The sequence below is a fragment of the Homo sapiens genome, chromosome 2 (genome assembly GCF_000001405.40).
Source record: "Homo sapiens chromosome 2, GRCh38.p14 Primary Assembly".
Classification (NCBI taxonomy): Eukaryota; Metazoa; Chordata; class Mammalia; order Primates; family Hominidae; genus Homo; species Homo sapiens.
The window spans coordinates 11,942,765-12,966,499 of record NC_000002.12 but is presented as its reverse complement, the minus strand read 5'-3'; the positions used below and the strand labels follow the sequence as shown (position 1 = coordinate 12,966,499).

Sequence of the window (1,023,735 nt, the reverse complement as noted above, 5' to 3'; positions counted from 1 at the left end):
TACAAATAATATAAAAATCAATGAATGAGAATTTCATATTTGAATTGTATATGGATTGATGCAATAACTTGATTTAGACAATACTTTTTATGAAGAAAGGTAAAAACAATAAAAATATAGAATTGCTTATAGTTTTGTAACATATATGGTCTAGATACTGTTTATATAACAACAATCCCAAACTCTCCATGCAATTCAGGCAAAACTTATTTGTCCAGATATTTGGCTTTACTGCAGTAGTAAATTTTCAATTTGATGAAATAGTCATTTACAGAAATGTAGATCAGTTATTTGAATTTGTTTGTTAATTCAGGCAAGATTGTTAATCTGGCAGTACAACTAAATATCTAAAGTGAAGCAGACCATGTTCTAAGAAATTTACACTTCATGTAGGTCAGATCATGTGATATGATAATTGTCTGCAAATATCTGAAGATATATCACCTGGAAAAGGGCCAGAAATATTCTCCTTGGCTGTAAATTTCAGGGATAGAGCTAAAAAAGCTGAAGTCAGAAGCCATCAGATTTTAGGTCCCTGCAAGCAAAAATTATCTAAAGAAATTGTTAAAAGCAGAATTAACTTCCTGTGGAAGTGGTGAGTTCTTTATCACAGGAGGTGTTAAAATAAAATGCAGATGTATCTCCTTCTATGATTTATACAATTTTAGTTTTGGAAGTAGAGATTGAGCTGCCTGAAGAAAAAACAGAATGTATTAATCACTGCTCATTTTCTTCCATGCTGTGTTCTAAATATATAATTAAACTCTTGTGTATTAACAAGCAAAGGGCTTTTCAGAAAAAAAAATTATCTCTGAACACAGAGGAAACCAATTCAACTGTACTCAGAGTAGGAAGGAAACAGACATGATGATCTCATTGTTGTATTTCTAGGAAAGATGAGTCATGCAGTCTGCTCAAATTCAGGGTAGCTGGAGGGAAGATGGACATCAATGATGCTTTCTTCCTTTTTAATAGAGACCAGGGTCTCAAGTTTCTTTTAAAATAAAAAGGAGGAAAGCACTTAGAAATTAGCCTAAATCAAGAAAATTTCAGAAGAATATTCTGGAAAATATAAGTATAAATAAATCTGTTTCAACTTGAAATTAATTGAATTGGGTGTGGGGTGTGCGGGGTGGGGGGCGCGGTGGATGGGAAGGAGGGGTCATAGAAACTATCCGAACTCACAGGATCTCCTGTTTCTAACTCTAGCCAGCCATCATCCCTGAGATCAATTTCAATTTCCCTTTGATTTGCTTGCAAGGACAAAGAACCAGTTCAGAGAAGTGAAGGGCTGGGAGGGAGAGGGAGGGGCCATAGGCAAAGGACACTAAAGCAGAGGCACATGCTTTTTTAGGAATAGCATTTTTTCAGTTGGGTAGTAGAGTATGGAAGCCATGGCTCTCCGGAAGTTTCTTTCTTTCTAAATGTCTCCAAACTACATGCCATGGTTTTATGATTCTATAAACTAGCATTCACTGAAAGTCCACTGTGGACCAGGCACTGTGAAACAGATTTATGGATGTGAAATTGCCAAGCTTCTTAAATGGTATTCAGTTTCTAAATTTTGAGAGAATGCTTTTGTGTTGATAGCCTTGGCCATACCCTTTCTACAAAGTTGGGGTACTTCCTACTACTAAGAGAAAGAAAAGGTAGTAATGTTGACCTTTTATAGATTGCGAGAAGATGTGAAAGTTACATTTTTCTCAATACTCCACTTGATCAAATAACAAGTTGAAAATATATTTTAGATTCTGCTTGCTATATTTGCTTGCCAAATTATCAGTCTTATGATAAAGAGTTAAAATCGGGGGTAAAAATTTAACAATATTTAAAGACAGTATCCATATAACTTTCCACTGAAGTCTTAGTAAATATTAAGTAGATTAATAAATTCCTGGGGTTTTTAAAAGGATTGTAATGTAGGTCAATACTTTTTTCTTGAGTTAGTAAACTCAAACCTAGCAAGGACAATGACTTGTTCAAGGTTCCACCTAATTAATACTTGGACAATTGGGTAAAATGTAGAAGTTATAGATATAGTAATATGTGCAAGGTATCTTAATTACATTATCGTACCCACTTGTAAAATTAGTTTTATTTTTATTAAAATTATACTTGCATATAATTGAAATTGTAGAACAGTTCAATAAAGAACGTTGAAAACAATTATTTTTAGTTCTCAGAGATACTCAGTTTTAACTCTTAATATATTATTTTTATAGCTTCTTTTATAGCCTCAAAATATGTTAATATTTCTACTCTTAAATTTTCAATTCTGGTATTTTGGTTTAGGGCCATACTCTGATAGCTTCCTGAGATGTGACGAGTAACATTGTTCAGAAATTAGATTTCTGATAGTGTCTTTACTCTATACTCATACTTAATTGATAATTTGCCTGAATATCAAATTCAAGGGTGAAAATCAACTTCTGAAAATGTCAAATACATTTTTCACTTTATTTTAACTTCCAATGTTATTGATGAGGAAGCAATGACATTTTGATTTTTGTACCAATTTTGGAAGTCCACTTTTTTCTGCATGGAAGCTTATCCTATCTTCTCTGCCATCAATCCTGAAATCTCAGATGATGTATATTGTGGAAAGCCTATGGCTGTATTTTCATCTGTTTTTCTGGGTGCATGGTGGGCCCTGTGAAAATTCTTATTATTCAGTTCTGAAAATACCTCTTGATTTATTCCTCGGATGATTTCCTTGCCTCTGTTTTTCCAGTCTCTCTTTCTGAAGCTCCTGTTATTCAGATGTTGAGAAATCTCTATTCCTCCTGTACTTTTCTAATCCTCACCTCCTATTTTCTACTTTGACTTTTTGTTCTAATTACTTAGCTGCTTCTTCTTATTAATCTTTTTTTAAGTTTTTTATTTCTGCCATCTTGTTTTTAATTTCCAAAGCTTTATTTAATTCTCTAAAAGTTTCTTTTAAGAACAACCTACCACTGTTTCATGAATACAGCATTTAAACAAATTTTCTCTGGTGATAATAACTTCATTTTTTAAATGTTTTCTTTGCCCTGAAAGGAGTCATAGTTTCAGTTTTCTCTAAGTTACTAAGTTTTTACCAGTTGGTTTTGTCTTCATTTCATATTGAATGCATTTCTCAGGACTGGTGATTCCTGGTGATTGCTGTTTAAAATCAGGGCACCAAAAAACAGAACGGAAGTTGTGTGGTGTTTGGTCTGACCATGGTCTTGCTCTGCCTTCTCAACTAGATGTTCTATGAAAATTAATTCCTAATTCCCTCAGGAGTCTATCTACATAATGAATTAATTTCTCTTCTATGAAACTAGAATATACTGTATGAGCAATACACTAATAATATTATTACTGATAATACACTAACGCGCCATGGGGAAATTTAGAAAATGGTCACCAAACTCATTTTCTGGAGACCATGGTTCAGATGAGGAAATCTGATTGAAATTATAATCTGACTGGGTCATTTTGTGGGGATCCTCCATTGTCAAAAACTTTAGCTCTTTTCTGTTGAGTTGCTCAGATTCCCAGGAAGCCTCTTAAAATCTTCTTGAAGGCTTGGTCTGGGTTAATAGCTAATAGTCCAAGAGAAAGAAAAGTGAAAAGTCCCACCATTGTTAAATCTTCAGCTAGCTCTCTGATATCTGTATATTATTCAACTGTGTCTTATGTCCCCCAGGTACAAGACTGTGCTTTACTTCTATAGAAAACAAACCACATTCTAGGGTTGGGGAGAAAAAAAGTAACCAGGATCCAGGAAGTGTGATAAAGTATGTATATCTAAATGCTTTTCAAATATAGGAACAATCACTCCTGTTTATAGTCCCATCTTTACCCCTTTTTAGACACACCTGGAAGCACTAATCCCTGGATCTCTTAGATTTATGCAATGTAAATGTGTTTGCTTCTGGGCTTTCTTAATTGCCAGCTTAAAATGTGGCTTCCTTCATTTGCCTTATACCTTCTGAAATTGCCTTCCTACTCTCACATTTTCTTTGCCCTTACAGTCCTTCCCACATGCTCTTTTACTATTGTTTAGATAGTGTTCTTAAAGGATTAACAAAGATAAACGTGGGTTAAGTCCATGTCTTTGGAACAATTCGGCTTGATGAGTATATTCCTCTCTCAGGACTTCCATAACAAAATGCCATAGACTGGGTGGCTTAAACAACAGGGAGGCATTATGTCACATTCTGAAGTTCAAGATTAAAGTGTTAGCAAGATTGGTTTTTCAAAGGGCCTTTCTCCTTTCCTTGTACATGACTGACTTCTCTCTGTTTTCACATGGTTTTTCCTCTGTGCGAATCTTTGTCCTAATCGTCTTTTCTTATTATGATGCCAGTTATACTGGATGTATGCCCACCCATATGAACTCATTTTACCTTAATTGCCTCTTTAAAGATCCTACTCCAAATATAGTCACATTCTGAGGACTGGGGAATAGGACTTCAATGTATACATTTTTTAGAGGTGAGGGCACAATTCAGCCCATAACATGAGGTATTTCATCACTGTGCATTTTTACTCTTTATACAGAGTTGCCTTACCAGGTTCTTGACCCCAAACATCCTCCACTCTTTGGTTCTTTCCTTCCAAAGTTGCTGCCATTTGGAATTGCAACGTGTTTTAATTCATCCATCCAATTTAATGAAGATTTCCTGAAGTATCTCTAAAAAAGATCATTCAGAGTGACATATCTGAAAATAGCAGAGTAGAAAACTCAACTTACGCAATGTTTAAGAGGAATAAAACTGTCAGACTCAATTTTGTTGAAATTCTGAAATCTAATAAAAAATTACAATCATTATAAAAGTGCTTAACAGATAAAGAAGCTGTTAAAGTTTTGTAAAACAGAGTTGTGGTGTTTTGGAGACTAATATGAGGATGGCGGTCCACGTTCCTGGTGCATCTTACTAATGGTGTGAAGTGCACTATAGACCATGATCTCAGTTAAAGAATTGTTGATTTACCTGTCAGGAGCTCCCTGGGAGATAGGTTCAGGGGCTTGCCTTTGTTTCATCCCTCTTAAAAGTTTCTTAGGAATAGAGCGGATTCCTGAATTGTGTCTGTCAAAGGTATTTAAAAACATACTAACTACAGCCTCATGGAGAAAGGGACAACTGTTGGAAAAGCAAAGGATAAACCAAATCCCTAGAAAGAAAGAGGCTGAGGAAATACACAGAAGTAAAAGCTTTCAAAAACTTCCACATATAGGGGGGAATTGTCTTAGTGAGTTCAGGCTGTTATAACAGAATAACATAGACTGAGTGGCCTAAACAACAGAATTTCTTTCTCACAGTGATGAAGGCTGTAAAGTCCAATATCAATGCAGACCTGATGTCTGGTGAGGGTCCACCTTCTAGTTTGCAGATAGCCATCCTCTCATTTTGCCCTAACATAGCAGAGAGCAGACAGAGATGATGAAGCAAGCTCTCTATAAGGACTCTAATACTATCTATAGCGCCTCCACCCTCAAGACCTAATTACCTCCCAAAGACACTACCTCCTAATACCAGCACATTGCAGGTTAAGAGTTCAACATATAAAATTTGGCTGGCCAAAAATATTCAGTTTGTAGGAGGAATCTAGAATGCTGTGTTCATGCTTAAGATGATGCATACTTTAAAAAAATGAGAAAACCCAAAGGTTTTACCTCTGGCTGACTTCTAGACTATGTCTAAGCAGGAAGAGAAAGCTAAGACATTCTGCAATGACAAGAAAATGTTTTTCTTCTTTCTTTCTGTTTTATTTTTTCTTTCTTTCCTTCCTTCTTTTTTGTTTGTCTTTTTTTTTTTTTTTTTGGATCCAGGCATTTAAAGAAATTTCTGTGTAATCACTACCTGAACCACTAAGTTAATTGAACAAAGATTTCAGTTGCCACGCACAGCAAAGAATAGTATTTCCAAAATAGTTTATAAAAATTACTAAGCAAGCAGATAACCACAATCTATAACAAGAAGCAAAAACAAACCCTGGGGAGAGGGGAGATAATTGGATTTCAACAGTTACCACATTATAATATTCAACATGTCCAGTTTTCAACAACAACAACAACCAAAATAAATGAGGCATGCAATAAAATAAGAAACTGTAGACCATTCATAGGAAATAAAATTAACAGAAATTACTGTTGAGGAAGCCCAGATATTGGATTTACTACACAAAGACTTTAAGTCGACTTCCTTAAGTATGCTCAAACAGCTACAAGAAACCATAAACAAAGAACTAAACAAAATCAGGAAAATGATGTTTCACCAAATAAAGAGTATCAATAAAGACAAAAAATTTTAAAAGGAAACAAAAAGTCAAGCTGAAAACGAGTGAAACAACAATTTTACTAGAGAGTTTCAATACCAGATTTGAGCAGGCAGGAGAAAAAATCAGTGAACAGGAGCACAAGTCAATTGAAAGTATCCAGTATGAGATGCAGAAAGAAAAACAATGAAGAAAAATGAACAGAGTCTAAGGGATTTCTGGTATACCATTAAGTATACCAACTTATGCCTAACAGAATTCTTAGAAAAAGATGATAGAAAGAATATTTGAAGAAATAAAGGCCAAAATCTTCATAAATATGGTAAAAAAGAGGAATCTTTGGATCCAAAATATTCAGTGAACTTCAAAAAGGATAAACTCAATAGTTCCACACCAAGATACATTATACTGAAAGCCGAAAACATAAAAGGGACTCCTGAAAGCAGGAAGAGAGAAGTAATTCACCATGTACAAGGGATCTTTAGTGATATTAATTTCTTATTAAAACTCATGGAGACTAGAAAGCATTAAGATTATATATTCAAAACCATGAAAGGAAAAAAAAACCTGTCAAAGAATTCTATATTCAACAAGAGTAGTATTTAAAAGGTAAAGAGAAATCATGACATTTTCAGTAAACAAGAGTTTAAACAGATCATCACTAGTAGATTGTCCTACAAGAAATGCTAAAAAGAGTCCTTCAGACTGAAATGAAAGAACACCAGAGAGTAACTCAAACCCTTATGAAGAAATAAAAGCAATGACAAAGGTATTAACAGAATAGATGCAGAGGTATGTATAAATGTCAGTACCATTGCATTTTTCATTGAAATTCCTTTTCATTCTTATATGATTGAAAACACAAGCACATAAAACAATAATTATAAATCTATGTTAATGGACTTTTTCTCATATATAGCTTGGTCAAATCTTTCAACTAATGAGTGTCCTTTAGATTCTAAAGTAAATTATCTTTTAATACACAACTGCTAACCTCACAGTAGCTCATTTGAGCTAAAATCTACTTCCATATAACTTTTCCCTACTGGTTATTGTTCTGCCCCGATGTGCTTCTTGTTGAACATGGCAAGACATCCTCAGATGGACATACAACTTAGCCTCTCTAGAGCAGGTGGTAGAACTTTCTTAGTTCCATGCACACCATGCTCTGAATTATTTCTTTCAATGTTTTAATATGAGAAAAAATCTAAAGCTACTTGAATTTCTTATTTTTAAAAAATGCTATAGGTAATGAGAATTCTTTCTCCTGTTTCTTTTTTCCTACTTATTCTGAAACAAAAACTAACCAGAATGCTAAACCAAGAAATTCTGGTTGTGAGGGGAAGGGAGTTCATTCTAAATTTGTAATATATCTGTGAATACAGACTGTAAGAAGAAAATGCTGTAGGTGTACTCTCTTCTGGGAAACTGGAATCTCTTGAAGAGGTAACAATTATGTCTTGGCTAAATTTGAAACTCAAGGATTGTATGAGAATAAAAGGTTGCTGATTGGGTCAGGATGACATTCAATCCTTACACTTGAATATCTGCTTTGAAAAGTAGTGACCAAATTTAATATTAATGATCAGATGTCTTGTCTTTGAAATGAGATAGACTTGATTTCAGATTTTATCTCCATTGTATACAAAGTGGGTGACTTATGGAATGCGTATAATCATTGGGCTTTATTTTTCTAAATGACAAAATGGGGAAAACAACTAACTCATAGCTTTGTTATGAAGAGGAATAAGTAATAAAAATTATTTTGGAAGCCTATAAAGAAACTAAAGATACCATAACTCATGAGCTGGTAGGCAAAATTATTGTTCATTTATTTATTTATTTATTTATTTATTTTCTCACCTCTGTTATTTATCAGGCACAGTACTAATTTCATTTGATATTGCAAATTCTATTGTAGAAATAAGAATCAGGAATAATGTAAATACAAGGGAAAAAGCATTTAATTATACTAGTCTCAGGGAGGTTTATAAATAAAGATAAAAATCTTGGTCTTGAATTAAGAGAGTACAGGCAGAGTAGAGGGAGGATATTTCATAAATAGAAAAGGATATGTATGAATTTCGACATGATAGAAAAGTATTCTATTCATATATATTCTGGGAACATTATGTAGAGAGATAAGGGTGGCATTTATGCATATTTTTAGAAAATGGGAGAGATGAATTTTGGAGAGGAAACCAATACTTAGATCACAATGGGTACAATGGGAGTAGAAAATTATCATAATTTATCATTAAAAATATAGTGTTTCAACACAATGTAAATATCTTTGAGGTATTATTAGGACTTCTGGTTTATCGTAGGGATGTAAAGAGCTGGGAAAAGGATTTTTTCCACCCAAACAAAGAAAAAATATCAAACAAATTGAAAGCTTAAGACTTTTCTTGAAACTACCTGAGGTCACAAGGCAACCAAACAGCCTGAAATCTCAGGATAGAAAGGCTGGCTTGCAGGTAGAAACAGAACAAGAATACTTGCTTACTTGGGAAAGGTAAAACCGGGCACCAGTAAGAAGAATTCAGCTACAGTTATTCACAAATTAGTGTAGACCATTTATGGGCTGGTGACAGAGTATAGAGTCCCTAGAGTCCACAGATTTAGCAGGGAGTTTTCAGCAACTCATGGGCTCTTCCCCGTGGAATGTATTGGGCACTCACAGAAGAGATTGGTGAAAGTTCTGTAAGAAGTGTTTCTCATGCTATAGACATGGAAGAGTGAAACTGTAACCACTGGGGGAACAGTGGAAGACCTCATCCAGATTCATATTTCCCATCTTCCCTACAGAACAAAAGCCTTACTGTTTCAGGAAGGACAGGAAACACCATTGTCTTCAAGGCGCTGGTGAAATGGTATATTCAAGTCACATGTGCACTATCCACTTAACTAAGGCAATCGTAAAGCTTTATATAATGTGGCTGAAGTCACTATTTACAATGGCAAAGGTATATGAAATCAACCTAAATTTCTGTCAATGGTGGACTGAATAAAGAAAATGTGGGCTGGGCGCGGTGGCTCACGCCTGTAATGCCAATACTTTGGGAGGCCGAGGAGGGCGGATCACGAGGTGAAGAGATCGAGACCATCCTGGCTAACACGGTGAAACCTCATCTCTACTAAAAATAGAAAAAATTAGTCGGGCATGGTGGCAGGTGCCTGTAGTCCCAGCTACATGGGAGTTGAGTCAGGAGAATGGCATGAACCCAGGAGGCAGAGCTTACAGTGAGCCGAGATCGCGCCACTGCACTCCAGCCTGGGCGACAGAGTGAGACTCCATCTCTAAATAAATAAATAAATAAAATGTGGTATGTATACACCATGGACTATTACACAACCATAAAAAAGAATGAGATCATATCCTTTGTAGCAACATGGATGGAGCTGGAGGCCATTATCCTAAGCAAAGTAACACAGGAACAGAAAACCAAAGACCACATGTTTTCAATTATAAGTGGGAGCTAAAAATTGAGTATATATGGACACAAAAAGGGGAACAACAGATACTGGAGCTGACTTGAGGGTGGAGAGTGGGAGGACAGTGAGGATAGAAAAACTACCTTTCTGGTACTGTGCGTATTACCTTGGTGACAAAATAATCTGTACACCAAATCCCTGCAACATGCAATTTAGCTGTATAACAAACCTGCACATGTACTGCTGAACCTAAAATAAAAGTAAAAAAAAAACATTGAAACACACATAAAGGTGGCTGAATTGATCTTCAGACTTGAGGAGGGTAGAAACCTGTAGGAGTGTGGGATAGAGCAGAAGTGCAGAGTCCCTAGGCTAGATTGACAATTTATGAATTTTAGAAAATTTGATGGGTAGAAACTAGGGGGCAAAGAAACAATATTTAATCATTGTAAGCATTTCTACCATAAAAGCTAGAAAGATTTCAATACCATTTTTGAGAAGCTAATTCCTTTGTTAGAAGAAATTAAGAAAAAACATCAATGACAAACATCAAATGGGATTTCATACTGTATAAATGTAAAGTCAATATTCTCCTCAGGAATCAAAAGGTTTGAGATTCTAAGGAGCAAAACAGTTCTGGAGATGAAAATCTAAAATATTTTCTATGTTGGAGGCTGAGTTTGTTGTCTGTAAAAGATGTTCTGGGAAACACATCTTGGAAAAAATGGTATTCTTTATCTTAGGATGGAATGGAGAGTGATGTCATCGATGACACCTGTGTTTACTTAGCCCCTTAGAACAGATGTGGGTTCTCTTGTGTCTTAAGGGGTAGAAGCTAGAACGTTACAGATACTGTGACCCCTGACATAGGAAGGGGTACTTCTAGGACTTTCTGCAGAGTGTAGCAGAACACCGGGTAAAGTCAACCCTCTTGTTCCAGAGAGAATCCAGGACAGGTTCCCATTGAGATTTGTAGCCATAGGGATTGCTGTTTCTTTCCATTATTTTTTCCCAACTAATAATTTGTTGGGTAAAAGAAAGATCTAGATTTTAACATATTGAATATTTTTTATCTAGACATCTTACTAGACTCTTTTTTATGTCTTATGTCATTATTTACTTTTTTCAGTTTTACAATCATACCATAAAAAATTATGATAAGTTTTGCAAGTGCCTTCCAATATTTATTTCTTTTATTTCTGCATCTTCATTAGCTACGATGTAGGTTGGTAATAATAATTTATTTTTGAGTAAGTTTGTAAAGAATGGATTTGAGAATTGAGAAAATAGAGTTAGAACAAATAGCAAAAAGCTATTGTGGGTTTCTAAGTGGTGTGTAATAGTTTGCAGGAAAAGAATGATGACTAAATGCTTATAAGGGAATGGGTATGCATTAGTCCATTTTCACACTGCTGATAAAGACATGCCCGAGACTGGGCAATTTACAGAAGAAAAAAAGGTTTATTGGACTTACAGTTCCATGTGCCTGGGGAGGCCTCACAATCATGGTGGAAGGTAAAAGGCACGTGTCACATGGCAGCAGACAAGAGAAAAGAGCTTGTGCAGGGAAATTCCTCTTTTTAAAACCATTGGATCTCATGAGACCTATTCACTATCATGAGAACAGCACAGGAAAGACCTGCTGCATGATTCAATTACCCCCCACTGGGTCCCTCCCACAACATGTGGAATTTCAAGATGAGATTTGGGTGGGGACACAGCCAAACTATATCAGGATATATGAGTGAGATATTAACGTTGCTGCTAAAATTTTTAAATAAAATAATTCAAAAGGTGGTTCAATTAAGAAAGATCAAATTAGTTTCTATTTTTTCAGATAGTTGAAGCTATTTCCATGACTATGAGTAAGGAAGGCTATTGTAAACAAGATTAGAAATCCACTTATCATACAGAAAAGAAGATAGAATTAATTGCTTTTGGTACATAATTCTGTTTACTAAAAAATCCCATTAACAGAGTGAAAAGTCAAGCCACAAGTTGAGTATTCCTCACACATTTTTGCCTAACTTCTAGATATTTTATGTACTTCAACAGTGTAAATAGTAATGTTTTAAACTTTATTTTCCAAACTGTGTGTTAATTTGGATATTAATTGCTTAGATATTAATTTTGTAGCAGCAACCTTGCTAAACTCCTACTAATGCCTAACTTATCTGTAGAATATTTTTATTTTTTTCTATATGCAATTATATCATCTGAGGATAAAGACACTTTTGCTTAATCCTTTATAACCCTACACATTTATTGTCACTGTTGTTTTTCTTTTTCTTGTTTTACTGCAAGGGCCATTGGCCTCCAGTACAAAGCAGAATAGAAAATATATGGTGCAATAATTCTGTGGCTTTTGCACTCAAATTATGAACTTTCAATTCTTTAACATAAAGCATGTTGATGGCAAGACCTTTTTTGCCAAGCTTTATTAAGTTAGAGTGATTTCCTCCTATTTACTCTTGTTTTGCCAAGAGTTTATTTTTCCGTTAGTTACCATTGAACTTTGTCAAATTCTTTTTCTACCTTCATTGAGATCACCATAATAATTTTCTCTTAATATGTCAATGTACTGGCTTAATTGATCTTTGAATGTTCGATAAATCTTGCAATAATGAAATCATCATAACATGGGCCTGATACCATATCCTTTGTTTTGTTTGTACATCTGGAGCTTTATCTGATCTTTCTTTAATGTTTCTATGAAGTTTTTAAAATCATTAGTAGTTTTTTAAGGGGAAATAAATGGAAATTTGCAATCAGTCTTTGAGTGTGTCAAACCTGTAGTCATTTACTTCAATATGTTCTCTATTTCTAGATAAGAGACCCCCAGTGATTAGCCAAGTATGTAATAAAGACTATGTTTCCCAGCTTCCTTTGCAGTTAGATTTGGTCATGTGATTATGTTCTAACCAATGAGGTATAAGCAGAAGAGTTTTATAAAAATGAGCAATACCTAAAGTGAGCAAACCAGTAGTGTGGTCTATCCAAATTCTATCAACAACGGAAATTCAATATGATTCAGATTTGGGGAACCGAGTTCATCTCTACAGTAGTCAGAGATGTTTCAGATTCAAGTGATAAAGAATGAGCTCAGATAAGCATAAACAATAAATAAAAGGGAAGGCTTATAGCAGAAAAGCCAACATGTCAAGAATTGGTGATTATCTTGGGTATGACTGGATCAATTGGACTTTCTCTTTTTTGTCTCTTATATTTGTTTTTCGTTGATTATTCTTTTCCACTGCACTAAAAAAGGCTTTCTTCATGTGTCAGGAAATATACCTGTGAACATTCTCTTATTCTCTAATTCTGGAGTCAAGTTTCCTTCTCCTCTATAAGCAAATTGAAAAAATTATGCCTATAAATTTCACTTGGCCCAAGTCAGTGGCAAGCCCAATTCTGGGTTCATGTTAAGCTCAATATTTGGTTATAGAGGAATATGGCTCATTACTAAGAATCCTGTGATTTTGAAGGGAAAAAAAAGAGTTTCCCCAAGTAAGGGAGGTTATGAGTTCTGGACAAATAAAAACAAAATCTGTGCAATACAGGCTATTTAGGAGTAGGTAATGGGACCAAAGGATCAGAGTTTCTTGGCTTCAGTCAAGCAGACTAGAGTTCAGGACCAGACTCTAATCCCAGTGTGGATTTACACCAAGCATACCTACAGTTTGTTAGATTGTGAGGTGAAAGGTTCTTACTCAGAAGTTAGGCAGGTATTTTGAGCTCACCATGGTGCTAAGACACAGAATCATGGCATACATAGCCCCAGACCCCACCCAGTGGAGGCATGGGGCTTCAGCCTTTTGGGGTTGGCTCAGCAATGAGCAGAGGCTAGGCAGAGGCTTCTAAGTCCTCAGCTGATGTGGGGGATCTCTCTCTCTGCTCCAAGTTCACATTTCCTCTTATGCAAAAGTCTCTTAGAGCCTTTATTTCTTTCCATATTGAATGAATCATTATATTTATACCTTTGCTCTTTTAGTAATCTGTGCTTTTTTTATGGTGGGGGAGATGAGGAGGCTCTTTTTTATTATATGTCATCTTCCAGCTTGTGTCTCAGCTTTCAACTCATAGCTGAATCCCTGTTGTGACTAAAGACAGAATGAGTGAAAGCAGGAGACACACCTTTCAGCCTCTCCTCAGATTCTTAAGGGAAATCTTTTTTTCCTTCTTTGTATCATTATTACAGCTCCTGCAGCTCAGTAGTACCTGCCACATAGTAGGAGCTCAGAACTTGTGAACAGAGTGAATACATAAAAGAACAAATGTATTGGGTGGGCTGGGGAGACCTTGGTCAAAGGACACCAAATTACAGTCAAGTAGGAGGACTAAGTTCAAGAGATCTGTTGTACAGCATGGTAACTAGAGCTTATGACTACATATTGTATTCTTGAAAATGCTGAGAGAGCGAATGTTAATCAGTCTCACCACAAAGGTGATGGCCATGTGAGGTAATGCATGTGTTAATTAGCTAGGTTTAACCATTCCACAATATATGTATTCCATAGAAAATCATGTTGTTTGTGATAAATGCATATAATATTATATATCAACTTAAAAAAACAGAGGAAAAAAACCTTTTTAAAATACTAAAAGAAATTTTCAACGTATATTTTCTCTGAGACACCCGTAAAGAACACTGGGGTGGATACAGTCCACAAATTCTATTTTGTAGCTTCTGGTTTTGCCCAATTTTTCTTTCAAGCATACATCAAACAGACCAGGCTGAACAATGTGATGGTCCAGGCGTCAGACAAGCCCAGATTCCAGCCATGTGGTCGTCCCTTTGCTTCCAGCCACAGCTAGCATTCTGTCTCTATTTGAGAATTTATGGCTTTAATATTTGAATCTCTCAGGGAGGAACCATAAAGAAAAACATAACGTATAAAAATATGTATTTCCTGGTTCTATAGTTTAAATATATGCTTTTAATTGTAAGAAAGTCATTCAGTAAAGAATTTCTAAGTGCCTTTCTATTAATGCAGATATTGTGGAAAGGTTAGATTACTTCCTCCAGTGGCCCGGACATTCAAAGTCTCTTATCCTTTCATGGAACTCCAGTAGAGATAGAGATAGAGAAGATAGAGATAGAAATAGAGATAGAGATAGAGTTAGAGATAGAGAGATATAGAGATAAAGATGTGTGTGTGTGTGTGTGCGTGTGTGTGTGTGTGTGTGTGTGTGTGCTGCCCTGTGACTTGAAAGTACTTGTCAAAAATCCGTAAATATATAGCACGGTTTCACAGCGTGGGAAATAAGTCACTTCCTTTTGTCTGTGCAGAAAGGAATTTAAAGTTCTTGAGAATTTCAACTATTTGGAAAGCCTGAGGCAAAGTTCCTTTTCAGTAAAATCGGAACAAATGTGCAAAAAGATCTATGTACTTGGTTCAAGAAATATCCTCATCTAACATTCTAAAAGAAGGAGTAAAAGGAAAGTGAAGAGTTCATGCAGAAAGCAAGGGCAGCACTCATGGATGTTTACGCAGTTTTTGCCCAATATCAAAGGGCTAGATGCTATTTAAATGACAAATTATACTTATGTGCCTGCTGATTCAGGGTTCCTAAGTAGTGAGGTCTCAGGTATGCAAGGCTCTCAGAGACATGAGTCGGGGGATCCTTGATAAGTATTGATTTACCCTCACTACTGCCACCCAGAAGCATGGCTCTACAGTAGCAGCTTAGCCTACCACAGTGCACAGAGGTTGTAGGCATTGTAAGAACTGTCTTGTCTGTGTTACCTCAGTAGATTTTCATAAGGGAAGGGGAAAGAAAAGTGAACCGAACTGACAAATTTTGAGCACCTTTTGTGTACTAAGCTCTAAGTTATGCACCTAACTTATTTTAATTAATACAACAATCCTTGATGTAGTTTTTATCAGCTTCACTTTACACCTAAGAAAACTGATTTTTAAGAGAAACGAAGTCTCATTTACAATTGCTACAATTGGTACTTGACAAAGATGAGGTTTCATTCAATGTCTGTCTCTAAAGCTAGTGCTCATTCTATTCATCACTCATCCATTTACTGGAAAAATCAGACCATGTTCAGTGCCATCTGAGAATTCAGAGATAAAAGAGGCAAAACGTCTACCTTTGAGTATCCATTCACATTATACCAAGACAACAGATACTTGGACAGTGCCATATCTAGCTGCTTGTCATCATCTCAGCATGATCCTCAAATATTAATCCAAAGTTCTCACCATTGAGAAAAAATACACAGAAGTCAAGTAAAGCAAACCTAATTTCTAAAGCTGAGGATATCCCGTTGGGAAGAGACTACAGCCTTGTTAGTCTAGAATTCCTCACACTATTCGCAGTTGCTTTCATTCTGTTTCCCCATTAAACGTGTGGTCTTATGATGATGCTCAATGTCCAGTTCTTTATAGGATCAATGAATGCAAGTGCAAATGAATGGCAACCTTCAAAATTGCCTATGTAGGCAATTCAGCCATAACCAATTTGAAGGTGGAGGTAAGTGTAAAATGTGCTGCTTTAGAAAGGCTGGTTTGGTGGGGGTACAGAGTCTGCAAAGGATAGGGAGTGCCTGGAAGCTGGAAGACTGGGTAATCTTCAGAACTGTACAGAGAGTAAAGATTGAGAAGTAAGAAGGAATGTGGAGGGTTGAATTTTTTTTAAATAGCAAAATATGGGCATTTCAAAACAAAATTGAGATCCAGCTTCAGATGGCACCTCCACTAGGAGGTGCCTTGGAAGAAAAGGAAAATGGAACGAATAAATATATACTATCACTCACTTGCAGTTGGCTCTTCAATATTTTATCTCATTTGATAGTTTTCAGAACACTTAAGAAAGTATACATCTATATGTATATATACACACACACTAATACTAATACTATATTTAGAGTAATATATATATTATAGTAGACAAAACTATATAGAGGATAAGAAGATACAATTTCATCTTCCCATGGTAAATTTGGGAGCTGAGATTTGAACCAAAGTTTGACAATTTCACAATTAATGCTTTATCCCCAATTCATATAACCTTTCTAATCAAGATGAAAGAGAAAAAGGAAGAGCTGAATTCTGAAATTGGAAAAAATATATATATACATATATCTCTTTGGAAATGTGCTTGCAGACTCAAGAGTGACACAGAGGTACAGCTGACAATATAATTAAACGCAGCTCTAGACAAGCTAACCATACTCTGAAGCAGTAAGCATGATATATTTATCTTCCATTTCCTCTCTGTGGCTAGAGATTCAAAGGATAAAGTCATTTAAAAATCTTTCAGATGTTTGCCTTTTCTGGTGAAATGAGAGTGTGCTGGGTCTGGAAGGAGGATATTTTAATTAGCAGGACTTATTATTTATATTTGATGAAAATAATGATATAGGAATCAATTCAGTCCCTTGTCTGTATGCAAGGATCTTACAGTAGTTCAGAGGTCTGTATCTGAGCAGCAAATGAACCAGAGCCCTTTCTGCCACAAACAGAAAAAGCTGAGAGTAAATTGACTTTTCATTTTGAGACAAAGCTGCATGTTCCCTGTGAGGGCTCATCATATTTCCTGCTGGTAGTAGCTAAATTTTTCATGCAGGGGGAAAGAGTAAGTTTGAGATTAGTGAGGTGTAAAGGAAAGTGCTCGACCATTGAGCAGACACCAGACAGTTTCAGGGGGAGTTTTGACTGGTTTGGTGGTTTTTGCTAGTGTGGATAGAGGGCAAGCGGAACAGTCATGTCTTCTCCTCACTTGAACTATGAGATTGAGGGAGAAGTGCTTTTTGTGACTGAGGTGTCTCCCAGGCATACTGAAGGCCCACCTGTCCCCTAGCATCCTTGGCTGTGATCTGTAAGAGTAAGGCCCAAACTTCACACTCAAGGCTGTGGTCACTCTATTTACATTCAGCGTGTAGCTATGGAGCTATCACTCTAATTATTCTTCACTTGTAACTCGTGCACCCAGGCAGGGCAAATATCCATCATCTGAAATTTTACAGATCACAGCTGCCTTGTTTGCATCTGCACCATGTAAGACAAATAATGCAGTCACATCCGGCCTCAAGGTAGCCAGAGACCCACAGGATGGAGTCATTATTTGGGGGTGTTCCAACTGCTGCTAATGCAGCCCAGATGACACCAGACATGAAGTGATAAACAATAATGCCCCTCGAACTACTCTTGAGCTGCTCCTGCTCAGTTGATATTTAACGATGCAACACAGGAAGTATTCTGGGGTCCGCATGTTCAGATGCTAAACACACAGTCTAAGGTGATGCTTCTCTCCAAAAGGAATATTTTAAATGTCCCTCCTCCTGCTCCAGATCACACAAAATCTGATATTGCAGAGAAAATGCCAGAGATAGAGCTATGCTTCAACACAGACTCAGCAAGCAGGATGCAGAGCAAGGCTTATGCAAACATCCGCCAATACTCCCAGGGCTTAGGGACAGTGCTGACAGCAAATGCTGCAGCAAAACTAAGACCCAGGCAAATCCTTGAAGTCAACACCTATGCCCCGTTGCAGACCAGACCACATGCAGCTAGAGCACGGGAAACATCACTACCAGACAGAAAGAGAACAAGTGTCTTTGGGCCATAGAGTTTGGGGTTCTTACAAACATGAGTGAAAAGAGGATGGGCCTGAGATCCTACCATACTCTTCATTTCTGGTTTAAGTATGAGTGCTTAACTGTGTCTAATCATATTCACATGATTTGAAAATTTTCATAATTCTAGTTAAAAAATCTAAAAAGTGTGGAGAGCAAAATAAAAATGTCAATAGAAATTTTTCAGAGACTGTTATTTACAGATGCTGGAGGCTTACCTCAGCTTTAGAGCTCAGCAGCATCTTGTTCCTAGAATGCTAAGAGGATACGCAACCTGCAACTGTTACTCTGCAAATGTCCCAGACTGAGTACCCCTGTCCTCCCCAGACATTAAAAAAGAGACAAATGAGCCGGGTGCAGTGGCGGTGGCTCACGCCTGTAATCCCGGCACTTTGGGAGGCTGAGGCAGGCGGATCATGAGGTCAGGAGATCGAGACCTCGAGCCAGGAGATCATCCTGGCTAACAGGGTGAAACCCTGCCTCTACGAAAAATACAAAAAACTAGCCGGGCGTGGTGACACACGTCGGTAGTCTCAACTATTGTGGAGGCTGAGGCACGGGAATCACTTGATTTGGGAGGCGGAGTTTGCAGTGGATGGAGATCACACCTTTGCACTCCAGCCTGGGGGACAGAGCGAAACTCCATCTCAAAAAACAAAAAACAAAAAAAAAAAGAGAGAGAGACAAATGTAGGGCTATACTCTAGAAGCTGCTATTGCTGATAGTTTTCATGTAATCTGTGAATTAGCGGCATTCAAACAGAGAATATAAAAATTAACTCGAAGTTTGAGTCAGATTTCCTAGTTTTCTTCCTGGTGTGAGCTTTTGGCTTATGTTTCAAATGGAAATAACACCAGACCTGCACGGTGGGTCTAGGATTACTGAACATGAACATGAACCTGTATGAAACCTTGTAGGATATAGATCCTTTGCGCACAGTTGATACTCAAATATATTCTTCCTATCCCCTGTAATAATCAACACTGGCATACCTCATTAAATATGTCAATGGATTTGATAAACAGTATCATATTTGCTCACTACAACAATTATGAGACAGGTAGCAGAGCCATTTACAGTCTCCATGTGAGAATTAGGACATTAAGACTTGTTTACCAAATGCAGTTGGCCGGAGTGAATTAAGCTTACATCAAGGAGTTGGGTCCTACACCATGGTTGATTGTGCTCTGTGGGGCTTGTACAGCATCGGGAGGGTGAATATCTCAGGTTAGCATGATTTGAGCTCAATCATTGTCCTCAGGCTTGGCTTCATTTTCACATTTTAAGAACGAGCTACTCTATTCTTCCCCAGTAGAGTATCAACCCTTGGAACTCCCTATCATAGCACTCTGGGGTATACTTCAAAGCACTGAGCACTGTTTATCCTCAACTTTTGTCATTAATTTTCATATTTATTTACTCTCTGTTTTCTTTCCTGACAATGTAAAAATTTTAAGAACACTACATAGCCCAAACCTCATACTTGGTACTTGGTAGGTGTGAAAAAAAAAATCTATTTTATAAATTGAATAGTAATTAACTAATATTATTTTTGAGGACACCTTTATTAGTAAGGCCTATTTCCAGTTAAGACGTTGAAAATCATCATAATGAGCCCAGAAATTTAGTAGGCTTTTTCCCATTCTGTAACATCTCAAAGGCCAGAAGCAAGAAGGCTCACAGGGTTATAGTAACAGGCCACAGAGCAGTCAGTCCTCAGGTGACCACCAATAGTTCTACCACTGACCCCACCTCGGGACTCAGCCTCTTCTGTCATATGAGGGCAGAGATACAATTCACACAGTGTCCTGGTAACCAGAGCATCCAGTCTGTGCGTGAGTCTCCTTGAGTGGATTTCCAAGGTGGGATGGGAATGGCGTGTGGGATATTCTGACTGCTAAGGCTCCTGTGCTTCCACAAATTACTCATTTTCACTTATGAGGAAAGAAAACTATCTACTCCCCCCACCAACTCCAACAGCAGCAATCCTGAAATAGCGAACCAACTGTACCTTCCAGGGAACTTTTGACATTGCACTTGGTGACATGAATTTTAACCCCTCATGGTGTATCATAAGTCTGTATGAGCCCTCAGTTCAAGTCATGGCTGGGACCCCAGAATCAACCTCAGGACAGATTGTTGTCTTGGAGCATCTGTGAGATGAGACAGCAAGAAGAGATAATGCTCTGGATTTGGGCAAATCTTAGTATCACACTGAGAAGACCAAATAACTAAATCATATGAGGGACAGAAGAGAGCCCAGAAGGGAACATCAAAACTAGGAGTAAAGCACTAAACGGAGATACAAACCGAGAGGATAGATTAGGGGAGGGAGACACAGAGAGAGAGAGGAAGTAAAAGACAGAAGCAGAGAACAGAAACAGGGAGAGGGAGAGAAGGAGAGGAGAGAAGGGAAAATGAAATAGAGAGAGAAAGAGGGAGAACAGCCTGTTGGTAGAGAACAGCTTCTCACCATGTCTCCTCTTTATCTGCTGGTAAGAGCCTGGTGCACAGGTGAGTCCAGCTAGCCTAAAGAGGTAGAATCAGGGCAAATTTAGCACATGGAAGATGCTTCACCCAGACCCTGGTGTATGCAGATAGTAAACAAAAAATAAAGGGTAGTCATCCCCCACTTCCTACAAGTCCTGGGTTGTGACCCTCTGCATGTTCACCAACACATGCGAGAACACTTGTTCTGATAAGTTTCAAGCACCCTCTGAGTGGGATTTCTCAGGGGTCAGATTTCAAGCAACCCTAAGTTATGTGGTTTCAATGCACTTTTAAGCCACCTATTTATGCTGACCGAGGGCTCCAGCCATGCCAGGATGATCGTCCGCCTGTAGCAGGTGTCTTTCATATATAAATATGCAGAACTGTTAATTTCTGACTACAATGTCTTCCACAAACAATCAATAAGCTAATAAAAAATCTGGTGTTCACCAAACTCTCTTCTGACAGAGAAAATATTGTTACTGCTCAGGATCATTTTTGCTACCCAAGTAAATTCTCTCAGGGAATGTATTCCCTCTAGGTTCAAAATAACAGTAAGTCCTAACATTATTAAGTCAGGGCAAGGTAATCTACACTAAGTCTCCAGGTATATCTCAAGTTTCTCTAGCTTCTGAGTGCAAATAAAGCCCTAAAGCAAGCAGATGACATCCTTGTCATGGTCGTAGTTTCATCTCCCCGAGGGCCCTGAAAATACTGAATTATAGAAATTTCGCTCTGTCTTTGAATCTATAAAAATGGTTATAACACCTCTAACCTATAGGGTTACTGTGCGATTTTAAGGCCTGACCTGTAGCATAAACTCTCAAACTAGTATTTCACTTTTCAACTTGTTTCTCGTCCATTCTGCTCTTAATACCACCAAAAATTTTTTTTTCTAAGACACTACCCATTTTCTAGCCAAATTCTCAAATTTTTCAGAGAGTTCCTCACCCCAATATTTTCATGGGTCTCAGGGAAGCCAACCTCTGACCCCAAGAGTGTTACCTGCTTTCTAGATTCTCTGGCCTGGAGAGCTGGCATCCAGGCGACACACCTCGTACGGACTGTGGTGTTGCTGCATGGCCAGCATGAGGCTGCTGCAATCTCAGCTAATGGTGGAGCCTGAAGCCCAGTGGAAATAACACCAATAATAATAATACAGTAAAAATACATACAAATCTGTCTCACCGTGAGTATCTAGTTCTGAGTTTATCTTCCTACCACTTATGCCACTGGAGTTCCTGAGCCACCTGTTCCTGCTGACAGATGGAGTGCACAAGCCCTAAATAATCCAAGTCATTAAGTCTCCTCAAGGTGAGGGAGAAAGCATTTTCTCTTCCCATGATACACACAGTCAGAAGTGTCCTAGACTAAAACTGCTTCAACTCCAAGTTGCACAGTTCGTTCAGTTTCAGTCACCAAGACAGCTGGATCATGATGTATTTCCCTAATCATCTACCCACTTGGCCAGGTATGATGGTTCCTTTACAAGGACTTATGAGTTACACAGGATAAATCCATTGCAGCATGCTCACTATCTGCTTTTCAACCTCAGAAATCAAGATCTTGGTTCCTTTCATTCTCTCAAGAAGTCTTAGCCTTTAACTAAATGTCTTGATTAAATCAGTACCCCTACTTCAGACCTCAACATCACACACTATACTTATGTAACAAACCTTCGCATTACCTCTTGATTCTAAAATAGAAGTTAAAAAAAATCAGTTATCTGGAGAAGAAGACCCTCACATTTAATTGAAGTCTCCGACAGAGCCCAAGCTTCAGGACTCAGATGCAATCAAAATGAACATCTAAAGTAGCATTGATTTTGATCTTCAGAATAATCTCTTGAAAAATGTTTTAATCCCTATTGTATACATAATTCTCCAGTTATTATGGTAGGAGGTGTCAGAGCATACATCCAGTACCTGACATGTCTGATTCAAATTCTATACATCTGCTGCTGTCATCAGCTTACATGACAGCAGTGGATATATGTTAACATGAAATTGTGTGTGGATCGTTCCATGATTGTTAATTGTATCACCAGCTGGACTATGAGATTCTGAAGGGCAAAATTCAGGCCTTTACTTTTTTCTGTCCTCAGCACAGGGACCCAGCAGACGATTGACTATGTAATTGGTGCTCAAAAAGTAATTTTAGCTTGAACTGAATTGAGTCATATTGGATTAAGTAAAATTAAATTCATTCACTTTATTGATGAGGCTATTAATAACCTTGACCCTTGTGCAAACCACACTTATATGTAATTGATATGCCCCCTTCACACTGAAACCACATGATCAGTGAACTCAAAAAACATCACTGATGCCCACAATGAATGCGGCCTCTGGAACTATCTATCATTGCCTCTTATAATTTTTGGAGATCATAAAATGTACTGGAAGAAAACATGGCTTTGGTGTCTCAGACACTTGGTTTAAAATCCTCACACTACTGCATAAAACTTTCCAAACATTGACAAAGTGCATAATGTCTCCAGGCCTCTGTCTTTGAATCCATAAAAATGGTTGTAAGATCACTTACCTATAGGGTCATTGTATAATTTTAATGTGATATGATATGCCTAACTATAGCATAAACCCCAAACTAGAGTATTTCACTCATTCTACTCCTAGTATCCATTGGACTCATTGTCCTAATTAAAGCATCAAAACAATGCTTTAACTGATCAGATTATATAGAAGACTTTTCCTCTAATCTTGTACAGTTATTTCTGAAGAAAGGAAGACAATGTTCTGGCAAGAGCCAAAATATCTGGCTTTCAATAAAGATTTGCTGCTGCTATGACTGCTGCCACCACCATGAGGTATAAGAATATAGCATGTGTGTAGGTGATACCCCAGATGGGTCACCATAGGAAAGTGAGATGTTCTATGAATATCCTAGAGAAATTCATAGAAAAGCATGAAAGACTGCATTCCTTAGGATCCAGAATACTAGGCCACTCTGGATTAAAAAACAGAAGGAACTAAACTGTCATTTCTTTGAGCAGGAAGGAAAAATAATATCAATGCCTATAATGAGCCAATGCCATTTGTTTTTATTCTCTATAATTGCTGGCAATGAGTGAAGACTCATCAACATTTGATATGGTTTGGTTGTGTCTGAACACAAAATCTCACCTTGAATTGTAATAATCCTCACGTGTCAAGGGCAGGACCAGGTAGAGATAATTGAATCATGAGATGGTTTCCCCTGTACTGTTCCAATTCTCACAAGATCTTATAGTTTTATAAGGGGCTTCCCCCTTCACTCAACTTCCATTCTCTCTCCTGCCTGCATGTGAAGAAGGATGTGTTTGCTTCCCATTTCACCATGATTGCAAGTTCCATGAGGCCTCCCCAGCCATGGAAAACTGTGAGCCATTTAAACTTCTTTTCTTTATAAATTACTCAGTCTCAGGTATGTCTTTATTAGCAGCGTGAGAACAAACTAATAAAACATCATTACCATTTTTAGCCTGACTACATGTATAAGGCATTAAATGGAGAATACAAATGAAAAAATAAATGCACAGTTGAAAACCATTTTTAAACTATTCATCCTTAGTATTTCTTTCTTTTTGGAAATGGATCTCACGCAGTGGCCCAGGCTGGAGGTGCAGTGGTGTGATCTCGGCTCACTGCAACCTCCACCTCCCAGGTTCAAGCGATTCTCCTGCCTCAGCCTCCTGAGTATCTGGGATTACAGGCGTGTACCACCATGCCTGGCTAATTTCTGTATTTTTAGTGGAGATGGGGTTTTACCACGTTGGCCAGGCTGGTCTCGAACTCCTTATCTCAGGTGATCCATCCGCCTTGGCCTCCCAAAGTGCTGAAATTGCAAGCATGAGACACCGCGCCCGGCCTCATCTTTAGTATTTCAAAAACAACAAATTTTTCTAAACTGAATATTTTATATTAAAATGATGCCTATATAACAATTTCTTAATCACTGTTTTCAAAGTTCCCATGGAAATATTCATTCAATTAGAATCTAGAAGCAGTAGTCTATGTTTTACTAGATTTCAGAAATATTTTTTCCCTTAACAAATGCTTCATGTCTATATGTTCGAAATATTTCTTCCCTTAACAAATGCTTCATGTCTATATGTTCGTATATGTCTCTCTCTGTGAAAATATATGCTTATATATTTATTACACATAAACTACACCTTCAGAAAAATGTTCATTCACACCTACATACCTAATCTGTGGGCTGAAATCAAACACTGTCATCAGCTCCAAAAGCCAACATTGCAGAAGTTTGAACTAGAGTGCCAAGGCCAAATAGAAACTCTCAGGTAAGAAAAAAAAAATAGAGTTAAAGTCCACCATGCCATGCACCCTCATCCTTTGCATTGACCCTATTTGACATAGCTTGACTAAACAATGACCAGAAAATCATACTCATCTACTCTACAGGGAAGAGAGGGAGGCATTTTATTTTTCCTATCCTCTGCCTAGAATCACAAAATCTTATTCTACTGCTTTTTGAGATTTGTTAATTTTCATGGTACAACTATACAAAGAAATAGCCATTTAAAGAGTCAACATAGATAAATATTCATTGACATGAAAAGTTGTTTACAAATGTTTAGTGAAAAATTATTTTGTGTAACCAAATACACATGTGGATATACTGATTGTATTTAGAGGAAAAAGTTTTTAGAGATACTGGTTATCTCTGGGGAGATTATGAGTATTGGTTTTACTGGTTTCTTCTTTTTTTTAACCTGTGATTAACTGCAGTTTTTGTTTCAATGATGTGGTTATATTGTTTATAAAAGAAAAAATGAATCTGATTTTTAATATTGTATGGGATCTGAATAAAATACAATTTCAATTGACAATCTTTTTTGGAAACAGAAAGTAGCAGAAATGAGATCAAAAACTCTAATCCAGATTTCGTGGAAATTCCTCTTAAACCAATACCAGCCTCCTCCATATTTAATAGTGAATCACTACAATCATTTTAGTTAAAATCATGAAATAGACTTAGATGCCAATGCCTGCTAACACACAAACACAAAGTTGTTAAACACACAAACAAATCCACTAGAATGTGATACAAATTAGGAGTATCTGCAGACAGCATGACAAGCTACATTCCTCAAAGACAAACCTATTCGACCTATACTACTAAAACTAGAAATAACATTTAGAAAATACAGTATAATAGAAACATATAAATTAAAAACCACCTGTAAATGTCCAATCTTAAAATAACCATAGTAAAATTCAATATTTCTTATTTATAGTGCTACACGTTTTGCTTACCATAATTAGTAAATTATCAATCAGATAGTATATAGACATTCATACATACGCATGTTGTTTTGTATTTATCATTCTATCACAAACATGTTCAGATGTTATTAAATAATCCTCAGAAAATGACCAAAGCAAATTTTCCATTGATGTGTTTTGCCAAATTAATACACTGTTTTGGCATATTAATATACTGAAAGTGTACTTTCTTCCATTAGCTACATTTTAGATTTCAATTGCAGTTCTATAGAATTATGATTTATGAGTCTAGAGTTATGACTCTACCAAACAGGTATAATTAAAAGTTACTTTAAATAGAATCCTGAGTTTACCATGCCTCTTTTACCTTTGTGGTTTTGGTAACAGTTCATTCTCCATTTTACATCTCCATATCTAGTAAAGAGATTGTGAAAGATGGAATAGAAGATGTTCTCATCAAAATCTAACTGGATCTTAGTCACGTCTACACAGCAATCATCAGATATAAAAGACATAAATATAGGAATGAAATATATTTATATTATTCACTGACACACGAATGTGTACATGAAAATAAAAAATATTATTAGGCAATTTATTAGGGACAATAATTAAATGTAACAAGTTTGGGGACTACAAGGTCAATAACAGAATAATTTCTATGTGTCAGCTCCAAGAATGGAAAATACAATTTGAATATTATACCACTGAAGATAGTATCTTGAACACCTATTGTTGGCCTACAAATGGAACATAATTCTAAACAAAATCCCAGCAGACACTTTGCGAAAATTGACAAGCTTATTCTAAATTTTGTATGAAAATGAGAGGTCAAGAATACAATTATTCTTGAACATAAAGATCAAACTGGATATAATAACAGATACTAACAATTTTATAAATCTTTCATAATTAATGTAGTATTGGCATAAAAACTAATAAATAGAACAATGAAACAGAATGGAGAGCCCAGAAGCAGCCTACCATGTTTACAATAATCAATTTATGACAAAGAAACAACTGAATTGTGATGGAGGAAAAGATTTTCTCTTCACTAATAGGAGCTGAGTCAATTGCATATCCACATGAAATAAAATAAATATTGTATTTTACTTTCTACATAAAAATAAGTTTCAGATGGATTGTACATCTCAATGTGAAAAGAAAAACAATAAAGTATCTAGATGATAATAGAGAATCGATTTTGGGGTAAGTGGAATACTTTTTATAAGAGATCACAATCAGTAGAAACATGAAGAGAAAAGATTATAAACTGGACTTCATTGAAATACAATTTGGTTTATCAAAAGTCACAATATATAAACCAAGAAGGCAAACCAACAAAGAAAAATATATTTGTAAAATGTGTATTCAACAAAGGACTCATATTCTGAATATGCAAGTAATATCTAGAAGTCAAGTAGAAAAAAATGCAAAATTTTAAATGAACAACTCAATGAAATTTTAATGGACAATTAACAAAAGGAGATATGCCAAGGCTAATAAGTATGTGAAAATGTTTTCAACATCACTAGTCATTAGTAAAATGAAAATTAAATCCCAAATGAAGGAGCACCACATATTCACTTAAATGCCTAAAATTTGAAGAAGAGGGAGGACAATGCCTGTTGGTAGTGGGAATATATAATTGCATTAATGCTCCTGAGAGTGTAAATTGGTGCAATCACTCTGGGAAACTGTTTGGCAGTACCTACTAATGCTGAACTCTTTCATATCCAATAACCTGCTATTGTACTCCTCAGTACATAATTAACAACAATTTATGGTTATCTGCACCAAAAGATGACACAAGAATGCATAGGAGCATCATTCATAAACACCCAAAACCAGAAATGACACAAATGTCAGTCATATTACAATGAATTAATGAATTGACATATGTTAATACCACTATATATAAAAGAATGAACTCTAGTAATAATAATTATTACTCTTTTGAACAATATGTTGAGTAAAAGTACTGTTTATTTCCATTTATAATAAGTTCAAGAGCAGACAAATGCATCTATGATCATCAGGATCACACAAGTGTTTCCTTTTAGAGTGGGGTAATGCCTGGAAAGATGCAAGAGGGAGACTTTGGGGATCCATGTAATCTTTTATATTTTTTGAGTGACAGTTACATGGATATGTTTGCTACAGGTGAAGAAACAAATGCAATAAAGTAAAAATGTGACTGGGCATGGGGGCTCATGCCTGTAATCACAGCACTTTGGGAGACCAAGGAGGGCCTATCACCTAAGGTCAGGAGTTTGAGACCAGCCTGGCCAACATGATGAAACCCCATCTCTACTAAAAGTACAAAAACAAAAATTAGCTGGGCGTGGTGGGGGGGCACCTGTACTGCCAGCTTCTTGGGAGGCTGAGGCAGGAGAATCACTTGAACCCAGGAAGTGGAGGTTGCAGTGAGCCAAGACTGCGCCACTGCACTCCAGCCTGGGCAACAGAGTGAGAGTCTGTCTTAATAAAAAATAAAATAAAATAAATAAAGTAAAAATGCATTCAACTTTGTGCAGTTTACTTTGTGTTATAGTTATAATAAAGTTAAAAAGCAAGTATGGTGCAGCTGGCATGTTATGTTGCACAATGGAAGAAGAAAATATACTTAGGTTTATAGCAATGTATATATAACACTTAAATTTAACTTCAAGAAGTTGCATAAGCCCTTACAATTGCAATTCGTATATAGGTTGATTGTAGTCACCTACGCTTTTATCCTGAACATTTTTAACTGTTAATTAACAAACTCATAAATAAGTTTGCCAAATTACTTGTAATGAGAAAGCAAGGCCAGGAGAACTGGTGCCAAACTTTCTACACAACACCATAATTTAAACGCTACTAGGTGTCACTCTAACAGGTATAGAGCCGTCAGTTATTGAAATACGGTTCCAACAATTGCAAAAGAGGCATAATTTTCAAGCAAATGTGAAAGTTTTACATCCGTTTGTCATTTTGGAAAGCGTGAAGTAATTCTCAACAAGTTTTAAAATAATAGTATCATATTTACCAGTATTTCTCATCAAAACACAGTTTAGAAATCAATTAACAACAAATATATATTTAACACAACACATATTTGGAATCCACTACCAACGGGCTCAGGTATCAAAAAAGAAATACTAATGGAAATACACAATTTCACATTTGGTCTTATAAATATCAAGAACATTGAGAAAAAATGAGCACTGAATGTGATCTAAAGGGCCCTTAAAATAGACACTTTGTACAAGGCTTCACAGGTTAGTGAAGGATGGGAATTATTCAATAAATGAGGCTATAAGTTTGCTTATTCATTGAAAAACACAAACAAACAGAAACTGGATCCCTACTTTCCACTATCCAAAAATCAACTTCACATTAAATCAAGTCTTAAAATGTGAGTGACAAAACTATAAGACTTTATGAATACAGTCAGTAAGGGGCATTGCTGTATGAGGTAGGAAGCTCTTTAAAATAAGATAAAAGGTGTTAAATAAATGACAGATTGAAGAATTTTACTACATTAAGAACGGTTCACACATTCATAGCACACACTGACATGCCCACAAATAAATTGCCAAAAGGAAAATGAAAAGATAAGCCCAAAACCAGGAGATTATGTCTTTAGCCATATGCTAAGTACAGAGGCTGAAACAGAATAAATATTCGAAAAATATTTGTTGAATTATTATGAGGAACAGAGGGAAGAAAGAAGGGAGAGAAGGAGAAAAGGAATCAAGTGTTAATTTTCTTCCCATGACTCATCCTAAATTGGGCACTCAATTCTCCCATTGGGAAAGACAGCCCTTCATGGAGTCATTAACACTTTCTCTAATGATGCCTCTGAAATCATTTGTATATATAGATAGCTAGGCAAGTATTGCAGTGTGCAACTATAGGGCAGTGTGTGTGTGTGTGTGTGTGTGTGTGTGTGTGTGTCCTTCTAACAGTATATTATAATGGGAACAGTTGTAGGGGGAACAAAACTCAAAATAGGCTCTGATACCCAGCAGGCCTGAGGTCAAATCTCACACCAGCCTCTTAAAAGGTACATGATCTTGGTCATTTTACTTAGCCTCTTTGATCCTCAGTTCCTGTATCTATAAAACTTGGATAATATGTGCCATGCAAGTTTGATGTGAGAATGAAATGAGTTTCAGATAATCTGTTTGAAACGCCTAGGACAGTATGTGTCACAGAATCAGTGCTCAGAACTTTTTATTTCCTCCCTAAGGGGTTTGAACTCCAGGCTTCACTCACATCCACACACTGCCTCAAATGCCTGAGTAACCAGGAGCTGCCACATCTCTCTCCTGGTCCAGGGTGGATAAAGCTGAGGACATTCAGGAACTTAGATCTCTGCCATCTCAGCACCCTGGTGAATGAAAAAGCCAGCATGAGCATAAGCCAAGCATACGTTATTCCAAACTAGAGCTCAAAGCAACTGCAACACGCAGCTGGAATTTCGAATGTCGGAAACATTTCCCACTGCACCGCTGGGTGGGTAATTCCCTGACCAAGCTGAAAAAGGGACCTTTACAAGAGCCTCCAAGGTCTGAATGAAATGTTTTCCCTGGCTCTGGACTCCCACCCTGGATTAACAGCAGAGACATTAGCAAAACACTGACCGCAGGTTTTTATTTTCTTTTCTGTGGAATGTGGCTTGGTCCTCAGAACTGATGGTGGGTTATTTCTCCTTACATAACCATTTCTTCTCTGGAGACCATTTAGATATAAATAGGAAAGGCAAAGCTCTTTTTGTGGACCTATAAGCTGGACCACCTATTTGAAGAAGCCCCAACAATAGTAAAGACAGTCCGGGTTGGCCCAAATCTGAGAAGGGTGTAAAAGCATATATGCTCAGTGAAAAGGGAACATGCAGGTTTTGACATCCAGCACTCATTCAGAGATACACACATATACATGCATTCACACACACACATGCATACATACAAGCCTGTAGAAAGAGAATGAGAGAGAGAGATGCTGAAAAGAAGGTAAAGAGGTTGCAGCATCAGTGACATCTTCCGAATCTTTGTCTTAGTTTTCGCTGATCTAACATGTTGGTTTCCATAGCAACCTAGTGTGGCCTGGATAACAAGTGAAGCTCATTTCAGAGAGTTCTACAGAGCCAGGCAGAGCATTTTCAATGAAAGTTCCTTCTTGTCTCCCAGGAACTGCAGTCACTGGATTTCAGGAGGTATTAATACATGTGAACTTGGTAACAAAGACATTCTCTAGCCTGGAAAAATAAAACTCCCTGCTCCTTTTAGTTTTGAGATTCTAAAATTAGCAATAAGAGAGGAAGGCTTTACAAAATCCATGTTATCCCTGCTTAAACAATAAGACAAATATTCTAAAACAAAGGATCATTTATCCTCTAAAGCGGAGATCAAATTGTTTTCAAGGGTCATGATCACAAGAGAGGGTGAAAAATTAGAAGAGGTCAGACTGGAGGAAAGGGTGGATAAAGATGACAAATTTTGGTGGGAGTGTTACAGAAACTTAAATTGCTGGTAAAGAGTTAAAGAGTAGATTGTACTAGTAAAATGTATAAATAGGTTTATTAGGTTCTTCCATAACTGATAGGAGCTATAAACTTCTACATCACGGAGATATAACTTGAGATGTCATGTAAGTTGTCTTTATCAAAAACAAGCACCTAAATAAGAAATCATGAATTCTATGGAGCTGTGGTGATCCCAATGTAAGAATACAGAGAAAAATCATTAACTTGCTCATCATAAGTTTGGGAAATTGGGGCTGGACATGAGGAACTGGAGAATATCACAGAATACTTCTCAAAGGAGACAAAGTCAGCAGTCTTTAAGGAGATGCAGGTGTTAGCGCCTGAGCAGGGGAAACCAGAGCAATGAGGAAGAATGTATCAGTGAAGGGAAACCATCTAGAAATATGTGAAGGTGAGTTGCGAAATAGCCTGTATGGGAACAGAGGTATAGGCAGATGGAATTAAACTGTAAAACAGAGTCTGAAGGGACGTGAATTTGGAAAGATAGGTAAGGACCAAAATGTGAAGAGTGTTTAGATTAAAGAGCTTCTACTTCCTGTCATCAGTGATAAGGACAGTTGGAAAGAGGTCAAATGCATGGCAGAGGCATGACCAGTGAGCCTTTAGACAGCCATTGTGACCGTGCCTGTGGAGAATGACTTGGACATGCCTGAAGCCAGCAAGCTGATATGCAGGTCACTAAACAGATGACACAAAAAGAAGATGACACTCAGGAGTAAGCCAGTAGTGGTCTGGAAGAAGACAATTGACATATTTAAGAACGGTGGGTGTCATTAAGCTTGTGTAGGTGAGTGATTGGAGTAGGTCGATTAGGAAGCAAAGGAGAGAGTGAGGTATCACAGAGACTCTCAGGTAATCATGAACTGGAGCATGGACGGGCTAGGAGAAGGACTTAGGGACATATGAAGTTAATTCATAGGCTTCCAAAGCTGATATTGCCTTTCCATATTGTTCTCATGTTCAGATTGAACACTAACAAGTCTGGATTTGAATTAAAATTATTTTTATGGCATATTTGGAAGGATAAAGTGTGAGATTGACCAGGATATTTTTAAGAAGAGTAATGAAAAAAGACTGGGATTATCATATTAAAACATCCTAAAGTTGTAACAATAAAACTCCTGTGGGATCATGCAAGGGAACCCAAGCAGTGAAAATATATAGAAAGTTAAGAAAGAGAAAAAAGTATTTATAAACATTGAGGGCATGTTGAGACGTTTGGTTTATTCATGAAGTAATGTCAGAACATCTGGTTACACTTCTGAAAAATAATGTGTAGTCCCTAATTTATTACCAAGTTAAATATTCCTATACTAAAATAAAATTTTAAAATATACATGTGTATATAAATATACATCTGCATTCTTATATAAAGGAATGAAAAAGCTTTACCAACTATGAATCCAGTTATTTACCAACTATTAAAAGAAAATATGAATAAATTGGATTACAAAAATGTTATATCAAAAGATGCCATAAATGTAATTGAAAGACAATGAACTGGCATAAAATCTGTAGTAATACGTAACAGCAAAGTTAATACTTTAAATAACTGTAGTAAAATGATACAAAAAAGTAAAACAAATCCTAGTGAAAAAAAATCATCAAAAAATGTGACTAGGAAAGGCATAAAAAGGATTATAAATATACTATATACTTATATATGTACATAATATAGAGGTAAAAAATTCAATCTCACTGAAAATATTTGCAAAGACAAAAAAAAATGGTGGCAGGAATGCTGGATTGTCAAGACTTTCCAGGAAACAGTTTAATATCATGTGTCAAAATAATACACTTTGACCCATAAATTCCATTTCCAGGCATCTATCTGCAAATAGTGCAAAAGAATTCTATTGCCATGTTGTTTACAAATGCAAAAATTGAAAAGAATCTAAATTATTCAATAGCTGGAAGTACTTATTTAAATTATGGTATATTTATACAGTGGAATTACATATCTATAAAAATGAAAAGTTATATAGGCATATTCCTCAATATAGAAAATCTCCTTCCAGGACACTAGATGTCAGCTACATGAATGCAGTTTTTATGTATTCTGTTCACTATCATAGCTCTAGAGCCTAGACTCAAGCACAAAGTACGCTGTCAATAAATACATTTTGAAAACATGTTTGTTAAACGTGGTAGCCAGAATTCTAAAATGCCCCTTGACTTTTGCCCCAGTGGCATTCCCAGGATATACTACATTACACAGCAAAAGGGATTTTGCAGATGTCATTATGGTTACTTATCAGTTGATCTTAAGATAGGGGAGGTCATCTTGGTAGACCTAACCTAATGGTAAGAGCCCTTTGAAAATAGGAATTTTCCCAGATAATAGTAGAAGAGAAGTTTCGAGAGATTAGAAGTGGGGAGAGATTTGACCTGGAGGCGGCTGTCCATTGCTGAGATAGAGGGTCATTGTCAAGGACCTGAGAGGAGCCTCTAGGAGCAAAATTGGTCCGTGGCCAGCACCCAGCAAGAATAAAAAAGGTCCTCAGTTTTGCAGTGACAAAAAACTCAAGTCTGCCCAAGACCAGAATGAGCTTGGAAGCAGATTCTTCCCCAGGGCCTCCAGATAAGAGCCCAGCTGGGCACATTATCTTGACTTTGTCCTTGTGAGATCCTAAGCAGAGAATCCAATCGAGCCTGCCTGGAAATCTGACCTGCAGAACTATGAGATAAATGGGAGTTGTTTTCAGCTAAATTTGTGATAAGTTGGTGTTTAGCAATAGGAAGCTAATAAATTAGACAAAATAAGAAAGTTACAAACAGCATATACAGTATGATTCCCTTTTTTGTTTATATATTCATGTATTTACGAGTTTATAGAAGAAGACCAACTGAAACATATGCACAAAGATGTTAGCAGTAGGGTTTTGGTTGCTAAATTAAATTAAATTGAACAGACCTAGTTTCATTTAACTAGTAGACATCTGGGAAGTCTGATACCCATGATTGTCATGGGCTAAATCTCGTGCAAATAAACTTAAGCCCTTTTCAAATGACACTTGACCATTGGAATTAATCTCTTCTTGCTGTTTGTTCACAGAGAAGTATAGTTCTGGCTGTGAGATCTCAAAAATCAGAGTTCAAATCCTAACTTCACTGCTTAGGAGGTTTTTAAACTAGGGTGTTTTAAATAACCTCTTATAGTTTTAGTTTCCTTCCATCTGAAATCTGAATGAGAATACTCACCAGTGAGGATCATTATGAAGATTCAATGGGATGATAAATGCAGAGGACATAGTACCACCATTACTAAGTACCTGGCCAACTCTGCCACCTACATTCACTAGTTGTTGTTCTTAACGCTTTGATAAGCATTGAGCTCCTTTAAGAGTTTCCAATTTGGTCTTTCCCAGGATCTTTCTGTGAGCATGTCATAGTATTCTCTAGTGTCTAGCACAGTGCCTGGCAAATACCAAGTGCTTAGTAACAACTTCTGGTTCAATTAATTCACGAATGAGTAAAATGAATATTGGTAAAGTTGAATGCTTGGCTCCCAAGACAATGCAGATTGCAGTCACACAGCACTACCACGAGATGTCAGTATAAATAGGAAAGCTCTACAATTCAGGACTATTCTGGACCATCTTCCCCATCCCTCTTCTAGGGCTCCCGGGAAAACACACAACTGCATTACTGAAGGCAGAGAGCAACCTGCCAGGACTTTGCTCACCTCTCTCCTATTTTCACTGTGTGGTTTAATGCCTTAAAAACACAATTCCTGATGTACAGAGAAAAAAATATCTCTGCTGAGCTTGCCCTAAATAAAGACCCAAGAGACCTCATTTGGGGCCACTTCTGTATGCACACCCTCTTTCCTGTCCCTGCCTTAAATCTACATTTTGGGCTTGGATAAGGAGGTGGTGCCATAAGGAAGAACATGCAGAGTCAAATTCTGATTCCTTTACTTACTAGTTGTGTGTGTGTGCAAGTTTCTCAACTTTTCTGAGCTTCATTTTGTCATATGAAAAAATAAGAAAACCAATATATAGAGATTACTGGTGCAATGTTGCAACCATGCAGATTTAAGCAGAATAGCCTTCTCTAAAGACTAATTCCAAGACTGTCCTGGAATCAAAAGGAAGTATTTTCTTTGCAACTCTGGATGGATATGGACAGTAAGCCCACAACTACTTGGCCTAGAGCATTCTATCTCCAACAGGTGCACAAGTCTCTGAAAAAGGCTTACTTTGACATGGCCCCCAATGGTAATTTACACTTGCAAAAACACACTCTATGGAGCACAGAGATTGTTCCTCAGCTCAGCAGACTCTAAAAAAAGGGTATGGATGTCATTGTCTCTCTGGCTTCCTGTGGTCTCCATAAAACCTCCAAGTAGAGTATTTTGGGCTCATAAAAATGTCCGCAGCCCATTTCTCATCTGCTTTAATGATGTTTCCTAATGGTTAATGTTGAGATTGGCATCTTTTCTCTGGGGAAAGTGTTGTGAGACTGGCTTTCCCCTTCCCCAAAATAGCTGGTGCACACAGCCCATGAGCTGGAATGCAGAGCTAGGATTTTTCTCTTCCCATGAAGAGATATATCCTCCAAGATATGGGAACTCTACCTCATTTTTTGCAGTAACAGGCAGAACGGCCCTATTGCCACTGGGAAACAGTTGACACACCCGTTCAAGGAACTCTCTCATGGTGTGCCCACCAGGAGGGAGGAATGAAATAGACAATAAAGAAAAAGATATTACTTAGCATAGATTATGTGTGAAAAGGGTTTTATGAGCTATATTTTATAGATTAAAAAATCTTGTTTTAGAAAGAAGCACATTATTTTGTTTAAAATGCAGACTCATTTCACTTGACTGGGCCACTTCAAGGAAGCTAAGATAAAATCCAGTCATGCCCATAAATAGCCTTAGGGATAAACATCATTCTGACACACAGAACTGTGATGAGAATGTGGTGGGGTGGAGGAAGGGGGAAAGGTGCATACTAAATAGAATGCCCTGAAAATGTAGGGGAAGGAGCAGTTCGATCTCACTGGAAACTTCTTAGAAGCTGGCTGGCTGAAACAAGCCCATCCCTCTGTCATCATTTAGGGAACACCTGCTCTCTGTGGGCCTCCTATGGAGCACAGCCCTGCCTCCATCACTCACATTAACACCAGTATTTAAGTGGGGACTCCTAGAGTCCAGCCACGTAGTAGCTCTACGCAGGGCTAGGCTTTTTACTGGGTTCTGGGCATATATGGATGAGTAATGTCCAATTTCTGTCCTGCAGGGGCTCACAACATAGTGAGAATAAAAATGCATAAACAGCCAGTTGTTTTTTTTTAAGTACTTTTAGAGAAGCGAAGAGGTGCTCTGTGGCATGGCAGAGCTAAGCACCCAGTTGCTGAATCTCCCTTGGCTGACAGAAGCTTCTTCTTTTTTGAGTCACAATTTGCTAAAGAACATATTGCTGCTCCCTTTTGGTGTTACGTTTGATTTTACATAACAGAAATGTTTTTTCTGATGACTTTGCTTTGTGTTTGTACTTAAGTGGTTGAGGAATACCCTCTAGGGCATCATAAAGATCTAAATTTAAATCCTGGCTCCTACCCCTTGGTCCTTTAGTTTCCTAATCCCCCCAAACAGGAAAAACAATACATCATTGATTTTTTTTTAATTTGTTGCTGTTGTGGGAAAGCGGGGAATTAATGAAGATGATATGTGTAGTTTCCATCATAGTGGCTACTGCCTAGTAGAAATTCTACAAGCAATGACTCTCTCTTGCCCCACCCCAAGCCCATAGCTCTATATGGACAGGCAGGCATGCACATGTGCTGTTATGTAAATAGTGCTGCTAATAATAAAACTAAACACTACTATCCACCCTCTTCTGGGTAATGGTTATGTCTTTCTTCTTCCATCACAACCATAGCTGTTGATTTTACTGCTGCTGCCTTTTTTGCTAAGAATGACGTCTATTTATCTTTTCCGTCCTAGAGTCCTGTTCTTCCATCCCCCAGGAAATGACTTTCAGCAACCACGGTATTAGGGAGTGGTGAAAAAGTTTAACCTGCAGGTGGAGAGATGAGAAACTCATTATTCTTCAGCATCTTTTGTGATTCTAATTTTCTTTCAGATGCTCTTCCTCTCCCACCCCTCCCCCCAAATTATGTTGCATCTGGGTGTCTAAATCCTGCTCACAGCTGTGCCAGTGCCTTCTCCACTCTTCCCATCTGCCTGTTTGTTTTTCTTGGTTTTAGTTTGCAGTCTGCTATTTTGTATAAGCAAAATTATCCTTTCATGTCTTACCCATTTCGGCAGTTTCTTCTGGATATTGTAAACTGCAGCATCTGTGGTGCTTGTCTTCTAATTATATTTCCAGCCTCCTAATAGGAAGGGTGAACAGGCATATGGAATAGCAATACGGAGCTTTCTATATCTCTGACCTCCATGGAGGACTCCTCGCAGAATCTCCAAAGCTTTCTAGGGAGATTCATTAAGCCTGGCTTCCTAAGATAATGCACAAACTTCTGCTCTATAGAGATGACTAGAACACAGATTTAGACATAGCTCCTGGGCACATTTTCCACATAAATGAGTCATCGCGCCTGTAAAAGAATGACTCTATAAGTAGATACATATCTCCACTGTCTTGGTTCTACTAATGTTCACATTATTGCTTATTTTTAAACTAATTTGAACAGCTGAGTTACAGTAAGAACAAAGACAGCAGGATTAAGAGTCAAGAGACCTAGGTTTGAGATCCAATGTAGATACTCAGTTGCTGGGGCTTTAAAGAAGGTCACTCAACCTCCTTTGGTTTCAATTTTCAAATCAGTTAAATTAGCAGCTGGACTAGATAATTCATAAGCTGAATGAGCAAAATGGACTTAATTAACCCATGGATCATTGTAGCAATATTGTATTAGGAGTTAGAAAAACCAAAATGAACTGAATATGGTTTGTCCCTGTCCTAAAGGAGCTCACAGTCTAATAATGGGAGAGAGAAATAAGAATACAGATGATCTTAGTACAGAACGTGCAAGCACAAAAGCAGGAACAGTCCTCTGCATTGTTTATAGATTGATCTATTCCAGGACCCAACAACTATTTTTTTTATTTTTTTTATTTTTATTTTTTTTTTTGCACGGTGGCTCACGCCTTTTTTTTTTTATTTTTTATTATTTTTTATTTATTTTTTTTTTATTATACTCTAAGTTTTAGGGTACATGTGCACATTGTGCAGGTTAGTTACATATGTATACATGTGCCATGCTGGTGCGCTGCACCCACTAACGTGTCATCTAGCATTAGGTATATCTCCCAATGCTATCCCTCCCCCTTCCCCCGACCCCACCACAGTCCCCAGAGTGTGATATTCCCCTTCCTGTGTCCATGTGATCTCATTGTTCAATTCCCACCTATGAGTGAGAATATGCGGTGTTTGGTTTTTTGTTCTTGCGATAGTTTACTGAGAATGATGGTTTCCAATTTCATCCATGTCCCTACAAAGGACATGAACTCATCATTTTTTATGGCTGCATAGTATTCCATGGTGTATATGTGCCACATTTTCTTAATCCAGTCTATCATTGTTGGACATTTGGGTTGGTTCCAAGTCTTTGCTATTGTGAATAGCTATTTTTTTATAAATGGCAAAATAATACGTATTTTAGGCTTTGCAGCCCACACGATCTCTGGTGTAACTACTCTGCCATGATAGTATGAAAGCAGCCATAGATAATAAGCAAACAAAGGAGTGTGGCTGTGTTCTAGTCAAAGTGTATTTATAAAAGCAGGTAGGAGGCTGGACTTGCCCCACAGGCTGCAGTTTGCTCACCCCTCATCTATTCGCAAACAAATCTCATTGAGGTTTGCTCCGTGAGTGGCTGCTCTGTTCTCTTCTAAGAAAGACAAACTCCGTACTATTTAGAGGTGACAGCGTGCTGGCAGTCCTCACAGCCCTCGCTCGCTCTCCGCGCCTCCTCTGCCTGGGCTCCCACTTTGGCGGCACTTGAGGAGCCCTTCAGCCCGCCGCTGCACCGTGGGAGCCCCTTTCTGGGCTGGGCAAGGCGGGAGCCGGCTCCCTCAGCTTGCGGGGAGGTCTGGAGGGAGAGGCGCGGGCGGGAACCGGGGCTGCTCGCAGTGCCTGCGGGCCAGCGCGAGTTCCGGGTGGGCGTGGGCTCGGCGGACCCAGCACTCGGAGCGGCCGACCGGCCCTACCGGCGCCGGGCAGTGAGGGGCTTAGCACCTGGGCCAGCAGCTGCTGTGCTCAATTTCTCGCCGGGCCTTAGCTGCCTTCCTACGGGGCAGGGCTCGGGACCTGCAGCCCGCCATGCCTGAGCTTCCCCCCGACCCGCCTTGGGCTCCTGTGCGGCCGGAGCCCATGTGAAGAGCACTCAGGTATGGCTTGCTTTTTTACAGTTTCTATTTAGCATTTAAAACGGAGCCTAGGACAGAATAAACCCTCAAGACCCTTGATAAAGATTGGATATTTGTCCCTGTCCAAATCTCATGTTGAATAGTAATCCTCAAAGCTGGAGGTGGGGCCTGGTGGGAGGTGTTTGGATCACGGGGGCGGATTGCTCATGAGTTGGTGCTAGCTTCCTGTGTGAGTTCTCCAGAGATCTGCTCATTTTAAAAGGGCACATCCCCTCCACTTTCTGTCTCTCTCTTGCCCCTGTTTTTGCCATACGAAGGGGTAGCTCCCCCTTCACTTTCCGCCATGATTGAAAGCTTCCTGAGGCCACCTCAGAAGCCAAGCGGATGCTCCACCATGCTTCTGGTAAGGCCTGAACAATCGTGAGCCAATCAAATCTATCGTCTTTATAAATTACCCAGTCTCAAGTATTTCTTTATAGCAATGTAAGAACAGCCTAATACGACCCCCAAAATGTGTTGCTGGCTGGCTGGATGCGTGACAGAATTGTGGCCAGGCGCGGTGGCTCACGCCTGTAATCCCAGCACTTTGGGAGGCCAAGGCGGGCGGATCACGAGGTCAGGAGATCGAGACCATCCTGGTTAACACAGTGAAACCCCGTCTCTACTAAAAATACAAAAAATATTAGCCAGGCGTGGTGGCGGGCACCTGTAGTCCCAGCTACTCGGGCGGCTGAGGCAGGAGAATGGCGTGAACCCGGGAGGCGGAGCTTGCAGTGAGCCGAGATCACGCCACTGCACTCCAGCCTGGGCGACAGAGGGAGACTCCGTTTCAAAAAAAGAAAGAAAAAAGAAAAGAATTGTACGGAGGAACATGCAGTTATTATCTATTGTAACCTGATGAGAATATCAGGTGGCTGGAAATGTTTCATAGAGCAGGTGACAGTCTGAGGTGGGATTTGCAGGCAAATAGAAAGACAAGGAGATTATGTAAAATATCTCAATGTGAAAGATGGATTTCACTCATTTACACTTTTCTCCCTCGTCGAATCTCAAAATATTTAATATTATATTATTATTTTTAGTTATAAGTATGATTTTTATATTTATATTATTTTATATTTGTACATTTTTTATATTTATATTATTTTACATTTAAACATTTTCTTATTTCACCAGTTCTGATCAATATTTAACTATTATTACCAGATTGTGAATTAAGTAAACTGGTCCCTTTACATTGCTGAATTTTCTTACCCAACTGTAAATTCCTTCTTTATATCAGCTATCCGTTTCCATTAGTGGTGATTTTTATGTATGGTCATATAACCACAACCAAAACTTCTGGTTTTTGTCCAAAGATTAACTCTACACATTTACACTTACATGATTATACTAGATTTATTTATATTTAATTTTTAAAATTATATAAATATTATTCATTGTTAAGCATAGATAGATCCAATTCCAAGATGTACAGAATCCCCAAAAGTGAATATTCCTACTTGGTAAGATTAAGTGGTTTTTCTTTCTTTAATTCACCTTACTTAGCATGCAACAATATAATCTACTTCATGTTCGTACCAGGCCTTTCTTATTTATCCCCTACCTTCCTGCCACTCATTACTAACACATGCAAGGTTTTTACTTGCCTTTTTGCTTCCAGCATTATTTCCCCATAACATGTTAGGATATGTTTACTGTCATCCAAACTCTCGATCATACTTTCTATCCATTACGTCCACCACATTTTTTTTTTCCTGAAAACCTCCCTCTCTACCTTTCTCCCTGATCTGTACTTTGCATCCTTTCTCCTCTTTTGCCATCTGGTTTGTTGCTTTCGGGCTATATGCGATCATCCCAGCACAGCCCCTTATGCTCCTTCTGGGCAGGTTCTGTTTCCTTTCCTGGTTGCCTCCTTACTTTACTGAAATAATCCTCAGGTAAAGCCCTACAAAGAAATGAATAATAAAAAAATGGTTGACCTCTTCCTTACCTGAAAAGAAAAATATTTTTATGCCTGATACATAATTTGGTCCACGTATCATTTATGATGCATTCCATACCCCAAAATGGCTTAGGTAATAAAGATTCTTAATTATCTCAAATAACAGGAAATCTGGAGGTAGGTGGTACCAGGCTTGGTTCAGTAGCTAAACAATGTTATCAATGACCCAGGCTCTTTCCATTATTCTACTTAGCCATCCACAGTATGTTGGCTTATGACCTCCTGGTCATAAGTTGGATGACACAGATCCAAACATAATATCCTCAAAGAACTGAGTTTGAGGCAGGGCGAAGAGCTGTAAGGAGAAAAAAAGACCTTCCTGAATACCTCTATCTTCTTTATCAGGAAAACAGAAATGTTTTCCAGAAGCCCCTGAAGACGTCTTGGCTAGAATTGCATTATAATCCCACACTTCAAATAATCAATATCAAAGAGAAGAGATTTTGTCATGATTGATTTAGACTAATAATGATTCATCCTCCAGGACTGTGGAAGGCTCCCTCCTTAGCATATTTCTCTCATGAAATGCCTTATAAACTGGAAATGTGCTTACGAATAGGCAGAGAAGAAATGGTTGGTGGTTAGGAAGCCAAAACTTTCCACCACTTTTGAGCTATAGTGTTCTCTGTTGAAAAACTATCCTCTGAATTTATTAAGCTATTGCTCTATTGTGTTCTTTTTTTTTTTTTTTTTTTTTTTTTGAGATGGAGTCTTGCCTGTTGCCCAGGCTGGAGTGCAGTGGTACGATCTCAGCTCACTGCAACCTCTGCCTCCCGGGTTCAAGCGATTTTCCTGCCTCAACCTCCTGAGTAGCTGGGACTACAGGCATGCACCACCATGCCCGGCTAATTTTTGTATTTTTAGTAGAGTTGGGGTTTCACCCTGTTGGCCAGGCTGGTCTCAAACTTCTGAACTCAAGATAGTTCCTCCCGCCTCAGCTTCCCAAAGTGCTAGGATCACAGGCATGAGCCACCGCACCTGGCCCTCTACCGTGTTCTTGCATCTCGTATTGCTAACGAGAGAGAAATCCAGTGCCTGTTACTTTTCATTCCTATGGTGCTTTTAAAATCTTCTTTTATTCCAGTGTTGAAAATTTCTATCTAATTTCTAATTTCTACAAGGGTGTGTCCAGTTGTGACTTTCTTCTTCCTTTTTTTTTTTCAATTCTGCCCTTCATCTTTGAAAATCTTTTTTAAAACGTGATTTATTTGAGATCATGGAGCTGGCTATTTGCTAAGGCAAGACTCAAACTTATTTCCAACTAGCACTGAATGCTGGCCTGTCTTACTTCCTTCATGCACTCTCCACAATCCAGTTCTGTTTCAGTTTGGACCCTGCCACCCCCCTCCAATCTTATCTCCAGATTTTGAATTCATTACACACTTAGTTGCCAGATTACTTATGCTAATGAAGCCAAGGCCAGCATTTTGCTCTCTACCTTAAGCACTTCTCTATTTTTGACTAAACCCTACCTTTTCCTCCACATCCCATCTGTGCACCAGGTGGGCCCACTGATCAGCAGTGAGCCAGGAGGGATTCAGGAACCATTAAGTTCTTGTTAAGCACAAGTGCAATTCATTGATGGACATCCATCATGCCTCTGTTCATACTAAATTGTTTAAATCTTATTTTTGTCAATATAATAATCTAGACATTTAAAAATCAGTAAAAGTCACTTGTACAAGACAAGATCATCTCCATAATCTACCATTGCTGTTAATTTAAGCTACCAAGTTTTGGGGGTCGTTTGTTAGATAGTAACATAAACTAAGACATTAACTAAAAGGCTGAATAAACTGTTTTGAAAGAATATATAGAATATTTTGAAAGAGTGTATGTGCCTGTGTGGGTGTGTGTGTGTGCGTGCGTGTCTCAAAATAATAAAGGATATTGCAAGAGGCCAAAAATAATGAGAAACAGAAACAAACCACTGGAGACAACTACTGCCCTGGTATATCAGTTAATACCATACGTGTAAAGGTTAAATCACCACGGACCTCTATATAAAGTCAAGACTCCAAAAGAGCAATGTCCTCAGGGAATGGATAAAATTGAAGAAAAAAACCAACAAACTCTAAGGGAACATAGAAGGACACCGAACTGTATCAACTTTGACTCTAGGTGGAGGCAGACAAATATCTCCTCTTAGAATTTATAAACCCATGTTTCCATTGCCCACACAGTCCACAAGAACCCCGCCAAGCATTTGTTTGATATGGTCCTAAACTGGTAGTACTCCCAGGGGAAAATAATTCTGTATGTGAGCCAAACCTCATGCCCAGCCTCAAGTAAATCACAAAATAAATCTCACCTGTATTACAGGTACTGTCTTCCTCATCTTTGCTACATTTGATTCAAGTTGAACTAAAATTTACCTTCATGTTTTAGGGGTTCATTTTCTTTTCCAATTTTGCCTTGGCCTTTCTGGAATACCATGCCATCACTCAGATTATTAGTGAGTATAGATTAGGTGGTGCCCTAAAGATTAGAAAATCTGTATGAGTGAAAAAAATGTTTATATTTAAGATTAGATATAACTAAATTTAATTCTAGTGCTATAATAAAGCTTAAAATAGTGTTTTGCTTCCTTGACTTGAGGCATGCTATATTCCTACTTAGAAAGCTTTTCTCCTGTTTCTATTTTGAGGAATTCTTTATTTTTTAAAGTTTCCCTGACATACTTCCCCTGTTATCTTTTTTACCATATAAGCAAAAGAGTTAATTGCCTTTTTTCTGTGTTCTTATGGCACCTTATTCTTCAGGATAACACTTAGCTGTGTGGCTTTCCCTACCCACAATTAGGAGCCCCTTGAAGAGAAAATCTATGACTCCTTAAAGTCACTGTCCCCAGCATCTAACCAAGAATCTGACACACAGAGGATACCTCATAGTCACTGTATTTAATACACACACATGCTTTGAATCCAAAATTAAATTGAAAGAGAATGCAAACTCAATGTCTCTCCCTCTTTCATAGGAAACTTCCAGTGTGGACCACAGGAAGAAAAATCAAAGTAATCCACGCTCCCACATTTCCCACATCCTTCAAGTCACACTACACTGAGTAACGGTCTCCCGATGCTTTGGCAATACCCATGTGTCTTTCTTTAACAACCAGAAATTATGAGGCCTGGACAGGATGCAAATTGTTCTCAGTCAGCCTGGGAAATAGCTAAGGGAACATGAGGCAGATGAAAATGATCTGTTTTGTCTTTCCTACCTTGGCCTTTGGGAAGCAACGTCAGCTTCGATAAACATCAAAAATATAAGGAGCACAGAAATCAAGTGAGTGGGTGCCCTTCTTTCCCGTCCATTACCATTCCCAAAGATGGCCCACCGATGCTGCTTTATTCTGGGAGTCTTGAGCCTTCAAGAGCTCTCATGTCCCAACCTGTCCTTAAGACACAAGGAGAGATTTAGTGCCAAGCTGAGGTAGGACATCCACCTTGAGTGGCTATAGCCACACAGGTCTGTTGCTCAGTATCACGGCAGAAAGAACAGACCTAATGAGTCAGAAGCTTCATTTTTACAAGACCCCAGGTCAATCATATCACGTTAAAGTCTGGAGCAGTTTGGTATGGCCCTGAGTTGGTAGCATACCAGGTGAAGACAATTGTGTGTGTGAGCCAAACCTTTTAATTAGTTTGAACTGATAGAAAACAGAATCCAATTTAGTTACCAATGAAGAAAAACAACTTGGATATCTGGAGTCACATCAGATGTTTGAGGATGATCTTCAGGTTTACTTCCAACTTCACTTTGGAATCACCTGGAGAACTTTTTAAAAATACACAGCTGAACTATTCGCAGTAGGAAAAACATGGAATCAACCCACTCAAATGCCCATCAATGATAGACTAGATAAAGAAAATGTGGTACATACACACCATAGAATACTATGCAGTCATAAAAAGGAAAGAGATTATGTCCTTTGCAGGGACATGAATGAAGCTGGAAGCCATTATCCTCTGCAAACTAATGCAGGAACAGAAAACCAAAAACCACATGTGCTCACTTATAAAAGGAAGCCGAACAATGAGAACACATGGACACAGGGAGGGGACAACACACACTGGGATCTGTCAGTGGAAGGTGGCGTGAGAGAACAATATCAGAAAAATTAGCTAGTGTATGCCGGGCTTCATACCTAGGTGATGGGTTGACAGGTGCAATAAACCATCATGGCACACATATACCTATGTAACAAACCTCTACATCCTGCACAGGTACCCTTGTACTTAAAATAAAATCAAATTAAAATTAAATACACAGACGGGCCACACACACTGGATATTCTGAATTAATTAGTCTGAGGTGGGACCAGGGAATAGGTGTTTTAAAAATCTCCAGTGGTGGTTCTGATGCATAGTGATGTTTGAGAACCATTGATCTCAGTAAGAGCAGAAAAAGCCCAATGGAGGAAAGTGATGGATCAACCACACGTAGCACTGGAACTACAGCTGAGGTTTGTGGACAGCTAGTAAGCACCCTTTAAAATCTCACTGTGTCCTTATGTGCCCGAAGTTCATCCCCAAACGTTTGATGTGACTCCACATATCCAAGTTGTCTTTCTTCATTGGCAAGTAAATTGGGTTCAGTTTTCTATCAGTTCAAACTAACTAAAAGTTGGTCAAACCTGCAGAGCAGTGAAAAGTAAGGATCTCCCCTTTTCCGGGGATTATGTTTAATGGTTCATTACGTAAAATAGACTTCCTGCCATGTGGGAGGTACTGTGCTTGGACCACAGAAGTGGGACCAACAAAGAATCTGAAATTACTTTGCCATTTAGTGAGCCCTATTCCCACGTGCATGGCCATAGGGCACATCCAAAGAAAGCTAATGGGGCCAGGAGTATTAAGACAAGGAGGTGGAGCAATTCATTCTCCAATTTCCCTGAAGATATCACACACATGCACTTTGCTCAGGAAGTGGTCTCTCACCTAATCCCTGAAACATTAAAAATATTGTAATAGCCTTAGAAAAAGAAGAGAAATTTATATCTTTAAACCTGATAGAAAAAAAGCATATTTAAGCATTTAAATATTGCTAAAGGAAAAACTTTTTTATTAATTAAAAAATATATATCAAAGAAAACGTATACGTTTTAGGAAGACTATGTTTTACGATTTTTAAATTAATAAGTAGTTAATACTGTAATTGTTTCTTTGCATAAAGGAGCTATTATATAAAATGAGTATATTTAAGATAACCACATACTCATTCCTTTCCTTTCTTGATATGCAGTACATTTTCTTTAGAAGCCAAATTTGTGCTTTGGAAAAGGCAGCTGAATAGCCAAAGTTGTAATTTTATGAAACCACAAAAGACTCTTCTAAAGGAATCTGACTTGAAAACACACTGCAAGGAAATTAATAGTCTCAGTTCAAACATCCTCTTTAATCCATCTCGTTTTGCCTCTTATAAAAAAGAGAAGAATGCAGTTGTCAGGCTGACTTAGGAGAAGGACAAGTATTGGGCAACATGCTGTTGGCGTGAGGCTATGGAACTTCTTTCTGGGGTATCTCAGCAGCCTTCGGGGAGCTGCCAGGGCAGAGACGTGTTGTGTGTCATTATCAATTTGCACTCTGATTTCCTAACAATTCAAGAGGCCTTTTGACAAAAGCCTCCATTTAGATCTAATAATAACTCTGGATTTTTGCTAAACGTCTCACAACCTGGGAACAGGCCCAATTGCTAAACATACTTGCACTGCATGAGTTTCTTTTACTGAGCCCAGAGGGGACGGCCAAGCAGACTAGAAAATGTGTGCGGGGGAAATGTTCTCCCTTTTAAAAGTTATTTTCAAAAGAATTTCTTCAGTTCATGTATGAAGTCCACCTGAAAGATTATCGTAATTGTAGAACAACTGCGGGTTGTCGAGTCCTAGCTGGGATTATAGCAGCTAAAATTCAATAGCTGTGCTTTTCCTATTGCATCATGTAATTGTAATATCTAATGGATTGACCTACTTCCCCAACTTAGTCACAGAACATGTAGTCCATTTCCAATACGCTGCAATATCCACGTAAACCTTCCTATGTCCTGAGGGGTGTATTCAAAATCTATCATACTCGATTTCTATTGATTTTTTCTCATAAGGATACACAGAAATGCCTCAGCCCCTTTGTGTCTCAAAATATTTCTTGAATTTGTTCAAAGAGAACAGTATTTCTTAATTGCCTCTTTCTTCTAATCAAGTTCTTATCGTTAAAGTAAATATTCAACATTCCTTTGAGAATTTTTCATGTTGTCATATGAGAGCCACATTTCCCAGCTTGGGCAAATTGTAAAGGAGAAGAATAGGGGAAAAAGTCAACAGAAATGGGGACTGGTGTGCTGGTATGGGAAGGGACAGGATGGATGGCAGAGTCCAATTCCAAGATCAGTAAGTGTGCCATGGCTTTGTTAAAATGTCTTAGATACCTTGCCTTGTCTCTGTAAAACTTCCTTAAGTTCTCAAATCATTTTGCCTTTGCATCCCAATTCCTAATCCATTATTGAATTTAGGTAGGTGTTTTCTTCTTCTCCTGTCTCTTTTGAGACATTGGCATGTCCAGTATGAAGTAGGGAGAGGCCCAAGGAGGAAGCAGATAAACTCAAGCTATCAAAAACAAAAACAAAAGAAAATTCCCAAACTACTGTTCTGTTACTTTTAGTAGTTCATTCAAAGGGCATTAATGAAGCAGAAGGTTGAAATAATGGATTAAAATTTAGTTTACCATCTCTTTGGAAATGTAATAGTTTCCAGTTATTTAATTGCTTGCATGTGCTGGATATGAGGTTTACATCATGGCGCCAGCATGAAGCAACTTTACATTATGTCTAGTTGGATTACCCAACTGGAACTAGAGCACCTTTAAAAATCTTCCCAAGCATTGGTCATCCAACCTCTCTCTGGACATTTCCAGAGACACAACACTCCTGATGTAAGTCTAGCAGTCAGCTCATTGCATAGGTGGTGAGTCCAAAAACATTAGAATGTGGTTCCTTACGTTGAGTTTGTCTAGCATTCCAGGAATGTCCTCTTTAGGGGATCACTTCCATACTCTGGAGGGTAAGAAAAAAATCCATATTCTTTTCTACATGACTGCTTCTTGGGGAGAGTTGATTCCAAAATTATGTCAATATTTGTTTAGACTAGAGCTTTTGAAATGCCATATAAACTTCTATGAATAGAGTGCCATCATGGAAAAAGGCCTTTAGCAATTCATCACATTTGTTTCCATTACTAAACGTAAGAGACAAGGTACTTCTACAGGAGGAAGAGACATTTTAGTACTTAGTATATATTCAGGTTCTTTCTATACAGCAATTGAAAATCAATAAAAAGTACTTTAAAGTATTCACAATTTAGACTTACATATTCTCTTTTTTTGGGAATTAATCCTAAGGAAATCAGCCAAAATTTTGGAAAAGTTTATAATTCATTTCTATTTTCCAAAAGTTTTTTTAAAGAACATACTTTTTAGTGTTAAAAGTTGTATTCTTTTAAAAGGGTCTAGAAAAGCTAAATCTTTAAGAAGGACACTGAAAGGACACAGAGTGACTAAGCTCACTTTTTTTCATGTTAAAGAATGTTTATTTTACTATTTTGCATTTTCTCTAATGTCTGAAATCAATTTAGTAAACCATATATTCACTTAGGCCTCACTTTATTACTCAGTAACATGAAAAACAAGGTAATGATGGAATCTTACAAATTCAATATTTGCTAACCACTGCAGAAGGCATGGGTCCCATTCTATCAAACACTGTTAATTTAGCAGACTAAGCCTGTATTGACAGTCTTAATCTTAACCTAATGATCTGTTTATTTAACAATTATCATTAGAAACCTCTGGCTGCACAGGAAAGGATGTTCAAAATACTACATAATTTTGGGATGCTGAGGTGGGTGGATTATTTGAGGTCAGGAGTTTGAGACCAGCCTGGCCAACATGGTGAAACCCTGTCTCTACTAAAAATACAAAAAAAAAAAAAAAAAATCAGCCAGGCATGGTGGTGCACACCTGTAATCTCAGCTACTTGGGAGGCTGAGGCAGGAGAATCACTGGAGCCTGGGAGGTGGAGGTTGAGGAAAGGCAGAGGTTTCAGTGAGCCAAGATAGCACCACTGCACTCTAGTCTGAGCAAGAGAGTGAGACTCTGTCACAAAACAAAAAACAAACAAACAAAAAAACCTAAATAATTATTCCTGGGCACAATTTTCACAAACAAGATTGTGTGCAGTTTTGTACTGCAAAGACAAGACACAATGTCTCCTTGTGGCCATACACAAATGCCATGCCATGTCTCAAGCTAAGTTCATAGCTTTGCTAGTGCAAATGAAGTACTACAGAACAGTTTTGATACATTTTATCAAATTAACAAAAATATTTTTCTTCTAAGTCAATGTTGTCTTCATAAATCAAAGTCAGCTAGAACTTACTTACTGTGAAGGAATATAATTTATTAGCCAACATATAGTATATAAGTCATTTCTCTGTTACTAATATCTGGAAAAAAATTTAAAAAAAAACAAAACAATTTCACAGAGGGTGATGTTTACATTAAAAAAATCACAGTCATAAAATGAGGATTGTGAAATATTGTTAAAACTGTGGCTTTGTCACAGACTGCAATTGCAAATTGTCTGGAATAGTTAAATGGTGAGCTATTCTTAATACCTTTGGCAAAAACTCTACTTGCAGTATGATGACCGGAGACACAGCTGTTGGAGGAAAAAAGTTTATGTCAATTAAAATCCTGAATTTCTCTGATCTGGAAAGAAAAACTGCTATGAACTCTTTAGGTAAGTCATACACTTATTTATTCACTTACTAAATAATGAATGTATTCATTAATTAAATAATTATGCCATAATTTGCCACTCAATCATTTCCTCATTTCCTCAATCACTATTCAGTAATTTACTGACTCACTAATTTGATCACTCATTCATTCACTTAGTTTTTTCATTGGCTAGTGTGTTCTCTATAGTTGCATTAATTTTTATAACCAATATTTACTAAGACATGTTGCTAGGTGCTGGCAGTAAGGAAATGGGAAAGGTGAAGTCTCTACCCTCAGGGAGTTAATGATGAAGAGGACAGACAGGTGGCTTTGATCAGTTTTTTACTACAAGTAGGGAAAAAAGCAGTAGGGGTGCTGAAAGAAAGAAGTAATTAACTGCATTGGGAGTTTGAGAAGATTTTGCTATGTAATTTTCACTGTGTCTGCAACATGAAGAGTAAGTCATAAGAAAGGGAATGAACCAGAGAGTCAGGAGGGCTCATGTTAGAAGTAGAAGGAAAATCTTTCCAAGCAGGGAAAGCAACTAGTGCCAGGTACAGAGGTGTGAGAAATTGTACCATATTTAGAAAAATTGTGGATAGTTTAAAGTTTCCGAAGCAATAGGGCAAAGATTGAAAAGATCCTAGATAGGACAAATAGGTTGGGGTCCGGTTGTGAATGGGCTTTCCAACTACTGCTGGAGATTTTAGAGGTTTCATTGCATTTGCACAGAGACAGTGAATGTGTCACAGACCTATTGTTTTCATCATCTTTTTTATCCTCATGATATCTGGATGTAGATATCACCATTTTAAGGAAGTTGAAGATACTTAGTTGTTTCTGTGTTTGCATCACACTTTCATACCCCTGCTATAACTTTGTCTTTAAACTTTTCCACCTTCCTTAATAGAAGATTTGGTTCTTGAAGACAGGAGCTCTGTCTAACTCAGTTATGTACCCTCACTACCTAGCATTGTGCTTTACATATGACAGACACACTCCACAATATCTGAGAAATAGAATAACTGGGGATGAATGAATGAGAAAATTAATGAAGAAATGAAGGAAGTTACCTGGTCAAACTGCTAAGAAGTAACAAGGCAAAGGAAAGAACTATGTTTCCTTTCTTCAACTCAGCCCTTATTCCTACATCCCGTGTCTGTGGTTCATGTTACAAACCACACCAATAAGAACTTTGTCATACTATTTGTCACTGTGATCCGTTCCATGGAAGAAAATGGTTCATTTTGCTCATTAATATTAATTAAGATACATATTAAGTAACATAGTTGAGCTTCGTTACGGTAGATACTATGGCTTTTTCTCCTTTTGTTCTGTTATTATCTGACACTTACTATGTCCTAATTCAGTTAGCAAGTTCTAATTCATTAATGTTCGTCAAATGAATGAACCCAGAAATTCTTAAATTAAAAAATGTGATAATTAAGAAAGTTATGATGTTGCTTATAAAAATATATTAAAATATAAATATAAAAATATAGAAAAATATATAAACTTATAAAAACTAGAGCACATGAGATTCATACCCTTTCAAATCACGAGAGTTCAGATGCCCTCTCTGTGTGTACTCTTATGTCAGCCAGGATTTTAACAACTCATATATTTATAGAGACTTCTCAATATTTGCCCATTCAATTATATTGTTAAATTTATACTCAAATCATATTTTTATTTTAGCATTTTCATATAAAAATATCATCACAAAAGATATTAAAGAAAATTAATAATACATAAATCTTTAAAAACGCTGCTATGACACATTTTTCTTTTCCAAAATGCTTGTCTTTTCTTTGGCTTTTGTAATCATCATGAAGAGATACTTTTCTTCTGCTTTCACTACTTAACACTTCTAAAACAATTTTCATGATTACACAGAGTTGTGTTGTAACTTAGAAGCTGAAGAATAATTTGTTAATTAATCCTTCTCTGACTTTTGCTACTTCAATTTTTCAATTTTTTTTTTTTTTTTTTTTTTTTGCCATTTGGTAAATATTCTGGGAAAACAAGCCAAATAATGAAGAAATAGGTTTCCAGGGGTCAAGTAAAAGAAACAGGACTTAAACCTGGGTCTTCAAAAATTAAGTCTAGCCTTTTCCCCTCCACTCATTGCAAGAAATTATCTGCCTACTATTTTTTGAATATTTTCTTAAAATGGAATTTTATATCTAAACATAATGAACAGAGTTTAATATACATTTCTATTGGCCATGATGCTCCTGTGCTCTTGCTTTCCAACATGGTTGAACAAACTTAACAATGCCCCTAGAAATGTATGTGTTAGGTTTTGCTACAGTTTCCCCAGCATTCAGGTTATTATGTTTTCATATTGCTAGCTTAGGTAAAAAGAAAAAATGTTTCCCCAATGTTGCTTTTATTTGCACTGTGATTCCAAAAAGTGCAAGTAATAACATTACATTATATTAATAATGGCCTGAAATTCTGGATTTTCACTAAATCATAATGATGCTTTCCTACATAGTCCTATTCTGTGAGAGGTGATATATCTTGTAAAAATACATGCAGGGTCATGAGCCCATGATATTTTTGTTATTTGATTATAAGTCTGTTTTCTAAATCCCAAAATAAATATGTTCTTTTTCTAGAATCAACCTCATTTTATTCTCTATGTGGCTTATATTTCTAACATAGCTGGGGTAATGATACTCTATTACTTTTAAGTCTAACATATGCATAGTAAAAATCATGCTGTCTAGCCTAAACTTCCCTAAAGCGAATTCAATGAAACTATACTTCTGGAAAATATGAAAATTTGTCATAAACTTTTTGGAAAGTGATGGGGTAAACAAAACAAAACAACTTTTTAAATGCATATATTATCACTTTATGTATCATGTATTTCCAAGAGAAGGATATCATTTGTGAAACTCTGAGACAGGAGCATAGAATGCTTTGAGCATTCATCCTCGAAGGCAGAGTCATAACTCATGGTCAGGGAATTCTGAATCTAAAGTAACTGATCAAAAAATAATAATAATAAAACAGGTTTTCTTTTTATTGGTTTACAATGTCTGCTAACAAATGGATTATTTTTCTAAACTCTTGTTTATTTTCCAACAAATCATATACACCTGATTATTAATTGTCGTGCCTTCAAAAATTTTGTGCTTCAGTGGACAACAGAAAGCTAAAATATACGTGTCATGATGATTCTCAATGTTCTTTGGAGATTTTGACTGGATCATATATAGATGAGATCAGAAAACCCCTCAATCCTAACCAAACCAGCTAATTAGTGGATATAGGGTTCATAAGCTTTATTATATGGAAGTTTAGAAGCAGTTTGTAGAAGAGTTGCAAATTAAGTACTTCAAAGAAATAAGCCAGCATGTGCCTTCAGGGTTCTCAATGTATTTCCAGTTCACTCTTTTTGAAAAATAAATATGGTTTGAAATCTCAGGCAGTAGGGGAAAGACTATAGCTAGGTTCTTTGACCTGGTTTCCAAGACAAAATTTTAACATAATGCCTCCTTTAGTAAAGAGATATATCTCCAAAAGGGGTCCTAAACATTTCTGTTCATGTCACATTTCAATGACTTCCATTTATTCAGTTTCTAATATTCAGCATCTTTAGATACAAAGTATACAATCCCCATGACAACTTTGCAAAATAAGTTTGATTAGTATTTCCCTAAATTTATGTGCAGGCTGCAGATTAGGGAATTTAAATAGCTTGCCCAGGACAGCAAAGCATATCTGTGACTCACTCAAGTCCTTCTTTCTTATCCTGATTTTCTCTTCCCTCAGTAAGAACATATAGGTGCCACTCTGTTCATGAAACTGATGCCATAGGCTTGTCACTGTGCATAAACTTTCCTGGTCTTTTATTTCGGAATCAAGTAAAAATTTGACATTCAAAAATTCAAAAACAAAATACGCTAGGAGGAAAACAGACTTTTGTAATTTTTTTCCTCCCAAAGGAAGCTCATTCATCATGAGAAAGTAAAATTAAAATATTTAAGGGGGCTAAATTCCCAGACAGATAAGGAGATAGAGGAGCACACAGTGACTTTTGGAGGACAGCAGGAATGACGCCTCTAATATCAGAGCAGAACATGTTCACATCCCTTTCCCTCTCCAACTGTAAGACTCAAGGGTTCAATCAAGTAGTCTGCATATTAGTCAGGATCCCCTTGTCTTCAAACAATACACCCCAAATAAAATTAATATAAATGATAGATGATTGACAGAGAGATAGATGATAGATAATACATAGATAAATAGATCCATTTAACCATACCATGGAAAGGCAGGGTTGAAGTTTGCTTCAAAAGATTCATAAGGAATCTTGTTAGTGTTCTAGCTTTCTCTTTCCTGTCTCCCTTCTCCCCTCTCCTCTCTCCTCTCTGTATCCCTCATCTTGGCTTCCACCTGTTCATTGGGTCATTCTATGGGAGTCCTCCATGAGAAAGAACACTGAGACATGCCAAGGACAGGACCACATACCAATAATGGCAGCCAAGGTTAAAGAGATAGCTGCCATTTGTCATCCAATTCTGAAAATTCCATGGAATAACCATGATTGATCCAAAATAATCCATCTTTCATTTAACTGGATGAATCATACTGGCTCAGGGAACATAGTACTAAGCTGCAAATGTGACTAGCCCGTCATGTTTTTATGTTTCACTCTTAGATTACAGGTTATTTTAATCTCTTTGTTTCTTATCCTCCTGGTTATGAATATGTAGAAGTTTCTATAAAACATGTACCCTTAAAATGTGGCTAATAAGGATATTGGTGAATCTTAGGTGAACAACTGGAAAAAAAGTTTAAAAATTGATTCAATTTCTTTTGATAAATTGATAGTATAATTGATGGTATGCTTTATAACATTTCTCCTCACTAGAATGTGCCACTATGGTAGGCAGAATAATGGCCCCCAATGATGCCCATGCACTAATCCCTGGATCCTTAGAGTACGTTACATTACATCACAAAAGGAGCTTTGCAAATTGAATTAAGGTTGCAGATCTTAAAATACGGAGATTATCCTGTATTACCTAGATGGGCCAATCTAGTCACATGGGCCCTTAGAGGCAGAAAAGAAAGGCAGAAGAGTCAGCCAGAGAGTGGCTGTGGCAGAAGAACAGACATGAGAGAAGTGAAGTATGAAAGAAATTCATCATGCCCTTGCTGGCTTTGAAGATGAAAGAAGGAGGCCACAAGCCAAGGCATATGGGAAGCCTCTAGAAGTTGGAAACAACTTTCAGCTGAGAGCCAGTAACCACAAGGAACCAAAACCTGCCAACAAGCTAAATGAACAGGAAAACAGATTCTTTTCTAGAAATTTCAGAAAGGAACAAACTATTGCTAATACCTTAATTTTATCACGTGAGACCTGTGTTGCTCTTCTGACCAACAACATAGTAAGATAATAAATTCGTGGGGTTTTGTGCCACTGAGTTTGTAGTAGTTTGTTATAGCTGCAATAGAAAATTAATACACCCAGGTAAAACTACTTTTATTATTAATTTTTTTTTTTTGAGACAGAATCTCTCTCTGTTGCCCAGGCTGGTGTGCAGTGGTGTGATCTCGGCTCACCACAAGCTCCGCCTCCTGGGTTCATGCCATTCTTCTGCCTCAGCCTCCCGAGTAGCTGAGACTACAGGTGCCCGCCACCACGCCTGGCTAATTTTTTTGTATTTTTAGTAGAGATGGGGTTTCATTGTGTTAGCCAGGATGGTCTCAATCTGACCTCATGATCTGCCCACCTCAGCCTCCTAAAGTGCTGGGATTACAGGAGTAAGCCACCGTGCCCGGCCATTATTAATTTTTTTAAGAAAGTGTTCAGGGCCGGGCGCAGTGGCGCACGCCTGTAATCCCAGCACTTTGGGAGGCCGAGGTGGGCGGATCACGAGGTCAGGAGATCGAGACCATCCTGGCTAACGCGGTGAAACTCCGTCTCTACTAAAAATACAAAAAAAATAGCCGGGCGTAGGGGCGGGCGCCTGTAGTCCCAGCTACTCGGGAGGCTAAGGCAGGAGAATGGCGTGAACCCGGGAGGTGGAGCTTGCAGTGAGCCGAGATCGCACCACTGCACTCCAGCCTGGGCGACAGAGCGAGACTCCGTCTCAAAAAAAAAAAAAAAGAAAGTGTTCAGTAAGTGGATTTTGTAAACTGATGTGTTCAGCCCTAAAAAGCAGAATACTGATGATCTTGATTATTCAGGGTCCCACTGGTCTAGATTTATATTTTTAAGAATAACTAGGCTGGGCACAGTGGCTCACACCTATAATCCCAGCACTTTGGGAGGTCGAGGAGAGTAGATCACCTGAGACCAGGAGTCCAAGACCACCCTGGCCAACATGGCGAAACCCCATCTCTACTAAAAATACAAAAAAAAAAAAAAGGAAGAAAGAAAAAAAAATTAGCCGGGCATAGTGGTGGGTGCCTGTAATCCCAGTTACTTGGGAGGCTGAGGCAGGAGAATCGATTGAACCCAGGAGGTGGAGGCTGCAGTGAGCTGAGATCACGCCATTGCACTCCAGGCTGGGCAACTCCGTCCCAAAAAAAAAAAAAAAAAAAAAAAAAGAATAACTAAACGGGCTTTTTCTTATTTGAAAGTTTATAAAATGGGCAAAGTCTTTGTTAATAACAGAGTCCATGCTCTGTAGAAAAATGGGGTGGGATGCAGATTACCTACTCACACAAAACCAACTCTGCAAAAACAATACTGGGTATTAGTGAGACTCATTAGCTAATGTGGCCGAGAGAAGCACCTTTTCTTGGCTTGACCTTGCTTCATGGCTTTTCTGCCTGGATGGCCCTTACCTAAGTTGCCCATGATATTAATATTTCTCTTATTTCTTTAACATTCTGCTTTGCATTTCACTGACTTTTTGCTCATCTCCAACACTCCTAGTATCTGTTTATAATTCTGCTCAAGATAAAAATTCTATCAAATATGTTATTTTTACAGAGACTTCTCTCACTCAAATTGATCCTACAAAATACTGGCTGCAAAAAAAAAAAAAAAATACTGGCTGCCTGCTTTACTTGTAAACCTGGAAGGTAGGAATGGGGTGTTGTAATTCTATTACTAGCCTGGGTGTCACCTATATAAATTATCTTTGATGTCTGCCTTTTTTTCTAACTGCATTTTCTCAGGATACTAAGGCAATACACAAAACATTTAAACTTGTTTTAAGAATTCCAATGTTGACAAGATGGCAGATTAAGGTAATTAAAAAATCATCTTTCCCACTAAAAGCTTAAAAAGATATGATAAAATATATCTTTGAATTAATAAATACTTGAAAATAACAGCTGGAAACATGTAAACAAATGTTGCAGCTGAGGTTGAGTGGGTTTACTACACCCAAAAACATAGGATCTTGAGTGTTAGAACCTATAGAAGCCTTAAAGATGAGACCTTGGACCAAATAAGCTAAGAGTTGCAAATGAGACCACTGCTAGTACCTCCAATATCACAGCCTCAGTGAAAGTGAACCACAAAATTAATCTCCCTTCTGTCTAAAAATTAGCAGGAAAGCTCCCAGCTACTCAAGAGGCTGAGGCAGGAGAATGGCGTGAACCCTGGAGGCAGAGCTTGCGGTGAGCCGAGATCGCACCACTGCACCCCAGCCTGGGCGACTAAGCAAGACTCCATCTCAAAAAAAAAGAAATTAGCAGGAAAGTTCATTGATCTCTACTGGCACCTCACAAGAGTTTAGATTCTAAATTTATACCACCTGATTCACCAGGCAGAAATAAATATAAAAGGCTTTAGAGGTACCTCAACAACACAGGCTATATAGGTTTTCCCACAGGGCTCAGAGGACTGGGAAGAGGGAGGCCTTCCTACTTTGAGCTTACAATTAAAAATTACAAAACGCATGAGGAAACAATGCATCCTGAGCACAATATAGTAGATACAAACACGAGCATCGTTAAAACCTAAGGACATTAGTCAGTACAACAAAAAACTTAATTACAAATGATTAAAGACAAAGTCAGGAAATTAACACAATAAAAGAAATAAGAGACACATGAAAACAGGCAGATTTGACAGAGAGAATGGGAATAAAAAAGATCATCCTTGAATTTAAAAACTTATCAGACAGATGAAACATAGATTAGACTTATCAGAATAAGGAACCGTGCAATAAAGCAAGGAATGATAAGAATAAGTTCATTACAAAGAGATCATTGAGGGAGGATGGAATGAGAAGGTCCAAAATGCATCGTCTACTAGGAGAATACAGTAGAAAGAATGGTGGGGGTTTGCACGGTGGCTCATGCCTGTAATTATAGCACTTTGGGAGGCTGAAGCAGGCAGCTCACCTGAGGTCAGGAGCTCGAGACCAGCCTGGCCAACATGGTGAAACCTTGTCTCTGACAAAAATATAAAAATTAGCCTGGTGTGGTGATGCGCGCTTGTAATTCCAGTTATTGGGGAAGCTGAGGCAGGAGAATCACTTGAACCTGAGAGGTGGAGGTTGCAGTGAGCCAAGATCGTGCCACTGCACTCCAGCCTGGGAGACAGAGTGATACTCCATCTCAAAAAGGAAAAAAAGAAAAAAGGAAAGAAAGAATGGTGGGGAAGCTAGGCGCAGTGTTTCATGCCTGTAATCCCAAAACTTTGGGAGGCTGAGGTGGGCGGATCATGAGGTCAGGAATTCAAGACCAGCCTGGCCAACATGGTGAAACCCTGTCTCTACTAAAATACAAAAATTAGCCAGGCGTGGTGGTGCGTGCCTGTAATCCCAGCTACTCAGGAGGCTGAGGCAAGAGAATCGCCTGAACCCGGGAGGCAGAGGTTGCAGTGAACCGAGATCACGCCACTGCACTCCAGCCTGGGCAATAGAGTGAGACTCTGTCTCAAAAAAAAAAAAAAAAAAAAGAATGGTGGGGAATGGGGAAGTGGTGGGGAAGCAATATTTAAAGAGATAATGGCTAAAGATCTTTTAGAAGTGATGAAATATCATGCATTCTCACATAAAAGTAGCACTCAGAGAGAAATAAGGCACATACATACACACATATACACACTTAGAATCTAACAGACAGATCAGTTAAAACATCCAAAGATGGGATTAGATGCAGTAATATGTACAAAGGGCTTAAAACTGCACCCAACATACAGTAAGAAACCTGTAAGAGTTAACTATTCCTATTATCCTTACTTTACTTTTCTATATACGAATGAAATTTCATAAGTAGAATAAATGAAAAAACAAGTTGTTTCATGATAAAAATCTACACTTTGAGATTATTTGTATATAATTTAAATACAGGGACCAGTAGTATTTATGGGAATGATACATAGCAAATATGAGGATGGGTTACCTGTGCAAAGGAAGAGGTTAGGAGTCAAGTGGTCAGGCTTAGGCCATAGTTCTTAGGTTTGGGCACTAAAATCAAACTCTGAAGCAAATGCAGCAGCATGTTCACCACCGTTTAACTCAGCGGTGGTTACCTCCACTTACGGCTGTCGAGGTTGAGCTCCCTCGTGGGGGCCCAGCTCAGTCAAGGATTGCCCAGCCATGTACCCTGCCGCGGTGTGAAAGACAGAAAGCCTTTCTCTACTTTGCACAAAGACATGAGCTTCTGGTGGCCCTGTGCGTAAGTGGGTGCCTGTTATATTATTTTATGTATTTTTCTATGTTTGAAATATTTCATCGTTTGAAAAAGGAACCATGACTTCCTATCTGTAGTTTAGTAAATGGGATCCCTGTTGTTCAAAATTTGTCACGATTCCTGTGGAACCCTATTACATCACCTGACCTCCCAGTTTTCTATTTTTCCATCATCAGCCAATCCTACACAGGCTACTGTGGGCCTCAACCTCCCCACCTGAGGAATGGGGTAAGGATTATAAGATGATTACTCCAGAAATTAATGTCAGAAAACACAGTTTTCAACTTTCCCCAAAATATATAGTTTCCAATTGTCTTAAGCAAGTATTGGAAGAGCTGATAACCACCATATATGTCCTACTGTTAATAGATTAAGAAGGCTGACATCACTACAGCTGGGCTTGGTTGTTAAGGGAGAATTTAGATTCAGATTAATAATATAGATAAAGATTAATGCAAAAGAATATCAAGGAGATCATTTGGGCAGTTGATGGAGGTGTAACTTTTATAGTTTTTTTTTTCTTTTAACTATGTTATTAAAACAGCTGAAATACCAAATGCTGATGAGAACGTGGCAGCGGGATGCATCTCTGGTGGGAGTATAAAATGGTACAGGAACTCCAGAAAATAGTTTGGCAGTTCCTTTAAAAAAACTAAATATAAGCTTGCCATATAACCCAGCAGTCACACTCCTGGGTACTTGTCCCAGAAAAGTGAAAAATCATGTCTACATAAAAACCTGTAGATAAGTAAAAATTATATAAAGCAACTTCTCTGATAATGATACAACAATACAGTAACAAACTTGGTGAAAAGGGAGGAAAGTCTTACCACCTAGGACTTGTAAAACTTTTCTCAAGCAATTCTTAAGTGAAAGAGGAAATTAAATCTGAAATTGTAAAGTATTTTGGAAATGGTAATAATAACAGTACTGGATATCAGACCTATATAGATTTAGCTAAACTATGACTCGAGGAAGATTCATCACCTTAAAAACATTTTAATTAATGAGAGTGGCTGAATATAAATATATTAAAAATATTCCACTCAAGATGTTAGAATAATGAACCTGAAGAAATCAATAGAAAAAAAATGAAAATAGAAATAGAAAATAAGAAAATAGAAAAATTGTAGAATATACAAATAAATTCATGATTTTTTAAAATTATAGTAAGATGTGAAAAGCCATTAGCTAACTGAATTAAGGAAAAAAATACAAGTACATAAAATGAGATTGCAGAATAAACGCAGAAATTTAGAAAAGTTATGAGACAAATCTATTTCAACCCTATGAAAATAAATTTGGAAAAATGAATACACAACAGATAATTTTCTATGAAAATATAAATCCCCAAAATTGACCTTCCAAAATACATAAGATATGAACAGACCAGTTAACATAGAAGAAATAAAATTGTTGAAAAAATACTACCCCCTAAGAGAAACAAAAAAACAAAAAATAACCTGTTCATAGATATCCATAGCAAATGTATTTGTAATAGGTAAAACCCAGAAACAACTCAAATGTTCTTCAGTGGGTAAATGGGTGAATGAGCTATGGTACATTCACACCATAGAACACTCGTCAGCATTAGAAAGGAATAAACTATTGACACATCCAACAACTTGCATGGCTCTCATTGTGTTATTGTGCCTAATGAAAACTATCCAATCTCAAAAGGTTGCTTATTTGGGGATTCCGTTTCCGTAAGACTCATAAATGATGAAATTATGGAAAGAGCAAACTGATGAGTGGTTGTCAGAGGTTGGGATCAGGAGGACGGAGTGTTGGGTGTGAATATAGAGATATCAGGAGATTTTTGTGGTATCTCTATTATAGGAATCTGCATGTGTGATAAAGTGCTTAGAATGAGACACACGTGCGCACATGGAGGACCGTTCTTATAAAACTGGTGAAACATGAAAAAGATTGATGGATTGTATAAATATCAATGTCAGTTTCCCAGCTTCCTGATTTTGGTGTGGTTCTATTGTTGTAAGTAAAAGTTATTGCCACTAGGAGAAACTGGGTGAAGGGTACACCCAGGACCACACTAATACCTTTGCAATTTCCTGTGACTCTATGATTACTTCAAAATAAATAGTTAAAGTAGAGGGAACAGCAAGAAGGAGGAGATGGAGAAGAAGAGGAGAAGGATGATGTCTGCTTTGTTTCATTCATTCCTGGCTTTGGAGTTAGGACTTTTGTTCTGGCTTGGTTGTTTTGCACATGGAGCATGGGAGAATCCAAGAAATCAAACAATGATATATGTTAAAATATACATGGTTACAGTGTTAGGCTTTTTGGTGAAGGGGACTGGGGGCTGGGGGCTGGTGATGGGGGTTATGGTATCATGTGTTGTTTAAAAATTCACCTCAGATCACTCTGTAATAATTCTTTCCAGCCCATTACCTCCCCAAGTTGAGGACCATGGTATACACTTGGTGGGTATATGGAGGGTGTTGATTTCAACCTTACATTGGTTTTCAGTTGGAGAAAGAATTGGTTGTTTTCTTCACAGCCAGAGACTCAGAGACATTTGATCCACTTTCAGGTTCACTCTCAGGTTCACCCCCAAAATGACTCCGTGGCCCACACAACCTTTGTTAGGCAAAGGGCTTCAAGTTTCAAGTTAATTTCTTGTCATGACCAACATTTCAGCAGAGGAATAGAGACTGCTGTGTGGGTCTTAGGAATGCTAGCAGGATAACACTTAGTAATGTTGAGGCTGATGATGCCACCAACTACTGCTCAGCAAAAAATGCCTCACAGTCTGCAAGTCTTTTAAGATAACAGGATCAGGTAATTATTTCAAAAGAAATTTCTTGCTCTCTAATCTTCAATGTCTGCTGATAAGAGGTGAGATAAATAGCAACAAGTATAAGAGGCAAGCCCCAGATAAAAGGTCTGTGTTGAATTCCATGGCATTCTTTTTCACTTCCGAATTTCAGGCCCAAACTGCGTAAAATAAATTCTCCATGGAATTCAGTGGCTTTCTGGGAAATGTTTCCACTTTTAAACCCAAAGTATGGAGCTATTTGACTTCTGAAAAATCTGGTCTGCTCATGGATTCTTAATCTGGCTAACAATTACAATTAGGAATTCACTGTCCAGGTTAGAGAGGCATCTTATCCCCAGATAACCTGTGTCCTTATTCTACCTCTGCTGCTTGCTTGCTGTGTGACCTTGAATGAGATAATTTATCTTTTAGCATAAGTCCTTTCATTTGTAAAATAAAATTAAGAGTAGTACACACTGCATAAATGTTGGAAGTATTTGAATATGCTAATATATGCAAATTATTACATACAGTATTGAACTCATGGGAGAAACTCAAGCTCTGTCCTTTGGTTTGAAGGTGGCCTCCAAATTTCATGTGTTGGAAACTTAATATCCAATGTGGCAGTATTAAGAGGTGGGGACTTTAAGAGGTGACTAGATCAGGAAGGCTATGCTCTCATGAGGGGATTAATCCACTCACGGATTAAGGGATTAATGGGTTAGTGGATTAATGGATTATCATGAGACGAGAACTGGTGGCTTTATGAGAAAAGGAAGAGAGACCTGAGATAGCATACTCAGCCCCCTCCCACATGATACCCTGTGCTGCCTCGGGACTCTCTAGAGTCCCCGTCAGCAAGAAGGCCCTCAGCAGATGAGGCCCCTTGACCTTAGACTTTTCAGCCTCCAAAACTTTAAGAGTGAACTCTTTTTCTTTATATATTACCCAGTTTCAGTTATTCTGCTGTAAGCACCAGAGAATGAGCTTATACACAGTAAATGATAACTAGTATATCATTATTAGTCTTCCAGCCAAAAAAAGGAAAGGCACCAAACACGCATCTTGGATAAAATTCCAGCCTGACATTGTTAAAGTCTATAATATCAAAAATTATAGCTAACCATCAATGACCTAAGTATTTTGAATTAAAAAAGGAAGAAAGAGTCAGGCGCAGTGGCTTACGCCTGTAATCCCAGCACTTTGAGAGGCCAAGGCAGGAGGATGGCTTGAAGCCAGGAATTTAAGATGTGTCTGGGCAATGTCGTGAGACCACTTCTCTACAAAAAAAATTTAAAAATTAGCTGGGTGTCGTGGTGTGCATCTGTAGTCCTGAATATTTGGGAGTCTGAGGCGGGAGAGCCCAGGAGTTCAAGGCTGCAGTGAGCTATGACTGTGCCACTACACTCCAGCCCAGGTGACAGAGTGCAAACTTGTCTGTATTAAAAAGAAGAAGAAGAAGAAGAAGATAGATACATTTATGATTCAAGATATGAGCAGAACGGGAGAAAATATGTATTTGGAAATATTAAGGCTTTAAACAGTTATACGAATGTCTTACTGTTCTATAAAAATGGCTCTCTTTTGAAATAGGTGGAAATGCCACAGATCCAGTTTTGACTGTATCATCCCATGTAAATACAGGATAATGCCCTCACAATGTGGACCTTATGGAACTTGTCCCACACAACTGTAAGAAGCCCTTGGCCTTCCTCCCACCAGGCACTACCTAGCCAATCAACATAATATACAACTGAATCAATTTCATAAAGAATGATTCTGATCATGCCCTTCTTTGACAAAAATATCTAATAAATTTTCAGTCTTTTAGAAAAGAAAAAATACAAAATCTGTAAATATTTGCATACATTCAGTCTTCACCACAATATTTCCAAAATGTCTTTTCCACACTCATCTTCCACTCCCAGCCTTCATGAATTCTGTGCCTAGAGGTGGCTCATCACACTCCACAAGCCATGCATGTTCTGCTCAGCCTCTACATGCACTATTGGCTCCCCTTTGAATCCCTGCACCACCCTACAGCCAGATGCCATGTACAGCTCTCCCTAATCTACAAAGAAGGTTCAAGTGCTATCTGTTCTTCTTGTTCACCCCTCACCTTTCTGTGTTAGTCTTCTGTGGCAGCTGTATAATTATCAGAAACTTAAAAGTTGAGAAATGTGTTTTCTCCCACTTCTGAAGGCCAGAAGCCCAAAATCAAGGTGTTAGGAGGGTTGTGTTCCCTCTAAAGGCTCTAGGGAAGATTCCCTTTCTTGCCTCTTCTAGCTTTTTGTTGACTACATTCTTCTGGTTTGTGGCCTGTATTAGTCAGGCTTCTCCAGAGAAGTAGAACCAATAGAATGTGTGTATATACACCAGTGGCCCTTGAACAACACAAGGGTTAGAGGCTCTGACCCTTCTCACAGTTGAAAATCCTCAGATAACTTTTTGACTGCCCCAAAACATAACTAGTAATAGCCTATGTTGACTGGAAGCCTGACAACATAAATAGTGAATTAACAAATAAATAAACTAGTTATCTATATGTATTTTATGCAATCATGACATACCTAACTTTTGCTTAACTTTTTTGATACTTTTAGGCTATGCGATTTGTCTGTAAACTTTTTCACATTGTTACAAATCTCGAAAAATTGTTCTATTTATTGGAAAAAATCTGCATATAAGTAGACTCATGCATCTACGTAGTTCAAACCCAGGTTCTTCAACCTGTGTTGATAGACAGACAGACAGACAGACAGATAGATAGACAGATAGGTAAAAAGAGTGTGTTGAAGATGATATAGATAGAGATAGATAGATAGATAGATAGATGATAGGCAGAGAGACAGACACAGAAAAAAATGTAGAGATATTTATTTTAAGGAATTGGCTTCATGATTATAGATGTTGGTAAGTCCAAAATCTTCAGGATATGCCAGCAGGCTGGAGACCCAGCAAAGAATTACAATTCCAGTCTGAAAGCAACATACTGGCAAAGTTTCCTCTTGCTCAGGAGAGGTCAGTCTTTTGTTCTAGTAAGGACTGAGTTGATTAAATGAGGCTCACCCACAATTATGGAGGGAATCTGCTTTATTTGATATCCATTGATCTAAACTGATTCCACAATTATGGAGGGAATCTGCTTTATTTGATATCCACTGATCTAAATGTTAATCTCATCCAAAAAAGTCACCCACAAGGAAACATTCCAAAACTGTATGACCAAATATCTGGCCAGTATGGCCCAGCCAAGTTGACACATAAAGTTGACCATTGCCTGGCTCCATTTCTCCAGTCTCTGACTCCTTGGTCACATTGCATCCACCTCATCTGTATGCATGTCTTCTCCTCTATAGGACATTTACAAAATGCATCTGATTGCATTTACAGCCCACCTGGATAATCCAGGATAAGCTCCTCCTTGCAAGATCTCTAACTTAATTACATCTCCAAAGAGTCTCTTTCTAAATAAGGTAACATTATCTGTTTACCACATAAGGTAATGTTCACAGGTTCCAGGGATTAAGATGTAGATGTATCATTTTGGGGCCACCAATCAACCAGTTACATTCCCCCATACCAAAAGTAGCATCTTATTCTCTAAAGTTTCAAAAAACTTGTCTACATCTTTAGTACCCATATGTTAGGTTTTATTTATTATATCACTAACACAATCAACAAATAGATATCAATCACCCTATTCTGTGACATGCATTGTGCCAGTTGCTAGGGTCACAAAGAAGACTAGCAATGGTTCTGGCTTTCCATAGCTCAATGTCTAAGGAAAGCATATATATAAAGAAGTAATCTCAAATTCAATATAATATGTGCAACATGCAAAATATTCCAGACACCCCACTGTGCTCATGGAGTACCTTGCATTTATCCCTATGATAACAGCAGCTGTTAACATGTCCATATCCCTATCTGAAGCAGGAGGATGGGTCTTAGGATTTGCTAGCAGGATAACACTTAGTAACACTTGATTTCTTGGATTTTCCCATGCTCCATGTGGAAGCTCCATGTATGTCTTTCTTAACTTCTGTGTCCCTACTGCCTGTACAATGCCTAGCCTACAGTAAATTTTCGGTGCAATGTATTGAATTAATTTGTTAATCTAACAAAATAATAAGCTCCTACTAAATGCCAGTGCTTTTCTAGATGCTACAACTATAGCAGTATAGAAATCATTCAAAAATCCCCACCTTAATGAGACCTGCTAGATTAGTGGAAAAAATGAGTGCATGTACAAATTAATTAATGGCTAAACAATGTGCTTTGGAATGACAGAAAGGAAGCAACTCTCCTGATGAAAAAGGTAAAATAAATCTTGTATTCTGGAGAGGAGTTTTAGAGGTGAAGTGAGAGCAGAAAGAGCGCTCAGATGAATACACACTTCCATGATTCTGCATTTAACTTCTCTGTCATAGACTTCATCATCCTTGAGGAGAGAGTTCTTTATTTTTTTAATATTCCTATGACTCATGCTTAAATCAATGTCTTGAATAGAGAATACTCTTCAATTTCAACAAATGTCTAGACTACTGTGCTATTCCTTATGGTAGAACTAACTCCATGTGGCTATTTAAATTTTAGCTAATTAAAATTCAATAAAATTAAAACTTCAGTTCCTTAGTTGTGCTAACCACACTTCAGTTTCTCAAGAGCTCCACGAGGCTATTGGGTACTGTATTGGACAGTGAACATAGCCATCCTTATAGAAAATTCTACTGGACAGTACCATTCTAAAATAAAAGGATGAAGTGACAACAATGTCTTAAATGTTACAGCTGCAAGTACTTGCATCTCATAAATCCAATTTCCTCATTTTACATATGGAGACACCAAGACCCAAGAAGGAAAAGCAACTATCAACTGTTTATGCCAAGTTGGTCGATATCATGGCTAAACTGGAGCCCAGGTGTGTTGACACTTCATGATGCACTGCAGTCTGCCCTCTGTAGCTCATTTATACTATATCATACTACCCCAACTTTTGCTCTAATGTTTTTCAAGAGCACACGTTTTGTTGTAACATACTCTCTTGTAGAAAAATTTACCCAGGCCTTTCTCTTATGACTCTGGGCAGGGCCAGCGAGGAATTTACAAGAAGGGCCTAGGTAGCTCTGTCAGAGCCTTGGAGCAGTTGATAGGTCAAGGAATGGGTTTAGGCCTATCATCAGCTAAAAATTAACACTGATGAGTGCAGTGACAAATCACTAGAGATGTGGAAGAAAATATGAGAAAGTAGAGAAACGGTGGATTATGGCAAAAAGACTTGAATTAGAAAGGCTTGAGCTCACAGTCCATTTCTCCTCTTACTGTGGCCTTAGGTAACTTACCTTTTTATACTGAGATTTTTCCTTACCTGCAAAATAGAAATAATGACACCAGCATCATTAATCAATATATAGCATATTGATTACATAGCAACTGACCAAAGGAGATTCTAAAAAGTATGGTAGCTTTACGATGATTATAGTATTATTGCTATATTATCATAATGAGAAGAAAACTATTAGAAAATAGGTTCAGACATAATAATAGAAGCAAATATTTATAAAGCACTTATGAACTAGGCAATGATCTGAGTGCTTTGCACATATTAATTTATTTAATGTCTATAACAAGACTGTGAGGGATAATAAAATTACTCCTGTTTTATATATGCAGAAACTGAGGCACAGAGTGACTTACCCAAGATCATCAGCTAGGAAATCTAAAGCTGAAACTCAGGCAGTGGGTTGCAAAATGTATGCTGTTAACCACTCTGATTTTGAAGGGAAGGGGCCCTGCTTCCCTCCAGAGAGGGACACTTTTACACTTTTACAGTCTCTCCACCCTGCAAGAACCCATGAATGACCCTTTGTTGAATGAGTATCCTGGAACTTACAGATTAATCAGTGGAAGGTGGGAAAGCTGAAACCCAGGGTACCATAGGACTTGGGTCCCAGAATAATGTGATGATTCAGGGCACCTGGTTTCTTATGGGCTGCTTCTGGATCATTCTCAGGTGCAGCTCTGCACTTTTTCTTTCAACTCTTGCAGATGGAGCACTGACACTTGGTTGAGCTAAAATGCAAACAACCACAGTTTGGCCTCAGCCCTCCTGAGCTAGTTCCTGTTTTCAAAGCTTCACAGGCTGTTGAAACACAGACATCCTACCTAATAATTTTAACTCTGCAAAAAGTGTCTCCAGTGGAAAAGTGTCCATATCCAGTATTCATTGGTTCATTTGTGTAATAAATATTTATGGAGGACGACAAGTGCCAAGAACTGTGCATAGAGAAACAATACAGGCAAGACTCTTCTGTAAGAAGCTCAGAGCTCGTGAAGGACAGAGATATGTAAACAGAAAATCAAATCAAGTCTTTTAAATTTTGTGAGAAAGTCTACGTAGGGAACAGAAGGTGCATAGAAGAGAGTGGTCTGAACTATCTGAGATGCCAAGGAAGATTCCACAGGCTTCTCAACTCAGTTACTTTTCAGACGACACTGAAACTGGGACACTAACTTTTCTGGAATAGCTGAGGAAAGTTTGCTCTGGATTTCTGGGTGTGTGAATCTTCTTTCTTGTCTCTGTTCTGAGAAACATTAATGAACATTTGCATTGAGTAAGATCTGGCTGTCTGCCCTATTTGGCTTAACTGGAATTTTGAAGCAAATTCTGAGGGGTGGGTGAGTTTTTCCAATTCCTTAATTAAACAACTGGAAGACTTCATGAGAGTCATTCATCTTTGTATCTTTTCAAATGACTTTCACTGAAAGGGCCACTATGTTGCAGTCACCACTTTCCTTTAAATAATATTTCTACTGTGTTCTTGAGCTGTTTATTTTTATAGTTCTGTGTATTTGACCTAAAGCTTTTAACCTTGTGTGTGTGCCCTGAAGTGACTTTATTGCAAAAGGGTTTGGCTTATAAATCTCAATAATAAATAATATTCAGTCGTAACACAAGGGGAAGAAATATCAGAACTGCCTGTTCCCTTGAGAAACGTAACAGCAGAAAGGAAAAAGTATGAGGAAGCTCAGGTCAATGAGTGGCCACAGAGGGCTCTGAAACCCTTGAGCAGAATTGAGAAAAATTGTGTGTATCAACTACGCAACATACACCAGGAGCTATGGATCCTGCTTTGGGACATAAATCTTAATAGAGCAAGCACTATAAAAGAGGGAAAACCTGTGGCTCAGCAATGTCAAGAGAAGTCCCTAATGTTACCTAGCTGGTTGGTACAGGGATGAGAACTTAGACTACCTTTGTGCAAAAGCTTTTGCTGGTTCCATTATACCACACACCCTCATTATTAAAATCTATCTATTTCATGAAACTGGTCAAAAGATATGGCTTTCAGGAATTTGGATTAAGGTGTACAAAGAACTATGCACTATCATGCAGAAAGGCCATTCGAGTTCCTATAGTTTAATACCCAACCTGTTAATTCCTAGGTTCCCCTATTATTTTTTTTTCCTTTTTGATTCAGATATTTAGAAACATTTGTCTCCTGACTTCCACTTCTAGCAATACTACAAGTGACAGACCAACATTCCTACTGTGCAAAACAAAAATGCCAGATCAAAAAAGCATCCAAGAACCACTAGGGCAACCAGGTTCTGGAGAGTTGATAGAGTAAAGGGAATCTTCTGGAATAACACAGTTGATGTCCCATCCCCAGAGTCTTGCCTTCCACCATGATCCTGTGGCCTCCCCAGCTTTGCTGCCCATTGTGAGAGTTTTAATCCCCCAAGTTCCTGTGGTCTTCTGCCATCCTCCAGGCTGCTCTGCTGTTCCTGCATCATCAACATCACACCAAAGAGCCCAGAACCATCTCTGCATCTCCTGCTATGAACCTTCCTCTGGACAGGATGCCCCACCAAGCTTCTCATGGGTGCTGGTGCTCCCTCCCTCATTCCTACATTCTGTACTGCCATGGTGCAGGGGCATAGTCAGGTGCTGGAGTCTCTGGTCCTGTATTTGCCAGCCTGAGCTGTCATCACCAAATGCCACAGACTAGATGGCTTAAAAAACTGACATTTACTTCTCATGGTTCTGGAGGCTGGAAGTCCAAGATCAAGGTGCCAGCAGGGTTGGTTTCTTCTGAGGTCTCTCTTCCAGGCTTTCAGATAGCTATCTTCTCACTGTGTACTCATGTGGCCTTTTCTCTGTGCTCCCATACCCTTGGTGTCTCTTCCTCTTCTTACGAGACCATCAATTCTATCAGATTAGAGCCCAGTCCCTATGATGTCATTCAACTTTCACTACCTCGTTCTAGGCTCTATCTCCACATGTAGTCACATTGAGCATTAGGGCTTCAACATCTGAATTTTAGGGGAGGAACACAATTCAGTCCATAACAGATCTGATGTCACAATCCATTCCCTTAGCTTTCTTACCTCTTCCTTAATCATACTTTTCTAAACCAGTCCCAGCATTTCTACTTTATTTGATCTAGTGACCAAATCGATGAATGCATAACTTTAGTCACCAAACTACCCCACTTAAGACAATGAAGAGGAATGCTTATAGGAACATTTTTAAAAGTTGCCTCTCAAATTATTAACTATTTTCATCCCTTTCCTCAACCTTTATTATTCAGTAATTTGCTAAATTGGATGTTCACTATAAGGTAGCTTTTTCAGCTGATAAATGTCAAACTACAGCAATAAAAATTGATTATAGCAGTATTATTTATTGAACTTCTACAAAGTGTTAAGGTACCTGTGCTATGTACTCTGCTTCTGTTACTTTTAATCATCAAAAAAAACCCCAAAAATACTTGTTTTCACATTTTACATATTATAGGTAAAGAACCTAAGTCTCAGTACTGAGGGTGTGTCGAAATTCACACAGCAAATGAACAACCGACCCCCATGATTTGAACCAGGTCTGTTATTTCAAAATTAATGTGCTTTCAACATAAGGAGTCCATTCAACAGATACGTTTACCCTAAGTGTTGGGACTTATAGAATATCAAAAAGAATTTGCAGACTCTATCAATATCTTACAAATGCCTATGAGTCCTAGAATTCTGTCATAAGATCCGCTATTCATATTCAGCCCCTATTTACAGATAAGAAGACTGAGGGCCAAAGATCAGAGCTGCATTACAACTTTCTTGGACACTAGGGTACATTTGCCTGTGTGGTCCTTTTTCTTCATGAAATTTGATTTTACACTGTGTAGACATAAAGACAAAAATGTTAATATTATAAGATCTATATCTTTTTTCTGTGCTTCCACACCCTTGGTGACCCTTACTCTTCTTAAAAGGGCACCAATTCTATTAGATTAGGGCCACATACCTATGGTGTCATTTAATCCTGTGATATAATATTAATCAACATTACCAATCTTATATTATCAAGATAATATAAAATAATAGATAATATAAAATTGATAATATTATAGACTATTATAATCTATATCAATCTTATAATCTATAAATTATTATAAGTTTGTAATCTATAATTATTTTTATAACTCATTATACAAATTATTACAAGTTCATTTTTTTCTTCTTCTTCCTTAAAATAAATTAAAACATTCTTCTGGACCCTTGAAAGCTGGCACTGTGCTTGCTGTGCCTAATGGGTAAGTTGGTCATGCTAGAAAGGTTAAGCAACATCCCCATCCATGTATAGCTCTAAATGGACATGCCAGGGTTAAGGGCCAAGTCTTCTGCCTCCAAGTCTGTATCTCCCTGCACTGTATTATGTTTTCTTCAATTGGAGATTTGAAATATATAAAATATTGGTTTGAAATGCATCAAAAAGCAACCACTTGGTTATAGTTTTGAACCTGTATTGAGTTAAGGGTACAAATTTCATTGGAAAAATGAAATAATCCTTAATCAAGTAAGGGAAGGCCAACACCGTCATACTGACATGCAAAATCCTGAATCTTATACAGAATCCATGAAGTATAAACTGCACAAGCTGTGGATATTCACACACAGAAGCCCCGCGAAATGGGAAGTGAATAATTGCTTCTATGACTTGGTTTATTCTACCATAAATAGGACTTTCCTAAAACATAAGACACTCATTATTCCTGAGGTAGTTGCTGGATTCAGATGGATTCTTTACAAATGAAGGCTCGGGGACATTCATCGAAGCCTCATCTTCCATGCTCAGCATAGAGATGGGTGAACAGTATTCTTAGAACACAATTGTGCCTAACCGTTTCTGCAGGTGACTTGATGACCAGGAAATGCTGTTGAACTTGCTCTTTATTCATTAAGACCTGTGAGTCTTCTCCATATCCTTGGGCCTAGGGCTTGCCATCAGTGTTGCAAAAAATTATCCTAAAGCTAGACCATTGAGCAGGCGAGTCATTGGCTTGACGAGGGGATCTTATCCAGGGAAACCAGGAGAAGAGATTTCAATGGGTAAGGTTAGCCAGAGTCCTTAGGTGGTACTGAGGGTTGAGAGCTGAGTTGAAGAAATGAAGTTAAACCCTCAAGTCCAATGAGAAAAGGTAAGAAATTATGAGGGTTTATCTCATGCATCAACTTAGCTGGGCCACAGTACCTAGATATTCAGTTAAATATTATTCTGGATGTTTTTATGAGAGTGATTTGGGAGGAGGCTAACATTTAAATGGGTGGACTTTGAGTAAAGCAGATTGCTCTCCATAATATGGGAGAGGGGTCCATCCAATCAATTGAAGGTCTTAATAGATGAAGACGGATCTCCTGTGAACAAGAAGAAATTCTGCCAGCAGATGGTCTTCAGACTTGAACTGCAACATCAGCTCTTCCCTAGGTCTCTGAACTGCCAGCTCACCCTGCAGATTTTGGACTTGCCAGCCTCCATAATCTTATGAGCTAATTCCTTAAAATACATCCTCCCAGTATTTATGTGTGCTATTGGTTCACTGAAGAACACTGAATTGATTAATTAACATTGATTTATACAGAAGGAGAAACAAAGTCAAGATTCAAAGGCTGCAGATTTTGAATGGGATGCTGATGCATCTGAGGTAGGTCAAGGCAACAGAGTGATGGCTGGCATGGGCCTGGAAGTCTGTAGATGTGTCACTGTGGCAGCTGGTGTGTGAGCTGATAGAGTAAGGAGGGATAAGGCTTATCCACAGGAGAGCAGTTTCCTATAGCTTCAACATTACCGCTCTATGACCACAAGCTAAGAGCCTGTATTCATTTTCTGTGGCTGCTGTATTAAGTCATCACATAGTGGTTTACATTAACAAAAGTTTATTCTCTCACTGTTAGTTCTTAAGGCCAAAAGATCAAAATTAGTAATAATGGGCTGAAATCAAGATATCAGCAAGTCCAAGCTCCCTCCAACGCTCTGGAAAGCACCTATCTGTTCCTCACCTCTTCCATTTTCTGGTGGCTGCCAGCATTCCTTGGCTTGCAGCTGCATCACTCCAATTTTTACCTCCATCTTCATGTAGTCTTCCCCTCTGTGTGTCTATTTTCCCTCTACCTCTCTCTGTATAAGGTGACTTGTGATGGTATTTAAGACCCACTTGACAATCTATGATAATCTCTTTATTGTAAAGTCTTTCATTGAATCACATCTGGAGAACTGTAACATATAAGGTAACATTGAGAGGTTCCAAGGTTTAAGGCCTGATATCTTTGGGGCCACCATTCAGTCCACTGTGGATTCCATTCTCTTTTTGGTACAGCCATCCTCCTCCTCTGTTGGTATACATCAGAATCATGACCACTAGAACTTGAACTCCTTATTCTATTCTGTGCTTTTGGAATCTGTACAGTGGTTCTGAATGAATTCTTCTGTTTCATGCAAAAAACTCCTATGCACTCTTGAAAACATGCTTTGTTGCACATAAGTTACATGTAAATCATTCGCACAGCCCTCAGCGAGTTCTCAAGACAGAAACTCCATGCCCTGAGGTCAACACTCTCCTTCCTCTCTCTGTATACAGCATAATAGTTACAAACATGGTCTCTGGTCCAGAATCCTAGATTTAGATATGGAATCAGTCATTTACTAGCATCATGACCTTGAGCAATGTTTAACTTCTCCAGGTTTCAAGTTCACCATAAAATCAGGGTGATGATAGGATCTACTCTGTAAGATTGTTGTCAAAGATTGAATTTGTACATACAAAGCATGTAATTCAGTACTTGTTCTATGAGTGTCAGCTCAGATAATGATGATAATGCCTGGTCTCTGTCCATCCCTTCCCTGGGCCCTATTAAGTGGATTATCAGTTGTCCAATTACCACAGAGCCTTTGGGTCCTCTTAAAATTATCAAACTTCTTTATATAATTTCTGAGTGTTGCTTTCTGAATCTTTTACCATGATTTTTATTCCATAATTTTTGGCAAATGGTATAGAATAGTGGTTAGGAGCACAATCATTGGTATCAGTGAATGACTCTCAGCCTGGTTTCTTCCTCTGTGAAGTAGACATAACCATACCTATCACATGGATTCCTGCAGATGGCGGATAAGGAAACCATGTAGGTATGTGGAAGATAGTAAGTGATCAATAAATGGAAGCTATAGTTATTTCCATTTTTTTTTTTTGCAGAAGCCATGAAGCAGGGAGTGGTAGAGGCAGTAGCATCAGGTCTGAGGCTGGGCCATGTGCAGTCCACTCCACTCCATGTAAATAGCCTTCATGTCAGTCTTAAATCTTTTCTCTTTAAGACACAGCTCATTAAAACCATCTGCTAGCCACCCTTGGTTAGCTGAGGCTAATCCCTGTTTACTGTAAATGTCAAAATGTGTAAGGAGACCTGAGGGTGGGGAGTGGCTGGAGAAAAACACAAAAATCCTTTGAAAAAAACAAGGAACCTCTAGAATGACGAGCGTCCTCCTGCAAGTGAAAAGTCTTCGTACTTAATCCTCCTAATGTCAGCGGTGTCGATTCATACAAAAGGTTGCCACATGTTCTACAAGACTGAACTTGCATTTCCGCTATAAATGTGTTACCAATGAGTCCAGACTTGCAGCTCCACCAACTGAGGTAGGTATATGGAGCCTGAAGGTCCTGAGGGTCAGGCTCCCCAACCTCCATGGACCTGCAGAAGGAAGGGACTCTTGGCCTTGGCAGAAAAGGCACATCTAACCGGAGGTGCCTGATGGCATTGGCAGCAAGGACCCGAAACCCCTCCTTGACCCCCTTTAAATGCCAGGCACAGATGTCACCTCGCTGGCTGTGGTATTTTGTGCTCTCATTCTTTGCTGCACATGTGTGGGGTCCTTTTTCACCAGGGATGACCTAAAACAAATGTCGAGGCAAAATCTAACATTAGACAAAGAGATTCCAAATCTCAAATGACTTCAACTGCTTTTGCAGCTGTCTCAGAAAAATTCTTCCCCACTAACACCAATAGCTTTCTTTGGTCCCCAAACTTGTAAATATTAAATTCTCCATTCAAGCTCAAATAACCCTGCAGCTCCTTTCCACCCCACACAACCCTTCCCTCACTTTCACCTTCTCATTAACTCTCCTTTGTTCTATCAAAAAGCTCAGGAAGAGTTCAGTTTTTTGAAAGTCCTGTTGTTTCTCTTTGAATCCTATCTCACCTCCTTTTTTATTAAAATCCGCATCATGGGGCTGAGCATGGTGGTTCATACCTATAATCCCGGCACTTTGGGCAGTAGAAATGGAAGGATCATTTAAGGAGTTTGAGACCAGCCTGGGCAACAAGGCAAGAACCAGTATCTACAAAAATTTTTTAAAAATTAGCCTAGCCCATTAATGTGGTGTGTGCCTATAGCCCCAGTTACTCAGGAGGCTGAGGCAGGAGGACCACTTGAGCCCTAGAGTTCATGGCTGCTGTGAGCTATGGTCATGCCACTGCCCTCCAGCCTGGACAACAGAATGAGACCCTGTCTCAAAGAAAAAAGTCTACATTGTGAAATAAACAAAAACAGCGGAAGAATATCTGCCTCAGGGAAAAAAAGAAAGGCTTTGATTAGAGATTAAGATGGGTTCAAATGTTGTTCTTGCCACTAGTTATCTGGGTAACTTTGGGCACATGAATCATTCGCATGTGACGGTCATTACCTGGAATTATGCAGTGGACAGACAACCTGTGCTACCATGGACCCTGCCTCTGAGCCATGGTTCCATATTCATAAAATGGGGGATGCTTTCTGACTCATGAAATTATGAGAGAAATATGTCTAGTGTGAAAATTTTCTGATAATGGTAAAGCAAATTTAATTAGAAATGTTAATAAAAATTGCAATAAAATCAGTAACTTTACCTTTGATAGCTTGTTTTGTGTTCTACAAAGATATGAACACATCATATGGCACAAAAATGCAAAGACATCATCCAGTCCAATACCCTCTTTGATTCTTTGTCCTGAACTAGGTTGTTCAATAAAGGAACTTAAAAGCATTCTTTTTTTTTTTTTTTTTTTCCGACAGAGTCTCACTCTGTTGCCCAGACTGGAGTGCAATGATGCAATCTCGGCTTGCTGCTATCTCCGCCTCCCAGGTTCAAGCAATTCTCCTGCTTCAGCCTCGCGAGTAGCTGGGACTACAGGCATGCACTGCCACACCGGGCTAATTTTTTGTATTTTTAGTAGAGACGGGGTTTCACCATGTTGGCCAGGCTGGTCTCAAACTCCTGACCTCAGGCGATGGACCTGCCTCGGCCTCCCAAAGTGCTGAGATTACAGGGATGAGCCACCATGCTCGACCAAAAGCTTTCTGAGTAACTTGTGTCAATGTTTCTTTTGTTAACAATTAATTGATTCTCTAGGGTGAATCTTAGTATCCCATTCTACTACCTAAAATTTGGTTCAGACTTTATTTGAATGCAGGGCCCACATCGTAGCCTAACATTGAGTTGAAGAGAGTGAGGGGCCTGGGGCTTTACAGAAAGAGTAGTGGTTCCCTCTGCACATACTCTGTCAAACTGGATTCTTTTCAACAAATTTTTACAATTGCAATTGACATAAAGAAATCCAAGCCTATGATGACAAGATGTTAGAAAATGCAGTGTGTAATTTGTAACTGAGACACTGACAGTTAGCTCCCAAAATACAGAGAGAGGGTCATCAAGATGTGGCACATTTTGGGGTCTTCTCTCTCACCAATCACAGATTCAGGGCCCCTGATACAATGGACTAGTCCTCTGTCGCCAGGCTTTCCTCACTTTCATGTTGGTTGTTATTGGAACAAATTAGTCTTCTCCCTTCTTCCCTTTCAAGGAGGCTTCTCAATCTGCTTTGCAGACACAGAGTTTGCTTTTTCCTGTGGTGCTCACCCTTTAATTTGTCCTGATGTGTCTCTTCCTACCTTAAATGCAGTACGGGTATAATTTGGATCTATGCTCTTGTACCTTCCAAAACTCCCCTGGGAGCAACTTAGCACATTTCCTGCATGGTGTAAGAGCTCTGAAAATGCTAGATGCTAGTATTAATATTATCAAATGGCTCAAGAGAGCAAAGAGGAGGCCACAAAGTCTCTAATGAGCTGGCCTCAAAAGTCACACACTGTCATCTCTATCACACACTCTTGGTCACACAACCAGCTCTGATTCATTGTGTAAGGAAATTATCTAAACGTGTAAATACCAGGAGGCAAACATCATTTGGGAGTACATGGAGGCTGCCGACTACATATATTTTCATGCTTTTTAAATTGGCATCTAAAATATTCTTCACAAATACAAATAGTTGTAAATGGTATACTTCTGTGTGTATATTATTTAAGTACATAGTTATGTTAATATAGATTATGTACATATAAACCTATTTTAATGAAACTCTTATATCTGTAATTTAATTTTAGTATATGGAAGATGCCCACCATAAAGCCAATTGAAAATGAAATTTGACCCCATTTAAAAAATTAAAATAAATATATTGATATCCATTGTTATCATAATACACTTCTGAATTCTTATTCTAACAAAAAGAAAGAGAAAGAAAGAGACACAGAGAGACAGTGATGAGAAAGAGAGAGGAAGCTGTCGGGCCTTGCTGGGAGTCTGTTACCTGGATTCAATAAGCCTAGTATTTTTTATGGATGCCATCTTTACTTTGTCCTAGAAGGATGCTTCCTTCAGAGAGATGCGTGTTCCACTTATGTTATAATATTCTTTTGTTGGAATATTTTTACACTTTGGACCAATGCACCATGCAAAGATTCAGAATGGGCATATTTTGATTGCAGTCGAAGGACAATTATCAAAGGCGTGTGGGATAAGAGAACAGGTAGACCCCAGGTATCCTCCTAGGCAGGTCAGTTTTAGGAAAGAGCACCTATGGGTGTCATGGGTCTAAACATTGATAAGCTGAAATCTATCCTTGCCCTCACGTCCTCAGAAGGTGTTTGAGTACCTACCCTCAGTGGTACACATTTCCTCAGTTAGGATACCTCAGCTTAAATGACTTAATACAAGTTTAACATGAAGATTGTATGGCATGTATTCATTAAGTATCTATCAGAGAATTCTAATTCCTGAGAGCAAAGTTCTTATACAACTGCCTGTTCTAGTGCAAATAAGGGCTTCTTTAACATGGGCTTCTATATCCTTGATGATGAGAACCATGTACTCCATGCCTATATTGCCCCAGGGCTTAATTCAGTGCTATCAGAAATAGGACACTGATGGACATTGAGTAGCATAATGCTACCATTCCTTCTCCATACCCTCATACATCCAGGGCCAACATCACTGATGTGGCCTCAGAATTCTTCACAACACAAAGTCCCAGGTGACCCTCCTAATCTACTAACTTAACACATCAATTAGGCCCTATTTCCCATCTTAGTGGCCAATCCATTGCTGTAATGTTAATAAATGCTGTAACAGCTTGCATGACAATCTCTAACTTCGCATGCCTAAAAGTCTCATAAAGATCACAGTATCACATTGCTGCATTCTATTGTCTGGAGAAAGTCATAAGAGCAGACCAACCCCAAGGGATAGAAAATTGTGTCACTGCTTTAAGGGCGCTGCTGCAAACTCACCTTGCAAAGGACATGGATACAAAGAGGAGGAAATTTTTGGCCAACCTTTGCAACCTACCATACATATTTTTGGCACAGGTAGCATTCTACTGTTTGGTTCCTCACCCCCAACCAGGCTGGACTTCTCAGTTAGTATTGTTTGAGAGAGCTATATGTCAGGCCACAGCATAAATGGTTGAGATTTGAAGATGAATGATATAAACCTCCAAATATCTTCAAGGGGTTCACAATATAAGTAAATAATGAGCCAGTTCAGTTCAAATGCATTGAGCAATAGCTCTGTAACATCTGCTCTACCTGGCAATAGAGGGACAGAGAGGAGTGAGACCCCACCTCTCATCTGGAGAAACTCAGAGAAGAAAGGAAAGAAATAAAGAAGGATTTTGCTCTTCTGTAACAAAGCATGTCACAGAAGCCGTTGGCATTTTTGAAGGCTGAGATTTCCTTATTCACACATTGCCTTCTTTAAGAAAAGACACACAGTATATATAGGGTTTGTAGGGAAGAGAGGAAAGCGAGAACATGAGTGTATACTGGAGGACTCCTCTCACTTACCCGCTGATGAAATGGGCTTTCTGTACTGAGCCTCTCCATCTCTGTGCACATGAGAATGTATGGACAGGACATTGGAAGAAGAAATAGTCTGTATCCTGAGATGCTGGGGGCCACTAGGAAATTCAGCAGAACTATCCCGCCCCGCCCCCAGCCTTGATTGTTAGGCCCTTCTGAGGGTCTATAAATAGCACTGTTTATAACAGATATCTATAAATATACCTGTTATAAAATTGCAAACATCAACTTTTGTCTGCCATATATGCTCACATTCATTGATGGTCTGCAGCAGATAATTATTGTAAATTAGGCATTATTGAATTTGAGAACTGCAAAGGAAACACTATTTCTTGAGTTGAACTATGCAAACAATACATCCTTACATCAGGGCACAGAGGCACTGTGGACTGATCATCAGCTCACCCTTCAAGGACACAAAAAGGAACAATCCCTGAGCTTCAATTTCCTCAACTGTAAAGCAAGAGGTGTGAGAGTCAGATTGGAGTCTCTGGGACCTCTCGTCCTTCCCTCAGCTTCTACTTCCCTTTTATTCTACATCATTAGTGAAAATTCCAAATGTCACCTATCAGTGGGACTGTTCCCATCTTTTTAAAAGCCTTTGAAGTCAGGTGTTATGTCAGTATTGCTCATAGTTTGTTAGGAGCATTCATCTAGCATAGTGTTTCGTAGATAGAGAGGGTGAAATAAATCATTAAAGAAGGAATGCATAAATGACTGGAGGTGACAAGCAACACTAGGATGGGAGATGGTGATTTGGCAGGATTCAGACCTTCAGCTGACAGTGTGAATCATGCAAGTCCTGCTTCTTGCCAGCAATGTCCCAATGTCAGCAGAAGACAAACCCGAGCAGTGACATGACTCCCATGACCCATTCCTTCTTGAAATATCAGCCAGGCCACTTCCTCCAATCACATGGGATAGGCGCTGGGGTTGGGCTCCTCTCACATTCTTAGGAATGCAAGCTCTTGTCTTCCCAGGGACCCTCAAATATATGCCACATTGCTAATGTCCTCCAGGGAACGGCTATGGGAACAACCTCGGGCCTTGCAGGAAGGAAGAAGGTTCAGGGAAGGCCGTGACTCACAGTTATTTTAAGCTCAAGTTCTCTCAGTTCAAGCAGAGGTCACACTTCTTTCTTGGAGGCAGAGGAGCCCCAAACCTGGTGTGGGCTTTAATAGAAAGAACCGCCATCTTGGGCTTTTAAGAAGGTGGCCTCTGCCCCTGTTTCCCAGCCCTGACTCCAGTGATGTCCTTGAGCTAGTGTCTTCTCTTCAGTGAATTTTGGTATTTCAATCTTTAAAATTCATCTACTTAAAAATATTAATTAAGAACCTACTACATGCCTGGAATAGTACTGGGTGTTAAAGATAAGGCTGTTAAAAGGAAAAAAAAAATCTGCTCCTAGGAAAAGTTTATTTTAGTGGGAGGAGACAAATAATAAGCAAATAAAAATATAGTATGGCAGGTGATGGTATATGCAGAAACAATAAAGCAGAGTTTGAAAAAGAATGCTGTATGGTGGCTCGTGCCTATAATCCCAGCACTTTGGGAGGCCAAGGCAGGAGGGTCACTTGAGGCCAGGAGTTCCAGACCAACCTTGACAACATAGTAAGACCCTTTCTTTATAAAAATAAAAAATAAAATAGGTGGCGTTAGGGGTAAGGGAAAGACATGCAAGGACTTTGGTGTTTTATATAGTCAGGTCAGGAAACGTTATTGGCATAGTGATGTGAAGGCTGTGAGGGAGTAAGCTAGGGAGATATGCAGAGGGAGGGAGCTAGAATGAGAGGCAGGGGAAGTGCATTCCAGGAAGTACACAGACTCCCAAGGCAGGAGCATGGTGGGGTGTTCAAGGAACAGAAAGCAAGTCAGCAGGCTGGAGAGGGACAAACCAGGAGAGGAGCCCCTGTGAGTCACAGTCAAGATGTGGCATTTTCTTCTGAGTGAGATGGCATGAAAGCCATGGGGGATTTTGGACAGCAGAATATAATAGACTACTGGGTCAAAGCAGAGAGATCAATTAAGAGAAGTAGGCAGATTCAGGTATTTGACAGGATGTGCTCATCAATTTAACATGGAGTTGAGAGAAAGAACAAAATTAAGTTTAACTTCAAGGTTTGGGGCCTGAGCAAATGAACAAAATATATATGAGATGTACTGGAACATTTGCACATATTGTTTTTGAGAAGTCTTTTATAAACTCAAATAGCCATGCTGGAGAGATAGTTGGATATCTAAATCCGGAGAACAGAAGGAAGTCCTTGTCTAGTCATGAAACCTTTCAGAATCAGGATATCTTGCCTGAACCACAACACACAGAAAATGACTTGCGTGACTATTTTCCCAGTTCTCCCAAGTATTATACATAAATTTAGTACCAAATGCATAGAAGTTAATTCTTCCCATGCAATGTGTGCCTTACAGTGATGGTTCTCGAGGTATAGCCCAGTACCCAGCAGCATGACATCACCTGGAACTTAATGAAAATGCAGATGCTTAGGTTCCACCACAAACTTCCTGAATCAGAAACGGGGGGGCAAGAAGTATGTAACCAAGCCCTCCAATTGATTTAGACCCCTGAATTAATGCCTAGGACACTGGTGCTTAATTTCTTTTGGAACCTGAATGAGGAAACCGAGAAACTATAAAATGATGTGATTTGGTTTAGTGATACTCTGTAAAAGTCATTTCATCTACTGTACCTTCTTACAGGGCAAGAGACTTAAATATGTCATGGGCTTTCATGTACGGTACATCTCTAATCAGCTTTGTGCTTCCAAATGTGCACTTTAATGTTGGCTTGTCCAGCCACATTGTCAATGGCAAAGACATAAATTACAACTGAGGTTAGCACTGGAGAAGGTGACTTGAAATATAGTCATAAGTATAATAGTAAAAAGAACTCATAATCTAAATTTTTTTTTAGAACTAATATACTCTATCATGAATTTGTCCATTGGTGAGTACATCCTTGGAGAAGCATGAAACACAGCTTTAAGCCACGAGTCTTGAATATTTTACACTAGTCTACAAATCATTTCCATTCTTAAGGGAATGATTTTAACCGAATCGGAGTATAAAATTCATTCATTCAGTTGGTATACATATGCTATATGCTAAATGCAAGGAAGGAAGGGAGGGAGGGAGGAAGGAAGGAAGGAAGGAAGGAAGGAAAGAAAAAAAAGGGAAGGGAAGGGAAGGAAGGGGAAGGGAGGAGAGGGGAGGGGAGAGGAGGGGAGGGAAGGGAAGAGAAGGGAAGGGGGAGGGAATTATCTAAGTCCCGAATTGCCTTAGTGTGATTAGGTTTAGCAACTAGGCGTTATCAAAGCTCACTGCTGTGTGTTTCAACTCCAGCTTCCACAGATTCTAGCTGTTTTAACCTCCTGCAAAGTGTTTGGCTTCAATAGGTTTTGGTTTGCTTCATCTGACTAATGAGAATAATGATAATATCTACTAACAATGAAGCTAAAACTTTCAGAGGGAACACAGTGAGCCATCATTAAAATGTTACATCTTTATAGGGCCATTTGTCTTGACATTGGTCATATTTGTAATTGCATATACATATTGTACTTTTACAAATGTATCATTCACAGTGGATAGGAACAACTCTAGAGTTTACAATCTTTTTATCAGGCATATCTGGAACAATATCTAGAACTTACTATGCATTCAATAAATAGGTTTCAGATAATGAATACAAGAGTAAACAGGAACCCTGACTTACAGCATAGGACTACAGGACTGGGGAGAGAATCATGCTACAACTGCAGTCGAGGTATGTGCGAAGCGCCATCTGGCTTTGAACTTACTAAAGTGTTTGGATTTTTGAACTGCACCTCTTCAAGAATCTGTTTCCTCTTAATTGGGAGTACCTAAGCCTAAGCCGTATTAGCCAATAGTTCGTAGTTATGCTTTTCACAACTTTCCAAGCGTGTTCATTGAAAATCAGGATGTAACTGAAGAGCACACGAACAGCAACAATTAAGACTTTATGAGTAACAGAAAAGCCAACTAAGAGCGACTCTGACCTAAGGGCCTTTCTTTTTACGTAAAAATACCTCTTCACTTACCCAGAAATCCAAAAGTAGCAGTCTAAGGATTGTTCCAGCATCTTGATGGTATTATAGAAGAACACATGACTTATCCCTCCACTCTGCCATCCACAGGTTCTTGACGTCAGCTTTCAGGTCATTTGCTTCCTCCTGGATACAAAATAACCATTTCAGCTCTCTGCATTAGGTGTTCCTTCAGCCTGATTTTTAATTGTATTATTTTAAACGTAATTTATACAGAAAAAGCACATAAAGACTAAATAAAGAACATAACAAAGACAATGTAACCACCACCCAAGCCAAGAAATAAACATTGCCAAAACACTTTACGCTATGGGTCTCTTCCGGTCCTCCTTCAGGACATAATCATGGTCCTAGTTTATGGAAACCCTTTGCTTGTGTCTCTTTAGAGATTTACCACTTATGTGGACATGGCTAAATGGTATGGCTTTGTAGTTTCCTCCGGTTTTATACCTCATTTAAATGGAATTATATTATATGTATGCTTTTGTAAACTGCTTGGTTTATTCAGCATTTATTTGGTAATTTTCACACATTTCATTTTGTAGAGTTGTAAGATAATCATTTTCATTACTGTATAGAATTTTATTTTAAGCATATACCACAGTCTGACTGGACTGTGTCTTGTTTGGGGCTGTTATAAAAAACAAAAAACCAACAACAAAAACAAATCGCCACTATGAGCATTCTTGTAACTTGCAGGTGATATTCTTCATCATGCTAAGGAACTTCTCTTCTGCACCTAATTTGTTAGAAGATTTATTTATTTATTTACTTAGAGAGGGAGTCTCTCTCTGTCGCCCAGGCTGGAGTGCAGTGGCGCCATCTCGGCTCACTGCAAGCTCCGCCTCCTGGGTTCACTCCATTCTCCTGCCTCCGCCTCCCGAGCAGCTGGGACTACAGGCACCCACCACCGCGCCTGGCTAATCTTTTGTATATTTAGTAGAGACGGTGTTTCATCGTGTTAGCCAGGATGGTCTTGATCTCCTGACCTCGTGATCCACCCGCCTCAGCCTCCCAAAGTGCTGGGATTACAGGAGTGAGCCACCGTGCCCAGCGAGAAGATTTTTTTTTATAAATCTTGAATAAATATTAAATTTTATCTAATACATTTTACTGCCTCAAGATGATTATATAGTTCTTCATTATTTATTAATATAGTAAATTAGATTACTGACTTGCTACCTTTCAAAACACTTTGCATTCCTGTGTTAAACCCAATGTGATCATAATTCGCATCTTTTTAAATTTATTTGACGTCAAATTCAGCTTGCTGATTTGTTAACAATTTTTCATCTCATGAGTGAGGTTTGCAGTAAATTTACTTTCTTCTAATGTTCTCATTAGGTTGTGTATTATGGTTATGCTTTCCTGATAAAATTAACTAAGGAGTGATTCTTCTTTTTCTGTTCCCTAGAAGTTTACATTTGATTTCCATGTTACTTGAATGTAAAGCCAACTGAGGTTCGACTTTTCTTTTGGGGGTTTTTAACCATTAATTTAATTTGTTTAATGATATAAACCTATTTAGGTTTTTCTATTTTTCGTGCACACTTTTGGCAAGTCCCTCACCCCACATACACTTCAATATTAAAAAGAAATATTTAAATGCATTGGCATAAAGTTGTTTGGAGTACCATCTTATTAACTTTTCAGTGTCTACAGGCTCTGTAGTAACGTTCTTTGTTTATTTACAACTTTGGTAATTTGTACTTCCTTTTTTCTAAATCAGCCTCTGAGAATATTTTAAACTTTAATATTTTTGTTTAGTTTTGTTTTCGAATAACAAAGGTTATCGGCACAACCTTTCTCAATTTGAAATCCATGAGAGAATTAACTCCTACAGAGCATGATGTGAGTGGCCCTTTTCTCAGTTCTCCCAAGGATGGTACAGAGCTTTTAGCACTCCAGACGTACAGGGAAAAAAAGTTAACTCATCACATACAGCAGATGCCTTAGGACAGAGGTCAGCACACAAAGGCCCCTGGCTTGGACATCTGGCTCATCATCTGTTTTGTAAATAAAGATTTATTGGAAACATAAGATTCCACACTCAAATGCAAGGTTCCCTAATATAAAATCCAGCAAAAGTCAGAGGTTGCAAACAGGGGCCTGGGTTGTATTTTGTTTGGCTAACACATGGTTTCAAATACAGCAGCTTAAAAATTAGGGAAAAAATAAAGGTTTATTGAAACACAGCCATGATCATTTATTTACACACTGCCTGTATGGTTTCCACAGCATTTTCACACTGCAAGAGCAGAGTTGCATGGTTGTAACAGAGACCAAAGGCCTTATGGCCTGAAAGCCTAAAATACTTACTGTCTGGCCCTTTACAATAAAAGTTTGGTAGGTTTTCGCCTAGAAGAAAACCTAGGCAATACCATTCAGGACATAGGCTTGGGCAAAGACTTCATGACTAAAACACCAAAAGCAATGGCAACAAAAGCCAAAATTGACAAATGGGATCTAATTAAACTAAAGAGCTTCTGCACAGCAAAAGAAACTATCATCAGAGTGAACAGGCAACCTACAGAATGGGAGAAAAATTTTGCAATGTATCCATCTGACAAAGGGCTAATATTCAGAATCTACAAGGAACTTAAACACATTTACAAGAAAAAAAAACAACCTCATCAAAAAGTGGGCGAAGGATATGAATAGACATTTCTCAAAAGAAGACATTTATGTGGCCAACAAACATATGAAAAAAAGCTCATCATCACTGGTCATTAGAGAAATGCAAATCAAAACCCCAATGAAATACCATCTCATGCCAGTTAGAATGGCGATGATTAAAAAGTCAGGAAACAACAGATGCTGGAGAGGATGTAGAGAAATAGGAACACTTTTGCACTGTTGGTGGGAGTGTAAATTAGTTCAACCATTGTGGAAAACAGTGTGGCGATTCCTCAAGGATCTAGAACCAGAAATACTATTTGACTCAGCAATCCCATTACTGGGTATATACCCAAAGGATTATAAATCATTCTACTATAAAGATACATGCACACGTATGTTTATTGCCGCACTGTTCACAATAGCAAAGACTTGGAAACAACCCAAATGCTCATCAGTGATAGACTGGATAAAGAAAATGTGACACATATATACCATGGAATACTACTCAGCTGTAAAAAAGGATGAGTTCACGTCCTTTGCATGGACATGGATGAAGCTGGAAACCATCATTCTCAGCAAACTAACACGGGAACAGAAAACCATACACCGCATGTTCTCACTCCTAAGTGGGAGTTGAACAATGAGAACACATGGACCCAGGGGAGGGATAGCATTAGGAGAAATACCTAATGTAGATGACGGGTTGATGGGTGCAGCAAACCACCATGGCATGTGTATACCTATGTAACAAACCTGCACGTTCTGCCCATATATCCCAGAACTTAAAGTATATATATATACACATATATATATATATATATACACACATATATATATATATATACACATATATATATACACACACACACACACACATATATATGTGTGATCATATAACATATCATATATATGTTGTGATCAAACTTTTATATATATGTATAAAAGTTTGCTGACCTTTGCCATAGGACATTCAGGCTTCATTGCCTTGTGGAGCTCAGGTTAAGAAGGATTGCTAGGGTATGCTTGCTTTCCATTGCCTTAATTTCTGCACGTTTATTTATTATTCCTCCCTTCTACTATCTTTAGATTTATTTTGTGGTTCTTTAAATTATTTCTTTTAACAGCTTTTTTGAGATAAAATTTATACATCATATAATTTATCCATTTGAAATGTTCAATGCAGTGGCTGGTAGTATATTCACAGAGTTGTGCATCTATCGGCACAGTAATTTTAGAACATTTTAATTACTTTCAGAGAAATGCTGCACCATATGCTGTCACCTCCCATTCCCCCTCCCCACACCCCTAGGCAACTACTAATCTGCTTTCTGTCTTTGTAGATTTACCTAATCTGTATGTTTCACATAAATGGAATCATACAATATGTGGTCTTTTGTGACTGGCTTCTTTCCCTTAACAAAATGTTTTCAAGGTTTATTCATGCTGTAGCACGTGTCACTAATTTATTTCTTTTCATTTCTAAATACAATTCCATTGTATCAATATCCACATTGTATTTATCCATTCACCCATTAATGGGCATTTGTATTGTTTCCAGTTTTTTGCTAGTACAAATAAAGTTGCTATGAATGCTCACGTGTAAGTCTTGCTATGGGCATATGTTTTTATTTTTCTTGAGAAAATACCTAGCAGTGGAATTGCTAGATCACATAATAACTCCATGTTTAACCATTTAAGGAACCGTAAAACTGTTTTCCAAAGTGACTATACCATTTTACATTCATACCAGTGGCATATAAAGATTCCAGTTTCTCCACAGCCTCACCAACATTTATTATTTTCTAAATTCTTGGTATTTATGTTTAACTCACTAAGTTTTAGCACTTCTTCTTTTCCAATATACATATTTAAGGAGATAAATTTCCCTCTAAGTACAGATTTAGCTACATTCTCACATTTTCTTATTTTTATGTTGTGTACTATTTTTGCTTAATTAAAAATATTCTTGAACATGTCTTATAATCTTCCTTTGACTCAGTGTTATCTAAATCTCAATTTCCAAATTTGTTATGAAAAGAGAAGATACTTTGCATGATTTAATACCAAAATTTGCTGAGGCTTATTTTATTGCCTAGTATATGTGTGATTTAAAAGAACACTTAATAATTATTAAATATGGTGTTTGGCATTTGTGCATTAAGAAATCATGACAATAACTCTTTCCTTCATATTAATCAAATATTATATAAATATGTTATATCATTACTGATTTTACCCCGCTTTTTCTATCAGTTACCAAAAAGGAAGTGTTAAAATTTCTAATCATATGCTTATTGATTATCTATTGACATTGATTTATCTATTTTACATGAAGTTATGTGTATATTGTTTTATATATTTTGAAGTGACAATTTAGTAATATTTAGTAATATGAATTAAACATAGGTTTCTAACTTTTAATATTTTGTCATTATTATTATTATTTTTGAGAAGAAGTCTGGCTGTGTCGCCCAGGCTGGAGTGCCATGGTGCGATTTTGGCTCACTGCAATCTCCACATCCCAGGTTCAAGCGATTCTCCTGCCTTGCCCTCCCAAGTACCTGGGACTACAGGCGCTTGCCACCATGCCCGGCTAATTTTTGTATTTTTAGCAGAGATGTGGTTTCACCATATTGGCCAGGCTGGTCTCAAACTCCTGACCTCGGGCGATAGGCCCGCCTCAGCCTCCCAAAGTGCTGGGATTACAGTCATGAGCCACTGCGCTCAGCCTATTTTGTCATTAAGTAACCTTTATTACAATTAGTAAGGCTTCTTACTGCCTTAAAATCTTTTGATCTGGCCGGGCGCAGTGGCTCACGCCTGTAATCCCAGCACTTTGGGAGGCCGAGGCGGGCGGATCACGAGGTCAGGAGATCAAGACCATCCCGGCTAAAACGGTGAAACCCCGTCTCTACTAAAAATACAAAACATTAGCCGGGCGTAGTGGCGGGCGCCTGTAGTCCCAGCTACTTGGGAGGCTGAGGCAGGAGAATGGCGTGAACCCGGGAGGCGGAGCTTGCAGTGAGCCGAGATCCCGCCACTGCACTCCAGCCTGGGCGACAGAGGGAGACTCCGTCTCAAAAAAAAAAAAAAAAAAAAAAATCTTTTGATCTGTCTATAGATCAAAAGATTCTATATCTGTAATATAGATACACTAGCTTCCTCTTCATCACTGAATAGGACGTGTCATATTTTCCTGTTCTTTCACATGCAACTTTTCTCTATACCTTTTGTACGTGTCTATGAAACATTTTAAAGCAAATTTATTGTGATAATCTTTCTCTTTTAACTAGAGTGTTCATTTATATGGATTCAAATTTATTATATTGTAATTTTAAAATTTTTCTTAACCTTCAAAATTTAAAAATTTCTCTTTATTCAAACTTGGCCTATGTTTTTCTTTTCTTTTGCTTCTTGCCTATTTTTGGATCTTTCTTGTTAACGTATTTTTCCTCTACTATAAAGTTTGTATTTCTGAACAATTAACAGTTGACGTAACTCAAAATGGCTTAATGTGATGTGACTTCAATCGAGGGGCTATTTAAAAAGCAGTGGACAGAATTAAGGGAAACCAAAAAACTGGGAAGAGGGGGGCCCAGTTTCAACCCCCCAGCCTGAAGGGATGAGAGAAAAGAACAATTACTAGAATTGCAGACAGAGAAGGCTGAGTAGAGAGGGCTGCCTGGCAGGAGCTGAAACCTTCACTCAGAGAAGCAGCCCGTCCATTCCAACCACACAGGGAGGCAGCCTCTCATGTCCAGCCTCCACCTCCTCATTCTCCTCCCTCCCTCTACTCTCCTGCTGGCGCTCCCCTTTGGCTGAATCCAGTCAGAGGCCAGAGGGCAAGGGTGCCCCTTGATGCAGTCCACAAAGATCACTCTCTCGAGGCACCAAGCCGGGTGCAGATGAGGGAAGAGTGGACCTGGAAAAGTTGGTGGCAAAAGGAAGCTCTCTAAGACACAGTTTTACACTGTTTCCATTCTTAGTGGAATTTCCTTTGAACTTACAGCAGGCATATCAACTCCACTTAGCTTCATCTAGAAATAATTAATACCTAGATAATGCAAGTTCCTTAAAACTGTGTAACTACATTTATTTCCCTGAAAACTTATAAATGATTATACACTTTGTATTTTAATGCTACTTTAAAAAAATAATAACTAATTACACATACTATTGTTATAATAGGTAGTCAGGTAGATATGAACAGGGCAGGAGAGAGACCCACCCCCTGCAAACCAGGGATGTCAGGCGGCCATCAGACGATGGTCAGGCAGTTGTTAAACTGCTGCTCTAAAATAATAATTGGTAGCAGCCAGCACCAGGGAAAAACCGTCTCCCAGTAAATAGAAAGCACCTGAAACTGGTGATCAGCAGCTTCCCAATAAAATCTGAGGAGCTGAGCCAGTGGGCTCAAGCATGCGCACTAAGAGGCAAAATGGCAGAGTTTAACTGGTATATAAACATGACTAGTAAGGGGAAAAAACCACCAACCAGAAGTGAGCATGTGCACAGCTTCATTCAACACTGTGTGCATGCAGCCCTACCCAAGTGTTGGCAGGCCACTGGGCATGCAGACAGCCCACCTCAAGGGGAGAATTGGGGACAAGAGATGCAAAGCCCCAGAAACGTGCTAACCTATAAAACCCCAAGTCAAAGGTCAAAACCCATACTTGAATCTCTCAAGTTGCCCACTTGGCCCCTCTTCCAACTGTACTTTACTGCCTTTACTTCCTGCTGTAAAGCTTTTTTTTTTTTTTTTTGAGACGGAGTCTCGCTCTGTCGCCCAGGCTGGAGTGCAGTGGTGCGATCTCAGCTCACTGCAAGCTCCACCTCCCGGGTTCATGCCATTCTCCTGCCTCAGCCTCCCAACTAGCTGGGACTACAGGCGCCTGCTACCACGCCCGGCTAATTTTTTGTATTTTTAGTAGAGTCTGGGTTTCACTGTGTTAGCCAGGATGGTCTCGATCTCCTGACCTCGTGATCCACCCGCCTCGGCCTCCCAAAGTGCTGGGATTACAGGTGTGAGCCACCACGCCCAGCCTCTAAAGCTTTTTAATAAACTTTCACTCCTGCTCTAAAACTTGCCTCCCTTTCTCCCTCTGCCTTATGCCCCTCAGTCAAATACTTTCTTCTGAGAAAGCAAGAATTAAGGCTGCTGCAGATCCATACATATGCCCTGTCACTAAGATACTTGGGTGCTACATATCCAAGTGACTCAGATATGTTCCCTCGTGTTACACTACTAGTGTTCTATGCATCCGTCTTCCCTTACTTTTACCCAGTCATTCACGACTCTCTTTGATCTTTCTTCCTTCCTTCCTGCATCTCGAATCTTTCATTTAGTAACAAGTTGTTTAAAATAAATCCTTGGGGCCAGGTGAGGTAGCTCACACGTGTAATCCCAGCACTTTGGGAGGCTGAGGTGAGTGAGGTTCCAAGTTCGAGAACAGCCTGGCCAACATGGGGAAACCCTGTCTCTACTAAAAATACTAAAATTAGCTGGACCTGGTGGTGGGCACCTGTAATGCCAGCTTCTCGGGAGGCTGAGGCAAGAGAATCACTTGAACCTGGGAGGCGGAGGTTGCAGTGAGCAGATCATGCCACTGCACTCCAGCCTGGGTGACAGAGTGAGTCTCCATCTCAAAAAAATTAAGAGATAAATAAATAAATAAATAAAATCCTTGGGAATTTTTATTATTGAAAACCTGGTTGTAAACTTTTTCAATATTTGTTTTTCTAAAAATGTATATTTTCTCATTTTTATTCTTAAAATATATTTTCACAAGGTATTGTCCTCTCTAATGACATAATTTTTTTTCTCTTATGCTTTCAGGACAACCTGTCTTTTATCTCACTGATTCAGTATATTTTTCTGGCTTTATGTTTGCTGTTTCACTACATTGCATCTTTTTATTTGTTTAACTGTGTAAAATATTCCTGGCTTCTGAAATCTGCAGGTCGTGTTTCCTCTTGCTTTGGGAAAATGCTCAATTTTTCTTCAAATAGTGTCTCTTCCTTCTATTCTCTTTTTCTCGAATTCTGAACAAACCTTAAACCATCTCTATATTTCTTTTCTCTCCTCCATATTTTGCATTTTTTATCTTTATATGCTTCATTCTGGAAAACTTCTGATCTATCTTTAAATTCACTTCTCACTATTTCAAATCTGTGTTCGATTTTAAAATTATCCTTCTTATAGTTTTCGTTTCAAGGTATGCTAATTGGTTCTTTTACAAAGCCACAATGCAACATTTTGTAGTTTCCTTTTCCCTGCAGCTATTTCAAAGCTTTTCTGATACTTTTTCAAAGATTAATCATAGTTGCTACTGTTTCCTACATCTTGTAAATCCACCATTTGATTTTTTTGCAGCTATTTTTCTATTACATACAAGATAAAACACACCCATGCAACGTTGCCTTCCAAGAAAGCATCCCTAATAGATCCCTAATTATAAGCAACAGGTAGAAAAAGGTTGGCATCAGCCAAATCTTCTGCATACCTCTCATTCAAGGATGTATCCAGCAAAGTAACTCCTTTGAAATTAACCAATAATTATACAGGCTGAAAGTCAAGAAAAATAAGGATTGAGTTGAATAAACGTACATACTTAAGAATGGGAGAGACAAAAAGCCATTTTCAAGTAAACAAACCCAAACCCGAGTGATAATCCTAAACTGAAAACTCTTTTAGTAGGAAGGAGGAATGCTTTTAACAGTTAGTATTCATTAATCATCCACTATGGGTTAGACACTTTAATGCAAAATTAAATCATTAATCTATACTAAAGTACGGAATTTCTCCAGTTTATGAATAACAAAACCAAGGTTCAAATAATGTAGGTGATCTTCCCAGGGTTACACAGGAAGTGACAGATCTGAGTTTGGAAGCAAGATCTAAAAGCAAAGTTTGCCATTTACTATTCCAAAGTTGAAGCTATCCGCCCGAAAGGAGAGGAAAGATAAGGTAAAACTAAAATTATGAATTGCCTAAACCAGAATGGAGAGATTGGAAGATTAGAAGACAAAGGCAGAAAAGTATGCTGCCTGCTCCACCCGCCCCCAACGCTGTGCGGCTAATGCAGCAGCCTCAAACTCCTATGGCCTCTCACTCCCTCCTCCTGTTGGGCCTGGAAGACAGCTTCAAGAGGTCAGAAGCCTTTAGAATGAGAAAACATTAAGCATTTTGACACATTGCTCATTTTCTCCCTCCTAAGGATTCATATTTCAAAATGAACCATATTACTTGCTGACCCTTAGAGCCACTTCATACTAAATTTTATAAATGTGCAATCTCAGAATTATAAATTACTGAGGATGATGATTCCCATTTTGTTGAATAAGTAGCAGACCCAGGGAGGTTTGATCACTTGCCTAAGGTCACACTGATGCATAGGAGTGTATTGGGACTCTCCCTTGCTTATTTGTCTGTCTAAACTTGTGGGTTTATTTGTTTTTCTAGAAAATCATGCATATTCAATTTAAAAGCGAAGTATTCCCAGCCTGTATATTTCTGAATATTTCAAAAGGTATACCCATCTTCAATACAGTCTCCAGATGAAGGAAATTTTCCTTCTAGGGCCAGGTGATTTTTATTGTCTGTTTACTCCCCTCAGGACTTAGAAGTAAAAAGCTAAATATGTTGTTCTCAAGCTTCATTTCTTCCACTAAATTGCTTTGAAAACTCAGCTTCTGGTTCCTGGTTTATAATATAGATATTGCATAAACCATTTGGTTTCCAAGGTCCTTCCTCTGTGATTACATGAGTTTAAATGCATCTCAGATAATATATATATAATTTCATACCAGGCATTGTGATAAGCAACTAGATTACAGAAATTACATTCATTTTTTTGCTCTTGAGAAACTTGAATTCAGAAGAGGAAGGTAGATCTGAAAACATAATTTTCATAAAGTAAATTCAATGTTCTTAGGTAAAAAAAAAAAAAAGGTATCATTTGTCTGTATTTGCCCCATTGAGTATTTTTATCTGTGATTAAAACTTCAGAGTAAGCCCCTAGAATGCTCACTGGAGGCTACTGTATCCTGTTTCAACATATGCCAGTCATAAAATCCAAAATCTGTCTTTAAATTCACTTCTTTCAATGGGCTAAGGCTGGCCAGTTGGGTGTAGGGCGTGAATTTCGGACTGTAACAGGATGTTGCAAGTATTTTGTACACAATGACTTTAATATTTTAGTGGAGTGATGATCCCCATTGGGAAACTTCAGTCAACCTTTCAGCTGCTCAATGGCCAATCCCTCTATCAGCACCTCACAGTCAATGCAGACTACATGCTTACAGAAACTGCTTGTCTGGAAGTGGTGAGCTCATGTCGAAGTCACTGAAATGACTTCCAGGCAGTTTCCAGACTCCACAAACAAGAGTGCTGTTTTGGAGAAGGTTGTGCAATATCCATCATCACACCTTGGCTGGATCCAGGAGGAGGACCCACATGAGTCTTGCATGCTGGTACATTATAGAAAGATGTGCACACAAAACATCCCATAGCTAAAGTAAATCTAAATCATTTCACCCATCCTCTTTCATTTGCAATGGGGAAACTGAGGCCCTGGGAATGGTTGTGACTTCTAAAGTCACATGGTAAGGCATGAGAGGGCCAAAACTATGAACCGTTATCTCATTCAAATTTGAGTGCTCTTTCCGAAATTCCACACGGTCACAGCTTCAAGAATGACTTCTCCATCTGTGTATTTCCCCAGAATTAATAATTTAAAGAAGAAAGCTTTCAGCCAGAACTTAACTCTTCCTTTTTCTGCATCTCAACTTTTGCCTCAAACTCAAACATAGCTTTGCCCAGCACTGTTATTGATCCCACCTTCTATTCATTATGGATATTTGCACTGATTTTGATTTTTTAAATTTTGCATTCAAATCTTACTTATGTTGATTATTGAGTTTTTGGTGCCTCCCATGTTGTGTCTGAGACAAGAGCATCACCTCCCTTATCCTAATCCCAGCCCTGTGTCTAAGTTCCGTGGCATCTTCATGTAGAGTAGCAGGGAAGCAGCTGACAATTGACTCCCCTGGGGCACAAGGACTGAGGATGGAAAACTCATGGGACAAGCTGATAGAAAAGCTTCTGAGGAAGAGGCAGAAGATACCCCTGAGGTGGTCTCCTCTAGGACCACAAATACAGGTGCACACGAGGAGCGCTTCTGGTCACAGGGCCGCCTGGTGTGGTATCTCCAACAGCCACTTTCAAAACAAGCTTCTGCAAGAACTCCACAGATGGGAGGCGGCTCCAGGAAGTTGCCTCCAAATTCAGAAGGAGGGAGCTCCCATCTGTAAGAAAGTGGGGTGGCCTTCCCCAGATGTTTCTTTCATACATTGTCCCTGACGCACAAAAGGTAGTTCTAGAAGTCATTGGCCTTGATAATGGAGCCAAACCTAGTGTCTAGAGGAAGGTGCGCTGGGAAAAAGCAGGACAGAGGAAGGTATAGGTGCACAGGCAGGTAGACAGGCTGCCCCAGTGGCCACTGGGTCGACCTTGATTTGCCTGAGCTGGGAATGTGGCCACACAAACTCCTTTCTGCCTCTACCTCTTCACAGCCTGGGTGGAATCTTTTAAAGGTTCTGATTTCTTGTCTTTTCCTGCTAATGGATATGAGCTTCTTGAGGACAGCATCCGTGTCTTACTCAACTCACTATTACCAGCTTAGAACTAAATAAATGATCAATATGTGGGCTGAAGGGAGAAAAGAAATTAGTTTGTCCAAATTTTGTCTATGAAGGCCCAGAAAGTAAAAAATATTTTCAGCTTTGAAGGACATAGAGTATCTCTCACAACTGCTAACTTTGCCATGTGGCCTGAAGGCAGCCATAGACAAGGGCAAATGAAAGTGTGTGGGTGTGTTACAACAGACCTTCATTTATTGGCACCGAAATTCAAATTTCATATAATATTCAAGCATCACAAAATGTTATTATTCCTTAGATTTTTTTCAACTATTTAAAAATATGTAAAAACACTTTTAGCACATGGATTATTTTGTCAATCCCTGAGTTAAACCAACAAACTTTGTCCTCTCCATTACCATCAAAAGCTATTCTTATATTTCAGTCCGAATGTAGGCCAAAGGCCATCTTTTTCAGAGAATATGGAAGTTTAATAAAGTAAGAATCCCTAGGAAAGGTAAATAATTAGAAAGTAAAGAGTAAAATGTGCTCATCTGTGAAAGGAATTATAAACATAAGGATAGAAAGACCAGGAAAAGAGACATTCCTTCATGCAGTTTTGTTGGGTGATTAGATTATTTTTGTGGCATTTTCTATTTTTTTGGAGTATACTGATTTTTTTGTTTTCTGGTTTTTATTGTTTCTATTTTTTTGTTTCTTTTGGTTTATTTGTTTGTTTGCAAGGAAAACTTGTCAGAACAAAGGAATTTCATTAATTCAATGTCTTTCTCAAGCAAATAACATAATAATTCACTACACAGAGCTTTAAAGTTTATAAAGTAAATTATTTTCTCATAACCCTTCCAACAGCTCTATGAATTAGACAGAGCCAATATTGTTAGTAGTATTTATAAGTTATGGATAAAGATTGGAGAGTCTTAAGTAACAGATAAAACTGATCCAGGTAGCAAATAGTTGGGTTGGTATCTAGTCCTCAGAACTGCAGTTGAGTTTGGTACCAGGAGAGAGGCACCAACAATTACAGAGTATTGTTAAAGGTACAATAGCCAGCAGTGCTGCCAACAATGGCATATGTAAGAGTGCCGGTCTCAGTGATATATGATGGGAACTAACTCCATTGAAAGGGGAGCTGCTGGTCCCTAGCCTACAGATGTTTGTGGTACTGAGGTAGCAAGTACCACAATTTGGAAAATAATAGACACAAATTGCACAGATGGATAGAGTTTCTAAAGTTTTCAAGTCCCTCCATATTCCAACAAATTGAATAGGCCAAGAAATAAATAGCTAATGCATATCTACAGTGAGCAATACCTCATAGAGCACTGACATAGCCAAGGGGAAACATTTTCCAAAAGCAGCCAGATATGGGACAGCCTGTCCTTTAGGGGTGTGTGTGTGTGTGTATGTGTGTATTTGTGTGTGTGTGTATGTGTGTGTGTGTGTAGCATAGCTTGAGAACGCTCAGTGTAGAGCTGCAAAGATAATAGCTGTAAATGTTTACTTTAAATGTTCTTTCCCCAAGGTTTCTAAACCCTATGAAATAAGGATGCTAAAGGCATAACTATTTTAACTCACATTGGTCTAGAGGAGAGCTAGTCACTCACTCCTTGCTATCTGACCCTGCAACTCCTAATTGGTATAAACTAACATCATGTCACATTAAATATTTATTGTGCCAGCTCATCTGTGTCTCCAAAAAGTAAGCAAGGAAGCCCTAAGTTAGAATTCTTTTCATGCCATCCTGGAGGCTATCCTGTTTCTCTGGCTTTAAATTTCTTTTCTCTCAGCACAGGGATCTGAATTTAATTGTGAGAAATAAATCTTTAATTGGAAGTTGTGTTGACTGAAGGATTCACGGAAGTAAGCAAGGACTTCAGCTTACTGATCAGTCTGAACTTGGTTAGGAATTCCACCGCGCAAACTGAATACCACACCGTAATCAAATAGTCATCCTAACTTTGACCAATAAAATATGTATTCATAACAATAAGAGTTACAAGTTTTGTGGCTCCACTATGTGTCAGGCACAATGTTTGGTGCTTTATAGAATGAGCTTTAACCCTGACAATGAGTCTATAACATAGCCAACATCATGAAGAGTTTAAGTGCAGGGATGCTGAAACCAGGCTGCCTGGTTGGAATCCTGGCTCTATGATCTTGGAAAAGAAGGGCTAATAACACTAGTAGTTTACTCACTGTGGCAGGTTGAATGGTGCCTCCACGAACCCCCAAAAATATATGTCCATATCAAATTCCTGGAACCTATGAATGTTACATTATTTGGAAAAAGGGTCTTTGCTAATGTAATTAAGAATCTTGAGATAAAATCCTGGTTTACCCAGATGCTGAAGTGTCCTTATAAGAGAATTGCTGAGAGAGATTTGAGACAGACAAGAAGAGAGGAGGAGGCATTGCGATCACAGAGGCAGAGATTAGAGTGAGGTGGTCATAGGGTCATGTGTCAAAGAATGCTGACAGCTAGCAAAAGTTAGAAGAGGCAAGGGATGAGCTCTCCCCGAGTGCATCCTGAGGGAGCGTGCCCCTGTCGACACCTTGATTTTGGTCTTCTGTCCTCCAGAATGAAGAGAGAATAAACTCCTGTTTATAAGCCACCCAGTTTGTGCTAATTTTACAGTAGCCCCCAGAAACTAACACACTCTTAAAATCACTGTAAATATTGAATGAGTAAATATATGTAAAGCACTTAGAACAGAAACTGACACATTGTAAATGCTAAAAAAAAAAATTCAGCTATTGTTGGTATCATTCCCATTTTAATGATTAGAAAGTAGATGTTTATACTAACAGTTTTCACAAATGGGATACAGTAAAAACATTTAAAACTGGTTTACATGATTATAAACCCAGGTTAGAAGGATTCTCAAATGTATGTTTCCAGCTCAACTTCTTGATGAAAACAACAAACCCAGTGAAAATATCTAAAAGACTGGAATTCAGATAGCCAGAGTGGAGCAACCATTTCAACACCCAAGATATTTGCTAAAGACTACAAAAGGTTTGTCATTTATTACTTGGCTAAACTTGCCCCATAGTAAAGAGTCTCTCGACCTGCCTGATGAAAAAATAGTCTAACCAAGTTTCAACAGAATCCATTTGATCTACATGTCACTAAATGATCTTACCAGATAAACTTTAACACTCTTGAAAGGAAGACAAAAAATACGGCAATTTTTTAATATTTAGCAATAAAGTTATTAGATGCAAAACAAAGCATAAAAATATGACCAAATATGTGAAAATGGAAGAGAAGATGGCATTAGCAGACAAAGGTTTTAAAGCAGCTCTTATAAATATGCTCATGGATAAAAATTAAGCATAATCCTAGTGAGGCTTCAGACAGAACCAAATGGAAGTCCTCGAGATGAAACAAAATTATCTGAACTTTTGAAAAAAAAAATTCTCTGGAATTAATAGAATATCAGTCAATGTAGATGAAAGTGACTGAACTAAATACAGAAAATTGAAAGTATTCTTCGACTTGAATCACAGAAAGAAAAAACACTTAAATAAAGTAATTTTGCCATTATAATCTGTATGAGAGTAAAAATCAGTCTAATGTGTTAACTGTCATCCCAGCTAAGGAAGGGGGATTAGGAAGAAAATCTGAAGAAATAATGGGCAGAATTTTTCCAGATTTGATGAAAATTATAAAGTCAGAGACCCAAGAAATTCAACAAATACTAAATAGTATAACCCCAAATAAAATCACATAAAGGCATATAGTAATTAGAATTTTACAAATTGGTGATGAAGAAAAAGTCTTAAAAAGCAGCCAGAGAGAAAAACACACTTTGCATATAAGGAAATGAGTTTAAGATATTCTACAGATGCCTTGTCAGTTAAAAAAATACAAAAAGAAGAAGGAAGGAAAAGAGAGACAGAGAGAGAAGAAAAGAAATAAAGAAGAGAGAAAGAAAGAAAAGAGAGAGAAAGAAAAAGAAAAAGAAAGATGAAAGGAAGAAAAAAGGAAGGAAGGGAAGGAGGGAGGGGGGAAGGAAGGAAGAGAGAGAGAAAGAGAGAAAGGAAAGAAAGAAGAAAGAGAAACAGAAGGAAGGAAGGAAAGAGAGAGAAAGAAAGGACATAATGGAGTTGCATTTTTTAAATGCTGAAAAGAGAAGAAGGAGAAAGAAGAGCAAAGAAGGGGAAAAGATAAGGGAAAAATTAACAGTTAACATGAAATTTTATTATACTCAGTGAAAATATCTTTCAAAGAAAGGTTGAGGCCAGGTGCAGTGGCTCATGGCTGTAATCCCAGCACTTTGGGAGACCAAGGCAGGCGGATCATGAGGCCAGGAGATCAAGACCATCCTGGCTAACACAGTGAAATCCCATCTCTACTAAAAATACAAAAAATTAGCCAGGCACGGTGGTGCATGCCTGTAGTTCCAACTACATGGGAGGCTGAGGCAGGAGAATCATTTGAACCTGGAAGGCGGAGGTTGCAGTAAGCCAAGATTGTGCCACTGTATTCCAGCCTGGGTGACAGAGCGAGATTCCATCTCAAAAGAAAAAAAAAAAAAAAGAAAGGTTGAAATAAAGACTTCTTCTGATAAATAAACCTGAAAGAATTGTCAAAAGCAGTGTGAATGTTACAAGAAATGTTAAAGGGAGTTCTTCATGATGATGAAGGAAAAGTATCTCAGTTAGAACTTTGAATCTATGCAGTGGAAAGAAGAGTGCAAAAAATGTTAAATATATGTTTTGTTTTCTCCTTTAAAGACTTTCATATGAAAGACTTGACTACTTGAAGCAAAATGTATTACATCATTGGACTCATAAAATATATAAAAATAAAATTTGTGGAGAAAGTAGCATAAAAGATGGACAAAGAAAATGGAAACTTACTGTTGTAAGGTCCTTGCATTGTCTGTTAAGTTTATAGAAGTCTCTAAAGATAGAGAGTGATAATTTAACCATGCTTTGTAAATCTTAGAGCAAGCTCTAATATATGAGACAAATATTTTATCTCTAGTAGTACAGAAGTAATGAAATACTATTAATACTAAATCTAATGCAGAAGAAGAGGTAAAAGACAATTAAAATTTGGTGGACATCAGAAAACAAATATACTAAAATTCAGTAATATCAATTGGGCTAAATATTTAAAGCAGAAAAGCAAAGATTATCATTTTTCCTTTAAAAAAAGTAAGACCTAAAAATCAGGGAGATTAGAATATGTTTTGAACTAAATGATAATAAAAACACAAAACATGAAAATTGTGAATTCAGCTAAAGCAGTGTGTCAAACCTGCCAGGTGTTTAGGAGGTCAATTAGGACATGAGTCCAAATGAAGGAGTCATCAAGCCTTTGGGTACTTCTTACTAAAATGCCTGGTGTTCGGTCTAGGTCCTCCCACTTGCTGCATAGAAAGCCAATCACTGAGACACTGAGTATTGCCAGAGAAGAAGGCTTTATTTGGGTGCTGCAGCCAAAGAGAATGGGAGATTAGTCTCAAATCTGTATCCTCACCCAACTAAAATTAGGGGCATATATAACAGGGAAGAAATGTAACTATGTGTGGGAAAACAGGAATTAGGGAGGTAAATGAAGGAGAGTTGGTAAACAGGCAACAGGTGGTTAGTTAGGCAGTCATGACGGGTGAGCAGTCTGATGTCTCATTGTCCAGATGCTGTGATCTGGTGAGTTTCAGCTCCTTGATATTACTTGGCAGGGCTTATGGTTGGTTTCCTAAGAAAGGAACCCAGAGAAGTCAAAGGTAAATTTCTCAAGTTTTAAGACTAGGAGGGTCAATTTCTATGTTTATTCAAAAGAAACCATAAACATGAGTTCTATGTGACAATAGAGCCAGTTTCACTTTTACTGTGATGTATTATAAGATCAGCAAGGGGCCAAAATTTAAAGAGGTGCTACGTCCCCACTGTTCCATTTTGCCCTTTGGAATGGCATTAGGCAAGGGTCAGGTGACATGAAGTGGAGGCAAGGGAAATTGTCTCACTGCCAAGGAGCTCTGAACAAAAGTTCCCTGCCATTCTATAGACCTGGGATAGGAGGAGAGGGATAGGAAGAAAAAGTAGAACTGTAAAAGACTGAATCAGGGGGAAAATGTCTTAGTCAAGTCTCCCTGATAAGTCTCAGTACAGGTGACTAAAAGCATCTCAGCTGAAACCCCATGGTAAGAAGTTTTCTGAATGGAGGCACCTGGGCTAGGAATACCATGATGTGTATGAGTATGACTGGGCCCAGAGGGCTTGAGTTCTGGACTGCAAATGTCCTCAGAAACTGCAGTGCACTGACTGTGTACCAAGACTGCTGTGGGGATGGTAACTGTTCCCTGTGAGGTGTGTCAGTTGAAGCCTTTTTAATTGTCAGTGTTCAGGCCCGAAGAATCATATGTAGGGTTTTAGCATGAAGTTGGACTTCTCACAATGCTTAGAGGAAATTATACCTTAAAGTGTTTATATTATATGATAAAAAAGATCTAAAACCAATGTTCTAAGCTTCACCTTAAGAGTACAGAAAAAAAAGAGCAAGTTATGCCCAAATAATAAGGAAAAAAAAAAGGAAAGAAAATAGTGGAACCCAATGAAATAGAAATGTATAAGCAAGAGAAAAAACAACAATAAACCAAAGTATTTTGGCATTAAAAGATTGATAAAATCTATAAAATTTCAGCTACATTAATAAAGAGAAAATGAGACAAAATTTATTAGCAATATCAGTAACATAAGAGGGGACATCACTGGAGATTACACAGATGTTATACTTACCAAAATTGCAACAGAAATACTTGTTCTGTAACTGGCTCTGTTACACATGTTGAGAGGATACAAAATTGGGTAAGACAGGATGCCAGATGTTAGGGGCTCAAAATTTGGCAGGATATAGACACAAGTACAACTGAATATATAGAAATACCTTGATTTATGGTATTGTAGAGGTTGAATATCTCAATTATTATATACAGAAGTTGAAAAAGGCTAGCAGAAGATGAATCATGAGACCTAAATTTTGTAGAGTGTGTATTACACAAAACTGGGCAAAAGAGTTATCCACATCAAACAGACTGCTTGAGAAAAAGAGCCAGAGCCTAGAGAACATCTTACATTGTTTTGTAACTGATTCGACACATGTGTTTGTAATGTTTGATGGTGGGTGAATTACCGCCTCCTAACAGGTCTTTCTGCTTCCACTCCTATTCTTGTTACAGTCTACATTAGTTATCTGTTGCTGTATAACAAATTACTTAACAATGTACAGACTTAAAACAAGCACTTAATATCTCATAAATTCCATAGATCAAGAATCTGGGCCTGGGCCGGGCGTGGAGGCTCACACCTGTAATCCCATCACTTTGGGAGGCCAAGGCAGGTGGATCAGGAGGTCAGGAGATCGAGACTATCCTGGCTAACATAGTGAAACCTCGTCTCTACTAAAAATACAAAAAAAAAAAAAAAAAAAAAATTAGCCGGGCGTGGTGGCAGGTGCCTGTAGTCCCAGCTACTTGGGATGCTGAAGCAGGAGAATGGCGTGAACCCGGGAGGCAGAGCTTGCAGTGAGCTGAGATTGCGCCACTGCACTCCAGCCTGGGTGACAGAGCGAGACCCTGTCTCAAAAAAAAAGAAAAAAGGAACCGGGCCTGCCTTAATTAAGCACTTATGACACAGGGTCTCTCAAAAGACTGCAATCAAGATATTCCCTAGGGCTGCAGCCATCCCACATCTTGAATAGGGAAGGATGCACTTTCAACTCTCTCAACAGCTGTGGGCAGGCTCAGTTTCTCTCTGAAAGTAAGTGGCTGGAGACATCACTTCCTTGCCCGGTGGACCTCTCCTTAGAGCTAGCCACAGTGTGACAACTTGCTTCTCCCTGCCCTTAGAGTTTTCGGTGGAAGGGAGAAAGATTGATATTGAAAGAGAAAGAGAAAGCAACACAGAACTCACAATCTTTTTTACTAAATGACATCCATTACTTTCACTATATTCAATTTACAACAAGTAAGGCACTAGATCCTGTCCTTATTCAACAGGATGGGATTACACAAGGGCATAAAAGCCAGGAGATATGAATCATTGGGAACCATCTTAGAGGCTGCCTGCAGAAGACTGCTCTCTGCCTCTCAGTGATTCATGTCACTCCCAAATGCAAAATATTGCCTCTCAAGGTGCCCTAAACTCTTACTCCATTGCAGCACTAGCTCAGAGTCTAGAATCTCATCATTTGGGTCAGGTTCATTTATGTCTGAGACCCCTTCAGGTATTGTTCAGTAAGTACTTCTCTTCAAGTACAGTTCTTCTCAGTCTATAAGGTTATCTGTCCTCACACAGCCAACAGATAATGATGAAATGAACAAGGGATAGCCACCATAAACCCTCTTTTCACAAAGGGGAAAAACAGGAAATACAGAGAAGGAATTAGGATATCTAATCGGGCAAATGGTCATAGTTTGTTAATTAAGTCTCAATCTCTGGGAATGATTATCTATGGCTTTCATCTCTATTCTCTGGACTCTTACCTCCCTGTTCCCAGCCGCCCTTCCTTTTTTGTCAAAGTTAGCACATATTTGAAACAGAGTAGTTTTATCAGCCTGCTTCCTGCCAGAAAACTAATGGGGAATCCAAGAAACACTTTTTGATTTTATACTGGCAATATCCTTTCAGTTCAAGCTGACAGTATTTATATTGTTTTATCAAAAACAATTGGCATCCTGCAAATATCATTGATATTTTCTTCATTAGACAAAAGCCACACCCACAAATCTTATTAAGATCCATATTTTTTTTCCTATCTTGGGCTGTTGGTGAGATGGCTGGGGCGCAATGCCCTTAGGCTTCCTAGAGACCCTGTAGTTCAGTTTGAGGTAGGAGGTGGTACTCAACTCTGGAGGCACGGCTCAGATACTGGACCAGATTGAGGACTAGCTAAAACAGGGAAGAGGCAAAAGCAGCTCTCTGTAAGACATGCCCACCAGTGCCATGTCAGTTTACCATTGCCATGGCAACACCTGGAAGTTACTGCTCCTTTCCATGGCAATGACCCAATGACCCAGAAGTTACCACCCTTTTACTAGAAATTTCTGCATACTCTGCCCCTTAATTTGCATATACTTAAAAGTGGGTATAAATATGATTGCAGAACTGCCTCTGAGCTGCTACTCTAGGCATACTACCTATGCAGTAGCCCTGCTCTGCTAGGATTAGTACCTCCACTGCTGCTGTGCACAGCTGCTTCTATAAAAGTTGCCATCTAACACCACCAACTCACCCATGAATTCTTTCCTGGGCAAAGCCAAGAACCCTCTCAGGCTAAGCCCCAATTTTGCAGCCCGCCTGCCCTGTGTCAAGTTGACAGGCTCTGTGATGTGCAACCTTGATCTCTTCAAATGGATTTTTATGTGATGGATACTTTGAGGTGCCACACTTGATCTTTCAGACATCCTAATGATAAGCCTGACAGTCCCACTTTCAGCCTTACCTGTAGATTACATTTTCCTGGCAGTGCTATGGTTCTGAACTTTGCTTGGAAGCCATGTATTAATTTTGGCATCTTTTGGTGTCTGAAAAAGCTAAATAATTTTTAAACCATCCAGTCCTGGCTCCTTTAAGTTTAATAGTTGTTTCCTCAATTTATCTCTCTCCTCTTACCTTTTACTTTAAATAGCAAAATAAAAACAGGCAATACCTTAAACGCTTTGTTTGGAAAGCTTATTAGCTAAATGAAAAAGTTCATTACAAACATCTGCTTTCCACATAACTTCAGGTGACAGTGTTACTAAGCTTTCTGCCACTACATAACAAAGAAACAAGGATTGCCTTTCCTCTAGTTTTTAATAACATGTTCCTCTTTTCCTTTTGAACCCTCACTGGAAACATCTTCAAAGTCTATATTTGCACTAACAATCTGTTAGTGCAAGCAATTTAGGATTTCTGTAACATGTTCTTCAAAATCCTTTCAGTCTCTACCTTCTGCCTGTTTCTGAAGCCAACTTCACATATTTAGATATCTTTAAAGTGCATCCCACTCCTGATACCAATATCTGTTATTAGTTATCTACCTCTGTGTAAAACATTACCTCCAAACTTAGCTGCTTAAACAATACCTAATTTCTATCTCACATATTTCTATGGGGTAGTAACTAGACATGGCTTGGTGGAGCAGCTCTGACTCAGGGTCTCTCACAAGGTTAGAAACTGAAGTGTCACTGTAATGTAGTTATCTTCAGGCTCAATTAAGGGAGGATCTGCTTTTGATATGGGCCAAATTGTGTCCCCAAAAGGCATATGTTAAAGCCCTAACCTATAATACTTCAGAATGTTACTGTATTTAGAGATAGGGCATTTAAAGAGGTAATTAAGGTCAAATGAGGCCACAGGGTGGGGTCCTAATTCACTATGACTGGTGCCTTTATAAGAAGAGGGAAAGACAGGAGAGGCTCACATGCACTGAGGAAAGGCCATGTGAGAACATAGTAAGAAGCAGATGTCTGTAAGCCAAGGAGAGAGGCCCCAGGAGAAACCAACCCTGGCAACACCTTGACCTTGGATTTCTAGTCTCCAGAGAAAATAAATTTCTGTTGTTTAAGCTATTCAGTGTGTGGTATTTTGTTATGGCAGCCCCAGCCAACTAATAAAACTTCCAGGCTCACTCACATGGCTGTGGGCAGTGATTGTAGACTGCTGTTAGGAAGGGACATTTTTTTCTTTGTTAGGTAAGCCTTTCCATAGGGCAGCTCACAACATGAAACCTGCCATATGTGCATGTATGACAGAGCAAAGGAAGAGAAGGACCAGGAGAGGAAAAGAGAGAATAAGAGAAAGAGAGAGATGAAAGCCAAAGTCTTTTCACAACCTAATATCAGAAGAGATATCTCATTTATTTGCTGTTTTCAGTTAATTAGAAGTGAGTCAGTAGGTCCAGTCAACTCTCAAGGAGAGAGGATTACACCATGGTGTGAATATATGAGGGTGAGGATATCGTTCAGTTTATTGTCCACAGAAAGGCCAAAGTAAACTCTTTAAAAATGGCAATCATGTTCCTCCCAGATTGAAAAGTGGATCATAACTTTCTATGGTCCTCCAATAAAACCAACACTTCCTTTTTCTGTGGTTTTAAGACATGTCATGATTAGACTTCTTGCTCACCTCTTTAGCTTACTAACTGCCCTCCACCATATCACCTTGTTTTACATTTTTATTCTTCAAACATATTTAATTCTTCCACAACTCTGGAAATTTGTCTTTGCTTCTCCTTCTGCTTGGAGAGATCATCCTCAGATGTCCCCAGAAATTACCTCCTTTCTATTAGTCAGGTCTCAATATCACTTCCTGAGAGTGACCTTTGCCAGATATCCTCAGGTTGTTACACTGCCCCTGGCCACTTCTTATCACATTACCTAATTTCATTTTCTTCACTTGCCTATTTACTTGTTTATTGTTAGGTACTTCCACTGGAATATATGCCCATTCTTGTTCAGTTTAGTGACCTGATCCCTGGAGCAGTGCCAGACACATGCTACATATACATCAAACATGCTTGAACAGTTTATGGATGGTCTGAGTCAAGGAAGAAGGCCCTGATGCTAGGCTGGGGAGGCAGGATGACGTTTTATAAGGCCATTTTTGAACCTGGGTATAATATGTTGAAAAAAAGATCTAAAGGCACCAGGAAGCAGGTGGAAGAGTGATTAGTGGGGCAAAACCTGGAGAGAGCCCGAATGCAGAGTTGGGATTGCAGGCAACAGGGGCAATGGCAGTGGGAAGGATGGGCCTTGGCATTTTTTTTAAACCATATTTTATGGAAATATTTCTATATGTTTGTGCCTGAGTATCCCTGGCAGGAATGCAAATAAATATCTACTTTCCATTTTGAATATGACAGGGTTCATGCAATTCTATTTCTAGCCAATTCTGGCTTCTTCAAAAGAGAATGGCTATGCAGACATTGTCATAAACATGGAAGGGACTTTGTCACAAAGAGTAGGCACCTTTATCCCTTTGTTTTAAAACATATGTCCCCATAATTCTCATGCATTTGATACATATTCTGTTTGCATATTTTGAATTCCCAGAAAAATTTGTTATGTCTCTTCACTATGTACTGAGTCATAAATAGTGTACTTCTATAAACACATCAGCAAGATAGAAAAAAAAGTATGAATCGTGCTCCCAATGCCTTGGCCCTGCCACTCAGTCCTCTTAGTTTCCTATGTCTCCTTAAGAGAGGCAACAGAGAAATAAAGGGAGAAAGAGAAGCGAGAGAGAAAGAGAGAGAAATTGAGAGAGAGAAAGAGGCAGGGGAAAGAAAGAGGTTGGTGTTAATTTTGATTCTCTCTCTGGAGTGGTTGTTACCCTGTAGACAAGAATTTTATCCTGGCATGGCATTTAAAACAGGAAGTTTAAGCTACATAGCTGTGGTTTTTTGGCCTAGAATTGGGCCAACCTTTCCTTCCTTTTAGTGACTCAGATCATATACTTTTTAGAGCTAGAAAGAAACCCACTTCAGCCTCAGTTACCTGATCTGAATAAGGAAGTGGTTGAACCAGATAAGGTTTAAGAAACCCAGATCATAAAAGCCTGTGATTCTAAGCATCTGCAAGCACACGTGCACACACACACACACACACACACACAATCAGCAAGGTTCTGCTTGGAAAGCCTTGTGCATGGTACACACTCAATAAACATTTGTTTATTTGATGTTGTTTGATCTTATCTAATACAGCATCATCTGCTTTCCATTTCCAAAAAGGATGTGGATTGTTCAGCTCCTTATCCTTGCTAATTAATTCAATTCCTTCTTTTCATGGACAAAATGCTATGCGTGCACAGAGGAGGGAGGTACGAGTTTAGTAGGGACAGCTAAAAAGGAAGCTCCACAGAAGAGGTGATATTTCAGTCCTGAGGCATAAGTAGAAGTTTGACAAACAAAAAGAGATGAGGAAAGGCATCTGAGGACAAGAGAACAATCTAGTACAAAAACTTGAGGTATATGGGTCTGGTATATTAGGGAATCCTGAAATGTGGGGTGACTGAAGAGATGTTCAGGAAATTAGACCATACAGACAATGGACATGTTTTGTATTTGCCCATCTGCTGTCTGTTCCCCTCTCTGCTAACATCCCTTCATCTCTCTGGGAACTTCTTCCATCCCTCTCAGGCTTGTGTGTTGGGTTAGCCTGACCCCTACCCCCGGTCTCTACAGAAAGATGTGTGTCCCAAGTCCGGCCAGCCACAGCACTGAATCCCTCCACTCTCCAGGTTTATAAATTACTCAAGTAGGACCAATCCTACTCAATGGAATCAGGATTCCCTACTAAAGCAAATGGGAAGGAAGAACTGTTGCTCTGTGGACATCGCTAAAAGGGTAGCCTGAGGCTGTAGGTGGCTATTTTGCCAATACCTGCAGTAACCCCACCTGAGAATACAGCCATCATCACATAAGCAAAGCAGAACCAAGAGAGATTCTTGGTGAAATGCTTTCATCACCTGCTTCAGATTTCTCAAAGGGAGAGCTACTGTCATTCTGGGTAAATTTTTTAAAAATCCTCCTTGGGTGGGATGTTTTGCCCACTGCCCCACCTGCACATCCTTGGCAGATGCCCTGAACGCCACCCCCCACCCAGTTGTGATAAAGCACCCTCATGTGTTTCCAAATAGCCCCTATGGAGATGGCGTTGCCACAGGGAAGAACCTGATCTGTATGCAGTCTTGCCTACCTTGGTAGTTCAAAAGTCTATTTTTTTTTTTTTCAGTTTGGTTTTGGTTTGGCAGCTTGAACTGGGTTTCTGTCACTTGCAAGTAAAATGTTCTAACTACTTCAAAGAAGTAGGGGTCAAATGGTGAGCCTTGTCTCTACTTGCATCCTTTATTATCTGATTCATGAATGTGTGTGTGTGTGTGTGTGTGTGTGTGTGTGTTATCTTGAGAAGCATAAGAGGTAGGCAACATTAATAGTGAAACTAGACAACCCTAATTTGCTGAGTGTTAGATGTCACTTTAATGTCAAAACCCTTGGGGCTAAAAAAGATGTGACAAGGGAAAGTAAGAAGGGGCCCAAATCCCAAGTAACTTGAGAAATTGTACCTTGACATAAAATAAGCTTTAAAACCAAGATACCCAGGCAGGATATTTAAAATATTCATCAAGCAATTTAGCAAGAGAATAAAAATGAACCCATCAGTAAAAATGGATTACAGTGGGTAAAAAATGGGACGATTAGCCCTATATCCAGGAACTCACAGGATTCTCACTAAGGCTTCATTGTTATATCATCAGAGTATCTTAATATAACTTTGCTTTTCACAACAATATCCATTAGAATTTTTCTTTCTTTTAGTAACCAACTCCTTCACAGTTAGTCCAGCACCAAAGGAGAGGATCTTACGTTTCAGGCCAGTGTGATGGTCAATGTTCTTTCATCATTTCTCACTGATTTTGCATGCGGATTTTTCTTTCCCTATGTAATCTACCAGTACAGATAGCTTATTAAAAAACTGATCTTAAGGAGAACAAATGTGATGATGATTAATGTGCACATATATAGTTTTTCTCTTTTGTTTTATCTCTTTTTCTTATTTCTTTCTCCTTATAAAGAAACCCATAGAGTTTTCTTTGCTTGGGAAGCATTAAACCCTGTAATCTCTTGTTTCCTCTCATTTAAAAATGTGTCTTACTACTTTCTCAAAAGAGAAAAAAATAACTGTCTTTTCCAGTTTCCTTCAGTTAGTTGCTTTCCCCTAAAATAATCCATTCACACAAAAGCACTCATGAGCAATATATAATTTACTAGAGATTGCATCGAGCCAGCAGAGGGTTTATGTTGGCCCAGCCAATAACAAATTGAAATCTTCCTTAGACTTTGCTGTGGTGCCACAAATTTTCCATAGTGGGGGCTGAATGGTGATTCTCTCTCTTCCTTCTCCAGAGCCTCTCCCTGCCTTGCCTGCTCTCTTTATTCTATCTTTAGTCTTCATATTGAGAGGTGACAGCATGCCGGCAGCCCTCACTCGCTCTCCGTGCCTCCTCGGCCTCGGCGCCCACTCTGGCCGGGCTTGAGGAGCCCTTCAGCCTGCCTCTGCACTGTGGGAGCCCCTCTCTGGGCTGGCCGAGGCCACAGCCAGCTCCCTCTGCTTGCGGGGAGGTGTGGAGGGAGAGGGGTGGGCAGGAACCAGGGCTGCGCACAGTGCTGGCAGGCCAGCACGAGTTCTGGGTTGGCGCGGCTCAGCAGGCCCCGCACTCAGAGTGGCCGGCCAGTGCCGCCAGCCCAGGCAGTGAGGGGTTTAGCACCTGGGCCAGCAGCTGTGGAGGGTGCACCGGGTCCCCCAGCACTACCGGCCCACCAATGCCGCTCGAATTCTTGCTGGGCCTCAGCCACCTCTCCTCGGGCAGGGCTCTGGACCTGCAGCCCGCCATGCCCGAGCCCCCCGCGGTGTGTTCCCACGGGGCCAAGCCTCCCCGACGAGCGCTGCTCCCTGCTCCACGGCGCTGGGTCCCATCAACCACCCAAGGGCTGAGGAGTGCGGGCGCACCACGTGGGACTGGCAGGCAGCTCCCGTCCAGGATCCACTAGGTGAAACCAGCTGGGCTCCTGAGTTTAGTGGGGACTTGCAGAACTTCTATGTGTAGCTGGAGGATTGTATACACACCAATCAGCATCCTGTGTCTTCCTCAAGGTTTGTAAATGCACCAATCAGCACTCTGTATCTAGCTAATCTAGTGGGCACTTGGAGAACCTTTATGTCTAGCTAAGGGATTATAAATACACCAATCAGCACTCTGTGTCTAGCTCAAGGTTTGTAAATACACCAATCAGCACTCTGTAAGTAGCTAATCTGGTGGGGACTTGGAGAAACCTTTATGTCTAGCTAAGGGATTGTAAACACACCAATCAGCACTCTGTGTCTAGCTTGGGGTTTGTGGGTGCACCAATCAGCACTCTGTATCTAGCTAATCTGGTGGGGACTTGGAAAACTTTTATGTCTAGCTAGGGGATTGTAAATACACCAATCAGCACTCTGTGTCTAGCTCAAGGTTTGTAAATACACCAATAAGCACTCTGTGTCTAGCTCAAGGTTTGTAAATGCACCCATCAGTGCTCTGTGTCTAGGTAATCTACTGGGGACTTGGAGAACTTTTGTGTCTAGCTCAGGGATTGTAAATGCACCAATCCATGCTCTGTGTCTAGCTAATCTAGTGGGGACTTGCAGAACTTTTGTGTCTAGCTCAGGGATTGTAAACACACCAATCAGCACCCTGTCAAAACGGACCAATCAGCTCTCTGTAAAATAGTCCAATCAGCTCTCTGTAAAATGGAGCAATCAGCAGGATGTGGGTGGAGCCAGAAAAGGGAATAAAAGCAGGCTGCCCCAGCAAGCAGTGGCAACCCGCTCTCGTCCCCTTCTGCACCTTGGCAGCTGTGTTCTTTCGCTCTTTGCAATAAATCTTGTTGCTGCTCAATCTTTGGGTCTGCACTGCCTTTAGAAGCTATAACACTCATCATGAAGGTCTGTGGCTTCACTCTTGAGGCCCAGGACACCACAAACCCACTGGGAGGAATGAAAAACTCCAGACGCATGGCCTTAAGAGCTGTAACACTCACCGTGAAGGTCTGTAGCTTCACTCCTGAAGCCAGGGAGAGCACAAACCCACCAGAAACAAGATAACTCCAAACACCTCTGAACATCAGAAGGAGCAAATTCCAGACATGCCGCGTTAAGAACTGTAACACTCACCGTGAGGGTCCGCGGCTTCATTGTTGAAGTCAGTGAGACCAAGAACCCACCAATTCTGGAAACAGTATGGCAGTCCCAATCCTTCTGTTCTATATGATAGGTCGTGCAATTCTGCTCTGTTCTAATGTTATCTGGAAACTCGCCTATCTAGCCACCTCATTATCTGGCAAAACAAAAGCCCCCTCCCCTTGCTAGGACCTATTCTATTTAGAAACAAGGAGCTTGAAATGACAAAACGTATTATATTCTCTTATGCTAAATGTTCGAAAATGCCTATTTATTAATCGGACATTGTCCAATGATGTTTGGATAAACATGCACTTTCAACAGGTAGTATAATGTTTTAAGCATAGTCTTTTGTTGAAAGATAAGTAAAACCATTGTTCGTGACCTTGCCATTCAGTGTAATGTTTATGGCAAGATAGTTCCGCTTTTCTGGCCTTATTTGCATTTCTGGAGAATGCCACAGTTTATCTTCATTTTTAAGACAGTCTTATCTACTTGCCCCGTCCCCCTCCACACCCATCGCTAGATTACAGCCTCCCAATCAACTCCTTTTCAGTTCACAACGGGAAATCAGGAATTCCATTCTAAAAGTAGAAATGAGGGTGGGGCGCAGTGGCTCACGCCTGTAATCCCAGTACTTTCGGAGGCCAAGACGGGTGAATCACCTGAGGTCAGGAGTTCAAGACCAGCCTGGCCAACATGGTGAAACCCCATCTCTACAAAAATACAAAAAATTAGCTGGGCATGGTGGCAGACGCCTATAATCCCAGCTACTCGGGAGGCTGAGGCAGGAGAATCGCTTGAACTTGGGAGGCGGAGGTTGCAGTGAGCCGAGATCACGCTACTGCACTCCAGCCTGGGCAACAAGAGTGAGACTCCGTCTCAAAAAAAAAAAAAAAGTATTAATGCAATGAGATTTCCTGTTTCCCATATGCAGTGGCTTTTCAGAATAGGAGATGTATGTTCACCTCCCTGGTAATTTTAGGTTATATGATTTTTAAAATATTTGGATTAAAAAAGAATAACTGGTCCCTTTCTTAAGTATACAGTATTTTGCGTCCTTATTTTTTTATTCATTCAAAAATATATTCTGAGTACCTATGCTGTTCTAGACATTGTGTTAGGTGTCAGGGATACCAAAATGAATGCCCAAGCATTTTCATGACGAATGTTCAATCTAGTCATGTACGAAAAAAGACGAGCAAATATTATTTACAAAAAAGATGGTAATGGCTCGGTGATGATGATGGCTGATATTCATTGGGTGTTTACTATGTGCCAGCCACCATGCTAAACAATTGACCTATATTATCTTATTTGATCCTCAGAACAATCACATGAGATATACACTATTTTTTTCTTTTTAGTTTTTGTGGATACATAGTAGGTGTATATATTTATGGAGTACATAAGATGTTTTGATACAGGCATGCAATATGAAATAAGTACCTCATGGAGAAAGGGGTATCCATCTCCTCAAGCATTTATCCCCTGAGTTACAAACAGTTTAATTACACTCTTTATTTTAAAATGTACAATCAAGTTATTATAGACTGTTGTCACCCTGCTGTACTATCAAATAGTAGGCCTCATTCATTATTCATTTTAACTATTTTTGTACCCATTAACTATTCCCACCTTCACCCAGCCCCCCAGCCTCTGGTAACCATCTTTCTCCTATGTCCATGAGTTCAATTGTTTTGATTTTTGGATCCCAAAAATAAGTGACAACATGCAATATATGTCTTTCTGTGACATAATGATCTTCACTTCTATCCATGTTGTTGGAAATTACTGGATCTTTTGTGTGGCTGAATAGTACTCCATTGTGTATATGTACCACATTTTCTTTATCCATTTATCTGTTGATGGACACTTAGGTGGCTTCCAAATCTTGGCTGTTGTAAACAGCACTGCAATAAACCTAGGACTGCAGGTATCTCTTTGATATACTGATTTCCTTTCTTTTGGGTATATACCCAACAGTGGGATTGCTGGATCATATGGTAGCTCAATTTTTAATTTTTTGAGGAACCTCCAAACTCTTTTCCAGAGATATACCCTATTAATATTCCCATTATATCAGTAATGTAACTGGAGTTAAAAGGGGCTAAGTTACTTGCCCTAAGTCTTAATATGAGGTAAAGCCAGGATTGAAATCAAGTCTGAGACCACAGTCCATGCTGCTAACTCTTGTATTACACACAGATATATGCAGTAAAAAGGATAAGGCATTTAATCAGAATGGGGAGAGAATAAAGCATAGAAAAGAATGGCATCCCTGAGAGTCACAATGAGAAAATAAGCAAACATAGGTTTAGCTTTGATAATAAGTAATAAGTGGATGTGGCAGGAACTTAGGGTGTTTGGGATGTTTTGGATGTTACATAGGTGTTGTTAGGAAAATTGTCCTTAAAACAGTTGGATTCATGTCACAAAAGGCTTCAGACCATCACCTTCAAGTGCACTTTATCTATCTATAAAAACGTGTTTAATAATGTTACCCCCACTTAGGGCTATGATGTAGAGAATGGAATGAAGATACCGAAATCCTTGAAATATCCTGCCATTCCCTGCTCACGTTCATCACGAAGTCCTAACATTTCTAAGTCCAAAATATATCTCAACTGCATCCAATTCCCTCCATTCCATTGCCTGTGCCCTAGTCAAAGCCTTTCATTTCCTTTCTAGATGTTCATGGCAGCCCCCTGAGTGATGTCTTGTGCCCGACTTGCCCTTCTACATACCAGCACAGTCTCCACCCACACTACAATCGGAAAACTCTTCTTAAAACACTAATGTAATTACACCACTTCTCTGATAAAGAATTTCACACTTCTGATAAAATCCAAGAGCATTTAACATGATACCAAGCCCTGTTGGTCAGGGATAGCCAAGCCCCAAAGCATCCTCCAGAAAACTCTTCTTGACTGCGACTCATTCATTTTACTCCAGCCTTCTTCGGTGTGATGAGTATTTCAAGACCCCATCCCCAGCTTTCACTCTCATCATTTTCTCTGCTGTGGTTCCCTCCCAGACTCTTCCTTTAGCTAAGACCTATTCAGCCTTCTTGGATTTATCATCCTGTCCTTGAAGTGGCCCTCTCTCTTTTTGCATCTAGATGTTGATCTCCCTCAGAGCCTGCCTCTTCTTCATGTCACTTACCACAGTTTGAACTTACAGAATCCTTTGAGTAATTATTTGTCCAAAAACTTCTACTCCCTCCTCTAATGTAATCAGAAAAGAGAATTTGTCTGGTGTGGGCTCCTCATGTGTCTCTAGTGCCTGAGTGGCACCAGGTACAGCACCTGCTGCATGGAAGTTACTTCAGTCTGTTTTCTGTTGCTATAACAGAATACCACAGACTGGGTAATTTATAAAGAAAAGCAATTATCACTCAAAATTCGGGAGGCTGAAAAGTCCAAGAGCATGGCACTGGCATCTAGGGAACCCATCTCAGGGTGGAAGGACAAAAGGCAAAAGTGAACATGCAAGACGGCGGGAGAGGAAGGGGACCAAACTTTATCCCTCTATGAGAATTCTTTCCCTTGGGAGGCTAGGGTGAGTGGATCACTTGAGGTCAAGAGTTGGAGGTCAGCCTGGCCAACAGGGCAAAACTCCATCTCTACTAAAAATACAAAAATTAGCCTGGCATGTTGGTGGGCACCTGTAATCCCAGCTACTTGGGAGGCTGAGGCAGGAGAATCAGGAGAATCTCTTAAACCCAGGAGGCAGAAGTTGCAGTGAGCTGAGATCACGCCACTGCATTGCAGCCTGGGTGACAGAATGCGACTCAATCCCCCCCCCAAAAAAAAGAAGAAGAAAAGGAAGTTCACTCCCTAGATAACTAACCCACTCCCGAGCTGAGGGCATTAATCTATTCATGGGGAGATGAGGAGAGAGCCCTCATAGCTCACTCACTTCTTAAAGGCCCCACTTCTTGATATTGTAGGGAAATTACTGATTCATCTCCCATGAGCAAATCTCTGCACAGACAACACCAGAAACATTACTGCAAATTGTCCTTTATAATTCTTCACTTTATAATCAAATGTAGGCTTTTAGACATTTTCTGCCAATGAACACCTCATGTAACACATTAATTTGCGTGGGGGAGATAGATAGATGGCTGTTAAATTTCAGCGTGAGTTTTTGTGCTGACATTCAAACTGTGGCAGAAGTGTATGAAAAATGCTTGTGAATGTATGATTGATTGACTCAATGGATGAGTAAATAAATGCTGGAAATCCTACTTGAAAAACACATCTAGAACCCTAGAGCCATCTTCTCCTCACCAATAAGGAAATTCACAGTAATCCTAAGCCCTCTGGAGTGGATATGCCTTTTGAGAAAAGCAGAGTCACCAGGGGCAAGGCTTGAGCGACAAGCAGTTGGCCAGTCCAGAGGAGGCCACTGGAACTGCCAGTCTGGGGCCATATAGTGCAGCAGATGGTTATGCTGGGGTGATCCTGGCAGGACTGCGACATGGTGTATGCACAGAAGAGGAATGTGGAAACATTTTAGTGGTGGCTTTCCTAGAAAATCATTTCAAAGGCAAACATTCCATCTGTATGTATGATAATCTGGAAGGTTTAATGAACATCAGGCTTATGATTCTTATTATGAAGTTGTTTTTCACATAAACTGCAATCTTGTGCCTCTGGATACCATATTATGTCAGCTGCTGTAGGGGGCTGTGCCTCCATCTATCTCTCCCACCCAAATTAATGTGTTACACGAGGTGTTCATTGGCAGAAAATGTCTAAAAGCCTACATTTGATTATAAAGTGAAGAATTATAAAGGGCAATTTGCAGTAATGTTTCTGGTGTTGTCTGTGCAGAGATTTGCTCATGGGAGATGAATCAGTAATTTCCCTACATGTTATCCCTGATGTTTTTGCTATAGGCAGCTGTCAGGACTGCCAACTGGCAGCTCACGGAAGCCTTGCTCTCACCCGGAGACAGAACAATCCTTGTCACACGCAGCCAGCTATGGGCACACAATCTCTGTCTGTTGCTGGATCACAGCAGCTAAAACAAAGGCCTCAGAGGGCACATCTATAATGCAGAAAGCTGCTCTTGCTTTGATTGTCTCTATCTGCTCTGGAAAGGCACCTGAATATCCCCCAAAATAGAGCACTATAAACAAAGAAAGCAGTGCTCATTTTCGGACGGAAATAAGCTATAGTCATATGCTGCATAATGACATTTTGGTCAAAATGGACCTCATAGATAACATGACAGTGGTGCCATAAAATCATAATATGATATTTTTTCTGTATTTTTTATATTAACATGTTTAGATACACAAATACTTATACTTACCATTGCATTTCAATTACATACAGTATTCAGCACCGTAACCTGCTATACAGGCTTGTAGCCTAAGAACAATAGGCTATACCATACAGCCTATGTGTGTAGTGGGCTATACCACCTAGGTTTGTTTAAGTACACCTTATGATGTTTGCACAACAATGAAATCACCAAAGGATGCCATTCTTAGACGTTTCCCAGTCATTAAGGGACACATGACTATATATGACTTTGTTTTTATAATGAAAAACCAGGTGAGAACCTCAAAGTATATTAGATCTGGTGTTAGAAGGCCTGGGATCCCAAACAGGCTCACTATTAAGGCTCTGTATTGTTTGGGGCTAGACTCTTGGTCCGAATCTCATCACAGATAAAATTTGAGGTGAGGGGATACCATTATAATTCCTCTCACCTGCCATATTCAACACAATCAGTAGACTGATGGCCCAGGGAGGTAGATTTTTAAATTACATTCCATGGACAAAACAAGTTGGGCATTTGTTTATCTTTTGAACTCTCAATTTCCAAAACTATGGACTTAATATGACAAAAATAGAAGAGAAATATAAATGGCCACCATACAGAAAACATGAGAATAAATGTGAACAGATGTAGTTCATCACGACCCTTTGGCTTGTAGAATTTCTCTAGGCAGCCTCAAATGGATTCTATCCCTCGCTTCTTCCCACTGCTGCCCTCTTCTTTGTTCTGGGCCGGTCCTCGGTTCTTACTCTTTGGACTTTGGTCTTCACATTGCTGGTTCTTTCAAACAGGACCCTGTGCTCCTTTTAAATAGGCCTTCTGCATGAGTCCTTTAAAATCTGTTTCTTTACTCACATTGCTGCTGCTTCTTCTTGGAACATCCTGCCTCTCACTCTCTAACCTCCATATCTCTCAAATCTTGTCTCAAATGGGTTGAATTCCAGCATTTTCCTTTTCCCACTTTCAACCCCTGCCTCCTCCTTCTAGGTGAAATTTCTGTCATTTATTTCATCTTGGAGCACTATGTTGGAAGTAGTATGACTCTGGATGTGGAGGTCAGAAGACCCGCCCTCAAACCTAGCTCCAGTGGCTCCTCGCTATGCAACTCTGGACAAGTTACTTTGCTTATTTGAACCCCATTTTCCTCTTCTGTGAAAAGGATATGACACTATTTACATTAATGGATGCCATAAGGTTTAAATGAGACACCCTATAAAAGTGTCTGGTGTATAAAATTCTTAGCAGCTGACGGTTTCATTTCTCCTCCTCTCTTTTGTGGCACTTTCATTGTTTTATTTTGCAACATAATTTTTTGTGCCATCCCTCTTTTTCTCCACTACTAGGATTATAAGCTCTTTGAGGACAGGCAAGTTGCTTTATCCAACTTTATAACTCCACAGTAGTTTATAATGAGAAAGAGACGTATAACATTGTGTAAATTGGATAGAAAGAGATCAGTAATGTTGCATGAATTAAATGGAGCAACATAATACATATTGCCATTGCCAGATAGGGACATTGGGGTTGAAAGGAAATAGAAATCTGAAGTTCTCAGGTCTCGCAGTGACACTGGTTGAGGGGTAAATAAAAGAAAAAAGCCCCATGCCTCTCTCACCCACACGAAACACAAATATTCCACCCATTTTAATCAGGGCCTTAGCTAATGCATTATATACATTTCTTTCATTCTTAGCCTCCTTCTAAAACAGTCACAATAGCCCACTATAAAGAACCATTCACACACCCTACTCATTCCTTCTTCTTCTCATACCATACAAATACATGAAACCAAAAATGCCAGCCCCTGCAGGATTTTGCAGAGTGACCTTTGCTATTTAGTGGCAAAATTTCCTCATACACCCTCGGCAAGTCTTTGACTCATGTGCTGAGTGAGCCCTCTTCCATAGAACTACAGGATTTTCCAACACATCCAATGTCCCTCGCTGTACCTTCAGTGTCATATGCATCTATTTAATTGAGAAGACCTACCCATGTTTCCTGTAGTGAAGGGCAAGAACCCCAGCAGAGCAACGGGCCCGTTTTGTGCGTGTAGGGAATTTTAGACATTTGGCCTTGGGTGTGTGGATGGACTAAGGTAGAAAAGGAAGTAAAGGTAACTGCTAATAGCAATCAACCGAATCTGGGTTAACTCATTCTCATTTCTTTGATATAGGTTTTTAGTCACCTATTCCCTCGATATTGGGTGGGAGAAAAAATAGTCAGATTAAGTTAAAGTTTCCAGGGAAAAAGGGAGTCGATAGCCAAATAACTGCACCCAAGACTACTGTTCTGTGGCTTTGATTTTGCTAGTCTTTGTTTACATCTTTTAACAGGAGCTACTCTTGTGACAACATTAGGAAATATTTTTAAAAAGATGAGATTCTGTGTCTGATTAGGTTGGAGCTATGAAAGTTATGAAAACAGCACAGAACCTGATGTCAGATGAAAGGCAGATCACCTACCCCATTTTCTACTTAAGAGCACTTTGACCTTGGTGAAGTGACTTAATTTCTTGCAGTCACCGTTTCCCTTTTAATGAAGATTTAAAAGTAAAAACAAAGTCTACCTTCCTATAAAAATTTGAGATAATGAATGCAAAATACTTAAAAGGCAGCAGGCATCGTGGGCCCTCAGGCAGTGGTGGCTACCCCAATCTTTTTATTTTTTTGATTAATTTTTAGTCTGAGTCTGGAAGGGATAAGAATAACGGAAATAAAAAGGGAGAGATCCTCGCAAACTTTGACCTTACTGATTGTGTGCTTTCAGCCCCGTTCCAATCCTTCAAATTCTCCTCTGCGGAGAGCTGAAAGTCTGCAAATTACAATTCCGGGTTCCAGTTCCAGCTGGCTTTCCATTAGCTCCTGCCAAGCTGGGGCGCTGCCTGCAGATTGGAAGGCTGGGAGAGGTCGCGCTGTGTTTAGATTCCTTCTGTCTGCCAGCCAGCCGCATCTTTGGTGGTGAAGGCATCCACAGGGGCTGGAGGCACAACAGTCCCTGGATGAAATCCCTGGATGCCTGACCTCACAGAATGATCCTAACAACAGCAAGGTGCTGGTTGGCCCAGAGCAGGGGACTTCCATGACTATGTGGGCTTCTGCAGTGTTCTAGCAGGGGTGATGGCAGTCACACTGTTCCTTGGCTGCACAGTGATTGTGGGCTCTGGGTACCATTATCCTAACCATCTCCACTTTCTTCTTATAACCCCAGGAATGGTAGCAACTTCCTAGAGTTACAAATTTGGGGTCGTCTACCCCGCCCCGCTTTTGTAAAAATAGATTTTATTCTTCAGCGCAGTTTCAGGTTCACAGCAAAACTGAGCAGAACATAGTGTTCCTGTATACCCATTGTCCACGCTCTTGCACAGCCTTCCCCACCGTCAGCATCCCGCACCAGATAGTACATTTGTTACAACTGATGAGCCTACACTGGCACATCATTATCATCCGAAGTTTGTAGTTTGCATTAGGGGTCACTCTTGGTGGTATGTATTCAGTGGGTTTTCACAAAATGTACTATGACATATATCTGCCACTACAGCATCATACAGAGTAATTTCACTGCCAAAAACATCCTCTGTGCTCCACCCACCTATTCGTCCTTCTCTCCCTCTTTTTTTTTTTTTTTTTTTTTTTTTTTGAGACAGTCTCACTCTGTCGCCCAGGCTGGAGGGCAGTGGTGCGATCTTGGCTCACTGCAACCTCTGCCTCCGGATTCAAGCGATTCTCCTGCCTCAGCCTCCCGAGTAGCTGGGATTACAGGCATATGCCACCACACCCGGCTAGTTTTTGTATTTTTGTAGAGACGGGGTTTCACCATATCGGCCAGGCTGGTATCGAACTCCTGACCTCATGATTCGCCTGCCTCGGCCTCCCAAAGTGCTAGGATTACAGGCGTGAGTCACCGCTCACAGCCCCTCCCTCTCTCGTAAACCCTGACAACCACCAAGCTTTTTGCTGTCGCCATGGTTTTGCCTTTTCTGGAATTTCATATAGTTAGAATCATACATATGTAACTTTTTTAGATTGGCTTCTTTCATTTTTTAATATGCATTTAAGTTTCCTCCCTGTCTTTTCATGGCTTGATAGCTCATTTTTTTTTTTAGCACTGAATAATACTCCATTGTCTGGATATATCACAATTTATTTATCCATTCACCTTTTTAGCACTGAATAATATTCCACTGTCTAGATACATCACAATTTATCCATTCACCTACTGAAGGGCATCTTAGTTTATTCCAAGTTTTAGGAATTATAAATCAAGCTGCTTTAAACATTCATGTGTAGATTTTTGTGTGACCATACGTTTTCAGCTCCTTTGGGTAAATACCAAGAAGTATGATTGCTAGATTGATCCTATGTTAAGAGTACGTTTAGCTTTGAGAGAAACTGCTAAACTGTGTTGTAAACTGTCTGTGCCATTTCTCATTCCTACCAGCCATAGATGAGAGTTCCTGTTTCTCCACATTCTAACCAGCACTTGTCATCAATGTTTTGAATTTTCACTATTCTAATAGGTGTGTAGTGGTTTCTCGTTACAGTTTTAATTTACAGTTCCACAATGTTATATGCAGAACATCTTTTCATATGCTTATTTGCTATTTATACATCTTCTTTGATGAGGTGTCCGTTTAGATCCTTTGCCTATTTTTTAATCAGGTTTTTTTCTTTCCTATTGTTGAGTTTTAAGAATTATTTACCTAACCTTCCCTTTCTGCTCCTTCATTTCTTCCAGTACCTTTGAAACCAATTCTCTATGTTAAATTCTTTCTTTTCAAAATAACTAAAGTGGTATCTGGGTTTGTTTTTTGACTGAGTAGTAATTGAGACCTTTACCACTTCATAACTTTTATGATTTTCAAACAAAACTTCAAGCAAAATTATCGAAGGAGCCTTGAAATATGGAGAAAAAGAGCTGTAAGTTGTTTTGTAAGAAGACACATTCTATCAACTAGGAAATTTAAAATCATGCTTTAAAAAAATGAAGTAATTTAAAAGTCTTAGCACTTTTTGGAGGGTGATACCTGATGTTCATGAAGAATTAACTCTTAGTGATCCTTGACAACTGGGAAGTCATTCATTCATTTGTACATTTATTTGAAATGGAACTGAAGTGGTTTCCCCACTCTCCAGGTGGGAGTGATAGTTTTATTTACAGGAACACATCTTTTTTTTCTGGTTTAAGAAACATTTAAAGGTACAGCTAGTCCGTTATGAATAATACTTAAAAAATCAAGTACTAATATAGATCATTTACTATAAAACAGCCCAAGAGCAGGAAGCTCGGTCCCCTCTTCTCCACTTTCACTGGGTTCTATAGAATTACTTTCACAAACAGAATTCTGGTCAGATCTGACCTGCAATGCCATAAATTTTTCCTGTTGTTGTTTTTATTCCTATCCTTTCATTGCAATCTTCAGATATCCCCTTTTCATCCTCATCTTGGTTGTGGTAAAACCCATCCAGAGATCATGTTCAGGTACAATGAGTTTCTATTCAAATTCACATTCACTCTGACTCAGGAGCAAGTTCCTAATGGTGGCGGTGAAAGCAAATCCTTTCAGTGGAGAGCTCTTAGCTCATTTCCAGCCAATGCACATTGTTTCTGGTCTCTGAATGCTTTCAGTTAATGCATTCGCTTCTGTTGGCACTGAGAAGCTCAGGTAAAACAGGGGTGTCCCTTTTTGTTTGTTTGTTTTTATAATAGACAGAATTGGTTTATTTCAATCACCAAGGAGTTTCCATTAAACTGAGCTGAATTCAATAAAGATAGCCACGGCTTTGCTTGGCATCTTTTATTTTGTGTCACCAAACAAAATGCTTAATTATACTTTCCCATTGAAAATTTAATATTTTCCTGTTGATTCTCACCTACATATCTAGATTCCTCACACCACAATTCTTTTGAAGGCAAACACTTTTGTTTTGTTTTGTTTTGTTTTGTTTTTTGAGGCAGAGTCTCATTCTATCGCCAGGCTGGAGTGCAGTGGTGTGATCTTGGTTCACTGCAACCTCTGCCTCCCAGTTTCAAGTGATTCTCCTGTCTCAGCCTCCCGTGTAGCTGGGACTACAGGCACGCACCACCACATCCAGCTAATTTTTGTATTTTTGGTAGAGACAGGGTTTCACCATGTTGGCCAGGATGGTCTCAATCTTTTGACCTTGTGATCCGCCCACCTTGGCCTCCCAAAGTGCTAGGATTACAGGCATGAGCCACCATGCCTGGCCACAAATACTCTGTTTTGGCTTTGCGGTCACCAACCTGTATTTAGCTTCCATCTCTTCCCTTACAATACGGCAGCAGCTCCCCAGTGGTTCTCATGACCCCTCTGGCTTCCCTTGGATCTTTCCTGCACAGCCACCTGGTTCCATCCATCTAGATTTTGATGTGTAGATACGGCCCTATCTCTCCAGTCCTATGGTTCTCAGCATAAAGTCTCATGCCCCAAAATCTGTTCATCTCCTACCACTTCCCTATGTTCACCAAACTACTCAGGCTATGTCCATTTATGCTTCGTGGCTCCTACTTCTTCATCCTTTAAGATACGAAGTGAGGCTTGAATTTTGTTTCTGCTGCAACTCCTTAGATGACAGTCCCTTCTCCCTCTAGTAAGTAGCGATTCTTTCTCTCTGTGCTTTAAACACTCTGCATTTTCACAAGTTATAACACTTGTCCCATTGGGTCATAAACTTTTGTTTTTGCATCTGTGCCCTCATTTACCTGAGACAGCCTTGAGAGCAGAAAACATATCTCAGATTCATCAACGCATCCCTAGAGACTAGCAAAGCCAAAGGCATATAGTAAGAGAACTGGATGGCTGCATGGGCAAAGCATTCAATATTTTATATAAGTTGCCTTGCATTTACCAAAAGGCCAGATTCTAGGCTCTTGCAGGCATATACACAACTGGGAGAGACACTCTCTGCTACCAAGAAGCATATGATGTAGAAGAAGAGGTAAAGTTGCACAAATATCTTCAGTACAAGACTGCATGGGAGAAAGGACAAAGGTAGAGGGGAAGTAGCTCCCACGTGGCCAGAAGTAGTCAATGAAGCCAAGGTTATCATTTAATCCCAAAACTGGACAGTTACTTTTCCAGAAAGATAGGCTGTCTTGAGTTCCTTGCATCCCACTGCAGGTGAGGCAGTGATGAACTTTTCATTGAAAAATGATTGTGTAACCATCACACTCTTGATTGTTCCAGCTACAAATTCCCAAAATGCAAATTGCTGTGGGCTGAAAGGTGCTAGAAAACGAAATTTCTTGGGAAATTCACTGGAGATTCTCCATGAAAATTAACATGTCCAATTTTCTTTAGGTAGCATATATTAGATACCTTATTATCCCTCCTCAGTAATTACAGCCTTTGGGCTTTTTGAGCTAAAATTACATAAAGGTAAAATGGAATCTTAGAATTGTATTACTAGGAGGAAATGAGAAAAGACTCTATGGATATTTCATTGACTGCATTTAAATGTAAAAATGTAGTGGATACACACACACACACGCACGCAAACACACTCACCCAAATCTCAGATTTCATGTATTCATTTTCTATTGCTGCCATAACACATTACCACAAATGCAGCAGTTTAAAACAAGAACTATTTATTATCCCACAGTTCTGTATGGCACAAGTCTGGGTGCAGCATGGCTTAGTTGGGTCTTCGGCTTAGAATCTCACAAGGCCAAAACCAAGGTGCCAGCAGGACTGTACTCCTTTCTGGAAGCTCTGGAAAGTAATCTACTTCCAAGCCCTTCACATTGCTGGCTGAACTGAGTTTGTGCAACTGTACCCCTGGAGGTCCCGTTTCCTGGAGGCTGGCTGTCAGCTGGGAGCCCATCTTTGCTATTAGAAGCTGTTTGTCTACCTTCTCATGCTCTCCATAGGGTACCCTTTCTACAATGGTGGGCCAAGTCTCCCTCACACTTTAAATCTCTCTGACTTCTGTTGCATTCTGACCTCAAACTGAAAAAGCACTCTGCTTTCAAGGTCTCGTGTGATAAGGTTGAGTCCACCTGGATCATTTCCCTACCTGAAAATCTATAACCTTAATCACATCTGCAAAGTCTCCTTTGCCATAGACTGTAACGTATTCACAGGGATCTGACTGTGGGCATCTTTGGAAAGCTAGTATTCTGCCAGTTGCACTATAGATATTTGTAGTTCACCATAGTATTAATGTGCAAAGATTGCTCAGTCAATTTGATTTCTATTTATATATGCAGATCAGTCAGACAGATTTAAGATTTCTGGCTCTATTAATTATTATCTATTTAAACTAAGATAAATTATTTAGTCTCCTTGAAGCTTGGTTTCCTTATTAGTACAACAGGATATGTTTCACTTTAAAAGCAGTTTTAAGAAATACAAGAGATAATGAATGTAGTAGACTCAGGAGTATAATAGATGCTCAGTAAATACAATTCTTTTTTTTTTTTTTTTGAGATGGAGTTTTGCTCTTGTTGCCCAGGCTGGAGTGCAATGGCGCAATCTCGGCTCACCACAACATCTGCCTCCCAGGTTCAAGCGATTCTCCTGCCTCAGCCTCCTGAGTAGCTGGGATTACAGGCATGCACCACCACGCCCTGCTAATTTTATATTTTTTGTATTTTTAGTAGAGATGGGGTTTCTCCACATTGGTCAGGCTGGTCTCGAACTCCTGACCTCAGGTGATCTGCCCACCTCAGCCTCCCAAAGTGCTAGGATTACAGGTGTGAGCCACCATGCCCGGCCACAATTCTTAAAGATACTTAAAGTGTCCATTCAGCCTCATACCTAGTCAATACACCTACTGAACACATGCGCAGACACTAACGCATAGTAGTTGACTCTACTCAATATCCCTGATACTTCTCAAGAAATATGTTCATAAAGATTCCAGGGCCAAAGGCAACATTTCTATTTTCTCATGCCAAGACAGAAGGCAAAAGGAAGCCCCTTCACGAAATACGGATATTATTGTCTGAGTCCGAGACCCTCAGTACTTCCTGCATTGCTAAATGACTTAGTCTACTTCCAATATCTGTAAATATAGATGACATCTGAGAATGTTGCAGCCCTTTGATTATTACTTTGTCTTTTTGTGGTGGCAAAAAGTAGTCACCAATGAACCCATAGGCTTGAATAGTAGGGAATAGAGCTACTAAATCAATTTAATGGTAGTAAGTAAAAGAGTACCTCATAGGACAATGCTTGTACATGTTAAAATGAAAGTTGAGGCCGGGCGTGGTGGCTCACGCCTGTAATCCCAGCACTTTGGGAGGCCAAGGCAGGTGGATCACAGGGTCAGGAAATCGAGACCATCCTGGCTAACATGGTGAAACCCCATCTCTACAAAACTTAGCAGGACGTGGTGGCGGGCGCCTGTAGTCCCAGCCGCTCAGGAGGCTGAGGCAGGACAGTGGTGTGAACCTGGGAGGTGGAGCTTGAAGTGAGCCGAGATCGGGCCACTGCACTCCAGCCTGGGCAACAGAGCGAGACTCAGACTCAAAATAAATAAATACAAATTTAAAAATAAATAAATAAATAAAATTTGAGCAAGCAAAGTTCAATGGGAATAGATCAAACATCCAAATTGAGTTAGATTTCCTTTTTTCCCCTATTGATACCTCATAAAATTATATATATCACAAGACTGTCAGCAATTACGAAAATATATAGTTTTGAAAATGTTTTGCAAATATTTATTATCAGGTGTTTTTTCTTTACCGTCCATGATATGCATTTTTAAATGCTCTAATTTCTGAAATCATTGCAGAAATTCTGAAGAGCAAGCATAAGGAAAGCAAAAAATTATTTAAAAAACAAAAAAACATTGCCACTCCAGGTATCACTTGGCATTCACAGTTAGAAATTAAGCCTTTCACAAAATGGCTACAGAGTTTGCAATGGGTGCCTTCTCTGTGCAAAACACCATGTAGCAATTACCAAGTATGATTGTCTCTATTATATGTTAACCATTGTTGACTTTGTTAACATTTTCCCTGGATTATTACAGATGCAAGATTTCAAGTCCACAACTTGCTAAAAAGCCTCTCTTACTTGCCTGTGCTTCTTTTTCTCCCTGAACCAAGAACAGAGTTACCACCCACATGTATGGTAGTGACTAGCTCACACTTATTTAGAGGCTGGGTGGGAGGAGGCGAGGAAGGAAAGCGGGCCGCCCTTCTCTGCCTTTGTATACAATATACAAAACCAAGCTACTTTCAAAGGCGTGTATAGAAAATAAGTGGAAATAAAAGATTGGAGCCCCCCCACCCAGTTCAGAAATACAATATCATAAATACACAGATTTGTTTTGTTTTGCAAAAACTAAACAAAAAATATAAGCACAAATCTCACATTTCTATTCTTCCAATTTAACTGACTCCAGAATTTGGTGAATTACACCACATGAAGAACAAGCCCACTCCAATTGTTTTGTTTCCACTTTATCACTTGTATGAACAATTGAGTCAGACGTCTTAGTTGACTTCAATTCTCTGTAATTCGTTCTGAATTTTTAAAACTAATTCCTTGACAGATGATTGTTCATAGCTTTTAAAGAAAAAAATAAGATGAGTCAAATCCCTATCTGTAGTTACTTATTTAATTCTAAGATATGGGAGGTACTGATTTATTGTAAGAGTTGGTAAACTAAGAAAAGGCACTATTCTGTATATCAATAGTAGTTGACATATTCATTCTGCAATATTCATAAGTGCCAGGTCTTGTTCTTCTAAGTATATTGAGAACTATTTGTGTATGACCCTTTGTAATGTATAAAGCACTTTCACATATACGTATCACAATACATAATGTGATATATATATTTTACTATACCAGTTTTAAAGATGAGAAAACTGAAGTCCAGAGGTTTTAGATGACGCAGCCGCTGCTAGTCAAGATTCTAACCAAGTTTTGTGTGACGCAAAGCTTGAGTTCTCCATCCGTGGCTGTACCACCTTCCCAAAGGAGTTTTCTCTTCTTTCCCCCATGCCTTCCTGCTTGCTCTCTTCCCTCCCACCCGCCTGAGAGGAGGAAGAATCCCTTTTCATTGCAAAGGGACCAGTGACTACACACTTTCTCCAAGCCCAAGAATGTTCACTCTCATTCTTGCCTCTGTTATCTTGTCATTCTTCCTTGCTTGGAACTCACAGAGTAATGGGAAGATTTTCAGGATGAGTTAGACTGCCTTCTGCCAAAAAGAAGACATGGCTTAAAATTACCTTCCCTCGATTATTCTAAGCACATTAAAGGTCTAGTTACCACAGCTGTGTAACAAATAATCCCAAAATGCAGTGGCCTCAGCGCGTGTGCGCACACACACACACACACACACACACACACACAGATTTCATTATGCTCCTGGATTCAGTGGGTAAGGAATTCAGACAAGACAGATTGGAGAGGTTTTGTCTTTGCTTTGCAATGTCTGGTACTTTGGCTGGAAAGATTTGAATTGTTAGGGGAAGCATGGGGGAGGAGGGTTGACTCTGCAGCTGGAGGAGTAGAATCACCTGGAACCATATCCTGCCGCGCATGTCTATGGATTGAGGCCGCCTGTGGGCTGGGACCTCAGCATAGCTGTTAGCTGGAATTTCTGCGTGTTACCTCTGCATGTTGTCTCTCTGCACAGGAAGGTCTGGACTTCCTCTCTGCATGACAGTTAGATTTCAAGGGCAAATGTCCCAGGGAAGCCATGTGGAAGCTGTATGGCATTTTGTGATCTAGCCTCAGAAGTCACCTGATGTCACTCCACTTCAGTGAGAAACCTGTCTCCATTCAAGGGTAGGGAGCACAAACCCCACCTCCTCAGTGGGAAAAGAGTCACAGTTACATCTTAAGAAGAACATGTGGGATGAGAAGCATGGTTATGATTATGTTTGAAACATATAACCTGCTATATTTTTACTTGAAAAGGTGACTTAATTACCTTTGTTTCCTCTATGAAAATTCATCCCTTTACCCACTATAATCTGACTTTCATCTTTACCATTCTGTCCACAACTACCTTGTGATCCACAATCATCCTTTGGTCCAGTCCTACTGAGATAGTTGCATTTCTTCCCTGAACACTAAACACCATGTTGTTTCACACCTCCTCACTTTAGGACACTCCAGTGACTGCTCACAGAGTCAAAGCAAAATCCATCAACATTTCTTAGAAATAGGCTACCCAATACAGTAGTCACTAGCCATGGGGGACCATTTTAATCTAAATTAATTAAAATTAAATACAATTGGCTGCGCGCGGTGGCTCATGCCTGTAATCCCAGCACTTTGGGAGGCTGAGGCAGGCGGATCACCTGAGTTCAGGAGATCGAGACCATCCTGGCTAGCATGGTGGAAGCCCGTCTCTACTAAAAATACAAAAATTAGCCAGGCATGATGGCAGGCACCTGTAATCCCAGCTACTTGGGAGGCTGAGGCAGAATTGCTTGGACCAGGGAGGCACAGGTTGCAGTGAGCCAAGATAGTGCCACTGCACTCCATCCTGGGCTAAAGAGTGAGACTCCTTCTCAATAAATAAATATTAAATATTAGTTCCTCATTTACTTTAGCTGTATTTCAAGTGTTCAATAGCTAAATGTGACTAGTGGCTACCCTATTAGCTAGAGTAGAACATTTCCATTACCACAGAAAGTTATACTGGAGGGTACTATCTAGAATCCATTTAGGGCAATGATTTTTAAACCTTTTTCTCAAGGAAATTGTTTATGGAAGGCTATCATACAGAATGGATATAAGTGAAATCCTCCAGTTGAACTAGAGTAGGGGGACTTGGAGATCTTTGCCACATATTACCTCTAAGACATGCCTTTTAAAATTTAGAGCTCCACGGAGAACATCAGAAAAACAATAGAGGAACCCACCCAGCCCATGTAAATCAGAACTCAACCATACCCACAGGCATGTAGATCAGATACAATCAAAAGAAAAAAATGATTCACATCAAATTAAGATCCTGCTCATGTCTTACCCAGCTTATCTAAGATAAGAATACATCTGCTTGTACTCGCTCTAAATATAGCAAGATAGAAACATTCTAGGTTAAAGTATTTCCCAAAGGACAACTTTTGCTAGAAGCCTTGTTCCCCATGGAAAAGCCACACCGGGTTCCCATCAGGACAAGGAGCTAAAATAGTCCTTACTACTTCAAGTGATGAAGTTACAGAGTCAGACCATGTACTTCTCTGATAAAAGAGGCTGAGTTTCAGAGGGCAGGGAACACAGGGGACTTAGGAAGAAAGAAGTCACTGAAATATTAGGGGAGGGTCTGACTCCGCCATGAAAACCTTGAAAAGGAGGTTATAAAATAACACCATGAGAATTATAAGCACATTGGAGAGTTATCTGTGACTGTAACTTTCTCACTCTCTGGTGTCTTTCCAGCCTTATCCTTGTTTTGTTCCCTTGACATTCAGCTTGTTTTTCCTCCTCCCCTTCTATTGGCATCTCAGATCTGTAATCATAGGACCCCTGCCCTGTCCCATTCTGTAGATTTGCAGCTCATGGTCATTCTTCTCCATAGGGCCTCACCCATTCCAGACGGACATTTCAGAACCCGAGCTCCAGCTTACTCTCACCCCAGTGATACGTTGGGCTAGCTCAGTTTCCAACTCTACAAATTCTAAGGAGGCTGAAGGTCAGAGGTCATATAGAGGAAGTGGAAAAGAGATAGGTAGACGTGTCCACATGGACAATTATTGCCATATAAAATCCCTACAGATTGACTGTTTCTCAACATGCCCTAATATTCATTGAGCCAAATTTTGTCAGGAGCTTTATATGTATTAATTTTACATATTTTATCTTTAAATCATGCAGGGTAAATATCGTTATATATTATAAAAATATATAAATGAAGTATCTGAGAAGTCCACTACCTTGTCCCAAGATTACACAGCTCATAAGATGACAAGAAGCCAGGATAACAACTTGCATTTGACTGTAAATCCCATGGTTTTCCCATTCTATCATGATCAATTTCATAAAGCAAGGCATATTGCCCAACTTGGATCTACTGATTAATTTTCATAAGACCTTACAGTTGATTAACCATCATGGTAACCTTCTTACTGAAAGAAGGAAGTAATTTCCAGACCTAGGCCATCCCCTTTTTTTGAAGAACGGCCCTGTTGCTTCATCAGCCCCTTAAAAAATGCTCTCGGCGTGGGATGATCTCCAAGTTTTGACTTTCAGGAAACTGGCTTGAGATGAGGATGCCAGCACCCCCAGTTGAGTGACCGTGATGGAGTTCATCAGTGCTGGGACAAAAGTGGCTCATTCTCTGTCTGTCAGGGTGTGTTTTTCCTCTTCACTCACACTCTGAAACTGAAGAGTCCTTGAGCCTTAGGCAAGTTTGCGTTGGCCAATGGATACTTGAGTCAAGAAGAGCTCAATAAGGTCCTCACATTGGGGCTGGAGAAGACCTTGGCAGTCATCTAACTCTACCTTCTCACTTTGTAGAGGAGAAAAGGGCTGTCTAAGGTCACCACATGAGCAGCAGTCATATCTATTAGCCCAGCCTGTGACTCTTAAAAAGAGGGTGTTTTATACCATTCAGACCACCTCCACACAAAGTGTGAGAGGGCTCTTCTGAAAACTGAAGTTTTTCTGATATTACATTTTTTGACAGTTACACTGTGTAACACAAAAGAGTATGTGCTTTGTAGTCAGACAGATAGGACAGGAATCACACACAGCTGGAGTCTTAACACCACAGCCCCATGTGTGATTTGAAAACTTAATTTCTTTATCCGGAAAAGAGAAAGAAGAATATCTTCCTAATACATCTATTGTGATGATGTTTTAAAAAGTAATTTAGGCAAAGCTTTGTTCGTACAGGAAGTATATGAACATCCAGTTGAATAAGTATCTGTGTTCTACCCATTCATTTTAATGTGATTCTGTAACCCACAGAAGAGTTCAAGTACTTCTTCCCTAAAACATGTCTTTGTTTATTTTGAACTTAATTTGCAGCAAGATCACATGTAGATTCAATTATTTGCTGAAAAAAAATTATTGAGATATGACCACATGTCAAGCACTATTCAAGCAATTGGAAATACAGAAACAAAACAGAAAAAAAAATCCTGTTGCCATGGAGCTTCCATACTATTAGGAGGAATTCGATGGTAAAACACTAAAGTCAACCAAGAGTTTGTTAGAAAAGAGAAAGTTATGGGGAAAATACATCATGGGGAGGGGAACCATGAGTGCAAATGGAAGTTACAATTTAAAATAGGGTAAGTTAAGCTCACCTTGAAGAGGCTGAGGAACGAGCCATGTTGGTGTCTGGTGAAAGAGCATTTAGGTAGAGGGTGCAGCCCATGCAGACTTTTGGAGGCAGAGGTTGCCTGTTGTGTGTGAAGATAGGCAGAGGTCAGATATGACTGGAGCCATACTGGATCACATGAAGATCACATTTTAATTCTTACTGATTCCGTATTACTCATTCTTACTAATTCTTATAGAACTTTAATATTTAGTGCCACAGAACTAAAATTGGAAGAAATTCTTAGGGAGTTTTGAGTCTGACATCTACAGAGTCTGAGCCTCCTGAAAGGGAAAGGCAGCTTGTCACTGGCAGAACCAGGAGTAGAACATAGGCTCTCTGAGTCTCAGTCTATTCCATTTTGGTCTTCCCTAGACATGCAAAGATTAACATTAAAAATCTGTGCTCAGGAACCAGCACATTTCTGGCACTGAAGTGCGTCTTGCCTTTTAATAATGCGCCTAACACATGCCAGTTTCTGTGCTAGAGAAGATGTGGTCCATGCTTTGGAGCTCACAGATCACTGGAGAAAACGGACATAAACACTCTGCACATATTTACTGAATGCCTGTTTTTTTACCAGGAGCAGGGAGCACAGAACATAAGCCTTGAACTCAGGGAGTTCACAGTTATCAGTGAAACGGAGATTACAACAGATACTTTATGAAGTTAATGTGAAGTTAATTAATATAACATCTTATCTAGCGGTACTCAGTAAATAATAGCCTAACCCCTCTCCTTACGGCCATTACCAGCAGGCTGTGAGCAGATCAGACAACATATTTATGTGGTAGCCTCTGAACACCACCAGTAGACCATAGAATACATTACTAGTGCTGTTAATACTTTAAAGTTGCAAAGATGGAAATTAAAATACTAACTATCAATTTTTGAGTATCTACCTGGTGCCTATTGGACCATGTATTTTATATGCAGTATCCCTTTCCACAAAACAATCTTCTAAGGGAAGTATGGTTATCTCTCTGCTACAGAAGGAGAAATTTGTTCTTCAAAGTGTAAGTGAATGTTTCAAGGATACACAGCGTCATCTGTGCTATTTGTGAAATATACACTCATCAACACTGATTTGCTTTAACATGGTTTCAGCCCAGGCACACCCAGGAAAACCATTAAATCTGCATAGGATTCATGCTGAATTTAAATGCACAGTAGGAAAAAAGTTGGGAGGAGAAAAGACACTAACAACTCCCCAGAAAATTGGGAATATAGTCAAAAATACAGATGGATCACTCATCATTAGGATTTCTCTTTTTCTTTTCATAGGACATTCAATTTGTCAGATAAGAAAAGGTAGAGCATTTAGCTGTCTCCCTCCACTCAGACCAAGCCTGAGGAAATTGCTTCTAGAAGTGCAAATTTGGCTTAAAAGCCTGTGGGCTGACAAAGCTATTTAGACTACAGTAGAAAGCTCTGTTGCCTATTGTGTTGGTGTGAAAGTAAAATTGAGAGGAGATACTTAGGTTTTATATAAATTGACTCTTCGACAAGTCTAAGTAGAAAGTCTTTGAAAAAACTCAAGAAAAGCTCTCTTTTTGTTGCCTGCTCCCAAAAGCTAAGACTCCAGAGTTGTTCTGGGAAACTCAGGGCCGGCTTGTGCTTGACACTTGTACACAAAGAGTTTGGAAGAGAACAGCACAATAATCATTTATGGTAATCAGACTCCAGTCCAACTTTGTCTCTACCAATTAAGTAGAGGGGTCATGTGGCATAAAATTCACTTCTAGAAACCTCAGTTTTCTTATCTGTTAAGTGGGTTCTATAAGGTGGACCTAGTGAAATTGCTGTTAGAATTGGAAGGTGATATGGATAGGGTCCTTCACAGGAACATAACATGCGGTTATTATTATCTTTTTAAAGTTTCCTCTGCTTAAAATGCTGCTACCAGTAGATATCCTTTTAAGAAGTTTTCCTAAATGCCATCCATCTCCTATAACCTAAACATAAAACTGTCCATGAAATGGAATTTCTCTGTATATGAGCCCAGTTGCATTTTATGATATTAACCATCTCCATCTCTCCAATGATTCTGACCATCTCTAACCTGTATTACAGGTATTTGAATGCTTGTCCTTTCTCCTAACAGAAGGTGAACTCACTTTGAGATGGCCAGCCTACAGCGCAGAAATCAAAGCTCCTAACAGATGCTTAATAAGTGGATATTAAATACATTAATGAGTTCGCTGATAAGTGTTGCTCCCAAGGGTTAGTGCTTGTTGGCTTTAGATAGATAGTACTTCATTTGCCTCTGTGATGGCACTTAATGTAGCATGTCAGGTCTGTATTATTTATGCAAATCTCCCTGCATCCATAAGAACTAAGTGTAGTAACATACCTACTATATCTAAAGCAGTGTTTGGAATGCTGTTAAGGTTACTATACAACTGTGAAAAGAGCATCATCATGATTTGATATACTTGCATCGGGGCTTAAGAAAAGTTTATTAGCTGGAATTTCTAGATTGGTAGGGAGGCACAAGGGCCTGGCAAGAGGTAGACACTTCCTGGGAGAAAGATAGAGTCAGAATGTCAAATGCTGAGAACACTGGGATTAGAAGGCTGTCCAGTGGGAGAGGTGGTGCCTGCAAGAATTTCAAAAGCCATGCAAGGTGATGAGACACTGACTCCTGAGAAACATTGGCTGGACACAGAATAGGATTAGTTCAAGTGAATTTTTTTTTAATGAAAATTATTTAAGGGGTAGAATATTGGACCCAGTTTGGGGACACAGATCCAAGAAGGTACGTGTAATACTGGAGAAATGAAGGTGAACATAAGAAGAAAGACTGGAATTCTCAGAATTGTCCTCAGGAGTCTGTACTCATACAAGTTATGAGACTGGGTGTTTGAGCCAAATTCACCTAAACCCCAGACAAGTAAGATGACTCCAAATGACATCTGGGCTGCACATGCATAGAGCTTTTTATACTGTGCAAAACACTTTTATTTAGCACACATTTGTGGGCCCCCACCCTGAACCAGGTCCTTGGCTAAGCGTCGACAATTCAAAGATTAGACACAGTCCCTGCTCGGACTGTGAAGATGCTTCACAGACAGATCAGGCAGATGGTGTCATTGCATATTGATGCACATTCGCTTGAATGTGAAGTAACCATTTGCATTTGTAAGCACAGCAGGCGGTAGAAAGTGGATCAGGAATCTAAGAGAAGAGTAACAGAGGGAGAGGAGGGCCGTACCATCTTGGTTGTTTCGCAAGAAAACCTGAGTGGGTACCAAGGTCAGTGCCATTAGCTGTACTTTGAGGATAAAAAGTGAAAGCCCAGGGGATGGAAGTTACTCGCCTAAGGCCCCACACCTCAGTGGTAGCAATACGGGGAGAATGCAGAGACAGGTATTCCAGCGCCAGTATTACCAATAAGTCACTCTTTTGCAAATCCAAGATAACATGGAAATGAAGGGTAAAGCAAGTGACTTTTACAGAACACCTATTACATGCCTGAGGGTTTCCATTCATTATTGACATTTTTCAGAGTACATGCATGAATGCAAGTATGTTCATAAATACGGAAAGGTAATTTTATTATGCTGTTGTTGTTACTAATGCTTAGGGTTTCTTTTTTTCTTTGGCTTTCTTCTTTCATACCTTCCACTTCACATTAACTCTTCCATATTTTCCTTTATTTTATATGCATTCTTTCACCGAATTCATTCATTCATTCAATTTTTTTTTTTTTTTTTTTTTTGAGACGGAGTCTCGCTGTGTTGCCCAGGCTGGAGTACAGTGGCCTGATCTCGGCTCACTGCAAGCTCCGCCTCCCGGGTTCACGCCATTCTCCTGCCTCAGCCTCCCTAGTAGCTGGGACTACAGGCGCCTGCCACCATGCCCGGCTAATTTTTTTGTATTTTTTAGTAGAGACGGGGTTTCACCGTGTTAGCCAGGATGGTCTTCATCTCCTGACCTCGTGATCCGCCCGCCTCAGCCTCCCAAAGTGCTGGGATTACAGGCGTGAGCCACCGTGCCAGGCCCACACACACCATATTTTCTTTATTTATTTGATAAGGAAGTGCTGGGAAGGGAAGAACATGGTCCCTTTAAATAATATGGAAGTGGGGAAGGGAAGTGCTGGATAGAGGAGGGCATGGTCCTTGGCTAGGGCTTCACTCTCACGGACCTAGGTAAGGACAGGCATTCCCTACCCAAATGTTGCATTTCCCAAGACTACCCTGTCCTGCCATGCCCCCATCCTGTGCCCATAAAACCCCCTGAGACCCCAGCAGGCAGACATGGATATGGAGAGAAGCACATCAGCAGAGGAATAGGCAGGCAGCTGGACATCCAGAGGAACACACACACCGACAGGCACCAGCATCCCGGCAGGCCACCAACCAGCAGAATGACGCAGAGTTTGCCTGGGGCAGTCAGAGGGAGAGCCCAGGCCGCTGAGCGCCTGACTCCAGGGGAAAACCTTCCCACTCCATCCCCTCTTGACTTCCCCCATCTGCTAAGAGCTACCTCCGCTCAATAAAACCTTGCACTCATTCTCCAAGCCCACGTGTGATCTAATTGTTCCAGTACACCAAGGCAAGAACTCAGGATACAGAAAGCCCTCTGTCCTTGTAACAAGGTAGAGGGTCTAACTGAGCTGGTTAACACAAGCCACCTATAGATGGCAAACAAAGAGCGAAACTAAAAGAGCACCCTGTAACCCACACCCACTGGGAGCTATGATATTCGCCCCTAGACGCTGCCGTGGTGCCGGATCCCCAAAGCCTGCCCCTCTGTATGCTCCCCGAGAGGTTTGAGCAGCAAGGCACTGAAGAAGCGAGCCACATGCCGTGTGAGGGGGACAGGGGAAGCTTTCCCATTCCATATTCATCCACTGATGGACACTGAGGTTGATTCCATATTTTGGTTAGTGTGAATAGTGCTACAATGAACATGGGAGTGTAAATATCTCTCAATCATATTGATTTCATTTTATTTGGCTGTATACCCAAAAAGGGGATTGCTGGATCACATGATAGTTGTATATTTAGCTTTTTGAGGAAATTCCATTCTGTTTTCCACAATGGCTGTACTGATTGACATTCTTACCAACCGTATATAAGGGTCCTCTTTTCTCCACATCCTCACCAACACTGGTTGTTTCTGGTCTTTTTGATGAAAGACATTCTAACAGGTAATATTTCATCATGGTTATAATTTGCATTTCTCTGCTGATTAGTGATGTTGGGCATTTTTTTTTTCTTTTTCTTCTTGGCCATTCATATGCCTTATTTTGGGAAATGAGCGATTTTAATGTAACCATGCGGTAGGCAGGACTTCCAGTATTGGAGAAAGGAGTCTCTGTTCTTTGCTTCCCTTAATGTGTTCTCACACTGTTTTTACGTCATAAACTTGAGGTTTGTTTTGTTCTTTTTTCTTGGATGGAGCTGTTGTATGGACTAGAAGTTGTAAGAATCTAAAATCAAGTAAAACAAATAGCAACATCAGAAAGATTTTAGAAGTTAGCTGGTTCAGTTCCCTCAATTTCTAAATGGGCAAGCCAGAAACCTACACGTAAGAAAGGATTCCTTAGAGTCACACAGGCTGTTTGTAACAAAATCCAAAGAATATGTTTGTCTCTTGAATTCTAGTGTCCTGTCCCCTATACTTTTGATACTCAAAGTGTGGTCCATGGACCATCCACACTGGCCTAAGCTGGGCGTTTGTTAGACACTTAGAATCTCAGCCCTTTCCCCAGACCTACTGATCAGGTTCTGCATTTTGGCAATATCCTAATGTGATTCATATAGACACTACAGTATGAGAACTCTTCCCAGAGGAAAGGGGAAAACAGAGGATGTCAGCTTACCTAGGGAATGGACAAGAGGTATGTATGTTTGGGGTGAGGGGCGGGGTGTGGGTGTATGAGGGTGTGGGACACAGATGGAAGAACCTCAGCCTGCTATTGTCTGTAAAGATAGACAACTTCAAAAATAATAATAATAAATAGCTTTACCTCTTCCCCCTTCTTTCACGCAAAATTTCTAAGTAGTATCGAGAAGCATAAGTATCTCAGATGAATCCCTGGGATGAGATTTTAGATTTGGCATGAAATTAGGCACGCTTAATGTTGCTCTTTACCAAATCACAGACCCATCAGAAAAGGAAAACAAAGGAACAATTTTCACTTTGTGTTAATAAAACTGTGCTTTGCTCCTTTGCCCTTGGAGTAGCAGCATGAACAAGGAATTGCAAGAAAATGTGGAGTGGGAGGTAGAAGATCTGTATTTCAGAATAAATGCAGTGCATTTTTTAAAGAAAATTAATTCCCATTTTTCTCAGAAGGGCGAGAGATACTCTATTATTGGGAGGCAAAAGTAAACACATTTTTTTTCTCTTCTTTCAAATAGCCTGTCATTTACCTTTTAGCATTACACATTCCTAAGGAGAATTTTTACCCCAGAAATAAAAACCTATGTTCTCTGCCATGAGAAACCCACTTTTTTTTTTAATGATCTATGTCCTGTCCCAAAGTACTACTGCTAATAGCATCTCCATTAACCCTTACATTATGAGTTTTATGTAGCTGAAAGTATCTACTCAAATCTTTTGCAAGTGTGTACTAAATTATAACTCCCATATTTTTGAAGGGTTCCTTTTGGGTTCCTATTTAAATGGTAGGCTGAAAACCTGTTTGTAGGGAAAAAGACAAAAAACAAAAAAAAACCCCACAAAAACAAGAACAGAAAACAAGCAACAAAATATTGTTTAAAAATATTTTATTTGGATCTACTCTTCCATCTACTTTGTGCTAACTATATGAGGCTTCGTCGAAACAACAATTTCTCAAGGAAGAGCTTATTATTCTGATAATGGAGATGAAGATTTAGAGGTGAAAGAGGTTAATTAACTCGTCACACTGTCAAGCCAGAACCAGAAGCAAAAGCCACGTATGCACAAGGCTCAGGTCCTCACACCACATGGTTCCTGTCCAAGCTGCGTCCAGGGCACCTGACTTCCAACAGCCACTATGGAACACAATCAAGGAAACAAAATCCCCTTGGGAGGGAGCAGATGACAACGCAGGCGAGGGGACATGGGCGTTTTCCTGGATGGGTCCCTTGGGGTTCTGGGAAACTATGACCACAAATCAGAGGGCCTGCCCAGCATTGTGTAACTGCAGTTCAGAACCAGAAAGTTCTCCTTCCCCTAGGAAAGGCTCCAGCAGGCCTGTCATGAAAAACCACTTTTCTGGACCTCTTTTCTTGAGCTCAAGTTGCATGGAAGAAATGAACTTGGAGATTCCGGCTGGCTTGAGGAATGGATGACCAACAAGTTTTGAACAAAGCAATCCCACTTCCTCTCTGTAGTGTCCATTTGAGCTAGACAAAATGCTCCTTTTGCCAGAGATGACTCCCTGGTCTACGCTGGCTGCTTGGAAAAGCCCTCTCAGACAGCCGCGGTAAATCACTAGGCAGCCACTCTCTGCAAGCCCCATGGCAGCCACGGTGCAAAGAGTGATTTATCAGGCAGCTTCCAACACAGCTTAATTTTTGGAGGCAGGCAAAAGATGCCAAAAGGCTTTCAAAGCTGAGCCAGAATCCCCCAAAAGAAGGAAGCAGGAGAGACACTTTGAGGAGGGGCCCAACCAGCTGCTGGAGCATCTGTGGCGGCGAGTAACTCCTCCAGGGAGCTGGGAGCTGGCATCTGGCAACCTTTCTTCCCTCCTTCTGTGTCTGTGTTCAGAAATGGAAATCCTGGGGCGGTCCAATCAGGAGACAAGAATGCTCCCTCCCTCTCCCCTCCCTGGAAACCCCTCCCCCTTCATGCTTCCTTAGACAGGAAACTAAATTGCTGGGATGGGCCACCCTAATTGCTACTCTTTTAATAACTTGGTTCACTCCTTGAAGTTTGTGTAAACATCTTGGAATTCCTGTAGTTAAGGCAAGGAGGAGAAGCATATGACTTGCAGGACAGCCCCTCTACTGCAATGAACTGGCTTCTGAGGAGTCAGAGAAGAATGAGTCAATCAACACGGCCCCTCTGGAGAAGGTCCCCTTCCTCTCCACAGCCCCCAGAAGGTCCTGGAACTTAGCTTCACAGGTGTCCACCGGACTTCCCCCGCCGCCTGCACCTAGGAGACTATGTGTTGTCCTCTCCCTCCTAACTACCTGGATGCACTCCTAGGATGCTCACACACTCCTCACCTGCACTGGCAGAGCACCACAAATGCAGCCCAATATTCCACCTTTTCCTTCACATCATGATCCTGGAAAGGACCCATAGAGGTTATTTCATTGCATAAATAAGAATTCTGAGAGCACCCAGAGAAGTTAAGAGATTTGCCCAGAACAGCTCAGCAAGGTGTTGTCAGAGCAAAGACCCCAGGACTGGCCTCATCACCCAGCCAGGCCTCACGGTGAGGCACTCGCCTGCTCTCCTAGAGAGTGCTGGACTTTTCCATAGCTGCCAATCAGGTTTCGGATCTGGGATTTTCAGAGCCAGCCTTTCTCCGTGGCATCAAGGAAGGCTTTTATATCTTCCTCCATATGGAGTGAACAAGTGAAAAGAACTATTTGAAAACCAACAGAGTAGGAGGGGGCTGGGAAAGACACATGACTTCATCGGGTGCCATCTATTTCTTTCAACTCCTGTCCTTTTTGTACAATTGTTTTGTTTTATGGGGGTTTAGGAATTCAGACGCTGTGGTTTATTAGAAGCTCAAATAATTTGATGCAAGGGTAGGTAAGAGGTCTGAGAGGTGTTTGCTGCTTGGTAGCAGAAACAAGACGTTTTCTATTTTTCCTGTTATAGAAAAACAAACCTTCTAAATTCCCCTCTCCATGAGGGGACTGGGCTGGGGTTAGACAGGCTGTCCTGACAGCAACACAGCCAATGTCAGGGCACAGAGGCTCTTCCAGCCCTGTGAGAGGCACTGAGCAACAAGAGAGAGAGGCATTGCCAACTCCGAAAAGACCAAGTACAGCAGGTCCTTGAATAATGTCATTTTGTTTATTATAATATTGATGAGAAAAAAAAAATCAATTCCTCATCAGGACCACTGTCTCTGTGGAGTCTGCATGTTCTCCCACGTCTGCGTGGGTTTTCTCCGGGTACTTCGGTTTCCCTCCACATCCCAAAGATGTGCACCTGAGGTGGGGATTGGTGTGTCTGCGTGGTCCTAGTGTGAGTGCGTGTGGGGGTGTGTGTGAGTATGCCCCGCAATGGGAGGGTGTCCTGTCCAGGGCTGCTTTCCATCCTGAGCCCTGTTTCCAGGACAGGTTCTGGCCAGTCATGAACCTAAACTGAAATTAGTGGGTAAATAATTCTCTTACTTGTTTTTGTTTATCTTTCTTAAACATATGCATAGCTCACATTTATTTTCATGTTTAATATGGACATGCGTTGGCCTTTATTTACAAGTCGGTGATGTTTTTGTGACCAGAAATAAATCATAGAAATTTAATTCTTATTTATATCAATTAACCCATGGGAAAATTGGTTTCAGTGTAAGTGGTTGAGCTTAAAGTCTCAGTTTCCAAGAGCCTATTGACGAGGGTAAGGTATATCTTCTAAAAAACTAATGCTGAACACTTTAAGTCCCAAGAACTGTTTCGATGAGAATTTTAATTCAATTTCAGCCAGCGTCTAAGTGTTGTTACACATTTTTCTGTCTTCTTAAATAACACCACATTTTATTTTTGGTGTGGGGTCATCTTAGAAAATAATAAATATTTATCGAGGAGTTCACTATAAATATAAATATTCTCAGGTTTTTGGACACTTTTATGTTTTGTGACCTTATAACATTTTTGCTACAAAATGACATTTTTGTATTCATCAAAAATACTTTAATAGGAAGAGAGAAAGCACAGAGTAGTAGTGGAAAACTACACTAGGATTGCAAGCATTGGCTTCCAATGCCAGCAGTTCTGGATATCATAAGGGCTCAGTGTACAGGAACCAATCCAAAGGGGTCAGTAGCAGTTTCAGAGCAAGATCCCAGACTCAGGTGGAACTGGGTTTGGGATGAAAGCACATCAGGAACCAGAAAAAATAATTTTTTCAGTAGGTCTTGGGCACCACCAGGTGTCTGCAGATATCTTCAAGGGCTGACAGGTAAGTTGGTCTTTGGTGAGTGGAGTTATCTGAAATGGCCAGTGGCAGCAGGGATCAACTCAAGAAGGCAACTTCTCAGTGAAGCGACGTGTTATGGGGCAAGAGATTTAGCATAGTAAGTAAGGCATGGTTAGTATTATTTTAATATAGAGAATGTTGGCAGAGACTGTCTTAACTCTGAGATGTTCAGGTTCAAAACATTCTGGGACATTAGCCATGAAAACTAGAACTGGGTTCTAAGGACAGAAAATGAAGGGTGAGGAAACCTAAATAGAGTAGGATGGTGGGTAAGGAGGCTGAGCTGATCATGACAGTCACCCCAGCAGGGTATGACCAATGTCCAACTCACAAAAGATGTGGTTTCAGAACATGTCAGTCCTAGATGGGTGGGGGAGGATGATGGTAAAGGTGCCCATCTGAAGGCTGGTGCGTCCTAAAGGATTAGAAATGACTTAGTGTTAAGAAAATGACTAATGCTTCAGACTTTGCAGGCAGGCAGGACCCTGGGTTTGAATTCTGCCCATGTCATTTTTCATACAGGCAGAATTCAAACCCAGGAACCTGTCTTATGATCTCAGGTGCGTTATCTAAATTCTCTAAGTCACGATTTTCTCATCCAGAAAATTAATATCTATTCCATCTAAAAGGGATGAGTTTAAAGACTGGTCACCATTGTGTTTGTGTGAAGTGATGTAAGAAGAAGGAGGAAGGGCAGGAGGTGGAGGAGAAGGAAGGCGGAAGAGGCAGGATGGTATAGCTGTGGCAGTGGAGTAGGTGGATTGGGTCTACATGGTACCAAGGCTCAACCTAGGTAGGGAAGTGACACAGTGAATGTCAGCAGGACACATTTCAGGCCACCTTCACACCTCATCCTCAGGGTAGAAATTCTAAGATACTTTCTCTTCCAGCTCAGGATTGGCTCAAGAACTCTGTGCAGTAAAAGATGAATCCAACTGCAAGGTAGAGGCAGACAATGTTTACAATGTAGATATTTTACTGATAAAATAAAGCATGGAGACATGTGATTAGCCTTAATTTAATACTCAGGGCATTTATGTATCTCTGTAATATTATAAGAACATATTGAAAAAAAGTATAAGTCTTACTGCAAGTGTTGAATGCTAAATAGATTTAAGGAAGAGGTTGACATACCCTTGCTATACAGAACTCATCTTTTAAAATATTGTTTCTACATTTCAAGCCTTTATTTGACAGTTGTCACAGGAAGTAGTAGAGGAGTAGATGTTATTTGTAAGGAAAATCAGGACTTTTAACTTAGTAGTTATGATTGTTTAATAATAAACCTGTTGTCTTTGTTAATTATGCTGTGGTCATGTAAAATTTACCCTGCATTTCTTTCATATTGTCAAAGTTCCATAGAGGGCATAGGAGGAAAGGGTGATTTTACCAAAATGAAATTAGCTTTTGTATTCATCTGCACCTGGAAGAGCTCCTGGCACATAACAAAGAGAGAATACAGTACAAAGAGAACAGACTTGGAGGTCAGACAGACCTGTTTCCATCCCAGCTTCATGCTGACCTACCAACTTACTGACTGTGTGGCTTGGGGCCAGTTGCTTGACCTCTCTGAACTTGATTTTCATATATGTAAAATAAGACAATAAAACATCCTGAGAATGTGTAAGATATGAATCATTTTGCTTCCAATGCCTACCATTGAGTCTGGCAAACAATATTCAATAAGTGGTTCATTATTCAATATGAATTTGTTTAAGTGAACCAGGTGTATTTTCTAGAAAATTAATGCGGATTAATCCCTTTAAGTTCCAAGAAGAGTTTCCATGAGAATTTTAATTCAATATCAAACAGTGTCTAAGTGTTGTTACATAATTTTCTGTCTTCTTAAACAACACCACATTTTCTTTATGGTGCAGGGTCATCTTGCAAAATAATAAATATTTATGGAGGAGTTCACTATAAATATAAATAATCTCAGGGTTTTGGACACTTATGTTTTGTGACTTTATGACATTTTAGCTCCAACATTACATTTTTATATTCATACACGAATACTTTACTGAGTAAGAAGAGAGGAAACACAGTGTATTAGTGAAAAACTAGACTGAGAGTTGCAAGCATTGGCTTCCAATGCCATGCATTCCGTATGTCATATTCTCATCTAGAAAGAAAAAAAGAAAGTACACAGAAATATCTAGAAAAGACCTTTCTGTTGTTCCTATATTCTGTTTTGTTTATGTACGTCATTTTTCTCTCTGAAGCATTTTACTGGCCACCCTGAGGAATTCAGAGCCAGTGTCTCAAAGGAGGCCAAATGATAGCCAGGGTTTTTCTTGTGAAGCAATTAAGGCAAAGCCAGTTGCAAGAATGTGATGTGGGTTTTTGTGTAGAAAGAGGAAGTATGTGGGCAATTTGCTTGTTTGGTTATCAAAAACAAAATGTTCCAGGTTGTTGCATATTAAATAGAGGAGTCTCGTCTACTTAATCTTCAGTCTAAAAGACCCCTCCCATACAAAACCACCACAGACACTGGTTCTAATCAGCATTTTCTTCTTTGATAGGAAAACAATCAAGGCACTTTTCTCTAACATTAAACTGATATAAAGATTTGAACAAAAAGCAAGGATTTAAGTAAAAATAAAAGCAAAATGAAAGAAAGGTAACGAGGACACAAATTCAGAGAGAAAGACCTAGTGACAGAGACAGAAGAGCAGAAAAGGAAAAACAAACAAACAAACAAACAAACAAAACCAAAGGAAGGCAGATCCAGAGTACAACTGAAAGAGACCTTGACTATTTTCAAATTAAGCCTGTCTTTTTTCCCATAATAACAGTTACTTCATATCCTCTCAAAGTTGGCATGTTTCTCTTGGGAAGATAAATCCTCTCTGGCAAGCTCGCCACATTCAAGCTGAAGCAGGAAGCCCCAGTCATCATTGCATTATGCAATCCTGTGTCCGGCCAATAATTGCCTATCTGACATGCTAGCCTCCCACATTCCTGAGATTCATCTAGAACAGCCAGATTAGATTAGTGTGTATTTTCAGCTAGCCGACATCACCCTTAGCTGATGTGTCTCCTTTTGTCAGCCAAGGCTCTCCTGTTTTGCTCTACCCTATCCAATTTGTCCATACCCAGAGCAGCAAGTTCTTCCTATGGAAAGAAGGAAAGACAGATCTTTAGAGAGGACAGGCTTTATCCCAAGCCCCTATTACCAAAAAGTGTGGTATGGTGAAACTCCATGGTCAAGAAGCAACTGAAGGCAGTAAGAAAAATCTGGGTGACCAATTCGTCATTCCAGCTTAAGAATACACAACTGACATCATGTAGTACAAAGAACACAAGTGAAAGTTTAGAAAAATGAGGCTTGAGCCCTGTGTCAGCCACCCACTTGCTGTGTGATTCGAGATGTTTCTTCACTTTTCTAAGCCTCAGTCTCTTCATCCTTAAGTTAGACACAATAATAGATACTTCATCGGGTTATTGAAATGATCAAATGAGATGATGTGACCCTTGGACCATATTTTCCCATCAATAAATGCTATTGATGTGTGCTGGATATTTGTCAAGCATTGCCTCAATGTTTGTGTTTCCAGTCCTGTGTTCTGTGATAGCGTTTAGCGTAGTGTGCTGTAACTGTGTATGCACGCTCTTCTAACATAGTAGCAGTGCGTGCCTTCATCCGGAGCCTACCAGAGGGTATGAAAATCAGGCAATCAGGCATTTGCATTGAATATCGAAGAAAAAGAAAAAAGAAGAGAGGGCGAATTAAACAAGGAGAAAGGAAGGAAGGAAGAAAGGGAAGGAGAGAGGGAGGGAGGGACGGAGGCTGGGAGGGAAGGAGGGAGGGAGGACGGAGGGAGAAGGGAAGGAAGGAAGGAAAACCCATGATTAAGCAGTCAGCCAAACTAGGGTTAGAGTAAATGGATTAACCTTCAACACTTGATTCTCCCCTACTCTCTATAGACCACACTACTCTAACCAGCTGAGCTTCCTCACTGAACAGCATCTGCCATTCTATTTCTGTCACCATGCTTTTATTCATGTGGCCCCCATGCCTGGGATATTCTCCATCCTCATCACTAGCTCTTCCAAAGTTCCTCATCTTACAATAGTTGGCACTGTGGCTTCTTTGGGGGAGCCCCTCTTGACTACTCTAGGCCACACAATGACTAATTTCAATGATTCCACTTTTTAGTCTATTTCATGGCCGAATCATCTCTGCCCAGGACGTTATTCTGTAAGTCCTACTACTAGAGTTCTGAGAAGAATGTTCTTGGCATGACCTATACTCTTCAGTCTTGGGAGGCTGGAGTCCTTGTCTGGCCAGTGGTTCATAGAACTGGGCCTCAAATACGTGTTAAGTCATCCAGATGTTTATACAGAGGAGATAGATTTTTCTGTCAATGGAATCAACAGTTAACACCCGCACTGAGACACCATGTTGCAAGATGCACCTCTAGTGAAGACAGAGAATTGTAAGTGCTTCCTGGACTTCAGATTGGGTTACCCAGCACTGGCCTTGCCTCAGGCCCTGCCTTAGGAAATAGCATTTCTGCCTCAGCCCTGTGTGTAAGGAGGGTAGAACTGCTGTAACTAAGTACCACAAATCGGATAGCTTCAAACAACAAAAATCTAGTCTCTTACAGTTCTGGAGGCCGGAAGTCTAAAATCATGGTATCCATGGACCATGCTCCCTCTGAAACCTGTGGGGGATCCTTCCTCACCTCTTCCTAGATTCTGGTGGTTTGCTGGAAACGTCTGGCATCCCTTGGCTTTTAGCTGCATCATGCTCGTCCTCCAGTACTCACGTGGCATTCTCCCTGTGTGTCTCTAACATGGATGTCTTCACATGGACGTTTTCTTATGAAGACAGCAGTCATATTGGGTACAGAGCCTGTCCTACTATGACATGAACTCGTGAACTAATTATACCTGCAACAACCCTATTTCTAAATAAGATCACATTTGGAGGTACTGGGAGTTAGGGCTTCGATATATCTTTTTGAAAGGGAACACAATTCAATCTGTAACTCACTGAATTGTACACCAAAGCCAAGAAGGCCAAGAGGTAAGGAAACAAACATCAGAACCACAAGAGAGGAACAGAGGGTGGAGTGACTTCAGAGAGGCCAAGAAGTTACTGTCAATGGTTTTTAGGACTCATTTTGATTGGTCTCCTGCTGAGTGGTGAGGCCTGATTCAAGGGCACAGAAAGAGAGCACCAGTGAAGTGTCTTGTAATAAACAAATGCCTGTTGAAGGCCGTCTTTGAGCTACACACTGTGACCACAGTGACCTGGCAGTGTAAAGTGTGTGTTTAATGCCTCAGAGCCTCACAGAATAAGGTGAGGGGAGAATAGTGGAAGGAGAGATGACTATCAACTCTCATTAGCCCTGTGGGAGGTGAAAACTAGAAAGATTGTCTCGTATGAGTAATAAATATGGAAAATTGAATGAAGTCAACCTCTCTATAAAAATAATTTATTAATTACCCTGCCTTTAGAGTCTCACTTTACTGAGTCCTACAATTTGCAAATTAACTATTGGCCCAACTTGGCCTATTGAAGGGATAATGAGTATTAAAGAGAACCTGGTCTCTGAAGTTCGTGGATGAATCATGATGATTATCAGTGACTCACAACCCTTGCATCTTCAAAAGGCTTCCCCTGATGCACCAGTGGAGGACTCAGTCCTCAGCTTTTGAAGTGGAGTTTGGCAGTAAAGGTGGGACTTGGGGCTCCTGGTGGGGCCACCAAGGGAGAAGGTCTTGAGGAATGTGGGTGGGAGGAGCATGGCATCCACAGCTTCAGCTCCTGCATTTGATATTTATTAGGGACAACTTGATGAAGGGCACTCTGGGAATGTTCTTCTAGGACCAAGAAGAGAAACACTTGATGGCCTTTAAAATATGTGCCTTTAACTGCCTTCCCTGAGGCCAGGTGGCTGTGCCAGGGTTTAGCAGCACTTTGATCCCACTTCTGTGTTCAGAGTCCTCAGAGCTCTGGTTCAGGGTCATCAAATTCATTCCAAAAGTGACGTATTCCATAAATGAGGAATTAGTTGTCAGTAACTAGGTCATTGACAATGAGTTATTGAGTGTCTTGAGAACTGCAGCTAGCAGATGAAAACATTAACAGAATTCCTTTTCCTTCCTCTAATAAAGACCACTGATATCAGGGGACACAGGGTGAGGGATCCCTGGAGGTAAAAGAAGAAATTGTCCTAAAAAATGTATAACTAGCAAATGCAACTAAAACCCACATCAATGGATGTGAGCACAAGAGAACTGCTTTTTGGTTATCAGGGGCACAGTTTGGCAACACAATAACAACAGTTACCATTTACTGAGCACCCAGGATGTCTCAGTTTCTTACCAGATATTTTGCAGATTCAACTCTGAAAGGCTGATATTATTATCTTCAAAGTTTACTTGTTTTAAACATGAAGATCCTGGGCTTACATTGGCGACATAACTTTCTCCAAGTCACACTCAATACAATTGCCAGAGCTGTGATATGAAACCACCTCTATGTCACCCCTAAGCTCTGTAGTCTGAGGGAGGAGGAATTACTTTGAGTTCTACTTGATATGAATTTGAATAGGTCTTCCCCACAGAGCAAGTTCTCAGCATGTATTTATTGAAAATTGAATGATCCACTTTGCAGCCAGGTAACAGTGCTGAGCCATTTCTGGTGGGATGACAGAAGGGATACATGCCCACCTGCTTCCAAGAGCAACTTTATGCCCCAGAGCACATGCCAGAGCTGCTCTTGACACGTTTCAAGAGGTTTTGCAGGTCCAGGACACTGCTGTGCTATAAATCAGCAACTGGTTTACCCTTTCCAACAATGATTGCTGAATTTGAAGCTCAAATGTATATAATTATCATCCTTAATACATGGGCTTTGCACTCCTACAAGGTTTTCCATCTTCAAAGTGTCTTATGAACATTAACTAATTAATCTAGGCTGCACATTGTGCCAAGGCCCAGAGGGCTTAAACTGCTCAGATCTGGGATGGTCCCTGTTGATGGTAATTACACGGAACACATTGGGTACTCTTTCACTTAATATATATTGGTGCAGTGTGTCATCACAATGCCATCATCCCCACTACAGACATTGCCCAGTGGCTGGCCCTATGGGTTAGGCCTATACTTGGGGCTACAAAGAAACAAAAGCCAGAGGCCCTTGTCCAAGCAAATGATGCACTGGTAGCTAGCAAACGCATAGTGCTTTACAATAAGAAATAAGGCTTCCGGACTGGCAAGGTGGCTCATGCCTGTAATCCCAGCACTTTGGGAGGCTGAGGCATGCGGATCACCTGAGGTCAGGAGTTTGAGAACAGCCTGACCAACATGGAGAAACCCTGTCTCTACTAAAAATACAAAATTAACTGGGCGTGGTGGTGCATGCCTGTAATCCCAGCTACTCGGGAGGCTGAGACAGGAGAATCACTTGAACCCAAGAGGCAGAGGTTACGGTGAGCCAAGATCGTGCCATTGCACTCCAGCCTGGGCAACAAGAACGAAACTCTCCGTTTCAAAAATAAATAAATAAATAAATAATAATTTAAAAAAAATAAGGCTTCCCATGAATTTATTTGTTCAAATAGGTCTGTTTTCTTTCTTTTCTTTTCTTTTTTTTTTTTTTTTTTTGAGACGAAGTCTCGCTCTTGTTCCCCAGGCTGGAGTGCAATGGAGCCATCTCGGCTCACTGCAACTTCCGCCTCCCAGGTTCAAGCGATTCTCCTGCCTCAGCCTCTCGAGTAGCTGGGATTACAGGCACCTGCCACCAAGCCCGGCTAATTTTTGTATTTTTAGTAGAGATGGGGTTTCACCATGTTGGCCAGGCTGGTCTCGAACTCCTGACCTCAGGTGGTCCGCCCACCTCGGCCTCCTAAAGTGTTGGGATTACAGGCATGAGCCACCGCGCCCAGCCCATTGGTCTGTTTTCTATCACTGCAGATTAGTTTGCATTTTCTAGGACATAATAAAAATGGATTCATATACAGTCATGTGCTGTATAATAATGTTTTAGTGAAGGATGGACTGCATGTAAGACGGTGGTCCCATCAAATTATACTGCTGTGCTTTTTTTACTGTGTCTTTTCTATGTTTAGATACACAAATACAGTGAGGCATTGCTTAAAAATGGGGATATGTTCTGAGAATTGCTTCCTTGAGTAGACATTATAGTGTACTTACACAAACCTAGATGATATAGCCTACTACACACCTAGGCTAACTGGTATGGCCTATTGCTCCTAAGACTACAAATTTGTGAGGCATGTTGTACTGAATACTGTAGGCAACTGTAACACAATGGTAAGTATTTATGTATCTAAACATAGAAAAGGCCCAGTAAAAATATGGCATAGAAGATAAAAAAGGGTACACGTGTATAGGGCACTTACCATGAATGGAGCTTGTGGCCTGGAAGTTGCTGTGTCAGTAAGTGGTGAGCAAATGAGAAGGCCTAGGACATTACTGAACTACTCTAGACTTTATAAACACAGTACAGTTTAGGCTACATAACATTTATAAAATGTATTTTTCCTTCTTCAATTATGAATTCACTTTAGTTTAATGTAACTTGTTTATAAATTTTCAATTTTTTTAACTTTTTGACTCTTTTGTAATAACACTTAGCTTAAGACACAAACATATAGTACAGCTGTTCAAAGTATTTTCTTTATATTCTTATTCTAAACACATTTTTCTATTTTTAAATGCTTTTATTTTTTATTGTTTTACTTTTTAAACTTTTTTGTTGAAAACAAAGACACAAACCCAATTAGTCTAGGCTTACCCAGGGTCATGATCATCAATATCACTGTCTTCAACCTCCACATCTTGTCCACCTGGGAGGTCTTCCAGGGAAAACACACCACACATGGAGCTGTCATCTCCTATGTGAACAATGCCTTCTTCCAGATACTGCCTCTAGGACCTGACTGAGGCTGTTTCACAGTTAACTTTGTAAAATATACAAGTAGAAGGAGTATACTCTAAAACAGTGATAAAACCAGTAACATAGTCATTAATTATCAAGTATTATGTATTGTACATAATTATGTTATATTTTTATATAACTAGCAGCACAGTGGATTTGTTCACACCAGCATCACCACAAACATGTGAACAATGCATTGCACTCACACATTAGGAAGGCACTAGGTGATAGGAATTTCTCAGCTCCATATAATCTTGCGGGACAACTGTCGTACATGTAGTCCATCATCGACTGAAACGTTGTTATCCGGTGCATGACTATAGTATGTTTATCTGGCTTCTTTCACCAGGTGTAATTATTTTGAGATTCATCTGTGTGGTTGTGTTCATTCCTTGTTACCACTAAATAGTATTACATCTTATGGATATAGCACTATTTGTTTATCCATTCACTTCTTGATAAACCTTCAGGTTGTTTCCAGTGTTTGTCTATTGCAACTAATGTTGTGATTAATGTTTGTATTTTGTATAAATCTTTGCATGGACATATGCTTTCATTTTTCTTGGGAAAATACCTAGGAGTAAAATGGCTGGGACATATGGTGAGTGAATGTTTATTTCAGAAAGAGTCAGTGGGAGTCCTAGAGTATACAAACCACTTTACATTCTCACAGGCAGTATATGAAAGTTCTAGTTGTTCCACAGCTTTGCCAGTACTTGGTATAGTCAGTCATTTTAATTTTTAGACATTCTTATGAATGCATAGTAGTAGCTTGTGATTTTAATTTGCATTTCCTTAATAACTAAAGATGTTGAGCATTTTTGAGATGCTTATTTGCCATCCAAATATGTTGAACATACATAAATGATCAAACTCTTACCATTTTAAATTGGGTTGTCTTTTTGTTATCGAGTTTTGAGATATATACAGGTGTTTGTGTGTGTGTGTTATTGTATATCACTCTCAGATATGTGATTTGCAAATATTATCTCCCAGTCTATAGTTTTTTATTATGTTAATACTGTCTTTCATTTGTGTGTGCAATTTATTAGGTTTTGTGCAATTCATTTGTTTTGTGCAAGTACACTCTGATGTTCACACAAGGATGAAATTACCTAAAGATGCATTTTTCAGAACATTTCTGAACATCTGAGAACATCTCAGAACATTGTTAAGCAATGCATAACTGTACACTAAATCATCAATTTATTTTTTCCTCCAATTCCAATGTCATTGGTGTTCTGGAACTGGCTTGTACCAGCTTGGAAGGACCAATTTTTAAATGTTTAGGGATTTTGCAAACTGATTATTAAACACAGTCATTGCTAAAAATTAAATTACATAAATTTATAATTAAATTATATTAAAAATAAAGGAATAAACACTCAAAAATTGTCACTTTCTAGTTACTTTACTACATCTTACCATTATTTACATTGTTAAGGTTGAGGTTGTAACTTCATGTTGGAAATATCATAAAATGGTGTGCTATTAACAGTTTCTTCCCAACTCAGCATTCAGCGCAGTCATGTTGGTAGATCGAAATCAGCCATTGAGTTTATATTTATACCATGAAAATTTGCAAATACTACAATATAGGGCTTGATTTATTGTTTTGCTGATTATCTAGGTTTAATAAAATTGTGGAAAAGATGTTCGTGTAGATTAAACTTAAATGTGTGACATGTCTATATCTGAAACACTACAAATAAGCATTGTGAGTACTATGAGTAAATATTTTTCCAGCATTTGAGAACAATAATTCAATTCGGCAAAAAAAGTTGCTCACATTATTGACAAATGGGTGAAGTCCAGACATGCATCTTTGTTGTTTTACTTTGATATTTCTTGTTAAGATAAACAAAAGTATCAACTAACATTCTTGTTGGAACTATATTTGTCTGTCAATTGAATCCATATTTTGTCTAGGGATACAGGAGTTTGGCAAAAACCAGCAAAAGCATTCAATAAGAAGCAATTGCCTATTTGGAATTTGAAGCAAAATGTTTTGTATATTACTGTTAGTTACTTGTAAATTGTATGCTACGTATATTTTATATCAGCAAATTTAGATATACTTTTTCAGAGAGGCAAATGTTAAATATTTACCAGGATACCACTGTTCAAAATTCTATTTTTTATGGGCCACTCTATGTACACAGACCTTGCCTTTTCCATATTGCCTGGTGATTTGGAGAATCTGTGCTCTTTAGCGGAAGATTGAAGGACAAAATGAATCGCTTATTGTGTTTTTCTGGCTAAATATTTTTTGAACTAATGTAGTTACAGTAAATTATTGCCTGAAAAGAGACAATATAGTAAGTGAGACTGACCATGCCAGGGCAATTGCACATGGAGGGCCAAGGATGCAGAACTGTGTGGCTCATTTATTCACGGAGTAATTACTGACTTTGAAATTATCACTATGCCCTAAGCATTTCTAAAAGCTGGGAAACTACTAGTTTTGCATTCTGTTTACAATGAGAAATTAGTTATTGCTTCAAAAATAGTGACCAACGTGCATAAAACATTGAAACCTTAGCAAGTTTTATAATTAAAGATGCCCAGTGATTCTTGATTTACATTCATTTCAGGCTACTTTGTTGGCTGCCAAGGCGGCAAAGTCATTTTTTGGACTAAAATGTGAAAAGATGTGTGTTATGGATTTCGGCTGTCATTTAAAGATGTAACCCCAGTGTCCATACACACAGAGTGAAGGAGAGAAATCTCAATGACTTCAGCAGGGAGCAAACAGGCTATGCCCCTCTGGAGGCAAAGAATTCTTAAAACATCAAAAATGGGAGAAAATAGAACTTGCAGAATTGTGTACAATCAGAGCCTTATACTGTACTTAGAAAAGCACCCTTTCTGATCACTCCTACTAAGCCTCATAACCAGTTCTGTATTCCTGTATCCTTTAATATCTCCTGTAAAATTTAAAGGAGAGTTTTTCTAGAGTTAAAATCTACAGGCTAAAATGGTACATGTGCTCAGCAATGCAGTGTTTGGTTGATGGGTGTTTTCTAATCATTTTCTACTACACTTTTTGGGACTCAGATACATTTCAACGTCTTCCAATGGTTTAACTACCTCTTCCTATATATATGACTTTAGGGAGTTATTAATCCTGGGTTATATTCTTGTCTATATTAAAATAGAAATGAAAAGATAGCTCTTAGGGGTTTTGTGAAAGTATCTGGCCCAGGCTCATCCCAAAGCAGATCCTTAAAAACATTTTCTGTCTTACTTTCTTCCTTCCTCTTTGCCTCTTGTCCTTCCTGTTCACACTTGTTCCTTAATTTCTTCCTTTCCTTCTTTGTAAGTTCCTTTACATATAAATTATGATGATTGTAGTAATCACTCCAAGCCTTCTCAGGTCAAGTTTCATTGTCTTCCCCTAAGCAAGACGTGACTGAGCTGTGAACTGACTCCTGGGAAGAGATCTCACCATGGGACCCCAGCCAGGGGGAAGCGTGTGGGGCAGAGAAGGGGAGCTGCCTCCTGAAACTCCACCCTCCAATGGGATGGGGGACCAGGAGGACAGGAAGCCCAATCTAGCTACAGAGCTCCAAAGGAAATGGCAACAGCCAGGATCAACACAGTCTCCCAAAGAATCAGGCAAACAGAACTGTGTGATCACACGACTCACCCTGCTCTAGGCCCGAAGAAGAAGACATGAATCAGAGAAGCCCTTGTCCTCAAGGAGCTCCTTGCTTAGAGACCCAGATGCACAACCATTCAAACACACAAGGCAAAGAGTGTTGCACCAGAGGTAGGCATTTCAGCTGAGCCTGAGTACAGCATTTTCTGGTGAGTACTGTGGCAGGTAAAATGTAAAACTCTAAGACAATCAAGTGGACCTCTGGCCAAAGATCAGAGACAGTACAAAAACTGAGTTTAGTTGCCAAGCAATACTCAAAAATCCAGGTGTGATATCAGACGAAAGATTATCTCATAGCTCAGGGACAGATTATTATTGCTTTAGAGAACATTTAGGGAAAGACTATTGAGTCACATAAGAGTGATAATAATAATAGTAGCAATAATGATAATATTCACAAATGACATTTAATAGTATCTGTACTGTAACAAGCACTATTTTAGGTAATTTAGGTTAAGCATCCCTAATGCTCACAGTACATTTATGAGTTATCCGTTAGTTCTACTTTGTCTGGATAGAGAAACAGAGACAAAGAAGAAAAGTGGAATGCAATATAACTTACACAGCTCATTGGTATCGAAACTGGGAATCATCACCAAATTTGCCTGGTTCTAAAGCTACTGTTCTGTCTTCTAGGAAGCCCTTAAATATTTCTAGCCCTGAATCTATGGAGACCACGGGCTTGGGTAGGAGATCTTAGCATAAAGACAAAGAGGAAAGACTGAGAAACAGAAATAAATTTGATGTTGAAAGTTGTTTGTTTTTCGTAGACAAAATGTAGAAATTCAGTGTTTAGAATCAGAGTACACATTTAGAAAACATTGAAATCATTAAGTCTGCTTACATACCCACCCCACCCCAAGAGATTAATATTGCCCAAGTAATTTCTACCTCATTGACAAAGAGTTTGTGGGACAGTGAGTGATGCAGGAACTTCCCCAAATGCCCACATTACTCCCCAGAGAAGTCACAGGAGGCTGGCATGTCTATAAGCCTATTGTTAATATCCAGAGGCCTTCTCAAAGACAAGCTGGCTTGGCTGGAGCAGCTGAGAGCACACTGTGTACTTATTTTTAACATTCTTTAATGTTTTCAGATGAGCACAACTCTGAAATAGAAAGGCTGACCCATTTCAATGACATTTTCCCAAGGACATCGGAGTATTGTGTGTTTGTCTTCCCTTTACCCTAGATAGAGTCCCAGTGTCCCCGAACGAAAGGAAACTTCCCTTCAGGCAGATAAATGGCAGGCAGTGTGACTTGGTTTAATGATATGTCACCTCTACAGTCACTCTTTCCACTCCATGAGTCTCAGTCACCTAGAAAGTATCAGCACCCTGCAGAAGCAAGCGTGTTCATGTGCTATCCATGTCTAAGGTCACACATGCAACCCAGGAGGAAAAACAGAGTGCAGGATAATTGACAGAGCCCCAGAGAAGCTGGAAGAATATGAACTAAAAGAATTTCTTGCATTGCAACACCATTTTTGTATTTTGTTTTTAACAGATGAGGGAGGAAACTCAGAGGTACCGAGTCATTTCCCCAAGCTCATACAACAGATAAAAGGTAGCGCCACACTCTCTCAGTGGTTGCTGAATGGAGAGATGTTTGGCAAGATCTCAATGTCCAGTCTTTTTTAAAATACAAACTGCACAGTTTTAGTTTAGTTTCTTCTGTTTTTTTTCTCCCCAAAGTAGAAAAGTAGAGTGTAAATCTGAGTATTCCCATGTGTCTCCAGGAAAGGTTTGAAGTATAAGACTTACGTGCCTTGAAAGAAAAAAATACAACAAAACCACAACAGTAACAACTAGTCTTCAGTTTGCTAATGGTCCTGGTTCTGCCTGTGTTCAAAGTTCCATGAGTTTTGTGATCAGCGGGTACCACGTCCCTGGTGACCATCCAGTTGGATGTATGGGTGGATTCCTCTTCCATGTTAATTAATATTTCCTAGATAAGGGATCTTCTCTAAGGTTTGTGTGGGGCCAGAATGTCTAGGCTGCAATGCTGCTTTTTCTGGTGTTATCACTGATATTTCCAGAAAGACCTCTGTCTGCCCCTGCTCCAAGACACACTCATGGGTGTATGCACCAGCGTTGCCCTCTCACCAAAACTAGTTGGGATTTACCACTCCCTCAGTGGTACTAGCTGTCTGACTGTTAGCTATTGACAAGGTGGCAGAAGAAACATTGATTTACCCGAAGCTTCTAATAATTTTGTCTTGTGCATCCTCCAATCACTTATTCTAAGCCACTCTTGAGAGTTCACATAGACTCTGAGCTGGACGAAACCATAGCAGCATTGAACTCAAGTCTCTCACCATACAGATGTGAGAAGAGATTGGGCTCCATAAGGCGCAGTGACTGCCTAACTTTGTACAGCCTGGAGAAGTTTATTTTCTTATAAGTAACCCTTGACCATAGTAAGAAGTTATCTGTGGTAGATTATTCTTTTTGCTTCCATCATCTCAATAGTTTTTCCATTTTGCCAAACTCATCAGAGCAATATTGACTATTAAGTTTGTGTGCAGTATACTCCAAAGCCCTGAGCTTCCTGTATTTTAAACATGACGTATTTCAGCTACGGTGCCAGTTACACATGGTTTATAATTCCTGGAACACTCTCCATATGTGTAAATCTGTCAGGCCATGCCTTCCTAAAATGGTAGTTATTAATTTACAAATCAAAGAAAGAAATCTTACCTTTTCCAATCAGTATTTGCATTCCTATTTTACCACCAAATGTGCTATCTTAGAGAGGTTAAGCCATTTTTTCTCAAGGTGGTATCACTAAGCAGGGGTGGAGCTGGAATTGTGAAGTGAGCTTTGTCTTTACTTTTTCCAGTATATACAGATATTGTTCCAGCACGGGAACACAATTAGTTTCCTCTGTAGGCTGACTTCATTTCCAGTGCTGCAATGGAGTGGGAGCTGACCTCGCAGCTGGAAACATCAGCCAGGAATCAGCGTGGAAGGGTTATGTTTTTTCCATGAAAGTAGGATCTAAAGTGGATGACAGAGGTATTAATACATGTGGTAAGTGTTCAAAGAAAATTATTTTCTGCCTCAAAATATAAACTAGAATAAATGGAGCTGTAAAACAGTATGAAGTCAGGATTTACTGTTGTTCATTGAACATGCTTTTGCTCACTCTTGTATTTTCACAACACACTGGCATCCACTATTCTACTGCCATTGTAGACACTGGATAAATAAAAATCACATGAGCCAGTGTAGAAATAAAAAAAAATTAAGAGCCCATCTATGCATCCCAATTAACCTACCAGCAAGAATCTAAAAGATTCTGAGAACTTAATTTGTCTGCTACTTTGGAATGTGGAGCAGAAGCTTAGAAAAGGAATGAGTAGAAGAAGTCAGACATCAAATTATGAGTTTAGACAAATTTATAAGGTATGTGAAAGGCCATTTAAGCTACTGACCCCATAAGGGTTTCTTTCCAGAAATGGCCTTGCTAAGGAGTTACTAAGCTTCTTCTTGCACACCTCCACTGATGGTGATATCACTACCTTCAAAATACTCCATGCACTACTGCTCAGATGTTAATGTTGGAAAGTGGTTTTTTCAATCTAGACTAGACTTGACTTCACTTATCGTTTATCCATTGATCTTTGTCCTCTCTCTTGTGTCACATGAGGCATCGAATTGTTTTTTCTTTTTTTTGAGACGGAATCTCGCTCTGTCACCCAGGTTGGAGTGCAGTGGCACAATCTTGGCTCACTGCAAGCTCCACCTCCCGGGTTCACACCTGACTCAGCCTCCCGAGTAGCTGGCACTACAGGTGCCCACCACCGTGCCCAGCTAATTTTTTCTATTTGTTGGTAGAGACGGGGTTTCACTGTGTTAGCCAGGATGGTCTCGATCTCCCGACCTCGTGATCTGCCCGCCTCGGCCTCCCAAAGTGCTAGGATTACAGGCGTGAGCCACCATGCCCGGCCCAAATTGTTTTTTCAAAAGACTCCCTTCCCTGTTACTGCTTGTAAAGAGTGGGATGTTTGTGGCCAGTGTCATCAATAGGCAAACAGTGTATTAAGTCTCCTTACTTCTCATTTGTCTGTCACTTAATAGGGTAAATGCTTTTAGATAACATAATTTCATATTATTTGATGAGAATTGATTTCTGAGCACAAGCAGATAGCTCTAATTTCATTTTACCAGCTTTGAAGTTATCAAAATACTGTAAATTAAATAATTCCAAGAAGACTTGCAAAATGATATGTGAGATAGGCAGAAAAGAGGCTTAAAGTCCTAAATAGTTACAAGCAGGAGTCCAACCACACACCATTTTACTCCAAAGTCCTGCCTTAGAGGACATTCTGGTTGTTACCAGCCTAGTAAAGATATCTTGCCATCAGCACCACAAACACCTTCTCAACTTTGCATATTCAGCAGAAGGACTCAGCAATGATTAGGCATTTTCTTTTTGATGTAACTTAATGAAGGCATGAAAACAGATTCCTTTCTGAGCAAAATTGAACCTAATAGCATGTGATCCCACTTTTTCCTACCAAAAAATCATTTAACATGAAAAAAAGATATGAAAGACAAAGGAGCAGATTTTAAGTCTATAAACATTCTATTTTACAGAGACTGTGTTTATTTTCAAATTTTACATGCACAAAATAGCACTTAATAAACTACAAACTATCCAAATTTGGCAAAAACAAAGATTTTCATAATATATATCTGAAGAAAACTAGCTTAAAATCAAAAGGTTAGTATTTCATTACAGAAAAAAAATGTAATTTAATTGTTCTATTTTTATGAATTTTTAATTTGAGCTGATTAATACTGAATGTATTAACCATTCAGAAATAATTTTCTTGGGGCACTGACAATTGTATTCTTTTCTAATTTAATCCAAAACCCACATTTTCCATTTTTGCTTTACAATATATTAATACTTTGATTTCTTCTTCTTTTTGAGGTCTCTGGGTGTGCTGTGCTGCCCTCTGGCCGTCTCTGTCACTGCCTATTTTGGCAGTGAGTATTCTGGCCTGAAGCATCTGGAATACAGAGTCTGAAATCTCAGATATTTTTGATGGTTGATCACCTCTCTTTGGGCATTTTTTTTTACCACTACCTTGAGGTTCTAGGAGTGGGAAGTAAAAATAACTCTCTTCAAAACGTTTGACAGTGCTTGTCACAGAACACATATCTAATAAATGCTGATTTAATGGGTTCAGGGAACAGAGAGTGAGAGGCTTGTGACATTATCCAACACAATTGAGCAACTATCCAGCAGTGCCCCACTCCTTTCTAGGGAATATCTCATATCCATCATTTCTGTTTCTTGAGAATCCACCCATAAAATAAAACTAGGCCTATTTTGATATCTTGCTGAAGGACATTCTTCAATAGGTATAGACCAATGAGAGCTCAAGTTAAACATTGTAGAGGATATTAGTCATGGAAGTGTGAAGAATTACAATAAAAAATAATTCACACTGAATTTCAAAGTGAATTTGTTGCTAGTCTATTTTATCAATTATCTTTCCAAACATTGAATCTATCTTGGAATGTCTTGATTTTAAAAAACTCTTTTTTAAAAAGTGAGAAAGATTAACTTGCTCTCTATGGGTAGGCTTTTTGATGAGATGCTTTATAGTTCAGGCTAATGACCCTTTCTGTATTTCTGCAATAAAACAGTCACTGATTGGAAAAGGTAAGATTGATTTCTTTGATTTGTAAATTAATAACTACCACTTTAGGAAGGCATGGCTTGACAGATTTACACATATGGAGAGTGTTCATTATCCCAAAGATGACAGGACAAGAGATCTTTTGGTGATCTGTGGTAATAGATTTCTAAAATAATGCCACAAAGAATACATCATGATGCAATAATGCACCAGGCATATGAATGAAAACAGATGTTATATAGAACACTCTTTCAGATGCACATGTGCACATGTAGAATTAATTACATTGCTTTCATAGACATTCCACAGATGTTACTAAAGGGTTAATGTAAATAGCTAGAAATTGTCTTATTTTGGTTGAATAAATAAAAATAAAATAAACTACATAATTTCCTTGTGTTAAAATTCTTGTTACTCAGGTCACAGTCTCTCTTTATTTTCAACTTACCAGTCATGTTGAGAAAGTTTCAAATTAGACTCAAAGTCTGTTAAGGAAAAAGGCAACAAAATCAACAACACTAAATAAAAATTCTTGTTTTATGTGATAAAGATATATATGTATATAAATATGTGTGTTTATATATATATGTTTATCATACATATGAGAAACTCAGCTTTAACAACTGTTCAGCATTCAATATCAGAAATAGTTCAGAAAATGTGAGATATTCTGGAGACTTAAAACCTCCCATCTTCAAATTCCATTTTGCTAAGACAGAAATACCCAATTTGTAAGTTGTCTCTGTTTTTCTACATTCCTTGTGAAAGGAAGACAGAAAGCCATAAGGTGAAAAGTGGTCAAGGGACTCTCAGCACCCATCTCATTGTGGTCTTCCAGGAAGTCCATCAGAGCCAATGAGGGAAAATATGTTATAGGCTCACAGGCAACCCTTGGAGAAGTGCCATTGAACCTCATACTTCAGGTGCCACCTTGAAAATGAGAGCATTCCAAAGGAACAGTCATCCTTTCATAGGGAAGTTTGTGTTTTTTCACTATCAGCCTTCTGTGTGCTTCTCAGTCTCACCTCACACCTCCTTATTCTATCCCATAATCTACACTCTGGCCACAGCGAGCTGCATGCAGATCCCCACATTCCTTTGTGTATATACTGTTCTGTCCGCTGGGAATGCTTTTTCCCACTGTCTATGTGACTGAGCTAATTCCCACTTACCCTTCAGAGCTTAGAATAGGAAACATGTCTTGTAGAAAACTTTTCCTGGGTTCCATGGTCCTCTTCTTTGTTCTGTGGGAAGGATCAGATGAAACAGAGGTGAAAAGACTCCAGGAGAGTTCCTAGGTCTGCTGTTTACTGACTGCCAACTAACTAGCATTGTGTAAGGACTGGTCTGTTTGGCTTAAATGTACTGGGTAGGACTGGAATACATCCTGGTCCTACTACCACAAAGTACATTTCCTAAAAGATCAGAGTTTTATGCTTTATTTTTCAGTTATACTAAATGGATGGTCAACGCTAAGCCACAGCCATGTGAATGCCAGTAACAAGCTCCACTTAGCTGCTCATGTGGTCATCACAAATAGCATAATCTGAAAACGTCCCTACAGCCAGAGCTAGACAATTCTTGTTGACATCGGTTATCCTTACAAACTATAGACTGTGCCTGATTTATCTGTCCAGTCTGTACTTAACTACTTCTTCATGCTCTGCTTACACATTTGCAGCTACATGATTGAAATGACAGTGTGAATAAAAAGCCAGGGGTTCAGTCTAGGTCCCGGTGCTCACTGCACAGAAAGCCCATCACTGAGGCAAGTATTGTCAGGGAAGAAGACTTTAATCAGGTGCTGCAGCCCAGGAGATGAGAGATCAGTCTCAAATTCATCTCCCTGACTGCCTAAAATTAGGGGTTTCTATATCAAGGAAAGAAATGTAATCATGTATAAACCATATATTAAAAAAACAGGAACCGAGGAGAGGTCAAGATGAGGAGTTGGTCAAGAGGAGGCAGGTGATCAGTCAGGCAGATATAATGGATGAGGGGTCTGGCATCTCATTGTCTGGGTGCAGTGATCTGGTAAGTCTCAGCTCCTTAATTCTATCTGGGGAGGCTGATGGTTTGTTTTGTGAGAAAGGAACTCAGATAAAACAAATGTAACTTTCTCAAGTTTTAAGACAGGAAGGATCAATTTCTATGTTTATTCAAAGAAACCATAAACATCAGTTATGTGGAACAATTAGGTCAGTTTCAACAGATCATCGAGAGGAAAGATTGCTGCCCATTACAATTCAGAAACTAAACAAATATTTACTTAATGCAAGTGATATGGAGGTGAGCAAGACCCTGCCCTATTTTGGCACCTTGCTTTTCAATGTACCCTGGACCAGCACAATTGACATCAATTGTTAGAAATGCAGACTCTCAGGGCTTGCAGCAGACCTACTTGATTAGAAACTGTACTTTTTTAAACTTTTAATTTCAGGGGTACATGTAAAGGTTTGTTATACAGGTAAACTCATGTCATGAGGGTTTGGTGTACCAATTATTTTGTCACCTGGGTACTAATTCTAGTGCCCAATAATTATTTTTCCGATCCCCTCCCTTCTCTCATCCTCCATCCTCAAGGAGGCCTCAGAGTCTGTTGTTCCCCTCTTTGTGTCCATGTGTTCTCATCATTTAGCTCCAATTATAAGTGAGAACATGTGGTATTCAGCTTTCTGTTCCTGCATTGTTTGCTAAGGATAATGGCCTCCAGATCTTCCATGTTCCCGTAAAGGACATGATCTCATTTTTTTATGGCTGCATGGTATTCTATGGTGTATATGTACCACATTTTCCTTATCCAGTCTACCATTGATGGGTATTTAGGTTGATTACATATCTTTGCTATTGTAAATAGTGCTGCAATGAACGTGTGTGTGTGTGTGTGTGTGTGTGTGTGTGTGTCTTTATGGTAGAATGACTTATATTCCTTTGGGTATATACCCAGTAATGGTATTACTGGGTCAAATGGTGTTTCTGTTTTCAGCTTTTTAAGAAATCACCACAGTGCTTTCCCACAATGGTTGAACTAATGTACACTCCCGCCAACCATGTATAAGCGTCCCCTTTTCTCCACAACTTTGCCGGAATCTGTTATTTTTCTACTTTTTGATAGCATCCATTCTGACTGATGTGAGAGGGTGTATCTTTGGGGGTTTTATTTGCATTTCTCTAATGATCAGTGATGCTAAGCTTTTTATTGTATGCTCGTTGGTCACATGTATGGCTTCTTTAGAAAAGCGTCTGTTAATGTCCTTTGTCCACTTTTTAATGGGGTTGTTTTTTCCTTGTAAATTTATTTTAAGTTTTTTATAGGTGCTGGATATTAGCCCTTCGTCAGATGCATAGTTTTCAAATATTTTCTCCCATTCAGTAGGTTGATACAGATAGTTGATAGTTTCTTTTCCAGTGCAGAAGCTTAAAGAGTTTAATTAGATCCCATTTGTCAATTTTTACTTTTGTTGTGATTGCTTTTGGCATTTTCATCATGAAATCTTTGACAGTTCCTATGTCCAGAATGATGTTTCCTAGGTTATCTTACAGGGCTTTCATAGTTTTGAGTTTTACATTTTAGTCTTAAATCTATCTTGAGTTGATTTTTGGGTATTGTGTAAGAAAGGAGTTCAGTTTCAGTCTTCTGCATATGGCTAGCCAGTTTTCTCAGCACCATTTATTGAATAAGGAGTCCTTTCCCCATGCTTGTTTTTGTCAACTTTGTCAAAGATCAGATGGTTATATGTGTGTGGTGTGCCATTACTTCCGGGCTCTCTATTCTGTTCCATTGGTCTATGTATCTGTTTTTGTACTAGTACCAATTCTATTTTGGTTACTGTAGTCCTGTAGTATAGCTTGAAGTCAGGTAGCATGATACCTCCAGCCTTGGACTTTTATTTTTTATTTATTTATTTATTTATTTTATTTTTATTTATTTATTTATTTTTTTTGCTTAGGATTGCCTTGGCTATTTAGGCTCTCTTTTGGTTCCATGTGAATTTTAAAATAGTTTCTTCTAGTTCTGTGAAGAATGTCATTGGTAGTTTGGTAGGAATAACACTGAATCTGTACGTTGCTTTGGGCAGTATGGCCACATTAATGATATTGATTCTTCCTATTCATAAACATGGAATGTTTTTCCATTTGTGTCATCTCTGATTTCTGTGAGCACCGTTTTGTAATTCTCATTGTAGATATATTTCACCTCCCTGTTAGCTGTATTCTCAAATATCTTATTTTTTGTGGCAATTGTGAATGGGATCGCATTCTTCATTTGGCTGTCACGTTGGCTGGTTTTGGTGTATAGGAATACTACTGATTCTTGTATGATATAAAATCTGTTTGTCAACAGGATCCTCAGATGACTCTTACACACATTGAAGGGAAAGTGGGTAGTCATCAAGTTCACGAAACAGCTATGTAGGGGGATAGACAAGCCTGTGGAAGGCTGGGACAATTCTTTTTGGACCTATTACTTGCCTTACCAATACTTGCCATAAATGCTTGCTCTGCCATCTCCGTATCTAATTAGTAGTTTATTCTGACTTTTGATGCTCAATGTCTCTATGGCTATTGTGGCTTCCCCTTTGACACTTGACTGCTCTGTAGAATGCAGATAGGTGAGACATACTAGTAACTAAATGTCTTCATATTAGTTGGCCTGTAGAAAGGTAGTAAGGTCAGCACTGGTGGCCCTGTCTTTAAGCATACTGGTCCATGATCAGTTTGTTAAATGGATAAACAGATGTAGTTATAGACTGGTTGGCAGATAACACTCTAGCTGGCTACTAAAAAATACACAGGCATCCTCCTTTTCTAATTGCTTAGGAAACTGAGCTCTCTGACTTTCTCTGGGATGTTCTCCTCCTCCTTGTTATTCCTCCTGCTCCTCTTTATTCTCACTCTCTGTCTCTCTCTCGCTTCCTACCCTTAATGGGTCTCCCATAATTTGTAGCCTGATCATTATTTTAAAATGTACTACATGTTAGTCTATCTCACACTAGGATTTTTGCCTCACAAATTGGTCGCATTTTCCTTATAGATGTCTTGGCCAATCTGCCATTTTTCAAGCAAACCCTCTTTTCTTAATTCCATGACCTCAATCTCAGTTTCTACTATTAAAAATATTTTCCAATTAAATAAAAATCTTTTCTTCTTCAAAGCTCTTTCAGTTTGGTGAGAAACCCTTTTAGTGTCAGTGTGATAGTATTACCTAAGGGATGCAAGCACCATTGATTTTTTTTCGTTGACTACTTGCCATTGGAATAAGGTCAAAGGGATTCGGTAACTGGTTTCCTGTGATTAGCACCAGGGTTATTTGGAGGTGTCATGGATCAAGTAGAAAAATGGAAGTGATGCAAAGACTGGACCAACTCACAAGGGGTGACCAGCCTCCAAAATATCAGCAGCAGACATACAGAAACAGTCCTAATGGCGTCCAGGAGGGCATCATTCCTATGGGCTGGTGGTTAGAGATGTCCCATAGGAAAGTATTGGAAATAATAAGACATTAATGACTTATTATGAGTTTATATAAAAACCTGACTATACTAATGGCAAAAACAGTGGTCAGATATCCATGTTTATGGAAACTAACTAAAACAGATGATTCCTTTCCTGAAAGATTGAATTTCTCCTAATTAATGGGGTTATTTCCATGTTGGGGTGCAGATAATCTTTCTTCCTAGATCATAAAATATTATGAGCAGAAAGGAGCCTACTCCTGGAAAAAGAGTCAGATACCAACATAGTTAACATATCCTAAAAGTTACTCTTCAGAGTTTCTTTCTTTCTACAATTCTAAGCTCAGAGCTTTCGCATTTAACTTTTTCCGCCTCACAGGTCATTTTCATCCTCTATTACTTTCCAAGAGTGAAATCTCGTTTCTTCCACTTCCTTATTTCTGTCTCATGAATCATTTCCTCCTTGCAAGAAAACCATGCCAAAAAGCCTTCATTATTTCCATGACATTGCTTCTTCATGTTCTATTGTAGTTTTTATTTTACCTTGGGGACTGCAACACCCAATTCCTGAACTGCTTTGTGTTTTTTATGTGTGAGCAGGCACATGTTCTTTCAGAAGGAGGAGTTAAAGCTTTCTTTTCAAATCAACAAATAACATTGGCTAGCTCATAAAGCCTCACAAACTCCAGATGTGTTTTACCTGGAATCTGATTATGCACAGACCTATTCAGCTTTGACTATCACTAAATAACAAATAAGTTTAGGCAGAAACAGGAGTTATTCAACAAAATGTTTCAGGACTTAGACTCTGGTTTCAGACAGACCCTGGTTCAAATTCTGGATCCATCAGTTTCAAACTATGGGAAGTTGACTAATTACTTAACTTCTCTAAGTCTCAGGAACATCATCTGAATATGTAAAAAAAAATAGAGCCCACATAACGAGTTGTCATGAAGATTACATGTGATAATTCACTTACAATATGCTTGCCATTGATTGGAATTTAGAAAACATTTAATAAATTGAATGAAAAAACTCAATTTTTCAACTTGCAGAAAAAACGTAAGAAGAAGATATTGTTTTTAAGTTCAATTGAGAGACATAGCTATTGGTTTTATGACACATTAGGTGTTAAATCAGGGTCTCATTAAATCCAAAATAAAAATTTGAAGTTAATAATTGTGGGTCATGGGCTATATTAAAGTTGAAAAGTGGGAAAACACTAAAAGTAGTAGAAGTCCTCCATAAAGAAATGCATGCACTAGTCTCTTGTACTCTGGTTAGATGAGGACCAAAATTTAACATTATATTTCCTAATGACCAAAGAAAAGAAATAGAATTTCATTTATAGACTATCAACTATTCACAAAATAAAAATATATCAAATTTATAGAAGGGGCAGTGTTACTTGTTTGTTCTTTTTTTTTTTTTTTTTTCTAACATGAGGAGTAACTGCTATTTTCCCTTGGTTTGGTTGTTTTATTTTGCTTTCCCTTTGAGTCCCATTGCTGGGTCAGCATGATGTTACATGACACTATTGGAATTCAGTTGGTCCCTTAAGGTGAAGGGTATTGCTGAGTCTCTCCAGCAGAAGTAAATTATCCTCAGAAGGGAGAGGAGCCTCATTTTCCAGCTGGCGGGCAGCTGGTGTGCATGCTCAACTTTTGATGAATGGAGTCATTACATTATCTGTCTCCTGTATTCTAGACCACCCAGGACCTTCTTGGCGCTGTCTGTGGATGAGAATAATGACCCCTTTGTTAGGCTCGCCAAAGCAGTGCTTCTGCAATGTGACCCACTGAAGAACTGTTTCTGGGCTGAGCAATTCCTCTCTGAGAGCGTGGCCTTTTCTGAGCATGGAAGTGCTGTCTGAAGACTAGAAAAGTACCCTGCTCACCAATGACACTCAGTGAATGTTTAGATTCCTACACCCGCAATAGGACCATTACCACCACTACCATCATCATCGTGATGGTCACCATTTCTACCATTTATTAATAACTTTCTATATACTAGTTAAATTACACGTATTATTTCAATTAATCTAATCAACAAGCCTAAAATGTCTCATTCTTGTTTAACAGATGAGAAAGTTGAAGTCCATGGGCAAAATAACCAAGATCACACAACAAGAAAGTACAGAGTAGGAATTCCTATTCCAATTCCATGGTATGCTCTTCCTAGTACACAACAATAATCCCATAGAATAATATTACTGCCAGGACCTCAGACATCAGATATTTTAATGTCTTTCTCAGTTATTGAACAAATATTTGATACTAACAATGGACTAAATATGAATCTAGACACCAGAGTGAAGGAGACACATAAAATTCTGTCTTTTGGAGCTCTTATATTCCAGAGGTGGAAACAGGCAATAAATAATCCATTTGGTTTGAGGTCCGTTAACAAATTATGTCCTTTATTTTGTCTCATAGTTCAGAGTTTCCTGCAGCAGAGTCAACTTCAGACCACAGTTTCTTGAAGTCATGGTTACAGACATACTAGAAAATGCATTCCATGCCAATGCTGCATTGTAAAAAATAACAGCAAAGTTGATAACTTTAAATGATTTTTCAAGACACATATTTATGTTTCCTATGTTTTATTGTCTTTTTTTCTTTTTTGAGAAGAAGTCTTGCTCTGTTGCCCAAACCGGAGTGCAGTGGTGAGATTTTGTCTCACTGCAACCTCTGCCTCCCCGGTTCAAGCGATTCTCCTGCCTCAGCCTCCTGAGTAGCTGGGACTACAGGCGCTTGCCACCACATCACATCAAATAAATGAGGATGTATTTTTAGTTGAGACAGGGTTTCACTATGTTGGCCAGGCTGGTCTCAAACTCCTGACCTTTTGATCCGCCTGCCTTGGCCTCCCAAACTGCTGGGCTTACAGCCGTGACATGTTTCCTGTGTTTTCTAAAACAACAAAAATCTCTTTTGAGTAGCATTTCACTGAGCATTCTAGAACTGCAGAAACTGGCGAAAACATGGCCTCTACATCTTCCTTTTTAGGTTCAGCATAATTGAGATAGGAAGTTGTTCAGATAAGTTTAATGTATAAATCTATAAAAGTAAACAAAAAACGTTCCTTTAACATTCTGAATCCCTCTTGGCTGATTTTTACAGCATCAGGGAACTGATAATGATACATGATTTAATGTTAAATTTTAAAAGAGGTAGGATTCTTTAATTTACTAAAATCAAGAAATGACAACTTGTGAGTTTTAACCTATTTTTTGTATGAAATATTCTTCTTTGGAATTTTGGTTTCCCGGGGTTTTTTGCTCTATTTGGTATGCCATTCTTCTTGCAGATGATAATTTGTAATTTAAACCTGTTTTATCTAGTCGTAGAGTTTTTCTTTGATCAAGAGTTCTCAGCCGGATGTGGTGGCTCACGCCTGCAATCCCAACACTTTGGGAGGCCGAGGCAGGTGCATCACTTGAGGTCAGGAGTTCAAGACCAGCCTGGCCAACATGGTGAAACCCCGTCTCCACTAAAAAGACAAAAATTAGCTGGGCATGGTGGTATGTGCCTCTAATCCCAGCTACTCTGGAGGCTGAGGCAGGAGAATAGCTTGAACCCAGGAGGCGGAGGTTGCAGTGAACTGAGATCATGCCTCTGCACTAAATACAGCCTGTGTGACAGTGTAAGACTCCATCTCAAGAAAAAAAAAAGATTTCTCCATTGAAAAATGACTCCAATTTTTTGTAAATGTTTGAATAGGTTAATTAGACCAAAACATTCTTTCTAGTATGACATATATAGACACCATGAAGTTTTTCCCACCAGCTAAGCCTTCACACATTTGCTATTAAACTTGCGGTAGGCCAGTCTTTAGATGTAGCTCAAGGACCTTTCAAAACTTTTGTCCAATTACTATTTTCCTTGTGGCCTAGAAAAGAATTGTAATTAATTCTCCGTCATTTTCAATTTTAATTTCTTTACAGAATACAGGAACTTCAAAGCACTTGTGGAGTGATTTTTGTACAGAATACTTCAGGATCTAAATGCTTTCTTTTATTCTATTCTACATTTTTATAGTTGTCTTTCACATGTCTAGTTCAATATTTTTTTTAAATTTATTCACACATTCAGAAACTCTCCAAAGCGTTCAACTTCACAGCAGTATGGTCTGTATTTTGCATTCACTTGTTTTAAATATATGAAATTAAATTAAATAACTGAAATAGAAAATAGACTGGGCGCGGTGGCTCACTCCTGTAATCCCAGCACTTTGGGAGGCCAAAGTGGGCCAATCACGAGGTCAGGAGTTCGAGACCAGCCTGGCCAACATGGTGAAAACCCTTCCCCACTAAAAATACAAAAAGTTAGCTGGACGTGGTGACAGGCATCTGTAGCCCCAGCTACTTGGGAGGCTGAGGAAGGAGAATCTCTTGAACCCGGGAGGCAGAGGTTGCAGTGAGCCGAGATCGCTCCACTGCACTCCAGCCCAGGTGACAGAGTGCGACTCCATCACAAAAAAAAAAAAAAGGAAATAGTATAAACAGGTTGGGGAACAAACATGACTAAATTGGTAAATGTCAGTTTAGCTGGTGGAAGAGAAGAGTACCATCCTACTCAAGAATAGTCTGCTATATTGTCGGTTAAGTGGAGGGACTCAAGTATTGGTAAAAAAAAAAAAAAATACACATTTAAAAAAAGTTTTTTTATTATACTTTAAGTTATGGGATACATGTGCAGAACATGCAGCCATGTTACATAGGTATACACGTGCCATGGTGGTTTGCTGCACCCATCAACCCATCATCTACATTAGGTATTTTTGCTAATGCTATCCCTCCCCTAGCCCCCCACCCCCTAACAGGCCCCGGTGTCCCTGTGTCCATGTGTTCTCCTTGTTCAACTCCCACTTATGAATGAGAACATGCAGTGTTTGCTTTTATGTTCTTGTGTTCGTTTGCTGAGAATAATGGTTTCCAGCATCATCCATGTTTCTGCAAAGGACATGAACTCATCCATTTTTATGGCTGCATAGTATTCCATGGTATATATGTGCCCATTTTCTTTATCCAGTGTATCATTGATGGGCATTGATGGGTTGGCTCCAAGTCTTTGCTATTGTGAATAGTGCCACAATAAACATACATGTACATGTGTCTTTATAGTAGAATGATTTATAATCCTTTGGGTATATACCTAGTAATGAGATTGCTGGGTCAAATGGCATTTCTAGTTCTAGACCCTTGAGGAGTTGCCACACTGTCTTCCACAATGGTTGAACTAATTTACACTCCCACCAACAGTGTAAAACTGTTCCTATTTCTCCACATCCTCTCCAGCATCTGTTGTTTCCTGACTTTTTAATGATCGCCATTCTAACTGGCATGAGATGGTATCTCATTGTGGTTTTGATTTGCATTTCTCTAATGACCAGTGATGATGAGCTTTTTTTCATATGTGTGTTGGCTGCATAAATGTCTTCTTTTGAGAAGTGTCTGTTCATATCCTTTACCCACTTTTTGATGGGGTTGTTTGTTTTTTTCTTGTAAATTTGTTTAAGTTCTTTGTAGATTCTGGATATTAGCTCTTTGTCAGATGAATAGATTACAAAAATTTTCTCCCATTCTATTTGTCGCCTATTCACTGTGATGGTAGTTTCTTTTGCTGTGCAGAAGCTCTTTAGTTTAATTAGATCCCATTTGTCAATTTTGGCTTTTGTTGCCATTGCTTTTTGTGTTTTAGTCATGAAGTCCTTGCCCATGCCTATGTCCTGAATGGTATTGCCTAGGTTTTCTTCTAGGGGAAAACCTAAGCAAACTGTTATTGTAAAGGGCCAGACAGTAAGTATTTTAGGCTTTCAGGCCATAAGGCCTTTGGTCTCTGTTACAACTATGTCTGCCATGTTTGTTCCCCAACCTGTTTATGCCAGTTCATTTTCTATTAAAGCTGTAACTTTTTAAAAATATGTTAATGAAACTGAGTGTTTTTAAATGTTAGTGGCCATTTGTATTTTCTTCTTTTATAAATTGCCAACTGAAATCTTTCATCTTTTTTAATTGCAATGTTAATTTCCTTTTTACTTATCATTTTATAACAGCTTTTACACATGATGTCATATATGTGACTAAGATTTTATCAAACCTCTTTTACTTTAACTACAATTATGGTGTTTTCTGTTATTCAGAAGTTTGAATTGCAATATACTAAAATCTATGATACCTTGTTTTTATACTTTCTGGGTTTTGTAGGAAATTTAGAAATCTCTTCCAAACCTTAATTATAACGTTTCCAATATTTTCTTCTAGTGGGTTTATAGAATTTTTTTTTTAGTAAACTTAATTAAATTTTGAATTTATTATGTATATTAGCAGTGAATCAAGGACGAGAACCTATTCTTTTTCCATGCCTCCCCCAAGTTATTTTCCCTAAAAATATTTACTGACTAAGCAAGATTTCTCATTATTTCAAGTATCACCTTTATGACTCATTCAGTCTCATCACACACATGCAGATATAAGAATTATGGGTTTTGTTTCACTGAGTTGACGAGCTTCCATCTCAACATCAAGGTCTCTTCATTGTAATGGCATTATCTTAAGTGTACATATTTGATGGAGCAAATCTTCCTTCATTATTCTTACTTTTCCAAAAATGTTGTGAGCACTTTAATTAGCTTATTCTTTGAGAGGAATTGAAATTTTTTTTGCTATTTCACTAAAATTTATGATGCCACTACATTGAATATGAAGATTAATTTAGAGATAACTGGCACCTTCATGGTATTGAGATTTTTTCCATTCAATACAATGTATTTAAATTTTGTTTTGTGTCTCTCTAAAGAGTTTTATAATTTTGTTCATATAGGTTGTAAATATGTGTATTTAAGCTAGTATCAAATTATGTCCTATCTTTAATATTGTTATAATCAGGAATTCTTTCACATTTACTATGTAATTATTGTCATATGTGAAAGTTATTAATTTGTAAATATTTTGTGGCCAGGAAATTTACAATTACCAAAGCTTTATAAAGCAATTTCAGTTGACCTTTTTTGGATTTCTAGATTGATAATTTTCCATCAGAAAATAATGATAAATTTGCCTCCTACATGTCAATACTTCTATCTCTTAATTTTGTCTGTTTAATCATCTAGTTTATACTTCTTCAGTCCTGAAAATGGCAGAGAAGGGAAATAAAAAGATAAATATAAAAAAATTTGGGAATAAAAAGGAAGGTATAAAAAATAGTCTATAGAGATTCAACGTCTTGTTAACTGTGGTCTGAAAAAGATAACAGAGCACATGGGAGGGAAATCTAAATATATAATAAAAGGCTCACTGAGCTAAAGGAAGACTGACTCCCATCCCACCACACTCCCACCCACCACCATAGGCTAGGAATGTGTCCCCTCTCCTGCTGACTTTGAAGCTCATCATAGCATTTGCCTTGAATATAGGCAGAAATGATAGTAACCTATTCCATTCCAAAGTCTACAGAAGCATCACATGTTTTTATTCACCGTTTTGAACTTCTAACTATTTGGTGAGAAAGACATACTCCAGGTATTAAGGCTACTTCACCCTCCACTCCAGAATGAAGACACATGAAGCACAGGACCCAGCCTGGAGGTGGGAGATGAGCAGGGAGATGAACAGCAGAGTTCAGCTGACTCTCAGGAAAGTCAGAAACCTATGAGCTCATCAGATATCAATGCTTTTGGTTGTTGTACGATATTGTTGGAGTTTACTGTAGTATTGCAGCAAAAACTAATATACATAGTATTACAGGAAAAAAATTAAACAGAAAAAAGCATATTTTGATTGAAGTTAGCAAACTTCAAGTATAAAGAAGTTTCTTTTTTCCAGAAAACAGTTTCTAGACTAGGATTACTAATAAAGGAAATTAAATTGTGCTGACTTTAGATAACTCTTCAGCAATATTAGAAATGAGCATACAATATTTTAAAAATCTGCAAAGATTTGAAAGGAAGGTTGTAAGACCCAAATTTTTTAACTGGCAATGTCACTATACATCAAGACAACAACAATGAAATGATCCTCATCATAAAAGATCTTAAAAACTAGAACATTTGTGATCCTGAATACGTGCTTAAAATAACCACCATGAGAGTGAACAGGCAACCTACAGAATAGGAGAAAATTTTTGCAACCTACTCATCTGACAAAGGGCTAATATCCAGAATCTACAATGAACTCAGACAAATTTACAAGAAAAAAAACAAACAACCCCATCAAAAAGTGGGCGAAGGATATGAACAGACAATTCTCAAAAGAAGACATTCATGCAGCCAAAAAACACATGAAAAAATGCGCATCATCACTGGCCATCAGATAAATGCAAATCAAAACCACAATGAGATACCATCTCACACCAGTTAGAATGGTGATCATTAAAAAGTCAGGAAACAACAGGTGCTGGAGAGGATGTGGAGAAACAGGAACACTTTTACACTGTTGGTGGGACTGCAAACTAGTTCAATCATTGTGGAAGTCGGTGTGGCGATTCTTCAGGGATCTAGAACTAGAAATACCATTTGACCCAGCCATCCCATTACTGGGTATATACCCAAAGGATTATAAATCATGCTGCTATAAAGACACATGCATATGTATGTTTATTACGGCACTATTCACAATAGCAAAGACTTGGAACCAACCCAAATGTCCAACAATGATAGACTGGATTAAGAAAATGTGGCACATATACACCATGGAATACTATGCAGCCATAAAAAAGGATGAGTTAATGTCCTTTGTAGGGACATGGAAGAAGCTGGAAACCATCATTCTCAGCAAACTATCACAAGGACAAAAAACCAAACACCGCATGTTCTCATCGGTGGGAACTGAACAAAGAGAACACATGGACACAGGAAGGGGAACATCACACACCAGGGACTGTTGTGGGGAGGGGGGAGGCGGGGAGGGATAGCATTAGGAGATATACCTAATGCTAAATGACGAGTGAATTGGTGCAGCACACCAACATGGCACATGTATACATATGTAACAAACCTGCATGTTGTGCACATGTACCCTAAAACTTAAAGTATAATAATAGAAAAAATAAGTTAATTTAAAAAAGAATCAAACTAAAGATGTCAAAAGTGAGGAATCTATGGTGTATAAAGAGAGGTATTGAATATGGAATCAGTTTAAACTTGGTGTCAAGTCAAAATAGATATTTTCAAAAGAAAAACTGCTTAATGTAAAATACCACTTATTGAAGTGTTATTGTTGAGGTTCACATTCATCCCCTAGTATCAATCCAATGTAAAGTATTTGCCTCTAACTTTGTTTTTTTCATTTTGGGGTTTGCAGTGAGAGCAGTTAGGAAAAACTTACTCATTTCTCTAAATAAACTGAATAATTATATTAATATTTTCCAAGATTTTGTGTGGATATTTTTCATGATTGCCCTTTACATATAAAACATTGATTTTTAAATTGGATCATTTCTCCTATAATTTAATAACTTAAAACCAATGCCTAGTTTCTGTGTTTTCATCTTGTCATCTAATGCAGAGATGGATATGACAACATGAGGCATTTTAGTGAGAATTAAATTGGAAAACGTGTGTGTAAAAATAACAACAATGAAGGAGCTCAAAAACTGTGACTTGTGTCTGAATGCATAATTTAATCAATATAGCAGCCCTCCCCAACATAGAAAAACACTCACTAAATATCCTTCTGACTCCACAGACCACAATTCCTTAGAGAACTGGAGCACTGTCTTTGCATCTTTGTCTGTCCAGGTCCAAGACAGTGCTTGGCAGCCAACCACCATTCAGGAGATCCATGTTGAATGCAGGCAGAAAAGGATTTAATCTCTTCCCCAGCTCCTCAGGAAGAGAGCTTGCTTAGAAAATATATTTCTAGTACACATTTGTTTCATATTAGTCTCTCACCAAGTCTATGCAACTGTGGGATCCCGGAGACACAGAAGGTCAAGTCCTTCTTGCTATTTACTGACTTGCCTGTCCAACAGTTCCCATCATGATAGTCTTTCCTGGAAAATATTTAGGAAGACTAAAGCTTTTCTTAGTCATCTATGTAAACACTCTCGGAACATTTAATACGTGGCTGACACCATGCTAGACATTTTCACAACGATTATCTCATTTAATTTGCACTGTGATTTTTAAGTTGGATAGTATCAACCATATTTTACAGATGAGAAATGAAGATTTAAACATGTTAAGTTATTTGCCCACAGCTAATAAATGTCAGAGCACAGTTCTTGAGCCCCAGTCTCTCTGACGCCATATCCAGGTCTCATTCCACTCCATTACAGCGCCTAACAAAGAACAACTTAGGAAAATATTGTCTTTCTGTTTCCCTTTCTCTCTTCTGTCCTTTCTCCAAACATTGCTCATACAATGGAATGGAATTCTAAGGAGAGAGAAATAAATTCTTTTCTTTTGGAACTCCTTTTCCTTTGGATTTGTTCCCGGTTCTTGTGTGAACCATGGTTCAACTTCCACATCCTCTCTTTGACCCTAACTTCCTCTCAGATCCTTTTTCCAACAATCCTCTCCCACCCCATGTGATGAATCACCTGGCTTGCCTCAAGACAGAGAATAACAGACTCCAACCACCCCATCATTGCCTATGGTTCCAGCTAGCCATATATGCAGCCCTACATGCCTTATTTGGGTGAGTGGATCTAAGACGGTAATAGGTTTCTAATCGTTTTAATATGTACGTCATTCAGCAGAATAAACTGGTCATACTTACTAGTATTAATTTATTCATTCATTTATTCACTAAATGTTCACTCTTAATAAAGCATTCTGTTAGACACAAGGAACTCAAAGGTAAATACATTATATTCTCTGCATAGTAGGATACTAAAAACTTGTAGGAGGTGCAAATGAGTAAGCATTACAAAATAATGTGGTAAATTATGTGAGAGGTAGATAGGGTATAGTAGTGTAAGCCTTATATGCTTTGAGATAAATTAACCAGAATTGGAAGCCTAGCTTTCACACTTACTTGGAAGTATGCTCTCATGCAAGTCTCTTAGTCTTTTTGAATTCCATTTTCCTCATCTGTAAAACTGGAATAAGAATTTCTACCCATATTGCCATTATGAAGATTAAATGAAATGACAGAGAACATGGCCAGAGAAAAAGAACCCAATATAACCCATATCCTATCCCATTAGAGAAGAGGAGTAATGATAATAAAGTATAATTTTTCTCAAAATGAAGCCCAAGTTGAGAAACCAAAAGACAGTAATTTTTGAGACTGAATTACACAAAAATTGAACTAACGTTGTTAGACTTTTGTGTTTGATCAAGTAAGACCTAAAATAACTACAATATTTGATATGGTTTGGCTGTGTCCCCACCCAAATATCATCTTGAACTGTAGCTCCCATAATTCCCACATGTTGTGGGAAGGACCTGGTGGGAGATAATTGAATCATGGGGTCAGTTCCCTCATATTGTTCTTGTGGTGGTGAATAGGTCTCAAGTTATCTATTGGTCTTATAAGGGGTTTCCCCTTTTGCTTGGCTTTCATCCTCTCTTGCTTGTCCCCAGGTAAGATGTACCTTTTGCCTTCCACCACGATTGTGAGGCCTTCCCAGCCACATGGGACTGTGATTCGATTAAACCTCTTTTTCTTTATACATTACCCAGTCTCAGGTATGTCCTTATTAGCAGCATGTGACAGACTAACACACTAAATTGCTACTGGTGGCACTGCTGTAAAGATACCCAAAAATGTGGAAGCAACTTTGGAACTGGGTAACGGATAGAGGTTGAGACAGTTTGGAGGGCTCAGAAGACAGAAAAATGTGGGAACGTTTGGAACTTCCTAGAGACTTGGAGGGCTCAGAGGAAGACAGGAAAATGTTGGGAAGTTTAGAACTTCCTAGAGACTTGTTGAATGGCTTTGACCAAAATGCTGATAATGATATGGACAATGAAATCCAGGCTGAGGTGGGCTCAGATGGAGATGAGGAACTTGTTGGGAAGGGGAGAAATGGTGACTCTTGCTATGTTTTAGCAAACAGACTGGTGACATTTTGCTCCCACCCTAAAGATCTGTGGAACTTTGAACTTGAGGGAGATGATTTAGGGCATCTGGCAGAAGAAATTTCTAAGCAGCAAAGCATTCAAGAGGTGACTTGAGTGCTGTTAAAAAGCATTCAGTTTAAAAGGGAAACAGAGCATAAAAGTTTGGAAATTTTGCAGCCTAACAATGTAATAGGAAAGAAAAACCCATTTTCTGAGGAGAAATTCAAGCTGGCTGCAAAAATTTGCATGATTAATGAGGAGCTAAATGTTAATTGCCAAGACAATAGGGAAAATGTCTCCAGGGCATGTCAGAGGTCTTCTTCACAGCAGCCCTTCCCATCACAGGCCCAGAGTCCTAGGAGGAAAAAATTGTTTTGTGGGCAGGGCCTAGGGCCCACCTGCTGTGTGCAGCCTAGGGATTTGGTGTCCTGTGTCCCAGCCACTCTAGCCATGGCTACAAGGAGCCAAAGTACAGCTCAGGCTGTGGCTTCAGAGGGTGCAAGCCCCAAGCCTTGGCAGCTCCTATGTGGTGTTGAGCCTGTGGGTGCACAGAAGTCAAGAATTGAGGTTTGGGAACTTCCACCTAGATTTCAGAGGTTGTACAGAAATGCCTGAATGCCCAGGCAGAAGTTTGCTGCAGGGTAAGAGCCCTCATGGAGAACCTCTGCTAGAGCAGTGCAGAAGGGAAATGTGGGATTGGAGACCCCACACAGCGTCCCCACTGGGGCACTGCCTAATGGAGCTGTGAGAAGAGGGCCACCATCCTCTAGACCCCAGAATGGTAGATCCATTGACAGCTTGCACTGTGCACCTGGAAAAGCTGCAAACACTCAATGCCAGCCCATGAAAGCAGCCGAGATGGATGCTGTACCCTGCAAAGCCGTATGGGCAGAGCTGCCCAAGACCATGGGAACTCACCTTTTGCAATATTGTGACCTGGATGTGAGACATGGAGTCAAAGGAGATTATTTTGGAGCTTTAAGATTTGACTGCCCTACTGGATTTCAGACTTGTGTGGGACCTTTAGCCCTTCATTCTGGCCAGTTTCTCCCATTTGAAATGGGTGTGTTTATCCAATGCCTGTACCCCCATTGTATCTAGGAAGTAACTAATATGCTTTTGATTTTACAAGCTCATAGGCAGGAGGGACTTGCCTTGTCTCAGATGAGACTTTGGACTACGGACCTTTGAGTTAATGCTGAAGTAAATTAAGACTTCCGCGGACTGTTGGGAAGTCATGAATGGATTAGAAATGTGAGAACATGAGTTTTGGTGGGGGTTAGGGTCAGAATGATATGTTTTGGCTGTGTCCCCACCCAAATCTCATTTTGAATTTTAATTCCCATAATTCCCATGTGTTGTGAGAGGGAGCTGGTGGGAGATAATTGAATCATGGGGGCAGTTTCCCCCATACTGTTCTTGGGGTAGTGAATAAGTCTCATGAGGTTTGTTGGTTTTATAAGGGGTTTCCCCTTTCACTTGGCTTTTATTCTTTCTTGCCTGCCGCCATGTAAGACGTGCCTTTCACCTTCTGCCATGATTGTGAGGCCTCCCAAGCCACGTGGAACTTTGAGTCCATTAAACCTATTTTTTTTATAAATTACCCAGTCTCATATATGTCTTTATTAGCAGCTTGAGAACAGAATAATACAATATTAATAACTAAAAAGTATGTTTGTGTGTGACTACATGTATGTGTTGGCAGGGAGAGGGGATATTTGTAAGGACTCATATTTTTAAATTATTTAAAATTATTTTATCAGATGCCAACACAAGTGCTGAAGAGGATGTTACATGAGAGAAAGATGGATTCATATGTGGAAAAGCCTTCTAAGGATAAAGTCTACCATATACTGACTTACTTTTGGAGGTAACAAGGGTTGGTGAGATCTCAGTAGTGTCCTTCTCACGAGGAGGTCAGTCTCTTAAACTTCAAGTGGAAAACAGATGAGATTAGGTGACTGTGCTGAATTTGAAATATGTGCCCTAATCCCAATGTTATTTTGTTGTTGCTGTTATGTTTGTTTCGAAAATAATTACAAGGTAATTGCCCTCTGATTTCTGTTACCCACAGAACCTCATCTCTCACCTTACCCCCAGCTTTAATGAGGCTTCTTGTTGGTCAATTCCAATAAGAACTCTCTAAGTCACCTGGGCTGCTCTGAGATCCACCTTACAGTGACTCAGGAATACAGTCAATACAATGGTAGAAAGTGGCCCTGGCAAGGAAAGACTTTAAAACACATAGAACAAATCAGCCCAGAGGCTCTGCCGGCACTGTTACCCTCAACAAGTGGCAATGTGGTGACCTTTAGTAATCCCATGTTTGGTTCCAACTTCTTTCCCTTTATAAGGGATTAATCAAGACATGGCTTCCAGCACTTTCATTGGTATTAATATGTGAAGTTGGGAAGTCAGGTTGGGGGACCTTACTGCCATTAGAAATGGGCTCCAGCCTTCTAGGAATGCCTCTGTCTTTCGCCTACCTAAAGGATCAGCATTGGAGGAAACTTTCTTAATTTGCAATCACTCCCAGTGTATTTGAACTCCCTGGGTGTAAACCCTAGCTTTACCATTTGCTTGACTGTGGCAAAGTTAATTAACCTCTTTGAACTTCATTTTCTTAAACATGAGCTATATGGAGTCATTAGAGTTCACTGAGTTTACCCATGTAAGATTCTGAACATTAGTGCCTGCTACATAAATGCTCAGTTAAGTTGGCTATCAATATTGATATCATGGCTACTAAAATCTTATAAAGCCCTTTAAGCTTTTCTAATCCATGTGTTCACTGCTAATAACCTCATCCTGAACAAGTGCAAATCTAAATTGATGGTGATACTCTTTCCACCCATTCCCAATTCTAACTTCTGACTTCTGCTACCCTGACTACTCTTCCCACAACATTTTCACCTCTCTCCTTATATCTGTTACATAACACTCAGCTCCAACTTCACAATCTGAACATAAGTTGGTCTTGTGGGTCAGCTCATCCTCAGCCACCTTGGATAATATCTCTCCTTTATGCTACCCAGGGTTTCTTAGCTTTTCCATTCCAGGAGCTCCTTTGACACTGTGGCAAAGCCTATGAAGCCATTCTGAGAATATTTTAAATGTGTAAAACAAAACCAGGAATTTTAAAGGAAAAAATTCTATTGGATTACTGTTATGTATATTAAAATAAAGGTATGACATAGTACTATGTGTGTTTCTTTAACACATTACATTTTTAAAAATCTAACAGTGATTTAATAAATATAATTTTGCAGTTGTGATGAATGTAAATAATATTTTGAGATCTCTACAACAACTGTAACAGAATATAAAATATGTGATAGCTATTGATTTTACAGGTACTGCAAATGCAATTCTGGTTTGTTGCCTACATTCCAAAGTAAAGGGCATGCTGAATTTCAGTTGGAGGCTAGTGAAAACAAAGATGGAATATTTTTTCATCCACGGTTACAAACGACTGAATTCCAGCCACAGATTTCTTGGGAGACTCATGGACCCAACATTAACATCTCCTAGTCTAGCCCAGCACCTGCCAGAGGCTCCTGCAGTGGCGTGTCTGATAAACTCACTCTAGACGTCTGCATGAACAGTCTGTCCCTGTGCCTGGGGGTTCCTTTCTTTGGGGTTATTGTAACATCTTTTCACTATAGATAGAAGTTTCCATGTCTCAATGCTCAGATCAACCCCCGCTTCCTTGGGAAGCCTTACCAGACCACGGTTTCTACCAAGTTCTCTCCCCTCCAATGCCTCTGCCCTACCTCAGAAGATTGCTAGTGGAGTCACGTGTGTGTGTGAGATTTATTGCTGTATTAGTGACTGCTCAAGTGTTTGCCTTGCCTTACTGGTACATTTGATAAATCTAAACAGTAGACGTCAGTTGAGTTTTCTTTTATCATTTCAGCAAAATCACTTTGCATTTTACCAAGCTTATAAATGATCTCATTTGATTCTAGTAACAAGACTCGGGGTAGGTAGAGCAGTACTATTATCTTTCTCTTACATATGGGGAAAAGACAAGTGACTTTCAAAAGGAAGGAGCTAGTAATGGACAAAATGGGAATGGAATTCCCCTCTCTGCTTCTGACTTTGCATCTGCATCCCCTCCAACAGCACAGACTTGGGCAATAATGGGGGGTTAGTGAATGTCTGTGGTTGATTCTTTTAAGACTTCTCTTCATCATGAACCTCATGAATTGCAGTTGAAGAGATCAATGTATGTGGGAAGAGGAGAAGTTGTTCAAGAAATCACTAATCTCAAATAGGAGTCTTCAAAATAAATTAATCTTCGGAGTTCTTCTCTCATTGTCCATGCAACTCTAGTTCTGAAAATGTTGCAGAGCTGAGTCTGGGTGTCCAGTTAAGGACTGCCAAATATAAAAAGGCAAAGCATGTTACCACCGACAAAGAATCTGAGAACTGTTTCATACAGCATTCTCATGTTAAAGAGGAAGAAACAGAACCCAAGCAGAAGCAATGTAAATTGACAAGTACACTGTGGTCAGTGGCGGAGCAGGACAGGACCCAAGTCTTCAGAGACCCAATGAAATTTTCAGTTTGCTTATTTGAGCAACTAGATTACCTACACAAATCCTGTTCATTTTGAAAGAGATAATCAACAGGGATATTCATGGGTGCCTACTATATGCAAAGACTTTCCCAGACATGCTTGAAAATAAAAAAAGATGTCTCAAATTTGCTCCTTATTATGTTCCCTCTACAAAAATATCCATGTTATATATTTTAAAACTAAGGCTTGATAAGGCTACATGCAAGTGCTTATGTCTCTATTTCTGCATATGTAGAAAAACATTTATGCATACTTGCTCATATGAATAATGAGAAATGGCTACATCACACATATATACACAGAGATCACTACATTTACATATAGTAAATATGCATGCACATATTTATGAATATATTTATGTGCATGCATACATTTGAATGAGCCTTGCTATGCCTTTATGTAGAAAGGTAATCAGAGCTGTGCATGCATAATGCATGACATGTATGTAATACACAAATCAAATATACACATATGTATACAGAGATGCACATGTTCAGATGCATGCATATATACAGAGATATACATATATGCATATGTATAAAAAGCTAGAGCAATAAATGCACACATTTCAATATATATATGTTAAATACACAGACATGTGAACATGCATATATACATGCTATACTTAGACAATATGTGTGCATAAATCTACATAGACATATACATGAATTACTTGAAAATTCAGTACTGATTCACTTGTTTTTCTTCCTTGTAGCCTTGACATCCTTCATGCCACACCACTTTATCAGTAAACCCTCCAGGATGGAACTATTTACTGAAATGCCAGTACTCCCCCTCATTTTTTAAACTACATGACCTGTTCAGTGCTGTCTGTTCTGGAATGAAAGGCCAATATCCAAGTGTTCAGAAAGACCCGGGAGATGGGACAAAGAGGATGAAGCTGGGGCTGGAAGGCGACTCTGGGAACGGCTCATAAAGATGTCCCACAGAATGACTGAGGCTTTGTTTCATGAATAGGTGTCTCCATTCGGCCTTGATGGCTAACCAGCCAACTGAACAAGTGTAAAGGGCCCAAGAAAGGCCCGTAAAACCCATGACATGAAAGAACAATTTAGGAAAATAACAACTAAGGTAAAAATATCATTTTTATTGCATAAATTGCATGAGGAGTTGTGAAATTAAAACCATTTATTTATAAAAGTTATTTCCTCAAAAAATAAATAATATTAGGTATATCTCCTAATGCTATCCCTCCCCCCTCCCCACCCCACAACAGGCCCCAGTGTGTGATGTTCCCCTTCCTGTGTCCATGTGTTCTCATTGTTCAATTCCCACCTATGAGTGAGAACATGCGGTGTTACACCTAATGTTAAATGACGAGTTAATGGGTGCAGCACACCAACATGGCACATGTATACATATGTAACAAACTTGCACGTTGTGCACATGTACCCTAAAACTCAAAATATAATAAAAAGATAAATAATATTCAAGGTATGTGGATCACTTTTCCATTTATTTGACAAATAACTACTTGTCACCGACTGTGAGTGGGGAGGCACTGGGAACATAGACAGGAAACTCATCCATGCCCCCAAGGAACTCACTGTCTAGAGGGTTCAAGCAGGTGCGAGGCGGCACAGTGTAAAGAGTGCTGTGATGGGTGAGGCAGCTCAAACTCAGGTGTCATGCTCAGAGAAGGGTGCCCTCAAGCTATAAAGGATGAGTAGGAGTTAGCCAAGAAAGACAACAGGAAGGACATCTCAAACAAAAGGAACAGCATGTGCACAGACATAGAGACCATGAGAGATTGAGGCAATATGGGGGAAAACAAACCACTTTTTATGGCTGGAGGAAGGAAGCTGAGGTGAAGGGTGGACCTGCTATGAGACAGGATGGGAGAGAAGACAAGGGTGAGATGGGTAACATTCTAAAGTACTAAGCAGAGGACTTTGCATTTTCTGTTAAAATCAGTGAGAAACCATGGCAGTGCTTCTGTGAGCTGAGAGGTCTTGCTCTGTAATTCTAAAACACCATGACTAGGGAATAGTACACTTTATTTTCTTCCATTTCTCATTAGGTGTCAATTATAATTTAAATTAATTAGATCAGAATTTTATTATATATCTTTGAACTTAGATATATGTGCTACTTAAACCAAAAGAAAGGCATTATTGAAATTCTAGCTTCTTTACAAGAAATGAATGTACACGACTCTCCAGTATTCTACATGTGTGGCACACTGGCATAGTGAAAAGATCACAGCTTTTGTAATAAAATGATTTCGTTAAGGGCACCAATCAATGCCCCCTCTATATTCAACCATCTTTGCAAGTGTGACATTAGAGCACCTCCCAACTACAAATGGAATCTATTTCTCTGTGCTTGAATCTACACCTTGTGTTGGCCAATAGAACGAGATAGACATAACACGGTGGCAATTCCAAACCCAGGGCTATATGCCTAAGCTCTTGTGCGTGGACCCCTGCCATTCCCAGAGAACAAACCCAGGCTGGCATGTGGGGGGCTGAGAGCCACGTGGCGCAGGGAGAAATCATCCAAGCAGAAATCATCCAGGATAACCCTGACCCCAGCCAACCCAGCAGCTGGCCAAACACACAGGAATGAGCTGAGTCCCAATCAGTGGAGCCTGGTCCAGATCAGCAGAACTTCCCACCTCCCCTGCAGACTAGTAAGCAAAAATAAACATTGAGTGTTAATTGGCACTGAGGGTTTGTGGTAGTTTGCCACGCATTATTATTGTGGCACAAGATAATAGACACAAGCTTGGGATCCAAATGACTGATTTAATACCGCACCTTCTGAGCTATGTGTTCTCGTAAAAGTGATTTTGTCTTTCTGAGCCTTGGTTTTATTATCTATAACATGGGGATAATCATACCCACCAGCAGGAGTTTTGTGAGGATTAGAGTGACGTGTAAAATCCCGTTAGTAAGTTCTCAGTAACCGGAAGCTTTAATTATCATTTATGCTGCTCTGGTGTGGGAGTCATCCTATGGTTCTGCCAGTATAGACCTTTCAAAGATATGCTGTCTATTAAGGCCAGCAAACTAGCACTATGAGGTGAAAGTGGCTTAGGGATCTGAACACCTCTTTAAGCCCGAATTATAAAACTAACAGCTAATTTAAAGCAGGCTTCTAAGGACAACAGAAGTCTCTAAAATCATAATGACTGCATGGCTGGGAGCTAACTGTCTCATCTGAATGGTAAGACCTTTCTCTCTGAGGCTGGGCCCAACCACCATTCTGCATGCCTAGAGACCTCCCCGGTAGAGCACCAGCAATGGTTAGCAACTGGAGAGCCACACTCAGACCACCCAGAAGTCTCAGCTGATGCACTTGGCTGCCTAATTAGGAAATGAACCGACGGGAGCATGACGATCCCACAGCCTGGGCTTGCAGATTGCCCGGACTTTGGCTCTCTGGGCCCCTCCACGGGGGAGGCAATGCCTTTGATCTACAAAGCCCATGTCCACTTTGATCCTGGTCACCTTTGAGGTCACTCTTTCAGCATCTGGCCCTTCCCACCATGGCAGTCACCTGTGCCCTGAAAAAGACTTGTATAATATTTCCAGATGGAGAGAATCTGGGAGAGAAAGAGAGATGCTAGCTGTTTCTGTGGTATAGCCAAAAACGTGGTTTGAAAGACTGCTGAGATGCTCCAAGCATTTTTTTTTAAATATACTTTAGAATCCTGTTAGCAATGGGAAAAGAAGAATTTAAATTCATTAATATCCTACTAGGCGCCGGGCGTTGGTACATGCATTAGGGAAACAAACCTGGAATCAAAGTTGAACTCCAACACTTGCTGGCTAACATCCGTGAGAAAATCCTTATGCTCTTCAAATCTCAGTTTTGTCATGTAGGAAATAATCATTTTTTAATAATAATAATATAGGTAAAGCACCTGGCATTTACCTACTACTAAACATACTTCTTATAAAACTGCGTGATTTAAATATCATTTGCCATTTTCGAGTGCAAGAGATACTCAGGGGCCCAGGATAAGGAAGAGCTGAAGGTGAGATATGAACCCAGAACTTGTAGCCTCTGAGTTCCCTGCAGAGTCTGTTCATGGTACTGTGTAGTGTAAGCTAAGCACTCCCATCCATAGGTTACTTGGTTCTCCTGGACTCTTCCTCTGTTTGGCTCCTGCATTAGTTCATTCTCACGCTGCTATGAAGAAACACCATAGAATAGGTAATTTATAAAGGAAAGACGTTTAATTGACTCACAGTTCCACATGGCTGGGAAGGCCTCAGGAGACTTACAATCATATCAGAAGGCACCTCTTCACAGGACTTCAGGAGAGAGTATGAGTGCCAGCAGGAAAAATGCCAGATGCATATAAAACCATCAGATCTTGTGAGAACTCACTCACTATCAGGAGAACAACATGGGGGAAACTTCCCCCACGATTCAATTATCTCTCACCAGGTCCCTCCCAGGACCTGTGAGGATTATGGTGAGTACAACTGAAGACGAGATTTGGCTGGGGACACAGCCAAACCATATCAGCTCCATTGATGAGGTCAATTTGTGAAAGTGACAATGGCAAAAAACAAAGTCCCTAAAATAAACTTAGTATCTATGCTGCATTTTAGTTATTCCCTATTAAATTCACCTGTAAGCTTTTTTTTTTTTGGTGGAAGTTAATGTTCCAAATAATTCATTTTTCATTTTTCAGCTTTTCCAATTCTAGCTTTTCCAGGTTTGGGTGGAAATCTTCCTAAAAGGATTTATACGTAACTACTGTTTTCCTAAAGAGAGATTATTGACTATGAGTTTAAACTTTTCTTAATGATGTGGTGTCATTATTATGATTGTCTATTAGACTATTACGACCATCAGTTCAAAACTTCTGCAGTGAGTTGGTTCTGACTCTGCCCACTCTCCCCGCATTCACCCATCAGGTTTGCAGCTCCTTGCCAGTGTTTGCCTCTGCAGCCTTTGTCTGCTTCTATCTGCTACAGTCATGATTCTCAACATCAGTGTGACTATAATGAAACAAGGAGTCTGTTAGCAATGCAGATATCAGAGCCCCACCCGAGAGAAGCTGTGAGTCTGGGGTGAGGCTCAGAACCTCCCAGTTTTAACAAGCTCCCCAAGGATGTGTTGCTGCAGGTGGTCTGAGGATCACACTATGAGAAGTATGATGCTATGGGCTGAAAACCAAGTTATTCCATCATTTATCTATTGGACAAATATTTTCCAGGCTAGCTATTAGGTTTGGGACATGCAGAGATGAAATGCACTGACCTCTCTATCCTGGAAGGTTCACAATCTACTGAGCTAACAGCCCTAAAACAAACAAGCATAGTCCTGGGCCAAGGGCAATAAAAAGTTTACATTTGAAAGAGTGCTTAACCCATCAAGGCTGGCTTCCCTGTGGTCTAGGCTAGAACTGAGCAAGAACCCATCCCACTTATCATTGTAGACTCTGAGGAGAAGGTGGAAATTTATACAGAAAGTGATCAGGAGCAAGTGAAAGGTTTTCATCAGGACAATAGAATGATTAAAGCGCAGTTTTAGAAAAATGAAGTGTCTGTGACCTCCTCATGTCCCTTCACCTGTCTGTGTCCCTGAACACTGAGGTCCTTAATAGAACAGAGCCACTTACTTAGAGGATCTCTTACCCAGGCAGAGGGACAGTCAGGCCCATGAGCTTATGGATCTACACTGGTCAACCACAGTAACCTTAAGAGCTACCAAAGCAAAGCCCTATCCTGTTACTACTTGCTAGTTATTGTCTTAAACTTGTCATAATGTATATACATTATTATATAATATCATACGTGTAATAGTGTGTGTGTATGATTTCCAGTGCAACCCCTTTGCCAATCCTATAAATTGGGGATTAGCAGGCCTATTCTAACATATAAGGAAGCAGAGATCCAGAAAGGAGAAAACTCCCTCTAATCACACAGGTAGTAGGTGGCAGAGGCCAAATTCTAGCCCACGCTGTCTGTTCTCCTTAGCACCTGTCTCTCAGAACTAAATCACCCACTGCTATGGAACAAAAGAGCAGATATGAAGATTTCTGAGGAATGGCATCCTGAAAACGAAAACCTCACTTCCTTTACCCCCAGTAGAAGGTGATGGTCGTGTTCCTTAGGATGATCATCTAGAGACGTGAGTGTTTCCAAAGTGGCTCCCTCGCTCTGCTTGTCCTCAGGAAGATAGGGAATGGAGCCACGCTACTCAATGCAGTGTTATCCTTCATCCCCAGGCCAGCTCCCATTGTCACATGGAGTGGAGGTCACCATGATACACAATTTCATTTAGATGACATTATCCACAAAGGAGTTCCTGGTAGAGAGTCTGGCACCCCAGATCAGGCAAGCAGCAGACAGAGCCAGCATATCCAGCATCTGCCCAGCCACAAGACTAAAGCTACTCACCCCTGGATCTGTCCTCCCATAGCCTTTCAGGCAGGACAGAGGTTTCCAGACAGGGGCTTTCCAGAAATCTGAGGTGCTCTCAGTCTTCACTGCTGGTTTCTCTCTCCACTCCATCCCCTGTGCTTAAGTTTGCTGGCATTAAGTCCCACACTTCCTAGATAACTTCTGGGACTGCTGAATTGCCTGGACACTGACCCATGTGCCTCCACCTGTCACTCAACTGCCCTTTACCCACCAACTACTTGCTCTTCTGCTTTCTCTTTCTGTAACTGTGAATACTCTTGCTAAATCATTCACAATTATTATTATTGAACAACACCTATGTGCAAGTTTTTAAAATACATTATTTAGTTTAAATCTCAATGCTCTCTGAAGGAAAGCATAATTATGCTCATCATAGAGATGAGAAAACTGAGGCAGAATGATTAAGTGGCTTACTCAAGATCACACAGGTGGCCTGTAGTATATCTGGGATTTGAATGAAAGGTTGTAAGCTAGTGCTCACTGTACCACTGCCCTCTTTGGCTCTTTTGCCAATAGAATATGTGGATTTTCACTTCTTGTGCTCCCATGTACAGATCTTGGAGTTTCAATCCAGTCTTTGGACTCATATCCTTAGATGCCTGTCCCTAGAATAATAATCACCACCCCAGTATTTCTGGGGCACCTATAGAGACTTTAACAAAAAACAGACATCTTTCTGAATCCAGAAGCATGTGAACCCTTTTGTAGTGTGTGTTCCATAAGAAATCATTTGTGTAAGACATTTCATAAGACAAAAACATAGCAACAATAGAAAGGATGTAGAAATGTCAGGTTAAGTTTTTGAAGTTTAAATGTTTATTAATACCATGTGGAAACTAGCTGTTAAATATAACCATGAAGGAAGAAAAAAATCCCCCTGTCTTTCTGCCCTTCAAAGTCTCTCTGTATCACAGCTGTGAAATTTCAAGGGGGGTTGGGGAGGGAGTTTTGTAGAGAAGACATTTCAAAGATGGAATCTCCTGCAGGAATGAGGCAGCATAGTCCCAGGGGGTTATAGGGAGGCTTTTTTCCTAATTGAATCCTCCTGTTTTTCATGTTCAGCCTGCTTTCGGACCCTCCCTCCCTACTCCCACCCTCAACAATGTCTAAAATCTCTAGAGCACTTGATAAAATACATATTATATTAGGTGGGGTTTTTCCAGTGTTAAAGACACTCACAATTTATAATTAAGAAATCTTTAAAAGCAGCTTTGAAAAGGACAGGCCTAGGCTCAGACACAGTTAAGCAAAGTGGATGTCCCTTGGGGGTGATTTTAAGCTAGATCACTAGATAGCCTCTGGTTATAAATCACTCAAAATCAGTCTACCACCCCCAGATTTTTTATTGTCTAAAGAATCCTTTACTTATTAGAATGTAGCTTGGGTTTACTTATGCTCTCTTTTAAAATTTGAACACCCCAGGAAGTATGAGGAGGCCTCTATTCAATGACACTCCAGTGCAAACTTATTCAATCCGTGTGCTTTCTTTCTCACACCTGGCTCTGAGCAATCACTTCAAACAACAGGGTTTGATGGCAAACAAAGGAGGTGAGCAGGAGGGAGGGAGTGAAGAGGAGCTAAGATGTCAGAAAGAGAACAAAGTTTCCTGAGAGGAACAGGGTCAAAAGAGTCCGGGGTCGACAGGGGGTAGGTCTTTCTCAGTGTCAGAAGGCAGTCCTTCTGCCATTGCTCTCAGCTGGAATCTCCACTCTGCCACCTCCCCAGGAACTTTGCTCAAACATTGCACTGGGTCCTTCTGGCAGGCTTTCATGTTCTCCTCTGGTTACCATACACTGCCCCCTTCCTTTTGCTAGCCACACTTTTCAAGGTTTCCATATTCTCTGGGGACACTTCTTCACCACACATTCACTCAACAGGGCATGGTAGTTCCATCTTCATCCCTACTACTTCATTCCACTTATTCTTTCTCATTTTGACTTCCTTACTGGGTCATCCAGTGCCCTTCCATCCCATTGGCCATTCTCTTTATCCTCTTTTCTTCCTTGACCACAGCCTCTCCTGGTGTCCTCCACCTCTAGATCTGCTCTCTCTCAGTCTCTTTTGCACTTTTCTTCAGCCTTCTCCTTCAGGCCATCTTTTAGTTGCCCATTTTCTTCTGGTCATTTTATTTTTTGATTTTTTATTGATATATAATACTTATACATGTTTGGGGGTACATGTGGTATTTTGATACCTGTATACCATGTGTAATGGCCAAACCAGGGTAATTAGGATATACATCACCTCAAACATGTATTATTTCTTTGTGTTGGAAATATCACAATCCTTCTCTTCTAACTATTTTGAAATATACAATAAATCATCGTGAACTATAATTTTCCTACTACACTATTAAATACTAGAACTTACTCCTTCTATCTTTACTGTGTTTTTGTAAGCTTGTTCATTGCGATTGTTACAAGGAGGACAGGCCATCTCCCACATCCAGTCCACTGGAATACCTCATGCAGTGTGTCTGAGCTCCACCCTGTAGCCTTTCCAGTGTCCCCTGCCACCCCTCAGCCAGAGCTGCCAGCATTTCTCATCTATTCTATTGCAGTGACCTCCTAAACTATCCTTCTGTTTCATTTTATTTATATATTTATTTATTTATTTATTTATGAGATGGAGTCTCAATCTGTTGCCTGGGCTGGAGTGCAATGGCATGATCTTGGCTCGCTGAAACCTCCGCCTACCACGTTCAAGAAATTCTCCTTCCTCAGCCTCCGGAGTAGCTGGGATTACAGGGGCACGCCACTACGCCCAGCTAATTTTTGTATTTTTACTAGAGATGGGTTTTCACCATGCTGGCCAGGCTGGTCTCAAACTCTTGACCTCAAGTGATCTGTCCACTTCAGCCTCCCAAAGTGCTGGGATTACAGACGTGAGCCACCGCGCCCAGCCTATCCTTCTGTTTCAGAGTGTTATCTCAAAAACAAAAATCCAATTATTCATTTCCCAGGCTCAATAATCTTCTGTCATCTGACTACATCTAAAATAAAAATCTAAGCCTTCCCCTGTACTATCTCTAAAGGCCGGTGTGACCTCCCCAAGCCTCATTGTATCACCTCTGTCTTACTTGTGAAGGTCCAGCAACCCTGGATACTCTTTCTCTGAACAGGCAAAGTTTATTCCCACCTCAGAGCCTTGGCTCCTGCTCTTCCCACTTCCTGGACCGGAGTTCCCAGATTCTTTTCATAGTCGTTGCTTCTCATCCTCCAGCTCACAGCTTAGTTGCTATATCTTTTTTTTTTTTTTTGAGACAGAGTGCAATGGTACTATCCTGGCTCACTGCAACCTCCCCCCCCTGGGTTCAAGCAATTCTCCTGCCTCAACCTCCCTAGTAGCTGGGGTTACAGGCATGCACCACCATGCCCAGCTAATTTTTGTATTTTTAGTAAAGACGGGGTTTCACCATGTTGGCCAGGCTGGTCTCGAACTCCTGACCTCAAATGATCCACCTGCCTCAGCCTCCCCAAATGCTGGGATTACACGTGTGAGCCACAGCATCCAGCTGTTGCTATCTTTTTGAGAGGTTTTTCTTAAGCAGGCCATCTAAGATAGCATCCCCAATATTATTGTGAATCACATCTCTCCATTTATATTCTTGATATTATCATCTGAATTTATCTCCTTTAATGATTTGTTTATATTCCGTTTTCCCCAAACTCCCACTACAGTGTACATTCATAATATGAGATAATTTTGTCTTTTTTTCTTCTTTATCTCAAGTGTCTCAATTATGTCTGGCATGGAGTTGGCCCTAAATTAATGTGAAAGGTGAGTTGAGTACCTACAGATGGAGTTATGAGTGGAATATGTAAGTCAGGCTTCTCTTTCTTGAGGACCACCTACTTAGCAGAGGGACCAGAGAGTACGGCCCAAAGGAATCATAAGAGTGTAGGCACTGAGTTAAAGACAGAGCCATATGATGGTTCTCCCTTCAGATCTAAACTTTGAACATTTAGTTCAGGAACTAGGAAAACTAAACTTGAATATTTGCTGGTCTATATAATAGAAATGTGGTATTCAGAGCAAAAAATAACAACCCTGCACCTCAGTACTCTCATCTATAAAATTGGAACACATGATCTGCTTTATAGGATGATGTCATCATTCTAGTGTCACACTGCAAGTTAGTGACAGAAGTGGAATTAGAGGGCTGACCTCCCACGTTCCTATTCTGCTGTATATTCTCTGCCCGTATGTGTATGTATATTTGTGTGTGAGCGTGTCTACATCTCTGTGGGTGATTGTACAACACCACCTCCAAACAATGCTCCTGTATTAAACCACAGCTTAATCCAACAGGATGAAGCATGAGACCTCTCTAAATCTCCTCACTCCTGCCTGCATACCTGAAGCAAGTAATGATGACATTTCTTATCACTAAAAACTCTTCTCTAATTCTTGAGAATCCTGTGACCAGATGGCATGAACAGCTGATTCTCCTTAGAAAAATTAGTAAGAAACGGCAGGAAATAGAAGAATACAAAAATACTTTCCAAAGTTTCAGGGGAGAAAACAAAAATTGTGCAGATGAGAATAAAAACGACACACTAAGGAAACCAGTTCCAGGGGTTCAACTTGATGGGGAAAAGTATTAATACATAGAAGGCTATAAATGGCGATGCTGTAGGTAGTCTGGATGTGGATGAAAAGCATCCCTCCAGGTGAAAGCAATGCACTTCAGTGGAGCTAACACCAAAGCTAAGTACACAGAGTCGGCAGAAAATAGATGCCATTGAGATGCCACCAACTTCTTTGCAAGTGAATGAACGTCATGGGGCCTCTGTGGTGGCTAATTATCTCTTCTTCCTTCTGAATGTATTTGCCACATAAAACCTTCTTTTGTTTGCTTTTCAAAATAAATTATCATTTTCTAGTAATGCATATGCTTTGGTGAACTTCACTGAATGGTAAAATGAAGAAAGAAGTGGAATCAGAAGCTTAAAGAGCTTAGAACTGACAGTCGCTGAGCGCCAGCCAAATGCCAAACAGCACACAAAGAAGCAACAAGACCCTCCAGAAACAGATCTGCTTTAGTCAAGAAAACCTAAGTCTCTCATTCTTGCAGCAATTTCTACAAGACTGGTAGTGTTATCCCACAGTTGAAGCAAGAAGACTGAGACTGAAAGATTAAACGACCTGCTCTGAATAAAATACAGTAGGATTTGCATCCGGGTTTTTGTGGTGCTGAAGAAAACTCCTTTAATTTTTTTTTTAAAGAAAAGGTCCCTTAAAGTAATTTTAACAAAATTAATCAAGATGATTCTGAAAGAAGTTTGGACAGAGCTTTGCTATCTTCTCAAAATTTTCTCTACTTCATTTCATTGCCTTGCTTAGTCTTTTTGGACTCTTTACAGAAATGTGAAGTGTGGGCTTGCAGTGCCCACTTGCATCCTTCTGCTCCTGCATTATCTCCATGCTTGCTGAGAAATTTGGATGCACAAACAAGCCATGGGGCAGCACAAGAGGTCAGAAAACCATCAACCCAACAGTGTTCTCCAACTGCCTATTTCTCCTGATACAGCACTGGCAAGGGAGCAAGTGCGAAGTTTTCCACTTCCAGCATCCTTCAGAGACAGCAGTGACTGTGAGCTGAAAGGCAGCCCGGGCGGCCTGATCAGCTCCACAGTTGCACAAGTTCTTCCTTGGAGGAAGTCATCGCCGCGTATGGGGGCGGGCAGGACTGCAGCTGCCTGGAAACCCATCCACATTTGTCTCTTTGATTTCCTTTCATCACTCTCTTCTCTTCTTTTTTCTCTTTCTCTCCTCTCTTTTGTCCCCTTTCTCCCATCTACGTCTCTTCTGTTCAGCCTCCTTACATCTTTGCGACAAGTTATTCTTCCTTTTTTCTTCCTTTCTTTTCTTCCTCCCTCCCTTTCTCCCTTCCTTCCTCCTTTTTTTCTTGCCTTCTTTCATTTCTTTCTTCCTTTAACTTTTCTTCCTTTTCTCCCTCCTTCTCTTTCTTTTCTTTCTCTTTTTCTGTCTTTTTGCTTGCCTGCTTGCTTGCTTTCTGAAACCCCACAACTAAAATGTTCTGCACAACACATTGCCCAGTTTTACAAAAAAAAAAAGAAGAAGAAGAAGAAGAAAAGAAAGAGAAGACAACCATAATTTAAAAAAAAATTCAGAAGCCATGTCGTGCTCTTTCTTCTCTATCTCTTCCTTCTGATTCTAGAAATGATTTAAGTCTTCATCTCAGAATTAAGGGGAGCTCCAAAGAACACCTAGTTAAATTCCCAGCTGGTGCAGGAATCACCTTGACAACACCCTCAACAGGTATTCTCCAGATAGTGGTCAAATGGATGCAAATGTGGCAGAGGAGAATACAAGAAGGAGAGATGAGGGGGTGCCAGGCAGCTCAGCATAGCACCCATGTCCCCCTGAAGAGTGGAGGCCTTACAGAAGGCAGCCAACTCTAAGCTGAACACTCTCTCTCGACAATCACTTGGATCTGTAGAAAAGCTGACAGGTTTTAAAATTGGCATGGCAAAGTGACCTGGGAAAATTAAGTGGTCCTAGGTTTTCTCTAGGGTGCCAGGGCAAGTGACCGAGATGCTATTGTGAAGGAAGATCATTGAAAAGACCATGCACTGTCTTTATTTTGTAGATGAGCAGAGAAAGGGAAAGGTATGTGTCCGTTAGTGCAAGAACCAAGACAAGAATTCAAGCCCCTTAATAGTTATTATTACCTTAGTCCATTGCACTCAGCTAAATATTCATCCCCCGAAATAAAGCAAGCTGGTCTTACCAAAATACTTGGCTAAAGGCCTTCCACACAAATACAACTCCGCAACAATCCTCCTCTGCCACCTCACACTCGTGTCTCCTTATTCTCCCTCTCTGCCTCTTGTCCTACCTGATCTCCTCTTCACTGACTTAGTCCTTCCCTTATCCTAGCTGATGGCTCAGATCTGCCAATGACATATGGTGGCCTTCCTAGTCTACTGGTCATCAACACCTAGCCAGATCTTTGTCCTGAATAAGAAGAAAGAATATCATGCTAGAATGAAAACACAAGAGGCAACCCCATCAGCCAGCACTGAGCCCCAGAGCAAACATTCATCATGGGACTCCAGCTGCCTTTGTGTGCAATCACGAGGTATTGGGGACTGCTCTTTTTCACTGAGTTATTGCAGGAGGAAGCATTGGTCTGTAAAGATTCTATATCTCTACATGCATCAGCCTAGATGGGAGTTTAGAGATATCTACCCCAACATTTTTGGAATGTAAAACAAAGCCTAGAGAGCAAAATGACTTGCCAAAAGTCACACATCATTTAGTGATGAATCTAAACTGAAAACAAAGTCTGTCTCTTGTTCCGGTCTCAAAACACCAACCACTGGGTGAGAGACACAGAAGTCAGTAAATGCTGGTGTCTTCATTCATTTTCCCCTTCCTCCCTCCTTTTGCTCTCCTTTCCTTTTTTCTCCTCAGATTAAAGTGAGCTATAAGCACTCAGTGTTTGTTTGCCTGGGATTTTTCCAACTTCGGCTAGATTTATAGATCTATATTTTTCTCCTTTCATTCATGTCTATAAATGTACTGAAAGGGCTTCTGAGGTCCTTTCTCTGACCTTCTTTTCTTTCTATTCTACACAGAGTGGGGGCGAAGCTAAACAAATGATTTCCCAGATAATGTTCAAACCCTGCATAAGCTTCCACAGGACTCCGGAAGGAGCACCAAGGAGCCAGACATGCTCCTGGCATGCTGAAGACGCCGCACTGCTGGCACTGCCGGGGTGCGCTCAGGAGAAAGAACAGGATAGGCAGAGAAAGAGCTGAGGAAGATGGAGGTGGTAGGAGGAGGAGGAGTTCCCAGTTCTCAGTGTCTCAGTCTGGCTTTGTGAATATGCAATGTGCGGTTGGGTTTGCCAAAGACAAAAGGGTAACATTTGCCTACAAATTCCAGTGGATTGAAGCCATATAAAATCTCAGTGCTGGGCCGATGAGAGCAACCATCATCTTGCCTTGCCCTGGAGATGAATTTCAGGGGTTCTTCTCTTCAAGGAAGTGGAGTGGGGGGCAAAGAGGAGAAGGCAGGGTATGAAACATAGGTCAAATGTGGACTGGGCTTTGAAACCAGAGACCTGATCTGAACTCCAGCTCTGTCACCCACTACCTGAGTGACCCCAGCAGAGGCATTTGGTAGGTTGGCTGGCCTTATTGTCCCAGGTCCAACCAAGTCAGGTGGACCTTGGGTAAGCTACTTAATGTTTGTAAATCCTCATTTCCTCACACATACAAAGAGTTTGATGATACCTACCTACTTAGCAGGATTGTTATGAAGATCAGAAATTATTGGCATGGAGTGCAGAATGGTTATTACACAGAGGGACAAGGGAGGGCCATTTCCGTAGTCCTCCATTTAAGTGGGAGGATTTTGGAGTGGACGCTCTTGCAGGCCATTGGGCATGGGCAGAGTGAGTCCTGCACTTCAGCCTGAGAACCTGCTGTCTTTGACTTGTGTGCCTGACGGGAAGCACACAGAATGCTCACCAGATGGGTGTTGTATAAATAGCGTCTTTGCCACACTATTGCTACTGCCCAAACTTCCTTACCAAGAACCAGGTTGCATCTGCACTTGTGGGTGCCCCAGCCTCTCACCCTGACTGGCTGTGGCCTCTGGTCACCCCAGGGGACACGTCCCTACATGACAATTCCGGGGACTCAATGAGCTGCGAGTGGCTCCCTGGCTGCAGCACAGTCTATTCAGTCAAAAGAGAGCAGCACCGGCGGATCCGGATCCAAGTGTGCAGGCGCGTCTCCATCTGGCCAAGCATCTTCTGTCTGGGATGCGACCACCCACACCATTCTCTTCTGATCAAACAGTCAGGCTTGCCATGATTCAGCTTCCATTCCAGTTCTGCAGGACCCACTCTCCTCCAAAGGACTGGAAGGCCTGTCTAATGAGCGAGCAGGAAGTGTAGGCTGTGAAGTCCTCCCAGCTGAGACTCCGGGAGAGCCAACTCACATCTGAGATGTCGGTGGAATTTTTCTCCTGTCATTATTTTTAGCCTTATTAGCTTTGCATTGTTTTTGAGAGATGAAGCACAAAGAAGGCATAGAGAGAGGCAGTCAGGCAGCTTGGCTTCAGGTTCTGACTTGCTCGCTTGTAACTGTGTGACCTTGGACATTTGTTTTTACCTCTTTGAGACTCATTGTCTTCATCCGTGCAATGACAATAGTACTGCCTGTTCATCTTGCCATCGAATGTTGTTTCTAGACTCAAAAGAGAGAATAATGACAGTGAAAGAGCTTTGTCACTGTAAAACACCAGTTTTTAGTGATTATAGCTTACTAACCCCCGTGAAGATATTTTCTTTTTTCCTAAAACTACTCCTTTTAGATGTCACCTGAATGTGGGTTGGAGGCAGGGGTTGTGACAAGGGCTCAAGAGATTAGAGGGAGAGAGGAGGCTAAAGGTCTCAGAGTGAATGGGGGCAGATTCTAGGTTTCTGGAGGTTGCTAAACTTTCTTTCTTTCCCATCTTCCCTGCTCTCTACTCTCCCAGTGCTCCTCCTCCCTGAGACTCTGAGCATTGCTTTGCCAGACACTGATGCAAGTGCTAGAGGCACAATGATGTGAAATCTTCAAGGAACCAAAAGTGTAAAAGGGAGGCAGAAACAAAAAGGGAACTCAGACATGGCGTGTGAGGCTATCTCCGAGCAAGTGCAGGATTCAGGAAGCCCAGGGAGAGAGCAACTGATCAGCTTTAAGTAAAGGAGCTAATGGAAGCCTCCTGAGAGAGGTAATATTAACTCTATTTTACAGGTGAGGAAACTGATGCTCAGGAAGGTTGGATGATTTGCCTAAGGTCAAAAATCAAGAAGTGGTATAGCCTGGACCCAGTTGTATTCTATCCAAAGGTTCTTCTCTTTCCATTCCACCATTTTGAGCAAAGCTGGCTTTATGGGGGGAAGCATGATGCTATTAAAAGAAAATTCTGTATCAAGGTTATTGGAGTGAGGAGATAATCATCCTCTTTATACCCTAATTCACACTGAGAGGCTTTTTATTCTAAGGCCTTGTCCCCAGGCTAAGCCTTTAGCTTCTTAGATGAAGACTGTGGCATTCCTGATGCTAGCGCTCATCTTTCCTCCTCGTAGACATTGTACAGACTCCATCAGGTCAGTGCCTGCGGGAAAGTGGTATAAACTTGTAAGCCACTTCTAGGCTCTACTCTGTTCTCTCTGTTCTACCTCACTGGCCTTCAAATTTCTCCCAAATTCACACAACAAAACTTGCTCTCCATTCTAATTTTCCTGAAGTTTGCTATCTGAGGGTTGGAGGAATGAAAAGAACAGCTCACAGAGTCAGAGACCTGGACTCTGCTCCCAACTCTGCCATTAATAGTCTGTCAACTTGAACAAGGCTACTGAGGTCTTTGAGCCTTGGTTTCTTTGTCTCTAAAATGAGAACATTAACATTGACCCCTGTATGCATGATGCAAGGCTCAAGTAATGTGATTTATTAGTGATAGCTAAGTGAAGTGTAAGGCATCCCATTGTTACTAACATACAGTGCAATCTGCAGATATGGTTTTGATCTGGAGGGCTCTCATTTTCTTTAAAGGAAGGACCGTGTTGAATGTCTTTAATCCTATAGGACTCAAATCATCTTTTTTGCAACGGTCATCTTTCAGGCGATGCCCCTCGCGTATAGGCTCTGGAAGTGTATATCAATTCAACCGCAGAATGAATCAATGCTTGCAGTTGATTCAATCAATTGCTTGCAATCAATGCCTAGCTTTTCTTCTTCTTTTTCCTGCAAAATGTGTTTCTCTTTTCTAATGAAGATTCCCTGCTGATAGCTGTTTGGGGCCCAAGAAATCAGCACTTGGAATGAGGTTCTGTGAATACATGCTGGAAAATGTGGGCCCAGTATCAAAAATGATCGCCTCCAGCACAGTCTAGACTGTAGAGCCAGCCTCCAAGGGGAAGTGGTGGTAGCAGTGCTGCCTGAGTCATTAGGCAACTGTGCCAGAACCCAGGCTTAGAGCAAGCAGTTTGCACATTGTTAGGAGTGCTCTGCAGCTGGAGGGGTCCAGCACAGGATGACTTTACCAAGGTGGACTTCCACCTCTTGTTTCTTTGAATCCTTCATTTGTGTGACATTGCAACTAGCTGGCTGTGGTTTTCTCTGTAAAGTTCCCCTGGAAGATTTAGAGCAGTATGCGGGGAAGCCCTCCCTTGCCAGGTTCTTTCCCTACCCAGTCTTTAAGCTATCTAAGCTTACACAGAAACATGGGGTGGGGATACACAATGCTTCCCTCCTACTAGAAGCAGAATTTGATTTCTGGCATCGTTCACCGAACCCACTGGCTCCATTGTGTGTCTTGGGGGGAAAGTCTGTGTAATTTCCTTTCAGCCTGGGAGTAGTAGAAGGTCAGAAAGACATAGGTTTAACTACAGTGTATACCACCTTAGATTAGAGACCAGCTTCCCTGAGTTTGTTTCCTCAGGTGTAGAAAGTACATAATAATATTGCATTACTTAAATCCAAGATGCCATTATTTTATGCCACCTTAGAAAAAAAAGCAATGCTGCCAGTTAGACTGAGACACTATTGACAATAAAATATATCCTAAAATCAGAGATGTTAAAGTATTTAAAAAAGAAAAAAAAATGTCTAAGAACAAATGAAACATGGCACCTACCCCCGAGGGTTCCTGTGAAGATTAATTAAGATCGTGCATTTGAAAGTGTTTTGAAAACTGTCAAGTACTGTAGATACTCTGTTATATTTAATAGATGGAGTGTGCATTGCCATGGAAAAGCACCAGCTTTGAGGTCAGCCAGACTTAGTTCTAATTCCAAGGATACCACTCCCCAGCTGTGGGATGTAGGACCACTCCTTTAACTCTCCTGGATCTCAGTTTTTCACTCTGCAGCAAGAAAAACGAATTCCTTCTCGTTTCTCTTGCAAGTGCTGGATCACAAATATACAGAAGATGTACTAACTTGAAAAATGATTTCTCTTATTCAAGTGTAACTAGAAATCTTGCATTTTTATTTGCTAAATCTAGCAACTCTATGTAAACTAAAGGGATCAACAAATGTAACATGCAGGGCAGTCTGGGGCACGGGAATAAGACCTGGGAACTTTAGAAGAGCAGGAAGGATGAAAGGGGAATTCATACTGATCTAAGCCTAGGGATGGATATAAGCTTCACATGGTGGGCTAGAGACAGCAGAAGGGGAGCCTGAGAGACGACAGAGACAAGAAGACACTGCCTCTGAAGGCTTCAGCCTTGGCTGGCAGGAGTCTGGAGGCGGGTGCTCAGATCCACACTTTGCCTGATGGTGTCTTACAAAAAGCCAGGAGCAACAGACTCCAAATAAATGTCTTTAAAAAATGGAGATGACTAAGTGAGTAATAGCTGCGGGAAGAAAATTCAAGAGTTGCATTGAGTAAGAAAATGTTCCAATGTTTTTCAATAAACCAAGGGAAAGTGTAAATTATTCATTTGTTATTTTTGTAAGGGTTTCAAATCTGTGATTTTTTTTTTCCCGTTTTGTCTCCAGTTTTTTTGTCCACAAGAATGTCTCTCCTCCATTGAAAGGAACTTCTTTTTGCAAATGGAGTCTCAAACCTCACCAAAATTGCAAATGTAAAGTTCATTTCACCCCTCTCAGGCCCCACTGGATAGAATCCTAGGTAGGCTCTGGGCTTAATACTACTACCTTGTTCCAAGTAGAAGGCAGAGTTTGTGTGGCGCTTGGTTTGTTTTGACTTTAAGAGTTGCTAAATTCAGGTCTTTGATATTTGACCATGTTTCGGAGCTATTGAAATAGACTTGGGTTTTCGTCAATAACAAATGAATGATATTTTTGTTTTCTCAGAAGACACTCATACCTGTGAATGAGTTAGGCTGGGATTATGGTTTCTGGTTTACCTGTGGGGCTACTGACTCTCAGGCTACACAGAGCTAGCCCAGGCTCCTGCAGTAGGTTGGTGACAGCTGGACTCAGGCCTGGCTCCCTGCTTCTTACTAGCTGTCTTGGCACTTCAGTCAAACCACCTGGGGCTCCATTGCCTCATCTAAGAAATACAGCAAATACTGCCTATTTGCCTGGTTGTTTGTGAAGGTCATTTGAAATATTTTCTATAGAAGGGTATTGTAAACCACAAAATGGTTTACTGGTATTAATAATTCTTACATATTTACCTAGTTTATTGACAGAACTGGAAGATGACTCTCAGCCTTCTTAGACGAATCCTCCATTTCCCATTTTCAACACACCACCTTCATGAAGGTAGAAGAACCAAATGTACAAAGTTAAATCCTCTTCTCATGTAGGGATCTCTGGCCCCTTCTCTGGAGGCAGGGAAAGGTAACCTTGACTTTGGAATCCACTCTTATAAGGTGGATGGGGTAGAACAAGTCTCCTTGACAATTGACAGACCTAAGTACACGTCATAAAGACAAGCTACAGAGAAAAATTGCTTTAAGGAAACTTTAAATCTCTCATTATTTCTTGTATATTAAGGAAGATGATTACTCATATAAAGCAAACTAGTAGGAGTGAGGAATATTCGACAACCTTCTCAGAAAAATGTAAGTTTTGTTAAGAAAAACAGGATAAAAGGAATATATTTTTAAAAATATGAGACTTTGTTATTAAGACTAATTTCCAAAAACTACATGTGAAAACAATATTGTCACTTAACAATCAAATAGGCATAGGGTTCTAAGACCAATACTCTTAAAATATTATCCATATATGATCATTTAAAGCCAGAAGAAATCCTAGTCATTAATTATACACACCAGGACTTGGTGTTTTACAGATTTTGAAAACAAAGTCCAAATAAGGAAGGGATTTTGACAGGTCCACATAGCAAATAAGAAGCTGAACTAGAAACAGAATTTAGGTTAATTGGCTCTTAGGATCATTCATTTTTAGGCACATCAGCTCTTTTTGCCTTTTTATAAAATTTTTGTGGATTCTCCTGTCTGGAAAGTGGAGGGATTGCCTCTGATAATACTGCAATAATGCATCCAAAATCACCATCACTGATGTCAAAATTTTCTAAAGAAAACTTCTTTACAGTGACTTTCTCAATTACATTGACCTTATTTATGAGTCGTCATGGTCCCATCTCGTTACGAGACAGGAAGGAAACAGTCGCATCGAAGGGAAGATCGTTGTAGCTGATCTTCATCAGGGTCTGATAACATCTAAGTTGATTATTTAATTTGCAGCACAGTCATTTTTTCCTCAACACTCTCAGCTCTTAATAGCATGGCTCTCTCATTTGAATAACATTTTTAAAAGATGATGGATGGGTGCATTTTTCAAAAAAGACTCACAAAAGACATAAAAAGGCCACCAAGGGTGGCAGGGAAGGACCATCTGCTGATTCAGAAAAAAAAAATAATACATGAATGCCTCATAGACAAAAGTGGCTATGGCAAACTAAACAAGATTTCAGTATTAGCAAAAAGTGTGTTGTATAAGCAAAGTGTGTAACAAAGACAATGAGAATCTTGTACCCACTCTTCTATTTTTGCCTAAAGTGTTGAAACTCAGGGCTGAAATTGTGTCCTCAATGTTCATGTCTTTTCCCAGCTAGGATATCTAGTATCATACAATGATCACTCCTTTTTTGCCTTTTACCTGAGGTCAGGGATTTGAATTTCATTTTTTCTGTGTGTTATTTTGAGCTGCCAGGAATCATCTTTGCTATTAATTAATTTTGGAAAAAAAAACAATAAGTAGAATAAGGTCATAGAGATCTATATCAACTTAAAGAGAAAGAAAATGTGTAATCGACCTTTGGTCCTCCCACCGGCCTGTACATTCTCATCCTGTCTTTCTGTTGCCATTCTTTTTTATCCTGGTGGGACTGTCAATAATAGTGCCCTGTACCCCCTCCACAGGTGTTGACACCTGAGCACTAGCTACTAGTAAGGGTATCCCTATACGCTTGCCTCCAGTGACTTGTCCAGAGACAAGCAAGCAACTCAAGCAGAACCTACAAGATTCTTTCCTGAGAGTGGTATATAGATATAGGAAGAGGGAATGTTTCTTTCTGCTGGAAGGTTGTAAATCTGGGGCTGCCAACAGTCATATTATCTGCTATTTGGAGGTAGATTGTGACTAGTGAAGCCAAGCAGAGATAAGCAGAATGGCAAGGCAGAGAGAAAGGGAGAAAGAGAAAATCCTGATGTCCTCATTCAAGTTATTGGATCCTGACTTATTTGATAGAAGATTTCCAATATATTATATTGTTTCTATTGTTGTTGTCAAGAGAATTTAACTTTTTGCACTTACAGCTGAAGATTTTCTGAGTAATACAAGGAAAGAAGCAGGAACTCATTTAGTGGATTAACCAAAAAGAATTCTGACTTCAATGGCCTCAAAGTAGACCTTGAGGCATCTCTGTGGGACTCTAGTACTTCATGTAACCAATTTTAAAACCACCAGTATAGTAGTATAGATTCTAGAGCTCACCGGATTATAAACTCAATGAGGGCAAAACCATAGTTGGTACCTGTTTTATTCTCTACCATATTCTTGCACCTAGCACAGTGGCTGGGTGTAAATACACAAATACTTTGTATGTAGAGGGAATGATGGTGCTATTTTTTAATTTACATATTCTTAACAAAGTGGCGTGTTTCCCTTCTTAAATATGAATTGCTTCAAGAGCTGCTGAAAGGTTAATTTGGAAAACAATGTGTATGATGTCTAGCACTGTTCCCTTTGCCCTTCATCCCTCCAAAATTCAGTAGGTGTCTGTTGCATTTACTAGAATACACATGAGGTGGAATCAGGAGACCTGTATTTTAGGGTCAGCTCCATCATGGTGTCATTTTATGCAAGTCCTTCTCTTCACAGGGCACACATTTCTGCAGTGGTAACATGAGGGAGCTGAGCTGGATGAGCCCTGAGGTCCCTTCCAAGTCTGCCATTCCATGGCTTAGTATAGAGCAGGATATTGATGACTCACTTAGCAGGATAAACAAGTTCTCCCCATGTGCCGTCTGCTAAAGTAATGAGCGGAACTCTTTCTAAACAGAAAAAAATTTTCACACCAGACAGAATCCAAAACCTCTGAGGGTTAAATGAGGGGAAGCATAATACTAAGCAGATGAATCCTCTAAAATAATATTGCAACACCTCCTGGCATCCCATCCTAGTTTCCATAGGATCTCTCCTGAGCGATTTAACTGCCATGCATGGGGACACCTGAGGTCACTTCCAGCCCTGGCCCTGGCTCCACCGGTTGAGCATACCTTCTGCATTTTGTTGTTTCTGCCTATCAGGCCCATTAGGTACATGGAACACAAGGATTCCCTTACAATGGACTCCCAGGGAGCTTATGGGTCCACTGGCAGCCAGTTTGTAATTACTCCTTTTTCTCTCCTCTAAGGAAATGTCTGTCCCAGAGGTTCCCAGGAAGCAAATTAAGATAAACTAAAATGGCCATCAATTAATAATAATAATGTCATTATTGCATCTCTTGTGTACACTATACTAGGAAAACATTACATTAGACACACACATATCATCCCCAAGTTACAAATGAAGAAACTGAAACACAGAAAAGTTCAATAACTTGCCTAACATTATTCAGCTTCAAAGAGGCGAAACCAAAATTCAGACCAAGAACGTTTTACCCTATTCCTATGCTTTCAACCCCTGTCTTAGGCCATTCAGGCTTCTATCACAAAATACCATAGACTAGGTAGCATATAAAACAACAGAAATTGATTTCTCATGGTTCTGGAGGCTGGAAAATCCAAGATCAAGGCATCAGCAGATTCCGTGTCCAGTGAAGGCCCATTCCTCGTAGACAGCCGTCTTCTCACTGTCATCTCACATTGCTCAAGGGGTCGCGGGTTGCAATGGGGTTTCTTTCATAATGGCATTAATCCCATTAATGAGGGTTCTGCCTGCCCCCCTATGACCTAATCACCTCCCAAAGGCCTCACCTCCTATACCATCACTTAGGAAGTTAGGATATAAACATATGAATTGCATCCCCTATCATGTCTGTAGACATGTGAAGCCATGTTTTCCTTAGTATGTATAAAGAAATAAGCTTCTGGAAATTATTTTTTAAAAGGAAGAAACAATTTTCTCCAGGTGGTATAATACTGACAGTGTAAAGCATGAATCTTGGTGAAAGCAGCCACTTCATTAGACCTGGGATCCAGGGAGAACATGGCCCAAGTGGACCAAGTCCTGTTTAACTCCCTGAGCTGATAACATCAGATGGAATCCACTGTCAATGCGCCTGCATTGATTCTGCCCAGTTGGGGCTAGCCTTTTGGGGTGCTCTACAATATGAACACCTCAAAATTCAAGGCTCAGGCCCAGCTGTCAGCAAACCCAGAAGCAAAGGGTCATTTATCACCCCTTTTGGTACATATTTTAATTTTGGGAAATTAATCAATACTCAAGGATAGAGGTATCTTTGCAAAGAGTCTTCCTAGAAAGCCCCAGTCCCCATGAAACTATCTCCCTTCCTTAAGAATTTATACTCTCTGGCATGTTGTACCACCCATTTAATGCTAAGAACATGCTTTTTAGGCCCCCTAAAAGACTATAAGATGTAATTAGGCAACATCTATATCTATGTCTATAACAAAATTTATTCTAAGAACTTTGCTTATGATATCACTGTATGCTCTTTATAATTCCTGAAAAAGAATTGTTCAGAGTTTCAAAACAAGAAAGTGTGTTTTCTTTGACTATTGAATAACTTTTATTGACTCAAACATGGTGCATTTTACAGCCTATTGATTTTGGATTTGGATAGCAGCTGCCTGGAACATACCATAGTCTCATACCTATAGGCTTTTGATACCTCTACCTAAAAATACTCATTTTTGCTTCATGGACGCTTACTCATTCTCCAGGACTCAATTTGGCCATGATCTTTTCCAGTGAGTCCTTCTTTACCTCCGTGCAGGCTGGATCAAGTCTTCCCATACTCCTCAGGTGTACCTACGGAACAGAAATTCTCACGGAGCACAGTGGTCATGTAATTTGTCAGCTTCTCCATTATAGCCTGAGCTCAAGAATTTTCTGGATATTCTATTTCTTTTGCCTGTATTTCCTGTGCAATGTGTGATGCAGAAAAGTTTCTCAGGAATATTTGCTGATTGATTGTCTGACTGAATAAATACACAAAGGAAGGAAGGGAGGGAGGGAAAGGAAAGAGGGAGATGAAGTTTAAAACGAAGATAGAGAAGAGAAAGAACTAAATTTATCTTCAGTCCTAAAGATTATCACCTTGGATTTTTAAGCTATTTACTTTTTCCCCCTTTATCCTTTTGATCTTTTGATTTCTATTCCTAAAGTTATATATAATTATTTAATCAAGAAAAGAGTAGAGTAACACATATATTTATAAATATGTATAAGATCTCCGTGGAGTGACTTAGGTATCATGATAAATACAATGACAATTTTGCTAAACCCCAGAACTAACTGGACATGGAAGTGAATTATTTATGCACCTACACCATGGGAGTTAAGCTATTGTTAGCAAATGGGCCACAGGGAAACTGAGTCAATAGCCTTCATGGATGAGAACTGCGAAGCTGTGTCCAATAATAAAGATACAATTTTCCAGGCCCTTCTCCCCGGGAAAGGTATTTGCAAGCCAATAGGAATGTTGAAGACTTTGAGACTGCCTCTTGGGACAATCTGCAACTAAACAGCTCAAACTAAAGAACAAGGCAGGGCCATGTGTCAGCCTGGCCCTTTCCCCACACCTTGATCTCTGTAGTTCTGGTCCACCACGCCTACCAAGCTAATCCTGTCAACAGATTATTTTTAAAACCAGGGAGAAACTTACCAGTATTTCAATTTTATAAGTGACAGTTGGGTTCGGAGAGTCTAAGTGACAGCCAAATTCACATATTGAGAGAGTTGCAGTATTGAAATATGAGACACGGCTTTTCTCTTTCTAAAATCCTTGATCTTTCTACAACACACTGCCTTTTAATTGCCAAGGACCACCACTGTAGGACTCAGTGATATGGGTTATTGAGTCCACTGGTCTGGTCTGGCCTTCTGGTGGGTTACGACGCACAGAAGCATTTCCCATGGAGTAAAGTCAGAATCTCTTTGGAGATGGATGATATGTGTATGGCTTAAAAAAGTATTTTAAAAAACATTGCATGTTTGTATTTGGAAAAGGAGAGATATGCAACCTAAGAAACGCAAATTACAGAAAATAAAGCTTGACAAAATTCTCCTTGTAATGACTATAAGCTAAAGATAAACTCTCTGGGGAACTATCTGAAAATCCAGCTAGATGGGTGGAGTTGAGAGACTGTTAAACTTATTTAAAGGAGAACAGTCCAGTGGAGGCTTGGCTACCAGGAGCAGTTGCATATAGCCACTGGGCTGAACCTCCCTGAACCAGTCCTCTAAGTGTCTCTAGAAATTTCAATCTGACCCTGGTTAACAATGTAAAAACCATACAAAATACCCTTCTTACTCACATTGAGACAACTTCTGAACTATTCTCCTGAAAATTGTTCCTGGCGAAAAGATATCAAGCCACAACCGCTTTGTGAAGGTGCAGCAATGTGTTAAACGTAATATTCACTCTTTCTACATATATTTGTAGATGGCCAGCCATTGACCAGATCCTATGTGAAAGCTCAGAAACAAATGTTACAGGTGCTTGTTTAGGAAGCTCAGATATTCTAGATTTCAGTCTTTTAACTGGTATAAAGAGCTTAGACATTCAATCAGATCATGACTGTACTTTATAGTATTTACAGCTTTGTATACCATCCCAGCTGCCAGCAGAATCCAATATATTAAAAATGACAAAGTCTCCTAGATAATGAAGAAAGCTGTGTGCAGTCTCCAACTCACCAGTTGCTTATTGCTTTCCTCCTCCATTGCTGCCTTCCTGCCCTTGGCATAACTAGCTTGGCCATGAGATTCTTATCAGACTCCCGTGCTCCGAGTAACTATTAGACTCATTTCTCTGGTTTGACACTAAGGATATCTCTGGTTTCTTTTCATGCATTTGACATATTTTTGATAAGCGCTGCAGTGCCAGGACCCATGTGGACTTCTGGGAATACAGAGATGAAGGCAAGCATGATTTTCTGGAGGCAGCTGCACAACTGTCTAGAAGAATGATGTGACAACAAGCCACTATGTCTCTTCCCTTCCTCGGCCCTCAGTGTTCTCATCCTTATAAATGGGGGTCCAAACTAGATAACTCTTAAGTTCCTTTGCCAGATAGGGACTATTTAAAGACAGCACCTGCATGGTAACACACATAGAAGACTTAAGATCAGTGGTAGTTTTTATAGTTATTAAGGATATTATATTTTTAAATTGTTATGTCCTTAGTCTGGTTTTGTTAGATGAGCAATATACTTGAAGTTAAAAAACCTGGCCCCTGACCCTGGCTCTGTGACTTCTGCGGAAGGATCAGAAACAGAGAACATCTCAGGCGTGCTGGCCTCACAGGGTAAATCTCCTCATCTCCCTGTCTCTGCTTTTCAGGGCACTGTGGGGATAGGAGCGGTGCTAGCAAAAAAGGATACACTTCAGCAATTGTCATGCATAGATGGGTATTCTCCCTCCGCACCCCTTCCAGGGTCAGCCCCAGGAGATTCTCCATAGGCTACCTTTCTAGCCTCTGCCTCTGCAGCCAGGGCGGAGGGAGGACCTGGAGTCTCAGATTACTGCCAGGCCCATAGATCTCACACTTCCTTCCCAGAAGAGGAAAAGCTAGCCTAAGGATCTAACTCCATTGTTTCTCCTTCCTATGGGCCGGGTTGTTCCAGGAAGGAACTTCAACTTCCCTTTGAAGTCTTAATTTTTTATGATTATTTTTTAATGAGAAATGATCACGACCTTGGAATCCTATTGGCTCTGAAAACATAATGCCTTAAACTTGCGTCGCTTTAACTAGCTTTTAAGCCCCTTCAGAACCTGAGCCATCCCTCACACCAGCCTCACACAGAAACGAGCGGGACATATTTAAATTGGGAAACGAAATCTTCAGGGTGGAAATTACATTTTCCTAAGAATTATCTGCATTGACATATTCCACAAATAGTGTGGATCAACGCAGCAGACCCACGAAGGTGAAGCTCAGGTTCCACTTCAAGAAAGGATAGGTTGAGTGTAACTAGTTAGCAACCTCTAGCAGTTAACTCTTTCAGGTCCATCTCAGCACTGGAGCTAAAGTTGTGCTGTTCTCAGAGCGGCCCCACCAATGACCAAGCGAGGGATGATGTTACAAAAACCCTGTCTCTAATGGGCAATATTTGCTGTGGAGCTCCCTTCTGGGATGATAAAGACTTTTTCAGCTCTGCATCAATGTCTGATGACTCCTGCCCAGCCTTGCTTCCTCTGGCTTTCATTCACAGGTATTTCTCCCCAGTAGAGTACCTGCACACACGATTGCAACTTAGCTTCTACTTGGAGAAGACCCAACTGACACAGTGGCAGCAAAGTGGGATGATCCAAGAAAGCAAGTGGTTAGATGGGTTTTGGAGACTGGAACACTTGCCAGTCTGTGGGCAGTGAAGACCCCACACCAGGTAGTATGTGGGGCACAGATAATCCCTAGCATAAAGGGGTGGCTCAATTGCTAACATTTCCACTAATGGTAACTTTAGAAAGATGTTCTGGTGAAGAGATATGGCCAACACGTTGATTCAAGCATTTTAAAAGTATGGGAAAAAACAATGCATAGAAGGACAATGGGATTGCATTGCAGTACCAAAGGGTAATGAAAAATCGAGGACCATTAACAAAGTGTGAAGTTAAGAACATCTCTTGGGTAGCTCACAGAAAAGTTCTTCAAATGGTTTAGTGGGTATCTTAGTCCACTCAGGGTGCTATAATAAAAATACCTTTAACTGGATGGCTTATAAACAACAGAAGTTTTCTGAAATTGGAGTGCCAGCATGGTCAGGTTCTGGTGAGGCCTCTCTTCTTGTTTGCAGACAGATATCTAAGGGTATCCTCACCTGAAGAAGAGAGGGCAAACTAGCTCTCTGGTCTCTTCTTATAAGGGCATGAGAGCTCTGCCCCCATGACCTAATCATAACCCAAAGGCCTCACCTCCTAATACCATCACCTTAGGGGTTAAGATTTCAACATATGCATTTTGGAGTGACATGAGCATTCAGTTTTTTATGGTGGGAAAACACAAAATGCTGGAGTTCAAACTCAGGATTTAATCCTTAGTGCAGAGCTTCAAAGACAACTGAACACTCAGCCAACGCAGGTCTATTTTGCCAAACTCATGGCCCTACTTGGGAAAACCTGCATTCCTGATACATCTTGGTGAATTTTCTCTGAAGATTTTAGCTCCCGGGAATCCTGGAGACTCAAAGCCCAAAAAAGTGCCTCTTCCCTTCCCATGCACACAAGAGCTAGCATTCCTCATGTGTACTTTTAATGGCAAAAACTGTAATTACTTTTGTACCAACCTAATAGACATTTGCAAAGGCATTTCCCTTGCAAGACAACATGGCTTCTTTCAAAACCTCCTCTTTTGGATGTCAGGCCAATAGTTTATGTTAATAGCCACATAACCCAGGTATATAATCTATATACATATATTCTTTAATGATTTCTCACTCATTCCACCAAGGGAACTACAGTCATTTACGTGGGCAGTTGTACACTAGGGAAACAGGAATAGCTACACTTTTCAAGGACCTTTGGACACAAGGTAGGACTGACACTGATGCCAAGAAACCCAGAGTGCCATCATGGCTCCTTACAGCATCTGATCAGGGACGAAAGGGACTACTTTTTTTCTTGAATTACGGTGGGGGATATCCTTACTTAACTACCCATTGTAAGTTGAAAATATCATAAGTCAAAAATGTATCTAACACACCTAACCTCCCCAACATCATAGGCTAACCTAGCCTACCTTAACTGTGCTTGGAACACTTACATTGGTGTGCAGTTGGGCAGAATCATCTAACACAAAGCCTATTTTATAATGAAGTATTGAATATCTTGTGTAATTTATTAAATTTATTAAATTCTATACTGAAAGTGAAAAACAGAATGGTTGTATAGGTACTCAAAGTATGATTTCCACTGAATGCACCATCATAAAGTTGGAAAATTGTAAGTTGAAACATGTAAGCCAAAGATTGCCTGTACAATCCAAAACTGGCTACAATAATTAGCTACCATATGTTAGTGAAGACCAGCAAATATGTGTGTTTCTGGATTTTAAAGAACCTTGGATCAAGGTGGTTAGGACATAAAAGTTGGTAAGGAAGAGTGCACTGATTTGGTGACACTTTCTTTGAACATAGAATTTGCTACCTGTGAATGAAAAAACAATAACTCCTCAAAGATGTCTAAGTACTAATCCCCAGAATTTGTAAATATGTTTGGTTATATATAAAAAATAAAGTTGCAGATGGAATTAATGTTGCTAATCAGCTGACCTTAAAATAGGGAGATTGGCCTGGATTATCCAAGTGGGCCCAATCTAATCACAAAGGTCCTTAAAAGTTGAAGAGAGAGGCAAAAGAAGGGTCAGGGAAAGAGATGTGATTATGAAAGCAGGATCAGAGATGCTGTGTTGCTGGAGAAGGGGAGCAAATGAATGCAGTTGACCTCTAAAAGCTGGAAAAGAAAAGGAAATGGATTCTCCTGTAGAGCGTAAGAAAAAAAAGACAGCCCTACCAACAACTTGATTTTGGATTCTCCTGCAGAGCCTACAGAAAAAAAGACAGCCCTTCCAACACCCTGATTTTAACCCAGTGAGACCTGTGTTTGACTTCTAATCTACCTAAGTTTGTCATCATTCAGTATAGCAGCAGTAGAAAGCTAAAACACACTCATTAAGGATCCTAGGGGATGGTGAAAACATGCTGAGAGGGAGGTTCCTGGAAACCTGGAGAAGGTAATGGCCAAGAATGAGCCACGTTAAAATGCCTGAATTATTACGGCACAGTAGAAAAGGGGCTAAAGCCTCAGGGAAGAGAGGCTGCTGGAGTAGATGTATTATGTGAGGCCAGAAAATTCACCAGAGGATTATGATTTATGGTGGCTCAAAGGTCCATCGAGATTATCAAGAGTGTACTGGTAATAGGGCTATTTGGTACTGAAATGTGCTGATGAGAGGTGTCACTAAGAAGATCCTTGGTAGCACTTTTTTAGAGGTCTCAGCTAATGGTGGAAAAGAGGCTGCTATGGGGCTAAATTTCAGACAGTGATAGGGAGGATGGCGCCTGAATCAGTAGAGGTAAGTTGTTAACAACGAGTTGCCAAAACCTAACAGGCCACAGTTACCATGATGTCTGTAAGACATTAAAAAGAAAGTAAGAATGACGAGCAGGAGAGACTGAGGGCAATAAAATGACTTCAATAGAATGTCACAAAATTTTGCCCAGCTTCCATATTTGAGTAAAGTTTTAGACCCAGACCCACTACCATTAAAGGCAGCTGGATCCTCAGGAGAAAGGGCCCTGAACACCACAAGAAGTATATACTGTAATGATTCTTAAGTCTCTTTCCAAATGGAACTAAAGCCATTCATCTGGGTGACTATCACTGAGGAAACAGCAATATTGAAACATTTCAAGGACCTCTGAACACAGGGCAGGATTAACACTGATACTCAGAAACCCAAAGTGCGATCATGGCTCCTTATTAAAGTGGAGACATTGGAGCCAAAGAATCATGAGTTCTTGCCAATGCCCAGCTCAAATTGGAGCCACCAGCTCTGCAGGCATATTCGATGGTCATTTCTCCATTACCAAAGTGTATAATTGGATTTGACATATTAAACAGTTGTAATAATAATCCCCACACTGGCTCCTTGGCCTGTGGCCAGCACAGTAGAGATGGCCAAATAAAGGGCGCTGAAATTGGTTACCCATCCCTCCTCCCTGAGTCAAGAAAGCAAATAAAAAATAACATTGCATTTTCAGGCAGATGATGGTAACCAATGCTACCCCCAAGTGTCTAAAGAATGAAGGAGTGATGGTCTCTGTTATATTTCCATTTGATAGAGTAATTGGCTTCCTGCAGAAACCAGATAGATCCTGGGCAATGCCTGTGGATGACCGCAAGCTTAACCAATCATTAGCCTCAATCGAAAATGTTTTGCCAAATGTAATGTCATTGCTAGAGCGGATTAAATGGCCTCAGGCACAGGATATGAGGCCACTGATTTCATAACTGCATTATTTTCTATCAAACTCACAAAAGAAGATCAAAAACGGTTTGCACTGACATGGAATGGACAACAATACTTAGTCACCAATTTTCCCAGGACTGGGTTAAGTCTACTGCTTTCTTTCACAATGTAGTCTGAAAAGATATAACCATCTGAACATCTCACAGATCATCACATTATTCCATTACATTGATAACATTATGCTGATCAAGATGGATGGGCAAGTGTTGGCTAGCCTTATTAAGATGACTGTCATTCAGAGGGTGGGAGATAAACCTTAAGACAATTCAGGGCCTGCCACTTAAGCAAAGTTTTAAAGATCCAATGGTCAGGGACGTTATTTTCAGAATAAAATGTAAATGGCTGCATCTTTCATCTCCTACTTCAAAAGGAAGCACAATGTCTACCAGGCCTTTTTAGGTACACAAAGAAATAAAAACTGGTAATGGCACGGGTAAATGTAAAGATGTTTGTTTGTATTATTTTAAATACACTAAAAATAATCATTGGTTTTAGGTAAAAACAATAACAATGTATTCTGGGTTTTATAACCTGAAGGCATAAAATGCATAACAAAAAGAGCCCAAGATATGGAAAGAAACATTAGAAGTTTACTTCTTACTGTTATAAGGTTCTTATACAATATGTAAAGTGGCATAATATCACTTGAATGTAAACTGCTATAAGTTAAGGATGTATACTGAAAATCTGACAGCAATCACTGAAATAACAAAACACAGCTATAGCTAATAAACCAACAAAGGAGAGACAATGGAATTATATGCTCAATTAACTTTTTAAAACATGTAATAAGAGAGAGAAAAGGGGAAAAAAAAGAACAAATGGCACAAATAGCAGACAAATAGCAAATTGGTTGATTCAAGCCCAATCATACCAATAATTGCATTAAATGTTACCAAAAGGCAGAGATTGTCAGATTGGATAAAAATGCAAGAGAAAACTATAAACTGCTTATAAGAAAACTACCATAAATATGAATATATAAATAGGTTAAAAGTAAATGAATGGAAAACAAGATATATCACGATGACACTAACCAAAAGAAAGCTAGAGTGGCTATGCTGATATAAAACAATATAAATTTCAGAGCAAAGACTGCTATCAAAATTCAGTGAGGTGATTTCATAATTACAAAGTGGTCAATCCATTAAAATAATGGAACAGTACAAAACATTTTGGCACCTAATAACAGTGCTACAAAACACATAAAGCAAATACCGATAGAATTGCGAAGAGAAATAGCAAAACCAACAACTATAGTCAGGGATTTTAATACTTCACTTCTCGATAATTGGTAGAACTAGTAGGCTGAAATTTAGGAAATATATAAATGGTCTCTGCTCTTGTTATGTCTATTCAACATTGTTCTGACAGCTTGAGCCAGTGCAACAGGCAAAATAATAATAATAATAATAATTAATTAAAAGCATCAAGATTGGAAAGAAATAAAACTATCCATTTGCAGACAACATGCTCATCTGTGTAAGAAACCATATGAAACTCCCCCAAAGCAATTAACACAAGTAAGTTTAACAAAACTGCAGAATACCACGTCAAATACAAAATTTAATAGTCTCGTGAGTCTAGACATATGCCAGATTTACCAAGTTGTATACTTTTAAGTATGTACACTTTACCATGTGTCAATGGTACCTCAAAAAATGTTTCTGAAAGACATTAAGAAGAGGCAAATACAAAAGGGAGGAATAGCTAGCAGAACTGTGGAGTGAGTCAGACTTTTAAACTACACAAGTGGGGTATACCAAGAAATCAGTTGAAGATTGAACGAATGCAGCAGAGAATGTGATAATTGAAGTTCAAGTATGCACACACACCTGCCTATAAAATGGGACCTCTACTGTATGAAAATATCATAATGAGAAAAACTTCATGAATATTTAGTAAATAGTAATTAAAGGTAGAGCCCCACATGGTCTTGGGAAAAGATATGAGAGCACAGGAGAGTTTTGTGCCAGAAACAAGGGGTGAGGTCTTGAGGAAAAGAATTCTTATAAATGGGCTAACTTCTGCTCACTGCACTTCTAGATGTGAAACTTACCTGGGACGTTGGTATGCACCCCTAGCTGCACAGACACATAGCAGCTCCTGTTTTACCTGTCAATATCACTTTCTGTAAATACTATCTGCCTGAAAAATGAAGATGTTTACTTTCCTCATGGCCTGTGTCTTCTAGGCTGATCCCCAAGCAATGGTAGCAGGGTGATATTTAGAGTACTCTCCATTATTCCACAGGAGCACTAGACCAGTCAAGGCTATGCTACTTGTGAATACTGTAACTAGTATGAAATGCAAGTTTTTATAGGAGGAATCATGTTTTATTTTTCTTTGTAGCCCTATAGTTCAGCAATATTCTGGAATTCCAGGAGAATCCCCAGTGTGTTCGTTCCTAGTGTATCACACACGGAGCAGCTAAAACAACAGAAATTTGTCCACTCACAGTATTGGAGGCTGGAAGTTCGAAACCAAGGTATTGACAGGACTGTGCTCCATCCAAAGCCTCTAGGGGAGGATCCTTCCTTGCATCTTCAAGCTTCTGGTAGTCCCAGGCTTTCCTTGGCTTATGGCAGCATCACTCCAATCCCTGTTTCCATCTTCACATGGCTGTTTCCTCTCTAGATGTATCTCTATTTCTTTGCCTCTTCTTATAAGGACACAAGTCATATTGGATTAAAGCTCACTCTAATTGTGACCTCATCTTAACTTGATCATATCTGCAAAGAGCCCATTTTCAAATAAGGTCACATTTATAGTCAGGATCTCATAGTAAATAAATGGGCAGAACAGGAAATGGAGCTAAGGTCTTCCAATTCCGAATCCTGTTCTCTTTTCCTTACATCAGATGCTTGCTATAGAATGAATCTGTGTGTCCCCTCAAAATTCATATGTTGAAACCCTAATCCCCAAGGTGATGGGATTTGGAAGTGGGGCCTTGGGGGGTAATTGGTCAAGAAAGTGTAGCCCTCATGAATGGGATTAGTGCTCTCTCAGGGTTAAGACTTGAGCATATATTTTGGGTGGAAACAATTCAACCCATAATACCAGCAAATATTATGAGTTAATTAAAAAATAGAGAATAAAAATTAAAGGTACTCCACTTTTTGTCTGTCTGCATGCAGATAGGAGTGCCTAGAATACAAGAATGAATGAAGGGCTGGGACAATTTCTTGGAGGTTCTTGCAGGCACAGTCTGGGCTAGAGGTCTCTGAGGTTAATATAATAGACAGTACAGTTTGGGAGGCTTAGCATGATGGGTCAGGCTCCTTTCTGTGAGGCCCTTCCTCAGCCTCTACCTATCAATCTCATGTGGGTCTTCAGAGCCTGGGTTTGCAGATTAGGGGCTATGGGGATACCTATGCTCGCTGGATGGGACACCCCAGGGGCCATCTCCCACTGCTGTTGACTCACCTCCAGTCAAGTCCTAGTTTACCTTCACCCTTAAATCCAACTTAGATTTTTAATTTTAATACCTAAAAGCTGCCATATTGCTGAGGCCATCTGTCCTTATAATTGCATTTGTAGACCACTTTACAGTTTATGCAGTGTGGCAATTTAGAAGAAGTTAGTTATCTTCACGACCCTTTGTTTCTATTTCACATATGAGAAAACAGAGGTTCAACAGGTGAAGTGACTTGCCTGGGGGATCTCATAGTAAATAAATGGGCAGAACAGGAAATGGAGCTAAGGTCTTCCAATTCCGAATCCTGTTCTCTTTTCCTTACATCAGATGCTTGCTATAGAATGAATCTGTGTGTCCCCTCAAAATTCGTATGTTGAAACCCTAATCCCCAAGGTGATGGGATTTGGAAGTGGGGCCTTGGGGGGTAATTGGTCAAGAAAGTGTAGCCCTCATGAATGGGATTAGTGCTCTCTCAGGAAGATACAGGAGAGAGATTGCTTCCCCCCTCTCTCTCTTCCATGTGAGGACACAGCGGGAAAACGGCTGTCTATCCACCAGGAAGCTGGTCCTCAAAAAACACCAAATCTGCCCTCATTCTGATCTTAGACTTCGTGGATCCAGAACTGGGAGAAACCAACGCCTGTTGTTTAAGCCACCTCGTCTATGATATTTTGTTACACCACCCGAGTGGACTAAAATCATGCTTATCCTTTAAAAACTATAACAGTCTGGGTGAAGAGAAGTTTCTCCTTGAAGAAGGAAGAAGATTTAGGTGTTCAAAGGCTTCTGTCCAAATCTGGTTGAATTGTGATTAAGTTCAAGGAAAGTTGAAAAATTCATTCAGCTTCAATGATATTTTCATCTCCTCTCTATTCCCTTGGGTCTGGGAGCTCCAGAAAACATTCCCAGAATGGGTGGGAAGAAGAGAGGAGGGGTTCTGTTAATAGCTCCCAGGTTTTAGTATTTGTGTCTCTTTGCCGAGAGGTATCAGCGTGGAACAGCTTTGGGGATGGTGACAACTGGGTTTAAATAAAAGATTCACCATTTATTAGCTGTATGGCCTCCTTCGATTCGTTTAACCTCTCTCAGGCTCACTTTACTCATTTGTGAAGCTTGCTACCTTTCTTGAAAGACTGATCTGTGGGTTAAATGAATCTTGGTTCCTATTTTGTCTTTCCCTTCATCTCTTAGGAAAGGTCTTTGTTTCAGAGTTTGGTTCCTACAGTGGTGTCATATATATGGATGGGGATTCAAGTGCACAGAAATGACACCTACCTGACAAGGGGCATTTATGGGCTCAGTGAGGGATGCAGGCTCCAAATTTGAATTTTTTGGCCCTCGTTTGCTGTTGGGACACTGGACAATTATCCAACTTGTATACATCTAAGAGCCACAGATGATGAATAGGCACACTTTTTAAGACATTTGATGTGTGATTGATAATTCGTAATTATTGCAGATAATATCTGATACCTGTGAAAGATAATATCTGCAAGATATTGGTCACTGAGCTAATCACCAAAGAGGGTGGGCTGGGTCAGGGAAGAAGGCCACAATGAAAGGGACCTAGGATTACAGTGAAAAGAGTCGGGATAACAAGAACCCCTAGAGTTTGTGCAGGGCCATCGTTTACAAAGCTCTTGCACACTTCGGTCCTTCAGGTCACACTCCACCATCTGGGTGACTCTCGGCCTTTCTTTCCTCTCTAGACCTTAGCTGCTTTATCAAAAATTGTAAGACTTGGACTTGATAGTGGTTTTCAAACATATTATCTCAGTCCATTCAGGCTCAGTGTAAGGTACAATGAAGTACCTTAGACTATGTAATTTATAAATAATAGAAATGTATTTCTCCCAGTTCTGGAGGCTGGGAAGTCCATGATCAAGGTGCCAGCAGGTTCAGTGTCTGTTGAGGGTTACTCTCTGCTTCAACATGGTGCCTCTTGCTGTGTCCTCACACGGTGGAACGGACAAGGCAGTTCCCCTCAACTTCCTTTATAAGGCCACTAATCTTATTCATGAGGACAGAACCCTCATGACTTACTTCCAAAAGGCCCTGCCTTTTAATGCTATCACATTTGGTATTAGTTTCCAGCATATGAACTTTGGAGGGACACAAACATTCAGACCATAGCACATATATACAAGCGAAACTTCTCATTTTCCTTCCTAAAAGTCTACATAACAACTAATATGTAAAAACTGGTAAAAGTGGAGCTGCTTCGGTTGCAGCAGGGGAGGGTCTCTGTAACCTGTGTTTGACGGATCCTAATAGATCCTCCATTCCGGTACCACTGCCCAGTCAAAAGAACTCTGCCCTGGAATCCCTGTGGCTGATCATAGTAACAGTCGCTATTCCAGCCTAGGCAGGGCTAAGCCCTTCACACACTTTAGCTCAGTCGACCCTCCCAACAGCCTTGGTCCTCATAATAGGCAAGTAGTTCACAGCAGCGTAGAAACTCAGAGCCCAGGCCTGCTACCTCGCCACACCTCTGCCCTCATTCCTGTGGCCCAGGCCCCTTGACCTGCCCCAGGTCCAGATTGGTAGAAAAAAGGATAAAGTGTCTTATCACCAAGGGGATTAGAAAATGAAAGGTTTCTACTGGCTAAGTCTTCAGAGGGCAAGGGAGCAGGAGCTTGCTGGGTCTGGGTTTCCACCGCGGTGGAAGCTCATTATATAGTGGCTTGGGGTGTGCATGCCAGCAACCCACCCCCGGCCCCCAGCAACCACACAGGCGAATGGTCGACAGTGCACAATTCAAACGGGCATTCATTAGGCAACAGACCCATGTCTGCTTAATCACAGGCAGGGAAAAGAACAAAAAAATTGGATCAGCCTATATGTGCCCTAGCAAAAGCCAATGATAGGTGTCAATACTTACAAAGTCTGCTCCTGTTATAATAATGTGCATCTTAGACACCTGGGGTTGGAAGGAAATTTTGGAGCATATAGAGGCCACCCTCTCCTGGCACAAATTATATCCATGAACAGTTATTTGCTGAACACCTCCATGTGCCAGGCACTGGGTCAGGTGTCTGCTGCTGAGCCAGGTGCTAAGGACACAGAAGGGATGTCACTGAATAATAAGCACTTTGTGAATTTAGAAGACTGGTCCAAATGGCCAGGAAGCCTCTGCTTCAGCCACATCCTCTTGTAAACCACAAACTCCAGTCTTTGCAAGATCTTTTATGAACTCCATCCAGGGCTTGGCATTCATGGTGTTAACTGGGATAAGTCTCTAAATACTTCTCACACCATCCTCCCTGCATAGAGTGCTGCTGCTGTCTCTCTTATTATCTAAATTCTTTTCGTTCCGGACTCTGCTTCAGGTGCTACCCCTTCCAGGACACCTTCTGACGGACCTAGACAGGAGTTGTCCATCTGATGGGCTTCCATCAATCCTGCGTGTGTGTACCCCACCACTTGATTCTACTCATTGCATTTGTCTGTTTCCATGTCTCTTCCCAGCACACACTGAAATAACAGAGGTGCTTAGCAAACATTTCAGGAGAGAATTGAGCTTCTCTGGGCCGTAGTTATTTCTGTTAAGTAAGGTGCACTACGGATGCGACTGTCTATCGAGCCCCAGCAACCTTGATATTTGCGGATCTCAGACTCAAGTAAGGGCTGCTGGGCAGATGTTGTTGCTGGGAGTTGGGTGGTCTCCTAGGAGGGTTCCACTCAAGTTTGCAGCACAGGGCTTTTCCTGGGGAAACCATGTGTAGGCCTGGATTACTTGTGCCCTACGTAATCCTGGTTACTCTAGAGCTATTACTACACTCTCCCTGAGAACATCTGGACTCTTAACATTGTAGAAAGAGTAAACAAGCTTTGTGGCTAACCAGACATGGGGTCCAGTCTTGGGCCTAGCACTCACAAGTTTAACCCTGGACAAGGCATGCACATTTCTGGGTTTATTTCCTAATCTGTATTAGGAACGTAAGTTAGGTCACCTACAGTTGTTGTGACGATTAATTCAGTGTGAGCTATTGCATCCAGATTGGACAGCATATGCCCCAATACGATGAAAGGGAGATTCCATGTCTTAAAAGTAGTAGCAGTGGCTCACCCTGAAAGAGCAAATGCCTGTAAGATGTGAGCTTCTGCCCGGTGTGTGGTGACCACAAAGCACAGGTGGCAAAAAAATCATCATTTTCCAGACTCCAGCATTTTAGTTAAATACGCACAATTTTATTGATTGAAGAGATTAGGACAAAAACATTAAACCAAATACAGGACAAAGCACCAGAGGCCATAGATCCCCACCATGCATGTCACCAACCTCTCCTCCTCCAAGGTACTTAAAAAATAGGGGAGAGGGGAAAAAAAAGGTCCTTCTTGACACAGCACCATCTTCAGAATGTTAAAAAAAAAAAAAACCTTCTCTCCTTTCTATCTTCCATTAGCAAAATAGAATCAAGGGCAAATCCATGGCCGCCTTGTCTCCTGGTTACGAAGGGTGAAGCCGCCCTCCTGGGAACGTGAGGACAGGGCTCCTGCTGCGCAGGCATAAAGCATCCAAGAGTCTGCACATACATGCCACACACTATTATGAAGCACAGATTCAAGTAACATTTACATACTAGAGTCCACGTGTCACCTACCCAAAAACAGGACCATTTCACAAAACATATACAGGCAGTCAAATCCGAACAAGTGAGGTACTGGGAACACAAATATTTATGCCAAAAGAGTTCTGTATCATACAGCAATAGAAAAGCCGTAATAAAAAACATTTTGCCACTCGAAATCAAATAAAGCTATCTAGAAAAGCCAAGTAAAAGGTTATTTCAGAGACAGAAATACTCAAACAAGGAAAAAGAATTATAAATGTTAACTACAGCATGTAATATGTCATCCCAAGTCAACCCGTAATTGAAGTACTGGCTTAATACATCACAATGTGACATTTTCCTTAATAAATAGAAGAGTTCTTGAAAATACAAAGGTGCGTATTGGGATAGAGAGCTGTTTTTATTTATATCATCATAGCTTTCAGCTAATTATCCTTCCCGCTTGTCTCTACTGAGGGTTTTTGTCCAAACCAGAGGGCCTTACAAGCCTTAAAAGGATCATTCTCTGTAAAGAAAACTAAATAGCTGCCCTGTATTTTATACATGTGGGACAACCTGCTTTGTTTCACTAGTTTCTAATAAAACAAAGACAAATGTTTAGTTGCGATCAGAGTACTGCAAAAGCATCAGACTCCAGGAGCTTGCTAAAATCTCAGGCCATTGCTATCATCTCAGCAAAGAGGAATGCCTGTCACACAAACCCTCATTGTTCAAAAGCAAAACATGAAAAAGGAGTTGGATTTCTCTTTTCCTTTCTTCTTCCCTTTTCTTTCCCCCTTTAAACTAAGATAGCAGTAATGCATCTGGACGTTTGACTTCTAATAGCTTCCTGCCACGAACCAATTGACACAAAACAGAATAGCTTGTTAAAGGACAGATTTTTTCCCCCTTCAGGGAGCAAAGCATTAACATGTCATTTCCTGACCAGGATATTAAATAGTTTATTTAGAAGAAATGAGTTGAAGTGAGCGATTAAGAGACACAAACTGGACTTTTGTTTTCTTTTACTGTAGCACCCAGGTTTCATGTCAGTCTGTGTGCACCGAATTTTTTTTTTAAGTGAACCTCATTAATTACCAGCTAGGTGGTTGGCTTGTTTAAAAGAAAAAAAATTCTTGGCCAACTGTTCCTTCCCTGAATCCTAACAAGAAGTTAAATGCTAACAGTGCGATGCCAGGATGTGTGTTTGAGGCAGAGAGTTTTGATTCTGTCAGGATCTGCAACTATTTTGGAACAAAATGAAAAGTGGGGTAGGCGGAAGTGGCCCAAGTGGCAAGGGGTGGTCTCCCAGGCTATGTTAGGGAAGACAAGCTCCAGCGGGCTCCCATCCATCTCACCCCAATCCCCATCCCACGCCTCTTGCCCCCATGCTACGTGGTCAGTCAGCTCCTTGAAGGTTTTCCTGCTCTGAACCAAGAAACTTAAGAGTGTGTCTTTCTTGCTACTCAGCCAGGCAATTCGTGTCCCCCGGAAGAACTCCTTTCCGCTGCCCTCGCTCACTCCTGGAACCTGCTAAGTCTCCGTGGGGCATGAGCTCAGTTAAAGAAAGGGTCCAAGTTCTCTTCCATGTTGACGTCCGGCACCAGCTGGTCAGACACTTCCTTAGCACCATATGCTGAATTCGAGACGCTAAAATCTGTAGAAAACCAAGGATGGTCCAGAATTTCCTGCGAGGTCAGCCGCTCTGAGGGCTCCCGACGCAGAATGCTTCGGATGAGGCACTTGGCCTTGGGCGACAGAGTCTCTGGAATGTTGAACTGGCCACGCCGGATCTTGCTGAAGAGGGAGCTGGGTTCAATGTCATGGAAAGGGTACCGCCCCACCAACATGGTGTACAGCATCACCCCCAGGCTCCACACGTCGGCTGCTTTGCCCGAGTAGCTGCCACTGGTGTTCAAGATCTCTGGGCTTACGTAAGCCGGGCAGCCATGCTTGTCGGAGAGGGAATCATCATCTCCCCGCAGAATGTAGGCGTCTTCCAGGCTTTCCAGCTTGACCCGAGTCCTGCAAGAAAGGAGGAAAACATAAGCTCCTGAGGGTGCTCAGAGACACGTTACCACCAGCATCATAACATAACCGACTATAGTGTTTCTGAAGACTCCTCATTCACATTCATTCATTCACGCATTCATCTGACCAGCCAAACATTACTCACTGAGCACCTTCTAGCTGCCAGCTACTATTCCAGGGCTGAGGACACCCACATGGGTGAACAAGACTGACAAGGTCTTTTCATGCAGCTGATAATCCACTGGGGAGCTCAAACCTTGAGCACCTTAGCGAACCATGAATCACATCATCATCACCCCTGCGATGAGGGAACAAGAGATTAACTAGCTTTCTCAAAGTCACATTTGCATAATGATAGGGCACCACAGAATTCAAACCGAGACCTAACCAACCAGGAAGCCCACAGCTTTGTCTACAACTTTTGGCAGACGTGTAACTAACATGACAGACCACAGTCCACAAAGACCTTTCACCTTACTTGCATTTTGGCCTCACTACAGCCCTTTGTATTAGACACGTAGGATATTAACATCCCATTTTACAGATGAGAATATCGAGACTCAGAGAGTTCGGGTAACTTCCCCAAACCTGTTAGCTGGGAAATGGAGAAGACTTGATCCCACATCTTCCTAAGTTGATGCTGCTGCTCTTTCTGCTATACCAGGTGCCTCTCTTTAGGACCAGGCAGGAAGCAGGGAATGTTCAAGCAGGAGTGGACTCCTATCACCTGGTCCTTCTGAGGCTGACACCCTCGTATCAAGACCATCTTCTTTCCCTGGTCAGGCCCAGTGTCTCAAACCTGTAATCCCAACACTTTGGGAGGCCAAGGCGGGTGAGTTCAAGACCAGCCTGGCCAACATGGTGAAACCTCATCTCTACTAAAAATACGATAATTAGCAGAGCGTGGTGGTGCACACCTGTAATCCCAGATGCTCAGGAGGCCGAGGCAGGAGAATCGTTTGAACCCGGGAGGCGGAGGTTACAGTGAGCTGAGATCGCACTACTGCATTCCAGCCTGGGTGACAGAGTGAGACTCTGTCTCAAAAAAGAAAAACAAAACCATCTTCTTTCCCCAGATTTCCTGCCGCCTTTGTCTTCTGTCCTGCCCCTCATACTCCCAAGGCCTTGTCCTTGACCAGGTTCTAACATCTGATGAAGGTCACCCACATCTTCTGTCTGTGCACATCTGTGATTCCAATTTCCCACGTGTCTGCGTGCATAGGGTGTGTGTGAACAGAACCATGAGCCCAAGATCCTTTTCAAACTAGGCATCCTACCCCCAGTCTTTCCCTCCCATTTAAGGTCCATCATGGTTGCTGACAGGAAAGTAGGACTCTCCAGGGTATGCTCAAGAAAAGAGGTAAGAAATCCTGCATTAAACTGCCTGGAACCCAGCATGCATCCTTACACAGTAAGATCTGATGTCATCATTGTGTATGACATAAATTAAGTGCTCAGGAAATACTTTTGGAAGTGAGTTGAATTCTTATCATTAACTATACCTAATCTACTGTGAGGGCCAGGATGCGCGGTGACTTGTTCAAGGCTATGGTGAAAGTCACTGAGAGCTTCCTCCACCCAGCGCCCCAAGCTCCTAGACCAGCCTCCTCTCCTTAGCTCAGGGGCCTCCTAAGAATTCCTGTTTTCCTGCCCTACTGTTCTTTGAGTGGAAAGTTAGGAATTGCTACCTTCCCGTGCTCAAAATTGAAATCTTCCTCTGACTCTCCTGGCTAGGGCACTGCCTCAGAGAGTTGTAGGTAGTCCTTGGGTCTCAAAAGCTCAGTTAATCTATCCCATCATCACACCCCTGGAGGCTTGCAGAGAAGGTGAGGAGGGATGGGGAGGAGTTGGAGTTAGGATTAAGACAGCATCCACAAGGGCTGTCTCACTCACATCACGTATTTCCTTCATCTCAAAAGCACACATGCAAGCGCACGTGCAAGCATCTGCCCTGTTTGCCCCGAAGTGCAAAAAAAGCTCAAGTAAGCATTGAATAAGAAAGAGCTTGGAAAAACCACATTGGGTCATAAGTCAGAGCTTGTGACTCAAGTCCATCTCCTGCTGTTTCTCTTCCTCCGTCTGCCTGAAGGTCTTAGCCTTTCAGCGTGATCACCACCGCCACTAAGAGCCATAGAAGCGGGGCAAGGTTCAAATTAACCAAAAGATTGCTGCTGGGAGTTCTCTACAGCAAAAGGTTTAGTGAAATCCTGGGTTGACTCTAATGCCTCATATTTGGATTACAGGAGTTCAAAGCTCAAGGAGTGACTACTTTCCGTATTAATTTCCACCAACGAACAAACAATAGTTGTGGTCGTGGGAAAAGGCACTGGGCTAAGAGCTAGGAAGGCAGTTTCCAGGCTAGGCTCTGTCTCTCACCTGCTGTGTGGCTATGGCTGAGTCACTCAACTTCTCTGTTTTTCAGACCTAAAGAGGAGCACTAGACAAGGAAGTCTTTAAAAAAAAAATTATGTAGTAAAATAGACACAACATAACATGTACCATCTTAAACCATTTTTAAGTGTACTTCATTGGCATTAAGTACATTTACACTGTCATGCAAACATCTGGACAAGGCAGTCTTAAAGTCTCTGCCAGTTTTATCATTCTGGGATTCTGTAATACCCATCTCTCCCTTTTTTGTGTGCTCACTCACATTCTATTATAATCTATAGAATACATAGTCTTCTGCGCCTATAGCTAATGTTCTACAAAAACAGGAAGGATCTACATGTGCTAATCTGGAATGGAGCTGATTAAAAACAAATCTCTTTTGTCCTTTTGCGTTTCCTAATCTAAGGTGGCAGGTGGAGCTGGCCCACGAGACTTACTAGCTGTCGAGATGTGACGGAGGTGAAAAGGTGAAACCCAAGGGGCAGAGGAAAGGAGGAGGAAGGCGGGGATCTCGAACCACAGGCACCGTGAGTTCTCTCCACAGCTTCCTCTACCCATTCTCACCCAGCGCAAGCCAGACTCCTCATCTCCAATTTCACTGTTTTAGCAGAATAGCTATGGAAAGAATTACAACTGTGGAAATAATAGTAAGAAGAAAAACAAGCTCTCCCATCTGTGGGACAAGGGGCGGTCCAGTGGAACAAGCATGGATCTTGGTATCAAAGGGCCCAGGTTTTGCCCAGGTTCGTCTGCCCCAAACCTGCAGTGGTGATGCAGCTCATCCAGGTGGAGGCCTAGGGCTTGGTCACGGCTGCAGGGTGACCCCCAGGGACTCTCGACCATCTCTTGGGCCACACTCCCTCTCTCTCCATCCCAGCCTGTTTGCTGTTCCTCACATGCCCAGCTTGGCCCCAGTCCTTCTGAGGCCTTTGCCACAGTGTCCCCTTGCCCTAATTGTGCTTCCCCAACTGTGTGACAGCTCACTTTTGTCTTGCCTCTGCTCGAATGAAGGTTATTAAACTTGATCCTGTCCATCCTACATTACGGAGCACGCCCTCCTCCTCTTTTCAGCATGGGAGATATCGTACATTTACATTTCATGATTTACTATGTATCATTATGGTGATCATTTTGGGATGATCACCTCACTTCCCACCTCCAAGAGCCCATGGGCATGTGGTTGATGTCATTTTGTACGCAGAGAACAACACTTAAGTTTGCTGCTGTACCTTGAGTACCTAGACGAGTACCTGGCACAGGGCAGATACACAATCCATCAATGACAGGGACTGTCCTGCTGTCGACCCCAGGGGGTGAGCTTCAGTGCGCTCACCGGCAAAGGAACAAGGGCCGGTGCTCTGCCTACCTGGCCAGGGTTTAGTGGCAGTCAATGAGAGCTCTACAGAGGATGGGCTTTGTAAATGACAGCATCAAGGAATCTCCCATAGTGATAAGGGGGTGGGGATATCAGGCATCTGTCAGTAAAGGTGGGAGGGAGATATGACTACAGGGACTTGAATTTCTCCTCGCTCAGTCTTGTCAGGGTGCAGAGCTCACCACCTCAAGCTTTTCGTGCAAGGGACTCTCGACCATCTCCCTCTCCCTCCTTCCCAGCCTGTTTGCTGTTCCTCACATGCCCTGCTTGACCCCAGTCCTTCTGAGGCCTTTGCCACAGTGTCTCCCCACCCGGATTGTGCTTCCCCGACTGTGTCAGCTCACTTTTGTCGCATCTCTGACCAAATCTGAGGCCCTTTTCCATTCCTATCCCCTTCCAGGTCACAATTTTAGATTCTGACTTTCTCCTTCACCTCCTCCTGCCCCCAGGTGTCCCCACATTCAAAGCATCCTAACCCCTCTTTCTGGAAGCCTCAGAAAATGGTTAAGGCCTCCACTCTGTCCACTAACCCTGGCCTTCCCCCAAGCTGGAGTTCACCTTTCACCTTTCCTACCTCAAGATGAGCACCCAGAATCTAGGCCCGATACTTCGTGAATTTGAGAATAAAATGAAAAGACCATCCCACATGCTGCCAAATACCAGCTGCCCCTAAGCTCATGTATCCAACACTACGTGCTCCTTTCCTTCAGAGGCTGAAATTTTAGTGGGGAGGGCCCAGGTCTGCTTGTCACATTTGGTTCGGCACATGCTGCAGAAGGACAACCACAAAAACCAGCCCAGGTCAGAGAGCAAAGCAGTGTCCTGAGGCCACAGAGACCTGGGTTCAAGATCAGGCCTTGAAAATTACAAAGTACCAAACGGCAGATGTCATCTATGTACCTAATGCATGCGAGGCACTTACACATATAGTCTCTTTAAAGTTTAGGAGATCCATTTCCAAGGCAGGTACTATGATTCCTTTTCTCATGGACAATGAGCCTAATGCTCAGAGAGTCTGAGTAGGCTCCTACGGCTGGCAAGGCAAGGCAGTGGCTGGGTGCTCACCTTCCTTAGGCCTGACCCCACCTACTCAAGCAGCTGGCGGAGGAAACCACACCAGGGTTGCTCAGTTCACTAGGCTCCATCAAGGTGCGCTGTACGTGTGCTTCCCCAGTGTCAGGGGACAGCCAATCCTTGGGGCAGGAGCCTGCTCTTTCTCTAGGGGAGAATCTGCATCCCAGGCAGGAGAGGGGCAAAAGAAAAGAGAAGCCGGGAGAAAGGATGGGGAGGAAATGCAGGCTTGCTGGCCTTGGTAGGTCATTCTTTTGACCTTGCTTCCTTCTCAGAACACTGTGAACTTGTTTACAAAACTTCTAGGCAAGGGTCAAGGCAACTGGTCTGGATTACGTCTTTCAACGAGGACCTTTCAGGATGCATACCACGCGAGAGGAATGGAGGGAGGTCTGACAGGCGGGGGTGAGTGTCAGCTCTGGTCACTGTGGACTTGCTGTGTAACTGCAGGGAGGCTGCTGAAGGTCTTTGGGCCTTGGCTCCCTCCTCTGGGAAAGAGGGCTGCCAGTCACGGTCTCAAGAATGTGTATGGGGAGTCCCTGGTGGGGCTCTAGCACATGTCAGAAATGGGAGCAGAAATGAATGAACAGTCTTGCAATGGCTCATGTCCCCTCACAGTCTGGGCATTATGAATTTTCCAGGCAAAGGAGCTGATTTCCATAAAAACCAACAGAAGCATCTGTGGACCTAGTAATTCAAATGTCCCACTAGTCATGCAGGCATGTAAAAGACATTTACCGAGCATTTACTCTGCTTGAGTTCCCCAACTAGGCACTGGGGAGACAGACATGACAAGTAACACCCACCTTCTCAGTTTTTGTGAGAATTAACTGTAATAATGCAAGTACGGTATCTACCGAGGAGCCTAGCATGGTAGATCTGCAAAAAACTGGGGGCAACAATAATGATCGATCTTATTATTAAGAATGAACCTTTGCACCTACCCTCAACCCAAAAGCCTAGTGGAGAAGATAGGTGAGGAAGCACGAAATGCAAGTCCCCAGCATACGGCCGTAGATGTGAATTCTCGTTCCTTCCTGGGTCTTTTGCACTTGTTCCTCCCGCGGGCTGGAATGCTTTTCCCCAGCTCTGTGCCCAGCCCAGTCCCCTCACTTTATTCAGTTCTGACTACAGTAATCAGGATATGCTTCCTGGAAGTGGTGGTACCAGAAACAGTCCGAGAAGAATAAACATTTCCCAAAGAGACAAGGGGTGGAGGGTGGTGGCAATTTTTGTGCCTAAAACGCTGTAAATGACAATGGTTATCTCCAGTAACTTCTCAGGGGAAGAGACATCTCCCTGCCAGCCACCAGCCTGGGGCAGGATTGGTTTGGCCAGAGAAGCTGGATCCCTGCAGGCCTTTTGCAAACTGTGCCTGGCATAGGAAGAGAACAGCCTGCTTTGCTCTCAACCTGCTGAATGAACAAGGCTTACACGTGGGCAGCCTGTGTACTCAATGACGGCCCAGCCCAGTGCCAGGCCTTGTGTCACCGGATCCCGGTGCCAGGTGAGGAAGCCAAAAGCAGCAGGGTGTGGTTCCTCTCCCAGCATCTGTGGAACAGCACAGGTCGGCACTGAAAGCCCCGATTCTCCCCCCACCCCCATCCACTCTCAGCACAGGCTCCAGAGCTCCCTTGCGCCACTAAGTTGAACTACCAGTGTGGCCCCTGGTTCTTTTGGCCTCAGTTTCCCTTCTGTAAAATAAGAACAAATAGCTACAGGGCCTGAAAAGGGCTCGTCTAGCTTCAGAATTCCAGATTTTAAAGTTTCCTTTAATTCTTAAGCTCTAGTGATTACAACACACCATATGATATCCTAATAATAATTATAGTAACAATAATAGAAACTATGTGTGAAGCATCTATAAGATGCTGAGATTACTACAGCTTGCATCCTTATTTCTCAAAACAAAGTAAAAGACAAGTATGATATATGCATGCTACCTAATATATAAGGAAGCTGAGGCACAGGGAATTAAATGCCCTAGGCCATACACAGAGAAACTGAACAAGCTGAGCTCTGAATCTACATCTGGACTCTAACGCCATTGTCCTTTCCAAAATACATTCTGGTACTAAAATCACTGATTTACTTAGGGCCAAAGAAAGAAAAACTTTTAAAGGGAGACCCTGAGATGATGGAGGCAAATCTGGTGCAGTTTATTCAGCACTAGATCTGGTACAAAACCATCCCATTCACAGCTAACTGCTATAGCTCATGAGGTAGATACAGGTGACTAGACCTGCCCATTTACCGGATGAAGAAACTGAGGTAACAGAAAGTAGATGTGACTTGTCCAAGGCCACCTCGCAAGCCAGTGACAGAGCTGGGATTCAAACCCCGGTTTTTAACTCCAAGTTTAGTGCTCAATCCACAAGATCAAAAATAGTATCCACAAGCAAATCATGCCGTATTTTCCAATCTTTAAACAGCACTGTGGGCCCTTGGCAGGAAGAGATCAGGACAGGGTGGGCCAGGGTGGGGCTGAGCTGGGAGTTCAGCCAGACAAAGTGGGCCTGGCAGGGATGGGAAGTCCGGTGGCCTAAGGTCAGTGAAATCCAGAGAAGTCACTGAAGGCCGTCCAGTCAGGCGGTCCAGATAGGCTTAAGGGTCAAGTGAAAAGGTCAGCTGCTGCCAGATCTGACCTTGCCCTGACTGTTACTGAAAAAGTCCTCTGGGCAGCCAGTCCAGCTGTGAAAGCCAGGGTCCCGCCCGGGGCGGCTGCTACCAAGGGCCTGGGAAGGACCACCTGGCACCATTGGCACCATCATGCCGGCCTGGCAGCTGCATTAGAACGTCACAGGCCACTAAACGATGCCAAATAAATTGTCGTTCACTTAATTCTGGTTCATGTATGCACAGACTTTTCCAACAGTCACCTCTGAGAGCCACCTCTGCACCAAGTCTTGGAGAGTCAGTGAACCACCCCAACTCCTACCTCAAATGGCCCACAAATTAGCAGGGAGAGCAACAGGTGAGCCACGGGGGAAGCATCTCAGGGCATCGTGGTGGAGGGAGAGATGTCTATAGGGAGAGAATATGCCTCTTGTGACCTTACAACACCACACAATCTGGAAGGTGGGTGTGCCCACACCGATTTGATGCAGGAGACTACAGCAGCTTAGAGACAGATGAAGGAACTTGCTTGGAAATAGCACAGTTGGGATGGGAAACCCAATCTGACTCAAATACTCAGGGGTTTTCTGCAGTGCCATCTACCCGGCCACGACGGAATCCCTGCCCTGTCCGCATGCAGGTGCACATTCCTGCCCGACTCCCATCCATGGTGCCTGGATGAACAGGGGAGTCTCATTGTACCCGAACACCTTCCCACGCCCCCATGCAGACACCACACAAGCACAGCCTGCAGGCCGCCAGGGCTTCACAGAGGAAGTCCATCCTGTCGCCATAGGAACAGAAAGGGAAACCCAAGAAAGAGGAAGCCATGCTGACAGGAATTCCTCATCAATGCTCCATTCACTCCCTGCATTGAGACTTTCAGCCATGGCTCCTGAAGAATCCCTCCTCCCCCATATCAGTGGATTGGCCTCTCCGCAAAGCTTCCGCAGGCTCAGTGCTGGCCAGGGGCACCCAGCGATGGTGTTGCTGCCCTGCCCGGTGGCTTAGGAGTGCTTCGGGGTCCAGAATTTTCCCAGTCTTGTTCCAGGTGTGGGGTGGGAGTTCACAGAGTTCAGGGAGGCCTGTGAGTGCATCTCTGCACCCACTCGCAGGGCCAGACAGGGACGCTGCACTTGACAGGGAGCCCCACACAGGCTTGTGGAGATGTGCGCGTAGGCACGTAATGAATGAGATCAAGTCGAAAAACCTGGGTCCTGCACTTGGCTGTGCCATGAACACATTTGAAACCTTGAGTAAGCCCACTCTCCTCCTCATTGTTTGTAAAGATAAAAGTGTCGGGTTTAAACCCCCACTTGTTGCCCCCAATTCTTCAATCCCACTGCCACAGTCTCAGTTTGAGCCACTTCTTCCTAGAACCCATGCCCGGCTGCTTTACCCAGTTCATCTTTCACATGTACTTCCGGAATCACAAACCCATCCCTGCCATCCAGAAAAACCTTTCAATGGTTCCTTCTGGGCTTCAGGTCAAGTTGGAGGTGAGGGGTGTGTCTTTCAGGCCCTGGACTCAGCCTCATCTCTGTCCTGGCACAGGGGACCCTCCAGCAGCACAGCCCTCCCTACACACGGCTCTTTGTGCCTCTGGCTTGACTCATGCCTTCTGGGACCTCCCCATCCCTACTACAGCACTCAAGCCAACCTCGTGCAGGAGGTCATCACCTCCCGGAGGTGACCATTCTCCACACCGTACTCCACTGTTGGAACTGTTAAATAATGCTTACAGCTAAATAACTATTGAATAATGATTACATCCATTAGGCAAGGACTCTCTTGTACTGATTCCTGTACCATCAACACCTAGCACCGTAGGACAGAGTAGGTGCTTAATAAATGTTTGCGAGATAGAATGACCCCCATATCTAAGACTCCCCAACTCCAACATTCTATCTGGAGTTCACGGCATCTAGGCAAGACTCTTCTTATGCATGGCAATGTCTAGAGTCCAAAGAAATTTCAAATAGCCTGGACTCGGTTTCATGATTTAGAGAAACTCCCAAGAGTATTGAGTAGAAAACAACATTGAAAATGAGTTTCCATCCACTGCATTCCACTGTCAATATGGCTAGTTGATTTTTCTTATGATATTCACGCCACGGGACATAAGGGGCTATTTGTATATCCATGGCATCAATGGTCACACATTCCTAAGTACTGCTAAGTCCAGTGCTAGGCATGGAGGATAGAAAAAGAAATGAAGCCCATTGTATAGTTCCCTGGGGAAAAACAAAAACAAAACAAAACAAAAAAAACCCACAGAATGGAACAACAGGACGTAGGACTGCCCGCAGGGTTGGCTCATTGGTGGCCCAATCCATGACTGCTCAGGAAAACTGAGTCGTGAGCTGAGTTTTGACCCTGGCTAGTCAGGTCCTCCTGGTGCACACCTGTTGCCTAACTGCGTGAGAAAATTCTTTCTCAGGGTTGGGCATAAGAGACGGTATTTTACCTGTTGTCTATTTCCTGGAGACAACCTAGTATTTGAAAGCTTGGGCTCTGGAGCCAGGGGCCTGGGTACCAACCCCAGGTCTGCCACTGGTTGGCCATTAGACTCTGAGGATCAATTTTCTTATCTGTAAAATGGTGAAAATAAGAGTATCTTACTCACTGGGTTTAAATTGATTAATTTAAATACAGTAGCTAATTAGAATTAAATTGGTGAATCACATGTTATGAGTAAAACACATGGTGGGCCCTAGATATTATTTCATTGAAATGTAGGTCTCATGAGAACAGGGTTTCTCTCTCACTGGGCTCTGTAGTGTCCCCAGCACCAAGAATAGTGCCTGGCACATAATAGATGCTCAATAGGTATTTGTTAAATAAATAATTGAATCTCCGGGCTGTTGGGTTATGAGGCTCAATGACATCAGAGGATGCCCAATAGCAATAATGACGGCTATGTATTCAAGTAGCTGCAGTGCACCAGGCACTGTGCTGGGCACTTAACATATTAATATATTGTCTCTTCTCATGATTTCAGAGAAGGCAGGCTAAGACCATAGGGCTAAATGGAGTAATAAAAAAATCTGACCACTGTGCCTCTGCTTGGTTTGCTTGAGGACCCACACTAGCCCATCAACTAGTTACTAAGTACAAGCAGTAAGCAGCCCAGCAAGAAATCCTGCTGAAGAATACCTACTATTTAGTCTACTTATAAGCATGGAACCTGGAGGAAGCTCTCCCCTTTCTAACCGTGATTAGAAAAGCCCTTCATGAATAAAATTACAGCCTGCCATAGACACTGAAAACAATGTCTTAAATAAATGTCACTTCTGCATAAATCATTAAATTAAAAGGGAAATGATGGGTAAATTTCTCACTTGATGGGAAACTTTGGAAATAGCTCTCTTTGAAAAGGTGTCTCCATAGGGGATGTATACGTTTTCTGGGCTCCCACTGATTCCAGGCAATGACCTAGACACCAATACTCTACTTACCCCTGCCTCTCTCTTTCTGTCATTAGAATCCAATCTGAGCTGCTCCCACTCAAAAAAGGAGACATTCCGTCAACAAATAGCAAGGCCCAACCTGTTCCAGAAGCAGTGAACATGAGACAGCCTATGTCCCCAGGAAGCCCCCAGCAGGGGACAAGGACAGTCTACAGATGCACACACGGGCCATCAGAATACAGCAGGAGATGAGCTCTGATGAGGAAAGGGAGTGCTATGGGAGAGAGATCACTGATCCACCCTGGGGAACAGGAGGCTCGCCAGCCTTCCCCAAAGGTTGGCAATACCTCAAGTACATAAAGGGGTTTCTCATAAATAAGGGAATTCCAGGAGCTCCATTTCCTTCAAAGCAAAAACGAAAGGTATTTTCCCAAAATACAAAGCGCCTACAACTTGAAAAAATGTACACAGCTTTTAATGAAAGAAAAGCTGAGTCTGGTCTCCAGGGTTTCCATGCCTGCCCTCTGTACTCTGTTAGATACTGAGACCTCAATGGAGGCGGGTGCAACTTGAAGATCTGAAGGAAAAGCCAATAAAGATACTAAGAGCTGAGAAAGAGTGCCTTGACCTCTGTTGGTGGGGGAAGGAGAAACGCCTCCACCCCACAGGGAGGCACAGGTCTGTGAATCTGGGCAGGTGGCGTTTATTATACCGAAAGCCCCCAGGCCACTGAGTTCCTGCAAACAGTCGCAGCTTCCACCCTGCTGAAGTGGGTACTGACCGGCTTCCACAAAGCGGAGGAAATGAAACCTGTCACGTCAAGAGATAAAGATCTTCTACCCAAAGAAGAAACATGTAAAGAGGCATGTTTCTCAGTTCACATGGGGTCCTTCTGTGCAAGGAAATGTCAACACTGAACTGAAACTGAGGCAGAGAGTGGCAGAGGGATGGCAGGAAGCCTTGAACCCAGAGAGAAATCCAATGGGCAAAAGCAAACAGGAAGTGCTGTGGTAACAAGGCCCCACCCACCTTCCTTGAGCAGCATAAGGGTGCACCTGCTCAAAGGGCTCTTCGCATCTTGAGTGAGCCAGGGAACTGGCCCTGTGACCACAGAGTGACACTGAGTGCAGAGGAGGCTTCCATCAGCAGGAGCTCCCGTCTGCTGATGGCTGACTGTGTGCTAGGTAGGAGCTCCCGTCTGCTGATGGCTGACTGTGTGCTAGGCATTGGGCTCCCTTGTATTAATACATTTAATTCCATGATGGAAGCCATGTTGTTATTTCCACTTTGCAGATGAGGCAGTCTGGGCACAAAGCTTAGGTAATTTTTCAAGGTCCATTCCTAAAAAGTGCAAGAACAGGGATTGGAATCCAGACGGCAGCTGTGACTCTACATAGAAGTAACAGGACTTCTCCCAAGCTCAGGCCTTCCCATGAATTAAAATGGAATTGGAGGGGCCTGAAACATGGGGCTTCTAAGAATAGACTGATCAAGCAGGTCACCCCAATGCCACAGCAGAGAGGGGGAGGCGGAGTGCACAGGGCACGCACTTTGGGGATGTGGGTGCTGCCTTCTATCAGATTCTGAGCCATAACCAGCAGGGTGGCCGCTACTACACACAGACTGTCTGAGATTTTACTACACGAACTGTGGATGCACAGGGTGTGGCCAGGTGAGTTCAACTGGGATTGGAGATTAACTTCCTCAAAATGCTGCTCAATGCCTCTGGGCCCTGAGGTTTTCCTTTTCAGCAGTATAAACAAAAAGAACCAGGCTCTGCCCTGCACAAACATCCCTGGGAACGAAGGAGAAGCAGCAGTCCAAGGCCTGCAACACAGAAGCTGATTCAGGCACGGTGGGGTATGATCCTCCACTCCCTACATGTGCCTGTGGCCGCCTACTCCAGTGCACATATGGTCAATCTGGCCTTTCTGAGCCTCAGGTTCCAGACCAGGTGCACTTGACCTTTGGCACTAACTTAATGATTATAATTAAACCAAACAGAGAGGAGAATGTGGCCTAAATCTGAACCCCTATGTCACAAGGGTGCCACTCTTCACTGAATAGGCTGCCCAGGCGAGCGACTTAATTCTTCAAGAACCCACTGAGTCCTGGGAACTGCTCTCCCATAATGGTACTATTTCGTCAATGACTCTAGGAACAGCTGTCCCTTCATGAGTGCCTGCCCTGCCCGGTGAGTCACAGAATCATCTCATTTAACCCTCACAACTGCCCGACAGGAATGCCATTATTATTTCTGCTTTGAGGAACCGCAGCTTAGAAACATTCAATGACTTATCCAAGATCAGGTAGCTAAGAAGAGCCAGAAGTTAAACCTAAAACTCAAATCAAAGTAAAATGGAAACAGAAGACTCTGAGCTGCTGCCATTTCTACCCAGCAGCACAAGGCTTGCTGGCATTAGGTCCAAACATAACGCTGGGTGTCATCTGTGTCTGCCTGCAAAACCACCAGTGGGGGACCGGACTGAAGGCGCTGGCAGTTCCACTAACAACGTTTCCATGGATGGCCATGGATGCAGAGTCCCAGATGGCACACAATCGAAACTTTAGGCACAAGGAGTCAGCCCATAGGCAGGTCTTCTTCTGCACCAGGTGGGCCTCAGCCAATTTCACACGTAAAGCCTGCACTTTCGATTGCTTTCCAGATCACCAGAGTTCAAGAAGCACATCACTGAGAAGAAGACTGATGCGCAAAAGAGGTGTGTGATGGTCAGAAGATGAATAAAGCAGCACTTCCCAAATTTGCTTCTTTGCTTTTTCACCGTGGGACCAATGCCCAAAAGGTGAGAAAACAGACATTAACTCTGTGGTTTAGCTTTCCAAAAGCCTTTAAAATTTAACCCATTGCTTCCTTACACTTTCGATGTTGTTGAGGGAGAAGGAAGCTTTAGCTCCACTAAAAGTGATGCAATTAGGGTGGAAGATGAGAGTTCCCAGCAGCAAGCATGGAGCCAATGAGGTCCTGGGCCCCTGACACTTGGCCTCACACTCTTCCCTCAGGAAGTGCTGGCAATGTGCTCCATGTAGGCCACCATGCAGGCCAAATAAAAGAGAATCTGCCATGAAACTCAATGCTGCCAGGAGGCAGAGAAGGAGAAATACATTGTGGAACAAAAAGCAGAAGTTTCACATTCTGGAATCGAGAGGTTAAAATACAAAACAACAAGAAGAAAAAGGTGACTAGGCATGATTCCCCTTTCACAAAAAGTTGATAGTTGGATTTTAGAAAAACAAAAAAGCTCTTTATCAATCAGCTACTGCTGAGAACATTCAAAATGTCCTTGAAAACAGAGGTGACCTTCTCAGAGCTGCCCAGACAGACACTTGTCATGTTCCTGAAAAGCAAGCCCACTGGGACCTCCATGTGACTTGGGCTGGAAGAAGAGCTCTCGATGGAATGACAGGATTTCCAGGCTGGCTGCACCCTCAGACTGGCTGTGTAACATTAAGCCAGCTAGGTGACCCTGCCATGAGGCCAAGTAACCTCACTGATCAGATGGAGGAGTTCTCATTTTCTCCAAGGTCCTACAGGGCATCAGCCTCAAGGCTGGCCCCTGGGGCAACACGGCTGCATGGCCAAAGGGGCTATCACACATGCCACCATGCTGTAGGGACTATATAGGCCAGCTCCCTACAGTCCTTTACATTCTCTTTTTACCTTGGAAAATGCTCTTGAAAATGAAAAAGGATTTTGCTTTGACATGTTTACTCCAGGCAATTGTTTCGGTTTCACATTCACACTGGATACTCCTTTCTGGTTATCTCTGGACAGGGTCATGCTCTTTCGCGAAAGTCAAACGTAACTTCCAGACGGAATGTCAGAGGCACACACTCCTGAGGTTGGAAGCTTCTTCCCTGGATCCTGGGACATCAAGGATTTTGGCGTGTGATGACACACTCATAAAGGAGAAGCAAAGGCTGGGTGGGAGTAAAAGCCCTCCACAGCCCAGGTGAGGCCTGGCTGTGCTTCACTGGCTCCTAGCTAGCTGTGTGCACTGGGGCGTGCTCTCACCTCTGGAGTTCTGCCTCCTGGCAGCAAACCAAGAGAGTGCCACACAGACTATGCAACCTCCGGGTCCACTTTTGTTCCCATGTTCTATGACTTGGGGACCTCCACCCTGCTCTACTCATTTGCACAAACATGTATTCACTATGGGGGTCCTATCCCTGAATAGGCCATTCCTTCTACTCGTTGGTGCCCGAGAGTTCCTCCCTATGGAAACACAATCAAAGACGACACTTAAAAACACAGATCCCTGCGAGAGAGGGCATTTGCTGTCCCCATGCCCTCTGGCAGACAAATGAATTTCTTGAGAGCTGACTTACTAGTGAATGTGGCCTTACTTCTGCTCTTTCCTGTCCGTAACTTTGGGACTTCACCACGTTGCACTTTGGAGCTCTCGTCTATACAATGGACATGATGACATTCACTTCAATAGGGAGAGAGAATTAAACTTTAACCTTATGGTAAGAGGTAAACAAATATGACCTCTTATTTTTGTAGGTGCAGTTATTAAATCTCCAAGAAAGGTGGAACATACAAGGGTAGAGAGAATACCTTTGTCAGTATCGTTGGGGGTCAACATATATTCATCTTCTAAATGAGAATATTCAAAGAAGCACATACACCAATTTATTATTAATTGAAAAGACCTTAGAGCCAATACAGCATACAGAAGGTAACAGAAGGAGAAATATGAGGCTGGTAGGGGGAGGGTGGAAACAGACGAAGGACCAATCCAAGATCACAGAGGGTATCGAAGGCAAAACCAGGGGAAACATCTCCAGGCTCCAGGGGCAGAGGCATCTGAGCGGAAGAGAAAAGGTAAATGTGGTTCCACACTCTAAATCTTCCAACAGCTGCCCCTTCTCAGTTTGTTAATAAAGGTAAAGGCATTCACAAGCAAAGATCAAGATATGAGCTGGTCTCCACATTATGTGGGGCCTCATTCAGGAACTACGGTGAGCAATGAATACAGATTTGTTGCCTCTGTCCCTCTAAACTCATATTCTTAAAAAGAACAAAAAGGGCTTGAAGGAGTTCTTGTAATCAAAATCGGCTGGGAGAGAAAGCAGGGCCCCAGCAGAGTCTGCTAAATAGAAGGTAATGAGTTAACGGCATAAGCCAGTTGCCTGCATCCTGTCCAGCTGTCTCCTCCAATAACCAAGACCTCTGCACTGCCATGCATTTGCATCAGCAGTTTCCTCACCTGGAATGCGGTCTTTCCCACATTTCCTGAAATCCAGTCATCTTTCGAGTCTTGGCTCCAAAATCACCCCTCCTGTAAAACCTTCCTTGACTCTCCAAGTCCTAGGGAGAACTGACATGTCCCCACCACCCCAGTTCTCATCCCACCCAGCACGGACCTCTATTCTGAGCTGGTAGCATTTCCTTTATAGGTCCGTTGGCTATCTAATTCATCTAGATATTAATAGTACTGAGAATTGTGACTAATACCTAATATAAGCTTAGGTAAGAGCTACTGAATGAGTGCATGGATGAATGAATTATAAATGACTGATTCTGGCTGCTGAGTGTTCTGCGGGTAGAATTTTCAAGGCCCTGCCTTTACTGGCATTGAAAATGTCAAAGAGGTTTGCAGCCACCTTCGGAATTCAAGACACCTAATCATACATATTCATTGGGTCACAGAATATCCTGGTACCTGTCCTTTGAGCACCAGATGACACCTTTAGAATAGTAGCTATTTGTTTTCCCAAACACTTGAAAATTGCAATATTCACTTCCTTTTGCCCTCCTAAGATTCCTTCCCCTCATCTGGACCACAGACGGCAAAAAAACGTCCATTCAAGACTTTTCTAGGAAGCTGTTGTTAGGAGCAGTCCATCACAGTACCCAGGTCTGGACAGGATGAGACCTACCTCTCTTCGTCCTTAAAGATGAATTTCCGCAGCTTGAGGTCCCGCAGCACCAGCCCCCCGTCATGGCAGTGGGCCACTGCCGAGGCAATCTGGTAGAACAGTCTGGCTGCCTCCTCCTCTCTCAGCTTCTTGCAGGTGCGGACGAAGGAATGCATGTCCCCATAGCTTCGCTCAAAGAACACATAGGCTTTGGTCTCACCCAGGATAATTTCAGTGATTTGGTTGATGTTACTATGAGCAGACAGGCAAAAGCACGGTGCCAGGGATTCCTGGTAGCAGCTGATATCAAACACCTACGACAGGATTAACAGTAAGACCAAAGTCAGAGGTGCCTCTTGTACAACCAAAACACATAATGCTGCACCTCCCACAGGTATGGGCTTTTGAGATGACAGAAAATATGCTGAACTTGGACCCAGACCACATTGGCCCTGCCTCCTACCAGCTGTGTGGCACTAAACAAGTCACTTAACCTCTCGGAGCCTCCAAATCTTTACGTACAACATGGGAAACTGATACTTGACTCACAGTGTTAGGAGGATTATATGAGAAAATGAAGGTGATAGTGCTTTGCAAAACGTAATGCAGTACAGAAATAATAATTTTCATTACTTTTGTCTCTAGCCCAATTGCGTGTTTATAGAACTAAGGCAAAATTGGAGAGAAAGTGATCCACCTCAATGACATCAACAACACTTTATTTGCCTTCAAAAATAAAAAAAAAGAAATGCACATAAACAGGCATTATACAACACATGAGCAACTAAGAGAATAAACAGCTAGCTTTTGCCCAGTGGTCTCTAATTCAATACTTTCATTTTACAGATATGGAAACTGAGGCTCAGAGAATGAGCCAAAACTCAAGCCCCCAGTGGCAGAGGTAGGAATATGATAGAATCCTTCTGAATAGGGAAGCAGCCTTGCTTCTTCCTCTCTTCCCTCCACAGATATCTAACTCAATGAACCAGTTATGCAATGATTTTCTATGAATCAAAATTAGCCTGCAAAATGCCAACTCATTGTGCGGTTGCTTAAAAAGAAAAGGCACCATCAATACCTTTTGAAACAGACCTAACAGCAATTAACACTACAGAGAATTTTTGAGGTTATATAAAAGGCGCTTTCATTCATTTCAAGACCTCCACTAAATCAGGAATACAAGTCCCTGGGTCTGGAATGTGGTTTTTCTATCTGCCTGGGATGTGGGTAAGATGAATCTATTCAGTGTGTGCGTGAGCCAGGGGCATGCGTGGGTGAGCTTCGCTGGAAAGCATCTGAGGCAGGAACGCCCTAACAATACACTGCATGCTATCAGTTCACAATGATTTAGCTGCCTAAATCGCTTTTTCACTAGTTAGACATACTTTCTTTCATCATCATTTTGCAGTGTGGTAGGAAATATGCTGGACTGGAAGTCGGCAACCTTGAGGCACTAATCCTGGCCCTGCCACCAATAATCTGGATGAGATGGATAAAGAGCTTAGGGTTACTGGACCTCCCTCCTCTTCATAAAATGAAGATGTTGATTTAGAACAGTGTTAACCTTTTTTGGGTCCTGATGTCACATAAAATCTGATAAAAGCTCTGTTCCCTCTTAGCTGACAATGCCCGTTCTCAAATGCATGCACGATACCGGATTCATTTTAAGGGGATTCACGGGCTTTCTGAAGCCCATCCAAAGCCACAGACTGCTATTTAAGAATCCATGAGTTAAGTTGCTCTAAGCTTCAAAAAATTGAAACAAAATCTGTGAGTCAAACAGGGATGTAAAACCTCAAGAGTTGCTGCTAACACGGCCAAGGAAGCAAAGTTAACAGTAATGTTGTGAATGAACCATAACGAGGCATCTCAGAAAAGCGGCACAGCTGCTGCCACTATAACCTAGAATTTAAGAAAGAATACTTCAACATCTCCAGAGACCACAAATCACACACTGATACTGTCAAATGATGACCCAAGAGCAGTGACCTAAGAGGCCTGTTCAATTAGGAATCTGAAATGCTTGAATCAACTTTAACACCCTGAATGCAGGCAACAGAAACCCAGGGAAGCCTCAAAAATTTCGAGGAGTAATAAGCTTTGCAGTGGCTAACGTAAACACTGCATCATATAATGAAGATGCTGTGTTCTGAAATACCAGGTTGCAGCTTCTGTCGCCAGTGCTCACAGAGTTATGATTATTTATAATCTACTTCCTGTTTCCAGGTGCATTTACAAAAACATAAAAGGTGACTTTTGCTCAGCACTTTTAGCCTATTATCCTGCTCCACTGCTGAAAAACTGGAGACAGAATTTTTAAAAAACTAACATATTTGTGGCAGCTTCAAATGTAGCCATACCTTTTGTAGAAGAGACCAAATTCCAAGATGGTGGACAGAGTATGAAAAATAAAATAAGTACTTATGTTTTCCCACACGAGAAGGAGCCAAACTTTTATTAGTAGCTATCAGGGGCATTTAGGGGCTTGGACTGGTATTTAAACCATCATCTTCACGTGCAAAATCAAGCCACAAGCCTGGTGCCAGCTTCTTTACATGTTTAATTTGGAGCCTTGGTTATGTAATGTGACAGTTCAGATAAGGCAGTAAGATTAGGCCATCATTAATAACATTTGCAAAAAAAAAGTACCCATTCTGCCAAGATAGTAATTATGTCAATCTGCACAGTAGCTACCAGTATCTCCATGAAAACATACAGTTAAAGACTCCTTAAAGTGCCTTCATTCATCTAGCAAAAGTAGGTACATGGAGACAATAAGCAGCCTTGATTATTTTGTTTAAATGACTCTGGAATCTCTATTCCTCCAAATAGTGTCCTATGGAATTCTCTACGCAGTCCCCTATAATAAATAGCATCTTTACATTTGATCTGTTTTTGCAAAGAATTTTTTCATTGGTCAACACACAGCTAGGAAACATGAGCCTTCTATTCTAAGACATCAAAAGGAACTAGATTCAATGTGTAGATTTCACTGAGCCTTAAAGTAAGCTAAGAGACCACAGCATATATATCTCTCAGGGCAGTTCAGAGAAGCAGCCTTATAAAACTCTCTTGGAGCTTCTTCGGAGATACACAACTATGCTTGCATAAGAAGTCACCCACATCATCTATGGTAAAAAGTCAGGAAAACAGAAGCTGCTGTGTCTTAAAGGGATGACCTCTGTCAAGCAGAACAATGATACTGCACTTAAATCCACTTGCAGCCACACTGTAATTGGTGAGGGGCTGATTCAATCTTTGCAATAACTAAACCAGCAGATTAAGTCCAATTTGAGGCCAGAGCACAAGTCTGCAAATGACACTGTAAGGTCAGCCCAAAGTGAAATATGTCTTGCAAAATCTGGAGAAAGAATGAGCAGAGGCCAGAGTCACCTCTGATTTTAAACAAAGAAGTAACAGCCAGATGCCCCTGCAGAATTTGGCTGCAGAGTCCCTATACTTAAAAGCATCTCCAGCCTTTGAAAAATATTAAAATGCTGTACTGAAGTTGAGCAAAAGGAATGAAAATATTCACTGCTGGGTGATTGTGCATATTTCATACAAGAGTGGCAGTTCTGTGGAATTCATTCATTTCAAAGGATGACTATCCTATTGTGCAACCTTGCAGACTTCTGAGAATTCAATCCAGCTACTGAATTTTGGTTAACTGGGCACAGTTGCTCTGGGTCTCAATAACTTAGAGAAGATGCAAAATACCAAATGCTCAGTACAAGCAAAGGGCAACATTTAAAGAGTCTCCGATTTCCCCCTAAGGGCTGAACTGAACAATCGCAAAACTGACTGGAGATCTCCACTAAACCCAAATTTTGCAATGAAATACTCCAGTCCACTAGGAAATAAGGCAAGTCCGCAAAGTAGTCTGTGGTGAATGGCAAAAGCGCGATGTGTTATTTGCAGCACAACCGTGCCCAGTGACCATTTCAAAGGCAGAATGGGTCCCCCACTCTCCCCTTACCCCCTCAAAAAAAAAAAAAAACAGTCAGCAAATCTAAAATTAAGTGACAAAGAATCCTTGATCTAGGTCCAATTCTGGGTAGTAGTATGCTCTATTATAGTTATTTTCTTTTTCGCAACTATTTCGCCCCTCATCCACTTGTCTGGGGCCCGGTGGGTGCACACAAAGATACACAGACACACATATACATAAACCAGTCACTGTTCAGGGTTAAAGACAAAAAAGGAAACCGAAGTGTCCATCGCAGTGGTATTACCACTGCGGATCCCTAGGGCTCCAAACGGGAGCCTCTTAACCTTACAGGCAAAGGTGTTGTTCAGGGGGGCACGGAAGAGAGGGGATGAGCAGACAGGGAAGTCTAGAGATGGGGAGAGAGACCAAGACCAGAGAGAAAGACCCAAAGCATTCACTATTCACCAGAAAGTGCTCAGGCTTTGATTTCCACCCCAACCCTCCTTTCAAGGCTCCAGGCAGAAGAAAGGTCTTTGTAAACTCCTTCCCTGCGCTGGGCCCCTGGGCTCAGCCGAAGGGGGCACCTTTGTGTGTCTGTTTTAAAGGGCACCTTCGGAACAAAGGTTTAACACCTGCCCGCTGCTAAGAACAATGGCTGCGAAAAGAACGAAGTCATCAGTCTTAAAATTACCGGGGGATTCCCTAATCCTTGTTGGAAGGGGAGGGGGCTAGACACAGGAAGAAATCCCCCCCGGGCAGCGGGACCCGGCCTCGCGCAGAGAGCTCCTGGAGCCTTCGGTGCACGCGTGTCCGTGGCCCCCGCGCAGTCCCGCCGCCCTCTCCTCCCCGGGCTCTCCCCGAAACGCCCCCACTGCCGCCCGCCCCATTGTCTGAAACGGTCTAAAAACTTCGCAACTTACCGAACCTGAGCAAATAAATAAATAAACCCATTTAATAAGGCCACGGTAATTATCCCGCGAATCTCCCTCTCCCAGACTCGAGGGCCTGGCGCCCTCCCGCTCCCTCGGGCCCCTTCCAAAGACAAAAAGCAACCCACTGGCCCTTTACCTTGCACACCAGCTCCTCTCCGCTGTGCAGATGCACGGCACGAAAAACGTGGTCTCCCTCCAGAGGTTCCAACAATAAGTATTTCCCGATACAAGAAACGCAATGCGACAAGTTCGGAGTCTCGGGCGGGCTCGGGGAGCCGAGGTTCGGGCTGAAACTCTGGCTGGGCTCCGCGGACCTTATAGACGACAACTCTTCGAAATCCTGGGTTTTGTTCCGCGATCTCCCATATCTCGCTATTGTGATGGGGGTAGACCTGTGTATGTTCATGAGTGTGAGGATCGCACACGACAAACAAAAAAAAACCCGCTGGAGAGATGAGTCGCTGGCGAGTGCGGCTGCAGGCGCCTCGGTGCCACTGATTTTAAAAGGGAGCGAGAGGGGAGGGGACAGAAGAGGGGCTGCGTGGAGAAAGAGTTAGAAGCCCCCAAATGGGCGCCGCCGGATACCTCGTCTGCTCCGAGCCCGGCTCCCGGGGGTCCTCGGTCGGCAGGCAACTCGGGTCTTTTTGTTACCCCAAAGCAGTCGGCGATGTGCAGAATCGCCGCACTTTTAGTTACTCTGTGTGTGTGTCCCCGGCGTGGATCTGGATGAGTACCCGGGCTGCTAAGGTGCGGAGCTGCAGCGCCAGGGCTCCCGACGCGACCCCCAGGCCGGCTTCCGAATCGCAGACGGGGCGGAGGAGCCCGCGGTAGTTTGTGCAGTCTTCGGGGAGCTCACGGCGGCGACTCAGTCCCAACGCGTTAGAAGCCAAACAAAAAGAGAAAGGAAACAAGCACGGGTCTACCGGCTGGCGACGCACGGCAGCCAGAATCCGCGCTGCACCCCCTTTTTTTGGTGGAAAGGGTGGGGGGCGTGTAAGGGGGGGGTGCGGGAGAGGGCAGTTACCTACGTTTTAACTGTAGATGGCGTCTGAGGCTTTTCCAAGATCGCGAGCTCTCCAAAAATTAAACAAACAAACAAAAAAAAGAAAAATTGCAAGGGAGCATTTAACTTGGTGCGGTCAGCGCTGCCAACAAAAGATTGCAAAAGCTGGGCACAGAGTTGCGGCGCGGGCTGGGCGCAGGTACCGCGACAAAGCCCTGGGCTCGGCCCGCCGCGCGGAGGTCAGCACAGGCTCATGCTGTCGCCGCTCGCTCGCGCCCCAGGTCTTCCTCCGAATGCAGCCAGACGTGCAGGAGAGAACGAGGACAGATCGGCGGTCTCCGATTTCGCCGGCACGAGCTTGCGGGGGTCCTGCGGGCGCTGCAAGGGGAGCTGCGTCCCTGGCCCTTCCAACGCGCGGCGTTCCTTTGCCCCTTTCCCGCTGGAGAACTGGATCTCGTCCTGGAATAATTTGCAATCACCCCGTCTCCCCCTACCCCGAGACCAAATTGCCCGGTGGGGTTTGTTTTGGAGAAAATTGACGGCTTGTCTCCTCCTTCTTTGATTTCTTGCTTGCCCCCCCCAGAGAAAAGAGGGGACCGTGTATTTAAAAATTAAAGGGGACGGCCGACGGTGCCCGAGGCCAATCCCCGCGCTCAGCACGCCCGCATCCCCCGGCGAGGCGGTATTAATAGTTACTTACGTGGCCGGGGATCTCGGAGCGAGCGGGGCCGTGAGTGCGCGTGTGCGCGCGCGCGCCTCGCTCGCGCTCGGTCTCCCCATTCAATGTCACCGACACATTTCCACGGAGCCTCCGCCCCCCCCCCGCCGCCCCCGCGACTGGCTCAGCCCAGAGCCGGCCCCGCCCCGCCCCCGCCCGGGCCCCCCTCATTGCGCCGGGCGCCCATCAATCAGCCCCGCCGCTGCCAGTCCTCGGGCGGCTCCCCGCGCCGCTGCCATTGCAGCTCCGTGCCGGGGGCGCCAGCACCGGCCTCGCAGCTCCCTCGCCCGGCCGGGGAGGTAAACAAAGTGAAATATCCTTCCGCGGCCCGGGGCCCCGGGCGCAGCACCCTGGGTGTCGGCTGCGAGCCGGCTGCGAGCCCAGCTGCGGGCGGCTGGGCCGGGGTTACCAGCAGCGACTCCCGAGCCGTTCCCCACACGCTGCTCCCGCAGCGCCCGCTCCAGCTCTTCGTAGCTCGTTCATGTTCCTGGCGCTTTTCCCCAGAAAGCCAGGCACGCTCTGAGCATTGGGCCCCCAGGCTCAGATGTGGCCCTGAATGAGGAGCTCTGTTTTGGAAGAATGCGCTTTCATCGGTATTGCTGCCTGGAGTTTCGAGAATTCGTTTCATGGTATCTCTCCGACATCCTCCTCTCCATTTAAAAGGAAATCCATTGCTTCCTTTTAGTTGGTGTCACCGCTTGCCCCCGATCCCCACATCCTGGGCTTGTATTTCTAGTGTTTTCAGCAGAAGAGGAACTGAAGGCATCTTTTGATTCAGGTCAAATTTAATCACTAATTCTTCCCTTCCCAGTGCATTGCCTGGAGGGCCTTGGAGGCCAAGCTAGACAAAACTTTGCACCCACACCTCCAGGGAGCGCTGTTGGGTCCTATCCAGGGTGCTGGGCGTCCTGAGTCCTCTTCTGTTAGCCAGGTGAAGGCTGCAGTTTCACGCCCCACTCCACCCCCCATTTCGCCACCCCCCCCGAATTATTCGTAACTTCCTTGGGAGATTCCAGTCCGCGGGCTTGGACAGGAACACCGGAAGCAAGGGGCTTGAACTCAGGCAGAGGCTTCAAACGCCAGCCTTGATCTAAGATATCCTGGTGAATGAGAAGCGATCTAGTAGAGGACAAACTTAAAAAAAAAAATCCCAAGGAACTGAGAAAGGGGAGTTGGGACGACTCCTGGAGCCCTCTGAGCTTTTGCATGCGTGTAGTATATTTTCCACTGGAGGAGGGGACTAAATTATTGTCCACTGTAGGACACTTTCAGTAAAAGAAGGGAGCTATTTATAATTATGTCCACTTGGGACAACAGTCACTCTAATGATCAGGAGTCCTGGGAATGTGGCCAGAGATGGAGAGGACATTGACTATAAAGCTTCCACCCAGCAGCACAGAGTTAAAAGGAAGGTTAAGAAGTGGACCCGTGCCTTCCAGCACCTCTCACCATCCTACTCCCCACAAACCTGCCTAGGATTCAGTCCCAGATCCCAGCAGAATAGATCTATTTCCCTAGGCGATCACCAGGACCACTGACCGAGCAGGGTCCCCTAATCCAGTCTTACCCCAGGAAGACACTTGGCCTGTGTTAGGAACAGTCTCGAAGCAACCCCTGCTGTTGAGTCAGAAAGAGAGGTGCCTAGCCTCCTCTATGCAGTGGCCAAGAGAGCTTTGTAATAATTAGGGGTTGGGACACCTGTGTGCTAGCCCTGGCTGGGTCTCTGATTTCAAATGGAAATTGGGTGAAGACCTTGTTTTTTCTCCCTAGATCCCTGTTTCTTCATCTGTAAGATGAGAAGCATAATACCCGCCCTGCTCACCTCATGTGGTTGCTTTAGAATTATATTTTCAATTCCAGGAAATCTATGAAGGCTTACTATAAGCCGGGCTCTGTGCTGAGTGTTAGGGATCCAATATGAGTAAGATCTGGTCTCTGCCACCCAAGAGCGCAGGGTCTAGCCCGGCAGAAAGACTGGGAAACAAATAATGTCATTGTGTAACAATGTGGCAATTAGAATATCAAGGCCTCAAGGGAGCATGGAGGAGGGAATGACTTTTCCTGAACGTCAGGGAGTTTTCCCAGAAAATGTGATTTTTATTACCTTGAACTAATCCAGAGCAAATATTTATTGAAACCTACTATGTGCCAGACACTGGATATGAAGATACAATGATTTGAAAAATATATTTCCTGTCTTCATGGACCTTGAAATAGCCCTATGAGTCATAAAATAAAATGAATAAGAGATTGTTGTTGGCATTTCAGGCAGAGGGAAGGAATGTGGAAAAGCAAGGGAGTGGGATGTTCTGAAATTTCTAGTAATGCACCATGTTCCAGCAGTGGCAGCTGGGAGCAGTGGCCAGGCATGTGGCTGGCAAAGTGGACTGATTGGGATTAGATCGGGAAGGGGTTGATAGACACAACTAGCAACAGTGGTCTTCCTAGTAGAGGAGATGGCGAAGCACGGCTGACATTGGGAAGTGACACGGTCGTTTGTGGGATTTAGATCCTGCTGCAGATCACAGGGAGTAGATACTACTGGGCTTCCAAGGAAAGAGAGAGCAGAAATAGTATAAACCTCTAGTGATGCTGTACAGGATTAATAGTGAATTTATGACTTGTGATGAAATTACACAGTGGCCATTCTCCTGCCTGTCCTTGAAGGCCAAATTCATGGCTTAGTGCTATGTTTGTTGATTAAATTCACGGAGCTATTGCAGTGCAGGATAAATTAGATAATTTGTATCAAGTGCCTTAAATATTTGTTATGTCTGTTAACTCGGTAATTCTTAGCAAATTGGAAAAGAAAAAAGCATGTAGTAGGAAGATCTGGGTGGGGATCTTTATTCATTCACTTTTTAGCCATATGACTTTGGTCAAGTTTGGAATATTTTAATCTATAAAGTGAAATTACAATAGAAATTTTGTCTTAATGTATAGCAATTATGGAAGATGTGTATAAAGCATCTGGCACAATGTCTTGCCTATAATAAAAACTCAAGGCCGGGTGTGGTGGCTCACACCTGTAATCCCAGCACTTTGGGAGGCCAAAGCGAGCCGATCACGAGGTCAAGAGATCGAGACCATCCTGGCCAACATTGTGAAACCGCGTCACTACTAAAAATACAAAAATTAGCTGGGCATGGTGGCACATGCCTATAGTCCCGGCTACTTGGGAGGCTGAGGCTAGAGAATTGCTTGAACTTGGGAGGTGGAGGTTGCAGTGAGCCGAGATCACGCCACTGCACTCCAGCCTGGCAACAGAGCAAGACTCCATCTCAAAAAAAAAAAAAGCAGCCGTTACTATTTTACTATTGTTGTTGTTGGAATTCATCCACAGAAAGCAATCTAACATGAAGTAATAGTAATAGATAACATGTTTACAGTATTGGCAAGGTGTGTGGGAGTTGTTAAACATAGTTATAAGAATGGTCCTATACAGTATGCAACAATAATAAAATATGTGGCAATTAAAAAAGGATTATATAATTACAAGGGGATATATTTAAACCAGTCTACTCTGCAGTAGGACAAATCCAGTTGTCTTGGGTCAGTAACATGTTGTGCATGTTTTCTAGAACATTCTTTATTCTGCAATATATTTAGCTGCTCCTTCACTCACTCATTCACTTTATTGCTCATTAGTTCATTCATTTACAAACACACAGTGGGCCTCTGCTAAATGTGAAGCCCTAAACTAAGTGCTGTGTGTGTTGATCAAATAATAATAAATGCTTTTGGAGAAGAAACCATAAGACTACTATATCACTTTAAGGCCTTTACCATATGTGACAACATTTCCCGTGTTTCAACTCGGGCAGCAAGTCATGTGTAGGCTCAAAACTATTTGATAAACTTCTAGTTTAAGTTGTAGAGAGTTTCACGTCATGCTGATGTGCACGCAGACTGTGGCCTGCTGAACTCCAGAACATTCCATTCTCACTGACAGCTCTGTGAATGAAACCCTGAAGTTGTGCAAAATGCAGTTGTCCTGGTCTGTTTGGGCTGCTATAATAAAATATACGCTGGTGGCACATAAACAACAGAAATGTATTTCTCACAGTTCTAGAAGCTGGAAAGTCCAAGTCGAGGCATCGGCCCGTTTTGTGTCTGGTAAGGGCCAGAGTCCTGGTTCATAGATGGCACCTTCATACTGTTCTCACGTGGTGGAAGTGGCAGGACAGCTCTCTGGGGTCTCTTTTATAAGGACACTAACCTTATTCTTGAGGTCTCTGCCCTCATGACCTATCACCTCACAAAGACCTCATGTCCTAATACAATCACGTTGGTGATTATGTTTCAACATGTGAATCTGGGGGGACACAAGCATTCTGACCAAGCAGCTGTTAGAGCCTTAGACATAAACCCATTGGCCTGAAATTCAGGAACTTCCCAACAACTTCGTCTCTCACTTTTGGTTACCTACCGGCCAGCTGCTCATCACCCCATGGACTCCAGGCTCCTACTTTTGTGTTTATGACTTGGATCATTTCCTCCTGCGTATTTGGTGCCTCCATGTTTCCCTGGAATCTTTTCCAGGATGTTCCCTTCACCTGGCTGCACTCCCTCAGTTCAAGGTTACATTCCCCAGTTCTCTTATTTGGCTATGTGGATGTGTCAGGTTTTAAATGACATGTTCAAAATCCAGGTGACATGGTTGTGCTTGGACAATAATGAAGAGGTTTGTGGTGTTAATGCCTGAGCTCCAATCTAGATACTCCTGATGATGGAATCTACAGATTGCCTAGTGTCAGTCAGTAAAGGTAGCCAAGAAGATAAGTGCTCCCACTTACTGCTTCATGCAAGATTTAACCAATCCATGAATGGGAAACCCAATCAGGATACATCCTGCTCTGTAATGTTTTAGAAGGTGCCATATCTTAAACTGAGTCCTTCACCATTGCCTTAGTTCTACTGTTAGTGTTACATTACTTTGCATTCAATTTCATACTCCCTTGCTGCCTTCCTTGAATGTTCTGCTAACTTATGAAGAGGTTCTGTCATCCATTTGTGTAGGTAGAGAAGAAGGAAGAGGTTCAGGGAAGAGGTGCACACCTTCATAGCTGCAGCCACTGGTCCACGTGATCCACATGATCCTTTGCTTTGAAGATAGTCATGCTGCCTAGCTGCATTTCGGTGGTGATGGAGTCAGTGACTTGCTGCTATGCTTTGGCTCGTGTTGACTGTGTTAACTCCTTGTCATAAATTGCCCCATCACTTTGAGAATATTCTCTGTTACTAACTTTAATAATAGTTGTATTTTAATTATGCCTTTTGAATGCTAGACCAGCTACTTTCTTTCTCTCTAGTTCTTATACAACCCTTTGAATTATTACTCCATTTTATGGATTGAGGAAACAGGACCCAGAGAGACTAATTAATTTATTCCATGGTAGCCCATTACTCAGTGGCCCTGGAGGTCATGTGTATGTGCATGTGTGTGTATGTGCATGTGTGTGTATGTGCATGTGTGTGTATGTGCATGTGTGTGTATGTGCATGTGTGTGTATGTGTATGTGTGTATTGAGAAGAAAGGGGGCAGGAGAAAAGTTTATTCTGAAACTATATGATTATTTTTTACTATATCACATTACTTGTCATTAGGCTTTCTAGAGTTGACTGAACCTTTGGATTGAATGGCCCACGTAAAATCCTTCCATAATGGTGATTTCCATTCTCAATTTTTTTAACAGCTCGTGTTGGAGAAGCAGCTGCTTATTTACAAGGTATTTTTTAGTAGTACCTATTAAAAGGTCACCTTTTAGATGTCACCTTTTTATGCAGATGTACTTCCCTGTTTTGCAGTGGTTGATGTTGTATTTACATGCAATTCTACTCACAGGGCCCCAATGCATGATCCAATCATTGTCTTCGATTTAGAATGCTATTTGGACACAGTAGGTCATAGAGGAGGAAAAGGGACACAAGGAGAAAGTGCAGGGGAGACAATAGGGAGTGGCAGGAAGGAGAACTGTATCATACAAAAATTGCAGGACTTTCCACTTGAGTGACCTATGCCTTTTTGCTTGTTTGTTTGCTCACTTGCTTACTTTACCATGGCTAGGCTGGGGATGTGTTTTTGTCTCTGGATAAATTGTCCACTGGGAAAAGACCAGGGTATAAATACAGAAGAAATAGTAATATTAGCACCACTTCTTTCTAGGCCCTGGTTTTGTAACTCTTCTTCTCATACAGGAAAATAGCTCTTGTGTGCTCACAAGTGAAATGAGATACAAGAAAATTTTGTTGTTGTTCTTAGAGTAGGGTGGGAAACCCAACATATGGGAATTTTCTGAGTGTTGCAAATTGCCTACCGTCCTGTTAAGTATTGCTGAGCAGCTAATAAAAAAAGTAAAAACAGGTAAAATGAAGCAGCTAGTCCAGGAAGTGCTACAAATTTACATATTATGTAGAGTGCTAGGTTACTGTAAATGATTCCATTTGAAGGGTGTTCTGGTAAATCTAGTGCGCGTTCCCACACCTAGCACACAGACCTCAAAGGAGCAGACAGACCTGGGTCCAGACCACCCCTGGTTTCACAAGCTTCAGAGGCCTTGAATGGTATTTAACTTCCCTGACCATCGTTGCTCTTGGATGGAATGGAGATAATAATACCTTCCTTATGAAGAAAATAGGCAAAATCAAATTATCACTTAAGATTCCCTTCAGCTTTTACAATATAACCTTTAGTGTGGGAAAATCAGGCATGTAACAAGTAGACCAATATCTGAACACCGATGCATTGAGATTCCATCCAATTTGGGCACCAAATCAATCATCAACTTGGCCTTGGATGACCCTGAGAACTCAGATTAAGGTTGAAGAGAATTAATATGTGTACCAGGCTTGCCAATTTAACAAACACCCTTATGCATTTTGTCTTATTTAATCCAAACAACAACTCCTTAAAAGAGGTTTTGTTATTAGCCTCAGTAGAAGAAACCTGCGTCTCAAGGAATTTACTAGCCCGTGAACACAAACCTGGTCATTCTAGTGGAAAATCCTGCAATCTTTGTATGATACAGTTCTCCTTCCTGCCACTCCCTGTTCTCTCCCCCTGCACTTTCTCCTTTTGTCCCCTTTGCTCCACTTTTTATTACCTTCTGTGTCCAAATAGCATTCTAAATCTAAGACAATTTTTGGATCATGCATCAGGGCCCTGTGCATGGAATTTGATGTGAATGCAACATTAGCCATCGCTAAACAGGAAAGCATGTCTGAACAAAAAGGTGACATCTGTAGGATAGTGGTTTCTGATTTGTGAGTCCTGGATCCTCAGGTGGACTGTAGTAGAGCAAGTGTAGCATGGAGTCTCAGCTCTATGTAAAGTAATCTACTCAGTAGACTATGGATGGAATAAACAATCTGGCTCACCCATATCTCCACATTCTCATTACAAATATTTACACCTGCTTTTGTGGTTAATAAAATACAAAAATGTAGACAAATAACAGATTTCATATTTTTTCATTTAGGCAGTTAAAAACTATAATTTCTATACTCTGGACAATATGAAATTTGATATCATTCAAATTTCACATGATTCAATAAAAGAGCTTACTAACAAATGTGAGTTAGACAGGATTTTGACTCCAGGAAGTAAACAGCTTTCTAAATGGCACAGCTGCTCAGTGACTCCAAGGTGTGATCTCTGACAGACCCTGGGGAAACCACATCTAGAAAAAAGCTGAATGCAAAAGTCAACCAACTATCATTAAATAGGCCAAGCATTTGCCTGAGTACTTCCTCTGAAGTTCAGTAGCTGTATGGCCTTAGGTAAACTCTATAATATCCTTAAATCTTACTTTTGGCTTCTTTAAAATGACACAATAATAGTACAGACCTCATAGAGTGATTGTCAGGTTTAGATGGTCCACAGGTAAAGTGCTCACTTTCTGTCTGGTTGGCAGTGAGTGTAGGCTCTTACCACCACCACGGCCAATATTAATATAAACACATTAGTTAAACTTCTCTTTCTCCTCCTGTGATGGTTAATACTAGATGCCAACTTGATTAGTTTGAAGGATGCCTAGATAACTGGAAAAGTATTGTTTTGGGGTGTGTCTGTGAGGGTGCCAGAGGAGATTAACATTTGAGTCAGTGGACTGAGAGAGGAAGACCCACACTCTATGTACGTGGGCACCATCCAATTGGCTGCCAGCCCCGCGTGGCTAAAACAAAGCAGACAGAATAAGGTGGAATAAGCTGGTTTTCTGAGTCTTCCGTCCTTCATCATTCTCTCGTGCTAGATGCTTCCTGCCCTTGGACATCAGACTGCAGGTTCTTCAACCTTTGGACTCTTGGACTTGCACCAGTGGTTTGCCAGGGGCTCTCGGGCCTTTGGCCACAGACTGAAGGCTTCCCTACTTCTGAGGCTTTTGGACTCAGACTGAGCCACCACTGGTTTCCTACCTCCTCAGCTTGCCGAGGATCTATCATGGGACTTCCTTTACCTTGTGATAGTGTGAGTCAATTCTCCTTAATAAACTCCCTTTCATATATACATATATCCTATTATTAATAGTTCTGTCATTCTGGAGAATCCTAATTAACACCTCCCCTCTCCTCTCTCTTTCTCCCCTTGCCTCTTTCTCCTCACTGAGCCTGTGCAAGGCAAGAAAGTTAAGGATGTGCTATGATCTCGTGTCTTCTGGCTGCTCTCAGCCTGATGGGAGAGGCACAAACCTCAACATACGGGTATGACATACAGAAGGCATGGCAAGGATTCTCAGCCAGAAAATGGGGATTCATCAGGGCCTGGCAGAGCCTCTCTTCCAGGCCAGCCCCACGTGCTGCTAACATGTTCCTTTTCTCTAAGTTCACTAAAATTCCTCAGGGAAACAGACAAAGCACACATAAGACTGGGAAAACATCCCATTGTAGGAAGCTCATCTCCCTTCCAACCAGGGACCCTTGCTAGGTCATCTCAGACAAAAAAAAAAAAAAGAAAAAAGTTTTACCCTGATGCTATAAGAAAAGCCCTACGTCCCCAGATGATGAGAGAATCATTCTGCATTGCAGACCAAAGTGTTCCATCCACAGCCTGCCAGCATCTGGGGTACAGGGACTCTTGGAGTTTGTGATATTATGAAAGAATCCTGGTTAGCTTTGTGCTCGGGCCAAAGGAGGCTTTCTTGATTAGTTAGGTATCCAGGATCCCAACTAGGGTATGGAGAGCCAGGCACTTGTCTCAGGTGCAAAAATTGAAAGGGGGAGCTAAAAAAAAATCAGTAATCAAGACAAATATTTTCATACAATATTTTAAAAAATAAATATTAAGGCAAAAAACTCTGATGAAAAACCCATCAAGATTTTAAATAAATAGAGTGAATCAGTATGATGGATTTAACTTTTGCCACAGGCTCCAAATATCTGGCCTGGCCATCTTATTGATTCCATCTCACTCCCTAGGGAGGAGCAAAGAAGGAAGGTTCCAGGAGGTAATACATTTTTCTACATTAAGTTTATGACAAGCACTTTGCAACCACTACCTCATATCTTCCTTTTGGTAACGGTGAAATACAGGGAGGATTAACCCCATTTTATAGACAAGAAAAACTGAGATTCAACAAGAACGAGTTACTTTTGTTGGGTAGAGACAAAATTGAAATTCAGATGTGTCTGAGCCCATGGCCTATAGCAAACTTGTCCAACTCGTGGCCCATGGGCTGCATGCGGCCCAGGATGGCTTTGAATGAAACCCAACACAAATTTGTAAACTTCCTTAAAATATTATGAAACCTTTTTTAAAAAGCTCATCAGCTATCATTAGTTTAGTATGTTTTATGTGTGGCCCAAGACAATTCGTTTCCCAGTGTGGCCTAGGGAAGCCAAAAGATTGGATACCTCTGGCCTATAGCTTTGTCATGCTATTGTGGACCTACTTAGTCGACTACACTACTTGGCTCAGTCTTGTCAATGACAGGACTATTCTGCTTCTGCTGCCGTAATAACATGGCACAGCCTGGGGGCTTAAAGAGAAATGTATTTTCTCACAGTTCTTAAGGCCGGAAGTCCAAGGTCAAGGTTTCAGCAGGTTTGGTTTCTCCTGAGGCCTCTGTTCTTCGCTTACAGATGGCTGCCTCCTTGCTAGGTCCTCTTAGGGTCTTTTTCTCAGTGCCTGAGCATCCCTGGTATTTCTTCCTCCTGTTGTGGGGACACCAGTCCTATTGGATTAGGAACCACCCTTACGATCTATTTTAACCTTACTTGCCTCCTTATAGGGCTCTATCTCCGAAAATATAATCATATTGGGGGTTAGGGTTTTGTGATAAGAATTTGTGGTGGGTCACAGTTCAGTCCATAACAAACAGTTACTCTGCTTTGGGACTCTGTTACTATAGACATCACAGGGGCTGTGTGTATCATTGCCCTCAGAATTGATAATCGAGTTGAGGTACATAATATTTGCATAAAGTAATTCTACTGCAAAGCCAACAGTAGATACTACAATTAATTATCAAATATAAAATAAATGAAGGCAGGGAATGTTATTTGCCATTTTATCCTTGAGAATACCCCTTGGCACAGAGTAGGGCATATATGTGTGTGTGTGTGTGTGTGTGTGTGCATATGTGTGTGTGTATATGTGTGTGTGTATATATGTGTGTGTGTATATATATGAATACATATAATATATATGTATTCATATATATATATTCTTCTTCCATATATATATATATTCTTCTATATATATACATATATATTTTCTTCTATATATATACATATATATATTCTATATATATACATATATATTCTATATATATACATATATATATTCTATATATATACATATATATATTCTATATATATACATATATATATATTCTTCTATATATATACATATATATATATATTCTTCTATATATATACATATATATATATGGAAAATTCAGAGAAGAAGAAGAATCTTGCCAGCCAGGAAAACAAGGAAGGAACACTTTTGAACTGGCCTTGAAATTTGAGTAGACTATCAGCAGGTCAAGATAGAAGAGTGTTTCTAAGAGAAGATAGTGCGCCAAGCCCTGGAGGCAGGAAGACACAGGTCTGCTGAGATAAGAAACAGCAGTTAGGTCTGTCTGAGGTAGAGACAGAAGCTGCAGAGAACAAACACAAGGCTGTAGTCAGACCATGAAAACATGTAGTTATTGAAATAAAACCCTAGGACTTCACTCCTCTAGCCAGATGCTCCCGTGGCTTCTAGATGAAAGATCCTTATGAGCCAGAAATCACATGGGGTGGTAGAAAGTGCAGTAGACTGGAAGCTGAGCTAGTTGAATTGTATTCTTCTTTTATACACTTGTATTAGTTATGTATTGCTACATAACATGTTATCCCCCAAAACTTAGTGGCTTAAAAAAAATCATCATCTCTCTGGGTCAGGAATCCAGTCATAGCTTAGCTAAGTCTTTTGCCTCAGAATCATTCACAAGCATGTAATCAAGGTGTAGGCCAGGCCCGTGCTCTCATCTGAAGGCTCAACAGGGGAAGGATCTGCTTCCAAGGTCACTCATATAGTTACTAGCAGGATTCAGATTCTTGAAAGTTGTTGAACTGATGGTTTCATTTTCTCCTTGGATGTTGGCTGAAAACCACTCTCAGTTCCTGACCACATGGGCCTCTCCATAGGTCAGCCCACACATGGCAGCTTGCTTTATCCAGGGCAAATGTGAGAAGAACCAGAGACAGAGTATAAACCAAATAGAAGCCACACCCTCTTCTAGGCTAATTTTGGGGTAGAGATTATTGTGTTTAACAGGAAGGAGGCAGAAGCTAAAAGCTACTGATATACACTGAGACACTTGATATCTCTCTAATACTGTGAAGATTCTTCCCTCTGGCATAGTGGTTCCGTGGTTGGGTAGTGGGCTGACTCTGCCTCTCTGCCCCTCACCATCTTAGTCTACCACCTCATAACATCCAAGTATTTCCCTAGACTCTAAGAATGGGCAGAAAATTTCCTACTGTGGAGACAAGAGGCCTTTGAGACCTAGAGCCTGTCTTATTTCCCTCTATACTCACAGTGCTTAGGATGGTGATAGGCACATGGTGGTTGTCATCACTGTTTGTTAGATAAATCAATATGTAGCATTCTTTTACATGCCTGGCACTAGGGACAGAGCCTGAGCTTTTTACTGGGGCAGAGAATCCTGGGATTTACACAGGGGCCTCTGCTTTTTTGTGCCCAACAAGGACCCTCCATCTGTGCCTATGTACAGGGGGCTGCATCTTGCCATGGAGTCTTGAAATGCTTGTTGGATGTTTCAAAATGATAACTTTTAAGCTCACATTTCACAACTAAAATGATTCCATTGTGTTCTGAAAAATCTTTTTAATTGAATGTTCTCTTTGTCAACCCAATAAACTGCTAGTTTTGCAATAAGATTCCCCTGGCACCTTTCCTGGAAGGTTCACTGTGAGAAATTCACTCACATAACAATATAGTAGCAAAATCCTGTCAGCTAAGTTCTGTGGATTGATCACCTTCTGTATGCCAAGCACTGTGCTAGGTGCTGGACACAGGACAGTGGGTCATATAGGAACTCACAGAAGAAGGACAGAAGCCTCTTTTATGCTGCACTATTTTTTTTTACTGGAGATTTTTTCTTTTGTTTCCTATCACAGGAATCAACAAGACTTTCTTACACACACAGCGTGACCATAAGTGGAGAGAGAAATGTGCCAGAGTAAAGACAGCCATACATACTTGACACTTCTCCCATTAAAAAGTGGAGTCTATTTCCTTCCACTTGAATCTGCACTGACCTGAGACTGCTTGGACCCATAGGAAATGGCAGATATGACATATGGCCAGTCCCAGGCTTTGCCTTGGAGAGACCTAGAAACTTCTACCATAGTCTCTTGAAGCTTCGAGGTGGCAGGAAATAAATCCAACCAGCTACCTGGCCGGAGAAATCAGCAGGAAAGGCCCCAAGAATATGTGAAGAAGGAGATGGGCCTGGTAGAGCCCAGGCTTCCAACCAACTGACAAGACTCCAGGCATGGTAATAAAACCATCTCGATACTTCTAGCAGCAGCAGCAGCAGCAACCAACAGAACATCACTAAGTGACCCCAGTTGTGCCATCTGCCCCAGTTCCTGCTGCACAAAACCATGATATAAAGAAGTGGGTTATTTTACATCAGTAAGTATTGGGTTAGTTTTATACTCAGTAATAAATCAAGGGAGCATTTTACAACAGTTTCCCAGAAGATGGGCACAATAGTGGCCCCACAGGGTGGGGTGAGAAGAGTTGCTGAAGCCTTAGCATGAGACTCTCCCAGAAATCCCTTTTTTTTGATTTTCAGAAAGCCCTGATGCTACAGTAATAATAGCTAATATTTCTTAATTGCTATAAATATGGCCTTATTTCCTGCCACTTTGGGACATGCATTATACTCACTAGTAACTGATGCTTATGCCCCTGGCTGCTGGGAATAAATATTCTTATAGCCGCTATAAATCTTGCTGATCATTCAAGATTCCTCTTGGGTACTGGCAACTTCAGGAACTTTCATGTTGACCTAAGAGTCTCTCTACTTTTCATAACTCTATCTTAGCCAAGTTGTATTTTGTTGAAATTATCTCTGTTATCTCCACAAGTTTCTATTTTCCACTGGTAAGATGGTTGAAGATACAGATTGCATCTTCCTCATGGTTGCATGTATGTACAATTTTAACAGAATCTGCACATTGTAAATGACCAACCTAGCATTTGCATATTGTATTACAGTTTATAAAGGGTTTTCATGATTATCCCTCTTGAACAGTTGAATTGAGGCTCAGGGAGGAAAACGACTTTCTTAAAATCCCTGGGTCACAGGGGCTCCTCACTCAGAGGCTTGCTAATTTTCTCCCCCACATACTGAGGATATGGAGAACTTCTTAGTGGGAGGGAGAGAGCTGAAGCCCTATCCTCCCCATGGATACATATCCTTTGTTTTCAGTGTCTGGGAAATGCCCCAGGATTCCCTGCTGCGTTACCCTGGGAGACTATTGCTCAATCCCAGCAGCTGCTCTGGAGGAAGGAAAAAGCAGACATTCTGAATGTATCATACATACAATGCAATATTGAATTGGAGGTTGCTAATGAGCGAGAACTCTTTTATTGTGTAGTCTACTTCCAGTGAGGTCTAGCTCTTAATTTTCAGTGGGCGTAGCAGGAAGTACTAGTGTAAAAAATAAAACATATATATTACTAATACTGTTGCTATATAAAACAATATTTGGCCAAGATGGTTAAGATATGATTCAGTCCTTGTTCATCAAGTTGCTAAATATTATTCAGTGAGTGGAGTCACCATATGGCATAACTGAATTTTCTTGGGAGACTGGGTAAAATATTGTGTTGGATATAGAATTTGGAATTGTGCATGTCTCTGGTGGATAGAGTCTAGATCAAGCTGCAGACTGCTAATCCCATTAATCCCTCAGGCAAAGACTCTAATGCACGTGGCAAATGGAAATGGCTTAGCCCTGCATGTAGCACTCCACGAGGGCGAGTTTCTTCTCAGAAACTGAGGAAGGGTGGGCAGAACCACACATCTAGACAGATGCAATCTTTAAAGAAAAGTGTGTGTGGGCAAGTACAGTACCAGCTGGGAAAATCTAAATGACTGAAACCTATGACTCAGAAATCTTAAATTGCCTTAAAATTAATGAAGCTCTGTGGGGATGACTCAGTTCATTCATGTCCTTAGCTTGCAGGCTCGAAAGCTTGCAGAAGGAGCTGTTGTCTAAAGTTTGGAAGATCAGACTCCACAGAAGGAATGGGTCACATCCTTGGGGGTGGTCTGGGGTGCATGTGCTGGAGAGCCAGGTGAGCTGGTTTGCATCCTTCCCAGGGACCGAGTGACTTCTGGCAAGTGAAACCTCTGAGCCCTAGTTTCCATTCCTGTAAAATAAGAAACAGAGATTGAATTTCTAACTTCATCAGCTCTGATATTCTGATTACTCAAAGTCCCAGCAAGAAACAGAATTTGCCCTGGGTGGTTTCGATGAAGAGATTTTAATAAAGGGACTCCACAGATGTGTGTGCTAGTTAAGAGAACAAACAAGGAAGAGGAAGGCACCCAGAGATGAGTAAAAGCTTCTGCTATTACCATCTCCATGGTCAAGACACCCAGGAAAAATGGTGTTACTGGAACCCAATGAGAACCAGATCTCTGGTGGAGAGCCATCCTCTACCCGACCCCCGACCCCGGAAGGAGCCATCTTCCTGGGAGGAGGAAGCCCCTGCCAGAAACACAGTCTTAAGCAAGAAGGGAGCCAGGAAGAAGTGACCTGAAGCTTAACGTATTTCCCTAGTGCTGCTCTTTGGATGAGTCCAACTGGACGCCATTCAGGAAGGGAAGAAAGCTGTCCACAGGAGTTGGCCTCATGTGGCACAGAGAAGAGCAAAGAAGAAGGGTAGAGAGTGGGATCTAGAGTGGGTGAAAACAGAAAAACCAGCACACGTTTTATGCTTTTATAAATTTCATTTCTGAGTTAGGGAAAAAAGCACAATAAATATTTTCTCTGGAATAGCTGAAGAATGACTCTCAACTAACAGAGTTTCTGAGTGTAAGGACAAGGTTTTGCTTACTTCTTTAACCCATCAAAATCTAGCATGATGTTGGTGCTATGGTAAATAATCAGGGAATATTTATTGAATTAGAGGCTGGTCACAAATAAACGTTTATAAACATCTGCATGTGTATAGAGCATGATGCATGGTACATGTGAAGTGAAAATCTGTTGAACAAATAATGTGTAAGATTCAAAACAAACTATGTAAATCTTTCAAATGAAAACTTCTGTAAACCTCAGACAAATACTTGGCATTTTAGTTCTAGGAGTCATTTTGAATGTGATTTATAGTTGTCATTGCACAATGTGTAAATTTCTTGGACTATGAAAATGGGGTCTAAAATGTGAAGTAATAAATAAGCAAGGAGGGACTTAAAAGAGACATTTTCTACCTATTGTTACTGTTCAGAAATTATACAAGCAGGAGTGCTCACAAAAGTAGAATGTTCAGCATATTCAGACATACATGAAATCACCTCTGACATGTGGATGTACTAACAGAGGGATGCTATTTACAGTCAGGCAGGCCAGGAATGCACACCTAGCTATAGGATCTCTCAGTATTCTGACTTGAGACAAGTACTTGAACCTGTGAACCTCAGTTTCCTTTTAATCCCTGCCTCAGGATCCATGTGAGGGCTGAATGAGATGATATGTGTCACATTCCTAGTAAAGAGCCTGGCATGTCATAGATGTCCATCACTTTGTTCCATCTTTCTTGTGGGGTCACTGATTTTCTTGGAGTTGACATAAGGTGTAAGACCAAGGGGTCACTGATTTTCTTGGAGTTTATATAAGGGGTAAGACAAAGGGGTCATTGATTTTCTCAGAATTGATGTAAGGTGTAAAAACAGTCACTTCTTTTGCTAGAGGGGATTCTCTGCATGACAGAAGCACAAGAAATGGTGAAAGTTACAGAACACATCCAAACTATCATTATGTTTCATGTGTAGGAACTGATGTTCACCTGTGTTGCCTTAGCATGTGGAGGAGCACCGTATGTATGTGTCACTAATTCTTCTCTTCAGTATTCACCTAGCTCATATGACAGGCAGTGCTGTTTGTATAAGCTGCAGCCATTCTCCCATCTACGAATGGTCAAAGCCAATTCTCTCTATAGAAGCTGAAATGCCAGATACTTATGTTTCCAGCCTTCCATGCAAATAAGCAAGGCAATATGATACAATCCTGGCCAATGGAACTTAGGGAAATTCTATCTGGGAAACGTTGGGGTAAGATTTTCCTCTCCAGTAGAAGTGAGGGGTTCGTGGGGAGAAGCCCATTCCTGCTCTGTATATTATCATGGAGGCTATGATGCCTAAGGCTTTGGCAGCATCTTGAGACCACAAAGGGAAGCCAGGAGAACTGAAGAGATGTTGCCCAGAGATCTAGTGTAATTGAGGTGCGAAATACCAGATTCCTATCTCGAGAATTTTTGTGTTTAGAGACTCATTTACAAACACTGATTGTTTAGGCCACATGTAGACATGTATTCTGTTACGTGCAGCTGAAAGCATGCCAACTAAAAACCTATTTTCAGATTTCTTCTGGGGAAATAATTGAGTTCTTATGTTTCTGACTCTTCTCTCCAGCAGGTCATTAAAAGCCTAGAGTCCAGAAACTTCGTTAGACATTTTGAATTCCTCCATCCATTTACTTATTCATCCATTCAATCATTCATTATTTATTCAATCAATTCAATATGTATTCATCCAGTATGTGCCAATTCTTTTTTCCACTAATTGACTTTTGTGAGCTTTTAGAATCCTGCTCTAGCATCATGACCTTGAGGAAGTCTTCCTGGACGCCCACTTTCAGCTAAACAACCTTTCTCTGTGCATACTTAACAGTCACACGTAACATCTTTGGGGGGACCTCTCATGTTATATTGAAATAATTTACCTGTATATCTTTCCAACCACAGTGTACTTTTTTTAAATGCAGAGACTAATTAGTAGTCCACTTCCCTCCTTCCTTCCTTCCTTCCTTCCCCTTCTCCTTTTTCTCCCCCTTCTCCTTCTCCTGATCCTCCTCTTCTTCCTTAAGTTTGCATTATAGCAAACTTCTTAGCTATCAATGAGTATTCAAAACTCTTTGTAGACCAGACAGAATTAACGGACAGAGACTATGCCTTTTAGCTTTGCAATCCTAGTGCATGACCCAGAGAAAGTGCTTTGTAAGTGTTTGCTGAATAAAAAATAATTGTAATTCAGGAGAATATATTTTATTGAAATGACCAACTGGACCTAAGAATCATTTTGGAAATGGGTCAGTGCCATCTTATGTAGCATTAGGTAATAGTGGTGTATCACAAATATGTATTAAATAAATAATTTATGCCCATATTGCATCCAGAATTTCAAATGTAAAATTTTGTGTGGTGTGAAGTATGGCTCCATCCTGATTTTTTTTCCAAATTGGCTACTTAATATCTCTGCCTTATTTTGTGAATATTCCCTCCCTGACATTTTGAAATATCAACTTCATCATATACAAAGTAGTCATAATAAGTGGGTAATTTTTTGGAATCTTCAGTTGCCTTTCAGTTGCCTTGCAGCTCACACAGTATCTATAACTGTGTATACATTTGTCTTCCTTTTATTTTAGATCTTTTTCAATAATTTTTAGACATTTAACTATCCAGATAAACTTTGGGCTCAAATGTTAAGCTTCATAAATATCTCAAAATTCTCTCTTAAAGTTGAGGTAATATTTATAGATTATGCCATGCAATATGGCACAGCAAATAAAAGCACTGTTTTGCAGTCCACTGCCCAGAACTAAAATAATGACTTTATAACTTTTTAGCCTATGATTTTTGCCTAGTCAATGAATCAGTTTCTTCATATGCAAAAATGAAAATAATATCTATGCATAGAGTTGCTAGTTAGATTAAAATAAGGAAATTCATATAAAATATTGATCCTAGTGTCTGGCACAAGGAAAGTATGTAACAGGGATAATTAGATATTTAATGTCCCAGCATTATTCTAGTAACTTTTCACAATCACATCAGACTTGGGTAGAGAAGAGAAGTGTTTATCTTGACTTTTCCATTCAGTTGTTTTCAGGAGTAAAACTTGGAAAATGTAGCTCATTTTATTTATTTGTCTATATATATATAAGGAGAATTATAACATTGGTCTGTCCTACTCACAGGTGACTTAAAAAATCCAAGGAAGTGATAGATGTAGAAATGTTTTCTCCAATGAAAAGGATCACAACTGTATGAAAACAGTAATTACAATGCTCACAACTGTTGAGATTGTACCTAGAAGGTCAAGTCTTGAGGGTTGCATGAAGGAATTGCTACTGGATTTTGATCTTTAAATGGCCCTCTTTAGTTGCAATATATTTGGGATTATAGAATATAAAACACCTTTGGAATATGTATGTTTTATAACTAGGAAATATGTCTTAGGATCCAAAGACAGACATAACTTATGCATTGCCACATTAAATTGACCTCAGCATCCTCATCTGCGGTATTTTTTAAAAGGTATTAACCTTGAAGCATTAATGGTTAAATCTCCAATAAAGATGCAAATGATTAATAGAACAATGCAGTAGGGAAGTTTTCTTTTGCTGTACATGACTCACCATTTATGGGAAAGACTTTGTAACATGTTTACCTGCTGGGGACTAGTCAGATTCACCTTGAACAATGAGGAAATATCAAAATCCCTTGTGTTTGTGCCAGAAAATAAGCATATCATTATCTAAAACTCTTTGTGACCATTTCGCTCTGACATTCTATCACTGCATTCTGTAGCAAAGACCCTGAAACATGTCACTTTTCTGTAGACCAGTGTGACAGAATTTGAACAGGCCTGACACAAGTGTTGTGACTTGTGATATGGTTTTCTGGTTAGCTGGTAGCTAGCACATAGGTAATGATATGGCTTTAAAGTTAGATTTTTAAAACTACTTTTGATTTGTGACCATGAAAGAGCAACTCGTTTTCAGCCAGCTTTTTGAAATTTTTTGCTAGTTAATCTAAAGGAGGTTACTCTTAATTAAATGTGAATAGTGATTTTTAAGGGCACTTAACGACGTGTAAGTAGCACCTAGTAAGCACATCAAAATCCTACACTGTCACAAGTTGCCATCGCAGATACTTACTCAGAACTTTCTTAACCCAAATATTGGACTTTTTAAGAGTTGAGGATCAAGGGCAATTCGGGAGGGGAGTGACATTTGTATAAAAAGAATTGACATTACATATTTTTTAGAAATATGTATTTATTGAATGACAAATTAATTTTATAATATTGGTGGACCTATAAAATAGTTCTATTCAAACCTATTTTCAAAAGTAAAATTCTTTTTAAAATTTGAAAAATTTCAAACAAATCTGTATCTGAACAAATGTCGACCCTTCTTTATATTGAATATCTGAACCATAAAAGTTAGTCTAACCTGAATAATTAGTTTTGGATTATATTTATCTACTTTGAACAATTTCTTAGCCATTTGTGTCTTCAAAACCATGCCATAGTATCTTTCTGAAATTTAAAAAATATGGTCTTATCTTTAATTTTAATAAATTGTCTCTAATCCTCTTCCAAGTTTCATTGTAAAGTTATAATTTTGAAATTTGACACATTCAACTGACACATTTCTATAGACCCTATTTTTTAAATTGTGAAAACATTCTCTATGGCTGCTGAAGTATTTGGTAGGATTAGAACAAATTCTACTGGCAGAAGATACTCTTAATAATTTTCTTCATACTGAAAAGTGTACATATTTCACATCAAATAGTGTCCCAGTTCCTATCTTTGCTTCCATTCATAGCACCTTTCCTCCTTCAATCTTTTATTAGAACTTGTACGTCATTTACATTTTTCTCATCATTCAGGTCTTTCCTTTCTCTTGCAGGGACAAAGGTGAATGTCCTGTTATTTGCAAGCTTTTTTTTTTTTTAATAATTACAACTTGTTAAGAGCTTCAAAAGCTGCAGGGTTTTTTGTTGTTTATTTTTGGGCAGAGGGCGCACTCCACTTGCTACCTTGATTAAAGATTCCCAACCAATTCTGAATAAAATATGAGCAAATTTAGAGACCTGTTTACAAAAAGTTTAATGGCATTGCAGGGCACTTAGATTGATGTGCAGAATAGTTCTGAATAAATCAAAAATTTCTAAAATCTGATCAGAGAAGAACAAAGAATGTAGACACACACACACACACACACACACACACACACTGATTATAAAAATATTCAACATTAGCTTTGTCAAAAATTTTGTAATTTAGTTACTTAAGATGTTTATATGTATATCTGTATGTTTTGACAATGACGGATTTTATTTTGATTGGCAGATTATTTCAGCTTCTCTGAATTTTATTGTTAATTTTGTTTATCTCACAAGAAATTCCAAGGACAGTCTGTTCCATAGATTTCTTAATTTTGTATTTACATTACATCACAAACACATAATTTGATCTTTGATATTGAACTTTTAATTGAATTTTCAATTCATTTTAACATTCAATTAGGTTTACTTTGATTCCATAAAATGGAAAAACAAAAATTTATTATTGAAATTAATCTGACTTCCTATTTTTAGGATTTTTTAATGAAACTGAAATTATTTAACTCTTTATGAATTTCTTCTGCTAGTAAAACCAACATATTAATAATTATAGTTTTACACTTGGTACAGGTTCAAAAATACTTAATTTTAAAAGTGAGTACAATTAATTTAAGGAATAATTTGATCTAACTGCAAAGTCATGCTCTGTAGAGTGATTGTAATCTCACTGTCTACCACATCATATGTTAAATCATACTTGGCAGGCACTTCCTTAAAATAATTTTGAAATAGATACTGATGTTTCTTCAGCACAGTTGATCTTTCAGTTTCCCTGTGGTTACTAATATTACAACAACATGTATGGTAAAAGAAAGCATTGAGGAGTATTTTTTGCCACGTCATGATTCATTTTCTTGAAAAACAGAAATTTACACTTTTCATTAATTAACTATACTTTTTGGTTTTTGATGTTAATATGATTAATAGCAAAAGAAAACTGTTATCAAATAAAATCTTTAAAAAAAATCTGTAGAGTTGCATTACATAATAAATGGCATCTTTTTTTTTTTTTTTTTTACATACTTTGTATATATTTAACCTCTATTTTACTTGTTTTCTACACACTTCATCTGACTTGTGACCTAGGAACTTTGTGAAACTTTCAAGCTTCACTATGGCCCTGGCCCAGTGGGTAGTATACCAGATGACTGGCAGCAGCAGCTCAAATACTTCCCTCACTGCTACTCAAGACTGGGAAGAGTTAGTTCTCACTATGTGCTAGTGTTTGAGCACATTTTGTTTTATTTGCAAGTATCCTACATACTTTCATTTGAAAGAGAAGTGTTGGTTACAGTTTGTCTGGAAAGGGTCAAGAAAAGAGATGTTATTTTTGGTCATCTTTCAGATTTAATCATAGGTTGAAGTGGGGTCTCTTGACTGCACTCATTTCAACTTCACTAGATAGATCATAAAGGAAGTTTTAAGTGCCAAGTGAAGGTCTACCAAATCCAACTTAATTCATTTCAATGCATCAAATAATTATTACTCTGTCTAAATAAAATAGATAATGGACAATGTAAAATAGATGAGACACAAAACAATAGGTTTAAACTAGGTCTGTGCTGAGTAAACTGTGATACATGGTTACAATACATACAGAGATGCTAGTTAATATCACAAAATTACTGCTTCACAAACCACTGCAAAACTCAATGGACTAACCCAATAGTCATTCCTTCTCCTGGCTCTGTGGTTCAGCTGAGGGTCCCATTTTGCTGTATTTTGCATGCTATTTCAAGTTCCCTTGGGTCAACTCACCATGGCTGGACTCTGATCTGTGTGTCTCTAATCCTCTCCTGGGATCAGCAGGCCAGCCTGGGTGAGTTTTTCTCAAGGCAATAACAAGCAGAAGAGAGCAAGCCCAAAACTGCACCTGCTTCTCAAGCCCATGTAATATTTTATGTCACATCTAACATCTCATTGGCCGAAGCAAGGCACATGACTAATTCCAGAATCAAGGGGTAGAAAATTAGTCCACTGATATGAGTAGGGGGAAAAAAGTTAATATTTTTGAACAGTAACCGAAACTACTACATAGGGAATTTTCAAGGAGCCCCAATTAAGAGTTTTACCATTTCATTTTGTGGATTTTTCTGATGCACTATCTTTTTGTGATATGCTTTACAACATATCTATAAATATATTTCTGATTTAATCCTTAAAGTTCTATGAGATGGGCATGTTATTATTTCCAATTTACAAATAAACTGAAACTTGGAGAACTGAACTCTTGACCACAGAGCTAATGGATGACAGACAAAATTCCGCAGGTGTGAATGACCTCTCGGCCTCTCCTCTTAACTCTTTTGCTAAAATGCTTTACCAAATTATTTGGCACTAAGAAAATGATTTCCTGACTGTTGCTAGAGGCCCTGCTAGCAGCTTGGAACACATAATCATTCTCATCTAGCAGAATATAATTATTGGTATAATTCTGAGCTACTGTAATTTCATTCTACTAAAAAATCGCAGCATGAATTTGTAATATCAGGAAGACTTTGGGGCTAGAGAAAATAAAATGTTTGGAAAAATGCTGCCATATGTACAGGATTCAAGTGGCATCTGCGTGTGCTCATTACACCACATCATTCTGTATCTGTCCAATTTGTTCCTCAGGTAACTCAAATGACTCATGGGGTTGGAACTATGATGTTCTGAAGGCCTTCAGTTTTTGCTTCCAGCTTATGCCCAATAAAGCATTTTTTTATTATTCTGCGTGTATCATACATAAAGACATTATTTCTCCTCTCAACTAACTGAATACCTTCCCTAGATATGTTTTCTTTCCGCTGAGAATAGCATGTTTAGTATAATGCACATCAAGTCTCCCCACCCCATGCCTCTGAAACCAATGATATTAGCTTAGAATTCTGCTTCAAGGAGGGATTAGGTTCCAGGACAGAGATTTGGATGGGAGTGGCAGTGAAATAGATTGCTGAAGGGCAGAGGGACCAGAGGAAGAGGAGCAAGTCAGGACAACCTAGAATCAAACATAGTATAAACTACAAAATTTGGAACTTACTGAGATCCTAGAGTCTGCTCCAAACTTCTCCTTTTACAGTTGAAGAAATAAAAGGTATTGTGAATTCTGAATGATTCCAAGTGAATTAACGAATGGCAAAGTCAAATTTAACCACCATTCCTAGCCCTGTGTAATGGTTAAATTGTCAACTTGGCTAGGCTATGGCACTCAGTTGTTTGGTAAAATACTAGTCTAGATGTTACTGTGAAGATATTTTGTACGTATGACTGACATCTACAGTCAGCTGACTTTAAGTAAAGACAAAGATGGCCTTGATAAAGTGGGTGGGCCTCATTCAGTTTAAGGCCTAAAAGCTAACACTGAGGTTTCTGGAAAAGAAGAAATGCTACCTTAAGACTGCAGCAGATGGCTGGGTGCGGTGGCTCACGCCTGTAATCCCAGCACTCTGGGAGGCTGAGGCAGGCGGATCACGAGGTCAGGAGATCGAGACCATCCTGGCTAATATGGTGAAACCCCGTCTCTACTAAAAATTACCAAAAATTAGCTGGGTGTAGTGGCGGGTGCCTGTAGTCCCAGCTACTTGGGAGGCTGAGGCAGGAAAATGGCATGAACCTGGGAGGCGGAGCTTGCAGTGAGCTGAGATCATGCCATTGCACTCCAGCCTGGGTGACAAAGTGAGACTCCATCTCAAAAAAAAAAAAAAAAAAAAAAAAAGCTACAGCAGAGAAAATCCTGTTGAGTGTTCAGCCTGCTGGCCTATGCTGCATAATTCAGAGTTGCCAGTATCCACAATTGCATGGGCCAATTCCTTAAGGTAAATGATAAATCTCTCTCCCTGTCTTTCTCATTTTCTCTCCCTATACATGTGTGCATGCACACACACACACACACACACACACACACACACACACACGAAATTTGTTTTGTTCCTCTGGAGACCTCTGACTGATACAGATTTTGGTATCAAGAGTGGGGTGCTCTGTAGTAAATACCTATAAATGTGGAATTCGCTTCAGAATTGAATATTAAGTAGAGACCAGAAGAATTTTGAGGCATATGTTAGAAAAAGCCTAGATTTCCTCAAAGAGACTTTTGATAGAAATATGGGTGTTAAATGTGATTCTGGTGAGGGCTCAGACAGAGACAAACACAGTGGGATTGCTGTGTGGTAAGCAGAGATTGGAGTGGTGCTGCCACAAGCCAAGGAACTCCTGGGCCTACCAGAAACAGGAAGAGGCAGGGAGAGATCTTCCTTGAGAAGGTTTAGAGGAAGTGTGACTTTGCTAGCATCTTGCTTTTGGACTTCTAGTCTCCAGAACTGAGAGAGAATAAATGTCTTGTTTAAGCCACCCAGTTGTGGTGCTTTATTATAGCAGCTCTAGGATACTAACACATCTGGGATCTGCTAGGATTCTGGAACAGTGCTAGACTCTAAGGCTACTAAGAAGAGTAAGACATAATCTATCTTCTCAAAAAATTGATCTTCTGCTTATTCAGGTATTTACAAGTAGTATAGTAATGGGCTGGTCTAACATACCTGTGGAGTAACAGGGAGCCGGCAGAACACTCTAAATATCAGGCTGCCACCATAGTTTGGGGTTCAGATTTTAGTTTCTAAATCCAATATTATAAATGAGCAGTTTTAACAATGTGCTATGAACCAAAAGTACCAGGTCTATGTGGACTAGAAAGGATAGGCAAAGTTTCCTGGAGGAATTATTGCCTTAAACTTGTCTGGAATGATAGATGGGATTTAAATGGACAGAGTACAAAGAAACCCATTCTAGAAGAGCAAACTACAAGCAAACACATGGAGCCTGGGATGGATAAGCCACTATTAAGCTCCTACTATGTATTGTCAGCTGTAGGTTTTGTCATAATTAACTCTCAAGCATCCCAATAAGGCAGGTATTATTTTCTCCACTTCAAATATGAGGACATGGAGATTCAAAGACTCACCCAAAGTCACATGGCTGGTAAGAGGCAGAGCTGCTTTAATGCAGAGCTTGCAGAGTTCATGCATATTCATGGATGGTGAGGGGCCAGTCTGGCAAAACCAAAACGCCTCTCTTCTGTGTTATACTATACCTTACTGTTACTATCATCACCCTATACAACACCAGAACTTATTTCTCCTATCAAATTTTAACTTTGTACCTGTTGACCAACCTCTCCCCATTTCCCACTCCATTCCCCAGACTCTGGTACCTGTTCTCTGCTTCTATCATACTAACGTTTTATTTTTATTTTTAGATTCTATAAATGAGTGAAATCATATGGTACTGTCATTGTATCTGGTTTATTTCACTTAACATGATGTCCTCCAGGTCCATCCATGTTCTTGAAAATGACAAGATTTCATTCTTTTTTATGGCTGATTAGTATTCCATTGTGTGTATGTACACATTTTTATCCATTCATTCATTATTGCATGCTTGGGTGGTTTCCATATCTGGGATATTGTAAATAATACTGCAATAAACATAGAAATGCAGATATCTCTTTGACGTACTGATTTCATTTTCTTTAGATATATACACTGTAGTGGGAGTGCTAGATTGTATGGTAGTTCTATTTTTAATTTTTGAGGTAATCTTCCTACTGTTTTCCATACTGGTTGTATTAATTTATAATCCCACCAACAATATGTATAAGTATTCCCTTTTCTTTTTTCTTAGTGTACTTTTCTTTTATCATTTTGATAATAACCATTTTAATTGGAGTGAGGTTGTATCTCACTGTGGTTTTGGTTTGCATTTCCCTGATGATTAGTAATACTGGATATGTTTTCAAATACCTGCTGGCCATTTGTATGTCCACTTTTGAAAAATGTCTATTAAGGTCTTTTGCCCATATTTAATTGGGTTCTTGTCATTGTTGTTGAGTTGTTTAAGTTCCTAATATAATCTGGATACTAACTTTTTGTCAGATGTGTAGGTTGCAAGTATTTTTACCATTCCATAGATTATCTCTTCACTTTGCTAATTCTTTCCTTTGCTGTGCAAAAGCTTTTGAGTTTGATTTAATTCTATTTTTCTATTTTTGCTTTTGTTGCTTCTGCTTTTGAATTCTTATTTTAAAAAATCTTTGCCCAGCGCAATGTCATAAAATGTTTCCCCTATGTTTTCTTCTAGTAGTTTTATAGTTTTGGGTTTTACATTTAAGTCTTTAATCCGTTTTGAGTTGATTTTTTACATGGTGAGAGGTAGGGGTCTAGTCTCATTCTTTTTCATGTGGTTATCTAATTTTCCAGGTACCATTTGTTGAAGAGGCTTTTTCCCAATGTGTGTTGTTAGCATCTTTGTCAAAAATCTGTTTGCTGTAGGCTCTCTATTCTGTTCCATTGTTCTACGTGTCCATTTTTATGCCACTACCATGCTGTTTTGGTTACTAGAGCTTTGTAATACACTTTAAAGTCAAATAATGATGCCTTCAGCTTTGTTCTTTTTGCTCAGCATTGCCTTGGTTATTTTGGGTCTTTCATTATTCCAAATGAATTTTAGGACTGAAAGAACTGTTTCTTTCTCTTACATTTGCTTCAGCTGCTTTTTTGGTAGGTTAAGTTAACGTGGTAGATTTTCTGAAGATACAGTGAGAAAATCATTTATAGGCTACCTATGCAGCATTTTAATAGTTTAGTGACTATTTCAAAATATATGTAATTATTACTGAGGCAAATAGGAGCATATTAACTATCTATTTTTATCTATTTTCCTGGCACCGGTGGAATGCTATTAGTCCCAGTCTGCTGTGTGGCTTTTCCCTGTAATAGAATCACTGGTTCTCTAGCACTAAGCTGAATTGTGTGGCCCAGCTTTATATTGTTGTTGTTGCTTTAAAATAAATTTGTCCTGTGTTAATTGCTATTACATAATATCCAATTAGCAGTTCATTTGGGACATACCTGTGTTTGAAGCCGAGATAATCAAGGTAAAAACCTGGATTCTGTAGTCCAAATATCTTGACAGACATTACTCTGCATTCTGTTGCTTCATAATGTTGGGGGAATAATCCTGTGCTTGGAGCTGGGCAATTGCAAAAATGTAGCTGACATTTATTGAGCTTAGCTATGTGACATGTATTGTACTGAAGGATTTAATGTAGGACCTCGTTTTGCCACCAAGACAACCCTCTGAAGTAAGTACTACTATCCACATTTTATGCAAAGGAAGCTAACTCTCAGATTACATAGCTTGCTGCAGTGACTTAATAGAGCATGAGATGTAAATAGGTATTTGCATTCACGACTATCTAAATCCAAAGTCCATTCTATCAATCACTTTTCTACACTGACCTTCTGGCTATATGGTAGGTACTCAGTGATCAAATGGGTTATTGAATAAAGGACGTTGTCTTTGACACACATTACCTCATGACTTTTGGGTGAATTTTTCCCCCTGGGTTTTATATTCCTATCTTTAGAATTCAAATATTAGATTAGAAACCTCTAAATCTCCTTCCCCCTGTGCCTGTGTTTCTAAGATTTAAAACCTTTGTTATCTGAGAAATTTCAAGAGCATAAAAACCCTCCAATTAATTCTCATCTTGGAGACCTCATATAAAACATAAAACATGCTTCATTGTCCTGGATCGTCTCTGTTTTGGTTAATCTAATACTTCATTTAAGTTATGTACTTATTTTCATCTCTTTTTCCTAAGGATTTGAGAATTTAAAAATTAGAAAGAAACTGAAAAAACAGAGTAAGGCAGAAAACTAAAATGAGATGACAGTAAAGTCAGTAATATAGACATAGGAAGACTCAACATAGTTAGAAAAGGTGGGTTACCTCTCTAGCTGTGGGCTTCTCAATGATCAGTGTTTCTAATAGAAGAAGAGTGGCTCTGTGGAAGCTTCCTCATTGCATAGGCATGGAGGCAATTTACCACAGAGGAATGACTGGAGCTAGGCAGTGAGCCTGGGCTTGATGCTACCCAGTGGGCAGATAACCGCCTTGGAGTCAGAGCCATCTCCCTGCCAGACAGAGACCTGGTTGGGCTGGAATAAACAACAGAAGACCTAGGGTTTAAGGAGGCTTGGGAAGCCTCTTCCCTGTGGTTTCAGCATATGAAGCTGTCAGTCAGAGACCCACAGATGCGTCTTTGGGTGTGTTACAGGCAGTGATGGCAGCAGGGTTGCTGTAGGAGGTGGCGTAATGGCTACTGAAGGTAAAAGCTGAGATTGCTAATCTGAAATCAAGTCGTTGATCCACAGAAGCTGACTAAGGATTGGAACCAAAAGAGGGATGTGGAATCTGGAAAGAATGCAGAATAAAAGCAAGAGAGCCACAGACAGACTACAGATGGCAAGCTACACAACTCCAGAGTCAGAATGTGCCAGGTAGCTACAGATGAAAGGTTAAATATCTCCACAGGTTGCTACTCTATGTTCACCTTATCTTATGTAAAGTGCTGATTTACTGAGCCTGAGACAAATACATGATTGATGATTCTCCTAGCTGCTCCTTTTCACTTGTAATGTGGATTCAGTAATGTTACCATACCCTCCCTCTTTCCCCTCCAGCCCTCTTTTCCCCTTTAAATATTGGAGCCTTCAAAACCATCCTTAGAGAAAGGAACAGACCTGTCTCCTGGTCATGTCATTTACCTTGGCAAAATAAACTTCTGAATTGATTGAGACCTGTCTCAGATACTCTTTGGTGGACAGGGCCATGCTGGGTATTTTTAAGGAGCTGAAACAGAGTGAACAGTAGACAGGACTGGTGATGCATCTACTCTTGATGCATCCAGTAGCCTCTCTAGGGCCCAAGGCAAGAGGTCCTGTTCAGGGCTGCCTCCAAGCCAGTTCTCCTTCTGTGTGGGCCTCACCATTTCCAAATGACTTCACCAGAGGTCTTGGCAAAAGGTTTAGAGTTCAAAATGGAGATTAAAACTCCCTCAGAGATTGGGGCATGAATGAATAGGAAGGGAACCACCTTTGCTTTCAGGATATGGCCTCTTTGGGAGGGTGTTCCTACTCACTGGTGGAAGCACCACAACCTGCCTCTCTGCATGGCCACAGGCACGTCTGTTAACTCTGCTGACCTTTCCTTATAAATGCCAGCATTCAAGGTTCCCGCTTGATGTGAAGACTGGCCGAAGTCATGGTATCAATCAAATTGCAGTGGGATGAAGCTGGCTCCTCTGCACCATGGTGTGTAAACTTGCCCTCTTTTGTCCAGATGCAAAACCACCACAGTCTCCTCACAGCCGTATTTCCATTGCAGGCCCTCAGAGAGCAGTAACTCATTTAAAATTGAGTCGGTGTTGGCCAGAGTCCTGCATGGAACAGCTCGTAAATCTGCATAATCTTTCTTTCTCTTTCACTCATACTCTGTCATTGGCAATACTTTGTAAACTGGAAAGCACTAGTAAACATCAATTAATATTATTTACTCATTCATTCAACAAACTGGCACATTCTACGTGCCAGTTGCCGGATGATACAGGTATGAGTAAGACCTAGCCACAGTTCTCAAGATTCTGGAGGGTTGGGGAGAGAGACCATAGATGTTCATCATCACAGACAAAACCATGTGAAAGCAAACCAAGAGGCTGAAGGAAGCCCTGACACTGGGCCCTGCCTTGGGGGTCAGTTCTGGATGGAGGATTTTTAAGAAGGGGGATCAGAGAAGGAGATTCGTGAACTAAGTGTTGAAAACAGGGTCCCAGGTGGTTAGGGAGAAGGAACAGCAGGAGCAACAGTCCCGATGCAGGAGAAAGCCTGTTGTGGGTGAGGGAGAATTAAGTAGGTCAACATATCTCAGTTTATTGCAGCACAGAAAAAAAAAAATTAGGATGATTACTAGCTGAGGACAGCAGCAGGCTACGATGGTTCACAAAGGGAGGTGGACTACTTGAAACAGACAATGGATACTCAATTGTTTTCAACAGGGAGGTTATCTTTATTTATTTTTATTCTATTGCTTTATTATTATTTGTTGTTATTATTTCAGAAAGAACCCTGGCCATATCAGAGGGTCATCCCCTCTTAATGAGAATGTGACTGGCCTATAGAATTAATAAAAAAAAAAAAACTGGATGGAAACTACCCCTCCATGTAGTGACTCAGCCCTCCTTGATGTGAAGGCCAGGTGATTTGGGATTCCAGGCAGGAATGAGGCCGTGAGGCAGCACAGAGCATGGAGGGCGGTGGGGGGATGGAGGCAGGCAGCTAAGCGGCTTTTGTAAGGGCCTGAGCCCCTGACTGCTAGGCAGGCACCATATGCTCAAGGAGGTTCATTGGTTTTCATCTGTTACCAGGGACTCCATTCACTGGTTCCCCACCCACGGGAGCACCCACTGGATGGTGCATGGCAGACACCCACAAGGAAGACAGCACTGGCCTCACTGTAGGGCCGTGTGGTCTAAGGCAGACATCCTTACCGGCTGCACGTGAGGGTCATCCAGAGAGCTCTTAAAGCAGTGATGACTGAGCCCCACTCTAGACCAATTAAAGTAGAATCCCACTGGAAGCCATCTGTCCTTCCTCCCTGAAGGGCCAGGTTGGAGAGGAGGGTGTGCTCAAGGCCCTTTGGGACAGGGAGATGATGTGGAGATGAAGGGGCTCTGCTGCAGGAGGTGGCATGTGAGGGGCCTGGGTAGAGACTGTGGTGACTGACACTTTAGCCACTGGCTGAACAAAGGGCTCTAGTGGAAAGGCGCTGCTGGCCTGGGTCTAACTCCTGGACCTGTCCTGGTGACTTAGGTTTTTGTTTAACATCTCCATTTTTGAGCATCTTCAAACATAAACTACCACAAACTGGAGGGCTTAAGCAACAGACACTATCATCTTGCAGTTCTAGAGGCCAGAAGTTCAAGATCAAGGGTTTATAGGGCTGATCCCTTCTGGAGGTATAAGGGAGACCCTGTTCCTAGCCTCTCCCCCAGCTCCTGGGGGATTGTGGGCCACATCTGGCGTTCCTTGGCTTGTAGACTCCTCACTCCAATCTGATCTCTCCATTCATCTTCACACAGCGTTCTCACTGTGCGCCTGGCTCTGTGGTCAAATTTCCCCTTTATGTAAGGACATCAGTTATGTTGGATCAGGGCCCACCCTAATGACCTCATTTTGATTTGATTACCTCTGTAAAGATTCTAGCTCCAAATAAGGTCACATTACAAGGAACTGGGGGTGAGAACTTCAACATATGAATTTTGGGGGGGTGGGACCAAAATAAAAACCAATATTATTTCTACCCATTTTTTGCCATTAGGTGATAGAGTCTGCATAATATTATCTTATTAATCCTCCCCCAAACACTGTGTAATGTAGAGTATTAATCTTATTTTAGAAATGAAGAAACAAAGCTGCAAAGAAATGCAGTATCTGGCCTGGGATCACAAACAGAAAGCCGATGGTAGAGGCTTTTCGAAGGCAGGTTTGCCTATGTGTGATCCATTATGTTCCCATAGGATGGAGCAAGTCTGATTGAGCCCCACAAGCCCTTTCAGGCTTCTGAGGTCTGTATTTTTCTGTATGGGAAAGAATCAAGGCTGATTTGGCATTGCCATTGTCAAGAAGATGCAACTCGGCAGGACTCATGGAAAGGTATGCACGTATTGAATCAGTAACAGGATCCTGAAGTGCCAGCTGTCTTTCTTTATTCATAGCTTTTCATAGCTGGAGGTATAGTGCAGGAGGAGGAGGAGGAGGTAAGAGGAGGACAGGAGATTGTGTAATTCTTACAGGAAGAAAGCCAAAAGAAAAGGAAAAATGCAAGCCGTGTCGGCACACAGGCGACTGTACAGAAATAAGATGAGTGTTCAGCTGTGTCCTGAAATGGTCATGGAGCACTGGGCTAGAGGAAATGTTGCCTTTTGCAGTTTTGCTGGAGGCATAATCTAGACTTCATAAATTATCAGCCAGTCTGCTCTGCTCAGCTCAGCTTTGTTCAGAAAACATGTACTGAGAAGCTGTTTTAAGCTCCACATTCACATAGACCATGCTTTGCAGAAGCTCGGAGTCCATAGGGGCTGCAGACCCACAAAGGGATCACCATGGTACAATGTGCAGAAAAAAGCAGAGGCAAGTAAGGCAAAGCTGAGGGGAGGCTACCAAGCAAGCCTGGGCTGGGGGAGGAATCAAGGAGGACTTCTTGAAGGAGGTGATGGCTGAATCTTCAGAGATGAGCAGGCAGTAGCAGGGTAGAGGTGAGAAAGGCAATGGTACTAACAAAGGCACTCATGTGGAATAGCATGTGTGGTGACCAGTGTGCATGGGTATTTTAATTTGGGCTAAATGTGCCTCTTGTGATGAGATGAATAATGCCAAGCTTCTTTTGCAGGCTGAAGTCGGCACACCTGCCTAGCCTCCTTCATTAGCATCTCATGGGGACTGGAATATATGGTTCCTTCACCATTGTAATTGTGCCTTGGCTCAGTAAGCTTTCAGTTGCCAAAAAAATACTTAGCGGAATATGAATCAGAAAAATCAAAGCACTTTAAGAAAAGGATTAATTATTAACAGCGTTATCTATTAAAGCTTAGCACTTAGAAAAGAGCTACAAATTGGTTCTGAATATGGCAGTGTAGAGATTCTGGACATACTTATATGGGTCTTGTGCCATAACATCTTGCAAAGTGTTTAGCTGACCCAGGTAATTCAAGAAGAAGTTCATATAACCCCTGCTATTAAAATTCTTCCATTACTTTCTTTGAGAACACCCAAAGATTAGCCAAACATTAGGGAACATATCCTGCTGTGGCAAAGCTTTGTGTACTGTGTCTTCCTGCTGATCAAGTGATGCTTCGTTTGTAAAAGTAACAAGGGGCAGAAATTCAGAAAAAGAGATTTTGTTCATATAAATAACCTCCCTTCCACTGCGTTATGCTAACAGACGTATCACATGAAACAATCATATCACAGAGATACATTTTTCCTTGCAACAAAAACCTGTTTTCTTTGTAATGTTAATCCTAATGTGGTTTTTAGAAGAAAATTAAATATTGATGAACTTGTGGATAGTACTGTGTCTTAATTCATTATAGTACTGTTAAAGAAACCGATGATTATTCTTTCAGAAATACTTTTATGCCTGTAAACACTTTGACTTCTATTCAAACAAAAGTTCTTATTGTTAAATTATCCATCTGAAGTGGAACCCATTTTTAAAGGGAGGTGTTTTAAAAATGGAATCCTTCTTTGTACTCTTTTTAGTTTTATAATGCATGGATTTCTATTGTTTAAAATTATGCTTGTGTGTCATTCAAGAAAATCAGGAGCCTCTTTAAGTATTTAGAACAGGAGGAATTTAATCCAATGAATTAGCTTCAGTGGTGATAGAAGATCAGAAAAACCAAACAGAGTAGGACAAAGCAACTCAGAGATTAGCACAAAAAAAAAAAAATAGGGAGCCAGGTCCATCCCAAACTGAACAGCAAAGGGACAAGGCTGTGCTTTCCAGGTCAAGGGGCAGGGGTTGGAAAGGCTGAAGGGAAGAGGGAAAAGGAAAACAACCCAGACTTTTTCTTTCTTGCCCTTTCCTAGCTCTCCTCCAAGACACTATGGCCAACTGAAGCCCAAAGCCAGCTGAGAGGGGAGTCTGGGAACTGCAGGGTGCATCATCAACCCAGTGAAATGCAGACCAGAGCAGAGGAAGGCCAGGATCTGCACAGCTCATTCGCTTTTTATGGACTTACTTTCCAAGGAAGAAGGTGTGAAACTGTATAACCCCATCTCTGATAAAGATTGATGAAGGGAGAGAGAGGAGGAGAGAGGCAAGTGTTCCAGGCAGAGAAATAGAGACACGACCCTGAACTGGAGCATTGACTTCCTTCTCTCCCTTTCTCCTTCCTTCCCTCCCTTCCCCTCTTCCCCACTCCAGTTCTTCCTCCCTTCTGTCCTACATTCCTCCCTTCCTGTCTTTTTCTCTACACCCTGGAGTCTGGAGTCTGTGTGATGTGTTTCTGTTGTTGTTATTTTCTTCTGACTCTTCCGGTTTTCCTCCATGCCTTCCTTAAATTACTCCCAGGCCCTGCCTCGTGTCTTATGGGTCCCTCCCTGAGAAGTATATTGGCTGGGGAAAAGCTCTGAGGGAGCAGAGCATGCATTAGACACAGAAGGGTTGGCTTCTCCCATCTTCTTGTCCTTTGACTTTTGCATATGTGGCCCTCCCCATCTCATCAGCTGCTAGCCTGGAGCTCCGGAGGGTGGAGTCTCCTCCATGCCTTGCAGGGTGCTGCGTGCAGCAGGTGCTCAAGGCTGCGGAGTCAGGATTTGAAGCTGAGCTCCAGTATGAGACACTGGGGAAGGTCTTAATTCCCAAATTCCATTTTCCCATCAGAATAATGGAATGGGGTTTTCAAATATCAACTCTGCACAGTTTTTATGGGAAGAACCCATTGTTATTGCAGTCCATGAGGCATGTGCCTGGAGCAATGTAAGTTTTGATTTTTCCTTTTTTTTAATACATGATTCCTGCCTGGATTACTGAAGCAGCCTCCTAAGGGCCTCCCTGCTTTGACTCTCAGCTCCCACTGTGTCTCTCAACATACCAGCCAGAGTGATCTTTTCACACCGCAAGTTGGGATCTCCATGCCGCATCTTGCTCCCAGCCTCACCATGGCACGCGTTCCACCTGGGATGAACACTAAACTCATTCCAGAAGCCTTCAAAGCTCTGTGTGGTCCAGTTTTTTCCATTTTGACTCTTCCCTTTGTGTCTTGTTTACTCTTCCCCAATGTGGCTCACCCCTGCCTTTGGGCCTTCCCATTTACTGTCTAGAGACTCTGCCCCACTGCCCATATGGTGAACCCCTCATGACCTGCAAGCCCTGAGGCCTCCTCTGACACCTCCATTAAAATTGCAGCTCTGCCAGGTGTGATGGCTCACACCTGTAATCCCAGCACTTTGGGAGGCCGAGGTGGGTGGATCACGAGGACAAGAGATTGAGACCATCCTGGCCAACATGGTGAAACCCCATCTCTACTAAAAATACAAAAATTAGCTGGGCGTGGTGGTGCATGCCTGTAGTCCCAGCTACTCGGGAGGCTGAGGCAGGAGAATAGCTTGAACTCGGGAGGCGGAGGTTGCAGTGAGCTGAGCTCTCGCCATTGCGGTCTAGCCTGGCGACAGAGCAAGACTCAAAAGAAAAAAAAAAAAAGAAAGAAAATTTCAGCAAACCCCCTACACCTTGCCCAATACCCTGGCATCTCTAATCCGGCTTCCTTCATTGGTGAAATGTAGCCTTCCTTATCTGCCCTAGCATGTGGCATCTTCTCACATCCTAGATCATTCTCACAGGGCTAGGTATGATTCCCTAGAATCCATTTCAGCTGGTGAGAGACCGAGTGGTGGTTCTACTCTTCCCAGCAGGTGGCAGGGCCCTCTTGGGGCTTCTGTGTCTTCATCACCCCTGTGAAAGGGCTGGTCTCTATGAGCTTCAACTTCCCTTTGGAGTTTAAATTCCATTGTGCTGCCCATACACACATTTTGAGAAGCCATTTGCTCTACAACTGGGGAGAACATGTATTTCTTTTCCCACATCTGTCCCTATTGTCAGGCTGGAAGGTGAGAGTCTAAATCCACAAGTGAAGGAATGCAACATGGGAAGTGTCTCAAAGAACATCTCCAGAGGGACAGGATGCTCAGTGGAGTGGGCTGACCTCTCCCCGCTGGTGCCCAGGGCTCTCTCTTCACTGCGGTTCCTAATGTGGCTGCTTCATTGACTGTGTGGAGGGAGAACAGGATGCTGAGATGACCAGAGGGCGAGTCAAACTTGCAAACCTCTAAAGGAACGTCCAAGCTCCCCAGCCATTCATCCATTCATCTGCCTATTCAATGATTTGTTCATTCTTTCCTCCAGATTATAGTCCCTTAGACACCAAACGTCTTTAAAGGTATCCCTGGTATTTCTTATGGCTCCTTGATATGGTTTTGCTGTGTCCCCACCCAAATCTCATCTTGAATTTCCACATGTTGTGAGAGGGACCCAGTGGGAGGTAACTGAATCATGGGTGCAAGTCTTTCTCATGCTGTTCTCATGATAGTGAATAAGTCTCATGAGATCTGATGGTAATATAAGGGGGAGTTTCCCTGCTCAAGCTCTCTCTTTGCCTGCTGCCATCCATGTAAGATGTGACTTGCTTCTCCTTGTGTTCTGCCATGATTGTGAGGCCTCCTCAGCCATATGGAGCTGTGAGTCCAATTAAACCTCTTTCTTTTGTAAATTTCCCAGTCTCAAATATGTCTTTATCAGCAGCATGAAAACGGACTAATACACTCCTCTTAAACCCTTAGCTATGTAATTTTTGTTGTCCCCTCTCTGAGCCACCATTTATGCCGTTTGCTTAACTTCTGTGCACACCTCCATGCTTTTATCTGTCACGGTCTTCACCACTCTTGTCAGTGCCTGTGGCAGAGCCCAGCCAGGCTCACTAATAACAAGGAGCTCCCTCCATTGACCAGCCGTCCTTGCCCTGGGCTAGTTGTGCGAATAACCTGGCCTAAGGACCCTGGATGAGAATGGCATGACATGCATCCCTTCCAGATGAGGTGACCTCCCAACACACTCTGCTCTCCATCTGCCAGCTGATGACAGTAGCTCAGCTCCTGCCAGAAAATGGTGGGAATGGTGCAGGCACATAATAGAAACAGCAGAGGTCCCTTGGCAACCACCTAGAGGACAGCTACTTTGTGGAGTGCTGCCCAAGGGAGTCATACACCTGTGTGGTGAGTGAGGAACAAGCTTTGGCCACAGAAGCCACTGTCAATTTTGTGGTTATTTGTAAACAGGTCATTCATCCTGCAAATACATTCATCTATAAGTACACGTGCTGGGTATCATGCTAAGCACAGGGTTTATAATGATGAATAAGACAAGCCTAGAACTTGCCCACTGGGAGCCCGTAGCTTAGCAGGACAGACAGATTTGACTCAGCTCTCGTGGGATGTCCGCAAGGTTCTGAAGAGGAATTATGCAGAGAGAGAATGGGAGCTCAGACTGTGGTGTCGAAGGTGAGGTACCAGTGCGACTGGAGCCAGCCTGAGGTTCCAGATGGATTCCCTGAGCAAGTAACATCTGAGCTAAGATCTGAAGGATGACGGCACTGGAGAGTGGAAGGGGGGAAGCTTTCAGGATCAGGGGCTGTGTGTACGGTGCCCAGGCTGAGTGGGGGAACTGGGGACACTGAAGGAAGGCCGATAGGGTCACCTGCGTGTGCAGGAAATTTAGTACAGTGCCTTGCTCATAATAGGGATTAATAAATGTTTGCCTAATATATCACTACATGAATGAACGTACCATTTAACTAAAAATTGAAAAAGATCAAAGGAAACAGAAGCAAGAAAATGAATAAAAATTTGGGGGTAAAGGGTGGCTTCTCAAATAAAAAAAATCACAAATCTATATCTATACAAAAAGAGGTATATGAGGAGTGTCTCTATTTAGTATCTCCCTCAATCCCAACCCCATTGCGGTTAGAGGGAGGCAATGCAAAAGGCTTTCCTAATCTATTTTTTATGACTTGAAGCTATCAGGGGCCTAGGCTGTATTTCCACTCCAGTTAGAGGGATCCTCTAGAGCCTGAGTCTCTCTCTCTGTAGGCACTGGGAAGCAAAATCTGATTCACAAGCAGAGGAGAGGAGAGTTTGCTTTTCACATATTCTACAGAATTGAAAAAAATTGATTGGTGGATCTTTATGAAAAATCTGGGCAGGTGTTTGAGAGAAGATACAGCAATCTATTTCTAGTCTCCCACACTGCCACAATGGAGTAACCCCCTGTGCTATTTGGTGATTAATGATCACATAGTTTATATTTTATAACATAAACCCTCAGAGTTTCCTTTATGTAATGACAATAGACTATCCACAGCTACCTTTGTGGAACCTAAAAATGTCATTGCTTGGGGCCAGATGTAATGTGCAATAAATAATTTAACAAGAAAGATATCTTCATTCTATTTACAGTAAGCTAGAATTCATCTCCGTGGTCAATGTGAAACACCACTTAGTGGATAGGCAAATTCCAACTATAACTCCAGTGTAACCCGATTCATACTGAAAGGCCTCCAACAATTCCAAAGATATTTTTATATACATCTTGGAAGTTCTTGGGCCCTCAACATTAGCATATGTCTTCTTTTTTCTCCTGGCTTTATTTTTTTTACTCCAAATTAATTCAGCCCTTGATATGCATGCCTATTTGTTTGTATCTTTGAATGCATGTCTCACCTTCTAAAATGCTTTGTATAGAAGCTGTGGCATCTTATTCCCTAGCTGTGATGTTAACGTTATATGACTAAAGAGCTTGCAGATTCCACGTGCTCACCATAATAATTCAAATAGGAAGTAAATATATGGAAACCAAGCTTCAGAGGGCTCTAGACATTCTCAAGGGGACCTAATTGGTGCTCTCTTACGGTCAAAATATTTAATAAGCACCTGTTACATTCAAGATGTTGTAGTTACAATGGGCACTGGGTTATGATGCTGGCAAAGTCAGAGGTTGCCCTTGACCTCATCAAATTTACATTGCACTGGGAAAGACAGCCATTGGCTGCAAGTGATTTTGTAACAGCTGTCGCTGGGATTGCAGAGGTGCACAAGGTAACTGCAAACATGGAGTCAAGTGGCCTGGTGAGTACTGGAGGCCAGGGAAAGCCTCTCTGGGGAAGTGGCATGCAAAGTTGGAGTTAATTTAGTCCATTTTGAGTAAAGGGACTAGCAAGTGCAAAGGCCCTGCAGCAGGACCCGCTTGAGCACTGAAAGAAGATCTGCATTAAGTGGCAGAGGTGTTCTACAAATCCATGCCTTTTGATGTCAACTGTCATACTCTTTCCCTGTTATAATGAAGGGATCTGGGAGCATTTGCCCTGGTTGTGGCCTGAGAAGATGACCTCTACCTTTCAGAAAAAAAGGTTTTTTCACTCTTGAGCCACAGACTACTTTGGAGCATGACAGACAACTCATAACAATTCTTGGAAAACACACCCAGGGCCTCCTTAATTAATGGCAAATGACAGTAGTGTCTATTTCTTGGAATGGAAGGGAAGCAATAATGAGAAAAATCCACTGAGTAATATTAACTCACATTTTGATAGCACTTTCCTATATAATTGTTCTTCAGTCTTTCAACAATCGTGGGAATGCATACAACCATCATCATTTTGTACTTGAGGTTACTGATCTTTGGAAGATAAAGTTGCTTGCCCAAGAGACTCAACTGTTAAGAAGCAAGACTTGAATCTAAGTTTTTTGTCTCAACTATTGTATTTTCTCGAATCTAGCTTGAATCATTGATTACACCCATTGCAACTCTGTGACATGCAGTGAATTACTTAACATCTCTGCACCTCAGTGTTTTTCTCTGTTAAATGGAGATAGTGATAATACTGATTCATAGGATTCGAGTGATGACTAAATCAGTTCACATAGGTTCATATAGACTTGGAACAGTGCCTAGGACAAGGTAAAAGCTATACAATATTTGGCCATGTTATTGATTCTTCTTGTTATTATTACCTGTCTCCGGAACAACTTGGTTTGATATTTTAATTTTATATGAATAGCATTTGACCCGTCTATCAGCTTATCCTGAAACTAATATAAGTAGATAATTTCACCAACAAAGGTGTTCTTTTTGATAAATATAAACAATTAAAATTGGATTAATGGACCTTGAACTTCAAAAGAGTCAGGAGCCTTTAGGTTAAAACAATTGCTCCCTTTTCTAACAAACCTGTCAGCCACAACACAAATAGTTCATTAGTGTCTTTCTTCCTTTCTTTCTCTTTCTCTCTTTTGCTTTCTTTCTCTCACTCTCTTTCTTTATCTTTCTATTTCTCTCTCTCTCTCTCTCTCTCTCTTTCTTTCTTTTTTTCCTTCATATAGCATTATTGAGCACCTACAGTGTGTCAGGTACCATTCTAGGTACAACAATGAACACAACAGGCAAAATTCCTGTCTTTATAAGGCTTACATTCTAGTTAGAGGGATAAAGAAAGAAATAAGAAAATAAGGAGTACAATGCACACTACATTACATGATGATAAGGGCTTTGGAAAGAAAGAAAACAGAAAGGGGGAATGAGGGGTGCAGGGGGAGGGCATGTTAAGTAAGATGATTAGCGAAAGCCTCACTTAGAAGGTGACTTAGAGAGTGGCCCACGTAGCTGCTGCGTTCATAGCATGCTAGGCAGACGATTTTACATGTTCTCTAATTGTTTCATATTGATTTCTTGGAGGAAAGAGCCATACCTGACACTTGATTAATTAGTGATTTTCATCCATTTATTAAGCCTTTTGTGATTACGTGCTTTGTTCCAAGCTCTGCCCTGGATACCATGGCTTTTGATAAACGAGAGATTATCCTGGCAATTACTATATGAGTCACAGTGCAGCTGGGGAGAGGAAAAGCGAGTCCACAATGACCATGCCGTGCAATAAGGTCTCTAGCTCAGAGCAGTATGAGAACGAAGAGTGATCATCCCAAATACCAGGGTGAGAAGGAGAGGGTCAGGACCTCAGGCCTGCAGAAGAGGCTCAGAGGAAGTGACAATCAAATGAGCCTAAGTAAAGGAGGGAAAGTTGATCAGGTATGGCGTTCCATGAAGGGGAGCCGGTATGCTTAGTGACAGGTACAGGGGTGTCCTCTGCTGGCAGAGCAGAGGGTGGGAGGGGTGTGGTGGGAAAGAGGCTGGAAGGCTAGCAGAGCAGGGCCAGAGCTCCTGGGACCCACACACAACAATGAGGGCTGTGCCCTTTATCCTGGACCAGGAAGGGCCACATGAGGACTTTGAGAAGAGTGGGCGGGGTCGTATCTGTTACTTAAGATGACTAATTCCATAGCTGTGAGCAGGAGGAAGGACTGACTTTCTAATAGCACCAGATTGTGAGACTAAAGATAAGGAGACCAGCTCACAGTGTGAGGGACGAGAAAGCCTGCTCAACAGAGGAACATAGGAGGAGGGGTTGGCTTCTAGGCTTCTCGATGTGGCAAGGAGATGGATTCAGGAGGTCTTGATGACCTCCTGGCTCGGAGCGAGAGGGAGGAGGCTAGAAAGGGGCTCATGCTTCCGACAGGGGTGAACAATAGGGATGATATCATTGCTGACCAAGATAGGAACTCTGACAGTACTTGGGTCAAACTTGGACATGCTAATTGAGAAGTTCTCCAGGGACATCTACAAGGGAGTTGAAGATGGCTTGGGGTAGATTTGGGTCAGGAGCCTATTTCCACCAGCAGCATCCACTGTGGGCCGTCCCTGTTCCCAACAGAAGCAGATTAGCCTGGCTTGGGATCTGTTCCTGGAGTTCCAAGACTTCCAAAGGCCCTGAAATGCAGTGTTCCCACAGCCTGGAGACAGAGGCAGCTTGTCTTAAAAGTCTAGACATTGCCCTCATGATAATAATTTGTAGATCCTTAGTCACATGCCAGACACTATTTAAAGAACTTGATATTAAGTTTCACATTTTGACCTTCAAATGTTCTCCAAATGGCAGGTACTCATATTATTTCTATTTTATAGATAAGGAAACTAAGTCTCAGGGAGGTGCATTAACTTGTCCAAGGTCATCCAACTGATAGCAGCTCCAGGACTTCAACCCTGGTCATGTGGCAGGGCCTTAGTCGGCATTTTTCACCACTCGGGGTTTTGTTGTTGCTGTGTTGTGTTTCAGTTTTTCCACAGCTCTAATTGAAAAGAGGGCAGGTGGAAACTTTATGTGAAAATAAGCTATTCTTGAGGAAATATTCATTATAGAAAGAGAGCCTAAATAGAGACTGGTCTTGTTTAAAGTGGATTCAATAATAAACTCATGGATACAGGAAGAGATGCCTTGAATTTCTTCCAGGCTCCCCAGTGCCCTACATTTATTCACCACCCGACGTTTCCTGAGCATCAGCAGGCAAATGGAGCCATGATCAAAACAGACGGCACCTCCACCCTCAAGGAGCTTCCCCAAATGAGAAACCAAAAACGAAGCTCCTGAATTGGCCCCAAACTGAGCACTTTTTGACCACATTTTCGAAGCTAAAATCTCAAAAACAACTTGCCTTCATTGTGCCTGGTAACAAAAGACCCAATGCCCTTCTCAACGGCTTCCTGTAGAAGATCACTCTCAGAATCCCAGGAGCCTCTGATAAGCAGGCAGATGCAGCAGGGAAAAGAATCCCTGAAATGAAAAGGAGATGACATTTAAACGAGTAGTGGTTGTTTCAGCATCATTAATAATAGCTAGCACTTTCATTAAACTTCAAAGGTGATAAAGATGAACAGCATCTCACAGCAATGCTGTAAGATTGTCATCCCATTTAATGGATGAGAGCAGTGAAGCTCACAGATGTAAAGTGATTTGCTGGTTAGTAGCAAAACCTGGACTCAGATGTCAGGATTGCACCTCCAGGCCCCTTCCCCTGTTGGGGTACCTGGCTGTTTTTCTGTTTCAAAAAAATCTTGTTGAAGTTGCTCTCTTTTGAGATGCTTTGAGAGAATACTGAAGCAGAAGGAAGCTTGTGAAAGGCTTTTGTAGGTTTAGTAGGGAATTATTATCTTTTACATTTCAGCTTCCATGGCAGCAGCTGCAGCATCAGACATGGAAAGCAAAGATGGTTGTAAACCAGTTGTCTTTTCTACCACTTCAGAGGGTAAAGAATGGGAAAATATCAACTCCCTGGGCTTTATTGTTTAAAATTTTTATTTTTTGGAGGAGACTGGTTGCCTTGCTTTTAGGTCGATATTCTCTTGATGAGGTATTTCCCATTCCAGGAAGCTTCATGGCTTAATTCAGAAGCAAAGGCTGTGATGATACCTCCTGGATTGGCAAAGTAGGAGCTTGGATTTTCCTGGAGTCCCCACCAGCAGAACTAAAACTGGCTGGAGTTTCTCCAGCCAAGATCTGCCACGTCACGTACCATCTGTGCCTGGATACATGCTCCCCTTGGACCTCAAGCATATTTTTCCTGTAACCCAGTGGCACCAGAAGGAAGGCTTTCCCCTCATAGCAGGGCAGAGGCCCACCCCTCAGTTACAGTCACATGAGCCAATGTCCAAGGCACTGATTATGCTGCTTCCATATTCACAGCAAATTTGCTTTACCCAGAATTGGGTTCCTGAGAACAAAGAAAAATAAGAGCTCTCATTTTTTCCTTTAAAAAGTGTGGAGTTTTTTTTTTTTTTGTCTTTTTCTTGCTAGTGTTCGTGAGTACATATACATGCTTGCTGAGATGGAAAATCTGGAAGGGCTCCCAAATTGTGTTATACTCCAACCCACACACCAGGAAAATCCTTAGGGAAACAGTGAGAGGGTGTCAGGGGGCGTTGTTTCATTCAGAGAGAACCTGGTTATAGCATATGAAATGTATCATTCCATATTATTTTGCTAAAGATTCTGCACCCAAATATACACTCAGCAAAGTCCTCCTGGTGGGTTATGTTCCAGAAAATAGGGTGATTCCCCTTCCCTTTTCCTGTTCCGTCACTGACGCAACCCCACAGCCGAGCGGTGTGCAGCCCTCCCCATTGGCAAGAATTCTCTGCACACCCTCTATGTGCCTGGCAAAGTGATAACTGCCACAAGCTAGTTAAGAAATGGAGCCCACAGACCCCATAAACAGGATTACCATTGGGACAGAACTGTGCCATGCATCTTCATAAAGTCATTAAACCAGCTGCGAGTCCCTTGAGGACACGACTCTCATTGTATTTGCATTTATACTCCTAACACCTGAGGTGGGAAGTGGTTTCTAAGACATTCAATGACTATTCCTTGAATAAAAATATAGTGAATGAGAACTTAGCATGATAATGTTATATTTCATATAATTTTCTAGTAGTACATTAAAATGTCAAAATAGGGGGTCTAATTAGAGTATAGGATGGTTTAACATAGGACACATCATAATTCACAAATACAGTAGGTCAGTTGATTTCTCTCTCTCTCTCTCTCTCGGTTTCATATATTTATTCACTAGACATTTGTTTTGTTAATTATGTACTGTATACTGTGCTTTGTACTGGGGACATAGTGATTAATTACCACCTCCTAACACACATCTTCCTCCTGTCTCCTTCCAAAAAATTCATGCTCAGTTGAGAAGACAGAAAAATAAGCAAGTAATTTCAACTTATAAAAGCAGGTAAGTGCTTTATATATATATATATATATATATATATATATATATATATATATATAAAATCCCTCTCACACACTTACATATTCACATACACACACACACACACACACACACACACACACACACACACACTCATGCTGTGGAAACTAGAGAGCAATACTTGTGACGGAAATATTTGTGGAATGATTCTTAGGCAATGGGATGTTTGAGCTGAATCCTGAAGGGTTATGCAGTATGTTTTCTGGGTACGTTGCTACTGTTCAGGATAGATTTATGTGCACTTGCTTCCCTGCTAGATTGTAATCTGTTGGGAGTGCAGGAACCAAAGGTTATTGAACTTTTTTGTTTCTAATAGAATCTTCCAGAGGCAGCTCTATGAGTCAGTGTGTTGCACTAGAATGAACTGGCATTTGATTCCCACTTTTACTAGTAGTTCTTTAAGCGATTTCTCAAAAACACTTTGAGCCTCAGTTTTCTCATTTAAAATAAGAGATAATTGACATCACCTGCTAGTGTTGATCTTTATGATAATCAAAGGTTATTATTTATGTAAAGCACCTAGAATGAAGACGTAAAGCTATTGGCATATGGTAAATGACAATACCTCCTTTTCTTCATCTTCCTTGGTATTTAGTACATATGGAAAGAGTTGAAATCAAGTAAAAGGGCACAGATTGTGCTGGTATTATTGAGTACTTCTGGTGGTAGTCCAAGTCCTCTTAGAAAGTCCACAGAATAGGAGAAGATATAAGGCCAAGTGTTGTTTCATGGCCAGGACAGGATGGGTAGAGGAACAGAATTATATCCCAATCTTGTAGAATTAGAGAACATGCGACCAGTGAGGATATGTAGTTTCTTTCTAGAGAAGTCCTTATTCCCAGAGCAGGTGGTGCTTTCATTCTATTCCCCATCTACAACACCCACCCTTAATTAGACTCAATTAAATCCTACTCCCCTGGCCTTGTTCAAATTTAATAACACCCTCCAAGATCAAACCCATCCCTAGATGACCTCTTACTCTTTTGGCCTCATCGATATATCTTTTTGTTTCACCCATTTCATACTGAGGGTTAGGGTCAGTCCCGGGCCCACCCCAGACCTACTGAATCAGGAGTGGGAGGATGGGGTCCAAGCAGGTTAAAAGGAAGATTTTACAATGGAGAGAGGCCCTATCCATCGCAATGATTTTCATGTTTTCATCTGAAATAAAAACAAAAACCAAAAACTCAGCTGCAAAATAAAAAGCAATTTCAACTAAATTGACTGTGTGAATGCTCTGTAAAAACTACCAAAAATCCAATTGTTTTTAGAAATATTCCCATTTGTGCTACTAGCTTCCTGGTGCGTGGCCTGCCTGTTGAGGCATTTAATACAGATGCAAAGCTAGGACTGGGGTGCCACTCCTGCTGAGCAAGGTTTGGCTATAAATGGGGCCTTTTCCAAAGCAACTGAGGTTAAGGCCAAAAGAGTAAAGCCATATATGCAAACATCAAATCCAAAAGAGAGAAAGTATGGGGGCCAGTATCAAAATAAACTAGAGGCTAACCTGGAGGAAAGCAAAGTGTAAACAAAGCCAGGGAGCCCAAACTTCCATAGGCCAGAGCCCCCAGAGAATGTGGTCACATCTTTCAGATGACAGGAGAGGTGGTTGAAGGTATAACTAGGGTGTCCAAATAATTTATCATCCAAGATACTTTTGAGAGGGTAAGAGGGTATGATTACTAAGTACACTGAGAAAACAGGAGAAATTGAAGATGTATGTATACCTGGAATGAACAGAGAACATCAAATTTGAAGGTCACCTTATTGGTTCATTGGAGTACGATAAGTAGAATAGAAACACCATTTTTTAACAAAATTTGAGTATACTCGTTTATTGGGTATATGGTTGTTGTAGATTTGTAGAAATTCCACAAATAAAATCTTAATTGATTGGCTTAACATTCAAAGTCTTTCACCCTCAGGCTGTAACTTATGCCTTCTTATACTCTCAGCACCAGCAACATTCAACATTTAGCACCTTTCCGCCAAATTCTTCCTCACTTTTCAATTTTGTCCATCCCTCAAGTTCTAGATCCAGGTCAGTGCTCTCCCCTTCTTCCCCCACATCATGCCTACAGCACTTAGACGTTACCATCTAATGCTCTGCAATCTAGGTTTGTATCTTATTTGCCCTCTGAAAATGTTGAGTAGACATCCACTTTTTCTAAAGTAGTTTGTAAATTAAAATTATGTACTAAGGCATGATTTGTGATCAACTTTGCAGCAACGTACCTTCATAATTCTTCTATGATGTTGTGTGGACACCTTCTACTCGGCCCTGATTCAATCCCTGAGATTCTTCCTATCTTCCTCCCCAGTTGTTCTGCCAGACCCTGCGAGCCTTATTCTGTCCTGTTTGCAGATCTCATACTTCCTTCACCTTCAATGGTGTTTAATGACCTGTCTTTCCTATTGCCTGGGGGCTCCTCAAAGGTGACAAGTCAGTCTGGTTAAAATTTGCAATATCTCCCTCACACTCCCAACCCCATGCCTAGAAAAGGGCCTGTCATACAGTAAATATTCTGATGAATTAAATTAATGATATAATTTACATTTCAATTTTACCTGTAGAAAATGGTGATGGGGAACCACATCATCAAATTTCTTTTCTTTTAGAAAACTAATTGTAAGTTTTATGTGTTGCAGGGGCTGCGGGAATTGGAATGATAATAGTTTGCTAAATTTGGAAATAAGTTCATTGATATGCTGTAGAATGAATAATTTAAAAAAATAATTAGAGTTCTTCACTTTTAAATTTAATAATATATAGTTGCTGACAAAGAGAGGTTAGAAATGTTAATTAAATCCAAGTCTAGATATACAATCAGATAGCTATTATATAAGCTTAATTATTTAACTTTTTTTAGTTATCTGATGCTGACTCACGTACAGCATTAGCTGTCTTTCAAATCACAAACTCTTCTGCCTGTCAAACTTTTCAGTGCCTGGAGACATTTCTATTTTATCTGCCTTCTCTTGTCAGACTCTGTGGTTTTCTCTGTCTTCCAATTAAGCACTAACACTGATTCTTGGATAATTCGTTCAAGTGCATATGAACTCAGTTGTCTAGGAAGGAATTTTAATGACCAGGGAATTCAATTCTCATTTTCTTCTTTTTATCTCAGAATATTAGGATAGACAAAGGTTTCTGTGAAACTATACGTGACTCAATGCCCAATGCCTGGCCACATTTGCTGGGAGGGAAGAGAAAAATGAAGCTCTCATGGTAGTTCGAAGTTCAGAGAAATGTAGATCTTCAAGCAATTTGAGAGATTCACTTGTGCAGCCTCCTCTTGCAGGGGGCTGTGACCCCTTGAAGGAAAGGTCGCTGCCCAGGCTCACACAGGGTTCCTAATTCACAGTCTGGTGATTATGTCCAATCATCTGTTACTTTGGGGTCCACAAATGTGGGTGAAGCCACTGCACATTCCAAACAGACAAATTCAGGCGGGAAAGAGCTGCAATATTGGGCATCTTACTTTGAGATCTTCTTGAATTTTCCCTTCTTCATCTTTCATTGTGTCTAGAATCCCCTCTGGAGTAGTGGTCGATGATTCAGACAGGGCACAGATTTTAAATCAAAGCTCAGAAGAAAACAAGTCAATTGAAACCCAAATGGACTGCAGCCGTGTTGAGAGCTTGCTTTATCTCTAGTCCTCCTGGAGCTGACAACTTACAATTTTCATAAAGGTATTTTAATCTCATGTAGCCAACTGACAAGACTTTTTGTTGAAAGAAGATGCTTTAATTTAAATATTTCAAACCAGATTTGGCCTGAAAGCAGTGAACAGCAAGGCTTATCCACGTATGCCTGATTAATGGCCGAGGTTCCTTGAGCAGGAATTACTTAGAGAAATGTAGGTAATACTAAACCTGACTCCCTGTGAATGGAAAACTCTACTGGGGACATTTCTGAATGAGACCAGAAACGGATGCTTAAATAAAACTAAACATACATCTTCTTAAAGCCACTCCTATTTTTTTTAATGAATCCTTCAGTTTTATAAAGACAGCTCCTGAGTCAACCTTTTTAGGTGTCTTTTTTTAAAAAAAACTGAGACAGGTTCTTACTGTATCATCCTGGCTGGAGTGCAGTAGTGTGATCATAGCTCACTGCAGCCTCAAACTCCAGGTCTCAAATGATTCTCCCACCAGAGCCTCCCAAGTAGCTGGGACCACGGGTACACACCACTATGTTGGCTAATTTATTTTATTGTATTTGTTGCAGAGAAGGGTCTTGCTATGTTGCCCAGGCTGGTCTTGAACTCCTGGGCTCAAGTGATCCACCTGCCTTGGGCTCCCAAAGTGCTGAGATTATAGGCATAAGCCACTGTGCCTGGCCAGAGATACCTTTTACTGAGCATCTATTACAAGCTAAGCTGTCTGTTACTTCTTTATATGAGCACAAATATTTTTAATAACCCTTGAGGTGAATATTTCTTTCCTATTGTATAAATTAAGAAGCTGAGGTTTAGTGAGATTAAGTAACTGTCCCACAGTGAAGAGATATAGACCTCGATAAACTGGGGCTCAAACTCAAATCTGACCTTTCTCCTATGTCAGCCTTCCTCTCACCAAATGATGCTCTCTTAGAGCTTCCTCTGAGATGCATCCTATCAGCTCTGAAATTTCAGTTCAATGCTTGTTCCTCCAGAGAGCCCCAGAATGCGTATTTGAGCCATTTATGTGTCACATAGCACACGCATTAGCAAATCATTGATTTATTCACTGTCTATGGAGTGCTTGTGTGTTCTAGACACTGTGCTAGGATCCAGAGATGGGTCAGAAATGTTTTCTGTCTTCAAGGAGTTCAGTGCCTTAAATTTCCATTTTCTTCCCCCTTAAGCTGGATATTCTCTTGTACTGTGTTTGGCACAAAGTATGCGCCCAGCCAAAGTTTGTAAATTGACAGGCCTGCATAGGAGCAGATATACTAAATCTATGTTAATTGTGTATATTTCTGGTCTCACGAGCATTGCGAAATGAAGAGCAATTTCTCTTTGTTTTCTGTGTGACCTTGAACAAATCACTTAATGTCTTTAAATTTAATTGCTTCCAGTGCACAATAATGCAGTACCACCCATCACACTTAAGATTATAGGTAAAATTAAATGAAAGAATGAAGCAAAAGTGCCTCATAGAGAGTATACAAACTGAAGCATCACCATGATGATCAAGGTTGCAAAGGGACCACAGAATCAGGGGACTTTAGAATCAGAAAAACCATGAAGTCTTCTCTTTTAGTAATATTGAAATATTTTTTTAAAGGGTAGCATTCCTTTTCATACTAAATGTTATCAAAATACCAATAGCATAAAACAGAAAAACATGGACCCAGGATTATCTCCTAGAGACTTTACTTTGTAACTCACTGATGGACCAAATCTAGTCTTTGTGGTTTGCTGATTAGAAAACTGAGTTCCAGACAGATTATATGGTGGTTCCAAGGAGGCAACACATTACATGAATGATGAAAGACTGAATGCTTTACCCCTAAGAGCAGGAACAAGGCAAGGATGTACATTTCCATCATTTGTATCCAAGTACTGGAATTTCCAGCCACTGCAATAAGGCAAGAAAAATAAATAAAAGCCTAACAAATTGGAAAAACAAAACAAAACAAAAAGCTATTTTATTTGCAGATGATATGATTTTCTCTGAAGAAAATCTCAAGGAATCTACAAAAATTGAAAAACAACAACAACAACCACCAAACAACCCCCTCTTCCAGTTTCCAGAACTAATACATGATTTCATCAAGTCACAGGACACAAGATCAACACATTAAAAAAAAATCACATTTACCTATACTAATAATAAAAATGTGGAAAACAAATTGAAAAAGCCAATCTCAAAAGATTATATACTGTATGATTCCATGTATAGAAGATTCCTGAAATGACAAAATTTTAGAAATGGAGAACATATTCATTGGCCGGGGTTGAGGAGGGGTGGGTTGGGTCGGATGCGAATGTAGCTATCCAGGGCAACAGGAGGGATCCTTGTGGTGATGGAAATGTTCTGTATCTTGCTTTCATCAGTGTCAGTGTTCTAGTTGGGTTATTGCACTATAGTTTTGTAACATGTTACCACTGGGAAAACTGGGTACAGGTTCATGAGAGCTCTCTGTATTACTTCTTATAATTGCATGTGAATCTAGAATTATCTCAAATAAAAAATTAATTTAAAAATATAATGTATAAATGTGATATAAAATTATACAATAGAAATATTAATTATAGTTTTGTTATCACTGTTACTAGTAAAATTAACATTCAAGAGAGTAATTGTAGACAGAGTAAACATTAAGTAAAAAATGAGAAAGAATTAAAAACACAGATACCATCAGCAAGCCTGGTATTTCTGATATGTAGGTTGGAGGTGGAGAGAGCCAGCCTGGAGAGGTTTGGTGCAGTCTTCTGTGCTCTCCTAAGGATGCCTGGGATATACGTGGTTCATGGAAAGACAGGCTGGTGACAGGTGGGCTAAGGGTACCTCTGCTTATATAAGCCACATTAAGAATGCTAATAAAGCTTGCCTAGGCATTTCCCCTCTGAAGTAGAGGAAGGAAGGTGGGAATTAACAGAGGCACACATGCAAATGCAATACAAGACTTGGCTAGACAGTGCCAGGTCATAGGACAGAAGCCAGGAAGTGTGGGCTTCTTGGAAACAATGAGGAAACACTGGGGCTGTTAAGCAGGGAGTGACCTAAGGAAATGACATTCCACTCTGGCTGTGGTATGGAGAAGAGGGCTGAGCTGGAGTAGGTCTGGAGGCTGGGTCATGGGCCAGGGGTAAGTGCAGAATCCAGGTAAAAAGTGAAAGGGGTCAGATTTGATGCAGGGCAGGAGGTCCCTGTTTCAGGAGAATAAGGCCAGGTTTTTACAGGTGTTTGTCAACAAGCAGAGGAGAAAGTTGGCTCATCTCCTGTGGAGGAGATCACTTGGAGTTTCTTGCAGTGTGGGAGGGAGGAATTTAAAAGGAATCCATTGAGAGGAAGATATTGGGAGAATTAGAAAGAAGCGTGGGTAGTTAATGACTGGGATGCAGAGTTAAGAGGCCAGGTTAATCTCAGACAACACAAACACTCTCTCCTCCTTTGAGATATAGAGAATGCACGAACAATGGAAGAAAATCCTGGGAAAATTTGAAAGTTGATAAAGGAGGCATCAAATGAGATTGAGAGCGTAGGACAAAATTCTACTTCAAACATTCTTGTGATTGCAGAATTCAGCTTTTTCAGAAGTTGCCCAAAATATTTTGATCTGAGATGCTCTGTTCAGATGAAGAAAATATATCACCAGAGAAAGGGCTCCCAGTGGGCTAAGAGAGTTCGTTTTTCTTTTTTTTATAAATTAGTTTACAGCTTGTGACATTAAGAAAATCAATGCCATTTCTTATGGTTACATAGCATTTGCTTAGCTGAATAATTCTCTAGGGAATGAATTTCTTTGTGATGGATTTGATGGAAGACATCATTAATTCAGAAAAGCCTCTTTCTTTACCTGCATAATCTCTTCCAATTCATAAGCTTATATAACACTGATGCCAGAACTTAAGTTTCACTGTTTCCTCTAAGAGATGAAAAAAAATTAGACCAAGGTAAGAGAAAGACGAACTTCGAGGTTACCAATTAAGTCAATAAGGCTAGAATTTGAATTTCCTGGCCACTACAGTATCGAATTTTATTTTATGATTCTTTGAATCAGAAAAATCGTTTGTAAATGACTCCAATTTAATACAGCCACACCCAGATGATGGTTGCTGACTCTCCTCAGTGGGTAAATCTAGGATGAACACCCTCCAGGGTTTCCTGGGGGCTAGACAACAAAGAAATTAGAGCTAATGAGGTCGGAGTTGTTAGGGGCCAAAGTGTAGTTTTGAGAAATGTGGCAGCGTTGTGACACGAGAAAAGCACATGAGGAATGTGTCTTGGGAAGATGAGATGAGGTCAGAAGCGAGGAGAAAGGATGGATGGGATAGGAAGACAGGTGCATAAAAGGCATAAACAGACTCTGAATAGCTTGTGTGTATCAGGCTCCTCTTCTCAATTTTTGAAAAATAACACTTGGTAGACTGTGCAGAAATGGGTGTATGTATTATGTGCCTGAGATTTGCCAAGTTCAGTGATGTAGAAGGGAACAGACAACCTAATTCTAACAGGTGTTAACAGGTGATTCTTTACTCCTGAGGCCCTTTTACTTGCTACATTTGGTGCTGATTTGAGTGAGCCTTGAACACTCTGGGCAAATGGGACTTGACGGAACTCTGCCAGAAATTCACCGAGTGACCTTGGGTATTTCCTTTCCTCTCTCTCTGCGGAGGAAATGAAGGTATAAAACTGGTCCCTTAGGACCTATTAATCTTTGGCATGCTTTGATTGTATCTGGACAAGATGATAAGGCTAAGCACAGGCAGTGAATTCCATGAATCCCACATCCCCTCTCACCCCAGCCCCAAATACTGCAGCCGCCCTTGGGATAAGCTCCAAGTACCGCAAAAGGGCTCCCTATTCTTCCCCTTTGATATTCCCCTGGGGGACAGAGAAGGCCAGCAGCTCCTTCCGTAGCTGCCACAAGGACACATTTTATTTTCTCCTGCTCTTAAAATCCTCAATGCCAGCCCCCTGAGCTGCAGAGAGAAGCCTGCGTGGCTGGCATCACGCAGAAGGGGCCAATGCCTGCCGTCTGCCACTGTCTAATTAGCACGGGATGCCCTCATCTTGATATCAGGCTGTAGTGAGTGACCTCTGAGGTCTCCTGGTGAAGGGAACAATTACATAACCAGAACAGTTAGGCTGAAGGGAACAAAAAATAAGGAGTTGGGCCTGCAGCCCGGAACAGAGAGGAAGTAGTGAGCACAAGAGACAGATGAACACATTAAACTGTGGACCCAGCATCCACACCATAGCACAAATATATTCTTAGGAGACTTTCCAGTGAATCCTGACATGTTCTTCTGCAGTATCCCATAGCCTTATTTCAAGAAGACAGTGATTTTGAGCGTATGCCACACATCTTTATATTATGAAATTTTATAATTTTAAATTGTCCAGGATCTTATGTAAGATATATTTCTCATCATTAAACATAACTGAAGTAAGGCTTTAAAAAAAGAGATGTGGTTATATATGGCACTCACAATGAGGCATCTAGAAATGAATTCTGTTCTGGCACTCTTTGTTGGGTGATTCTGGGCAAGTTGCTTTTCCTCTTTCGACTTCAACTCCCACATCAATGAATTAATTTTGTCTTTCATTTGTTCATTTAGTCATTAAATCTCCATACAGTGTCTCCCATGTTCCAGGAAAAATGAAATAAAACTACTGGCTTCAAGGACAAATAGGGATCTTTACTTATTAAATGAGAGCCATTTCTCTAATTCATAGAATCGAAAAACAGGTCTTATTATAATGCTTTTTCAGGCCCACCTGTCAGCAGCAGGCACTAAACTACAGTGGAAAGAACAGAGGTTTTGTCTGTAGAAGGGCCTGAGTTTAGTCCTGGTTCTTCCTTCTGCTTCCACAAGGTACACGGGCTCTGACCAGCTTCTTCCTCTGTGAATGGGAGATGATGCCTGCCTACCTCACAGGGTGGAAATCGATGACTATGTGTGGATGAAAGCATTTTGCAAGCTGCAAAGTGATGTCAAATGTTCGGGGTTATTTATGTAGGAAAAACCTGCTTAGACTAGATGACAAATTGATGCCTAGAAAATGAAGCCCTCCTTGACAGCTAAGATTCAAAATGGCCCTGGATTTTGTATTCAGTTTAATGTTTGGTTGAGTGGGATGTTTGAAGTTTCTGTTGGACTTTATATAATAAACCAATGACTGTTGGCAAGGTAGCCACAGAAACAAGCCCCAACTAGATGTATATTTCAGGATCTAGATATATCTGACAAATGTTTCTAAAGGTGGTCCTTGGGAATCTTGCTGGAAGAGCCATTCAAAAAAACACGTTACAGCTCCTACGTCTTCTGCTGAAGGCAATGAAGTCCAGAAAAATTTAATGATTTTTTAGGGATAAAATAGGAAGTTGGTGGTAAGGCCAAGACTTGACCCATATCTGTTACAGGCAGCTGGCAACTCCTGGATCTTCTTGCTCTCAATTCAGTTGTTTGTTTGATTCTTCCACTTTCCCTTATGGCATAGCTTTTTAAAAAGGTTTTTTACCCTGGACTGGCACTGGGAATGAGCTATCCAAATACTTTGCTCTCTCAAATAAATATCTGTCTATGTTTATATCTATTAGTGCTAACAATATGGAATACCCCATGAGAAACTGGGATTACTGGATTTATTCAAAATCATCTTTTGTTGGATGGGAGTGACTGAGATGTTCCCAGTGACCTCTTCCATTTCTGAGTAAGAATAATTCATTCTGGATCCAAGAGACTTTGTGGATCATTTAAGCATAACCATTCAATAGGAGAAACAAACAAATTCATGCGTTTTCATGTGAAGGAGGCTTGGATTTGCATCTTGGCTCCATTGTGTACTAACTGTCTGAATTTAGGCTGATTACTTAACCTCTCTGAAGTTTCTTGCTCAATAATGCCCACAGGGCAAGGACAAGATGATAGCTTCCTGGGCTTGCTGTAACAAATTTGGTGGCTTAAAACAATAGAAATCTACTCTCTTACAATTCTGGATGCTAGAAGTCTGAAATCTGTTAGGGATATTCTCCCTCTGGGGGCTCCAGGGAGATACCATTCCTTCACCTTCCAGCTTCTAGTGGTTGCCCCAGCATTCCTGGGTTTGTGGCCACATCACTCCCATCTCTGCCTCCATCTTTACCTTGCATTGTCCTCTGGGAGTCTATTATAAGGACATTTTCACTGAATTTGTGCCCCCACCCCGTCCCCCACAAGATAATCTAGGATGGTCTCCTCATCTCAAGATCCTTAATTGAATTACATTTGCAAAAACAATTTTTCCAAATAAGGTCACGCTCTCAGATTCCAGGGATTAGGATGTGAGCATATGTTTTTAGGGGCAACAATGCAACCCACTACAGATAGTGTGAGTATTAAGTGTGTGAACCTAGCTGATCTCTGCTACACAGACACAGGGCTCAGCAAATGTTGGCATTCTACCCAGGCATTTAGGGAAAAATGTAATTGTCTACTTTTCTTTAAGAGTGGAAAGTGACTTTCTACCTAGGTAACTTGGTTAATGTTGAACCCAAAGCAGCTGCCATTTATTGAGCCTCTGCTGTGAAGCTGGAATTTTGTGTACTTTGTGTGACTTAATTCTCACAACCAGAAAATTGAAAACTGATGCTCAGATATGCTAACTCCCTTGCAGGGCACACAGCCTGCGAGTGACAGAGCCTGGAGTCAATACCAGGCCAGCCTGACTGCTCTCTGGGCTGATCACCAGGCTGTCTCTCCCATCTAAGGATGTAACCAGTTGAACAGACCTAATGCTTGGCTAATTCAGGCTCTTACAGAAGCATTTCTGCTGAAAGCAGCAAAGGAGAGTGCATTGCCTGCCTTCTCATTCTGATTTCCGGACCACCCCATCCTAGATGAGGAAAGGCCGCTGAAAGGATCCTCAGCATTTTTCTGAAACATATATGCATTTTCTAGCTTCTAGGAAAGCAATCTCTGTGCGCAATGATTAGACTATTAATCAAATTCTTAAAAAAAAAAGTTTTCTGAAAGAGTGTACTTCATGAATTATGGAATACGTGCCTTTACTTGTCTCATCTTATTTAAAAACATGGAGCACCGTGATTACACATCTCTTTCATGAACATTTGGGCTGAACATTCAGAAGAGCACTCCACTGAGATTTATTGGAGTGTTTGGAGGTAGTTCTAATAAAACAGTAGACTGTGGAATATGCAGCTCAGTGAATTGAGCTGGTAAAAAAAAAAAAATTAATTCCAGCACTTTGAGAGGCTGAGGTGGGTGGATTACTTGAGGTCAGGAGTTGAGACCAGCCTGGCCAACAACGTGAAACCCCATCTCTACAAAAATACAAAAAAGTATCTGGGCATGGTGGTGTGCACCTGTAGTCCCAGCTGCTTGGGAAACTGAGGCAGCGGAATCGCTTGGACTTGGGAGGCAGAGGTTGCTGTGAGATGAGATCACACCACTGCACTCTAGCCTGGGCAACAGAGTGAGACTCTGTCTAAAAAACAAACAAACAAACAAACAAATTCAGATGTATGTGGGTTCCAAGGCTTGGAATGATTTTCACATTTGGTGATGCTTTTCTGTTTTGGTATACCTCATTCTAATTTTCTCTGTGTAAAGGGGATCACTGTGAAGATGGGAAGCGAACACTGCTTCAGACTAGAAGTCCATCTTCCTGCAGTCTTCTTGGCTTCGTTAGTGGCAGCTGCTCCAGAATGAGCAGAAACAGGTTGGCTTGGCTCTGCATGGGTCAAGGCAATTTTTGATGATTCCACATGAATCTGAACACCATACTTCTGTAAGGGCATTGATAGATGAAGCATATTCAGAGAAAAGAGACCAGGATTGAGTGGTAGCTGGAAACCAGGTCATAAGAGATACTATTGTAGGGCATGAGAGTGATCCTCCAATAGCCAAGTTCAGGCATTTGAAGGAGTAGACAATCTGCTGTATCTCACGGGATAAAATGAGGACCAAAATAGGTGAAAGAGGCACCAACGCCATATGTGGTGAGCTCAGCATCTAGCATGGAGACCACGCAGTGGACCCAACTAATATCTGTTTAGTGGATAAATAAGTGAATTAATGGAAATAGAAAAGGCTTTGGTGTGCAAATGAGATTAGACTTTGAGTCAAATAAACCCAGCTTGAATCTGCCATTTCTTGGTTGCACGTTCTTAGGTGAGTTGCTCACTGTATTTGAAGCCTTCTTTACAATGAGGATAATGATATTTGCTTTCCAGGACTATTGTGAGGATTAAAATGAGACAAAATCCTATGTACAAATGCACTTTTTGAGCCACGGTTCAGCTTGACAAGAACACACCACACACAGCTAAAGAAGAGACTCATGATCAAGACAAGGGCAGACGTGACCCCTGTGAGCTATGTAGCTGGGGGCACTTTGCCATTGGTAAATGGCTGGAACTGGGTCCATCAATGGTGACATTGAATAACTGATGTATAAAAATGGCCTCATACCAATCAGAAAATGTGATAATATGGTATTTTTAAAGCAAAAGAATGATAAATGTTAAATGTATAAAGTTTTTTTTTTCATTTCTGTCTTAGACCTAAGCAGGATAAAAATCAGTGTTTTAGAAAATCTTTGTAGTTGAATGCACCTTCCCCAACTGAAGGGTAGGTAAGACTTAATTCTTTAATTGATTGGCTTGTGTGCCCTATGATTCTATAAGGCGAAACACTGCACTATTTGAATAAATAGTTTCTATTTCCTAAGTATAAAATTACAGGACACAGTGTTATTTCTCAATCAGCATTAATTAGAAAACCAGGTAGGTTTTTCTCCACAACCTACACAGTAGAGGTTGACATGGAAACCAGGTCAAGCTTAACACGGAAGCCAGGACTCTTGATGACCCTTTCTCCCAGATGCAACTCTAACTTTCTTCTTAAACCCTATCACTAGCCATTTTGGCAGCCTCCTGATTCTTTGTGACATCCCTGAAAAGATTCTCCTGAGTCCACCAGGCTACCTTAGTTCCTTCTTTTCTGTTGTGTTTACTGGATCTTTCGCCTACTTCTACTGTAACACATGTAAAATACCAGTGACTCCCTTTTACTGAGAACTAGTTTGTAACAGGAACTACATCAAAGGCTCTGCACATATTGACTCATGAAATTCTTTCAACAACCTTGAGAGTAGATAGTATTATTTTCATTTACAGATAAAGAATTAAAAGTGTTTAAGAGCTTAGGAAACTTGTTAATAATCACTCAGCTGATGAAGGACAGCACCTGAATTTGAATTGAGATTTGTCTGAGCCCAAAGTCATTTTCCTCCACTTTTACATTACACTGTGGGTCTTTCCACTGGTCTGAGAATGGTTTCCAGGGCAGCTACTGCATCTCTCATTTCCTTCTGTGTCCTCTTGGTTTTCAATAGGGCCTGAGGTACATTAGATGCTCAGGAAGTTTCTTTACTATCATGAAAATTATTTCCTAAATAAATGTCGCCTGGGGAGGAGCTGAACACAGACACACACAGACATACACAGGCTTATATATGCCCAGACACAAGGACACCCAAACATACACACGAATGCACATATACATACTCCCTCTTTCTCTCTTTCCCTCTCTCTCTCTACCCATTAAGGAAACTCTCTTCTTACAACCTGACACAATGAATACAGAAACTCCTTGGTGTCCGGTCAGCAGGACTCAGATGCCTCAATGAAGTGGTTTCTGGCCTGCACCACCCCTATACCAGGATCAAGAGTGAAATACTAGGGAAACTGCCTCCTCGAAGCCCTGCATCCTCAGAGGCCTGACTTTTCAAGGCAACCAGTGACTGGCAGTTTTCCCATGAGAGCTGGTGACTGAGGCTTCCGGTGAGACACAAATAGGTTTGTTTGTTTTTAAGGTTGCCCACATGGCCACTTTCCCCAGGAGTGAGAAAAACATGGCGCCTTGAAATCAAATGAAAGGAGAAGGGAAGGGGAAACGAAGGCAGTGCTCAAAGCTCAGCCTAGGACGAGGATGGAACTATGGCTCAGGTTTAAATTATTTTTTTCAGTATACTATTTGCTGTTTTCTTAACAAACTCCATCTAACAATGTATTCTGTTTTGCTTCAGTTTTGTGACCATTTGTCCTGCCATCATGGAGCCTAGTAAATGAAAAGCTAAGTTATCATCGGTTGGTGTGTTAGCTTCCCAGGGCTGCCGTAACAAATTATTACAAACTGGGAAGTTCAAAACAACAGAAAGTTATCCTCTCAGAATTCTGGAGTCCAGAAGTCTGAAATCCAGAAATGGGTACGGCTGAACTTGCTCTGGAGGCTCTAGGTATTTTGTTCCTTTCCTCTGCCAGTTCCTGTTGGGCCTTCTGGCTGTATCTCTGCCTTTTCCTCTTGTCTTGTGTTTTCTTGTCTTCCGCCTGTCTTCTAAGGGTGCAAGTCAGCAGACTTAGGGCTTACCTGGAAAACCCAGGAGAAGCTGCTTCTCTCACGATCTCTAAATACATCAGCCAAACCTTTTTTCAAACCAGGTAAACATTCATAGGTTAGGGGGCTAAGGACTCTGGCATCTCTTTTTGGGAGGCTTCATAAATCCCACTACAGTTGCCATGGCTTCATGAGAATCACCTGGAGAGCGTGTTCAAAAGCCACATCCCTGGACTCAGCTCAGAGTAGGAGGGGTCTAGGAATCTGAATTGAGTACAAGTTCCCTGAATAATTCTGATGGTTCAGCCAGGTTTGGGAAACCCTGCCTCTCACTGATTCCAGTACATAACTAATTGAAGACATCTCCAGAGTAATCTTTCTAAAACAGAAATCAGAGCATGCCCCTTCTCAACTTAAAGCCTCCACTGCTCTGTGTCCCACTTAAACTCTTTCTGACACTTACACGCCAGATCCTCTAGCCATGCAGGGCTCTTTATAACGCTCTGAAAGTACAAAGCCTTTTTTCATCTCAAATTCTTTACAAATCCCCTCCCTCTACTTGGTATCCCCTCTTTTTTTTTTTTTTTTTTGAGGCGGAGTCTCACTCTGTCACCCTGGCTGGAGGGCAGTGTTGTGATCTCCACTCACTGCAACCTCCAACCCCTGGGTTCAAGTGATTCTCCTGCCTCAGCTTCCTGAGTACCTGGGATTACAGGCACCTGCCACCGTGCCTGGCTAATTTTTGTATTTTTAGTAGAGACAGTTTTCACCATCCTGGCCAGGCTGGTCTTGAACTCCTGACCTCATGATCCATCTGCCTCGGCCTCCCAACACGCTGGGATTACAGGCCTGAGCCACCGTGCCCGGCCTCCCCTACCTCTTTAGCTTTATTAACTCCTATGTGTATTTCAGTGACTTCGGCTCCCTGAACCTGGGCTAGGTTTGGCAGCTCTCCTGATCACTCCCGCAGGCACCGTGTTCACATTCCCTTCACAGGACTCAGTGCACTGGACTGTGATTGTAGGGTTACTTCTCTGTCTCCCTCTCATCTGATTGTGAGCTCACTCAGAAGCAGAACTGTGTCTTATTCATCTTTCTCCAGTACTCAGCAGAATACGTTTGACATATAATAGGGCTTCAGTACATGGTTAGCATGAAGTGACGAATGAAAGGTTACAACTTACATAAAATTTCCCATTTTCAAGATCTTTACCAAGTTTTCTAAGTATGCTAATTCCAATGATAATTTTATTTAAAGAGAAGAAAACCCACTGAATTTCAAATTGCACTGCATTAAAAACAAAACAAAAGTAAGTAAAAAGCAAACAAAAATATATATTCTTTCATTGATGGTTGATGGTTCTGCCTCTCTTTCATTTGGATGAGATTATTTTAGCTTACAAAACACATTTTCAAATTTCATCTTACATAGCAGTCAAATGAGTTAGGCAAGGCAGATAAGTATCTTCATTTTATAGATAAGAACATAGACCCAGTTAGATCAATTGACTTGTCCAAGGTCACTGAAGCATTCAGTGATATTACCAATAATATCTGACTCAAAGCCAGCAGAATTTGCACTGCTTAAGTTTGGAACTTAAGTTGACTGTTAGAAAGTTTATTGAAAAATGTTGCTGGAATCCAGCTGGCCTGGGGTGAGTACAGAATATACCGTAGCAGAGACCCGTCTAAATGATGCAAAGAGGAAACAGGATGGGACTGTGGGGCTCACATCGGCCTGGCCTGCCACCCCACCTTTCTGTGAGGACACAAGAGACAACAGCAAAACAAAGCACCACTGCAAAAGAGCAGTGTCCCCTGGGCTGGGTACCAATTCTAGTAGCACTTGGGTAAGCATGTGGCCAAATACGTATATCTTTATTTTTTTATTTTTATTTTTTTGGAGACGAAGTCTCCCTCTGTTGCCCAGGCTGGAGTGCAATGGTGTCATCTCAGCTCAATGCAACCTCCACCTCCTGGGTTCAAGCGATTCTCCTGCCTCAACCTCCCAAGCAACTGGGACTACAGGCGTGTGCCACCACACCTGGCTAATTTTTGTATTTTTAGTAGAGATGGGGTTTCCCATGTTGGCCAAGCTGGTCTCAAATTCTTGACCTCAAGTGATCTGCCTGCCTCAGCCTCCCAAAATGCTGGGATTACAGGCATGAGCCACCACACCAGGCCCAAAGACGCATATCTTTAAATTCCTAAAACCCAGAAATGAATTTCTGGAGTTAAAGAAGACAGGGAGAAAGGTAGCAGAGCTGATATGGCTTTCTCTGAGGTCAGGTCATCCCTCCTGCCAGATGTGGACAGAGTAGAAAGAACCACACTTCCAAGGATAACTTTTAATGCACTGTGGGCCGTCCACTAATGACATGACTCACTGCATGTCCAATTATATTAGCACCTATACTACTTGGGGCAAGGACAAGAAGTGGAGATATTAGATAAAGTATAGGGAGTTAGCCTGACACAGATTGGATCTCAAGGACAAGTTCAGCAGTTCCTGCTGTCTCAGGGAAGGCAGTACCATCAGGGGTCATACACCAGCTTCTCCTTCAAAACTTTGCACTTCTGAATGACAGAAGAGGGCAGGAGACTGGGCAGCAGCAGTTTGGTGGCATGCCCCTTGATGCCTTCAAACAATACGTTCATCTCTAGAGCTGTGGTCTCCAGGGTTGGGGGTGGTTCTCTAGGCAATGCTGAGGATGACCTGTTGTGATGGGAAGACAGTGTTGGAACTTCTATTTCTATTTATTTTCCATTTATATTCTATTACAAATAGAATTTATATAATAAAATATATTTCTTTTCCAAAATTTCTATATTTTGCATGTCACTTCAATAATAAACATAATATTTTGAGTGAAGTACTTTGATCACATACTTTATAAATCAATATACAGGCATACAAAAGAAGTGAAATAAAGATCATTTGTAGATTACTGGCCTAGAGTTACCAATGTAATCAACCAAAACGTTTATGTAAGCCAGGCTGGAATGCTATAATACAGTGATTCTGAATTAGAAACATCAGTCCACAAGTCTGTTTTAAGCTGGCTTCATGAGAGTAACTGTTAAAAATAAAAAAATTTCAGGTGCTTCTTCCAGAGATGTCAATTCTGTAGGTTCAGAGTTGGGTCCAGTAATCTTTATTTCTCATCATCTTCCCAGGCAGGTCCAGTACACAGCTGGTATTTCTCCTTTTTGCACCTTGGTTTTCATGCTGCACAACAGAGAAACTGGGCAAGAGTCTAAAGCCCTTTCTGTCATTGACATTTTTTTTCTTTCTTCCTTTCTTTTTCTTTTTTTCTTTCTTTTTTTTTTTTTTTTTTTTTTGAGACAGGATCTTGCTTTGTCACCCAGGCTGGAGGCCAGTGCCATGATCAGGGCTCACTGCAGCCTCAACCTCCTGGACTCAAGCAATCCTCCTGCCTCAGCCTCCCTTGTAGCTGGGATTACAGGTGTGAGCCACCATAACTGGCTAATTTTTTTTTTTTGGTAGAGATAGGGTCTCACTATGTTGCCCAGGCTGGTCTAGAACTTCTGGGCTCAAATGATTCCCCCATCATGGCCTCCCAAAGTGCTAGGATTGCATGTGAGAGCCACTGTGCCTGGGTTTATCATTAACATTTTGTGATCCTATTAATTTAATTGCTGTGAAGGAAAGAGCATTCCACAGGGAGTCAGGAAAGCTTGGTGTTAATTTCTACTTTTTCATTAATTCACTCTCTGATACTGCATCTGGGCATCTCAGTTTTCTTACCTATCAAAGAGGAATGGTGAAATAATAGCTTTCACTCAGTGCTTACTAAATGCCAGGCATTCTAAGCAGTGAATATCTAGTCACCTATTTAATATTCACATTGGCATTATGAGGCCTCTGAAGTTTACTCTCACTGTTTTATAGATGGGGACATAGAGACAGAGAAAATGGGATGGTTTGCCTGAGTTCACACAGCTAGTGTGTGGCCTGGGTTCTAGCTCTGCTCTGCCATAAAATCAACGGGCAAGACACTCCCCTCTTGGGCTCTTCAGCTTCTGCATCTATAAGACAAACTAAGATGCCTTCCGGCACTAAGGATTTATTCCTTGCCTGATGACTGTAGGTAAAATTTTGAAAATAAGTGTTAATTTGAAGTGGAAACAGTGACAATATCGGTCACAGCTGTGTTTGCTTGGCTGCGAGGGATCTGATGTGACTGCATCTACCCACAACGGGAGCCAAGACAGCCCACGTCTGCAGCCTTGGCCGCCTCTGAGTCTTTGCATTGTCAGCTCCCACACTGCTAGGCTCCGTGGAAGGATGGGAATGGCATGACTTGAAGCGAGTTCAGTTGAATGAGATGTGGGGCTGTTGGGAGATGTAATGAGCCTCACATTTGTCAGCCAGGTAGCCGTGAGGCCTCAAGTCTCCTCCTGGGAGCATATCAGGTGCCTTAAAAATGATTTGGTTCAAAAGCCCTCTCTCTATATAGCGAACGCTTTTCCCTTATGGATTTGAGATCAGAGGGAGCTTCAAACTTGCATGAGAGATGAGGGGAAAATTACAAAGGTAATTCTGTAACTGTGATGAAAGAGATGTTGTGACCGCTGCCCTAAATTTGTTCAGTGAGCTTGGACTGGTCATTTTTTCTTTTCTGGACTCATAAACCCTTATAAATTAGCTGCACCTTTTATTTTATTTTTAATGTTTTTTAGAAATAGGGTCTCACTTGTTGCTCAGGTTGGAGTGCAGTGGCAAGATCATAGCTCATTGCAGCCTCAAACTCCTGGGCTCAAGCAATCCTCCCACCTCAGCTGCCCTTGTAGCTGGGACTACAGGCATGTACTACCATATCTGGCTATTGTTGTTTGTTTGTTTGTTTGTTCGTTTGTTTGTTTGAGATAGGTCTTGCTACGTTGCTCAGGCTGGTTTCAATCTCCTGGCCTCAAATGATCCTCCAGATTCAACCTCCCAAAACTCCGGGATTACAGACGTGAAGCCACCCAGGTTTGCAACTTTTAAATAAATGAAGAAGAAGAGAAACAAGCAACAGCTTACAACCATCATGTCCCTTATGAACAGTCCTGTGAGACAGGTATTGTGCACACTATTGATGAACAAATAAACTCTGGAGGTTAAATCACTCAGCCTGGGTCACCCAGCAGGCAGATGAGGAGCTAGAATTTGCATCCAGATCTTCCAGGCTTCTCTGGGGCGTCATCTGCACTCGCGCTGCCTCCCTGGAGCCTGCGAAATCACTCGGGCTGTAACCCTGTGGGAAGTCCACTGTTCTCTCTCATGGAGAGGTCTGGGTGGGGTGTCATCATTTGACACAAAGAGCTCTTTCACCGGCTGCCATGACTGAGGACCACCCAGGACAGAGTCGGTTTCAGCCACAGCTGGACAAATTTCAGTCAGATCCGTAGAAGAATTTCCTGGCAGGGTGGTTAGACAATGGGATGAGTTCCTGAGCAAAGTTGTAATTTTCATCTTCAGAGGATGTGAAAGTTAGAACAATTTTCCTCTGTCTCTAAGTTGCAGAAATATGAATTATGTTTCCTCTTCAGGTCCCTTTACACCAGACAGGTCTTATGGGGCTCAGGAGATACAAAGCATCCCCTGAGAGAAGAATTTGCTCATCGTGGTAGAAAGAGGCAAGTCAAGCTGCACTCAGTGGCTCATGCCTGTAATCCCAGCACTTTGGGAGGCTGAGGTCGGCAGATCATGGGGTCAGGAGTTCAAGACACCAGCCTGGCCAACATGGTGAAACCTGTCTCTACTAAAATAGAAAAATTAGCCAGGCATGGTGGCATGCGCCTGTAATCCCAGCTACTCGGGAGGCTGAGGCAGGAGAATCACTTAAACCTGAGAGGCAGAGGTTGCAATGAGCCGAGATTGCACCACTGCACTCCAGCCTGGGCGACAGAGCAAGACTTCATCTCAAAAAAAAAAAAAAACCAAAAAAAAAAAAAAAAGGAAAAAGGAAAAGGAAAAAGAAAAAAGAAAGGAAGAGGCAGTCAGTCTGCATACACTCATCACACTCCTCCAGTGTGCCCAGCACCGTCCAGACACCAGGGATGGGGAAGAGCACATGTCTGCAAAGATCCTTGGTACTAGTGATGGGAGACAAACTCCAAAATGAATGAGGTGGTATCACATTCTGATGAGAATGGGAAGATAACTTGATAGGGAGAAACTTGGGGCTGTGTTTGAAGGGTGGTCCAGGAAGGCCTCTCTGATGAGATGTCTTTTGAGTTGTCACCTGGAGGAAGGCAGCACCCAGGTGGACACAGAGGGATAGAGTGTCTGCAGCAGAGGGACAACAAGAGAATGAAACCAAACACCCCAGCTCTGTGTGCCTCCTACCAGCCGACAGCACTGTTCTGAGCTCGAGGTTCTTCATCCCTGCAATGGGGACAGTATCAGTAACTAGTTTATTGGCTTGTTGTGACAACTAAATGAGAAAAACAGATGTATGTCTACCACCTCACTGACACCCCAATTTCTCCTTATTATATAGTAGTTGGACATGCAGGTGTTTGAGAGAATGAATTGGGTAGAACTCCTGTACAATCTGTGGTCAGGAGCAGAATTAATATGGAAGGCTCAGCCAGTCAGACCTTGAGTTTGGAGCAGCCGTGACTACCAGGGTGATTTTTGCCAAGTCAGTTCACCTCCTCCAGCCTCAGTTTCCCCATATTTAAAATGTAGGCAATATTATGCTTCCCTGTGAGAGTTGCTGACAGGACCACATTTATTTATTCAACAAATACTTGCTTAACACTTAGTATCTGCCTGGCCCCTGTTTTATGAACTGAGGGATCCACAGGAAGCACAGCAGAAAAACTAAGACAGAAATTCTCACAGAGCTTCCAGTCTACTGGGGAGTAAAAGACAAAAAAAAGAAAACCACACACAAATAATGAGGAAAGGTATGTGCACATCACTCACAGTGTTCACAGCCGCAGTTGGAATTTGACCCGCACTGGTTGCTCAGCAGCGGTGGTGAATCTGAAGACTGACTGAGTAGGGAGCAGCAGTGGCTCCTCATCTCTAGATATCATCCTCTGGATAAGGAGGTTCACTCACAGCTGCTGCCACATTTAATCCTGAACCCTGTGAGGGAGGCATGACCACCCTCAATTTATGAATGTAAAGAAGACAACCAGCTGGCCGTTCCATCCTGAGAAAATGAAGGAGAAAAGCCCATATCTGAAGCTCATGGTCAGTCTCCTGGCATGGGGGATAGAGGCAGCAGGATAGAATCTCTTCCTAAGGAACTGGGGCAATGCGGTAGCTTGAGCCCTAGAGCAAGTGTGATGTCCGTTTGCTAGAACAGAAGTGTGTGAATAGAGTGGGCAGGCTGCCAGGCAGAACTGGCACCGAGAGATCCAGCTATGGACTGATGGACACAGAGTAACCGCCCCGAGCTAGGGCTGAGGATTAGGTAACTCCAGGTGTGTAGAAGCTGCACAGAGGTGGGGATGGTGCCGAGGAGTGTGGTGGCCATTGAGCTGCACCCCCAGGGTCAACCTTCAATAAAGAACTGGTGGTTGTGCTGCAAAGCATTTCCAGGATCTACCCCACCTTTCAGGGCAAGGCTGTGCTCTTCCTGAGAAGCCTTCAAACAATGTCTGAGCAGGGCAAGGGGACTAGAATCTGGACATTTCTTCCCAGCACAGGACTCCTCTGATAGATGATCCTTCTCGGACACTCATTGTTGGGTTGGCTGAAAAGATCAGATCTGCGTTGCTCTCTGAGTCTCTCCCTGCCCAGGCCTGGTCACTGCCTTCCTCCCTTCTTTTCACAGGTGCTGGATCCACCTCATGCTCTGAAAGCTTGATGTCCCTCATCTTGATGTCCTTCCTTTCATATCTTTCACATGCTTGCCCGCATAATGTCCTTGCACTCTCCTTATTCTCTCTCAGTGTCATCTTCCTGGAGCACCCAGCTGACACAGGTCAGGACTGTGTAGGTTATATCCGAACACCTGCTCCTGCAGCTGGGCGTGTGCTGCCAGGTCCTCTGGATGAGTTGGTGGGATTGATCTTATCACGTGTCCATCACAATTAATCTCTGGTATGGTTCTTCGGGCCATCTGTGCCTCATTAATATTCTGAGCCAAATTATTATTTTTTCTTTTTAGAATCAGAATGATTTCTAATCCCACTGCATCCTGGTAAGTGGGAAACTCCCATATTGTAATAGTTCAGTTTCACAGACTTGTGGAGTCAGAAAGGCCATCTATAGAATTGCTCATTTATTCATTTATTTTCCATTATTTGCCTAGGTGGCAAATTCGAAGGCATTATTCAATGACTACGTAAAGCTTTACCTCTTTAGGAAGACATCTCCATCCGTTTGGAAGTCTTAGGTTCTTTTTTCTCTCTTCAGTGCATACACGCATATACTGTGGCATTTTTGTTTTACCTTCTTAACCATGCCTTCTTGGAGTACAGGAAAACTAGCAATACCTTGCAGAGTGTCTGACACATAGCGTGGCTTTAGTGCATATTTGGCTTTTTAACATAAAGAAATCCAACATTTACTGAGGGTCATTATGTGTTAAGCCTATGTTAGATGCTGAGAAACAAAAGAAAAGTAAGTCACAGTGTCTGACCTTGGGAAGCTCATAACATAGATGAGGAGGTAGAGGCACAAACAACTAAATTTAGAGAAAAAAGCAACAGGCATATGAAATGTCTGCTCAGTAGTCTGAGCAAAGTCCAAAGTACTGGTTTCTTCTACTCTGCAGACCCTCTATTGCCATAGTCTAATGTCTGTTTATCTGAGTCATGAACCCACTAGGAGAATGAACCAAACCCTGCTGGAAATGGCTTCTCCTCTCCAGGACACTTCTCATGCTCTATGGTTCCCAGTCTTCCCTACAGTCAGTCAAGACTATGATGATTTAAAAAATATTGATCAACAAGAGAAACTGAAGAAAAAATCAAAAGAAATATTAACCATAAGCACTGGTGTTTCCCAGTCATAAATAATAAGCATGCACTTCTTTGGGTTTTTGTGTGTGAGGCTATGCTGGTGGGAATGACCAGTATTGACCAGTGTTTCATTTTAAAGACTTCTCATCTTCCCAGGCAATTAAAGGCTACTGTTCATGCAGATTATAGCTTTATTCTTGGGGGCTCCATGTTTTTATAACCTTCAAAAACTGAGCATCTCTCAACTTTGGATACAAATGATACAGTTTCATTTGATCTCAGTATTGAATGTCTTTATAAAAGTCTGCATGCTGTGACAGCCAAGGGGATTATATAACAGGGGACAACGGTGAAATCAATCGAGGAGTAATCTCCTTGGAAAAATAGTGCTTCTTTAGGAGGCAGTGTAATTGCCTGTTCTATAATAAGGATCAGAACTGAGGCAGCATTTGGACAGAGGACTTTCAACCATAACTTGATACATCTCTGAAATTGGGGTTGGTACATTGTCCTGTCATACCGCATGACTGCATACCGCACATCAAGTGAGAGAGCTGCCTCCCCCATGTACCATGTACTGTAGTTTAACTATACCATCACCTGTGACATTGACAATAGCCTGCAAGATAGACCTTAATATTGGCTCTACCTAGTTGATAAATAAATGGCATCAAAGAGGTAAATAACTGGATCGCAATCACATGGATGGCAAGTAGTGGAGCTGACATTACTATGTGGCATGTTCATTCCTAGCCCATGTTTGTTTTTTGTTTTTTTTTCCATGCTTCATCATTACAGTTTGTATCCTAGAATATTTTCGATAAAGCATAAGATTCTATTCAAATATATACAATGATGCTAATAATTTGATAGGTACTCTGATTTCACAGATATTTGGCCATTACAAAGAGAACTTGGTCTTTTTCTGAGAACAGAAATCCTTTCCAATATGCCTAACCATAATTGCCTCTTTACAGGAACATTTTCTATGCATTTGTACAGATCATATGCTCTGCCTGACATGACCTTCTCCCTCCACTCCTTGCCTTCTGGTAAATTCTTCTTTATTCTTTCTAAAAACTTCCAGGTACAGGTAATCAGCTTAACCTCTGTGCTCTCAGAGAACCTGCATGTAAATGCATTATGTCCCTTCTCACCTTCTCTTGAATAAGCCTCCATCATGGTGTACTGCCTTGTACTGTGAGAAAAACTGTGAGTCTGCTTTGAGGGCCAGGACTGAGGCCAATTCATCTGTTTTCACATTGCCTACCACAGGGCCTGCATACAGCAAGTGCTTGAAAAAGAAAGAGAGGGCAGGAGGGAGAAAGAGAATGCAATGTGTATGCCAACTTCACCCGTATCTATGTCAGACAGAAAGAAATACCACAGGGTTTCTGAAGCAAAAAGGGTGACCATGGCAGGAGGTGGGACCAGAGGCTGCAGCAAGGCTGGGGACTCACAGACGAGTCCATCACAGGGCTTTAAAATCGATGCTTAGTTTGCAGCTGTGGTTCAACTTCCATGAGCTGTAGGAAGATGCCTGCATATGGACAGGAATAGGCTCCTGTCTTCATTTTCTCCACAGTCACAAGACATTTGGCTTTGTGATTTACTTTTGTTTTCCTTTAACACATTTCTATTTTAACAAAGAAATACAATCTAAACCTAGGAGTGTGATATGGTTTGGCTGTGTCCCCACCCAAATCTCATCTTGAATTCCCACACGTTGCGGGAGGGACCCGGTGGGAGGTAATTGAATCATGGAGGCAGGTCTTTCCCAAGCCGTTCTCATGATAGTGAATAAGTCTCACAAGATCTGATGGTTTTAAAAAGGGGAGTTTCCCTGCACAAGCTCTCTTCTCTTGTCTGCCACCATGTGAGATGTGCCTTTCACCCTCTGCCATAATTGTGAAGCCTTCCCAGCCATGTGGAACCATAAGTCTATTAAAATTCTTTCTTTTGTAAATTGCCCAGTCTTGGGTATGTCTTTATAAGCAGCATGAGAATGGACTGATGCAGAGTGGTATTAGAACTTAAAAAAAAAAAAAAGCTATTTGAAATTACCTTGAGTTTCCTCTGGGTGGTCCTTCAATATACCATGACTTGTGTGAGTTTCTGTGAGCTTGGATTTAGCAAACTCAGTGGCTCTTTGTCTCTACTCTCAGCTCCCACCACCACAGTAACAGTTGGTCTCCTGAGGGTCGCAGTTCAGTTTCAAATATAATCCCATCCATGTCACTGTTGAAAGGTCCCTTTACAGATTACTTCTTCCTTTCACAGGTGAAGAAATAACTCCCTAGAAATAATTAGCCTAAGGTTCCTCCATCATCTTTGGCTCCAATCTCAACATTTCACATCAAGGAATCTGAGGCTCAGAGGGAGAAGGACTGCACCTTCTAGCTCTTGGTCAACATGATGTGATTTTCTTGGTCATCTAATTTGTTATAAGTCATTGGTATTTAGAATGCTGGGATAAGAATTCCCTGTGTCAATTTATTTACTGGCATGATTAGCATGAGCTATCAAGTGCAGACAAATATAATACATTTTTATAAAATTTTATTCTAAAATTATTTACATATTCAGCATTAACTCATTACAAATATAAAATATTGATCCTTGGTGAAAGGTTTTATGGATACAAAGTGCTGTGTTCCTTTATACAGTTATTCCGGGGGAAAAAGGTGTTTTTCAAAAATGGTAATCTTCTCAGAAGCTTGTTCTGCTTGTGTTTTTTTCCTCTGACAAAATACAATTCAATCAACTTACATGTAAAACAAAAAAGACCACATGCTTTAGGAATTGTCATGGATTCTGAGTTTAAAAGATTCTAGGATGTATGGATTCTAGCAGAACAGCTACCCCCAAAAAAGTATTTTCCTAGAGCTCTATGTTTTCACATATGTAATGAGTACTCACTACATATAAGGCTCTGAGTTAGGCAATGAGCACCGATTTGGGGGAAAATATCAGGAAATGATGCTGTTTGTAGTATCAGAAGAGATGATTATGTGATTGAGACCTACATAACAATAATGTGGTTAGTGCTGCAAAAACATCAGTCTTTTGCAGATTGATTTATGGGCTTAACACATTTATGTCAAAATTCTAGAGTTGTTAAAAGACAAAATGTTTTTAAATTTAATCGTGAGTAGTAAACAAATAGGAGTAGAGGAGCAAAAGCAAGATATTTAAATTGATTTATCTTATGCAATAATGTACTATATAGCTAAGAAATTAAGAGTATGGAATCTACACCAAACTGGCAAAAAATGAAAGAAAAAAAGCAAACCACTCTTCCTTCTTACGTCATGCTTTGGTGTTAAGAAGGTTGAGTGTTGACAAGGGGACCAAATCTTACCTCCATGGTGCCAGGCAGTGAGCATGACTTACAGTGCCTCCAGTCCTCAGGAGACTCTAGTCTGCAGGGATGGGCTTCAGTGGCTCCATTTTTAAAACCAGGGAAAGGTGTCTCGGGAGTCAAAAGGACTCAACCATATCCTTGTGGAGCCAGGGAGGGCAAAGTCCAGAAAGAACTAGTGGGTACAACAAGCACATAAGGCAGGCAAAAAAAGTGGGCAGGAAATTTTCTCTGACCCTTGGCTCATTCTCATTGCTTTGTCACAGTGTATCCCCTTACAGGGACAAAATTTGCAATTGTTGAGTCCTACACGGTGCCAGGCATTAGATTAGGAACTTTCTACATTGCAGTGCATTCTTCAGCAACCCAAAGAAGGACAGAAATTTTTCCCATTGATGGATCACAGTACTGACACCTCAGATGCTGAGAGGCTGGTGACCTGCCTGAGGTTGTGCCACTTGGAGAAGTTCCTGAGAAGCCCCCCAGGTTTTGAGGAATGATGTTCTGATGAAGCATAGCCCCTCATTGTGAGCTTACTTTACTCAGAGATGGTGAACCATGGACCTTCCCTGCTCCCATTCTGAGCACACTCAGATCTGCTTCATTATCATTATTCTTGTCTTTCCATGGTGGAAGTTCCCCTGGCACTCCACAGCCTCTTCTTCTGCCTTACTTCCCGATATGGATTGGCTGTGTCCCCACCCAAATCTCACCTTGAATTGTAATAATCCCCACAAGTCAAGAGCAGGTCTATGTGAGATAATTGGATGATGGGGGCTGTTTCCCACACACTGTTCTCATGGTAGTGAATAAGTCTCATGAGATCTGATGGTTTTATAAAGGGGAGTTCCCCTGCACAAGCTCTCTTGCCTGCCGCCACGGAAGATGTGACTTTGCTCCTCATTCACCTTCCACTATGATTGCGAGGCCTCCCTGGCCATGTGGAACTTTGAGTCAATTAAACATCTTTCTTTTTTAAATTACCCAGTCTCTGGTATGTCTTTATTAGCAGCATGAGAACAGACTAATATACTTCCTTTCTTCAGCTTTACTTCATCCAAAATCCCTATCCTAAAGCCCCAGAGAAGCCTAGAACCATTTCCCAGAAAGGGGTTAATGTGACTTGGAGTGAGATGAGGCAGGGGTCTCCAGTTGTTGAGTGGGGCTCTAGAGCTTCCATCTCTACGTAAGAGGAGCTAAGAGTGTCAACAGGTTTTGTTTCTGTGGACATCATGGGCTCATTTGCTGATTTAACAGGACATTATAAACATACACTAGATATTCTATATGCCTAGCATAGCACTAGGTCTTGGAGGAACCCATAGAAGTAGTAAATAAATAGGATAAGTTGTTTTCTCAACTGAACATTTATTTTTTTTAAGAAGTTACACATTAATTAATTAATGCAGACAGCCAGGCAGTGAGCATGGCCTGTAGTGCCTCCAGTCCTCAGGAGACTCTAGTCTGCAGGGATGGGCTTCAGTAGCTCCATTTTTAAAACCAGGGAAAGGTGTCTCGGAGTCAAAAGGACTCAACCACGTCCTTGTGGAGCCACGGAAGGCAAAGTCTGGAAAGAACTAGTGGGTACAGCAAGCACTTCTTCTCTCCAACTACCACCCCAGCTTCCCCCACCTCTAACTGCCTGCGCCCTCATACATGCACACACATAAAAAAAAAACAAGAACTAATGAACAAAAACCAAGCACAAGCTCTGTAAGTGACTTCCATCCTCAAGGCTCTCTTCCCCTACTGTTGCTATGGGCAACCACTGCTAACAGGTACCACAGATTTGGGGCTGCATGGCCAGGCTGGCTGCATGTCACACTGCAGTGCTGATATCTGTGTGTGGGCGAGAGAGGGGCACTCACCGGATGTGTACTGTAATTAGTCCTTCTCAGAATAGCCTCGTTTGTCCATCTCAGATCAAAAGCAGACGGCTTTCTCCAGAGAGAAGATAATAGCTGAATTCCTGCTAAAGCAGAAACTTCTTTTCCACAGCTCCCTAGGAGTGCTGTCCATAACTGGGGCGAGAAAGTAAAAAGCATAAGCACCCCATCTGGAGAGGCGAGGGTGAGCTGGGCACCAGGTTGAGCACCTTACATGCAGCCATGCCAGCCATCGTTCCTCAGGGCAAGCCCAGCAAAGTGGGCATTCTCACCCTCATTTTAGTGGACGGGCAAGTCGCTTACAAAAGGCACACAGCAAGTGTGAGGCACAGCTAAACCTCATTTTTTTTTTTTTTTTCTGATTCCGAGACTATTCTTCTGCCACAGCACAGTACTCGTTTTCAGAGTGCAGCTCCAGGGCGGGACTGCAACTGATGAGGAGGGCTGCTAGATGTGAGCCAGGGAAAGTCACCATACTGGTCTCTCCAGATGCTCAGATCTGGCTGTGCTGCTCATGACTTGTGTGAGTTGGACTCATCTTTCTTTCATTTTCCCCCCTGTCACACAGGCTGGAGTGCTGTGGCACGAACTCAGCTCACTGCAACCTCTACCTCCTAGGTTCAAGCAATGCTTGTGACTCAGCCTCCCGAGTAGCTGGGATTACAGGCAAATGCCACCAAGCCCCTCTAATTTTTGTATTTTTTGTAGAGACAGGGTTTTGCCATGTTGGCCAGGCTGGTCTCGAACTCCTGACCACAAATGATCCGCCTGCCTCAGCCTCCCAAAGTGCTGGGATTACAGGCGCAAGCTGCCATGCCTGGCCAAGTTGGACTCATCTTTGAGCTACCTCCCAGGCCCTCCAGAGGGGCTCGTGGGCTCGTGGTCTCACTGGTCTGTCTTCATGACTCTATAATGCTGGACCTTTCCCTTCATACAGTGTCGGCCCTGGGTGCTTGGTCCATCTAATGTTCCTGCACCTCCACAATCTGCATTGCCTGTCCAGGAAGGCAACTGACCTATTACGTTGAGGTTTTGGCTACTTACCTATGTAATCCTGAGGCAGGATGCAGCGTCCCCTCCTCTTACAACATACTCATCAATTCAAACAAAGAAACAAAACCAGGGAGATTAGTATCTCCCAGAGCTAAATTCAGCTTAAAATAAAATGAGGTCATACATGTGAATAAAGTTCCAGGAACATAAGCACTCAACGTATGTTGTGTTTTCTACCTCTCTGGGTTCCTCCAAAGCCTAGTGCTATGCTAGGCATATACAATATGTAGTGTATGTTTATAATGTCCTGTTAAATCAGCAAATGAGTTGATGATGTCCACAGAAACAAAGCCTGTTGACACTCTTAGCTCCTCTCATGCAGAGATGGAAGCTCTGGAGCCCCACTCAACAACTTAAACTAGGTCAGGTTTTGTTTCTGTTATTTACAAATGAATTCTATTATACTCTTAAGTGATCATTCTGATTGGTCTTGCCAAACAGGGAACTAAGTCTGTTACATACAAAACCTGAATATTTTGTCCATCTCAGAATTAACCAAAGACTGATAAATGACCAAGCTTATCCAGTGATTGACGGAATGACCTCAGTAGGACAGACAGGAAAGAGAGAGGCTGTATGTCTTTGATCAGGGGATTTATCTCCAAATCTCAAATTGTCATTTGTAAAATAGAGATGGATAAACAGATAAAAAGAATATCATGACAACAAGATTAATAAAATAAACTACAGTTTGGTGAGTCACTACTAGGTCCTATTATTTTTACATAGATGATCACAGTTTTTCTTAATTTTTTCCTTTCCTTCTCTTTCTTTCTTCTTTCCCTTCTGTGATAGTTAATGTTATATATCACTTGGCTGGGCCACCGTGCCCAGCTATTTGTTCACACATTATTCTACATGTTTCTGTGAGGTGTTTTTTGGAGGAGATTAACATTTATTATAAAAAGTTTAAAGTGTAGACTTTGAGAAAAAGAAATTGCACTCCATAATATGGGTGAACTTCTTCCAATCAGTTGAAGGTCTGCATAGAACAAAAGTTTGACCTCCCTTGAGCAGAAGGAATTCTGCCAGCAGACTGCCTTCGAACTAGAACTGTAACTCTTCTGTGAGTCTCCAGCCTGCCAGCCTATCCCATTAGGTTTTGAACACACAAAACCTCCACAATTGTGTAAGCCAGTTCGTTGAAATAAATTTCTCTCTCTCTTTCTCTCTTTCTGTACGGACATGTATGCACACACACACACACGCACATATACCTACATATATGCACACACATGCTGCTAGTTCTGTTTCTCTCAAGAACCCTAATATACCATCCTTTCTTCTTTATTTCCCTTATTTCTCCTTTTCTCCCTACCACCTTCCTTATAGATTAGGAAATTGGCTCAAGGAGATATAGTAATTGCCCAAGGTCAACAAGCTTGTAGGTAGCCAAATCTGCATTTCAGGTGGGTCTTACACCAAAGCCTCCAAAGCTTCAACATTTCCATGTAGTGAATTGTGAAGTATTCTGCAAACCATAAGATAGCTCTGTGAGTGACACTTAGGTCACCCAGTAAATCTGGCTTTGGCTTCTCATCCCTCATTGTCTGTACTGCACTTTTGAGAGCTACAACAGAGAGTCCAAGACTCTGTCAGATCTTCTGGAGCCTCATAGAGTCTAACACTAGCCATCTATTGTCTTTCCTCCATTGTATTTTGCAAGCAAAGTAGACATTTTTTTAGCATTAATATTTCATGGAATAAAGAATAATTGCATTCTATCCATGTGTCTAATCTACATAAAGTGTAGTTAAGCTGCCCCTGCAAGCTCCTGAGTCTCTCTTTCCTCTCCAACTCCACCTCCACCACCTGAGCTTATTCCTCCATTAATTCCTCAGCAGCCTCCCAGCCTCAGCTTGTCAACTGTCCCTTGCATACAAACCATTCTCCACAACACATATGGGTAATGTGTTTAAACTGGACCTTTGTCTATACCATCTCTTTCCTTCATCTCAAGCAAAAACCCACCAATTTTACTATTGTTCATAGAATCAAACCCAAGCTCTTTAGGGCTATAAAGTTTCCAATTATCTATTTTCTGCCTTAATATCAAGTCTCAGCTCTCACAGACACTCCCTGTTACCTTATGCACTAGCCATAATCAATGGCATTTTCCCCTGAGGTGGGCTATATTATTGTTCAAAATGGTTGACACTGCTCCTTATTGGGCCCCTCCCTGTGGAACATTAAATAAATTCAGCCCTTGCTGTCAGTCTTGTCCATGTGACTTGTTTTGGCCAATGAGGTACAATGAAGTACAACAGGAAGTGGCAGTGCCCCTGCTGACCCATCACGCCATCTGCCATTTTGTCTCTGGCAGGAGACCCACATGTTCCAGAGGCTCTTCCTTTAGCTTGGATTGCAGAATAAAGATGGCATCAAGCCAATCCTAAATTAGCCTGTGATCATTATGTGAAATGAGCAACCAATCAGGGCTTATAGTAAACTGCTAAGATTTTAAGGTTATTTGTTATCATCACATAACTGAGTTTATGCAAACCAAACCCTCTTTCATTCTGAATCAGGTGGCCCTTCCTGTAAAGCTCACTATGCCATACACTTTATTTTTATTAGAGCCGTTTTACATCTTTGTCTTCCCTATTAGCAAGAGAAGCCATCCAGGGCAAGAGTTTGTGTGTGTTTGTCACTGTATCTTCAGTGCCCAGAACCTGACATTTGGAATGTGTTGCCTGAATGCATTGAGTTGTGCTCTTAACCCACAGATTTTGTTTAAATACCGATTGAGTTAATAGGAGTCAAGAGGTTGCTATCAATACCTCGGATCAGAGAGAGGTGTTGAGTGTATAACTAAGATCAGAATGGTATGCATTACAGAAATGAACAGAGCTTGGTGTTTTCCAATAGATAGAAACTATGGATATATAGTATTGAAAAAAGAATTCTGGACATGACACCAAGGCTTATATAAGGGCGTTCTAAAGACTTTTTACAAGCTGTGGACCATGTGGATTTCCTTCTTCTTTACAGTTGTTAAGAAGAAAAGTTACATTCACGACATTTTTGTGTTCTCACTGCTTAAAGTAAGAAAATATTTGAAGAAGAAAAGATCTGTTTGTACAAAAGGATCGAATAAACAATATCAACATTTTCTGGGCACGGTGGCTCACGCCTGTAATCCCAGCACTTTGGGAGGTGGAAGGCAGGTGGATCACTTGAGGTCAGGAATTCGAGACCAGCCTGGCCAACATTGCAAAACCTTGTCTCTACTAAAAATACAAAAATTAGCCAGGTGTCATGGTGCATGCCTGTACTCCCAGCTGCTCGGGAGGCTGAGGCAGGAGAATCACTCAAACCCAGGAGGCTGAGGTTGCAGTGGGCCGAGATCACGCCAATGCACACCAGCACACCAGCATGGGCAACAGAGCGAGACTCCACCTCAAATTAAAAAAAAAAAAAATCAACACTTTACGAAGTCAGTGATTCACAAAAGCCTTCCTGACAATTGCCCTTCTGCCTTGGCTGAGCTGAGATGTCACTATTATGTGCTGTTAATTCCGTTCCCCTCTGTACATCTTTCTTGCTTTGTTCTAATGCTATCCTGATTTACATTGTCCACGTTGGTCGACACCAGGACATAGACAAGATGTAAAAAACATGCACAGGAATATAAATTTCTTAAAAATTGAACCCAAGTAAAATTATAAGAAGGGATAACTGATTCATTCATTAATTCATTTATTTAAAAGTGAATGTTGGTGGATGATGGGTGCTGATCAGCCACTGTCAACCCTGCTGAGGATTCTTTCCAGTTTAAGAATTGGTCATTGCAAGGATATCCAGAATATTTTATTCTTTAGTCTTGCCTTCTTTCCCATAGCATAAGATAGCCAGAGATAGATGCACTTTTGAAATTACAAAGCCCAAACATCTTATTTGACTTAGGTCAAGCCTGAAAAAATGACTCACTCAAGGGCAAACTGTGAATTTGTCATCAAAGCCAGGACTAGAGCCAGAGTTGCTTGTGTCCCAAGCTTTATTTTCCTCCTTTTTTTTTTCATTTAAAATTCATTTTTCAAGGGTTATTCAAGAGAGTTTCAAAGATACTCAAGGACAGAGGCGGGTGGATCACTTGAGGTCAGGAGTTTGAGACAAGCTTGACCAACATGGTGAAACCCTATCTCTACTAAAAATACAAAAATTAGCCAGGAGTGGTGGTGGGTGCCTGTAATTCCAGCTACTTGGGAGGCTGAGGCAGAAGAATTGCTTGAACCCAGGAGGCAGAGGTTGCAATCAATGATCTGAAATCACACCACTCCCCTCCAGCCTGAGTGACAGAGCAAGACTCCATCTCAAAAAAAAAACAAAGATACTCAATAAGCTTCTACCATGTATTTTAGTAATCATATAAACAATTTCATACTAATCTCTAGGTTAATTTATTTGAGTTACAATATGTGGTCTGCACACTGTCATAGGAGTACAGCTCTGGAGCTGTGACAAGCAGGCAGACATGGCTCATGTCTTGGCTCTGGTCTGACCACTGCATGTTTTCAGACAAGCTGCTTTAAAAATCACAGCCTCAATTCCCATTTCTGTTAAACATGTGAAAGCCACCTACCCATTGTGAGGATTCCATGACGGCATGCCTGGGAAAGTGCCCCTGAAACTGATAACAGACACAGTGCTGCAAGCCATGACCATGTCAGATGTCTTTTTATACACTGGGGCTTCAGATAAATTAATATCTCTCTGTTCAACTGGGCCAAGTGTAAGCTTAGAATTTCCTGAATACATAATTTCATTGTTAGACATAGTGTTAGTATGTGGGATTTAAAAATACATACTTTTTTCCTTTCCTCATTAGTTACAGCATGCTATTTCTCAGTAAAAACATTTCCTTTGTGACTTTCATGAAATCACTGTGATTTCCTAATAAGGAAATACACTCAAGTCTACCCAAGGCCTCTATTTTCTACCACTTAAGGACTGTAGCTTATGGGAGTAATCACTGGGGCTGTCATGCTAATTGCCTATTCAAGTTTCCATCCTAAATTCTGATGGGCAGAAGAAAGCATCCAAGAAAAGAACAAAACCAAAAGGAGTTTCTTTTAAAATGTGATTTGTTTAGGTTTGTATTTACAAAGGTTCTAATTCCAATTGCCAGCATGACCAAGTTTAATGTAGACCAGAAAAAAATATGAGGTTATTCAGTTAAGGTTACTTTTGATCAACCTTGAATGATTGACTGATTCATTCTTTCAACAAACATGTGCCCAGCTCTGGGATGCAAAGATGAATTGGGTGCTTCTGTTCCCAGTGTGCTCACAGGTTAGTAAGGGTAGAAGATAAGCAAATAAGTATAACGATATGTTACAGCTTCTCTGATGGAATTCCGTGGAGAATAGAATGCAATTCTACTGGGGGGAGAACAGAAGAGAATTGCTCAGGAAAGCCTCCTCAGCAGGAATTGAAGGCTGAGTAGGTGTTTGCCAGCGAGGTGTGCCAGGGTGGAGGAGGGAGATAGATGGTCATTCAGAAAGTGGGGCAAGGCTGAACATGAATGTGAGAATACAGTCAAATTCTTTGTATAAGAAATAAATCCACATGTCTAAGGTGATGTAGGATAATAGGGTGACAGTAAGGGAGATGAAGATTGGTAAGAGAAAAAGCTGGAGGAATATGTAAAGGTCTTCCAGGCGAGTGAAGATAAGGCTTTGAACCACAAGAAGAAGAGGAAGAGAGACAGCAAGACTGGATTTAAGGAGAATGCTGAGGAGGTAGCATCATTGGCCATAGAACACGGTGGCTTTACTGAGAAAGGAAACCTATGAGAAAAAAAGTATTTGATTTATATATAGGTAATTTTTTGATTCCAGGAAATAAAATCGTGTTCTTATTTATTTGTAGATGTAAGCAAATGTGAAAAATTTTCTTGGCGGTAGCTCATGAGATCATAGAAGAATATTTGCCCTTATATAAATTCACTGAAAAAAAAATTGTTGATGGCAGGAGAAACAAGAGTGGAAGATGTAGAGAAAAAGAGAGAAAAAAACTAAATGGAGAAATGTAACCTATGGACTTGGACAGATCCACATCCAAGTCCTAATTGAACCGCAAACTAACATTTGACTTCAAGGACAATTATTTACCTTCTCCCGGTCATGCAAACCTACCTGGTTTAGTAGGATGATAGTTAAATATGCAAATGCATATAAATCCTGAGTGTTCAACAAACTTTCTACCTTATTCCCTCCCTTCTCTCTTTCTTGTTTCTGCTTTATTTGATATAAAGATTCTCAGGCTATTTTTGAGGCTGAGATTGAAGGAATCTAATGCCCTCCCACATCCAAACAATTTTCTCTCCATTCTCATTCTCCTCTTCTCCTTTTAGCAATCTCTAAATGATAAATTAGCATCTGTTACTTTCTGCAAGGTGAAGTTTCTTCTTTTTTGTTGTTGTTGTTGTTTTGGTTTTTGTTTTTTTGTTTTGACGGAGTCTCACTCTGTCGCCAGGCTGGAGTGCAGTGGCATGATCTCGGCTCACTGCAACCTCTGCCTCCCAGGTTCAAGCGATTCTCCTGCCTCAGCCTCCCGAGTAGCTAGGACTACAGGCATGTGCCACCATGCCCAGTGAATTTTTGTATTTTTAGTAGAGATGAGGTTTCACCATGTTGCCAGGATGGTCTCAATCTCCTGACCTCGTGATCCAACTGCCTCAGCCTCCCAAAGTGCTGGGATTACAGGCATGAGACACTACACCCGGCCAAAGTTTCTTCTTTAAGACCTCCCTCTTGCTGATGGTCTCATGCATTCTGTTTGCTCACTGTGTTCCAGGATCTCTCTCTAACTCATTTCACCTCTTTATTTTCTCTGACAGCTTTATTTTGACCTTGTAACATGTGCTTGTTTCCTCCAATCTGGAAATGACAAGTCAAAATAAATCAGCATTTCTCTTAATTTTGCCATTCCTGCCTGCCCCACATACTGTCTCCTTGCCATTTTGTCCCAAGCAAAGCAATGAAGACGTACTCCGAACATCATTTCACACTCATTCCTAAACTTCCTGTTCTGAGATTCTTCATTAAATTGAAACAATACTGATGTAGATCTTTCCTCTTCCATGATCAGACCTAGAGGTGGGGCCCAGGAGCTGGAGCACTGTGTTGGGAGCCATGAAGGAGAACCATGCCACCAAATGCCAGGAGGCAAATCACTGGAGGAAGCTGGAGGCACCACCTACACTGGAGTTTAGAAACCAGGACAGAATGAGTGTGGGAGGAGAAAATAGTGAGTTATCCATACGTTTATATGGGAATTTGATCAGGGTAGTATAATAGATACTGAGTAGTTGCCTCAGTAAATGCCTACTCATTTCTACTTAAATGTTCTACTTTTTATCATCAGGTAAAGGCATCCTTTAAAAGCAGGGGTCCCCAACTCCTAGGACAGAGACCGGTACCTTTAAAATTTAAAGGATAAAGTCTTACCAAAAAACCTTGTACACAGAGCCTATGGGAGCTGTCCTTACTGATGCGGGAGTGGAGAGCTTACCTGACAGCCCTGCTGTGAAGGACTAGGGCAGAAGAGAGAGCCCTTTAGAGATGATCAGGACTGATCAGGTGCCTTTCCTTCATCTCTATTTCTTCAAATTTCTGTTTCTTTGAACACTGTTTCTCTCTACTAACTTTTCCCTCCTATGTCCCCTCCTTTGTTTTTCTACTTTGGCCCTGAGGCTTTGGGGAAATACAGAACTCTGGTTACTTTCTATTTCTCTAGTCCTGCTTCTGTGAATATATCACTGGCTCTATCTCCCGCATCTCATTGCAATGGATTCTAGAACTCTGGGCTCCCTTTTTTTTAACCCTATCTGTTCTGTGGAGAACTCAACCAAACCACTGCCTCTCCTGGAAAATGATCAGCATTTATATCCCTAATGCTGAGCCAGCCTGAAGGGCTAATTGCACTGAACACCCCCACTGCATTGAGACTCAGGATGTCTAATGCAAAACTCAATCTGTCTCCCCAGACGTTTTCCTCATCCTATTGTCTGTCTTTCTCTCCTTGCTATCTTTGTTCATGCAGGCCTGCCAGACAAATATGACTTCTCCCACTGTCCCAGGTCCAGGCCCCATAATTGGTCAGGTGACTAGCCTTGTCTGCTTTTTTTTTAGATTTCTTTTTTTTCTTTTTTTGCATCTGTCATTTTTTTCTCCATTTCCTGGCTTCGCTTTAGTTCTCAGCTACACTCATGTGGTGGTCTCCTGTCTGTGATTTTCATGCCCTGATGTCCTTGCAAAGTTTAGTGACATTTCTGTCAGAGGTATTTGAACCAGAGCAACTCCAGCTTCAGTAGTGTCTGGGTAAAATGAGGCTAAGATCTACCAGGCTGCATTCCCAGGTGGTTAAGATATTCTAAGTCACAGGATGAGATAGGAGGTCAGCACAAGATACAGGTCATAAAGACCTTGCTGATAAAACAGGTTGCAGTAAAGAAGCCAGCCAAAACCCATCAAAACCAAGATGGCGATGAGAGTGACTTTTGGTCGTCCTGACTGCTACACTCCCACCAGCGCCATGACAGTTTACCAATTCCATGGCAACGTTAGGAAGTTACCCTATATGGTCAAAAAAGGGGAGGCATGAATAATCTGCCTGTTGTTTAGCATATCACCAAGAAATAGCCATAAAAATGGGCAACCATCAATCCTTGGGGCTGCTCTGTCTATGGAGTAGCCATTCTCTTATTCTTTTACTTTCTTCATAAACTTGCTTTCACTTTACTCTATGGACTCGCCCTGAATTTTTTCTTGTGCGAGATCCAAGAACCCTCTCTTGGGATCTGGATTGGAACCCCTTTCCTGTAACATCTTCACAGTTATCCTCCATGCAACTGGCCAAGCCAGACTCAAACCTAGGTTTCATGGCTCCAAGTTCTACATTCCATTTTGAATATTTCTGTAACTGGGATATTTTATGTAGTGTGTATATAAGCCCAAAAAGGTGAAAACTTTATACATTTGAAATGGATGAAAAATAAATACCAAGTGCACTCCCTGGATGGTTGAAGAGACGATGGAGCCTAAGAAGAAGCATGGAGCCAAAATGAGGCTGCAGAAAGGCATTGCAGTGAGAACACGTCAAGGACATCTGAGGAGCAGGGACAGAACCCCTTCCCGCCTGATTCTCACAACTCTGTGCTATAGGCACCATTCCCCATAGGAAACTGCCCAAGGGGTTCACCTTGCCCACTGCCTAGACAGAGCCGATTTATCAAGACAGGGGAACTGCAATAGACAGAGAGTAATCACCCAGAGCCAGCTGTGTGGGAGACTGGAGTTTTACTATTACTTAAATCAGTCTCTCTGAAAACCTGGGAATCAGAGCTTTTTAGGATAATTTGGTGAGTAGGGGGCTGGTGAATTAGGAGTGGTGATTGGTTAGCTCAGGGATGAACTCATAGGGAATAGAAGTGGTTCTCTTCTGCTGAGTTAGTTCCTGGGTGGTGGCCACAGAACTGGTTGGCAAGTCCAGATGGGGCCATCCGGTTGTTAGAAATGCAAAAACCTGAAAAGACATCTCAAAAGGCCGATCTTAGGTTCCCAATAGTGATGTTATCTTCAAGAGTAATTGAGGAAGTTGCAAATCTTATGACCTCTGGAATAAAGGCTGGTAATATTTAGAATTCCAGTCCCTCTCATCTTGACTTGGTGGCTGGTAGCTTTCATGCGCGTCTGTGTGAAGAGACCACCAAACAGGCTTTGTGTGAGTAACATGGCTGTTTATTTCACCTGGGTGCAGGCGGGCTGAGTCCGAAAAGAGAGTCAGGGAAGGGAAATAGGGGTGGGGCCGTTTTATAGGATTTGGGGAGGTAAAGGAAAATTACAGTCAAAGGGGGTTTGTTCTCTGGCGGGCAGGAGTGGGTGTGGCAAGGTGCTCAGTGGGGGTGCTTTTTGAGCCAGGATGAGCTAGGAAAAGGACTTTCACAAGGTAATACCAAGTGTCATCACTTAAGGCAAGGACTGGCCATTTACCCTTCTTTTGTGGTGGAATGTCATCAGTTAAGGTGGGGCAGGGCATATTCACTTCTTTTGTGATTCTTCAGTTACTTCAGGCCATCTGGGCATATATGTGAAAGTCACAGGGGATGCGATGGCTTGGCTTGGGCTCAGAGGCCTGACATTCCTGCCTTCTTATATTAATAAGAAAAATAAAACAAAATAGTGTTGAAGTGTTGGGGCGGTGAAAATTTTTGGGGGGTGGTATGGAGAGAGAATGGGCGATGTTTCTCAGGGCTGCTTCAAGCGGGATTAGGGGTGGCGTGGGAACCTAGAGTGGGAGAGATTAAGCTGAAGGGAGGTCTTGTGGTAAGGGGTGATATTGTGGGGATGTTAGAAGAAACATTTGTCGTATAGAATGATTGGTGATGGCCTGGATACGGTTTTGGATGAATTGAGAAACTAAATGGAATAACAGAAGGAGAAAAACAGGTATAAAAGGTCTAAGAATTGGGATGACTCAGGATATCTGATTAGAGAGTGCCCAAGGAGATTCAGCGTAGTCCTGCCAGCAAAGATCATTTATTTACTTCAAGAGTTAAGAGTGGCAGTTTGGGGATAGCACCAGGAGATATCAGCTGTGATGGCTTAGAAAAACAGTGTAAACCAGCACTGTAAACAAGAGCAGGGCCTGTATGAGTAGTTGAGAATGGTGAATAGGAGTATGACTACACAGAAGATAGGAGGGATGACAAGTTTTTTTGGGGCACAGTCTAAGTTGGTCTGGTGTCTGGAATGAGACTGGGACCTAATAAAAAGGAGCGTCTGTACAGGAGCTCAGATGGGCTGTACCCTGTAGCATTCTGAGGACAGGCCTGCATTCTGAGAAGGGAAAGTGGTAAAAGTATTGTCCAGTCCCTTTTAAGTTGGTGGCTGAGCTTGGTGAGGTATGTTTTTAAAAGACCTTTAGTCCATTCTACTTTTCTTGAAGATGGAGGACCATAAGGGATGTAAAGGTTTCACTGAATACTAAGAGCCTGAAAAACTGCTTGGCTGATTTGACTAATAAAGGCTCATCTGTTATCAGACTGTATTGAGGTGGGAAGCCTAAACTGAGGAATTATGTCTAACAGAATGGAAGAAATGACTGCGGTGGCCTTCTCAGACCCTGTAGGAAAGGCCTGTACCTATCCAGTGAAAGTGTCTACCTAGATAAGAGGTATTTTAGTTATCTGACTCAGGACATGTTGAGTAAAGCTAATTTGCCAGGCTTGGGTGGGGCAAATCCTCGAGCTTGATGTGTATGGAAGGGAGGGGGCCTGAATAATCCCTGAGGAGTAGTAGAATAGAAGATGGAACACTGAGAAGTTATTTTCTTGAGGATAGATTTCCACGATGGAAAGGAAATGAGAGGTTCTAAGAGGTGGGCTAGTGGCTTGTACTATAGCATAACCTGCCTTTGCTGGTGTATGGCGATTAGGCCTGGTGGAACCGCCATCAATAAATCAAGCGTGATCAGGGTGAGGAACAGGAAAAAAGGAAATTTGGGGAAATGTGAATGTCAGGTGGATCAGAGAGATACAGTCATGGGGGTCAGGTGTGGTATCAGGAATAATGTGGGAGGCCAGATTGAAGTCTGGGCCAGGAACAATGGTAATTGTGGGAGACTCAACAAAGAGTGAGTACAGCTGAAGGAGCCGGGAAGCAGAAAGTATATGCGTCAGGTATGAGGAAGAAAATAGACTTTGGAAGTTATGAGAACTGTAGAGAGTGAGTAGAGCACAGTTTGTGATTTTGAGGGCCTCTAAAATATTAAAGCAGCGGCAGCTGCTGCACACAGACATGAGGGCTAGGCTAAAATAGTAAGGTCAAGTTGTTTGGACAGAAAGGCTACAGGGTGTGGTCCTGGCTCTTGTGTAAGAATTCTGACCGTGCTAACCTTGCCTAGGAAGGAAAGGAGTTGTTGTTTTGTAGAAGGTGCTTGGGTTTGAGAGATCAGTTGGACACGATTGGCAGGGAGAGCACGTGTGTTTTTATGATAATTATGCCGAGATAGGTAACAGATGAGGAAGAAATTTGGGCTTGATTGAAGTAATGGGGGCTGTCTGTGAAGCTTTGCGGCAGTACAGCCTAGGTAATTTGCTCAGCTTGATGGGTGTCAGGGTCAGTCCAAGTGAAAGCGAAGAGAGGCTGGGATGAAGGGTGCAAAGGAATAGTAAAGAAAGCATGTTTGAGATCTAGAACAGAATAATGGGTTGTGGAGGGAGGTATTGAGGATAGGAGAGTATATGGGTTTGGCACTACGGGGTGGATAGGCAAAACAATTTGGTTGATAAGGCGCAGATCCTGAACTAACTTGTAAGGCTTGTCTGGTTTTAGGACAGGTAAAATGGGGGAATTGTAAGGAGAGTTTATAGGCTTTAAAAGGCCATGCTGTAGCAGGCGAGTGGTAACAGGCTTTAATCTTTTTAAAGCGTGCTTTGGGATGGGATATTGGCATTGAGTGGGGTAAGGGTGATTAGGTTTTAATGAGATGGTAAGGGGTACATGATCGGTTGCCAAGGAGGGAGTAGAGGTATCTTATACTTGTGGGTTAAGGTGGAGAGATACAAGAGGAGGACGCAAAGGAGGCTTTGGATTGGGAAGAAGGGAGGCAATGAGATATAGCTGTAGTCCAGGAATAGTCCGGGAAGCAGATAATTTAGTTAAAGTGTCTCAGCCTAATAAGGGAACTGGGCAGGTGGGGATAACTAAAAAGGAGTGCTTAAAAGAGTATTGTCTAAGTTGGCACCAGAGTTGGGGAGTTTTAAGAGGTTTAGAAGCCTGGCCGTCAATACCCACAACAGTTATGGAGGCAAGGGAAACAGGCCCTTGAAAAGAAGGTAATGTGGAGTGGGTAGCCTCCGTATTGATTAAGAAGGGGATGGGCTTACCTTCCACTGTGAGAGTTACCCAAAGCTCGGTGTCCATGATGGTCTAGGGGGCTTCCAAGGCAATCGGGCAGTGTCAGTCTTCAGCCGCTAAGCTGAGAAGATCTGGGAAGGAGTCAGACAGCCTTGGGCCAGAGTTCCAGGGGCTCTGGGAGTGGCTGCCAGGTGAGTTGAACAGTCCAATTTTCAGTGGGGTCCCACACAGATGGGACGCAGCTTAGGAGGAATCCCGGGCTGCGGGCATTCCTTGGCCCAGTGGCCAGATTTCTGGCATGTGTAGCAAGCTCCTGTGGGAGGAGGTTCTGGAGGAATGCCTGGCCGCTGCGGTTCAGGCATTTGGAAGTTCTTGTGTGCTGGAAATGTGGCTGGGGTTTGTCTCACAGTGAAGGCAAGGAGTTGCAACTTTTTTCTATTATTGTACACCTTGAAGGCGAGGTTAATTAAATCCTGTTGTTGGGTTTGGGGGCCAGAATTTAATTTTTGGAGTTTTATTTAATGTCGGGAGCAGATCGGGTAATAAAATGTATTTTGAGAATAAGACGGCCTTTTCACCTTTTAGGGTCTAGGGCTGTAAAGTGTCTCAGGGTTGCTGCCAAACAAGTCATGAACTGGGCTGGATTTTTATATTTGATGAAAAAGAGCCTAAACGCTTCTGATTTGGGATAAAGAAAAAGGAGCATTAACCTTGACTATGCCTTTAGCTCCAGCCACCTTTTTAAGAGTAAATTGCTGGGCAGGTGGGGGAGGGCTAGTCACAGAACGAAACTGTAAGTTGGACCAGGTGTGAGGAGGAGAGGTGATAAAAAGATTATAGGGTGGAGGAGCAGAGGCTGAGGAAGAATTGGGACCTAGCTTGGCCTGGCAAGGAGGGTAGAAGTCAGATGGGTCTGTAGAAAAGGAAGATTAGAAAGACTCAGCGATGCTTGGGGTTGTGACTGAGGGGACAGGAAGGAGGGAAAGAAGGAAGATTTGGGACGGGTTGCACTGGGCACAGAGACTAGGAAGGGACTGATGTGTAAAAGAATGCCTGGACGTCAGGCATCTCAGACCGTTTGCCTATTTTACAACAAGAATTATTTAGATCTTGCAGGATGGAAAAATTCAAAGTGCCATTTTCTGGCTATTTGGAACTACTGTTGAGTTTGTATTGGGGTCAAGCGGCATTGCAGAAGAAAATAAGGCATTTAGGTTTTAGGTCAGGTGTGAGTTGAAGAGGTTTTAAGTTTTTGAGAACACAGGCCAAGGGAGTAGAAGGAGGAATGGAGGGTGGAAGGTTCCCATAGTGAAGAAAGCAAGCCTAGAGAAAAGAGAGAGTAGAGAAATGGAGGGAAGGGGTTCAGGGGTTCTTACCTTCCAGAAAAGTTGGAAAAGGGGTTGGGGTGCAGAGATAAGAGGTTGGGGCATGGAAATAAGGGATGGGGCACAGAAATAAGGGATTGGGGTGCAGAGATACGAGGTTGGGGCACGGAAATAAGGGATTGAGGTGCAGAGATATAAGAGGTTGGGGCGTGGAAATAAGGGATTGGGGCACAGAGATATGAGGTTGGGGTACTTGCGCCTCTAGAAAAGTGGAACTTGCCACTAAGAGTGAAGGAGAAGGGGTTGAGGGGTACTTGCCCCCTCTCCCAAAAAAGCGGGACTTGCCGCTAAGGGTGAAGGAGAAGGGGTTGAGGGGTACTTGCCCCTCCCCCAGAAAAGCAGAGAAGGGGTAGAGACAAGGAGAGAAGGGCTTGGGGTACTTGCCCTGTCCCCGGAAAAGCAGAGAAGGGGTAGAGACAAGGAGAGAAGGCATTGGGGTACTTGCCCCTTCCCCAGAAAAGCAGGACTTGCCGCTAAGGGTGAAGGACCAAGGCAGGTGTCCCTGCATGGTCTGACACCCTTGAAATGTGGGTGTATAATCAGAAAGGCATCCCTGCAATGATTAAACACCAAGGGAAGGCTGCCTTCCCAGTCTGTGACCGGCGCCGGAGTTTTGGGTCCACGGATAAAATGTGTCTCCTTTCTCTCTACCAGAAAATGAAAGGAATTGAAATTAAGAGAAGGGAGAGATTGAAGTGTGGCGCCAAGATTGAAAGGAGAAAGAGGTTGAGGGATAGTGAGGGAGGTTGGAGAAGAGAGTAAAAAGAGGCCGCTTACTGGATTTGAAATTGGTGAGATGTTTCTTGGGCTGGTCGGTTTGAGGACCTGAGGTCATAGGTGGATCTTTCTCACGGAGCAAAGAGTAGGAGTACGGGGGAGGTCCCCCGATCTGAGTCACAGCACCAAATTTCATGAGCATCCGTGTGAAGAGACCACCAAACAGGCTTTGTGTGAGCAACATGGCTGTTTATTTCACCTGAGTGCAGGTGGGCTGAGTCCGAAAAGAGAGTCAGTGAAGGGAGATAAGGGTGGGGCCGTTTTATAGGATTTGGGGAGGTAAAGGAAAATTACAGTCAAAGGAGGTTTGTTCTCTGGCGGGCAGGAGTGGGGGTGGCAAGGTGCTCAGTGGGGGTGCTTTTTGAGCCAGGATGAGCTAGGAAAAGGACTTTCACAAGGTAATGTCATCACTTAAGGCAAGGACTGGCCATTTACCCTTCTTTTGTGGTGGAATGTCATCAGTTAAGGTGGGGCAGGGCATATTCACTTCTTTTGTGATTCTTCAGTTACTTCAGGCCATCTGGGCGTATAGGTGCAAGTCACAGGGGATGTGATGGCTTGGCTTGGGCTCAGAGGCCTGACAGTAGCCTTTCTTTTGTTTTACAAGAGCAGTTTAGGCTTTTGCAAAGGGCTGTTATATAACTATACACTAAATTCCTTCCAAAAGCTAGTTCAGCCTATGCCCAGGAAGGAACAAGGACAGTTTAGAGGTTAGAAGTAAGCTGGGGTCAGTTAGGTCTGTTATCTTCCACTTTCATAATTTTCTCAGTTATGATTTTTGCAAAGGTGGTTTCACATACTCCCATCCATTTTATATTTGAGTAATTCCAGACTCAGAGAAGTTAAGAAATCTTCCCAAGGTCACTCAGCTAGTTGGGGCAGAGGCAGGTGTCTCTAAAATTGGTTTCTCCCTAGTCCATCATGTTCCTTAAAACCTGGGACAGTAACCACATTCTCATATGCAGGTGTACACACACACACACACACACACACACACACACACACACACTTGCGTCTCTGTCAGTGGAGAGTAAAAGACACATGGTAGATTCATGTAATCAAGGATGGGTGAAATCACCATCTATTTTCTTTAACTTCTATGTCATTTCTTCTTTTTCTTATTCTATACCATGTTCCACATGTCCATGTCCTCAGGATAAACCTGTAAGGAAATGTGCTTTTTCAACAGTATATACCTTACTTCCTCCCTGTCCCAGACATTATGTTTAGCAAAGTTACTTGCAAGTCAGTTATAGGTCTAAAAATATGCACTCATGTTGGTTCGCTCTTCTCTTACCCTGGCTGCAGAAACTCACTGGTGCCTGAGTTCAAGGTAGGCTGAATGGTCCCGTCCATAATCTCATTGGTGCCTGAACTCAGGTAGGCTGAGTGGTTCAGCCCATAATCACTAGGTTGACTGATCTCCTGAGAGCAGATCTAAGACCCAATCCTGCTGCCTAGACCTGGAAACTGTGTAGTCAAGCCCTTCCCCAGACTCCCTGGGGAAGGAGTTCCTGCCAGTCAGCTCATTTACATCATAATAACATTCTGTCTTCTGTGTCTTTTTACCTTAAAAAAGAAATGAGTGCTTTTGACAGTCATCCTTCCCTGATGAGATGTCTGTTAAGCTGTCTCTTGTAGACAAAAAGGTACTTTATCACAGTGTTTTACAAACAGGGAAAGAGTTGTCAAGATCCCAATGAAAGTGGTGTCTACTTCTCCAGCTCTGACATTTCATGGGAGAGAAAGGATGTCTGCACCTCTGAAATGCAGCAGCAGCAGCAGTAGCAACAGTGAGCTGAACCAAAGACCTAGGCGGGCGGACACGCCCACAGCAGCACAGGGAAGAAGAGCTTGACTGAAGGCAGTGGGGCTGCCTACCACCCTCTTCAAAACAGGACAGGATGATACAAAGGAAGAGCTCCCCATTGGTCTCAGACTTGGGTTCAAGCTCTGCTTCGACTTACTTAGGAACCTGGGACAAGTCACTAAATCTCTCAGCCTCAGTTTAAATATCTATTCTCATAGAAGGCGAGGACTAAGCCCTCATTTTTTTTATCTTGCCCAAATTCCTATCTACGGGGTCTGGGAATCATGCCCTACAAATCATAAATTCTCATCAAATGGGTTTTATTTAACCCATATATCGTGATTTACTTTCCAGTCCGACTCTGGTATAACATTACGTGACAAAGAAGAAAATCAAAATATTTTACCCCGAAACATGTTTCTTTGCTATATTTTGAAATGGCCTTGCAAAGCTGTCCTCTGTGGGGGAAAATTTGCATGTGTAAATAATCTCTATTACCATAGCTAGGTTTTTTTTTCTTCTGGACACTCCCTAAAATGTATAAAATCAAGCTACACCCTACCCACTCTGGGCACATGTCCTCAGGATCTCCTGAGGGCTGTGTCACAGGCCATGGTCGCTCATATTTGGCTCAGAATAAATCTCTTCAAATGTTTTCTAGAGTTTGAGTTTGACTTTTTCATCGACAAAGGGAAGAGAAACAATCATTTTATCATTTATGAAGAGTCAATGACACGCCAGGCACTCTAGCGGTTATATGTTTATAGATATTACCTCACCATATCTTCACAAACCTAAAAATTGAAGATCATTTCCCTTCCTTTTCAGATATTGTTGATTTTTTTCTTTATAACACCCTATTTGAAAAGCTCCTCTTTGGAACTTTTTCCTCCAACTAGCTTAGAACTCCACATCCAACATGTTCTTATCTTTAATGAGTAAGAGTACAAGAAGCTTAAATTTATTGAGCCTTTCGAGGGTGTCACACACTGTTTGGCACTTTATGTCATCAGTTCATTCTTACAACGGGCCTAGAGGCAAACATTCTTATCCCATTCGTAGAGGAAAAAGGCTCAGAAAGGTGCCATCTCTAAGCTTAGACCAACCCAGTTGGTAATGGCTAGGGTGGGATTCATACTCAAATCTGGTTAACTCTAAAGACTTTGCCCTTTATGCTTGAAGCTCTTTCCACTCTTTTATTTCAGGACTTATAAAACCATTGATAATGTTTCATCATTCTTAATTAACAAAATGATTTTCTAAGTCACGTCACCCAATAATTATTAAAATCTTCTGGAAAATTCTAACTTGTGATAGTGAATTGGTATTGAAATTGACTGTAGTTTGGTTTTTTCACCTAATTATGCTAATTGCTATTTCTAAGCATACTTAGCATTTTGAATTATTTAGGGCAATTACGTCAAACAACATGTTTAATTTGTCATGTCAAGTATAATAATTAGTAATAATTCTTGAAAGGATGTCATTACAAATTTGAGGTATTTACAAGGTATAATTATGTCAAATGTGATAAAACCAAAGAATAATACCAATGCTTATAGAAAAATGTTGCTGCAAATATTTTGAACATTGAATGTTGGGACCATTTTAGACATCCTTGTTGCTCAACCAAAGTCAAATCTGGCGTGGTTTAGTGGCTTGCTTACTAATTAAGATAAGAAAATTGGGTCTTGGATAACAGTTGAACTACTATTTAATCCATCCAAAGTTCCTTCCTTTTTTTCTTAACTGGAGAGTGAATATTAATGGTTTTCCATATTAAATAGTTACACTTTAAAAATGAGTCTGGGGAAACAAGAACAATCCAGAAACAAATGGATTCCTTCCAAATATGGAGATTTCAAGCTAAAGTAAGAGAGTAAGAGGTGAGTTAAGTTAAATGGGCCAACTCTTTCACAGCTGTGTGGTTTGCCAAATCACTGGCGTATTTCATTTTCAATAACCTTTGGTGTAAGTTGGGGATAGCTCATGTTGTTTGCAGAGGGAAATGAGACAGTGCTAAATTGCTTTGTAGTGATAGATGGTTTACCATTGTAAATATTTTCATTATTATTTGAATACCCCAGTCTCAATCAAGAGCACTGGCAGGAAAATAAAAGAATTACATATAGTGCAAGTCCCATCACAGGTGGTAGTAAGCTGTTTATTAGCTGGGTGGTCCTGGACAAGCCATTTTGCCTCTCTAAGCTTCGGTTTCCTCAGCTATAAAATAAAATAATTTCAAAAATGAATTGAGGACAAAATGACCTTCACTTGTTAAGCATTTGGGTTTGCATTAAAGCAGAGTCCTAGAACCACATATTGGAAAGTTGCACCAAGAATCTTGTTCCTCCTCCAACCCTTGCTTCCCAGTTCCTTGGAAAACTAAGTGACTGTGTTTTTTAAGAGCCCTGTCTTTGAGCCTAGATGCCCCTTAGAAACTGAACTTAAATCACTTGCTTGTTAAAGGTTGAAAGTAGACAAAGGACACACATTCTTTCTCCTTTAAGTGTATATTTATATTTAAAAAATATAATTTTAAAAAATATTTTTATAAATTTTTTATATATTATATATATTTATAAATATATATATTTATATTATATATAATATAAATATATATAAATTTTATATATTTTATAAATTTTTCATCAGAAAGAAGAAAGATGATAGTTTATAACAGAGCAATTCTTCTCCTTCCCACCCAAAACTGGTGACGTGGGAGTCCTTTTCTTATTTGTACTATGTGGAGAGTTTTATTTTAGAGTCGTATATTTCCATATGTAAGATTCACACCTGGAGCCAGCATCCTGCTAGTACAATTTCACCTCCAAGAGCCTGTTAAACTCTACTTTTATGTGGCAAGGCTGCCCCCACCCATCTGCCCCTCAGGTGACTGACAAATACCTGTCTGTCTTCCAAGATATATCTCAGGCATTAGCTCTTCTGCAGAATCCTTGTCTAATTTCCTCCTTCAGGGTAAAATTTGTTGTTCTCTTCTTTGTAACTCTAATTTACCTGAATTGTAATCTGTAATAATAACTCTTTCATACTTTTATTATAGATCTCCATTGTCCTTACTTGCTTGGTTTCTTTTGTATTACAATAATTAGAACTCTTTGAAGGATGGAGGCTGTGTCTTGAATATTAGATGAATATCTGGATATTTCCCAGTATCTAGCACTGACCAGGCATATGGTAAAAGTTAAGCGAATGTTTGTTAAATGAGTTAATGAATAAGCTTTGGCACAATGTTTAAAATAAGAGCTAGAAATAGAAATGTTCAGGATTTGAATTCAAACAGAAATGTCATTCACTCATTCATTTATTAATTTTACAATTATTTATTGATCATTGGCTAAGTACCAGGGACTTAGCTAGGATCTGGGGATGTATCATTGAACTAATTTGACACAGATACATTTTCCTTAAATTCTAATGCAGTATTTCTCAAAGTGTAAGTGAGGAATCAGTTGCATCAGAATCAAGGCAGATGGGGTGAGTGGAGTGTAATATATAAATGTTTATATCATGAATATTATAAATGAAGCAAACCATCTGACCTGCTAAATTAGACTCTCTGGATACAAGCCCTGGACTTCTCTTTTTTTTTTTTTTTTTTTTTTTGAGACAGAGTCTCACTTTGTCACCCAGGCTGGAGTGCAGTGGTGCAATCTCGGCTCACTGCAGCCTCCGCCTCCCGGGTTCAAGCGATTCTCCTGCCTCAGCCCCAAATAGCTGGGACTACATGTGCGCACCACCATGCCTGGCTAATTTATTTTTATTTTTATTTTTATTTTTAGTAGAGATGGGGTTTCACCATGTTGACAAGGCTGGTCTCTAACTCTTGACCTCAGGTGATCCACCCTCCTCGGCCTCCCAGTGTTGGAATTACAGGCGTGGGTCACCGCACCCGGCCAGATTTCCCATTTTTAATGAAGAGTTAATTCTTATTTTTCTTAAAGTTTTTGAATTATTGAATTTCATATTGACTTAGTTACATGCTAAGAGTGTGAATTTGGAGTAGTTACTGAATGTCTCAGAACCCCAATTTCCCCATCTGTGTAATGGAACCAGCGCTACCCAACCACAGAATTTAGTGGTGAGGACTACAAGTCCTCTCTCTAAGGTGATTCCTAGGTGTCTAGTTAAAGTTCAGTTATCATTTCAAAGGAAATGATGCCGCAGTTTCCTGTGCTCCTGGAAATGCCCTGAATATGTGATTTTTAAAAAATCAAATCTTAGTTTAACTACAACCACAAAGATCTCTGTTTAAAATGAACAACCACTACATAGATTGTCAGCTTTGTCAGTTTAGATCTCACATAATGTATTTTCAACTCAGTCTGACGATTATCCAAGTACCCCCTCTAATGCATGTGAACAAAGACGCTAAGGTGAAGTCCTTGACTTCCAGCCCCTCAGGATCACATGGGGATATAGGCCTGTATACAGCAGTCACAGTCCACCTAGAGTAACAAATCCTTTGGAGTCTTATAGGAAGTTGACTATTTAGGGATAGAAGGTGGAGAGGCTGACCAGAGGCACAGAGAGGCAATATAGAAATTGGGAAGCTCAAGGAACTGCTTCCATGCCTTGGCGGGGAGAATGAAGAGGAGGGTGGTGTAACCAGATCCCATGAGCTGAGGGTCACCTGGCACCAACTGCCATCAGCTTGAGCTTCCCAGGCCAGGCAATGTGAGGGTGAAGCTGGAGAGTGAGCTGCTTCCTGACACCTTTTGAGGCAGAGAGAGTAGGAGACAAATGTTCCAGCATATCCTACTACTCATCCTTCTGTGTCTCTTGCCATTGCCTCATGTTGACCCAACCCACACTGAGTCAGCTGAATGAGAACCTGGGAAGTGAAGTCCTGGTGGGGTCAGACCTCCTGGGGAAGCCCAGGATTGACAGGTGTGGGAGATTCACTGAGCGGCACTGAGCACTCAGACAGTGGTGTAAAGGCCACAAGAGAGAAAGAACAGCCATGCCCCATGGGAACCAGGCTGGCTGCCAGACAGAGCCTTACAAATGGACAGAAATGCGATGAGATCACCGTGGTTTGGCATCTTCTCCACAAAGTCTCAAGTTGAGAGATTGTATTTTGCCAAAGTGCCCTTTAGTGATCAGACTCAGCTTCTCAACCCTGCTGATCAATCAAACCTGTAGGCAATGGAAGCAGAAACCCAGATTCCATATCGTTGGTTTACCATGAGAAATACCCATATGAGGACACTCATGACTAATGTTTTCTAGTCTCTCTTTAGTGACAGGTATTTGGGAAGCTAAATGACAATTAGAATATGTTTCATGAATCTGGAAAGAGGTTGAGGAAGGGGTGAAAGTCTTAAAACTTAGAGTAATTCAGTTACATTTCCTCGGTAGGTCTACTGCATTTCATCTTACCTAGGGTACCACAAAGTGCAAAAAACACCATCATTTTATGCACCATGGAGAAGCAGGAGGAAGAAGAGGAAGAAGAGAGGGAGGAGGGAGAAAATACTCTCTTTACACGATCAAACAATGCTTCCTTATCACTTCACATTTTTGTATTAAACTTATTGAAAGAGCTCCTTTATAGTGTTTTAGACAGCAGTGAAAACAACGTGAACAGCTATGGCCAAGCTCATGAGTGCACAGTGACCATGACCATGACAACATGATTACCATCTTGCTGACAGTAATGTTAGAACTCCCTCGCTTCGGATGCATCTAAATTTAGGAGATGTTAAATGTTAAAACAAAAATGTGCATAATAGACCTGATAGAGTATGGTAACTTCAAGAGGTAGGAATGGTCTTGTCAGTTCCTTAAGTTTCTCTTGAACTGAAGATATTTCATGTTATGCTTTCTTGATTTTGCTCGTAGATTCTTTTTGAGTCCAGCCTCCAGAGAGAGAACTCCTTGTTCTGACCATACAGAAGGAGTCAATGCGAATAGTTAGATTTCACTTTCCTTAGGTGAAATCACACTTGATTATCTGTGATTCGATTGGGTATCATCAAATCCCCTTGGCTGTGTATTTATAGAACCACACTTAAGCTGCCACTAGAGATGATTTATATTACCCATAATATTTTAAAATCATAATTGCACTAAGAAATGTTTGTGATGTTTTACTATCAGCAGTATAAAGGAAGATCTGTTGAGTATTTTTCATTTATAAGCATCTTACAGCTTAAAATGTTTTATTTCTTACATTTTCTTATTTGACCCTCATGATAAAGTTGTAAGGAGACCAGGACATCTAATATTACATTGTTCTTATTATGTTCTTTTAACAAATGAGGAAGCAAAGAATCTGCAAGATTAAGTAATTTTCCAAAGTTTACACTAACAGTAAAAAATGCAGCTGGGACTCATAACTCCAAGTCCTATTTAATTTCCACCACAGTCTCATACCATAATGTGTTTTGGAAACAAAAAATGGGTAATATATTAATTTTAGTTTGGGTATCTGGAGGTTTGGTTGGCAGTTCTCTCAGGAAAATGTATGACTTGAACTAGGTTATCTTCAAACAAATTGTATCAGTATTCAAATTTAAGAAGAAAAGATGGGTTTTCATTTCACATGAATATGCATTTTAAATAAGAAAGGGTTTCAGTGTCTCTGGTCACATTTGAGGAGCAGTTAATGGCTGAGAGCTATGCTATCATTTCATAATATGTACCAGTGAATTTTGTTTTACTGTTCTGAGATATTGAACAAAATATACTGATTTAGATGCTTATAATTTGGTAATAAACTACCCCAACATTTAGTGTCTTAAGATAACACCCATGATTTATTCTGTCTCATTTTTTATTTTCTCTTTGCAATGGTTAATTTAGCTCTGTATAGTGTCAGCTGGGTCACTCATGGGTTTATGTTCAGCTGGTGTTGGGCTTGCCAGGAATGTAAAGATGGTTTCACACACCTGGGGGCTTGAAACTGGCTCTCAGGTGAGGGCTTCTTTCTGCTGCAGGTAGCTTGCCCTCCCCATGTGGTTTCTCCTGCAGTATGGTGAATCCACTTTACATGACGTCATAGAGTTCCAAGAGAGTGGAAACCACCAGCCCTCTGTAGGGTTAGGCCCCAAATTGGCATCGTGTCCCCTCTGCTGCATTCTATTAGTCAAAGCAGGTCAGGCTGGGTCAGATTCAATGGAAAGGAAAATACATTCCACTTCTGAAGGGAGGAATGGCAGGCAAGTATAGGGAAGGGAAGAGTTGTTGGCAACTCTCTTTGGAAACCACCTGTATCAATATTCTAAGTGAATTGCTCAGGAATTATGTCAAACAGAATAATCACTTCTCAGAGATGCCAAAGGTTCTTGCCAAAGAACAAGATCCATGAGATTTTGGTGAAGTACAGATGGTTAAGAAGACCAGTAACTGGCTGTGATGTCTGCTATCTTCCAGCCATATTCTCACTAGGTGCTAGGCTGGCAAGGCAGAGTGGTTAAGGCCAAGAGTTCTGGAAGTGGCAGAGCAGGGGAATTTGTTTAATATCAACAATACTCTGTCCCTGAAAATTCTCCCAGGCCTCAGAGGGAACACATGCCTACCCTTTTGCACTTCTGCTTTTTTTTTTTTTTTAATTAACTTCTTCCGGTTTCACCTTGAACTTGGCTGTGATCAAAAATTGTTGCCTGTGACGAGTCTTCATGAAACCTGCAATTAGAATCCTGGCCCTGCAATTTAGTAGCTGTCTGATGTTGGGTAAACCCGTGGACTCTTCTGAACATCATGTTCCTGGGTTTTAACTTGATAGCAATCATGTTTTCCATGGGGATAAATCAATAGTACTTTTCTTTCTTATTTCTTCCACTTTTCCTTCCTTCTTTTCTTCATCAATAACTCTGCATAGTTTTATGTGATGTTTTTAAAGCCCTTGCATTTGACTTTGATAGGTTTCAAATATAAGCAAGGTTTCCAGTACACATAGAGAATATAATATATATGTTTTATGAATAGATAAATGACCAAATGAATGAACTTAAAAAGGCATTTTAGCTTCTATTCAAAGAGGTGTGTTTTTTGAGTAATGTGGGAACATATACCCAAATCTGTTATAAATGATGACACAATGAGGCAAGGATATTCTGAGGTCTTTACTCAGTCCTGAGACATTGTATCATTGTCAAAAGAGGACCTTGGTTATTCATCTGGTCCTTCAGCCTGAAAAGAGGAAGGGATTGCTCACACAGAAATTAAAGATCCCTAGAAAAGGGAACCCATGATATAAAGTCAATCATACTGAGTAATATGGTTTGACTGTGTCCCCAACCAAAGCTCATCTTGAATTGTAACTCCCATAATTCCCATGTGTTGTGGGAAGGACCGGGTGGGAGATAATTAAATCACAGGGGCAGTTTTCCCCATACTGTTTTTGTGGTAGTGAATAAGTCTCATGAGATCTGATGGTTTTATAAGGGGAAACCCCTTTCTCTTGGTTCCCTCATTCTCTCTGTGCCTGACCCATGTAAGACGTGCCTTTCACCTTCTGCCATGATTGTGAGGCCTCCCCAGCCATGTGGAACTGTGAGTCCTGTAAACCTCTTTTCCTTTAAAAATTACCCAGCCTCAGGTATGTCTTTATCAGCAGCATGAAAACAAATGAATACACTGAGGAAAGCAGTGTTAGGGTGGGTAAAAAAGTGCACCCCAAAATCCACCCACCTAGGATCATACCTCTGCTTTGCTTCTTCCTACTTGATTTCCAGCATTGGGGTGAGGAGTGGCAGCAGGGGTACAGAGAAGGTAGAACTTTCTATGTGTGTGTGCGCAGCATGAATAAGCGTCAGGCACCTGATTCTACTCTTCCTTCCTCCAGCTGCCAAAATTGAATGCCTCCTTAAAAATGGAAGTGTTAAAATTATATATATTGGGTAAAATAATTGTCTTGACACACAAACCAATTACTCTATCTGGTATTTATTTTATTTTATTTATTTTCCAAATAAAATAGTGATCTGTGTTATTGCTGAATTGGAAAAGTAAAAAGGCAGCTATGCTGGAGTTACTAAGGGACATGCCAGTGTCTGCCATGGCACCTTCGTAAGTGATTTTCAAGGGTATTTGACTGTATTTAATTTGCCACCTATATTAACTTTATAACCCTATTCCCACATGAAATGTGTCCTTATTATATGCCCCAAGAGGGACACAGAGTAAGCCTCTTGCAGTGGATATGTTGTATTGGACTTCACTTAGTGAGTGCTTAATACCTACTTGGCACCCCACCAAGCCCTTTGCAACCATTCCTTGCAATCCTTGTGACATCCTTGGCAGTAGATATTATTACTCCCATTAAATAAAGAAATGCAGAGAAGACAGCCATCCTGCCAGGTATGGCTTAGCCAGTAAAGGGCAGAACCAGATTCTAGCCTCGCTCTTTCATGACCCATGTTTATTTTCTCTTTCTCACTGATTCCTAGAAGCTCAGAGTTATACTAAGAGACTACCATCTGCCTTATGACTCAGTCTGGGCTTCCTTTATTAGGTCTCCTAAGAAGTTTTCTCTTCTGTGAAATGGGAGTTTGGAACTCCTAATTTTAACATGTGCAACTCTGGTATACACAAAGCAGGCTGGGTGCTTGGGACCACAGGATGGGTCACCGCAGGTAGGTACAACCGCAGGCAATGCTCTTGACCAGTGTACAGGCCTTTGCAGGTCTTCTGATGAATCTTCTGTTGTCCTGCTTATCTTCCCCAAGAACAAGAGTAGTGGAAAACACGGTAGAGGTAGCAGCTGTGTGTACTGTATGCCCGATGCATTTTGAATATCATGTAACAGAGCTGGTAAGAGCATGTAGACATCAAATCCATTATTTCCTTTCACTGCACTGCTTGTTGAAAATATTAAATTTAATATCATTCCACTTTATCCTTGACTACATCCAAAGACCAGGCTTTGGGCCGAAGCCTGCCCTGGCTTCAGAGGAGGGATTTGTTTGTGCATCCTGTTTATGCCAGAGATGGTTTGCTATTTACACTTAAAAGATACAATGTGTTTGTCAGGCTGGTGGGCGCACACACATGGCTGAGAGAAACCAGAGACTCTGTTGCTGATAAATGCAAGTGTCATGGTGAGGCAGGAGGCAGGACTTGACTCTGGAGTCAGGGCTTGGACACCAGACCCAATTGAGGACTAGCTGAAACAGGGACAGCATGGAAGCAGCTTTGCATAAGACATGACCACCTGTGTGCCATGTCAGTTTATCATTGCTGTGGACATACCTGTAAGCTACTGCCTCCTTCTATGGCAATGACCCACCAACATGGAATTTACCATCCTTTTTCTAGAAATGTCTGCATAATTGACCCCTTAATTCACATATAATTAAAAGTGAGTATAAATATGAGGGCAGATCTTCCTCTGAGCTGCTGCTCCAGACACACTGCCTATAGGGTAGCCCCACTCCATAGGAGCAGTCCCTCTGCTGTTGTGCATGGTGCATGGCCACTTTAATAGAAATTGCTGTCTAACACCACTGGCTCACCCATGAATTTTTCCTGGGCACAGCAAAGAACCCTCCTGGGCTAAGTCCCAGTTTTGGGGTTCACCTGCCCTGTATCAATGGGATCACAAGGTTAGCGTCAAGATTAGTGACAATTCAGTCAAACTCCCCTTCCTGCAGAAAACATTAGTGACCCTGAGCTAGTGGTCTGAGTCTGAACTCTTTAAGGAATTTAATCGGTATCTTCAGGGGTGCTCCAGCTACAATTCCATCCTCAGGTCCATTTCTAGCCATTCTAGATTTCTTATTTCCGAGCAGAGAAACTTTCATTTGCCATTATTGCTTTTGCACTTGCCTTGTTGTATAAAATACTCCTTTCTTTTTTTTTCTTTTTCTTTTTTTTTTTGGCCATCCCATTCTTTTTAGACTGATACACTCCTGTTCTTTCTCAAAGTCCAGCTCAAATGCCATCTTCCTGCCCGTCTACTGAAGGGTCAGAGCTAACTGTTCTTTCCCTGGGCTGCCACCATCATTGACTTATATGTGCTTTAGTGCATATGAATTATTTTGTAAGGCATCAATTTCTATTTATCCCTTCACTTTCACAGTGAGTTTTTCAAGGTCAGGGTTAATGCCTTATTCACATTTTCACTTGCTCACACAGTGCCCATCACGGTTTGTAGAACATAGAGGCTACTTAGAAAATATTTGCTGAAGATACATACATCAAATATGTAAAAATGTTCACATATTTAATGTGTGTATTTCCTGCTTTGTTCAGATACCACTTAAAGTATATTTAAAGATGGGTAAAACGCAAAATGAGAAAGAGAGAAGAGAGAGAAGAGAAAAATAGGACAGACAGAAAGGGGAAGTTTGGAAATAATGAATGACAGAGCTGTAAGGTCCAGGTGTCTGGCTCTAGCCTTGGGTGACTGCTCCACAAGGCTTTGTGCTGTCTCTTATCCTTAGGGTGAATGTGCAGAGGCATGAGGAAAGAAGCAAGTACCAGGATTTGCTTTTATTTTGCCATAAGCGTGGGAAGGGCAGGGTGAGGCTTCCAGGCCTGCCAGCATTTCAGGGTAAAGGTCCCTGGTCTACCCCATTAGCAAACCTCACAGCTTCGGCACATTCCATAGCGACCACTGGTCTCTGGCTGAGGTGGAGGAAGCCTAACACCCCCTTTCCCCTGTTCTTACTTTATAGTTGAATGTACGACGCTTTTGTTTTGTTTCTACAGCTTCCTGCTCTGTCCATCTGTCCTTAGGCCAGCTCCACCTGTGTGTTTCTGGTAGCCAGCTGTGCCTTCCAAGTGCTGAAAAACATACACCAAGACGCCAGAAAGAGCTGCCTTTCCTCCCACTGTAACACAGTTATGAGGGACACTGTTAGGTAGGGAGGGACTTTTCGGTCCACTGAGTTCTCTTCAGCTAAGCTGTCATTGTTTTTCCTTCAGGCTGTCTAGCTGTTATGCCAACCAGAACAACAAGCATAGCTGTTTAACATGCATATCCTGTGTCTTATTTTGGACAATTTAATCAATATTTCATCAGAAAATTGTTTTATAGCCCTTTGGAAATGTGATGTTTAAAAGGCTGATTGCATTTTTAAGTAGATTGGTTCTTCAAGCCCATACTACTTATTTTTATTTACAGTAAGCTAAACATATTTACAACAGAATTTGATAAGTTCTGACATATGCATATATCCATAAAACCATCAACACAATCAAGATAATGAATACATCCATCACCCTTCAAAAGTTTCCTAGTGTCCCCCTGTAATCCTTCCTTCCTGATTCTCTTTGTATTCCAGACAATGATGATGTGTGTTCTCTCCCTACACGAGTTCACATTTCCTGGAGTGTTATCTAAATGAAATCATACAGTATGAGCTCTTCTTTCATCTGCCTTCTTTAACTTAGCATAATTATTTTTAACAATATTAGTTACATTTAGCAAATGTAGCAATATTTGGTTCTTTATATTCCGTTTTATAAATCTACCACAATTTGTTTATCTATTCATCTATTGTCTATTGACATTTGGGTTATTTCCAGATTTGGTCTATTACAAACGATGCAGCTATGAAAATTTTGAACATGGCTTTGTATGAATATATACCTCTTTTTCTTTTGGGTGAATTATTAAGAGCAGAATGTGTTTAATGTACATGTATATTTAGCTTTTTAAGAACTTATCAAACCGTTTTTTAAAGTGGCTTTAACATTTACATTACACCAGCAGTATATGAGAGTGCTATATCTTCTCCAACTCTCGATATGGTCATACTTTTTAATTTAGCACTTCCCACAGTCATGTAGTGGTATCTCAATGTGGTTTTAATATTCATTTCCTTAATGATTAATAAGACAGAGCTTATTTTCATGTGGTTATTTTTTGTGTGCTTATATCTTCTTTATTGAAGTGTCTATTCAAATATTTGGCCTTTTTTTAAGTTTTCTTATTGTATTTTAAAAGTTATGTATTCTGATACAAGCCCTTTGTCAGATATATGCTTTGTAAATATTTTTTCTCATCTTTGTGTTTCTTTTTTAATTTTCTTAACGTCTTTCAAAGAGCAGCAATTTTTAACTTTGGTGAAGTTCAAGTAATCAATTTATTCTTTTATAGATCCTAGTTTTAGTATCATGTATTTTCCTGACCTGACCTGACAGAGAATTTCTTCTAGAATTTTGATAGTTTTCACTTTTATAATACATCAAGGTCTATACTTTATCTTGAGTTATTTCTACATATGGTGAAATATGTAGATCTAAGTTTATTTTATTTTATTTTTGCATATGGATATCAAATCATTACAGTGTCATTTCTTAAAAAGACTATTCTTTCTCTACTGAACTGCTCTTGCATGCTGAAAATCCATTATCCAAATATATAGGGGTCAATTTCTGAAGTCCCTATTCTGTTCTATTGATCTGTCTTTCTGTATATTTGCACTAATACCACACTGTCTGGATAACTGCATTTTTATAATAAGTATTAAATTCAGGGAGTGGTAGTCTTTCAAATTTATTCTGCTTTTAAAATTTGTTTTGGCAATTATTGGTCCTTTGCAGTTTTATATGAATTTTGAAATCAATATGTTGATTACTACTAAAATATTTTTGGGGGTTTTGATTGGATTGCTTTGAATCTACAGGGTAATTTGGGAACAAATTTATGTTTTAATAATATTGAGTCTTCTGACCTATGAACAAGGTGTATCTCTCTACTTATTTAGATCCTCTTTATCTGTGCAATGTTTTAATTTTCAGTATAGAGGACTTTCATATATTTTATAATTATCATTATGAAACTATTTTTGTCATTTCTAGCAATATCATTTTCTCTAAAATCTACTTTGGTATTAACATAGCCAAAACAGCTTTATTTTGAGGAGTGTTAACATGATATATCTTCTTCTATCCTTTCACATTTAACTTATTTATGTTTTTACATTTAAACTGTATTTTCTTAAAGGCAGCATATATCTTACTATGTTTTTTTCATAAAATATGACAATTTCTGTCTTTCAGTGCAGTTTTCTAAACTATTTAAATTTAAGGCACTTATTTCTATAGTTAGGTTCAAGTCTAGCATCTTGCTATTTAAAAAAAATTCTGTTTTTTTGTTCCCATTTTCTTCTTTCTCTGCTTTTAGTTTGGATTAATTGTGCATTTTTGGGGATTCAATTTTATCTCTTCTGCCTGCTTAGCTATAACTCATTGTTTTGTTATTTTAGTGGCTGCTTTAAGATTTAACTTATCACATTTGACCTAAAGATAATATTTACTACTTCACATGTGGTATAAGAACCTTAACAAAATGTTTTCATTTCTCCTGTCTGAGACTTTATATATTTTACTTACGCATGTTATTATGTATACTATTATTTTTATTAACAATCAATTATCTTGTAAAGAGATTTAAATGCTAAAAAGTTTATACTTCCCCATGTAGTAGTCATTTTTAGGCCACTGATTCCTCTGTCTAGACTTATATTTGCATGTGACATTATTTTCCTTCTGTCCAAAAGACTCCTTTTAACATTTTTAGTGTATGTGTCTGCTGGTGATGAGGCTTTCTACTCATTTATTTCTGAAAGCATTTTGTTTCCTTTTTGTCTTTTGAAAGATATTTTTGCTGAGTATAGAATTTATGGTGGAAAATATTTTTCCTATCAGTAATTTAAAGATGTTGTTGGCTCCATTGTCTTCTTGCTTGTATTATTTCTGATAAGAAATATGCTTTCATTTTTTTCTTTGTTCCTGTGTATAAAATGCAACTTATTTTTTTCTGGCTGTTTTAAGGTTTTTCTCTTAATGGATGGTTTTGCACAATTTGGTGACAATATGCATCAGTGTAGTTTTCTTCACATTTCCTAGATTTATAGGTTTGTAATTTCATCAATTTTGAAAATGTTTTGGCAAATTTGTCTTTGTATATCTTTTCTGTTCCCTCTGCTTTTTTTTCCCCCTTCTACTCAAGGGACTTCAAACTATATATTGAGCTGCTTAAAGTAGTCCTATACGTCACTAACATTCTTTTTTTATTTTAATTTTTTAAATTAGACTTCTTTCAGTGGTTCATTTTATTTTTTATATTGCTATTTCTTTAAATTTACTAATCCTTTCTTCCAAATTTTTTAGTCTGACATTAATCTTATCCAAAGTACTTTCATATCACACATTATCATGTTCCTTCTACAAGTTCGATTTGCTTTTTTTTTTTTTTTTTGAGACGGAGATCTTGCTCTGTCCTCAGGCTGGAGTGCAGTGGTGCGATCTGGGCTCACTGCAACCTCCGCCCCCCTTGTTGAAGTTTCTGTCTCGTAATAACTGTGTTCTTTTTTGGGGGGGTGGGGGGCGGGGGACGGAGTCTCGCTCTGTTGCCCAGGCTGGAGTGCAGTGGCGCGATCTCGGCTCGCCGCAAGCTCCGCCTCCCGGGTTCATGCCATTCTCCTGCCTCAGCCTCTCGAGTAGCTGGGACTACAGGTGCGCGCCACCAGGCCCGGCTAACTTTTTTGTATTTTAGTAGAGACGGGGTTTCACGATGTTGGCCAGGATGGTCTCGATCTCCTGACCTTGTGATCCACCCACCTCGGCCGACCAAAGTGCTGGGATTACAGGCGTGAGCCACTGCGCCTGGCCAACTTGCCTTTTTTTAAAAATAATCTTCTATGTCTTTACTTAAGCCTATGAATATATGGACTGCATGTATAATGACTGCTTGAATGTCATTGTTTGCTAATTCTAACATATGTGTCAGTTCTGGATCAGAATCTTTGATTTGATACCCAATATTATAAATTTTACCTTGTTGAATGCTGGGTTTTTTAAAAAATCATAATATTCTTGAGATTTATGCTAGGATGCCATTTTTACTTGGGAAAAGTTTGCCCCTTTAGAGTCTTGCTTTTATCATTTGTTAGGAAGACCCAGAGCATTTTAGAGCTAATTACTTTCCATTATTGAAGCAAGATTTTCCTGAGTATTCTACGCAATGTCCAGGGAATAATGAGATTCTTCAATCTGGTTGGTGGAAACAGGCAGTATTTCCAGACCTGTATGAGTGCTGAGTACTCTTTCTTTTCATCTTTTGGATGGTTCTTGCTCCAGCCTTGGTGCATGGCTTGGTCAGTATTCTGCTGAAAATGTAAGAGGGTCCCAGCCTTGGTGCATGGCTTGGTCAGTATTCTGCTGAAAATGTAAGAGGGTCCCTTGCATTTCTCCAGGATTCTTTCTATATATGATTTTCTTCTCTTCAGTACTTTGTTCCACAAACTCTAGGTTCCTTGGTATCCCTGAAATCTCAGCTTTGTTTCTTCATCCATGGAGTCCACCCGGTTCTTCCTTGGTGTTCTCCCTCTGCATCATGGTCTGCAGACTCTCTCAAGGTAGTAAGAGAATCGCAGGATTTATTTCATTTGTTTTCTGTTTTGCATTGATCACTGTCTTTCATTGCCCAATGTTTAGGGTCTTGAAAATCCTTTCTTTCACATTTTCTTTCACATTTTTTGTTCATTTAATTTTTTATTTTCAGGTAGCATTGTAAACCCAGTATTGTTTTTCCATCTTGTCAACATGTGAAAGATAAATTGTATTACTTTTGATCCACACAATTATATCTCCAATATTATAATAAAAGCCAAAAATCAAATATAATTCAATATATATTTGTTTTTCATGCAACTCTTCAGAATTACATACATATGGGTGCATTTGGGATGATAATTACCAGGGAGGTCTAGTTCGGTTTTCCTTTTTGATTTTATCTGGGTCCAGCTAAAATTCCATTACGATTGTTCTGAGGACAAAGCATTATTGATCTGTGGCATGTAAGAATTAATTTTGTATTAAATTAAGTTCTAACAATCATTAAATAGGTGACACTTTTGTGGTACCCTGAGTCACTGGGGAAATGCAGCACTTTGGAGATACGCAACCTGGGAAGTCACTATGACTCAGAGACCTCAGTCTCTCACAGGCCTGCTGAAGAGCCACATTCAAAGAAGGTGCTCAACAAATATTGAGTGAACTAATCAGTGAAGATCATATGACCGTAAAGTGATGAGACTGGTTATTTGGTATGCATATGCAAATGGTGAAGGAGAAGCCTCCTGTGGAGGAAAAAAACAGATCTTGGGCTCAGAGAGAATTAGGATCTAATTGTAGTTCCTTATTTAACAGGTAAGTGAAAAACAAGTTTAAAAAATCCAAGCTTTATTGTTGTCATCTTTAAAATGAGATAACATTGTCTATCTCACAATATTATTAAAAAGATAATATCGGATGTGTATAAGATACACCCAACATAGAGTATGGTAAACATTAGGCATCCAATTAATGCAAGTTGTCGCTTCTATAGACCACCCCCCTGTGGAAGGTAAAACCTTTGCACTGTCATTGCTCACAAATGTGTAAGAGACTGATCAAAAGTAGGGAGGAAAAGAGTTGCAATTTCTTCACTGATGTTAAATCTTTGAGAATGAATTTGATTTTATAAAGAGCCAAACATCATTCAAAACAAAAGCAAGTAAATAAGTGAAGTGACTTATCAATGGGGATAAAAATGAATAAACACAAAAGGATGTGACGATAAAATCATGTCACACAAATTCAAGTGATTCATAAGCAAGCCTTATATCATTTCCCGATTTGGAAACTATAAGTGTTCCTAGGATTACTACACCATAGGAATAAGTTTTCCTCCCTCTTGAAGGAAGATCCTGGAAATAAACACACTCATGTGGATATATACCTCCTGCTCTGTTTTTTAGAAAGGAAAAAAGACATGAAACTATCTCATTTTGTTACTATCTGATGACCCCTTTTACAACCTTGTTTCAGTCTATGATGCCTTTTTATATATGTTGGTTTGTAATCAGACGAAACAGAAATTCAGATAAGCTTTAAGTGACTTGCCTATGATCATACATGGGTAACTCTCAGCAGTGGATTTTGAACCTAAATTGCGCTTTTCCCACCATGCTACCTATCCTTTTTTTGTACCCTACTCTAAAAATGTTTTATTTTCAGAACAAATTAATGCTAGTCAATCAACTGATAAGTGAAAATATTTAGGGAAGCAAGTAATACTATAAATTATTACTATTATCATTATTAATTTTTATTCCCAATGTTTCAAGATGGAGATAAACTTAATCTGCATGCATTCTTAAAGAGTGACTTCAGTTCTGTGTAGCTGGGTCTTGGCAGTTGGGAAAACACCCACAGTGACTTTAGTGAGATTTTGAATCATTTTATCTCTGGAGTCTCCCGTGGCTTTGTAGGTTCAGACAGAATGCAGTGAGAACTGCCTTTCCCACCCTCTTTCTTTAGCAAATTCAGACTCAGAGTGCGGGGATGCTCCAGCTGCATCCAATTAAACTCCCCCAAACAGGAAGGAAAAGGAGCTGACTACAGTTGCTGCAGAAACATTGAACAGTCTCATTTCCACAGACGGTTCAGCCTCCTCACCAGGACACACTCAGACCATGTCGTGTAGAAAGTCCATGCTCCAGAATAAAGCACTTTTAACAACTGGAGCATTGTCCTCTGGCATGGACAGTTTATTGCACTTTAAGAGCGTACACTATGGACTGTGCCCACACTGTGAGTCAGCAGGGGGAGCAGACCTCAGCTCCAAATTAGCTTCACACTGCCTTTCCTGACCCAGATTCAGAAAAGCCTGACTTTAAAAACCATGCACCTTTAAGATCAAGTCAAGGGCTGTCCCCATCTCTAACCATACTTGTTATTGCAATATGTCTAGGACCACATTTAGATGAAATATAGAGGTCTGAGATAAATAATACTATAAATTAAGCAGCCAGGCCACATAAGGAGACTTGCCTTAGGTTGTGGTGAAAGAATATTGAATCATTGAGCTTTCACAGTTTTTGTTTGACCTGATCAGAAGAAACAAATCTTAGTCTAAATTGAATTACTAGTGCTTTTTTTTTTTTTCTGCCTTGCCAAAGCCAGTATGTCTCACCAATACTCCCTATTGTTTGGCATTTTTTGCTTATCTCAGCTCAGGGAGAAGGCATGCATGGAAAGGCATGCCAAGTGGTCATCAAGACTAAATTTTAAAAGAATAATCTTACTTTTCCATTGTACTAATCGATGATGCTGTTACATTGCCACAGTAGAGTCAGTTACCATTGAATTGCATTGTTAATTCTTAAGGCTATGCAAATAGAATGATTACGAGAGCATCTCATTAAAACCAAGATAAAGATAGTGTGTATTTCTTGGCTAGAGTCCAGTATTTGGGTAGTTTCTTCCTTACCTAGTTAACGTTAAAGTCAGTGATACTAAGCTAGCAAATTTAACATATTATGAACAATTTTGACATTTAATCTAAAAAAAATGAGGTAGGTATTATTATCCCTACTACATTGAAGAGAAAACTGCAATTCAAAAGGGCCAAGTGCACACATTATAGTCATAAGGCTAGTGAACAGCAAACTTAAACTTGGGGTCCCAGCCACCTGACATATTATTTTTATCCCCCTCAACAATCCACCAAATACCCCTTAGTAAATTCAAGTAACTCTTGCAGAGCAGAGTGCCCTGCCAGTCCTGGGAAAACCTCCAGCTGCAGATGTGTTTATGTATTGGTAGAAGAAGGAAGAAATGAACGAGAGTTGGGTGAACAAAAATGCAAGTGCCAGGCCTTCTTCCTTAAGAATTGGTTATGTCACCTTAGGGTAGATCACAAAGCCCCAGCAAAGTTTTTGTGGGAATTAAATAGAAAAATGCATGTCAGATGACTAGTCTGGTGCCTGCATGTTGTAAGATCTGAACTTTAGATCCGGCATGGCTTTCAGAGGGAACTCCAAGCTTGAAGTCCTCATTTTTTGGGAGCTTTTTAATGAGCTTTAAGTTGGGATGTGTGAAGCTCAGACTCAATCGGTGACATTTGTCTCTTGCAGCCATGTGCAGGGAAATTGAATTGGAAATACTTGTGCCTTTTTGACTAGTGTCCACTCTCCTACCTGAAGGATAGGTGGGGAAGCATTTCTTGGCCAGTGACTCAGAAGATGTTGCTCAAGCTGGCTTCTCTGTTCCTGTCCAGAGCCATATATTTGGAGTTAAGTGGGACAGCTTTTCCAACAAAGCATGAGAGAATGACTTAGAGCCTTGGGGAGCCCCCTCATTGGTGGTCTAGCCTCATCTGTGTTTGGCTATATCTAGGGCATGATGTAAGACTATTTTGATTTTTGATGAGACCCATATCTGAGGTTCTGCTTGCATTTTTCCCCGTCCCTGATGTTGCTGTTACTGACATCTATTTCTTCCTCTTTCAGAGCCACCTACACACAATGGAAGGCTTTCACAGCAATTCCCTGCACCCCCTCTTCCCACACTTCCATCTGCCCCCTCCTCTCTGCCCAGGTCTCCAGGATTAGGATAGATCCTAGCTGATTAAAAGAAGCATGTTTCCAGTAACTGCCTTGTCCCACATCACAGCAAACTCTGAGAATGAGCCTGGGGCAGCAGGACACCTGAGGTGGGGTGGGGTGTGTCCTGCAGTCGTTATCTGTCAGAGGGTGAATTAGGAGTGGTGGTGGGTGTGCTCATGTTTCCAGTGCTTGCAATGACCTGTTGGCTGTCCTTACCCTGGCTAGAGGATTTATATCTCACTTCAACTACAGATCAGAGTTCATAAATATTAACATATGTCAATCTCCAACACAGGACTATGTACTGAGCCCCTTCATACAATGGGCTGCTGTAAACTCCACCTGGCTGTTTCACAGGCAATTTCAACTCAACAGCTCCAAAGATGAAGACGTCATCACCCCCATCCCAGCAGCCTCAAATCCTATGTTCTCTCCAGCCCTATGAATATATGTATCACCTGCCAAGACACTGAAGCCAGAACCTTCCTTTTCTCTCCCCCCTTACCCAATTCATCACTAAGTTCCCTTGAATCACTCTTGGATGTTTCTCCCACAGAGCCTTCTCTGCAGCACATTCTATCATTACATCAGTTCTTTCCCTCCTTTCCTCATTTCTTCCCTGGACCGTTACAATATGGTCCACTCATCAGGGAAGTTTATATGTCATAACAATGTCTGGGACCCATTTCAGACAAATTAGAATTACTGGGGGAGGGCAGGAAGGGTGGAGTCTGGGCACCACTATTGTTTTAAAAATCTTATGTCATTCTGATGCATAGCCAGGCTTGAAAACCACTGTCCAGCAATGCCAGTCTGACCCTCCCTCTCTCTCCCTTGCTTGAACAGCATCTTCCATTGTTGTCTGATCTTGAAACAGGCTCTTAGCTGGGGCCCCTTGTCCTAGTCTCTATTACCATTTTCTTTGCCATATTTAACTCATCATGCTTAATGACTGTCCTTCTTGCCTTTGAATGGGCTCTGCCCTGTACCTTCTTATAGCTTAGCAAAACTACCGTTCTTGATATCAAATGCTAGGGGTGTTGCAGGCCAACTGTACTGCAGCAAAATAAAACAATATATGCTTATATGTTGCTTTATATATTGCAATCATGCTTATATTTCAATTTCATTTTTATGTGGGCATCTCCCAGCAGGATAACATTTTGAAAAAACTTTGTCTGAGAGGTAAGAAATCTTGTCTCTGCCCTGACATAAAAATAGCTTTTTGTGTGATCTTAAGTAAGTCACCATCTCTCTTACTCTTGGCTTCAATCTCTCCATCTATAAAATGAAACAACTGGATTAGATGTTCTCTTACATACTAGGTACAAAATTTCATGAAAATCTCTATTAATAGTACATATTTTGCTCAGAGTTATTTGTGTTCCTGAAAGTTATTTCTCACCTTGAAGCATTTGTTGTGCTCTGTAACTGAGCTTCTTTTAGCTCAGATTTTATGAAAACTGGACATTTTTGTCTATGTTTTCTATAACATTGAGCCTAGCACAAAACAGTATAAGTTTAATGAGTGAATGAATTAAAGACTTCACGCTAAGTTTGAGAAAGACAAAGAGACAGAGAGGAGAGAAAAAGGGAGAGAGAGGACATGGTTCTTGAACTTCCAGGAGATACCAGTGTGATGGGGAAAAAGGAATATAGGAGATTCATAGTTCCCCTTCAGCCACAGCTCCCCACCTCTTCCCCAAATGCAGCCATCAGCATTATCCCCAGACCTAAAAATAAATAAATCAGTTACTTTTGGGTTTCTTAATAATTGAATACATGTTTGGAAATAGGCTAGAGCCTTTGAGGTTTCAACTTTGCCTCCCCACCCACCCCACAACTCCACATTGAACAACCAGGTCTTTTCAAATGGAGTCCTGGAGTATCAACAAGCTTTTAACAAAATCGCATTCCAATGATGACTTCAGTGTCACTAAATCAAAAACACATGGTTCACATTGCCTTTTAAATATATGTGTTTGAAAAATAAAGGAAGGAATATTGGACACAAGCTCATGTCAAATTGTTTTCCCAATCTTTTGGTGGTTAGAAAGCCAATGTGAAATATTTGATTGAATCCAAAGGTCTCGTAATATGCTCTTCATCAGTCAGTTTTCTCACCTGTAGAGCTGGGACAAACTCCCATTATCTAATAGACCAGTGTTCTCAACTTTGGATAGACACAGGAATCACCTGGAGAGTTTTGACAAGAAAAGTAAGGCTTTGTTCCTTCCCCCAGAAATTCAGATAATTGGTCTGCAATTGGATCTGGGCATCAGGATTTGTCTAAAGCTTCCCAGATGACTCTGAAACAAAGAGAAGTTTTCTTCAAATTATTAAGATGAATCAGAAGGAAAACAAAATAAATATGTTCTATGTCTATGATGCTAGAATTATATAGAAAGAAACAATAAAGTTTTAAGATGTCTGTAAATTTAAAGGGTTGCCTGGGATGGTAGTCGATTTGTATCACTTGCTCCCCAGTGTTATGGGTTAAATTATATCTCCCTCTTCTCCCAATTCATATGTTGAAGGACTAGCCCTCAGTGCTTGAGAATGTAACTGTATTTCACGATCATTTCCTTACAGATGTAATAAGATAAGGTCATTAGGCTGGGCTTAATGTCTTTATGAAAAGGAAAATTTGGACACAGAAACATGCACACAGAGAGAACGCCATGTGAAGATGAAAGCAGAGATTGGGGTGGTGCTTCTAGAAGCCTAAATGAAGCGGCCTTGTTGTCTGGAGTAAATACCTGAGATTTGTTGTCTCACAGTCATGGAACACTAGGACACAGAAACAGAAAGAGTGAGGTTTGGAGTGGAAGTTTCATAGGTGAAAGAAAGAGAAGAGCTCTCTGTGGCAGAGAGGGGCCCCAAAGAAGCGGGTTGCCACTTCTGGGGTGAAATGCAGTGGGTTTTATAGATGAGCTTGAGGGGGCAGTGTCTGATTTACATAGGGTACAAAAGATTGTTTGGACCAGGTGTGCCATTTGCATAGGGTGCAAAAAGCTGGCCTAATCTTTAATTATGCAGATGGGTTCTCTACCTGGCCAGTACCATGTTGCCTGTTTCTTTACTGTACACATGGTGACAAGGAAAAGGGAAGATGGAGCCTCCATGTTGAACATACCTGGTCCCCAAGTAGCCCTTTTCTGTTGGCACAGCTGCTGGCATTCACCCATGCAAGCTTCCAACTTGCTTATCTATGTCTGCAGCTCGATTTTTCAGTCTGCTCTTTGTTAGAAAAGAAATGATTTGGGAGATGCTTTTTTATTAAAAGGGGAATTCCACTGAGGACTCTGTTGCCCTTATTGTCTGCCTAAATAATTTCTTTCTAGCTTCTGTATCATAAGAATGTCAAAGATTCCCTGGACACTAGGAGAAATGTATCAAACAGATTCTTCCTCACAACTATCCAAATCAGCCCACCCTTCCAACACCTTGATCTTGTTCTTATGGCTTCCAGAATTGTGAGACAATAAATATCTGTTGTTACCAGTGTGTAGTACTTTGCTATTGGCAGCCCTAGCAAACTAATACAATGAGCTTGATGGTAATTCAGGTTTCTTTCATTCAGTGACTCTCAAAAGAGGCAAGATAAAAAATGGGAAATAAATCAGCATCAACTGAGCACCTACTGTGAGAGGACTTAAACAAAGTTAGTGGAAAGTGGAATTGAATGATAAAAATATAAAACATAAGCTTTATTTCTCCACATAAGCTCCATTAAGTTCAAAGCACCTTTGTAAGTGATGATTCCAGCCATTTAGTCCATCCCTACAGAACTGAGAGTCACAGGAATTTAAAGATGTCACTGTGGTCTTTATCACATTATTAACTAAAGAAAAATGAATGCCCTTTAAAGATTTTCTTAAGATTGGGGGACAAAAAAGAAGTCTGATAAAGCCAAATTAAAACTGTAAGGTAGATGTCTAATAATTTCCCATTAAACTCCTGCAAAATTGTCATTGTTTGATGCGAGGAATGAGTAGGATCATTGTTGTGGTGGAGAAGGACTTTCTAGTGAAGTTTACCCAAAAGTTCCTTTGGCTGAGGCTTTGGCTAACTTTCTCAAAACATCCTTATAATAAGCAGATGTTATTGTTCTTTGGACCTCCAAAAATTCAACAAACAAAATTCCTTGAGCATCTCAAAAAACTGTTGCCATGACCTCTGCTCTTGGCTGTTCCTCTTTTGCTTTGACTGGATGGACCACTTCTGCCTCGCGGTAGCCATTGCTTTGATTGCGCTTTGTCTTCAGGATCATATTGGTAAAGCCATGTTTCATCTCCTGTTACAGTTCTTTAAAGAAGTACTTCAGATTCTTGATCCCTGTTGTTTGAAATTTCCATCAAAAACTCCGCTTTTGTCTGCAGCTCGTCTGGGCACAATCGTTTTGGCATCCATTGAGTGCAAAGTTTGCTCAACTTTAATTTCTGAGTTGGAGTAGTGTAAGTGGAAGCATTGAGATATCTATGGTGTTGAATGTTGTTTCTGCTGTTGTCAGTCCTCTTCAGTTAAGGAACAAATAAGATGTATTCTTTTTTTCTCGAAAGTTGATGTGTATGGTCTGCTGCTGTGGGCTTCATCTTCAACATTATTTCATTCCTTCTTAAAATGAATTATCCATCTGTAAACTACTGATTTCTTTGGGGCATTGTCTTCATTAGCTTTTCATAAAGCATCAGTGATTTCATCCTTCTTCTACCCAAGCTTCACCATAAACTCAATGTTTGTTCTTGCTTCAATTTTAGCAGAATTTATGTTACTCTTTTCAAACTGATGTCCTATCCTTCTTAGTTCCTCAAACTAGTTCTTGTTAGGGCACGTTATAATGAGTTACTATGTATTTATTTTGGTGCAAAATAATTTTGAAATCTATTCATAGTTTTTTTTCATAATACACATTTTTCATGAACTGTTTAAAGACCCCTTATATATGCCAAGCATTCTGTTAAGTGCTTTGTAAACTCCATTACAACTTAATGACTGGTATGATTATCTCTAATTACAGATGAAAAAAGCTAAATGAAGGTCATTTAGATAGAGAAACCATTACAAATAAGGGGATAAAATACAAAAGAAGGAAAAGGAAATCTCTGGTTGGAGGGATACTTCTGGAAATTGCATGTATTTGAAAGCAAGTTATTATTTTAAAAAGTATTCCTGACCTTCCAAAGATAATGTCTCTACCTCCCTTAGGTCCATACTATAAACAGCTATTAAATTCCATCCTTATAGGAACAGATATAAATGCTTGTAAGTGCAGTAACATGAGCATTTGGTGGAGAAAAATTACCTCCACTTGGAGTAGGGTGAGGGTTTGTCTAGGGGCTGGATTAGTCTGCTTAGAGCCATAACCAAATACCACAGACTGGGTGGCTTAAAAAACAGACATTTATTTTCTCACAGTTCTGGAGGCTAGAAGTCCAAGATGAAGGTGTCAGCAGGATTGATTTCTTTTGAGACCTCTTTTCTTGGCTTGTAGATGGCTGTTTAGTGGCTAAATCCTCACGTGGCCTTTCCTCTGTGCACACACATCTCTGGTGTCTCTTTGCATGTCCGAATTTTCTCTTCTTAAAAGATCACTAGTCCTATTGATTGAGGGCCCACACCAATGCCCTCATTTTATCTTAATTACCTCTTAAAGGCCATGTTTCTAGATACACTTTCATTCTCAGATACTGAGGTTAGGGCTTCAATAAATAAATTTTGGAGGTACACATTTCAGCCAATAACAAGAGAGTACAGGGGAGACTCCAGGCAATGACACATTTTCTCTGGTCCTTACGGGACAAGTGAGCACTGGAGCCATCATCTATGATGTCAGAGGGCAGTCATTGCCCGAGGATTCTGGCCTCTGTCTACCATAGAGACTGTTGTTTTTATTTGTGTGCTTATTTTTCAGTAGTCTGATAGAGATTTATCTGAAGTGTAAAGCAGTATATTTGCAAATACAGTTAAGAGCCTGATGCTATTTTGTGTTGTTTATTTATATATATATTTTATTTTTTTTTTGAGACAGAGTCTTGCTCTGTCACCCAGGCTAGAGTGCAGTGGCTCAACCTCAGCTCACTGCAGCCTCCACCTCCCAGGTTCGAGCAATTCTCCTGCCTCAGCCTCCCAAGTAGCTGGGATTACAGGCACCCGCCACTGCACCTGGCTAATTTTTGTATTTTTAGTAGAGATTGGGTTTCACCATCTTGGCCAGGTTGGTCTCGAACTCCTGACCTCATGATCCACCTGCCTTGGCCTCCAAAAGTGCTGGAATTATAGGCTTGAGTTACCACGCCTGGCCATGTTGTTTGTTTTTGTTGTTGTTTATGCCTACTGGCCTTGTTTAAAAGGTCCTCCTCTCAACTACAAGACTGTCTAATGACACAGATACCTGCAGACCCATTTTGAGCCTTGAAGTAAGGCAATGTAAGCCATCTGTGAAAGGTAGAGCTGAAGGTTTTCCTTCTGTAAAGTGGGAATAATAATAGTAATAGTAAGACTTCTATCACATGATGGCTGACAACACTGGTCTCATCTAAAGGGGCTGACACAAATAGACACTTAGTTAGAGTTAGCTTCCTGCCTCTGGACTCAAAGCCAGCTAGCTAGTCATAAAGCATTAACAAAATTGTAGGCAAGGAGTAGAGGTGTTTGACACCCCGTGAAAGTTTAGGTAGGCAGAGCCAGAGTCGTAAGTACTTTCAGGGTTAAAAAAACAAAGCAAAACACAGAGCAGTACAATGAGTGACAGGAGAGCCAGGAAAGAGAGAGCCGCCTGTGCCAGCCAACAAAGACCATTGCCTTTGGATTCTGAACAGATTTTGTTTCAATTTCTTCCAGAAGAAAGAAGAGGCAGGAAATCAGAGAAAAACAACACAAAAGACCCTTCCATCCACTCTTAAGGAAATGTAAGCCAAGGCCTGTTAACCACAGCCAAGTGGGTGGCTAGTTTACAACTTGGGCATTGGCCGGAGTCAGCTCTGGTGCCCCTGCCCTACCAGGATGCAGTTGGCTGTCCTTTGGCTGTCCTTTTCCTTTGCAATTGAACCAAGCATGTTGGCCAGCAGAGATTGCAAAGCCAAGGGAAGGTGCCATACTGTGAGCAGTAGACATTTGTGTTGTTTTGGTTTGTTGTGCAAGACTTGCTGTCATTTACTTTGGCCCTTTTTGCAGGCTAGTGCAGAGATGGGTGAAAGTAGAAGGTGTCACCTGGCATATCATTAAAAGAAGAATCTAAAATCACCAGGCAGATGTAACTGGTGTGCCGGAGCTTTGTGCAGAAAAGTGGCTGGAAAGTCTCTATTAACTTAGGATCATGGGAAATTGTGGAGAAGAAGGGTCTCCCACTGATCCTTTCTATAAAGCTGAAAAAGTAGGACCCAGAGAAGGGGATCGATTTAATTGCACACAGAGCACTTAAAACTGTGTTGGGATGAGGTTATCCAGAGTTCTTGAATCTGGTTCAATTCCCACTTCCTTGTTGTACTTGTGCCACTCCACACTTCTGCTCACACTGGTCCTCCTGCCTGGAATGCCTCTCCCCTGGGGCTTTAATGTGCCCTAAAAAGTCTTCCCTGCCCATGCTTCTGTTCCAGGTTGAGCAGTGGATCCATTCTCTATGCCTTCAGAGCACTGACCTTACTGTCCTGTAACTGTGGCCCTGTCTTCTCTCCACCCAGCTGGAAGCAGCTCTTTGAAGGCAGAGACCCAGCACACAGCACAGCGCAGCCTGGGTGGTTAATGTTTGGCCATGAGTGTTAACTAGGTGACTGAGCCTGGGACCCCAGGATCAACTGGCTCACCTGCCGGAGAGTGCCTTTCAGGCTTTGGGAATGTTGTGGTCAGCTAGGATTTGTGATGTTGCCTTGCTTCTAAAGAAAAACAAATCCTTCTTTAACTACAAAGACAAAGTAATTTAAAGATTCAGGCACCAGCTTCTACTTAGACTCAGAAGGTTGTTTTCCAAGGAACGCTTGCATCCCAGGTAGGATTGGCTTGCACACAGCAATAGCACCGAGTTTCCTATACAGACTCCTTTAGAAGCCTTCAAAAGACCCCACTGATCTCCTGTGATTTGATTTTTGCTGCTGCTGTTGTTTTTAAGACATCAATATCCTCTTTTTAAATAAAAAATATCCTCTGTGTTAGGAAATCCAAAGAGTTAGTGCCCAGTATGGAATTAGTATGTGCCATTAGCTGGCTGAACAAGGCTGAGGGAAGAGGACACTGAATAAGTCCAGAAATGAGGAGAAAAGGGTCATTGAAATTGACAGGTAAAATAGAAAGGTGACACCGTGTGACTCTTCCTCTAAATTGTGCCTAGGCAAACAAACTGTATGGGAGATGAGAGAATTCCCCAAGTCTTCAAACTTGCTGCATGTTAGATTCATCTGGGGAGATTGAAAAAGCTGTGAATGCTTGGGATGCATCCCAGACCATGACATACACACTTTTGGGGTGAACCCCAGTCATCAGTATTTGCTAAACCTTCTCCAGATCATTGTAATGTTAATGTGAAGGCCAAGGAGAGAACTACGGATGTGGAGCCTCAACTTAGAGATGATGAGAGGACCCACCTATCTCTTGGCAGGATCCGAGGTTCCTTAAAACATTACCACAAAAACTTTAAAATTGGACTTTGGGTCATTTACCTATTGTGAGAACCTAGTTGAGGGGACTTGGGTTGACCGAACCTATGGAATCTGCCCCCTCAATGCCAATAGCCTTCCTAGTCACAGCACGGTGGCCTCCCTAGCATACACAGCCACCTCATTCATCCTGGTTTGCTTAGCAGATAGTGGACCCATCCATTAGTCTGCCAAACCCATGCCATGCACTTCCACCTTTCAGCATAAAGACTGAAAACATAGGGAGCTTAGACTGTTTACATCCTCTGCGTAATTTGAATCTTCTTTAGTTTAACAAAACTGAGGCCACTGAAGACAGGGGATACTTTTCGTTCCTCCTTGGAGACATCATGTGAGTGAGTTGAGAGAACAGACACCCTGGAACCAAATGCACCTGGCTGCAAGGCCCAGCTCCAGTGTTCCCTAGCCATGTAGCTTTGTCAATACCACCTAGAAACCTGAGCCTCAACGTCCTTTTCTATGGCATGGGGACAATAGCAATAGCAACTGTCTCAAACGGCGATACGGAAAGCTGAAATGAAATAGCATTTGCCACTTAGCAAGCCCTGCATCGAAATTAGATTTTTTTTCTTCTCCCCAGCGCCTACCACAATCCAAACACATTAGAGATGAGAAAGTAGGCTGCTTAGAGAACGGATACATATATAAATTAATTGATTCCAAGTGTGTCATGATATAAAAACATAGCATGAACTTCTGAGGTGTCCTAGTTGAGTAGTAAATGGCTTTAAAAAGTCATATTTTATAGGGCTTTAATTAATCATTTATTGGCGGCTTTCCTATAAAATGAGAACTCACCTTAGGGTTCATGCACAGAATGAAAACACCAATTACGGTGCTACACAAACCCAGTCACCCCTGAAGGACAGCCATAAATGAGCCTATCAATCCCATGATTGTTAGGCTCAGTCCAGTCAGGAAATGCCCATCCACAGAGTGGGCCCTGCCATTTCCTCCCTGAGGCCTTTCGCTGCAGACTGCAAGTCTGGGCGTTCTCATAACGACTCCCTTTCATTGACACCTCCTCAGCACAAGGCACTGCTCACCTCCTCATCCACTTCGTATTAATCCTCACAATCTCCATTCCCAGTCTTTTACCAGTGAAAACCCTGAGGCTCCAAGAGGTTAAGTGATGCCCCAAACCACTCACTAAGTAGCAGAGGTGGCCCTCACTCCCTCATGCCTCTGCACCAATGTCCTCAACACCATCTTGCCTTTCTTCCAGATCCGAGGAGGGAATCTTCTAGGAACGAGGAGGTGGTGAGTCATGGCCTTCTTTGTAGGCCAGGCCTGGACCTGGAAGCTGGCTGGGGACAAAGCTCCATGGTTTGAGGAAATACCAGAGAGCCTCAAGTTGAGACTTGAAGGGGCTAGAGAAGATCCGGAAGAGCTAGAGACATAGGCAGATAAATCAGAACCTGTAAGATAAATATATTCCAACACAACACTCTTAGGCAACATTTTCTGATTTCTATGGAACAGACGGATGGTGACAATGATAATAATGTCCCTCAGAGAGTTTTGCCAAATCTGCTGTCTTCAGGGAGAGGAAACCTTCCAGTCTATAAGCATAGAGGGAAGACCGATGGCTGTCTGTACTCTCATGTTTTGAGGTATTGGAGTGAAAACTTGCCTCGGGCATTTAAAATGCCATTTCATAGAAAATTTAAATGATGTGGGAAAATCCACATACTACCCCCCATGTCATTTGTCCTTCTAGCCCCGGCCATAGAGGTGTTATTTTTGGTTCCTTGTACACCCTGTGGACCATGCTCTTTCCTGCCCCTTACCATATAGGCTGTTCCCTTACCTTATCTCTGCTTTATCCTAATAACTCCTATTTATCCTCTAGGTTTATTTCCTATATTCTTCTGCAGCAATACCCTCACCAGGTTTGATTAGGATAATTTTTGCAATTGCTCTCTCTGCATCTACCTGCGTCACTAGCTTTTTTTATTCTCTACACCACTCTCCCTTATTCTCCCAGGACATGTTACACATGCCTGAAACAGCAGAAGCTCAGCTACTTTGAATTAATAAATGAATGTTGAGTTTTAAAGGTATGATTCAAATAGTATGTGCATGTATGGATTATGTAATTTCCTCTCAACAATATGTTTTAGAGATCCACACACAGAAAACGTAGGATAGAAATATTTACCATTAACACCTGATATTATAGGTATAATTTCCCTTATTTTTAGTCTGTGTGATCTGTATTTTCCACAGTAAGCCTATACAATTTTTATAATCAGATCATAATATAATCAGATAATAAAAATGAACATAATTGCCCTAAGGCTTGGTGAGGAATAAAAAATAATGCATATGTAGCTTTCTTCTCATAATGCTTTTTTGGATAAAATGTGTTTCTATTTGCTGAAAAGTAATAATGGTCATTTCCATTGCAGTGCTTCATAGCTTTCGAGGTGGTTATGTATTCACCCCCACATCTTAGTTTCAACAACCCTTGACATACCTAGCAGAGGGGCCTGTTTTTCATTTTATAGACAAAGATGCAGAGGCCACAGCCATGCACAGTGGAGAGAAAGCTTGGCTGGAGCCTGCACCTCTCAGGCTGAGTGCCCACGTGGGAAGGGCCTTTGATTTCTCTTAGCTTCAGCTTCTTTATAAGTAAAATTAAGAGAAAAGTACTTACCTCTAGAAATTAAAGGACCATGCTAGAGAAATCAGGCCCCTCCTTGCACATCAGAGATGCTCAGAAACTTAACTGACTTGCATGGGCTTTGTCATCAACGCAGATCAAGGGCTCATTTGGAACCCAGGCTTGTTCCAACCTTTTCCATACACTGTACTATTAATTGAAAATAAATGATCATCTGCATATCCACAACCTTAGGATACAACATAACAGACCCCATTTGTTAGAATAAAGGATTGAGCTGTATGTGGTGGAGAAATTGCTTGTGGTGGCCTTTGTCTTTTCAAGATGGCACAGGTTCTATCTGTAATGAGTTGGGCAAAGTGAAAGTCAGTGGGTCTAAGTATGCTGTCTCCTGCTTCTACTATACTCCTGGAGCATCATTGATTGGGCCACCTTTGTCTCACCTATAGATGTCCAACTCATAGCCTTGGAAGTCCTATGCTTGTAAATAACAGCTGAAGAAAAATCAAGGTGGCAAGAACTGTTCAGATTTTTGTGGTCCTTACAATGTAATCAAGTGGCAAGGATAGCTTTCTCCCATATATGCTTCTACGGGGGCAGTTATTGCCCTGGACTCTATGCTGTCTATTCAGTCTCCACCCATGGAATCTTCTCAGCCAGACTATATGTTTCCTTAGCCTTTTACTGAAAACCTTCCTTATGGAAGACTCTCTGCTGTGCTGGTGTATCGAAATGTGAAGCAATTGTTGGTCTCTACAAATCTTTGCATTCTGAGTCTCAAGTAGTACACATGATAGGCCCTCATTAAATCGAGTGATGAGTGAATGAATGAACACTTGCAAGCCTTCTCCAGGCTGTTGATTCATTACTTTTATACATCTCTTGTTTGTAAGATCTAAATGCGTATTTTAAAGAATCTGTGGAAAGTACCCAGATCTAAAGACCTTTAGTAATTGCTCTTTGAAACGTTGCATAAGATCCTGCCCTCAGAAAGGCTGCATGCTTAGTTTAGTAATCTCTTATCACCACTTTGAAATTCTAAGTAGTTTTTGAACCAGGATTCCCACATGTGCACTGGATCTCACAAAGTACATAGTTGGTCCTATCTATCTTCCTGCTCAGAAAGTCTCAAAATACTAGAGAATTGTTTCAATATTACTTTCACAAAATGGCATGTTAATGGACTAAATGTGCCGGAATCAGAAACTTGTTAAATTTGACTCTGCCTGAGCTTAAACAAAACTTAGATTACAGAGGAAACTGTGTAAATATGCTTGAAGTTAACCTGACCAGAAAATATTTGACAGAATTTTAGAAGTTAGCTATGAAGAAGTTGTTTGATTTCTCTTCATTATTTAGCTTTAGATACTGAATATCTTACCTGATATGGTCTGGCTGTGTGCCTACCCAAATCTCATCTTGAATTGCAGTTCCCATAATCCCCACGTGTCCTGGGAGGGACCAGGTGGGAGGTAATTTAATCATGGGGATGGTTACCCCCATGCTGTTTCCATGATAGCGAGTGAGTTCTCAAAATATCTGATGGTTTTATAAAGGGCTTTTCTCCCTTTGGCTGGGCATTTCTCCTGCCTGCCATCAGTGAGAAAGGACATGTTGCTTCCCCTTTGCATCATGATTGTAAGTTTCCTGTGGCCTCCCCAGCAATACTGAACTGTGAATCAATTAAGCATCTTTCCTTTATAAATGACTAGTATTGAGTATGTCTTTATTAGCAGCATGAGAAGGAACTAGTACATTACCCAAACTAGTTTCATCTTTTAAGTGAGTGCGTCCCTTGCCCTCAGCAGATGTTTGCTTAAAACTAAACCAGTACCTTCCACACTGTAATTTTTTTAACTGCTAAAGTCCAGGTAGCATTAACCAATTTATGCATTCTGCCCAAAGAGCAGGAGAATGAAGAGTGGGTCCTGAGAACTGGAGGTTCCTTCAGTGCAGGGAATGTTTCTGGGAGTCTGAGCTCCAGCCTGCAATGGTATGTAGAATGGAAAGTTGTCATTAGTTTCCTTTGTCATGTCCCATTTTGTTCAGAGGCCTTTATAGCAACAACCAGTGAATTTATTGGTGTCTGAGGCCCTAATCTCTGACAAGTGAGGCTGCAATATGGAACTGCAGATTGACAGCCAAAGAGAAGCTGGCATGTGGTAAGAGAGGGGCCTATCTATCCTTTTTGGTGATGGGACTGAAAACTCAAAAATATGAAGTCCTCCCTACCATGGCACCCTCCATGATATGTTTAATCCCATAGCTTAATATATTATTTTTCATATGTTTCTCTGTAGCCCTGCCATTTGAGAGATCTGTAAATAAAATTGCTGATGGTGAAGGACTGTGTCCCTTAAAGAAAGGAAAAAGGAACTCATATATTTGTTAAGTATCTAAAAGTACTTATATTTTTGCATTTATATAATCCAGAAATCCCATGAGAAAAGCATTATTATGATCATTTTATAGATAAATTAACTGTCCTTATGAGATGCTAAATAACACAGTTAGTAAACCATGGAATTAGTGTTTAAATATAGCTAACCCATTCCCAACACCTTACTCTTCCCATACCACGGGCTGAGAAAAAGTGAGGAAAATTCAGTTCTGGGGTGACTTCAAGTGAAGTGGTTTTCATAAGAAAGTCTACTCCTTCTGAGAGTTTAAGACCAAGGACCAGGATCCAGTCTGCCTGATGCACTTTATTATCCCCAGGAGGTTGCTTTGCTCCCCCGGGCCTTCATGTTCTCATTTCGCCAGTGCAAATAGCAACACCTTTCCTGCCCACTGTACTAGGTTGTTTTGAATTACAGGGAATGCATTTCAGGTAGAAGTAAATGCCAGTGTGATTGCGTGGTTATTGTTGCTGATGTCATTTGTTTTTGCAGAGAACTGAATAGGTTTATTCTGGAGGTGATAATTGGGAAGGTCTGTCCCCATGCTGCCAGGCACCATGGCCAGCCGAGCAGAATGCTTTGACTTGAGAATTTCATGAGCAAGGCGGAATAAGCCACTCAGCTTCTGTACAAGCAAAGCCAGGCAACAGCATTAATTAATGTGGATGAGAAGAGACAGGCCCTTGTTTGTAATTAGGAGACTCTGTGGACCTTGTTTTCTTCTCCAGTCTCTCTTAAACATGGTGAGAGCTGTGGCTTCCATGGGGTGAGTAGTTGCCCACCTCTCCACCTCCCTCTCCTCAGCCAGCTGATTTCCAGCCCTGGGATCTGGGGTACAGGAAGATCAGGTTTACATCCTAATCCTAGGAAACTTCGCCTCAGCTCACTCGGTTCATTTCAACCAAAAGGTGAAAGGAAACTGAGAGTTAGCTGATGCCAAAAAAGGCAATCAGACCAACACAAGCCAGAACCGAATTATGTCACTCTGGGCTTTCTGCACCGTTGCCACCATTAACACCTGGAAGGCCTTTGATTGTCACATTAGCAAAACATGCCATAAAGCATGAGCTTCCCTTCTTCCCACAGAAACCCTGGCCCCTTTGCAAGGGGGGGAGGTGGGGCAGTGTCACAAAGGTGGCTTTCAGCCCTAGAAGGCTTTCTTGATTAGGCCTCTGAGGGGAGACTTCCACGAAGTCTTCTCACAGGAATTTGCAGCCAGTTACAGCACTGATTTCCAGCAGCTTCTAGATGAAGGACTCTTGGAACCTCTGAGCCCAGAAGGACAGTGGAGATTGGTTGCTCAAATCACCTTATTTTATAGAGATGAAAATTGATGTCTCAGGTGAAAAATTTAATTTTCAACATGAATTTTTCTGACCACCGTGTGTCAAATAGGATGCAAAATGTTGAGGATACAATGATCTCTAACTTCATCTCATTCAGAAGTGGAGACTGTCTATCACGTGCAAGATGCAGGGAACGTTTACTAACTACCACCGAATACAGCAGAGCTGTGAATATAACGACAGCCACAGGTTCCTTGTCAGGAAGTGCAAAATAGGATCACACACACACACACACACACACACAATGTCTCTACAAATAACTAAGGTAGCCAAATAATAAAATATCTACCTTTCAAAATAGCTACACATTTAACATTCAATCATGTGTAAAGTATGTTAATTTTTCTCTGCTCATTTCCTGATGCAAGTTTATTTGAACTCATCCTGTCTCCTCAGTATCATGTCTTCCTTGTCAATCAAAGCGCTCTTTGAGTCACCTAGTGCGCCTAATCTTTATTTAGGTTTGAGAGGCAGATCTTCTTGAATCTTTATAAAAGGTTGTCACTGGAAGTTTTTTCCCAAGTCACAAGTTTCTATTTACTATTCATGATCTTTGCAACATACATCTCTTACCCAATTGCGTTCCTAAAGTGGTTTTGATATCCTTGTTTGTGACAACGTGCAAGAAATGAACTTGGGAGGTCATCACCAACTCCCAATCCCCAGAGAAATAATTACACCTAAATTACATTTCTTTGCCCCCTTTGTTAATAATCCCGTTAAGAGACTTCTATGGAGATCCAATACCAATGTTTACTGAGGTTGCTTCATGTTAATGTCTCTTCTCCAAATACTAATCTGATTTGAAAAGTAAAATATTTGGGAAAGTCCTCTATAGTAGATTTTATATAGAACTAGATATGTTGCAATTCCTTATTCTCAAAATGATGTGTAGTTTTGGGGAAGACAGTTTTCCTTTTAATCTGACCTTTATGGCATAAGTGGAAGGGTAATACAGTAGTCCCTCCATTTCCGTGGGGAATATGTTCTATGGAATATGTTCTAAGACCCCCACTGGATGCCTGAAACTGCAAATGGTACTGAACCCTATACATACTACACTTTTTTCTGTACATACATACCTATGATAAAGTTTAGCTCATAAATTAGGCACAGTAAGAGATTAACAACAATAATAAAATAGAACCTTGATCACAATATGCCAGTTTCACTATTGTTGCACTCTGAGGCCATTATTAAGCGAAACAAGGTTTCCTGCACACAAGTACTGCAATACCAGGACAGTGATTCTGAGAGCTGGGATGGCTACTGAGTGACTCACAGGCCGGGAGCATACGCAGTGTGGATACATTGGACAGAGGGATGAATCAAGTGCTGGGCAGGAGAGAGCAAGGCAGCACAAGGTTTCATCATGCTACTCACAATGGCACACAATTTACAACATGATTTCTTTCTGAGATTTTCCATTTAATGTTTCCAGACTGCAGTTAACCATAGGTAACTGAAAAGTGAAACTGGAAAGTGAAACTGTGGTTAAGGAGGAAGGAGGAAGTACTGTGTGGAAGAGAGTGTGAATGACTTTTTCTAGAAGAAAGGGGATGAGTTAAGAAACTTTCCAAGGAGGAAGTGATACTAGAGGGTGAGTTAGAAGGACCATAGGTCATGGTGTTAAGCAAGTGAAGTTGGAAGCACCCCTCATATAAAGGTACTATGGGGAAATGTTAAGAACCATGGAATATCTGAGATTTTCTTTTCTTTGCAACCAGGCAAGTTAGCTATTGCAGGTTCATGAGTGCCGGCAGAAGAAATGAGACTCCTGGACCAGAGACAAAGGACCATTGTTTACAACACAGACAGCAGCATAAACTTCATGGTTGCATTGGTTCGCCTTGTTCCAACTTCTAATGGAGGCAACACAAAAGTGGACTCAGGTGAATGCTGCATGCACAGGTGTGCATCACAAATGAGGAACTCCAATCTCATGAACTCAAATCTTTTATACTAGATTGCAAGCAAACTTGTGGGAATTTTTTCCCAGAAGGAAGACATTATCTTTCTTTTACCTGGCACTTAACAAACTTACCCTCTACTCTGGAGGATGATGCTATCTATATCTTCCAAGGCTTCTTGCTATACAAACATCCTTGAAAATATAGTTATCTTTTAGTGCTTCTGCTTGCAATACCTTCAGAAATGGGAAAACCCAATGGAGAATTGACTCCCAATAGGAAAAGCAAATATACTTGAAATGACTTACTTGAGGTCACAAAGCCAACCAGGTCTACTCACAGGCTACACAGTGCACATACACTCTACTCCCGGCCTTTCCTGCTGACATCATTCTTCTGTGGGATGATTGGGTCCTCTAGATAGCATGCAAGCCCGAGGAGGCACACAATGAGGGAAGAGCCCATGCAGCAGGCAGACTTCTAAAGTGACCCCCAATGGCCCACATCCTTGTACAATACTTACCCCTTGAGTGTAGGAGCAATAGGAAGGGTATCTCTTCTGTAACTAGATCAGTTATACATCAAAGGTGAAAAGATTTTGAAAATGTAATTAAGGGCCCTAATTAATTGACTTTGAGGTAGTCTAAGAGAGATTATCCTGAGTGAGTCTGATATAATCAGGCGAGCCATTTAAAACAGGTGCCTTGTTGTGGAAAGAGCCACATGACAGAGAATGACAGGTGTCTTCTAGAACCTCAGGAGTTCTGTCTCACAACTACAAGGAGTTGAATTCTGCAAACTAACAGTGAGCTTGGAAGAAAATGCCAAGCCTCAGATGAGTTCACAGTCCTAGTAGACACCTTGATTGTCTGAGCAGAGAACCTAGTTACGCTGTACCTGGACTTCTGACTCACGGAAGCTGTAAGATAAGAAATCTGTGTTGTTTTAAGTTACCAAATCTGTGTACATTTGTTATATACAACTAATGCACCCCAAGACTGACTTCTAGTTGTTGTATATTTCTTAACTATGCTTCTATAAGATAGCAGAATGAAGACACACGTATTTATTGAGCACTATTACTTGTTTTTATTCATCTTTCTTAAATATGTGCATAGCTCATATTAATTTCAATGTTTAATATTAGAAGTGTTTTGCTCTTTATTTAGAAGTTTGATGATGTTTTTGTGATTAGAAATATGCTGCAGGAACTTAAGTCCTATTTATATCAATTAGCCTGTGGTAAAGTTGGTTTCATTATACATCATTTAGCTTGAAGTCCAGTTTTCAAGAACCTACTAGATCTGACTTTTAGAACTATATTAATATTTTGCATACGCAAATATAATTAATAAGAACGGAAGAAAAAAACTCCACATGGAATGCGAACAGAAACAAAGTAACCAAACTGCATTTCAAGTTAATAACACAACCGCACTAAAGGAAAAAAGAAAAAAAGAAATGTCACTTTTGAGAACATGTTTCTCTAGTTAATAAGTCCTCTGCATTAGAAGTTGGCAAATCTTCTTTCTAAAGGGTCAAATAGTTAATATTTCTAGCTCTGTGAGCTATATGATCTCTATTCCAAATATTCCGCCTTTGGATCCAGAAATCAGCTATAGATAATATGTAAATGGATGGGGGAGTGGCACTGTGTTCCAATCCAACTTTATGCATGACATTGAAATTTGAATTTCATATAAGTTCCGTATGCCACAAAATTTTATTCTTCTTTGGGTTTTTTTTTCAACCATTTAAAAATGTAAAAGTTATTCTTAGCTCATGGGCAATATAAAAACAGGGATGTACCAGATTAGGCCTGTGAACCACTGTTTGCTGACCTTGCATTCATCAGTGATTGAACAAGTCTAAATTCAGCTGTTTACTGTCTCCAATGTATATTTTATTTTTTGATATCATATTGTAGTTTAATTACATTTTCTCCGTAACTCTGCCAGCTCCTTTAAAACCTTATTTTCCACTTGACCAACACAAATTCTGTCTTACTTCATAGCAACAATATTTTTTTATATACTGAGAACACAAAGCAGATGCATTCTACTTTTTTTCTGCCATTTGTAGTGAATTATTTTGCTTTTCTCTGAATCTTTATTGCTATGTCTCACCTTGTCATGTGTCAGAATGTTTTCATACAGCCCATGTTGTTGTTTTCTGTTGTTCTTTTCTAGTTTTTTCTTATATGAGATAAGACGTATATATCTCTGCTGTTTGCCAACAGATAGGGAGTGTGTATTCACTTTGATCTTTTTATCATTCATCTGGGTGCCACCTTAATGTCCCCTCACATCTTAAACTATGCAATAAGCATGGTCCCTAGCCAAATGTCTAGTGTGTGGTAGACCTTTATCTTGCACTGCTTTGTGGGAAGGTGGATATTTTTTCTCATTCCTTCAATATGGTTTTTTAACCATCAGAAATTTTTTGTCCTCCCATCCTAGCTTCTGTATATTTGAAACAATCTGTACTTTTTCTTGTTCTTATCAGTGTGGGGCATTTAAAAATGCACTATTCATAGCATTCTGCTTCTCATTCTCTGTCTGCCCTTGATGGAGAGAGGGTTGGAGAGTGGAGGTGGCCAGCAGCATTTTCCAGCATCTCTTTTTTCTAGTTAGAATGCTCTGTTTCAGAGGTTTAGGTGGGAGTCAACCACCAGTCCTTTCCCCAAGCTCATTCCTGCCATAGTTAAGGACAATTCCTTCAGAGACTGGCCTGTCATTCATCAAAATCCTCACTACTACTGATATTGCACTTTTACTGTTTAAAAAAGTTTTCATAGGTATGGGTTCAGAGACACTAAGTGATTTGCCTAAGATTTTGCAACAAGAATCGGAAAAAGGATTTAAGTCCCCTTCTACAAAAATTTGAAAGTATGCTCCTTCCATAGGGACCCTGTCTCCACAAAGGTTAGGCCACCAAGAAGTCATTAACTGGCAAATAAAAAAGTAACATAAAAATGCATAGTATGGTATTATAAAAAAAATGAAAAAGTAATTCATCAATGGAATGGAAGATCAATTGTACTCAGTGTGTTTTGAGGTGGGTGGGGGGGTTGTCTTATTTCATCTATGATCCTCTAGTAGACATTGGCATGAAGACACAACTTAAAAGAGGCCTCTGTTGTCACAATTCCAAGTTCTGCAGCTTCTCGATTTGTAAGTCTGAGGTAGTTTGGGGAATACAGGCGCCCATGATGCATATTGTAAACCATAAATTAATGAGTGATTAAAATCTTACTAAGGCAAACACACAGCCACAAATCTGAATGACGCACAATTATTGCCAGCCATAGCCAGCAGATGTATAGAAATAATTGGCTTTTAATGCTCATGAGTCAGTTTTATTACAAATAATGCATTTGCATGAAGTTTGTAAATTTATGCTCCAGTGGGAAGATATGGTGACTGCACAGTACAAACAGGCAAAGCAATTACAAAAAGTGCATCCAAAATTGATTAATTGTTCAAAGTCGCATTTATTTATATGTTTGCTTCTAACCTTGCCTCATTCCAAAACAAAATAATTTCTTTTATTTGAAGAAATATAGCCATTATAAGAATTTGTAATTGAAGAAAGCATGGAGAAAGGAAAATGAAGGTCAGAAAATATAATAAATCAGCAGTGAAGTTAGTATGCAAGATGAATGCCAGAACATTCTATATGTATGATAAAAACATAATGCAAAGCCACCTCTATATTCATTAAAATTCAAAACAAAAGAGTGAAAACTGATTTGTGTATGATTCATAGTGTCTATAACAAAAAAAAAAAAGCACGTTTTTCTCAAGGGAAATATAACTTTACTTGGTAAAATGACCAGAGAAAAATTTACCTTATAATTGATCATACGAGTGACATGACCATACAAAGAAACGAATGTTTAGTAACATCTCCAAAGCAAATGCAATAGACTTCTTTCTGATAATGCTCCAGTGTGTAGGCTGATAACCTTCCACCAAATTGCACTTAAATAAAAATTAGGCTCTTGAAGAAGGGAATTAACCCCCCTTTCATACCCCTCTCCCTGCCATATTCGTGCATACTTCCTGGCCTGTCATCCTTCCAACCTACCCATATTTTCATTTTAGTTGGGTACAAAATGTAGTGCTTATTTTATTATGGCCATGTAAATGCTAGGCACGATTGACACAGGACACTTGAATGAATTTTCTTACACAAATTTGTTTTTCTTAAAGTTGTCTAATTTATCTTTCTTTTTTTCTATTAATTATTACTAATTCTTCCCCAAATTCTTCCCCAGAAATAAAATCTCTTTATAATACAGTGGAGTGTATCCAATCTTAGGAAAGTTTCATCTGCTTGAAGACGTCCTTCCCAGAGGCTTCTATCCATTGAGACTGGTACCTCACTCAGCCTGGAGCATGGCTGCCTAACATCTCCCCTCACCGTCCTGTGGAGACCCCCCAGCTCTTTTGTGTTGAATTCCTAGTTTAATGAATCTCATGTTTTTTAGTGTCTTCCTTTTTTTTTTTGTAAGTTTCCTCCTTGAATAGCTATCTAGAAAAGTGCATATGGCAGATAATTTTTTGGGTCTGCGAACATCTAAAAATGACTATTCCATAGGCATGCATAATGGATGATCTAGGTGCTATGGAACACTGATTGGAAAGGATTCTCTTTCAGAATTTTCGAGGAGTTGCCACTTTTGCTTCTACTTCATTGTGCCTGGGACTCCTATTTTCCTCCTACTGGGAACACAGCATCATATATCGAACCTGCTTTGTGCATACACTGCTTCCTAGAGATGTGAACTCCATTCTCTAGCTCTGAGCCGTTGCTTCAGCTGTGTTTTCACTGTTCCAGTGTTCTTTCAGGCCTGCAGCTTTTAGCTGGTGTAATATTTGTTAAGGTCATTCCTGTAGTTACTGGCCCACTCCCTCACCTGCATTTCTGTTAGGTGGCCTCACTAGTTTTTGACAGTTGTTTGTGGAATCCTGTGCCAAGCAGCCAACACTCTGTAAGGCTTCGGACACTGGGGCTGTCTGACACCCTCAGGTAAGTAAAATCCATACCTGAAATATCTACCAATTTCTCTCAGTGACTTGGTGGCATCTGCAATGTGGAAGGGGCCCACTTGGTCAATTGTTACCAAGTGACCAGTTTGGTCTTCAAACTCAGTGTGGGCCTCTACATTTGATGTTGACACTCAGTGGCAACACTAGCCTTGGTCAGTGAGAGATCCTGCTGTGGGGTCCGTGTGGAGGCTCTCCATCACTGCCACTGCTTTGGCCATACGTCCCTGTGCTAACACTGGTCTATGACAAAATCTGGCTGACATTCTGTCTACTTGGATATTGAGTACCTCTTCTCTGGTGGACGCTCTGTGGTGGGTGTTAACACGTGACTCCAAGATCTTCATACACCATTCACATTCCAAATGCCTCTATCCCACCCCTCCTTGTCCTTCTCATTGCAAAATTTGTTTATTTATTTTTTCAGACTTGCCAGGCTATTTGCTGCTGCCTATGAATCTGTACAGTCTCATGTTAGGACACCTCTTTCCACAACTGCACAACTAGGTGCTCTTCCCAAAGTGCATTTCCCCTCATCACTGTCTTTCAAGGCTGCCTCCAAGAAAGGCTGTTATTTCTGACTTGGGCCACATTCAGAGCCAACCCATCTGCGAACCAAGCGGGATCACACCATGTGGCACTGGTGCATGATGAGGGAGGGTGCTGGGGCATCAGCGGTGGGTGGCATGGGGTCTGTGTTCCCTTTGCATGCAGTTGGCTCTGCCCCTGGTCCTGCCTATGCTACACTTCATTTTCTCACTATTGTTGCCAGTTGCGTCTAATTTTATAACACGGTGTGTTCCGACAGAATCTACGTCATTGTGGGCAGTTCATCATTCAGGGTCAAAAAAGTCTCATGCATAGATATTCCACTTTTATTGGGGTTGGTGGCATGGCAGCAGTTGTTTTTCAAAAGGTGATTCTCCACTGCATATGCATGGCAAAGTATCCACTGGCATTCTTGGTCCAGAGTCCAAGAAGCTTGCTCTGTGATGCTCTCCCTTGAGATTGTCATTGGCTCTCCATGGTCTCTTTATCCCACCACTAATACCTTTAATATCTTAGGATCTGCTGGGTCATATGGCCCAAGGGTAATGGCCGCTTGAACTACAGCCTGAACCTTTTACAGTGCACTTTCCTGTTCTGGGCCCCACTCAAGGCTGGCAGCATCTCATGTCACCTATACATGAGCCAAAGCAGTATTCCCGGGGGGTACACTGCCCAAGGAGTGCTGGAAGCCACCCAGAGCAGGACAAGGTAAGGAATGGAATTTTTCTGTGAGCATTTTGAGGATGTGTGGATCTGTCAACACCTGAATTTTGGACTTCTGGCCCCCCAAACTGTAAGAGAATAAATGTCTGTTATTTTAAGCCACCCATTTTTAAATAATTTGTTATGGCAGTTACAGGCAACTACTACAGGTGGGATCCTGGTTTGCCCTGAACACTGACTTCCTAAATATTTTGCTAGTGTGGCAGGCCATATAGCTTTGTAGGTTTCATATTCCACCCTCAGCTGTGTGTGTCTTACTAAGGCTCCCAAAAAGGTTGCCACCTTTGGTTCCTCCAATCCAATTAGCATGACGTATAAATGCAGATGATCAATGTGATGCTCTGTGGATGTCAGACAGTCCAGTACATCTTCAGACTGTATTATTGACAAAGTAGGGGAGGGAGGGAATCCATAGTGCCTTGAGGCACAATTATGAACGTGTAGTTTTGTCCATTCAATGTAAATATTAACAACTTTTTATCTTCTTTCAGATAGAGATAGAAAAAATGACCACAATACATGGCCTCAAACCATGCACTGAAACCATGTTAATCTTCTCTATCAAATATACTTGATCTGGAACAGAGACTGCGATTGTGATTGGAGTTATATTTGGTATAGTTGGTGGTAGTACATTCCCCTCCTCTAAGGCTCATCTGGCTTCTGCAGGGGCTGGACTGATGAATTGATTGGGTATTTGGTAGGGACCACTATCAATGCATCATTTAGATAGTTATGAACGAAACTCATTTTTTACATGCCCTGGAATGCAATATTATTTTTAATTTACTGTCTTGGATTGAGGGGGAGAGCAGTTTCAGAAGGGCCTGAGAAAACAGCAGATATTGCAGACTTACAGTTGATTAGATATTGGCCTTGAACTCTAGTTAGTTAACTCTGTTTAGTTAGCTCCACCCCAAAACTGAGGCCATAGTGACTTTTGGAGTTTCTGGTATCACTGCCAGTTTGAGTTTTCCTATTCTCCAAGTATAAAGTTACCTGAGTTACCTGTCTACCTGGATTTTGACAATGAAGTGCCACTGCCGGGCTTCAGTAGGGATCTTATTATCCTTATCACTATCAGTGACCCTAGCTCTGTAATAATGCCCTCTCCTATGGTCAATTCCACCTACAAAGGACAGCCACCAATGAACTTCTTGGTGATGCTGGTTCCCGTCTCACCAGAACACCTCTTCTTTTCTCTGGGGATTTCCCATGAAATATAACCACGTGGTGGGCTTTTTGTATGTTGTATATCCTCCCTAGAATGCTCACTCCCTAGTTTTTTATCCCATTCTCCACCATCAGACACAGTGATCCCAACATGTAGACCTCCCTTACTCTGGCCATCACTTTTTCCATGCTCCTAGGAACTAGTTTGCATGCTCCTAAGACCCAGTTTGCATCATCTCCTAGGGTTTTTGCTAAGTTTTAAATCCTGTACCTTGGGAGAGTGCTCCCAAATTCACTAAACCACTAGTAGATAACATCCCTTATTCACTCTTAGGCTCCAGCCTCCTTGATCAGACCCATACCTGCTCTGCCAGAGCATACCTGCTGGTCTATGTTAGCAGGTTTTATTTTAGCTCCTTTGGGATGTAATTCCTTTCCTTTCTTACCAGGCCCAGCACACTCAAGGCTGGATTATGATGCAATTTACCTGAGTTATTAGCCTAATGGCTAGGAAGCAAGGTGGGGAAAGATCCTGAGTGGAGTACCTGCTCTCTTTCAGGGGAGTGACCTCTGAATGGGTTAAAATGGAGGGAAAGTCTGCTTCTATAGGCTCAGAGATTTGGGAGAATCTAGGAATTCCGAATTTTTCAGGTCATCAACCAAGTCTCTTTTCCGTGTTTCAGGGTCCCGTTCATCCCAGTCAGGGTCTTCACCTGGATACAAATGGCTTTGTTATGAGTACATTATTCTTTCTAGTTCAGCTACCATGACAATTAAGTTGTGGAGCTTTTCTCCAACTTTCTTCCCTGCTGTTAAAGGAGATGAGAGGCTTTTTATAGGGTACTATATAAAAGCTTTGGCTTTTGGCTTTGGCTTTCACACTTAACCTTATTTTTGTTTTTTTCTAGAGCTTAAAGGTTAACCATAGTCATACAACCTCTTTGCCCTTATAGTACCTACCCCTCCCATAATTTTCAAATGCACTGAAAAGCATGCATTGCACCAGTGAGTGCATTCCTTTCCACTGGTGTAGCTTCCCAGCTCACCTTCATGAAAGTTTTACCAAGCAGTACCCACCTTGCACCAGGACTAGTTGTGCTCCACCAACCACAAGTGACAGCATCTTAATCACTGGCTGGTTGGTGAGTCATCCAGCTCCAAAATCCCATCTTAGAGCCACTTGCATTGATGATACCATTTAGATTCACCAGGATGCAGACTCTGAGACGAAGTATAATGTTCAAAGTGTTTATCAGAGTGCTCTTGTAATCAGTCTCCATGAAAGGGAGGCATAGAAAGTGGGATTGGACAAAAGGAAAACCTGAACTATTATGCAGGCATAGCCTCAGCCGGTTTCATGGAGAACTCTGGAACTAAGATGGCCCCAATTCCCCTGCATTGGGCTGCAGTGGCTGGGCCTTTATAGCTCCTGCATCCATCAGTCATGGATGTGGGTCACACGTGGAAGGGCATGACCTTGGGCAAGGTGGCTTGCTGCAGCTGAGAAAAATCACTGGAAGGGCTGGCAGCTGGAATCTGCCTCCTAACAGCTCTGCCAAGGGCTGGTGAGAAGACGGGGGCAAGATTTTCTCTTCATAGGAGATAAGGATTATGGGTCCTATGTCCTGACTCTGCCAAAGCAAGATGTGAGCAAGAAATTAGGATTCCTTTTTATCTTCTACAGCACCAGTCTTATCCCTGCTATCGAGAAAGAATTATAATCTCATTCTGAGATGCTCCCTAAAGATTCTAATAAATCCAGGATTATTATCAATGCACCTTAAAAGTATCTCTAAGTAGGGAATACAGAAACTAAAGTATTAATTCTCTAGAACATAGAGGAATAACTTCAAAATGATTCAGTCAATAAAAATTATTGTCTATAATGTGCTAGATACTATGGCAGGTGGCAGTGATTCCAAGATATATGCTCCAAATCCAGTAGGAGAAACAGACAAAAATGCATTTGACACGAATATTGTTCAATACAGACTATAATTAAATAATGTCCCAATTAGAGTGTGAGCTCAGACAGGGGAGCTTCCAAGAAAAGCTTCACAAAAGAAAGGACCTTGGAACTGAGGTATCTGACACCTGGCACTCATTCAAGGAATATTTGGTGAATAAATTATAGGTGGAATATTAATAGGCAGCAGAAATGATGGTGGATGGGAGAATTCCAAGCAGACCTCGGAGGCCTTGAAATGTTTCCCTGTATAGAAAGCAGTAGGTAGTCGGTATGAATATTTATTAGGTAAGGCTAGAAATATAGGATGATGTCATGTTGCTTTGAATTCTCTTAGAAGGAGTACTGACAATATTCTGTGGACAGTGGGAGAAGGTGTGGGATTCTGAATGGTTTTTGAGCTGGTGAACAGCTGACAGATGAGCAGTTTATAGAATGGTTTCTCTGTGGAAGTCAGGGGAATGGACTGGTTAAGGAAGAACCTTAGTTCTTAACCAGATGACAACAAAGGGGCTATTGCAGTGGCCTGGGTAAGTGGCAGGGAGGCCTCAAGTATGATACGGCTGTCCGTGGGAGGGAGCATCTTCATGAGGATAAGCTCATCACCGACTGTCACATAATAAATCAACTGCTGAAGGAGAAGTGCTGGCAATGTTTCTGCCTCCAGAACAGGATGTCACCTCAAAATTCAGTGTCTCGGTTAATAACAAGAGATCCATCGTCTCAATGAATGAGGAGAGTTTGGAAGGGTATTCCAAACTCTTTCATGGAAACAAAAAAGTTTTAAATTCTACATATTTATTTGTTTATTTTATTTTGGAGGAAATGTCATCATTTAAATATATGTTTGTTGTCACTCCTTAATAAAGCTCTTCAAACTCTGGCCAAAATACCCATTACACAACAGAGAGTACATTTTCCTTTCTGTTGTCCCTGCATTGTATTCACACTTTGATCTATCATTTTCTCACATTATGTTTTCATAACTTTCAGGATGCCTTCTAGATAATCCAAATGGATTCACAGAAAGCAGATCTGCTCTTCCTGTCAGTGTGGCCTCAGGCAATGCCCAGGAGTAAAAGGGTCATTAGCAGTTATTACTTTGATGACATCACCAGTAATTTGCCTCATTCACTTTCTAACATGTTGTAATTTTGCTTTGAAAATGCTGCACATAATAAAGAGTTATTGGCAAGGGTTTTGAACTACTACATCTCAAGTCAGCTTATAGTTTAACTCTTCTAGCACTGAAAATTTCCTGCTGGACTGCAGCTTGAGGGAATGCCCATCGCATCCGAGGACTGTGCATATGTGCAGATACTATTTCATTGTTCTAATGACTTCAAATTATGGCAGCCTCTCATCAACACACAGTCATCTGCAAAATGATGAAGTGTGAAGCAATAATTGGGTAGTGAGAAGAACACACGATTTTGAGTTAGAAGATCCGTATCAAGCCATAAGTCTTGGCCAAGTTACTTACAGTCTTAGAGTCTCAGCTCCCATCTTTCCACTATGATTAGGGGAATCACCCAAGAGCACATACCTAAAGAGGATGTGTCAAATTAATCAAAATACAACAATATGGTAAGGTGCAAAAATGATGAGTATTTTGCTCTATAAATTTTACGAAAGGAGCAAACCGGTGAAAGCTGCAACAGAGATTAGAAGCTGCAACATTACCAGGACCCAGGGGTATCCTCTCTCCCCATTCCAGTTATTATGCCAGCTTTCCTAAAATAACCTGGATTCTTACTTAAATTATTATAGTTAGTTAGCTTTGGCCATTTCTGAAACTTCATGTAAATGAAGTTGTACTCTATGTACTCACTTGAGTTAGTAGTACTCTTTTACTCAACACTCTGTTAGTTTTATTCTTGATGGCTCACATAGCAATAGTTAAAACTTGGTTGTTACACCATAGTATTACTTTGTGTGATTTTACAACAACGAATGTATTGTATCCTGGGAGGTTATGTGTGTTGTTTCCAATTTGAAGCTATTATGAAAAATGTTTCTAAGAGTGTCCTTGTGCCACTTTTTTTGGTGTACATGTGTATGCATTTCCTTGGGGCAAATTTCTAAAAGGGAAATTGCTCAAACATCAGGTATGCCTATGTTTAGCTTCAGTAGATAGTACCACAAGGTTTTTTGTTGTTGTAGTTGTTGTTTGTTTGTTTGTTTGTGTTTTGAGACGGAGTCTCCCTCTGTCACCAGGCTGGAGTACAATGGCTTGATCTCTGCTCACTGCAACTTCTGCCTCCCAGGTTCAAACGATCCTCCTGCCTCAGCCTCCCTTGTAGCTGGGACTACAGGCATGCACCACCACGCCCAGCTAATTTTTGTATTTTTAGTAGAGACGGGGTTTCACCACGTTGGCCAGGGTGGTCTCCATCTCTTAAGCTCATGATCAGCCCGCCTCAGCCTCCCAAAGTGCTGGGATTACAGGCATGAGCCACCATGCCTGGCCAGTTTTCTAAATTACCTGTGCAAATTCACATTCCTACCAGCAACACAGAGTTATTCCACATTCCCGCCACCACTGGTCTTGATAGGTTTGTCATTTGTTTTTGTCTTTTTTCTTTTTTTAATTTGACATTTCAGATAGCAGTGTCTAATTGTTTCAGTTAGTGGTTTTTGAAGATTTGTGATATTGAGCAGATTTTTTTATGATTATTAGTCCCTTGAATTTTTTTCTGTAAAACACCTGTTCATGGCTTTTGCTCATTTTTTTAAAGGAATAAACATATATTTTTTTCTATTTTTCTCATTAAGTACAACTAAAATCAAAACAAGTAGAAGGAAAAGTAACAAAAGTAAGATAAGAATTTAATGAAATAGGCTGGGCACGGTGGCTCACACCTGTAATCCCAGCACTTTGGAAGACCGAGGTGAGCAGATCGTGATGTTAGGAGATCGAGACTTTCATGTGCGCCCGTGTGAAGAGATCACCAAACAGGCTTTGTGTGAGCAACGTGGCTGTTTATTTCACCTGGGTGCAGGTGGGCTGAGTCCGAAAAGAAAGTCAGCGAAGGGAGATGGGGTGGGGCTGTTTTATCAGATTTGGGAAGGTAATGGAAAATTACAGCCAAAGGGGGTTGTTCTCTGGTGGGCAGGGGCGGGGGTCACAAGGTGCTCAGTGGGGGAGCTTCTGAGCCAGGAGAAGGAAATTCACAGGGTTAATCACTCAGTTAAGGTGGGGCAGGAACAAATCACAATGGTGGAATGTCATCAGTTAAGGCAGGGCAGGGCCTTTTCACTTCTTTTGTGATTCTTCAGTTACTTCAGGCCATCTGGGCATATACGTGCAAGTCACAGGGGATGCGATGGCTTGGCTTGGGCTCAGAGGCCTGACATTCCTGCCTTCTTATATTAATAAGAAAAATAAAATAGTGTTGAAGTGTTGGGGTGGCGAAAATTTTTGGGGGTGGTGCGGAGAGAGAATGGGCGATGTTTCTCAGTGCTGCTTCAAGCGGGATTAGGGGCGGCGTGGGAACCTAGAGTGGGAGAGATTAAGCTGAAGGGAGGTCTTGTGGTAAGGGGTGACATTGAGGGGGTTGTTAGAAGAAACATTTGTCATACAGAAAGATTGGTGATGGCCTGGATACGGTTTTGTATGAACTGAAAAACTAAATGGAATAAGAGAAGGAGAAAAACAGGTATAAATGGTTTAAGAATTGGGAGGACCTAGGACATCTGATTAGAGAGTGCTTAGGAGATTCAGCATAGTCCTGCCAGCAAAGATTATTTATTTACTTCAAGAGTAGAAGTTTGGGGATAGCACCAGGAGATATCAGCTGTGATGGCTTGGAGAAACAGTGTAAACCAGCAGTGTAAACAAGAGTAGGGCATGTATGAGTAGTTGAGAACGGTGAATAGGAGTATGACTAGACAGAAGATAGTAGGGATGACAAGTTTTTTGGGGCACAGTCTAAGTTGGTCTGGCGTCTGGAATGAGACTGGGGCCTAATAAAAAGGAGCATCTATGCAGGAGCTTAAATGGGCTGTACCTGGTAGCATTCTGAGGACAGGTCTCACTTCTCAGAAGGGAAAGTGGTAAAAGTATTGTCCAGTCCTTTTTAAGTTGGTGGCTGAGCTTGGTGAGGTGTGTTTTTAAAAGACCTTTAGTCTGTCACTGAAAACTAAGAGCCTGATAAAATGCTTGGCTGATTTGACTAATAAAGGCTGGTCTGTTATCAGACTGTATAGAGGTGGGAAGGCTAAACTGAGGAATTATGTCTGACAGAAGGGAAGAAATGACTGCGGTGGCCTTCTCAGACCCTGTAGGAAAGGCCTCTACCTATCTAGTGAAAGTGTCTACTTAGACTAAGAGGTATTTTAGTTTTTGTGACTCAGGGCATGTTGAGTAAAGCTAATTTGCCAGTCCTGGGCGGGGGCAAATCCTCGAGCTTGATGTGTAGGGAAGGGAGGGGGCCTGAATAATCCTTGAGGAGTAGTAGAATAGCAGATAGAATAGCAGATGGAACACTGAGAAGTTATTTCCTTGAGGATAGATTTCCATGATGTAAAGGAAATGAGAGGTTCTAAGAGGCGGGCTAGTGGTTTGTACTATAGCATAGCCTGCCTTTGCTGGTGTGTGGTGATTAGGCCCGGTGGAACTGCCATCAATAAATCAAGCGTGATCAGGGTGAGAAACAGGGAAGAAGGAAATGTGGGGAAATGGGATGAACATCAGGTGGATCAGAGAGATACAGTCATGACGGTCAGGTGTGGTATCTGGAATAATGTGGGAGGCGGGATTGAAGTCCGGGCCAGGAACAATGGTAATTGTGGGACTTAACGAAGAGAGTACAGCTGAAGGAGCCAGGGAGCAGAAAGTATACGTGTCAGGTATGAGGAAGAAAATAGATTTTGGAAGTTATGAGAAATGTAGAGAGTGAGTTGAGCATAGTTTGTGATTTTGAGGGCCTCTAAAAGTATTAAAGCAGTGGCAGCCACTGCACGCAGACATGAGGGCTAGGCTAAAACAGTAAGGTCAAGTTGTTTGGACAGAAAGGCTACACGGTGTGGTCCTGGCTCTTGTGTAAAAATTCTGACCGCACTAACCATGCCTAGGAAGGAAAGGAGTTGTTTTGTAGAAGGTGCTGGGGTTTGGGAGATTAGTCGGACATGACTGGCAGGGAGAGCACGTGTGTTTTTATGAGAATTATGCCAAGATAGGTAACAGATGAGGAAGAAATTTGGGCTTGATTGAAGTAATGGGGGCTGTCTGTGAAGCTTTGCGGCAGTACAGCCTAGGTAATTTGCTGAGCTTGATGGGTGTCAGGGTCAGTCCAAGTGAAAGCGAAGAGAGGCTGGGATGAAGGGTGCAAAGGAATAGTAAAGAAAGCATGTTTGAGATCTAGAACAGAATAATGGGTTGTAGAGGCAGGTATTGAGGATAGGAGAGTATATGGGTTTGGCACCACAGGGTGGATAGGTAAAACAATTTGGTTGATAAGGCGCAGATCCTGAACTAACTTGTAAGGCTTGTCTGGTTTTAGGACAGGTAAAATGGGGGAATGGTTAAGGAGAGTTTATAGGTCTTAGAAGCCCATGCTGTAGCAGGCAAGTGATAACAGGCTTTAATCCTTTCAAAGCATGCTGTGGGATGGGATATTGGCATTGAACGGGGAAAGGGTGATTAGGTTTTAATGAGATGGTAAGGGGTGCATGATCGGTAGCCAAGGAGGGAGTAGAGGTATCTTATACTTGTGGGTTAAGGTGGGGGAATACAAGAGGAGGATGCAAAGAAGGCTTTGGATTGGGAAGAAGGGCAGCAATGAGATGCTGCTATAGTCCAGGAATAGTCAGGGAAGATAATTTAGTTAAAGTGTCTCAGCCTAATAAGGGAATTGGGCAGGTGGGGATAACTAAAAAAGAGTGCATAAGAGTATTGTCTAAGTTGGCACCACAGTTGGGGAGTTTTAGAGGTGTAGAAGCCTGGCTGTCATTCCCACAACAGTTATGGAGGCAAGGGAAACAGGCCCTTGAAAAGAAGGTAATGTTGGAGTGGGTAGCCTCCGTGTTGATTAAGAAGGGGACGGACTTACCCTTCACTGTGAGAGTTACCTAAAGCTCGGCGTCCGTGATGGTCTACGGGGCTTCCGAGGCGATCGGGCAGCATCAGTCTTCAGCCGCTAAGCTGAGAAGATCTGGAAAGGAGTCAGTCAGAGAGCCTTGGGCCAGAGTTCCAGGGGCTCTGGGAGTGGCTTCCAGGTGAGTTGAACAGTCTGATTTCCAGTGGGGTCCCGCACAGATGGGACACAGCTTAGGAGGAATCCTGGGCTGCAGGCATTCCTTGGCCTGTTGGTCAGATTTCTGGCACTTGTAGCAAGCTCCTGGGGGATGAGGTTCTGGAGTAAAGCCTGGCCGCTGCGGTTCAGGCGTTTGGAAGTTCTTGTGTGCTGGAGATGTGGCTGGGGTTTGTCTCACAGTGGAGGCAAGGAATTGCAACTTTTTTCTATTCTTGTACACCTTGAAGGTGAGGTTAATTAAGTCCTGTTGTGGGGTTTGAGGGCCAGATTCTAATTTTTGGAGTTTTATTTAATGTCAGGAGCAAATTGGGTAATAAAATGTATATTGAGAATAAGATGGCTTTTGACCTTTTAGGGTCTAGGGCTGTAAATTATCTCAGGGTTGCTGCCGAACGAGCCATGAACTGGGCTGGGTTTTTATATTTGATGAAAAAGAGCCTAAACGCTTCTGATTTGGGATAAAGAAAAAGGAGCATTAACCTTGACTACGCCTTTGACTCCAGCCACCTTTTTAAGAGTAAATTGCTGGGCAGGTGGGGGAGGGCTAGTCACAGAACGAAACTGTAAGCCGGACCAGGTGTGAGGAGGGGAGGCGATAAAAAGATTATAGGGTGGAGGAGCAGAGGCTGAGGAAGAATTGGGACCTAGCTCGGCCTGGCAAGGAGGGGAGAAGTCAGATGGGTCTGTAGAAAAGGAAGATTAGAAAGACTCAGCGATGCTTGGGGTTGGGACTGAGGGGACAGGAAGGAGGGAAAGAAGGAAGATTTGGGACGAGTTGCACTGGGCACAGAGACTAGGAAGGGACTGATGTGTAAAAGAATGCCTGGACATCAGGCACCTCAGACCGTTTGCCTATTTTACGACAAGAATTATTTAGATCTTGCAGGATGGAAAAATTCAAAGTGCCATTTTCTGGCTATTTGGAACTACTGTTGAGTTTGTATTGGGGTCAAGCGGCATTGCAAAAGAAAATAAGGTGTTTAGGTTTTAGGTCAGGTGTGAGTTGAAGAGGTTTTAAGTTCTTGAGAACACAGGCTAAGGGAGAAGAAGGAGGAATGGAGGGTGGAAGGTTGCCCATAGTGAAGGCGGCAAACCCAGAGAAAAGAGAGTGTAGAGACACGGAGGGAAGGGGTTTGGGGGTTCTTACCCTCCAGAAAAGTGGGAAGGGGGGTCGGGACACGGAAATAAGGGAGTGGGGCACAGAGATAAGAGGTTGGGGTGTGGAAATAAGGGATTGGGGCACAGAGATATGAGGTTGGGGTACTTGCCCCTCCCCCAGAAAAGCAGAGAAGGGGTAGAGACACGGAGAGAAGGGGCTGGGGTACTTGCCCCTTCCCCAGAAAAGCAGGACTTGCCACTAAGGGTGAAGGAGAAGGGGTTGAGGGGTACTTGCCCCTCCCCCAGAAAAGCGGGACTTGCCACTAAGGGTGAAGGAGAAGCGGTTGAGGGGTACTTTCACCTCCCCCAGAAAAGCAGAGAAGGGGTAGAGACAAGGAGAGAAGGGGGTGGGGTACTTGCCCCTTCCCCAGAAAAGCGGGACTTGCCGCTAAGGGTGAAGGACCGAGGCAGGCGTCCCTGCGTGGTCTGACACCTTTGAAACGTGGGTGAATAATCAGAGAGGTGTCCTTTCAATGATTAAACACCAAGGGAAGGCTGCCTTCCCAGTCCGTGACCGGCGCCGGAGTTTTGGGTCCACGGATAAAACGTGTCTCCTTTGTCTCTACCAGAAAATGAAAGGAATTGAAATTAAGAGAAGGGAGAGATTGAAGTGTGGCGCCAAGATTGAAAGGAGAAAGAGGTTGAGGGATAGTGAGGGAGGTTGGAGAAGAGAGTAAAAAGAGGCCGCTTACCGGATTTGAAATTGGTGAGATGTTTCTTGGGCTGGTCAGTCAGAGAACCTGAGGTCATAGGTGGATCTTTTTCACAGAGCAAAGGGCAGGAGGAAGGGGGATTGATCTCCCAAGGGAGGTCCCCCGATCTGAGTCACGGCACCAAATTCCATGAGCGTCCGTGTGAAGAGACCACCAAACAGGCTTTGTGTGGGCAACATGGCTGTTTATTTCACCTGGGTGCAGGTGGGCTGAGTCTGAAAAGAGTCAGCGAAGGGAGATAGGGGGGGCCGTTTTATAAGATTTGGGAAGGTAATGGAAAATTATAGTCAAAGGGGGTTGTTCTCTGCTGGGCAGGGGCAGGGGTCACAAGGTGCTCAGTGGGGGAGCTTCTGAGCCAGGAGAAGGAAATTCACAGGGTTAATCACTCAGTTAAGGTGGGGCAGGAACAAATCACAATGGTGGAATGTCATCGGTTAAGGCGGGGCAGGGCCTTTTCACTTCTTTTGTGATTCTTCAGTTACTTCAGGCCATCTGGGCGTATACGTGCAAGTCACAGGGGATGCAATGGCTTGGCTTGGGTTCAGAGGCCTGACAGAGACCATCCTGGCTAACACAGTGAAACCCCGTCTCTACTAAAGATACAAAAAATTAGCTGGGCATGGTAGCACGTGCCTGTAGTCCCAGCTACTCAGGAGGCTGAGGTGGGAGAATGGCATGAACCCAGGAGGTGGAGCTTGCAGTGAGCAGAGATTGCGCCACTGCACTCCAGCCTGGGGGACAGAGCGAGACTCCATCTCAAAAAATAAAAAATAAAAAATAAATTAAAAAAAGAATTTAATGAAATAGAAAGCAGAACAAACTAGAAAAGAGAAAAAATCTAAATGGATTTTTTTGTGGAGATTAATAAAATTAATACATTCCTAAAAAATTCTTAAAGATGGAAAAAAGAAAATATAAATTTTCAATATCAGAATAAAAGATATCCTATAGTCTTTAATTGGATTGTAAGGAAATATAGGTCTTATAGATCCTAAAATCAGTAAGAGGATTATAGATCAATAAGTAAAATAACTTTTATACTAATAAACTTATCTACATTAATACATAGTTCCCTTTTCATTTTAGCTGAGGTGTAGTATTCTTTGCAATTGGATTATTGTATACTTTATTTATCCTTCATCATTTTTGTGATAATGAACAAGTAGGCTGTTTCTAGTATTTTTTTGCATATCCAATAACCGTCAATTATATGTTGGTGATATAAATGGCAAATACCTTCTGACATCCTGTAGCTTTTTTCATTAAAAAAAAAAAAAGCTGCATTGTCTTTTGTTGTACAAAATTTTCTATTTTAAGGTGGTTGATTTTATCAATGTTTTTCATTAAGAGTTATGTTCATTGTGTTTTATTTAAGAAATTCTTCATTGCCAAGCCCAAGGTTAAATGTTATAACTTTATAACATTATAATGTTATAATGTTAACTTACAGTCTGTTTTTTCAGGTGATTTAAAAGTCCGTTGCTTTTTAGGTTTTAATCAACTGAGAAGGATATTTATCTTACGCAGTTTGGGGTAGAGGCATCGTTTCTCCCTGTGTAGATAGCAGATTTTGCAGCACCAAGTATTGTATAATCCTTTCCCCATCTGGTTTAAATGATACTTACCATATTACAAGTTTCCATACATGTGCCAATCTGACTTTGGATTCTTTTTTTTTTTTTTGAGACGGAGTCTCACTCTGTTGCCCAGGCTGGAGTGCATTGGCGTGGTGGCACAATCTCAGCTCACTGCAGCCTCCACCTCCTGGGTTCAAGCGATTCTCCTGCCTCAGCTTCCCAAGTAGCTGGGACTACAGGCGCCTGCCACCATGCTCGGCTAATTTTTTGTATTTTTAGTAGAGACGAGGTTTCACCGTAATACCCAGAATGGTCTCGATCTCCTGACCTCGTGACCTGCCCGCCTCAGCCTCCCAAAATGAGGATTCTATACCTTGAATCATAACTCCATTTTTCTATTTCTAAACTAATACTACACCACACTTTTAAAATTATTATAGTAAATCTTGATTTTTTTTTTTCTTTTGGCTAGGGCAAGTGCTTCCACTATATTTTCATTCAAATATAAATGACTGTTCTTGGCTATTCTATGTATGCCTTTTGGGATCGATGTATCAGGTTATACAAAATGATTATTGGAAATTCAAAAAATAATAGTGTTATTGGAGTATAATTTATATGTTATAAAATTCACGCTTTTGATTTATAACACTCAGTATTCCTTTGGCATATTCACAGACTTGTGCAATCATTACTACTATTTAATTTTAAAATATTTTCATACCCCTAAAAGAAACCCTGTACCCATTAGCAGTCCCAGTCCATTCTACCCACCCCTGGAGCCTGACAACTTCTTATTTACTTTATGCCTTTATGGATTTGCCTATTCTTCACATTTCATATAATGGAATCACAAGATACATGGTTTTTTGTGCCTGGCTTCTTTCACTTCACATCATACTTTTCAAATTCTGCTGTAGCATATGTCCATACTCTGTTACTTTCTATCACCGGGTAATATTCCACTAGGTATATGTATCACATTTTATTTATCCATTTAGTCACCTGATAGGCATTTGGTTGTTTACACTTTGGGGCTATTACGAATGATGCTGCTATGAACATTTGTTATGAGTTTCTATGAATGTACGTTTTCAAGTACCTTGGGCATACACCTAGGAGTGGAATTGTTTGTCATATGGTAGCTCTATGTCTAACTTTCTGAGTGCACCAAACTGGTTCACCTGTCAGATTGTCTCTATCAGTTGTCTTTTCTCTTAAGAATTGATCACATTTTCCTCATTCTTTTTACGCCAAGTACTTCTGGATTACAACCCAAGGCACTTGATACCCATATAACAAGATACGCAGAACACATTCTGCATATTTAAATCATGTGCTAGGGAGCGGTGTTGGATTGGGTTGCAGGCTGGATTCTCTTACATTTCTCTGAAGAGTGTGGATTATCTTTTAAGCAGATTTAACTTGGTTGGAATCAAGCAGGTTTCCCTTGATTGAACTCAAATAGAAAATTCTGCCTTTTGCAATTCAGCTGTATTTTGTCCCATATATGCATGCTTCAAGAATCAGCAACACACTTAGGAAGTGTTTATATGCAAAAATTAGTTTCAATTTTATTTTTGGTCTTTCTGTTTCCTGAAAAACAAAAACAGACCTGAAAAGCATATAACATATTTTAATACTTGTTAATGCTGAATGGTGGACAGATGCATATGACTATGCTTTTATCTTAGTTATTTTTAAATAAAGCCAGTAAATATTGATTGTTCGCATCCTGAAATGTAGCAGAATTTAGAAAGTAGTTAGTTTTCAATTATAATGTTGACCTTTGATTTACTTCTTAGCAAGAAAAGGAATTAACTCTTTAATTAGTATTTCTAAAATTAGTAATTTTTTTTTGAATTTTTCTGATATTTCTAAGCTAAAATTCACTTTGCTGCACACATATATTACACACACCTACATATATGTATAGATATATATTCATGTGTATTTAATATATATTTTATGTAGTATATTTGTAAATATATATAATTTGCTTGTATGTACATATTCATATCTGTAGATATACATAAGTATATATACATTTCTATGCATATGTGTATGCATGTGTCTTATATATTTGAATATATATCATTTTAAAATATAATACACTATAGAATTAGAGTTTTGAATTTTATTTGGATTTTTATGTAGATGTTCATATGTGGCATTCATCAGTCATTTTCTCATTGCGGTCATTTTCAGATTTGGGGTTTAACCTCATGCTGGCTTGGTAAAAAGAATCTGAAAATTTTTCTTCTCTTGGCTGGAAGAATTTAAACACGCTGAAGTGACATAGTATTCAAAAATGTAAAAGTAATTTTCCTGTGCAACACCTTCTTAGCATGTGCTGTGATGTGTGAGTATGGGTGTGTATGAGGCAGGGGAATTGTCCCATACTCCCTTATTTAAAAAACTGTGGCATTTGTTTGTTTGAGTTGATGAGATCATTTTTGAAATGCATTTCTGTCCTTGATATTTTCCTGGAAATTCATCCATTTTGTGTGTTCACAAACTTATTTTACACTGAATTTAGTGATGCTACCACTTGGCAGGAATTGGCAATATTGTATGTGCTTTCTCTTTAACCAAACTATTTCATTTACCTTAAAATAATCCCTCCACATGTTCTCAAAAAAAAGGTAATGAAAAAGCATGTTTGATAATGCATTTAGCAATATAACATAGCATGATACTATTTCTGTAATTGTTAAAAGATCTAATGGTTTCAAATATATTTCTCAAGTATGAATAGATATGTTGTTCATGGACATATGTATGTTAATTTATAATTTGGTTCAACAGATATACACAAGTTCTTCACAGTGTCTGTCTCAGAGAAGAGTGAAAGGGGGAAGGCAGATGGAGAATGTGATTAATCTGTTATGTTTTCTTTCTTTCTTTAAAAATGTCTTGAAATAAATATAACACAATGTGAAACTGTCAATTCAGGGTAATAGATACCTAGCAGTTTCTCACCTTATTCTTCATACTAATCTGTATTTGTGATTTTTTTTCTCAACAAAAACAAGCAAAGTAAATAACCAGAAAGAAGGACATGAAAAGCCCATTCCTATTCTACCACCTCCACTCATTCATACTGCCCAAGGAGCAGTCACTGTTCATGTCACTCCTCCAGATCTTAGCCTATGCACAGAGACATGTGCATTTCATCTCATTCAAAAAGGTCAAGGTTTGTAGGGAACATTTGTTTCTGTTTTGTTTTAATTTGCATTTCCTTTTTCAAAATTTAGAAAGATTTTGCATCATTGGTTTTTTAGGATTTACCTTTTTATAAAAATGAACTTTTCCAATAAACCTGCCATTTTTTGACCTACCACTGTGAACATAGGGAAATACGAAACTTACACATTCTCTTTTCCCTCCCTACTTCCTATTTGTTTTAAAACATTTTTCCAGGGTCCATCAGAGTTATATAGTTGTTTTTATTCATAATGAAAAAAATCTTTTTTTCTGTTTTAAAATATATATTTTACGTAACCATAATTTCCTCAATTATTTCACTTTGGTTTTATATTTAAATGGATTTAGTACTTACTGCCAGTCCTTTCATAGAAGGTCTTTCTATTCCATTAGTTCAATTTTTTTGCTATGGAAATTTCTTGTTTTCATCGGTGAGCTTTTTCAAAAAGGTTTCAGTTTCTGCATCCTAGCAATTTTTAGGATGCCTCTCGATTTCCTTTATACCTGAATGACTATCAGTCTGTCTATAACATTCACAGATCATACATATTTCCACCCCACAAGCCTCCGCTGGAATTTCTGCATTGTCTTCTGGCACTAACTGATGCAGTGTAGAAGTTTGAATGCAATGCAACTTTTGTTTTTTTTTCCTCGTACAGGATTCTTTCTTCCCCCGATAATGTTCAGGAACTTTACCAAGATACAAACAATAGCTGATACTTGAAAAGAATATCCTCTGTACCAGTAACTCACCGAAGTACATGACATATATTACCTCATTTCATTCCCATTCACAACAAACCATGAAGCTGGGATTTTTAATAGTCACACTTTGCAGATTAAAAAATCAGCCTGACAAACCTGCCCAGAGTCACAGCTACTAAAGAATGGAGCTAAGATTCATGTCAGATCAAGGGATCTCTTTTACTCCATTTACATACGTGGATGTAAAAGCTTCTCATGTTTGAAGGTTTGGCAAATGTTTCATTTCAGGAAATATTTTTCTGTATCTCTGAGTGTTCTTTATCTGTTCCATTATTTTCTCTTCTCCATCTCAAGGACACAGATGCTCACATGCTGCTCCTTTGATGCATAACTTCCGTATCTGCCATCTTCATTGAAATTGTTGTCATCCTGCCATGCTTTCTAATGACAATCTTCATGATTATTTCAATTCTCTCTTCCATAACACAGTATTGATTTTCAACTGGCATCTTCTCTTTTCCTTACCCTCTAAAGCATGTTTATTAATCTGCAGTGCTGTTGCTTGATCTTCAAATACTTTCACTACTTTTGCAAATTAATTCGGTGGTGTTATATTTTATATCTATATTTTTATTTATATCAATCTGTTCATTATTTTCATTGTAGTTTTGGTGTTTTTATAAGTTCTTCTCAGAAAGTGTTTTATCAGAATATTTATTCTATTACTTGGTGTATACCTTCTTCTAGAATAAATTCTTCTTTTCTATTTTATATGCTAGCTTGCTTTCTTCTCCTCCTCCTTCTCCTTTTTTCTTTTCCTTCATAATTGTTAAGAGTGCCATGACTCTTTTTTTCATTTTGCTCATCTTTGATATTAGCCCCTCTATGTGGGCACTTTCTTTGTGCATATATAGCATATACAAATTATTCTTGCTTACCCGCCTATCTTAGTGGAGGCTTATTTGTTTATCCCACTAGAGGTTCAGCTTGTGACTTGGTTACTGCTGATGTCTGTTTGCAGGTGTCTGTTTTCTTAAGGGGCCTCAGATGCAGTTGTGACTATTTTGATTTGTTGTTTTCTGCTCAATTTCATGTAATTTTATTATTATTATAGAGTTTATTATGAGTACTCCAAGGTGTATCTTTCTTAGGTGAGTAGAGATATTATGTTTATATTGGATTTTCTGCTATGTAGACATCACTTTATAGCTACTACAGTTTCACATTGCCATCCTCCTGAGCTATTCTATGCTGTTATCCCTCTTCTGACCAAGCCAGAGGTGGGGAAAATGAGTGAAATTTATTATTTAAACAAGGTGCTATAGGAAGAAAGGCCATATAGAGCTCTTTTTTTTTTTTTTTTTTTTACCTCCTTTCACATTATTCCCTTTGTCAAGGGACAACCAAATTGCCTCAAGACTTTGTCTTATCTTGATGTTGTTTATTACTGGAAATAATTAGTTGTGCTCAATCTATGCCTCTACTCCCTCATCCTTGAGGTGTAGGGGAAGATTGATGAGCACTAACAGATTTTCCCTTCGTTGAAAAATTTTTCATCTATGATGTTGGGAAGAGGCTTCTATTATGAAAGAGACATTTTATAAAATTACCCAGGATGGCCTTCCAAACTGGAGAGAATTTTATGCAGTTTTGCCTATAGATGTCTTCTCAGACACTTCTCAGACAAGAATTTGTGTACTATTTTCTAGATTCCTCTGTCTCTCTGTTTCTAGATTATCTTTTTCAAAATGAATAATAATTTTTGCTCCATTTACTTTTGTATTGTTCTTGGAGAATTAATTTTTAAAATAATGTTGCTGATTTCTGTTTATTTCATTAGGTTTTGGGTAGGGACATTGAGGATTCTGCTTTGTATCATTCTGTTTTCCCAGAATTCCCCATCAGTTTTCCTCCTGCCTCCAAAGTCAGTGTCAGCTCACTTATATCTGATTTCTGTATTTTCATACAAAATATTCAAATAACTCCCCTTAATATGGTTTTCTCTCTTACAAGTTATAATCCATGCTTTGTTTCTTTGCTTGTTTCATTTTCATTTTGTTGTGCAATCTCTCTTCCCTGGATAGCCATCTTTCTTGCTTACTTACTAAACATTGATTTGATCACAATGTTTTTAGCTTAACCATTCCCTCTTTATTTTTTTACAGTCTATCTTTGTGTCCCAGTTATCTATTGCTGCATACAAATTAACCCAAACTCAGTGATTTTAAAATAACAATAATGACATTCTTATTTTTCTCGCATCTCTGCAGGATGACTGGGCTCAGGTAGGTGGTCCTCACCCAAGGTCTCTCATTTTGTGATAGTCAGACAGTGGATAAGGCTGTAGTTACCTGAGGGTTTTGCCCAGTCATATGTCTGGCTGGACTGGGAAGACTCAAAAATCCAGGGAAAATAGCAGCTGGAGCTCCTTAGGCATCTTTCTCTATCACCAGCTGGCCTTGCCATGCTATTTCTCCAGCATGGTGATGTTAAGAGCAAGGCAGTGACAAAGTCCTGATCAATTTCAAGGTCAAGGGTAAATAGGCTCCACCTCTTGACTGAGGGATGAGAAAGTTCTAGAAGAGCATGATGTGGCCATTTTCTGAAAAAACAACAATTGGTGAGAGTCTTCTCTGGCCACAATACTCTACTTTCCTTACACATTAAAAATACACTAACCCTTACCTCCAAGACCTCCTAAAGCCTTATTTCATGATGGGATCAGGATGAGGCCTTAGAGCCAGAATTTTATCATCTTAATTAGTTCCAGGTATAATGAGGCTCCTAGAGTACACTTCCTCAACTACAGTTCCTCGAGAATGTCTCCTCTTGATGTAAAGACTTACAATTTTCAGATCACAAGAGAAAAGTTACCCTCCACCTTCCCTCTCTACACTTATCACAGACAAGTTCAACAAGCATAGGATAACCACTATAGACATTCCCTTTCAAAGGGGGAATACTGCGGTGCACATAGAAGTTGCTGGTCTGTAGCGTTCCTGAAATCAACCCTGGCACAGGTTGTCAGCTTTTTTAAACAGCTTTACAAAGAACTGTAGATATTTAATATGTAGAATTTGGTGAGTTTGTAAGTATGTAAACACTGAGGATACCATCTCTACAATGAAGTTAATAGACACATCCAACACCTCCCAATGTTTCCTTGTGTCCCTATGTTTTGAGGTCTTTGATGTGTGCCTGTGGCAAAAACACTTAACATGAGTTCTAGCCTTTTAACACATTTTAAAGTACATAGGACCTTGTTAACTACAGGCACTGTGTTGTACAACATATCTCTAGAACTTCTTCATCTAGCTAAGCTTTTAAACCCATTGAAAAACAAATTCCTGTTTTCTCCATCCCCTTACCCCTGGCAACTACTACTGTATTCTTATTTCTGTAAGTTTTACTATTATACACATCTTATAAAAGTGGAATCTTACAGTATTCGTCCTTCTGTGACTGTCTTATTTCACTTACCATAACGTCCTGCAGTCTCATGTTGTCAGAAATAGCAGGATTCAGGATTTCCTTCTTTTTTTAATTCCGAATAATATTCCACTGTGTGTATATGCCACGTTTCCCTCATCTATTCGTCTGTCAATGGACACAGGTTATTTCCATATCTTGGCTCTTGTGAATAATGCTGCAGTGAACATAGGGGTTCAGATATCTCTTCAAGATCCTGATTTCGATTCTTTGGAATATGTAACCAGATGGAAGATTACTAGATCATATGGTAGTTCTATTTTTAATTTTTGAGAAACTTCAACACCGTTTTCCTCAGTGGCTATACCATTTTGCATTCACATCAACAGCATACGAGGGTTCCAAATTTTCCACATCTGCACTACACTCATTAACTTCTGTTTCTTATTTTGAAATTAACCATACTAACAGGTGTGAGGTAATATGTCATTGCGGTTTTGACTTTCATTTCCCTGAAATTTCTGATTTCAAAATTTCAAAATATATTAAAGGCTCCAGAAATTAGTCTGATACTGGCATAAAGACGGACACGTAGCTGCATCGAACAGAACAGAGAGCCCAGAAATAAATCCACGCACGTATGGTTTGACCTTGGTACTTTTTGACGAAGTACCAAGAATATACAATGGAGAATGGATAGTCTCTAACAAATAGTGCCGGGAACACTGTAATTAATATATTCACCCTGTTTTATAGTTGTTTGAAATGAAAGAGCTAATCTGATGCTAATTATTCCATCATGGCTTAAGAGTTTTTAGTTTTTAATCATAAATGTGTTTTAAATTTTATTGAATGCATTCTTTTTTACCTATAAAGGTTATCTTGTGACCTTTAAAAAATAAATGAATAAAAAATAAAATTGAACCATCACTTTATACTACACACAAAAAGCAACTCAAAATGTTTTAAAGACTTAAATGCAAGACCTGAAACTGTAAAATTTAAAAAAAGAAAAAAAAACCCCACAGGGGACCAGGCACTGTGGCTCATGCCTGTAATTCCAACACTTTGGGAGGCCGAGGTGGGTGGATCACTTGAGATCAGCAGTTTGAGATCAGCCTGGCCAACATGGTGAAACCCTGTGTCTTTAAAAATAGAAAAATTAGCCAGGTGTGGTGGTGGGCACCTGTAATCCCAGCTACTTGGGAGGCTGAGGCACAAGAATCACTTGAACCTGGGAGGCAGAGTTTGCAGGGAGCCAAGACTGTGCCACTGATTTCCAGCCTGGGCGATAGAGTGAGATTCAGTCTCAAAAAAAAAAAAAAAAAAAAAAAAAAGGAAAAAATCATCTTAACATTAGTCTTAGCAATTATTTCTTGGATGTGACACAAAAAGCATAGGCAATACAAACAAAACTGACAAGTGCAACTACATCAGATTCAAAATGTTCTGTATAGCAAAGAAAAGAGTCACCAGAATAAAAAGGCAACATACAGAATGGGAGAAAATGTCTTCGAATCATATATCTGAGAAGGGGTTTAATTTTCAAAATATATACGAAATTCCTATAACTCAGTAGCAAAACTAACAAAACAACCCCAAATACCTCAATGAAAAATTTAAAAAATGAACAGAGGACCTAAACAGACATTTCTCCAAAGAGGCATACTCATGGCCAACAGGTATCTGAAAGCAAGTTGTCAGTTGTTAATCAGAGCTTAGCTCTAATGTCTGGAAATCATTCCCATGGTATATAGCTCTGAAAAATGTAGCACATGTACCCAACTTTGTAGTTTTTCAGCCTGCTTCCCACCTATAGAAACAAAAGATTCTGATATCTCTTTGTATTTTCTTAGTTTTGATAGCCCCTTCACTGTAAGCTAATAAATTTCCTTTAGAAACATTCTGGGTTTTCAACGAATCAATTTATAATTCACTCCATTAGATCCAAGCCACTCCACAATTTCTTCAAGATAATTCTTTCTGTGCCATGGATTCCCTTGGGGAACACTGTGGGACAATGATCTTAACATTCTCAGAAAAACTGTTGGTTAAAGAATAGAATCTTCAAGTCATGCCCTCAAGATCTTTAGAAGGATTTCTGTCTATTGAAAGGGTCTATTAGGCAACACCTTAAATTGCTCTATGGACTTAACAAAGTGTTTTACTTTGATACTCTTAGCTTCTCCCTTACATCATATTTTCCTAAAATTATAAATTTGTCTCCTTTCCAGAAGTCATTTCTGAATTTCAGCATTGTTTGGCCACTGGTGGGGCTCGGCACAAGAAAAAGTTTTATTTCAAAACCTGGCAGGTCCTAGCTCTTTTATATTTAACAGTTCTTTCTTTAGATTTTCTATCTCCTTTCGCATTTTACTATATTTAATAAGAAGAAGCCACATAGCACTATCAACACTCCACCTAGAAATCTTGGCTGGATCATCCAAGGCATGAGATAGACTGCCTATTTTCCACCTTACAGCTGGAAGTAGTGATGTTAAACTTTCTACCACTCTGTAAGAAAGTCTCCTTTCTTCCAACTCCTAATCGCCTTATTCTCACTTCCTTTGAAGTCTTTCCTGATAATCTCTTTGGGGTTCATTAAGCTCCCACTGTTTTTCCAAGGCTTTTTCAATGTTTGCATCATCCCTTAATCCTAAAGCCCCTTAGTTACTTAGTCCCAAAGCCACTGCCTCATGTCTCAGATTCTGTTAGAGCAACACTTCACTTACAGGTATCAGTAGGTTTTCCAGCAAACTGTTGCTGAATAACAAGTTGCCCTATACCGTAGGGGCCTTAAACAACAGTATTCATTTTATTATTATTTCTCACATTTCTGGCGGTTGACTGGACTCAGTGCAAAAGTTCTTACCCAATGCCTTTTATGTAGGTATCAACCCATGCAGCTGGCACTTGAATCTTCTGAGTATTTGCTCCCTCTCCTGTATGGTGGCATTGCTGGGAGATTCAAACTGCTGGGGCCCAGGATTGGCTGGAGTCCTTGGAAGTCTCTCTCGGTCTCTATGTGGTCTCCCAATTGGCCTTTTCAGCATGGCAGCTTCAGGATAGCTGCAGGGTTTGCTGCAATTCTTATGTGGTAGATGAAGGCTCCTAAAATAGAGACAAACGCAGAGAAAGAGAGAGTAAAAGAGAGGGAGAGAGAGAAGGAGGCTAAAACTGTAGTACCTTTTCGAATCCAGCTTTAGAAGCTCCCTGTGTCCCTTCTGCCACGCCTCTTTGTTGGGCCAGCCATTAAGACCTGTCAAGACTCATGGTGTGGGTAAATCTGCTCTGCTTCTTGATCACAAAATTCTGGAAGACCATGTGGGACCAGAATTATTACTATGGAGACTACAATCTGCCACACTGAGTGCTAACTATTATTTCAAGCATTCAACGTTTCTAGGAGTGAAACACTGTGATGTTGTCAGGCGTTTGAACCAGAGTGACTCCATCTTGAGTAGGGGGCGGGTAAAATAAGGCTGAAACCTCCTGGGCTGCATTCCCAGTTAGGCATTCTAAGTCACAGGATGAGATAGGAGACTGGCATAAGACACAGGTCACAAAGGCCTTGCTGATGAAACAGGTTGCAGTAAAGAAACTGGCTAAAACCCACCAAAACCAAAATGGCCATGAGAGTGACCTCTGGTCATCCTCACTGCTACACTCTTATTAGCGCCATGACAGTTTACAAATGCTATGGCAATGTCATGAAGTTACCCTATCTGGTCCAAAATGGGGAGGCATGAATAATCCACCCTTTGTTTATCATATCATCAAGAAATAACCATAAAAATAGGCAACCAACAGCTCTCAGGGCTGCTGTGTCTATAGAGTAGCCCATTCTTTTATTCCTTTACTTTCCTAATAAACTGGCTTTTAGTTTTCTCTGTGGACTTGCCCTGAATTCTTTCTTGCATGAGATCAAAGAACCCTCTCTTGGGGTCTGGATCCAGACCTCTTCCAGTAACAATGTAAGCAGATGCAGAGTGAGGATCAAGAGGATACAATAAGCCACATCCTGAAAAATAAGGATAAGCTTGAGACCCTCTCAGGTGGGAGTTAGAAACTCCAGAGCAAGGATCACAGCTATAAAGACTTTGTAGTTTAGAAAGCTTTGCCACTCCCTCTGGTATGTTAGTTCTGCAGCTCTTCACCATTGCCGATGACCCTTGCATGTGACTTCATGAGCAACCTGGAGGAGTGTTAGCTGCAGACTGATTCCACACTGCAGATATTTACAAGGACGAAGACTCAGAGGAGTTCATGAGAGGTGTCTGCTCTCAGAGGAAGTGCAAACAGCAAAGTCCTGGGTGCTGTAGCAAGAAACATGCAGAATGGTGGATGGCCTGGGACAGCCACACAGCAGCTAGCCCTTGTTGACTCATAGGTCAGGCTCTTCCGTCGTGTGGTTTAATCTTTAGGGCAAGCCTGTGAGGTAGCTCTCTGCATCATTGGTGAGGAAATGGAGACTTCCATGATTTTATTAACTTTATACAGCTTTAAGGCAAGAAACTAGGACACAAAACCACGTAAGTCTGTCTCCAAAGTCTACAACCTTTCACAGCAGTGTACTGGGACTGGTGACTGAGAGGACCACATGCAACCCCACTTATCAGGGACATGTTTTTTCCTCTCTGGAAATGACAGAACAAAGATTACAAAGGCTGAGAGATATTGGCCTGAGGAGTGGGACGTTCACTTAGCTCCTTCTTTTCTGTAAACACTTATAAATTGGACTGACATTTTTCCAAATATTCTCCTGTAAACGGCAGGTAGATCGTTTCTGCTATTGATTGTCTTATTTATAGCTAACAAAATGCATACATTAGTTAGGAGAGAGGAATGAAAATAGTCTGTCAATTACTTTTGTGCTCACAAACTATGCTAGACATTTCAAGTTCTTCATTCAAAATTCCATAGCATCTGTTTAAGATAGTAGCTACTTACTTCATCTCACAGGTGTGCCACTAAGGCTTAGAAAGGTGAAGCATCTCGCCAATGTCACATAGGTAGTAACTGGAAGAATCAAAGCTTAATCCAAAGTTGCTTGGCTGCAAACTTATTTTTGGGTTTTCAAATGTGCACTAAAAGCACTGGCTAGGCTGGTTGGGGAGAAACCGAAGAAGAGGAACTCATGTAGAACAGGGAAACTATTGGACCAGCCAAAGCTGCTTAACCTTTTCTGCTGTAATAAAATGTTCAAGGGTACCATGGCCTTAGTCAGCGGCATCTGAATCCACTCTTACGAAGCTGTGATTCTGTGACATGCTTGATAGACACTTATCTGAGTCTATCAATTAAAGCTTCAGCAAACTCTGTCCAGATGTATTTTCATCTATAGTTTTAAGACAAATTATTATTTAATGTCAGTCTTTTTTCCTGTAAATGTGTACACCATGCTAAGTGCTTTACATGCTTAGCATCGGTCAATCTTCACAACAGCTCTGTGCTGTGGCTTGTTATCCTCATCCAACAGATGTGAAAACCAAGGATCCTTCCAAGCTTGCACGGCCAATTTTGGTGGAACCACAATTAAGATGCAAGTTGGTTTAACTCTGAAACCTGTGTTTCTTCATGAAATTGTGCCACGATTTCATTAGGAGAAGCCCTCTTGCAGGCCCCTTTCGTATTTAACGAATAATCCATACTTCATGGTTTCTGCTGCTTTTCTTTTCCTGGAGGATTTTATTAAGAAATCCATTTGTCTTTGCACCCTGGGAGCTGCTTCCTCCTGCTGTCTGACTCAGGCTTTTCAGCCTATTTGCACCTCAAATCCCTCATTAGGGAATCCAGGCTGGGGAGAGTTCTAGGCACAGTTTAAAAGGTTTTGCTCCCCCCACCCTGCCCGCCCACCCCTTCCTATTTTTGCTTTTATTTTTAACTGCACTTCTTTCTGACAGGAACTCTGTTTGTCCTGACTTGAGTCTGATGTTATGAGTCACTGGGGAGATATAATATGCTGATTGCTGAACCAGGTTATTATTTTTTCTTTTTCTATGACTCATTCTCTTCAAAATCTCTAATTTATGATAAAAGTCAGTAAGATGTAAGCACAGAAAATGTTCCTAATGGGCTGTCTTATTAGGTTTGGGCCCACTTTGTCTAGTTTAACTCTTGAGATGAACAATGTAATTCAGTGTCCCCCTTAGAAAGATCTGGGGCCGGTGGGCCATGGCTCCTCCCACACCACTGCCAGGCAGGGCAATGAGCAGTGCTAGGGCTCCACTCATAGGAAGAGTTCAACCTGTGGACCCAGTTGAAAGAAGAGAAAGCTTCTGATGAGATACTACTAGTGCTGCCCACATATGTGCATCACAAGGACATAGAGCCATAAAAACCTATCCTGCTTTACAATGTTTCTAATGAAGGAACATTATAAGTCATCATCCCCTTAAAATGCCACCCCAAAATGGGGCAAACGCATATGCAAAATACAAACATAGCTCACAAGATGACAGTGTAAACTAAGAAAATCTACTCAGACGTAGAAAGAGATGGGGATTTTTTATGATCCACTTTGTTATGTAAACAAAGAGTCAGACTGTTAGACCAGGACAAGATTTTCAAGGTCTCATTCAATGCACGACCACTTTTCATAGCCCCTTGGACAGATGCAGCCAGTAATGGGGAGCTCCCTGTGTTCTCAACTATTTAACCATTTGAAGTTCATTGGTGAATAATTGAACACTTACCCTGTGCCCCGATGTCTCCTAGGAACCAGAGATGCAAATGTGATAATGATGTCTCTAAACTGCCCTGGTCTTAGGAGGACAAACTCCTGACTCTTCTTCAGCAACCCCCGCTGTGTCCCTTCTTAGCCTTGCCCAAGCCTGTTTAACCTGCGCCGGACCCACAGCATGAGGCTGAGGCAGCTTCTAAGCTGCTATAGATGTGGCCTTTAGTCCGCTGGGTTGCTCTTTTGTGTCAGCCTCTGCCTGGTGACACAGCTTGTCAGTGCCACTGCTTGGGATCTGCCGCAGTGCAGCAGCTGGAATGAATCACACGCCTCTTCCAATTTCAGTGGTCTTCTGTTGTTATGGACTGAGTTCTGTCCCCCTAAAATCCGCATGTGGAAGTAGTCGTAACCCAATGTGACTGTATTTAAAGATAGGGTCTTTAAGGAGATAATTAAGCTTATTTAATTTTTTATTCATGTAAGTTTACAGGATATAAGTGTAATTTTTTTGCATGTATAGATTACATAGTGGTCAAGTCAAGGCTTTTAGGGTACCCATTGCCTGAATAGCATACGCTGTACCATTAAGTAATTTCCCATCCTCTACCAATTTAATTAAGTTTAAATGCTGTCAAAAGAGTGGGAAGCTAATCCGATAAGACCTGTGTCCTTATTAAAAGAGGAAGAGACACCAGGAATGTGCAAACAAGGATGAAAGGTCACATAAGGACACAGTGAGAAGGTGACCATCTGCAAGCCAGGAAGAAGCCAACCCTGCTTCACCTTCATCTTCAACTTTTATCCTCTAGAACTATGAAAAGATTAATCAAGTCACTCAATTTGTGGTATTCTTTTCCAGCATCCCACGGGGGACTACCACACCTCTTTATCATCATTCTCTTGTCCAACAGAAACTCTTTTTGGGGAGATAAATGTCTTGGTCTTGGCCATCAGGCCAGGTTCCATCTTACTCCATCTAGCACCAAATGGACATCCATGTTGTTTGTCTTGATTTGGTGCAGAAGTAATGGTGGTGTTTGCATTGTGCAATTTGATCTTTGATATTGGAATACATTCTGAAACAAATGTGGTTATGTTACACATCATTCTAATGTGCATTTCTCACTTTATGTTTTTTTGCTAATGACTTATTACTTGCTGTTTATTTTATATTTATTTTAGACTATGAAAATTATGTTAGACAAAAAGCAAATTCGAGAGATTTTATTTGAGTTCAAAATGGGTTGTAAAGCATCAGAGACAACTTGCAACATCAATAACGCATTTGGCCCAGGATCTGCTAATGAACGTACAGTGCAGTGGTGGTTCGAGAAGTTTTGCAAAGGGGACGAGATCCTTGAAGATGAGGAGTGTAGTGGCCGGTCATCACAAGCTGACAACAGCCAATTGAGAGCAATCATCAAAGCTCATCCTCTTATAACTACATGAGAAGTTGCTGAAGAACTCAACCACGACCATTCTGCGATTGTTCAGCATTTGAAGAAAATTGGAAGGGTGAAAAAGCTTGGCAAGTGAGTGCCTCACGAGTTGAGTGAAAATGTAAAAAATCGTTATTTTGAAGCATTGTCTTATTCTACACAAAAACAACAAACCATTTCTCAATCGGATTGTGACATGCGACAAAAAGTGAATTTTATTTGACAACCAGCAATGACCAGCTCAGTGGTTGGACAGAGAAGAAGCTCCAAAGCACTTCCCAAAGCCAAACTTGCACCAAATAAAGGTCATGGTCACTATTTGCTGGTCTGCTGCTGGTCTGATCCGCTACGGCTTTCTGAATCCTGGCGAAACCATTACATCCAAGAAGTATGATCAGCAAATCAATGAGATGCACCGAAAACTGCAATGCCTGCAGCCAGCATTGGTCAACAGAAAGGGGCCCAATTCTTCTCCATGAAAACGCCGGACCACACATCGGACAACCAACACTTCAAAAGTTGAACGAATTGGGCTATGAGGCTCTGCTTCATCCACCATATTCAACTGACCTCTCCCAATCAACTACCACTTCTTCAAGCTTCTTGATGACTTTTTGCCAGGAAAATGCTTCCACAACCAGCAGGATGCAGAAAATGCTTTCCAAGAGTTTGTTGAATCCCAAAGCGTCGATTTTTACACTACAGGAATAAACAAATTTCTTATTGGTAAAAAGTTCTTGATTGTAATGGCTCCCATTTTGATTAATAAAGATGTGTTTGAGCCTAGTTATAATGATTTAAAATTCATGATCCGAAACAGCAATTATTTTTGCACCAACCTAGTAACCGTGGTTTTTAGTACCAAAGACAAATCTGTCTTTCTTGTCTCTTCCTTTTTGTTAGTTCCGCTTTTATTCAGCCACCAAAGATCTTTTCTTAGTATTCCTCTTTCTGACTTCAGAAATCACTATTTCTTCCATCTTTTTGCCAAAAGACGTTTGTTTTCAATTTTTATGAGCAGACTTGAAATAGCTTTGCATTTTTCTTCAAAGATATCATGACCCCTAACCTCCCCAAACAAAAGAAGAAGCTTCCGGGCCTGGCGCGGTGGCTCACGCCTGTAATCCCAGCACTTTGGGAGGCCGAGGCAAGCAGATCACGAGATCAGGAGATCAAGACCATCCTGGCTAACACGGTGAAACCCCGTCTCTACTAAAAATACAAAAAATTAGCCAGGCGTGGTGGCGGGCGCCTGTACTCCCAGCTACTCGGGAGCCTGAGGCAGGAGAATGGCGTGAACCCGGGAGGCGGAGCTTGCAGTGAGCCGAGATAGCGCCACTGCACTCCAGCCTGGGCGACAGAGCGAGACTCTGTCTCAAAAAAAAAAAAAAAAGAAAAAGCTTTCCTACAGTTCATAGTTTAATGATGGAGACACCTGTAGAAAAACGTTCAAAGGATGAGCCAAGGAGGGCTATACAGGGCAAGTGACTTCTTCCGTCTGGTGGCATTCAAGCAGATTTCACAGTGAGAGGGGTAGTTAAGCTGCGCCTTGAAGGGTAGGTGAAAGGTTATGGGTGAAGAAGAGAGGAAAAGGGTCCCAGTAAGGGGAATAGCACGTGAAGCTGCAGGGAGACATAGAAAAGGCACATTTGAACAAGAGTGAGTGAACTCCTGTGGTTGCAGCCCAGGGTTCTAGATGTGAAGGAAGGGCTGGGGAGGTGGCGCCAGGTGGGATGTGATTATGTCGGATTTACCAGCATCTTTAGGACCTGCCTGCCCTGCAGGTGTGTGAGGAGCAGTTCCTGAGCTATCTGAGCTTGTCTTTCTTCTGAAAAAGGCTTGAATAGATGACCAGTGAATGGCATAGTGGTTTTGGCCAGCAGCACTTGGTATTGAGGAGGAAGTTCTGGGTAAAACAGCTTCTTCTCATTCTTTTCATATATGTTTGTGTGTTGATGAAATGGCAGCAAAATTTTTTTGAAAAGTAAACTTCGCTTCTCCTTGAGAGGCTCTCACTGATATTTTTACTGTCTAATCAAGGCACAGTGAGGCAGGCTATGCAACTTTTTCAGATCCCCCACCTGGTAGATAATGGAGCATGAAGTCAGACTCAGATCTTTATGGCTCCAAAGCTGTGCTCCTTCCACCATGTTCCCTTCCTCAAACGTGGAATGACATTTTTGTAGAAAAATAAAGGCAATTCGATACATTGTGCTCATTTATTTTGCTAACCTTAGGAAAATGTCCAACAGTTGCCTGAATTACCTATGACAAAAACATTTCCACCGCAATCTCCTCCACTCTTTGGAGTGAGTTAAGTGGATTTCTGTAATTACCTTAATGGGTGTATATGTTTTGAAAAACAGCATACATAAGGTGCTTAAGCCAATACCTGTTACAGTATTTGTTCAATAAATGTTGACTATTACTAATATGAATAAATAATATTGTATATATATTCCCAATGTATATATAGATATATGGAAATTTTTTAAAATGCAGTGCTCATAAAGCATTTCTTTTATTCAGCCAATATTCCCTGAGCTCCGATATCTTCTAGGCCCTTAGATTGGAGATTACACCTTTGTGGAACTCACAGACGAAGAGGGGCTAGGAATCACTGAGACCTTATTAGCAAAATGCCATGGCAAGTGCTATAATCTTTGATAATCTCTTCAGATGACAATAATTTTATAATATTTTCTATTAAGAAAAGGGAAAGAGAACTCAAGGTCTTTCCTTTTGCATAGTCGGTTGATTCCTTTAACTTCTGTTACTTTCAAACTCCCTATCAGTAAGGCCATGAAAATGTTTACTGTTGTCAAATTTGGAAAAAAACACATCACATTGATTTCAAAGATATAAGATTTCAAGCCACTTCACATTTTCTTGTGTAGCAACCATTCTCAAAATCTTTGATTAGACAAACTTCATTAACTAGCTTTTTAAGAAGCCTTTGTTGCAATGGCGTGTTATGAATTTGCTATTTTGACGATGTCAGTATTTCCAGTCAAATCAGTAGGAAACTTAAATAGTCACTTTCATAATTATATTTTATCTAATTCCCTTCGAAAAGAAAACAATGTGGGGTGTTTTAATTGTATATGCTGTATAATTAAGCATATTCTGAGACAGATAGAACTCCTGTTTCAAATTATCTGCTTGCAGTTTTACATGTTTGATGATTGAAAGCATTTTCCACAGATTAGCTTCTGAGCCTTCACATTTCAAAACCTGTTTCTCCTCTGCTCCCCGAACATTTCTGCAGCCTTGGGGCAAGCTTGTATTGTGTATCAACCTCTGGCCCTGCTCTTTTTTGTCATGGCACTGGGTGAGTCAACACAGTGGGTGGCAGGAATATTCTAGAAGCCATTTCTACACCAGGATGGTTAGCAATAGCTCAATTGTTCTGGAAGTGACTAGGAGACATAGGAATTCATTTCAATAAACCCAAACTAACCCTAACTGAGGTTCTTCTCAATTAAATCCTCAAAATGCCGCCCACCTCTGCACCACCACTCAACATGAGGAAAAGTTGGACAGAGAAAAAAAGTGAAATGGAAAAAGGCACAGTCTTAATTGACTACAATTAAAATATCTTACTTTTGCAAATTTTACAAAACTATATGAACATCAAAACACATGGTCAGGGACTTTCTGAGAGCCTTGGAAGGAGCCCACGCACATGGCGGGCTCTGGAGCTGAAGTTTCCTTAAACTCAGGGAAAACACACCCCTGGCTCCATGTCTGGAGCCTTTGCAGGGTGGACAACTAGTTTACATCACTCTGAAAAGCACCTAGTGGGATAACAAAGAACACATGCTAATCCCCAGTCCACGACCTGGGCCACAGGTTTTTTTTTTTTTTTTAATCAAAATAGCTCTCTTGTGACCATGAAGGCTGTCAGGGCCTGGATATAGAAGTCGTCTCTGTTTCCATGTACTTTTTGGCACCCAAACTGTTGACTTGTGAGCTGTGGTCACTGAAATGGTCTATGTCGAGAATAACAACTTTGAACCTTAATCAGTCCACTAGGATGTAGCTAAACCCTCTCCTATAGTTTTTTGTCATTGTAATCTGATTAAAAGCAAAGGGAAAAAGAAACTCTGCCTCCGGGGTGGCCCAAGCACACCGTAAAATAAGTTGTCAGCAGGGAAGAATGAATAGAGCTCTAAGTATTAGGAAGGCTTGAATGGCTGGAAAGTGGGAGACATGCCTCACTGATGGGCAGAGCTTCAGTTGAACACTCTGAGGAACTGTTTTCTTAAAAGTCATGCTCTCCTAAATCTAGTTTCCCTGGAGCTTCATCTCTTACACATCTACAAGCAGGCGGCTTTCAAAAAAATAAATATGACCATTTTGCTCCTCTTCCTGAAGACTATCAGTGGTTCTGATGAACCTCAGAATAAAGTCCCAAGGCCTTCAGCTGATACCAGGAGATCTTCATTATTTGGCCTTGGCCGCCAACTCATGGCCTCACTTTCTGGTCATCACCCCCTCTATGCCTGTGTTAGGCACCGTTTCCCAGAGAAACCGGATCAAAAGGATGTGTATGTCTGCATCTGTATCTATATTTATATCATTTACATAAGCTATCTACATCTACGTTTATATATCTATATTATCTATATATCTATATCATCTCTATAACTATATCTATATCTATCTGTATCTATAGAGAGGTTTTCAATGCTCATCACAATTACTTTCCTAGCTCGATACATAATACTGATTTCTGTTGTCGCCCATATCACATTGCTCCGTAATTTGAGTCTATTGAGGAAAACTCTAAACTTCTCTCAGTCTGTGTCCAGTCAGAAACCACTTTACATGTTTCAAATGGAGGGAATTTAATACAGGGAAGGTGTTATAAAGCCAGAAAAAAACAGAAGAGAAACTAAAGAAGTGGAGGAACAAAAAGGAAAAAAGGTCTGATCTACCCACCAGCTTAGGCTAACACCCTAGTGCTGGCAGCCACAGTCTACTCCTGCCCTGGGCTGTTGGAGATGCTACCACACCCAATCCTGGATCCTGACTCTACTAAAGGGGCATTGCTTGGGCCAGAGCTGGAGCTGCTAAGCAGGTGCTACTTCCCCTGGGATTACTGGAGCCTGCCATTCCCTATGCTCACTGTCAGCTGTGTCTAGTAACTTCCACACAATCAGAGGCACAAACTCCCAACTTCTTTCCCCAGCCTTGTCATCTCCAGGTAGTGCCCCCTATTGGCTGAATCTAGTGGGAATCCTGCTGACCCGGGCTCTCTGGAAACATAGTTTGCAAACTCCTGGTTTCAGCTCCAGGCAGGTGTGTTTTGTCCTTTGGAGGCCTCCTGAAACCACGGATCCCAAGCATTTTACTGTGTGGTCTTTGTCTTTCTCTTTGCAGCATCTTCTTCAAAGCAGTGATGAAAGTTTAAATAAGTTAATCTGTTGCCAAGCAACACACTTTTACATTAGCACACTTCTCTTTGCTAGTGGTGGCATTTTTTTTTTTTTTTTCCATTTCTTCAGTGACAAGGTACTGGCAGGTTTTAAGGAATTATACATACACCTACAATACTGAGAGGGTTTTTTTTTCCCCCTTGTCTTCTAAAAATGTGCTGAGTTTTATTACCTTAGATAGAGGCTTCTATGAAGCTAGAGAATGAATTAACATGTCTTCTTTCAAAACCTCATGTGCTTTCAAGAGACATTGGTTGCACATTTTATGGGCTTTTCACTTTTTTTGTTTTGAAAATAAAGTAAACCTGGTGCCTTAGATAAAACCATGAGCTTCTCCACCTTTTCTTTTTCTTTTTTTCAGTGTTTTTCGCTTGAGTATTAATCATTTTCCACATTGGGCTTTTTTCCTTTAGAAAATAATGTTCAAAGCTAACTGATGAATCAGTGATTTTTGGGTACTGCCATTCAGCTGTGATTTGGTCTTTCAATTAGAAAAGTTTTTGTTTATTTTTCATTTAGAGAAATCTATACACACACACACACTCACAAGTGTGCATTTCTTCACATCTATATTGTATCTGTATAAATGGAAGAAATGGCCATTTGTTGTTTGTTCTGCTGTAAATAGGTGCTGTTCTCAGCAATTCTCATCCATTTTTATAGCCCTGAATCGGTATTTCATGTTTTTTGCTTAGGTTTTATTGCTGCCGTTTGACAGACGAAAAAACTGAATAGCAGAAAAGTTAAGTAACTTGCCAAAGTCATCGCAGTCATTGATGGAGACAGAAATCAAACTTAGGTGTGTTGTTGCTAAGACAGAGGCTTTGCCACTGGTTGTCACATCATGTCAGCACACACAGTGCATGCCTCATGCTCATGATCATGGTGAAGCTGATCAACTCTAAGATTATCTTATACTCGGAATCTATAAAATATTAACTTGTTTTAGTTTTGCTTGAAGTTATTTTTTATCACTATGATCCTAACCAAAATACTTTCACATGCACAATTATAGCACAATGATAAGTCTCCAGAAATGGAAGGATGAATCTATGAACAATCACTCAAAAATTATCATCCTTGTTACAGTATAGGAGAGCAGTAGTCTCAAGCTGGCTCTATGTGCTTTGTGAGCATATTTTAAAGACATGGTATTGAGCTATGGCAGCATGTTCATCCATACGATTGGTCTCTCAATTGGATAGTTTGACCTGACTTTTCAAAAAACACACATACAAAAAGTTGCATTCTATTGTCTTTAATATCCGCACATTAGCTAAAAATAATACTATGTTTATTTTCACCATATCTCCTCTCTGCAATTTTTTGCTTTGTTTACACAACTGTACATTTTAAGAGCAATAGTTAAAATAGTAGCGAGCATTTTTTTTCCCATTAGTTTGCTTACTGGGCTGACCAAGACTCAGGAGAAGGGAAAGCAAGACCATCTTTTGGTTAAGTATATTAGGATTTTCCAACCAAAAATACTAATCTTGCTATCTATTGCTACCTATGACCACCACAACCTTATTGAAACCATGTACCATTGCATCTTAAAATAGTTTTCTCTATGTGATATTTGTTTCAATATATTAAAATGTTAGCACCCTTGGTGATATAAATCTTAGCTATCAACTGGTTAAACTCTGAGAGGGAAGTTGCTGAATAGTTTTACATGGAGACAGTATAAGAAGAAAGGGTTATTGTCAAAGTAAATTAAAGCACAATTTGAGTCCAAGGCAAAATTTAAAAATCTTTCCTTTTGATCTGATATCTTTTTTTTAAATCTTCAACTTATACCCTTTGCAATACGAAAAACCTAAAATACATTACATGCAAACAACAGACGTTGTATAAGTGCACGTTGAAGAGAAAAGAACGGCTGCTCCAAAGAAGGGAGTCATGTCAACACCTTCCTATCTATCCTTGCTTCTGGGCTTTGGGAAAGTTAAGCCAGAAGGTTTTCTTGCATACAAGATTAACTTTCATTTAATAATTCTAGTCTATATATTATGGAGCATTTGATAGTATCTTGTTAAAATGTAATAGCATCTTTCATATTAATTATTCACTTGATTCTCACAGCAGATGCTCCCCTTTCCAGGCTGTAAAATCTCCTAAGGTAGAAATGAAGTCCCACCATTTCCTCCTCTTCTGGCCCTACTCTCTCCCCCATAGCACCCAGCACCAGTAGGCATCTCAAAGGAGGCATCTCACAGTTGATTCTAGGCAGAGTGAGGAGCCCCACCTCCTCTTTCCTTTCTTTCTGAGTCTGCCTGCCTGCAGAGAGGATAGACTTTTAGAGGTATGCTGTGTTCTTGCTCAAAGAGGCCAATACTGACAGTGACCAGGTGAGTGTGTCTGTCTAATTCTAGGAATCAGTATGAGAAGCAAACTGTGGCCACAAAACTAAGTCATATCTTTTAGCTTGGCCTTTCTCACTGTATTTTGAATTTCATCTCTCTGGGTCATATGACTATCTCTCTGTCAGTTCTGAACCTTGACAAAGAGATGGTTAGCTATTGGTTTCTCCAACTCCGAAGTGCCAACTATCAGCCAATCATCATACTAATTGCATATATTCACTCATTTAATGCTTATAAAAATCCCACAAATTCCAACTGGGGAAATTGTGCTGCAGGGAATTAAGAAAACAAAAAATAAAACTTGCCAGTGTTAAATAGCTAATTAATGGCAGAGCTGAAAGTCAAATCCAACATGGCTTAATTCCAAAACTTATGTCATTTATACCACCATCTACAAACTTGAGTAATCATTGCCTTTATCCCACTTTCACCTCTTCAACTATATTTCTTCTTGACCCATTTAAATACCTATTCCACATGTGTTGAAAGAAAATCTCCCCCATTGTTCAGTGATAGATTCTGCTTTTCAATTTCATGTTCTTTTCATTCCACCACTGGGTAGTATCTGTAAAAGAGGGACAGGTCACTGAGTTTCCCTCCAACTCTTCATTCTGTGGGCAATCTAAGATTCATTCTGTGGGTAATCTGAGATGGCCTCTTTTCTTCATAACCAAGGACCTATTTATACAACAGTGATACTTTCTCATATGAGAATAAGTAGATTGTGACAAAAAAGAAACCCTTTCAAAAAGCAGAGTGATTAATCCAATATTGTGATCAAGTTTGTATATTTCCTGTCCATTAATTTGTTTATTATCTTTTTTAAAAGACACATTATGTCTATTTAATAGATCGTGTTTTGTAAATGTCCATTTAAAATAACAGCAAGCAGCGTTTGCAATTGTTTCTATTCATTTTCTTTAAATTAAAATGAAATCTGAGTGTAACTGCCAGATCCCCTTAGAACCCTGAGTAAGTAAGATTCATGATGTCAACAGACACTTAGGTTGTTTCCATAACTTGACTATTGTGAATAATGCTTCGATGAACATGAGAAAAAAAAAGTTTCTCGGTTTCCTTTTTATGAAGATGGTTAAAAGGAAGACTTAAGCTTCGAAATAGCTGCCCATCTCTTGTTTTAAAAGGCAAGTTGCTGGACTTGATCTGAGTGAAATCAGATACTGTGTTCCCTCCCTTGGATGGATGATATCCTCTGAAGTTGCTGATTGTGCGCTATAGCAGAAAAAACAATCTGCAGAGTACAAGAACCTAGAGTAGGAGAAATAGCCCAGACCTCTCTGCTTGATGAGACTTTTATCAACCATGTGGAACCACTTTAGGTTACTCAATCACTGCAGCACTGAAATATTTTAAAATTCCCAGCCATGTGTTGCCACACACTAAACACGGATTCAGCAAACCTTCCACTGTGGCATGGTCGAGAACCCCAGGCTAAGGATTGACAGAGATTCTGAATTTGCAAACCAGAAAGAGCAGCACTTCATCACGGCTTCAAGAAGACCCCTGGGACGGGAGGGCCTTCTGCTTCTCTTTCTTCCTCTCTCTGTAAGCTCCCCAAATGCGTATTTTGGTCACCTGGATAATCGTTTAGTATATGTGAGATTCTCTAACGTTGCATTTAATGAGAATCACATCAGTTGTTGGGGGAGCCTGAGGAGAGCTAGATGACCAGAGCGAGGCAGAGCTCGGGGCGGGCAGTGCAGTCCTTGAGGACGGTCCACACTTAGACAGAGAATGATCCTTGCCTGCTTCTGGTCCAAGGAAGTTGTCACTCATGCTAGACAGAGCTGCTTTTCCTTCTGCTGATATTTTTATTTAGGGCAACAAGCCAGTCCGAACATAGAGGCTTTTAAAAAATGTATCCCTTTGCACAGACAGTTCCTCTTCCTGCAACACTGTTCCCACCCACATCCACCAGTGAATTTCTTCCCATTCTGATATGCAGCTCAAATGTCATCTCAGGGAAACAGTAGTTCCACATCACATCTCTTCTGTGCTCTCTGATATCCCATGTATGTCTGTGTTAGGTGGAGTTGTAACTGTTAATGTCCACTACACTGCCAGCTCAGGGATGGCTCTGTCTGATTAATTTCTACATTCCTAGGAGTCAGCACAGTGCCTGGAAAAGAGAATTCTCCAAGAAATTATTAACTGATAAATTAGTGGTTGAATGAATAATTGCAATTGAGAAGTTATTATCTGCTCTGTGTGTGTGTGTGTGTGTGTGTGTGTGTGTGAATTACCAATCTACCCTTCTGCATGAAAACCCCACACCTGTCTGTATGTAATCATCTGATGGACATTTATATCTGTGTGTGCCACAGGTCCCCAAACCCAACATAACTAAAATTGCTGCATTCTTTAAATTCTTCCAGTACCTCTCCTAACTTAATCCTCCTTCTCTATTTTCTAGTTCAGCCATTTGTCTATCCCACACTCTACATTTAGGGTCATCATAAATTTCTTCCTCTCTTTTCAAAAGTGCAATGTGTCGTTAAACCTTCATAAATGGCTTTTCTTTTCATGCCCTCTTACATTCTGAGATAACTTGCTTACAGTTTCCAGGATGATTTTAAAACAAAATTTCTGGCCAATCTCCTCTGTTTAAGCAACAAACAGACAACAGTCTTTGATGGATGTCTGTGGCCTGTAATCTGAAGAGACTAAAGTTCTGTGATGGTAACTCAGGAGCCAGTGGGAGGGAAGTCCAGAGACCAAGTGTGCAAAGGGATGTTTCCTGACCTCAGAGTTCGCAGTTTTCTGAGATCCACAGGTTGTGTACATGGGTCTAGCTACCCCAGAAACCCGCAGAACATCTCTTCTACGTGGGAAGAAGGAGCAATGGCAGCTCAAGACCACAGACGTGAGGGCAAAGAGTGCCTAGGATCACTGGGCTACCCACATCACATTCCAACAAGGCACACACTTTGCCAACAGACCGCTTCTCTTTCCTCTAGAACGTGTCGTCTGAATTTCATCCAATATGTCCATAACTTTCTTCTCATCTCAGATTTAGACAGGGCCTGTAAATACTGATCATGCGCTTTGCGTACTTGATAAAATTTAAAGGTACAAAAGAGACTCTGCAAAGAAATCAAAGTATTTCCCTTAGCAAGCTCTGTGTGCAGGAATTTTTAAATTTATAGTTAAATGATTGAACCATGACTGCCCCAACCCATTTCATCATTCTTCAAGGGGTAAAAACACCTGTAACTGCCACTCTGGCTTTTAGAGTGTTTTACAGTTTACAAAGAGGTTTCAGATGGATCAGCTCCATATATTGTATATTTCTCTAAGGAAAGAAGGCCTCAGATGACGATTTTCATTTAATAGAGGTTTGAAAAGAAAATGGAGGCTTCTAGAAGGTAAATGTTTTGGCCAATGCTACACTGCTAGCATGCAGAGAGACAAGACAAGAAGCTAGACGTTTGGGTTTCCACAATTCTTGGTTGAATCTCACTTTCTAACACTAGGTACACTAGGTATTCACACTGTCTTGTTTTTGTTTTTGTTGTTGTTTTTAGTTTCCATTGTTTTAGAAACATACCTATTGTCTTTGATCTCTATTCTTCAAGATAGAATTGGCTTATACAAAAGTGTTAGGGTGTGTAAAAACCTGGCTCAAAATCATATTCTTGTATCATATTTGCTACATGACATCGGATCATTTATTCATCATTGAACTCCAGTTTTTTCATCTTTAAAAGAGAGCTATGACAATCTGCATCCTAAGGTAAGGCTTGCAGGGTACACAGTGAGAACACTCGGAATCTCCACATGCATCACAAATGCCAGCTGTTGTCTCTGTAATGGCAACTCCTGCCCGACAGGCCTTGAAGTGATCCTTGTTCAGCTAGTTCCTAATTTGTGGCCTCTTGCTTTGCATTTGGGCCATAAACTATGGCATTCAGGTCCTCAACAGGGGTTCCATGTGATATTTGCTTCTGGGTCTGCCTTATGTGGACAGTAAGCAATTAGACTTAAGCCTAAGGAACAATTTTGCTTATGCAATATAATTAGAAGCCATCTCTGTTTTTTCCTTTGTTTTTTGTTTTTGAGAAAGAGTCTCACTCTGTCACCTAGGCTGGAGTGCAGTGGCGCAATCTCGGCTCACTGCAACCTCTGCTTCCCAGGTTCAAGCAATTCTCCTGCCTCAGCCTCCTGAGTAGCTGGGATTATAGGTGCCCACCACCACACACGGCTAATTTTTATACTTTTAATAGAGACGGGGTTTCACCACGTTGGCCAGGCTGGTCTTGAACTCCTGACCTCAAGTGATCCGCCCTCCTCGGCCTCCCAAAGTGCTGGGATTACAAGTGTGAGCCACCGTGCCCAACCTAGAAGCCAACTCTGAATGGTGTTATAATTAGAGGTATAGTTGAGTTTCATTCAACATATATTTATTGAGCACCAGGCATTTTATACATAAAGATAAATGAAGCAAAGTGTCCTTAAGCATGCATGGTATATGAAATCAGGAAGATAAACATGTAGATAATTGCAGAAGGTGTGATACATACTCTATGTGCACACAAAGGCTGTGAGGACAGAAGAACAAAGTGTAAGTAGCTATGCTTGGTCGGAGGAAGGGTTCAGGGAAAGCCACATGGAAGACATAGCACTGGACTGGGACCAGGACTGAAAAGATGATGTTGCCTTGGCAGACAACTGGAAAAACATCATAGGCAGAGAGAAAAATGCCTAAAATATCTACCAAGGTGTTTTGCAACCAGTTATGACCCTGATTCTGATTTTCATGCTTCCTACCTATTTCACCTTGGGTAAGTGACTAAACCTATCAATCATTTAGTCTTTCTTATTTGTAAATTGATTCTAATAACACCTTTAAAAAAGGTATTGACATTGACATTACATTGTGGGATTTCACTAATCTAATGCTTGGTGTATAGAAGGTACTCCATAAATTTCAGGCCTGAACTAGCAGAGAGGCATGGCTTATTCATGGAATGCAAAGGACAGGAGGAGGGCAGCATAATTCAGTGTTTTAATGAAGGTGCCCAAGGGTAAAACCCCTGGGAATTGAACAGTGTGCAGCATGAGTAGATGCTGATGTCTGTGAAAGAGACATCTTTCACAGGTTTTGTGGTGGTGTGCTTGTTTCTTGTTTAGACCGTCAAACTGAATCATTGTGGTGCCTTTCTCCCCTCTCTCCAGACAACTATTCCCTGTTCATGCTCTTGAGGACGTTATCGGGTTTTTTGGAGCTGAGATCTCTCGCTTCAATGTATGTGGTGGCCATAATTTTCTCAGCATAGCAACCTGTCCACCAGGACAGTGTCCCGTTGCTGGGCTTTCAGCAGCACAGTGGATAAGCTCTGCAGTTGACAACCATCCACCCTGGCTTAATGTTTCACATGACTGAGGTTGTACTGGGGAAGCCAAATTCCAAGAGGAGTGAATTATGTACAACTGTTCCAAGAGCATCTGTTCAAGCTCCCGTTCTAGGGCCCCGCATACTTAACTCCACACTTGTGTACCCAGCACACAATCGTACTTTTGACCCTGGAAAAAATCATCCAGCAGACAACAGGCGAAATAAATATCTCTCACCAGGTACCTAATGGAAAACAAGCGGGTGGCTCATGTTCACTGTGCAGCTATCTTTATTTTTAAGGTCTCCTGAGCAAGAGGGCCAAAGTCCAAACTTCCCAAATTCGTAGTATTAAGTTACTGTTAATAGGACTGCATTTAAACTACTGCACTTTAGGCTGCCCCTCCAGCTCGTGGTTTTGTTTTTTAACTCCGGGCTTGGGTTTGGAGCAACAAGGTTAGCCACCTGAAACAACAACATTTGCCTAATCTAGTGTGATCTATTTCCCATGCGAAGATTGCTTTCTGTGTTATTTTATTTTTAAAGGGAGTTAACATTTAACGTACACGATAGCTCGTTCCTGTCGCCCTGAATGGCTCTGTTTGTTTCAGCACGTCTCTCTACCATGCTGTTGAGCCCCTCATTTCTTAAGGTTCAGGAAACTCTAAATATTAATGAGGGCCAAAGACCCATGCATTTGGCAACTCCTTCCCCACCACACACTCCATTAACCACAATATCCGAAGGCATTTTGTAAGTTGGGAAACTTGACTAGGAAAAGTATAGCACCATTGCAATTTGGAATAATGGCATTTTTTAAAAATGTCATTTATGCAGAAGGAATTGGTAGAATTGGCTGGCCAATAGTTTATATGAAGCAACTCCAAAGATTTATAGAGATGAGTGGTTCTCAAAGTGATCAGCGGTATCAGCATTGCCTGGGAAACTTGTTCGAAATGCCAATGACCAGAGCCTACCCCAAATCTGCAGAATCATAAACTCATCAGAGAGTCTGAAGTGGGGCCTACCAGCTGGTGACTCTGATACTTGTTACAGTTTGAGAACTACTAACATAGACATAACCTCCTACCTCGTAGAGCCGTAATAATCAGCATTAGGGAAACACAAGTGTACTTCAGGGAGCTTAGGACTGAGGCCCAGACAGTCCTGAATTCTATTCCCAGTTCTGCCACTGAATAGATATTGACCTTAAGTGTGTTTTGCAATATATCCGGGCCTCCTATTTCTCATTTATAAAATTATTATAGAAATGCATTCCATTCTACTTGACTCCTTGAGTTTTGATGCTATTAATAATAAATAATACATTTAATAATATTTTTAAAAATATTTTATTTTAAATAATAAAATGAATATTGCTCAAAGTGCTTTGAAACATTGAGAGGGCTTCCCATGGTGACCAACCTGTGGCAGCGCTTTATTGCAGAGATCTCCTTAGTTAATCAGTCTCTCCAGGTATATGGGGATTTCTGAAATTCCAGACAGATAATCTTATCACAGTGCTAAAGTATTCTGTCCTATAAATGGCAACAACAAAAAGCCATTCATTTCAAGTGGTTAGTAGACCGATAAAATGAAGGAGGTGTCAGTGGAACTTGAAGGATGAGTTTGGCAAGCAGAAATAATAGCACGTCCTTCTTGGAGCCAAGAGGGAGCAACCTGTGTTAACTAATGACAGAGCTGAGGATATATAGAGCAGAAGGAGTGCATGATTGTGCATAAATGCTGGTGCATGCATGTGTGTGTGTGTGAGAGAGAGAGAGAGACAGAGGAGAAGTAAAAAAAGGAGGACAGTGGCAAGGTGGGAGCATGCAGCTCCCATCTGTACCTAATGGTACTTTCTCCTTTAGAGAGTACTGCACTCCCCTCAATCCTCACCCAGGCTGTTAGGTTGACACAGGAGGAAACTGAGGCCCAGAGGACATAATTTATCTCCTTCATTGATACTGGCATGAGAAGAAGCTGAGGCAGAAGCTGAAGGAATGGCCACAAGAGCCAAGGATGGGCAAGGAGGACCTTGATGCTTCTCATCCTGCTGGGACCACTGACCACATGTGGACCTCTCTGCAACTTGAGCAAGGGAGTGTCAGCCTGGCTGACAAAGACATAAGCAGAGCTGGCCAGGGCATTTCTGTGCATGTTCATCCCAGTCTCAGCAGAGAACAGTTTCAATCCATGGTAATGCTCCAAACTTGGTCCCCCCAACACTTCCAGACACCCTTGCTAAGTCAAACACTAAGAGATGCTGGACAGTATTTATTTTTGTCTCTCTGTCTCTATTTATTCTTGTTGAAATAATAATATTCCAGTTAGACCATTTAAATAAAAATTCTATCTCCATGATCTTCAATACATAATATTTTTCGCAATCTTTCCTTTTATTTCTTGTCCACGGTTTTTTTACACACTTGTAATCATAACACACATATCCTCTTGACCCTTCTTTTTTTATTGCTATTATGTAATAAACAATTAGACTTGTTGCTATGGTGTTTCCACGTTATTCATTTTAATAGCTACATAGTATTTTATTCAGAAAATGCACCATAAATTATTGAACCATTTCTGTTTTTTTAGTTGAACTCCCATTTTGTACTAAGACATTCATTGTAGATATATACAATAATGCACTCCATGTTTACTATGCCTTTTGGTACTTTGGTTAATATTTATTTCCTGTTATGTTTTGATAGAATTTGGAAGGTAAGCATCCTATTAAAAATAGGACGCTCGTTGTTATCATAAGAAGTTCCACAAACATTCCGAATACTGTGATGTTCTATTTATATCCATCTACTCAAATACATGGACACTCGGCTCCCTTTTATGGAGTTTTGTGCATTTTGCCTCTTCTCCCTCTCCCTTCCCATTCTTCACTAGTTTAATCTTGGGAGTCTGACATCTTTGCTTAAACACCCCCCACACACACACCACCAGCAGTTTGCTTCTTGTGTCCTGTTTCTAGTCAAAAAGGAGTTAGATTGCCAGTTTTCTTTCTCTGCTTTTCACTTTTCCTGTTCTCTTTTTGCTATAATAATTGCCCATCCCATTCCTTTCTTTTTAAATTTAGCACTTGATTTCATCACTCATATTAAATATTCTTTTCAAGCATTTTCCCCTCTATTCTGTTCTTGTTGTTAATGGATTTAGGGAAATGTGGGAGTCCCTGGAAGGAAAGAGCACATCAGGGCAGCATGAAAGATAATTACAGGCCCCATGTCTGAGGTCGCATTCTTTACTTTGGCCACTATTAAATGAGCTTATTTACAACCCTCAACTTTATCCCTCTCTTTTAAAGAGACGCATATATACATTAAATGTAATACCCTCACCCCCAGCTTCATTTAATTTTACTACCAATAATATTCCCTTTTCAAGGTGTTGGGTCTACCATTTACTTGTTGAATTTTATTTTGTAAGCTGTCTCAATTTAGTTTTTGAAAGGAATGGAAAAACAAAAGAATGGACGTCTACATGATCAAATGCACATAGATTTCACAGTGAAAAAAATCATCGAAAGACCTTCCATGATGTGGCAACTCAGATACAATTGATCTTTAAAACCCAATTGAACAGAATGCCTTAGTAATTATTATTCAGAATACCAAGGCCCTGGCCCATGGTACAATTATCAGAAGCTCCATTTTTGATATTTACTGCATGTTAAGAGAACTCTCTGGAGAGGAACTGAAATAAAACAGTCTCTGGAATCACTGACGAAAGTTTCCCCTAAATGTCTGCTACATACTCAATGCGGATGAGCTGTGGTCCTTGTCATGCCTTCTCACACAAGAGGAAAGATGGTAGAATGGGAATTTCTTCTTTTCCTTGAGTAGCAAAAATTGGCCTGCTATTTACCAAACCCACTCTCTTTTTCTCCTGAGCACACAACTAGGAGACATTTTCAATGTTCCCTGAAGTTAGGTGAGGTTACATGACTGAGTCCCGGCCAATGAGATGTGTACAGAAGTGGCAAGTGCTACTTCCATGGTGGTCCACAATAGTCGATTACATGTCATTTCCTATGCTCTTTCCTTTAGTTTCAGATTCACCCAGATGCCTTGGATAATTTGTTTTGGAAAACATATATTGAAGATATCAGAGCCACAGTATGACAGAAGACTAGGTCCCAGAATCACAACTGGAAGGAAAGTCATGCACTAATGAAGAAAACAATTCTTAAGGCTTATATGAGCTGAAAACAAACTTCTGTCATGTTGCTGCCTTTATCCATTTTTAAAAGATGTTTGTCATCAGTAGTGCTACTCTAATAAAATACATCATGAGCACAATAACTTAAACTGGTCTCATTATAAATCCTAGATCTCCTATCATCACAGTTTAAATCCAGACTACTGGTGTGGAAAGGTATATAAATGCCTTCCAGAATCTGAAAGGCATAATTTTGTTCACTTATTTCAGGTTTTACTAAGGATTCCATACCCTTGGCTTCTGTTGAATTATTTCATACACACTATTTTGTAAAGTAGATAGAAGATGTGCCTAGGATTTAGGGTTTTTAATGTCTTTCCATCTTCCCAGGATGCCTATATAGTAATCATTTAAAATACAAGACAATCCAATAAGATGACATGAAGCTTTCCATGAACTCGAAGAACCAATGAGAATAGATCTCTCTAAAATATTGGTGAACAAATGAATACTTGCCAGAGTCAGAACAATGAATTTTAATTGAATTATTGCACCCACCAGGCATTCCAGAGCCAAAGCACTTTTCCTTTTTTAAGTAACAATTTTGTCTTTTAAAAAGTGTATTTCTAGCTTGACATAAGCATGACTTTTTCTTTCATGTGTCATGTATAAATGGAGCAATTTATTTTCTTTGGACTCACAGAGTAAATCCTCATCTTTGCTTGTGCTGATGGGGTGCAGGCATGTGTGGGAGGAATTCTATGAATGTGGAGCTTTTCCCGTGGGTGCAGAGAGAGTTTGATGGGAGCTGATGAGGTGTGTGTGTGTTCTTCAGACTTATCAACCACCACATGATGCTGGAAGATGAGCCAGTGAATTTGTGGGTGTTGAGCTTGTTGGATATTCTGGATGCAGGTTTTTTTTTTTAATTTACTATTTAATAAAACCCAGCTGACAAGCTTTTTTTGTAAATCATGTTTATGAGATATGAGTCAGTGATGACATATGCATAAGCGATTCCAATGAAAGGAAAACCTTTAAGGCAAGTAGTCCTTGGTTTTGTGGGAAGCTTAGCCAAGCATGTTGCTCTAGCCTCTGGGGTGAATTCTTTCCTAGCTACAGTGAGACGAGAAAATCTTCAGAGCACATTCCAAGATGGGGCTTTTTTTTTTTTTTTCTGTGAGAAGGTGAAGACAGAGACCAGTTTGGTTTGGTGGTTGTCATTCCGACTTCCCACACTGTCATAACTAGGACATGGCTGTGAAAGAACAGCTTGAAGATGAAGCAAACCCTGTTCTAGTAGCCGGGGAGCCTTTGTTTAGTTTTAGTTTAGTTTTTTGTTGTTGTCGAAGCTTTTGAAAGTCTTCTCTGAAAGTGGTTCTGTGTAGTAGGGGGGAGAGACAACTTTGTTGTTTTCTAAGAAACAAACAAAAAACCTGCTTCTTTGAATCTCCCAAATGCAAAAGCAAAGATACTTTCCTTGTACCTTCCTCCAATTCCTGCCACGCATGTTTGGGTCTCATCAGACTTCTTTCCTTACTGTGCCATCCAACGAAATGTCATGGTCCTTGAATGGCTTTATTAAATATCAGATGGCAAATACGTATGCAGTCATGAGGCACAGGAAATAGCAAACCATCCTGATATCCTCTAAATAAGCTGAACATTTCACTTGAGGGAAGGTATTGCAGATATTCCAGATTGAGGAAGAGAACACACCCTCTATAAATTGAAACCTTTCATTACAGTTTTTTAAAATCTCATATTTTCATTAGGAACTGGAAATAAGATCAATTTTCTCTTGGGAACTATATTGAAAAATATAAAGAGACAAATATAACCCAGGCAGAGAGGAATTGATGGGCACTCAAGTAGGAAATTTTTTTTAAATAAAAACTTACCTGCCCATGGTATGGTTAAGCTTGACTCAACTGCAAAATGATTTTTGTCATTGTTAGATGCCATAAGGTATTATATTAGCAGCCTAACCTACATGAGAGATTGTATGACTCAGGAGTTCAAACAGATCATCAATATTATGGCTAGAACCAAGGTTTTTAACAGTTCAGGCTACTTTCAGGAAAACTCTTTCCAAGTGTCATATGTATAAAATGTTTGGAATTCTTATTTAATGCATTCTATTATTTAGAGGGCTTGCTTCTATTATTCAGGGGCTGAATAGTGCTTTGACTTAGTTATCTACAAAATGCAACTTAAAATACAAAGGAGGGAGAGAAAGACAGACTTCTGTCAGAGGTATCCTCTGCAGTAAAACCTTTGTATTTTACTTCCTAGAAGAGCCCAGGTCTTGATCTGAAGGATCTTGAACTGCCCCAGGCATGACTGTGTGACAAAGCAGTATATTAAAACAGTTGAGCATAACCACTGGAGAAAAACTGCTACTTTTTGCATGAGTTTTCTGCATCGAGTACAGCAGCTATATCCTACTCAGTTCTGAGCATAAAAGTTTAAAAGTGAAATTGACAATTTGGAATTTATCCAGAGAAGAGCAACTAGTATGTTAAGTATTATAAAACCAGAAAACTACTTCAAATGAGGAGATAACACTGAAAGAAAAGGAGACATTTAACTGAAGAAAGAAAACTGAATGGGGACCCTAATTCCGTTTTCAAGTATAAGGGAACTGCCAAGAGAAAGTAAAATTTGATGCTTTCTAGGTAGCTCCATAGAGTGGAAAATTAAGGAGATTTCAGTTGAATGATTATTTAACTGATAATTAAAATAAAATGACCTGTCTCATAAGTGACTTCTTATCACTGGAAGTAATCAACAGAGATCCTTGGTAATCCTGACAGGGAAGCTATAGGTGACATTTACAATGGATGAATGTGGTCAGATTGTTTCTATGGCTCTCTTTCTGCTCCAGCCTTCTGCAATTTCATAAACCATCTGTTGTGGCTTTTTCGTTGTTGTCATTTGTTTGTTTTTAAGACAACCCTATTAAATTGATGTAGAAGAGCCAAGATTAAGAGACTGACAAAGTTTATGCTGAAAAAGCCCTGTCAATGGATTTGATGACACGTAGATGTTACGTGATATAAGCACAGTAAGCCTTTCCTGTTCTCATTAGTTCCTCATACTGATTATGTCCAAGTTTCTCTGAGTAGGTAGCCAAACCATCATGAGCTTTGGAGGTTTTCTCCTTCTCACGGATGTCTTATTAAAAGAAAATTCACCAGCATCTAGCAGAAAAGTACTGTTTTCCGTATTTTATCATCTAAAGTGCCATACGACTCAGACATTGTATCACCGACTTACGCCTCACAAAAGACATATCAGGTTGTTACCATTCCCTTTTTGCAAATGAGAAACTGAGTCTCAGTGAAGTTGAGGGTCATCTGCCAATAGGCTTTTATGGAAGATATTTTGGAATGGAGAGAAAAGTCAACTTTCTTGTGTTTCCAGGATGTTACTTCAGCATGTCCACTGGATACCTAGGTATCCAGTAGGATACTACGTATCTGGATAGATCAAGGATACTGAGATGCTACGTATCTCAGCAGATCTGGTGGAGAATTCCTTAATTTACTGGAAAAGAAAGACTAAGCCAACAACTCTTTGTGAGTATGACAAAAAAGATTTATGTTTTTGCTGAATAATTTTGCCTGTGTTACCTACACATTAAGGATTTTATTCCTCAGTAAATCATCTGTAATAAACCAACCATGTAAAATTTCCTGTCACTATAATCTTGATGTCTTAAAAATTAATATCCATGTGGATTTACAAGTTTAAAGACTTTTTCAGATGAAAAGTCTCATTTTTGAATTATTTTAAATGCCCAAGAAATTTAAAATACCATCAAAAATATGAAATACTTGGAATAAATCTGATGAGAGATGTGAAAACCTTTGAAAATTGAGTGATTTTAAATATAATAATTGACAATTAGAGCTTTCTCTTCTATGATTGCCTAATTTATTCTTTGACTATATTTTTTGTCTCTTTTTTATCATTTATGGAAATTCATCATTTTGTCTGACATAGCCATTTAATTTTTTCCCAATTTTGGTATATCAATTTTCATATTTCATGTTATTTTTTGTCATATTACTTATTTTGTTTTTTAAGCATTCAGGTTTCAGGTCTTTTTTACAATGTTTTACCACACTTAGATTACACTTACAGAGCTTTATTTTATTGATTTTTCATAACAGTTTATAATTTTTTTGGAATTTAATTTTTAAAAGGTATTTTCTGAAATATCTTTTCAGTGTGTTTCGTGTACAATGTATTAAACAGAAAATCATTTTTCAGTTCAATTAAAATTTTATCTGAAATAAATTAGATTATCACATTCTGGATTTTATTTATTTTCACTGATCTATTTATGCATTTATATTCAAGTGCATAAATGACATTATTATATTCCAAATAACATGTTTAAACTTTGTGTTATTTTAATACATCAAAAGCACAAATCTTTCCACAGTAATTTCTTATATCACAGTTTTATTTACTCTGTGTTATTATCCCATTGCATTGGAATTTTAAGAACTTTTTATAGAAATCTTTGTCTTTTTCCTTCATCACTGAAAAAATGAAATTCTTATTGGAATTATATGAAAATTTTATGTATGTTTTGTTAAAATGAGCATTAAGATATCACAATTGTTTTCAAAAAGTATACATGTTTTCATTTCAAGAAATTTTATATTTTTCTATATAGGTCTTATATCTTTTGTGTGAAATACATTCTTAAATATTTTATAGCTTTGGCATATTTTCACAAAAAAAGTTTTTCGGCAGGGCACAGTGGCTAATGCCTGTAATCCCCGCACTTTGGGAGGCTGAGGCAGGCGGATTACCTGAGGTTAGGAGTTCAAGACTAGCCTGGCCAATATGGTGAAACCCCATCTCTGCTAAAAAATACAACAATTAGCTAGGCGTGGGCACTGGTGCCTGTTATCCCAGCTACTTGGGAGGCTGAGGCAGGAGAATCACTTGAACCCAGGAGGCGGAGGTTGCAGTGAGCCAAGATTGTGCCATTGTACTTCAGCCTGGCCAACAGAGCGATACTTCGTCTCAAAAAAAAAAAAAAGAAATTTTTCAGCTCTTTTTATAGCTGATTATTTCTAGGATTGGGGAAATCTATTGATATTCGTGTGCCTTTAATTCAGCCCCCACACCAAATTAATTTATTCAATCTAATCTTTTTTTGGCCAATCATTGGATTTCCAAGACACATAATCACATCATTAGAAAAAAATATTAATAAAAGGTATTTATACTAATTATTTAATACTGTATTATTACAAACATTGTACTTTACCAGGAATGTTGAATAATGGTAATACAGACAATAGACATCCTAGTTCTGGAATTTAATAAGAGCAGTTTTAGCACTCCTGTTGCTAGAAATATGTTTTTTGTTAGTGTGTGATAAGTAAACCTCATTATGTTAAATCATTTTCTTGTGCACATATTTTACTAAGATATCTTTTTATGGCTTTTCAATTTTATCTAGCATCTTCTTAGGATCTGTGAATATATGACAATATGATTTTATTCTTTAATTTGTTGAATTGTAGTATTTCTGATATTAAACTATTCATGGTTTCTTATAGTAAGTTATCCTGTAATAGTTTCAAAACTCAAGTTTCCAGGAGATAGCGCCATTTAGGAGCTCTCAAAACCCAATGTGATACTGTATCTACTTTTCTGTAACTTACATTTTTGTGGAACACTCTATTTTTGAGGTTCCGTTAAGTCCTTTAATTTTGCTATTGTACAGTAGTGTTTAAGTATCTAAAAGTTGAGGTGCGTATACCCGTTTGGGTGAAAATATAAGGCATTGTTTTCAAAATTGGATAAACATTGAAATCACCTAGAAATATATATTTTTTTAAAAGACAAAAATCCCAGTTCCTAGACTTTATCACAGATCAGTGACTTGAGAATATTGGAAAAAATAATCCAACCACCAATATTTTTGCATCTTGTTTTATGTCCTTCCATATCCCCATCAATGTGTAGTGTTGCCAAGTTTTTTGTTTGTTTTTGTTCTTGACAATCTGTTAGGCATAAAATTGTATCTCGTTGTCATTGTAATTTTTATTTACGTAATTACCAGTGGGGTTGAACATCTTTCCACACGTTCCTTGACCATCTGTTTATTCTCTTCTTTCAACTGCCTTTCAATTTCCTTCACGTATTTTTATTTTGAATAGCTTTTCTCTTCCATAATAATTTGTAGAAGTTTGATTTTAAAATATTCTGAATAATAAGCTTTTGTCATATATATATATATGTTGATCACATATTCTCTAATTATTTTAGTTTTTGTCTTCCTTTTAGTAGTTTCTTTTTAACACCAGAAGTTTTAATATTCAACTAGATTAAAATTACCACTCATTCTTTGTAGCTCTCATTTTGAATCCTGTTTAAAGAACACATTTCAAAATCTGAGACTATAAAGATGATCTCCAGTATTTAATCCTAAATACTGGAAATATTTATGAAATAAATAAATAAATATGGTGTAGGGTGGAGATGTCTGTGGTTTCTTTTCAATATGAATAACTTATATTTCCCTGTTCACTTAATTTATATAAGATTTAACATGTTTTATTGAAAACATGAAATGTTTTAGCAATTGTGGTGTTCAAATAAGCTACAGCAATATTTCACTGTATGAATAATAATTTTTGTATTTGGTAGATCTAGTTCATTGACATTGTTATGTAGCTCAAAAATCATTTTGTTTATTTTTGACAACTTTTTCTTCTACATACGTTTAAAACCAGCTTCTCTGGATTTTTGAAATATTCTTGGGATTTTTTTCACTCGTTTTGAATTTCTTGGTTACTCTAGCAATAATTGCTGATTTTGTCTTGGGGGTTCTTACATAAATTTTTAAAGTTCTCCATTTATTAAATTTTCTTTAATAAAAATAAAGTTTAAATTGAAATTGAAATAAAGTTATAATTTCTTCCATAAAAATAAAGTTTAAATTGAAATTGAAATAAAGTTATAATTTCTTCCAAACGCTCACATACACTGTTTGTTTAGATTCATTCCTAGATGACTTTTAAAAAAATATATTATTGTAAATGGGACTATCATAAAAGTTTCTCATTATATTATTTTGGTGATATATAGAGGAACATTTTGAGTTCTAATCTACCAAAATTGCTGAACTTTGAAAAAATTTTAATAATTTATATGAATACTTTGGGTTTCTTTAGGCAGATAATCACATCAACTGCAAAAAGTTGTGATTTTGCTTTTTAATTTCCAATTGAGGTGTGTCCTACTTACTTCCTTTATTTCACTGTCTAAGAGTGTCTTGTCCAAAAGAAACATAAGTCATATTTAAATTTAAATTTTCTAGTAGGCATATAAATGAGTAAAACAGAAACAAATTAAATTGAATTGAATAATACATTTTATTAGGCAGGATATTATAATGTCAACATGTAATCAATATAAAATTACAAATAAGGTATTTTTATCTATCTTATTTTTTACTAAATATTTGAAATCCAGAGGGCATTTTACACTCAGAGTACATCTCCATTGAGACTACCCTCACTTCAATTGTCAATAGTCACATGTGGCTGGGGTTACTGTATTATACAGTGTGATACAAACTTCTGCAATGTTAGCTACAAGTGGTGATATTGGACATCCTCTTCCATTTTCTGATTGTAAGGAGACTGTTTGAAGAAAATCTGAGGGTTTTTTTTTTTGCTATTTATTTATTTTATTATACTTTAATTTCTGGGGTACATGTGCACAATGTGGAGGTTTGTTACATAGGTATACATGTGCCATGGTGGTTTGCTGCAACCCTCAACCTGTCATCTACATTAGGTATTGCTCCTGATACTATCCCTCCCCTAGCCCCCAACACCCCTGTAGGCCCCAGTGTGTGATGTTCCCTTCCCTGTGTCCATGTGTTCTCAGTGATCTACTATAAAGACACATGCACATATATGTTTATTGCAGCACTGTTCACAACAGCAAAGACATGGAACCAACCCAAATGCCCATCAATGATAGACTGGATAAAGAAAATGTGGTACAAATACACCATGGAATATTATGCAGCTATAAAAAAGGGTGAGTTCAGAGGAGCCAAGATGGCCGAATAGGAACAGCTCTGGTCTACAGCTCCCAGCGTGAGCGAGGCAGAAGACGGTGATTTCTGCATTTCCATCTGAGGTACCGGGTTCATCTCACTAGGGAGTGCCAGACAGTGGGCGCAGGTCAGTGGGTGCGCGCACCGTGCGCGAGCCGAAGCAGGGCGAGGCATTGCCTCACTTGGGAAGCGCAAGGGGTCAGGGAGTTCCCTTTCCGAGTCAAAGAAAGGGGTGACGGACGGCACCTGGAAAATCGGGTCACTCCCACCTGAATACTGTGCTTTTCCGACAGGCTTAAAAAACGGCGCACCACGAGATTATATCCCGCACCTGGCTCAGAGGGTCCTATGCCCACGGAGTCTCGCTGATTGCTAGCACAGCAGTCTGAGATCAAACCGCAAGGCGGCAGCAAGGCTGGGGGAGGGGCGCCCGCCATTGCCCAGGCTTGATTAGGTAAACAAAGCAGCCTGGAAGCTCCAACTGGGCGGAGCCCACCACAGCTCAAGGAGGCCTGCCTGCCTCTGTAGGCTCCACCTCTGGGGGCAGGGCACAGACAAACAAAAAGACAGAGTAACCTCTGCAGACTTAAATGTCCCTGTCTGACAGCTTTGAAGAGAGCAGTGGTTCTCCCAGCACGCAGCTGGAGATCTGAGAACGGGCAGACTGCCTCCTCAAGTGGGTCCCTGACCCCTGACCCCTGAGCAGCCTAACTGAGAGGCACCCCCCAGCAGGGGCACACTGACACCTCACACGGCAGGGTATTCCAACAGACCTGCAGCTGAGGGTCCTGTCTGTTAGAAGGAAAACTAACAAACAGAAAGGACATCCACACCAAAAACCCATCTGTACATCACCATCGTCAAAGACCAAAAGTAGATAAGACCACAAAGATGGGGAAAAAACAGAACAGAAAAACTGGAAACTCTAAAAAGCAGAGCGCCTCTCCTCCTCCAAAGGAACGCAGATCCTCACCAGCAACGGAGCAAAGCTAGATGGAGAATGACTTTGACGAGCTGAGAGAAGAAGGCTTCAGATGATCAAATTACTCTGAGCTATGGGAGGACATTCAAACCAAAGGCAAAGAAGTTGAAAACTTTGAAAAAAATTTAGAAGAATGTATAACTAGAATAACCAATACAGAGAAGTGCTTAAAGGAGCTGATGGAGCTGAAAACCAAGGCTCGAGAACTACGTGAAGAATGCAGAAGCCTCAGGAGCCGATGCAATCAACTGGAAGAAAGGGTATCAGCGATGGAAGACGAAATGAATGAAATGAAGTGAGAAGGGAAGTTTAGAGAAAAAAGAATATAAAGAAATGAGCAAAGCCTCCAAGAAATATGGGACTATGTGAAAAGACCAAATCTACGTCTGATTGGTGTACCTGAAAGTGATGGGGAGAATGGAACCAAGTTGGAAAACACTCTGCAGGATATTATCCAGGAGAACTTCCCCAATCTAGCAAGGCAGGCCAACGTTCAGATTCAGGAAATACAGAGAACGCCACAAAGATACTCCTCGAGAAGAGCAACTCCAAGACACATAATTGTCAGATTCACCAAAGTTGAAATGAAGGAAAAAATGTTAAGGGCAGCCAGAGAGAAAGGTCGGGTTACCCTCAAAGGGAAGCCCATCAGACTAACAGCAGATCTTTCGGCGGAAACCCTACAAGCCAGAAGAGAGTGGGGGCCAATATTCAACATTCTTAAAGACAAGAATTTTCAACCCAGAATTTCATATCCAGCCAAACTAAGCTTCATAAGCGAAGGAGAAATAAAATACTTTACAGACAAGCAAATGCTGAGAGATTTTTGTCACCACCAGGCCTGCCCTAAAAGAGCTCCTGAAGGAAGCACTAAACATGGAAAGGAACAACCGGTACCAGCTGCTGCAAAATCATGCCAAAGTGTAAAGACCATCGAGACTAGGAAGAAACTGCATCAACTAACGAGCAAAATAACCAGCTAACATCATAATGACAGGATCAAATTCACACATAACAATATTAACTTTAAATGTAAATGGACTAAATGCTCCAATTAAAAGACACAGACTGGCAAATTGGATAAAGAGTCAAGACCCATCAGTGTGCTGTATTCAGGAAACCCATCTCATGTGCAGAGACACACATAGGCTCAAAATAAAAGGATGGAGGAAGATCTACCAAGCAAATGGAAAACAAAAAAAGGCAGGGGTTGCAATCCTAGTCTCTGATAACACAGACTTTAAACCAACAAAGATCAAGATAGACAAAGAAGGCCATTACATAATGGTAAAGGGATCAATTCAACAAGAAGAACTAACTATCCTAAATATATATGCACCCAATACAGGAGCACCAAGATTCATAAAGCAAGTCCTGAGTGACCTACAAAGAGACTTAGACTCCCACACATTAATAATGGGAGACTTTAACACCCCACTGTCAACATTAGACAGATCAACGAGACAGAAAGTCAACAAGGATACCCAGGAATTGAACTCAGCTCTGCACCAAGCGGACCTAATAGACATCTACAGAACTCTCCACCCCAAATCAACAGAATATACATTTTTTTCAGCACCACACCACACCTATTCCAAAATTGACCACATACTTGGAAGTAAAGCTCTCCTCAGCAAATGTAAAAGAACACAAATTATAACAAACTATCTCTCAGACCACAGTGCAATCAAACTAGAACTCAGGATTAAGAAACTCACTCAAAACTGCTCAACTACTTGGAAACTGAACAACCTGTTCCTGAATGACTACTGGGTACATAACGAAATGAAGGCAGAAATAAAGATGTTCTTTGAAACCAACGAGAACAAAGACACAACATACCAGAATCTCTGGGACGCATTCAAAGCAGTGTGTAGAGGGAAATTTATAGCACTAAATGCCCACAAGAGAAAGCAGGAAAGATCCAAAATTGACACCCTAACATCACAATTAAAAGAACTAGAAAAGCAAGAGCAAACACATTCAAAAGCTAGCAGAAGGCAAGAAATAACTAAAATCAGAGCAGAACTGAAGGAAATAGAGACACAAAAAACCCTTCAAAAAATTAATGAATCCAGGAGCTGGTTTTTTGAAAGGATCAACAAAATTGATAGACCGCTAGCAAGACTAATAAAGAAAAAAAAGAGAGAAGAATCTAATAGACGCAATAAAAAATGATAAAGGGAATATCACCACCGATCCCACAGAAATACAAACTACCATCAGAGAATACTACAAACACCTCTACGCAAATAAACTAGAAAATCTAGAAGAAATGGATACATTCCTCGACACATACACTCTCCCAAGACTAAACCAGGAAGAAGTTGAATCTCTGAATAGACCAATAACAGGATCTGAAATTGTGGCAATAATCAATAGCTTACCAACCAAAAAGAGTCCAGGGCCAGATGGATTCGCAGCTGAATTCTACCAGAGGTACAAGGAGGAACTGGTACCATTCCTTCTGAAACTATTCCAATCAATAGAAAAAGAGGGAATCCTCCCTAACTCATTTTATGAGGCCAGCATCATTCTGATACCAAAGCCAGGCAGAGACACAACAAAAAAAGAGAATTTTAGACCAATATCCTTGATGAACATTGATGCAAAAATCCTCAATAAAATACTGGCAGAACGAATCCAGCAGCACATCAAAAAGCTTATCCACCACGATCAAGTGGGCTTCATCCCTGGGATGTAAGGCTGGTTCAATATACACAAATCAATAAATGTAATCCAGCATACAAACAGAGCCAAAGACAAAAACCACATGATTATCTCAATACATGCAGAAAAAGCCTTTGACAAAATTCAACAAGCCTTCATGCTAAAAACTCTCAATAAATTAGGTATTGATGGCACGTATTTCAAAGTAATAAGAGCTATCTATGACAAACCCACAGCCAATATCATACTGAATGGGCAAAAACTGGAAGCATTCCCTTTGAAAACTGGCACAAGACAGGGATGCCCTCTCTCACCACTCCTATTCAACATAGTGTTGGAAGTTCTGGCCAGGGCAATTAGGCAGGAGAAGGAAATAAAGGGTATTCAATTAGGAAAAGAGGAAGTCAAATTGTCCCTGTTTGCAGACGACATGACTGTATATCTAGAAAACCCCATTGTCTCAGCCCAAAATCTCCTTAAGCTGATAAGCAACTTCAGCAAAGTCTCAGGATACAAAATCAATGTACAAAAATCACAAGCATTCTTATACACCAGTAACAGACAAAGAGAGAGCCAAATCATGAGTGAACTCCCATTCACAATTGCTTCAAAGAGAATAAAATACCTAGGAATCCAACTTACAAGGGATGTGAAGGACCTCTTCAAGGAGTACTACAAACCACTGCTCAAGGAAATAAAAGAGGATACAAACAAATGGAAGAACATTCCATGCTCATGGGTAGGAAGAATCAATATCGTGAAAATGGCCATACTGCCCAAGGTAATTTACAGATTCAATGCCATCCCCATCAAGCTACCAATGCCTTTCTTCACAGAATTGGAAAAAACTACTTTAAAGTTCATATGGAACCAAAAAAGAGCCCGCATCGCCAAGTCAATCCTAAGCCAAAAGAACAAAGCTGGAGGCATCACACTACCTGACTTCAAACTATACTACAAGGCTACAGTAACCAAAACAGCATGGTACTGGTACCAAAACAGAGATATAGATCAATGGAACAGAACAGAGCCCTCAGAAATAACGCCGCATATCTACAACTATCTGATCTTTGACAAACCTGAGAAAAACAAGCAATGGGGAAAGGATTCCCTATTTAATAAATGGTGCTGGGAAAACTGGCTAGCCATATGTAGAAAGCTGAAACTGGATCCCTTCCTTACACCTTATACAAAAATCAATTCAAGATGGATTAAAGACTTAAACGTTAGACCTAAAACCATAAAAACCCTAGAAGAAAACCTAGGCATTACCATTCAGGACATAGGCATGGGCAAGGACTTCATGTCTAAAACACCAAAAGCAATGGCAACAAAAGCCAAAATTGACAAATGGGATCTAATTAAACTAAAGAGCTTCTGCACAGCAAAAGAAACTACCATCAGAGTGAACAGGCAACCTACAAAATGGGAGAAAATTTTCGCAACCTACTCATCTGACAAAGGGCTGATATCCAGAATCTACAATGAACTCAAACAAATTTACAAGAAAAAAACAAACAACCCCATCAAAAAGTGGGCGAAGGACATGAACAGACACTTCTCAAAAGAAGACATTTATGCAGCCAAAAAACACATGAAAAAATGCTCATCATCACTGGCCATCAGAGAAATGCAAATCAAAACCACAATGAGATACCATCTCACACCAGTTAGAATGACAACCATTAAAAAGTCAGGAAACAACAGGTGCTGCAGAGGATGTGGAGAAATAGGAACACTTTTACACTGTTGGTGGGACTGTAAACTAGTTCAACCCTTGTGGAAGTCAGTGTGGCGATTCCTCAGGGATCTAGAACTGGAAATACCATTTGACCCAGCCATCCCATTACTGGGTATATACCCAAAGGACTATAAATCATGCTGCTATAAAGACACATGCACACGTATGTTTATTGTGGCATTATTCACAATAGCAAAGACTTGGAACCAACCCAAATGTCCAACAATGATAGACTGGATTAAGCAAATGTGGCACATATACACCATGGAATACTATGCAGCCATAAAAAATGATGAGTTCATGTCCTTTGTAGGGACATGGATGAAATTGGAAAACATCATTCTCAGTAAACTATCGCAAGAACAAAAAACCAAACACCGCATATTCTCACTCATAAGTGGGAATTGAACAATGAGATCACATGGACACAGGAAGGGGAATATCACACTCTGGGGACTGTTGTGGGGTGGGGGGAGGGGGGGATAGCATTGGGAGATATACCTAATGCTAGATGACGAGTTAGTGGGTGCAGTGCACTAGCATGGCACATGTATACATATGTAACTAACCTGCACAATGTGCACATGTACCCTAAAACTTAAAGTATAATAAAATAAATAAATAAATAAATAAATAATAAATGAGAGAAATCCAAAAAATAAAAAATAAAAAAATAAAGGTCATCCATTTTCCCTCCAAAAAAAAAAAGGTGAGTTCATGTCCTTTGTAGGGACATGGATGAAGCTGGAAACCATCATTCTCAGCAAACTAACACAAGAAAAGAAAACCAAACACCACATGTTCTCACTCGAAAATCTGAGTTTTAAAGGCGATATCTGTAGTGTACCTTTGGTTCCCAATTTTTTTTTTTTTTTTTGAGATGGAGTCTTGCTCTGTCGCCTAGGCTGGAGTGCAGTGCTGCAATCTGGACTCACTGCAAGCTCCACCTCCTGGGTTCATGCCATTCTCCTGCCTCAGCCTCCCGAGTAGCTGGGACTACAGGCGCTCGCCACCACACCCGGCTAATTTTTTTGTATTTTTAGTAGATACGGGGTTTCACTATGTTAGTCAGGATGGTCTCGATCTCCTGACCTCGTGATCCACCCGCATTGGCCTCCCAAAGTGCTGGGATTACAGGTGTGAGCCACTGTGCCTGGCCTGGTTCCAAATTTTAATCAAGTTAGAAGAAGTTGTTCCTATTCTCGGTTTCAGATTTTAAAAATCATGAATAAACTTTATATTATATTGAATATTTTAGTCAACTAAATATGTTTTAGAACTAATTTATTAATATGATTGATCACATTAATACAATTCTTATATTAAAATATCCTTGCTTTCTTAGGCTAAACCTAACTTAATTAGGTATTTTTGTTGTTATTTAACCGCACTTTGTTTTATATTATTTATAAACTTTTACTTTTCTTTTAGAGTGAGATTTGCCTTTAGTTTTCCTTTATCATGCAATTCTCTTCTGTCAAGATTATAATGTGTCATAAAATGTGTTGGGTATAATTCTTTATTTTTCAGTTCAGTGGATCAATTTGAAAAATAATGGAAATGATCTTTTGTGGAACTTATTTTTACATCAGTCTGGACACTGTGAAAATAGGTTCCAACAATTACATTTTGTTTTTCATTTGTATTTTGCTAAGTCAAAATTTGAATAAAACTATTTGAAATAATCTGTGATTACTACATATTCTGAGGACGTGGATATTTAAAAACATCTTTATTTTGGTTTTCTTTAGTCAATTTATATTAAACAGGTTACTAAAATTTTCCTTTCCTTTTTATCAGTAAGTTTTGTTTAGGCAATTATTTTCTGAAAAACTGTTGGCAAAATTATTTGCAAAAACTATTCTTAGTATTTTACCATTTATTTTATTCACTATCATTTATTTTATTTCTGCAGCTATGTGCCTCTTTCTCTCTCTCTCTCTCTCTCTCTCTCTCTCTCTCTCTCTCTCTCTCTCTTCCTCCCTCCCTCTCCCACTGACATGTTTGTTTGAGGCTGATCCATTCCCCTGGACACACCGCCTTATCTGTATCTCATAGGTTTTGACAGGTGGTATTTTGTGTATTGATAGATAAATAGTTTTAAATTCTCAACGTGGTTTTTTATTTGATCTTCATATTTAAATATGTATTCTCTTTAGCGTTTGTTTTTTGGTGGGGTGAAGAGGTTTGAATTAAGTTCATGCCCCCATGATCACTGGTCTGCACAAGGGGTACATTGCCATCCTTCCTCCACTAGCAACAATTATTCTAATAGTTTGATTGGTCTCCTTTTATTGATATGTGCCTTCCACAATGCATATTGCTATTTCATGTTTGTACCTAAATGTATAGAAATGTTTATATTCTTAATCTCTTCATATGCTTATCAGGCTTTAGTATTTTCTCTTCCACAAATTGCCTATAACTGTTATACTACCCTCTTTGTCCCAGCATTCTTTCTTATATCAAGTATTTTTCTTTCTCGGATTTAATTTTAATTTTGCTAGAGTCCGGATTTGAATAATACTACGAGAAATAGCCTGTAATTGCTATGTGTTCTGTGGCCTTGAATATTTAAATCACCTTTGTTTTGCTTTTACATGTATATGCTAGACGGATTTATTGGAAATAAAATTATAAGTTTTTCATTACATTTCTCAGAATTTTGAAAATAAATCCTCATTATCTTCCAGCAGCTTCAGTGATGATCTTCCTATGAGAACCTTCATCATTGATTCATAACTGAAATATTCTAATTCCTAGACTTGTTCTGAAATCACACCGTGCTGGGACCAGTTGAATGTTTGTTGATGTTCTTTTATCCTGTTTGGCAGTTCCTTGTTTCTTTAATTTTGAAGACTCCAGAAAAATCTTTTTCCTCTTACTTTGATTGTTTCTCCTACTATATTTTATACACCTGGAATGCCTGCTAGGAAGTTGTTGTAGCATCTGGATCTGGCCATGATGTTTCTAAAGTTTTCTATACTTTCATAGCTCTTAGTCCATTCGTACTGCACTCTAGAGAAATCCCATGGTTCAAACTCCCACTTTGTTAATTCTCTCTTAAGGAGTCTCCTACCTACTACTAAGCCCTGGTGGGTTTTGTGCAGGGATCACACTTTTCATGCATAAGATCTCAAATGACTCCTTTTCTTAAGAGATTAGTTTATTTTTTCTTTTGTCTATCTGAAATTATGGATTGCATAGTTCTTTTTCTTCATTTCCTATATTATTTCTAATTTTAGTGTGATTTTTTTGAGTTTGCTTCTCTGTTTCATTTAGTTTATCTTCCTAAAATGTTTGTTTATTCTGACTTCTCTGTTCGTCTTATTTGTGAATTCCTGTCCAACTGTGAAAATTTGTATTTCAAGAATTTCTGTTTAGATTATGGCAATCTTTCTTGATTTCCAGTATTGCTATGATTTTATTTATTTTTAGATGTTTCTTTTTCTTCTGTCATTCTTATGGATTTGGGTCAAAAGGGAAAGTGGTATGTGCACTTGGTCCAACATGCTGATCTAATCTCCTCTCCACTGTTTTCTAATTGAGTATGTTTTTGTGTTTATTATGCTATAAGTTTGTGGCAGTGTTTTCCTTCTTTGTTCTAGGGCACAGTTTGTGTTTAGAGGTAAGGGGTTGAGTCTGTCTGGTCTATCCTGTGAGAATTACTAAATTGAAAATCATATCATGAAGGTTGGAGCAGTTCCAGAATGAGATTTGGGTGATTGGCCAGCTGGAGACATGTAATCAGACTGGATGGATAAGCCTCTTTAAAAAGTACAATTCATGACAACTTCACTAGTCCTCCTCTGGACTAACGAATGCCTTTGCATCTCATAGCATTTTACCAGCGTAATAGAGATCTCTAGAATATTTATAGAGAAGGCCAGCCATCTTAACAGTTTAAAATTCTAATGTAATTCTGAAACTTCTTACAGACAAAAATCATGAAAAGTTTGTGAATATGAAAGTTATATCAAATTATAGAAGAATTATTTTGAAAGAAGTTCACATAATCAATATATATGCCACGCAGCTATAAACAAGAACACTCATGGTTAGAGATATAACATCCTATTGGAAAGTTATCAAGTTGTGTCCTAAGGATTTATTTTGAGGCACCCATTTTCGATGAAATGCTTGATACATAATTGCTGTCAGTAGGACAAAAAGAATAGTGTTCAGATTTACTCTCTAAGAAAATTAATACCTTACGCACTGTCTTTCATTGCAGAAAAAGCATATCTTTATAGGTAAAAATATTTTTTTAAAAATAAATTACTTCTGCAAATTTGTCAAAATCAAATAAATAATCACTTTCAATGTCTACATCAAGTGCAATTGGATATGATAGTAATGAAATCTGGAAACCAATGAATTGAATATTGAATCAATGAAGTGTAAACTTTTTGTGTTTCTTTAAACTTATTATTTCCTGTTTACTTAAAAGCAGCCTAAAATGTTTCTGGTTAAAAAAATCAATGTATATTTTAATATGCAATGAAATTTGATTGAATACCAGCAAGTCAGCTAGACCTTGTATTTTTCTTGGCATTATCTGGCACCTATGACTGACACTTGCCAGTGGTCCCTAAGGATCTCCTTGCTCTTTGGACTTCCCTCTTTCAGGTTTTCTTCTGGTTTTGCTATGGCCCCAGAAATAGTACCCAGAGACACTGGAATTATCTGTCAATTTCCTATGACCCTTATTTCACATTGCACCATGACTTTTGGATAGCTATGTTCAAGCTTTCCTCCTTGTAAGTAAGTTCTTTAAAAACAAAATAGATTTCTTAAATTCCACCAGAAGAAACTTAATGACTAGTATTTGAATAAATATCTAGCAATCTGGGTTTTGTTTGTTTGATTGTTTATTCTGGGATAAACTTTTGCACACATTACATCTTGACACCAATAACATTTAGAAGCATCTTACAGTTGCCATATAGCTACATTTCTCCTGCTGGCAAGAAGTTGCTTAATATTCTAGTAGCATAATAGGAAAATGACAGGTCTTTGATGTTTCAGTCAACAACCAGTTAAGGACTACTTGAGGAATAAACATGAATTCTGGTTGCTGTCTCAATACTTTTTTTGACACCTTTTTGTAAGATCAAGAATCTGCCAGCATTAAATGTTGCAGACTTGATATAATTGACTTGGAAACAAATTTCTTGAAGCAATTGTGGAAAGTTCTTGATGGCACAGAAGATAATAATTTGTGGGGAAAGAAATGGACATCAACGACTAAGTTGAAAATTATTTCAGACAAGTGGCTTTGAGTATGAAATACTTTGAGGATCACTTAACCAATGAACCTCAGTTATATTTTCTTTTTAATATTTGGTTAAGTGGTATGAGATTAAAAACAATGTCTCATATGTCTAAAAGAACTCTTTCAATAAATATAGAATAAAAATTCTGTTACAAAAAGCATTGTCTTATAGCTCAATTGCCAGCAGATAATAAATTGCATTTTCTTTTTTAGATGTACATTAAAAATGGTGCATTAGAGGCTTCAGAATGTAGTATTAATCTGAGAGCAGAAAATTTAATGATTTAAAAAGTTTCAAAAGTATTTTTTAAACAAAATTTTTTTAGCCCCTGTTATATACCTGTAAGTCACCATGCTAGTCCTGATGAAAGTGTGGGCAAATTGTCCAACAAGTAAGAAGAACCTTATGATGTAATGGAGGAAGAAGTGAGACTGTACATAAATACTCTTAATAGCATGAAAATGGCGAGTGCTTTTCAAACATCCATCTAACTATGTACTATGAAGACTCCAAAGACAGGAAAGATGATTTCCAACCTGAGATGAGGAAAAAAGCCATCTTGAATGTTATTAGAGCTTGGTATACCATATGGGCAGGATGTTGACATCAATGATGGTGGAAGCGGTATCATGGGGAAGAAGATATCACCCTTGCAGGTATGTTGTTGAGTAATAAGTAGTTTGACCAGCCTACAACTTATGGTCCACAAGGGTAGGCAGTGGGACACACGGTAGAAGCAGAGCAAGCTCTCTCATAGGGTGTCTCCAATGCCAGGTTACCAGGTCATGGCACTTGGACTTCATTGCACAATCAATCAATTATAAACCACTGAATATATTTTACATAATAAATAAATCTGACCATGATTTGATTATGTTCTAGGAATATACTTCTGGTATCACAAGTAGGGTGGATATGTGTTGTGGCTAGGGTAGAGGGACGCAGCAAGGTACACAATGGAAGAGTCAGGAAGGAGTAGGAGAGACCTTTGCCCATTTTACAGTGATTTGTAGATAGTGTTGCAACAATACCCACAAGTGCTAATCAGAGGTAAAATCATATCCTATCTGATTGAAGTAAACATCATGACAATGAGTGCCACAGTCATTGTTATAATTTATATTTTTTATTCAAGATAATTATCTCTTTTGAGATTATGGACTAATTTCTGTAATTATACTGTGGGCCCAGACCACTACAATTGCTGATGAAATCAGGAAATTTTGATTGATAGTTGGGGAGTGAGGAGTTTATTCACAGTTTATTCTCCACTGTGGCAGCCACCAGCCAAGACAAGAAACTGAATACCGTCTCCACAGTCCTAGCTCTCAGAGTCGTGACTCTTTAGCATGGGAGAGAGAGAACTAGCAGGGTGAAAGACACACACACACGCACACACACACACACACACACACACACAGAATTATGGATATAAAAAACATGAGAATCAAGAAGAGTTTTTTTTTTTCTCTGTCGTTTAATGTAGAGCAAAAGCTAGAAAGAGGTAGAAAGAACACAGATTTTGTCACTTGCTACGGTTGGGTTCCATTCTGACCATGTCACCCTAGGCAAGTGATTTAACCAGGATCTCTGAGCCTTGTTTTGTTTATAACTGTATAGCAGGTCTGTCGTGCTCACTTAAAATTATTTTTCTGGAGAGAGGAAAAGTTTCCTCACAGCAAAGACTTGACTTGAGGTTGGTCTAGGTGCCCTATCACGTGCCAGGCACTCTACTCTATCCCTCACAGACTTTCCAGCAAACACCTTCAAGCCAACACGTCTAGGAGAGTGGGTCGGCCAAGAGTCACTGAACATTGGGTGTTTTGGTGAAGCAAAAAGAAGAGGCTCCTGGCATGGACAGATTCAGCCTGGACACGCATAGGGTATGTTTGACCCTAGGCCAGTCACTGGCTTTCTCTGAACCTGAGACAGTTCATACGTAAAATAATTACAATAGAATTGTTATTGGGATTCAATCAGACTGTCATGTCTGCACATAGTAGGTTCTCAGCCCTGTTCGCTGTCTGCCCAGATACCCCTGTTGTGCTGAGAGTTTTCGCTGTCAGCCTGCGGCATAAGCCAGCTCTCACACTTTCCCTCAGCTAGTCTGCTGTGTGCTGATGTTATCTCATTCAGCAGAGATAGCTGCTGGGAGCTGACCTTCATTTTTAACTGTCAGTTTCCTTTGAACTGTTATCCCTCAGAACATTGCAGTTTATTTAAAACCAAACAAACAGAATAGACACCGCCCATCCAACTACACTCAGTGTGAGACTCTGTTGTATCTCTTATATTGGAAGTTCTTTGCTGACAGTTTATCTATGGAATTGAACCTGTAGGAGCATGAAGAAGGAAGATGAAGAAACACACACACACACTGCATTCCTCACTTGTTACAAGAGTACATCTTCCAGAGAACAAATGGAAACTTCTGTCTCAGGATCACTTAAGCCTTTTAAGTGTTCCTGATAAATATTCTATTGCATGGTACTTGAACACTTTCTAGCAAAATGATGGATTTAACTTAATCTCAAGCCAGGTTTTGGTACCACATCTTCATGCTGAAAAGTCCTGGAAAATTCAGCTTGGATGACAGGTTCCTTCCATCATATGCCCTTGAGAAGAAACAGCACCTTCAGCCTGTTCACCTGCATGAATCTGGCTGAAATGAGAGTTCCTGTCTTATTCTTAGTTTTATTCTTTTAAGAAGCTGCATCTTCCCGCCCTTATCTCTCTCCAGTGATTCATTTCAGTTTCCCCAGCTGACGCTGAGGATTAATAGTTCATCATCCATTTGAACCCAGGCTCTTCTTATTAGACTCAATCTGTACAAAGTCAGATTCATTTGACAGAGATTTGTTTTTTTATGGATTCGAAACACACACATGCACTCCAGAATTTGTTATTGTGATGCCATATTCCAATGGTTTTAAAAAAATGCTTCCATTCACTAAATTCAGCAAAATATAATGAGAGTTTAATGGGTATCAAGCTCTGTGCTAACCGAATATGTGCAGTGGTGTATTATTTAGGGCTCTCCCAAGAAATAGAATATATATATTTATATAGAACGATATATGTATGATAATATATATGATTATATATGACTAGATGTAATTATTTGTAAATATGCAGAGAATATATATAGATATATATGGGATTATATGTAATTCTATATAAATTACCTATATATAGATGGAATATATATATTTATATATAAACATATAGGATATATATAATTATATTTATAAATATACAGGAGATATGGAGACAGTCAGGGGAGAGAGAGAGATTTACTGTGACAAATTCCCTCATGAGGTTACACAGGCTGAGAAATCCCACTGTCTACAAACTGGAAGCTGGTGGTGTAATTCCAGGCCAAGTCTGAAGGCTGAGACCAGGGAAGCCAAGGGCACAAATTCCAGTTCAAGAACAAGAAGAGACCTACATCCCAGCTCATGCAGGTAGGCAGGAAGCAAAGAGGGCAAAGTCTTCCTTCCTCTGCCTTTTTGTTCTGTTCAGGCTCACAGCAGATTTGATGAGCCCCACCCACACTGAGGAGAGCAATCTGGAAGTGAAAATCAAGTCTTCTAGCCTCACCATGGTTTAAGGAGAGCCTCAAACCGAGTCATCTGATGAATTGGTGAATGCCATGTTGTCTTGGACTGCATGGAAATTCTCCTGGCTGCACCAGGGAAAGTTCCAATTGTTAGACCCAGTGACCAAAGACAGATGAGCATGACATCTCTATAGGGGTTTGTTTAACTGTCTTCAGGAAATCATCTGCCCAAATGTAATTGTCCCCGGGATTTGGTCCATGAGTGCATAAGTCAACTTTGGTGTCTGTCCTCAAAACTATGGATTCAGAATGACTATAGCTCTAGTATAGAAATACTAATATTGGAACTGAACATATGGATTGATAAGAGGCCTATGCAAAACTTGAAGTGCCTACTAGGGAAGGGGTGAGCATTTCAATATTCAGGACTTGAGGGAACTGAATCCCAGTTCTAATGCTGCTGCCTATCCACTATTTTACCTTCTTGGTGAAGAATTGGCCCTCTTTAGCCTTATTTTCTTCTCTATAAACTGGAATATTTGGCCAAATAGCATCAGAATACTTTTACCAATATGAATGCCTATGTTTTTATTTTATAATTAAAAAAAACACAAGAATAATAATTACTGTGATATATTTGACTCTGAAGATTTATTTGTGTATTTACTTACATTGGAGGCTTTTGTGAATTTGTAGACAGAAAACAATTAGTCAGAACATCCTCCAGAGAGCCAGTGCAGTGATGGCCAAAGAATACAGCCTATTAACCATAAAATCCCTAGAAGAAAACCTAGGCAATACCATTCAAGACATAGGCATAGGCAAAGACTTAATGACTAAAACACCAAAAGCAATGGCAACAAAAGCCAACACTGACAAATGGGATCTAATTACCCAGAATCTACAAGGAACTTAAACAAATTTACAAGAAAAAAAAAAAAACATTAAAAAGTGGGCAAAGGATATGAACAGACACTTCTCAAAAGAAGACGGTTATGTGGCCAAACTTATGAAAAAAAGCTCATAATCACTGGTCATTAGAGAAAAGCAAATCAAAACCACAGTGAGACACCATCTCACACCAGTTAGAATAGTGATCATTAAAAAGTCAGGAAACAACAGATGCTGGAGGTGATGTGGAGAAATAGGAATGCTTTTACACTGTTGGTGGCAGTGTAAATTAGTTCAACCATTGTGGAAGACAGTGTGGCAATTCCTCAAGGATCTAGAACTAGAAATGCCATTTGACCCAGCAATCTCATTACTGGGTATATACCCAAAGGATTATAAATCATTCTACTATAAAGAAACACATATACCTATGTTTATTGCAGCACTTTTCACAATAGTAAAGACTTCGAACCAACCCAAATGCCCATCAATGTTACACTGGATAAAGAAAATGTGGCACATATATAACATGGAATACTACGCAGCCATAAAAAAGAATGAGCTCATGTCCTTTGCAGGACATGGATGAAGCTGGAAACCATCATTCTCAGCAAACTAACACAGGAACAGAAAACCAAACACCACATGTTCTCACTCATAAGTGGGAGTTGAACAATGAGAACATATGGGCACAGGAAGGGGAACATCACACACCGGTGCCTGTCAGAGGGTGGGGGACAAGGGGAGGGATAGCATTATAAGAAATACCTAACGTAGATGACGGGTTGATGGATGCAGCAAACCACCATGCCACATGTATACTATGTAACAAGCCTGCACTTTCTGCATATGTATCCCAGAACTTAGAGTATAATATAAAAAATGCAGCCTATTTAGAAATTAATAATTAGAGGTTGTGACTTCTGATCTTAAGGACAAACATTAGGGGGAAGGAAATTCTCAAGAATAAAGTGGCTTATAATGATATCTTGTTAATATAAGATGTAACCACATATTCTGAACCAAAACTTGGAACACAGTACTTAATAATGAAACAATTATTTGCTATTTAGGCTGTTCTCAAAAATCCAGGATATGTCCTTTACATTTTCAGAGTTGATAACATTATAATAAGAACCTACACTAGGCCATGCAATTTTCTAAATGCTGTAATAGTTTTCTTTAATCCATGCAACAAACACTATTTTCAGTATACAGCCAAAGAAATGGAAATTCCTGGAGGTGTTGTGACTTGCCTGAGGTCACACAGTTACTTGTATCAGAACTGCTGTTTGAAGCAAGATTTCCTTGAAACCAAAACTTCTCCTTATTCTGATTTAGGAACTTCCAGTATCTGAAAAGAATAATTTCATAAACAAAAAATAAGTAAAAGGATGGAAAAGAAACCTTGCCTAATTGGACAGTGATCTCGAAAGAAACGGAGAATGAATTCAGAATACTCTGGTGTCAGAGGGCTGCAGTGGAACCCAGAAAGGTCTGTGGAGACACCCCAAAGAGCGATGTGGACAGGCTCTGGCCACTTTGGTCCTGATGCAGCAGTTGTCTTAGTCTATTTTGTGCTGTTATAACACAATACCTGAGACTGGGTGATTTATAGAGAGCAGAGATTATTTCTTACAATCTGGATGCTGGGAAGTTCAAGGTCAAGGGCCCCACATCAAGCAACAGACTTTTTGCCACATCATACCACAGCAGAAGGCAAAAAAGCAAGAGAGCATGCATGAGAGAGAGATTGGAAAGGGGGTTGAACTCATCCTTTTATAAGAAATTCACTCCTGTAACAACTAACCTACTCCCTCGTAAATAGCATTAATTCATTCATGAGAGCAGAGCCCTCCTGACCAAATCACCACTTAAAGGTCTCACCTCTCAATGCTGTTGCACTGAGGATTACGTTTCCAGCACATAAACTTTGGGGGACACTTCCAATCTATAGCAGCAATGTGGATATGGCCCAAGGAATAAAAGATCCTGGTGCAATTGACCAATAGCAATGGTCTATCTAGGCAGTTCAAACGAAAGAAATCTCTTTCCTCATAGCTACTTTGGGAAACTACAGTAATCTAAAAACAGACCTGTTACACTCTGTGTAGCCTTGCCATCTTCATCTTCAAAGAGGGGATAATACAATATAATGATAGATACTACATGAGGACAAATAAGCAATACCAGTTTGCTTAATGTAAATTATTGTATGCATGCTAGTTGCTGTTGCTTAGATTTAAATATTACTTCAGTATCCAAGAAAGACTAATGGTCATTTTATAATGAAAAAATGCAATTGATTAAATTAAGAATCCAACTGATGAATTTCACAGCAGATTAGACACAAAAGAATATAGAATGAGTGAACTGAAGGACAAATCAACAGAAAAATTATCCAAACTAAAAGATAGAGAGAAAAAATAATGAAAACAACCAACCAGAGGAACAAACAAACAAAAATGGATTAAGAACATCAGACACCACACACCTACAACCATCTGACCTTTGACAAACCTGACAAAAACAAGCAACAGGGAAAGGATTCCCTATATAACAAATGGTGCTGGGAGAACTAGCTAGCCATATGCAGAAAATTGAAGTGGGACCCCTTCTTTACACCGTGTACAAATATTAACTTTGGATGGATTAAAGACTTGAATGTAAAACCCAAAACTATAAAAACCCTAGAAGAAAATCTAGACAATACCTTTCAGGACATAGGCATGGGCAAAGATTTTATGATGAAATTGCCAAAAACAATTGCAAAAAAAAAATCAAAAATTGACAAATCAGATCTAATTAAACTAAAGAGCTTCTGCGCAGCAAGAGAAACCATCATCAAAGTGAACAGACAACCTATAGAATGGGAGGGAATTTTTGCAATCTATCCATATGACAAAGGTGTAATATCCAGAATCCACAAGGAGCTTAAGCAAATTTACAGAAAAAAAAAATTGAAAAGTGGGCAAAGGACATGAACAGACACTTCTCAAAAGAAGACATACATGTGGCCAACAAACATATGAAAATAAACTCAACATCACTGATCATTAGAGGACTGCAGATCAAAACCACAATGAGATACCATCTCATACCAGTCAGAATGGCGGTTATTAAAAAGTCAAGAAACAAGAGTTGAGAGGTTGAGGAGAAATAGGAATGCTTTTACACTGTTGGTGGAAACGTAAATTAGTTCAACCATTATGGAAGACAGTGTGGCGATTCCTCAAAGATTTAGAATCAGAAATACCATTTGACCCAGTAGTCCCATTACTGGATATATACCCAAAGGAATAGAAATTATTCTATTATAAAGATGCGTGCACACGTATGTTCATTGCAGAACTATTCACAATAGCAAAGACATGGAATCAACCCAAATGCACATCAATGATAGACTGGATAAAGAAAATGTGGTACATATACAGCATGGAATACTACGCAGCTGTAAAAGGAAAGGAGATCATGTCCTTTGCAGGGACATTGTTGGAGCTGGAAGCCATTATCCTCAGGAAACCAACACGGAAACAGAAAACCAAACGCCGCACGTTCTCAGTTATAAGTGGGAGCTGAACAATGAGAACACATAGACACAAGGGGAGGAACAAGACACACTGGAGCCTGTTGGGGAAGGGTGGGTGGGGGATGGGAGAGCGTCAGGAAAAATAGCTAATGCATGCGGGGCTTAACACCTAGGTGTTTGGTTGATAGGTGCAGCAAACCACCATGGCACAATTTACCTCTGTAAACCTGCGCACCCTACACATGTACTCCAGAACTTAAACAAAGAAAGAAGAAGGAACAGATTTTTTTTAAAAAGGGAAAGATATGCAGGACACGCTCAGACATGTTTACGTATGTGTAACTGGAGTCTTAGAAGGATGAGAGGAAACAGATTAGAGCAATATTCAAACAGATGATGGCTAAGGATTTTCCAAAATTGATAAAAGACAGTCCGAATATTCAGGAAGCTCATCACCTTTAAGCTACAAAAATACAAAGAAAATTAATCATCATCTAGAATTTAATGGTCAATTAAAATATTCCTGAAGCATATAGATAAAATAAAGATGTTTTTGGTAAACAAAAGCTGGAAAAGTGTATCACCTTACAGAAGGAAAATAGTTATTGATGGAAACATGAAAATGTATGAGGGAATGAAGAACACAGGAAAGGGTAACTATGGAGGTAGAGGAATTAATATTGGCTATAAAAAATGCAATAACTTGAATGTCCTGGGAATTCCAATGAAAAGGCCTAACAGTCACTATTATTCAAGGCAAGAGTGTGCAAAGGACATTAAAGTGCCCTAAGTCTCTAGCAGGAGTATGAAAGTAGTAAAAGTAATAATTTGTGTTAGACAGCGATATCTCAAGATGCATGGTATAATATCTAGGTATCCACTAAAAGAATAGCAAAGGAATGCATAATGAACAAGTTAGCAAGAGTAATTTCCTAAAGTTAGATGGAATAAAACTGTGGATAAATAAACACCTTTGTCAGAAGTGAGATTAGGGAAGTCACACTCTGCTAAGACAATGAGCACCCATGAAGAAAGGAGTTCACATTGTTCTGTAAACCTAAACACACTAACAGAACCAATGAGCACAGAAACTCAACTGGCCCCCACTGATGCTCCGTTAAGCAAAGTACTTCTCGTTTCAATGATCCAGAATGATCTTTTAATTCAAGGTGAAGGTGCCGTTACTCTCATGACAAGGATTTTTATTTCAGCTGTAATTAGAAGGGTCAGGCCAGATAAAATCTGTGTTCTCTGAGGACAACTTGAAAAGTGAAAAAAGGAATATAGGATTAATGAAAGATTCACAAGATTAAAATTGGGATTGAAAATTTGAGAGACTCTTCCCAGATCTGAAAACAGGTACTCTAACTACTCTAACCCTTCTCCCTTTTCCCCCAAAGTCACATTTTGGGGAATGGTTGCGCATCTTGTCTCTGGAAATCCTTCACCTGGCTCATAAATTCATTGATGATTCAGTGAAGTTGAGCACACGAAATCTTCTAAGGTCAGACTCATGGTTTCCTTTCAGGCTCATTAGCCTTTAATTGCGAAACCAATGCATCTGCTAACCACAAAGACATGGTTGGTGCACGCTGGAGACAGTAAAAGCTTAGTGCCATTGCTTCTGAGAGGCGGCTGTGGGCCCGGGGGCACAGTTTATGTGGGAGGGTGCCAGATGATGAAGCATCACTTTTGTGGCTTCTGAGCAGTGTAGCTCCTGCAGAAAGCATTGACTCTTCCCCCAAGGCCATTCTTCTGTATCTATTTGGCTGGCGGTCAAGGTCAGGCTTTCTTCAAAGTAGTGCAATGTGTAGTTACCAACAATTTTAAAGACGCCATAAAGACCCCCTGCCAAAAAGGGACACCCTTGCTGCCATACTAGAATGCCACGAATCCATGTCATTTGCCACTCCATTAACTCAGATCATTGAAAGGTTTTGTATTAGTGTAACCTGCAGACTTGTTCTCTAGTAGGGCAGTGTAATTAGGACCTCTTCAAAATAAGACCTTACTACTGAGAAATTTAATGAAGCAAGGCTCCTTTAAAGTTAAATCACACAAGCATCATCTCCTCATGTTCTCTGGTCTCCTGGACCCTGGTCAGGAAGCAGTGTTCTCCCAGCAGCTGTGAGTAACATTCTACCAGCATGTGCTGGGCTGCAGTTGTCTATTTATCTGCCTCTCTTATTAGATTGTGAACTTTCTGAAGGTAGTGATTTTACACATATCTCTGAATACTTAGGCTCAGGACCCGGCACTAAGAGAGTACTTTGAAAATGACTAACAGAAGAAGAGAGGGAGAGGGAATGAAGGAGAGAAAGGAAATTTGAATGGTTCAGTAAGTGTTCTTAGTTTCCTTAGCAAAACAGCATTTTCATTTTTTCTTTTTTAGTAAAGACGGAAGAAAGATCAGATGGATACAGTGACCAAAAAGCAAGTTTGGAAAAACCAGTGTTTGAACTATTGCTCAGTTACTTCTCCTGAAGGCTGCAAGGCAAGAATCTGAAATCCTTTATATGATTTTCAAATTTTTTGCAATCTGTGTCCAAACTCTGAAATTTTCAAATTCAATTCAAATTTATCTTCTACCATTCTTTATCATCACACTCCTAAGCAACATCCAAGCTAAAATTGTTCTTATTATCTGGTCCTTGTGATGGGTACAGAATTTTGCTTCTGCCTGTAATGCGTTCTCATTGGGAATAATTATTTATCCTTCAAAATTTATCTGAAAAATTGTTTCTACTTTGAAGCTATCCCCAGGCACAACTGCTTTTATTCTCCCTTTGTTCCCATTACTCTGTGTGCTCACATTTGTTACAACACTTGTCGGCCTCATTTTTAATCACTTGTCTTCCTGGCTTCTCAACTAGACAGTGTGTGAGCTGTGAAAAACAGGGCATTTCTGGTACAACCCTGCATTTTATTTATTTCTGAATCTCCGGTCTCCTGAGTTTCTGTGTTGCCTGACACAATGCAAGTACTCAGTGAAATGTTGAACAAAGATAACCTTGCAAAGACTAGAGGAATCTGAGGATGCTGAATAACTAGGAGGAGGTTAGTCCTCAGAGATAGACACCAGCCCCCCATGGTGTAAGAATTATTGCCAGGACTTGGAAATCACCAACGATGGTCATAATCACGGTTAGCAGAAGAGAAAAATCACAGGGCCCTGCTTCACTACCTGGAAGCGAATACTTAGGATTCATATATCTTCAGGATGCAGTCCTGAGAAAGACCCCACACAAAATCATTAGAATAATTGTGTTGAAATCACACACATTGTATACTGTGAAATCAAGATGATTATGACAGAAACTATTATATGTGCATTAAACCACCAATATTAGCTCGCCCTTCCTCCTGGGCACACAGTTAGGTGACCTGTCCCAATTCTCTTGTAGTTAGGTGGGACTCTGTGCCTGAATTTTAGCTAATGTACTTTGAGCAAAAGTAACATATTCAACTTCCAAGCCTGGACCATTGAAACTTCCCATGTGATCCTCCACCTACTGTTTCTTCCTTCCTCTGCTGGATAGGCAAAGGGTGATGGAGGACTCCAAGTAGACCACTGGATGGTAATTGAGTGGAAAACTATTAGATAGAAGGATCCTTGATCTCTGCGAGAGTGCATGGAAATGAATCCTCCCACATTCTTGCTGCCAACTCACATCAGACTGCGATGTGAGTGATAAAGACCCCATATCCCAGTAGCTTCACATATTAAAGATTGTTTTTTCTTGTAGCGATTTGCCTGTAACACTGACTAATACAATACTTAGTGAATCTCAGGTCCCTTGTCTGACAAATAGAGATTAATTCTGCATTGCCTTCTTTACAGAATTAGTGTGAAGATCAGAAGAAGGTTTTGTCGATTGTAACATTCTTAGTAAATGTTGGTAGCGTTTATTGCCTTTTCTTACAGGGAATCAGGCAGGGAAAAGAACATCATTTCAGACCAATCGCGTTCCTATGTGAGAGAACAATCTGGAAAGTGTGGATCTTGCCCATGGTGAGTTGGAGTCACCTTCTTCTATTTTAATGCATCTTTTGGGATGAATATTCTGTGATTTGGTAGTGTTATTTCTCAGATCTTTTCAGTGTGGCCTTGGGTCTGGTGAAGCTGCTCTAGAAAACTAACCTCCATCATCTGGACATGCAGTCCTCAATGCATGGTCCTGGACAACTCTTAGCCTTTCTTTGGGCCTCAACACCAATTATCACATAGTAAGAGGTGGAATCAAAGGACCTCTCTTCCTCTCCCATCTATTGGCCATTACCAGATGTAGTCAGCTCTCTGTGCCTGGACGTGCTCAAGTGGAGTACAAATTGCTTGGTAGACACCACAGAGGTGACTCCACCATCGGGGAGGAGATGAGGAGGAGGAAGATTGCCTGACCTGTTGTCATTCAAAGTCATCTTCAAGCCTGAGATTTTTGAAATGACTTTGTGGCCAGGAGGACTATGAGTCACATAGTTTTCTAATTCTATTTCAGGAAACTCGTGGGAGGCAGGGTAGTGTTATGGAAAATAATAGGGCACTGGAGCCACCCAAACCTGGGTTTGAAACTTGACTCTAAAACTCACAGCTGCGTAAGATGGAAACATTACTCTGACTTTCTGAACTTCACTTCCCTTCTCTGTAATTGGAAGAAATATCAACTACTCCCAAGTTTTGATGAGCACTTAAAGGGAGTAGCATGGGAAAGCACTAGAATGGTATCTGGCACACCAGGGTGGTAAACGTCTGCACTCTAGTAATACTGCTAGGAGATATTACAACTTCCCTGAATCTTCCTAGAATTCCAAGGTAGGGTGAATAGCATCTCTTTTCTAACTTGGTTATGAAACCTCCATTATCATTACTAGATTATAACCATATATTTAGCTTTACAGTTGAAAGCCACCAAATGTATCATTCAGAAAAATACATTTCAAATACACCAACACAGCTCGGTGTGGTGGCACACATCTATAGTCCAAGCTACGCCAGAGGCTGAGGCAGGAGGACCATTTGAGCCCAGGAATTCAAGGCTGTAGTGCATTATGATTTGGCTGTGAATAGCCACAGCACTCCAACCTGGGCAAGATAGCAAGACCTCATCTCAGAGGGAAAAATATATACCAACATAGACTCAGTTTTCTTACATGGGAGAGTTAAGTCATTACTAAGCTCATGGAATGTGTGCAGGATTCAAATGCATTTATTCTTTTAGGGATCACATAGTTATTATGTGCATACTGTACTGTACCCATGTCCCATGCTGAATGATGGGATTCGGCGAGATATGAACCATAGCTATAATAAACACAACTAGCATTTATTGAGTACTTAATATGTACTAGGCACTGTGCAAAGTATATTAAGTATATTTTCTTACTCTTCAAAACACTGTAATGAATAGACATTAATGCTTTAATTGTAAAGATGAGAAATTTACTGTATAGGTAGTTGCAGTAACTATCCCGTTTACTAATTGCCAGAACCTCCAGCAACAACATCTACTCCATTAACAATGTATTTATTTACCTGACTCCTGTCTTTCTTTCTGCACTGCATAGCTGGGTGTGCAGGGATTCCTGTCCTTGAGATGGGGAACTTCATGGCTTGGGGGAGATTAGTTTAGTTCACCCCATGATGAGGACACAGTGCAGGTGGGATGTCCAGGCAGAGCTGGCCTCCTACTACTGTTGGAAGAGAGTTTCCTGGAACTCAGAGGGCCCAAGGCAGAGATTTCAATGTTAAATCCCTTCAATTTTTATAAAATAATTAACATACAGGAATGGGAAAAGCACGTCACTAATAACGGAGAGAAGAGCCCTTAAGTTTGAAAGGTAGGCTCCTACTGAGGGGCCTGAGAATTTAAAGGGTAATTGTTCGATAAAAAGAGAATCATGGCTGCCATGTTATCTATTTCTATGGCATACTTATTTAAAACCGTCATCTAGAGAGCACGATTAAAGTATGTTAAACCCAAGTCATCTGTTTCCTTTTCCCTGGATTTTTGGGTGATTCTTTTGACAATTCTGGGTCCCACTGACTTAGACTTGTGGTTTTAAGCTATTATTGGTGAACCTCAAACCAGATGTTTCACGTGGGAGAGAGGCAATGTGGGAAGGCATGGTGGCATTTACATGCAGAGGCAGAAAGGTTGAATCAGCAAAGATTTCTGAGTCGTCTCATGCTCAGATATGACGTGCAGAGCAGTATCGTGGGGGCCACACCACGAATCTGGGAACCTGACTTCCAGGGCCAGCCCTGGTTCTGTCTTGCTGTTGTGTGGCTTTCAAGGGGCAAGTTACTTCCTCTACCTCAGGCCCTATGTCCTTCATTTGAAAGCTTTCTGCCAGTTGCCAATTCTCTAATTCCCTTTTCAATTCCAAGTTGTCTGATGTCAACTTTGTGTCCCATTTGCCCCCTTCCAGAATGTTCTTGCACACACCTCGGTCTGGTAACTCATTTCTTGAATTCTTTAGTTCATAGATTTGTATACATTCATCTTCTCAGCAGCAGTGCCTTCCCCTGACTTCCTGAGTCCACACATTATTCAAGCTTCAGTTACTCTTTCCCTCAGGGAGAGACTTTGGTTGACTTCTGGTCATGTTCTAATTCACCAATACAAAATTTTGATTCCTTAAGAAATCTAAATTCATTAAATATTAGGCTTATGCAGGATCCTCAGAAATCCACTAATTTTACATGGAGAGTAAATGAGGACGGCATAGACTTGACAGATAATAGAGATTCCACAATTTTTTTCAATTGTGTTGAATATATTTCTAGAACTTAATAGAAAACATCTATTTAGAATTTCCCTCCAAGACATAAGTTTTCTCTTCTTCCTAGCATTCCCTCCTTACTATTAGAGTTCATGGTAACCTTGAGAAATTAAAATGTTGCAAAGCCCATGCCCTCACCTCCACGGAGACACTGATAGGGAGGTGGTGTAAAGAATACTGGGATTAAAACTCAAGCTCTGTCTCTGACATTCATTCACTGTATGACCTTAGGAACATCAATTATCTTGTAAGGGTAAACTCTCTGTTTCCTTTTTCCTACTTCTCTGTTCAATTCCTAAGTGTGAAACCACTGGCGTATGAAGGCCCTGTGTAAATTGCAAGGAGCTGTACAAATGCAAGCTACTTTTGATAGGCAGAGAGGCCAAGTGCCTGCATGTGATGTAGTAGTTGCATGTGTGTGTAAGCAGGGGGTGTTATATATTTCACAACTGCTTGACTGAGATATAATTCACATGCCATATAATTCTTCTATTTAAAATGTATTTTTAATCAGTGAGATGTTCACTTCTGCCAAATTTATGTGGCACTAAGGCATCTTCTTTTCTTTTTATTGGCTTTATTGTATAGCTGGTTTCATCCAGGCTCATAGAAGCAAAAGCTCTGTCAGGTGACCTGGTTTGCAAGGCCCCAGCACCCCCGGCTTTCGGTATGAGTCGTCCTGATGTTCTTTTGCCTGTTCAGTCAGTGGAGGGGCAGGAAGGGGAAGGGTGGAGGAGAGTTCCCACCCTTTCCTGCCTAACAGCAGAGACCTCAAACCTGCACCAGCAAACAAAGGAGTAAGGGTTTCATGTATTTTGTGTTTCTTATTGCCTGATCCTAAACTTAAAACCATCTTTCATCTTGTTAAATTGTCAACTGTCCTTCTTTCTGTGTTTTTAAAATTATTTTAACAAGTCAAAATTGCCTGACTACTTGCAAGAGTACATCAGTAATACAAAATTACTACCAGAACAGAAAGTGGCATCAATAAATATCTGCATCCTATTCAGCTTTAGACAATGATTGTTAAAATTAACCATTGTTACTAATTTAACATGTAACTTACGACATGGAATACCTTTTCTCCCTACTAAGGCAAAAAAAAAAAAAAAGGACTCCAATTGGTCTTGACAGTACATGAGCCATTTTTATTGGAACACAGCATTATTTTTCAAAATTAATCTTGTTCATCACATCTAAAGTGGCTCCAGACCAAAACATAAGAGAGCTGCCAATTGATAGATCATTGACAGTGCTGGCTGCACTGTGACAGCTAAGACAGAGCCCCCAGGTAGCAGGGAGGTGAAAGGCCCTGTTGAGAGCTGAAGCTCAAACTTGTAGACTCTTTGTTCCTCTAACTCTCTCTAGCTTGGATTCTTCAGTCCTTTCTCAGGAGCTCAGTTTCCTCCCTAAACATTGGAAGAGAGTCAGGGTCTCTTCAATGCCCCGTGAGTTGTGGGAGGCTGCATTTCCACAATTCTAAGACCCAGCAGAACAAGAAGATGCACAGCCCCCATGTGTCTGCAGAAAAATGGGTGCCTATAGGCATGAAAAGTCAGACATGTCGAGACTTATCTCATTCCTTTCACCTAATTTTATAAATTCAAGGACATTTCCCAAGCTTTCTGCATATTCATAAAGAACACAGCAAAATTTGTCATTAAGTTTGATCGCCTCTTCTTTCAGCACCTGAGACTGTCTCCTTTCCACCCATACACCGTCAGATGTTACTTGGCATTAATGGAGTTTTGAGTCTATACCAGAAACAGATGAGGCAAGTTTGCTGTGTGGTATAAAGCTGACCCATGCTCTCTGACGTTGAGCAGCAAATGAGGACATATACATATATATGCATTTTTTCACAGTAAAGAAGCCATTTTTATATCAATTATTTCATCGGATCCATACTGCTACTTTATGAGGTTATGATATGAACGAGATAACGGAGGCTCTAAGACATTGGGCAGGCTGGGTGCGGTGGCTCATGCCTGTAATCCCAGCACTTTGGGAGGCCGAGGAGGGTGGATCACCTGAGGGCAGGAGTTGGAGACCAACCTGGACAATGTGATGAAACTCTGCCTCTACTAAAAATACAAAAAAAAAATTAGCCAGGCATGGTGGCAGGTGACTGTAATCCCATGTACTCGGGACACTGAGGCAGGAGAATTGCTTGAACCCAGGAAGCACAGGTTGTAGTGAGCCGAGATCACATGAAAAATGCACTCCCGCCTGGGCAACAGAGAGAGACTCCATCTCAAAAACCAAAAAAAAAAAAAAAAGAAAAAAGAAAAAAAAGACATTGGGCAACTAATGGAGGGGCGGCAGCAGAGCAGGGGGTGAACCAGGTGCCCTGGCTCCCGAGTCCAGCCTTCTGTCCAAAGCACCTTCTTCCTTTGGACAAATGCCAAAGCAGCTAAAATGCAGAGCAGATGGTACATAAAAAGTAAGTGCTCTGGGGGCACCAAGAAGGAAGGTGAAACCCAAAGCTTCCTCTTAAAGACAACGCTTGTCCCTTAGTTATATATTTATCTACAGACCTTTGCACAGAGCCTGAACAACGGGAGCATCATGAATGCTTGTTGAGGGGATGCTAAGAGCATGATGAGATGAGGAAGGTCTTACGAAGGAGGTGACATTGAGATGGACAAATAATGCTGGCACTTTGGAGGCAGGGAGGGCCTTTCCAAAGTTCTACAGATAAATGATGAATGGAAAATAGATACTCCAAGCATGAAAAATTAATCCATGTAGCTGGAGAGCTGGGATTATGAAGGGGAAATGAAGAAGCAAAATCCACATTATATTTGCTGAGAAACGTAAGTGTTCAAACAAGAAATTTGAACACTGTTCTCTAGACAATGAAGACCCTAAATCTAATGGTTTTGAGTGAAGTATTGACGTTTTCATGTGAGCAAATAAAAGATTAATTACAATAATCAGGCATTTAGTGGGCACATGGACAGGCATTTCTCTGGGCATATAGAGATTCATGCCCCATTAGGGACAGGACTCTGTTGACTGTTAGTAAAGCTCCCCTTGTTTGCTGCCTCATATTTGAGAATATATCTCTGGAATATCTTCTCCTCATCTCTTTCGTATGCCTTCCTCACTAGCACATTTACTTATGAGTAGGGTGGCCAATTCGTCTTGGTTTGTCAGGATGCTCCTGGTTTTAGCACTAAAAATCGTGCTTCTCAGAAAAACCCCTCAGTCCCTGAATGCATTTACTATGTATATGCTAACATCTCCCAAATCCCTAGCTCCAGTATAGTCTTTCCTCCTGAAATCCATACCCATGTATCCAGCAATGTTAAGGCAACTTCATTTGGGTGACTCAGAGTTAATTAAAACCTGAGATGTCTCTGACTATCCCATAACTTTCCTGCTTTCCAAAACAGCTCCCCAGCTATTGTCCCAACACAATCCACCCAGCTGCTCAAGCTGGAACCACAGAAGTGTCTTGTGACTCCTCTCTCTGACTCATCCCACTCACATCCAATCACCTCCTGAGGACCTCTCAGACATTCACCTTTCTCCTGTCCCACCGCCTCTATCCCAGAGCAAGCCACTGTTGTCTCTTCCTTAAATTTTTATAACAGAATCTTAATTTGGTCTCTTGCTCTTCTGACAAATATTTGTTACCACACCAGAATGATGATTTTAAAATGCACATATTATCCTGCAACTATGCTCTTTAGAAATCTTCAGAGGTTTATATCCAAACTCCTTGACCAAACTCACAAGGTCTACCATATCTGAGGATTGCCTACGTTCCTAGGCCATCTGCAAATAGAGTCCCACTCACTCCTGCATGAGGGGTAGGGAAAAGGCACAGGCTGGCATGTGATGCCTTTTCCCTTTCTCCTCACTAGCAATGTGAACTCAGTGAAAAATAATTCTTCCTTCTTCCTATTGGGGGAGTAGGTTTACAAATGCTCCACCAGCTCCCATTTTCCCAAAAAGAGACTTTTTATTAATCGAATTAGTGAGAACTCGAATTTATTAAACTATATTTTACTAGCAGGCAGGGTCTCTGTGTTAAATGCAGCTCTCACTTGGTATTCTGACACCTCCAAAGGTATACACGGCTCTCAACTTCTGTACTGCAAAATCATAAATCTGAATCAAGGTATTCTCTCTTTTTCTCTCTCTCTCCCTCTTTCTTTCTTTCTCTCTCCCTGCTACCCACCACTCTCCACCACCAATTTTCTCTGAAGACCTCAGCATACCTGGGTATACAGATCTAAAATTTAAATTCAAAGACAGGAAGTCCCAATTGAACTTCAAGTCTAAACCACAATTTCTTTTTCTCCCTCAGTTTTTTTATTCTGAGAGTTTTCAAATATCCAGAAAAGTTGAAAGAATAGATTAAGAGTACCCATAAACCAACAACCTACATTTAACTACTAGTAACATTCTTCTTTATCTCACTATATTTCTGAACCATTGAAAATAAGTTGCAACCGTCATGACACTTCACCCATAAATACTTGCTCATGCATGATTTAAGAGCATGTATATTCTCCTTCACAACCTCAATGTCATTGTCACACATAAGACAGCTAACAATAATGCCCTAATGTTGAATATCCAACTCAAATCCAAGTTTTCATAACTGTCCCAAGGATGTTCATTATAGTTTTTATTTTTTAAGTCAGGATCTATTTAAGATTTACACATTGCATATGGTGATGTTTTTGAAGCTCCATTTATTGGGCATTTACTATGTCCCAGAATACACAGCTCATTCTATTTAATTTTCACAAGAAAATTTGAGATAGCTTTTGTTATTATATAAAATGATGATAAAATACTTAGCTTTGAATACTCTGATGTATTTTAGTTATTCACTATTACAATCACAGAATCTATCACAGGGCATTAGATGTACTAGGTACTAACATATAACCACAATTTCCAATCCAGGGTGTACCAAAGCTGTGTTCTGAAGTATCAAATGCCTGCTGTGATGGTTAATACTAAGTGTCAACTTGATTGGATTGAAGGATGCAAAGTATTGATTCTGAGTGTGTCTGTGAGTACGTTGTCAAAGGAGATTAACATTTGAGTCAGTGGGCTGGGAAAGGCAGACCCACTCTTAATCTGGGTGGACACCATCTAATATTCTAGCCAGCACGGCTAGAATATAAGCAGGCAGAAAAACGTGAAAAGAGAGACTGGTCTAGCCTCCCAGCCTACATCTTTCTGGATGCTTCCTGCCCTTGAACATCAGACTCCAAGTTCTTCAGTTTGGGACTCAGACTGGCTTTCCCTGCTCCTCAGCTTGCAGACGACCTATTGTGGGACCTTACGATCATGTGAGTTAATACTTAACAAACTCTTATATGTATATATACACTCCCCTTCTATTTCATATATATAATATATGTATATATATATAATATATATATATACACACACATACTCCTATATATAGGAGTATATATATGAAATATATATTATTTATATAATATGTAATATTTTATTATTATATAAATTAGTTCTCACTAATAAAACTAATACTCTATTAGTTTTGTCCCTCTAAAGTACCCTGACTAATACACCTGCCTTTTGATGAACAAACTTTACTTCCCCAGTTAGCAATGGCTCCGTTTATTCACTCCATGTGTCAGAACTTCGGGGGGACACAGCTTAAATGTGATTCTCTCCATTATTCCATCCATGACCACCACTATTAGATCCCCTACCAATATTCTTCTATAGCAACCCATTCTCCTTAGGTGACAGATGCCAACTTATAATTCTTTGTTCAGACTGTCTTCCCCACTAGAATGTAGGCTTCATGAGGTCAAGAATGGTGACAGTTTTATTTGTTTCTATATCCTCAGTCTTAGGCAAAGAAGTTAGTGCATATTAGTACTCAACAAATATTTATGGAATTGGTGCAGAAAACTATGGTTCCTGAACTTTCTGAAAGCAGAACTTTCTCAGTTCTGCTGGAGGACTGAGGATCAGGGAGAATAAGCATGGGAAAGGTCTTTGAAAATCTAATAAGCTACGTGGCTACAAGTGAGTATCACGACTTCCTTTCTACACATTGAAACTTAATTTGGAACGGTGCTTGTGTATCGGCATCAGCCTTCACCAGGCCTCCTCTGTGGGGCAGAAATCATTTATCTTTTACTCAACTTTTATGTCAGAGCGTGTATCTTGGAGCTCCTATGACACACAGATTTGGGTTGTGCTTGATGGAATGTGTCCTGTAACTACAGAGATTATGAATATTCTAACCCCAGATTACCTCTACTTTCAATGGAATATGAAAGTCTGTCTTTCTCTCTCTCTTAACAAGACAAACGTGTATTCAACCAAAGTATTTATTTATCCAATCAGATCCATTATTAGCAGGTTTTTAAAAATGGCCACAGGATTGAAGAGATGAAGTAACCGTCATCTGTAAGATTTGGCTAATGACAAGAGCAAGCAACATCCCTCCCACTCACATGCCTTGCTTCTTAGGGAGCTGCTGTTGTGGATGGAAGTGCTGTTCTAGGGTATAAGTCCCCTTCAAGTACAAACATAATTTAGAGCTATCTTAGAAAAGTTGTCACTCATATAACCTGCTTGTAAGTAAACTCAGGAAACTGAGGAAACGACATTGCTTTTGGTGTCAAGGCAAAAAATTCCAGTGAGTCACATATGTACCCATTACTTCCTGTTATACACACACATGCACACCCATGTACAAAAACACATAGTGGAACCACATTACACACAAAGACAATATTCTTAAATGATGCAGATGAAATGAAAGTCACATAGAGTCAAAATGACCCTAGGTTATCCCTTCTTTAGTTGAACCCCCAGTGAAGCCGTTACATTGATTCCAGGATCCAGGTTGTGAGAAAGCAATGGACCTAGAAGGATTCGTGGTGAGGTGAGGGGCTTGGCCTCTCGAGGCAGCAGCCACTCATACCCACAGACAGAACTGCAGAGTCTCATTTTCCACCTAGGACACGCGCTCACTGACTGAAACAGTGGGGGAGTGTCTCCCGCTGCTCCCTCTTCATTTATCCCATTCTCTCTCTCTCTCTCTCTCTTTCTCTCTCTCTCTGTTGTCCAGAAAAATAGAACTACTATTACATATATATGTCCCAATAGTAATATTATTCTATATACTAATAGTTTTCTATACTTATGTACTATTAGTAATCATATTCTATATACTAATGGATATATATAAAATATATATATCATATTAGCAATAGTATCTAGAATACTATAGAATATATATTCATTATATATGTATTATGGATATATATTTCCATTATATATATATATATTACAGATATGTATTTCCGTTTTTTATATGTATGTATATCATATATAGTATATAGTATATAATAGATAGTATAATCTATATAGTAATGAATATATATCCATTATATAGCATATATGAATATAGAAAGAATATATACCCATTATATATTATATATGGATATCCATTAGTATATAGAATACCATATATGTATATATAGTGTATATGTAGTATATCTACATGTAGATATAGATATATGGAACCTTCCTAAATGCAGAGTTATGTTGTATCTATTAAATAATGGATATATATTATATATGTATATCCATTAGTATATAGAATACTATTACTATTGGGTATATATTATAAATATTGTAATGGATCCATTATAATATATATCCATAAATATATAAAAATATATCTTTTATTTCTAATTTTTATCCATTAGTAATAGTATTCTATATACTAATAGATATACATACTATATATATATGTGTGTGTATATATGTAAAATATATATCCTATTAGTAATAGTATCCTATATACTTATATATTAATGGATCGATCTCTCTGGACCCAGGAAAGCCAATGGTATAATTTTAGTCTGAGTCCAAATGCCAGAGAACCAGACAAGCTAACGATATAAGTTCCAGTCTGAGCCTGAGTCCAAAGGCAGAAGACCAATGTGGCAACTCGGAGTCAGGCAGAGGGAGGTGATCTTTCTTATTCCCCTTTCATGTTCTATCCAGGCCTTCAGTTGATTGTATGAGACCCACTCATATGAAGAAGGGCATTGTGCTTTACTCAGTCTATGAATTCATCTCATCCAGAAACACCCTCACAGACACACCCAGAATGATATTTAACCAAATAATATCTGGGTACTGTGTTACCTAATCATATTGACACATAACATTAACGCACACTCTCTCTCTTTCTCCCACCTTTTGTCTCTCATTTTTAGAAGACAGAACATAGTTAAATTAACATTAAAAACCATAGTGCAAAGTGTATGCAACTTGTTTTGGGAGCTGAGAGGAGGAAGCCATGACTTTGCCTCAATTTGGGGCAGTGTCAGGGAAGACAACACAGAAGAATTCACTTTCAAGTACTCCTTGAAGGCTGAGCCTGTCAAGTGGGGAGGTTTGGTGGATGAGGGCAGCAGCCTGGCCAGTGCTAGGAGACTCTCTGTACATATGATCTGAATGAACTAATGGCTTCAGCTGAAAGAATCTTCTCTCAGAGCAGTTGACATTTTCTTCAGATATGTTTTCTCCTCCTCTTACACGCCTCAGTTTCTCTCCAGGAAAGGCCTTGTGACCTCAAGAATAAAGTCCCACTTTATGGAAGAAAAGGTGCTGGTTCAGCAGCCAGACAATCTGAGTCTTACTGGATCACCTTGCACAAATTATGTGACCTCAACAAGTCTCTGCCTCTTTATTTGTAAAAAAATAAATACATAAATTAAACCCACCACTGTTCAGTATTGATGTGATTTAAGAAGACGCACATGAGAGAGACTGTAGCTCTGTGCCCAACACAGAAAGATACTCATAAACATTTAGTCCCTCTCCCTCTCAGTGCATGGGTGAGCTGTCCCTACAGGGAGAAGGGAGCAGAGCCTCTGAGCCAACACTAGAACTATTGGGGAGTGCAGAGGAGGAGGCAGCCCGACTCACACAAGAGATAAGAATGATGTGGAATGTGTTTTCTGAAAGCCACCTGGTGTGACAGGGAAGGAGGCCAAGCGTGGAGTGAAGAGCCTATCAGCCAAACCCCTCAGAGAGGAAAGGTCCCAGGCATTGGCGAGGAAAGCCAAAGTACCTCCCATCCCCACCCTGACTTCCCGTGTTGCCTTGGTCCTGTTACTCATCAGAAGCTTGAAAGGGGAGCACACTCATCTCCTGATTACAGCATAGCACTGGGCAAGGGAGGAAGCAGAGGCCTCAAAGAGCCTGTTCTCCCCGGGCTACAAGGGCGGGTTCCACCCTCGCAAGGCGGCCCCATACAAGGCGTCTTAGGGCTAGGAGCTCTTGTCTTCTTCTAACTGGCATCCCACCACATTCCGGTTTCCCCAGAAGGCCATCCAAAGACACATTCTTTTTTTTTTTTTTCTTTCTTTTTTTTTTTTTTTATTATACTTTAAGTTTTAGGGTACATGTGCACATTGTGCAGGTTAGTTACATATGTAGACATGTGCCATGCTGGTGCGCTGCACCCACTAACTCGTCATCTAGCATTAGGTATATCTCCCAATGCTATCCCTCCCCGCTCCCCCCACCCCACCACAGTCCCCAGAGTGTGATATTCCCCTTCATGTGTCCATGTGATCTCATTGTTCAATTCCCACCTATGAGTGAGAATATGCGGTGTTTGGTTTTTTGTTCTTGCGATAGTTTACTGAGAATGATGATTTCCAATTTCATCCATGTCCCTACAAAGGACATGAACTCATCATTTTTTATGGCTGCATAGTATTCCATGGTGTATATGTGCCACATTTTCTGACAAATGGGATCTAATTAAACTAAAGAGCTTCTGCACAGCAAAAGAAACTACCATCAGAGTGAACAGGCAACCTACAACATGGGAGAAAATTTTCGCAACCTACTCATCTGACAAAGGGCTAATATCCAGAATCTACAATGAACTCAAACAAATTTACAAGAAAAAAACAAACAACCCCATCAAAAAGTGGGTGAAGGACATGAACAGACACTTCTCAAAAGAAGACATTTATGCAGCCAAAAAACACATGAAAAAATGCTCATCATCACTGGCCATCAGAGAAATGCAAATCAAAACCACTATGAGATATCATCTCACACCAGTTAGAATGGCAATCATTAAAAAGTCAGGAAACAACAGGTGCTGGAGAGGATGTGGAGAAATAGGAACACTTTTACACTGTTGGTGGGACTGTAACCTGGTTCAACCATTGTGGAAGTCAGTGTGGCGATTCCTCAGGGATCTAGAACTGGAAATACCATTTGACCCAGCCATCCCATTACTGGGTATATACCCAAAGGACTAGAAATCATGCTGCTATAAAGACACATGCACACGTATGTTTATTGCGGCATTATTCACAATAGCAAAGACTTGGAACCAACCCAAATGTCCAACAATGATAGACTGGACAAAGACACATTCTTTAGAAAGCTCCATTCCTGGTAGTAACATGCTGAGAAGAGAACTTTCTCCTCGTCCTGAGTTTGCTGCCTGGGGTCTGGTAGGCAGCTCCTGACCACAGAAGGGGCTCTCAGGAGACAGAGGTGCCAGCATGGTGGGGGGTACTACCACTTGGGGCCTACAGAGGGGCTGCTATGCAGAGCTTAGGGAGGAGCCTGCTCCTTTCCTGACAAGGACTCACATCTGACAGAACCAGCTCTGGTCTGTGAAGTCTCTCCAAGAAACCTGGACTCTGCCTCTCTATCCTGGCCAGGCCAGTCCGGCACCTGTCAACCAAGCAGAGCACCCTTGTCCTGCACGCTCTCCACATCCATGAAAGGGCCTTTCCAGACCCTGCACTCACATGAATGTTTTTCTCTCACTAAAGTTTTTCCTTTTAAAAATCTCTTATTAAGGTATGATTGCCTTATAAAAAGCTATACATATTTAATGTATCCATCTCAATGCATTTGGGGTAAATGTACAACCGCAAAACCATCACCATCAAGGCCACAAACCTAGCCATCACCTCCCAAGTGTTTCCTCCCACCCCTTCTATCATTATTATTATTGGATTTTCTTTGTTTCATTTTCTGAGCTAAGAACACTTAATAAAAGATCTACCTTCTTAACATAGAGTAAGTATACAAACAGTATCGTTAACTGTGGGTACTGCCGTATAGTAGACCTCCAGAACTTACTTATCTTGCATAAAAGAAACTTGGTACTCTTTGACCATCTCTCATCAACCCCCATCAGCCCCAGGAAATCACCATTCTGCTCTGTTCCTGCGAGTTTGAGTGTTTTTGATTCCACGTTTCAATGAGACCGTGCGATATTTGTCTCTCTGTGTCTGGCTTATTTCACTTAACACAATGCCTCTAAGCTTTTGTTCATCTACGGCTTCTGCTCAGAATGCATTTTACACTTCTTTATTTATTAGAAATCTACTTATCTTTCAGGGCCTTTACCATTGCCTCATTCTGCCTCCAGGCTTCCCAAATGTACAGTCGTGTTTAGCCCTGCCCTTCTCAGCTTACACCTGCACTTCAGTTACGCCTATTTTTGTTGTATTCATTCACCTTACCATGTGATATAATGGAGTTGAGTGTTGATGTGTTCACGTCCCCATTGGACTGGATGCTCTTTGAGGAAAGGGAGCTCAGAGGAGGAGGAGAGAAGTGGGAGGAGTTCCCTTTGAAGTCCCTTAAGGGCAGGATTGGCATTAGAGTGAGGTAAGTAAAACATTTGTCTTGGGTGTGAATTTTAAGTATGCCAAAAACTCAGAAATCAAGATAAATATTTGAATGTGGCATATTAAAAAAAAAAGTCAACGTTATGGCCAGGCGCAGTGGCTCACACTTGTAATCCCAGCAGTTTGGATCACTAAAGGTCAGGAGTTTGAGACTGGCCTGGCCAACATGGCAAGACCTATCTCTACTAAAAAAAAAAAAAAAAATTAGCCGGGCATGGTGGCAGGTGCCTGTAATCCCAGCTACTCTGGAGACTGAGGCAGGAGAATTGCTTGAACCCAGGAGGTGGAGGTTGCAGTGAGCCAAGATCGTGCCATTGCACTCCGGTGTGGGCAACAGAGCGAGACTCCATCTCAAAAACAAACAAACAAAAAATCAAAATTAATTCAAAACTCCAAGATAAATATAATATTGAATTTTGTGTTTTTTAAAACCAGGCTGTTGTCATACTTTGTAGCCCTGCCTCATTGTGCAGTGGGAACAATCATTTCTCGTCAGTCCATGGTTCCAAGGCTTCGTGGTCCTCACAGTCCCTCCTGGGTGAGCTTAGGAGGAGGGTTAAGCACGGCGCAAGAACAGACTGGACAATACAGGGCTTTTGTAAAGTCATTTTCATAAAATTTCAAATCTTTTTTAGCTTTTTCTATATGGATCAAAATATGGTAGAATATTTTCATAAGTATGTATGGGGCACACATTTTTCCATCGTTTCTTTTGGCTCAGGCACTGACATGACTGTGCAGCTAAGCTGCAGAAAGTACACTTGCTCTAGGATTTACTACGCAGAGAAGATTTATGTCAGCAGAAAAGGACCCTGAGGACTCCACTCCCCACCCACTAGTCAGAGAGTCTCGATCCAAGAAGTCTGCCTAGACGTACATTATTCAAATATTTTGTTGAGAATTTGTTCTGAACCAGGCACTGTACTACATAGTTCAGAAATTGATAAATTTCCTGATAAATGCCCTGCCCTCCCAATGCTTCCAGTTTCTCATACTTTTTTGTGTGTCACTGGGAGGGGTTGAGGCAGGGGATAAAGAGATGGAGAGTAAAAGACAATCATACTATGGCATCATGAGTGTGAAAGGGACAACAGGAATGCAGAGGAGTCAGGAGCCACACATTCTGCCTTCTCCGGCCGAGGCAATGTTACTAGAAAGGGCAGTGAGACAGGACAGATAGGGGAGCAGGTGTTACTGGCAGATGCACAAGCAGGTAGGCAGTAGTGGTCCTCCTGACTCACTCCAGGGGAAACGGGGGCCTCGGTGGCATATGGAGACTCCCAGAAGCAAGAAGAGGCTATGTGAATTCAGAGATCTCAGTCTGGCTGTCCCTTAAGGTAGGAGAGTAGAGTTTGGGGCTCTCTGATTCCCACTAAGGAAACTGGACCTGAGTTGCTGGGTTGTAACTCTTCCAAGGAGCTCAGAACAAAACAGTGACATGGTCAGTTGTGCATTCCACTTGCCTCCAGGCCCACTGAGGGTGTGAAGCAGGGTGGGGCTGGCTGGAGAGGAGGGAGAGTAGCAGGCTGGCCTGTTGGAGACATGCTCCCTGGTAATGAGAGGAAATAGAAAATGTAATTAACATGTCTGCCACCAGAAACAAGAGCTAAATCTATTACTCTCCTCCTCCCGCTTCCGTTATGAATTATTGTGTTTCAATTACAATTTCCAAAGTATTTCCTTAAGGAAATATGTTAGGGTTCCTCAATGGGAAAAGAGGGAATGGAACCATGAAAGTTTAATTTATTGCAGTGCCTGCTTTTAGAAAAGGAAGAAGAAGATGAAAGAGAGAGCGGAAAGGCAGGCAAATTGAGAGGAGTTGGACTGGGTCACCTGCACTAGGCAGAGAGCAGCTGGGCAAGAGATGCTGGAGGTGCCTGAATATTTACGTTGTCAGTTCACAACATCTGATGATGGAAGAGGCAAGCGTACCATTTCATCTCTGGCTCCTTTTAGTCTGCTCCCTTGTCCTTCTGCAACAATTTAAAGACGAGAGTAAGCTTGGTCTGAAGGAGAGCCACGTTCTGCTCTGTCACCAGGCTAGATGCTGGGACGCAAGGGTGTAAATGAGCAGGATGTGGCCCCGCCCTTAAAAAGCTCACAGTCTAGCAGTGAAGGGAAAGGAAGCTAAAACAACAAGAAAGGAAGTGTGGACAAAAGAGCTTCTGCTTGGGGCTGCAAGAGCAAGCCCATGCCATTCGGTAGGTAGGATGCCAGGCCGAAGAAATAAATGATTTGTCAGGCTCTGATTCACACGTGAGGCAAGAATTCTCTCAGAGGAGAGACATTTCCAATGTCTTTGGAAAGGATGGAGGCATTCAAGGTGCATTCATTCACTCATTCACACGTTAACATGTAACTGGGAACTCAACCAAGAATAAGCCTCGGCCTTCTCCTTGAGGATAGTGGGCTACTGGGAGAGACAAATCAGGAATAATTACAAAGCCAGGAGGTTGGAGCCAAGATGGTGATATGTGTAAGGTGTTACAGGATCTCAGACGAAGAGCAGTGAATTCTGTCTGGGAGGAAACCAAGTTTCCAGGAGAAAGAGAGCCTTGAAGTGAGTCTTCAAGGAAACTAGAAGTTTTCCTGGTAAATGAATAAGAAAAAGGCAGAGAACGTGTCCTGGCTAAAGCTGCAGCCCAGGCTGAGGCAGAAAGACAAAAGCAGCATGGTGATTCCAGGGAGCCCTGGATTGATGTGGGGAGAGAAAGGAGGAGAGTCAGGCCCGGTCCGGAGGGCAGAGGGCCATGCACTGGAGCTTGGATTTCATCTTGATGACACTGGAGAACTCATGGGTGTTATTCAGCATGAGCATGACATGTGGGTTCTAGAAAGACTACAAGGGTGGCTCCCTGCAGGATGGCCAGGAGAGGAGGGAGACTGGTGTTCTAGAGTCTGCGGGAATCCACAGCAGTCAAACGAGAGAGACTTCTGTCCAGAGACACATTATCCCTGCAGTCCACACATGGGGCGAATGCCTGGGAAACAACTGAATTTAGGGAGAGGAAAGAGAAACACATTGTTTATTTCTTAATTAGGAGCTGATTCGTAATTACTTCCACCCCATTTCTTTTTATTTTCACCTATTGACTTTGTTTGATCCCTAAATCAACCCTGCAAGACAACCAGCATGTTCCCCTTTTAGAGGAGGGGAAGCTAAACCTCAGAGAAGTTCAAGTTTGTTTAAGGCTTTGCATAAAGTGAGTTGTGGACATGGAAACAGAACTCATGTCTTTCTCACTTCAGAAACAGGACTTCCTTCCTTCCATCCTCCCTTCCTCCCTTCCTCTCTTCCTCTCTCGCTCAACCCCAGCACTTTGGGAGGCCGAGGTGAGTGGATCACCTGAGGTCAGGAGTTCAAGACCAGTCTGGCCAACATGGCAAAAGCCCATCTCTACTACAAATACAAAAAATTAGCCGGGCGTGGTGGCAGGTGCCTGTAATCTCAGTTGCTCAGGAGGCTGAAGCAGGAGAATTGCTTGAACCTGGGAGGTGGAGGTTGCGGTGAACTGAGACCATGCCACTGCACTCCAGCCTGAGCAACAGAGCAAGACTCCAAAACAAAAAAACAAAAAAAGGAAAGAAAGAGAGAAAGAAAAGAAATAAAGGTGTTTGGTAAGGCATACGACCACTGCCTAATGGAAGACAGACATCTGAATAAGCTCCCAGGGGAGGAGGGCTAGATAGACGTAGGGCTATGTCCTAGTGTTCATGCAGGACAGAGGAAGCAACATCCCCCTCTGTCTAGGGGTTCAGGTAAGGCTTTGGGAAGGAGGTGATATTTGCTTTGAGGATGCATAGGAATTCTCCAATTGCAAAACACTTTCTTAAGCACAGAAATTCACCACAAGCTTTACTTAGTGAAGAATCTACCTTGATCCCATGATGAGTCAGACTGGAATTCCCTTTCATCTGCAGCTAGTTCACTGGTTTGCTGCTGAAGCTTTTCGTGGTGACCTTCTCTTTTTCATTCTCGGATGTGCTTCATTCTGGCCACTTTTCTTGCCTAAAAAGCCCACGCCAAGTCTACATGAGTGCCTGCACAAGGCCACCAAAAACAGGTGGGTATGCCTGAGTGGAGTGGCCTAAAATGTATGTGCACCTCCACACTTACCTTCAGGGACTGGAGATAATGCCCTCAAAAAGAGCAGTCAGACAAGTCAATTCCAGTCCACTCTAAGCAGCAGCCAGAGAGGCAACTCCCTGAGCACAGGGGGAAGCAGCCCGACGTTGTAAAAGGATGCAGGCGAATAATTAAGTCACCGTTTACAAGAAATTCTAATCTTAGGGCAGTTCAAGGTAAAGACAGACACCAGCCAGGGACAGCCAAAAGCAACATTGCCAGAACATTTGGAGACAGGGCCTTCAGCCAGACACTGTTTTTTCTCTAAATACTGTCACCAAAAACTCAGTCAGAAAGTTTCTCTGTCCCCTGAGCAACCCCAGCATATTAGCAATAAAATAGTAAAAATAATTACTATGATATAGGATTGCCTCCTATGTGCTAGTCATTTGTTTATATTATTTAATTTTATGCCTCACCCACTGTTCCCCCAAAATATCTAAGTAGATATTATTACAGAAAAGGAAACAGAGAGGTTGGGTAATTGGCTGAAGTCACACAGTTAATAAGGAACAGAATTAACTTATGTCTAGAATGTGAACTCAAGACTATCTGCTTTTCAGATTCTTATTTTGTTTTGCCAAGCAGAAAAACTGTTTTGACAGACCAAGGTTTTATTTATTTCTGAATCACTACATCCAGATGAATGCATCACAAATATTTGGGGCTACCAAGATTTCTCTTCAAATGTGGTGAAAAATATGGTCAGACTTTCTCCACAAAAACTGCACATATGCAAATGGGAAGTTTTCTGTAAAATGTCAGGGTATTCACAGAGTTTTTTGGAAAACAATCTGCGAACTTCAGGTTAAGAAACCCCGACGAAAATCTTTTTTGTGAATTGATTTGGAATTATAGTTTGCAACCCTAAGTCATCATCCCCAGCAGGGCCTTGTGATCTGCCTGGGGCCTCCCTTACCGTTTCTACTCCTTCTCCAGTTCACTCTGGTGCAGAAGGTGGACCTGCTGGCCAACCAGATTCAGAGGGGACATACCCAGCTGTCACAGAGAGTTCTAGGTTGCTCTAATCTCACATTTCATTGACAGCTGGGGCATTTTACCTCTGATATCACCTGTGGCTTATCCAACTGTCCAGAGGCTGGGGAAACCCTGCAAGTTCCATAACCCGTTTTCACATTACTGATGGCAGAGATGAGAAGACAATAAATTTCTAACTTCTCACCATTTCCCAGACATGCCTTGCTCTTTCATGGCTCCAGGTCTTTGTACTTGTGTTTCCCTCTGCCGAAAGCATGTGTTCTTCTCCTAGCAAAGCCTATTCCTCGTTCGCAGGAGTGGAACATCACCTCCATTTGGGCATCACCTTCTCTTGGATGCCTTCCTTGACCACTCTGCACCCTACACTGCACACCATCAGTCATCGCCTTTCTTCTCCCTTTGTGAACCTGCACCTGCCCACACCCTGCCCCAGTCACTGGTGTGATACTGCCCCATCAGTGAGAATGACGCTTCTGTCCCCCGAGGGTGCCACAGAACCTGATCTATAGGAAGTATTGAACAAATGTTTGCTAAAAAGCAGAATGAACAGTTGGAGGGAGCTGGTGGAAATTCCTTTGAGGCAAAGTGCTGATCTAGCTAGAAACTTTCTTAAAGTGGTATTCCCTTAAAGCATTTTGGTGGATATTAGTCATTGTCATTTTAACCTCAATTAATGTGTTTTAAATGAGTTTTTCATTTGTTTGGTTTCTGTTTGTTTGGTTTTTGGCAATGTAGGACTTTTTGACCTCAAGTCCTGAGATAGTTTTCCCTCAAATTCCTTGGAATTTGTCATCAGGATGTTCACCAAGGAAAGGCTGTTTTTGAATCAAATATACCCTTTGAGACATTCTCAAATTGGAAACTCTATTTAAGACAGGAAATTCTTATTTGAGCACACACGTGTGTGTGTGTGTGTGTGTGTGTGTGTGTGTTCAAATAAGAATTTGGGGTTGTCTGTCTTTCACATTTAAAAGTATCTTTCAAGTATTTTCCCAGGCCTTTTGTACTATCGTGTTATCAACAATCCCGTCTATCCTTTATTTTATGGTTTCCAGAATAGAACACAAAATAAATGAGAAGCTACATTGTGTGTTAAGTTTTGTGTGATATAACAAAAAAAGGTTTTAAGCAATTTGTTTTGCTTGGTTTCTTTTGCAAACAATCTTATTCTCTCTCTTTCTCCCCTGCTCCCATATTGTCTCAAGTTAATGAAAGACCCTAGGTTTGAAGAGATTACAAGACAAGTCATCAGAACAACCTGTGGGCAGTGTAATGAAGCCTGGCAGTTATCACAACTATCACCGCTTTAAAATATTAAGTATGATACACAGTAGCATCAATTTTTAAAATGTGGTCCTGGTATTCCTGGCAGATCCTGAGATCTTTCTAGGAAGCCAATGAGGTAAAAAACATTTTCATATTAGCATGAGCATGTTATTTACCATTTTCACTGTGTGGACATCCACAATGATGGTGTAAAAGTAATGGTGGGTAAAACTGGATGCCTCAGCACGAATCAAGGAAGTGGCACCAAACTGAAATAGCAGTTGTCATTGTATTCTTCAATATTACACATTCACAGTAAAACAAAACAAAAAAGCAAAAAACAAACAAACAAAAACAATGCCCCAGCTTTACCTAAAACTATCCTTGCTGAAGAAATGAAAGTTATTAACTTAATTCAATTTCATCCCACAGGTCTTCTTACTCCTCTGTGTGATGAAATGGAAGGCACTCACACTGGTCACAGTGGTCATCTCAAGGAAAAGTACTTGTGCATCTGAGTTGCAAGCTAAACTAGCAGCTCTTCTCCTGGAATGCATTTTTTTTTTTTTTTTTTTTTTTTTTTTTACAGAAAAGAATGAACAAGTGTCAGAAAAGAATGTTTATTCAGACTTGGATATTTTAAAGACATTTTATCAAAAATAAACTAAGTGAGCCTGCCACTTCAAAGAACACAACCGACAAATTGTCGTCAATAATACTTGTCACGTTTCTAAGCAAAAATCAGTTAGGAAGCTTCTGTCTACCAGCATAAGCTTGACTTTTACCTAATGTATACTATAAAACATCCAGCCTCACACGGATATGTAGTGAGAAAAGGTGGAAGTATTTTAATAGCCTTTTAAGATAATTAGATAGTTTAGATAACTAATAATTTAGGAGATAATAATTATTCTCCTTTGATACTGCACTAAAAACTGGCATGTAGTAGTTTTTTAAATAGTTGTTGGAATGTGGAATTTGAAGCCACATAAGTGATTTTTTTTTTTCTTTTTTGAGATGGAGTCTCACTCTATCTCCCAGGCTGAGTCTCACTCTATCTCCCAGGCTGGAGTGCAGTGGCGCGATCTTGGCTCATTGCAACCTCTGCCTCCCAGGTTCAAGCCATTCTCCTGCCTCAGCCTTCTGAGTAGCTGGGATTACAGGCGTGTGCCACCACACCCAGCTAATTTTTGTATTTTTGGTAGAGATGGGGTTTCACTATGTTGGACAAACTGGTCTTGAACTCGTAACACCGCCCAGCGGTTGATCTGCCTGCCTCGGCCTCCCAAAGTACTGGAATTACAGGCGTGTGCCATTGTGCCTGTCCATAAGTGATTTTTTTTCATATTTTATTACATTACTTCATATACTTCAACCAAACAACATATCACAACATATTGAAGGCAAAAGCAGATACAAAATTCGGTCATTTTATATTAAAGCTGACTTTAATTTATAAATTTATAAAAGTATAAAACAATATATATCTTCTCACTCATTTTTATTTTAAAAATAGTTACTTTATTAAAATACGTTATTTATGTTAATATGTAATAGGCTTATATTGTCATATTTGCATGCATTCATATATATTTTTAACTGTCTCAGTTTTAATTGCTCATACAGAACATAATTAGTAGATATAACCCATACAAACAGAAGCTCTTTGGGGTCCTCAGTAGTTTTAAAGAGAGTAAAAGCATTCTGTGATCAAAAAGTTCAAAAACCATTGCACTCTAACAATCTTTGAGCTTGCAAAAATTACCTCAAAAAGCCATTTTCAGTATGGAATGAATGGGTGTGATGGCCCAGTTTCCAATACCTACCGTCATTTAGCCCCCATTCCTTTTGAGCTAGTCCAGAGAGGTGTGGCTGGTAGGCAGAGAGTTGAGGCCTACAGAGCTCTGGTCATTTATCTAAAATATAGTTCTAACTCTAAAATGGACAAAGGCTAATAGCTGCACATTTGTCCTATAAGACAGAGCCCCAGTATTAGGTGGTTGTGTGTATCTCTTTTCCATAGCATCAACCCTGTATCTCAGTGTAGGTAGCATGTCATCTTCTAGAAAGGTAACTTGATACAGACCCAGGCTTGAAGATAAGAGCGCCGGGTTCTCTTCTCAGACTCACCATTAACCAGTCTTATGACCTGAGCAGTCTCTCTCTCTGGACTTCAGTGTCCTTATTCACAAAAGGCAGATGTTTGGTAACAGGACCATACGCTCTCTAAGATATTTTTCAACTTGGAAATTCTATGAATCAATTTGGAGAAATATTTGAAAGACAATAAGAATAACAGTTGACTTTTATATGGTATTTTATACTTGCTAAATTACTTTTCCTTCCAAATTCTTGGCTGGTGTTAATTTCACGGCAATTGAGATTAAGGATTCCAGAGGCGATAGACTGGTATTGAGTTCTGATGTGTCACTAACCAGCTGTGTGGCCTTGAGTAGGTTATTTAACCCATCTACAGCTCAGAGAGTTGATAAGGTGATTAAATGAGGTAAGGCATGCACAGTATTTAGAATAGATTCCGGCCTATGTTACACACACAGTAACTATTATTAACACCTGATTCAATGTATTGTAATTGTATGTTCACATGTCTCTCTCCCCTCCTAGACTATGAACTCCTTATAGATGAAGACCTCATCCTGCTCATCACTGCATTCCTAGCATAGTGCCTAGGTCATAATCAGTACTCAGTAAATGCTCACTAAATGGAAGAGTGGATGACTTATGTGATAGTTTAAATCATTGTCCAGTATATATTCAGTTCTCGATACCTCCTTCTTTGGGCAGAGTTTAATTTTCCATGTTATTTGGGTTGATCCATGAGATTTCAGAGGGCTTAAATGCACATGTATAGTTTGGCTTGAGTCTTGTGCTCTGATGATGATAATGGTGATGAGGATAATCCATGAGAATTGTCATCCAGATAGCCAGTGCTTCTTTAGCATGGGCCCCAGAATGACAGAGACAGTGTAGCAGACAATCATGCTCTGAAGAACAGCCTTCTAGCCAGTACCACCCCTAATCACAGACAGCTCTCCCAGGCAGTGCTGTATTTCTTTCATGGCATCATGTGAGATTAAGCTGCCAGAATTTTGCTGATTTGGGGTGAACAGAATTGTTTATATATAGACAGGTCTCCACACGAAATATTCCTGTGTTGTCCATACACTCCAAAAGCAGCCCTGCCATGAGCCAAGGCCATCCTAGACCACCTGATATTGACCTGAAGACTCATGAATACAAGAATACATGTCTGTTGCTAAATGACTGAGATTTGGGGATGGTTTTAAAAATGACAGTAATGTGGCAATCATAGATAGATTGATACAACTGTACAATCTATGAGGTAATTGTTATTGTTCTTCCCATTTTAAATGTGAGAAGATTAACAAAGGGGATATCATCTAGAAAGCACTTGTTCGCTAATAATAGAAAACAGCTCAAATTGTTATACAGGATAATAGAACCCAAAAAGGCAGAGGTAGTGCAAAGAGAGCTCCTGATGAAGCTGAGCCAGTGGGTCCCCAGGGTCACCAGGATCCCATTTCTATGTATCTATTCATATTGCCTTTTGCCATGACAGTTTCTTCTTCGAGCTGCTATGGGCTCATCTGTGCATATTTGCACAGGCAGAGTTCCTAGAGCCTGTACCATCTCTACAAGGTCCTCAAGACTCACTCTGAGCAGACCCTCTAGGGTCAACACCAGTCCTTATCCATTCCCAATTCTACCCTGTGTATGTGTGTTTTTAATCATCACTCACTTATTTAACAAATATTTATTGAGTGCCTTCTCTGTCAGGTACTTTTCTATGTAGTGGGAATACACTATTGAATGAGGCAGGAATAGTCACTGTGCACGCGGGAGTTACATACTCTATATTGTATATAATAATACAGACAAATAGGCTAGGGAGAGAGGGAGCTAGATAATTATATATACAGAAACCTAATGATGGCTATCATTTACCAAGACCAAAAGCAGGCATTATGCCAGAGGTTTTTAATTCAATCTTCAAAATAATGTTACAAGATAAGACTTATTGTTCACATTTTTATCATTAACAAAATGGTACACAGCAAAAATGAGTAATTTACTAGGCTCAAACAACAAGGCTAAATTTATAATTTTTTGTTACTCATCTGCCATGCACATTGCCTGTCATACATGAAAAATCCTGTTCCTCTTTGGATTAACTATAATTCCCATACCAAATGATGTTAGAATAAACTATCCTTTATTAATTTTATTAATTTAGCTAAATCCCTTAGAATGCTTTGGCTAAATACAAAGTGCTTAGAACCTCATTTATTAATCAATTTTTCAAAAATAAAACATTTTCTGTATCTGTAGATACTACATGTATATCATTGGTGTTACTATTACCCAGACAATTTTAACTTTTCCCATATATTATTGTAGTTATCCTTACCTTCTTTAATTTATTTTTAAAAATTAATGCATTGTTATTATAGAAATTTTGAAAAGAATCCAAAATTAGTAAAGTGTAGAAAAAAATTATCCACAGTCTAACAACTTGTAAGCAACAACTAGAGGCTTAGTTTTCCTTGTTTTTTCCTCCATACTGTATTTTCACAAAAATAAGATTATATGCTACATACCATCTTGTATTGTACTCTTTAAGATTATTATTATACCACCCAATTTTATATGTTATTATAACTTTGCTAACCTTATTTTCTATGTCATAATTCTAGTGTATAAAATATGCCATAATTTTATTAGTCATCCTTTCCCTGTTGGACACTTAGATTGGATGACTAATAGATCTATTTTAACTTCTTCCTATGAGGACACAAAGTATTTTTATTTATTTATTCAATCTTAATTTATTTTTGCAATGGCAAATTAAAGAAGAAAAGACAAATTGTGTTGAGACATGCCTAGGTTTTTCACTGTCCACATGTCTAAATCTAAACTCATCAGCTTATTCCAGAAAAAAAAAAAAAAAAAAAAAAAAAAAAACCACATTGTTTCTCTTACACCTCCTCCCTTGGTTAAGGTTCCCTATTTTTCAGACTGCCCTGGCTCAGAAAAGCCCAGTCAGCCTGACTTTTTGCCCCTTGAACATTAAAATCTAATCAGTCTCCAAGGCCATTCAGCCCTTCTTTCAGAGTACAGTAACGTTACATCCCCTGCTCCTCCGATTTTCCGAGTGAGTATCTAAAGTCGGGCTCCTTTATCTCATGTTTTCTTTACTTATGAGCCAGGGTCATGACTGAAATAACTCTATTTGCATGTGGTCAATGCTGGATGAGTACTGGACACATGCTTGCTGAATAAGCATCACCTTTACCTTTTATTGATTTTAAACATGAATACTACCCCATGCCTCCTCTAAAGGCTTGTTGAGCACAAAAATCATGAACTAATAAAAAAAAACAGCTAATAATTTTTAAAAGCCTACTATGTACCAGGAACTATTCTGAGTGTTGCACATAGTTTTTCTTTAGTGCTTTAACTGCCCTACCTATAAAGATCACCATTTGTTTCATAAGTGAGGATACAGAAAAACAGTATGATTTACACAAAGTTCCATAATAACTGTGGGAGCTGGACTTTTAACTGCAGGTTATCTGGCTAAGCATAGCTCTGTCACCATGCCTGGCCCCATGCATTGACTATTAGATTAAATCATGAAGAATGCGACCTACAAGGTGAGCCCCAATCGTATCATGGTTATGCCAAAGAATGTTCATGAGCAGTGAAGTTTGGGATGCCAAGAGGTTCAAATAAAAGAGAAATATATTTTCCAGTTTTCTATAAAAAATGTTTCCCAATAGTGTGTCATCGTGGTTTTATTTTCTGGCGTTATTGTAAAAGCCTCAGTTTCTGGTGGAGATGTTTGCTTGGGTCGTAACAGAGTGCATGCTCTCCTTGCATTGCGATGGAACTGAGAGCTGTAGCCCAGGAGCTGAAAGCACAAGTATTGGTTTCAAGCCACTTAACCTCACATCTCATCAGGATACTTACTAACTTTGTGGCATTGGGAAAGTTGTTTAATCTCTCTAAGACTTAGCTTCCTCATATTTAAGATAATAGTATTTATACCTACCTAATAGGTCTCGGCATAGGAGAGAGAAGGAATAAAGAAAATAATAAATGAAACATACAACCACCATGCCTGGCACATGGCACATGTTACATGTTATTTTTTTGTGGTGATGACTCCATGACTTCCTGCTTTTTCAACAGTTATCCCTACTGGTGCTTGTATCAGTCCATGAACAGCACTTACTAGATAATTATTGTACCCTTAGTTGATAGAGAAGGGAGAAATTATAAACAGAATGCATGGATGTACAGGGACATGGGACTAAAAAACAATGAGGAACTGTGAGTAAATTGTCATCTTTCAACCTCATATCATGAACATAAGAGATACCCTTAAATATTTTGTAATCAACAGTTAATTTTTTGATAAATGTGCATTACTGTATATATTGCAGACATACGTGTTCACACACCCAGAACAATGCATAAGTTACCATTCCTGGTCCCTCTCTTGTTTTTAAAAATACATTTTGGAAGATATTAATTACCTTCTTGCTTGTAACTAGTCAGGCCAAAAAATAAATAAATAAAGATTCTTCATGATTAATTACGATGTTGGCTTCATATTGAGTTTAGAATAGCCCATCTCTCCAAAGAACTCTTCTTGGTATAAAAGACATAAACTCTGCATAAAATAGTTTTTAAAATCATCTTTTCAAATAGGTGGCTGGGCTGGCAAGAAAATAAGATAAATGTTTAAAGTCCAGAGATTAGGAGAAACACAAAAGCAGAGAGGTTGATATGAGCTCTGGCAGTATTTTCCGATCCCTGGTGGGCTAGTACCTGACTCTCAACAGCCACACATGCACTTGAGGATGAGTAAACAAAAGCTGAGCACAAACCCAAATGCTAATAGTCTTATAGGGTGAACCAGTAAGAGAGAACCATCCCATAGATAGAAGCTTAGAGGTAACTGTCTGACTTCATCCACTTGGGTCTGGGTGGAAAGAAAAAGTTCCTGTATAGTTTTTAAGCCAAATACTAAGATTCATAAGAGCCTGGGGCCAGTCAGTTTCCACAATTACATCTGAAAAGCTCCCTTTACTGTTTTTATTTTCTTAATAAAGTATTTGACTTGTGACTATATATAAATAAAATCATATTCAAGTATTATTATATAAAATATAATATTTTACATGTATATAGTGTTTTGTCATTTCCCTTGTGTACTGTGCACCATCTTGTCAAATCCTGAAAATGCACCTTAGTCTAGAACTCAGGTCTCTTGAGCTCCATTGTACATCCTGCTGATCAACATCAAGACAATCTAATTGAATCATTTGATATTTTAAAATGAAAGAAAACAGAATCTGTACCAGAAGCTGTAGCAAATGTAGAAGTAATGAATCTTCCCTGCCCTCAAGATGCTTACAAGTAATGCCTGCAGCAAAAGAATGTCATGAAGGATGTAAGAGTGTTTCAAATAGTGAGACATAGTCACGACATGGCCTCTGGCTGATTTTATCAGAAAAAGAGTTGTGATGAAGGTGGAATTTACTATGCATCTTAAAGTAAAAAAGCACCATCTATATGAGACAACAAGAAACTAATTTCAAATATAATAATAGGTAGTTTCAAGGTAAAATTGTGTAAAAGATACATCACACAAACACAAATAAAAAGAAAGCTGGCCGGGCACAATGGCTCACGCCTGTAGTTCCAACACTATGGGAGGCCGAGGTAGGTGGATCACGAGGTCAGGAGTTCAAGACCAGTCTGACCAACATGGGGAAACCCCATCTCTACTAAAAATACAAAAATTATCTGGGCATGGTGGCACATGCCTATAATCCCATCTACTCTGGAGAATGAGTCAGGAGAATCGCTTGAACCCGGGAGGCGGAGGTTGCAATGAGCCGAGATCGTGCCATTGTACTCCAGCCTGGGCAACACTCCATCTCATAAAAAAGAAAAAAAGAAAAAAGAAAAGAGAGCTGATGTGGCAATATCAATATACACAAAATAGACTTCAGCACAAAGAAAAACACCAAGGTTAATGTGGAATATTAAAAAATGAGAAAAAGTCACAATAGTCCTAAATGGATTTGTATCCGATAAGAGAGCATCAAAACTAAAAGAAAAAAATAGACAAATCGAGAATAATAGCTTGTGACTGCAAAAATCTTCCCTGAATAATTGACAAAGCAAAATAAAAGAAAATTGCACAGGATGTAGAAGAATGAACAACATTAACCAACTGGATCTAACTGACAATTACAGAACATTCCACCCAAGCAACAGCAGAGTACACATTCTTTTGTTGCTGTTGTTGTTGAGACGGAGTCTCGCTCTGTCACCCAGGCTGGAGTGCAGTGGTGCGATCTTGGCTCACTGCCACCTCTGCCTCCCGGTTTCAAGCAATTTTCCTGCCTCAGCCTCCCAAGTAGCTGGGACTACAGGCACGTGCCGCCATGCCCAGTTAATTTTTTTTTTTAATTTTTAGTAGAGACGGGGTTTCCCCATGTTGGTCAGGCTGGCAGAGTACATGTTCTTTTCCAGTGTGTGTAGAACATGAAGCAAGAGAGACCATTTCTTGGGTCATAAAGCAAACCTTAACAAATAATTAAATAATACAAAGTATGTTCTTGAACCATGCATTCGTTTGCTAGGGCTGCCGTAACGAAACCACAGACTGGGTGGCAAAAACTATAGACTGGGTAGCTTAAGCAACTTAATGGTCTTTTCTCACAATTCCAGAGGCTAGAAGTCCAAGATCAAGGGGGTGGCAGGTACAGTTTTTTCTTACTTCTCTCTACTTGGCTTGAGGATGGCCTCCTTCTCTCTGTGTCTGATGGTCATCCCCTTGTCTATGTTGTCTGTGTCTGAATCTCCTCTTATTATAAGGGTTCTAGTCATATTAGATTAGGGTCCATTCTAATTACCCCATTTTAACTTAAGTACTTCTTTAAAGGCCATGCCTCCAAATATAACCATATTCTACGGCACTGGGGAATTATATCTTCAACATATAAATGTTGGGGGCACACAATTCAAACCACTGCAGGCCATGTAGAATTAAACTAGGAAACAATAACAGAGAGATAATAAAATATCTAAACATGTGCAAATTAAACAAGACACAGAGGAAGTTACAAGGTAAATAAGAAAAATGAATAAAAATGAAAATAAAACATTTCATAACATTGTGGGATATAGTTAAAAATACTTAGAGGAATATTGATAACATTAAATGCTTATATAAGAAAGAAAGAAAAGAGGCCGGGCGCGGTGGCTCACGCCTGTAATCCCAGCACTTTGGGAGGCCGAGGCGGGCGGATCACGAGGTCAGGAGATCGAGACCATCCTGGCTAACACGGTGAAACCCCGTCTCTACTAAAAATACAAAAAATTAGCCGGGCGTAGTGGCGGGAGCCTGTAGTCCCAGCTACTCGGGAGGCTGAGGCAGGAGAATGGCGTGAACCCGGGAGGCGGAGCTTGCAGTGAGCCGAGATCGCGCCACTGCACTCCAGCCTGGGCGACAGAGCGAGACTCCGTCTCAAAAAAAAAAAAAAAAAAAAAAGAAAGAAAGAAAAGATTCAAATCAATTATATAAGTTTTTACTGTCAAAAAATAGAAAAAGAACAAAATAATGACAAGGCAAGCAAAAGGAAGGGAATAAAGTTAAGAACAGAAATCAATATATTATAAATGGAAAAATGATAAAGAGAAACAATGAAACAAAATTTTTTTTTTGAATAGAAGAGTAAAATAGTTATACCTGTAGCAAGACAGAAAAGTGAGAGACAGAGAGAGAGAGGGAGAAAGAGAGAAACAGAGACAGAAAGATGACAGAGAGAAGAGAGAGAGAGAGAAGATATGCATTGCCAATATCAGAAATGGAAGAAGGAATACCACTAAAGAGCCCACAAATATTACAAGGATAATAAGGAAATACTGCAAATACTTCTGTGTGCATACAATTGGCAACTTAGATGAAGCAGACCAATTTCTCAAAAACAACTAAAACAACTGTAATACAACCAAGATTATATTGGTAATTTGAATAATACAATAACTATGAAGAGATTCGAATTATTAGCTTAAAAAATATACCAAAAATGTAGATCCCATGGGCCCAATAGTACCAATTCTATAAAAATCTCTTTCAGTTAATAGAACTGAAAAGAATACTTCCCAATTAATGTTATAGGGCCTACATTACCTTGATCCCAAAACTAGAAATAGACTGTATGAATGAGAAAACTTCAGACCAATATCCCTCAAAAATATAGATACCTAAATTATAAAAATATATTAGTAAAACAACTCTAACAGTATATTTAAAAATCATTTATCACAACCAATAATTGTTTTTCTTGGGAATTCAAAGCTGGATTACTATTTGAAAATCAAGCGAGTCATTTACAATATAGAAACATAAAGGAGAAAGTCACTTTATCATATTATTTGATACAAAAAAAATTGAAAAAATTCAGCACACATTCTTGAGAAAAACTCCTTGCAAACTAACATTGAAAAAGAATTTCCCCAATTGGATAGCAGGCATCTAAAATAAACTATAGGTAACATCATATTTAATGACAAAAAATTTAATGTTTTCCACTATAATGGAAAAAAAATGCTGGATGTTCAGTCTCGCTACTCCTATCCAATGCCATTCTGAAAGACCTATTCAGTACAATAAGGCAAGAAAAAAAAGACACATATATTGTAAAGAAAGAACTTAAAATGTCTGTACTTTCAGAGTACATGATTTTCTGCATAGAAAAATCCCAATAATTGATAGAAAAACTCCTAGAACTAATAAGTCAGTTTAGCAAGCTCATAGAATATATGGTCTTCACACAAAGACTACACTACAATACCAACAAATGATTGGGAATCAAAAGTAAAAGAGCAAGGTAATTTTCCAAAGTGTCAATAAATAAAATAGATGTAAATCTAGTAAAACTTGCACAGGATTCATATTCTTCTACATACTTAAAAATGCTGATTAAAAACCCATAGAAAACCTAAATAATTGGAGAGATATACACCATTTATAGATAGAAATTCTCAGTGTAGCAAAAAAAATCCATTCCCTCTAACTAATATGTGGTCTTAATGCAATATCAATCAAATTTAAAATCCCTGCAGGGTTTTTTTTCCAGTATAGAAAAGATAATTTTAAATTTATGTTGAAATACAAAGGTACTAACAAAAACAATTTTGGGAAAGAATAGAGATGGAAGAATTATAGTAATCAACTTTAAGACTTACCAAAAAGCTACAGTAATCATGGCACTGTAATATTGGTAAAGGGATGCATTGATTAATGGAATATACCACAGAATCCAAAAATAAGACTACACAGAGGTGAAAGCAATTTAATGAAAAAAAAACCAATATTTTCAAAAGGGGTTAGAAAATTTGGAAATCCTCATACAAAGCAATAAACCTAGATCTAATAGTCCCATCTTATTAAACACTTGATTCAAAATGGATCATTGAGCTAAATGTAAAACATAAAACTATAAACTATTTACAATAAAAATAGAACAAAAATCTCACATGGGTTAATATGGTTTGACTGTGTCCCCACCCAAATCTCATCTTGAATTGTAGCTCCCATAATTCACACATATTGTGGGAGAGACCTGGTGGGAGGTAACTGAATCATGGAGGTGGGTCTTTCCTATGCTGTTCTTCTGGTAGTGAATAAGTCTCATGAGATCTGTTGGTTTTACAAAGGGGAGTTCCCCTACACAAGCTCTCTTGCCTGCTGCCATGTAAGACATGCCTTTGCTTCTCCTTTGCCTTCTGCCAAGATTGTGAGGCCTCCCTAGCCATGTTGAACTGTGAGTCCATTAAACCTCTTTCCTTTATAAATTTCCCAGTCTCAGATGTGTCTTTATTAGTAGCATGAGAACAGACTAATATACGGGCTTAGGCAAAAATAAAAGTATAATCCACTAAAGAAAATATAATAAATTAGATTTTATCATAAATTAGATTTTATCATAAACTTTTGCTCTATAAAAGATAACTTTTTAAATATCAAAAAAGATAAGCTACAGGCTAAGACAAAGTATTCATGAATCACAAATCTAGAACAAAAGACTTACATCTACAATTTCAAGTAATTCTCAAAAACGCAACAATAAGCAAACAATGGGCCAGGTGCAGTGGCTCATGCCTGTAATCCCAGCACTTTGGGAGGCTGCAACAGGTGGCTCACATGACCTCAGGAGTTCAAGACCAGCCTGGGCAACAAAGTAAGACCCTATCCCTACAAAAAATAAAAAATTAGCCAGACATGGTGGTGCACGTTTGTAGTTCCAGCTACTCGGGAGGCTGAGGTAGGAGGATGGCTTGAGCCTGGAAGACAGAGGTTGCAAGGTTGCAGTGAGCCAAGATTACACCACTGCACTCCAGCCTGGGTGACAGAGCCAGACCCTGTCTCAAAAAAACAAAAACAAAAACAGAAACAAACCACTCCCCCAAAAAACAAACAAACAAACTGACAAAAAACATTCAGTTTTAAAGCTTGGGCAAAAAGATTTAAGCAGACATGTTAACAAAAATCTAAGGATAGCAAATAAGTATGAGATGTTGAATGTTGTTAGCCATTAGGGAAATGCAAAATAAAATCACATTTATGTATCACTAGTACACCTACTAGAATTGCAACGATCAACACACACACACACACACACACACACACAATGCCACGCGCTGCCAAGTATAAAAAGAAACTGCAACTCTCATTTGTTATTACTGGATGTGAAAAATAGTGCAGCCATCTAAGAGACATTTCTGACAGTTTCTTATAAAGTTAAACATATACTTAATAGAGGGCCCAGGACCCTAGAGAATTAGAAACTTAGGTTCACACAAAAACTTCTATATAAATTTTCATAAAATTCCTATTTAGAAAAACCTAAAACTTGAAATAATCCATATATCCTTCAACGGATTAATGAACAAACTATTGTCCATCCTTCCAACTTCCAGAGGCCTCCTGCATCCCATGGCACTCAGCTCCTTCCTCTTTCTTCAAAGCACAGCACTCCAACCTCTGTTTCTCTTGTCACAGCCATTTTTCTAATTAAACGTCTTTCTTCCCTCTCATAAGGACTCATATGATTACCTTGGGACCACCTGGATAATCTAGAAAAATCTCCCCATGTCAAGATCCTTAATCACTTCCAGAAAGTACCTTTAGTTATGCAGGGTAACATGTTCTGGGCTTTTTAGGATTAGCATGAGAACATCTTTGGGGCAACTATTCTTTCCACCACACATGCATACAATAGAATACTACTGAGTAACAAAAAGGAACACACTATTGGTATGTGCAACAATTTGCATACTCTTGAAAGTGTTAGGCTGCATGAAAGAAGTCAGGCTCAAAAGGTCATATACTGTTATAATGTATGGCTCCATATATATACATATATATTTTTTTCTTTTTTTTTTGAGACAGAGTTTCACTCCTGTTGCCTGGGCTGGAATACAATGGTGAGATCTCGGCTCACTGCAACCTCCGCCTCCTAGGTTCAAGCCATTCTCCCGCCTCAGCCTCCAGAGTAGCTAGGATTACAGGCATGCACCAACACGCCTGGCTAATTTTGTATTTAGTAGAGATGGGGTTTCTCCATGTTGATCAGACTTGTCTCGAACTCCTGACCTCAGGTGATCTACTCACCTCAGCCTCCCAAAGTGCTATGATTACAGTCATGAGCCACCATGCCCAGCCTTATATGACTTTCTCACAAAGATAAATCTGTAGCAATAGAGTAATTATCAGGGGTTGCCAGAGCTTAGAAGTAGGGGAAAGTGTGACTACAGAGGGGTGGCATAAAGGAGTTTGTTGAGGTGATGGCAGCATTCTACGTTCTGATTGTGGTGGTGATAACATGAACGGATACCTGTGTTAAATCTCACAGAACTCTACTCCAAAAAGAAGTTTTAAGTTAATTTAACTCTGTGGGTTTGTTTTAAAGCACACACTTAGTAATAAATTAAAAACTGATCATTTTTAGTCTGTCCTATCTACCTACCTACCTAACTCTATTGATCTATGTACCTATCTACTTATCTATAATAATCTATGTATGTATCTATAATTATATCTATTATTCATCTGTATCTATCTATATCTATCCATCTATTTATCTATCCATCCATCTCTCTATCCATTCACCTATTTATCTATCTATCCATCTATGTATCTATCCATCCACCCATATCTATCTATCCATCTATCTATTTATCTATCTAATTTACCTATCTATCATTCTTAACTGCCTGTTTATATTCAAAGAACAATAATTGTAGTACAGAAGCCTGGAGCATCCCCTACACTCGCCTGCTGGAGCATTTTGCAGACAGCTCACTTGATTTACCCGCCTCTCATGTCTCCAAATGCATGTCAATAAGGACACAGAACACCCCTCATTCTAGATGCCTGGAGCCCCAGGAAGCCTGAAGGAAGAACATTCCTGGGTGCTAAGATGAGTCTTCTGTTTGGCACTGGTGGCTGAAAAACCTCCCTGCAACAGTGGCTTCTAACACTTTTTATTCAGTGCTTTTAAAAAAATATTTATATCTTTGGCCTTGTTTAACATTTTTTACTGAGTTCCCTTTTCCTTTCAGAAGGCAGAGGCCAAAAAACACAGAAAATGAGTTACAGGAGCCTCAGCAAGAAGTCTCCTGGGATGTCACCATCTCCTGGAAAATTCTCCTCAAGAGCTTACCAGACAAATATAAATATATGCTGGATGAAGTTTTCAGTGACCTTTAAACTGTTTGCATTTCAAGAAGATTCCAAGAAGAGTTTCTGTTGCTGGCAGATCCTTGGGATTCTAGGCTTACATTAAAAAATCTAAACCAGATCACACTTCAGGCGTAGCATCCCAGAAACATCATCACTGTGGAATCTGAGTATCAAAGAACGACTCCTCCTTAGTGCCTACTGGGTTTTAGGAAATACGTTCAGTGCTTCTTCTGTGTGGTTCCTTTAATCCCAACAGCTTTAGGAGAAAGGGAGTGTTATTCTCATCAGACAGAGGGGGAAATGGAATCTCAGATTACAAAGCCCACTGCTACATACCCTATAAGGGTCCCAGATTCCTTGGATATAAAATGGATTTATGTTGCCTATCTTGCAGGGTTGTTACAGATTAAGCACTGAGGAAAATAATATAGTAGGTGCTTGCATTAGTCTGTTCTCATGCTGCGAATAAAGAAATATCTGAGACCGGGTAATTTATAATGAAAAGCGGTTTAATTGACTCACAGTTCAGCATGGCTCAGGAGGCCTCACAATCATGGCAGAAGGTGAACGAGGAACAAAGTCATGTCTTACATGGCAGCAGGCAAGAGAGCTTGTGCAGGGGAACTCCCATTTATAAAACCATCGGATCTCATGAGACTTATTCACTACCACGAGAACAGTATGAGGAAAATTGTCCCCATGATTCAATTATCTCCACCTGGCCCTGCCCTTGACACATGGGGATTATTACAATTCAAGGTGAGATTTGGGTGGGGACACAGCCAAACCTTATCGGTGCTCAATAAATGGCAAATGTTATTGCACGTGAGTAAGCCAAAATCCAGACCCAGGCTCCACTGGCTCAAAATGGCAAGTTCTTTCCATTTCTGCAGGTAGGCTTCTCTGGGGCCCAGCCAGGCAGGTGTCTCCTGCTGCCCTTTGTTCCATGGCACCAGAGGAATGTTTCCTAGCCTTTAATGGGAGCAGCTCTCACCTCCCTGTGCCTGTGGTCCCTTCCCCACAATTGTGAAGTGAGAGCCCCTGTCACTGGAGCTCCTTGTCCTCTCCACCTGCAAAGAAAGAGTGCTCTTCTTTTTTAGGACTTGGCTGTCATTCACCTTGATGAGAAGCTAGAAGGTGACAAAAATAGCCATTATGAAGAATCAGCCAAGAATGTGTTACCCTAAAATGCCCTCATGATCGATGATCAGGAACATCAGTCTCTTGTTCCTAGCACCTTCTGGATAGAAGGTGACTGCAGTGGACATATTTATTCAGTCTTTGTTCTGTAAAGGCATGATTCAGTGCTCATCAAGATTTCCCAGGGGGTTTTCAGACAGAGAAGGTGAAGAACATTCTTCCTACTGTCAAAAAGGTACAGTTCAGGCTGGGCGTTGTGGATCATGGCTATAATCCCAGTGCTTTGGACCCAGAGGCAGGAGGATCACTTGAGGCCAGGAATTTAAGACCAGCCTGGGCAACATAACAGGACCCTGTCTCAACAAAATACAAATAGCCAGGTGCAGTTTTAGTCCCAGCTACTCAGGAGGCTGAGGCGGGAGGCTTGCTTGAGCCCAGGAGTTAGAACTGCAATGAGCTATGATTGCGCCATTGCACTCCAGCCTGGGTGACAGACTGAGTCTGTATCTCTAAAATAAAAGAAGAAGACGAAGAAAGTGCAGTTCAGATGGATTCTTACATTGTCCATTGTCTTCAGGGAGCATTCGTATTTCCAATACTCTCTAGATAAGGTGACATTCCGTGCTTTATACCTCTAAACCACTCATATTTGAGTAGTTCCTGCTTGGCACACATATTTATTTATTTTTATTATTATTTTTTTAAGGATGGTGTCTTGCTAAGTTGCCCAGAATGATCTTGAGCTCCTGGACTTAAGCGATCCTCCTCCTCGTTTACTTGGTGTATTTAGATATTGGCAAGAAAGAAGAAAGAAAAAAAGAGAGTAGAAGGAAGGAAGGAAGGATGGAAGGAAGGAAGGAAGATAGGAAGGAAGGAAGGAAGGAAGGAAGGGAGGGAGGGAGGGAGGAAGGAAGGAAGGAAGTGGGTATAGAGGCTGACAGTTGCAATCCCAGCACTTTGGTAGGCCAAGGTGGGAGGATTTCTTGAGCCCAGGAGTTCAAGACCAGCCTGGGCAATATAGTAAGACCCCATCTCTAAAAATAAAAATAAAAAAAAAAAACGTTAGCTTGGCATGGTGGTATATGCCTTTAGTCCCAGATACTCAAGAGGCTCGCTTGAGACAGCAGGATTGCTTGAGCTTAGGAGGTCCAGGCTGCAGTGAGCCATGTTCATGCCACTGCATTCCAGCCTGGGTGACAGAGAGAGACCCTGTCATTATGAAAGAAAGAGAAAAGAAAGAAAGAAAGAAAAAAGAAGGAAAGGTAGGAAGAAGGAAGGAAGGAAGGAGAGACAAAGAAAGAAAAAAAATACGAAGGAAGGAAAGGAGGGAGGGAGGGAGGGAGGAAGAGAGAAAGAGGGACGGAAGGAAGGCAGGAAGGCAGGGAGGGAGGAAGGGAGGAAGGGGAGAGAAAGAAAGAAAAATGAAAGGTATGAGGGAAGGAAGCAAGGGAGGGAGGGAGGGACGGAAGGAGGGAAGAAGAGAGAAAGAGACAGAAAAAAATAATTGACGGCCGGGCGCAGTGGCTCACGCCTGTAATCCCAGCACTTTGGGAGGCCGAGGTGGGTGGATCACGAGGTCAGGAGCTCGAGACCATCCTGGCTAACACGGTGAAACCCCGTCTCTACTAAAAATACAAAAAAATTAGCCGGGCCTGGTGGCGGGCGCCTGTAGTTCCAGCTACTCGGTAGGCTGAGGCAGGAGAATGGCGCGAACCCGGGAGGCGGAGGTTGCAGTGAGCCAAGATTGCGCCACTGCACTCCAGCCTAGGTGACAGAGCGAGACTCCATCTCAAAAAAAATAAATAAATAAAATAAAATAAAATAAAAAATAATTGACAATATATAAGCTGCATCAGACAAAAGTAGAAGCAAGAGGGAATTATGTGTATACCTACAACACAGTAAAACAATATTTAGTCAGATTAAATGAGAGAATAAACTCTGGCTTAAAATTCTCTGGCTTAGAGAATTTTGTTTTATGTTGTACTTTTTCCTCTCTGGTTTTAAATGTTAGATGAACATTTTTGTAACGTATTTTTTAAAATAGAGAAAGTAAAAAAAGCAGGAAAATAATTGCCCGAGGTCCTTCACCTAAGGATAAGAACTCTTAACATTTTGGGTTCTCTTGATGTTTTTCTAGTCAGCTCTCTCTTTGTGTAGTTGAGATCATGGTGTGCGTGTGTGTGTGTGTGTGTGTGTGTGTGTGCGCGCGTGCGCACATGTATGTGTGTGTGTGTCCTGTTCTGTGCCCTGCTTTCCTCAAACAATATAAGCCATTAATATTTCCCCTTATCATAAAAGATAAGAAAAGACTAAGGAACTTGTACTAATTGGAAAAGACCAAGAAGATAACAACAGTTTTTTTGCAATGCAAGATTCTGGACAGGATCCTGGAATAGAAAAAGGATGTTTATGGAAAAAACAAGTGAATCTATTAAACTCTGAGGTTTAGGGAATAGTATTGTAGCAACATTCACTTCCTGGTTTTGTTGATTGTGCTGTGGTTATGTAAGATGTTAACATTAGGGGACACTGCTTGACAGATATGTGGGAACCCTCTGTACTATCTTTGCAACTTTTCTGTAAGTCTAAATTTAGTTCAAAATACAAAGTTTTAAAAATTCCACAGTGTTTAACAACATATTTATCATAGAAACTATTTGTATCCATTGTTTCATGCACGTCATGGAAAAACTGCCATGATATTGTTGCAATAAATACCATTTCTTTTCAACTTTGCAACTTTGAGATCTTTCTTAAAATTAAGCCCCCTAATGAAATTACTGGGTCAAAGGGGTTGAATGGATTTTTGCTACATATTATCAAATATCTTTTAAAAAATTGTTACCAATTAACATTTTGACCATCATTTTATGTGTGCCTTGTATAATTAAAAAAAAATCTTACTAATATGATAGATGAAAATTGAATTGCGATTTTTTAGATCGTATTTTTTGTATAAAAATTCAAGACCATACCTTTGATCTTGATGTTTGAGGTTTTTCCTATTGATTTGAATAAAGCGTACATAAATATAGAGTGACAATTTTCTCTCTACATTATTTGTTACAAATTTGGTTTGGTTTGGAAATGTAGGAGAAAACATTTTAATTACATCAAAGTGCATACCTTAATGGAAACAGGACTTTAAATATTTCTTAAGAAATATCAGTAGCATGATATGCATTAATGAATTAAAACATTAGTAATTATTAAAATTCTTATAACAGTTTATTAGATTTAGTATGAAGAGGTGGCCCCCCCACTCTTCTTATAGCAGGGACAAAGCAAATATTTGCTTTAGCAGAACTGCTGTAAATTTCTAAACTAGGTGCGTGAATAAATGGCCCTAAAAGTACTGTAGCCCAAAAGATACTGTCTCACATACAGGATGCATGGATTGGAATTTAACCCACATATCACACAGGCTATGTGACCTTGGGCAGATCACCTAACCTTTCCTAGTCTTTGTTTCTTTTTTCTGCAGAATGACAATTAGACCTATTCTGCATCCTTCAGTGTTACAAGAATTTAATAATATGAAATGATATTTTCAACAACAAATCTATCTATTCCTGTATTCATTCAACAATTATGGTTCTATGTTAGATAGCATAGAACATTAGGTCCCTGCAAATAGCTACTGACAATGATAATTAAGACTGCCCTTGAAGCTAGCTTAAAACTTTAAGTATTCTATTTGAAAATATTTTGATTTTTTTGTGTGTCCTGTGAATACAAAGATTAGCTGTCCAAAGTATTTTTTGTCCTCTTTATCCTCCATTAACAAAACTTTAGGGAGAATTAGGTTTTCTGGTGAGTAATGTATACAACATATTTGAGGAATTTATCAATTTTACCTAAGTTTCTCAAATTTAGTGTGATAACATTGTTCATAGTATCTTATTAAAGTCTGCATTATTTAGGGTTAATTCTTTCTCATTTCTAATACGGTTTATGTGTACTTGCACATTCATTTTTATCATCGTAAGAGGTGTTTGTCTTTCATTGTGTTTTTTTTTCAAAGAACCGACTTATGTTCTTTTGAATCCTCTTTTGTGTTTTTTAAAAAACGGTAATATCATTATTTTCTGTTTCCATAATTCTCTCCTTTCCAACATTTTATGTTTTGTTTAATATTTTTCCCAATATCTTAAGAAAGATGAATATTGCATTATATTCATCAGTATGTTTTCTATTATTTAAAGGTATAGTTTTTGCTCTGAGTACTGCTTTTGCTTCATTCCACTGTTTTATTGTGTAATATTTTCATTTTCAGTTATAAATGATTTCTAAAAGTATCTTTTTTTTTCTAAGTCTAAGTCTTCTCTTTCTAGCAACTTAATTACATTTCAGTAAAAGAATATTGTCTGTATGAAGGTTGTCCTTTGAAATGTCTTTGAGATTTCTTTATAGCTCACCAAATGGTTAGCTTTGTTAAACATTCGGTGTGTGTTTAAAACTTATACTATGCACCTATTGGATGTAGTGTTCTGCATATAACCATTAGATCAAGCATGTTATATGTGTTGAATTTTCTACAAAAGTCTTATTTTTCAACTCTATCAGTTACTGAGACAAGTGTATTAAAATCTTAAACAATGGTAGATTTGTTGATTTGTTAATGTGGTATTGTCAGTTAAAATTTTTAAGCACATTTTTGAAGATTAGCTGTAAACAAGTTCAAAATAGACATTTGAATATTTATGATATGGTTTGGCTCTGTGTTCGCACTCAAATCTTATCACTAATTGTAATCCCTACGTGTTGGGGGAAGGACCTTTTGGGAGGTGATTGGATCATGGGGACAGTCTTCCCCATGCTGTTCTCGTAATAGTGAGTACGTTCTCATGAGAGCTGATGGTTTTAAAGTGCGACACTTCCTCTCTCTCTCTCTGTCTCTCTTCCTCTCTCTCTCTCTCTGTCTCTCTCTCTCTCTCTCTCTCTCTCTCTCCTGTTGCCTTGTGGATAAGGTGCCTGCTTCCCCTTTGCCTCCAGCAATGATTGTAAGTTTCCTGAGGCCTCCCCAACCATGAGGAAATGTGAGTCAATTAAACCTTTTTGTTTATAGATTACCTAGTCCCAGATAGTGTATCTGTAGCAATGTAAGAACGGACTAATACAATTAATTACTGACTGCCTTTATCTTTAGTGATGCTTTTATCTTAAAGTCAATTTTGTTTGGTATTATTGTAGTTATCGCAGTTATTCTTTGGCTTTCATTTGGCTGTTATCTTTCTTTTCCTATTGCTTTAATTTTAACATTTATTTAACCTCCTACTGTTTATATCCTTCTATGAAAGAATATACCACTGGACTCCTTTAATCCTGTTTAACAATCTTTATTTTAATTTGAGCACTTAGCCCGTTTGTCATGATCACTGATATGTTTAGATTTATTTCTACCATTTTGTTTTACTGTTTGTCTCAAATTTTCAGTGTTTCTTGTCCACTTCTTTTTTGTGTTCTTTTGAGTGTCTCCTAAGACACATGATGTGTGTATTTTTTTCCTTAGTGGTTTTTCTGCCACTTATAATTAACATCTTAATTTGAAACAATCTAGTCTGGATTAATACCAACTTAATTTCATTGAAACACAATACTTGGTCTCATAGAGCTCTGTTTCTTCCAACCTCCTTTGTTCTATTATTGTCATATAAATTATCTTACACATAAAATACATAAACACAGTTTTATAATTATTGTTTTATGCAGGTGTTTTTTAAATAATAAAAGAGTTTCAGGCCAGACGCGGTGGCTCATGCCTGTAATCCCAGCTCTTTGGGAGTCCGAGACGGGCAGATCACTAGGTCAGGAGATCGAGACCATCCTGGCTAACATGGTGAAACCCCGTCTCTATTAAAAATACAAAAAAATAGCCCGGTGTGGTGGCGGGTGCCTGTAGTCCCAGCTACTCGGGAGGCTGAGGCAGGAGAATGGCGTGAACCCGGGAGGCGGAGCTTGCAGTGAGCCAACATCGCGCCACTGCACTCCAGCCTGGGCGACAGAGCCAGACTCCATCTCAAAAAAAAAAAAGAGTTTCAAACAAAAAATTCTTACTGTCTTTTACATTTATCTTAGCAAGTTATTTTCAACCATGTACTTCATGTCTTCATATAGACTGGAGTTACTGGTTTAGTGACTTTTCAATTCAGTCTAAAGAATTAACCTTTACTATTTCATGTAGAGAAGTTCTACTAATAACAGATTCTTCAGTTTTTGGTTGTCTGTGAATGTCTTAATTTGTCTTTTGTTTTTGAAGGATAGTTTTGCAGGCATACAATTCTTGATTAATTGCCTTTTTTCTTTCAGCACTTAGAAGGTCATTTCTACTGCCTTCTGGCTTATATGAAGAAGATAAGAGAATTATATTAGAGAATACCTTGAGAATCCCTTGTATACATCTAGTTGTCTTTCTCTCGCTACTTCAATGAGCCTCTCAGGTTTGATAGTTTATGATGTGTTTCAAGTGTAAATCTCATTGAGTTAATTCCATCTGGAGTTTGTTAAATTTCTTGAATTTTTAGATTAATGTTTTTCATCAAATTTGGAGGGCTATGGTCATTATTTCTTTAAGTATGCTTTCCCTTTCTCTTCTTCATTTTGATTGTCATAATGTGCATATTGGTCTGCTTGATGTTATCCCACATGTTTATTTTTCTCTTTTTGTTTTGTTTTGATTCCTTCACATGGATCATCTCAATTGAACAATCTTCAAGTTAATCAATTCTTCCTTCTACCAGCTCACATTTGCTGTTGAGCCTCTCTAGTGAATTTTTAATTTCAAATATTGGACTTTTCAACTCCCAAATCTATATTTGGTATTTATTTTATAATTTTTATCTCTTTATTTGTTGTCTCAACTTAGTAAGACATCATTCTCATACTTCTCTTTACTTCTTTATACCAGATTTCCTTTCTCTTTTTTTCATCTATTTGCAATAGCTGATTTAAAGTCTTTGTCTAGTAAGTCCAATATCTGGGCTTCCTGAGGGTCTTTCCTGTGTCCTTGCATGTCTCACAATTATTTTGTTGCAAGATGGACATGTTAAATAACATAATGCAGCAAATTCAGACCTCCAATCCCTTCCCTGACTTTGTTGTTATTATTGGTTGTTGTTGTTGTCATCACTGTTTGTTTAGTGACTTTCTTGTATTAATTTGTAATGTCTATATTTTTTGTCAAGCATAGCCACTGATGTCTCCAATTGGGCTAACTCATTGTTCAGCTAATGTTTGGCAGGCATTGTCTTAAGTGCCTTGAACCAATAAGGCTCCCAGCCTTTGCTAAGGGGCTGTATGTTAGTACGTAGTGTGGTGAAAATTTTCAGTTTTATGACAGGCAATTTACAACTCTGATTAGGCCCTACTTTCTGCTTGTGCAGATTTTTAGTGTTAACCAGAAATAAGGTATATAGAAACTTTTCAAAGCTCTCTATGAACATACCATTCTCTGGCTTTTCTTTTTAAATTTTTTTGGTCAGCCTTTTTTCAGACCCAACTTATATTACTGCCTCATGCAACTGTGATGTTAAACAATCACCATTTACTGTTTGCAACAAATTTCCCAGGTATAACATTGTTTTCTAAAGCAAGCCCTACATTAGGTAAAATGAAGAGAAGCCCTTCTAAAATGTGAATAGAGCATTTTACAGAGCTCCCAGACAGGGAAAATTATAATTATCAGAGAATGGGGCTTTCAGGGAGCTTTAAACCCATTCTGCTCACTCTAGTGAATTCTAGATGGATGGGTTTTTAAAGCTGTTATTGTCATAAAGCTGTTTTTTGTTTTCATTTATGTTTTGAGAGAGACAAGGTCTTGCTCTATTAGTCAATCCAGAGTGCAGTGGCATTACCAGGGTTCACTACAGCCTTGACCTCCTGAGCTCAAGTGACCCTCCCACCTCAGCTTCCCAAGTAGCTGGGACCACAGGAACATACTAGTGTGCCCAGCGAATTTTTTTCGTTTTTTTCTAGAGATGGGGTCTTACTTTGCTGTCCAGGTTGGTCTGAAATTCCTGGCCTCAAGTGATCTTCCTGTCTCAGTCTCCCAAACTGCCCCTTAAATATTCAGCAAAAACTGGAAGCAACCAAGATGTCTTTCAGTAAGTAAATGAAAAAATAAACTTAGGTACATTCATACAGTGGAATAATATGAAATAATATTTTGCAATAAAAGGAATGTTCTATCAAAGCCATGCCACAAATAAAGAATTAATCTTCTCTGTGTGTCATTAAGTGGAAGAAGCCAATCTGAAAAAAGGATAAATACTATAAACTTAAGTTTACATAATCTTTTGCAAAAGGCAAAACTTCAGAGATGGTAAGAAGTCAGTGTTCCAGGGTTTTGGGTAGGGAGGAGGGTTAAAGAAATAAAGCAAGGGGATATTTTAGGTAGGGGAAACTATTCTGTATGATACTGGAAGGATGACTATTTTACGTTATGTATGATCAAAACCCATGGAAATTCACAGCACAGAGAATGGAACTGAATGTATACAATTTTGAAAAAGAAATCATATAGGAGGTTGGTTCAGCAACCTTAGTTCTAGCAGGAAATGCAGACTGTCACAAAGATAATCTAGTTGTATTTCAAATGTATGAGATAATCTCACTGAAGGCTACAGGGAAGGTGAAGGAAGATGCTACCCTAATCAACTTTGGAAATGAGTGATTACTACAAGAACAAAGGCAAAAGCAACTGTACATAAGACCTATACTCTAGTTGATAAAGTAGTTTCCAGTGAGGCTACAGGTTAATAATACTGATACAGTTATAAATATATACAAAAATTGAGCCATTGGTAAATGGATGGTGGATTGTGGAGGCCTCGTTTTTTAACTGTTGAAGTAGACAAGCAAAAGGAAAAAGCTAGAATCATCCATGTGGCAATAGATTAGAGTTGGAGACATGAGTGCAAACTCATGTTTAGCTTAGTATAGATACAGATAGTTAAATGTAGAAATATATACAGATATGTTTATATAAGTGGGTTGGTATACACATGTACGTCTCCTTGCTCTGTTGGCCAAGAGGGTGTAGAAACAATGACACCCCAATTGAATGAGTATAACTAGTGCCCAGATTTGGGGTTCTAATACCATTCTTTTTTTTTTTTCTTTTGAGATGGAGTCTTGCTGTGTCACCCAGGCTGGAGTGCAGTGGCGTAATCTTGGCTCACTGCAACCTCCTCCTCCCTGGCTCAAGCGATTCTCCTGCTTCAGCCTCCCTAGTAGCTGGGACTACAGGCATGTGCCACCAAGCCTGGCTAATTCTTTTGTATTTTTAGTAGAGATGGGGTTTCACCATGTTAGCCAGGATGGTCTCGATCTCCTGACCTCGTGATCCGCCCGCCTCGGCCTCCCAATGTGCTGGAATTACAGGCATAAGCCACTGCGCCTGGCCTCTAAAACCATTCTTGAAGAAAAAGAACCAGGGCTTCTTGGAGATATGGCTGGTTCTAGCACTGGAGTAGGGAATGCACAAAATGAGCTTGGAGCATCTTGTAATGCCAGAAAGTAGAAATGCTTAATACACACACACACACACACACACACACACACACACACACATTGATGGGGTGTTTTAGAGGAACACAGGAACCAACTGAAAGAGTTCCCAGCGGCAGAAGCTGGAACAACTTGGCAAAAGAAAAGAATAAATCATTGTGGTGTTATAACCAAAATATAAAATAAATATCAAGAAAGCCATAGTAAGACAAAAAAGATTGAATACATAAAATAATAATGGGGAAAAATAAACAAATATCTCTAGTATTTGTGAATGACTGAGTTAATGTTATCTATAAATAATATCATTTGATATTTTGAATAAAAAAATTTAAGCCCTAAAAGGATTATTATGCTACTTTTATAAGAATTTTTCTATTAACAACCGTATCTGAAATTTGCAGGTTAAAATTTCAAAGTCCTATGACAGTCCTTTTCTGTCATTTCTGGAAACACACTTGCTAAATTAACTTTGAGTTTAAAGTGCCGTCAAGCACCCAAAAAACTGCTATTGCTGGACTGATGCCAAAGGTTCCCAATTTCTAGGTGTCAGGTGTGTTTGGATAGAGGCTTCAGTTCAAGTTTATTTGTTCTATGACAACAATTTTAAAAATCGTACCTATCTCTGAGCCTTCAGGCCTATCACAGACACAAGAAATTCCACATCTTGTGAAAAATGTGTCATTTGCATGGCATTTTCCCTTTGAGAATATGTGTGTGCACTTTCTGTGCCAAAGACAGTAGAAAGTGTAACAGAGCATGTGCTGGGTGAGGGAATGAGCTGCGGCTGAGCAATGCACTTCAACTGCTTGTGGAAACTCTCGACTGGGGATTGTCTGTTTCTTCCCTTTAGATCAACAAAGAAGTATCCAGTTTACTCAAAGTACCAGTGTTGAATCTGTGCAAAACATTGAGTCCTTTGTCTGATTCAAAACCCACATCTCTTGTATTAAGCATGTAATTATGCACCATAATAATGTCTCACGTTTTCCCAAGATTTTATATTTAACCAATTTCATGTCAATTATATCACTGAACACTAATTCCCTTTCCCCATCCTGTCCCATTCTCTTGCACTGCCAACTCTTCCCTCAGAACACATACTCAAGAAGCATGGAATGTTGACCATGTTTGGAGGTTGAGGAAACGGACATTTGCAGAGGGTGAATGATGCCCCAAAGTTAGAGAAACACCAACTAGAGAAGCAACTGTGTAAACAGACTATGAGCTGATGGTTTTGTTTTTAGGGACACAGCTCAAATTCCCTAGGACTGTGCTTTGCTTATAGTACACCATTAGATGGAAGCCCAGCTCTTGCACAGTGATTTCTGGCACCTCTGAGTGTAGAAGTATTTCTCCTTCTTCAATCTCCCTCCATACCTGCCTCCCCAGGCTCCATAAACTTCTCCCTTATGATGCCCTGCCATCTGCTATTTCCAGAATCCACTCACAGATGTGCCTCTTCTACCAATAAACTGTGAGCATGTGAAGGGCAGTGCCCATGGCTGACTCTTCCCTGTATCTGTTGACCCCACCCCAAGTATTAATGTAGGTCCTGGGGCGGAATGATGTTTGATAAGTGAGCATGAAACAGGACCCATTACGGCGAGCAGTTTAAGATGAGGAAAATTAAGAGTTGGAAGGGAACTAATATGTATTGATCCCCTATGCATGCCAGGCTATAGCCTCAGTCCTTTACAGTTATTCTCCACTAATTTCTGACTTCCTATTACCATCCTCATCATAAAGAGGAAGAAAATCCCACTCAGCGAGATTAAGTCATTTGCCAGTCATCAGGATTTGCATCCAGATTGGGCAATTCCCTAATCGGTACTCTTTGTACTAAAAGACAACCCCAGGTGAATTGGCAGGATCCAAAGACTAATCCTATTTATATTCATCACAGGAGCATAATGTACCAAATACCTGAGAAGAAACAGGATAGGAAATTTTCTGTGTGTATTTTATCTGTGCAGGGAGCATTGGGGTCTATTTTCATTGGCTTTATCCCCCTTTTTTTTACTTAAAACTAATAACAACTGAATATTTTCCACTGGCGTATAAATGGATGTCTCAATTGCAAAGGTGCCGACAGCTCAGTCTTACTTAACTTTCAGTTTAGGTATCCACCCTGCATTGCACAATCATCAAATGAGATATGATGCAATTTTTTTTAAACAGACTTTGCAAAACAAGTATTGAGTAACCAGAATCTCTTTTTCCTTGTATGTGCCTAGCAACCTTGCAGGTCTGTTTGACAGGAAAAATTTGCCCTTGGACAGCAATTCAGAAAGATACTTAAAGGCTGAGAAAAGCATGAGGCTCTGGAGTGTCGCAATCAGTGGGTCAGGCTGATTAACCAAAAAGGAAGTGCTTGGGCTCCCCCGTTGCTCCGCCCCTCTCTGTGTAAGGCAGCAGGGTCAGAGAGAGAAGCCAAATTTATCTGACACATTCCTCTGTTTACTTTGTGGACTGTAGAGCTTGGTGAAAAGCTTTCTCAGATATATATATTATATATAATATATATTATATATATTATATATTATATATATATTATATATATATTATATATATTATATATATTATATATATTATATATTATATATATAATATATATATATTATATTATATATATTATATAATATATAATATATTATATATTATATAATATATTATATATATTATATATTATATAATATATATATACACACACACGTACATATATGTATGTGTATATATAGTATATATGTATATATATAGTATATATGTATGTGTATATATAGTATATATATATGTATGTATATATATAGTATATATATTATTGTTAAAAGAATGATGCAACATTGCAGAAATTTTTGAAAAGTGAAAAATTAATCATGCATCATTTCATCACCCCAACAAATGTGTTTTCGGTTTTATTTATTTCCTTCCAGGCGTCCTCCTCATTCATACATATTTTACACACTGGGACAGAATCCAGGAAACACCATCTGCTGAGCACTATTTGGTCAGAAACTGGACTCAATGATTTAGATTTTTAATCAAATTTATTTCTGACAAAATTCCTCCAAGGTCAAAAGATTGTCTCCATTTTACAGATTAAAATGCAACCACTACCTAAGAAAATATTAGTACCTGCCTGAAGTTCCCGGGTCAAGTCATGAATCTGGGATTCAAATACAGTTTTGTTTGCCCACAGAACCAGTGGTTTATTCTACATCGTCACTCAGCTTTATATTTTTCTTATTTACCATTATATATAAGTATGTTATTTTATGATACTCATCTATATTAATATGTTAATATATGTAATCTAAGTACTAATGATGTGTCACCATTTACTCTACAATATTAAGTTTTGGAGCAGATATTAATCTCAGCCTGCAAAAAATCAATTTTGCAAGAATGTAATTGTATTTTCTGTACATGGGCAATATTCATTTCAAACCTCTGTTTTGCTACATGGTAGAAACTTAATCTCATCAATTGGGGACTTACACTCCTGAAACCTGTAAAATTCCAGAGATTGTTTTTGTGTTCCATGTTCTTAATTAGTGCCATGCTTGGGTAAAAAGCCACGCATGTGGCTTTTATGTTTACCTCTCTCCATTGTAACATCCCCTGGGATGGCCTGATACCCTTCCAACTCCTAGTTATCGGTCCTTAAATGCCACTGCGCATCCTCCTTTGCCCGACTGCAAAGCCTGTGCACTTCCGGCTTAAAGTAGCCACTCCTAGGCCTCTCTTCAGAGCAAGAAACAGGAGTAGCAGGACTGAGTGAATTGGTTTTCCACGCCTTCATGGCTCTGGCTTTCCATGGTCTTGCTTTCTCATTAGTTGGATTCCTATTTACAATGGATCTGCTGCATTTCCAAAGAAGACTCTCAGCCACATGCTACAAAGTTATCAGCAGCGGCTGTGATGATTGGGATGAAACGTGGGATGTGTCAAGGCAAGAGAGGACACTCAAGTGGTGGCTCACACCTGTAATCCCAGCACTTTGGGAGGCCGAGGCAGGCGCATCACGAGGTCAGGAGATCGAGACCATCCTGGCTAACCCAGTGAAACCCCGTCTCTACTAAAAATACAAAAAAAAAAAAAAATTAGCCAGGCGTGGTAGCGGGCGCCTGTAGTATGAGCTACTTGGGAGGCTGAAACAGGAGAATGGCGTGAACCCGGGAGGTGGAGCTTGCAGTGAGCTGAGATCACGCCACTGCACTCCAGCCTGGGCAACAGAGCGGGACTCCGTCTCAAAAAAAATAAAATAAAATAAAATAAAAAAGAAAAGAAAAAAAAAGAAGTGTAGCCTCCTTACAGATGACCAGTGAGTGGATGCATTTTATTAGTTCTCTGGAGAAACAGAAACTATAGGATGAAGATGTAGATATATAAAAATGAGATTTATTTTAAGAAATGGCTCTGATGATTGTGGGGGCTTGGAGAGTCCAAAATTTGATAGGGGAAGCTGGCAGGCTGAAAACGGGAAAGAGTTTCAGTTTGAGTCCAAAGACAGTCTTCCAGAGAATTCCTTCTTGCTGGGAGAAGGGAAAGTCAGTCTTATCAGTCTTACATTCTATTCAGTCCTTCAGTTGGTTGGTTGAGGCCCACTTATAAATGTGGAGCACCATGAGCTTTACTCAAAGTCCAGCATTTTAAATCTCACCGAAAACACCCTCACAGAAACATCCAGAATAATGTTCTATGACATATCTGGGCACTGTGACCCAGACAAGTTGACACATAAAATTAACCATTACAGCATCCCTTGCATGAGCTGGCACCATAAACATAAACAGCAAAAAGGGGATACCTCCCCGAGGCCCCCCCGCCGGGACACCTCCCCGAGGCTCCCCCGCCGGGACACCTCCCCGAGGCTTCTCTGCCGGGATAACTCTCCGAGGCCTCTCTGCTGATTATTCTAATCCACCTTCTCAACTTTTTAGGATTACTCCAAGAAAGGGCATTTTCTTTAATTAAAAAAAAGCAAAGCGATAAACAAAAAAAAAATCCTGTATTTACAGCACATTATTTAATTCATTTGAGAAATATTAACAGTTCCAGGCACTATTCATCTCTATAGATTCACAGGTGAATAAAATCCTATTATTTTTGTCTTAAGGAATTGACTTAACGCAAAGATAGAAAACTAAACAAGAAACAAGAAACACTACAATAATTGCTTAAACTGCAATAATCAAAGGTACTAAGGGACTTTTCCATTTTGGTCTTTCATTAATTTTCCTTTACTGGTTTTCAAGTTAATGTTATGCCACCAGCTGCCCCCAGACAGCCCTAAGAAATGTGCCACTGTGTCGGTGGTGGGGACACCATGGAAGGTGACATGCACAGCTTCACATGGTGGCTGCCCTATGAAGACGTGGGACAAGCAGTATCTTGATTTTAGAAAAAAAAAAAAAAAAAAGAAAAGAAAAGCTGTGCTTCTTCTCAGCCACTGGTTCATTTTTGCCTTAAGGACCAGTTGACTTTACAAGTGATAATATATGTAGTTTTTCTTTGTCTTAGCTATAAAGGAGAGAAAAGACAAATGTGGGTACAATCTGTGGTAACCCTGTAGAACCATATGGCATTCATTCTGCACACTGACTGTGCTCCAGAGTGTCTCTTCTCTGCTCTCTCTCTTACTTTCTCTTTATTCCCTTATTTTTATCACTAGATTTTTAAAAATCTTATTTTAGTAAATGGTCCGCTGACAGCCAACTCAGATCCATTTTGGAAAGACATAGAAAATTATGTAGGTGGATGGATGGATGGATGGATGGATGGATGGATGGATGGATGGGGAGACAGTTTCCTTTCATAGAGTTAAGGAAAATGTCATGGAAACAATGATACTTTCAGGCTTGGTCGAAGAGGATGCATGGCTGTTTATTGGAAGGGAAGGAGGGCAGCTTCTACCTGGGGCAGGTAGTGGGGAGGGATGGGGAAGCTGGATTGCACTAACCTTTGGTGAACAGAGCTAATTAAGTAAGTTACTTAATAATCACATCATCTGGTTAATGCAATTCAGAATGAGTCCCAGATACTCTGGTCATTATGCTGATGGAAAGCTTTTTGAAAAAAAAAAAAAAAAAAAAAAAAAAAAAAGGCCATCTCCCTCTGCTCATCCTGTAATTATCCATTTCTTGCCTACCTCTTGCTGTTTTTGATAAGAGCCATTAGGATAATAATTACAGGCTCAACTAATGTATTAATAACTCTATGGATGTACATTTCTTGATGCCTCTGTGAAAGACTGAAATATGTTAACCTTTTAAATGTCTTCAGTCACAGGCTGTGTCAGACTTTTATTAATGGCCCAGTTCAGCTGCCCAAACTCCAGCTAGCTGCAAGCGCATATGATGTGTGGTAACAAAGCATTTTCATCCTGCTCATGGTCACTTCCCTTTTTAGGAACTTGAAATGAAATACTGTGTTTATCCTGTATATCCTAAGAATGTACGTCAGCTGCAAGCCCTGAAATAGACACAGTTTGCTGCCCTAAATATTTGATTCTTGAGTCAAGTTATTGTAATTGCTAGACATCTTTCTTTAAATATAGAAGGACAGTAGAGCTGTACATTTGAAATAAACATCATGCTCACATATAACACAGTTTCGATTTGATTTTTCAAAAATAATTTCCTCAGGTTTGGTGAGTGCAGTAAATGATGAGATATTTAATTCATCGAAAATCCTACAGCTTTAAGGAGACATGATTAAGACGTCTCTGGGTTATGAAAGGGCATTTCTAGCAGTTAAAAGAATGCAGTTACTACAGAACGGAAACTTCAACACACCCTTTTGTAAAACCATTGTTAATCTGCCATTGCCCCAACTCTATGGCTGCTGTTTCGCTGATAAGTATTTTCAGATTAAAGAGTGAAAGCAAATACATTTACCACAGACAAAAACACATATTAGGGGACCTAACTGCCTTTGAACCGTTTGATAGCTTATCTCCTACCTCCAGGGCATTAAGCTAAAGTTGCAAGGCTGCCTGACACCTGCAGAAATAGCCCTGGGACAAAAATATTTTCAGGTATTCTTGCCTAGTACTTGCTAAAGTTAGAGAACAAAATAAAGGACTCAAAGCTCCTGTGTGTTTATGGCATGCGAGATGCCCATCACTCAGCCTTCTTACCCTCATGTCAGATTTGATCTACTTTTGGACACCAAAATTGAGATTCCAATCTTAAAATTCAAAGCAGTTTGGTAGAGTTTGGGATAGGTAGGTTCATTGAATTTAAACTTCATGGGAGGAGGCATAAATATGGTTTGTTTATTTGAAGGAGTCATAGAAAAAGGAGTTTTCTAATGGTGGTTTAGAAAGTAATAGTCAAAGCTTTAAAATACTCTATATAGCATTGTATAAATTCCTTAATATATAATACATTTAAATATTAAATATATAATATTTATTAAAGTATTAAATATCTATATTCTATACTTAATACTTTAATGTGTCATATTTTATAAATTCCTCTAAGGAAATTATTTATAAAATATTATGTGTTTAAGTATTAAATATACAGTATATATTAAAAATTTATAAAATACACTAACATATATGTATATATACACACACACACATACACACACCAAGATAAAAAGAAAGAGAGAGTGCACTCACCTGGGACCAGCTTGACAAAGCCTGATGAGTTCTACCAATTTATGTCCAATACTCCTCTTTTTTTCCATCATCAATTTATGAAGTTAACAAATATTTATTGACACTTACTACTTATCTAGTGCTGTGCAAGTTGCTCAAAATATAAAGTAGATTAAGACAAGCATTTTCTGCCAAGTTTGCACAAACAAATGCAAAGAAGACTGAAATTTCTTGAGAGAGGACCGATGATGAAAGTAAACAGAGGACCTCCAAATGCTCCAAGAATGGGCACCATCCCCCGGCTGAGTGGGGAAGAAAGGAGAGCACCAGAGGCTGCTGCCTGAGAGGGTATTTGCGATTGTTTCTCATGGTATTTGCTATCCCTTGTTGTTTGGATATAACAAAGGCAGAGGCATGTGTTAACCACGCTTCTATGTTCATGGCTTGCTATCAACAAGTGCATGTGGAAGGTCCCAGTCCTATTTTTGTTTGTTAATGTATTTGTTTATTTACTTTTTGAGTTCCCTTTCTCACCATTTCTTACTCCTAATTCTCCTATCCCCACTATCAGCAACAATTCTATTCTGATTAATGTTGACGTCTGTGTGTCCTTATACACTGTGTGTGCTATCATTTTTTAGGCATGCATCTTAATTCCTGTAAGTGGCATTTTTTATATCCCATTATGTTTCTTTTTCACCACACACTATGTTGTTAACGTCCAGCCATCAGCCACATACTCATTACTTCCAATTGCTGTATAATAGTCCACCTTTGTCTATGCACCAGAATAATGAGGGGTGCACAGGTGTTCTCCAACTCTACCACCATGCATGTCCTTGTGAGGTCCACTGTTAAAGCATTTAAGAATTATGCCATTATTTTTTTTTTTTACTAAAAACAAAGTATTCAGTATTTTTAGCATGTGCCTAGCAGGTAATACAAAGATGTAAAGCCCACAGTCCTTTTTCTCTAGAAGTTAATTGTATAGTTTTTCTCTAGAAGTTAATTGTATAGTTGGAGTGGGAAGGAGGATGTATGATCTATAAATAAGTTACTCTTATAAAAACAGACAAGGGCTAGATCAACAATTCCAAGATGCAGGAGAAGGTAACTGGCATTTGTCAAGCATCTGCTATAGGCTGGGCTTTTTGCTGAGAATTTCCCGAGCACTGGAAAATTTCTCTGGTAAGCATAAAAGGAGGGAGACTTATGGGGGCAAAACCTAAGAAGCCTACTTGGAAAATGCAAGATTTACTCCAGGAAAGTAGAACTTCTTCAAGCATAGATGGGAGCAGGAAGAACATTATGGTCGAAGCAAACCTAAAGAATAAAGGATGAGTGCTCAGAACATGTGGGGCATTGGTGGGGGAGCAAGACTTAGGTCCATTTAAGGAATTCATAGATAGTATGAGAAATGGTGGGCATTCCTTAGAAAGTCATAGCATGTGAATTTAATAATATTTTAAATTATGAATAGAGGTGGTGTCCTGGTATCTAATCCTCTCAACTAATTTGTGCCATGCAATATTCTAAAATCTGTGATTACAGAGATGAACCAAAGAGACTTGGTCCATATCCTTGTGGAATGTAAATTCTACTGGGTAAAAGCAGATGATAAATAAGTTAAGACAGAGCAGATGAATAAATAAGCAAACCAAACACAAAAATATAAGATAATACATGCTAGTTCATAGGCCATTATATGAATTAAAAACAACTGTCTCCTCTAGGAGGACAAAACAGAGAAGAAAAATACCACTCCCACTGCGATGAAAGGCTTGTCTACTCAATACTGCCTCTTACTAATACAAAGAAGATGTTCCTCTAGAGCTCAGGAGGAATCTGTGAGTCAGATTTCAACCCACACTCATCCTCCCAGCCTGCAGCCATTGGCAATGCCCAAACCAAGCAGCCTTGGACATGGACACAAGACAGGGCCTTGTGTTAAAGAAGAAAAAGATGCAGAGGGCAGGTATGTCAGTCAATACGATTGCCTTGCACAAATGGTGATATTTGTCCTGAGATCTCAAAGAAGAGAAGCAACCTTTTATGCAGCATTAAGGGAATGTCACTCCAGACAGAGGAAGTAACAAGGTCAAAGGCTCCAACACAAGTGCTGATACAGTTGTTCCCAGACCAGAAGGGCCAGTGACTGACACAAGAGCAGAAGGTGATACAGAGATAATAGGGGCCCAACTGCAGAAGCCATGCTGTAGCGTTTGGATTTTAAGATTTTACTTAAATGGTATGTGTATGCCGTGCATGTATTTTATTGTAGTTGAAGCTAGGTGGAGGAATTTAATTGAAGAATGGGTTTACAAGAATCTTCAGAATATCTTGGCTTCTACATAAGATAAAAATAAATACATTCAGGTTATAAAGCTCTCATTTATGGAATCAAGATTCTAGATTGCCATAACTGAAGGGGAACTCATATATTATTTAGTTCAAACTTTTTTTATTTAAATAAAAAATGATATCCTATGTAGACACATTAATTTATTCATATATAGATCGGTATATATTGATTTATATAGACATATTAATATCTAGATATACTGATATCTCTATTTATCTATCCATCCCATGTAGATATATTGAAAAGTACCAAGTTCAAAAACTCAAGAATAAAACAAATTCAATTACTTAATCTGTCTATACCCAAACTTATTACGCATATTTGCAAATTTCCATTCTACCAGGTAGTGGACATTTAATTTAAGTCTATTCAGTGGCTCTCCTACCCTCATCCTGGTGCTCTTTCTAAATTAGCAGGCACATACACTGCTCTAAGCCATTGATAGTACTGGAAAGAGCTAATAGGTCCCATCTTCATTGTTGTTTCAGTTCATTCAGGCAGCTACAGCAAAATGCCTTAGAATGTATCATTTATCCCCTGAGTCCCCAAAGTCCATTCATATGCCTTTGCATCATCCTCATAGCTTAGCTCCCACCTATAAGTGAGAACATACAATGTTTGGTTTTCCATTCCTGAGTTACTTCACTTAGATTAATAGTCTCCAGTCTCATCCAGGTTGCCGTGAATGCCATCAATTCATTCCTTTTTATGGCTAAGTAGTATTCTATCATATGTAAATACCACAATTTCTTTACCCACTCGATTGATGGGAATTTGGATTGGTTCCACATTTTTACAACTGCAAATTATGCTGCTATAAACATGAGTGTGCAAGTATCTTTTTTTGTATAATGATTTCTTTTCCTCTGGGTAGATAGTAGTGGAATTGCTGGATCAAATGGTAGTTCTACTTTTAGTTCTTTAAGGAATCTACCACTACTTTTCATAGTGGGTTGTACTAGTTTACATTCCCACCAGCAGTGTAGAAGTGTTCCCTGTTCCCCGCATCTGTGCCAACATCTATTATTTTTGGATTTTTTGATTATGGCCATTCTTGCAGGAGTAAGGTGATATCGCATTATGATTTTGATTTGCATTTCTATGATTAGAAGGGGGTGAGGGATAAAACAGTACAAATTGGGGGCAATGTATACTACTCAGGTGATGGATGCACCAAAATCTCACAAATCACCACCAAAGAACTTACTCATGTAACCAAATAACACCTTTTCCCCAATATCCTATGGAAATTAAAAAAAAATTTTTTTAAAGAATGCATCATTTATAAACAACAGAAATTTACTGCTCACAGTTCAGGAGGCTGCAAAGTCCAAGATCAAGGAACCAGCAGATTAGATGTCTGATGAGGGTCTGTTTCTCCTAGGAGGCACCTGCTATGTGTCCTCACATGGCAAAAGGGAAGGGACAAGCTCCTCTGAGCTCTTTTGTAAGGAAACTAATGCCATTATAAGGAACCCAATTACTTCCCAATTATCCCACCTCAGTACTATCACACTGGAAATCAGGTTTCAACATATGAATGGGGGTGGTAGAATACAAACATTCAGAGCGCCGCAATTGTCATTGGCCCTTGCCCTCTCTCCATACTGGCATAAGTGACAATGTGCTTGTTCTTACCCGGTGAGAGCCCTGTTGTCTGCTCGCTCTTGGATTCTATCTGAACAACTCTTAGGCCCAGAGAAAATATTTTGTATTTTCCCATGTCACTCCGGGCAAGTAGATTTTATAAAACTGATCTGGAGCTTTCTGCCTCAGTAAACCCGTCTGATATTCTTTCTCTGACCACCTCATTCACAGGGAAAATCAAGGCCTTGCCCTCTTTTTGGCCTTTGGCACTGACTCTCTTCTACCCTCAGTTACTCAGTTCTTCTCAAAGACGCTTCATCCATTCCTCTCCTGGGAATCCCCAGCTTCTCTGCCTTCATCCTTCTTCTGTTCTGTTCCTTCCTATCTTTCCAGGCCAGGCAATCTGTATCTAATAATTGACCGAGAGGATGACGAATTATATCTAACCAGCTAAATACCATTCTGAATCTTTTTTTTTAAATTTGAGACAGAATCTCACTCTGTCACCCAGGCTGGAGTGCAGTGGCACAATCTCAGCTCACTGCGAGCTCCGCCTCCCAGGTTCACGCCATTCTCTTGCCTCAGCCTCCCGAGTAGCTGGGACTACAGGCCCCCGCCACCACACCCAGCTAATTTTTTTGTATTTTCAGTAGAGACGGGGTTTCACTGTGTTAGCCAGGATGGTCTCGATCTCCTGACCTCGTGATCCGTCCACCTCAGCCTCCCAAAGTGCTGGGATTACAGACTTGAGCCACTGCGCCCGGCCCCATTCTGAATCTTTTCTTTTGTCCCTAGGTCACCTAGATCTTTTTCTCTCTGCATTCTGCTGGAATAGAATTGGCTTCCTAGATGCAGGAGGTCAATAGGCTAATGGGACATATTCTTGAAAAAGGACCACAATGGTTAGTAACATAACAAAATATTCCCCCCACATATGAGTTATCAAAATAAAACAATGTCATTTAAAGACATAAACTATGTGTTGTTTAACCATATTGCAACTCAGTGTAACCTAATCAATCTTAAATGTTTTGTAATTATTTCTCTTAAATATCAGTTGCTCCCCTCAAATGCACATACACATTAGTTTATACTATTGAGTCATGTATATTTATCTTTCTAGAAATAGATATAAATGTATCTCACACATTCACACACAAAACAACCCACATACAAACCAATGTAGTTAAGGCCCTAGGATATATCATGAATGTTAACCTAAAATAAATACCTGAAGGGAGCCCTTTTGTATGAGGCATTCTTCTGGTTCTTCAAAGACCATACACTGCTGAATTCTTTATTTGGCTAACATTTCAGCTATGTGTCAAACCACGAGAATTGAGCCAGAAAGCACACAGCAACCCTGCCCAGGCAGGAAGACTCCTACCTCTGCAGATTTTGGAGAAGCACAGGGGCAAGACCTGCTTTATCCAAGAGGTCAAGCAGCCACTGAACTCAGCCAAGAGCCCACCCCCTGGCTCCACACAGACAGGGAGGCAATCCTCAATTGTGTATTTTGAAGGAGCATGGTCTCTGGTCCCACGTGGCTTGAGCAATGACGCTGCGTAACTGCGGAGACCAGCCTGCAGCCTTGATCCACTACAGATCCTAAATTGAAGAATTACCTGGCCGGAAGATGCATCTTGTGACCACCTAAGCAGGAGTCATTGGGGTACCCAGCCAGCCAACATCAGAGCAAACCCAGGGGCTCAGCCAACTACTGAACTCACAACAAGTGCTGCGGACTGGTTGCTCACCAGCTGGCCCTTCCAGAACCACAGTTTGGACAGGGAGGAATACTCTATCACTGCCAAAGAACACCTGTAAAGGCCTGAGTTTACCTGTTTGTGACATGGAAAGCTGCACAAGGACTTTGAGTAGGAGAATGAAAATGTATTTGGATTCTGGAAGTTAAATCTAATACCAAAGTGAGAATATTTTGCACACTTCTTGGGCTTTTTAAAAATATATATATTTATTTGAGGCCACATAATACAAAAGAGAATGTACTTTATTTCCAAATGTTCTTTAATCCATTCTTTTTATCTACATAGTAAGGAATTAGTAAAGAGGAAGACAAGATGACAGCATGGCGTGGTCCGTTTTGCCATTAAAAACTTTATTTTTAATTTACTGTCAGACTCTAGAAAAAGTGTTTTGAGTGTTCATAAGGAACAGTAAATTTTCATAGTTTTTAAATAACTTGTGAATTTCATTTTTGGAAATAGCAATAGTCATTAGATTCTTAATAGGCTTTATTAATATGGTAAGTCACTATGCCATCTTATAGACTATTATGTGGCTACCACCTTATTTTGTTATTATTTTTATATTATACTAATAATTTTTTGTTACTTTTCTTCCCATTTCACAGATGAAAAACTAAGTCCCAGGTATTTCCCCAGTGAAACACAATCAGGAAAGGATACATATCAAGTATTTCAAATACCAAGTCCATTTCTCTTTCCATTAAGCTAAGTTGAATCACTAAGCTAGGAGACACATGGGAAGTTATTGTCTGTGATGTTATAATGAAGCTCTTTTCGTTCACCAATATCCAAATCTAAGCTGAAACCATGAAATCAGAAGATGTCAGTAAGATTCTTTGTTTAATGAATCAATTACATTGAATCAAGTGTTACATATCTGATATTTTCTCTGGCATAATTTCTCCACATCCCCAGAGAAATTCATTTGTTTGGAGATGTTTTTCTTTATTACAACTACAGTCCATGCATATTATACCACAAATCAGTCTTATGAGTATGTGTGCTGATATTCACCATCGAGCACTAACTTATCCTTCAAAACTCATACCATTTATTATCTCTTTGAGACTTTCCCGACCTATCAAGTTAACATTGATGACTCCCTCTTTGTACTTCCATTGTTCCCTTTAGAAAAGCCTATGACAGCAACTCTAACGAATGTTTGAATGCATTTGTTTTGAGATTTGTTTCCCTCATCTGACTCAAAGGTACTTGAAGAAGGTAAATTTATCTTTTTATCTCTATTTTCTCAAATTTAGCACAGCAATATACACAGGAAAAGTACACAAGTATTTTTTAAATACTTTTTTTCTTCAAAGCCCAAATACTTCTGAGGAATTAAATACAAATTTCAATCTAATTATCATTTGTTTCCAAATAGCATCATTTTGCTAGTCTTTTTATTATTAGACTGAATTAAAATCAGATTCAAAAATTAAACCACGTGTACTGAGTATATATGTTGTGCTAGGCACAACACTTCATCTGTGCTGATTTTAGTATAGCCATTTAGATTATTTCATCTTTACCCAGGCAATCTTTTGATTTGTGACAAGTGTGCATGTATGAGCACATTTGGGTAGGAAACTGAGGCAGTCTGTGGGCTGGAGAACTGCATGTTTGCCAACTTGTTCCTGATCTTTCTCTCTTGCCCCTCTTTGCCTTGACACAAACACCTGGAAATCCCTCAGGTCAGCCTTGCTGAGCGGGAGATGTGGCACCATCTGTGCAGTGGAGGACGTGTTCATCTTGTTAATCAAACTTGTTTATGACTTTGATAGGTAGCCAGCGCATTGAATTTCCTTCCTTTACATTCATGGTTCTACTCCCTGATCTCACTATGATAACGTTGGGCACAGCCTTCCTTAATCCACACAGAATGGGGCTCTTAAGCCAAATAGGTGTCTGAACAGACTGGATCTACTAGAACAGAAATTCTAGGGACTGAACTTTCTGTGACACAGAGATGGCTTTTTTTTTTTGAGGGTCTCGTTCTGTCACCCAGGCTGGAGGGCGGTGGCACAATCTTGACTCACTGCAACCTCCGGCTCCTGGGTTCAAGCCATTCTCCTGCCTCAGCCTCCTGAATAGCTGGGATTACAGATGTGCACCACCATCCCTGGCTAATTTTTTTTTTGTATTTTCAGTAGAGACAGGGTTTCGCCATGTTGGCCAGGCTGGTCTCGAACTCCTGACCTCAGGTGATCTGCCTGTCTCGGCCTCCCAGAGTGCTGGGATTATAGGCATGAGCCACCACACCAGGCCAAGATGGCTCATTTTAAAAACAGCTTATGTGCCAGCTCTTAGCCAGATGTTGTGAAGAGTAATGAATCACACAAGATTTCTGCCCTTTAAGTCTGGCTGAGGAGACAGAGGCAGAGGCAGGTTCTTTCTGTTTTTCTTGGTGAATGCAGTGATGAAGCTGTGCACAGGACATTAGGGACATCAACAATGGGTTTGTCCTACAAAGCCCTGGGAGAAGACGCCTGGTGAAATGGAGGCCTGAGCTTAGTACTGACAGTTAAGAAAAAAAAAAAAATCTATCCTTATGAAAAAGGGCAGATGGAGGTGGTATGGGGAAAGCCTGATAGTCTAAATATGAGAGACAAAGAAAGGAATAGGAAGCTATATAATGTGTGTCATCAGAATCACAGTTTATGCTGATAGTATGAGTCAGCATTCTCTTCATTATGCTGTAGTAACAAACAACCCCAAGACCAACAAAGGTTTATGGCTTCTCTTACATTTTATATCAGCTGCGGTCACTGAGTGCTGACTGCAGCAGCTATGACTTAGTTTCATGCATCTTCTTTATGCTGGGATCTGGGTTAAAGCAGCAGCTTCTGCCTGAAACATGTTATTCTCATGGCAGTGATTCTTACAGCTGCTTTCTCTCATCATCTATTAGCCAGATTATGTCACCTGACCAAGCCTGACGTTAAGCACAAGGAAAAGAATTATCTTCCAATAGGAATCTCATAACAAAGGAAAGGGATACCCATTCATCTTAAAGGAAAGGCAGGAAATCCCTGGGAAGAACAACAATTAAAAGGAGGTGATTTTTCCTACAAAGAATGCATGCCTCTGCGAGCAAAAGTAAAGGCAAAACGACCATCTCAGTGGCTCCTGGGGCCCTGTATAAGTCAATTCAGGCGCTATAACAAAAGCAAACAAACAAATAAATAGACTGTGCCACTGTAAACAACAGAAATTTATCTTCACACAGTTCTGAAGGATGAAAAGTCCAAGATAAATTTTCATCTGATTGCATTTCTGGTGAGGTCTCTGTTCCTGGTTTGCAGACAGCGCCTTCTCACTGTGTCCTCGTATGACTTTTCCTTGGTGTGTGCATGGAGAGAGAGGGAGAGAGGAAGCTCTGTGGTATCTCCTCTTATGAGAACACTAATCCTTATCAGATCAGGGCCGTACTTTTATGACCTCATTTAACTTCATTGATTTCCTTATCGGCCTCATCTCCAAACACAGCCCCACTGGGGGTTAAGACTTCAACATATGAATTTGGGAGGGACACAAATATTCAGTCTACCACAGACCCACATTTTGAAAATTATATCAAGTACCTCTAGCCATGGATGGCTGTCAGAGCTGAGAGTAAAGAGGCCCTTCCTCCTGTTACCTGCTCAAGCACATTGAAGACATGGAGACAGACTCTTGACTGCTGAGGGGGGCCTTCAGGTCAGAGTTCATACATTCATCATGCAGAACCACTTGGACTTCCTTGTCATTTTCAAGCATTTCTTTTTTGCTCATGTTGTTTCAACTTTCCAAAATGTCCTTTCCATCCTTTCAACTCATCAATTCTCATTTATTTTGATATTTTTGTTTGTGTTTTAACATTAAAGAAATTATAAAACTCAGTCCAGTTTCTCCTATAATATTTTACACCCAACTTTCATTAACTACTATGTTCTATCTGCAATGTTCTTGTGGTCACTTTCCTAATTATTTGGTGATTTTTTTTTTTAAGTACTTGGTTACCTCTCTTTCTTAAATATAAAACAAAGCCATCCCTGTATCTCAATCTCTAGCCTAGAAACTCACTAGGTCTATGAAAAAGAAAAAAATAAAAGAAAGAATGAATGCATGAATGACACAACTGAGAGTATATCATATCTTTCTTCAGGGAAATGCACATGCCTCTTTTGGCCATTACATCTTTCTTTGAAAAATTAAAAACTGTCATTAGTGGAATTTGAGGCATGACTTGGAGGAAAGAAGAATGGGGAGAGGGTGAAAAGGAAGAGAAATATTCCAAAACGCCTGAAATCCCATCGTGTGGCTTACTCATTACTGTCAACTCAATCCAGGGCTGCTGACCCCCTGAGCCTCCACCCTGTGTGGTGTCTCTGGGCCATCAAAGGACTCTGTGCAGCCGGGAATCTAATTAGCCAGACTAGAGGACCGGGGGAAGACAGCGGCAGGCTCACTTCAGCTCATTAAAAGCTCCAGTCTCCTGCTTGGGAAAGTGCTCTCCCATTTTACCAGCGCTGTTTGCATTTTGCAGCTCCCAGGGGACAGAGGGCAGTGCTGGTTGAATTCCTGGCTAAGCCATTTGGCCCAGAGCCTCCATAAAACCTGGGCACCAGTCTTCCTGACTTGGGGCTTTCCTCATTAAACATGGAGACAGGAGCCTGCTGTTTGACTTTCAGAGGCCAAGGTGAGGCAGACTGGTCTCCTCCTCCCTGAGGGTTCAGGGCCCATAGCTTGGAAGAAGATGGAAGTGAGGGCAGTGGTGGTAGACATTGGGCGCTGCTGGGGAGAGGGAGGGAGGTAGCAATGAAAATAAATATGTGCAAATCAAAACTCTGGTTTCCAAAAACATAAGCCTCCTTTGTAATAGCTGATAGTTCCCTGCTTAGAAAACCTCACCTTTGAAAACCTACTACCCACCTTGAACTTGAACCTGAACCGAGCCTTACATTTGACCTTTTAATCATTTTGTTGATGGTCTACAAAATACTTGAAGAGTCTTCTTGCTTTTAATAGTAATTGCAAGGCCATGTAGTTTGCCAAGAGACAGGAAGGGATATGGTACCATGGTTATAATATCATTTCAACAAGTAGAAGATGGTCTCTACGCATCTTCTAACAGTCACTAGAGGGAACTTTCTAAAGCTGATGCAGCCTCTCCTCTGTGTGGAACCCTCTAGCAGAGCTGTGCTTTACTCCATAAGGCACACATGCCTTCACTTAGAGTCCAAGACCCTCTGAGAGCAAGTGGTCCATGCGGCTCCATCCACCTATGCTTCTCCATTCATCCCTTAGCATGGCTTAGCTGCCCAGGAAAGTGGGTCTCCCCGAATCATCGCCTTTATGGGACTTAATGGCCCTGAAAGAGAATGTATAGGATTTATGGGGAAAAAACGTATAAGTTCAGCAAGGAGCTGAGTATAGAACATAGAGAACTAAATTTCTAATAAGAAAAGGGGACCAGAAAACAGCCTGTCAACGCTACCACACATTCAAATAATATCTGATGTGCATGCTATTTTGAAGGGAAAAAATTCAGAAGAAAAACAAAGGCGTACTTCACATCTCAGACAATGCACTGTGAAACAGGAACGGCAATATGAGACAGTGAAATAACCTTAACTTGACTCGAGAGAAAAGAGATTAGAGCAAAAGGGACCAGGAAGAATACAAGCCCCTCCCATCCCAAGCTCTCAGTAATCTTTTCCCTTCTACTGGACTTCTATTTCATTTGAAACCCTAAAACCAGGGCAGCTCGACTGAGAGGTGGGCCCAAGTCACTCAGTTTTCAAGTAGCAGAACTAGAGGAACCTCTCCTGAGCCAGCCACTTGTCCTTCCTGGCCACAAGGTCACCCGCCACATCGCTGTGCTACTCGGTGGGCAAAGGGTCATTGCACAGCTGTCCGGCATGTAGTGTACTTAGAGAGTACTCTAGGTAGAGTGAGTTAGAGATTACGGCTTCTGTATCCAGACAAACATGGCTCCCAACGCCAGCTCCACCCCTAGTGAATGGCATCACCTCAGGTAGGCTCCTTCAACTCTCCGAATTGCAGTTTTTCAAATTTAAGATGTGGCAACCACACCTCTCTTGATGGGTGGCTGAAGGATTGGAAATTATAGATGGAAAGTGATTCCCATAATTCCTAGTTCACGATAAATGCTAAATCATGGAGGGCTAGAGTTATGTGTGCTGGATGCATAAATTAATGAATAAACTAATAAGGAGGTAGTCCCTGAGGTATCTTCCAACTCTTAACTGTCTCTACTCAGTATCACGACACCCTTGGAGTATTTAAAAGCAAGTCTTTAAAATATGCCTGAATGCCCCAGGGAACTCAACATCTGGGCAGGAGGTGAACAAAATGATGTTGAATATTACTTTTTCCTCTCTAAATTCTAGATGCTGTGATTGATTACCAATTTCCCACTCCCTGGGATTTCAGTTGCTGCTCTAATCTGGGATGAAATCACACTGCATTTGAGATGAGCATGATTAAAAGTCCTCTGAGAGCCCTGGTAGGTAGCTTTCTGAAAGCTATTGTATAAGAGTAGGACTGCATAAGAGCCCCTGCTTTGCCCTAAATTGTGGCTCTTCCAGTGCTTTTGTACTTAGTGTATTTTAAACACAGATAATTTTACTGCCAACACCTGTTATATGCTAGCATATAAAATAAGAAAAAAGATACACATGTATTTTTTCTGCCTCTAGAAATAATAATAGCTATCACTTACTGAGCACTACTATATCCCACATATTTTGTTAAATTTTTATATGTAGTATCTCTGATTCTTATTCTAAACTTGTTAGGTCAGAGAAGTTGGATAATTTCTTACTGTTACTCAGTGAGCATCTTTTAGGGTCAAAATTCAAACCCAGTTACTTCTGGCTTCAAAGGCCCAATGTTTTCTACTACACTATACTATCCCACAAATATATCAAAATGATAACAATGAGTTGGTTATATAGGAGAAGGCGTAGTAACTTGGCATCCCAACTCCAAATCTGAGAATTACTTAATGAAGAAATTGAGCCACAGCATTTGACCTGGCTAGTGGTTCCCGCATGAAACTAGGCACCAACATTTTTTTGTTGCTGCTATTCATTTCCTTGATGTACCTTGACTTCTGCCTTAGCCCTCCTGAATCAGAATCTCCAGGAACTGATCCTTAAAATCTGCATTTCTATGTAGCTTCCAATGCGATTTTGGTGAAACCAATCCAGAGAAGGACATAAACACCACTGTTTGGCTAAAAGCCACACTACATCTTTAAGTTTGGGTAATTGTTTTCTTCTCTTACATTTATGATTCTTTTGTTTTCATCTTAAATATACATATTTTAATATGGAGGAGTAAAAGCAAAGACAAAAGAAAACAGCTCATTAGCTCCCTTCCAAGATATATTACCATTGACATCTACTGATACATTTTAAAAATAATATGTGTGTGTGTATATATGTGTATATATATGTATATATATGTGTATATATATGTATATATATGTGTGTGTATATATATATATATATATAGAGAGAGAGAGAGAGAGAGAGAGTACAGAAAGTGCTATATGAAAAGTAAGGTCTTTCCATACCCACTCTTTGCTCTTCTCAAAGGCCACCACCATAAAAGTTACAAATGTGCATATAGCTGCTTTTTCATTTTCACGACAAATTCCTACTACACATTCTATATCTTGCCTTTTTTAATCCTAGAATTTTTTTGGAGCTCTTTTGGTATTGTTACATTGTGTTTGTTTTCTATAGACAATTCACAGCATTTAAGGATATACCATAATTGATTGAAGCAGTCTAACATTGAAAAGCTCATTAATTTTTGCCAGGCTTTGTGTTTTTTGCTGTTTACATTTGACAAAAATGTTGCTTCAAATATTTACACTGATCTTGGTGAACATATGCAAAAATCCATGTTAGGTAAATTCCCTAACTGTGGCATTACTAAACCAAAAGCTAAGTGCCTTTTAAAATTTGACACACGTTGTCAAATCATCACCCAAACAATAATATGTGAGGCTTCCCATATTTTACACAATCACAAGCCCAAGTATCATCACCTATAACTGAGACTGAGTCATGAGCCAATAAGGAAGCATGTTTCAAAGATCAGTGAGTAAACAGATGTCTGATGCCAATCTATTAACCAGTATCTGGCTAACAGCTTTCTGAACTCATACATTGAAACGCTGAAAACACACACACACACACACACACACACACACACACATATACATATGCATGCATGTATAAGCTTATATGCTTGTATTCACACTCCCACAAATGTGCGTGTGCATACTTACATATGCATGCATACGTATTCATATATCTGCATGTATGTATGTGTACAGACACACTGCTTACTTATGCATACATTGAATATCCTCAGAAACAAACATACATAAGGTATAAATAATTAAAATGTAAAAATAAAAAAGAAAGAGGAACTGGTTCCTCCAGGAAAACGAGGGAGATTCATTCTCACTCTTTATCCTTTTGTTCCTTTTGAATTGTGTACCACAGACATGGATTTATCCTTTTGTTCCTTTTGAATTGTGTAGCACATACATGTATCAGCTAGTCAAAGAGTAAATTATATAAAAAGTATTCCAGAAAAGAAAATTATAAACACACTTAGACTTTGATTCGACAATTTCTCCTCTACAAACGTATTTTAAAACTAAACAAAACCAACTATGCAGGATGAAGTATATTTAGAGCTATTCACCGCAGCATTGCTTATGATAACAAAAGATTAGAAACCACATTAATGGACCTCAATATAGGACTAGTGAAGTGAAGATCGCACACACTAAAATGCTCTGCATCTGTAACAGAGAATGACTTAGTTTATTACATAATGATATGGAATGTTCTCAGAGGTATATTGTTAAGTGAACAACGGCACTTCGGCAAGTTGCAGAACAGTGGATGTGATATTTACCATTTATATCAAAAAGGAGACAAAAATCATGGAGGAGGGTGCACATGTAGAACAAGTGTACTGTATGTATAAATATATGTGACATAAATATAATATATAGTATTATACATATATGTATATGTACACACACATATGTACACACATATGTGTATTTCCCTGTATTAGACTAAAACACCTCTGAAAAGACACATGAACAATAGATAATAGTAGAGAAAACGAAGGATGGCTGCATGGGGGAGCATGATCCTCGGTAGAACTCAGCTAAGATGCGATCAGGAGTCTGCTCAGACGTTCCGACTGGAGGTCTAGTTTCAATTCAAAGTGACTTTATGGAATGAAGTTCCCTTCCATCACCTACAAATTTGACATTTTCTACTGGATTTTTGTGAAAACAAATCTCCACTTCACTTTCACAGGAGGTTGGTAAGGAGTCATAAACATCCCATTGTTCTTAATTCACACATTTGCAGATGGCTTTTGGGAGACCGGCACGCCCCACGTGGTATGTGGTAGAGCAGTGCACTGCATTGCAGTTGAATTTTAATCTCCACATACTAGTACTTCTGGGAATTGAAATGCCATTTCCTAAATGAAATGTAACCCCCTTTATGCAAATGATTCATATAACGTTTAATGCTTAAGAAAAGAAATATATATGCTCTTGGAAATACACTTAACTTCTCAGGGCAGAAGACAAATACATAAACAACAGAGAAAAAGCCCTCTCTGAGAGAGGTCTTGACAAGTAGGAAAACCCTCCTGTTCAGAGGATTTCGTGCATGAGTTTCATATATTTATGCATGTTCTTCATAGGCCTTTTTTTACTTCCTTCAAACTCTTCTTGGCCATGTTCCAGAGAGTTAAATTAATCTTCAGTTTGAGAGATTTTTCACACGTTCATACAGCTCCAGGTCTTAGACACCAAATCCAAACATACTTGTACTTACACTTTTAACATAAACTGCCGCTTAAATTCAATCTAGTAAACATTTTATTGGCATTTATCTTTTCCTCTCTCTCTTTTTTCCTTCTCCCCCTTTTTTTTCATGTGTTCTCCTTTCTTTGCCTCAGTAAAAACATATTTATTGCTATCCATGTTGTCAGAGACTTAATCGAGAACCTAAAATTATAAGGATCATTTTAAGGTACAGATCTTGCCCTCAAGGAGTCCAGACTCATGGGAAAGACAACGTCACAACCTATGCTGCAGTGAAATATTGCTGTAGTGGAAGCATATCCCCAGCATCAATTCTTCTGATGAAGAACAAGATGAGAGCAATTATTTCTATGGAGCTAGGAAGGAAAATGATTCAGGAGTTTAGGAGTAAGGCAGAGATTCCAGCAAGCCAAATGGAAGAAAGGCCCTCCAGGCAGAGGGAATAGCATTAAGCACAGGCCTAGAAACATGAAGCGCCATGACTGCTCCAACCAGGAAACACAGAACAGAGTCAAGTGCACTGATGGGAGAGGGAAGCAGGGAGAAGCAGGACATGATAGGCTGGGACTAGTTTGTCAAGAATTGTCTATTTCATGGAGGTAGATCTGCTAATACGGGTATTTTTGAGGTTAAGGATGTAGCCACTGCTAGGAGAAAAGTCCGATTTGGAATTCTAAGAAGATCCGAGATGAGTTCTTAGCAGCCAAGGTGAAGACAGCTTTTAGCTCCTGATAATCCTTCCCCCAAGACCTGCCATCACCGATCCTGCCTGTCCGACATCCGCGAACAAACAGATAGCAGACTTCTGGTAATCTCTTCTCTAGGCACACAGAGACTGTTCTTCTCACCTCTTATCACCGGGAGCCCTATCACCTCCTGCATCAGCCCCCCTGCCAGCCTCTCCTCTCCTCTCAGCTAAACAGGATTTTCTTCCTTAGTTTTCAGACTGGGGATAATCTTGTCACTTCTCCTAGAGTAGAAAGGCCTAGAAGTCAAGGGTTAGAAACTCTGGTGAAAATAATTCTCTAGTTGGAGCCTCTTGGCATTTGTATTAGAAACTGTGTTAATGTTTTCCCCTTTCCTCTGCTCCTCAAATTCCTGTTATGCAAAATTAGGTCATAATCATGACTTTTAGAAATTGGAAATATGCATACACATCCTATAAAACACAAGGTAAAATATTGGTATGTACCAAAACATTCTTCTCAATGTAAACATTTCTAAACAAACAAACATGCTTTGATTTCTTTCGTATTGTTTTTAATCTGTATGCTAAGGGGGTTATATATCCACATAAGACAACGTTGGAACCTCTAGGAATTTGCCCTAAGAAAGTAACTGGATTGCAATCAAAGCCATGAATGCTAGGTTGTTCTGTCAATGCTACCAAAAGTAGGGAAAAATAGAAAGCATCCTAAATTTCTACCTATTGTTGAGGATAGTTCAATTAATTTTCCTATACCCACTAAAAATTACAGTTTGGGAAAATAATGACAATGTAATTTCAAATGAACCAGTGGAAAACAGTAGCATGTATAATATTTATACATAGCATGGAAGGAAGAAATGTTGGAGGGAAGGGCAGCAGAATGTTAGCAGTAGTTATATCTCAGTGAGATGTTATACATGGTTTATTTTATTTTCCTTTTTGTAGGAAGGCAAATGTGATATTAGGTCACCTGCATGGAGGATCTGGGCCAGGTGTATGGCATACAGGAGCTGGTTAGGCCATAGCTTAACATTAAAAGTATGAACAGTAAAACCATGGCGGCCCCTGCTGACCAGGTGCCAGCTGGGGAGCACAGAGGCAAGCTCCATGGTTGACGGAGGGAAGGAGGCATGTAAGTATTCAGGATATCAAAAAAAAGAGGAGAATGCATACATAGACTTACAATCCTAAAGAGTTAAAATGGGACAGGGTTCATAAAAGAAAAATTAGTGATGCTTAAAAATCCAAATTTTAAGCTCCCAGTTCTAAGAAGCATTAATCCATCTGCTTCATGGGATTCAGACTAAAGCTTTTATTCATTTTTGCCAATTTTTGGAAAGACTCCATCCCTCCAGTTATATCTTGTTAGGCTCTTCTGGAACAGTAATACTCCCTCATGAAAGAATGTTCTAACTTCATGATGCCTTCCATTTCACAGTGATTTCTGCTTCATGGAGAGAAGAGATGGAAAACATAACTTTTAAAGTGATTTTTGCATTCTTCTTTAGATACTTTGCATTATTTTTTAAAAAGCTATAGACTTAAAAGATGAAAATTATAGACTTTGCTATTGTTATGGGCCGAGAATTGCACCTCACTTAAAAAAAAATGAGAGAGACAATTCTGATGTGAATCTCATGTTTATTGTTTTAAAAGCTCTGTGCTAATACCAAAAGAATGTATTTCTGGTGGGAAGTGCTATATTTCCATGCCTTCAGGGAATTTGACTTCTGTCCTAAAAATATATTTCCTTAGATATTATAAACAGAACACCTTAAACAATAATAAAATAAAATATGGCAAAAAAAAATCTACCACAAGCATAGCGATGTTTTACATCCTCATCATGTAAGGGCTTTAAAGCTATAGGAAAAGCCTGAACATCCACTCCCCCTTAATAGAAAAGTGTTCAAAGAATACAAAAGGCACTTTACAAAAGAAGTCTTGCAAGTGGCAAGCAAATGTGAAATAAAAACGTTAACTTTACGAATAATCAGTGAAATGAATATAAACACATCAGTAAAATAAAATCTGCTCTCAGTAGGTTAGAGAATGTGTTGTGTTTTTCTTATTGCTGTTGTTACATGTTCCTTGACATTGGTAAGCAGGTGTACAATAACATCCTCAGAACATTCTGGTGAGATAAATTGCTGCAACTTTTCTGCAGGACAATTTAAAATTGGCCTAGTTTTTTAACCCAGTAATTCTTATCCTTCCAATTTGTTATTTGAAAAGGCATGAATACGTTCATATTTCCAAATATGTAGTCACCACAGCATTTTTATAATAGCAAAAGTAACCCAAATAACTGAAAAGACCAAGAATAGAAAAATGTTCAAATTAATTACACTTAATCCATTTGATGGAGTCCTATGTGGTCAGTCACTAAAAATCATTTTTTGAAGACTAATTGCATAGGAGATTGTTTACAGTAATAAATAATTTTTAAAAACTTTAAAAATCTCAATATAATATGTTCCCCAATATGCTTATAAATGTATATATTTAAAATACTATCAAAAGTACATCAAAACAATCATGGTTACCTCTGCATGACAGGATTACCTTTTCCTTCTCTCCTGCTTTTGTCCATATTTTCCAAAGTTTCTATCAGAAATGGGTGTTACTACTGGGCACCCTGGCTCATACCTGTAATCCCAGTACTTTGGGAGGTCAAGGCAGGATACCTGATTGAGCCTAGGTGGTCTAGACCAGCCTGGCAAAATAGTGAGACCCTATCTCTACCAAAAAAAAAAAAAATGCTGGGAGTGGTGGTGCGCACCTGTAGTCCCAGCCACTTGGGAGTCTGAGGTTGCAGGATCACTTGAGCCTAGGAAATCGAGGCTGCAGTAAGTTGTGATCCTGTCACTGCACTCCAGCCTGGGTGACAGAGCGAGACCCTGCCTCAGAAAAAAGGAAAAATGGAGAAAGAAAAGAAATGCATATTACTCCTTTATAGTTCAATTAAAACTTCTTATCTAAAAACGAGATGCTATTTCTGAAAGTATAGAAAGCTCTCCTTGACTATGGATGGCAACTCTGAGACACTGGGCTGCATAATAATATTATGTGTTCAGCAGTGCGTCTCCAAATGTGTCACAGCTTAAATATTCATGGATTTTGATTGTGAGGAGACCCAGAGGGATAAAGCAGTTTGTCCAAGGTCAGGTGGCAAACCTGTAGCAAAGGCAAGATTAGAACCAAGACCTCCTGGCTCCTATTCCAGTACTCCTCCAGTACCACACTGGTGTTTGTTGTTGTTTTGTTTTCTATATAAAGAATTTTTCTGACCTTAATGGCAACTTTAACAAACACAGAACAAAAGCAAGAATTAATTGAGTAATGGAAATGAAGGAGAAAGAAAATCTCTGCCTATGATAACAGCCACCATCTCTCTCATTATGCTGAACTGTGGTTAAAATGCCCAAAGTTGGCCGGGTGCAGTGGCTCACCCCTGTAATCCCAGCACTTTGGGAGGCTGAGGGGGGCGGATCACAAAGTCAGGAGATCGAGACCATCCTGGCTAACATGGTGAAACCCCGTCTCTAGTAAAAAATACAAAAAAAAAAAAAAAAAAATTAGCCAGGCATGGTGGCGGGTGCCTGTAGTCCCAGCTACTCGGGAGGCTGATGCAGGAGAATGGCATGAACCTGGGAGGCGGAGCTTGCAGTGAGCCGAGATAGTGCCACAGCACTCCAGCCTGGGCGAAAGCGAGACTCTGTCTCAAAAAAAAAAAAAAAAAAAAAAAGTGCTCAAAGCTCATCTTCCTCTTTAAAGAGCACTCCCACGGGTGCTGTGGAGTTAGGCTTAGATCTCAGTATTGAGTAGACTGAGTAAACTATGCCTGGAAGTTTCACTATACAAAGTAACTTTCAGTTTCTTCCCAAGTCACCGGTTTAAACATATGCACAGGATATATAACGTCCTGGGTGGTTTACTGTCTCACTTAGCTGACCAGTGAGAGGCGTTCTTAAGTACTGCTTTCCTCAGTTCACTTTGAGCAAATACATTACTCATTAAGCCTCTGTTGGTCAAGAACCTGAAAACAAGTAGCAGTTGCAGTGTTGGTTCCTTCCTTCAAAATTTGATGTTTAGAGAACTTTCTAGAATAACTGTAAAACTAGTGAAATCTGGAGGAAAGCCAACATTGGCTTTGCAAAAACACTATCTTTCTAATCCAGTTTCTTAATGTTTAGCCATTACTGACAGCTTTCTTCCCTGCTTTCTTCCTTTTCTTTCATTTTCCTCTTTTTCCATTTTGCCTGTCTTTTCGTTCCCTTTTCCCTTCCCTTTTCTCAGTTTTTACTTCTGTTTTTTCTTGCTTCTTATTATCTTTCTCTCATCCTTTCTTTTTTCTTTTTTTCACCTCTTCCTTCGATCTTCCTTCTGTCCTTCCCTCCCTCTCCTCCTTCCTTTCTTCCTCCCTTTCCTCCTTCCTCCTTCTTCTCCTTCCTTTTTCCTTTCTTCTTCTCTTTCTTCCTTCCTTCCTTCTTCCTTCTAACTGACACAGTAAATATTTTTGTCTCCCATTAGTTGCCAGACCTCGTAGTCACCCGCTTGGAGCCAGACTAGCAATTGCCAAAGAATGGGCCTTTGAGTCAGACCAGTCAAGAGTCAATTTTCTGATTCAATGTCAACTAACTGCCTGAACATGACCAAGTTATTTAATCTCTACATATTCTTTCATTTCACCAGCACACATTTATTGAATGCCTCTTATGTGTCTTAAGCTATGTAAGGTGTACCCAGTATACTTTTAAAAAACACTCTGTAAAGTGGGGAAAGTGCAGGCTACCCTTGGGCTATTGTAATAAGCCAACTAAACAACACATGTGGCAATGGATAACCTATTTCTGGCACACTGTAGCTTCCCGCTTCCCGTATTTTTCTTTTGCATCCTAGATGCCAAGTATGCATATGTGAGACCCAGTTTTTCAAAGGATCTTACAGGCTAGCCAAAAAAAAAAATCCAGAGTTCTTACTAAAAGGAAAAGAAAAAACTATACTGTGTTTTGTGTATTCTAAATCATGTACTTTTCAGATTTTAGCATCTTTTGTATCAGAATGCATCTTAAAATTGCTGCTAGCCAGGTGGTGGCAATTGCGATGTAGTTGCTACTGGGGTCACATGTGGGCTCAGAGTTGTACACATTATCACCACTTTAGTTCATTAGGTTATATGATTAGTATTACACATACTGAGTTTAACTGCGTTTAAAATATATTTGAAGAGATGATTTTATGATTCCATATTAAAACAAAAATCTATTTGTGTGCACAAAAAGGCAAAAAATAAGAGCAGTAAGGCAGTAATTTGACATCAATGAAGCAAATAGTCTTCATTAGAGAATTTACCACCAGCATCAAAATCTGCAGAATGGTGTCAACAACTTGGAAGGAAATATCATGGGAAATAGTAGAGAACTCTTCTTAGAAATGGTGCATTACCATCAGATTAAGTGGCCCGGATGGAAAAGCACAGCCATCTGTGACTCTGGGCTGAAAAGTGATCAAAAGCAATGAAAGGCTTTAGGAACAAAACAAAACAAAAACAAACAAAAAGCAACAGCAAAATCCCCTCCGTTCAAATCCTGACTCTGCTCTTATTCATGATTCCATTTTGCTAGGACTTAGTTTCCTCTGTTGGAAGAGGAATATTCATAGCATGTACCCAGCAGGGTTGTTATAAAAATAAATTCAAAAGAGGCTGTGGAATGAAATGACTTTTAGTTGCAAGTATTATAAACATATAGACTTTTTGCAGAGCTCATTGTTCACGTGGCTGGTTTTTGTTATTCTTTTTTCCTGAGGCTATGAACTCCTTGGGGGCAGGGATGGTTGGTTAGCATTCAGCTCCCCATTGCCAATGTGTGACAGGCAGCCCATAGTTCATCAGTAAAAACAATGTGCCTGTGCCTAATGTTTTGCTGCTGTTGTTATCACTGTTGTTTTTAAAACCTATTTTGATGCTCACTGCCTCCCTCTGCTATAAAGCAAGTATTGGAATTGGTACTTGAAGTATAAGGAAGCACACAGAGAAGTCTGGTGATTTGTCTAAATCACATGGAAAGTTAGAATTGAGTGCTATCATGGGCCTGATATATTTTCGAACTGGGTCAGGACTGGCTCAGTCATGAGGGTGGGTCTGAGCCAGCCAGTGGGCTTCTTGGTACATCCAGCTCTCAGAAGCCGTCGGGGGGCGAGGGGGAAGGTTGGGAGAAAGGCTGGGCCTGTCCCCAGCTGTGCGCTAGAAACAATTATATGGAGCAATCTCCTGAAAGAGGCCAAGGCTACCCTGTGGCAGAAAGGAGCCTGAACATGTAAACATCTGTGAGGGCGGGGGTGCCTGGAAAGAGCTGCAGGAAGGGGAGCATGTGAGGCCCAGTGGGAAGGAATGTGAGAACTCCAGGGCCTCACCAGGATGGGGCTGGAGGATGGGGAAGTCACTGGGGAGGGTGTGCAAATTGCTCCCTGCAGGCCAGGATGGAAGAGAGAATGATCCTGTGGAAAGGGGGTGATTAGGACATCCCTCATGGAAGATGGAAAAAATGAGGGACACCTTTGAATCTACCCAGTGTACATGCAGGAGAAGAGCAAAAGAGGGGCCCACCTGTTTAGAAGTTGTGCTTCCTTTGAGAAGTGGAGCCATGATATCTGGCATTGAACGGCACCCTTTCGAGCAGAAAGCAGACCTGAGTTTGAATTATAGGTTTACCATTTACGAACTGTGTGATTTGAGAAATGCCATTTTTTTCTCCCCATTCTCCAGTTTCCTCATTAGTAAAGTGGAGCTGAAATGCTGAATTGGTAGTACTGTTGTCAGGGCTAAGTCAGATAGCAGGTAAACATGCCCATTCAGCATCCAGTGCCCATTAAGTATTGGATATACATGTGAATAAAAATGCGAATGAACAGATGACCTAGTACACAGACAGACACTGATTTTTGAAGCATGATGGAGAAAGCTTCACTGAGGCCCTGGCAGGGGTAGTGGGGAAGACATGGCTGGAAGAGCATGGGACAGAGGAGGCAAATGCCCATGTTCTGTCAGGGGCACAGCTCCTAACATGCGGGGTGGTCTTGAAAAAGTGACCTTTCTTTTTTGAGCCTAAATCTTTTCTCCCATACAATTGATAGACTCTCTTTTTGTGTGTGGTTGGAGCTCAAGCAGCCACAATTGAGAGATTCTGCAATACATTTTTCCCACTATCAACCTAGCCCAGAGACACTATGAATTTATAATTAGTTAACTTGGAAAAACATAGAATAAAAATAAACAGTAATTGCGGTGCCCAACAACACAGACTAATTGGAACACATTTAGGGGAAAAAATTGGAATGTAAAAAGAATTCAAAATCATCTCCTATCAGGGTGATAATTCTCCATATGCCAAACCCAATTGTAGCAGACCGAGATAGACCTCTAAGGGTGCTCACACAGTCCAGAGAAAAGCACATTCTTCATGATGCTAAGCATTAACCCCAAATGTGGGCCAATAACCTAGAGATAGATAAAGAATGGCTCAATCTAAGGTATACCCTGTCAATATTTATGAACTGGAGGCCCCAGGAGGCAGTGCCTGTCCTGGCATCAGAGGGGTTTAAATCAAGGCATGAGATAGAGTTGGAGGGGATGGCCTTCTAGACTGAGCTTGTGAGTTGAAGATCCTAGTGGAAAAGTACTCAAATCAATGAAATAGTCACCAACTAATTTACAGATTTTTCAGAAATCATCCAGAAAGCATTCAGATGTATTTGCCATTGAAATAGTTGAATTAAAATGATTTTCTTGTTTAGAAATTGAATTAGCATTCACAGGCAGAAAGTTATTCAAAATTATTAACTCTATTCCAAAAAAGTTTAGCTAAAATCAAATATAAATATATTATAATGCAAACCTTATAATGCATACAGAGGCCAAGAACCCCTCAGGGGTACTGGGAAGTTAAATTCTCTCCTCGTCCCTGTATTCTAAAACAGACTAATTTTTTATCTTAATTTTAATGCCATATGCTATAGGGCCAAACTCCACAAGAAATATGATAGATTCAATATGTTACATTGTTTTGATAAAGAAAAAAGTAAAAACAGTTTATTGAGAGAGAAGTTTTTTACTTTTGCCAGCAAATTCTAGGATGGATTTATCCCACAGGCCTTCCAGACCTCAGAGGACAACCCTGTTCTCTTGCCACCTCATACATTACCCTGTGCCCTACACCATCTTGCCACACTTCACTTTGCTTTCTTCTTCCAAAGATTTCTTATAGCACCCATTCAGCAGGCAATCACAAGGTCCACATAGTCAGTTACAGATCCATTCACTCATTTGTTTTGAAAAAACCCAAAATGTGTTTTAGTGGAACATGCTAAACATTCAAAGATGAACAAGAGGGTGGTCTCCGCCCTCCAAGTGTCCACAAAGTCAAGGAAGCAAGAGAAGCCCAGATTTGCAGGTATTTTGTACAAGTCTAAGTCAAGGACGACCTTAGAAGGGACCCACCTTTTTCGTTTGAATTGTGTCTATCAGCTCTTTGAACTAAGAGTCTGGCTACTCAGCAGAGGCATTGTCCATGCAGAGACTGACGAGGAGGGTCCCTCTGCTACAAAGACACACCACTGCCTTAACCCGCCTCCCCCCACCCACAGCCTGCCATCCATTCACAAGCAGGGGGGCCGAGGGTTGAGGGGAGTGGGAGGCAGCCAGATAGCACTTACTGTGGGTTGCTCAGGAGTAAGATGGGGAGAGAGGTGTCTCTTAATCACAGCTAAGGAATTGAAGAAACATGGACCAAGGAAGCTAAGCCAAATAAGAGCCCCACCTACCAAACACACACACACACACACACACACACACACACACACACACACACACACACACACCCCTAATGGCATAAACAAGAAGAACCTGCAGCTGGTGTGAGGGGTGGAAGCTGAAAGCCAGGATAAGGAGGGTAGGCCCTAGAGGATCAGCCAGCAATGCCAAGGGTCATGGTGGGTTGTTATAAGCTCTTTTTGAAGGTCTGCAGGCCCTATTAAAAATCCAGGATCAAGGCAAATAAATGGTAAAAAAAATAAATAAATAAAAATAACGGTAGATTAATTGAATCAATATTTGGCTTTGCTTTAAATAATATAGGCTTGGGTTCTGCTTAGCCACATCCTTGCAGTGGCGTGTTAATTTCACCATTTACTACATGGGCCTTGGTTTCCTCATTGTACAACAGGTAACCATCCCATAAACGTAGGATCAAATGAGATCTTCAGTGTGAAAACACTTAGTAAATAGTCAAAACACTTTGCTATTCTTGAACCTATAATCATAATTGTATACAGGTGGAGATTTTTGTTTTCCGTGTCTTTAGGAAGTTTGTGAGTTATTTTGTTTGGTCCTTCATAATTAGAAATATATTCATCTTAAGCTTTATTTCTAGTTTTTAGATGTCAAACTAACCATTTTCAAAGCTGAAAGCAGCTCAGTCAATGCAAAGAATATGAACTTTGCAATTCTTCTGAACTGCTGATTTCTGCCATTTAAAATCTGTGTTACCTTAAATACGTCACTTATGCCTTCTGAATCTTGATGAATCTATAAAAGAGAATTAAAAATGTAACCTTCCCTATTTTAGGGTAAGACCACACTAGATTGATCAATTCTGAAAACTAAGAGAATTGTTATTTTTCTAGTTGGGTCTGTCCCAATGGCATGTTACTCACAGAATAGACCAGAGATTTCTTTTGCCCCAGCTTCTAGGCATATCAAGCACAACCCTTTAGCCATTTGTAAGGGAAAAGAAACACTGCCTTTTGTAAGAGAGCTCCTTGTGTGGCAGGCTGCCCGGCTCCCTGTCAGAACTCCCTCTGCTTATGTATAACTCCAGACTTGTATTGATATCTGCATGCGCATGTTGGCTCAGCTCCTCCTTCTCAGGCGATAGATTGCTTCTGCTGAAGCTGCCAATGCAATATTTTGAAAATAGACATCCATTTCTAGAAGAAAAAAGATCCAAATTTTTTTTTCTTTTTCACTTTAAAAATCATTATAATATTAGTGTCTTTCATGTCAACATGATTTCTGAAGCCGTTAAATAAGGCATTCCTGGGATGACCACCCAATGGTGTAGAGTAACATGTTTTGGGGCAAACTCTTCCTGCATTATAAAGAAGAGGGACAGGTGTACTCTGGAGCAGACTTTCCATTTATTGGTCTTATCTTTTTGTTATGGGTCAAATTGTGTCCCCCTAAAAGTCATATGTTGAAGTCCCAAGCTCTAGGACCTCAGAATGTGAAGTTATTTGGAAATAGGGTGATTGCATATGTAATTAGTTAGTAAAGATGAAGTCATCCTGGCACAGGCTGGACCCGTAATCTAATATGACTGGTGTCCTTACAAGAAAAGGAAAACTTGGACCCAGAATGCACACAGGGAGAACACCATGTGAAGATAAAGACAGGGACTGGGGTGATGAGTCTGTAAGCCAAAAAATGACCAAGATTCCCAGAAAACCCCCAGAGGCTAAGGGAGAGGCCTGGAACAGATTCTCCCTCACGGCCCCCCAAGGGAACAAACTCTGCTAACACCTTGATCTTGGACCTCTGGCTTCCAGAACTGTGAGAAAATAAATTTCTGTTGTTTCATCCACCCAATTTGTGGTATTTTGTTATGGAAGCCCTAGCAAACTAACACACTGGGTGTGTTTTCAACCTTTCTAAGAGTTAGAGGTTATTAGAGGTAGAAGGTGCATTTAGAAATCATTCAGTGAAATCATTTCGTGATCTATAATATAAGGGAAGTGATATCTAGAAAGCTCCCCATGTCCTTGAAGGTGAGAAGCCATCTAGAAGCCTGAAGTCCTGGTAACCAAGAAGATGGTGTATGTATTTTTCTGAAATCGAAGAGTTCCCCAATCCCCCTGGCAGGACACGCAACAGGGGTGTGGCTCACCTGTTTGGTCACCCTGCTGCTCAAGCTCCTTGCAGGAGGGGGAGCACACAGATGGGCAGATGCAGAGGCTGGGGCGAGCACTTTGGGCTCCAGCTCCAGAGTAGTGTCTAGGGATGGGTGCCGCAACCCCAGTGTTACAAAGCTCTTTTAGCCTTGTTGTCCACAGATGGCTTGAGTGTTAACTAGCTCAATGGACTCTGCTTTTATGCAAAGGCAGAAAGCCAGCGTGACAGCTTTCTGTATCCCAAGCTCTTGTCCAGCATCCTGGAAAAATTGGGTCACACAAGGGTTTGAAGGATGAATGTGAGGTTTTATTAAGTGGTGGAGGTGGCTTTCCTGCAAGATGGATGGGGAGCTGGAAGGTGGGGATGGAGTGGGAAGGTGATCTTCCCCTGGAGTCAGCCACCCAGTGGCTGGATTCCTCTCTAACTGCCCCCAGCCAAACTCCTCTTGGCATTTCAGATGTTCCTCCTCTCTTTCTCTGCTGCGTCTTTCCGTCATTCCACTGTTCATCTGCGGGTCTGTTGGCCTGCTGGTCTGCTTCTGGAGTCTGGGGTTTGGGGTTTATATGGGTGCAGGATAGGAGGCATGGCTGGCCAAAAGGCAGCTTTTGGGTGTGAAAACAGGAATGCCTGTCCTCATTTAGGGCTGCGGGTCTTTAGTCTTGAGGGTGGGGCCTTTGCCGGGGAACCACGGTCTTCTACCCAGTAGTTCCCTGTCTCCTATCTGTATCATTTCTTTACATCCCATGCTTCTTTGCTAAGAGACGCATGGGGAAAGGGTGAAGTTATTTAATATAAAAGTGCCATCAGCCCAGAAGGACCCAGACTTCCAAGATCACCTCCTGCTCAGTTCACTAATGCACCTGCCTCCTGCCCACACCCTCCAAGTACACATGCTCTGATCTATGGTTCAGACACACCCAGGACACTGGCCAGGCCAATGCCTGCCCTTCTGTGAGGCCTTGAAGTATGACGCTTTTCAGAGAAATAGAAGTTATGGCTAGAATCCTTCTCCCTCAGATTCACTGATGACTCTTTCATCTTTTCAGTCAGTCTTTGCTAAAATATCACTGTTTATCCCTTTCTTATCCTGCGCTATTTCTTTCTAAATACTATTTCTAATATACCATGCAATTCACCTATTTATTATATGTATTGTGTGGACTACTAAAAGGTAGTTTCCAGAAAGTCAGGGATCTTTTTCTGATTTGTTCACTGATGTATCCCAAATACCTAGAATAATAGTGCCTGCCATATATTGAGCTTTTAATATTTTCTTTTATTGTCCAACAATGATAGACTCGATTAAGAAAATGTGGCACATATGCAGCATGGAATACTACGCAGCCGTAAAAAAATGATGAGTTCATGTCCTTTGTAGGGACGTGGATGAAGCTGGAAACCATCATTCTCAGCAAACTATTGCAAGGACAAAAAACCAAATACCGCATGTTCTCACTCATAGGCGGGAATTGAACAATGAGAACATATGGACACAGGAAGGGGAACATCACACACCGGGGCCTGTTGTGGGGTGGGGGGAGTGGGGAGGGATAGCGTTAGGAGATATACCTAATGTTAAATGACGAGTTAATGGGTGCAGCACACCAACATGGCACATGTATACATATATAACTAACCTGCACGTTGTGCACATGTAACCTAAAACTTAAAGTATAATAAAAAAAATATATTTTCTTTTATTAAAAGGATGCACAAATATTTTGAAAATGCTTATTTGAATACTTCCAATATTACTACTGAATTTATTGCTCTGTTGTTTTGAGAAACACCCTGATACCAGAGGTCTTAGAGACAGAGGGGACCACTTGAGTCTGTCCACCTTGAATTTTGGTCTAGGGTCCTGGGTTATAACCCAGAGCTGTTTTAATTGAGTGAAGCACCAAAAGAAGTTGAAAGGAAAAGTATTGGTAGAGAAAATTCAGTTTTAGAATTTAGCTGGTGATAACCTCTTTTGTGTTATTTGAAAATGTGCTTATGGTTGTATCTTTTAAACTTATTATATTTAGGCTATGGTAACAAAAAGAATTAAATAAACAGATCAGCCAGGCGCGGTGTCTCACACCTGTAATCCTAGCACTTTGGGAGGCCGAGGCGGGTGGATCACCTGAGGTCGGGAGTTCGAGACCAGCCTGACCAACATGGAGAAACCTTGTCTCTACTAAAAATACAAAGTTAGCTGGGCGTGGTAGCACATGCCTGCAATCCCAGCTACTCGGGAGGCTGAGGCAGGAGAATCGCTTGAACCCGGGAGGCGGAGATTGCGGTAAGCCGAGATGGCACCATTGCACTCCAGCCTGGGCGACAATGGCAAAACTCCATCTCAAAAAATAAAAATAAATAAAGAAATAAAGAAACAGATCTAAATATCTAGTAGAGCTACATTGGTCAATAAGGTAGCAACTAGTCACACGTGGCTGTTTAAATGGAAACGAATTAAAAGTGAATTAAAAGTTAGAAATTTAGTTTCTCAGTCACATTAGCCTCATTTTAATTGTTCGATAGTCACATGTGGCTAGTTGCTGGCAGGTTTGACAGAGCAGATGTAGAACATTCCCATCATCGCAAACAGAAAAGCTCCAGATGTGTTTCTTAGCATCTGGATGTTTTGCACCATAAAATGAAGGCATCAGAATGAGTGATGGCAGTTTTCACTCTTCCTTGGGTCATGTGACACACTGATTGAATTGATTTAGGCTAAGTTGACTCTGCTGGGCTCTGTGTTTTCTTTCTTTCATAATGATTTAACAGGTCTGTTACCAACAGGAACTATTAGAGTGTGTTTTAGCCACGTTGTGCTATTAGTTATTCAGATTCTGAGATTTCTCAGTCCATAGACAGTAGAAACAGTTTAGGCAAAGGGACGGATGAATGAATTGTTTGGGTGAGTTCAGGGATACACAGTTTAGAATGATGGAGATGCAGGGTCTGTGCAGGATAGTGCTTACGTAGTGAGCAATGGAAAGAAAGTCACTCAGCTATAAACTCCTTGAGGTTGGCAGCTACAGCTGATAGATATTTATATTCTCACTACTTAGCATAATACATACTAGACTCTTCATATATGTGTGTTGTTGTTGTTAAATTAATTAAGCAACCAACCACCTAACACATCAGCCAACCAAGTAATAAATGACAGATAAACAAGGGCCAGATGCAAAGCTATTCTTTAGTAATAAATAAACCCCAAATTCCAGGGATTTTCTACTACAAAAGTCTGCTTGTTTATTTAATTGTACTGTCTAAAATAGGTCAGGGTAGAGATCATGTTCTACATGGCCATTCAGGGACCCGGGCTGTTGCATGATCTGCCAACTCTTAGATACAACATCCTGACAAGTAGCCTGCAAGGTTACCAAGGTAAAGGAGAAATGGAGGCAGTATACTGGTTCTCAGCTCTCTCAGCCCAGAAGTGATGGGAGTCACTTCTACTCAACGTTCGTTGGCAATAACGCCATTCCCTGCAAGGGAGACTCGGAAATGACAGGGAACAACAAAGTTTGGTTAGCACTGTGTCTATCACACTAGATCACACAGGAACAGGACAAGAGGCTTCAACTTGACCCACTAGTGGCTTTCCAGCTATTTTGTTAAACAACAGAATCCATTCTTCAAATTAAATATAATACACAAATAAAGCAGAAATAGAGCTTTTCTGGTTGAAATGGGGGCACAGAGAGAAAGATCCACAACCTGCTTACTCAACGAACCCTCCCACACCATCTCTGTACCTTACACATTCCTCCAAGGAATCCAGAACTCCTCAAAGCACAGAGCTAGGACCACTACCATAAACTATCCATTGGCCCTGGAGACTGTAAGCAGGAAAGTAACACAACCACAGTTTCCCTTTACAAAGATAACCTTGCCACAGTTGTGTGAGGGTGGCAGGAAGCGGTGGATTGGACTGTAGGCATACAGTACATGTGTCAAGATGAGAGGCTGGAACAGGTTCCCAGGCTGCTGGGGTCATTCCAGATGAGAGGATGAAGGCCTGAACCATGTCACAATGGGACTCAGTGGTATGCCTTCCCAATTTCTTCTAGTTCAGAATTCTGACTGTTTCTCAGTCTGATCTAGCTTCGCCTTTATATAGGTTGAAGTTATTCCAACTTTCCTTGTAATACTGACCTAGGCCTATTACAGGAGTTCGCAAATTGTTTCTACAAAGGGCCAGGAAGTACATATTCCAGGCTTGCAAACCATTTGGTGTCTACAGAAACTACTCCACTCTGCTGTTGCAGAGCAAAAGCCAGCTGTATGACAATATGCAAACAAATGGGCATGGCTGTGTTCCAATAAAACTTTATTTATCAACACTGAAATTTGAATTTCATGTAATTCCCACGTCATGAAACCTTATTTTTTAAAAAATTTGTTTTCAGTCATTTAAAACCATGAAAAAACAGTCTTGGCTAATAGTCTAGCCTTAGCTAATAGGTCATATAAAGGCAGGCTATGGGCCAGATTTGGCCTGTGGTGAGTATTATGCTGACCTCTGGTCTATTATGTTGAGTGATTATATCTATTATTAGGAATAGGATTTATATTCATAGAGATGGTTTTCTTTTTCTTTTCTATTTTAAAATGGCATACATTATAATGAAATGAAAATAAAGGTATGAAACTAATGCTTTCCATAGAACATAGAATTCAGAGTTTAAAAAAAAAACAGAAACAAACAAATCTCTGGAAATTATTGCCAGTCAATGATTTAGTCAATGTGAGTGTATTTTAATTTTATACCACCCCCCAGCACAGTTTAGAGCAAAGTCACACAATTAAAATAAATAAAGCAATATAAAACAAGGCTGGAAGGCCCTTCTGTTCCTGGATTCCTTCTTGCCTCTGTGATAGAAACCCAGAAATAAAGATGCTCTTCCTCAGGGCACCACCCGCTAAGGAGGCCACCAGTTAATGTGCGAATTACCAGAATCATCAAACTGATAGAAAATTTGGCCTTCTGAAGGCAAAGAAAACAATTTTGTGAAATGTTCCCTTCCCAGAAGTCATCCTATCCCTTAAATTACACTGAACAAACATACCAACTAAAGCACCTGATGAAATTATTTGCTCTTAAAACATTTTCTTCCCCATTTTTAAAGTAATGCAGGCTTATTTTAAATAATCTGTAAAGTGACCTAAAGGTACAATGATGAGAGTAAATGTCACCCCAAATCTCAGAACCCAGAGACAACCATGTAAACCAGAGGGCATTTCTTTAACATGATGAGTATCATTCTGAATCTACATATTTTCAGCCTGTTATTTTTGTTGTTGCTATTGTTGTTTGTTTGTTTGAGATGGAGGTTCCCTGTTGTTGCCCAGGCTGGAGTGTAATGGTGCAATCTCGGATCGCTGCAACCTCCGCCTCCCAGGTTCAAGTGATTCTCCTGTCTCAGCCTCCTAGGTAGCTGGGACTACAGGTGCACACCACCATGCCTGGCAATTTTTTTTTTTTTTTTTTGTATTTTTAGTTAGTTAGAGACGGGGCTTCACCATGTTGGCCAGGGTGGCCTCAAACTCCTGATCTCAGGTGATCTGCCCACCTCAGCCTCCCAAAGTGCTGGGATCACAGCAGTGAGCCACACAATGTTTGGCCTGTTTTGTTTTTTGTTTTTAACTCAGCATTATACTCTGAACATTTTCCCACATCATTAAAGAGCCCTTGGACTTTTTTTTCATTGACCACATAATTTTGAACAGATATATTTTTATTTAATTAACTGATGTAATGGAAATGACCTTTCATTAAGGATCATGCTTTCAGCCAACAAATATTTGCTGCACGTCTGCTTGATGCCAGACACTGGCTTAGACACCAAGGGCTGACATGAGCACATGGTCTCTGTTCTCATGGAGCTGACATCATAAGCATCTTTTATGTGTAAACCCCACGCTAGATCCCTGTGGTGCTGAAATGAATAAAGCCCAGTCTCTGCTCCCTGGGAACTCTCGGTTAGGGAGGGAGACAGGCAGTTGAACCTACAACAATTACCCGACATTGTGATATGAAGAATGAGGCCCTGCACGTACAAAGATGGAGGGAATGCATCTATGGGGGAGGGGCAGGAGGGAGGGCAGAACCTCTGCAGAACAAACGCTTAGTTTTAACATCATTATTTCGACAGATGTTGGTTCTAGTCCAAAGTATCTATACACCGACCATGCTGTGACTAATTAATGTCACTCTGCCCAAGTGAGTCTGGCCTAGTTAGTCACTTAAAGAGAACTTAGCATTGACGACTTACTGAGTTACCAGAGCAATGAAGATACAGATTCTCCCATCAGAAGACATAGGGAAGTAGCAGCATTGTCCAGTGGAAAATACTTTCGGTCAGGATCTAACTGCCTTAAACCCTGGTCTCAGTCCAGCCCCTGACCTGCTCTAGGAAGTGTCCAGGAGAATTGTCATAGCTAATCCCCATAGCACCTTCCTCACAGTGGAGGTAATGGCATCCATAATCCCTAAGATACAGCCAATGTTTTCTATGGTCAGTCATGTCGGCAGATCAGGCTCTCCTCCGGAGAAGGTGCCGGCTCTGCCTAGGACAGAAGAGATTCTCTCTAACTGTGTGTTTAATTAATTAGCATAATCTTCACCCAGATCCCTGTCTGTAAATTTCTTTATTATTATTATTGCTGCTGTTGTCATACGATATATGTTCTCAGTGCAATCTCGGTTTTCATTAACCCAGTACACTGGTTCCACACTCTGCCAATTGCCAACACAGAGGACGTCCTAACCCACATGGCTGTTAACTCATGTCTCTTTCATTGTGTATTTTTCTGGCTAAGTTTTTGGACCCAAAAACAGTCAGTTTTGCTGTAACATTTGTTTTGAAACTCTGCACTTCTTTCGGTGTAATCAGTATATTAGGAAACAGTTTGAGCACAATGTAAATATATCTTTGCAATGAATTATTTCATCTGCTAGAAACTGCATACGGCTGACCCCGGGGTTCCTAGGAATATGCAAAACACACACACACCTCCATGCCTCTACCGGCTACCGCAGATCACTGGGTGTGTTATGAGCCACACCCATTCACATCTGGTTTTAGAACTTTCTCTCTGATTTCTGATCAACCCCAGTCTCCACTTCACAGGGACTCCCAAGCTGCCCCCTGCTGGCACCCACTTCCACAAGCAAACTCCAGGTCTTCTGCAAGGAAAATGCCATGTTTATTCTGGTATCTAAGTATATCTTAACCATTTAACACGCGCACAACTCCACTACTGTTTTTATTAGATGACTTTCTTTGTGATTGTGTGTCATTGATCAAGTTTTTTAGTGTTGTAACCCCATTTTTTCCATAAGTCTTGTGTTTTTTCTGGCATACTTTCCCGCAGTGCTGTAATTTATAGAAACACATATGTTGTGTTAGAGCAGACCTTACCGTAGAGGACTTTGTGTTCTCCCCTTACTATTTTATCTTGCTGGACTTGCCATTGAGATCGATCATGCTATTTTTATAACGTTGGATCAAGTGTTCCAAACAAGTGTTTTATTCTAATTTTACAGGTGAATTATCTGAGGCTTAAGGACAGTAAAGTCTAGCTTAACTCTTCATGAGTGAGTGGTACAATAAGATGATAATTACCTTGTGTTTCTTGATCCAGGGGAAGCAGCATGTTGCTGTATAAAGAGGGTGGTCTTTGGATGGGGCACATCTAGATTTGAATTTCAGCTTCATAAAATCTTTCAATGTGAGTGCCTTCAGTAAACTACTCAGATCTCCAAACCTCATTCTCCTTGAGTATAAACATCAGGAAGTTGACATTCACTTCTGAGAAGTACTCTGGAAATTAAGCCACAAAATGTAAGGAAAATGTGAATCTAATGCCTTGGGCAAGGCAGACATATTTGCTCTTTCCTCTTTCCTTTGTATAATAATACCAGATTGCATAATTCAGGGTTATCCAGAGAAACAGAACCAATAGAAGGCACATATGTATGTGTGTATATATACATATACATACACACACACACATATATACACACACACATACACACACATATATGTGTGTGTGTATGTGTATATACGTATGAATACACACATTCATTATATATATGTGTCTATATATATGTATGTATACACACAGACATGTCATATTTATAATGGGAATTGGTTCACACAATTATGAAGGCCAAGAAGTCCCACCATCTGCCATCTGCAAGCTGGAGAACCAAGAAAGATGGTGATGTAATTTAGTTCAGATAAGAAGGCCGAGAACCAGAAGTGCCAAAGTCTGAGGATGGGAAGAGATGACTGTCCCAACTCACACACAGTGAACTGACCTTTCTTCTGCCTTTTTGTTTTGTTAAGGTCCTCAACACGTTAGCTGGTACCAACCTACACTGGTGAGAGTGGGTCTTCTTCACTCAGTCTACTGATTCAAATGCTGACCTCTTCTGGAAATACCCTCACAGACACACCCAGCAGTAATGTTTTACCTGCCCAGCTATCTGGGCAGTTCTTAGCCCAGTCAAGTTGACACATTAAAATTAACACACAGGTAAATGTTATTGGGCACTTATTTTAACATAAGTGCCTACTAGCTTATTGGGCACTGAAGAAACTGTTCTAAGCACTTCTGTATATTAACTAATTTAACCTTGATAACAACCCTATTCAGAAGAGTTCATTAGTATTCGTTTTTCACAGATGAGTAAATGCATGCACAGAAAGGTCAGGTGATTTGCTTAAGGTCAAGTAGCTAGTGTGCCAGTTATTAAGTTATGGACTCTCAGCTCTAAACCCACCCTTCTGTACGCTGCTTTGTGGAGCTGGGGACGAGGTTCAGAAAAGCACATTTTTGCCTTGCCAACTGGATTCCCATTATGCTCTACAAGGCTGGAGGGACGTGGCCCTTTCTGTTTGTTGCTTGCCTCACTTTCCATGCATGTGCTATTCCCCCATTAATGCTTGTTCTCCCTGCCAGGAGCAATTTTTTCCAGCTGCAGTAGCTGAACCCACTTTACAGTTTTTTTCACCACTTGCAGGACAAGCTCAATCGTATGCCCCCAAAGCAACACCAGCCGGCCAGCCGTCTTCTCAGAGGTCTCTGTTTTTGTTCCAAGGGGCCCTCTACTAAGGTTCAAAGATTTAACCAACTCACACTCATTTTGTTCCCTCAGTCGTAGGGGCTGTCATGTGTCCTGCAGTTGCTACCTCTGTGATACCTTTGAGATTTCTTCTTACACTTTCAGTTACCTAATTAACAACTTTATACCTCTTTAACAATAATTCCTATTAAATTCTCTCTGATGATTGAAATAGTCTGTGGGCTCTGCATCTTGGCGGCCCCCTGACCAATGCATCTGGGAAGAGGCAGAAACAGAACACTATACCAGCAGCTGTGTGCAGGAGTAGACCATTATTATATACAGCCTCTCAGCTATTATTACATAATTACATATCCATACACAGCAGCTATTATCTTTGTGTGTCTGTTTGATTGATTTTTTTGACACAGGGTCTCACTCTATCACCCCGGCTGTAGTGCAGTGGCAAGATCATGGCTCCCTGCAGCCTTGACCTCCCAGGATCGGGTAATCCTCTCACCTCAGCCTCTCAAGTAGCTAAGACTAGAGGTATGTGCCACCATACCCAGCTAATTGCAGTAGTTATTATCTTTAGTACAAACTGACTTATGACGTAGCTGGCCAATGTTGTACTGTCAGCTCTGATGTTCTAGAGTTACAAGAAGCTAAGTACTTCAAACTTCCATGGGACCTGACTTCTAGGGACCAGTGGAAACTGACCACTAGCCTCTTCTTGTGGCCCACTGACCACTAAACGAAAGAGAAAAGAGGCAAGGAAAGCTAATAGACAGAAGATGTCCATATTTGACCCACTGAAGTTTTCTCTGGAATTCTGCACTTCCACATAGAGTAAAGGACAGAGTATTCTCCCTGGAATCTGCTAGTCCATAGCCTTGTAGAATGTCTGAGTTGGAAAGGACCCCAGAAAGCACTCAATTCAAAGCTCCCATTTTAAAAATGAGTACATTGAGGCCCAAAGAAAAGGGCTAGCCCCAAATCACACAGTGAGTTAGTGCTGGTGCCCAGACCAGAACACAGGTCTCCTGATTCCTGATCTTTCCATGGGTAAGCTTCTATGCTTTTCCTAGAGATCATGGTCACTTCTCTGAAATCTGACCTCTGCAGATAAGAATTCCCTTGCTTCTCCCTCATTCCTGTTCCTAGAAACCTGGAGAAATGGGAGTAGGAGAGGTTTTTTCCTCTGGTCTCATTCTTTATGGCTTCTGCCTCCTCTCAGGGCTGTAAGGTAACGACGATGAAGTGAGTGAGTGAGTTTGGCAAGGGCAGGGTGCGATCCCATCTTTACTTACAATGTTGATATTTTCTTCACCATTGGATATTTTTACAAAAATTCTGATTTTTAAAATATTGCACTAAAATATTATTTATCAGGACCGCTGAGTGTTTTGGTGCCTCTTTATATTTTGCTCCCCTGGTGAGTGCCTTTCTGGTCACCTCCTTGACCTGTCCCACCCTCCGTTCCTGCCCTTTGACTACATCCCCAGTCAGGTCAGTTTTTGCCACTTTGTAACCATTTTCTGACGCATGGTCCCCTTTCTGTAATACCGGAAGCATTCCTACTGATAACACAGATGATGAGTAACATGAACAACGACCACCCAGGGCCAGCTGATAGAGATTCAAGATAAAACAGGGGAATTCCTGACTTTGATGAAATGGATGCTGTGGTGCAGTGGAGCAGCATAGGCTTTGAAGTCAGAGGCACTGGGGTTTCAGTCCTGATCACACCACTTAGCAGCTGTGTGAGGAGCAGTGACTGATTGTCTGTGATCTGAAAGCAGTGGATACCCAGACATGAGCAGAGCCTACTTCCTGTTCCTACAGCAGGCACAATCCAGATGGAGGACATTGTTTGTTTCTCTGGGCCTTGTTTTCTGTAACTGAAAGTGAAAATAGCATCATCTCACAGTGAGGATTAAATATGATTCTTTACATGAAATTGCCTAGCATAATGTGGGTGCCCAGTTAAAATGTGCCTCTGCACAAGTAAATACAATCTTCACTGGAAAATTCTTGTTGACAGGAGCCATCACAATGCATACTCTTTCACTATTGAGATCCATCTTCATACAGCTACTTTTCCTAATTTAAGAAGACCCAGAAAAAAAAATTACTGAAAACTTTTCAATGGATGCCTCAATATTTAAAACAATTAAGGAGGAAGACACATTTCTTTCAGCTGCACTCAAGTCCTTCAGATTTTCATGTAGCAATTTTCATTCCAATGCCCCTGGTCCTTTGAATTTGCATTTTTACAGCAGAATCTTTGTGCTTCCTCACACCTTTCTACCACTGAACTTAGTCTTCATCCTTTAGTTCAACAATGGCCTTGAGTATGCCTTCTCATAAAGGGGTCAAGAATGACCTGAGGCCAGGTGCGGGTGGCTCATGCCTATAATCCAAGCATTTTGGGAGGCTGAGGTGGGAGGATCACTTGACTACAGGAGCTCAATACCAGCCTGGGTAACATAAAAAGACTCTGTCTCTACATTAAAAAAAAATTATCAGGGCATGGTGGCATGTGCCTGTAGTCCCAGCTACTCAGGAGGCTAAGGTGGAAGGATCACTTGAACCCCTGAGGTCAAAGCTGCAGTGAACTATGATCATTCCACTGCACTCAGACTGGGCAATAGGGTGAGATCAAGTCTCAAAAAAAAAAAAAAAAGAAGAATGTGAGAGCTATTTTGCACACTTCTGGTGTTGTGATTGCAGTATTTATCTGAAAATAATGTGGGAGCAACCTCTCCTAACACATTATGGTAGGTAGAATTCTGAGATGACCTCCAATAAGTCATGCCCTTTCATAATTTCTGGTTCCTGAGTGCAGGTGGAAACTGTGATTACTTCTAACCAATAAAATATGACAAATTGAGGATAGCCACTCCCATGATCATGATATGTCACATAAGACTCCATCATAGCAAGCTGAAATGAGAGATTCTCTTCCTGGCCTTGAGTACATGAGTTACTACGTTATGAGAAGGCCTGCAAGAGGGTCAGGTGTCTGGGAACTCTGGGTGGCCTGTACTTGTTGACAACAGCCCTGTCTGACAGCCACCAAGAAGCAAGAACCTCAGTCCTACAGCCACAAGGAACTGAATTCTTCCAACTATATGAACTTGGACAAAAAGACTCTAAGCTCTAGAAGAAATGCAGCTCAGATAGTCACTTGATTCCAGCTTTAGGAGATCCTGATCATAGGCCTAGCTAAGCTTTACTGGCTTTGGACACATGGAAACTAGGAGATAACAAACTTACATTGTTTCAAGGCACTAAGTTTATGGAAATTTGTTACACAGCAATAGAAAATTATTAATAAGTGCTCACTTTGGCAGCACATACACTAAAATTGGAATGATACAGAGATTAGCTTGGCCCCTGTGCAAGGATGACACACAAATTCGTGAAGTACTCCATATGTTTTTTGCAATCTACCCATCTGACAAAGGTCCAATATCCAGAATTTACAAGACAAACAATTTTACAGGAAAAAGCAAACAACCCCAACAAAAAGTGGGCAAAGGATATGAACAAACACTTCTCAAAAGAAGACATTTACGTGCCCAACAAACATGAGAAAAAGCTCAACATCATTGATCATCAGAGAAATGCAAATCAAAACCACAATGTGACACCATCTCATGCCAGTCAGAATGGCGATTATTAAAAAGTCAGGAAACAATAGACGCTAGTGAGGCTGTGGAGAAATAGGAACACTTTCACACGCTGTTGGTGGGAATGTAAATTAGTTCAATCATTCCGGAAGACAGTGTGGCGATTCCTCAAGGATCTAGAATCAGAAATACCATTTGACCTAGCAGTCCTATTACTGCGTATATACCCAAAGAAATATAAATCATTCTACTCTAAAGATACATGCACACATATGTTTATTGCAGCACTATTTACAATAGCAAAGACATGGACTCAACCCAAATGCCGGTCAATGATAGACTGGATAAAGAAAATGTGGTACATATACACCGTGGAAATCTATGCAGCCATAGAAAGGAATGAGATCATGTACTTTGCAGGGACACAGATGAAGCTGGAAGCCATCATCCTCAGCAAACTAATACAGGAATAGAAAACCAAACACTGCATGTTCTCACTCATAATTGGGAGTTGAACAATGAGAATACATGGACACAGAGAGGGGAACAACACATACCAGGGCCTGTTGGGGGTTGGAGGTGAGGAGAAGGAACTTAGAGCCTGGGTCAATAGGTCCAGCAAACCACCATGGCACACGTATACCTATGTAACAAACCTGCACATTCTGCACATGTATTCCATTTTTTTAGAAGAAATTAAAAAAATATAAAAGAAAATTATTAATAATACACGCAACTGGTTTACTTGAGAAGTCTGAAGTAGGGAAGCTAATTCTACATGTTTTCTTGGTACTCTCCTCTCCACATAGAAGGTGACACTAAGGGTAGACCATTGAGTCTGGGTTTGAAATTTCATTTATTCCTCAGCCCAATATTTCATATAGAATTGAATCCTCTTGCATGACCTGCTCTGTGTTCCCTTCAGTGGCTTGATTGCCTCACATCAGTTTTGTTAAGGAATGAGTGAAGCATTTCCTCCAAGTGTCTATGCAGTAATTTTGATCTAGGGGATAAGCATAGAATTCAATGGGATCTAAACATGTGATGGACTTTGAGGGAGCTGATTCCTGTATAACTTTAATCAGAAACCCTATGGAGTGAACTACAGTTAGCTTTCATTTACAACTTTTGCAAACATCAGAGACAAGGCTAATCAGAACATTCTCAAGACACATCATAAACAAATTGTAGCCATTTGTGGAACAGATCAGTTATGTATTCATCAACGGTACCAGGAGACTCTATAGAACGGCATCAGGGAAAGTCTGCAGACATCTGCCTCCCATCAGCCAGACACGTACACACGCATGCTAGCTTATCCCACCTCACAGCACAACAGTGACACCTTGATTGCAGGTTTAACTTTAGTCACTTTTTCTATATAACAAACTACCCCAAAACTCCATAGTTTAAAACAGCAATAATTTACTTTTTCTGATCATGGTGTAGATTGATTATGTGGCTCTTGTGTTCCATACAGTGTCTTGATCTTTTCAGGCTGCTATAACAAAACATTTTAAACTGGGTAACTTATAATACCAGAAATTTATTTCTTAGAACACTAGAGGCTGGGAAGTCCAAGATCATAGTACCAGTAGATTTGGTGTCTAGTGAGGGCTCCCCCTCTGCTTCACAGATGGCGCCTTCATACTGTGTCCTCACATGGTGAAAGGGGCAAGACAGCTCAGAGACTTATTTTATAACAGCATGAATCTCATTTGGCCTAATCACCTTCCAAAGACCTCACATCTTTATACGATCATGTTAGGGATTAGGTTTTAATATATGAATTTTGAGGGAAACACAAACATTTACAACATAGCACACAGTGGCATCTGCTATGGCCATTCAAGTGGTTTTGCATTCATTTGGTGGCTGGTTTCTCTCAGCTGTCTGGGGCTTTGGGGCTAACTGTCAGCTAGGGCATCTCTATTGTCCATGTGAACCCTCTCCCCTTATGGTTTCTCATCCTCACAGCTTTCTTCACGTAACCTCTCTTCTGCAGGATGGCTTGGATTTTCTTTGCAAGACAGCTGGTTGTCAAGAAGGCAAAAGAACCATCTTCCATAACTCTAAAAGGCTAAGCCTGGAAGACCACATGGTCATTTCTGCCATTTTTATATTAGTTACAACAAGTCATCAGCCAGTCAAGACTCGAGAAAAGAGGAAACTGACTCCACCCTTGATAAGAACAGTAAGATGTATGTCCAAGGAGGGGTAGAATTCTTTATGGCCATCTGTGATGACTTTCCAGAGTATTCATTTGTGAGTTTCTCCATGAGATGATTCTTATAGTTTATCTTTGATTTTAATTTTTCTATTGCTTACTAAGAGTGGTATTTAAATTGGTAAATAATTAATTTTAAGTTATATTTCATGATTTATGTAATTTATATAATGCATCTCCCACCCATATACAATCCTACAGAATACTACTGATGTGTTTCTAGGGCAGTTTTTAGACACTGATCTCACAAGTTTTAGGTTATGCCCTGATCTCCTTAAGTTTCCTTTAATATTTCATTATTGCTCTGTTACTCATAACGTTATGATCAAAGAAATAGGTCTATATTGTCTGTGGAGTAAAACTTGAGCCTCCACCCTGAGCCTTTGGCCTTTGAGATCAGTTAATGGACTATAAGATGCTCTAAGGGACACAGAGTTAGGATGGGTCCAGTGAGACAAGCCTGGTTCTGAATTCAAGTTCCATGATATCAATTCATCTTCTCTTAAAATAGTTGCATAGCTTTAAAAATATTTTTATCTTAAATATAGGGACAATAACTTCTACTTTATAATTTACCAAATAATATATGCAGAAGACTTGAAATTAGTGATAGCACCGTTGTTTATATTTCACAAATATATCTTTGTTCACTGAGATAGTTCTCACTGAGAAGGAAATTTCAGTATTACCTGGGAAAGTAACTATTTTCAGTAAAAATACATGCCTGCTACCATACCCGATTCTCTCCTAGAACTTCTCATCTTTCATATTAGAGGATTTGAATTTTATGCTATTAATGTAGAGATGATTCTGAGATGTAGCATGCTCCCAACTGAAAGCCCTTTCCTTACCAACCATTGGTATACTGCTTTATAGTATGAACATTTTCCAGCTCTCCCATTTAAACTTAAATGAAATACAAGCCGAAAAAGCATAGGGAACATCATTTCCATTGTACAGATGAAGAACTCTAAACCCAGAAAGGCTTGAAGTCTTTCCTATGGTCATTTTGTCAAGCAATCTTCTGACTTCAAGACCTATGCATTTGCATTCTGCTCTCTCCCTGAATGTTGAACAAATACAGTAATGTCATGAGACAAGGAAGAAACCAGACCATTTCCGAGCAGATTTCATGTGAGAGGAAGTTTTCTACAGACTTCATAGGTAATATTTTCACTTAATCCTAATGCATGAGAGATATATATTATCAGTTTGACTTAACAGAAGAGAAAGCTAAGTTCTGAGGAGCAATAGGCTAGCTTATACATTGGCAGATTTTAAAAATTGGACCCAGAGAAGTTAATCTTATATACCAGGCTATTTTCATTTCCCCTTATGATCTATGTGAGAGAGGGGCAAAGAAGGGACTCCGTGTATGAAGAATCTGCATATGGCTCTTTTTTGTTCTGGTCTATGCTAAGCCTTAACCTGCAACTGCACAACATGAAATGGCAGGGGGTGTCGTTTTTACCACCCTTAAGTTTGTCGTGGTAGAATTTTATCTGCAGCTATAGACTGTGCAATGAGTGCACCGGAGGTGCAGAATGTTACGAAGTCATATTTTTAGCTTGGTTTTCTAACTCTGGGGAACAGTTGTCTGCAGCAGCATGATTTAATCATGTTTGATTACTGACTTTGCACAGTTCTGTCTTCCTTACACACTGCCACCATTGGCTTCCACAGTATTAATTCATTTAACCTTAAAAAAAAATCCTGTCTCCTCAGTCTTTCTGTTATTATAGACTCACTGAAGCCCTCTATGTAAAAACATACGCCTCTGCCTTGGGAAACCATGGACACACTTTGAAATTCTTCAGGTAATCTGGAGCACACCTAATCTGGAAAAAAAAATGGTTTTCATGTAAGTTGGAGACGAGAGATGATATGGTTTGCATCCGTGTTCCTGCCCAAATATCATGTCAAATTGTAACCTCCAATGTTGGAGGTGAGGCTTGGTGGGAGGTGATTTTTCATAAATGGTCTAGCACCATCTCCCTTGGTACTGTCCTCATGATAGTGAGTGAGTTATCCTGATATCTGGTTGTTTAAAACTGTGCAGCACCTCCCATGATGGTTAACATTGAGTGTCAACTTGATTGGATTGAAGGATGCAAAGTATTGTTCCTAGGTGTGTCTGTGAGGGTGTTGCCAAAGGAGATTAACATGTGAGTCAGTGGACTGGGAGAGGCAGACCCACCCTCAATCTGGTGGTCACCATCTAGTCAGCTGCTAGCTCAGCTAAGATAAAAGCAGACAGAGGAACGTGGAAGACCTAGACTGACTGAGTCTTTTTACCTTCATCTTTCTTCTGTGATGGATGCTTCCTGCCCTTGAACATCAAACTTCAAGTTCTTCAGCTTTGGGACTCTTGGACCTTTGACCACAGACTGAAGGCTGCACTATTAGCTCTCCTAGTTTTGAGGTTTGGGGACTTGGACTGGCTTCCTTGCTCCTCAGTTTGCAGATGGCCTATTGTGGAACTTCACCTTGTGATCATGTGTGTCAATACTAATTAATAAACTCCCCCTTATATATACATCTATCCTATTAGTTCTGTCCTTCTAGAGAATCCTGACTAATACACCTCCCATTCTCTCTCTCTTGCTCCTGCTCCAGCCATGTGATGTGTGGACTTCCCCTTTGCCTTCTACCGTGATTGTAAGTTTCCCAAGGTCTCCCCAGAAGCCAAGCAAATGCCAGCACAATGCTTCCTGTACAGCCTGTGGAACTGTGAGCCAATTAAACCTCGTTTCTTTATAAATTACCCAGTCTCAGGTATTTCGTTATAGCAATGCAAGAATGATGAACACAGAGGTTTACCTCTTCTGTGTGCATCTGTTTTTGTGCATCACCTCAAAACTGTGAAGAGTTAGACAAAGCTAGAGCTAAGGGTCTCTGGGACCAGCAAGGGTGAGAGGGACTTCATGGGTGAATGTTCTGAGTAGTGAGCGCCTCATCCTCTAAAATCCAGACCCTTCCCCACTCATTTCATGATGAGGCTTTCTGTCCTTTGTCCCATAGGAGTCACTCTGAGGTGCTTGAGGTAAAAAAAAGAGGTGACACTTAATAAGTATTTTAGTCAGCTCATGCTGAATAACAAAACACCAGAGACTGGGAGCCCTAAACAAAAGGCATTTATTATCTCACAGTGGTGGAGGCTAAAAATCTATGATTAAGTCGCCAACATATTTGGTTTCTGGTGAGGGCCTCTTCCTGGCTTGCAGATGGCTGCCTTCTCACTGTGTCCTCACATGGTCTTTGTCCTGTGCATACACAGAGAGAAAAAGAGACACCTCTGGTGTCTCTGCCTCTTCTTATAAAGACATCAATCCTATCAGAATAGGGCCCCCCACCCTTATGACCACCTTAATTACCTCCTTAAAGCCCCTATCTCCAAATACAGTCATATCGGGGCTGAGGACTTCATCATATGAATTTTGGGGTGGGGACGAATTAGCTCATAAAAATAAGTAATAGCTATTAAAATATATGAGACACTATGTGGCAGGCATCATACTGTGGAATTTTATATTTCATTCAATTCTGGTAAAGTCTTCATATACATACATACATACATACATAAACACGCATATATGTATGAGTATGTGTGTATATGTATCTATAATCTCATTTTAAAGGTAAGAAAAATGAAAGAGGGGTTAAAAACTCACCACTGAGAGTAAATAAGGGCCAGATCCAGGATTTGAATCAGATGTGTTTGTCTCCAAAGATACTACCCCAAGTCTCAGTATCTCTCTCTCTCTCTCTCTCTCTCTCTCATTTCTGCCTATGTTACAGCAGCAATGGTTCTCTCAAACAGAAAATCCATCTCATACTAGAACTGAGCTGAGCATCAGAGCAGCCCTGCCTCTAACCAAGCCATACCAGGCCCACTTGGCTTTTCCATCCTTCCCACCCAGCCTCATCTGCCTCCAGTTGGGAACTCATTTTAAACTGACATCAGGTGTTGGGGCAAAGGTCGAGTGGTAACGAAAGCTGTGAAATAAGTTTAAATGATGGGAAATACTCCCCAAATGCTTAAAAAGAGAGCCAATTTATATAAAAGCTGAGGAATTCCACTGTGTGTATGTGTGTGTGTGTGTGTGTGTCTGGGTGGAGTGAAGGATGTAGGGAGTGAGGAAGAAAAACAGGAAGGAAGAGAAGGTAAAGTGAGGGGGTAAGGAGAGAGTGAGAAGAAGAGAGAGATTGAAAACCAACTCTTGCTCAAACCATTAAAGAAGGGAAAAACTGCTGAATAAGACCATTCATTATTCTCTTTTTGCACTTCAAACAAATGGTAATTGTTGGTTTAGCTAACAAGTTGTGCCTTAATTACAGGCCATTAGGCACCATTAATAAAGAAAACCAAATCCACAAGAATCTGAATCTCATGTCTTACATTTTATTCCCTAGAAAGGAGACCTACTCTAAAAGGATTTAAAACTCTGCCTCTAAACCATGTAACAGCTCAGTGATGCTCACTGTCCCATAGCTTTGCTCAGGCATTACTTTCTCTGAGAAGCCTCCTCGCTCTTCCCTCCCTCCCCCAACAGCAGCCCTGCTGCCTTGAGTCCTGACTGATTAAAGTAGTCCTTCCTTCTGAGGAGTCTCAGAAGGAGGTACTGATTTTGACCTCACCTGCATGGCCTGTCTGCCTCTCTGTCCTTCCAAATAGTCTTTGAACTACCTGCAAAGAGTAACACTTTTTTTTAAATCCTACTGGACATGGAAATAATAAAAATAATTACTACTCCTCTTATTTGTTGAATCCTCTATACACATCCTTCTATTTACTTTTTTATAAAATGTAATTCTCTCAACAATCCATTAGTGTGGGTATAACTGCATCTTTTTAAGGATAAGAAAAGCAAGGCTCAGAGTGGCTAACTAACTTGCCTACGGCCATGAAGCTGGTAAGAGGCAGGGCCAGGACTGAAATCTACAGCTCATGCTCTTGCCAGAAGCAAAATTAGGTAGAAAAGTGCTAAATGTTTAGTTGTCTATTTACAATGTGAACTCCTTTTTGCCAGTTGTATTAGTCCTTTCTCATGCTGTTAATAAAGATACACCTGAGACTGGGTAATTTATAAAGGAAAGAGGTTCATTGGCTCACAGTTTACCATGGCTGGGGAGGCCTCATGGAACTTGTAATCATGGTGGAAGGCACCTCTTCACAGGGCAGCAGGAGAGAGAATGCATGCCAAGCAAAGGGGGAAGCCTCTTATAAAACCATCAGGTCTCATGAGAACTCACTCTCTATCACAAGAACAGCATGGGGAATGCTACCCCCATGATTCAATTATCTCCACCAGGTCCTACTCTTGACACATGGAGATTATTATAATTCAAGGTGAGATTTGGCTGGGGACACAGAGCCAAACCATATCATTTTCCCCCATGGACCCTCCCACATCTCATGCTCTCACATTTCAAAACACAATCATGCCTTCCCAACAGTCCCCCAAAGTGTTAACTCATTCCTGCATTAATCCAAAAGTCCAAGTCTAAAGTCTCATCTGACACAAGGCAAGTCCATTCTGCCTATGAGCCTGGAAGATCAAAAGCAAGTTTGTTACTTCCCAAATACAATGGGGATACAGGTATTGAGTAAATACACCTGTTCCAAATGGGAGAAATTGACCACAACAAAGGGGCTGCAGGCCCTATGCAAGTCCAAAATCCAATAGGGTAGTCATTATACCTTAAAATTCCAAAATGATCTCCTTTGACTCCTTGTCTCACATCCAGGTTACACTGATTCAAGAGGTGGGCTCCAACAGCCTTGGGCAATTCTGCCCCTGTGGCTTTGCAGGGTACAGCCCCCTTCCTAGCTGCTTCCATGGGCTGTCATTGAATGTCTGCAGCTTTTGCAGGTACAGTGTGCAAGCTGTCAGTGGATCTACCATTTGGGGTCTGGAGGACAGTGGTCCTCTTCTCACAGCTCCACTAGATAGTGTCCTAGTGGAGACTCTACGTAGGGGATCCCACCCATATTTCCCTCCTGCACTGCCCTCACAGAGGTTCTTCATGAGGGCTCTGCCCCTGCAGCAAACTTCTGTCTGGACATCCAGGAGTTTCCATACATCTTCCGAAATCTAGGCGAAGATTCATGAACCTTAATTCTTGACTTCTTTGCCCCTTAAGGCCCAACACCATGTGGAAGCTGCCAAGGCTTGAGGCTAGCACCCTCTGAAGCACTGGCCTGAGCTGTACTTTGGCCTCTGTTAGCCACGACTGGAATGGCTGGGATGCAGAGCACTAAGTCCGGAGGCTGCACACAGCAGTGGGGCCCTGGACCTGGCCCAGAAAACCATTTTCCCTCCTAGGCCTCCAGGCCTGTGATAGGAGGGGCTGTCACAAAGGTCTCTGGTATGCCCTGGAGGCATTTTCCCCATTGTCTTGGTGATTAACATTCCTCCTTGTTACTTATGCAAATTTCTTCAGCTGGCTTGAATTTCTCCCCAGAAAATGGGTTTTTCTTTTCTGTCACATTGTCAGGCTGCAAATTTCCCAAACTTTTTGCTCTGCTTCATCTTGAACGACTTGCCACTTAGAAATTTCTTCTCCCAGCTACTGCAAATCATCTCTCTCAAGTTCAAAGTTCCACAGATCTCTAAGGCAGGGACAAAATGCCACCAGTCTCTGCTAAAGCATAGCAAGAGTGACCTTTACTCCAGTTCCCAACAAGTTCCTTATTTTCATCTGAGACCACCTCAGCCTGGACTTCATTGTCCATATCACTATCAGCATTTTGGTCAAAGCTATTCAACGAGTCTCTAGGAAGTTCCAAACTTTTCCATATCTTCCTGTCTTCTGAGCCTTCTAAGTCCCTAGGAAGTTCCAAACTTTCCCAAAGTTTTCCTGTCTTCTTCTGAACTCTCCAAACTGTTCAGACCTCTGCCTATTACCCAGAACCAGAGTTACTTCTACATTTTTGGGTATATTTATAGCAGCACTCCTCTCTCTGCAGTACTAATTTACTGTATTAGTCTGTTCTCATGCTGCTGTTATATAAATAACTGTCCAAGACTGGGTAATTTATAAAGGAAAGAGGATTAATTGCCTCACAGTTCAGCATGGCTGGGGAGGCCTCAGGAAACTTACATTCATGGTGGAAGACACCTCTTCACAGGGCAGCAGCAGAGATAATGAGTGTTGAGCGAAGGAGGAAGCCTCGTATAAGATCATCAGATCTTGTGGGAACTCACTCTCTATCACAAGAACAGCATGGGAATACTGCACCCATGATTCAATTATCTCCACCCAGTCCCACTCTTGACACATGGGGATTATTACAATTCAAGGTAAGACTTGGCTGAGGACACAGCCAAACCATATCACCAGTTGTCTTTTTCTGGGTCAGTTTTGTGTTTCTGAAGATGTAGGGTGGTGATGGCTGCTCTTTGATTATTGCGAAGTTGCATGTCAACCGGATTGGCCTGTGCTAAAATTACTAGCAATATAGTAAGTGTTGATGAGGACATAGAGCAACTGGAATTCATACACTGCTGGTGAGAGTGTAAAATGGCATAAGACCTTTGGAAAAATGTTTGGCAGATTTTATAATGTTAAATCTACTTATCGTGTGACTCAACAATTCTACTTCTGTTTTACTCAAGACAAATAAAAACATATGTTCACACAAATAGTTCTACATGAATTTTTAAAGCAGTGTTACTCAAAATAACCAAAACCTGGAAATAACCCAAATGTTCATTAACAGGTGAAGAATAAAAAATACAAGAGCTAGGGCATATTCATATAATGTATTTTTTAAATGATATAAAAGAGTGAATGTGAACAAAGGACTGAATTAGATATCCTCTATTCATAATAAATGATATTTTCCTCCATCTCACTTCATCCTTGTAATTCAACATAGTACAATCCCACAAATATGAGAAATTGCAGCCATAAACAGAAAATTCCCAGTATCTAGACTAAGTTGTTGTGGAAAATCCACTGTGTGCCATAGCAGCACAACATACAGTGAGTTCAGTCCTGTTCACCCATCTGCCTGGTTCTGGGATTACTGCAACCTTCACATCACCTCCTTCTTCTGGAAGCCACATTCTAAATGAGTGAGATTTTTTTACTTTCCCATGAGCAAGAACAGAATGAGCTCCATTCATTGGCAATGGGTAATCTACTATTTCTCTGCAGGAGAGAAGGTAATGCAAATGGAAGAGTTGTGCGAACATGGCCCAGGGGTGTGTGTGCCTGGATGAACCCTGTTTGCACGTCAGTTCAGACAACGATCAGTATCTTGGTCACAGAAATTCACAGAGCTGCTGTTTGGTTTCCTTAGCATTAATTATCCACATCTGCCAGTATCCAGAGCAGGATTTATTGAGCACTTTATGTGGACAAGATATTCACCAGTCAAGAAAAAGGCATAAGATGCACATGAAATCAGGTTTTTGCTTGAAATACAATGAGATACCCCCCTAAACTGTGGGGGTTGGACTATCTGCAGTGTGTGATATAGACATGTGATACCAGAATCCAGGGGACAGGGAGGGAGAACAGCTTGAAGCTACAGGGAGGCTGAACAGAGGATCTGGGGCTGGTTCAGAGGAAGAATTTCCTCTGGATGGCAGATATGAAAAGAAAGGGCATTTCAGGGATTACTGTCCCCACCCACCCAAACAGTATCACCCCTGGATGCATGAGGTGGAGTGGAGATCAGGGGCTTTGGGATCTGGCAGAGCTGGACTCCTGCAGCTCTGCTTTTTAGTAATCCTGTGACCTTGGCCAGCTACAGAACTTCACTGAGTCTCCATTTGTCATCTGAAAATGGGGATTATAGTAATGACTTTCTAATAGAATGCTGTGAAAATTAAAAGATTAAATAATGTTGGAGAGAAAGGGGTAATATAGCCTCTGATACAAAGTACAAATATTGCTTTCTCCCTTGCTAAATATAACTTACTTAATTTGTCTTGGTCTTTCCAAGCCTCCTCTCCCTCTGTTTTCAGGCTGCCCTCTGCTATTCATCTCCCCGCCCATGGGTTCCTCCAACACCACCCTCAAAAAATTAGGAACAGAAAGGAACTGATGCTGAAGACTCACTCCTAAAAGCAGTTCTCCACCCAAGGGTCTCAGCACTGGAAGCTTAAATCCTTTGGGGAATGAAAGGTGTTACATCTAGGAGAAGGACATTTCTTCATAAGTGAGAGTTTGGACTTTTTCCACATCCGGGAGTTATCTACCCCATCCCTAAGTCAATCCAGCTACAAATGAAAACCTCAGGCTGATCTGGTTATCGGGTTTTGCCAAACCAGTTCTTTGACTCAGGTGACTTGCATAGCCGGGATAACATTCTGAGATAGATACAGAAAACCTCTCAGCACCATAGCAAAGTAAAAATGCAAAATCGGTCCTAAGTGTCTTCTATAATAACATGCAAATCCAATCATATTTCTGTCTTCCTCTATCCTCTGCCTGGCTCCGCATTGCCATCAGGGAGGAAGGAGGTTAGCACAACACAGACAGCCTCTTAAGATCTGGATTCAGAGCTGGGCTGTGTACAGCCCAGCACACTCTACTCTGGGGCTCAGGTTTCATCACCTGGGGAGGTGACAGTACATGTATTTGCTGAGTTTCTAGTTAGAGACAAGAGTTTCCTGCCCTAAATGGGACTCCAGTTCCATCACTGGCTTTTACATAGACGTGTTGGGTTTGCTGTGACTTTTTATATACTATTCTAAAGTGCAAAACAAGCATGGTATTAAAACAATGGCAGAGCATTAAAGAAATCTTCAAATAAATGGAGACTTCCCTCGCAAGAATAGGGTTAAGTTTAACTGGAAAAAACTTTGAATTCCACATACTTAACAAAGAAATTTCAAAGTTGCCTTTAGGCCCTCAGACCTGCTCTTTCTTGTTCACAAGCGTGTCAGCTTTGAAGGCCAGCATGAGAAATGGCATTGAATCTGACCATCTATGTAGGGGTGAAACTTCGCAGATCACTGTGGAACTGGTCTATGCAAAACCAGAAATCAGTATGTGATTCTTGATCTTTGTTATAATAGACAAAAGTTGTTTCTGGTTTTATAAGTAGCTCAATTGCATAATATGTCCATAATACATGCTAATTAAATGAATGAATACATATTAATAGACACCTTGACTAAGCACTCTAAATATTTCTAATAACAATAATAATAATAATAAGAGCTGTCACCTTAATATTTCTAAAATTACGATTTAACTGTTTTTTTCTATTCATACACTGAATGATTAGTTTGTCATCATTCTCGCCATCATATGACCAGGAAGCCATGGACAAGGCATTCCTTTTATGTAATGCTCATAGCAACTTCTGAGGGACATGCTACTGTTGTTTATATTCATATATGAGGGCACTGACTTTTAGAGACTCTCAAGTTTGCAGAGGCTTTGACCCAGTGCATAATCTATGCTCCTAAGCACAGTAGGAAGGAAACACTGGGGCTCAGGGTAGTTAAATGACTTGCCCAAGGTCAAGAATTTCTGTGGCAGGACTCAGAGTTAGTTTTTCAAGCCACAGTTCCAGGTACCTCAAATACATTAAAGCAACACTTACAATGGAAACCTATCAATGTCCAGTTGAATAGCTTTTTTATACCTGGGCTGGAACGGACATCAGCTCTGGCCATTGAAGTTCCAGTTAACATCGATCCAAACAGGCAAAGGAAAGATCCAAACTGTCTTACTAGCAATAGGTTTGGACGGGATGGCTGATTAAATCTCAATTCCTTTTGATGCAATGGCAAAGGACTCAGGCTCAATTTCTCTGATAGGACAAACGTCTTTGAAGCTTCTTTGTGCTGGATTTAATGAGCCTGATTGTCATCTTCCAGAAGACAGTGCAGGCGAGGCCTGTGCAGGCAGAGTGGATGGGATCACTCATCGATTGTGTTGTCACGCCCATCAAGCAGTCGGAAGAACCAGGGCAGGATGTGAAATCAATCTGACCGTCTATTTATAGATGAGGCAGCGCCTTTGTCATGGTGATCCTACCAGCAACCCGGAAGGCAACATCTGCAGTGTGTGACTTCCACAAATTAAAAAGCATGTCCTGACAGCACGTAGAAGGAAATTTTATTTTTCTTCTAAAATATTTTATAAATATGGACTGTTCTTCTTGTCCTTTTCATCTTTATAATCTTCCCTCTATTTCTATTTCTCTCCCTCTCTCCATTCTCGATGACTTCCTCTCATGTTTTTTCCTTCTTTTTAATTCAGTAAGATTTATTTAAGTTTCATTATGCATTTGGAGCTGTATAAAGTGCTGTGGAGAATTTAGAGAAGATACTCCATGGACCCTCCTTCAAGCCATTTCCAATATCTTTGTGGAATGGAGAGCACTTGCAACTTAAAATCAAAACACCTATTTTCTAATTGTTTCCACCACTTATGCATTTTCTTTATGATCTCATAGCAGTCACTTGTTTCTTAACCTCAGCGTCTTCATCTGTAAATTAAAGAAATAATATCTATAGATACCACAAACATGTTTAGACAGCTTACGTAAAAAGGAACAAGCTTAGTACTACTGACAAAAAGCCTAGTTGTATAATCGTGAGCAAATTAAGCTTTCTAAGTCTCAGGATTTAGAAAATGAGTATTATAACTGAGTAAAATATTAGTAAAATGAGTGTAGTATTAGTATGCATAAGATTGACATGATAATTAAATGAGATTACATATATGAAAGCTTAAAATAGGCAGGACCTGGCTTAATAAGTACCTGGCTCAGTGAGGGCTTAATAAAATTTGGTTAGTAATGTAAGATGTGGGCATTGCATATTAAGAATAATAAAGTGCTATATACAGCCCGCCTTCCTTCTTTCCTTCCTTCCTTTCTTCCTCTTTCCCTTCCTTTTTTCTTTCCTTCCTTCCTTGCCCTGTCTCTCTCTTTCATTTCAGAGTCTTATATTATTGTTAGTCTCCTAAAAGAATAGAATTCTGCTTCCACTTGGGATGAAGAAAAGTTTAAAGAGCGTAACTCCCACCATGTAGCTGGTTTGGTCACAATCAGTCACTTTCCTTGAGGCCATCAGAGAACTGACGTTGCAAGGCAAATACATACCCTGAATTCCAAATGAGGGCACACCTTTCCAACATGAAATTCTTGTTCTCTCAATTCTTGTAACAGAACTCTCAAATTCTTGTAACAGAACTCGGAGATACAAGTGACTGCCGTTCAAGTAAGTAAGAAGACGACGACCAGAATTTAACAAATTTTTAAAGGTCAAGTGTCAGTTCAGAGCAACTGCAGGTCCAGACATAAGAAGAATTTGCACTCACTCCCAACCTTCTTGCCATGGCCTCCCCAAGCTGTTCACCAGAAAGACCAGGAGCAGAGCAGAAGACCAGAAGGGACCCTCTTCAGTTATGCACATGCAGGATGTACTTGACTGCTACGAGAGACCACTCACAAAACACTACCCATTTCCTGGACCCCAGTGCTCTTAGGGGAGGAGCAGTAAAGTACATCATTCCCAAGGTACAAGCGAAAACCAGTTTCAATGTAGGAAGGATAAAAGAAAAAAAAAAAACCCTAGAGGACTTTTTTCTAGGGGAAAAGAGGCAAATCATTTTAAGGGACAGGAGGAAGCTCCAGCTCAAAAGCAACAACAGATACTAGACAAAGTGTTAATGCCATAGAGAGGAGAGACAGGAATGTTAAGAAAGCCTCAAAATCCAAGAAATAAGGATCAGTGTAAAACTGACAGGGCACAAAATAACAGAGTTGTCCCCACAAACCCACCGTGAACCTAGATTGGTTAAGAAGGAGCAGCCAGTATGTTTGGGGCAGGAGCAGGAGCATAGGGTGACCTCCTCCATGGCACAGGCAAGCAAGAATATCAGAGAGCTGAAGGTAGAGCAGGGGCTTCGAGGAAAACTCTGGCACCCCAGTCCCACCTGCCTTAGTCCATTTGTGTGTTGCTATAAAGGAATATCTTAGGCTGGGTGATTTATAAAAAAAGAGGTTTGGCTCACAGTTCTGCAGGCTGTACAAGAAGCATGGCACTAGCATCAGCTTCTGGGGAGGGCTTCTATAGTCAGCATAAATGTTTCCAAAAGTGAAAACAATATAAGAATCTAGATAGTATTTTTCAGACTCACATAACCTTACATTCCCAGTAGTATTACAAGAAAAACAAAAGGAAGTTCTTCTGGCAAAAGTTTATGTTGATAGAAAGAAACATGGATCTATAGAGAGAAATAAGTGCTATAAGGTAAATATTAAAAAATTTCTTTATTTTTAATAATTAAAAAATTTACTGTCTGAAACAAAAATTATAGTTTTTACCTAGTAGTAAATGTAAAACTTATAATAGCAATAGTGCAAAAGATGCAAGGGATGAATCAGAAATATACAGTTGTAAAATTCTTATACTGTTCATGAAACAGTACCATATTATTTGAACATAGGCTGTGACAAGTTAGAGATGTAGATATTGTTAACCATGTGGCAATCACTTAAAAACTCAAAATGAGATATAACTAATAAGCCAATAGTGGAGATAAAATGGAATAATAAAACATTTGAATTCAAAGGTAGGCAGAAAAAGAAGAAAAAAGAAACAGATAATAGACAAGCAAACAGAAACGGTTAGCAGGATGCTAGGTTTTAACACAATGATATAAAAAATTACATTAAATAACAATGGTCTTGTTACATTGAATTCACGCACGCGCACACACACACACACACAAACAACAACAGCAAAGACCTAATTATATGCTGTCTAAAGGAAACATTTTAAGTAGAGAAATACAGATAGATTAAAAGTCAAAGGATAACAAAACGATAGACAAACACTAGTCAAAAGAAACCTGACATGGTCTCTCTTTCTCTCTTTTTCTCTCTCTCTGATCCTCTCTCTCTCACACATGTACATGCACACACATGCACAAGAAGCCTTTGTTTTGCTGATCAAGGTGGTAGATCAAATGCAAATGAGTTCTACAAAAGTAGAAAATCAACTCAGAATGTTAGCTGAAAAGTTGTATGCAGAGCTGACAATGAGAGTCTAGTCAAAGAGAAAGTACATGGAAAAATTGAATAGGACTACAAAAAAAGAAAGAGCAAGCGAGAGACAGGAGGAGAAGGAGAAAGCATATTAGGATGAGGGAGGGTGGCCAGAATGGTTGGTAAGAGCGAAAGTTTAAGGGAGATGGTTGGACAGTTTTGCTGTGTGATGTGGATAATCCCTTCTGTTTACCTACAACACTCTGCTAATATAATTATATGGGTTCTCTTTGTTAGTGGAGTTAAATTTGTGTATGAGTGTCAGAGTAGGGGAGAGGGCTAGATCACATCAGCAGAAGTATATATGTTCATGTGTATTTCAGGAGGACATGCTCAAACTGCCACATGAAAGAGAAAGACGGTTCAGTTTGAGTCACGTTTGCATCTCCAGAGCCAAGCGAGATGCAGGACACAGTGAAAGAACTTTAAAAAGTAATCGAACTAAACTTGCTATGAACAGAATGTTTGTGTTCCTCAAAAATTCATATATGGAAGCCCTAACCCCCTATATGACTGTATTTGAAGATAGGGCTTTTAAGGAGTTAATTAAAGTTAAACGAGGCCACAAGGGTAAGGTCCTTATCCCATAGGATTGTGGCCCTATAAGAAGAGGAAGAGTGAGAGAGACGCTGTTGTCTCTCTCAGCCTTGTGAGGACCTGGTGAATGTTCATCTGCAATCCAGGAAGAGAGCCCCCACCAGAAGCTGCCCATGCTGGCACCCTGATCTCAGACTTTCGGCCTCTAAAACTGTGAAAAATAAATGCCTGTTATTTATAAGCCACCCAGTTTATGGTTTTTGTTACAGCAGCCTGGACTAAGACAAAACTAAACTAAAATGTATATCTTGATCAGGGTTGGTAGATGGACCCCAAGACAATAACCATATCTTACATGCAGATTTTGCTTGAGAATTTTAATTTAAATGTTCTGCATTATAAGTGCCTATATATTTGTAAACATTTGGTACATTTTGCCTTATTGACTTTCATTAAGTTTGTGCTAAGTTATACACCCGACAGATACTATATGAGAATGCTTTTCTTGTCAGATAGAATATTCTCTCCCTGCTCATTTTCTTCCTCTTCCCCCTTCTGCTCCTTCTCCACTTCCTCTCCTCTTCCTGTTCTTCTTCTTCTCTCTCCTACCTTGATAAAATAAATATGCTTTTGTATTGTATAACCTGTTTCTTATGATCATTTTTACCTCATCTTGGTGAGTGTTGTCTTAGAATGCTCAGGTTACTATTTTTAAAACATAAAATCGGTGGCTTAAACAATAGATATTTATTTCTCACAATTCTGGGAGACTGGGAAGTCCAAGATCAAGGTGCCAGCAGATTTGGCTCCTAATGTGAGCCATCTTCTGGCTTGTAGATGGCCACTTTCTCTAATGTTCCACTTATAAGGACATCGATCCCATCATGAAGGCCCTATCCTCAGGACCTAATCTAAACCTAATTGCCCTGCGAAAGCCCCATCTCCAAATATCATCACATTGGGGGATAAGGCTTCAACAGAGGAATTTTGGTGAGACACGAACATTCTGCCTGTAACAGGCATCAGTCACTGAGGAAGCAGAATGTAGAGGTTGCTCATGTTCAAAGGCAGGTTCACCAAGAAGCTAACCTCCACCTGCCTCTCAGGGCCCCCACCTGCATGACGCTTCTCTGAGTAGTGGAAATTGCTGGGAGTTATAGAATGCTCTAGATAGGGGAGCAATGTTCAGTGGCTGTCAGGAAGCATGGCCAGCAGTAGCCTTTCTAGCAAATTGACTAAAGGAATCTCAGAAGAAAAGGACTGGAATCTCTAAGTTTTTGGTATCTTTTTGTAATTTATTTTCTCATTCTAAATAAATATTTACTCAAAAAATTAATTTTTTTTCATAATTCTTGAATTAATTTTAAATATGCTTCCCCCTAACTGTATAAGCTTCAGGCCCCACAAAACCTGGATGGTACCCTGCCTATAGTATTTATAACTGACACACTTACATTAATGTAGCCCTTGCAACTTACCTACACTCTGCCTGTTTTGCCTACTGCTACATTAAAAATTACCCCCCAAAAATTAGCATCTTAAAACAAAAATAATTTGTTTTGCTGAAGATGACATATATGTAAGGCCCATTGGGAATGGCTTATCCATCTCACACAGCATTAACTGGGACAGCTCAGTGATGTGGCTGGCAAGTCAGTGCTGATGATGGATCTGATGGAAGCTCAACCAGGGCTCTGGGCTGGGAGCTATGGTTCCTCTCTGAATGATCTTCCACCACCTGGATCTGGTGCCTGCATCACATCTGGATTCTTCTAGTGAGTATATCAATATAGGATGTAGAAGCTTCCAGGTTCTTACAGCCTTGACACAGAGACTGATTTAGTGTCACTATTCCAAGTTGTATCGATCAAGGCAGTTACAGAACCCACCCAAACTCAAGGGAAAGAACATGGACTCCTTCTCTTACTGGGAAGAGTGTCAAAGAATGTGTGGCTTTCTTTAATCTGCCACACGATCCTAGGTACTGGGGAGAAAAAAACACTCGAAATCGCCACTGACCATCATGTACACTGGAAGAAAATGCTTTTCTGTGCATATGGAATTTTTAATGGAAGCCTAAAAGTGTAAGGCCAGGTTTCTGCATTATATTTCACACATAATTGGCATTTCTATTAGACCAGTGTGTTTTCGTAATCGCTAATGCATGAACAGAATATTATTAATTTAAAAATATTTGAACTATGAGAACATTCATTTGTTAGGTAAACAAGTGATCAAGGTTTCATGATGTTTTCAAAGGTTTTCAAGAGACTGACACTATAATAAACCTTAAATAGGGAAAAACATCTTGGAATTCAATTGTTGAAATTTTCCATTTTTGTAGTGAGGATGGGGTGGTTCAGAATTAAGAGAAGCAGTGAAGCACACTAGTTAAAAACACTGACTTCAGAGCCAAACCTGGACTGAAATGCTGCCCCATCCCCTGTGATTGCATAACATTGAGGAAGCTATTTACTTTATCATGCCCTTGGTCCCTCAAAATTTTGTGCCTCTGCAGGCTCATATATAAAATGGAACTATAAACAGATCAATCTCATGGAGTTACTACAAGGATTAAACAAGTAAATATTTGTAAATCACTTAAAAGATGGCTTGGCCACCTAGTATGCATTATACATGTTTAATAATACAAACATGCATCCATACATACATGTGTACATACCGTAAGTTAAATCTGAGTTCGATTATCCAACAGAAGCCAACTTTACAGGTAATACAGTCTATGTCTCCTATTTCAAAGTATGGATGCACTCAAACTGTCTTGAATTTTACAAAAACGTTTTCAGCTCACTGTGTCATGGGATATCATAGACAAAACCGAAACGCATTATTTGGACTTGCCTATGAATAAAAATAGCCCTATTCCTTACAAAGAAGTTGTTTTTCTTTTTGCCTTCTGATAAGAACTATTCTTGCCTCCAGAACTCAGTTTCGGAGCTCCAGAGACTATAAAAAGAGAGTGAGGAGGGAGGATTTCAGGAAAAGCTAGGCTCATTGTGACATAAATAATGCAAAATAGAAAGGAGTCTGGAAGCATTCTGTATCTGCAGTCTTCACATGGCAGCTCTGCCATTTGCCTGTAAATAACTGACAGGTCCAAAGTCTAAGGGATTACTTTAAATGTTACAAGTGATGAAAGCAAGGCTCTAAAGGACTCAGAGGAGAGAAATAGTCCAGTGGGATAGCAGAGAAAAGAACTTGCAAGTGATAAAAAGAGTAAATAATTTAAGACTTTCTAGGGCAGAACGTGATCACTGGAGGTTTACTGTGTTTCCCTAAGCCTTTGCTTTGAAATTCATAGTCGCACCATGAGTTTAATCATTGTTCTATCCAGCCTTGATCTCTATCAACATGATGGGACCATGAACTCCTTCTCTGCCACCAGATCAGAAATGCTGCATGCAGGATGGGGGACTGGCTGCAGGTGAGAGGTGAGACATTTGTGGGAAACCTTGTTTTTTGTTTGCTTTTCATTCAGGACCAGAATAACACGCATTAAGAAGATATGCAAGTATTTAACACATTCAGTTGGCTTTAAATGTCCAGAAAGTCTCACTCTCTAGCCATCCTTCCACCCTCTTTATTTATCTCAGAGGCCATCATGCTTGAATTGCTGAAACAGGTTCATTATTTGGCCTACCAACTCTCAAGCACCCTGGCCAATCAATCCAGGCTGCCCTCTGCTCAACCAGATGAAGCTCACCATGAGGTCCCTTCAACTTTTTCCCCACAAGGCTCCATCAGCTGCCTCTGCCCACAAGAAAAAAGGACCACTGACTTCCAGAGCTTCACTGCCACACATATGCCAAACACGCTTGAATCTTGATTTCCTTGCTAAAGGTCCAAACCCAAACCCATACATCAAATTGCATATAATAATCATATTCATTTTGGTTGTCCACAAGCTTCTCAAACTCAGAATTTCCAAAACTGGACTCCTTCTACCCACTTTCTTCCCTTGACAAAATGCTGTTCCTGCTTCTTTCATATCAATCTATGTCGTCACTCATCCAAACAAAACACTGAGACCCATTCTCATATATCCCTCTCTTTCACTCGCCAAACGCTAGCACATCGAGCTCTGTCAATTTTACTTCTTAAATATCTTTAAAATCTGCCTCCTCTCATCAGTCTCAAGCACTTATCTTCTCACGACATAACTTCTGTGAAAGCCTCCCAGCTTGTCTTACCAGCTCTGGTCTCTGGTCTCTCTGGTCTCTTCCTATTAAAACTATTCTCTTCTTTGTCTTTTCACTGACAATTCAAGGCCAACTTTAACAGGTTGTTCTCGCATTGACTTCCACTAGAAACTATGTAACGCCCAGTATACAATTTTCAGCTAAAAAGGTTCCACTTCTGATACGGTGGGGTAAGCTTCTAGCAGATCAACATGTATGAGGAAAATGTACAGAACAACTTCCACAAGACTCCGAATAGAAATCAAAGGCAGAATGATTTTGGAGCGGAATTGACATGATGAATGTGGGAAAACATGATTTGAGTTCTGTGTTTTTGCAGATTTTGCCAGAGGGTTATTGCATTCCAGCATGGCATGGGATGACTCAAGCTCCAATGGAAAACTCACTGACTTTCTGGTCTGAGGAATAAAACAAGGGAGTCCAGGGTAACCATAACCAGCAGAAGGTGAGGAGAATCCCAGAAGGGAGAAAGTAAGAGAAGGAAAGCCCTAGTTTCTGCATGCAAATTCTAAGAATCTAGCTGACCCCTAAACAAACTGAAATTAATTCCATTAAAAGATAAAGAAACAAACTGTGATTTGAGCCGCTGCTCACCACGTGTGAGACAAGACCGCAGTTTGAGTCTAGCCAACTAAATTGTCAGCTAAAACAAAGACATCACATTCTCCAGAGGAAAGTAATAAATCCACGATGTCACTGACAAAACATTCTCCATACTCAGGATGCAATCTAATATTGCCAGACTTAAGAAGAATCGGAAAAATGTGATCAGTCTCTAGGGAAAGGACAGTTAACAGAGGCGAAATCTTGAGATTATACAAATGCTGAAACTAGCAGTCAAGCACTTTAAAATAGTAACTCTAAATGTGCTCAATGAAATTAAGGAAGAAAGTTAATTTTAAGTGAAAATATAGGATATCTTAGAATAGAAATAGAAGATATGAAAAATAACCAAAATTAAATCTTAGAATCCAAAGAAATAATATCTGAAATATTTTGAAAAGAGGGATGGGTGTAATTGCAGAATTGTAATTGCAGAGAATAGTCAATGAATTTGAAGATGGATCAGTAGGAATTATCCAATCTGAACTAGAGATAGACTAAACATTGGAAGAGAGAGAGAGAGAGAGAGAAAGAGAGCGCCTCAGGAACCAGTGGTACAATATTAAAATGTTTAACATATACGTGGTTGTGGTCTCAGAAAGAGAGAAGAGACAGAATGGGACAGGAAAATATTTGAAAAAATAATGGCCAAAAATTTTCCTAATTTCAAGAAACTCAATATGTTGAAAAGAGGACAAATATGAAGAAAAGCATGGGTAAGAACATCAGCACCAAACAACTGAAAATCAAAGATAAAGAGAATGACTTTAAAGCAATCAGAGAAATAGTTCATGTTACATGGAGAAGAGCAACAATTTTAATTACCAAGGGTTCTTGTCAGAAATGATGAAGGTCAAAAATTTTGGAATAATATGAAAAACTACATATTAAATAAAGAGGAGAAACAATTTGAAATTACCAAGTATTTTTCATCACTATAGAAGTCAGAAGCATTGAAAAAATATCTGTAAAGTGTTGGCAGAAACTAAACAAACACAAACTTTCAACCAAGAGTTCTGTATCTTGCAAATGAATAAAGACAAATAAAGATATTTTCAGTTAAAAACAACAATACAATTTGTTGCCAGCAGAGCTGCACTACAAGAAATGCTAAGGTAGTTCTTCAAGCTGAAGGCAAATATCAGGGTAAAACTCATTCATGACAAAAGTATGTCAGAAATACTCAATACATGAATAAATATTAAAGACTTTTTAAAATTAAACTTGTTTAAAAAATCAGTGTTTAAAGCAAAATCACAGCATTGCTGTGTAGGTTTTACAAAAAAATGAGATATAATGCATATGAAAACTTTAGCATATGGCATGGTTGAGAAAGACTAATTGGACCTTTTTGGCTGCAAAGTTTCCACATTTTATGTGAATTAGCACAATATAAAATCTAAGCAGATTGTGAAAGGATAGACATGCATATTTCAATCCATATATCACTACTAAAAATACAATGAGGTGCAGCTAAAATGCCAAGAGATACAGTAAAATGTAATTGCTCAAAATTTTACTAATAAAAAGAAAGCAGGGAAGCAAAACAGAGGAGCAAAAAGCAGTGAGGACAAACAATATAATTAATAGAATAGTAAATAAGATAGTAGACCAACATCCAACCATGTAAATAATTACATGAAATGCTAATGGAATAAACACTCCAATTAAAAACAGATTATTAGAGTGAATAAAAAGGCAAGACCCCAATATATGCTATACAAATATAAATACAGTCATGTGATACATAATACATTTCAGTCAAGGATGGACCACATATACAATGGTGGTCCCATTAGACTAATGGAGCCGAAGATTTTCTATTGCCTAGTGATGTTGTAGCCATTGTAATATGGGAGTGGAATGCATTATTGTGTGTTTGTGGTGATGCTGGTGTAAATAAACCTACTGCACTGCCAGTTATATAAAAATCTAGCACAAACAATTATATACAGTACATAATACTTTCTAATGATAACTAGAAATTATGTTACTGGTTTATGTATTTACAATTTTAAACTTGTGTTTTACCTACCAAAAAAATAAGTTAATGATAAAACAGCCTCAGGCAGGTCCTTCAGTAAGCATTCCAGAAGAAGACATTGTTATCATAGAGGTGACAGCTCCATGTGTGTGATTGCCCCTGAAAACTTTCCAGTGGGGCAAAATATGGAGATGAAAGGCAGTGATATTGATGGTCCTGACCCCATGTAAGCCTGGGCTAATGAGTGTGTGGGTTTGTGTAAGTACACTCTATGATGTTTGCACAAGGACTAAATTGCCTAATAAAGCATTTCTCTGAGCATATTCCCGTTGTTAAGTGATGCATAACTATACACATATGGATGGAAAGTAAATGGATGGGAAAGGTACCATGCACATAATAGAGTGAAATGAGAAAATTAGAGTGGCTATAGTGATATTAGATAAACTAGATGACAAGGAAAAGTATACTGTAAACATGGGCATGTGCTATAAACTGAATGTTTGTGCCCTCCACTCCAAAATTAGACGTTGATAACCTAATGTCTAATCTGATGGTATTAGGGGGTGGGGTCTTTAGGAGGTAATTAGGTTATAAGGGTGAAGTGAGCCCTCATGAATGGGATTAATGCTCTTATAGGAGGAGATGAGAGCTTTATCTCTCTTTCCTCTCTGCCACGTGAGGATACAAGGAAAAGAAGGCCATTTGCAAATCAGGAAGTGGCCGCTCAGCAGACACAGGGTCTGCTGGCTCTTGATCTTGGACTTCCCAGCCTCCAGAACTGTGAGAAATAAATTTCCATTGTGTAAACCACACAGCCTCTGGTATTTTGTTATCGCAGGCTAAACTGACTAGACAACATGACATAATGATTTAGTCAAATGAAAATTCATCACAAACACATAAAACCATAAGTGTGTTTGTCACTGACAGCAGACCCTCAAAATATATGAAGCAAAAAATAGAATTAAAGGGAGGAATAGTTGATTTCACATAGTGGATTTTTATAGCTCTCTCAGCAATTGGAAAAACAACCTGAAAGAAATTCAGTAAAGACATAGATGATTTGAATAATACTATTGACCATCTTGACCGCATTGATATTCATAGAAACTACCAATAATTGCATAATCTACCATCTTTTCAAGAGCATGTGGTACTCGCACCAAGACAGCCCATATTCTGGGCTATAAAACAAATGTCAGTAAATTGAAAAAATTGATATAATAAAGAGTGTTGTATTAGTCAGGGTTCTCTAGTGAGACAGAACTAATAGGATAGATGTATATGTAAAGGGGAGTTTATTAAGGATTATTGACACACACGACCACAAGGTGAGGTCCCACAATAGGCCGTCTGCAAGCTGAGGAGCAAGGTAGCCAGTCCGAGTCCCAAAACCTCAAAAGTAGGGAAGCCGACAGTGCAGCCTTCAGTCTGTGATCAAAGGTCCAAGGGTCCCAAAGCTGAAGAACTTGGAGTCCAATGTTCGAGGGCAGGAAACGTTCAGCACAAGAGAAAGATGGAGGTCAGAAGACTCAGCCAGTCTAGTCTTTCCATGTTCTTCTGCCTGCTTTTTATTCTGGGAGAGCTGGCAGCTGATTAGGTGGTGCCCACCCAGATTGAGGGTGGGTCTGCCTTTGCCAGTCCACTGACTCAGATGTCAATCCCCTTTGGCAACACCCTCGCAGACACACGTAGGAACAATACTTTGCATCTTTCAATCAAGTTGATACTCAATATTAGTTATCAAAAGTATGTTCACTGACAACAATGGAATTAAGTTAGAAATCAATAAATAAGACATCTTGGGTTTTCCATACACTGCTGGGGGGCATATTAAATGTTTCAACAATTTGAGCAACCTGTCTGACAGTTTCTTATGAAGTTTAACTTACACTAAACACATGACTTTGTCATTCCATTTCTAGATATCTACTCAAGGGAAATGAAAACACAAAGACTTGTATGTAAATATTAATAGTAGCTTTGTTCAAAATAGCAAAAATCCTGGAAACAAACCTAATGTGCATCAACAGGTGACCAGATAATATGTTTCCAATCAGTGAAATACAACTCAGTAAAAAATAAATGAAATGAATATACCAATATAAATGAATCTCAAAATAATTATGTGAGGTAAAAGAAGCTAGATACAAAAATTCTGGATAACTCAGGGTCAAAAAGTAGACTGGTGGTTTCCTGGAGTTGAGGGACTAAAAGTGTGTACACAGAAACTTTTAAGGCGATGAAATATTCTGTCTTTCAATAGTAGCAACATTATCTTTTGCATATGCATCTTTCAAAATGCTTTGAGTTGTGCATACTTAGATGGCTACAATATGTAAGTTATATCTCAATAAACTGATTAAAATATGTTACCTAAAGAAATTCAATCTGGTTAGAAACAAAATGCCAAGATTAACCAAACAGGAAATGCAAACAAATCCCTGTTGCTTCTCAACATACTTTGACATTGGTCTATCAGTTGTTGAAAAGCATGTCATAGCATGAATTATGAAAAGCAGTATACCACCGTGGTCAGTAATCTGTGAATGTTTTCCAATAGCCACAGGTGATTCAAATGAATCTTTACCTTTATTGTGAAAAGATTTGAATCAAACTTCACTAAAAAACTAAAGAATAAATTGGTTTCTGACAAATTAGAGATGGTTAAATGCATGGTCATGACAGTTATTAAAATAGACTATAGATTTTATAACATGTTTCATTTTTGTCCTCAATAATTTATGGTGTGTATTATAATTGATGACATCTTAAAATCAAGAAACTATGACATATGTAAAAAGTGTTCTATCGAACACCTGGCACGTAACAAATAATTGATTGTTTAAAGTTTTTGTTTTGTTTTGTTTTGTTTTGTTTTTGAGACAGAGTCTCGTTCTGTCACCCAGGCTAGAGTGCAGTGGCGCTATCTCGGCTCACTGCAAGCTCCACCTCCCGAGTTCACGCCATTCTCCTGCCTCAGCCTCCCGAGTAGCTGGGACTACAGGTGCCCACCACCACGCCCAGCTAATTTTTTATATTTTTAGTAGAGACGGGGTTTCATCGTGTTAGCCAGGATGGTCTCAATCTCCTGACCTCGTGATCCGCCCACCTAGGCCTCCCAATGTTTAAAGTTTTAAAGGTAAGCTTTTAACATTTGGGAAAAGAGAAATAAAACAGGTTTATATATATATATGTGTATATATATATACATTTTGTGGACTACATATAGTATATATATTGTATAATATAAATATATACAATATAAATTTAGCCTATATATTATATATAATATATATATATTTGGTGAACTATTAGATATATAAAATATATATACACTATATATAAAATACAGTGTGTGTATATATATATATATAAAATGTATAAAATTCACCAGAAGAAGTTCTTTCCTAAATATTCTGTCAAATTTGTTTTACTGACCTGCATTCTACGATAATAGATGATCCCTTTACATGAGAACTAAATAGCCTCAGAATCTGGAATACCAATGTCCCTCCAGGACATTTTCTTAGCTGGAAGCTTCAAAATTATTAACTATAATCTTGCTACACTATTAGTACTAAGATGAATCACAGTTTAAAACGTCATTAAAGATGGCTAGAAATTGGGCATTGCTCTTTTAAATAGAGAGGAAGAACAGGAAAGGGATTGAGATTTTTTTCTACTGCAGTGGTGAAATGTCTCGTTTCCCCTTATAAATTAAACTACGTCAGTGGAAATACTCTTCAGAGTTTCTAATCAGTTTAGAATCATCAACCCATTACTTTTTTACAAAACTGATATAATTTCATTTGAAAGTAAAGAGGTTTGCTGTTTAATTAACAGCTAGATTTTTAAAATATTAAAATAGGTCACAGACAACTAAGTGGTCACACACATGTTGACTGCCGAATACCATTCCCCAGTAAAGAGACAACCAGGGTTCCTTGGAGAAATGACTGCTCCAGGCCTAAGCCAGAGAAAGTACATCTCAAGATGAACTTGAGAAATTTTGATGTGTCAGAAAAAAAAGAAAGTTTTTGAAGGTTGACATGGTCATGACAAAATGACGGAGTAGCCAGCTCAAAGGAGCTCTCACTAGCCAAATTTAGAAGCTGTGAGAGTAAAATAAGAGAGAGAGACACTACCTGATTTAAGTCATTGAAATAAGTAAAATTCTATGAGTTCATAGTTGCATTCCAACAAAGAAAAAAGAAAAAGAAAGAAAAAATAGAGAAAAAAGATATTCCCTTTACAAAATAATGTCAGTTAATGAACATATAAAGAATGATAGAATTGTAACTAGAAAAATAATTTTTCAGTCCTCAATAGATGATAATTGATTCAGGCAAGAATCATCAATGGATACAGAAAGCATGGCCAATATCTGCTTAGAAAAATAGGGACTTTGCATGGTACCAAAATATCTCCTCACAGATTACTTAGTAGTTACAAAGGAGAAACAGCTTAACAATGGAGAGATATCATGATCGTAACCAAGGAATAAAGTATAATATTGGCAACAGTAATACAACCTGATACTATGAGCTTTCTGATGTGATACCTTGGGAAATATAACATTGTCTGTGTATTATTCATGTCAAAAACGTTTAATCTCAATCTAATCAAGATTTAGATCTAAATTTCATTTCTGAGATACCAAGAAGTACTGATCAGACAAAGTCAGAATGTGGGAATTCTGTAAAACAGCACTGTTTTTTTAGATTATTTTTTATTTTACTATAAGTTCCAGGATACAAGTGCAGAATGTGTAGGTTTGTTACATAGGTAAATGTGTGCCATGGTGGTTTGCTGCACCTATCAACCCATCGCCTAGGTTTTAAGTCCCACATGCATTAGCTATTTGTCTTAATGCTGTCCCTCCCCACGCCCCCCACCCTCCGACTAGCCCTGGTATGTATTGTTCCCCTCCCTGTGTCCATGTGTTCTCATTGTTCAATTCCCACTTACGAGTGAGAACATGTGGTGTTTGGTTTTCTGTTCCTGAAAACAGGTCTCTTGGGCTCTTCCAAAAGCCAATATCATGAAAAGAAAATATGCAGGAATTGTTCCAACTCAGGCCTGTCCATTAAAACTTCAAGTAATAGTGAATATATTTTTTATCTTTGGTGTACAATATAGTAACCATTAGCCACATGTGGCTATTAAGCACTTGAAGTATAGCTAGTGATACTAAAGAATTATATTCGATAGGGTATTTCTAGACTATAAGAGACTGAAATGGCATAAGAACCAAATGAGATCCCATACCCTGATGGGATTCTGATTCAAAACAATAAAAGCTATAAAATATATCTTTGGAATAATTAGTAAAATTTTAACAAGAAGGAGATACTAGGTGATATTTTTAAATTATTGCCAATTTTTCCAGGGCTGCTAATAGTAATTGTGGTTATGAAGGAGGCTGTCCTTGAGAGATAAGAGGTAGATGCTTAAATGTGCAAGGTTTACATGAGAGATGTCTAAAATATGTGTGTGTGTATCTCCATGTGTGTGTGTGCATATGTGGGTGTGTGAGAGAGAGAGAAAGAAAGAGAAACAGAGAGATGGAAGCAAATATGACAAAATGTTCACAAATGCAGGAGGAGAGTGTACAGATGTCTGTTAAAATATTCTTCAAATTTTTATGTTTTTTGAAACTTTTAATAACAGCTGGGGAAAAGCAGCTCACAAATTCCAGCTTTGCTGACCCTAAGTGTCCAGGGACCTGACATTGGGCATCACTAGTCAAGGTTGAATCTGCCTACACAGATCCAGAAGGAGAAGAATCAGAGGCCAGAAGGGAGAGGAATTTGTTAAGGACTCCCTGTCATTCATGGGCTAACAAAAGCCTCCCAGCTTGGACCCAAACCCCCAGCACAGCAGTCTACATTTTTGCACAGCATGGTGCAGAGTCCCGACTACAAGAAAAGGTACAAAATAGTGGCTCAGAGCATATGCTACAGGGTTAGATCATCCTCTCTTTGAAGATTCGCTTTATCAAGTCAGGTGACCTCCTCAGTTTTCCCATCTGTAAAGTAGATAGCATTAACTTCAAGATTTTTCTTTTTAGAAATGTTAACACAAACTATGATAATTAGCCCAGTGACTGGGAGATATTTTCACCATTGTTATCTATGTTATCATTAAGTAAAATGCTCACAGCACCTGGCTTCTAAGTATTTGATAAATATTAATTAGCAATAACAATAATGTGTTATGTATATATGTGCTGTGCTGGGAAGAGACCCTAGCAGTACTCTTTGTGGGAAAAATTTTGTTGGCTTTGAAAACAAATAAAGTACACTAAGTTCAATTTGGATTGTACGTTAGATAAGATAGGCTAAGATATGTGTGAAGAAAAATTCAGCTTAAAAATCCAGCAGCTTAATAGAAAGAAAGGTGATTTCTTGAGGGTGTTGGCTATATTTACTTCCTTAATCTGTATACTGGTTACATGGATGTATTTATTTCTTAAAAGTATACCCAGTGATTATTTTTTAATTTTATACCCTTTGAAGAAATGTCAATACAGTTTCTAAAAAATTAAACAAAAAAATAAAAATATTTCAGCCTTGTTTTATCGTAAACTTATTTTTCTTTCACACAGAACCCAATGCAACTCAAGTAGTTTCTGGAAGATAATGACTCAGACATTCTGGTGTTCTTTAGAGCTGATCAGAGATTTTCCACTTCCAGGCCCAGTAGATATGCCCCACTGAAGTTTAGTGTGGCTGTGTATGTCAGGATTCTCCAGAGAAATAGAACCCTTAGGATATCTACTTACATTTATATGTATTTATTTATTTCAAGGGATTGGCTTACATCATTGTTGGGGTTTTTAAGTCCAAAATTTGTACAGCAGATGGGCAAGCTACGAACCCTTCGGCAACAGCTCATGCCACAATCTTGAGGCAGAATTCCTTCTTTCTCAGGGAAACCCCAGTTTGGCTCTTAAAGGCTTGTCACTGGTTACACTAAGCCTACCCACCCAGATGATCAGGAATAACCGCCTTTAGTTAAAGTCAACTGATTCTATATATGAATCAAATATACAAAATAACTTCACAGCCACATAGTTTGGTGTTTAATTGAATACTAGCCATCACAGTGGGCAAGTGAATATCTTTGCCAATGAAATGAGAGGGGAATTAATGTTTATCATTTCTGAGAGGCAGACCAAGAGTTGTTGAATTATGGAGTATACAATCCAACATTTTATTTCCCATCTCAGCAATCGTGGGCACTTATGCAATGGACCACCACCAGCCTGGGTACTTGAGTAACTACAGTGAGCACAGTCCCCAGCAACCCTTTCTTGTACAGGTAGAGTGAGAAAGAAATAAACCTGTGGTTTTACATCATCGGCAATTAGGATTTGCATTTCTTAGCAGCAGCAAAACTGTCTTCCATCTTAACATGAAGCTTCCATGGTCAGCAGGGTAGGGGAGGAAAGCTAGTGAGTCACAAACTGATTCTAACCGTGGTCCAGAAATGGCACACTCTGCTTTTGCTCTCAAGCCATTGGACAGAACTGGTCTCTAAGCTGTCTCTAACTCCATGAAGCTATAAAAACGAGCGGGGGCCACAGGGGTGCCAAGCAGTCCAATAATGTCTCTGCCTCATACTTCTTAACAGTCACCCTTGCTTTCTAGATGACTGAAATTCTTTGCACTTTGTTTCTCCTAGATAATAGAGATATAGATTCCCATGTTATGTGGTTGTGATGAGGATTCAATTAGATGATTTTTGTCAAAGAGTGTCACAGGGTAAGTCCCTAGAATGGAGTTACCTGCTTTTATTGGCCCTATAAAGTGGAAGTTCTTAACCAGTAGGAAGGAAAGCTTTTAGATTACATATACCTGAAATTACAAGCAAAATTTTGCTAGAGTATGCTTATGTGCATTTTTTTGGTGGCATGATCATGACTTTTCATTAGATTTTCAGAGTGAGACCTTGAGCCCAAAATGTTAAAAATCCAATGATTTTCTTAACTGGAATAAGAAAAAATAAATCCATGACTCCAGACTGAGATTTATTCGATTCTCTATTTCCCTCAAGGAGTTAGGGCTCAGAATGAGGGCCTCCATGCTGCTCACAGTGAGAGCAAAATCCCTGTATTTGCTCCTGAGTTCATTTTGTCACGATGTCTCCACCTTTGAGCTGGGTGCTGCTCTCTTAACATTTTTTTCTCATCATCAGGCTTTGTGTTCTGAGCTCCCTGAGATTTCTCTTGCTTCTTCCTGGCTCCTGCAGGGTCATTAACCTCACTCTTGAGTAATAGTCCTAATGGGAAAAACCATTGCAATCAACAAATTAAGTAATTTCCACACATTTTGCTCTTCAACTTTATTTGATATTTTCAAGGGCCTGCACTGCACAGAGTAAAATTGGTAGGCTCTATTCAAGAGATCATAGAGCTTGCTGAATTCAAAACTCCCATTTTTTTGTCCAGTTGAATCTCCTACACCAATCCTTTGCTACAATTTGTCAAACTCTGAGGCCTTGAATATCTTTTTCAAGGAAATTGCAATTAGGGGAAATCACTTCTTATTAAACCTAGTAGAGTCTGTTCTTAGTTAAAGGCCTTTATTCCTCATTCAAATGCCTTCTGGGAATTTTAAGCAGATATGTTGGGTAGTTTTTTCTCATTAACCTTGAAACCATGTGGATTATTTAATTCTTAATGAAATCATATCATATGCACACCCTTTTGATCTTTAAATGAATTAAGTGGTTCTGTTTTCAACTTTCCCTGATCATTCTGAAAAACCTGGCAGAGAATCCATGTACACTGCAGGATTAGGCCCAGAACAAAGGGCAATTTTTATTATTCAGTTTTCCAAATGTGGATGCTTATTCTCTGGTCATTTCTACTTAGGCAAAAGTTGCGAGTTTGCAGTGAATGTAATTCTCTTATTTGCTAATGTACAAATCCCCTCACCAGGAAAGATAGTTTTATGATTATGTCTTAGAAAACCACGTGCATTGCCCATGGCCCCCAGGCATTCTTTTAGCTATAAAAGGAAGGTTCTAGTAGAAGGACCTCAGGCTCTGCTACCAGGCTGAGGAATGTGTAATCTTATCTTTAGATTTACAGGTTGTTGAACCATGAATTAATATTTATTTTAAAGTGATTTGGGTGATGATGATGATGTCAGATAACTATATGTCAGCACCTAGCACATAGTTGTCATTTTCCCAGTTGCCAAGTGAGCATCATGTGCCAGGGTTCTCCATGTCCCCCCGGAGGTCTATTCATTCAGCGCCTCTGGTGTAGTTGATCCAATCCAAACTGACATTTGTCTTTATCTTCGTTTGTTCTATCTTTATGATTTTTACCAAGAAGTGCAATATTTGAAAAGATCTTTGAAATATTCAGTTTTCAATCTTTGATAATTATACTCATTTAAACCTGCATGAAGATAAAGTCTTACCATCTCTATTTTGCAGATGAAAAAACCAAAGACTTACATGAAGTAAGTAACTTGAAAAGCTGAAAAACGGCAAAGTTCCGCCATTTACCATAAAACCCTTCTTAAACTATGCTCCTAGCATGTATACTTGGAATATGTCTGTATACTTAAAATCATATCTGTCATGTGATTGTTATTCTTTACATGTACTTTTTTAGTAGTATTGAATGAAGAACACATGAATTACAGTAAGTACTCAATACGTGCTATCGTTATTATTATTTTTCTCACTGGAATAAATGGATGAAAGAAGTAAAAGAGAATAAAATACAGGATATGGAAGGCGATTAGGAGGGACAATCCTCTGTTTTAATTTAATTTAGTTTTTTTGAGATGAGGTCTTGCTCTGTCACCCAGGCTGGAGTGCAGTGGCACAATCACGGCTTACTGAAGCCTCAACCGCCAGGACGCAGGTGATCCTCCCACCTCAGTGTATGCCACCATGCCTGGCCAATATTTTTATTATTATTATTTGTAAAGACACAGTCTCGCTATGTTGCGCAGGCAGATCTCAAACTCCTGGGCTCAAGTCATGCTCCTGCTTAAGCCTCCCAAACTGCTGGGATTAGAGGCATGAGCCACTGTGCCCAGTCAATACCCTACTTTTAAAGAAGCAAACATCTTTAGACTAAAAATAGTTATGGAGTTATAGAAAACTCAGTAAAAACAGAAATAAAAACCTAACTCTATTTTAGTAAAAGTCTAACTCTATTTTAATTTTTGACATAACCAGTCAGAGAAACTAAATAATCCAAGACAATTTTGAATGCAGTACTCCAAATATACACTTTTAGTATGATATTGCTTAAGGACAAAAAGAACCACCAGAACCTTTATTTAGTAAGTTTCTTGTTAGTATTAATATTGATATTAAAAATGTGAAAGTGTTTACTTCTACTACAGACAAGCAAATAAGTAAGTGCCTTGATATCATTAGAACCCAATATTTTCCTTGTAAGAAAAATAAAATAAAAATATCAAATAAACTAAACTAAGGAAATCCTGCCAGGTAAAATTTGAATTAGAAATGTCAGGATGATCTCATGGTTTAAATATGCAAATATTTTCTTGCTTTTCTACTGAAAGGGCCTAGAGTCAATGATGACACAGAAGCAGTGAACACACATGGCTCTCAGATCTTAATTCCCAAATGCTAGGGAGTCGGGCCTCTCTAAGAAATGGCCGATTCCAGATCTGAGACGTGGAAATGCTCAATAAATCTGCAACATCATGTGGCAAAAAGCAAAAAAGTGTTGAAAGCCTAGGTGACCATGAATAAGGGATACAGCAGGGTGTTATGTGTATTTCAAAATATTATGAAGAATGCCTCCTCTTGTTTGGTTGTAATCATGGATATATCACCCCAAATGAAATAGCTATTCCAATAAGCATGGCCACCTCACCTAGGAAGATATAAACATGGTGAGCATGAGAACATTAGAGAATAATAGTGTAACTCTCAATAATTTAACTCAAATGATGTCACTCAGTGATGTAACTTTGAACTAATAGAAAATGAGATGTACCGGAACTCCTGGGTCCTGCACTAACATAAGACTGCTCAGAACTGCTATACTCCCTGCCAGCCTGCTACATCCCCCCAGCCAGTGTCATTGAACAACCTTGTACTCTCTTTCTTGTGACATTCCTGGAAACATTAGAATATTCACAGGCAGAGGACAACTCATGATGGGCAAGGCAGACAGAACAGTACTGAACAATTAGGGATTCGGGTCATAGTTCCCTTTCCCACCTTTTAATTTTGCTTAGCCCCTTAGCTTTTTAAGGAGATAATGCTTGGATTTGTAAATGCTGAAAAAGTGTTATTTGTATGATTTCTTTCTTCTGCTTTTGCACTCTGTAGCTCAAAGAACTACATTTTCACTGTGAGTTGAGTGACTTGAAATTGAAACTAAAATCAGAAGTTTGAGTGAAACACAGGAGCCATCTTTACAAAGCTCTTATTGTCTAAATCTGTCATAATTTGACACAAATAGACTAATTTTGGAAATGGATTATAACATGTTGAATTAAAAAAAACTATGTGTCCTTATTGTTATGTAGAAAACAGGGATAAAGAGGAGAAAAATGGAAAGAAAGTCAGCTCATAAGTTCTATTAGAGTTCACTAGAGAAACAGAACCAGCAGGAAATATATACATATATAATATTTATAAAAATATATATTATACATATGCTATATTATATATTTATAAATATATTACATATTACATGTTTATAAATGTATTATATCATATATAATATATTTATATATCATATATTCAGGTTTATAAATATATATTATATATTTATAAATATTTATATTTTATATATGTATATTATATAGTACGTATATTATATATTATATACTATATAATATATGTATATAATATATTATGAATCATACATATATTATATATCATACATATATTATATATCATACATATATAATATATATTTATAAATATATATTTTCTACTTCATATATATAGACACACAATATATGTGATATATGAAGAGGTTTTTATAAGTTATTTGCTCATGATATTATGGAGGCTGATTTGCCCTCTGGAAGCTGGAGACCCAAGAAAGCCAATGGTGTAGTTCACATGCCCAAGATTCAGAAAGCTGATATTATAGATTCCAGTTCCAGTTTGGGTCTAGAAACCTGAGAACCAAGAGCACTGGGGGCAGGAGAGGGTTAATGTCCCAACTCATGTAGTCAGATGGAGTGGATTTAACCTGCCTCTTCCTTTCCTTTTTGCTCTATTCAGGCCCTCAGTGGGTTGGGTGATGCCCACTCACATTGGGAGGAGGTCTGCTTCATTTGGTCCACTGGTCCCAATGCTCATCTCCTGAAACACCTTCACAGATGCACCCAGATACAATGTTCAATCAGCTATCTGGGCATTCCACGGCCAAGTCAAAGTTGACACATAAAATTAGCCATCACATAAATGTAGAATAATGCTTAGGAAAAAATCACTATTTTGCAACCCCTAAGATAATAATTAATTCAGGCAAGTATCATTGAGAGATACTAAAGTCACTCATAAAAAGTTGCTCGGAAATACAATAATCACATGATCTTGAAGTTTCATCTCATGTATTAATTAGTAATTATAAAAGGGAAAATGTATTTCTAAAATGAAGGTGCCAGGCTATCACCACTTAAGTGATCAAACCTAGTATTACCAATAAATATTACCAATAATGGGACGAATTGACAATATCTGCCTCTGATGTTAAAATAAAATTATATAACATTATCTTTGTAGTATCATTTCCAATTCTGCACATAGAAAATACTTTTTAAATATCCATAATGAGGAACATTCTGTAAAAAAAAAAAAAAAAATGACCGAGACTCTAACATTTTTAATACCACTTAAAATATTTCGATGATTCAAAAAACTTAACAGTCAATGCAATGTACAGAATTTGGTTGGATCCTGAATCAAGGGGACAAAAAACAGTTATAAAAGGGAGGTATCTTGGGGACAGTTGAAGATGTTTTAGTATAGACTGTATTACGACAGAAGTATTGACTTTTTGTTATTGTTTTCATATGTGCTAGTGATGTTGTGTCATTTGCAGGGCACCTGTTAAAGTACTTGGGGAAGACGTATCATCACTTTCTTCTTCTTCTTTTTTTTTTTTTTTTTTGTTGGTATCATCACTTTAAAATTCCTCCCCCCAAAAAGTTGATAAACAGATAAACCAATGACACAAAATTTTATCAACTGATAAAATAAGTAAAGAGCATATAGGTATTTGTTATTGGATCCCAACACCACATCTTTGTTTGTTGTTTATGATGCTTGGGATGAAACTCAGGAAACCCTATTTCTCCTTAGCCAGCTGTCCTCACATTAGGCTCCTGTGCTACGGTGGCAGAAGAGAGACTGAAGGCTGCAAGAGGGAGAAGCAAAGTGAAGCCTTCTGTCTACTTGCTGTTCCTGCAGCATCCCCCCAGCAATTCTTCAACCTAATAGGCAGTTGTTTCCCAGTAGCACTTGGTTCCAGTTTCCTTTCTCAAACATTCAAATCAAAGAACCGGACTCATTGCCATCTTCCAGCCTGCCTTTGCCCCGTCTTCGCAAGGAGCCTCCTCCAAGCCCCCAGCGTGTTAGCTCCAGCTGGGCAGCACCTGCTCTGCTTTTTGAAGTCTGGCTATAAACTCTGTGGACCCCTTTTCCGTGCATCTAGGTTTTAGTCCTCCAGTGTCTGTTGAACATATCTCCTATGCTGAATTCTTTCTGCTAAAATAATGAGTGTACCTCTGTTTTCCCGATCAGAGTCTCATGGGCACCATGCTTTCAATTTATCTGAAAATTTGAAGTTTCAACACATAAAAAAGTTGAGAAGAATTGACCGTGGTTTGGGATACTTAAAAAATAAAAAATAAAACAAATAAATAAAAATTCACCTATATGACCACCATCCATTGTCAGTGATTTTGTGAAATCTAGAGAAAATGTGGAAGTTTCAAAAATTTTGGAAGCACCAAAGTATAACATAATTTTTGAAAAGAGAAAAAGTAGAATCTGCCAATTCTAAGCAAGTGTTCAGAAGCCAACATTATTTAGGGCTCTTTCACTGAATTGCCACGGTAATGTTGATCATCAGCAGCGTTAGCAGCAATAGGTGTGCATAAGATTATTTTCCCTGAAACCTTCAATAGCTGCATGTTCCAGAGAGTAATATCCTGGACCATCTTCTCTCTAGTAAATTTTGTGAGTTGCTGACATTCTTCCTTTCTTTGCTGTGGTCCATCATGAGCAAAGAATACTTCCCCATCCCATTTATGCGGGCTTGTCCAGATAACTAGTTTTACAAATAATATATGGGAGAAAATGGCATGGTTTCTGTGATGAGCTGTGGCCTTAATAGACACTGAACATTCCCTCTCACTTATTCTGAGCATCTCCTGTCCACTATAGAAAATGTGTGTCCTGGATACCCAGTGGACCTATAAAGAGAGACATTTGGATCAGAAATGAACCCAAACCACAACTTGAAGCAGAGTCACTTAAGAAAACCTGACTCTTGAGCAAGAACAATATTATTATAAGGATACTGGCTATAATAAAATCTTTAAAATGTGACACTATTTTGAAACTTTACAGAAACCAACTAGGAAACCAAAATAGGAGATTGAATTTTAAAAAATGAAAACCTATGTAATATGCTGGAAAAAAATTGGTAAATCTGTCACCTGAAGCAACATAGATAGCAAGAAAAAAATACATACGCAACAGATTTGGGCAAGGAGTTTTTGAGGCAGAATGTTGATAGTGTGAACTGGTTCTTTCCACCTGCATTTGACTGTGTGCTTTGAGAAAGGGATGAGCTCAGAAATGAACTAATTAGTTTGCAAGCAGAAATGCAAAAGAATGTGGAGTTATCCAAAATGCTGGAGTTTAAAGAGGTTGAAAATGAAACTTTTTTTTAATCCTCTACAGTAAAGTTAAAAATTAAGAAAACCTTTGAGTTAGAAAGGCCACTAAGACTCAGTCTTGAGGCAAGCTTCAAACCAGAGTGTGGCTATCATACCACTTATCAAGATCCCTAAGAGCAATATACTCACGTAACAAACCTGCACTTGGACCCTATGTATCTAAAATAAAAACTGAAGTTATTAAAACAAGGCTGTGAAAAGATAAACTGTAAAAATATCCCTAAAAGGATTAAGGTAGTGCCAGGCAGATTCTTTCAGTGGAATAAGATGTTTCCTAGAAAGAAGACTAAGGGTGTGGCCTCAAATAACTTTAATTATACTCACAATAGAGATGAGTATATGGAGTAAAACCTGTATCTCAAAAAGATTTGTGCATGTGGTTTTTGTTAGATGAAGTTGATTAAAATCAATAACATGCAAGCATTCTAAAGAAAACCTAGCCACCACAGCACAATAACTCAACTGAGAAAGAACAAATAAACCAACAAAAACAACCAAAAAAAAAAAAAACCCATTGACTCCTCCAGAGAAATACAACACATTCATAAGCTACAATCAGGATTGCACCATTTTCAGTATCAAATCTAGTTAAAAAGTCTCTCCTTTGAGAAAACATATAAAGTTTATACTATATAATAATATGGTCCCTGAATCACAGAAAAGCTATTTTCCTACAGAAATTTTTCTTTCCAGATAATTAAAGAACCTCAAGTTTAATAACTTAAGTCAGAAAGGGGTCTATACTGTATATTTTACTCTAGCCCAGAATAGGTTGTTGTTTTGCTAAAGGATTCTATTCTCAGTGTTGTAGTCTCTAACACCAAGGCCAACAGAATCCAGGTGGTCTCAAAGATGCAATGCAATTGTCATTCATGACCATGATTTCCATACCTTCTAGTAGTTACTCATGACTAAAAGTCAAGAAAGATTTTACAGCCATCTGCATGATATGCCCAGAACAATTCCTTGCTCATCAGTTAACTCCAAGACTGTTCATTGCCCTCTACTTGAACTCCACTAAGAAGCACTATGTTCAGACTCTTCTCACTAGACCAGCTCTCTAGCATGACTTGAATCCCATATCCACGGGCTTAAGCCCAGGCTGTAGCTTTTTCTTAAATCTGCATCAAGATTTTCTGTAACCTCAAGGTGACATATAAGCTTCTACATCCATTGGGAGGTCAGGTAATCACTCTGTGATTCTCCCTGTGAGAATCTGCATCAAGACAAACCATAAGGGATCAACTTTGAGAAAGTGCATAAGTAAAGACTAAGTTTTACTACTAATATAGACCCTCAATAAAAAAGTAGCCATCAAAGAACAGCCCATGCCACCCAGATACAGCTAATATGGTACATAGAGCCAAAGTTCCACACTAGTCCAGAAGAGAAACGATTGTCTTGGCCATACTGGTTCAAATCCATCATAAAGAGGTTGCTATCTGAACCCTCTGTTTGGCCATTGCTACCTCACTGGGTATAGACAGGACTCTAACTGGAGGTCAACTCAGAAAGCAGATCCAACAATTTAACAAATTCAGTAATTTAAATTATTATTTTACATTAATAATACAACCTTTTACAGTAAAAAGGTTTTCAGATATTACTTTAGATTAACATTTCCCAAAACATGTACAATAGAATTCCATGAGACATTAAAAAAATCTTTTTAGGAGGAAGTTATCTCCAGCATTTGCAAACACATGAAGCCCTGCCCCCTCTACCTACTGTTTTCTATGAGCATCTTAAAGGGTTGTGTTCTGAAGAACATTCCTTTAGGAAATACCTACACTAAGTGAGCCACACCAGATAATTTGGGTCAAGATTCTTATGCCCAGTGAGGACAGGACATGATAATATGTTTCCCTGCCAGAGTCTGCCTTATTAAGGCTTAAGTGTGTAGGGGTGAAAAGAAAGGTTCCCTTTCACCCATCAAAGTTTCACTGAAAAATCAACTCATAAAAGGCAGAATAGTCAGAGAAATGACATACAATTTATTAACGTGTACACAGGGAGAGTCACGAGTGATTACCTGACCCCCCTCTCAATGGATGTAGAAGCTTATATGTCATCTTGAGGTTACAGAAAGAATAAAGGCCGAGAGTAGCCAAAAGCAAGTTATGGTGGTAAATCAGGTGATTGTCAAGAGAAGCTGTGGGAGGAGAGAAGAGGAGGCTTGGCTAACAAAGGTGGTCTTCTTATATAAATGAAACCTCACAGGTAGCAGTTGTCAGAGAGTATAGATGGGAAATATTTCTTTCAGTCCCTTAGAGGTATCAGATTCTCAGTTAATCTTTCCTAGATCTGGACAAGGGAAGGCCTGACAGCGTCAATGCAGATTCTCTATAGATGCAAATCTCTCCCACAAAAGACAGCTTTGCAAGCCTACTTCTGTTTGCTGGCTCTCTGAACAGCCAACTCAAAATGTGTCAAAAACATATATTTTGCCGTAAAATATTTTTATTTGCTTCAGTGCATTTTTCAGGGGTGGGAGAGGGTAACACCTTCACCCTCCATGCCCCTGCCACCCCACACACAATACACCCCAATGATGCTCCCCACGGTCTTTTATACAGCACTTGGCTCAGAGTCAAGGCTCCAAGAATTTCCGCTGAGCTGGATTAAAAGGATTTTAAGCTTAAAATTACTCTTAGGTAAAGAAATAAAAAAAATCACTTCTTGGGAATTTATGATATACTTGGAAATGTAAATATAGCATTTAATAATCAAGATAATTTTAATCTAAAGGAAAAGAAAATAAAAGGCAGTATGAATCTTTCTTGTAATTATGAATCTCTATGAGACTGAAAACAGTAAAGGTAGCAGGATTCAGAGACCATGGAAATTCTATCATTTCTGTTGCATCTCTCTGTGAACGCCACCTGAATACTGAGTGAACACAGCTTCTAGATTCCAAAACCTTATTCCAGCTCAGTCGTGTGAGTCCAGGCTAGATGGGAAGGTTGCACCATTTCTGAATACAAATGGGATTTGCTTTTTTTTCTGATATTTCTTCTTAGGCTGTATATATTTGGAGGAGAACTTGTGATATTTTGGTAGAGAAACATTTATACCAAAATCAGTTCTCGTCTTGTCACTTATCAAAGTCAAACCATGATTGTGGATGAGAGGGGAAAATAATACAGCCACAAGATGATATTCTCCAAACATTTATTGAGCACCTACTGTGTGTCAGAAATGCTCGAGAGCTGTGATGAATGAATGCATAAGATAAAGCTCCTTATACCATTGAGCTCACACTCTAGTGGAGAAGACAAACACACATGCAGTTGACATCTTCATTCAAGAAATAAGACTGAATACCAATCGTGGATAGGGAAATGTGCTAAGCAATGAGGAGTGAGAACATATCAATATCTAATAAAGCAGTGTCTACCTCTGATAAACTTAGTGTATACTTGGAGGAAAAGACAGTGAGTAATTCCCTGCATTGCAATTGGTAAGTGCTATAATATAGTTGCTAACTCTGTCTAGAGATTCAGAAACATTTTCACTCAAGGGTATTGTTTTTTCTGGTTTTTGAAGAGGAAGGATGAATCCATCTGGCAAAGAAGAAAAAGATCCCTAAAAAAGCAACAAAAGCAGACAAGGGGAAGCCTAAACACTGTTTTTTTAGGGGGACTGTGGAGCCCCTCCGGGTGCACTCAGTCCATTCTAGAGAGGGGGGGTAACTGTCTTCCATAGGAGGTCAGAGTCCACTCATCAGACAGCTGCAGGGACTGATCCTTTTGTGCAACTGACTGATGTACTTGGCCGTCTTCTAAGGTAAGCAGCCCATGCAGCCACCTATCCTGTGCTGTTCTTGTGTCCCCATGCTGGGCTTTCAGCCCCTAATGTTCCTCACACTTCTCATTTTCAAGCCATTCCACTGCATCCCATTGAGTCTCTGCTGTCTGCTACACAGGGACCCTTCCCCTTCCACCTCTCCAACGTGCCCTCCATTTCATGTCTTCACACACAACCTTCTCAAATGGGAGCATCTTATAAATACAACTGCATCCAAAGGTAGTTCAGGGTCAGGATCTGGGATCCATCTGGCCTCTGTTCTCCAACGGCCCTTTTGGCCCTCTGCTCTCCCCCGACTGTGGAAACATCTCTTCTCTTTTAATCATCCCACACTTGGTTAATAATAATAATGATTAATAGTTACTGGGAGATTAAGGTGCTTCAAATGTTTTAAATGTGTCATCATTATAAGTGTTTCCTTTTCTTCCTGAAGTGCTAGACAAGGTCTTCCACTAAGACCAAGGTGGAGGTGGAAGGTCAGAAGCTTGAGGAGAGAAGAGGTATGAAAAAGTATTGGACAGTGGGAAAGCAGCTTGTTAAAAATATAACAAGATTTCCAGATACAGGCATGTGAAGCTAAGTAACTGTTTTTATCTAAGGATGGAGCTTTGCCAAGCAAGCATTAAACAAAGGAAGGAGAGACTGTTCAGAGAGTTGGGGTATTTATAAGATAGTATCTTTAATGCTGGTTCACAAAAACACACTGTTTGAGATGGTCAAGCTAGAATCACTTTGTTAGATGTAGGAACTCTGAAAGGTGGGATATTTAAGCAAATGACCTGGAATCATTGAAGTTGTGGTCAGGGAGGGTATGAATTTGCAGTATTGGATGTTTTGCAGTCTGGTGTTTTCAAGATCTGGCACTTCCTCCCTGGGACTAGGAAGGAACAATGGGGATGTTCTAAACCAGGGCTTTATAACTTAAAATACAATATTTTATTGTTTATTTATGTACATATATATATTTTAGAAATTACATTAAACAACTATTTTCTGTGGTCAACAATGGTATTCTTGTGGCTACCTCAAATTCAGTCTTTAACATTTTGAAGTCACTTGCCTATAGTACCTGCATAATTAGGCATAATTAATTTCCTCCTTCCTGAAATGCTTTCTTCATTTGGATTCTGGGACCCACACCTGCCTCTGTTTACTTCGTTTTGCATCCTGAGTGTGCTCACCTATGCATTTCCCTATGTCATGGGACTACTTTTGTTAGTTTACACATCCCTGCAGATACTTTCACCCACTTTCAGGATTTTAAATATCAGATGCATTTTTCCAAACTCTAACTTCAGTCCTGAACTTCATCCTGAGCTCCAAATGTGAGTAAAATTCTCTACTTTTTGCCAACTAGATACTATACAGACAGCTCAAAATTCAAATTTCCATACCTGACCTGGATTATCCTAGCCACAAACTTGCTTCTATTCTTGTGTTCCTCAATTCAGTAAAACATTCATACTAAGGTGTGGAGGTTTTGAAACATGTCTTCGAGGTTTTTTTTGACATTACTTCCATAGCGAGAGGTACTGTCCATATTCCCTCGTCTTAAATTTTGGAGGGATTGTGATTGCTTCAGCCAATATTGTACTGCTGAAGTTCTCCTATGAGATCTTTGAGATCGGATCATAAAAGCTAATAAAACTTCTACCTGAAGTTGCACTTGGAGCCCTGAGCCACCAGGTAAAAGGCCACCTACAATGAGGCTGCCATGTTGTAATGAAGAAAAATCACACGGGGGATACAGATAGACTGGAGTTTTCCCTTTTCATCTTTACATTCTCCTCACCCATCTGCCAGACACATAAATAAGATTAGTTAATTCCAGCTCATGGCATTGAGTTACCCTCAGCTTTCAATTCTTAAAAGCAGAAGCCTCATACTGACATCACAGACCAAAAACAGGCCATCCTGGATATGCCCTTCTGAATCATTGACCTTCAGAATTGCAGTGAATAATAGAATGGGCATAGTAGAATGGTTGTTATTTTAAAGTTTTAGGTGGTTTGTTATGCATCAATACTTACCGGAACAGACTTTGGCACTTGGAAGTAATTGTGGTTACAGCTACAACAAAATCCTGAAAGATGTAGCAGTGGCTATAGGACCAGGCAGTGAGTGGGACTAAGGGCTCAAGAAAAGGCTGGGAGTTCGGGGAGGCAATTTTGTCAATACGTTCAACTAAAGTGTCATGGAAATCAGAAAATACACTTAATGAATTGATAGATTTGCCTAAGATGATTTAAAGGCAGATTGTTAAAACTTTCAATGGCTTCTTTTAGCTGTGTATGATAAGATAAAAAAGAAAGAGATGAGCTAAAAATGAATCTTTCAAGTTTCAGAAAAAAAAATTAAAGGAAATAGAAAAGACCCAGAATTTTCTGCATTCAAAAATAAAACTATTATTTTCCTAGTTTCTCCCAGAATAATATTCTCAAAGTAAGAAAGGGCCTAGACCAAAGGTCAAATTGAGGGTGATGCCAACAGGGTAAAGACAAACCAAGTATGTGATTAGAAAACCCTTTTGACAAGACCTCAGCAAGATTTAAATTGGTGCTTATAGACTCTTAAGAAGTCTTAAGAAGATCTAAAGATGTCTTTCCATCTTTCTGCATGCCTCATAAGCCCTCTCAGTAAAGCGCTTATAAATTATAAGACTATTGCCTCAAGGCAGTCCAAGTCAAAGAAGAGCTTATTGAAACACTATTTGTAAGTGTGACTTTTGCCTAAATGGAAAGTATCATAAACTGATACACAGGAACCTTAAAATATTTGTAAAGGAATTGTATCAGCTTGAGCTGACAGAGACAGAAACAGTATGAAATAAAAAGAAACTTATTGACCCACAATCTTATATGGGGAGGAATCAGGTTGAGACAGAAAAATCATCTCTTTTGTTCATAAGTTTTTAGATCAAGAAGATTCATACTGGAGAGACTGTCCTTTAAAGTCCCATCTGCACCTATATTTAATTTAGATTATGAGATCTTAGATTTTTTATTTGATTCTGTAACGGAGTGAGAAATTTCTGGTCCTAGAGGAGGAGCCAGGTGTATGTCACATGTGAGAGAAATATAAATCAGATTTCAAACTTCAGTAGTTTTAAAACATGGCTTAAGAAACTTTGGCACTCTGTATTGAATGATAGGGTCCATGCACTTTTTCCTTTGCACCGGTAGAACATGTCTATTATAATGTTGGATTATTTACAATTATAGATCACAAAAGGTACAGCTTCTACCTTGCTCACTAGCTCATTTGTACTTGGAACCCTGAGTCACCATGGAAGAAGTACAAATACCTCAAGCCTGCCATGTTATAAGGGATTTAAACAGCATGGGGAGAAAATATTGATAGTCCAAATCATTAGTTCTTTCCACCCAGCTGCCAGAAATGTGAGTGGATGAGGCTTTAGTTAATTCAAGTCCCTCAGTCTTTAAGTTACCCCCATCTTTCAAGTTTTTGATGAATCCCCAGACATCATGGAGTTGAGAAAAACCATCTCTGTGGTGGGTGCCATTTCTGAATTCCTGACCAACAGACATTATGAGTATAATTAAGTTTGGTGTGGTTTGCTATACAACACTGATAATCAGAACACCAAATCAGAATCCAGGAGGTTAGCCTTAACACATTCTTTCTTATACACACACCTGTATCTCAATTAATATCAAGTATCAATTTTCTACTTCTAAAGTATCTCCTGATTTTATCCTTACCAGAATTAACCCTCCCATCTACCAGCTTTTTCTCTGACGTAAGAAATAATCCTTCTATTTTACTTATTATTCTTCAACTAAAGTGATGTTTCTAAAGTAGAAATATAATTATCATTTTCTCAGTCAGTTGGACTCTCCCACCACCTAGCCCTCTTACAATGCAATATGGTTCACAGGGACCTTCATGAGATGAGCCCTTTTATGCTGTTTAGGTTTGGCCCTCAGCCCTCATATTATGCTCCATACTCTTAGCTATAAAGAGCTCCTTTAATTATCTCAAACACATCCTCCTTTTTCTCTCACTGCTAGGCCTCTTAACTGGCTATTCTCTTTGTTTTACATTCAGTGGTGCCCATTCTACTGCCTAACTCTTAGTTATTCATCAGTTCTCAGCACAGATGTCACTCTGTCCATAGCCCCTAACCTTATTCCCATCCTTTTAATTGTCTATACATTGTTTGATTTTCCTACTAGACTGTAAACTCCTAGAAAGTAGGAACTTCCTTTTTCAAGTGAATAAAGAAATGAAACAGAAGTTGATAACACATGACCCCTAAACTCAAGGAGACATCTTTCCTCCAGAAGAAAGAGGGACAAAAATAAATTTTAAATGGACGTAATTTAGAGAAAGATAGAATAATTTCTGTCTGGAGAAACAAAAATAGCCTTTTACAAATAGTTGTTTTTAAAGTAGGCCTCGGTGAATAATAATTAACAAAAATAAAGCCAAAAGAAACCTTCTATATTCCCAAGAAATCTGGTGATTTTATGTGAAAGTCTATAGAAATAAAATCTATTTATACCTACCCCAAGCTACTGCATCAAATTATAACCCATTTTTCCTTCAGAAATAAAACCTCTCTGAAATATTTTGAAATGTTGAAAACAATCTGTAGGTGCTTACAAATAGAGAAGATTTGCACATGCTTACAAATGGATATCTATTTTTGATATCTAGGCCATCCTTTTTCTGAAATGCCTAATGATGGTAGAGTTGTACCCAACCAGGGTCACAAGGGCCTGCTCTCCTCCTATCCTAGTGGGTGCAATTTTAAGGAAAGCCGAAGGGCATTCTCATCATAGCAACGGAAATTACAACCAGTAATCATCACAGAGTTTGTAGAGCCCTCAAAGAGATGAGCTACAGGTTTAATTTTGGATTGGAGCTTGTTAGAGCCAAGGTGAATATATCTAAAAGGGTTGGGAGCCCTTTCATAGTGGAATTCTGTGTTGGTTATGGAATATGCCTCCTCCTAGGCAGACATCATGAATTTCATCATGGTTTGGGTTTTACAGGGTTTCCTGTCATCTGCTTATTCGAATAATTTCAAATAAGGCTTTTTGCCAAGAATATCTTGAAGAATAGCTTCTTGAGAACAATTGTGAATGAGGCATCTGTTTCAGAATTCTAAGTGCCCTGATGGCATTGTCCATTCTGGATATCCTTATTAGTTGTTTTGGCTTAGGCAGTAATCATAAGCATATAATGCCACTGGGTACAAAATCAAAAGAGAATGAGAATTAGGAAAGTTCATATGATGAAATATTTTTATGTTACATTCATCATTTACCTATCCATTTAGTCACTCATTTATTCAAAGTATTTGTTAAGCTTCAAACATGTATTATCAGGCAAATCATCGTACTTATCTCAGGATTATTGTGAAGATTTTAAAAGTTAATATTTGTAAAGCATTTAGAGCAATTGCTTTAGTCAGGGCTCTCCAGAGGGACAGAACTAATAGGATAGATATATATAAGAAAGGGAGTTTATTAAGGAGAAGTGACTCACACGATCACAAGGTGAAGTCCCATGATAGGCCATGTGCAAGCTGAGGAGCAAGGAAACCAATAAAGGCTCAGTCTGAGTCCCAAAGCCTCAAAAGTAGGGAAGCTGACAGTGCAGCCTTCAGTCTGTGGCCGAAGGCCTGAGAGGCCCTGGAGAACCACTGATATAAGTCCAAAAGACAAAGGCCAAAGAACCAAGAGTTTAATGTTCAAGGGCAGGAAGCATCCAGCATGGGAGAAAGATGAAAGGGGGAAGACTCAACACAAGCCAGCTTAGCCCACCTTCTTCGGCCTGCTTTGTTGGAGCCACTCTAGCAGCAGATTGGATGGTGCCCACCCTCACTGAGGGTGGGTCTTTCTCTCCCAGTCCACTGACTCAAATGTTATCTCCTCTAACAACACCCTCACAGACACACCCAGAAACAATACTTTGCATCATTCAATCCAATCAAGTTGACACTCAATATTAACTAACACAGCAATGCTTATCTCATGATAAATATTATGTAAATTTTGAATACTATTTCTATCATGATTTGCATCCAATATATTTTTGTTGAATGAATAAATGAATAAATAGATAAATATTGACATTAATCAAGGAGGCAGCAGAATGGTGAATGAATTTGAACAGTCGAACAGAAGGGAATTTCTTAGAGGTTTTCATGTGGAGGGGCGATTAGATGCATTCTGTTTGGAAACAAGGAGTGAAAAAAGAACCAGTAAGTAGAAAATATGCTCAGTGTAAGAAAATGCTTTCTAATTGTCAGGGATACGGCCAGGCACAGTGGCTCACACCTGTAATTCCAGCTTGGGAGGCCAAGCCAGGTGGATCACCTGAGGTCAGGAGTTCGAGACCAGCCTGACCAACATGGTGAAACGCCATCTCTACCAAAAATATGAAAATTGGCTGGGCATGGTGGCAGTCACCTGTAATCCCAAGGGAGTTGGGGCAGGAGAATCGCTTGAACCTGGGAGGCAGAGGTTGCAGTGAGCCAAGATCGTGCCATTGCACTCCAGCCTGGGGGATAGAGTGAGACTCCATCTCAGAAGAAAAATTGTCAGGGATAGAAAACACTCAAGTAGGTTGCATTAGGAAGTAGTGAAAATTATGTCCCAGAAGGCTTTCACATTTACATTGTATTATCACTGTGCAAGTACAGTATGGGGTAGGCAAGGAAGGCTTTTAAGGTTCCTTTCAAACTGAGGTTTTATAAATCTTGTGGAATTTCAAGATTATTAATTCATTTCAATTAGTAGGCAGATTAAGCTAAAGTTTTGTTAAGTAAAACAGCACAAAGTAGCTATAAAGCAAAGTTAAGTGTGGTTCTTCCAGTTCAGCCATACAAATTCTGTACTCATTGAGGTATCAGAACTATTTGCAGTGAATCTGGAAGGTTTCATCAAAAGATAATCAAAACATTAAATATTTTCTCATATTCATTTCTCCTGTAGGATTCTCTCCTGAGTAGTCACAGAGAATATTATTGAAACCTGAACCTATGATTTGATCGTTTCACACACACAGAGGCAAAGTAGGGATTCGAAGTAGAGCCTCACAGTTAAAAACACAAGCCTATGTTTAGAAAACACTGGCCCTGGATTCTGTTTATGCTATGTGGTCAGGCAAGTAACCCTTGCTTATCGAGTCTCACTTTCCTGCTCTATCAAGTGATCTTTATCTGAAGTCTACTTAGAGAGCCAGGAGCTCCTGATCCCAGGGCCAGCTCTACCGCTAACTGGATGAGGGATCCTCAGTGAGTCACTTTGTCTTCCTAGGGACCATCTAACATGTCTATCAAATGGACTTACTAGTGTATGGCCTGCCTGCTTCATAGAGTAATTGTAAGAATCAGAAAAAATTGATATTTTAAAAACTGTATCTACAGAGAAAAACATGAGTGTTTAGAATATAAAAATAATCTATATTTGTCTTATATGAATTTATATAACTAATAGATACTAGCAAATCTGTATCAGCTTTATTATAAATTGAAGTGGGCTCAAACAGCATTTTCTGCAAAGCTCCTTCAGCCTTTTATTTGTCCTGTCCTCATTCAACAACATCTTTCCCATGGGTATTTGTTTCCTAGGACTGCTGTAACCAATTATCACAAACTTAGTGACTTAAAACAACAGAAATTAATTCTCTCACAGTTCTGGCGGCCAGTAGTGCAAAATCAAAGTGTCAATAGGGTTGATTCCTTCTTGGAGTCTCTTCTGAAAGTCTGGCTACTAATTTCTAGTGAATGTTAATGAGGAGATTTAGAGCTGGAACTATTGATATTCATTTTTGGAAATATGAAGGAGACCTTTCCACTAACTTTCTGCTGACTTCATTGAAATTGTCCCGTTAAGTGACCAGCCTGGGCAGGAACCACAACCATCCCAAGGGCCTTAATGCAAGGGCATCCTTGGTTAAAACTCAATAAAGAGGAGGCTCTAAAAGCACTTTTAGATATTTCTTCTTATCGAAAATGTGACTTTCCTTGAGTGTGCATTTAAATTAAATTAGAAGAAAATAGGCCTATTACTCTCAGACATTTTTTTTTTTTTTTTTTTTTTTTTGAGACGGAGTCTCGCTCTGTCGCCCAGGCCGGACTGCGGACTGCAGTGGCGCAATCTCGGCTCACTGCAAGCTCCGCTTCCCGGGTTCACGCCATTCTCCTGCCTCAGCCTCCCGAGTAGCTGGGACTACAGGCGCCCGCCACCGCGCCCGGCTAATTTTTTGTATTTTTAGTAGAGACGGGGTTTCACCTTGTTAGCCAGGATGGTCTCGATCTCCTGACCTCATGATCCACTCGCCTCGGCCTCCCAAAGTGCTGGGATTACAGGCGTGAGCCACCGCGCCCGGACTCTTAGACATTTTTATTTAAAGCATTTTCATCAAAAAAGTGATGGCATGAAGCTATATGAAGACTCTGTATTACAGCATTACTCAGGAAAATATAAAGCAGTTTTACCTTATGGTGTGAGGATACTGAAAGTAAGTTTCATGCTAGGCTATGAAGGAAGAACATTGGGCTGAACAATAAAAATTCTTTTTTTTTTTTGAGATGGAGTCTCACTCTGTCACCCAGGCTACAGTGCAGTAGCACGATCTCAGCTCACGGCAACCTCCACCTCCCAGGTTCAAGCGATTCTCCTGCCTCAGCCTCACGAGTAGCTGAGATTACAGACACATGCCACCACACCCAGCTGAGTTTTCTATGTTTAGTAGAGACAGGGTTTCGCCAGGTCTCGAACTCCTGACCTCAATTGATCCACCCGCCTTCCGCCTCCCAAAGTGCTGGGATTACAGGCATGAGCCACCATGCCCAGCCTGAACAATAAGAGACCAGGATTGTGCCTGTTTCATCTGTCACTTCCTGGATGTATCTTTTGCCACTGGGGGACCATGCTTTCTCATCTGCAAATGAAGGGCTTGAACTACAGGCTCTAGAAGTTCATTTCAAATTTAAAATTAAATTATATATTTCTAATTTATTTTAGCTTAGTCACTACTCTATGAATTATAACATGCAAACTTAATGTTTTACATTGTAACTAGAATTATTATTTTACCACTTCCAATGTAAGGCAGCATCCTTGCCACAGTATATAAGTCTGGGGCTTGCTTGGGGAGAGAGAGGAAAAATACAACAGAAGATTCCCCACACTCTCTCTTTCAGTTATGGCTCCCCTTCCCATTCCTCAAATCAGGAACAGTGTTTTTCCTAGGGCTCTTTCTGGCTACACCAGTGGACACTTCCAAGATTTGAGCCGACTTTGAATCTAAACTGTGAGTGTGCTCCCTCTACCTTAACCAGAATGAGAACCTTTTAGGAAGTCTTAATGCCCATTACCATGTAATACTCCTTCCTGAAAACAGTCACTTTCAGATAATTTGGCTGAGCTTCTCCTCAGTCCTTCTGTTAAGAGTTCCCGAATGGAAGGCGTGCAGGTGGACGGGATAATGTTCAGCTGCTTTCAGAGATTGCCTTCTGCCTTTTACTGCTCTGACTGGCCAACACCCTCTAAAGCACAAACAGTTAAAGGGAAGTCCCAGGATGCCAAGCTAGCTGCTGGCAAGAGATCATGATGCTTTTAGCTTTTTTGAGCTTGCCCTTTACCTTCAGTGCTTTTCCAGAAATACCCTGATGCACTTTTCATATTTGGCAACATTCAACCAATATATTATACTCAACTAACTAAAATGGCATCAGGAATGCCAAATATCACATGCCACTTTCCATCTTTGAAATGATCTATACACCTGGGCCTGATACAACGAGATGCTAGATTTAATAGAGGCATTTACCAAGTTTACTGGAGTATAGTAGACAGGCACTTCCTTTTGCCTGAGATGGTGGGTGAGACAGAGCAGTGACTCTGCTCTGGAGATGCCTTCAGATGGATGCTGAGGGATTTTTAAAAAATTGCAAACAGAAACATCTCCTCTGTAAAATCAAGTGATTTTTATAACCTGAAATGGAGCTAGATTGATAAGATCTAAATGAGGTAGGGTGAGAAAATGCAATCCTTTCCACTCTGTGTTATAAAATAACTCTAAATTTAAAAAGCATTGTCATTGCCAAGTATTGCATTGCTCTAAAATTCATGCCCATAGAATATTAAAATGCATTAAGTTCTACTTTTCAAAAAGCATTTGTTTATTGATCAGATAATTACATAAGTTTGAAGTGCCAAGCAGGTATAAATAAGCAGGAAGGACCTGATGTGTTATTCATCACATCAGGGACTTAATTATTAATGCTTACTGTAGTTGTGAAAAGCAAGTTGCAAGGAGATTTGCACATATCAGTATCTACCTGCTAGGTTTCTTTCTATTCCCTGAGAAGTCTTCAGTTGGCACAGAATCTTTGGGCATATAAAAATATTCCATCTTGGCCTTGAAGATAAGTCCCAGCCCATTAAATATTTTCCTGTGCATAGAATGATGGCAGGTGAGATGAAGACCAGGAGCCAGGAAATATTTAAGGCACAGTTGACCTGTACACAAATGTACCCTGGACTGCACAATTGATAAAAAGTGACAAGTACATTAAAATGGCCATTTTTGTGACTCAAAAAATGACTTTTTTTGTTATAGCAATATATATGTATATATATACACACACACAGATATATAGAGACAAAAATGGCCATTTTAATATAGTTGTCACTTTCTGTCATGGTACATGCATGAGCATATACATACATACATATATATACACACATATATACATATATATATGTATATGCCCATGCATGTACCTTGAGATGTAGTCAGTGTGGTGGAGTTGCAGAGTACAAGCTGGAGAGCCACACTGCCTAAACTCAGATCTCAGCTCCCCCACCAACCAACTTCTCAATCTCCCCATCCCTCCTTCTTTCACATTTGTAAAATATGGCTAGTTAGAGTACCCAGTTCCTGAGGTCGTTATGAGGATTAAGAAAGTGAATATATAAAAAGCATTTAGCACCTGACACATAGAAAGTGCTAAACATGTTCATTATTACTATCATATACTTAACAATCATATAGGAAGTTTTTTTTTTTAAGTTACCATTAATTGAATGCCTCTTGATTTTAGGAACGGTACCATGCACTGGACTGTTTTTGCTCACGTGTAGTAGAAACATGAGTTTCAAAGAGGTAAAGTAACATGTTGAAGGTTATAAAGCTAATAAGTGTCAAAACTAGGATCAAAACCATAAGGCATAAACCCGGTAAGAATGAATAGACGTCCACTCTGTGCTAACCCTTCTGCTTGAAGTTCAAAATAAAAAGGTCAGACAGGGCCCCAATCTGAGAAACTCAGAGTCTGTTGGAAGAGACGCAGATGAAAGTAGTGCTGTTATAATGTGTGTTACTCTCACCTGTAACTATAATCATTACCTCAATACAATGATTCCCAAATTTTTATTTTTTTTCTTGAGTCTTCATCTTTCACTCTAGACCCAAATTTTGATCTCTCCATAGGACCAAACTGGACATTTTATTAACTTTATTAATTTCAACATATCTTAAGTATAATTAATCTGTTTTTTTTTTCTATGAATGTAACTATTTCTATACTGCCTTCTTATCCAGATGCAAATCTTGGAGTCATATTTTTTAATCCATCTTTCTTTCTTGCCCTGATCTGATTGGTAAAATTATCAGTTAAAGCAACAATAACCTTTTCAATTGTATCAAAAATACACCATACTTAAGGACTTATTTGACAAAATAGGTGGTAGATGTGTACACTGAAAACAAAACATTACTGACAAAAAATAAAGAATACATAAATAAGCTGAGATATATACCTTATTCTAAGGTTACAAAACTAAATATTATCAAGATTCAAATTCTCCACAAATGCAATCCCAATCATAATCCCAACAAGCTTGTTTGTAAAAATTAATACAGGCACACCTCATTTGATTGTGCTTTGCTTTATTGTGCTTCACAGACATTGCATTTTTAGAAATTCAAGGTTTGTGGCAATGCCGCATTGAGTAAGCCTCTGGGTGCCATTTTCCAACAGCATATGCTCACTTCTGTTATGTTTCAGTGTGATATTTTGGTAATTCCCACAGTATTTCAAACTTTTTCATTATATTACATCTGTTATGGTGATCTGTGATCAGTGATCTTCGATGCTGTGATTGTAATTGTTTTGAGGCATTCACATAAGAGGGAGAACTTAACAAGTGTTGTGTGTGATCTGACTGCCCTACTTACCTGCTTGCTCCCTCTCCTCAGGCCTCCCTATTCCCTGAGATACAACAATATTGAAATTTGGACAATTAATGACCTATAATGGCCTCTAAATGTGCAAGTGAAGGGAAGAGTAGCAGTTCTCTCACTTGAAATCAAAAGCTAGAAATGATTAAGCTTAGTGAGGAAGGCACATTGAAAGCCAAGATAGCCCAAAAGCTTGACCTCTTGTGCCAAACAGTGAGAGGAAAAGTTCTTGAAAGCAATTAACAGTGTATTCCAATGAACACACAATGATAGGAAAGTGAAACAGCCTTATTGCTGATGGAGAGAAAGTTTTAATGATCTGGATAAAACAGCAAACCAGCCACAACATTCCCTTAAGCCAAAATCCCTAACTCTCTTCAATTCTATGAAGGCTAAGAGAGGTGAGGAAGCTGCAGAAGAAAAGTTTGAAGCTAGCAGAGATTGATTCATGAGGTTTAAGAAAAGAAACCAACTCCATAACATAAAAGTCCAAGGTGAAGCTGAAGCGCTGATACAGATGCTGCAATACATAACCCTCAACATCATTTAATATTAGGCAAATACAAACTAAAATCACAATGAGAAACTATTTTGTATCTCTTGTAATTGTTAAAATTAAAAAGGCTAATTATACTAAGTGTTGATGAGAATGTAAAGCAACTAAAACACTCCTACATTGCTGGCAAGAAAGTAAAAAAAAAAAAAGTTTGGAAACAGTTTGTCAATTTCTTTAAAATCTCAATGTATATTTCTACCATATGATCCAGCTATTCTTTCATATGAACTTACTCAAGAGAAGTGGAAGTTTGCCCCTAAGGGACAAGAACACTCCCTCTTCTGTTACTTGGGTTACTCAGCCCCCTAGGCAGCCACTGACAGAACCAAAGCCTCCATGGATCCAGGTGGATCAGATGTGGGTGTTTGAGCCTCTGCAACTTCTGTCTCAACAAGCCTAATGGCCCTTTCCTCCGGGAAGGCTGAGACAATCAGTGTTGCTAGAAAATGAAGAGAGAGAAGCAAATGGGCTCTAAAACCACAGGAAAGCCATCCCTAGGGCTGATGTACCCATAAGAAAGGCAAGCAGTCAAGAACCAAAGGTAGACAGGGTTGAGTGGATATGAGTTGATACATAAATTGCACGTAGCAAACTTTGTGATGCTGCCTATTGATTGTGTCCTCTATCAAGCCAAGCAAAGCACACAATTCTTCTTAAGAGCTCAGGCTTTGGAGACAGACATGCCTGAGTTCAGATCCATGTTCTGCTATTTATTTCCTGTGTCGCTTCTGGCAAATAACTGATCTCTTAATTTCCTCATCTGTTAAAGGAGGATTATATCTTCTGTAGAGAGTTCCTTTGAGGATCAACATAAAGTATGTTTGCAAAGCATTTTGCACAGTTCCTAATGCATGGAAAATATTTCATAAAGAGTTACTGCTGCTGTTGCTATCTATCCAAATTTTCTCCACTTCACTGCTATTTTCCCCGTGTATGCCATCATCAACTCTCATTTGAATTATTGTAACCACCTTTTAATGGATTTTTCTAATGGTAGGTTTTTCTCCCTAGTGCCTCCTTCTTAGTCTGTCAAAATAATCTTTTTAAAATGAAAATCTGATCTGCAACTTCTTAACAATTCAACACACTTCATGAGGATGAGGAGTATGTCTTGTTCAGCATTGTATTTTATTTTCTATGCTTAGCGAAATGTCTAATGAATAATAGGTGAACAAGTTTCGGGATGAATATATGAGTTAACAAAGCAAGGAAGAAAAATTTGACTGTGACAGGTGGAGAAGAGAGTTGGAGGTTTTCCAGGTACAATGATGTCATTAAAGCTAGCACCTGTATCCTTTTTGAATCCTTTTATATGTTATATTTAAAATGCTTCTTTATCTTGCATTCATGGGGAGATGCTCCTATCTGTGGGGAAAGGTTTACTAAATAATTAATTATAGAATCATTGATAGCAAATATATTTTAAGGATGAAAAAGCTTATGTTTGTGGGGGGTGGACAAAGAGAGGGCAAGGAGTGGTGACAGGGGAAGGTGGGACATCCTAGCCAAGAGAGCGCCCTCTGCCAAGGCACGATGGCATGAAATAGGCTGGTGAGTTATGGGACCTAGAAAGGAGATCAGGAAGCCAAAAAACTGGACAGCCCCGCCATATTTGGGAACTGTTTGTCTGCAGTGGGGGTAGGTATGGAGTAAATTCAGGGGATGTTGGCTGGTCTAGGGTCAGAATAGCCTTATAATAAATATACTGCGAAATGACCCTTGTTCTGGTCTACTATTTTCTAGAATTCATGTTGAGTAGCTTGGCATGCATCAGTGCATTTTCTGTTCACCATCAATTGAAACGTGAATGTGAGGCACACATTTATGGGTCCTCAGCTCACGCTTTCCCATTTGTAACACAATGAATCTCCCTAATCCTCTGGGTGTAAATATTGCTGTCATCATTTTACAGAGGTCGAAACGGAGGAGGAGAGGCTTAAAAAATATATGTTTAAGTCATACAGCAGATAATAGCTAGATTTTAAACTCAGTTTTTCTGCCGTTTTCATTACTTTGTCTGATATTACGGACATGGTCCAAAACTGAAAGTTATAATTAAGCAAAATGGAATCATTCAAGGGGTTTCACCAAACAGCATTATAGGATTCCACTTTGGAAAAAGAAACAAAATGTTATTTGGAAGGTGGATAAACACCTACTTACTGAGGAACTTCTACATCATATCCAGTAATTATCTAGACAAGAAAAACGGGACATAATCTATATACTTAGGTTAACTGCCTGAGTAACATATAAGTCTTTAACTAAATATGTGGGTGAAATGAAATCTGAACAATATTTTAATTCTTATGGCGCCATGCAGAATCAATCTCTGGAATGTTTGCCAGTATTTCTCATGTCAATTATCATGTCTAATAAAATGCTACTTAGCATGAGACCATCCTCAGAGTTCCCTGCTGTAGACACTATCACTGAATTTTACAGATGATAAAATTAAACTTCACGGAATTACAGGATTTTTTCCAAGGTCATGGCATGAAGTGAAAAAATCAAGATGAAAACCTAGACATGTCAAATCCCAGCTCTGTCCTTTCTCTCCACTAGACCAGGCAGTTTCCCTGCCCACTCAACTGTTGTTTTTTCTAGACACTGGTCACCCACAAAATCCCTTTTGAGACTCCACTGTCATGTCCAACTCAAAAAAACCTTATACTGTAAAAGCAAACAAAACTATTTCAGGTATATTGAATCCATGGAAGATAAATTCAATCTATGAAATATCAGAGGTTCCAAATGTGCTCCAATTCAGCCTAACATCCCTTTTCACCCCATAAAACATTGTGGTGAGATGCTAAAACTTCTGAATTTCCTACTTGACATTTTAAATATTCCAGCTGCTTTTCTAACAACGAATGTCTCATGAGTACCCAATCATAACCTAGGAAAGTGGGACCAGATGCCCTGCCAAGTGCTTACAGTTTAATAGTAAATAAATGAGTCCCTGGTAGTTTTCTTACAACTGGCTGGGGAACCCATTCCCAGCTGCTGGGCCCACTAACAGCTGAGTAAATACATTGCTAGAAGCTGCAGCCAGAGAATTACCATTCAGTGCCCATAGCCCTGGATGTCCTAGGACTGCAGTTGTTTACCCATTAGCAGGTGGAAAATTACCAAAGCCCTCACTACTAAATCCCCTATTAAGTTGTCTGTAAAAAAGATTTTTCTATTTATTGAACAGGAGAATTATAGCCAGGACCCTGTTGATTTAGATAAAAGTAAATTAAAATCTTGAAGTTGTACCCATAGTCTGTTTAAATGCTATAGCCTCGTTATTACTAAGCCTACAGTCTTGGGCAGCTTGTCCACTCCAGCACACCTGTATGTATCAGCCACAAGCAGATGAGGGTTAAGGGAGCAAGCACTCAGTAATTTTTTATTCCTTTATTATGTTATGCATTAACCTACTGAAAAATGATGTTTTAGGCCCCAGGCAATTATGCTCAGTGGGATTATTTGGGGGTGGATAACACTGTCCCCATCTTTATAATATAACATGGTATAAAGAAATCATTAGGGTCTATGTGATACTTAAAACAGTAGACATATATTCAGGCCAAAGAAGGGATCTCTCTAGAAGGTTAAGCAAGACATCACCCAGCAGGGGATGTCTGAGTATGGTTTTAAGGATGTTTGAATGGGTTGTGTAAGTGTGTTGGAGAAGTGTGGATATCTGTTGAAAAATGTTATTCCATGAAAGAAAGCAACACATAGGAAGGAATGGAGGAGTAAAACAGCACAGAATGTTCCAGAAGCACAGGAGTTGGAAATGACATGGAAACAAGACTGAGAGTTGCACATAAGTGGAGATATGGCTTCTTACTCTATCAATACAAATTGCTTAGGTCAAGGCTGAGTTCAGCTCCTAGACTGGCAACCAGAGGGTGTGGGTTCCCGCATAAGTCCAGTCTGTCCTGCTGCTAAGTAGGATGCAATCCTTTACTAACGCCACAGCATTCTTTCTCGGACATCTATTAGATACATTCTCTGCTCCTATAGTTTTCACCTAATGCTATTAACAGCATAATTTTTTCTTCAGAGTAAGAATTAATTCCCCCAATACTGCTCCACCCACCCAGCCCGTGATTCTCTAATGCATGTTTTGTCTCCATTGCAGTTCCTGTTGGAGCCTGGCCTGTTAACTAGAGCAGGAGCTTCTGGAGTGTAGGAGCCATTTATTCTGTATTTATAGAGCTTCTTTTCAGGCTGGAATCTCTGGTATATATTGATGATACATAGAGAAATATAAATAGAACAGTATTTTCCTTCAAGGAGTATGTAATCCATTAAATTATAGGCAAAAAGCAGAAAGACAAGGACTATGCCATATGTTACAGGTGATTTGTCAGAGGTAAGTACCAGCAGCTGATGGGACAATGGGAACGACCATTCTAGCCTGGCCCTTTCAGCAGTCAAAGGAGACATCAGTCTTAGTGGTTTCCTCTTCATCCCAGTACCAATCCCAGGGATATGGGCAATATTTGTCACATTGTTGTGATAATATTGAGTCATGGAATAAGTATTGAACTGCAGTCTGGAATCCTGAGTTCATATTCATTTCTCTAATACTAATAGCTGGACAAATCTGGATCTTTTTTTCTATTAATTTTTTTGAAGTATCTTAATTTTGCAAAGAGCTTTCTAGTTCTCAAAGTGCTTTCATGTGTATTGACTCATGTTGTTTTACGACAGACTCATTTACAGGTGCAAAAACCGGTCTTTGGAGACAACAGGGCAGAGTTTGGGCTTGAAGTTGGGATTTTCTCTTAATTTCAAGTCCCAGGTTTTATTTCCGGCTTCCATGAATGATTTCTAAGGCACTGTACAGCTCTTAAAACTCCATATTCTGGATTTGAGATTTTCCGTTCTCAAGGGAGTATTACAAACTCATCCTTATCACTTGTTCATCCCAGCCATGTCTGAAAGAATAATGGCCTTGACAGATGTCATTTTTGTTTTGTCCTGAACAGAAATAGCAATGGTTCTTCCTGCTGACAGGAGCTCCTCTCCCTGACCTCAACACACATTTCCACCTCCAGATGACAGAGGCCCTGAGGGTATCTGTTCCCAGGCAATGCCGGCATACTTCCATGGTTTTTGAGATATAATAATATTCTGCAGTGTTTGGTGGTGACATCACCCTGTGCAGACCTTTTCTTTACAGTTTTCAGAAAGGCTCGAATCTTGTTCACTAAGTTTTCCTTAATGATCATATGTCTCTTTTGGTTTGACGTGTAATGCTGTGCTGTGTTGGATATTGTCAAAGACAGTGGACTTGGAATAAGAGGGCCTTGTTCTGGGTCCTGAACTGATGTCTTGGGACTTAGGGCCATTGATTTAGCTTCCCCAAGTCTTGACCATCAATAAAACGAAAATAATAGTAGCAAAACTGTCCTATCTGCTGCTTAGTGTTGCTGTGATGATCAACGGCTATAAAAATGCTGCTCATTGTTATTCCTATAGTTTTATTAGTAGCTGAATTATTGTAGAATTGGGCTAACATACCTAGAAGAAAATTAACTTGCAGTGTAATTCATTCAAGTACATTTTGCAATGACTCTTTTTGTCTTTCTGTAGTCCAAGGTGACTGTACTAAGAGAAGGGCAGTCTCACTTCTGCAGATTTCAGAAAGGAAGGAACAAAATAAACATTTATGAGTCTCAACATTTTCCAGATGTGTGCTAGGCATATGACATTTAATTTATTCTGAGTAACACATGCTACAAAGCGGTTTAATTATGGTCATTTTATAATTGAGGGAGCTTAATGGTAGAGAGATTAAGAATCAGATTTAAGGTCAGCAATTTGCTAATATCTAATATTTTGTATATTACATACACACACACATACAGAGACACATGGTCTTCTCATATAAGTATCAAAATTGAGATCAAACCCAGCCCTTCAGACTCACAGCCCAATGAGGTGAGTCAACAGTAATCGTTTTGAGAACTGGTATTTGTGTTTGAATTTTACCTGTCTCACTTGGTTGGTTTAAAGACAATAATAAAAAATTAGACAAAATCTCTGGGTTTCCATTTTCTGCATCTGGAAAAATGATTCTTACTTGCCTCCCATCATTACAAGAATCCATGGCACACTGTCCAGCACACAATCATGCTCAATGAATGAGAGGTTCCTTTTCTCCTTGACCATCTGCATCCATTCTGGATTCACACACATGAGCTGAGGTCTTCAGACTGTCCATTCCTCAGTTGTCCCTGCATCAAGGGCTACCGCTTATTCATCCCGGCGTCTCCATGAAATCCAGCACAGTGCTGGGGAAACAACTGGGGTAAGTTGACCTGAACATCGGACTTGGAACTCGAAAGCTTGGGTTTAAGTCTAGGTTCTACTTGAGTGACATTAAATGGAGCTCTTCTCCCTCCTGGGATTTGATTTCTTCTTCCATGAAATGATTCCTCTGTCACAGGATTATTGTAAGTAAGTGAGATGAAGCCCATTGTCAAAGTACTTTAATAACTCCAAATTTGAGATAATATCATGAATGATTGAATAAAGTTTGTTACCACCTGAAATAAGGCACCTAATTTAAATTTAGTCTAATGCTATTTCCCTCATTTTAACTTTCCTACCTATCTTTTAAAAAATTAAATTGACGCATAATAATTGTACCAATTTAGGGGGTACAATGTGATATTTTGATACCCATATTCAATATATAACGATAAAATAGGGCAATTAGCACATCTATCCCCTCAAACATGTCTTATTTCTCTGTGTTGAGAACATTCAAAATCTTTTCTTCTAGCTATTTGAAAATATAGAATAAATTATTATTAGCGATAGTCACCCTACTGTGCTTTAAGAGCACTGAACTTATTCCTCCTCGCTGTAATTTTGTATGCACTAATCAACTTCTCCCTACCCCATATCCCTCTCTTCCCTTCTACCCTTCTCAGCCTTTAGTTACCACTGCCCTACCTTCTACTTTTATGAGATCAACTTATTTAGCTACTACATATGAGTGAGAAGATGCAGTATTTATCTTTCTGTGTCCAGCTTATTTCAGGTAATGTAATGTCCTCCAGTCTCATTCGTGTTGCTGCAAGTGACAGGATTTTATCCTTTCTTTTATTCTTATTCTTCCTGGGTTTTGGAGGTATGACATTAGTCTACATCTGGAAAACACTCAGGGCTGTGTAAAACCAGTAAACGAAACAGCTGACCACATTAATTACAGGAAACTTGTTGAGTTTGAGGGTCATGCTTTCCAGTGCTGATGAGTTAGTGAGTGGGTTCCACTGCTTTCTGCTTCCCAGTGTTCTTACGTATTTCCACTCGCCTCTTGCTTTCTGTCATTGTTGCTTTCTACAAAGCCTACTGTCCTCAGCAAATTGGGAAATAAATCAGGTGATGAAGATAAATGTTAAGTATATATTTGTGTCTAATTGAAGCAGTCCAACATAATGAAAGGAAGTAGAAAATGTGAAGTTATCTTTTCATTTTAAAATGTCAAGACCAAATACTAATGAATCAGAAGAATTTCAAAGAACCTTGAGAACTCATCCATATCTTAGAAGAGAGATCGTGTGTATTGGTACTGAATTCACATACAGGCTCCCAGAATCTTACTGTAAAAGTCATCATAACTGAGAGGTTTATGAAATTGCATTGAGCATTTGTCATTTAACACGTTTGGACTTGTCAGTTATTGTAGTCATCAATTTTAAGTGATATATGGGAGAGGGTAAAAAGCAATGCTGATTGCTTTTCCTTGCAATGATATTCAAGAATTGTTATAATATGCAACGGTTTCAGTATGATAATCAAAGATTTTGTATAACAGAAAACCCAATTTTAGCATGGTGTGTAGATAAATGGATTAAAGTCAGCTTTCTTTCCAAATTTATAAACATTTATAAAATAAGAACATTACCCCAGAATTTAAAAAGTAAATAAATTTACTAAAAAATACAAAGGGTGTGACCATCTCTTGAATGTCTATTTACAGAATCAGAGAGAATCACTAGATAGCCTTTTTGTTTCCCTTGTTTGAAATTTTTTCCCGAATATTGGTGGAAACTTTATAATTAGGCATAACATACAGAATCTGCTCAAATTTTTTAGGTGAGGAAACAATTGGGGTGACTTCAGAAGAATAACTCATTATTTCTTCAGCAACTGTTATGTGTTAGACACTTGAGAATACGTGAAACTATCTTAAGTATTTGTAAATATAGTACCTCACTTATTCCTCAAAAAAAAACCCCAATACTAATATTTGCCTCCACTTTACGTATGAAGAAATTTAGGCCTGTAGGAGGTATCTGGCTTCCTAGGGCTATGTACTCAGTGTCAAAGCTGGGATTAGAAATCAGGTGTCAAACATCAGATATATTATTCTTTCCTGTAGAGCAAGCACAATATGTGTTTGAACAAAGGAATGACATAATGAAAAGATTTCCTTGGGAAAAGCATAAAACATATAACTGTAAGACTATAACTTCTTTTGATGTATCAAGCACAATATAGTGTTTTTCCTACAATGTGTGTAAATTGAGTAGTAGCTGAATCCAACGAATGCAATGCACACGTTTCCCCCAGTTCTATCAAATACTATGTACATAACTATGCCTAATAATAATGTTACATCCTCTGTTTGATTTCAAAATGCATGTCCTCATTATTTTGTTTGGTCTGTTTATACAGCCTGCATGGGCCCATGAGCAAGTTTAAACAAGCATTTGCCTGACTTCTTTCTTGTGCACACATTTTTTCTCTCTACAATCTTAGACACGGAGCACTGACTTCTCTGTAAAATCCCATGCTTTAGAGTCCAACGGCTCACCTGCTGCAGTTTGAGTATGAGGCAAATAAGGTCAAGATGGGATTTATGAATCATCTCTTCCACCACCCTTTACGGGTAAATTCGAGCTAAAAACCAAATCCATCTGGCATTGACTCAGGGTGGAAGTTCCTGAAGCAGTGAAAGGAAAAGGAAAACTATTTAAAGTCATGTCTTGGTTACTGTAGCCTTGTAGTATAGTTTGAAGTCAGGTAGTGTGATGCCTCCAGCTTTGTTCTTTTGGCTTAGGATTGACTTGGCGATGCGGGCTCTTTTTTGGTTCCACATGAACTTTAAAGTAGTTTTTTCCAATTCTGTGAAGAAAGGCATTGGTAGCTTGATGGGGATGGCATTGAATCTGTAAATTACCTTGGGCAGTATGGCCATTTTCACGATATTGATTCTTCCTACCCATGAGCATGGAATGTTCTTCCATTTGTTTGTGTCCTCTTTTATTTCCTTGAGCAGTGGTTTGTAGTTCTCCTTGAAGAGGTCCTTCACATCCCTTGTAAGTTGGATTCCTAGGTATTTTATTCTCTTTGAAGCAATTGTGAATGGGAGTTCACTCATGATTTGGCTCTCTGTTTGTCTGTTGTTGGTGTATAAGAATGCTTGTGATTTTTGTACATTGATTTTGTATCCTGAGACTTTGCTGAAGTTGCTTATCAGCTTAAGGAGATTTTGGGCTGAGACGTGTGGCACATATACACCATGGAATACTATGCAGCCATAAAAAATGATGAGTTCATGTCCTTTGTAGGGACATGGATGAAATTGGAAACCATCATTCTCAGTAAACTATCGCAAGAACAACAAACCAAACACCGCATATTCTCACTCATAGGTGGGAATTGAACAATGAGATCACATGGACACAGGAAGGGGAATATCACACTCTGGGGACTGTGGTGGGGTCGGGGGAGGGGGGAGGGATAGCACTGGGAGATATACCTAATGCTAGATGACACGTTAGTGGGTGCAGCGCACCAGCATGGCACATGTATACATATGTAACTAACCTGCACAATGTGCACATGTACCCTAAAACTTAGAGTATAATAAAAAAAAAAATTAAAAAAAAAAAAAAAAAGTCATGTCTTTTAAAATAGAGTTTAGCCTCAGTGACCCTAGGACATGATAAGTAAGAAACTCAGCATCCAGGGCCACAGAACTTTTCGGTGGAAAACCAAGATGCATCCTTGTGTCTTACTGGTTTTAGTTTCTTTCTATCCACATTCATATTAGGTGGTCAGAGAAATCCTGCTCCGTGAAATATCAGTTTGTTTCTCTTTCTTACAGGTCTCCTTTTGGAGAAGGAAAATCCACTCATTCATTCAATTGATTAATCAGTCAACAGGTATTGACAGGGAAGGTTGGAAGGTCACCATCGTTTTAAATACTTACTACATACTTGATACAACTATGTGATTCTATATATTTAATTTTACTTAATTTTAAAAAGCAAAACAAAATGGAGCCATATGAAAATACATGAGAAAAGATCTCTGGTAAAGGTAAATGCATGGACAAATATAAAAAGCAGCATTATTGTAATTTAGCCCCGTCACTCCACTTTTCATACTTTTATAAGATTTAAAAGATAAAAACATTAAATAATTTTAAAATTAGCCAGGCATGGTGGTGTGTGCCTGTAGTCCTAGCAATTTGATGGCTGATGTGGGACGATCACTTGAGCCTAGGAGTTCAAGGCTGCAATGAGCTACAATTGCGCCACTGCATTCCAGCCTGGGTGACCAAGCGAGACCCTCTCTCTAAGATAATAGTAATGATAGTAATTATGATTATAATTATATGTTAATGGCTACACAATACATGAAGTTGTAATTTGTGGCATCAGTAACATAAAGGAGAAGGTGGAGCTGTAAAGGGGTAAAGCCTTTTTTGCAGTTGAAATAACTCGGTATTAGTCTAAAATAGACTGCTAAAATTGTAGGATATCATATGTAATCCCCATAGTAACCACAAAACAATCTATAGAATATGCATGAGAGGAAACGAGAAAAGAACCAAACCATGTAACTCCAAATACATCTACTAAACACAATGGAAGGCAGTAAGTAAGGAAATGAGGGACAAAAAACTATAAGACATAGGGAAGGCAAATAACAAAATGGCGATGCTAAGTTCTTCCCTAGCAGTGACTACTTTAAGTGTAAAAGGATACATCAGATGGAATATTATTCAGTCATAAAAAGGAAATAAATTCTGACACATACTACAATATGGATAAATTTTGAGGATGTTTTGCTAAATGAAGTAAACCAGTTTTAAAAAAGACAAATACGGTATGATTTCACGGAGATAGGAAATAGGATGGTGAGTGCCAGGAACTGGGGAGAGAGTGAATAAGAAGTTATTGTTTAGTGGGTACAGTGTATGTCTTTGAAGATGAAACAAGTTCTGGAGACAGACAGTGGTGATGGCTGTGCAACAACGTGAACAGACTTAATGCCATTGAACTGTACACTAGGAAAGGGTTAAGAGAGTACATTTTGTTATGTGTATTTTACTACCATTTTATAAAAACATTAAAGAGAAATAAATTTGAAGTAAGCATTATGATTTTCATTTTACAGATGTCTAAACTAAGATCTAGAGCTGTTCAGTGATGTGTGGTAGTCTCCCAGCAAGCCAGGGCCAGAGCTTGGACACCTCATTGAGACCTCCATAAAAAGAACCCTAACCAAACAAAAAGTGGAGCTACACAGAAATACCATCTGCATAATAAAGGCAATTATTTTTTGTCACAGTATTTTGTAAGTGAGCCTCTTTTTTAAGGAAATAAGAGTTTTAGGACTTGGGAGGTATATAAACATCTCAATTTGAGAGACGAAAGGAAAATTCTTGATTGCTTTTATGGCCTGGTAACAGCTTCCTTTTGAGTAATGAATGATGAGATTAGTAAACATCATGCTTTTTATATCTGGTCAATGAAGTTTTGTCTTGAGGTATATCCAAAAGAGAGGTTGCATCTCAATAAGATCTCTCTCTGGCAAGATCCTAGCCAGGACAGCAGGTAAGAATGAATGTATGATGCCATAGAATCAAAGATCAGAATGGCCTTGGTGAGGTGGCTCATGCCAGTAATCTCAGCACTTTGGGAGGCTTACGTGGTAGGATTGCTTGAGGCCAGGCATTCAAGACCAGCTTGGGCAACAAAGTGAGACCTAGTCTCTATAAAAAATTTTAAAATTAGTTGGGAGCATGTGCCTGTAGTCCTAGCTACTCCAGATTCTGAGGCGGAAGGATCTCTTGAGCCTAGTAGTTCAAGGTGACAAGGAGCTATGATTGTCCTACTACTGCATTCTAGCCTGGGCAACAGAGCAAGACTCTCTCTCTCAAAAAAAAAAAAAAAAAAAAAAAGAAGCAAAACAATAGAAATGGATGGAGTTTTCTGCAGTTTGAATTATGCGCCAAAGATTAAAAAAGATTATTTTCTGAACTCTGGGAATAAACAGACTTTGTCAAACCCTCCGTTTAGAAATTTTTGAGGAAATATTAATTTTCACTTATAGAAACTACATAATTAATCACGTACCTTTGCAAATATTAACCTAGTTCCCACAAGATAAACCTAGGAACATAAAAACATGTGAACTTGCCCTCAAGTAAGGTTGGGGAAGTCAGCAGCTAACACCAGGTGTTGGGGTTAGCCTGATGCTTAGACAGGAGTTATTGAAGACACTTTTACCTCATGGGAGGAGGGCTAGAAGAGGATGTGTTAATTCCCAAGGTATTTCCATCTCATATCAAAATGTTACGTTGGTTCATTGACTGATGACAGCTCTTAGTGGCACCAACAAGCCGTGATTTATTGAATATGAAAGTTTCTAAGGTTCTTCGGTCAATGAAGAGCAGCCAGTTATGAATCATTTGAAAATTCCTATGTAGTGGGTATTTGTTTTTCTTGATTCCCCAATGTCTATTGCACATTTTTGGTGATGAAATGCGATTTTTACTTGGGAATGATATCTTCATCATTGTATAAAATCAGGGAAGCAGGGACCTGGCCCAGCCAGGAAGGAAGCATGTGCTCCGATCTAGCCCAGCTAATTGTTTCTTTTCTAGAATGGGAAGAGACAAAACATGTGTGTGTTTCACGTGTTCCAGCAGTCACACCTGGGAAGCCTCGCAAGCAGGTCCTGCTCAGAGGTCTCTGGTTCCTCTCTTTGCCCAACCTGGTTTTCAGTTTTTCTCCCACCCCATGAGCCTCTCCCTTAGCCTTCCAATAAACTCCCTTTTGCCTAAGTTAGCTGGGGTAGGTTTCTGATGCTTTCAACCAAAGGATTCTGATGTATGAGGCTGTTTCCATTTCTCATATGCTCAGTCATTGATTTATTCATACACTTATTCATTCAATAATTGCTCCCAAGATTATAGTCCACTGGGACTACAATCTAAAAACTGCAACCACACCCTGCTGCTTCTTCATGCTTTGTTCATGTTGTCTTCTCAATCAGCAATGCCTTCCTTGCCTTCCCATCACTTCCTACTCATACCTGTCATCAAATCTTCAGACCCTTCTGTGATCTTGAAACCTGCCCCATCATTAACACCACTGTAGGCTCCTTTACTAGCCAGTTACATCCCCGAGGGCAAGGATTTGTGCCTTTATCTCTGTACCCCCAAGGCCCAGGACAATGTGAGGCCCTCATCAATGATCTCATGAGGAAATGGAGGGTGATGATTGTTGGAACAGATTTATAGGCAAGGTGCTAGTGAGAGGACCCAGAAGGGAAGAACTAAATGTACTTCCAAATGGAGGGTCTAGCAAAGTTACAGAGAAGAGGTGATACCCAAGTCAAATTTTAAAGGATGATTGGATGTTTTAAGGTAATAAAGAAATAAAAGTATTGAACAAGCAGAGAAATAACCATATGGAAAGTCATACAATCATGAGAAGGCACAGAAAAGGAAGGCCGAATACCTCAACAAGACCAGAATATGTAAGTTTTTAGTGGCATGTGGGTAATGAATCATAAGAGGAAGGCAGAGGCAAAATCTTGGAGGACTTGGTTTGTCATGCTAAAGGAGTGTAGACTGTATTCATATGCAACAAGAAGCAACACAACTGCATTAGCCTGCTCGGGCTGCTGTAACAAAATACCAGGCTGGGTGGCTTTCACAACAGAAATATATCATCTTGAAGTTCTGGAGGCAAAGGTCCAAGGTCAAGGTGTCAGCAGGTTTGCTTTCCTCTGAGGCCTCTTTCCTTGGCTCACAGATGGCCGCCTTCTTGCCACACCCTCATGTGGAATTTCCTGCATAGGCACTTGTCTGTATGCTCTCCTTCTTTTAAATTTCATCTTCATATAAGGACACCAGTTATAGTGGATTAGAGCCCACTGTAAAGATCTTATTTTAACTTAATTACTTCTTTATAGATGTTATCTCCAAATATGATCACATTCTGAGGTTCTAAGGATCAGGAATTCAATGTATAAATTTGGGTAGGGAGAGGAGGACATAATTCCGCCTATAACGATGGCCTAGTAGCCAGAAGCAGAGTCTCTGGAAATAGACTTCTTGGGTTCAGACATTTGCTTTCTTACCTAGAAGCTGTATGACTTTGTATGACTCTCTATTCCTCAGTTTCCTCATTTACAAAACGGTATTAGTAACTACCTCTTAGGTTGTTATCAATGAAAAGACTGTTTGATGTAACAATAAATAACAGCAAAATATTCAGTGGGGAGGGACATAATCAAGGGTCCCTCCGGGAGCATGGTAGGAATAAGTTGGAAGTAGAAAGGCTGGAGGCTTAGAGACAAATAGAACAGACAGACTTTTATAACCTAGTTTATTATATTTGAGAAAGGAGAGGAAGGAGGCTGATACAGGTGAAGACATTGCTGCCAACTGGGATAAAGGAAACCACAGAGAAAGTAAGGGGGGCAGGGGGATTAGTTCAGTTAAAGACATTCTAAGTTTAAAATGCTTGGGATTCACCCAAAAATTGAGTCTAGCAGATAGGCCTGAAGCTTGGACAGAATTTGGGCAGAATAGAGTTGAGGGTCATCACCAAGTAAAAAAATGGCAGCTGTACTCATAAGCTATGAATGAAATTGTCCACAGAAAACCAAGCTTCTATATGACTTTGAGACTGGAACCACAATTAGGAACACAGTCACCACAGAATATAAGACCAGCCCTCATATCCCTGTAAAAGGCTGTTCAATTGATCAGGGCCCCCACTTAAGAACAAGGCCAGGTCTTGATGCAGAGTGATTCACCAGCCTTCAGTTTCCAGGAATGAGTGTTGGAAAAGACAGGAAGGAATACAGGACTCTGAAATTGCATCTCCTTTTCAATACATTCTGTTGTGTTCTCACCGAGTGAAATTTAGAGATCGAAAGTATCATTGATTTAGTTCACAATTGTCTCTTAGGCACAGGAAATAAAGGCGTAATCAAATGTAATGTCCTTCTCAGAAGCCCCCATCACCACCATATATATAACTGTTAATTTGGGCAGATAGTCAGGTCATTGTGAGCCAGTGTTCTCTTCTGAAAAGTTATAATAAAATCACACTAGCCTTGCCCTTCCTCTGTTATCAGAGCGATGATATTTATTATAACAGTAGTTTCTAATTCCCCGAAGTGTCTATCTATAGAATATTTTTGTAGTATTATTATTCTTGTTAAGCACTGACATTATCCACAGCCAGTAGACCCAGTGGACCCTGTCTTTGTCTGTGTCATCACCTTTAAATCAAACTACCACCAGGTTCACTATTTGTTAGTGCCCAAAGCAGCCGTCTAGTGACTGGAAAGTGGCTATGTGCAGAAAAACTATTTCATCACAAACCATGTGAGAAGTCATCTGAGAAAGCTATCCCCTCACCCCAAGCATCCTGTGATGAAGGATAACATTTATTTCATTATTATTCACTCATGGGACAGCAACTGGGCAGGAAGTGGAGCCCAAACTTACAGATAGTTGATTCAGTCTCCAAACCATCGGCCGATGAGGACTAAGGCCCCGCCTCTTTAGCAAGCAGAAATTATCCAAAGGCATCTGGAGAGATGAGAAGCAGCCTGGTTCAGTGAAAAGTTCACCAAGCTGGGAATGAAGACCGTGGTCCCCTATCCCAGGCCCACCACAGATGGATTCCCTGACTAAACATGGACAAGGCATTTTTCTTTTCTAGGCTTCAGGTTTCTCCTCTGCAAAATGAGGTCTTTAAGTTAGGTTCTCCCTTAGGGAAAGGAGCTCCTCCTTAATGATCATCTAACATTTCCTAGTGGTCTACATACATTACCAAAATTTAATATACAATTAGCAAGGTAAGGGTTAGCACCCTATTTTATAGACTGAGATGCTAACACTCAGCTCTAACTTCTCTCTCTTCTTCATCTGTGCTACATTTTTCCACTGCCCCACACTGGACCAGCTCCATGAGTGTCCAACTTTAGATGGGCCCCATGTTTGGTTGAATGCCCTACTCCCAGGTTTTGAAATTCTTAGCAGTTTTAGAAGAAGGGTCTCACTTTTTCATTTTGCTCTGGGCCCCACACATGATGTCGCTGATCCTGCCTTGATTCTATGATCCCTGGCAATTGAGCCTCACAGTAGTAGGTGCTCAAAGGAACAGACAGAGGTGTCTGCCACAGTGCACAGTTCTCATCCCTTGGAACCACCGTGATGTGGGTTAGATGAAGGGGACAGAATGTGAGCTAATTAAAGTGAGTTGAGTACTTCCAGGGAAGGACACAGGGTCAATAGTCACGGACAAAAACTCTCATGATCTACAGAGAACTGAGAACTGGCTCCTTGCCTTCATTTGTTCTGACGTGCTGTTAAAAAAAAAAAATCTCTTTGTTATTAATTCGAGAAGTCAGGAGCTGTGGACGTGTTCAATGTGGAGTGAACACATTGAAAGGCGAACTTCCTTCAAAGCTTTGATTTCTCTGAATCCTCTGGTTAGTGATCACCACAAGATTTGAGTAGTGGATGGGAAAGGAAGACAAAGACTTCATTCAAATGATTACAATAAACCCTGGGATTCTAAATCCCACCAGAGTTCTTCCAGGGTGAATGTCTGATGTGGAGTCTGATACTTCCAGGAGGCACCCCATCTCTCACACCTGTCTCTGTCCAAGCCAATATGTGGCAGTGGAGCCCAGGGCTGTCATTGCTCAGAGAAGGCAAAGCTGGCTGTCTACAGCTGTCCAGGATCTCCAGCAAGCTTCCTGCATCCCAGGCCAAATGAGGAGGATCTGGAAGAGCAGCTCAGGAAATGTACCCAAGAGAATATGGGGGTACCCCGAAAGAAAGGGAAATGGGAGGCCAGAGCCTTGGTTGAAAGATCTGCTGTGTATCTCAGCAAATCAATTTCTCCCTCTGCTCCTTTTACTCTCATCTAAAAGTGAAACAGTTGGACAGCAAAGGCAATACAGTTTAACAGATGGAATGTGGCATATAGAGTTAGTAGTTCTGGGTTCAGATCCTGCTTCCACCGCATCTATAGCTGTGAGATCATGAGCAAGTTACTTTACTTCTCAAAGCCCTGCTTTCCTACTTGTCATTTTAAAATAGAGTTAATAATGTCTCTTTCACAGGGTTGCTGTGTGAAGTCAACAGAATAATGAGAGAATAGTATGAGTGTCCAGGTCCTAACCATGTAGGCGTTTAATCTTTGAAAACTATTACTGTTCACTGAGGCATCAAGGCTTTTCCAAGGATCTGTGCTATGAAGATCAAATGGAGCTTGTCCTAGGGCCTGGGAAATGATCAGCAAGAGCAGGGGAAGCAGGGCTTTTCTAAGCATGCCTGGACCCAGTGCAAATTTCGGGATGTGGCAATACAGTGAGCAGAGACATCCATGATTTGGGAGGAGCACCTGAGTGCTAATTGGAAAAGGAGACCCCCTGTGTCTCCAGCTCAGATGCTATCCTTGGATGCTCACTCTCGGGCTGGCCAAGAGTGAGTGGGCCTGGATCACAGTGTTCAGTACCTCATGGGTCCAATCTGTGCTCCGTCTAGACAGACAGCTGGAGATTGGCAGCATGGGGTGCCAAACACTCTGGGGAGGAGGGGACACCACAGCAAAACATGTTCTTTTCTTGCCTCCGCTGACTGCTGGTTCCCAGAAGACATTCAGGAGTAGCTGAGTCTTGGGGCTACTCTAGGACTGTAGTCCAAGACTATCAACCAAGGGAACTGTCTTGCTACTGGTGATTCCTGTGTCCTGCTCACCAGCCTCTGAGACAACAGGCAGTTCTGTCTCAGTTGCATCAGGTCATGTGACCATGGTGGCTCGGCACCCTGGGGACTCCTAGGGAAAGTCCTGCCCTTCCCAACTGGCTCTCTTCTATCCACTAATCCACCTGCAGATCAGGAAGCAGGATCATCCTGCGCCTCAGCTCCTGTTGGGTTCTGGCCTGTCTGTAGCCTCAACAAGTACAAAGGATATTTTTTACCACGTGGCTCCTTCCTGCTCTCTCATCGGATTTTCTTCTGCTTCCCATCTTCATGCTTGCTCTTCAGCAACACCAACTATTATTAGGCTTGTACCTCCTCCTAGGAATCCATGTGTGTTTCCCCATCTTCACGGTTACCCTCCACTGTCACCGGTTGGACCAAACCCTTCATTTCTCCACCAAGCTGGGCTAGGGCTACTTCTCCATGCTACCATGACTACCTGCATATACCTCTGTTATGGTTCTTGTCAAAATTCATAATAACTTTCTGTCTCTCACTAGATTTAAAGACAGGATATGAGCCTTCCTCCTTGTAATCGCATTATTGAGTACATTGCTAAAGCCCAATATAGATATTTAAAGGAACAAACTAAACTATACATTCACAAGTTGATTCAATCTATAGGGATTCATTCTAAATCCCTGCTCCCACCATTTATACTCCACAGAATAGCCAAGTTCATTTTTCTATAACACAAACCTAATTGTGCCACTTCCATGCTCAAAACATTTCAGTAATTTCACATAACTCCTGGGACAAAACACCAAATTCACATCATGCCTACAAAGTCCTACTCAAGCTGACCTCCTCTGCCTATCTCACTAATTGTTGTCTCTAGTAACAGATTTTTTTGGCATAAATAACCACTCAGTGACTTAACACAGAACCAGTTATTATTGTTGCAATGATTATTGTTTAAGCCATTGGTCTCCTCTGGATTTACTGATGCATCTGCTCCTAGGGTAAGCGGCTCTGCTGATCTGGGCTGGACTTGCTTGTATGTTCAGGGACTGGCTTGCTATAGGCTGATCTAGGATGGTCTCAGAGGGATAAGTAGGCTGGTCCTCCATGTGGTCTCTCATTCTGCACCAGGCTAGTCTGCTCTTGTTTACATGGGGAGGGGGGCAGGTTCTGAGAGAGGGTCAGAAGCACACACTACTTCTTGAGTCTTGGGCTCATAGTTGGCATGAGAATACTTCTATTTTATTCTGTTGGCCAAAGTGGTTCAAGAGCCAGCCCAGATTCCAAAGAAAGAGACCCCACCTCCAAGAGCTGCGAAGTTACATCACACATGTCATGGGCTTAGGAGAGAGTGAAAAACACAACCATTTTTGTATCCTATCTACCAGAGTTTCATCCACAGAGACTCTTATTCAACAATTGGGGATGAGAATCAGAATGTATTTTGAGTGTGTGTTCCAGATGATTATACAAAGTCCCTCAAGAATCATTGCTTGAAAGCATCACATGTCCTCAAGCCATTCCACCTTCCTTCTGGGTCCTGAACACATCTGCTGTTTCCAGCAATATGGTCTTGACATATATGGTTCCTGCCACCTGCCACTATTGTCCCTGGACCTGGCCTAATGAATCCCTCCTCACACTCTAGGTCTCAATCTTCTCTGATTTTTCAGACTATGTTTGCCAGACCCATTCCCCCTTTTGCATTTATATAACACCCTTTGCCTTTCTTCAAACTAATCTTCACAGTGTTAGTTGTTTGATGTCTTCCATGACAAATGGTAACTATCACGAGGCACTGGACACATCTAATTTGTCATCACTGTATCCACAGAATCTTATTAAGGTCCTACACCAGAGAGGGATTCAATAAATATTTACAAAGAGCAGAAAGACACTGCTTTGAATCTTGTATTAGAATCAATCTCAACCAGACACTGATTCTATCCTCAGGAGACACTTTTGGGATAGCTGGTTTGGACCAGTAGAAAGTCATTGATGTTTTCTAGGCCAAGAGAGACAATATCAGAGCAACTGTGGCATTCGTAAGGTAGACTGCAGGGTGAATGTGTAGGTTTTCTAAAGGGGTCTGGCAACCCTGATTGAGATGGAGGTGGGAAGGGAGGAGTATTTCATACAGAGGATGCCAGAGTCAACAGTCCCAGGGCAGTAGGGTTTGAGGGATGTTTGCCCTGGGTGGCTTAACCAGGAAGAAAATCCAAATGGTGAACAAGAAATGTTTCCATGGGCTGAGCATCAGAAAAGGAGGAAAGTGAAGGGAGGGGGCTTAGACGGGAGAACAGAGACCTTGAAAGGACTTCATAAATATGTGGGACTGAATGAACAATTGGTGATGTCAGAAGTCAGAAGTCAGGAGAGTTAGGAAGACACAGAATCAGAGATCCAGGAAAAACAATGAAAGGTAAAATCAAGGTGTTGGAGACCCCTTTCCTACTTGGGATATAAGGCTGGACATGGATGTCTGGAAGATAAACAAGGCTGCTGTGAGAACCCCGGAGAGAATAGAGTAGCTGGGATTCAGATTTTAGCAGGCCTCAAATTTCCACTTCTTAAACTTGCCTCATTCTTCTGTGCCTTGGGACTTTACTGAAGTTGAAAGAACATGTGTCAGCCCACATCTGGCACATCTGCATCAAAGGCAGAAGACTCTCCCCTGTGTCCCGTCATCTTCGTAGCTGATCGTGTTTAACTGAGAGTCTCCTGCAAGTGATTAGAAAAAGGATTTCTGCTCTCCCTGCACTATGAGGTAATAGCAGACATCTAACAGCAGTGCCTCTTTTCACAGGGATGCTTTTCTTTGGCACGTTCAAGGGCTGGCGTGGGGAATCTCCATTCCCAAGCCCAAGAGATTGCATTTGAGACCTGGTTTCTCTTAGCAACAATAAAAAAATAAAAAAGCAATCCCTTCCAAAATCCGTCAATCTCAAAACCACAATCTGTTTATCCAGGGAGTAAAGAACTGCCAACATCTGCACCCAAACCTCACTCTTCCAATCCGAAGACTTGAAAGATGGGGACACACTTGATTTTTACTGTTCAATTATGAAGGGAAATCTTAGTTTTCTATCACACTCACTCAGCTTGAATGCTTTTCACATGTTCCTCCGTTTCACGCTCCCTTTCATCTCCCAAAATAGCCACATCAATGATGAATTCTTCCTGCGTGTTTTCTTAAATAAGCTCATGTCTCGTTGAGATTTTATTACCTGCACAGAGGGCTGAGTCATGTGAGATTCACATATTATTCCTCTGGGCTGCATCTCCAGGCAGGGTGCTCCTACCTCCTCCCCATTTCACCATTCAAGCTCCCCTCCTTCCATCAGCTCTGACCCCACAGGCTTTCTTATCCTTGCTGATAAGCTGAGTTGTCAGACGCACTGCAGAGCCGCAGCTAGAGACACTGCTAAGTGATTGCCACAGATGAGGATGATTCTCTTTTAGCTTGGAGTCAGTTACCTTCATTTCTTGGATTTGGAAGCAGGAAACATCCACATGTCAGGTCCCACCACCCTCATTTGGAAGAAATGATTTTAACGGCTGGCTGGCGCTTGAGTTATCCACAGGATGTGTGGAACCGGGAAGAGATGTAACTCGATGCATAATGCTGGCAGACAGCACGTCACAGCCACATCTATTGCCAGAGAAATGGAATACAGCGATAATTTCACCTGATTTTCACTATCAAGTAGAACTTCTCCCATCAAACCTAAGTAACAATGTAGCCTTGGGAGCCAGAAAAGCCCAGTGAGCCAAGAGGAAAGAAGCCTTTGTTCACACTGTGGACCACCTATTTCTTCACTGACACCTGGTCCCAGTTCGTCACCCTCCTGAGCCTCAGTTTTCTCCCTTGAAAAGTGGGGATAATAATGTTTACCCTGAATTATTGTCAGAATGAAATGACCTCACACATATTAAGCATCTGACATGGCATCTGCTTGAAAATTTTTAGTTGAATGTGGCTCTAAGTTGAGACGGGAAAGGAATACTGAAGGGTGAGGGGAAAGAATGATGGGAAAGGAACGATGCAGCCCAGATGCTGCCAGAAGTGAAGGAAATGCCCATGCCTTGAAAACTTCTGAAATTAGGACAGGCACGGTGGCTCCCACCTAGAATTTCAGCACTTCGGGAGGCCAAGGCAGGTGGATCACTCGAGGTCAGGAGTTGAAGACCAGCCTGGCCAACATGGCAAAACCCCATCTCTACTAAAAAATACACACACACACACACACACACACACACACAAATAGTCTGGCGTAATGGAGGGTGCCTGTAGTCCCAGCTACTTGGGAGGCTGAGGCAGTAGAATCACTTGAACCTGGGAGGCGGAGGTTGCAGTGAGCTGAGATTGTGCCACCGCACTCCAGCCTAGGCAGCAGAGCAAGACTCCATCTCAAGAAAAAGAAAAGAAAACTTCTGAAATTAAACTTTTAGTACCTGGAATGATAAAGCAATTCAATGCTTGAGTTGATTTGTGCCCTAGGAGAAGAGAATAGTAACACTTGAGAAGAAGAGAGTATGAATGATAAGTCCTGAAAGAACAAGATGAACAGGTTCATTGCAAAATGCACAGTGCATTCAGGGAACAGAGATACAGTTTACTACAATGCTGAGGGAGTAATAATTATAAATGAGCACGTGGTGAAAAAATCAGAACACTTAGCAAGGAGGTTTACACACAGAGTGCCTTTGAAATTAAACTCAGGTATAAGAAACACATGTGGCGTATTCAAAAGACATTGGATGGTAATCAGGAAGCCTGGGTTCCAGTTCTAAATTGCTGATTCTCCTAAAACAGTCCCTTCCTCTAGGGTCTTATTTGCTTATTTTATCAATGAAGGGGTTGAAATGAGTGTTTTCAAAGATCTTTTCCACTGTGGCTTTTTTTTTTTTTTTTTTAAATGAAGTCTCACTGTCTCCCAGGCTGGAGTGCAGTGGCACAATCTCGGCTCACTGCAAGCTTCGCCTCCCGGGTTCATGCCATTCTCCTGCCTCAGCCTCCCGAGTAGCTGGGACTACAGGCGCCCGCCACCACACCCAGCTAACTTTTTGCATTTTCAGTGGAGACGGGGTTTCACCGTGTTAGCCAGTATGGTCTCGATCTCCTGACCTCGTGATCCACCCGCCTGGGCCTCCCAAAGTACTGGGATTACAGGCGTGAGCCACTGTGCCCAGCCTCCAGTGTGACTATCTATGGTCCTTGGCGAATCATTCCAGTGAGCAGAAAGCTGGGATTTCAGGAGCTAGGATCGCCAGAGACAGGATAACAAGTGTCAGGAGCTTCATGTTGGGAAGCACCTTGAGAATGTAGGCACTGGCCCCTTCAGCAAGCAGGATTGGACTGATGAGGGAAGAACGCTGAGGACCCCACAACCTCAGCAAGAAAGGCCAGAGGTCCCTCAGCTCCGTCACCCGTAGTACGGTTCTCCAAATTTTTTTTACACAAAAAGAGAAAGAGATCTCCCAGGGTTGGGGTTAACAATGGGCAGAGGCTTTGAAAGATGCTTTGCCAGCGTTTCTGGATGTTGAAGATTGTGCATTCTGGTGCACACTCAGCTTCCTGAGTCTAAGACATCAAAGGGCTTTTAAGTGTCACATTAATTGACAAAACCTTTGGAAGAGCTTAAGGAGTAAATAATTTTATTTTTATTTTTTATGTATTCATTTTTTAAAAATTTTTGTGGGTACATCGTAGATGTATTTATGGCACACATGAGATGTTTTGATACATGCATGCAATGTGAAATGAGCACATCATGGAGAATGAGGTATCTATCCCCTCAAGCGTTTATCCTTTGAGTTATAAACAATCCAATTACACTCTTTATTTTAAAATGTGCAATTAAGCTACTATTTAATAGTCACTGTGTTGTGCTATCAAATAGTAAGTCTTATTTATTCTTTCTATTTTTTTGTACCCATTAACCATCCCTGCCTCCCCTCCAGCCCCCCACCACCCTTCCCAGCCTCTGGTAACCATCCTTCCACTCTCTATGTCCATGAGTTCAATTGTTTTGATTTTTAGATCCCACAAATAGGTGAGAACATGTGATGTTTGTCTTTCTGTTCCAGGTTTATTTTGCTTAATGTAATGATCTCCAGTTCCACCCATGTTGTTGCAAATGACAGGATCTCCTTTTTTATGGCTGAATAGTACTCCACTGTGTATCTGTACCACATTTTCTTTACCCATTCATTGGTTGATGAACACTTACATTGCTTCTAAATCTTAGTTATTATAAACAGTGTTGCAACGTAGAAGTGCAGATATCTCTTTGACTCACTGATTTCCTTTCTTTCGAGTATATGCCCCACAGTGGGATTGCTGGATCATATGGTAGCTCAATTTTTAGTTTTTTTGAGGAACCTACAAACTGATCTTCATGGTGGTTGTACTAATTTACATTCCCACAGTGTACACGTGATCCCTTTTCTCCACATCCTCACCAGCATTTGCTATTGCGTGTCTTTTGGATACAGGCCATTTTAACCAGAATGAGATGATATTTCATTGCAGTTTATATTTGCATTTCTCTAGTGATACACGATGTTGAGAACCTCTTCATAGGCCACTTGTATGTCTTCTTTTAAGAAATGTCTATCCAGAACTTTTGCCCATTTTGATCAGATTCTTAGATTTTTTTCCCTATAGAGTTGTTTGAGCTCCTTGTATATTCTGGTTATGAATCCCTTGTCAGATGGGAGGAATAAGTAATTTTAAAACAGGAATTGAATTTCCCTGCAAATACACTTGTCCATTTAACAATCACTCAGCATCTGTAGGCTGCTAAGGCCAAAGATTTCAAGATGAAGTTCACCACCAAACAAAGGTGTTCCTGGTTCTCCTGAGTTCAAGTAACCATCATGCTAAAGAGGTCATTTCTTCTGCCTCATCTGTCACAGGCATTTCTCATCATGTGCTATGCAGCAGCCATTTTGAATGAGTCACTTGAAAAGAATCACTTTCTCCATGAGCAATGTGGTCATCTATTTGCCTTCCCCGGTCTTTTCCCCTTTATCCAGCAGTCAAAATCATATTCTTTTTAAATTAAGGCGCAACTAAGATGTCACCTTTAATATGAAATCTGCAGCTCAGATGTCACCTGGACCTTGGCCTGAATTAGTCTCCCTCGCAGCAGCACGTTGATTTCATCATGATAATAACACTTATTCCCACCTCTTTTTATATGTCAAGACTGGGTATGAGCTTCTTGTTTGTGAACCTCCATGTCTGTAAACTTCTTGTAGATAACAATTTTGGTTGTCCGCCTAAAACTCACTGTCCTCCCATTTTCCAGGCAGACATGCAGTCAGAGGAAGCAAGCCTTATCCATCCCTGGAGGCTGACAGCACTTACATGTTCACTCATCTACTGCCTCTTGAGGGTGTTGACTTAGGCATGGCCAGGTGAGTCTTGCTGGGAGCATAGAAGTGTTTTCTTTGCTGATTAAAAGAAAGACAGGTAATTATTCCCTAGATATAATTGTGCCTAGATGTGCTTCTTGGAACTGTCGTAGCTGCCTTATGACCTAAGAGTGGTTCTTAGCCTACATGCTTGAGTTGGTAGAAGAAATGTGGAAAGAACCTGGGTCTTGATGATGCCGTTGAGCAGCTGAACTGACCCTAGGGGCCAGAAAATCCTTTCCAATTTTCCTTTTCGTTTAGTTCAGTTGGGTCAGCATTTCCAGTTACTTGACATTGAAAATTTCATAACTAAAGGGCAGGGGTTATGTTATATTTGTCTTTAGCAATAATTACCATGGCTAAAACATAAAAAGATAATCAATAAATATTTGTTGAATTAATGAATGAATGGAATTTGCAGAAAGCCTACTACACATCAGCCCATGTGTGAGGATTAAGTAGAAAGAGATGCATTAAAACAAAGTGTTTTCTCCTAAAAGTTATCATGGTCAGGTGAGGAAGACATAAAAGTGAACAGAGAATTGTATAAAGTGCCATATGTGTTGTGTGCCTCACAGGTGCTAGTGGATTAGAGCTCTCTCCTGCGTAGAGTGAGTAACAAAGGATCTGGGATAGAAAAATGAGCAGGGTTTTGCCTGGAGAAAAGAAGGGAAAGGATGCTCAAAGCCAATGGGCTGCCATGGATAAAGCATAGGAGGCCTAAGAGAGGAGTACCTGGCCTGAGTGGGGTTGGTCTGGCACAGGGCATGGAGGCATTGCAGGAGAGGAGACTGGAGTGGTGACCTGGGCAGAGTCATGGTGACTTTAATGATTTATGCCGCAGCTAAGAGGGAACCATGAGCCACTTTTTTAAAAAAACCTGCCTCTCTAAAGAGTGAAGAGAAAGAAAGCACAGGTACAGGACATTTGAAACAAAAGTAGCTAGGTATTCTGTGGATGCTGCTATGGACAGCCTCTGTTCTAGAAACATCCAATTTAAGCATTTAAATATCGCCTTCATTATTTAGTAGCTGTGTGAATTGGGATGAATAACAGTTTTTGTAATGTAGCTGTGTGAACTGGGATGATATACTTCTTGATTCATAACACTGCTTGCCACATGGTATAAGCGACTAATAAGTAGTAGTAGCTGTTGTTATCATTGTTACTTTGGAAAGAGGACAGGTATTCTAGGTACCAGCTTAGTCTGCTTGTTTGTTTTGTTTTCAGACAAGGTCTTGCTCTGTCACCAGGGCTGGAGTGCAGTGGTGCAATCATAGCTCATTGCAGCCTCAACCTCCTGGGCTCAAGCAATCCTCCCACCTCAGCCTCCTGAGTAACTGGGACTACAGGCATGCACTATCATGCTTAGCTAATTATTTTATTTTTTGTAGAGATAGGACCTCCCTATATTGTCCAGGCTAGTCTTGCACTCCTGGCCTCAAGCAATCCTCTTGCCTCAGCCTTTCAAAGTGTTGGGATTACAGGTGTGAGCCACAGTGACCTGCCTTAGCTTAGTTTGAATAAAGTTTGATGACAAGCAGATGTCAAACATTCAGCTTGGAAAGCAGTTACCCCACTGCAGCTTCTAACATTTTAAAACAGCAGAGAAACCATTATTGCCCAGGAAGCATTCAGCAAAATTAACTGTGGTCAATGTCCAGTGTGCCATCTGTATCCCCCAAGAGTGCACTAACATGGACAGTGCCCATTTACCTAGAAATCTCCCTCAGCTGGAGCCCCAGTGCCAGAAAAGTGGAGAATTAAATTATGCACACCTCAGCCCTGTACTAGATAACCTCAAGTTGCATGGATTTATCAAACGAGTAGTTATTGTGCTATGTTAGGAATATGTTTTGAAAGGAACACTAAGTTTTAAAAGGGAGCTGCCACTTCTATGATTTGGTTATAAGATTCTATTTATTTATTCATTGAAATTATTCTATTCCTGTGTCAGTCTGTTTGTGTTTCTGTAAAGCAATACCTGAGACTGGGTAACTTATAAATAAAAGAGGTTTATTTGGTTCTGCAGGCTGTACAAAAAGCATGGCGCCCACACTTGCTTCTGGTGAGGCTTCAGGCTGCTTCCACTCACGGCAGTAGTTGAGGAGGAGCCAGCCTATGCAGAAGTCAGATGGCAAGAGAGGAAGCAAGAGGGAGAGGAGGAGGCGCCAGGCTCTTTTTAGCAACCAGTTTTCAGGGGAACCAAAAGTAAGAACTCACACTCCCATGAGAAAGGCACCATGACGTTCATGAGGGACCCAACCTCACCCCCAGGATCCAAATGCCTCCCACCCTATGCAACCTTACCTCCCACAATGGGGATCAAATTTTAATATGAGACTTAGCAGGGCCAAACAAACCATATTCAAACCACAGCATCCTGGAATCTGGACTGGCCAGTGATGAAGAGCAGGAGCTTTGGTCTCACAGCTCAGTTTTACCACTTATTTATTTGGATTTAGTTTTACTACAAAAAAAGACTGTAGCATTGTGTATTATAAAGATTGAGAAAAATATTGTACTTAGGTAAACAGGGTGCCTATCCTTATTGATTGTTGTAGCTTCAACCCCTAAAAGTTTAGAAATGGATACAACATGAGTTTCCAGGTGACGGGGCACCCAGACCTCTAGGCAGGTGTTCAGAATCCAATGTGGCACATAATCAAATAGGAATATACTATTTTAGCTTGAAGAAGGAGTTATCTGACTTTGTCTTATGAGGAGTTTAAGACCATCTCTTAGAGAAGTCAGCACTTGAGTTGAGACTAGAAGAGCAACTGGGAGTTTACCAGGTAGGCAAGATGGGGATGTGAATGGAAGAAGAGGGAAAGAATTCGGCACAACCTGATAAGCACAAGTGGTTCAGTAGACCTGCAGCAGAGGAAGGTGACCAATGAGGCCAGACACAGACCTGAGGCTGTTGCTGTCATGATCTTCCCCATTTTAAGGAGCTTGGATTTTTTTTTTTTTTTTTTTTTGGATACAGAGTCTTGCTCTGTTGCCCAGGCTGGAGTGCAATGGTATGATCTCAGCTCACTGAAACCTCTGCCTCCCGGATTCAAGTGATTCTCCTGCCTCAGCCTCCCAAGTAGCTGGGATTACAGGCGCCCACAACCACACCCAGCTAATTTTTGTATTTTTCGTAGAGACAGGGTTTCACCACATTGGCCAGGCTGGTCTCAAACTCCTGACCTCAGGTGATCTGTCAGCCTTGACCTCCCAAAGTGCTGGGATTACAGGCGTGAGCCACTGCGCCTGGCCGGATATTTTTCTTTAAGACTATGAATATCTATTGAGAATTCATACCCTCACTTTAAATCTGCCATGGATTTACACATCTAATCCCATATTCATATTTTGCCAGGTTGAAGTGACCCACTTTTTTTCTACAATATTTTCATACAGAAGAATATTTCCTCCTTTATCATTAAAATATCCTTTGAACAGTTCACTCCTTTGCTGAACAGACCATGTGCTCTATTCTAGGCATAGCTGTGAGCAGCCTGCTGGGGAGAAGAGGGGTGCACGCCTTTGCCATTGTTCAGAGCTCCGCAGAGAGTCAGTTCCAGGACGGAGATAGGCACTGTCAAATTTGCCCTGCTCACCTCTCCAGGTTCCTTTCCCACCACCATCTTTGCTACCGCTTGGTGGTGCCATACCAAGCTCATTCAGTGGAGTTAGACGCACTCATGTGTGCTCTCGCAATGTCACTTCTGGGCTTCCCACCTGCCATTCCCTCTGCCTGGAGCCCAACCTCCCTCCCCTGTCTGCCCTTCTAGCCTTTCACTCCCACTGACTTTTCTGATACCCTCTTAGATGTTTTTTTCATTCGAGAAGCTTTATCCCAAAAGCTTTATCCCCTGTAAGTCTGGTCCACCTGTCTTTCTCCTTTGCTTATTTCAGTAACGTTCTCTGGCTTTCTATCTATCAATTTCCCCCTCTCAACTGTAAGCACCATGAGGCCAGCAACCATATCTATCTCTATGTCCCCAGGATCTGGCCAGTGAGTGGCACATATTCTGCCCTCGGTGTGTGTGTGTGCGTGTGTGTCTGTGCAAGTGCCTGTGTCTGTGTCTCTGTGTGTGCCTGTATGCATGTGTATCTGTGTGTGTCTGTGTCTCTGCATGCGTGTATGCGTGTGTGTGTGTGTGAGCAGGTGTTCATGTGTCTATGTGTGTGTGTGTGTCTGTGTGTGTGTCTGCATGTTTCTGTTTGGGTGCATGTTAAATGAGAGCCAAGACCCTGATTCAAGTGCTGGCTCTGCCACTTACCTAGGCTCGTCTATTTCCTGCTTTCCATCTTTTCCATTCTGTTAATTTCCATTGTCAATTCCCTAGTTCAGGTCTTTGTAATTGTTTCCCTGGATGTTTCTAGAACCTTCCTTTGAGTCTGCCCTCCCTCTTCCCAATGCTGCCCTTTGCTTGCTTTCATATAATTTTTGTTAAAACATTGGTAAATTCTATCTCTCATAAAAACCTTAGAGCTTATTTTAAAAACTTCCAACTCCTTAGTCTAGCTTACGAGGCTCTCTACTATCTAATCTCAAACCAGCTTTCCAGCCACTCCTCCCATGAACTCAGTGACTCACCAGCACCAGAGGCTGGCATTTCCTGAGCGCCTCACCAACCGTCACACAGCTGGGCCTTAGTGCAGCTCTCGTGTCTGCCCGCATGTCTTTCCCGACTCCTTTTTCTACCTTGAGAAATACTCTGGGCTCATACAGCTCTTGTTCTCCACCGCCTGCCTCCAGCAATCACCATGTTTGTATAACGGTGACATTACTATCTGCTTTCTCTATTCGACAGTAACTTTCTTAAGCAGAGACACAATGTCTTCTCACCCTTTTCTCTCCTGTGGGACTGCATGGGTTGCTCACATGGCATGGGATGGAAGCTGGTCAATACACGTTTCTGGCAGGAATAAATATCCAAGCATGAGGGTCTAAGTGGTTCACTTTATTAAGGAAGACTTTGTGGTACACATTTTTTCCCTATCAAGGAAATACAAGTATGTTGGCAATACCATATTCCCTAATGAGGCAAGATTTACAAATAAACTGCAGCTTAGAAGGTAAGTTTCTCATGAACCTAATGTAAGTTGAAGGCTTGAATAAATACGTGGGACTCCTTGAATGGTTGTTTAGAATTTCCTGGGGAAGAAATCCTTGATGCCCAGGCTGTACTCTGCATTTGCAATTTTGATTACCTCCTACCAAGCAAACCAAAATCTCTTGCATTGGAACCTGGGCATTAGTATTGTTTAAGCTCCCCCCAAAATCAGCAGAAGAGCAGCCAAGGAGAACCAGTACCTGAGCAAAAGAGACTGAGGAACCAGTGAAGAAAGTGGCTCCTCTGACTGAGGCAGGGTGGAAAGAGCCTGGTATGTGAGGCAGAATCCTGTTTCTTGGCTCTGAAAGCCCTGGTCCTGGGTCAATAGCCCTCAACCCTGATGGCATGTTGGAATCACCAGAAGAGCTATTAAAGACTACCAGCTGGGACCAGGCACGGTTGCTCATGTCTGTAATCACAGCACTTTGGGAGGCCGAGGTGGGTGGATCACCTGACGTCAGGAGTTTGAGACCACCCTGGCCAACATGGTGAAACCCCATTTCTACCAAAAATACAAAACTTAGCCAGGTGTGGTGGTGCATGCCTGTAATCCCAGATACTCTGGAGGCTGAGGCAGGAGAATCACTGGAACCTAGGAGGCAGAGGTTGCAGTGAGATGAGATAGCACCACTGCACTGCACTCCAGCCTGGGTGACAGAGTGAGACTCCATCTAAAAAAAAAAAAAAAAAAAAAAAGACTACCAGCTGGATGGTTAATTTTATGTGTCAACTTGGTTAGCACATGGTACCAAAATATTGGTATATTGGCCAAACATCAGTGTGGAAATATTCATGAAGGTAGTTTTTAGATGAGATTAACATTTAAATAAGTAGACTTTGGATGAAGCAGATTAACTTCCATAATGTGGATAGGCCTTGTTCAATCAGTTGAAAAAAAGGCAGCTCTGTCCAAAGGCAGAGGAAATTCTACCTCCAGAATCAAGCTACAGCATCAGCTTTTCCCTGGGTCTCCAGCCTGCTGGCCGACTCTTCAGACTGTGGACTTGCCAGCCTCCATAATCACATGAGCCAATATCTGAAAATCTCTCTCTGTGTCTCTTTCTCTCTTTAGACACACACACACACACACACACACACACACACACACACACATACATCATTGGTTCTGTTTCTCTGGAGATCTCTGACTAATACACCAATCCCTGGGGTTCTTATGTTCGAGATTAGAACCCAAACATTGGCAGTTTTAGAAAGTTCCCGACGTGATTTCACGTGCAGCCAGCGTTGAGAACTACTATTCTAAGTGTTTCTAAATGTTATCCCATTGCTAACTGCCCTCATGGTTTTTCCATTTGAATATATTTGCAATGAAAATTTCACTAGAACACCTTCTTTCCTGACCTGTGCACTCTCAAAATGTGTATGTTGGCATCTTCACTCCCCAGTGTGACTGTATTTGGAGTTAAGGCCTTGGAGATGACTAAGGTTAAATGAAGTCACAGGGATGGACCCTAGTCCAATGCAATTGGTGTCCTTAGAAGAAGAGAGGGAGATACCAGGAGTGTATGTGCACAGAGAAAAGGCCACGTGAGAAGAAGGTGGTGATCTGCAAGCCAAGGGCAGAGGCCTCGAGACAACCTCAACCTGCTGATGCCTTGATCTTAGACATCTAGCTTCCACATGTGAGAAGTAACTTTTTCATATTTGTGAGAAATCAATTTCTGTTGTTTAAACCACAAGGTTTGTGATTATTTGGTTACAGGAGGCCTAGCAGACCAACCAGCCAGCAATGCAGTGTTTTCATGACCTTGCTCAGACTGAATCCGAATTGGCCACTGGGCTTCAATTCACATGGCTTTTCTCCAAATTGGGGTTACACTGGGGAAGGTTTCTGGGGTGAGGTTTTATTGGCCATGTTGAAGCAAAGCTAGCCCCACCTGACCTGGATAAAAGAGGCGGGGGAGTGGGGAGAGGCAGCTGTTTCCAGTGAGTGGGCTCCAGTTTGCCTGGTTACCCCTGTGTTGGTGAAACTTTGCCCCAGTGGCTGGACTCCACAAGCTACTTTGTGCAGAGCAGCCTCTGTATGATGCCACACTTCTATGCCAAGAAACTCCATTAGGAAACACTTAGCCTTGGCATTTTCCATTTGTCCCCTGTTCCATTAACAGCATCCTCTTGACTTTGGAAGGCAGACCACTCTGCTCCTCAGTCCACTCCAAAGTGCTTAATAAACTTTGTTTCAGGATGATGGATGCTGTAATGGAAAAAAAAAGGAGCAGGGGCTTTGCACCCACACTGACTTGCTACCAAACCCTGCCTCTCTCATTTGGGAGTTGAGAGAACTTCGGAAAACTTTTCTGAGCCTTCATCCACTCATATGCAAAATAGGGATGAAAGAAACTTTTACACAGTTGACATATGGGTGAATTAAGAACATAGCATGGTGTCTAGCACATTGTAGCTGTCTAATATTCCCTTTTTCACTGATCTTTCGAATGTATACATTTGAACATAATTTGTTTTAATTTTTAACTTAATGTTGAGCATTTGCTGACAATGGATAGATTATAGTATATTGGAGCTGAAATGTTCTTTGAGTTTCATGGTCTAATCCATTTCACTTTACAGGGAAAGCCATCTGCCCATGATTTGCACAGCAAGTTGTGTTCAGCTGGAACGAGACCCCAGTCTCCCTGACTCCTGCACTTTCTAGAGGACCTTGTGCCTGATAGGGCAAACAGCCACCAAATTTTGCTTAGTTCAGGATTACCATGTGGGTTTCATTCCTTCCCAGACAATTTCCAGCTCACCCATTGGAATCTCAACCCCAATCTGCCTCATTCCTCAGCATTCCCATCATAATATAGGCCATTGAGTTACCTCAACTTTTCCCTGCATAAACACATCTCTCAAGTTTGTTTGCACAGTCCCAGGCACCTAGGTACCTCCTGGGTGAGTGCTCCCGAACAGCAGAGCCATTCTTCCCTTTCTTCAGAGGCCTTCATTTTATAGAAAATTGGGCTTGATGGCTTTGATTGAATGCAGTAGAAAAGAGCACATCACACAATGCATGAAGAAGGTACATTGGGTTAAACACCAGGTACTTGAACTAGGAGAAAGAAAGCTGTCTTTCCATATTTTAATATTTACCTACAGCTGAAAACAGTGGTATGGCATCTAACAAGCTTGAGATCTGGTTCTAGCCTTTCTCGGCATTCCCTCTGCTGTCCTCCCATCCACTTTCCTACAAATGGGAGAGAGCTTCATTCGGGAAAACAACATGTCCTTGCACATGACTTTCTCTTTGCCTGGAAGGGTCATCCCTGTGTTTTCTATCTGAAAAACTTCATTCTTCTATCAAAACCTACTTAGAATCCCATCTCTTCAATAGAGTCTTCTGATTTTCTACCACTGTCCTCTGTGCTAACTCCATACTTTGTGGTTATCTTTAAATATCGTCTTTGTCTCCCGAAAGGATAAGTTTGGCTCTTTGTACTGGGCTGTTATTTCCTAAAGTTGCTGTGGGTAATAGCCATGTGAGAAAAATGTGTGTGTGTGTTTAGGGGAGAGTATTACTCATTAAAAATTTGAGAAAGCTGTTAAGCTAGTTGCTTTTCTGAAAGACAGAGCTTTTCAGTGTGGAGATACATTGAATCTTCATGGAGATTACATTGTGTATATCCATGAAGAATGAGAGGGAATTCAACGTTTTCTAAAACTTTTGCACATGGCATAGTTTTGATGGTTCATCCCCAAGGATGAATGTTCTGTAACATATTCAGAGGAATTTTGCACTGTTTCATAAGTCCTCTGAGGGAAAATAGTGAGTCCAATATATTTCTATCTTCCCAGGACCTAGCATTGAGCCTGATGCTGAATAAATAACTCAGTCAATGTATATGTATTGAGTGGAATAAACAGAATCACATTAGATTACTCACTCTCCAACCCAAGGCTGAGCAGAGAATCTGGAAGTGGGTAGCAGAGCAAGGCGAGCTCTTCCCTCTTTCCAAGAATTGACTAATTCTCATCAGGAACAGGCAAGATGCTCAAGCGGCCACTCTCTGCTGCAGCCCCCACACTTCTGACTCACAGCAAGCTCCCAGTGCCTCCCTCAGGAGAAAAAAATGTGAAATGTTTTGGCTGGAACTCAATGGCCAAGAATCTCACCACCTGCCATACTTTTTTAGGGAGTGCTATTAATTTGACAATAGTCCTTGTTTTTTTGTTCTCGCACAGACTGTCTGGGTTGCGGAGAAGCTGGCCTGGCAGAAGGAAGTGGGGCTTTTGCAAATAGTTTCCAGCATGGATCCTGTTCTCAGCCTGGCAGCTCCCACACACTGTCTCTCAAAGTAACCCGAAGCAGATATGCTAAGAGACTCCAGCGTTTTCAAATTGTTCTCTTGGCTCACAGGATGAGCTGGAAGCCCTTGAACATATCACCAGGGTTGAGATTGGCAGACATCCCCTCAGAAGATGCTGAGTTCTCTGTTTCACTTGGCCGGGTCACTAGGGGTACTGGCTGAAGTGGAAGCTGCTAGGCAAAAACAGTCCAATGGCCCTGGGTTTTGGCAAAGTCTCTAGAAGGATTTCTTAAATGTTCTGGTTTTAGCAGAGGCCAAATTATCTTTCTGAAGTATGTGCTCCCTTAATATCAAAACTTTCACATTTCATGGGAAATTCAAACCATATGTTTCCGTGCTATTTACCTTTAATGTACTCAAATGCCATCTTGTAAGAGAAGTTTGATTTCAGGAAAAAAATTGAGTCATCAATAAGCCCCCTTTCCTTGAGTCACGAATCAGTATTTTTCTTTTTTCTTTTTTTTTTTTTTTTTTGCAAATTCCCCCAAATCTCCCATGCAAAGAACTCAGGTTGGATCCTAAGTCCTTGGACCAGACATTTCCAGAAGGAACATTTTAAATTCAATTATGTTCTAAACTCTTCATGCTTTCTTTCATCCATATTTACAACCATAAATTGTAGCCACACAGTTACTAGAAGCAAAGAAGCCAAATAGATGTTGAAATGATGACGCTGGCGCTGGAGCGATGTGATTGTAGTCAATGTTTTGTTTTGTTTATTCTTGACTGATAAAGATCATTTCACAGTTTATTTTTAGTCTTGTTCATAGAAATGGCATTGTTCCTTGAGTACAAACGAATTAAATTTGTATTTAGAATTGTCATTTCATTTAAGTGGTACAGAGACTTATGATTTCATGCATTTGGGTAATAAACCAATTTTACCATGGCCCTGCCAGGTGCCAGTCACAGGGGAAGTCACATACATGAGATGTGACCACTGGTGGGAAAACACAAGGTCAAATGGGGAACTGAGTTTCTAATACACAGTCAGAAATGCGCGACCAGTGATTGGGAAAAAGATCAGATGCAGATCCAGATTGATTTACGGAGAGCATGCATGTTTACTGATTGTATAACAATCCAGTGGCTTCTTAAAAGTAAAAACCAGCAGAGATAAGCAGGCCTATCACAAGCTCAGAAAAGACATGTGCAGTGTAGTCACAGCCTTTTAATCAGATGTATAAAGAAACAGCCAAGGTTATGAGCTCTAGAATCAATGCACCTGCATTTGAATCCTAAGTGCAAAATGACAGAATAAGTCAAGAGAAAGGCAGGCCTAGACCCCGGGTTTCCTGACTCTGAAGCCAGTGTTCTTTGACAGTAATAAGCAACATACACCACAATTCCCTCCACCTACTTCATCTCCAGATCTGGACAGTGACCGTTGTACTACATAGTGCTGACTTACTAAGTAAAGTCACCAGTGAAGTTCCTTAGAAACAACAAAGCTTTGAGACATATATTTTTCTAGACATTACCCATTAAACTACAGCAACTAGGTAATCCATTCCATGGTAACATTACCTACAAAAATTGGTTTTTACTCAGTTATCTAGAAAATAAACAACAATAAATCTCCAAGGAGCCTTGGTAGGGAAGCATCTCTGCCTTCTCTTCAGTCTGACTGTGCTTCTCACATTAGGGTGAGGTCAGTCTTGGAATCTGTGGCAGTGAACCTGGTTTTATGCAAATCCAGGCACAAATATGGTACCTCTCCTGGGAGGGTCAATTCTACTGGAAATTTGGAGGGAAACATTATTTTGTATTAGAGACACAGAGACAGCAAAATGCAACATTGCCTGAATTAAAACAAGGCATAGAGCTTACAGTTTTGTTTTAAAACAATAGCTTACATTTATGGAGCCCTTAAATAGAGGAACTTAACATATATTAAGGATTAACATCTATTAACTTAACCTTCAGAGTAACTCAATAAGGAAGATAAAATCGTTGAAGCCAACAAGAATCCAAACTGAGAGAGGCAACAGAAGTTATCCAAGACACGCAGCTCCCAAACGTATAGGGATTCAAATCCAAGACACTCTACCCCAGAACCCATAAATATAACCACTATGTTACATTGCCTCTCACTCTGGTATTTACTGGAAAGACAGTTTTAGCTATGTCACCATAAAGCAAGGGAGTATTCATTCACTCTCTCCTGTTGGCTTTGAGTACACAGTGGAAAATTTTGAGACGCCTTGGATTCTAGCTTCCCCCATGGCTGGTGGCAGTTATATAACATGCACATCAGTAAAACAGCTGAATTGCAAATAGTCTACTAACCTGGAAGGAATGTCTGAATGCCTCCCACACCACAATGGTGCTAATTCAGTTGGGAGAGTTTTGTGGGTTTGCTCTGATTTTATTGAAATAAAGGGTTTGGCTATCATAGTTGGTAACTTGAGTGTGTCTTTTGATCCATGTAGAAATAGCTCATCTAAATGACATTTACATGTTATTCTTAACTGCCTGCGGAATCAGATAATCCTTTCCCCAGAAGGATGTCGGCAGCCTCCATAATTTGTGAAGGAAAAGCATCCGGGAACGAACATGCTGTCAGGCGTGCCTTGAGGCATGATTTCTGGGTTGATGATTCACATACTTTTATAGCTTTGGTTTTTCACGGTCTTTGTTTTTAAAAAGCAATTTGAATGTACGTGAGCTTTATGACTGTGTGTATTCTTAGGGAGGCATTTGAGAGTATTTTTCCCCACATATTTAGGAACTCAGAATGTAATCTGGGAGACAGTAGAATTTGATTTGAGGTTAGAGAGTGCCCAGGTGAATGAGAAGGCTGGAACCTCCTGTTCCAATAGGCCAGCTCTGAACTGTGCCAGGGATAAATAGACCAGGAAAAAATATTGTGTCATAAACCCAGACCTTGACTTTTCACCAAAGGTCTCACCAAATGGCGTAGGGCTGTCTCAGGGCCCGAGTGTTCTGTGCAGGATGTGAAAGTTCAACATGGAAGAATTCCAAAATGTATGACTAGTCTGAAGTCAGAGGAAAAGTACCATGCAGGCTCTGATTCACTTAGAACTCAGGGATCTGTTTGCAAAGGCAGTGGAAGAGACACAGACATTAATGTAAGTAACTCTGCCTCAGGTGTACAAGGGGAGCAGTAAAGGCCACCGCCAGGAGGCCATCAATCTGGCCAGAGCCTTGGTCAGTAGCTTTAGCAACGCATGTGTGTTGATCTGAGACTTACTTGCCTGGCAGCACTCTTCCCATGCCCAGTGTCTCACGTCCAGGTGGTAACTGTCAGTCCTGCCCTCTTGACATTCCTCAAGGCCAGCCTCATTCTACTCCCACACTCTCCATAGAGCCTCCCCATTTCTCTCCTGGATACCTGGAATAGCCTCCCACCTAAGTCCGTGGCTCCCTGCTGAGCCTCACTCTGCAAACTTTCTTATCCCTAGCTTCCAGGGACATCTTTCTAATACACAGTTCTGATTGTGTCTCTGCCCTGTCAATAAAATCTTGGGAAGCATTGCATGACAATAAGGAGTTGTCCTTATTGTCATGGCATGGATCACCCTTGATCCACGATCCTGGGCTTTGCCTCCCTTTGTGCCCCTCTTTCCACACACCACACTCTGTTCCATTGGCGTGCTGGACTCTCAGATTCTGTGCCTTTGCTGATAGCATGTGTTCTCTCTGCCTGTGACATATCTGACCTCACACCCACACTGCTTCTGGCCTGCTGGGTTAACACATTTGTGTTCTCCAAGCCTCAGATATTGTGGCTGCCCCCAGGCCACCTCTGTTGGTTTCTCCAGGGTCTTTACACACCCTCCCCTGTCAACGCAGGCTATCCTGTTGAAACCACCTTTGCAAAAATTATAGTAGTAACAAAATTATGGTAGTAAAAGATCTGATCAAACCCATCCTTATCTTGCCTTTCCCTTAATTATTCCTGGGCTTTTGGGTTAAGCTAACTTTGAGAGACATTTAGTTTATAGTTTAAATGATAATAGGCCTTCCCCCAAACTCAACTACCTCTGTAAAGTGAATGAAAGGGCATCACCTGGGGGAGAAGGGGAATCTGAATTTTGGTAAGGTGTAGACATAGATGATTGCCAGCCATTCCTGCAAATAACTCCACTATTGTAGAACCTAAGATCGGCCAATTGAGCTATCTTTTCAGGTTTTTTGCGTGTCTGACACACATGGCTCTACTTGGGCCCACTGACCCTTGCTCCTATGACCCCCATCCAGAAGCAACTGAGCTCAAGTGGACACTGTTGACCCCCTGTAATTTCATCTCTGCCCCGATTCGGCAGCAAACACCCATTACCTGGCCACCCCCACCCTCTCCCACAGACTGTCTTTGAAAAACCCCTGACCTACGAGCCTTGGATGAGATTGATTTGAGTAGTAACTCTATGTCCCACGTGGTATGGCCAGACTTCCATCCATTAAACTCTTCCTTTACTGCAACGTCATGCTCTTTATTTGTGCAGTGGGCAAGAAGAACCCACTGGACAGTTATACTGTCACTGCCACAACAGAGTGACTCATCTCTGTACCATGTCATTTTTTACCTGACTGTCTCTCCCTCTGCACTATGAGCTCCTCAAGGGCCAAAACAGTGTCTTATGTGCCACTGTGTCCACAACACCTCACATTGGGCCCAACCCTGAGTACATTTTCAGTAAATCTGTGCAAATTGAATGGAATTGAATTTACTTTATGCAAAATTGAGAGGCAGGGGAGATTTAAATGAATTATTTCTCTTCCAAACCACATGTCTGGATTATGCAAAAGGTAAAAGGATCTATCTTTGTGGCTGGTGACAATTCAGCCCCCAAAGGCAATGTGGGGTCACCACTGCTCAGCATTTCCAGGGCTCCCTTCCAGAGGAAAGCTTTGCAAGCAGGCACTTGGCACAGTCAGCCACCAACTCATTGTAGGGCTAAAAAGGTGTGCACACTATTTTGGAGTAGAACACCACTTGGGACAATTTGTATGGCTACCTAAATCCAGTGCTGCTTTCTTTCAAAAAGATAGATTTTTGTTAGTCTTCCTTGACCTTCTGCTCTTCAAAATTAGTTCCTTTGTACACAAATTATAAGGTTTAGGGATTGGAAAGAGGGAGAAGCAGACTGGTCTCCTCTTATCCCTCTGCTGTGTGGATGAGCAGATATTTGGAGAAGCTAGTGCATCCAAATTCTCTGAGCAACAGACTTCAACCTCAGGGTACTGTCATTGGGCAAGGAAAAGGTCATATCTACAAATCAAATTCACCTCTGTAAATATGGCTTATCCAATATAGGTTGAAATTCTTATTTGCACAAAGACCTGCACAACATCCTTGGAGAAAGCAGGGAAAGAGATTTGAGATGGATGGTTGGGAACAAAGAAACAAAGTATTTCCAGAGTTAATGCCCTAGACAGGCAAGCAGAGAGAACCCAGAAGTCAGTGACAACCTTCAGCTTTGAATCCAACTATCACGATGGGGAACCACACAGGTGAGATACTTGGTGACCCCCAGGAACATCCTTTTCTTAGTCCATTTATGCTGCTATATGAAAACCACCACAGACTGGGTACTTTAGAAATACAAGAAATTTATTTCTCATAGTTTGGGGGCTGGGAAGTCCAAGATCTCGGTGCCAGCAGAATCTGTGCCTGGTGAAGGATCTCTGCTTCCAAGATGGTGCTTTCTTGCTGCATCCTCACAGGGAAACCGTGTCCTCACATAGCAGAAGGGCAAAAAAGAAAAAGGGGAGGACACTGCATGAAGCCCCTTGATAAGAGGACTAATCCCATTGCTCCACCCTCATGACCTAATCATGCCTAAGAGCCCCACCTCTTAAAAATACTGTCACATTGGGGATCAAGTTTCAACATATGAGTTTGAGGGTGACACATTCAGATCATCTAATGCCCGGGAAGAACATGTTACAAGTTCCTTATTTTGTTTCCAGAGGATGGTAAAAATAAAACTGGTTGGTGTTATGGGCTGAATGTGTCCTCCTGAAATTCCTGTGTTGAAATCCTAACCCCTCATGTGCTGGTATTTGAAGGTGGGACCTATGGAAGTTAATTAAATTTAGGTTGGTTATCACAAGGGGGTTCTCCTGATGGAATTAATACCTTTATAAGAAGAAAAGAGAGAAGGAGATCTCTGTGCGAACACACACAGGGGAAATGCCCTGTGAGCCCGTAGTGACGGGGCTGCCTCTACAAGCCAGGAAGAGGGCCCTCATCAGAACCAAATCTGCCAGCACCTTGATCATGGACTTCCCAGCCTCCAGAATGTGAGAAATAAATGTCTGTTGTTTAAGCCACCCAATCTATGGTATTTTGTTACAGCAGCCCAAGCTGACTAAGACAGCTGGGCTAACGTTTGGTACAGAATAAACTGTAAACTTTAAAGCGTATCATGAGTTAGTGGAAGGAGCATGGAGAATATTTGTAAGCCGACCAGAGATGGATCCTTGTTTCACCAGCTTTGCAAGCCTGAGTGATTCACTCATTGTCTCTGCACTTCAGACTCCTCTCTACAAAGCCCACCCCCACTGGGATGTTGTGCTTATTCAATATGGTAGCATATGTGATGTGACGAATGAGCACCTGCTAGGGGCGAAGGCAGAGATGCAGCAGCAGGAGGAGGGAAGGGAAAGCACAGGGAGCTGTTGCTGCATAAGGCTGCAGGGAGAGAGGGGAAGGACCCAGGGGGCAGCAGCCCAAGCAGGGAAAACCCATAAGCTACGTAGGTCAAAAACAAACCACCCGAGACCAAACAGGAAGGTAAGGAGACCTGCAGAGATTAGAATACCTGTTACTGCCCTACCTGGGGGCTTGAGTCCAAAGCGCAAAGACAATTTCACAGGTGACTTCCTCTTTCCCCTCCTCCCCAGGCCGGATGAAATAAGAGTGTGTGGATTTCCTTGCAGGAAGGAAGGTAAGCAGTATCCCCACTGACATCAGGCAGAAGGCGGGGTCAGTCCCACAGCAAGAGCTCAATGGCTGCTTGTTCTGCCTTCTAAAAAGCTGAATGTAAGATTTAGGCTTGGTGTTTTACGTAAGGGAAAAGGACCTTGAAGACTATAGAAAGCAAATGGGTATTCCATACATACCCACTTCCTCTCTCCAGGAAGCTGAAGAAAGCTTAGCTCCTGAAGCACAGAAGAGCTAAACAAAGTACTCCAGCATCCTGTCGTTCTGACTTGTGTGATTCCAATTTGAATCACGCCACAAATGTAAAATGACTTCATTTTCCTGTGCCAGATCCCCTGGGGATCTCAGACTTTTTATGCCTCTCTGAAATGAAGTTCAGCCTAGCCCCAGTGAAGGAAAACGCTTCTATAGGCAGGAGGCTGCTGGAGCCAAAACATGAGCAGAGTCTATTCATCCTCCTTTGACAAAGCTCATCCTCTTGGAACAAGGGAACTTCAGTCCCTAATGTCTCAGGCTTGGCAGCACAGTGAGAGCTGGTTTCATGTGGAGGTTTAGAAACTAGTGCTCAAATATAAAACTTAGTGCCGGGAGCCCAGAAAGATCATCTGACTCTTACCCAGAGCTCTGCTCCTAAGATAACTCTAACCCTAGCCACATCTTTTGACATCCTTTGTAAACAATGAGGTCAGAAGGGTGCTCTCCACACGCAAGTCTGTTAAGTCTCATAAACAGTAAGTGGCCTTGGGTTGGGGTTTACTGGCTACGGATCCCCACCCCACTTGAAGAGCAATAGTAACCTGTGTCTTTTTACCAATACAGATGTTCATTCATTAGTTACAGGTTTACTGACCACCTACCGTAAGATAACAGGCACCCAGGATACAGAGAAGAAAACAACGTGGCTCCTGACCTCCCATTCCAAGTTTGAGAGACCTCATGGTACAGGTTTAGATCCAAATCCTGCCTCTCCTGTATGCCGCTTCTCATCTACAAAATGATGTGCACCATTTATACCTTGCAGCGGCACACTGAAGAATACATAAGCCAGCAGCTGTGGAGGACCCACACAAATGGGTTCTTCCTCCTGGTCCCATCCTTGTTTGCTTAGATTTGTGGTGGGGGCAGGGAGTTCTATATTCCCTGCCTTCCACTTCATCATCTTTAAGGAATTAACTGAAGGCAGTGAGTGTGAGTTGCAGTGTGAGAGAATTAAGTGGTTTGCACCCCTCAATGCTAATTAAGCAAAGTCAGCATGCTAAGCAGGTTGATACAATGACTATTCTAAACCAGAAATGAAGAAGCTGTGCATGAGGAAGGTATATCATACAAAGAAAGAATTGGTCTGATCGGTTAACCAAGCAATTGTAATGCCCCACCCCAAGAATCTTCTGAATGTAAACAGACCCATGTTAATTTTGTACAAAAAAGACTTCCCGGAAAAGCATAGGAAAGAAAACAGTAGGCAAATGTGGAGATATCAGAAAGGCTGTACAGAAGATCATCTCAGAAAAGAAATGATCTTGTGTCCCTAGGCAGAGACAGAATTAGAGGAGGCTTTAGAGGTGGCCAGAGGGATTTATTTAATCACACTCATAATAAAAAGTCAAGGCCCTTCCATCTTCAAATTCTAGCACATCAATTCATACTCATCCTCTGGAGATTTTGGGGTTAGGAAACTGCATTTGCCTCTTATTATGAAGTTAGTTGAATGATATTTCTTTGATTTCCGTGCAAGAAATTAAAGTTAAAAAAAAAAGTGTTTGCAAATGACAGTGCCTCCTCATCTAGGTGTTCCCAGGCCCCATTGACTGCACTTCCCTCCAAGGGAGAGAAAACAGGGAGGATGCCCTGGTGGTTGCTATTCTGGACCAGTGCTGAGCATCTGCAGGCCTGTGTGGGAATGAGGGAAAGGACCACAGGCAGAGGAACAGGAGCAGGCTTGAGAACCAGCGTCCTGGATCACAGCCCCAGCTCCGCCATTTCCTCATTGAGGAACCCGACCCCAGGGCACAGAGTTGTGTTGGTTCCTGCTGTATGCCAGTCTTAGAATATTTATGTGACTAGGAACTTGTAGCTCTATTGTGTAGATTAAAAGAACACAGGATCGGTGAGATTAGGGAGAGTAAGTAACTTTCCCAAGGTTACCTGACACCAGACTTCATCTCCTACTACACACTCCTCCGGAGGGAGCATCTGTCAAGCCCTGGCTTTCCCAAATGAATGGTGAGAGGAGAGGACCAGGCTGTTTCTCCAACTCCTCCAGCTTTAAAAGAAGCTGAATATGAGGATTGTCAATAATTGACATGGATATTTCTCTGGAAAGGTACAAAAGAGGCCAGGTATGGTGGCTCACGCTTATAATCCCAGTACTCTGGGAGGCCGACGGGGGTGGATCACCCAAGCTCAGGAGTTCGAGACCAGCCTGGGCAGCATGGAGAAACTCCATCACTACAAAAATACAAAAATTAGCCAGGTATGGTTGTGCATGCCTGTAGTCTCAGCTACTCAAGAGGCTGAGGTGGGAGGAGGGCTTGAGCCCAGGAGGTGGAGGTTGCAGTGAGTCAAGATTGTGCCACTGCACTCCAGCCTGGGTGACAGAGTGAGACCCTATCTCAAAAAAAAAGAAAAAAAAAGGTACAAAAGAAACATAAAATGCTGATTAAACATTATTAAAGGCAAAGAACTTGAGTGTCAAATACACACAAAGAAAAAATTAGTGATTAAATTAGTGATTAGTTGACTGTTTTCACTTACCACAAACATGAACAACATAGTGCTTATTCTTTATCTGAGTAGACTAAACTGGGGGGTAGAAGGGTAGAGGAAGAAGCAACTAAAGAGAAATGAAGTTATAGAACCTGCTCTCAAGTCTATTTTCTGAGAATATTCCATTGCTCTGAAATAGAGGGAAACATTATACATATATTAGGTTCTAAGCTGCTATTGAATCTAAACAATGCTTATTGAGAGAAGGAAAACATCTAGAAGGATTGTCATTGCCTTTAGTTAATCTGACACTTGCACTTTACCAATAAAGTTCACATCAAAAATCTCCTAGGATATCCATTATAACCTCTTCAGATACAAGAGGCAATTTTATCTTCAAAGATAAAAAAGGGATGCTCACTAAATTCAAGGGACTTTTCCAGGTTCAAATGGCTGCTAAATCCAATCCTGAGATATTTTTTATTCTGCTCTAGTATCTGTCTCCCCATTGCCTAGTCTTGTGTATGACAAATAGTTGGCACTTAGCAAACAGTTTAACAAATGAATAAATTTCAAATTAGAAAATCTACCCTTACAAGGGTGCTAAAATCTTTCTTGTCTTTATACATAGGTGGAATGAACATGTCTTTGCCAGCTGCACTGAAATTGAAGGTTGAAGTTTCCTGGGAAAGATGCCTTTACCTGAAATCATATCATTAGAAATACTTAAGAAATCCTCTATTTTCAATGCCCATAGAAGAGAGAATATAGTTGCCAACAGGTATGTTCAATAATGTTGTGGTAAATAAATTAATAATCCTAATCCACAAAAGCATTTAATGAACAATGACTATGTTTTAAGCCCTTGACAAAACACTTGGAACACTATGGCAAATGAAACACAGTTGCTGCCATCAGGTAATTCACAGTCTAGGGGTACAAAACAGGCAATTAAACAGGAAATTATAAAATGGCATGGGACAGGATGTTGCTAGACTGGTGATATGATCTTACAGAGTTGAATAAGAAATCAGACAAGGGGATCCTAAAACTGCAGAGAAGCAAAGGAGGTGCCAAGAGGTGGTTTTGGGGCCAATATCAGAATGATTTGTAGAGCTTTGCATTTTTTAAAGCTGAAAGTGACTTGGAGATCAATTTTGATTAATCTCACTAAAGGGTCAATCAAACTCAGAGAGGGAAACTGACATGCACAAGATCACATGGGGGTTAATGTCAGTGGTAGAACGAAGGGATCCTAAGGCTAAGATCAATGTTAGTTCTCAGGCCACATGTGTGCATCACTAAGGAAGACTGTGAATAAATGATGTCTTTATTTTGCCTTAGGTGGACAGTCCCCCAGTCCTCACAAAGGCCAAGTGAAGTATGTATTGGCCCTGTTATAAAGGATAAAGGAACCACACTCAACCATCTAGGGATGGACCCAGGATTTGAACCCAGACTTGCCTGTCTCCAAGCTGACTCTCTCAGAGGCATATGAACGAGCCCATTCCTGTATGGAATGAAAGCTGGAGGCCACTGAAGAATCCCAGCTCCTCACTCCTTTTTACACATGGATGTCCCATTGTGGATGCACTAGTGTGCGTTCAGAGCCAGTCTTCTGGAATACTAAGGTCATCCACAACCACTCTCAGAACTGATCAGACACTTGGATGTGATTTGGTCCAGATCATAGGCCACAGGATTTGCAGGAGGTGGCAATTCACAAGTCATTCTATGGAAAATAATGGAAATGATTGCTGTGCTCTGGTCACCCAGAACCATTGACAGCCTTGGTCAACGATGATTTCATTACAGTCCTGTCTAAAGGAAGGGGATGTATGAGCTGACCTCTTCTGGCTTCTTCATTCATGGGCCCTTGGGATTGTCGTTATTGGGTTGAGGTGGTGGGAACTGAAATATACGTCTCATCTGGAGTGATTTGTTTTGTATATCTTTCAAGATTCTTGAAACAGATTGTTAGAACAGATTTTTTTATTTTCCTTTTTGTTATGTTTTAATACTATAGTATATGTAATGGCATAGAAAAAAACTGTTTGAAATCTGCTACATTCTTCCTTATTTTAAACTCCCTCTCATCTACACGTATCTACATATGGTGTTTGAGACATTGGCATAAGTAAGTACATAGCATAAAACCTCAAGAAAGGGGAAGATTTCCCTTTCCAGTGTGGCCAAATATCTTCACCAAGTCTCCCCTAATTCATAGGGAAATGGATGAATATGTTCTGATCCTTGGGCTTGTAATTTACAGCAAATTTCAGGTTCCCTTTCACAGCAGATTGGAAGGTTCAGTAAATCATGTTCTCCTGTGGCAGCCAATGTCTATACGTTGTAGTTTTATGTCATGGAAATCAGCAAGGATGTGGTATGTGGTTATTGAATAATATTTGGGCTTGTGACCTTGAGTCTCTCAGTCAATTAAACTGGAATAGTTTAAAAAAAATTTCTTTTCTGAACACCTATCAGGAAACAACGTGCTATGCAAGAACCATGAGTAAATCTCTGTCCCCTAGCAGATCATTGATTGATAGTAAAGATAAGTTCAGAAAGGTGGAATATTAAACATACATAGATGCCAGAAACCAAAAGCTATGAACCACAAGGTCCTTCTTTACATTACAGTGGCTGGATTAGCCACCCAAAATGGGAGGATAGAGTAAAGGCAGATTATGCCTTAAATTTCCCAGTGGTGATCAGCCCTTATTCTGAAAGGATTTTAGTAAAATTATAAATGAAGGAAAAGGAGCCAAGGCCACCTGCTGATGTCTGATGTCCCAGCTCTCTTACCTCCACAAGGATTGAAGCCATGATGTCTAGCCCTTCAGCTTATGTTCAATTCAACCACACTGTTTTTCACCATTCGCCATCCTAATTGCAACAGCCTCTGTTCAGAAAGTTAAGAAGGAAAGCAATGACCATACGACCATATGAGACCAATGCAAAAATTATGTCAAAAAGATAAAATAAAAACTAGGACAAAACAAGAGACTGTGAGCACTCTTTGAAGAAAGAATGTTTTCTAGGGAAGGTGAGCAAATTTTAGATGACTACTGCTTTTTTATTTTCAAGGCAATTAAATAAAATGTAAATATTAAGAATATAAGATCAGAGAGAAAATGACAAAATGAATGATAAGTGGTGTTAGCAGTGATGATGAAAATAATTAAGAGAATGAATGCATAATACTAGTGTAGATTTTTTTTGAAGGCTGTAGAATCATCAATAAACAGAACTGATATGACACTATGGAAATTTAAGGCGGTGACATAGAGGATGGAATGAGAAAAATTCCAAAGAATGAGGAGAGAAAGGATAAAGAATTTTTAAAAGAGCACATCTGAGTAACAGACAATGCAGCCATCACTTTTGAATAATTAGTAATATAAATTTAGTGAATAGAATATACTAAACAGAAAACATTCAAATATGTAAGTGAAAAAATATCTGGAACTAAAAATCTTGATCTGCAATCCTAAGGGCTCAGTGTGTTCTAGGAGGAAATCACAAAGAATGACTCACATTATGCCATATTTTAACAAAAATTGCTGAACCTTGTGAAGAAGAAAGATACCAACATGTGTCTACAAAAAATAGTTCACCTATAAAACTGAAAAAATAATGAATGGACTCAGAATTTACTATAACAGCATTAGGTAATAGAAAATAATAAAACAGTGGCTGGGGGACTTTGGAATAAAATGATTTGTGACCCTAGAATTCTATATTCAGTCATATTCTCAGGTATATAAGGATAAAAGAAAAATTTTAACACTTCATTCTTTTTGAAAAATCTATTTTAAGTTGTATCTCACCTAATGGTGTAATCTTATTTTTCAAGAAAAGAAACATGGTGATTCACATGTAAATAACACATCCAGTGAAAGAAGTGGCTGTGAACATTGAATCCATTAAGGCTGAATTATGTCTAACATTTCTGAGGCTCTTGATTCATACTTTCTAAAGACAGATTTATTAACTCATTAAAGAAATAATAATAAACCCACTGTGAAATAACATATTTTTATAAAGAATAACTATATTTTTCATTTTTTTTTTATTTTATTTTATTTTAGAGACGGAGTCTCGCTTGTCGCCCAGGCTGGAGTGCAGAGGCGAGATCTCGGCTCACTGCAAGCTCCGCCTCCTGGGTTCCCGCCATTCTCCCGCCTCAGCCTCCCAAGTAGCTGGGACTACAGGCGCCCGCCACCACACCCGGCTAATTTTTTGTATTTTTAGTAGAGACGGGGTTTCACCGTGTTAGCCAGGATGGTCTCCATCTCTTGACCTCGTGATCCACCTGCCTCGGCCTCCCAAAGTGCTGGGATTACAGGTATGAGCCACTGCGCCTGGCAAGAATAGCTATATTTTTCAATACCAAAAACCTCATTGAGGAAAGTAGCATTTTACATTTTTGCGAGTCTCTTAAATTCCTTGTTTAATACGAGACAATTATTTTTGTATCTGCTTCTTCATAAAATAAGATGCATTATTACTTTATTTGGATTACATAAAGAAGAAAAATTAGCCACATACATATGTATTTGGAAAGGGAAGAGTATTTTAGTAGCTTTTTCAAATAATTGGGGTCATTCTTTTTTGATACTGCACCGAAACAAGTGGCAGTTTCTTAAAGGCAAATTGAACTATGGAATCTGAAACTGTACAAACGAATATTTTGTATTCTGTTACATTAACATCCATTGGTCTGTCTTGCCTTTTCCTGATGCATGATTTTCTTTTTTTTAATTAATTTTATGTTAGATACATGGGGTGTATATGCAGGTTTGTTACATGGAACAATTGCATGATATTGAGGTTTGGGGTACAGATCCGGTCACGCAGGTAGTGAGCATAGTACCTAATAGGTAGTTTTTCAAACCATGCCCCACCTCTCCTGTCCCCCTCCAGTAGTCCACAGTGTCTGTGGTTCCCATGTTAATGTCCATGTGTGTTCAATGTTTCGCTCTCACTTAGAAGTGAGAACATGCAGTATTTGGTTTTCTGTTTCTGTGTTAATTTGTTTAGGATTATGACTTCCAGCTACACCAGTGTTGCTGCAAAGGGCATGATTTCATTCTTTTTTATAGCTGTGTCATATTATGTACCACATTTTCTTTATCCAATCTACCATTGATGGGTACCTGGGTGGATTCCATGTCTTTGCTATTGTGAATTGTGCTGCGATGAACATACGTGTGTGTTTCTTTTTGGTAAAATGATTGATTTTCCTTTTGGGTATATACCTAGTAATGGGATTGCTGGGTCAAATGGTAGTTCTGTTTGAAGTACTTGGAGAAATATCCAAACTGCTTTCCACATTGGCTGGACTAAATTATATTCCCACCAACAATGTATTAGTGTTCCCTTTTCTCTGCAGCCTTGCCAGCATCTGTTGTTTTTTGACTTTCTAATATTAACTATTCTGACTGGTGTGAGATGGTATCTCACTGTGGTTTTGAAAACAGACATTTTTCAAAAGAAGACATACAAACAGCCAACAATCATATGAAAAAATTCTCGGCATCATTGACCCATACTTAAACTATTTTTATTTCAGTTCTACCAATGTCTACTCCTAATAGCAATGTACGAACCCTGCTCAGCTTTAAGGATTTAATTTTTTGCTAATATGCCAGAATGATAAAACCTGTTTACTTTTTGTTATGCACGAATATAAAAGGAAAGCTCCCACATGAATTTATTAGACACCTTTCAGCTTTCTAAATGGTCATCTTATTTGTCCCCTGCATCTGTGTAAGACTAGTCCACACCAGCAGGCCTTGATAGGGGAGAATGAAAGAAGAAAGAAATGGCTCACCTATTTTCAGGTTTCTCACTCCAGACATGGGGGGGACATCTTCACTACCTGATACTGGTGGGTATATCCATTTGTTCACTGTAATGCCCCTCTCCCAGCAGGAAAGCTGGGATGGGCCAGCCCACCACTGGCTGTGGTCATATTCCTTACCCCAACTGTATTATGGGTCATGGATGATGATTCCTAAATCAAATACAACATGCAAGTATAGGAGTTTAACCCCTGAACACCCGAGCAGCTTGTCTCCAACCCACATCCAATTTAAAGGGTTCCCAGGAATGCTGGGTAAAGGTGGGAAAGAAACAGCTGCTCTGAGTTGACAATCAAGTGGTCACTTTTAATTGGGGTATTTGTTTGCTCTCAGCAGAGTCTATAACTGTCATTGAGAATACTCTACATAGGACCATGTTTTCAAAGATGTAAAGATAAAGGAAAAATATCAGAAACATACTATATGAACACTGCAGAAATATTTGAAGGGGCAGGTGGGTGGTCACGTCCCCAGATCACTCACTCTAGTATTTGAAATGCCTGTGTATTCCCAGGAGGACTGAATCAGGTAGCTCAGGAGAGGACATCTAGCACATCTGGCATTCTGTGAAAATCAGTTTTAGTTCCAAGCAGCTGTTTTGATTTTGTGACGCAGCCCATGAAGGAGACGTTGCATCTGGCACTGACCACAAATTATTGCCTCAGTGTTAGAGTCAAAGCCATGCCAATACTAAAAGATAAAAAGCATCCTTAAATTGTTTTCATTTCCTTATGTAATGACATAATTACCTGAAGACAGCAGCACAGGCTCCCAGTTCTCTATACCAGCTGAATTCTTTCTATTCAACAATCTCTAGCTTCTTTGAAAGTCTAATTAGCTAAACTGGAAAGATTTCAAGAGTCCAGCTTAAAAGGACTAAGAGGTCCCTTCTTGTAGCTGAGGAAATTGGAGCCCAAAGAGGAAAGAAACTTGGCCATTGCTGTCACCTCTGTAAACAAAAAATTATCTGAGACAGATCTCAATCAATTTAGAAGTTTATTTTCCCAAGCTTATGGATCATAACCTGTGACACAGCCTTGGGAGGTCCTGGACATGTGCCCAAGGCAGTTGAATTATAGGTTGGTTTTATGTTTTAGAGAGACATAGGACATCAATCAATGCATATAAGGCATACATTTGTTTGGTTCAGAAATGCAGGACAACTTGAAGTGTGGGAAGGGGGAGGCCTACAGGTCACAGGTGGATTCAAAGCTTTTCTGATTGGCAATTGGTTGAGTTAGTTATTATCAAAAAACCTGGGATCAATAGAAAGGAGTGTTTGGGTTAAGATAAGGGGTTGTAGAGAACAAGGTTCTTATTATGTAAATGAAGCCTCATAGGTGGCCAGAGGCAAAAGATGGCAAATATTTCCTATTCAGACCTTTAAAAGGTGCTAGACTCTCAGCCCATCTCTTCAGCATCAGAAAAAGACCTGGAAAGGGAAGAGGGCTCTCTACAGAAGGTAAGTATTCCCCACAAGAGACAGTTTTATGGGACCATTTCAAAATACGTCAAACGAGTATATTTTGGGGTAAAATACTTTGGTTTCTTTCAGAGCTCTGCCATCTGGGATGTGATGCTATACTAAGGTCAGGTTGGAATTTGGTATCTTATTGCTACAAAGAGTCTGTCTGTCAGTCTTGGGATCTGTATTTTAATATTAATCCTGGCCAGTTGTGCCTGAATTCCAAAGAGAGGTGAGTATAATGAAGCAGGTCCAATCCTCCCCTTCTCATTATGGTCTGAACTAATTTTTCAGGTTTAGTTGGGTCCCATTGGCCAAGAGGAAGGTTCATTCAGTCAGTTGGAGGGCTTGGAATTTTATTTTTGGTTTACAATTCTAATCCCTGGTAGATCAGGCCTTCTGTTGGTGAGTAATTTTTTGATGTGGCAACAGTGCAATCAGTAAACTTTGTTCTCAATATTTTTAAGACAAGTAACTTCTCAAGGGCAAATGCAAGCACAGTGCCTGTTTGTATTTGTGTCCTCGGTCCCTGGTGCAGGGCTGGGCACAAAGTAGGCACTTTGCTGCACTGATGGAACTGCACATGACTGCGGGAATCCTGGCGTGACCTTGTGGGTGACCGTGGTTGTGGCTGTGGTATCCTCTCCTCTGCGGGGTGCATGCCCCTGCCCTGCATGCTTCTCTCCTCTCCCAACAAACCACAAAGCAAGAAGGCAGTAGGGGGTGACGCTGTGGCAGTACAGACACATGAAAGACCCTGGGATTGTTTGCTTTTGTCTAGTAAAACTTGACAACAGCTTCAATTTATTTATCTTGAAAACCCTCAAAGATAATACCAACAGTTCACAGGAGGGGAATTAGTCATAGGCACACATGGTTTCCCGATATTGCCCCAAGAAAAATACCCCCCTTCAAAGTTCTCTGGTTTCAGCATCACCTAATTTATGGAACATTAGTTCAAGACCTTGAAGTTCTGATTTCATCAGAGATTCTGCCACAAAAAACTGCTGGGCTGGTCATGCCTCACCAGTCCTTGGAGAACCCTTGAAAATTTCTCTGCATTTTCCTCTTATACATATGAGCGTTTCAAATATGCCTGCTGCCCTGTCCCCACTAGGATGGCATCTGCTATTATAAGGAAAGAAATGTTTGAACAAGAGAATTTATATTGGGTTGTTTTTCATAACTCTGGTCAGTATGCAGTAAATGGGAGTTCTTGAATGCATATATATTCAACTCATAATTAGAACCTAAGATACAAAACTTTTCTCTCCTTTGATAAAAGTTGACTGAGCGTCTATTAGGTGCAGTCTCTGGGAATATAAATAAATAAATAAATAAATAAATAAATACAGCCCCTGGCCTCAGGGAGCAGAAATGACAGACAGTAGGAGCTATGACAGAGGTAATCCAGCACGTCTATTAGGTGAGCATCTATTAGGTGCAGGCCTTGGGAATATAAATAAATAAGTACAGCCCCTGGCCTCAGGGAGCAGAAATGACTGAGACAGTAGGAGCTACGGCAGAGGTAACCAGCATGTCTCAGTGCTTTGAGAAGGGATATGTGTCCAAAGGCCTTTCAAAAGACATGGGGTCTTAATTGTGTCTGAATGGGTGAAAGGAGTTGGCTAAGAGGATGGAGAAGGGAGAACACCTTGGTTCTATTATCCATAGGATAATTAACAATCTTATAGTCAAAAAGTTTTAGAACCGGGGTCCCAGCATTTCATCCACTAGGATGCCATGTCTGTGACAGGGCATGAATAAAACACAGGCATGCTGTCCCAAGCCTCACACATATGGAAAAGAGGGCAGCAGCCATGCCACTTGACCTTGGCAGTCCCCCATGAAAAGCTCACAGGTCCAGACACAGCCCACACCCACCGGAACTTAGTGCACTCCTCCAACTCTCAGGCCTGTGATGTGCTGTGTGGGTTGTTTATATGCACAGCTTCCCTTGGAGTTGTGCAGAGAACTTCCTGCCAGACTATATAAGACAGCCCTGCTGTCACTGGTTAATTTAACCATTTTGTTAAACAGATCCATCGCTTTTGGCTTGGTTGTCAGAGTTTGCGTTCTGGTGGCATCATTCATCTCACAAATCTCCATCAGGTATCAATACATGATAGCTACTCATTGGGGCGGTGGTGTCTTGATGACTGTAATCACACCTGTGCCCTTGGAAGCTTACCCTCGAGTATTCAGCCTACTCTAGACCTATGCATCTCCATAGACGTGGAAGCCTGGGAAGCGTGGTCAGTGCAGGCCTTCATGCTCTGCTCACATATAACCATATCCAGTTCCTTAGGCAGAAAGTCTTACCCTCTTCGATACATGACAGGCCCAGGAAGTGTGCATGCACAGGCACATGCTATCCCTTCTTCATTTATCTATTTTGGGTGTTTTTGTTTATTTAACATCTATGTCATAGCTTGGATAAGTCAAAGGTTGGATGATCCGAGTTTTCACTCTTGTGTCCTTCATTCATACCCTGCTGTTAGAATTCCTATTCCACTTGGAATAAAAAACAAAGTCCTTTCTAAGTCCATGGGGACCTCTATGACCTGGTCATACCTCTCTGGCCTGTCTCCTCCCACCCTTTTATTGGGCACTCTGCTCAGCCACTCACACCCCTAGATGTCCATCCACTGTGAGGCCAGGCGTCTTACATCCAGGCACCTAGCACATAGTAGGGATCCAAATATATGCTCTAGGGGAGGAAATGAATTAAGGGATTGTAGCTGTGAAGAGATTGCCTGTGATGTTGGGCGTTACTCAAGCTCTCCCACTCCCCGTGGGAGGCTGGGAGCATCAATTCTGTTAGCGAACTACCTCCTGTATTCTCAGCCATGGCTTCATCTTCTCTCTTTCACCCCAGAACGAATGCCCACTGTTTGGCATTGCTGGCCTACTCTCTCAATCCCCTCTTTTTGGAAAACCTCTACATGTTCTTCCATCCAGATGTGGGTGATAATTCTGCCATTCAACTACGGCAACCTAGCCCTGCCTGACCTCAGCAAGGCCGGCATCTGAGCTGTCTGCCTCCTAATACTGTAAAATAGGCCGAGTCACCCTCATATGACAATTGAGGAGCTAAAGTTCACAGCGAGTCAGGGACTTGCAGAAGTCCTACAGCTGGATTTAAACCCAAGCCTTTGTAACTCCAAAGCCGGCACTTGGCCCATTAAACCACCTTCATTCATGCATAAGTAAAGTTGGAAAGTTTCATTATTTCCCATCCAGAGGAAACTTTAAAACCTTCCTCCACCCCCAGCTCCACAACTCCACTGGCATCTCCACAGTGGCAAAGCTTTTGTGTGTGTGAATATAAACAAGCGGTAATGAATGGGAAACATACTGAACTACTGACCTTTCAAAGTTCTGGAATTCTATGAATTAAATCTTCTTTGTTTAAAAATTTGAACCTATTGTTTCCCCCTTGATCCCTGAGCAATATAGCTTCTCCAGAAGCAAGAGCAGGCCATCTGATTATAACAAATGTTAGAATATCTTTTCTGAGGTATAATTTTATCCAATAGGACATAGGGAGCCATTGAAGGTTTTTCAGTGGGACAGGCACATGACCATCTCTATATTTAGGAAACAGCAATGTAGAAGATGGGTCTGCAAGTTGGCACTGGTGCCAAGGAAACCACTGAGGCAAAACAAGAAACGAAGGAGAATTAAACAAATGCTGAAGAGGTATGGAGAGAGAGGAAGGAACATTGAGGAGGAATATTATTCCTCACCAGAATGCATGCTCCAAGAAAGCAGAAACATATCATACTTACTCACTGCTCTGTTTTTAGCACCCAGAACAATGTTTGGCAAATAGTCAATGCTCAAAGAATGTTTTAAATTTTGTAAACATTGTCATGGAGGACTGAAAGAATGTTGAGTGTTTTAGTAAGAAAGAGACGGCAGTCAGCACACCTAAGAATCATTTCAGGATCATGCCTGGGGACTGAGGGAAAAATTGGGGAGGAAAACCGAAAGGAAGTCATACACATGAAATAAACATCAAGTACTCTTCTGCAACTGCTCAAGGCATCCATTGTGACACCCTGGCAATCAGCGCTCCAGGAAGAGGCAGGCACAAACCTGCCTGGGAATTGTATAAGAACCTTCCAGCCATCCAGGTAGGTAATATCACAGCAGCCTCTGATCATTCCCACTTCTTTACTGTTGATAACCAGTTGCAAACATCTATTGATTAAACATCTGCATTATCTCTTGCATCTCCTTGCCATAGTTTGGATGTTTGACCCCCTACAATTCTCAGGTTGAAACTTGATCCCCAGTGTTAGAGGAGGCCTAATAGGAGGTGTTTGGATCATGGGAGTGGATCCCTCATTAATAGATTAATGCCCTTCCTGGTAAGAGTCATGAGTAAGTGCTTGCTCTATTCATTCCTACAAGAGCTGGTTGGGAAAAAAAAAAAAAAAAACAAAACAAAACGTAGAACCTCCCCTGTCTCTTTCTCTCTTGCTCTCTCTCTCTCTCTGTCTCACCTCTTCTCTTGCTTTGTGATGTCTGTACATACTAGTTCCCCTTCTTCCACCATGAGTGGAAACAGCCTGTGGCCCTCATCAGATGCAGATGCTGGTGCCATGCTTCTTGTAGTCTGCAGAACTGTGAGCCAAATAAACCTCTTTTTGTTATAAACTACCCAGCATCAGATATTCCTTTACAAGAACACAAAACAGACTAAGACATCCCTCCTCCCCATCTCCATTATCACTACCCTAGCTCACTCTTCATCACCCTCAGGGCTTTCAGCTGAACCATGGGCACTGTATCACTGAGCAATATAGCTTCTTCAGGAGCAAGAGCAGAACATCTGATTATAGCAGATGTTAGGATGTTTGCTTCTGAGATATGATTTTATCCAATAGGAAACAGGGAGCCATTGAATGTTTTCGAGTGGGACAGACACAGGATCATGTCTGTGCTTAAAAAATCAGCAATGTGGAAGATGGGTCTGCAAGTTGGCATTGCTGCCATGGGGACCACTGGGGCAAAAAAAAAGGAAATGAGCACTATAGTTCATTTGTCAGGGATGCCATCTCCCCGACACCATGTGCTCTAGACACTGCTCACCCTCAAAGTCACTAACAGATTATTCTTTACTTAAGTATAGTTATGATTACGGTGACCTCCTACTCAAAACTACTCTAGCCTTCCTTTTGCCTAGCAAATCTCCATTTCTTGACTTACCACCAAGACTCTTCCATATGTGTCCTCAATCGTGCCAGTCAGCCTCATTTCCCACCACCGATTTTCATACCCCATTTCCATCAAACCATTCTCACTCTAGTTTCTGTACATTTTCTCCCTGTTTCCTTAACTAGGAATACCATTCATCATATACTGCAGTTGCCATTTTTTTCTGCAAAGCATTCCCTCAGCCTTCTCTTTGACTCTTCAAGGGAACTTATTTGAAACCCTTTTATGATAACAATCACTTTCTGCCTTAGATTATGCTCATCTATGCACATATCTTATTTTTTCTAATAGACCCTGAGTCCTCAAAAACTAGGATTTGTATTATTTTTAACCCTCCAGAGGCCTAGTCCTTTATTTGACCTAATTTGTAATTCAGTAAAAGGAAATGAATAAATTAAGGACAGTCTGGTTTTAATTATTATATAAAAATAGGTCCAACAAAAACATCACTCTAGAGTCCATAGAAGTGGATGATCAGGACTTAAAAGCAGATCGCACACTGTTCTAGCTGGGAAAATATGCTGGAATAGTGAAACTACTATTTAAATGGAAAGTGTCTAATGGTTTTTGCCATGGAAGTTTGCATATTTATGTTAACTGCAAAGATAAAGAGAATACGAGCACATATGTGGTGGTGAATTGCTAGATTAAGAAATACAGAGACCATCCTTCAAGAAAACCATGAGGCTGGTGGGGGCTGATGAGACTCTTGACACTTTGTGAAAAACTTCCAAATAATGCAGTGTAGGCTGCAAGCACTGACATACAACTGATGTCTGATTCAGAAACAACAACTAATAATAAGATCTAAGAGTTAATGATTACTCTCTATGTGCTCAGAAACTTCTATGATTTATGCATGTCTAATTAGTACCTAATTTTCACCTTAAAATAATCCTATGAGTTGGATAAAATCTGAAACATAGAGAATCTCACTAACTTTCCCAAGATTGGTGGTCTTTCTATTTAATGTACCAATACTCTAAGTTGAATCCTTTCTTCATATTAGATTGAGAGAAATTTCCTTTTTCCCTTTGGAACTTAAGAAAGAGAATTATCACTGTCTAGTCCAGTGGTCCTCAAGTTGTAATTAATGGCCCCATAGAAAGGAGAAAAGGATTCTGAAACTCAAAGACACTGTATTATTGGACAGACCTAAGCACTGACGTAAACATCTCTATTTGTATTTTCTTTATTTTCCTTATAATTTGAACTTCTGACTGAGAGTTTATTGAAAGAAAATATCCTCCCACCTTAAAAAACTATTTCATTAGTTTCATCAAAACTATTTCATTATCTATTAGTAGATGCCTTACCTTTGTAAAGCTCCATTTGAAAAGCTATGTGCTGATAAACTGCTTATAATAGAGCCAAGAACACAAAACATGCTCTGTAAAGGTTAACTATAGATACAATTATCATCATCGTCTTCATTATTTCATTTGCTATGTCTCTCAGAATTCTTATTTGCATCCCCTGTGAGCTTAATATGACCATCTTCATGTAACAAATGTGAAAGCATAGCATTAAGGTGTTAATGATTTATTTATAAGGTCACAAAGCCAATAAGTAAAGGGATTAAACTTTCCATTGCTCTTAGGGTCAACATCAAGTTCTCAACAAGATGCACATGACCTCGTGCTGTCTGACTGTTCTCCATACCTTCAGCCTCAACTCACCCCGCTCTCTAGTATTCACTCCCCCACACCATCTGCACTCTGGTAATGGTGGGGAAAGTGCCTGCATGGCCATCTTTGAAGTTCCTCAGGTGTGCTCCTCTCCTCCCACCATAGCACCAACCACACACTTGTCCCTCCTCCTGTAACTGTTCCACAATCCACTCCTTTTCTCCTTGACCCAAGTCAAGTTGAATGACATCATACTTGACTCCAGTCCAAGCCAGGTCCCCTTCTTACACAGTCTCATAAAACTGGATACTTCTCCTTCCTAGTGCTTGTCTCAGTGTGTAATTACATGCTTATTATGTATGACTATTTGACTGATGTCTGAATTTTCCAATAGTTGATTATCTTCATGAAGACAGTGCTCATTATATCTCCAGATTCTTGGTACACATAGGCAGTAGAAATAATTGCTGAGCAAATATGTAAAGCCCATTGTTTTTCTCACATAGTTCTTTCTTCCCCACAACATTCCTACAATCTAAGGAAGGTTTCAGTTTCTACTTAAAGAGAAAAACTGGAGTTGGCCACTTAGCTTATTAGTATTTTCTCGAAGCTACCATTAGAAAAGGGTTCATCTTGTAAAATTCTTTGAGCTAGGAAGAGGGATGATCTAGGATGTTATCAGCAAACACAAGACCTGAGACTAAAACTGAGCTGTAGACACCTGAATAAGCCCTGCCTGACCTCTTCTGTCTGCATGCTAATATTCACAGATCTGCTGAGGCATTTCTGTGCTTCTCTGCCTGCCTTGATGAGGCTTTCGCTGGGAAAAAAGCCAGCCTCTGCAGCCTTCGGAGCTCCATGTGGTGAACACCAGTTGTCACCATGGGTGACACTAGCCTCAGTTTCTTCTAATCTGTCTGGAGCCCACATTGGCCTCATGGGCTTGAAGGCATCGGCCTCAATGATGGTTTCTCACTGTAGGATGATGGTGAGCGGGCACCACAGGAACCTACACCTGCCTCATTTGTCCCTGCTGGAACTTGCTGCCTTTGTCCCACACCCTGCAGGGCAGCTGAAGCTAGGTGGCCTGTTTCCTACAACAGCACGAGAGGACAGTCCCTGTGCTTGTAGCTTCTGGGGACTCCTCACCCTTGATCACTCCCAGCTCACAATCTCTCAGTGGTCCCTCCATTCCTCTGCCTGCTTTTGCTCACATTTAGACACAATTGTTCTAGAGGAGAATGAGCTCCATCAATCCAAACTACAGACTCAGAATTAGGAGCTTTACAGTTCAGCTCCTCCAGGTGCTTTAACATTTTCTTGGTAGAAAACGATGCCTTTGGCTTGTTTTAAAACCACATTTGCTTCCTTTGCTCAGGTCTCCTTAAGCACCAGGAAATGAAGACAGAAGGGCAGATATAGATACTTATTTTTGAGATTTAGTTCCAGGATTATTATTTCATCTGGGGCTTTCAACAAACTTGCAAGGCAGGCATTTTAATCTCCATTTTATAGATGAAGGAGCAGAAGAATTTCAAGCTATTACAAGTGACGTTTACAAAGGATGTCAGAGACGTAAAGGTTGAAAGACAACAACCTGGCCCACAAATTCTCTCAAATCAACAGAAGCAACAACAATAATAATACAAAGACTTTTTAAAGCCTACCTTTGATATTTGGAAAAATAATCCTTTTTCAAGAACAATATTACAGATTTACCTTCTATATGATGGTTGGTAGCACACATACATATTTTCCCATTTTAACCTTACTCCAACTCTCTGAGACAGAGTTAGAATGTGTAATTGTTTACTACATGTATCTAAGGAAACTGAGGCTTAGAGGAGTTATAGGCAAATACAAGGTCACAAATGTGGCAGTAGAGCTTGATCGTAAACCAGTTCTGCATGGCTTTGTCACAGAAGCTCAACAGGGTAGAGGAGGGAGGAGACAGTGCACCATATGCTTGTCTTGGAGAGGTGGAGTGGGCAACGATCCTTCGAACCAGCTTTTTGTGGAGCCACATATAGCCTGGGAGGTAGTTTTGTTCTAGCTTGACCCTAATGTCATGCCAGATTCTGGGGGGGTAATTCTTATAACTACTTACAAGTCAGCCTGCCTTTTGTTTTTGGTCTAGAGAAATTGGTATAGCATGGGGAGGATGGAGAGAGAGAGAAGGCATGGTAGTTTCCACTTTTGTCCTATACTTCTGATGTTAAACATGAACCTGGATGTTGGAATAAAAAGACTGGTGCCCAGCTCTAGCACTCCAACTAATTACCTGTGTCACCTTGGGCATGCAGCCTCCCTACATCTGTAAAAAGTGAATAAAAGTTCTCACTCACAACTCAAAGTCTGCATTGGAAATTTTGGATGAAGTGAGGGCAAGTCAGCTCTCTTCTCTGGGCCTCAATTTCCCTAAATTTCTCCCCAAAATGGTAAGGCAGACTAGATGATCTCACCCAAGTACCATGCCAGGTGTTTCACACATAGTTACTCATGTCGTTTGCTCAACAAATCTGCACATTCTGTATTATTATCCTCAATTTACAAACAAAGCAATTGAATTCCAGAGTAGTTAAGAAATCTGATCAAAATAGCAAGGCTCAGATGGAGAGCAAAGATTAAAACCCAGGACTAGGAACCCGCTATGTTATCAGACCCACACTTTCAGTTGATAGATTCTCTTCTCTTAGTTGTACAAGGGAGTAGCAATGGTGTTAAAACCAGGCATGGGAGGAGAGACTGTATTAGTGACTACTGATTAAGAAAGAAAAAGAAGAGAGGTCCAAGGAAGCATACTTGCTTCCATTGATGGGACAGTCAGGGCAAGCTGGGAGGGATGGTCATGCTCTTTAGGAGCGATGTCAACCCTGGCCACCTCCCCACTCACCTCCGGTCACTCTGCCACATTAGGTCTCACTTAATCAGGGAAAAATTCTTAGTCCTCTCCATCCCCAAGAGTCAGTTATGTACTCTCCTTCTGTGTTCTCATAGCAGCTTATGCTTATACTTATCACACTATTAAGTGCACTCTTTTTTAATGATCCATTTATTTCTCTTGACTTTTCCCCAAGCTTCAAATGCAGCGAGTGGATTTAATTCATAGTTACAAGTCCAGTGCATGAAATAGCATCTACAGCAACCCATTCCTGGAATAAATGAATGAACATGGAAATTGAGCACGTATTTGCTGCACACTATCAAGATCTTACAGCTCATTCTGTACCTAGATTATGTGTGAAGTCAGTGTTCAGCAGATCAAGATATCTCATAATTTCAGGATCCTAAAAGCTGTGGGAACCACATGAGTTCTTTTCACACAATGACTCATGTTAACCCCAAGTTTCATTTTGAATTCAAAGATTCAAAGCAGAAAACATGCTTCTTGGTTAACTCAAATTTCAACTAGGCCTCAACTGCATATATTTGCATCATTTCCCCCAACTCTTTAGCTCTTCCTTGGTTCAAGACCCTCTTTCTCAACCTTTCCATTTACAGTGCATTTCATAAAAGCATGGTGGTTGTGTAGATAATAAATTGACTCCCCGTTACTTCCCAAAAGCTCTGATATGGAAATCATATGGGTGACTAACTTTCTTCTCCTATATTTAAGATTTTTCTGAATCTACTTGTAAATATTATTGGTCTCTGATCCAAACGATCCATTTGGTACTACAGTAGCTTTTAAGGGGTTTACCCTGGAAATAAGACCCATGACATGACAGACAGCCAAAGCAGCCAACAATGTATTCAGTAATAAACAGTAGGAGTTGACTTTCCAATGTTTCTTTCTTTTTTTTTAAGCCATTTGCAGTTAATATATTTTCTGCAAAACAACTGCAATATAATAATGACTGTCCTTTATTCATTCGACAAACATCTACTGAGTGTCAAACATGCATTAGGTATTGTTATAAAAATTAAAGGTAAAAACAAACGTGAGACTCAGGCTCTGGCCTTGGGGCATCCACTAGAGGAAAGAGGCTTAAACAAAAACAAAAACAAAAAACTACATTAAAATGAGATGAGCACAGTTGTCTCAGAAAATCAATATATACATCTATTAATATAATCTAGAAACCTATTTACTTGTATATAATTATTGCATAAACTGATGATCCTGGAACATTCTGACTAAAGGAAAACTTTGCTTATGAGCATTCAAATTAAATTATTTCAATCATTTTGTTTTAACCCATCAGGACTTTATTGTTGTTGCTGTTAGTTTATTATACAAAAGGAAAAATAAGGCAACAAAAAATTGACCTACGATCCCACCTGTGGATTGCATTCTATTTTTTTTAATTCTTTTTTTTCTTTTTTTTATTATTATACTTTAAGTTCTGGGGTACATGTGCAGAACGTGCAGGTTTGTTACATAGGTATACATATGCCATGGTGGTTTGCTGCACCCATCGGCCTGTCATCTACATTAGGTATTTCTCCTAATGCTATTCTTCCCCTAGCTCCCCACCCCCAACAGGCCCCGATGTGTGATATTACCCTCCCTGTGTCCATGTGTTCTCATTGTTCGACTCCCACTTACGAGTGAGAACATGCGGTGTTTGGTTTTCCGTTCTTGTATTAGTTTGCTAAGAATGATGGTTTCCACCTTTATCCATGTCCCTGCAAAGGACATGAACTCATCTTTTTTATGGATGCATAGTATTCCATGGTATATATGTGCCACATTTTCTTTATCCAGTCTATCATTGATAGGCATTTGGGTTGGTTGCAAGTCTTTGCTATTGTAAATAGTGCCACAATAAACATACGTGTGCATGTCTTTATAGTAGAATGATTTGTAATCCTTTGGGTATAACCCAATAACGGGATTTCTGGGTCAAATGGTTATTTCTAGTTCTAGATTCTTGAGGAATCGCCGCACTGTCTTCCACAAAGGTTGAACTAATTTATACTCCCACCAACAGTGTAAAAGAGAACCAGCAAATTAAGAATGCAATCCAACACTGTTGGTGGGATTGCATTCTTTGTTTGCTGGTTCTCATTTAAGATCTAGCGATCTGTGCCAGAGGAGAGTTGCTCTAATGGCTGGGCAGTGCTTATAGCTCTTTTACTTTTAGAAGGAAACAAGAGACAAAGAAAGCTGGGGAATTCTATAGAAAGTTCTACTTCTAGTTTCAATCCTAATTCTCTCTCCAAACCAAATTGAGAATCAGAAAAATTTACAGGAAAATGGTACCTGAGAGATTATTTCTTCCAATCTCTTCTTGTACTGATGAAGGACTCTAATGCTCAGAGAGAGGCAATATTATGGCCCAGATGAGACAGTGATGCTGGTGGGGGAAGCCCCATATGGAGAGGGGCAAACTCACGTCTTTTCTCATGGTTGTTTTTGTTGTTGTTGTTTTGTTTTGTTTTGTTTTGTTTTGTTGAGACAGGGTCTTGTTCTGTCACTCAGGCTGGAGTGCAGTGGCATGATCATAGCTCACTGCAGCTTCAACCTCCCAGGCTCAATTGATCCTCCCACCTCAGGCTTAGAAGTTGGCTGGGATTTCAGGTGCATGCCACCATGCCAGCTAATTTTTGCATTTTTTGGAGAGATGAGGTTTTGCCGTGTTTCCCAGGCTGTTCTCATGTCTTTTGTCCAAAGAAGAAAAACAAAAATGATAGAGACAATTTAGATGTGATGGGTATATACTTCTGATTGGGTCATAGAAAAATATTTTGGGTGTTTTATTTGAAAGCTGAAAAATAATGGATGAAGTTGCCTAGATCATGAAGAAAATGGGTTAAGCAAATTTGAACTTACTCCCTTCTATTTTTAAATCTCTCAAAAAGAGCACACTACGGAGCACTAGATCTAGATACTAAACTGTATACCAGTCATTTCTACCTGCAGATTTCACAGTCATATCCATCATATCCCAATCTTAGTCATTATCTCCATCTCACATTGCCATGAGACCACATCTCTTCTCAGGGAATGGAACCACTACCTGTCCAATGACCAAGCCAGAAATCTTGAATTCATCTTGGTCTCTTTCTCCAGCATCTTTCATATCAATCTAGTTTGAAGGGCAGTCTACTTTCCAAGTGAGAATTATATCATACAGAGAATTGGAATCAGAAGAAGAACGCATAACTATATTGCTCATATCCCAGAACAGAATGCCTTTCTACAATTTTATGTTGCCTTTTTCTTTTGACTTATTCCACTCATAACAACCATTCCCATCAAGCAATGGGATCTAACCCAGGTCCATGGCAGTTTTCAGAGAACACTAAAGCTACAAAAACAAAACACAGACATGCACAAGGAAATGGGCACCATGATGACAGCCAGCCAAAGCGGCAAACGATGTATTAAATACTGTGAAGTATTCAGACACTAAAATGCATAGGAGGAGTATAAGTGTTTACATATATGCTAGAATAAAACAGGGAATCTCTTAGGATTAAGAGATTATAAAAAAAATGACCAGGCATATTTGAAAAACAACTAAATAATTTTTCTAGAAATCAACACTGAAACATTCAAAGTGAGTTGACCACTGGATATAAATAAGCTGAAGGTTGAATATTTATGATGCAGCACAGCAAAACAAACTACTGTAAACTATCAAATAAATACTGAGAGACAGAGAATGAGGGAGATGCAACATAAAGAAAATCAGAGTTTGGGGAGGTTTGCATTGAAAAAGGGGACGAGGCAAAGTTTGAAGTCACAGTGACAAATTTTTCAAGACTGATAAAACATGGAGTCTTCTGAATTCAGGCAGCCCAACTCAACATACCTCAAATAGAATACATTTAAATTATCTAGACATAGTCTCATGAAACCAAAACCCACTGAAGACAAAGAGAATTCAAAAGCATCAGAAAGAAAGAGCAGATTCGCTACTAAGGAAAGGTAATTGTACCGACAGTAACTCACTACATCGGCAATGGAAACGAGAAGACAAGGAAGTAGTGTCTTCAAACCATTAAGAGACAATAACTGTCAGCAAAATATCTTTCAAGAATAAGAGCAAAATTTTAAGACCTAATATAAGCAAGCCTAATAATGTTTACTATCCACATATACACGCTAAACAAATTCAAAAATATGGTCTTCAGAAAGAAAGAAAATAACCCAAGAAGGAAGGTCTTAGAAGGAAGAAGAAATAGTGATCAAAAACAATAATGTAGGAGCCAGGAGCGGTGGCCCATGCCTGTAATCCTAGCACTTTGGGAGGCTGAGGCAGTCAGATCATCTGAGGTCAGGAGTTCGAGACCAGCCTGGCCAACATGTTGAAACCCCGTCTCTACTAAAAATACAAAAATTTTCTAGGAGTGGTGACACACGTCTGTAGTCCCAGACACTCAGGAGGCTGAGGCAGGAGAATTGCTTAAATCCGGGATTGCGCCACTGCACTCCAGCCTGGGTGACAAAGCAAGACTCTGTCTCAAAAAAAAAAAAAAAAACAACAACAACAACAAAAACCAATGACATGGGTAAATCTAAACAGATATTGATGGCAAAAACCATAATCATAATAAAAATATCTGATTCATGGGGTTAAAAAAAGAGGAGAAACTAAAATAATCTTGATAATTATACTCAGAAGGGGAATGATGGGAATAAAAAAAAGAGCCTAATATTGTTTAGGAGGAAGGTAAATTAACTTTTTAATGTGCCAATTTAATTATTATAATTTACAGGCTAATTAGTAAATATAGACTGTTTAATTTGCAAATGTTTTAAGTAGAAATGAAATAAATAATTTATTCAAAAAAGGTAAGAAAAAATTTTATTCAAAAAAAAGACAAATAGAACGTAGAAAAAACACACTCAGCAAAATAACTTGAAGCTTATTATAGTGATAATATGAAATACAAAATTTATTAAGGTCTATTTTTAAAATATATAGATATATTCTCAAGAAGAATCTCTCACACAAAACACAAAGATCTATGAAAAGTTCTATGTATATAATATAGTTTTAACATAAGAAAAAGAGAAAGTTAGACTAAGCCCCAACTAGGGAGGCCCCTGAAGTTGCCAAGACTGAGCCTGAGTTCTGCAATTTTTCTGCCAAGTAAGTTTCACTCAGAGAGAGAAACATTCTCATCACCTAAAGCTCTGTGTTCATGGTGATCTGTTCTTCTTCACTGACATCTTAGTGTGAGGCCTCAGGTTTTACCACTATTACAGTTGACCTCACACTGTCTTGAAATGCATTCGATGGTTCATTTCTTCGCAGCAGAAATGTCATTCTTTGCCTTCCCATGCAGATGTCAGCAGTGATGGTTTCTTTTATTATCCCTTGGGAGGCAAAATGGGGCCGCGCTGATCAACTATTTTACCACAATTCAAAATTTGTCAACTCTGTGCCCAGAGACCTCATTTTAGACTGAGAGTCCCTGGTTGTGCCCAAGTTCCAGCTCTGTCCAAGGGTATGGCTAACGTTTCAGGAACAGGGACCCTGAAGCAGGGCCCTGGAAGACCCTTCAGTCAGAAGACCCCATTCTGTCTTGACTCCATCTTTTAATATGCCTGAACTTTCTGAACTGAAGATTTCTGGGGAAAGACAGGTCATCAATGACTGTTCCATCCAATCTCTTAAAAGCCCTGTGAAGTAGGATGTTTTTAAAAATCCTCTGTTTTCCAGGTTAGGAACTGAGGCTTCATTAGGGAAGCCATTTTCCTGAGCTTGCACAGAGAGGGGCTTAAACAGAGCTGACATATGAACCTGAACTTCTGAAGCCAAATTCTTGGTCCCGCTCCTGCATCAAGATGCCCTAAAACGATGTTGGGAAACAAAATGAAACGTGTTCAGAAAATGATCTGAATTTATCCAGCACTGGACAAATATCCATAACTGTTATTGTCCCCCAGTATCTTGTTTGCTACTGATATGAATTCTGCCTAGCATGGTTAATTTATAAGCAAATACACATGCTCTGATTCAAGGAGGGTATTCAAGTAAGCCCTCCTTCCCTCCAACATTAACCTTGAAAAACCAATGTAAACAGGATGACAAGTTTATTGTCCTGACACTGAGCTTCCATTCAAGGCACGGAACTGGGGAGGGGAGCCACCCTTTAAACTTTCTCAGCAGTTTAAGTTTAGGATCTTTGTCTGTTCATAGTTGATGGGGGAGAGAAAAGAGAATCTATGGTCTCAAGGCGTTTGTGGTGGGGGCTGCCACCAGAGATGAGAAAGGATAAGAATGTGTTCTTGGAAGGCTGAGATGAGGTCACCTTCATCAGATAAGCATACTCCCCCAGTCTATGGCCATGTGAGAAGAGGGTCTTTGTTAAGCTTCTTCCCCAGCAACACTTTCTGGATTTATTGATTATCTCCAGCAACCCATTGTTCAATCTATCTGATCCAGACTTGGTAAGCTTTATCCCAAGGGCTAAAAATAAAGGTATAGTCAATTGACTTGAAAGAGAATAGGAAATTGATTTCTTAGAGAAGCATTTCATAAATAGTAATGGGTAACATTTATCAAATGTGTACTTTACTTAAGCCAGGCATTATCTCATTTAATCATTTCTTCTTTTAATCTTTCCAACAGCCTTTTACTAGGTCAAGACTATTGTTATGTGCATTTTATAGCTAATAAAGCAAAAGCCCACAACTTTCTCAAGGTCAAGACTCAAACTCAGGGTTGCCTAATTCAGGGCTGTCTATGCTGTTTATGTCAAGTGTTAGTTGGTGATTACCCAAAAACAAATTCTCATTTGGGTAGGTTAGTGGCTTCCTGGGTTTCGAAAAGACTCCTCTCCCAGGGGTGTGAGGGTGTGGAGCAGCCGGTGCTTGCCTTGCCAGCCTGGAGCTGTGAGCCAGACACCTTCCCAGTCCTCTACCCCAGCTGAGTGACTCTGAAATTTATGTCCTGGGCTCAGTTTGTTTGTTTTCTATGAGGAATGACATGGAAATTGGCTGTAGAACTGAATCATGTCAAAAGTTAAAGAAAGCCGAATGGCTTCAAGCACAAACTTTTGATGGTTTACAAATGGGGAATAAATAGTGAAAGTGAAGAAAAGGGAATACAGAAAAAAAAACCCTTCTGTAATTGGCAGAGACATATAACAGATGAGTAACAGGAAACGCCGGAAGGTAAGGTTCAATGCTTAAAAAGGGAGTATCTCAGGAAAGATCTTTATCATAGAGAACTTTATCATAGTGCTTCCTTTCATTTTGGGTTATGAAAGCTAAAATAAGTAGCCTTGTTTCAAGAAAACAGTTTTCCTAAAGGGCAAAGAACAAATGTATTAATGTATACTTAGTGGCTTTGGCAAGTGATTTAAAGGGAAAGTCCTACTCCTTCCAGATTGATGGCCTGCACCTACATACCCATTGGTGGCATCAGCATAAACATTTGACTGCGTCGAGGGTCCAATTTTGATTTCTTGGAGCATCAATTTTCTAACTTAAAATTGGGGCAATAGTCTTATATGACTGTTGTGCTATAGGAAATAAAATAATGATATAGGAGTTAAAAAGAAATTATTCAGGCAGATAGTGAGAATAAGGAAGTCCTCAGTAAGGTTTTCCTTTTAATAAAAAGCAGCCCTAAAATCACTTTTTTTCTAACACAAAGCAGCCTGTAAGATCAAGCTAAAGACATAGATAAGCAAGTTGGAAGCCTGCGTGAGTGAATGCCAGCAGCCATGCCAATAGGAAAAGGCTACACAGGGGTTAGGCATGTTCAACAGGGCAGCTTCATTTTCCCTTTTCTTTGTCAACCACATATGCAGTGAGGAGCAGACAACATGGAGCAGGCCAGGTGGAAAATCCATTCGCATAATAAAAGATTAGGGTGGCATAGCCAGCTTCTTTGCAAACTATGTAAACGTCACACTTGGTCCAACCAATCTTTGGGCCCTATGTAAATCAGACATCACCTTCTCAAGCCAGCCTATAAAACCTCCTGCACTTCACCACAGACCGGAAGACCCACTTGGGCTCCCCATTTTCTCTGCAGGAGAGAGAGCTACTCTCTGTTCTCTTTCTTTTATCTATTAAACCTCCAGTCTTAAACTCACTACTTGTGTGTCCACATCCTTGATTTTCTTAGTGTGAGACAACGAACCTCTGGTACTTAACCCAGACAAAGACGGCACTTCAATAATATATGGGAAAAAACAACTGTAACAAATGCTTATAATAAGCTTTATATAATATAAAGAATTGGTTGCAACAAAATCCCTCTCTTTCTCTTTGACCCCTGAATCAGATACAGCTTCAAGTCCAGAGCACAGTTTCACAGTTAGCTATTGATGTGATTTAACTTTTTCAGAGACTATATCTTAAATATTTTAGATTGTCAACCTGCTGTACAGATAGTAGTCCAGGTAATCCTAGGTAAATAGTATTTGCTGAAAGATTTTTGACTGGTCCTATGGAGAACAAAGAGCCTGAGCCAAGGAAGGTGGGCATCCCTCTTAACATTTTTCCTTAGGAAAAAAAAAAAAAAATCTCGAAGCATGGGTCTCCTAATAAAAGCTGCAATTCATACATTATGCTTGAGGCCAAATATGTAACTTGTGATGCCCAGAGTGAAATGTTATCACAGGTTCCTCAGTTTAAAAAGCAAGATAAAAGAAGATCAGGTAAACGCAATAAAATACAAAACTTTTTTCTCTAAGAAATAGTTTGTTAATTATAAAACATGATGGGGTAAAAGAAGTACATGATTAATGCTATAAACTTAAAAATTATAAAAAATAATATTTCAGTGTCACGATTTTATTTAATACAATAAATAATACTGATTAATGTGATGTCTTCCTTGATCATAACATTTTTATGTCTTGCTTTTCTGCAAATTAGGACATCAGAATTTATACTTTTTGTAACTTCATTTTCAATCTGTATAATTAAAAGTGACATCAGTCACTCTTGAAAAATGCAAGATCACAAATAATTTTTGATAGTTTTTAATTTTCAGAATAATCTTTCTGCTGATGGAACTGTTCTTGAAACTATTAAGAGTATGCTTAGGTTATGACAATTCTGATATATTTTTTGAAAATATAAATTGTACATCTGGAGTTGATGATTCTTAGAGAACATTTTTTCTAAAAAGATTTAACTCTTTATACAATTAGTTTCAGGAAAGTCTGAAATTAACTTAAAATATAAGGTTATGCAATGGTACTTCCTACAACTTGTGGTGATCATACAAGAAACTTAAAGTGACTTTATGATTTGTAGGTGATTCAAAATATCTGTTCATCCATTTTATCATTGTAGCTACAATCACAATGAAAATTCATTTTAAAATTGTCTTCCTCATCAATTCCTGGTTCATCGGAAGCTTTATTTGAAAATAGTGTTTTTCTCAAGTAAATATAGTAATCTTTGCATTTAACCTCTATTTCTAGACCAGTAGGTATTTGCTTTGCTATGTTAAGCAATTTTCAAAAGCATAGATTCTAAACTCTCTGAAGAATTTTAATAGCTGTCTTATATGTTTTTATTACAATGTCCATGTGTACTTTTTTTTAACTGAGGTAAAATTCACATCCCCTATAATTAATCATTTGACATTATACAATTCAGTGGTATTTGACACATTCACAATGTTGTAAAACCACTACCTCTCTCTGGTTTCAAAACCTTTGATTACCACAGAAAAACACTCCATAACTATTAAGCAATCATTCTTCATTCCCTGCTGTTCTACCCTGGAAACCATCAATCTACTTTCTTTATCAAGTTTCCTATTCTGGATAACCCATATAAAAGGAGTCATACAATGTGTAACATTTTGTGGTCTGGCCTCTTTCACTTAGCATAATGTTTTTGAGGTTTATCCAAGTTGTAGCATGAATCAGCACTCCATACCTTTTTAGGATCGATTAGTTGTATATAGATACCACAATTTGTTTCTCCTTTTATTCAGTGATGGACATTTGCGTTATTTCTACCTTGTGAATACAACTGTTATAAGCACTTGTGGAAAAGTTTTTTGATATTGTTTAAATACCTGTTATCCAGTCTCTAGGGTACATACTTAGGGGTAGAATGGCTGATCATACAATAATTCTAAGTTTAAATTTCGAAGAACCACCAAATTGTTTTCCACAGTAACTGCACCATTTTACATTCCCACCAGCAAAGAACAAGGATTCCAATTTCTCCACATCCCTGTCAACACTTGTTATTTTCCTTTCTTTCTTTTTTTTAATACTCATGCTAGTGGACGTGAAATGGTTCTCGTGGTTTTGGCTGGTGCTGTTGAATCTCTTTTCATGTACTGGTCGGACGTGTTCATATTTTCTTTGGAGAAATATCTACTCCAGTCTTTGTCCATGTGGGAGATTGTTTTTCTTTTTATTGTTAAATTATAAGAATTCTTTATATAATCTGGATACTAGACCTTTATATCAGATATATGATTTGCAGACATTTTCCACCATTCTGTAGAATGTCTTTTCACTTTCTTGATAATGTATTTGGAGGCACAAATATTTTTAATTTTTATTAATCCAATTTGTCTTTTTCTTTTGTTGCTTAAGCTTTTGATGCCAAATCTAAGAATCCATTGCCAAACAAGAAGCCATGAACATTTATCCCTGTGTTATTTGTACCAGCTTTGTTGTTTTAGCTCTTATACTTAGGTCATTGATTAATTTTGAGTTAATTTTTATATTTGGAGTGAAGAAAGGAGTCCAAATTTCTTCTTTTGCATATGGTTTTTTAGTTATCCTAGCACCAATTATTTAAGAGTCTATTCTTTCCTTGTTGAAGGGTCTTGGCAACGTTGCTGAAAATCAATTGGCCATAGATGTTTGGGTTTGTTTCTGGATTCTCATTCTGTTACATTGGCCTATATGCCTATACTTATGGCTGTGCTATGCTGTGTTGATTACCACAGCTTTGTGGTAAGTTTTGAAACTGAAAATTTGTGAGGCCTCCAATTTTGTTTTTATTTTGTTTTAATATTGTTTTGGCTATTTGGAGCACCTTGAAATTCCATATGAATTTGAGAATTAGCTTTGTCATTTCAGGGGAAAAAAGGCCATTGATGGGGATTATATTGATTCTGTAGATCTTTTTTAGGGAGTAGTTTCTTTACAATATTAAGTGCTCTAATTCATAAATATAGATTATCTTTTTACTTATTTCCTCTTTAATTTATTTCAGAAATGTTTTATAGTTTTCAGTGTACAAGTCTTTCACTTCTCTAAAATTTATTTCTGGGTATTTTATTCTTTCAATATTAGTGTAAATAATTTTTTTCTTAATTTCCTTTTTGAATTGTTCATTGTTGGCAAATAGAAATGCAAATGATTTTGGTGTGTTGACCTTATACCCTGAAACTTTGCTAAACTTAGTTCTAGTAGGTTTGTGTGTGTGTGTGCGTGTGTGTGCATATTCTTTGGGATTTTCTTATAGAGAACGTGTCATCTGCAAATAGAGATCATTTTACTTCCTTTCCAAATTGGATTATTTTTGTTTCTCTTTCCTTTTCTTGCCTAATTTTTCTGGCTAGGACTAGCAGTATAATGCTGAATAGCAGGGCTAGGCAGTACTTCCTAATGAAGAGTTTTAGGGGATTTCAAACTCATTTTTAAAATAGATAAAAAATGTCACATCTTCAGATGAGTTTGCAGTAACAATTGATTGACATCAGGAAAGGCTGACATTTATAAGCCAAATTCAAAAGCAAAAAATGGAAAAAGAAAATTTTACATAATTGGTAATTGGGACTAAAATACGTGCATCAATATTTAAAGAAAAGCCAAGGATGCATTTCTTCCATTTTGATTTATGTGTTCCTATAAAGAAAACTTTTCAGCTACAATATTTTTTTAAAAACTATTAAATAACATGAAATTAAAATCAGATTCTCAATCACTAAGTGCAAATAATTAAAATAATGCTTGAGAAATAAGCATAGTCAATCATATTGTTCTCAATAAAAATGGTATTAATAAAAAAATTTTAATCAAAATATTCTATTGAGTTGAAAAAACAAATCATTTTACTGTTATGTATCTTACTTTTTAAAAGTATATTTACAAAATGCAATAAAATTATTTATAATAAATAGTATATTGGGCTGTATGTTCAAATATTTTTCCTAATAGTGTTGAGTGATCAAAAGGCTTTAGGGACTATTGCCAGAGACATGTATGTGTATGATTTATCTGTAATACTAGGCCATTAACTCAAAGAAATCAGTATTCATTTCTGATTCTTTTCTAACCCCCACAGCACATGGCACAATACCTTGCACATGGCAAATGATCAGTAATTACTTGTTGAACAAATCAAAGAATAAATTCACAAGACTGTGTAGTTACTTATCTGGAAGTAATGGTTGACCACCCATCTGCCAATTCTTAGTGAAGGAATTGTTTTCCTGCTTACTACACTGATTTTATTGTAACTCATTCAAGTCAGTCAAAATACATAACTTCCCTTCCAACTTCTCTACTCCAGGCCATCCTGTCAACATGTCTGCATTATTCTGTCTACCTAGTAGGTATTTACTAAATATATGCTAACTTAATTGCACTTTTATAATGAGACAGATGTAAATATTTCCATAAAAAACAAAGACCGTTAAAAATTAAATGATACAACAAGAAAAAAATAAATGCTTAAAATAATGCAATGAAAGTATTATTTTCTGTCTTTCAGTTTAAAAGCTTTTCAGCGACTCTTTTAACTTTAATCTTTGAGTGTTGGAGAAGAGACATGAGTGTGTGCTGGAAAATAGCTCTTCTAGAGCATTGTTCAGGCAATGGGTTCTTGTTGGAGGGAAGGGAAGATTTTTTTATTTTCAGTGCAAATATGTAAGCAACTCAAGATGACATCTTCCTAGGTCCTGTGCTCATGTCTGGTTCTTAAGGAGAGCAAGATACAACAAAGAATTTTCACAAAAATTACATATTTCTATTGCTGAAGTCCTGGTAAAGGGAATTTCTATTTTCAGCAATGCTGGTATAGGTGATCTGAACTCACTCCTCCACCCAGGACAATGTGCAAATTAGAAACCATCCTTAGGAACATAAAGCCACTCCAAAATGATTAGAGATATAATTGACATAATGAAAAGACCAATATAATAAAGATGGAAAGAATTGCTACTTACCAAAATCAGCTACAAATTTGATTCCATACCAGCAAAAACTCCCATTAGTTCACTTTTTAGTTGAAAAACATCCTCAAATCATTTTTCAGATGATCTGTACTAATACATAAAGCTGAATAGGTCACTGCCTTGTTTAATACCTTTTACTGCCTCCCCATTTCCCTCAAGATAAAATACAAACTCCTTAAAAGAGTTTCCTGGCCTGGCTCCTGCCTCCTTCTTCAGTCTGGGCTCACCTTCCTATCACCAGGAAGTGGCACCTCTAGGTGTTTGAAGAAGTGGTTTCTTCTTTCTGGAGGATTTCTATTTTCCCTAACTTCCTTGGCAGATACCTCCTAACTGATATCTCAGAACTCAGCTTATGTGTCACCTCCACACCAGCCGGCCGGTTTTGGGAGCCTGTCCTCTAGATTCTCATGGTTCCTGGACCTAATTCTACCATGGCATGTACTTCCTCTGTGTGCTGCCAACACTGGTGACTGCCCCATCTCCAACATTTGACAGTGGGCTCTCTGCATTTTCTCAGCTGGCATGGTGCCGTCACATAAGATGCTAAATAATTACTGAAAGGGTCAATGAATGAACAAGTGAATGAATTGAAGCAGCAAAAATACATTGATTTGTTTTTGTCTCCAAAGACAAGAGCCCACTTGCTGCCGATATGAAGAGAGTGATTTTCTGCTGCTGGGTAAATAGTTTCACCTCCCATTTTAAGTTTTAGTTGGCTAAATGCATACCTAGACATCTATATTCCATCTATTCATCCAATCAACAAATATTTATTTGTTACTTGCTATGTTCCACATGTGGTATTAGATCGAACCGTAATTGTTCGATCATTATGTTCGAAATTGTTGACATTAGATGGTTTAAAACATTTTCATATGGTACAACCTCCTGTAACCACTGTAGGGGAAAAGTACCTCTCTGGTCTCATGCTCATGGAAATCAGGGTGTGTGACAGACAATTCTCATACAATGTAGTAAGTACAGGTACTCCTAAAATGATTCTCTTTTGGAAGTTATATCAAATAAAATGCTGATAGCTCTTTGAATCGGGAAAACATTGACCTCATAGACATTTGTAATCAATTAGTTCACAAATGTTGGTTATTGGAGAGTCAACGTTTTCCAAGGCAGAAAATGGAAAATAGCATTATCTGTAGACCAATGGAGAAAATATCTGCCCAGGCTTGCCTGCTGAAAAATAGCATGGTAGTATATTTGAAAACCAAAAGACCCTAAGTACAATATGTTATAGAAGACGTAATGAGCACTGACAATATGACAGAATTTTATGTTGACTTAAAGCAGCCCCAGTCCCTGCCTAACGAATCTGCAGTCCAAGTTCTGTGGACAATCCTGAGAGAAGATAAAAATACACTAGAGGAAAGATGAATGCCTGCAATGAAGCGATCCCAAATGGCTCCTATCACAAATGGGGTTCCAGGAACCTCAGCGCTGCTTTCTGTATAAAGGCAGCACAGATGAACTTTAAAAAGGTGTTTTTCTTGTTAAAATTATACCATAATAGCGCCGTGGATTTCCTTTCAGCCCACTACCTCATGGACACAGCTGGAAGCCTGGGAAGCAGGTCGGTGTGCCCCTTTTCATCCCCTTCATTCCCCATCAGAGTGCCATGAAAACTGAAAACTGAAATACGGGCTTAAAAAGGCTATTTTTCTTCCAGTTCATGTAGGACGTGAGGCAAACCAAATTATTCTATGTGTATAAGGACTCCAGCTTCCTAAGGTATAGACGGGTTGATTGGGCACAGGCCTGGGCACAACCAGACACTCAGTAAACCATGTCATAACCGAAGTATGAGAATTAGAAAGGCATGAGTTTGTATGGTGGTGTTGTCATAAAGGCATACTGTATTAGTCCACTTTCACACTGCTAATAAAGGCATACCCAGATAAATTTTAAAGAAAAAGAGGTTTAATGGACTCACAGTTCCATGTGGCTGGGGAGGCCTCACAATCATGGTGGAAGTCGAAAAGCACATCTTAAATGGCAGCAGGCAAGACAGAATCAGAGCCAAGCGAAAGGGGTTTCCCCCTATAAAACCATCAGCTCTCATGAGACTCATTCACTCCCATGAGAACGATATGGGAGAAACCGCTCCCATGATGCAATTATCTCCCACTGGGTCCCTCCCACAGCACATGGGAATTATGAGATCTACAATTCAAGATGAGATTTGGGCAAGGACACAGCCAAACCATATCACATACGGTGTAGAATCAGAGCCTAGACCGGGTGTGGTGGCTCACACCTGTAATCCCAGCACTTTGGGAGGCTAAGGCAGGCGGATCACCTGAGGTCAGGAGTTCAAGACCAGCCTGGCCAACATGGTGAAACCCTGCCTCTACTAAAAATACAAAAATTAGCTGGGCATGGTGGTGGGAGCCTGAAATCCCAGCTACTTGGGAGGCTGAGGCAGGAGAATTGCTTGAACCCAGGAGGCAGAGGTTGCAGTGAGCTGAGATCACGCCACTGCACTCCAGCCTGGGTGACAGAGTGAGACTCCAGCTCAAAATAAATAAATAAATAAAAGAATCAGAGCCTAAGTTCAAATTCTTCTGCTGCTTGATCTTTTTATGGCCTATACCTCACTGGGATAGGTTTTCTTATCAGAAAAGAGGGGAACAATAATACCTACCATAAATAATTGTGAATACTAAATAATTATTTTTGGAAACATTCAGACACAATGCCTATGGTCCAGTAATTCGGTGATTCACTCTCAATAAATGTGAGCTGAACTCAAACGTACTGAAACTGCATACATGTCCCCTGGAATAATTATTCACCTTCTCAGCAGCTTTCATGCATTCACTCCTTGAAGCTGGGTGAGTGAGGTGTGACAAGAGGGACAATTACAATTAGAAAAATCCGTCTGTCTTGGGTGTGATCCTTTGATAACTGTAAAGTGTCCGTTAGCCCCACACCACAATCTTTTGTTGGCAGAAGGATTGCTGATGATCTGAAAGTGCTTAGAATTGCACCTCAATTGCATCCTAATTATTAGGTTCTTATTATGAAATTCTTCAAGATCAAAGCTAGTAATTGAAGATTGTGCTATTGGAACACCTGTGGCATGGGCAAGAGGAACATTTAGCTCTCATTTGCTTTGCGCTTTTTCTTTATCATATAAAGTCTCATCCCAGATAGACATGAACAAGTAATAAAACCTCACTAAGGATGTTTTTTTTTAACCTTAAAATTGGTATGATGATAGAATTACAAAGAATAATGAGAGAAATAGACATGAAGTCCTTAGAGTATGTGGGACATGTTCGATGCTCAGTAAATGGCCATTATTGCCATCATGGTATTGAAGGTAAGTAAATCTAGATACAAATCCTGGACTTTATCATTGCTAAGTCTGTGACACTAGAGCAGTAAAACTTTCTGAACCCACTTTCTCATCTACACAAATGGGATTAATGCTACTCACCCTTTAGGACTGTGTAAAGATTAGAGAATGTGGAGAAAGTTCCTGGGCTTCATGGCCTTAGCAGAGTCCTTTTTTTCCTGTCCTGTAGTCCTGTATCTCACATGCTCTGAGTTTATCACCCTCAGAATGTCCTTGAGAGAGTGACTCAGCAAAGGGAGTTCCTTAAGAAGCCCCCAACCAACACAAACTGAGTTCAGATAAGGACAAACCATTTCCCACAACACCAGCAGAGTCCTGGGTTTCTTTTTCCCCTATCTTAAGAGCCACGTGTGTGTTAAAAGGGGGTCAGTTCATGCTTGTGTGTCTGCCTCTCAGCTATTCTTCAAGCTCCCAAGGTTTGGCTCAGGGTTGTAAAATAATATTAAGTTCTGACAGTGTAAGAAGTGTGCCCGGAAAAAAAATAACCAGAGCAGGAAGGAGAAGAAAAGCATGAGAAGAGTGCAGATGAGTTTTGCAGCTGGTTTTGCATTAGAAGGGGAACATTAGCATTAGACACAGGAAAACGTCGGCTGCGGAGCCCAAGTTTCCTTCACACAAAGGTCACCAGCTCTTCACTGTGAATAAACTCATGTTGCAGGTATGATGTTGCTTATGCAGTTTCTCGTTCCTCCATACTAAAAGGTTTTCAGCTTGGCAGCATTTTCCCCTGCACTAATCCAACTCTCCTTGGAAAATGTCATCCCGCTTGAATTTTCATAGCTCTGTCCTCACTCAGGCACCTGGGATTTCCGGATCAAAGCTGCCAATCCAGTGAAACTAGGCACCAGTATGTGTGGGAGAAGTAGTTCATTACTGTGGTCACCCAAGTGGGTTAATTTCAAACAAACGTCAAGAGGTTTCTTTTCTGCCCATTTTCCTCGGTTTACTTTTTTTCTACATAGGCAAGGAAGTCTATCTCTGGCAGTCTTTATTGGTGAGTAAGTTGGACAGTTCACATCAGTCCCTCATTCAGAAAAGGACTCAAGGTGTAGCTGCCCTTTTGCAAGGAATGGAAGAGATATGGTGGGATACCGATGGGAACTGTCAGGTCACTATGTGCATCATCCCTGTAGAAAGGACTGTCAGATAAACTGTGGAAGGAAATTACCACTTCCCGAGCTTCCATTCTATGCCAAGCTCTTCATAGGCATAAGAAGCTAAACAAATTGCCTAATGATAAAGAGCAAAGAAGTAAAAAACTGCTCAAGACAAGCTGATCTCAAATCTCATTTTTTTGTCCTTGTACCATATAGCCGGGACCGTATGGGACCAATTTTAGAGACAGTGTCTCGGTGGCAAGACCTCAATTTAAAATGCGGTGTAACCAGGCATAGTTTTTCCAACCTTTATGTCTTTTGTGGGCTTAGAGATGATGAGTAGGCTCCACAAAACTTGCCTTAAGCATTAACACACATAATACAGCAAATACTGTGTTTGGAAAACAGTGCTCAATTTTATGAAATTTGTTATTTATTCTGAGGCTCACACACAAGTTCTTTAACTAATGCCCTGTGATCTCATGTAAGTTTGTTATACCTGAAACTGGTTAATTTCTAAAGAACAGAAATTTATTTCTCACAGTTCTGGAGGCTGGAAGTCCAAGATCAAGGTGACAGCAGATTCTGTGTCTGGTGAGGGCTGTTCTCTGCACTGAGGATGACACCTCTTGCTGTGTCTTTACATGGCAGAAGGGATGGAAGGGCAGAAGGGACCTAGATAGTTCCCTGGAGCCCTTTTATAAAGGCATTAATCCCACTCATGAGGGTAGAGCCCACATGACTTGAAATCAACTCTGAAATGCTCCACCTCTTAATACTATTACATCGGGTCTTGATTTCCAACTATAAATTTTGGGAGGACACATACATTCACATCATAGCAAACTCTAAATAATTAATCCACAGAAGAGGGGTCACATGAGGGGTAAAAAAAATAAGGGTCTTGGATATGAGAAAAGAAAGTATCATTATTCACATGCAAGGAAAACAGCCGGAACTCATTCCAAGAAGACAAAATGGCGGAAAAGAAGGGGAGAAGAGAACTCGAAATACTCTGATTCCAGTGGGATCAGCCTTATCTGGTGCTCCAGCTTGATCTCTTTTCCTCCATTCTTGCCCTTGCCTATCCAGCTTTCTCACACTCACCAGAGTTGACTTTCTAATCCACCAACCTGACAGTGTCACTCTTCTTTTGCTGTCAGTGGACTCTCACAAAGTATAGGAGAGGATCCAGGACAAGGAAGAACTTCAAGAAGCTGCTTGCAGCTCCCACCCCAGCCGCCCTCCACTGCTCGCCACACAGAATCAACTCAGATGTTCCCTCTCCTGGAATGTCTTCCACCTGTTAAGCCAACACTGTGTAGACATGTCAAAGTACTTACCACCCTATATTGTAGTTTCATGCTCTACATCTCACCTCAGAATTTTAAATACTTTTACTAATATATTTAAGAAAACATAAAACAAGACATTTTCTTTTTTTTTTTTTTTTTTCCCAGACGGAGTCTCGCTTTGTTGCCCAGGCTGGAGTGCAGTGGTGCGATCTCGGCTCATTGCAAGCTCCGCCTCCCGGGTTCACGCCATTCTCCTGCCTCAGCCTCCCAAGAAGCTGGAACTACAGGCACCCGCCACAACGCCCAGCTAATTTTTTGTATTTTTAGTGGAGACGGGGTTTCACCGTGTTAGCCAGGATGGTCTCGATCTCCTGACCTCGTGATCCTCCTGCCTCGGCCTCCCAAAGTGCTGGGATTACAGGCGTGAGCCACCGTGCCCGGGTGACATTTTCTTTAATGCACAGAAACCATAAAAATAATCACATGCAAATTATAGAACTAAAATAAAACAACTGACATAAACCATCAGTGGGTGTGTTTCAGAGAACTTTGCACATAGCTTTAGAGAATTGGTGAAATTAAAGCTAAATCTATAGCAGATATACAGGCTGAAATCCAGAGAGAAATTGATGGAAAATACAAAAAAGAAAAAAGAATATATGAGCAGAAAAAGAAGAAAAAAAAAAAAACTAACATGCAAGTAATTGAAATTCCAGAAAGAAAAAAAAAGGGCCAAAAATCAATATCTGAAGACACAATGTATGCCAGTTTTCCAAACCAATAAAATATATCCCAAGAAAGAAAAAACACAAATAAAATTCCATGTAAGCCCATCGTAGCCAGACTTCAGAAAAACAAAAAAATTCCTAAAATCTGCCAGAGAGAAAAAAATGCACATTGCCTTTAATACAGCAACAATAAGAGCAGTAGGGAAGACAGAAGACCAGAAGGATGTTATTAAAAAGTAACTGCCAACCTAGAATTCTATAACAATAAAAATGTCTCCAAAAAATGAAAATGAGGATATATACTAGGACAAATGGTCACTGAAATCATTATAGATAAACAAAGCTGAGTTAATTTGTCACCAGCAGAAACCCACTTAAGGAAATACTAGACGGGATTACGTAGGAAGAAGAAAAGTAATCCCCAGTGAAAATTCAGAGATGTAAGGTGGTGTGATGAATACTGGAAAAAGATTAATAAATAGATAAATATAGGTAATTGTGACTGCAGAAAAAGATGACAATTAAAAATACAAAAGATGAGAAGGGACAAAACATATCAAACTATCCTTAGCCCCTTGGATTATGATACACTCAACATGTTTAACTTCAGTGTGTGAAGAAGGGATTATGTAACCATTGGGTAACCATCAAAATAATGATGAAAGCATGTACAACTAACAGGCTTGGGAGTGTGCTTAAGGGGGAATTATTTTAAAATACTTCATTAATCCAACAAATAGAAAGGACACAGAAGAAAATAGAAGAGATGTGAAAAATAGAAAACAAATACCAAGATGGAGGCTATAAGTCTAAATATATCAGTACTCACATTAAATATGCATTTAGCAACTAAAAGACAAATGTCAGGTTATATTAAAATAAACTATACCTTGCTAATAAGAAGCATATCTATAATAAAAGAGTAAAGAAACACTGGCAATAAAAGGATAAGAAGATCAACACCATACAAACTCTAGGTGAGCCCAAGCTGTTGTCAAAGCATAAGGCGAAAAGAATACCAGAGATGTAGTTACAATAGGGTCCCCCAACTAGTAATACATAATTTTAAATTAACCAAAACTATAACCATAAAAAAAGAAGAAACTTAAAAGGAAAAATGGAAAAATCCACAACCATAAAGAAAGATTTTCATATACCTCTCTCAGAAGTAATAAACCAAGCAAAAATAAATCAGACAAAATGGATACAGCAAATTTCAATATATGATTTGAATAATTCACCTAATTGACATATATAGAACAATGCACCCCAAAATTCCAAAAATTGCAAATTATATACATAGGACATTTATAAAATTTTCCATATGCTGGGCCATGAAGCAAGAATAAGCCAGTTCCAAAAGACTAAAAATCATACAGATTTTTCTCTGTTAACAGAAAAATTAAGCTGGATACAACAAAAAAAGATAATGATTAAAAACCTCCAAATATTTGGAAATTAAGCAAGACACTGCTAAATAATACGAGTCAAAATGAAAATCACAACAGAAACTGAGAACTATTTTTAACTGACTGTACAAATATGTTGTACAAATGTACAACATATTATTTACTATGAGAGACTGGTAAAGGCATTATTAGAGGGAAATTTATAGCTAAATTAAGCACAAAATTTTAAAAGAAAGTAGATAAGAACTATAACAGCAGAAATAAACAAAATAGAAAACAAATAAAAGGATCAACTATGTCCCTTTTGAGGACTAAATTATTTTTCCCATGAGAATTTTACATGGAAAAGTTGCCAATCCTAGCTAGATCTTATCTAAGAGAATATGCTGAAGTTTACTACTGTGTTCTTTAATCTCTTAGGGATTACATTTGCCTAGGCCGTTGAGATAAAATAAACCTCTCTGTTCTCAAAGACCTACCTCGCATAAAAACTAGGATAGTCGCTTTTCCAATTTTGGTTTTATTATCTTTGTCTGTAATAAAAGGAGAGTTAGACTTCACTGGATAATATCTAAGGGCTTGGCTGGACCTCAAATAATATGTGTGCCTGATTTCACTGCTATGATCAAGAATTTTCTACCTCTTCATTTAGATTTATAGTTAACTGCTCAGGTTAGTTTGAAAAATGTTTTCTAAACACCTATAATGTGAAAAGCATTATATATATACACACTAACCTTGGGTTAAATGTCAGGTGGAAAGAAAGATAGGTGAACAAATGATTATATTAATAATACAGTATGCAATGTGCCAGAATAAGCCTATAGCATGTCAGCGGGAATGGTGGTCTGTGGACCTCCGTAAAATCAGTGTTCACACTGGCAAAAATCAGTGTTTTTTTTTTTTTTTCATTAAAATTAACATTTTCAGAACTCTGAAGATAACTCAAAGGCTTGCATCAATCCTGCAGAGTGTTTCAGGAAAAAAAAAAAGGCTGGATCTCAGTAAAGAAGACTGAGTTTTGACATTTTAACTATCCCTATTTCCATCCCCTCCTCCAAAGCTTTTCAGTAGTCTTGAAAGCCAATAGCTTCACAACTGGGTTAGCTATGGAAAGCAGCACGCTAGCAGTGACTAGAATGAGCACAACTGGTTTGAAACGCTCCAAAAGCCTCATGTGCCAGAGAATTGTCACTATTTGTCCTATCCACATATGCTTGAAAAGCTCCATTTTCAGGACTTGCCTTCATTTGACCTGACTCAAGGATTGCTCTGAGAAAAAAGACTTACCTCTAAAGTGTCAAAAAAAAACCAGTGGCAATAGTTTAACATAATGACTATAAAAATGTGATACCTCTTAGAGCTAGCAAAAGGCAAACGAACAAAAAATAAATAAAAAACTGGAGATTGAAATATCCGTAAGATGCCTTTAAAAGCTCTAATATATTCTTGTTTTGTCAATTATCACTTTATGTATTTTGATGACATTATTATATGCATACAGATTTATAATAATGATAGCTTCAGGGTAAATTGAAACATTTATTGTTAATAAATGTTATTCTTATTAGTAATAATGCAATAATGCCAATGCACTAGTCTGCTTTGTCTGAGAGTAAAATAGAGGAAATACATTTTGGTTGACTTTTACGTGGTATGTCTTTTTTGTCCTTTCACTTTCAATATTTCTGAATCCTTGCTTTTACAGTGTAATTCATATTTTAAGTGTTTTTTACTTTTCTTATCCAGCTGGAAATTCTTCATTGTTATTTCAAGTTTTAAATTACATGTGATATAATTACTGATATATTTGGGTTGAAACTACCATATTTTCAGGCCACAATGAAGTAGCTGAAACCAGAATAGTCTTCCCATCATAAAAGACTGTAAAGTTTTATACATTAACTCTTTGAGGACAACAGGCAGCTAAAGGCAGCAATCATCTCAGAATCGTGATTCAGATGGTGAGCCCCACAATTACCCACTTCTGTGCATGCTGACAACTTCTTGACTGAAGTTTAGAAAGCTGAGGTGAGAGCAGAGCACAAGCAGTCCTTCCGAGTTGAGTATGCATAGACCACACTTCAGACAGTTGAAGCAGCTGTAATCAGCAGCAAAAAGTATCAGAGAGGAGAAAACGACAGAAAAAAGGCCCTAGAAGCATGTGTAGGGATACCAACACATCTATGGCTAAGGGCTAGCTTCACATGCATGAAGTAAGACCATAGCAGTTTACCAGGTAATGATTGCTACCAGGTTAGAAGTAGAAAAGCAATACTAGAGGTCAAACAGTGCTGACAAAACTTCATGATGGAGTCAGATATTATGAATGGGGAGACACTTTGACACATGCTTTACACCTTGGTGTGCAGCTGAGACACCAGACAGGCTGGGCCTTAGTAGTAATAATTATACCCCAGGGTAGGACATGTTCTACACCCACTTTAGTACAACCGTGACAAGATCCAAAGGAAAAATGTAGTTTGGAACTTGAACCTCATCAAGTATAAGGGCTTGGGAAACAGCTTGGGTGGTTTATTTGACAAATGTACATTAACAAAACACAAAATTTAGCCTAAGTTCCAAGTTATTACTCAGTAGTTGACTTGTCTCCTTAAGAAAAAAATCTTCAGAGGAAATTAAATGAATTCAAAGTATCTGTAAGAAGATAATGGAATACACAGTCAACACTTACTAGCATTTATTTCATCAAAAATAACTAGTCAATCAATGAAACAGGACCTAAATCCCAGATAAGACAGGTTTTAGACTTAATAGAGAAAACTATAAAGCAGTTATTACAAATATATTGAAAGGATTTATGAAAATGTGTTAAAGAATTTAAGGTAAATATGATCTTCATAAGTGATTAGGGGAATCTCAGAAGAGAAAGTGAATAATAAAAAATAACCAAATGGAAATCTTGGAAATTAAAATCATACAAAATAAAACGGGAAAAAAGTCACTGGATGGACTTAATGGCAGATTATATATTGCAGAAAAAATAATCAGTAAATTTGTGTACAGAGAATAGAAAGGATTCAATCTGAAGAACAAAGCAGGGGAAGTTCAAAAAAAAGTAATGAAAACTCAAGAACCTGTGGACAAAATCTATAGTGTCCTATGCTTATAAGAGACCAAGAAGTGAGAGAATGAAATTGTGGTAGAAAAAAAAACCCATCTCTTTCAAAGAAATAAATGGTCAAAAGCTTTTGAAATACGATGAAGTATACTCTCTGCAGGTCCAAGACTCCCAGAGAACAGAAGCATGATACAAGAAAACCATGCACAGGCACATCAAAGTCAAAAAGTTGAACACACAGATAAAGACATAATCTTGGAATCAGCAAAAGATATGCAAAATACAGGGAAACAATAATTTACTTTGCTGAGAAATACTGGATGCCCAGAGACAGTGGAATAGCATCTTTAAAGCACTGATGGGGGAAAAACACACTGTCAACTCAAAATCCTATCACCAATGAAAATATCCTTTTACATACAAGGTGAAATAAATGTATTCTCAGACCAGGGAAAGCTGAGAGAATTTGTCTCCAGAATACTTGCATTTTAAAAAGTATCAAAGTATATATTTCAGGTAAGGGAGAAATGGTACCAGATAGAAACATGGGTCTACAAATGGAATAAAGAATAGCAGATATGAATCACTGGTTGGAGTTTGGAGCCTGGATAACAGGAAGAAAAGATGAGTAGAGTCCAGATAGGAGGCTGTCACATAATTCACTGATTAACTGCCTAACTAAGGATATTTCGAAGCCCAGACCCCAGTGATCACTGTTACCCATTACTGACAATCTCTAATTAGCTTCATAATTAGAGAATAATTCTGTATTCTTAGGAGATGCCAATAGAAAAGGGATTGAGTAATCATATTTGTTTCCTCTGTGTCTGGTAGAATGACCAGATTAAATCAGTGCACTTCTTTAAGCGGTGTCCAGGCCTCAAAGATACAGCGTCATCTTGCAGGCTAGTCAAGGTTTCAGGAGAATCAAGTCCATGGACTTATTCACTTATCTCCAAGCAGAGACAACTAGGTAAGCAGAGACGACTAGGTCTACCCCGATTAATCCACAGAAGTGAGTCTGTGCAGGATTGCCTCAGGCAAACACAATCATGTATAGGGTGATTTGAAAGTAAGTAGGAGGAAGTCCATTACCACAGGCTTATGAAAAACGTCTCCCTTCTCTAGGATAGATTCATAAAGCAAAGTGCAAAACAATGTATCGAGTATGCTGCTCCTGGTAAAATAAAAAGGAGGGTCATAAAACTACCTTTGGTATTTGCTTTTATTTGCATACAGGAACTCTGGGAGGATATATAAGAAATCAATCAAAGTAACTGTTCAAGGCAGTTGGGGAAAAAGGCACTTGGGCATTGAGGTGAGAATATGATTTTTTCACCACGTGCTTACTTACATTGCTTTGCTTTTTGAAGCATGTAAATGTAGTTTAAAATTCTAGGTATAGAATTCCATGTTGGCTTTTTTCCCCAAAAATTCACACAACTCTGTCATCTTGCTTTCTTATTATTTCTATTTAAAAGTCAGCAGAAGCCTTATTGTTGCTCATCTGAGTGTAAGTTCCCCACCTCTGGCTGCCTTTGACATTTTCCCTTCGAATATGTTTGTAGCAGTTTGCTACGATTTGCCTAGGTGTGATTTTTCAGAGGAAGGTTGTTATGCTTCTATTATGTGAGCCTTGATATCTTTTTTAATTTTTGGAAAAATTTCAGCTACTTATTTTTTAAATATTGCCTCTGCCATATTCTCTATCTCCACTGCTACTTAAACTCCACATACATGTATATTAAGACGTCTCACTGTATTCCCTCTTCATCTTAGCCTCTCTTTTGTGTTTTCAATTCTGTCTCCTGGTTTCATTCTAAATATTTCCCTCTGACCTGTCCTTAAGGTCATTGATTTTCTTTTCAACTTTATCAGATATGCCCTTGATTATATTCTTAATATCATTTATTATATTTCCAGTTTTAGTCTTTACGTTTAGTTTTTTATTGTTTCCACTTCTCTGCTGAAATTTTTAACTTTGTCTTTTAGCTCTTTGATCATACTAAACGTTGTTATTTTAAAATTCACCTGTGATGACTTCATTTTTGGGATCCTTGTTTCTATTATCTGCTATGTAGTCTTTAAACCTGCTTTATTTCTCATTAATCACTGGACATTTATATATAAATTATAGAAACAATTTGAGGCCAAAGGTAACATTGCTTTCGTCCAGAGATAATTTACAGACAAGATCTAGAGGCAAATACCAAATCCTAACTGCCAGTACCTCAGAATGTGATTGTGTTTGGAGATAAGGCCTTTAAAGAATAATTAAGGTAACAAGAGGTCATATGGGTGGGCCTAATCCAATATGACTATTGTTCGCTTAATAAGAGGAGATCAAGAGAGACACAGAGGGAAGGCCACATGAACCCACAGGGAGAAGACGGCCATGTACAGGCCAAGGAGATCCATCTCAGAAGAAGTCAACCCCAATACACTCTGATCTCAGACTTCCAGCCTCTGGAATTGGGAGAAATAGACTTCTGTTGCTTAAGCCACACAGTCTGTGATACTTTGTAATGGCAGCACTAACAAACTAAAACAAATATCAATAATTTAGATTATTCAAATATTCCATATCAATTAAATGTCAATGTAATGATGTTCAAATACCAAGAATTGTAATGGTTCAAAACTAAGCTTCAATCCCTTTGATGTCATTCTACGTGTAGTTTATCCTTTTTTCTGTAGGATTGTTTATTGGAGACCCAACTCAAGTTTGGGGATTACTAGAGTTTTCTCTCCTTTGTAGAGGGTATAATTAATATTTTATGGATAAACAGTGTCTCTAAACAGGTAAGTAATGTACTAAGGTCACAGGACTATTAATATTTTTAAAAAAATAAAGATAACAAGAATAGGGAAAAAATTACAGTGAACGAGCCAACTCTTAGACTCGTAGTTTACATTTTGATTCAAGTTTTGAAATTTCAGCCAGATGAATTTGGTTTATCACAAGGATTTTGTACAAGCCCCATCTCCACATGTCACCATTCCCACTAATAGGGATGACAGCTTGTCAGTAGCACATCTCAGCTCTCTTTCATGTTCTGTCTACACAGAGAGGGAAGTCATAGTATTGCCATAACTTTACAGTCACTGAGCAATGAGGACATGTTTATATCAAGGCAATTAAAACTGGGTGGGGGACTAGGGGAGGGATAGCATTACGAGAAATACCTAATGTAGATGACAGGTTGAAGGGTGCAGCAAACCACCATGACATATGTATACCTGTGTAACAAACCTGCACGTTCTACACATGTACCCCAGTACTTAAAGTATTTAAAAAAAAAAAAAAAACTTGCTGTTTTTCAGACTGGGGCTGGGGGCAAATTTTTAACTCAAGTGAATATTTTTCCCTAGAATAAAAAACATTTTCTCTTTATTATAAATTACTTGTAAAATAAATTAGCAGAAAGACTCATTGATGAAGTAAAGCATATCTTTGGTGTACTGGGTGGAGTTGGAAAAGTTACTTACCCTCTATAGACCTTATTGTCCTCTGAAATATGAGGTAGCAAATTACCCTAGCACATCTAAAAATTTTACAACACGTAAGTTTTGTTTTTGAAAAGTGTCCCATGATTAAGTAAGTCTTGAAACTATGTTCTCCTCCTTAAGATTCACCCTGTATGTTTTTTGTGTTAAAGGCTCAGCAAACCTACTGATGTTCAGTGGATTACATTTTTGGGGAGTACATTCTAGATCAGAATATTTCTCAGCCCTCTTGAAACTCTCTCACTTTTCTAGGAATACTGACAGAAAATATGCTTAAGTGGTTTCATTAGTTACCAGCAGAAAGGCCCACAGAACTAAAATCCCTTTCTGGTTTACATGTTCCTTGTATTTAAAATGAAATTCTCAAAAGGGAAAGACAGAAGGAATAAAATCAACTGACAATCTGATGAGGCAGTGTCACTCCGATTGTTTGCAGTTGAGGAAACTGAGGCTTTGAAGTCAAATGACTTGCTCAATGTCATAAACATTTGGTAAAAAAATTGGCCAGGCATGGTGGTTCATGCCTGTAATCCCACCACTTTGGGAGGCCAAGACAGGCAGATCACTTGAAGCCAGGAGTTGGAGACCAGCCATGGCCAACATGGCAAAACTCCATCGCTACTAAAAATACAAAAAATAAGCCAGGTGTGGTGGCATGCGCCTCTAGTCCCAGCTACTCAGGAGGCTGAGGCAGGGGATTCACTTGAACCCAGGAGTCATAGGTTGCAGTGACCTGAGGTGGTACCACTGCACTCCAGTCTGGGCAACAGAGAGAGAGACTCTGTCTCAAAAATTATTAATTAATTAATTTTAAAAATTGGTTAAATTGTGTACCAAGAACTCTAGTTGGTGAGAAGCAATTTTGGGCCCATCTTAGAACTACAGAATCTCAATTTTGATAGCTACAAAAGCCCGATTGTTCCAGAAGCCTTTCTACATTCCCATTCTCTTGAATGAAGATTCCTGAGGGTTATTCAGAGGGACACAGAGGAGGGTATTTCTCAACTGTGACAGTTCATGGCTGACTCAAAAGCAAATATGCTAAAAGGCAAGAGGTCTCAAAACTATATGTACTCTTTTTCAGATTGATCAACAAACCACTAAAAATTATAATAGAAACCACAAGGAAAAAAGAAGCATTAAGCTTTCAAGTTCCTGTTGGTATTAAGCAGCTAATTCCAAAAGCACAAAACTCTGTCTACAGTGGATAAAATCTTATGTTAACGAGTGTCCTAAAAATTTTTGTTAATTAATTTTATGTTTTAACATAGAATGGGAATAACAATGATTTGAGTGTTTTCTGGGTATCATTCACTTTTATACATTATCTGTTATTTTATGTAAATAGTAGGATTATATGAATACAGTTCAAAATTAAAGGGCATTTATTGTGTGACAGGTTTTATGCTACAAACTAGATAAAGAGTTTAAGAATATGGTCCTTGACCTTAAATGCCAAGTGGCACATGGTGGATTGACTGTGTAAATAGAATTTCATAAGAGAGAATGCCAGAAAGAGGGCAAGTACAGGTTCTGTGTTAGCCAGTGGAGAGCGACCTAACAGAGAAACATGACGGTGGGTGATGGCCAAGGAGTTGGGTAGTGTTATTCAATTTTAATGTTGCAGTATGAATAAGTTTAGCCATAAAAAAAAGTGGCAGAAATAATCCCTGGGAAAACAGAAAGCTCTAGGATATGAATTACCATGTTAGATATTGATTGCTCCATGCATCCAAGATTCCAGATATCTGCTCAGGCATCCACTACAACTACTGGTGTTCCTCTGATTCAGCCACAAAGTCTCATGTGGCCTCCACCTTGATGAGGGCCACAGAGGAGACACATGGACTTCTTCTGTCCTCTAATCTAAGGCCAGAAGTAAAGGCTGTCTGATACAGTTTGGATGTGTGTCCCAACCCAAATTTCATCTTGAAATGTAATCCTTAATGTTGGAGGTGGGATCAGGTGGGAGGTGATTGGATCATGGAAGTAGTTTTCTCATGCATGGTTTAGTAACATCCACTTGGTACTTTCCTCATGAGAGTAAGTGAGTTTTTGCAAGATTTAGTTGTATAAAATTGTATAGCACCTCCTTCCTCGCTCTCTTGCTCCTGTTCCCATCATGTGATATGCCTACTTCCCCTTCACCTTCTGCCACGATTACAAGTTTCCTCAGGCATCTTCAGAAGCAGAGCAGATGCCAGCATCTTGCTTCCTGTACAACCTGAAGGACTATGAGCCAATTAAACCTCTTTTGTTTATAAATGATCCGGTCTAGGTATTTCTTTATAGCAATGAGAGAACAGACTGATACAGAAAATTATTACTGTGGAATGGGGCATTGTTATAAAGATATCTGAAAATGTGGCAGTGACTTTGGAGCTGGGTAACAGGCAGAGGTTAGAAGAGTTTGGAGGGCTCAGAAGAAAACAGGAAGATGAAGAAAAGTTCAGAGTGTCTTAGAAACTGGTTAAATGGTTGTGACCAAAATGCTGATAGTGATATGCGATATGAATATTGAAGGCCAAGCTGACAAGATCTCAGATGGAAGTGAGGAACTTATTGGGAACTGGAGCAAAGGTCACTTTTGTCATGCCTTAGCAAAGAACTTGGCTGCATTGTGCCCCTGCCCTAGAGATCTGCAGAACTTTGAATTTTAGAGTGATGATTTAGGGTATCTGGTGGAAGAAATTTCTAAAAAGAAAAACCTTCAAAGTGCAGCATGGCTGCTTCTACCACCCTGTGCTCAGGTGCAAGATCATATAAATGACTTAAAACTAGAACTTATATTTAAAAGGGAAGTGGAGCATGTAAGTATGAAAAATTTGCAGTCTGGCTATGTGGTAGGAAAGAAAAGCCCATTTTCAAGGGAGGAATTCAAGTGGGCTGCAGAAATTTGCATGAGTAAAAAGGAGCCAAGTGCTAATAGGTAAGACAATGGAGAAAAGCCTTCAAAGGCATTTCAGAAAACTGAAGGCTAACAGAACATGTGCTTTTGCATTTTTGTGCTATAAAAAAAGTCTCAGGTATAATTTCTAGTACAGTTAATATCAATAGATATAGCCCACATAAATAAAAGCACTATGGAATCTTCAGTAATTTTTAAGAGTAAAAAGCGTTGTAAAACCAACCCTTTGATAACCACTGTTGTGGCTAATCAGATAAAATCTATGTTAGTATTTTATGTTAATTAAAAAACATCTATAAATCAAGCTTCTATGTGATATCACAGTCCACTCCCAGCTCATTTTAGATCAGTGCATCTCAGCCTTGATTGTACGTTGTAGTCACCTAGGGAGGTTGAAAAACTAGTACTGACCTGATTTTCACAGCCTCCTAGCCCAGATATTCTTATTTAATGGATATAGGGTTTTACTAGGGGATCTGGAGTTTTAACTTCTTTCCAGATGATTTTGTTATGCAGCCAAATTTGAGAACCATTGTCTCCTAGAATAGGAGATCCTAGAAACACACATGTTTGGTGGGCAGGAGAGACAGGGCTGTCACCAACCCCCCTGGATTCCTGGGACTAGAATGAAGTGGAGATGGGCTATTCAGAATGGGCAGTCAGAGCTGTGCCAGGGCAGGCCTCCTTCCCAGGGAATTACTTCATAACTTATGTCCTTGGACTGGGATGTGAGCTCAGAGGACTGAAACCTCAAATCTGGATTCTAGGTTCGAGCACCTCTCAAATGATAGCCTTTATTCACTCTATTCACTCTTTCCCAGCCTTCCTTGCTCGTGCAGTACCATGACAACTTTGCCCATTAGTGATCATAACCCTCCCCACTGTGTCCTCTTCTAAATTGATAAATTAAGAATCCATGTGGAATGGAATTTTTTGCAGTCTGTTAGGTCAGCACCCCTGCCAAAACCAAGTGGGCTGAATCATCCTATGGCAGTTCCTAAGTGCTGCTCCCCAGAATTCACAGCCAGGCCTGCAAACCTGCTGTCTGTGTGTCAGGAGAGAGAAGACACCTGGGCCAAATCTCATGGTTGTCATGACAGCCAAGTCTAAAATAGACTTTCAGACACAAGAGCTGTTTGGCTGACTCTGACCTACATGTAAGCATAAATATTATTCATGTTAGAAAGGAAGTGATCTTCTGTTTTCTTCAGAGAGAGATTTGGAAATTCAGGCTATAGATTTGCTTCATGTGGATATTACAAAGTTTAAAAAGGACTCCTAAGTTGTGAAGATGATAATGGTTTGTACTTTTTATAATAATGTCCTTGTACAAAGTGACACTAACATTCTTTATTACCACCTGGTTGCATGTTATGTATTCAGCCTGTATATACAAAAACACGATGTTGGTAAGCCTTGGGTGCAGAGGTGAGCACTGTTACCAATACTCTTAGTCATAAATCCTTTGTCACCTCCATTCATTCATAAGAAAAAAAGGAAGCAGAGAGACAAGTAAGGGGTGTTGGGGTATTGTATTCGCAGTAAGAAATGGTAGAGCCTAGAAAAAGCCTGGGAATAAGAAATCCACAAATCCTTCATCTCCACTATGGTTTGAATATTTGTTCCCTACAAGCCTCATATTGAAATTTGATCCCCAGTGTTGAAGGTGGGACCTAATGGGAAGTATCTGAATCATGGAGAGGCAGATGGCTCAGGAATACCTCCCCTGGGGGTGAATGAGTTTTAACTCTATTCATGCCTGCAAGAGAGAGCTGGCTGTTAAAGAGAGCCTGGTACCTCTCCCTCTCCCCCTTGCTTCCTTTCTCACCATGGGATCTGTGCATAGGCCGGCTGCCCTTCTCCTGTCATGAGTAGAAGCAGCCTGAGGCCATCACCAGATGCCAGTCTTGAACCTTCTAGCCAGAAGAATCATAAGCCAAATAATCATTTTTTCTTAATAAATTACACAGCCTCAGATATTCTTTATAGTGACACAAAACAGACTAAGACAATCTTAATTCCTCCTGTCTCAACTCTTGCTAGGTTTGCTCTACCACTGAAGCTCTACAATCTTACATAATATTTTTGAAACAATAATCCTGGCATTTTCCTCTAGAATTTTCTGTACGGGTAGAAATCTAAGCTGTCCGGTATGGCATCAGTGAGCCACTTGTGGCTACTGAGCACTTGAAATGTGGATGGTGTGGATAAGATGTGCAGTAAGTGTGCAATACAAATTAAATGTTGAAGATTTAGTGTGAAAAATAATGTAAAACATTCAATTGATAATTTTTATACTTACATGTTGAAATGAAAATATTTGGATATAGTTGACTAAGGAAAATATGTTATTTAGATTATTTTCACCTGCTTTTTTTTTTAATGTGGTTACTTAAAAATTTGTAAATGATGTATGTGGTTTACATCATAGACAGAGGGATAGATGATTGAGAATGAAGAAAAGAAGAAGACAAAAATGAAGACAAAGAAGGAGAAGGAGGAGAAAGAGGAACGGAGACGGAGAGAAAGAGAGACTGATCTGGACTCATATCGCCTGGATCTTGAACCCTGACTTTTTGCTGTTATTGTTGTTCTATATGACATTGATCATATTAGTAAATTTCCTGTGCTTCCATTTCCTCATCTGTAATGTGAGAATAAAAATAGTAATGCTGCTTTTGGATTCTTGGGAATATTAAATACCCAAGAAAAATATTTTTAATATTTTTATTACAAGATGAAGCCCAAACTCTTTTTCTGGCATCCAATATCCTCATTATTTTTGTGCCCAGTTATTTTCTCACTCCTATATTCTTATTTTTCCCCATTCTTTTATTCCTTCCACATTCCAATCAAATGAATATCATGGGACTGACTACAGGTTGTCACAATGATCTCTTCCTCTGTCTTAAACCAAAACTTATTTCAACCTCACCTTCCCATCGCAGGTGATGCTAAATCACCAGTTGCTGGGACTAAGAACCTGAATCATTCAGGATCCTTCTCTTGTGTTTTCCCTCATATCCCAGGCATGGTCTATAGATTCTAATTCTGAAAAAGAGCTGAATTTTCCTCCTCTCTCCATCCCACCTAGAATAACCTTCCACCATCTCTTATCTGGGTTACTGTAACAGCCTCTTCAGTGGGCTCCCTGCCTCCAGCCTTTTTTTTTTTTTTTTTTTTTGAGACAGAGTCTTGCTCTTGTTGCCCAGGCTGGAGTGCAGTGGCGTGATCTTGGCTCACTGCAACGTGTGCCTCCTGGGTTCAAGCGATTTTCCTGCCTCAGCCTCCTGAGTAGCTGGGATTACACCACCATGCCCAGCTAATTTTTGTATTTTTAGTAGAGATGCGGTTTCCATCATGTTGGCCAGGCTGGTCTCAAACTCCTGACCTTAGGTGATCCACCTGCCTCGGCCTCCCAAAGTTTAGCTGCACATACCTGGCAGAGTTGGTGATCTAAAAGCACAAATCACATCCTGCTTTTTCCCTTCTCAAAGCTTCCAACAGCTTGTCACTGTGCCTAGAACAAAATTCAAACTCTTTATCATGCTTTACATGATCCGGCATTTGCCTACCTTTCCAATGCCATCTGTGATTAATTTTCCTATTGCTCGCTCTCCTGAGGACAAACTTGTTTTCTCTCTGATCCTTGAGCAAAGCAGGCTTGATACAGCCTTTGCCCTTCCTACTTTATTGTCTGGAAACCTCTCCTATTTGCTGTTTTCTTGACAGCCTCTTTCTCATGATTCAAATCTCTGTCCAAATGCCATCTTCTGCAAAAGACCCTACCTGGCTAGTCTATAAAGCACCCCTTTCACCACCTTCATTCATTCATTGTCATATAATGCTTTTTGTTTTCTTCGTAAATCTACATAGCTTTTTCTATTCTGAGATTATCTTATCTGTTTACATCTTCAGCCTGTCTTCCCTCCCCAGGATATGACAATGAAGCTGCGTACCTTCTCTGACTTGGTTATCATTTCATGCCTAGGAGTCAATAGATATTTAATAAATATATTTTGGATGAATTCATTCATTCCCTCATTCATTTATTCATTCATTCTGAGCCTTTGAAGGGTCATGCTGATTCTTTTCTTCGACCTTAGTCTTTTCTTCTCTTTGTGAGATGATAAACTCATAAATCTCCTTCCAAAACTCAACTCAAGCATTAATCTCTACATCCTTTCACAGCACTCCAACTCCCTGGTGATTTCACAGAGCCCTGAGCTTATGACTGCCACTATGCTTCTGTGTAATTGCAGTTATATGTCTCCGCCCCTCCAACTATGAGTTCTTCCAATGTAAGAGCCACATCTCTTGTCTCTGAATTCCCATTGCTCACTGGAGAACCTGGCATCTAGCTAGGCAGAAAAGCAAAACGATTTGTGTCAGGTAACTTAGGTTAAATCTATGACTTTGCTAATTGATTGCCTTTGAAGGCAATTCATAACATTTCTGATTATTTATTTCCTTACCTGTTAAATGGACCTTTTCAGCATAATTTTCTTTTGGAATTGTTTTTGTTTTTATAAGCATGTAGGTACATGTTCTTCCACTTTTGCACAAATGGAAATATATTATGCGTATTAGCTCTCTCCCTGCTACTTTCACTTAACAATTTGTTTTAATTTCATCCTGAGATCTTTCCACATCTGTTGGATCATTCATTTTGATGGTTGCATATTATTATATAATATAGATTATCATAATTATTAACTGGCTCCCTATTGATTGGCATTTATTTTCAATCTTCTATGATTCCAAAACAAAAATGTTGTAATTAATAGCCTTGAATGTGTATGTGATCAATGGCAAATCTACTAGTAAGATAACACTTCAGAAGTGGAATTACTGAATCAAAAGGTATATCCATTTGTGATATAAGTTGCCAAATTATTCTTAATAGAATTATACTATTTAAACTCCTACCAAAAATTAATAAGAGTACAAGTTGTTGTACATACTCACTATCATAATAGGTTATCAAATATTTTGACCTTTGCCGTTCTGACAGGTAGGAAATGTTGAGTTGTAATTTCTATTTTTGTTTCTCTTCCCATGAGTTAAGTTGAATATGTTTCTTGAATATATTTCTATGTGTTTAAGAAACATTCATATATATTTTTCTTTCTTTCTTTTATTTTTGAGACAAAGTCTCTGTCACCCAGGCTGGAGTGCAGTGGGGCAATCTTGGCTCACTGCAACCTCCATTTCCCATGCTCAAGTGCTCCTCCCACCTCAGCCTCCCGAGTAGCTGGGACTACAGATGCATGCCACCACACCCAGCTAATTTTTGTATTTTTTAGTAGAGATGGGGTTTTGCCATGTTGGCCAGGCTGGTCTTGAACTCCTGGCCTCAAGGCATTCTCTCAACTTGACCTCCCAAAATGCTGGGATTACTGGTGTGACCCATTGCACCCGGCCCATTCATATGTATTTTTCTGTGAATTATTCCATAACATTATTTTCTCATTAATCTATTCCATTGTTAGTCTTTTCTATTCAATATGTAGAAGCTCTTTATATATAATATTAACACTTTGTCTATATTGTCTATGCAGATATTTGTCCTAGTTTTTTGTTTGTTCGTATAGTAAAATTTATGACTTGTGAATTTAAACTTGTAAAGGCCTTCTCATTCTAGCATTTATTTTTAATTCTCTAATGTTCTTCAAGTATACAGTTTCACTTTTTATGTCTAAGTCTTGAATTCAGGTTCATCTATAACTTATTTCACTGTAACTTGTGAGAGAGCTATCTGTATTACTGTTTGCACATGGTTAGTCAGTTGTTCCTACACTATTTATGGAATAATTGTGTTCAGTAATCATAATTCTCAAGTTTATTGTAGTCTTAATTCTACAGTTAAATGGGTTCAGCTATCTCTATCATTTGCTATAGTTTCTTCTCCCACTGTTCTCAGAATTGTTTTGAAGGTAAAAGGTAATATGAATTAGCCTAACAGGGGCTAGGCGCTCAACGAATTTTAACTCGATTGCTATTGAGAGTCTTGTTAAATTATTTTGTTTGTTTCAATATACAAGTCACTCTATTTAGTTAATAAATATTATAATAACCCAAAGGAATAACTGTCACAGCATTTATTGGGCAACTATTTAAATATACAAGCTTTGGAAGATTTATCTAAGCAATTATTTATGCTGGCATGTGTAGGATCCTGAAATGAACGGGACAGAAACTCTTTCTGCAAGGAGCTTGCCAGGCAGTTCTACTGGCAGCCATTCAACAGCTAATTTCAACAGCAGGAAAATTGGAATAGAACTACAATGGAAGTGAAAGAAGAATACTGTGTGAGGAAGTAGAGGGAGTATTTATTTTTACCGTAAGAATTGGAGTAGGGCTAATGTAGATGATGTCCTTTAGAATGGACTTAAGGGATAAAGGAAGGTTGTAATTGATGGAGTCGAGAAGGAGGAACAATCCAAACAGCCAACAGCTTAGCCAAGGCATAGATCTGTGAGGCTGCAAAGCACGGACAGAATGGAAAGTAATATCCACCAACTGAATATTGATCCCTGTGCTGATATCGCTTGTGAAGGATTTTGTGCCAACGTGACCTTTTCATAAAAGGCTGTTTGTCCAGGGCTGAGCTGACAGTACCTCTGACCTGTCTTCTTGGGTTCTGCTGCCCATCAAGCCTCAAAGGGCTCTGGACTAACTAAAGCTCTCCAGCTGCCTGAAATGAGATTCTTTAGTAATTTTGTGAGTCCCTTAACCTTCTTTAGCTTTGATTTTCTCATTTGTTTTATAGTGTGGTGATGAGTAGCTTACACAAAGCATCTATCACAGTGCCAGGCTCACATCTATTTAAGAAAATGAGTGAGCACTTAGCCAAATTGTATTAAAAGTACCTTTTGGATGCCTTAATGGAGTTATCCAAGGTCTGGAGCTCAAGAAAAGCTAGGGATTAGAAATAAAGATTTGGGGATCAATATCATGTAGGTGATGTTTGAAGGAATAAATAAGAACACACAAGAAAATAATTTCAAGGAAAGGGAAGTGAAGTCTAACAATACAGCCTCGAAGAACACCAGCACATAAGGCCCACATATTGTATCATACAAGACCTGACATACAGAGATGAAAAGTGCAGTTACCATAAAAGAAAAAAAAACCTAGAAAAACAGGATGAAGAAAATAATATTCCTTAACTTTATATGCAGAGATAGTAACTTATAATAGTTTGATTTAATTCTGATATTTTTCTTATACATATTACTACTTTTTAACAGCTTTATCATGTTTTTCATACTTTTTGTAAAATATAGAATTCTATGTGAAAATTTTCAACATTTACTAAACAAACATTCATTGAGCACTTACCATGTTCTGGATGTTGGCAGAAAATGGCCAATTAGACAAAAATGTCTGTGCTCTCATCAAGTTTACATTCTAGTGGGGAAGAAAGACAATAAACAAACAAATAGGAATAGAGATGGCAGCTCAAGGGACAAGTGCTATGAAATAACAGAAAACAGGGTAAGTGCATATCAACAAATGGAAAAGGGGCTGGTTCCTTCACACGGGGTGGTCAGAGAAAGAGGAAATCGTAGTTGACCACACCTCAAAAGATAAATAAACATAAGTAAAAATACAGTATTATCTTTCTGTATTGTGTGTTTTTGTAGCATATTTCAGCTTTTTAAATGTATAACTTGTGATTTTTTTCATTCTAAATAAGTATTTATTTTTGCATCTAAAAAAAGGACAATTACTTGGTCTCGAAGACAACAAAAGAGAGATGAATGAACAGAAAATTCTATAGATTGTAGGGGAAAAAAAAGTGTCACAGGAGCTGAGCTGAGAGGAGAAATATCTAAGTTAGTGGAATCTGGGACAATAGGTTACACTCAAATCAAGCCATGGTCAATCAAATAAATCAGGTAACAAAAGATATTACATGCAGAGTAAGCATGAGCACAAAAGTGTGCTTATGTGAGTACGTGCTGGTGGTGTTAAGGAAGAGAAATATCTTAGGAGTCCAACATACAGATTGGTGAGAAGAAAGAAAGGCAAACTTGGAAAAGTAGAGAGGTAGGTAGGAGAAAGTGTCTTTCAAAGATTTAGTCCTAATAACCATATGTAACGTTAATGAAAGGAAATGTTGAGGATAGGTGGTGTTCTAGAATCTAGTTACGCTAAAAGAGCACTGATTATTATACTAGTCGATATAGTTTTAGGTGATGTGTTTAGCCTATAACTATCTCAGAGGCAATCACATACTTTTGATTAGAATTCTCTTCCTAGCAAGCAAATCCTTTTCTTACTGGCTTCCCTTTGTCCACATGGCTTGCTTCAGTTTTATGTCGTAGATCACTTGCTTTAACAAATGTTCACTTTCCATCAAGTGCTACAACAGCAGCTCAAATCTGTATTTCTTCAAAGTTTTCTTATCTGTTGAAATAGGTCTTATATCCAGAGAGACAATGAGTTATTAAAGCAAAATACATAGGATTCTTGGAATCAATTCTGAGTTTCATCCACTTACTAGGTAGATAATACTAGACGAGTCATTTCAAACCTGTGAGTCCCAGAAACTTCATGGATAAACAGGGATTAGAATCAATTCCAATTTTATGGAGTTATGGGAGGTCCAGATAAGATTGTGAATGTGAAAAATGCTTTTTGTGAACTCTGAAATATCATATACAGTTCTTTTGATTTTGTAACCTCATCTCTCACACTAGCCTGAAAAGACAATTTGCATTCCATTTGTGTTGATGTCTTTGTTATGTAAATTCTTTTGAGCTTTGCTAACTTAAAATTGTTTTAAGATTAAATTGGGAGGCCTCCCATTTCTAGTTCTTGGCATTTCATAATCACACCACGTTGATAACTTTCCTGTTTTAAAGATATCAGGGATGAATTCTCCTACTTCTATTTTAGGGTACGTACCTTTATCTGTACTTATGGCAAGTTTGTGAGGTTAATCCCTTTGTTGAAATTAAAGTGAAATAGACACAGACTGCCCGTTCATGATAAGAGTACCAAGTTTCTACTATAAACTAAATACGTGAGGTAATTTTCTGAGTCTTTTCTCCATTCTTCCTCAAAGATTAGGTGACATTGAACTAAAAAATTCTTTTTTTCTAAATCCATCTTCATTATTATGACCATAATTATCACTAAGTACTTTCTGCCTAGAACACAACGTGCTCTTGCATTTTGTGTACATTATCACATTTTAATCCCCAGAACAACTGTATGTATTGGCTACTATTATTATGTCCACATAACAGATGAGGTTCATCAGGCTCAGAGACGTTGAACGATTCCTCAAGGCCACACAGCTGGCAGGTGGCTGAGTAGGATTTGAGTGAGATTTTGCTTGGTTGCAAGACCAGACTGACAAAGAAAGGCTAGCAATGTAAATAATAATGTTTGAAACCTCAGATACACAGTATTGTACAGTTAGCGAGCACAGAATCCTTGGAGTATAAGCTGGGTTAAAGTCCAATCTTTGTCACTATTAATAGTTTAAACGTAGGCAAACTTATTTAACCTCTCTGAAGCTACAGTCCTCATCTGTAAAATGAAAATGTCTGCTAACTTGTTGGTCCTTCCTCATCTGAAATTCCAAAATTCTGTGTTTCCTTGGTCTATGCTGAATTTTTAACGCCATGAAAAATAACAGCAGCAGCAACCGGCTATCAGATAGTTGTGTACCACTGTTACTTTTCATTTTTAAGAGTAAATACTCTGCAAAACTAGAAAATTCTGGAACAACAAATCGCAGTCCTGCTATTTTTGTTTTCAGGTGTGTCACAGCCCTGGAAACTCACTGTAGAATCTTAAAATATTAAGTCTCAAAGAGGCCTTAAAATTAGATGGAAGTATTATCTAGGGAAACACTAGCTACTACAACAAATAAACACCCAAATTTTAGCAACTTAGCAAAAGAGAAATGTATTTCTCTTTCAAATTGCAGTCAAATACTCTTACTTTGGTTTGAGGACACTTTTCTTTATATACTAATCAAAGGATCCAGTCTCTTCATTTTAAAGCTTTGTAAGGGTCAAGTCAAGTCATTTTCAGGATATTGCTTGTGGAAGGGAAAATGGGAGCATAAAAGATATCCCCATTTCTTAAAAGCTGTGACCCCAAAATGGTACACATAACTTCCACTTACATTTCATCAGTAAAATTCTCATGTAGTGGTTTAACTTTTGGAAACAGGAGAATGTAAGGGAAAGCACCTAAAATTGTGAACACTGAACAAATTCTGTTTCCATTCATTTTTCTGATAAGCAGATCATCCTTCCTCCTACCCAGAGATACTCTCACCATTGAGTTACTCAGCAGCTTGGAAGTCCATGATCTCTAGGGTATAGAGTAACCTCTCCTTTGAGTCTAGAGGTGACTCAAGGGCTGGGTGTGGTGGCTCATACCTGTAATCCTAGTACTTCGGGAGGCTTAGGTTGGTGGATCACTTGAGCCTAGGAGTTCAATACCAGCCTGGACAACAGAGCAAGACCCTGACTCCCAAAAGTATATATATATAATTATAATTAATTAATATTATTATATTATTAAATAGTATTATAATTAATATATATTTATATTAATATATATTTATATGTACATATATGTATGTGTGTATATATACATACATATATATGTATATATATACACACATAGAGAGAGAGAGAAGTAGCTCACGATCTGGAGATCTATGAACTCCAGATCATGAGTTTGGGCATCTCTTCCCCAAACATACATATAATAGAAAAGAGTGTAGCAGATCCAGTAGAAGAACGATGAAATTCCCACCGAGAACGGGAAGAACAGGAAACACAAGGCATTCACTTGTCCTTCTTCATGATGCACTCCTGCTGGAGAAGTGATTCTTGATCTGGACATGGAGGAAGTTATTTGGGATTAGACCCTGGATATGCCTTCTGGGAGGAACTGCTTTGTCTGTTTCATCCATGACCTGGTTCTGGCTTGTGGGATGTGGATCCTCGTTCATTATCTTCCATGGTCACATGGGTGTTGGAGGCGGAGGAGCTTTTGCAGTACAATTCTGATTTTGTGAACGTTAGGATTTAAGAGTTGTTTTATAATAACTGGCATTTTTTTAAAAATCCAGGAAAATTGTTTCTTTAGCAATATAATTTCCTCAAAAAGTTCTTGTTATGGGTTGAATTGTGTCACTCAAAATTGATTATGTAGAAGTTCTAACCACCGGTACCTTGGAATACGACCTTATTTGGAGACAGGGTCTTTAAAAAGCTAAACTGAGGTCATTAGGGTGAGCTGCAATCCAATATGACTGGTGTCCTTATAAAAACAGGAAATTTGGGAGCTATGCATGGTGGTGCATGCCTGTAGTCCCAGCTACTCTGAAGGCTGAGGTGGGAAAGTCACTTCAGCCCAGAAGTTTGAGGCTGCAGTAAGCCATGATCAGTGGTAGTACAAGTGGTAACTGTACTACTCCAGCCCAGGCAACAGAGAACCTTGACTCTAAAATAAATTAATTAATTAATTAAATTTACAAAGGGGTAAATTGGAGACAAACTTGTATCCAGGGAAAATACCTTGTGAAGATCAAGATGGCCATCTGCAGACAAAGAGGGGAGGCCTGCCTCAGATGCGTCTTCACAGCCCTCAGAAGGAGCCAACTCTGCTGACACCTTGACTTTGCACTATTAGTCTCCAGGAATATGAGACAATAAATTTCTGTTGCTTAAGCATCCCAGTTTGTAGTAGTTTGTTACAGCAGCTCTATCAAATTAATACAGTTCCTTTAAAAGTTTCTGATCTATTTTCTACTGGTCAGTCCTATGTACAAGACTTAAAGTTCATTTCCATACATAATAACAAAGTTTGCTTTATCTCTCTGCTTTCTAAGCCCCATGCCTGTATCTGTTGACATAATGTTTGATATCATGCAGCCATCTGAAACATTAGGCTTGAGTGGAAAGGTTTTACCCTTAATCAGATCTTTGTCATAGGGCTGATTCTCTTTGTTTAGCCAAATAGACATAATAGGTCCTTTTATTGTTGACATCCTTTTCTAGAATTATCTCTTCCCATTTAGGATCTAGATGCCATCTGCTTTCTAACTTGGCAAAATCTCAAATTTCTGAACTCTTCCTATTTTCTTATGCTTTTTCTTTCAAACCAGTCAGTCCTTTCTTGAGCTTATCTCTTTCTTGTAATACTTTACTGCAAAGTAAAGGCCAAAACTCACTAACACAATAGTTCTTACCGTTTTCCCTGGAGATTTGGGCTCAGTAGGAATGTCATCTGTTTCTAGGCAATAGTTTGATCACATCAATAGATTACTGTTCTAGGCTACAATATCTTTTATTATTGGTTCTGCCTAACTGCTAAGTCAATACCACCTATTTTAGGTATTTATTAAGTCAGCATTTTTATTTCTAGTAGCAATTTTTGTATTAGTTATGGTATTAGTAGCAGCTGTGACAAATGAACTCCCAAAGTTAGGTGCCATAATATAACAAAAATTTATTTCTTTTTCACATGAAAGATATTTAAGTGGTTTGTTTTGTTTTGTTTTGTTTTTTTATATGGTGACTCAGAGACCTGGGTTTCTTTCATACTAAGACCCCACTAATCCCTGAGGACTCAGCACTCCCGGCAATCAGCTGGTCAAAAGAAGAACATGGAGTATGGAGAAGAAACAATCTCTTCTTGAAAGCCTTGCCCTGAATGGCGTAAATCACTACTGCTCCCACTCTACTGTAAAAGTCAACCACAAGCCTGCTCCTAATTGCAAAAGGGGCTGGTATATTGAGTCTAGTGGTGTATCAGTTCATTTTCATGCTACTGATAAAGACATAACTGAGTCTGGGCAATTTACAAAAGAAAGAGGTTTAATTGGACTTACAGTTCCACATGGCTGGGGAGGCCTCACAATCATGGCGGAAGGCAAGGAAGAGCAAGTCCCATCTTTTGTGGATGGCAGCAGGCAAAGAGAGAGCATGAGCAGGGCAACTCCTGTTTTTAGAACTGTCAGATCTCGTGAGCCCATTCACTGTCACGAGAACAGCACAGGAAAGACCCACCCCCATAATTCAATCATCTCCCACTGCGTCCTTCTCACAATGTGTGGGAATTATGGGAGTTATGAGATGAGATTAGGGTGGAGACACAGAGCCAAACCGTATCAAGTGGCGTACCCAGGAAGAAGGGTATGCATACACTTTAGTGAGCAGATGATGTCTTTGTCATTAGAGACATTTTGCCAGTCTTATAGATGAGAAAATTAAGGTTCAGAGAAATAATGTAACTTGTCAAAGATCACATAGCTTATAAATAATAAAATTGGACTTGACCATGTATGTCTGAGTTTTATATGAGAAAAAAAACAAACAAGAGACTAGCAGAATGATTAATATTCTAAAAGCTACAAATTTACCAAATTTAGAAAATAAAAATAAAAGCACTAAATTGAATTTGAAGTTTAGATAAACAACAACAGAAATTTTAGTGTAAGTATGTCTCATGCAATACATTATCTTGAAAGCTTGCCTAAAAAGAATGTTTTAAGAATTACAGGGAGGCCAGGTGCAGTGGCTCATGCCTGTAATCCTAGCATTTTGGGAGGCCAAGATGGGTGTATCAAAAGGTCAGGAGATCGAGACCATCCTGGCCAACATGGTGAAACCCCATCTCTACTAAAAAAAAATTTAAAAAAAAATACAAAAATTAGCTGGGCCTGGTGGCACGTGCCTGTAATCCCAGCTACTTGGGAGGCTGAGGCAGGAGAATCTCTTGAACCAGGGAGTAGAAGGTTGCAGTGAGTTGAGATCGTGCCACTGCACTCCAGCCTGGCAACAGAGCTAGACTCCGTCTAAAAAAAAAAAATGTAGGCTGGGTGCAGTGGCTCACACCTGTAATTCCAGCACTTTGGGAGGCTGAAGTGGCAAGATCACTTGAGGTCAGCAGTTTGAGACCAGCCTGGCCAACATGGTGAAACCCCATCTCTACTAAAAATACAAAAATTAGCCAAGCACAGTGGCAGGCACCTGTAATCCCAGCTACTTGGGAGGCTGAGGCAGGAGAATCTCTTGAACTCGGGAGGCAGAGGTTGCAGTGAGCCGAGACCACGGCATTGCACTCCAGCCTGGGCAATAATAGTGAAATTCTGTCTCAAAAAAAAAAAAAAAAAAAAGAACTACAAATAGTTAGTAGGTACAAAGAGGACACAGAGATGGATGTGCAAAGCATGTTTAAATATACTCCATGTCATATTCAGGGAAAGATAGTGCTTGAAAATTACAAGAATGCTATCTTGGCCCAATCCAAGGAGTTGCCAGTGAATTAGAGCTGGTGTTCAAGTGAGCCCCTTGTTATTGAAAGTGCAGGTGAGTCCTCTCTGAGGACCTGGCTGAGCACTCCTATGATGTGTGTTTTGTTTCTAAGAGATGTTTGTACATAATGACCTGCTACGTAAGATGATATTCTGAAAAAATTGCTATGGGTATTGACAGTAGCATTGGTAAAGTGCAAGCAGGTAACTATTCTAAGATACACTAACATTAAAAATAAGCCCTTTGTATTATTTAGAATGGAAATTAAATGTTTACATTCTCTGAAATATAAATTTTATTACAAAATAACTGAGTAGACTTAATCTTTTTGCTTACAGCTTTTCCCTAAATTGTCTCTTAATTGTCTTAGTCTGTGCAGGCTGCTGTAACAAAGTATCACAGACTGGGTAATTTATAATCAATAAAAATTAATTTGCTCACAGTTCTAAAAGGTGAGACATCCAAGATCAAGGAGCTGGCAGATTTGATGTCTGGTGAGGGTTCACTCTCTACTGCAAAGATGGTGCCTTGCTGGTGTATCCTCACATGGTGAAAGACAAAATGGCTATACTCCCTCCAGCCCTTTTATAAGGGCGCTAATTCCATTCATGAGGGAAGAGCCCTCATGACCTAACTGCCTCCAAAAGGCCCCACCTTGTAATACTATTGCACTGGGGATTAAGTTTTTTTTTGTTTTTTTGTTTTTTGTTTTTTGTTTTCTCAGATGGAGTTTCGCTCTTGTTGCCCAGGCTGGAGTGCAATGGTGTGATCTTGGCTCACCACAACCTCTGCCTCCCGGGTTCAAGCGATTCTCCTGCCTCAGCCTCCCAAATAGCTGGGATTACAAGTATGCTCTACCACGTGTAGCTAATTTTGTATTTTTAGTAGAGATGGGGTTTCTCCATGTTGGTCAGGCTGGCCTCGAACTCCCGACCTCAGGTGATCCGCCCTCCTAAGCCTCCCAAAAGTGCTGGGATTACAGGCATGAGCCACTGCACCCGGCCGGGGATTAAGTTTTAACATGAATTTTGTAGGGATGCATTCAACCCATGGCACTTGCCATTTCTGGTCCAACCCCTGAGTATATTATATATATTTTTTTCTAACCCTGGGCATATTATTTAATACTCAGAAAAATCTGACAGGTAATATTGGCCACATGCTATAGGTCAGATCAATGAGGTTCATGTATGTTCCAAGGACACATTTCTCATCAGTTCTTATAAGGCCTTAAATTGAGGTTTCTTGAGCCCTAATCTACCCTTCTCTCCATTAAGATAACCAAAAGACTGTTTTCCCCCCTGCCTGTTGTTTCCATATTTCTCTAACCCAAGACAAATATAAATAAAAGTAACAGCTGGACATTATGTGGTTTGTGATCAAGGCCATTAGATTAGAAAGATGACAGGCCTTCCTACCCTCTGCACATTTGTATCCATGGCCAATGTGCAGCAAACTCTGGGAGAAGACCAAGCCCAGCACTTCCTCCTCCTGATCCTCCACCTGACAGTTATTTGAATGTGATGCTCATCTGTAAGTTAAAGATGGTTGGTAAGCAATCTGTTTGGGCTTTTTGTTATTGTTTTTAAATAAAAGCAAGTTAGAATGGCAAGTAATATACTGTCAAATCCCCAGCAGATGCAATCTTTGACAGTAGCATAAACCAGGCCTTCATCTTTCCATTAGAGCTAATTAAGCAATGATTCCCAGTATTTAAAGAAAAGTATTTCGTTAAGCTCTAAAGTTCTCTAATAATTTACTCAGTATGTTTTCCAATACTTGGAAAATCCATGATTTATCCTTTTATTATAGCAACAATACGAACACAAGAGAGAAGGCATATGTCAAGGGGATATTAGAGGTAGGAGTACGGAAAGGACAAAAAACATGCCAGAATTATCTTTTACTGTGGAACAGTGAACTCTTCATGACAAAACATATATTTTGTATCCTAAATGTTAATCTTGAACAAAAGAGGAAGCTCCATTCTTCCTTTGAAAGCAGTCTATTTCTAGAAGAGCTGTTGCAGTGAAGTTTGAATTAGTTTTGTCAATTTAATCAAACGATTCCAATCAAGTATTTACTGAACCTGATCTTCTTAATCATTATTTTTAAATATATATATATATATACACATATATTTATTCAACTTTATTGAGGTATAATTGAAAAATGAAAATTTTACATATTTATGGTACAATGTGATGTTTTGATACATGTATACATTGTGAAATGATTACCATAATCAAGCTAATTGACATATCAATTTATTCACATAGTTATCTTTATGTGTATGTGTGTGGTGAGAATGTTTAAGATCTACTCTCTTGGTAATTTTCAAGTATATGATACATAATTATTAACTATAGTCACATGCTGTATAATAGATATTCAGAATTTATTCATTCTGATGTTTTTGACAGAGAATGATTTACTTTAGAAACAGTCTAAGAATCACCTCAGACTTCCTGACGCATGACCAGAAGAATCCATTCCTCCGTGGAAAATTTACCACTGGTAACTTCTGGCACCTATATTTTAAACTCTGTCTCCTTTTTCCAATGATTTACTCAAGTGTGGGCTGGATATCTACTATATAAATTAAAACACAGGACTGAAATATCCAAAATGCCCCCTACATATTATGAGCAGGTAGTTAAATAGGTGTGTTAAATGAAATAATTCTGAGCAAATATAGGGAATTATTATCTAATTGTTACTCTCTAGAAAACTGTGTCCACTTTGATTAATTTTTTTTTCTTAGCACTGAGACACAATGCTCTTCAGTGGTCTCAGCATTAGGAAACTGCTTCTGTGTTCATTGAGTATTCTCTTCAAATGTTCCAAAGCACTCTGCAGATCTTTTTGTAGACTCTGAGGTACAGTGGGAACAGGACATATTTTGGAGTCAGGTGAAGTTAAGGTCAAACCCCAGGTCGACCCCCTACATGGTTAAGTGATGTTGGGAAAATTAACCTCTATCTTACTCTCTTGCAGCACTTGGTGATGAATGAATGTTGTATGAAGTGTAAAGTTAATGCATGCAAAGAACCTAGCAAAATATCTGCCACATAGGAAACTCTTGGTAAATGTGATAAAAGTTTTATATAGTATCTCAGCACTTGTAAAGCAGTTTATGCATTATTTCTGCTGCTCATCATTAATTTTGCATAACCATTAGAGGATCTATCACCAAGGCAGACAGCATCAGAAAACTACATTTAATATATTAGAATGAAATAATGAAGAAAGATAAAAGAAATCAAAAAAGAGATTAAAATAATAAAATGCTAATTCAAGACTTTGCTTCTGGCAATATAGAAAAAAAGACTTACCAAAAAACATCCTGTCAGTTCAAACACTAAGAATGAAAGATAAAAGTTTAGAAGAATCTTTTTAATATATACATGAGTTTGTAAGGGAAAAAAATAAGAAAAATTCCAAAATACCAAAATTTTTTTTAAAAGGTAGAAATCAGATTGCTAAGTTTTTTGTTTGTTTGTTTGTTTGTTTGTTTGTTTTGCTGAACTCAATGCTACTGAAGTAGCATCAGCTGACCTGATTAAACTAGACCCAGGAGATGCAACAATCCCAAAGGGAAAATAAGAAAATTTATTGGATTACTCAAGGGGAAAATGAGAAATTTTATTGGGTTAGTAAAATGTGGGGAGCTGGAGCTGAGATCTCCTATCACAAATCAGTACTCTGAATGGCTAAAACCTAACAGAAATGAGGGACTAAAAATATGTACCCACCAGGAAAGATCAACAACTAAGGAACTTTCCAATTTTTGACTCATGTCTTAAAAGAAGAAAAAGTCTCTTCTAAGAATTCATAAGCATAAAAAGTACCATGATGTGTAGAGGAGAGATAGTGACCGAAGATAAAATAGTCTGCTGAAGTCTTTGCAATTTTGGAGGTTGACAGAGAGATTTTATTAACTATATATTTTGTAAGATAGGTATGTGTATTACCATTTCAATAGTAACCACTGGTGGAATAAGCATAGAGGTTATAACTTCAAAACTAGCGGAGAAATACAAATTTTAAAAACCTTCAATCAATTAAGAAAAAAACATCAGGAAGGATGAAAGAAAGGGTGGAATGTATAGAAAATAAAATACAGCATAGAAGATAGAAATTTAATTATATAAGTAACACAAGATAAATATTAACTGAATTTGCACTTGTAAGACACAAAATCAAATTGTTAAAAATAAAATTAAAAAGGAATGGATACCATGATAATAAAAATTTTAGTACAATGCAGAAGATGAAATAAAGGAAGTCTCTCAGAAAGTAGAATAGAGACATAAAAAGCAAAAAAAAAAAAGAAGAAGAAGTCAGACAATTAGAATATCAGTTTAGAAAGCGCAATGTCCAAATAGCAGAATTTTAGAAAAAGAATAAAGAAAACAGGAATGAAAATGTCAAAGTATGGTCTAGAACCGCATCATTAAACTACAAATCAATAACAAAAAAAATCTAGAAAATCCCCAAAATTTGAAAATTAAAAATCAAAATCATCTATATAGGCCAAAGAAGAAATCAAAAGAATTTAAAAATAATTTCAACTGAATGATGAGAGCACAACATATCAAAAATTATGGGATGCAATTAAAGCAATGCTTAGAGGGAAATGTGCAGTGTTAGATGCTTATATTGGGAGAGAAGTAACAGATAAATGGACAAAGTGTCCGCCTTAAATTAAGGAGAGGAAAAAAGGAAGTAAATTAAATTTTAAAAAGTAGGAGAATGTAAATAATAAATTCACCAGTAGAAATAAATAAAATTGAAAACAAAAATCAACATAGAAAACAATATATCAAAGCTTATTCTTTAAAGCAACCAACAAAATTCATGCAATGCTTGCCAAACAAATTAGACAAAAATAGAGAGAAGACAAGCACTACAAGTATTGAGAGACAGAGGACACAGTGTAGGACTTGTTCTGAGATAGAAAACAGATTGATAGAGCAGAGTAGAAAGCTCAGAAACATTCCCTACCTATATAATGGATATTGATCTATGACAGAATTGGTGTAGAAAATCAATGAGAAAGAGAATAAATTGTTCATTGATGGTGTTGGGACAATGGTATGTGAGGGTAAAACACTGGTCATCATGCTGCTTGTGCTTCAAGAGGGCATCACTCTTGGGTAGACAGTGTCAAAGCCTTGTCCATAACTCCTCAGGCAAAACCATTGCGATGCAAGGCACTGTGACTCCCAACTGCATAAGAATATTTGGGGGGAGTGGAATCCACTTTCTCTTGCTAATGGCAATCCAGAAACAGTAGAAATAATACTCCCTCAAAGAATGACTAATATGACTTGGTATGTAAATGCTCTGCCTCCCTCGCCATTCAAGTGGATAAATCTGAGATTTCATTTCTGCACTGCCTCGCATGGCTCCCCCCAGTAGGATTACTCTCTGATTCCTTTCTATGGTAACTAACTTGATAATGTAATTGTTACTGGCTGTGTTCCCTTCCTGGTCTTTACTTTAACACCTTTCCAGAGTGAACTTTCTATATAAACTAGTTGTTCTCTAATCATTTTCCTATAGCCATTCCGGAAAGGGGATAACCAAGATAGTCATCGTATAATTTAAAAATGAAGGAGAGGTGGATGGAGTGAAGGAAGGGACAATGAGATGATATAGTCAAAATGCTAATAGAAAAAGACTGTCAGCTAAGGATTCTGTGGAACATAGCCTGTTGCATGACCAGACTGATGCCATCTTGAAGCAAAAGCACCATGATGACTAGTGTTTGACCCTCACATACCAACATGCTCTGCAGTAAGATCTTGAATAACTACTGTATGATAAATAATCTCCCATAAAGATGCTTCTCTAACCTCCCCAGTGGTCACAAGTCTTGGCAAGAAAGTCTGAAGATGTGACTATCTGCACATGTTTTACCCTAAAAGCTTGCTCTATAAAGACTCCTTCCTGGAAGGCGGGTGCAGGATTCACCATCTTGCAGCCACCCAAGATGTGGCTTTTGTTTGTAAGTCCCTATTAAATGCTTTTTTTCTGGGAAACTGGATTTGTCAGCCTTCAGCCTTTCAGCTCTCTCGGCTTTTGGGGTTAGGTTTGCACAGACCTGCTCACCACAAACAAATTCCATGTATAGCAAAACTATGCTTCAGAAATGAAGAAAAAATTAGAACAATCACAGATAAACAAAACAGAGAACTTGTCACTATGAAAGGGGCCCTTCAAGATGAAATAAAAGGACAATAGATGTGTATGAAATCCACATACTGAAGCAAAGAACACTGATAAAAGTAAACATATAGGTAAATATAAATAACAGTATAAATGTAACTTTGTGTTTGTAACTCATTTTTTTCTACTATCTCATGTAAGAGAAACTTGTGTAAAGCAGGGAGTATAAAATTGATGGGAAGATAATTTATAAAGAAAGATGTAATCTAAATGACAATGATTGCATAAAGAAAGACGTAAGATATGGAGGTGTTTGGAGCACTTTTTGTATACTAGTGAAATTAGGTTGATATTAACCAGACTAAATTGTTTAACATGTCAATTTTATTCACCAGGGCAATCAAAAAGAAAATAACTTTAAAAAAAACAAAAAAATAAGTGACAAGAAAAATCAAATTGTAAGCTAGACAATATCTACGTAACACAAAAGAAGGCAGTAATGGAGAAATAGATAAACAAAAAAAGACAAATGACTTATCAAAAACAAATAACGTGATAGATGTAAATCCTGCCTTAGCAATATTTCCATTAAATTTAAATGGACTAAAAACTCCAATCAAAAGACTGAGATTGGCAAAATAGTTTTTTAAAAAATTCAGCTGTCTGCTCTCTACGAGAGACATATTTTAAACTTAAAGACAAAAACAAATTGAAATTGAAAGGATAGAAAATGATATCCAAACATTAACTACAGGAGAACTGGAGGAGCTATACTTATATCATAAAAAATAGACTTTAAGTAAAAAATTGTTACTAGAGACAAAGAAGGATATTTTATAATAAAAAGGAATCAATCCATCAGGAAGACACAATAATTAGATACACACCTAATAACAGAATCCAAAATGGACAGAATTGAAGTGGAGAAGTAGACAATTCAACAATAACAGTTGGATACTTCAATAGTAAATTTTCAATAATTGATAGAAAAACTAGGCTGCCCATCATCAGTAAGGAAGTAGAAGACATGAACAGCATTCTAAGCCAATGACACTGAAAAGACATCTATACAAATATCCTCCCCAAAACAACATAATACAAATTTTTCTCTAGTGCACATGGAACATTTTCCATGATAGACCATATGTTTGGCCACAAAACCTTTCCCAATAAATTTTAAAAGATTGAAATTTTACAAGTCATATTTTTTAACCACTAAGGGAAATTAGGAAAATCAGTAACAGAAGGAAATTTAGGAAATTCACAGTTGTGTAGAAATTAAACAACACACTCCTAAATAACCAATGAGTCAAGGAAGAAAACACAGGGAAATTAGAAAATACCTTGTTATAAACAAAAATATAAAAACAATACACTAAAATTTATGCAGAGAAAATAATGTATAGAGGAAAATTTATAGTTATAAATGTCATGTTTGGCCACAATATGCAGCAAAGGAAACTGTTTAACTTTGCTGATAAGAGTATAAGTTGAAGAGAAACTGTAATAACTAATACATTCAAATATCTGTTATTCTAAAATCTTGCCCTTTCCTTATAGGCACATATACCCTAGAAAGAGTAGTAAACATATGCACAAAAAGATGTGTACCTGATTGTTTAGGTCAGCATTGATTTTAATAACCCAAAGTCAGAAATTATATATGTTTACATCCAAAGATGAACAAGGAAACAGAACTATTTTCATTTAATGAACTATTACCAGTTAATGAAAATAAAGCAACTATAGCTAATATTATCTACGCTAACTTACATAAACATGTACAGTTCACCCATGAACAACTCAGATGTAAACTTTCAAGTCCATTTATACGCAGATTTTCTTCTGCTCTGCCACCTCTGAGACAGCAAGACCAATCCCTCTTCCTCCTCCTCCTCAGACTACTCAACATGAAGACAATGAGAATGAAGACCTTTATGATGATCCATTTCCACTTAATAAGTAGTAAATATATTTTCTTTTCCTTATGATTGTCTTAATAACATTTTCTTTTCTATCACTTACATTATTGTAAAAATACAGTATATAATACATATAACATACAAAGTATGTGCTAATTGGCCACCTATATTATCAATAAGGCTTCTGATCAACAGTACACTATTAGTAATTAAGTTTTGGGGGAGTTAAATATTATATGCAAATTTTCACCTGCCCAGGGGAGTTGGTACTCCTAATCCTCACATTGTTTAAGGGTTAACTGCATGTTACACAAAGAAATGTGTATACACACACATACAAATACATTGCACAAAGGAAAAGCTGAGCATTAAAAAATCAAGTTACAAAAGAACACATTTAGTATGCAGCCATTTATATCAACTGTCCAAAATAATACCAGATATTTTATTAGCGATACAGACATACATTCATAAAAGTTAATGGAAATTAATCTGAATAATAAATGCCTAATCCAGGTTATTGATTACATTTGGTGTGGGATTCGAGAGCAGGGAATGCAATGAAGGGAGAAACCATGCGGCACTTCAGTTAAACTATGTCTTAAGCTGGTACATGGCCATATTCTTTATATATTTTTACATGATAGAAATAATTATTTCAATTGTTATTAAAAATATGAATACTTTAATAGTTGAATTATGCAGATCCTTACTTTTAAAATGAGTCATTCAAAATTGCAGATAATTATTATAACTGGGGCCTAACGAAACTTGGGAAAATATTGCCCATGATTTTCTAATACGACACAGAGGAAAGAGAAGGAACATGGAGAAGGAATTCCAGAATTAATCTTTGAATTGGGGTAAAAAGGAGAAAGAATAGACTGTGGGGAAAAGTGATCATTTCAGACCAGTTCATGTTGAGCTGGTGAAGTCTGTGGAACAAATAAGCTATTTGAGTTGTGGTCCAGGGTTCAGAAAAAATGGGAAGTACTTATTTGGTTGTCATCTGCAAAAACATGGTAGTTTCAGCAATGGGAGTAGATGAGTTTCTTTAAGAAGAGCACATGTAGAGAGAAAACTACTGTAGTTTGCAAAGGGGCTTGCCAAGAAAAGGAAGTTTCTCAAGAAGGGGATGGTCAACTCTGCCAAATGCTGCTGAAAGATCACATAAGAAAAATACTGCAACAGCACTCAGCAATATGAATATGTCAGCCTATTTTAGAACATAAAGATACAAGAACCCTAAGTTACCTTCCATGATAACTTAATTATCAGAATAAAGGAAAATGAGAAGCTGTATTGGAAGCAGTCACCTCAACAGCCACGCGGTTGCCCCAAACTCAGAGACCTCATAGAAAAATGTAATTCAGCTGTACTCAGACTGTTAACTGACTCATGAAACCCACCTTCTCTTTTTTCCCAACATCTTTGCCTCCAAGAAGACAGGATTTATCATTGACATGGGTTTGGTTGCTACTATCCGACATGGATGGTTACTGCCACATCATTTTTGATGTTTTGACTTCCCTCATGCTTTTTCTGGTAGCTCTTCACTAACTTCTAGGCCAGTTAACCAACACCAGGAAAGCACGGTAGGTTTCATTTGATTCAAGGGTCATAAACTACAGAAATATATGCAGCAGAGAAGTATTGCTTGAATTGCCAAAGGTAGTAAGAGGTATGTGACAACAGCCTGTACTGTTTCCTTACTTTGTCATCACTACACTTTTTGGAACGACAGTTCTTCCAGTCTTGAACTTATGCCCCACTCTTCTAGTAGATAAAACAATCTTTTCTAAATATACTTCCTTAAAAAATTTCCCTTTAACCATCCATGTATAGAAAAACGCTAATTTTAACACTTTATAATTATTGCTAATTTGAACCTATTTTAAAAGATGAAGTGATGTGTATCTATTTCATAACATGAAGCAACTTTATTTTCTTACACGTTTCTGAGCATAAAAGCAATATTAATATTACTTTTTGAGTTGGTAACCTTGAACTACAAGTGAAGAGTTTTGAATTAATTTCTGTGATTGCCTGAAATTGATGAAGGAAGACAAGGGAGACACTCCAAAATTTGACTTGAAAATTATTTTGGCTTACAAATGCAAATGTGTGCACTATAATTTTTAAAAATAATTAGAAAATATTTTAAAATCCATTCAGAACAATAATTAGTATCTATTGCACCTTAAACCAATAATTAATTTGTTTTTCCAATTTGGCCATGCTGAATGAGACCCATTGCTATTCAATTTATTTTAATATAACTTAAAATAACCGTCTTGGTTAATGTTTTATTGATTTAAAGTATTCATTGTAATGTTTTCTTTGTTCAGTAGTTGTTTAGTCATGTGAAGACATTATAAAATGTTTTTGAGCCCCTTCATCACTTCCTTGCAATCAAGTTTCTTGTGTTCATCTTTGTGCATGTGGCATAGAAGAGCAAAGCGTTTTTCTTTCAGATTTCCCTCGAAAATCATTCTTCCTATCTTTGAACAGAATATAGATCTACATTGATAAGCCTATATAGAACATTATAGATCTAGTTCAAGTGTGAGCTGAGACCCAGAGAACGTAGTCACTGTTTTAATTATATGTTTGGGGAGATGATTCTTCCCCAGTCTAGATGTTTCCTTCCATGTGGAGGAAGTTCATTACCTTTGCCAAAGGAAAGAAATATTAATGACAGTTGTTAAAGACATTAAGGAAGACTTTAATCAAGTAGTAACTATTGTGATAGGTATAGGAACCCCTGTAAGCGTGCCTTGCAGTCGGGGAGAGAGACTGGGCTCAATTCCCAGTACCAAAAGGACAGTTGAAGACTTACAGCCAAGGAGCTGGATGGGCTATAGTGAATGGAAATCTAAGAGAAAATATCAGCGGTCAGGGGAATTTGGCCAAAACAGGCTTGACAGGATTATTGTTGAAGGCAGGCCTGGATGATAGCATGCCCAGAAAGGAAAATAAAAAATCTGATCAGCTATCAAAGGTAGTTAGACAACAAGGATGGAAGATTTTCACTAGACAGACACAGCATGATTCCTGCTAAAACTGGATTCTGCAAGGAAGGCTCAGAGGAGCCAGCTTAAGGTTAGGCCAAGGAGTTGATGGTCTTTGTCACCTTATCACTCCTGGCATCTCCATTCTTCTGCTCACTCTGTCCCAGGAAAAGGCAGTTGAGCTATCAGATTGGTGTTTGAAAACTGAAAAGAGACATTAATGTTTTTCCATTTTCCTCTTTATCTTGGGAACAAGGAAACTCAAAGGCACATATTTCTTTGTTACTGGAATCGAGACCTTGATAAACTCACTGGTCTATTGTGGCTTGTCTAAAGATAGATGAGACCCACTAATTTTGATATTTACTTTCAGAAAGTACATTTGCGATCTTAGGCTATAGTGATCAACATAGTGACGTTTTGGTCTCTGTCTGACAACACCTTGCCTTATTTGCCATTAAATTTAGAACGAGAGAGTAAGAGAAGACTGCTTTTTATTGGAACCCTCCAAAAACACCAACAATAATAATACTATTTATTGAGACTTTTCTACATTCCAGACACGATTCTAGATCTTTGTAGATATCATCTCATATATCTTTGCAACAGTCCTAAATGGCAGGTATATTATTTAGCACTCTTTAAAGATGTGAAGACTGAGCCACTGAGATGTTAGATGTAAGGAACTAGCCTTAGATCACAAAGCTAGTAAGACATAAAACGGGCATTCAGTTTAACAGTTTTATTCCAAAAATCCACATTTGTAACACTATTCTGCATTGATATTTTTCTACAAAAGTAAAAAATTTATAAAATGGGACTTCCCCTACCTTAGCCAATTTTCTTGGTATCAGAACACCCATGAGTTTTTACAAAATGCAATAGTTCTTGCTATATGTGTTTTCAAGCTAAACACAATTCAAATGTATAGATACATATTAGATTAGATTCTATGATTGTTAGGCAAAGATAAAAGAGTAGCGCAATATCTAGTGGAAGTGCTTATTAGAAATTGAATGTCAATCAGAAAAATGGAGATGTTATCTAGGCCCAGTATGTTATTCAACCTCTTAAAATTTTTGACTCTAAATAAGGTTTCATAGGTGGTATAAGATCACAGTACACATAAAGCCAATGAGCTAAGACTAAAGATAATACACTATACAGTATGCATTGGAGGCCTTGGAGTTGCAAGAAATGATATGCTTCCCACAAACTAAGAGTTTTACTTCTTAAATCAATGAATATTTGATTATGTTAGATATATGCTGGTACATCCAAATAAACCAAATGATTTCTGGGTTTCAAATAGGTCTTTGAAGGCATATAGAAATCTGAAAGGTTGTTAATAAATGGGTGTGATCAACTTGGGATGTAGAAAACCTGGGGGCCTGTGGTGGGCAGAGAAATTGAATTGGGCAGGACTTATCCCATGTGGCTCAGGGACTGGGGATCACCAAAAAGAGAACATAAAGGTCTAATTTTCCCAGCCATTCTTTCTGCAAAGAGGAAATGACCTTTAAAGTTCTAGCAGACAATCATTTCCATGGTCACAATCTAAAGCCAACTATACTAACAGCAAATTATAATGACAAAGTATGGTTATTTTCAGACATTTTAGATCAGGACTGTTTATTCTTTAGTTGCCTTTTCTGAGTGAATTACTTGAGTTCATATACCATCCAAATGAAGGTGAAAAATAAAGCAAAGAAAACATATGATGGAAAAAATGATGAGATAACTCAGGAGTTCAGCAAACTAAATCCCAGGAAGTTAATTGCGCTGTAAGCTTGGAAGGCAACCAAAGTTAGAACAGAAAATGAATGGGCTCCAAGAAGAATGTCTTCAAGATGAAGATGAAATAGAATCCAAAGAATAAATAGAATGACTAAGAAGCTAGATAAGATAGTGATTTAGTGGCACAGTGAAGAAAGCACATATCTCTTCTCCCATCAAGAAATAAAAAAGAATCAATTAAATAGTCTAGGAAAAACAAAGCATTAACAGCAACAAAAATATAGAAAGCCATGACCCAAATATGAAGCAAACTAAAATGTAGCATGATTTTAAGACATTTATTAACCATAAGTAAAAGGAATCCCTTTACCCTGAACAGTAGAAACACTTGCTTTAAAGTCACACAAATCTTAACATCAGATCCATAGAAAAAGAAATGAAGTCAGCACAGTTCGTGGCTTTGCAGTGAATCCTATTTCACAGTCATAATGACGTAAATGCTGCTTATTCATTTTTAGTTTTTAGAAAAAAGTGAACAAAACCTGGACGACTAATTGTTACAAATCAGAGTATAAGTGTCATCTAAAGTTGATAGAGCCTGGGAAGTGCAAGAGAATAAGGAGAGAGAGAGAGGGAGGGAGATACAGAGACACTTTTGTGGCCTTTTGTGGAAATTCAGTGGTAAGCCAAGAGATACCTGTCTCTTTTTTGCTTTTTAATTTTGTGTTGTAAATACTGGTCAATTATATTTTGGTTTTTTACATTTTCTCAAAGAATGTATCGATAAAGTTTTCTGCTTATTTTTAAATCAAAGTATATACTTTGACAAGCATTTGAGTGAATAAAAACTTGGGTGCTTTCACAAGCATTCAAAAGCTTTATCTTCAGAGGTACTCAAATCTGCAAGATCATAAAATAGAAATTTAAGTGGATGATTTAAAGTTATAAAGGCAACCAAATGTACTAGTTAAAATTAAACTTATCTGCAAGCAGCAAAGACCCCAGATAGCAGTGGCTTATGCAAAATAAAAACTTATTTCTCTTTCATGTAAAAACCTGGCAGAAAGAAGTCCAGAACAGGCCTGGCAAGTCTAATTTACAAAGTCCTCAGGGACTTAGATTTATCTCGTTTTGTTTCTTTGCTGCGGGAGTCATCTCTCACAAGTTTACTTTATTGTCCAAAATAGCCACTTGAACTTCAGCAATCATGTCTGCATTCCAACCAGCAGAAAGAAGGAAAGGATACAACAAGAACCCACACTCCACATAAAGTGATTTTTTAAAGTCCCTAGAAGCTGACACACAGCTTTGATTCTTAATGTTATTGGCCAAATCTTGGTCACGTGGCCACATCTAGTTACAAGGAAAGCTGGGGAATGTACTTATTCTATAAATCTAAATTGTGTTTTATTTTATTTATTTATTTTTGAGAAAGGGTCTCACTCTGTCACACAGGCTGGAGTGCAGTGGTGCAATTATGGCTCATTGCAGCCTTGATCTCCCAGACTCAAGCAATCCTCCTGCCTCAACCTTTCAAGTAGCTGGTACTACAGGCATGTGCCACTGTTCCCAGCTAATGATTTTTTATTTTATGTAAAGACTAAATCTCCCTATGTTTCCCAATCTGGTCTTGAGCTCTGTCAAGCAATCCCTCCCTCCTTGTCCTCCCAAGGTACTAGTATTTATAGGCATGAGCCACTGTGCCCAGCCCAAATCTAAAATCTAAAAAAAAAAAAAAAATAGATCTAGATTCTGCTGTGATGATGTTTGGGAACAATTAGCAGTATTTGTTTCACAAAAAAAAACACACTAGAAAAAAATTTGGAAAAGAACTGAACACAGCATAGTATAAGTGATATTTTCAGCTTTCCTAGGACCAAGTCATTGAAGTATGCAAAAAGCTGCTAACTCAAGAATAAGAAATATGGAGGTGAACATCAGAAAAACTGAAATCGGAAATCGCTTTTAAAAATTATCTCTGGTACAGTAGAATTTAGGGTTAGTAAAGAAAGGGACTAATGCTTTTCATTATAAGCACATTAGCACGTAATATTTAAAAAGTAAAGTTTATAAATGAAAAAAGAAGGAAGTCTTTATTAATATTATCAAATGCTATAAACAACCCAGATAAGAAAAATCGCCCATGGATTTGATGAATAAGACATGGGATCACAAGGCCTGATGCCTACCTCCCTGCAGAGGGGTGAGGAGTAAAGGAAAGGAAACTATTGATTTAGATCACTGGGTAATCAATCACACCTTTGCATAGGAGATATGATTTCCAGTCCTTCTTCATCTTGTTTTCCCCTTTCTGGAATTTCTTTAGTTTGTGAATATCTACGTCATCCTCCAACATTTAGAACTGAGCTGACACAATATATGATCTGTCCACCAGATAATGGGAAAAACTATAACTTACCTTATTCTGAACTCCTACTGAATAAATACCTATGAAGCAAACTAGGTTTGCCCTAACGTTTTGAGGACGTACACATTGTGGCATACTTGTTCTGATCATAAACACACACACACACACACACACACACACACACACACAGACACACATACACATACCTCTCTTCCACACACACATATACATATGGATTTAAATCACATGGGTATTACTTGTTTATTCTATCAAGCAACAGAATGCAAAAATGTTCCAAGATAATAATCCACTCTCCATTCATTTTCATTCTCACTCCCCTTTTTAGCTGCTATTAAACTCCCAAAATGGAGATTTCTGTGTCAAAGTATTTTTGTATTTTTAATTTTAGTACATAGTCTTTTTTTAAAGGAGATACGGCAATTTCCATTCTCACCAGTATAAAAGTGCCCAGCCCTATTCATCCTTTTTATATTTTTGTCAGTCTGAGGGTTAAAAATAGCACATTTTTTCTTTAATTTATATTTATCTGACTAGTAGGGAGAATGAATGAAATGTTATATGTATGCTGGTCATTCTCATTTTCTCTCCTATAAATTGTGAAGTACTTTGTCCATCTTCCTATTTGTCTCTTTTTCATCAATCTCCAGGAGCTCTGTGTAACAGAAAAACAACATTTTTTTCCGTCATCTGTGTGGCAGATATTGTCCCTACCCTTTGTTGTTTGATGTTTTGTAGTTTTTCATAAAACTTATACATATTCTTGTTCCTTTTTAAAATATAGAATTTTTCCTCTAATTTTAAAAAGCATCTGAATGAATATAAACTTGGGGATGCTCCACAAGAATTCAAAGGCATCATCTCCAAAGATACCCAAGATATCAATGGATCTCACTCACAGGAACAATAAGGAGTTTATATCATCATCTTGTGCGACAGTGGAATCAGCCAAGTCTTCTGGGCCACTGACTTCTGTAATGTGGAGAGGACTGAGGAGTCAGGCTGGCCTGCAGAGCACTCATTTAAAAGTTGAATAACTCACATCTGAAGTTATAATCACCCAATCTGGTCGTTCCACTAATGGTATCCTCTTGTGTACCAAAGGCAAAGGTGACAAACGGAATGAACGTGCCCTTGTCTTTAAATCTCACCTTACAAACAACAATAGTGAATTATTTTATGGTATGCTATAGGAAAACAATCTCTGAAAAATGGCATACATTTGTATTGCATTTTTAAATTGCTTTCACAAAAGATTCATTAATCAGTCTTCCAGAAATAACAGTGTATTTCATCATCTGCAATCCTCAGATTTAGAAACAGATTCACAGATGTGAGAAGTGACATACTACAAATAAAACAAATAAGTGCTTAAGTTGGACTAGGACCCGGCCACAGGCTGCCTTCCAGACACTAAAATTTCTACCTCGAAATTCTATGGATTAAAAGAAAAGGAATAATTAAATATCTACACTAAACTCTAAATATTTTGAAAATGCACAATTCTAAAAGCAGTACCTAGTGGGGGCTTAGAGTTGGAATACTTCTTCCCGTTGTTTCTTCTTTCTATGTAGATTCCCCTTCTGAACTTAAAACTCACGTCACCACAGTTCTTCTCGGTGTTTGATTGCAGATGCCAAAGGTGTCATCAGATCTGGTTAACAGATGCTTTGACTTTAACTTTCAGTGGGATTGGCATCAAAATAAATGTGGTAACCTTTCTCCTAAGGTTTTGTGTTTCACCTAGTGTTCTTCTTCCCCTTGTCTGAAAAATATTTATTGACGACAGAGCCCTAGTCTCTGAAGATAATAAAAAGTTATCTAGGGAAAGAAGAAAACAAAGTAAAATACTCTGGTTTATTGTTGAACTGTTGGTTCAAGTTTTGTTTCAACAAAGACCATGGAGGATGAAGCAGGAAGTCGAGGAAAGTTCGCTCTTGGGTATGAGCAGATGCGGGACATGTGGAGCCCTGTCTTGGCCACTGACTGATGGGGCACACACCTTGATTGCTGATGAATGTGGCAGAGGTGACGACACCATTGCTACTCTTTATTGATTTGTTGCTATGTTCTAAGATTTATGCATTATGTGGATTATCTCAATTAAATATTTACATAACCTGGGCCTGGCATGGTGGCTCACACCTGTAATCCCAGCATTTTGGGAGGCTGAGGTGGGCAGATCAGGAGTTTGAGGTCAGGAGTTTGAGACCAGCCTGGACAACCTGGTGAAATCCCATCTCTACTAACAATACAAAAATTAGCCGGTCATGGTGGCTCCTGCCTGTAGTCCCAGCTACTTGGGAGGCTGAGACAGGAGAATTGTTTGAACCCAGGACACAGAAGTTGCAGTGAGCCGAGATCGTACCATTGCACTCCACCCTGGGCAACAGAGTGAGACTCCATCTTAAAAAAAAAAAAAAAAAAAAAAATTACATAACCCTAAGAGGCTTCATGGGCCCATTTACAGAGTCACTGTGAGGATAAAGAACAGCAAAGCACAAAGTGACCTCATCGGGCCATCTGTGCTAGGTTAGGCCTTTGCACATAATTAAACTTCGATAAATATTGTAGTGGTATGAATGCTGGGGCAGAATAAAAAGGGTACTAATTGAAGAGTCCATTAGAGCAAAATGCAAAGTAATTTGGAATCTACAATGGAAATGTGATCTTTGCCTAACCACAGTTAAAACTTGGTAGTGGTAGCTGAAGATGATTTTTTAAACAACAACAAAAAAATGAATTTGAGGTAAGAAACTCATTATACAAGATACAATCATTTTGGAAAGAAAAGTATTATTTAACACATCTCCCCACGTGATATGGTTCCAGATTGTAAGATGACTTTTCTGTGTTGGAGTTCACTCAAAACCCATCTTGGGTACAATGTGTGTACAGATCTAATTCTAAAAATATCTCTTTGTATTTTGAAACTTATAACTAGTCTACTAAGTGGGGTAAGCAGGAGTGGGGAGAGTTTCAAGTTTCTCATTCTCTTGTTGCTTCTAGGAGAATTGCTACAATGCCCATCATTTTTATCTCTATTATGCCAAACAGATAATATTTTTGAAAGGCTCCAGGAAATTACTTGAGCGTAGGATTATTCAGGGATCACAATCAATGAACTTTTTTTTTCCACATTTGTTACAAGACTAGACAGTTTCATTTCTGAACAAATATTCTGACACCCTTGAAGATGCTTTCTGACTGATGTGCCCCACATAAGATCCTGAATCTACTGCCAGATGAAGGAAAGCTCCATTGGAACAAAAGGGCTGTCATTACACAGCCAAATGGCTTTTTATGAAGCCAACCTATATGCAGGTTTCAGGGGGAGTCTGTGAGTTTCTTTTTCTTGCAGGATTGTCTTTGTATATTTCACAGTGATTTCAGTAGAAATGCAAATCTAGGATGTGGCATGGAGGTACCACTCAATTAAGACAAAGTTCTCCTGTCTCTCAGATGGCTTTATTTTGAAGAAAGTATAGAACAAGCTGTCCAACCCATGGCCTGTGGGCCACATGCGTCCGGGACAGCTTTGAACGTGGCCCAACACAAACCCGTTAACTTTCTTAAAACATTATGAGATTTTTTTTGCGATTCTTTTTTTTTTTTTTATTTTTTGGCTCATCAGCTATCATTAGTGTCAGTGTATTTTATGTGTGGCCCAAGACACTTCTCAATTCTTCTTCTTCCAGTGTGGCCCAGGGAAGCCAAAAGATTGGACACCCCTGGTGTAGAACAGATCAAATCCAACACACTCGGACAAATATGTACCAACTTACACAGTCAGAGAAAGGGTTTGCATTTGATTGGTTAGCTTTACTGAACCTATTGTGTATGGGAAGTATACTGTCAGATGAGAGCAATTTTTTTCCATAGCTAATATTGACAGCAGGGAAGAGGCAGCCCTGTTCACTTACCCACAACCTCTTTTCTATTAAAAAATTTCAAGAAAAGTTCTAAGAAAAAACAGGACTCTGCCCCCTGGCCTCTGAAAATTTTGGACTGATATTCTGTGCTCTCTAACACATGTGACCACTTAAATTTAAATTAATTAAAAAAATAAAATTTAAAATTCAATTCCTTAGACTAGGCACATTTCAAGTGCTTATTAATTACATATGGCTAGCAGCTACCATATTTCACAATACAGATCTAGAAAATTCCCACCATTGTGGAAAGTTCTATTGGCAATGTTGGTTACAGATTAAGCATTTTGTGAGCACCAACTAGGTCTGCTGGCCTGCCAAATTTTGGGCTCTCTTAACTCCCTGCTGTTACCACACTGAGACAAAAATGAGAAGATCCAAATGCTTAAAATCAATTTAAGATTTTATTCTTCAACTATTCCCTACTAATCAAAATTTCTATTAATTAAATAATCACTTAAAGTAGTCTATCAACTAGAATAACCATATTGGACTATGGCACAAGAAAAGACATAAACTTTTCTTGTGTAAAGCCATAGATATTGGACTTCTTTGTTACAAAAGTGAGCCTGTACTAAGTAATAGAGAAATCGGTCTTGCAACAAAAACTAAAGTATGTGGCATTGACTTAGCAATTAAGTAGTAGGCAGCAAGAAAACCAATATCAGAAAATAGAAGGCTAAAGAAGCCCTTTGATTTGGGGAAAAAAATTTAAAACTCTTTCACTGATAACTGGGAAGGAAGAACAAATGCCTCCCAGACTAGATTGGAAAACAGGTCAATGTTGTCTATTGCATTTTATTGGCTGCACTTAGCAAGGTATTAGAAGAAAATCTTAAGTTTGGATCAAAATTGCTTGGTATGAAAGAATGGAATGAGATAAAGTTTTTGAATTTGAAGTTTGGTACAAATTTTAGCTTCTAGACCTAAAACAGTAACAAAAGGTAGGAAAAGTGTTTTCAGTAACAAATGTCCATTAAAGCACAGCCCTATGTTAAAAATCAAATTAAGAGTGTGATTTCCACTAAAGCTCATTCTCACAGATAGACTCAGGGTAGTTCCATTAGGTTTAAAGAGAAAGGTTAGTGGACCAGAAAGCCAAGGTATACATAAAGTTAAAAAATTATTCTAGGAATGATGTATAGCTATTGTCATAAAGAGGCAACCGTAAGGAAAAAGATGAGTTGCCTACCAAGCATCTGGGGAAATTGGATTGCCAAAGAAATCATAAGCCTAAACAATGAATCAACTAGTCCATCAATCAACAATAAATAAATGCCTTTGACCATTTGAGAGTTAAACAACTTAGGGCCCCCATATTCCACTATCAGGAGGAGAGCTAGGAAGCTTAAGCTGCCTTCAAGGAAGGCATATTCTAAAACACCTCACATGAGGCAATGGAGAAGAAACAAACAATCAACAAAGAAACTCCCACAAGCAGATTAAAATGCCATGATTATAAAAGGACAAGGGATTTCTCCCAGAGAGCAGAATCAAGGTTCACGAAAGAAACTTCCTCTGCTTCCATAGTAGAACACCTTCATGGTGCTTGTTTTAGTGGGATTTTACAAATGCTATGCATCAGTGTTAGATGTGTTTCTCCCATTTTTAAGTAACAATCATTATATCCTAACCTTGATCTATTATTAAACTTTGGGTGTGGGTTGGGCAGATGTCTTTCCCCTGGTTTTTAGGTTGCCAAGCCACAAGACGTGCGAGTAAGATCTGAAGGAGGAAACTGCATACACCCCAGAGATCCTGGACTTTGAGCTGGATATCGTTGAATTAGTTTGATAGAATTTATATTGTCTCACCTTGAGAGGGGTGAGTGTGAAGAAAAATGCAATGGATATAGTATTTGGTGATTAAATTGGTGAACTGTGGCAGAGATTTTAAGTGCCCATCAATCTCCATGTGCTCCTTTTTCTGGCCATATATCAAAGCTGCATATCCCAGCTTCCTTTGCACTTACATGTGGCAATATGGATAAGTGCTGGCAGTGGAATATGAGTAGAAATGATGTTCATTCCTTTGCAGGAAGGGCCCATGAAATATCATCCCGTCACCCATCTCTCTCTCTCTCTCTCTCTCTCTCTCTCTCTCTTTCTCTCTCTGTCTCTCTGCCTCTGTCTCTCTCTCTCTCCTCATCAGCCAACCGAATGAAGAAGACTCTCAATCTCAGCATCTAGAAAAGGGTAAAATCAAAATGCCCTGGGTTCCAGAGACTTCTGCCCTTCATCAATATGATGAAAGAGAGATAGAAACTTGCCTTGTGTTAAGCTGTTGAGACTTGGAGGTTGTTTTTACAGCAGTTAGTCTACTGTGAGTAATATGCCAAGAATTGTTACTTCTAGTCCACTGAAAATAGGATTCTTGTACTACGCAAAATACTGACATGAATCATTTAGGGATATGGGTAGAAAATAGAGGGTGTTTCCCCCTACAGTTCCTAATATTAAGTTGCAGGAAAAAGAGAAGGGGATGGAGGCGTTCTTGCCCCTTTTATTAATTCACTCAAAGTAGAAATTGTGGACCCACAACCAACATATCTTTCTAAAAATTTTTTTTGAAACAAAGAAAAATAATTTTTTTTCTAATTTTATAAGAGCCTTAAAATCAAGCTAGCATGGTTTCTAGATAGCATTAAGTAGTAAGTTATAATCATATTCCGTGTTCACCAGCCCATCTCAAAATGCAACCTTTCAATAAAGTACACATAGACCTTGAGGTCCTTTTACTGAGAATAACCACCATGGTCCATTAATCTCTACTCTTCTTAAAAGAAAGAGAGTATTACATGATGGTGTCATGGGTCTCAGACCCTACCTACCAAGGGGATTTCCCTAAGGGATTTTCAGATGTAATCACTTGTGAATGTCCCATGGAAACGCAGTTCAAGTAGTCTGTAAGAACCTAGAGAAATTGTTAATGTAATTAGAATACCTCCCTATCTGACTAGACATGGTGGTTCACACCTGTACTTCAAGCTCTTTGGGAGGCCAAGGTGGGTGGATTGCTTGAGGCCAGGAGTTCGAGACCAGCCTGGCCAACATGGCAAAACTCCATCTCCACTAAAAATACAAAAATTAGCTGAGTGTGGTGGCATGCACCTGTAATCCCAGCTTCTTGGGAGGCTGAGGCACAAGAATTGCTTGAACCCAGGAGGCGGAGGTTGCAGTGAGCCAAGATTGCACCACTGCACTCCAGCCTAGATGACACAGCAAGACACTGTCTCAAGAAACAAAAAAGAATACCTCCCTATCTGTCCCTCTTTATTTTCTTTCCACCATCAATATGACTACATACATAATGGTGCAGCTGAACTCCTGGTTGGATGGAATGTTCTTGAAAAGTATGTGATTTGGAATGCACCAGTTGTTTTCCTGAAAAGAAACAGCTTTTCACCTTGGAAAAAAATTTCTTTTGTCATGATTCTTAAAAATCAGGTAAGGAAAGGCAAAAGGATGTGACAGTAGGTCCTGACAGGGTGTGTTGCTGCCAATGCTGCAGCCATGTGGCTTAGGTTGTTTGCAGAAACTATTAATCTCAGATACCAAGCACAAGTACAGTTGGCTGAGGCTGATGTTATGAAAGTGTTTTTGTCCTCTCTCAAAGACCAGCAGTGGATACAGCAGGGATCTGGACATTCCAATAACAGGGAAAGCTGCACTGGACAATACAGAGGCAGTTTTATACAGTGACACTAGGACAAAACAGAAGCCATGGCAGCTGAAAACTTGAGACCTGCTCTATTTCATCAGTTGTCTCACTACATGGCAGTTAGAGGGAAGAGTAACATCTTTGGACTAAGCCCATACGTTTCATGGAAAATTTAGGGAAGAAAGAATTCACAAGAGACAAGTATTTTACTCTCTACTAATTTGGCACATGAGATCATGAACAGGTTTTAATTCAAAAAAATTTAAAAGATCTCATTTAAATCCCATGTGAATGACATTGGTCACACCTGGTATACAAAAATAACTGATATTACATGAATTATAAGGTATTATGCCAGTGAGTTTTCATGTATATGATTCTTTACTTCTTTGTTAATGAGATAATTGAGATTCAGAAATGCTAATCATCTGGGGCAAAATGTCATGCACAGTAGGTGGCTGTATTAGTCTATTTTCATAGTGCTATAAAGAACTGCCTGAGACTCGGTAATTTATAACAAAAAGAGGTTTAATTGACCCACAGTTCAGCACGGCTGGAGAAGACTCAGGAGACTTACAATCACAGTGGAAGGTAAAGGGGAAGCAAGGTATCCTCTTCACAAGGTGGCAGAAAGGAGAAGGGCCAAGCAAAGAAGGAAGACCCCCTTATAAAAGCATCAGATCTCATGAGAACTCACTCACTGTCACAAGAGCAACATAGGGGAAACCATCCCCATGATTCAGTTATCTCCACCTGGTCTCTCCCTTGACACATGGGGATTGTGGGGATTATGAGGATTATAATTCAACATAAAATTCTGGGTGGGGACACAAAGCCTAACCATATCAGTGGCCAAGTGTAAACCTAGTCTTCTGACACTAGAGGCCTGTCATAGTGCTCTGCCCATGAATATGCTGCCTCTCTGTGCTCCTCTGCCCTGTGTATTGGCTCAGAATGTCATAGTCTCTTATCACCAAGTTAGTAAAACCATCATTTTTTCTTGGGATAATTCTATGTTGTGTTCACATGCCTGAAATCAGCTGCTTTGTGGTACAGAAGTTAAATACACCTTTGTTCCTGGACATCCGAAGGACCCAGTGCAGTGGAGTGACCACAGCTTACGTTAGACAAAGGAAAATAATGTAACACTACAATGTAGAGATTAAATGTTTCACATGGTGGAATGACAATGTAGTAGGTGCTCTTTGAAAAAACTATCATAGTTTTTATATTTCTGACAGTATGATCAATTAGATACTGATATGGTTTGGCTGTGTCCCCACCCAAATCTCATCTTGAGTTGTAGCTTCCATAATCCCCATGTGTCTGTCATAGGAGGGACCCAGTGGGAGATAATTGAATCATGGGGGTGGTTTCCCCCAAACTGTTCTTATGGTAGTGAATAAGTCTCATGAGATGTGATGGTTTTATAATGGGAAAGCCCTTTCACTTGGTTCTCATTTTCTCTCTTCCCTGCCTCCATGTAAGATGTGACTTGCCCCTCCTTGCCTTCCACCATGATTGTGAGGCTTCCCCAGCCAGGTGGAACTGTAAGTCAATTAAATCTCTTTTCTTTATGAATTACCCAGTCTTGGGTATGTCTTTATCAGCAATGTTAAAATAGACTAATACAGACACCGTGAGTGTTTATCATGCAAAAATAACTCAAACTGATGAAAACAATGTTTAAGACAAGGTTTTCAAAGGAATCACGAACCTGGCAAGAAAGTAAAGAATGCACACATGCTAAAAATATTGTGAAAAAATAAACTTTGGGAGGTAAGCAAGCATTAAAATTTGCTTTTGCATAAAAGCATAGAAGTCACACCATGGTAATTTGAGCCTTTGTTTTGAGGCATAAGGTGGCAACAGCAGGCAATAAAGTTGAGAACTCCCCCAAGGCACAGAAACAAATAGAACATCTCAATGTAAATATAGAATACTAGATAAGTATGCTTTCTCTTAGGATAATATATTAGTCCATTTTCACACCACTCTAAAGAAATATCTGAGATTGGGTAACTTATAAAGAAAAGAGGTTTGATTGACTCACAGTTCTGCATGTCTGGGAAGGCCTTAGGAAACTTACAACCATGGTGGAAGGGGAAGCAAACATGTCCTTCTTCACAAAGCAGCATGAGAGAAAAGTTCAGAGCAAAGAGGGAAGAGCCCCTTATAAAACCATCAGAACTCATGAGAACTCACTCACTATTATGAGAACAGCATGGGGGAAACGGCCCATGATGCAATCACCTCCAATGAGGTCCCTCCCTCAACATGTAGGGATTACAATTTAGATTATAATTCAAGATAAGGTCTGGGTGGGGACACAGATCCAGACCATATCAGTCCTACCATGGCCCCTCCTAGGTCTCATCTTTCTCACATTTCAAAACAAAATCATGCTTCCCCAATAGTTCTTCAGTCTTAACTCATTCTAGCATTAACTCAAAAGTCCATGTCCGAAGTCTCATCTGAGACAAGGTAAGTCCCTTCTGACTAGGGGCCTTTAAAATCAAAAGCAAGTTAGTTACTTCCTAGATACACTGGGGGTGCCAGTATTGGATAAATGTTCCCATTCCAAATGGAAGAAATTGGACAAAACAAAGGAGCTACAGGCCCCATGCAAACCCTAAATCCAGGAGGGCACTCATTAAATCTTAAAGCTCCAACATAATCTCCTTTGATTCCATGTCTCACATCCGGGAGCAAGCTGTCAGTGGATCTACCATTCTGGAGTCTGGAAGGAGGTAGCCCTCTTCTCACAGCTCTACTAGGCAGTGGCCCAGTGGGGACTCTGTGTGGGGGCTTCGACCCCACATTTTCCTTCCACACTGCCCTAGCCGAGGTTCTCGATGAGGGCTCCACCCCTGTGGCAAACTTCTGCCTGGACATCCAGGCATTTCCATATATCCTCTGAAATGTAGGTGAAAGTTCCCAAACCTCAATTCTTGACTTATGTGCACCTGCAGGCCCAACACCACGTGGATGCTGCCAAGGCGTGGGGGTTGCATTCTCTGAGGCAATGGCCTGAGCTGTACCCTGGTCTTTTTTAGCCATGGCTGGAGTGGCCAGGAAGCAAGGCACCAACTCCTGCAGCTGCACAGAGCAGGAACAGGGCCCTGGGCATGACCCATGAAACCATTATTTCCCCCTAAGCCTCCAGGCCTATAATGGGAGGGCCTGCCCTAAAGGTCTCTGACATGCCCTGGAGACATTATCCCCATCATATTGGCTATTAACATTCAGCTCCTCATGCAAATTTCTGCAGCTGGCTTGAATTCCTCCCCAGAGAACAGGTATTTCTTTCCTACTACGTGATCAGACTGCAAATTTTCCAAACTTTTACACTCTGCTTATCCTTTAAATATAAGTTCTAACTTCGAACCATCTCTTTGTGAGTGTATATAACTAAAAGCTCTCAGAATCAACCAGGTGAGCTCTCGAATGCTTTGCTGCATAGAAATTTCTTCTGCCAGATACCCTAAAACATCTTTCTCAAGTTCAAAGTTCCATAGATCTCTAGGGCAGGGACAAAATGCCACTAGTCTCTTTGCTAAAGAGTGACCTTTGTTCCAGCTCCCAACAAGTTCCTTATCTCCATCAGAGCCCCTATCTGGCTGGACTTCATTGTCCGTATCACTATCAGCATTGTGGTCAAAACCATTCAACAAGTCTCTAGGAAGTCCCAAAGTTTCCCATATCTTCCTATCTTCTTCTGAGACCTCCAAACTGTTCCAACCTCTGCCTATTACCCAGTTCCAAAGTCATTTCCACATTTTCAAGTATCTTTATAGCAGTGCCCCACTACTTCAGTGCCAATTTACTGTATTAGTCTGTTTTAACACAGCTATAAAGAAATACCTGAGACTAGGTAATTTAAAAGAAAAGAGGTTTAATTTACTCACAGATCCAGGTGGCTGGGGAGGCCTCAGGAAACTTCTAATCATGGCAGAAGGGGAAGCAAACATGTCCTTCTTCACAAGGTAGCAGGAGAGAAAAGTGCAGAGTGAAGAGGGGAGACTCCCTTATAAAACCATCAGATCTCATGATTACTCACTCAATATCATGAGAACAGCATGGGAGAACCACACCCATGATTCAATCACCTCCCACGAGGTCCCTCCCACAACACATAGGGATTACAATTCAGATTACAATTCAAGATGAGATTTGAGTAGGAACAAAAAGTCAGACCATATCAGATGAATTAAAAATGCATACCTTACAGAAGGGGAAAACAAGGAAACTTGCCCATCTCAATATTGGGGTAGGGCAGAGAGAAATCCTGAGAATCTCTAACCACAAAACACCCTTTCTTCAAAAGTGTCTGATCTGCTAATCTCGTACAATATAATTATTTCATTGTATTTTTCATTTTTACAAGTTTTATATTTTCTGTTTTTCATTTCTCTCTTTGTACTGTTTATGTTTTCTATCACATTCTTAAGCATATTTAAAACAACATTTTAAAATTCCTGTGTGTTAATCCTATCAACTCTGTTATTCCTGGGTTGTTTCTATGTTAAAATTTCCTCCTATGTGTTACATTTTCCGCTCTTTGCATATTTAGTACTTTTTTATTGCATGCTGTTCAGTGTGTTACATTATTGAGAGCTAAATTTTGTTGTTTTATCTTAAATAGTCTTAGACACAGACATACCACTAAGCTGTGGCCCTTCTGGAGCTCTACTGAATGCCCCAGGTGTTCGGTGATATCTTTCTACTCTGTCTGGTCAGAGTTCTGTCCCTAGTCCTGTGGGGCTCTTGGAATTGCTTAGCTTACATGTTTGGTTTGATATTTGGTGACAAACTCATGAAGAGCTTTACACAGTTTTCTGGAGCTTTCTCTATGTAGCTCCCTCCTCTTCAGTACTCTGTCCTAAAAATTACAGCTGCCTCCACATTCTTGAATCCCGGTCTCTGTTTTCTTAATTCAGCAAGATTGTTGTAATCTGCTTGGGTTCTCCATACGTACACCACATTCCCATGTTCCTGAAAGTGCCTCTAGGCAGAAAGCCAGAGCAGTCATTAACACTTCTCTGGTGTGATCTCTTCTCTTGAGGGCATAGTCCTGGGATGCTTGTTGTCCAAGTCTAAAAACAGTGGTTTCATAAATATTATGATGGTTGTTACACAGGTATCTGCAGAGTCAGAAGTTACTGAATTATGTACCTTAAATTAGTGTATTTTACTATATGTAAATTACACCTCAGTAAAGCTGATTTTTAAATGATCTGTAAAGATGAAAGGATAATGCTCTGATACCTGTCAATCTGGGTGTTTATAATTACTATGAAGGTATAGCTATTAAGACATTAAAGTATATAAACCACTGGAGGAGAGAAAAGGAACCCAGAAAAAATACTTACTGAAATTTCAGTTTTGACAGATGTGGCAACTAAGACCAGTAAGACAAGAAAGTAAAAATGAATAATGCTGGAACAATTATCTATCTGTATTGGAAAAAATAAGATAACATTGCATTCCTACCTCACATCATATTAAAAATATATAGGTTGCTTAAAGATCTAAGTGGGAAAAGTAAAAATAGAAAACTCTTAGAAGGTAACACAAAAAAAAGTTTGTATATTTTAAAGTCAGGGAAGAACATCATATACACACTCAACAAATTTTTAAAAGGGAAACATCAATAACTTTGACCATATTAAAATTAAAAACCTTCTGTTCCTCAAAGGATACCATAAAGAAAGGGAAATGACAAATTGAAAACCTTGAGCTAATGACTGTAACACGTAACAGAAAAAATTTGTATCAAGAACATATCAAGAAATCCTGCAAATTGATAACAAAAAGAACAAAAATACTCTAGTAAAATGAGCAAAACACTTGAATATGAACTTCAAAGAAGAGAATGCATGGATGAGAAATAAACATGTAAAAATATTTGATCTCACCAGTAATCAGGGAAATGCTTAAAATCCAATAAGATATCATTTCCACCTACCAATTTGGCCCACATTTAAAAGCCTGGTAATATAAAGTGTTGGTAGTGATGTGGGTAATAGGAAGTATTTGGTGATACTGATGAGAGTGTAAATTGTTACAACCATTTTGAAAAATAACAACATTTTCAAGCCAATATGAAGACCCACAAACCCACTAACCTATCGATCTCCCAGACTCACTTACCTAGAAAGACCTTTACACAGGTGCACCAGGAAACATATAAAAATATTCATAGAAGTTGTCATATTATCAAATAATTATAAACAACACAAATATTTACTACAGTAAGTAGATTTTGAAATAGTCATACAATGGAATAGTAGACACAAATGACAATTAACTACAGCCATTTAAAAACAACCAAACAATTTCAAAAGCCACAAAAATCTAAACAATACATTATTTGAGAATATTTTGAAGGGGGATCCTCAAAATATTTAATGAATGGTACCATGTGGGCATTGACCAGACAGAATAGATGCCGGCCATAGTGCTGGAGAAGGTTCCTGGAGGTGCTTGATTGTGCCAGGAAGAAACCTTTTACCTTCTGGATCATGGGAAGGTCCAGAAGGGCCCAAACAATAGGTTTGAACAGCCAGGGCGGGTGGGTCCTCCAGGGTTTGGGATGTGACTGTTTACTAACTGGTCAGGAAGTATTTTAATATTTTACAAACAGGCATACTGGCACTTAAACATTGAATATTAGCCATAGATATATTCATCAGCAAATAAACTACAGAGAAAAGTTAGGACATGATGATAGACAGAAACTTCAGGGTGGCGGTCATGTGGGGTGCGGAATGGATAGAGACGGAACTGGGTCAGAGAGGAGCGCACAGTGAGCAGTAAAGGCTTGACGGCATTCTCACTGGTAAGACAGGATGTGGAAAACACCTACCTTTGTATTGCTGCTGATCAGTATACCCTTCCCATAACACAGATTCAAGGAGGCGTGATATTCACTGTCTCCGTTTGTTTGGGCTGTTCTAACAAACTACCAAAGACTGGGTAGCTGTCCTGAATTTGTTTAATACAGTTGCTGCCTCCGCATGCATCTTTAGGCCTGACATAAATTTTTTGACACCCACTTGTATCCCAACACCTTTGGCCTAATTAAAACATCCCCTCCCTGTGTGATTGTCTGCCATAGGGTCCACTTGTTCCTCATCTGAATCAAGTTCCAAACACTCCATAGCTTCTGACCAAGAGAAAACCTAATGGTCAATGCCACAGTTATGTTAATAAGCTCCCTGCTTTGCGGCCATTTTCTTTAAACTGCTCAATCCACAACCATCAAGGGAAAGCCTCAGAATAATGCCCATGGAACACTAATACAGGCATGTCCCAGCTCATTCTCTCTCTCTCTCTGTCTCTCTCTCTCTCTGTCTCTCTGTCTCTCTCTGTCTCTCTCTCTCTCTCTCAGTATTTCTCTCCCTCACCCACTGGTTGAGCTCCCCACAACCTACAGACTTCGCATCAGTCTCCCATCAGCACGCCTGTCCTCTCCAGGACCTGTAAGCAATGAATTTCTCCTGTTTCATGCATTTTTATTTCACCACACCTCCTCGAATCTCACCTGACCGGCACACCCAAATCCTAACCATCCCCTGGTCAGGGCTCTCCCAGAAAGTGGCTATCTGGGCTTATGGCCACTCTCAAGAGAGACCTCAAGACAACATTAGAAAGAAAACATAACAATAAAAGTCACAACAGTGGCTTATAAGCAATAGAGATTTATTTCCCACCAGTCAAGAGGCTGGGAATTCCTAGAAAATTCAAAATTCGAAGTGCCAGAATATTTAGTACCAGTCTCCTTGTTCACAGATGACTGTCTTCTTGTTATAACCTCAGATGACACAAGGGGCAGAAAAGCTCTCTGGAGTCTCTTTTATAAGGACACAAATCCCATTCATAAGGATTCCACCTTCATGCCTGATCACCTCCCAAAGTCCCCACCTCCTAACACCATCACATTTTGGAGACTAGGATTTAACATATGAATTTGGGGGACACAAACATTCAGTGTATAGCATTCATTATTTAAAATAAGCAATGAAAATTCGTGAAAAATGCCAGGTGCGGTGGCTCCCCATCATAATCCCAGCACTTTGGGAGGCTGAGGCAGGCAGATCATTTGAAGTCAAGAGTTCAAGACCAGCCTGGCCAACATGGTGAAACCTCGTCTCTACTAAAAAAAAAAAATAATAATAATACAAAAATCAGCCAAGCATGGTGGCGGGCACCTGTAATCCCAGCTACTCAGGAGGCTGAGGTAGGAGAATTAGAGAATCCTTTGAACCTGGGAGGCGGAGGTTATAGTGAGCCAAAATTGTGCCACTGCATGATTGCCTGGTTGACAAAGTGAGACTCTGTCTCAAAAAATAAAAATAAAAATAAAATAAAATAAATTGTAAAAAAAAAATCTGTTAAAAAAATTGCTGAAAAAAATTGGAAATTATAATAATTTTAGATGAAGAGATAGAGATTGCAAGCCAGATGGAACAGTACAGTTGTTAAAAGAATGGCTGAGAAAATCTGGTCCTCGTTGTGCTTAACCACTTCTTCATCCTAAGCAGGAATCCTAATAGCTAACAAAGAGCTCTTGTAGAAGGGGTTAAAGGAAGTGATGACTTTGACAATGAGGCTTGAACTATAAGATTCCCTATGTATGTATACAGAGTAGTAGTAGCATTGTGTGTTCTGAGTTTTCCTGTTACAAATATTCTGGTTAAAAAATTAAAAGGCAGAAACATAATGACACTTCCTAGACCTGCACAGCTAGCAGTGCACTTAGATTTAGTTTTGGAAATATAAAACATATTTCAGAAATGCAGGCTGCGTTCCTGTTATCGAGCCACCTGGCTCCCACTGCACTCAACCCTTTGCATCAATAGGGGCAAAACCCTGGATCACACAGGCAGCAATATTTTCTTCAGACACTGTTTTCTCTCTTTCTTTTTGATTTCTATACCACATTGAAGAAGTTGGATGATTTTGGAAACACACCATATCAAGAAATACACTACACAGTTAAAAAGATAACCCTGTTTCAGGAAAATCTTTGTTTTCATAAGACTGAGACTTAAAATGATGCCTCAGCCATTGTTGAAAGTAAATTCTCAGAAAATGTGACGCATTTAAGAAAGTTGATGGTGGGGAAAGCTGCAAAGCTATATCCAAGAGTTTGGCTGCTATTTGCATTTTTAATTGACCAATTTTCAGGGAAAAATGCATTTGTGGCCATAAAGTTTGCCTTTTCAGGATGCCCATTCTAGAACATTATATTATCTTTATAACTCTAGAGGTGAGAAATTAGTTTTTCTTAATTTCTTGGAATCTAGAAATAGTTTCTGAGTGAAGCAAAATGTTTTAACCCTGCCAATTTCAAATCTGGGTTCATTTTGACCTGTTGTGCTTTCAACAGTCAGCAGTCAACATGCCAGATGGCTTCAGTTAATCTTATGTTGTTCCAAATATACTCATTTATGACTTCCATGGTATCTTGGGACTTAGCAATTTGTTTGTTTTCTTCTCCAGGTCTAGTCAGTATATGAAAGATCAACCAAGACGAAGTGACTTTAAAAATTTTCCCAGTTGCATTTTATCTGTGCAAGCAAATTCCAAAGCAGGTGTCCTGCAATCTGAAGCTAATTGGTGAAATTGAGAAACTCTAGCCCCGAAGAGGATAAAATTATATGCAGCCCTACTTAAGGGAGAACAAGGCCAGGATAACTGAAATACCTAAAAGTTGAAAAAGTAATTTTGATTCAGGCAAAGAGTTTAAATAATACAGTGATGCTGCAATTATTTTCCATTTTTTCATGGATTAGCTATGACATGAATATAAATTATTAGTCTTTTATCCAGTACATAATAACATTAGTAGCAAAATATTAAACCAACGTAAAGATGACAGGAAAAAAATCCTCTAACTGATAAAATTAAATAGTCATTTCAACTGAGAGAAGAAACAATATTGACAGAATGTAGACTTGTAAAATGTTACCTAGAAGAATTGAACTTATGAGAAATAATAACCCCACATTAAAATGCACATAGCAAAATTTATAACTCATCATATTTTCTAGAAACCAAAACCATCAATAAAAAAGATCCTTATTGTAAAAATTTACAGGGAAAATAATGGATCCCAGTGAAAATGAAAGTGGAAAATATTTAAAACAGCTTGAGTGACCTGTATAGAACACTGATTCAGAATTTAAATGACTTAATGGAATTTGTTCTGCAGATTTCTAAGTGGAAATTTAATGATTTTGTTGCAATGTTGGATAATTTTAGTCAAAATGTTTGCTTGTGAAACATCTCAGACACTCAACAGCATGTAGTATAATCATCTCCCTAAGCCAAAGTGACAAGATCAGAAAAGGTGGTAGAAAGGAAATTTGTATCCATTTTTGAGATTTTTCCAATCACAGTCATCTCCTCTACCAAATGAAACTTGCTCTTATTTTGGGATTTTCCGCTTTGTATACAAAATTTTCTGCTAAAATTCTCATTGTCATTCTGAATTCCTCCAATTCCCTCACCCTCAATTAAATCGATAATTCTATCCACTAAACATCATCCCAATAAGCATTATCCTCTCCCTTTCTCTTTGGTATAATTGCTACTTTTTTAAAATAGAAATTTCATCATGTCATCATTTTACTCAAAAACGTTTGGCTTCAGCTTCTTATTTTAAGAAATTAACTGGTACCAGACTAGCCTTCTCACTATAAATATATATATATATATATATATATATATATATATATATAAACATAAAACAGTTTTGGCCAGGTGCAGTGGCTCATGCCTGTAATCCCAGCACTTTGGGAGGCTGACGCAGGTGGATCACCTGAGGTGGGGAGCTCGAGACCAGCCTGGCCAACATGGTGAAACTCTGTCTCTACTAAAAATACAGAATCAGCTGGGCATGGTGGCATGCGCCTGTAATCCCAGCTAATCTACTCAGGAGGCTGAGGCAGAAGAATTGCTTGAACCCGGGAGGCAGAGGTTGCAGTAAGCTGGGATAGCACCACTGCACTCCAGCCTGGGCGACAGAATGAGACACCATCTGGAATGAATGAATAAATAAATAAATAAATAAATAAATAAACAAACAGTTTTGAGGTGACTGTTTTTAGGCATTGGTTAATAGGGAGTGCAAGAGCATCATCGTTTAGAGTGGCACTCCCAGCCTTTTTGGCACCAGGGACTCATTTTGTCGAAGACAATCCTTCACAGATGGGGTGGGTGAGGGGATGATTTCAGGATGATTCAAGCACATTATATTTATTGTGCACTTTATTTGTATTATTATTACATTGTAACACATAATGAAACAATTATTCAACTCATCATAATGTAGAATCAGTTGGAGCCCTGAGCTTGTTTTCCTGCAGCTAGACAGTCCCATCTGAGGGCAATGGGAGACAGTGACAGATCATCATGCATTAGATTCTCACAAGGAGCAGGCAACCTAGATCCCTCGCATGTGCAGTTCACAAGAAGGTTTGCATTCCTATGAGAATCTAATGCCACCGTTGATCTGAAAGGAGGCAGAGCCAGCAATCAGGAGCAGCTGTAAATACAGATAAAGCTTCACTTGTTCACCTGCCACTCACTTCCTACTGTGTGTCCCAGTTCATAACAGGCCATGGACTGGTGCTGGTCCATGGTCTGGGCATTAGGGATGCCTGATTTAGAGAATAAAATACATGTGGGGCTGAGCCAGTGGCTCACACCTATAATTCTAGTACTTTGGGAGGCCGAGGCAGGCAGATCATTTGAGTCCAGGAGCTGGCGATCAGACTGGGCCACATAGCACAACCCTATCTCTACAAAAAACACAAAAATTATCCAGGCATGGTGGTGTGCACCTGTAGTCCCAGCTACTTGGGAGGCTGAGGTGGGAGGATCACCTGAGCCTGAGGAGGTCGAGGCTGCAGTGAGCTGTGATTGCATCTCTGCACTCCAGCTGGGGTGACAGAGTGAGACCCTGTCTCAAAATAAAATAAAAATAAATAAATAAACGTATGGTGGGCCTCACCTTCATCCAGCAATCTGCTCAGGGACAGTCTCCTAACTGTAGCCCAGGGAGGTATAGAGGAAGTAGAGAACATCATAGGCCTAATGAGCTTAGGAATCAGATCAGAGTTCAAAGCTGCTGAAATAGCTAGAATGAAATTGCTGGGCAGGGTACCAGAGAGGGAGCAGCCTCTTACAGGGGAGACCCCAGAAGAAAGTTCACAGTGTTTCCGTATCACCTCAACAAGCCATCCTCATATGTACCTCTATGACTTTACAGATGTTACTCCCTAGAATTCTGTGGCCCCAGCCTTTACAAAGTACACTCCCCACCCTCTACCTTCAGGATTATCTCACGTTCAAAGCACAGATTAAACAGTATTTCATCGAGGAATGAAAATACTCGATGGTTTTGGTGGCTTCAAGCAGCTTTGCTGTATACCCTGGTACCATTTGCTCACACCATTTAGACATCCCACTCTACACTCACACACATAAATACATGCACATATGCATTCAAGAAATGTTTGCTAAATCTTGAAATGTTGATTACATAAAGTTCAGAACATTGTCACTTTGATTGTTGCAAAAATTAAACCATTTTAAAAATGAATTCAACTTATAAATGTGTAATTAGTTTACTTAAATTAAATTGCACATTCAAATACATGCTTATTATAAAGACTTATTTAAAAATGTGACTTTACCTTTAGAAAAGGTATTCAAAACCAGAAATTGTTATTTCAAATATTCTATGTTTTAATTCCAGTTTTGAAGCCTTTCTTTACACACACACACACACATTCACACTCACCACCAGCAACAAGCTTCATATTTTCCAAAAGTATTTCCAAAACTGCTGGACCATTTTTGTGTCTCTGGTGTCTTCTTCATAAGTTATTCAGATCCCTCTAAAGGAGTGTCCACTTCTTTGTTTTTTTGTTTTGTGTTGTTTTTTTGAGACAGAGTCTTGCTCTGTCACCAGGCTGGAGGGCAGTGGCGCGATCTCGGCTCACTGCAACCTCCACCTCCCAGGTTCAAGCGATTCCCCTACTTCAGCCTCCTGAGGAGTGTCCACTTCTGCTGCTAATAGGATCCCACTCTCCAAGCCTAGTTTTCCAGGATTCTGTATTGTATTTTCACTCTTTTTCTATTGTAGTTCTCTATTGTTGCTGTAACAAATTAGCATATTCCTAGAGGCTTATAACAGCATAAATGTATTATCCTCCTGTTCTGTGGGTCAGAAGCGCAGATAGTGTTGGCCGGGTCTTTTGTTCATGTCTCAAAAGGCTGAACTCAAGGTGTTATCTGGCAGGGCTTTTATGTGGAGGCTCTGGGAGATGATTCACTTCCAGGTTTATTCAGATTGTTGGCAGAAATCAATCTTTCTGGTTATAGGGTTGAGGCCTCTTTTTATTTTTTTTTGTGGGCTGTCAGCTGGGAGCTGTTCTCAGCTCCTGCAGGCCTTCCTTATCTAGTTGCCCCCTCCATCTTCAAACCAACAGCAGCAGATGGAGTCCTTCTCATGTTTGGAATCTCTCTGATTTCTCCTTCTGCCTTAACTCTTCTGCTGAGAAATTTTCTGCTTTTAAGGGTTATATGATGAGATTGAGCCCATCCCAATAAGCCAGGGAAATCTCCCTATCTTAAAGTCTGTGAATATTTTCTCATCTATCAACTTCCTCCTTCCGTGCAATGTAATATATTCTGTTCCACGGAATAGGGCATGGGCATTTCTTTGGGGAGTCATTCTGCCTGCCACAGATAATACTCACAACGTGTAGCCTTTATTATATTGTTGGAACAAAGCTTCCTGAGAATATTACCCTTCCCTCTGCAAAATAACAATGGCAGGCTGGCCCTGCTAGATCCGGTGGTTTCTAACTGTACATTTTGCTTGTGGCATTGGAACATAACAAGGCTTGAGGGTTTCTGTTTGAGGAAAGCATGAAAGAAAAATAAACCTTCTATTTGAAAGGAAATGGGTATTTCAAGAAATATTTGTGTATTATTGCTCTCCTGCCAATCACATCATATTTTGGCATGGTTAGTACATTTAGCCTTATGCCTGCATGTATTTTCAGCAGTTGATATTAACCTCTGCTTCTCAGAAAAGATATACTTAAGGATGTGTTCTCAAGATTTGGATCCCTGGAATGTAATAGAAGAGGAATGGAGTTCATCAACTGATGATACAAATAACTGCACAAATAATTTTATTTTTCTTTTAACCAAGGCACTTAGGCATTACTGAGCATCCATCCGTCTTGCAGGCACTGACCCTGGCATAGAGTCCAAGGATGTATGTTCTCACATGAAACCTACATATCGATATTCCTCATGTTTCAAAAGCAAACCACCTTGACCTCTGGAGTTTTAAAAAATTATTTCATGATTTGGAACATTAAAGTAGGGGCCTGTTAGGCACTCATAGTACCTGCAAGGTGGATAATATCTTCCTATTATACAATCAGAAACCACAGGCTTCAAGTAATTTACCTCTGCTCATCTAGCTTGAAATTCAATCTAACCTCACTGACTCCAAAGTCAAATTTTTTTAACTAAATAATATTTGAAAATACAGACTGGCCCATTTTGAAGGCATGATACAACATTAGGGAAAGCTTTTAGGGTATAATCCTGGACACATTTATTTCTACTCCTTGTAAGTAATCAGGGGGTAACATGAATGGGAATATATGTCTCCATCTTAATTTCTCTGGTTCTTTAAAAGCCAGGCTTTTTCAAAGTCAGTGCAAACATGTGGCTTACTGTCCATTTTCCCTGCTGTGTCTATGGATTTTTTTCCTTAGAACTGAAATGGTGTGGAAAAATGCCTGCTGTGCTCTAGTTGAAAGCAGCAAAACACAGCTGTTGTTCAGCCAGCACGTGTACATATAATATTTAATTTTGTGTTGTTGATAAGTAACATCTATTTATTTTTAAGCAAGTACAATTTTGGTACTATGTGCACATAACAGGTGTATGAGGTTTGAATGAATTATTATATTCATTTCTATGAGGATATTGTTGGTTTTCTCTTTGCCTGCATTTGAGCACATAGCCGCTAGTTCTTATCTTCCCTCTGAGGAGGTCAAATGTAATTGAGATTACATGAACAAGGATCCTTTCCACTCTCTTCTCCTCTCCTTTGTCCTGTAAATCTAATGAACCACAAAGCCTGTAGATAAGCCCTCAGCATGTTCTCCCAGATGTTGTGGAGCAGAACTGAGGTCCTTTTGGCCAGCACAGTGAGACCAGATATCCACACCGAGGTTTGCAGTGGGAAACAGCCAGGTGTTTATTTGCAGGGCACCAAGCAAGGAAGACCAGGTGGCTCATGCTTAAGTCCTGACCTCCTTGATGGCTTGTAGGTGAGGGTGTTTAAGAGCAGAGGTAAATTTCAGGAAAGCAGAAATTACTGGCAAAATTATGAATCAATATATGATGTTTACACATTGGTTTTGGCCTAAAAAGATGGGGCATCTTAAAGTGCGGGCCCACAGATAATAGGAAAATTCAAATATTTTCTGACTTGCAGTTGGCTAAGGAGGTAAAATTTTGTCCAAAGATTTGAAATCGGCTGGACGCAGTGGCTCACACCTGTAATCCCAGCACTTTGGGAGGCTGAGGAGGGCGGATCACCTGAGATCAGGAGTTCAAGACCAGCCTGGCCAACATGGTGAAACCCTGTCTCTACTAAAATACAAAAATTAGCCAGGCATGTTGGCGGGTGCCTGTAATCCCAGCTACTCAGGAGGCTGAGATGAGAGAATCTCTTGAACCCGGGAGATGGTGGTTGCGGTGAGCCGAGATCGTGCTACTGCACTCCAGCCTCAGCAGCTGAGTGAGACTCTATCTCAAAAAAAAAAAAAAAAAATTTGGAATCGGTAGAAAAGAATGCTAGCTGGGCTTGTGGGCCTGACCTCCTCCAGGTTCCTAAGGATGTTAATTTAGAACAAAGAATGTTAGAGTTCAGTCTCCAGTTCCCCCTTATCTGAGGTCTATGAGGCAGCAGATTTGTTTGCCGGGGGGCGGGGTGGGTCCCAGTTTCTGAAAAAAAACTCAGGGACATTCGCTAATGTTAGCAGTGGAGCGTATCCCAGTCACGTGGCACCAAAGAATGTTAGTGGCGGCGAATCCTACGGGTCTGCAGCAACCTCAGTTCTTGCCTCCTAAGAAGAAAGCATTTAACCGAGGAACATAAGGCAGAGGGAGACTAAGGCAAGATTTAGAGCAGGAGTGAAAGTTTATTAAAAAGCCTTAGAGCTGGAACAGAAAGAAGGAAAGTGTACTTGGAAGAGGCCCAGGCGGGTGACTTGAGAGATCAAGTGCAGGGTTTGACCTTTGACTTGCATAGGGTTTTATATGTTGGCTTGCTGGGGACTTGCGTCCCTTCTCCCCTGATTCTTCCCTTGAAGCGGGCTGCCCGCATGTACAGTGGCCTGCCAGCACTTGGGAGGGGCCGCATGTGCAGTGTTTACTGGAGCTGTACACATGCTCATTTGAGGCATTCTCCCCTTACCAATGTCCCTAGAAGGCGGTCTTCCCTTACAATGTCCCTAGAAGGTCATATATCAGTTAAATGCTGCCATTTTGCCTCTTAGTGCTCATGCTCAAGCCCACTTACCCACCTCCTGAGATCTTATCAGAAAGCTGATCACCAGCTTCAGGTTTTTCTGTCTGTTGAGAGACTGCCTTTCCTTGGTGCTGGCTGCAACCAATTATTATTTTAGAGGGAGAGCTTAACAACTTCCTGACCATCACCTAATGTTTGCTGGACGTTCCTGGTGGGAGTCGGGGGAGCTCTCTCCCAACCTCTCATGTCCGACCAGCTACTTACTGTGACATTTAGAGGTTATCTTTAGTTTCCACAGGGGAATCAAATATCTCTGACTATAACTTCCTTGCTTATTGTTTTAAGCTTCTATTACCTTCTTGCTTATCAAGATATTTGTAGGGAAAACTCTAACTTTTTCCTCCATCTCATACCACCAGAACAACCATCATCAACACAGAAGACTTCTGTGACCAAATGTGTGGGAGTTTTCCCCACTCACCAAGCTGCAGACACCAACTGGGTGTCCTCCAATTCAGTTCCCATACTCTACCTGGAGATAGTGTCAGATCCCACAGGTTGGGCTCTCAGTCCCCAAGACTAACCCCTGACACACAAACCAGTTGCAAGTGCCGGCCTCCAGAACTTGCTTCTGATCAACTGGCTTCAAGTTAAGGTTCCCAGGACCCCCTCTTTGGATTCAATTGATTTGCTAGAGTGCCTCACAGAACTCAGGGCAACACACTATAAAGCATATTACAAAGGAGACAGATGAAGAAATGCGTAGGGCGAGGTATAGGAAACAGGGTATGGAGCTTCCATGCCCTCCCCGGGTGCTGCCCTCCAGGGACTTCCAGGTGTTCAGCTGTCCTGAAGCTCTCTGAACCCAATGCTCTTGGGTTTTTATGGAAGCTTTGTCACATCGGCATTCCTTCCTCCAGAATATAGGGCAGGACCTTCTCTGCAGAGGGTCTTAATACCCACAATTAGAAAGGTAGAGGATGATTAGAGTCCTGCCTTGGTACAGGTGAAAGGAATGCAGGAGAAAGCCAGAGAGATTCTGTTTCCTAAGGCCTAACACCCACCATTATAATAAAAGACTGTAACAACAGCAATGGGAGTTATGAGCCAGGAACCGTGGACGAAAACCAACATATATCATAACACCACAAGTTACTTATTTGCTTCTCAAGACTAGCTAGGTTTCTGAAATTACCCTTGAAGGAACTTAAGAATTTCCTTAATTTTTATGCTTGGGGCAGGGGGAGAGGGGTGCACAGGCTCCTAAGAGGGGGTTCTTGCTCCGTCTCCTAGGTTCTTCCTTTCCACATTCACAGCTACTTCTGGAATCAGAGGTCAATGGGACTTGGATCTGAAGAACTATAAAGCCTGAGGCAGATTCCCCAGCTGATGTCTGGTCTGCATATTAGATCATCTTCCTATGGCAACATTTTCACTGTCTCCTTTCCTCTCTAGAAATGTGCTGGCTCTACTTTGCCTCAGGTACTCAACTAGGTTTTCTAGGCTAGGTTCAGTACATTCTCTTCCTACTCAACTCCAGACCTCAACTCATGGTCACAAACCTGGGAGACTAACCAACATAACCTTGAACAAATACTTAACGTCTCTGAGCTCAAGTTCTTACCCCCATAAAGTAAGGATGCTAAATATGATGACCTCATATTCTTGCTGAATCATTAGGATTCATAATAGAAATCAGCAGCTAAGCTAAGACATAGATCCAATTGACAATCTGATCACTAGTGGTGCATCTGAATATATTGTTCTGGATGTTTTTACTTTTTTGAAAGTGGAAAAATTTAAATACATATGCAAGTAGAGAGAATGGATTAATTAATGGACTAACTCCACCACTTCCATTTTTTCTTCGATTATTTGAAAGTAAATACCAAGCCATATCACCAGTGTCATATCACCTATAATAATTAAATATGTATAATTAAGAGACAAGATATTTTAAAAACATAACTACAATACTGTCATCACACCTAAAAATATTTACTTAATATTATCAATTATCCAATCTTGCTTAACTCTCAGGGTATTTTTATTGTTACATTGAATGGAAATCTGCTTTGACAATAATGTGCCACCCACACTGAAACTAAATCTATGCCACACCAGAAAACTCAGTTAATTCATCCACTTAATAGTGTAAATATCAATGTTTTAGAGTCTGTAGTCTTTCAACGTCCCACTGCTAAAAAAGCAAAGGCCCCAGAGTTTCAAAGAAGCTCTATGACTCCCGGAATAACCCATTAAAAGGGTTCCATGGCTACTTTTTGTTTGGTTTGTTGGTTTCTTTTTAAGAAACAAATATTATCAGAAGTTATAGAGCCAAGCCAAGACCAACAGAAACAAGTGATACTAATTGAAATAATTTCAGAGGCCTACTTGGTGCTAAAATTCTGTGATTTTAATGGAGATAGAGATTGAAGAAGAATAAAGCCAGTCCAAATTAGGGAAAAGGATGAATTAGAGGATGCTTTCTAAAACAAGTCATACATTGGCTTTCCCAGGGGCTGAATCAAGCCACAGACACGTCTTATTTGACTCAGTCACTTGATTCTTTCAATCATTCATACAGGAAATACTTCTTATAAGTTCTAATGATACAGCAGTGAATAAAATAAACCAAATGACTGCCTCATGGAGCTTGCATTCTTATATAATTTGAATGCACAAGGTGGCTCATGGATGCCTTAATGCTTTGCTTTCATTCTTCCTTTGTCTTTTAATTAAGAAGGTCTTTAGGGAAGGTATGCCTTCCTCGGCTGGACCATGGGCCACATGGCCACATAAACCTTTCTTGTTTTTCACCCTGGCCACCATATATGTGTGAGTGTGTGTATATATATAATATATGTGTGTGTATATATATACACACACACACACACATATACATATATATGCATTATATATACACACAGCATTTCAGTTTGTAGTACTCTGCTGTAGAGTTATTTTGCCTTCAGTTAGATAGAAGAATAATACTACAATTCATCATTAACAATTTTTTAGAACGACTTTTCTATCCAACATGTAATGACTGAACTTCTAATTTATGTAAGATACTAGGCCTGAAGCCAGTAATAGAGAGAGTACTAAGTCCTGCCCCATGATATCCTGGAGCTCTGGATCTAATGGGGAGACAGGCCCATAAACACAGCTTACTAATTGTGTTAGGCCGTTCTTGCATTGCTGTAAAGAAATACCTGAGGCTGGGTAATTGATAAAGTAAAGGTGTTTAATTGGCTCACAGTTCTGCAGGCTGTAGAGGAGGCATGAAGCCAGCATCTGCCCAGCTTCTAGGGAGGCCTCAGGGAGCTTCCAATCATGGCAGAAGATGAAGCAGGAGCAGGCATGTCACATGGTGAAAGCAGCAGCAAGAGAGAAAGAGTGCTGGGGAGTAGGTGCCACACACTTTTAAATGACCAGATCTCATGAGAACTCACTGTCGTAAAGACAGCACCAAGCCATGAGGAATCCACCCCCATGATCCAAAAAAACACCTCCCACCAGGTTCCACCTCCAGCAATGAGGATTACAATTCACATGAGATTTGGGTGGCAACAAATCATAGACAAACTATGTCACTAACGTCATGTGACAACCTCTGCATTAGAAGTGCAGAAAGTAATGGGAGAAGGTGGAGGTTAATGTTTCCCAATACATGGAGGAAAAGGGTCAAGGCAGCTTACAGAAAGTACACATGTATCCCAGGGCAGCGCAAGAGATGGATATTATATTTATAGGTTTATTATGAATAATTTAAAAGTGCACTTGATAAAAGTGAACTACCTTTCAGCAGACCTGTTTCCACAACTACATCAAGTCCTTGCTTTTTCCATAAGATGGTGCAAATGTAATTTCTAGATCTACTTTACTTCAGATAATTACAAATTATAAATTAACAAGACCTAAACTTAAGATGTTTTTTCTTCAGGTCATTAATGTTCACTGGTGTCAAATGACTATTTCTTCAAAAGGATAAGGAGCATTGCAAATACTATAGTATTATATATATGCTGATAACTTTTAATTGGAGCCAAGATACAATTTCTCCTCCTAAAGATGCTTTGGCTTTACTTTTTAGCAAATATAAAAGGATCCTTGGCTGGGCACTGTGGCTCACACCTGTAATCCCAACACTTTGGGAGGCTGAGGCAGTCAGATCACGAGGTCAGGAGACGGAGACCATCCTGGCCAACATGGTGAAACCCAGTCTCTACTAAAAATACAAAATTTAGCTGGGCATGGTGGTGCGTGCCTGTAGTCCCAGCTACTCAGGAGGCTGAGGCAGGAGAATCACTTGAACCTGGGAAGCGGAGGTTGCAGTGAGCCGAGATCGCACCACTGCACTCCAGCCTGGCAACAGAGCAAGACTCTGTCTCAAAAAAAAAAAAAAAAAAAAAAAGAAAAAGAAAAAGGGGGATCCTCATAGTAGAATGAATATCACAAAATATTAGAGCTGAATAGATTCCTGAAGGGGTAAGTTCAGTCTCCTGCTTCCAGATGAGACAATTCTTAAAGCATCCAGGAGAGCTGTAGATATTTGAGGACATTCCAGGACATCAGTCTCAACATCATCCTCCCCTATGGCCTCTGCAGGATTTAATCAGAGCTGATGATGAGATTCATCCTCCCCTTACTGACCACACACACTGGCTCCAATGCAACAGCATTCATTCCTCTTCCACCCTCTCTAGAGAAAAAAAAAATTGGACAGTATCTGTATTAGTCCATTCTCAATTGTTATAAAGAACTACTTGAGATTGGGTAATTTATAAAGAAAAGAGGTTTAATTGGCTCACAGTTCTGTAGGTTGTACAGGAAACATGACTGGAGAGGCCTCAGGAAACTTACAATCATGGCAAAAGGGGAAGGGGAAGCAGGCACGTCCTACATGGCTGGAGGAGGAGGAAGAGAGCAAAGGGGAAGATGCTACACACTTTTACACAACCAGATCTTATGAGAACTCACTCACTATCGTGAGAACAGCAAGGGGGAAGTTCACCCCCATGATCGAATCACCTCCCACCAGACCCATCCTCCAACACTGGGAATTACAATTCAACATGAGATTTGGATGGGGACATGGAGCCAAACCATATCAATATCCTCCCCAAGGAACACCTTACATGTTTGAAACCAGTTGCTTCCTATGGCTTTATGATGGAAAACATCTAAATGTAACTATGAACTTGAGTCTTAAACATTCCAATTAGCTGGCTTTCAGTCCTTTTGCCTCTTGGACCATTATTCACTATGTGATCCCTACTCCCTAAGGCTTAGCAGAAACCCTCCCTTCTTCACCTAATGTAGCTCTCTTGTCACATCTCCATGGATCTGCTGCAATGCCTACGCATTCTCTTTTGAAACAGGAAAGGGAATTTGGTCCTTTTATTCTAATAATTGCTAGATGAATATTTGAACAACCTAGATATAAACTCACACTAACTAGGAAGTTAGACAATTTGACTGGGAGAAACATTTGTTCATCCTTTTGAGATAGATAATGCTGGTTGCTCAGAATGGCTGCAAAGAAGTACGTCCATTAACTGGGAAACTCAAACCTCTATCCATCGACCCAACGCATCTCCAGTTTCTATGGTTCCACTCCTGCCATATCAGATATCCAACTCTTCCTCCCTAGTTTTACTCTCACTCACCTAGGCTGCACTTTCCTCGCCTTGCACCTGCACAGTTGCCACCAAAGATCCCGCCTCTGCTTCATTCTCTCCACTGAAACTGGAGCAATCTGTTGGAAATCCAAATCTGACTATGCCATTCCCCTGTTTAAAATTAGTCCATTGTTCCATATGCAAACTTCTCAGCACCGCACGTGGGATTCTTCAAGATGCGGCCTATTTCCATTTCGGGCTCACCTCCCAACACCTCTGTGATTTAAACCCCAGGGAAGCCAACCTACTTAGGTTCTCCAAACCCACGCTGGGATTTACACATCCTCCCTTTCCACACCCTCCACAGAACCCCTCCATGCCTTTCTTCTCTCCACTTTCCTTGGGGTTTGGCCGGTCCCCTCCAACCTAGGAAAACAGTAGAAGGTCACGTTCTTCTTACATTCTCACATTACAAAGCAAGATCCCCATCCTTCAGCCCCTCCCACACCCAGGTTCCCATTAACTCCCCTACTTCATGTGAGATGAGAAACAAGTGCTCCAAGGTTTTCTGCTCAGCTGCATTTCCAGCCCCCACGCTTTTCCCTTATGCAGGCAATACACTACCCAGAAAACAGAATAAAAGAACAACACAGAGGATAAGTTGCAACGGTTAAAATATCTCATAACGTTCAGTGTCCACAAACTCAGATCCACCATCTCTCCATCCCATGCAGTGTGGCCTCTCTGCGATCCTGGCATCCTCATTGTACTTCTGGCCAGCCTCTCCCTCTGCAATTCTGGCCTGATCCTCTGTGGTTCTGATGGGACTTTTGCTCTGAGATCCTGGCCTCTCTCTCTCTGTGATCCTGGCCTGACTCTCTGTGATCCTTATCAGCCTTCATATAACAGGGAGCAAGCTGCTTTGTCTCTCATGAGAGTTCTCATGCCTAACTCTCATGTGACCTCAAAGAGAAAAGAGCTTTGTCTTCTCTGTCCAACATTGCCCCCCACCATCCTATTCCAGCAGGATTGATAATGGAAATATCTACTTCCTCTTTGGGGGAACCCCATTATCACCCACAAGAATGTGGTCCTGAATTATAGTCCAAAAAGGAAAATAAAATTTCATCGGAGCAAAATGTTTGAACTCCAGTACATTTGAGGTTACTTAGTCTTGAATACTGTGAGCAGGACATCAACCGTGCAGCAGGAAAAACTCTGATTCTGTCCTTTTACATGGTCTCCAGCTAGAAGTAAATGGAAAGCAGCCATGCATGCTTCGCCTTTAGCCATGTGGCTCCTGGTACTCAGGCTCCGATAAGCAAATGCATGAACAAAAACATGCAGAGGCTTACTCTCTCCAAGAGCAAATCAAAATTGACCTGAATTCTGATGCATACATTGAGGAGCTAGGTTTACAGTTTGCAAATTCTGTGTGTTTTTAGGGAACTTTATTCTCTGCAAACTTCATTGCAACTTTTGGAATATTTCTTTTTCCTGTGTTAGGGTTCAAGATGATTTTAGTTTTCCTGAGAATAGGCGGCATTTGCTTTGCATTTGTAGAACAGATAGATTCATGGTGCTCAGGGGAAAATCTTCTCTCCTCCCAGTAAAGCTGTGAGCACTCTGGCCTTTGGACATTCTCCAGCCTCTCCTCCTGCTGCTGTCTGCTTTGCTATCCTCACACTTCAGCACCAGGGGCCTCCTTTCCATTGTTGAAGAAGGCCAAGAACCTAAAGTGATTCTCGGCACTAGCGCCTTCACACATGCTATTCCATCTGTCTGGACAACGATCTCTCTCCGTCCTACCATTCATTTTTGAGTCTCCCAAACTCCTCCTATCCTTCAAGCACCTCCAGGTGACCTTCTGAGGACTCCCCTCCAGCATCCCCAAGCAATGTCAGGACCACCTCTGGCCTTTGCAATGTTTACATCTGAGTTGATAAACAGGATCGGGCTTCCTACTTACTAACTATACACACTGGCTCCGATGTAAAACCATTCGCTCCTCTTCTATCCTCCCAAGAGAGAGAAAATTGAACAGCATCCTCCCCCAGAAATTCTTTACATATTTGAAACCAGTTGTTTTCCTTGCACCATTCTTACGTAAGTCTGTGTTTCTTTACAGCACAGGCAACGCTTGTCTTTCCAAACAGATTCCTGAGCTCCAGGGCTGCAGGAGCCACATTCTTCTCCTTTGCCTACCTTCAGTGCCCGGCCAAGTTCGCTTAATTAATATCTTTGAATGAAACAAAGACTTAATCTGGCCCAGATTTAAATTCTGAATTATTTGGTAGATTAAACACACACACACACACACACACACACACACACAAACACAGATATAGAGAGAGATTTGTAAGCTATGAAATGGCAGGTTTTACCTTCTTCTAAGTGAACATATATTAAGTACACGTGAGGATTCTTTTCAGCCACAGAGCATTCTGTTACACTTAATTCACAGATGTAGTCTCCCTCTCAGTCTCCAGCCGAAAGGGACACAGATATTTCAGTAAGTATTTCTGTCATTTCGGCTGCCTGCCTCTCTCCCCAGCAACCCACACACTCCCTCTACTCTACAGTCGAATCTCACCTGCGTTTGACCTGCTCCATGAAGCCCCCTGTTCCATTCAACCACATGTGCCCCCATCCTGGCTTGGACTTAAATTCCATAAACATTTTCTTTAAGGATATCGTCACACTCCACCATGCATTATCATCATCTACATAATTGTCTTATTTTTTTCTTACTCATCAGCTTGTGAAGTTGTACTGTGACACTTGAGACCGTGGGCAATGGATAGCTTAAGAGAGGCATGATCTCTTAGAAGACAACAAACAGATCTGGAGTAGGACCAACTTCACTTCGTCTGAAACAGACTCACGGTATAACCTTAAAAAATGCTGTGAGCCTGCGCAGAGCTCGACTTCTTTACCCATAAATTCAGACTTTTCTGATCTACCTCATGGGACTGTGAAGGTTAAATGCAACGTTGGTTGTCATGTGCAGGGTCACCATGAGCTCAAACACGGCTCTCCTGCTATTCTTGTTAACATTGGCAGGCAGAAGGGGAAGTTCAGGAAGATTGCTTCCTTTTTCTTGTTACTGGATGATAGTCATCTATGACTTGACTTTTGCAAAGATTTCTCTCCTTTGAAGATAAAGAAACTCTGTCCCCACACCACAATTTCCATTTTCAAAAACTGAAATTGTGGCTCAATTAGAATGTGATCATCACTACTTATACTCAAAAACTTATCGCTGCTACTAGTATAAAATAATAATTCCTCAAATGTGAACACCAGGCCATATCACTGTTTGCTGTTTATGGGGAACTTGACTCTACCCATTTAAGTAAGTGGTGCTTGAGACAATCTGCTAAGGACAAGGGGTCCTGTGATTTTTGCCTGGGACTCTCTTGCCATAATTCAGTCGGTAGATCTAGGCCATTGGAAAAGCCACCAATGTTTGTTTGGGGGATGACAAAAGATTGATGAACAACTTGTGATTACAACTTCTGTATCCTAATCAGAAATTCTCTTGTGTTTTTTTTTTTTTTTTTCTTACAATAAATTTTCTAATCTGAACATGCTGAAAATTTGCCTTTATATTTCCTGGATGGAAATAGTGCACAATCCTTATGCCTCTTTGTGTAACCTCTAGACCCTTCTTGTCTTATCCACTATGAACCAAAGAGCTATTTCTGGGACCCTTTACTCATCCTTCTCTGTTCTCTCTGCTTGGAATTCCATTCCAGGTTCAACACAAATATATCTTTGACATGAAGAGATACCTAATCTTTGCCTTGCCCATTTTAAACCAATAGAATTAAAAATAAATTAATAAAATAAGTTATTCTATCATCAGATATATGTATATCTAGTCTCATAAAATTGTATGTGTGTTTTACAATATTTAGTCCCTGTTTTACTAAAAATATTTGTGGACCCAGCTTGCCTTCCTCATGTCACTAAAAATATATATATTGAGTACCCACTATTCCCCTAAAATATTTACCAAGCACCTTCTAAGAGGCCTTTTAGTAGATATCCAGTAAATATTTTTAAATGAATGAATGTTTAGCTACACCATCCAATACGGTAGCCACTAGCCACATTTAACTACTCAAATTTAAATTAACTGAAATCATATACAATAAAAAATTCATCTTGTACCCCCATTTCAAGTGCTCAGTAGTCACAAATGGCTAGCGACTACAGTATCAGAAAGTGCTGTTATGGGACCCTTCATCACAGCAGAAAGCTCTACTGGGCAGTTCTGAATTCAATACATGAATGAATAAATGCCTGAAAGAATGAATGAACAATCCATCAGGAGGCTCCCAAGCCACCCCCTCTGCAAACTCTCTGACTTCAAGGATGGATTAAACTACATAATATTAACATTTCACCTAATTTAGAGATCAGCTTCCACTTAGGGAAGTGTCACAGCTTGGATTATTTAAAAGGAGCTCAGGAAAGCAGTGAGCACATCCTGCAGGCATGGCTGCTGCTGTTCCACAGACCCATCAGCCACATTATGACAGGAGCGCTTTCCAGCTCCAATTTGTCTAATTCTCATCTGTTATATTAACAAAGAATGCCTGGCCAGAACATGTCACTCAGCTCCACAAAGAGCTATTTCCGTCTTCTGTCTTCTTCCAGAACTGCAAAGATTGATTTTAGGAAGATAATCATTTTTGTGTATTTCTGCACACAGGCTGGCTGCAGCTGTTCCCAAATGCAACATCAATACATGTTTTATGAGTCAGTTTTTTGTGGGGTTTTTTTGGTTTTTGTTTTTTTTTTTTTTTTTTTTTTTTTTGGTAACGTGTGAAGCTAATCATGTTGAGTACGACATAAAAAGCATTTGCCTTGAAATCTCAAGCGCTGTGTCCCATCACTCAATCTTGCTGTGAGCACAGATTTCCTTGAAATGTTTCTGGTCGGGACTGAATGTGTTGAATCTCAATTTTGTATTTCAGCTCCATTCTACGATACAGCAGGGTGAGAACGTGAGTAGCCTTCACAGTTGGGCTTCTGTCTTAGCCTGAGCCATTGAGACAAAAAAACCTAAGACTTTATTTGGGATGTGCAAACCCAGGAAAGAGAGGAAGAAGTGAAGTAAAGGCAAAGAAATCTGGGATGCCAGGTGAAGTGATGCATCACCTTGCTGCTCCTTCCCCACAAGCCTTGAAGTTACAACTGGCAGCCCTAGGCTTGTCCAGGAAAATTACAACGAATATCTCTGTCTTGGGGTAGCACATGGGAGAAACACAGGAGGGGGAATAACCCAGCTAGCTCCTTCCTATTTCCTGTTTCCATTGATCCATTTGCCACTTGGACAGTTAACACCCTCAGAATTCCAGGTTGCACTGGACTCCTGAACAGTAGCTCATGACACTTCCAGTAGTGGATGAAGCACTGTGTGCACAGTTGGCCCTGCACAGAGTGCATCATCCACTACTGGAAGTAGACAAGTGTCTCCTTGAAGATGGGCTTGGTGTGCAGGGCTTGTGAGCCAGGCAGGCTGGGGACTTCCAGCCATCTCGTGGACGTCCCATCAGAGGTTGTTGGTAAGCAGGTCTGGGAGGCAGGCTGTGCTTTAGAGGGAAGGAGACAGTCAGATAGTGAAGGGAACCCAAAGGGGCACAGGATTTCTTCATCCAGTACAGCTTCTCTGCTCGCATGCTTACAGGATTCATCTTCCGTGGCAGGAATTGTTATTTTTAAAAGGAAAATTATGTTCCTCTCCAGGCTCTTTAAAGTATGCTATCCTGATAGAAAAGGCCTTACAGGTAAGCAAATCCTAGTCCTCCAATGTTGCATGTATAAAAATTAATATTAAATAATTGGTGTATGATAGACTAGAGATGTTAAATACCTCGCTTACTAGAAGTAAGTGCCCCCTCCAGCCAACCAGGAAAAGGAGCTCAAATGTTCTAATGCTTCTGTTGCCTCTCTGTACAACAGATAAATCATGTTTATGCAGTGATTGGCGAAGGAAATGAGCATGCAGCAGTGACGCCTGATGCTGAAAGGTGTCACTGGGGTTGCTCCTAAGGAGTCTGAGAGCCTCCCAGGAGCTGGGGTCCACTCAAACCTGGAGGCTCTTCATGCAGCATGCTGAGAGCTCTAGATAATCTCCAGGTAGGTGAGGCCCAGGGAATGTGGGGAGAAGAAATAATGGAGAATCTCACTTTCTAGAACCTGGAGTCAGGTGCCTCAGATAACTCCGAGGGTCAGGAAGATGAAGCTCAGTGTGTGCAGGGAAAAGAGGCCTGCATTCAGATGGGGGAAGTGTAGGAGCATTGTGCATTGTGGGGACGGCACCAGGGGACCCCAAAAACTATAAGCTTCAGTAGTTTGAGGACAATTTAATGAAGGGCCAATGGTATCCATCATGTTAAAGAGGTAAGAGGAGCACTAAGGTTGTTTAACAGAACATGGATGTGATCACATTTGTTTTGTCATTCTAGTTGCTGTGTAGAAAATGGAACTGGAGAGGATTTTCTAGAAGGAAAGAAACAAGTTTACAGGGAGTTGCTATGGACCAAGTGCGGAGTAATAAGGGTCTTCATATTTGAGAAGCTCGTCTTACTCATCTGTAAAATCATATTAATATGTGCCTCAGAGTGAAATTAAAAAATTAATTATTCAATGTCTTTATAGTTCTCCATCCACAGTAGTTTTGTTGACCAGACTTAAGTTGGCGCCCATGATGTGCTCCTCCTGGAGTCATGCTGCTGTAGAACTCACACACTTGACTGTGGGTGGGACGTTCGACTTGCTTCTAACCAATGGAATACAGCGAAAGGAACAGATTTCACTTCCTTCACAATGTTGTATAAGATTGTAATGACTATCACACCGAAAAACTCTCTTTCCTCTTGGTTTTGAGAAAACAAGCTGTCATGTTGTGCACTGCCCTATGGACAGTTATGTGGCAAAAAATTGAGGACAACTGGCAAGAAACTGAGGCCCTCAGTTCAGCAGCCTGTAAGGATTTCAATGCTACTAGTAACCATCTAAGCCTATAAGTGTATCCTTCCCCAGTTGAGCCTCAGATGAGTACTCAGTTCTTACTGACACCTAGTTTGCAACCTTAAAAAGGGCCCAACTAACGCATGCCCAGACTCCTAATCCACAGAAACTCTGAGATAATAAATGTGTGTGGCTTCCAGCTTCCAGGTTTGTGGTAATACTGTCATGTAGCAGTAGATAGCAGTTTCCCCACAAACTTAGTTCCCTCACTTTGCACTACCTACCCTGTCACAGCACTGAAATGCTAAGTGTGAGCAATACTACTAAAACCATTCATTTCCTGCCTCTCTCTTTAAGTATACTGATATGGTTTGGCTGTATCCCCACCCAAATCTCATCTTGAATTGTAGCTCCCAAAATTCCCATGTGTCCTGGGAAGAACCCAGTGGGAGGTAATCAAATCCTGGGGGCAGGTCTTTTCTGTGCTGTTCTCAGGATAATGAATAAGCCTTATGAGATCTGATGTTCTTATAAAGCAAAGTTCCCCCCGTACAAGTTCTCTCTTTCCTGCCACCATGTAAGATGTGACTTGCTCCTCCTTCCCTCCACCATGATTGTGATGATTCCCTCCAGCCGTGCGGAACTGTGAATCCATTAAACCTCTTTTCTTTATAATTCACCCAGTCTTGGGTATGTCTTTATCAGCAGCATAAAAATGGACTAACACACCTACCTATAAAAGATGTTTAAGCTTCCAAAGAATTTTAAAAGGTCGGGGAATTTTAGGGGAAGGGGGTAAAAAACACTAAACTTCATTTATAAACAGCACAGTAGGCACTGGTCTACCCCTTAGTTATACCCAGTGACAAGCATCAGTATCCACTGCCTAGGCTGTGAGTAATTACTGAAGTACATCTGCTCTCTGTGTCTAAGTTTCACCTCATTTTTACTAGTGACCTTTGCCTCTAGCATTTTTGCTTTGGCAAGTTCTCAGCCTCACTAATGTCCCAGTTCTTTTCTCAGGGCTCACACACAAACCACTTCCATTGCTCAGTTATATTTTTACTGCTATCTTGCAAGCACACAAAAATTGTTCAAGGAAGCTGGACTTCCTTGTGTATTCTCATCCAAACGCCTTCTGCTTGACTACTGTGTGTGTGTGGTGGGGGTAGGAGGGACATTACTGTCCTTCTTTTACCCAGAAGATAGGGTCCTGTCTGAATGACTTGCTTCCAGCACTGGATTTAATTTTTTTCCCTTATATCTCACTTTCAAATATCTCCTGAACTATAAAGGCTGGAAATAAATGTTGTCTTTTTCTGGCAACATCGCCCACCTGGGAATAAGAAACCATTTCATGCTCACTAGACAAAGTTTGTGCCTATGTTTTGTATATTCAAGATGGGGTGATATTTTCTGGGTTGCTGATTGTTTTCATTTTATACAACACAACCATTTAATTAGCTATAGTTTATCATGTCTACTTGGGAACGGAATAAAAATCAAAATTTCAAGTGAAGACTACAGCTGCCACCCTAGGAAAGATAAAGTAAATCATAGTTACAATTAATCAAGGGTCTCAGAAAGTGCTGGGTATTTAGCAGGTCATATTGTATTTGACTCTTACTGAACTCTACAAGATGGGTTCTGCAATAATCCCATTTTACAAATAAAGAGGATATTTAGGCTTTTGTGAACCTCCACTGGTCAAGGCAGAGCTGCTTCAAGTTGGCTTCAAATATCAAGCTCTTGCTCTGCAGAAAGAGGTGACTTGGACTCTCAAAGAGACACTGAGCCCCATACAAACTGCATTCTCAATACATTCTAGAGTTGTTTCTGTTCTTTCTTCCAATCCAAATGTAGCACTTTTTCCTCATGTAGTTTAACTATCTAATCACACAAAAATGTTATCAAAATTGAAGGCTGTGTTTTTGCTTCAAGATATTTTAAAATCGTAGTGAAAATTGGTTTTTTGTAAATCTTTCTACGTTTATATGCAGGACTACACAAATGAAGATGATAACCCATTTTCAGAATTAGTATGAGCAACTCCTCCCACATGCCTCTACTGCCTGCTCTTTTCTTTATTCTTAGCCTTTCTTTGAGAAATTTAGATCAATTTGAGCTCATAAAACATAAAAATCAGTAATAAAAATGTTTACTATCTATAAATGTCTATATTGGAATTAGTTCACTAAATTTTAATGAAACGGTACAACATTCGATTTTACAGAATATTTCAAATTTTTCATTAATGTCTTGTCTGACAAGATCCCTCCTGCCATTTTCAATTTGTATTTTAAAGCAAAAACTGTGCATGTCCTCAACTCACTGACTCATTTGATGAGAGCAACAGGGTGTAATTTGCAAGCAAGTGGAGACCTTGATGAATGGGCTAGCTGAATGTCATGAGACCTCTCAACGACTGTAATTTCTGTCCCATGGTTCCTAGGAGTCATATAGATTGCAGAGGGTAGGTCAATCCATGTCACTGTGACAGACAGGAGTGCCAATTGCAAATGCTTTTGAGTGCAAAAGAACAATGATGCATTCCTATTTTCTTGTGAAGGAGATCATGGGTGAGTGTATGTTGTGGCATGGAAACTGGGTCCACCAAACAATTCAACCCTGCTCCATCTGGGAAATCCCCTTTGTTAAAGTCAGTGGAATCAAAACATGTTCTGTATAAAAGTTGCTTCAACCCCACTTAGGAACACCACAAAGCAGTAAGTGGCAATGGAACTAGCTACCTTGCTCTGGAATAGAAGATTGCACACATCCTTGAATACCTGTCCCTAGCCAAGGTAGCAGCACGGTTCTCAGGTACCTGTGATGACTCCAGCCTGCATGATGTTGGAGAAGATATATTTATGGGTCAAGATGCCAATGATCACCTAGCTATGACTATACTTATTTCCTCACTGAAGAAATTGCAGCATAGAAAGGACGATTTCCAAGGTTGTACAGCCAGTTAAAGGCACAGTCAGATACAGGAAAAGCAGATCCCTGTTCTTGAGACTTGAATTGAAATACCCCAGATCTGGAAGAAAAGATTAAAGTGAGCTTTCAGCACTAATTCAAAGGTGGCCATATTTTGCCTATTATACATAATGTTGCAGTGAACGTAAGAGTGCAGATATCAAACAAATATTTCTTTAAGATCCTGATTTTATGTCTATTAGCTATATACCCAGAAGTGGGATTTCTGGAATATATGATAATTCTATTTTTATTTTTAAAGAACCTCTATACTGCTTTCCATAATGGCTCAACCATTTTACATTTCCACCAACAGTGAACAAGTTTTCCAATTTCTCCATATCCTTGCCAACTGTCCTAGTCTGTTTTGTGCTCCTATAACAGAATATCTCAGGCTGAGTAATTTATAAAGAACAGAAATTTGTGTCTCACAGTTCTGGAGGCTGGAAAGTCCAAGATCAGGTGCCAGCCTCTTGTGAGGGCCTTCTTTCTGCATCATCTTATGGTGGAAGGGCAAAGAAGTGGTGATAGCAAGAGAAAGAGGGGCCTGAGCTCATCCTTTTATAAGGAACCCACTCTCTGATAATGGCATTCAACATCTCTTAAAGGCCCCATCTCCCAACACCTTCACAATAGGTATCACGTTTTCAACACATGACCTTTGAGGGACACATTTAAACCATAGCACCATCTTTTGTTTTTTTTAGAATAGTCACCCTAACAGGTGTGAGATGATATCTCATGATTTTGATTTGCATTTCTCTGATGATTAGTGATGTCCAACATTGGATAATGAATAATGAAAATGTAATCTATACATACAATGGGATATTATTCAGCTTTGAAAAAGAAGGGAATCTTGTCATATGCAACAACATGGATGAACCTGGAAGACATTATGCCAAGTAAAATAAACCAGTCACAGAAAGGCAAATACCATATAAATTCGACAGATATGAGGCATCCAAAACAGTCAAACTCATAGAAGCCGAGAGTAGCATGGTGGTTGGTAGGGATTTGGGAGGAAATGGGGAGGTGCTGTTCAATGGATGTAAAGTTTCATTTATACGACATGACTAAGTTCTAGAGATCCGCTATTAATATTGCGCCTATAGTTAACAGTACTATATTGTACACTTAAAAATGTGTTAAGAGAGTAAATCTCATGTTAAGTGTTCTCACAAAAACAAAAAGACTCTGGTTATCAAGATAGACATTAGTTTGTGCCAGAACCTTGTAATCCCTCTTCTGGTTGAACAAAAATGGAGACATATATTAATGATTTACTCAGGAGGAGGGCAGGGGGCAGTTGGTAACATAAATGTGATTACTGTCCCTTTAAGCTGGGTCAGAATTCCTGCAGAGCCCAAAGGGCCTACTTGCCGTGGGTTGCTCTTTGCATTCTTGCTGGCAGAACTGTCACTGTGCTCTGAGAGGCTGGAGCGTTGAGTGGAGGTGATGCCTAACTGCAGAAACCTGCTCTAAGGAAACACAGTAACATCTCCCATGCCCTCTTCAACTTCAAGGATAATAACCACGAACCTCAGGGCAAATCCCCTGTATGGGGACTAATGAGTCCTTGCAGTGCCTCAGAGGAACCACTGCTGAGCACTAAGTGGAGTTAAGCGGGGACGGGAAGGAAATGGAAGCTTTCCTGCGGTTTGCCAGTCACTCGGTTATATATATTCTCTTATGGGAAATGGCTCTAAACATGGAAAGGAAGCCAAGGTTTGATGCCTGACATCATTTCCTGTTTTCTACCAGTTTTTGTTTTGCCTTGCTTTAAATCAGTCTGGATTTTGTTTTTCACTGTGCTTTGTCTCTCTTACCCAACCAAGCAAGCTCAGTAATTAAAAGGCAGTAACAACTTGTAGATTTTTAAGTACTTTCACTGACAGTATTTTGTGTGATTTTTATGACAATCATGTAAAGTATGTATTTTGTCCACAGTCAGATAAGGAAACAACAGCAGCTCAAAGACAAGAAGGTGAATGCGGTAGTGTACATTAATAGATTGTATTTGTTAACATAGTATTGAGGATTTTTAATATGAGTAGTTGATCACAATTTTCTGTTCTTGTTTTGGTGCTGAAATTTCATTGGCTCATAAAATAAGTTAGAGAACTTCTGTTTTGCTACTCTCAAATCAGTTGGTTTGGCATGGGAGTCACCTGTTCCCTGAAGGTTTCATAAAATTCACCTGAAAACCAGGGAAGCCTGGTAGCACTTGCTAAGGTAAACTTTGATTATGTAATTACGGTAACCTAATTTGATTACCCAATTTAATTAACAGTTATGAGTTTACTCAGTTTTCTTCTCTTTTAAAAATAAATGTATGCTTTTGTTCCAGGAAATTATCAGTTTTATTTAAGTTTTCAAATTCATTGGGATAAAGTTGTTCAGAATATTCTCCTATGGATTTGAATCTTTACTGTGTTAAGGAAATAAGTTTTTATTCCTACTCATTTTATTAATGCTTTTTGCTGTTTTGTTTCAAAACTCATTTGATCCTGGTAATAATCTTGCTATGTAGGTAAGTGACTGTTCTGAACTTGATCCCAGGTCTTACAAGAAAGTTTTCTAACTCCATGAAAGCAGAGATCACAGCTGCTTTGTTTCATACTCTAACCTCAGTGCCCAGCAAAATGCCTGGCACATAGTGGGCACACACTCAATCAATTCCTTAAATTAAATTGGAATGAAGTATTTCAAAAAGCGAGTTTTGAAGCAGATATTAGAAGAATTGGTTAGCAGAGAGGAACTTGAAGAATTTTTAAGGAAATTGTGTGTAAATAGCTTTAGAAAAAGATGGAAAGACAAAATGAGCAAAACTGATGAAGGTATAAATCCAGAAATTCATCTGATTTGTCCCATATCAAATTCTAGGCTTAGATTCTATTAGAAATTATATTACTTCAATATAGTGAGCAAGGGAAACAGTAAGAGGTTAACACCAGGAACACAATGAAAGAGGACAATATTTTTAAAGTTCAAAACCAAGTCCCCTATTGTACCGTACTGTACACAACGGCATTGTGATGGTAATTGAATAGTTATGTCCATTTGTATCTAATGAGACAAAATGAACAAATCTTGCCTTTTCCCTTTTTGAAACTATCTCAGAAATTCTTGAAGCTCCAGGTTCCATTGCTGTCCTTCAGTGTTCAGGCTGGTTGAACATGATTCCAGTTGTCTTTGTTTCTCAGCCATTATTGCTTAGTTGTATTTATTTTGTCAGTGGTAAGTGGCTAGTGTGGCTTCAACTACTTTTCTAGTGTGTTGCTAATGGTCAGATTGGAATATTGCTTGCCACAATTAAGGATGAATATTTCCAGTGGACAAATCCAAGTATAACAAAAATAACCATACAATGATACACAGAGATTCAATATGGAAATTAGCAACATTGGAAGAGTGATTTGGCAGAGGGCCCCTTTTAAAACCCCAGAGTTATAGGAAATAGTCCTGTCATCAATTAACACTTTTTCAATTTGTTTTATGCCAGACATTCTTCTATGAACTTACGGAAGACAAGATAAAATTCCCGCCTTGGTATCCACATGGAATCCAGGAAACCTGTGCATCTGATGGTTTGATACACCCTTTTGTCATCAATTCTTAGTTACTATGCATAGTCTACTGATAATTGTTCATTGTGTACTTTTCGTTACTTAAAATTCTTCAAATCACCCTAAGGTAAGAAAGTTTGGGTTTTATGTATGGTATTTGTAGAACTAAAATAAAGGGGGAATTTGCACCCTAACGTAACATACTCTATGTAATAAACTACCTGGTCAATTTATGAAATATGACTCGATTGAGATGTTACGCATAAAATGGATAACAAAATGTATCTATTCTACAACTAACAGATAAAAACTTTTCATAGAAATCAACAACTGGAAAAAGCAAGGAATAAAGGTTGTCTTCATTGTGGTGACAATTTTATAGCATCAATTTTAATATCTAGAAATGTACGGTTCTTCACAGTGATTTTAAACCTCTTTTCCATTCATATTCTTAATTGGTACAGAAAAATTGCTCTTGGGAAAATCATGAAATTATTCATACATTTTTATTTCACTAATTCTAATATAAATAATGATTGAACTTTCTGTAGATTAAATGCAAGTATGAGATAAGACAAATGTGAAAAAAGGATTCTGAGACAGACTATATTTCATTAATATTTAATTGGTTGCAAATTTTGCTGTCTCAAAAAGTTTCTGCTCTCTGCTTCATTAAATAAATTCTGTCATTGTTCAGCGTAATTATAGCTGTGGGGAAATTTTCTCAATAAAAGCTTAGAAGGAAAAAAAAGAAGCATAACAATTAATGATAAAAGCTTAGTTAACAGTTCTCTGATTCCAGACCTTCTCAGAGTTCTAAGCAGTATAAGTTTCTATGACCTATATGCGTGGGTTAGATGAATGTTCATCACTGATTTAGACGAGAGAGGGTGTCAGGAAAGCAAACAGATTTTTCTCCACTTAACAATTTTCCTATTTATCTGAGCATTTCCTGAATTTTAGGGTTTGCTCAGCTCTTTAAAGTATACTGAGTCTGCGGAAAACATCTGCAGAGTCTACCCTTTCCAGTTCTCCAAATGTTTGTTCAAATCCCAATATAAGGCATTCTAGATCCATTTGAGAAACACTCCATTTTGATCTACTTAGACACAATTTTGTTTAAGCATTTTAATTCCTGACATTGTTGCTTCCTGTCTGTGTGGTTCCTGACCACGGATCAATGATTTGAATTCTTTCCTGCATAAAACCTAATGTATTTTCAAAGGTCAATTTTCCCTCTTCACCTTTTAGAATGTCTTTCTTCTGTGTTTTCTTAGACATTTACTCCAGAGCAATTGGCCATGACCTGAAGATCTACAAGCTCATACAAACATCTTCCTACAGCTCGTACAAAGAGTCCTGTGAGATGCCACCAATTGTATCAGATTCCCCACCTTAGGAATCAACTCATATCTATATTATACCATCCGGCAGATGGGAAGAATTTAATAAATGTTTGTTAAATAAATGCCTCTCACTAGTTTGAGTGAAACAGATGGGCCAAATCATTTATCGTTTCTGATTTGGTGTTGAGGAATAAACTCATGTAATTTCTTTGCAATACCCATTGAGCCACAAGTGCATATTTAGCCCCTGTTTATTACATAGACACTTTGTAGTCTTGATTAAATTTACTTTAATTCTCACAGCACAGTTCTCAAATTGATAGCATTGTCACCGTTTTAAAGATGAATATGTTAAGGCTTAGAAGGAATAACTGGTTTTCCCTGCCACTTTGCCCCAGCAAAGTAAAAAACCAAATAAGAGCTTCTACCCTTATTTCAAAGCACTTTTCATCATGAATGCATACCCCCAAATACTGCAACATTTTCTTTTTTGATATACTAATGCTCTGTTAGAGAAGATAGAGAGATCTCTCAAATAAGATTCAGGTCTATAAGTAGAGAGAAATTCCAAAAAGCTCAGCTACCTAATGACAAAAACTTCCCACAGGGTCTGGCTCTGCCACGCAGGCTGGAGCACAGTGGCACAATCTCAGCTCACTGCAGCCTCCACCTCCCAGGCTCAAGCCATCCTCCCACCTCAGCTTCCAGAGTAGCTGGGACTACAGGCATGTGCGACGACGCCTGGATAATTTTTGTATTTTTTTTTTTTTGGTAGAGATAGGATTTTTCCATGTTGGCCAGGCTGGTCTCGAACTCCTGGACTCAAGTAATCCACCCACCTCAGCCTCCCAAAGTGCTGGGAGTACAGCTCTGAGCCACCGTGCCCGGCCAAAAACTTCCCACTTTTATTGACTTCAAGCTTCTAGAAACATTCCACTACTAGTCTCTTCTTTTGCTTAAAAAACTGAAAGCTCCTATTAAAGGTCAAAATTGGAATCTGTCAGTAGGAGGAAATTAGATGATTATCCCCTCAGCACCCAGAGTAGGTGGAAGTAAGCACAGCTGGAGGGTTGGGTTAGCCCACACATCTGACCAGACACAGATGCCATCGAACCTATACTGTCTTCCTGACACCATGTCACATACCTGTATGTATAGCTAGAAAAAAAACATCACACAAGGTATTGAGGGGCTCAATGTGATTATTCTCTAAGACCAAATCTGGCTCTCCATCTATTTTTAAAAATAAAGTTTTATTGGAACACAGCTACCCCATTCCATTACACCATTTTCTATGGCTGCTTTCACAGTACAATAGCAGAGGTGAATAATTGCTACAGAGATCATATGGCCTGCAAGGTCTAAAATATTCACTAGCTGGCCCTTTATGGAAAATGTCTGCCTTCCCCTGCCCTAGGCCACGTGCCTTACATCACAGCAACATCAGATTCTCAACACTCAGAACTCCCCATGTAACTCCAAGCGCAATACAATTCCAAGCCTTTTACAAGCATTACCCTCTAAATCACTTAAGATTAGGTTCAGTTGGAATTAATAAATCCCACAGTCACACATGTTGTAAAAAGATTGAAATTTATTTCTTCCTCGCATAAAATCTGAGAGGGGTAGTCCAGGTCATTTGCTCTGCTCCAAACACTTTCACAGCCTCAGGCATTTTTGAACATTCCCGTCTACCACTACCATCCTGGATGTGGTCCTCAACCTCACAGCATCCAAGATGGCGGCTGTGGCTCCAGCCACAGAGTAGAGAGTGATCAAGAAGAAAGGGACAACGGAGCCATAGCTGATATTAAGGTATTTCTTGAAGGTGGCTCCTCAACACTTCCACATTTCTCCCACTGGCCAGAACTTAGTTATGGGGCTATCCCCCAGCCACACAGGAAGCTGGACGCCACAACTTCTACACAAACCAAACTCAAGACAGCAGCATGGGCGGTAGCTGGCCATCAAAGACTCTTGCTCCCTTTGCATAGCATACAGCTGTTGTTGGAAGGCCAACAACAATCAAAGCCTAGCCAGGGATTTGATTCCCCAGCTTCTCTAGTAGCTAAAAGTAATCAATGGATTATGAACAGAGACGAGTGGCTACTTCTAAGCCAAGGGAATTCTGAGGAAGATGCACTCTCTCCTCTCTACTGTCCATTTCTTGACACTCCAGATAAACTTGGAAGCCAGATATTGAAGATAATGGAGTCACTAGATGGGAAAAAAACTGGATCTCTGAATTACTAATGAAAGGAGAATCTCCTACTAATTAGAAACACATTTTAGACTTCATGGGCGTTAAAAATGAACTTCTATTGTGTTGAGCCACTTATATTTTTAGGGTTTATTACACTTCCCACAGCACCTTATAATTATGGTTACAATTTTATATTCAGTAATAATGAGAATACCATGTCAATTTCTCATTAAGTCTCTATACCTCAATGTCTACTACACTACCTATTACCATAGTAGCTGCTAAATAAACCCTGGGCAAATTATCACTGAGTAATAGAGGCATGCACAGATACTGTGAGAACACAGAGGAAATCCTATTTAATTCAGCCTGGAAAAATTATATTTATTTTACAATGTAGGACCATGTGTGTTAGAATATTACATTTTATGTAAAGCATAAATATTCCATTGAATAAATTTTCTAGTTAATCTGAAACAGAACTTTTTGTTTGTTCTGTTCTATGTTGCAAATTCAAGTGGTCCTGTCTGTGCTGCCTTGATAGACACCTCATATATTCAAAAGAGGAGGCTTTCAGAAAATTTATGAAGAGTAACTTCAAGGAGAAAGATGAACTTACAGGCAATGTGGGGCTCCTGTTCAGAGCCCAAAATGGTGATTGCATGGAAAACAGAGACACTTTTTTCAAGCTGTTGTTTTAAAATATCCACACCCTATTTCTGTGACAGCCACAGCTTTTCCCACCAACATGGAAACCAAGAGTGTTGATAATTTCTAATGACAAGAGGAGCCTCCAAACAGAGCTTTTTAGTCATAAGTGGATCTGTTAGATGAAAACCTGGCTTGGCCTGCTACCAGCTCACTTTTCTCTCTCCCTTCTCTTTTAGCAAAATTTTCCTATCCTTGAACTTACAAACTGAACATTTCCTAGCATTCTCCCCAGCACGTTGCTGTATGTTTATGTGTATTATTCATGTCTCTCCCACTAAAATGTGTATGTCTTGAGAATTTAGATTTCTCTCTTATTCACCCTTAATGTTCCCCAAGCTCTTGCACAGGACCTCATATATAGTAGCAAATATGTGACTTATTTTGAATGTGGAAGGAACTATTTGGCCTTGAGTTGACAGGAAAACTGGAGGGGAAAAACTACATCTGCTAATGGGATAAGAAGAAAAACAAATTAGCAGTAAAATTCTTGAGGTAAAAAGTGAGTCTTGGAGTTGCAATATTCTGAAATGAGTTCTGGGCTGGAAGGCAGGAGGCTTTGACTCTGGTCCCAGCTTGGCCACCAACTGAGGGACCATGGGCAAGCCAGCTGATCTCTCTGTGTTTCAAAGTCCCCAACCGTAAAATGGTGGTGCTGCAGGAGGAGACTTCCGTGGGATCCTCATGATCCACAGCCCTCTTCTACAGAGAAAAAGGCCATAATTTAAAATAAGACAGGGCCATCCACCAGCCGTGTATCTTGTGTTTTATTTCATTTAATCATTGTATTTTATTTCGGTAGAAGACATGAGTGAGAGCCTCCAGGGAGAGTTGAACAATCTGTGAGATATCGCACCCCAGCCCCCATGGGAAAGTGGGCAGCCTCTCATGATTCCGGACCTGCAACTGTCCATAGCCAAGAATAGTGCCTCGCAGGCCTGCCTGCCCCAGGAGGAGGAGTGCTTGCCCGTCAACCACCATCAAATCCTTTTCCAAAAAGATGTTTTAAATGTATTTTTTCAATTGACAAAAAAAAAGTATATATTTATTATGTACAACATGATGTTTGGAAATATGTATACATTCTGAAATAGCTAAAGGAAGCTAATTAACATATTCATTACCTCAAATACTTATTTTTTTGTAGTAAGAACACTTAAAATCTACTCTCTTAGCAAGTTTCTAGCATGCAATACATAGTTATTAACTGTAGTCACCATGTGGTACAATAGATCTCCTGATCTTATTCCTCCAGTCTAACTGAAATTTTATATCTTCAGCCAACCTTTTCTTATTTTCAGTAATATTCTGCCTCACAAACAAAATATCTTGGCAAGTAACACCAGCTATCAATCTGGAACTCCTGGCCTAGGCTCATGGAAGCAGTGGAGCTTGTCTGAGAAATGGAGGTGCAGGATCCTTCATCTTTCAAGGATGGCAAAGAAAAGCTTGCCAACAAGGGTGTGTACCCCCAAGACTAGAGAAAGCAGTATGGCTCTGGATTCTGCAAGGACAGGAGTCTACATCCTGTCTGGCTCTTTGTGAAGAGGCTACTTGAGAGGCCAAGCTAGACTTAGAGTAACAGGAATTTTCCAGCTTCAACAGGAGACAGTGAGACAGCCATTGATGTTGCCTGAACCAGCGGCTTTATCTGCACAGCTCTAGAACAGCACAGGATCATTAAATTGCAGAGGGCAGGAAGGGCCTCACCAAAATGTCACACAACAGGTTGCTGCCTGTGGGAGAAGTTTCATCAGGACTCCAGGAGCCCCAGAGTTTATGGAGAATCCAGGGGAGGAAGAGCGCTAGAGAGCCTGGTGTTGGGTTTTAGATAATTCACCTCAGCCACCCACTCCACTGCAGTCAAATTGGTCTCCTCACTGTCCCTTGAACACAACAGATGTGCTTCCGCCTCAAGGCCTTTGCTCTGCTGTTTCTCCTGTTGGGAGTGCTTTCCACAAGACTGCACTTGCTAATTCCCCACCTCCTTCAAGAGTTCGTTTCCATCACACCTTCCACACATGGCCCACCCTGAGGACCCTATTAAATACCTGCAGCAACTGCCTCATTCCCCTACCCTCTGCATTTCATTCCTACCCTCTTACCCAGGTCTACCCTTTCTTTTTAACACAGAGCTTACCACTTTCTAACATGCTAAAAAATGTAATTATAAATTGGGTTCCATTTCTGATCTGATCACCCCCTTCCCCCAGAATGCATGCTCCCTGGAGGTAGGAATCTTTGTTTGCTCACTAATAAATCTCAGGCATCTAGAACAGTGGCTGGCACAGGGTAAGCCTTCGAAGTACCCGTTGAATAAATGATGGAATGAATGGGCTTATTAGGAACCTCCATTGGTTTTAAATCACTTTGGAAAGATGAAAGCAATTTGATTGCACTTGCCGGCTGAACCTGAGGAGCGAATCATAGAGAAATCAGGCAAATCCACAGCACCCCGAGACCCTTCAGAATTATTTGGAGAAATGAAAACTGTAGCTGGACTGTATCAGGTGTTCTTCAAGGATAACCCTTGAGTTCAAGAGTCTCATTTTCTTCACTTTACAGATCGGATAATTGAAGCTCAGCATGTAATTAACATGCCCGCCTTAAGTATGAGCACTGTTTTAAGTGATTTACATATTTGTATTAACTTATTTAATCCTCGCATCAACCATGAAGTAGAGAGCATTAGAATCCCCATTTCACAGATGAGTAAATAGAGACATAAATAATGTGACTTTTCCATGTTCACCTGGACAGGGAGTGTCAAGCAGTCACTTCTAAACCCCTGCTGTTTCTCTTATTCCACCCAGACAGGATCTTCCTAGGGAGTTCCTTCAAAAAGTATCTTTTTTTTTTTTTAGGAGTGTCACTCTGTTGCACAAGCTGGAGTGCAGTGACACAATCACAGCTCACTGTAACCTCAAATTCCTGGGCTCAAGTGATCCTCCCACCTCAGCCTCCAAAGTAGCTCAGACCACAGCTGTGCCCCCATGCCCAGCTAATTTTTAAATTTTTTGTAGAGATGAGGTCTTGCTATGTTGTCCAGACTGGTCTTGAATTCCTGGCATCAAGCAATCCTCCCCTCTCAGCCTCCCAAAGTATCTTGATAGGTGTTATACTGAAAATTCTATTAAAAAGTTTTGAATATGTTTATTTTTCATATTATCAATTTTTCCTTGTGTTTATTTTTCACAAAAACTTCAACATTTACACAAAATCCTCATTTTGATGTGTAATCTGACAATTCAGAGTGTTCACATTTGCATATTTATATTCTTTTTGCCATTTCCATTCCATGAGATCTGCTGGTCTGTGAGGTACCTCATTAAGTGCAGCTGTAACTTCCCCATGGTGAGCAAAGACTAGGAAATGGATAAATATCTATGACGGTTCCTCCTTGCAAAAGTGCAGGATTGGTTCAGCAGCTCTTCTGCTGGTGGGAATGGATAGCAATAAAGCAGATCAAAAAGAATGAACTCTCTTCCCTTCCTATTCTAAGAAGATGGTTCCCTTCATCTTTCACCACAAGGGTAATAAGCTCAGCCTCATTACAGAACCTGAGCAGCACCAATCTAAAACATACTGCATTTACTATGAGGGATTGGTGAGGCTAGCCCCTCTGAACAGTGGCTTCAGTCATTCTGTGGCCAAGGTCCTAGGAAATGACTAGAGAGATAAGATGCGGGACGAAGGATGAAGTCATTTTGGTCTGGCAACTAGATGGGGTCCCCAGACCCATGCTTCTCAAACCACATGTAGAGAGAGCAAGTTTGTTTGTCCTTAATCCTTAGAAGACCAAAATTTGAAAAATATATTGCAAATGAATTACCAAAAGAAAGATAAATAAATGAAATGAAATACGACAGTCAGATTTGTATTATTATATTAGATTTATATTAATATATTAGATTAATATTAGTATTAGATTATAAAATTGCTCTGTCAGTTTGCTATTAAAAGTTTCAAACAGCTTATTCTTAATTTCTGTATTAATTTCTGTAACAAGCAGACCCATCAACCACGCTCTGAGTAGCAATGCCCTGGACCAGGCTGGGCAGCCTGAGACCTTCTCTGGGTGGCAGTGGAAGGAGTGGCTATGAAAGGCAAGTTCAACCTAAAGAGAAATAGAGAACCCAGGATGAAGGAAACACAAACGGTATAACTCTGCCTAGTGATCGGGGCAAGAGGGAAGCAAATCCACACAGTGCAAAGTAATATGCAACTAAGCAGACAGTAAAGAGAAGAAAGAGAAGGGATGAGCTGATAGGAGCATCACAGCATCCCCCAAACTTCTGATCAGTACTGTAGCATCCACACAGCTAACTGGTTATACATGAGCTATGTGCTTGGCATCACTTGGATCACAGTTATACAGCATATGAGCTCCTTAGACTGAGTTCCATGGGAGAAGCAATGGCGTTTTCTTTCCTCCTTAAGAAGGAAGGTCAGGGTACTGGTTACATGTCCTTGCATATGTCACCCAAGTTAACCTGCCCTGATTTAAGTAGGAATCTGGAAGAGTGAGACACTCATTTTGCAGAGAACAATCAGAATTGCATTTGAGTTGATGATCCCATCCAGTGTGATTATAGGGTCTCTATAGGCACAGTGATTCCTAATGGATTTGTCTTAGAGATTTCTTTTCCACCATTGTTGCTGATGCCCTCAATGTGTAAATTGATGATCTGCTGCTAATGTCTTAGCCCCGCTACTGTTCCTCTTCATGCCACCTCTAGCTAGTACTATTGGTTTTACAGGAACTGTCGAAGTGGCAGGAAAATGTTTCCCCCCAGAAATAATAGCTTTGGGGGTTCTTTAGAATCTTGCCCTTTTCATTTTATAGTCTCTGAAGGGAAATAAAGAACATATTTTCCCAGGGACTTTACCAGTAGACATTTAAGAGCTGCCAACCATGCACAATCTTTATTAGCCAGAATCACTGTGCCCAGGCAGAAGACAGAACCCACATGCTTCAGCTGTGTCCCATCACTGGATGTTCAGGCTGCCTCCTCTGCATCCTGTAAAGTGTGGGCAGCCTTGCCTCCTGCTTTTCATTGGGAGTTGTATTCCAGGAGCCTGACTTTCAGCCCCAGCTTCATGCCTCATACATTTCAACAAACGTAAAATTTATCATTAAAAAATAACTCTGCACATCCAAATAGGCAAGAACTCCAAAGCAAGCAGATTGAGTTTCACAGCTCATAAACAACTCCCGAATACAGTTGGCTAAGAGAATTGATATCCACGTGACAAGGATTCTTCTCAAAGGCACTGTCCTCAATCCAATCACCATACCAGATATGTGTATTGTGTATTGTCTATTGTCCATTCATGCAAAAACCTTCTGTCTGAAGAATCCCGCTTAATAACAGCTAAGTGTTGATTACTTGGACGATGATCAGGAAGTCACGTCTTGAGCTTTAGGAACTACCAGGTAGAAAAGAGTGAATTCAAAAAAGTTCTAGAGCAGTGGTTCTCAACTGAGAGTGATATCCTCCTTCCTCCAACCCCCTCCTCCTCTCCAGTGACATTTGGCAATGGCTGGAAACATTTCTTATTTTCATGGCTGGGAGTGGGGGTTGCTACTGGCATTTAGAAGGTAGAGGCTACCGATGCTGCTAAACATCCCACGTTACACAGGACAGCCCCCACAATCAAGACTTATCCAGTCCATAATGCCAATGGTGAAACTGGAGAAACCCTACTCTGGGGCCATACCATTAATGAACGCATAATTAATCACTATGATTTTGATTGATTTGATACATTTTTTAGTAGGACAGTTACCAGAGTTTTCCCAAAGATAAATGTACATTTATAGGATGTGCTTTGATAAACAGAAAAATAACACTAGTTTGGGAAATCAGTAGTTGAGGCAATGGGTTATTCTCTCAGATCGAATGTACAATGATGTTCTCTTCATGGGCACATAGCTCTCTTTGGTAACCATTGCTGGACTGGGAACCATTACCTTCCACTCCCTCCAAATTTGCTTCCAGCAGAGTCTCTGCCCTCTAGCATGATCCTGACAAAAGATGACAACTCTGGCATTTGGAGCCCTTTTTAGAATAACATGCATGGGTTCTCTTCTTCCTCCAAACATCTAGCCAAAGACTCCTCACATTTGAATGTGCAAATGAAATCCTGGAAGCGGGGGATGTTGGATAAAATGCACATTCTGTTTCAGTAGGTCCTGAATGTGCCCCAAGATTCTGTGTTTTTAACAAAATGCTCTCAGACAACTCTGTTGGTCCATGGACCCCTCTCTGAGCAGCAAGGTTCTAAGGCAGGCCCATGTTCTTGCTCATGGTCCTGTTTCCATCTTGCCTTCTTATTCACGCCCAGGGCTTACCTGCCTAAAAAAGCTAGGAAGACCAACCATGTAGAGGGTGGGCAAGGTATGCATTTTGAAATCTGAAAAGCACATATTTAATCCTGAATCTTCCTCATAATCGTTCTGTGACCCTGGACAAATTAACCAGTCTTCCTAATATCAGTTTTCTTATCTTACTATGGATATAATGGCTATTTCACAAGACAGTTGGCAAGGATTAAATGAGATCACAGGTCCTTCATCCCTTATCCAAAATACTTGCGGCCAGATGTATTATGAAATCCAGAATATTTTTAGATTTAAAAAAAGTAATATGGTGTGTATGCAATATATTATGTAACAGGCTCACAGGGGCTGGGAGAGCAGCCCATATAATCAAATAAATTAATATTCATGCAGCAAAATATATGAATACTATACCAACCAGAAGGAATAAGGACCATAAACAGCTGAAGTTCACATCAGGTTTTCCTGCCAAATATGTTCAGGTCAGGTATGAGTTACAAGAAAGCTTTTAGTTTTCAGAGCTTTTTGGATTTTAAAACTATGAATAAAGGGACTGTGAATCTGTGTTTGGTCTGTGAGTGCACTAATCTTTCAGTTGAAAGAGTGTGACACACTCCTTTCCTCCTACATGTTAAAGGGTAAAAAAGCAAAGCCTCTGAGGTTAGGACTGGACATGCCACAGAACCAAATCCAGGGTATGAGATAACCAAATCAAGGGAGAGGCCCGTTCACTAGGGCCAGGTGGGATTCAAGGTCAAAGCCATGCCACACCTAGAAGAGCTCTATATTGAATCCCATCATTACTTTTTAAACCACACAGACACACACACATTTGCACACACATACAGTCACATTCCTCAAACTATCAGAACTGGGGCATGGCTAAGTTCAGAAATTGGGGTCTGGCAGAAGGTGGAGGCAGAAAGCCAAATCGCTTCTGAGAAAAACACACCCTAATTCCCCCTTTAGCTCATAAAATTAGAGGAGAATTTCTCTATGGAGGGCATTCAACTTCTCTCTTGAAAATATACGTAGGGAAATGTGCACCAGGCAGAGGTAGAAGTCATTGAAGTCATTTCACAACTCTTAATTTACATGGACAATTAAATGTTTGTAGGTGTAGTACCTTCTATTCTTTTTTTTTTTTTTTTTTTTTTGGATGATGATGATCATCTTATAATTACAGCTCTTGGTGCAAGATTTGGAGAGGAAAACTGCATAGCATTAAAAAGAAGAAGAAAAAAAAAAACACTTGTGAATCCAAGCTATGCCATTCCCTCATTTTTTAGAACTGTCTTCTAGCCAAATTGAAGTGTGGGACCGCCTTCATCCTGCAGCTTCAGCAACAAGGCATATATTCCCTGGGTACATGCTGGAAAGAGAGGTCAGAGGGCAGGACCTACTACATGTCCTGAACAGTTGGGTGAAGGGTCAAGATCTGTTATGTGTAGCAGGTGATCACCCTGGAATGTAATGCATTCTGCAATGATAATTGAAGTCTGAGATTGTTTTAGAGATTATTTTAGCAGAGACAGTTAGTATTGTAGTTATGAGCTTGGTCTCTGGAGGCAGCCTGTCTGAGTTGGATGCTGAGCCCTTCTGCTTACTGATCATGTGGACTTGAGCCAGTTGTTACGGCTCTGAGATTCTGTTCCTCTACATGTAAAACAAGGATAATAAGAGGACCTGCTTCGCAGGATTACTGTGAACGTTGAATGAGTTAATGTGTGTCAGGTCTGAACACAGCACATAGTAGGTGCCTTCATGTTAATTGCTGTTATCTTACAAGTCCAGCTTCCACTGCTAGACTGAATTGGATTGAAAGCCAGTCCCTGTTGACTGACCGCCCCTGGAGGACAGCAGCTCCTCCACACAGGGAGGGAGTTCGGGTCCATCTCTTTGACTCTACCCCATAACTCTGGGGTGGGCCTGATGGGAAGGAATTATCTACCAAGCCCCAGGCATGATGCCAAGCTGTTGAATACTTCATCTCTCAGGTAGACAGTTATCTCCATTTCCCAGATGAGGAAACTGGTGCTCAGTAAATTTCAGTGACTTGCCTAAGTCTGTACAACTAGTAAGAGATAAAGCCACCCTTGGAAACCACAACTACACAGTTTCAAATTCCATACTCTTTCCACCAAATGCACAGTCTCCAGAATTTCACACAACCCCTCGAGTCCTCACCTAGAAAGTTTGAGGGCAGAGATAGGATCATCACCTCTTTCAAGAGAAGGAGGGTAGAGCAAGTGAGGATATTAACTGCACTTCAATAAACCACTCATAACATAAAAATAACACAGGAAAATCTCATGATCTGTTATCACCATCACGTCATTCAACCTAAGACATGTCAATGGCAACAATGTAGACAGGACAGAATATCCTGGAAGATATGGTGCAGATGTTCAAATCAAATAGGTCCAGCTCTTTCAACAGTTCATTTTTCTCATGGGCAGCCCACCCTGCTGCCTCCCATTTGGGCCTCCCCTGGGCTGGCTCCACAGTGGAAGCCCATGACCAGCAAACAGTGACCCAGTTGAGGCAACCACTTCATCTGCCACATGGTTCCAGACTTCACAGAACCAGAGAGAAAAACACTCTTCCTGTCAGCAGCTGAAAAATTTTGCTTTGGGCCCCAGGGTAAGTGTGACTGGGGCCTGTGTGGTCTAGCAGAAAGTTTGCTTGGCTGCCTGAGGAAAGAGAGACACTCAGGCTCATCTTAGTGACAGGGAGAAACGTGCAATTTCCCCCATGTGTCCACAGCTGCTCTCCTGCCAGCTGGACAACACAGACTGGCCTCATTCACTGAAAATGCTTCCAAACAAGTAACCTATAGCCTGCACGGGACTGCAGCCCGGGAGCCAGGAATCTGGCTGAGAATGAATGAGATACCTCTCAGCAGAGTTCCAAGTTGGAAAGAATCATTAAAAATGTGGCCATAATTTCTCTACAGAAAAAAAAAAAAGAGGACACATTCAGGGTCATTCTGAAATAGTCTTTGCAGAGACATCTGTTCCCGTTACAGCTTTGCTAAACCAAATATGTACGTGATGCTTCTGGTTTTCCTGTCAAGCTGATCAAAGGGTGTTTGTGTGTAGAATAATACATTTTAGGAACGAATGCCAGGCATGTCTGCAAATATTACATTAGAGGAGGGACAAGTTGGGGTGGTGTGGGGAGGGAGGGCACACGGCTGAGCTAATGGCCTTCCTGTAGCTGTTGCAGGCTGGAGAAGCCGAGGTGACTGTGGGGACTTCAATGAAACTGATAGCATCTCTGAGTCCAGGCCGGGAGATGACTCACCAGTGGAGACTCATTAGCACAGGGTCACCCAGGGACTGAGAGGTTCCTTTCAGAAAAAAGAAGCACAGACATCCAGCATCCTTCCTGCATTTCAATAACTCTGTTTAAACCAGGAGGAACTGGTTCCACGAGACCATGAACCTACATTCTCAAAAGAAAGACGCATTACATCTAATTAGGCATAGTTTTATTGATTTCTAATAAGATTTGGGGAATTTTTAAATTCTGAGTATCAAATTGACAGTTGGAGTTCTTTCTTTCATTTTGTTCACGTTTTTTCTTGTTGTTCTGAAATGCTGTGTCACATTCATGTACTCATGTGGAACCTGAGTGTCAACATGTGAGCCTGCAGCCTGCCTGCTGCATTGCTCACCTGGGTAACACTGAAAGCTCTATGTGCATTTGTGAAAAAAAAAATCATGAATTAGATACATCAGTCAGAGAATCATGTCAATCACAAAAGACAAAACACTCCTTTTAAGGATGAAACCTGGTTTGCAGCTCACTTTCTCCAATAGAGCCACTGCCCAGACCTGTCCAGCCCTCACCATCTGGCATGTCTCTGCAGCAGCTAATGTTAGAGACCTTCTTCCTATAAACAGCATCTCCCTTGGTTTTGGTGGGACTATTCATATCTTGTTTTCCTCCTGTGTATCAGATCATTCCTTCCAGACTTTTCTTCCAGACTCCACTGTCTCTACATCTCTTGTATGCTGCTGGCCACCCAGATTTTTGCCCCAACTTGCCCCAACTCTCTGCTGTACTTCCTCTGCATTTTGTAGGCTCTCACTCACTGTCCTGGCTTGGGTCCCCATCTCTACACTGATGCCTCTCCTGCCTCCCCTCCAGACCATCCTTCTGAGCTCAGGTTACAGAGAGCCAGCAGCCTCTGCACGATGGGACCCAGGATCCCAGAGTGTGCACCCACTTTGTCTCTAACTCTGGCATCAGCCTCCTAGTCAAGTCATCCAAAACACCGGGAATGATTCTGGACCTGTTCTCTCCTTCATCTGCTGCAAACTGAGTCTTGCGTTTTCTGTTTTCTCAGCATCAGATACTTTTTCCTTTTTCTTCATCCCCTGTGAGATGCTGACCACAGTCCTGGCTCACCCTTCTCATGCCAAGACCACTGCCATCCTGGAAAATGGGCTGTGTGCCTCTAACCGCAGTCCCTGCCACACTTCCTTGAACACTTTATAAAATTCAAATCTGATCACTCTTTCTTAACCCTCTTCAGGGTCTTCCAGTGCCCAGAGGATCACTTCCATCCAGAGTAGTTCATCATACGAGACCCTAGTAATCTGGCCCCTGTGTTCTCACTCAACACTTCTCTTTGAACGAATGCACAACTACTTACAATTCTCCCAAACTGCCATGTTGTTTCACGCCTCTTTGCATGCCTTGAAACGGAAATACCACTACCACCGCCTTCGGTCATTCTCTCTTGTTCACTTTTCAAGCCTCAGTTCCTCTTCCGTAAATCTCCACTCCTTTTCTGGGAGAATTATTCTCTTCCATGTTCCTGCTGACTTCTGTCTCCCACAACTCACTCTGTCAGGCCACACTGCCCACGTTTACATGTCTGTGACTCTACCACCTGCTGGTGTGTCAGTTTGACTAATTCTCTCAGTTTGTCTTGCCTTGCTTTCTTCATCTATAAAATGGGTATAGCAATACCTACCTCAGAGGTCTGTGCTCAGGATTAATTGAGTTAATATATTTAAAGTCCTTAGTGCAACATCTCCCAGAGTAACAGGCACATATTAGGTTCTCAGTAAATGTATAATTGAACACATAGAATAAGCAAATAGACACCAGCTACTTTTGTCAGCCCATGTATTAGTTTTCTGGAGTTGCTATAATAAAGTACCACAGACTGGGTGGCTTAAACAACACAAATGTATTTTTCTTACAGTTCTAGAGGCTGGAAGTTTGAAATCAAAGTGTTGGCAGGGCTGGCTTCCTCTAAGGCCTCTCTTCTTAGCTTGTAGATGGCGTCTTCCTGCTGTGTCTTCACATGGTCTTCCTTCTATTCATGTCTGCATTCCAAACTCCTCTTCTTGTAACGACATGGGTTCTATTGAATGAGCACAACCCCATGACCTTATTTTCCCTTAATTACCTCTTTAAAGGCCCCATCTCCAAAAACAGTCACATTCTGAGGTACTCAGAATTAGGACTTCAATGTATCAACTTTAGGGGAGAACAATTCAGCCCATAACAGTCCAAGTCTCTCAATTTTTACTGATGTTTTATTTTAATCCTTTGATAAGTAAACAGAAGAGACAGCCATGTCCTACTGTTGAAGGATGGACAGTGTAATGTCACAGTGCTGATATTAACATGTTCTGAGGCCTGTGTGAATGTCGTAGCTCCACTGGGCCTTGGTTTCCCGCTCTATAAAGAAAGGAGATGAACCTAGGTGCTGACTTCAGTCTCTCCCATCTCTGATGTTTGGGGATTATATGAATAACAAGTGCACACCCAAAAGGTAATTTAGAAAATGTCTTCCTTCCGTGTACCTTTGGACCAAGGGTCTCCTATCTGTACATCTAGGTCATTGTTGCCTCATGGGTTCCTAGTGGGTGCGGCTCATCTATTTGCAAATTTTTTTTTACTTCATCAAATACTAAATCTAACATTTTTATATTTCTCTAAAATGTTTCCTCTTTTTATGTGTTGCTGCACATGCATTCTGCTATAAATTGTTAACCATAGTTTAAACCTAAATTTATAAAACTCAGCCAGAATACAGAAATCAGAGCAGTACTAACCTTGAGGGGGTGAATACAGAGTAGGAAGGGGCCCGAGGGACCATCCAGGATGATGACAATGTTCTATATCATGACTGAACAGTTGTTACAAACGTACACACTGATGTAAGAAATCCATCTAGCTTTGGACCTGAGAGATTTGTGTATTTTACTAGATGCAATAATACCTCAACGAAAATATATAAATACCATAAGGATAGATTGCACTTGGTGACAGCTACCATGCAGAAATGCTGACCTATCACTTTTCTCTGAGCAGTTGGTCCTGTGATCATTTTGGAATGTGACTTTTGTACTGCCTGCAATTCAGGAAGGGAGGATGTAAGGAGACCAGAAGGTTAAGTCTTTTTCAGTACTCTTTCTATCCACATATTATCTCTAAAAAAGTGGAAGGAAAGAGGAAATTCTAAAGGAGCTGAGAAAGGGCTAGATGTGTTGGGTCTGAAATATCTCAGTATCCAGAAATGCTTGAGGGATTAGGACTCCAAGAAAGGAAGAAAGACACAAGCCAGTCACTATCTCCTGAGATGAGGCTGTTAGAGACCCAGAGAGAGACCCACTTCCCCTCTGGAAGGAGTTTCCACAGGGATGAAATCCTATTCACATTTATGCCTGTGTTCTTGCCCAGCGTAGTCCTTATCCCAGCCATTAGTGGGCACTGGGTGACTGGAGCATTCTCCCTCTGCTCCTTCAGTCCTTCAAACTTGCAAAAAAAAAGATAGATTACATAGATGATAGATAGATAAATAGTGATAGATAGATAGATAGATAGATGATAGATGTAGTAGGAGTGATTGATAGATTAGATAGAGGGACAGATATAGATAGATAGATATAGATAGATAGATAGATAGATAGATAGATAGATAATAGATAGTGGTAGATTATATAGATGATACATAAATAGATGATAGATAGAATGATAGAGTGACAGAGACAGATGATAGACAGATAGATATATTAACAGATAGTGATAGATAAATAGGTAGATGGACAGATAGAGATGGACAGAGATGATAGACAACAGAGTTATAGAGAAAGAGAGAGAAGGAAGGAAGGAAGGAGAGAGAAAGAGAGAAAGGAAGAGAGAGAGCAAGAGAGAAGGAAGGAAGGGAGGGAGGGATTCACTAGTGATTAGAGTTCTGAAAGGAAAACATCTCCTTTGGCGTCACTCTCTGACACTTAGTGTGATGGTACCAGCCCAGGCACAGCAGTGAGGACTTCCCCTCAACATGTGAAAAATAAATCTTTCTTACTTACCAGCTTCACTCTCTCCAGGGATTTTGGATCTATTCCTGCCTATGTGTGCTTGGAAAGTAGTACTAAATGGCAAATGATTTTTTCTATAATTATGTTTACATAGTATTTTTATTATATGCAATCTGAAAAATATCTTCATCATATTTTCTAACATGGGCAAATACATGTCTTAATAATCGTCTGAGAGGGCAATATCTAAATTTTTAATGTATTACCTGTTGTTTTCCTAAGTACTTAACCTTGGCCATGGTTCTACAAAGTGTCCATCCTCCAGAGGGGATGTTAGAACATCTTACGGAATGGATTCCTCTATTTATCCCACAGTAATAAAGACTTAAGTTCACACAAAAACCTGTGCACCTATGTTTACAGTGGATCTCTTCATAGAAATGGCAGACTAATTAATGGTTACTGGGGTTAAGAAGGGGATAGGAATGGAAGAGAAATGAGTGTGGCTACAAAAGGGCAACAGAAGGGCTCTTTGTGATGATGGAAATGTTCTATGCTTTGCCTGTATTAATCTCGATGCCTTAGTTGTGATATTCTCCTATAGTTGTCCAAGATGTTACTACTAGGGAAAACTGAGTTAAGGGTACACCACAGGGTCTCTGTAATAGTTCTTACAATTGCATGTGAATCAAAATTATCTCTAAATTAAAACATTAATTTTAAAAACTAAAAACAGATGCCTCAGGCATGGAAGATAGGATCACAGGCATGGGAACGGGGTGCTGGGTAAGGAGGTTCACCTATTAAAGCCACCTCTTCAATTCTTCCTCTGACAGCAAAGGTGTGGGCTTGCTGCTGCTTGAGGGGAAGAGTATATGGCAACTGGGGACCAAAAGCTCACTCTTTTCCAATGCCAGTGGATGGTGGGAAGGAGACAGGGAGAGAGAGTATGAGCACACGTCAAGCTGAAACTACCTAGACATTCCCCTCTCAGTACTAGAAAGGGACAAGGAAAGTGACAGCACAAAAGGTCTCTTGCCCTCACCAACCCCAGCAGAGCCATATCAGCTTTGAGGCTCAGTGTGGCCAGAGAGAGGGGAATCCTGAGGTTTTTCTTTCCAAGCCACCTATTTTCTTGAGTTTAATCAACTCCAAGATGTGAGCAGGGCATCCAGCAGGACTGGTAGCTACTAGGAGCTTAGGGGATGTCACCCAGGGGCCAGAGCTCCAGCTCAAGAACCCCAGATCTTTGCTCTGCCAAACACACACAGCTTGATGAGGAGGACCGGGAAGGGCAGGGGGGTTTCTGCCGGGGAACACATGGATGTGCTGCAGAGGTCGATGCACCCCCATTCCACAGGAGGTCAATGTATCCCCATTCCACAGGAGGTCAATGCACCCCCATTCCACAGGAGGTTGATGCACCCCCATTCCACAGGAGGCCGATACACCCCCATTCCACAGGAGGTCGATGCACCGCCATTCCACAGGAGGTCAATGCACCCCCATTCCACAGGAGGGGGCACAGGAGCTCTGCACTTAAGTTCACACACTGCCAGAACTTTCCCTAAGTGTCCCTTTTATAATAAAACTGTAATCATAAAGTATAGTGTTTGCCTGAGTTCTGTGAGTTGTTCTAGCAAATTATCAAACCTGAGGGGGTCATGGGAACTGATGTGGTTTGGCTCTGTGTCCCCACCCAAATCTCATCTTTAATTGTAAACGCCACATGTCTAGGGAGGGGCCTGTAATCCCCACATGTGGAGGGAGAGAGGTGATTGGATTATGAGGGCAGCTTCCCCCATGCTGTTCTCATGATAGTGAGTGCATTCTCATGAGATCTGATGGTTTTATAAGGGGCTCTTACCTCTTGTCTCTCTCTCTCTCTCTTTCATCTGCCGCCATGTAGGATGTGCCTGCTTCCCCTTCCACCATAATTATAAGTTTCCTGAGGCCTCTCCAGTCATGTAGAACTTGAGTCAATTCAACCTCTTTTCCTCATAAACTACCCAGTGTCTAGTATGTCTAGATTCCATATGTCTAATCTAATACAGATTAGAGCAGTGTGAGAACAGACTAATACAGGAGCCCTTGAATTTATAACCAGTTGGATAGAAGTGCAATGGCCTGGAGACCCCCATAGTGTGGCTGGCATCTGGTCAGGGCAGTCTTGTGGAGGCCTAAGCCTTTGACATGTAGAGTCCTGCGCTAACTCCAGGTAGTTGGATCAGCATTGAATTGCAATCCACCCAGTTGGCATGGAAACAGGACGGAACCCTACTCCAAGCTCTAGATGTAGGAACAGTATTCTCAGCAGGTCAGGGGTCCCTCCTTTGTGTACCACTGTGCCCTGCCTGACTTCTACCTTAGTGCCTCTGATGTGCTTGGGAATTCATTTGTTTGAATGAATGTCTCTCCCACAAGACCCAGGCTTCTCATGGGAAAGGACCAGAGAGCGCTCAGGTCTCATGGAAGTTAAAGTCTTTTGAGGGAGTGTTTACGTTTAAGTGTTACATATAAGTGTTTTACAAAATCCTAAGACCGTGTGCCACATCACCAAGGCCCCTCTGCCTTGGAAGAGGCCAGGAGCGTGGTGAGGTACCCTGAAGCTCAAGCACCACTGGCCTCACGGCAAACCTGCTGTGTCCAGGCCCACATCTCATCCTCCCTGGCATCCGGCTCGCAGAAGACATTCTGAGCCCGTGTACCAATGAATGAAAGATTAAGTAATTCATCCACAAACACAGATCCAAGTAGGAGTAAGGCATTTCTTAACCTTAGACTTAAAAGATGATTTGATTCCTTCTGTTTAGATAACAAGGGCTTTTTTTTCCTTTGAGGTCTGACCTCACTTACTATTTTTGCCTGAGTCCCTGCAGTGGGACTGGGACGGACACACAGGCTGTGATGACAGGGTCTAAACACACAGGAGCCGGGGAAGCTGGTCATCTGGTCTTTGCAACCAGTTTAGAAAAATCCCCCAAGAAATTTGTGTTTCATTTCAAAGTTAAACCACTAAAGAATCAAAGAAGGGAGCTGAAATGCAAATTTAGGGCTCATTTTAACTTTAGGAGGATTTAAGGTCTTTGTCTCAGTGCCAAAAGCTTTCTCTTTGTGGAGAATCCAAGTCATTAGGTTGCCCTGGCATTTGCTGGGGTTTACAATAAAATAGTTAGAGGCTTTTTCACAGTCACCCAGCATTAGGAGACGTGTTGTGTGGCACGTCATGCCTCTCATACCACAAGGAATTCTGGAACCACTCCTCCCCTTCCTTCCTGCTGTCACTGCCCTGGTTTGGCCTCAGAAGCGGGTCTGAGATGAACAAAGAGGCACTGGATGTGAGATCACACCGACCTAAGTCCCTCTCTGACTGGCCCTGACGTACCAGCTGCGTCATTGAAACTTCTCTGAGCCTCTATTTATTTATAAGATCCCAGCATTCAGTAGCTGCCACCATCTTGGCATCTTCCCATACCCTGGGTACAATTTCAAGCTCCTTTTGTATGAAACAGGAATCCCAATTTTTCATCTCAGGTAGCTGAAGAGTGACATCTGAAGTGTCACTTAGAATCACTACCCTGGCTTCTATCTTCAGCTGCAGAGAAGACTGTGCTACCAAGAGGATAAATATGAAAGGGTCTCTCTCACCAGCCTGAAAACAGCCGGAAGGTACAGTCATGTGCCATGAAGGGCTCAATGGAGGTGGCTGGGTCATGCCAGGGTATGCAATTAGGAGCTGGAAACCATACAAAGATAAACTGAACAGGTCAGATGGTAAAATCAAGAGATGATGTACGAGATAGGAAACTATCTTCTGGTAGTCTCATGCCTCCCTAGGGAAGCATGAGACCTGTTTCGCCTCTAGGGAACCAGCAACTCATTACTGAATCACTAAAATGTTGTTGACGAACTCCTCAAGCCCCAGAAGGAAATGAGCTTATGTCCTTGCCCGTGTCTCCCTTTCATGCCTCTGAACCTCCTCCCCAGGCAGTTGATGAAATGGTCATTTGTACAGGGGTCACTGTGAGTTCAGAGCAGCCTGCAGTTCTCCAATTCACAGCAATAAGAGCTGGATGTGTTTCAATTAGGTTCACAAGACTATGAAGTCATCCTGGATCCCAATCAGCTGATTAAAAATAATCACATTGCATTTTCAGAGAACTTGAGTATTTTGAGGATAGGAAAGAGTCTAATTATTTTTCTATATGATTGCCTCATTCTAACTATTCCACAGTGGCAATGGAAACTAATGTTTTCCAGCACCTCCCATTGACTAGGCCCCTTGCTAGTTGTTTTTCCTGTGTTACTTCCTCTTATCCTGACATCAAACCTTGAAGGCAGAATCATCATCTCCATTTTAGAGATAAAGAGACTGCAATTTAACATGCAAAGCTTAAGGTGACTTCCCTACACCTGTACAGTCAGGACAGTCTGGTTCTAATCTTGGAACTTAATCTGTTCAACTCCGAATCGGATCCAGCCAGGGCCTAAAGTTCACCTTCTTCTCTCTGGGCCCCCTGTGGCCTTCTTTCCTTCGGATCTGACTTTCCCAGAGACCACGTGAAGTGGTCAGGCAGAGCTCGTGCAGCTCCAGTCCAGGCTGAGAAGAGCACAGGCTGAGTAGTGGCTGTCATCATGTTCAGGCTAGGCTGGTTCAGCTTGATCAATGTCAACAGGATTTCCAAAGTCAGAAGTGCCCTAGGCACCAGGTGAATTGACATGGTTCAGCTCTTCAGAAGATAGCTGTGCTCTCATTTTGCTCAGGGCCAGTATGCTGCTATTACTGCGTTAATTTCCTGCTGGCTCTATTTTCCTATCCACCTTGCAGTTTTAGAATATGTCCCTCAAAAGAAATAGACACAAGTGTTCTCAGATTCTCAGTAAAATCTCACCTTGGGGTTTCAGCTTTCCAGGATGGCGCCGCTCACACCATTCCTTCTCCTGGAATGCCTGTTCAGTCATCTGCTTTTCCACCTGACGTAGTCTTGTTCCTCAAGATGCTCCTTCCCCCAGAAAGCCTGAACTGATGTCCTTGGCTAGGTGTGACCTTTGTTTCTCTGACCTTTGACATCTGCCTCTCTGGTGGCACTTAGCGCAGTGCCTTGGGGCCTTGGTTTACTCTTGGGGGCTGGGGGCTCCTTCCTGTCTTTCTCCCTCATGTATCCCTCCGTTCCTTGAACATCCTGCCTGAGATAACACCTAAAGCAAGGGCTGTGCATGGAAAAAGACACACATTACACTCAATCGTTCCACTTCATGCAAGTCCCTTGGTTCTCTCACTCAGGATCTGCAACTGCCCGCCTCCCAGTGTGTTGTAAAGATGAATTTTGTTATGTGTCTGTATACCGTATGCACAATGACCACTCACTCCTGGCCAGTCACAGTGCCTAGAATACAGCAGGTCACTGTGCACAATGAGCCATTGTCTCCTCAGACAAGGACCCTGTTTCAGCCCTGCCAGTGGTCTCTGCTGCCCCCTGGGGCAGCCCTCTGAGGTCGTCAGGAGACGGTGCTAGACGGCCTGTGCAGGCAGGACCCAGGGCAGGCAGTTCACCCTCGGCTTTGGGTAGCTGAGAAGTTTATTTTCTCCCTAAATCAGGAGGCACTAGAGGGTGAGCCACACTAATCAAGCTCGTGGGTAACTGAAACAAAACAAAAGAGGTGCCTTACGCAAATTTCTCACCTTCTACTGAAGAACAGACTTCTAGCCTGAGATTCTCTGTGGACACTGTTGGACTGTCCTTCTCCCGATAGTGAGAAATGCACTAAGCATCAGGAGCATTCTTAGGAAGGCCAGAGCTACAGCAATGGGCTTGGAGTGACCCCATGGGTCAGTATCATCCAGAGATCGCTTATCACTAAGCCAACTTCTGTTGGCTCTGCAGGCAGCCTACTCTGGTGGGCATCTCCGGACCTTTTAACCAATGCTTACCAGTTTCCTAACATGCTTTATCAATTATCAATGTGACAATCCTCTGAGCAATTGTTGATTGCAGACATATTTTAATTTCTGAGATAAGAGATTTCCTTATGCTTCATTTTAAATGACTAATAATTAACAAATGACTGATATTCACAGATTGTTTTCCTATTCATAAAATGCTTTCACAGACATTGCATTTAACTGTCCTACCATGCTGTGACGAGGGGAATATTGTTCCATTTAACAGATAAAGAAATTAAAGCCAGTGGCCTGCATTCACTCCAAAGCCACTAGCTCAGGAAGAATAAAACCAGGTTTCAAGTCCAAGTCCTTTGACTCCAAATACTGTGTTCTTTCTATTAATTATATTTATAAAATACATCTTTGTTTTCATAGTGCTTTACCTGGTTCTCCAACAACCCTGAGGTGTTGCATCCTGTCTGTTTCAGCGTGTGAGCTCCAGGAGAGAGCAGACGCTCCATGAAGCAGGGCTCTGTCTGTCTGTTGATTGCTCTAGGGGTTCTGAAAATAAGAATTGCTTAATAAATGTTTTATGAATAAAAGGGTGAAAAGTACAGAGAGATAAATTACATGTCCCAAACTGCAGAGCTAATAGGAGCTAAAGTTCGGAATTGAGCCCTCTTTTTCTGTGTGGGTGTTTTGATTTTGGTCTTTTTGAGACAGGGTCTCTGTCACCCAGGCTGGAGTGCAGACGGACGTGTGATGGTTAACACTGAGTGTCAACTTGATTGGATTGAAGGATACAAAGTATTGATCCTGGGTGTGTCTGTGAGGATGTTGCCCAAAGAGATTAACATTGGAGTTAGTGGTCTGGGAAAGGCAGATCCAACCTTAACCTGGGTGAGCACAATCGAATCAGCTGCCAGTGAGGCTAGAATATAAGCAGGCAGAAAAATGTGAAAAGAGAGACTGGCCTAGCCTCCTAGCCTACATCTTTCTCCCCTGCTGGATGCTTCCTGCCCTCAAACATTGGACTCCAAGTTCTTCAGTTTTGGAGCTTCGACTGGCTCTCCTTGCTCCTCAGCCTGCAGACGGCCTATCGTGGGACCTTGTGATCGTGTGAGTTAATACCTAATAAACTCCCCTTTACATATCTATCCCATTAGTTCTTCCCTCTAGAGAACCCTAATACAGGTAGTGTCATCACAGCACACTACAGCCTTGACCTCCCACGCTCAAGCAATCTTCCTGCCTCAGCCTCAGCCTCCCAAGTAGCTGGGACTATAGGCACATGCCACCAAGTGTAACTAATATTCTTTTCTTTTCTTTTTTTTTTTTTGGAAAGATAGAGTCTATATTATGCTTCCCAGGCTGGTGTTGAACCCCTGAACTCAAGCGATCTTCCCACTTCTGCCTCCCAAAGTGCTGGGGTTACAGGTGTGAGCCACCCTGCCTGGTTGACCTTGATTTCTTGATCTAAGTCTAATTACATTCCCAAATCAACATTCTGCCATATAAATGGAATACTAGATCATTTCCCCTATTATTGGAAGCAACACTCAGCTTTACATATTATCTCAAGGGAAAAAAGTCAGGAAATTAAAGCTGATTGCTTTCATGTGCACCATATCCAGTAATTCCCAAGTCACCCCAAAGGAAGAGAGTATCCTTTTTGTACAGACAACTAAATAAAATCTTACAGAAGTCATATAACTTGTCCAAAATCACAATGGAGGAACACACGTGTGTCAGGATACCTGATTGAAATAATATTCATGACAGCTACTGCGGTGAACAAGCTGAGAGGAAAATGTGCAAGGGACTAGAACACTACTGTGTTTTGTGCCAGTGCTCACCTGTAGGTGACTTTGCTTCCTTCATTTAAAAAAAAAATTATTAACAGATTAGGTAGTAGGACTAGCCACCACTAAGCTATTAGAGAAGCATGACTAATGTGCAATGATGGAAAAGATGGTGTGTAGCAAAAGTTTCAGAGTACCATGATAATTCAAGGAAAGGAGAATTCCCGAAGATGTGCAATCGTTAGGGAAGGCTTTGTAGAGACCATGAGATTCAAGGTCACCAAATTGGAATAATGAAAAGCTTCTTCTTCTACCACTTACTGCCCGTGACATGAATAAATAACTTAACCTCACTTATCCCCAGCAAAATGGGGATGATTAGAGTCTGCCTTATATAGCAGCCTGCCTTACAGTAGAATAAATGAGATGATCTTAGAGAGCACTCAGCTTTGTACCAAGCACACCATCAGGACTCAATCCATGCTATCTATAAGAATAATCACAGCAAGCACCACATCAATAGCATCCAGGTTCAGAGCCGAAGCTCTTTCTCCCACCTCTATTTCAAAAAAAATACCCAGGGATCTTATGAGTCCTTTCTTAACCACTTCAGAGAGGAGTGAACAGCCTCCTCCTCCGCATTGCTGTTACCCGTGTTGGTGTTAGGTTCTCTTCTGATACCTGCATATGGGCCTCTGCCCCATCCGAGGTCTTCCTGCTTGTCTCATACATCTCTCCATCCTCAGTGCCAGTGCAGGGTCTGGCACATGTTAAATACTCAGTGGATGGTTGGCAAATACGCTAGGGATTTAGAGATAGGAAATGGACCTTAATTTTACAGAATTCACAGTGTAAATTTCAGATTATCCAAATAGCGATTTAGTCTATAAATATTCAGGGAGCACCTACCAAAGTACTAGCCCAGGTGCTCATATTCTGGAGCTAAAATTCTGTTTGCTTTCTCAGAAAAAGAGTCTTAGCCAGTGGAAGGACCAGACAAATAAACCAATAATTGCATCACATTACAGAGCTTTGAGCCCTCCAGATACCCCAGTCTCCTGACAAACAGAGGAATCCAAATGATGGCCAAACCCTTAGGCCATCATTACATGAACCATTTCATCTATTTTCTAAAGCTGCCATCATTCTGCACAAGGAGAACAGAATTGTTATTGAATATGACTGTGGCTAAGTCTCAGCTGGGGCAAAGGAAGACCTAGAAAAGCAAGAGTGACCCAGCCTCCACGGGAGTAACAGCAATGTCACAGGCCCATGTTAGCATGTGTGAGCGCAGGCATGTCAGGAGCTAAGCTGAGATCCAGGAGCAAGAGAAGGCCAAAGCCCCAGGGAGGTATCAGTGGGGGGCGAGCTCTTGAGAATGAGCGTGCAAGCTTTAGTGTAGCAAGAAGCTAGGGCCCAGTAGAGAAAGGGGAGTAGAAATAACCTCAACAGCTTTCTGCCTCTGCGCCTCTGGCTTGGCCAGCTCGGTGCCCAGGACCACCTGCCACACAGCAGGTTGCCGTGAGCCAGAGCATCCTAAATGAGGCGAAGTCTAAAGAACATGTTTTTGCAATTCTGAGATCGGTCGGGGACAGGGTGTTTCCGGTATTGAGCGGTTCAGACAGTGGAAGGCTGGCCGGGGGATAAAAGGAGAGATGTGTCACAAGAGAGGAGAGCACAGCACGATGGGGGGCAGCAAGGATGGACCCAGCTACTGCATGGCTGGAGGTGGCCGAGGGCAGGCAGGAGATGCAGTGGAGGAGGGACTGAAACTGAGAGGAAGGGGAATGAAGGAGGGGAAAGAGAATCTCCTACAGGAAAATGGGAACCAGATGATCCAAGCCCCTGGGGTACAAGCAAACATGGTCTATGACATGCAGGTAGGCAGCCCCCCACTGCAGTGTGGGGCCGTGAAGGGCACAGTGGAGACCAGACCAGGATAGCCCCAAGCCTGGGGGTGGGTCGCGTGCTCGCTGCCAATATTGGAATTCGTCCTGTGGGCTGTGAGCGTCCTAGCATTGATCACAACATTACAGAGAGTTTCCTTTCATCGCGTGAACCGTTGCCTTTCTTCCCTTTCCCCAAGAATGTAAGTGCTATGAGAGTTTTGACCAAACCTGACACATAGCACGTTTTTAATAAAATTTGCTAAATGAATATGTGCTACATGCTTAGCAATGTATCCAGTGTATAAATGTCAGCTATTATGAGCTATTCTTTCAAATATAGTAACCTGTTATTTATGTTTTTCAATGCCCGGTTGGTCTGTTTTTGGAAGAGAGGGTAATCGTGAATACGTGACTGTTACCTCACCATTCCACCTCTGATTTACTTTCCAGTGATTTTCATGAATGCCCTCCCCCTTCTTCCCTCTCCCCCACCCCATGCCACCACCCCCATTAATTCCTTCGGGACAAGAACTAATCCTTTGACTGAGTTCACGCCAACAGGAGAACCCCTGAACCAGGGCATGTGAGGATAACGAATCCATGGAGAGTCAACAGAAATATTTATCCCAAGTTTCCTGCATGTCAGGCTATGACAGCTTGCCTTCTGTCTCAAACACTATGTTCATGGCAATAAATCTGCTAAACTCCTCCACCAACCTGCTCTCTCTTCCCAAGGCAGAGAAGCTGTGAAGAATGGGTGTTCTGTCTTAGAAAAACAAAATTACACTACTCCCCAGGGTGCATTTGAAGTGCACCTTGCTAGAAAATTACGCCTTTGAAAACTTTGTCTAATTATACCTTAGTTGACAAAATTAGGCGCTGACCCCAAAGTGCTGCAATAGCTGCAGTTGTATAAATGGTGGGTTGGGACGTGTCTGCCTGTATGTGGTATGGGTGGTGCATGGTGTGTGTGTGTGATGTGTGTGTCTGTGGTTTATATTTGTGTGTGTGTGGTATGTGGTGTGGTATGTGTGTGTGGTATGTGGTATATGCATGTATGTGAATATATGTGTGGTGTGTGTGTGTAGAAGGTGGTATATGTGGTGGTATGTGTATGGTGTGTGTGTGTTATGTGGTTTGTGTTTGTGTGTATGGTTGGGAGTTGTGTGATATATGTGTGTTTGTGTTGTGTGTGTGTGGTTAGGGGTATGTGGTATATGTGTCTGTGTTGTGTATGTGGTGTGTGTGTGTGTGTGTGTGTCATCGGGCAGATGTGTGGCATATGTGTCTTTGTGTTGTGTGTGGGGGGGTGTGTGTGTGCGTGTGTGTGGAGTGCGGTACCTTTCCTTTGCAGAGGTCACAGCATAATGAAGGATCCCAATGTCTTCCTAACTTTTGGCTGGAGGTCCCACTGTCCCCCTGAGACCTTCATATTTCGGAAGATGTATCACGCTGTGGAATAAGGCACAGGCTTTGAAATGCAGAAACTCCAAGTCAGATTCCAGCTTCATCCACAGCTGGGTGAGAATCAGGCATGTTTTTTCACTTCTCTGAGTCTCATTTATCACATTTACAGCCTGGGGGCAATACAAGTTAGAAGATACTGTAAGGGCTAAATGGGAAAATATGGATAAAACCCAGATCTCAGTGTCCAACACACACACACACACACACACACACACAAAAGGACTTCACACAGCAGGCTGAGGACTAGGCCTTGGCCCTGTTTCATCTGACACACACTAGGTGCCCAGCGTGCGTCAGATGAAACAGGGAACTAAGCTGTACTAAGGCAGTGATGTGCACATGACTCTCACCCTCACTGGTGGTGATTATGGCCTTGCGGAAGGACGGCAGAGCTGAGAGGAGAGGAAAGAAAGGCGGCCAGGAATTCTTAGGTACTGTGTACTGTTTCCCAGTGTTAAGTTCTGCTGTGGGCTTCCACCTAAAAAGGACAAGACAATAAAGCTGGAGTTCCACCCTCTCCCAACAACAGATGAAAGTGCAGGCCCCTCATGGCACAAGGAGGTGCCTATTCCGACTGCAGCTGCCACTTGCTGGCGTCCTGACATCCTCTCCTCAGCCACTCTACGAATGAACCCAAGGCAGTCCCCTCCCTTTGGGGGCCTTGATTTCCCAAATTAAAGGAAGTTCCTGGATTGGATGGAGTGGTTTTCAAACCATGCTGCAGCAGCTCCTGCACAGGGAGTTTGAGAGCAGCTGGGAGATGGATGGAAGGAAAGCAGGCATGGGACATCTCTTGTCTGCAATGTAAGCAACTCCACGGTGTCTGTTTGGGGTTCTGAGCTCCTGCCTCCCACAGGAGACTTAATGTGAACAAAGGACACCATCCAAAGCTAAAATAAAAGCCAAAACAAACAAGCATATGTACAACTGCCATCACAATAAAATCATCTCCCCATAAAGCAACAATAAATTTGGACAAACCTGCCTAAAACAGCCACTTCAGTCCTCTGGAAACCAACCCAAGTCATACAACAAACTGAGAAGCAGTTTTTCAGAAAACTACTGAATTTCTTTTAAGAACAGCAGGAATCTGGGATGTTCTGCCCAGAGCTGCTCCCATCTCCACCCCCAACTCTGTCAATAGTTCAACAACATGGGCAAAGGCAGAGGCTGTGAAAACAATAAGCTCCATCCATTACCACTTTCCGAGAGCTAATGTGATTCGAGGTGTTGTCAGTTCAAGTGACAAGCAACAGTGAGAGCAGGCAGCTCCACCATCCTGAGGCTGAGGTCCTTTTCGGGCAAGCAGGGGACGAAGGGAATAGTCAAGGAATTAATAACTGGTGGACAAGTGAGGGATTTTACAGGGGGTTGAGAGGATGGGATGAAGTGATGGTGATGGGCTTTGAGAAGCTGCCCGCACATCCTGGGTTGACCACAGGGCACTCACATGCACAACAGAGATAGGAGCATAGTCCTGGTCTTCAGAACCCATGTGCTCTTTTGTACCCAGCAGACGTGAGAGGTGAGCAAACCTAGCCAAAAAAAAAAAAAAGAATAACAACTGGAAATCAAGGAAATAGAAACAGAAAAACAATAGAGAAAATCAGTGAAAACAAAAGTTGTATTTTTGACAAGATCAACAAGAGAGACAAGCCCTTAGCTAGACTGGAACAGAAAATATAGAAAAGATACCAATTACAAAACTAGAAATAAAAACAAGTACTTTTTTATTATAAGGGTTATAAGGGAACATTATAAATAATTTTCTACCAAGAAATTAAGAAATGTAAATGAACTGGATACTTTCCTAGAAAGACACAAATTATCCCAAAACTGACCCCAGAAGAAATAGAAAAATCTTAATATATCTATAACTAAATAAATTGAAATAAAAATTATAAATTTTTCTATGTAGAAAATCCCAGACCCAGCTGAATTCACTGATGAATCACTTTTTAGAAAAGTCACAAACTTTTCTGAAAAATAGAGGAGGGAGAGATATTCCCTTAGCTTATTCTGTGAGAGGACTGTTACCCTGCTATCAAAGTCAAATGAAGACATTTCAAAAAAAAGAACATTACCAACGAATATCCTTTATAAACATAGATGCAAAATCTTTAGCAAAATATTAGAAAACTAAATCCAGCAACTTACAATAAGTGTTAAACACTATTACCAAGTGTGGTTAACCCCAGGAATATAAAGTTTTTTAGCATAGCCTTTGACAAAATCTAACACCTATTCATGATAAAAAATAGAAAATAAATAAAAAAAATAAAAAGCTCTAAACCAGGTAGATATAGAAGAGTTCCTTAACTTGATGAAGGACAGTTATAAGAAACCTACCATTGATCTTATATTTAGTAGTGAAGACTTTATGCTTTCCCCCTAATATCAATCACTGCAAGGATGTAAATTTTGTCTCTTCTATTTAACATTACATTGAAAGGAAGAAAAAAAGAAGAAAGGAAAGAAGGAGGTAGGGAGGAAAGGAAGGAAGAAAGAAGGAAGAAAAAAGGAAAAACTAGAAAGAAAGAAAGCTAGGGGAAAAAAGATTAGACAGAGGGATATAAAACTCTTTATTCACATGACACAATCCTATATGTAAAAAATCACATGACACAATCTTATATGTAAAAATATTCTAAAGAATGCACAACAATACTACTAGAACTAATAAATGAGCTTAGCAGGTTGGAGTATATGCTGGCAATAAACAATCCAAAAATGAAATCAAGAAAATAATGCAATTCATAATGGCACTAAAAAGAATAAAATATTTAGGAAAAATTTTAACAAAAGGAATGGATAATTTTTACTCTGAAAACTACAAAATATTGCTAGAAGGAAATGAAAAGGCATCTCATGCTCATGGAGTTGAAGACTTAGTATTGTAAAGATGGTACTTTTTACTAAATTGATTTATTGATTCCACACAATCCCTATCAACATCCTAGGAGAATTTTTAGTAGAAATTGACATGCTAACCTACATTTATATGAAAATACAAAGGATCTAGAAAAGCCAAAACCATTTTGAAAACAAAAATAATAAAGTTAGAGAACATTATTTAATGCCAAAACTTACTATAACTCTATAGTAATCAAGATAGTGTGGAAGGATAGGTACATCAACTAATGAAATAGAATTGGTGTCCACAAAAAACCTTGTATTTATAGTCAACTGACATTGAGCAAAGATTCCAAAGCAACTCAGCAGGGTAATCTTTTCAATGAATTGCAAATGGTGCTAGGAAAATGGAAGATTCATATAAAATAAAAATGGAAAGGAAAATGGAAGATTCATATAAATTAAAAAAAAACCCTAGACTCTTATCTCACATCATACACAAAAATTAACTACAAATGGATCATATATTAAATATAACTGTGAGAAATGATAAGATTTCTAAAAGAACACATAGGGGAAAACCTTTGAGATATTAGTTAGACAAAGAGTTGTTGGATGCAATACCAAATGCATGAGCCATAAAGGAAAAAAAGAAATGATAAATTGGACTCCATTAAAATTTAAAATATTTGTGTTTCAAAAGATACCATTAAGATAACGAAAGAAACAAGCCACACATTGAAATAAAGTATTTGCAAACCATGTATCTGATGAAGCACATGCATCAGAAATGTAAAAACTCATTAACTCAAAAATAGGATGCCCAAAAAGCCAAATACAAAGTTGGCAAAAGACTTAAACAGATATTTCACCAAAGAAGGCATATAAATGACTAACAGTCATCTGAAAAGGTGTTTATCATTAGTAATTAGGTAAATTCCACAACCACTGGAATAGCTCGAATTTTAAAAGCCAGATAATATCGAGCGTTGACAAAGATGTGGAGTAACTGGAAAACCCCGCCGCCATGCCCTCGTAGCTGGTGGGAACACAAAATGATACAGTTACTTTAGAAAAACAGTTTGAAAGTTTCTCAAAATGTTAAACACAAACTTACCATGAAACCCAACAGCTCTACTTTTAGGAATATACCCAAGAGAAATAAAAATATATATCCACACAAAGATTTGCACATGAACATATAGCATCATTATTCTTCATAGCCAAAACTGGAAACAATGTAATTGTCCATCACACAATGGATTGATAAGCAAAATGTATTTCAGCTGTATACTTAAATACCACCCAGCATTGTAAAAGGACAAAATAGGGATAACCTGCTTCAACACAAATGAACCTTAAAAAATTATGCCAAGAGTAAAGAAGCCAGAAAAAACTATATAGCATATTATTCCATTTTTATGACACATCCAGAAAAGGCTAATTGATAGAGACCAAAAGCAGATCGGTTCTTGGCTGAAGCTAGGAGTGAGAATGGAGGTTGACTGCAAAGTCAAGGGGATTACTGGGGGGTAATGGAAATGTTCTAAAACTAGATTTGGTTTGATGGTTGCACTACTCTGTAAATTTTCTAAAACTCCTTGAATTGTACACTTACAATAGGTGAGTCTCATGGAATGTAAATTATAAATGAGCTATGTTTAAAAACAGATTAGAAACTCTGAATAAACCCCAGGCGCAGTGGCTCATGCCTGTAATCCCAGCACTTTGGGAGGCTGAGGCGAGTGGATCATGAGGTCAGGAGATCGAGACCATTCTAGCCAACACGGTGAAACCTCGTCTCTACTAAAAATACAAAATTTAGCTGGGTGTGGTGCTGCGTGCCTGTAGTCCCAGCTACTCGAGAGGCTGAGGCAGGAGAATCACTTGAACCCAGGAGGCGGAGGTTGCAGTGAGCCGAGATCGCGCCACTGCACTCCAGCCTGGGCGACAGAGCGAGACTCCATCTCAAAAAAAAACAAAAACAAAAACAAAAAAACAAAGAGAAACTCTGAATAAAAGAGAACAAAACCCCCTTAAATACCTCACTGAATGTCCTTTGTGTCTCTCATGCTGCATGAGCTGAGACCTTGGATCTCAAGCTCGTTTCTGCCCACCCTTTGAGAACTGAAGCTCCCCATGTCTGAGAGAACTCCGTGTCCAGCTTCCCCTGAACTATTCAGTTCCATTCCCTAGGAAATGCTCACCTCTTTTTGCAACCCATAATTTACACATTTCAGAGACTATTCTTTCTTTCCTTCTACCAGGTATGAGCAAAGCCCATCCTCAGATGACCTGCACAATAACTAATATATAGTCTATTATAATAATGCTTTCAGCTGCATTTTTAAGCAGAAAGCCCACTTGTAGAAGAGTTCTCATTTTTTGTTATAAAATTTTCCAATTAGATTGAGTGCATTTGACCCAATTTAAGAGAGAAGAAAATACTCTCTGGTATTTTCAGATAAGACATATTTTTTCTTGTCAGTAACAGAGCTGCTTTCTCCATTTCCAGAAACCTCTGGGCAAGGAAACATGTCAGCAGTAGAGCTAACTCAGAACTGTGTTTGAATTCAGGCTGACAAGGTCTGTTTGAATGCGGGTTCTGCAAGAATCCACAGTTTTGTGGAGTAATATGACCTTCAGCTCCACTTGTTCTATCTGCTAGACAGTTCTACTTTTCAGGGTGATCTCCTCTGGGCATGGATTCTGTCCTTAAGGCATATGTAAATTTTTAACCGCAGGGCCAAACATCTACTATGTAAAACACACAGCGAAAGGCTGCAGGGAGATGTCAGGTTGAAGTGTATTTGGAGAGATCTTCATGCTAACTTGACAATCACTTAGACATCAAAAGGATATTGTCTTCTTTCCAAATGAAGTTCTCGGCCTGCATGATGCCCAAGACCAGATCCTGCACTCCAACTCAAGTCAAAGAAAATAGAGTCGAAAGATCAAAATGACTCCATTTAAATCATAATTGGCGTGTAACATCTGTTCCCATGTACATTCTCCTGTCAAGGACACAGTCTTCAGGAGAACCCACCTGTCTCACTGCACTCTCCATCTTTACTCTAAAAATTCAGAAATCCATGTCTAGTCTTGCTCATCTAGTGCATTCTCCCCATTGTTGCCCAAATAATCTTTCAAAAAATATCATCAATTTTCTGCTCATTATTCTTTGTAGGCTCTGTCTGCTTCTGGCATAAAGTTTAGACACCCAAGCCTGGCATCCACACTATCATCTATATTTGTACTGAAACCTCTCAGCTAGGTTCCGGTTTCCTTGTGCAGCCCATAGTCTGGGGTCAAATGATTTGCCTGTCTCCAAAGGAGCCACTCACACCCATGGGTCAGCCCAGCACTCAGCTGCATCCTGTGCTGGCTTCTCCTTCTGAGACTGTTTATTCTTTCTTCAAGCCTCAGCTGCAATATAATCCACTCTCGGAAAACTTTCCAAATTGCTCTCCACCCAGAGGTTAGTCACTTCCTTCTCTTTGTCCTGTGGAACCTCACAGATACATATTTCAAAGCATTTCTGTCCCGATGCCATAGAATTGTTCATAAGTCAGTGGCCTGGAAAGACCACAAACTCTTCCAGGCCTGGCACTTTTTCATATTTATTTGGTGTCATCCTTTGGACAAAATGGGAAACATAGGAAAGAATTAATAACGAATAACAAATTGTGGAGGGAGGAGAGGGAGAAGGAAGTATTTACTCAAAGTCTCGTAGCTTGGGGGAAACAGTGGGAGGTAAGACAAGACACTGAGATAAGGAATGAGATGCAAAGAAGGCGTTGGGAATGGAAAAACAGTAAGTTTATTTGTAACATGTGGTATACCAAGGGCCTGTGGGGCACTGGGTGGGGTTGTCAAGTGGACAGTAGGGTATGCTTCTGAATGTTCCTCAATGTTTGAGGCAAAGGAGAAAGGTCAGGTTTGGAAGTGAAAGTTTTTAAAAGTCAGCAGCCTTTGTAGGTAGCTACAGCCATGGATATCATGAAAGTCTGAAAAACTGCGGAGAGCTATAAAACCCTGTATAATCAAAGATTTTAAAAGTAGACATCAACAGAATGAGAAGACATGCCCCAGACTGGGAGAAAACATTTGCAAAAGACATATCCGATAAAAGACTGTTATCCAAAATATACAAAGAACTCCTAAAACTCAGCAATGAGAAAATGAACAATCTGATTTTTAAAATAGGCAAAAGGCCTCAAAAGACACTTCACAAAAGAAGGTGTACAGAAGGCAAATAAGCGTATGCAAAGTGCTTCATATCATGTGACATTAGGGAACTGCAGATTAAAGCAGCAATGAGATACCACAACACACCTATTAGGACACCAAGGGACAAAACACTGACAGCAACAAGAGGAAAGATGTGGAGCAGCAGGAGCTCACAGCTGCTGCTGGTGGGAATGCAAAACGGTGCAGCCACTTTGGAAGACAGTTCAATAGTTTCTTACAAAACTAAACATACAAATATCATACGAACCAGCAATTGTACTTCTTGGTATTTATCCAAATGAGTTGAACGCTTAGGCCCACACCAAAACCAGCACACAGATGTTTATGGCAGATTTGTTCGTAATGTCCAAAACTTGGAAACAACCAAGATTTCCTTTAGTAAGTGAATGGACAAATAAACGGTAGTACATCCAGACAATACAATGTTATTCAGCACTAGAAAGAAATGAGCTATCAACCAGCCTGGCCAACATGGGGAAACCCTGTCTCTGCTAAAATACAAAAATTACTTGGGCGTGGTGGTGTGTGCCTGTAAACCCAGCTACTCGGGAGGCTGAAACAGGAGAATTGCTTGAGCCCAGGAGGCAGAGGTTGCAGTGAGCCGAGATCATGCCACTGCACTCCAGCCTGGCCGACAGAGTGAGACTCCAGCTCCAAAAAATAAAATAAAAAAGAAATAAGCTATCAAGCCATAAAAAGACATGGAGGAAACTTAAATGCATATTATTTAGAAAAACCAATTTGAAAGGCTATGTACTGTATAATTTCAACTATATGACATTTGAGAAAAGGCAGAACCATGGAGACAGTAACAAAATTAGTGTTACTAGGGATTTGCAGATTAGCTGGGAGGGAGGGATAAATAGGTGAAATACAGAGGATATTCTGAGCAGTGAAACTATTCTGTAAGATACTACAATGGATATGTTCTTATATGTTTGTCAAAACCCAAAGAGTACACAGCAACAAGTGTGAACTCAAACTATCAACTCTGGGTGATGATGATGTATCAAGGTAGGTTGTCAACTATAACAAACGTGCCTCTGCTCAGAGATGTTGATAGTAGAAGAGGTTCTGCATAGTGGGAACTCTCTGTACTTTGTTCCATTTTGCTGTGAACCTAAAACAGCTCTAAAAATAAAGTTTGTCAATGTTTTCTTAAAAGTAAACAGAAGAATAAAAGTCAATGAAGGACCAGGAAGGAAAATTCAGAGTGACACATATCTACAAGATTTAAATGAAAATGTTTTCCTCTGATTTATTCTTTCCAGAAAATGCTCCTGCAGGCCAAGCATGGTAGCTCACGCCTGTAATCCCAGCACTTTGGGAGGCCAGGTGGGCAGATCGGGTGAGCCCAGGAGTTCAAGACCAGCCTAGGAAATATAGTGAGCCTGTTGTCCCAGCTATTCCGGAGGCTGAGGTGGGAGGATAACTTAGCAGGAGTTTGAGGCTGCAGTGAGCTGTGATCATGTCACTGCACTCCAGCCTGGGGAACAGAGTGAGAACCTGTCTCAAAAAGAAAAAAAGAAAAGAAAAGAAAAGAAAGAAAGAGAGAAAGAGAGACGAAAGAAAGAGAGAAAAGAAAGAAAGAAAGAAAGAAAGAAAGAAAGAAAGAAAGAAAGAAGGAAGGAAGGAAAGAAAGAAAGAAAGAAAGAAAGAAAGAAAGAAAGAAAGAAAGAAGGAAAGAAGGAAAGAAAGAAAGAAAGAAAGAAAGAAAGAAAGAAAGAAAGAAAGAAAGAAAGAAAGAAAGAAAAGAAAGAAAGGAAGGAAGGAAGGAAGGAAGGAGGGAAGGAAGGAAGGAAGGGAAGGAAGGGAAGGAAAGGAATGAAGGGAAGGAAGGGAAGGAAAGGAAGGAAGGAAAGGAAGAAAGGAAGAAAGGAAATACTCCTGCAGAGTTCTGTCACATGAGAGAGGGACAGTCGCCTGTGTGTGTTTGGGGATATGGGAGTCTAATTGATATTTACACAGCCTTTCAACCTCTCTGCCTGTTTTCGGCTCCATCATAAACCCTACGTTGAGAAATATCTACTATCTCCAATGTTGAAGGCTTCCTCAGGTTCTGAACTGCAAACTGCTTTTCCTTTTTATTTTTCCCCATTTCTTCCATGGGATTAAGCTTTTTAAAGTCTGTAAATTCAATTATCACCTGTCCATCAGCTTTCTGGTTCCAAGTCTTTTGATATATTCTCCCTTCCTGTTCTGTTATTTTTTTGCGATTAATGCCATTTTAATAGTGCTACAGGGAGAGTAGAGGTAAATGTCTACATTCAAAATGCCATATTCAATGAGAACCCAGTTTTTTTTTCTGTTTTTCATAAGACCAGATGGCACTATCTCAAAAACTGAGATTTTCCCCTAAAATCATAACATTTTAATTTTGAAATGACTATAGATACTCCTAAAGTTAGAGTTTGGTCATACCACATAAACTAGTTATTTCTTTTCTTTTTTTTTTTTTTTTTTTGAGACAGAGTCTCGCTCTGTCACCCAGGATGAAGTGCAGTGTTGTGATCTGGGCTCACTGCAAGCTCTGCCTCCTGGATTCACGCCATTCTCCTGCCTCAGCCTCCCGAGTAGCTGGGACTACAGGCGCCCGCCACAACGCCTGGCTAACTTTTCATATTTTTAGTAGAGACGGGGTTTCAACATGTTAGCCAGGATGGTCTCCATCTCCTGACCTTGTGATCCTCCCACTTCAGCCTCCCAAAGTGCTGGGATTACAGGCGTGAGCAACCACACCCAGCTTAACAACTACTTTGCCAGCTACTGATTTAGCTACTGATTTAGCTGCTTTTCATGAATTATCTCATTTAATACTTAGAACATTTCTATTAGATAACTATTAATGCCTCTTAACAGATGAGAGAAGAAGCAATAAATAATTGTTCAAAGAAGACACCCCTAATGAATGGCCACACACATACACACACAGCCACCTGGAACCCAGCCCCTATTTTTCAGATTATAAACATCAGATTATAAATTAACAACAGATAAGACAACTTTCCTTTGACCACGGGAATGTCTTTTATTATTGTTATTGTTTTACAGATGCTCTCTAGGTCGTGGTCTGAGGAATGTTGCTCCCGTCGTAAGGATGAGGCCACTCCCCTAAGAGAGCTCTAACCCAAAGGGCAGGTCACAGCAGGCTGTATTAATCACCTCAGTCTGGCCTCTAAAAAGAGCACTGAAGGGGAGGCAGCATTTTGGAAACTAAAGTTTGTCATTTGTCAACCTCGGTTAGGTGTCTGGACAATGGATACTTAATCTGGCTGATGATAAGATACAAGATCCGTGGTCCCACCCCAGATATTAAAATACACCAGGAGGGAAGGCAATGAACAATTTCCCTCATGCAGTTCACATTCTGTTGGAATGAGACATCGAAAGATGAAGAGTCAGGCAAAGTAGCAGAAGCAAGTGTGGGCCGTTAGGTGCAATGATGTCGTTCTGTCCAGAGGAAGAAGACACACAGGAGATAGTGAAGTCACCAGCTGTCAAGTGTATTGTCCATGCAATGGTCAGAAACCAGTAACCAGTAAGCCAGACAAAATGTATTCTTTTTCCATTTTCTTTATTCATTTTTCCCCAGGCTCTGAATATGGATTTTGAAGATGTGGCGCGTCTTAATGCCTCTGACCAGAGGCAAATATAATGGGGTGGGAAAGCAGTCAAAATATAATGGGGTGGGAAAGCAGGGTTCACCTGGGTCTCTGCATGGCAGTGGGTGCTGCAGTTAGAGGGTGGGGCCCCAGAGGGCCTGGGCTGAGACCCAGGATGGCAGAGTCAGGGCTGCCCAATCACTAGCCCCCCTGGAGCCAGACAGTGTCCTTCTATAATTTGGTTCTATGTTTCTGGAGGATCCTATATTTTGCTTTAAAATGAGTGGCCCTATCCTTATATAGTGGTTCTTTGATTGAGTTATTCATGTTCCCTAATATATCTGGAGATGTGCCATGGATATTGGAATTTGGGAAACTGACGTGGCCCATCTTCCTGGAATGTTGATTTTATTTCATGGTAAGCACTTTTAAGAATTAATCTTATATTTTAAAAACTGGGTTGTATTGTGGGATAGAAGGCAAAATTCACTGCAATATGTTTAAAGATGAAAGGAATCATTCTAAAAAGCATTTTCATAAGCAGAGAATGCTTGGAACTCTGACCTGCAGAAACCCACTTTCTCCTGCCTTTAAGATAATGTTTCATTTATTCACATTTCCATTATCAAACATTGACAAGGTTCCTGATATATGCCAGGCACATTTGGTAGTGAGAGCAATGAGATCCCATTCTCATGGCGGTTACAGTCTAGAAACAAGAGGACACACAGTGCTGACACCTGAGGAGGAAACAAAGCCAGCAGGAGCCAGAGTGAGTTGAGGGGAGGCTACTTAATGAAAGTGAGTTGGAAAGGCTTCTGTGACAAGGTGCCATTTGAGGTAAAACCCACATGTTGACAAGGAACCAGCCATGTGAAGAGCTGGGAGCATTCTAGGCAAAGGGCAGAGCCAAGCAAAACCTCCCTGAGACATAAAGAAGCTGGAGTGCCCAAAAGTAGACAGCAGAGCAGGGAATCTGCAGCTTAACAGGTGCGCATGGGGAGAAGCAGGTGCAACAGAAGTTGCATCAGAATCACCTGGTGAGCACAGACAAAAATGCAGCTTCCCCGGCTCCACCCAGATCGACAGATTCAGAATCTAAGAGGCAAAAACCCAGAATTCTACATTTTAAGATTCTCCAGGTCCTCCCTGACACACACACACACACACACACACACACACACACACACACACACACACAGTTAACAACACCATTTTAAATAAACTTAAGTTGAAACATTTTTGAAACACAGTCATGTGAGCTACCATGATTGCTTGGGAATTTCTTCCTGAATAAGCCCATGACGTTGTACAAGAAAGTGACAGGGCTGTCTTCCAAAACTCTATCATACATCTTTTCCTGGTGAACCCAAACCTCAGATTTTCTTTATCTAGTGGAACTTTCCAGGAAACAACAAAAAAGTGATTCACTGCAAGGGAAAAATGGGCTGTTGTTTCAGAAGAGCAGACCCCTATTGCACTCCTGGGCTGTGTGGCAGCCTGCACTTAGTTTGGTTTTTCATATGAAATAAAGAAGCACTGGGGTTTGATTGGGCAACAGCTGTTCTCATGAATTAACTATCTCTGAATTTAGAAAATTGCTGTGTTCACCAGATTATCTTCCCAGCTGGTTAAATGAAGACAAACAGAGACAATTATTATAATTTTGTGCAGTTGTGGGGGTTATTCCGCAAAAGTTACAGTATTTCTATATTTTTTACATTAGAGATAAAAAGAGATGAATGACTTTAATTTTCTTGGAACTTCAATTACAGGGCTTGAATTGTCCCTGAGATAAGGGAGAGAAGTTGAGAATTCCCAATACAGAGCCATCCTATTAAAGATGATCTCCAAGATCAGTAATGCAAACAGAACTGTGGAGCATGCCAAGAAACTCAGATTTGCTCTTATTTTCAATTATTTTAGTAGTTACTTTTTGACATTTACCAACTTCTCAATAAGGAGAGTGTCCATGAGGTCTGTCAGATACATAATTTGATGCTGACAGTGATCGTGACTTCCAAAGGGAATCAGATGTTACTCGGGGTTTTAGCTTCATGTATCCCTCACCTGTCCTACAAGGAGAAGAGAGGGAGGGGAGTCAGTTGTTTCAACCAAGAAACAGAGGAAGGTAGTTTAACTGAAGCTCAAGATTAAATCTTGAGTTACCAAATATATAACTGTGGAAGCTATATAAAACACAGTTTATGGCCAGGCACAGTAGCTCACGCCTCTAATCCCAGCACTTTAGGGAGGCCAAGGCAGGCAGATCACGAAGTCAGGAGTTTGAGACCAGCCTGACCAACATGGTGAAACCCCGCCTCTACCAAAAATACAAAAATTAGCCAGGCATGGTGGCATGTGCCTGTAACACCAGCTACTCAGGAGACTGAGGCAGGAGAATTGCTTGAACCCAGAAGGCGGAGGTTGCAGTGAGTGGAGATCGCACCACTGCACTCCAGCCTGGGCGACAGAGACTCCATCTCAAAAAAAAAAAATACACAGTTTATGTCACTAAGTTTATCCCTTTGATTCTCACACAATGACCCTGAGAGGCTACATCTGCATTGTTAAAGAAATTGAGACCCTGAGAGATTCAAGTTTACCCCAGAGGGTCTGCCTGAAAGTAACTATGTATTCTCAATCTAGATACTAGATTCTACCATATGTCGCACTTCACAAAACTGCCAGGCTTTTCCACCTCCGTATCTGAAGAAAGGAAAAAAAATTAACTTCATATAGACAGCCATGAGGTGAGAGGTAGGAAATTTGGGGTCTTATTTTGGATCGCTTACTAATTTAGTATTTCCCACACTGGTCCTAGTTTAGGAGAATAAGCAGACTTGGATGGAATGACTTGTCTAAAATTAATCAATTCTGTGTGGAAGGACATTCTAGAATATGTGCATTATGCAATGTGTATATATTTATATATGTTTGTATATATGATGAAGTCTCATCCACGGTTTCGGAGGATGTCCATAACAATCGTATCCAAGCCTCTAGGCTGGCTGGTCCAATGGATACAGCGTTAGAATCTACCAGCTCTTCAAACAGTTTGGACCTGATAGATTCTCAAAGACATTTTTCTCAGCACTTTCCTTCTTTTCATTTATATATGTTTTAAAGCTATAATTTTGCACTAGCTTGATTCACCCAAAAGGTAATCTGGAGAATAGAAACTTCCACTTTTGTTCCATAGCCAAGTTATCACTGTGAGTCAAGTGTACAGGAAGGCTCAGTTGATGAATGTTTCACAGGGACGCTTTATTCCCATGGGTGGACACCATGTGTGACATTGTCAAATAGGGGCCCAGAGGCTTTGGGATCATGGATGTGAGTGCGCCTCCAAACTCAGTGTCACTTTGCACTTGCGATGTACATATGTACACCCCTCATTCGGGAGAATTCTACTTCTGAGAACCGCAAGAAAGAAGTCTTCCCATTAAGAAACCTAGGAACTCATGAGTAAAATTGACTTAGGGCATAGTCATTGGAAGTGAATCTATAAAAGCGTTCAGAAATACTACGTGGTCCTTAAAATAAAACAATATACACGTAGACATTGAAGATACTATGAATGGCATCTTAGATTTCTCAGTTCAGTAAAATGTAATTCAGAATAACTGCATTACACTCTTGCCTATATCTATAACTGTATATGCCATTTAACCAATCTGCATGATTTTCTTTTGGTGTCTACTATTTCATCGGAACATTCAGTGCTTTTCTGAAGAGAGGGGGATTTCTTATCAGGCTTTCTAAAAACAGTTCAAACTCAAACATTGAATAATTTTATTCTGAACGATTTAACTCATAGCCTCAAAGTTTAGAAACACAGTAGTATTAAAAAGTTTCTATTAAATCATGAAGGCCGGGCATGGTGGCTCATGCCTGTAATCCCAGCATTTTAGGAGGCTGAGGTGGGCGGATCACCTGAGGTCAGGAGTTCAAAACCAGCCTGGCCAACATGGTGAAACCTTGTCTCTACTAAAAATACAAAATTTAGCCAGGCATGATAGTGAGCACCTGTAATCCCAGCTGCTTGGGAGGCTGAGGCAGGAGAATTGTTTGAACCCAGGAGACGGAGGTTGCAGTGAGCCAAGATCGTGCCAGTGTATTCCAGGCTGGGTGACAGAGGGAGACTGAGTTTCCAAAAAAAAAAAAAAAAAAAAAAAGATGAATCATGAGTCTCCAAGGTTAGAGGAGAAGTGGCTCCCATATGTATGCTTGCACAATAAGTACTGTTGGGCTTCATAAGGAATAGAAATCATTTCTGATTGCAATAATAAAAAAAATTGCTTATTACGTTACAATGCAATTACTCCAAGCTTGAGGTGGCATTTGAGTTCTCCATGAAGACTAAGCAGCATTTTTTAAAACTAGTATAGGGAAAAGGAAGTGTGTGAATAAAGGGAAATCCTCCAGGCAGGGTTGCAGAGGGGTCGGGGAGGAAGGCTGCAAGGTATATGCAAACTCACGGAAGAGGCAAGTTCAAGAGGCCATGGTGGGAGGTGAGACTGAAGACCGTTGCAGAAGCTCTTACCGCTGTACTTTCTGAGATAAACAGTGGAGAGACTTTGAACAGGCGGCTGCCTGTTGAAGCGATCCCTTCCGATTGTTGCTAGAGTCCCCAAGCATGTGCTGGGCCATGCACTGGGCCGTAGGTCATGACCATGGCATTGGCATGACCATGACCCCTTCTGTAGTATGATAGGAAATATATTTGGTCTTTGTCCCTGATAAAGAGCTCCTAAAACACTTGGAAGTTCCTGAGTGACAGGTGTATCCTTTGATATTCATAATGAGTCCCTTTTGGTCATACCTGAGTTTATACTTATGAGATGACTGAGGTTGGGGCCCCAAGATAGCCTCTGGATGGGACTGGTCACCAGAAAGACCAAGTGATTCGAGAGTTGGAACTTTCGTCCCCACCCACTGACCTCTGGGGGCTGGGGTGAGCTGGAGATGAAGCTCTATAAAAGCTCTTGAACAATGAGACTTGATGAGCTTCCAGGCTGCTGAACACGTGGAGGTGCACAGAAGCCCCCACCATCCCTCGCCCTCTGCAGCTCTCCCATCATCTCTCTGCTTTGTGGTATGTTTTATAATAAACCCATAAACACAAGTAAACTGTTTCCCTGAGTTCTTTGAGCCATCCTAGCAAATTATCAAACCTGAGGAGGGGGTCGGTGGTGGGAATTTCCGATTTACAGCCAGTCAGTCCACCGCACGGGAGGACCAGATTTGCCACTGGCATGGGAAGGGACTGTGGTCTTGCAGGACTGAGACTTACCTTGCAGGATCTGATACTAACTCCAGGTAAATGGAGTTAGAATTCAATTAAATAGTAGGACACCCAGATGGCATCAGAGAATCAGTCAGTGTGAGGGAAAAAACCGTACATGCAGTGTCAGAAGTGCCCCGTGAGAGTGGAGAGAGACCATTTTCACAGATCTTCTCAGGCCTCTGCATTGCAGGAGAGGAACCAGGAACTGCATTTCCCAGGTCCCCTTTCTCCTGCTGGTTCTGGGTTCCAGATGAAAGGGAGAGCGACTTTAGAGAGGCATGGAAAGTTGAGAGAAGACAGTGCCCGCCGGAAAATGTGTGGAAGGAGTGGTTCAAACAGGGGCCAAGCACACTTCCCAGGAGGCCCATCTTCATTGCTGCAGGCTGCAGGCCTTGGTGTGGCCTCCCTGACTGGATCTCCCAGCCGTCCAGTGGTTCTATAAGCCACTGCTTCCCTGTATGAACACCCTTTCTTTCTTGGAAAGCACAGGGTATCTCTGTTTCCTGACTGACAGTTTGGATGGGGAGAGACTGCCGGGAAGAAGAAGGTTTAAGAGGCATATATCAGTCTGGTGTGCAGTACTGGGCTCAAAACCAGAAACGAATCTCATTTTAAGCATCTCATATATTCACCCTTGATTGCTCAGTCACTCTGCACCAAAGTCCTCCTGATCACCCTTGGAGACAGCCAATTTCACCTTAGTCAAGGTAGGAGTGGGAGGTGGCTCACTCCCAGTTACATTTACAAGCCAAATTCCACCTTTGTCCTTTCCCTCACTTGGCTTTACCAGGCTGGTATCTATATTTCAACCCTTAACTTCATTGGACAACATCTGTATTTGAATCCAGAAGGTACATGGCTTCCACGGGGACAATTCTGATCCACTTTGATGGTTGAGCACTTTTTAATGTCAGGATTTCAGTGAAGTTTGAGAGAGAGAATTCAATTAGCCCAGTGTATAAGAACCTCTCATCAGTAAAGCTGACACAGTTCTCTCCTCAAATGTATCCTTCTTCCATCTCTACTGACTCAGAGCAAAATGACAAGCTTCCATGCCAGAAGAAACAGGCAGGAAATCTGCAGTCACCGAGTGTGGGGTAGGGAGCAAGGGAAACAGTATTCCATAATTAATCTATTAGGGTGGTATTGCAGACGTTCTCCCATTCTCTCTCACCCTCGCATCAGGAGAGTTTGGTATAATAGCCCCAGTTTGCTCAAAACTCTAGCTCACAGTTAAGAAACACCTGGCCCAGCAGCATGCAGCTGGCTGGAAAGTGGCAGGGCCATTTCTCTCAGGTTCCAATGTCCCCCAGGATCGTACTCCCTCCATTTACCAAGTGGTCCTGAACCCCTGAATCCAACTGATGAGCAAGTTCCCAGGCCAGTATTCAACACAGAGCACACCCAAGAGAGTAGATGCCGACAGGTGTGGGGCAGCAGGTAGAGACAGGTGTGCACTCCAAACTTGAATTAGGACATATTTTAACCAAAAGCCTTGTATGCTTCTAAACATAAGATGAAAACTGGAAGTAAATCTTGAGTGAGGTACTTCATAATGAGTTCACTTGGCTCTCCTGAATCCAATATTGAGGAGTTCCGCTGAATGAAATTCACTAGGAAAGGCTAGAAACAGGCTCATTATTTTTATTACCCTTTTAAAGGTTTCATTTAAATCCCAGGATTGTAATATACGTCCCATGTCCTGAAATTGTAAATTGAATCAAGACCAAGAAACTGGCCCAGAAAACTCGCCTGAGCTGCTGAAAAGGGTGATGCTTGCGGATGTGATTTCCATATGCCCGTGACATTTCTATCCCAAGGCCAAGTCCCCTGTATCACAGCTCTACTCACAGTGCAGGCATTCCTCAGCCAGGGCACCATGTGTCCTGAGGCTGAGAAAGTAAAGCTGTGGGTTCTGCAGAGCCACCTGCTCATTGTGCCCTGCTCGGGGCTGAGGAGCGGCTCATTTGTGGCCCTCCATGGAGCAGAAAGTCCAAGTGACTTCTTACAGTGGTGAAAGGAAAGCCTTGCTTTGCCTTTGTTTCCCTTGAGGACTTTCCATCACCTTCAGAATGAAGCTCAGGCTCTGCAACTTGGCATTTGATGTCCTTTGTGCCGTGACCCTGCCTTCTTCTCCAGCCACATCTCCTGACCCCCACTTCTCCCTGTGCCCCCCATAAACCCTGGGACCTCTTCATTGCCCACTGCTTTTCCCTTTTCAAGCTTAAAAATCTCCCCAAACTATTAACATATGATCTTCCAAATCCCAGTCAAGCAATATCCTCATGCAAAACTCACCTCTGCAATGACAATTTCTGAAACTCCCCAGAAAGCATTTTCCCTCCCTATGTATTTCCCTTGCAGCCAATGAATATCTCATGTAAAATGGTGGTGCATTCCCTTACAATCATTTCTTCCCATGTGATCCTCCAGATCAAGACCATGTACAACTCACTTTAATATTTGCTGGCCTGTCAGTGTGTTTGAAACATGTTAGGCACACAATATGTGATTTTTAAATAAAGTTATCCATTGATGATGTCCCTTAAATGACACATTTAGTGCTTTAAAGAGATTCCTGGATCTGGGATTCCAGGGCAGGACAAGGGAACATTGTCTTCTTCTTCTCTAACTCCTCCTTAGCCTCTTCTTGATCCAGCGAGAAGGAAGCTCGCTGGGTCCTATTACCTTTGATGGTGAAGACTTCCCACCAATAGACCCCAGGATAGCCACTGCCAGATGTAGCCCTTGTTGAATCCGTTTGTAAATCATTGAGTCAGGAGGTCTTTAGAGTTTGAGGTTAAAGTTCCCCATGCCATTGATTTGACAAAGGATGTTTTCCAGATAACCACCCCTGGAATCTTCAGAACTTAACCCTAGACATTGTATAGCACCTAGAAGCCCTGATATCAGAAGATGAAGTTTAGACAGGAGACACTCAAAGCCTAGGGTGAAGATTTAAACAGCAGACATGATTTCCATAGGAATAACTGTACCTTGGCAGGAGCCCAGCAGAAAATGGTCCTAGGATATGGCTGGAAATTAGAAAAGAAAGAAAGAAAGGAAAAAAGCAATGCAACCCCATGTCTGCACGAAGAAGGTATTTCTCTTTGCTGGAGTGTCTCAGAAGGATCAAACATGTAATTAGGAATAAAATATGTTTCCCCTGTCTCTGCCACTACCTAATCGCTAATTAGCTGGACTATATGCTGTTAGAAGAAAGATATGAATAATGTTTAGAGGCCTTCAGACAAGGATAACAGTCATAGCAATAGAGGAAACCAAGTCCATTGGTGTGTAGAAAAAGATGCTTGGTTTCTGAGACATACTTATGTCTGTGATATTTAACCAAACATCTCTTCACTGGAGCCACCTCGCTCTAAATACCTTTATCTGATAAGATGCATGATTTCCTTTTAGAAAAATCTATTTTCCTAGATTCCACTTTTAAACTAGATTGTAATCCTCATTTTCTTTGTCGGGACATTGAAGCTCTTGAGGCTGAGAGGAAACCTTAAGCCTCTGGAGACAGGATTTGTTCCTGCTTTGACAGTGGCCCTGATTAGAATCCTGCTGCACGCTGCTGTGCAATCTCCCTTCTTGTTTATTGCACGGACCATGATGAATGGCTCCTTTGTCTGGCTCTCCTAACTACACCGTCCCCCTTTGGGGCAGAAACTGGGTGTCCCCAACTCCCAGCCCTGGGTCTAACACAGGTCAGTAAATGAGTGACTTTGCTGATGGACCTCATCTCCCAAAAAATGCTGCCTCTTGGGGACAGGGGATATTGGCACCCTCCCTGAGAATTACACAGGAAGTGCATCTTTCGGTAAGATTGCATTTACTGCTTCTTCAAAAATTAAATAACACCTTATTTTTTTCACCATTACATTGTAAAAAAAAAAAGTAAACAGACTCAAAAATTGTCTGTGCTTCATTGAATCAAAGCATTAGCATATGCAGGCTTATGTCATCAGTTTTCATCTGATGGTCACAGAGCAAAGTCCCTGCAAAATGACTCTTGCCTTTCATAGATAATTTTAGATTTTAATTCATTTTTTTCTCTCCAGTAGATAAAGTGCTAGTGCACTTAGCCTTAAATAACATGAGGATGTCAAATTACAATCCAATGTCTTGAAAAAGGGCACCACCTATGCGTTGATGGAGATATAAAGACTTCAAAACAATTGCAGGGAACTCTAGAGACAGAATGTATGTTAAGAGGCAGTATCTTCCCTGCTTCATCAGTTTTTCTATAGTCTGAAAAAAAAGATGACATCACTAAATCTAATCATATTTGTCATGTCCAATGTATTCTATTCTAAACTTAAAAATAGCATATTAAATATTGCTGATCAGATAAAAATTTGAGCATATTACTAATGTTTTAGCTTATTTCATAAAAAAGACATAAACAGTATTTCCAGGACTTCTAGAGATGTATTGGGATGAGCATATGTAGGGGTGCATAAGGACACAGCACTGTGTGAATGCATCTTTATGGGGGGGCTGCATTTTGTTGGAGGATGCTTTTTAAAGGACAAATATCTGGCAGCAATCACAAATTCTGGATCATGGTTCTCCATCTGGTTGGATTTTGAGAGCTTGGGAATTGAGGCCCCAGTGGGCTTGTGGAAAATGCAAGAATGTCAATGGCCATGGCAGTTCTCCTTTCAGCAAACTCACCCCAACCCCCTTCACAAACACACACACACACACACACACACACAAATATGCATGCACGCAGTCTAACCCAGCTTTGTCCACAGGCTTTGAGAGTGCTTTGATGATTGGTCTCATTTGACTCCTTCTGTACAATGAATGTGGCTAAACAAAAAAGAAACCTCAGAAGATTCTTTCAAGCTAAACCAATTAGATCCAGACAGGTAAAATGAAGTTATGGATCCAGGGATTCTGAAAATACTCCGAAAGACATTTGCGGCTCCTGTGAATCAGTGGCACAGTTGAAAACACCAGAGTAAGAATGTCTGCCCAGTGTGCCACAGCTCTGAGCAGCAGCACACTGCCAGAGCCCTGGGCAGCAGGCCAGAGGCCCAAATGGAGGGTCCCCTGGGGAAAGGGAAGGAACACACTTCCCAGCTCCCCAGCTGCTAGGAAAGTACCTCCATAAAGACATCAGGACCTTCCTATTTACCAACTGCTCTATGCTTAGGTATTCATCCATACATGTGAGTGAATAAAGGTGAGTTTGGTCAAGTACTGTGCCATGTATCAGGAATTCAGACATAAACCACATACTGCCTTTGCTGTTTGGTGTCAAATGCAGCACAAATAATGATAAGAATAGCCACATTCATTGAAGCTGCTATGCTATGCTATGCTCCTAAAATTCATTACCTCAAAATCTCAAAACAACACTGCAAGGACAGATTATTTTCCCTCATTTTTATGCTGAAGAAACTAAAGCATGGGAGGTTAAGAACCTCATAATCACAGAGCTCCAAATGGCAGGGTAGGATTTGAACACAGGTCTATCTGCACCTTACCTAAGTTTACTAACCTATTTCACATGTAGCCTGTTTCTCCAGGTGTTAACATAGCATCTGCATTTCACAGGCTTTGTTTCCAGCTCTAGAGGGACATCCTCAGTTCCCTGCAATGCCCATCTCACCCTGGTGTTATTTCTCAAGGTCCCCAGAGAGTGTCTTGGAAATACTGCAGGATACCCTGTCACGTATCTCATGACCTACGTCCTTTTTCTCCTCCCTCCCCCCACCTGCCGCAGTGTCACCTTTTCCAGCCACCACCGTGAGGGTGACCCACATGCCAGCTTCTCATAGGGGCCATGGGAAGGCCAGGAACCTCCAGGTCCAGCCCTCTGTACAGCCAAGCTGACCAGCAGGGCTCAAGCAAAAAGAAGGCCTACCTCATCCCATCAACCTCACACTTTGCAATCAGGGCAACAGAGCAGAGCTCCTTCTGTCCATCATGGCGGTAATGATGTCAGTTTTCTGCTTGAGGACAATCCAAGTGACACACACCATATTATATCCTGAGTAGCTCTTCCCTCAGGCTCTGTTAGTTAACTAAACCTTTGTCCCTAATTAACTTTCTCTTCTCATAGGTTGTGTTTTCTTCAGAAAGCTGAGGCCCCATGCATGTGCCAGATGTGCCAAGTGAAGCCCAGTGGTGGTCAGATGTCCAGGAGACCCAGACTGGGCTCCCTCACTACACACACACATACACACACACACACACACACACAAGCACACACCCTTCTCAAAGTGAATATCTCTTCTGTGCAAAGCAAAAACTGTGTATCTTTGCCAGAACAGAAGCTATAGTTTGTGTGTGACCCATACTTAAGCCATGCAAACAGCTTTTACCTTGAGACTGACCATGCAAATGGACATATCCTTTCCAGGAAAGGGTGCGTATCCTAAGCTTTGTCTGAAAGCTCCAGCTGCGGGGAATGCAAAGAAGAAGGCCAGGGAGGATGGATGATGCAGTGCTCAGCCATGTTGAGGATCCTAATGCAATCTCCCCTTTAAGAAGAGGGGACAGGGGGTTGCTTCCAAGATGGCCAAACAGGAACTGCTCCAGTCCACAGCTCCCAGCGAGATTGACATAGAAGACAGGTGATTTCTGCATTTCCAACTGAGGTACCTGGTTCATCTCACTGGGACAGGTTGGACAGTGGGTGCAGCCCACAGAGGGCAAGTTGAAGCAGGGCAGGGCGTTGTCTCACCCGGGAAGCACAAGGGGTCGGAGGATTTCCCTTTCCTAGCCAAGGGAAGCCGTGAGTGACTGTACCTGGAGAAGCAGTACAATCCTGTCCAAATACTGCACTTTTCCCACAGTCTTTGCAACCACCAGACCAGGAGATTCCCATGCCTGGCTTGGTGGGTCCCACACCCACGAAGCCTTGCTCACTGCTAGCACAGCAGTCTGAGATCAACCTGGGATGCTGAAGTTTGGGAGGGGAGGGGCGTCCACCATTGCTGAGGCTTGAGTAGGTGGTTCTATGCTCACAGCGTAAACAAAGCAGCAGGGAAGCTCGAATTAGGCAGAGCCCACCGCAGCTCAACAAGTCCTACTGCCTCTCTAGATTCCACCTCTGAGGGCAGGGCATATCTGAACAAAAGGCAGCAGACAGCTTCTCCAGACATAAACATCCCTGCCTGACAGCTCTGAAGAGAGCAGTGGTTCTCCCAGCATGGCGTTTGAGCTCCAATAACAGACAGACTGCCTCATCAAGTGGGCCCCTGACCCCCAGTAGCCTGACTGGGAGACACCTCCCAGTAGGGGCTGACAGACACCTCATACAGGTGGGTGCACCTCTGGGATGAAGCTTCCAGAGGAATGATCAGGCAGCAATATTTGCTGTTCTGCAGCCTCCCCTGGTGATACCCAGGCAAACAGGGTCTGGAGCGGACCTCCAGCAAACTCCAACAGACATGCAGCTGAGGAGCCAGTCTGTTAGAAGGAAAACTAACAGAGAGAAAAGGAATAGCATCAACATCAACAGAAAGGATATCTACACCAAAACCCCATCTATAGGTCACCAACATCAAAGACTGAAGGTAGATAAAACCACAAAGATGGGGAGAAACCAGAGCAGAAAGGCTGAAAATTTCAAAAACCAGAATGCCTCTTCTCCTCCAAAGGAACACAACTCCTTGCCAGCAAAGGAACAAAACTAGATGGAGAATGACTTTGATGAGTTGATGGAGAAGTAGGCTTCAGAAGGTCAGTAATAACAAACTTCTCTGAGCTAAAGAAGCATGTTCTAATGCATCACAAGGAAGCTAAAAACCTTGAAAAAAGGTTAGACGAATGGCTAACTAGAATAACCAGTGTAGAGAAGACCTTAAATGACCTGATGCAGCTGAAAACCCATAGTATGAGAACTGTGTGAAGCACACACAAGCTTCAATAGCTGATTCGATCAAGCAGAAGAAAGGATATCAGTGATTGAAGATCAAGTTAATGAAATAAAGCAAGAAGACAAGGTTAGAGAAAAAAGAATGAAAAGAAACTAATAAAGCCTCCAAGAAATATGGGACTATGAGAAAAGACCAAATCTGCATTTGAGCGGTATACCTTAAAGTGACGGGGAGACTGGAACCAAGTTGGAAAACACTCTTCAGGATATTATCCAGGAGAACTTCCCCAACCTAGCAAGGCAGGCCAACATTCAAATTCAGGAAATACAGAGAACACCACAAAGAAGCTCCTCGAGAAGACCAACCCCAAGACACATAATTGTCAGATTCACCAAGGTTGAAGTGAAGGAAAAAGTGTTAAGGGCAGCCAGAGAGAAAGGTTGGGTTACACACAAAGGAAAGCCCATCAGACTAACAGAGGATCTCTCAGCAGAAACCCTACAAGCCAGAAGAGAGTGGGGGCCAATATTCAACATTCTTAAAGAAAAGAATTTTCAACCCAGAATTTCATATCCAACCAAACTAAGCTTCATAAGTGAAGGAGAAATAAAATCCTTTACAGACAAGCAAATGCTGAGAGATTTTGTCACCACCAGGCCTGCCTTACAAGAGCTCCTGAAGGAAGCACTAAACTTGGAAAGGAACAGCCGGTACCAGCCACTGCAGAAACATGCCAAATTGTAAAGACCACTGATGCTTTGAAGAAACTGCATTAATTAACGGGTGAAATAACCAGCTAACATCATAATGACAGGATCAAATTCACACATAACAATATTAACCTTAAAAGTAAATGGGTTAAATGCCCCAATTAAAAGACACAGATTGGCAAATTGGATAAAGAGTCAAGACCCATCAGTGTGCTGTGTTCAAGACTCACCTCACGTGCAAAGACATACATAGGCTCAAAATAAAGGGATGGAGGAAGATCTACCAAGCAAATGGAAAGCAAAAAAATGCAGGGGTTGCAATCCTGGTCTCTGATAAAACAGACTTTAAACCAACAAAGATCAAAAGAGACAAAGAAGGCCATTACATAATGGTAATCAATTCAATGAGAAGAGCTAACTATCCTAAACATATATGCAGCCAATAAGTGAGCACCCAGATTCATAAAGCAAATCCTTAGAGATCTACAAAGAGACTTAGACTCCCACACAATAATAATGGGAGACTTTAACACCCCACTGTCAATATTAGACAGATCAATGAGACAGAAAATTAACAAGGATATCCAGGACTTCAACTTAGCTCTGGACCAAGCAGACCTAATAGACATTTACAGAACTCTCCACCCCAAATCAACAGAATATACATTCTTCTCAGCACCACATCGCACTTATTCCAAAATTGACCACTTAATTGGAAGTAAAACACTCCTCAGCAAATGTAAAAGAACATAAATCACAACAAACTGTCTCTCAGACCACAGTGCAATCAAATTAGAACTCAGGATTAAGAAACTCACTCAAAACTGCACAACTACATGGAAACTGAACAATCTGCTCCTGAATGACTACTGGGTAAATAACAAAATGAAGGCAGAAATAAAGATTTTATTTGAAACCAATGAGAACAAAAACACAACATACCAGAATCTCTGGGACACATTTAAAGCAGTGTGTAGAGGGAAATTTATAGCACTAAATGCCCACAAGAGAAGGCAGGAGAGATCTAAAATCGACATCCTAACATCACAATTAAAAGAACTTGAGAAGCAAGAGCAAACACATTCAAAAGCTAGCAGAAGACAAGAAATAACTAAGATCAGAGCAGAACTGAAAGAGATAGAGATACAAAAAAAAAAACCTTCAAAAAAATCAATGAATCCAGGAGCTGGTTTTTTGAAAAGACCAGAAAAATAGATAGACTGCTAGCAAGACTAATACGGAAGAAAAGAGAGAAGAACCAAATAGACGCAATAAAAAATGATAAAGGGGATATCACCACCGATCCCACAGAAATACAAACTACCATCAAGAATACTATAAACACCTCTATGCAAATAAACTAGAAAATCTAGAAGAAATGGATAAATTCCTGGACACATACACGCTCCCAAGACTAAACCAGGAAGAAGTTGAATCTCTGAATAGACCAATTACAGGTTCTGAAACTGAGACAATAATTAATAGCCTACCAAAAAAAAAAAAAACCGCCCAGGACCAGATGGATTCACAGCCGAATTCTACCAGAGGTACAAAGAGGAGCTGGTACCATTCGTTCTGAAACTATTCCAATCATAGATAAAGAGGGAAGCCTCCCTAACTCATTTTATGAGGCCAGCATCATCCTGATACCAAAGCCTGGCAGAGACACAACAAGAAAAGGAGAATTTTAGGCCAATATCCCTGATGAACATCAATGCAAAATTCCTCAATAAAATACCTAGGAATATAACTTACAAGGGATGTGAAAGACCTCTTTGAGGAGAATGACAAACCACTGCTTAAGGCAATAAGAGAGAACACAAACAAATGGAAAAACACTCCATGCTCATGGATAGGAAGGATCAATATCGTGAAAATGGCCTTACTGCCTAAAGTAATTTATAGATTCAATGCTATCCTCATCAAGCTACCACTCACTTCCTTCACAGAACTGGAAAAACTACTTTAAATTTCATATGGAACCAAAAAAGAGCCCACATAGCCAAGACAATCCTGGGCAAGAAGAACAAATCTGGAGGCATCACGCTACCCGACTTCAAACTTTACTACAAGGCTACAGTAACCAAAACAGCATAGTACTGGTACCAAAACAGATATATAGACAAATGGTACAGAACAGTGGCCTCAGAAATAACACCATACATCTACCACCATCTGATCTTTGACAAACCTGACATGCACAACCAATAGGGAAAAGATTTCCTGTTTAATAAATTAATAATTTATTAATAAATGGTGTTGGGAAAACTAGCTAGCCATATGCAGAAAACTGAAACTGGACCCCTTCCTTACACCTTATACAAAAATCAACTCAAGATGGATCAAAGACTTATACATAAGACCTAGGACCATAAAAATCCTAGAAGAAAACCTGGGCAATACCATTCAGGGCATAATGATGAGCAAAGACTTCATGTCTAAAACACCAAAAGCAATGTCAACAAAAGCCAAAATTGACAAATGGGATCTAGTTAAACTAAAGAGCTTCTGCACAGCAAAAGAAACTATCATCAGAGTGAACAGGCAACCTACAGAGTGGGAGATTTTGCAATCTATCCATCTGACAAAGGGCTAATATCAAGAATCTACCAAGAAATAAAACAAATTTACAAGAAAAAAGCAAACAACCCCATCAAAAATGGGCAAAGGATATGAGCAGACAACTTCTCAAAAGAAGACATTTATGCAGCCAACAGACATATAAAAAATGCTCATCATCACTGGTCATTAGAGAAATGCAAATCAAAACCACAATGAGATACCATCTCTTGCCAGTTAGAATGGTGATCATTAAAAAGTCAGGAAACAACAGATGCTGGAGAGGTTGCGGAAAAATAGGAATGCTTTTACACTGTTGGTGGGAATGTAAATTAGTTTAACCATTGTGGAAGACAGTGTGGCAATTTCTCAAGGATCTAGAACAAAAATACCATTTGACCCAGCAATCCCATTACTGGGTATATACCCAAAGGATTATAAATCATTCTACAATACACATGCAGAAGTATGTTTATTGCAGCACTATCCACAATAGCAAAGACTTGGAACCAACCCAAATGTCCATCAATGGTAGACTGGATTAAGAAAATGTGGCACATGTACACCATGGAATACTATGTAGCCATAAAAAAGGATGAGTTCATGTCCTTTACAGGGACATGGATGTAGCTGGAAACCATCATTTTCAGCAAACTATTATAAGATCAGAAAACCAAACACTGCATGTTATCACTCATAAGTGGGAGTTGATCAATGAGAACACATGGACATGGGGAGGGGAACATCACACACCAGGGCCTATGGGGGGTGGGGGGGCTAGGGGAGGGATAACATTAGGAGAAATGCCTAATGTAGGTGATGGGTTGATGGGTGCAGCAAACCACCATGGCATGTGTATACGTATGTAACAAAACTGCACATCCTGCACATGTAACTCAGAACTTAAAGTATGAAAAAAAAAAAAAAAAAAAGAGGGGACAATGATGGACAGTGATAAGGGAAGATGGAGAGAGGGAAGGAGGATGGCCTCCCTCCACCATGAGCCCATGTCCCCAAGGGAACCAATGTATTTCCTCATTTCCCCCAGGCCAAGCAGCCAGAGGACGCCGTGCTGTGGGGTCTGCAGAGAGCAGGAAGCCTCAGCATCAGGGTCGAGGCCGTCCAGTCGTGGAAGAGAATTTCAAAACAGGACAAGGCACATGGGGGCAGCCTGGCAGCCTGAGCCCCTCTGACTTCCCAGAGCCCAGGCCTGCCCCGGCAGCTTGGCGTTCTTTCTCCTGCCAGCCTGGATCACCTGTCCCTTCAACGTATTTCACTGTTTACATAAATGCGTGAATTTATTCCTTCATTCAATATTCTACACATATGTGTTGAATATCTAGCCTGTGCCAGGCATTCTTCTGGGCACTTGGGCAGGGCATGAAATAAACCAAGCAAACATCTCTAACTCTTTAAGCCTCTATTTTCCTGGAGAGAGACAGGCAACAAGTACAGTAAGTGGGCAAGCTATTGCTAAGGTAGAAACTGGGAAGCGTTCTGGAGGAAAGTAACACAGGAAGGCACATAGGGAGTGCGGGGACCTGGGGAAGCAGCTTACCCAAGAGTCCGAGGAAAGGCCTCCCTGTGAAATGGGCGTGGGAGCAAAGATCTGGAAGGGTGACAGCAGGTCAGGTCTTGCAGTGGGAGCATGTGTAGGACAGTCAAGGCCTGGCAAGAGGGCCGGAGTAGCCAAACAGGAATCAGTGAAAGGGGGAAACAGAAGAGGCCAGAGAGGTAGGAGACAGTCAGGGCCCTCAGGGCCATGGAGCATTGAAAGGGCTCTGGGTGTGGCCTTGGCAAGGGGGTCATCACAAAGTCTGAGCGGGGAAGAGACATAATCTGACTTATTTTTTATCACTATGGCAACCGCGTGGAGAGTGGATGAAAAGGCAGCACCGCAGAAGCAGGGCCATCAGTTTCCTGCAGTGATCAAGTAAGAGATGAGGACAACTTGGCCTGGCTGTAGCCACGATGGTATAGAGAACTGCTCAGGTACTGGGAGTATCTTAAAGGTAGAGACAGCAAGATTAGCCAGTAGGTTGCATGAAGAATATGAGTTATGAACTGGACGTAAAGTTGACTACAAGTGTATTAACCTAAGTATCCCAAAGGAGGGAATGGCCATTTCCTAGGGTGGGGAAAATCATGAAAGATTAGGGGAGACAATCAGGCATTCTGTTGCATGCACATTAGGCTTGAGATGGCCAACACAAGTGAAATAACAAGGCAATGGATAGATGAATCTGAATCCAAAGGCCAGGAGAGAGATCTACACTAGACACATGAATTTGGGAAGTACCAGTGCCTACATGGTATCTAATTCCATGAGACTTAATGAGAACATCTTGGGACTGAGTGTAGAGAGCAAGAGAAGAGGTCCAAGGATTGGGCCCTGGGATCCCAACATGAAAAGATCAGGGAGATGGCGGGAAACCAGTAAGGAAGACTAAGAAAGCCAGGGGAGTCTTACAGCAGGAAGTGAGCAGAGAACAAACCCAAGTGCAGAAATTATTTCAAAGAACAGGAAAGTGATCAATTGCTCAAAGCTGCTGGGAGGCCAAGTGGGATGAAGGCTGAGAGCGGACCTTCTGATGTAGCAGCATATCCATGTCAGGTGCCTGGACAAGAGTAGCTTCAGGGGAGTAGGGGTGGAGGAAAGCCTGATTCAAGCAACGTGCCAGGGAAGAGATGTTTGTCTTATGTCTTCTTCCTGAGCACAAAGGAGGCCCATATTTACTTCACCCAGTCAGTTTCATAAGTCAGGAACACACCCAGAGTTTATTCCTGGACACATAGTTCTTATGTGACCTCTTTGCACAATCCTCAACTCTCTCTCTCCTCCCACTCCTTCCCTCCCTCCTTCCATTTCTCCCTCGTTCCGTCTTCCTCTCCCCTTTATGACAGATACAGTCAGGTTATCAGGCTTGAATGGGAAAGCTACATTCTTCATCTGATCTTTGCTCTGAGTCACTCTATTCAACTGAGAAGTGCTCTGTGAAGTTTTCACCCAAAGCCTTATTAAATTTTCTATCTTATTTAAAGACTGAAGCAGGCTTTGCCAAGCCTATCACACATCTCTAGACTCTATTTGCTTTTATATTTGTTGACAAATTGTCCAGTTAATATTGAGCACATCTTTTATATCTAATGTCTTGCACATGCAGACAATAAGGGCCTCCACACACCACAGTCCACATATTCTGTTTTCCACTTTACCTTTGAGCTACGATCTGAGTAAACAGGGACATTTACCAAATATATTGCTGCTACATAACATGGATCTCTAGCTCTCCAGAGTGTGGTATCTATTTTTTTTCTCACCTCTCAAACTCCCCAATGTCATGTATTTTAGTTTTTTTACAGCAAAAACTAATAGCAATTTCTGTATTAGTCAAGATAAATAATGCTAGCAGCTACAACAAAAAACTTTTAAATCTCAATGATTTAGTCTAATCAAAGTTTATTAATCCTATTTTCTTTTCCGAGGCACACTGGAATACAACACTTTTCAGGATCCTTTGTAGTTATGTTAGGGCTCTGTGACCTGGATTTCAGACCTAAGAATGGAAGCAGAAATGCTATGTGCCAACTCCAGGCAGGCCTGACCACATAAACCCCTGTGCATCCTGCTCATGCTCTGCACCTGTATGGTCACTGCAAAGGAGGCTGCAAGTGGAGGATGAAGGTGGCAGACCAGAGAAGAATGATGGTCTGGGTCGTCCCCTGGAGGAGAAACAAGAAGAAGAGCCAGTCAGCTCACAGCAGATGCAGGTGGAAAGAAAAATAAATGACTCTTGTTTATACCACTCAAACAATTGTTGCAGAAACTATCCTGCAAGTACATGTGTATTCAAAATATATATATACTGGGGGAAATGGAGGCAGTGAGTGAGGACAATTGATTTTGTGAGGATATTTGGTATAAATGAGGGAGACAAATGGAACAATAAAGGGAGAAGAAAAGAGTGTGTGTGTGTGTATGTGTGTGTGTGTGTGTTGAAAAGATGTATGTTTGCATCCTCATGGGAAAGAGCAGGTACAGAAGGAAAAGTGATGGTGAGGTCAGAGAGCAACCAATCAACCAATGGCAGGAGCAACATCCGTTGGTAGGAAGAGGACATGGAATGTAATACATGCCGCTCAGGAACAGCACTTGCTGGGAGCACAGACAATTCATCTACACGGCAGGAGAGGAAGCAATGCATAAGGACACAGGTTCAGGCTGGTGAGTAGATGGGTTGGTGTTAATTTACAGAGGTTTCCCTCTGAAAACTTCAATTTTCTCAGCAAGATCACCAGTGGAGATTGCACATGGGGGAGAAGGTGTCAGAGATTTGAGGAAAGAGATGAAGGTGAATAATAAAACTGTTGCATAGGAGCATGGGACCAAGAATGCACTAGGAGATTATCAAATGTTTGCTGCATTGCTGTAAGGGTCCACTTGAAATTAATGATCATGAATTTACAGCAAGACCAGAATGTTTTTGTCCAGCAGAGTCCAGATTCTAGCTGGTTGAAATGAAAGGCTATGGAATTTCAGTTGGGTAAATAGAGCAGTGATGACATATGAAAGACAGATAGTGGGAAAAAAATAATAGAATTAATAGATTGCAGGATGCTGTGAGGTTAAACGATTGTTGGAGTCAAGGGTACTAAGAGAAAGAAGCCAAAAAGATGGCAAAGGACAGAGAGAAGGATGCTTAAAATGGGAGACCATGGAGAAGTTGCTGTTATCACTGATAGTAATGAAATCATACATATGATTGTGGGAATGAGTACTTAGGTGGATGAGAAAAAGAAGAGGAGGCCAAGGGATTTGGAGGCCCCAGGGATAAAAGGGTCTCCTAAATGGATGCTGAGACCACTCACCCTGGTAATGTGTCACCTATTAATAGTGAGTCTGGAACTAAAAACTTCAAACAGTGCGGGGAGTGACCTAGGAGTTGGCACATGACTTCAAGAAGTAGTGGTGGGTGGTACAAACTGGGACCATGGATACAGAACTGGGGGGACAGTTAGAATATTGGAAGGAAAGAAAAAATGGTCGGGAGTCTCCCAGAAGAGGCAGGGACACCCCCCTCACCACATGTAAGCCCATTTTGGGAGAGAGGCAGTGTCCTTCTGGGAGGGCTAAGTTTCAGGGAATCAAAGGTAAAGGGAACCATCAGGAAAGAATGATGCTAGAGGTGTTTTGTATTGATGTCCAACCATATGAAGAGATCACAGGGAAAGAGTTACAGGAATTGGAAAAGATTTGATGAAAAACAGAAAGTTGTATTACAGATATTTGTGGGGGTCAGAGTCTGGGGCTGAGAGCTGACCTGAGGCAGTTGGGGTGACTGATCCAAGCAGGGCAAAAGGAGTGTTGGAAGTGGTGAGGGGTAGCAGATGCTGTGGAAATAAAGGGTTGAAGGTTTGTCAGGAGCTCTCAGAGTTCCAGGCTCCCACCAGCATTCTGCCAGAAACCCCAAAGCAGGCAGAAAATCCTCTTATTGAGGCATGCTAAACTCTCATTTAATGCTTTAAATGAATGAGTGAATGAATGAATCAATCAATCAATGAGCCCAACACTTTCATTCTAATGAAGAGAACAACCTCGACTCTGAAGGGGTGGAGTCCCTTGTTCCAGGACACAAGGTAGGAGAAGACACATCCCTTGGGTTGAATTTGGGTTGAATTTGGGTTGAATGGTAACACTCAAACTAACCAGCCCTGTCACCTTAAGCAATTTCCTCACCCAGGAACCTCGGTTTTCTAATTTGTAATTTTAAAAAATTTTAACAAGTAGATATTAAAAGCATCTGCTTCATCAGTTATTGAAGAAACTGGGTTAATGAAGTCTTAAAACTGTGCCTAGCATTTAGTAAACACTCTTCATGTGTTAGCTATGATTATTAACTATGAGTCCTGCTCAATGTCTTCATATCTAAAGCTTTTAACCCACATGTCCCCAAGTCTTCCAGCATTCTGAGCTCAACCTTTCCTAGTAAATCCACTTTAAATGACCTAAGTCCCCATTCCACATATACTGGAAAACCCAGTCTCTTCCAGATTTCCAAGGGCTTACTTTCTCCTCCCCACCCTGGCTCCACATTCCTGCTTCCTATGACTCCCAGGAGTTGCTAGTTTTCTCACTTCCTAAGGCTGCTGGCTTTCTTCCATCACCTCAACCCCTTTGGTGTGCAACTCAAACTCTCTCTTTTATTCCTCAGAGCAACCCTGATACCAGGCTTTCCTGGAAACCAGACACTTACTGAATATTGATAGTGAACCATGGCACCATGTGCATGGTACACACACAATTCATTCACCTATTTTCTTCATTAACCCTTTCTTCCGCCATCCTTGCCAAGAATTGCACAGTTTCTAGTTTTAAATTGATGGACTTCCTTTCATTACCAAGACTTTTTTTCTCTTCTTTAACTATTTCCTTTGCACTCCTCTTCATTATCTATACGTGTACACACACACACACACACACACACACACGTAATTTCCACCTTCCCTATGCAATGCATCAGGAAGACTCCAAATCCCTACAAATTCCTGTTACTTAATTACGCAGATCAGTTTCCACTCTCAACTCCAACCCTATTCCAGATTCTAGCCCTAACTTTGTGGTCTACTCTTCTAAATAGGAAGGCTTGACTGACTTTTTTTAAATTACTTTGTTTTGCTTTTTAGCACATTCCAGATGAAGTCCCTAAACAGGGCTCCCTTCCCAACGAGAATTTATTCACGTATTACATGCTTTATAAGGCACTATCCAGAATACCCTCCTTTGAAGTGAGTAAGAAATTGTATCAAAGTCCCGAGGGACAGGACCCCTGATGGGAGTAGAACATAGTCGCACAAGTGCCAAGACACCAGCGTTCATCCTCAAGGGTTCCATTCTGGATTGCAGTAGAAGCTCTTGGAGGGAAAGAGGTCCAAAAAATATGACACACAAAAGTTTTAATAAAGGTCAGCAGCATGCCATCAGCCAACCTCCAAGCCTGATGTGAGTTTACCCCACAGTGAAGGGACATAGGCAGATTGAAGCCACACAGGCGTTCCTGTGACCTGCAAAACATGAACAGGAAGTGCACATTTGTAGAAAGAAATACAGCCACTTTGCTCACTGCACTACCTAGTTCTGGAAGCTCATGTTTTACTCCACCTAAGAGAAAGGGGGAAATTAGAAAGAAGGAAAATGAGAAATGCGGGGTTTTTTTTTAAGAAAGAGAAAAGGGAAAAAGTGAGTCTATGATTGCAAGCAAGATCTTCTGTTCCCCTGCTCTGTCTCTTTAAGGGTGAATTTCAGACTCTGCTTTGCTTCAGGTGACAGCACAGGAAGTAACAGTGAGCCTGGCTCCTTTTTAAGTCTTAAAAAGAGAAAACACCCAATCCTGACTGTGAAAATTCAAGCAGAATTTGATTTATTCTTCACCATGAATGATTCCATTTAAAGCAGGAAATAAACTCTGATAGCAAAAATGTAAATCAAACCTCAATGCATGAAATCAGTCTTCATTTTCCCCCCTCTATTATCAAACTACCACTCCTTTTATTGGAACTATACAGTTGGCTACATCCACCTGCTTTCAAACACAATCTCCATCTTCATTCGGGCTACTATTAAGTTATACTGCTATAACTAAGTACTGTGAACTGAGTGGCTTATGAACCACTAAAATTCATTTCTTACAGTTCCAAGGCTGGAAGCCCCAGATCAGGTGCCAGCATGGTCAGGTTCAGGCAAGGGTCCTTTTCCGGATTGTAGGCTTCTGACTTCTTGCTGTGTCCCCACATGATGAAAAGAGAGGTACTAGCTCTCTGGCCTTTTCCTATAAGGGCACTAATCCCATTCATGAGGGCTCCACCCTCATGACCTAATCACTTCCCAAAGGCTCCACCTCCAAATACTATCACATTGGGGAATCAATTTCAAAATATGAATTTTAGGGGGTAACAGTTCATAACAGCCTGTCCTTGACATGAGATCACATAACCATGGCAAAGAGTCCCCCAACCATCATACTTCCTGCACACACTGAAAATGCAGTGTTATACAGCAACACTCTCTCTTGGTTGGAGTAAGTCACCATTCTGAAGTCAACTACGTCTTTTCATTCTGGCTTATAATTGACCAAAAGTAAAGGGGGAGAAGAAAGAGAAAAGAAAGCTCTTATATGACTACCCAGAGTTTTGTAACCTAGACATGTCTTCAAAGACATGACTTTTTTTCCTGAATGTTCTAAAAATGGATGTTATGTATCTGCTAAAAATATGATAATTAACAAGTATGCTTTGAATCACATAATAGCAAATGTCATTTTCCTGTAAGATAGAGTATCAGTCATGAGCACTAATGTCCAGAGAGAGAGTTAAGCTGCTGACCCTAAAGGGAGAGCCAGCTGCACAACTGTGCATGGGAGTGACCAGAGCAAGTAGCCGAGACAGAGCAGACAGGGTAAGAGAACTGCTGATGAGAGAGCTGCTGAATAAAGCTGTATTTCACCTACCTACGGCACCCCCAAGTGTTCTTTCAGCTATCTGCCATTCAGTCACCCACTCCCTTTGGACCTCAGCTTGGGCTGGAGCCTGACCCTGAATCTAATACCACGCCTTATCTTTTCTTCATGAAACACCCTGAGACAGAATCCTTGTCTCAAGTCACACTATAGCAATAAAGTGGGTCCTTTTCTGCCCTCAAAGAAGAGAGTGCCTGTTCCGCATCTCTTTACTCATTTAGCAAACACCTATGATGATTTAGATTCTGAAGTTGGAAAAGTGAATGTGTTTCTAAGGTGCTCTCAGCCTCATTGGTTACAGAATATGCTTGGCTTCATGGTTCCCCCAAAACTCCGGGCCTCACACTGAACTTAACTTTGTCAATAGCTCAGTGAAGCAGAATGCAGATCATGGCTGTGCTCATTTCAGCATGCTGGTTCCCCCTCCCCTGGGCTCCAGCGGGACTGAGTCAGGTGTCCTTCCTTTTTTGCATTATCCACCAAATATGTGTCTTCACCTTGCCACTCAGAGTGTGACACAGGAACCAACAACATCACATCATCTAAAAGTTTTTTAAAAATGTAAACTCTCAGGCCTCTCTTCAAACCCACTGAGTCAGAATCTGCACTTAAAAGATCCCCAGGCAATTCAAAGGGACAGTAAAGTTGCAAAAGTACAGGTTCTCCAATGCAGCTTCACAATGGCCTCATCCGGGGAACCGTAAAAAATAAAGGTGCCAGGGTCCCACTTCAGAGACTAATTTATTCTGTAAAGGATGCCAGCTGGGACATTGGACTGTTTTAAATCTCCCCAGATCATTCTACTGTGTAGCTAAGTTTCAGAACGCCTGCAGTAGACAGGACTCACCTGTGTGGAGAAGCACCTGGTGTTATCTCAGAATAGGCAGAGGTGGGAGTGAGAATAAGGAAGGGTAGGGGCCAAGGACCTGGGAAGGAAGGCATCATCAAGACACGCTCTGAGATGGCCTCTAATTAACCTCCAATTGGACAGCCTCTCATGTAAGCCCTCACTTTACAAGAAGCCAAAGTCAGGAAAAGGTTGATTACTTGCCACAGTCATAAAGCAGGTGAGAATCAAAATAGAAAGCTGTCCAGGTTGGGGGATTGGAGAATGCCAGCAGCAAGAACTCTCAGCCTATTAAATGATTGATGTCTCTGCTATTCTCCCCACTCCCTTTCTGTGGGGCTAGCAATGTCCACAGGTGCTTCCACTCTGTTAACTCTACTCATTCCCTTTGTGCAAACCATAGAGGCTTTCATGGTTGCTACAACTCACCTGTACATTTGGCTCTGCGCTTCCTATGATCAATCCAAAAACCAAGATACAGTCAGTCTTGTTACCACAAAGTAAAAAGTGTCCCAGCTCCTCAGAGGAAGCAAAGTCTTTCCTGGCCCTTGCTCTAGGCTTCATCTAGAAGGAAGCTGGAGCAAGGACCTAACGCACACTACCTCAAAGACATCCCACACAGTAATAGTTTTCATAAAGCCATTATGTATAATATCTCTGGATGTAAGCCAAGGAAATAACATTAAAATGCATGAAAATTCTGCTGGGGACTAAGAACATATGGTCCAAGTGCACAGCTTGATGCAGGAATAAAAATTAGCACAACTAGAGGAAGGGATAAACAGCATGCCCTTCAAACAAGTCCTCATAAATATCACTTCCATTATCCAGGCTTTTGATAAAGCAGTCAAGGATTAAGGTTCAATTCACTGCCTCAAATGCCATTGCTTTATGTCATGGATTGAAGGAGAAGCCCAAACAAGCAAATAGTAGGGTTTCCATTCATTTGTGAAAACTCATAACTCTATCCAAGACATTTAGGAGAATAGAGGATCATGTGTTTTGTGCAAAATGGGGTCAAATGTCTATCCAAAAGGAAAATCCAAGAGTTTTCTCAAAACAGTTTGTCTCTATTACAACACACAAATATACAAATGATTGATCAAGTCTTGAAATTCTTTTTTTTTTTTTTAAGACATTCTCACTCAGTCACCCAGACTGGCGTGCAGTGGTGACATCTTGGTTCACTGCAACCTCCGCTCCCAGGTTTGAGCAATTCTCCCACCTCAGCCTTCCAAGTAGCTGGGATTACAGGCATGCACCACCACACCTGGCCAAGTCTTGAAATTCTATACACCATGCATGGTATATAGAATGTACCTACATGTCTCCATGGTCCCTGTTTCTAAATGACATGAGAGTCCTGGGGCAACACTTGGTCAGAGGGCTGGGCTTAAGGGAAATTCCTGCAGAAAAGAGAACATCAAATAAATCTTGAGAGATGAAGCAGCTGTCAATCAGTCAAAATGTGCAGGGACGATCTGAATTGGAGAATAGCCTGAGCTTTAGAGGTGGGCATTGCTGAATTGTTGGAGGGAGAGTGAGAGCTGGACGGGCAGCCTGCCTGGGTGAGGGGAATGGCGTGTATGGGGGAGTTGTGGAACATGCAGGTCAATTCTCTCCACTCCAATAACACTCATCCCTCATTCAAGAGCTCAACTTATAGAAAGGCCCATCATTTGGTGGTTCAAGCAGAAAACAGCACCATCTTCAACTCCCTTCTCTTCATCATTCACATCTATTGGCACCATGTCAATTCTGCCAATGGAATATCTTTCAAATCTATTCCTTCCAGCTACCTCTACTTCTCTTAGCTCAGACCTTGTCACGTAGGTTGCATGCCATAAATCATGACCACCAAAATCTGCCTTTAGAAAGTGTGATGGTTAATACCGAGTGTCAACTTGACTGGATTGACAGATACAAAATATTGATCCTGGGTGTGTCTGTGAGGGTGTTGCCAAAAGAGATTAACATGTGAGTCAGTGTGCTTGGGAAGGCAGATCCACCCTTAATCTGGTGGGCTCAATCTAATCAGCTGCCATCGAATATAAGACAGGCAGAAAAACGTGAAAACGAGAGACTGGACTAGCCTCCCAGCCTACGTCTTTCTCCCCCATTCTGGATGCTTCCTGCCCTCAAGTTCTTCAATTTTGGGACTCGGCCTGGCTTTCCTTGCTCCTCAGCTTGCAAACAGCCTATTGCAGGACCTTGTGATCATGTAAGTTAATAATTAACTCCCGTGTATATATATGGGAATATATATATATAGATATATATGGGAATATATATATAGATATATATGGGAATATATAGATATATATGGGAATATATATATATAGATATATATGGGAATATATATAGATATATATGGGAATATATATATATAGGAATATATATATGGAATATATATATGGGAATATATATATATGGGAATATATATATATGGGAATATATATATGGGAATATATATATATGGGAATATATATATGGGAATATATATATATGGGAATATATATATGGGAATATATATATATGGGAATATATATATGGGAATATATATATGGGAATATATATATGGGTATATATATATGGGAATATATATATGGGTATATATATATGGGAATATATATATGGGTATATATATATGGGAATATACATATGGGTATATATATATATGGGAATATACATATGGGTATATATATGGGAATATACATATGGGTATATATATGGGAATATACATATGGGTATATATATATGGGAATATACATATGGGTATATATATATGGGAATATACGTATGGGTATATATATATGGGAATATACGTATGGGTATATATATATGGGAATATACGTATGGGTATATATATGGGAATATACGTATGGGTATATATATGGGAATATACATATGGGTATATATATATGGGAATATACATATGGGTATATATATGGGAATATATATATGGGTATATATATGGGAATATATATATGGGTATATATATATGGGAATATATATATGGGTATATATATATGGGCATATATATATGGGTGTATATATGGGTGTATATATATGGGTGTATATATATATGGGTGTATATATATATGGGTGTATATATATGGGTATATATATATATGGGTATATATATATATCCTATTAGCTCTGTCTCTCTAAAGAACCCTGCCTGACACAGCAAGGTATATGATCAATTCACACATTCCAGAAATACTTATTGAGCAACTATTGGGCATCAAGCATTGTACTAGGAATTGAGAATAAATTGTTTAAAAAACACTAGTGTACAATGTGATAAGTGCTGTCAAGAAATGGACACTGCAAAATAGACTGGTAGGACAGAAGGGTGGTGTCAGGCAGGACTTTCTGAGTGGTAACATGTTCTGAGGTCTGAGATCCACATGAGAGCATGAGAAGACCATGCATGGCAGAGAAAATAACATGTGTGACTATCCTAAGGTGGGGAAGGACTGTCAGAGTGAAGAATGAGCGAGGATGAGGGGCATTCAGTGGTGGGAGGAGGCTGGGGTGGTGGAATGACCCAAAGCAGTCAGTAAGGCAAGACCTTGCAGACTACAGGAAGGGGTTTGAAAGTTATTTACCCAGAAGCCACTAAGTTACCTTAATAAAAGTGGCATGGTGACCTGATCAGAAGTGCATTTTTGAAGATACCACTGTCTGCTGTGCAAGCAGACAAAACCAGGAGAGCTATAAATGGAAGCAAGAAAATTCACTGGGGGATGATTGCAGCTAAGCAAGAGGTGGTAGTGGTTCTGACTATGAAGGGGTAGCAGTGCCTGAGAGAGGTGGATAAATAGGGGTAGACTTGGGAGGGAGATGGACAGGACCTAGGGATGAGTTGGATGAAAGAAGATGAGAAAACATGAATCCAAATGATCCCCAGCTTTCTGGGAAGCAACTGAATGATAATGCCCATGGAGGAAGGCTGTGGGCAGAAGAGACAAGCAAACATGGCGACTCCAATAAGACACAGGGGGAGCATCCTCTGCTGAGGCAGTGTTGGTGTTGCCTCTTAATTAGTTCATGACAATGTCCAGTGTCTAAGTTCCTGCACCATCTCATCCCAGTCTCACCTCTTAGCACCGCCCACTCCTGCCTCAAACCTACTGTTTACACTCCAGGGATATGCTGGACCACATTGCCCTCCTGTGCCCTTGGACAAACCTTTCCTTTTCCTGAACTACCCTCTCCCTTCTTGGGCATCTGGTAAACTCTACTCATCCTTCAGTGCCCAAGTCAAGTGTCACCCACTGTGACGTCTTCCAGAATATCCCCGACTGGAGTAGTGCCCCTCCTCTGCCTCTACAGCACCGCACAGTGAGTTCCATTATAAGATGGCCATTTTGTGCTAGGATTACTTGATCATCTATGAGCCCCTCAAAGCTGCAACCGTTTGTGATTACATATGATCCATTTCATGCCCTGCACAGCACCTGATGGTTTTGGGTATCAAAAAATATGTTGTTGAAGTCAACTGAATACGAAAAGAGCATAGAAGCATTACAATGCAGTCTCCTCCCAACAATTTTTTTCTTCCTAAACTCTGGGCCTTTGCTGAACCTGGGCCTGCCTCTGACTCATTCTTCTCTGCCCTTCATGTGGATCTGATGGAGATCCGACCCCTCCTTTTGAACTAACAAGACCAGTTCTTTCTCTCTCTCATATATGCAGCATGACTGGCAATTCAGAACGCATTTAGGTGCTTCCAAAGTAACTGCGACTTCACTGATGCCACATGTAACAGTCTGTGGTTAGCTCTTCCAGGGGGAAGGTCTAGATTTAATGTGTTGTGTGTTTCTGAAAGTCAGTGCCCTTTATAACTGATGTTGATGAGGTGTGTGACCTCCATTTCCCCATGCATAAATAGGGGTCATGCTTGGTGGTCCCTACGGGCTTCCCAACTCTAGCTTTTATGACGCCTTGATGACTAATGAAATTGAAGAAGATGAGGTGACATCTCTGCATGCTCACTAGAGTGAAAGTTGGGCACTGCTCATGGCCTTAGGGCATTAGTCATATCGTAAGCAGTATTTATGCATATTTTTAAATCCCTGGAGAATACATGCAGGGAGGAAAAATATACATTTATTGAATGCCAGAAGCTATTCTAAGCATTTGAAAGAGAAGCTTGGGGGAAAAATTGCCCCAAAATGCAGCATACTTTGTTTGCCTTGGGTCTGGATCTGGAAAGTGTGCCACAAGAACTACTATCTGCATCTTGTGGGGATGTCCAATCCCAGGGGGAGGCCAGGGGAGCCTGAGTCCTGCATTTCACGTTTATTTGTGCAGCTTTGGTGATTTCACTGCACAAATGACTCAGACTCAAATAGCATTAGGAGTTGTTGTTGTTTTTTTTAATTAGAGGAAGAGGATTCCAAAATAGAATCATAGCTGAAGATGGAAGAGGTAATTATCCTTTTCAAAATCATCTGTGAATCCAGGCAAGAGGCACACTTTTTTGACTTTTTGAAAGTCTCTTTATTGGAAAAATAACAAGCATCCCCAAATAGAAAGATTGATCCAGGCTGTAAGAAGCCAGATGATGGCACCAGGTCCCTAATTGGGGAAAAAAAAAAAAAAAAAAAAGTGGTTCTGAAGTGGCAGCAGCAAGACCTGGTGAGTAATTAGATGTTGGCAGTGAGGGAAATGGAAGGCCTTAGAATGACTCCTATGTTTCTGTCTCATTTCCTGAGATAGGGAATGAGGAGAAAGAATTTAAAAAGAAGATGATGAGTCCCTTTCTGGCATTTAAGGGCTCTATGGAAAATGGCAGGGAAGGTGCCCTGTAGGCAGTTGGCTATGTGAACAAAGACAATGCTAGACCTCTGAATGCAGCAGGTCTGGGTGTGGGGTAGAAGTTGAAGCCCTGGGGGTGGACAGAAGTGAGCTGGGCTCATTAACATCCTAGATCACTTGCAGCATCCACACTGCAAGAGCACATTGCGCACCACGCTCCTGTGGACAGGTGATGGTCAGGAGCTCCACTGGAGGAGGACACTTCATGGAATGGAAGAAAAACGATGAAAACTAGGAAAACGTCTAACATTCCTCTTTCCAATTCCATCGAGATGTTGTTGAAGAAGCATATCTCCTCTCAGAAGCTCAGTTTCCCATCTGTGAGAGGAGACAAAGAGCCCTCCGAGCCAGAACATTCAAGGACTGAAAGGCTCATAGCGTGTGTAATTGGAGTATGGGAAAACATATTAGGAAAAAAAATAGTTCATCCTCAGAGATGACAGCTATGTTGTTTGCATTCATTCCTTTAATGTGCATTTATTAAGCGCCTACTGTGGAATAGGCCACAGGGCAGATGAGACTTGGAATACTGAATCAAGGGACAAGAGACCAGGGTACCAACTCAACATCAACCACATTCTCTGAAGTGTAAGCCAGTTACCAGGAGAGTGTCTCAGAGAGAGGTTGACGCTGGCCTGAGATTTCGTTTTTCTTTTTTAAAAAAAATCACAGATTGGCAGTTTATAATTTTATCAATTTCTAGGGTACACAGCACTGTCAGGATTCATGAAATAAATGTGGAATCATTAAATCAAGCTAGTTAACATACCCATTACCCCAAATACTTCACATTTTTTGTGGTGAAAACATTTGAAATTTACTCTCTTAGCAATTTGGGCTTCTAGGATTGTTGACATCTGCTTCATAAAGTGAATAAGTGCTCACTGTGCAAAGCTGTGTAGCCAGAGGTCTTAGGTTGGGAGCATAGAGTTGATATGACACAAATGTGGATCATGTTTGGAGTGCATTGAATACTCCTATGTAATTGCATCGCAAGATGTAGGGGTGACTGGCAGTAAGTGAGCCTGAAAATGCGGGTGACAATCAGGCTGTGGAAGGCTTTGAATGCCATACCAACCCTGGTCAGACATTACTTAATTTCCTAATTCCAGCCACTGGCTGGGAGGATACTACTGTCTTCTTATAAACAATATCTCCTCTAGGGCACCCCTTTACCTTATATCTAGTTGATTCTTATTTGTTATAGGGCATAGTTCCCAACGATAGATGTACATAATAAACTCCTAGGAACTTGAGGAAAAACAATAGTAATAATGATAGCTTGGTTCCATCCCAGACCAATTATATTCAAATATTTTTTCTAGATCCCAGGCATCAGTGTTCTTTTTAAAAGCTCTCTAGGTAATTACAAGGTGCAGCCAGGGATGAGAAGTAATGCTTTATATTCACTTTCACATGTCCATGGTGGAAATGGCCACCAACTAGTCTCCAGCTGTGAGGTTGTCTCTGTAAGATTCTTAATGGTCATAGAGCCAAAGCAACTGCACTATTCAAGAAGCACATTTGAAAAACATTAGAAGAAACCTAAAACATTTGGCCAGGTGCGGTGGTTCACATGTGTAATCCCAACACTTTGGGAAGCTAAGGCCGGTGGGTCATTTGATCGAGACCAGCCTGGCCAACATGGTGAAACCTTCTCTCTGCTAAAAAAAATAGACAAAAATTAGCCAGGCATGATGGCACACGTGACTGTAGTCCCAGCTACTCGAGAGGCTAAAGCAGGAGAATTGCGTGAACCCAAGAGGCAGAGGTTGCAGTGAGCCGAGATGGCACTACTCCTCTCTAGCCTAGGCGACAGGGTGAGATTCCACCTCAAAAAAAAAGAAACCTAAAACATTTGACTTTAGTAGGTTCCTCCTCAGCAATCCTAGCATTTGATTTAAGTTCACACTCCCCTTAGCTTTTGTTCACACAAAGCAAATCCAAGCAGCAATGTATAAAGCTGTGCTCCTCCTGCCCCTCTGTCTGGATAGATGCCCTGGATCACTCAACTGTATCCTGTGCCCATCCCAAAAACTCACATGAACCATCCCCTAATGAGGAAAGGCCAGCTGGGACCTTGGCCTCTACCTACCATTTACTAATCTACCATTGAAATGTTTTAGAGGATAGAATTTTTCTGACACTTTTACTTTTGACATTGATTAAAATTGCAATGAGATGATGACATACCTTGTGAAAACCTTCAATATGTATTGGAGCTTTTGCTTTTCCTGCCTCAGATGTGATCTGCAGCACCTTTGAGATATACTTTTTAAATGCTATAAATATCTCATTGCTATGGATATAGGATAGCCATATCCATGGAAGACACCGCTTACATAGCTAACAAACGTGACTTTCCTTGTTTGGTTAAGGCCTTCAATGACCCAGAACCTAGAAGAAAAGCATGTAACCAAAAGCACCCCAGCAGAACAGAATCACGTATCTTTGATGAGAACTGGGGAAGGAGTCATATGATTCTAGCCTCTGGCATATGTTAACGCACCTGTGACCTTGCACAAGCCATTCCCTTTCCTGGACCTCAGTTTCCCTATTGAGTTAGATTTGATAGTCTCAAAAACCTTTTTCCAATTCTAAATTACATTTTTATCAATGAAAAACTTTTGACTATGGAGGAAAAGTACTTTACTTGATTGCAATCACAGCTATCACTAGCTGGTGATGTTGATTAAGTCTCAGCCTCTTTTTTTTTTTTTTTTTTTTGGAAAATGGGGAGGTAACCATTTACTGAGCAGAGCTCAGATATAAAGCAGAGTGTCTGAAACTTCTAGGGGCTCAATAAAGCAAAAAGTAAAACCAGCTCTCATTTATTGAGTGCTCCTAGGTACTGGATGCTTTATATGCATTATTTGGTTAATCAACAACTTAAATTTCTCTGGAACTAAAGAAATGAATTGACATACTTTTTAAATCCTCATAATACAGCAATTTTACAAATGAGGAAAGGTGATTGGGAGGATTTGAATTCTAAGGAACACACAAATAAGCAAAAGTGGGCTAAGGTCTTGAACTAGAGATGCCCCGATTCCAAAACACTGTCTGATGGCAGAGACCTTCCTAAGGCTGAGTGCCAGCTCCCTGCAACATGTAAGAGAGTCCCTTAGTCCCCACGTGCCTCCCCCGGCCCCACCTTCTTCCATCTGTTTCTCAGCGAATTACCCTGAAGAGTAAATTAATTGAGAATTAGGAAAGCACCTTGTAAACTGTGAAACACACACGCAAAAGTGAACTGCTATTAATATTGAAATGACTTCTCACATGCTGAAAAAGGACTTACATTATCACAAAGAATCCTCGTTAAACCTTCAATACGTAAGAATCCCTTTCTTAACCCAGAGTTTCAATGAAACTCTCTTTTAGACCTGTGTGGTGAAGTGAGGGGGGAGGGGGTGGAGGAGGGAGACAGCACAGCACCTGTGCCCATCCGTGACCACCTCCAGGTCTGGGCACTTTGCATAGCACCTCCTGGAGGCCTCACCACCACCTGATGCAGAAGCTGGGGGTGAGGCCACTTTGCAGTTCACAAAGCACAGGCATTGTCCCAAACCACACAACTACTAAGTGGCAGAGTTGGGTCCTAAACCAACTTGTGGCTGAAGTTTGCCATCAGGTAATGGGGTCTCTAAAGCCCTCTTGAAACATCCACTGGATTCATTCAACACGAGACTTTGTAAAGCAATGGCTTCCTTGGTGTTGTTTTGAGAGAGCAAAATCTTAATCAGTTCATACGTGTGGCCATTGCATCCATTAAAATGTGATTTCAGGCCTGGTGCAGTGGCTCATGCCTGTAATCCCAGCACTTTGGGAGGCCAAGGTGGGCGGATCACGAGGTCAGGAGATCGAGACCATCCTGGCTAACACGGTGAAACCCAGTCTCTACTAAAAATCCAAAAAATTAGCCGGGCGTGGTGGCAGACGCCTGTAGTCCCAGCTACTCAGGAGGCTGAGGCAGGAGAATGGCATCAACCCGGGAGGCGGAGCTTGCAGTGAGCCGAGATCGCACCACTGCACTCCAGCCTGGGCGACAGAGCGAGATTCTGTCTCAAAAAAAAAAAAAAAAAAAAAAAGTGATTTCAGCATTTACTTCCAGCAAAAGAACCCCAGAAAACTGTTGCTCCATTCAGTCCAGGGAAGGATCTTCCCTGAATTCCAGGCACCTCTGAACTCCTAAGGATTTCCATCCTGGGAACCCTTTTCCCAAGGAGCTTGTGAGCAACACAGCCGTTATGGGAATGGCTTAGGTACTTGGGTTCATGGCACCACGACTGCAGTAAATAGCAGTGGTTACTCTCCCCATTAGAGGAAAGGCCCAGTGCTACTACACAGCCCCCAGTCCATTAAGAGGAAATGTAGGTCATCTCTGATTTCAACAGACAGTGTGATCCTCAGTGGTAAAATAGTGAAATGAACCACCTCAAAAAATGCATTTCCCATCCACAACCCTACCCATAGCTAAAAGACAAGATGAGACCTGTCTTTGCAAAAAATGTAAACATTTTTTGATGCTCATTCTGTCCATTGCTATTCCAGGTACTGTGAGAGTGGCAAAGATGCATGAACTTGCTCCCTGCCCTGAAGGAGCTCCTTCTTAGTGGATTGGGTGGAGGTAGGACACAGGCAGCACTTCCTTATGGGCAGAGCATAAAGGGTGGGTGGGAGCAGAGGGAAAGTGCAAAACAGGGTAGAGAAGTAGAAGCTAATCATGGGAAACCTTCTGATTGATAGCAAAGTCCTGAGCTTGATCCCCAAGGCATATTCAGAAGCTACAGTAGGGCTTTCTGCCAAGACCTCCCTAGGCATGTCTCTATTCTGCATTCATTGTACTCTCATACATATATGAATGATATGTATGAGCCATGTGGCTTCTAGCTGGGTTCATGTTTCATCAGATCCTTAAAGGATTCCCCAAATTTATGGGTGTATCTCACCCATGCATGAAGATCTTCATGGGGCAAAGGTGTCCAGCAAGCCCCAAAGCGTCCCAGGGCTGTAAGTACCTGCCCATCTTTCATTTAAGGGTCACCCAACCTCATCTTCTGAATGTCAAGGAGTCTTCTTCTTGCCTATACCAAGGCTTGGTCTTGGCTTGGCTGGGTTTGCAGGTGAAATTTCTCCAGCACAGCAGCTATTCAGAATAGATGTCATCAAATCTGAGAATCACAGGACTGCAAGGCCAGTGGCCACTGGGCTTCCCTTCATGTGCTGCTGATGGTTTCCTCCTAGAGGCTCCTCCACAAGGTCCAGCTCTACCAGGAGCTGACATTTGCCTTATGCTTCCCATCTTGGGAGAAGGGAGCCTGTATGGAGGTAGCAACATTCTCTCGACTCTTGACCAGCTCAACTGTTGGACGATTGTTCTTAATGCTGAGTTGAAATCCATCTGCTGGCAATCTGGATTTGTTGGTCTTAGTTTTAAGGGACATACAGAATGTGCTGACTTCCTCTTCAACACGACATGTTTATTTATCTGATTAACCCTAGAACTGTGAGGTCCTCAAGGGTGGAGATGATGTCTGATTTGTGTTGGAACCCCCACAATCAGCACAATGCCTAATCTATAACAAGCACTCAATAAATGTTGGCTAATTAATGGTATGCAAATGATACATGAGATTAATAAATGTATTCCTGATAAATTATGCTATGTGAATGTAAAAGCAACATTTGTAAGAAGCATTTATGTCTGATAACATCTTTTCATCTTACCTTTCATGACTATTTTTTGACTATACATAAAAAATTCTCAATAGTAAAATTTTTTCATCTTTCAGCTAAGAACTTCCCCTATAAGTAGCCCCAATTCAGACTGAAATTTTCCATTTGGGAGGGAGAAGACATGATATTCTCAGAGCCCATTTTCCTTCACAACATGGGTCAGTGTCTCAAATTAGCACTTTCTCACCTGGGAAGAAAACTAGACTCTGAGGAAATGGAACAGAGGGCAAAGCCATTTGCCCAGATAAATGGAGGTGAGAGATGCCCAGAGGAGGTGACCTTCCTTCATTACCTCTTTGTCATGCCTTTCCTGTGTTCCCCAGAGAACAGGCTTCTCCCTTCTCTGTGCCAACATATTATCTTTCAGCTACTCCCCTCCATGCGGCCACCTTTCCTGCCACATGCTAATGATCTGCCATAAGTCAGTCTCCTACAGCAGAGGAGTGAGCTCCTTAAGTGCAGGGCACTCTCTGTGTCTGGTTTATCTTTGTGTCCTTAGCCCAGCTCAGGGCCTGGCATACTAAATAGCAAACTAGATTCTCCCTGTGCATGCACTTAGAATTAATTTATGCCCTGCCAAAAGCAGCCAACCATGGCTGTGTGTCTGCCCTTCAGAAGTGAGAATGTTTGCCAGGTGCTCCCAAGGGCAGGTTCTTATTTCTTTGTAATATTTCCACAAATGAAGAAATTTTCATTCCCAATAAGTATATCCCCATTGACTGCCAGGGCTTGCAGTTTTGCCTTCTCCTTTTGAAAACTGCACACCCACTACTTCATTCAGAGGGCCTGGAAGACATCAGCTTGACCATTTGCACACATTAAGCAAAGCCATGCAAATCACATCATGTCACTTTGCTTCTTTGACTCTCCCACTTGAAATAACATCCAAACTCCTGACTGGGGCCCACAAGGCCCAGCACGATCTGTCCCTGCGTCCTTCCCAGCTTCATCTCCTGCTACCTTGGCCTTCTGCTCACGAAGCCCCAGGCACATTTAGCCTCTGCTGGTTCCTAGAACATGCCAAGCTTCCTCCTGCCTCAAAGGCTTGTTGCTTGCTGGTCCCTCAGCTGGGAATCTCTCTCCCTGGCATTTCCAGTGGCCAACTCTTCTCATCGGTCAAATGGGAGATTAAATATCACCTTTCCTGAAAGGGCTTCCCCCATGCCACCCCATTCTTACTGAAGTAGAATCTGCCTCATTGTTCTCTAGAGCGATGTCTAGAACATTGCCAATTCTTTTGCAGCGCCAATTTCAATAGGAATTGTTCTGTATAGTCATTCATTCATTACTTGCTGTCCTTTGATGATGTCAACCATGTCTGCCTGACATTCTGTCACCTCCAACACCATACATCATAACAGAATAATGCAAGAAAGCAATTTCTGAGTGCTTGTCAAGGGCCCAGAACTCTCCTGTGCTCTTTACAGGCATTGCCTCTTGGGGGATATTTACCATCCCCACTTTACAAATGCGAAAACAGGGCATCAGTGACTTGCTTAAAGTCACACAGTAAGTGTCATACTTAGGATTTGAATCCCTATTGTCTGACTTCAGCATCAATGATAATATGATTACAACCCAAAGCCATACAGTATGCAATAAATACATTTCAAATAAATCAATATTTAAAGCAATAATGGCAGACCTTATAATTGCCATGATTGTATGTTGCTAGAAGACTGGAATCATGTCACGTATCCCTTTGGTGTTTTCCAGCACCCATCACAATGCTGCAATGGAACAACTGAATTGAAGTTTGCAGAAAGTGGGACTGTAGTAACAACTCGACCCATGGCAGTTGTCCTGAGTATAATGATGTTAAGCTTTTAACATGGATCAAATCCCATAGTGTGCAGCATATGGAGTATTTCAAGATTATTAGGCCAACTCCTTTCTTTACAGACTCGTTTGCTCTCAAGACCATATCCTTGCTTAGCCTGGCACACCCGGGTCTCCACGACCTGCCCTTGCCCCATCTCCAACTTTTTCCCCACTTCAGCTCCCCTAGCAGTCCTGGTGTCAATGGCCTGTTGACTTTGTTTTGTCATGAAGCTTGGGCTTTAACTTTCCCAGTGGAGAAGCTACTGAGGAGTTTTATTTCGGGATGTGGCATGGTTTGATCAGGTGAATTTAGGTGGAATACTGCAGACTAGATTGGAACTCATAGCCTGGGCCACCATCACGGGTGCACAGCACTTACAGGTATATAATAAATCACTGTGAAAGGAAGAAAACAGAGAAGGAATTGCCCTTGGAAGAAGTCAGCTGAGTGATGATGAGTAATCAGCTGAAGAACATGGTCTTTGATTTCTGGTTACAAATATAAGAGCATCCTAAATGAGGCAGATTAAAAATTAATAATTTGGAGGATGTTCTTCAGGTTGTACAATTTCTCTGTTAACCTACTTAGCACGTCACCAGGCAAAACCAGAGAAAAATAAGACGGAGCTCCCAACATCAAGGAATTCACAGGACAGAGCTGACCTAAGAAAACCCGTGGCCCAGTCAGGAGGAAAAGGAGAAGGCAAGGGAAACACAGCCCTACCCTGGTGCCGAAGAGCCCTGAGTTCCAGTCGTGCCTGGGACTCCTTCATAACCTGCCTGGGGTTTACCAGTGGAAAGCCACAAAGCCAGCTGAACCTGAACCTCAGACTCCAAACCTGTGCTCTTTACAACAGGAATAAATCAGCCTCCCTGATCCTCCCCCATCACCCACCTCATAGGACTGTGTGAGAGCCAGAAAAATCTCTAAAGAGCTATGCATCACATAAGTATTTCTGTACAAACCTCAAGGCTTAGAAATGAACTACCTGTAGCTCCCAGAGCAGAACCCTTTGGCAACGTCACATTTTCCTTCTCATGTGTTCTCAATATTTAAATCAACCCCTTGAGAGGCTCATGTAGCAAATGGGCTGTATTTAGTGGGCCCAGAGACTCTAGTGTCATCCTCTACCCTCCTTTTCCCTTTTCCTCTCTGTTGCTCTCCCTGTTTGTGCAAACCACCTAAAATGATTTCTATGCTTTACCAGAAATAGAATGTTAAACACTATTTTATTCATTACCAATAATAGCCTGTTTTTTGGTTTTGCTTTGTGTTTTTTGTGGTTTGTTTGTTTTTGCTTTTTTTTTTTTTTTTTTTTACTATGAAACCAGCATGCACTTAAAAACAGTGTGGTGGGCCTTCGTTTTCTCTCATATCAAATAATTCCTAAGGCTTCCTCTGGCTCTGACACTGTGTGCTTTTTCCTATTCTAAACATGCGTACGGAGTTCATTACCCCTGCCATGGTTTGCACTGTTTTAAGAGTCCTGCTCTAAACAGATAGCAGCATTCTCATTGACCGTGTTCAATTCTTTCACTGTTTTTCAGTTTGCACATACACTAAGGGAAGTGAGGAAGCAGGTGATAGTATGGTTCCTGCCCTTGAGATACAGGGATAATGAGATCTCTCATAGACCTGCAGATGTTCATATCATTTCAGATCCCAGAACAGGCATCCTCCCTTCACTCCACGTCACAGGGATGTATATGCTCCCAGGTACCATGGCACTGTTAAGAGGTCGCTCTGATTATAGATCTTACAGAACTCATATTTCATCCTAAAGAATGTAGAGCTTTTGTAGTTTCTAATGTCCAGGCAGAGAAAAGGATATTTAAGGACTCTGAAATAACATGGCAGGAAATTGAGATTCACTTACTGCATATAAAGTGATCGAAAAATCCCCTCTTTCACTATCTCTTTTCCTCTTGGGTCTGTGGTTCACAAACTGCAGAGCATAAATCGTGAAGCAAACCATGCTGGAATATCAATAAACCCACATCGACCCGAGGCAGGAACTCAGCTTGCAGTGTGGGGATGTTTTTTTTTTTTTAGACATTGGTTGGCAGCCAGGTTGATGAAAGGAGAAACCAAAGAGAATAACAGCTTTGCAGCAGCAAAAAAGAGAGTTAGAATTCAGGAAATGTAAGCCATGTGCCTCTCTGTAAATTCATGAGGAATGAAATCTCACTGGTGGGGTGGGGAACAGTATAAATAATAAAAACACCAACACTATCCCAGACAAAGGCTACAAACCCCAAGTCTGTGTAGTCCCCAAATGTCATGAGTTGAATTGTGTCCATCCCCACCCACCCCAACCCCTAGCAAAATCCATATGCTGAGGTCCTAAAGCTCAGCACATCAGAATGTGACCATATTTGGAAACAGAGTCTTTACAGAGGTAAACAAGCAAAAGCAAGGTCATTAGGGTGGGTCCTCATCCCATCTATGGGACTGGTGTCCTTATACAAAGGTGGAATTTGGACACAGACATGCAAAGCATGAAGTTGATGCATGCAAACAAGCCCACACTGGTGTGAGCATGGCTGGGGCCCCAGAGGAGGGTAGACGTGGACCAGGGGCAAGAGTGATAAACTAGAAACAGCTTGAGTTGCTGGAAAACCAAGTGTGCTGTAGACAAGAGCTCAGCATGAAACCGGACCCGCCAGCAGGCCCCAGATTGTGGAGAGCTTTTAGGTCCAGCTTGATTGATTTAAGACCACCTGGCTGGTGAGTAGCAGAGATAAGACTTAGGTCTTCTTTCTCCCAATCCAGTGCTAACTCTACTAAGTCATAATAATGGCTAACATGTATTAGTAGTGATAATAAGATACTGAGCACGTTAAATCATTCAATCTTTACAAGCACCCAATAAAATAGATATTATTATTACTAATTCCACTTTTCCAATAAAAACTCTGAGACTTAAATGGGAAGTTTAAGTATTGCTCAAAGACACACAGCTGGTAAGTGAGTATCAGTTTTCTTTTTCTTTTTTTTTTTTTTTTGAGACGGAAGTTTCGCTCTTTTTTGCCCAGGCTGGAGAGCAATGGTGCGATCTCGGTTCACTGCAACCTCCGCTCCCCGGGTTCAAGCGATTCTCCTGCCTCAGCCTCCTGAGTAGCTGGGACTACAGGCATGTGTCACCATGTCCAGCTAACTTTTTGTGAGTTATTAGTAGACACGGGGTTTCACCATGTTGGCCAGGCTGGTCTTGAACTCCTGATCTCAGGTGATCCACCGGCCTCGGCCTCTCAAAGTGCTGGGATTACAGATGTGACCCACCGCACCTGGCCAAGTATCAGTTTTCTTAACCATTGTCACTGTCTTATGGTTCTTCTGTGTTGTCTTCTGTGGCATGAGTATGTACAGGAAAAAAAGATCGGCTTATATAATGCATTTGAGATGGGAAAATTCAAGTACGTGTGATTGTGCAAGTTATACGGTTATATTTATTGAAAAGAGTACCCTTTTATCCATTTATTTCTCAATATGGTAAAATTTGACATGAATTTCAGGGATGCTTAATATTTGTCTTCAATGGAGACAGCAAAACAGAGCCCAGGGTGACTTTTCTCTTGCTTTGCCTGTCTATGTCTCATGATGGTGTCCTGAGGAGCATTTTGGTCAAATACGATTAATGTGCTGATGCATTTATTCCTGAGAATCTCAAATATATCTATTGTGAGACCATCTAGAAGAAGAGTCTCTTACGAAGAAAATGTGGTTTAAGAAAAGGAAAATGAACCCTCAACCCTTATCTGGACTAATAAGCAATTATTTGTCAGAAAAGTTAGGGTTGGGCAGAAGAATTACCCTTGAATGCTACCATGAGCTCTAACTCCCTGCAGTTCTACATCAGTGTTTTGACAGAATGCATGAAAATACTGTGTTGGAATATGACTTCCAAAGAATTGAGGAAAAGTAAAGTCCACCCATCTCTGCTCTTAATGCAGTGCTGAGTATGTGTGTGTTCCACCCTTGATGCTATGTTAGGAAGAGAACACGAGACAGGAGGCTGCTTTCTTGATGCAGAGCCAGGCTGAGAAAAGTAAATACCAGAATGTGTACGATGTCAGATGGGCAGAGGCCCAGCAGAGAATGGAGCAAAGGAAACTATAAGGGCAGCAACCTCAAGGCTGGGGAGTTCAGCATGCAAAGAAGATCGACCTGGCATTGGTGCTTAAGGTATGTTCACTAGTGCTGAGCTTGGAGCCAGGGGGAAAAGAGGCTGTGGTGGTCCCCTGAGAGTGTGTGGATTACGTGTCGGCCAGGGCCAGTGCTGGATCTCCACAAAGGGCAGGGCTAGAGAAAGTTGCAGAAGGCTTCAGAGGGAGCAGTGTCCTCATGGTTAAAGCACAACTGAAGTTAAGGTTCCCACATTCAAATCCAAGCTCGAGTTTGGGCAATTACACCACCTTACAGGCCTCAGCTTCCTCATCTGTAAGTTTATGATAAATCATAGTCCTGATTTGATGGGGATTTGTGAACAGCAAGTAAAATAATTTCTATAAAACACTTAGCACAGCCCCTATCCTAGAGTTAATGCATGACAGATATTAGCAATGATTATTATTATTTGAAGAGCTGACATCTGAGCTGGGCTGTGAAAGACGAGTATTTTGCTAGGTGGAAAAGGGTGGGGGAGGACATTCCAAGGAGCGAGATTAACATTGGAATCGATTTTCCAGGCCAAGAAGAAAAATACCTCCTTTGTGAAAAGTTCCTTTTTAGCCTGACTATTAGAAAAAGCAAGCGAAGAATTTCATATGGGAAATGGGATCTGAAACTCCACCTTTCATTCTGAAATCCAGGAGATATAAGTTTGCATTTTATTATTCCCAGTGGGTTGGTCTTTTTTTCTTAACCTCCATTTCCACTTCCCCTCAAAGTACTTTGCTAAAGCATTTTGCTCTCACACCAAGAAATGAATAAGTTGTTTTGGAGCATATAGGGATGTTGGTAAATGAAAACACAAAAGCTTTTTAAGTTGATCAGCCCCATCGGTCATTGGTTGGTCAAACATGTATTGGGTTTTTTCTCCATGCCAGGCACTATTCTCAGTTAGAGGATATAAAGGTACTTACATCATTATCGCTGCCTTTGAGGGGCTCTGACTAGTGAGGAAGAAGACGAGGTAACCAAACAATTATGATTTCAAAGGACAGAGGAAACAGCGAGGTTCCCAGCAAAGACAAGCATAGCATGGAGGGCCAAGGGAAATGTTACATGATAACTAAAATCAAAATTAACCTCTTAAAATTCCTCTCTGGAAAGAACGCTGGAGTTCAGCTGACTATATAAGACATAGGTTGTTCTCCAAGTCCCACCTGGTGAGTATGATGAAGTGTGCATGACTCGGCCCCGTATATAAGCTCTAGAAAGCTTCTTTCCCATTGATAACCACATTTGTTACAGGAACCTTTTCCTCCCACTGGTGTTTCACACTTTCAATTTCCTCCTTCTGAAAGAAAAAGTTTAATCAGGGTTGAATTAAATTAGAAATGTTAATGCTGGGATTATTACCTCTGCTTTCGGAAGAATTATCTTTAATAACGTATTTCATTCATCAGCCCTGAATGCAGTTTTGAACCTACCACCTCCTGATGTAGTGGAAGCAGGGTGGAGCTGGGTTTCCAGGGCAGATTGTGGCTTTCAGGCTTTATCAGGCATTGAAGGCTCGTGTCCCACATGGAAGGCAGCGTCCAGTCACTGCTCATTCAGTGTCAGCATGCAATGTACAGCTGCACAGCTGCGCGGGGATTCTTGGAACTCAATGAAGATGACTCACAGGGCTGGGGGTAGGAAGGACGGCCCCTTGGGGTGCTGGGGAAGCCCGAGGGAAGCAAGTTTAGTCAGACCTCCTGGGCTGCCTCCCTGGGAACAAGTCATCGGAGACAACATTTTTCTTTTCTTTCTTTTTTATTTTTTGAGATGGAGTTTTGCTCTTGTGGCCCAGGCTGGAGTGCAATGGCGCAATCTTGGCTCACTGCAACCTCGGCCTCCTGAGCTCAAGCCATTCTCCTGCCTCAGCCTCCCGAGTAGCTGGGATTACAGGCATGCGCCAACACACCTGGCTAATTTTTATATTTTTAGAAGAGATGGGGTTTTGCCATGTTGGTCAGGCTAGTCTCAAACTCCTGATCTCAAGTGATTCACCCACCTCGGCCTCCCAAAGCGCTGGGATTACAGGCATGAGCTACCGCGCCGAGCCGGAGACAACATTTTTCTATCCCAGTCTTGCTGGCTCTTCCAGGGAGGAAGCCGGGATGTAGCCGGTACAAGCCCTCGAGGCAGAACCAGGCAGACTTCCACCCTCCACCCCACCAGCTCTGACATTTTCTACGTGTACCTTGCCTAAATCTCTAAAGCTATAGGTTTCCCACTGTAAAACCGGTTAGCAAAACCTGCCCTGTAGAGTTGTAATGATAATAAATATAGAAACACTTCCGTGACTGCCAGAAAAACTAAAAGTAAAATCATAAATGCCTAGCCGAAGTCATTATGAGTTCCTTTCTCTCTCACTGATAGATTGTGAGCAGGACACACGCTCACGTGTTTGGATGCTCCGTGTCCTAACACAGCAGGGGTGTTAGCTGAACAAGTGATGAATAGTTGTGTTGCAGGAATGTCTATGTAGGAGGCTCAAGTGTCTCATCTATGGCCTGTGGTACACCATTTTTATTTTCACTCCCAGCACCAGAGAACCAGCACCTGAGAAAGGCAGAGAATAGAACTCAGCATTACCGACCTGGAGTCGGGAGCTCCAGATCTGCAACTCATTTCACCTCCTTGGGCCTCAACTCCCACTTTCTACAGGGGGAAGTTTGGGCTTGTGAAGATCTTAGATACCTTCCAGCTCTACGTGCTCTATGGAAGAAAGCCAGTATTTATTGAATGCCTACTATGCGCTCAAACCCGGGCAATGCTATGGGGCATTTGGCGACAATTCAGTGGACACGAAGCCTCTCGCCCATCCCTGATTCAGGTACCCAGTGCAGAATCACCCTTGGGGGCTCATCTGTACACTGTGGAACGGGATGCCGGGCTGGTGGGAAGGCAAGAGGTGTGGCTGGTAGCTGGAGATAGGCATGGCAGTGCCCTAAGTTGCACGGTGGTACCTCTAGGAGACTGTAGTATCTCCTCTCACACCACAAGTATCCAGGAGTCAGAGGGAATGTGATGTTAAATAACAAATAATAAACACCATGACAGACAGAGACAGTGGAAAAAAACAAAAAGCTTTATATTCCAGTGCCTTTACCAGCACATTTTTCCCTCGTTTTTGAACAAGGATTCCCCACATTTGCAACAAGCCCTGCAAACTAGGTAGTCATTGGGCCTGCCGAAGACTGCATAACATGAATCCAATCATGAGAAAAGATCAGACAAACCCAGCTGAAGGACCTTCAATCAAATCTCTCTCCTGCGAACTTCCAAGTCTCAAAGTGTGGGAGGTGAAGGAACGACTTCAGAACTGTTCCCAGTTGAAGAAGACAGAGCTAGACACAACAGGTATTTCCGAACTGAATCCATTTGCAATAAATCATACATTGGGAAAAATTGGCAAAACTTGAATGGTGTCTGAAGTTTAGATGATACCAATTCATTAATGCTAATTTTTTTGATGGCTAGATTGTATTTTTATAAGAGAATGCCTTGGTTTGTAGAAAACACAGTAAAATATTCCAATAGCATTGGGCATCATTATTTGGCTCTTTCAAATATTGGCAAATTATTTGACAACGTTTTAGAGAAAAATTGTTTTGTATTTTATCTGAAACTTTTCTGTAACATTGAAATTGTTTCAAAAAAAATTTTAAGAAAAAATATCAAGCCATGTTTAAAAAAAAAAAAAAAAGAAATGGCAAGCAAATTGAAACAAATGCACAGAGCAGAGAGGTTACATGGTGTGCCTAAAATTACTGTTGTCAGGGTCAGGAGCTGGGGCATCCACACGAGCCTCCTCTGTTCGAAGCCCTGGATTCTCTATCCTCTCCCGCTCTCTTGTTCAGAACACAAGGACTACGCTTCAAACTCCTGGCCTTGGCAGGCTGGCTAGAAATGGTTTGTTTCTCTGCTTACTGACCTTGTCTGACTTTCCAGACAACACTCTAGATGGTTTCTCTCTCGACTTTACAGGCTTAAATGTATCAGGTGCTTGAGAATCAAGTTTTGGCCACTGGACACCATGACCCGGTAGAGTTCTTATCATTCCATTTCTAGAAAGTGATGGAGAAGCTGTAACAGAGTCCAATATATTTGGCCAAGGGTGCTAAGCAAGAAAATAAAATGACACAAATACAATTTAAAGGGCTCTGGACTCAAGACATGTGGAAAGAGGTGGATACAGAATTACAATTGTTTAAAGTAAATAGTGGAGCAGTACAGGCCCCGATGTAGAAGCATAAAGGAATTCATAATCATGCATCAGAAGCCTTTTCAGACGAGACAGCTTTTGAGATTTTTGAAACCTGAATAGGTAACTTGATATCAATTAAAATATAGTCATATATAAAAGTTCTTAGTTGTACCAAAAGCAGAAAGATTTTGCTGTGTTGCTAGAAAAGTTTATAGTCTGCAGTTCATATATACATACGTACATTTGGCACATCATTAGCAGTGTCACTGAGACATACGACACTGTACAATGTGGCCCCTGCCTTCCATAAGCTCCTATTCTAAGGAGGGATACAGAGAATTAAGCCAATTGAACAAGAGAACAGAGTGAAGTACCCTGGGAAAGATGCATGGACAGAATGCAGATACAGAGAAGGAAACGGACGCCAACCAAGGAGATCAAGATACAGTTTCCTTCTAAACACATGGAAACACGGACAACCTGCTAACTTAGTATTTTACTGAATTACAATACACTGTCAGATAATATAATAGAAGTTGCACTCACACAGACTTGGGTTCCCGTCACAGCTCCTGTACGGTTTTAACCAAAATAGTTAACCTATTTTAGCCTCAGTTTCCTCAACTATAAACTAAGAAAAACTAGACGTACCTCCTAAGAGAGTAGATCTTAAATGTTCTTATGCACACACACACACACACACACACACACACACAGTGAGAAGTATGTGAGGTGATGGATATGTTAATCAGCTTGGTTTAATCAGTCCACAGGGTATCTATGTATTAAAACATCGCACTGAACAATATATACCATTCTGACTGGTCAATTATACCTTAATAAAGCTGGGGAAAAAATAAACTTACCTTATGAAATTAATTGAGATCATTGATGTGAAGTGCAATTCATTAGAAAATACTCAGTCAATTTTAGCATTACTTTTATTACCATTAATTATAATTTGTCTACCCATGAATTTTATTCAACATGAGAAGAAATGCTAGCTCACCAGTCACCACACAGTGTGCTGTGTCATCACGGCCACAGGAAGGGAAGGGTCATGTACGGCCTGCAGGATTCTGAGGGACATCTCAGTTGCACCCTTTCTCTGGAGCAAGATTACAGATATGATCCAAGTAATTTTGACAAGGGGTTGGACACAGCATCCAAAAAGCACCCAAAGGAATCCTTGTCTGACCAAAGTGAATCTTCACTGTCAGGCCACCTGACACAGAAAGCCTTCAATAAATTCTTACCAAGTGGATGAATGAATGAATAAATGAACAAGTGAGTGCATGCATGAGGAAGGATATGAACAACTCTTCTCCTTTCACATGAGTTTCCCAAACTGAACAAACCAGGCACTGGGAAATCTTTATGATTCTTCAGATTCAGACTCACCAGCACATACGAAGTCCTCTCGTGCCAAGCCCTGGGCTCCCATATGCTTCATCCTTGTTTACTTTCTCAACAACCCTTTGGATTAGGATGGTGTTGCGACCATTTTATGAGTTTGGAAATGGAAATCCAGGAAGGTTCCTGTCTTATCCAAGAGTTATCCTGCTGGTTTGCCAGAGTCTGAATCCAGTGATTGCATTCCTCATTTAATGACCCAGCTCTTATGAGGGCTGGGAACGTAAAGTCTTTCCACCAAAATGTGCCTCTCTTTTACTTTCAGTTTTCTCACTTAAAGCTCAACTCTCTACCAGTCACTCATTCTAGAAACCTAGGCAGCAACTGAGGCTCCATGTTTTCCCCCATTGCCTGTATTCCTAAAAATTACCAAGAAGCCCAGTTCCCCTTCCTAAAAATCTCACAGATTTCCCACCATCCTCAGTCCTTCATACTAGTCCCCTGGTGCAGCCCACTGTCTTCTATGATCTTGTCTAACTCAACAGTCTTCCGTGGGGTAGAGCCCTCCAGCCTCTGTCATCTCAAACCCATCCTTATAAACAGGCACAAGGCACAAGAGTCATTAGAGAACACGTGAATGACACCTCACCCTCCAGCTTTCCACTCTTCAGCCACTCCTCTTTTCTCATGAGAAAACCATGCCTGGCATATGAAGCCCATCAGTGTTTGAGTCTTTGCAATTTGTCCATCTTCATCCCCTACCATTGCTCTGCCCCCACCATCACTCAGAGCTTACAAAGTGCTCAGACCTTAATCCCAACACTTTAGGAGGCCAAGGCAGGAGGGTCACTTGAAGCCAGGAGTTCAAGACCAGCCTGGGCCTCACAGTGAGGCCCCATGTCTACAAAAAACTAATAATAAAAAGTTAGCCCAGCGTGGTGGTGGAAACCTGTAGTCCCAGATACTTGGGAGGCTGAGGTGGGAGGATCACTTGGGCCCCAGAGTTTGAGGCAGAAACGGGCTATGATCATCCCACTGCGTACCAGCCTGGGTGACAGAGTGAGACACTGTCTCTAAAAAAAAAAAAGGAAAAAGAATCTTTCTAACTGTCTTACATCTATTAACTCCTTCAATCTCATAACACAGCTATGATGGGGTTACTATATTAGATGTGAAATCTGTGAGAGAAGAACCAATGTGACCACGTCTTAAACAACTATTTATTCCCAATGCCCAGCATAGAGCCTGGATCATCATAGGTACATACTCAGTGAACCACTTGTTGGATGGATGGGGGATGTAGGGATGGATGGATGGATACAATAAGGGATAAAGACATCTAATGCTAATAATAAAAATAATCTAAAGTTAGCTGTTCCAGCAACACTGGGCTCAACTAATAAGAACTCCATACTCTTCCTCTCTCCCAATTTAAAATCTCTAAAATCAATCGTATTTTCAACATGCTGGTTGCAGGTACAAACATACTCTGGAAGAGAAAAATGATAAACTGATGGTGAGTGAATGTGAGATACCATTTGTTCTCTCCTTTCCCCAAACCCTTGTGAAGTCCTGCCAAGCAACCCAATGAGAAGACCAAGGTCATAAAGTCTCTCTCTGTGTCCAGTCATTTGCATTCAACTGAGACCAAGGAAACCTGACTTGCCATATAGAAATGCTGTTTCTGGAATCCTTCAGCTATTGAGCTGATTTGCATTATCCCTTCAACATGAACTGATTTTAAGTGGGAGAAAAATCAACTTCTGTTTTGCACTCTAATGGGAGGATAAAAGTTATACAACCATGAATTCCACTGATTAGAGATTCCTGCTCATTTTCTGCTGCCTGCTAGCCATTTGGTAGCATTTTAATTTAACTTTCCACTTGCATATTCTCCATTAATATTTATGAAATGATTACTAGCTTCGGCTTACTCTGTAAAAACTGGATTTGAAGCATTCGGCAAAATACATTTGCTAGTAGTTGTGAACAAATAATGCCATAACAAGCTGTTAGGAGGCTTTTATTTCTTAATGTAGCTTTTTTTTTCCCCCTGAAGCTAACATAACTAAAAAGCAGTGTGGGCCTAATCAGCAGGTAGAGATTCCAATAATTACACTAAGCATTGTATATTACAGGAATCCTTAGAACAAGTCCAATTTCTGGCTTTGAGTGGAATCTGTGGAGTCTTTAATCCCATTAGATAAAGTTTGGTTCCCACGACTTAGGTTAGCATCATAATAATAACTAGGATGTGTGACGATCATCATAGTTGGAAAAGTTCTTTTCCTCATACGTTTCTATTCTATCCTCACAGCAACCCCATGAGATGACTATTACTATCGTTTCTACTTTACAAATTTGAGGTTTTAGAGTAAGAAAGCCTAGGTAATATCGTTCATTTAATAGACACAGTCTGCATGACTGTCCTGCTCCAGGTCCTGTGCCCAGTTCTTGCATCTGGAGGGCACACATTCAAGTCCTTGCCACCTGGGAGCTCATAATCTGTGCAGAGAGGCACTCAAGTAAATAGATCATTGCCGTATAGCGAGGGACAAAAATGACCACCGTGGAGGTCTGTGCAAGGCACAGCATAAAACCAAAATGAGCTCATCAAAATGGTAACAGGAAGCCAGAAGGAGGGTATTAGAAAGTTTAGGAAGTTCTCACTCTCCCAAAGGAAAACAGAGAAGCTGAATGCTAAGCACAACTAGCAAATATAGTGCAGGGGTGTAGAGCATCGTGACCTACTCAGGGCCTGCTATGCTGCAGCAGTGAGGTGGGAGGGCTGCTTGGAGACGGAAGCCTGGACCAGATCACAGAGGGCTGTGTGCTGGATTCATGTTTTATTTTTCAGGTGAAAAAGCATTGCCAAAAAGATTTTAAGTAGGGCACTAAGGTGACAAGACATGTGGGCCAGATAAGTTGTTGAGCAACAAGGAATGACTAAATCAGAGAGTAGGTACCCAGAGGCAAGCAGACCAGGTAGAAGTTCAGGAAAGCAGTGACGAAGGCTTGACCTTGGCCACGGGGCAGCAACAGTGGGGATGTAAATCAGGCTGCAGGAAGTGGCAGAACCCTTTATTGAACCAAATGCCATGCTCTGCATACCATACCACACTATCTTTAAAGACAGGCTTTAGAAACTATCTCTATAAGCACAAAGAAACCAAGAGGGTAGCACCCAAGAATGATGAGCCCCCTCCATTGGAAATGGAAGTTGAATGTATTGCTTACTATATATGTATATACATATACATACACACACACACACACATATACACATATATACACATATATGTACACACAATAATATATACACTCTAATATATATAGTAATAAGGCAGAGTTACACATTTATATACACACACTAACATACACACATACATATATACACATATATGTACACACAATATATATACACTAATATATATGCACACTAATATATAACACACATACATATAGTAATAAGGCACAATATATATACGTACATATACACATGTATATATACACACACAATTATATATACACTAATATACACACACTATAATATATACTATATATACTTTATACATACTATATATAGTATGTGTATATTAGTATGTATGTATACTAGTGTATGTATATAGTATATATAGTAATAAGGCTGAGTTACACACTAATATGTATATACACACTAATATACACACATCTATACATATGTACACACAATAAGATATATATACACACTAATAAATATATACACACACTAATATATATAGTAATAAAGCAGAGTTACACACTAATATGTATACATTAATAAACACACACACAATATCCACACACTCTACTATCTCTCTGTATATTTATTTAGACAGTAGTAAGGCAGCATTACATTGATCAGGCTCAGTATCAACAGTATTCTGAGCCAGGCTGGCTCATGGCAAAATCAGAGAAAGTGAGCAGTTTGGCCTTCTTGCTTCCTTCCTCCCTGTCCAAATGATAGCATTTTCAGGGTTAGTGGCTTAAAATGTCATTTCTCCAAGATGTACTGTCATGAAGAATGTTTGAATACTCTGGTCCAAGAGAATGTATCTTCACAGTGGAAATCCTGGAGTTTGAAGAGATATTGGGGAGATCTGGGGCCATGCTGGGGAGCCTTGGCCGTGCATTCTCTTCTGGCTTGTGTTCATTTCCACCTCCATGGTGGAATTCGAGGGCTTCCAGGACAGGCCCCGTTTATTTTCATGAGCACAGTTTTTCCTTCTCCTAGCTTAGAAGTTCCTGTCTTTGTATTAGGGCCTCTAGAGGTTTGCAAGTAAAATATAATTCTCCTTGAGAGATAAATTCATGCAGTCATTATCCACTATTAGAAAAGAGTAATGATTAAACTGCTTTGTAAGGATTCAGTTGGTTAAAAGGAAATAGAACATTGAACTGATCCGCAGGCTTCAAAGGTGACAAAGGGGCAGAACTTATGCAAAGAAAGGAGTTACTGGTTAAGTTTTCAAGCACTGTTGAGGTGGCGCTGTTTGAAAAAAGATATGCTGTCTCATGTATGCAGAAGCATATATACACGCACATTCCCGCTCACGCACATACATGCACACACAAAGCACTGCTGGGAGGAAGGGGCTGGATGACTAACCCGTCTGTCGATGACTTTCTAACAGAGAAAGCTGTCCTATGGTGAACACATTTGTCAAACCCAAATCAAAACTCATGTTCTAAAAGAAATGGCTTTTTCCTTTTATTTTTCTTCAGCAAAATGAATATGCTAATAACATCAGAGGCTCATCATCTTCTTGCACCCGATGCCCAGAGGAACAGTGATTTCTGCCTCCCCACTCTCCCTCCTCTCACTCTCAACAGCACTCGCCTCCTAGTTAGCAGAAATGATTGCGGCTCTTTGGTATAAATGCCTGTTCTCCCCTCCTCTTCAAAATATGTCTCTACCCAACTCCATCTTCTTTTAAACATGATGAAATGGGATAACAAAAACTGCCTAAGCTCTAGTGTCTGACACATTGGAGACTGAATTCCAGCCCTGGCAATTATAAAATGTGTGACCCAGGGCAAGTTCTTTCTCATTTTTGAGGCTTGGCTCTCTCATCTGTAAAATGTCAGTAACAGCACCTCCCATGAAGCTTCAGGTACATAGTAAGTGCTCAATAAATATTCGCTTCCATTCTCTCCCTTTCTCTTTTATTTTCAAAACCTTGAAAGCTTTAATACCTTTGTCTCTAATTCCAATGTTCTTTCCAAAATGGCTGTAGCTCTTTTGTGCTGCTTTTCTCATCAATGACACTGTGCACACTTCGAGATCCAATTTCAACCTGACTACAGTTGGGCAGATGTATGCATTTATCTTTCTAATACAAGCAAATACAACGTCATTACATATGCAATTTCAGATTAAAATACAGCATTTCACAAGAGGCAAAAATTCATTTTATTTAGTTGTGCGTGTGTTTTAAAATCTCTATGTTTCTACACTTCTGTAGTTTCTCTGAAATCAATAAGGCAAAACCTATTATTTTCAATGCTCATTTTGGAGCTTATGAAAGAGAAATGAGTATATTAATGTTGTGATTTAAAATATTCACAGTGAGGAAGGAAGTTCAGATCATTTTTCATTTATGCATTGTGGAGTAGTGTGCCTGAAGTGGTAATATATTTATGAGCTGCTTTGAGAATGAACGCAAATTATTAACTGGGCAGCACGCAAGAGAATTGATTAACGGAAGAGCTGTTTTCTATGTCTCCAGTGCCACCCATCACCTTGCAAACACTGAACAAAATACTTTTGCCTTAGAGGTAATTTAACTAACAATGAGACTAAACTAGCAGAAGATACTTTGCATGTTACTAATTAGAAAATGCACTCGTTCCTGTCCTCGCCCCTCCTTCTCTCCCAAGCTAACATGTCTTTATTATTCAGATATCTAGTTCTCTTCTCCTTCAAGAATCTTCACTGATCCTCACAGCTGGGTTAAATGCTGCTGCTGTCTCAGCTATGGGGCTCTGGGCTGGCTGTCCCCACCCCGATTGCTGCATTGCATCCCAGCTCTCTATTTCTTCATTTGCCGCCCTGGTTGGTAATTGTGAGCTCCATGAGTGTGGGAACTATTCATTTTATCCCAGAATCCACAGCACCTAGCTCGCTGCCTGGTCGATGTGGACATTCACCAAACTTTGTTAAGCAAATGAATAAATGGACGAGTCAATGAATGAATCAAAGAATGAGTGGAAGGGCCCCTTTAATAAAGCATTGCAGTGCTAGGTACACAGTAGTCATTTATAGAACTGGTGGCATTGAACAGAGAGCTAACTAGGAGGCGATGCTCGACTACAGAGAGCTTAGAAATTCTATTGAGATTATGTTGAGTACTATATGCCTGTCATGTTTGTATTGGCAGCTACAAGAATGTACTTCTTGCCTTAATTTTTTTTTTTTTTTTTTTTTTTTTTGTGAGACCGAGTCTCACTCTATCACCAGGCTGGAGTGCCGTGGTGCAATCTCGGCTCACTGCAACCTTCACCTCCTGGGTTCAAGCAATTTTCCTGCCTCAGCCTCCCAAGTAGCTGGGACTATGCACCACCATGCCCAGCTAATTTTTATATTTTTAGTAGAGATGGGGTTTCACCATGTTGGCGAGGATGGTCTTGATCTCCTGACCTCGTGATCCACCTGCCTCAGCCTCCCAAAGTGCTGGGATTACAGGCATGAGCCACTGCGCCCAGTCAAAATATTTTGTATTTTAAAGTAAGACTGCAATAGGATTCAACCATTACGGTAATAATGGTAAAAATAATACCATATTGTAATCATCCTGTACATTTGTTCCAATAAAGCTTTATATTTATGCATTATTTTAAAATAGGTCATCTTGTGTAATTTCCCCCATTTTCTGAGAAGAAACAGAGCTCTGAGAGATTACGGAACTTTCCCTGGGTAATAGGCCTGTGGCCTCCCAGGGTCTGTAAGAAACCAGTGTCTATACTGGCCTAATACCCCTTGGAAGCTGTCTATGCTGTTTGTGATTATTACCAGACTGATTCTGTGGTAAGATCGACATGTTTTTCTGAAAGCTGATGATAATTAAAGAGTAAATTTGTCAAAAATAAATTGACCAAAATGACAAGTGTTCTCAGTCAAAACTTTCTTCACATAATGTTAATTTTTGAACACAATGATCCAGTATTCAAGCTTTGTATGAATCTTTTTAAGCATTGGCATCTGTGCCTCAGAATTTATTTTTACTTTTAAAACAATTGTGCGTATCTTTTATGTTGCTATAGGATTTGTTTTTCATACTTTTTCTTTTCTAATTCTAATTTACCTTCAACTTCAATTATGCTAGCTTCCACTTTTCTAAAAATGTTGTGACATATCTAATTTTCATGTAAAAGAAAAAAATTTCAAAAATAAAAGCTGAGAATCACAACTTCCAATCATGATGATTTCTTGGCAACTCTACATTGATTTTTTTAATCTATGTTAGTTTGTCCATTTTCTAAGTTCTTTTACTAAAATGTGTTTTAATTTTACATTCATTTCAGATAGCTATTCCTATTTTACTTCTTTTGATTTTGTTTTCACCATGTTAGACTCTGAATTTATTTTATTTTAAATTACTCTTATGTAATGTAAGCATAATTTTTGCCACCTCATGGCATTATATTGCCATCATTTGATAGAAATTCTGAAGTCTGAATTAAAGCCCTCGTAAAAGTTATGTTCCATGCAGATTTAAGACAAACCATAGGCTTAGAAAAATAAACCAAAATGAATGTTCCCAATGAAAGCATGTAAAGATTCACAAATAATTGAAAAGAACATGAGAAACATAATGAGAGCTCGAAGATAGGCAAAAGTATACACAATTACTCAATGGTGTGCCAAGTTACCAATGCATAAAAATATTTGGTTTTGTTCAATTTGTTCTTTAAAGTCATAGTGTAGGGTTTATTGGTTAAACATATGAATTCATAACCTAATGAATGCGTATTCATGATGCTGTGATTTTAGTGACAGATTATTAGGTAACTCCTTAATTATGCTGATAGGCTTCATTTATTTGTTCATTTTTGACAAGGAGGAGTTTTCACCCTAAAAGACATGTCAATTACCCTGGTCAAGAAATGAGACTGGCCTTAGGATCAAAAGATGGAAGAACTTCCTCATTCACTGCCAAGACAAAAAGATGTTGGGAAAGGGCTCTGTGCAAAAGGGCTGGAAGCCCTCCTGACTCAGCCACACTTGCACTGTGTGTGGCCACCAGTGCCATGTGATCATTTGTGAGCATGTAAACCGGAAGAGCTGTGGAGCTATAGAGGTGAGATGGAGATGTCAGATGGGAGCAACCATTACTAAAGCAAGTTCCCGGGACGCAGAGATACTGTCTTCTCCCCCTGCACCTTCTGCTAAACCATTGAGGGTGGCAGTTGCCCCTGCCATTGAAACACTCAGTATTTGGGCCACCAGATTTGTGTGGAGGTGTGTCCAGGCAATCAAAGATAACAGACAAGGCAGGCACTGGCTTCAGAGAAGCAACAACAGTTAAAGAGAATGGGCTTCTTCGAGGACCTTTTCCCGATATTCTCTCTCGTCACTCAGCCAGCCAAGACTAATTCCCTGAATGGAGTAAGAATGTCTGGGGTGCATGAAATGGAACTGTCCAAAGAGAGTTAGATCGGGGTACTCTGGGACAAGAGAAAGATACTCATGGTTGGCAAGGTGGGGGCTTGGAGATTTGATTTTTATATTAAAATAAATGTGCCTTCCTTTTGCACCCCAGATTAGTGGAGCAAGTTTTTTTTTACATTTATTCAACAAAGCATGATGTGCTGATTTTTATTATGTTGTATGCTAAAGACATAAGAATTAAAAGTTGATGTCCATAAGGGACTTGTCATTTAACAGGAGAAAATCTTTCTTAAACCTAACTCTAACTACTTCCCTAATTTACTTACCCCTAATATAGGTATAGTAAAATTAATTGTAACTCAATGAGTACAAGAAAATAATCTCAAAAAAGCTTTTCAACCCTTTGGTAGTTCTGATAATGAATATTGCAGTAAATTCATTTTGGCAAATAGTTATTCATATAAAGAACTGTGAATGCCACTAGGGACAGGGTGATTTATAGAGATATGGATAAAATTTATTTTACACCTTAAATAACAATAATGGTCATTATACAGACTAAAATGTTGAATACACAGTAGTGTTTTCATTGCTTACACCAACTTTATGAAGTAGATACTATTATTATCTCCACTCTCCAGATGTTGATTTCAGTCTAATGATTGACATGTATCCAGTTAATGGTAATACAAGGCAGGAAAAAAAATAAGGACGAAAGATATATATAAATAATGTAGTTAAGGAAAGGAGAAACAATTCCAGGGGGGGAGGATAAACCCGGGATGTAATAGAATAGTTATATTTCAGTTGAACTAGAAGAATGAGAATAAACTTCACCAGCTATAAATAGTTCAGTGTAAAGCCAACTTGCAATAACAGAACCAATATCAAGTCAACGCCCGTATCAAATAATCAGTCAAGATTTGTCTACTTACACAGAGCAAACTTTTTGTGCGGACTTGGTAAGCTCCAGCAGGAGCAGCATGTAATAATACTGTTTCTCATTTAGCCTGTGGTTTTTGTCCACTTTCTATTTACACATTGTGTTTCCAGGTCCCACAAAGGACAGAAGACAATGTTTTCTTTGAGCTCCTGGACAAATCCAGTGCTAGCCCTGGAGAGAATGTCAGGAATGGGGTCTAGAAAGTTCAGCTAAACTGGGAAGGTGGATTCCCAAAGCATAAAAAAACCAAATCACATGTGGTAAGAATGGTTGATACAGGCCAGGCACAGTGGCTCACACCTGTAATCCCAGCACTTTGGGAGGCCGAGACGGGCAGATCACGAGGTCAAGAGATCGAGATCACCCTGGCTAACATGGTGAAACCCTGTCTCTACTAAAAATACAAAAAAATTAGCCGGGCGTGGTGGCGGGCGCCTGTAGTCCCAGCTACTCGGGAGGCTGAGGCAGGAGAATGGCGTGAACCCGGGAGGCGGAGCTTGCAGTGAGCCGAGATCGCGCCACTGCACTCCAGCCTGGGCAAATGAGTGAGACTCCGTCACACACATACAAAAAAAGAATGGTTGATATGGGAAAACATTCTAGTCAGAGTCAGTGTCAAACATCAGGCCTGGGGGTAAAACAAGACAACATGGGAAAATATAGCATGCAAATCTCAAGGTCGTGAAGATATGGAGAAAAAGGTATGGATAAAAAAACTATGAATGAGACAGAGATGGAGACTCTCACTTAGGTAGGACGTTTCTGAGTGTTGGGTCTTATCTCTCCACTTTGGCTACATTTAGGGATGAAAGGGAGCCAAGACCAGAGTATAGCTTATTCCCAGCTGCGGAGCAAGACATGGCTACCCAAGCTGAAGGACTTTCAGAATGAAAGCCCAGTCTCAACACAGAACAAATTGAGAACTGAGTGGTTTAGTTTGGAATCTACATCACCAAATTCAAATAAAATAAATCCAAAAATAAAGTCAAGATCGGACAGATAAAAAGTAAAAACATAAGGGTGACAAGGATAATAGAGCCCAGGTCTAGAGTATTGGTCAAGCTGGCCAGTAACACACTGCACTGGGGGTAACCAGACCCTGCAGTTTGGGAGAAGAGGGGGTGCCATTCCAGATGTAAGGGTATCAGGGAAATGGGCATAGGCCCAGTGGCTTTCTCATAAGGCTAACAATTTAGTTGTCGGTATCACATGCAGCTAATCTACTCTGTGTATATAGTAATTTATAATTTTCCATGCATATTCTTTACTGGCATATCACTTATTTGAAACCAACTTGTGGGGAGAAGAGAGTCGGTATGATTAGTTCCATATACCCACTATGACTGTGCCAAGCTTTTGGAGATGTTCCAACCCGTAGCATTCTTTAGATTGTTTTCTTTTCTTCACAAATGTGAAGACCTTCCATTGCTAAGAAAAGTAAATATGTCAGTCTGCTCTGTGCTCACCACCCTCACTATGTAATATAAAATTTTCAAAGTAAAATTACTGATTTATTTCTGCTTCTTACTCACCAGAAGAATGATTACACCAGTGTCATATAGATGGCCAGCAGGGTGTTAGAATTCTGTCTCAGAATGTTAACATTCTTTTTCTGCCTACTTCCCCAATATTACTTTCCAGTTTTTGAAAGCTCCTGGCTTTGTGAACTCACAGTAGCAAACCATGAATGATAGATGAGAAGAAAAATTCTATCCTTTCTAACTAATAAACTGGAGGATTTCAGACAATGCTCCCAATTTCTCAGACAAAAGGAGATTCCGATTATTTGCAGGAATATAATAACATAAAAAACAACAACAACACTTGTATGGAAAACAAAATTATTTTCATGGGGCAGAGGAAGGAAATAAAAATAAAAGAGGAGAATTAGAAAGAGAGGTAAGTAATTTATGTTGCAAAAGGTATAATTTTTTTCCTTTCATGTTTCAATGCTTTTGTCTACAACAAGGCAATCTGAAAATAAAAATTGTTTACATAGACGCCCCTCACCTGTCCTACTCAAATCTATCTTCTTTGCCTACTGCATGGTATTTTAAAAATTGGGTCTACTTTATTTTCCATTGTGTTCATTTTAATTCAACCAACGTCATGATGGAATTGTGACTATTTCTTAATCAAAGCAAACAGCACACAACTCAATCCATCCGGACTTTCACCAACCATGCTGGCTCCATGAGACTGTTCAGCTCTGGCCACACTGAGCCGCCCACCTCCCTGTGGCTTTGATCCTGGGCTTGATCCTGAGGCAGCCAGGGCAGGAGCCCAAAAGGACCAGACTGCTGGAAACCACTGATTCCCTCTCTTCCCCACAGAGACACATTTCAGAGTTTTCATTCCTGTTTTGCCATTTAGCAGCTTTCTAATCATAGGCAAGTTACTTAAACTCCATGAGTCTATTTTTTTCTAATCAATAAGTTGAAGACAGCAATGTCAGCTAAAGTCTCCTATTAAAAACTAGCTGTAACATATGCAAAGCATATAGTGTCTGGAACATAATGCATTAAGTAACTGTTAACTATTAACTCTGGGTTTTTTAATATTAGAAATTAGAGAGTCAGTCCTCCTTGATTAAGGACATTAGTTATTGTTTCGGTTATTCTTATAAGTGCCTATTCTTGGTTATTACACTTAATTTTGTCTATAAGTGTCATAACTCCAGCATCTGAAAATGAAGTAATAAGTTAGCCAATGGTTAAAAAAAAAAAACAGTCAGCATATTCTCTCATTTCCTTTTTGATTAATACTATCAATCATAATTATATCATTAGTGGAAAATGGCATGCAGATCAGCTTGTATTGTATTAGAAACAGCATTCAAGCTCAGAGGAAAGAGTCCCGGACTTGGAACCAGGCAGATTTGAATGACGAGACTATCCCTTAATTGTTGTTTTGCACTTGGGCAAGTCAGTTAGGCTCTTTTTTTCAGCTTGATTCAGAAAAGTATCCATTGAGATCCTAGGACTGTTTTAAAGGCTAGAGATGCTGTGATAACAGTATAACCTCTAAGAGTTACCATTTCCTCATCTGGTAAATGAGTACAATAAAAGCCAGCATCAACTCTTGCCTGACAACAATAAACCTTTAACTGTTCTGTTCTCGCTCTTGTCCTGTTCCTCCCCCTGCCCCACTGCCCATCTTTTCTCCCCACAAAATCAACGCAATCTGCTAAAATATGTAAATTGCAGATCAGCACACTCCCTTGCTCAGCCCTCATCCGTGGCCTCCTAACACAAGCAGAGCCAAATCTGTGAAGCTCTGGGCATGGCCCCGAGGCCCTGGGGCCTGCCCTGCCCACTTTCCCACCACATATCTATCTGCTTACTGTCCCCTCTGCTCGGTGGCTCCAGACACACTGGCCGTCCCTTCTTCAAACGTGCTGAGCTCTTTTCTACCCAGGACTTCTGCATGTGCTGTTTTCTGTGCCTTTTCCTTTGAACTATGAAGCATTTGATCCCTCCCCTTAGTAAGGCCATTCCTCCAATGCCACCTCTCAGAGAGACTTTCTCTCACCTTTCCATCTAAAACAGCCACTCTTATTCTCTCCATCTCCTCATCACCCACTTTGCTCTCACCTTATTTAACTTTCATTCCTAACAGTCACCATTGCCCATAACTATTTCACATATCTGTGTATTTATTTAGGGTGTTTTTCCCACCATAATGTAATCTTCCTAGGGGCAGGATCTTGACGCTGTGTTCATTACATTATCTTTAGTACATAGACCAGTGCCAGCACATAATGAGTGATCAACATATTATTTGTTGCCTGTCTCTGAATAAACAAATGACTCCAAGTCCATGTGATGATTAAATGAGATATGATAGGTAGTGAGAACTAAGTGCCTGGCCTCAAGTGGATATTGAAAGAATGAAAGGGAAGGACAAGATTCTTGTACTGATTCAAACATACCATGATCCTACACACAGGATTTATGGACACCCTGATTGTCTTGTTATCATAACAGGTCCTCACTGTATTGTGCAAGCACAGTAAAGGAGAATGGGAGTTCTTTGTGTTAGAGAAAATGAGAATGAAATTGTTCATTCAAGAACAAAGCAAAAAATGCAAGGGCCCAGGATGGGGATGCACACATCTGAGGCTAGGGACAAGGAGGAAGTTGAAACCCAGGCCAAGAAATGACCATGATTTCACAGCAGCCTTGCCTGGGAAGAGAGAGGTCTTAACTGGAAAGAAAGGGTTAGGGAGAAACTCCTTGGGGAGAAGAACGTTAAGGCTTTGGTGATACTGGAGGCTCAGCCCTGTATGTGAAATGTCTCAAAGAGATAGGAAATTCTTTTTTCTTTTTGAAGACTCTCCATCTCCCCATTTTCTTACATCAGTGGTCTGTTGATCCTCCTACCTAAATGTGTGCCCCCTCCCTAGGGTCCTTGCCACAGCTCTGTCTCAGGTGTTTATTATCGCTCACCTGGACAATTGCAATTACAGCTCATTATTGACCATCTTGGACTTGCTCTGCATGGCTCTAATTTACATTATATTTAAATTTATCTTCATGACTGATTTTATCTTTTTACATTCTTAATTGTATTATTTTCTGAAGGAGAAAATACTAGAGTTTGAGTAGAATGACATTAAGTTTAAAAATCTGCAGCAAAAGTTCTCAAAAATTGTCATGAGGGGGGCATTACAAAGGGAATCCATATATGCTACTGATGCTCAATTGCCTTCTCTAAAGTCTTACTAGAGGGCAATTGAGCAATATGTGTCAAAACCTGAAATAATCTAGCAATTACACTTAGAGGAATTTTTGCCTAAGGCAATGTAATGGTTAGCTTTATGACTCAACTTGACTGGGCTAAGGGATGCCCAGAGAGCTGGTAAAACATTATTTCTGGGTGTATCTGTGAGGGTGTTTCCAGAAGAGATTAGCATTTGAATCAATAAACAGAGTAAAAAAGATCCACCTTCACCCATGTGAGTGGACACCCTCTAATCTGTTGAGAACCTGCATAGAATGAAAAGGAGGAGGAAAGGCAGATTTGCTTTGAGCCAGGACATCCACCTTCTCCTGCCTTCAGATATCAGCACTTCTCACTCTCTGGCATTTGGACTTGAACTGAACTACACTACAAGCTTCCCTAGTTTTCCAGCTTGTGGATGGCAGATCACGGGACTTCTCAGCCTCCAAAGTTGCATAAGCCAGTGTCTCACAATAAACCTCTTTCTATCTATCTATCCTATTGTTTCTGTTTCTCTGGCCAACACTGACTAATGCAGAAAGTAACTGAAAAATTATTCAAATGAATATATAAGGCACATTCATTGTATCATGATCTTCAATAGTGAAAAACTAGAAACATCCAAATTGGCTATCATGTGATATAAATAAGTTATAGCACATTTAAGGAATATATTATACAGTAAAAAGATAAGATATATTGAAACATACACATATATGGATAAAGAGTTATAGATATTGTTAAAGAAAAACTTCAGCCAAATTAAATGTAACAGAGTTTAAGTGAGTGGAGTATGATTCATGAATCACACAGCCCACTGAACCAGAATAGGTTCAGCGAGACTCAGGTGCTGCAGTGGGGTTGAAGAAAATTTATGGGCAGGAAAAGGCAAGAGACATACAGAAAACAGAAGTGAGGTATAGCCACAGCTGGATTGGTTACAGCTTGGTATCTGGCTTATTTGAGCACTGTTTGAACTGTTAGCCACCTTTGAGCAGCCAAAACACAGTGATTGGTACAACAGTAGGTTACAGACTGTTTACATGCCTAGTTAGGTTACAGTGGAACATACATAGGTTCGACTATGTATGGAGAAACCTTTAGCCATTACTTAAAATATGTAAGGAGGCAGCTGTAGGCTAAACTTAGTTTAACATCATAAATCTAGAATTATATATATCAGCCAGGTGCGGTGGCTCACGCCTGTAATCTTAACACTTTGGGAAGACAAGGTGAGCCAATTGCCTGAGCTCAGGAGTTGGAGACCAACCTGGGCAACACAGTGAAATCCCATCTCTGCTAAATTACAAAAAATTAGCTGAGCGTGGTGATGTGCACCTGTAGTCCCAGCTACTCAGGAGGCTGAGGCATGAGAATTGCTTGAACCCGGGAGACAGAGGTTACAGCGAGCCAAGATCACACCACTGAACTCCAGCCTGGGCAACAAAGCAAGACTCCGTCTCCAAAAAAAAAAAAAGAAGTATATATAAGTATATGGATATATAGAAAGATATATAAATAAAGATGAGAAGATTTTTCTCACATATTGTTAAATGTGAAAGGTCACAGACTAGTATATATAGCTCCACTTTTATTGAAAATAATATAGTATTCACATATATGTACTTATTAACCACATTAAAAAGTTTAAAAGCTAAAAGTATATTTGCCAGTTACCAACAGTTCTCTCAAAAAAGTAGATGGTAGAGTTTTTATTTTGTTTTCTATATATTTCTGTATTGTTTGATGTGTTAAAGGTTAACTGATATACTTTAACAATAAGATGAATTTTAAAGAGATTTCTGTCTGCGAAAAAATAACTTTCATGTGCTACTTTTTGTTCTTTATGGTATATACTTATTATAGTTCTGTCTTTATTTTGTAAAATGTACCCACGAAAATATGAAGATATTCTGTGTTCATGCTTGCAATCTATCCAGTTTTGGGTTTTTTTTTTTTACACAGAGTCTTGCTCTGTGGCCCAGGCTAGAGTGTAGTGGTGCTGTCTCAGCTCACTGCAACCTCCACCTCCCAGGTTCAAACGGTCGTCCTGCCTCAGCCTCCCATGTAGCTGGGATTACAGGCGCATGTCACCATGCCCAGCTAATTTTTGTATTTTTACTACAGACGGGGTTTCACCATGTTGGCCAGGCTGCTCTCAAACTCCTAACCTCAGATTGTCCATCCACCTTGGCCTCTCACAGTGCTGGGATTACAGACATGAGCTACTGTGTCTGGCCCCACAAACTATCCAGTTGTTTAGGAACATGTGTATACCATGTATTGAGATTTACCCTCGTGTTTGCTTTGAAATAGATACAAATATAGACCGTTAGAAAAATCAATGTATTTTTAATACATTCATCTTATGATATTGTAGATTAAAACAAATGGATTTTAAAATCCAATATAAGAATGTGTGTAAAGATTAAACCCTGGAATCAAAGATGCTTGTGTATCTGGGAGCGGATATAACAGAGAAATGGCTAGGTTGGAAGAATTTGAGGGAGTGTTTCCGAGTAACACCATATTCAGATTAGACTATTGTATTTTTAGTTTCAGTTTATTGTTTTTTAAATTTATCAAAACCTTTGCTCATCCTTCTAATCTAATCAAAGGTAACGGGCTTTATTTTGAGACAAACATGGTTTAATAGAACACAATTTCTAAGATTCCGAGAGCCAAGCTACATGTTACATATTAACTTTATGATCATGGCTTTGTCACTGATTCCTGAGACTAGGTTTCTTCATTTGTAGAACAATAGGAGGTGTTCCCTCACAGAATTCCTCCTAAGGGAAAAGTATTTTCAAAATTATTATCCCTTTTTTGTCAGCATTCCTTCAAAATTTCCAGAGGCCACCCTGGTTGCTAGTTCTCAGGATTTTTTTTTTTTTAATAAAAAGTCTCCACCAGGCACAGTGGCTCACACCTGTAATCCCAGCACTTTGGGAGGCCGAGGCGGGTGGATCACCTGAGGTCAGGAGTTTAAGACCAGCCTGGCCAACTTGGCAAAACCCCATCTCTACTAAAAGTACAAAAATTAGCCAGGTGTGGTGGCGCATGCCTGTAATCCCAGCTATTTGGAAGGCTGAGACAGGAGAATCGCTTGAACCCGGGAGGCGGAGGTTGCAGTGAGCTGAGATCACGCCATTGCACTACAGCCTGGGCAACAAGAGTGAAACTCCACCTCAAAAAATAATAATAATAAAATAAAATTTTAAAAAAGGTCTCATTGTTTGAGTCCATGTAGGAGGGATGAAAGGTTTGGAGAGTTCGAGAAAAATTTGGATTCAAATCTTACCTCCACAACTTACTTTCTCAATGTCCACAGACAAGCCAACATAGTTTGCACCCTCACCTGAAAAGTGAAATTTCTAATCCCTGCTTCACGGCATGGTTGTGCAACTCAAATTAGACAATGGATATAAAAATGCTTCATAAACTATTATGTGTCTTATGGATTAAAGCTAGCATTAATATCATGGATACTGACAATATATATTAATTGCTGATTCTTTTCATATTACATTAATAATATCAATTAGTGCTATTTATAAGAATTATAGGGTGATAATGGAACTTAGAATCATGGCATAATAACCTACCAAGCTTTAGAGTCAAGGGTCTCAAAAAATATACTTTGATATCTGAAGCCTACATATTATCTGAACTTTTATCAGGTGCCTTGGTGGGTCCAGGTTTTTCTAGGAAATGCAGTGCCTTGGAAGGTCCTGTATACAGGAGTGATAAATGCTCACCTGGCTGGAGTGTGTTTGTAACCGGAAAGGGGTCCTGATTCAGACCCCAAGAGACGGTCTTGGATCTCGCACAAGAAAGAATTTCGGGGGATTCCATAAAGTGAAAGCAAGTTTCTTAAGAAAGTAAAGAATAAAGAATGGCTACTCCATAGGCAGAGCAGCAGCTTGGGCTGCTGAACTAAAAATACCTGTAGTTATTTCTTGATTATATGCTGGACAGGGGATGGACTATTCATGAGTTTTCCCGGAAAGGGGTGGACAACTCCCAGAACTGAGGGTTCCTCCCCCTTTTAGACCACATTGGGTAACTTCCTGATGTTGCCAAGGCATTTGTAAACTGTGATGGTGCTGGTGGGAGTGTCTGTTAGCATGCTAATGCATTATGATTAGCATATAATGAACAGTGAGGACGACAAGAGGTCACTTTCCTCACCATCTTGGTTTTGGTGGGATTTGGCCGGCTTCTTTACCACATGCTATTTTGTCAGCAAGGTCTTTATGACCTGTCTCTTGTGCCAATCTCCTATCTCATCCTGTGACTTAGAATGCCAAACCTCCTGGCAATGCAGCCCAGCAGGTCTCAGCCTTATTTTACCCAGTCCCTATTCAAGATGGAGTCACTATGGTTCAAAGGCCTCTGACATTTTGGCCGGCACAAAAGAGCCTCTCTCTCACTCCCCCTGACATTTCTGTCTCACTGATGGCATCCTGCACTGTGAGGGGATTGGGCCCTGACACTGGGCAGAGCCAGGATGCTTGTCCCCAGTGCACACAGTCTGTGTCCTTACTTCGTGCCTTATTTTTACCTTTTAAAAGAACAAGGAGTCTAATAAAATAAAATGATGTATGTGAAGCACTTTGTAATGCAAAAAGAGCTAGTACTGATGTTGGCGTTTCTTCAGGGTTTTTATTTTCATCATTTATGTTAAAAACTATATTGGGAGCCGGCTGGCCCGCCATCTGTGGATGCACCTTCTGTAGAGCACGCTGCGCGTGCGATCGCTGTGCTCTGGGTCACTTCTCATGCTGTACTGGGAGCAGTTGTTAAATGGGACTTCCGAAGCTGCAAAGCAAGCATTGTGACCCCTTATCATCATTATGTGAACTTGGCATTATCCTCTTGCCAAAAACATCTGCCTGAAAGATTGCTGCAGGAAGCAACTGGTAAAAAGTAAGATTCTAGCTTAGCCTGTCATTCACTTTGCTCGAATTAAACCCATTTGCATTTCTAAAATGTATTAGTTCTATTCAAAGCCTGCCATAGAAATGGAAATGGCCTTGGGGAACAGCCTGTTCCTAATCAGTGATCCTGGAAGATGAGGCAGTGGCTGACTTTGAAACCCAACCTAGCTTTCTCTGCAGGAAACCCCAGATGCAAGTTTCCAAAGGTAATCAGATGTAAATGCCACTTTCCTTCTGAGTGCCACTAATTACCCAGGGTCCTGGCACTCGGAGCTGTCAGAGCTGATTCAAGAGCCAGAGAAGAGAATTTCCTCTAGAGGATATGAGACAAAAGTTGCAAAACAATAACAGAAACCAAAAAGCCATTCTTTTTATTGATTTACTTATTCATTTTTATTTATTTATTTCTTTATTTACTTACTTATTTTTGAGACAGAGTCGCGCTCTGTTGCCCAGGCTGGAGTGCAGTGGCACGATCTCGGCTCACTGCAACCTCCACCTCCCGGGTTCAAGCAATTCTGCCTCAGCTTCTTGAGTAGCTGAGATTACAGATGTGCACCACCACGCCCAGCTAATTTTTGTATTTTTAGTAGAGACGGGGTTTCACCTTGTTGGGCAGGCGAACTCCCAACCTCAGGTGATCCACCAGCCTCAGCCTCCCAAAGTGCTGGGATTACAGGCGTGAGCCACTGCTCCCGGCCCAAAAAGCCATTCTTAAATCTTTAGTGAACTTCTTTTCGATAGGAAAGGCAGAAGTAAAGCCACTGGTTAAAAGCTGAAAGGGTTCTAAAATTCTGATTCTATAAAGGAAGGGAATAATGAGCAGTTAAACTCAGAAAAACAATCAGTAGGAGAAAAAAACGGAAAGTTATTTATTTATTTATTTACTTATTTATTTATTCAGGTCAAGGTCTCGCTCTGTCACCCAGACTGGAGTGCAGTGGTGTCATCTCAGCTCACTGCAGCCTCAACCTCCCAGGCTCAGGTGATCCTCCCACCTGAGCAGCCAGGGTAGTTGGGACTATAGGCATCCACCCCCAGGACAGGCCAATTTTTTTGTAGAGACGGGGTATCGCCATGTTGCCCAGGCTGGTCTCAAACTCCTGGGCTCAAGCGATCCGCCTGCCTCGGCCACCCAAAGTGCTAGGATTACAGGCATGAGCCACCACAACCCACGTGTTTTTTTATTTTTTAATGAGCCCCTAAAAATTGCTACTGAGAACTGGTATGTTCGAAAACCAGCAATGATGATCCATGAGTGTGTCATCTGTCCCTTCACACGAGTCTATAGGCAGCGCCAGCCCAGCACTATCCCAGACATTAGTTGTCACTCTGAGGTCAGACAAGTGCCCCACATGATTTATGGGTCTTTGGGGGAGTTCCCAAACTTTCATCCATGTTTCCCAGAGCCAGATTCTTCTGGGGTTAGAACTAGGCTCGCAATTATAATTACAAACATGGATTCATAATGTAACACCCCAAAAAGTCCAAACACCCATAATGGGTATTCATTTGCACTTTGCAAAACATCACCCAGACGCTGCATCCACCAAGGTGCTTGAGTAGTGAGTGAGCCTAGCACGTGTCTGCATGGCTCTGTGATTTGCCACCGTTACTGGGTACACGACAGATTTTGTGAAAGATAAAATGCTTCTGAGTAAAAAACAGCTCTCACATGAAAAAAAAAAATGCATGAATAAAATTTAAAAGATTTTTCTTAGAAAGGTATGCACAGGAAATACCTGCCTGTTGATTGAAATGTGATTTGGGGATGACGTCTTCAATCTATTCTACCTTTTTTTTTAATTGGTGAATTTTGAGATTTACAGAAGTTCTCAGGCCTGGCCCCCTGTAACTGCTGAGGACCTGCTGTATTTGCCTGCCTCAATTCCCACCTGCCCTTTTGGGAATTCCAGGCCCTCTTCAAAGTTTAACTATTTCAGGGAGCCTACAGGAGATACCACATATGTTTATTCAATAACTAATTATTGTGCCCCAACTGCTGTACACTGTGTCTAACAATGGGAATACAATGGTTTTTTGTTTTTGTTTTTTTTGTTTTTGTTTTTTTTTGAGATGGAGTCTCGCTGTCTCCCAGGCTGGAGTTCAGTGGCGCGATCTCGGCTCACTGCAAGCTCCGCCTCCCGGGTTCACGCCATTCTCCTGCCTCTTCCCCCCGAGTAGCTAGGACTACAGGCACCCGCCACCATGCCCAGCTAATTTTTTGTATTTTTAGTAGAGACGGTTTCACCGTGTTAGCCAAGATGGTCTCGATATCCTGACCTCGTGATCCGCCCGCCTAAATGGTATTGTATTGAAATAGAAGTGGCCTCTGCTAGTATGGAATGCTCCTATAAAATCATCATTTATTTCCCTCCTATTCCGATCCCCAGATGGACTAGGCATCGGATTCTCTGGAAATCTCAGACATTGCTGATGATCATGAAAAATGAAATCATTATTGTACCCGGTTCCTACGGCTGCTGAAACATATTACTACAACCTCTGTGGCTTAAAACAACACAAATTTGTCAAATTACGGTTGTGTAGGTTGTGTGCAGATATTTGGAATGAGTCTTATGGAGCTAACACCAAGGTGTCAGCAGAACTGCTTTCCTTTTGGAGGCTCCAGCTGAGAACTCATTCCTAGCCTTTTCCCTCTTCTAGAAGCAAATCACTCAAAACTTTGCCTTCATCAGCACACTCCTTCCCTGAATCCGGCCCTGTCACTTCTCTCTTATAAGGACCCTTGGGATTACCTCGGGCCCACCAGATGATCCAGGGTAAACTCGCCATCTCAAGATCATTAGCTTAATCACTGCTGTGAAGTCCCTTTCGCATGTAAGGTGACATCTGTGTCAGTTCTGGGATCAGGTTATGGCCATCTTTGAGGAGCCTTTATTCTGTCTTGCCACAATTCCTGTCACTGCCAAAGCTGCTGACAAATGCTACTGGGAGCCCCAGTGCACAAGATAATAGTATCATTTTATGTCACTGGAAAAAAAAATATGCTTTCACAGTTTCTTTATTCTTTTAAAAGTATGTTAAATCAAGTTTAGCCTAAAGCTGCTTCCTTACATATTTTCAGTTCGGCCTAAAGATTTCTCTGTACATCATGAGCTATAACGTACATAGAGTTGTAAATAGACTGTAGCCTACGCTTGTGCCAGTCACCGAGTTTTGGCCAAAGGTGGCAAGTTGTTCAAACTGTGTTCAAATAAGACTGATGCCAAACAGTAACCAATCGGGCTGTTTCTGTACCTCACTTCCAATTTCTATAAATCATTTTCCTTTCTCTGTCCATAAATCCTCTTCCACCACGTGGCTGTGCTGGAGTCTCTGAGCCTACTCTGGCTCAGAGGCTGCCAGATTCACAATTCTTTGCACAATTAAACTTTTTATAATTTAATTCGGCTAATTTTTTTCTTTTAACAAGGGTTTATTACACACCTATTGAGTGCCAGCATTATTCGCAGAGCTGGGCTTAGTGATCAACAGGCAAGATAATGTTCCTGCCCTCCAAAAAACCTGTATTTCTCATTTGGGGGAAACTGGCAGTAATTACGCAAAATGTAACCAATATAATTTAAATATTGACAAGTCCTCTGAAGAAATAGAGAAGAGTGATACGGCGTGTGACTGGGGAGGTGCTGGCCACGGGAGACCTTTCTGAGGAGGCAGGTTGGAGCTGAGACCTAGACAGGTGCGGAAGCAGCTAGGAAGAGAGCCCGAGGAGCCCTCCAGACAAGAGGGAGCAAAGGCCGTGGGTAGGAGTGCACTTTGCACACTGGGGAAGGCCAGTGTGGCCGCGGGTAGGGAAGTCAGGGGAGAGTGGAGCTAGATGGAGAGTGGCGATACCGGTTGAGGCCAGATAGCAGAAAGCCTTTGTAGGCGTGGTAGAGGACTTTGGCTTTGTCCTGGGAGCAATGCAATGCCAAGAGAGGTGTTTTTTTGTTTTTTGTTTTGTTTTGTATTGTTTTTAAGTGACCTAATCTAAATTGCTAAATGAACTCTTTGGTTATCTTATGGAGAATGGACTTTTTGGGAAGCAGGGATATGGGTTTGAAGATAAGTTCAGTAATCTAGGCAAGAGATAATGGTAGTTTATAGTGTAATGGAAGTTATATAATATATATTTGTATATATATTGGTCTCAGGATATATTTTTGAATATTTTTTATCCTTCTGATGGATGAAGATGCAAAAAAAAAAGACTCAAGGAAAACACATGCTTTTTTCTCAAGAAGATACGTAGATTTGCTTAGGAAGAATGGGAAAACAGCAACTCAAATGGATTACAAAGATTGGTGGGGGCAGCAGAAGTGGAGTTCCATTTGGGATAAGTTAAGTCTGATGGCTACTAAACTTGGAAGAGGAGATTCAGATCCACAGTTGGAGATCTGAGTCTGAAGCTCAGAGGAATGGCCAGGGAGAGAAACATAAATGAGGAGTCATCAGAGATACAGAGACACCCACACCATCTTCTGTGGGTGACCTTCTTTCCAGGCACTCTGCTGCTACCACCAATGTGGTCAGTTCTCTGAGACCCGGATGCTGTAAAGATGGATGGACTCTAGGAAAGAGGAGTAGCAGACCCTGGGCACAGAGAGTTATCCATGTCCTGGAATCCACAAAGCCAATTTCAGCCTGAATGAGATTCCACTGATCTCTGGCCCATCCCAAGTCCCTGTGTGGGAATGGGGGCTCACCAAGGAAGGAGCCACCAGGAAAAGATGCCACAGTCTAAAGGAGAAACTACACTCTGGTGTCCTTGAGGGCAGGCATCAGCAGCAGCCTGGGTGTGTTTGTCCCAGACCACTTTAAAAATATTTAATTATTTGCCAATATATTAAACTTTAGAGGGTTTTCTTCCTCTTGAAAATTATGAAAAGGCATAATAATCCAGAGCCCACATTTCCTCTCGGCAACCATCAGCTGCAGCTGAGACAGCAACTCTCTAGTCACCACCGTGCTCACTCAGAAGGGCATTAAGCCCTGCACCTTAAATAAATAAAAAGGCAGATTATGCAGAGGAAGAAAAAAATCACCATTCCTGCCACTGGGCCAATAGAATCCCCAGCCAAAGGTTGCCACCCCAAAACACTGCTGTATTCCACTGAGCAAAGGAATAAGAGCCACTTGCTATAAAGGTCCAGTCCTCCATGAAGGAGCCTGGTCACCCATCAAGATTTAGAGACATGGGCTTGAAAAGGTCATGAAAAAATCAGCTCTCACTTCTTGCACAATTTTCTAGTACAAAATTTTTCTTTGCAGAAACATAGCTTACATGACACCTAGATAGCAGCTTCTAATGTACCTTCTCTCAATTACCCAATGCCACCCCACCCCACAAAAAAAAAAAAAAAAAGCTTGCAAATACAGAAAAAAAGGTGAAAACTCAAAGCACACCAAACAACAAGCCTGACAGGCAGCTAAAAGTTACAATCTGGAATTTTCTCCTAAAAAGAACAGATTTTTAAGAAAAAAAAAAAATAGCCAGGGTTAAGCAAGTAGTAGACTCCCATTTCTCTAAATAACGGTGCCCTTTCATAAATCCCCAATATCATCCACTGGCCCAGGGACCCCAGGCCCATCCTCACCATGTATAGCCATCTGTCATATTAACCTATCATGTGGTAATCTGAGTATTGATCTCTTTCCTCAATCAAGGCTATGACCATCTTCAATCTCCACACCAAATCTAGAAAATAAAAAACAACTGGACATGCAAGTTATATAGAGTAGTGCTGGCGCATGTTATCTCAGAGGTTAGTCCCATCAAAGACAACTCCTGCCCAGTTGTTAGGCAGGAGTCCCTTGCTTTTTGAATATCTGGTTAAAATTGATTCAACCTCCCATTCTATTTCAGTGCATCGTAAGGGTACTCATATTCTCAAGAGCATCCTTTTTCTCCTGGCTCAGCAGGTGATATCTTAGCAGTGCTTCAACTCAGATCCAAAATGCCTCATCTTCCTTGATTCACCAACAAAAATTATTCTTTCAAAGGACCAGTGAATACAGCAGAATTTGCTCGAGATGACCTGGTTGGAGGCACAGAGAACAAAGGAGGGTTTGCATAGCAGAACTATACTGAATCAACCAGGTAACACTAAGCTAACAAATGACCCCCAAATCTTACTGATTTCCAATAATAAAGTTGTACGTTCATTCACCCTACATGCACATCACAGTCGGCCCTGGCTCTGTTCCCATTTTCTTCTTCATGGACCAAAGCCAGCAGAGCATTTGTTACCTGGAAGAGGGCCAGTCATCACAGAAGAGGGAATCACTCACTCACAAACGCTTAAAGCTTTTGCTTGGAAAACCACGCACATCAATTTCACTCATGACTGATTGACCAAAGCAAGTCACATGGCTGAAACTGAGTACTAAGAGTGTGGAGATGTATAATCCTCCCACAGACGGTGGCACCAAATATAGATGAACAGTAATACAATCTACCACATTAGCATTTTAAAATGCAGGAGTAGATATCATCATCTTAAAATACTTTGGCAAGACCCTAGGAGGCTCAGTAGTCCTCACCTCTCTACTGCCTCTTTCCCACCCTCCAGAGCAATACAATTCTTCCCCTTGTCTCATGCAAAACTCCTTAAATTTTATCTGTTGTCAATACACAAACCCTCTACCCCAACCCCTTATCTCAGAATTTTGTTCAAGCAAGGAATGTTGGTGTCAATTGCTAAAATAATGTTTCCTCTGTCTGATTACATGAGAAAATTATAATAATGTTCCCTCTGTCTGATTACATGAGAAAATTCTAAGTAGGAGTGGTAAAAAAAAGAACCCTGAATGCTGAAAATGGCAATTTTGCATCATAATTTGTGCCAATTCCAAATACCAGAAAAGCCACAGTAGGCTTAGGGAGAAGTTGCCATTTTGGAAGGGCAGAGGAGTGCCAAGAGAAAGCTTTCTAGAAGCTGGGCATTGGGTTTAGACCCACTCATGCCCATCTACCTTCAGCTCTAGCTCTAGCTCAAAAAGGATTCCAATAAAACCCATGAATAGAGAGCAGGGCCCAGGGCACTCTGTTGGCAAAGACCTATTCAAGATGTATCTCATCTTTGTTTTGTTTGTGAGGTTGGTAAAAGAAGAAAGCATCTTTTAGTGGGTTTATTGGCTCTTTGCATAACTTTCTTCTAAAGTGCATGTTCAAGCAATTTGTCCAATAAGAAAAAAGTCAAATAACTCTAATTTTTAAAAGGGGCAAGTGATTTGATCAGGGACTTTGCAAAAGTGCATGCCCAAGTGTCTAATGGACAAATGAAAAGATACCAACACTTATCTTTAAAAAATTAACTAAAATAAACAACAAAATTACTATAATATAAAGTTTTCGTGAGGATGTACTGCAACTGAAAATCTTAAATATTGAGAATATAAATTATTACAAACACAGTTAAAGGAACTAGTTGGTTGTATCTACTAAACCTAAATATAGACCTACTGTACGAACCACCCTGCCCAATCATAGTTTCATACCCAAGAGAAATGAGTACGTTTTCCCACAAAAAGAAATAAACAAGATTATTTACAGCAGGCTTATTCATAATTGCCAAAAGCTGAAAACAACCCCACTGACCATCAACAGAAGAATGAATACATAAATTGTGGTATAGTCAAATAATGGACTACTTATATACAAATTAAAAAAAAAAAACATTGATACACACATAATTTGGATGAATCTTTAAAACATAGTATGTGCAAAATAAACCAAAATAAAAAGTGCATACCACATCTATATGCAGTTCAAGAGTAAGAAAATCTAATTGACAGTGATTGAAGTCAAAATGTGATTATTCTGAGGTGGAGTATTGATGACGAAGGCGCAGAAAAGAACCTTCATGGGTCCTGAAAATATTCTCTGTCTTAATCTGTATGGTGATTACACAGATGTATATAAAATTTTATCAAGCTCTACATAAGGTGATCGTTCTTCATGTGCTTAGTCTGTGTGAAACACATTTATGCTTCTTATTTCACCAAAAAAATGGAAACTTTGCCCACTCCCATGAGAAAACTAATTTTCCCATTTCAAAAATAATCTTGAAACTGGGAGGTTTAAAAAACAATTCAGGGTGCATCTTGAAAGACTGGTAAAAATTGATCAGGTAAGAAAGAAAATCAAGTTTCAAAGACTGGGAAGCAAGACAAAATAAGAACCATTGAGTATTATAATCAGTATGGAACCAACAGGAAATACATGTGAAATATTCTAGATTATTAACAACTTGAGAAACTTGCTCTTGGATTTCCAGAAAAATAGGAATCATGAAAATGCAAAGTCATCTAAAAGGCCTACTTCAATGATTCATTTACATGAATTAGTTTTTCACTCTGGAAAATAAACAAAGAAACGGGTGCTCTGTTCTTCCTGAAGATGGAATCCAGCAGTTACCAAAGGATGCCAGTCTGGCTTGAATTTTAGCATCTACATCCTCATCCCAGATGCACGGGCAGAGGATTAATAAAAACACAAGTCAAATTGTTTTCTCTATAACCATCAGCCGCATTCTTCGTTTGTAAGAATAAAGTCTTGGGTCCCCTTATTATCATTCTTCTTGTCCTCCTCAATTATGCCTGGGCAGAATGCCTGTGGGATATAGACTAGTGACTAAAAGTGTCCTATTCATTACCATGAATGTCAGCCTTTCAACCCAGACCAAGAAGCCCTGAAATGTGCAGGGGACAGGCATTCCTCAGCTAATAGTAGGCTGTTGTTTCAATTAACTAAAGCAGCACCTTGGCCTCCTAAGCAGTGACTGACTGGGGCAGGCTTAGGAATACTTATCTCATGGGAACAGACTTGATGCTATCAGGTCTGGCTTTATAACATCTCTGTGTAACATCTCTCACCTTTTGGTGGCCAGAGAAGTAGGTCAGAGGGGGAGGCCTGGGTAAGCCACAGAGGCAGAAGTGGGGCCGTGCCTCGCATGCACCATCACGTCATCTCCATGACACGGACATTTTCCCCGCTGGTCTGGTGCCTTCCCATCACTGGCTATAACATGAGGGCCCACCTTGTGGTTTCAGCCTATTTAGAAAGGACAGATTCATCACTGCAACTGCCTGCTTGAGTCAAAGATACTGTGTGTCTTTATCTCCCAGCTGCAAAAGCTGATAAGAATGCAGAGGTGATGTGATAATTTGTAGCTGATTATAGGAATTTTTGACCTACAAATGGAGAGAGAGAGAGAGAGAGAGAAGAGAATGATTGCTGATTGCTGCTATTGTATGTATCTTTTTATGCTTTTATGTTTTTGGATTTTGCCAGGAAAAGCGAGAAAACCCCATCATATCTCCTGAGTTTGACTTTGGAAGACACAGGGGTAAGAACTGACTCTAATATTTCCTGAATATGAAACTTCAGGGCAGTCTCTTAAATTCCATGGATCTAGAATATTTCATCTGTATAAGAAGGTTCTCAACAAGAGGCTCCCATAGGTCCCTCTCATCTTTGACATTCTAGAATTCTATAAGGTTTTGCTTTTTTATTTCCAGATTAAAATATACCAAGATCAAATCTCGTAAACTTGAAACAGAGCAGCACTTTGCAGGCATGGCAGATGCCAGCATTTTCAACCTCACACTGCCAGCTGAAGCTCACCTCTGCTTTCACTTACTGGATGTGTGACCTTGGGCTCTCTCTGTAAGACGCTTAAACCTGCTTCCTTCTCTGTAAAATGTGGGTAATAACGCTTACATCTCAGAGTTGTTGCGTTTTCTATAAAGCCAGCTAAGATGGCTGACTTAGAACATTAGCTATTATTATGACTATTCCTCAAGCTCCTGTGTACTTGGGCACTGACTCTGGAGCCAGACTTCTTAGGTTCAAATTCAAGCTCTGCCAGTTTCTATTTGTGTAACCTTGAATAAATTGCTTAACTTCTCTGCCTCAGTTTCGTTATCTGTAAAATGGGGATAATAATATCATTTACCTCATTGGGTGGTTGTGTGAATTAAATGGATGAATATGTATCATGTCCTTAAAGTGGTATTCGGCATAGAGTAAATACTATGTAAGTGTTTCATAAGTGAAATAAAATAAGTGAAATACACATATATTTGTGTGTACATATATATACATATGAAAGTGCTGGCGCAACACAGGTTCAATAAATGTTGGACATGATGATCATCGCCACAAAAATCCCTTTTTTAGGACTAGAGATGAAGCTTTAGAAGCCAGTTCCTGTGTCTGGCATGTGTTGGCAGTGGAGATGGGGAAATAGGAACCTGTCAGAGAAAAAGCACCAAGGTCATTTCAGCAGACCCAGTCACTGAGAATGCTTCTGCTTGGGGATGGAGGTAAGCAGAAGGCAGACACAGAAGAGGACTCTAGACTTCTGTCTGGGCAGCACTGTAGATGGTGGTAGCTTTATTTGAATGGAAACTCCAGGAAGCATCAGATTTGAGATGAAAGAAAATGGGTTCATGTTTGGATATGTTGAGTTTGCGGTTCCTACAAGACACTTCAAGGCAAAAGAAACCCTCTTATCCAAGCAAGACCTGCACAGAATCCTGGCCAAGGTGCTGTCCGACAACCATGTGAACCGTTTTGCTTTGTCCACAACAACTCATACTCAGTATTCAAAAACACTAAAGACAATCAATAGATGTACTTGTCCCCTGCCACCTGCCTGTGAGGCCTTTTGGAGGTCTGCAGGTCCAGCGTCTCCTAAGATCAACAGCCCTTGACAATGTTCAGCCATTTGTCCTTTACAAAGTGTTTTCATGTCTCTGATCCTATTTGAGCTTGTGAAAAGATTACCATCCCTATTTTATTTATAGGAAACTGGAGTTGGGACTAGACCCATGTCTTCTCTTTGTCCAGAACACTCTTTGCTATCACTTGATTAGCACCAACTGGTAGGAACTGTTACCTACTTAACCCACATTACGTTATTTAATCCTCCAATCAACCAAGGAGACAGATGCCATCAGCTCTGTTTTCAAATGATGTAGAGGAATTTGTATAAGATCACATGGGCATTTGACAAATTTGGGATAACTGAATCTAAATCCGTGTTATATTTTTGTACTTTTTTTGGATTTTATTATAATAATGTTTAGATGATAATACAAGTTTCTTCAAGACAGACCAGTCTTCATGGGTTCAAATCCCGGCTCTGTCTCTTAATAGCTGTGGAGCTTTGGGCAAGTTATTTAACTGTGTCTCTACTTCCATACTTATAAATTGTGATAATAATGGCATATGACACAATGCCTTATAATGAAAATTAATTAAAATTTGTAAAAAGCTTAGCAAAGACCTCAAAAGTCTGTAGGCTCTTGGTTAATATTAGGTATTGCCATGGCTATAATTATGATTACCATAGAACCCATTTTCTCCAAAAGTGGAGATCAAACTTTGGACATCAGTCAGCAATAAACCAAGCTTAGTAATTATTTTCCTTTATAATATTAGGGCCACAAATTCACCTTAGAATTTCTATCAGTCAATGCAAAGAAGAAAATATGATTACAGAATACAAAAGATAAAAGAAATATTCAGTTGAGGCTCAACTAGTCTTTAAGATGAGTTTGGAGAGGAACTTCTCTCATTGTTCATAATTCAATGAACAATGAACAATATGTTCACAAATGCCCCCATTGTCAAACCCAGCCTGGTCAACAAGTGGCAATCTTTTTAGAAGTCACTGGCCCAAAAGATTCCACAAGAAAGCAGCCATGGTGGATCATCAGCATTGTGGTGATGCTCTTTTTTGTTTTTTTCCACCAGAGTTCTGGGCCTCCCTAGCCCTCAAGAAGCCCTTTCTTTCACTTCTGCTTTTTTTTTTTTTTTTTTTTTGGTTTAGAGGTTGGGCTGTAAATAATAATAATGATGATGCCAATAACTGGATAAGGTATTGGACACTAGTTGAGTATGGTTTGAGGTCCCCAGGGCTTCTTAGAGGTCATCAGTGTATTGTCTTCATTGATCTTGAGAGATCCATGGAACATAAGAAAGAGAAGAGACTTTGCAATCAGGCAGACCCCATCAGTCCAGTTCCCCACGTGTCTCAGGACCCCAGAGGAACACTCGGTTCTCCACAGTCGCATTGTGATGTCTCAGGGCCATTAATCCTCTTTATATTCCAACTTTCAGAATCTCTAAAAATACTGGGCTCATTAGAGTGGCTTCAGATGGATAAGATGCACCTTCATTTATCTCAAAATCATAATTCTCTTAGTATTCAACTCTAGTTGGTTTTTCTTGAGAGAGGCAAAACTTCTCCTTTCTACAGCTGTCTTCACTCCTGGGTCTCTCCCAAGCTCCACCATTACCAACAGGCACAGCCCCATCACCAGCCTTCCCCATAACCCACAGACTTTTTTCCCGTGGCACCTTCCCTGTGGGTAACTGCAGTTTATATATAACTCTTTCTAATCCCTGAAAGGATTTAAACAGTTGCGGCTGAAGACACTGCTTTTTAAAAAGTCATAAAACATTAAAATAAGCCTTTCGTATCTCCACTATAGATACAATCTCTCCCATCTCTGGGCTCCTCAAGCATCTTAATTCTTTTAAATTACTCATCACATCTTGCATGGTTTCATAGTTATTCAGATTCATAGTTGTGCGGTCCCTCTAATCTAAACCATGACTTTCTTGAGGCAAAACCCATATAAAATCTGTACAAGTGATTCTTAAATATCCAGGAAATGAATAAAAAGTATTTAGAAGACATCTTGGGGGTGGGAATAGGGCAGTGAGAGAGGGACTTCTCTCTGAAGGAGTTCCTCATATAGTGGGTGAGACAGATACAGGAGCATGATTATAGTTCAGATTTACAAACATCATGATAGACTCAGTAACTGTAGGAGCATGGAGAAGTGCTCAAAAGACTTGGGCAAATGAATTCTTTATAGCAAGCATAATAATAAAAAGGACATGAGCAAGCCATGAAAGGAGGCTAACAGGAAGCACTGACAGTTAATACAATACTTGGTTAATACAGCCCCCAGGAGAAAACGGAAACAGAGTGCCTTGTAGAGCTCTGAGTGTCAAATCAAACACACCAGTTTACAGGGAATACAAACGTTTATCCTTGTCTGGTCCTGCTTTTGACAATACTTTACCTAAGAGACACTGAGTTACACAATGAAGAACATAACAGAAATAATAGTTTTAAATTGTAGAAATGACAAAATTCAAGGGCATGTTTCTGATCCCTTTGGGGCAAGTAAATACCCATGAAAAACTGAAGAAATAGAAAGCTGGTGTGGATGTGGAGAAACTGGATTATTCATGCATTGCTGGTGGGAATGTAAAATATTGCAACCAGGCTGGAAAACAGTTTGCTATTTCTTACAAAAACAAATGTGCATCTACCGTGCAACCTATCAACTGCGTCTCAAATATTTATCCCAGAAAATGAAAACATGTTTGCATAAAAGCCTGTGCACAAATGTTTATAACAACTCTCTTTGTAATAATCCAAACCTGGAAACAACCCAGGTCTCCTTCACCTGGTGAATGGGCTAAACACACTGTGGCACACACGCACCATGGAATACCACTTAGCAACACAAAGGAACCAACTGTTGATATGTGCAACACCTTGAATGGATCTCCAGGGAATTCTGCTGAGTGAAAAAAGCCAGCCCCAAAAGGTTACATGCTGTATGATTCTATTTATATCACAATCTCGATAGATACAATAGAAGTTATAGAAAATGATAGAAATGAGTAACTGATTACTGATTGTCAGAGAGGCTGGGGTGGGAAGGATGTAAAGGGCCAGATAAAAGATTCTTTGGTGGTGGAAATATTTGTATCTTGACTGTAGCAATGTCAATCCTGATTGTGATATTGCTCTATAGTTTTGTGGGATGTTATCATAGAGGGAAACTGAGTAAAGGGTACATCGGATCACAGTACTTCTCTGTAGTATGCTTTGCAACTGCACTGCAAGTTGCTCTACAAGTTTCTCAAAATAAAGTTTACTTTTTTAAAAAGGCAAGTCAGCAAAATGGTATAGCCATTTTGCAAAATAGTTAATCTGTTTCTTATAAACTTTGGCATAGACTTACTGTAAGACCCAGCAATCACACGAGTAGGTATTTGTTGAAGAGAAAAAAAACATATATCCACACAAAAACCTGTTTGCAAATATTTATAGCAACTTTATTCATGGTCCCCAGAACTTGGAACAACTCAACTGCCCATCAGCTGGTGAATGGAGAAACAAACTAGTATGCATCCACCACGATGGAATAATAAAAAGAAACTTCTGCTAAATATAATGACATGGGTGAATCTCAAGTGCATTACACTATGTGAAAGAAGCCAGACTCAAGCCACTACTCATTGTGTAATTTCATGTGAATGACATTCCAGAAAAGGCAAAAACAGATTGCTGGTTGCCAGGGGCTGTGGGTGGGGGAAAGGTATGAACCACAACGCAGCAGAAAACGTTAGGGATGATGGAGATGTTATTTTTTTTCCCCCTTCCCTTCAGCCTTTATTTCTTTTTTTTTTAAGTTCGGGGATATATGTGCAGGATGTACAGTTTTATTCCACAGGGAAACCTGTGCCATGGTGGTGTGCTGCACCTATCAATCCATCACCTAGGTATCAAGCCCTGCATGCATTAGCTGATGGCAATGTTCTGTATCTTGACTACGATGGTAGTTACAAGTTCTATGCAGTTTTTTTCAAAACTCACATAACTCTAAGCCTAAAAAGGCAGAAATTTACTGTATATAAATTATGCTTCAAGAAAGCTAACTTTAGACCAGGCTCAGTGGCTCACGCCTGTAATCCCAGCACTTTGGGAGGCCGAGGCGGGCGGATCACGAGGTCAGGAGATCGAGATCATCCTGGCTAACACGGTGAAACCCCGTCTCTACGAAAAATACAAAAAAATTAGCCGGGCGTGGTGGCGGGCGCCTGTAGTCCCAGCTATTCGGGAGGCTGAGGCAGGAGAATGGTGTGAACCCGGGAGGCGGGGCTTGCAGTGAGCCGAGATCGCGCCACTGCACTCCAGCCTGGGCGACTGAGCGAGACTCTGTCTCAAAAAAAAAAAAAAAAAAAAAAAAAGGAAGCTAACTTTAAATTAAAAAGTGGATCATTAAACTTTCTGCTGTTATTAAGCTGAGGTTCAGAAAGACGTTAGACGACTGTTATACACACTCCCTTTGCTCATGAAGTATGGACAATATGTCACACAGAAAAAGGCATGTAACACACTGTCCCACTGTCCATGTAATATACCCACCTACCTTGTGTTGGCAATATGGTCACTGAAGCACAGAGATTTTAAGAGATCTATACAAGTCCTCGGCACTAATACTAAGCAACAAAACTGGAACTCAAACCCAGATTTCTCCGGGCTGAGAAATAGTGCGTTTTTTACACCATGGCACTAAGGTGCTGCCGGTGAGGGACTGGAGTGCAGAAATTTTAAATTGTGAATTCACAGAGTAACGTTGAGCTGGTAATGGTGTGTGCATTTAGTTCCGAAGAACCCAACTTGGACTTGGAATCCTACTATGGGCCCCTTCCCTCTGCTCAGAGATCAGTGGGCCACAGGCCTATGAACTGGCCCTGAATCTGGCTATGAAAGAAGCTTCAGATCCTTCACATCCTACCATTCAAGGAAGACAACTTCCAGTTTTCTATCCAAACAGGCCTGGGGGGCCCAGCCAGTCTGCTGAGTTGATGGGCAGCCAAGATTCCATACTGAAATAACAAGGACGTAAACCAAAGTCTGCTGCAGACGAGACCTGCTGGCAGGAGGTGAACAGAGAGCTGCCTTGTCCCAAACACCACCACTCAGCTCACGGCCAGGACAAGAGGCCCCAGGAGGAGACACTGATGGAGACCCTCTGTCTATGCAACTGGGGAGTGATGAGCAATAAGACAGGCTCAAAACAGCCTGTCTGTCGGTGCTGTTTTGGCGTCCTGCAGGAATGTTATTCCCAGCATCCATTTATCCAGCAAGTCATTGATAGAGGGCCTGGAATACACAGTGGTGAAATCAGGCAGGTCCCCGGTCACATTTGGGGCCATGCTCCCTCTTCCTGGAGTGCTACCATGACTCTCTATATAAGTCCTTCAAGTCTTCAAGGAAAGCACCCTCTCTTCTGGAAACCTTTCATCTCACACTTCCTCTCTCACTTCCCCACCCCCAAACAGAATTTGTGGCTCCCACCTTTGCATCTGTCCCACAAGACTGTGACCTTCTCAGATGGCCAAGACTCAGTCTTCCTTATCTCATTACCTTTACTCCTAACTCAGTGCCTGGAATATGGTCAAATTCTAGTGTACATTTTTTTGAATAAATGAGGGAAGAAAGGGAGGCAAGAAAGAGGGATCCCTCTCAACTCCCGTGATAAGGGCCAGCGTAATCAAGGAAGATGAAGTCAACTGCTGGAAAAATTAGGTCCTGGAGGCCACCATACAATGACACTAACTATCTTAGGGAACCATAGATTCTTAGAGGTACATTGAAAATTGAGGAGTGGTCCACAGCAAATCAAAAATAATAATTTCAATAGTTTTTATTCATTAATTTAATAACTTTTTACCAACAGTCCCTTCTGCACCAGGAAAAATTATGTACATTATTCATTAATCATTCCCAAAAACAAATTTGTAGGTATAATTATATTTATCCTAGTGAGGAGGAAACTGAAGCTCATGGAAGTCAAGTAAAAGCCACTATCACACAGCTGCTGAATACAGAACCAGGATTCAAATTCAGGCCTCCATGACTCGGAAGTGTGCTGTTCAGCTGCACTGCTCCTCTCCTCCCAGCCCTTTCCTTCCTTACCATCCCCTTTCCTTCCATTTTCTGCCTCTTTTAAAGGTAATCTTGGGGCATAATACATCTAAATACAGAACAGAACAGAGTCCCCTTATTCTTGAAAGGCAAAAGGCACAGCTTCTTAATTGAAACAAGATAATCCAAACATTTGCTCCACTTCAAGTTTACAAATTCCATTTTGTTGACTTATATTTTCACAAATGGCTGTCATGTCAGTTATTTTATTTTTACAGAAGTTAAGAAAATATGAAGAGAAGAAGTTTTAGAACAAAGTAGCTTACAACATATTTGATTCCTCTCTTATTGGTGTTGTAAGGAAAGCTTAGAGGTTTCCAAGATGAAATTTTCAGGCCATGTAACACCATGCCTCCAGGGACCCTGCCCATGGGCCAGACACTTGGATACCCTGGATCGCTGACAGCCATGACCCTACGACCCTGTTTCTGTGTCTTAAATTCACCTTCCTTACCTCCAACCTTGAGATAATTTTCTAGCAGGCCCCCACCTTGCAAAATCAGAGATAGAAATAAAGGCAGAGGCCTCCCACATTCATCCAGTCACCGCACCAGCAAAGATGCTTTTAACCCAAAATGACCAGAGTCAGTTTTTTCTTCTCTTGAAGAAAGGAGTCTTAATGGATATTAAATCCAGGACCTTGGGTCATCTTTTATATAGAACAAGGGAGGCAATACCCACTCTTGCTGTGCATGTGCATGAGCATGGGGCCCCAACGTGCTCTTCTGACCTAAAGCCCCACTGCTCTCTGATCTTTGGATGTTCTGAAGGGATATGATGTGGTGAGAAGTCAACGGCTCTGGAATCAAAAGAACTGGCTTCTCATGCAGGCTTCAGTATTCCCTTGCATTTAAGACATCTGAAGTTGAGTTCCTTCATCTGCAAAATGACTATAATTCCATCTATCTTTCTACCTCATTGGTTTGCTGAGCTTCACATGTGATTACGTGCATGACAGCCTTTGAAAGCTATCTTGGAGCACCTTCGAGGGCCATTACCACGTCCCTACCTACAGATTCGCTCATAGCACTCAGTCACAATACGTAGACTTCCCTCCACTCTCCTCCAACTAATCGCCTATCTACACATCTCCTCCCTGCCTTCTCCAGGGAGGCTTCGACAATCACCCCAAGCTGTAGCTACCATAGTCTCTTCAAAAGCACCAGGCTCAAATCTAGAAGCCTTTGCTTACCATCTTCCTGTGCCAATACTGTGAATACAGTGATGGGATATACTGTGGATTCCCCCGGAAAAAGCAGACCCTGAGAGCAGGAGTCACATGCAGGTAGTTAATTTTAAAGGAACACTGTCAAGGAGATGAAGAAATGATATGGGGGTGGGAAGGCAGTCAGCAAAGGGCCTGTCCGGGCCTAGCTTCATGGCATGCAACCTGCACAATTCCACAGTGCCCGTGTGCAGAAGGCCTCCTGCTTGATTTAATGCTGTGGGGTCTCTGCTTGAAATTCTCAATGATTTCATCCTTGAACTTTAGTATATGGGCTGTAGAATAAAAGTTGTATAATTTTGGTAATTCCACATGCTAGTTAAATGCTCTCATATTTGCACTTAAAACTGGCATTGCACACTATAAAGATGGAAGATAAAACACATTGCTAATAATTTAAAGTTTTCATTTTCCTCACTTAGAACAACATTAAACAACAATTTTTTTAAATACCATGAAAAATTGAGGGAGAGGCCATGGGAAAAAGGGAAAAATTTTTATTTTAATATTCTTAATAGCACTTTTCCCTTGATTTTTTAAAAAGTGGCCCTACATTTTCACAAATTATGTAGCCAGCCCTGGAAGTGTTACTAAGCCTGGTAATACGGTGAGTGAATGATGCTTAATAAAGCAGGGAAGCTTGGGAAAAGTGATATAGAACACAGGCCTCTGAGCTATCCCACTTGAGGAATGAAGAGCTGGGGTATTTATACACCCACTTCCATCATGCCTCAGCTAAGAACTGCTGAGGGGAGATGGGGAGTTGTTAACTATACCTCAACTAGCTTGCCAATGACAGAAAGTCATCTGGACTAAGACCAAAGGATGTGGACAGGGTGTTGACAGTAATAGCGAGGAGGTGATAACCTCAGGAACTCCCAGTGCAATGTAGGGAGAACAGCAAGTAAGTCAACAGGCTGCATACCATGTGTTAGGTGTAGTTACAGAAATAAACACCAGGGCTTCGGGAGCACAGAGGGCGGGTCCCCAGCCAAGCCTGGCCACTCCACTGAAGCCCTCAGAGCGCAGGTGCCTGGTCAGAGCATGCAGAGAATGGGCTTGCCTGATGAACGGGAGAGAAAAGAAAACTCTAGGTAGGAGTCCTTATTTATTTTCTATCACTGCTGTAAAAAAAGATAGCTGATTTAGTGACTTACAACAGCACAAATGTATGATCGTCTTACTCTTTTGTCAGAGGTCTGGTACAGGTCTCACTGGGCTAACAGCAAGGTGTCTGAGGACTGCATTCCATCCTGTTTGAATGTGTTTTCTCTCTCATTCAGGTTGTTGGTAAAATTCAGTTCCCTCTGGTTCTGGGCTAAGGTCCTCATTTGATTAACGGTTGTCAGCTGAGACCCTTTCCCAGTTTCTAGAGGCCACCTGCATTCCTTGGCTTGGACCCTTTGTCTATCTTCAGAGTCAGCAGCAAAGGGGTGAGTCCCTCTCACACTTGGGATGTGTCCTGCCGCTGCTTCTATTGCTGCATCTCCCTGACCGACACCTCTTTGTATCTCTTCCATTCTTTCTTTTTCTATTGAAGTGAAATTCACATAACATAAAATTAACCACTGTAAAGTGAACAATTCAGGGACATTTACTACATCCACGATGTTGTGCAAATCACATTTTCATCACTTCTAAGTAAAACCCCTGACCCATTAAGCAATAAAACCACCATTCCCTCCTCTCCCAAGCCCGTAGCAGCCACCAATCTACTTTCTGATTCTATGGATTTACCTGTTCTACAGATTTCATATCAATGGGATTACACAATGTGTGGTCTTCTATGTCTGGTTTCTTTCACTTAGCGTATTGTTTGAGAGGTTCATCCGGGCCATGGTGCGTATCAGTACTTCAGACCTTTTTGTGGCTGAATCATTTTCCATTGCTTGTGTAGACTGCATTTCATTTATGAAATCATCTGTCAATGGACATTTGGGTTGTTCTCACCTTTTGGCTATTGTGATTAGTGCAGGTATGAACGTGTATTGGAGTATCTGTTTCTAACTCTTTGGGGTATATACCCCTCATCTATTCTTAAGGGTTTATATAATTATGTTGAGCCCATCCAGATAATCCAGGCTAATCTCCTTATTTCCACCTGCAAATATGTCATGTGACATAGATTCCAGGTATTAGGTTACAGGCATCCTTGGGAGACCATTTTTCTGACTCCCTCAAGACCAGTATGACCACAGTTTGGGAACAATGTGGTGGCTACAAGAGACTACAAATCCTTCTGTGCCAATACTATACCAGGGCTTCTTAAATTTGAGGACATAGGCAACTTGTTCAAAGAAAGGGAACATCGGCAGAGCTCAAGAATATGTCCACTAACCCCCAACCTGATGGACAGTGCACTGGAGATTAACAGTCAGGTTATCAATCATTGGCTCTGATAGGACCCAGAACACAGAGGTCAACCCAGACATCAAGGTCTTGCAGCAGGACTGTGTAACGATAACCATCCAATCGATCCAGACCATATTTTATGTAAATTTTTTAGATCACCGTCAAAAGAAAAGAAGAATTTTTTAAATTCTCATAGAATTCATAGCTAAGAATTTGGGGTCCCTGGGTATCCGTAGATCCCTGGGTGAGAAATATTTGGCTACTGCTTGAATGTCTCATTCATTTCTATATCTCCAGTGCCTAGAACACTGCTTGGTACATGGCAAGTACTCAGGAAAGACTGCTGAATAAATGGGTGGGTTATAACAGGGGAACCTGGCAGAGGCAGGTGTGTGGGATGATGCTGGCAAAGGCCTAATATGCCGTGGATGGGTTTATTTAGAGTGTGTTCTGTACCATCCCTAAGAGTCATCTGAGGGTCCTTATTGTCTCAAGACCTCACTTGGTGACTAGCATTTATTGTTTACAATACTTTCCATCTTCATTAGCAGGGACGAGTGATGCGTTAAATCTCTTTGAAGGGACTAGGGCAATGTCAGGAAAACATGGGTGGTTTTGAAGTGATGCCAGTGAAAAATTGGCCCCATGACCACCTCCCTCTAGAAACCTGACCCCTCTCTTCTTTCACCCTTTCCTTCTGGAAAGGGCTGGGAGGTGCTGTGCATAAGATGTAAAAGATACCCAGTGAATCAGAATATTAAAAACAAAATCAAACTGGCCATGAGGATTGAATGTGGAGTGGATAACACAAAGCTCAGGAGCTGTTTGGTTGTAGTATTTCATTGTTTAGGAGAGGAGGGAGGGATTTTGCTGAGTCTTTTATAGGAAACAAATCTCTTAAACCCTAATGAGGGAAGGAGTCACTGTGGTCTGCTCTCCCTGGAATTAATGCAGCAAAGGCAGGCGGTGGCCCCAGGCAGTATTCCTAAAACTTCTAAGAAGGAGAGACATTTTGTTCTTGAAATGTAAATACAATACTTTTCACTTTATTCTTTTAAACACAACTTGGCCCTGAAAGTTGATCTATTAAAAGGAAAGCTCGCCTTAGCCAAAATGTCTAAATCCCACAACTGAAAATGCATTCAACAAATAGCCATTATTTCCTATTTATATAAACATTTCTTGTTCCATGCTCTAAAAACTTTGAAAACCTTCAGAAGTTAGGCTGTGTCAATGTATTGCAAGAGGACTGTCAAGGGGAATAAAGATGTAGTGCTTTCCAAATAACACAATTTCATGAAATCCCTTTTTTAAAAGCAACTTGTATCAATACTTCAGTTCAAATGGAAACATCTCAAGGATAAATTCCTTGTAACTTGGTAGTTACAGAAATTCTTTGTAACTTGGTAGTTACAGAGAAAAAGAATGGCACTGTGTTTCCAGACTCTAAATGTTTAGACAAAGCCTAAGAATTGTGCAATTCACATTGCACTTTAACTGGGCATCATGAATCCACTACTCTAATCCAAGTTCGGCCACCTGGAGCAGGTCACAACTATTCTCTGGGCTGAGCTTCCCTCACTGGAACAGGATGAGAGTAACCAAGGGGTCTCTCTACCAGGATTCTGTGAATTCTTTGCAACATATCTAAAGAACCCAAATATATTCTATGACCCTGGAGATGTATTTAATCCCAGAAATAAACAACGCCTCTTCCCTTCCAAAATATACACTTTCTTTTGAAAAATAAATCTCTCCCAAGAACGTATGGAAGGCATTCTTTTTTATAGACCCGTCTAACATTATAGCACTAAGTGTTTCCACCTGTACCCAGCATGGACGCAGCCACTTAATCAAGATGTGATTATCTAGCTCAGAGTTTAGCCAGAGTATGTGTTTTAAAGAAATGGAGAGCTGAGCTATGTGCTTAATGGCAAAGAATTCCTGGTCTCCAGAGGACTCTCTCTCCAACATCTTTATTGGCAGTGAACGTTCAGAAGGTCATAAGCTTTCAAGGACAAATATATTATAGCCATAATTAGAAAGGATTGGCAGCACAAACATCACCCCTCATGCTCTCCTGCTCAGCAAGTCCTCGTGGGTCCTACCTCTAAAATATGTCAAGCCTGTGCCCTGAAAATCCCTCAGTTGATGCTCTTATTCAGAATCCCTTTCCTCTCTTTTTAGTTAATGATCTTGCCTCCAGGGCCCCCCTTTCTAAATCATCCTCCATGGAGCCAGAGTAATATTTATAAAACAGAAATTTGACTATATCACTTCTCTGTTTAAAAACCTCCTAAGGCCACTCCACAAGATTGAAGTTGAAACTCTCTCACTTTTAAAGAACTTTTGGAGAACTATATGATGTGGTCTCACCTGCTTTATGTTCTAGTCTATGGTTGGCAGATTTAGCAAATAAAAATACAGAACACCAGGTTTAAATCTACATTTGCATAAACTGAAAATAATGTCTTTAATGTAAGCATTTTTCATGCAATACTTGGGACATGCCAAACATATTCATCATCTATCTGAGATCCGAATCCCACTGGGCCTCCTGTATGTTATCTGGCAACAGCACTCCAGTTATACTGCTCTAATCATTCTTTCCCAAGCCATGCACTTGCCTGCCCTTGTGCAATTATTCATGACACTTTCACTACCTAAAGTGCTACTTTCTCCTTCCCAACCTGAAAATTCCTATTCATCCTTTATATCCCGGTACATCTTCTGTAAAGCTTCCCTGACAGCCAATATTCTAATTAACCACTCCCTTCTCTGTCCTTCTTTATGTATCTGCCCTTCTATACTCTCCACAGTGCTTTATAATTACTTATGAGTCACTCTCTTCCACTAGACTGAAAGATCCTTAAAGTGCAGGGACAGACTTTAGTCCATCTTTCACCTCCAACCCCCAGCTCAAGACCAGCATAGGATAGAGGCTCAATGAACTGTATTAAATGAATGAAGAGTAAACCACTAAATAATAAATAATGGGTATGACTTCAAACACATTCTCCCACTCCTCATGAAAGTGGAATTCTGTGAAGAAAATCATACAATATTTTTAATGATTTAAATCCTCTTCACCAAGAGACAGGGCAGGGGCCTCTGGGACAAGTTCCCAAACCACAAAAGTAAACATCCCCTCCCTAGAAGTGTTTCCACCCTTCATACTCAGCCCAGCAATGACTGCAATGCATTCAAGGTCCCTATTAGTGGGTAGGCTCTCCATATCCCCTGGTTCTCTGCAGTTTTTAATCTTGTCCATCTGTTTCCCAAATGTGAGTGTGGATTGCAATTGTCCTGAGTAACCAGTAATTTGTCTAGAATGCTCAGAACTGTCCTTGTCACCTGCCCCACTCACTCTCCCACAGCACTCTGCTAGCCCCTCCAAGGTGGACTTACTCCTCTTGCTTTCTGCTCTGGGCTGTTCGAGGTGGCAGGTCTACCTCTCATACCCCATGGTCAGCACCCAGCGAAGACACACTGAATACACCTGGCACATGCACAGTCTCCCCCTTGAACCCAGTGCCTCCTTATTCATGCCAGTGCCCCTCCCTGCCTGACCTCCTGGTCTCCATCCAGTCTCTCCTCCGTAAGCATTGATATTCATCCCCAGAATGGAGCTCCTTAAAGTAGTATACAATCTTAAGCATCTGCAGAACTTCTGTGGTTCATTCATACTATATTTTTGTTATATGAATGAATGAATGAATCATGCTTGTTCAAGAGCCATTCATTGAGAATCTAGTGGGAACCTGGCTACAGGCACATGATAATGATTACAACATAATTTCTAACAGCAAGGAGTTTGAAATTTAAGATAGCAACACCAATAGTTTCAATCTTTCCTGGACATATATTCAACTTCAAAGATAATTTGTTATCACACAGAAGACATCCAGTTGGTGGAAGAAAGGAAGAGTATTTTTTTAAAGAAGGATCTTCCTGACTGCTTATGCATTTACCCAAAATATGAGCATCATGTTAGAGTCTGGAATTAATCAGACCTACTGTCCCTTCCCCACCTTGATGAGTGTCCCTGTAACCCTTTGCAAGCAAGAGGAAGGGATAAAGAAAGTCAAATGGTCCAATGAAGAGTAAGAAACACAGAGAATCCCCCAAAGCAGTGGATGTGTGCTCTACTCTGTTAAGAAGGCAAGGAATGTTAGCCATACAAAACAGGTCTACAGAAATGATGAAAAGCCTTCATACAGAGTATGTGGAGAGCTGAATGTGGACATTCACGTATGCGGTATTATTCTTCTTCTTTTTTTTAATTATAGTGGCTAAATCAACCAGGACCATATTTGACTTTATTTTGTGCATTCATGTCTAGAAATTTTTAAATCTTACTAAGTAAAGGTATTGTTCCATGTATAAAGAAACTATCTGTGAGATTTAGTTCAACTCTCTTGAATTTTGGAAGCTAAGTATGATGGTGAGGATGATGACAGAGCTTTGAATTGCATGCACCTTCTGTGTAGCAAGTACTGAGCCGGCCTTTGACACGTATCATTTCATATAAATCTCAGAACTGCCTTGAAATTAAGCATTATTAGCCTCCTTCTTCAGAGGAAACTGCAGCTCAGGGAATGTGTGCTGTATCTAACGTCACATAGCTAATAAGGGTCTTAGTATAGCTCGAAACTGAATTGCGTCTCTAAAGCTCATGTCTTTTCAATCCCTAAGCATCCATCTGACATGGATGAAGATTATGATCAGTCACTCAATCAACAAAGTGCTTTTAGAACATGTGATGAGCACAGGGAAAGAGCAATATATTGAGGCATTCCCAAGAAAGTGTACAAAGGTCCTGGATGAGTATCCTAGGATCCTGGACTCAAGCTCCCAGCAGAGTCAACCCTCCACCAACAAGCCCTGTGGCCTTGGACAAATCTCCTACCCTGGCTGGGTCTCACTTTCCTTGTGTGTTTCATCTGTGATGACAATAGCCTCCTCACAATCACACAGAGTTGGTGTGAACATTGGATGAACCAGTGTGTAAGAAAGCGTTTTGTAAAGTGTCAAATGCTGTAGAAATCTGAAGTGCGAACTTGTTTTTTCCGACAAGTTTTAAGGTAAACAGGGACTGGAAAAATTACCAGAGGTTTTCTCGAGCAGGAAGTGGAGTGAGAAGAGGCAGAAGGAGCCCCGGGTTGTCAAGGGCCCCCCTCTCTTCAGCGAGGCGACCATGCACACAAAGGAAGCTGAGTCACCCCTGCTCGGCAGGACCCCAAGGCCATCAATTGAGTCTGCCTGTGAGAAAGCGGAAACCCAAATCCTGCTGTCCCCACGGCCCCTCCTGCTGCCGGCCCCCTGTGGTTGGCCAAGTCACCCTCAGGGCCCTGTGGTTCCCTTCTGTGGCTCAGCTGACAGAAACAGCTGGCGTGGTCCATGCTTCACCAGCCTGCATGCCTCTCAGGGTGGGTGGTAAGAAGTCAGAGGGGCCACTGCAAACCCAGAGACTCCAAAGTGACTCCTCTGTGGCTCTCCCCCTTGAATGAATTCTGCCTGCAAGGACATGCACCTGTCAAGCCACTGCTTTGGTTTATTTCGAGGTCACATGCAGTAGGAGACCTTCATGGCACCATTTATGATGAGGGTCTCATAGGAGGTAGAAGGGACTAACTCGAGGGGGTTCTGGAAGGTCCATCTTCCAATTACCTTGAAGCATGATAAATCCCCCACAGCTTTGAAAGCCAGAGGCCCTCTGTGGAGAACAGGAACATCTCAGAGCCCCCACACACTCAGCAGACAGTTCAGACCCAGAGACATAGGCAGTGTCGGCAGAGACCGGTGTTCCTTCAGCCAGCTGTCTCAGTCTGGTCACCCCTGTCTTTTGGCCTGAGAAGCCAGAAGACAAAAGTTAAAGGGAGGTGGGTAGCCATTTAAAAGGATAATTTATTCAGGTATCAAGAGGAATATGAATCAAAACCTTCCTAGAGCTGTCCCCCAGGCCAGGGCAGATGGAACACGAAGCCTGTGGAGTCACCTACACCAGGGGCCAAGCTCCTGCCTCACCACTTCTTAGCCAGTGCCCTGGTACAAGGCAATATAAACTCACTGGACTGCCATTCTTTCTCCTATTCCAAGGAGATGGTATCTACCCCACCCTAGTTCAGCCCCCACATGGGGCTGTTGTGAGGATCAAAAATGATGTATCTAATGGAAATGTATCTATTAGGTTCTCAACCTAAGGAAACCATATTATTATATGTACTGCTATAGGGAGGCCACAGCATCAGTGTGAAGTCAGGCTTGATCTGAACTGATCCAGCATTATCAAGAGGTGATCTGGTATGAATGCTTGAAGTCAGAGAGCAGCTGCCTCAGACTTTCAGGTACAGAATGGACCATGGAAGGCAGGAACAGACTCTAACCCTCTGAGTGGGTATCAGAGTCCTATTTAACAAACTGGAGCTGCAGGCAGGGCTCCAGAATTAATTGTAAAGCAATGCTCCGGCAGGATTTGAGGCAGAACCTCTGCATCACATCCTCAGAAGGTGGGGCTCAGCCTCTAGTTAAAGTCTCTCTTCCCAGACCCTTCCCTGCTCAGGTGAGGACCTCAAGAAGCCCCCACCTCATGTCCATTGCAGTCCCCTGCAATTCTAACCTTCTTGCTAATCCCATAATCCATCCCTAGCCTGCTGTTATGGGTTGAATGATATCCCCCCAAAATAAGATACGTTCAAGTCCAAACCCCCCAGTACCTTAGAAATTGACGTTATTCGGAAACAGGGTCTTTGCAGATTTAACCAAGATAAAGTCAATTAGGGTGGGCCCTAATCCAAGTGACTGGTGTCCTTACATGAAAAAGGGAAATATGGACACAGACACAGACATGCAGAGGGAAAGTGATGGGGAGAGACACAGGAAGAAGACGGCCCCGTGAAGACAGAAGGCTATGTGTGATGCATTGGAAGACAGAAGGCCATGTGTGATGCATTGGCATGCCAAGGAGCACCAAAGATTGCAGCAAACCACCAAAAACTAAAAGGAGGCAAGGGAGGAGTCTCCCCAGAGTCTCAGCGGGAGCATGGCACTGCTGGCACCTTGATTTTGGATGTCCAGCCTCCAGAAATGAGAGATGGACTTAGATTGTTCTCAGCCGACCAGTTTGTGCCTAGGAAACTAGTACACCTAGGAGTGTGGATTACTTTGGTTCAGCAAATACTCCTTGAGTTCAGTGTAGTGGGTAACACAGAGAGATAGACAATTACAATCCTTCATGAGAACTGTGATGGTGAATACACATTCAGAAGGGAACACAACTAACCACAGGGGGCAAGGGCTGGAGGAAGCCCTCTTAGAGGAGATAATGGCTGAGCGAAATCATTCTCATATGGGAAAATGCAAGTAATTTGAGTTCTATAAATTTATAATCATTATATTCAAGGCCAAAAGAATCCTTTCAACAATTACAAAGAAAGGATGTGTGGCTCAGCCAATGAAAAGTGTGAATAGAATTCAAGAAAAAGAAGCTAAAACCATAAAACAAATTAAGAAAAAAATTCAAAAACTCTGGTCCCTGTTGAATTCAGATGACTTATCTGCTTGTTAAAGCAAGAACAGTCACTGCAGCTGTGGGTTCAAAATTATCAGGGCTATCCCTTTAAAATAGCCTATAATTCCTTCCTTTTTCCTGACTCCAACTGGCATTTCACCAATGCTGGGGTTTGGCTTGGTTGTTTGTGTTTAGGCTTTTGAGAAGCTTTTTCTCACCCTCTGCATTATCAACTCTCACTTAGACGACCCTCCCTTGTAATCCCCAAGCCCCATTCTTTTCCTTTACATTAGGCCCACCCAAGTGCACTGTGTCAGTTACATGTCAAGCACACGCCATGGGAGCTCTTGCTGCAGGGATTGCTCTTTCCCATCACTGTATCCCTGAAGCCCAGCCCAGGACCTGGCATGGAGTAGTGTTCAATGCATGCCTGTAGAGGGGATTTTCAAAGGGCAACCATCCCAGAATGGCCCGGGTCACTGTTTCTCACTGGAATCCATAACTCCTTGGGATTTTGAGGCCGTGAATTCAGATTTGAGAAGCACACATCTAGCTAGTAATGGGTAAGTGTCTGTGGCAGGATTGCATGATTTTACATATTTGTTTAGTTTAATTCAATTAGCAATGTTTGAGCGTCTACTTTGCACCTGGAGTTGTGCTGGAAAAAAAAAATATGGATGGAAAGAAATTTTTGTCGGCCTCAGTTATTGGTGTCTATACCTTATTAGTTCACAGAAGAGCTAGTGTTTTTTTTAAAGTCTTACTGGTAAGCTAATTCCATCTCCTTTCATGTTAAACAAAGAGAAAGTGAAGCCAAGAGAGGTGAACTAGAGGGAGTAGAGCGCTGTGCTTATGAGCTCCAGGTTGGGAACCAGACCAACATCCAGCTCTTAGTAGACAGATCTTGGAAATTTTCTTACTCTCCCTGAGCCTCATTTACTTTATCTGCAGAAGGGAAATAACCACCAACTCAGAGCATTTATGACAATTGAATGAGACAATGCATGAAAGCCCTGAGTTCAGAACCTGGCACATAGTAAGAGTTCAACAAAGCTTAGCTCTGAATATTATGATCCAAGCCACACAGCTATTTAGTGGCAGAACTGGGAAAATGAGCCAAGTTTTTTGACTCAACATATATCATTTGACTTTATAATGATATATGTTTATAAAGCTTTGCTTTATAAAATAACAACAATAACTTTATTATATTTTAAGGATGTGCTGTGATACATATAGGTACAAATATAAATAATATTACTTAACTATGAAAATTCCTTGATAATGTTTGGCTGTGTCCCCACCCAAATCTCAAATTGTAGCTCTCATAATTCCCGTGTGTCATGGGAGGGACCAAGTGGGAGGTAATTGAATCATGAGGGTGGGTCTTTCCCATGCTGTTCTCGTGATAGTGAACAAGTCTCATGAGATCTGATGGTTTTATAACGGGGAGTTACCCTGCACATGTTCTTTCTCTTGCCTGCCACCATGTAAGACATGACTTTGCTCCTCCTTTGCCTTCTGCTATGATTGTGAGGCTTCCCCAGCCATGTGGAACTGTGAGTCAATTAAACCTCTTTTCTTTATCAATTACCCGGTCTTGGGTATGTCTTTATTAGCCGCATGAGAACAGACTAACACAATCCCATAAAGGAGATATTATACTTCCTTTTCAGATAAGAAAACTGAGGCTCAGAAACTTAAAAATTGGCTAAGAGCACATAACTAGTGAGGGATGGAATCAGGACTCACACCTCGGTTCTTGGTCTCCCCATCTCTCCATAGACAACCTGCAAGACATCCCTGCTCTTGTCTGTGACCTTATGTCAACCTGCATATGACTTTAGTGTAGAGTGTTTAATGTACAGCCCCAAACGTTTTATGTTCTGGACTTTTTAATATTATCAGCCTAAATTCACAAGTTTGTTCCAACAAAAGGTTTTATCTGGTTGTAAGTCTCTTTCTCAATGATTATTTATTCTTCCATCTTAATGAGCAGATGGACATTTGAAATATACTATAACTGCACAGTTCCCCAAGAGGTTCTTGAAAATCTTCCTTACCTAAGGAATACAAAAGAATCAGTCAATCATTTATTCTAAAAGTATTTTTGGAGCACCTGGTGGACTCAGGAGTGAACAAAATAGACAAAAATTACTGCCCTCCTAGGGCTTATCACCTAGTAAGGGAGATGGACATCAAACTAACTAATCAGATAAATAAACAAAGACATGAACACATAAGTAGATGCAAAGTATACTCTAGAGAAATAATGCAGGAGGATAGGGAATGTCAGAGTCGGGAAGGAGTCCCTCATCAGTGCCTCATCAATGATTTGCATTGGCTGCCTTTTCTGTCTCAACATTGGTTGGTGTTGCAGGATACTTTCCCAATCACTATGCTGTTTACTCATTCAGCATATTCAATACATACTTCCTCAACACACACCATGTGTCAGACACTGCTACCTTCCCTTGACAGCTGTCTTCTTCTACCAAGAGTCACTCTCCTCTCCCTCCAAGTGTGTTGTCAATCCATCACCCTCCTTTTTAGGCTGATAAAATAAAAAGGTAAAAAAGATCCATTTTATTTTTTTTTTAAACAGAGTCTCGCTGTATCGCCAGGCTGAAGTGCAGTGGCACAATCCCGGCTCACTGCAACCTCCACCTTCTGGGTTCAAGTGATTCTCCTGCCTCAGCCTCCCAAGTAGCTGAGATTACAGGCACATGCCACCATAACCAGCTAATTTTTGTATTTTTAGTAGAGACAGGGTTTCCCCATGTTGGCCAGGATGGTCTCGACCTCTTGACCTTGTGATCCTCCTGCCTCGACCTCCCAAAGTGCTGGGATTACAGGAGTGAGCCACCGCACCCAGCAGGTAAAAGAAATCTTATTTCCATTACACATTGATTCAGGAAATATTTAATGAGTTCCTAATAACCCTAAATAGCATGTGTACTGCATTTCTTATCAAATATATTTCCACAACCATAATCTCCTATAGTGTCCAATAGTGTCATAATGAAGATACAGTAGGAACCATTTCATTCATTTTATTTCTATTGTACCTCCTTTGGAATAGGATTTGAGGAAGTTTACAAAAAATTATAACCAGTAGGATTATTATAACCATTTTATAGATGAAGAAACATAGTTTGAGAAAGTGTATAGGACTTGCCTGACATCACACAGCAACCAATAAAACTGGAATCACAACTCAAGTCTTCTAACTCCAAACCCACACTTCCCTCTGCCCCACACAATTGCCATGTTTGGTCCCTCGTCAGGTCCTCTGGGTGCAATGATGAAGCAGAAGTAGCTCTGTTCTCATGAAGCATAATTTCAGTAAAGACCATAAGCCAAGACTGAAAACAGCTGTAATAGGAGATGGTGATGTTTGGAGAGTGATGCATGGAAGTTTGGAGGGGCATGAGTTTTATGCAATGTTGGCTGTCTGAGTCATAAAAGAAAAGCTTGGTGGAGGAGGTGGTAGGACATGGACTATTTAAAGGCAAGAAAAAGTATGTCAGGTTGAAGGAGTATTAATTGGCCAACATGTTAGAAATCACCGGCCAAAAATATCACAGTATCCCCTCCTCTCTCTCTTATTCACATAAAGTTTGGCTTTCCCAAACTACTATAAACCAGAAGTTTCTCAGGGAATGTTATGGTTCTCTTTCACATCTGGATTACAAAAGCTTCCAGGTACACTAAAGGAAACGGGAAGAAACAACCACTTATTGAGAACTTACTATATACCGGAAATTGCTGCATCATTTAATCCTCACAGCAGCTCTGCTAGGTGACTATAACCCCCATATTATAAGTGAAGAAAGTGAAGCACAAAGACTTAGTTGATGTGTCCAAAGTCAAACAACTAACAAGCAGAGAAATTGATTTGAACTCAGGACTGTTGGAAGTCAAAGCCAGGTCTCTCTGTGACTCTAAACTTTGAACCATATTACACAGCCAAGGATCAAGAAGTGCCTGTTCTATGAGTGTGAAGTTGTGAGCAAATAAATTCAGCACCTGGTGAAGAATCAGCAAGTCAAGTTGATCTAACTTAGATTTATGAAACTAAATCACAAAGAAAATGTTACAAATAAAGATAAATATATAATTTAATGTATCCAAATATAAATTCTTTTTTGAGACAGAGTCTCACTCTGTTGCCCAGGCTGGAGGGCAGTGGTGCAGTCTCAGCTCACTGCAACCTCCACCTTCCCAGTTCAAGTGATTCTCCTGCCTCAGCCTCCTTAGTGCTAGTGTTACAGGTGTACACCACCATGCCCTGCTAATTTTGATATTTTTAGTAGAGATGCGGTTTTGCCATGTTGGCCAGGCTGGTCTTGAACTCCTGACCTCAAGTGATCCGCCCACCTTGGCCTCCCAAAGTGCTGGGATTACAGGCATGAGCCACCAAGCCCAGCGAAGTATAAATTATTTATGCAAGATTTTTTCACATGGTAGAAATGTTTCTCTAATCACCATATTTTTTTCTACATTCCATAAGAAAGCTTGCTAAGATATGGTGGGTTCTTGTTTAAGTTTGTGTCTATCACATCCCACAAAAGCAATTATGATCGCCCATTGATTCATGAATGTGAATGTGGACATCATTAAATATTTACACAAACACGTTGATTACTTACTTTTATAAGCCTATGGGAAGTACCAGTCTGTTCTTTAGCACGATGTTGGAAAAAATAAGTTTCTTTGCAAATACAGTAATCAGCCCACATTCACTACTCATTAGACTAACTCTTGAAATAATCTTCAGTTTGTTTGCAAAGATGATTCACATCTGCACCAGCACAGCTGTGGTGGAACCAGAGTGAGTGTGTGTAGAAGGAAGTTCGCTTTGGGCTACGAATCCAGAGTAGCTTTCAGCATTTACAGGAACAGGAGCGACCCCACGGTAACAATAGTAATAGCAGCAACTGCAGCAAAATTCATTTCCAGGAGACCAACTCTGCCTCTGTCAATGCTGAGGTAAAGAGTAAATGGTGCTGTCACTGGAGGTGTTTGGTAGCAAAAGATACTAAGCAAGTTGCCTTCTCTCCTTTTATCCCCACCTTTATCTCTGGATTCTGACGGTAAAAGGGTTTTAAAACTATCGAATTCCCAGAGGATAATTAGTATGACTGGATTCAATGCTGACAGATAAACAGAGCATTTAATTTGTATTTCGAAATATCAAAGTAGCATAAACTGTTGTTGTTTGTTTACTGATGTCAATCTGAAGGTTCTACAATTTGCAAAACATCCCTTTGAGTAAGCAGACAGAAAAAAAAAAAGGAGAGATGAAATTTAGAATCAAGAGTGAATTAAAATCAGTTGCAAGATTTTTTTTTTTTTTTTTGAGAGGCAGAGTCTTGCTCTGTCACCCAGGCTGCAGTGCAGTGGTGCAATCTCGGGTCACTGCAACTTCCACCTCCTGGGTTCAAGCAATTCTCCTGCCTCAGCCTCCCTAGTAGCTGAGACTACAGGCATGTGTCACCACGCCCAGCTAATTTTTGTATTTTTTTAATAGAGACAGGGTTTCACTATATGTTGGCCAGGCTGATCTCGAACTCCTGACTCCACATGATCGCCCACCTCAGCCTCCCAAAGTACTAGGATTATAGGTGTGAGCCTCCATGCCCTGCCAAGATGTTTTATTAACCCATGAACTTCATGGATTTATTTTTGTCCCAGCACTACAGAAAAGGTATTTGCAACTTAAGTGTAACTCTCATCCCATCTCTTTCCACTCCTCTAAATTAGTTTGAGAGAAAAAAATTCTAAGGACAATCTTATGTCAAATGCAAACTTTATCTAGAAACCACTTTATTCAGAAACACAAATTGAAACAATTATACTCTTCTTCTACAGTTGATGTTTGTTGGTTGATTGCTGTAGTCGATGTAAGAGGTGTGTGTGTGTGTGTGCATGGGTGTAAAAAAGGAGAGTGCAGGATGGGAGAAATAAGGGTTCACTTCAAGCAGGAAAAGATGAATTTAAGTTAGGAAGTCAACTCCCTTTGAAACTGAATGACAGGGACCATTGCTACCAAATAGACACTACAAATAAAAGGTGAAAGCTGGCCGGGCACGGTTTCTCAGGCCTGTAATCCCAGCATTTTGGGAGGCTGAGGCAGGTGGATCACAAGGTCAGGAGATCGAGACCATCCTGGTCAACATGGTGAAACCCCATCTCTACTAAAAATACAAAAATTAGCCAGGTGTGGTGGCGTGTGCCTGTAGTCCCAGCTACTCGGGAGTCTGAGGCAGAAGAATCACTTGAGCCTGAGAGGCGGAGGTTGCAGTGAGCCGAGATCACACCACTGCACTCAGCCTGGCCACAGAGCGAGACTCTGTCTCAAAAAAAAAAAAAAAAAAAAGGTGAAAGCCATTAGAAATTCTTTCCTGATACAGTCTCTAAGAGTAGGTTAAGGCCATAACAGAAGAAAACTAACATTCCTTGAGTACCTGCTGGTGCCAAGTAACATGCTAACAACCATCTGTCCCAGATCAAGATCCCTGGAATCAGACTTTGAGGCAGAGAGTCACACTACAGAGCAATGCTTCTTGAAGGTACACCTCAAAGGAAATGAAGAAGCAGGTCTGGGAAGAGGGGGAAACCAAGCAACAATGCAGCTGCCACTGAGTCCTCGCTGAGCCCTCACTGGCCCTCTAGGGGGCTCTGGAGCCACGACTGCCCTTCTCCAGATCCCAGCTTGAGGCACAGAGCCTACAGCTTTGTATCTCTGCATCAGTTGGCCATGACAGGAGCTACCCTCTAAAGGGGATGAAACCTTGATTAAGGCCATTCCCTCCCTACAGCCAAGGGCAACTCCTAGTGAGGCGGGCTGTGAACCAGCGGCAGTGGTTGGTATTTTCAGCAGCTAGGCACTTGGCATGTTGGCCTTGGAGAAGGGATTCAGGCTGAACAGCACAATCTTTCCTAATCCACCCCTTGTGGCATTCAGGTCCACCTGCTTCCTCTGGTAAGTTTGCCCCTTCAGGGAACAGCTTCTCCAGGGTACTGATTTGTCTTGTTCCCTGGAAAAACCTAAATGAGGGGATTTATGGTACAAAATACAATCCCCACAGCTCCCATTTGTCTCCTGGCTGTAAATGATACTCACCACCCCTCTTTTCCAGGGTATCACTCAGGGCTTTCCAAAGAAACAAAACTGGAGAGAGACAGAGACAGAGAGAGAGAGAGAGAGAGAATAGATAGAAACATGATAGATAAATGATGATAGCAAATAGGTAAATAGATGGATGGATAGATAATAGATAATAGGTGAATGGATAGATTAGATAGATGATAGATAGATACACTTACATACATACATAGATATGTGGATGGATAGATGGATGGAGATATACATACAGATTGAGAGTTTATTTTAAAGAATTGGCTGGTGTAATTACTGAGACAAACAAGTCCAAAATCTGCAGGTGGCCAGCAGGCTAGAGACACAGGAAACAGCTGATGATCAAGTCTGAGTCCAAAGCTCTCTGCTGACAGCATTCTGTCTTCCTTGGGGGACATCAGTCTTTTTCCTCCTAAGGCCTTCAACTGATTGGATGAGGCCACCCCACATTAGGAAGGATCATCTGCTTCTTTTAGATCAGTCTACTGATTTAGATATTGATATCAACTAAAAACACCTTCACAGCAACATCTAGACTAGTATTTGACCAAATATCTGGGTACCATGGCCTACCAAGTTGACAGATAAAGTAAACTATCACATCCAGCATCTGTTTTAATTTTCCCTTATCTTGACCTGCACCTCTGCAGGTGACCTATGGGTGACCCAGACCTTTATCCCTGAAGATTCTAAGCCCTTGGCTACCAGTTACCTGTGGCTTTCCTCTGGTCTGTGACTACAAACTGCAGAACCAGCAGCAAAACCTAAACAGGGGCAAGAGAGTTTAAGGATGGCTCCATGCAAACGTCACCCACTGCTGGGAAGCTCCTTGAAGTGGTGTCTAATTGATGGAAAGTCAGTAGTATCCCTCCTGCCCATTAAAATGTACTGGACTCACATTAGTAGGCATTCCCCAAGCACCTGCACTGCACCCAGGCATCCTGCACTATGTGCTGAGACTTCGGAGTTAAATAACACACCATTTTCACCTTGAATAAGCACATAGACCAGGGAGTAGAAAGAATGGCAAATAAATTAATGAGTTACGTCCAGGCGTGGTGGCTCATGCCTGTAATCCCAGCACTTTGGGAGGCTGAGACGGGCAGATCACAAGGTCAGGAGATCGAGACTGTCCTGGCTAACATGGTGAAACCCCATCAGTACTAAAAATAAAACAAATTAGCTGGGCATGGTGGCGGGCACCTGTAGTCCCAGCTACTCGGGGGAGGCTGAGGCAGGAGAATGGCATGAACCCAGGAGGTGGAGCTTGCAGTGAGCCAAGATCGTGTCACTGCACTCCAGCCTGGGCGACAGAATGAGACTCCATCTCAAAACAAAACAAAAAAATTGTGATTTACAATGTTGCAGAAACTGCCTAATCTGTGTGGGATGCAAAGAACATGTAAAGGGGAGAGCAACCCATGCTCCCTGGGGCAAGAAGAAAGGAATGCCAATTTCCCAACAGAAAGGAGGTGGTTGTTACTGTAAGAGGAAAGGAATGCTAAAAATCCAAAATCAACAGATGTCCACAGCACTAATAATAAAGTACCAACTTTTTAAATGTTACTTTTTTCATAAATTAGAGCACATTAAAGGTTATCCCCATCATAATGTCACTCTCACTCGCATAGCAATACGTGCTCCAAAACGGGAAAGGAGGGAATGGAATTAGAGTGAACAGCTGGGGACAGGGCTGGGAAAAGCATCCAACAGATGTTCACTGAGCCATAGGTCCTGGGCACTGCACTAGGCACCTGGGAGGAAACAGAACAAGACCCCTGCCCTGTGTCACCTCAAAACTGAGAGTGAAAACGACCAAACCAGGGCAGGTAGCCCCAGCTACCAAGACTTCAAACCATTCAGAAATGGGATCTGCAAAAATAGGACCTTCTGACTCCATTCTGGAAAAACTGCTATTTGATTTTGCTTTCATCTTTGCCAGCTTCCAGATCAGGAAAAGACATTTTGCTCAACAAAACTGCTATCTGAGTCTGTCAGTCTATTGCTTCCCCCACCTACAAGAAGGACCCATTTCAAACCCTCACCAGGGCTGTTGGGATTTTCAGATTCTGCTCAGGGACTGTGGGGATTTGTTTCACGATCTTGTTGAAAAAAAAAAAAATTAAATAAATAAATTGGTGGCGTTGCAACTGCTGTTGTTTTGAAATGTTTCGGTTTTATTTTGAGGCTTGTATTTTATGAGTATCTGTTTCTACATTTGGAGCTCATGCAATATGCATGGTTTCTTTATGAGATGTGATATGCATTTGTGGAGACTGCATTGCCTGCCAGACTGTGTTGAGAAAATACATTTCAGTTACACCTGACCGGAAAACCATCTGCCCGTGCCGCACGGACACATGGCCGATACTGGGATAGCATGGGAAGCCCCAGCGACTGCTCAAGGTTCTCTCAGTTAGAAGACATCCCAGAAGAGAAGTGGTAGATTATGACTGTTGAAGAATACTTATTATTTGAAATAAATACAAATTTTTAGTCTACAGCCAGACCACCCTGAATGTGCCCCATCTCGTCTGAAATAAATATAAATTTTTAATGACTTTTTCACGGAAAAGTGACAAGTAATTAAAGGTTTTTGAGGGATAGCAAATGGTAACCAATTCCTAACTAGGATTCGTCCTCTCAAAGCTGTGTGAGGGGTAAACACAGGAGCAAAACTTGAGTACCCAGCTGAAAATGACTAAAAAGTGGTGAAAATTATCACTATTCTTGGTTCTCACTTCACGTTATTATTGCCTAGCACAGGGCCTGGCACATACTGGGTACTCAATAAATGGCAGCTACATTTTGCTATTTTTAATACTATATTTGAACCTTCAGCACTTGGCTCAGGACCCGGGACACAGTAGGCACTCAGCAAATGTCTATCAAGTGCATGAATGAATAGCAGTCAGAGCTGGCATTTGGCCGCAAACTCCTTGGCAGATTATGATACTAATATTTTTTCTCTTAACTCAGCTGCAAAGATCCAGATTATGGGCCACTAGGAGCCTCTCCCTGGAGAAGACAGCTCCACCAAACCTGAAGATTCCAAAGCCCTGGCTGAAATCGTAGCTGTAGACGCCGTATGTAGAGCTGGCATTGAATTCACTCCCTGCCAAGTCCTGAGCAAGCTTAGCAGTAGGCTTAAGGCTGCTTCTCAAATTGTATGAGATGCTGATTGAAGATCTCAATTGAAAATACGCTTTGTACATGCAAAGCACACCCACAGTGGCTTTAATCACGGTCCAAAGGAAAGGGAACTTGTTTTGTTTTGTTGCACTGAGGGTATGCCCACATCCTCTGCAGGCCAGTAGCGGCAACGCCTAGCCAGGAGCAGCAGAAACCCTCTGGGGTGTTCATCCTTCCACGCATGCAAATGACAAGTGAAAATAGATTCCTCTTGTCTCCTTGAAATACTGCTTTTTTGTCTCCCCTGTTTCCTCTTCATCTCTCTCTCCCTTTTGGAGCCCTTAGTTGTTGTGATCTCCTAGATGCTAGAACTCATCATGACCCTCTATCATCTCCTAGATGTTCTTTGCTCCTCCTAAATAGAGGGTCATGATGGTAAAAAATGGCAACTATCATTTCATGGGCACCAAGAAGGGCTAAGTGATTTCTTTATATTGATCCCAATCCACACAAGGTAGACTTTATGATTCTCCCTGTAGATGAAGAAACTGAGTCTAGAGAGGCTAGTAAATAGTGGAACTCAAATTTGAAACCAAATTCATCTGGCTCCCAAGACCAAGCTTCCCTAAGCATTACTTCCAATATGGGGAGATGGAAGCCCAGACAGCCTATATTTTACCATAAAGGACTAGACACATCTCCAGTTTTAGAGCACTTGGAGAAGTTCTTAAGCAATGGCAGTGTTTGGTGTTTCTTCCTCTTTCATTTTTTCCACACAAAAATCCATTTATCTGATCCTGTCAAATGAATATTTTGACCAGCCACCCTTCCAAGTCCTCAGCTTTTTCACATGCTGTCTCCTGGAATTCCTTTTCCCATCTCTGGAATAGGGCAAATAACTCAAGCAGAAGAGCAAAGAACATTGGATCAAACCCACACTTCCACATGTATAAGCTTTATGAACTTGGAAAAATTATATCACTTCCATGATCCTCAGTCTCCCTTTCCATTAACCAGGAACTAAGTGATTCTACCGCCTCCCAGAGTTTCCATGTGAATTACATGACTCCCACCCTGTGAGCTTTAGGCTGTCCTGTAAGTTTAGGTCTGGCCAATTCCTTAGACGACCGTGGAGAAGGCAACTTAGTTTCACTGACTAAGAGACGGAGTTTTAGCATTGATCTGTTCCTTCACACCACAGACCACACCTGTTTCTCCAAATACTTTTCCATGTGCCTTGGTCTTTTCAGTGAAGTTTACTCCAAAACCTGAAGCTCATCCCTGGCAAGGTCTACACAGCCTTGAGCTTCTCAAAGGCACCAAACTCCTGGAAGCCCAAGCTTTTTATGCACCTGTATTACAACATCCATTCTGCCTACTAGTATCTGCCCTCATACCCTAGGTCCATTGAGGGCTAATAGAGCCTGAATCAGGCTAAACTCTACCACATCCCTCAGACACTGCAATTTGGACTATTGACCCTGCACCTTAGGGACAGGGTAAAGCCTGCATTATTCTCCTAGCACCACTCCTGTCCTCAGAGCAGAACTTTGAGGTGAGAAAAACCTGAGCTTAAATTCTGACCCTGTGTTCTCCTCTAGCTATGGGATCTTGGTAAATTCTTCATTATTGCTGGTTTTATGGTTTTGGTGATTGGCTTTGTACATATGCAAACCAATTGGCACATATTAAATACTCCTATATTTGTTTTCCATCAAGATGCATCATCTTTCCCATAAAAGCATTGTGCAAGGTCCAGTATCATTTCTTTCTTTTCTTGTTTTCTTTGTATAGAGACAGCATCTCTCCCTCTCTTGCCCAGGCTGGGGGGAAGTGGCGCAATCATAACCCACTGTAGCCTTGAACTCCTAGCCTCAAGCAATCCTTCCACCAAGTGCTGGGATTGCAGGAGTGAGCCACCACTCCCAACCTGGTCCAGCATTCTTTGTAGTTGAATTTATCCAAATTAAGACAGTTTAGATGAGAAACATTCTTTGAAAATGTCGGACATATAATAAGAGCTCAATAAACATCAGTTGTTGCTGCTGTATTATTCTATCATTATTGTTATCATCATCATCATCATTACCTACTACGTGTGGAGCCTCTTATATGTGCTAAAACCTGTACTGTGCACTTGATAAACACTATTTCTAATCACTGTAACCCTGCAAGGTAGAAATCATTATCCCTTTTCCTACAGACAAGGAACTTGAGGCTCAAGAGAGAAAGTGGTGGACTCTAAGCCACATAGCTAGTTAAGTGGCCACGTCAAGATTCTCTAATTGGATCTAACCAATTTGTAATCACCCGTTAAGAATTGAGTGAAAGAGAAACATTAAAAAAAAGGGGGGGGGATTCCTGTTGTCCCATGAGAGTGCTTTGAGGAACAAGGTTAAGTACATCCAACTAGGACCCAACTCAGAACCGAGAATGGGGCTGTTTGGAAGAGAGAGGATGCATGCAGGGGAGCTGGGGAACACTTGTGGGCTTGAGCTGGACTTGAAGATGTGTGGGGAACAAAGGAGAATTTCCAGGAGCCTGGGCAAGAGGAGACGGGGATGGGGTGAGAATGCTGGGGAGCAGCCACCGATACTCACTGAGCGTCTACTGTGTTCCTGCCCAGAGTGGACAGCATGCATGTGAGCTCACTCAATCCCGACAGAACTACCAGGTGGTTCTCTTTTAGCTCCACTTTACAGAGGAAGTAGCATAGTCATACAAGTAATATGTATGAAAGCAAAGGTGGAAATGGAGAGGGCATATCCAGGAAATGATTTTACTTCAGCACATCTCTAGGAAGTCCCTTTACTAAGGACTCATGAAGGAGAAATTACCAGGTCACTTTTGCCCTAAGTGCAGCATACCGTTTCCGGATTTCATTTTGTTCTCAATATTTGTCTGCTCAGCCTGGGTGGTGGGCTTCACATGTAGAACAAAGTTGTCCATTCTTTCTCAATTCAATAGTGTGGATCTCATGATTTCATTCATTCCCTCAACCAACCAACCAATCTTCATGGGCCTTCTCTTACTGTGTGGCTCCCCTCATAGAGGCTGGGGCATAAAGATCAGTCACTCCAGAGACGCTGCCTTCAAAGCTGCTCTGCCGTGGCTCCTGAACTCACACTAAATGTTGTGCTGTCACCAAATGAACATAATGATGAGTGCATTGAATGTTAATTACAGCATGGAGTAAACTCAGCTATACCATGTTTCATTGTCTACTTTTCTTGATTGTCCAATCTGTAACCCACTGACCAGCCATAAATACTTACAATTATTTTCTTTCATCATGCTCAAAACCACTAATTAGAGTAATTACTGCAAAGTATAGTTAACATGAATCAAGCTGGCATGAATCAAATCATACCCTATTCCCCATTTTGGTTTTCCTTGAGGTTCCTCAGTCTTGTCTTAGTTTCCCAGGCCAAGATCCACCCAATGTGCTGAAACGTTTCAATTACCTGGCTAGGCCACACTATCCTATCCACTGTGACTTTAGGCAGGGTAAAAACTGATAATAAATGAATATTTCCATAGATTCATATTTGGCTGGTCAGATCTCTGATAATTTCCAACTCCCTTGTAACCAACTACACTCTCTCGTCTCATGTAGCTTAATTTTATGGCCCGGATTCCAGGCCTGAAGGCTTGAGTGTCTGTTGCTTTGTCATGATAGTCCCATTAGCATGAAGATTTATTTTTAGAGACATCGCCCCTGGCACACAAAGAAAAATGGTGTACAGTAGTAAAAAGAGCTCAGCCCTTAAGACGCACATGCGGTGCAGGGCCCCTGGCACTCATTCACTGTGGAGCATGGGGGAGTCACTTCAACCTGCTGAGCCTGGGATTCCCCAGCAGTACAGGTGAATGCTGACACCTGTCTCAGAAGATGGGTGGGGTGTGGATGCGAGGGTGCCTTATAAACTGTTAAGCGCTCTCCAGTTGGAATTATTTTTACTCTGTAAAGCTCTGGCCATGTTGTGAATAGGGCAAGAAGTAGTAGAGTCCATAAGGAAAGAAATGCATTTCATGGAAGATGCTCTGCTTTGAAGTTCATAGGTGTTTCAATGGTGGTGGTGATGGTGGTGGTGTTTCATTTTTGATGGGTTTATTGTTTCAGAAAATCCACCTGCATCCTCAATCATCCTTACTTATGCACTAAAATGAGTCTACAGAGAGCAGGCTGGCAGGTCCCCTTCCTTGCCCTCAGGTGGTAACACCTGCCTGATCCGCACATGACACTCCAGACACATCTGTTCCCACTGCTCCCCCACACCCCACTAACATGGTCATAGCCAAGGGCTGCTGCCACTCGGAAGCCAATTTACAAGGAAGCCCGTGAGGCTTAGGCTCCAGGACCCCTCACTTGGGCAGAACCTTTCCAAAGCTCCAAACCCCATTTTGTATTCACAATTTTGTATTCTGTTATGCACTGAAATGTGTACCTCCAAATACATATATTGAAGCCCTAACCCCAAGTACCTCAGATGTGACTGTATTTGGACATACGGTCTTAAAAGAGGTAACTAAGTTAAAATGAGGTTACTAGGGTGGGTCCTAATCCAATCTGACTGGTGCCTTTGCAAGAAGAGATTAGTATATACATCTACTATGTATCCACAAAAATTAAAATAGCATAAAATAAAGAAACGTTAGGATGCAGACACACACAAAGGAATGGCCACGTGAGGACACAGGGACAAGACAGCCACCTGCAATCCCAGAAGAGAGGTTCAGAAGAAACTAACCCTGCCAACACCAGGAGCTCAGACTCCCAGGCTCTAGAGTCTCTGCTGCTTCTATAATGTCTGTTGTTTAAGCCATGCAGCCTGTGGTACTTTGTTTCGGCAGCCAGGGCCATTTGTCTATTCTTTTTTTCAAAGGTCGCCAAAAATGTAAAAACACCAAGCACCACAGAGCGTGATCCACCTCAACGTGCTGTAAACACATGATTGGCTCACACGCCAATGTCGGGCCAGAGCTGATCAGAAACTGAGGTGTGGGAAGACAGTGGGAGAGAGATGCATTTTACTGCAGAGTGAGAACGAGATATTCATATGGGAAAGGGAGAACAGTTCCTGAAACAAAGGGCTGGTCCTCAGTTTGACTCAGTTTCCCTCAGGGCGGACCTGTTCTCGAGTCCTGTGCCATGCACATCCCCCACTCAGCTTCCGGTTCATTTAGTCACATGTGCCAGACACCCCGTGCGCAGGTGCCCAGCACCCATCCCTACTCCACCAGTGTGAGTTCTCTTTCCCTAGGTCTCTGAAAGGAAGGGACAAGCCGAGCTGGGAAAGGGCTCCCATCAAAGTGACAACCGCAGAAAATCAGAGCATTTTCTGGAAGCCTTTCTAAAATTCCCAGCTCACAGAGCAAAGGCTACCAAGGTTCTGAGTTAGGAAAATTACAGGCTGTTTAGCTTCCCAAGTTATTTTATAATCACTGAATGGAGAGAGAAGCAGACAGTAGCATCTACCTGAGAACTGTAAAAGGGAAAACAGAGGGCAGAGATTAAAAACATGTATGATTTATCTCTCAGAAGGAAAAATAGATCTTCAAGTATGACAGTTAGCATTTGGGTGGCATAGTGTGCAAAACACTTTCACCTTCTCTGTCTCATGTAATGGTCAAAATGACCAGACAAATCAATGACCTTATCATTATCCCCTTTTACTAGATAAGGAAACAGAGCCCCAAGTCTGCACAAAGAGTAACATCATTGAATTCTGGTCCTTTGAATCCAAACTCTTTTGTCATCATAGCATACATTTATATATAGCCCCTCCTACGTGTGCCTGTGAAATACTTTGTGCTTACTATTTTTAATGAGAAAAACCATAAAATGATTTTTTTAGTCAAAAACACATCAGGGATCTCTGTTTCCTAATATTCAGACTCGGGCTGACCCCTTAGGCCACTTGCACTTGGCTTTGGAGTCCTCCCAGGTGAGTGGAGCCCTCCTCTTCCTCTCCTCTGTGCCTCACACCCTACAGTACCTGGCACACCAAAGGTGTCCTCAAAGTTTGCTAGGCCCTGATCTCCCTGCCTGTGGTTTCTCAGATCCAGACCCATCCTTGGCTTCGATTCCTGCCCTCAGCCCCCCACCCAACTACACTGCTCCCAGAATTCCATCCTTCCACCTAGGACTTCCTGCCCCTCCATCCTCAACAAGCAGCCGGGGATGAGAGCCCTGCTGCCTCTGATCCGACCACTGCAGGTGACACCCTCTCCTGACTCACCCCTGCAGCCTTCCACCCACCTGACCTGGACCCTTCTCCTTTTACAGGCCCTGGTGGCTCCTGCTTCTGTCATGACGAAGCTGACCACCCACCTCTGGTTCTCCCAGGCAGGCCCTAGCCCTCCCTAATAATGAGAATAAAAATAACTGGCATTTACTGAGTCCTTACTATGAAACAGATATGCAATGGACTGAGTGTTTATGTCCTCCCCAAATTAATATGCTGAAATCCTAACCCCAAGATGGTGGTATTAAGAGGCAGGATACCTGGGGGCCATTAGGTCATGAGAGTGGGATCCTCATGAATAGGATTGGTACCCTTGTTAAAGGGACCCCAGAGGGCTGTCCCGCCCTCTCTCCACCATGTGAGGACATCATGAGAAGACAGCTGTCTGCAGGCTGGAAGAGGACACTCACCAGAACCTGACCCTGCTGGCACCCTGATCTTGGACTTCCAGCCTGCAGAACTCTGAGAAATAAGTTTCTGTTCTTTATAAGCTGCCCAGTCTATGGTACTTTGTCACAGCAGCCCAAACAGACTAAAACACAGATATTACAAAAAGTGCTTCCTATCCATCATCTCATTCAATCCCTACCAAATCTATGATCTTGTAAATGGTATATATATATACGTAAATGGTATATATATAGACACATACATACATATTTTAGTTAATACTTTTAATTACATGATTGTAATTATAAAATTTCCACTATTTTATATTTTGTATAAAACCAGTTTCAACTCACATGATTTTCAAATGTGACAATATGTATCAAACTACACATATATGAAACGTTTATAGGCCATTAGGAAGCTTTATCTTAAAAATACCTTCAGGAAAATAAACATTCATTCAACCAGTTCTCTTGGCTTTAAAACATATGATTAGAAAAGTACACTATAAAAAAATCAGGACAATGATTGGTCAATACTGATAGTTACATTTTAAAATGGTATATATTTTAACCCCTGGGTTAGGTACTATAAGCTGCATTTCATGAAGGAGTAAACTGAGGCATAGGGAAGGGAAAGGGTGTGGCTCAGGGACAGGTAGCCAGGAACAGAAACAGACCCCTGATGTGCCCTGCTATTTGCACAGCCTCACATCTACAGATGCAGAAACAAAGCCAAGGTTTGTAATGGTGTGACGAAAACCACACACATCACCCTGAGCAGAACCAGGGCTCTCATCCCAGGCTATCTGTCCCCAGGATGGGACTCTGCCCTCCATGTTCTGCTGTCTCCCTACGTGGAGAGGGTTTGGGGCAAGGTTATGGCTCTCAGGTATGACCAGGATAAATTGAGTCTGGGGCTGTGCTTAGATCATTCAGCTCAGCTGATATTTTAAGAGGCAGGGTAGAGTCAGGGAGCTGGGCCAGCCATTGGGGTTTGTTCAAGGAGAAGTCACATGACATGGTTCAAGAAGGAAGGAGGAAACTGATAGGGCCTGAGCTGGGGAAAGGGGAGAGGAGAACTGGGCAGCCCAGACATGAGTAGGGACCAGGTACAGGTGCTGCTGATGAGTTTCTCCAACGCAAACATGTTGCTTTGGGTTCACTGGCTCAATTAGACATAGAGTGACCCTCCCTGAGCCTTATTTTAAAGGACCCACAGAGGGCCAAGATCGCCTTTGACCTAAGTACCTGGGGTAACCTAAGGATCCAAAAGATCTCACCCATAAGTATTGAGACGTCATCTAAACCCACTTAATAAACCACAGACCATCTGAATGGCGAATTTGGCTTTTATAGCCTCCCCTGCATCTCTGCCCAAAGCGAACCTGGAAATGGCACTATAAGGGCCTGTAGAAGAGGAATGCTAGAGTCCATCAGCCCAGCTTGGCTCTGAAGGAAGGTCTGGCCTGCACTTGCACACCTGGACCAAATAATTATGAATCATACCTTTATTCCCAAATAGAAGACCTGAAACCCCACCAAGGTCTGCTTTGGGGTTTGTTTTGATGGAGTAACATAGCCACACCCCAGGGGCTTGGCTCACTCATTCGTGGAGACAAGTCTTGGAAAATGTTTTATGTTTGCAAATCTTTGAGTTCGATGAGCTGTGACGATGTTTGCCCAACACAGCCGGTCCTGTGTGCCCGGGCTTTGGGTATTGCTCACACACCAGTGGCATTTCAGCACACGCTACACCCGTAAATATAGATAGCATCTGCCCCGAAGTGTTCAAGGGCTTTGTTATGGTTGTTATCATGGAGGGTTGTGGTTTTCTTTTATTTTATAAAACCCACAAAATGATTGTTATGCTTTTGTAACAACAACAATACAATGTTGTTAAAAAATTTTGAGCTGGGATTCAGATGGCCCGGGTACAAGACCCAGCTCTGAATTTACTCTCTTTGTAACTAGGAATAAATCAACAAACTGCTGTGAGTCTCAGTTTTCTCATCTGTAAAATGGGGATGACAATATTCATTTCCTGGATTGAGTGTATGCCCTTCCTGTTTCCCATGGATAAGGCCCCAAATCAAAGCTTTCATGAAAGTATGTGAATTGCAAATCACTGTATAAGTGGAACCTATGCCATTTTTTCTCAATTTTAAACTCAATGAGATATGCTGCACTAGGTCAGGTGACACATGCCTGAAAGTTAAAGCCACATAGATAATTGGATATGTCAGAGGAAAGTCTCTAATCTGTAAGTTTATCTATAAGGCTGTAAGAACCAGCTATTGACTCCTTTTTATGCACCACATATGACTAGCCATTGAGAATGCAGCACTAAGTAGCATGCTTTCCCTGGAGTGAAATCCACAGTCCAAACTTTAGTGAATAACTAGAACCTAAAAGTGTTAAGAGCTGTCATAAAGAAATGGTGTCAACCCTATGAGGAATGAAAGAAAAGGCCCTCCTAGAGGAGGGGACAACTGTGCTGGATGCTGAAAAGGGAGGAGAAACTTGCTAATAAAGCCAACAAGTCAGTATACACAAGACAAAGAAAATGGCCCAGGCGTCGCAGAGGAGTATGCTGAGAAAGACGTGGGCTTCCTTCCACAGTGCTGGGTTGGTGGGGAAAGGGGAGCTGCAATGATGTACGAGGGGCAGCCCAGCTTTCCTGACACACCCAGCCACCTCACTTGGTAGGAAGGTGGGAGATTTCAAGGAGAGGTGATGAGGGGTGAGAAGGGGCCAAAGACTGGGTGTGACAAGGGGCTGCTGAAGAGACACGTGGTCAGGAAAGGCTTCACCCACTCAGCAGTGAAGAGAAGAGGTGATGCCACCTCCACCTTTGCTATGCCCCTTTTATCTTAAAGTCTTGATGCATGGCAAGGCACCAAGCTGCTCAGAAGCAAATGAAAAGAAAGAAGCAAACTGAGAACTGCCCAAACGTGAGCTTCAGCTTTGTAGGAGGTGGGCTCCAGGAAGCACGTGACTGACTCTGCAGTTGGTGCTCCCAAGGTGACATCATGTAAAGGAAAGTTCAAGTTTCATTGTTGCAGAGTAATTTTATCGCTCCCTTTTTGCATCCTAATTGGTGGCTTTTGAGCCATCTTCTCTGAGCTCTCATCTTCTCCAGCTGCAGAGTAAACCAAGGCACGAGAATGGGCAGCTTGGGCACATTCGCTGGGCCTCGTTCCCTCTGGTGGATAAAGTGCCTTCTCCTTAAACCAGAACCATCTGTGAAAAATGACTGGGAGGCACAAAAAGTGCTGGAACCACAAAATTCCAGCTTCGGTTTTGGCTTTCTGGCAACAAAAGAATAAAAACACAGTTCTTATTTCTCCAAATATTTCCTTCTCCACTGTCTGCTCCGGCCTGATTTCAGTCCCCGACGAGGCAGCACTGATGCCTCCGTGGCCCACTCCCTCTGCTGCCTTTGGAGATATTGCTGGAATGCACATTAAGGTCATGATATTGGCTAGGAATAAAATGAGTTTTTCAAAAAGGACAAACTTCATAAATCCTGGCTTGTTCCTACACAGGTGTATAGAAGAAACAGAAGAAATGTGTTTTTCTGTGTTTCTGTCTTGCCAAGACCCAAAAATGAAAACCAATTTTTGTCCATAGAAGGTGTCTGTTAAAGGACTTGAAGTGAGTCCAGACAAAGGCAGGTTGTGAGCTATTAAAGTGTCTTGCCCAATATCTGCCAATAATGGCCATCAAGGCTCCTCACACAGCATCTGCCCACGTTATTATAATCGGGCTGCCTGTGCGTCACCTGATGAAGACCGCAGCTTGGGACGACTGGATGGGGTGGGACCAAGATATTTACAGAGATGAGAGAGGGATGTTGGAAAATTCACTCTCCTCCACACCACAAGAAGGTTTAAAGATCCAAACCAAACCAGAGCTCGTTCAAGTGTTAGGAGATGTAAAATAATGTGGTTTGGGGTGCACAAACGTTTTTAGCTATAAATACCTTCTAGATTGTTCCAATGCATTGAGCCAAAACCTAAATGCTGTGAGGTTTCAACCAACCGAATGGTTCCTTAAATAAACACCATGCAAGGACAAAAACTACCAAAGTGAATTTGAAAGAGCAGAGACTGACTCTAAATGGATGACCTGAGTGAGGACGGTGTGTCCAGGCCTTCCATAGCAAGTGTTAGCTGGGGGCCTTCGGCAGGCTGGGCCCTGGTCAAACTCATTCAGCTCCACACCTGTGTTCACCCTTCCACCAGGAATCCCATGAGAAGGACACTGGTGCCCTGCACTGTAAAAAGGAAAAACCCCAAACTCCAAAAAGTTTAAGAAAATCAGCTCCCAACTGGAAGTTGCTTCGGTCTGACTCCAAAGCCTACCATCCTCCACATGGGACCCACTGCCCCCATTCCATGGGTGTGTTCCTCCATTGGTGTTACCTCTTCAGGGCAAAGACACTGTCCCCTTTACCTAACGCTTCTCAGTGCCAAGTGGCATCTGGGATATTGGACATTGTCTGAGTTTCCTGGGGCTACCATAGCAAATCACCATAGACCTGATGGCAATACACAGCAGACATTTATTCTCTCTCAGTCCTGGAAGTTAGAAGCCTAAAACCCAGGTGTCTTAGGCTTGGTTACTACTGCGGGCTTTGAGGGAGAATCCACGTCCTGCCTCTCTCCTGGCTTCTGGGGATTTACCACAAGTCCCTGATGCTCCTTAGCTCATGGACACGTCACTCCCACCTCTCCCTCCATCTTCACGTGATGTCCTCTCTGAGTCTGGGTTTATGTCTTTCCTCTTCTTCTTAGAGGGGCAGCGGTCATATGGAATTAGGGCTCATCCTGATTTCATATGACATCATCTTAATTTCATTATACTTGCAAAGACCCAATTTCTAAATCAGGTCACATTCACAGGCACCTGGGGCTAGGACTCCAGCATACTTTTGTTGGGACAGAAGTCAACCCGTAATAGAGATAATAAATTCATATTTCTTGAATGAATCAAAAACCAAAAAGATCCTGCAGTGGACGCAGTGCTCTGGGAGCCTCTCTGAGCACATCAGGTCCCTGAACATTGCTGCTCTATCTTCCTCCCATGGCCTGAAGAAACCAGTCAGGCTGCCAAAACTCGCACCATTCTGAGACCTCCTGTGTCTTGACGGAATAAGAGAAATCTTTTCACCTATAAGGCATCACACCCCATTCCCTTTCCCCCTAAAAAAACGAGGACACTTTTACAATGCCACAATGGAGGCAGAAGCTTCCAGAAAGAAAGCATCACACCCATTCCCTTTCCCCCTAAAAAAGCCAGGACACTTTTACAATGCCACAATGGAGGCAGAAGCTTTCAGAAAGAGTAAATACATGAATCTAAGAGCCACTTTTTGACCTATGACTCAGAGTACAGAAAGAATGCTTGGTATCCTGAAAAAAATTCACTCAGCAGGAGTAAACACTAAACCTCATCAATTTTTTAAAGGTAGCAATTACTTGTATAATACCTATCAACCAATGACATTAAAAAGAAAGTAGTGGAAGCTTAGACTTCCACTACTCTGGCTATAAAATCTTTTTTGTTTTGTTTTTTAATAACTGATTTTTCAAGAATGTTATACTTATAAACACATATACATTTTATGTCCTACCTCCAAGATAGCTCCAAATGAGAATGTTACTAGCCAAGAAGCTAACATCAACAAAAATGCATAAAAACTGGTTAATAAAGCCCACATTAAGGGAACAGTAGAAAGTAGCTAAGAAAATGTAAATTCATTCAGGAAATAAGCATTTGCATGTACTGTTAAATATAATTTCCACCAGGTGCATGAAGCACATGAGTAATTATAGGCCAAGAAAAAAAAAAGTGATAACCTTTTCTCCGCATGGACGCCACCTCCTTTGGTTATGAGGCAGTGCTTTGAAGAGTTAAATGCCCTCTGCAAATGCCAGGGGGTGGTGTTGCTGTTGCCTAAACTGTTCCTCCTCACAGCCTGGGCTGCATACAAAGCAATTGCATAGGAGATATCTTACCCTCCCTTTTCTTTCATCTCTGTGGAAATACATGTTTCATTTAAGCCTGTGGTGCTTGGAACTTGTTCCAAGGAACCCCACGTTCTAACAGCAAAATCAAAGAATGCTTGTCTTTTCCCAGCTTGCAGGGAGAACAATAAGTAAACGAGTAGAAATTTCTCACTGTTATGTGTTATTCTATAATTTTTTGTTAAGTGTTATTCTATAATTTTTTCCTAAGTGTTTGGAACTCACTGTCTCTAGCCTACTAGGAAGTCCTGGAGATGACCAAGCAAGCCAGCATCACACCACCCCAGGGTCCCCACAGTGCCACGTGCAGGCTACCCCTCACTGCCTGCCAGGAGGGGTAATGCCAGCTTGCATTTGGTTATCAGTACCCCCACCCCACTCTGAGGGCGATGACAGCAGGGCCCCTCTGGGCACTAGTGCGTGTCCCAGGTCTTGGCACCTGTGTGCTGGCAGTGAATGTTTGCTGTAAGAATGAGCAGATAAAAATGCAAATAAAAACCACAATGAGATATCACCTTGCACTCATGTGAATGGTCACTATCAGAAAACGCACACACACACACAGACACATACATAAAATAACCATTGGCAAGGATGTGGAGAAGCTGGGACTCTTGTGCATTGCTGGTAGGAGAGTTAAACGGTGCAGCCATTGTGGAAAGCAGTATGGCGGTTCCTCAAAAGATTAAATACAGAATTTCCACATGATCCAGAAATTCCACTTCTGGGCATATTTCCAAAAGAACTGAAAGCAGGGTCTCACACAGACACTTATGCATTCATATGCACGGCGGAATTATTCACGATAGCCAACAGGTGGAAGCAACCCAAGTGTTCATCGGTGGATCAACAGAGAAACAAAATGTGCCACATACATCAGTGGAATATTATTCAGTCTCCAAAGGGAAAGAAATTCTGACACACCACAATACAGATGAACCTTGAGGACATTATCTTAAGTGGAGTAAACCAGTCCCAGAAGGACAAATATGGCATGATTGCACTTACGTGAGGTACCTAGAGCCGCCAAATTCATAGACACGAAGAGCAGAATGGTGGTTGCCAGGAGTCGGAGTGAAGAATGAGGAACTATTATTAAATGGGGACAGGGTATCAGTCTGGGATGATGAAAAGACTTGTGGAGATGGATGATGATGGTTGCACAACAATGTAAATGTACCTAATGCCGCTGAGCGGCACACTTAAAAATGGTTAAGTTGTAAATTTTATGTTAGGAATAGTTTACCAAAATTATTTAAAAAGAAGCAGATGATGAATGTCAACATTGAATGCATTGTCTCATAAGCACATGGCTTCTAGCAGCCCCATCACCTAACAAGCTTTAGAAATTTGACTGCAGTTAGTAAACTACAACTGGTAGGTATTTTAAGAATGTTAATTTAAAAAAACAACTATAACTTGTTTTTAATACAGAGATCTAGAAAGCCGGAAAATTTTGGCTTATCATCCCACCACTCAAATAATCCCAAGTGATCTTTTTTTTTTTTTTTTTTTTTTTTTTTGAGATGGAGTCTCGCTCTGTCACCCAGGCTGGAGTGCAGTGGCACGAGCTTGGCTCACTGCAAGCTCCGCCTCCCAGGTTCACACCATTCTCCTTCCTCAGCCTCCCAAGTAGCTGGGACTACAGGCGCCTGCCACCACACCCAGCTAATTTTTTGTATTTTTAATAGAGACGGGGTTTCACCACGTTAGCCAGGATGGTCTCGATCTCCTGACCTCGCGATCCACCCGCCTTGGCCTCCCAAAGTTCTGGGATTACAGGCGTGAGCTACCGCTCCTGGCCCCAGTTGACCCTATTTTTTAAGGTTAAAAATAATACCCTGCACTGGATGAGGCTGCTCAGTGGTGTGCAATGTTATAAAATGAAAAGTACATACATCTTTCCATTCTTGGTCCCTCCCCCAAACAATAATCACTATCATCAGATACTTAATGCATCCTTTTAAGAACAGCAACAATACACACTATGCTTAGACTTAATGTTATGCTGACACATACGAATGCATTTATAATTTTTAATTTTCACTTGGCATGTTTACCTTTACATTGTGTTTTTACACATTTTATTTTATATTTACATTTTTAAAATGTGTGTATGATGAGATTTCACTTCATGGTCTGTGTTTCTGAAACACATGATGTTGTGGAAGTTCTGATTTGTGGGGGGGAGATTATACAATTTGGTCCATATGATGTCCAAATTTACAGTATTTTAAATCTTCCCCTGAAAATATTTTTAGAGATTTTTCCATATTAAGATACATGAAGCTACCTGATGACTGTTTAATATTCCTGATTAAACATTTAGACTGCTTCCAAGCTTGTTTTCCTTTTGTTTTTTTTTTCTTCATTCTAGCAAGTATTCATAGCAATGAAATTTGTAGATCAAAATATGAGCAATTTGTATTTTAACAAACATTGGCAAATTACAATCCATAATAGTAGCAACAACTTGCACCCCCATAATTTGTGAGAATAGATGTTCTCCACCCCATCAGCCAGTCACTAGCAGCACTTCCCATGAGCCAGTGTTTTAATGTTTACCTTCCTAAGGAAAAAACACGGTGATTCATAATTTTTATTTGCATCGCGTTAACTAAGAGATATATTGAACACCTTTTAAATGTACTTGTTCATATTTCTTTATTGGGTTTTCTATTAATTTATAAATGTCTTATTGGTGGGCTTTTTAAAGATGAAGAAAATTAGCCTTTCATTTGTCGTATTTGTTGCAGATCCATTCCCCAGATTTGTTTGTCTTCCTTTGTTTGAACTCTTCTGTGCCAAACAGAAATGCAAAATTTGTATATAGTCATATGTGTATATCTTTTCTTTTATAGCTTCTGGGTTTTCTATGCTGCCTAGAAAGACTTTCCCTTCTCCAAGTTTAAAAATAAATACACTGAAACTTTTAGACAGGCTCTCTTTGATCTGTTTATACAAGGGTGAGCCAGCGGTATTGCCTTCAATGGGATAAATATAAGATCATGAATGGGAATGTTAAGGCCAGCTATTAAAATGGAAGGGAATAATACTTATATCAATTGATTTTCAACAAGCATGACAAGATAATTCAACGGAGGCAAAAACTGTATTTTCAACAAATGGCATTGGGACAACTGGATGTTTTACAAAATTGTTGTTTTAAAACAATATGTGGCCAGGCATGGTGGCTCACACCTGTAATCCCAGCACTTTGGAAGGCCGAGGTGGATGGATCACGAGATCTGGAGATCGAGACCATCCTGGCTAACACGGTGAAACCCCGTCTCTACTAAATATACAAAAAATTAGCCAGGCATGGTGGCAAGCACCTGTAGTCCCAGCTACTTGGGAGAATCGTTTGAACCCCGGAGGCAGAGGTTGCAGTGAGCCGAGATCATGCCACTGCACTCCAGCCTGGAAAACAGAGGGAGACTCCATCTCAAACAAACAAACAAACAATATGTAAAACATGAAGTTGGACCACTACTTCACAGGTATAAAAAATCAACTCAAAATGGATCATATACCTAAATATAAACGCTAAGATTATTAAACTTATAGAAGAAAATATAAGAGTAACTCTTTGTGGCTTTGGGTTAGGCAATGGTTTCAATCCATATATGACACCAGGAGCACAAGTGATAAAGGGAAAAAAATAGATAAATTGGAGTTCACAAAAATTCAAAACTTTGGGGTTTCAAAGAACATCATCATAAAGTGAACATATAACCCATAGAATGGGAAAAATTACTTGCAAATCACATTAATAAGGGATTTGGTTCCTGAATATCCATATATATGTGTGTGTGTGTGTGTGTGTGTGTGTGTGTGTGTGTGTGTGTATGTATGTGTGTGTGTGTATATACATATATATATACAATCTCATAGAATGCAACAAAAAGACAACCCAATTTTTTAAAGGGCAAAGGATTTAAATAGACATCTGTTTAAAGAAGATACATAAATGACCAATAAGCACATGAAAAAACGCTCATCATCCTTAGCCAATAGAAAAATTCAAATAAAAAATACAATGATATACACTTTACACCCACTAAAATGATGAAAATAAAGAAGACGGACAAAATACCAGTTCCCAAAAGTATTGTAAAGCAAAATGAAAAATAACACGTTTTGGCAAAGATGTAGAGAAATGGGAACACTCATTTCATTGCTGGGTGGATTGTAAAATGGTAGAGTTACTTTGAAAAATAAGTTTGGCAATTCCTCAAAATATCAGACAGAGTTACCATATGAACCAATAATTCCACTGCTAGGTATATATCCAGGACAAATGAAAACACATGCCCTCCTAAAAATTTGTACATGAATGTTCATAGCAACATTATTCATAATAGTCAAAAGATGGAAAAAACCCAAGGGTCCATCAACAGATGAATATGTAAACAAAACGTGGTATGTCCACACAGTGGACTTTTAAGCAGTATAAAAAGAAATGGAGTACCAATGAGTGCCACAACATGGATGAACCCTGAAAGCATCATGCTACCTAACAGAAACTGGTCACAAGAGACTATATCTTGTATAATTCCATTTATTTGAAATGTTCAGAATAGGCAGTTTCATAGAGTCAGAAAGCAGATTTGTGGTTGCTTAGGGTTAGGTGGGGCCTGGGATAATAGGGAGTGACTCAATGCATATAGGATTTCTTTCCAGGTGATGGAACTGTCTTACAGTGGTCATGATTGCACAAATCTCTAAATATACTAAAAACCTCTAAATTGTATACTTTACAAGGGCGAATTTTTTGGCACATAAATCGTATCTCAATGACGTTGTTATTTACTTCAGCTTTATTTTAAAAAACAAGCGGTGGGCCATAGTTTGGCAACTTCTGTACTAGTCTATAAAAATCTACAAAATGTATTGATAAAAACTGAAAACGCTAGAGCTAATATGTGATAAGAAAGGAAAATGAGTGAGAAGAAGAAGGGAGGTGAAGGTCAGAAACTGCTAGAGAGATAAAAGCTCTGAGAATGACTTAAGGAAAAAAAAATCACCTTTCTCTCTTCCACATATACAGACCTGTAGACAAAATGCTTCATCATCCAGGAAAAAACATCAGGTTTGAAAGGAAGAACCTGGTGAGGTTTGTCCCAGGCATCTGTGCAGTGGACCAGAGAATAAGTCACCACACAGGTGTGGAACTTGGCTCTCACTGTTTCCTAAATGGTGAGGCCTCGGCCAAGTCACTTGGTGACTCTGGACATCTGTTTCCTTCTCTCTAAAAGTGATATCTGTCTTTCCAATATTGAGCTCGCTTAGAAAACACTTGGAAAACCTTGATACATTATAAAATGTAAACATTATTAATAGAAAACTGATATTTCTCTGTTGGTGTGCCATGACATATGGCTTATTTTAATTTTTTCTTAATATGAATTTAAATAAGCCCAGAGCAGAGTAAGATATCAATATTCATCTTCCAAATAAAATTTGATACCACTCAATCTAATAGACAGAAGTTCCAGTTCAAACCATGAAATCCTCAACAGTTTACGCACATTACCTGGGCCACAGTTTTACCACCTGTGAAGTGAAATGGTCTCTTTGGTGCCTCTCAACTCTGCAGGTCGTAGATGTCAAAATGTTGCTTAGATGTCAGATTCAGAATATGCTTGTAATGGCTGCTATAATGAGTAACGCACATGTAAAGCCCTTGTATTTTTAAAAGTGATTCCCAAAAGGAAAAAAGTAAGTTTGATAGGATAGACGTGATCCCTGGAATAATTTAACTAACTCTTTCAGCTTTGCTTATCATGTTCATTATGACCCAATGTTACTGTATTAGTCCGTTCTCACCCTGCTAATAAAAGCATAAGACTGGATAACTTATAAAGGAAAGAGGTTTTGTTTTTGTTTTTTTTTCAGAAGAGGAATTTTACTTTTACCCACTTACGGTAATATTTGCAATATTAGAATATAATTAGGTTAAATAAATCAAATAAGGAATCCGGAAGAAACTGTTCTTGAGTTAAGCCAAGTACACACTGGCAATTTTGAGAGAGGAGAACTCTACACATTAACAAAGAGAACACACAAGCTCAAAGGCAAGTTTATATGGTGAGTGTTTTTAAAGGATTTAAAAAGCATGCTCCATCAGCATAATAGCTTTTTCTCATTTATGTAACATACGCATTTCTGTCTGCTGGGGTACAGCAAAGGGTTAGAACCTGAGTAAACTTATTTGTGATTTCAGAAACGTGCTATTTTAGAAATGTACTCCATAGAATTTACTTCACTGCTCCTACCACTGATTCTTCAAATAAGCAAAGTACGGAAGCTCTTATCCCTTGAAAATGTTTTTAAACACTAGCACGTTAATTGAAACATTGGTAGAAATGTAGCAATGTCAGGTACAATGCCTATACTTAGTTTTATTTAAAATAAGAATTGAATGCACAACAGAAAATTTACCATTTTCTTTATCATTGGAGGGGAGGGAAGGAAAGCAAGCAGAGGTGGGGGTATGGTTACGCTATTTAAGGAAGAGCTGAATACAAAGACAATGAGTCTTTCATAGTCTCAACAACTCCACAATGAATAACTGTGGATTATCTCATTTATAATTCACATTGGATCAAAAAAATTGGTTCCCTTCTGGATATATCAATTTAATTCAAACCTTATTATCTTCAGAATACAAAGATGAATACTACAAGATAAACTCTAACTGCAATAGGTATTTTCTAAGTAGAAGACCAGACACCAAAGGAAATCCCTCTTTCCAATGTCTTCTGATATGGCAAGATTTTGCCAGAATGGAAGTCTAACACTTAAATAAGCATTCTCATGGCCAAGAAAGTAACTACAGTTGTTGTGGGTATTACCCTACAATTACCATATGTATTACATATTAAATTAAACTCAGCATTAAATATGCCTGTATAATTACGCTGTTAATGATGATAGCAGTGATGATGCTGGTGGAAAAAGCCTGTCTTTAGCCCAAGAAAAGGGAGAAAAATGTAACAAGCAGAAAGCAAACACAGAGTTGGGCAATTTTTGACTAGGAAAGAGAATTTTAAGCATAGAAATATAAAAAGAAAAGTACTCCCTTATTTCCCTTATGTGGAAATAATATGAAATACTTATTAGATATACTGGACAAGAAGAGAACTAAGTACTCCAACTCTACTGCAGCATTACAAAAAAAATCATCCCTTCACCACAGTGTAAGATTTAAGGGCAACCTGCCCAAGGATGCATGTTACATAAAACACAGCAAGATTGCTGCTGCCCTGCCAAGTACTTCCAATCCCTACCCAGGTCCTACTGAAATACAGGTGGTCCCAATTAGTTGTATTGAAATAAATCTTTAAAAAAAAAGATAAAGCATTTAAAAAGACAAGTCCAAATGCATCAGGAACCACATATCCAACACAAACTTTATCCTCAAATGAGTTATGTTTGCCTCGCACTAATGACTTTTATTTCACTCAAATTAGAGCAATAATCTTCCATACATAAGTATCTTCCCTGCCCAATAATTCAAAGAAAAAAATCCAAAATGATTAGTAAAGAAAAATATAAGAATTAACAGACCCTTTAAATTTGTTTTAAATATTTTGAAGGTTTAAAAAGTGAATAAAGTTTGTAATTCCTAGTAGGAAAACATTATCTGAATGAATACCCTAATGGCAAACCACTGTAAAATGCTTCAGCTGCATTTGGGGGAGAGGGGTGGGGATTATCTTCAAAGCACCCCAGCTCTCTTGATGTACATGTCACAGGTACATTGGTTTGTATTATTGCAACATCGATAAGGTGACCTAGGTTGCTTTTCCTTCAGCAAGGGCTTTATTTATCAGAAGGGCATTACACTTGACCTCCAAACTTGGCTGACAATTTACTGATGAGATTCATAACCTTTGGGTTGCTCTGGTATTTTGACATATTTGCTGGGTTCTGAGCCACATCCTGGAAGGCCACCATAACTTCTGGATCCTGTATGGTTGCAAGAACCTCTGGATCACTAAGAATTTCATTGAGTCCAGGCATTCCGGCCATTCCAGGCATTCCTCTGGGAAAATTGCCAGGCATTCCCCCAGGAAAGCCACCTGGAAAAGAGCCATACTGAGCTCCTGACTGCGGTCTGGCTTCTTCCTCCCTCTCATGCTCTTCTCGAGCCTTCTTAACTCATTCTATTCTTGCTTTGATCTCTCACTCTTCACGTTTTTGCTCATACTTTCTCTGATGTTCTGCAATTTTCTGTGCCCTAAGTTGAACTTCTTTCAGCATTACACTAGCATCTTCATCATAATCCAATTTACAGGCAAGGGCAAGATCATGGGCTGCTTCTTCCCAGTGGCCTAGAAGTCTATGTGCTTTCCCTCGCCACTTGTGAGGCTGAGCTGAATCAGGATTTATTTCAATGGCTCTGTCACAGTCTCGGATGGCAGCATTTGGCTTCTGTAATTTGACGAAGACACTGGCCCTCTTGGCATACAAAACAGCCAAGCGAGGATTCAGCTTGATGGCATCTGTGAATAAGTCAATGGCTTTCTGGAGTTCACCATCATTTAGGGCTTCAATAGCAGCCACTTTCTTATCATTTGCCTGATCCATCATCTCCTCCGTTATCTCTGCATTTTCACCTCCCATTTCTTGAGGGGCATCAGTGTCTGGTTCAATCACACCTTCTTTGTCAATTTCTAGATCACTTTCCTCACTTGATGGTTCGTCTGCCTTTAAGTCTTCCTCCACCTTCTTACTATTAGGTTTTTCTTCCTTGGCATTTTCTTCTGATTTAGCTTTCTGAGTAGCAGGTGGTACTTTACCCGCAGGCTCTCCACCCACTCCCTCAGGAAGCACATTTCCTCGGTGTGCAGAACACTCAGATCCTGCTTACACATGTTCACAAAGGCCCGAAGCTCATTCACTTTGCGGGGGTCCATGGTAGGGAGGTGGTGGGTGAAGCTGGGGGGCTGTGGCCTGGTTCCAGGCCCAGGCGCTGGCTCGGCGTGACCGCGCAGAAGGGGAGGAAAGAGTTTTAATTGACTCACAGTACAGCAGGGTTGGGAGGCCTCAGGAAACTTACAATCACAGTGGAAGGGGAAGCAAACATGTTCTTCTTCACATGGTAGCAGCAAGGAGAAGAATGAGCAAAGGGGGCAAAAAGCCCCTTATGAAACCATCAGATCTCATGAGAACTCACTCACTGTCATGAGAACAGCAGCATGGGAGTAACTGCCTCAATTACCTCCCACTGGGTCCCTCCCATGACATGTGGGAATTATGGGAACTACAATTTCAGATGAGATACGGATGGGGGCATGGCCAAATCATATCAGTTACTTTTAAGAATTTTATACATATATACACCAGAAAAGTGAATGGGATTGCAAAACTTACCTCAACACTAAACCAACTTCTAAGTTTGAGTATTGTGTTTTCATGGCCCACTTTGCCCCAACCTCTCATTTTTCTCAAACCTTTTTTTTTTTTTTGGCCCTGCAGCCTCCGATCTCAGATTGTCCCCTACAGGCCACTTAGGTCTGACATTGCTTTGCCTCAGCTTTCTTGTAGTTCTCCTCTTATTTGTCTTCTCAGGGCCATACCTTCAGATTTAGACTTCCTACTCAGCATGGGAAGCATGGACACAGCCTCACTTGCTACGGCACCTTACTATGCTAGGCATTGGCTGCCATACTTGATTGTATTAGCTCCTGTCTTCCTTTCCCTCTTAGCACAGAGTAACTTAGGTGTGTGCACCTATCAGGTAAGGAAAGTAGCAGGCAGAGTCATGGAAGCCAGAACATCAATTGCTGAATTGAGGCTGTACCATGGCCTGTCTCTGTGAATATTGTGGCAAGATATATACCCACCCAAAAAAAGCACTGAAAAACCTTCATAAGGGAGATGTATAGGGTGAGACACACGAAATGCATTCAAAAGGTAGTCTGGACTTGCCAGAGTCTCAAAGTCCTCTTTGAGGGAATTGGGAGAGGAACTAGAAGGAATCGTTGAGAACACACATGTGTTCTGATCTTTGCCCATTTTAGGGTCACCCACTAGTAAACTGTATGGATGTTCACAAAGAGGAGATGTATTTCTTCCATAAAAAAGCGAGAATGCTAAAGTGTCACCAAGTCTTTCCCCTTCTGAATGCTGTCAGCTGCTAGATGTCCTGCTACCAGCAGAGAAAATGCCTAGTGTGTCCACCTCACCAGAGTCCTGGACAGAGCAGGGTTTGCTACCAACTATGTCCCACCTGTGCCGGTCCTGTGGGCAGCAGGAATCAGGCTACCATGGAAATTCTGCTTGTGACCAGCCCTATCAAACTAGAAGCAAATGAGGGCACAGGGCCTTTGATTGTCAGCTGCCCCACAGCTGGGGATCAGTTACCTATGTAGCCCTGCACCAGGTCCTTCAGGAGACCACATTGTACCTACGGTTCATCTTCCCAGCAGCCCTCCATGTCAATTCCCAGAAGGGGCTTGAGCCTTTGTTGCCCATCACTTACCCCAGCACTTCTCCAGCTGTGGGACAGAGTCAAGCCTCGACTTAGTGCAGGCTCCTCAGCCACATCTGACCTCCCCTTCCAGACAGCATTCAGCTCTGCTAAGAAATCAGGCAACCATCAAGCTTGGAGTTTTGCCAGGAGAAATTCAGAGAATTTCTCATACGAGTGAATTATAATGCTGGATAAACCACTCCTCCATCTGAAATATCCAGTCCTGAAGACAGAATTAGCTGATTATCATGATTACTTTCATTTTTTGTTTTTAAATCTTCTTTTCCCAGCTCAGCACCCTGCCCAGTCTCCCTTTGTCTCTAGGGTGGTACTTCAAGTCCCACCACACCCTACGACAGGGTTAATCCACACCCCTTGCACCCTAGAGCCGACAGAAATATCAGTGGTGAATTCTTGACTTGGATCCATAGCTATTATTTAATAAGCAATATCACAGAAAATGAGTCAAAAATCTGATATAATTACTCCTTGAAATTCCCACTGCAGCTGGTGCCAACAAGGTGTCACATTACAATTCAACAATCCAGTCTTTCATGGCTCTCACTGTGTCCCAGCACTGCCCTCCATGCTCTGCAAGTGATACCTCATTTTGTTATTGAAACACTAGGGTTTCGGTCTAGGTTCTGCTGCTCACTGCACAGAAAGCCAATCACTGATAGAACAAGTATTGCCAGGGAAGAAGGCTTTAATCAGGTGCTACAGCTGAGGAGATGGGAGCTTAGTCTCAAATCCATCTCCCTGGCTGACTAAAATTAGGGGTTTATATAGCAGGGAAAAAATGTATCTACATGCATAAAAACAGGAATTAGGGAGGGGTAAGGAAGAGGAGCTGGTCAACAGGTAGCAGGTGGTCGGTTAGGCAGTCATGATAGGCAAGGGGTCTGACTTCTCATTGCCCAGATGCGGTGATCTGGTACATTTCAGTTACTTGATACTATCTGAGTGGCCTGACTGATGGTTTCCTGGGAAAGGAACTCAGATAAGACAAATGTCAGTTTCTCAAGTTTCAAGATGGGGAATGTCAATTTCTATGCTTATTCAAAATAATCTATAAACATCAGTTCTATGGAGCAATTGGGTCAGTTTCAAATTACACCACATGCAATTCTGTTGGGGGAATATGATGAGTATCCCTATATCATGGATGAGGAAACTGAGGCACAAAGGCATTCGATACTTGCTCAAAGTCACACTGCTATGGAGCAGTAAAGCTAGAACATGCCTGGCAGTCTGGTTAAAGAGGCTGTGCCTTTAACCATCATACCACACTGCCCTGTATCCAAAAGACACACCCAACCCCAAGGAAGAAGGGGAGAAGCTTCAGAAAAAAACACTTTAAATGTGAAATGGATTTCCTCAGAGGTACCAATGGGAAAATTACATTTTCAGACACACAGCAAAAATTCTAAAAGAAACTTTATTATCCCCAAATCTTACATACTTTGACAGCTACTCTTCTCTAAAATCTCCCTTCTCTGATTCATTTCTAATTTCTCTCTAAAATCTGTAGACCAACTGGCTCTCCAGGCCCTGTCTTCTCCCATTTCTTTCTTGATACTTTATGGAAAATTTGGACCTGTTTCTTACCATTCGCCTTTTCAGTCATCTTCTTGGTCAACAAAACAAAGCCACCATAAGTATACAAGGTTCTGAGGGGAAAGGCTGTGAAGGCCTCTTTCATACCTTTACATCATAGTCACATTTATGTTAACTGGTTCATTTTAGGTAAGTCAGAACCTAAACACTGCCCATGTGGAATTTCCCCACATCTTTTGAACACACAGGTATGCCCTTGACCTTGGCTGTCACCTCCATGCCAGGAGATGCCAGTGGCTGGCTCTCCCCAGCTCCCACTCCCTCCCAACTCCTCCAAATCCCATCCACAGCCTAAGGCAAGACTGCACCTTTGTCTCTCCCAAGGATACATGGAAAAACAAAATATCTTATTTAAGTTCTGCCTTCAGCTCTGCATTCTGACTTATCTCTTATTGCATCTTCCTATGAAAATCGTAATGGTAGATTATACTGGGAGAATTGACAGTACTGACAGAATCAGTGGAGCCATGGACTTGGATGGGCTGAGTTCTAACAACATCACGATTTTGTACTTAAAACCAAGACTATCAAATCAGCTCTGTGTGGCCCTGTTACCTACCCAAGCCTAACTGCTCTCTGACCTCAGGCTGCACTGCCCCCTACCAGCCATGCCCTTCTCAAATATGGGTGAGGGATGAGCTGGGGAGACCTGCAGCCACGTGGGGATAACTTAGCTGAAATTCAGGGCCATGCACCTGTGGCCCTGATGCGTCAACACCATTGCATTCCAGTAAAGAAACCTGGACTTCAGAATTGAAGTACTTTCCAGAAGTGAGTCTCCTGAAGTTCTTCCTTTATGCCCTGACAACCCCAGAAAGGGCCTTCAGAAGAAAGAGAATGATGTCAAATTAGAAAATGGTCATTCCTGTGACTTACCACCTCCATAGGAGACGGGTCTCAACCTCAAGAGGTGCGTATATCCCCCTGAGGATGAATGGAAATCTGCAAAGAGGCACAGAACATTTGAAGAACTATATTCTATGCTTGATATATTTGTTGTAAAACTCAAAATGCATACATTTAAGCTACAACGGACATCAAGCAAAGCTTAAAATCTTGTTGGGTGGGGTAAGGTGGAATTTAAAGGGCAAGGAACACTAACCTACTATATGTCAGGCACGGAACTAGGAGCACCCTGCATGGTATGGCATGTAACCCATGACAAACATATAAGGGAGGCGGTTCCACGAACTCAGTAACTTCATTCCCTAGAATTTGAATAATAGCACGATCCTCATAGAGTAAAAGTAAAACTTCAGTTGAATTACATTTAAAAGAGTTTAATTGAGCAATAAATGATTTGCAAATCAGGCAGCCCTCAAAATCACAGTAGATTCAGAGACACTCCAGATATGCCTCGTGGTCAGAACAAATTTATAGACAAAAAAGGGAAGTGATATACAGAAATCGGCAGTGAGGTACAGAAACAGCTGGATTGGTTACAGGTTGGCATTTGCCATATTTAAACGTAGTTTAAACACTTAGCAATTGATGAGTGGTTGAAGTATGGCCACTGGGATTGGCCAAGACTCAGCTGTTGTTACAGGCACATACTCCTAAGTTAGGTTTTCAATCTTGTCTGCCTATGAAGTTAGGTTTCAGTTTATCCACAGGACCCGAACAGAGAAATACGGAGTCCTTCTCAGGCCATATTTACATTGCTTTAACAGTTTGTATATATACAAAGTGCCACACATATGTATGGCACCGGGAACAGAGCCTGCACACAGTAATCACAACATAATGACTCATTTCTTATCAGCTATCATCCTTTACAGATCATCATTTCATCGATGAAAAAGATGAGAGCCGTGCTCCTGCAGGGCAGCAGAGCTGAGACTTGATCCCAGGTTCTGAATCCAAATTCTAATCAATGCTACAGACCTGATTCTCTTACCTTTCCAAGAGAATATTCTAAATGGGTGGTTTAATCTCAGTTAGCAAAGGTACCTTAGGAAAGTTGTTGTTTTAAAGAGCAAAAAGATCTCAGCTTGAAGTCAAAGAACTTGTGCTCAAATGCTGGGTAACAGAGGCGGAAGAAGAGGTATTGAATTTAGGTGCCTTGTGGGGAACTTGAAACGCAGGTCTGAAGTTCAAAAGAAATTCAAGGCTAGAAATATATAATGAGTTATTCGTTTAGGGATATACGGTGAGTGAAGCCCTGGGAAAGCATGAGACAGACCAGAGAAAATGGGTAGAGTTTAAAGAGGAGGCATAAGAAAGAATACAGGGAAGAACAATGACCTGCTCCAGGGAAATAAAGATTTAGGAAATGTCAAACGCACCTTGATATCGTCAGTTTCAAGGCACCATGGCGATGCACAGCAGAGAACGAGCACTCCTATATAATTCTCCCGTATAATTGCATCTCACACTTTCTACATAATACAGATTTGCTCTGAGATAAGCTATCTAGGACTTTCAATTTCTCTGCTGGCTCAGATCCAGCTTGAAGTTGGCATTTCCCAGAGTGTTAACAACCATGTCTGTATTTTGGTTCTGTACCTATTAGGAGTTCTCTGAAAATAGCCTCTAGCAGCTTCTGATCTGTCTTTCTGAATGTGACGCTGCAAACACTTGCAGCTGAATCTAATTTTCAACACTTCGTTTCTTCTGAGGAGAATCAGAGTGGGGGTTCACACTGGTTCCTTCAAAGCCTAGAGAGTGGCACCCTTGTCACCTTATGGAAGTCACATCGCATCACAGAGCCGTGTTTGATGGTGGTTGGCAACAGGATGTTGCATACTTCTGTAGCGTAAAAGTTTTACACTGGTCAGCGTTAGTTCTCAAGTGGGAATTCAAGTCAAATAGCCATAAAAAAAAGAAAGAGAGATTACTAGCATGTAACATGAATTCAAGCCCTCCTAAAAGTTGTGTTGAGGATTGAGTGCATTAAGGAGAACCAAAGTAAAATGAGGGGAAAATAATACATAAGAAAACTAACATCCCATATGTGATAACTAAATATCTTAAAAGAGAAGGGTGGTAAATTCACTTTCCCTTCTATCTAACAAGGGCTATGAATATGCACTAGAATCCAGATGCTGTTCGGGCATTTGTGCACCTATTTTCTTTACTATTCATAACATTGAAATGAAAATTTTTACATTGTTGTGCAGATATAGGAACTGTTGTTCAGAAAGGTTAAGCGTCTCTCCACATCACACAGCAAGAAAGTATTAGAGTCAGGATTCACACACAGTTCTTCTGAATCTAATGTCCATTCTTTGCTGAGAGAACTTGCATTAAACTGCACAGAGATGAATCCCACACACCAATCATATCTTCTAGAATAAGGCAGTGTGCACACACTTGCAAGAGATTGAAATGACATGACAGAGTCAGGGTAAAGAGGCCAGTGTCAAAATGCAAAGACCTGTGAGTGGCCCACTTAACCTCAGGAGCAGAGAAGTCTGACCAGCTGCCTATCAGCTCTTGAAGATATGAAATGAGCAATAAGTATTCTCAAAAATATGGAAATACTGTGATGAGAGAGTATAGGAACAGGAGTGCTTGAAAAGTGAGGAGGAACTTGCTGCTGTGGAAGCGGAGTATCTGTGGGAATGAAATGGGAACTTAAGCTAGAAAGGAGTTAGGACTGGACCATGCAGAGCTGTGAGTGCCATGAACAGAGATTGGCTGTTACTTTGTAGGAAACAGAGGGACAGAGAGCCATTGAGGGTCGAAAGTGAGGGGTGTGTCTCAGATCTTGCACTGGGGCAGTGGAAAGGCTGGATGTGGAGGAAGAAGGAGCAGGAAGTCTGATTTGGAGGTTATTGGAAAGTGCTGCTTTTTGGCTGAACTGTTGCAGGCCCAGTAGAAAAGGAAGAAGGGGCAGAGAGGAGAGATACTGGCAGGAAGCAAGACGTGATGACTGACATGGGGCCTGGGAAGATGCAATGGTTGATGTTATGAACCAACCTGACTAGGCCACAGGGCACTCAGATATACGAATATTTCTCTGGGTGTTTCTGTGAGGCTGTTTTTGCATGAGATTAGTAAAGCAGATTGCCCTCCTTAATGTGGGCAATATTTGATCAGTTGAAGGCCTGAATAGAACAAAAGGGCTGAGCTTCCCGAAAGCAAGAGAATTCCTCCTGCCTAATGACCTTCACACTGAAACAGTGGATTTTTCCTCCCTTTGGACTTGAACTGAAATGTTTGCTCTTCCTGGGTCTCCAACTTGCCTACTCACCCTAAAGATCTTGGGGATGTGTTAGCATCCATAATCATGTGAGCTAATTCCTTTTAATAAATCTCTTTCTATAGACACAGACACATATCTGATTGGTTCTGTTTCTCTAGCGAACCCTGACTAATACAAGATGACATCCAAAGTCTAGCCCAGGTGAATTGGTAATTGGTGGTGGCAGTCCCAAGAGATCAGAGGACAAGTGGGTTCAGGGAAAGACAGGGAATTTAAATCAGACACAAGGTCTGAAATGGATAAGAACTAGGAATCTGTTGGATGCATGAGTCAAAAACCCAGGAGAGAGGTAGGGCATGGTGGTTCACGCCTGTAATCCCAGCACTTTGGGAGGCTGAGGTGAGCAGATCACTTGAGATCGGGAGTTCAAGCCCAGGCTGGCCAACATGGTGAAACCCCATCTCTACTAAAAAATATATAAATAAATAAATAACCAGGCATGGTGGCATACACTTGTAATCCCAGCTACTCAGGAGGCTGAGGCAGGGGGATTTCTTGAACCTGGGAAGCAGAGGTTGCAGTGAGCTGAGATTGTGCCACTGCACTCCAGCCTGGGCGACAGAGTGAGACTCCATCTCAAACAAACAAACCAGGAGAGAGGTCTGGGATGACTCCAGTGATTTGGGAGCCTTCAACAGGTGTGTAGCGGCTGATGGCATGGACAGAATCACCAGGAAGAGGTCTAGGGCAGAGCCGACTCTGCTCGGGACAGGCATCCCAGCCTCAAGCCAGGGGCACAATGCCTTTGGGAAAAGTGACCTTGAATATGTCTTTCCAGGCACACAGGATCTCCCTTCATTTACATCCCTGGAAACTGGAATGAAAACCCCTAAGTCATCTTCCAGAAAGATAATCTCTGAGATGACTCCACTGTTGTTCTCTTATCCTTTCCCTTGTTCCATATCACCAAAGTCTGCAGAGCCCCGACCCATTGGTCAGGATCAGCTCAGTCCTTCAAAACATTGTTTTTTTGTTTTGTTTTGTTTTTTGCTAGATTTTTAGCTCCCTTAGTGTGTCACTACTGAAACTGAACATCACCGTCATTCCAGAAAAAAAATTCATAGGTCTGTCCCTAACTAATCTATTTCCTGCCAGGGTGAAAGACTTCTCTCTTGGGATTCATTCTGATCATGGGGAATCCATCAGGCAAAGCCCAAGAAATTTGGAAAACCTAGACCAAAGTGACCTCCTCACCCACTTAGTGGAGATGATGAGCGTTCCCAGGATTTTGAAAAGGTCACTTCACTCCAGAGTTAAGTTTTGAAATAAACGTGGAGATGGAAATCTCCATTTAGCCCTTCCTACATCCATCCACTCCTGACAGGCCACCATTCCATTGCATGGATGACTGGAAAAGCCCTCTGCTCAGCAGAGCTAAGAATTAGACAAATGAGGCTACGATAGCCAAGGAGAAACAGGAGCAATTATAAGTGCACCTGGGCAAGGCCACTTGGGGCTTCCCACAGTGCTGTCACTGGCAGGAAGATGCCAACTCCTGCACTGTGTGTGTGTCCACGTGCACTATTTATATAGTCTAACATTTCCACTCAAAAGCAAAGGTGAATACAGGTCACAGTCTGGATCACGCCTGTGAAGCTGGGGTCTACCAGCTGTGCTATAGTTTAGCCTCCAATGAATTAAAGCTATTGGAGGCCAATGGACCGTTTCTTTTCCTTGATAAATGACTAGGAAAATGAATCATATTCGGGCTCACCCACCTCGAAGGCAGCTGTTCTTAGGATTAATTGGAAGGTTGGCCTACTTAAGCCTCCCATATTTCTCTGGTAAGGAAAAAATATCACAAAATCATGTGACCTTCATATTTGGTTCATGACTAGAAACAAATCTTCCTCAGCTGCTATTTCCAAGAATGCCTGTGGGGAAGTGAAACAGTGGCCCTGTTTACAGGGCACTAAATTGTGTGATTAACAAATGTGGTTGGACAGTCGGAGCAGAAAACATAGATGCCAACAGGAGCAGGAGCCAGAATTCTGCCCGTGGCTGCTGGGTTCCACTTCCCCAGACTGATGGCCTGGGTGTGTTTGGGGTGTGGTCTCTGTGGCAGTGACAGGGACACAGACACAGAAGAGAAGCCTGAGAAAAATGTCTGCAGAGAAGAGGAGTCACAGAAGGAAGGCGAATTCCAAGCCACTGAATGCATTTCCCTTTTCAAAGCTGGGGAAACTGAGGCAAAGTAGGGCAGTGACTTTCTCAAGATCGAACATCACTTCAAGTGATCCTTCTCCAACATTAGCAGTCAATTATAAACTAATCAAGGCTCACCCTACTCTTCTTTCTTTCCCCTCCAGCTTGCTCTCCCACACACCAGGAGTACGCAGCCACATGAGATGCACATGCATGGTAAAAACGTAATGAACGTGTGTTTCAGGAAAGAGATGTAGAATTGAATTGAATCAGCAATGGCACACTCATTGGCCATCCTTGGGCACTGCATGACATTGCATCTTTAGTATTTGTTTAAAAACATAAAGACTTTCTATAACACACCACCTAAACCAGAACTGAAACCTTTCCACCAATTAATATTTATCTTATGTTCCTCCATATGTCATCCTTCTGTCTCCTCTTCCCCACCAGGGGTAACCAACATCCTGAATCTGGGGTTCATCATAATATTGCATTTATGTGTGTATATAACAATGTATCATTTAGTTTTCTTAATCTTTAACACCACGTTATCATCAAACTCTATGTATCAGACTTATTTTTCCCATTTAGAATTATGTTGATATTATTTATCCATACTATGATTAAATTCATTCACTTTCACAATTATATAATATTTGTTTATGTCACTATTCCACAGTTTACTAATCCATTCCCCTGTCAGTATCTGTATGAGTTATTTGATTTTTTATTAGAAAGAGTACTGGCTGTAAATATTCTTATACACATCTTCTGGTACACATAAGCAAGATTTTCTCTTAGGTATATACCTACAAGGAAATTGCTGGATGCTAGCAAATGTGAATATTCAAATTTATAAAAGAATCACAGCCAGGCATGGTGTCACATACCTGTAGTCCCAGCTGCTTGGGAGGCTGAGGCAGGAGGATCCCTTGAGACAAGGAGTTTGAGGCCATAGTGTGCTATGATCATGCCTATGAAAAGCCACAGCACTCCAGCCTAGGCAAAACAGTGAGACCTAGTCTCTTAAAAACAAAAAAAGAATTGCAACTTGCTTTTCAAAATGATTACAGCAGTTTACATTTCCATAGCAAAGTAGCAGAAAAACCATTGTTCTACATTCTTTTCAAAACATAGAAATGTCAAACTTCTTAAATTTTGCCACTCAGATGCATGTAAGATGGCATCACACTGTGGAATCAGCTTCCATTTCCACATATTTATTCATCCTATGTGTCTCCTTTCCTGTGAAATGCCTGTTTGTGCCTTTGCTCATATTTATTGGTTAGATTTTTTCGTATTGATTTGAGGAGTTCTTAATACTAGGATTTTTTCAGTTACTGGTGTTACATTCATCATCTCCTACTTTGCAGCTGGTCTTTTCACTTTCTTTATGATGTCTTTTGAGGATCAAAACATCTCAATGTAGTATAATGTATCAGTCTTTAATTTTATGTTGGTATATTCAATTCTTACTTCTCAAACCTAGATCCCATTTTATAGGTTGCATTTCTTACCTTACTTGTATTTCAAAAACCTAGTGAGTGTGGTTTTAACATTATCCTCATTTCACAAATGAGGAAACTGAGTCTCAAAGGTAAGTGATTTTCCCAAGCTCACAAATCTAGAAGTGGCTATGTGGGGACAAGAGCCCAGGCCTTCTGGCCTTCAGAGGCCCACACTGCCTCTCTCTCCTCACACCAAACACTTATTTGGGGATCTTACATGCATTATGCAGAGTGCTGAGCCCTAGGGAGATAAGCAGGACATCATCTCCATCCTTGAAGAGTTTATATCAGAAGAACAGTCGCTCGCTAGCCAAGGCTACACATGAGACATAAGCTTGGACTTAAAGGATAAGTAGATGTTTTTCAACATGTGGGGAGATTTTGAAGGGGTAGGTACATTCTTGGAGAAGGAAGCAACATGAGCAAAGGTACGGAGGCATGAAAGAGCATGCCAAAGCAGTGAATAGCAAGCTGTGCCATGTGGGGCCAGGTGGGTCAACTTGTGGGAAAAGAGGGTGGACCCTTAGGCAAGGGTCAGACTATGAAGAAGCTTGTGTGTCATGCCAACTGGGAGGGACTTTAATTCATCTTTGACTTCAAAGCTCTGAGACGTGGCCTGCAAAGTAACCATATCTTGTAATATTCCCTAGAAGATTTTCTTCTAGAAGATTTCCACCTGCCAGGTAGGACATTCCTTTTATTGGTCCCAGGGTTTTCTTCTGAATGTAGCACTCTCCAATTTGCTAAGCAGAGCCTCATTCTCACTCAAGAAATCCGTAATATTCCATCCTCTTTACACTACTACCCTCAGTATCATCAACCATCCAATGAACACTAGCACAGTGTTGACCTCAGGTTACAGCCTGACACCACACAGCAAGGTGAAAAGAGCACAGGCTTAGGTTTGATGTTTTTCAGCATTGTCACTGATCATGGCTGCATTTCTCATGTCCCTGAGCCCACTTTTGCTGACTATCAGGAGGATTTAATGAGATATTGAACAGTTGAAGGCAAAGGAAACATCCAACAGTTATCAGGTGACTCCTCACCAGAAGTCCTAGATGGTACCCTTCAGGGATGAGTAATCTGGAAAGAAAAAGAAATTTCCTACAGAAACCAAATCCCAAGGCTTTGTGTGAGTCCTGAAAGAGAACCCCTGCACTAGGAGAGGTAGTGGACCTGGAACCCCTGTCTCTGAGTCATCCTCCCCAGAGGTCCTCCACCTGCAGATTTGAACTGGTCCATGCCAATTCCTGGGAATCACAAACAGGCCAGGGTGAGCTGCACTTGGCCCCTATGACAAGTCAAAAAGTCAGAGAAAGCAGTCCTCATCTTTCAGAATTCTTCTTCATTACAGAGCTATCCAGGCTTACTATGGTAACAGCAAGTATCAAAATAAAAACCAGCTTCATGTGGAGAAAGCAGATCAGATAGCTAACAGATTTCATAGGCCTTCAGCTGGGCATGGAGACACCCAAACAGGTGCCATCCCTGAGTTAAAATGACCTACAAAGGCACTTTTACCAACAATCCTTTGGATCTGCTTAGAAGAATCATCACACAGAAGTTAATGAGTAATGAGGAATTCTAACAGAGAACAAAGAGAAACTATTTTTGTTTTAAATGTACACGTGCACGTGTACAAGCACGTACCTCTGAAATTTGGAGAAAGGAAACTAGAAATCCAGACAGGTATGCCTAGCTCGGGAAAGTGCATAGCAAAGCAGAAATGGGGGGAAAAGAGGCAAAATACACTTGCTCCCTCGCACATAGGGAAGAGTTACACAGATTTATCAGCTACTAAGCCATCAAGCAAGGCTCAACAGATTCCAAAAGTGTCTATTTTGAACACTGGGTCCCATGAGCAGTTTTGCATTTGCTTCTGATGTGCGCCCCCTGAAGTTTCAATAGATCCAGTTTGGTGGTTTGTTTTTTTTTTCCCCACTTCAGATTCTCATAACATGTGCCAAGCATTTGGATATCACATTTGAATGTGTCAAAAGATTCTTCCAGAAAACTATCCCCCAACCAAGAGCTGCTGGCAGAGAGAAGCCTTCTAACATCTCCCATCAGGCGGGATTTATCTTAAGACCCCCAAATTCTGCTTCTCTTTAAATCTAGTAGTACTGATGGGAAAGTATATAATTTTTTTTAAATCACCTTCCTTCTGTATGACTTCCTGAGGGTTAGGAGGGTCAGTCCTATGCCAAGCTGTGCCAAGAATCTTCTATTTCCTTCATGAGACCTGCCTATCAAAGTGTATGACATCACTTTTTACCTGTTTCTTTGATTGCTTTGCTACTGGTGAATCTTTCTTAGCTTTTACAGCTTGTGTTCCCTCAGCTGGTCATTGAGAGAGATTTTGCAACCCACCTTCATCTAACTGCCATTGCCCCAAAGTCCCTGTATCAGCAAGAATTTATTAAAAAGCTTCTCTATTCCCAGCCTGTGCCAAAAAAGATCCATTTCCAGGAGCTTATTTTGATCTAGTTATTAAGTTACAAAGACATGGTCAAGAGCTACAATAATCAGGCTTAACAAATAGAAATAAAGAATGTCTCCTAGGGGAAATAATAAACTGCATCCCTCCTGCTAGTATAATAATAACAATCTGCACCTCGTAGATTTCAAAGTGCGTTTATGTTCACGATCTTGTCTGATCCTCATCCAGCCAATGATCTATGCAGGGTTAAAAAACAAACAAACAAACCAACAAAAAACCCATTGACTTGTCTGAGGTCAGAGGAAAGGGTGTGAGGAGACTGGAGGCAGAGAGAGAGGGACTGGGAGGAGATGAGATTATCCCACATGTAAAAATTCACCATGAGCTGACCACAGAGACCAATATAGGAAAATGCTGATTCATACAAAGTTAAACAGGGTGAATTATTAATTCATCAAATTAAATTTTTAAAAAATGGATTTGTATGTTTCAGTTAAAGAGTAAGTTCTATTGCATCCAATATGTTTTCCCACTGCCAACAAATTGATTTATATACAACATTTTCAGGAGTACACCTGTTGCATAAATTCTGGCTGCAAATGTATGTTCCAAAGCAAATGAAAGTCTATGATGTCTCTGTGGCAAAACAGGTCCCAGAAGTCCCAGGGGATCCTCTCACTAGCTCCAACATAACTGTTCTCTTCCTAGTACTGGATGCAGTCTACATTCTATTGCTAATTAGAGAAAATATTTACAGGGATCAGAGAGAAGTCATACAGATCAATGAAAGGCAGAAAACTCAGATTTATGATTTTTGAGATTCATGATTTATGATCAAAGTATGAAAGAATACATACAGCAAGACTTTGAGGTTCAAATTTCAACTGATCATCTTTGAAATGCAGATAATAGGATCAACAGATTCAGAAATATTATAAAAATATTCAAAATATCAACCGCTTGGAACACAGCAGATATTCAAATGTTTTAAGTATAGTGTTTATTATCCAGATAGAGGAGTATATTCGTTTTCTAGTGTTGCCACAAGCACCATAGACTGGTTGGATTAAACCAAAAGAAAATGTATTTTCTTACAATTCTGGAGGCTACAAGTCCACCATCAAAGTGTCAGCACGGCCGGTTTCTTCTGAGGCCTTTCTGTGGCTTGCAGATGGTAAATATACCACAAATTTTCTCTGAATGAGTCAACATGAATGAGGAAGCAGAAAGTGATATCTTTCTTTTATGAAATGAATTATGTCCCCAAAATTCATATGTCAAAGCCTTAACCCCCAATGTGACTGTGTTTGGAGACAGGGCCTTCACAGAGTTAATGAAGGTTATTAGTGTGGGGTCCTAGTCTGCTAGGACTGATGTCCTTATAAGAAGAGATTTGGGTACAGACATGCATGCCCACAAAGACAAGACCATGGGAAGACACAGCAATAAGATGGCTGTCTACAAACCAAGCAGGAACCAGCCCTGCCAGAAATTGGAAAGATGCAATCCTCGATCTTGGATTTTTAGCCAAAAATAAATTTCTGTTGTTGAATCCACCCCGTCTATAGTATTTTGTTATGGCCACCCTAACAAACGAATATACTTCCTTTCTAAGGAAATGGGTCAAAAACAAAATTTAAAAAAAAAAAAGGAAATCTAGATTTTTCACCTATTTGGTGACTTTAGGTTGTGTTCTCTACCATATGTCAAGAAGTTAAGAAGGAAAAAGTAAAAGTAGTTAAATGTGCAGCCTGGGCAACATGGCAAGACCCTATCTCTACAAAAAATTAAAAAACTAGCCAGGTGTGGTGGCATGCACCTGTCATCACAGCTACTCAGGAGACTGAAGTGGGAGAATCAGGAGCCCGGGAGGTCATGGCTGCAGCGAGCCATGTTTGTGCCATTGCATTCCAGCCTCAGCAACAGAGCAAGACCCTGTCTCAAAAAAAAAAAAAAAAAAGGAGTCCAATGTGTAGCCAATACGTTTGTATGTGGCTGTGTGTAGAGATGTGTGCTTAAAGCTAAAGGAGTTACTAAGATATCCGATATTCATCCTTTTTATATTTTCTAAAAAATATTCATTGAGAAGACTAGCCATGTGCTAGCCACCATGCTTATAATGTATTGTTTACTTTAATCTTGTCCTTTTCCTTATAATCCTACCAGTGTTAGGAATTCATAGCCCCATTTCCACTCTAGAAAAAAATAAAAGACTCACACTTTATGTGACTTACCCAAGGTCAGGGAACTGGCATGGGACAGAGCACAGTTTCCAACACAGGCCTCTCCAGCTTCAAAGACTGCATACACATCCAGCACATGTCCTTGCCTCTGTAATATAAGAAGAATTGCAAATGTTTCACACCACAGTATACCCAGATCTGTTCAAAACACATGTTAACTCATCTACGGCTCTGTGCCTAGCCCTTTAAGGTAGGTACTATTATTTTTTATAATCCCCATTTTACAGATGAAAAAATGTGTTGAGGAACTCAGCCTGGGTCCCACACTTCATCTTATTAAATTAACAAACAGCATGTGGCAGAGCTGATCTCTGCACCCAGCTCAAGGACAGTGTGATCATCACCTGCATGTGTTTGGCTTCCAAATGAGGGAAATGAACCCAATGGCCCTTTGCACCCTTTCCACCCCTGGGATTTTATTGCTCTGACTTCAACTGATCAACAAAACAGACAAGACTAAATGTTAACATGTTTTTAAACACATAGAGACTCTTCTCTTAGAGGGGAGGGAAATTAACCCTCCTTTAACACAAAATTTGACCTCAATTAACCAAAAATTTTTGTTCTGTGTTTTTACGGAGACCATTGTCATAGCTGAGAAACCCACCAATAGCTAAGCATATTTAGCCACAGAAACTCCTACAGTAACTATGGCTCTTGTGAGCCAGGCCTCATCATGGCTGTGTCAATTTCCCTCTGCACTGAGTGAGGGGTCCCGGAACACAAAGGCAGAGGCCGCCTGGTTCCAACCTTCGATTACGTCATCCTGATGGAATGTGGACACCATTGTGAGGACTTTCTGCTTAAGCCTTGTTTTATTTAAGTTTCTAACATTCTTGGAGACTTAAATCTCATCTACAGTTGCTTGGAATCCAGGCTTCAGTTGGATTATTGAAGGGATGCAGTAAACTTATCCTCCTAAAAGCTGAACTCAGCAAATGGTTAAGCCAAAGCTATCCTGCCCCAAGGCTCAAAGCAAATCTTTCAGCTCATTACATTTAAAAGATTGCTAGCAGTCAGCAGCCTTTAGATTTATGTAACACTAAGTTATACACAGTAAAAGCATGTGCTAGTTACATAACAATGTTCACATGAATGGTTAAAATGGGACAGGTAAATCAGATGCAGAAAACCAGGACAAAAAGGCTCCCAGCAGCTTTAAAATATATTGTTTAAATTCATAGCAAGGAGATAATTTTTTTCCTTTTCTCTCCAACAATGACAGACATTTACCGAGTGCTCACAAAAGGCCAGGCATTTCTGCAACACGGGTCAGTAGAAGGAGCAAAGCCTTTGGAGTGAGGTTCAAGTGTAATTGGTATGTGACACTTGGCAAGTTTCTCCAGCCTCAGTTTACCCATCCACAAAATGGAGCTAGCCATGCCTACCTTATAGAATCAATGTGAGAATTAAATGAATCATGTTGCCAAGTGTCTGACATAAAATATATGCTCAATAAAGACCAGTTTCTTAGTCTGCTGCTCTTAGCTGATTTGGTCTAATACCCTGCAAGCCTGGGAATGTGGTATTATTATAATCCCCGTTTACCAGGTAAGGAAACTGGAGGTCTCTGCCAGGGTGACGTTGCTGTCATGGGGCAGAGGGGCTTTAATACATAACTCATTAGAGGCATATCTCAATTTTGCAACTCACAAACCTGCAGTTTGTGCAGGTCTTTCAGCTTCTCTGCTTTTCCTCTGGCTGCCTGCCATTTGGCACTTTCCCTGCTAATTAGCACCTCGACCACAGTACAGCAGGGGAAATCCAAAAGGGTGAGCTTCGGTTAGTAGCTGAATCATGTGGTTTAAGAGCTCTAGGGGAGAGACTTTTCTTTTTTTAAGTTTGGTAAAGAAAGAGATGGCATCTAAGCAGTGACACGAATATTTTTAATTATATTTGGAATTCAGTTCTCTATTATCGTGGCCTCCCACTAATAGGTAATTGAGAATGGATCATTATATTTAAGAAGCTGTCTGATCTTCAAGGTGATTAAACTTTATTTATATGCTGAGACTTTAAGTGAGAATGTGTCTCAAAATCATATCAGAATTCCTATTCATCTTAGCTATTACCACCAAATTGCACTTCTCTGTATTTATGATATGAAATTCACATGTCAAAGTTCTAGCCCCTAATGTGACTGTATTTGAAGACAGAGCCTTTACAGGCTTAGTTAAGGTTATAAGTGTGGGGTCCTAGTCCAATAGGGCTGGTGTCCTTACAAGAAGAGGACATTTGGCTGGAGACATGCATGCCTCTGAGACAAGACCATGTGAAGACACAGCAATAAGATGGCCATCTACAAACCAAGGAAGTAGGTCTCAGGAAAAACCAGCCCTGCTGGCACCTTGATCTTGGACTGTCAGCCGCCTTTCTGCAAGAAAATAAATTTCTGTTGTTGCAGCCGCCCAGTCAGTGGTATTTTGTTATGGCAGCCCTAGCAAAGTAATATACTTCCTTTCTAAGGAAATTAGTCAAAAAAAAAGGAAACCTCTCTGTCCCTTCATTTTCTAACCTGTAAAATCAGGAAAATATTAGTTCCTCATTCACAAGGGCATTGTGAGGACAAAATACATTATCATTTAGTATTCAGAATAGTACCAGAAATATTCATAAGCACTTTAAAAGTGTTTTATTATTGTCAATATCGTTACCACTAATAGCACTACCATCACGTCTACCACCACCGAGAAACCTAGATTGTAACATACAAAAGACATGGAGCATTCTGGGACAATGGACGGAAAATTACGTGGACAGAATCATTTGCAATTATTGCTCCCCAGGTCCAGACTCACCTGGGCATCCCTTCCCAGCCCAGGTCCCAGGTGCCTGGCTTCCATCCTGACCCTACGGGACAGTGGCAAGTTACTCACTACGAATCCACATCAGGCTTCACCAGGCCTCAATGAGGGCCAGGCTGACTGCCAACCCCAGGGAGTTTGTTCTAGAAGAATTTACCTATAAAACATGAGTAAGGTCCATCTCATGAGCCCTCATTTCCTTCTCTAAGGTTTACATCAAGGACTGAAACATTCGCTCAGTGACAAACCCCTTCCCTATCCACCAGCCTACGGTCTCATCCCAAATTCCCCAAAGTATAATCCCAAAGCAGTCTGACCTGGATGTTTTTCTCAAAGTCTCTGCTATTCAGTCCTATCATGGACACCACATTAAATACAGTTTCCAAGTTTTATACAATTAAAAGATAACACTTTAATAATGAGAAGTCGACAGTGGTTATGAGTTTTGTTAATATTGCATTTAAGATTCTGCAGGAATCTTAAATTTACCACAGAAACCAAATAGACTTGTCATCCAGAAATTATAACTCTGGCGGTGTTTTTGTAACTATGCGCAAGGCTGCATGCAGTGGGATGTTCCAACTCTTTTTTTTTTTTTTTTTTTTTTTTTGAGACAGAGTCTCACTCTGTCACCCAGGCTGGAGTGCAGTGGCCCGATCTTGGCTCACTGCAACCTCCGCTTTCCAGGTTCAAGTGATTCTCCTGCCTCGGCCTCCCAAGTAGCTGAGATTACAGGCATGTGCTACCATGCCCGGCTAATTTTTTTGTATTTTTAGTAGAGTTGAGGATTCACCACATTGGCCAAGCTGGTCTCAAACTCCTGACCTCAAATGATCCGCCTGCCTCGGCCTCCCAAAGTGCTGGGATTACAAGTGTGAGCCACTGTGCCCAGCCCATTCCAACTCTTTCTAAGAAACAGTTATCAAAAATCTGTTTGTTTCTTCTGAAATATAAAAACAGCAATTTGCTATTTTTATCAATTCCATCTTTTCTGGGCCTATCACAGTCAATAATTTGAACTGGGGTAAAAATTAGAGGCTTCTTTCATATTCAAATTTTACATGCTCAAAATCCTATCCTTCAGCAAAAAGTATCTTTAAAATAGAAAAGAACTTGTTGGTCTGGGGCACAGGAATATCATTCAAACCCTTAAATTCAAAATAACTTATGTTTCTCCAAGTTCCAGTTATGTTTCAAAATAAACAAAGATATCTTATTCTAAATTAGTTTCACCTAACTTTGAAACACGCCTGCTAAATTTCTCAAATAACATATTTTATGTGTTTCTGGGTATTGAAAAATGCCAGAAAACCAGTCCAAGGATTAAGAAGGGCTCATTGATCTGGCTTGTGAGAGAAAATAAATAATGACCTTTTCTACCTCCAGCAAATGGAAAACTCTCCAAAATTCCTCAGGCACCAGTTTCATAGCCATCAAAACTGTCTGATTCAGTTATTTTTGGAGTGCAACTTACATGCATGAGCAAGGAATTGCATTCTTCTTAGTGAATATACACACTCGTGTATTATTTGACTGACTCCGTGGCTTGCCTGTTAGTAAAGGAGATGTTTCTGAATAAAACAAAAGCCTGGTATGTGAGAGTTAGAAGGGCCCATGAGTAGAGTTTTATCTCATGATACTATTTGCAAAGCTCAGAGAGGTGAGGAGCTCACACTGGTTCACATGGCAATTCAGTCTCAGTGAGGACTGGAATCTCAGCATCCTGTCCCTGCAGCAGGGCCTTTTTAAGACACTGGGCAGCTGGGACCCACAGCACTGGGAGGAGAAATGTCCACGCATTCCTTTTTCCCACCCAGGGTCCTTATGGAACACAAGTTTGGTGGTTTGGTGGGAAGATCACAGACTTCAAAACCAAACCAACTCAGGTTCAAATCCAATTCGGTCGTTTACTGTAAACTCTTAATACTGTTGAGTTTCTTTATCTTACAGTGGGAATGTAGGGGTTGAGAGTGAGAAACGTTCAGAGCCAGCAAAGTGACTGGCACATAAAAGGTTCTCAGTGGTAGTCAAGATAACTATTATCTGTCTATAAACTAATGTGTGGTGTGTATTTGTGTGTGTGTGGGTTTGTGTGTGTGTCTAAGTGTCTTAGTCCATTTGGGCTGCTTTAACAAAATATCATAGACTGGGTGGCTTATAAACAACAGAAATTTATTCTCACAGCTCTCAAGACTGGGAAGTCCAAAATCAAGGCAGAGTTGGTGTCTGGTGAGGGTCTACTTTCTCTCTCACAGGCAGTGCCTTCTTGCTGTGTCCTCACATGGTGGGAGGGGTGAACGGGCTCCCATGAGCCTATTTTATAAAGGCATTAATTCCATTCATAAGACTCCACCCTCATGACCTAATCACCTCCCAAAGGCCTCACCTCCTAATACCATTACCTTGGGGGTTAGGATTTCAACATATGAATTTTGAGAGGACATAAACGTTTAGTTCATTGCAGTATGTACATTAGATACAGTTGACATATAGAGATAACCTAACATGTATATTTAATGTGTGCATATAGATAGATACATAGACAGACAGATGGATGGATATATTAGATAGATGGATAGATAGGTGATAGATAAGATGATAGATAGGATGCATGAATAGATAGACTGATAGATGGATAGATGGATAGATAGATAGATAGATAGATAGATAGATAGATAGATAGACAGACAGACAGTGACCCATTCCTATACTAATACGTAATTCCTATACTCTTATAATCTTGGAGCAGAGATTAAAAAGCTAACAGGTCCCTACAACGCAACTTAATTCATTCAATCTCCTTTTGGATAATCTGTGAAATGCCTCAATGTGTAATCAGACTAAAGTTACAAGAGGTGCTAACAGAACATACCCTTCCAAACAGTTTCCTGACAGTTGCGGAAGGTAAAAAGACCACAACAGGAAGAGGAAGGGAAGTAAGGAAGGTGAAGAGAAAGGGCAGGAGGAAACAGAGTGAACAGAAGGTCCTGAGGTCAAGGATGAGGTGAAGGGTGTCTGTAAATCTGCCCAATCATCCAGGAGGCAGTCAACTGTCCTCACTTTCAGCCCCACTGGGCCAGTGGACTCTTATTCCAATTCTATAGTTATTTGAAGCCCCAAAAGAGTCTGTTCATGTATGTCTTCATTCATTCATTTGCTCATGTCATAAATAATATATCTTAGATTTTGGGGAAACTCCAAAATGGTGAAACCTCATAAATGTGAAAGCCAAGAATCACTCTTTCTCAATCATAGGGGGCCAAACTCTATTAATGCTGAATTGTATCACTCCCTAATCACCATTGCTCCCAGCCTACTCTTCTCCATTCACTCTATTTTGGTTACTAAATTTTGTAATCAAATGCAGAGATCCAATCTCCGTGACATACTTGGCATTCTTTAAAGAGCATCCAAATATTGAGTGAGAATTTTTTTCATAACTCTGGACACCAAAAAGCATCCAACACAAGATAATCAGGTACCCTGCATAAGTCAACTCTCTTTGGCAAATTGAGAAATGGTAGAAATTCACACCAATATACATGGATTACAAATACTCCAGGAGATTCTTTTGTTGTAGGTAGATGTCAAACCCAAATGGAAAAATGTTCTCTCTTCATGAAATAAGACATTGGAAAAATGAGCTGTTTATAATTCCTGGTTTTATTTAAGTCTTTTTATTCATATCTGACACTCTACTTGCCACCCTTATGATTTTTGTCTAAACTTGTCCAAATCCTCCTCATCCCTCAAGACCCACCTCAGATACCATCTTTTCCAGGAAGCCTCCCCATGCTTATCCCCAGCCGGAAATGATCTTACTGTCCTTGAAAGTCCCAGAGAGCACTTCATCTCATTTCTTCTGAAATTGTCATATAATTATTATGAAACCCATCTTCTGTCTCCTACAAGGCTGGGAGTTGTTTGTAAGCCACCCTTTCTCACCCGCCACCACTTCGCTCCACTACCATCCAACCTACACTTTGTTGTGCTTTTCCTGACTCCAATTGTCTCTTCTGCATGGAATCCCTTTGCATCTATTGCCATCCTTCCCTCATCCTACCCTCAAGTGTATTCCCAATAATACTATCACTACTACTTCCCTAGCTCCCCTTCAAACCATGAGCTCTTTAAGGACTAGGACTGTGACTTCCATATGTGTCCCCAGCTCCTAGTGTAGGGCCTAGAATGGCACATGAAAAATTTGGTTGAATAAAGGCACAACCTTGTCCAGTTCTCCTTAGCTGTCCCTTATCCAAAAGCTCTAGAACCTGATTGCCTGCATTCTCATTCCATACCGTACAGCACTGTAACCTTGGGCAAATTATTCAACCCCTCTGACATCTGAGTTCCTTCTTCTGTAAAACAGGCTGAATAATAGGACCTATCTTACAGGATTGTTATCAGAATTGAATTACCTATTTTAAATGTTTGATAGGCTTTCTGAAACATGGAAATTAATAACTATTTTCAATACATGCCTTTGAATAAACAAAAGAATAGATGCTTAATGTTTCTAGAAACATTTAAACTTTGGGATAGCTCTTTTACATCTTCTCCCTACAGAGATTAACAGCTAAATTTGAGAAATTTCACTCAGAAATTATATTCTCTGCTCCAGTGTATCAATAAGACTCCTAGTAATGGCTGGAGTGTGCCAAGTTTAGGATGCTGTGTCCACATATAAAGCTTCATCTCCATTAGATTGATGTCTACCATAGGAGCAAAAACAGATGTGGTGATGCCATGACCATTCCCAGCAGGCCACTGAACTCTTCCTTGGATCACATTATGGCAGCCCCTCTAAGTCTATCTCAACATATAGACCTTATATTCCATTTTGCCTTTTGGCTTTATTCTTAGCAGAAAAGGCTAAGAGCCTGGGACCAAATGTCTATCTGGTGAAACTTTGGAAACCACTTTGGCAGGGAAAAGAGCAGCTCTTTAGGACCAAAGAGGAACTCAGAACTTAGCTCTCATTTTCTTTCCTCACAGACATCCCCTCTGCTCAGATGAACATCACAGGCATCAGCCACTAACATGGCCACTGGGCAGAGTTTGCCATTTTTGAAAACAAACCATTTCATCCCTGGGCTCCTGTTATTATTAGAAATCTTCCTCCCTCAAAATCCCACCTATTTTTGCCCTCTGGAGTTGCACAAGCTGAATATACCCCCAACCTGGCTCTGTAAATGTCAGGAGACATGGCCAAGCTCTTCCTAAGACTTTTGTACCCTGGCTAAATATTCCTGATTTCTTCAGCCACTCTTCATGTGAGAGAATTCAGCCAGATTGAGAACTGCTTGAGACAGGATCTGTGCAAGATCTACTTTGGTATCCCAACATAAAAGCGCAATAAAAATATTTGTCAAACAAAAGATAAATAATTAAATACTTTTGCAAAGCTTCTCACCAATATATCTATTCAACAAATGGGCATACAGCACTAATTACCATTACCATCTTATCCAGCCAAGAGGGATGCCAAGTTGAGTAAGACACAGTCCATGCCCCAAGGGAATCTATGGCTCAGAGAGGTATTGCCTGTAAATGACTGGTATGGATTAATCTACAGCATGTTCTGTAGTACAAAACACAAGATGTGTAGATGTCCTTGAAGGTCTTGAGGGAGGAGCAGCAATTCCCCAAGGGACGGATAGGAAAAGGCATCCCAAAGTGACCACCCACCCAGCGTGGGTAAAGCCTCAATGGTCCAGGTTAGTAAGACCTATTTCGTTTTAAACTGTAGCCATTACAATTGGAACACAACACTCAAGTTAGGCCCTTGGGCATGCAAATCACACAAGAAATAACATTTCTTCTAAAAAAAAAAAAAAAAACCACAATTTTTTAAATAAAGCAACTTACTTTTGAATTTGCTGTTTTGGTAGCCTTGTCACATGGTTTGTGTATAGAGAGCACATAGTCATCTCAAACCACTGAGACACAAATTTAACTACTTCTCTTCACCAAACCCCAAGCCTGCCAAGCTACACTGGCACAATGGATTAATTTTTATATTTTTACTTAAATACAAGAGTTTTGCATTTCCCACAATTAAATTTCATTTCATCCCCCTGGCCTGCACACCAACCACCACCACTGAACTGTGTGTCAAGCTTCTCCTCTGTGAAGAATACAGGGTATTGAGATTCTGCACTGTTTGGTTAGGAAATTTGGGAGGAAACAAAATGGAATTTTGGTGAGGTCAGCATTCCAAAAGCAGCTGTCATTTCTGATCTCTTCATGGTATACTGAAATCAAGTTCCCACAAACATTATTATGATCGTAGGGAAGAAAACCATCTAGGTGTGATGGCCACATCTCTGCATTCCTGGATCAGTCCCAACTTCTAATGTTCTCCTGCTTCATTGTCTAAAAAAGTCACCAAAAGTCCTAGAAGTTCTGGTATTTTATTGTCTATATTTACTACATCTCGCAGGCTGTCATTACTTCATATGTTCCCAGTGTCCTTTGTCAGAAAATGCATCCTCAATGTTCTCTGAAATGAGCTTTGAAGATTTGAGTGATGCTACATGAAAAGTCCCTTTAAGTACTGGTGATGCTCAGAGCTAGAAAGGAACCAGACATGTTGGCAGCTGCATTCCAGCCCCACACCCTCAGTGGGTTTACAAGAGAAAGTGGCCACGTCATCTGATAGGTTTCCTGCTTCACTGCAAAATATGTCTGAAGTTTCTTATTCTGTTTCTACATGGTTTGGGCAGGGATTGTTTAGTAGATAATGGCAAGAGGAGATGGTAAATAACATTTATTATCTCTATTCTATGTTACAGTATTTTATATACATAGGCCCATTTAATCCTCATAATTTTGAGGTGAATATGATCATCCCCATTTTACAGACAAAGAATACTACAGCTTAAAGAGTTATAGTAACTTCCCCAGTCATACAGATCCCACGTCTGCTGGGCTTTGAAGTTCATATTCTCTCAATATACCATATACTTGCTAATTATAGAAAATTCGAATTTGAAACAAATCTTGGAGGAGATCTACTTCAACCACTTATTTTTCAGATGTGTAAGTTGAAGCCCAGGGAGTGCTAGGGATGATGGCAACACGTTAGAGTTCATTCACGGCAGGACCACAACTGGAACCCAGTTCTCCTGCAACCCAGTCCCACGCCCTTTTTTTTTTTTTCCAGAGCACACAAGTTTTCTCTGAATTCTAACAAAATATTCACTGAACCAGGAAGCCACACAGTGATTGCCTGATAAGATGGTGGGATGGACAATTTGGGGAAGAAAAAGTGAAGTAATCTTGAAGAATTCCATCTCATATACAAAATTATGAACCAGAGGTTACTTTCTTGCTTTATAAATCCTCACTTCCATAGGGTAATTGGGCAGTAAAAATTCTCTCATGTAAAATAACCTAATGGCAAAATACACATATCAGAAGAACTATTTAAAAAATTGTTTGAGAAACAATGTGTAAATAACAAAAACAAGTTCCTTACAAACAATGGAAATGTTACAGCATGGTGTATTAGTCCATTTTCATGCCACAGATAAAGATATAATTTATAAAAAAAAAAGACATTTAATGGATTCACACTTCCAAGTGGCTAGGGAAGCCTCAGAATCATGATGGAAGGTGAAAGGCACATCTTACTTGGTAGCAGACAAGAGAGTAGTGAGAAACAAGTGAAAGGGGAAACCCCTTATAAAATCATCTGCTCTTGTGAGACTTATTCACTATGGCAAGAACAGTATGGGGGAAACCACCCCCATGATTCAATTATCTCCCACTGGGTCCCTCCCACAACATGTGGGAATTATGGGAGCTACACTTCAACATGAGATTTGGGTGGGGACACTGTCAAACCATATCACATGAAAAAATTCCAAGAAGTGTTTTCCTTCTCTAGCTGACCAAAGTGGGAGAGTTTGGAGGTGATGCTCTAAGGAAGAGTATAATTTTTACTTAAATGAATTTTTAAACATTTAGTGTGCTCATGGAAATGCCACTTATAATTAATTAGCAAATAAGAATTTAGAAAATATGAATAGTCCATGGAGTTCACCTACTTTTATAGCAAGGCATTTGCCTTTAAAGTGATCATTGGTAGTTAAAGTCACTGGATTAGATTTGCTCCCAATAAGCCAAGAGGCATTTATAATGCTCTTCTCTCCATAAGTAAGCCACAATAAAAACTAGGTCACATATGCTCTTTGAAAATAATGACTAACATCTGCATAGCCCAGTTGTGGCTTAGAGTGAATTCATATCCATTAACTCATTTGATGCACACAAAAATTTGTGAGGCAGATATGATTTCCTTGTCAAGGCTCAAAGTTGGAATGACTTGGTCAAAGTTATACAATGAATATCAAGGCCCCTGCCCTCCCTCTAACACCCCCCAACACACCATCAACTAGAACTGTAACTACCCACAAAATTTCTGTGAGTTCAGAATTCCTTGGAACCCAATTAACCAGAATCTACAAATGTCTGGCTTTGTTTATTTGTTTATTTATTTTGTTGGTTTTTTGTGGGAAAAGGAGGTAGGGCTGGGAAACACCCTATTTTTAAGATAGAAAAAAGCATAATAAGTACTACTCTAATTGGTGTTCAGCTACTCTGATCTCCCACATTATCCTGGATAATTTTTCTGTTGTTTCCAGTAAGAACCTAAAGTCAAGATATTCAATCATTAAAAAACAACATCAGTTCTGTTTAACATAGTGTTCCATTTGGTTGTGAATTTGGCTGCAATATTTTCTAAAGATGTTTATTTAAAAGGATGAAACAGGAGACTGGGTGCAGTGGCTCATGCTTGTAATCCCAGCACTTTGGGAGGCCGAGCCGGGCGGATCACAAGGTCAGGAGATCGAGACCATCCTGGCTAACACGGTGAAACCCCGTCTCTACTAAAAACATAAAAAAAATTAGCCGGGCGTGGTGGCGGGCGCCTGTAGTCCCAGCTACTTGGGAGGCTAAGTAAGGCAGGAGAATGACGTGAACCCAGAAGGTGGAGATTGCAGTGAGCCAAGATCACGCCACTGCACTCCAGCCTGGACGACAGAGCGAGACTCTGTCTCAAAATAAATAAATAAATAAAAATAAATGAATAAAATAATTTAAAAAGTGTGAAACAGGAAAGATTTTTCTGGTGAACCAGAAAAGCAAACTAATGAGAAGTTTTGTTCATGAACTACTGTATCACCACTGCAGAAAGATGATCTTTGAGTCTTTCTATTGACAAATATTGGCAAGGTTCTCTTTCACACTTGCTCTGCTATTTCCTTTCCTCAGGGATGATAACCACAGCCAGGAAATGAGATGTCAACAAGGAATTTTCAAGTTTTTATACATATTTGTGCTTAAAGTTAGAATTTAGGCATATAAAACTCAGGGTTGGAAGGAAGATTCCTCTGTCAGGTAGGATTATGCAGAACCTTCATGGGAGATGTAGGAGAGGTCAAGAATATTCCCAAAGAGGAGGTTCTTCAGGCCTGCATTTTTTTGGTGGAAGACAGCCAGCTTGAGCTAGTGTGGCTCCAGAGAGTGTCTGAAAGCAAAACTTCCAGTGAGAGTTGGGGGACTTGAAGTCTACACTGGAAATGAAAATGTTATAAGAGGAGACTGTTGGAATTGAAAACAGACTTATTTCCAAGAGTTTCTGCACGTAAATCACAGTATTTTTTTTTTACAAGGAAAGAAAGATATTCTTACTAAAATGAAAGTGATTTGATATATGATCCTCAGAAGCAAATACTCCTCAGGCTATTAAAGCAATAGACTTGAGAGAATGTGATATTACATCTAAAAAAATCATAGATGAAGAAACATATCATGAAGCTTGGGTCTATACAGTATCAACTTCGAAATAACAGTCAGTCAAGTAACCAAGATTTATCTTCTTAATGCCAACAAAATGGTGTGGCTAGCTTTCTCCCCCACTGAAACTGTCTAATTGATGTTAGTGACTATATTAGTTTGAGTTGCCATAATGAAATACTACAGACTGACTGGCTTAGATAACAGAAATTTATGTTGTCACCATTCTAGAGGCTGGAAGTCCAAGATCAAGGTGTCAGCAGGGCCTGTTTTTTCTGAGGCCTCCCCTGGGTTTGCAGATGGCTGTCTTCTCACTGTGTAACTCACACAGTTGCTCTGAGCTCTGTGTGTCTGCGTCCTCATTTCTCATCTTCTTATAAGGACACCAGACATATTGCATTAGGACCCACCCATATGACCTCATTTTACCTTCCATATCTCTTTAAAGGCTTTATCTACAAATAGAGTCACATTCTGAGGCACTGCTGGTTTGGACTTCAACATATGAGTTGAGGGGCATGATTTAGCCCATAACACTCTGCCCTGTCACTCCACAAAAGTCATGTCCTTCTCAAACACATAATATATTCATCCCATCCCAATATCTGCAAAAGTCTTAACCCATTCCAATATCAACTTCAAAATCTCCTCTAAATATCACCATATCAAGTAATATAAAACTCAAGGTACAATTCATCATGAGGTGAAATTCTTCCTCAACTGTGGACCTATGAAATAAGACAAGTTATCTGCTTCCAAAATGCAATGGGTAGGACAGGCATTGGACAGATATTCCCATCCCAAAAGGGAAAAATCAGAAAAAGGGGTGACAGGTCTCAAGCAAGTCTGAAATTTAGAAAGGCAAATACTATTAGATTTGAAGGCTCAAAAACAATCCTCTTTGGCTCCATTCTCTGTCCTCTGGACCACCAGGGAGGCAGCCCTGTCCCTGAAGCCCTGGGTGGCTGCCCTGCTCCCAAGGCCCTGGGTGGCAGCCCCATCCTACGGGCCAAGGAGGAGATAGCCCCACCTCCTGGAACGCCCTCTGGACCCATGGTGGCAGTGGCAATGGTATCCCTGCTGACCTCTGAACTGCTTTTGCAGTTCTTCTTCCCTCTTTTTGAAGGATAATGCATGTTTACAGCTGTTCACAGCTGGATAGCTCTATTGGTCCATCCCATGGAATCTCAGAAGCCTGATATCCTCCCTTCATTCCGCCCCATCTCTGATCCTTCAGTCCAAGCTGGCAGCATTGCTGCTGAGATGATTGATTGGATCCATGAGTCACACCTGTAATCTCTTCACTGCAGATGATTGTCAAACACAACCTTGATGTTCTCTCCAGAATGCACTTTCTTATTCCTTGCAATATGGATAGACTGAGAATTTTCCACATCTTCAGGTTCTGGTTCCTGTTTGCTTAATAATTCCTTCTTCAATTTCTCTCCCTCCTCTCTCACATTTTACTATCAGCAGCAAGGAGAAACCATGCAGTGCCTTTGATACTTTGCTAAGAATCTCCTCAGCTAAATATCCCAGTCGATCACTTGAAAGTTCTACCTTCCACAAAATACTGAGAAACAATGGAGGCAAGCTCTTTGTGATTTTAAAACAAGGATCATCTTCCCTCCAGTTTCCAATCATATATTCGTTTCTATCTGAGCCTTAACCAGAAGCACCCTTAACGTTCATCATTCTACCAACAGCCTCTTCAAGCAAACTCTGCTTTTTCTAACATGCACCTCAAAAATTCTTTCAGCCTCCACTCATTACCCAGTTCTAAATCCACTTCCCGAGTTTTAGGTATTTGTTAGAGCAGCACCCGAATTCTCAGTACCAAAATTTGTATTAGTCAGAGTTTGCCAGAGAAACAGAACCCTTGAACAACACAGGTTTGAACTGGACAGGTCCACTTATACAGAGATTTTTTAAAATAAAAGTTTCACCAAGTGTGCCTGTTTCTCCTGCCTCCCCAGGAGGACAGAGAGAGCCTTGACAAGTCCAGTATTGGCAGGGTAGGCTGTCAGGCTGGAGACTCAAACTAAGAGTTGCAATTCAAGTCAAAAGGTGGTTTGGTGGTAGAATTCCCTCTTCTTCTAGGGATGTGAGTCTTTTTCTATTAAGGACTTCAAATGATTGGATGAGGCTCACCTATATTATGGAAGGTAATCTGCTTTATTGAAGATCAGGAAATTATTGTCTCACTCTTTAAATGGACAGATGCAAAGCCTGGAATGCACAGAAGACTTGGATGTCTATTGGGGCCTATACTAAGATGCCTTTCATTGGGGAGTGGATGGTATCTTTCTTGTTCTCAACACATGCTAAAGCCAAAGCTTGAGTTATCACCATGAAAATTGAAGTCTAGCAGCAGTAAAGACTTTCTTAAGGCTACTGTAGGAGCAGAAGGAAATGTCACAGTCTCCTCTAGGAATGCCACTACTATTCTTCTAATGACATTGTAACTAACTCTGCTGACAGGCACAGGTCTGAGAAAGATGCTCTCCAGCTCTAAGATCCTATAAAATGTAATTGAAGTTGCTGACCCAAACACAGAGATCATTACTAGTATTAATAAAAGGTCTCTTAAAAGTGGGGGAAAAGTCTTTTCCCTGCTCCACAGTTTAGGCTTAGTAGAGAGGAGATTTAGTAATTTAACCTTGTCTTCTGAGACCAGTGAGATACAGATCTAGGGAGAGGATTTGTACAGTTTCCACCCTTGGAAAGAAAGGAACAGAATGAACTAACCAGCTGCCCAGCACAGGGCTCTTTTCCCATGCATTGTCTCAGTCTTTCCATAAATCCTGCAGCACAGATATTATCTCTACAGGGGAACAGTCGTGAGGGTTGCCAACAACTTGGAAATTAGGGAAGTAAAGTTAATAACAGAGAGTTAATAACAGTATCAGAGACACCAGCTCAGAGCCGAGATGTTGAAAGTTAACTGAAAAACAGAGAATGGCTTGAAAGCCAAGCTATTATATTAATAACTGGAGACATTAATACAGGTGAAGTTAAGCAGGACACCTGGTCATTCCTGGAAGCAGAGTAAGAAGAGCACAGAGTAGTGCCCATATCAGCATATCAGCAATGGCCAGGGAAGAAGCAGGTCTAAGGGCTCAACCCTTGCAGTCTCTGCGGCAAATTTAGTTCAACTACAAAAACGGACGGAAGAGGCTACTGGAGCACAGGGCCATGGGACACTTAAATTATCTAACTGTATATAATCATACTCTGAATGCATTTTCACCAAGGAACTTTGATACTATCATTGACTTTCCCATGTAACTTGCCCACAAGAAGAGAAGTTGCTATTTGACTAGTGCAAATATTTTGGCCAGTGTGACAGATATGTCTCTCATTCTAATTTAATATGCAATGTATTAGGCTGTTTTTGCACTGCTATAAAGAAATACCTGAAACTAGGTAATTTATAAAGAAAAGAAGTTTAGGCCGGGTGCAGTGGCTCATGCCTGTAATTCCAGCACTTTGGGAGGCCGAAGTGGGCAGATCACGAGGTCAGGAGATCAAAACCATCCTGGCTAACACGGTGAAACCCCAACTCTACTAAAAATACAAAAAAAAAATTTAGCCGGGTGTGGTGGCAGGTGCCTGTAGTCCCAGCTACTCGGGAGGCTGAGGCAGGAGAATGGCATGAACCCGGAACCCGGGAAGCGGAGCTTGCCATGAGCCGAGATGGGGCCACTGCACTCCAGCCTGGGTGACAGAGCGAGACTCTGTCTCAAAAAAAAAAAAAAAGAAAAAGAAAAAAGAAAAAAAAAGAAAAGAAGTTTAATTGGCTCACACTTCTGCAAGCTTCACAGGAAGCATGGTGCTGACATCTGCTCAGCTTCCGATGAAGCCTTAGGAAGCTCACAATCATTGTGAAAGGCAAAGGGGGAACAGGCATGTCACATGGCAAGAGCAGGGGCAAGGGAGACAGAGAGGAGTCAGGGGAGGTGTCACATACTTTTAAACAACCAGATCTCATGTGAACTCAGAGCAAGAGCTCACTTGTCACCAAGAGGATGGCCGAAGCTATTCATGAGGGATACACTCCCATGGTCAAAACACCTTCCACCAGGCCCCACCTCCAACTCTGGAGATTACAATCCAACATGAGATATGGATGGGGACAAATATCCAGACTATATCACATTGGAAGTATGGTTTTTACCTCAGCCTTATGAGCTTGGTTAATGCGAGTCTGCACCAAGAAATGGAACACAATCTTAGTGAATTGCCCTTATAACAAGGCTAAAGATCAGACCTTACACCATGAAAAATTCTCGTTGATACTGACTGCCTTGTGAAACATCTTGGTAGACTAACAATGGATGTTGCTTGGCCTTCTCATACGCAATCCTATTTGAAAGTTCACACTATCATATGTGTTGTAACTATCCTTCTCAATAATAATTATTTGTCTAGGAAACTCCTACTTATTCTTTAAAACCTAATAAAATGTCACCACAGCCATCCCTGACTTTTCCAGGCCAGAATTAACCACTTCCTATTTCATAATCCTATACCATTATACACGTTTCTCTGTTCACTTAATATATTGCAGTTTACATAGTTGTCTCTGAGGCCATACTCTGGGCTGTTTGAGAAAAGTAACGAGGTCTTATTTTTTATTCTTAGTTTCTTGAAAACAGCAGGTGTCCAATAAACATTGGTGAATTAATAAACAAGGTAATGTAAATCCCAATGGTTTATTCTAATTTGTGGCAATCAATAATTTAAATCAACTTAATGAAACCACAGAAAAGTAAGTCTAATTTTCTATAACAAGTACTGATTAATTGAACTTCCCTAAAATACAAAATTGGAAAAGGAAAGAAAAAAAAATCAGATTTGTGTAATGACAGAAAAAGCATAAAGTTTGAAGCTGGGGCTATCTGGCAATTATATCCCAGATTTACCTCTGCTACCTTCCTTGAGCCTGAATTTTCCTTACCAAAAAAAAAAAAAAAAAAAAAAAAAAATCTATGGTTGCCAGAAATTAAATAAGATAATGTAAATGTAAATAAAGTAGATAGCAAAGGCCATGAACACAGGGACTTAATAGAATAGCAGGAGCTCAGTAAATGTTAATTCCTTTCTTTTCTGGCCCCCATGAAGCCATTTTCCTGAAAGTCAAAATTAGATAATGCATTATACCAGGATTCTTATTCCCTCAAGATAAGAATTCTCCGCTTCCTAAGGAATGCTTATTCTTTCAACCAGCTGTCCAATGGTCAGAACCTCTCCCCTATCTGACTTTCCCCAAAACAGAAGCGCAGGAAAAAATAAGTAGGTAACTACCAGTAGCAATATCCATTTAACAAAGGTGTGAGGGTAGGGTGGGTCCCAAGGACAAGAACCCTGTCCCAAAATCTGAGTAATAATAACTATTTGCTGCCCAGGAAATTGCCTATGAGCTTGCTGGGTTGAGTGGAAGTGCACTGGCTCCAGGAAGAGGACATTACAGGGCAGCCAGGCTGAGGCACATGGTGTGGGGACCATGGTCACTGGGATCACCACGAGGTCAAGGGATCCCTCAACTCTGGGGCCACAAAAGGCATCCCTGTCCTCTTGGTCATAGACACAATAATAAAATGGGTTTTGCTGTTTTAGACAAATCTGGATATAGGGAGGGGGACATAGTGAAAAGCAAGGAAAAATTCCAAGGCCGTTTCCTCCCAGAGGATGTCCACTTTGACATCCAAGTTGGCCAGGTTGAAGAAATAGCAATCCTTGAAGCATGCTGTCTGTGACAGGGAGGAACTCCTCCTTCACTTCTTGAGTGTTTCAAGATGTATCTTTATAAGTAACAAACTAAAATGAAGATTAATGGGTGGAGGGAGACATGGAGCCAAATCTTACCCCAACAGGAACCACACGGCGGGGCACGCCACAGCCTGGGGAGTTTGGTCGGGAGAGTTGCCGAGATGGCTGTCAGAGCAGCAGAGGAAAGAATCCATCTCCCTGGGCTGGGACCGATTCCTTCTCATCTCCTGGAGGAAGACAAGGATTTCCTCAAATAAAGTGAAAGTCTCCTTTGGTCCAAGGTCACGGACATCCTTGTCCAACTTTGCTTCCGTTTACACACAAGGAAATGAGAACACTGAAGCCGATTAACTAAAGATGAAGTAGATGTGGTCCAAGTGTAAGTTTGAGCCAAAAATGTTCCTTCAAAGTCCAGTCCAAGAAAGCTCTTTCTAGATTTGGTGTCAGCATTTGGATTTTCCCCCAAAGATTTAGTCCATATTCTCAATAAGGAGAGGCTTGGGATTGGGAGGGGTGGAGAATTAGAGATGTAGTGTTGAGAGCACACACAACAGAGCAAGCTCTGGAGTCAGACAACGTTGGCTTCCGATCCTGGCTGTACCGCTAATGACTGTGTGATCTTAGGCAAGTATTTTAGCCTCTCTGAGCCTCAGTCTCCTGTCCTGCAAAAGTAAGCTTGACATCGTCGTTCTCACATTGTTGTGCAGATTAAATGAAATGACATATGCAAAGGTGCATAACACACAGCCCTGGAATGTCATAGAAAACACTCGCCAAATGTTAGTTTCCTTCCTTTTCAAATTACCTATTTAGAATTTCTGAATGTATTCGTACTGAGAAGTACTGTTGAGAAGGGTGTCTTCAATTATACTTTATAGAGAATATGAAACATATGGGAGGAAGATATTGATCCCAAGCTGCCAAAATTATTTTTGTGGAAAGAAAATTCAGAATCACTCCAGATCCATACTGCACTCTTAGCTGCAGGTGCGCCTATGAAGTCTTTGACAAAATTAAGTTGAATATATTCATTATGACATAAATAGAATTCGGGGAGCTACTTCATTCAGGTTGGAGCTATGAGTGGCACCATCTTCTGCAGAATCACTCCATCGGGTATGTATCAACACATTTGAAAATGTCAGACTGAAAAGAGGAAGTTTTCTCTCTGGGATTTGAACACCTGGTGTGAGAAATCTAAGAGAAAGGTAATGGCAGAGAAAGAAGAGATTAATTTTTATTCTTTATGTATAATAAATTCAGTCACCACCAAACAAAGCAATAGGTCTTCCTTTCAATGTTGTCACTTGAAAGATATTATTAAATGGCCTTTTCAAAATAATCCATGTAGCATATTTGCACTGAAATAGTGAGTTTCTGAGACACGCACAGGTAAGAGGGTTAGGTGCTTCACAATGTCATGCAACTCCATCTGCTTAGAAGTGGCTGCTGCTGGGAACTGTGAAATCATGACGTTAGTGTACTGCAGGGGCCAGGGGGCCAGAGGGAGAAAATGAGCATTTATTGATTGTTCTGCTATGTGCCTGGCACAGGGTTTGGCACTCAGAGATGTTATATTGCTTGAAATGCACCGCATTTTTGTGAGGTCGAATTACCACCTCATTCTAGAGAGGAGGAAATTGAGTCCAATGAAATTAACTAACGAGTTGATGGCAAGGGTTGGATTTCAGCACGAATTCGTCTCACTCCAAAGCCAAGCCTTTTCCATGGCCACATTGCCTGCCCAAGACCCCAAGTGGGCTCCATTCACCCCACTCTTGCTCTAAAGTTGAAGAATTTCCAGCCCAGAAAGCTGAAGTATATCACTTTAAGTCAAACTGAACTCATCCTCAAGGTTGAAGTAGAACGCAACGTCTGTAAATGCTGGCAGAGTTCATTTTCCTCCATGTCTCCCTCATGGAAAAGGCCACTGGACATGGACATCATGAATCTGGTTCTCCCCTCCCCAGTCACCTCCAGCTCAGTCAATAGAACCACCACGTGGAACCACCACAGGCTCCAGGCAACCTTGGCATCCTCCTACAGCTCACACATCAGCACATCTTAGTATCTTTACCTTCAAAAGATCCCTCAAGTCCACCCACATCCCACCCCCTCCGCCATCAGCCCCACTCCATGCCCCCACCATCAGCTTTTGCCTGATGGTTGCAGTCTCCTAACTGGTAGCTCAACTCCTCCTTGTAAACCCTACAAGAGCCAATCCCTCCAGATGGATCCTGAGTAGCTAACCAGGCCTAAATTCAAATTACAGACGAGCAGCCATTTGTTGACAGGAGGTCAGGCATGTACTCTGCATGCCCAGAAAACTCACATCATCAAGTAACTTTGGGAGTTTCATAGCTGTCTGTTCCTGCTCATGCCGCCTGCATCAAAGGTGCTGGAAAATCCCATTTTGCCTCCTATACCTAATCAACGGACTGTGACCTGTGTCAGCCAATCAGAACCAAACAAGTTTGCATCCTTCTTTTGCATAGTGAACCAGAGTGGGAACCTGGGCAGGAACGTTTTCTATAAGAGACAGCCCCTCTCTTTGTTCTCCCAAAACGCCCCTCTGTTGTGTTCCAAAAGCTGCCACTCCCAGTTTGCAAACTACACTGGAATTAAGTCTCATTCCTTTAAAAAACAAAATCATTTCAAGGGATTTGTTGACGTACTCTTCACTCTTTCCTGTCTGGTTTTAGAGCAGCTTGAAGACATTTTCCTTCACTCTCTCACTCATTCACTCATTCAACAAATATTTTTGAGTACCTATTGTGGGCCAGGCACTGTTATAAGTGGGAATTCAGCAGTGATAAAAATAAGCTAGAATCCCTGACCTCACGAAGCTTACAGTTTAAAAAGGGGAACAGGCAATTTACAAAGTATGTAAAACATAGAGTAAATTATATAGTGATACCTTCCAGGAAGAAAAACAAAGCAGGAAAGGGTGCCAAAAAAGTCTCTCTAAGAAGGTAACTTGGCTGTGAATGCCCAAGGGAAGGGAGGAGTGAGCCTGAGCTTTGTGTCTATTTGGGAGAAGGACGTTCTGTGCAGAGGGGACCCAGCGCCAGGGCCTGGGACAAAAGCAGGATGGGCACATTCCAGGAATAGCAGGGAGGTGGGGCCAGGGCTAGAACAGAGAGAATGAGGGGAGAGAAATAGGAGACACCTTAGAGGAAGCCCTCCAATGGTAAAGAGTTACCCTTGGCTGAGCCCCACACACATACCAAAAATCCTATGGAGCATTTTGCATTTATTTATTTATTTCTAATTCTCATAAATCAATAGCCTTCAAAATATCCTTACTTTTCAAATGAGAACATTGAGATTGGGAAATGTTCAGTGACTCGCCCAGGGTCACACAGAGCCCAATCTGTCTAATTTCATTGCACTATAGCTGCTTCTCTATTGATCTGGGTTTGTGCCATGATACTAAGTCAGGGCATGGCTTAAGCAAAATCCGCTTGGCTCTGAGGTCAATCACAGATTGAATTATGACCTCAGTTCTGAATTAGAAAGAGCTGCTAAGAGCAGACTGTGAGCTGAAACCAAAACTCACTGTGAACAACAGCCTTAATTGGGCTCTATGTTCTTAGAGACTTGAGGTTCAATTTCCATGGACTTCAGTTTCTCCAGTGTAAAATGAGATTGGAGTTCATCAACTGGTCTCTAGGCTAGAAAGGCCCTTAGAGATCATGCAATTCAACATCCTCATTTGCAGAAGGTGAGACAGTCTCAAAGAGGAGGCATGACCAGCACAAGGTCACAAGGTGGGTCAAAGGCAGAGCTGGGACTCCCACCCAACTCAGTGCTCCCCCCACCTCAGGGCACACACCTGCCCCCGTGGAGACATGTGAATGACCCTGCCTTTGATTCAAGGTACTAGAGTAAGGGGAAGGGAATGAAAACTGGGGCAAGTGTTTCAAGTGAGTCCTTGAAGGAAGCTTCCCTACCCTGGCACAATGCTCAGTCCTTCCTCACACCTGGTAGCAGCCCCCAAAATGATATGTCCGCATTCTAATAGCTGGACCAGGGGATAATACTTAATATAGCAAAAGATGGGATTAAGTTTATGGTCTTGAGAGGAGGAGGAGGAGCTCATTCTGGATTATCATGGGGGGTCCTAAATGCACTCACAGGTGTCCTTCCTGAACAGCAGTAAGAGTCTTGGGACAAGGGAGGCAGAGAATGAAGTGGTGGAGCCATCAGCCAAGGAATGCCTGGAGCCACCAGCAGCTGGGAGACACAGGGAACGGATACTCCCCTAGAACCTCTGGAGGGAGCACAGCCCTATTCATACCTTAATTTCATTTTCTGCTCAGTGAAACCGATTTCAGACTGCTAGCCGCCAGAGCTGTGAGAGTAGACATTTCTGTTGTTTGAAGCCCCAAGTTTGTGGTAATTTGTTCCAACAGCCCCAGGAAACGAGTTACCCCCATCTGCTAACTTCTTGCTGTTTTCCCGACCTCTTGCCACTCTGTCTACTCCCTTGTCTGAATGGCCCCAGACTCCAGCTGCAGATACCTTATCCCCCTCCACTGCCGCTCTCCCCTCAGCCTCAGCCCTTACCTCTCCAGCTTACTCTCTCTTCTCTGCCCCTTGCCACTCATCCTTCCCAGCTCTTCCAGTCCCCAGAACCTCCCTTCCCAACAGCAGCTCCCCAAGGCACCCCCTCCCCTTCTGCCTGAGACAACAGTGGGCTGGAAGCCTCTTCCAGCAGCGTCACAAATCTTCATTAGGGCCATAACGATCACTAATGTGCTGGAACCGCAATGGTCTGTTAGCAAGCTTTGTCAGCGGCAGCATGAGGGATGAGGGCCCGGCTGCCAACCAGCCCCCGCCCCCCACCCCTGCCCCCCAGTTGTCATTGCCTCGCTGGTGAGTTTTATGAATGAAAGAAAGTACGATGGAATTGCTATTAGGATGAACTCAGCGCTGGGCCAGCATGGGGGCTGCAGCTCCCTCTCTTAGAGTGGGCAGAGCTGCTCCTCAGTACCGTAAGAGGCACCACCGTTAGTAAAGCTCCCTCTAACCATCCAAACCAGACCACGAGCAATCCAGGAGGCTTCCCACATAAAACAGGAGACGCTCAATTAAATTTGAATTTCAGATGAGCAACAAATAAGTATGAACCATGCAATATCCAACACATATCTATGCTACAAATGTATTTATTTTTTATCCGGAAGTCAAAGTTCAGATACAATTGGGGCATCCCCTATTTTTATTTGCTAAATTCTGGTGACCCTAGACCTGGCCGGGGTCTCCGCCTGGCAGCTCTGGTCAGTGTCCCTTATTCACCACATCACAGCCTACCTTTAACAGCAGCATCCGCCCAGACCACCAGGAGCAGCACTTGGACAGAAGCCAAGGAAGCTGTGGCATTTTGAGGATTTGCTAGAATTCTGAGAGGCCCAGACAGGTAGGCTCACGAACTGAAACTTCGGCAGAGACAAAGAACTGATGTGCTGATGTGGTGGCCATGGAAAGCGGGAGACAGTAGGAGATGGCTAGGAAAGGCTGTGCCACAGTCGTGCGATTCATCCAATCCAGCCACCACGTGCTCCACACAGCACTGCCAGCACAGAATGGAGAAAAGCACAGTCTCTGTCCTGAGGGAGGCAAGGAGGATGCTGTGCAATTTCCCTCCCTAATAACCCTGAGGTGAGTGAGGGTGGACTCACCCTCACTCACTCTCTACACCTCCTCCCAGCTCCTGAAATCAGCGGCTGTTCCCACCGTCCCTCACCTGCAATCTCTCACACCAATCGGCATTTCTGTAACTGTGGTGCTCTGCTGTAAGCCCTTGTCCTGTCCCTCCACTTTGGATCATTGCCCTCCATAAACTTATTCTGTTTCAGGTCACCTGCCACCCAGCTGCCACGTTTCTGGCTCTAAGAAACCACAAACTAGATGGAGCAGCTCTTTTTACTGCTATTGATTGTCTCCCCTTTGCCTGCCCAATGAAGACCAAACTCATGGCATGGCACTTAGGAGCCTCTGAGCTCAGCATGGTCCCACCTCATCTCCCATTTGCCTCACTAGCCACCCAGTGCTAGAGGCAGTGGGATGGCAAGGTTCTAGAAAGTGATGTGGGTGAATTTCTTCCTCCTGCTCCTCTTAGAGAATCTGAGACCCAGAAGCTCTGGCTAAACCTTTATTATCCAACTTAGCCCAACATGACCTGAGAGAGATCTCTACCCCCTCCCCTAGCCTGCCTGGATAAGCCCATGCCAGGAAGTGTAGAGCCCCCAGGATGCTCTGGCCTGGCTCAGTGAGCTCTCTCACCTCTGCCTGAGCCACAGGTGATTTCAAAACTGGCCCAAAACAGTAAGGCAAGCAAGAGATGGGGCTGGGTGTAGAGCCAGGCAACCCGACTCCAGAGCTGGTGCCTTCAGTTGCTCTACTGTGCACAGCCCTGGGTGCTTCTTCACATGTATGGGATGTCTGTGTACAGGCAGCACTGGAGAGAGGAATCCACATCTGCTTCTTAAGGCCATGGGTATACAACTACCCTATCTCTGAAATTATACTACAACTCTGCAGGCCCCCAATTTTCCTCTCATTGATCCCCTCAGCATCTTTGTCTTTCCACCTATGTTAAAGTAAGCTGACTGTTAAGAGTCGCACACCCGGCCAGGTGTGGTGGCTCATGCCTGTAATCCCAGCATTTTGGGAGGCCAAGGCAGGTGGATCACCTGAGGTCAGGAGTTCGAGACCAGCCTGGCCAAAATGGTGAAACCCCGCCTCTACTAAAAATACAAAAATTAGCCGGTCATGTTGGAGGCACCTGCAATCTCAGCTACTCAGGAGGCTGAGGCACGAGAATCGCTTGAACCCCAGAGATGGAGGCTGCAGTGAGCTGAGCTTGTACCACTGCACTCCAGCCTGGGATACAGACTGAGACTCTGTCTCAAAAAAGAAAGAAAAAAAAAAGAGTCATGAGTCACACACCCAAAATTTCTGCGACTTAGCAACACAGGAAGGGTTTTCTTGTTGTTCATTTCAACACTTTGGTCTGGGGAGCTTTGCTCCAGGCAGTCACTCAGGGCCCCAGGCTGCTTTCATCTTGTGGTTCCAACATCCTCTAGGTCCTTGGAATTCTCTTCATTCAGAAAGTAAATGAGGTAAGGATTATATGTACAAGGTTTTTATGAACCAGGGCTGCAAGTGGGGCATGTAGTGGACATTGTGATATGCCACCCAGATGCCCCATCAGGCTGAAGGGCTGACTTCCTCAGTCAACAGGAGTATTGCTGGAAGCTCATCTTTACCTTAAATCACCTTCCGGAAATGTCCTGGGCTGAAGGGAGTTGCCTCACACAAGGTCTTATCCCATTTCTAGGGCAGATGACTGGTCAACACAGGGGTCTAAAGGCCTAGCTCCATCACCCTATCCTGCACCCCAGTGCAGAAGAGCCATCCCAGCCTTAGAGTTCTGCCTGGTCAGCTGAGGCCATAGCTGAGTCGGCATCACTCAGTCATCACAGTCTAACTTCTCCCTCCTCCCACCTGCTTCCTTCTCTTCCCTGTAGTTGGTCTCAATCTCAAGAGCACTCCCAGATTAACCTGCATGCTGATCTCTAGTTCAGAGGCTGCTTCCCAGGAGGCCCAAACTACATCTGCGCAGGTCACTTCTGCTCACATTGCACCAGCCCAAACTCGGGACAGTAGCCATACTGAGCTGCAAAAGAGCCCAGAGAGTATAGTCCTGTGGTCTATGCAGGAAAAGGGAAGAGCACGGGGACCAGCAAAGCACATGCCCCTTACCTTACACAACCTTTCAACCTTACAGAGCCCTATGATGGAATGGCCGGAGGGAGCATCTGAAAGTGAAAGTGGAGGAAACATTTGAACCTGAGATCATGAATACAAAGTACTGGGCTTGGAATCAGAATGTGGGATTTGAGCCCAGCCCTTCTACTTTCTAGGATCAATAAAATGTTATTTTTCTTTCTTCTGTAAATTTCATCCTCAAATCTATAAAATGAGACTAAAAATAGTGGAAGACAAAGCAGCTATTATAAGGATCAACAAGAAAATCTATGCAAAATCAATCATCCCAGCAGTTGGTAAGAAAAAAGTCCCTCTGTGGATACTTGGTGGGTCCAAATCTGTCTCCTGATGTCCGCTTGATCCATGTAAAAACAGTGACTTCTTTGACCCTAAACTTGTGGGTTGGGGCACTCAGGAATCACATCCTATCAAGAGTTGACCAAGTGAAAATGAACTAGCAAGCTGGAGGATTAAATATCATCCCTGTTTTGCTTTCTTTCTAACAAAACTGAAAATGTTTTCCTTTGGTATTAAACCACTTGATCTCGACTCCGGATTCTGCAACCTGAGCTGCCCCGGAGTTCTGTGGTTTGCATGAGTTGGACGGGGATCTGATGCCGGGATCTGGCGTCTGCTTGAGGTGGGCCTTTGAAGGCAGGAATGAGACTTGGCTGGCTTGGAACTAGAGGTTCTTCCAGGCTTCGGGCATGCCACTTCAGACGGTACAGCTCTCGTGGGAAGAGGCCAGCTGGGCAGGACAGACTGGGCAGGGGGTGAGACTGCTTCCTTCTTGCTTCATGATTTGAAACCAAACCAGTATAAACCTACAATATAATCAGAGCATTGAGAGGGCCTAGGAATGGAATCCTATCTACACAATACCCAGGAAAGAATGCTGGGATATCAGAGGCCCTAATAATTCACAGCCAAGGTTTCTGAGCCCGATCTTGGGGCATCCAATGGGAGTCAGTGGGGAATGATACCATTTTGCCCACAGTGATTAAGATCATGGGTTGTAAAGCAAGATCACCAGCATTTAAGTTCTGATTCTGTGGCCAGGCATGGTGGCTCACGCCTGTAATCCCAACACTTTGGGAGGCCGAGGCGGGTGGATCACGAGGTCAGGGGTTTGAGACCAGCCTCGCCAAGATGGTGAAATCCTTCTCTACTAAAAATAAAAAATCAGCTGGGCGTGGTGGCAGACGCCTTTAATACCAGCTACTTGGGAGGCTGAGGGAGGGGAATCGCTTGAACCTGGGAGGCAGAGGTTACAGTGAGCTGAGATGGTGCCATTGCACTCCAGCCTGGGCGACAGAGCGAGACTCTGTCTGAAAAAAATTAATTAATTAATTAATTAATTCTGATTCTGCTTCTTCTAAGCTGTGTGAATGTGTGCAAGCTGGTGACCTAACTCTTCTGTGACTTAGTATTCCCATCTCTAAAATGAAGATCAAAATGGTACCTACATCATCATGCGAACATGAAGATTAGATGGAAGATATCCATGAACTCTTTAGAAGAACCTGGCATTCAGCAACCATACAATGGAGTTAGGTGCTATGGCTGCCGCAGCTGCCGCTGTTGTGATAATTATTATACTCAATATTATGAAAGGGTAGCTTCATTTGCTTGCTTATGTACTCATAGAGATTTCCCTATCCCTTGTCAGTGCTAGACCCTAGACAGGGAGGCCTGGTCCCTGACCCAGAGCTGCCCATGGTCTGCTTAGGTAACAATGAAAGCAAAGATGATTCTGCCTTGACTCAGTTGCTGAAGGTGACAGGATGGCACAGATATAAGGCTCCTACCTAATCTATCCTGCAGGCATGCTGCTGCCACACTTCATTAACCTAACAAAGAACTATGATTGCTGATGGAGAGACAAGTAGGCCCTTCTGTGAAAGGAGAAATGGGAGGTGGAATTTGAATGGACTTTCTGTGTAGAAGGCTCAGAGGTGATTGTGCTACTGACAGAGGCCTGGGAGTCCCTCTGCTGCCGTCCTACACCCACCCCGCCTGCCCTCTGACGGGGGAAGCAGAATCATAGGTTCTCAAGACCAAAAGGCAACTTCAAGGGAAGAAGTGCGGATGCGTTTTAGAGAGGCTTCATTTTGTTCTCGAAATCAAGATCCCCCATGTTCAAGCTCTACTAACCTCCCTGAGACTCATGTTCTTATCTACAAAATGGGGGTACTTGATCATAAACTGTTGTAACAATTACATTAAAAGATGTTTAGTTATTTATTTTTTGTCATTTACCCTAGATTATTTCACACCACAAAGGGTATTAAACATTTATCAACCCACATATGAGGCAGCAAGAAAAACAAATAGCAAAGAGGAGAAACCACGAATAAAAGGGAAAAAAGAAAGGCAAGGAAAATATCAGTCCACATAACTGCATTCCCTGTGATTCTAGGACAGAGAAAAGCTACAGACTTTGCTTTGAGCTTTCTAGTGGTCAAAGAGAAAAATAGTTCAGTTTCAATTAATTTTGTCAATTACAAAATTAATGTGTCCACAAAATGAAAACAGACTTGTTGTTCAGAAATGAAGCATGTGTTCTAAAGCTCTTAGCATCTACTTTAAAAATATGCTAGCAGCTACTGTGAACTGCCACAACTTTTACCATCATCATCAAATACGGTGTTTTTTAAAAATAAAGACTGGAAAGTTACTTGTGTGTCCACAGTCAGAAAACATTTTCGAAAAAAACAGAATAAAACATAACAAAAAAAGAATTTTTATGAAACATTTGTTTCAATTTTATATATATATATATACAGGGAGGGAAAAGAGAGAGAACTGAGACTGTGATGTAAAACATGCCTTGTGATTCATGTTCAACAAAGTAGATCACACCATCACCTGGCCATGCTTCCCTCCTGTCCAGCCATCCTCCAAGTGAATGTCCACCTCTGCTTCAACACCAAAGCACCAGAGCTTGGCCCAGACCCTTTCCTGGGCAGGACTCTATCACTGACCCTCTCAGTGATTAAAAAAAAAAGATTCTTCCTTTGATCTGAAATCTGTCTCCCCAGAATTGTGATGCACCAAAATGTTACCACACATTCTGAAGCAAGTTAATTTCCATTCATTTATTTTATATTTTATTTGAATTCTTCGAAGGCCCTTCTTTGAGCAGAGCTCTGGCCTACCCCCTGGTGAAGTCAGAGAAACAGAGACGCACAGGCCATGATTTCTTGCCACCAGCAAAGCCTAGGGTCCCCTGGGGAAGACACATGAATGTACCAACAGCATATAAGAGAGAGTCATACAAAGAATCCAAGGACCTTACTAGGTGTGGGCTGACAAGCAAATCAAGCAGAAGTAGGTTTCAGATGGAGGCACGGGGGCTGGCTGCACAGGCCAGGAGAGTGACAGGATGTTCTGCTTGAATGGGGGCAGAGCTTAGCCCTGAGCGAGGGACCACACCATGGTCGATGGTAGAAAGTCACTCTATGTCTAGAAAAAGGTGAGGGGCATTCCAGGAAGAGTTCTCCTCAACAAATGATGGAGGAAACCATAGAAAAGACAAACAACTAAAAACTGTAATCCAGGTTATCTGTTCCTGTGTCTCTGTAATTAAATTAACATAGAGCAGATAACTATAAATGGTTTATTGCAGAGACTGTCAATATAGGAGGAAAATCAGACCTCCCAGGCCAGCCTGGACTAGGAACCCACGTGAACCAATCAACTGTGATCAGGGTCAGGGCTATGTCAGAATATGGCAGCTCCTGCAGGAGCCACACAGCTGGAGGGAGCATGCTGGACACACAAAGAGCAGGTGTTCTCAGAGGAGAGCTGGCTGGGAAATTAAAACTTTGGGTGGAAGTGGGGGTCAGGGTGCCTTCTGCGGAGTAAGCTCCTGCATGGAAAGAGGCATGCGGTATAGAGGAAAGAACGTTGAAATTAATTCAGGGGTCCTGCTCCCACCTACAGCTGTATCATCTCAAGCACGTCACTATCTTTCTAATGCTCAGTCTCCATTCCCGTAAAGTGGAGGTAATGTTCTCACCTCTGTCCCTCACACAGTTGATAGCCAGATGACATTATGGCTGGGGAAGTGCTTTGTTCATTGTAAAGGGTCCTGTCCAGGTAGGGAGAGGTTAGACGTTTAAGTAAAAGCTGAATAAAAAATAGCCTGCTGTCAGGAATATGACAGAAGAAAGGCCAGCTCCATTGAGAAGCTAAGCTGCATGCTCCCAGGGGTCTTCCATCCCTGTGACACCATGAAATGTTAAGAGACTAGCTCTATCCATCACCACACTTCTGCCAACAAGATTCCCAATTCTCAGCCTCTTTGATTTCTATTCCCATTGAAATTGTTTTCCTTCATGAGCAGGCCCTCATAAAGACCTATATTTACTAAATCAAACTCACTTTTTAAAATTTATTCCACCCAGAATTTTGTATTTGTCACCAATCTCAATGATGTTTCTCAAAAGAACAGCTATTGATCAAACACGGTACTCTACTAAACAATGTCATGATATAATATAGTCCGCATGCCATAAAGAGAAATGTTGGCTATTTTGGAGTCAAGCTTCCTGGATTTCGAATCTCAGCTCTACCATTTATTCATTATGTGATCTTGGGTAAATTTAGTCAGTGAGCCTCAGTTTTGATATCTGTTAACTAGATAGAAGAATACCCACTTTGAAAGTTTGTGACAATTACAGTTATGACGTTATTAAGATTGTGAAGATTATAGACAACTTACGTAAAACATCTACTATGATGTTTAGCTCATAGTGGAGCTCAAAACATTTATTTTTATTGAAATATACCATATGTATGGTATATTTATTGAAATATATTTTTGAAATATACCATAAGTATAAAATAAATTTTTGAATATTGAAATATACCATATGTATGAAAAGTACACAAATTACAAGCATACAGCTCAACGAACAGTAAAAAGTGGGCGTACCTATGTGACTGGCACCCAAATCCAAAAGCAGAATATGACCAGCACCTAGAAGTCTCCCCCATTCTTCCCTCTAATTGTTACCAGCGCCCCACCCCCAACCCAGGAAAACCAGCAGCTCGACTTCTCTCACCATATACTTGCTTCATCTGTTTCTGCATATTACATAAATGGAATCATACAATATGTAATCTTTTGAATCTGGCGCCTTCTACTCAACATTTAATTTGTGAGATGTTATATGTAGTTGTAGTTTATTCCCAACGTTTGTGTTATTATTTTTCAGTTCAGTTTGTGACTTGTCACCTTGAAACAAAATGGTTATCAGAGAAAACTTCCAAATGGCTAAACTTCTATGATTGGACCAAATGATGGCTGCAGTTCAAAAAACCACTAGTTTGATATTTTGAATCACAGAATGATTCACTAAGCTGCCCTGGAGCATAATACATAAAATGTGTACATCCTTTACAATAAATGAAATAAGCCAAGCAGTCACAGCCAACAGCCTAAATGAAAGCAGACATATATTAAACTCTTAGTGAACTCCAGGGAGAAAGACTGAATTCAAATAAGGAGAATACACATTGCCTATGCAAATAGGTAAATAAAAAAGAGAAATGGTCTCTAAAGTCTCTGGTGGAGTTGTTAAAAATGAGCAGGCATGAAGTACAATGAAAATAGAGTAGACTTTGACACTGGATGAAAACTAGTGTCCAGCCAATGATCCACTGCTCATTAACAGTGTAATTTGAACAAGTTACTTTACGTCTCTGAGTTTCAATTCCTTCATTTGTAAAATGAAAATAATAGTAGCTAATTCTTAGGGTTTGTTTGAAGATAAAATTAAATAAAACAATGATATAAGATACACAGTAGGTGCTTGTATTAACAAATGAGGGAGACACTTCAAATAGATCACTTAAGAGAGAATGCTGGAATTCAACAGAGAAGTGGCAGGAAATACCTAAAACCTGGGAGGAGAAGGAAGCAAGGCACCCTGTTCTGCCTGAATTGGCAGAAAGCACGGAGAAGCTCCCCAATGCAAGGAAAAGGTAAGTGAGTAGCCCCAGAGGTCTACATTCCCACCACAGACTCCTGTAATCCTAGCCACAGGAGAGCCCCTCTACCCACACAGGCTCTGAGACTAACAGAGAGAGGCTGCTTAGAGACCATGCAATGGCATTGCTCCAGAGAGGGAGCTCATGCTGGGTCTTGCACACCCCTTGAGTCCTTAGCAGCTACAGCAAGGTACTATTTTGAGAACCCAGCCCCCACCAAACTGCATCATGCCCTAAGGCCCAACAGCCCCTGCATCCATCTACACATCCCTGGAGTCCCACTGACATCCCCCACCTGCAGCTGCCAATGCTGGGTACTGAGAACTGGTCAACCAAATGTCCCTGTCTACAGCAAAACTTCACCACAGCCTGCCTCTACTAACAACCATACCCTCAGCCACTGAGGAAGTCACAGACACTAGTGACACTGTTTACAACCAAAGAAATCACACAGAGACTACACTACTTCACAAACCCACAATCAAAGCCAGGGTGCCCCACCGTAACAAAACCATAAACACATTTTCAGGGAAAAGTCCTCTCCTCCAAAAAGAAATTCAAAAAAAAAAAAATGAAAGAGGTGATGGTTGCACCAGATGTTCAGATGTCAATGTAAGAATGTAAGAAACATAAAAAAGTATGAGAATATGACATCTTCAGTGGAACAGAATTAATTATCTAGTAACAGATTCCAATGAAAAAAAATTATGAAATTCCAGACAAAGAATGAAAATAATGCTATTAAAGAAGCTCAGTGACATACAAAAGAACTCATAAAAACAATACAAAGATATCAGAAAAACAATTCAGGAATTAATAAGAAATTTACCAAAGAGATATCATAAAAGGAACCTAACAGAAATTCTGGAACTGGAGAATTAATTGAATAAAATACAAAATACATTTGAAAACTTCAACCGTAGACTAGATAAAGCTGAAGAAAGAATTTTAGAGCTTGAAAAGTTTATAGAAATAACCCAGTCAGATAAAAATTTTTAAAAAGAATGAACAAAGTCTACATGACATATAGAACACCATAAAGTAACCAAATATTCACATTTTCACTGACCCAGTGAAATTAACAATGTAATTTGCCAGGAGGCAAAGAGAAAACAATCTATTAAACAAAATGGTAGCTGAAAATCTCACAAGTCTAGCCAGGGATTTAGACATACAAATACAAAAAGCTCAGATATTCCCAAACAAATACAATTCAAAAAGGTCTTCCCTACCACACATTACAGTCAAGCTGTCAGAAGTCAAAGAGAGAATTTTAGGCCAGGCATGGTGACTCACACCTGTAATCCCAGAACTTTGGGAGGCCGAGGCAGGCGGATCATGAGGTCAGGAGTTTGAAACCAGCCTGGCCAGAATGGTGAAACCCTGTACCTACTAAAATACAAAAAAATAGCTTGGCATGGTGGTGCATGCCTGTAGTCCCAGATACTCGGGAGGCTGAGACAGGATAATTGCTTGAACCCGGCAGGCGGAGGCTGCAGTAAGCTGAGATTGCACCACTCCACTCCAGCCTGGGCAACAGAGCAAGACACCATCTCAAAAAAAAAAAAAAAAAAAAAAAAGAAGAAGAAAAGAAAAACAGAGAGAGAGAATTTTAAAAGCAGCATGAGAAAAGTATCTCATCACTTATGAGAGAACCCCCCATACACTAACAGCACACTTCTCAGCAGAAAACTTAGAGAATGGGATGATATATTCAAAAAGTGGAAAGTAAAAACTGCCAGTCAAGGATACTATATCCAGCAAAGCTATCTTTCATAAACAAAGAAAAAATGAAATCTTCCCCAGACAAGTAAAAGCTGAGGGAATTTATCACTACTAACCCGAACAAATAAGAAATGCTTGAGGGAGTCCTACAGCTAAAAGCAAAAGGATGATTTCTACCATCATGAAGACACACAAAAGTGTAACACCCACAGGTAGAACAAACACACAAACAAGGAAGAGAAAGGACTCAACAGGAACCACCAAGCCACAGTGACAAACAATAAGAGAAAAAGGAACAAAGAATCTACAGAACAACCAGAAATCAATTAATAAAACGACTGGAATAAGCCTGCATATATTAATAATCTTCAATGTAAATGGACTAAACTTTCTACATAAAATACACAGACTAACGGAATCAATTTTTTAAATGACCCAACTACATGCTGCTTACAAGAAACTCATCACACCTGTAAAGACACATATAGACTTTATAAAAGTAAAGAAATGGGAAAATATGTTCCAGAGAGAAACCAAAAGCAAGCAGGAGTTTCTATACTTAGATAACACAGAGTTTAGGTCAAAAACAGTAAAAAGAGACAAAGAAGTTCACTATATAATAATAAAGGAATCAATTGATTAAGAGGATGGAACAATTATAAACATATATCACACAACACTGGAGCACCTAGATATGTAAAGCAAATATTATTAGATCTAAGGGTAGAGATAGACTCCAATACAGTATTAGTTGAGGACTTCAATACTGACTCTTAGCATAGACAGATCATCTAGACAGAAAATTAACAAAGAAACATTGGATTTAAAAAGCACATTAGAATAAATGGACCTAACAGACACTTACAGAACATTTCATCCAACAAATATAGAACACACAATCTTCTCATTAACACATGGAAAATTCTTCAGAATACATCATATGTTATGACACAAAATGAGTCTCAATAAATTTTTAGAAATCTAAGTCATATTAAGTATTCTCTCAGACCACAATAGAATAAAACTAGAAACCAATAACAACAGGAACTTTGGAAACTGTGCAAATACATTTAAACTAAACAACATGCTCCTAAATGACCATCATGTCAAGGAGGACATTAAGAAGAGAAAAAAAAATGTTTTTTGAAACATGAAAATCCAAACACAACATACCAAAACCTATGGGATACAGCAAAAGCAGTGATGAGAGAGGTTTATAGCAATAAATCCCTACGTCAAAAAAGGTAGAAATATTTCAAATAAGCAAGTTAATGATGTACCTCAAGGAACTAAAAAGGCAAGAATAAACCAAACCCAAAATTAGTGGAAAAAAAGAAATAAAGATCAGAGCAGAATTAAATGAAATAGAGACTAAGAAAATAATACAAATGATCAATGTAATGAAAAGTTGGCATTTTGAAAAGATAAACAAAATCAATAAACTGCTAGTTAGACTAACAAAAAATAAAAAAGAGAAAACCCAAATAAATAAAATCAGAAACAAAAAAGGAGACATGACAACAGATACCACAGAAATATAAAAGATGATCAGGGACTATTATGAACAACTATCTACTAACAAACTGGAAAATGTAGAGGACCTAAATAAATTCCTGTACACATGCAACCTACCAAGATTGAATCAGGAAAAAAAAAAATAGAAAACTTGAGCAGAACAATAATGAATAATGAGATTGAATCAGTAATAAAAAGTCTTCCAACAAAGAAAAGTGCAAGATTGGTTGGCTTCGCTGCTGAATTCTGCCAAACACACAAAGAAGGAATAGTACCAATCCTCCTCAAGCTATTTCAACAAATTGAAGAGGAAGGCATTCCTCCTAACACATTCCACAAGACCAGCATTACCCTAATAGCAAAACAGACTAGGATGCAGCAAATCAAAAAAAAGCTACAGGCCAATATCCCTGATGAGTATGGACACAAAAATCTCCCCAAAATATTAGCAAACCAAATTCAACAGTACAGAAAAAGGTAATACACCATGATCAAGTGCAATTTATCTCAGGGATGCAAGAATACATATACTAATCAATAACTGTGATACATCACATCAACAGTATCAAGGAAAAAACCCATATGATTATCTCAATAGATACAAAACTCTCAAGAATCTAGATGTAGAAGGGACATACCTCAACATAATAAAAGCCATATATGACAAACCTACCACTAACATTATACCAAATAGGTAAAAGCTGAAAGCCTTTCCTCTAAGAACTGGAATAAGACAAGGATGCCCACTTTCACCACTCCTATTCAACATAGTACTGGAAGTCCTAACCAGAGCAATCAAGCAAGAGAAAAAAAATAAAAGGCATCCAAATTGGAAAAGAGGAAGTAAAATTGTCTCACTTTGCAGATGACATGATTTTATATTTAGAAAAACCTAAAGCTCTTATGTCTGATAAATTCAGTAAAGTTACAGGATACAGAGTCAACATACAAAAATTAGTAGTGTTTTTATATACCAATAATGAACTAGCTGAGAAAGAAATCAAGAAGGCAATCCCGTCTATACTAACTAAAAAAATAAATAAAATATACAGGAATATTTTTAACTAAGGAGGTGGAAGACCTCTAAGAGGAAAACTATAAAACTCTGATGAAAGAAATTGAAGACGACACAAAGAAATGGAAAGACGTCACATGCTCATGGATTGGGAGACTTGACATCATTAAAATGACCATACTACTCAAGGCAATTTACATATTCAATGCAATCCCTATTGAAATACCAGTGTCAATTTTCACAGAAATACAAAAAAAACCATACTAAAATGTGTATAGAACCAAAAAAGAAGCTGAATAGTCAAAGCAATCCTGAGCAAAAAGAACAAAGCTGGAGGCATCATACTACCTGATTTCAAAATATATTACAAGGTTATAATAATCAAAGCAGCATGGTATTGGTATAAAAAGGGGAGCATAGACAAGTGGAATACAATAGAGCACACAGAAATAAATCCACATATTTACAGCCATAGAGTTTTTACAAAGGCTCTATGAGCCCCAAACATCTGAGACAGGTCCCAGTCAGTTTAGAAAGTTATTTTGCCAAGGTAAGGTTAAGGATGCATGCCTGTGACCCAGCCTCAGGAGGTCCTGATGATATGTGCCCAAGGTGGCTGGGGGACAACTCAGTTTTACACATTTTAGGGAAATAAGAGACATCAATCAATATATGTAAGATGACCACTGGTTCAGTCAGAAAAGGCAGGACAACTCTAAGCAAAGGCAGGACAACTCAAACTGGGGAGGGGGCTTCCAGGTCATAGGTAGATAAGAGACAAATGGTTGCCTCCTTTCTAAAGGAGGCAATTGGATATGCATTCATCTCAGTAAGAAGAGGGATGACTTTGAATAGAAGGAAAGGCAGGTTTGCCCTAAGCAGTTCCCAGCTTGCCTTTTCTCTTTAGCTTAGTGATTTTGGGGTCCCAAGACTTGTTTTCCTTTCATGGTGCCAAGAATATACACTGGGAAAGGACATCCTCTTCTATAAATGGTGCTGGGAAAATTAGAGCTCCATGAAGCTCTAATGCAGAAGCATGAACCTGGACCCCTAGGTTCACTGTAGATCTCATACCATATATTAATACAAAAACCAGCTCAAGATGGATCAAAGACTTAAACATAAGACCTGAAAATATAAAACTACTACATCAGGGAAACACTTCAGAACATTTGTCTAGGCAGAGATGTTGAGGATAAGACCTCAACAGCACAAAAATAGACAAAAGAGACTTAACCTAAAAAGCTTTTGCATAGCAAAGAAAACAACCAACAGAATGAAGAGATAACCTGATGAATGGAAGAAAATACTTGCAAACTATTAATCTCACAAGGGGCTAATATCTAGAAAATACTCAAGGAACTCAAATAACTCAGTGCAATAATAATAATAATCCCGTTGAAATGTGGGCAAAGGACATGAATAGACATGTCTCAAAAGATGACATACAAATGGCCAACAGGTATATGAAAAAATGCTAACCATCATTAATAGTCAGGGAAATGCAAATCAGAACCACAATGAGATATTATCTCACCCCAGCTAAAGTGGCTATTATGGAAGAGATTAAAAAAAACAACAAAACAAAACAAAAAAACAGATGTTGGCAAGGATGTGGGAGGAAAATGACTCTCATACACTGTTTATGGGGATGTAAATTAGTACAGCCACAATGGAAAACAGTGTGGAGATTTCTCAAAAAGCTAAAAAAACAAAAAACAAACAAACAAAAAACTATACAATCCAACCATCCCATTACTGGGTATTTATCCAAAGGAAAAGAAATCAGTATATCAAAAGGATACCTGCACGCCCATGTTTATCACAGCGCTGTTCACAGTAGCTAATATATGTGGGGTGTGGTGATGAAGAGAGGTTGATGAACGGACACAAACATACAGTTCAATAAAAGGAATAAGTTCTAATGTTAGATAGCAGAGTAGGGTGACTATGGATAGCAACGATGTACTGTATATAGCTAGAAGAGAGAACTTCAAATCAAATGTTCCCAAAACATAAAAACCATAAATACTTGAGGTGTTGGGTGCCCTAAATACCCTGACATGATTATTACACATTCTGTGCATGTCACAAAATATCACATGTACCCCATAAATATGCACAAATATTATATATCCATTTTAAACATCATAAAAGAAATGAGGGAGATGCCACCCCATATTCCTTGCTCAGAACAAACTTGACTTGTATGTTTCTAAGCAGCTGGTACTATGAGCATTTTGAGGGCAGATTCTGAACTTTATCTCCAGATCATCTGTGCTTAGCATTTGACACTAAAACTGAATATTGAATTCAATCTTACCTATCACAAGGTATACGTGTAGCTCTGGGAGCTTACGTATTTGGAGAGAAGTCAGTGACATGAATATTGATTACTGCTCCTACATGTCAGCCTGTATGCCAATCACTTTGCAGATGGTAGGGAACCTGGATTGTTTTGCCATTTAATCCTTATAATTCTATGAAACACAGGTTTATAGACCAGAAACTGAAAGTCAGAACGGTTAAGGTCATACATCCAGTTAGTTTAGCATCAAGATTGGGATCCCATCTGTATACTTCCAAACACTGGCTCCTTCTACTCACCATGGTTTCTCATTAATCCTCACCACCTTCTCTGCCCATTCATTAATTCAGTTACTTATTCATTTATTCATTAAATCCGGCAACAAATAAATATTCATGGAGAACCTTCCACGTGCCAGACTCTCTTCTAGGCAACTGCAGTGGAGCAACAAAAGACAAGCAAGGACCGTACCCAAATGAAGCTTATATCCCAGCTAGGAAGGGATTTGACCATCTAAATAGCATTCAGATGGCTGATCTATAAAATATATAAATAGGGAAACGTCATTCAGGGATGGTCACCTGTCAAGTAAAGCTTTCTTGAAGAGGTAACATTTGAGCTGAGACCCAAACAATGTCCCTTGAAGTGGTTCCAGCTGACATATCCTCCTGCCCGTCAACATACTCTTTCATTTATTCCTGAAATTGACCCACAGAATATTCTAAGCCACCCCCAGGCCTCCTGGGGATCCGTTTTGAAAGCTGGATTTACAGATTAGTAAGAACAGATCCCAGCCTGCCTCCTTGCCAAAGTCCTGTCGGCACTTGCAGATGGTTTTTACAGATTGCTGCTTCTTATCTGTCTGGGCTGGCCCTCTCACTCGAAGGGAGAAACAGCTCATGGGAGATGGATGATTTCCAAGCAGCTTTTAGGCAGCAAGTCGTCCCTGTGGTTTTCACCCCCAGAGAACCCTTGGCTTATGTCCTTTATCTCCCTACACCACTGTCCCCGTAAAGAAAAGAACTAGGAGTGACTGAGTGTCTACTATGCTCCAAACACTGCACTTTGCACACTCATCTGAAAATGCCTTTCATTCTCATGCCCTGGGCATTACCTTCTTATACCTGGTGACACAGTCTTGCTCGTGGTCACAAATATGGCAATTGCTCTTTCCTCTACAGAAGTATTTATTTGTAAGGAAATACATCTGGAGGCAGCACACTAACTACTGAATATTTAATGTAAGTAATATAAGGCTATAGTAAGAGAAATACTGGGCCCGAACAGGAAAGAAATTAAATTAACAGAGAAACTGCATGAGGTGTGAATTCAGGCAGACTTGGATTCTAAATCTTCTTCACTATAGCACAGTGATTTTTAAGGAATCATTTAACTTCCCTAAGCATTTTTTCTCCATCTGAAAAGTGATGTTAATGCTACCTAGAGAAGTTTAATAGAGTAAGGAAAAAGGTTGGTCCCAGACAAAGCTGAGCAGTATATGATTGTGTCCAAGGGTGAGAAGAGTAAACATAGAGTAATATTCACTTCAAAAATGTACTATAATCTGGCTAGTTGCGGTGGCTCATGCCTGTAATTCCAGCACTTTGGGAGGTCAAGGTGGGTGGACCACCTGAGATCAGGAGTTTGAGACCAGCCTGGCCAACATGGTGAAACCCTATCTCTACCAAAAATATAAAAATTAGCCAGGCGTGGTGGTGGGCGCCTGTGATCTCAGCTACTCAGGAAGCTGAGGCAGGAAAATTGCTTGAACCCGGGAGGTGGAGGTTGCAGTGAGCCGAGATCACACCACTGCACTCCAGCCTGGGCGACAGAGCGAGACATCGTCTCAAAAAAAAAAAATAGTATAATCTAAGGCTTAGGTATGAGAGTTTTGTTGTTGTTGGTGGTGGTGGTGGTAGTGGTGGTTTTTTACAATAATGGCATTGTTTTTGGCCCACCAAACATCAGTTTCTTAGGGTGAAATCACATTCCCCAAGCTCACTAAACTGGGGAAAAGCCAGAATATAAACTTTTTAAATAAGGACTAGATTGTGATACAACCTCAAGGTCGACAGCATTTCCACTGTTCACTTGAAAGCACACGGGAAGCCAAATTATGATCCGAAGGTCTACTGGTGAACATGGAATCAGAACAAGAGAATTCAATGGAACACCTCTTTCAAAGCATCCAAGACAAGTTTGTCCTCCCACAGCACTGGTGAAGTTTGTCTCCACAGCTCATCTGCTTCTTTGGGTCCTTTCTATGGCCTCTTGCCTTCTCTTAGAAAGGCTAACACATGGCTTATACCTGTAATCCCAGCACTTTGGGAGGCCGAGGCAGGTGGTGCATGCCTGTAATCCCAGCTGCTCAGGAGGCTGAGGCAGGAGAATCACTTGAACCTGGGAGGCAGAGGTTGCAGTGAGCCCAGTTCGTGCCACAGAGCAAGACTCTGCCTCAAAAAAAAAAAAAAAAAGGGAAGGCTAACACGTTCAATTGAGTTACTTCAAGTCTTTTAGACCCAAGAAACATTTTTCTGTTAGAAGTGATTATGCATCACCCTCTTCTGATCTCCTTATGTTGGTTTTATAATTTAGCTTTCAGGAAGGTATCTTAGTTCTTTGTAAAAGAGTCTTAGGGGTAAGAGATCTGGGTAAGTGTAAGCGATGATTCTTTTCCTCTTACATTAATCAAATTCACAGTTTAAGACATTCCATAAAAGGAAAATCCTGCCCCAAAAGATGTCCCTTATAAATTTTAAAAAAACGTTTAGAGAAGAAACAACAGTTCTACACACTGTCTTCCAGAAAACAGAAGACAGAATGCCTCATACCTCGCTTTCTGAGGTCAGCGTTACCCTGATAGTCAAATCAGATGAAGGCAGGATTAGAAAAGAAAACTGCTGACCAATAATCCTCTTGAACATAGACACAGAAATCCTCATCAAAATATTAACAAATCGGCTGGGTGTGGTGGCTCATGCGGTAGTCCCAGCACTTTGGGAAGCCAAGGTGGGTGGATCACGTGAGGTCAGGAGTTTGAGACCAGCCTAGTCAACATCGTGAAACCCCAGCTCTACTAAAAATACAAAAATTAGCTGGGCATGGTGGTGCATGCTTGTAATCCCAGCTACTCGGGAGGCTGAGGCAGGAGAATCGCTTGAACCCAGGAGGCGGAGACTGTGGGTGGGCCGAGATTGCACCACGCCATTGCACTCCAGCCTAGGTGACAGAGCAAGACTCTGTCTTAAAAATAAATTAATTAATTAAATAAATCTACCACAAAAAAAACACCATGACCAAGTGGGGTTTATTTTATGAATGCAAAGCTTGTTCAATAAGTAATCATCTAACAGTCTAAAGAAGAAAAACCAAATGATTATATAGTTGGTGCAGAAAAGGCATATGACAAAACTTAGTATCTATTCATAATAGAAATTCTCAGCAACTAGAAATAAAAGGAAACTTTCTTAACCGGAGAAAGGATATCTACAAGAAACCTGCAGTTCACATCACAGTTAACAGTGAAAACTGAGTAATTTCTCCCAAAGATCAGGAACAAGGCAAAGGTGTCCATCCTCACTAGTGTTCAACATCACACTGTAAGTGCTTGCCAGTGAACTGAGGCAGGAAAAAGAAGCAAAAGGCCTACATATGGGAAAGAAAGAAATAAAACTGCACTTATTTTCATAAGAAATAATTTTCTACACTAAAAAACTTCTAGACCTAGTAAGTGCATTTAGCAAGGCCACAGGACACAAAGCCAACACACAAAAATCAATCAGATTCCTGTATACTACTCATCAACAATTGGAAACTAAAGTTTTTTTAAGTTTATAATAGCTGCCCCCCCAATTAAATACTTAGATATAAACCTAACAAGTTAAATACTTAGATATAAACCTAACAAGTCATCTGCAATAGGAGTCTGCAAACTTTCTGCAAGGAGCACATAGTAAACTTTTTAGACTTTGCAGGCTGCTATGATCTCTATTGAATGTTCTTTGTTTTTGTTCTGTTTTGTTTTATTTTGAGGATTTTTAGAAACTTCTTAACTCACTAGTCCCACAAAATAGGCCACAGACCAGATTTAACTGCTAGGTCATAATTTGCAAACTCCTGACCTATAGGATCTGTATGCTAAAAACTACAAAATTCTAATGAAAAAAATCAAAAAAGACACAAATAAATGGGGAGACATCCTGTGTTCATGGTTTGGAAGACTCGGTGTAGTAAAGACAACAGTTGTCTCAGAATTGATCTACAGATTTAACAAAGTATCAATCAAAATCCCAGAACTTGTTTGTAGATACAGACAAGTTGATTCTAAAATTTATATGAAAAGGCGAAGGAACGAGCAAAGCTAAAACTGTTTTTTTTTAAAAGTATAAAGTTGAAATGATTACACTACCCAATTTTAAGGCTCATTACAAAAGTATGGTAATTATGATAGTGTGGTATGAGTGAAAGAGGAGACACTTAGATCGATGGGATAAAATAAAGAGACCACAAATTGATGCACAAATATAGTCATCTAATTTTAGACAAAGGTGAAAAAACAATTCAATCAAGAAAGGGTAGTCTTTTTGGTAGATGGTGCTAGAACAACTGGATAATCTATATGCAAATATGAATATTGACCTAAACCTCACACCTTGTAAAAAATTAACTCAAATATATTAACTTAAACATAAAATCAAAAACTGTAAAACTTTTAGAAGTAACATAAAAGAAAATCTTTGTGCCCTGGAGCTAGGGAAAGATACATATCAAAAGCACAATCTATAAAAGAAAAAAAAAATAATATACTGGACTTTATCAAAATTAAAACTTTTTCTCTAATGAGTTTTCTTTGGCATCACTTCACTAAAATAAAGGGATGTTTATAGAGATTTAAAGGAAGGGATGCCAAGGTGCCTCTGGGCATGGTTACATACTCTGTTCCATCATCCCTGATAGGGCAGGAGCCACATGTTTTCTTTGGGTTGGATAATGGCCGTAACCATACACCTACTTTAGGGTCATTGTCAGAAACTGCCCTTTGCCTTGCATGTCTGTACAGGCCCAGTCACCTTCTCAAAAAAGGCAAAAATTAGAAAGCCATGCAGAGGAGAAACACTTGCTCAGGAAAACAATCAACTAGCAATTATTTTTTTACAATGAAATATCAAAGTATTATTTCCTCCTAAAAATATTCCTCTCTGAAACGTCTCATGTTTGAAGTTAATTTAAAATATTACTGGTGCCTTTCTTCTTCAGTGCATTTTCTTTGAAGAGACTTTTCAAAACCTTGGCCATCAGGCTTTCTCTCATTCGAGATGAGTGTTCTACGTAATAAGTAGTCTTGATATCTTTCCTACTAGGAGGCAGAAAACTCTTCAGTTTTATAGTAAACTGGAGAAAATATGTATGCATTGGTGTATCCTCATCAAGGTGGCAGGAGGAGACTTGAAAAGGTGATATGTGCCTCGTAGGTGATTCTTTCTTCCCTGGTTTCTAAGCTCAGCACATTTTTTACTAAATCAAGCACATTACATTTCAAAGCCCTAATATATTTATTAAATATTCAATTTACACAGTCCACAGCTTCTTAGCTATCACGAGATCAGTTGCCTCTGCCCTGAGATCTGCTGGACGCGGTTCCAACTGGCCTCTTTTCAGGATTCCTCCTTACAGCCTGATGAGAATGAATAGGAGATAAAGGACAAGGAGGAAAGATCTGGTAGCCTGGCAAGTGAGAGATGGAAAAATGGGGGGACAAATGATGGTTTCCAAAAGAAGAGAATCTTTAAACGACGTGCATTTTAAGTGAAGAGTTCTGGAAGTTTCATCCCTATAAAGCTGTAGGGACGTCTACTCTAGAGTGAAGTTTTATGGCAGCAGTCACAGGGAGATACGCAAAGATGAATGGTGTTGCCTTGGAATGAACGTTTTATGAGTTCGCTCTGGTTGCTAGGTATGTGCGAAACATTCTTTCCTTGGGTCAGAGATTTTATTACCTTTCCAATGGCCAGGGTTTCACTGTTATAACTGATGAAAAACATTTGTGCCGTATTCAAAGGGCTGAATAACCAGCTCATAACAACAGGCCACATTTATGGGGGAAATTGGAGGAGTCACTTCAATCCAAGCAGCCCAGACTAGTTCAGACCAGAGGCCGAAAGAGAAAGAGTAAAAGTGCCGGTCCCAGGGAGGCCAACTCAGGACACCAGCCACAGAAGCCAAAATGTCCAGGAGATAGGACTTATTCCAAGACACACTTCACTCATGTGCTCATGAGGACCTTCAGTGGTAAGTGGAGATTGAAGCTTCCTGGATACTGGCAGAGCCAAATAATTCAATTTGGCCAAACTCAAGGCTTCATGGTTAATTTTGCTTTGGCTTTGCCTAGAGCCACTATCTGCAGGTCAGAGGTGGAATTTCTTGGATTTTAAGTTGAAACCAAAAGATCCTGATGAGCTCTGCCATACTATCAAAGGGAGGCCTGAAGAAGTGAGAGAGAAAAGGAAAAGGCAAAAGTTGGCAGGAGGAAAAAGGGAGGAAAGAAAGAAGCTAGCTGCTTATTTAGCACTTAGCAAATATGTGGCTTGTGCTAAGGACGTATGACATCTCATGCTATGGTCAAGAAAGACTAAATGAAACTTGCTCTCTTGAGACATCTCATAAAAGAGTGGACCATTCAAACTAAAAGGATATTAGCAATTGAGTGGGTTCGTTTGTTTGTATAAAATACATGTTTACAACATAATGCTATGGAAGGTATATAGAAAGTAAAATAGTAAGCCTACAGGACTTATGGGACATCATTAAGTAAACAAATCTTCACACTGTGAGTATTTCAAAGGGAGAGAGACCGAGAGGGGCACAGAAAGCTTATTTAACAAAATAATTGTTGAGTGTTTTTTAAACCCTATTTTTCAGAGGCAGCAGCAAACTTTGGTTCAAATGAAATCATCAAGAAACCCACTGCACAGAAACAGATAAAAGTATAACTATGACCTTAGGGGACATTTGAGTTTCCTAAATAAGAAAGAGAGTTGGTGAAAGAAACAGACAAGAGCTCAGATGACAGATCTCTCTCACTCTTTCTCTCCCCGCCAAACCCCCAACCTTAATTATTTCCACCACATCATACCACTTCCTTATGGAGGCCTAACAAATCTTCCTGAATTCATGTTTCATCTCTCCAATAACATCATCATCCCCATCACCTCTCGGCCTTTTGGCTAAGGTCAAGTGTCAAGATCATAAGCTTGATCATAAACAAATGTCAAATCTCATACTTGTTTCACTTATTTTACATTCAGGGGTACATGTGCAGGTTTGTTACACAGGTAAACTGCATGTCTGAGGGGCTTGGTGTACAGATTGCTTCGTCACCTAGGTAATAGGCGTAGCACCCAACAGGCAGTTCTCCAACCCTCTCCCTCTACTCACCCTCCAGCCTCAAGTAGGCTCCATGGTCTGTTGTTCCCTTCTTTATATTCATGTGTACTTAATATTCGGCTCCCACTTATAAGTGAGAACAGGTATTTGGTTTTCTGTTCCTGATGTTAGTTTGCTTATGATAATGGCCTCTAGCTCCATCTATGTTGCTGCAAAGGACATGATCTCATTCTTTTCTAAGGCTATAGTATTCTTTTTTTATTTCCAACTTTTAAATTCAGGGGTACATGTGCAGGATGTGGTTACATAGGTAAATATGTGCCATAGTAGTTTGTTGCACAGATCATCCCATCACCTATGTATTAAGCCCAGCATTCATAGCTATTCTTTCTGATGCTCTCCCTCCTCACACCCCCACCCTCCTACAGGCCCCAGTGTATGCTATTCTCCACCATGTGTCCATGTGTTCTCATCATTCAGCTCCCACTTATAAGTGAGAACATGCGGTATTTGGTTTTCTGTTCCTGCATTAGTTTGCTGAGGATAATGCCTTCCAGCTCCATCTATGTCCCTGCGAAGTACATGATCTCATTCCTTTTTATGGCTGCATGGTGTATATGTACCACATTTTCTTTATGCAGTCTATCATTGATGGGCATTTGGGTTGATTCCATGTCTTTGCTATTGTGAATACTGCTGCAATGAACATATACATGCATGTATCTTATAATAGAATGATTTCTATTCCTTTTTGTGTATATACCCAGTAATGGGATTGCTGGGTCAAATGGTATTTCTGCCCCTAGGTCCTTGAGGAATCACCACACTGTCTCCCACAATGGTTAAACTAATGTACGCTCCCACCAATAGCGTAAAAGCATTCCTTTTTCTCTACAACCTCACCAGCATCTGTTGACTTTTTAATAACAGCCATTCTGACTGGTGTGAGATGGTATCTCACTGTGGTTTTGATTTTGCATTTCTCTAATGATCGGCGATATTGAGCTTTATCCCATGTTTGTTGGCCGCATGTATGTCTTCTTTTGAGAAGTGTCTGTTCATGTCATTTGCAACCACTTTTTATTGGGGTTGTTTTTTTCTTACAAGTTCATTTAAATTCCTTGTAGATGCTGGATATTAGACCTTTGTCAGACACATAGTTTGCCAATATTTTCTCCCATTCTGTAAATTTTCTGTTCACTCTGATGATAATTTCTTTTACTGTGCAGAAGCTATTTAGTTTAATTAAATCCCATTTGTCTATATTTGCTTTTGTTGCAATTGCTTTTGGCATCTTCACCATGAAAACTTTAACTGTGCCTATGTTCTGAATGGTATTGCCTAGATTTCCTTCTAGGGTTTTTATAGTTTTGGGTTTTACATTTAAGTATTTAATCCATCTTGAGTTGATTTTTGTATATGGCATAAGGAAGGTGGTCCAGTTTCAATTTTCTGCTTATGGCTGGCAAGTACTCCCAGCACCATTTATTAAACAGGGAATCCATTCCCCATTGCTTTCATCAGGTTTGTTGAAGATCAGGTGGTTGTAGGTATGTGGCCTTATTTCTGGGTTCTCTATTCTGCCCCATTGGTCTATGTGTCTGTTCTTGTACCAGTACCATGCTGTTTTGGTTACTATAGCCTTGTAGTATAGTTTGAGGTTGGGTAGCATGATGCCTCTTGCTTTGTTCTTTTTCCTTAGGATTGTATTGGCTATTGGGGCTTTTTGGTTCCAAATGAATTTTAAAATAGTTTTTTCTAATTCTGTGAAGAATGTCAATGGTAGTTTAATGGGAATAGCATTAAATCTATAAATTGCTCTGGGCAATATGGCCATTTTCACAATATTGATGCTTCCTATCCATGAGCATAGAATGTTTTTCCATTTGTTTGTGTCTCTGATTTCTTTGAGCAGTGGTTTATAGTTCTCCTTGAAGAGGTCCTTCACTTCCCTTGTTAATTGTATTCCTAGGTATTTTATTCTTTTTGTAGCAATTGTGAATGAGAGTTCATTCATGATTTGGTTCTTGGTTTGCCTGTTGTTTGTGTATAGAAATGCTAGCGATTTTCGCACATTGATTTTGTATGCTGAGACTTTGCTGAAGTTGCTTACCAGCCCAGGGCACAGGGCTTGGAAGGTCTGTAGTCAAGCAGGGTTATTCCAAGTGGTGCATCTATGGAGGTACCACCCCAGAACGGAGAGACAAGTTTTCATAGAAAGAAAAATCACTCACTAGGTGTGAAGCTGGGACAAGCACAAAACTAGAGAATGGGCAAGGATTAGGGAAGCAAGAGGTCCAAACAGGACACAGTGCTAATGCTGCAAAGAATGAGAATTCATTTGTTAAAAACAGATATATTCTAATATTGTTGCTATCGTTGATTATGTAAGCATGTTAAGAATATGTTAAAGCATGTTAAGTCCCTAGGCTTCTCAAATCCTCTTCCTCTCCCTTTACTGTTATATAACATAATCAGACTGGACATGGGCTCATGAGAGGGATGTAGGTCTCAGTTCAATTCGATAAATATTTATGGTACATCAGACACTTTGCAAAGAGCTAGGATACAGAGTTCCTTGACTTCAAGAAACAAACAGATACTCCTTTCCTTCAAAAATAGGAAAAATGCATCCCTGCCTTCAAAAAGCAAGTAGTCTCTTCAAAAAATGCTTGAATAATTTCAGTACAGAGGGCTAAGTGTTTAACACAGTGTCTGATAACAAATACCCAATGCATATCTGTTGAAGGCATGAACGAATGATAGAAGTACACCTCCAGTGGTACATGAGTATAGCGCAGAAATGAGTACAGTCTAAGGTAGGACATGATTGAAAGAAAAATCAATTCAGTAAAAAAAATTAATAAATGTGAAATGAAGTGATATGTTTTAGACCACTTTGGATTTTACGAAATACTTGTACATGGAATGTCTCATTTATACTCACACCAACAAATAAGGAAGGTAGAATCCCTCCTCATTTTTCATATAAGTCAATAGAAAAGTAGGAAACAGGCCAAGGTCACCCAGCTAATGAAAGTCAGAGCTGGTACTTAAACCCATTTCTTGCAACTCTAAAGTTTGTGTATTTTACAGAAGCCCATGCTGCCACCAAGAGTCGACAAGTCTCAGATCTCTACTTGGAACCTTGCATTCAAAATGTACTTCCACTACCATTTTCTAAGGTGTCTACCATTGACTAAGGTGTCATTTCGGCTTCCAAAATGGGAAGGTGGGGAATCTTATGAAATTTCTGGAGCCATCACCTTGACTCTCTTTTCCTGGCCCCAGCAGATAGAAAAACAAATGGTGAAAAGGAAAATGATAATAGTAGTAAAATGATAGTATTAATAAAGTAGTAGATATACTCTTTAACAAAAATGCATTAAATGAATGCAAATCATTTAACAAATCATCAGTCATAATCACAGGAAGGTATTGTTAGCATAATGTTTGAGGGAACAATAAAATCATACATATATACCATTTTCAGGTACAGCATCATCAATTTAACTTTGTGAGAAATTGAGCTACTTTTTGCAGTTCTCCGAGCATTGAGTCCTTGCATGTAAATGAGAAATAACTTGGGCTACTAATGAGAACTCTGAACATAAAGGCAGCACCAAAGCATGGTGCTGCATGAATGAAATGGCTATTTACATTTGTTTAATTGTCTAGTTAATTAGGGGACCATAAAATCAGAATGGGCTTGAGAGTTAAAGGGATAGCAGAGAAAATGCAACTGATAGTCTTCTGCTCCTTATCAAATCAAGATTCGCCTGTAAATAATTGCTCCCTGGAAGTTTGCTTCCTATTGCATACCTTGTCAAATCTAAAGGGATCTGCTCAGCATCCTAAAAGCCTCCAAGACCTCATTCCTCCGTGGTGGGCAGTAGAAAGAGCAGTGTGCTAGAAGTGTGAACCCAGAGGTCTCACTCCATCTTGGAAAAGCCTCCACCCTTCCTCCTCCTCTCCCATGTCAGTCCTCCCCAGGGACCCCACCCATGGGCTTCCAGCCAGAGTCATGGATCACCCCATCCTGCCCACTCTACTTCCTTCACACAGCCACATCCATCTGCTCCTTTGCAGCACAGGTCAGGGCTCACCTTCCACCTGGGCTGTGGCTACCACCTAGTCAGCCTACCTGTCTCCAGCCTCCCTCTGTACTGCAAGGTAATCCTCTAAGACACAAATCAGATCAAGTCACTCTCACAATGGAAACTCTTTACTGTTTCTCACAACCTTAGAGTAACCGAAGATGAGAATTCAAAGCTCCTCGCCCAGCAGTGTTGACACATGCAGGCTTTACTGTATTTCTTTGATTTGAGGACATGCTGTAAAATCATAATATTAACAGTTTTGTATTTATGAAGTTGGGCAGTCTTAATATGTACAGATAATGCAGTAGAAAAGCTTATTTTTCTGTTAAAAAATTGGATTTATGATGTATTTTAGAACTAAGGAGACGAAGTATGAAGAAAAAAAGTAGGAAAAATTTTGCTCCATCTATAAGGGAATAGGAGGGATATTTTGAAAATTGAAATATCCACACCATGGTTTTATTATCTTTTTTTTTAAAGTGCATGAACTTGAAGACAGGCCTGGGTTGTCTCCCAATTCTAACACTTTCTAGCTCTTTGACCTTGGAAAAGTTATTCAACTCACTAAACCACATATAAAATAATACCTATCTCACAGTGCTACTCAAAGAATAAAGTTATATAAGTTAAGATAAGCATCTACCACATGTGCAAAGGGAAGGTCTAAGAAAGAAAATATATAGTAATGGGAATTAATATTATCATTAATGATATTAAATATTATTTCCTACCATAAATTTAGCATTTCCTAAATATCACATTGTTCTTTTCCTCAGTTGATACTATTGTGGCAACTGTAGAAATGAAATGCAGTTGAATGAAGCATCAACAAAACTCTACTTACAACCTAAAGATGCATTTTTAAATTCCAATTTTAAAAAAAAAGTCTATAACCTAACCAAGCATTCCCTTTTCAATTATAGAAATTTCAAATTTGCTTTTACAAAAACAAAAGATGTTTAGATGGTCTGTTAGAGATGATTATGATGGGGTTGGGTCTGTATTTAATACTGCTTTGAATCAGAAGGAAGGATATAATTGTGTTGCATATTATATTTAATGGAAGTCCGGTAGACTTTCACCCTTAAGTCTTTTATTGCCAATCTTGTTCAGCAAGGAGCAGGTGAAACTCTTCACAAGCTTGCCCTATTCCATTTCGATTAATTCAGCAAGCAAGACCGAATTGGCTGTTTAAATTATCAGTCAGCGGTAGAACGGACTGTTATTAGCACAATATATGCCAGAAATCATGGAGACAGTGCTGGTAGTCTTCTCAGCCAATCAGAGCATGGCACTTATCCAAAAGATTTTGTCATTTTAAATTAATCAGCCTATACTCCCCTCACATGACCAGGGCCAAGGGTGGGCACAGGCAGAAAAAGGAGTACATGTCCAGCTGACTGAATGTTGCATAAATGTGACTGTTGCAATCGAGGTCTGAGCAGTGCCTGATGCTACACATCTTTGGGACAACAGGCAGGAGGGGAACAGAGGAAACTTAATTACAGCATGTTTAAGCCGCTCACGGAGCTGCCCGGGGAGGGAGACTTAATGGGTGTCAACACAATTACGAATCTTCACACACATTTGAAAATAACAGACTGTGACAAGGACACAATTGCCGTGTTGTCATCTCATCTGCACAGCGATTTGACATACTGGATATCAACGCGGAATTGAATTAGAGAAAGAGATTGCAAGGCAATTTCCCAGCCTGGCTTTCCAATTTCTCTGGCAGCCAAGGGAGAATAAGCCCAAAAGTCATTCCAGCAGCCCAGCTACCCCTTACCCCACCCTAGCCCTGCTCTTGCCTCAAACACTGATAAAATCATGATGGTTTCACATCAGCTCCTCGGCTGGCAACCTCAAGACACTCAGAAGACGCTTAGAAGGTGAAAATAAGGGAATGCTTATCTCAAACACTCCTCAGACCTGTGCTATCAGAACTCCTTGGGTCTTCCTCTTACCTATTCTTACTCTCTTAACCCCCTAACAAAACCCTCTGCTAGCTGTCACCCAGTAGGTCTCCCTCCCCCAGAGCTCTGAGAGTGGCTTAAACATGTTGTAATTAACTTTCCTCTTTTCCTCCCTCCTGCCTGTTGTCCCAAGGGTGTGTAGCATCAGGCACTGCTCAAACCTCAATTGCAGATGGTCACATTTACGTAATATTCAATTTCTCTGGGCATTTGCCCAAGTTACTCAAGTTCGCCCTTTCTGAATCACAATCTCTCCATCTCTAATTTGGAGTTAGGAGGAACTGGTAGGCTACATCAGGATCACCTGGAAAATTCCTTTAAAATGTAGACTTCTAGGTGCCCAAGCTAGACCTACTGAATTGGAATCTTCACAGGGTGAAACCCAACCGTCTGTATTTTTAACAATCCCCCTTCTCCATCGCCCAGCTCCTAAGGCAATCAGCTCTGTACCAGTCACCAGTCCTTTATAGAAAGCTAGAAAGGACTAGATGATCTGTTAGTAGCTATTCTAGTTCCATAATTTGTCAAGTTGTTCATCTGATCATAATAATACCCATGGGTCACTTACTAGATACCAGCTGACACTGGACTTTTGCACATATACCATCTCATGTAACCATCATGATAGCCCCTCTGAGGAAGGGTTATAGATTATCACCTACCCCTCTCTTGGGTCTTACTTAAAACATCAAGCTCCACTCCCCTGCTGCACGTCCTCAGGGCTCCTTACACTCCCCTAATCATCATAGCATCACACTCTTTACTGGTGCATCCTCCCAATTTGACATTGAAGAAATTAGCCTGATGTCCCCATAGAACTGCTTTATGGGTTGCTTTTTGTTTTTGTTTTTGTTTTTAATAAACATAGAAATTGACCCTCTCAGTCTTAAAGCTTGAAATTTATATTGGTGTTATCACAGTTCTTTTCTCAGGAAACCAACCGTCAGTCCTTCCAGATAGTATCAAAAAACTGAGGCTCACCATATCTGGACAATGAGATGCCAGACCCTCATCCATCATGATTGCCTAACTGACCACTTTCTTCCTATTGACCAATGCCTCTTCCTTACCTCTCCCTAATTCTTGTTTTTCCACATTTGGTTCTGCTACATAAACCTTTAATTTTAGTCAGTTGAAAAGATGATTTGAGACCTGTCTCCCATCTGCTCACCTGAAGCACCCAAAAAGTCTTCTTCCCTGGCAAAACTTGTCTCAGTGATTGGCTTTCTGTGTGGTAAGCAGCAGGACCTAGACCAAACCCCTGGCATTTCAGTAACAGCAAATCCCATGAAGTGTGGGATCTTGCTGTGTTGTTCATTGCTGTATCTCCAGGGCTGACACATGGTCAGTGCTTAATGTTGGCAGAATGAACATCGAACAGATGGGAAAACGGATGTTCAGAAAGGTGAAGTAACTGATATGGTTTGGCTGTGTCCCTACCCAAATCTCATCTTGCATTGTAGTCCCCATAATCCCCACGTGTGGTGGGAGGGACCCAGTGGGAGGTAATTTAATCATGGGGGCAGTTACCTCATGCTGTTCTGGTGATTGTGAGTTCTCGCGAGATCTAACGGTTTTATGAGGGGCTTTTCCACCTTTTGCTGTCATTCTCCTCCTTGCTGCCACCATGTGAAGAAGGACGTGTTTGCTTTGCCTTCTGCCATGATTATAAGTTTACCGAGGGCTCCCCAGCCATGCTGAACTGTGAGTCAATTAAATCTCTTTATAAATTACCCAGTCTTGGGTCTGTCTTTATTAGCAGACATGGGAATACACTAAATCAAGGTCATAGAATTTGAAACTGATTGTCTAACTCATTAGCTGGTACTCTTTATATTGTTTTCTTTATAGAGCACCCCACAGTCTGTTCCATCTTTATTCTTCCATCAGATCTTTCCTTCAGCCTTCTTTCCTTCAATCACTCCTCTATTTTGGCCCCACCTGCTGCCTGCAAATCTCACCTATGGGACTGCACTCTCCCTCCTCTCCTTCCTTCTTATTTCTTTCCATGGCACTCACACAACAGTCATGCCATGTATTTTTCATGGAGTAAGACTCTCTCTTTTGGCAATAAAGATCTAACCTCATGAAATTTCAGAAGACAATGTCCCTAAGATAGAAGTTCTTCATCTTCAGCACTTCAAAGTGACCCCAGCCATCAGATCAAAAGAAGAGAAAACCTATCAGCCTGACATCAAAGGCACCCCCATCCCACACACTGGCAGCCTCCCATGGAAACCTGTGGCACCATCGTGTTTTAAGTCTGTTGCTATCATTGCTATTCAGAACGGGTGAGCCTGCATGATTAATTTATCCTTCAAATAAGCTACATCAAAATTTGGTCTGAAATGTTGCTTGCTTACCCTTAGCTTTTGAGTTACGTTGTTTTATAAAAATTGCAAGTGCTATGATGGAGCCATGTATAAGGTGAGTCACTGAAGCTTGTGAAAAGGGCCCTGAACACCCAGGAGCCAAACTGGGACCAGAAGTGACACACACATGTGGGAAGCCGCCCTCTGTGGAAGCCTCATGCCATGGCTATGGCGTCCTCACCTGCATCAGCAGTGGCTGCGAATTGCCTGATGAGACTGGAAGCTCTAGGGGCATGAAGAGGCGCAAGCACTGCGTCTATGCGATCATGCGCTTTTCTTAGAATCAATGACCAGATATTTAATTTAGTGTTTAAGGAGCAATAACATGTCTTCATAGGCTCTGTGGGAAAGTCAGAGCATGAAAGATTTTTTAAAATTCCATAGTCTCGCCACTAGCAACATCAGTGAGCATTTTACAAGGTACAATAGGACATTCATAACAATATTTATATCAAAAAGTGGGTTTACATTTACATTTAAATATGTATAAATTGAAATATTTTACAATATAGTTATATGTTTATACAATTTTTATTGAATTATATTAATTTATATTGCATATGTATATATACTTGTGTATTTTATATTTTGTATTTATATATTACATATGTAATAGTGCTTGTATAATGTATAAATATATATAGTACTTACATACAAAATTATATATAAGTATATACAAATATATATATCTTAGATATAAAAGCCCCACTTTTGATATTAAAATAAATGCTGTTATGAATATCCTGCTATAAAGTCATATTGCTGATTATTCCTTTCTTTAGCGTAGAGTAGAAACCAAGCCAGTTCTCTCAAGGTACGAGAAATATCTTATTTTTTTGAAATCAAGTAAAATATCATTGAAACCCCTCATCTGCGAAGGCTGGCAAGCAAGCCACTTTCGGTCGTTTCATGTGGCCTCTCCAGGGAAATGAGGGCAAGCCCTGGTCAGGGCTGCTCACCATGCTATCTCTCCATGTAAATCTGGGGGAGCTTTCAAGGTCCCCAAGCCTCCCCCAACAGTGCCTGCCCCTGTGCGGGTTTACTCCAGGGTCTTGAGCTGCAGGCTCCTCAGGCCTACCCAGCACTCACCGCTCCAATTCCCAGGCATCTGCCTGGCATTTCAAGCCTTGCAGACCAAGGGCCTCTAGCCTGTCACTGAAGGATTCATCCCATTTATGTTCTTCCAGCACAAGCTCATTCATAATTTAACTTGTATCTGTACTGCCTTATGTAGGATGCTAGTTCACATGCTATAAATATTGTTTCAACTTTTTAAAAACCCATTTAAATGTTTTATTATGAAAATATTTGTATACACACAAAAAAATATGAAAATGCAGGCCGGGCATGGTGGCTCACATCTGTAATCCCAGCACTTTGGGAGGCCAAGGTGGGCAGATCACCTGAGGTCAGGAATTCGAGACCAGCCTGGCCAGCATGGTGAAACCCCATCTCTACTAAAAATACAAAAAATTAGCCAGGCACGGTGGTGCATGCCTGTAGTCCCAGCTACACGGGAGGCTGAGGCATGAGCTTGAACCTGGGAGGCGGAGGTTGCACGAGATGGCGCCATTGCACTCCTGCCTGGGTGACAGCATGAGACTCATCTCAAAAAAAAAAAAAAAAAGAAAAAAGAAAAGAAAAGAAAATGCATCATAGATGATGTATCTAGAATTACAAAACACCATTGTTCTGGAGACCCAAGTTTAAAATAGATTATTTCAATTCCCTTCAATCTCCCTGTATACCTCTCCCTCATTTCAAAGGGAAACATGATTTTGAATTTTGATTTTATTGTATTGGTACCTTGCTTTCATATAAAGTGTAACTGAATAATATCTATCCCTAAACAATTGTAAAGTTTTGTTTGCCTGAAGGTTATACAAATAGTATCATACTCTTAATATTCTTCAGAAACTTACTTTTATCATTCAGCATGTTTTCTTAAGATTCACAGTAACTGATGCATGCAGCTGTGGTTAATTCATTTTGCCATAGTATTCCATCACATGAAAAAACCTCTATTTATTTATGCATTCTCCTCTTAATGAATATTTGAGTGGTTTCCAGCTTTTGCTATTATCAACATTGCTACTAAGAATATATTTCTGCAGTTCTCCTGGTACACACAAACAAGAATGTATCTTTTGTGTATACCTGGAAGAGGAATTGCTGAGTCAGAGATATTACACATCTCCGCCTGAAAAGATAATGCCAATTTTTTCCCAACATGTTTATACACATTTTACATTCCCAACAACATACCGTAAAGTTCTGTTTTCTCTACTATTCTTCATTACTAAGTTTTATCAGTCTGCTAGGGGTGAAATGGCATCTACTTGTAATTTGTAATATGCATTTCCCTGATTTCTAATGAGATAGTACATCTTTGCATATGTTTATGGCCATTTCAAATTTCCTTTCCTCTGAAATGCTTCTATTTTTTGCCCACTTTTTTTAGATTGTCTTTTTCTTTTTGATCTGTTGTAAGTCTTTAGATATTAAACCATCATTGATTATATATGTTGAAAATATACATTTGTAGTTTGTCTTTATACTCTTAATATTGTTCTTTGATACATAAAGTTTCCATTTTTTTGCCTTTTGTGAAGATACAATTTACATGCAATATATTTCATGTTTTACACATATGGTTTGAAGAGTTTTGACAGTATCTACACAAGTGGGCAAAAAGATGTAGAGTGCTCCACCCCAGGATTTCCCTTTGTTCTGCTTTTCAGCCAATCATTGGCACCCCACCTATCATTGATAGGTTGTGTGTTACTGAAACACCAGGCATTCCATCTAGGCCCTGCTGCTCCTCACACAGAAAGCCAGTGACTAAGATGATGAGTATTGCCAAGGCAGAAGGCTTTAATTGGATGCTGCAGCCAAGGAGACGGGAGCTCAGTCTCAAATCCATCTCCCTGACCAGCTAAAATTAGGGGTGTTGATAGCAAGGAAGAAATGCAACAATGTGTAAGAAAACAGGAACTAAGGAGGGGCAATGAAGCAATCATGATGAATGAGGGGTCTGGCATCTCATTGTCCGGATGTGGTGATCTGATGAGTTTCACTAGAAACTCAAAATTTGGTAGGTTGAGAGGCCTGAAGGTCATTTCCTGAGGAAGGAACTCAAATAGAACCTTTTACTAACATAAGGTTTAATTTCTATGTTTACCCCCCTCCCAAAAAAAATCTATGGAACTATTGGGTTGGTTTCATTTCTATCACCAATGATTAATCTGGCAGTTCAAGAATGTCTCATAAATAGCATCTTTTGTGTCTGAATTCTTTCACTGAGAAGGTTCTGGAGGTACATCAATGTTGTTCTATCAGTATTTTATTTTTTATTGCTGAGCAGTGCTTTATTTTACAAATTTACCACGGTTTGTTTATCCATTCAATTGCTGATGGACATTTTACTTGTTTCCAGTTTGTTGATGAACATGAATAAAGCATCTAGAAACATTCGTGTATAAATCTTTGGGCATATGGTTTTATTTCTGTTAGGTAAATATCTAGGAGTGGAATTTCTGGGTCATATGGTCAGGGCATGTTTATCTTTATGAGAGACTGTCCAGCTCTTTTCAAATAGGGTTGAACTGTTTTATGATCCCACCAGTAATTTATGAAAGTTTGGATTACTCTACCTCTTCAGAAAAACTTGATAATGTCAGCCTTTTTAATCATTTTGGTCAGTGTGAAGTGGTGTCTCATTGAGGTTTTAATTTGCGTTTCCAAGATAACTAATAATGTTGGGCATCTTTTCAGGTGTTTATTGACCACTTGTATCTCTTCTTTTTTGAAGTGTATATTCAAGTCTTTTGTCAATTTTTATTCTTATTGAGTTGTAAGAGTTTTATATTCCAAATATTTGTATTAGATATACATTTTTTGAATAGTTTCTCCCGTGTGTCTTTTTATTTCATTTTCTCAAAGTATATTTTGAAAAATAGAAGTTACTGTGCCCAATTTATTTATTTTTTCTTTTATGATTAATGCTTTTTGGGTCTTATCTAAGAAAGCTTTGCCTATCCCAAGATCACCAAGAATTTCTCCTATGTTTTTCTCTAGAAGTTTTATGGTTTTAGGCTTTGCATTTAGGTCTATGGCCCATTTTAGATTAACTTTTGTGTACAGTAAAGGTTGAAATGAAGTTCATTGTTGTGCATATGTATTGTAAATTGTTCTAATTGACAATTAGAACATTTCTTATTGAATTGTCTTCGCATCTTCGTCAAAAATCAATTCACCATTTATGTGTGGGTTTGTTACTAGACTCTTTTTCTATTCTATTGATCTATATGTTTACCTTTATGCCAATACCACACTCTCTGGATTATTGTAGCTTTATGTTAAGACTTAAAATCAACTCATATAAGTCTTCCAATTGTCTTCTACTTTTTAAAAATTGTTCTGTGCTATTCTAGGTTCACTGTGCTGGGGAAAGTGAATGACTCCTGACTGTGTTCGCCCTGGTGATCTTTCCCTTTTTGGGTCAGATGGTTCTCTTCAGTTTAATGATCTTCCATCTGCTGACCAGCCTGCTAAGCTCTGAAGAAGAAATTTCAACTAACATCAGACCAATTCTCATCTGCCACTCTCCCCCAGTGCAGCAGGGCCTGCAATGACATGTACCATTTCACCAAGCCTTGCCTGTGGCCCACCAGCAGCATCCATGCAGGGCAAAGCTTGATTCAGAAGAATAAAGCTCATGGATGAAACTGGGGGGACATTATATTAGAAGAAAATAAGCCAGGAACACAAAGTCAAACACCGCGTGTTCTGACTCATATGTGGAAACTTTAAGTTGATGTTGGCCAAGCATGGTGGCTCACGCCTATAATCCCAGCACTTTCGGAGGCTGAGGCGGGTGGATCACCTGAGGTCAGGAGTTTGAGATGAGCCTGGCCAACATGGTGAAAACCGCTCTGTACTAAAAATACAAAAATTAGCCAGGCATGGTGGCAGATGCCTGCAATCCCAGCTACTTGGGAGTCTAAGGAAGGAGAATCACTTGAACCCAGAAGGCGGAGGTTGCAGTGAGCCAAGATTACTCCATTGCCCTCCAGCCAGGGCGACAAGAGCGAAACTTCGGGAAAAAAAAAAAGAAGAAGAAGAAGAAAGAAAAAAAAGTTTATGTCATAGAGGCAAATAGTAAAACAGGATATGAAAGGCTGAAAAGGGTGGAGGAGGGAGAGGATAGGACAAGATTTGTTAAAAGACACAAAATTACAGCTAGATAGGAGGAATAAGTTCTAGTGTTCTGTACCACAGCAGGATGAGCATAGTTAATAATATATTAAATAGTTTAAATAGCCAGGAGGATATTGAGTATTGAAGGAGGATATGGAATGAACAAAGAAATGACAAATTCTTTAAATGATGAATATACTAATGACCCAGATCTGATCACTATACACTATATATGTATCACAATATCACTATGTACCCCATGAATATGTACAATTATTATGTGTTAATTTTAAAAATTAAATGTAATTTAAGTATATATAGTATATATATAAAACAAACTTGGAAACTCCAGATGGGTATGAATCTCAATCTCTTTCTAGCTGCATGGTCTTGGGCAGTCCATGTAACCTCTCCGAGCTTCTATTTCCTCATCTATATAATGTCCATAATAATACCTGATATGGTTTGACTGTGTCCCCACTCAAATTTCATCTTGAATTGTAGTTCCCATAATCCCCATGTGTGGTGGGAGGGACCTAGTGGGAGGTCATCGAATCATGGGGGTGGTTTCTCCCATGTGATTCTCATGATAGTAAGCTCTCATGAGATCTGATGGTTTTAGAAGGGGCTTCCTCCTTCTCTCAGCTCTCATTCTTCTCTCCTGCCATCTTGTGAAGAAGGACATATTTGCTTCCTTTTCCACCAAAATTGTAAGTTTCCTGAGGCCTCCCGGGCCCTGTGGACCTGAGTCAATTAATCCTCTTTCCTTTATAAATTACCCAGTCTCGGGTATATCCTTACAGCAGCATGAGAACAGACTAATACCTACCCTAGTTATCCCACAAAATCATTGAGTAGGTGTCATATGAGTATTGGTTATCATGATTGTCATAATGAGACAATTTGGCGAGATGAGGAAATGAAAAATATTAGGAAAACCAATCATTGCAATGGGGAAATAAAAACAAAACCAAATGTATGAGTTTCTCCCTACCTCATCTGCTGTTCTGGCCTTTTCAACAATTCGAAGGACCTACCTGCTAAAGCCCATCTTGGTTTCCTGATGGAAGTGATGCTGTGAGAGATCCACAGAATGTCATAGATAAGAATACTGCTAACTAATGGGGAAATGCCAGCAGACCATGCACTCTCCCCTAAGCAGTCCCAGAAACACAGAATTTCCTGAACCCAAGCCTTCCTCCATCCACCCAGGAAGGTGAGGGGTTTGGGGACACCATTCCTAATAAAAGCCTTATCTGTGTGCCTGACGCTAGGCTAAGATTTTCACATACATTTCCTTATTTAGTCTGTACAATTGCTCTGCAACATAGATATAATTCTCTAATATAATAGTTAAGAAATGTGAAGCCCTTTAGAAGTTAAGAAAGTTGCCTAAAAGCTCACAGTTAGAGTCAAAGCTGAGATTCAGATCTTGCTTTGAGTCAAAGTTAGTGTACTCCCATTTCCACATCATCTCCCAAGTCAAACCCGAACAAGCCACGACCAAAGGATTCCATGCTCTGCAATAAGCATTTATAATTTCACCTTCAATTCTTCCATTTATAGGGGAAAGCTTGCATGTAATTAATTTAAGGATGATTTCTCCATAAATTATACTTCAATCTAGTTCTATATTTAAATAATTAAGTTTGAAACAGAAAGACTAATGAAACTAATGGTTACCAAATTACTCGATTTTGAAAATCATTGATTTTCTCATTTGCCTGCTAAAATTAATCAATCTCATTTACATATACAGATTGCATTTGCTTTAGCTTTGAGATATTTGTTTTCCAAGTTTTTCCACCAGTTTCAAAATCCACTTTAAAAAAAACTCAGTTCTATTTCAATTATGCTTATTTGCATGGAAACCAAAGCCTTACTGCTCTAATTAATAATATTATGATTGTTCCTTTTATTTGAATACAATGTCCTTGTAACTTAAAGAATAAAGATTCAACCCAGCCAAGCAACTTTAAAAATACATATGGAAATGATCAGTATAATACAATTTCTTTTGGTAATAAGATAAATAAAAGCAAATTCTCCTGTTACAAAACACACAAAAAAATCCACTTTACAAAATACCTTTTTAGCAATTTCTACAAAACAATACTCTAAGATCTTATGACCATGTCATACTAAATGTCTATATATATGATGAGAAGGTATTTCCTGGAATGACTAGTGGGTGGGATAAGCCTAAAAGGATTTCCAAGAAATACAGAAACATAAGGATCCAATAATTTGAAAAAGGATTAAAAATATTCTAAGACTTTCAAAGTGCAAATTACCACGTACAAATTTGGTGGTTATAATAAGCCTTTTCTTTGCAATAAAATGAAAATTTAATAGAAAACGTATAGGAAGTGCAACTATTGAGTTGTGAAACTTTTGTTTCAGTTTTACTTTTCATATGCGGGCATGTAAATATGAGTGTACAGGCTGGGTACGATGGCTCAAACCTGTAATCCCAGCATTTGAGGAGGCCAACGCAGGTGGATCACTTGAGCCCAGTAGTTCAAGACCAGCCTGGGCAACATGATGAAACCCCATCTCTACAAAAAGTACAAAAATGAGCTGGGCATAGTGGCATATACTTGTAGTCCCAGCTACTCAGGAGGCTCAGGTGGGAGGATTGCTTGAGCCTGGGAAGCAGAGGTTGAAGTGAGCTGAGATCATGCCATTGCACTCCAGCCTGGGTGACAGACCAAGACCTTCTCTTAAAAAAAAAAAAAAAGAGGTTATAAGAGTGTGTGTGTGTCCTGAGTCATGAGTCATGGTCATGAAAGAAAATGTATTTGTTACTGTGGACTAAGGTCAAAAGTTTAAAAACCACTAACCCAATTGATCCATTGACCAGATGGAGTTTTGAAGGACTGATATTTTAGAGACTTCTGAAAATAATAATAGACTTTGTCATCAGACAGCTGGGTTCAACTCTCAACAAGTAACTCAATCTACCTAAATCTTGGTGTCACATTTGTAAAATGAAAATAATAGTAACACCTCACAAGTTTGTTTTGACATTAAAAAAAGATAATGTATGTGAGGTGTTTAGCACAGTGCCTGGCATATGATAATCAACAAATCTTGGCTATCATTTTCTAGAACTGCTGGAGAGCTTCTTTGTCTCTGATTAAAACATACCCCCTTCAAGGTGTATTCATTTCCTCTGAGTGACATCTGTCACCTCTTTAATGAGTTTTTTACCTTTTGTCCATGTTCAGTTGCTCCTCCAGACAGCCAAGGACCAGAGGCAGAATTCAGTGACCAACACTAAACATGAGAAAGAGCAGCCTCTCAGCAGTCCATGTGCATACTGATCCCCTGCTTAGCTTCAGACTCCATGTCAGTCGAGGTGAAGAAATAAAAAGGAGGTGAAACTGGCCCAATTGTCCCATAGAATTGATGTATGGTTTCTTTTGAATAAACACAGAAATTGAACCTTCCAGTCTTAAAACTTCAGAAGTTTACTTTTGTTTTATCGGAGTTCCTTTTTCAGGAAATCAACCATCAGTCCTGCCAAATAGTATCAAGGAACTGAAACTCACTAGATCACAGTATCTGGACAATGAGATGCCAGACCCCTCACCTGTCATAACTGCCTAATCAACCACCCACTGCCTGTTGACCAGCTCCTCTTCCTTACCTCTCACACACGGTTACATTTCTTTCTCCACTATATAAACCCCTAATTTTAGTTGTTGGGGAGACACATTTGAGACCGATTTCCCATCTCCTTGGCTGAAACACCCGATTAAAACTTTCTTCCCTGGTAATACTCATTGCCTCAGTGATTGACTTTCTGTGTAGTGAGCAACAGGACCTACACTGAACCCCTCGTGTTTCAGTAACAAAGGGTCACACATCCCTGTACCTCCATCTTATGCTACTTTTTTTTTTTTTTTTTGAGACGGTGTCTTACTCTGTCGCCCAGGCTACAGTGCAGTGGTGCAACCCTGGCTCACTGCAACCTCTGCCTCCTGGGTTCAAGCGATTCTTATGCCTCAGCCACTACAGTAGCTAGGATTATAGGTGTGCACCACCACACCTGGCCAACTTTCATATTTTTAGTAGAGACGGGGTTTCACCATGTTGGCCAGGCTGGTCTCGAACTCCTGACCTCAAGTGATCCTCCCGCCTCAGCCTCCCAAAGTGCTGGGATTATAGGCCTGAGCCACCGCACCTGGCCTATGCCACTTTCAAATAAAAATGCTAACATAACTAGGGAGATTCTGGGCCATCTTGGAATTCTTCATGACTCCTGGATCCTTTGTTTCTGTCACACTTGTCGTCTTCCGTATGGTTTACTTAGGCATAGAATGGGGAAAAGGAGATTCTAGAGAAGAAAAAAAATGCTAAGTTTAAATACTGATGAATCCTGGAATAATGAGGTTTAGGGTGGCTCAAACATGAAAAAATATATATAGGGATATGCAAGATATTCCACTGAAAATACCATATAGAGAAACATAAAGCAAGCTAAGGGTTCTGAGCTTTATAGTGTAATAAAAAACACAGGCAACAATTGCTGAGTCCTTCCTCACCACACATGATGCCCGGTGCCTTACACATATGAACTCAATTGACACTCACAACATCTATGGGGTAGGTTTTCTGGTAATCCTCAATTTTTGCATGAGATTTTTCAAGAAGCTCTTATTAAATGGTGAAGCTAGGATTCACAACTCCTGGCTATCTGACTCTGGGGTCGATACTCTTCAGGTTCTAGTGTCTTCCATGGGTCAGAGGGGGCCACCGGAAGCTTTTTTATTTATTTATTTTATTTTTTGAGACGGAGTCTTGCTCTGTCACCCAGGCTGGAGTGCAGTGGTGTGATCTCGGCTCATCGCAAACTCTGCCTCCTGGATTCATGCCATTCTCCTGCCTCACCCTCCCATGTAGCTGGGACTACAGGCGCCCGCCACCACGCCTGGCTAATTTTTTGTATTTTTAGTAGAGACGAGGTTTCACTGTGTTAGCCAGGATGGTCTCGATCTCCTGACCTCGTGATCCACCCACCTCAGCCTCCCAAAGTGCTGGGATTACAGGCATGAGCCACTGCACCCGGCCAAGCTTCTTATTTTTTTATTTTTGAGATGGAGTCTTGCTCCATTACCCAGGCTGGAGTGCAGTGGCGTGATGCTGGCTCACTGCAACTACCAGAGGCTTTTTAAACAGAAGACTGCATGCAAAGGCCAGCATTTTCTCTGTTCTTTCTGTGCACTCTGCAGAGTAGACCAAAGCCAGGAAAACTAGAGTCAGGAAAACTAGAGTCAGGGAGCCCCCTCCAGAGGCTGCTCTCTAATGCAATAGTCCAG

The 1,023,735-nt window shown here is 40.5% G+C and overlaps 1 protein-coding gene, 6 long non-coding RNA genes, 3 other non-coding genes and 2 pseudogenes across 15 annotated transcripts, besides 39 other annotated features; 6 read left to right on the top strand and 6 right to left on the bottom strand.

Moving 5' to 3' along the window:
• Window positions 109,332–109,495: a transcriptional cis regulatory region, noted in NCBI's record as "silencer 9 or peak_14494 region targeted for CRISPR/Cas9 genome editing". NCBI's record gives its function as "negatively regulates TRIB2 gene expression in K562 erythroleukemia cells {active_cell/tissue: K562}" and the evidence as "EXISTENCE:mutant phenotype evidence [ECO:0000015][PMID:32103011]".
• Window positions 148,994–150,193: an enhancer, noted in NCBI's record as "MED14-independent group 3 enhancer chr2:12956433-12957632 (GRCh37/hg19 assembly coordinates)". NCBI's record gives its function as "activates an origin of replication core promoter dependent on BRD2, BRD4, P300/CBP and CDK7 cofactors, and independent of MED14, by STARR-seq in HCT116 cells {active_cell/tissue: HCT116}" and the evidence as "EXISTENCE:reporter gene assay evidence [ECO:0000049][PMID:35650434]".
• Window positions 196,123–196,973: an enhancer, noted in NCBI's record as "H3K4me1 hESC enhancer chr2:12909653-12910503 (GRCh37/hg19 assembly coordinates)". NCBI's record gives its function as "activates a minimal SCP1, AML or CMV promoter by ChIP-STARR-seq in primed H9 embryonic stem cells {active_cell/tissue: H9 hESC(primed)}" and the evidence as "EXISTENCE:reporter gene assay evidence [ECO:0000049][PMID:30033119]".
• Window positions 223,766–249,564, bottom strand: TRIB2 (tribbles pseudokinase 2). Of its 2 annotated transcripts, none has more exons than NR_027303.2 (3): window positions 249,490–249,564; window positions 242,948–243,240; window positions 223,766–226,174 (listed from the first exon to the last, which is right to left on the bottom strand). NR_027303.2 is itself a non-coding variant. In NM_021643.4 (3 exons), the coding sequence occupies exons 1-3, from the start codon at window positions 248,190–248,192 to the stop codon at window positions 225,706–225,708; spliced, it is 1,032 nt and encodes a 343-aa protein (NP_067675.1). In that variant the 5' UTR covers window positions 248,193–249,564; the 3' UTR covers window positions 223,766–225,705. The 2 variants fall into 2 exon arrangements, 1 of the variants encoding a protein (NP_067675.1); NM_021643.4 differs by having other exon boundaries at window positions 247,923–249,564.
• Window positions 229,056–229,133, bottom strand: MIR3125 (microRNA 3125). Its single transcript, NR_036072.1, has one exon. It is a non-coding gene; the product is annotated as a microRNA 3125 (primary transcript).
• Window positions 237,827–237,886: an enhancer, noted in NCBI's record as "active region_15342". NCBI's record gives its function as "activates an Ori minimal core promoter by ATAC-STARR-seq in GM12878 lymphoblastoid cells {active_cell/tissue: GM12878}" and the evidence as "EXISTENCE:reporter gene assay evidence [ECO:0000049][PMID:35858748]".
• Window positions 237,897–237,946: an enhancer, noted in NCBI's record as "active region_15341". NCBI's record gives its function as "activates an Ori minimal core promoter by ATAC-STARR-seq in GM12878 lymphoblastoid cells {active_cell/tissue: GM12878}" and the evidence as "EXISTENCE:reporter gene assay evidence [ECO:0000049][PMID:35858748]".
• Window positions 239,018–240,217: an enhancer, noted in NCBI's record as "CDK7 strongly-dependent group 2 enhancer chr2:12866409-12867608 (GRCh37/hg19 assembly coordinates)". NCBI's record gives its function as "activates an origin of replication core promoter dependent on BRD2, BRD4, P300/CBP, MED14 and CDK7 cofactors, with strong dependence on CDK7, by STARR-seq in HCT116 cells {active_cell/tissue: HCT116}" and the evidence as "EXISTENCE:reporter gene assay evidence [ECO:0000049][PMID:35650434]".
• Window positions 247,098–247,735: an enhancer, noted in NCBI's record as "NANOG-H3K27ac hESC enhancer chr2:12858891-12859528 (GRCh37/hg19 assembly coordinates)". NCBI's record gives its function as "activates a minimal SCP1, AML or CMV promoter by ChIP-STARR-seq in naive H9 embryonic stem cells {active_cell/tissue: H9 hESC(naive)}" and the evidence as "EXISTENCE:reporter gene assay evidence [ECO:0000049][PMID:30033119]".
• Window positions 249,015–249,654: an enhancer, noted in NCBI's record as "H3K27ac hESC enhancer chr2:12856972-12857611 (GRCh37/hg19 assembly coordinates)". NCBI's record gives its function as "activates a minimal SCP1, AML or CMV promoter by ChIP-STARR-seq in naive H9 embryonic stem cells {active_cell/tissue: H9 hESC(naive)}" and the evidence as "EXISTENCE:reporter gene assay evidence [ECO:0000049][PMID:30033119]".
• Window positions 249,015–249,666: a biological region, named in NCBI's record as "H3K27ac hESC enhancer GRCh37_chr2:12856972-12857611".
• Window positions 249,097–249,166: an enhancer, noted in NCBI's record as "active region_15340". NCBI's record gives its function as "activates an Ori minimal core promoter by ATAC-STARR-seq in GM12878 lymphoblastoid cells {active_cell/tissue: GM12878}" and the evidence as "EXISTENCE:reporter gene assay evidence [ECO:0000049][PMID:35858748]".
• Window positions 249,607–249,666: a silencer, noted in NCBI's record as "silent region_11183". NCBI's record gives its function as "represses an Ori minimal core promoter by ATAC-STARR-seq in GM12878 lymphoblastoid cells {active_cell/tissue: GM12878}" and the evidence as "EXISTENCE:reporter gene assay evidence [ECO:0000049][PMID:35858748]".
• LOC124905974 (uncharacterized) lies at window positions 249,742–268,636 on the top strand. Of its 2 annotated transcripts, none has more exons than XR_007086221.1 (2): window positions 249,742–250,285; window positions 262,135–268,636. It is a non-coding gene; the product is annotated as an uncharacterized LOC124905974 (long non-coding RNA). The 2 variants fall into 2 exon arrangements; XR_007086222.1 differs by having other exon boundaries at window positions 249,742–257,974.
• Window positions 249,757–249,976: a silencer, noted in NCBI's record as "silent region_11182". NCBI's record gives its function as "represses an Ori minimal core promoter by ATAC-STARR-seq in GM12878 lymphoblastoid cells {active_cell/tissue: GM12878}" and the evidence as "EXISTENCE:reporter gene assay evidence [ECO:0000049][PMID:35858748]".
• Window positions 260,346–260,825: a transcriptional cis regulatory region, noted in NCBI's record as "candidate enhancer chr2.599 targeted for multiplex CRISPR interference". NCBI's record gives its function as "positively regulates TRIB2 gene expression with high confidence in K562 cells {active_cell/tissue: K562}" and the evidence as "EXISTENCE:mutant phenotype evidence [ECO:0000015][PMID:30612741]".
• Window positions 302,406–302,621: a silencer, noted in NCBI's record as "fragment chr2:12804005-12804220 (GRCh37/hg19 assembly coordinates)". NCBI's record gives its function as "represses an EF-1alpha promoter that drives an FKBP-Casp9 reporter gene in an ReSE screen in K562 erythroleukemia cells {active_cell/tissue: K562}" and the evidence as "EXISTENCE:reporter gene assay evidence [ECO:0000049][PMID:32094911]".
• Window positions 339,727–340,291: an enhancer, noted in NCBI's record as "OCT4-NANOG hESC enhancer chr2:12766335-12766899 (GRCh37/hg19 assembly coordinates)". NCBI's record gives its function as "activates a minimal SCP1, AML or CMV promoter by ChIP-STARR-seq in naive H9 embryonic stem cells {active_cell/tissue: H9 hESC(naive)}" and the evidence as "EXISTENCE:reporter gene assay evidence [ECO:0000049][PMID:30033119]".
• Window positions 359,091–359,291: a silencer, noted in NCBI's record as "peak3596 fragment used in MPRA reporter construct". NCBI's record gives its function as "represses an SCP1 promoter by STARR-seq MPRAs in K562 erythroleukemia cells {active_cell/tissue: K562}" and the evidence as "EXISTENCE:reporter gene assay evidence [ECO:0000049][PMID:32103011]".
• Window positions 361,743–362,037: a silencer, noted in NCBI's record as "tiled region #12883; HepG2 Repressive non-DNase unmatched - State 23:Low". NCBI's record gives its function as "represses a minimal TATA promoter and a strong SV40 promoter by Sharpr-MPRA in HepG2 cells {active_cell/tissue: HepG2}" and the evidence as "EXISTENCE:reporter gene assay evidence [ECO:0000049][PMID:27701403]".
• MIR3681HG (MIR3681 host gene) lies at window positions 388,152–959,384 on the bottom strand. 3 transcript variants are annotated; one of them, NR_110196.1, is made up of 6 exons: window positions 959,273–959,384; window positions 958,657–958,753; window positions 799,645–799,762; window positions 657,716–657,812; window positions 408,056–408,294; window positions 388,152–389,683 (listed from the first exon to the last, which is right to left on the bottom strand). It is a non-coding gene; the product is annotated as an MIR3681 host gene (long non-coding RNA). The 3 variants fall into 3 exon arrangements; NR_110197.1 differs by lacking the exons at window positions 388,152–389,683; window positions 408,056–408,294; window positions 657,716–657,812; window positions 799,645–799,762 and adding exons at window positions 834,915–835,194; window positions 859,549–859,682; NR_110198.1 differs by lacking the exons at window positions 388,152–389,683; window positions 408,056–408,294; window positions 657,716–657,812; window positions 799,645–799,762 and adding an exon at window positions 882,882–883,051.
• Window positions 388,611–388,811: a silencer, noted in NCBI's record as "peak3595 fragment used in MPRA reporter construct". NCBI's record gives its function as "represses an SCP1 promoter by STARR-seq MPRAs in K562 erythroleukemia cells {active_cell/tissue: K562}" and the evidence as "EXISTENCE:reporter gene assay evidence [ECO:0000049][PMID:32103011]".
• Window positions 391,138–391,676: an enhancer, noted in NCBI's record as "NANOG hESC enhancer chr2:12714950-12715488 (GRCh37/hg19 assembly coordinates)". NCBI's record gives its function as "activates a minimal SCP1, AML or CMV promoter by ChIP-STARR-seq in primed H9 embryonic stem cells {active_cell/tissue: H9 hESC(primed)}" and the evidence as "EXISTENCE:reporter gene assay evidence [ECO:0000049][PMID:30033119]".
• Window positions 458,838–458,887: a silencer, noted in NCBI's record as "silent region_11181". NCBI's record gives its function as "represses an Ori minimal core promoter by ATAC-STARR-seq in GM12878 lymphoblastoid cells {active_cell/tissue: GM12878}" and the evidence as "EXISTENCE:reporter gene assay evidence [ECO:0000049][PMID:35858748]".
• Window positions 461,698–461,807: an enhancer, noted in NCBI's record as "active region_15339". NCBI's record gives its function as "activates an Ori minimal core promoter by ATAC-STARR-seq in GM12878 lymphoblastoid cells {active_cell/tissue: GM12878}" and the evidence as "EXISTENCE:reporter gene assay evidence [ECO:0000049][PMID:35858748]".
• LOC107985853 (uncharacterized) lies at window positions 475,173–480,217 on the bottom strand. Its single transcript, XR_001739290.3, has 3 exons — window positions 479,989–480,217; window positions 479,748–479,880; window positions 475,173–478,863 (listed from the first exon to the last, which is right to left on the bottom strand). It is a non-coding gene; the product is annotated as an uncharacterized LOC107985853 (long non-coding RNA).
• Window positions 503,221–521,344, top strand: LOC105373431 (uncharacterized). Its single transcript, XR_922805.3, has 3 exons — window positions 503,221–503,256; window positions 517,067–517,308; window positions 520,600–521,344. It is a non-coding gene; the product is annotated as an uncharacterized LOC105373431 (long non-coding RNA).
• Window positions 553,585–553,634: an enhancer, noted in NCBI's record as "active region_15338". NCBI's record gives its function as "activates an Ori minimal core promoter by ATAC-STARR-seq in GM12878 lymphoblastoid cells {active_cell/tissue: GM12878}" and the evidence as "EXISTENCE:reporter gene assay evidence [ECO:0000049][PMID:35858748]".
• On the top strand, window positions 554,999–555,102 carry RNU6-843P (RNA, U6 small nuclear 843, pseudogene; annotated as a pseudogene).
• Window positions 567,897–569,096: an enhancer, noted in NCBI's record as "CDK7 strongly-dependent group 2 enhancer chr2:12537530-12538729 (GRCh37/hg19 assembly coordinates)". NCBI's record gives its function as "activates an origin of replication core promoter dependent on BRD2, BRD4, P300/CBP, MED14 and CDK7 cofactors, with strong dependence on CDK7, by STARR-seq in HCT116 cells {active_cell/tissue: HCT116}" and the evidence as "EXISTENCE:reporter gene assay evidence [ECO:0000049][PMID:35650434]".
• Window positions 688,700–688,844: an enhancer, noted in NCBI's record as "145 bp enhancer 141 fragment used in the MPRA reporter construct; PK_construct_3809". NCBI's record gives its function as "activates an SV40 promoter by MPRA in K562 cells {active_cell/tissue: K562}" and the evidence as "EXISTENCE:reporter gene assay evidence [ECO:0000049][PMID:23512712]".
• Window positions 688,767–688,777: a transcriptional cis regulatory region, noted in NCBI's record as "NFE2L2 motif; enhancer activity is reduced when this motif is scrambled". NCBI's record gives its function as "necessary for full MPRA enhancer 141 activity {active_cell/tissue: K562}" and the evidence as "EXISTENCE:site-directed mutagenesis evidence [ECO:0005528][PMID:23512712]".
• Window positions 767,299–767,370, bottom strand: MIR3681 (microRNA 3681). The gene has a single exon (NR_037452.1). It is a non-coding gene; the product is annotated as a microRNA 3681 (primary transcript).
• LOC105373432 (uncharacterized) lies at window positions 773,671–776,857 on the top strand. 2 transcript variants are annotated; one of them, XR_922806.2, is made up of 3 exons: window positions 773,671–773,846; window positions 775,365–775,555; window positions 776,706–776,857. It is a non-coding gene; the product is annotated as an uncharacterized LOC105373432 (long non-coding RNA). The 2 variants fall into 2 exon arrangements; XR_922807.2 differs by lacking the exon at window positions 773,671–773,846 and adding an exon at window positions 774,008–774,094.
• Window positions 802,682–803,183: an enhancer, noted in NCBI's record as "H3K4me1 hESC enhancer chr2:12303443-12303944 (GRCh37/hg19 assembly coordinates)". NCBI's record gives its function as "activates a minimal SCP1, AML or CMV promoter by ChIP-STARR-seq in primed H9 embryonic stem cells {active_cell/tissue: H9 hESC(primed)}" and the evidence as "EXISTENCE:reporter gene assay evidence [ECO:0000049][PMID:30033119]".
• Window positions 814,801–815,001: a silencer, noted in NCBI's record as "peak3594 fragment used in MPRA reporter construct". NCBI's record gives its function as "represses an SCP1 promoter by STARR-seq MPRAs in K562 erythroleukemia cells {active_cell/tissue: K562}" and the evidence as "EXISTENCE:reporter gene assay evidence [ECO:0000049][PMID:32103011]".
• Window positions 816,351–816,551: a silencer, noted in NCBI's record as "peak3593 fragment used in MPRA reporter construct". NCBI's record gives its function as "represses an SCP1 promoter by STARR-seq MPRAs in K562 erythroleukemia cells {active_cell/tissue: K562}" and the evidence as "EXISTENCE:reporter gene assay evidence [ECO:0000049][PMID:32103011]".
• Window positions 845,491–845,691: a silencer, noted in NCBI's record as "peak3592 fragment used in MPRA reporter construct". NCBI's record gives its function as "represses an SCP1 promoter by STARR-seq MPRAs in K562 erythroleukemia cells {active_cell/tissue: K562}" and the evidence as "EXISTENCE:reporter gene assay evidence [ECO:0000049][PMID:32103011]".
• LOC105373433 (uncharacterized) lies at window positions 856,794–861,944 on the top strand. The gene is made up of 4 exons (XR_922808.2): window positions 856,794–856,948; window positions 858,175–858,406; window positions 860,916–861,206; window positions 861,513–861,944. It is a non-coding gene; the product is annotated as an uncharacterized LOC105373433 (long non-coding RNA).
• Window positions 869,536–870,139: an enhancer, noted in NCBI's record as "OCT4-NANOG hESC enhancer chr2:12236487-12237090 (GRCh37/hg19 assembly coordinates)". NCBI's record gives its function as "activates a minimal SCP1, AML or CMV promoter by ChIP-STARR-seq in naive H9 embryonic stem cells {active_cell/tissue: H9 hESC(naive)}" and the evidence as "EXISTENCE:reporter gene assay evidence [ECO:0000049][PMID:30033119]".
• Window positions 894,763–894,882: an enhancer, noted in NCBI's record as "active region_15337". NCBI's record gives its function as "activates an Ori minimal core promoter by ATAC-STARR-seq in GM12878 lymphoblastoid cells {active_cell/tissue: GM12878}" and the evidence as "EXISTENCE:reporter gene assay evidence [ECO:0000049][PMID:35858748]".
• Window positions 919,992–920,101: an enhancer, noted in NCBI's record as "active region_15336". NCBI's record gives its function as "activates an Ori minimal core promoter by ATAC-STARR-seq in GM12878 lymphoblastoid cells {active_cell/tissue: GM12878}" and the evidence as "EXISTENCE:reporter gene assay evidence [ECO:0000049][PMID:35858748]".
• Window positions 931,836–931,885: an enhancer, noted in NCBI's record as "active region_15335". NCBI's record gives its function as "activates an Ori minimal core promoter by ATAC-STARR-seq in GM12878 lymphoblastoid cells {active_cell/tissue: GM12878}" and the evidence as "EXISTENCE:reporter gene assay evidence [ECO:0000049][PMID:35858748]".
• LOC124906141 (small nucleolar RNA SNORD18) lies at window positions 936,128–936,197 on the top strand. Its single transcript, XR_007088707.1, has one exon. It is a non-coding gene; the product is annotated as a small nucleolar RNA SNORD18 (small nucleolar RNA).
• On the bottom strand, window positions 941,670–943,024 carry ST13P1 (ST13, Hsp70 interacting protein pseudogene 1; annotated as a pseudogene).
• Window positions 957,822–957,871: an enhancer, noted in NCBI's record as "active region_15334". NCBI's record gives its function as "activates an Ori minimal core promoter by ATAC-STARR-seq in GM12878 lymphoblastoid cells {active_cell/tissue: GM12878}" and the evidence as "EXISTENCE:reporter gene assay evidence [ECO:0000049][PMID:35858748]".
• Window positions 959,303–959,597: an enhancer, noted in NCBI's record as "tiled region #524; HepG2 Activating non-DNase unmatched - State 7:EnhWF". NCBI's record gives its function as "activates a minimal TATA promoter and a strong SV40 promoter by Sharpr-MPRA in HepG2 cells {active_cell/tissue: HepG2}" and the evidence as "EXISTENCE:reporter gene assay evidence [ECO:0000049][PMID:27701403]".
• Window positions 960,106–960,155: an enhancer, noted in NCBI's record as "active region_15333". NCBI's record gives its function as "activates an Ori minimal core promoter by ATAC-STARR-seq in GM12878 lymphoblastoid cells {active_cell/tissue: GM12878}" and the evidence as "EXISTENCE:reporter gene assay evidence [ECO:0000049][PMID:35858748]".
• Window positions 967,278–967,327: an enhancer, noted in NCBI's record as "active region_15332". NCBI's record gives its function as "activates an Ori minimal core promoter by ATAC-STARR-seq in GM12878 lymphoblastoid cells {active_cell/tissue: GM12878}" and the evidence as "EXISTENCE:reporter gene assay evidence [ECO:0000049][PMID:35858748]".
• Window positions 969,081–969,170: a silencer, noted in NCBI's record as "silent region_11180". NCBI's record gives its function as "represses an Ori minimal core promoter by ATAC-STARR-seq in GM12878 lymphoblastoid cells {active_cell/tissue: GM12878}" and the evidence as "EXISTENCE:reporter gene assay evidence [ECO:0000049][PMID:35858748]".
• Window positions 988,262–988,311: an enhancer, noted in NCBI's record as "active region_15331". NCBI's record gives its function as "activates an Ori minimal core promoter by ATAC-STARR-seq in GM12878 lymphoblastoid cells {active_cell/tissue: GM12878}" and the evidence as "EXISTENCE:reporter gene assay evidence [ECO:0000049][PMID:35858748]".

Coding starts and splice junctions, on each gene's coding strand:
- TRIB2 (NM_021643.4), bottom strand. CDS start 248,192: ATGAACATACACAGGTCTACCCCCATCACAATAGCGAGATATGGGAGA. Junction 243,241..247,922: donor GAGAGGAGCTGGTGTGCAAG/GTAAAGGGCCAG, acceptor ATCCTGTCGTAG/GTGTTTGATATCAGCTGCTA. Junction 226,175..242,947: donor ATCTTTAAGGACGAAGAGAG/GTAGGTCTCATC, acceptor CCTTTCTTGCAG/GACTCGGGTCAAGCTGGAAA.